The sequence below is a fragment of the Botrytis fragariae genome (assembly GCF_013461495.1).
Source record: "Botrytis fragariae strain BVB16 chromosome Unknown tig00000186, whole genome shotgun sequence".
NCBI lineage: Eukaryota > Fungi > Ascomycota > Leotiomycetes > Helotiales > Sclerotiniaceae > Botrytis > Botrytis fragariae.
In genome coordinates, this window is record NW_023501000.1 from 261,597 (window position 1) to 1,171,009 (window position 909,413).

The following is a 909,413-nucleotide window of genomic DNA, read 5'->3' on the forward strand; positions in this document are numbered from 1 at the left end:
GTTGCATATCTGAATTGACCGCGGATTCGCAAACATGGAAATGGACAAAGACATATAAGTACAGAGTGTACCTAATCCACGCCGTATTAATCGCCTCCAACTAGGTACTTCGTCGTATCATCCATCATCATGCTCGTATCTGATGAAGATTTCTGGTTTCGCCTCTTGATTAGCTGGAGCATTTCGCAGATTGCGCAGTTCGCAAATTACGATCTGTAATAACCATAACGGAAAATTCCACAATCTACTACTCATCCCTATCCTCTCTCACAAAGAAAGTATTATCTGTATCTCCCAAAATAGCCGGACCATACTCATCTCCTTCCTTCCCCAAACTAAAAGACGGTAAGCTCCACCACTAACCCTCGCCTACTCCTCCCTCTAACCACGCGCATCACACTTCTTTGTTCCATCCCCCGCTACTCACAAAAACGACAGCAGTTCCTGACGCTAGAACACGATTACCCTGTCCATTTCATCTCATCTTTTGCTGTATATCCCTCTTTCTGCGCTAGATATCTATTATGTGTATTGCGACTGGCATATGAATGTCACTGACTGCTGCTCCCAAGCTTACGGTAGGGTTCAGATCTCTTGGTATATATTTACCTGTCAAATCAAGACGTAGTAGATACATCTTTCCCCCCAATGCATCTCAATCTCGTGCCACCAGCTTCAATCATTTCATCCATGAAACTAAACAAAATATCAGTAATCACCTCTTCCTCTTTCGCCCTTCTGCTCATCTCAAATCCAAGGTCAAGACTCCGCCAAATAAGGAGATAGGTCCACAGCCCGCTGTTTCCCCAGCTCGGCGACTAGAAATCAAGGCAAATCTGGACTTCAGTTTCTTTGTCACCTAGTCTCTTCAAGGTCAGCCGCTAGGAAGGAAATTGGACATCGCTCGTTTTTTAATATCAACGCTGATGCAGATGATGTGGATGTAGCTTCGGCCACGCGTACTGTGAATTTGTATGCTTGGATATTGATTCGACCGCGGAATGAAACTGTGATAGATGTATGCTAGTTTCAATGTCCGTAGTTTTTGGTTTGTTATAGATGACGGTAATAATGCCCAAACCAGATATCTCACCACGTTCCTAACAAAATCTGCAATCTTCAGCCTTCAATCATCATGTATCATGTATCATGTATCATGTATCCCCCTCACTCATCGATTCCAATACAGTTATATAGAGACACAGCTTCATCTTCATCATCTCGATATTGAATTATGATGTTGAAATAAAAAAGCGGTCCCCGTAACCTCTAGAGTGATCCATCATTCGTCTCCTGTCCCCCCTCACACATCTTCTTTTTCTCTTGGCGCAAAAGTCTTTTTGTCGTGCAACTTGTAACTACTACTCATCTGTCAGCTAGTCTGTTTGCTCTCCTCCTGGTATACTGCTAGCATACCATACCATACCGCACTCACAAGATACCCCCTTACAAGCCGTGAACCCTTCACTTTTCTCTCATCTCATCACCGAATCTATTCCATCATACCAGCGCTTCCCCTCACTTCTCCCCAATTCCTCTCTTCCCACTCAATGAAAAACTAAACAGTAAAATGATAGTCAAAATCTTTCTGACCAAATAATATCCAATCATTCCGCAAAATCTAACTCCCGTCTCCATCAAACTAGCACTACACATCTTGCTTAATCATATCACATCCTCCAGCTTACTCCCCAATCCATCATCCACACACACACACACACACACACACACACACACACACACACACACAAATCCACTCACCCATCCCATTAAACCTCCCTCTCTATCCCTTTCCTCTTTCCCCTCTACATCCAACAGATCCTCTCCTTCTCCCTCCCCACCTCGTCGCCATCCCTAACCGGAAAAAACCGGAAGCGAAATATTTGAGACATCACGTTCCATCCGCTCGGTGAGTTTCCAATGAATTTCCAATTCCAGGAAGAACCGTGTAGAGTAGATAGTTTTCCCAACTACAAGCCAATCCATCCATCACTCAATCAGACGTCCTTCAATCAGCCATGCATTCATCAATCCGTCAGCCATGATCCATAATAGTTGGGCATGAAAATTATCATGGTCCGTGGATGTGGATGTGGATGTGGATGTTGATGTAAAACAGAATTGAACAGATGCGAAGCACGCACCAATCTATATGTGTGGTATTATTATGACAATCTGCAGCGACAACAATACGTACCTACCTAGGTATGTAGAGGAGGAAAAGAATTTATTCGGTGAATGACTGAATGGATGGATGGATGGATAGATGGGCGTTTGAATGAATAATGAATGAACGGTGGAGTTTCATTCATTCATTCATTTATTCATCCATCCATTCATGAAACTCCAAAAGGGTTCCATGCCGTAAGAGAAAAAGAAAAGAAAGAAGAAAAGGCTGAGAATAACAAACCCCCTTCCATTCATTCATCTATTCATTCATCCACTCATCCATCCAAAGTTTGTTTCCCCACCCCATCCAAAACAGATCCCAAAAATCAAAAGAGCATCTATTCATTATCCTCAAATCATCCCGTCAACAATTCCATCTTGATAGACAGACCAACAGACTACAATCAATCAATCAATCTCTTTCCAATCCTACCCAAGCAACCGAACCGAACCGGAAGTATAAGTACCTAGTAACAACGAATAAATGAATGAATGAATCCCTCCCTCCCCAAACAAATATCCTGATGAAAATTAAATGAATGGAACTAATGCAGCCACCCGATTGCGATAGCCGCGAACTAATCTTTTATTACGGGTACATAGGTACATACATACATACATACATATATACACAGTATCCACACATCTCTACCTATGGATCAATTTTCTACCTACCTAGCCGCCTACTTACCTAATACCTAGCAGAATTCAAACTGTACACTGTAGAAAGATCAAAACAAATAATCAAAACAAATAATCAAAAAATAAACGAACGGAATACTTCAAGGCCAGCATGCTACACGTACATGGATACATCACATCACATCACATCACGTCACATCGCAACACTTCCTATGCTCAAATATCAACCCAACTATATAGTATACTAGGTGGTAGTCACCAAGAAGAAGTTTCATTGTTCATCTCATCTCATCACGACTCGTATCAAAATTCCCTCTCTCATTCATCAGATATTCTTGTTTACTCTCAAGAATCATCATGATCCGTCAGCCAGACATTCAGTCAGTCAGTCAATCTAAACGACGCGTTCCAGATCCAAATCCAACATCCCTCTCCCCACAGAAAAAAAAGTATACATCCAAATCTCCATCCATCTTCGATATTCTCCACACCCTTATCCACACCCACACCCTCACCCTCCTCTCCATCTCAATCTCAATCTCAATCCCCCACAATCCAGCTCAATAAAGAAATCCCAACTCCAACCCTACTAGCCACTAGCCACTAGCCACCAATCCACTGACCGCTAATCTACTAACCCCAAACCCCAAATCCACTAACCCCAAACCTCCATTCCACATTCCACAGCACATTCCTTCTCCCTCACCTCTCTCTCTCCCCTCCCCCGTCTCCCCCAAACCAACCCACCATCTCGTGCAACCAACCCACCAATCAAACCCAATCCAATCCAAGCTACCTCCTACCTCCTACCTCCTACCCAGACCCAGACCCAGGCACTAGACCCTACCCACAACATTCCTCGCAACCCCCCACAACTCCCCGCATCTTGAATCGCGTATCCAAACTACCGCGCTACTACTACTGAGAAACATAGAGACCTATTGTGTGATTCTCTTCTATTTGAAGTTGAAGTTGAAGCTGATTTGCTTGCCGCTGAAGTATGTACCTACGACTTGCTAGCTTCGCAATCGATCTGTCCATCTATTCGCAATTGCGAAAATCTCATCTACCTACCTGTGTACCTACATGTGCATGAACTGGTGGGGAAGTGCACTTACCATTTGTTCGTGGAAATCAATCAATGTATCCGTAATACGTTTGTTTGTATGGTTCACCTCGACATGTAATCAGTGATTTTATGATTGTTTCTATATGTGATGGTTTAAATTGAATTGATTTAGATTGGGAATTTGATAGCGTGGTAAAAATCCAGTGTAACATTATGATACAACATCTATAATATACATTTCCGAGACAAATACAACCATCATATCATGCTTATTTTCATTTTCAAAGGATTTAGAGAAGAGATACTTTAATAATTGAATGCAATTCATGATAGAAAAAATTAATATGTGCTTCTGGAAGGTTTGTAGATAGCAGTTGTGAAAATGTATGAAAATATACAAAGTGATCGAAAGCAGTGATTGGCTGAAAACGGTTCTTTACTCAATTTCTTCACTAGCTTTCATCAACACCCATCTCTCGAATACATAAAGACCGGATCAAATCCTTTCTTTTCATTTAACTCTTTCAAAACAAAGACTCTTACACGGCTGGATTATCGTGTTGTATGAAGCTCGGATTTCATTGCTTACTTCAACAACAACTCAGCACAGCTGCAGCAACGTCAAGACAAAGAAAATAATTTATTTTTTTGATACCATAGCAACATTAGAGCCTCTGCATCACTACCAGGGGTACTCATCACTGGACACTTACATCTAATTTGCTTGACACCACGGTTCCAGAACATAAGTCTCCGAAGGGAAGACGGCGCGGTCTGCAGGAAGCCACAGGTTCATCCCAAACTTTTTGATACTGCACGGTCCTGAGAGAAAAGAGAAAAAGGTCCCACTTGAATCAATTTCTCAGACCTCAACCTAATATTGGAACTTCAGATGAACCATTTACTCTCCAAAGAACTTCTGTGGAATTTCCAGAACTTTGAAAAGAACATCTTTTGGGTCTCACTTGCTTCTTACAATCCTTCTCTGTCCGAGGTTGAGAAGACATTCATCATCAACAATAGCAAAAGGCATAGCAAGTAATTCATATATCTCACCACAGAGCAACAAACACAAGTCGAAAGCGGGGCTCCAACAATCCGACAATATTGTCGAAAACAGATTGGAGAAGAGTTCACCTCACTTTAATTGTCATAGAGTCTGTGACGTCGGGCCTTTCACCTTCAATAATTACCTGATCTATGGTGAATATTCTACACTGGTAGAAAGCCATTTATAAGCCGGCGATCCTACTTCTCCGAAGTACAACTGCCTCTTTCACCAAAAGTTCCAAATTTCCCAACAGCAAAAACCATGACTTTATCACCACCACCATCAAGGAATAGCGAAATGTTCCAACACGATCTTCATCATTTGGTAGCGCATAACGCCAATACATCTTATCCGCAACCAAAATACGATCAAGATGAAGGTATTCACATGCAGACACATTACGAATCACCCATTTTGCATGAGGACCAATACATGCGCAGACCGCAGCAGACTAGCTACCCATATCAGCATCAACACCAAGACTCTGGATTAGGAATTCAATATGTGAGTTGCTGAGAAACTTGTATCTGGCTTCCTAAGCTAATTGTGGAATTAGGAGTATCATGATTTTCAGGGACCCATGTATCAGGATCAATACAGCACACCAGCCAGTTCGCCCACTCCTCCATCCCAAGATATGATAAGAACGAGAAGCGGCCTTACAGTTCAACGAGGTGGACATCAAACTTTGAGACCCATGCCCGAGGGACGTCATCGAGCAGAGAAATCGCCAAAAATGAAGAAGGCTAAGAAGGAGAAGGTGAAGGCCGAGAAGAAGGTGGCAAAATTGGATAAACCGTTGAGTGAGCTCACCAAAGATTGGAAACATGTTCCAGTTGCCGATATCGAAACATACGTGAATAGATCGGCCGACGAGAGACGACGGGAGGTAGATGAGGGCAAAGTTCCAGGAAAAGTCAAGCGACCAATGAACTCCTTCATGCTCTACCGCAAAGCGTATCAGAACCGAACGAAAGACTGGTGCCTGCAAAATAACCATCAAGTTGTCTCTCAAGTCTGTGGTGATAGTTGGCCGTTGGAACCCGATGCTGTAAAAGAGCAGTTTAGTGAATGGGCCAGGATTGAACGAATCAATCATCAGAACGCGCATCCGGGATACAAGTTCTCTCCAACAAAACCTGGTGCTGGTAAAGCCGCCAAGAGGAAGATGTCGGAAGACATTGCTTCTGATGATTCTGATTTGACTGATTTTGATTGGCAAGGAGGAGGTCAGTCAAAGAAGAGGCGGAATCTTCGCAACCAACAGAGACCCATGCAGCAACAGCCCGTTATGTATCCTACAACCAGGTCTGCATACCACTACTCTTCGCGCGAACATTCTATGGAGCCAAGTTATGCCAACTATAACAAATCCTCGTATCAAATTGCGAATCCAGGAAAGCAGCCTCCTGCTCAGTACAATCAAGCAGGTATGCAACCTGGAGAATACTATCAGCAGACCATTCAAAGTAACCCCTTAGTAGCCGGCGTTGAAGATGTCATCATCAAAAAGACCCCAGCTCCAGGTGTTCATTCGTATCAAGTTAGTATTCCAGGAGGACAAGATTTCGATATCATGCACCCGCAACCACATTATACACCTTCGCCTCAGCCGGATTTCAGAATAGATCCTTCATTGATGTCTCAAGACCACGGTCATTACGAGAATAACAGTTATCATGAAGGTCATCCTGATGGAGTATATTTTGGTAGTAATCATGAATCAGAGCAAGCATGGCAAGCTGGGTACGGAATGAATGATAGTGAGATGGATCCTGCTCTTCAATACCTCCCCGAACAGCATGTCGACAAAGGACAAATCCATGATCAACAGATGGATGTTTTGCGAGGACATCAAGAAGGATGGCAGATTGAAACACTGGATAGTGGTCGAGAATTCGATAACTGGATGGGAGCTGGCGAGGAATAGAATGATCTAATGTGTCGATGGAGTGTGGGTGGTCGCTCGTGTACAGGATGGATTCGTTCAATGCATTGGGTATGGAGAAGGAGGTTTTCGTTATGCGCATTTCTCGGAGTACTGGTGTGGTTTAATCGTCTGTCAGTTTCCTTTTGTATGGAAAAGTTCGGCGACTGCTGAAAACATAAATCTGCCCCATGATGTATGTAGATAGGGATGGACGTTTTCCCTCATAGCCAGCCAAACTTATGTAGAGCTGATATGAGGAATGTCCTGTTGAATAAATCTCCCCGTGGAACTTTCACGAAGCAATGTAGTTATTAGCCATGTCCTGCTGTATTGTATATGTCTGAGGATATAATCGTGGACAAGGGGTTTGTCTAATAAGGAGGACAGTCGAGCTTTAACAAAGACATTGTGTCATGCAGATTGCCGTTCCAATCCCAACTTTGTGTCACCCTATTGTGATGTACCTTGAATGCCAGACCTGAATACATATACCTAATCAGAAACTTCTCATTGGTACGGCTCAATCATTAATTGGTAATTATTGTCTTATAGTACGACCATGAAAATGGTGAAAATATGAAATGAAGGAGAAAGTCAATTTGAACTTTGAAGTTCCAACGTAGAACTAATTTTAGCTATCATGGCCCACTTTTCCGTACCGCAACTTTGGAGGGGTCAATTGGTTCATTTTGCTCTACGCGACTTCAAATATGTGATACGCGATACTGAGGACATGATACTCAAATAAAATCAAGGCGAGATCTGGGGTGAGATTTGACACATAACCAAATAAGGCAGATTATTGAAAATGTACGGAGATATAGGGAATAAATTGGTAAGTCAATCCACCATCAACTATGAATCCTTCTTCTAATCAATGATCAGGTTCAACATGCCAAAAGAACTCAAAAACTCGAACATCTTCCTCCATATCAGACTGAAATGGTTCGCGCAGTCACTAGGGAGGTTAGAGACCTAGACAAAGACGCTTCGAATATTTTACAATCCATCGGTGGCTCGTTTGATCCATCTGCCGACCCTGCGACAGCATGCACTCTCCTCGTTGATCACCTGTGTATGCGAAGGAACAAACGATGTCTCCTCGCATATCATCGTACACGAACCGACAAGCTTGAAGAAATGGTATGGAATGGCAGTGATGTTTTGGATCTCGCTGCACAGCAACACCGCATTACAAGTGAGGGGCAGAACGGAGGGACTGATTTAGGAAATGGTGAGGGGAATACCAGCAGTCTAAGCCCGGAAGAGGAAGAATATGTCAGGCAATATAGCGATTTACTCGCTGCGTTCAAAGGACATTGGACCGATATTGATCTGACTGGTAGTCTTGAACCTCCCAGAGATTTGTTCATTGATGTTCGAGTCCTCAAGGATGCCGGAGAAATCCAGACAGAATATGGGTGAGTAATGGCACACCAATTACATGGAGGTTCATTGACATGATTACAATGCAGTACCATCAACCTTACCAAAAATTCGCAATTTTATGTCCGCCAAGGGGACGTTGAACGTTTGATCGCACAAGGATACCTTCAAAAACTCAGCTAATCACGAGCTTCAACCACAACAACAATTGTGGACTTGATCATAATGGCGGAGTTGATGGAAACTCGTCAAATTGACGGAGGAGAGGGTTCCACGCGACATTTACGGACGACGGACGGTGAACGAAATCGTTGTCAGTTGAAGACATGAGGTCCAGAGGTACATACTCTCCACACAGGAACAACGCGGCTTTGTGTTCTGCCACGAAACCTAGTCCACGGAGGAGAGACCCGGTGCAGCCGGTGCCGGAAAGATGTGGATTTGTGGGGGCCCCTATTCTCATTCGGACCTAAATTGGTGATAGTCGTGAGAAAAGACGACGAGGACTGTACAATTGGAACGAAGATATCTTGTTATTTCTATTACTACATAAATACTACGCGGGCAGTCGATGTACTATTGTATAGGATCAGGTGAGATACAAGACAAAAACTTTCGGTAACCAAGCTTTTCGCGGGGTAAATTGAATGGAAGGGGTTTTTTGAAGGTATCAGTCTGGCAGGAGATGTTCGTATTGAATGATTGAGTTCATGACCAGATGATGCATACCTCGAGTTGAATTGGAAGGGTTCTATTGGTCTTGAAGAAAATCTTTCCATGGCACGGTGGCTCTTGAGGGGAATAATTTTCATGGGGTCGTACAATGATATGATTTATTACTTGCTGCAGTCACACTGTAGATTGATTATTCGGCCTGCGTCGGTTTGACAGGTTGACAGTCGTCTCCAGATTATGATTTCATATCTTGGCTTTACCTAAAGATGATTAGGTATTGGAACGCTGATTTTTATATTGGGGATTTTATATTGGAGACACTACTGCTTTTAGGTGTCGTATGATGATAATAAGATTACTAGATGCTTATTCAGGAAGAGGAGACGCAGATGGAGTGCTTAGAATGGACCCTTATGTGAATTGAATTGATTAATGATGGATATGTCTGTTTGTGGTGGGGTGGAATGTATGGAGTATCTAGTATTTAGCACCTACCTAGTGTGAATGGATGAATGGATGAATGGATGGATAGATGGATAGATGTTGATCAATCTGGATTTGGTTTCGAGCACCCTTTCAACTGAAATATATGGAGACAGGAATCGTGAAACCGAAAGCGAGCAGAAGAACATGGCGAGCATGGTCCAAAACTTGGCTGTGATTTGTGGCGTAAAAGAAGCCGTTTTCGCACCACCTACCGCCATGACTATCCCACATGCAAATGCAAATGAAGGGGTACAAGCGATGGGTGCAGTCACATGATGTTTTAGTTGAGTGAAGATATAGATGGTGGGTATTGAATGATGAGGGATAATTGTAAGGTGATTGATTGATCGATCGAATGGAAATCTAGAGGAGTATATGGGTAGGTATGAAGAGTTAGTAGATACGATAGATAGAGAGAGGTCAAGAAAGTAATTGAATTAGATATACATTCTTCTCATAACAATCAATACACATCGTATGCAACACTGAATCCATACATGTAAAATGATTGGTGAAAATGCGATACCGAATTCAGAATCCTGGTTTAAGATGCCAAAGGCGAAAAGTGGTAACATAAAGGCAAGAGGCAAACATTCCGGTAGTGACGTTGACCCCACCTTCTATCCCTTTGGAGCCACTGACGGTGATTGATCAGATAATTTTCATCAAGATGAGAAAGTTTCAACAGGGGTTGACGACAAGGTGTGTTCGAGACTTGTTCTTTCTACGTGAACGGCGTGAACGGCTTCACGGACTTGTTACCTGCGTCTATGTGGTCAAGGTATAAGTGGAGCATCTCCATGGTCATTGGCTTACTTCCGTACTTTGTATGCAAACTATAATAATGCAATGCGTCCGAGGCATCCCCAGTCTTCAAGATGCAGGAAAAGCTATCTTCCCCTAGCAGAGAAAAAAAAAGAAATTCTTGCAATGAGATGAGCACGCAACGCAGACATGCACGTTACATACTCTGTACATTACATTTCTTTGATGCCATTTTCTTATTCTCTCATTCTCTCATTCTCTCAATTGCTTCACAGGAAACACTCCATTCATACTAGATCTCTTCGCTCTCACCTCTATTCAATGTATCATCTCATCTCATATTATATTATATTTCTATTCCTGATTCTATATTTAACGTCCTCACAAACTAACAATAAACTTTCATTTGCTCGTCCAATTTGATATCTCCACTCCACCTCAAACCCAATTATTCTCATACAAGGGAATTCCCAGATTTCCCACCCGTCAAACTACAATTGAACTAGGGGAAACTAAAAATTTAGTAGCAAACATCTTATCTAGACTTTCCAATCTTTTCCATAATTCATTTTCATTCGTCAAATTCCATTTACATCATTATATTATTCCTCCCCGTAGTCTTTGCTTTGGCGCTCTGCGAGCGTGAGGCAGATACGGAATTTGGAAGATAGCTTACCATACAACATACACATACATACATATACACATATCATCCATACCTACCTTTACACTTTAGCTTGTGCATAGCAATTGCTTTTGGAAATAATGTCATTCCCCTCACCGGCCTCTGCGCCATCCCGGCGTCGTGGAGATTCCGTCTCATCATACTCAAGTCCCCGTCTGATCCCTCATGCTTCGGCTGCGCAAGATGGTCTCTCTAATCTGCCATCCGATGTGAATCACGGCTCCTTTCGAGGTCAATCTACACAGCAGAATTCACACACTAATACTTCCGGCGCTTCACACCAATATCAACCTACACGTTCTTTCGTTCATCTCTCCTATCGTGGAGATCCAGGTAAGTACTACCTGATAGATTCCGATGAGCTCATCGCAAGTGAATATGATCTGATATCGTCATAGTCCTCGTAGACAGCGCACAGTATGCCCGCAGCGTTAGAGAAGATACGGCCGAACTTGCGTCATATGCCCTGTCCGACACCCCAGCCCCAGGTCCTCCCTCCCCGACCCGAACACGCACAAACCATCAGATGCACCTCGAATCATACTTCAATGGGGGTGAAGACGAGTCAAGATCAAATCGAGATATCGAACAATCACGTCACGAAACGATAGAAGAAGTGTCTGAGCCAGTTACCCCAGAAGAGGGCTCCACAAGCAGCCTTCCACACAGCGCATCTGCCATAACGAACATGCTGAGAACGTCTCCTCCTAGTACATCACTGCCGAACGAAAATGGAACTTTGGGCTATGGGGCCATTGAGAATGAACAAGGCGATTCCAATTCGAGGGACGGCCGCCTCATAATTACATCGCAGGGTGTCAAGATGGACTCGTCAGAACGTACACCCTTGTTGTCCAAAGTCTCATCTTCCCATTCTCACCCCGATTGGATAAGAGGGGATCATGATCTCGAAAGTTTAAAGACGTCAAGAAGCCCAACTTGGCCAAAGCTACGGAATGTTCTGCAATCAACCAGGGAACGAGGCACGGTCGTTGTCGAAACTGCTTTCAACCCCAAGCGCTGGGATAGAATGGCGATATGGCAGAACTGTGTTATTGCACCCGCCCAATCTCTTCCATCAGTACTTTTGGGAATGTTGCTTAACATTCTGGATGCATTATCATATGGGATGGTATGTTTCTTTTTACTTTTTTATCATAGTTTGTCACGATTCCGAGACATGGTGACGTGGGCTTCAATTTTGGAGTTCGCTTCCGCTATTACTTTCAGCTCTCGTTCTACCTTTCGTCACTACATCGCAAATTCTTCCTCTGTGGATCTTACGACCCTTTATTAAGATCATAAGTATTACATGCTAATATTCTTTTTCTATAGATCTTATTTCCTCTAGGGCAACCAATTTTCGAAAAACTTGGTGCTGCCGGCATCTCCATATTCTACGTGAGTACAATAATTTCGCAATTGGTGTTCTCATGCGGCATGAGTACATTTAAAGGAGGTATTGGTAGTGAAATGATAGAAGTTGTGCCATTTTTCCATAAAATGGCGTTTACGATAATGGAAGTGGTTGGCGAAGATAATCCTGAAGCCGTCATCGCGACAACTATCACGTCATACGCGATTAGTTCCATTTTAACAGGTATTGTATTCTTCCTCATGGGAACTTGTGGCTTTGGTTACATCGTTGGATTTATTCCTAGACATATACTCATTGGATGCATTGGTGGTGTTGGTTGGTTTCTCATTGCTACTGGATTTGAGGTTACAGCACGCCTGGATGGAAATTTGAATTATGACATGAACACTCTACACAAGATGTTCGAGCCAGATACAATCGCCCTATGGGTCATTCCGTTCTCCATTGCTCTTTTCATTGTCTGGTCGCAAACTAAAATTACCTCGAAATTTTATTTGTCCGCCGTTATCATGACTATTCCAGCAGTATTCTACTTTTTTGTCCTTTCATTGGATGAACTAGAAGTACCCAACTTACGTCGAAATGGCTGGATTTTCGAAGGTCCTGAAGCTGATGAACCATGGTGGTATTTCTGGACCTTGTACAAATTCCACCTCGTTCGTTGGGATGCTATTCTCGAAACGGTCCCTGCTATGTTTGCTTTGACATTCTTTGGACTTTTGCATGTCCCTATCAATGTTCCAGCCTTGGCCATCAACGTTGGTGAGGATAATCTTAACTTGGATCGAGAACTAATTGCACATGGCATCTCCAATATGCTATCTGGATTTGCAGGAAGTGTTCAGAATTATTTGGTCTATACCAACTCCATCCTATTTATGAGATCAGGTGGTAATCGATTAGCTGGTATTCTACTTGCTGCTGCTACTTTTGGAATTTTGATGTATGGACTAATTTTAATCGGGTATATCCCGGTTATGATGGTCGGGGCTCTCATCTTTGTTCTTGGTTTCGAACTTTTGGTTGAGGCTGTGTGGGTACCAAGGAAGAAGTTGAAGCCCCTTGAGTATTTGACAGTAAGTTTAAACACTCTTCGGGTTCCCATTACATTTGAGTTTGCCACTTTCAGATGAAAGCTAACTCCTTTTAGGTATGCATAATAGTCATCACCATGGGTATCTATGATTTCGTTGCTGGAATTTTCCTTGGTATTGGTCTTGCCTTTGTATCCTTGGTAGTCCAGACATCTAGAATCCCCGCAGTCAGAGCATCTTACTCAGGTGAGATAGCTGGATCCACTGTTCGAAGGAACGCTACTCAGTCTCGTTACCTTCGAGACGTGGGCCAGCAAATTCATGTCACAAAGTTGGCTGGATATCTATTCTTTGGTACCATCGTCAGTGTCGAGGAACGTATTCGTGCTTTGGTTGAGGATGAAGCATTCACCGAAAGACCAATACGTTTCTTGATATTTGATCTCTACCATGTTACAGGAATTGACTATTCCGCTGCCGAGGCATTTCTACGATTAAATCGAATCTTCAGCAAGAAAGGTGTTACTTTATCTCTCAGCGGTGTGGATCCAGAAGGTCCTATAGGAAGTCATCTTAGATCTGTTGGTCTTGGCCAAGGCCTAGTGATTGATGACGGTAACGAAGTGACCTTATTTCAAGATCTTAATTCTGCATTAGAGAGTTGCGAAAACGAATTACTGAAAACACTTTACGCCAGTCAACAAGCTCGCGCCAACCGCAATGACGCAACTGATCATCTAGAAGTGCCCTCAAGTCGAAGTCGCGGCAAATCATTCTCACATTCTTTTGATACTCAATTCAGTTCTCCAAGACGCAGTCAACTTTTCCGAATGGCTACTAATGCTTTGGAAGAAACTACCGTACCTGACATTAAATATTCTAATTTCAAAGAACCCCTTCGCTTAATCCTTCAAACTTTCCAAGGTCTCACCAATAAAAATGAAGATTTCTGGTTCCGCGTCATTCCGTTCTTTACTCGTAAAGAATATCTCGCAGGCACAACACTCTACCGTCGTGGCGAACCTGCAAAGGGTTTCTATCTCCTTGAAGAAGGTATCCTTCGTGCTGATTACGAATTACCTCAAGGTCGCTACTTTGAAAGTATAGTTGCGGGAACGACATGTGGAGAATTACCATTTTTCTCGGAAACTGATCGTACGGCTACAGTTGTAGCGGAAAGAGATTGTGTGGCATGGTTGATGGATAAGAAGGATTGGGAAGATTTACAAGAAAAGGATAAGGAAGTTGCTCAGGAATTATTGAGGATTGGATTGAAGTTGACAAGTGAGAGGATGAGTGCTATTACAAGTTATGTCTTGACTACAGCTGGATAGCGAGTGAGGATTTGATTACGAGGGTATTGAAGTCGAATGAAAGATTTCTTATTTTGGATGGGTGGATGATGGAATGCCATTTGCAATTCTTGCACTGGGCTGCGAGATGGTGGTTGTATTTAATGGACGAATGGATGGATGCATATTATATTTTGTATGTATGCATGTATGAAGGAGATTTATCGGTCTACAGTACATTTATATTTTATATTGAAATATCTAGTAGTAAGTATAGTGGGAGATTTTCGATGTAGTTAATTTGTTCGATGGGCTTGGTGTGGTGTGGTGTGGTCTTTTTGCTTTATGGCGTTTGGAATGGAAAATGGGAAAATCAATAGGAAAATGGGGGAATAAAAAGATGGAATTTTTGGGGAGGGTGGAGGGTATTAGTGCTGTGTTTAGTGGGTGGGTGAATGGATGGATAGATGGATGGTGGATATGTGTGTTGGGGGTAATAGATTGGAGTGTGGGAAGGGGGAGGGGGGACGGGGATGGATTAGATAAAATAAATAAGATGGAAATTTTGAAGTGGTGATTGTTTATCTCTTTCGATATCTGAGTGTCTGGGTATATGAGTGCCTGTTTGTGGATGGTAGTAGTGAGTTGTGAAGAGATGGAATGAGATTTGAAGAGGGTTAAGGTGAGGTGATATGAGATGTGAGGGGGTGACATATGAAAGGGGTAAGATGAGGAGGTGAGATGAGATAAAATAAAGTAAAATAAAGTGAAAAAGGTGAGATGAAAAAGGTGAGATGATATATATCGTAAAGATAAAATATATGTATAAGTATTTATCTATTTATGTATATGTTTTTTAGCTGGGCAATAAACTTTATTTGACAATGTACGATATGAATAGGGGGTAGGGTTATGGGTAGGAGTATAGTTAGGGTTTTAGTAGAGTAGAATAGAGTAGAGTAGAATAGAATAGAGTAGAGTGACTATGTAATCTTATATCTCTATATCTCTATATTTAATAGTTGTATATATATGGTATATGTTTCTTATTAAATTGGTTTTGATTATTTGGGTATTTCGGTATTTAGGTTTTTAGTTGTTTTATGAGATTATTATTGTGTTGTGTTGTATTGTGTTGTATAGGATTGAGATTGAGATTATCTTTATAATATAATTCTGAGAGATAAAATGAATAAATAAGTGGGGATTGAACTTGAAGGGGGGTTTGGTGATGAAGTGGAAGTGGAAGTGGAAGTGGAAGTGGAAGTGGAGGAGGATGAGAGGGGTAGGATGGAAAGATGGAAAGATGGAAAAGGAGAGGTAGATGTAGAGGGATGAGTGAATGGATGGATGGATAAAAAGAAATGGAGAATCGGGAAAGAAGAAGAGAAGAGGGGGTTATTTATCTGTTACAGTGTTCTTATTAGTATTGCTCGTATTCCGTATATTAGTCCGTATATTAGTCCGTATAGTGGTGTGTATTGATTGTTTTGAGGATATTCATGTAAGTGATATCGATTTATATATCACTAAAGATATTCGATATTATTTCAATATTGAATACTACTAGAAAGAATGGAAATATGGGAATTCGATTTGGAATGTTTATTTTTGTATCAAAATGGATCAGGAATAGGGATTTCGATAAATATTTATAAATTTCCAATCCATTTTGATACAAAAATAAACATTCCAAATCGAATTCCCATATTTTCATATCTTTCTAATAGTATTCAATATTGTGAATATTAATATAAGTAATACAATTACTCTTTATATGTATGAACTCTTATATTGAAAGCTTAACATATGCCATTGTTATACTACCATATATTAGTACGAACACTGATCCTATTGGTGGGATTATGGGATTCTTTGCGTGTGTGTAAGGGTGTGAGGCTTGAGCTGGGTAGTGGATGGTGGATGGTGGATAGTAGATAGATGATTGAATGATTGAGTGAGTAAGTATGTAGGTAAAAACAATAGAGCTTGGAGGGGAGAGAAGTAGATCGGGAGAGAAAAATAAAGTTAGTTGGAGGTAATGGTGGGCTTGGGTTTAGGGGGATGAAGATGAAGATTAAAATGACCGAGTGAGTAGTCGTGGTGGTGGTGATTTTGTATGAATAGGTATTTTTGGGTGGTGATTTGAATGAAAGAGTCTATTGTGGGATATGTTGATTAGGTGAGTGGTTAAAATTTGGATAGGCAGTGAGATATGGAAGGGGAGAGAGGAGAGGATGTGAAAAGCGTGGTTAATTATTGATTAAGGTTTATCAGGGTTTCATAAGACACACATCAAAGGGAACAATGGGATGAGAATGATTTCAAGGTTAGAATGATAGGATGGATGGACTTGTTGAGGGATATAGATGTAGATGTAGATCTAAATGTGTGTGGATGTAATGAGAAGTTGAAAAAGCAAAGGAGAAAGAGAACGAGAGAAGAAAGAATAATGCGAACTATAACACATAGGCGTAAAATGAAGCATATAACAATATGCATTCAGATTTAGATTGACTGTTTAGGTATAAAGAGTGAGGATGTAAGATTGTAGTACTGATGCAATCATATGGCTTCGCTTAGTTCTTGTATGTGTGTACGAATGACTACTTGATCTTTTTGAATGAATCAAAGAGGGGTTTACTTTTTTGGAGAATTTAAACTTGAATTTGAGAATTTACAAATTTCTGATAGATCGTTTGTTCATCTAGATACTTAGTCTCTTAAAGTTTTGAACAAAAGATCGAGAGTCAGCGTGGCATTAGCTATGGGTAGACTGAATTGATCAGGAATTTATTACTACCAATAGAAGATCGAATGAGATTATCTTTTAGGGGATTAGGTGTCGTTTAATGTTATTGATGTGAGGTTGTTATAAGTTCTATGATTAGATAGATTTGAGTTATGTGTATATATTATAGACTCTATAAGAAGGAAAATAGAGGTTGTATTTGACATATTGTTGTAGCTTTGGATGTTATGGAGTAAAGCTGGAGAATTGTATAGATTGAACGGGTTGGTTGATTGTTGTAATCTTTTAAGAAGAGGTAACAGAATTGGAGAACGGAATTATTTTTCTTGGGAAGGAGTAGTGATCAGGTTGTAAAAACAGATTTTTAGTGTCTTTGAAGCTATTTAGGAAATAATAAGTTTAAAAAGCCCGTAGTGCCTAATCAAGCTGCTATACTTAAGAGAACTCATAGTAATAGATCAAGCCAGAAATCTTTTATAAAAACAACAGTAGAATTAGGAATCGATATTGAGAAACCTATTTGACGAGTTTCAATGTTACTTTGTGTGATAGTTTGCTCTATTATAGAGCGAAACTAAAGAATTGTAGGGATTAAGTAGTTTCACTGATTATTATCAAGTATAAAAGAAGAAGAATCAGAGCTATAAAGAGAAACTATATTTATGTTCTCCTCGTTGTATTTACGTACACGTATACGTATACTCCTAACGTGAAATATAAGTATACTACGAGTCGATTAGAATTAGAGAACTATATAAATGAATCAAACCATTGAACTGCTATACTCATATTATGTAAATGTTTTTCCGTAATTATCAAGAACACGCAGAGGTTTTCATTTACTAGTTTGTTTTTAGCATATCATTCGCCAAGAATACTAGTATCTATCTATCTATCTTTCTATCCAGGGATACTGGCTTTCCTCGACCAAAAGCTAATTAATAGCTTAAAGAGTGGACTATTCAGGCATAGAATAATTAAAAACTTGATCTCCGATTTTTAGTATGTTAGATTCAAGGTTTTGTTCGTCTGCAATCTGTGATTTTGATTAATTGGTGAGATGATGACACTCATTCTCAGTCTTTTTAATCGTACGATTGTGAAGAAAATATATTCCCCAGAATGGTCGGTGCACCTGTGTCACATGATACCAACATTACACGTCACCTCAGGGCATCTTTTCAAAATAAAGCCTCACTGTTACTTATTATATCCATTCCATCTTGTGGTGCCGCTGTGCTCGATAAGAGATTTGCAATCTTTGGTAATCAGTCTTCGACCATCCACCCTGTTTTTCATATTACATGCGATTGCAAGCAGTTCAGAGACTATACCTCACTTTAGATGACGGCTCGAGCAGATCAATATCACTCAGTACCTACTCACCATGAGCGGAACATTTACGACATGTGCAACATGCGAGCAAATCATTGAATTCTCTAACGCAGGTACTAGACAAGATAATGTCATATTAGGAACTGTTTCCTCACTTATCGACACGGAATGTCCTCACCGAAGATGGATCACAAAATTCGACCCAGATGGCGCCGCGATTCAAAACTTCTCCGAGTTCAAAATTAGCATGTTCAAAAGGGCATCGTCCATAGTGCTTAGATCGAGTCGAGATGGGACAGGTTCATTAGGACGTCGCTTTGAATTTGTTCATGAGAAGAATGATGGATATCCAAATTCGAGACGTGCACGTATTCTTGATCCTATCTGGATTGATGAGGGGATTATTCTGAATTGGAAAGATTTGTGTAATAAGCATCATGGAGCTGCATGTGATGATCCCGAGAAATTCAAACGTATGGACGCAATCCAGCCGACGTGGCTGATTGATACTGTGGCTGGATGTCTTGTGCCTGGCCGTGAGCATTCAAGGTTTGTTACATTAAGCTATATCCGGGGGCAAATTGTGCCTTTCTACAGCGAGAAAAGTAACATCGATCGGCTCCAAGAATTAGGGGTTCTATCAAAAGGATCTGTAGCAGATAAGTTACCCATGACGATCAAAAATGCTATTGATGTTGTTCGGCTAATTGGAGAGCGATACTTATGGGTCGATACATTATGTATCGTTCAAGACGACGCAGAAGCTTTGCAAACCGAGATGAATTCCATGGCTAGAATATACACTACTTCTTGTGAGTATGATCGCACTCATTGAGGGTCGTGTCTCGGTGAAATCAAACTCACTCCATTCAGGTATCACAATCGTAGCTACTGATGGCATCGACGCCAACTATGGACTTCGAGGATTCAAGGGATTTACTCCTCAACGAAACTTCAAACAAAGCGTAATGTCTATGGGATCTCCAGTAAAGTTGATCAACCCCAGAAGCAGAAATGAAAAACACAATACTTTATATCACTCGCGCGCTTGGACTTACCAAGAAAATCTTTTCGCCAAACGACGTCTTTTCTTCGAAAATGGAACTGTCTATTGGGAATGTAGCAGGTCTAGTTGGGAAGAAGAATTATTACCTGATCTACCACCATTCAAGCTGCGATCAGTTGACCCACTAGAACCTCCAGAGTTGTTCACGACTTCCAGTTTTCCAGATATGAAGAACATGAATTGTCTATTACGGGAGTTCAATCAAAAAGTTCTCACATTCCCTAATGATGCCTTAGCGGCCTTTTCTGGTATACAGTGGGGACTCAGTCAGATATTCGAGGGCGGTTTATTATATGGTATCCCTGAACTCTTCTTTGAGATTGGGTTGATGTGGAACCCAATTGGTGTTGGAGAAAGACGGCATTCAACCGAGAAAGAGATATTACAACTCCCAAGCTGGTCATTCCTTGGATGGCAAGTAGGCGCAAGTTTTGCAGACGACGGTGAATTTGAAGCTACCTCGTGGTTCAGAGCCGAATATTTGAAAGGTGTCTATAAACCTATTACCACATGGTACACAATGAACCATTCCAAATCAACAAATAGACGAAAAATTGCATCGACGTGGTACAAGTACAAAGTTCTAGCCGAAAACACCACACAAACGCCTCTCAAAGGATGGATGCGCATGCCATTCGGTTGGAATAGTGGATATCCTATGCATCTCAACACATTTGCGTATTCGGGTGACGGGCAAGAATATGCCTATTGGCAATCAAACTCTCCTGATAGATGGTACAAATATCCGGTTCCGGTTCTAGACTCGAAAAAACAGTACCCTGTACAGCTGCAGACGCAATTTCTCTACTGTCAGACCTCGAGAGCATTCATACATGGCATCACAGATATTTCTACAATAGCAGAAAAGCGGTCTTCATCTTCGTCTGAACTCAAAGATAATGAAAATTTCACAAACATCAAGCTTCAAGATTTGAATGGAGAAGTCGTCGGTTTCCTAACGCTTATGTGTGAAAGAGATAGAGCTCATTTTACGCAAAACGCAACGACTGGGGCTCTCGTTGAACTTGTTGCTATTTCTCAAGGATGGTTTGGCGTCAACACGAAGAGTGGCGAGGAGGAGAAAGAAATCAAAGATTGGTTTCCTGACCACACGAAGCGTCAAGATTGTTATCATGTGTTATGGGTGGAGTGGGAAAATGGTATCGCGTATCGAAGGGGTAATGGGTGCGTGATGAAAGAGGTGTGGGAGAGGAAGCGAGAGAAAGAACTGGTGGAATTGATACTAGGATGAACTTAATCATCCTCTGGATTCAGTTGCGTATTTGGTGAAGATAATCTTGATTCTATTGGAATCATAAAAGCAGATGGCGTCAGCGGTAATGATGAGATATTCAAATTGATAACTAGGTAGGTTAGAACAGACCGTAGACTTGCGTCTACGGGCTGCAACTCGACGCAGCGGAAAATTTCATGCGACACAATTAGACAAAGAGTCAATGAAGTTTTTTTTGATTTGAACGTTTGATATGTAATTAAAATACGATTATACGACTACTCATATTGATCCTTGATTGTACCGTCATTCGACTGGAACAGGAGTTCTTGAATTGTTTGTCAAATGAGTACGTATCTGATCCTACCCTACTTAAGCAGTGGTTGTCGAGGAGCTTGTGGCATTCCAAACCATTGGAATATACTGATGGTGCTCAGTCGTATTCCCGTAAACACCTAATAAAATTTCACGCTGATTTTCCGTCATGGGCAAGAATGAAGGCGCGGTCTGAACCGAGTCTCGCTCCCGTAAGGATCTTTTGAGAGGCAAACCTTCTCCAACGCATGATATCTTTGGCCCACCGGCTGAAACAATTGCTCGTTCCACGCAGCCAGCTTTGATGATAGTGGGAAGGTAGAAGTGTACATATGCACCAGTTGTACCTGAAGCAGCGACCCAGTCCCAACCCGTGAGAGCACCACAGCCATCTTCCTGGGTCTCGAGAGATTTCCCACCGTCAGTCGCCCATCCTACAATGTCGTAGATCTCAAACTGATAAGCAATTGTGTCGTCCCAAAAGGCACAGTCAGCGACAGGCGTTGGTGTAACAGTTACAGTAACATCTGGGATTGTGACGGTCGATACTGGAACAGTCGTAGATGCTGAGGTTGTTGTACCCGTCGTGATTGAAAACAAGCTTTCCCATTCAGGTTGTTCTTCAATGTATAATGAGGAGAGGGCAGCTGGATCGTCGTATGTGAAAGGAAACACATCGGGAGTATCAGTGACAAATAACAGGGTTGCAGGGAAAGCCGTAGTAGTGCTCGATTCACTTTTTGTCTCGGTCGCAGTGGAAGAGCCATCATTACCGGCGCTTGAGCCCTGATTACTGAAAATTGATGGAGGACAAAACGGGCAGCCAGAGTCACAGAATAAAATACCTGGATTTTTTCACTCATGTCAGCAGTTTATTCTTCATGATAAAAACCACAGAGCAAGAAATGGACTCACAAGGTAGACCACAGCCCGGACATCCAGCGGTAGTAGTGTGTGTTGGTGGTTTACCGGATTTCCAGGAGTTTGTTTTCGAATTCAAATTTGAATCTGTTGTCGAAGCTTTAGTCGTAGGATGTGGGTTTGGTGTGACTGTGATAATCGTTGGGGACAAGGTGGTTCCCCCGATAATGGTCGTGCTCCCACCTAATGTTTCTGTTTGCGTAGGGGCGTCATAAGTGATGTCACCCCAGACAATGACTGTTCCTGGACTAGTGGTGGTTTCTACTGCACCAATAATAGATGTGGTGCCATCAATAACCCTTTCGAGAATAATAAAGTCAGTAAAGATCCTACGTTTGCGAGAGGAACTTAACATACGGAGTGATGATGATGCCGAAGGGGTCTGGTTGCACAGAACTGGTTAAGACAATTGGACCATCTGTTAAATCTGCTCCTAAAGATACGCCCCATACAGGAATAGCAGTGGTCGTTACTGTATAATTGATAATCGAGTTAGTGGAGGATCAGAAGGTAACGACATTGCAATGGAGAATTAAGAAAATGTTTACTCACCAGCAGGAATTGTGAGAACCGTGAGCATTGATACATATACAAACCATGGGTATGTGGAAGTTGTGCCGTCAGTAAGAGTGCTCGTGAGTGTCGTCAGACTTGAATATGATACTGTGGTAGTCCATAGTGGGAAAGTGATCGTAGTGGTACTTGACAAAGGCATCGGGGGCCAGACGAGCGTCACACCAGGTAAGGCGGTCACCACAGGGTCTACTGAAGACCAAATGTCAGGACTTATGTAAACTGTCTCGTTAAGATTAGAGCTTGAAGAAGTAGTTGATGATGATGAACTTTCGCCAGTGCCATCCAAAGATTGCAAATCTACTGCCCAGTCGGAAGTTCCAAAGAGACTGAGATCTTTGTACAAGAGCTGGCGCACTGCCTTGTTTGTGTCATTCATGTAAGCCACCCATTGAGTCTCATTATAAACCATTATATTTGAATAGGAGTTTTCGTCCCAGAGCAAATCGGCCGTAGGATTCTCAGAGGAGACCAAGCCAATCTCATAGTCGGCGATATAACCTGCTGTATCGGTACAGGGACCTGGAGTAGCTCCCGAGAGAGGTCCTGTATAAGTACAAAGCTCGGTCCAGCAACCAGGAGTAGTCATTTCGAAGGAGCGACCGTAACTCGAAACCCCTACTGCAATCATGTTAGAGAGGACGCCGGCCTTGGTAATCATGGAGAGTGCATTGATAGTTTCTGTCATATTGACATGGGATCTCAGACAATTGCCTTCTAAACATCCCGTATCCGAATTCACATTTCCGTAGTCCCACTGCCCGTGAAGATCATATGTCATAAAGACGACATAGTCGAGGAATTCGCTCATTGCCTGGATGGGAAAATGCTGCAGATACCAGTATGAAGCCGGAGCTGTGATTGAAACTGTCTTTCCGGTCGGCATACTGGCCTTAAGCTCATCTAATAGTACGAAATAACCAGTACTATCAGCCTCGGTTCCAACAGGAATACCTGGAATATCCGGTTCATCGGGGTACTCCCAATCCCAATCGATGCCATCCAAATCATAGTCCTCTACGAAAGCTATAACATTTTTTACCAAAGTCGCAATATTCTCCGATGTGCTTACCGCGTCTCGCATTATCATGTATGTGCTCGGGTCTGTGCAAAAGGCCCATCCACCGAAAGATACAATTCGCTTAACACCCGATAAGCCTTGTAAGAAGGGCAACTGGTCGGCAATAGAGGTGACATTGATAGAGAAGTCGGCATTAAGAGTGGCAAATGCGAAGTGAATGTGCGTATATGCTGTGGTATTGATATCGTTAACCGACATGGTCAAGCATGGGCGACTCCAATCAAAGGCTTCAAAATACGCGATGGAGTAGAACTCTGATGGAGCATCAGTGATTGATATATCAGTGCCACAGTTAGAGATGCAGCCATTTTGCCCCGAGGCCGCGGTACCAGGTGCGCCAGTGGTAGAATTAGAGGGAGTGCAGAACTCCGTAGTAGTCCCGCATTGACCCCAAATATCACAGCAGGCATTCAGGGGGCATTCATTCAAAGTACTTAGATCACTTCCTTGAGGGGCTGTGGCTGTTCCATTTACTTGTGGACCACAAACTGCGTTTGCTATGTTCGGAGGCATAGGAGAGTAACCTGAACTAAGACATATATTGTTTCCTGCAAGCAGGTTTGTACAGCCGTTCCAGCCCCATGTGTTGGTATTCCATGTCATGATGTCATCCTCGGTTATGTCATAGCTCGCTGCAAGCGACGAACAAGAGTCTCCTGCTACTACCAGATAGGCATAACAGTCTCCATCAGCACTCGGCTGTGGCGTATTGTCTGGAAGTGTCCCAGCGCTGCAACAAACATACTCGCCTGTAGTCAGGGCTGAGCATTCAGTCGCACTGGGATTATACTGAGTGAACGCAGCCGGCGTAATGCCACATTCAGCAGCAAGTGTGGCACATGTATCTCCAGCTACTACCTTCACAGTGGTGCAGCTGTCGCGTAAGCTCAGCTTATGGCTACTAAGTAGTGGTGACCGGCTAGTCAGCGTAGTAACGTTTTGTCCGACAGTGTTGACACTCGCAGAGGTGTTGCTATTCAAGAGGGATGGCGCAAGATAATTCACGCTTTGCCAGGTTGAGTTAACAAATTCATCCACGTAGGTGATACAACTACTGTTTTTCCAAGATTGTACCCCGACTTGAACAGAGGAGATGTCAGAGTTGGTATTGATAAAGATTCCCATTGAATAACGGGCCGTACTGTTATCACAAAGTTGAACCAGTAAGTTCTCAGCCACACTGCCATCGCTTTGAATTTGGCTGCTAAGTCTGCCGATGATTGAAGAGATCACGCCCTGACTGGAAAGCCCGGATCCCACATAGATGCCCACGGCAGCTGAGCCAGAGTATGCAAAATTGATAGTCTCGTCGCATGGGTCATTAACTGAAGCAGAAAAAATCTGCAGCTGTTTCAGAGCAGCAACTACGTCAGGAACACTTGCTGAAAAGGTACCGGAGGAAGCCATTTGTAAGGATGATGTCATCTCAGTCTGTTGTACATCATTGGATTGACAGGTAATATTCGTGACCGGCGAACTGGTATATTCCATATTGGCTGTACAAGCAGCAATGCTCAAATGCGTTTTAGGGTCGTCAATCTGGTTGAACAACGAAAAATCTAGGAGCATGGTATTGTTGCACACAGCAAGACGTTCAAGACTGTGATACAAGTACCAATCACTAGAGTTTGAGGTGCATGGCTGAGGACACCGATTCCTGGTCGCGGGATCGAGTCGGGAACTATAGTTACCCGCCAGAACAGCGGCTCTGAGAGCTGTTAAGTCTGTTGTTACTGTTGGCGCTGGCGCAGAGCGTGTAGTAAATGGAGAGCTAGCCAGATATGCCTGCAAGGAGCTACTAGCTGCCGCGGCAAGAGCCGAGTTCATTGCCAGAGCGCCGTGGAAATGCCAAGCAACCATCATGAAGATGTACAAACCCATCCGAGAAGGCTTCATTTTGAATATTGAAAGCGAAATAAATTGAGTAATGAAGTCTTTGTCTCGAAGTAATTCAAATGAAAAAGAGCGAACTGTCTCATAATATGAAAGACTGACAGAGGAGCGAACTAAATTTCTATATATCTTAAAAAAGATTATGATGTATAAGATGCTGGTACCTCGTAAAATTTCAAGAGTGCCTGTACGGATACTGTTTTGTTTGGGCTGGTAAATATCGTATGGACTGTTCTTTCTCCTCCCGGCATATATGATGTGATGAGACACTTCACATGGGTATTTGGATATAATAGGATGGGTGGAAGTATCTCGGCAGGACAAAATTTCCTTTTTGCATTACTATTAAGATTTCCAAGCGGCCTATTACCCACTTTAAGCGTCTAACATTTCTGGCAGTTGATGAGTGGGACAATCACCTCGGAGCGGTATAGCGGCTAGTCATGCATGAGGTATAGTAAGATAAACTGAAACTTCAGTGGCCTCTACAAGCAAGCTTCAAGATGAGCACAATTTACAAGGACCGCTTTCAAGGTGGCAATTCATCCCTCGGAGTTCGTATTTTCGGAGCATTCTTGGTCGTAAATTCTCATGAATGACCGAACTCATTACTCTGTTTGTAAATTGACAGTGTGTGATAATGCAAAGAACCAAATGTGGGATATATTCGGTTAGAAAGTATGAATCCATACACCCTTCTGTCGGTTTTGATGAGGAACCTAATGCTCAGACTTTAGTCCCACTAAAGTGCATCGGTTAGTCCCTTGAGAATACAGTCAACAAGTGGGACACAACAATCTACAATATCATTCCTTGTATATTGTTTTTAAGCTTCTGCGGCGCTTATGTTCTCCATTTATTCACATTCTAGTGTTATACCACATTCAATAGTTCTTGCAGTTGCTAGGAGGGGCAATCATGCAAGAAAATTGAAAGTTTAAACTTGCCCAAAAGTGCTGACATGGCGTGAAGATAATCTTTATTGAACAGGGAATCCTTTGATATATCAAATGACCCTTCATCCAGCTTCAACTGGGTCATCAGGCAAATGCGGCATTCAGATTAGAATGCTTCATCAAGGATGAAAGCATTATAACAAGGCTTGATTCGTCAGATATACCTATACTTGCTAGGTTATGGGTATGATGATCCGATGGCTCCCTTCCTTGCAGACAATGAAATTTGACTTCATTTCGGGATCTTGCAATTCCTAGAACACTGGCATGTGAAGCGGCCCAAATTTATCCGAAATACCAGGATATTTTTAAGTGAATTCACTTTATTATAGTTCTGGTACCACTCTGTGAGCTCTTGGATGTGGGCTCTTGAATGTGGGCTCTGAGTACCTTGTGCCATACAAGGGAGCCATGAAAATGCGACGAAAACGACGAGAGCCTCTAAGTATACGTTGAGCTGATGTTTTATCAATAAAGTTATGTGATTCCTCCAGGACTGGGAAATCACGTTGACTTGGATATCTGTTCTTTCCACCTCTGATAGTACTTCAAAACGCTCTCTCTTCTATGTCTTTTACTCAACACAAGATGTTCTCATATAAGCCAGTACTTCTTTTGTTATTCAGTCTCTTTAGTCTCTGTATTGCCAATTTACCAGACTACCGTGATGCTTCTCTTTTGAATTCGACAAGGACTCTCTTTGGACGAGTGGAGATCAGTAACCCAACGGTTCCTGTAGCGCCTTTGACCACAAATATATTCTCTATAGGCTCAGCATCTACTGCAGGAGGCTGCTATTCCCAAACAGAAACTATCGATGATTGGTTACAAGAGGTTGTGAAGTTGCATAATGCAGTAACTAAAGCGTATGCCAACTCTTACGACGATGCGGGATCCCGACTTCTTTTTACTGCGTGGATGAGTATCCAGTGGGTGTATGAGTATGGAGAATATGACAGAGAATTCAGTAGTGAATCACTTTGGGAAAAAACGGGAGGTATATATTTTCCGTCCACCGTTCTTCCGTACTCTGACTAATCAATTGAATAAGAACGTTTGGCCGCTGTCTCTCAGTTACTGAATGGAGGTGGCTTGGTAGATTCATTAACTTCGGCTGCTCCTTGGATATTTTGCGGTGATGCCTTTGCAAGCAAAGTTCCTTGGGATCAGCCTGCTAAGGATAGAAATGGGGTAGAGATTGCAAAGGAAGAGGATGAAACAGGAACCATCACCGACTACTGGACACTCGGCTCTTTGCTTCCCACTTTGGCCGCCCAATCCATAAATGTAGCCTACTATATCGACGCTCTCAAGTCATATATGGTTGAGAGTAAACCAGCATTATGTGATCCTAATGTTGGCCCCTACGCTGTCACTAGTCGAAGATCATATACAAGTACTGTTCAATCAGTCAGCATCGGAACACATGATAGGTTCGCGTACTTCTGTCCTCGTACTTTTGATCCCACTGGTCAAGCAAAACCTAGTGATCTACATTCGGTGTCCTCGCTTTCCACTTCAATTACGTTAATCGGACAAGATTTGGACAGGCTTCTTCCTCTGAGTGCCACGTTATATCACGAGCTCTTCCATATCACTGATTCAGATGAAAGCACGCGCGACCCGTTCTGTATGACCCCCCCTTTTCGGGTCTTGTGGACCGCCGGCTGTGACTCAGTCAATAGAGATGTTTGCTAATCCGTCATTTTGCTTTAGATAATCTGGGAGCAGCCAGCTCCGCGTCCCTCGCTGGAAACTCTGACGTTATTAACAATCCGGAATCATATGTCTACTTAGCCATGGCCGCCTATGTATACCAAAACCCGCCAGCAGGGGCTGATGCCACCCTGTACTTGGAAGCGGGTTTACCACAAAAGGCGACGGATGCTATTAAAAATGCTGGCCAGGTATAAGAGGTCTACTTTCGTCGAATTATCCCTTTACCTTCCAAGATGGGCTAGATGATAAATTCAAGACACCTCGGATTGAACCTCACAAAGACAAAGAGCGGATCAACGAAGTTGCGTGATTGTCAAATCGGAATCTATTCCTGAATTTTTCTGGTGAAACTTAGATAAATACACAAATAAAATTCGGCTTTGTCTTCCAAATAGATTTGATCCATGTGCGTCTCAGAGTTTGATGTATATAATCAGCTATCAATTGAAAACTTGCTCTGCGTACCACATTTAGGCTTGAAATATATTAATTGTACATCTTTCTTGGAGAGCAGCTTTTGCGCGGCTTTTTGGAATCGAGGTAGGTATCTGCTCATATCCGATGTTGATGCTAAAGAAAATCCTTGTCGTGCAGACAACAAATGAACTGCTTGTCAAGATTTAAGCGAGATGGGCCTGGCGAGTGATTTTCCGCAGTGGATCACTTTGATCTGCCAGCTCCTCCTTGCATGATAAGCCTTCCCCTCTCCACATCAGTCCAAATTTGCGACCCACCTGACCTGGACAATAACTATGGATATAGAATTGCTCTTTCAAGGATGCAATTATAGGGAAACTCTGCATGCCCAATTTAGTGCCCTGGCTATATTTGTAGTCATGAGAAGCATGGTATCTCGGAGAATTTAGATTTTTCTTGTTCTTGTAGCTCCGGACTCGGATGCACACATTTGTCGACACGCTTTTATGACTAGGCATACCCAACATGAATAGCATTTGATTTTTCCCATAGCCCATCAAAAATCTGCAACTCTGTTGTTATCCATAATTTTTCTCACTCTTCTGTCTTTCCAACTTTAAGAATCATGAAGTTGTTTCTATTAACTACCTGGGCTCTGAGTGTTTCACGGGCTAGAGCCTACTTGGTGCCTCCCCCGGGACAGCTGCTCCTGGCGCATCCGAGGATTGTAGTGCATGGGTTCAGCAATCTTATTCTCTAACATGCGCTGACATTGAGGCATATTATGGAATAACAGAAGTCGAGTTTGAAGCCTGGGTAAGCAGAATCAGTAAATTTTGCTTTGATATCCATCCATTGCCAGTGAGTCAAACACTACTAATTAAAGCAGAATCCAATCGTTACAGAGCTTGGTACAGGATGTAGTCTGATCGCGGAACTTTACTATTGCGTGTCTATCGACTATCTTCCTTTGAATACGCCAAGTGCATATACACCAACAGGCACATCTGTAAGCTTGTTAGGAACAGGCACAGGTACGTCTACGCCTACTAGTACTGCACCTTCAACAGCAACTGCTCCCTCTCCGTTGGAACCAAGTACCGATCCAAGCTGTACTTCCTATCATTACGTTGTTTCCGGCGACAGCTGCTCTGCCATTGAAGAAGAATATGGAATTACAGCGGACGAGGTGAGATAGATTAAGTTCCTAGCAAACATAGTGAACTCTCTAACTTCTGGCTGTGTTTAGTTCAATGCGTGGAATCCACATGTCGGAACAGGCTGTGCATATCTTGACCTTGACGAGTATGTCTGTGTTGGTGCTCTATATAAGACTACCGCTGCTGCCACTGCTACTAGTGCCACTGCTACCACAAGCAGTACTTCGTCTACATTAAGCTATCCAACGCCCCTCCAGCCTAGCTCATTTACAAATTGTTCAGAGTATCATCTAGTCGTTTCGGGAGACTATTGTGCTCTAATAGAAGAAGACTATGGCATTACAGCTACTCAGGTCAGTACTTTAATTTTCATGCTTCCGGAGAATGATTGAGCTTGAATATTGAGAACTAATCTTTGGAAAGTTCAATGACTGGAATCCTGGAGTCGGTAACACATGTTTGTATCTCGAACTCGGAGCCTACGTTTGCGTTGGAGCTCCTATCCCTAGTCCCTTGGAGCCAGGGACAATAGCGACATGTACGGAATTTCATTTCGTAGTCTCGGGAGACTATTGTGCTTTAATCGAAGAAACCTACGGAATTACCACTGCTCAAGTAAGTTTAAGTTTGTATTCAATTGCGTTACAATAGCACTAATGATGGTGAAGTTCAATTTGTGGAATCCTGAAGTTGGAACAGACTGCGCCTATTTAGATTTAGGAGAGTATGTATGTGTTGCTGCACCTGCTTAGAAGATTTTAAGCTCAGGGTGAGCAGAAGAGGCACTGCAGTGTGCAGAAGTGAAGGAGACAGCCAGTGTCTGAAAATATTAGCATGGAAAGACTTGCTTCTTGTATCTAATGTTTCATTGTTTTGAATCTGTGTAATATCCATAGAAAGTAATAAATCGTAGAATAAAATCTGTTTCTGTGTATCTCAACTTCTGACGTTGAATTCAGACGCATCACGATTTGAATTGTGGACGCTGGCGAGCGTGTAATTTACAGATAATTCGATTTTAACCCTGCCTCCTGCTTTACACGGAGCCTATTACAGTCCAAGAAATCATGCCCTTTCACTTGTCTGTAGCTCTTCCCAATAATGCTTCATGTGCCGATATCACCCTAGCTTCTTGAGAAATGATAACTGCACATCTTCAATAAGACTTCCTTTTTGTGAAGAATTAGTACTGCAATGTATAGAGAGATTATAAATGATATATCCAAATACCATCAAATAAGCCACAATCTCCGACTATGCTACTCGTAGATCATCACGTTCATGACAAGTGTTGTTTCGGTGATGATAAACAAGATGGCACTACTTTCCTCCGGACCCGTTTGACCGCGAATCTCGATTGGTGGACAATTTACGAGGTAGAATTGGCCAAAAAAGATTACTATGCAGTTGGTTGTACGAGAACGAAGATGTATCAAGTCGACTACAGGAGTTTTCTCGGCCCGGCAAAGCCCTTCCGGTCACCAGTTCACACCCTCTTTAGAGGTTTCATATTGTATTGCACCTTGCAAATGAAGTAAAGTACTATATGGAGTCGGCTCGCGCCGCACCTTGCAATTACAAAGGTGTGTTGGTGCAAGCACTGATCTTCAGTTGTGGGCCCGAGAAAGGGGTTATAGGTCTTGGCAATTGGACCTAGCGCCTTGTTGCAGCTATCCGACAGCAAAATTTCTGCTACCCCTAAAAGCTTATTGAAAACAAGCATGCTTATGCCATGATCAGCAGAGTGACAATGGGGTCACAACGGGTGTAACGGGAATGTTAGAGTTTCGGGGCCGAGATTCTTGGGCAATCTGCGGCCCTGCAAATCAATAAAGCTTACAAAGCGGGTCAACCAGGGTAAGTACATCACATCATCAACTCCATCTCCTATGTCTATTTTCAAATAGGAAATATCACCGGTCCCCGGCCGGCATCTTTGGATGAGTACCGACAGTATGGTTCATGATATTATTGGCTATTCTAACGGAGGATGGTTGCGGATACGTACTGATATGGTGGAACGGGCCGCCATAGAGTGATCTCGTTTTAATTCAATCAAAACGCTACGCGGCCTACCCCACAATCGTCACAATCGTCAGTTGAATAATTAGTTAGATATGGCATTTAACCTTAATAGTCTAACGTGTGAAAATACCTCGCAGATGCAATCCCTTGCAGGTAAAACTTGATCCTTGCTGTAATATCGAAGCAGCTGCCTACCAGTATGAAGGATGATTACACCCGGTTGAGCATCAAACAATGCCGGGGGCCGCAAAAAAATGCTCAGGCTCTTTGCACCTATGGTAGCAATACTGCCTTTCCCAAATTATGTATGCGAGAGATGACCAAACGGATGCTTTGCAGTGGATCTTGGAGCAAGCTGCTGCATGCCGCTAGAGCTTCCACGCGCTGTCGGCCTCATTATTGTCTAAGGGAACCCAGGTTGAGATATAAGATTTTGAACGTCTATGGTACGACTTTAAGGTTTCTTGTGTCCCAGTAACTTTTCAATCTCCCAAGGAAAACTCTTCATGCCATGCTCACCTGAACAATAATCATTGTCGAATAGCTGAAAGCTGACCCCCTGCCATGAGAAATTCCCATCCGAGTTCCGCATCACAATCGTGTGAATAGGGAATAGGAAAAATTGTGCACATTCAGAATAGACATTTGTATCTGCTTCGATATCGTACACACGTTGCTTGTGACATTAGAGCCGAAAGTACAATCATAGATAAATTCAAATCGCACCTTATCTTCACTATACTCAATATCTAACAGTAATCATAAAATAAAAGCACCACTAGAGTATTCTTTTCAATCAAGTTTTCATACAACTGTGCGTGTATTGTATGCATCCTCAACCCCGACCAAACACATATAGATATTCCATGCGACACCAGCTATGATAGGCTTGGAGACAGTGAGCAGCATGTAGTCTGTACTATAACATTTGAAGGTCTAAGTGGCTGTAGTTCTACTGAACTCATCTTTTTGTGTCGGTTGGCGGGATCCAGAGGGTGTATCCACAAATTTATCGAGATACTTTTCAACTTTCATATCCGTCTGTGATGTACATTAGCTTCTATTCCAATTCTCGATTAATAAACTTCACCCTTTTATAACAATAGATGCATCAGATGATTGAAGCGCTTTCGCTCAGGAAATACAGAGAATCTCTTATTCGTTGGAAGTACAACGGCTCTTCGTCTTCGTATATTTTGGTTTTAACTTCCAGCTATATCTTCTTTGACAACTGCATAGTTTCATGTTGACTTTTAAGGTCAAAATTTGTCACAATAAAGAGTACTGATCTGGGGAAAGAGCCTTCTTGCTCTCGTATGTATGATATATATAGCATTCCTATTTACACCGCTTTGTGTTAATTTGTAGATTCGTATAATAGGACTTTAGCCGATATATTTAGAAAAACACAAAACACATGTTTTCCGCGCAAGTTACAATATGGAACCTTGATGAGGAGTGAAAACTAGATAGCCCAATCTACTATGCTGAATATTTTCCTTTCGTACTGTCCTCATGCTACAGTAGCGCAGATTATCATTTTTACCCCCAAGCTTCATCTTTTATACGAAGATGACGTGAGAATGAGAGCAAGTAGTTATCTATCGTATCAATATACTAGTCCTTTCTCTCATCTGGTCTCCCCGCGCAATTTGGACGTGATGGCTTGGTGAAATCCACATCTCTTTGTTTTAGGACTCAGGAGAGCCCTCCTTTTTATCATCTTTCGCGATGTACCTGGGTTTGGTGACAGACAACCCAGTGCTAAAATAAATGTCAATTAGAATTTAGCCGTATGATATGTACATCATTCTTGCCCACTCCTCTTAGAGAACATTTTTATCCAATAAAAGCTCCAGGGCCAAAGAGCCCACTCTTCCATTCTTCGAACCTTCTGTCTCTTCCTCCAAATAAACATAATAGTCCTTGAGATATAATATCCTGAGGTTGAAAGGGGTAGGAAGTAAAACAGAAATAACAGAAAGAACAAAGAAAAAATTGAAAAAAGAGAGGGTAAAAAAACGGAAAAAAAGTAGATGGAGGAGATACGAGAGACTAGAAAGAGCTATAGCCGCAACATTCCATATATGTATCTACACTTAGATCTCATTTTTTGATATCTGAGGCATCGATATCGCTTTACACCCCCCTCTCTTCTCTCTCCTAGAGGAGATATCAAAAAAGCCAGGAAAAACTCACGCTAGTAATACTAGGTACTCATACCACGCTAGAAGATTGCAGGTCTATATATAAATAACTACCTAGTACTTACGACTCGATGAATCCCATCAGGACTACTTACCTAGGCCTACGCATCCTTCACACATTTTCAAGTCGCTATAAACTAAAATGCTGATTCCCAGATGCGTAAATATTAAGCGAGTTGTATATCTAGCCACATTTTGATACATACAATTCACAAAGAGTCAAAACACCGCAGAATCAGAAATGCTCTACCCAGGGAATCATATTATTCATCTCGTACTACCTACTGACCTTTTGCATATCCTTCTTTCTACTCATGAATCAATGAATACCTTTCCTTTACTCAACTATCATATCATATCAGATTATACGTAGCCAAATAGACAAAGTCCCAACGCCATACACATCATCCTCATCAATGCATCTACCCACATCACCCATCCCTAGTCTAAGATTGACCAGTAACCCTCCTGATACTTCTTCTCGGCCCTTCACCAAGAATCATAACCTTCCCTTCTAATTCCAAACCCCTAACCGCCTCTCCGAACTCTGCTGCATCAACTTGTAGACTACTTTGTTCCCCAAGTTTCCTTACAACCTCTGTCCATCTAGCATTTCCACCCGGTCCCGTCATTTCATCCACTACTCCCAATACCGCATTTTTCAAGTCTCCCTTTCTTCTCCTCTCACTTGCGGATGTTCCTTCTGTCAAGAGACTCATATCAATTAATCCCGTTCTTGCATCCGTAGCTGCTTGTTTCAGCGCGCTCTTAATCAATCGAACTGCTTCTTGAACATCTTCTTTTGTGACGATTTCAGAAAGACGCATTTTGGCGTGAGCCTCTGAAAGACGAATCATAGATTCCAGTTGACGAGTAGTCGCTGTAATACGACGTTCAGCGGCACGAATATCTTCACCCAGTTTACGCATTTCAACGTAAGCGGAAACAAGTTCAGTAGATGCTTCTTGACTAATGCGTGGCTGACACTTTGCACGAGCGTATGAGATATAGGAAGTGAGGAACTCGATGGGCTGAATCTATTAGCTTTATACTTGTGCATAGTTGAGAAAAGATGTGCTTACCAAAATTTCCATTCCTCCTGAAGCACTCTGTGGCTTATCATCTAGGTACATACTGAGAAGATGACGAGCCAATCTACGATCAGCAGTCTCGTCAATACGATCCAAGACCAAGTAGACAAGATCAAATCTGGAAAGTAAAGTAGGTGGTAGATCGATGTTTTGAGGTACTGGCAAGTTTGGATTATATTTACTTCCAATTGGATTTGCGGAAGCAAGAATACTTGTTCTGGCATTCAAAGTGGTGATGATTCCTGCCTTAGCAATAGAGACAGTTTGTTGTTCCATGACCTCGTGCAAAACTGATCGAGTAGCATCGGACATTTTGTCGAACTCATCAATACAGCAAACACCTCCATCTGACAAAACAAGAGCACCAGATTCAAGAACAAGTTGGCGTGTTTCTGGGTCTCGAGTAACATATGCTGTTAAACCAACTGCCGAAGATCCTTTACCACTAGTATATACACCACGGGGAGCAATCTTATGTACGTATTGAAGAATCTGAGATTTCGCAGTCGAAGGATCACCACACAACAGAATATTGATATCTCCTCTGTATTTTGGACTTCCTCCTTTTTCGAAAGACTTGTTAGTTCCACCAAATAATTGAAGCAAGATACCCTTCTTAACATCGTCCATCTCAAAAATACTAGGTGCAAGGGATCGAGATAGAAGTTCGTAAATATCAGGCCTTGCAGCTGTTTCTCTGATCTTTTCTTCCTCCTCCTCGGAAACCTTTCTAGTTTCTTCAATATTGCCCGCTAATTGATCGGATATTTCTTGTTCAACGGTTGAGGCATCAATTCCCATCCTCTTCTTGTCAACCTTTTGAATATGTAGAACATCGATGTATGTTTTATAAATACTCTTGAGAGTTCGTTGGCGAGGATTGACACGAACTGGACTAGCCTTGAAGATGCCAGTAATCTCAACTCTGTCACCAGCTTTACAAAGATCCACTAACTCATCATATGCACACATCGAGACCGAATGTGGCGTTTGACCAGCAGGAACGGAATCCGGAGTTTCTTGAAGTTTAATAACTTGCTTATCCATGAATCCAGACCTGTTGTGTACAATCTGCATGGAATTTGGAGATTTGCAAACCGGACGAGGACATTCTGTAGGCTCGGCAATCTTACCACGGTCGATATCAACCTTGACAGTATGATTGCAGACAGAACATTTGAAGAATGCATCTTTCATATCTGGAATGATTGGCGTAGTTCGAATAACGAGACCCTTGATAGCAATAATCTTATCGACGTCAGATGGATCGAGTTCTCTCATATTAATAGTCTTGTCCAATCCAAAGGGACGAACTCTATATGATCTCTTTTGTACCTCGGCACACAAGTCCACTTCATTAGAGTCTTGTGCTCGTGGTGTCGCAGCTTCTGGCTCGCTTCTTTCCGAACTTGGAACAGGGGGTTCTGAGCTCTGAATCCTGCTTCTTCCAGATGCCTGTCCAGCGGAGCTTTGTGATTGCCTTTGAACTGCCATTTGATTTTCAGCGATCTCATACATCACATCTTTGATACCTTGATCCATAAGAGTAACAATGTCCTGAGGGTAATCCTGTGCTTGTTGCCAAAGTTTCTTGGTTGGAGGGTATGCCTTGAGATTGCGGAAATCTAAATTGAGACTCGTGATTCCAAGAGTTAACATATTTTGCATCATCTCCAAGTATTCCTTTGAATTCGATTCTGGATCAGCTTGGGTGTCTTCCTCTGACATTCCCTCACCCCACATTCGGTATTTTTTGGTATAATTTCGAAGAAAGTCCTTGAATGTGGACAACGTATCGTTTATAGAAACATTCGTACCCCAGATACAAAGTGTAGAGTTTCCTCCCATTGCTTGCGCATCTGAAGTTGTTGGATCGAGGTTCGAGAACGATGGAGCTTCCGCATCTTCAGGTGGAACGTCTCTTACAATTCGACCACTTTCATCCATGAAAATACGTCTTCTCGCACGGGGTGTGTTAAGGTTGTCAGAAGTAATATCTCCTCTTCGCGAATTATTAACCGCAGACCCAGGGCCTTGGGAACGAGAAGAGCGAACGAAAAGGCCACTGCTATCACTTGGAATATTGGTCTGAGGATCATTGGCATATGCTCTACCAGGACTAGAACTTGCTTCGTATCTGATGGGTGAAGAGTCTAATGTTGTCAGCCGGTATCAATTAATTTTTAAACATAGTACCTACCACCGATGAGAGCGCTAGCACCTGCTCTTGGAGTACGATCGCCATCTTCTGTTGTCTGGGTGTTTGTCATTTGTCTCAGGGTGAGCTGATTTCTCTATTGAATCGTGCAGCATCTGCTGGTGAAGATCGATAATTCATAGGCGACGACGATGGAATAATACCCCGCCGAGGAGTACCTGTAACGCCTTGCGACGAGGCTGCTTCATTTTGAAGTTGAGCAGCGGCGGGATCTGGTGGACTACTTGGTACAGCTTGTGAATTTCTTGCTGATGTACGCCTAGGAGTCGTAGATTGAGAATTGCGCTGCCGACGACCGGCAGGGGACGACATTTTGAGTTCTAATTAATGACGCTATGCAAGTCCAATGCCAAAAGAATGTGATTGTTGTGGTGGATCTGACTTTGACCTGGTAAGGAAGTGTAAACAACGGAGTAAAAAAGAAAAGTGGATAGAATACAAACAGCCGCAACCACTAGGTACCTGATGTCGCGTTCACGTCCCCTTTTACGCGTAAAGTGGTTTTTGATTAAAGTGGCTGAGTGTGGCTGAGAGATTAACCAATTAAACGACTTCTTAGTTTCACTCTGGTTCTTTCTTCACTCCTCTCCCTATCTTAGTCTTTACTATCACAAGAGTGCATACACTCAAGCAAAGCATTCAAACTCGGTCATCTCCTATGCTTCCTTTAAATTACAACTCCCCTCTTCATGAAAATCTTGAAGGTTCCAGGCCCTTTGGCTGGTCGTAATCCTGCCATCTTGACATATCTCTCTGAATTTTCTCAGCCATCTCACCTACGTGATTTTTGAATTTTCACATACATTACTCTTCAAGTTTAATAAAATAAAAGAGCTAAAAATCTATATCTATTGGTCGGTTGAGTACCATCTTGTCATATTCGTTATATGTAGAGATCCTAATCACCACCTGGTCGTAGCCTAGTCACAACGAATTCTCATCTCCATCTTTCTGCCTCGGATATCAATCATTTCATGACTCCTAGATCTCAACTCCCCTGTTCCTCTTCTTAATTACTCAATTCCCATAGTCCCCTTTCCGGACAGTGAAATCTCCTTCTCAGGTATCATCTCCTCAATAACCTGGATCATTTTCTCTCCCACCATGATTCCTATCTCCTTATATCCTTCCTCTGTGAAATGCAACCCATCGTCCCAGAGACGTTCTCGTTTTTCCAATTCCATGTTGTGGTAGGGCATTGCGCCGCGGAGATCAAATGTACTACTGTTCATTTGGGGGTGATTAGCATATAGTGTGTTGTATTCATCCTTATCGTATCTGGCCAATTGTTCTAGCGCTCATTTGAACATAGAAGAATGCAGCATTGGGAGGAGATAGGGGAGAGGGGGGAGGCCTAAGGATGATACGAAAGAGGAAAGCATACACGTTATCCTTTCTCCCCAAAGTATAAACCAACATATCATTTAACTCCTCTCTCTTCTCGTCTAAAACCTTAGCTCTCACATGACATTCAGGAACCGTCATAATCAAAACCTTCGAAGAGTTGCTAAGGGGTGTAAATATGAGTGTCTCAAAAACGGCGTAGAGAGTTTGGACGGGTCTATTGTAAGCTAGATCGTTGGTACCGCCGAGAAGAATTGTGTGAGTTATTGGGGGTTAGATGGGACTTCAAGGAAGGTTGTTAGTAAGCTTGGTTGGTGGATGTGGATGTATGTGTGAGAAATTCGGATCAGATCTAAGTATGAAGCTCGTTGAGACGAGCCTCAAGACTCAAAACGTCCCGTGATGTGAATAGAAGTGTACATGAGATCAATGAATAACCATGTTCAGTCCAAACCACGAAGCTTGGTCTCAAATTCATCACTTGATGATCTGATCCCTTCTCCTTCCTTCAATTTTCCAAGATGTCTTCACACAGTCTTCACAGCCCATAAACAGAAATAAAAACCTACAATGCCTCTCCATTCTTCTCTTGAATCCTCCAGGCGGAGTAACTAGATCTCCGCTTACTCCATCTGTGATAACCTCAATTGCTCTATCAGGCCATTTTGCCACCAAAACTTCTTTCATCCATTTGCTATACGGGGAGAATTTAGTACCGAATTGCGAATAGCCTTCTGTGAGAGAGTCACCCAGGCATAAGATCCTGAGCGGCGGAAGTTTGGAGGCAGTTATGGGTGCTTTGGAGGGCTGGACTGAGGAATGATCAGAAATCATACTGAAGATATACTTATTGGGCAGTGAGAGAAAACACACGGGTCTCAAGAAAACGTGGAGACTGAAGAGTGTGAAGAGAACAAAAGTGCAAAGTCATTGTAGCATTGGTGCCTGCGACACGTGGGGTACACATGTCGGGCGGCTATGTAGGTGCTTTGTCAGCCGAATTCATGATTTGTGGAATGCAGAACGGAAACAATAATAATTCAAAGAATGTAGCTGGCCAATATTGGGTATGTATCGCATTGCTCTGAGTATACTATAATGACCCTCGAAAAACAAACCTCATCCCTAAGAATGGCATGGAAATTCGGTCAGAATTTAATCTGTCTTCCTTTGACATAAACCTCGACAATATTTCGATCGTCTCCACTCATCAAAAATTTCTCAAAAAGAACTGGAAGTGTATCTTTGTCATCAACAATAGTCATTGCTCCATCTCTTTTCGTGTCGATAATCAAAGCATCAAACTGTTTTCCATTGGAAAAGTCGCCAATCTCATGATCCAGACAACAAACTCGAGCACCACCAAGCGTAGCAAGATAGAAACATTCAGCCAGTGACAACCTTGGATCAGCACCTTTAGTGAGGAAATCTTTCGCATTAGATACGATGAAAGCTTGTCGCATAGCATCCAAGATTGAGGAAGAGAATCCACCGCCACTGTCAGTTCCTAGACCAACCTTGATACCACGACGAAGGTATTCGCGAATTGGTGCTGCCATGAATCCACCACCAACCGTGGTATTAGAGATTGGACAATGTGCTACCCCACAATCAAGTGCAGCAATACGCTCTATCTCGTAGTCTGTCATTATGGTACAGTGTGCGAGAATGGAACGCTTAGAGAGGAGGTTGAAACTTTCATATAGATCCGCTTCGTTTGTAAACGATGGGAAAAGAGATAACGTAGTAGATTTTTCGGACTCTGCCTCGCAAAAATGAGTTTGGATGGGTAATGTAGGATCGGCTTGCGCTATCTGTCCAATGCCCGCAAGAAGCTCATCGGTACAAGAAATTGCAAATCGAGGAGTAAGGACAGGGCTGACCAAATCAAAATTGGGGTCGATGTGTCGAACGTAAGAAATAAAGTCCTTCGTAACTTCAAGAGAGGATTCTGCGGATGTATCTGTGTAATAAGGAGGGGAATTGCGGTTCATATTGCATTTCCCTACGAAAGCTCGCTGTCCTTTTTCGAAACAAATATTTGCTAATATCTTTGTCGCTTCACCATGCAAAGACCCATAGTATGATACAGTGGTGATGCCTTGCTTAATGAAACCGTCGACGCACGAACTGTAAACACGTCGAGCATGTTCTGAATCCTCGAACTTCGCCTCGTTTGGAAAGGTTACTTGATCCAACCAATCCAGAATCTCCATTCCACGCCCTAAGCCACGCTGAGCCCATTGAGGTGCGTGATTATGAGTATCGACGAAGCCAGGAATGACAAATTGACCTCTTTTCAGATGACGAACACTGGGGAGAAGGGCCTTGAGGTCAAGACTCTCAAGTATGCTAGGGATATCATCCTTCTTGACGTTCTTCTGATAGTGAAGGATCTTGCCAGATTGGATGACTAGAAAGCCTTGTTCGACGTAATCAAGATCGTCCACACTAGCTGACTGAATGACGGAACCATAGATTAACAAGGGCGTGTTTGGCGCAGTGATAATTGCGGCCATGGATGCAGTGAATAGAATGTGATTCGATTTGGTAATGATTTGATATCGAGTTTGTAAAGTCAAATCAAGCTGAAATACTTGAGTTCAAAACAGATAGATCCTCTACAGCTATTAATAAATTTGACAGACAGACCTCAAGGTCTTTAACCGTGAGGACCTTCGGCTGGTGAGCTGGTAGTGAAGAACTGAAGAATCTGAGTATCGAGGATGAAGTACCAAAGACGAAGTCAATCAAATCAAATGATAGAAGCGGAGTAAATTCAACAATCCCATGTTTGAATACACATGTGACATTAGACCAATCATTTCAGACTTGGTACCTACCTGCGTCGGCAATATCCTCCGTAAGGTGATGGATGGAGAGATGATATTGATAAGATGAGATAAGAATTCAGATTAAATATGCCACTCTACTTTCACACTAGAGGAAAGCGGATGATGATAAGCTAAACCTAATCAAGTACTAAAGCTGACTTTCACACGTTCCGCGCTACTACTCTATGATTGGTCAATGAAGCTCTTAAGCTTTCCATCATTAGACTTTACTTTACTTTCACTAATAATACCTAATCTAAACATTTCCTACCTACCTGGGCAAAACTACCTGCTCAGCTGTCGTAAAATTCACAATTCATACCTTTAATTATGCAACATTTTTAGCACAATCTAATAAAATACCAACAAATCCGCAGAGAATTGACACCACCGAATACCATCACCCTGTTGTCTCACAGACAGCAGCTTCCTCATTCATTTGTTAATCTCGTTCTTTCCTCAAATCAAGCGCAACTCACAGATTCCTGTGTGTAACCAGGTACTTCTTCATGCGCCCCTTACAATATATCCATTCGCATTCAGATCAATTCCGTTTTCTACTCAAGCGCAGATAACGAGACATCTCCTCTGATTATAAATGCTAATTGTTCACGATTTGAAGGCAGATACTCAGCGTTGGTTATCACAAACCAACGGCCCTCCAGGTCACTACAACTTTCCACCAGGAACCATCATCATGAAGTTTGGCGAGCAACTCCGATCAAGTGTGATCAAAGAGTACCAATGGTACTATATTGCTTACGATGAGCTGAAAGAAAAGCTCAAGACTCCTTACGTTACCTCCTCGAAGAAAAACAAGTCGGGTTCGAATCGAGAAGAATGGACCGAAGCAAATGAAAGAGAGTTCATTGATCTCATGGAGGCAGAGTTGGACAAGGTGCATACCAAACAAAAATTGAAGGCCATCGAAATCAGTCGAAGAATTGCGAACGCAGATAGAGAGGTTAGCGAAGTTGTAGGAAGATTGGACTCGAGAGGACCCGAACGTAGCAATGGATCGGTAGATTCTGATGCTCCTACAGAAGAAGAGTTCATGCTATTGGAGGAAGATTTGAGTGACATTATCGCGGATGTACACGATTTGGCCAAATTCGTTCAGCTAAATTACACTGGATTTCAGAAGATCATCAAGAAGCATGACGTAAGTTTGTTGATTATATACTTATCGCGCCCAACTAACGATTATCAGAAAACCACCAAATGGATGCTAAAACCTGTGTTTGCGACAAGACTCAAGGCGAAACCTTTCTTCAAAGACAACTATGATGCCGACATTGTTAAGTTATCCAAATTGTATGACTTGGTCAGAACCAGAGGAAATCCAGTGCAAGGTGATAGCTCGGCAGGTGGAAGTCAAGCCAGTTTCATTCGACAAACAACTAAATACTGGGTGCACCCGGATAATATCACCGAGCTGAAGCTTATCATCTTGAAGGTAGAGCCAATCTAGAAAATGCCCATAAATTTCTGCTAATTATTGCATAGCATCTACCCGTTCTTGTTTTCAATGCCAGCAAGGAGTTCGAAGCGAAAGATTCTGCGATCACGTCGATTTATTACGACAATCCCGAGACTTGGGATCTATACGAGGGTCGACTCAAGAAAAGTGAGGGAGCCGAGGCAATCCGTCTCAGATGGTACGGTGATGTCGACAATGAACACATATTCGTGGAGAGAAAAACGCATCGTGAAGATTGGACGGGAGAGAAGTCAGTAAAGGCAAGATTCGGGATCAAGGAAAAGAACGTCAATGCATACATGAAGGGAGAAATGCTGCCTGCTGCTATATTCGAGAAGGCTCGCAAGGAGGGCAAGAAACCATTGAAAGCCATCGAGGAGGACGAGAGACTTGCCAGGGAAGTTCAATATTCGGTTATCAAGAAGGGCTATGTACCCGTCTGCCGATCCTTTTATAACCGTACTGCCTTTCAATTGCCAGCCGACGCAAGAGTTCGTATCTCTTTAGATACTGAATTGACAATGGTTAGAGAAGATAACCTTGACGGAAGAAGACGCGCTGGCGATAATTGGCGAAGAATGGATATCGGTATCGATTATCCATTCAGTCAGTTGCCCGCAGAAGATGTTGAAAGATTCCCATACGCAGTTCTTGAAGTGAAGTTACAAACTCAGGCTGGTCAAGAACCACCAGAATGGGTACGAGAACTCATTGCTAGTCACCTTGTTGAAGCTGTTCCCAAATTCTCAAAATTCATTCATGGTACCGCGACTCTCTTCCCAACTCGCATAAACCTTATACCATTCTGGATGCCACAAATGGATGTAGACATCCGAAAGCCAGTTACTCAGTCGTTCGGTATTAAACGACCAGGTCACTCAAATCCAAGTTCCACAAGTGACGATGACGACGACGATGATTCCGATGATGAAGATTACAACTTTAATCAATCTGGGGCTGGGACCATTGCCGCTGCGTCCGAGACCCTACGACGACGGAACCATGGAGCACCAGGAAATAGTCTCGACATCGAAGAAGAAATTGCTAGCATGCCATTGGTTGAAGAGGACTATATCTATGATACTGATGACGAAGATTCTATCGACAATCGACCATTTGAGAGAGCCAGAAGAGTTGGCGGTCTAGCTTTTATAACAGAAGGCATTAAATATTATGCTAAAACTGCGGGACATCATCTATCTCGGAAAATCCATTCGATAAGCCCTACTCCAAGAGATCCAATGGATAGTAACAATGCTACATTCTCAGCTCTTCGAAATGGGGGCGGTAAAATTGTGGCTAAGAAATTCAAGGCACCACCTGGAAAGAAGATTCACGTGCCTGTTCGCGTCGAACCAAAGGTGTATTTTGCCGCTGAGAGAACATTCTTAACTTGGGTATGTATTTTCTCAATTATACTATTTAGATGATCATACAACCTTCTAACACATTCTTATAGCTCGAATTCTCTATCTACATCGGTACAATTGCAGCTACACTCGTTAACTTTGGAACAAAACCTACTGCTGTATCCTTCATTGCTGCAGGTTTCTTTTCCGTAGTCGCCATTATGAGTTTGGCCTACAGTGTAGGCATGTACTTGTACAGAAGTAATAGCATTAGGGAGAGGAGAAACATTAAGTATTATGATGCTTGGGGACCGAGTATTTTGTGCGCATCGCTCTTTGCGGCGGTGATTGTCAATGCCTGGTTCCAGATGAGTGCTAAGGAATGATAAAATTGTCGACGTGAGTCGGAGAAAAGCGGTTTGGGCAAGACGTGGAATTAGAGTGTACAAAAGAGTTTGTCTATATCAAAATTGATGCTAGTAAATAGACGCCGGGGCTAGGCGGTAATTGATGGGTTCAGAAGGAAGAGAAAGTGAGACGGCGGCTTTGAAAATTTGTATCTATATAGGCAATTGGCTTAATTCGTATATAGTTAATCTGTATAAATCAAGTTTCAAGAAACGATGAAAAAATGAAATTGAATGGATAGTGCGAGGTCGAATGTGAAGTTCAAAGCGCCAATCTCTGGTCAATGCGAGGACGCTATTATATTACAGTACATGAATTCAATTGCAAAGTATATTAGTCTTCGCGTAAGGAAGATATCGGTCGAAAGTTCCATTTAGATGAATCGTTGAGTGGGAGTGTGGGATGAGAAGTAAGAAAGGAGTGTGTTAGATGGAAACTGAAGGAGGCGAGCGAGGTGAGAAAGGTGCTTTGCCGAATATTCCGTGTGTCTTGATGCGAGTGAGATTTTTTTGAGGATTTGAAGGTTGCTTCGCAAAGGTCTGTGGTTTTGGCTTTGGTTGGGATATTTGGAAGTGTTTTTCGAGACACAAGACTTCATTGGATGGTTCATCTAGCAGCACAATTCTATGTAGACAGCTTTAATACCTTGCCTTGTGAGCTCACTCCTCTCCCCCCTCATTTCTCGCTAAAAAATACATGTTCTTCTGACAAGACTACTTTCCCATCTTCAACCCCAACTCATACGATCTTAGATCCTAGTAGCTACCGTGAATCAATATCCTCATAGCCTTACCAATCTGCTGATCTCGAAATATACCTCGATGTGACTTTCACACGCATCACGTGGTTACAATTCGGTCAGCGCCAAGCTCAAGATTGCTACATGTGTATCTGCGGCTGAATGACCCCTCTTCTCACGATTTTCTTGATCCTTCTTTTCTAAAATCTTCATCCAGAACGTAAAAACATGATGGTATGCGCAACTTGCAGTACGATATTTTCCGGCGATCGGCCACCCCTCGTATCCACTCCCTCGTCAAATATAGACGATATCATCCGTCCTCTTCATTCAGATATCTCAAATCTTTGTGATGGCGCGATAGATGGTTGTCAATTGTGTGATATCATCTGGAGACATTTTTTCAGGGATAAAACGCCAGAGGAGTATAGACAGTATCCGTTGTTTTTGAGAGATGGCGGGGTGCATTTGGTTAGAAATGGGACGAGGTACAGGCTCAAGAAATTGGATGATGAGTTGGTGGGAGGTGGAGGGGGTGATGGGAATCAAGAGGACGGGGATGGTGATGGGGGATTTGAGATTATGGTGGAGTTGAACGCGCAGATGGATAAAGAGGTGCCCAGATGGAAAACTATCAATATGTCGGTCTTAGATGGTATGTGAGGAAGTTTTTGTATAGAGATTATTGAGGTTGACAGTAAACAGCGGAGGAATGTCTTGCACCACTCCGGGAATTACCCAAACCGGATCTCAGTATCTTTTCTGACAATACCTGGACAACCATGCTCCAATGGGCCAATGATTGTATTGAAAACCATCCTAAATGTAACCCCACGACCCAGGACGCTCCATGGTATCCTACGCGATTAATCGACGTAGAGTATCTCACCAGTCCTGACCCAGTAGCGCAATTAACAGCTCTGATGTTCAACCTGTCAACTGGTCATTTTCCCGCAAATTGCAGATTAATAGAGACAAAAGATACACCACCCAAAGACTCCTCTTATCTCACACTTAGCCACCGCTGGCCCGCTCAAGGAGCAATCAGTGCGCGACTTGAAAAATCCAACATCGAAGAAATGAAAGATTTCATCTCCCACGATATCCTACCCCCCAGATTCCAAGATGCGATTCTAGTCGCGCGACGTCTGAACGTGCGCTACATCTGGATCGACTCCCTCTGCATCATCCAAGATTGTTCCGAAGATTGGGGCGAAGAAGCGCAAACAATGGGTGACGTATACGCGCATTCTCTCCTCAATCTCTCCGGTACCGCCGCCATCGATACATTAATTCCCGTGCGCAATCCAGAGCTTATCCAACCCTGTGTCGTGAGGTCTACTTGGAACAACGCCCCAAATCACGAATTCGTCATCACCGATTTCCAATTCTGGAAAGATAGAATCTATAGTTCTCCGTGTAATAAACGGGCTTGGATAACGCAGGAGCGATGGCTCAGTCCGCGAATACTGCATTTTACGTTCGATCAGATGGTTTGGGAATGCAGGACACATGAAGCTTCGGAGACGTTTCCGTTAGGATTGCCTAAACAGGTGAGGTTGAATAAACACACGGGATTTAAATTTCCTGGGAATTCTCGAATTTTTGGCCGTCAGCAGGATAAGAAAGAAGAAGAAGAAGGAAGTAAGTATATACAAGATTGGTACCGCGTTCTCGAAACCTACGGCCGCTCCGAAGTGACCTTCGAGAAAGACCGCCTCGTAGCCCTCGCAGGCGTAGCCCAGAAATTCTCCTCCCTCCTCCAAGACACCTTCCTCGCCGGACTCTGGCAGAGTCACCTCCCGGGCACTCTCCTCTGGGGCGTGCACAAAGGCCTCCGCTCCAACCATCCCTTCCCACTCCCCAGCCTCACAGCCCGCGATCTCGTCGGAAACACCCCCACATACCACATCACCGAATCCAGTCGACTCGCCTCTTACGAAGCTCCCTCCTGGTCCTGGGCTTCTGTATCCGGGGACATTGAGCCTGGATTACCTATCCCCCTCTCAAGCAAAGATTCTATGATCGAGCTCCGCACCGCGCAGATAAATCCACTCGATCCCACTCTCCCATTTGGAAGAATCCACTCCGCGCATTTGATTCTGCGCGGAATTCTCTATCCCCTTTCGATGGATCCTCCCGATTGGCCTGCCAATATTCCGACTTGGAAACGCGAAGAGCCAACCATTTATATTTCCGGGCAACCGAAGAAGAAAGTCGAGATATACAATGGGACATTTGTGGAGAAGTACAGTCATGTGGTGCATATACGACCTGATCAACCAGAAGAGTATAGCGATATCGCACGTGCGTGTTTTTTGCCGATTGCAAGAGCGATGTTTGAGAGAGAGGGACATGAGATGGATGGGTTGAAGTTGGTGTATGGATTGTGTGTTTTGAGTACGGGGAAACGGGGGGAGTATAGGAGATTGGGAAGGGTGGATTTTAGTGAAGAGCAGTGCGATTTGTTTGAAAGGGGACTTGAAAATTTGAGAGGAGGAAAAGGGAATGAAGGGACCGAATTCGAGATGGATGAGAAGGATTTGTATTTGCATGAAGAGATTGGTATTTTTAAGCTCATATAGCGATCACTAGATTCGCGGATCAAAGAGCATGTTCTTAGAACATATATGGAATGAAATGAATGAAGCAAAAGAATAACAATCAAGACTTTTCTCATTTTACATATCTTGCTATCTATACACATATTTCAATCAAACTCTTACAGCTCGATGTATCATTCTTTCTCGGATTTCTCTCTAACCGATACTTAAGCCTTCTTTCCCTTGATACTAACATTCAAAGTACCAATAGCCCAAACTGTAACGAATAAACTCAAGACGGAGCAGAAAATAACCATAGGTTTGCGGAAACCTGCAAGGAAGGGGTAGGTATATGTAACAATGAGTTCACGATCGCGGAGATCATCAACCAAGTTGTGAGAATGGAGTGTGAGCGTTGTACGGCCAATAGTATCCATGAAAGTTTTGTGGAGAGTAATTGTAGAGGAGGCGGTAGGGACGAGAGTAGAGAATTGGACATTTCTATTGAGAGGGGGGTTAGTGGCGTTATAAGCAAGAAGGTTAGAATACATACTCAGCTCCTTCTGGAAGAATGACACGGAGTTCAACGAATTCATATTCAACTCCCTCAGCTTGTTTTGGACCTTCCAAAAACGGGACATTGAGAACGTATTGCTCTCCTCCGCTTAGTTTTCTCAAGAATCTTTTAGCATCAGCATCCCATCCTACACGGAAAGGATAATTCCAGCCTCCGAAGATTGGGTAACGGGGCTTGATCTCAAGATTTGCTTCGCGTTTGTTGCTGCGGAAACGAGAGGTAGAGACATTGCCAATGACATCAGTGAAGTATGGTGTCAAACTTCCAACCTTCAATGGGAATTTGAGCTCCTTGATGGCAGAAGTGGGAGTGGTGGAATAGTATGCGGCTTGGTTCCAGAGAGTGCGAGAAAAAGGTTGAGAAAGGTTGGCAGCACGGTTGGTCAGAGTGTAACGTTCCTCAAAAGCAACATTTCCTCCCCAGTGGCTAACTTCAATATCACGCTCTAATCTAGAGACGTGAATGAGGGGTTTGGTGAACTCATATCGAACTCGGACTGGTTCCACTGCACCAGCTGGTACCTCTCCATAAGAACCGTAAGTGTATTTAGAACCTTGCTTCTGTGGTGATTCGGATGCACCATCAGTTCCTGGGACAATGGTGTGTTCTGGAATATTGGTAGTTGGGAATTTAACCTCAGTCTTTTGCTTCAAAGTGACGTATGACGATTGGGCATATGCGGAGAATTCGTAAACGACGTATTGGTTCTCGTTCTGTGCAATTGAATTTGGAAGAGGGTTCAAAGCCGAAAGGTATGAGTACGAAATGCCAATTGTTTGTTGTGCTTTGGGTGCGAGGGGTTGTGGTAGCTTGATCAGGTAGAATTGAGTGTCACTTGTGAATAATTAGCTAATGATTCGAGTAGCGGTCCGAACATAAATTACCTCTCTGTGTCTACCTCTACTGCTCGTACTTCGAATGGTCCGGAGTCGGCATCCTTTCTATCCTTTACTTCTAGAGCTCCAATTGTCTCCATTTGCCTCGATGTGAATGGCAGATAGTATTCATCTTGAGGTTCGTTCGCAATGTTCTCAATTACCACATTAATTGACTCTTTAGGGTAACTTTTTTCGAGATTGATATGATGGACCAAATTGGCATTTTTGAAGACTTGCGGAGGTTTGAAATTCGAGGGAAGAATTTGTTTCGAAGACAGTGGTTTTGTCAAGTTACTCTTGTCTGCGCCGAAAGCTGTCGATACAAGAGAAAGGACCGCAGTCGCAATCGTGAATGACTTCATTTTGAAGAAGTATTGGAAGCCAGCCTAAGAAGAGGAATTCGATTCACACTACAAAACAAATTGAAATATGAGCAATTCTAAGACGTGGTGTTGTCAATAGTTCCTATTCCTTCCCAAATAGCTGTCCCCCGGTAATATTGAAGCTTACGTTGCTCCAAAGTGTCCTGAACAATTAGACGCCATTTCGCGATGTTCACTAGTTTCACACCTCTCCCTCACTCCCCACTTCCCTCTTTTCATTTCTTAATTCACTTATCAATAATCGCGAGCGCGCTTAATTTGTTCCTCTTATCGGCAAGCAGGTAATCATAAATAGGCCCGTGCTTATTAATCAGGTTGCTACTGGGCTGTTGAGCTGAAATCTGATCCACTATGATGAAGTCACGGCGGGGAGTCGAGTGAAGTCCGAAGGAGACAACCCATTTATTTAGTTTCACCCAACACAAACTCAATCCTTTCTCTCAAGAAAACTTTTGTAAAATCATCAACAGCGACTTCTTTATTGTTCTGTTATTGTATTGCTTTATATCCTCAATTTCATACCGAAGATCCTAGAATCTCTTCAACTCTTCTTTTATACCCTTTATTTACAAATCTATCTTTGAAAATCCTTCAACATGGTGGGGTTAGGTCCAAGAAAGCCTCCTTCCCGTAAGGGTATGTATAACTTCAACTTTTCCTTCGTCAACTTAGGATCTGTCTGGCTCGGCTTGGTTCGACTTCAAAGAGAATCTCAGAATGTGATCTAAATTCACCTTTTGTCTGTGAATGAGCAGGCTGTACAGCTTGATGTAGTCTATTATGACACACCTTTCAATGTCTCCTCTCTTGAAGCATTGTCAGCATGAAAGCAACCAGCTGTCGGCATTTCAAAGTCAAATCATCACACTCAAGAACTCAAAGCTTTGAAATCTACGAAGTTTCTAGATAAACAATTTGCAACATGTCGACGACTTCATCCCCTATTCTATCTTCAGCTCCTATTGAGGAGCTTCAAACACCATTACCACGCAAAGGTTGATATCTCCTGATCCCTGTCTTTGTTTTTACTCGGCCTATTATTATTTTAGTCTAGTCTAGTCTACCCGACAAGTGTTCTGCTTAGATTGGACTAAAATTTTAGCGTGTGCTTTCTGAGCAGCGCAAGGGTCTCTTGGTTTTGATACTCAATTCAAAAAATACCAAGATCTACTCTCAGGCAGAGCTTTTTTGAAATCTTCAATAATGGCTGATGCTGTTTATGTCACCCTTGTTTGTATGGTTGAAGTCGTAGACTCCTCCCCTTGATATGGACTTCAAAACAACCAAAAACTTTATTGCATGAGACCATCTCCTCACCAAAATACATTTTCGATTACAATTTTATACCTTTAAAATAGATTGTAAATTTACTAACTCATGGCATCACATAGGTTCTATGGCCGATGTTCCAAAAAATTACTTGGAACAAATCAAGAAGCTTGAGCAACAGTTCACTGTTGACACCAAGAAACTCAAGGAGATCACTGAACACTTCGTCTCTGAGCTCACAAAAGGTATTTATTATGTCCTCTACTGACGATACGGCCGTTGTGCTAATTTTAAACCAGGTCTCACTGTAGAGGGTGGAAGTATCGTATGTTCTTCGGATCCGAAGTATGACTTATGACTAATTTTGTTTAGCCCATGAACCCAACTTGGTGTATGGCATTCCCAGATGGTTATGAAACTGGTACATTCCTCGCTTTGGATATGGGAGGTACCAACTTGCGTGTCTGTGAAATCATCTTGACCGATGAGAAGTCCGAGTTTGATATCATTCAATCAAAATACCGCATGCCAGAAGAGCTTAAGACTGGTGACGCAGATGAACTTTGGGAATATATCGCCGATTGTCTTCAGCAATTCGTCGAATCCCATCATCACGGTGAGAATCTTGGAACGTTGAGTCTCGGTTTCACCTTCTCCTACCCAGCTACCCAAAACTACATTGATGAGGGTATTTTGCAAAGATGGACCAAGGGCTTTGATATTGCAGGTGTCGAAGGTGAAAACGTTGTTCCAATGTTCGAGGCAGCTCTTGCCAAGAGAGTAAGTTGTTTAATAGCATTCAGAAGATAAGGCTTGCTAAAATTCATCAGGGCGTTCCAATTAAGCTTACAGCTTTGATCAATGATACTACTGGTACCTTGATTGCTTCCGCATATACTGACACAGCCATGAAGATTGGTTGTATCTTCGGAACTGGTTGCAACGCTGCTTACATGGAAAACTGTGGCTCTATTCCAAAATTGGCACACATGAACCTACCTCCTGACACCCCAATGGCAATCAACTGCGAGTGGGGTGCCTTCGACAATGAACACAAAGTTCTCCCCCGTACTCCATACGATATCATTATTGATAAAGATTCTCCACGTCCTGGTCAGCAAGCATTCGAGAAGATGATTGCCGGCCTTTACCTTGGAGAACTTTTCAGATTGGTTCTCGTTGATCTTCATGACAACAAAGATATCCACATGTTTGAGGGTCAAGATATCGAAAAACTCCGAAAGGCTTACACCTTGGACTCTTCATTCTTGTCTTTGGTTGAGGAGTATGTTCCCATATTTCCATATCTTTTGATGGCTCAATTAACATTTGTTTAGGGACCCATGGGAGAACTTGTCAGAGACTGCTGATCTTTTCCAAAACAAGCTCAGCATTAGAGCCACTGTTCCAGAACTCGAGCTCATCCGTCGCCTTGCCGAGTTGATTGGTACCCGTGCCGCCCGTCTCTCCGCATGTGGTGTTGCCGCTATTGCCAAGAAGAAGAACTACGAGACTTGCCACGTCGGAGCTGACGGATCTGTCTTTAACAAATATCCCCACTTCAAGGCTCGTGGTGCTGCCGCACTCCGTGAAATTCTTGATTGGCCCGCAAAGAAGAATGCTAAGGAGGCTGATCCTATTGAAATCTTGGCTGCTGAGGATGGATCTGGTGTCGGTGCAGCTTTGATTGCTGCTTTGACCCTCAAGCGTGTTAAGGCAGGTAACATGGCTGGTATCTTGCACCCAGAGAACTTCAAATAAACAAGCATGCCAGTTCTTGTACCGAGGTCTCCAGGTTGGAGGGTGATATGAAATCATGCGAACATGAGTACTATGGACAATAAGTTATGGTCAATGTTTTGAGAGAATGATTCTATTGCATAGGAATGCGTATGTAGACAGATGACTTGCATAGCTATTTTTGCTTTTCCCCGGTTGCACATGGCATTCATGTTGTTAGCAAATGATAGCTTTTACAAATCACATACAAAGAACGATATATTTGCAATCTATCTATCAGCTGAAATCGAATTCCTATAACCTGGGTATCATATATGCCCCTTTTACCCTGAAATTCAAACCCCCTAAACTCTGAAAACCCCAAGAAATCTGTATTCAGAGCATCATTATCAATCACATCATAAAATATATCTAAAATTTGGCCCGTCATTTTCTCTCCCAGCATTTGAGTCCTTCAAACTCCCATCTTCATTTTCATTTTCATTATCGCCGTTGATGCCATACTTTTCATCCAACTGTCGGTTTTCATATGCAAGTCGAAAACGTAAGGCCATTGCTAAGGCGCCGTTGAAGAGCATGAAAGCTGCGCAAACCCACTGATAAGAAAATGACGATTAGTATATTTTCCCCAAAACTCCCCGCGTTTACGTCGAAGAATTGGTTAAAAGCAGAGACGGCGATCAAAAAGGGTGGAAAGAAATAAACATACCATTCCTTTCTTATAATAAGGTCCTTCACTACTGGGATATAATCTCGTTCCCAGAAGCGGACCACATTGACCCACCACATTCAGAATCGCAATTCCTGTTCCTCTTTTACTCTCACTCCCTTGGTTGTTCATTACCCAGGGAAGAATATTTCCAATGGCGGGGAAAATGCCTGATGCGGCTAGGAATACTCCGGCGTAGCGAACTCCTGTGCTGGTTGATACGGCGAGCATTATATATCCTGTTGCCCCTATTAGAGATAGGATGAGGATAGTGTATCCGCGCTGCGAGTACTTGTCTGCAAGCCATGTTGTAAGAATAACAACTAGGAATGCGAGAAAATACGGCGGGGCTGAGAGTCCTTGCGCAGTGACGCTTGAGAAACCCATTGCGGCAAGAATAGTTGGTAGGAACACTGGGAGAGATGCAAATGATACGTTGCAGGAGAAATACATCAATGCTGTTGTCCAATTCTTGATATCAAGAAACGCGGCACGCACTTCGTGCCACTGGATTCCGTGTGGTCGATTGGAATCCGTGGTGCCTACCTGTCGAACTTTGCGTGCTTTTGCGATGAGTACTTCCTCTTCGGTCAGAAATTTAGCCTTTTCAGGACTATCGGGCATGAGGAACCAGGTAAGAACACCAGCAAGAATGGCTGGCAAGCCTTCCACAAGGAAAAGCACACGCCAGGCCGCAATGCTTTCGAAATGCCCAGAGGTAATACCATAAGCTAGAGCACCAGCAAAACATGTTGCCAGAGGAGCTGCCCCAAGGTAGAACCCACATCGAAGTCCGAGTTCATTTCTGAGATAGAAGAAAGATAACAGGAATGTGATGCCTGGTGCAAAGGAAGCCTCGAAAGCTCCTAGGAAAAACCTGGCAGCCATCATTCCAGACCAGTTGAACGCAACAGTTTGCAATGTTGCTGATAATGCCCATCCCACTACTGTTATGGCGCCCCACATGTGCGGTGGGATAATTTTCCACATTAACACCAATGGCTCGAATACAATGTATGATATGTAGAATATAGTGAGGAGCCATTCGTAGCTATCAGAATCGAGATGCAAGTCATCCATCATACCAGCAATTTTCGCATTGCCAATGTTCGAACGATCAAGATATGCTAGGAGATCTTTTGAAGATGATTAGTTGAATGCCATTGAGTCCATCAGAGTTTCAGGAAACACGTACATAGCCCAATGATTAAAGGCATCAAGTGCCTATCGATTTTCCGCACAACTCTTCTCTCCATCTCGGGATCAATTGCTGGAAACGACGCATCTTGCATCCTCGAATCCAATTGACTTTCAACATCCATCTTCGGACCCTGAATATCTTCCATGGTCGACATACTCTCGTTGTTTGTGCCCACACAGTGCGCAATCGACAACACTTGTATAAGCTCTCAGCTCGAGTAGGACAATATATCTGTATCACATCGGAACACAACAGAAATTGGACTTACCGCTTATATATACGTAGAAAGAAGAAGAGTCATATTCACGGTACACATCATTGCTATTGAAAACTAGTCATAATTGTATATGCACGATAGCTTCTTAAGTTTATATTTGTGATAATCATTTGTAGATCCTTGTCTGTTCGCAGAGCTAAAATGGGGTAATCGGCAGTACGTTTCCGGTTCCTGGATGGTCTCAATTCATCTTGATGGGCTCGAAGAGAGGGCTAGAGAGGTCGAATTCATGTCTTAAAGTCTTGTAGTGTCGTTCCTAAATCTTTCGGACAGATACATAAGATAAGCCGAGACATTGTAAATTGCTGATGTTGCTAATCAGGAATTGAGTTCACAAAATTAATCGGACCCTTGCGACACCGATCTGCCAGTTGCCACCGCCCTCTCTCCGCCAAATCCATTGACCCCTCCAAAAATTATTTCCCCAGCATTCTGAATCCTCAAGATTTATAAAGTTTATATAAAACTAACCTTCATAATGGATGACCCAGCATTCACCTCCGAAACCGATACAACTGCCCAAACTATCCTCCTCGCAGCCTCCAACCATGATCTCGCCGCCCTCAAACCCCTCCTTCGAGTACCAGGCGCAGCTTCAGTTCAAGATCCCGAGACCGGCTTCACACCTCTCCACGCTGCAATTGCATCTTGTGAAGATTCTCCTTCTGCAGAAGAGATAGAGGCTGCGAAATCGACCATTAAAGAATTATTCTTGTCGGGAGCTATATGGAATGATTTAGATACGAATAATGAGACACCTGGATGTTTGGCGTGGAGATTGGGCAGGAAGGAATTATATGAATTGGTTGTGGAAGCTGGTGTTAGGGCAGAGGTTTTGATGAATTTGATGGGCGGATATGAGGAGTTGAGTGATGGAGACGAGGATGAAGAGGAGGACGAAGTAGAGGGAATGGAGATAGTTGTAGACGAAGAAACCACAGACGAACCAGCAAAAGAAAACGAGCCAGAAGAACTAAAGAAAGACGTCAATTCCGCAGATTATCTCAAAAGCAAACTCGAATTTACAGAAGATGCACTTCTCGACGCTGACGCCAACGGTGTAATGATGGCATGGGAAACATCCATCATGAAACAAACTGTCGATCTTCTTATCCCCTCCTCTTCACCCCCATTACGAATCCTCAACATTGGTTTCGGAATGGGCATAATCGACACGATGTTCGCATCCACAAAACCAGCCAGCCACCATATAATAGAAGCCCACCCCGATGTTCTTACACACCTCCAAGAACCAGGTCATAAATTTGGAAAAGAATGGGAAGCATCTGCACCCGAAGAAGGAAGCTATAAAATCCACGCGGGTCGCTGGCAAGAAATCCTACCAAAGCTGCTCGAAGAAAATCTTCAATTTGATGTTATATATTTCGATACATTTGGAGAATCCTATATGGAGCTTAAGAAATTCTTTTCCGAATACGTCATCGGCTTATTATCTGAAACTGGAAAATTCAGTTTCTTCAATGGACTAGGAGCAGATAGAAGAGTTTGCTATGATGTGTATACCAAAGTCTCGGAGCTGGATCTGTGCGATGCAGGATTAGATGTTGATTGGGTTGACGTGGAAGTCGAGGAGCTTGGGGGAGAGGGCGAGGGTGAATGGAAAGGTGTAAGAAGGAGATACTGGGTTTTAGACACATATCGTTTACCAGTCTGTACTTTTATGGGATGAGATGAACGGCAAACTGCGGAAAAGTTTAGTTGGGAAGGAAAATAGAAGTTGATACCCTCTTTGACTAGTTTCAATATGAACATCTAGTTGCTTGATATTATATAGCATTTTACTATTCAGAGATTTCCTGTGCGTCTAGGGATTTTCGTTTAAATTCTCGTAGATCTCATGCACAGAGGGTTATTCGGCAACTGCCTCTCTTGATTTGCTGGTGTTGGTTCCATTTTAGGATTCATGGGGGCTGTAGATACATTATGTACCTCAAAGTCTACCAGCCAAAAGATCTTCCCCTCTCGTATTCCAACCCTTATTTTCATTACAACATGTGGTATTCTCCGTATACTTCCGTATATGTTACATATCTCAACCCCCTGTCACAGTAATACCATACTCTGAGCTTATAGTTATTAGTACGCTTTAGTGGTTATTAACAGGTGTTCGTTTTTTCTCAGTGCCCAAATAACAGCTTTCTGTTGCATATCTCAACATGGGGTAAGCCTGGGGCATATTTTGAAAAGATTTCCCGTCTTGTTCTAGATGTAGTGATTCCTGCTTCTAATTGGACTTCCCGGTTGGCCTTAAATATCCAGAAGATAATTGTTGCACGTCGTCAACCCCTGCAGCCTTTAATTAATTAGCATTAGTAGATGTTAGTAAATTTAATTGATGCTACTTGATCTTGGCCTCTTTTTGGTGCCTGGCTAAGTGGTGATGATGACGTTTGTCGCATGTCGTAAACTCCTGTGTGTTTGATAGATGGCTTGGGAGGTTGGATTTGAATTTTTTCTGACAACTTTCTTCGACACTTGAGTCAGTTGATAAAGCTAAGCTTGGAATGGTGGCTTGCACTAGTTATCTCGTAGAAAATCGTGTTGGATAGACTCAGTTTTCTACATATACATATCGGCTTTCGCTATCTCTTCTTACTATGAGATAATTCCTTATTGTGACTGGTTGAATATCTACTAGCGATGTTTCTTGTCGCTATTAATGGTGCAGAGAATATATTATGAAATGATGCTGCGATTTTTATTCATGGAAATCTTGTATTCTTCACTGGTGAATGACCGGTCACAATCTGATGGTGGTACAACTATTGATGATATGATATTCGCAAATCACCCTCATCATGTCAACGTCTTCATTTAGCATAGTTCTAGCCTTTCAGCATTTGTGCGTTGGTTAAATTTTGGATCTTGAAAATACAGGCGACCATGTCAAACTTTCAGAAACCGGGCTTCGGCCGACTTAGCTTCGCCTGAAAATTTGTGTGACTGGGCCTCGAGCTATGAATTAGACTATTATTAGTCCAGCGCTAATCAATCATACAATATATCAATCCCTCTCCCCCATACATTTCATTCTTTTCTACTTATCGTTCGTCGAGTCACCAACATGAGAGTACACAATTCCCAGAACTTTAGCCACAAGTTTTCTTCTCTCTCAAGTGAGCGAGTCCCAAACCATCAAACATACAATACCCCTGCAGGGTTGGGCTTGCTCAAGACGTCATCAAAAACGGGAGAGAATGAAATGGGAATTGTAGAGAAAAACGACGTCTAGGGACACATAGGTCTATGATGAAGAAAACCAGTCCATGGAAATAATCGTGCCGCGGATTTATATGGCTCTGTGTTTGATGTTCGTGAAAGTGGACAGATAACCTGGCTGTGTGATCCGAGGAGGTATGACGTGGATGAATACTGGTTTGTTCCTGAGATCTGTTCTTTTTGTTCTTTTTTGACCTTTTCCTGGGGTGCAAGGCGCAGGAATTTTACGTCATATCGTTCTCCAGCTAAAATTTGTGAGCCGGCGTAGACATCCTCGGCTTTGAAGTTCTGCATAAAAAGTTTGCAGACTAGTATTGAAACATCCTAGAAATTGAGCACATTTCAAACGATTGATTATGCTCGACGTCGGCACTTTACTGAATCCTAAAAGGCTAGAGCTTCAGTTAGCGAGACCGGTATGTCATTACAATAATTTTGATAATTCAATTCAAAGTCATCCTGGAACTTGGACGAAAAGTGTGTTTAGAGATATGAAAGTACTAAAGCCAAATTTAGGTTGAACTCAAAATCATCAAAATGCAACTCGAACCGAGAAGCACAGGAATCAGCCCTGCAATCTCAACTTGCGGATGCGCAACAAAGTCCATTCAAATAACCACAATTATTAGCCTCTGTAAACGTGATTTGAACAAGGAGATCCGATATAAGATTTGATCTGCTATTACCGTGCCACTTGTTCGGTTAATCAACACTGCCTGTAACTTAGCGAACCAAAATTCGGCTAAAGATTACGCTATCGAAACCATCTCTAAATAAGTAACATTCGAAACTCTATCACATTTATCTAAAGCGAAAGCTTAAGCATTAGTCTGCCCACTATTATCACAAGTCTCATAGCCGAAGCTGTAAAAAAAACTATATAAACCCTTCCTTATCCTCTGCTTGATCTCTGGTAATCTGCGAAGCAATATTAGTATGGTGATTTGATTCAATCATCATCAAATCGAGGATAAGGCCCATCCTGAGCTCTAATAACAGAGCTTTCTTTCCGCATTATTGACTTGCAAGAGCAGGAAATGAAAAGGATAGATCATAAATATAAAGCAAGTTGGAATCGACGATGAGAATTATCAGTACCCATTGATTCGAGAATGCTCTAGATTCGGTTCGAAACTTAGGTTGATTACCAGACTAAAATTTTTGAGATTGGATCGTGATAGAAGCTGATTTTTCCTGAGATTCTTTTCCTTTCTTTTGAATTTTTGTTTTCGTTGCTACTGGAATCGCGATTGATAGATAATAAATGTGGTCTTATGACGGCAATTAGTCTGTACTTGGCTTGATCATCATTTATTCGGCTTATATAGTGAGCTGGGACAGAGCAGAGATTGGATTTCAACATAAGCATGCTTAATGATGACATTTTTCAACATTAAAAGATCGAACGTAGGTAATGTATTAGGTTATGCATCTGGATTGGTTATCATGAAACACTAACCTTCAATTAACCCACTTCCATGAAGATTTCGGTTTGCAATAGACTTATAACAGCTATTCTGAAACAGACAAAGGAAAGACACTGTGTGTAGTTCCTCCATGCCATTGAATGGGCTTTCATCGCTGCCAAATGAATGAGAGAACAGAAATGAAATATCGATAAAGTCTTTGTTTGTCCCACTTGTTATGGATCAAAGAATTTCTCACTTGTATTGATAACAAAGACAGATAAAAGAGACAATGTCAACAAAGACTCAGCTCTTTGAACCATGGAACTGGTATCTTGGAATCTGTAGGTATCATATACCAAATCCAAAACCCACAGATCATGCACTTACACTTGTGTTCGATCCATTCACTCAGAATTAATTTGAAATTTCAGCATCAATTCATGGTTACATCACGAGCACAAAACAAAACATGTCCTTCACAAAGGGGTTTAAATCACGGAAAGAAAAATAAGAGTTTGGATGAAGTGAAATACATTAGTTTTTGGATCATTGAATTGAGATAAACTTACATTGAAAGTAAAATGATTGAAAGATAGAAAAGTGACGGACCCACATACCTTACCTCGGGAGAAACCGCGAAGCTTACCAAAGTCTTCGAGTCGGCCAGTGGGCATCAGGTGGAATCCAATCTTTGCTCCCGTTGGAACCATTGGGTAGATAAGGTTTTGGGAACGGCGCCACATCCCTCTCTCTCGCGAGATCATATCGTTCAACCCAGGACAGAAATTTGGCGAACGGGACGAGACGTCCGCTGATTCCTACTTTGTCGAAGTTCGGGTAGAATCGTTTGTTTCGATCACAATGTGCATAGAGCGTTTCTTTGTCAGGACAGCCATAGTACATTGGTGAGCGACGGCGGACTTCTGCTGTCAGAGTTTCATTGATCATGAGTCCAGGGAAATGGAGAATTTGAACAAAACTATCAATCAAAGAGTTAGGAGGCGAGAGGTTATTCAAAGGGTAGTAAAACGTGTTGTCAGCACCTTTAGCGGGGTTAAACCCTCTGAAACCACTAACACGGAGAGTACTGCAGATACGAATTCGACCGTTCCTCATTTCTTGTCCGCGTCTTGCACCATAAGATAACTCCCATGCAAAAGCAAGACACATGATGTTGCATATTGTATATATGCCGCAGTCAGGTTCCTCCTCGTCTTGCAACTCGCTTCGGCCGGTTCGGAGTTTCCAATCGCATGGATTGAATCTTTGACGCAATGGTGGCTCGTCTCCAAGATATATTGTAAGCATAGCAAGGAAATTTTCAACACATTGAGCACCTTTACCGCGAATGAGACCGTCGTCGGCGGCGCTACAGAGATAATCAATGGTCTTGGCTTCTGGAGAGATAGCACAGACAGCTATATGTCCAAACAGGTCGCGTTCTTCTGAACCAGTTTGAACAAGGAAGAAAATATAGCGCAACTGCCAAAATTCTTCTCGCGAAAACCTCTTGGTAAGCTCCGCCGCAGCATGCTTTGGTCCTTGCTCCATGACTTCATGGAAGTCAGTGGACCAATAGGCAAACAAAGGAACAGTCCCAGGAAGATATCTATTAGGTGTTACTCTGCTTGGATCACTAGATGGGAGAGTAGAGTGCCAACGATTAGCATAGTCACAAATGAATTCTGTCATCGCGTCTACACTCATCTTAAGCATTCCGTTGCCTGGTGCCAGAGAAAAGGAAACATCGCGATCAGATAACTTTGTGCCGGTCCCTACATTTGATTCGCTTGGCCGTGGCGTCCTCGCGACTATCTTCATGGAGGGAACAGGAATTTCAGTTGCTCCTGGTACACTATTAGCACTAGTAGCCTCGTGGTACTTTTGAGACCTGGTTAAGCTATCCGACCATTGACTCTGACAATCTTTGATAAGCTGCCCTGGAAGGGGATGGAACATCTTCGCTCTTCCTTGACGTGAAATTGAATGTGCTGAAGTTGTTTGCGGGTCATGGAAAGGTGCATTGCGCGCGGGCAAATCATCGTCAGAACTCATGATAGCTAAGATCTGGTTTGATAAGTTTAGTGTTTGTGCGTGCGTGTGGGTAGATGTATCTAAATGAATGAAAGATGTTCGCATTCAGAGGTAATCTGTAAAACGAGCTATTTATTCAAGTACAATGGCATTGTTCACCTATAATGTATATGCTGTTCAACTTCCATAATCGATCAAGGAAGAATGAAGGCGATGAGTGGTTTAAATTAAACAAAGAAAATACATAGATGGAGAACAGTGAGATCTAATTCTGCTCTGTGGTTTACATATGTAAGCTAATAGAAGGCGAGACTCTCACTTTGCCAATCTGAGCAGCCGCAATTAGGAGTCACAGGATAGACCAGGAGATCGGAATGGTGCTCCAATAGATATGCCAGAAGAAAAGCTAGCCTTGAGAGCAATAGTGATCTATAGAAGAGGCCTAAACTTGGTAATCACCGCTGTGATATAACGCAACGAACGATTGCCACGCTATTTCTATTGATGTACCGTTATTCAATGAAGAGTTCCATAGCTTTGAAATATCTAAATGTAGACTCGAGAAGCTAGCGCAAGGACTGATCACTTGATTCTACCTTCGCTAAATACTAAACTCATCTTGCGCCGATCATGATCTTTGCATCATGAACCATATCGGGTATCAACCCTCCCTTTATTTGATGAAGCGCGTTATGGATAGGTAAAAAAACATGCGGAGATCAATTACAAAAATCAAATCTTCACTCAAATATCTCAAACTAATTCAGTCCTAAACTAGAAACAAATGAAACGCGCGAGTATGAGATAGTTGAAATAAGTATCACTATATCCCTGAGACCTTACAAAGAGGCATGTTTATATAAAGGTTAAGAGAAACAATTATGTTGTTGAAGACAGCTGCTGCCAAGTATAGGCATCGATCTACTCTGTGGTTTGTCTCCTACACGATCCCGGAAAACGGAGCAACTATATTCCGTATTTCTCAAAATCCATGAACCCTGAGGCACCAATGACATTGCGACCACGATTTCCATACCAATAGCTTCGTTCTCATACCAGCTCCAAAGACTTCTCCTCGAACACCGTACACCGCACACCCAACTCCTACTGAAATACTTTTGACAATCGGCCCCAATTCATCATCATGGCGCCCAATATGTCTCTTTTCTCCGTCAATGCCATCATAATCCTCAATGCCGAAGATGGCTCTCGAGTATTCACCAAATACTATGCACCACCCCACCACAACTCTTCTTGTATGTGCTTTCTATATCCGTTTTTGATATTATAACTTCTGACATAGTCTCTAGCTCCAGCACCACCATACCCCGATCAAAAATCGCAAAAAGCATTCGAGAAAGGTCTCCTCGAGAAGACCCAAAAGCAAAACGCAGATATCATCCTCTACGACAATCGTATTGTGTTATATAAGAGCGAGAGCGATGTTATGATGTATGTAGTTGGAGGAGTGGATGAGAATGAGATTATGCTTTATAATGTTATTTTGGCTCTGAGGGATTCTTTGCATTTGCTATTCAAGTACGTCTTGTCCTGATGGGACATGCCCTGGAATCATTCCTTACTTCTCTCTCTATTACTCGGGGTTGCGAAAGAAAGCAAAGCTAATATGCCACAGACAATCCGTAGACAAACGGACTATAATCGAAAACTACGACCTCCTTTCCCTAGCAGTCGATGAGATGGTTGATGATGGTATTATTCTCGAAACAGACCCCACGATTATCGTCCAAAGAGTTAGCAAGGCGCCTACGCAAGATGTGGCACAATTGAAGGGCATCGATTTGAGCGAGCAAGGCATGAACAATTTGGCACAATTCGGAAAGGCCAAGCTAGGGGATTGGTTGAGGCAGGGTCTGTGAAGGGCATGAAGAACGAAGATCGTGTCATTGTGGATGGGCAACATTATATTTGGTTGGGAGCCATAAAAGGAGTTTAGATTGTACTGGAGTTGGGGCATATCAGATTCCCAGGCATAGGAATAGTGAAATCATAATGGGACGCAGCTTGTTCTATGGAATTGTATCTAGATATAATGAATTTTGGCAGTGATTCTGTATCTTCTATCTTTCAATGACCGTGGCTGCTTTTCGAAGCCTATTCATGACGGCTGCCGCAATATCCCCTTCGTCTTTGATGCCTTCCACAAAAATGACATCACATCCTTTTTGATCCAACTCTCGCAGGGCCGAAAAGAGACCATGGGCGATATCTTTAATTTCACTACCCAAGGCAATTTTCAAACAGTTCGCCACATGCCAGCCTGTCGTCTGATCACTCGAATCTTTGATCCAAGGTTTATGCTTTCTTGTGTAGAGCGCGAACTCGTTCGACTGTAAGCCCCCTTCTATGTCTGTAGTTTCTTTGTCTTCATCTTCATCTATTTGAATATCATAGTCGGTATAATCTTCATCCCCGGGTCGAAATCTCCAACTCCGAGTAGATATAATACCAACTGTGGCTGGCTTGTCGGAGGATGAAGACTTGCGCCCAGTATATTCCGTCTCTTCAGCTCGTGCTGCTACAATTGAGAGCGCTTCGTTCCCGAAAAGAGGCCCAATGCCGCGCCCATTCTCGCACAGTATAACCTTCGCCTTGGGGCTGTAATGTTTGTATTTCATTCCCGGTGCTCTGGGTGCCTTGTCTCCAATTTCACTTTGGTCTTGGTATCCTTTCACCACACCTTCCCAGCCATGACACTCTCGAATTTCGTCAATACTCACACCACCAGGTCTGAGAACAACTGGAGGATCGCACATGCCATCTACAACTGTACTTTCTACTCCGACCTGGCACGCACCACCGTCGAGTATTATTTCGATCCTACCGTCAAGATCGTGAGACACATGTTGAGCGGTTGTGCAGGAAGGTTTTGTAGAGGCATTCGCAGATGGAGCGGCGAGTGGAACGCCAGCGAGACGTATTAGAGAAAGCGCAAGAGGAGAACTTGGCATGCGTGCGCCGAATGTTGGTAAACCTGCTGTTACTTCTGGTGCCAATTTGCTTGGGGATGGATTCGGTAAAAGGACAGTCAAGGGACCGGGCCAGAAGCGTTTAATTAGTGGTCTGTAGATCTCTGGGATTTCGGAAAAATCAGTATCGACGCTTCGGTTATCGGTCGAGGTCAAGAGACTGCGTAGCATGGTAAGATCGCAAACATGTATAATCAGTGGATTGTCTGAAGGTCGCCCTTTAGCCTTGTATATCCCTTTCACAGCATCGCTTCGCGTTGCATCCGCACCCAATCCATAAACAGTTTCTGTTGGAAAGGCTACGGGTATGCTTTCTGTCTTGAGGTACTCTGCTGCTTCCGCGATAGATTGTAGTCCAGAGAGATCCTTAGGGAGTTCCCATCTCTCAAGGGTTTCTTGATTATTGAATTGCCCAACCTCAGACACATTGACTGGAAGAATGCGAGTTTTAACGGCGTTACCGTTCACTTCAATAGAAGGCATTTTGATACTAAATTTGTGAAATTTTGAGAGGAGATTTGTAGCCGTTCGTGGAATTCGAAAAGCCAGATTGAAAACGGTAACCTTTAACGTTGTATTCTACGGCTCCTCCTTTTGAATAAACCTTTGAAAAATCGTTGAGATGTCTTGAACATACTTCCTCTTCATTGAATCTTTTCAAAAACTGTGCAAATGCATTTGTCTTCTGCAAAAGTTGTGGTGGGGCAATGACTCAAAATATTTCTTAAGGCTATCAATTTCTTTTTCCATGCGCAGGGCTGATTCTAAACTTGATGACGTAAGGCCATTGCATCCATGAGAGTTTCAAGACAATGATGGCACCTGAGAGCACGTGCGCGTCAATGACCACTTTTACCGAATATCTAATGGAGGCGTGCGAACAACATTATCATCAAGAGATGGAGGACATCAACGAAAAGAACAGTGACTCTCATACTGTTTTCAATCGACGTTTTGAGTCTTAAAAAATGTATGCGCGTCATGATAACCACGCCCTGGACCATGGATCCAGGAAAGGCCACCACGACAATTGGACGTGGAATAAGGTTAGTTTGGTCACGGGAAGAAAACTCATCACTTTCTCTTAGATGATTTGTGCGTACGCACGTGAAATCCACCAAGTGTTGGATCTCCGAGCATGACTTGCGGTCATTGTGTCACAGAAGGACAGCGATATGATATTGGGACCTGATAGGAACCTGTCTCCATTTCCTTTTTTTGATAGTTCACTTGTTGGAAATTTCCGCAGTTCCGAGGCTTCTGATATCAACAGTCTCATGATTCTACTTTTAACCGTTGACGAGAGTAAGGTTTTCAACTCCCATGTCAGCGTGTTCCATGTTCTTCCCTGCGTGATCGAGATCAGTTGAATGTCAAGAAAGTTTCTCGGCATGTCAAAGTGTGGAGTTGGTAGCGTAAAATAAGCTTTTTGGATGCAAGACAAGACTAGCAAGAGAACCCTATGTCTATTTTGGGGGATCACCTGCAGATATCTTCTCAGTTTGCAATGAACGTTATGATAAAAATCACAGAATTATTCCTGCTCTGACCTCTCTTTTAACTATATATAAACGATTCCAAAGTCCCAAAAATCGGTTTTTAGAAGCCATTCAACTTTCGTGTTTCTAGTATCTTGACCGATTTCCCCACCCCTTCGTTGGACTAGAGAGTCTAGCCTGTAAGCTAAATTGACTAGTCTTCTAGCAGTATTCACTGGTCTAGATTCTCACTATATAAAGGTCGCATAATTGTGCTCGCAAAATTTCTCTTCTGTTTCGACCTGTGCACCTATCTACCTACCTACTTGCCATTCTCGACATGAATTATCGAATAAATCATCTACAAAGATCATGATGCCTTTTGAATTCCTCAAGTCACCGCTCAGCTACAAGAGACACAACTCGGCAATGGTTTACAGAAACCAATCATTCAATAAATCGGACGACACCCGTAAGTACCAAGTCTTCTTTTCAACTCAAATCATTATGATCATCTAGATGTATGAAACTCTTCTCGTTGCTTTGCTTGATTCAAGTGGGCGAAACCAACCGAATTGCATCAAAAACTCTTACGTGATTCTCTGCCGCGGCATTTGAGTTGTACGATATAAACCCAAGTTAGCTGACGAACAAGTGTAGTAGTCACCGATGTCTACGAGGGAGATCTTCCCACCAAGGACCCAGACTGTACTAAAAGAATAAGGTGGAAGACAACCCCCAAGAAAGACTACACTAATGCCGAGTGTCGTATGTGGATTGCAGCACAGCTTCGGGCCTGTTATGTCTTTCTTCCACGATCCTCGGCCACATCCATTGCCAATAACTTTGTCGGTTCGGGATACAAAATGTTTGCCATGGAAAAAGAAGATTGGGTAGAAATGCTCGGGTTTCATGGTTATGCCATGAGATTCTTGATTCGAAGAATTTTGTGGAACAAGAGTACGGCCATGAAAGCGGGCTTTTCGGCGGCAGCCATGTATGAAATGAGGGGCGAATATAAGCCAGAGATAGAGTTCGAGGAGGAATTAAACTGGAGCGGGCTATATTCTATCAAGAATAGTCCGATTTGAAGTTATTTTCTGTGGAACATTTGAACATGGAGATTCCTGGGTATGGAGTTATTTGGATTTGGGAATACCTGGATGTGAGATACCCGGATGCGGAGTAATGTGGATCTGGAGCTCTATGGATCTGTAATTAGCTGTATATAATAGATCTCTCTTTTCGATATTTAGATCGAGCTACTTGAATGCTCAATCTGACTTTGCAACTACTGTATGATATTATTTCCAGTAGTCCTGAATGTAACCTGATATCAGAAAGTGTGCAACACTTTGTCGCAACTTTCGTGAAGAAGATCACCTTTAAGGAGAAGGAACATAGAGCTCTTTGATTTATGAACAACTCTGCTCTTTCCACATTCCCTTCTCGTTCTTTCCCCTTGAAAGCTACCATGCCATCCCTAATCGAATACTCTATCCTCTGCTATCTCAACTTCCAGAAATAAATCAGCCACACTCCACTCTATCATCATGAATCACGGCTAGTTATTTAGAATTATTTGAAACTCTCGCAGCTATTGCAAAAGTCACAGAATCGACACATCGGACCCGCAAAGCCATCACACTCACTGTGTTTTACAATACAAAGTACGTCGTAAGTACCATCTTATTACTTCATTCTGCACCATATCACACACTCCTGAACATTTCTCTTGCTCGAAAAATTTCAAGTCATGGTTAGGTCCGAATGTCGGAACAGGGGAACTGTTTGCTTAAGCGGCAACTAATTGTCTTTCTGATCTCACAGTGTCTTACATTTACTTTACTCCACTACTTGACACCGATCGACTTTGCGTTTACCTAATACGATAATGCTTATCGATACCTATCCAAAACAATTCTCACCTTGGGAAGATGCAATTATACTACTCGCCATCGACTTTTATACGTCAGGAGGATTGGCTGACGGATACTGGGGGCATAACGAATCAGAGTGTTCGCAAAATCGAGGATATTGCGGAATCTTGTGTATCATAAGAATATGGACAACATTTATCAACGAAGAAGCGTTCACTAATCTAGAATCTACTCGGTTACGATCTCATCAGATCTGCTACGGTTCCTTGCGCGGTGCCTTTGACTTGGAGTCTGTTTGGGCTAGATACTCTGACCTGCAAGCGAACGATAGGGCTCGAACCGACGCTGTTTCTGCACTGAATTTCGACATTCTACCATTGAAACCCCAAATGGAGAAGGAACTTTCCATGATTATCTGTTATTCACAATCAGATCCATTGCCAGGTAAGAAGAACGAGGAAGCTTCTTCTGACAAATCTCATACGGGTGATGGAACATTGGGTCGATGCAAAACACGATTCTTCTTGCCGGTTTTTGAAGATGATATGAAATTTATTGGCACTCATAAAGCACAAGTAAATGACGCGAGGCTTAGAAGGCAGGTCAGAGAGAGAATTAAACGAATGTGAACAAGCAGGCCTTAGGAAGGTATAAAACTTAACTTTGGGAGAGAGAAACGGGGAAAAACGGAGAGATTGGAGTTACAAGTTCCGAAAACGAAGATATAAGAACTGAAGTAGTATGATATATTTTCCGTGTGTTAATGATATACAATCCAAATGTTTTCAACATTTCCTTTTCTTAAGACACCGTATACGCCCTCCCTTTATGTATCCAAACTTTCGATTAGTCGTTTATAAATGTATCTCTACTCAATCATCCCCAATCCTCAGTCTTCTTGTGTAATTAATACAATCTTTACATTAACCTTACAATACCATAAAATCTCAAATTTGATTATGCTCAAGTCAACAAATTGGACCCGTGGTCATAAATCTAGGTATCCCCAGCCCCTCATCAGCGTCTCCAATCTACTAACCTTCATCGGCTTTGCACAGAAATCATCAATACCTGCCGCCTTCGCCTTCTCCATATCTGCATCTGAATATGCAGCCGAAAGTGCCACAATACGGGTGGGTGGTAATGGGGTCGGACTAATACTTTGCTGGAGTTTATCGAGCGATCGAATCAGTCGGGTAGATTGGTAGCCATTGCATATTGGCATACTGATATCTTTGGTTTGTGAGATATATTAGCTAATTTTGGATTATTGGATGTGGATTGAAGTGGAAAAGGGGAACAAAATCAAAGTCAAGAGAAGTGTTATTCACGTACCCATTAATACAAGATCGAAACCATTGGGCTGAAGACGATATTTCTCGAACGCTACCGCTCCGTTTTCCGCACACGTGATATCGAAATTCAGTTTGCGAAAGTACGCTCTAAGGAGGCGAAGGTTGATAGGATTATCATCGACGCAAAGAATTGTTGGCTGGCTTGGTTTTGATAGAGTTTGGGAGACGTAGAGTGACTTTTCAGTAAGTGCTTCCTCTACTACGGGTTTGACGGCGGTTGTTCCAAGTTCTTTTCGGATATCAGCGGTCGGGGACGGCAAAGGGCTGGTATAGAAAAATTTATGATCGGTTACAGGAGGCGGTTTTGGTAGTATCTGCTTTGGTGATAGACAGGTGCGTAATGTTTTCAATAATTTCCAGGGACCAAACGGTATCGTGAGAGTCTCAAGGGGTATACCAATAGCCGAGTTCTGTTGGGATGTATGGCTGTGACTTGGAATATATCGTACCACTATTATAAGCGAGGGCTTGGATGCACCATCTTTCATCAGCTCTGCAAGAAACAAATCGACTTTTTCTTCAGTGACAAAAGCAATATCAGCAGCATCATCGTCAGGTTCATGATTCATACCAAACCACTGAGTAAGATAGGCGTGCAGGGATTTCTTTAGATAACAAGATGAGCCAGACCGGAAACCGTGAGTTGAGAACTTGGAATAATTAAATTGTTTGAGCAATCTTTTTAATTCCTCGACTTGATCCTTGAGAAGTGCATCGGAGGGGGTGATAGAAGTTACATTAGATACTGCTTTTTTAAGGGGTAATTTGACTGTAACGGTTGTTCCGTGTCCGAGTTGACTTTGAACATCGATAGTTCCGTTATACATCCGCACGAGAGAATACACGATGTGAAGTCCAAGTCCTTTTACACAGCACATTAGCATAACGATGAGATCAAAGCAATAGTCGGGTTCTTACCAGTACCTGGTGCCAATGACGACTCCTGAGAAAAAGCTATAAAGAGTTTGCTTTTCAAAAACTCACTAGAAATACCCTTGCCACTATCACTGACTCGAAGTACAACTAAGTCATCAGTGGCAATATTTGGTCTCTTCGATATCTTGGCGTTGTCAATTTTGGGTGATTCAACAGCCAAAGAAATATCTATGAAGCCCGCCGATGTATACTTAAGACTGTTGCCGACTAAATTCATGATGATTCGCTGCACAGATCCCGGAGAGCAGAAGAAGTGCCAATGGTCAAATGAAATGTGCAGGGACACAGTGACAGAGTTAGATTTGTACAGGGTTTGACTCCCTTGCGTTTCCATCGTTCCCGGAGGTTGCATTACTCGATGTAGAAGCTGTTCGGAATTCGTTTTGTGGTGCATGTATGCAACTGCGACAATTGCCACTGAGTCTTCACACATTCTAGCAAGATCTAGAGGTTGAGAAAGGAGATCGTCGCTCGTGAGACTTCGGCCGTTTGTTTGCTGGGAATTGGAAGAATTTCCGTTCGTACCTGGAGCTTTCACACTAACCCCTTTATGTTTCATTAAATTATTTAGCTATACGCATTAGCTTTATGTGATAAGAGAGCTGACGATTCACGGGCTCCGCGACTATTAAATCAAGGGAGAAAATCGAGCTCATACCTTGGCATATTCAAGAACATCCATTAGAGTTTCTTGAAGGACTCGTCCACATGTTTCTATTGTCGAGCAGAATTCATATTGACCATTGTCAAGATTCGTCTCGCTCAAAAGCTCTATTGGAGTTGTTAAAATATATACTGAGTGATCCAGACAGAATATAAATACCGGCAGACCCGAGAATTCCGTGGAGTGGACTTCTCAATTCCTGTTGACGATAGAATCAATCAGCTTTACTTTGCAAGATTACATGAGCCAACGACTGATTGTACAGGTAGCTGTCGTGGTTGACCTGTAGGGCATCCTAGCTACCGTGTAAAACCAACAAACAAATATCTGAGATTTCCGAGGCTCGCGTCTGAACGCTCGACCTTGAGCACCTCTTGTGAAGACATATCCTACTAGAAATGCCTGCAAATGAATAGGATTGGTTTTCTTACATGTGATATGCTTGATATGAAATCTCCTTTTTGACGATCGGCAGCCGCGATGGATATTCGATTGTACTCAATAGAAACACTGTTCAGAAACCCACGGACAAATGCCTTTTCAGTATCGGAGGTGAAAATCGCTATGTCCCGTAGGGATACTGCAAAGCATGCCACTATGGGTAATCCAGTACCTGCCTCAGAGAGTGGAGCAAAAAGAACCTCTCGAGCATCAGGAAAGCACTGCTTCAGTATGCTGCGATCAGATTTCCTGACTCGATGATTTTGTGGATCAAGCTGCATAGCGAACATTTGTTTAGATGGTGGTGAGTTATCGTCTTCTGAAGATTCAGAATCATAGCCATTGAACGTCCATACTTTACCTTTAGGATATCTTTTCGAAAGTCTTTGCAGATCTTTTTCATTTGGCGCTCTGTAGAGGCTACAAGATAGTGTATCGCCATCCAATGACGAACAAGTTGATGTGGAGAAACTTCTAACTTTAGCAGACCCTGCTTCATTACTTCGCCTGTTGAGTGATGAAGACCGGGCAGATGTATTCGATAAATCGACATCATCATCCTGGGAAAGATAGGCGGGTGCTGTGAAGTCATTTTTTGTGTTTGAATCATCCAAAAATGTATCTTCAGACGATCTGACATCTCCGTTCTGTTCACTTTCGACACTGGTTGAAAAGCCAACACTCATGTCGAAGAAAATTGTATAATCAACATCGAGAGATTCTCTCAGTAGATTGGCGCCTCGTGAGAGTATTCGATCATGAGTCGCTGGGGCATCAGTCAGTACCAATTGATCTATAGATGTATTAGGTAGGATATCATTTAGCAAGTTTTCCCCAGCCAGTGCGTGTGGAGGGCCCACTATATTTTCCAATGACTGCTCGGCGACCGTCGCTAAAGACGTGTCAAAAACAACCATTTTACTAGTCAAATTAGTATCAATCGTTGTCGCTTCATCCGAGTGAGAGCCGTTGGCGTCTTGGCACTTGACGACCATATCTGTCGGTAATTGCCGCGGGATCCTACTTTGACCCTCAACTAGAGCAGCCAATCCTTTAGACATCACATCGTTCCGGCGCAACTGCACACTTTCCCGTTTCATTTCAAGGTATTCCATGACGTTTTTTGCCATTAGTCCCAAGAAATCGACCTCCGCCCTCGTGGCCCGCTCACGTGGTCTTGGATCAATGACAAAGACACTTCCAATCGGTATTCCGGTATTACTGATTAAAGGAGTTCCTGCATAATATCGAAATCTCGGTCCTCCTGCAACATAAGGCAGATTACAGAACCTGGGATCGGACGATAAATCCGGGACACTGAAACAGGCATAATGATTTGGTTCAGGGATAACTTCTATAGTGTACTAGTCACAAGATATTAGTGGTGAGCGACAGGTGGTCTGGAAAACTCACCGCACATAGAGCTTCACTGCGAATAGTTCTGAAAAACGTGGCTTTTGTCAGAAAAGGTCCCGAAAGTCTCATTACTGTAAGATATCTTACCCTCCACAACCCATCCATAAATCATCACCTGGATCATGTTTTGAAGAGTCTGACAAATCCAGTGTTTTTGTTGCCTCCGCGAGAAAGTACTGTAGAGGCGTGAGTATACTGCAAAAGTAGTATTGATAGGAATCGAAAATACTTGAGCATTATCATCAACAACAGACACCATCGCTCTTGAGGCACCAAGACGCCACGTGATCAATTGCATTAACGCAGTTAGTGTACTATTGGGGCTGCTAGCCTTTTCCACGGACCGAACTGTCTCGGGACTCTCGGCCGGTGCATTTTCGCCAGCGATAGGGGGATCATCGGGAGATCTTTTGTAGTAGCGGCGAACCTCGCGAATTCTTTTGCGTTCTGAGGATGACAACATAATGAATTAGGTCTCATCAAAAGGATGAGATCAGTACATATAAGCTTAAAAATGTGGGAACGGATAAATTAGTATAAAACCATTTCAATCTATCATCGGCTACTAGAATTGATAATATTTGGGACAGATACACGGCTTCTACGCCAATATTTCCGATCTGTGTTGATGAATCCGACGATAACGTCGCACTGGTACAAGGACGTACAAATGAATCTGTTATCGGCAATTGACCGAGAACACGATAGTAAAGGTACCCAAGGTAAACAAATGGGGGTTTATGTTGAAGGTAGGCAATATGGTGTTTGAACACTCATGAAAATATTCGGATTGAGGCTTTTAGACACGGAATCGTGATAGCGAAGCGATATTCCCAAAGTTGCGTAGTGAAGTTTTGAGAAACAGATTGTATAACAAACTGACGTATTTTAATCACCAAGGTAGATTTGGAGGCTGAATGCAGTGATTTAGGGTAACCTCCTATTGACATCAAAGGATATGTGGATAGATCGGTGAACAATGAGATGAATATATATTAGGAATGTCAATGAGCGTGGTCGTTATTAAGATTGTATCGCAAAGGTTTACCACCCAACAAATCCTGTTTAAATGAATCTCGGTAATGAGCCCAGAACGTGGATAAAATTTGGAGCTGGGTGGATATACTGCTTGTCACTGGACAGCTGAGAGTTTGGGGTAAAGATTTGCGAATCAATCCTTGTCGCAAGCAACAGGGCTGGTATTTCCTTTTGCTCAATCCGTCTCGCGATGCACAGATATCTCTGAACGGCTTCGACTCAAGGATGTTGTGAACTTCGCAGACTCGAGTGAACATGGATGGTCAAAAGGAAGTAAAAGAGCATACCAATAATAAAGCACAAAAGTCTTCACATGTATCCGTTTGATGCATCAGATATATATAATTATGCCTTACCTTACTGCATTCGAAGCTTCCACGGCTTAGAGAGCTGAGCTCGACATTCAGCTGATCATACACTCAGATATATAGTCAAGAGATCTTATACTTAAGTATATGGTTGAGACTGACCAGCAAATCAGCTTGGAAGAGAGGTCGGTAGAAGTACCAGTGGGGTCCAGGTCAAAAGTCCTCTTCTCGTCTTCCTCTTCGAGAGTGTACATGACACGATGCTAAATAGTACCTGCGGCTTGTTTGCATGATAAAAAATGTGATAACGTGAAGTTAACTTGTGTTTCCCCATCTTGTTCGCACTTAATGTTGAATGTTGCTCGGAGTAGTAGCTCCTATCGTGTCTTGTGTGTACATTCGTGCGGAAGTCACAGTTCCGAGTCATGATATCGCGTCACAGTAAGGTTATCGGGCGATAGAGGAAGAAAAGAGGAATTCAAACATTGCCTCTGATTGAAGTTTTTGTCCAAAAATTAGTAAAAGCAATACAACAATTGTGAGGCTTGTCCTCTGTATGCAGCTGGGGAAGCTTTATATTGATATCGAAAGATTACCTCGATAAGGTACAATTTACTGATGGCGCTAGTCTGTATTGAGTAAGGCCCGGCAAAACGAGCAGTTACCGCCCGCTGACGCGAAACTCAAGCTGCCTAGTAAGCTACTAATATTCAATGCCTAGTAACTGGGTATACAACATCAACATCAAATCCATCAGCGACGTCAATCCCACAACTCTGCTTCCGCTAAATTTTTCGAACCTCAACCTCTAACTTGACCTTTGAAAATGGATTCTCTAGTATCACAATACAGCACACCTGCTTGCGAGCAGGAAGCTCCTCAAGAAGACCAGATGGAGTTATACCAACCAGCTCCTGGCTTATCTTTGAAATTCGCCATGCCTCCTGTCGCACATGTACGTTAGCCTTACGATTATATATTCACAGACTCGGAATTCTGTTCACTATAGAACTTTGATGTGCAAAAAGCTAATCAATCCATCTGTAGCCATCCGCTTGGCTCCGAGCAGCTACCGATGACCATGCGAACCCAAACTGTCCCATTAAGATCGCACACGGTACCACAACTTTAGCATTCAGATTCCAAGGTGGAATTATTGTAGCGACAGATTCAAGAGCAACGGCAGGCAACTGGATCGCAAGTCAAACTGTTAAGAAGGTCATTGAAATCAACAACTGCTTATTGGGCACAATGGCTGGTGGTGCTGCGGTAAGTTATCAGATTCATCACTGAACCGATTGTTTCCCTGGTCATGACTGAGGTTTTGAAACTTAGGATTGTCAATACTGGCTCGCATATCTTGGTATGCAATGCAGACTTCACGAACTTCGTCACAAACGCCGCATTTCCGTCGCAGCTGCTTCTAAGATTCTTGCAAACCTCGTTTATAGATACAAGGGTATGGGATTGTCCATGGGAACTATGTGTGCCGGTGTTACCAAGGAAGAAGGGCCCGCACTTTACTACATTGATTCCGACGGAACAAGATTGAGTGGAAACCTGTTTTGTGTTGGATCCGGCCAAACCTTTGCATATGGTGTTTTAGATGCCGAATACTCATACGATTTGAGCGAGGAAGCAGCCTTGGAGTTGGGAAGAAGAAGTATTTTGGCTGCCACACACAGGGACGCCTATTCTGGAGGTTTCATCAATTTGTACCATGTCAAGGAAGATGGATGGGTTAAGCACGGATTCAATGATACCAACCCAATATTCTGGAAGACGAAGTTGGAGAAGGGTGAATTTTCTAATGTTACTAGCGAGCTGGTCTAAGATGGCGGCGTGATTTAATGAGCGAAGGAAAGATTTCTTTAAAATGTGTCATTAACATGGACGCAGGAGCATGATTGGCCTGAGGCCGTGTATACTATTGCTTCACTCACGAGTTTTATCACCCACGAAGATAATGTCAAGAAGCAAAGAATCTACCCAGTCGCACCGTCAAAATGAAAAGTGTTTGTCAATCGCGGAACGTGCTACTTAGAAGGCAAGTGCCACATTCAAAATTGCAGTATCATCCTTAATTGCATTATGCCTGTGAGAGTTCGAGTCGCACTTCATGTAATAGAGGATTTCAGTATCATTCAGTGAAGAAGAAACACGATCATTCAATTTAAATAACAAGGTACATAGCGCCCAAGAGAAACCAGCCCACAGCAGCGAGGGGACATAACCTTCATTAATTCAACGAAGTTCCAACCATTGCTGCATCGAGCATGGTCATTTCGTCGTCAAATCGCTTTGTGCTCATTTCCCAAGAATTTTTAGCGACGTTACGCTTTTTGGACAACCCCCACGGGTCCTCCTTAACGTCGTATCGAATTTGCCCTCCGCCTCTTTCAACAAGCTCGAAGAACGCACTACTCAGGATCCTACGATCCTTAGCAGAGTTATCACATTTCCTCTTTGAAGCTCTCTGGTCTATAGTGTTATCCAGCTGTTTCTTTGAGGTCATGTCGCCTTCATCATCGTCGCGACCTCTCTTCGCCGTAGGCTTTGATGCAGAGACAGGCGAGCCTTTCTTATGTTGCAGGGCATTGACATCAACGGCGTTATGACGGTGCTTTCTGCCTTCGTTCTTGTCACCCTGGCCTCTCTTTGCGTTGCGCTGCTCATTTCTCTGCAGGTTGCGGCCTCGCTCTTCTTCCCTGTCGCTGACTTCTGTTGAGTCGTCCGATTTCAAGGGATTTAAATCGCCTGGGCGAGACTCGGCGGGTGACTAAAAACTGGTTAGATTGGATTATTGAAAATGCGAGCCAGGACAAGTAGGAGAAAGGCAATGTATCATAAGCGATATGTGAAACTTTCATGTATGAATAGGCGAGAGACAATGTGTGGTTCAAGATAGGATATTACTTACCCAACCAATGGTGATGTTCATTGAATCCATCATTTCAATTCGTTATTAGATGGTAGGTATGCAATTATAATGAGGCGATGAGATTAATACGGTAATGTGGTGTATGAATGAGATTGAGGATTGTATTGAAAGCTTTGATATATCTAGGAGATAGTGCGGTAATTGTGAATGTATCGATTGCTGTCAATGTGATTTCCGTCTGAAAAAATGTTTCTGCACTGAAGGAATGAGAGTATTTAAGTAAAACCTGGGGAAAACGATCAGTCCAAAAAGAAATCCCCTAGGGTGGTGTTGGTATGAGTAGCTTCTACATTAGCGTAGCCACGATCGAGTCTTAGTTAGCTGTTAGACTGGTGCCAAGCGATCTAGTATATTCTTCGCCATGCTTATTTTGTCAGAATTTATGATATAATTTGATTTCGTTAAGAATTTTGGCTGACTGACGTAGAGAGTAAGTATGATTTGTATGTTCTAGCTGATGATTTTTACTACTAGTCCAGAATTCTGAAAGTTAGGGTGGCACATTATGAGATTTTCACTCCGGTTGAAGACGCAATTCCACAAAATCAACACACATGATGTTCACCAGTCAGCTAAAATAAAATAAAAGAATGATAGAAGAACTCTGTAACTACCGCTATCATACCAAAATTGCGTAATTCAACGCCGTAGATAAGGCATGCCAACATAATCTTTAAACATCACCGCACGTCTTTTCGAAGTAATCAGTTCATACAATATAGTCAAGTAGGTAAGTAGGGGTTACGGCACCCACGCATAAAATCATAGACTCACTCAAGAAATCTGACAATGCATCCTCACTGAATCTGCTTGGAAAATTGGAAAAACTCCAAGGACTTGTGTCTCATCATTCATGGCTTGGCAGGGACTGTGGCCTTCTCTGGTCTCCATAATCTCACAAGACAAGAGTCTTACCAAAAACACATATCGAAAATACACAAAACGTGTTGTCTTTTTCTCAATGTGTGATTTTTTGAATGACTTCTAAATAACTATGCGCTTGTTATATTGGAGCATAGATCATTAGGTCTAACAATACTCACGAATGTGCTTAGCAGTCAATACCCCTCGAAGATATCTGATATTACAATCTTGACCCTCTATACCGCCAAAGCACGGAGGAAAGATCGAAAGGTCATAGTAAATGAATAATACAAGATGACATGTTGATTGGTCATAATGAATCTCATGATATTTTCTGTGATGATTAACGTTATGCTCCATTTTTCAGAATTCACTCGACCTTTGTATTACTCACCTCCAAGCGATGACTTTCTTACATTTAAGCGACTGGGTGACCTAAGCTTCAAGTCTTTCAAAACCTGTTCAACTTATTCTTTAATATCTTCTTGCCGCATCCAGCAATAACAACTACGCAGCCGTGGATACGGAGATGACAAAGAAGCAAGAGTCTGCGATCGTAAAGACGCCAGCAGAGAGCGAAGAAGAAAGTGAGTTACCAGTTCGGCTTTTGCTTTGGTAGAACCATTATAATCAAGCTTTTCATTTTTCAGAACTCATACCCATGATCATGCATAGTGCATCGCCTGTTCCATATCAGAGCAGAATTCCCTATGATTTCAATTACTACGGAGATTTCTACTTCGCATCGATCGCTCATCGTGAAGAAAGACTTAAAGCCATACACGAGGCCAGAATTGGAGCGACATGTGACAACTCTGGCGGAACAGATGACAAGATTGTTACACATCAAAGGTATGAATTTCTTGATCCTAAAGTGTACATTGCTTATCGATTCCCAGACAGGGTTTGTTTAGATTCACGGACTTGCCGGCTGAAATTCGAAAGCTCATATTTCAATTGATCGCCTCTACTCTCCTTCATTTTGACCCCAAATCAAACATCTATTCCAATCATGCCGTTATCGAGACGGTATAGACCATGGAAGTTTGGGTACGAGTGGTGTTTTGGAATCAGGGTTGAGAAATATCTGGGAGACATGAATCGCTCAAAGCCTTGTCTCTCGCACGAGGAAGAAGCAAAATTACGTTCAAAGTTTGTCAAATGTGCAAATGACTTTGTACATATCCATCAAGACCACTCAAACAGAGATGGGAATTATATGCAGGTTGCTGATGAAGGGGAGAGCTCAAGAAGTATCGGGAATACTTGGGGCCCAAGGCTCGACTGGGCATACCTCGAGTGGGTTCGAGTATTAGCAAATGTCAGCATGCAATTTAGGTTGGAGTTTGGCTCTGTAATCTGGGAAAGATCTCAAATATACTATTATGACGTCACAAGGAAGTCAGCTTTAGGGCACTTCCTAACAGCAAGCCCAGGAATAACGAAAGGGATTGAAGAGCTCGTGATTAATATTACACTTGAAGAGTGTTTAAAATGGGAAACCAGCAGCGACGAGTCAATACAGAGTTGCAACAGAAGGTTTCAAGCTTTAATAGAACTCATTTCTCAAAAATTGGACTTGGAGTGTTTGACGCTAAGTCTTAGCGGCACACAGAGCGCCCTTTTCAACCTCGCTGAGGGAGAAGGTTCGTTGAAGATCTTGAGAAACATTAGAGATTTAAAGGTGACTAAGGGATTTCAAGTTGAGATAAGAGGTTACTCTGAGCTCGTTGAGGACGGCTACGACACGTATTGTGGGTCAGATCGACAGTTCAAGTTTACATGGGAACCAAAAATCAGAGAAGCACTCCTACCCAATGTTTTGCGTCCTCAAAGACCCAAAACAGACCGAAATCATTACCTTGCGTCTGGAGCAAAAGAACATGAGATCGGCGCTATCGAGTAGGGAACATCGCTATTCGTTTGGTTCGTAGTTCGGAATGAATGAGGTCATTGGGTCAAGATGAGGTACAAGTTGGCGGGCACACTTTGCATTTCATGGAAGGGGGATAGTTTATCTTCTAAACTAGATTTCTTTGGAAGGAGAGAAAGATCTGAGTTAGTAATGGCGTTTTAAAAGTATAATTCCCTCTTGAGGGGGCACAAATGGTTACCTCTGAATTTACATCCTACTAAGCCGTCTTCAAAGGCTCAATCAATTGTACTACTATGTTTGCATGAACCCGGCAATCCTTTTTATTAGATCACTTGATGCCATATGATATAAGTAGGTACTATTTATGTATGAGTGATTGGAACTTAGCACTGTCTTAGTACTCTCCTCAATGATATCGCTACGAGGTGAAGGTGGCTGTCTCGATTTCTGTGTGTCCCTCAATTTTAGCGAGAAATTGATATTTTCGTTGTACCGACAGTCTCCGTAGAATAAGTAGAAATATATGATGAACAACTCCTTCCTCGATCGATCGACCAATCTAAACTTGGATCCACCTGATCAACGTTTCAAATGTCATATCGGAGGAAAACTGACGTTGTAGCTAACTCGAGAAGCATAACTGAATCTCATTCGAAGATATTCACAGAGTTCAAGCATGCTACTACGAAGGATAATCCATGTGCACCATGCGGTCTAGCAACCCATTTATCGATGGCTGGTTCAAAAATATTCCTCCCCGAATCGCCTGCGAGTTCGATGAAACATGAACAGAAAAGACTATCATCTATTGCTCCCCCTCCGCTAATATACTTCTCTCCCCATGCCCATCTCTATTTGTATCGAACCAATGAAGCTATAATGCGTAGAGTTTTGCCGCCCCAAACTGTGCTTTGCCATGTCGAAGGAAAAAGGAAATGCAAAAAAAATATCAGAACATCGCCCGATTTTCCGTTTGCACAGTACTTTCTATGCTCTATCTTTGCATCCAAAGAACCTTCCTAATGCACGCAGTCAAAGCCCCCTAAATGAGATTCCAACCTTCCTCCGCATGTTAAGCGATGACGCTAACATGCGAACCCCTAAAAGTTCTTATCCTATTCCACCAGATTCCCATGCGCCAGCCAAAGCTTAGTGTTTGAGTAAAAGCTACGATCGGATATGACAGATCAGTCACTGCGAGAAAGAATGGCCGTCCAGAGTCTCATCAGAGAGCACTGCTTCAAAGCTCCACCTTGAAATATACGTTTCCTCGAAAGAAACATTTCGAGCGTTTGTGGTTATTGATGTAACATATTCACATCAGAGAATGCGAAAGGGAGGACAAATATCTTGGTTGGCTGGTTTGGTTCCTATAGCGTACATATAGCATCTGAATTAGACTATGACGTGTACGAATTGAAGCCATGGCGGTTGTCGGTGGGCTCTGACGGTGAGATTGTGAGTCCATTTTCCCCTTGGGATGGGATTCCCATAGGACAGGTTAAGATGCAACAAATACATGAAATGAATGACTGCCATACTAATGGGTACAGTATGTCTTTGTCATCACTTTCTAGCTCAATATTTGCAATTCTCATCTATTCCCGGCCAAGAAACATCCTCGGGGTATAATCGTGGTCACAAGTGGCTCCTTTCTTGAAATTGCGCGGACGCAGGCGTAATGAAGTGGAAGATGGTCTGGATTCCGATTTTGGGGCAGTCGTGTCCTTGTGGATAGAAATTCTGGAAAAGAGTATGACATTCGAGATTTCCAGAGGTGAAGTTATAGTGGTCCCATGGTATAAAGCACTAAAAGAGAAAAAAAGAAATACCGCACATGGAAATATGCATCCGAGAAATGTATGAAATGTAGACCCATTTGCGGAATGATTTCTATCGGCTTGGAATCCAGCTGAAAAACGTATACATCTCAGGACATCCACAGCTCTTGGTTTTTAGGGCTGAATCCGGCAGTAGAGAATCTGGACAAATTGACATAGTGAGTTCTGGTAACCTCTTGGTGCATATCAACGGATTGCTCATCATGTATGGTCGTGGATTGCTGACCCTGTTGTTGAGTAGTGGCCTATCAAGGAATCATCTGAAGTCCCCAGGGAGTTTGTAAAATTGTCTTGTGAGTGGAGCCTCAATTCATCCAGAAATTTCATGGATTCGCGACTATCTTCCCCAAAGTGGGACAGAAGTCTCGCGCCTACCAACCTTGCGGTCGCATTACCTTCGTCTAAATCAATATCACTGGACGTTGTGCTTATGATTGAAGTAGGACGACCCATGAATGCAAGCTCGTGATCCATTGTAGACTGCGATACGCGTCTCAGTGGCTCCTTTTTATTAAAACCAAAGCTTGGAGCTTGGTTCTGGCCTTCCTCGACATCCCAGGTAAAGTTATGGATGTAATGGCCATGTTTTGGTAAATCCAGCCTGGCTCCTTGAAGGACTTCTTGAACAAGTGATACCGTCGCTGGACAAGAGTAAACGGTAATCAAAAGCCACATGGAAAACGCAAATGGTATCCAAGGCATAATCTCCAATAGCGATACACGACTTGTGAACACTATCATCACCAGGAACAAGCTGGCTGTCGGCAATATCACAGGGCCAAACCTATCAAGAGAAAGTCAGAAGATAATTCTTGTATCTGGAGGGCCCTCTACGGAGTACTTTTTAATCTCTTCAGGATGTGTCCGAACAACAGCTACCATGAGAGTAACCGTGAAAAGAATATTTCTAGAGCCATGTTAGTATATGGTCAATTGATAGGTATCTCGATACACCTACATAAACCAAGCAAAGAGAGAGGATTCGTAAAGAATGGGAGAAGCTATCGAGAGAAACATCATAGTGTACAAGTACATATTTCTAAGCTTCTCAAACTTTTTGTCTTCATTGATATCGTGTCGGACGGGCCTGCGCTCTTGCGCCGATGCGACAGATAGATTGAATTTGGTAGCCATGGCTAATTTGATGTTGTTCGGAGTATATAATAAATGAAAATATTCAATAATTTAAATCAGGTTAATTCTTTATATACAGTTGAGATCGAAAATCGGACAATAAGAAAGAGCAAGCAGATAGAGTGGATCTGGCGAGGCTTTTATTTCCCCGCGATATCACAATACTCAACCATAAACATAACATATCAGAGTGGGGGTAGGCTGACTTCAGGCATGAATGTATCTAAACTAGAGGTTCTGTTCGGTGTGAAGGGAATGAGATCGAAGGTTTATCTTGGTTCGGAAAATCAACCTCGCTTACTGACAATCGTGGATGTTCGTAATGATAGGCTTGCGATCAAGATTCGGTGACCAGTTTCGGATGACTGCAGGTTGGGCCCCAGCTTTGTCGAATGCGTACAGGACTCCTCGGAGCCCAATGGCTTCAAATCGAGATATCTCGTATGTTTGACAAATCTTAACACTCTCCAGTTGCAGGCATTTCGGTCAGCGCATTTGTCAAATACACAATGACTAGGATTTTTAGAATACTCTTGATTCATCGGTTTCAAGAACTCTCCGCCCGATGGGCGCCAACTACTTTATTAAGGCTACGACCCGATCACCATCACATTTGTACTTGGGTACTACTTTCGAGTCTTGAGTAGATAAAGATGTTCAAAATCAGCCGTCCTTGAACAAAAAGCTATAAGAATTTTAAATCGGATCAATTACTGATATCATGGCTATGAATGACACCGAAAGTAAAAGTTCCAACCACTTATTCAAATATCGTTCTGGAGGATGTCGAGCGTTGGAATTAAGACCAACAGACGAACAATCACTCCCTGAATACGTTTCCGGACGTTGCCTAGCCAGCGACCTGGGAGCGATCTTCGAGCCATTGATTGCGATGGTATCTGCGACAGTGACTACAAGATATACTCTTTATTATGAGCAAAGACGAGTTCGCACCTCAAAATCCAGATTTGAATCACGGCTAACATCCAACCGCAGATAATCTCAAATACTAAACCTATGGGCTACACCTTCATTTCGGGACGTCTTAGTGTAATTCTGGATCCATATGCATTATCATTACTCGCATCGTGTCTTCTTTTGGGCTGTTCGATTTCCTCGTTCACGCATCGACGCCAGGTGCATGATAGATGCCAGTCGCTTATTCTTGTGTTCGCCATTCTTACAGCCACCACCATAGGTTTTGGGTTAGGAATAGATGCCAATCTCATAATGCTAGGATTTGTTCCTTGGGCTCTGATTCTCGCAATGGTTTTCAGTGTTTTCGTTCATTGGACAGTCAGACGTCACCGTAGAGCTCAGAACTGCTCTGGAGTGTTCTTCCTTGAAAGAATTGGAAAAAGCGTAATGACTTCAAGGTTTGAACAGGCCCACGGCTGCTGAGGCCACCCGATGGTATTTAAGTGGGTGCTCCTATATAGCAAGCGCAAACTTAAAGGTGATGTAGTTGACATGGCATTTTATAGATACGATTACAGATGTTGATTCGGTGCAAGATCTACCACTTGATGCGATTGAATCGCACAAAAAGAGGCAAATCGAGGTTACCTGAAAGTAGCTTATTCTTCAAAAACAACCACACGAGAGTGTTGAAGCACTATCCTTCTGTACTGTATAACATTGCTGTATAATTTTCTCACCAAGCCAATTATTATAAGATTCTGATGCGCTATCGTGGATCGGTACACGATGTATTTGAAGCAAGAGCACCAGTATCATTTGGAAGTTCGCTTGGTGGTGAATATCGGTGGAAGGTCTCAGCACATGGATGACTAGCGATTCCACACTCATACTGTCAAGATTTCAAGGCATCTCACGATGAGGAAGCTAGAGCTGCGAGATCTATGATTGAACGCAGAGTTCGGCAATGAACTGTCGAGGTAGACTGTTGATTTGCGACTAGCCGTTAATTATTGAAGCTATGGGCTCTCTATACTTCCAATTCATTGATTTTACATGAAGGAATGAGCCATCAAGAACCCTCTCTTTCCATGTTGTTTTGAAATCGGAAGATGAAAGGGCAAATTATACTAGGGAAGGTTGGAATTGCTGGAAGTGCCGAAGAATTTGAAGAGAATGCCCAGAGATTCAGGAGACTTCGTATCATGTGGACCTTAACGTCCCGTTCAGGGTGACTATTGATAACATTTCCATAAAGGTTTGTAGATGGCAGATACTGTTCGTTAAATCGATGTTCCAAGCCCCGGGGGGATGAGCGCAAGTCGTGTTACCACACAGCCTTGAGCCCTTGACACTATGCCGGCAGGATACTGTACATACAAGAATTGGCGAAGGGGACAGAGTACGCTTCAAATGTTAGAACAAGGATAAGAGAAGAATTCATGAGAGGAACAGGTGCTTACAGAAGCAACCAAACGCTTGAGGGTATATTATAATTCTATTTATGACTCCGAGGCAATCTTCATTTTCTCTAATGTTTCTTCCGTGCTTGACCCAACGGTAACTTTTTGGGCATCTTTTCCTTCAACGTGTCCATCTGGCTGTGCAACGACATTTTTCCTTGCTGCTAATGCCGCGGCTTTTCTTGCTGGATCAATTTCCTTCTTTGCCTTCTTGACCTTGACTGGACCTGGTACAGAGTTAGCCAAGTATCTACACGAGAAAGAGACTGCAACAAACCTTGTTCTGGAGGGTAAGCTTGTACTTCGATTGCTTGCCATTCTGGAGATGTTTCGAATTCCTCCCTAATTGGTTTTAAGATATCGTTAAGGTGGGCGGTGAGACTTTGTTTAATAAGTTGAGGAGTGAGCTGCGGTTGATATCAGTGACTAGCCAACAAGAACTGTGCCCACAAGTCTACTCACAATGTCTGCTATGTAATCTTCCTTCAATTTCTCCACAGACTCGTAAATCAACGGCTCCTGATCTCTTCTTTCAACAACGAATCTTGAAGTACCTCCGTTCTTCAGAGCGAGAGCGCGGAAGATAACATGCTCGACGAAAGCGATGACACCATTACCTTCAACTTCCTTGGGCGTGCACTTAGCCTTCTTTAATTTCTTCTCAACAGCCTCTGGGCCATCGATAAGGTCAATCTTCGAGTCCGCATCACTAGAGCTCATCTTCGCAGCCTCTCCTAGACCAGGAACCATTGTGTTCATTAAATGAGCTCTGACTTTGTAATTAATCTTTGGCAGATTTTCCTTTGCGAAGGTGAAGATTTTCCTTTGGTCAACACCACCGAATTGTGCATCAACGTCGAGATATTGTTCGTCCAGAGCCTGCATGAGAGGGTAAATTAAACCACCAAGTGTTGGATCATCCGTTTGCTTGACGACTTCGGCACCAGCCTTTTGGGCGACGTTAATTCTGGTGATACCTTCCAACTTAAATCGGTCCATTGTATATTCCTTGTCAAGTTGGTAAGAGCTTCCTAGCACAAATTCCAGACGACTCAAATCAACGCCAACCGCTCTCAAAGCTGATTTGATTACTCGTTCGTAGTACTTGGCGCGGTATTCGACGAGTTCGAGAGGTGCTTTCATATTGTCCAGGTAACCGTGGATATCTGCGAGGAGAACCTTAACATTACAGCCCGCTCTCAGTAACTCTGCAATCTTAATCATTGGTACGAAGTATCCACAATGAGGTCTGCCAGTCGTTGCAGTTCCCCAGTAAACTTTGAGAGGACGCTTCTCCTTGAGGATGACATTGTCGATAATATCTCCATCGAGAACCTCGGCAAGGTTTGCCTTGATCAGGGCAATTGATTCCTCTGGACTCATGTCGGAAGCCATGATGTGATGTTGTTGAAAGTAAATTGTTGAAAGTAAATAGACGCGAAATTCAAGAAGGGGATACTTTGACTCATCTCGGCGGGGGATAATTTTGGCGGGGTACCGACTACGTCACGTGTGTATACTTAATAAGCTAGCCTTCCTTGAGCCTGCGTAGCAACAAATAGATCTGAGTTCAAAAGGGAAGCAGTTCGTGTATCAACACCTCATCTATGAAGCCCTTCTACGATCTTCTCTTCACCCTGCACCCTAGGTTATTTCTCTGCCAGATCCGATTGTAGATTACATCCAGTTATTTGCCAAGGTGTGAGGGCTTATTGCATATTTTCCTTCTTCATGCTTCCTCCCATTATGTTATATATCTTCTAGAATGGCATTATCTACTACAGTCTTGTAATTTTGATACAATCTGATATTGCCCGTGGGAAAAGCACTCAGAAATTGTACTATTCCCTACTGAGGAAACGATGAAACATTTCAGCAATCGAATCAGTTAGTTGTGGTATTTGATTGCAAGCAAGCTTCATCCTCGACGCTCTACCTTTACCACGCAAAAATCCAATAAATGTCGAGAGCGGAATGTGAAAAAGACATAGTCGACAGTAATTATGGACCTAGACTGAGCGTTCAAGGCTGGGGGGGGGCGTCTGAACGATGAGCGAGATTGAAGCGAAGCGAAATCAGAGCTTGACGTCCATAATCTCAAAACACTGGAGTTGCTTCCTGGATTACATTGCAGTCTTGGTACAAAAAAAAAGCCATGGATTTGTGACCTCAACTCCAATCGTATACTAGTGATTTCACAAAACCATGCGTGAGAAGTAGAAAGTTGATTGATGGAGAAACCTGATGTCTCAAAAATGATAGTCTCGATCAAATGGTATTACAACCAAAACTCAACGAATTGGGCTGTAGAATGGAACGAAATTTTTATTAAGGATTTTGTACAAGGTCAGCAGTGCATTTGCTTTCGTCAAATCCGAAACAATCCTACAGCCTCAGACGGCTCCTCTATTTTCCTTTCTTGACCCAGTCCTCTACCTTTTCTCTTCCTTCGGTGACCTTGCCATCCACTATTGAAATTGCCTGCTTTGAATGCACCCGTGCCATTCTCCATGCGTTCTCTATGCTCTCCCTTGTCCTGATGTGTGTGTCCGCAATCACTGGAAATCTTCTCTCATATTCCCATGCCAGATTGGCAACATTTCTCATCGTTACTGGAAGAACAACCCACCCTGCTCCAATTCCGACTGCGAATGGTACAGCAGCTCTCAGCACGATGTTTCTGTTTCGTGATATAATTGAGCCAGTCATAGCAGCAACCAAAACATAGATAGCTCCAGGCATTAACTTCTCCCCAGATTGTTGGGATGGTGCAAGTGAAGCAATCGTGGATGTGAAACTGGATTCAAGGTTAAGGGCAGAGTCCATCATGGAGTTCAATTTGTTTTCGGCAGCGACGACATGTGCATATAGAAATAATCGACTCTTTCCTATCTGTACAGCGAGCCTGTCGGTAGGAGTTGGACCAGTATGTTTCCTTGATATTTCCTCCGACGCGGGGCTTGGAGATTTGGATGATGGAAGAGTTGGAGCGGATGTGGGGGGGAGCTCCTCGAAGTCATCATAGATGGGTTTTCTTCCCTAAAATCATGCGATGGTCAGTAACAGAAATGTGAGTGGGTTTAAACGCCGCTGCGTACATCTGGTGCTTCGGCATGCAATGGTCTCTGAGGATAGAGAGCCATTCCGATTAAGGCTGCGCCAGTTGCTACAGGCGCAATGCGCTTTGAATTGTTAGCTAAGTATAATTTTGCGTATTTGATTATACTGACCTGCCGCAGGAATACTCTGGAAGCCATTGCTCAATTGACTTGATCGTACAATTGGTATATATTGGGATTGAGTTCCGCGGTCGTTAAAGCTTCGTTAACTTCAAGGTTCCGTTCGTGTGATTTTTTATGCAAAAATGCTGACGTAATTATTCACATTCAATGTATGTGCATAATTTATGAAGCTACCTACCAAGTACTCTTGTCCGCATAACCTACTATGCTATCGTCATTCAACCAGCAACTCTCGTGCCATTGACAGTTCGGACGAACGTGCCCTGGAGTATGTTGAAAGCAACCACGCCCAAGCCGTGGGTTTGTTCTCGGTGCGTTAGGAGACAAATTCAATCACGCCGAAGACTTGCGACAGCTTCTACACAATACCGCGAATCTCGACCTGTACCTGTAGACAACTCTGCTCCAGGCGCAAAACATGATGACAGAACGCTACGGCAGATCTTCGACTCCCCAAATTTCTGGGCTGAATTCTCCCAATCCTCTAAACAAAGTTATAATAGACCTGCTGTTGGACTTTTTCAGAACCGGTACCTTGTCAACCCCCAAGGTTTCGAAATTTTTGCGAACACAAGTTTGCGAAAGGCACAAAGAATTGTGGACAAAGTTTTGAAGGCTTCGACAATTGAAGAATACAGACATGTTGCTAGAGAACTAGATCGTCTTAGTGATCTGTTGTGCAGAGTCATCGATTTATCGGATTTCGTTCGAGCTACACATCCGAATGCAGCCATACGAGCAGCTGCATCAAGAGCCTACGCAAAAATGTTTGAGTATATGAATATCTTGAATACAACCACTGGGCTGGATACGCAACTTGAGATCGCCATGGGAACACCGGAGATTGTAGCAGGATGGACAGAGGAAGAAGTGGTAGTTGCAGATATTTTAAGGAAAGACTTTGCAAAGTCAGCCATTGATCTACCTCGTGCCCAGCGAGAAAGGTTTGTAGCTCTCTCGCAACAAATCAGTGAAATTGGTTCTGAATTTGTCGATTATATGACACCCGCAAAACCTCACTTGACTTTTGAAAGTAGTAAGTTGAAGGGAATGGACCCAGTACTGGTGAGGCAATACACGACATGGGGACAGACTAAAATTCCAACCATTGGTGGTGCTGCCGCTGCAGCTATTAGGTCAGTTCAGAATGAAGAAGTCAGAAAAGAGATATTCATGGCTACTCGAACAGCTTCAAAAAGTACGGTATATAAGCTGGAGGAGCTCATGCGTAAAAGAGCAGAGCTGGCCAAACTCTCTAGGTACGAAAGTTATTCTCACCTAGCCCTAGGAGACAAAATGGCCAAAAGTCCAGCATCTGTATCACAATTCTTGGAAGCACTGGCAAAGGATAACAACCAGATTGTAAAAGGAGAAGTTTCCGAGCTCCTCAAGTTTAAGACGTCGAATTCGCATGGCTCTTCTCCAGGATTACAGCCATGGGATAAAGATTATTACATGTCACAAATTCTGGCTTCAGTGCGTTCGCACTCTCGCAATTCCGATTTTCTTTCAGCATATTTCTCGCTTGGCACAGTCATGCAAGGACTTTCTAGGCTATTTACGCGTCTCTACGGTGTTAGACTTGCTCCTCATGAGACAATGCCAGGAGAAACATGGAACTCAGATGTTCGAAGACTAGACGTAATCTCTGAAACTGATGGCCACGTCGCTGTACTATACTGTGATCTGTTTTCCCGCCCCGGAAAGTCGCCGAATCCCGCGCACTTCACCCTTCGCTGTTCTCGAGAGATCACAACGCCTGAACTCGAAGAAGCTTCGTCATTTTCTCAAACTAGCCTATTCAAAACTGATGAAGAAGCTGCTAACGATGGTATGGCCACTTCAAGAGCTTCGGGAGTTCTCAAGCAATTGCCAACTATAGCCCTCATATGTGATTTCGTCACAATGTCCGGAAAGTCTTCTCGCCCTGCTCTGCTCAGTTTTAATGAGGTGCAAACTCTCTTCCATGAGATGGGCCATGCCATCCATTCCATCCTTGGGCGAACATCTCTTCAGAATGTCTCGGGAACTCGTTGTGCAACCGACTTCGCAGAGTTGCCTTCAGTTCTCATGGAGCATTTTGCAGCAGATCCATCAGTTCTTTCTTTATTCGCACGCCATTATGAAACCGACCAACCCCTTCCATATGAAATGGTAGCCGAAAAACTAGCATTAGACAAACGTTTCGAAGGCTCTGATACCGAAAATCAAATCATCCTTTCTATGCTCGATTTAGCATATCATTCTGACCTCCCTCTCTCTCCATCTTTCAACTCGACAGAAATATATCATTCTCTGCAGCAAAAACATGGTGCTCTCCCAGTTGATCCCTTCGGCACATGCTGGCAAGGTTTCTTCGGACATCTCTTCGGATACGGTAGTACGTACTATAGTTATCTTTTCGACCGGGTTCTCGCAAGGAGAATCTGGCAAGTGGTATTCAAAGACGGAGAAGCCGGCGGTAGCATTCACAGAGATAATGGCGAGAAGATGAAAGAAGAAGTTTTGAAGTGGGGTGGAGGAAGAGATCCCTGGAAATGTCTGGCGGGTGTACTAGATGATGGTAGAGTGGAGAATGGTGATGAGAAAGCCATGGCGATTGTGGGTAGCTGGGGCGTGAAGGAATAAGGAGGTCTGCTCGTGTGGAGATGGACATTGAAGGATAGCTTGCTTACATATGTGTATACCCTTGAGCTCAGATGTGATATTGATTGAAATCATCGTGTATACCAAAATCCAGTTTGTTCAAGATTATCAATGCGCCCATCTATGTGGCCATGGATGTGAAAATACTTGTCAAATACATGAGCGCGTGGATAGTAAGCTATAATGTCAAAGTAGAAGCATTAGAATGATGTAATAGGATTCGAGTAATTATCTCGCGTGGTAGTTCTGTAAGAACATGAATACGTTTTTTGGGAACCATCATATTAATGTCGCATTCCGCTGATTCAACTTCCTCCTCTTTTGATGACATATCCTCGATATTGACTTAGAATGACCAGGCTCACGACAGATTCTGCAGCGGCTCTCCTAGAAAAAAAAAGGTTTATGACAGCTTGTAGCGATGGAAATGTGGAATAGCCTTAATGATTGAAGCAGATTGACTATTGATTATCTGTGTTGATGTAGGTTTTAAGCTTGTATAATTGTCTGCAATGAAAGATCCCATGGAAAATAAATGAATCATTGTAAATGGTATATAAATGGGAGAACTAAACAAGATGTGCTTGGTGTGTAGTTCTTTCTACGTTGAATATATACTTCGATGACGACCGCTGTCTTCCATCAACGCCAATCGCTCGGCACAATAAATGACAGAATTACTGTGAAGGGTCACGTGAAAGAGTCGCAAAACATAATTTTTGACCAAGGTAGGTACCCAACTCGAGTGTATGACAAATGGAAGCACAAATCATGGGACGAGATGCATTCACATATGCTATTGCACAATCATCAGCCGTCTACACTTTCCTTCTACAATCCCCAATATGTTCGAGATCTCATTGAAATTGATGATTGTAGATCGAAAAGTGGTCTCCGTTGCATGTTTCGGTAAGAACCACACAAATACTGGATGCTCATTGGAATGTTTGAGTATGCAGCCGATCCGAGTATGCAGCAATGCGATTACAAGAGCTGAACAACGCAACTTGCTTATAAACAATAGTGTTACACATTGTTGTCAATTTTTCGATTCGTAGCTGTGCATGAAGTCATGTAGTGTACTGACGGGATTTCCGCTTTATGAGAAGCTTTCATTGGTTGGTGATATGTCTAGAATAGGATCTAAGATTGTGGGGATGTCGATGAGTACTGTTTATATCCTCATCCCCCGCGCCCAAGATAAAGCTGACTTTCTGCTTTCCATCTTTTCACACAATGCTACATTGGCCAAAATGAAAGTCTTCACTGCTTTATCTGGTCTGCTGTCTCAAATCAACCCATTGATATGTGTGTACGCCATTGCTATATACACATTCACTTTGGTTATATATAGACTATATTTCAGTCCTCTGGCTAACTTTCCTGGTCCAAAGTTGACAGCTGCGACTGAATGGTATGAGATATACTATCAGCTTGTAAAAGGTGGACAATTCTTTCGGAAACTTCCCGAATGGCATGAAAAATATGGTTCGTCTCGCAATCCAATGTCATTTCTGTGCTAAAAATTGGAAGGCCCAATTGTTCGTATCAATCCTACAGAGCTCCATATCAGCGATCCTGAGTTCTATGACACAATATATACCACCGATAGACGCGACAAGCTGCCTCTTCATTCCTCTCTTCCCACTGTCCCGTTATCTGGCCAATCCACCCTAGATCACTTCCTTCATCGAAAACGACGTGCCGCGCTCAATCCTTTTTTCTCTAAACCTAACATTCAAAAATTTGTTCCATTTATCCAATCCCGAGTCGACACCTTAGTTAATCGTATTAATACCGAATACAAAGGGACCGATAAGGTTCTTGATCTCGGAGATGTCTTTTCCTGTTATACTACAGATGTGGTGATGGAATGTAGCTTTGGTACTAACTATAATTTTTGCGAAAAAGGAGAGTTTACATCGGATTTTATGGTGGCTGTAGCCGGTATGCTATCTATAGTGCACTGGACAGAGCATTTTCCAAGTATAGCATGGATGATGAACTTGATGCTTGCTTTACCATACAGCGTGCTGAAGAAGATTGTGCCGCAAAAATCAATGCCTGTTTTGGAGTGGCTCGAGGTGATTTATGTAATCTTTTTGGGAAGATGTTTATACTGATGCTCGAATAGGACCTTAGAAACGAATTGAGAGCAGTGATGTACGGAACCAAGGAGAAGAACGATGCCTCACGGCCAAACATATTTCACGAGATCTTAGAATCCAATCTTCCTATTGAAGAGAAAACAGAGCAGAGGCTTCATCAAGAAGCACAAGTAGTGGTCGGTGCCGGTGTTGAAACGACAAAGTGGACGCTAGCAGTCGCAATGTTCCATCTCCTTGACAAACCGGACCTTCTCTCCAAACTACGAGCTGAAATACTTGAAGTATTTCCAGATCCCTCCTCTCCACCTTCACTAACAACCCTTGAAAAACTGCCCTATTTAATTGCAGTCTGTCAAGAAGGTATTGTAAACACCGAATCCAATGTAATTCGCGCGTAATTTCTGACACAATTGGGTTGAATAGCAATTCGTCTCTCCATGGGACCAGTCCAGCACCTTCCACGATTTGCACACAAACCCCTCCCATACACAGACCCATCCACAGGACACACTTACACAATTCCCGCCGGTACTCCACTATCTTGCGCTACACCAATTATCCATTACAACGAAGCAATCTTTCCATCCTCTCATTCTTTCATCCCCGAGAGATGGCTCCCAGATCCCATCACCGGCCTACCACCCAAAGTCACAATCCCTTCAGGAGAAGAAAAACCTCTCACAAAATATCTTGTCAGTTTTTCGAAAGGGAGTAGACAATGTTTAGGGATGAATCTAGCGTATGCTGAGCTATATATTGCACTTGCGAGTTTTGTCCGAAGATGCGAGTTCGAGTTGTGGGAGACGAATCAGGAAGCGGTGGAGATTTGGTCGGAATATCTTATTAATGTTCCTAAACCGGGGACTGGAATTAGAGTGAAAGTTCTTTGATAGGATGGGAAGGAACGGAATTGAACAGCGGCGGATGTTGATTATGTGTATGTGGAATGTTGAAAATTAGCTATTAGCGGTGGTTGTTATGTATGGTTTGCGATTCTTCTGGACTGCGATACGGTATCAATCAGAAAACCTGAATTACAACTCGACCCTACTTCAGGATTCTATAATGTAGATTGACGAGCCATGGATCCATTTTTCGTGTGCGCTTCTCATGCGCATTATTTCCAACAGCGAAATAAAGTCTCACAACTTGCTATTGCGCCTACATAAATTGGATCATTGAAGTGATTTCTGCCATCTAGATTGTCGTATTCGTTGAGATAGATACACTTAACCAGTGCGAGAAACACGGAAAACTCATCAATCTCTTTAGTCAAAAGCCCCTGCAATACTCGCGTACTCCGAACACACGACCAGTGAAGCCTCGATGACGTTTCGCTTCGTCTAAAGCACAAATCACACATGATCGCGCGGAAAATTGCACGGAACCACATCAAGCCCAATTGACTGTGAGTGACCAAATAACCATGCTTCCAGTTCTAAACTCGATTATCAATCCAAGATCCATATGTACGCAAAGAAGAAACGGGTTTTAACAACCCGATACATTATTGATAATGCTGATGCCATACCTGAGCTTTCTCGTTATGGAAATTGCATATAATCCGACCGGGCTTCTTAAAGCATGATTGTCGCGTTACGAAATGACTGACTGTCCAATTCCCTATCCTTAATTACCGGTCTCGGCTCGCTTGTAATTCCAATCACTGATTAATTACCGAACTCCATGTCCCCATCTATCCCAAATTCCTTTCCTTCCATTCCATTCCCTCCCTCCCATATCCGCCCTAACACAAAGCCAACAATCCTCCAAACGCCACCCCCAACGCCATCAGCGCCTGTTTCCCCGCAATCGCCCTCCTCCCCTCACTCGCATCCCCTTTCTTACTCCCATCCTGCAAATACACCGATAGCGTCCACGATCCGCCACATATCTGGCTCGTGTTTCCTTTACATGGGAGATCGCATTTTGCGTCGTCGACTTTGGAGGCGAGGGCGGAGAGATATTGCGCGCAGTAGCATTCTCTTTGGGGTTTGTTAGTCTGTGTTTTCTGTGATGTGACAATATGCTATTTTTGTATTGGGGGGGGGGGGGGATGAAGTAGCAAATAAATTCAAAAAAGGAATGGCAAACAAACCTTGTATATTCAATCCCCGCATACGCATACCCATTTGATTTACAAAATGCCATGCAAAGCGGTACTGTCATCACATCGAGCGCTTCCGTGACGCCACCATTGAGAGATCGTAAGCCGCCGGTTGTATTCGTATTGCTGGTTTCGTTGTAACAGCCGAGATAGGTGTATGAGGATGCGCTGGGGACGATGGCGGCTATGGTTGTAGAGGTGGAGGAGGAGGGTGTTGTGGATGTTTGGGCGAGGGCGAGGGTGGTGAGGGACAAGAAGGAAAGGAGGAGGGCGAGGAGGGAGAGTTGTGGAGTCATTTTGTTGGTGGTATTGGTTTGAATGATTAGTCTCTTCTTTCTCCCTTTTTTGGTAAGATGTATGTATGTTTGCAAGAGTACCCGCGAAATACACAATATTATCACTCCAAAGCGAACGGACAGCAGCGATAATGCCGAGCAAAGCAGAGTCGATGATATGATATCAGAAGAAAAAGATTCAACAAAACATAAACCAGAAGAAAGAAAAAAATATCAAACCAACAAAACTAAATCACAACACAGCATAGCTATTCTTTAAACTTTCCCATCCCGATTAAATTTTCTGGCATGGCAAGCTAGAGAATGGAAAGTCTGGCCGAGACTTTATGTTCAGCGCGGGAGATCGACGGCTGGGTGCTTGATTTAAACTTTATGCGGATTGGGGGTTTTATAGTGAGGGCTTGGGCTTATCGATAGTGGGGTTTTCAGGGATGGAATAAAATGCGGGATGAGATAGATGACAGGAGGGGTAGGTAATGAGCTTTTTGGGGAGGGGGGTAATGGTGATGCTGTTAGATTCTTGTGAATTGGATGAAGATATTACATTTTAGAAATGCTGTTCATCCAATTTCCAATTCTTCTAATCCGAGTGAGGTGTAACAAGACAAAATACCTATACAGGTAGCTCAGACATAGCTCCATGCTGTAGGACCTAAACACGGAGAGAAATCTCTTCAACCCTGAATACGAAGACGCCATATGAGCACAGAGAATCCGAGCGTACGACCATATGTCTTTGTAATTCTCACAATGTGCAATATGTGGTAGTATTTTTGGGATATTTGGCAGGGGATTCGTGTATTCTAAATTAAGCTGGTTGTAATTATGAGTCCCCCTGAATCTTGCTTCATTGGGATGGGGTATGAGAGCGAATTAGATGGAATTGAGGATGATAGGTTTGGATTGCTGATATGGTGTGTGTTTTGAATGGATTAAGTATTGGCGTTGTTTTCATTGTGGAGTTAGGCTTTTAGAATATAGGTTTATGTTACAATTTATTGATTTTAGTAGATGATGCTATGTTGACGTCCAGAGTACTCGAGTATATTATATAAGTCTCGGTATGATTACTATTTTTGGTCTCGATCTGATGGATTAGATCCAATGCCTCGTTGCTTTGTTTGGTTTCGATATGATGTATTATTATCAGTATACATATACGGTCGACAATCTTCTTTCTGAAATTAAAACATTCCCTCTCATGTCGACATCCGGTTGACTTGGAGAGAGAGATGGATTAGAATGCCAAAGTACCTGGTTTGCATCAGTGATACATAATAAAGTTACAGATTCCAGACATACTTCAGAATACACTCACATCGGCTCCTAAGGTCCAACATTGAAGGAGCTGAGAAAGTTCTGATATGTTGTTAGCTTTTGATGAAGAGAAATAATACGCAAACAAAAATTACGAAAACATTCTAGCAGAATTCATATTTTCCCGAGGATCTCGGGATCCTTCAAGAACTCCCTCGCATTTTTGGCGTCTCGCGTTATAGTATAATGTCATAGAGATGTTCTCGAGATGACTCGTTTTCATTATTAATATTATCTTCATATTCCTGTGAAAGAAAAAGGTCCCCGAGTATTAGATTCCCGGAATAGTGTAGATGATTTAAAGTTCCTTCGCAGATATCTATCCCCTCTAGAATATACTATGTGAGGGTTCAGACACATGAAGAAGGAAGGAATCATACCTTGGAAGACACTGCTTATATCTCGCTTTACTCAGTGTCTTATGTCATGATGAAGATGTAAGTTCCAGGTAGAATGATATATTCTTACTAGTTGACCTGTTTTTGTTGTGGATGCTATAAGATTGTTCTCAGATTTTTTGTATCTAGAGGTCTAGAGGGAATCTCTTGAATCTTACAGTACTATGTTAGTATCATTTGTATTAGAGCGGAAGGTGAGTTCGATCCTACTATTTAGTCAGTACAGATGGAATGATAATGAACAAGCAATTCGAGCAAAGCATTTCGAGGAGGATAATCTTAATAAAAGCCAGATGCTTTCTATCTCTCATATTACTACAATAAGACTCAGGTAGTGATAGAGACATAAAACAAGCTTTCTTAAAGAATAACTAATCTCCGTTCTAGAATCGAACCAGAGATCTCAGCAAACAAAATCAGGCAAGAAACAACACACCCCTTCTAGGAAATAGAAAAGACAAAAAATCTCAGGACCAGTCACTCACCCCCCCTCTCGAAGCCCCTTCTTAAAGCACCTAGTAGAGAGAGATAAACCCAACTTTCTCAAAAGAAGAAGTGACTTGTTTTCATCATAGATTTTGTAGTCCCTGTTGTAGTTTCGGCGCGCCTGGCTTGCTGCTGATAAAGTGTGCGATGATGTATTCTTTCACACTCGCACTTTAGGGGATGTATAAACACGGAAACGAAAACGGACAACCAAGAGTATGTAATGGCAATCTCAGATATTGTCACAAATCCCCATCTCTATCCTATTCCTTCTTCATAGAAGACAGGAATACTAGAGACCACCACGGGTTTTGTTAATGTGACTTGGTTTCTTCATAGATTCAACACTTTCAGATGTCTTCAATCTGCGATAGTGTAGTGTATTTTTCACACGCACTTGTGGAAATCACTGTCTATTTATTCCTTCTTCATAGAAAACAAGAATGATAGAGATCACCACGGGTTTAGTTAACGTGACCTGTTTCTTCATAGATTTGAATGATTCGCTCGCCGTGATGTTCTTATGATTGAGCAGTATGTTCTTCCACACTCGCAATTTGAAGACGTGTAAAGAAAAAATACGAAATAAATACATACGTACTCGAATAAGAAAATCCATCTCAGGAAACCCCGTCTATCTCCACATCTCCATGTCTCCATGTCTCCAATATCTACACCAAAAACACCAAAAACTAAAGGTATGTAAAGCATATTACCTCGCATCGGGATGTTATCCATAAACTGAAATTCGGAGTTAGCTTACATATTTAGAGACGTCATTTGGATGGTCTATCTCGTTACTGATATCGTACCGTTGAGTTAACACCTCTCAAAGTCGAAAATGAAACCCGACCCATCTTGTAAGATTTCTTCAACCCAATTCTCAAGCGCGACGTAATACTATATCGATCATGATATGACCGAGCTCAGAAGTCGTGTTCGTCTTCATGGATGGCGTATCATATCCTGATTTATCCTATGTGTACATTAATCAGAAAGCTATAAAAGAAAATAAGATAACCTCACACAAATCCCTTACCAACTCCTTAGATCTTTAAACTTGATACAGAAACCGATATTTCGAGCGAGTAGATAGAGAGAGTATATCTGACAATAAATATGTATCTACCTAAGTAGGATAGATAGGACGTCGTCAGTGAGGTTTGAGGCGAAGAGGTTATCCATATATCCACGTGTCATTCTCTCGAAACCCCGAAATCGAAGTCGAAATCGAACGCGAAAAAGATAATATCACTCCAAATCACGAATTCCCATCACAAAAACTCAAACCCCAAATTCACACTCTGAGAGGAATAAAAATCGCAGAGGAAAGATAAATTGATATCCCCCAGTACCTCCAGTCTCCTAGTTAAGCGATGAATGAATGAAAGTTCGAGCTAGACGTCTTTAGTATGTAGGTGATAGATACTAGAGAAGCTTGAGAGAAGCCACCTAGTAGTAAGTAGCTTGTATGACCGTACTTAGTAACTTATTTAGAGCTTAGCTATGTACTTAACTACTAGGTATTCAAGATGTTGAATGTAATGTGATTGTGATGAGTGAAAGATAATGGGTGAATAGGGCTGATATTGTGAATAATGATTATCAATAATTCGGTGACTTCTTTCTTTGGAGTGGAAAGTCGGTCAATGTTAACATTGAAGAAGATGGTAGTTCATTTGAGAGTTTCTTTTTTCTCACCTGAACTATTTTTTCTCTAGTAGGTGGGTGTGCGTTAATAATTACAATACACATATTCTCAAGAGCAGTTTAAAACCGTTAAATTTTGAGTTTGAATTTTGATTTGAAATCTTTAGTTATGTGTTGAGTAATGTATGTAATTAGATTTCATGTCATGAAGCCAAGACTGATTTAGTACGGAATCAGGGGGATTATGGACAATTGTTGCACATCTGGATAAGTGATAAGGATATCAAGCTCTAGGACACGTATCTCCAAGCTATGAAGTCTATTTACAAGTTCAACTTTATATTAAGCAGCGAATTAAATCAGCAGACCGACAAGCCAGTCAGGGATTTAGACATAAATACATTAGAAATCAAGCCTACCCAATCCCCTTTCCTTAATAGCTTCTTGAATCTTGGAACATACATCCACGTAAGCCTTTTCCCAGTGTCGTTTTCCTTTTCCCACAACTTCACTATCATCTATCAACCATCCCAACCACTTCACAACGCCAACCACTTTTGCCAAATTCCTCTCGTCTAGAATTACTCTTCTTAGGTATCTCTCCATCGCGGAAACGTCATCTGGATGTGGCCCTTCACTTTCGAATTCGCGATACCAGATCATAAGGGTCTCTCTAAGTTCCTCTAGTGTACTCAATTCCTGCGTTGTGAAAGTGGGTTTTGGCGGTTTAGGAGGTAAGCGGATTCTTCGTGGTCCTAGCGGAGCTGGATCTGGTTTCTTTATTTTCTTTATTGTGGATGTCATAAGTCCACCACGTTTTTGTAGGCGTTTCCGTCGATGTTCGGCTATTATTTCTTCGCGCATATCTTCGGGTAATGCTGCGAGAAATTCTGGATCGAGGTCATCGGTATCATCGCCAGCATCAATTGAGGCTTCTCGTCTGAGAGGGTTGGCGACAAATTTCGATTGAAGTGGACCACCTGGAGGTTCAGGTTTTATCCTAGGCCCGGGAGGTCTACCTCGTCCTCGTTTCTTGATAGGGGTTGGTGGTTTTTTACCAGTTATTGTTCTGTTTTTGCGAGGTGACTGAGGGAGAATCGTTTGTACCCCCGGTACTGAATGTGCAGTCTGTGGCTTGTAGCTTTCTAATATTTCTGCTTTCATTTCTTCAGGCAGTGCATCAAATACTTCGGGATCGAGCTGTGAAGGCATATAAGACGAGACTCTGGGTTTGGCTGGACTTTCAGACAATGACTCTTTCACGGGTATTTTAAGAGTGTGTTCTCTTGACGCTGGCAAGCTCTTACTCTGAGCCATTAGTTTTGATCGGATATCAGAAGGAAGTTCTTCCAAGACTCCGGGGTCGACTTGACTTGGTATAATAAATTGAGTTCCAGTCAAATTGAGCTTTCTGGCACTTTGATCACCAGCATTTGTTCTTGCAATGAAAGTTGCGGGATGAGCTGGAGTTGGTCTGGCTTTCAAAGGACTACTTTCGTCGATAGGGTCTTCAGAATGTATTGATTTCGTGATAGACCTAGGTTTGGTTGGTGTTGCAAAATTGACGATGTCTTCCGGAAGTCGTTTTGTAGATTGTGCATATGGAATTATCCTCTGCTTCGTTGGAGTCTCTGGTCCATCAACAATAGGGTCCTCAGCACTTTTCTTACTTGGCTTTGAGGCCACAGGGCCACCAAAATTGATCTTTCTTTGACTGCCATCAAGTAAAGAACCATTGGAAAACTTCACAGGCTCAAGTTTGGTCATTTGAACGCCAAGACCCCGTAGCTCTCCAGGGGAGAAGCCATAACTTCTGAGAATTGAGATTGCTTCTCGTCCGATGATTACAGCATCATTAGTAGCCACACCAAGAACCATGCTCTTGTTGAAAGTATCACAACTTCCATGACCAAGGAATTTGGGTGGGTCAAGGGGTGCATCAGCAGATTTCCTCATAATTTTCAAAGTCATTTGCTTCCCTTTGACTCTTTGCTCGATCAATCGACGCTGCAATTCAATGCAGAGATTTTGAACAAATTCTTCAGCTTCTGTCTGTGAAGTAAACCTAATACCCCAGTTCACCTCGGCCGAAACAGATTTTCGTATAACTTGCTCTCCGACCTCCAATTTGTCAATACCCCTTGAATAATCCCATATCCTTTCTCCGGTTTTGGGACCCAAAACAGTCACCAGGCGATCTTTGGATAATTGTCGGACGTCTTTCACAAATTTAACTCCAATCTCTTCGAGCTTTCCCCCGATACTGTAGGCAACGCCGGGGAGATTCTTAACATCGAGTTCGCCGATGAACTCCAAAACCTCTTCTGATTTTATTTGATGCTGACCAGCCGGTTTAGCTTTCCGAAGTGCAACTTTCGCAAGTAGGATATTTCCTCCAATTCCGACAGATACATTGCAACCTGTCTTTTCTTTGATAACCTCTCGAAGTTTATTTCCAATCCTATCAGCTCTTTCTTGTTCTCTCCTAATACTACTACTATCTAGAATTCCGACTCGATCAGTGCTACCTGCGGCTAAGCACAAAGAAGTGATATCGACGAGGGCCTCGTCAACACTGACACTTTGTACTGCACCGCCTACATCTAAAATAGCCTCATAAAATAATTTACTAGCGTCCTCGTATGCTGGAAAATTATAGGGTAAGACCTTGATCTCGGGACATAATTTAATGGCGGTTTTCATCCACATTCCATTTTTGATGCCAAATTCACGAGCCGGATAGTTGCAACTAGCAATTTCAGATCCCGTCCCACTGCCATGAGCAACAACTGCAGGTTTGTCGACAAATTCAGGTGCACTTTTGAGAGATACTGCACAAAAGAAACTATCGAAATCTACATGCATGATGTATCTTCGGGAGCCAGGTTTTCGCTTTGTTGTCTGTTTTTGAGAGGCCGACTTCTCGGATGCCATCTGCTGAAATTTTGATTTAAGATCTGCCTTCCAGGTAGATAAATGATGTAGCCGAGATTCGGAATAGTATTGCTTGATAAAGTCCGGGTTTGCAGTCGTCGACTTTCGCATATGAGGGTCTGCTAACAATTTTGCGTTGTGTTCTTCTGCAGTCTCAATCTTTGCCTTCTTGGGAGTGTTCGTTATTTCTTCATCGTTTGATCTTTTCCTGGTGTTAAGAAAGGATCTAGGTTCATTAGGCATGAGTTCAGGTGGAGGCGACCTTTCAACATCATGTGCTTCTTTTCTGAGACGTGTGGGTAATTTTGGTTTAGTTGGAGTGACAGCTGTTGGACTTGACGAGATCTGAAGGTCAGGGGAATGTGAAGGAGATTTCTTCATAAGAAAATTGTCCTTTGGTATCTGTATAGACTTTAATGCTGCTTTTCGAGCAGGGATATTAACATTGGCGGCGTGCTTCAAGGCTTCTTCCAAGGATGATGAAACTTCAAAGCTTCCACCTGAGCTTATAGGATCATAAACCGGGATTTGGTCGACTTCCTCGATGCTTTCAACTGTTTGATCAGCAGGTGATTGTGTTAGTGTGCCAGGATTATGCGACATGATCTTTTGTACCTGGGAGCTCGGAAACTGAGGCCCATCATCGTCATCAATATTTTGGGCAACATTTTTGACCTGACTGGTGTACCAACTTGCATTTGTTTGATCGCGGTATCCTCTTTGTGGGGTTGCCGATTGATTAACAACTTTCCCATTATTAAATCCAAGTAATCGTTGAGCGACTCCCTCATCAAGAACACGATAAGAATCCCACGGAAGACATTTTCCAGCCTTCACACTATCTACCACCCAAGCTGGTTTCACAATTCTATATCTCTTAAACTCGATTGCTTTTTTGGGGGTCAGAGTTGACGCTATGATATGAGTGACTGCAGTTTTTCCATCCAAGTATTGCATGAAACCACCGCCATGAGATACTATCATGCGATGAAGATCACTCAAGGAGGGTTGTGTGTAGCCATTAACATGCGCCACGATACCGCGAAAGATATTTAGATTTCCAGTCGATGTAGAGCGGACTTCTGCATCCAAATTTTGTAATTTAATCCTTTTGCGCCGAAAATAATCCGAAAAGCCTCCAAATTTTGAGCTTTCATACTCTTCACCACCTTCGCTTTGGAAAGTATGCGATTCGATGCGCTTTCGAACCGACTCTGAATTCTTTTCCAGGCGACTACCCATTTTGATGGCAAGAATCACGAACTTTTGTCAACCACATGAATTATATCCTCGTCCTCGGAATTTCATCTTCCATCTTTGATCACGGTGAAAATTCGAGATGACAGAGAATCAAATCGCGATCATCTATCCATAGTTCACGAATTATAACTCATTCGGTCTCGAAACGGCGATAGATGAATGGAATGATACGGTGGTGTGAGCAATAAAGAAGGCAGCAGCGACCGTCGCGCCACAGCTTATGAGAACAACGCGTTCCAAAGTTAGCGCAACGCGAAAACCATCAAAAGCACGTGATATCACGGATCATCTACCTACAGGGATTCCCCACACGCATTGAACAGCTGAAGAAGTGAAGACAAAGACAGAATGAAGTGATGTTGATGTACATATCCCGACTGAGCACCTAGGTAGGTAGATGGAAGTTGACGGTAGTAAGCATCATGAATTGAATCATCAAAAAGTTCAGTGAGGAATAACAAATATCCCTTATCGATTCAATATACTCCTTGAGTTCCCTTTTCCTTTTTCTTTTCCCTTTGAATCTTGGAACCAGAACTACTGGGCATAAGTACGGTATTTAGTGTCTCAACGTCATTGAAAAATCGACATCGTTTTCTACGCACCTTCTATCATTCTTTCATTCTGTCCATCAAGCAGCCAGCGTTTATTATTATTTATTCCTATAGATTATTGGTTTCATTGCTGCATTTGACATTTCATAATCATTGAACTCTACGCTTCAACATGCATCCCAGAAATATGCCTGGAATCGCGCACGAGAGGTCGCCACTCATTCAACATGAAGAGGCTGGTGACAACAAAGAAGTTAGTATTCCCATCCACCTGGTACTCCAATGCCTGTCGATTGACGTGTGGTCCAGTTACTCGAATTCTCAGAGCACGATGATGAAAATCCGAGAAATTGGTCGAAGTGGAAGAAACTGGGAAACATCGCTGTCATTGCTACCATGGCTAGTATGTATCTGATGATTCCTCACTCCGCTTTGACGCTAATACTAGATAGTTTTATCACCACTTGCAAGTAGTATGTTTGCACCTGGTATTAATCAGATCGCGGAATCGTTGGACACAACAGCCCAGGCTGTAATCGCATGTCAGACCGGCTTCGTTATCATGCTTGGAATTGGACCGTGAGAAAATTCATCACATCTCTACTATCTACGTCGTACTGACATGTAGACATGGTAGTCTTTTGCTTGCTCCTCTGTCTGAAACCTTTGGTCGAAAGCCCGTGTACTTGATCTGCTTTGGTATCTTTACGTTGCTCCAGATTCCAACTGCGCTAAGTCCAAATATCGCTACACTCATCACGTTTCGCTCCATCACTGGATTCTTTGGGAGTAATACTCCTTTATCTCCACATAAACAGAGCATCGCTGACTTCGTACAGGTGTTTCCATTGCCAATGGAGGTGGAACCATCTCTGACATGTATCTGCCGAGTGAACGAGCAGGTGTTTTCGGGTGGTATCTCCTAGGGCCACTTCTAGGACCGACAATTGGGCCTCTTCTGGGAGGCGTTATTTTACAAAATCTCAAATGGCCATGGCTATTCTGGATCTTGTTGATGATATGTGGTGTCGTGTTCGTTGGCGTATATTTTTTTCTGCACGAAACTTATGTTCCTATTCTTCTTACTCATCGAAAGAAGGAACTTGAAGAACGCTCAGATGTTAAATATTATTTCGAAGGAGAAGATTTGAGACCATTCTCATCAAAAGCTATTCAAGCAGTTCATCGACCACTAAAGATACTATTTACTCAGCCTATAGTTTTGATTATGTCAACATATCAAGCTCTCATTTTCGCCACAACATACAGTCTTTATACCCAATTTTCACGAATCTATGGCGATGGATACGGCTTTAGCACTGTTCAAGTAGGACTTGTATATCTTGCCCCAGGATTTGGGTTTCTTTCGGCAGTAAGATTCCTAGTTCCGAGAATCGACGATATTCGAAATCACCTTACACAAAAGAATAAGGGCGAAGCAAAACCTGAATTTCGTCTTCCCCTTGCAAATATCGGCGCAGTTCTAATTCCCATCACATTATTTTCATTTGCCTGGATGGTGGAGTACCGCGTACACTGGGCCTTTACACTCATAGCTACTTTCTTTTATGGTATTGGACAGGTTGCTATCTTCAATACCGTACAGAATTATTACATCGATAGTTTTGAGAAATATGCGGCAAGTGCCATTGCAGCTGGTGCATTTTTTAGAAGTATTTTCGGAGGAATTGTACCTCTAATCACGCCAAGCATTTTGGACAACATTGGAGTTGGATGGGGACTGAGCATTTTTGCATTTTTGAGCGTTGCAATTGCTCCAAGTCCTATACTATTTTATTACTATGGCGCCTCGTTGAGGAAAAGATTCTCAATAGACTTGGAGTAAGGCGGTCCCTTGAATTTTGATGGTCATCAAGACAGAATACTCCGATTGGTATCCGCCTTTTCAATATGGACAGTCACTTCGCTGCCCTTGTCAAACGTTTTGTCCGAGTGAACAAGAATTATTCCCAGGTCTATGTTGGATGCCGCAGCGAGCGATTGCTTTATAGTTGTTTTAGAATGATTAGAATAATTGAATTGTGTTTCTCCTTTAGTCTTTTGGTGAATGCAGAATTTGGAATTCATACATGTGATCATCAGTGATTTGGACATGGTACTGTCCGTGAGGATCCACAAATGTTCCTCCGGGACGCACGGCACCTACGTCACATATATCTATTGGCCGATACGTCTGTGATATCTACCGACATGCATCTCAAATGTCACCCTTTATTACATAGCCGTACCTTTCAAAACCTGTGCCAAATATTGAACTATGGACCACATTTACATTTGAAGTTTCGACATTCTACTTTTGGCGATGCCGCTTGTTATTGCCGTGGTATATCACGAAAGTTGTACCCACACATTGTGGATACATTGCACTTCAGTTTCTCTGGAGACCCCAAACCAAGATTCACGCTGTCAAAAAAACCTGGAGCATTGCCCCAACATTTCCACAACGAATGAATTCCTGTGATGCCCGCACAACTATACGTCAGCGTTGAGCCATATCACATGCATGCGCTCCTATGAACAATAAGAGAAAACCGGACCTGGTTAACGGCCCGATCTAATGTTACGAGTGATTCGATGCTTTCAAAGTTTACCGTGATTCGACATTACTCAATATTTGGATTGTAGGTGAAAGCACGGGCCCTGAATAACCTCCACCGTAAAGAAACATAGTACGACATTAAAACAACCATCTCGTCGATCTCAACTTTATAGAGAATAGATGTTGTGGAAGTAATATGCGCACCAATGACACACGATAATTAATCTTTTGGAGTTCTCTCCATGGGGTGTCCCACAAATTTCGTATCAAGTCCCGGAAAAACATTTTGGTATGTAAATTCCCCATGCGATGTTATCATTATATATAGATGAGTGAATTTCTCATCCTTTGACTTCGACTCTCTCCAGGGAAGAAAGATTTCCTAGATCTCTACTGCTCAAAATGGTGCATCTCCCAAAGATCAACAATGTCTACTTTCTGGCTTCTATCGCCACTGTAGGTGGAATGCTGTAAGTGCCAAGTTTACAATTTACAACCCACAGCCCAAATCTCAGAATATGAACAACGAGTCTAACGAATCGTATTTAGGTTTGGTTTCGATATTTCATCTATGTCAGCCATCATCGGTACTAGCCAATACATAGACTACTTCGACAATCCCCAAGGTGTCGTTCAAGGAGGTATCGGTTCAGCCTTGGCTGGTGGTTCAGTCATCGGTGCCATCATGGCTGGTCCCGTATCCAACAAGTACGGTCGTCGAGACTCCTTATTCTTCGCTTGTATCTGGTGGTTACTCGGCACCGCTCTCCAAACTTCCTGTAATGGAATTGGTATGTTAGTTGCTGGTCGTTTCATCAATGGTATCTGCGTAGGCATCACTTCCTCACAAGCACCTGTATATCTCGCCGAGATTGCTAAGAAAGAAAGTCGGGGATCCATTATCGTTATTCAACAATGGGCTATTGAATGGGGTATCTTCATCATGTATTTTGTGGGATACGGATGCAGTTTTATCAAGTCCACTCCCACAGCATCATTCCGTACCGCATGGGCTATGCAATTTATTCCCTGTGTCATTCTTATGATGGGTATCCCATTTCTTCCTCGCTCACCTCGCTGGCTAGCAAAAGTCGGACGCGAAAAAGAAGCCATCGCTATTCTGGCAGATATCCAAGCAGGCGGTAATATCAACGATCCACTCGTAATCGCCGAATGGGAGGAAATCACCACCATTCTTGCTGCCGAACGCGAAGGCCAGAAAGGGTGGAGACGATTCTTCAAAAACGGAATGTGGAAACGTACATTGGCGGGTACGTCTGTACAGGCATGGCAACAGCTGAGCGGTGCGAATGTGATGACTTATTACGTGGTTTATATTTTCGAGATGGCTAGCTTGACAGGAAACATCGGACTTGTTTCGTCTGGTATCCAATACGCTATTTTCATCATCGGCACTGCAGCAACTTTCTTCTTTATCGACAAAACTGGTCGAAGACCGTTACTCGTAAGTATTCCTTTTCCATTAATCAAACCCATTCTCCCATAACAACCCAAAAAATCCTCTAACCCAAACCAACCAGATCTACGGCGCCCTCGGAATGGGCATCTGCATGTTCGTCGTCGGCGGCATCCTCGGCTCCTACGGCACCTACCTCCCCGACGGTCTCGACGGCAATCTCAGCGTGCGCGTGCAAGTCTCCGGCTCTCCAGCCTACACCGTTATCGCCTTCTGCTACATTCTCGTACTTCTCTACTCCGTAACGCTCGCGCCTATTGCCTGGGTCTACGCGGCGGAAGTCTGGTCGTTGGAGACCCGTGCCACGGGCATGGCGCTCGCGTCGATAGCAAATTGGCTCTTCAATTTCGCCATTGGATTGTTTATACCAAGCGCGTTTCAGAATATTAGTTGGAAACTTTTTATTATTTTTGGGGTGCTGTGTTTTGCGGCGGCGGTGCAGGCGTTTTTTACGTATCCTGAGACGGCGGGGAAGACGCTCGAGGAGATTGAATTGCTTTTTGCGAAGGGGGGCCCCAAACCGTGGAAGACGAGACCCGGGGGAGTTTGTTGGATGAGAGGGTGAGGGATGTGGTTGTGGGGGAGGGGAAGGGGGTGCAGGAGGAGAGGGTAGAGTATGGGGGTGTAAGTGATGCGGATGGGAAGAATGGGAGTGTGGTTTAGAGGTTTGGGTTTAGGTTTGGTGGTTGGGGGTCAGATGGTTAGATGGATTGATTGGTTGATAGATAGATACCATGGGTTTTTATGAGATTATGAGGAGTTTGAAATATATATGTGAGGTTAATTTGATAAGGAAATTTCGTTACGTTGATTGTTCCTCTGGGTACCGTCTCATGCTGCGATTCTTGAGTTTCGGGCTTGTGGATATTCGATGGAGGCAAAATGAAGGTTGAGTTATTCTCGCCGTTCCGGTAGATAATACCGTACTATCCTTTGATTTGATGGAGTAGAATATTTATTCTGCTAAACCATTTAGATACCACGATACTTTTCATATGGGATCATTTACTGGGTAGATATCATATCATCCGAGTATCAAATAATAAGCATCTAGTCAACATCACTCCACAACCTTAAATTGTTTACACAAACTGTGGAACTGACAACTGAATCATTTCACACGAGAGCATTACAAGAAATTAGTCCGTGAATGTACAGATATTAATTAAGGGTGAGAGATGGATAGTTTATAAAACTCTTTTGAAGGATCAGATAATGATTATCTGAAGTTGTGTAAATGGGTTGAGTAGAGTACGGATGAATATTCCTGGTAGGAATGTGGGTTTGGGGATGAGGAGGTATGACGGGTTATGTGTGATGCGGTTATTTACTCTACTGCCAATCCTCAAGGTCGAGAGTCTACCTAGTTCTGGGACTACCAAGAACGTAGGTATATTCAGACGCAATCATGTATTTTCTGAGGGAACGAGATGAAGTTGGAAATGAAGGCCAAGCGCTAATGTACGGTATATGTAGAGAGTGGGAATGGTAACAGCGAGGATAGACTTTAGGATAGGGGGTTTAAATATGGGGTTATGAGTCAATACAGAGACAGAAATCTGCTGATTATAATCAAAGTCCTAGTGAGTTTTTGTATCTCTTGTGTGTTTGTGGTATCTATGTTGAATTCTGATATGTTAAGTTCCCTTGAAAATTTTTATAACACAAGTTTCCAAATAGAAATAAAATTTAGTGCAAATCAGGCTGATGATTTGGACTAATACTCGTCATCCTCATCATCATCATTCAAGAACCGTACCGAAGGCCTCGTGGTCTCCTCCTCCGGCAACCTATCCATTTCCACTGAAGAAACACTCTCCTCCACAGGTGGACCTCTCTCGTGAGCTCCCCTAATCCATTTCCTTACATGCCGATGCTGAAAACAAAGCGGACTAATCAACGCCTCCACAGTACTTCCACTCAGCGGCGTCACCAATGAAACTCTTCTTGAACATTGTTTTCCCGTTGCTGTTGAAGCCATGCAGAGACGTGGTGTTCGCTCATCGTCTGCCCAGTCTTTTTCGTCTTCGTAGTGCACGTATCGCTGACGGGTGGGTGGGTAGGATGTAGAGATATTGCGTCGTTCGCGTAGGGGAAGATCGTTGGTGGAGTAGTAGTAGTGTTTTTCGGAGGGGTTGAGGGAGAAAAATTGGGAAGCGTTGGTGGGGGAGGGTAGTCTTTGTGCTTTGAGGTTGAGGGATTGGGTTGAGGAGGATGCTGAAGTAGAGGAACTTGGACTTGAACTTGGACTTGAACTTGGACTTGCGGAGCGAGGCTGAGGCTCTTTTGGGCCCTTCTTTCGTCTTGACATTGAACTGGTTGTCGAATTAGTGGTAACAGGATTTGTAGCTCGGCCCTGTCTTGTTATAACGCTGGAAAACTGTGTTGATTTTGATTTATCTGAAGGATCTGTATATCGACTTGAGACTTCCTTTACAGAGTAACTTTGCGGTTTTCCTAAACTGTATAACGGTGTGGAATCTTCATCTGCGTAATAGTCTCTCTCTGAAGGGTAAAAATATCTTTGTCGTTGCGATGCTCTAGTCTGAGACTGAGTTTGTGACTGTGCTATGTCATTTTCTACTGTTCGATAAGTTGACGGTCGACTAGATCTCGCTGATGGGGGCCGAAAGACTCGCCGTCGTCGCTTTGTTTCAGGCTTCTTGATAGTCTGGAGACTAACTAAAGCCAAGAGGAAAAAAATGATGCAGAAAATACTGAAAGGTACAGTCAAAATATCGACACAAAATAGTGAACAACGCCTGCCTAAAGTTGGCCAATCAATGTTTGCTGGAATCTGTGACCATGGTATGTAAGCTTCTCTCTTTTCTACCAGAACCTTAAAGTTATCGCAACCCCTTTGAAAGTCGAGATACACGTCCTTAATCGTTTCATTACTAGGGTTCCCACTTCTCCAGGTCTCAACACGACGCCATATACTGTCGCTCACAGAGTAAGGTAGCAGGTTGTCCATAAGTATATGAGCCACATTCACCCAGGTCGTGGTACAAAATTGAAAACCGGCATTTTTCCCGGTAGGACACATTAATTCGGTTGATAAAGTGTCATAATCCCACGGCCACGGTTTAGGCGCGAAGCTGTCAATTTCATGATGTTTTCTTACCCACCGACTGTTCCAAAAATCAACTCCAAACCTCTGTCGATAATCGGATTTGAAACGACAACCAAAAGTCTTTTCACAAACCATTAGATGATAGAAACGTTTCTCGTCGTCTCTCAGTACCTCGTAAGCCTCGTTGATAAGTTGAATGGCAGTTTCGGCATTGCTATTTTGCTCCGGACCTCGTAAATTATCTGGATGGACTAATTGGAGAAGGCGACGGTGTGCTTGTTCAATATCCTCTTGAGTTGCACTGGCCGGAAGATCAAGATTGTAGTAATGAGGAGTGAAGTTTGGAGTGTGGCATCCTTTGTATTTTATCAAATTGTTCATTTCGCAGAGCCTTGCATGGAAATTGTTCTGGTGATGATATAACAATATAACAACATACACGCAGAAATAATCTAGGTAATGGTTATCATGGTAAATCCATCAGCATTTTTGAACATAAATAGCAGGATATAAACGTTACTCATGGAAGAATATGTCTTGGCAGATAGACAAAGAATGGAATCTCGGACACTTCTCTAACACTGTGATGACTTAACATAAAGAATGCTGCAAACAGGTTGGTGCGTTGTTGTTTTTCTTATCTGTCTTATACAGAGAGACAATTGCATTGTTTGAAGCTCTGAATGGCTGGTTGAAGAAAATGAAACGAGACCAGCGGGTGGTGAGAGGCGCCATTAAAAGGCTTATGTAACCACCGAATGTCGGCTTCATTTCTTCATTCCTGTCCATCTTTAATCTCCCAAGACCAAATGTGTGTTCGTCGATACCAACTCTTGCTATCATCGTGATGAAATTAGTTGAAGTCTTCTATTATCTTTTCACGGGCGAATTTTCAACTGAATAAGATGGAATATTGGAATGATACCACTGCTAGATGGAGATGGTTGGAATACACCTGTGACAACAAAGAACTTCCTACGATATGTAAATTGCAAACTTTTGTCCCTGCATTTTGAAGGGTCAAGGAACAATACTAAGAACAATAAAAGGCAAGTGCCACAATTTATTGAGATAGGCCTATCTCGTTAAATATTTGGGAATAAAAAGAGATAGAAATATAAGTTATAATTCATTCTCTGCCAGGTCTTTCTCTCCCGAGGTCCTTGAAAAATGTGGCATTGAATATGAAAATACTGGATACCATCTATATTTATGGGGGCTGGAAGGCGACGGCCGTGTCTGTCTGCATTTTGCCCTTCCTCCTGTCTTACCTTGTCACAACAATTAAATCTGTCATTGCTGTGCGCAGTAAAAAGAATGACAAATTGCCCGCGATTGATCCATCAGCGGATTTCATACTTGGCAACCTTTTAGCATTTTCTTTTGACACTCGTGGATATATGGCACATCTCATGTAAGCATATGGCAATTCTATGGTCATTCGAGTTTGCTCATGCATGCGACCAGAAAACGTTTCGGTCCTCATGTACCTGTTCGAATTCGAGTCGCCTCCGATAGCTTTTACTTTGTTTCAGGGCCAGAATATATCCTCAAATTGTTCCGCGGCTCTCGAGATCTTACTGCCATTCCTGCCATGGCGGCTATCGTAGAACGAATATTTGGCGCTCCTCCAGAGGCCAGTTCTGTACTTTTGGATGACAACACTGGAACCTCACCAAAGCCACTGCCAGATAGCAACCCTTTGCCCGCAGATCAACGTTATCATCATATTTCACATCAGGCGTATACTGATAACCTCACTGGTGTAAAACTGGCAGAAGTGGTAACTCGATTTCTAACTAATCTCAGCACAGAGCTGGACAAAATTAACATAGGAACGAACGAATGGCTGGAGATACCGGATATGTACTCTTTTGTACAAAATGCAGTATTCAATGCTAACACCCTTGCTCTTTGTGGGTCTCATATATTTGAGATTAATCCTACATTTACCGAGGACTTTTGGAACTTTGATTCTCAGGTTGGAGGACCACTTAGGGGTATTCCAAGATTTTTCATCCCCGGCGCGTACAAGATAAGAGATAAAATGGTCAAGAGTATCCTTGAATGGCATCGATCTGCAGAAGCACATGTTGATCATGATGACAAGGAACTTGACAAAAAGACATGGGAGCCATATTACGGCTCAAGGCTTTTCCGGGATCGAGCACGCCATCTTTCTAAGATCAACGGCTTCGGTGATCAGGCTCGTGCGGCTAACGATCTGGGCTTGATATGGGGGTAAGCTGACCTGCAATATAGAACCTAATCATTTGAATGCAATCTGATCCTCCACAGTGCGAATTCCAATAGTGTTCCAGCAATCGCTTGGTGTATCCTAGATATCATTTGTCGTCCGGATCTACTCTCACAAGTCCAGTCCGAACTTGCTTCCATTGCAAAACTACATCCGACTGCAAATTTTGTCCAACAAATGCCTGAACTTCTATCAAACCTCCTCCTCCAATCAATCTATTGTGAGGAGCTGAGATTGCGAAACGCCGCGGCACTTCAACGAAGTACTGTCTCCTCCCACTTCAAGCTAGGTCCATGGAGATTTCCCAAAGAAGCCATGATTCTAGCAAGTATCTGGTTCGCGGGCCATGACAAAAATGTCTGGAATGAAGGCGCAAATGGAGAGCATGATGTTAATAGTTTTTGGCCCGAACGTTTCATTCTTTACCCCAATAATCCATACAGCGGCCCAAGGAAATCGGATTCAGGTAAACATCCATCTGAAAAAATCGCAAAACCCAAACTCACGACGGACACGGTCAGCGGTTCCTGGATCCCTTATGGTGGTGGCCAGCAAATATGCCCAGGTCGATTTTACGCAAAACAAGAATCTATCGGAAGTATAGCGATGTTTTTGTCCAGATTTGATATTGAGTTGACTGGTAGTGAAAATCCCGAACCAGACTTTAAGTACTTCTCACTGGGGGTTTTACCGCCCAAGGGCAAGTTCCCGGCGAGATTACGGAGAAGGTCTGGGAAGGATGCCGAGTAAGTGATAACATATTATATAGCTTATTTTTTTAACGATAACTTTGTTCGGTGTCTTTTAGTTGGCTTCACACAAGCATATAAAATTTGTTGTAGTCTTTCATTAAAATGTGGTTCAGATTTCGACGAAGATCCGCTGGGTAAATGTGTTCATGTAATGCTAATTTCCTATGCAAGCTTTACAGCCCAATTTCCGTTGCCATGTTTTTAGGTAGAGCTAGTTCAATGTACCAAGGCTTTTGCGTTGGCTGATACCTCAGGTTCATTATGCTTGCATTAACCATTAGAGTTTCTTTACCTTCTTCAATATGTTCAGTATTCAACCCCGGCCATCCACATTCAACTTTCCTCATCTTCGAAATGCCATTCTCTCCCCAAGTCGCTACTTCTGCACCATGCGCTTCATGAATGTGACCGCAGCAAAACAATGTCGGTTTTGCTCTTTCCAGTGCCTTGATTAAATTACAGCATCCTACATGCCCAGCACGTCCATGAACTTCATCTAAAACGGCCATCGGAGGCCCATGGGTCATGACAATATCAATATTCTTACCGCCTTCGTCCTCTCCAAAACTCGGTATCCGCACCGCGCCAGGCACGCTTTGCATCCCCAATTCAAGTTCATCTGGTCCATTAAATCGATCCTGATACCTTTCATACGCGAATCCAAACCCGCAAAATTCAGGTGTATACGGACTTGCATAGATCCTCAACGCTGCTCCATTCTCCAGGCTAAAATCATGAACCCCTTCCTCCAGGTAAGTAACACCAGCATCCCTCGCCATTTCACCCTTCATAATCTCATTCCCCGCAGCACATTCCTCTAAGTCCTCTTTATATTCTTCGCTGGTGTATGGGTGGCCAAGATTGCGTACAACCCATGTTTTATCCAAAGTCCGGTCGTGATTTCCGGCAATCACGAGTTTTAACTTGGCGGGGATGGCTTTTAACATTTGAAGAGCGCTGCGATATTCGGATAAGTCACCAACTCTAGTAAGATCACCACAGTGAAGAAGAACATCTATATCTGACGGGATTTTGGAGAGTGAAAGAGGAATATCAGCGTCGTTGAATTCGAAGGTATGGGTGTCTGAAATGACCATCACACGGGTGGGGATTTTTGGTTGTTGGCCCGCCATTCTTAAGTCTCGTTGTAAAGGTTTTGTAGAGTTCTGTAGGAAGAATTTTGATGGAAAACGAGGGAGACGCATAAGTAATAGGCAATGAAGATGCAAAAACAAACCGAATCCAAAGTGCTGCCTTGTCATGAGCACGTGATTAATTGTCAAAATGTCCACTGCGCCACCGAGCCGCGCAAGCCCCGCAATTGTCTCACAACATCACGAACGACACGCGCGAGAGGCAACCATGGAACGTCAAACGAGCGGGCTGTAATGTCCTTCTTCTCGATGCATTGTAGACATGGACTTATGATCAAGGGTCTACAATCTATCAATTACCTTTCCTGTCTTTTCAGACCTTCTTTCTCTATTTTCACATGGTAACATTTTTTACACGGCAAGAAAATAGTTGCATTTTGTGTTGTATATTGAATATTGCAATATCTATGGAATCTTTTATCATATCCGTCCACTCAACCGCTGGCTGATAGTGCACGATTTAGGTCCTAATCTCCAGTATATCAAAGATCCATCCATATGTTCAATCATGGAGTAAGATCGAATCTTCACAGGTTCACCATATTTGCCACGAAAAATGAGACTTTCTCACTCTTGTCGAATTGGCCACTGAATCTCCGGTGATGCGTCCTTCTTCAAAGATGTCAATTGAAGCCCAGTGACTTCGTCTGCAGTATGTCTAACCCATGATGTCATAATCTCAGAGATTCCATGGTCTTGATCGCAATGGACATCTGGTATCAATGACATAGCAGCGCACAATGAAGTTGGTTTGATACACTTGATCTTCTTTTCCAAGATAGAAAAAGACCATTCTTTGTATGGTTTTGTCGGAGGTGGGTAGATCTGTTGCTCAATGGCACCTTTCAATAGCATGCCTAGTATCATTGCATCACATTGCTTGCGGTAAGACACTCTATCTTCACCGCATCTGGTGCGAATTGAACATTTCGAACTGCTTTCCTGATATCGCTGTATGGTGTAATCAAACATATCAACCAATTCAGCAATTGCATGCTGCCGAGAATTTTCAAGCTCATCTATAAAAGTCGTGTCAGCGCTTGCTATATGATCAAATAGAAACACGATTTAGACTGAATAGAACCTAAGATGCTTACCCATAACAATCTGGGGAATCGGTAGACTAATCATGCTGAACAATTTTTGGATTCCATTCCCAGTATAATTGAGAGCAAGGCCTTTCGTGATCTCTTCAAGTACATCTGTCATATTGAAAGTCCAAGCTATGAAGATCCAGCGAGGTATGTCCTCTCCCGACACGCAGTCGTGGCCAGCCGACATTTTCCAGGCTGGCGTGAATGCATAAGCAACCTCATGCATTTTGTACTTGTCGCATAAGACTGCAATTTGCGTGAACATGGGCAAATTGATATCCAAAGGGACAGATCTGAATCGTCCATGTATGATGTTGAGTAAAATGTTCCATGCCTTTGAATCCTCATCATGAAGCGAAAACTCCACCTTTCCGGTTTTCTTCAGCTCGATACCCTCTGGAGAGTCTGCCTGGAGCATAGTTTTGAACACTGGCGAAGCAACAGACATATGTTTAGAAGAGACTAACACGCGGACTTGCTTCAGCTCGACCCACGAACTATCTTTGAAATCGGAAGGTTCGTCGGCTGGTGGGTTGATCTGTGATATGTTTGTTAAAATAGTTAAACTCTTGAACTCTTCATTTGATGACTCGGCATCTATGATCCGTGAATCGTCTTCTGATGAATCGGCGTCAATCCAGGTATCATCCGCTTGAGACGATGAACACTCTTCTGGGTCGAATAAGAGAACTAGGTCTCCATCGGTATCCATGATCAACGTATCGCTGGTCATTTTGCTGATGCGAGATTTGTCTCGTATGTAAATTGTATAAGAATCTTTTCGCTGATACAATGTTAAGCGATAAGCAATATGGTTTTGTCAAGATAAATCTTAGTAGTTGTGTTGGGTAAATGTGAAGATTATAAACTTTATATAGTAGAAGCTATGTTGAAGATAGTCGCTAATTTATCCGCTAGTACATACTCGTAGTTGTATATTCATGAATATGATGACCGTATTAAGCTCCCGATGATGAATTCGAATGGGACCAGGAGGAGCGTGGTTGATTCGCTAAGCTAAAACTAGCCAGTGGATTCACTGTTGACTTCACACATTACCAAGTGAAGTCGTGCCAACATTAACAGGATACAAATACAAGAGATTCACTTATTTGTGTACAATAATGAAGCACACGAAAACACCAAAGTCCATAAAATCTGATAATACTCATGGATAACGACGATTCCTACTCTATCATGTTGATTGCAGAGTTGACGGACGGCAGATTGACCATTATTCAAGTAAACTTGCAGGCTTCCACCTTCATAGAATCACGAATAGAAGGGGAGGAATCACACAGAGCTTCCAAGCAGAGAATATATGATAGATCACACTCATACTTGTGAAGGATGTGATGCCTTAAGGAGTAGAGTCCTCCGTCTTCACGCAATATAGTCCTGACGGCCCAAAACCTTATAATTGCCCTTTTACTATAATTAAACTTTGGTATTGTTCTGAAATGAAAGTCATTTCTAATTCCATAATCATATAAAGTCGTGGTCATATTAAAGTCACTCTCCCCCTTGCTATAAATCATTTTAATGATGTGTTCGAGTATCAAATGACATGAAATTTTGAGATCATGTGATTAAGATAATTATTATGATGTTAGGGCCACACAGATTTGTTGATCATATCTTTTTACGCTGTATTCCTGGATTTTACAAGAACGAATAGCCTAGAACCCTAGTATTTGTGTCTGGATTTGATTCATTAATAGCGCTGGTTTTTAGAGTCGCATGTGAACATCTCTATGACAAGTTGCATCGTAGTGATTGTAAGCAACTCTTAGGCGCCACTTCATAGCCAGATCGGTGGGTCAATTTACTTGAATTAGTTTCAAATGCTTCGTTATTTAACGTGGCCTTTTAACAAGCGGCGTGGAAAGAGAATCAAGTTGCACAGCCAAATGATATATCATAATAGATTTGCATTTAAATGAATGTTATGCAAAACTGCATCAACCTCTCACCACCTCAACAAATTCATCATCGTATACGCGAACACAAACAAAATAGCTGCTTCAGAAACCATGTCACCTCCCCACCAATTCTCACAAAACAAGTCCTCTTCCAATCCTCATCTCATATCCGCACCATCATCATCTCCTCTATCCATCAAAGTCTAAGATCATTGTTTATAGAGAGATTGGCAAGTAGATGAGAACACCATTTGCAACGTTGAGACAGCTGAGAGTGAGCAATCCGGCGGAAGTGCAGCAGTAATCTCCATCTTCTTTGCTGGTACGGGCTTCAATTCCTCGTTCCTCGAGAGCACGGTTCTTAAGAGTGATTGGAATGCTAATGCCAACACCGTTCAAGATGTTGGTGCAGGTGAGGAGGGTGAGAAGTCCGTTGGATACACATGTGTATTTGCTGCCGGAGCAAGTGGGAGCGCCGGTTGGGGAAGTGCTGCCCCAGGTGGTGGTTGGGCTACCGCCATTGTTCTGGGTTTCAATGTCAGCTTGATAGATCAGAAGAGGTGAGATATCAGAAACTTACGTTTGGGAGAGCAGCGACGCTGACAGCGAGGAGTGTGGTGACGACGGCGGAAAATGAGGCGTGCATTTTGAATGAAGTGTTGGAAGTTTGAAAGCTTGAGGTAGCTGGTAAATGTTGTTTATTGAAGGGCTTGTTGATGTGATTGAAGTGATTGATGATGTGATTGATGTTATTTGAGCTGGGAATTCCTCTGCTCTTTATAGACTTCTCAAGAGTTGTGATGTACCACTTGGAAATCACTACGCTAGCAGCAGATACCAGCTTCACGTAGTTTTAAGGATACAAAAGCCATCCACGTAGGTGGAACCTTTGATATTCTTGCATAAGAAGCGAGTAAGTGGATCTAGACTGGCACTACCAACTTCTCATATGAGTGAAGTGGTATCTGGCCCTTTCAGTGACGCCTCGAATGCCGATCATAGCCGTTTTATGGGAAGAATCACCTCTGAATGGTAGTCTTTGATGGCCATTCTTGATTTTCACCTTCGTGTTGTATATTCATATTCCTTGTTATTTCCTGTTCTGACTGACTGGCTCCAGTGAACATATTGAAGAGTAGAGGTTTGTGTCTCATGATTCGCCAATTTTTGCCATTTCTGTAGGAGCGAAGGATCATCAAGAAATGCCGAGAAGCATAAATGTTCCAGTTGAGGGCATTCAGACTGCAGTATTGAAGTGTAAGAGGCAAAAGATCTACAAAATAAAGAGCGCTAACATTATTGAACGTGATCCCCTGTTCTAATGTTCTAGATGAATCTTGAATTCAACATGAAGTTCTAATACGGATTCGGATTACTCGCCACCCAAAGACTCAAAGACCCAGGCGAAGGGAGATCGAGATGACGTGCATAATACATGAAGAGGAAAAGAAAATAACTCGCATGATCTATCAAGTAGCAGCACTTGGTAGTTGACAGGTACCACACCACAATTAGATTTCATTATGTTCTTATTGTTCTAAAATTATCCTTCTAACACTGACGGAGTCTGAATTGTATTCAGCCTACAGATTTCTCTCGAAAGATTTTCCTTTATGATGATTGGCGAAGATGAAGAATCCACCTCTTCATTTGACCAACTCAGTCACTTGTTGAGGGGGTCTATCATACGGAGCTCATGTGTTGCATACAGTCAATCTACCGTTACTTACTTTAATAAAGTCGTAGTGACAGGTATTCCCGTTTTCCATCTCCACCCCGTTGAAAGCACCGTGTAATCCCCGCAATTTTATGGCTCACGGTGGAGACAGATAATGCATGAAATCTAAAGCTAAATATGGAACAGATAAACTTCAATCATTAAAACTTAAAAGTGTTGATGGCCCAGATATCCTCTCTATAGTATGCATAATAGACAGCACGGGTGTCTCTGATAGGATTACTCCATGTCGCAAGTCCGCACTAACAAAAAGAAGTCATGTAGTTCTCAATCTCAACTTCATTGAAAGTACAATTGTATTTCCATTGATTGACATTCCCGGTATCCGTATCATCTCCATCGACTACTATGATTTCCACAAGGATCTGTCAAAATTTGAGGCTTGACGTTCAAAAGCTGAACCTAAAATGTGGTGCATTAGCGTAGTGCTAGACTTCTGTTCTTGAAAAGGCCTAAACCCGAATCATGATTCTAAAAGAGGTTTGAATGCCAATTCTTCATTCCCAAATGGGTCTATCACGGTTTAATATCCCCATCCAATCATTCGAATTTTAAATCAAGTCGTGTCACTCTGATCTTCACCGATTAGTTAACGGATGCGCACATTTTAATCCCGAGCCCGCCCCCGCTCTTGCAGTAGTATCCGCTAGTCCGTCCTGGCTGTTTATGTCGTCAGTAGTCAACTCCGCTAACCGCTCATATAACTCCTTTTTTACTCATCAAAAGCTCAAGCATTCTCATGCAACTCGTATAAAATAAAAAGAGCTTAACAATTTTCCACCTACGTAGATGGCCTCCTTGTCTTATAGATATCCATGTAATAAAAACGACAGGCTGAATCCTATTTCTATCAAAACCCTCATATGTGTTCAAATTGAGTTTCACCACAGCGTATCATTTACTGACAGATATGATAGTTCCTAATTTCATGAATCATATCATGAACCAAACATAAGCGCACTCCTTTTTCGATGTTTCAACGACATTGTCAACTTGAATTAATAATTTTACGTAAACTCCAATGATAACCCTGATTTTCTCCTCTCTAAAAATTTCAGCCTCGTCTTATCCTCTTAGAAAATTTAGCAGCTACCTACCCCGCAAACACTTCACGACCAAATGCAACCCAATATTGAAACCCACCTTAACCCCTGCCAATTCAGTCCCATCCAATTCAACCCAAGTTGGCCGTCAGAAAGCCCGCAAACCACAAGATCCTGTACAAGAATAAGCTTAAACCCCTCCAACGACGCAAAATATCCAACCCCCATATAATTGGCACGGTTAACTTAGCTCTCATTTTCTCGCAGAAAATCCATCCCCTGCTCCTCGCTAAAGAATGTGATTAACCGCCAACCCGCCGCGGCCCCCATGCATGCCAAGACGGCACGTTAAATCTTACGACTTACCACTCCACTCACCACCCCATACATATAAACTCAGCCCCATCATGACAAGTGACAACGACTCTTCATCCAATACGATCTCCACAGCTACTGCTACAGTAACATTGCTTCTCCCACCTTGCGAGGGATAACTTGTAATGCGTGAAGATAATCAAGATTAAGTTTGCTCAGCTGGCTGGAAAAAGTTCTTTTGTAAAAGCTTGGGGGAGGCGATAGAAGGCGGTTGAGTGACAATTTACCGGGTTAGGAACATTACAAAAGGGGTGAAATCACGTGGATTTAGGTTTAATTAAATTGATTGAATCGATTTTCAACATGATTGATCTAAAGACGGGTATCGAAGAGGAAGTCTTAGGAGAGGGAAAGGGGGCAGCAAAGTCCTTCGAGTTGGTCTTTCTTTAAATTCTCTCGTCAATTTTCTTTTGCGTGTAAGCCGGTTCTTTTCAAGGAAAACACCGCAGAAAAGTAGAGTTTGAATCTTGCCCCCTTCCAGGGATATTTCTTTCTCTATATTCTACCCAGTCAATCTGCTCATCCATTCTACCTCTTCATTCTACCTCTTCGTCTTACCCCTTCGTCGTACCTCTTTGTTTTGCCTGTTCATTCTACCCATTCACTCGTTCCATTCACTCTATTAATTCACTCCACACTTTCACTATACTCATTCCCTCGACCCATTAATTCTACTCATCAAATCCACCACATCCACCCTCCTACCCCTTCACTACGTCACCGAAACAGAATTAAGTGGTCGAAGTACCCGCTCAATTCCCATCCAGATGGCCATACCTCACGGCTACACGTGTTCGGATTTTCGCTCTGAAATTTTAATCCTTACCCATATGCAACCCGCCCCTCATTTATCCGGAATCCTCGGGCCATCTCCTTCGGCTTCATATATCCGTTGCTCCCTGTGACTATCAATACCTGGGTATACGTACATCTAACAGTTCGCCTCTCTCCTTCCTCAAAGCTTTCTTCAAGTTAAGGGATTGTTGCTTATTTGGTTTCCCACTTGGAGAGTTCTATTGTTTCCTACATACTTTCTATATCTGTCAATTTTGAGGAGCCTCACGCTTCAGTGCTCTGATATTCAATTCCCCATGATATATCTATCGAATTTTTCCCTGAAGATGAGACTTCTGGAACGCTGTGAAGATATATACGAGAACGTAAGATTCGCACATACTGTAATAGTTATCATCTTTTCCTTTCACGTTGAAGCGTAATGGCAATCAGACTAATCGTCATCATCGATCTTTTAATGTTCAAATAGCAATCCAATACAACAAGGTACAATCTAGTCAACATTATCTTCAAGAACCTTCAATTTACGCCATCTCCACATCGAATAAGATCTATTCGTTCTTTCTACTGTCTTATATATATTGTCTTTTAGGGATTAAGTATACTGATGTATCCCGTGTACACTTTAGTATGTATGTACTATGCAAACTGTCTTTGGAACCTAGTTCATTCGATCAAAGAACTCAAACTACACTCCTTCCACTACATCCCCTTTCTTTATTCTCTTTGCTATTCTCCCCTCTACTATACAGACAAGGAGAGCAAGAACCGTTTTCCTCTTTCGCTAGTAGGCTTCAAATCAAATCATATGATTATACAACCTCAATATACAACAATACGTACTCTGATCATCTAATTCAACATAGAAAAAGACACCCAACACCTTCCGACATACACAAGCTATAAGAAACCCGCAAAGATACTGGTATAATAACCACTTCTCGTCTCCCACAACTCTTTTCCAACTACCCAGGCAAAACTTCCATTTTTACCTCTCTTGTTGTCATACTTTTACTATAAATTAAACCCAGAATCAAATTTCATATATTTACAGCTCCATACTACAAATGCCTAAGTACCACTCCCCTTTTTCATCTTTAAGCTTTCAATCTAATAGTTTTCCATCTCCTCTATTTTTTCACCTCTTTACTTCCTTGAAGCATCTCCAACTTCTTTACAATCCATACTACAATCTTATATCTTTCACTATTCACTTAACTTACTAGATCTCTTTATTACTAACTTCTAATTTCCTTCACTCCCCTTGCCAACCTTTCAATCTTCTCATCTCTCCTGTCTATCCTACCCTCAGCTTCCTCATTCCCGCAGCCTTCTTGAAATCTCCAATACTTAATCTCCTCAATCTCCTAACACTCATCATATTTCACCCATAATCCGTATTACAATTCTTCATTTTTCATTTTCATCTCATTTTCATTCTTCTACTACTCAGTCATTCAACCTATTCCACTCATTTCATCTATTTCATCCAATACATATACATATCTAAACATCCTATATTCAATGTTCCTTTCACATCTCCTTTATTATTCATCTAATTCACACTTATCTAAACTCATTCACTATCACTATTCACTATCATTATTCATTGTTTTATTCATTTTTCTTATTCATTTCCTTATTCACCGTTCTTATTCACTCTTCTTATTCACTCTGCTTATTTACTATTCTTATTTACTATTCTTATTTACTATTCTTATTTACTATTCTTATTTACTGTTTTTATTCACTCTTTTCATTAACTCTCCTCATTCATCCTGTCCCTCACCACCCTCCTCACCACCTTAATCTCCAATCCAACCTTCAAAAACTCTCTTTCTAATCATTCTCTTCTAAATTCCCTCTCAGAAAAAGAACAAAAATCATATCGAAGAAGTCTTAAACTTTATTCCCATTCCCAACAGAATAGAAGCTATCTAAGATACTAGAATTCGCTTATTTTGACACTAGACTGTACTATAGTATTCACTGTGATATCTCTTTCTAATCCCCCTTTTATGGATCCATTTCTAATTTAATAGCTCGTTTCAAATTTCTCTTTGAAATCTCCATTCAAAGTCGCCTCTAAACACTATTATTTATTTATACAATCGTCTTTGTATTAGCTTTCACTTCTATTTCAATTTTATTTCACCATCCCCCTCTCCACCCTCCCCTCCACCCTACTCATTACCCTTCTCTCCCTCCCAGCCTCAACCTCATTCCCTCCTTTTATTCACTCTCCCTTCCCAACTCCTTTCTTCAAGATCTCTTTCAAAATTTCTTTCTAACATCTCTTTTCTCATTTCCTTATAAAACCCCTTCCCTTATCCCTCTTTGACATCCCTCTCAAACCCCACTAAGCACCATCATTCACCCTCCTCAATCCCCCTCCTCATTCACCTTTATCCACCCTGCCTAGCCTCCCAACCCTCTCCCCCAACCTCCCAGCCTCAACCTCAATCACATTTATTCTTTCCCTTCTCCTTCTCCCTTCTCCTGCTCTCATTCCCACTCTAACACACACTCCCATTCACCCTCACTCTTTTCCCTCCCAATCTCCTGGCTCCCATCTCTCGAGTCTTCTCCTGCTCTTTCTCCCACCCCCCTGCTCCCCCCCTCTTCCCTCTTCCCTCTTCCCTCTTCCCTCTTCCCTCTTCCCTCTTCCCTCTTCCCTCTTCCCTCTTCCCTCTTCCCTCTTCCCTCTTCCCAAAATTCAAAATTCAAAATTCAAAATTCAACACTCCACCAACAATCCACCAACCAACCAATCAACCCCACCCATTCCCAAATTCCCAAAGTCCAACCCTTCAAACCACAAAATGCATCTCTCTAAATCAACCAACTAACTAACCATTCAATAAACAATAATAAAGAAAAGTTCAAATAAACAGATAAACTTGAAAAGATATTCAAGTTGATTCGCCATTCTACTTTATAGGTATATTTCACTTCACTTTATCTCACTTCATTCACCTCCTCAACACCAACCACCACCCTTTTTCCAACCCAACACCACAAGACTCACATCAAACCATCCGTTCTCAATTTTGCATCACTCAAATTTCACATACTGATTCATCAACCAATTTGAATGGAGTATCTTGAATGTATCTGCATTACTATCTCACTACCTCTCTGCTTCTCTACAGCTTCTTCTTCTCCTCACTTCCCTACAACATCATGGAATCCATGTATATACTCCCCTCACCCCCATCTCTCATCCTTGAATTACTCATCCATCACCCCACAACTACCCCATCGAATGGTAGATCAAGAGAAGGAAACAAACCCCCTCCCCGATTTCATACTACTTCCGCATCTCCCTCCCTATATATTCATCCCCTAAGAGGGAAGAAAGAAAAAAAAAAGTTCAAAAACGCCCAACTAATGTTCTCTCTTGATATGCTCGCTTTCCGCAATACCGCATATCGCACAGAAACTCAAAGTTTTTTGGTATCCTATATTAATATCCATATCCTCGCACACGTACTTGTATACGTATAGTTTGGCAATAATTTTGTAAACTCCATCCCTCATGTAAACATAAAAAAAATACTTCGATCCCTTTACATCATTTCTTCTTTCCCTTTTCTTTTTGTCCCAAACCAGACGTACCGAGAATATCATCGAAAGTCGATTCTTTTCTTCCAGCTGAAGATACGGGCCGACCATCCGCATGAAGACTAACAACGCTATTGCGACTAATCACACTGTTGCGGCTATAAGGTGATGCACCTCGTCTTCCCATAGCACTCACAGGCGATTCGCGTCCACCTGGCGAGTCTGATCTGAAACCAGGTTCCATATTACCTGGAATTGGTAACATTTCCAAACCCAACATAACACTGTTTCGTTGAGATTGTCGACTGTTGCTACGATTATCAACTCCAAGCATGCCATTACTTGCAACACTTGATCTTCGAGAAGAATTTTCGCGACCTCGACTGTCTGGTCGACTAAAGCTTCCACCAAATCCAGGAGGTGGCGCAAGTGGTGACATTGTTCCTTCTTCTTGGTCATCTGGCGAGAAAGGTTGTGAGATCTCATTCGCTTCAGCATTATTGATCCATTTCTGAGCAACTGTCCAACAATGCGATCTGCGGTAAACACCTTCTGTACCATAATTGACAACGTCGCTAGGCAGACTGACCACTCCTTGACCCCCTTGAACTCCATACCATGCCATTTTCACTCCCGAGGCATCTTCCAACCAAGGGAGATTACCCAGAGGTGGCTGGCACAAGAAGTAATCTACTCCTTCTGTGTATCGTAAGTTGTCCACGTCTACAACAAGCATAGGAAGTGATTGAATGACTGCGTAGAGGAACAGCCAATGTCCATATCTTTGATCGGCCAATTCTTGAACATTCTTACCCTTGGATTCCTTCTCCTCAAATGACTTATGCATCTCCATAAATGGAGTTTTCTTATCAGCATCGAGGTTATGACTCTTAGCTAAGATAAGAAGTAGCTCGTATTCCTTGAGTTTTCTCGTTGATGCCTTATGCTGATCCTTAGGTGATAGAAGAGGGTAACCAGGTTCAATAGATGCCATAGTTGGAATTTTAGGTACGTCGAATGGAATGGGTGGTAAAACTGGCGGAGAAGATCTATCGAATTCAGCCAAGATTTTTCTTGCTGCCAAATGGATGGGATTCGCATGAGCCACATCTTGATCTTCCGAGTCCATTGATCGAGTCGTTATAGCATCTCGATCAGCCATAAAGTCGTAAAGGTTACACATATCAGAATAAAGCTGTTTGAGTACTTGTCGATTCAAGCCACCTTCAACAAATTGATTCTTGGTCCTTTGCTTTGGCGGCCATTGACCATGAACTATCTTGTAGTACGATAGTACATGTCTCCTCATATTCAGGTAGTTCGTCTTCCAATTTTGGAACCTAGCAATTTTAGATTCTGCACTAGTCTTTGATGAAGCTGCACCAGAAAATAGAGCAGGGTACTCAAAATCAGCCAATCGTTCCTCAGCACGTTGTTGTCTTTGAGAAAGTTCCAAAGATGCTCGTTCCAATCGATCCCGAGTGTTGTTTGAAACCTCCTTGAAAAGACTCGATTTAAGATCTTTGATCGAATGCCATTTTCCAGCGGCGTGTACAAATGCCTCGTGGTATAATTCTGTGGATCTCATGCGTTCTCCTAATATAAGTGCCTCAATAGTCTTCTCTCGACTTTGTCTGACATCGGCTAAACGAAATTCATCAAGGAAGAAGGCAAAGCTAGCTGCTGCTGCCTCTCCATAAGTTGATCCATCATAATTGCTAAATTCGAACTTCTGTAACATTGACGATATGGCCAAGAATATATAAAATGTCGTAGGACAACTTTTGGTGGCAACAAGTGGCTGACCTGTCATAAACGCAAAGAAATTTCGAACATTAATAAGATTTTGTATATCGTCGGGAGAGAATTTAGTAGGATCATCGGTAGATAACTCTGTCGGAAAGTAAAGATGGATTTCTCCATTATTTTCAGGGTATGGGTTCATATAATCCGAAGACGCTTCCGATCCAGATGGCCCATCAACAGGGGTTTCTGGGGGTGTACCGGTTTGTGTTGAAGCATCAGGACTTTGCCTACCAGCCGAATCCAAACTTGTTGACCTCCGCTTAGCGATACTGCTGGTTATCATCTCGTGAAGGGGTCTCGATGACGATAGGACCAAAGAGGGAACTTTGAACGATGGGCCATGGCTAAAGGATTCTGGAAAAACATGTACAAATGTATCGCAATATTCTTCCCATAATTCTGGTACCTATTATCTGTCAGCTATAATCTTATCACAGGTTCCGCCAATAGTATTGTTACCTTCTCGCCATTGGTTACAAGCGAAATGTTGTAATCAATCTTTTGATCCCCTGCAATCACCCAGGCAGATGATCTACCATCCGAGCCGGAGTTTGATGATGAATGTCTCGACTTTGTTTTGACCGGGAAAAAACTCCTCCGTTTTGATGCTTTCGCATTATTCTCACCATCTGAAGCGTATGAAGCTGGTCGACTGGATATGGGAGACGATACTGATCTATTGCCATTGCCACTGACCGCGGAAAATGGAGATGGAGGTGCAAGAGAATTGACATTCGAAGTGGAACCGTGTCTGCCTCTTCGTTCGGTGAGTTGATTAGCAGGCGGTTCTGTTACATCTGGCGATGGAGAGGGATTGAGTGGCCATGAATTATTATGAGGTTGTTCCTTTTGTAATTTATTTGGTGCTTGCTGAGTCGGTGGTGCTGGCGGAGCACTGGCGGGCATGGCAGGAAGCGTAGGAACGGGTGGAATATCTGCGGATGGTTCGGGAGATGACGATTGTCGAATAGGAATGTTGACATTTTGAGGTATCGGTGGAACCTTTTCTTTAGTAGATTTAGAGTCTGTCTCTACAAAAATATTTGGAAGATATGCAGAAATGCGATGCAAGCGGGAGACGGATCTCGACCTCTTCTTTGGACTAGAGCTCATCTTGAGATCTTCTAGTTCAAGCACTTCCGTAATAGCTTGCGCTTCTAGCTGTTCTTTGACTTCCTCCGGTACAAACCCCAAAAGTTTTGTAGTGGAATTATAGAATTTTGAAGAAGATATAAAATTGTAAGGTAAAATGAGTGTGAATGGAAGTAGTTCACTTACTCAACGTCATTTCGTGAGACGTTCTCCCTTTTCTCTTTGAATAATAATAAAAAATCGAATAGGGAGGATCTGCCAAAGTGGAGACCTGTATATATAATTCTTCTCTCAGCACTCTATTTTATTCTTCACTCTCAAGGGTAATAGAAATCCCCATGAAAGGTTTAATTGTGGATTCTTGTCCGAATTGTGCGCTTTTGAGTATGTGGGGATTAAGAATTGTGCGCTATTTGGTTTGATGTGACAGCGTGAACGAGGATTGCTCTGTTTGAGATGGAGTGACTCGAGTGATTCAAACCCTTTTCGAATGGTAAGGATTACGCGGCAGCAGCGGTGCGGTGGGTTTTCTTTTTCTTCGATAGTGGATAAAGAGGAACAACGGGGAATTGAGTGAGGATGTGAGGAGAAAGATGGAAATTGATAAATGAGGTTAATGTCCTTTGAGTGGTCCTTTGTCAAGATATCTGTTCCCGAAATTCTATTTAATTAATAGGGCGATTTCCAGCTCCAAACTTTGGTCGTGATTGGTAGGCACTTTCAAAGGCTTCAGAGATGTGCGATGAGGTTTTAGTATTCTATGGGTGTTGTGTGTTCTGCACTCCCGTTGTTGGTTCCTTATTTATATGAATGGAAATAGAACGAACCGCACGGCGGCAAAAAAACAAACGGAATATCGGCGGGTACGAATGGTAAGAAGAGCTCGGGAGGGAGGTAGAGGCAAAGGGCCAACAAATAACAGACTGATTGAGCACGAAACGAACGTTTAAACGAATGTTAATCGTCGTAAAATCTCTTGCTTGTTTCAATTTCAGGACAGGGTCTTGGTTAATGTACCTGCTCCGTGGATACCGAAGATGCGGCTGTGGCTGGTAATGAAGAAGATGATTCGGTCATATAATGAATGCACTTACGCGGGACGACCAGGTCCTTATGAGTCGTGAAGAAAGAGCGAGAAAGAGTAATCAATCTGCAGCTGATGCTGTTTTGACTGAGGTAACTCTTTGCTGTCTTGTCATCTGCAAGTCCAAATCGAATTTGTGGTGTACCCTTTGATAGCAGGCTCGCAGGCAAGAGAATCATTTGATACCTAGGCACGTGCAAGGTGGCCATCGAAGTGATAGGGTGGTATTTTTAACATGCAAGGTGATGCTATTGCCAAGGGATCTACCAAGCTTGCACTGCCGAATCATAAAAATACCACTCCAGGGCCCGGCTGTGGAATGCCTTAAATCTCTACAAGGCACTTACAAATTGAGTTGCCCGTGACAATGATTACTAATTTTTCATTTCCACCCACTCTTGCCTTCCCTTTCTCTGTGAGCCTTCTCTGCCCCCCCTTCCCCCTTCCCCCTGGCCTAGCTACCTCTTGTTTTACATCCTCGTATATGAACAGACTAAATTCATCTATATAGAATCAAAGTGAATCATATAAATTCGAGAAATGAAAGCAGTGTGCGATGGTAAAACATTAAATTTCTCAATTGAAACCATGCTTGCACCATCTGTATGGATTGGTACTAGATGCAATGGAATATAGATTAATTCTGCTCGTCTCACAAGTCTCATTGGCAAAAGATGTGTCTGAATAATCCATTTAATCCTCTCAAATCCTGCTATAGGCAATGTTGGTCCATCGGCCAAGGAGAAGCCCAGAAGAGGTCCAAGACCAACCAAGGATATTTAAACCGATTTCTAGGTTGCGAAATTTCATCTGGTCGAAACACCTCTGCAGCTGGGTCGGCCGAAAGAAGGCATCTAGGTATATGAAAAGGAAGGAGAAGGTTATTATTATGGTTAGTGAGCACGATCTATGGATGCTTGGATGGATGGCTATGTCTCTGTGCGTGTGGTGTTTGGAAATCAACCCTTTTGATTGACACAAGACAATCAATACCTCGACTCGAGGCTAAAGGATCAAGGAAAGAGAAAAGAATGTGATGATCGAAATCACAAAGTTTTACAGCAAAAGGCGTGGCTGAGACTTTTGATGCAATGATTAATCAATCCGCCGTAGGTATCGTAATGGGTCATGTCGAAGGGTCATGTTGTGCTTTTCATTCATGGTGAGAGGGAGAGAGAGAGAGAGAGAGTGTGTGTGTGAGAGTGTGTGAGAGTGTGTGAGAGTATGTGAGAGTCTGTGAGAGTATGTGAGAGTCTGTGAGAGTCTGTGAGCGACAAGAGCGACGAGAATGACAAGAGTTAAAAATAGTATATACACATATCCGCTCCGTGATTCGGTAGAAATCAACCTATTTCCTTCTAGAAAAGACACAACACCCCAAAGTCTTTTCGCCACATGCGCAGATCATCCCAAAACATTGACGCAGGAGTAATGCAGCTGCAGATGCCGTATTCGATAACCTCTTCTTGACCTTTTCAAAGAGGACAAGTCACATGTACTCTTCCTATACTTTTACGTATTGATATTGAATTGATGATATGACTTGACAGCTTGACAGCTTGGAAAATACATTTATGTTTCATTCATTTCATTCTCTTCATTTCACCACCTTAGATCCACGACCTACCCAGTACCTTTAGCATGTACTTTCTTTAACCTATTTAACTGTGCCGCTGCCGTTGTTGGTTCCTGAATTTTAGCACGTCATTTAGTCCCGAGAAAGAATGATCCCATCCCATGGACCTTGGAAGGAGCGTGTCAGCATGGCAAGGGAAACTAGGTGAGTAATAAATCTCCATATAGCATAGAGCAAATCACGGATCAATCGGGTCGACAACGTTACATTGAGCACATTTTTAGATTGCGGAGCCGGTCCCGAGAATTGGTGCCGCGACTTATACGATGGACGCGTGTCGGCTTTGTTTACTTATTTGGTTTGGTTTGGTTTGGTTAGAATGGTGATGGTGATGGTGATGGTGATGGTGATGGTGATGGTAATTCTTAGGTGGGCCTATCTTCTTGCTTTGATGCCTCAACCCTACGGAGGATGCCGTTGGTTTGGAGATTGTAAATGTATATCTTCAATTATTTCGACTCACTGGCCGCCAAGCGGAGAATACTTTGTGATGCGTGTGGAAATTTTGGATGATAGCAAATAATGAATGCTGGTATATCTCTCCAACCTCTTGACATCCCCTCCATCGATTTGGAACTTTAATATGCCAAGTGAACCATGATCCGACGGTACATAGATCGATCCGTTCCGCTTTCCTCATGAACTCTAATATCCGTCATTTGAACTCCAAAAGACTCCACGTAGAATTTCCTTTCGTTCTACCCACAATCTGTACAGAGTGTTTCGCTTCGGATTATCGCAAGATACCGGTCCTCCGTCCGTCTGTCCTGTCGAATTCTTTTGATTACGCTGCTATGACTAATCTTCGCGATACCTTCCGAAATTCCACCACGGAACAGCTCTTCCTTCGGCACGAGATAAAGTGGAGCTTTCTGGATAATAAAAGGAAATCGGAAATTGAACAGACAACAGTTAACACCGAAGAAGAAAGAAAGCTTCTAGCTTTGAGGCTTCGAGGAATCCTTCGTAATGTGTTTCTGTCATCCATGGCCTATCTGGTAATCCGGAGCCGATGCAAAGCGGAAATACTCTTCCGATGATGGAGATCATCAACCAACATACACCCAACCAACATACTTATACCGCGTACACACAAGAGCGATACAATGTACTCAGTGGTGCAGATTTGGATATCCCATCAACATCACATACTAGGTAATCAGATCATTCGACGATGAACAAATCTGTATACCTACACCTACTAGGTACCTATCAAACACGGCAGACTTCCTCGTATTACCGTTGCGTCCCAGCGACAAAATCTTGACATTTTTCCCATGGTAACGGTTCTTGTTTCTGATACGTCATCTGATTCATTGGTTCATCGCGATGAAATCCAACATTTGATATTTCAGATCTGCGGGGTAGCTGTAAGACTTCTCAGCAGATAGATTAAAAGCTTGCATAGCTGTCCGGAAGCTTGGTCATTTGTAGAAAGTCAATCCTTTACCGTCGAATGAAGATGTCGGAAAATCATCCAATGCCGGATAAGCTCTCGTCTTCTAACAGGAACGGACATTGCCGTCGCAAAAAAATCGCGGGGTCTCCACGAATATACATATCCACCCTATCAAGATCCTCGTGTTGATAGCTCAACATGGAAATGACTAGGTACTACCTACCTTTTTTTCCTCCTCATGCGTACGGATGTGACGTTGTAAAGATGGGGTTTCTTTTTCCGTATTCAGGAAATAAAATGAAGATGTCCTCGCTTTTTTTTTTCCTTTCTCATTTCACAATGTGTTTGTACCTTGTGACACTTTGAATTGCAAGTGAATTTGTGCCGCGCTGAGCCAATCGCTGTCTGTTGATTGATGCAGTGGAGTCGAAAAGAGCAATAGCACAACAGAAGACACAATTGACGACACAACTGATAACCCCTCCGAAAAAGACGTTTATTTTGCATCCCAGAAATATTCCAACTTCTTTTGGTACCACAACACATCAAGATGGATACTTTCGAAAAACCAGAAACTGCTCAACTCGAAGCTGCTCGAGAACCACCTTCGGCTCAAAATGGTTATCACATAGATGCTGCGATCGAGAAGAGACTTGTGCGAAAGTTGGATAAACACCTTATCCCGCTGGTGATGTTGTTGTGTAAGTTACATCTACAGAGTTCATTTACAGAGTTTCTCAACTTTTACTGATTTGCATAGATCTTCTATCATATCTTGATCGCTCGAATATTGGGTATGTACCTGTCATGAAGAAATGTGTCATATGTCTAACGTTGAATCAGAAATGCTAAGACTGCGGGCATGTCAAAAGACCTCGGAATATCAAGCAGCGAATACGAATGGTTATTGACCATTTTCTACATCGCATACATTGTATTTGAATGGTTTGCTTTGATGTGGAAGGTTCTTCCCCCACATGTATGGGCTTGTTTCTGTGTAATTGGATGGGGTAAGTTTCACTATTTCATCGTTCCATTCTATCATCCTTGAGGTATTTTTATACTTTGAACGACCTTTCCTTGAAATGCACCTAGGGGTTTTCAATATATTTTCCACGGGTCTTCTGGAAGTACAATTACTAACCACAAAAATCACAGGTACCGTCGCCACTCTTCAATCAGCCACCCAATCATGGTCTGGTATGATGGCAGCAAGATTTTTCCTCGGATTTTTCGAAGCCGGTTACGGTCCCGGTATTCCATACCTTCTTTCTTTCTTCTATCTGCGTCACGAAATCGGTATACGAATCGGAATTTTCCTCAGTGCTGCACCCTTGGCAACATGCTTCGCAGGTGCATTGGCATATGGAATTACTAGTGGACATGCCGCGATTGCAAATTGGCGTCTCCTATTTTTGGTTGAAGGTATACCATGTGTAGCTGCCGGGATCATGACATTTTTTGTCCTACCCGATAGTCCAGAGAAAGCAAGCTTCTTAAACGAGGAAGAAAGAGCGGTCGCTAAAGCACGAGGCGTAAGACAAGTAGGCGCAGAGGAGGAACATCGTGTTGGAGGTGTCAAATGGGCTGATATTGCTGCAGCTCTTGCGGATCCAAAGGTACGTTTCATCTTACGTGTATGTCTGAGGCGTCAAACTCTAATACTTTCATCACTAGAATTGGCTCACAGCCTTGATGTACTTCTCATGCAATGTATCCTTCAGCTCCCTCCCCGTATTCCTCCCCACTATTCTCAACGAGATGGGGTTTTCATCCATCAACGCCCAGGGTTTATCCGCTCCCCCATATTTCCTCGCGTTCCTCGTCGTCATCCTCTCAACCTACATTGCTGATCGCACTCAACAACGTGGTTTGGTAATCATGTCCCTCTCGGTCATTGGTGCCATTGGATACATCTTACTGGTAAATATTACATTCCAAACATGATACCAAATAGAATCCCAACTAACATCCCTAGGCCACCACTTCCACAACCGGGCCCCGCTACACGGGTGTTTTCTTCGCCGCCGCAGGAATCTTCCCCGCTATCGCGAATATTCTGCCCTGGGTTTTGAATAATCAAGGCTCAGACACCAAGCGTGGCACGGGAATCGCACTTCTCAATATGGTAGGTCAATGTGGTCCACTTCTCGGAACGAGAATGTATCCCTCGGAGGATGGCCCATATTACCGCAAGGGAATGTGGGTGTGCACTGCATTTATGATTTTCAATGGTATTTTGGCGCTGGCGTTGAGAATACTGTTGAATTGGGAGAATAAGAGATTGGATGAGAAGTATGGGGTGGTGGGTAGGAGGGATGCGAAGGGTAATGTAGTGGGTGAGAAAGAGGCAGAGGATAAGTTGGGCGAGAAGCCATATGTAGGTGGAGAGGCGGGAGATGAGAATGATGGTCCTAGGTTTAGATATGTGTTGTGATGTGGTGTTGGGGCGGAGAAAATGGGGAACGGATGGGAGGTCAAGTGGAATGAAGCGGAATTAAAAAGGGACCTCTGGTGATATAAAAGAATCAGTTTGATTCAATTGGATTAGATTACCATATCTAAATATCATGATCTTGATCTAAAATAAAAGTACATGAAGAAGAAACAAGCTTCCAGCTAAATATCTTGGCCCGCTTGGCTTTCTCGGCGGGATCGATTGAATGTGTGGTGTTTTGAACAAGCCTCCGTCAGCCAACCAGCCGGAACGAATTCATTGGTATTTGTCTATCGTATCTAATGATTGGGCATTTTATGGATTGGATGTTTGAGTATATGTTTGATGTTTGAATACTAGGCATGTTTGTGAGTTGTAATGTTAGTTTATGCAGAGTTTCTGGGTAGCTAGGTAGATATCTATTTGTCTTTTTTTCTTTTCTTTTCTTTTTCTTTTCTTTTCTTTTATTTTATTTTATTTTATTTTCTTTTCTTTTCTTTTATTTTATTTCTAATTTTCTTTTGCGGGAAGAGAGAGGGGGATAGATTGGATTGTAGGATATATAGGTAGGCAGTTAGTTATATATGAGTTACTTTCTCCAGCTCGTGTGTGTGTGTGTGTACTGGGAAATACAAGATGTTGAAGAGTCAGTGTGAGTGTGAGTGTGAAGATCGATAATTACCAACACTTATCCAATTCTGAATTTCTTGGGAATCTCTTGGGACTTTGTGATGGAGGGATAGATAGGTACGTAGATACTAGGGAGATAGATGATTTGGAATGCGATTTGGAATGTGAATAAGCGGTTCTCTCTCTCGTGGAGCTAATGGAGAGAATGGTAGGTAGGTGGGTGATTTTCCGTTGCCCCGTCAATTTGGTAAAGGTCTTGATGCTTTCTTTGGTGGGTACTGGTAGTTGAGTTGGTTGTTGATGTGGATGGATCCAATCATTGGAATGTCGAGATCCTATCTCCTATTATTGTATCTTCAATATTCAATGGGTGATTGTTATAATCCGTCTCCCTCTTTTTTGGGGTATGGACTCTGGATATAGGTACATATTCGGAATTTGATCTTTCACTGGGAACCATTTGATTTCGTGGGATTGGATAGCAGATTGATTGTCTTTGAAGTGTGAGATTGAGATTGATGAGATTGATGAGATTGATAGATATGTTCGTGAAGCAGATTCTTTGATTTTGGTCTCCAGTTTTTCGAGGGACACACATGCTGAGTTGAGTTAGCTACATCTTTTGAATGCAAGAGCGTGAGGAGGAGTGGTGACACGACACCAGATGGGGACTTGTTGATGTATAAATATTTTCTCGTTCATTTATCGCTTTCTCTTTCCTGGTTATGAGATTGATATTTATCTGTACTTGATTCACTTAGCTACAGTACTCATCTACATCTACACCATCTACGAACACACAAGAGAAATTCGCAAAGGTCGAAAAGAGAAACTCATGAACTTTTATCTTACTTGGAAACCTACCTACCCCACTTACAAGGGCTCTCCCTAGCAACCCTTCAGTTCACTACGCAACGACACAACGACGCAACCTCGTGAATCCGATAGTGTCGCAAATCTTTGCCTCCAAAGTAAACAAATAGAATAAACCAAGATGCGATCGTTTACCATAGTCAATTCTCACACTCAAATGCATAGCGAAAGGTAGATTGCAATTTCATATCACTTCAGCACATTTCATTTAACAATCCCTCGAAACTCAATGACCAATCCGTTTCATCCCAGATTCCTACGTGCGCTTTTTCCGCAACAGTTCCCCGAGGGTCATACTTCCAAATCCTCGACTCAAGGCCATCGAAACAAACGCGTGAAATATATCCACGAGCCCTCGCACGAAGAAGAAATCATCGAAACGTATGACAGTATTGAGGGAGAAGATGCCGAGGACAGAGAAGAGGATGAGAATCAATTACGCTTAGAACATAAATCGTGTGCGAAAGCGATGATGAGGAGGAAGATGGCGGAACGGGTGACGATTGATCCGGATGGAGATTTGTTGTTGATTCTGAATGAGAGGAAGAGAGATAGTGTTTCGAAGAGGAAGATCGGAGGGATGGAAATGGTGGCGACGACGGTGGATGATTCGGGATTGGGGATGAGATTGTCGGAGATGGGGAAGTGGGTGTTTTGGAGACGGTCGAGGAAGATGCGGATGGAAATCTGAATGTCAGTGAGATTGCGGAAAAGGAAAAGGAAAAAAACAAAAAGGAATTGAAGGAAATTCACATGTTAGTTTCGTCGAAACATATGGTTCTCGTTTCGCCGGTCTTCAAAGCAATGCTTCAATGGAGTAATTTCAAAGAAGGATATGCGATGAAAGCCCATGGGAAAGTCGAAGTTCCCCTCCCCGATGATGATCCAGATGCCATGCGCATCCTGGTTGATATCGTTCATTGTCATCATAAAGATGTGCCTCGAAAAGTTAAACTTGGTTTGCTTACGCATCTGGCGATTTTGGTGGATAAATATCGATTACATGAAGCGGTGCAAATATATTCAGATATGTGGATTTCCCAGGCGAAAAAGAAATTTCCATCGAGTATGGCAGAGGATGGAATTGAAGTGTGTTTGCAATGGCTTTGTATTTCATGGGTTTTCGAAAAGGCGAGGGATTTTACTTCTTTGACGAGGATTTTTCAACAAGAGAGTACGACGAGTTTGGCCGAGATGATTAGGGATTCGAATTGGGATATTCCGGTGCCGAGTTCTGTTATTGGTTTGTTGCCCTGATCGTAACTTGATGACTCAAGTGCTAATCGATTTCTAGAAAACATCGAACAAGATCGAATTCGAGCTCTTGATGAAGCAATCTCAGCACTCAGAGACACGATTGAAAATTACCAAACCTCTACTCTTGTATGTCGTGGTCGCCCTTCCCATTTGTCCGCCGAGCAAGTTCCTCAACATAATAAACAATGCGATGCGATGGTTCTAGGAATGTTGATTAAAGAAGCGATTTATCACAATCTTTATCCATTACCAGAAGCTCCTTATACGGGTCATTCTTTCATCAGTATTTATGATAGTTTTCAGAATTTTGAAATCACGAATGCGTGTGAAGTGGTTAAAATGTGTGGTGGGAGTGGGGCTGGGGGAAAGAGAGAGAAGGAGGAGATGGATATCCATGCGTTCGGGGATGGGTTGATGGATCTTTTGGAGCCGGTAGAAGAAAGTTTGAGCGGGTTGGATATGGGTGGGTTTAAGGTTTCGTTGGGGTTGGTTTAGGGTTGTATTCGGGGTTTACATTTCGGGAACTTGGATTTGGGAATTTCGAAGAAAGGGTTAGGGTGCATTGGATTGGTTTAGGTTGTGTTTTATTGAATAGTAAAGGTTTGTATATACTGGGTTGATGAATGGTGTTATGAGCACTGGGGTCAGGTGGTATATATTTGGATTCGAAAACTTACATAAATACAGACAGACAGACATATATATATATTACGGAGGCTATTATTACACGTCGATATATATAGGAATTACCACTCGCAAGATTATAAAATATACATCTTCTCCCTGCGCTTTTGATACTCTATAAGATCGATTAGTCTAGTGAGGACTTTTATTGGATTGGAATAGAGGAATATCCATTACATCTTCTATATGTATAATGATGTATAGGTGAACATTATAGACCCTTTTTTTATATACTATCTTTCTATTTATAGATGGAGAAGAAGGAGAAAGGGATTTTATAGATTCATGCGTATATGAGGTTATGAATGGAGGAGATGGGAATGAGGAGATGGGAATGGGGAGATGGAAATGAAATGGGGAGATGGAAATGGTTATAGGGGGAAAAGAAAAGAATTTTGAGGGTGAGGGGTGGAATAATATAGGATGGTGTGGAAAAGTGTAACATAGTATGAATTATAAGGTTGGAGATTGAAGTTGGAGTTGAGATTGAGATTGAGATTGAGATGGAACTAGAGTTAGAATTAGAATTAGTGTATAAATAAAGGTTGAATGAATGACCTGAAGTCATTTATAGCCTACATCAAAGGAGCTAGTCTTGTAGCAAGGCCTATGTAAGGCTTGCTTCTTCCTGTGGATAACTAGTTCTTTAGATTGAATATATATTGATAATCAGAGTCTATATACTAGATTCTACGTCATCCGTATTCTTCTCAAGCGAACAGTTGGAGTTGGGGTTGGGGTTGAGATTTGTATTGGAATTGGAATTGGAATTGGAATTGGAATTGAGGCTTTTAGGATTATAGTGTTAAAAAGAAAAGAATTAAGAATTTAAGATTATAATCTAATGTAATATAATATAATATACTATAATATAACTTTTTAATATAATATATAGTATCTGATCTTTAATGATAAATACAGACGGATAGGTGAATAGATGATGAAGTATAGAATAGAGGTGAGGTGAGAAGTGAGAGTGAGATAGTTAGGAGTGAAATAATGAAGTATTAGATGAGTGTTTTATAAAATGTGTATTGAGAAATGAAATAGGAGAGAGAAGTAAAGGTAAATGGGGAATGATGTGTATAATTGACGGTGTTAGAGGGGGGTGAGGAAGGGTGGAGGCTAGTGTGACATGAGTCATATGATAATGGATCATGAGCCCTGCACATGACTAGGGATGAATCGTATTTACATGGAGATCTATCCCTACGATAAGCAACCGTTTAGATAATGCACTCAGTCCTCGAGCCTGTCAAAATTATCCTCCAATAGTCATCTTCCGGGGTTTGGTGACCATTTTAAAGTTCTGGTACTTTTCGAAGTCTTCGATTTGATACCCCTCCACCTCCCAAAAGGCCTCGTTTGCGACGGCAAAAATCTTCACACAGCAACGCGATTCCTCCATAATCTGGATCAAGAGATGAAGAAGATGCACTTGTTCTTTTCCTTCGCAACGATCAACTCGGTCCAAGATGATACGAATTCTCTGCTTCGGGTCCAAGTCCCTTACAATGGCGACAGCTGCCTCTTTTAGAGCCTTCCTCACCGCCTCGCTGTTGCCGCTGCTGTACTTACTGCTTCGTTCGTTACGATGTTTCTCCAGAATTTCTAGTTCATCGCGGTATTTCTCCAGCTTCGGGGAAAGCGTGGCTAGATTAACATGTCTCTGCAGTTTCAGCAGCTGAAACATTAACTTAGCCATCGCTGTATGAATGCTAGTATAGCTTTCAAAGTTGAACACATGATAAACAAGCTCCATATCATTGGTTTGGGCTTCGTCTATGAGTTGCAGAGCCAAAGGTGATACCCAGCAATGGTCGCGCCGCCGGCAACTTCTGTGATTTAAACCGATGATGAGAAGCATAGATGATTCGTGGGATTTATTCCAGTCCTTGAAGAACTTATCATTGTCTCTGTACTTTGCAATGCTTTCGCCATGCATCCATTCGAAGATACGACTATCTTTGCGCGCTCTTTCCAGAGCTCCTTTGTACTCATGAAGGCTTTGCGACCAACCTTCGGGAGACCATCCGCTTAGCCTGAGGAGATTCCTAAGGCTCAGCAGCTTGTTATTATCGCTATCTTTCTGAAGCTGTGTAATCTCTGCTTCGAGCTCTTTGACCTTATTTGCCAATTCAGTGTTCTGTTTCCGTACATAATTTACAGTCGAAGTGAGCAAGTCTTCGCTTTGCAGTCGTACTGCAAGGACCAAGCCTTGCACTCTGTCAGCCATCACTATGAACTTCTGAGAGTTCCACGTAGCCAGCCACCACCTCTTGATGCCTAGCTTCAGGTAATATTTGGCGGAAGCCATAGCAAATTCGATGATTCCGGTATATGCAAGGATGACCTTTCCTCTGAGGAGTTTCTGAAGCGCATCAGATTCGTCATAAATTTCTTGTAGCATTTTGAATCCGGGTAGGCGATCCATCAAATTTGCCATTGCAGATGCGATGATATCATCTGTTTTGCTTTTACTCTGCGCGATGGCGAAGAGGCCGCTGACCGCTCCAACGGCAAGGCCTCCGTAAGGTCCTGAATTTGATGCAAACTCAACAAGGGGCTTGAAGTCATTTAGGAACTGACCAGCAGCTGCGGCGACCGTTTGGGATGTTTTCGCCCAAAATCTCCATCCCGTTTGATGTTGAGTGTCAAAATCAGATTTCTTTTGCTGAGAGATACTGGTCCAGTAGGTTGTAGCGTCCCTGATTGACTCATGGCTGAAACACTTTCGCTCACTTTCCGAAAGATGTTCTCCCTTCTTCAGCCAGTTATGAAAGTTTTTCTGCTTTTGCTTGATACGGTCTATATAGTCTCTAAAATGCTTAGCAATCGCACCTGCATGACATAGGCTATGCACAGTCTTACATCTCTTTTTGAGTTAACTCAACAGCAGTCGTTGGTGTTGCTTCCACTGACATTTCCTTTTTGCTGAAAGCCTTCTTTAAAGAGTTCACAAGGCTTGAAATGGTGTGTTAACAACGCAACCTGAGTAGATAACTGCCAAGGCTCAACCTCATATAGGGTATCAATTGCCATACCACACGGTGGATAGAGAATGATGACCTGCTTTACTTAACCATATGCTTATTGGTATGTTTCCTTGATTTGTTATTCCAAAATTTGAAGCCTGATCACTGCCTCTTCTCTGGAAATTGAGGCTTCCTGTCTAAAATTGTGAAGATAGTTACAAGAGGAAGTAAGCAGTGCAATAGGACAGCAAACACCGTACAGCTAGATCGGTAATCGACTTTAAGCAGGGCTCCTGTTAAATTTCTTTAAGACTACAGCGGAAGATAGGACTATAACACAGGCTGCAGGAAGTATGACACCTTCTTTTACACCAATAACGATTCCCAATAATAATTCTCTATATTGACTCAGCTGATTAAAGTGCATGCTGTAGGAAGTACTAGTGTTGGATATATTCTCTATACCAATAATAATTCTTTGTATTATTTCAGCCGGCTGTAGTGCTTACTAAAGGAAGTATTAGATATATTCTCTATGCCAATAGTAATTCTTTATATTATTTCAGCCGGTTGTAGTGCTTACTGCAGGAAGTATTGGATACATTCTCTATGCCAATAATAATTCTTTATATTAGTTCAGCTGATTACAGCGTTACAGTGCATACTACAGAGAGTATTAGTATTGGATAAATCCTCTATACCAATAATAATTCTTTATATTAATACATCTGATAACAGTGCATACGATAAGAAGTATTGAATACCTTTTTCTGCACCAATAACGATTCTCTATATCAAACGGGTAAACGGACGTAGTAGCAGGTTGATCAATTGCTAAATCGCCCTACTTTTTTTTTGAGTCGTACCTATGTCGTTAAATATTCGCTCGACACTAGCGTCAACAGCACTGACCTTCCCTCAACCCATTTAATCAGCTTAGACACAGTAAGATTGACTCTTTTCTTTGCACTTCTCAGTGTTTCGTATAACCTCGACGTCAGTCACTGAGAAGGGACAAATTAGCTGACCAAAGCGTACAAGCAAGATTCTATCATGACTGTAGATAACGAAAATGAGATAGAGGGCGATAAGAGGTCGGATAGTGAGAAAAAGTTTGATGGCGATGAAAAGGTGAATAACAATAAGGTGGAAAGCACTGTAGGACGCAATCCACATTGAACTTCGGCACGTGTACCATCACGCTGACGGTCAATGTACAGATGTCAGTAGAGGACAAACTAGCGCAGCTAGAGAAGAGATTTGCGGAGTTGGAGAGCAAATATCTTGGTCCTAAAGAGAAATCGGGCACCGAGGAAGTCATCTTAAAAAGAGAACCTGAACAAAGAGAGGTAGGCAGGCTCTCTGACGAAAGAAACTTGTTCAGACATTGACACAATTTCAAAGATAAAAGACGTAAATACCACTCCAGTCGATGCCGGTGTAATAGTAGGAGCAGAGGAGTCTCCTTCCACAGAAGAACGGGTGCGTGTTGTTAACTCTAAAGTTGACGACGATGGTGAGCGCAGGGACCACCGTCTCAATTCGAATGAGACGTCAGATGCCAGTCTAAAGAAGAAGGGATGTGCCGTCATACTTCGCAGGTACCTGCAGTCGAACAAGGGAGAAATAGAAGTATTCGATCCGGATCTCCGCAAACTACTCAAAAAGATTCTAGCGCACTATCCCAGTCACACCTTCATCGGAGAGAATGTGGTGATAGACTCTCCGTACGAATCTTTCGTTTTGAACTGGGACATTTTGCGCGAAGAAGCTGAAAAAGAAACAGTGGACGTAAAAGACAAGCAAGCAAGGTCAGACTTACGAGAGCTATTGGAAATGATAAAAAGCGGCTCCGGCGACAAAAAACTCGACTCATATCTCACAGCACGCGACGACCTCATCAAGCAAAAGAGCATCACGTTCGAGGCGCTTTGGACCATCTTTCCTCCAGGAACCATCATTTATGGCCAGATCTTTCTGGACGAAGACCAAATCTTCGTAGTCGAGGATAACTTCACACCTTGGCCCAGAGAGGAAAGCAGGCGGTCTAGGGTTCCGCCCCCCTGGACTTTGTGCTGCTGGGTGTACGATTACATTGGTACGGTTTTCCAACGACGAAGCGTAGCCCTAAAATTCGACAGTTTCGATGGACCCAAGCCTATTGCGTCACTTCCATTCTATCCACTGAGCGCAATTGGGCCGGAAAGGTGGAGTCAGATCGAAGAGAGGCTGTTCAAACGTGGTAAGCTGTTTAGAGAGTACTGCACTGCTGACAAGGATCATCGAATGTATGAATACAAGGGAGAGGCCATATTTGATAAACGAGGCTTCGGCGTCCAATCTACTAATGATGATTATGATGTAAGTGCAGCAGTCTCTAGATTCGATATTTTGGCGACGTGTCTGACTTTCTTCAGAGTGACAGTGACAGTGAACGTCACAACTCAATCCGAAAGTCGCAGACCGTTGATGATAGCAGTGTGATGGTTGACTTCGAGTCATACTTCCGTTATGGTCTAGACGTCGCCAGAATTGGAGATACTCAAATAATCGACGGCTTCGATGATTGCCATTGTCCAGACTGCGTCTCCAATGAAGCACAAAAAGAGCTTTTTAAACCGAGCTACGACAAGATGACTGGGCAGAGAGACGAAGAATGGGAGAAATTACAATTTATGCTCTGTCCACCTCGCGTTTTAGGTTACATCCTTAAAGATAAGCAGTGGGCCCAGCTTGCCATCAACAATTTGTCTACCATCAAGGATGAAGAGTACAGTGATGTCCTAAAGCAGCTCCATCTTTCCGGGCCTGGGAAAGACGGTGGGAAGAAGAAAAAAGAGCTGTTGTTTGGATTAGTACAGAATCATGGTATGGACGAAGAGGAACTCCAAGATCTCGTTGCCGAAAAAGGCAAAGGGTTGGTTTTCCTACTATATGGTGCTCCTGGTGTTGGAAAGACGTCTACTGGTAAGATTCTTCCATGTCCTGATCTACAAAGGCGGAACAGCTGAAGATACAGCCCAAATGATTGCTCGTGCGGCCCGGAAACCACTCTTCTCGATCGGTGTTGCAGATGTCGGCACCAATGCCCGGGAGGTTGAGTCTAGGTTAGGAACTATATTTGACCTCGCGACGAAATGGAGAGCGATTTTGCTGATGTGAGTCATGACGTTTGCAAACTCCAGCTTCTGCAGTTACGGCGCTAACTGACCTGAGTTAGCGACGAGGCAGACGTCTTTCTTCAAAGTAGGAGCCAAAACTCGATTGGTCCATCGGCGGAAGGGAGTGCACTCGTATCTGGTATGGCCGTTGATATATTTTCGCTCGCATATAAGAAAAGAGTAATTGCTGACTATTGGTGAAGTTTTTTTACGAGTCCTCGAATACTACCGTGGTATAATGTTTCTCACAACAAACCAAATCGCTCAATTCGACGTCGCCGTACAATCCAGAGTGCACATTGCCTTGAAGTATGACAAGTTAAATGAGGAGCAGACCTATAAGATCTTCATGGGATTTATAAATCAGCTTAATGATTATGATGCTATCGAATCGGCCGACTATGACAGGATTAAAAGGTACGCCGAAGAAGATCTGCACTCAAAGGAGTTCGACGGCAGGCAGATCCGTAACATTGTGGCCTGTGCCAGGGGTTACGCGAGAGCCAAGAAGCCTAGCGAGAAGTTGAAGCTTGAGCATATCGTGCATGTCGTTCGCTTTGTAGAAGACTTCCAAAGAGACCTAGCGGGCCAGATGAAAACTTGGCGGGACCAGCAAAAGGCTACGAGAATTTGAACGGTGGGTTCGTACTATCTATTCTAGGCGCAAAGAATATTATATCTTTATTCTTATTTGACCCTCACTTATAAGGAATGAAAAGCCACTACCAAGCATGTATTTATTTTACACAATATTAGTCGAACAGGCCGGGAAGGGGGCTTTAGATTCAAGCACGATAGGAGAAACGTCGGCAACTCTTTGTGATTATACGAGTCGTAACCGCTCTATCGCCATCAGTGGACCTCCTAGCGGCGGGGTTAATTTCCCCTTTCACTTTGTTCTAGGACAATTGATTGATTAATTGATTGATTGTACTATACATAGATCCAGTAGTCCGATGGGCTGCTATGTCAGAATTGTCTAGCTTTGATATAGCCACCGAAATATACTTTATTATTGTAAGAATACGATGGTAAAAGTGGCTCTAGTATTAATAATATAAAAGTGTATATAGGATTCTTTTTCCCCAACGGCTCGTACCAATAGTAGTAGTAGTAAATTCATAATCGATTCAGTCTATCTATAGCTGACGCTACTATGACTATGCGAGGCGCCTATGTGTGTCTAATTGAATGAAGTAAATAACAAAAAAAATAGCCCACCCCTCCAATGCCATCTAAATTTGCTGTAATAAAGTCCCGTCTTGTTCTACATTTACAATTCGTAGTACCTCCACTTTCGAAGACGATTAGCATTACATTACTTCGATTTTATGATCGTTATATCAAGGTATAATTTTGAGTTATATCCGTTAATTCTCTTTTCATTATTTCCTGATCGATTAAATTGAACCCTTTGTTCGAAATTTATCTTAATATTAAGAGCCTTTCTGTAGTCAAATTCTGGAAATTTCGCTACACAAAGTTGAACATTACGTCTTCAAAAAGTCTTATTACGGGCACCAATCATGTAATATTCATACGATGAGCAAGTAGTTGACTGTATTCGATCAAATAGTATTCATACAATGGTTTTGACTTAACCGTCCAACCAGACTTACAACCCTAACAAAAATAGAAAACCTTGAGATCTTTTTCCAATCATTGATCTTGGTGTCAAGTATAACTCTTAAATTACTTTTCCTTCCACTTCGTTAGAATACTCGTCATGAGCTAAGAGCGAAATTCAACAAAAGCTCTTAATATTTCGGTTAATTTCAACCTTTCGAATTGACTGCAACGAACGATGACGTTCATATAATTATACGCAAACTGATGTAAGTCACAAAATGATATTTAGAACCAGTCAGAGTCGGCTTTTACGCCTATCGTGAATTATGCATGGTCAGGTGTCAGATCATACAGGAGATCTGTTCACATAGGATGCTAAAATAACCTAATATCAACAACGGCTGTCTATATAATAGTAGGGCAAGAGCAAAGTGAACACTAGACTACCTATAGAAGGCGGAGAGCCTCAAACTCTAGAATCCAGTGTCAGAACTTTTTTTAGGCCCTTGAATACAATCTGCTCTGTAATACGGGAGACCATCCGAGAGATCATATAGTCATGCGGAGGATAACCGATTCGTGTGCGGAGTTGGCGGGATAAGATTCAGGGGTACTTTCGAATGTGACGTGTTGATTACTGATCATCAAATAGATCCAGATGTGTGAGATTGGCCTGTGGATGTCAAGGTATGCACACTAGCTCATTAGCAATGCGGTTGTGTCTTATTTTCGTGTAGATCGACATAATATCTATTTGAGGTAAGTTTAAAGGCATAACGATATCTTCTCCATTGTGTATAGTAAAGCTCAGCTTGATTAGGATTGTTCTCCACGGCGAAATAATTGGGACTGGTGGTTGAAGAGCTTCATGTGAGACTATGATTAGAGAGTGTGTTTCATTGCGTATATTGAATTTACTTCAGACCAAATATTTATGAAGTGTGGTTGCTGCGAGGTGGAAATAGTACTACTACCTCTCCTTAGTTATTTTCAGTGCCTCTTTCGAAGCATCAAGAGAGAATTTTTGAGACCATTGTTCTCGGAGGAAGCAGTGACCATTGTCCTACTTCTCATCGAGAGAATCTTAGTATTTTCATAACCAAAATTTTCTTATTCAGGAATCACATGTGGTTGAATTTGGAGATTAACTTCTTCCTTATTCCAATTTCATTCAATAGACTTCAGCATCAGCTTTGGCCAGACTGTAGTCGATCATTGTCTCTCTTTTTAATCTCTTCTGATTCTTGAAGAATGTTATGAATCAAATTTCAACTCAAAGTTTTATTCTACAACTCAGCCTTTGAGGAAAAAGCTGAGTTGTATGCAGGGAATACCAGGATAGGACCAAGAATAAGCGAAATGATTTGCCCTGCCTAATGGGGTAGATAGGTGACGAATCAAGGCTTAAGGCCGAATCGTCCCAATAATTCGCAGATTATTTGCTGAGGTTATTATCGCGCCGCGGGTACCCATTGCACGGGCTATAATCCATCATTCCCGGTGTGAAGATACTATGTTCCTGAAGCTTGAATAAACAGGAGACTGGAATGAATGCATGTATCTTACGTCTAATGATATGACAAGCTATGTTTTAGGACTACCAAAATACTCATCTGTAAATACGAATCAAATATTGGTTACGGTTTACAGAAACTTCCAAACCCAGAAAACTTTGCATACCTGTTTTGAATTCGTATCTGGAAGCAGCGAACAAAGGTGTCGTGAAGTGTAAGTTTTTGTAAATTTACAAAGGGGGAATGATCTTCCCAGTCTTTAAAAAGATGGCTACCACTCGCATCTCGCGCCAAATAATCGATACAGAGAGGGCAGAGTGGGGTAGATATGCAAGTGCTGGCGAATAATTTGCTTGCGGCGAAAAATCGAGTGGTTAAAAGACGATCAATCTGTGTGAAGATTAATTGGGTGTTTGTGGCTTGTCGATCAATAGTTGTGATAGATTGGGAGACTACTTTGGGTAGTTTTTGCGATCGTATGATTTTTGATGTGCGGAGGTATATGTCCCTCAGTATACTTGGTGGTTTAAACAGGGGTTGCGGACGCCACAATAATCAGCTTCGCTAAGTGATTCCTAAAGAGGCCCAATAGGTCGCTCGCTGGGTATGAGCGAGATTTATATGAGTGTAGAAATCCGCATCTACCATCATTGTTTGTCTGGAGTAGGACCTTCAACAATATATTGAAACCAATCTCGCACAGTTCAGATCGCCATTTCTATACATTGAGCAATTCTCGATTTAGTCAATATGGCCGAGATCATTTCATCTACCAGCTCAGGAGACTTACAATCAGAACATGGCTCCAGAGAGGATGAGAGCTTGCCGGAGCAGCGGCACAACAATGATATTAAATTTGTATTTGAAGGAATTCCTCGTAGCCCGCAAGTTGATGCCTTCCAAAGAGAATTGAATGGTGAGTAATTCCGAAAAATCATTTATTGCTTGAACTCAGCGAATGATGTATTGTTAGAACCGTTAAATAGTGAAATTACGAGTTACACATTAGAAGGTGAAGACTGCATCATTGCAATGCCCAAAAAAGCCCCTGATAGAGAAACGGATGATACCGCATATGCTTCTTACGGAGAAAACGGTGCAACAGCGAGTGTCGATTCATCCGGAAATCTGATACAAATCACGCAATTTTTAGGAATTGGTCAATCTGGTTTCTTTTCCGTCGACCAAGAAGAAGTTCCATTACCGTGTTCTGTTCACGAACGTGCAAAGGAGCTGATAGAACAAAATGAAAGCGGATATGGCATACGGTTCTTTTCTTATTCCGACAAACATGAATTTATTCAAAAGGCGTCTGAATCTCCTTGGAAAAGAGAATTTGTTCATAACCGTTGGCCCCGATTTACATCTACGCCTGATCCTAGTTTTGAAATAACTTCGCAGCACTTCGTATCAAACGAGACTTTCTTCCATCGTTGGGAGTACAAAACAAAGGGTGAGGACGTAAAAGTCACATCTGTCTCTGACTTCTTCATCCCATTGGGCTGGTATCGAATTCGAGAGCTGGACTTCATCAACGAAAATTGCCTCTTCAACAGTGCAAAACATTCGATTTCTCTAGGACCACATGGTTACAGTGTTATTTTAAGTAATGAAGCTACCATAAACGAAAGTAATAATCTAGCTTCCGGAACGATCGGCTTAGTCATTGCCATTTGTATAAATGGTCAAGTGCAAGAACTTATGTTAAAAGATGGCTGGATTAGTTCATGCCGAGTCAAACTCAAAATCAAGGATGGTGTGGAGGACCTCTGGACAACAAAGTCAAAGCCACTTGAAATAACGTTGGGATTTCGATTACAAATTTTTCCAGAAATCATAGACTGGAAGAGGTGTTTGATACCGAGGTCGGAGTTTCTTAGTATGGACAATGCATTCAAAGCAACTTCAAAGTCCTTTAGGAGCCTGGAGTTTTCCAGTGAACCTCACTTAAACTTCATCTTGGGGAGAAATCTCGAGCACATACTTTCCGTGTGTAGTATTCCAGTGCCAAAGATAATGAAAGATCTTGAGTCCAAAGAGTCAGAACCGAGAGAAGAAAACTCCGAAAATGAAAGAGATCAGAGCAGCAACAACATTGAAAGGATAGTTGCGTTCACTTGTGGAGATATATCGGGACATCGGCTTGTCACATCTGCCAGCTTGTAAGTTGATAAAATACTTCCCAACGATAATCGAATGCTAAGGAGTAGAAGTTTTGCCTTCCAGTTCTTGCTCTGTATGTTGGGCCATCTAGGACGTCTCATGACGGATACGCTGGCCCGTTGTGATAAAAGCATTGAGAATAAATGCTACTATCATGCTCCCTGTGCGTGTATGAAGAGTGAAGATCGCATCTGCGAATGGGAATATTCTCGCATGCTCCGCAACAGAATCAGAGATACGTGCATATCTCATTTGGAGTGGGTTGTAGCAGTTGGAGAAAAGGTCAAGATGGGGAACGGTCATTTTGCAGCAAATTACTGGGCTATGGGAGAAAAAATCAAAGATGACTCTTTGAAGGACGGAATACTGAGCACGATTTCGTTGACTGACACGCCTTTCCAACTCATTAAACTCGCCGACTTTGCCTTGAAATACAGAAACGAGCATCGTCCTGAATGTGTAGAGTGCTGCACCAAATCCTATACCAAAACCCTAGAGAGTTTCATCCTACCTTGGTTGAAAGAGCTTGATGGAAACAATCGGAACAATTCCTTTACGTTTCATCGTCCTACGAATGACGAGGAAGATGAATATCGGCAGTACCACTTGAATGATCACGTCTGGATTTGGCGGGTGCTTCAATTAGCGGAGGAGCTCAGCTTAGGTAGAATTCTTGAGAGGGAAAAACCTAAATTGGAGAAGGGGAGAAAGAAAGACAATGAAAAGTCTTTGTTTCAACAATACTCTCCTGCTGAATTTCGGCGGCAAGTTCTCAAGCGATTTACTACAGAAAATGGTGCTTCAATGCAAAGAATGCTTGCAGTTGCACGCTCTCCGTCCGAGAACAGTTTTAAGTTTTCTTCCAAAGATGCAGTCTTCTTTTATCCTGCGAAAACTCCCTTCTTCAAAAAATCTGACATTTTGTGGAAGTCGACAATTGAAGCCCAGAGATTCCATACGCAAAACCAAGATGTATTATGGGACAACCCTTTACAGTATGCTTTAGCATTGCTTATGGGGGACAGGGGATTTCAGATCAATTCCAGATCTCCAGATGAAATGGCTAAGACAGCAAAAGAAGTCCTATTGAAGTGTTATTCAGGAAGTGGTATTTTCCCAGGGCACTTGCATGTTGAAACTAAAGAGTCTGAAGTGTTCCCTAATGGAGGGAGGGACTTTTACTGGCACACTAGCTTTGAAACCCTATTTCTGTTTTGGCAAACCTATGGTGGCGTCTTTACGGCTAATGAGAGCCTAGACGTTGGGAAGTCAACCGAACAAACAGGGAAAAAACGGCTAGAAATGAAGAATTGGATTCCTTCAAACAATCTGATTGACCCAAAAAGCATTGTTGAGCTTCAGGACGAATGGATGTACAATCTTCCAGAGTTTCTAGAGGATAAAACTTCCTGGGAGAAGAAATTGAAGAATGCGGAAAAATCCAGCTTTGAAGTTGATCTTCAGGTACAAAATAGAGTAATACAGCCTGATTCTACGTGTAAAGGTATCATCCTCGATATTGCAAAGAAAAGCACGTCAGGCAAAAGATCTAGTGAAGCCCAAATCCTCGAAGGTGTTAATCTTCTAACCAATATAGAGATTTTCAAGAAGCTCGAAAAACCAAGAACAGCTAGGAACGCCAAGAAACGACTCGTTTGGTTACCAAACTCCAACTCCATTACCAGAGACATCTGCGTTACTACTTCTCCATTGTCTGAATGGCCTCGCTTATTGGGATTTTGGAAGAGACACGATAACAGAGCAAAATACTTTTCCGATGAAACAGTAGCCATATTAAATGTATGGAGGACGGAATTTCATTTGTCCTCTTACCAGCTGTTCGAGGAAGCCGGAGATACTTTGTCCACCGACTTGAGATTCATAGGAGGCAATAAAAGAATCAAGCGCGCAGCTATGGGTTTCATATTTAGCGGCGACTATTTTGATCGCTTTTGGACATGTCATGTCCTTCAATACGAACCCAAAGATGATGTAAGCCGGCAAGTCACGTACGGGCAACAGTCACGGGGGAAGAACGACCCGAAAAATGAGATAAACTCACGTTTTGAAGGACTCATTAAGCCCGAGGAGCTATACCCTGGCCAGAAAAGGCCTTGGTTTCAACGCAAAATACTTGAGCTTTTTCTGTTTGACCAAATGCTCGCCAACATAACTGGTCGTTACGAAGAAATGCTCGATGAGGTTGATCACAGACTTAGGGAAATTAAAGACGAGGCCGAAAGGCGTCTCGACTTGCGGCTGGAGTTGCCCAGCTTCACTGGGAAAAAGTCTGTTTCTAATGCAGAGCCTCGGTCTAATATGCTCTCCGCGTCGAATGCATTGTTTTCTTTACCTATGGAATACGATTATTACGCTACATTCAGCAAGGAGTGGCCGCCATTCCAATACACCTTACAAATTATGGAAGAAGATTTGAAAGACACACTGGATATAGTTGAGAGATGGAAGAGTCGCGAGAAAGACAGGCAGTTGCAGAGACCCCGATGGACACGAGATGATGAGAGAAAATACCGGTCCATAATTGACAAAGCCACAAACTCAAATGACATTAAGATCAAAGAGCTGGAACGCTTTCTAGCCAGCATACAATCAATGAGAGTATCACTCACGAGCAGGCTAGAATCATCACGTAACGAGCTTAGCTTTAGAAGTGCGGAGAATGTCCGTTTCTTTACTTACGTAACTGTCGTTTTCCTTCCTCTAGGATTTGCTACAGGTGTCTTTAGTATGAGCGGAGCACCTGACCCCACAATTCTGAAAGGGATGGTTGCCACATCTATCATCACTCTTTTACTTACAAGCGTCGCTTTAGCAAATGCTCAATTCATAGACGAGAAATTGTTCACCCCTATTGCTAAACTTTCCCGATCTTTGTGGAAAAGAGTGTTAAGAGATTGGTGGAGAGACCATATCATACGTCAACATACAAAAGGCGAGCAGGCAGAATCTTCAAACCAAAACCAAAGCAAGCACGGCTCTTCTTCTGGGAGCCCCATCTCACAAGGAGACCAAAGTCCCGAACCTCAGACACAGCTTGATTCCCAATTTAATGTCCCAATTAAGAGCTGGGTGAGCGGCTTGTTGCGTTTTCGAAAAATCTTGGACAAGAATAGGAGAGGTATGAGAGGAGAGACGACAGAAGAAGAATGCTGAGCAACCGATCTCTCTGATCCGCATCTGGAGTGTAAATTGAGATGAAGAAAGATTTGCTGTGCTGGACACTCAAGGGTAAGAGTCGTGTGGCTGTCACATATCATAATAACACATGCCTAAGGGACCTTAGGCTCAAGGGATCATTTGATCATTTGATCACCACTAGAGCCCTTACGAGGATCTTATGGTTTTGTTTAGATTGGCAGATTTTTTATTTATTTCGCTATTGTTGGAAACAGGTGTTGAGCTTATGGTAAGAAGACGAACTTCTATACAAGTAGGATAGTTTCCATAGTTATAAAGCTTCGTCCTCGACTTTGTCATCAATGAGTTCATCAACATTCCATTTGATATAGCAACGACTTCACCTCCAAGTGATCAGCCAGTCATGCACACAACAAACTTTGTGTAAAAGACTGTCAGAAAACGATTTAATTCTACCTTAGAATCTACAGCCAAGGAAGGAAGAAAGAGAACTCTAGCCTATATACACAGAAAAGGGGTCACGTGCGCGTCTGTAAGCTTTAAGACTAAGAACCACACCTCTACTCTGCCAAAGACATTAAGAATCTTAGGAACTAATGCAACCTCTACCTTGATTGTTCCCAAACCGAAGACGATCCAGTGTACCGGCTGCTTTCAATGCTACAATACTCGAGCTTGCTCTCGATCCCATAGATGCCGAAGTTGTGGTACAATCAAGCATACCGAAAAGGACCGTTCGACTAAATGAAATACAGCACATATATGCTCAGCAAAGTGCTTACATTGCGGGGGCATTCACCCTGCGGACTATCTACATTGCCCTCTCCGTGTAACCCACAAAGGCCCTGAAACCAAGTTAGAACAACAAGCCATTCTAAAAACCTTACAGCGAGTTGGAATCAAAGCTCGTACTGGTGCAAAATGCTCTAAAACGCCGAGAATTGTAACTGATTCACAAATAGAGGAAGCTTCAATCCGTTGATCAACATTAACAACGAACCATACAACTCTAATTCGAACTATAACAGAAATCCTGGTTTTCTGGGCACGTGAAATTTGGGTTCCTGAACGAACAGAACACATAGTTTAATTACTCGAGATTAATACATGAAAACGGTTATGCCACGATCGCCTGTTCTGCGCCAAAATATATTTGGCGTTCAACTAGAAAGAGGGCTTATTGAGGACGATTCGATCAATACTCCACTTCTACTGTTGTATTCTATTAAAGCCAGGAAGCCCTTATTTCTGTACATATATGCTAGCTATCCCTCATCTACAAGAGCTCTTCACTTTTAGATTCTAAGCAAATATAATTCTTGGTTTACATATACCCTTTTTGGTTATACCATCTCAAGATCAATATTACTCTCGATTCGATTAAGACATTAGTTGTTAATGAACATTCAAACTACTCTTTTAAATCCATTCTAAAAGAAATTGCATACCTCCCTAGAGGTGAAACAAACAAAATCTCTTAAAAGCCCCAATTCCACAAAACGAACTCTCACAACATAAGGCTTTCTTAAACCCCCCAAACAAGGAAATATAGAAACAGTTTGCAACAATAATACGATAGCCTCTCCGAAGGAAATACCAGCAGATGTTTTTCTTGCTTCTGTAGTAAACACACAAAGCCGAAGAGGAAAGGAGAAACCTTTTGTTTCTGCAGACTCATTCGCCCACTCAAAAACACCGCCACAATTCCCTCCTGGTCAGAATCTCCCCTTGTAAGATCTAAGGATCAAAAATCATTTTCCTCATCCGATACAAACCCTGATAATGCCGAAATATCAGAACGACATGTTGAATCCCAGAACCCCTTACCAAAGCTTCAGCATTTACCACTCAATGTGAGAGACCAGACCTCGAATAGCTCAAAGGTATGGCTCAGATAAATCTATTTAGGAGTGCATAAAAACTGTGTACATACATAAACCCCCTCCATACACATAAATGAAAAGGACAATACAAAAGATCTGTATTTGGAGCACGTCCGTGTTTAGGGAAGTCCACGGTCGGCGAGCGCTACGCCTAGCGCGGGTCAAGCCCGAGCACATATATGGGTTCTAATCCTTACACTTAACTTAGATTTGATGTGTAGGTAGTCTTCGTCGGATTTGAACACGAGATTGTAACCAGTTTTTCGTTTCTTTGTTATACTTGCTCTGCAATGCGTATTGCAATGGCCGATGCTTGCCATCGTTATGCCCACCGTTGTCGAATCTTCTTCAATGTGTCATTTTCATTGTACTGTCTCATTATGTTGTTGTTATATGTCGTACGCGGTATCGCCTTGGATTATCGAGGGTGTTACTGTGCTTCTTGTTCACAATAAAGAGACCATGCCTGTGGAATGCATGTAATATTAACTATGTAGATTGAATTGTTTAAAGCTTAAATCTAACTAGGAGGTGAAAGTGATATACATACACAATGCGCCAGCGCACGCACCGTATCTTTCCAAGACTTATCATTGTTACCATGTTGTTACTATTTGGGCTGCTATCAAAGTAAACGTCACGCTCTTATGGGGAAATAGTTAAATAACAAAAGCAAATAAATCTACTTATGTAATGATTGCTATTATCATCATATAAGCTGTTAAGTATGTATTGGTATAAGGTTGCATTATCCGGCAAGGAAGTTGAAGAAGTGATGTTGTTAACACAGCTATAGGGTTCAATGTGATTACTCATTACACTAATCTTAGTTCGAAACTAGCTTGGACTAAGCGACTATTATATGTATAAAAAATACAGATATCCCTTCAGAATCTCTCCCCTCTTTAGCTTTCTAATTCTAGTTTATTCAACCTCTATTAATCCGATCTAGTATGTGATCATAACAGCTATTAGTTTACAAGACTAGCCATTCAGGAACGGAAAAGATTCGTGATTTCCACTCGTGACGCTATGAAAGATGTTCAAATGACGTCACGGGATGATGCTCAAGACTTTGCGTGTGGAATTCAAGGCGATAAATTGACTGAGTAGATATTTTTAAATCAATGTAAATCATCTTTCATACTCTCATCTTATCCCACCAAAAATTCCCGTAACCATATCTTCATTCCAAGTTCCGCAAACCCTTCCAAATCCACTTCCACATCCACGAATCCTCCTTTTACTCATCTATTCCCCCTCCTCCCCACCCCCACAACCGCCACCCCACTCAACGCCCCCTCCCCCTCAGAAAACCTCTCCCCCATCCACCCCAACATCCCCTCTCTTGCCCTTTCCCTCCCACCTTCCCCCCACCTCTCCTCCCCAATCATCATCTTCATCCCCGGAAACCCGAGTATCATATCCACCACCGCCTCATGACTCTCAAAACTCCACTTCGCCTCGCTCTCCACAACCTGCACATCCACAAATCCCACTTCCTCAAGTTCCCTCCTCACACCCTCCGTACTCGTCCACTGTTTCGGCATCTCCATTTTCTTTTTCGGTTCTCCACTCCCATCCCCATCCCCATCTGCAGCTGCAGCCGCAGCCGCAGTCCCCACCACCATAAGCACCATCCACTCACTCTCCTTCCACGAGGTACACGCCCCCACCCCCCCTCTCATCAGACTCCTCTTCATTTCCCCCAACCCCCTCCTCGGCTCCGGCAATATAAACAACACCAAGCTCGCAAACGCATGGCTTGCCTCCCCATCCCCCACAATCCTCGTCAAATCCTGCGCATCGCACACCTCCGTCTTTACACACCCCCAAATCTTATTCCCCTTCTCGACCTCCCCTTCTTTCCTCGCCTGCAACTGCGCCACCATGGGCGCGCTGAAATCCGAAGCTAGGATCCTGATTCCCTGATTCTCCTCCTCCGAGGAGGTTTGTGCGAGAAAAGAAGATTTAAATTCCTCAATTAAATACTCCGTCACCTGTCCAGGTCCACACCCCACATCGAGAATCACTTTTCCTCCACTCGCAGCACTATCGATGGGTAATAAATCATTTGCTATTTGCACCATGTGGTGGAGGGGGAGAGTGCTAGGCTGTAGACCCTTTGAAGCGGACATTTTGGTGATGGAGGATACGCATGTGGCGGTGCTCCATTTGGATTGGGAACCTGGGGAAGGGGATGTTAGTGGGGGGGGTTTAGATATGTGATTTCGGAGTTTGTGTGAGAGAAGAGAGGAAAGGAGAAATGAGAGGGAGAAAAATGGTTTGTGTAATTGGATCGTACCGAGTTCTTTCATGAGACTGGCCATTTTGTGCAATTTTGCTTTTGCTTTCCTGACGTGGTGCGGTATGGTGTTGTGTGTTGTGTGTTGTGTGATATCGTGTTATGTCTGCGCGTATTACACTGCTTTATACTATCCTATTTCATCACCGTATCCCAAATCCTCAAAATAATCCCAAAAACAGTTCAAAAGAGAAAACAAAAAGAAGATTCAAGACAAATATATATTCGTATCCATGTTTCCCCGCCTTACCCTCCTAGTCGTCCTCCCCCAATCATCCTCCTTCCCCAAGAAAGCAAACATATCAACTCCCCCCTTCCATCAACCTCTCCCGGCGACTTTCCCTGGCCACTTCCCAACCACACCACACAAACCAACTAACCACATCCTGCTCACTCCCCCCAGCCGGCAACAAACCGGCCACTTTTCGGAGACATATTCACGATCACCAATCGCCAATCAACCAACCGGAACCAAAGCCCTGCATCCAAACGGCACAGCAAAAGAAAATTCTCCTCCCCTCCCTATCCACTAAAAAATGCCCCCACCTCCCAAAAAATTACGGAAATAAGAAGTCACAGAAAACCGAGCATTAACCCTCTAAAGACAGCTTGTTTTCGCCAAGTAAAAAATGGCGGGGTTCGGGTGATAGGCTCGTCGCGCTTCCCCTTTCATTCGGCTGTAAGGGTATCTCCGATTTGTAGTACTCGGAAACATCTAAGTAGTGTTGATGAAAATAACAACTTGAATCAAAGATCTACAACCTCCCATGCAAGAGATGAAACGATTCATATATCGAAACATTCATTCTGCGTACTCAAACCATGAACTCCAAACGACCATTTTATTAATAGAAAGTACTATGAGATGGGGAATTCACAATTTATTAAAGCTTCGATTATACTGTGCAAACTACCAAAAAGTCATGTGAACTATCCACCACATTAAGCAACCCTATTAACCTCGTTTGTCTCCATCGGACCAGTTGTAACTGAAGTTCCGGTAACACTAGGAGCATAGCTTCCTGGGACTTGTTGTCCACTACTGATCCTACTGTCACCGATTTCCGATTGAACTCCTTCATTATGATAACCATCCTCAGTACCAACGACAGAACTTTCTACATTTTGGACTTGTTGATGTTCAACACCTTCCTGACGCATCGCACCAGAATCTAAGTTACCATGTGATTGAAGTTCTTCCTCATCTAATTGCCAATCTCGAAGATCATCCTCGGCATCATTGAGAATTTGTCTAGCTTGTTCAGTGTGTTCGAAAGCTGGACGAATATTTCCTGGTACGATTGGTGTATCATCAAGAAGATTGAGGAGCCGACGTCCATGACGAGCGAGGATAATTTGCTTCTCTGCTCTTTCAATAGTGGCTGCAAATTCAGCATCATATGCTTCCTTGATTTTCTTTCTTGTCTGGAGTTATCTTGTCAGTATACTTGGCTATTCTTTATCAATGATGGCTTCACAAGGGCAGAACTTACAATATTTGTTAATTGAGCCTCAGCAACCAATTGTTCTGCTTCTGCTCTGACCAACTCTTGCTCCAATGTAACCAATGTAGCACTCTGAGGTTCCTTGGCTCTTAGTTTGGCAATTTGTTCCACCAATTTATGTTTGTGATCCCGACTTGGTTGAACACTCTTTTCAGTATTTCGAATCGCTTTCAACACTCCTCTTGAATCATCCAAACTATGTGCATAATAATCTTCCTGGTCACCCAGTTCGCTCAATAAAACTCCAATCTTATCCGAGATTTCCGAAATCGCATCGTCCTCGGTGGATTCACCCCATTCGGAAAGTTGAGTAGCAATCGAAATACGTTCTCTGCCTGCCGTTTCATATGCTGTAATGAGATTGTTTTCGGTTTTGATGAGTTTGTAAAGTTTCTTGGAGAGATCTGGTTGGTTGATTCCACGAAGGGAAGAGAGGGAGAAATGTTTGGAGGATGAGGCATCTTTGGATGAAGACTTGCCTCCTGAAGAGCGAACTGATAGTGCTCGATTCCTGACAATAATAATGTTAGTGACTATAATCTTAACTTGGCGATCAGCGTAATTGAAAACGGGTCGAATGCCATAGCGATGGGGGTGTAACAAAGGATGATTGGGTGCGAACAAATGCTTTAGAGGATTATTTTTCTCTCCAGATCCAGAACCTCTGCTGGAATTTGCCCGTCGCAACATTGTTAATAGCTTTCCTTGATGTTGAAGTAAAAATTAAGAGATGTGAAACGGAACAAACTTAACAAATTGTACTTACATATTGATAGTTGAATCGAATCAAGAAAGTACGATGTTTATTAGATCTAAAGATTGATCAGCTCTTTCCTTTTCTTTTTATGGCGCCTTGCAATGCAATGCGTATCTGACCAGCGAATACTTTGAAGATAGGAACATAGATCTAAAAATAAAAGGATCGTTCAAATCGGGATACTTCCCAGAATTTATCTCGATGTGCGATTGCTTCATTTTGGCCATCGCATGAGTGGTATCGCCAACCGTAAAGGCATGTAGGGAAAAGAGATATCCAGAACGAACCTTGCAACTCAATCTATGCCACTTCACCTTACTGTTCGAAAGGTCGTCGAAGATACTATGGATGTATGTAGCGACCAGGTATCAAATAGACAAGATTTGAGGATATACTCCACGATAGTCGACAAGGTCCCAGAATTAATATAAATTAATATTGTTCAGTCGATGATAATGATAATGGACATGGTCATGATTGATAACAAGGATAATTGAAGCAAAGAAAGCTTCTTGATGCAGGTTATTGTGATTACCCCACCATTGATATTGACGTCATACCTGGTCTTGTTATCGTCTGAATTGCTGAGATGATTGAGATGATTGAGATGACTAAGATGACTAAGATGACTAAGAAGAGTCTTGCACTGAATGAAGCATGGTAAAATTCATATTGAAATGTATCCCAGAATTGGATGTGGGAAATCTGATGGATTGAATTTTGGGATTGCATGAAGAGGTATCTCTTATAGTGGACAGTGCGGACAATGTGAAGAATACGAAGAAAGATAGGGGATATACATTTCCCTTACTATGCACGATATTGCTATGATGTTATCCCTTCATACAAGACATTGAGATATTTACTCTTCGTGGTATCCATTCTGATGCAAGTATCACGAAAGGTAGATTCATCTTATATAGTAGTAAGTAAGGTATCATCCAAGACCATGGAAATCATCAATTCGTTACTTATCACCTCGCCATCTCATCATACAACGCATCCACCCAAGCCGAATAAGTAAAACTCCGCAGGGTAACTCTCCATATTTCGTATATCCTATAACATTATCGTACAATCGATCAATCCCAGAAATACAAAACAAAAAAGGCTATGGAAGAATCGAGACCTCATCTCATATAGCTAGCTGGCCAACAGTGCTAGCTCTACACACATATACAATCATATTCATATCGGAGATCATCTATCCTGGTCTTTCGTAATCCCCATCCAAGCCATCCAATTCAATCCAACCCCATACGCCAGCCATCTTGAATCACATACCCATACCCATACCCATACCCATACCCATCATCATCCATCATCATCATCCATCATCATCATCCATCACATCATCATCCATAAAAGATATTCCATCCATCCATCCATCCCATCTCATCTCAACCCATCCCCTCAATACCTCCTTCTATGAGTCGAAGTACTATAACTCGTTCGACTCGTTCTCGGACTAGTCGTAGTAACATAGGTTCGGCTAACCGGTCTCGAAGATCTGACTGAAGTAACCGAGACGCGTTGAGGGTGATGATGATGATGATGACCTCGCGAAACGGGACGAGGGGCATAGACGACTTCGCGAACGACGGGCTCGCGGTAATATTTTGTTCGACTTGGCCAGCACATTTTGAGGGGTTGTTTGTAAGAGAGGAATGTATGTACGTTGATGTGTTTGATTGGTTGTTTGGAGGAGAGTGGATATATGTGTGTATGATGATTGTTGTGGCAGCTGTGTGTATTGATTCTTAAATGTGGTATCGAGTGAGTATTTTTCTTTCTTTGTTTGAGAATTGTTGCAGAGGATGAAGATATATATATATATCAATGAAATTGATAAAGTAGAATAACAAGTAAACTACAAAAGCATCCAGGGAAAAGCATACATTTATAACCTCTCATCCATCCCATCCCATCTCATCTCCAATCAAGAAATTCAATTCATCAGATGTCATACAACATACCTAGTCACTCCATCGCATCAGCCAAGTCCAGGTTGCATAACAATCTTACCACGATTCCCCATGAATATGTACCTAGCTACCGATTGGATACTATGTACTTACTACTATGTACAACCCAGCTTCTTACCAAATTTTGACATTCAGACAAGAGATATCCACCAATACCCCACCACATCGACCCCGGGACTAGAAAATCTAGAAAAATCCCTAGGAACCCCAGCCTCCACCATATTGGCTAAGATGAATGATGCTGGAAAGTTTATGAAAGTTTATCGCGGCATCTATCTTTCTCTTTCTTACTTGGTTGGATTGGAGAAGATTGAATTGGTGGTATAGTTGAACTACCCACCTGCCTACCTAGATATAATAAATATCAATACGATCATCTAGAGAACTCTAGCTAATAGCTATCCTCAAACCAGCAACTATCTTCCAGAAACCTCGTAAACCATCGAAGGATGAATTGAAAACTACGTACCTGAGTATGTAGTCTAACAATTCAAAAATCAGGTCAAACTTTAAACAAAATCCAGATGCATCCATCCATCCATCTAGCCATCATATCTCCATCTCCATCTTTATCCTCGTTTATCGCGATATGACCTACCTAGTACTCACAACACAGCTCAGATCAGATCACATCAGATCATCAACCATCATCCGACAATCAAAAATGGAGAATATACATAAATATAAATACAAGGTTAGATACCATTCCAACCACCGTACAAACATTCAGTCAGTCACCTGAGATAGATACCTACCTGTTGGGGAAGATGATGATTCTTCTTCTCAATTTTCCATTCATTCATTCATGATTCTTGATTTTCCCTCTTCTACATCCGAGAAAGAGGAGTTTTCAGGGCCTTTTTCTCTTTCTCGCTTCGTACTCTACTTTACAAGATCTACCAACCTACCTAGTATGTACCTAAGTGGTCAATTAACTTTAAGGGTCAGACGTCAGGCTGCATTAGTTTCTTTGTACTTCCTAGGGTAAGGGTAGGAATAATTAATTACCTAGTAACGTGTTTCCTCTTCACCGTCTCTACTATTTTTTCCAATCTTTTTTTTTCTCGCGGAGTAAGCGTATTACGCTTCGGTATTTTGTATATATATATATATATTGGGGGTGGGGGGGGGGAGTTAGAAGATCTACTCGGTGGAATATTCATCTCTTGATGATTCATCGTAGATGCATCAGCTTCGAAATCTTGAGACTGTATGTCCTGCATGCTGCATGTAAATTTTTCTAATAATACCGGTGAGGTGATCGATTCTGTTTTGGTAAGAGGAGAGGGAGAGGAAAAGCCTCGTTTGTGAGCTGGACGTGGAAATTTCCAATGATTTTGGAGGTACGAAGATATGATGAAGGGGAAAGGAAATATGGAGTCTGATGAATTGATTTAATGAACGTCATTCTCAGAGTTGTAGTCTTGAAGGTTATCATTGAGTACCTCTATATTTGTATATGTATTACCTAGTAGATAGGGATTCATCTAAACACATTCAGCGAAACCGATCAAAAGATCCCGCCCCGCCCATCTCGTTTTTGGCATCGAGAAGTAGCATGTCACGTGATTATACTTCTTACCAGGTAACATTTATTCTCTTCCGCTTCAATCTCGTCGAAGCGGAATTGATGTATATACTTGATGTTGAACACATAACTCCTGTTATCATTCATTTATCGCATCAAATTTGTCTATCGTCATTTCTCTTCATCGCAAGATGTCGTTCCGTGATAGTTTGAGATAGGGCAATCTCCAGATATCTATGGGACTTGGTAACTGCTGTTGAGATTTGGAGTTGGAAATGGGACTTAGAATGAGCTCTCGGCTGTGTAGTCAAGAGAATCTGGTTTCAAGACTACATGTCAAATAGGAGGTGTAAAAAATCTCGTTTATATAACCTTCTGAATAGGTATCAAGTATGAATCTTTAATGAAAGGTGAAAGCAAAAACAGGGATCATTTTGACAATGCAGGACTCGGTGGACGAGAATCAGAGGAGAAGATCTGGAATGGCAGAAGAAACAGGGTTAAAAGAAAAGTCAAAATGAGCATTCGAAGTAACTCGAAATCTGGCGAGGGGTAGATTTTGAGCTGCTCTGAGCTATCAACAATGCATATGAAAAATGCGCAAGTCACGTGTGAGTCACAATCTGCGCAAGATCTGTTATGAACTCTGTAATCAAATTATATGGTCGAATTATTTTTGCACATTCAAGAGCTAGTTACAGATTCAATACCCCAGTCCAAAATTCTCAAAGCGCAATTCGATATCAGGATTCGGATCAGGATTCGGATAATGTACATCTAGTCCTCATCCAACATTCCCGAATGCGAATGCGGCTTTCGGTGCCTCCACAAAATCCGAACCAATCACTGCAAAGAAACCTGACATACCCATACATGCATGGGATTTAACATCTACATTTTCCCCATCATTCTTTGTCCATTCCTTCAACCTCTGATTGAATTGAAACTATGTTAATGATACAAAATGCCGTCCAGGTTAATTGTCAAGGATGGGAGTATAATCTACTTCTTCAATGGAATCGGGGAGATATATATACCGAATGAATGTACAAATAAGTATTTATACAGAACTTCATCCCATTGATTCTAATCCATCAAGCTATTCTCTTGAACTACTCATCTCTTAATTCTGCATCACTATAATCCCTTTATCCTAAATTCTACTGCCTGCGTTGAATCCCAAACCATGGTCCCCCTCCTCGAAATCCACGCTCAAACCTCCCATCTTCTACGCACCCACCCCTCCCCCCTAATCGCAGTCTTCGTCGGCGGCACCTCTGGAATCGGTACCCATACTGTCCTCGCTCTCGCTTCTGCTCATGCCAAAAATAGTACCCAACCTCTTCTGCTCTTCATCGTTGGAAGAAATAAAGATGCAGCAACGAGGATTATTGCCGAATGCAAGGAGCTTTGTCCTCATGGAGATTTTCGCTTCGTGCAAGCGAGAGATTTGAGTTTGTTGAAGGATGTGGATCGCGTTTGTGAGGAGATAAGGAGGATATTAGATGAGCGAGAAAAAGTAAAGGGAGAGAAAGCGTGGATTGATTTGTTGGTTATGACGCAGGGGGTCCTTACCTTGTCTCGAAATGGTAAGTTTGCATTTCAGCTTTAATCCTTCCTCTCAATCCCCTCGCTCTCTTCCATTCCCCATCCCCTAAAATAATAAACACAAATCTGACAAGAACAACAGCAACAAAAGAAGGCCTCGACGCCACCTACTCCCTCATGTACTACTCCCGCATGCGCTTCATCACTCAACTCCTCCCCCTCCTCGTCTGCTCCCCTCTTCCCAGCCGCGTCATCTCCATTCTCAACCCCAAACTCCATAGTAAGCTCATCCCCGACGATCTCTCCCTGCGCAAACATAGCATTCTCCGCTATGCTTCTTCGCACGTATGTTGGATGACGACATTTTTTATGGAGAAGATTGCAGAGGCGAATCCGGGGAGGATTAGTCTGATGCATGTTTATCCCGGGGTGGTGATGACGGATATGTTGGAGAAGGGGGGGTATCTAGGTGGTTGAAGTGGACGTGGAAGTTCGGGATTGGACCGGTGATGAAGTTTTGGGAAACTGAAGGGGAGGTGTGTGGAGAGAGGATTTTGTGGTTGGCGAGTGAGAGGTGGAGACCGAGGGGCTTGGGTAGCGATGGAGATAGAGAGGGGAAAGGGGATGGGGAAGATAGTTTGTGGGGTATTGAGTTGGTAGAGGCGGTGGATGGCACGCCGGGTGGGGGTATGTATAATGTTGGATCTGTGGGAGAGAGATATCCAACACCGAAGATGTATAAAAAGTACAAGGAAGATGGCGTTGCTGAGGTGGTATGGAAACATACTATGGATGCTTTTAAAGTTATTGAAGAGGGTGGTGTTTTTCAAGGTTGATTGGCATGTACATTTATTCATTAATTCGGCATTTTGGATTTGGATTTCTTAGTTTATATAGGCATTTATTGACTCCTCCAGTGACTTTCGTACGGATTTATGATTCATCATGATATATGCAGGACTTCTTCCACATGCGCTATGAGTTTATTACAGCACGATTTATATATCAAAGCGTCTCCGAAATCAACAACCCTGTATATGAACTCTGAGGTATTAGATGAATCTCATCTTTCAAAACCCTCGATAATGAAGTTGATACTATCTTCATAACGCAATTTGATAGTCGCTCACACCCATTTTTGGTGTATCTGGAGTGATAAATTGAAACCGTTATTCATCACGCACCAGATCACCAATATCTCATCCATCTATCCATGAATTGATCAATCCATCACCGCACTAATCATCTACAAACCGTGTTCTAACACCTCGATTCCTTAATCCATCTTAATCTAAATTCTAGCATAAAACTCGGTTAGCAATGTGTAGTATCCAGGGGTTTCAATAAGGTTAGTTCAAATCGCAGTCTGATAATCAGAGACTTTCCAATGATGAATCTAGTTATATTATCAGACGAGTAATTTGGTTTTGTATTCTAGAGTAGTTCTATAGTTGGAAAGCAAGATTGCGTGCGGAATCGTCTAAATAAAAGCCTCATAAATTGTGTTCTATAACTCTCTTGATGAATCTCTTGGATTGTTTGGACATCAAAAGACCTAAATTCAAGGTCTTGTTGATTGTTGAATCTCATAAGAAGGAGACGAGTTGAATAGATGTTTGTTGAAATTCTAGGGAGAGTCCATAGTCATTCTATTTGGTAAATGAGAGTAATTTACGCTGTTTTGGAGTATATTCATTGGATATAGTATATTCATTCAGCATGTTCAATATTTGTGATCAGATTATCTCTACTTTACATGACCAAATAGCTTAGATTTGATTATGGCGTCACTTTTGTTATGACAAGATGTCTCATTTTGTTTGCGTCTCACGGAAAGTGTTTGGATTTATCAATCAATGAATTCCTAATATTAGAATGCTGTATGTCATGGAGTTTGCAGATAGTATTCCCAATCAATTGACCGCAAAATCGATGTTTTCCGTTTCTTTTGCCAGCAAGATCTTGGGAAGCCATCGTCAAACTACGCATAGTCATATCGGCTAGGTTTTTCGAACACCAAAACTAGCATCAACATATATACAACATCTCGCATGCCTTAACCCAACAATCCTTCCCACCAATCACCAACATCAATCTTCCTCCCATCCACGTTCCTCCTTCCCATCTAGCACGAAAAGACTGCCGGTCCCGGAATCGTATATGTTTGAACCGCATACATATCATAAACAATTCCGGGATCCGTTGCCTTATAGACACCCGGAATAGCCACCTTACTACTAGGACCCGTGCTTGTTCCACTTCCCGTAACCTGTATCTGATGACAACTTGGATAAAATTGCACGCCCGGATATGTCCACGCTGCATGCAACGCAAGGATTTCATGACGCACAATATATGAACCGGCAGAGAGACAGGAGGGGATAGTGTAAGAGTAAGAATTTCCGGCGGTTTTTAGGGGGTGTCGCCCCAGACGGTCGTGTTGCCGATGCGTCCGGTGGCTTGGATTTTAAACCAAACGGCGCTGTGGGGGGCAGTATTAGTGAGAGGTAAGAATGTCGATAGGAAGGGGGTGGAAGAAACTTACTCAGTGCCGGGGAGATAATTACTACATCCTGCAGCGGGACATTTCGCCATGTAAGTTATTACTGGACCGGCTTTACAAATCTCAATTAGCATCTCTACATCTATTCAAGAATCTCATATATCTCTTTTCCCAATGCATTAAGAAGAAAATTATAACAACTCACAATGACTATCCGGCCACAGCGTCCATCTCAAACTAACCGTACTCCCAGCAGCAACCGGCCCCGCAGTCAAATTCGCAGGTTTGGAACCAACAATACCCCCTTCGGTATAACCACCACATTGAAGATCAATAAGCGTAAGATCGGTGATAGGACCATTGCCCTGGACTGGACGAATGATACGTGGGGGTGGTGTAGCATAGTAGGGATCTGAATCGGGCTTTGGAAGAGGAGACTACGTCAATAGGATACATGTCGGGAGTTTAATAGAGGCTTACTTGATAACCCTAGGTTAAATTGTGTTAGATTAAATTTCATGTCTTATTGAGGAGGAAAGCCTTACAGTATAGAGAATCCCATTAATCGTCACATTATCCACATATCCGTGCGCAGCAACCGTCGCCACAAAAACGAGAAGATTTGAGAGAGTTTTCAAATGCATTGTGACTCTTTGAAGCAAGCGAGCAAGTACAGAAAGAGAAACCTAATTCTTATGATCCAGACTTACATGCAAGATTCATATATTGACGGAGGACCTTGAAGTAAAATAAGAGAAAACCGACACATGATGCATCTTCAACGTCTAACGGCCCGGAATTCCAATATCCCCCCAAAGCTTTCTTCAGCTAAGTCTCTATCTGAATATCTTCCAAGACAATGCAAGAAACTTAATGATAAGAAGCACAACTCCAATCTCATATCTTCAATAAAGAAAGAAAAAATATACCGTCGGCCAGTCTACCCGCTTCCCTCTCGGCACCTATCTTTCCACAAACAAGCATCTGCTATACCCCAAACCCAAGAAAACATAGGGGGAAAATCTCCTGCAATTCACTGTATTCCCACCACGTTTCTCCTCTCACTATAGGATTTTTCAGGATTGAAGGAGATAGATTCCGATAATATATTACACTGAGTCAGATGCCGCTTGGCGTGTTTCGCTTAGACGATTGTGTGACTATAATAATTATAGGCTAAATTTCATGATAGTCTTGGTTCTTTGAAGAACTGAAGTTTGAATGAACTGAATCGGATCGATCAGGCGTTTTTCGTCTTGCTTCTTCTCAGGTGACGTGGAACTGTACGCGTTGTGCGTTGTGGAATCTGGGGTGCATGAGTGTGACTCTGAATGTATTACATTGCCAAGCGATCCAGAATTAGGGTTTTGTACGCGTTATAGTAGACTGTTTGCGATATATCGGATGCTTGTCTTGTCTTTCGTGCTTTAATCTCCCCCCCATTGAGTTATGGGATGCCTTCACTCTCATAATCGCTCCATCCTTTCACACTGGGCTTTACTGCTTTTCCATTCAACCATCCATTGAAAGTATTAAATTCTCATGTATTGAATGTTCAAGTAGAGGAATATTAAAATCTCGATTATGTAATTAAAAAGTTTATTCTAAAGAAAATCGTACGAAAATGAGGAGAGAGATCATGAATTATAGTCCAAACCCCCACTAGCGTGTTTCCTCGCAACACAAGAGCAACCGTTTTTGGGTATCTGTTGCGCCGCAGATCAATCAATCAATCTAGACATGTATGAAGTAGAGAATGTCTATGGCTGTAAAAAAGAAACCCATTCGCATTTTCGTTGTTCGTCCCGTCCCGTCCCGCCAAAGCAAAATAGCACTTTTCGTTTCTGGTCCCATAAATTTACCAGTTACACCCTCTTCAATATTCCACCTTCCACAACTTTGATCACAAGAACAAATAATCCACCAACCAACACCACAACACCACTAAAGTCCGCAACTTGATCAAAAGAATGGTAATGTTCGACAAGTGCACCATTGATAGGTGGGCCAATTAAAGCTGCAAATGCTGTAACGAACATACCCATTCCCATATAGGTTCCGATGTTTTGAGGGTTCTCAGGGACCATTGCAAGACATAAAGTCACTAGTGACACGATTGCCCCCGAGCAAAATCCATAGATGGCCGCAAAAACGATGATACCGGCACTAGACGTAATACTTTGCCAGCAAAATACTAGTATTCCAGTGGAAACGCCGACCGCGCACAACATATTCAATCGACCAATTTTATCTGCCAAAATACCAGGAATAACACGACCAAAGAATGAAGCGCCATTCAGTATCGAAATAAGGTATGAAGCCAACTCCGTGCTCATCCCATACTGAACGGCATAAGATGGGAGATAAAAGATAGGAATAAACACGCCGAGCATCATCAAGAAAGCCGAGACCAATAAAGTGATATAAGGAAGCTCCTTGAATGCCGCTGGAAGAAAAAACGATTTTTTTCGAGGGGTAATCGCGCTCGGATAGTTGTGCAAGAGATTCCAAGGACTGCAAGCATAATGAATCCGACAATTCGAACACTCCATCCAAAGCCCAATTTTGGGTTCGCAAACATTTTTGCTAGGGCAATTGGAAAAATTACACCTCCCACTGAAGACCCAGCGACTGTAATGCCCATTGCCGCCCCTCTCTTTTTATTAAAGTATTGACCAACAGCTGTCATTCCAGGTGCCATTGTCATGCCAGTAGCTACTCCGCCGAGAATTCCTTGTGCAAGCATGAATTGATAGTACTCCTTGCAGAGACTAGTCATCATGACGCTAAAAACGTATAGGAGTGCGGCAGGCCATATTGTACCTCCTCCATAACGATCGAAAAGTGGGCCGCCAACGGCACTTCCACTAAAGAGAAAGAATACCTGGAGAGATCCAATCCACGATATATCGGAAGGGGATCGATGAGAGAGTTGATGAGTTTGGTAGTATTCTTGGTAAACACCTAAGTAAATGGTCAGTTATCGCTAAATTTACCAAAATGGCGCTATTTTAAAGGAGAGACAATGGTTGAACAATCTTGAGACATCAAACGGGAGTTGTGAGAATCCGAAAGACCTACCGAAAGCATTTATATATCCAAATGTACAGAATAAAACTCCAGCTGCTCCAGCTGCTACAGACCAAGCCCTTGCTCCCCCATCAGGAAAATCCATAATAAACGCATTTTGCTTTTCGGCTTCGCTTTGAACCCCTTCCGATCTTTCGTTCTTGATTTCCGCCTTCTCCACCGATCTCTCGATGTCGACGTCGGAATCTACGGGTCTGCCAGTGCTTGTGGGGTCACCCTTAGCCTTATGGGTTTTGGCGGATTCCATTGTGGATAGGAAAACGCGGATATTCCGTGTTTCGCGTCGATTGTTTTGTAAGCAGGGATGATACGGAAATTGATAGTTTCTTGTTATTGCGTCCAATTTTTGATGACACTACGAAGGTCAATGTTTAACAAGTTGTTGTTTGTGAAGTTGTTGATGGCGATGTAGGTTTTGATAATGATCAATCACCCGTCCTTTATCTCTATTTTCTACCACTGTAAGACGGCGGCAAGGGTGTGGACATAATCGACGACGACGCCGATCCTCCCTCTTTTCCCCATCTTCTTCATTGAGGCAATCTGAGCAAATGATGGATATCACGGAGAATTCTTTAAATCCGAAAAGAGCGAGCTCCACGAACATGAATTAGTCTGATTGGTTCAAGCTCAAGCTTGGCTCTCTACAGGATCCGCCACGAGATTTCTTAGTAATCCCAACCGTTACCATTCTCGTGTTAGCTCTTACTTTCTATCATCCGGTATTCTCGGGTGAATGGATCCAATGTCCGAAATCCTTATAAACAGACTGCTTATCTCCGCGCATTGTATCGTATGAGCACGACTCTCTCTCCTTATAATCTCGTCTCGGTCTTTTCATTATTTCGTTTTCAATCCAACTTAATATACCGTCATAAATCCGTACAACCTCGAAATACCTACACTTTTTCGGACACGATCTGCGTCTAAACTGTTTGCTTGATTTACATACCAATCAGTTCAACCGATTTAATCTACGAATTAACCGTCTCAATATACCGTCGGAATTAATTACTTCCATTAAAAGCATTCAATTCAGTTCTATTCTTCACAATGGACATCAATTCCATCGTATTACAAACGTCTAGAATGGAAGGGAATCCTCCTACGCCTCCTACTCAGCCCCGGAAACGTCGCAGGCCAGCCTTATCCTGTATACAATGTCGACGTCGGAAGATAAAATGTGATCGAAACATGCCATGTGGTCAATGCATCTCGTCAAAGACATCAGCATGCCAATATAGCTCCGATCCAGCTCCACAGTCTAAAAGATCCCGGGTCAATGGGAATGGCCAATACCCTGTTACACCTTCAACCGTAGGTCACAGTCCCGGAAGTACCACCCATACATCACCAAACTGCAATGGTGGTACAGATAACGCAACCAATGGTTTCCCACCAAATTCTACAAGCTTCTGGGCCGAAAGAACCCCTATCGTTGAAGGGTCACTTCCACTTCGTGGACAGACCATTGTACCACATCAAACCCCACCGGATCCAACTGTACAAGCTCTCCTAGACAGAGTACATAAGTTAGAACAGATAATTTCTGAAACTGATGCTATGAATGACGGCCCAAATTTACTTAGCGATTCATACGTCAGAGGCCCTAGCTTAAGGGGAAGTCTTTCCAAAACAAGATTCTTTGGGCAAAGTCATTGGATGAATTCAATTGATCAGGTAGGTTCACATTTTATAACTTTTCTTGGTTCCTTCCGCTTCATTCAATGCCCCGGAACCTTTTCTTGCTTCTATCTATCGTCTTTTCCCACTCACTCCGCTTGGAACAACGGCATGACATTCTATCTCAATCATCCTCAATTACGTTAACAATTGCTAATATGTTTGAAGTCTAAACATCTGACCAAACTAAAAGAGCTTGGGCCGTTAAGTAAGGGAGGGGAAGTTTTCGATCTATTGAACAAATGCAAGGCATTGGGTAAGAAGGCAAAAGAATTTAGAAGTGCGAAATCATCTGTACCAAGTGGATACCGCGATTTTGTCCCCGAGAAGGAGATATCCGATCGTCTCGTCAACGCATATTTTCGAACTTTTGAATCCGTCTATCGTATATTACATATTCCAACGTTTGAAGAGGAATATGCATCTTATTGGAAGGATCCGGCGGCATCGGATATGGCTTTCGTCATGAAATTGCTACTCGTGATGGCCATCGGAACATGCTTTTACGAAGATCCTTTACAGTCCAGTTCTTTACATCCCCAAGCTGAACATTGGATTGCTGCGGCTCAAGCTTGGGTGTCAGCACCATCCGAAAAGCATCGTCTTAACATTGTAGGTCTGCAAATTCATTGTCTACTTCTTATAGCTCGTCAAGTAAAATCCGTTGGGGGGGATCTTACATGGATTTCTGCTGGTTCTGTCTATCATTTGGCCATGTCTTTGGGTCTCCATCGTGATCCGATACACTTTCCCAAGATGGGGCCCTATCATGCAGAGATGCGAAGGCGACTTTGGGCGACAGTGTTGGAACTTTCTTTACAGTCAAGTCAAGATCTTGGAATGACACCTTTAATCAACACACAAGATTATGATACGGAGCTACCAGCGAATATCGATGATTCCGAAATTAGTGAAACGACCAAAAAAGCACCAATGTCAAAACCAGTAACGACATTTACTCGAACTTCAATTCAAAGATCGCTTATGAGGACCTTCTGTACGAGGCTCGAAATAGCAAATGCCGTCAATAGCTTCAGAAATGAGATTTCGTACGAAGATACATTGCGTCTAGGATCTACGTAAGTACTCCCTATTAGGATTTTGTGATTCGAGATATGTTTCGTTATATCCAAGTTTACACTGGTCAAGGGATTTAAAGATTATAAGGGACTAACGATCACCACTCTTAGGCTCTCAGCAGCAAGTCGTTCTAGCTCTGGGTTACTACAGTCATTCCTTAGATCCAATTATGAACCAAAGCCAAACCCTTTCCAAGTTAAGTTGCATGACTTCTACACGACCCATTTCCTCTTAGCCTTGCACAGGCCTTATGCAATTAAAGCCAAAGTCAATCCAACCTATTATTTCTCTCGAAAGGTCTGCCTCGAAACCTCTTTATCTCTACTTGGGCCAGCAATATTACTTCCGGAGCAACTAAGCTCATCCCAGCCTGATGATTGGACCCTGCTTACCTGGACCGCATCTGGTATCACGAAGGGGACTTACATACATGCACATATAGGTCTAGGCCTGGAACTAAACCAACAACTTGAAGAGGACCCTCCACTATCTTTATCAATCAACCCACCTCCTCCTCAACAGGTAGAGCTTCTACGTGTACTCCGTGGTGGGCGCGATTGGGCCTCCAATCGAATAATGAGAGGTGATACCAATATCAAAGGACATGTGTTTATATCTTGTCTTTGTGGTCAGATTGAAGCTCTTCAGAAAGCTGCTCCTGCTGATGAGGGAATCATAATCGAGGCTCGGAAGAGTGTAGATCATTGCTTACAATTAATGATGAACAAATACAAAGGGCAAGAAACACAGATAAGTGCAGAAGCGAATCGTAGTCTATCGATGAATTCCGGTCTTAACGGTGTCGCTTGGGATGCAATGGTAAATTTTTTCTTGTATTTGATATGATGGTCAGGTACTGATGTTTTCTAGATGCAAGGTCCAGATGTCGACTTCGAATTGCCAGGAGAATGGGTCTTCTCTGGATGGGAGGATGGTAATTTCTTGATTTGATATGATAGATCCATTAAGTTGTACGGTTAGTTGTATGTTAGAACTGAGCCTTTACGGAGGAAACGATTATAGACTACGGATTTCATTATCTTCTATCTGGTTGCGTATAATAACGCACGTTCTGTCGATCTTCATATATTTACCAGAAGCTTCTAGGGGACAAAGAAACAGGCAACAAAGTATAGCATGTTGATCCAGATGAAGATCTGGATACCCCAAACTTTTGATCTCACGATCGGGAAGAACTTCCATATTACACTGTTGATCACCTAGTATACTATATTGGTCCTTCGACGTCGCATGTAGTAAGCGCAATTTTATTATTAACTAGCCCTCCCTGTTTACCGTTTACCGAGAACATACGTCCAAATCAATTTGTGGCCTGTTCGTGAACCGGGTAAAAGTGTAATAAATGTTTGTGTTGCTTCGCCGCAGACCGACTGCGAAACTACTTGTCGTGTCCAATTCCTACTTGACTACATATAAACTACGACCTAGGCAGTTCTACACCTCTTGTAAAAGAAACGGACTCTTTATGATTCATTGAAAAGTCGTAAAGTTAAAAAATTTCGGCCCACATTACAATTGAACATGAACGAAGAACCACAGTCATCTCCTGGAAAAGAGAATTCTGATTCTCACCCCGAACCGAACCCCACCAAACGACACGGCTGGTGCTTACGAGCATGCTTCGAAGACATTTATCACATCTCTGTCAGAGGAGCTGCAAACGCAAGTTGTGAAACTATTCGTGGTCAGCTTGAAGCTTGTGTGGGAGGTTGGATTGGCATTTGCTATCTTTGGATTACTCGCATCTTTTTTTGTGCAAGATATTGAGCTGAGGAGTCATCTGGAGACAGATTTTGGATACAGAGAAGGAATTGAAGCTATTAAAACTGACAAGTCACCAGTTGACCTTCTGCAATTGTAAGCTACTATATACTGTTAGTGTGTGGCTCGATGATAAAGTTGTGTTGGAATGGGAGAAACCTTGGGCCTAGGATCTATTTTACTCATTTCGTGTATGAGTAGAAAACATAGTTAATTGACGAATCCAAACAGTAAAGAATGAAGCTTTATCTCATAAATGAAGGAGTGTCACTGATGTCAGAGTCAAAGGGCAGAGTACATATCGGAATCAATGTCACCTAGTATTGGTTTTTCCATAGTCTTCCTATTTTTAGAGACGAATTGAGATGTGCAACAAAAGAAACATAATATATCTTCCGAATGACTTTTATGAAGAAATTCAGTATTCTAGACTGATCGTTTATTATTCTACAGCCATGCTGTGGAAATACTTACGTTTTGACGCGCGGTTGAGGCTAATAAAAATTAGCTTGACTGCTGACTTACAGGCGGAAACCTGTAAACATTCATTTAGGCAGTACCAATTCTCAGCCTGGTCTTTGAAGGAATGTTTGCATTGAATTTTGGTAGAGATATTGATAGGAAGTTATCAATATGTCAGCCTTGTGGTCCATCGGTGGTTCCTTGGGTCACAGGGCCCCTGCACCAATTCTGCCTTGACTAACGTCAAGTTTTTTTTTACTGCATACTATGTAAATCTTTAGCGCTTCTATTTCTGGTTTCTTGGTGTCTATTGGGATCTTTACTATTGAGTGTTGACAGGTGAGAAGGATATACACTGCCTGAATTGTTTTGTCAATGACTTTTGTTGCATATCTGGATTTGAATTTCTATTAATATCGTTTTTGAGAGTGGCTGTGATGTTCAGTTTTCTGTACCTGCGGTGCTGTAGCAATTCATACTGTTGTTCCGTACTGGTTGCTCAATGCCATAATATATTGCTCGGATAGAGAGAACTGGGAGGTTCGCTTCTTTGGTTCATATATTTTTTGAGGAGCTCAAAAGTATATGTCGTAAAAATAGCTTTGTTAGGATATCTTCGAGGATCTTTGGGACAAAGCTTCACATCACTGTACATCACTTTCAACAACGAATTCAAGCCACCTATATTGTCTCATCCCCTCATCACCCCACCCCATTTACATTTACCAATGCCAATTCCAAAGATTTGTTGCACATCGTACATTGGGGCTCTAAAAATACCTTGTTTACATCGCTTTTCTCTAGAGTGAACGTTCCTTCCATCCTACTCTCGCTTAAGCTTATCGGCTTCTCCTTGTGAGATTGTTTTGTAAGCGAATCTTATCGAAGTTAAATTTAGAGATGTTGTATCTAAGAATACAAAAAGCGTAGGATCATGCATATCATCAAATGTTCGAGAAGCCTTATGTTCGTTTCGATAAGCGCTGTGGTGGAGGTAGCTAGATGGAGGTGTTGATGAAAGTGGGGTGAACAGGCTTCAGGGTGAGGATTGTGGGGAACGGGGTCTCGATCACTCAATAAAAGGAGTGCATATGCTGTTGTTTATTTTTGGGGACTTTATAATGACTTTCACATTCTTTTCGTTTTCATGAAGTGCAAAAATTGCGTAGAACTGATGTGCTGAGAGATTTTAGAAAGTTGGTTTTTTTTCTTTCGGATAACGTGATAGTCATGTGATTTCTCTCGAATAAAATCACCTAGCTTCCATCGCACCAACCTTCCAAATGTATCTCCCTTAGGCAATGTTGCTTCTTCAAACTCGCAGCCTCTCGCGTCACTACAAACCTCACGAAAAAAACGATAAGAATACTTCGGATCATAGATTAGGTAGCTCTAGATTAATCTCTCCGCTTCGCGATTTCAATTCGAAATACCCCAACGACAAGCTCAAGCTCGTATCCAAGAACAACAGACTCTGGTTCAAATTTCACGATTGTCCAGCCCAGCTTTATCACGTTTCGTAAAGCGGGAGCCACATCCAATATATAAGATGTCATATCGAGAGTGCTGCTCATGCCGATAGAGTTGAGAGCAGGGTGAATCGCAATGATGAGACAACTATCACTACAAGATTTGTTCGATTAAGGAAGGAGAACTAGAGCAAATAAAAGGAAAGGACCCGTTAAGCTCGCGATGGACTTGGTGGCTCGATGAGAATCAAGCGCCAAAGTCTCGAAATGGGTTTTCTCGAAATGGGACTGTCGCGAACGTGAAAACCCAGAATTGCATCCTTGCCAAGAAAAGCAATGTTTTCGGACCATCCATGAACCCGAATTCTCCAGAGTAATTGACTGGTGATATCAACTTAGACGGGGCTAGAGCTGTAACTGCAAACAAGTGAGCATACATGAAATCAGAAACCTCGCGTTCTAGCAATAAACGAACTCGATTAGTATGTACTTTTTGTCATTGCGTTCATCGCTAGTAAATATAGACACTGATAAACTTGATTTTAGGTAAAATCTCATGAAAACACTTCGCGCTCAACTTTAGCCACCCATCCTACAGACTCTTCAGTCGATATCACACAGCCCAATAATGATACAACCGGCAATCATGCACAGCCTCGATTAGGAAAATATCAGCTACTAGATGACCATGAAGGTGCAGACAGAGAAGCTACAAAGAGTACTAAGAGTGAAGCAGCAAAGGCTCGCGTTAAGGAATTAGAAGCCGAATGAAACGCCCAAAGAGAAAAAATAGCGAAGCTATCCAGGAAACTCCACAAGCAACGAAAAATTGCTGCGACTCAGCAGGAAATACTTGAACACTTGGTTAACGAAAACAAGCGACATTCTGGATTATTAAACTCTGTCCGTGAGTCTCTCAACATCACCAATCACCAACTGTCAACAAAAAGGAACGTCCACAAGATGAGGTTACAAGTCTTAAGGAAAGTCTCAAGGTTTTTAGGAATGGTCGAATTTTAGTAAAAACTGTGACTGACGGGCACACCATTGAGGTTAACGAACTCAGGAAACGTTTGCAGATTTTAGAAGAGCGTGACTTGGGCGCGAAAGATGATGTACAAAACCGAGTTTCTCGCCTTAGAGACCAAATCAATGGTGATAAATGAATTCGATTGGTGGCAGAGTGGGAGTGATTAGACCCTTCGAGGTATTAAGCTATATGTAATATGTAAGATTGTTGTATACCTAATCGCATTCCCTTTATTTCATGATTCAATATCTTCCTATGTCTGTTGTGATACTAGATTGAGTTGAGCTCCGCCGGAGTGCAATCATCGCGGATATGGAGCATGGGTTGCGATTGCATCAGGACCACATTAAGATTCTCGAAACCAAGAGATGGGATATTGAGAAATTTGAGAAACAGCTAGCTCATTCAGAGTCTCTCATTGAAGAATATAACAGCGTCGGTGATGCTCGTGGAAAGAGAGAGAGAGATGATTTAGTCAAATGAGCAAGTCGAAAGGCGCCAATTACAGCAATACAAAAGGGAGACTGAAGCCTCAAACGAAAAAACTGCTCTGGGCCGAATTGCCAAAGAATTAAGAAGTATAACTAGCCTGATAGACGGCCCTGATGTGCCAAACAAACGAAGTGGCTCCAACGATTTTCAGATCAATGACCTTGTACATTCTGATAAAATAGTGATGATGCGTTTTGAGGCTGTAGAAGAGAAGAATGAGATGCATGTTTCCAAAATTGTGGAATTGGAAAGAAGGAACGAGAGGTTACAAAGTGAATTGAGGAATAGGTCAGCTCGGGCTATGACTGGCGGACAAATTTTAGATAGATCAGATCCAATGGAGCCGACAAAAACGGTTCTTGCTTAATGTTACACCATTGAGGTAGGGGTAGCTTCACGCCACTTTTTGGAATTGCTGTTTGTCTTAAAGTCGGTCTAGTGAGAGACATCTCTACAAGGTATCTTCCTGTCAAATAATTTCCCCTGTCCACTGATCACATCGGAATCAAAGTCGTTGATGATTGATTCAATCGCAAAAGTACAAAACCAACAAGGTAGTTCTGTGCATACAGGACGTGTAATCACCCACTGTTTTTGAAACGTGAAAGAGATTGTGGGGTAATTATGATATTGAGTGTTTGCTTGATTGTTCTCGCGCTTTTTTCTCGCGCTCTCAGGTTCTTCTTTACATCTACGGCCTCAATATATGTGCATATCAAAGGATCAATCCATTGCATTTATGTTCTACTTCCATCCTGCTACTATAGCACAAATGTTTGGTAATCCTCGGATAATGGAATCGAAGGCACTTCTTTGGAACGCTTCAAGAGTGCCTCGGCGATATTCATCACAAGATGAAAACATACAATCATTGGGTAATTTTTCGATGAGCTTTTCTTGCCTCTATAAATCGAGCGACTATCTTACAAATATTAGGAGAAGTGAAGCACAAAGACAAACTCCGCGAGGTGGACTCTGGTTCACCCATACCCATTTCGAGCTCATCAGCGACTCCTGTACCAGTGTCGTCAGGGCAGAATGATGACCTACAAGAAATGGGCCGATCGTCAAAGGTAATAATAGATGAATCTTGTTTAATGAAAGGAGTAAGTAACATGTATTTTCTTTGACAACCATTTGTTTTGGTTATGCGGTAATGGTTCTGACTTTTCAAGGCACCATCGTGCGACAAAGCGAAGGCTAAAATCGACGAGCTCGGGAAGAACTTTCCAAGTGATTTGCCGTACATCGTCACATACGAGAAGAAATGTCTGGAAGCCATATGTCAAGAATGTGGTCTCAGATTGAAAATTAAGGGTTCTGCACTTGGCGGTATTACAAAACATGCGACCAGCATATGGCATGGTTTCAACGTCAAACAGAGACTAGGTTTAAACAATCTGGAAGAGACATCAACCTCCAAATTCATGACCCGAAGCAAGGCTATGGAGAATCCATCTGAGCCAAATTCCTGAAGGGAAGTCCAAAACCAGCGGAAATCTAAAAATGAAGAGCCATGGGAACTACTGTCTATTGAAGTTGATCCTACTAGACCTGTCGACCATTCTGGGAAAGGGGTTCGGAGTGTGCATAAATAGTGTGTCCATCTTTCTGTAATAACCTGCGACTCTTTAGAAGAACGGGCAGGCCAAGAACTTTAAGTCATCTATTCTCAGCTGTAATAATGATCAACAGATCTGAACAACTCCACCCGCACAGGTCACACGGCTGCAAAGTGGCATGAGTGACTATTTCACACGTGCTATCCTAAATTTGTAGGATTGTCCGTATACCAGAACGGGTTCAGAGTTCTCACAAGTGCCGATGTCGACACGTATAGGTAAATTGTGCGGGTGGGTGTATGCATCGCCTTTGACGCATGGTTAAGTGGCCAATGAGTTGAATACTTTAGATTTGGATTATTGCAGTAATGCCTGGCAATCGCTTTCTGGCCAACTTTGCATTGGACGCGGTCGAGTTGTTTTCTCGACCATTCGAGTGATAACGAGAATGGGGTAGGGTTCATGGGCTCATGCATACAGACAAAGGCCTTTCGTACATGTCCTTTTGTACTAAAAGGGTCTGATGCGTCCAAACAAACCTTTGTTTGCTCGAGGCAGCACTAATTCTTTGCTTATGTTTTGTACTTCTGCTGAACGTGTCGTGCCCCTTTTTCGAATCTTTTTGCTAGTAGTGAACTTGTTTAGAAGTCAAATATAAACTGTCTTCACTCGCTTCCTTCGATCTCTATTCCGCTATCACTTCACTAATCCTTCCCATGTGAGTGCCCAGCACGATGAACCGACCTTACAGCACTAGCCGACCCTTTCCTCGGGCTAGAAGGGCTGATAGCACAGATTCGTCTGACGGAGAAATTGCAATCGCCGTACAACGCTCCGACATGACTTTCAAACCTGAACCCCCGAATAAGACTATCTCCGTTAACATGCAAATGGCACAAATGACATGTGAGCTCTGTAGGAAGCAAAATGAACGCTGTACCCATGTCGGCGACACAACATTGAGTATGCTTCTGCCATCATGTTGCGTGTTCGACTGAAGACTGAGTAACAATGACCAGGGGTGTTAAATCAAGAACGACCCATACCTGTAACCAAAATACCAGTATCCGTAGTGCTGAGCTTGGAAACGATACTATCAAAGTTGATAATGATTTTATTCTAAAACCTGCGGCCTCGTTGAGTCCTACACTAGATTCTGGTCTGCAACAGAGTACACAGGAAAAATCTGCTCTACAGAAGCACACGAAAAGTCTCGGAGTCATGGACGCATGTTCGAAGCTCATTGTAGATAAACCATGCAAAACACCGGGCGTAAGTGACTTATTTGCGCGCGACCCGATTTCTACGCAATCACAAACCTGATGATTTTAGGTCCCAAATTGGGAAAAGGTCAAGGTCAAAGTCGAGAGTCTGAGAATTTATTACCCTGACGACCTACCATACATCCTCATGTATGAACACCGAGCTCTGAACCTGAGATGTCAAGAATGTCTCAACGATATGAATCTTCGTGGAGGCGTTGGAAACATCGGAAGCCACGTGAATAGCCGACTTCATGCACTTTACGTCGAGCGCAGGCTAAGAGACCTAGAAGCGCAGGGTTTTCAGAGGAATCTCAATGAAAAGGTTAGGGAAAGGGTATCACGCTTGGATATTCAATCAAAATCGAAAAGAAAGCATGCCAAGGCGCTCCACGGAAGAAAGATCTCAACACAAAACTGTTCAAAACTTACATTATACAGCGACCTCGAAGATGAATTAGATTCGGACTATGAGCCATTTCAGTCAAAACGTCAACGGGTAACAGACTTCTTCTCCCCCAAGTTGGCTTCTGATGATCTTCAGTCTGATGTTGGAAGATCCAACGAAGCTTTGATGCGGTCCCAAGTCGGTAGATTGGAGGATGAGTTTGACAAATTCAAAAAGACCATGCTTTCCGTGCGTCAGAGCGTACTTGAGAAGACAAGTAGTTCGGAAAGAGAGCTTCAAGAACTCAAGGTGCCTCTGTCTTAGTCGCAACCGCACACTGATCGAGTTGTGATATTGCAAGAAAGGGTTAATGCACTCACGGCAAGAGTCTCCAATCTGGCTGGTCTTGTCGAAAAGCATGAGCTACCTACCAGTCACAGTAGCACTGCTAACGACGCCGCCCTCGTCGAGGGTCTTGGAAAGTCCAAAGGGACAATTATGAAGTGCCTGGCTACCTCTGAGGAACTTTTGGCTGCTTTGGAGGAACATAACGACAGACATTTTTCTGAGATCAAGGAACTAGAAAGAAGATAAGAGACGACATGAGAAAGTATGAGTGATGAGCTTGAGACGGATGGTTACACGGATTTCTTTAAATGGGCGTTTGAAAAAAAATAGGAGGGGGCCAGAAGTGAGGTTCAGCGCTAGGAATGTTTCAACTCGTGTGTAGAATAAATTGCTCTTGGAGTGTGTCGCGACTAGCTTATTGCACCAATATTGACGTGTCCGAAGCAATTCGTACTACGTTCATCCCATGCCATTTGGCTGGAGCGACTGAAGTAACTCAAAATAAAATTCTCATTCCCATAGATCGCATCAGTTGCCTTCGTGCTCAATCTTTTTTGCTTCTCTCATAAAGCTCTGGAAGTTGCATATTTACACCTTTCCTTCATAATCTCTCTTCCAAATGGTATCCCAGACTCCCTTGTCCACCGCGAACTCTCTTACATAATCATGCTCTAGCTCATGCGTCCTCCTTCCAAGCAACACCAAACTGTGCAAGGGACCTCCCAATTGCTCATCGGCGTCACATAATTGTTTTAATGTGCCACTTACAAATTTCTCATCTTTACAGCCTACTCGAGCAGCGCCCACGCAGAGACTCTCCTCATTGTAAACCCCTCCCTCTCCATTCTCTGTCTTGAGCTCTTCAATTTCCAACATCTGCGATGCGCACTGTCCTACGGTCATGTATCTCGGTGGCTCGTATATCTTTCTTCCTCTCGCCATATTCTCCATAGTTTGCTCCTTGACCTTGATGTCCAACAACACCAATGTGTGTAAACCGATATCCCTGTTCTCTCGAATACGATCGTAGAATGAGGCAGGCTTCCAGTTCTCAGTGAAGAAAACCATTGAAACAGTTTGGCCAAAGTTGTAAAGTTGGAGACCGGTAGCACCAATCGCGGACATAATGGAGGCATTAGGAATAGTAGAGATTGGAATGTTCAAGGAACGGGCGCGGAGGACAAGATCGGTATGGGTGGTAGCACTAAACCTGTGTCAACATATAATCTTCAAATTATGAAGAAACCATTATGTAGAACGAACCCAAAAGGATCTCCCACAACTAAAAATGCAACATCTACATTTTGCGCATCTTCCAAGATATCATCACTAGCACTCTCTACCATATCTCTATCTGCAATAATCACTTCTCGTCCATAGTAACTTTCCTATGTCTACATCAGTCAGCGCCTTACTTCCCCGGGTTTAGAAAAAGACTTACAAGAACTGTTTTATCCACCAGCAAAATACTGGTGTAGGCTTCAAGGTATACGCGAGCGCATTTCTTGACAGCCTCAAGTCCTTTGACAGTAATATCTGTCTCATCAGAGAGACCAAGACCAATGAGGTAGAGCATCTTTGTTGTCTTGTGTACTGTGGAAACAATTGAGTGAGGGGTTCGAAGAAGAGTTCATGAAAATTAATTTGCCCCGCACATTTGCTCATACTTCCATCATTCACCGCCCGGACCTTGAGAAAGGCAAAATCGCAGCCTTCCTCAACCTTACATAGAAAATTATTTGCGACAGCAATTTGAGCTGTGTCCTACAATTCATACCTTTGAAGACGAATTGAAAGCCCTGCATAGAATTGGAGGTCACACCATACCTCTCATCATCAACTACAATCCCAAAATCGCGACAATGTCCTCCAAAAAGGGCGCCTACGAAACTAATGCCTCGGACACTGATTTCCGCAAAAAATACGATCGCGAAGCCAACGTAGCAAAAGCACGCGAACAAGAAGCCAAAGAAAAAGAAGAAGGACGTCTACGATATGAAGCCAAGCTTGCCGGCAAGAAATACTACGCGCCTCTTACTGGCGATGAAACTCTTACATCTGCGCGCGCAACCCGTCTCGATGTATCTGCCAATGTAGGGAAAACCATATTGATGCCCGCGGGGGCAGCGACAGGCAAGAGAGGAAAGGGTGCGGGTTTCTACTGTCAGGCTTGTGACTTGACTTTTAAGGATAGTTTGCAATGGGTGGAACATGAGAATAGTATGCAGCATTTGCGGGCGATAGGACAGACGGGAGAGGTTCAGAGAGCGAGTGTGGAGGATGTGAGGAGGAGGATTGATGAGATTTGGGAGAGATTAGAGAGGGAGAAACATGAGGAGGTTGTTACTTTGGGGGAGAGATTGGAAGGGAGAAGGATTGAGGATGAAAAGGAAAGAGAGGAAAGGAGGCAGAAGAGGAGGGAATTGGCTGAGAGAAAGAAGGAAGAAAAGGATAAGGAAATTGCGGTCAAGAAGGAATATGGGGAAGATGTTAGGGTGGAGGGCGAACATGATGAAGACGACATGATGGCTAGTATGGGGATCGTTGGATTTGGATCATCGAAAAAGTGAAGATACATTATTTGCATATGGGATTTAGCGACGGTGTTCAGGACGGAGTATATTAAATCATACAGATTGTATTATTGGGTTTTGTATAGGTCAACATATCATGATTACTACCGATTTGGCTTGTTGATTGCCATCACTCCTTGATATTTGTGCCCGCCACATGATTCGGACTACCATTAGAAGGACCATGTCCATCTGGTACACCATTTGGGTAAGATATCTGCTTGTTCAGCCAATCCCTGAACTTTTTCCTCCTAGACAATTTTACTGGCGAATCGTCTAGTTCAGTCTCGTCACCACTCTGCATTTCGTCTGACAAATCAATATCCGGAGCCCATCTTTCCTCATCCCCACAGACAACCACATACCAATTGCACACTTCCTCTGCCTCCAAATTCTGCCTCAGTTTATCAAGCCACCCTGCTTTTTCGTTCCTCTTCCTAATTTCTTCTACACTCATTCCCAATTCCTCGCAATTAGGAGGAACACGTTCTGCTTCAGCAACTTTGGCTTTATACTTCTCTACCTCTTCGCATATATTAACACCCAACCCAATTTCAACCATATAATCTGACACATAGGCCCACGGTTGACTGGTTGTTTTCAGATCCTCTGGATCATATTGTTCGACCAATTTGATCGCACTCCAATCATTAAATCGCAATGGCTTTTCCAGTCCATTATGCGACTGTTCTCTCGAAATCGCATTTGTGGCTCCAGATGCTGATCTACTATGTAAAGTTTCCGATCCCGAATTGCTAGCATTGTTCTGTCCGTTCGAATTCCCTTTCCTCAATGTCAAACTGGACTTCTTCTTGTGAGGTGACTTTAAAGAAATCATGGATTTTTGGTTCTTCTTCGTGAGGGTTCTTGGGGATTGCGGCTTGGGAGTTGCGCATTCTGTGGGGGGACTGGGAATAGGTGGAATATCAATGGGAACCGGACTGCTTGGTGGAAGGAAATCGAATTGTTTGTAAAAGGAATTGAGGAGAGCATTCGAGGTCAAGGGCGCCATTAACCATTCTGGAGCTGCATCTTCGATATCATTTAGAATCACATAAATACGAATATTCTCTCTTTTCCAACGGAAACCGTGAAGGAGGTAGGTAGGCATTTTTGTGTGATTGCGATGGTGAGAATGTTAGATGTGTTGATGTTGGGGACACACCAGAAGGATATCAGCTTTTAAATATCATATCTGATGCTTTAGGAAGTAACTTTTCTGGGAATATTGGTAAAATGTTAGGGAAATTGCGATTGGCAATTGCGGCTGCGAAAAGAGTTACGAGGCTATCTTTTCCGGGGTTCACTAGAGCCGATGTCTGTGCGACAGTGATGTTGGTGATGTTGGTGCTAACTTCAAAGCTCGACTTCAAGCTTCTTTGGTAAAACATCCCCAACTGCTTTCGCTCATCAAATAATTGTATTTCTGAATCACTTCCTCAACTAGCGGCGGTATATGAACAGCCCTTCAGTCTGGGGAAGTCCGGGCCAGCCCCGAGTATACTGTCGTGATTCCTGGCTTCAATAGAGGATTGCATTTCCCGGTGACGTTCAAACTTGGTTGCAAACTCTTCTAAATCCAAGACTATCGTTTTCAGTGCAATCTCGAATATGATTCGTATCTCAATGCCCTAATTAGTTCAAGGCATTGAGTTCTTTCATTCTGCCTTGCTCTTTCAATTGTCCTTTTCAGATGTTGAACCTCCAATTGTTCCTGAAGATACTAACCGCACCAATAATTGTCGAGGATCTCTGTATCCTTGTCTTGTCCATACACGGGGGAAATGATCTTGTTGTTTAGATGGGATGCTATGACTTAGCATCTTTTGATGGGTATCAAAAGCTTTCATAGTGAATACTATAATGAGGCTATGAATATCCTCACTCTCATCCGATGAAGAGCTCGGTAGTTTCCGAGTCTGTGTAAACAAACAAATCCCAGAATTTCACGGAAGAACTCCTTCTGAAGACGAGTGTACCTTCATCACAAAAACATCTACAAAACAGCTTTGTGCATTCTCTTTTCAATTTGTATCCAATCTTCTGCAATATCTCTGGTCGCATTACAAAGCAAAGACCATACAGAGGCTCAAGCATACCACTCCACTGCTTTCCAACCCCGCATTCTCATGTTATACACCATGCCTCCCAGTATTCTTCCGAATGGCATGGTACAAGATCTTCTCGATTTTATCCGCGAAGCAGTTCCTATCATCTATGAAGCAAGCATTGAACTGCTGGCATTAATCTTAGAAAATGATCCTGCTACATCAGATGTAGCTAAGTCTCACAGCCGCTGGATACACATTAATCTTATGCGACAACTCTTACCACTAGGAGAAGGAGAGAGACAAGAATGGATAATTGAGCTATTTAGCGGCAAAAAATACACTGTGAAATTCTTCGCGGAGACGATGATTGAAGTAAGTTGGCTCAATCCTCGCGGGACTAGCATGATTCTCATAATAATAGAGCGGAATTTGGACAGAATTCGAAGATGAAAATGGATTTACTTTCTATTCCATGAATCGACAAAAAGAAGCGAATTTTCGCAAATGGCTCTTACAACCTAGAATTCAGGAGATTTACAACGGTGAAGTAATGGAATGCCTACCTCTGATTGCGAAGAAAAGCGTTGAAGGATCAGATTATATACCCAAGAAAGGTCCCAAATGTAAGATACTGTGCTATTTCTGCATTCAATCAATATACTAACACACTTCGTCAGCGAAATACAAAGTCGTCGCTCCAGATTGGCAGAAGGAATTCATCGAGACCAAGAAACAGCTTGCGCAGTCACAATCCCTTATTGAAAGCCTACAAGAAACGGTACAAACAGCGAATGACATCATAAATAATCAAGGCACCGTCCTCGACAATACCAGGCAGCAATTGAAAGTGGCACGTACGGCTAATGCAAGGTCAGAAAAAGTATGGATGAAGAGATATAAGAAGTTTTTCAAACGTACGTGGAGCTAGGTGGTTTTGAGGGATTAAGATAGGCGGGGAGATGGAGTTATGGGAATACAGGCTGTGTCGGAATAGGAGTTTTGGGGCATGTTCTGGTACTGAGGTGAGAATAGTTGAATGATTGTCAGGACTACCCTTGTACGTTAAATATGTCGATCTGCAACAATTCGTTTTGAAGAATATTCTAGATTGATTGAAAGATCGTGGAAGATTTTGGGGCGGTCTAGAAGTGTGGATTAGCGTGAAGCTAAGGAGAGCTACAGATAGACTTTCTTCTATTGAAATACTTGTTAGGGCTTCCCTTGTAATTCTAAGATGCAGACGTGCAACGAAAGTTTTCTGTTACTGTAATTGGATGACATCCGTGATGGATATGATTCTAAAGGGCTGGTTTACATACTATGTCTTAGGGTAATAGCTACCTATTGTTCGATTGCTTGCTTACAGTACCTACTTATCAGGATAGTAGTAGTAAATTCTCAATCGACTCAGTCTGTCTATGTCTTGTCAGGATACACCTTCATGATTTTTGGCCTAAAAGTTCTGAATGATACTTCATTCGTTTTTTATTTAATCTGATGTCAGTCCATCTTTACCAGTATATGAGTACCCATCCTTTCATGCTTCTCTTATAGTATTTCAACGTAATTACAAAGTCGATTGAGACACACTACACGATCTCCTATTTCTAACTTATACGCACCGCTATTTCAGTTCAAATACCGAACCCAACTGACCTGAAACTCTCGTCTAAACACGCAGAACGACGACAATATCGGGAAACTTTCGAGCAGCATCTTGGAATATTTAGAATATCCTCAATCCATCAAACTGCATTTTTCCATACACGATTCTAGATTTCAAACCCCGTACTAGAACGAGTATCACCTCAAACTCAATTGCACAACTCCATTTGACTCACGTGTCCTATCGTTTTTGGATTTTACAAACTCTCGTTTAAATCCACCAAGCGAGATCTTGATTCATTACACACATATGCACAAGCCCAACGTGACAATTCTAGCATGCTCATTTCCTCTCAGTATACAAATCGAAAGTAAGCTTCTTTAATTCTTCACTCAGACTTAGATATTAGTTATTAACAATCCTTAGAAATGCCGTCACATAATCATAAATCTATAGGAACTGTTGCATGTCTAGAGAAATCGAGCATTCATATACCAATACCGATGTACAAAGTAGAGAAAATCTAGCTTATATTTCCCGTCCCCTATTATTTTGTATGTTCAGGGGGCTGAAAAATAATCATTTAAGATTACTGCGATCCGATCCGCTAATCGATGACACAGCTCTGTATTAAGTTTCTAATTTTAAGCTACAGTGTCACGAAGACACATGCGCATAGCTCCGTTTCGTGTAGCTTCCAAACGAATGTGATGGATCTTCAATCTATTACTATCAACCAGATGGTACTAACGAAACACCTATATCAAATCTCCCCAATGCCAACCATCATAACGCATACTCAAATCGCAACTAGACCGCTCAAATACACCACCTCATATCCCCTTCCTCCCTCTCCCTATCCCCATCTAGCATCCCATTCTATCAGACCAAACCTCAACTCTCGAAGAGGGCTCTCCAAAAAATCAAGAGACTTAGCCAATAACCACTCGCAGAGCGAGAATTTCTCGAATTACTGATGCTTCTCCTATTCTCACTTGAGTTTTAGATTCTCGATTAAGATCCTATACTCCTTCATACTCATTGATATACCTTCGCGACTTTGGCACGCATCCCTGCCATATATCTATGATAGTCGGATTCAAGTAGAATAAATTATTAGATGCTCTAGTGACTAGCCATGGTGTAAGATTTTAATAGGGATTCTTGCTTGTATAAAAGTCACTACTCTCTAACAATAAAATTTACCCCTCCTGCTTGAGGAACTTCAACACATGTTATAATACTCAGACATATGTAGATATTCCGCTATATACCCTCAATGAAATCTAAAAGTAACATCAAAATACTATATCATATATCTAGTACGTTTGAATGGGGTTTGGTAAATGGGCGCCTCTATCGATGAATACTTGATAAAACATACAGAGAGATTTCTCTTTCATTTCAAGTTACGAAGGGTTAGAATAGAACTATGCGGTGTTAATTTAATCAAACGAAGCGAATCAATCTACTTTATGTCTCATCTCAGTACTTCATTTTTCCCTTCCAAAGGAAGCGCGAAGAAAAGAAGCGAGGTATAACCCAAAACTCAAACCTCAGTTCAGGAACCCTTCAAGATATAAATCAAGATCAGAGGAAAAGCCAGGAGAACGCACTACAGACCACGATAATCAAAGTATATACAAAAACCCAACTTCGTGCCAAACTTACTAGCTTACTAGCTACAGTTAAAACTTAAACACAGTTCCTTCCTTCCTTCGTTACCCATTCTTGAGTTCATTATCAACTTGCAGACTTTCAGACCTCCAAACCTCTACATCAATATCCCTCATCACACATCACATATCGCAATTGCACGTCCGAATCCCTCTTAACATAAACCACAATCCACAACCGCAAATGCGATATATTCGCGACGGATCAAGTGCTATCAACATCGACATTGACATTGACATCAGCATCGACATCGACATCGATATCAATCAACAAAAACACAACCTCACAGTACCGTAACAATAACAAGAACAAATTTGAGAATATAAAAGAAGAACAAGTCAAATAGACAACGAAGATAAAGTAAATTCCGTCCCCCCAAGAAAAAAATCTCATTCTCTGGGTATCGTTGTCTCATGACATCATAATATCATAGTATCATTTATAACGTATCAAATCCTTCACCTGTATGAAAAAGAGATCGATATTCTGTGACATATATTCCTTCTTCTTCTTGTTTTCAGTCGTGGCATTCTGGTGGGTATTCCCACGGTGATTCCTGGGGTCAAGAAGAATGGTATGAGGAAGTGAGAAATCAAGAGAGTGGAAAAAGTGAGATGGAGAAGTAATAAGTAAAAAGTAATGAGAGAACGAACAGTCAAGGAAATTGAGAAGTAGTGCTGCAAGTACAGCAACTAACGGAGAGAGTATCGAAAGTTCAGTATGACGAATGAATGAATGATTGATAAAAGTTGGATTCTCGAAAAGCTGGGAAACGTATAGGAGAACGTATAAAATCATAATCTTCATGATCTCTACAAAATCCACCATCTCAACTGCGAATTAAGAAATCGAGAGGTCGAGCACGGTGAGACTATCTGATAATCGCAGGTTTCCTCGTAGTGTGGGCGGGTTTCGAGCGGACTTTTGCCCCTCCAAATTATAAGTTAAAGATTCACGAACCCTCATTCCAATTCGACTCATTTCGATACAAGACCGGCAGAGGAATTTCTCCATAAACCGATGTATCTTGTTAAAGTTCAGCCGATGCATGCCCCGGCATATCTTCGATCGCGCGCTCGGATTCCGAGTCAGAATCTAGAGGGTAGAATACGCTTATGAATGCATCTGCTGCTATTCGGGGTGTTAGTCTTTTGATCTCACTCTTTCTCTTCCCTATTTCATTTCTTATTCTTCATTTTTCTTCCATCCGCTGGAGAATCCAATTGATACTTTTTGTGAAAACCACAAGGATACAAACCAAAAGAGTGTGCAAAGTAACAGTAAGAAGAGAAGAGAAACCCGAAACCTACCAGCTCCATGCACAAAATTCAATTCAAACTCCCCATGTTTCCTCACCTGCGCACGTCTCGAATATTCATCACAAAAAACATAGAGATGCAAATCTTTTACCCAAACACGATGACGCGAATGTCGCGCTAGCCAAGTATCGGATGTGACTTGGAGGTCGGTTACTGTTCTTTTCTTAGCGAGCGGTGGGAGGTTAAGTGTGCAAGTTTAGGGAGAGGAAGAAGATAGAAGCGTGATAAAAGAGGATTGAAAAAAGTAAAGAAGGAAATCCATACTAAAAGCAGTCCAAATAGGACATTTCCTCAATTCTCCATTTGCAACCGCGGCGTGAAGACGTAAGGTATGGGTTTGTTGATTTTCGTAGACGAAGAGAGAGTGGTGGAATCCATCGTCTAATATGTGTCTATTTTTATGGATGTGTTAGTAGGATGCTTTATTCATACCCGGTAACTCGTTTTCCTAGTCCAGGTTTCGCATCTCTGCCTTTTGGGGAAAATTAGTTACCTACCCTTGAAAAATCTTTACTTCTCCAGCAATAATATAATCATCTCTTGGTATCAAATTTGTGAGTTGGGAACGCGCTTTGAGTGCTACGAATGAGCAGTGGAAGAGCACCATTCCTGTGATATTAGAAAGTTAATTTCCGAATCATCGCATTTTATACTTATATCCTCGATCCGATTGAATGATAGGTTTACAAAAAAGTACGAACGTTGCCAAGTTCTTTCACAAAACAGTCAGCACATTCTCTTCAAATCATGTTCCCCTTTACCTTCCCCTCATAATCGCTTCCCTTCCAAACCCTTAGCTGAGAAAAGCATCACTCACTTAAAAAATAAAGCCATCCAAATAGTTGGATGTTCCTTATACTCACTCCACCTCTTGAAACACAAGGCACTTCCATGTCTCCGAATACACAGCTCATGAACACCAAAAGAAGAATAGTGAGGATTATTTTGCTTATCCATCCAGCGACAGAGCAAATGGGGGGATTGATGAAGTGTTGTATCATCGAGGTAGAGTGTTACAGAGAGGTGATTTTTGTCAAAGGATCTGAATAGTTAGTGAGACGAAAGCTAATGAGGGGAGTTGAATAAATAGTGAATAGTGAAGGAAAGGATATCAGAGAGTTGAGAAAGTGTAGGACTCACAATTTGAACAAAACTTTTGATTGCGGAGGGATACCCAACTTCATAAGATTCATCGATGGACCCCAACATCTCGATCTATATCCATCCTATAAGTTAATCATTGTAATTCCTATGAACACCTCCTCTTCCACGATATCAAACTTTACACCCCTTCTCTAATTCCCCTTCATCCAACCTCCAAATATAAAATTAGTTTAAATAAAGAAAGACAAACATACTCTCGCCTGTGTTTCAAAAGCGCTTGCGAAAGCGGTTGCGCATGATCATCAAAGATCTTTTCCGCCCAGTGCCGTCTCTAAACATCATTAATATCCCAAATCTTGACTTCCATACGATTTCCCTCCCTGATACTCGCCAGACACAGATATCCAAGTGGAAAAGCTCAAATCAATACCGAGAATTCGCTTACATACCTCAATTTCCATAAGATTCGGTTGCGCAGGAGCAAGATGTGGCTGTATCGGAACTGGAGGTGCTATAAACACAGATTCCCGGGTTAATCGATACATGTTCTCCATTTCGCCACACGTTTACGAGACGAGAGTACCGACACGAGATGCGACGACCAAAACCCAGAGAAGACAAATTGACTCAAAAGAAAAAAAAAACATACCAGGAATCCCCCTCAAAGATCTCAGCCTTAAAATCCTCAAGCGCAGCAATTCCAACGTCGTGGGATCGTAAGTTGGTGATCTATGTGCTGACCGCTGTTACCACCATCCAATCAATTTCTTCCCATCCCACTCCTCTCCCACATCTCACCGAATTAAATCTAGCACCAGAACGAAATCTTGCACCCCTCCAAACGATCCGTTCCGTTCCGTTCCCCTCAAGAAATGAAACGAGAGACGAAAGACCTTCACTCACCTACTCAACAATCTCACACACTGCACCAAAAAATCCACATACATCACAAACCGCAACGCCAACGTCATGCCCCCCTGTACATTCAACCGTTCATGCATCAACATCCATTTCATTCTAATGGACCAATCATCACAGAGCAAAAACGCCAGCATATCCCTGAGCGTTTTTTGCAAACACGGTAGGATGACTGTTAAATAATATATCACGACCGGAACGCGCAATCGGAAGATCGGGAAGAGATCGTGCAAGTCGCGGAGGAGCCGGGACGTTTGTTCGACGTGCCGGAGAATCGCGGTGATGATTTCATACTCGGATATATCGGGGGAATCGGGGTGGGAATCTGATAGGGAGGGGGAGTGGAGATGAGAGGAGGAAGAGGAGAGAAGTGCGACGGATGAGGAGGTTAGATGGGTGCGGATTTTGAGGAGTTCGATTGCGACGGCGTCGGCGCGGGCGGCTTCGCGCCAACAGCCGGATAGCTCCTCCATGCTTCTATTGCGGATGTTTGGGGCTGGAACGACATTAAGTTGGGGTGATGCGATATATGGAGGTATTGAAATTTGAGAGTGGAGATGCGTACTCAATCAATGAGTTATGGTGTGTAGTATGTTCAGAAATTCATTATATGTTGCCAACTGTTAATTGGGACTTGAATGAGTTTCAACTCATAATAAGTGAGAAAGATGTATCATATCAATTGAAGAAGCAAAACTGAAGCTTCGAAGAAGAAAAAGCAGAGGAAGGATCTCGAGTAACATCGAACCAATTCATACACACATACACACATACATATGTACCTATCAACCCTTCCACAGACATCACATAAAAAGCAGCTGTCCCCTCCCCTCAAAAATCCCGAAGACATCAACTCCAAAAAAATCCACCACCCGCGGCTCTGCGGATGAATAGATAAATTACATATCTCGCAGGTGGACGAATCTACAACCTCAGCATTACCACGACTGACGTGTCAAAAATCATTGGAATCGTCAAATATCGTATCATTCATTTCCCCTCTTCTAATCTTTCTCCACGCCGATTCTGTGCAGGATCCATTGGCAATTCGCCATTCATATACCATACTTACTGCAGAAACGTACTGTTACCAAGGAAAAATTATCTTTCCTTGCATGATCAATTCTAGCCAGTGATGTATACTTACAATTCTCCATTTCTTCGGACGGTTGTATGTGTATGCGTATATGTATGTATGTATAATACTGATAAAGATAAAGATTCCAACCACAACCATGCATGCATGAACTCCGTACGCACGAACCAGATTTCTCCAAGCTCTGCGCGATTGAATTGCATCAATCGAATCACCATTCATTGAACTCCTTAACGGGATACAATCGTGGAAGAATCCCTATCAATGAATTGATTGTAGATCGCCACTTGTGCAATTGTAATGCCACGATATGAAGTGGCACAAAGCCTCCAAAATGTTTTTCTTGCAAAGTGGTAGGATTATCACAACGAGCGAATCGTACAAGGCTGACTTTATGGCTACGGCTGATGACACGGAATTGTGTTGAAATGGTCAAGCCGAGGCCGAGGCCACAACCGATACTCATCGGCTTCATACATTGTTTTGATATATTAACGTTCCTTGATAATTCCAATCAATCAATCAATCAATCAATCATAAGAGAAGTAAACTTGCCTTTTTATTTTCCAAATAAGAAAAATCTCTGTGCTGGCTCCTCTAAAAATCATTCAAGTCTCCCATCCATCCATCCTATCTATCCACCAACAGACAGAAGAAAGAAAACAATGTACCCAGGTACCCGAATCGAATCGCATCCGCATCCGCAAACATTACAGTAGATATCAATCATGCAGTGATCCACGCAGCATTTAACCCACTTCAACAACATCTCTCGGGAAAACTTCCTCGATGATTTATTTCGATTCTTTATATCTAGTGATGAAACCATCGAGATCTTCTCAGAAACATAGGATAAAAAAACTTAGAAACCCAACGACATGAGAATCCTTTCTAGACCAAACTCGACTCATGGCATCAAATCAATTGCAACTTACTAAAGCAACAATTGTATCCGTCTTGAACATTACAGATAGATGCATACCTAGGTACATACATACATACATACCATCCATCCCAATCTGTCCACTAGCATACGCGTACAAGATAACATAATAAGAAACTCTCTTCCGTACTCCATACCGGCCGAATAATGATCGAGGAAGGATAGCTAGAAATATTTAGTCCAATCCGATCCAATCCAATCCAATCCAATCCAATGTAATGTCAGGCACTCGCGTCGCGACGATACATCATCATATCATATCATCACATCACATCATCCTATCATCAATCACATAGCTCCCCTCCAAATTCCCATAATCAACCCACCACAAGACAATACAACACCAAAGGAAAAAGAAAGAGAAAAGGAAAAGGAAAAAGAAAAAGAAAAAGCAAACCTCCAGAAACCCAGACCATAAATACAACATCCCATTCCATCGCAGCACTAGCATACCATATCATCTCCCGTTTCCGTATATATATATATATATATATATCATCGAGCACTCCCTCAGATGTCACCAAAAGATTCTTTCTCTGTACTTCATTCTTCTTCCTCTCTTATTTTTTCTCTCCCACCTCTCTTCACTCCTTCCTCTTCATCTCCTCTTGTCCCCCCCATCTCTTACATCACCCTTCCCTCTCCCCCCATCTCCATCTCCTCTCTGCTCCCATCCCATCCCATCAATCTCAAAATCACCACCCTATCCTCACATCCTCACATCCTCACATCCTCACATCCTCACATCCTCACATCCTCACATCCTCACATCCTCACATCCTCACATCCTCACATCCTCACATCCTCACATCCTCACATCCTCACAACCCACCCCCAAATATCAACCCCCAACTCCCCTAACCTCTCAATCTCCTCAAACACATATACTTCCGCATACACATACATACATACATACATACATACATACATATACTCACCTAAATGTAGATATATATATATATATATATATATCCCCAACTTTCCAGAAGCCTCCCAGCAAAAGCCTCCCAGCAAATCCTCCAAAGAATGATCTCCATCTCCATCTCCATCTCCGTCCACTACAAACCTCACACATCCAATTCATTTCCATCCCCATCTTCAAAGGAAAAAAACCCCCCTCAAGAAAATACAAAAATACACAAAGAGAAATGAAACCTCGATATCCACTCCACACCTCAGATTCAGCTCACTCCTCACAAGGCTGTAAGGCAAAAATGTCTCAGATCCTCCAAGTCTCGAATCCCTCCCTTTCCGTTTCGCCCGTTTCATTTCGTTTCGTTTTGCAAGTGGCGAGTACAAATAAGTACCTATCGAGTATGGGTCTACTCACATTCCACCTGACATTTTAAAAGAGCATTGTTTGCATGACAATATATTATTCGCCTCTCAATTATTACATCACATAACATCACTTCACACTTAAAATCACAACTTTATAAAATCAATCGAGAAGATTTAGAATACAAACGATATCATTGTTACACGCAATTGGTTGTAGAAATTTACCATGATCTTATCTCTTGTCCCAGACCTATCTAGACAGACCTAGACTTTGACCTAGACCAGACCAGACCAGACCAGACCATAAAAAAAATCCATCGATAGCAAAAAACGATACCGCAAGATCATCATCCGATATGAAAAGGAAAACGGCAACATGTGCACAAGTTGATCATCCCATTCCCCTGTCAAAACATAACACCCCAGCCCAAATGAAAAGCAGAAAAGATAACCCCGGAGAACCTCCCAACTTGTATGATTATGTCATCTTTGATATTGATGGTCGGATAGGTAGCTATCAAGACTATCATTTGTCGAGATGAAGTGATTGAAAGTTTGAGTGATTAAAGAAATCTCTAAGAAGACTCTTCCTCCTCAGCATCGGCCTGTAAAATGTATTGTTTAGTTCAATGATTCTTTTCAATAGAGTTTTCTGCTGTGATAGCATGATTGATACGCACTGTAAGACTTACGTTATAATTGGCCTTCTCCTCTTCGTAACGTTTCTTATCTTTGGCAGCAGACTCCTCATAAGGACCTCTTTGCTTATCGTTCAAAGCCTTCCAGCGTTCACCGAGAACCTTTCCGACTTGACCTGTAAGTTTGTTAGATTACTGATGCAAGTGTGAGTATGGCATGGGCATGAGATCGTACCGAAAGAGATTCCGGGGTTCTCCTCACGAACGTTGTCACGTTGTTCGTTGGCAAAGAACATGTATGCAGAAAGTCCACGCTTTGGTGCGTTAGGATCTATGGAAGAATGAGTCAGTACATGAGTTTCCGTCAGAGGCAGTTCACGAGGACGAGTCAACATACCCTTCTTCTTCTTCTCGGTCTTCTTGGCAGCACGCTTGGGAGCCTTTTCCTTTGGCATATTGAATTATGTGAAATGGGTCTAATTGAGAAGAATTAAAGTCAGTAAGATTGATTGAAATGTTTATGCGACCGTAATAAATTTGCGACGATGAGCATGAAAAGTGGTTGTGGTTGATACAAAGGTGGACCAAAAGGGACGGGCAAGTGGTTGATAATTTGGTGGTGATAGCGCGTTGTGAAGGTGTTGTCGTATTTTGGTATGGAGTTGTGAATCATGTGTGAGGTGAATGCAGTCGCAAAGGTAATAACTTCCTCACGACGTGGAATTTGAACGTGATCAAAGATGCAAATGAAAGGGAAAACTTACATCTAAATGGATTTATAAAGTGACGACCGTTATTAACTGAAGTGGTTGATCTAAAACGCGAAGAAATTGAATCAGTGAAATTGTTCTTAGTATGAGTGGTAGTAGTAGTAGGTCGAAGTGATATCGCGACGCAGAGAGATGACGCGCCGATGAAGTTGAAAAGAGAAGCAATTGTATTTGAGTATTTTGAGAATGAAAAGAAGTAGCAATAGATCGAATACTCATTGAAATCTCGACTTTTTCATGTACATAAAAGCGCGTTCTCAATAGTCACAGAATATTGAGACTCAAGATCAAGGGAATTGATATGAAGATACTGTAGGAGCAGGAGAGAGTATTTGGGTATTTGCTTACCAGAGAAGTTGTTGTATGTGATTTTGCGTGTACAGAGTTCGTAGGTAGAGATTTGGTGAGGAAAAGAAGTAGGAGAGAGAATTTAGGTGGGTGATCCAATTTTTGCGGGCATTTCAAACTGTAGGGGAAAAAAAAGCAAGAGCCGTGGATGAGCTTACCATTAATTCGCTTGATCTTGAGTAAAGCGTGAGGAATTAATTTCATTGGTTAGATGTCTGTTTCCATGCATTCCTAGGATTTCTAGCATTTTTAGGATTTCTAGCATTCCTAGCATTCCTAGCATTCCTAGCATTTCCTTGGTTCTTTTCTCGCCCACCCTTTTCCAAGTTGAGTTACAATCTGTGATTATTACTACTGGTACTGGTACTACGATTATTACTATTGATACTGATATTGCTACGACTATTACGACTACGACGACTACGACGACTACTACTACGACTATTACTCCCACGACGACTATTACTCCCACGACGACTATTACTCCCACGTACAAACTATACACCTATGGAGATACATGCTAGGTATATGAAATGAGAGTGAGATTGAGTGAATAATGTACCTAGTATGTGTTGGTATGTGTGTATATAGCTATCTACCTAGTATGTATTGGTATGTATCTAGCGATCCAGATACAGTACCTAGGTCTGTGTGTGTAGATATCCTAGGTACATGAAAGAAAGGAGAGCTTCCCCTCAACGCCATTCCAATCATTACACATCATCGGGTAAGTACGATATGGGAACGTCTATTGGAAAATCAAGGCCAGTGTACACACATTCTGAGAAATACAATGAGGCTATAGTAGAATTGATGTGAATGACCTCAACTTTTATATCCATCCTGCCAGCTTTGTATCTATGATTACTATTACTTTGACCATAATCATTACGACCTGCCTGGTACCAAGATATACCTACCTACACACGTTACATTCTTGTCAAGACAGCTTCTTTATTTGTATGTGTATGATTTGTATGTGTATGATTTGTACGTGTATGATTTGTACGTGTATGATTTGTATGTGTATGATTTATATGTGTATGCGTATGTGTGTGTATGTGAGGAGAAAGACAGAGGGACACACATACACAGAGAGAAAGAGAGAAACATCATCATCACCATCATCGTCATTCTTCTTCTTCTTATCATCATCACCATCATCATCATTTCTACCATCACCCTCAAATCTCCTATTCCTATTCTACATCATTAACTTTCCTTCCCTTCTCTTCACTCACTCCCATTTCTTGTTTCTTTCTCCCTTACTCGAACTTACTTCCCCATTTTTCACGGTATGATGCTACAGGTAATAGCTACTAGCGAATAGCTCACAGCTATTCGCCCATTGAGCTCTTATCCTACGCTCCGTATATCCTAGGCAAAAAAAAAGGTACTACCAAGGTACGACTATCCCAGCCCATAGCCAAAAAGTAAAAAATGTAAGTGGAGTTTCGTCGCTCTCGCTCTTGCCGTCTGAAAATTGATGTGTGTGGCTCTGTTCTCCTCTCCTACCGATTTTCCGATGCTATGCTCTTTATGGTGTTGTAAAATCACGAGGATGGACAAGGAGGTAGTGGAAGGAAGCACGAACAGAGATCCTTTACCAATTCCGCTACAACAAAGACTTTCTGCTTTTCCATCAATTCCTTCATTCATTCATTCATTCATTCACTCTCTCTCACTTATTCATTCACTCAATACCAAACTTCCCCAATGGATGCTTTCAGTTACTTTGATATCACGTGTTGATAAGCTTTTCCCAGAATAGATTAATGCATCTCTTTAAGGGGATCTCTAGGATTCTAGCTTTAAAAATAGAAGGTTCGATAAGAGATCAACACAGCAGTTCCAAGGTTAGGTATTGACCTAGTAGTAGGTAGATGGTAGGTGGTAGGATTCATTTGTTCCTGATTTACTTGAATCAAATCGTTTGGATCGATCGCTCTACTAGATATTCTTTCCTACTCTATGAGCTTTTTTCGTCGTCTCATATCTTTCTTGTCCTCCGTACTGAACCTTACCTACCTAGTACATGGGAGACTTGAAGTGATGAAGTGATGGAGTGATGGAGTGATGGAAAATAAAAATCAGATGAAAATCCCCCCTCCCCTTCCCCATTTCAATTCCCAATATTCTGTCGTATTCCACTCTATTCCGTTGTACTGTTCCATTATTATTATTGTATTATATTATATTGACAACTGGCTTCACGGTTTGGTCTCCGCATATCTCGGCATAACACACACTTCCCTTGAAAAGTTGTATGCGGTGGTCGCATAACATAGAATAATAACAAGGAGATGGGGCAAATGGGAAATGGGAAATGGGAAGTGTAATGTCACAAGCAGAAAAAGCCCGTCCAACATTTTCCACCACCCATTCTTTGCGCAAGTATCTCTCATGTAGGGTGGCAGCTTACTTTTCATTAGTTTGCTACGCCTTTTTCGATTGTCTGAGTCTGAGCATGAACAATACTTGCTTTGCACTACTGTCTGGGTGCAATAGGTGCGACAACTTATTACGAAGCGGTAGAATGTGATCCCCCCACCACAAGAAACACATCTGGCAAGAGAGTTTGGTGGCTTATTGGAAAGTTGGCTTTTGGTTACGAGTTAGCTTTACGTGACTCTCCTTGACTCTCCTTGACTCTCCTTGACTTTGCTGCACTTGACTTTACTTGTCCATCTCATCAATTCCAATCATGTTCAATGATGTTGTAAAATTAAGGTTCATGGGCCTCCCCGACGATAGCAGTAACCCGGTGAAGACTAAAGTATCCGTTAACCAACCTACCCTTTTGATGTTGATAGCACCACAACGGGAGCGGGAACGGCCTTGCCCCTTTTACCCGGAGCCAACATGAATCACATTACAAAGACTTAATAAAGATGTGTGATCATAGTAGGCGGGATCATGACAAACAAGATGGTTGAATTGTAGTATCTAGGATCGCAAGTGATCTCCATCCCTACCAAGATACCTACGGAGAACTACGGTCACACAATTGATATCTTGAATCACGTCCACTGGTACGATGGATCACTGTGGACTGTGGACGGAAAATGCAGCCGCTCTTTCTTGATCCGGCCTTGCGAGTTCGGATCTCCAAAATGCCAAGACCAAACCATTACGTTGGGTCTTATCGATAAGAACCAAGCTCTCATCACGTGGAGTCGGCGAAAGATTTGTCCGGCTTTCTGAAAAAGATTCAACTCAAGCAGAGAAATATTGATCAAGCAGGAAGATATCCAAGAGCAATTGCTCAAAACACCAAGGAGCACTTGGATTTTCAGTCTCGCGGTTGGGAGAGAGATACACTCGCTCCACCATAATGTCGGACTCGAAAGTGCCCGACGCAGAGGTAATTTCCCTCCATGAAGATTTATATGGAGAGCTTAAACTCACAAGATCTTAGAAGCCAGCTTCTACTGCAAATGCAGAAGTTAAAGTCGATGCAAAAGCTGCTGCAAAACAAAAACCACCCAATCCTATGTGGAAGTACCTAGGATTCGGCGAGAACTTTAGACCTCGAGTTCCTTCCCGCAATTGGATGATATTCCTCTCCATTACTGGATCTTTCACAGCAGCCGTCATCTACGACAAGAGAGAAAAGAAGAGAGCGCAGAGAAAATGGTGTAAATTAGTGGAACACATTGCGAAGGAGCCTTTAGGGGATTCTCGTACTATGCCAAGGAAACTTACGGTTTTCCTCGAAGGACCTCCAACTGACGGATTACGGGTTGCGCAAGATCATTTCAAGGAATATGTCAAGCCTATATTGGTAGCTTCAGGCTTGGATTGGGAATTTATACAGGGAAGGAAAGAGGGTGATATTCGAGCAGAATTGGCGGAGAATATTCGCAATGCAAGATTACCATTTGAGGAAAGTAAAGAGGGACAGGATCCTATTTTATCGACAAGGAAGAATGCTGGGATTAAGGAGTTTGATGGGCCAAGAGGTGATATAGTACTTGGACGACATACGTGGAAAGAATATATCAGGGGTGTACATGAGGGCTGGTTAGGTCCATTAACCGAACCCCCTAAACCTGTGGAAGAGAGCCCAGAAGTAGCAGAAACCCCAGCTCCAACCTCGGAAGCCGAAACTCCAGTCGATTCCCTCCTGGGAAAAACGATCCACACAAGCACCAATAGCGATCCCTCTAAATCCGAAGATGCATCATCTACTACCACCCCCAGTCCCGAAGAAAAACCAGCGGAGGAAAAGAAAGAAAAACCATCACACCTACCCCCTTCATCTCAACCTCAGAATACGCATCCGCAACCCTCCCCTCATCTTGCCCCGCAGAACTAGACCCTTCGGCCGCAATCTCATTCCCTCATATCCTCGGGTTTCTCAATACCCCCACCCGTCTCCGTCGCTTCCTTAATCGTCGTCATCTTGCCGATCAGATCGGTCGTGACACTGCTGCTATCATCCTCGCTACCTATCGTCCCTATCACGATGCTAATTCCTCCTCTGAATCTCCAGAATCCGAATCTCCAGAATCCGAACAAGCCACACTCCTCAAAGAAGAAGAGAAAGAATGGCATAAATCCATTCGCACTCGTACCCCTACGGATCCAGAGAGAACATGGTTAGAACCCATTGTTCTGGATCAGAGAATCGCATCTCGCATGCGCAAAGCTGAATTGACGGCGGAAGAAGAAGAAAAGGCGAAGAAGATAGTAGTTAGTGAGGAAGAGGTAGAGGGATGGATTAAAGGTGGATTGAGAAGTTTAGGACGTTCTGGAATAGCTTGGTTTGCAGGTGACAAGGAAAAGAAACCATGGGAACAGGGAAATGAGGGAGAGGAAAATGAATGATGAGAATGATGAGGAAGGAAAGATAAAACTAAAAGGGGTGGATAGACCCTGCAGGATCATTACGAACGGGTGGGAAATACCTTGTGTACACTATACAATACTCTCCTCGTTATTCCATCAGCGACATATTGTTTGGTAGGCTAGGCTTGGAAAGTAAAGAGGGATAGAGAAGGTTCATTCCTCGAGTATGCTTTGTACAATATTGGACGGTGCTGTATTGTATTGTATGTACAGTATCATGCATCATGAATAATACCCAGCTCTGCAAATGAAAATCAAATGAAAATGAAAATCAAATGGAAATCAAAATCAAATGGAAATCAAAATCGAAAGTTCATTCCATGGTTCTTATATACATCCATCCATCCATCATACATGTGCAATTGATACGCTACCTAGTCACAAGATAGGATAGCTGGAGAATGAGAAATATGTTGCTTGGCATTTGGATTCATATCTTGGCTTCTCCTTCTTTTCTGTTGTGAAATTTTTTGTGGGATTGGATGGGATGGGATGGGATTTTGTGGGTGATTATGGTGATTATGGTGATTATGGTAAATTGGAATTCGAAGTTGAATTGGAGTAGTACTTGTTTCTGAGGGGGGTGAGTGAGCGCAGTTTTATTTTTGTTTTTGTTTTTGTTTTTGTTTTTCGGTGGTTAGGTTTGGGGGAGGGATTGAGATTTGTATGTATGTATTTGTATATATGTGAGTTGAGGGAATTTAGGTGAGATGATTAGTATGGTTGGATGGAGTGATGAGGTGATGAGGTTATAAATTGATGAATAGATACATAGATAAATCTAATCAAGAGTAGATGGGTGAGATGAGAGTAGAAAGAGAGGCAGGGCGAACTAAATCATTTCTTTTCAAACCCTCAAATTTTCCCTCGCGCTCGTCATGATTCTTCTCATCTTATCTCATCGATCACTTAGTTTAGTCCGCTTTGCTTACCACCTCTCCGCATCTTACACTTCTTTTCCCCGAACCCATTCACCATCCCCTTTCTTCTTCCTGTATACAAAAACTCCTTCTCATTCCCCTCCCTTCCCTTCTACTACCAATCATCCAAACGATCATCTCATACATCAAACACCCCCTCATCCACCTCATAAAAATCCTAAACTTCTCAACCCAGTGCTAGTCCCAGGTGCGTATATCTCGCTTAACATCTTCTCCTCTTCCCTTTCCCTTCCCTTCCCTTTCCGCTCTCCTCTTCTTCTCATTTTATTCTCATGGAATATGTATTCATGTATAAGTAGACACAATCACCAACCAAGAGCACCGAGATATATATCGCAGATTATCGAGAAATAGTGTTCTCGATCAGGAATTAGGGTGTAGAGTAGTTGTAGTCCGATCACAAAAGGGTTAGTTGTTGCGCGAGTTTTATTCTGCATGTATTGTATAGATTCAATACATCAGCAACGAAATCAATTTACTTCTTCTACATAACGATAGACGAAGAGGTTAAAATAACAAGTCTACATTCCCAGAGAGTAGGATTTAGATTGAAGAAAAGATTAATAGGGTTATAAAGTGATCGCTCGCCCGCAATCCAAAATGCAAATTCAAAAAGCACCAAGCACACTCTCGCTTTGCACGTTTCTTATGAATATAAATGTAATCAACGTTGACTCCAACACATACGACCATAGACTGAAGAGAATTGGGCATCCCGTCCGCTCTGCCATACACAAGCTTCAGATCGGTGGATTAGTAGTTGGGTGGGTGACCACCAGCGAATCCCCACTGTTGTATGTTTTTTGTTTTTTTTTTTAATTTTTACCATGCCTCTCCTGCCTCCTTTTTGCTAGGTGTTTAGATAACGCAATGTGTTGACGGATGATAATGCTTGATCGTTCTATTATTGTTATTGGGATCCGGGAGATGGGGATAGATATTATCTAAATCGAGTGTGATACTTTTCTTCTCCATTACATACATACATTTGAGGAAGATAGGAGTTATCAACGCGGAGATGTATCGACAGGAAATGAACCACAGCTATTCCCCAATTTCTTTGTACACACACATCATCAATTACCAAGGGCATCCATACACCGTCACAGCAATCCCTCACTTCCTCGCACAAAACTTCCACTCCCTCCATGTATTATCCTAAGAAAGAATTGCTATACTACTCTATTGATATACCTACCCACCCTCTCTACCACCGTTCCCACCCACCTTACAATGTATCCCTTCGTATACCCACACTCTCAAACGTCCAGAGTAGAAGATAGATAGAAATGCACAAAAATACATACTGTACGGACATGAATTTGCGTGCATATATGTATGTATATCTTACCCATTCAACCAGATACAGTCCAACTACCTATAGTGAAAAGATATCTATCCATGCATCCAGGAATAACAAAGTAACAAAAGGAACATCCTACCCTCTGTCCCTTACCCTTCCCTTCCTCTCCCCTTCCACTCCCTCTCCCCTCTCTATTCTCTCCACCTTCTCCATCCTTCCATCCTTTCCATACTATCATCTTTTTCTACAACTTTACTCCCAACCCTCTTCCAACCCAACCCCCATCCGACTCACCCCAACATAAAATCAATCAATCAATCAACTTTTCAACAAAACCACCAAGTAAATCAATCTTTCTACTCAAGAGTCAACCTGATTCCATTTGCCGCATTGACCGACTTGAACATGAGGTAAAGTAGATGAGATTGGAGATATGGATATCGGATTAGACCTCAGATTGCTCATATGATGAAAACATATAGTAGGTTAACAAGGAAGCAGAAAGGCCCCTTGACCCAGCTCAAAAAGTATGTAGTTAATGAATCCCATCAAATCCAAATTAAGTCATGCTCTTCTCCACCAAGTCTATCCATCAGGCACACATCACACATTACATACCTCATAAATCAAACACTTGTAAACATACTGATATTTAACATATAAATACAATTGATATTTTGTAATCTCATCTCATCTCGCATTTCATGCAACTAAGTCATCTCGCTCACAACTACCAACCCACCGATTCAATTTCCTTCTCCAAAACATTTCCGCCATTTCTCACCATGGTACAGGTTCTATCTCCTAAAGACAGAGTCTTAGAAGACTCTTCATATATGCATCTATCCATCAACACTCATACATCTATTCATACACCAAGAACGATGTATCCCATTCCTCATCCTCATGATACGTAGATTCGCCATTTTATTCCCTTCTAATTCCCCTTTCCAACGCCACTCACAAACAAAACTGTAATACAAGGAGAAGAATGAGAATATGCTCGCGGGAATCTCGTACAAGTAAATGGCATATGAGGTTGGTACACTGCAAGATCGAAGATAATCGACGATTGCAGGAAAGAGAAAACCGAGAAACCCAAATTGTGTTCAAATGCAGAGGCATTGTTGACTATCCAACCAGAGAGCGAGAATCAAACCCTTGTAAAGCACGAATACGGTGGTAATCCTCAATCACGGTGTTTAGTGAGCTGTATTTTGACTCAATTGTGGCTCTGAAGGCTTTACAGGTGGAGCAAGATTCTGTGATCGTGGACTCGGCGATAATGGAGCAACTGGGGGGAGAATGGCGGGGGTTGTTGAGCCATTTGATGCTGGACGCGGGGGAGAATGTTTTGTAGGAGAAATTCCACTGATCGAAGATGGAAGAGCCGACGCATGACCTGGGTCAAGTGGATCTTGATCTAATCCTGGGGATGATGCAGTTATCATAGTAAACCGTGAGGCTCCACTTGGCGTTGCGGCATGCCCATTGTGTTCAAACGATGAACTTGGTATCGGTCCATTCTTTTGAGAGGGTGTCAATACGGGAACTCCTGCAAGAGGGGATGAAAAGTTGAATGAACTACGACGATCGTTGTGCTCTTTGTGGAACCCATTGAGGGGTTGAACTGGCACATCTCCATTATTTTTGAGACTTGGTAAATCCGCATGCTGTTGGATTGGTGAAGATATTGGCGAGCTCTGAGGTTTCGAAGGGACTGGTTGTACCGAGCCGCGCCATTGGTAGTCAAATTCTTTGGGGGTGGGAGAGAAGTTGGACTGTGAGGAGCGGGAGAGGAAAAAGGATTATTGTTGCCCAAACCATTGTATCGTGATAGAGATGGACTTTCCCCGACGGGGATTTCAATCGACGGTCTAATATCGGATTTGCCGATGGGAGAGCCTGCGCGCTCATTCCTGTTGGTGAACTTTGGTGGTAGAATAGGTGGCGGTTTATTCTGTGACCGAGGTGAAGAACCCTTTGCTGATTGTGCTGATTTATGTGCTCCATTTGTAGTAGAAAATAGATGTAGTTGAGGTGCTGCCTTTTGTGGTGAAGCTGGAGTTGATGATAGCCTACCGCTTGGCATCGCTCCATCATCCAAACTTGGAACGCCATTTTGTTTTGGTGGCACTAAGGAGGAAGAAGATCCAGGTCGACCAAGCTTAATCTTCTTTGGTGGGTGAGTTTTGGCCTTCTCTGCTTCCTCAGCACGACGTTTACAAGTCGTGCATATGAACTCAAAGTCCTCGCTATCAGCCTCAGCTTCACTGACTCCAACGCACTTACTGTGCTGCCAAATATTGCATGTTTCGCATGCAATACTATGGGTCCCATCGTCAATCTGCCCATAAGCGCCACAGATACAGTCAAAGATCCAGTCATCTTCCTCGTTAAGTTGTTCGAGCGCCTGCTTCTTCTTTTCAATTTCGGCCTTTAGATGACGTTCCGAGAGACGGCCTTCGCCGGATCCAACCTTCCTACTATCCTCAGAAAGATTGGCCAATTCGTCTTCATGGAGGATGCGGCGTGCTTCTCTCTCCTTTACTCGCTGTTCCCTAGTCATCATTCGTGATTCTCTTTCTTTCTCTAGCTTAAGCCATTTTTGTTGTTCTTTCTTTGCCATTGCTAAATCTTGTTGCTTCTTGCGTTCCGCCTCTCTGGTTTCTTCTTCCTGCTTCTGTTGCTCCATCTTACCAGCGATTCTACTAGATCTCTTGGCTGTAGCCAATTTTTCGATGTTGATCAACTCGCGCTGCTTCTGTGCTTCTTTGCGCTTTCGAGCTTCTTCTTGCTTTTCCAATAGTGGTAATACATCATCGACGATGCGTTTTCGTAATATCTTCTCATTTGGATCCCGAGTTTTCTCCATTGACGCTGCGAATGCGGTAAACTCTTCAAATGAAACAGCAATGCATTCCCATTTTGCGCCTCCAAACCCATCGTCCACCTTTTCTTCTACCGGTGCTTCTACCGATGCTTCGGCTTCACTGTCGATTGTGTCTGTTGTCTTCCTCCGCTTGCTTGCCCTTGCAGCTGCTTTGCCTTTCTTAGAATTCTTCTTGTAACTTGCAGCTGGAGGAGGAGGTGGTGGAGCTTCAGTACGACGATATAATCGATTGTCATCTAGCACAAAGTATTCGCGATCATCCGAGTCCCATCCACAAGGTTCGATGCGCTGTTTCCAAGAAGTTAGTAATGTTGGATTTTGTCATAAATCGATACTTGCTTACCCAAGAGGTCTGTTCGATGTCCTTGGATTCTTCCATCCTCTCACGAATGCGGTCTGGACTGATCATGACCCATTGAGTAAGTTGCTGTAAAACTCGAATCTACAATAACTATTAACAAAGCTCGATGGGGTATAGCTCGACAGGTGCTTACCTTAGTAAAAGCATCGAATTCTGTGAACTTGGCGGGTTCCTCTTCGGTACCAAATGGATTGCGCTCGGGTGCTTTGGCAACATATTGCCTTCTTGTATATTCATCGAAAATCTCAGGACTGTTGGATTTAGTAAGCCAAGGCTACGGTATATGATAAAGGGATCCTAGGAGTTGACTTACGTGAGTCCTCGATGAGCAGAAACAAACTTCAATAGAGCAAGACCAATCTCTGGAAGAACAGTCGAGTGTGTTTTGGAACATTCCATCTCCAGTTCCTATCATGTTGAGACAGGTAGTTAGTATCGAAGTAGCATTTGGATAAGGCTAGAGGGAAGGCTGATGTATTACCTCGATTCCAATATTCTCATCGATTTTGACCGTCCTGCCAAAAATGAAAATCCATTGCGCAAGATTTGCAAATTCCCACATATTTCGAAGTTGATCAATCATACTTGGTTCCTTTGGAAGCTCACTGGCTTCCATCTCCTGCCTTCCACGCTTCCTGGCGGAGACCATCTTGAAGTCAAATTCCAGAGATCTCGGCACAAGGTGTATCAGCCTTTGATGGTTGGTTGATGTCGCAAACGCAACAAATAAAGTTGATAAAAGGAAGACGAAAAGATAATGTTACAATAGAATAATTTGTAAAGGTGTCCACAAAGCAAATGTTTGTTGGGTTGTTTCTAGAATTGTAGAATTAGTTGGGCAAGGGATTATGTATTTTAATGTTGTAGGATGCACAGAATTGATGGACGCGGTTGGATTTGACTTGACGCGAACTTGCTTAATTCATCTCCATTTTAATTTATTTTTGGGGTACCTGATATCTTTGAGTTCGGCAGCTGGATTGAAAGCCTTAGGCATCAATAGCCGCAGATTTACTGAAGAATGCTGAATGACATTTATACGAGAATTTACCGAGGAATTCATCTAATACTCATGATATATAACAATGAAGATTGTGGAATGATATTTGATAGATAACGAATCGTACAATGGTAGAACAATCTATCTGGAACGAATACCAATAGAATCTTAACTACATCTCCTAAAACAACCCCGAGTCGATACGAAGGAGAAGATATTCCTCTCCGGTTAGCCCCCGGGTTATACATCTACATACCTAGTAATCAAATTAGGTAGGTAGTCTGAGCATATTCGTATTGATTCAACCTTGATTCCATTCTTTCTATCATCTACAAGCAGCGGATATTATCACCTAAGTCGATATCCTTCCATTGCTTCATCATCCTCCTCTCATGATGTTGCCCACAGATCTATGATAGGTAGAATAGAGAAGAGCTGACGCAGTACCTAAAGTAGGTAGGCAAACTTTTATCTACCAATCCATCGATAAATTCATTTTCCTCCGTATTCCTTTCTTTTTAATTCTCCTCAATCCTTCCTACCATGAACCAATGCCAAAGATGAAAGAGAGGTTGGATCATGAAAGACTGTAAAAGTCCATCAACTTTGAAGAGCCATGCTATGCTATGCCTTCAATCCATGACACCATGTCGTTTGAGAAACCTCAAAGTACTATATAGAAAAGCTTTTATACCCTGCAAATCTCGCAATGCTACCGTTCTCCACACCAATCAGGAGGTGGCTCCCCTCACAACTTAGCAAACTCCTCCTTAATGATCTCCACAACTTTAGCATCGGTTCCCTCAAGTTCCGATTCCACAACCTTCTTGAAGCGAATCTTCTGTTCTTTTACACTTTCATTCTCCTTGTCGATAGCCGATGCAGCCATGAGACATTTCAGCGCGAGGAGGTGTTTCTCTATTTGGTGTGTTAGCAATCGCACCTAACATGTGACACGCTAAATCAAAATTAAAGAGGGTACTTACGTCTACGAACGAACACCTCGAACCCCAGAATTTGCGCCTCAATGTTCTTGGGACTGAACTGCAACAACGGAGTCAAGAATTTCATGGCATCAACCAGCGGTTCCTTGGTCTCCGCCAGTTTCTCTCCATTAGGATCATCATCTTTCTTCTTTACCTCCCCATCCTGATCCTTCACTGGCTTATTGGGTTCATTTTTCTTTGCCAAAGCTTCTTTTTCCAGACGCTCTGCTTCCTTTCTCGCCTTCTTTGCTGCCTTTTTACGTTCCAGAGCATCTGCCTCGGATTCTTCTGCAGATCCGTTGACTCCATTCGATGTTGGCTTGTCATGCATCGAAAGATAAACTTTGACTGCCGAAAGAGCTGCTCGGCTATAAAAGGGGTGTTCTCTGATTTTATCTTCCCACTTCATCATATCTACATAGGCTCTAATCTGACCCTTACGTAAGAAGAAAGAATGGAAATCGAACTGATCTTCATACCAGACGTCAAAAATGTTGTAAACTGCCGTAAATCTCTTAAGAGCCAAGCCAATTTTATTTTGGCGAGCATAAGACTCTCCATCCTCTGTCAAAAACCAGACACATTGCATGTCATGAAGATCTGCTAGCGGTCCACCTACAGTCTCAGCTCTTGTGAACATACCCATAGTCTTCAAGGCGTTTTCGTTTTCATCGTTTCTAAGTTGATATTTGGCAGCCTTGGTGTTGATGTGACGATCCCTAGTGTCGAGACTGCGAGCTTCCTCCATGATCTCAGAGGCTTTTTGGGTGTTTCCTTGATGCTTAAATATACGCGCTTTTGTCATGTGGAAATCTACGCTCTTGGGTTCCAATTCAATAGCCTTCTCAATATACTCCAAAGCCTTGTCAAGGTCGCGGCTCAAATAATAGTTGTAGTGCTGTGCGAGGAAGTAATAAGCCGAAGAGTTGCCCTTGGATGTGTCACCGTTTCTCTTTGGTTCGGAACTCTCTTCACTTTTCCCACTCTCAATATATTGTTGAACGATAGACGGTAAGATTTCCTTCTTAGATGCATCGGCATACAGATGCTTCAGATTTGCGAATGTAGATGGAACTCCCTTGTCCAGCATACGGTGAATGTACTTATCGGCGGCCTCTTTAAATTCCTCGCCTTCTAAGAAATCCAACGGTAACCGGCGCGCAGCGTCACATCGTGGGTACTTCTCTGCATATTCATCGTAAACAGCTTTGCGAGCCTTCAGATCGGTCGGGTCGATCTCCATAGCTTGAATTAAGGAATCATAGTAGGTTTTGAATTCCTGGTTGCGGTCCACCAGCGCACGATATGCCTTTACAGCTTCCTCCTTTCGTCCAAGCTCGAACAAGTATTTTGCCTTCAGCTCCATCACAGCCAGCCGGTCGAGGTTATGTTTGCCATCCGATTCAAGGCATTCCAAAGCTCTCTTGATATCACCTTGTTCTGCGATTAACGTAATTTTGTACATAACAGCTTCCGAGTTCTCGAAATCGAGTTTGGAGGGTAGATTCTTCAAAGTTCCCTCATAGGTGGTTAAAGTTCTCTCCGCTTCTGCCAATTCGCCGTTGAGATGGTATGCCACAGCTAAAGCAGTCCAGCTTTGTCGGCTGGTAGATCTAGCAGTTAGCATAGCTTTGCGACTAACAAGATAGCCTGCATAGTCACGCATTTGCACTTGTAAGAGCGCCAAATCTCTTTGGATCTGCTGCGAGTCTGGTTCTAGTTTTAGAGCAAATTTGTATGCTTTGATAGCCTCTTCGAAGTTTTTTGCGGCGCGATAGAGCAGTCCGTAGACGTGCCAGCAGACGTGTGATTTGAAGTCGCATTGGAGAGCCACTTTCGCAAGCGCAAAAGCTTCATCGGATTTCCCTTGAGAGTTTAGAATCAAAGCTTTCATAGCCAAAGTATCTCCATGTTTGGGGTTCTTTTTCAGAATCTGGTCGGCAGCTTTCAAACCTGTAGATTGTAAGTTGGCGCCTGTGAAGAAGCTGACATATGTAGCGCACCTTTCTTGTACTGCTTATCTTCATAGTTTCGAACCACGGTCCTGAAGAGTGAGGACTCTTTCGAAGATAAAGGTTGTGGCATGGCTGCTCAATTGCGTTTGCCAGAAAAGCTATTCAACAGCGTGGGGGGTTTAAAGATCGTTCTGTGATTCTGACGTCAGGATTCACAATGCTTTGGTGTCCTTTTAAACAGTCTCGATGTCGTATCGAAGCCCTTGACAATAATTGAAAAGTCCTAGACTGTACGTTCCGTCTCACAGGTGGGAAATTTCCTGCTCTGTTGGGAAGTTGTGTTGTTTGGAGGGGTTGTGTATTAATAAGTTCTACTGAACTTTCGAGGTTGCAATGGTGGAAAGTTCCGGCTATTTTCCGGGCGAATTTCATATCCGCTTCCAAAATGTTGTGCTCTCACTAAAATGGTGTTAAGACATTAAGACAGATTACTAGTGCAATGTAATGCAAGTCTAATTAATTGCTTTCTCCATTTGGTGTTTGGGTTACCATTAGAAAGTGTCTAGATTTGAAGCATTTTGTATGATTTGTGATTTATGTTATTCCCAATAACTGGGCATCCCGTGTTTTGCCCTCGTGCAATGGTGTAAGATATGCATGCGTTATACTTTTAATTAGTTGGAGTTGATTCTTTCTATTGCTTCTCATACACTCATACAAGCTTCTCAGATATGTCCATCCGTAGTCATTTGGTCCTCTGTATATAATTTCCCGAACCCATCCAAAAACTCCCGCTTCTGTGCAATCTTGCACGTAAACATCCAAATGCACACTACCATCTCACTGAGGTCTTTCCCTACCCTTCCTCCACTGGTCCATAGCTTCTTCCCAGCTCTCCGAATCTCCGCCACATCTCTCCCTAACTAACCCCCAACTCCTTGCCCTCACAATATTTTCCACCCCTCTTTCTTGCCTCACAATGGCAGCCAACCTCTCCGTCCGCGCCTCTTTCGGGAAGAATCTCGCAGAATAAGGATCCAATCTCTCATCCACCACCCTCTCCCTATCCCTCGCATTCTCAACCTGTCTCTCCAGCAAATCTGGATCATCGGGATCCGGACTCGTAGCAACCGAAGCGCAATAATTCAGCACATCTGATCTTGTCTGCCACGAAGAAAATAAAACCGATCCCTTGAATTTCTGACATGCAGTGGAAGATATTTGTTTTGAGTGAGGGGATCGAGGATTACGGATCGAAGTAGATGAGGGGTCAAACCCTTCCCTCGAAGGTGTTACGAGCGCATTGAGATTTTGTGTTATACTATCGTCAATTGAGGCGCGAGATATACGAAGGAAATCTATAGAGTATTAGTCCTAGTTGTGCATAATATTAGAATAGACATTGAAATACCTCTCAGCGCAACTGTTGAGAAACAAAACTGGGGAGTTAATGTTTGTGGTGTTGGAGCAGGTTCCGCCATTGTCTCTCGGGGAGCTGTCTTTCTAACCTCAGCTCGCGAGGTCGTTGACCAAAACCAGTTCGCCAGTGTGAAAGGAATCAAACTAAACAGGTTAGCTTTATTGTACGTGTTTTATTTGCAAAATTAATTTTGCTTGCCCAAGTGCTGAGTGGCCAAATGAAGCTGAGGCGAGAGCTCGACTTTCTTTTTGATTACAATACATCATATCTTAGCGTCCGATAAAGCTTCCTTCTATGACGATGGTTGGAGGGGTCCATGTCTCGTTTCCTTCCAACATTTCTTATTGAAGTCTTTCACTTTCTTCATTATGATTTCAAATGTCGAATTCACATACAGATGTCCTTCTTGTAAGTTTGTTTGGTTCATAAAAATTTGTAACAGCGAAAGCAAGCAAGTGTTTGCGTGGGAAAATTACCCCTCCACATGGCTTGTAATTGGCTCCCGGTGAGCCAGGAGAAAGATAAACAAAATTCCAACAGCAATGATGAATAAAGCACCAAGGACTTTCAAGTTGTCCATTTTTGGGTTTCATTGGGGGACACTGTACTGTATTTCGTGCTTCATGCACAATCTCTGATTTGGAATGTTTTGATCACGTTTCTAACACAACTCGCAGGCGGGAGCGTTTGCAGCAGTAGCTGTCGACCTTCTAGTATATCCTTTGGATACTCTTAAGACCCGATTTCAAAGTCCGGATTACAAAAAGATCTACTTTGATGCATCGAAACAAGCCATCAATCGTGGCTTACTTTTTCGAGGTTTATATCAAGGAGTCGGACCTGTAATTTTGGTGACCATACCTTCATGTGTGAGCTCCTAAGTCTTTAGATCTACCTCAATATTAATGTTTCACAGCAGGAGCATTCTTCACCACGTATGAAGGAATTAAATCCGTTCTCACCAAAGCAAATACAAGCTTCGGTAGCAACAATGCGCCACTGATACCCCAACCTTTTGTGCACAGCGCAGCTTCGGCCGTTGCTGAACTGGTGTCATGCTTTATATTGACGCCTGCAGAGGTATTGAAACAAAATGCACAGATGATCCGTCGACCAGCTCACTCCTCAACATCTGGGGCTTCTGTTACTATGCAGGCATTGAAGAAATTCAAAAAACCTTCGCAATTGTTCACGGATACACGGCATTAGCTGCCCGGAATCTACCGTTCACCGCAATGCAATTTCCTATGTTTGAGCACATGAAAGAGTCGATTAAGAACTACCGGAGGCAAAATGGAACTATGACCGGTTCGCTACTCGAAACAGCAACAATAACAGCAATCAGTGCTGGAAGTGCCGGATCTATTGCAGCTGTAATTACAACACCCGTCGATGTAGTGAAGACCCGGATTATGCTTGCAGCATCAGGAGAAAACTCCGAGAGTGAGGCAAAGAAGAAGGTAGAGGAAGCCAAGAAGAGAGGCCAATCGATTGATAACCTTGGAGGGAAGAAAAAGGGTAGTCTCACTATTGCTCGGGAAGTGGTTGCGGAAGCTGGAATGAAAGGACTGTTTCGGGGTGCTCTTTAAGAGCCGGCTGGACGGCATTGGGAAGCGGCCTCTATTTAGGGTCTTATGAAAGTGGAAGAGTCTGGCTGGGAGATCGACGGGAGCCTAAAGTTTAAGACGGAGGTTCAACAATCTGGGGACAGTGGCCCCACTGCGTCTACAATGCCACAGGTATTTTCGACCGAGTTCCTTGTGTATATGTACGACAGAAGGATAATGGGACGAAAAGATTACCTTCAAAATTATGTTTGATTCCATATGGACAATCAGAGTTCTGCGGTCCATGACTCCCCGATGTCCCTTTCTCCATGTGCGTGCGCTTTCAATATTCGAATATCGCCAAGCTTATCCGATTTTCGACTTGATGGAAACAATCATACACGATATCAACACACAATTTTGCTTTCACTTTTGCGCGGATTTAAAAGAAGTTTATTGGTCCGATGGAATTTCCAGCTATCGACAGTATCAATTGTCATCAGATAGGCTCATAGGCCGAGCTATTGACAGTGACAACAGTGACAGTGAGTTTAAGGAGGTCTGTAAACGTAGACCAAGCAAACTATAGCATTGATGTGAATCTTATTGCAAAAAGGATGTCTTTTTAAACTCTACATAGGCGCATCGATCCGGTCGAGTCAAACGGAGAAGTGTCAAAGATGTTGAAACGTGCAAAAGAAGTATAATTTAGTCTGACCACACAAAACTTCGAATGAATCTTCATCTCATCACCGAGAAGGAAGGAATCAACCAAGATTCGACTGAAAATGGTGCTAGTGAGATGAAGATGAATTCAAACGAAACACCTTGCTCATTGAGAGTATCTATCACCAGTTATTGGAAGGTCAAACGTTCCAGCTCAAGCGTCCAAATTAGGCGTCCCGGTCTGAGTAATCTCTGGAACTCTAAATCTCCTCTAACCAAGTAGAATGGGCAGATAAAGTTTGATGCAAGGTACCGAAACTCTGATCAAGATACTGAAGAATTGGCAACGCGGACAAGTCTGCTTGCAATAGGTTGCAGCTACAATTCACCGTTTTGGGTGTCATGGCGTCAGAACTTTCAAATTGGTATAATATACTTGAGGCTCCAAAAATAAAGTTCATTTACAATGCCATGAAGTCTTTGATGCCCGCATGTAATGTTGGTATATCTTTGTTCCCTATAGGGCTATTTTTGATTCCCCTGATTTTACAATCGAAACAAAGAAAGGCGTGATTGTCTTCAACACCCGAAAATGGCGCAATAGGGACTGTGTTTCGTACCATCCTGAGTCATTTAACGGTCGACACCCCCGCAAAAAATATTAAATGTAGAATATTATTGATCCAGAACCATGTCGTGGTATCTTTTTGGGCAATTGCGTCCTAGACGCTCCTTCCTCGACTCATCTTTCCCTCCCAATTCTTATATCTTTGACTGTCCGGTAGGTTCGTTCCAGTATAGTCTGGAAGATATCGATTCATTTCTTCAATCATCAAAACATCTTTTTCGATCTCACCTCTTCTTCCTATACAATTCCCTAAAATTGATCAGACCTAATATTCCGATATTTCCATACATCATGGCCGTTGTTACATCTCCTACTCTACCTTTCAACAATCTTGAACGCCGCGATATTTCCAATGCACTCGAATCTTCAACTGAACTGAAATATCCAGTTTCAAGCAGCAAGAATGATAGCTTGAATGAGGATAGATACTTGGTGGTCAGTCCATACGACGAAAAACCTCATCTACTAGATCTCGATACCTTGGATACACCAAATCAATTTCTTGCTAGAGCCCTTGTTGGATTGAAATGTTTGAGAGAAGATTATGCAACTGCGCCATATATTGAGACTTTCAATGTATGTTCTCCAATATCCTGACTCAAGTCTTGAAATTTCAGGTTCACTAACCAAACTTACTCTAGTGGCAAGAAGTCATAGATTCTCTTCGAGAGCTGACAAAAGCCTCCAATTACACATGGAAAGAGGGATTTTTCTACATTGTTGTTTTCAGATCTCAAGTCCCACCGGAAACTGTCGCTCATTACTCTGATCTTGGTGCTCTTGACAAAGCTGCCCACGCCGAGGCGACCGAAAGTGGAGGATTTCTCAAGTAGGATAACAAATCCCATGCATGCGGCAGATAAACTGACAGCCTGTAGGTACTGGTTCGGAGTACCTGACAAGAACGGACGGAATCTTGCAACTTGTGTTTGGCGTAGCTCTCGAGATGCGAAAATTGGTAGCGTGGGTCCACACCACCGTGTCGCAGCCAACGCAGCCAGACATATGTATACAGAGTGGAAAAGTAAGCTCAATCCTATTACTGGTGCTCATGTTGCCAGATGCTGATTGAGCCTTGTAGTCGAACGATTAAGGCTCCTTGTGAAGGACGATATTAAAGGATGGGAGATTGAACAATGGGTCGACTAAAAATGATATATCCTATCTGAAGTATTCCGACACCTAGTTGCCCTCCAGGTTGATTGGATGAACATCGGACTTGAATCGGACGGCGTAGAAGGAGTTACCTATGATTTTATAGACTACCTAGAAGTTTGCTTGTTTTTATGATACCACAATAGAATAGACATAATTAAGAGACCAAAATCGTTCAAGATTACCCGAAACTCTCATACTTTCAGCATTCCGTATTATAATTGCAATCTGTACTAAGTGCAGGTATTCGGATGCCTCGAGACTGTATTTGTTATGTTGGACTGACTAGAAGTTGAACATATCTTTGATGAACAATAACAATATTGCGTTGTGTTGAAAGAACAAGATTCGCGCGGGGTTAAAGATTCCCGTCATCGCTAGTGTAAAAAAAACGCCAAGGCTTCGCACACAAATGAATAGAATCCATCCTCAAAAAATAACCCACCTTTTTGCGACAACGACTACTGGACGCGGAACTCTTCGAATTTGCGCCAGATCCTATCGAAATATTGCCAGTAATTATTCGTAATCGAACGATCACAAGTTTGAATCACATTTCATCATGGCGGATATTGCTAGCAAAGAGGTGCCTTTGCACTCAGTACAAGTTGAGGCATTGGTATGGATTATATCACAGGCAAGACATCGAAAATTGTGGCTAATAGGATATGTAGGTTGTTATGAAGATTGTAAAGGCTTGTGCCGCAACCTACCCAACCACAGCTACTGGATCGATCGTTGGTATGGACTCGAACGGAACTCTTCAAATCACAAACTCCTTCCCATTCCCCACGACGGATGTTGCTGCCTCGGATTCCCACCCAAATGACCACATGGCCGCCTCGAACATCGCTGCCGCAGCTCCAAGATCGAAAGCCAATGTCATTTACCAGAGTGAGATGATCAAAATGTTGAAGGAAGTTAATGTCGATGCAAACAACGTCGGATGGTACACAAGTGCAAACATGGGAAATTTCATCAACACTAGCCTGATCGAAAACCAATTCTTCTACCAAAAGGAACCAAATGAGAGAACTGTCGCGCTCGTCCACGATGTCAGCAGAAGTTCCCAAGGTGCTTTGAGTCTACGTGCTTTCAGACTTTCCCCAACCTTCATGGCTGCGTACAAGGAGGGTAAATTCACCACTGAGAAGTAGGTTCACAAGATATGCCATTACAACGCCAATACTGACAAGACGATAGCATGCAAAAGTCGAAGCTCACATACAAAGATATCTTGGTCGAATTACCTATCATCGTTCACAACTCTCATCTTTTGACCTCTTTCTTGCACCAAATGCCAGTCGAATTACCAAAGAAGGATCTTGAATTCCCCGCAAGTTTCGCAGACCTCACCCGAAACACACCACCAACTCCTCTTTATCCTAATATGGAATCCTTGGACTTATCCATTGATCCTTACTTGGAGCGAACCTGTGATATGCTCTTGGATAGCATCGAGACTCATTACACTGAGCTTAACAACTTCCAATACTTCCAAAGGCAATTGACTCGTGAACAAGCCAAGGTCACAGCATGGAAGGCAAAGCGTACAGCGGAGAATGCTACTAGAGCTACACAGAAACTCGCACCTCTACCTGAGGATGAGTGGGAAAGACTCTTCAAGCTCCCAACAGAACCAAGCAGATTGGAGGGTATGTTGAACGCACGACAAGTTGAGCAATATTCAAGACAGGTGGACGGATTCACTGCTAGCATCACCGGAAAGATGTTTGCAGTAAAGAGCAACCTCTTACCAGAACAAAACTAAGAAGAAACGTATGTAATGCAGCTGGTAGTAGGGACATTAAGGTTGCTAGCTAGGGCACTTATGAGGGATTTCTTGCATGGGCATGGCGTTCAGAGGGATATGTCAATATGTGGGATCATATTCATGATCAAAAAAGGAACGATAGACAACACCTTGAGAACTCTTTTTTTCTTATGGATGTATAGATATCTCGTATATTCCTCCAAAAATGCACGGACTTTTGATATTGTCCACCCACCAACGTGCAACCCAACCCCACTTACAGGCTTTTACTATTTGCTATCAGTGATAACCCACATGTCTAATTTAAATTCCATGTTGAAGTTGACCCTGAATTTTGTACTTAGTTATCACTTCACTTGACCTTGCTCACAAGCCTCACCTCACTCAACGGTCATATGGTATGTGAGTAGTAGCCACTCATGGGGATGGTAATCCAAGGGCTCTTCATCTGTTCGTCGACTACCCACGGAGTAGGTGTATGTTACATAGAGTGTTGGCCGACTACCGAAGCGACGGTGGTCGGCTAGATCCTCTAATCACCTAGCCAGAAGATCTAGCCAGCAAAGTATAAGGGTCGTTCACTTATTGAAGAGAATCTACTCTTTTTTTCATCATTATTGTATTCAATACTATAAGTTATTGTATGTTACATACGAGTGCAGTACAGCTACATTTGAACAACTCATGTAAATCCAATAGTATTTCTACAACAATGCAAGTCTGAACCACCGAACCGTGATATCTAATGTCTATCTCTTTGTCAAACGTTTCCTATTGTTGGGTTTCGGTACTCAGGGATTATGTTTCTAACCTTATTTGGCTTAGCGCTGAATTTTCCTTCTTCTCACCCCTCCATCACTAGTTGAAGCGTCGGCCCCCGAAGTTTTTCTGTTTATCCTCCCATTTCATCTCTTCTTCTCTACCTCGCCTCTTCTTTTCATCTCCACCCTTAAAAACAAATGTAAGTATTAAAAGCCATCTCTGTCCCAATCTTCGCACTCATTCTTCTATACTCTGGAAACTTTGAATTGACTCTTATCTTTCAGTATCTATCTCCCTCAATATCATCTTTCCCTCACCAAAAATGTCTGCCCCAGCATCCAAGTTCAAGGTAAACAAAGCTCCCATGATGAATTGCCGATTCCCTTATACTAATTTGTATACTTATAGGTCGCTGACCTCAGTCTTGCTGCCTTCGGTCGCAAGGAAATCGAGCTCGCTGAGAATGAGATGCCAGGTTTGATGGCTACCCGTGAGAAGTATGCTGCCGATCAACCTTTGAAGGGTGCCCGTATTGCTGGATGTGTATGTATTCTCTTGCTACTCCATTAATCTGAATCAAAGACTAACGAAACTGTTATAGTTACACATGACCATCCAAACTGCTGTCTTGATTGAGACCCTCACATTCCTCGGAGCCGAGGTTACCTGGTCATCATGCAACATTTTCTCCACCCAAGACCACGCCGCTGCCGCTATTGCTGCCGCCGGTGTCCCAGTCTTTGCCTGGAAGGGTGAGACCGAGGAGGAATACAACTGGTGTTTGGAACAACAACTCGTTTCCTTCAAGGATGGCAAGAGCTTGAACTTGATCCTCGATGACGGTGGAGATCTTACTCAACTCGTACACAACAAATACCCAGAGATGTTGAAGGACTGCTACGGTGTTTCTGAGGAGACCACCACTGGTGTTCACCACTTGTACAAGATGTTGAAGAACAAGGGTCTCCTTGTCCCAGCTATCAACGTTAACGACTCCGTCACCAAGTCAAAGTTCGACAACTTGTACGGATGCCGTGAATCTTTGGTCGATGGTATCAAGCGTGCCACCGATGTCATGATTGCTGGTAAGGTTGCCGTTGTCGCCGGTTTCGGTGATGTCGGAAAGGGTTGTGCTATGGCTCTCCACGGAATGGGTGCTCGTGTCATTGTCACTGAGATTGATCCTATCAACGCTCTCCAAGCTGCCGTTTCCGGATACCAAGTCATGCCAATGGAGAAGGCTGCTTCCCAAGGTCAAATCTTCGTTACCACCACTGGATGCAGAGACATCTTGACTGGTGAGCACTTCGAGGCCATGCCAAACGATGCTATCGTCTGCAACATTGGTCACTTCGATATTGAGATTGACGTTGCCTGGTTGAAGGCAAACGCTGCCAGCGTTCAAAACATCAAGCCCCAAGTCGACAGATACCTCATGAAGAACGGTCGTCACATCATCCTCCTTGCTGAGGGTCGTCTCGTTAACTTGGGATGTGCTACCGGTCACTCTTCCTTCGTCATGTCCTGCTCCTTCACCAACCAAGTCCTTGCTCAAATCATGTTGTTCAAGTGCGAGGATGAGGCTTTCGGTCAAAAGTATGTCGAGTTCGGCAAGACCCAAAAGCTCGAGGTTGGTGTCTACGTTCTCCCAAAGATCTTGGACGAGACCGTTGCCAAGCTCCACTTGGCACACGTCAACGCCGAGTTGTCCAAATTAACCCCAGTTCAAGCTGAGTACCTTGGACTTGAGGTTGAGGGACCATTCAAGGCTGAGATCTACAGATACTAGATTATGTTTATATGGGTTTTCTTTTTTTGTTTACAGGCGAGCTGTGGTTAAATCTTTCAACATGAGTAATGATTGCAATGATACCGGGGAAAAGCATTTTGACCTTCAACGGCATATAAAGGGGATATACAAGGGAAAAGTTTCAACATAAAGGGTTTATGGATGAATTTTATAAAGCGGGCGTTACTTGGCTCTTCAACCATGGTCAAGTAGTAGAGGTCGGCCTTTTGCCTTGACATTAGAGCATATATTTGTGCTTGGGTAGAATATACATTGTATGTTCACAGAGAATATTTCTCGTTCATGCTTCTGATTGTGATTGTGATTGTACAAGTGATTTTGGTTCCCTCTGGATACTAAGTAATCTTTACCCTTCTCTTTGAAACCCCTCAACTGATTGAAGCTGTACATGAACATAGAGTTTCAGATCTCCTATTCGGTTACTACTTTGACAGAAGGAAAAGCACAGCGTGTATAATGAGATTGGCCATATGGGACAAGCAGAATGGAAACATGGCGGTGCAATATTGCCAGCTGAGTTGCTGGGTGGATTATTGTCAATATTATCCAGTGTCTATATAAATCATTCAAAACATACCATTGTATTTGCTCATGTATCTATAGTATTCATCACGACACAGGAAGATTGTCATGATGGGATGGGTTACCTGGAAGTCAGAAGTTAGAAGTAGTTGCATCTAGCATCTAGTACTTAGATTGGCAGATGCTAGGTAATTCTATGTTTGAGCTACTACCAAGTTAATTGTAATATAAAAGTTTACTATTTTAAAGATTGAGTGGTTTGCTTGGTTGTTTGTTTGATTGTTTGTTTGATTCTAGATAGTGAGGAAGTAACACGTATTTGGAATTCTGGAGTTGAGAAGTTGAGAAGTTGGGGATCAGAAGAATGGGAAATAATCAAGTGTTTGCATATATACTAATGTGTGTCATGCGATGTGACGTGATGTAATGAGAAAATTATCTATAAGTGACGACTCGAGAGTTATAAACACTTTCTTCCTGAATCCTTCCTATTTCCCAGTGTCCCTTCCTGTAATATACATAACTACCCAAGTCCATCCATATCCATATACAGACCCATCCCATTCAGCACACCGATGCATTCCGCATAAGTAATTCTAGCTCCAGCATATTATATGATATGATCTGATCTTTCACTCCGATTGATGTATATATCCACCATGCTCCCGCTGCCACATTACAGATCCCGATCGTAATGTCATCTGACGCCATGTTATTAATTTTCGCCATTTATCAATCAATATTCGTATCATACAATTCCTTCTTCCCATTTCCATAATTAAAATCCTCCTCCTCTCCCTCTCTCTAGACTAAGATCAATCGACCATAAAGAGTCCCATATCATTGATCTTCTAAGCATGTTTGGTGATGCACTTCGCTCTTCTCTTATTTCATCCATTGCTCCATTTTCCATGCTAGAATGTTCCGTCGAATACTCTCTTACAAGAGTACTCCCAGCTACGTTCCCAATTGTTCCAAAGCCTGTGCCCAAAGCTGCAGGATGCCCATGACCATTGTGAACATTCTAGAACACCATCGCACTATCAGCGTATGTCCTGCTACAAGCATTGATTTGCAAATAGAAAGAGTATAACACAATATGTAATACAATGAGCAAACGTTCACAATTCCTGACGCAAAGAACTCTGAAAGTGATACAAGACAGATAGACGACAGGATCAAGATAGAGATGAAGATCAAGGACCCAAGAGATTATCCAAAGGATTTCGAACCTCATTGTTTACTGCTTCGGGAGTAGCAGAAGTAGCAGCTGCATTGGTGATCCCATCACCACTCTTTACAACAGGGGAATCCGCCGCATCACCAACCGCCTCATTTCTCAACCCACTAACTGAAGCCGTCGAGCCCGTTTTCCTCAACGGCGACGCAGCAATCTGAATAGCTTTCTTAGAATTGCTACTGCTCCTCCTACTATCCAGACTCTTCGCCAATGTTTTATTGAGCCCTTCAGCACCCGTGCTCGATGATTTCTTCGGACGACGAATTGTAGCTGTTGCATCTATATTTGCACTAGCGACTGTGCTTTTAGCGAGACCAGGTGTAGATGGAGCACCTGGTTTCTCCTCTGAGGCATCAATGAGATACCAACGAAGACCATCGGAAAGATCGAATGGGTTATCGTCATCGAAAGAATCGCCTGTGCTTGCGAATGAACGACCATCGGTGATAGATTTAGAGAGATCGACTACCCTGTCCTGAATTTTATGGATTCGAGCTAATAACCAATCGCGAGAGCGGAGCTTGTGAGAATCTTGTTCTCGAAGGAAGTAATGAGGAGCGCCAACGTTGAAGGCTGCCCATGCCCCGGTGGATTGATTTCTTGTCGGTAGAAATAAAGCTAGGTCGCCTTCTTTGAAATTCTTGAAAGCAATTTTCTCATGAGCTTCCTTTTGAGCTCTGTGAGACTTCTCCCGGTAAGCACGAGCGTCTTTGGAATACTTCTTAGCTGTGTATTCCATGTCCCTAACTCGCTTTGCGATGACCTCACAAAAGTTATCTATATCGAAGCTACCGATTGAATTGATGTAAGCGTCATACTTCTCACTCTCTGTCTCAGGATCGTCATTGTGCATCCAATACAAAAGGTCAAGGTCTCCACTATCAACCATGGCTTTCATTGTTGTCGAACCTGTCATGCTTCGCCTGAGCTTATTTCCAGCATCTGAGGAATCATTCCCGTTGATCATGCTACGATCAGGTTTTGGTAATTTCTGAATGATCATTGAGCCATTGTCTTTGGTGACTGAATAACTCAAACGCTCAAGTAGTCGAACAAGCTTATCATTTTGAGAATACACTCGTTGTGTAAGGTCTTTTGCACGCGAAGTGCGTGAATCAAATCGGTCGTTCAGTCTCTCGACTCTTTCTTGTGCAAATTGGTGCTTGTCTTGATGCGATCTTATCTCTTCCTCGAGACTTCCGATACGAGAAAGCTGCCCAGCAAGCTCTTCTGACAGAGCTGTGACTTTGCGTTCCTCCTCTTCTAGACGATTACGTAGAGCCTCAGATCCTGTTTCGCCATCTGCCATCTTGGTTCTTATGGAGCTTAATTGGAGGCGTTCATCAGTGAGTTCGGCCTCCAGAGCAGAGTACTTGGCTCTCTCGGATGCTAACTCTTCGCGCACGGATTGCGATTCCTTCTCTTCGGTAGCAAACTTTTCCTTGTAATCCGCAAGTTCGGATCTCAGCTCGGAAATCGTCGTTTCTGCATCATCCCGCTGCGATTTTGCAAGGTTGTAATCGCGCTTCGTATTTTCAAGCTCGGATATCAAGCTCAGCGATTTGTTAGTCAACGATCCCGAGAGGGCTGTGAACTCTTGTGGCATCCTCAACTTGGGCGATAGCTGCAGATGGATATCTTGCAGAGTCTTCAGCTGATCTTCAGCAGCCGATTCTGCCTGGATTGTGCGGGATAACAGTTCCTTTTTCTCTTCTCTAAGAATCTGCATTTGCCTTTCCAAAGTCTCATTGGTCTCCCTCTGCAATTTTGCATCGTTTCTCAAGAAGTCAACCTGTCCTTGAGCTTTTTGGGCCTCTGCGGCACTATCTTTTCGTAATTTATCCAGTTCATCTTGTAAGAGACGAACACGATCATCGACATCAGACTTCTCGTTCTCTCTGGAGCCGAGATATCTATCCATCTCGTCCTCCAACTCTTCTAGTTTTGCCTTGTAACGCTTGATGTCATCATTCAAAGCTTTGCGCTCATCAATGAAATCTTGTTGCTGTGCCTTAAAGTTTTCCGAAAGATCGTGTTTCATGGAATTCACTTCCTCCAGTTGAGATTTCAACTCGTTCGCTGAGGTGTTTTGGGCAGCAATCTCTTTCTCCAAACCTGAAGCGCGCTCACGTTCAGTAATCAACTCTGCCTCCAAAGAAAGTAGCTTCTGCTGAAAGGCTGCTTCTTCTTCGCCTCGATTCGCAGAAAAGCGTCGGGATGAGATCGAAGACCGACGAGAGTCGTCATTCGGGCGTGATGGCATGGGGTTTGTCACACTGTGAACATCAGGGCTAGGTGTATTGGGCACTGAAAACACGTTGCCGATTGAAGTCCTGTTGGCTTGTGTTTGCCGATGCAATAGATCCTCAAGCCTTCGAATTCGACTTTCAGCGGTTCTCAATTTGTTCTCAAGCTTTGACTTCTCATCTTGCATGCTTTTCAAGGCTTCGTCGTCCCCACGCATTAAAAGAGCACTTTTGCCAAGGGCTGATTCGTGAATACTTCCTGCCTTAAAAGCATTTGCCCTCTTACTTTGCTGTCTCGTTGGGTTGTTGAGATCAGAAATGATTCTCGAGATGTCGTTAAGCATCGGTGATTTCAGGTTTTCAGCCTTAAGGATTCCCAAAATATCTTCTAAATCCCGTCGAGAAGCTTGAGGCCAATCATCCTCTTCCTCATGCAAGACAACTTCCAAAGCCATGACTTGCGTCTCGGGCTTTTCGTCCCACAAAGTGGCTCCGATGTTCTTCTGCCACTTTCGTCGCCGCCTCGTTTCTTCTTCTTGGAAATTCGCCATTTCATTGGCCAAGGTCGAGGAATCTGATCTGACTTTCTCATCCCATTCACTGCGCCTGACTGCTTCAGCCAAGAATGAGACAAAAGTAACCGGTAACATGTCGAGCATTGAAATCAAATGCAAGGCGTTGACTCCATCACCATCCAATTCCAGGGCAGCAAATCGACTGTTGACTTCTGCAAGCATTGTTGTTAAGCTGGCGATGTCATACATGAATTCTAAGGATGATATTGCAGTGGAATTTCGCAACTTCGTAACGGTCTGCACAATTTCCTCCATCTCGAGAGCCCTTTTAGTTAGCGAAGGTAAAAACTTATCAGTGTGAAGAAGCGCCGATTTCGAAGCCTGTGAAATATTTTTCGGTGTGTTAGTAAAGCCAAGAATGGCTTCACAGTCAGTATTGACCTTTCTAAATATTGCCTCAATGTCCTCCAGTAAAGCAATAGGTTCCTGTGATTGTGGAATAGCCGCTCGTGCAGGACTTTTTTCGACTTTCTCAATTAAATAGTCAATCCTTCGCATGACCTCGTCGACTTCCTGTCCGGCTTCTACACTACTACGCTCGAGGTTTTTCGAAATTTTGCCTAACAGCTTTCCAGACCTTTTGACTTCTTCCGCATCAACCAAGTCCGCTAAGGTGATTTGGCGCTTCGTCTTCGACAAGTCACGGCCCGTGATAAATTTAATCACGTCTGCAGTCGCAGGTAGCGACTTTAATCGAGTCATTGATAATTCCCAGTCCCCGCCAGCGATATTGAGTTTCTGCATTTCTTCGACGTAGTTTTGAACCTCAGCATTCTTTTGGTCCAGTGCCCTGACATGCTTCTCCAGGTTCAAAACAGCGGTATCCACACACCGAGTAATAACCTCCGTTTCAATGTACCTTTGCTGCGCTTGATCAGACATGAAAGCACAATCTTCCACTACCTTCGCAGCCCATGCCCGTCTTTCAACGAATAAGTCTTGCCATGCTTGTAGGTCCTTCTCGTTTGTGATCGAATCTGGGGATCGAGAAATAATATATTTGCGCGGTAAGGGGATTTCAGAGATCAATGATTTCGCAGATGCTATAGAAGATTGCTGAATGATGCGCCTGTCGTATACGAATATTTCTTGCTGTACCAAGATTAGCAATTGTAGGGTTGGGAAATGTCGGCGTGGGTACCTCTGAGGAAAGCGCTTGAAATCGCACTGCTTTGGCTGCTGCGGTAAGAGATATGTGATCGCTGGCGGCAATGGGTGTATACTTGGCCACCCATAACTTAAAATCGTCCAAACTTGAGTGCTATCAGCATTTATGATCTGGGTAGACATGACGTCGCAGACTTACGAGGTAAAGGATCCAGGGTCTACCTGAAGATGTTGGCCCGTATGGGCAATGTATACGTGAAGTTCCATAATCTTGTATGCATTTCACAGTTACAGCGAGTTTCCAACTTAGTTTTCCTCTTATGGGATGTAGAAGATGTCTTGTCGCATGTTGAAGATGTGAAGATCACAAGGCTAATTCGAGACCGCCGTAACTTAGCTTAAGCTTCAGGGTCGGCCGCCTTATCTCGGCAAGCCACACTCCTATCACTCAAAGCTAATGAATGCCTGAAAACACCTCCAGCATACAATAATGTTTTTCAAAGATTTGAAAGGAATTCGAGTTTGAGATAGGTAGAGAGATATGATACCATTGCATTTATCTTAATATATTGATTGATCGATCCATTTCACATGGCATTTTCAAAAGTATGTGCTTTCGCGGTTTAACCTTATCTGGTACACGGTGTGCCACACTAAATGTGGCTGACCTTCGCTGAACCAATCTCAATCTGAAGATACCTGAGTATGGGGTTTTCATGGCATGATGAGAGACGCGTTCTCCACGAACAACAGATTGTGGACTTTTGGATTTCTTTGTAGCTTATGACTCGTAGGCAGATTTACAAATCAAGATGTCGCATCAAGAAAATGCGGAAAGTATGGATGGAGTTGAAATGACCGGACCAGCCAACTACATGCCTCCTTTGAGCGAGCAAGAGAAACGCATCCTGGAAGTGTACGATAAATTGGAAGAACTACAAGTCGAAATCGCTCTCTTGAAAGCTCAAGGTGTTATATCTTCAGAAGGTTCATCTCTATATACATAACTTTGAAAGCACGTGTCCTGACAATTTTTAGAGCAAGAAGAAGAAGTCACCGATGAAGTTATCCAAAAGGCAGAGAAAGACCTTCTTGAGTCAAAAGCCAATTATTCACTGCGGTCGGAAATCATTGAGAATGTGATTATTGCAAATCCCATATTGAAGGCAGTTCATGCTGGTAGTAATGCTTCAGTCATAGAACAGTAAGATACTTCCTTCAAACCCTTTTTTGCATTCTTGACACAAGAGTAGGGACCTCCTACCACTCATCGAAAAACGTGATGCTATGTCTAAAAATCTGGCTCAGATATCTAGCAAAATCCAATCATCAAGAGAAGAGTTGATGAGAGAGTCCAATGAGAACATTATCACGGGGAGGAAGAACGTCGAATTGGCTACAGAAATGTTGGCTCTAGCAGAAGAGGCGAATAGTCAGGGGAAGGAAAACATACAAGATCCGGATATTCGTGCACAGTTGGATGAATTGGAAGGAGCGATGAAGAATAGCAGACAGAGATGGAGGATCATGAAGAATACTGCTAGTGCTGTGATAGTAGGTAGTGGTGTTGATTGGGCAAGAGACCCTAAGTTATTGGAAATTGTCCTTGATGATGATGATGGGGATCAATGATGAGGTATTGCTTAGAAATTGTTATCTAGTATCGATCACGACGGGATGCCACCATTATGAATCTGAACCCCAATGGTAGCAAATTCTCGTTCTAGAGGGCGAATTTTTGTTCCCAGCTATCAGAAAGGTAGTTTAGTGTCAATAGCTTCTACGCGCGTTCCAGAAGATTAATCGATCATCTAAACTTTCCATGTGGGATTCGTTCATAAAAGCTTGCAGGGTAAAATTTTACTACAGTGAATTCTGTCTACCCGTGTAAAGCTCGTAGCATAAATAAACTCCGTACCTATATTTTGACGTTTTGTTATCGTTCGTACAGGTAGTAAATTGAGGCTCAAAGCATGTGAGAATGGACCCCTGTTCCTTCAAGATAAGCATGCACTAGGTAGGATATCGACGGGGACTGTGGGTTAAAACCTAAAGCTCCTTAATTCGTGACAAGTGAATTCTAAACCATCCAAAGTGTCTACCTAGGTAGATAGGTGCTGTATGCCAAACTAACTTGTGGTCAAATTTAACGACCAATAAGCGATAGAATTAGAGAACCTTACCTCGACTCAAAGGACACTTGAAATATCGCGTGTGATTTGCCTAGTGCCGTAGATAGCTGCGTGACGCGCCCAAAGTGTGTAGAGGTCAATGTGATGTGTAGATGTGTACCTCTTGTACCTCTTGTACAAGGCCCATATACACATGCTATTCGAAAGGTTGTGTAGCATCCCTAGACATGTTAATGTGGAAGAGGAGTTCGGCTTCTAGACCTTCCAGGGGATATGCATGGCACACACCTCCCACTGTTGAGACTTACATCTAAGGGGTGCATAGAACGCATGGAATGCCTAGAATTATCCTATAGAAAGCCCTTCTTCTCAAAATAGCAGCTATCAGGTTCATCATCCAATATCTCTCGAGATATGTATGAGTAGTCAGTTGTACGAGCTTGATCATCGCTCTGCTCCTTGATGCACCCGAGACACCTTATACAGAAGATCGAGGTTACCACCAATACGGGTAGAGAATGGATTTCAGATTCATTTCTCCGATGTACAAGCTTCACTTCAGTTCGGCCTGCAAAGCGAAAGCGTAGTACGAATGACGGTATGATATAATAGTTAATAAATGGGAGACAAATTGTAATATATTTGTCCACCTCTTTTGCCCCCTGACGAGTACCTAGGGTTTCCTTTTTCAAGCAAGCATTGATCAGAGTAACCAATAGGAGAACTATTAAGCATTGATTTTGGATCCAAAACGCTAGCACCAAGCTTCGCTACGAAAAGTTACATGTTACAGAGGCAAAGCCAGAGCCAAACGAATTTCATCCCTTTAATTAAGCCAGGGAAAAGGAAGAAGCAAGAAATCAGCAGTGCGGAAAAGCCTGAATACTTGCCCCCCTTTATAAACGTAGAAAACTTGTTTGTACTGTATCTGTATTTGTTGGACACACAACCAAACTTTTCTCAATTCAATTCTTTTGGCAAATCGGTGAGAACCAGTGAACAAACATCTCGGCTTTCGTCTATTATCCATATCAAAGAGTAAATCACAAGAGAGGGGGTAAAAGCAAAAGTGAATTCATCGAGAACAACGCACCAAGCGGCGGCACGGAACTTTCGACAACTAGCAAACGCGACTTCCTTACACTTTAATTCTTGTTCTCCAGGATCAAGACAACACTACTCCGTTTCACCAATATCGCTCCCTTAGGTCCATTACCAATACAATTAAGATGGATCCCAACAGCAGTAATGCCGGTAATAATAATCCCAATGGTAATCCGATGAACAACCGCCTTCATTTGAACTTCGGAAACGACAGATTCGCGCCAAACGATCGTGCATACCCGACGACCCCATCAACTTTCCCAAATCCAATATTTCCAGGCGGAGGTCAAGGTCAAGCTCAGCAACCACAACAACAACAACAGCAGCAACAGCAGGCTCAACAAGGCGCACAGCAACCATACAATCAAGGATTCGCGCCCCCCGCAGGATACTTCATGAATAACCAATACCCCCCTTCCTCAGGCTATCCGCAGCAACAAGCTCCTGCTGGATACCAACAACAACAGCAGCAGCAGCAGCAGCAGCCCTACCAGCAAAGATCTGTTAATCTACAAAATGACGCTACGAATGGTCTGGCTCATCAGTTCTCCCATCAAAACTTAGGTGGGGGCAGAGGTTCACCATATGGTAATCGTCAAGGTCAAGCATCGCCAGGCCAAAGACCAAGAACTGCTGGAGCACCAGGCCAGCAGCAAGGTTACTCAAACTACTTGAATCCTATGCCGACTCAAGCTTCACAACAAGTTCGTCCAGAATTTCAGGCAGCTCCAGAGAGAAACCCTGATCGATACGGCAATTTGACACAAAACAATCAAAAGAAATGTTCGCAATTAGCTGCAGACTTTTTCAAAGATAGTGTCAAGAGGGCCAGAGATCGAAATGTTAGGTGAGATATTCCAGAAGAATGAATGCTAATACTTGTGCTAAACAATCGTCTTTACAATAGACAAAGCGAAATGGAGCAACGTCTCTCTGATCCCAACCAATCCCAATCGCGCCGAGAACAAACATGGTCGAATGCAGGCAAACAAGAGGGCAAATATCTACGATTTTTACGAACCAGGGACAGACCTGATAATTATAACACACTGAAGATCATTGGTAAAGGAGCCTTCGGAGAGGTCAAGTTGGTGCAAAAGAAGCAAGATGGCAAAGTTTATGCTATGAAATCTTTGATTAAAACTGAGATGTTCAAGAAGGATCAATTAGCACATGTTCGTGCTGAAAGAGATATCTTGGCCGAATCAGACAGTCCTTGGGTTGTCAAGCTCTTTACAACCTTTCAGGATCAAGATTTCCTTTATATGTTGATGGAGTTTTTGCCGGGAGGAGATCTTATGACGATGCTTATCAAATATGAGATCTTTTCTGAAGATATCACAAGATTCTATATTGCGGAAATTGTGTTGGCTATTGAAGCTGTACACAAGCTTGGTTTCATTCATCGGTAAGTTGATTGAAGATAGGAGGGGATCGCTTCGACCCCTTTTATTTTTTCAGTTTCATATACTAATTGAGATAGTGATATCAAACCCGACAACATTTTGCTTGACCGAGGTGGACATGTTAAACTTACTGATTTTGGTCTATCCACTGGTTTCCATAAACTACATGACAATTCTTATTATCAACAATTACTGCAAGGAAAGTCTAGTAAGCCGAGAAACAACAGACAATCAGTCAATCTCGACGAAATCAACCTCACAGTTAGTAACCGAAGCGTTATCAATGACTGGAGAAAGTCTCGAAGAGTCATGGCTTACTCGACTGTGGGTACACCTGATTACATCGCTCCAGAAATTTTCAGTGGACATGGTTATTCATATGATTGCGATTGGTGGAGTCTTGGTACGATCATGTTCGAATGTCAAGTCGGATGGCCTCCTTTCTGTGCCGAAGATGCCCATGACACATATCGAAAGATTGTCGCCTGGCGTACGAATCTCTACTTCCCTGAGGATGTTCAACTTGGACCCGAAGCCGAAAATCTCATTCGAAGGTATGAACACTCTTAACTGTTCTCTCTTGAGTTAATAATCTAACCTTGTGTGCACTAGTCTTGTTTGTAATTCAGAGAATCGACTCGGACGAGTATCAGCAGACGAAATCAAGAGCCATAAATTTTTCCGTGGTGTTGAGTTCGATACTTTGCGTCGTATTCGCGCTCCATTCGAGCCCAAGCTGGCTTCCAATGTTGATACCACATACTTCCCAACTGACGAGATTGATCAAACTGATAACGCAACCCATCTCAAGCAAGCTCAAGCTGCAGCTGCCCATAGTGGTGCTCCTCGAGAGGAAGTACCAGAGATGAGTTTGCCATTCATTGGTTACACATTCAAGAGATTCGAGTCCAACTACAGATAATTGCGGTACATCTCTCCACTATTCGATTGAGCGGGTACGCCATGGAGCTGTTCAGCTACCACATAGGTCAAACCATGAATATCTGTTATTCTACCAAGTTTTCACCTGGAGTGAAGTATTTCTATTTCCTAGTTGTCATTACATGGCCTTTTAAAAGTCAATCTAGCCAGATACCATTGATTGCATGTTCTGCAAGATTACAATTAGACGTCTGACATCTAGCGGTCTGTTTCTTTTTTCCTGATTTTATTTCGACTGGATGCACACATGAGCGAAACAGCCTAGTTCTAGACTTCCGGTATAGGGGTGGGTTTTAAGGTTGGGAAGAACTTTTTAAATGTGATCATAGTGGGAAACATTAGGTTAAAATTGATGTACCCGGGTATACCTTGGGAAACATCTACACTTTCAATCAAAAATGAAATAATATCAACTACTTGATTACACCGTCCCTGGTGATGTTCCTGTGATCTCATATTATAGTACAATTTAGCCATTACTAACTCCCACGAACTCCATGCAATAATGCCCTCTCATTTTATCTGACTGGAGCTAAGCCCGGCACGCCACTATATCTCTCCTCTCTCTCCGTTTTGAACATGATCTGGACCCAAAATTCTTTCAAATCCGAATCCCACCAAGTCCAATACCTTTCATTTGAGCGGTCAATCTCTCTTGCCTGCAACTTGAACCCGCACGTCTCATAAGGTTCCGCCGCTACCAACATATACTGAAAATCCTTATCAGGATCCTCCACCTTCTGCTCGAAAGCACTCATGAATCGGACCCGCGGTTGCACATCCGACACTATTTCGGGATACTGCAACTGAAATAACAATCCCTGCTGTCTTGTAACCGGATCCCGCGTCTTCGTAATCTTATACCCAGGCCTTCCAATCTTCACCATATTCTTGCGAACACTGACTTGCGCTCCCACCATTCCGACAGGTAAACCGGTAATAGGATCGATCCCAGACCGGCCTTCCTTTTCCTCGCGTGCAGCACGTCGTGCGAGATTGGTTTGATGCTTGCGACCTTGGGTATGCGCGAGATAGGAACCATCATTTTGATGCACGGTAAGACAAAGTCGACATTCGAAGGAGCCGACGTGGTTCTTGAAGAAGTAGGGGTCTTTGTCTAGATCGATAGTCTCGAGAGCGAGTTTGCGGAGACGCTCACGACGATCGGCATTGGTTGCACTGGTGGAAGCGACACCACCACCACCGAATTTACTACCGGCGCGGTTTTGGTAATCCATCTTGGGTGGATGATGAAGGTGATGAGGGTGGAGGTAGGACTCAAGGCTGGTGGACTTGAAGATTGATGAGCTATATAGTAACCGTGTCCAAACTTCAGATTTTGATCTTTGAGAGAATCAATCTAGTAGTCGCAATTTCAAAATTGATATCGAATCAATTTCACCGTGATGGAAAAAAAGCTTAAAAGCGTTGTAAAGGTGATGCAATGGGAAAGTGAATGTTGATATCGCGAAAAAAAGTTCGGCTGTGATTCAGCCTCTCTTTGCAAGGCTGCAGCTTTATTTCCAAAACGAGCACAATCCATGAATGAACCTCTTTTACAATGTCACAAAACCACAACTATCGTGTAGGTCAGCGGGTATCGTTCCAAGGACAATTATGTACAATTCGATATATTGGAGAGGTCAAGGATACAGAGAAGGAATGGCTTGGGGTTGAATGGGACGACCCTTCGCGGGGTAAGAATGATGGGAAAGGGTACTTCAAATGTCAGTTGCTGTCATGAGAGATATCTTTAGGATTAGCTCCTAATACATACATAGGTTTGAGTAATGCACCGACTCCAGCAAGTTTCATACGTCCCACCAGAAAACCAGATCCCGAGCAAAGCTTTGTCGAAGCGGTATTTCATAAATACGCTTCTGGAGATGGCCTGAACCCGGACAAGCAGATTGTTATATCGGGAAAGGTAGCAGAAGAGATAGGATTCGACAAAATTGCAGAGCAACAGGCTCAGGTACATGAACTCAAAATTGTTCTGGTTGATGGTCAGCGCATCAATAGGGCTCATACTAGACTTCACGATGCCTCCGCTACACAAGTGGTGGCTGGAACAGCGACTGATCTTACAGTCGGAGAAGCATGCCCAAGTATTGTTGAACTTGATTTAAGCAGAAATCTGTTTGTATCTTTAGATGAGATAGAAAACATCTGTTCGCAGTTGAAGAATTTGAAGACTCTAAGACTAAAGTAAGCACTTCTAATATTTAGTTGGGCTTGACTAATATTATTATTTTAGTGGAAACCGACTAGAGCTTGATACAAGCAGAATGTTAAATTCAATCGTGTCAGTGTCCAGTGAGAAAGTTTTCAACAAGATCAAGGCTCTGGAGGTAGATTCAACATTACTTGATTGGAATGAGCTTTGCATACTCCTGCAAAGATTCACTTCCACGGTATCTCTGACGGCATCCTCAAATGGCTTTAAAAGATTGAGTTCACCCATCACAAGTCATTCTCTGGCCTCTCTGACCCTTGAGTATAATGACTTCACATCGCTGGCGGATTTGGAGGTATTGACTCAACTCACATCCCTCGAATCTCTACTTCTGAAAGGAAATAAAATACATACAACGAGAACGATGACAGGGCCAGGCGCCGTGAAGTCTTTCGCCCCCTTAGTCTTCAATAATAAGTTGTCATATATCGATTTATCTTCCAACAAAATCAACAGTTGGGATTTCGTAGATGAACTCGTCCATATTTTCCCTGGCATGACGTCTTTACGAATATCCAAAAACCTAATATATCCGGAAACAAGCGCCGAATCGACAATGGGAAGTCTCAACGAGGAATTCATGTTAACATTAGCACGTCTTGGGAACCTTCAAAAATTAAACTTTAGTGGCATTACCCCCCAAGATCGAAATAACGCAGAATTGTTCTACCTTTCTGAGATAGGCAAGGAACTTGGAGCTGTGGACTCAGAGCAGGAATCTACAGTTCTCTCTAAACACAAACGATACAAGGAGTTGTGTGACCTTCATGGCCCCCAGCAGTGGTGAGGAGAGAAAAGGCAGAGATCAATCCTGCATTTTTAGAAGCACGTTTGATCAAATTTACATTTTACGTTCCTGCAAACCCTGAGATTGATCAAAAGGAAATCAGACTAGTGAAAGAGATTCCTAAAGCATTCAGCATCTATCGAGTCAAGGGGATTGTCGGGAGGTTGCTGAATCGTAGACCATTGAGTTTGAAATTTATTTGGGAAACGGGAGAATGGGATCCCGTAGCAGGATATGAGGATATTGACGAGTATGATGACGATAACGCTGTAGACGATGCCAGAGAAGCTTTGGCTCCAGTTGGCTTGTCTGATTTGAATCAAAAGCAATCCAAGAGAGAAGATTCTAGCATCGCAATTGACAAAGCTGTTTTGCAAACGCATGGGCAAGTAGAGGAAACGAAGGCAGGCAGATTCATGAAAAGAGAAGTGGAGTTGGAGGATACAACGAAAGATGTTGGTCTTTGTGTAGATGGTATGGAGGCTAGGGTTAGAGTGGAATTCAAAGATTCCAGAAAATTCCCTGGCAGGGAAGAGTGAATTGAAACAAGTATATCTTAGCATGCATTTGATACCCGATGGCACAGAGCAACACAGAATAGATGTAGAGGAGAACCTCACCAGACTGCAGTAGGGCTAATGACTGTTGTTTTACCATTGCATTGACAATCCAATTCACAATTTTCACGTGCAAATTCTTATGTTGTTTATTAGCGTAAGTGTATATATGTGTGCTGGTACAAGCGAAGAGAATTTGGACGTTTCTATCGAACAAAGTTTGTGTGAACGGCATACACAAGAAGAGAGTTTCCGGGTCCCGTGTTTTCTACAGTTGATTGTGTAGTACAAAACATACATCACAGGGCAAACGAGAGCAATCGCTCATAGATGCTGAGGTGTGAGAGTCAATTGCCTGATTTGAAGCTGTTCATCGACATTATATATCCATCCCTCATACCCCTTCAACCTTTCTTCTCCGTGCTACCCACCATAGATCATACATGATACATTAATCAGACGAACACTCTTTACATAAACTACCACAACCGGTCGCAGGTAGACTAACATGTCTACTAAAACCAACAAAAGAGAAGCTCCGGCTCGGGACCGCACAGTTCAAGATCTGTCGGTTTCGACCCAAGGTCCTCGACCAGGCTACTTCATAGTCCGCAAGACGGGACAAGTCGTACCGCTAGTGGCGGTTGATGAACTACCCCCAGGTGTGGATTTAATAGGGGTACCGAGGAATCTGGATTTGGTGGAGACAGGTGGAATGTTGAATTTGGGGTTGCAGGAAGGAGCACAACCGGGTGCTCCAGGTGGTGGGGGTTTTTACGGGTTGGTTGGATTGGAAGGGGATGAAGAGGGGGATGAATGTGACGATGAAGATGGAGTGGTGGGAAGTAGCGGGTATGTGTTTGTTGTTGAGGGGGGGGGGAAGGGTTGTGGCGATTGTGTGCTAATTTGGCGAAATAGATCCGATACTGCAGTTTCTAGTCCTCTTGTGCTACCCATCCGATCCTCCACGTTGACCACAGCTACAAATACCAAAAATCTATCCGCAAAATTGCACTCTCCACCGGGTCTGTTAACATCAATTCACGCCCCTTCGCGCAATGCCACATCGACACTAGAAACACAGCAACAAGGTCAGCAGCAAACATGTAGACATTGGTGTACACATAATAGAAGATGCAAGTGGGCAGAAAACTGTCGGTATAAACATGAGATGCCTAGAACGAGATTTGAACTTCGGCTGATTGGGTTGAGTGATTGGCCGAATTGGTTCAAGGCGGAGAATTTGGGATTTTTTCCTGGGTATGGGAGGGGGGTGGAGAGATTGAGAGATTTGGATGTGGGGGGTGGGATGGAGAGGAAGGAGAGGGAGAGACGGAGTAGTAGGGTTGGGAGAGAAGTGGAGAGGGGATCTGGCATTGGAGTTTTGGAGGGGGAGAGGGTCCTTGAGAGATTGAGGGAGATGGAGAAGCTGCTTAGGGGTAAGGTTGTTGCGGGAAAGGGTAGGGACGAGAAGAGGATGGATGTGAAATTTAGAGAAGAGAAGAGAGTCAGAGAAAAGGAAAAAGAGAAGCTTAAAGAGAGGGAGAGGGAAAGAGTTGAAAAACTAGATGTCAGAAAAGCGGAAGCGAAAAAGGAGAGGGAAAGAATGAGAATAGAAAAAGCGAGGGAGAGGGAGGCTTCGAATAGGATCGATAGGGGAGATTTGGATGGGACGAGAAAATGGGAAGATGATAGTGAAGAGGACAGTGATGATGAGGGAAACAAGGGGGGAGGGAATAAGAAGTTGGTTGAGCAAGTGGAGAAGAGTAAGGGATCTGGTGGAGAGAAGGAGAAGTTGGTTGATGTTTGACAGATTCTGTTTGAAAAACGGGAAAAACTTTAGAGATATGTTTTGGATGGTATTATGATGTCTAGTCTATTTCATTTTGGAGAATAATATTTGGTTTTGTAATTCTAAGTGAAACAAGCTCTGTAGTTTGTTGGTAATTGGAGATTTACGCCTCTTGCTTTAAATTACACTTTTAGACTACCCAGTGCGAAGTTTTTTTTCTTATTCTTGCTTACCCTTCTTCTGTGAAATTCACTACATCGTTGTCAGCTTGTTGGTATTTGAAGCAGGAGGAGAGACCAGTGGAAGATGCAGTTGCAAATTAATACCAACTGCTCGGCATCGATTGCAAGCCAAGGTAATTTCATCTTTCATATGATCTAACCAAGGTGTATAAATTCTTGTAGGGTGAAGTTCGGGAAAGATCAAGGAATTATACAGCATCTTCCTCATGAAGATTAATCCACTGTATTTGGAAATATCGTCGTTAGTTTGCATTTTCATTGTTACTTTCATTTCGCAACTTCTTACTTTGATCAACAATACTTCGCAAGAAAACACTAGGTAGCACAGCCTTAGAAAGGAGAAGTGAAGTCTGCAACAGAACTCTATATTCAGAGGCAAGCTCAGCTGTGCTCATTTCCCTCCATAACGCACCCTCAATCTTCAGCCGTAAGACTTACGACCACCTATACTCAACCCCTCTGTTGCACATCTAGAAATTTTGCCCACTACTCTTAGCAATCAGCTCCCAGCATCAGGTGAACAATAAACAACATTAAATCTACAATGGAACCATCCCGTACGACTACAATTAACCATATCACATCTTTTTTGTTGCAGATCTTTAGAGCTGTCCAGGGCTAACTAAACCACTAACATTAACCAGGTCTAGAGTAAACTAAATCTTCATCTATATCATATTAATAAACTAGCATATACTACCTACTGACACCAAATAAGATGACACTTGTCAAAACGAAGCCCATCACAAAAACTGACACCGAAAGTCTAAAATTAAGCGAACCCTCTCATCTCCTTTCTGTTGTATACCCGAAAGAGGTAGCAAGTCCTAAAGAAGACGGAAAGACAGATACTAGAAAGTAGTAAGTCTTACATTCTTACTTTTTCCTTAACTGTATTTCTCTCTTTCATCGCATAAATATCTAAAGTAACTCATTGTACTAAACTCAGACACAACAACTATTACCTCCTATCTACCTGCCTGGTAGGCAGTGCAATCACTTTCCCACAGGGCAACCTCCAACTTGCTAGTTATCTGATACTAAGTAACTCAAATAGACTAATAAGAATATGTTTCTGATAAATCACTCAAGTGAACTATAAGAGAAGCATACTATTCTTATCACCAATACGTACCTACCTAGTGCTATAAACAGCTAGGCGTATCGCTTAGCTCTATGATCATATATAGTTAAGTCTGACATCCGCCTTATCATATTCTAGCACCTTTCATCAATGTACAAGATCTCACTAGATACTGTTCAAAAAATTATTATAGTATTAAACATCGCTTTAATGTTTTGGAATCCTACCAGACTATTGATCCATACGGAAGCAGAACCTCTGCGTTTCCATCCTACACCGTCGCATTGCCCCAGAAAACGCCTTGCTTGCCCTAGTTTCCATCTGGTTATCCGAATTGATATCAGTCGATTTCATAAATATTTCATAAACCCTTTTACTCCTTCCAGCACACTTATTCCAATAGCCTTCAGACGTCTGGACATGCAGAAGCTCTCTGTAACATTACCGCTTTCCATGCACTCCTGTTTATGCCTTTCCCGCCCTCAAGCATGTGCCATAGAAGTCAAAACCTCTGCCGCATCTGCTTCAACAGGTCCTTGGCTCTGTTCCAATGGCGTCAGATCTCTAGGTGAAAATGGAGTCCTACTTGGAGACATCGCCGTATTTGGTGTATGTTCTGTATAGTCAGCGCCGCGAATACTGGGTGAGTTTGCTTCTTCGTTCATAACGTAATCGACTTCCTCCCGGGGAAGCTTCGCAAGCTCAGCAAAGGCCGCCTTTCTTTTCGCCTCCATTTCCAAGTCTTTTGCAATGGCAACATCGAGTAGAACTTCCTTCTCCATCCATTCCTTCTTCCTGATTTCTTCCATGATCTCACATTGCTTTCTTAGCGCCTCGCCTTCCTCCTCCGCCCATTGTATTTGCTTTCGTAGTAATTTCCATAGCTCAATTGGCCCTTTCGCTTCTTCTTCCAAAGTAATTCCCAACTCAGGAGGATATGATGTTGCCATTAACGAGGGTTCAACTAAGGGTGAGATATGTGCTCCTGCCATCGGATTTGAATCTGGGAATGGTTTCATGACGACTCTGGGTTGAGGATGTCTAGGTAGCCCTTTTGAATGGTCTTGAATGTGTTTTGGAATAGGATCGGAAGGACGAAGAGCTTCGGTTTCGTGAACTGTTCGCATATGTTTGGCAAGAGCATCAGAGCGTGTGAAAGCGCGGTCGCATTCTAAAATACATGTTAGCTTTATTCTAAGGTCCAGTTGTAGACAACGAACCAGGTAATGCGCAATAAAATGGCTTTTCTCCAGTATGACTTCTCATGTGTGCCTTCAAAGCATAACCGCTTGCTTGTGGTTGGCTTTTTCTGGGACAAGCCAACCATTCACATGTGTATTTTTTCGGTCGAGAATCAATGTGATCATGATGTAAATGTTCCACCAACTGGTCCATATCTCCCAAATCTCCCTTAGTGCAACCAAGCCATGCGCAAACAGTAATTTGTTCGTGTAAATCATCTAGGGCATCTTCAGGTCGCTGAGCGATGCTTGGAGAGTCTGGAATGTCTCCTTCGGTATCAGTAGAACAATAACCATCTGTTCCATCCATTTTGATACGAGATGTGGCGATGCGCAAAGATTCGTCGCTGCCCGTTTTTTGCCTTTTAGCAGGCGGCATGTGAGCATCTGCGGCCATCCGTTCGTTGTCTTCGTCGTCAAATGCGTCTGAGGAAAGATCGGAGAGGGGAGATCCTGGAGGTGAGTCGTCGGCCATGTTGGAGAGATCAAAAGTAACAATTAAATAGTAGAATTTATGATTGCAATTACGTTGAAGGTTAAAGTTGGAAAGGTGAGCTGAACGGTGAACTATCTCGAGTTCAGTTGGTGTTTAGAGAAGCTTTGCGAATATACAGTTGGGTTGTACTCAATGATGTCGGTCGCGAAGCATCAAAGCCAAAGAGCTTGCGGAACTTGCCGTGTAGCTTGCTAGTAATTGTTAATTATCCACTTTTTTCAATTGGACCTGTGAACATTTTCTCTCCCCAATAAAATATTTCAAACTACTCTTCGTCTCATCAACTTTCTCAATTGCAATGAATTTTGTTCGGGAGACATAGCAGCAGTACTGTAGCTACCTGCGAGACTCGACAGTGATGATTATATAGGTAAGCTCATACTCTATTACATTTATTTTCTTCTCTTCGCGATGATGAATAACCCTCGAGTTCTGCAATTCGGAATGGTACAGGCAACTGTATCTATAAGTCGACAGAAACACATTACACAATTTATTCTGAGCTATAATAATTGATATATATTCCTTGTGTACTACTTCACTCTCGTTACATGATCGCTAACTCCTCTCCTTCTATCAAGGCTTTTAACCTTCTAGTGTGCTTTGTGCATGTTCCGGATAACGATGACCTGAACCTGGGAATTGTTTTATTATCGAATCAAGCTCCGCCAAATCGCCTACATTTAAAGATACCTCCTTTGCATTCTCTGCAATGCGATCGATTGTAGTGGCACCAGGAATTGGGATGATTTCAGGATTGCCGTCTTTCTTGGAAATAGCTTTGAGCCAATTGACAGCGATTTGAGCCGGTGTACAATTCTTTTGCTCCGCAATCTTTGTCACAGCATCAAGAAGCTTCTTGTTATGTTCAAAGTGTTCCTTCTGGAATCGTGGATAGGTTCGACGCATATCACCCTCGGGGAGATCTTCTAGCTTTTGAATTGCACCGGTCAACAAACCTCGGCCTAACGGTGAGTATCTGTTTTTCATTAGCCATGCTATATCATCCATAGAAATCAGAAATACATACGCAACAACCAAAATATCATGTTCTCTGCAAGCTTCGGCAACCCCATTTTGAAAAATATCCAACGTGTTCAAAGCAACCTCAACCTCACAGGCCACAATCTTCGTAACCTTCGCGGCCCTCCTGACCGTCTCCGCCGAACACTCACTCAAAGAAATACCCCCAATCTTCCCCGTCTTCACATATTCCTCCTCCAAAACCTTCATCGTAACCTCAATCGGGGTATTTTTATCCACTCTTGCACATTCAAAAATATCAATCTTTTTCTTGCCCTTTAAAAGTGCTAAACACGTACCCACACTCTTTCTAACACCTTCTGGACTTCCATCAGGGGCAAATTTCTCTAGATTTAAACCACCTTTGATACTCAAAACAACTTTGTCTGCATCTTCTGGATATTTTTCAAAGTAGGCGGCGCAGATGGTGAGGGAATTGTACTCAGGAGTTCCGTAGAACTCACCCCCGTTCCAGAAGTTGCAACCTTTGTCGAGTGCAGCTTTTAGGGTTTTAAGGGATTCTTCGAGGGGTTGAGGCTCTGGGCGCCAAGAGAGACCTGGAGAATGCGAGGTTAGTTTGGAATTGAGATGGAGAGGGATTGAGAAGGGGGGCGAAGAGGAAACACAAACCCATCATGCCATATCCGGTGGTACCAATGTCTTTTCCGAGTAACTGAACCATTTTTGCTGATTTTTCTTCTCTCGCTGACTTGCTGAGGTTTTGTATGGTATTACAATTGAGTATTTATTTTTTGAATTAAGGTTTGAGATTTGAGATGTGATGGAGGGGTAGCTAAATCACACAACTGTCTAATTGTAGGAATAGTGGGGTAGGTAGCTCTTGCTGGAATTGCAAGAAGTAAAATGGGATTATCTATCGACTTTATATATTTTGTCTCGCTATACAATGCTTTATCTACCTGCCCAAAGGGCTCTCAGAATACTTACCTAGATAGATTTGTAATGTTTAAGCAGATCATTATATCATCAGTAATGTTCCGATGCAATCGATCATGGGAAATCCACTTCAGCATCGTCGGTGGTAGGGGCGGTGCGGCTATTGGCGAGCTCGGGTTTAATAGATTAAATCCATAGATTTGGGGTCAGTTTTTTCAGGATCGATATTGAAAATACGCATGTGCAAGGTAGAGGTTATTGCGAGGTTCAGATGATTACCGATGTACATGGTAATATTTCACTATGTGAGATATGTATACTAAGTACGCTATACTCTGGCATCGTGAATACATGCCGCGATGTAACGCAACACCAAGATGACTTACGGACAACGGACAACCATGCGGAGAAAAGGTCATTGTCTGAGTCCATTTCCGATACTAACTCCTATTGCGGTAATGGAATTAAGGAACAATCAAGGAGATAGTTGGATAAAAGATCTTTAATGCCGTGCTTTGCAAGTATGCTGCTGACTGCAGCGTTTCGAGCTGTTCCAAAACGAGGCGAGGGAGCCGTTTGTGGAGGCGATTTTCAAGTTTACTTTGACATGGACATAGATATGTAAGGTGGTGGGATGCGGTGTATGTCTGATAGTATAGTCGTCAATTCGAATCCATGCGAATCATATCCAATGTGGTATGTAAAGTCTCAGCATAACACCCATATGTCATGTGGCTCTCGTCTAGTTCACAGCACCGTGTTGCTTATATTGTATATCTCCCGCCAGAGGCATTGGCCGTATCCAATCTTTTGTAACATTCCTCAGCAATCCAACCATCTTCGTCCCTCAAAACTCCCTCGAAATCCTCTTTTCGCCTCCTCACAAACCCCTCCTATTAGCTCTCTTCCTGGCACTAGCACTCTCCTGATTCCCAAAAGGAAACCCACTCGTCCTCTTATCCGCTCCTGTCTTTTTACTGATTCTTCCATGCGATGTTCCAAAAAGCAAACACCACCCTCCAATCGCAAATAGTGTTGTTGAACCAAGTGATCCCAATGCAAATGCAAAGGTACCCATTGTTGTGTAGCGTGCATAGCAGTGAAATGCTACGAGACCGTGATAGAGAGTGCTAATCGTGAGAACGGGGACTGCGTAAGGAGCCTTGGGATCGCTTTCGGAAGAGGTGACTGCAGAAGAGGCAGTGTCGGATATTGAGGATGTGAGGGGAACGGATCCGGTCAGGAGAGCAGTTAGTATACCCAGGGTCAGTAGGGTGAAGCCAAGAGACCGGGAGAAGTATTCTTCAAGTGCTTGGAGCTGTTAGAATGTAGTTTTAAGGTTGAATGGAACATTATGGAATATACTTACTTGTAGCATCTCGATATTCGGGTGAGAGCATTGTAATTATGATCGTGGGTGATATGATTAACGGGAGGGATTGCAATGCAAGCCAGCCAGCCGTTCCATATGTGTAAGAGTAGAAGACCTAGAGTCGTCAGTAAACTAGACCCTCAGCATTCAAGAGAGAAAGTACATACGTCCATGATTGCTATGATTATTGAAAGGAGCGTTGTTTGTATTCTCAAGCTTTTCAGTCTTTACTTATTAGATATCAACATTGAACTAAAGGTCACAGTGCCTCTTATGTGCATTCAGCTCTAAAAGCTCATCCCAACATCTCAAAAACATTAATCTTACGTCATTGTTCTCGTTACAAGGCATAAATTCGATATTATAAGGCATCACTGCATCTTTAGTGAGGGGCTGCTTTCCACAACCCTTGTCAACGCCACCATCTCCGTGCTCCGATCCTCGCAATTAGTTTTGACGAATTATCTTAATTGTGATTGTAAATGATTTCCAATCTTTGAATTTTTGTCAAGATAACGAAACTCATCCACCTTCAAGATTCATACATCTCCGACATTTAGATAATATTTATATATTTCTTCCTTTCCAATCCTACTCACAAGAGCAGAAAATTGTACGATATCAACTTTATAAGAATAATAAATCAAAAGAAAAAGCGGCGCATTCAGCGTCCGCATCCCTCATCGAAATCATGAGCGCGATTCTCTCAGCAGACGATTTGAACGATTTCATATCCCCAGGAGTCGCATGTATAAAACCTGTCGAGACTTTACCTGCTGCGAAGCCTTCTGCGGATAATGTATGCATCTTCTCATCCTTCGCCTCTCAACCTGATCCTAATGTATCTGTCTAGGAACTCGAAATATCCTTCAACACCGACGCTCCCCTTCCATCCGATTTACCCCCTGCCCAAATATCCCTCACAGACTGTCTCGCATGCTCAGGATGTGTGACATCCGCCGAAGCCGTTCTCGTATCATTACAATCGCATGCTGAAGTATTATCACAATTAGATTCAGCACCCGGTCTTCGCCTACATAAAAGTGCGACGGGAACAGGTATAAGTGTGGAGGGACTCGAACAAGGAGGAAAAATATATGTCGCAAGTGTGAGTCCACAATCGCGAGCAAGTATCGCGGCTACTTTTGGGGTCACCGAACGAGAAGCAGGTTATATGATTGAGCATCTACTCAGTGGACCAAAGGGGATAAAGAATCGAGCGGTTTATAGGAATGCGTTTCAATGGGTGGTTGATACTAATATTACAAGGGAGGCATGTTTGGTACTTGGAGCTGAGGAAGTTATAGCTTCTATGAACGGCGCAGAAGAAACCAAGAAACCTATTCTGACATCTTCATGTCCTGGATGGGTATGTTACGCGGAAAAGACACACCCACACGTTTTACCACATTTATCACGGATGAAGTCGCCACAAGCATTGATGGGAACTCTTATAAAGACTACATTAAGTCGAAAACTTGGCATCTCACCCGATAGGATATGGCATGTAGCGGTTATGCCATGTTTCGATAAAAAGTTAGAAGCTAGTCGAGAGGAATTGACCGACGCCGTTTGGGAAGGGACTGGAACCCGGGGCGTTAGAGATGTTGATTCTGTTATCACGAGCAAGGAGTTACTCATGCTCGCAGATTCTAGACGTATCGAATTTTCCAAATTACCTCGGACTCCACTACCTTCATCCTCGCACATACCATTCCCAGATCCAACATTAAACTCTTTTCTTTTCCCATCCAATCGCAGAAGTAGCGGCAATGGTAGCCGCGAGGCTGGTTCTTCTGGTGGGAACCTTCATTATGCCCTTCATTATTTTGCATCGCAGCATAAGGGATCATCCGTCCAGACCATCAAAGGCCGTAACGCAGATGTTGTGGATTATACTGTTGTCGCAGACAATGGCGAGATATTACTCAAGGCGGCTCGATACTATGGATTCCGGAATATACAAAATCTTGTTCGACGATTAAAGCCAGCCAAGCCGTCTCGAATGCCAGGTGGTAAACCAATTGGAAGTGCCAGGCGGCCGAATGGTAAAGCTACTGGCCCCGATTATACATATGTCGAAGTTATGGCTTGTCCGGGCGGATGTACCAACGGAGGTGGTCAGATTAAGGTTGACGATCCAATAAACACAAGTCGATTGGAAGGTGATGCGAAACCCGGTCCACAAGAACAGAAACTGTGGCTGGCCCAAGTCGACGAGGCATACTTCTCTGGAGAAGAAAACGTCGAGTCCTCGAGTGTAGATGAACGTGACGATTTAGTTGAAGGAATTTCACCTTCTTACATTAAAGATACCCTGTCGCATTGGGCGACAACAACAGGCCTAGATCTGGATAGATTGGTGTATACGACTTATAGGGAGGTCGTCAGTGATGTCGGTAAGAATGCTGGTGATGCAGAAAGGGTAATAGAAATCGCCAATAAGATTGGCGGAGGCTGGTAGTTGATGACTCTAGAGCAGAAAATCAACCCATTTTCCCACCTCGATTTGCGAATTCAAATCCTCTGCCTGTCGCATCGGGTCCTCTTGGTGCTCTAATAATTTGTTCGTTTTCTCGTGATATCGGTGTAGATGTGCCTGATCCTGACCGTGATCCTTCTCCATTTCTAGATGTCTTTTGTATTGTGAAAGATCCAGGCTTAGGTGTATAATTCGGATCGAATAATTCCTTCTGCCCAGTTCTACTGTCTGGCCTGCTATCAGGTCTCCGACCATCATTCCCTCTACCTCTTCCCCTTGCCTGCAGAGGGGGGGTTCCGTTCCTGGGAGTATTACTACCGCTACCACCTCTCCCATTTCCAGAATTGCTTCTTGGTGAAGAACTTGTCCCTAAGATTCTGGCTCTGGCTTCATCGTATTTTCTTTGCTTTTCCTCTCGTTCACGTTGCGCCTTTTCACGCAGTTCTTCAGCACTTGGACCTGCCACGATTACTTCCTCTTCTTCCTCTGCTTCAACCGTGGTCGTTTTACCAGTACGTGGATCGATCTTAGTAACTGTTCTAGGAGCGGGCTTTCGAGATAGAAGTGTAAGAGGCGCTTTGTATGGTGTAGCTAATGGAACAGGTTTGGCCAGATTTGGAGGGAGAAGAAACGGAAATTGTTCTGAAAGGCCGCCTGGAGTTTCGCTATTGAATGATCGTGTTAGTTATTTAGAGCGCAAAACAATATAGACTGTAAGCGTGTAGCAAAACATACGCAGATTCCCATATCTTCTTGTTAGTCTCTGCATGTTTTGCTAATCGTTCAGCCTTAGAAATTTTGGGTTCGTCCTCGACCGCTTTATTCGGTGTAGGTGCTGCATCCCATGCATCGGCTTGAGATTCCCAGTCGTCGTCCCAAGCACTAGGAGCGGATATTTTTTTGCTCATATTCTGTTGGATTTCGTAAATTTTCGTATTGATTTTTATCTGAAGAATTAAGTGAAATGTGATGAGTTGTGGAGGGATGATGAAAATGGAGGGGTGTACATTTTGGGTTTGCAAGGGATGTGGCTTGGTGTGTGGATACACCACGCTAGTGCTAGCTAGTGTAGCCTGCAGGGCAAGGCTGTGGGGTGTTTGACTTCAGAGCTTCATTTATTACAATCTCCAATTGTGGGAAATATATTCACTGCCAGCAAACCAATAGATCTGTCCTCTTGATACTTTCCGGCCTATAGGTTCTCGATACGGTGGTGTAAAAGTTTACCAAAATGTCAGCACAAGAATCTGCAGGTAAATAAGACCTCTCATCCTCCAGCCTCAAGTTGTTCAACCCCAAAATCAATCATCTTACAAACTCTCCAACAGATCAAGAACAACCCGCAACAACAGCTGGGGTCGAACTTTTCTCAAGCCAAGAACCTCATATACAAGACCACGCAATGGAAGCTCCTGACTCTCCGCCTGATCTTTACTCTGCCCACAACCATTCTAACACACCAGCTACCACACCTTCCAAGAGCGCTACTCAGGAAAAGGTTAACCATGGTGCGCCTGGTAGTTCGTGGAATTCAAAGAAGTTTCAGGAGGAATATGATAGGGCATGTGAGGGATTAGTTGACAAGAACTGGGATGGCAGTGAGTTTCTCCATGCAGGTTGCCGCTAGGGGGAGTAGAAATGCTAATGTGAATGGCAGAAACCAGATATGGTGACCCGCTGTTGCAGAAATGAGGAGACTTTAATAACTGGGTGACGGGCTACAGCACGGATGAATTATTATGATAGCATTATTGCGAAGCAGTTGAGACAGAAGATATGATAAAATGCATAATGGCTTGGGAGTTGGGAGGATTTGCTGGCGTTTTAGGAACAGTAGACGGGATAATGGCAAGGAATAGTCTCTATCTGCTTGAGAATGGAGGTGTAGTAAATGCCTTATTCCACAGTCTGACTGGTATCATCGCGTTTTCTATTTGATGTATTCACTCTGTTGGCTGTGGTAGTGTGATCATCTCCTAATTGTATTATTGCTAATATACTAGAAGAACATAAAGTCAAACTGACTTGAAGAGTCAAGCTGCAAGTGCAAAGCACGTCTCGGTCCATTCTAAGTTATCACTGCTCATCCGCCATCTAATCGTTAAGTCGTAATGCCATTTCAGAGCCCAGACTGAATTTCTCGCCATATTATAGCCTATGTATCAACCGTGCTAGGAGCAAAAAGCCGTCAAGTATTTTTGTTATGATGCCTATTGGTGTTAAAAGTTAGCCGGGACATTCGAGTTATACCGTTAGAACATACCAACAATTGGGAGAAAATGGCTCAATGTTGTGAAGTCTCCAATCCATCGAGGGATCTTATTAATGTTATCACAAACTATATTTTCAAATATCAGTATACTTTCGGAAATGTTTGTGTTCTATGTGATAGCGGAAATTTTGCCATGTAATCCAAAGTTCGATTCAAAAGGGAACGGCCATGTAGCTGTTCTGAAATTGCGATCGAACCTAGTGTTGCAGTGGTAGTCGAGCATGAGGTTACCATCTGAAGTGCTTTCAACTTCGCTACCATCGGTATACCCACTGCGCTTCCAAAGTTCCAAGGGCGACAACGGATTGTTATCTCGCTCCACCTACAAGGGAGGAAGACCGTGCCAACAAATACGATGAGCTTATCAACGTCGTAGAACTTGACATGCTCATAACCTCACTCCCCGTGCAATATCGTTTGAGAAACATGCCATTAGAAGTTTGTAGTACTGTCTAGCTGCGTATGTTAGAAATTTTGAACTCAAGATGGGCTGTCGTATCATACCTCTTGCCTTCAATTCTATTTTGGTGCTTCCTTTCTTTTCTTGCTTGGTTATTCGAGACTATTAAATCTATCTGGTATGTTTTTCCTACCGCCGTTGGCCACAACTTCGATCACGGATTTGATGGATCCTGCCAACTCCGAAAGTTTTCCTAGAACTTCACCCTTGACCTTGTCTTCCATTTTGCCTTCAACTTTTGCTGAGACAGAAGCCTTCGATTGAGCTTCGAGCGCACGATCGATGAGAACAAGCTGAAGTTCAAAGTTTGCATGTGATTTGAATGGATCTGGGGCTGGCATGAATTTTTTTGGTTTCTTGCAAAGTTCGAGGAAGAACTGACAATTCTTATCCAAGAATCCTCTGAATTCGACGTCAACTTCGGAACCGCTGTGGGAATTTAACATCTGACGACATGACGATGTTGTACTTGGATGACTTCCATTGTGACCTCGAACATACCTATGTATCCAAACTGCATGTGGAGGCAAAGGATCATCTTCGCATTCTTTGATAAGACATGGGAGGTATATCGTGCCAAGAAATGTTAAAAAAACTGTTGATATTATGGTTCTCGATAGGATTTGACTGAATACAAATTAAGGCAATTGTAAGAACTTGGTTCAAGAGGTCGTAATCTTTGGGTCTGAACACCTCTTGAGGAAACTCTCTTTTCGGCGCAACTGCTCCGTATCTTGCAAGAACGAAGCTGTGCCTTCTTGAGTTGATTTGATCGCGCTCATTTTGCTCGTTCTGTCTTTGATTGTTTGATATGTTACTTGAATTCCGACTCGATTGTGCTGTCGTCTACGAAAGAAAAGAGTGTGGTGATGTTTGATCACAATTGTAAATGAAAGAAGTCCAGAAATCAAAGGTTACCTAAGAAACTTTTCCTCCAAGAACATTCGCCAACGATTCAGCTTTTTATTCGAATTGTGGTCTATAGTCACCTTTCTACTAGATTGACTTTTCAAGTGGATACATCGAATTCTCGTCTATAAAGCTGAAAGTGATTGTCTGATGTGTATGGATGTGTTCCGTCACCGAGATGTTGAATGAGTTTTACGCGGATATCATTGCGATTATAATATGTTCTGCGACATAAAAGCTGTGTTCAGATCTAGAAGATAGTACTTTTGATAGCATGTGTATAACATATACACAACCGCCATTGAGATGAAATTCGTACTCATGGAAAGCTACACTGTCGTGCCTCTCATGCAGGATGTACCTAAACAGATGCCGATCCCTATTCGGATCAATATTCGGATGCCGAGATTTAGACTGCGCAAAAGTAATCCGCTCCTTGCACAGTCCACGAACAGTACTACTCACTCCACAAATATCCATTTGAATCTAAGAATAACCCAAATCGCCTCGAAACATTACCTAGGCAAAACTCAACATCAATGGCTTGCAAAATTTCAAAGATTTTTAAAAACTCGGAGCTTTCAACTTGCCTATAGAAGCAGAATTGGTAGAATCACATTACTTACATACATATCTTATATCATTACTCACTCAACCACCGACGAAGCTTTCAAGCGATAAAGAATTTGTTGTAGACATCATCTCACAAATGAAGTTTATTTCGGAGGCACCTGGGCCAAGAATCTGCCTGTCCAGTTTTATTATACTTCGGTTTTGAGAAACAGCTCAGAGGTAATGGCTGTCGATGGTCTCTTTCCTGTATGGAAATGGGCAAAGTCTAATTAATAGTCTTTATCCTCCAAGAAAATGGGTTTTTAAGAAGTTGTGGCTATGAAAATGGTTGAATGTGGCGTTTTGATTGCTGGGAAGGATCTAATGTTGCTGGTAAAAGGGGTTGATAAGAAAGTATTTGAATACTTTAAGACTCACAGGACTAGTTCTTTGGATTAAAGTTTCTGATGAAGGTGGCTTTTTTCTGAAGATACTGATAGGTAACTATGAATCTTCATGAAACAAGTTCTAACCATCACAACTGAGCGGTGATGTTTATCCATAACTGCTCTTCTCTATACCGAACTGAATCAGCTCCCACACGAAAGCCGCCAGATTTAACTCTGATTAAATAGTTTCCTGTGAAACAGGCAACTCATATTCTCAAATGATTGGAATCACTAGCACTGCTAAAATCCCGTCGTGTGAACTGGTGTACTGAGGTACCCAGCATCTGAAAAACAAGCTCAATAAAGAATAATAAAGACTTATTAAGTCGATTTAATTCCAACATCTTGTGACATTCTAGTCAGTGAAGCCGCGGAAAATGTTCGGAGAGAGCGGAGGTATTGTATCGGAAAGAGGTGAATTTGATGGACTAGTTTAGCTCTTTGAACCCTCAATATTTCTATATTGAATTAAGAAAGTTCTAGGCCCTCCGCATGAATTTTCATGTACTTAATCTGAGCTAAGATATTGATTTCTATCTCCACGTCCTTCTTGTCAAGTTGAAATAATGGAATATCGTAAGTTTCATGCTCGCTTATTTCTCTTATTGAGACCTCTTTTCAAAATAGTCTCCCAGCATCTCTTTGTATCATCAACACGACAAAATCCCTCGCTTGGGAACTACTTTATCCTTTGTTAACACACCACATCTATAATTCAGCTCTTATTTCCCTTGGCAACTTGGCAAAAACTTGTTACTCTCTAGTTTTTCTCAATCTTTCATCCCAGATTTCTCTATGCGCTTCACCACGTTAGTGGAACCTTTATTTAAGATGATACCGGCCGCAGATATCGAGACACTTCCATCCGCCGAAGTGTTGTATCATCGTCGCTCTTCGGAAGCCTGGTCAGATGGCTATCATGATCAAAAGAAAGGGGAAAGGGAGTCAAGTCAAGGACTTCTTTCAAAAACTCATTCTCTCGCCCCTTCCAAGACGATATTTTTCTTCAAGAACATCCTAGGGATTTCAATTCTCTTCTTAATTCTTTTGAATGCTCTACAGTTGATATTGATCCTAACAACAAGTTTCAATTACCCGAAAAAACGCCTTGCTTCACCCGGTAATTTTCTCCTGAGGTTTTCTTCTTGATGCTGGGTAGCTTTAAAAACTCATCGTAATACTAACATCTTATGATCACACAGATATTCCAGAACTAAGTATCGAACGCTCTCAAACACGTCGGATCGCTCGCACCAGCCCCTTCACTTCACGCAATATCACTGATGGTAATGAAGCTTGGCACAACATTTTACCTGGTCACGGTGTTGTCGCTTTACCGGAATCATATGTCAAAAAGAACAAGATACCAGAGTCAACTGCAACTCATCTGTATGCTGGTGATACAGAGCCCAAACATATCTATTTTATTGAATCTTATCATGTTCTACACTGTCTCGTATGCTCTCCCCCATTCTTCCCCCTCCTCTTCGGGAACATTCTCTTTTTCCAACCAAACTCTAACACAAGATAGCGTATGATTCGCAGCCTCTACCATTCCATGGACTATGGACTACCCAAAGAACCATATCTTCCTCCATTAGACCACCCTTACCACTGTTTCGACCGAATCCGTCAATTCATCATGTGTAATCCAGATTATACACTAGTACCCAATATAGCAGGACAAGATAAATCAGACTGGACACAACCGAACAAAAAGTGTCTGGATTGGGATGCATTGAGAGATTGGGCAGAAAAGTATCATGGAAATTATATGGATGCTTTTGCACTTTCGGCCAAAGAGAAAGAGGAGATGGGGTATGATGAAGTGAATATTTATAACAATTATAAAAAGGGTGATGGGTTACCGGTAGGACAACTTTAGAATTTAGTGAGCGATGGATTGTAAAGGGCTGGGAAGGATGGGAGATGGAAGATGGTGCAGGGGACTCATAGAGGATAGAGAAGATAGCAACGACTTGTGCTATACATATACTGCTAGAAAGCTGGACAAATACACTTGTAAACGACCATGAATAGCACCAACGATTTGATACTGCATGTAGCAGAGATAACTTCCTTCCTCCAGCGGAAGTAACAGGATAGAGCGGAAACAATTTTCCACCTGGACCCACCCCCATCCGCTCTCCCTCCAGTCCGCAACTGCACCTCGTCCCCCACCACCCATATCCCATTCATTTAACACACAATACTTCCTTGTTCAATACACTTCCAATATAATCTTAGAAGATGGTTGGTCTTCCATCAAACAGGAACAACAATTCCTCAAACAAGCAAGTTGGCGCAGTGGAAGCGCGCCGGGCTCATAACCCGGAGGTCCCCAGATCGAAACTGGGACTTGCTATATCTGAGCATCTTCTTTTTTGCAGTTTTTGGGACTGTCAAGAAATAGGCTTGAATTGTTTAAAAGATATGACATGTAGGAACCCAGAGAGAAAGTATACAGACTTTTGTCATTCAGTTGGGACGAGAGATTGTTGAATCTTTTCAGCTGTGGAATGCTTCAAATTTATCATCATACGAGGGTTGGTTATCGAGTTATCTATGAGTTGGAATACCTACATCGTACAGAAGGGGAAATTTTGGCAGGTGGGGTGAACTGAAAATTTCCACCTTTGCGGAACAAAATATATGAGCGGTCCTCCATGCATCTCTCTTATCCTATCACAAGTAGGAGAATCCACGTTACATCCATTTATTGATTTGTGGTGTGGGGCAGGTAATTGGTGGGGTATTTTTGAGGGTTCGGCTAGCTCAGGGGATGTGATTTCTAACTATGGTCAATGTTCTGTAACTTTTTTGGAATTGTAGGTGTCAATATTTAGGGACTCTTACATCGTATAAAAATGAGACCAAGCATTTAAAAGTCTTATGTTGGTATCTGATTCAAGAAATAACAGCCAGTTGTCAGTCTTAAGCAAGTTACCTCATTTCGAAGAGTTATAAAACAAGCCAGAAATCTTCAGCGTGATATCGTCTAACCCTGCCTCCTTTACCACAAAATTGCAAAATTCGCTATGGCCAGAGTTATACGTGTCATTGGCAAGTCATCCATTACATTTTTTGTCTCCAGTATCACCATATAAGACTTTTCTATTCCTTCAAGTCTTGATATTTTCATCATGATTCTCGTTCCCCAAACTATCGTTAAACGTCGACATGCATTCATTACCTCCATGAAAATCTTGGACAAATTCTGAGGAAGATCCTAGGAATATGAGAAGAGATATAACTCAAGCTCTTCCCCAAGTAGTCCTTGTGTCTAGCCAACTTACACTATCGACATCATAGTCTATCAAATCATCTACCATGATACGAAATTCAAATTCAAAATAGGGTTGTAAGATAACTGTTAGCTCATACTTTCCCGTTAGACTATTTTTGTCAATCACTATGTTCGCTTTCCACCTGTTATATCAATATAACATATCTGCTAGTATTATACAAGAAACATATTGAATCACATGATAATTCTCTTCTAAATCGCTTTGATTCGAATTTTGAAGACCGAATCATGATATTCACCTAACAATCAAGTAATTCGCTCTATCCAATCAATATATCCATTCAACCGTCTTAACTTAACCATAAGACATATTTCCAGTCCCAATTCAAAACTCCAATTCCACTATCCAGAGATCAATCTTCCACCCAAGCAAACCTATCACCAAAACTTCACACCTCCATACCATTTTCTCCAGCCTAGCGCCCCAAAAGAACAATAAAAAACCATCACATATCTTACCACATTAGCAAATATGAATCATCCATTCATGATTCAGTACATCTCTTCCCCTACAATCATGTATACACGGGGCCCTACAACGCAAGATTCTATTCAAAAAACCCACTACTATTTTTTTCTAAATCATACTCCGTCTGTAAACTATAGAGACGCATATGTACCGATATCCAAAATTCCAGATAGATATCGTAATCTAGTAGCATCTACCAACCTGCCCGCCTGCCTACTAGTTACACATAGGGATGTAGTAATACGTCATCTGTAACATATTTCCTCACACTTGCTCCCTTCTCTTTGTTCTCAAGAATCTCTTTCTATCGCACTTGTTTAAAGTTGTTTTTGAGGCTTGAGTAAGGTAAGACATTTTTGCAGGTTTGGATGTTTGAGATGTAGATATTGGTTTCTTGTCTTGTATTTCGAACGGATGTGGCGTTTTACTCTTAGGGGAATGGAAAAGATGATCTGGAAAGAGGAGTTGTTTAAGGTGGGTATGGGTTCGGGTGGAGATTTGATGGGTAGGGTGGAGAGATTTGGACGTAGTGTGGTGTGGTGTTATGGTATGTGGAGATGAGGAGATGGTTTACATTTATTTTATTTGGGTTGATGGAATTGGGCGGCGGGAGGTGGAGGTGGAGAGGAGAGTGAAGTGAGATGAAACGAGGTAGAGTGAGAAGAAACAAATTTGAAGAGGAAAAGAACGAGAAAGGAAAAGAAGGAGAAAGAATGATAATTTTATTCGAATATCAGAATCTTTATCTTAATTACTAAGTGTGTTTGTGATTTTGAGTTCATGACATCGTGGAAGCAAACTCATGTCTCCACGCGACGATGAGTTTCACTCACAGACGGGAAGACGGAAGAGGCAAAAATATAATGGGAAATTTCACCACGACTTCCCCATCCAAATGCTAGTTCGGGAAAGATTGATATGTGTGTGGCAAAACATAACAAAATCACAGTCTTGAATTTCACAATCGATCTACCTATCTAAACTCTAAAATCCTGTCAAGTGGAAAGAAGGGAAGTCTTGATATGTGTACAGACAGACATACAGGATAAATGATACATGGTACATAATATACAGTACCAGACAAACAACTTCCCTCATACTCATAGCAACGCACCAAAAATATAGATTTTCCCCGGAAACCCAAACACCTCGCTCGATGCTCGAATAAAGATATCATGCCAAAATCTGCACACTAGAATAATATACACCAATATCGCCGCATGTATAATGCCAAAGGTTTTCTTTATTTTAAAAAATTCCAAATCATCATACCTTTCCCAAATCAAACGCCCTCGGTTATACTACACCACTCTCGCCTGCGCAGCCCTAGGTAAAAGTTCGATATTATCCTGCAAAAAAGAGCAATCGTTAACACACAGCCATCCCAAAGACCCTCCCAAAATCACACCGTCATTGCGTTAGGATTCAAATCAGGATTCAGATTCACATTCGGAGGCGGATGATTTCCTACTTCAAAATTGCTCACATTTCTATTATGGCCATGCGCACTATCGATGCGCGCCTCTTCCAAATCTCCAGTTCGAGTCATGTGACTCTCGTAGCTTGTGGATTGGTGATGATCGTGATGGTGATGGTGATGGAGACCACCGACGGGACTATTCGCATTACTTGCATAGCTACCGACTCCCACACCGGCCCAGAATGCACGGTCGGAACTGCGGGGTCCCCATGACCAGCCTGCACCTTGGGAGAGAGGAAGATGGTAGAAGCGGAATGAAAAGATGGCTGTCAGGACGCCGAGGAAAAATCCAAATAGAATATCGAAAGCGTGATGGCGGAAATCGGAAAAGCGGGTTGAACAAATATAGACGGATAGTAAGGTAGGTATGATAGTGATGAGGAGGAGATAGAGAGGAGGAGCTGCAGCTTGATTACGGGAGGCTATTAACTTATCGTTGTGACCTGATGTGAGAGCCGATGTATCCATATTCTTGGCGGAAACTTCGGAATCATTACGTTGATGACTCAGAGTGTTGCGGGATGGAAATGCAGAGTGAGAGAGTGAGGAATCAGTGGTATAAGCTTGAGGTGCAAGGTAAGGGACTGTCAAGGCGAGTTTAGATGCTAGGAAGAGACTGAGGTAGACAAGTCCGGAAGATGAAAAGGATGAGTGACCAGAAGGATACGATCTGAATCCATCATTGAGAATTTCACTATCTGTTTGTTGACAGATACCCGCTTGAACCAAAACAATTCCTTCTGGTCTATCACCACCACCAACAGCCCACTTTGCAATATTTTCCACATCAGGAATACATCTCGATATCAAATCTGGACGAGGTCGTCCAAAAAGATTCTTCATTCCACTCGTGATGACGAATGCCAAGGCGCAGGATAATGCAAGTCCGAGCCAAGAAGCGTGCAATTCCCATAACTTCCGTTTCCAAATCAAAGCTTTGGGTACAGATTTTGGGACTGTTGGGCCCGGGACCAAAGTCAGAGTGACGAGAAGAATGACGAGTGCAGGTACGACAAATGCCAAAACGGCCAGGAGAGAGGTGGGAACTTTCTCGTGATTTTGATATGGAAAACTGATATCTGGATCGACGAGTGAAAAGGGTCGTCTATTGGGCGTCTGGTAATTGAACACAGCACCAAGCGCTGCGGCAACAATACAAATCACCCAATCGGATACGTAAGAAAGGACGACGGCTATGGATATCTTTCCATTATTTCGAGATCTCATGATTGAATTCATGGTGAAAGATTCCCATCAAGTTGTAAGGAAAACGACGGTGGATTCCCCCTTAAAAGAAGAGAGGGATAAAGATTGTAGAAGAGAATAGATATGTGTGTGTATTCACTGCCGTGTGTAATGTAAGAATTTTGAGGCTGTGTTGTTGCCAAGGGTGTTCAAGAAGTTCGATAGCCTTTAAGGTTCATTCTTGACGTGAATAATTGGTCGATTCAGGGATCAGTTGTGACTAAAGTCTCTTTCCCCAAGCGATTCAGATATGAGACTTAGTTATTAAAGGAAATGATGCACACGACCTAGTCTTGACGTTGATGTATGGATATTTACAACTTTAGATACCTAGGTATAGTATAACAAGGACTATCAAAATGTAAATATGAATGTAGATGAGTTATTTATGATCAATTGGCGCTTACCTAGGTGTCCACTAGGTAGGTAGTAATAAAGATGTCAACCTCGGGGTTCCATTGAGGCTTTGCTTCTCAGAGTCCTGGCGCTGTGATGGGTCTATTGGTTCTATCGCTTTGATCAATATATGGGTCGAAAAGTATAATATTGGGGTAATGAGCTTTTACCGCCATCTAGAACTCTTTTCTCTCGCCGGATTGGATTAACTATGATTATAAATGTACATATACATGTAAATGTAAATATAAATGTAAATGTAAATATAAATGTAAATATAAATAGAATACGATGTAATGCACACAATTACGAGATTGAAGTTTTACAGCTGCATGTTTCACGTCACTTTGTTGGTAAATGAATTCTTTATTCTTTGGTCAAGCCACGCAGCCAGCCCTGCCAAACGTCCAGCCGCCACATATCAAACCACGTAACCTTGCTTCACATTTGTTGGTATGAAGATCTACACCAGCATGAAATGGTATCAAACCAATTTTGATTTGTTCCAACGAATTTTCAAGGGAGTTTTGGCGTCTATCAACCCCGGGGGACAAAATCAAAGTTTCACCCCAGAATAATGATCATCCCACTTCATTTTCTGTACTGCTTGCTTGCTTGCTTGCTTGCTTATTATAGGGGCTCGTAAGGACGGCGTTGCACAGGTTTCATCATTATCGGCAACTTCGGATCACAAAGAGAATTTCACGTGATCTATCTCATGTCTCAAACTCGTTTCTTTATATCTGTTGAACGCTATGAAATCCTCAAACATCCTATCATGATTGATCAAGGAAAGGGCATGAAAAGAAACCGACACTCATCTTTATCGCTGAAGCTATCAACCAAAAAAGAAGCCATTCACAGCTCCGATATATTTCCTGGCCGAATTCAAAACAATTCATTTCTCAACTCCTCATTCATTTTGCCCTTTGAATACCAAAACTCTAGTTGTTGTTAACTATGAGAGCACAGAGTGTCCCGGCATTCTTTCGACGCTCTCATACTCGCTCGCTCTTCACGTGTCGTAAGGTGGTAAGAGCCCTCGCTGAATTGGAGGTACCTCCCTTTCTTCAACCACTTCAGGTTTGAGCCACTGTGGATTGCAATATAAACCGCAGACGTGGCGTTTTAAGAAATCTTTGATACATTGAGGTCCCATATCTGATGCTCCATAGGGCCTTTGTGGATCATCTGATGCAATGGCTGGGTCTGCGAGGGTACTGGTGAGCGAGTTAGGGAATATACTGATCTTTGAAAAGTTCACTGGGAAAGAGCCGAAAAGATAACCTGTAGGAAAGCAAGCTTACTATCCATTGGCATCTCCGCCTCCCTGAAGGTCGCACAATAGCAATTTGCGGTCAGATATGTGATAGGAAAAGTGACTCAAGGCTTGAATTGGATCAACAAATTCGTCGTCAGCCCGAACACATCCTGTGGGGCTGTTGAACTTTCGGTAACGCTCAATAAATGGTTCTATAATGCTTACGGCTCCCGTCTCGTTGTCAGTCCAAAGTGTCGACGGGATGAGGCGGACTGGGTATATTGGTATAGTATTACCAGCATTGACTTCATCACTGTGCCATTCCGATGGCCTGTTTGCGGCATTGAATGCATCAATGATAGATTGTGCCTTTTTATCTATCTTAAGTTGCTGCTTGTATGGATCATCATGATACACAGGTCCTGTTTTAAAGTTCTTTAACACACAGCGCTGACCAGATCTTTCACCATTTGTGTAGAATCCATCCTAGTCAGCTGATTAGTACTAAACTTAGAGGGGGCAGCAAACAGCAATAAGAAGAATACAGTAACGACATACATATGCATTCTTGAAATTTCCTGATTTACACACCCGATCCATATAGATTGTGCCTTCTGTACTATCATTGGGAGAATTTTCACCCACGTTTATGGTCATGTTGGCTATGGAAAAACCATCGTCGAAATCATAGTGTTCCGAATCATCCGGGTCATTATACAGGAAAACACCGGCCTTGGACATATTGGCCACATTGAAGTATTCTTCCCTCATTGCGACGTACTCTAATGATACAGTAAAATGGCGGTAAGTTGATCAACCAAAAAGGATGATACACAATGTGTTGTGTATATTCGAAGTCTCGGACTTGGTGAAGAGGTCCCGATAATAATGAGTAATAAATTTGATTAACCAAAATTGACGATAATAAGTATTGTGTTATGCGTGTCTGAAATGTTGGATTTCGGTGAGGAAGAGGCTTCATGATGTCGAGTATAAAATGTCTTACGCAAGTAGAAAGCTCCATTTCTCTTTTTTTTTCAAATGCAGAAGGTTCCATACATTGATTCCCAACAGACATGTCCCCAGCTTGCGCACAAGCAGGAAGGAACCCCATGAGTTGATTCGCCATTTTCTTCAAGCGGTTCAACTGAAGGGAGTTTGTTCGTCATATTGCTGCTGAGAAACTAGTGTATTTCTCTCCAAGTGAAAATACTTTTACTGACAAGCATTTACATACTTCTCTGGTCCTGATCATTCTGCGCAGGCAGTTCAGTGTGTATGGTATCCCTTCTATGAAGAAAGAACCAAGTGGCAATGGCAATAGCGACCAGGCTCAATGACTCGCCATAAATTACCTAGCACTTTCTATGATAGCATCGCTGCATGTTTGTTCATGACACTCTTTCAAGTCAACTCTTGGATATGATAGTCAATCAATCGTTCTACACTGAAAGTTCAGGTAGTTTGGTTTTGCTACTACTTTCTACTTTCCACCCAGCTGTATTTTGGAGTTCATTAATGGCTTTGTCTAATATTCAAAGAGGTCTACTTCACTTCACAAATAGTCTTCCTCTAGCTTCCACTACGGTTCTACCTTCCCTACCTTTTCACGTCTTGATGTTCTTTCTTCCACTAAACATCTTTCCATTCAAGTAGCTTCAAATGATCAAGTCGAATCAGGAGAACTTAAACACATCCAAACATGGAACATGTAAACGGTGAGATATTCGTCGTTACAGGTGGAGGACAAGGTCATCTCCACCCATGCATCGAGCTTTGCACACGGCTCACCGCACGCAACTTTAACACTACGCTTGTTATACCCGATCGGGGCATCGAAACTCCTTTCGAACCTCCCTGGTCGGTTCCCGCATCACTCCCCCAATCATTCATCCAAAACCCCCTAACTTCTTTTCTCTACATCACTCCATCATCAGCCTTACCCCTTGTGGTTGATCAATTCCGCCTGGAAGCAATCAGTCAGCTCATGTTCCGCATCACCGACCACATAACCTCAGACTCGACACCTCCTATTATATGCGCAATCGTCGACATTCAAATGGAATGGACTAAAGAAATTTTTGCCAAATGTAATATTCCGATCGTAACCTTCATTTCCTTCGGCGCATGTGCCGCATCTATGATGTCTCATGTGATGAAATTGAAAGCAGCGACTGAAAAGTTTGAGCCCGGAGACCCAAAGAAGACCATCAAGGGATTGCCAGTAGAGATATTAATCACACCAGAAGATTACAAGCGTTTCGACCGGGAAGTGTTCGCAGGTCTGACGCCACCTGAAGACCCTGAATTCGATCCCACCCCCTTTTCTGAACCCCCCGAACCAGGAAATTTACCGCGATGGTTCATGGCAGTCAACGGCACGATTGGAATAATGTACCATACGTGGGAAGAATTGGAAAGGCCATTTCTCGACTACATAACGACTGAGTTGAAAATCTACATGCCTGATTGGAACGTGCCTATTTGGGACGTAGGACCACTTCTACCTGAAACATACTGGGAATCCGCGAATGACAATTCGCTCATCAGAGGGAGACAGTCTCAACGCTTATCGAATCATTCAGAAGAGGAGATATTGACTTGGCTAGATTCTAAAGCACAGGATGAGGTACTTTACATAGCGTTCGGAAGCGACGTCGGTCCTGAAATGGTCGAGTATTCTCACATTGCAAACGCGTTGGAATATTCCTGCATATCTTTTATTTGGGTGATACCCCCGCTCGCTGGTATAACCAAAGAGTCACGAGAACCTGGGGGATTTTACCCAGAGGACCTAGCTCTCAAGGTAGGTAAACGCGGTTTAGTGATTTATGGATGGGCCCCACAACTTCTCATCCTGTCTCATGTTTCCACGGGAGGTTTTCTCTCGCATTGCGGATGGAATTCTACGGTTGAGGCGATAGGACGGGGTGTTCCGTTTCTGACTTGGCCAATTAGGGGAGATCAGTTTTATAATTCGAAATTGGTGGTTGATTATTTGAGGATTGGATATAAAATTGTGGAGAATATGGAAGATGGGGTGGTGGAAGAGAATATTAAGATAGGGATTGAGAAGGTGATGGGAGATGTGGAGATGAGAGCGAGAGCGAGGGAGTGGATGGGGAAATTTAGAAATGGGTTTCCGGTTTCTTCGGATTGGAGTTTGAATGCGTTTATGAGGTTTGTGATGGAGATGAGGGTGTAGTGAAAGTGTCAGGGCTGTGCTGGATTTGTTTGTTTTGTTTGTTTCTCTTTTTCTCGTATAGTGTACTTCTAGTGGATGTTCTGTAACTTCTTGCGAAAGTGGGCTTGGATATGGGTTGGGAGGATAAGAGAGCTGCTCGATCTTCCGTGAAAATTGAAAAAATGAAAAGCTTTGATAAGTCGTTGGTCACTAAAACGTACTCTCAACCTGCATCTGTATAGTCACCAGCATCTCAAATAACCAAGCGATATTTCAATCTAGTACACAACCTTGGATCAGCTTTATCTATCAATGGGACGGCTTACCATGTGTTATAATGATTGTCTCTAGGCCATATAGAAGCATCTAGAACGTGGAAGTGTCTAGATCCGTTGAGGTGTTACGATCACAAACTAGAGCAAGTCTATAGAGCTCAGATAAATTGGAATAAAGAATAAGAAAGCTAAAGAAGACAGAGATCCTTAAGGGATCTTTTTATCTCTTATACATTAAAGGAGCGTTTAGTTTAAGCTATTCTTGAACCAAGGTAAGTGTGATGAGTAACCGCATAGACATGTGATTTCCGTCACAGAGGCGATGTAGACTTCAAACAGAAATCCAACTGATAATAATGACAAATGTAAAATTCTTGCAACTACCTATGCAACTGCTCACACTGTTATAACATTGCTGAGAATTGCTGAGAGTCTAAAAGCTAAGACTTTGAAACCTACATGTTGTGATGTTGAGGTGCAAGTGCATACGCTAGCACGGCTACATGATGCCTATCCCGACAGTAACAAAATTTGATGAATGTCTTAAGATCTTGGCCATATAGATCTTCGTACTTATGATTAGTCAAATTAGTCCTGCTTAGTATTGATCTGACTGATTCTCCCTGACTCAGTGTTCCTATGTAGATATAAATGAATTGACCTCATTCAATGACTTTTGTAGTATACAATCAAGCGAATGCGAAAGAGACTAGCTCTTACAGCAGCCCTTATATAAGGACTGCCGCTTCCTGTACATAACTAGCTCTTTAGACAGAATACAAAATTGACAATTAGGACCTACCATCGTAGGTGCTACGTCAACTGTACCCCTCTCATACCAGCAGTTCCCTTTGCTGGGGCAGACTGAGTCTAACAGAACACTCATTTCAGCCTCAAGCACTAACATTGGAAGTCTTTAACAATGAGATCTGAACTTCAGCGAAAATTTTAGTAAAGGACCACATCTTCCACGTTCCAGCCAGTTTGAAGAAAGTCAAATCTCAAGTTATCGGACATAAAGTAATGTGGAAACCAATTTGCACCATTCATGCATTTGTTCGAGGACACGAATAGGAACACGCCCACTCGCCGAAACCCAGGCTCGTATTTTAATTCTGATAACAATACGAGCCCCATACCGACATTGGTCAAAAGGAAAAGCCGCAGAGATGGCCTGAGTTCCTCCCATGAGGTATCGTCCAGCAAGGGGTTCCAACCCAGGTAATGATAAATCCTACCTCCCGGAACAGAAACTTCCCACTCCGCAGAGCGGGGTATATATCCGAGTCTATCATAGCGCTTAGTGCTCTCAGTTGGAGGATAAGCGAAGGGGCGGACCCTTCCCCGGAGCGTGATAGACGAGCCTGGTCTCGTTCTAACTCGGACGTTTGACTTCGCAGCAACCAGATTGTTTGATACGAACTCGAAGTCCGCCTCTGTTCCATTCAGTTCGGTCCCAATGGGCAGCATGATAAGCCGGCCTTGATTCCTTGACGCCCAGCTCCATGACGGCGCGCAGTATTTTTCAGGGTCATGTAGACCCTTGATCATGTTGCGGAAGGAAGCTTTGATCTCTGGCACAATAGTCCATTGCAAACTGCCATGAAACCTTTCATCCTGCCAGTGTCCTGCAAGATACTCCGGGGGCGGCCTCGCGTAGTCAATACTCTTTCGAATGCAAGGGCGAGACCGGATACAGAGGCTAGTTTGTCGCTGGGAAAAGTGGACTTCCTGCTGCTGAGATCATTCATCCACTCCTCTCAATCACCAAGCAAGGTATCTGTAATCTGAAATCTCGATGCCCTGAGGATATAGCTCTCGAACACTTCACTCACAGTTCCATCCTCAGAATAGATGCAACCGTGGCATTTCAGATGTACCATCTTTTCACCAACTATAAGAAGCCTCTGGGCCATGATCTGCTCTTGCCAAACCCAGCCTCGGCTTGTCCAGATAGAATTGGACAGGTCGGTTTCAGAGGGTGTTTCGTACGACATTTTAAATAGATGAATACAGTATGGCCCGACGACCTCCTTCGAAAGCGAGGACTGAAAGCACAAGTAAGCAACGAAGCGTAACCACGAGGACTCAGAGTAAACTTCGACTAACCAGGTTCTGCCATGACTGGAAACTTATCCGGTACTTTTTGACCATAAGTGTTTTCCATTTCGGGGTGGCTGTAAGTTATAGCCAACGCACTTAGTCGGAAATGTGGTCCCTTATCCGTTCTCCGCGTCTCTGGAGGCGAGTACCATTGATATCTCCCCTCGATTTTTAGAGGCGGAGAGGGTTCTTTCCACCAGAGGTAGTCACCGTAGCGATCTAGCAGCGATCTTTTCAGCGCAAGACAGAACTTGCATGCAAAGGAATCGGAGAGTTCCGGCAGATTAGGCAGCGTCACTGTTCGCTCATAAACAAGTCCCCCCTCCAAATGCTGACAGAATCCTTAATCTCACCACTCCAGTCCTCACTGGACCTGAGTGAGTCTGCATGTGGGAAGTATAGCACCGATACGCCATCTTCGTTCTTCAGGGCACCACCGGAATTGGCCTCATCCAAGGTCAGCTGTGCGGAACATATCGCGCAAAGGGGAGCTTCAGTCGCTGTATTAGAATCCCTGTTGCGTGAGAGCAGCGGCGGGTTCATTGTCTTATCTTATAAGATGCTAAAGAGCTGAGATGGGAGGCGAGGACGGCTCGGGGAGCCTTAAAATATACCACTGAGATGCTATCGGAACCTCTGTAACTATGTGTATGTGTGTAGTGATATTAATGCAGCGAATAATTCAAGTAGTTGATTATACCTTTGCCGATCATGACGGTATTCGCATATTATCAGCTGCCCAAATGTGAGTAAATCTTTACCCTTGACACTTGATGTGCTACGTACGATTCCCAGCACTTTTGAACCGATTCAATGTCGTGGTGTGGGGACTGCTTATTTGCTTGTTAGGCTAATCAGATCTGTGTAGGGTTTGAATTGAGCTCGGAAGGTAGAGATAGGAAATAAACCATTTTACGATGGAGATTTCAAGGAATCTATGGTATCTTTTTGGGACAAATAGTGATAAAATTTAACCTTTTAGTGCAGATTGCTAGTTTCAAGGGCAGATAATATATAACATAGTTTATTACCAGATTGCTATTATCACCGAATCGCTATTTGTTTTTATACACAAAAAATATATATATCAATATATAAAGAAAGTGCACAGTTGTATATAGACATTTTTTGTGTATAAAAACTAATAGCGATTCAATGACCTTGGCGACCTGGTGATAAACCATGTTATATCGAGTGGTACAAAGCCTAATTGTTACATAAGGATCGCGACTTAATAATCGGCTCTCTGGTGGCTCGTCACACTTCAATAGAGCTAGTGTTTTGAAAATTACAGCATTTGAGCAATTGAGTGGGTTTAGTACTTAACAGGATTGAAAGTAGCATGAATTGAATATCATACTACTATATGTATTATCCCCAAGTGGTCGTTATGTTTTTATTCCCTTATCAGTTCGTCAATTCTTTTACTGTTTGTCTCGAAGGTTGTGAGACGTTGGGGGAAAAGGTTGCTTTTATACCAGAATGTGGCATAGATATTGACTTTCTTATTTTGATTGTCAATATCATAGCATCGAGGAACTACCATGGTGATATCACCGCCGAACCCTCATCCACAATAGCCCATCTCCTATAACCCATCCCTCAAAACCAATTTTTAACCAACTTCACCAACTCCTCCGGACATTCCTCCGGAACATAATGTCCCCCATCCACCGCCACCCCCTCTACCTTCCCCCCACAAACCTCTTTCCAAAGCCCTACCACATCCCCAAACTCACTTCCACACGCACCCTTCTCACCCCAAACCACAAAAACATCACATTGAACCTTCTTCCCCTCTTTCCTATCTCTCCTCTGCTCTTCAAGATCGATTGACGCCCCAGCCCTATAATCCTCACACATACCATGTACACCCTCTTCATCTCTCAGCAATCCGTCATACACCTCTCTAGTTTCCGCATCCATAACAAATCCTTTACCCACTCCACCTTTCCCCATAAATTTCTCGGAGAAAAGGTTGGGGTTCCCGAGAATTGCTTGTTCGGGGAAGGGAGAAGGTTGCGAGAGGAAGGGCCAGTGCCAGTATTTTTGATACCAGGTGTGTTTTCCTAATTCGTACATGGTTAGAGTGGGGAGAATATCTAGAAGCATAAGCTTTGTCACGGCTTCTGGGTGATTGATGGCGAGTTGATGAGCGACGCGAGCGCCGCGGTCATGGGCTAGGATTGAGAATTGGGGATAGCCGAGATGCTTCATTACGCTTAGAAGATCGGAACCCTAGAGGATGTTAGTGAGTTTTTTTAGAGTGTGTGAATTGTGTAGTTTAGAAAGAATTTCTGGAATCGCTAATTGATTTGACCATCCTTCACCCCTTTCACATCTTATTATTTCTGGAATCGTGATCAACTAACTCAACAATTCTGGTAATCTACCACCCATTTTGAATTCCACAAAAGAACATACAGACACAAACACCCGTAACACACCATGAAAACATAAACAAAACACAAACACATACCATAGTACTCTTACTATATTCCTTGTGTTCTTCACTACCTTTCGGCTTAGAACTCTGCCCATACCCCCTCAAATCCGCCAACACAAGTGAAAAATGATCAACCAAATGCGGCGTAACTAAATGCCATATATGATGTGTTTGTGGGAAACCATGAACGAGAAGAAGAGGAGGACCATTTTTGGGTCCTGTGAGGGTGTGGATTGAGATATCGGAGCTCGTGGAGATGGATTGGGAGGTGAAGTTTGGGTAGAAGGTGGCGGGTGTCATGATTGGGTGGTGGTGTGGTAGAAGTTGGAATGAAGGAATTGAAAGGAATTCTATGTTGGATGTTAAGACTCTAATGTATATAGCAATGAGAATGGGAATGATAATAAGAATTAGAATATGAATTAGAACGAGAGTGGGACTAGAACAGTATTTGGAAAAAGCGATTGGTATGGTGATACCGAATTGCGAGGTGATTTGTAAAATATAAGGTTAGATTATGACGAATGCGGGGTAGTCATGGTGGGGGTAGAAAGGTTAGACGTCCGGATAGTGTATGAATTCCCTAAACGGCAGATCGCGATAGGTTGTTGATTAGTACCTAGGTATGTACATCTATCGGATTGTATTTTCTATATACGAGCATGCAGATAATACTAAAACTCCCAGTCAAAGCTAAATCCGTCCTAGAACTTTAGATTCGTGCATCCCTCACGAATATGCTTCGAAGAAAACCATTGTTCTCTTGTATGTTCATAAATTGTACACATTGATGTTTATCTAGGTACGATACTTGTAATGATATTCCCACCGACTGCCCTCATATCAATTCACATCAGAAATCCTCATCCATATTCATTAATCGTCAAACTCCAAAACTATGCTCAATCGCTCGAGATAGGTATCCGCTTATCAAGCTTTTCACACGCGCCTCCTTTCCCCAACTTGCTAACCCTTTCGTCCTATGTAGATAATACCACCCTCTCATCTTAAAAGTCATCCCACCATACCCAGCCAGACATTATATCGTAACATTTATTGCATAACCTTCCGCCGTGCCAATTGGATATCGCTCCCTTATCAAGATAGGAAGCATATCGTAATTTCCGCTTCAAATTCCAAATGGACTCTCATAAAATTCCAATCTGTCCGCTTTCACCTCAAATCACCAATCCCATAACTCCAGCCGCAGCAGCCGCATATGGCAGGCAATTCATCATAGTTGGTCTTGGAATCATTGCGCCCACTCCATTAGTCCCAATGACGAAGGTAGCAGTTGCGGCTCCCGTACCGAATTGCGCACATCCAGCGCTTTCAACAGCGTCACAAGCGACACTACTCAAACTCTGACAGACGCTTGCTGCACTAGCTGCTGGCAGCCATCCCCCACTGATGGTGCTTGCAGCCACAGTAACACCGCCATTTGCAGCCGAGATTGTGATTCCCGCGCCCATTCCTCCCTCGAGATCAACAGTACATAGCGCATAATTCTTGGCACAAGAATCCGTCGCGCTAGCACATGCTGCAGAGTTGACATAGCTAGTAGGTAAGATAGGGAATGGAAAATAAGCGTTTGGGACGAATGTTCCCGTTGCAGTCGCAGAAACTGATGCTGGACTCGTTGCAGTTGCGACTGCGATAGTACCAGTACATGATGCGCCAACTGCACAACAAGCTATATTATGAGAAGCATCTGTTGAACATACTGCGGCTGCAGGACAACAAGCACCGCCATATGAATCTCTCAAAGTAGAACAGGAGTTGTAATTGCTGGGGCAGTTTCCATCGCGTTTGCGGAGTTCGGGTTTAGGTTTTGAGGAAGCTGGTGAAGTATCTGGGAAAATAGTTTCATTTGATATTATGGATGGTTCTGAGGAAATATCAAGGTCGAGAGAAAGTGGTGCATAGAAAGGTTCCGGCGGTGAAAGCAATGATGGGATTTGGAGAGCTGTGGTTGAGGTGAGGAGGGAAAAAGCGAGGAATGAAGAATGATAACGCATTTTGGATCGTTAACGTATGGAGATAGAGGTCTAGATTAACTTAAATGATTAGTATGAATATTAGGAATGTGTAAAGAGAAGAAGAAGATCAAAATCGTCCGAGGAATGGAAAAAGAAATTTACCTGTTATATTATTCCAAGGTTCGTTGCCCAACCACCTATTTTATTGAAATCCCCGCCAAATGTAGCCAAAATTAACCTTATATTGCGCGATAGATATCTGGATACTCAGTTCTTGGAATAGTGATTCAATGGAAAGTATGTTCATACAACTGAAGATTTCATTGACTTCAAGAGTTAAATATACGTATCAAACGATGATGAAATCACAATATCTTCTCACCGAGTGCGCCAGCTGTTGCATTCAGGTACCAAATACATAATTATTTGCAGATATGGACCGTTTCCACGGGGATAGTATTCGGTGAGGCTAGGATTAGAGGTGTTTAACCTTAATTCGAGTGGCTGGGTGGGTTGGAGAACTTCACCGCCTTGGGCAAAATTCGATTTCATTCAAGTTTACAGTCAGTCGGGTATCAAGGGTCCAATTTTATACTTAGCCACAATAACTTTTATTACATCAGATAAGAGTTGAGGCCATTACTCACTATATACTTGAGCAAGATTAATCCCAGCCACCTTATTTCCTACACCTTATTTTAAAAATTCTTTTATTATTTGAATCTTTTATATTTTTCAAAATGATTTCGATAATATAATCAATATTAATAACAAAAATAAAACTTATAAATTTTAGCAAAATTAGTATACCCCCTAGCGCTCTAGAGTTATTCTGCTAGGATTCAGTAGTAGAGAATATATTTAGTTTCTTATGTCTTATTTTTTTTGTATTAATATTATAAATCCTAATTATTCTTTTCCTTTATAGAATTATAAACTATAGATTTACTATAGGCTAAGCTAGTAATCCTTAGATTTAAGGTTTATTATTAATAGAATTTTATTACTTTTATTATTTCTAATAAATAAAATTAATAGGATAATAAAGAATAAAGATCTATATAAAGGAATAATTCTTATTATAATATAGAGCTTTGTATTCAAAAATAATTATTAGTTTTATTACTATAATTACAAGAATTACAACCAGTTATAATTATATTGAATTTCTACTTGAAGTCTAATCTAAATTACTTTGAGAGATCTCTAGCCACTTCCATGTGACTCTAGAGGCAGCTCCCGTAACATTAAATTAATCAATTTAAAGCATAATTGAAAAGCAATCTAGAATTTTTAGAAAGAAACATTAGTAGATTATTACAAATAATAAAAGTATCTATACTCTATAAGCCCGTTTTTAGTATATTTAGAATATCTTTAAAGAGATTATATATTAGATATTAGATATTAGATATTAGATATTAGATATTAGATATTAGATATTAGATATTAGATATTAGATATTAGATATTAGATATTAGATATTAGATATTAGATATTAGATATTAGATATTAGATATTAGATATTAGATATTAGATATTAGAAACAAATGAATAAATGAATAATATATCTCAAACAATCGCTTTTCATATAGCAATCTGTATACAATAGATCCATCATGAAGTTATTCTGATATAAGCTTAGCCTCTTAGTATACCATGATACAAGTTTATATGCCTTGTTACAAGCCTCAGCAAGCTGCTGCTTGTTCACATTCTTGCGAGTGGACTTCGTAGGAGTGCTTTGTTTTTTGCACTGCGAAGAAGTCGATCCGATATTGCGACTAAGTTTGAAAAGAATGCGTTGAAAGAAGAAGAGAGAGAAGTGGGTTCGAAGAGCTGTTTCTATATTTCGTTTGTTTTGTACAATCGACGCGTGACGACGCCTAAAGAATGCTTTGTTGTACAAAAAAGCAAACTTGTAGAGCAAAACTTTCCTTGTTTACGCCCGACTGTATGATACTAAAGCCTTTTTATTGATTAGAGAGTATAACCCCTGGGAAAGAATCAAGGGCGACCCTTTAAAAGGGACGGTTGTGTTACTACCGGTCTTCGTACGAGGCTCGACGGAACGCGTGCGTATATCTCACGTGCTATGGTCACGTGCACAATGCTTATATAAAGAGCACTTCAGGCTACGAACGTCTTCGCTCTGTGGTTATAGATTCTAAGGATATCTTGGAACCCCAATTTGTAGTTCTCCTGAGCAGAGCACCACATATCCCTTTGCCCAGGTTCATAGTCGTTTCCTCATTTGCTATGTAATCGGCTTCCTCATTCCCTTCGGTGCCAGTATACTTTATGGCTCATTTGATCTAGATACGAAGGACTGTTATAGGAGGATTCAATTCTACCCTAAGATCTAAAGCTAAGAAAGGAAGAAAGAATAGAAACAGAAATGTAAGAGCTCTGAACTATATACACTAATAATGGTCACGTGGCACTCTGGTGACGAATCGCCACAATTATACGTCCTAGCAGCAGAACCTTTTTCTTCGGTATGCACTGCACAATCTGACTTAATCAGTCGAATTTGGCCAATTGTGCTTTCAATTCATGAAGTTAGTCTACTTCATGCCATCTTCACCCTCAGCCCTTCGTTTTCTGATTTCATTAGAAGATGGTTTATTGTACATTCTTCTTGCAGATGCTAAATCCGCTTCTTCCCCATTCTGACCGGTTTGCATAATAGAAGAGTTTGTTTTTGAGGTTGCAAGAGATTGCGCAATTGCAAGCTTCCCATCAGGAGCACCAAAGCGGCTGCTATAACGATCTTTAGACATCTCTCGGAGAGTGTCAGCCGGCATTGAGCCAACCATTTGCATAGACCTGCCCTTTGCTTTCACTACTCCGACATGAAAGAGATCTGCAATGGCCGTCACAACCACTTGATCACAATCACCATCTGCAACAACCTCCCCAATGACGTGTATTTTTTGGGCTGATACTTGATTGGTAGCCTCTTTGCATACCTCTAAACATTGCTTTGAAAATTCGATTTCTTCCTTTAGCTGTAAAGTGTCTTTTTTATGGTCGTTGTCACGATTGAATGTCACAGAGTTAAGATGCTCTTGTAAACGACAAATTGTCTCAGCCAGCTTATCGCGATTTTCGGTGAGTGTTTTTTGTGTTAAAAGCTGTGCTTCGAACTGACGTAAGATATCTCCGGCATTCTTTCCTGGTGCTTCCCTCTGCAGTGTAGGCTGCTCATCCTGTAAGGACTGGATGTAAGATGTTGCGCGTTCACAAATCCGAAGACACTGTACTGTTACAGCTTTCTCGTCTTGAAGATCGATGCTTGGATCTTCTAGTAGAGTTGGATGGCAAGAATTCAGAACCGCCATTTTCTCATCAATTCGCTGAAGACGTATCTCAAGGTTGTAGGCTGTATCCTTGACCATCTCACCATACTCCTCAAATACCTGCTGAGTAAGTCTAGATGTATGCCTTAAAGATTAGTTAGTAAGATACCAACAACAAGTGCAATTATATAGCAAAGCTTACATATTGACGGTCCCCAAGCCAATCGTAATTGTTGATTTGTAGTCTGCTAGAGTATCAATAAACTCATTGATGTCCCCTCTCATAAACTCCATCTTTGCCCAATCTTTTAACCCTAATTTTGACTTGGTATCGAATTTCTTCATAGCGGCTTCGAATTCACGGGATACCTGAGCGCACCGACTTACAGGGCCTTTCAAAAGTGCCAAGATTGGAGCATCATCGGTAGCCGCATTTTTCAGCGATTCTAGAATGCTGATAAGATCATTGAGGCCCCCTTGAAGTCTAGCCAACGTTTTGTCACGACCCTTGTATCGTCCCACAGTCTCATTGAGCGTCTTTATCGTTGTAATCGTGGCTGCTATTACAGTCAACACTGAGGTGCTGATACTCAAAGGGTCCATATTCAAGAGGAACAGATTCACATAGTTATATGAAATCACTTGGGGAAGTTCTTGATTTTAAATGCTTAAAGATGGGGAAAACGCGCTGTGCTTACTGTAGACGCTTTGAGGGTTGGTTGATCGAAGGCACCAATAGCACGAACTCCTTAAGCGCCATAATTCGATAATCACTAGGACCCTTGTTGAAACTAGCCGAATCGCAAGGTTGAGTCTTCAAAAGATCTAAATATAAGATGTTAACAGATGCTATGCAGGCTACAGCAAACGGAAATTTTCATTATTAGTATTTGTTTTGATCTTTCTTATTTTTATTAGATTGGTTCGATATTGAAGTAGGGGAACCAAAAATTTCCGGTCTGACTGTATGAAATACGACAGTAAAAACACATCAAAATTGAGGGAGTTTTTAAGATATTCAGCTTTTAATAAATAATGATTATTTTGATTTCAGAATTTGTTGTAAAGGTTTGATTGTTATAATAAATTTTTTACGAAGAGTAACATTAAAGCATGTGATGAGCATCATGTGATTGAACATTGAAGCTTTTGAAGCTTAGGATCCAAGGAGCCAGGAGCCTGGAGATATAGGATCCCGTAGAGCAAGAAGATCTATATAGGGAACAGGATTTCATTATTATATAGAGCTTTGTGCTTAAGACGATTGTTAGTTTTATTACTCCCCCCCTAAAAACTAACGGTATCCCTAAAGATAATTTGTAATCAAATATAAGTTATAGTTATATTGAATTTGTAATTGAAAGACATAAGAAAAAACATAATAAATTAATTGTTAATTAATATGAAGTATAGTATATATAACGTAGTTTATTAGTATATAGTCTATCTTATTTTATATATAAAATTTATACATATAACTATATACTTCCTTTATTTATTAATATAATTTTTAAAAATTTAATATACAATATTCTATTATATAAATAACATAAAAATCTAATTTCCTTTCTAAAATTGAAATTAATATCAAAGTTATTTAGAAAACGGGGTTTTTATAATACAAAGCATAATAGTTTCTATAATAATAATAAGATAAATTAATTATTAATACTAGAGAATAATAAACTATTATACAAAAGAATAAATCTATAAAAGACTTTTATAAGCTTAGAAAGGAATAGGAAGGAATTAAGAATAAAACGAGATTTAATTTATTAGATGAAGTAAATAATTAATTAATTTAGGTCTAAGATTAGATTAATATTATCGGGACAGTGATCATGTGACCGCACTAGCGCTTGCGCTAGTGCCTCGGCACTATAGTATATACGTTTCGTAGCCCTAGCTCTTAAAACCTCAAGTAATATTATAATAGTATAAATCATAGTACTACATTAACTTCACTATCCCCATGGTGATATCAATAATTATATTACTTTCTTTTAAAAAACGATTTACTCTTAAGTTTATTCTTTTATCTTTTTCTTTATTTTTTATTTCTAGAAATTTAGATTCTTTTTACTATTTGATAAGAGAATAGTATGAAAGAAGGACGAAGTTCTCATTTATACTACAGAGAGGCTATATATATATCTATGTACGCAGGTGTGCTAGTCTTAGCGTACAACTATTATTATTATTTTCCTTATCTTTCTTATTATCTTTCTTTTTCTTACTACTTTCTTTATTATTGAAGATATTAATCGAAATGTTATATATTTATTATAAAGGGCTTATTATGATTATATGAATTATTGTGACGAATATCACGTGATATGGCGATGACTCATCACAACCTTAGTTCAAGGCTAGCTTGAACTAAGGCGATTGTTAATTATATAAGAGATAAAGAGATCCCTTAAGGATCTCTTTCCTTTTCAGCTTTCTTATTCTAATTATTTGACCTCTATGATATACTTTAGTATGTGATCGTGACAATTGTTACATTTCCATGAATTAGGTTTTAAGGAGAAGATCCGACCTCAAATGACGATTAAGTACTTAGATTGCTTGAAGGAATTCTTCAAAAAGAAAACTTAAGAAAATCTTGGAATAAGCGTCATCTTAGTTGGTTAGTAATAGAAGTTAAGCTTCTCGATGAAAGAATGAGGGATGAAAAAGGAAGAAGAAGATTAAGTTTAAATACCAATCTACCTCGAAGATGAAAAATAAAGGAAAGTAAAGCTACTAACGCTATGAGATCATCTTTTGGCAAATACTGTTCAAAAAGCTAGAGAACATACTCGAAGATAAACTCGTAATTTATATCAACCACTACATAGTGGAACATTGAGGAAGGTGAGGCTTTCTTGCGCATCTTTTTAAGTTGGGAGTAAACGCGGTAGAAGAAGGGGAATGAAGTGGAGTCTCTCGCCCTCGCAGCGCCGCAGAAATCAAGGTTGACGATAGGATTGGGAGTTGCTCAGACGACACCCTTATGTACCAGCATTCGAAAGGCTTTCTTCTTCTCCCGCCTTCTATTATATAGATGAAGTCAGGATGGTCCACAATGCTGAATAAAAAGCAACTTCGTGATGATATAGGTAAGTTGTTCGGTAGTTGACTTGCACTTCGTCAGTCAATAAGAGGTTTCATATGTTAGGCCCAACCGATAGCATAGTTATATTGACCATATCTGTTCTCCAGATCAATTGAATGGCATCGATGTGCGCTACTTTGAAGAACCAGACTCCTGTGAAAGCCACGTACTTAAAAATGGTCAAGGAAGCACTCAAAATGAATGCATGATCAAAGGTCCTTTCCACTATATCTTCACATGTCTTTATGAGCTGTATTATTGATCGTTGTCATTCACCAAATCTCTTTCAATATTATCAGTGAATTGCGAACTCCACTACCTGAGCACCTTCAGGTATCTTCCTTTCACATCTCCATCCCAACAGGCTTTCGTATAAAACCCCACTCCAACCGTTTCCCATCCATTACATAAAGGTCAGAGTGGATAGTCTCAGAAGCGCAGGAAGAAGATCCGTCGAAGAGAACGAAAACAAAATGATGCTCGACACGTCGGACGTTGGTTCTGAAGCACCGGAATTGGAAGAAGCGGAACAGGAAGAACTGTACGAATCAGCAGAGCCTCCCCGCAAAAAGAACCGTGGTATTGATGATAGTATCGTAAGCACTTTTCCATTCCAATACTTCCATCACAACTTATTGACCCTTTTTTCCTTTAGATTCACGCGCATGGTGAGCTCCTCAAAGCTTATCTGAGCATACCATCACGAATTGCCAAGAGAAATTCCGAAATCAGTACTTGCAGAGAACTACTTGAAGGATACAGAGCCGAGAACAAAATACGACAAAATGAAGCAGATATCGAAAAGCAAATGCGACGTTTCGGAAACGATAAAGAGGAATTCGTGGAAGGTTATATTGAACCTCTCATAAAGTTACTTCGGGAACAACCGATGATCAAGTGTATCCCTGAGAATAAGGAGATCATGGAGTTGTATGAGAGACGTCATGAGCTGGAGGAATTGATAGAGAGGTATGAGGAAGATCCTGATCTCCTGGAGCATGGACAGGCGTTTTTGAACTATTTCCACGAGAGAGTATGGCAGGAACATTTTGTTAGAGTCCAGGAGAATGTTGCTTGGTGTGAGGAGGATATCGAGGAAAGTGAGAAGCTGCAAGTGGATTTGAGGACTATGTTGGTGAACTCTGGGATTATTTTGAGGGGGAGAGGTCTACCGATGAGACGGATAGATGATAGTGGGAATCCTGTTGAAGATTAGCTGTAGAGGGGTCTTATTACATGTGGCTCTTTTATGTCTCTAAACTCGAGATATTAACATGTTACGCTTCTTTGATAATATTGATATTTTGAAATGAAAACTGATGCTTGCTCTTTTTCAGCGGTCTTTATAACCATTAGCATGTGAGGAAATCTAGGGAAAACATCCTGTAACTTACTTTCTCGTTGATACTGATGTGTCCCCAGATTATCCTAAGCTATACAACCTAAAGAAATAGTACCAACACTAGCAACGCTCTAGTTCTAGACTACAATATCTAAAAATGCCAACACACAAAAATCACTAGAAACAGATTTTCCCCTTCTCTTCAGTCTTCAAGCAAATGTGTTTAGGAATTCAGATTTCCAAAAACAAGAACCCTCAGAAGTTTGGTTACTGACGTATGTGTTCAGCATACCAGTAGCTCAAGGGCAGATAATAATAACGACTCTCTTCATTTTGATAGATCCTGGCCTCGTTCTTGCTTATTTTAGTTGATGTGATATGAGTAAGTCGGATAATTGTTCCAATTTCCAGTTCTCTCTGCTCTCCCCTGTTGGGAAGAGGATATGCACACAGTGTAAAAGAGAGAGGTCTCGGTTAAAGTTGCAATTCCAAAATCGGAAATTTTGTTGCATATCTGAAATTCTTTTCTCGAGTTCCGATCACCGTCGATCAGGTCCAAATATCAGTTCTAGTCTGAAGATAATCACTAACGTTGCTATTTGCCAGACGACCCCGTCGGTATTAATTTGAATCTCAACGTTGCCGTTCTTGTCGACCTTGATTATGCTTTCAAACCCAGTCCGCGTCTAAACATTAACGTTCGGGTGAGATGTACAATCAAGTTCCTAATTACAACTAATTTACTAAACTTTACTTTCCCTCCTGGTAGGACAAAGCTATGATGGACCTATCCATCAGTCCTGAAACCGAACTTTGCTGTTGGCCTCAACCCGAATATTGCATTCCCATTTATCCATCTGTATCTGAACGTTGCCGTTGTCGAAACAATTTCCCATACTTCAGGCATACAACAAACCTTCCAAAATTACCAAACCGGATTCCATTGGACGAAGTAGTGAATAACCCATATCTCCTCAAGTTTTGTTGCACATCTCAAGAACATACATATGCTAGCTCCTTGCTAGCTCTTAATTAGTTCATCGCTAGCCCCAAAATAAATGCTAGCTTTTCACTCACGCGAAAACCAATACGCATTAGATGTGCAGCAAAACTTTTTAATTCCACAACGTATTCACTAATGGATACTTTCGTCTCAGGTAAGAGCGATTACAATGGATCAGAATTTCAGCACAGAGGTTTTGTTGCACATCTCAAAAAATATATATGCTAGCTTATTGCTAGTCCATTAGGAGTTTCATTGCTAGCTCTAACTTAATTGCTAGCTTTTCACTCACACGCAAACCAATACGCGTCAGATATGCAACAAAACTTTTATGTTTGCAGTGTATTCACTCATAGCTATTCTCGTCTCAAATAGCATGCTTTTTAATAGATCAGAATTCCAGCATGAAGATTTTGTTGCACATCTGAGTTTTGATAAAGGTGAAATATCCGTTGTGATGGGTTCATCGGGATCAATGGAAGTTGTGAAGCTCCAATAGCCATCTCCATCAAGCAGATTCAATCAGACTCCATCCTGAACGTTGTCCCTGGCCTTGAGGATCCAACAGCGACCTTGCCATTGAATCAAGTGTAGTCACCCACTAGCGTGCTTTCCCAAAGTTGATTTCTGACGCTTATGATCTATTGGCTCCTGCTAAACTGCAAGTTTGCGCTCGCTCTTCTATTGGTCTCAGAAACTTGATTACGTCAATTTCAAGATTGATCAGATGTGCAACAAAACGCGATGGGGGTCTAGATTGAGGTCTAGATTTTACTCGATTCACTGCTAGTGTTGAGTGTACCTATGTACCATGGTTATAGATGTGCAATAAATCCCCATGGTATACTAACTATGTTCACTATTTAACTAATGTATACTCTCATCTCAAGCGGATTACAAGTTGATAGGCTAGATTTTGGAAATTCAAACGTTTTGTTGCACATCTAAAGATTGAGAACCCGCCATGGAATCCAGTCAATAGAATTAAGGGATATAGATCTAGGGAATGCATCGTTAGACAGTTCTCACTCCTACGTGATGGTTATTGCATAATCTAAGGCCAAATACCATATCCAATATCGATGGGCATCAATATACGAACTCTACCTTCTTTGACTATATATCAACAAAGATCACTAAATTAACCACAAGCAAACACCCGAAGTTGATAATCGCTATTACCGGGTATTACTGATTGATACATACCCAAATAAACAAGATATACAATAATTCTCTTAAGAAGCTATACTCTCCAAACCTCAAGATAATTTTATTACATATTGACCTTTCGCATCTGATACTACTGATTCTTCTGACATACACAACCCGGCCTCCTATCCACCAAGACTAACTACCAAACGGCTTCCTATTGACTCATTCTACCGATGCAACTCTAGTCAACAATCTCACTACCATCGATCACTACAGACAGAAATTAAGATCCTATCAACTATCGAAGCCAAACCCTCACTGACAACGCTCGCGACAATTTCAATTAAAATATTGAGCTTAGTTATCACTTTCAACATCACATACGATACCATACAATAGTCTACCAAGCTTTCCATACTCACATCCCATAAATCCATATCCACATCCACATCCCATTCACATCTACATCCCATTCACATCTACATCCCATTCACATCTACATCCCATTCACATCTACATCCCATTCACATCTACATCCCATTCACATCTACATCCCATTCACATCTACATCCCATTCACATCTACATCCCATTCACATCTACATCCCAAACAAAACATACCCTCATCTCAAATCTCCGCATCCTCCGCATCCTCAAGAATCCATTAAATACACATCTGACCTCCAACACAACCAAGCCTAGTAGATATCAACACTGGAGTTTCCTCACCACACCAGTACTACCCCTACCAGCTGGAGCTGATATTCACCCAGCTAGCTAACTCCCATCTATCTACATCTGAGCTGGTTCGGGACCCAATCTATTCAGATACGAATCAAGGGTTCTTTTGAACTATACTTACCAGAGATCATTGACTCGCAGCCATCAAAGCCGTTCGGATCAGATATGTAACAAAGCGTTCTTGTTGACACTTGCATCCAATAACACTCTGTCTCTCATCCTACAGCTACCTCAGAAATTGATACACCTTCCCCAACCTTCACATCTCAAACACAGAACTCCTCCTGGATTGTATCACAATACAACAAAAAGAACAGCGCGCAAATACGTCTGACCTAGAAAATTTCATCAGCTAAGCATTCTTCACACCATGACTCATGAGCAATAAAACAGCGTTGAAGTCAATAACATTATACATGGGTATCCTATTCGTGTATTCTTCTTTCCTTCCTTCCTTCCTTCCTTCCATCCATCCATCCAGATCCCAATTACAAAATCCTTATCCAATTGTATACACATGTACGCCAAACCAAACCATACCAAACCAAAACTGGACCATATATTTCCATCCATAAATCTACCCATAACACCCACCAACCACACCAATCTACCCCCAGTATTTTCCCCCTTATTCAGCCCATCAGTGAAGACTAGTCCCCCCCCTTCATGACATCCAGACACTAATCACTATTAACAACCCTCAGCGTCCTCCTCGGATTCATCACCACATTAAAGAAACTCGGTTCTCTATCCCCCAGTAAATCCTCCAAACTACTAGTGATACTCCCCGTGCTTCCTACACTCCCCATTCCCTTTCTATGACCTCTCCATCCCGCTCTTACACTCTCGTTCCCCCCCATTACAACCCCCTCATCTTCTTCATCAATGGTCTGATAAGATGCTCCTCCCGGCATGATACCGCCTCCAAAAACATACGTTCCACTCCCCCTCCCACTTGCCCCTCCCCTATCCTCATTCCCACTACCGCTACCACTTCCTTCATTCCCCGAACTCGAGAGACCTCCCCCTTCAGACCTGACACTAGGCGTCTGTACCCCACCTGCGCCACTGATGTCCGTCCCAAACGGTCCCAGCATCATCGCTCTATCTTCTCGACTTGATCCACCCGAGCCCCTAAACATTTTACCGGCAGGCACGAAAGCCGTTCTCTGCGACATCGCCACATGATCTTTATAAAGGTTCAACTGTCTCCTATAAAGCCAAGTACAAAATGCCAAATATCCAGCTAGAAAAGCTAATGCAGCTGCAATGACACCGGCGATAATAGCTGCTTTATTTGGTCCTTTTTTGTCTGAGTCTGGAGATGACGTTGGAGTAGAAGTAGAAGTAGAAGTGATTGTAGATGGGGATTGTGTTACTGTGAACGTAGGTGGTTTTCCCGTTGCTAAGGGACCGGCAGTTGCTGATCCTGCTGCAGGTATAGTCGCTGTCGCGCCTCCCAGTCCTGAACCGCCAATAACAGATTGTACGATGTCGGGAACGGTATAACCTGTCGAGCCTTTAACGATATCGGAGTCTTGGTCTGAAGAAGAAGAAGAAGATGATGATGAGAGAGCTGTAAAGGAATTGGTCCATTGAAGTGACGATGTATTGAAGACATATACACCAGGACTATCACACGAGATATCCTGACCGACGTAGCCGCCAACAACTACCATCTGCCCGTCCCAAAGATTACACGTATGGCCTGCTCGAGCTGGGGGTAACGATTGAGACTGGTCTTTCATATCGACTTGGATCCAAGTGAAGGATGGAATGGTTAAAATCCACATATCGGAATATTGAGTTTGGTTACCATATGGAATCAGATTTTGTCCTCCATACAAATAAACGTTAAAACTGCTACCGTCGGGTGCAGCAGCAACGACAGCGCAAGGATCAACACGAATGGGAGGAGTTACACCGGAGGTAGCCTGCTTGTACCAAGTACTATTTGCGATATCATATACGTCGATAATATTCATCTCGGTCTTGTGTATGTTAGTTCTCTTAACATCATGACTGGGATTTCATGACTTACAAATGTCTCATTAGTGCCACCTGCCAGTCCAAGCAGCATTCCATCTACTCCCCAGCCAGGAATATATACCAAAACACCATCAGCTCTTTCTGTAAAACCAGCCTCATCTTGCAAGCCACCTTGTGTAATATTTCTGTACACTCCACCGGAACCAGCTCCACTCGTAGTTCCCAATGAAGTTACTCCAGTATTTGTATATCCAGGATGAGTGAATTCTAGAAGACTCTTCAAATATATTCTGGCAATTTGGTTTGACCACCCAGGCGTCGTGTACATATCTGTGCACACCCAATGTTAGTTAGTTGCTCGTTGATTGTCCATACCCACCTAGCAACCGAGGGAAACATGATGCTTACCCAAATGCCCCCCAAAATACCAACTTCTACCCAACTCTGGAACACTCAGCCCCGCACCCTCCGCCGCACGCTGAACATTCGCCGGTGCAGTGTCTGAACCATTCCCCGCCGATGTTTGTGGATTTGAAAACTCCGTCCAGGTCGCCGATGAAATATCATATTTCCATGTTGCTACTGCCGCAGGAGAAGTTTGTGGACTGTCCGAGAATTCACCTCCATATAGAAACAACGAATCATGTGTATGCCAGAGAGAGCCCATTGCTACTGCAGGTGGGCCTGATGGTTGTGGTAGACCGGATAGAACTGGTGATGAAATTTGCCATGATTTTGTGAGATCTAATGTTACGAAGTCGTTGTCTGTAGAAGAATTAATACCATGTCCAACTACTTTGATTGAAGCCCTTACTCCAAGTATCCGTAGTTTGCCCACTCTTTGTGGTCGCTTCTCCTCCATATATGTATAGTGTTCCATTGACATTCGCAGCTGAGATGTTCTCGATTAGTTATATCCACCAATCCAAGCGAACAAGCAAAAACATACTCATATGACTCCATCTTGTGCAAATCGAAGTAGGACTGTCAGCCCTTCCCTCGATCATACTCCCGTTATCCACAAATTCCGAGTCCCTTATAATGCCCGCATCCGCACCATTCCCCTTCATAACATTCGAGTTACTGTTCTGCCTCCCAGTGTACCCAAATGCAGGCACAACCACCGCAATCAGAAATGCAAGTAGTGCAACTCTCGGCATCGTAGAGAATGGTGTAGGGGGTGTATTCGAAGTCGAAATGGTGGGTCTGCCGCTCTTCCCAATCTTTGCTGCCCTCGACTCATCATGTGGTTCTTTTCTTCCTCTCTTTTCTCCTGAAACTGGCGAAGTCGGTATGTTGGTCGATGTTCCATTCCACGTACTTCTTGTCCTCAAATCGGTCCCTACAGTTGCGAATTCCCCTCCCAGACTCCCAACATCCACTCTTTCAATCACCTCATCATCCAATCCCTCTTCTCTAAACCTTGACTTTCTGACCGTCCTGGTCTTCTTCCCAGTAAATCCATTCGCCTTTTCGCATTCGCGCAATTGATTTGCCACATTTGTCGGGACAGCAGGACCGCGAAAGGGTACATGTATCGTCTTCGACCGATCAATTGTAAAACCACCCATCTTCGTTCGTTCCTCCTGTCACCAGATCCCTAGAAATCTTGAATCTCCGTAAACACGTAGGACTGTACTCAGAATCGCGATTTGTATATGAATTCAAGGCCCAAAAGATGTGAGCAAGAAATGGTCAATCAATCTCAATCAAATCATAAAACATGCAAAACACAATTGATATGTATCATAAAAAGCCTTCCTCTCATCGAGAAGTAGAGTTGGGGAAATTGATGTATACCGAATAATAACTCTCTAAATATCCAAACAGACCAATATCTTACTATACAATACCTGCATATGATAATCATCCAACTTCCTCGACTTCACTGTGATTCTTACATCATACTTAACGCGTGGGAGCTTTCAGGCTTTTCAGCTACTAATCAGTTAGGTAGCCCCTGCAAATGTACCCTATAAATGTGGTATAAAGATGGTGAATCCACAGGGGTTTCGATAGTGATATTCAATATTGATTGGTGACTGTGTATGGCATTTGGAGAGAAAAAAGCAGGTTCTGTCTGACAACGATTGAAACGTCCTAGCACTAGGGGATAAATTCATAAATGAAGGGGCCGATAAACTCAGATAAGCCTAAAAAGGAAGTTCCTCATTGACCACTACTACACCTTTCCCATATCATAGTTATTGAATATCTGAGGATATATAACAATCCTGCCGTTCACAATCAATAGGTCATTCATTAATCAGAGATATCAATCATCAATATTATCAATTCATTCATCCTACGGCTAAAAAATAGAAAATTAATTTTTTCATTGCGCTCATTGATCATGTAACCATCCAACCCCCCCTATCCTAATCCATAGGAAAATTCACGCCCACCAACTTAAAGAGATCCGTTAATTCGCTTTCGATTCGAGATATTAGACGCCTAATGATGTGGTGGTACAATTTACAGCCTTCTGCGCTGCAAGTTGAGTCATAATAACCCATTGATAGGTTTACAACTCCTCCTTGATAGCATGACCAGCCTTTTGTGCTGCTTCACCGGCACGATTGGTAGCATAGGTAGCTCCCTCTTTGACAGCATCGGCAGCCTTCTCGCCTTGGTAAGAAGCTTGTTGTTTACCGGAGGCAGCGCCAATAGAGAGTTGGTTAATAACCCATTGTGCACCGTTAGAGAGTTTAGCCCAAAGAGTACCTTGTGGTGTAGTGGTGCCTGAGTATCGTTAGCGGTCAATCAGATTCAAGGAATGACAAAATTTCTTACCATATTTGAAGTAGTTGGCTTGGTTGCGGACGAAAGCAACAAGTTCGTTCTTAGTGCTTCCTTGTGGAACAGGGACACCATAGCTATCAAGATAAGCCTTCAAGTCGGAATCAGACCAAGTCTCGAATGTGGCATCCTTGGCAGCATCAGTTTGTTGAGTGAGATAAGATGTGACACTAGCATATGCAACACCACTGGATTTGGATGCCTGAGCATAAGAATCTTGTGCAGCGCGAACAAGTTCGTCACGGGTAGCTCCAGACTTCTCCGCTGCCTTCTTAGCGGCAGCATCACCAGATGAAGCTAGGTAAGCCTTCAAGTTGTCCAAAGTCCAGGTGTCAAAGGTCCAAGCAGACCACCCTGTAGCAGCCTTGTGCTTGTGTAAACGGACGGCAGCAATGATATCGTCTTTCTTTCCAGATGATGGAACTGGGACACCTCTGGCATCAAGATAAGCCTTGAGGCGGGATTCGCTCCATGATCCAATAGCAGCATTGAAAGCATCTTCAGCCTTTAGTTGAGCATCATCAGTAGCCTTAGCAAATTGATTTCCGGCAGAGCTAGTGGCAGCACCGAAAGCAGATACTCCAGAAGAGCTTGCCTTGCTTGCAGCGCTCTTAGCAGAAGCTGCAGCAGTATCTCCTACAAGTTGAGCCTTGTGCTTACGAGCGATAGCCAATAATTCATTTCTCTTGCTTCCTTGAGGAACCTTAATACCATTCTTGTCGGCCCATTCCTTAATTTCTGTACCTTGTTAGTTGGTTGGTCATTGGAGAAGATAACAACAAACTTACGAGAATCAGACCAGGCACTGAGAAGCTGCTCGCTCAATGTCTCGGTAGCAGCAGAAGCTGAAGCAGAGGCAGAGGCTTGAACATCCGCAGTTTTAAGGCTGGCAACACGGGCATTACGGCGTACACTAGCAATCAGCTTGTCACGAGTGGATGGTTGAGGTGCTGGGATGCCATGGGTATCGAGGAATTCCTTGAGATCTGTGAAAATATCAGTTTGTGTAAAGATACATCAGTATTGCCATCTTAATAACGTACCGGACTCAGACCAGGTTTCATAAAGCCAGTTACCGGGGTAGGCAGCAGTCTCGCCTGCCTTCTTGGCAATGGTGTCATAGTTGGAACGAATCTTTTGAAGAAGAGAATCTCTCTTCCTTGGGTGTGGAACGGGAATGTGATGGTAATCAGCAAATGCCAAAAGTTGAGAATCTGTGAGGATATTAGTAAATGCTCGAAGGCATCTTTAGCCATTGGCAAACTTACCAGTCCAGCTATCAAAAACCCAATCTCTAACACTTGACCAAGCATCCTCTGCTTTGTCTTCCGCCTCGTACCAGTAAGCCTTGACTTGAGAGATCAAGCCATCCTTATTGGCCTCAGCAGTGTTCTTAGTCTCAACACCCTTCTGTTTCAAATAAGAGTTGAGCTGTTTCGTGTCCCAATCATTATATGGCGAGGCAACCTTTGTTTGCCAGTTCTCCTTCACCAAGTTTTCCAAATCCTTACGATCGGCAGGAGTTGGGTATGGAACATTGTTATCGGAAAGCCATCTCTCGAGTTCGGTTTCATGCCACTTGTTGTAGACTAGAAAGATGATGTATTAGTAAAGGCAGTAAGTAAGCATGGGGCGAAATAGACATGGGAAGTGATGTGTGCAAGCCCATCCATTGCCTAAGTCAATGATTTGATACCGTCCGGAGGTTCAAAAACACGAAATGTGGCAAAATGATGATGATATCAAACAGAATGGATGAAAAGGGTAACATACCAGCCTTACTGAACCAGCTACTAGCTACTGTAACTTCTGCTGCCAAACCCAACACCAACAGCTTTGTAAAGAACTTCATCCTGTGTGATGAGTTCTACTATTCCTTCTTACTCTTCGTATCTTGAGCTTCAGAGTTCTGGGTATCGTTGCAAAAGAAAATGAAAAACTTCACAAGCAATTCGTGGTATGGTCTTGAAATTTTAGAAGAGGAGAAGGATTGATGGTAGCAGAAGAAGTTATGTTGTTGACGTTGCACACAATACCTATGTGGCTGGAGCAAAGCTTCCGCAAAAGCAAGAACAAGTGACGTAGCTTTTCTATGCAACCAATGAATTTATGTGTGAGAATCAACAAAGAGAAGCTAAGGAATTTTCTTCCAAGGTAATTGGTTCATTTCATTAGAAAGTCGTGGAAAAATCTAGATTTTCCTCTAATGGAAAAGTTGGAAAAGATGGGAATTTTAGTAGGATACCAATCGTTTTGACGCGTTTCTCCTCTCATCTTCACTGGGAATCCAACTGTTTTGTTGACGTTGATGTCATATTGTCATAATTGTCATGCCAGGGTGATGTGCGAGAGATGTGGCTTGAAAACGCCCAGAAGGGATGCACGGACCAAGATGTATATTCGCCATCTCTAATAATGTGGGGTAGCTATGGATGAGAGCTGTAAGATTACGTGCGTGCGAAGTGAAGTCTGAAGTGAAGTCTGAAGTGAAGTCTGAAGTGAAATCTGAAGTGAGGTCTGAATGAACCGTGAAGAACGAAAAGAGTAATCGGACCAAGAAGGGAAATCATATCAATTGAATGCTGATAATGACTTCAAGCACCGATTATCATCTACTAAGCTTCTCAAAGTTTCGGTAGGTAGCCAAAGCAAGCTTTGAGCGAGTACAAGTACATCCATATTGCGGAATGTGATGTTCCTGTCTGACGTGGGAAATACATAAGATTGAAATTGGGTTTGAAATAATATTTATACAGAATCTTGAAAGGAAAATATCTTCGCCAAACATAACATAGCATTAACCTCTTATTTGCTCCTACATGACCTATCAACAAATTATCCATTAGCTTCAAAACATGAACTTTGATCAATTTCATAAACTCACCACATCAAAGCTCCTATCAATCTAATCCTTAGACCTTCTGTGCACCTCTGTCATGTCCCTTTCTGAACTCCCTGTTATGCTTCTCAACCTCAGCTTGTTTGCTCGAACTCTTCACTCCCGGCTCGTCTTCAGAATGAATCTTGGGTGAAGCTCCTTTGACACTCTTCTCCTCTGGGTTCTTATTCTTACCTCCGTTCTCCTTGATAGAACCACCTGTAGGGCTGGATCCAGTCTCCTTTGCTTCCCTCGATCTTGATCCTCCAGATTGTGCCGATGCATCTTCAGGAGATTTTGGACCACCAGAACCAGAACCGCCTTTTGTTGGGCCGGCACCGGTTCCTTGTCCCTCAGATACTGGCTCAGGACCAGGGTGTTCTGCATTATGCTTTGTGTTGTTTGAGGCACCTTGATCTTGAGGATTCTCGGCCATTGGGTGGCCCTTTCCATCTCCATACCCCTGAGTCGCAGCTCGGAGTGGTGTAGAAGAAAAGGCTCGAATGGAAGCCGGCTGTCGGCATTGAATGGTTCGGATAGAGGCCATTGTACGGCTAGCAGAATGGAGGCATCGAATGGAAGGCATGATGAGTATAGTAGATTGAATGGTTGGGTACAATAAAACGGTTGAAGTGTTTACTTTGTGAATGAACAATGAATGAGAAATATTTTTAGAAAGAAAGATCACCTACCTGTAAACAATGGACCATATTACATTCCGATCTGTACAATAGTGACGAATTGAGTTTCATGGTTCAATTACATCATGACATTGGCCTTTTGCCTTTGATCAGCTTGGACTCCGCTTGGAGTTGGCCTGGCAGCTTTTCCGTTTGTCGAAATCAATTCCCAAAAGGCGGGGTCAGCACGTGATAACGCTAATATTCTCGGTACTGCACTAAATTCCTTCTTTCCTCTTCGGTATTATTTCAAAACTAGAAATCCTTTAAATTTTTAATTGTCCCTAATCATTGCGTTAAGTACCGGTAGATGATAGTTAGTGACCCACCTATCACTACGTATCACTAAGGAGTATACAAGTCATCACCCAAGTTGAAAGAGAACGGAGAGATATGAGAAGATTCTTGAAGACACCAAAAGTATGGTAGTCTTGGAGGAACTAGCAACCACGAGCTAATCATTCGTCTGTGTATCTATACACTTTTCCCTGTAGTTGGGGACATGAATTGATCTTAAGTTCCCAAACTTCGAGCGAGGTAGGAACTACCAGGTAAACTCGAACGATAAAGTGTCCGGCGTATTGTCAACTGGAGGCGCGGTTATAATTTCCTTATGCCATCGAACTAGATCTAAGGTCCCTTTCGATCAACACTCTACTAAGCTCGTCATGGCTTGTATGCAAGGCCGTTGTATGATGTGCGATATTACCCACTTACTACCGTTTTAGCATCCAGCCTTATCTTCTGCTAAGGGGATCCTTCTCTCCCTCACATGTTACATGTCAATTTTCTTCATATTCTTCTTGCGTTCCATCAAAGAATGCCATTATGAAGTTTTCATGCATTTCTATCATCACCATTGCTGTTAGCACAGTCACTGGTGCTTATATTGACAATACACCCGCCGATAAAACGGTTGACAGTAAACTCTTCAATGGCACTACTTATGGACATCAAAATTCCATAGCAACTAGAAATGATACTACATCTACGAACATCACAACATTAGGCAGCTCATCCAACGATGAAGATGCAGCCACCGATAGCATAGAAGCAGAAAAAGAATATGAAGAAGAAGCTGCGGAAGTCGCCGAATATATTGCATTAGATATCCAAAATGACTTAGAGGACAACAACACCCTTCCACCCGGTAAACTATGTGCTACACGTCGTAAACCTCGATGCTGTGAAGTAGGCGGAAGAGTTTACAAAGATGGATGCGAGCGTCGTAAGTGATCTGCCACCTCAACCCTTTCAACATTCATGTCAAGAAAAGTTATATTAACTTCATACCAGTCTCGATGCCACTTCCAGCCAATCGCAATGAATTCCGAAGCACATGTGAGGAAGCGAATAAAGTCGCCTATTGCTGTAGAAACTCCGTCGACATGGTACGTTGTATTCCAGCCTGTTTGACCCCATTGTCCCTCCACTTCAGAACACCGGCTTACCATATTCTCTCTATATTTATAGGCTCAAATAGGAGTCATGTGTCGCAAAGCAAGAAAGTGAATGGATACTCTCAGAAGTTCGGACTGAGCATGGGTACAGAAAAGGCGTTCAGCATGAAAGATGTTTGTTGTAGCATACTATAGATTTGAATAAAATCTTGTCCACGACTTCAAAAATGCATCCATCTCATCATATCTATGTCGTCAACGTAACTTATTGAATAACACACTATTATCCCATTTTTCCAGAATCTACCTTTCTCTTACTTTTAGATTTTGCTTGAGATCACTACACCGATGAAGCGAATGTTTGAGCAGATATAAACATTTGAAATGAAGTAAAAAATCGATTATGGGACGAACATCCGAAAAGAGATAACGATCCGACAACATTTAATCACTTTAGAAACAATTCAATCATGCAACCACATCTGAATCTCTACATCGTCTTGAACAATTCACACAATCCCAATATTCGAAAGGACTCGAGGACCTGAATACCCCAGAGATGCTAACGCTTAGAATTTATTCTCCTTTGATAACCCCAGACCACAAGCGCAGTATAACCAGCATAGAAGTCATCTCACAGCAGCCATATAAACAACAAACAATAAACGAATTCGAATCCCCAACACATTCAAACCGGCAGAAAAGAACGGGAAAGAAAACTTTCCACAAGACATCAAAGGTACGATTAAAATTATTTATTTGACTATCAGGTTCATATCATAATACATGCGCCAATCGGCGTGACTTTTGTAGACTTTTGCAGACCTTTGTGAACTTTTGCCCGCCCGCCTGGTATCCTTCTCTCTTTTTGACTTTCCTTCTATTTATCCATTTAACTTTTGTGCGTGCCTGTTCCTGTTTTTGGGGGGGGCTAGCTATACCGGTAACTAGCACCGTCTAGCTATGCCAGACCATTTTTGTCTTCCTTCTATTCTTCTACTAAAAAGCATTCCTTTTCCCCCCGAAAACATAATAGACATTTCTAGTCTAACTATAACGCAACTCTGGTTCAGGCGTAAAACAATTCTGGCTCAACAATTGTAAATTTGACTTTTGGTGAAGAGTTTCGGTGGAGCGCACAATGATAACTTGTGGCCTGGTGCGTGGTGCATGTGAAGAATGACCGGAATGCGTTAGGTCTCAAATTTCGTACTCCGGACGCGCGGTGGATGTTTCAGTAATAGCGTCGTGGACTTGATTTGGTCACCCTTCATCCTTTTCCGCGGGACTACTCAAAATCCTCAATTGATAAAGTCAAGGTAGATGTGTATGACACAAAGATAAGTCGGCGCGACAGGTACACTTGGCGTGAAATCTCGTCCCTTCTTCAAGATCCTCTCGCCGAAAGCTTGATCCAGGGACTCCACGGCTCGATATTACCAAGACTTATGCTTGGTCTGATATTACTACTCCCCCCCCCTTTTCATTTCCACCTTAGACGGAATTCGAGTTATCCGCACAACTGAAGGAACTTGATCCTCCAGCTGCACTATAGGAGTCGATAATGGCAACAATCGATCCATAAGTACCAGCGACCATTAAAAATGTTCCGATGATAATAACGAAAATGCTCCAGCAGCACATGAAGATCCACGAACGCGATCTTTGGGTCTTCCTGAGGCTCCAGTTATCGTAAAACCACATGATACCGAATGGCTGGAAGTTGAAGAGGGTTCCGAAAAGAGCACCGATGAGGGAGATAAGACCGCCGAAGATTGGAATTGCACTTGCGATAACATAGGCGCAGATAATGACGCAGAAGGTGCAGCCGAGCCAGACCACCCAATGGGTCATGGAGTTGACAGTAAGATGCTTGGATCCACGGAGGAGACGAAGGAAGAGGAATTTTGCGGGAAGCTGTGGGAGATGTTAGAGAAGAAGAGATGAGAGATGAGAGCTGTACTTACATGAGAAAGCAAGATGGTGCTAACCAAGAGACCAGGAAGAGCAAGACCGTAACAGACTTTCTTCATGGTATCACCTGCGGAACCGAGAGCAGGTGACGCGACGTAGGAACCACAGAAGTAATAGACGACAATACCGATTGCAATGTACATAGACGTGATGAAGCCTTGACTGATATACACTGAACGAGTATAAGTCCTTGGATTGCGCATCTCAGAGTGAATGTTGAAGTAACCCGGAGTTCCAGCGAAAGAGAAAACAAGCGAGCCACAAGCAGATATAGCATCAGTGAATGATGGAGAACCAAAAAGCTTGAAGTCGGACTTGTAAGGACCTGTTGTAACAGGAGCATCGGCTGGTTTTCCTTGAACGCCGACAGCAATCGTGAGGGTAAGAACTTGCACGTGTTAGTCGGGAGTTTTTTCACAATGACGACTGGTTGACTTACTAGCAGTGATAATACCAGCTACACCAATCCATGCAAGCCAGGTGATCTTGCCTAGGGTTTGGATACTGGAGAAAATGAAGGCAATGATAGCAGCGACAACCACAAACACAGCAGTGCAAGTAGCATGAGTCGATAACGCATTCAAGGCGATTGAAACACTGAGCATACCAGATGCAGAGACGAAAACCCAGACTAGATGAACTGGTCAGAATCAAGCTCATCTATACAACTAAACGGGGCCACTCACAAAGAAAGAATGCAGCACCAACGATCTCACGAGCAACATTTCCAAAAATGATACCAGCAACATCTTCAATACCGTACACTTCTGGATGTATTCTCTTGAACACTCCAATCATGTACTGTGACCATCCCGTGATCGCAGCCATGGTGAGGACACATATGATACCGGGAATCATGCCCAACGTGTCAAAAACAGCTGGAATTGAAAGAACACCAAGACCTAAGTTGGTCTTGAGCATGAGGGCAGTTGAACCCAAAGCGCCAACCTGAAGATAATTAGCAAACATACACTTTCGTAGATAATTCTGTACATACACCTCGATAATTTGGTCCATCTTCATTAATCTCACCAAAGACTGCGTCATGAGTCACATCATTATTTGCTTCACTTTTTTGGCTCTTGTTGTCGTAGTCGCCCTGTTCAGCCTGGCGTGAGAATTGAAATTGGTCGGCCATTGCTCCCGTATTCCGAGCTCTATATTCACAATATGTCAAGTTGCAAGTCGTGGGAATTAAGATGTAGATGAGTGTTGAATTGGAAGAGAAGTCTTTTTCAAAAATATGACATTTTCTAGGCGGATTATATAATGGATCTGAAGCATTGAGTCCGCAGATAGGCTTATGTAAGCTCGGATCAGATGGAATTCCAAGCTCTATCCAATTACCAATTGGCTTGACTTGGATTTAACATCGAGTCGTTGTGAAAATGTGGAAATATTAGTGACATACTATAATTAAATGGAGCGCGCTATTATGTACAATATCAATAAAGTGGATCTAGATCGTACTATGACTAAATCCAAACCAGTAAAGACTCCTGACTTAGCGAGGCCAAGCGAGCATTGGCAGATGCAAAAGAACTTTAAGAAGACTTGGTGCAGACTTCTAATCTGGGGCCGCTCATGCACGACTCGAAAGTCCTTCTTTTTCCCCGCCACGGCGCTATTTGCTCAAGGCAATCCCGAATATTCTAGCAGGGTACCTCGCCGAGAACGGAGGTCCAATAGAAAGTGTGGGGAATGCGTTGCAACAAACTTGAAGAAATATTTTAGTATCCATCTCTCAATTGACGGAAGTCGGCGCATGGTAGATCTTGCAATCGGCATTTAACTCTTTGATACTATATGGGGGGCACATTGGATTGGACCCTTCTTGCAGGCATGAAAGTATGAAGAATCATGGAACAAAATACCTTCAATATTTGCAAACTTAGGTGTTTCCCAGTGTTGAGTACTTTGGTAACTAAATTCTACTTGTCATGGTTCAAACCAATGTGTCTACCCCCTTTTGCAATCCGGGTCCCCTGATCGGGCAAGAAAAAAGATGGCTAGTGTGGGCAGAGGTGACTTCGAAAAAGATTTTGAAAATTACGTAACTTGACGCAAGTTGGCAAACTATATTTGCCACTAGTATTGCAAATGAACGACATCGGAACAACCGATTTTTTGGATTGTCTATTTATCTGCTCTTGAATCATCAATACTGATCGATTAGACTTGTGATTTATTTGTGATTTATATATCGTAACATAGCTGTTTATTTATACGATTTGTTTCAGGCATTTCGAACACCGAATTGACATTAGCGCAATGCATCTCTTTTACTCAATGGAGGCAATAACCAGCTCTCGAGTCTCCTGAAAATGTTCACAAAAAGACGGTCAATCAGCCTCCCGAAAGGCCGGAAGCGCTCCGCGTTCGCTCACCGCAGTCTCAGCTTTCCCTCGTATATTGCACTCTAGGAAGCACTTCCCTGTATGCAATGATCCGCACCCAAAAATCACTCCCGTCTGCAGGGTCGTTTTTCTCTTCACAAACTGATTGTTCTCGAATCTCGGCTGACTGGACGGCCCACTCGCCCAAGACCGCATTAAACCTGCCAATTCTGACACATTCGCAGCTTCCTCGCTGGAATGTCACCGGACTACAAATTTGGTGCTTGGTCGAAGCCAGTGACCCACTTACCCCGGAATACGAAGGAAGGACTTACCATTTCCAACATTCTGTGCGGCATGGTCGTCTATTCAAGGGATAGAGAGTCGAACTTTGAGAACGTGCGATTTACAACGCACTTGACTCGCCGCAGACGATATTCTAGGCCCCATCAAAGAAAGGATTTAGTAAGATATCTATGTGGAACTTCCCCAGACACGTTATGCCAAGAGTATGATTAGATATCTGGATTGGTTGCCCTGACCCTGTTGACAACACCTTGAGGGTACTTTAAACGTTACAGGTGTCCAGAATACCCTCGGACAACACAATTGGCACATCTGGAGTCCCCATATTGCTAGCTTGAGGTTACCGCTTGGCTCTTCGATAAATTGCGGAGTGTAACACGCAGGATGACGGGACTGCTCGGTAAAAACGACAACGATATCGAGATCCCTGGTGGTTACATAGAACAGTCCCGCTCCACCAGTTGCTGTATCCGAAGCCTTCTCATATCAAACCCACTGATGCCGCCGAACCCCTGTGTAACTATAGCATAGCATGTGCCATATTCTTCACGGCAATGAGTAGCCACAATTCCGAAGTTATTCGGATTGCCATCCACGATGCATTCTAAAGACCCGACTTTGAAAAGACCATGGGCACAATGTGCCTTTTTTTCTCCACATTCCAACCGGCATCAAGCCTGGGAGTGTATTTGGTGATCAACATTGAACTAGCTCTCAAAATGAAGTGTTATGGGGTAAGTTTCGTAACTAGCATGCCTGACACGGGATCTCAAGTGACACGAGTAGGTAGCAGGGATACTAACGAAGTCGATATTTGCTCCAGTATTCTTGCCGATTTGCTTTGTGGTATCCTATGTAGCATATAGTACCTCGTGAAGATCCCCGCTTCCAGCTGCACTGGTAGTTTCTCAGTGTATCGATTCGTTGACAAGATTCTGACAATGGGTAGCCCAAAGTCTTGTATAAGTGGTCAACTCTTGAACGAACCACTCGAACAGTATATGCCCAGCAGCACTGGCCACTAAGCTTTCAATTTCACTCCAGTGGCTCTAGAGATATTCGTATTGTCGTAATTGTACTCTTCGAAGATATCTCTGCTGCAGATGCAAGATCTCAACCACTTGATCGTGACCTTCTCAACGCGCTTCTCGGTCCAGCTTTGTTTAATTCTCCCACACAGATGTTATGATTGAAGTCGTCTATTTTAGTATTGACAAAGAAGGAGGAAAAGTGTACTTATAATTGCAAACGTTCCTCGTATAAAGTGGAGATGTAATAGACAAAATATGGGCCTGCTGTCAACACAAGGCGTAAGATGCGATTTGTTTCATGATGACGGGAGACAAGAACACCCGAATGTAGTATCTTGCTGCTCCGCATCCTTTTCCAGAGTGACCGATCGAGTTTAGCTTTGAAGAGGGTGGATTTTCAAGTAAAGCCTTGACGCGAGAGGGTCTATCTCGTGTATGCTTTACCTGATCTAGAGGTTTGTGTGACATGATTTGGACTGTCTTGTGAGGAAGTTCAGTATCTGGCGAATTGGGTAGTACTCTGAAAAATGTTTATCATAGCTTAGTCAGTTCGTCGATATTCTCGCTTGTCCAAACATCATTACTGGCGCCTACGTAGGGACGAATATCCGTCAAGGAGACATGTCAAGTAAGATTTGTACGTTGGCACTAAAGTGTGTGCCTGAGGGGATAGGTATATGTTGTCATATGGAATCATGACCATGCATGCATACACGCAGCCGTAGCATCAGGACAAATCTTCCAGAAGGCCACCAAGACACCATCAATGAAGAAAGAAGACTCACACATGTGCGCATCTACCAACCAAAAATTTGTAAATCAGTAATCTTGTAACATAAACTCATACATTTCATCTTATTCATTTAACTCCGTAGCTTTCGTTGAAGCGCATCGTTGATGATGCTTGTATGCTGGTATGCTCTTCTCTGAACGCCTATTTCCATTCCATCCCATAGTCCCAGTTGCATAATGTTGAATTTCCCCTTGCTCCCTTCATCCCTTCAATATCTCTACCAGCTCCAGCCAGCCCATTAAGCAGGAGCTGTCCCGCTAGTCCCCTTCCAATACTTCGATGGCACGAAAGGCATCTTAGTAATCTTTGCCTTTCTTTCCTTCCCTCTAACCACCACACCCACATCAGTACCCGCCTTATGGAACCCATCTTTAATGTACCCCATCGCGACATTCTTGCCTAATGTTGGACTCGGACATCCACTTGTGATATTTCCGATTTTCTCTCCCTTATCATTAACGATATTCGCGCCTTCACGAGCAGGTGCCCCTTCGACTATAAGGCCAATTCTTCTTCTTTCTACTCCACTTCCACCTTTACTTTTTGGAGTAAGTTGCTTGAGAATAATTTCGGCGCCGTGGAAGCCTCCTTCTGTCCTCCTCTCCTTTCCTACTACCCAACCGAGAGCTGCTTCTACTGGCGTTGTTGTGTCATCTAGATCATGCCCATATAAACACATACCAGCCTCCAATCTCAAACTATCTCTCGCACCCAACCCCGCCAATTGCAGTCTTGTCTCCCCAGCGCTCTTCAATAAAGATTCGGTGACCATCACCGTCTCGCTCTCTGGTATTGATATCTCGAATCCATCTTCTCCCGTATAACCACCCCTACTAACCAACAAGTTCCCAGAAGTCGACCCATCAGCCAAACGAATCTTTATGAACCTTGACTGTCCAAACAAGAAATTCTCAAACCCTCCCTCCTTCATCTCCTCTGCCAAAAGTCCCTTCAATATTTCCTCACTCTCTGGCCCTTGCAACGCAATTAATCCCCAACCATCGAGCACCTCCCATCCGACCTTCTCTCCTCCTTCCTTGGTGAACGCCTCTAACTCCTCCCCTAGGTATTTTAAATCCTTCTCTCTACAGCCTGCATTTGTGACAACATAGAATAGTTCCGGTCCTAACCTCGTGATAATGGTATCATCTACAATCCCTCCAGTTCCAGGATGCAATAAACAACTCAACCCTCCCTGATGCAGAGCCAAATTTGCGATACTAGCCGGTGTGATCCTCTGCAAAAAAGCAGTTGCACCTGGTCCCTCAAATCGATGTTGAACCATATGGCTTACATCAAAAAGACTGGCATGCTCTCTCGTAAAATGATGAGAGGCGCTCACCGAGAGTCCAGAGTATTGAACTGGCATGTAAAAACCACCAAAAGGAACCATCTTTCCACCATTGGAAATGTGCAGGTCGTAGAGAGGGGTTTTGCGAAGTTCAGTAGATGAAGATGAGGCAGATGAGGCATGGCGAATTGATTTCTGCTTTCTTGTCGCTATGGCAGATATCGGAAATCGAGCAGCAGTATTGAATGATGAGGGGGATGTCGCCGCATAGGTTTCTCGTTGGAGAGCTGTCGAAAGCTGTCGAGGGCGTCCTGGGACTGTGCGGTTGATTAATGCAGCATCATAGATGCTTGCTACAGCTTTGAATCGTCTCATTATGAATCAATGACTTGTTATCAAAAAGTTATATGGTTGAAAGGTATGGAGGCTTGTGTTGACAATCGGCTTAAGGATAAAGCCCAGCCCGATTTCGGCTCACTAGTGGGGGAATCTAGTGTGATAAGGGTCTATGAAATGTAAGTATTCCAGGCACACACATCATAACGTAAATGTCTTTATAAACCCGATAAGAAAAATCATCATTGTTTCTACACTAATTGAACATCTGCGCATCGACAAAATCAATAATCGCTGGGAATTTGACCTGTTGTAAACGGTAGAATATGCAGCTTCCCTCGTGAGGCTTTTGGCCTCTCAATCATACAACTCCCTAACCATAATCACAATATCACCACAATCCTTTACTTCGTCTCAAAGCTGTATCTCAACCATCCCGAAAGAGCATTCAAACTCTCCCATCTCACTGTCTCGTCAGGCTCCGTCATCAATTCCATAACTCTAGTCTTGAGGCCCAACCTCTCCAATTGAGATCTCTTTTCCGGAACCTCTTTGACCAAGTATCCTACATCATTGCATGCAATGGCAAGAACTTGCTTGTCGTTCTCCCAAGGCTTACTCATAATCTCTGCCAGCTTCTTACACAGCTCACCTTGCTCGTAATCGAGAATTTTGCGAGCGTTCTCGGCCCAGAATATCTGGTTTCGATGGGGTGGTGACCAGCGGAGATGACCCGAATGAACTTCTGCAGCATACTCATCAAAAGTAGTTTGAGTCTTTGTATGCTCTTCTAACATTTCGCTCAGTTTCTTGAGATCATCCAGAAGATCCTCGTCTGTAAGATGGCGTCCATTCAGATTTTGTAATAGAGCTGGAAGGCGAGCGAATACCGCTACGGGGAGTAGTGAACTTTGGTTCGAGGCGAGAAGATTGTACAGAGACGATACTAACAACCGGGTTGTCTTCTCCTTTGGTGATAGTCTCAAAAGTTGCGTATAAAGTGGAATGATATCATACTCGCTATAGATTGGTTAGTTGTTTGTCATTGCGTGCCTCTCAAATGGACAAGACTTACTCCTCAAGTCCCTCTCCAATTGCAGCACCCTCGAAGCTCAACTGCCACAGAACCAGTAGAACGTGGTAAAGTAACTGTAGTCCAACGCCGCCGCCCAAAGTTCCCTCTGGTCCACTTCGGATGCTTGCAGCCCCACTCCACAGTGTCGATGCAGAGTCGCCATTGGAAACGCCTGCAGCTGATTTAAGGATGGTAACTAAGGGTTCAATTGTCTCTGATCTCTGGTTCCAAAACAATTCTCTCGACTTTTTGCCTTGTAACAATGACGAGTATTGTAAAACTGCTATATCTTGTAAACCACCGTCCGAGCTCTTTGCCAGTGTTGACAAGTAGTGCAGCAATTTTGGCATTGCTTCCAAGGCATTTTGAGATGCATCCTTGGATCCTGAAATTATGCTTGTAAGAACCGTAGAGGTGAGCAATGGTATGGGGCTTTCGAGTTCAGCGGATTGATTCAGTAGTGGGAGGAAGGGTTTATATGGATCATCGTGTTCCGAAAGAGTCTTTGATAACGTCGGAATGCCTATTCAATTTCTATCAGTACCCAGTCGGATAACTTATGGAGTAGGAGATATGTACCATCAAGTAAATCGCCCAACAAGACTAAGATATACTGAACAACATCTGGGCGCTTTGCTCTCGTCGCAGATTCTAAAACGCTCGATTCTCCCTCCGAACCAACAAACAGCTTTCTATACGCATCTGGATCTTTCTCTACAATTTCCTTCCTTTGCTCCTTTCTTACTTTATCAACAGCTCGAATCTTACCCAGTTGATCATCGGTAATTGTGCCAGCTCGTACAGCGCCATCCCAGGGTATTGGCCGTTGGCGAATGTTGTTCATCAACGAATAAAGGTAAGTGGGTGGGTCAAGGGACATGATGAACTTACTACTCAGCTCCTCGGGGTATCAAATCGACGTTATGGAGCGAGTGTTTTATGTCTTTGTAATTTCGTGGTTGTTGGTTATGTTGATTTGTTGATTCAAGCTTCAAGGTAGCTCTTATCGAGGGAAAGCGCTAGCGGAGCTAGCATACTCGCTACAACGTGAGTCTTAGGTATGGCTCTTCTCTTCACGCTCGGCGGCCAGGCACAAACGAATATTACCAACTTTAATTACTTCTACGCAATAAGATAAGTATTTGATATATCAGTTACGAATATTACGATTTAATTATTACTACAATAAAAATTACTTTTGTCACTGCAAAAATCGTGCCATTCGACGATACCCTTATGGACAATTATACAAGCTACATGCACAGCATTCATGTTAGCGATATGGTTGGATAAACTTGTAATTATCATGTATACTTCTGCTGCGGTATTCTGAATCTAAATTGCCGGGAGACATTATGTCGTGTTACCCATGGCATTCATCATTTTATTCAATTGTGCGCCCTGCCTAGACGCCCTCCGCTTGACTTTGGGATTGCAAGTCACCAAAACTTGCTCACTAGTGACCTAGTGGCGGGAGGTAAAATAGTCTGCCTCACTACTCCCTTGAGACATCTCGGAACTGAATTCACCATTGCCGTCATTTCCGTTAACATCAGGTTCTTTGATTGGACGAGGAACCTTTAGTTTTGTACCTTCAAACATAAAACTCGTCGCTTCTCGGTCGGTATTAGGACTTCTAAGGCTGACCATTTCCAATGCCTCCATCAATGTAGCTCCAGTTTCGTCAAGAGCCGTTAGGAACCGCGCAAGTTCTTTGCACAATTCCCAATCCTCTTCGTCTTTCGCACGAGAAAGCAAACGAACAAGTTGTTCCGAGCTTGAACTCAATTCTTCGAAAGTATGAAGGATCAGCAAGTATCCGCCCGCTGTCTTCAAAGATCCTCGTTGCAACGATTCCTCGAATAGTTCTTGTGGTGGTGGTAAATAGGTAAATAGTGTCCGCCATGACCTCACTTCCGTTTTACGAGTACACTGTACAACGATATCCAAGTATTGAGGGAACGAGGATAAAAATGATAGCACACCTGGCAGTAAAGCTGCTTCAGGTGATGGTGGCGTATCTACTTCTTCATCGAGGACATTATGTAATAGAATTTCAAGTGAGTGTGCAAAGTATTCAAGGTTTTGATACTGATGAGCTAGATGTAAAGCTGCAGAAGAATCAAATCGAGATAAATGGAAACGTAGGACTTGTGGGATAAATAAATGAGTCTAGAATATACGTTAGCGTGAATTCAATATTGAACTAATGCTCAGTACATACCCTGATTGTGAATTTGAAAAAAGCAAAATTCACATCACGACGCTGAACTAAATCAGATTCGAGCCCAAGAAGAATACCTTTACCGAGTAGAACCGACAAAGGATAGAAATCAATAGGTATGGATACCGTGGAGGGAAGTTCGCGACCCAATTCCGACGGGGCAGAGCGGAGGACGTCCTGAACCTCAGGCCATACTTTTAATTCATTGCCTTCAAAGAACCAAAGCGCATCGCGCAATCCATTGCCTTGCCCATGGTCTCCCGATTCTTCGGTGGACGCAGTATTTCTGGGCGGGTTCGCTAATGGTTGGTCTCTCATAAGGGCATAGAATTCGATATTTTGTGCAATGACTCTCATATCGTATTTGAGTTTGCGTTCATCGTTGAGTGATGGTTGTAATAATACAAGTTTGCCATCAACCAAGAATAAAACAGTTGCAACAGCCACGTCTTGTGAAGGGTCTCCTTCTAGTATCTGTTCATCCGGTAAAATCCAGCTCAGGCCTCTTACTCTAGCTGGGGATCTGACGATACCATGGAACGCTATCTGCCCAACTTGCACAAGCTTCACTACGCCATTTGTTGTGGCAAAGATGTAGTGATACAGTAAATTGTCATACGTGTAAACAAGTAGAGAGTCTTCCCCAGAAGGAGCGATTAGAACCACCGGCGCTGGCAAGTACTCAACATGTAACATAGCGGTATTGTCGAGGGGTGCCTCACGTGAAAATAAACGCAACTCGAAAGAATCTCCCGCTTCTACAGCAGCAACTAATATGTGTTGGTGCCAACACATACCTCCTCGTACCTGAAATTCGTTCTCCATATTTTCATTGACAAATGTCTTCCATCGACCACTGTTAATACTGTAATGCGCAAGTCCACGTCGACCTGCTACTGCGACGTATCTCCCATCTGATGATATGACAGAAGAACGTATGGGCCATTGATCCACAAGATAACTGGAGGGTATCTGAGCATTGTGCCACAAAGACGATTCTGCTGATATAGTGGTGAGGTCAGGCATATCATAGCCTCGATAAACCATTATATTCGAGGTGGTTTGGAGTAAAGTGCGAGATATGTTTGCAGAAGCATAGCATCCAGTAATAGCACTACGCGCCATTTCTAAAGTCCAGAGTCGATTGTCTCGCTGGCTAATCAGAAGAATCTCGGTCCCGCCACCAACCCATATAGCCTCTTTAACACCAATCAGCCAGCCTTCATTGTTTTCTTCGCATGTCCTTCTATCTGATCCAAAACTATTTGCTCCTGGTTTGCCAAACACACTCCACATTGCCCAACCGTTTTCATATCCTGCGAAAAGGCTATACCCGTCGGGAGAATAGCTGAGACAAGTCAATTGACCAGAGGACTGTCGGGAAACTGACAGACAATGAGTGTGTGAAGGCGGTACATTGCCGACATAATCTTTAGCGGTGAAGACTTGTATGGTCCCATCATTACAACCAACGGCGATGAGGGAGAATCTGGCATTGATAGCTGATCTGATTGCATTGTTGTCTTCATTTGTAGGTATATGAAAGCAATAGCCTCTGAACAATTTCCGTTGCCCGTCTGAATCTTTGTGCCGGGTATGACGCTGTACTGCATATGCCCGACCATCACTAGTGATCCAAGTAGACAAATTCATCGGTCTATCATACACCATTTCGGTTACACTGGCTTTCTTGGCTAACCATTCCATCCGGCTAAAAATTTCTGTGCTTGTTTGGTTGCCTGTACTGTCTGGAGTCCATCTGATGCACTGTACTGCTCCTGGCTTCTTTGTTGCGACGACTAATTCATCATCTAATGCTAAAGCATTGCCGATGCCCGCATCAACCTTGATGACCATACGAAACTTTACGCTCACATCTCTGACACCACCTCCTTCCCCTGGCCCCCAAAGAATCCTATCTCCACCCTGGCTCCTATGACCACTAAAATTACTTTGTCTGCGATTTGTGTGGTTGTCAAAGTGTGGCTTGAAGACTCTGGATTCAGGATCAGTGGCTAAAGTGTAAGTTATTAGAAACCCATTTGTTGTCTGAACGACGAATATCATGGAATCGGGTCTGAGGAGAAGGGAAATATTCGATCCGTATGTAGCAAGGGATTTATGAGATCGAACCACAACAGCCAATATGGCAGTAGGCTATATGATTAGGTTAGCAAAACTCGGCTTCAAGCTTTGAAGATTTCGGAATACAAGTACCTTTGTCTGCCATATTGTAAGGGTGGTGGATGTTATAGCCGCGAAAAGATGACCACTTCGGGATATTCTCAATGCCAGTAGCGGATCGTTTTCTGGTCGGCTACCAGGGAAATAAGATGCATCGGTAAGGGATGATCTGTTTGAAGGTCGAGTGTGAGTGTCGTGTTCGACTGGCTTTATGCCCGGTGTGATAGGTGTTATGGGGGTCGATAAACCAGAAGTAAACTCTTGATCGTCATCAGCATTCTCCTCGGTTTCATCATTCGGCACATTTATCAGAGATCCGCTGCCTTCTGTAGGTTCCCGAGACTCCGCGTCGTCGTCCGTCTGAATAATATGATCTTTAGATGCGGCGCTGCTGCTTGCTGCGTATATTCGAGGCGCTCCAATCGGCCAGTACATGGCTGTCCAATGCCACTGGAATTTTCATCCACATCATCGCATGTCCGCGGAAGTTATTGGCGTATAATTTGAGCAAGTTGCTCTTCTTTGTGTTCTGAATACTGGGTGAATAATCATAAGCTCATGATCACACAGGGTTGTCTTCGATGAATTCGCGGCTAATTTTCGGTAATACCCGGAGGTTGAGCTCTCGACTTGTTCACCATCCATACGAATGTCATTGTATAAAACACAATAAGCACAGGCACAATAGCCATGACCTTGAAATTTTCAAAGCTTTCATGACAATACTACGCAATATCCTCTTCTAATTGGGATACCTAGTAGTCTTCGAAAATCATATAACATATATCACTCTCAGCATCCGCAGACATCTTAAATACATAAAAAACATGGCACCCCTCCGCCATCGACAGAGTCTCTCAAAGGAGAAGTTCTCTGGATATTTTGGCTCTTTGAAGACCCAAACTTATAACGACCCTGGTACAAGAGGCTCTGGCTCTCATAGGTATGCCCTTCAATCATCCAGATGGCCATCAATTCTTATATGGGAATATTATGACATCACGTGATCCCGAAGCGTTTTACCCGCCCAACTGGTTCTGTGTATTCGTTTCACTGACTCTTTGTACAGTTTAAGGACAATCTCATGGAATCCTTTAGGTTCGCTGATCGCAACTGGGGCTGCAGATAAAACGCTGAGGGTATGGAATCCCGAGAGACCTTCAGTGAACTACTCTACTCAGCTTGTCGGCCATGCTGCTGGAATCGAAAAGGTTGCATTCAATCCTGTAAAAGATGCTGAACTTGCCAGTGTAAGCAGCGATGGTGTTGTTAAATTCTGGGACGTCAGAACTAAAGCTGTGATCAACGAAGTTAAAGGATTGGGCGACGCATTCACATTAGTCTGGCATCCGAACGGCGAGAGTCTGATTGTTGGTAACAAGGTATGTATTTTAGTGCCGATATATATATATATATATATATCTCTCTCTCTCTGTGAATAAGAGGTATCCAATAGTTTGGACAGCAGTCTCATGATGAAAAAATTTCGAGTCCCGAGTCCAATTGGGGCATTCGAAATATCCAAATTGAAATAGCTCATTCTGGATATTGCATTGTTTCCTGACTTTGCAACTATTCTCAATTATGGATTCTTTTCAAAAAAAACAAAAGCCAAATTTGGTCTGCTAGTCCGAGTTATCGGGTATTCTGTGTGAAATTGTTGCCTGAATCTATTCTAAAGAACTTAATTTACCGTTGCACATTTGAGACGAGAGCTAATCATTAATAGTCTGATAATATCTACATCCTTTCCCCAACACAATCAACCCCTCTTGCTTCACATCAGCAGCAAGTGCAAACAAACCAAATTGCTTTCTGCTGGAGCGGTGACAAAATATTCCTTACGACGGGAGAGGGTCGTATAAAGATTTTGTCCTATCCTGACTTCAAACCTATCTTTAACATGAGTTTCGAGGCTTCACAGCCCTTCACTTTGAATGGGCATACATCCTCGTGTCTTTCCGTGGAGATGCAGCCGACAGCTAGGTTCTTGGCTAGTGGAGGCTCAGATTCCATCATTGCACTCTGGGATACAACTGATTGGATATGTCAGCGTACTTTGATTGATATGGTGGGCCCTATCAGAAGCATAAGTTTCAGTTTTGATGGAAGCTATATTGTCGGGGGTAGCGATGAAGGCACAGGATTGGAAATTGCTCATACGGAGACTGGAGAGCATGTGTACACCGTCAAAGGCAGCCCTTGTCCTGTTGTGGCCTGGCATCCCAACAAATATACCCTAGCATATGTGGAGAACGGTGGCTTGAAGATCGTTGGAGTCGACTTAGAAAGAAAGTAAAGGGCATGTATTTCTGTGGTCTTAAGGCCAGCTTGTAAGCTTTCTGCAAGGGGTTGATAAGCGTTATGGGTGCTCCGGAAGGCACCAACGACAAGGAATTCGATCGTAAAGTCACCGTCAAGTTGTCCTCACAACAGAAGCGGCGGGTGATCATCACGATGCGGATGAACATGCATATGGAATGTCTTGCTCGCCAATTACCGAGGCACTAGCTTGTATATCGAATAATTAGGAAGATATATATGGCAATTCGAGGCGATGTTGTCCAAATACAGTTTACTAGCAAAGAGCAAAGACCCAAGATCCATATACCTCCGTGCGTTTTAGCTCCAGCCTGTTGGATCATTTGCAGGTCATTTTAGTCACCCAAATATGAACTTTCACAAGACGCTTGAAGAATGTATAGCATGACTTAGTGAGTCGGGGCAACATCTAGCCGTATTACTACTAGGGTCTCCTTTGTCTCTCTAGCTCAATTGGATCCGGTTGTTTCACAAGGCTGATGTGTACCCGAGCAGCAGCGTGTCTGCCATGCATATGCATCTCTTGCTAAAGATGTCGATGGTGTTGTGAAAGGGGGGGAGGGTTCACGAACATGGTTCTATTTAAGCTTACGAGTAAAAACGACTTTAATGCTGATGCCTTGAGTAACGTGTTAGGATTAACTGTTACGAAACGTTGCTAATTAATTTTGTATTGTTGCAAAGCAATGATGTTCTGATATCTTGTGCGTTGCCACATGACTTCCCGGGTTCATTTCCCATTCATGGTTCCACCTTTATTACAGAGTAGTGGAATAGCTTCACTTTTACAGACCCCAAACCTTATGGGTAGGTAGTCGTGATACGGATGTATAGACCCTCATCACCACTTAGGTAGTATTGATGACAATTTCAATAAAAGTAACAATAACTACCCGTAGATATTTCAATATGCTTCCAAGCATTCCTCACTATCTAGTAGGCAATAGATACAGATTAACCATTTACCCCGTGCCCAGACATTTTTACAGGCATTAGAAGAGGCTTGATAAAGTTCTAACTCCACCCCTTCTTTAATTTCTTATCGAAAAGCACAGCAGCGCAGCTTTTGTTCTTTGCATGTTCCTTATTATCATATACACCATTCATTGCCAATCATTTGTAACATTGCAACATAGCCTAATTAGTCAAATCAATAATTATCTTTGTTATTATCTTTATTTACATCGCTCCGGCACGATTTCGTTGCGATAACAAGTTCTGACGACACACCACACCTGCAAGCTTACTGAACGTCAATGATTGCTTGCATTGGATACGGAGGGAACCTATTCTTTCAAAGTTCGAATCATCCTTCAATGTGAAATGTCATCGAATTTGAATATACCCCGCGAGGACTTCTTTAATGATCCTCCACAACAAACAACCAGTTTAAGACCAAACAGTAGTCTGAGAGATACGGGCAATATGGCGGGTGGAATCGATGGAAACGGAGGAGACTCGACAATTCCAAAACCGAAGAGAATTGCATGTATTATATGTCGGAAAAGAAAACTAAAATGCGATGGTTCAAAACCAAGTTGTTCAACGTGTACGCGATTGGGACATGATTGTGCTTATGATCCTGTGCGAAGAAAGTCTGGCCCAAAACGTGGCTATGTGAAAGCATTAGAAGAAAGATTGAGTAAGTCTCTAGGCGCCAGGGTCCTAAAATTTAGGGTATTTGATGCCTCAATAGTTCTTAGACACGGGCTAATACCTCATGCTATCAGAACAAGTCGAGAATATGCTCAAATCACAAGAACCTACAGCTACAACTCCAAGCCCAAGTACAAGCAATGCTAGCGGGGCTGGATTGCGGACCGCCCCTACCCCAGATCTCAATGTTCCAAGTCCGAATATTGGAGTAGACGGCGAGCGGTGGCGCTATAACAATGACGCTCAACCAGCGTTGAATGATATGGGATTCTCGGCCACTATTGGTATGGGAATGGGGCTCGATGACTTTCCATCTACGTGGGAGATGATTGGTCTTGGGATTGAGGAACCGTTACCCCTCCAAGAAGTAATTGACGAGTTGTATGTTTTTCGATAGGCTGTTCTACACTTGAGCTTACATCGTCTAGGCATGAAATTTACTTCGATAATATTCACCCGTCACTCCCAATGATCCACAAATACCGTTACCTTGCTGCAATGAATCTGTAGGCAATTTTCTTGTCCCAAAATTGAGCATTCTTCCATCTAATAGGCGTTTCATAGTGCGCCAAATCAACGACCCCCAGTTTCATTACGATATGCAATGTGGACACTGGCAGCTTCTAGTTCAGAAAAATACATGAATCTTAAAGACCACTTCTATCAGCGAGCCCGAAAATACATGGAAATGGATACGTTGAAAGGATTTGGAGAAAGCATAATTTCTGTCTCGCATGCACAAGTTCATATTCTTTTAGCTTCTTACGAATTTAGGATGATGCACTTTCCTCGAGCTTGGATGAGCACTGGAGCTGCCATTAGATTATGTCAAATGTGAGTACCCAGAGGCTAGAGCTTATGCGGAGCTTGTCCGCTAATTGACTCAAGGATGGGTCTACATAGACTTGATAAGCCTGGCTTAGAAGTCAAGCAGTGTCTCCCACCACCGCGAGATTGGACAGAAAGAGAAGAAAGGCGCAGAACTTTCTGGATGGCTTTTTGCGAAGATCGATATGCTAGTGTCGGTACTGGCTGGCCTATGACTATCGATGAAAAGGACATCACATCGGACTTACCGTCTTCAGAGGACGCTTTTAACCTGAGTAAGCCGGAAAGAACTCAGACTCTGACTGATTCAATGAGTCCTCAGGGCGCCTCTAGGTTGTCGCCATTCGCTGGTGTTGTTTTGATGGCCTCACTCTTTGGAAGAAATCTCCTACATCTACACCGTTCTGATCCTGATTATCGTGACAACGACTTAAATGGCGAATTTTGGAGGCGACACCGACACATGGACAACATTCTCCTAAACACATCCCTTTCTTTACCTTTTCATCTTCGCCTACCTCATGGGATGGCCAATCCTAATAGTGTATTTTTAAACATGAATATTCATGCTTCTACCATCTGCCTACATCAAGCAGCAATATTCAAAGCACAAAATAATCGGTTACCTGATACTGTCGCCGCCGAAAGCAAAATCAGAGCTATCAGTGCTGCCAATGAGATCACAAGCATCATGAAAATGATCTCGCATATGGATTTATCAACTGTGAGCGCGTCGCGGAAACATACACACACACATATCTTTAAAGTCTTACTAACCCATTGATAGATGAATCCATTCATATCTTTTTGTCTCTACGTAGCCGCACGCGTCTTTGTTAAACATCTCGACGATACACCAAAAGATTCTCCGGTTTCAGATGCCCTAAGATTCCTCTTAAAAGCCATGAATGCTTTAAAGAAGAAAAATCCTTTGACAGAGTCCTTTCTTGTACAATTGGACGTTGATCTGGAGGCCATGGGATTGCGTAACAATAATAAATTCAAAGATGGACCCTGGAATGAGACTTTGGTATGTCAAATCTACGCCTTTCGATATTCGTAAAGCTAATGCATCTAGCTGGGATCCAAAGAGACTGGGATACCCGGAATGGGTACAACTGTCATTGGATCAAATGATCAAACTGGATGTAACATTATGCGATTCATTGGTGGAGGGGGTCCGGATGCCATCCGAGTGATAGGCGACAGTCCTACTAACCCTCAGGAAACATCGCGCAGTATTTCTGCCGATACTGAACAAGGAATCAGGAGAACGTCAACAAGCCCTAGAGTTGATCCATTTCCTCGAAGCTTCGACGTGGAACAGAGAGGCTGGCCTAGGCTGAACGAACGCTCACAAGCTCGAGATCTGAGGCAAGGCGTACCTGTTAGTCAAAGCAAAGAACCAAACGGCAGTACATACAGCCACGATGGTACAAGTACCGACATGAGAACAGGTCTTTCTTCGAATACTGGCAATAATTCCAACAATCCAACACTGAAATCCACGTCTGACGTCCGACCTTCTAATATACAACATGGGCAGACTACTACGAACACTGGATCCTATGAAACTCGTCCAGCACCAGATGCGGATCGCGAGGTTCGTCTAATGGATGCCTTTTTCTCGACACCGCCGGGATTTAATAACATTCCAGCTGGGTCGAATATATCATCATCAGCATACAGTATGCCGGAAACGCCTGGGAGAACATATACAACACCAGATCCATGGCCGCAGCAGACTACAACGGGGCTGACGCCGGTTGGGGAGGGAGTATTTAGACATATGATGGGGTTGGGGCCCATGGATCCGATGGATATATGGGAGGGGGGTCATTGAGTTACTGACTTTATGGTATTAATGAAGTGATGGGTTTCGGGTTCAGGTTTGGTTTGCTCGGATATAACGCGATACGATATGACGTGTTTCGAATTGGCTATGGATACAAATATGGTTCAGGGAAAAATCGAGGAAAGCAGCATTTAGCTTGGATTGACATTGGCGTTGGAATATCATATTGGCTTCGTTGTAAGAACCTCTTTTTGGGTCAAGGGCAGAATCAGGTTGCAGGTGATATCATAGAGTATGCGGGATGAATATATACTTGATAGGAGGGGGTTCTATGATATATGATGTAATAATTTGATTTTAATACTTCAAGTTGAACATCCAAGATTCATCCAAAAACTCAGTTTCAATGTCCCATGTGCTTGTTAGCCCTGACTATCCTGGATCATACTCTGACAAGTACAGTGAAAAGCTGACTGATGGTTGAAAGGTGGTGAATGACTAAGGGGTTCTCATCTGTGGTCCAACATTGGATTGTTTCGAAACAGCTAACTCATTTTGGAATAGAAAGGACTCGTAGAACATGAGGTTGTTTTGAGCATTTCAAGGCATTTGAGATATCAAGATGTTGAAACTATTTCGGTTACTTATTTGAGAATTTTGGAACTTGGAAATATTCGAAGTATTTGAGATTTTGAATTTAACTATTCACTCCGTAGACATGCCTCTATGTATGCACCTAGTAAATTTATGACCGTCTTTCTTGCTCCCGCTTGTTTAAGATTTTAGATTCTACACTCTACTGAATTCAGATGATGTATACGAGGGTGGAAAAGATGGAAGGCTGTTTTTGTTTCACTCTACTTCTTGTTCCTGTTTTTTTTTTGGAAGCGAGACTAGGTTTTGAGGTTTGTTTGTTTTGGGTGTGGTTTTGGGTTTGGTTGTTTGTTTATGTGTCTATCTGTCTGTTTCTTTGTCTTTCTGGTTGGTGGGTGAGTGAGATAGTAGGGAGGCTTTTGTAGTTGGTGGTTTAGAGGGAGGGAGGAGGGAGGAGGGGGTAGAGAGTAATCCTACGCAGTGTTTCTTGACATGTGTATCCGTACTAGTACGCTGTTGCTAGGTGATGGGACTTGAAGTGTTTGTTGTGGTGGCTTGCTTGCTTGCTTACTTGGGATTTGGATGATAGTGGGATGGTGGGATATTGTTATTGAGGGGTTTGTATCAGAGGAGATGGGGGTGTTTGCAGGTGCGGGGTTATGTTATGTTATATTATGTTATGTTATGTTATGCTGTTATGTTGTATTATCTGCATTGAATGTTACAGATACTACTCGAGTATGAAGATCGGCATGAATGAAGAGGGTAGGTATAGATAAGAATAGTATAGAGAGGGGGAAGTATGCTCGGCGAGTAACTCCAAAAACCAGAGAAGCTACACGATAATCAATGGAGGGGTACCCAGATAGTGCGTGCATATCTATGTTAGTAAATAATGCAGATACACGCGGCACTTTAGCTCTATGCAAAGATCTGTTATAGGGAAGAGGGGAAGAGGGGGTGAGGATTGTGCGACGTTTATTCGATGAGTTATACTTCGGTTTGGTTTGGTTTAGTTTAGATTGTTATCTTGTGCTGGCTAGGTATGTTATGGGATTTGTTGTGATGTATTTATTTCGTATTGATTGTGTTTACGAGTGTGTTGACTCGGTGATCGGGAGGTGGTGGGTGGGATGAGATGAGATGGGATTGGCGAGTATGGATCGGGATTGCGGGCCGTGGGGGTTTGGTGGAGGGGATAGAGAGGAATCTGAGAAGGCTGTGGTAGTTTGTTTGAAGGCTATCAATTGGTTTAAAAGACTGAATGATTGCGAACATTGAACTGCTTTTGAATATTGAAAGCTAAGGTATACAATCCAGTCTCTCAAATCAGGCCACGGGACATTCTGAAGCAGGCACTAGTACCTTTACTCGCGTCTAAGGATAAGCGATCGTCAATAACTATGAAGATGGACACGCAAGGCAGCATATCAAGCATTTGGGGTGTCAATAGGCATATCTTTTATTCGGTATTTGATATTGTACATGGTGTATAAAGAATACGTCTGTATACAAGACGAAAAGTTTACAGCCTACATATACAGCTCCAATGCAAGGTATATCATGATAATTGAACCTCTACTTTGTTCTTCTCTTTCCGTGATTTCGTTCACGTGGAGTGACTACCCACTTATTGGGCTTGCGAACCTTTCTAGTTTTGTATCCTCCTTTGGCCTACAGGTGAAGTAATGTCAGTAGGTATCCTCAAAGTTTGAGGATAGTATACATACCGGCATGCCCCATGGACTGACTGGGTCGACATTACCCTTCGATTTACCTCTTCCTCCTCCGTGTGGATGGTCGGCTATTCATATTGTGAGTTATCATACTTATACGGTGATTGAAGTAGAACACGTACCGGCGTTCATAGCAAGACCTCTGACTGTTGGTCTAATGTTCAACCATCTTGAACGACCTGCTTTACCAAGTTGTCGATGTTGATGATGAGGATTACTAGCAATGCCTACAGTTGCACATGCATGCATACTGACCTTTCTCACCTCGCCACTCTGCAATCGCACAGTGACAAATCTTGGTCCCTTGTCGTTGTTAGATGTCTCATCATCTTTAGACACCACAACCGCATGTGTTCCTGCACTTCTACAGAAGACAGCACCTCTTCCTTTTGCGGAACCAACATTGTAGACAGTTGTACCAATAGGAATCATGTGTAAAGGTAAACAGTTTCCTCTCCAAGCAGTCTTTGCAGCCAACACACCCGGGTCTATGAATCCTCCCATACTCTCCAATAAATCTCTGGGGATACCGGCTCGATAACTCTGTACTTTATCTCCAGCTCGCATGCCCTCTGCGGCAACGATATAACTCTTCCTACCAGTAGCTTCCTCATTCAGTAATGCAATATGTGCACTCCTTCCTGGATCATGTTCAATACGTTCCACTGTGTGTACACCCGGTGTCATTCGATGAAAATCGACAGTACGAATTCTCCTCTTGTGACCACCACCTCGGTGTCTAACTGTGACTCGACCACTATTGTTTCTTCCACCCTTTCCATGACCCTTCTTTGCGAAAGTCAAGGGTAAAAACGGTCTTCCTTTCCATAGATGATCGTTGATAGGTCTCTTCAAATGTCTGACACCAGGCGTTCTTGGTTTGTATGTTCGCATAGCAAAAGTAGCACTGCTGCTATCTGAAGAAGATACAGGAGGTGCAAAGCCTGCTGTTACAGCTTGTGCTGCAGGTACTTCGGCTTGCACCGGTTCGACGACCGTTGCGTATGTGCGAGGGAAGGCTCGAAGTATGGGTAGATAATTGCATGTTGCCCTTGGACATTGTCGCGCAAGTATCCTGGGTTGAAACATGATGTATGTTGTATATCGAATTGATCACCACAATTCGATTGATCTTCTCGCCACGGCGAGAGCCTCCGGAAACAGTGGTTGCGAGTTTTGAAGGTCGATGTCGTTCGTGCTTGAACGTATCTCAAACTTCTTCCGGAAAGGCTATCTCCCGATTAAGTTTAGTTTGAGTATTGGATGTGGTGATAAGTTGCAGAGTTGAGAAGTAAAATTTCAATCATCACATCAGATAAAAAATTGAAGAGAGTATTGTATGAGAGTAGAAGCATGAAAAGGAACATGAAACTTACCCAAGATATAAACAATGATCGAGTATATATCGAGAAGTCAATATCTGAGATGAATCGACCCAACTTCAAGCCAATTCCACTTCGTCCAGCTGGAAATCAGTACCTCTACAACCAGGTAGGTAGACATTTTCTTAGGTGCGACTTCATCACCAGCCACATCCCGGTCCAGCCACACTCTCAAGACGGGAAACACGGTACCAAGCCACCCGACATCGAAATGGATACATGTTGCGTAGTGGTTGCCTAGGAGAAAACGCAAATCAACAAAAGCTTTGGCGTTTAACTTGCTTCCAAAGTTTCCATTCGAGTAAAGTTATGTCAATTGTGGATCTGTATGATGTTGTTGTGACCGACCCAAAATCGTCAATTTTATAGGTAAACTGGATTACAGGAAATATAGGAAATGTAGGAAATACAGGAAATACAGTGGTACATTGTATTGTCAAGACTTCTTTTGGTCAACTTCCTTCGTGATAAATCACTTGACTTGATTCAATCAAATTTGAAACCATTTATTTCAATTAGATCTACCTACTATCCCTTTCGCCCTGCTCTGCCCTTACTTCTCAAACCATTCGTTCTTCCAAAATCCGTGTTACGGTACCAGCGAAGAAAAGAACCCGCAAAGGAAGCACGAACACGCTAAAATATCCAATACCCACCCATAACAAGCGAGTGCCTGGCAACCTTGGAAGAGCTCTGACAACCTCTTTAGAAAGTCTTCCCTCTCACTCACACACATTTAACTTCATTCACTCCATCCACATCCACATCCACCCATAAACATCAACACTTCCTACCAAAATAAACAATACATTCAACCTTCGTCCTTCGTCCTCCGACCTCTTCATGTCCTTGACAACCTCTTAGGTATTTGCCAGCTTTAAATCCTTTTCGGTATCTTGTTTGTTCAGTCGTTCAACTTCTTCAGTTTCGTGTACAAGTCAAAAAAAAAACGAGTTCAATTCTTCATCTGTCAACAAAGTCGATATATCACAACCCCATTCTTCATATCGTCAATTACACGTCGGGATCTATTGAAGGTTTAATACATCTTCATGTATGTATCCCCTTAACCTCACACATCTTGATGTCGTCGAGATTTCGCGTCGTGATGTCGTCGTCTTCAGCATTCACCACGCGCTTTCCAACATCTATACCGCGTCTTGCTGACCATCATCTTTTTTTAGCGACCCACCATCATCCTCTCCACAACACTCCACACATAATAGTTAATACAACAACACATCGTCAAATATGCCAGTTGTATGTACCCCAGAGACCACATAGTTTGATTTCAGATCTATGCATCTGTTCAATTGATCTTCCAATTGGTTAATGCTAATCATGTATGCATATAGAGTCGAGCAACTAGTCGTAGGGCTCCTACAAATGAGAACGATGAGAACGTAGCTGGTGTCACAACCCGTCTTACTAGATCTAAATCTGCAGCATTTACCACGGAAGAAGTTACCGGTGCCGTCAAGAAACCACTTGCAACCAAGAAATCAACTATCAATGCACAACCAGCCCGAAAGCGGGCAGCCTTGGGAGATGTTAGCAATGTTGCCAAAGGGGGAGATGCAGTCGAGGCAAAGAAGCCTGCTGCTAAGAGTGGACTAGTCTCGAAAGCTTCACAACCAACTGGCGTCACCAAGAATAGTACACGATCAGCCCTCGGAGCTAAGGATACAAACAAGAAGTCGTTGAGTAAGGCTGCTGGATCTGGAGTGATGAAGAGAAAGACCACTGCAGCTTCGATAGCTGCCGCGGTAAAGGAAGAAGCACCCGTCGAAGACGAACAACCATCCCGAAAGAAGGTCCACATTGAAGCAGAAAAGCAAACTAAAGTTGTCGTCGAGGAAAAGGAGAACGAGGTGGAGGCAGAGGCTGTCGTTGAGCCAGAGCCAAAGGAATCCGTTAGACTTGAATTTGCCGAAGGTGTACGCGACTTGGATGCTGAAGACACTGATGACCCTTTGATGGTGGCTGAGTATGTCGTTGAAATTTTCGAGTACTTGAAGAAGTTGGAGATTGCTACCAAACCCAATGAAAAGTACATGGCACATCAAGAAGATCTGGAGTGGAAGATGCGTGGCATTCTCGTCGACTGGCTCATTGAAGTTCACACACGCTTCCATCTCCTCCCAGAAACCTTGTTCCTTGCCGTCAACATCATCGACCGCTTCCTTTCCACCAAAGTTGTTCAACTTGATCGTCTTCAGCTTGTTGGTGTCACTGCAATGTTCATTGCTTCGAAGTACGAAGAAGTCCTCTCACCTCACGTCGCCAACTTCCGTCACGTCGCCGATGATGGGTTTACCGAAGCAGAGATCCTTAGTGCCGAGCGTTATGTTCTTAGTGCTCTCAACTATGATTTGAGCTATCCCAACCCAATGAACTTCTTGAGACGTATCTCCAAGGCAGATGACTACGATATCCAGACCCGCACTTTGGGCAAGTACTTGATGGAGATCAGTCTCCTTGATCATCGATTCATGAAGTATCTCCCAAGTCACGTCGCTGCTGCATCCATGTATCTCGCCCGCCTTATTCTTGAGAAGGGTGAATGGGACCCAATGTTGACTCACTACTCTGGTTACAGCGAGGATGAGATTGAGCCTGTCTTCCAATTGATGGTTGATTACCTTGCTCGTCCTGTTACTCACGAAGCATTCTTCAAGAAGTATGCTAGCAAGAAATTTTTGAAGGGTATGTAATTCCGTATGAAAACACAAACATCTTGACTGCGACTAACGTTCCACCAGCTTCAATCCTTACCAGATCATGGGCCAAGAAACATGCCTCCCTTTATGGTATTGATGTTACCCAACCTTTAGAATCTTCATAGAACATATGATACTTAATCATATTTACTACCTTCATCGTGCTCTTCCCTGGATACACCCTTTGCATTTTAATTGGTTGGGATACGAAATGGTACTTACGACGGATGATCTTATGGATTCGACTACCAATATACCACACACTATCCTGGTCTATAATGGTTCGACTTTGGTTTATGTCGATGCTTCTCGAGGCGTTGAGTGATATCTTTCTTGTTGTCTTTGGTTTGGTGCATACTCTTTTTTTTAACATAAATTGGCGTTTGGGTCTGTACGCAAATGGATCTTACAGTATTGGCGTCTGGGAATCTGATATCGTCTTCACAAATTGCTTCACGTCTTGCAGCAAACATTCTGGCTACCAGCATATAGCAGAAAGTTATTGGCAGTTTCGCTCTATTGCTGTCATGAGTTGTGGAAGCAGAAAAAAGGGTATTATTTCTTGTGTTGATTACATGAGATAGCTTTTGTAAATATATTCTAGGCGCAACAATAAACATTAAAATTATAAAAATAAATATGAAAGAACTATAGTGCACAGTGTGTGATTGAATGGCCTGTATCTATAATAATACATTCATAGGGCTGAAGCGAACTGGAGAATTCACTCGAGCTATCATGGTCTCGAGCTTGGTGCAGGTACAATGATTTTGTATGTTGATAAGATAGATAGATCTCCATCCCCACTGTACCTTGTCAGCAGCCGAAGAACTCAAAGTCGGCTGATGCGTAAATACCTAAGGAATTATGTTTATCGACTGTCCCGACAACTGGAATCCATCGTTGGTGTTACATTACCACTTGATAGCTACTCGGCGAAACGCATAGAAACATCTCTTTGCATCGGAGGTTCTAGTCCAGATCGCCTTGGACGATGATGATCTTTTGCCTCTAGGTTTTCCCCGCTTTGCCCCGGCTTACGATTGGAACTTTGGAAGTTGCTAGTAAATAGCATTCCTTATTCCCAATTGCCATTAGGAGATCGCTTCGTTCCGAGAGTCCAAGTGGATTAAGTGAATGCAACTATTTCCGTTTGAATTTAGGGCAGGGACAAGTCGTATACTATAAGACTATATCAGGGCTATCAGAGAGTCAAATTTGTTGGCACGGTGTCTTGGGCGGCAGGTTCCTGTCACAGCTTAAAGTTGTGTTCACTTCATTGTTTACCTACCTACCTACCTACCTAGCTACGTAGGTACCCAGGTAGCTAGGTATGCATGAACGCATCAATCAAATTCACCATTCTTTTCTTATCTTCATCGTCTTACTGTCTCGACTCATACACAACGGACGACACTAACCTTTCTGAATCAAGGTTGTCTCTTATTACCTATCCCCAGGTGCAAGATTTCGCAAGAAAGCTTGAATCCCCGACTTCACCCAACAAACAACCCAGATCCTATCCTACATTGGGCTTAGTGTCATCCGGCGTAGGTGCGTCTACAATGCAGTAATGTTTGCTATCGAGACGATCCTCTATCTCATAAGTTACAACAATTCACTACACGGGTAATACTCACTGATGGTTGTTTGCTTCTGTCCAATTGACAAACCTCAAGGTAATCAGGCTAAAATATTCCCGCTAAGCAAGTGCGAAGTTAGATATGGATGTTGATATCATCGCATTGTTTGACCTTCCATCCCGGTCAATCAACTGACCTTACTAACCCAGCACATACATACATAACTCAAATGCCATGCGCACTTATTTTTCTTGGAACCGCGAGGATACTTTTCTTAAGAATAAAGGGAAGGCAGCGTGTGCTACTACAGAGAACGAAAGTGAAAGTACAGTTCCGCTCTTAAACATGGATTCCTCAAACATGAGAGATGGGAAGAGTGAGGATGGTGTGGCAAAGTCTAAACACGTTAAAGACTTTACGCCTCCATCAAGGCAAAGTGTGAAGTTTTTTTTTCAATCAATCTGTATTAATTTATATAAGTTAAATTCATGCTAACTGAACAAAACAGGTAATTCACGCGACGGTCGCATTTCACCAGTCTCGAAGACATCGACTGACGCCGAAGGATTGACCGCCGATCCAATTCCCGATGGCTTGTCGATACAAGACAAAAAGATCTTGTTGGTTGCGAGAGAGATTGATCTCATGGGCATGGGAAGATATCAGTGGTATATATGGACCTTATGTGGCTTGGGGTACTTTTTGGATCTACTCTGGGCGCAGGCATTCGGGTTGATTGCACCGGTTATGCAGAAGGAGATGGGAATTTCTGGTATGTAACGTCTCTAATTGGATTAATCCTTGAACTTGGAAGGCTGAGTTTGATGTGAGCTCTGTGTCCTGTCAAAGATAAGACAGGTCGCACTGGTTGAGGGAGATCTTGTACGACTAAATTCAGTGCTGACTAAACAATGTAGATACTCAATTGGGTCGATTGTTTACAGTGGTCAACGCTGGCTTGACTGTGGGAGCTTTTGTGTGGGGTGTCTTGGTAGATATCATTGGTAAGTTCCCAGCCCATATCACTTTACATTCTCTCATAGCTCACTTCATCTTTCAGGTCGCAAATGGGCTTTCAATGGCACGGTTTTCGTTACCTCTATCTTTGGTATTTGCATGGCGATGCCCAGTTCTTACAATGGTCTTCTTGTGTTAGTTGCCTTTACAGGCTTTGGCATTGGAGGAAACATTCCTATAGACACAACGATTGCTCTGGAATTCCTTCCCCAGGTGACCCCCACGCGACTTCATGCTAGAGGAGCTGCATTTAACACTCAGCATAGAAAAACCGTTTCATGTTGGCACTCCTGTCCATTTTCCAACCGATTGGAGTTGTAGTTTGCAGCGGCATAGCTTACGCATTTATACCCAATTTTTCCTGCGCGACAGACCTACAATCATGCAAAGCAAACGACTTGACACCAGGAGCTGAATGTTGTTCCAAGAAAGACAACATGGGGTGGAGATATCTCCTATATACACTGGGCTCGATATCCTTGCTCGTGTTTTTAATGCGATTCTTCATATTCACCTTCCAAGAGTCGCCCAAGTATCTTCTCAGCAAGAACAGGGACGTTGACGCTTTCAGAGTGTTAGAAAATATCGCAAAAACGAACCGAAAAACATTGACCATTACAATCGAGGATTTTAGGGCTCTGGATAGTCCGGATGAAATTCAGTCTCCCATCTCCACTACGTCTGGCAACGCTCGCCTCCAAGGTGGAAAAGTTCCTGGCGATTCAACTTTGCGTCAAAAGATCAAGAGAGAATTCAAAAGGATTGGGGTTCTTTTCAAAACAAAGCAAATGGCACGAGTCACCATATTGGTATGGATAATATACGCATTTGACTATTGGGGATTTTCCGTCTCAGGTATATACTCTCACACTTCTTTGATTATACAAAAACTTACTAACATCTTGAAGGCGCATTTCTTCCTACAATTTTAGCAAGGAAGGGTCTGCAAAAAGCAGTTGGATACTCCGCAACTTACCGCAACTTTGTCATCATTTACACGCCGGGTATCGTAGGTGTAGGCTTAGGAGCCTTGATGGTAAAAGTATCTCGAACAGGAAGACGAATTTCCATGATCATTTCATCTGCATTAATGGCTACATCATTCTTTCTCTTCGCGGCAGTCAATACTCAAGCAGCGAACGTGGGACTTAGCGTCATGGAATATTTCTTTCAATCTATGTTCAACTCGGTGCTCTATGGCTGGACACCAGAAGCGTTTCCGGCATCGGTGAGAGGAACAGCTAGTGGAATGGCTAGTTGTTGGGGAAGGTTGTTTTCTATCTTCAGTCCATTGATTGCAGCGAAGTTGTTGGCTATGAGCCTTAATGGACCATTGTTTTTGGCTGGAGCGGGTACTTTCGTGGCTTGTTTGGGAGTTATTTGCTTGCCGAATAATGTGATGAAGGGGAATGAGATTTAGGAATACTGGTGAAATAGGGACAGGGATAGGGACAGAAATACCCAATAGGATAAAGAGATATGTTGTAATGAGCATACGGCGGGTAAAAAGGGATTTGAGAGTGACATTATGAAGACTTCTACATAATTGAAGTCGATAAGATATCATAATCTCCATGCCAATGAAGATAGAGCGACGGAATAGCGATTTTCAGAAAAGTAGAAAGCCACCATAGTGTTAAGAAGCTGAATTGTATTGTGAACATGAAAGCTTGAATTTAAACTTCCATTCAATTGCTTGAGTCGAGTCTAATACATCAAGACTTCTTTCCTCACCCGGGCTTTCTGTGAGGGAGAGGGAGAAGAAAGCGTCAATGCTCTTTTTCTTATATCTCGTTTCTAAATCATCATGCTTTCAATATCTCAAGTGCAGCGAGCCCAGGAGCTTGCAATTGATACATGTGCAAATTTAATCAAGCAATACAATAAGCCAACTTCTAGTTTCTTTCAAACCTATGACTCCATGTAACACATTATGTTCTACTTCCCAGATGTTGATTATGATAAAGGGGCTAGTTCACCGTTCCAGATTCTTGTAGATAGAAGCAAGGTCCGTGCACGACTTTCCTTTCCGCTTTTCTGCCCCTCCACCAAATTAAAGCAGGACAACGACATTCAGCCTTTCCACCTTCCTGCGTAAATATCGACCCAGCAAGCACATGCTATAGGTAACTCTAAACCGAGCGATATTCTTTTCGAGTCACGATCAAGACAGCTTTCGCACCAGCGATTTCATTACGAGCGAGTTCATCAAGTGCGACATTTATCATGGAGGATTTCAATAGCGAAACGGACAGCGATTATACCAGTTATTGGAGAGATTGGGTATGTTGTGATTTCATTCTTTTGGCTTGAAGTTTTTGGTGCTTTAAAGGAGATTGATGGGACTGGTTATGTGTCGCTTCCTGCTGGCCATTTTGCGCGCTTCGATTTGTCTGAACGGCGGGAGGTCGCGCTTTCCTGTCGACGTCAGTCACCCACGAAAGGGCTTATGCTATGCGAAAGGGACCATGTGAAGGAAGACATCCCGACCGATACGGAAGGAACCGAGAAGGCATTTGATAAAAGTGAATGGAAACTGCGGCCTCAAAGATTATTCCTGGCGATTTCATTTTGAAACTGGTATCTCACCGATCATTGTAAAAGGTGGAATTAATAGCCACGCACGATGTTAGATGGTCCACCTGCGACTGGTCTGGACTACCGGTTTTATCAAACCCCTCAATCTTCGCCATCGCCAGGTCCTCAGCCAACTCTGTCACTTAGACGGGCCAAGAGAGCCAAGAGAGCCAGGGGAGGGAAAAAACGACGAGCTTCAGAAGTCGAAGGTCTTGAGGAATCAACACGCAGAACAAAATATCGGCCCCGCTCTCTGGAAGATACTAAAGCAATGGAAAGCCCTCATGAGCTTTTACCAGCTCCTTCGAACCAACAAGTGGAAGTCTGGGTCTCGAATGTACGAGAGGGACCACCTCCACCGTACAGTAGCCACGATTTTGATTCGCGCGGTCCCCTCGGGTCGAGTCTCACCTCCGAGTTCATGCACCAAAGATTCGCACCACGGGTTCTTTTGCCATATTTCATATCAGTTTACATGCATTGGCAGACTACATTTACTAACGTTTTCTTTTCCTTTAGTTCATTTCATCTCGCGGTAATGAGTACTTTTGCGAAATCGACGAAGATTATCTCACCGATCGATTCAACCTTACAGGACTTCAAACAGAGGTTCAATATTATCAATATGCGTTGGATTTAGTGACGGATGTCTTTGATTTGGATTGTGATGATGAGATGAGAGAGACTATTGAGAAGTCAGCAAGACATTTATATGGTTTGGTTCATGCTCGTTATATCGTCACTACTAGAGGATTGGCAAAAATGGTGAGTACCTTTGATCTTCATCACGAAGGGAATGCTAATCAAAACCACTTCAGCTTGAGAAGTACAAGAAAGCCGACTTTGGAAAATGTCCTCGAGTTATGTGTAAATCACATCCACTTCTCCCCATGGGACAAAGCGACAATCCAAACATCAAAGCCGTCAAACTTTACTGTTCTCGTTGTGAAGATATCTATAATCCTAAATCCTCTCGACATTCTGCAATTGATGGCGCATATTTCGGAACCTCGTTTCATAATATCTTATTCCAGGTCTATCCGGCTATGATCCCAGCGAAGAGTTATGATCGATATGTACCACGAATTTATGGATTCAAAGTACATGCGCCTGCAGCTTTGATTCGATGGCAAAATGGAGAAAGGGATGAAATGAGGAGACGTTTGAGGAAGTTGGATATCGATAGCGGGTTCAAGGATGAGGATGGTGAGGAAGTAGAGGAGAGTGAGGATGATGATGATGATGATGAAGATCTTGAGGGATTGGACAAAGAGCTGGTGGAGAATGGAGTCCAGCCAGAGGGCGTGCCCAATGTTGGGAGATATTAGATGTTTTTCTCGCCATTACAACTCGGAATAGGGAATAGGGGAAGAAAGAAAAGAGGTAGCGAGGATAAGAAAGGAAAACTTGGTCAGATTTCTATTCGTGTCGATAGGAAGAATTGTCTTTGCTTCTTTTGATGGTTTCTTAGGGAAGATATCTTATGGACTAGCCATAAATGGATGGATGGATGGTGGGATGCATTGCGGGAGTCTTAGCTGGGGCGCATATTGTTTGTTCTTCGTTGTATCGTATTGCTCGGAAGGGAGAGGGGAAGACTTGTAGGGAGGATTTGGTTCCTCGAAAGATGGATGGATCGAGATAATAGAACGCAAAGAAAGGATCGATTGAGAATTATAGTCTTTTTATTATTATGTATTAGAAGTGAAGTTTCTTGTGAGGCTCGGGGTGACGTGTGTGAATTTGTGGTATGTTGTAGTGTGATGTAGTTGAGATTTATTACTTTTCTGAAAGATATTTATGTTGTGTCAAGGGGAGAAATGAAGCAGGCGAGTTGAAACTGTGAGTTGTTGTTTATAACTTGTCATGTAATAAATATCATTATGATTAAATTGCCACTCTACCCTGTTGCATGCACTTATATATATATATATCTAAAAGCCCACACCTACGTCAATCACATCATTACACAATAAACACTTGATTCCAACCTTTCCTTTTCTCTCGCTTCCCCTGCCCCTCCATTCCCTCCCTTTCTCATCTGCCCCCTCCCCTCCTATCCCAGAGTCGACGCCGTATCCGTACGATACCAATTCGCCTTTTCATCACCCAAACACGTCCCCACCGTCACGGGTCTATACCCCTTCGCCACCGCCGTCTTCAACATATACTCCACGAGCACCTGCGACGTCTGATTGTGGATATCGTGGGAGATGACGAGAGGGTGGTCAGTGCTGGGATTGGAGGCGTTGAGGGTATTGGAGAAGATGGTTTGCGCGTTGTGGATTAGAGTTGGGGAGTCGTTGAGGTAGTCTTGTGTGTCGAGAGACTAGAGAGAGTGTTAGTTAGTTTTGGGGTGAAGAGGGAGGAATGGGGAGGAAGGGGGAAAGAACGTACGAAATAGGTAATGTGATATCCCAGTTCTTTCATATCGGCTTCGCATCCACATTCTGCGGTGCAGCTTGAATAGGGTGGTCTCATGTATGTGGGGATAACTCCAATGGTATTTCTCAATGCCATTTCGTTTTTCCACATTTCGTTTTTGCGCTGTGCGCTGGTGATATTGCAGAGATCGGGATGGCTCCATGTGTGTGATGCGACTTGATGTCCATTGTCGTACATGCGTTTGATGAGTGCAGGCCATTCGAGCGAAGTATTGTCGATGTGACCTTTACCGTTGTTGTTACCGGTGATGAAGAACGTTGCGGAGGCGTTGTATTGGGCCAGGAGATCGAGAATGTGAGAGGTGTAGATGTAAGGACCGTCGTCGAAGGTGAGAGCCATGTCGCCGGGCGTGGCACAGTCGTAGATACCATCGCTGCCGTAGAGGACGGATCCGAGGACTGGGCGAGCAATGGTGGAAGTGTTTGCGCCGGTGGGAATGGCGTTGGCGTCGCAAGCAGGTCCGTAGTCGAATTGACAGTCGGGGGCGGTACAATATTCTGGGGATGGTTAGAGGATGTATATGGGTATGTGCATGTGGTGAGCGAGGGAAAATACCTTCGGTAGTACCACAATATCCAGCAAGAGAACAACATTCGTCTGATGCACAAGTACCAACGCCTGGCCCACAGAGACTATCTGTGCCGGTACCTGCTGTACTTGCTGATGCAGTGGTATTTGTAGCATTGTTACATACTCCATACGCCGACTGACAACCTGAAGTAGCAGAACAATAATCCGATGTAGTTCCACAATATCCACTGGAAATTTATTAACACCAATCCCTCCGGCTCTATGGCGGGTATTTCTTACTTATTAGAACAGCATTCTCCAGTTGGACAGCTATATCCCTGAGTCCCAGCCCCGATTATCCCGCATGTCTCATCAGTACTCACTACTTTACTTCCGGTAAGAGCAACTGGACTTGTACAATTTCCAAATTGGGATTGACAGCCGTTGCTACTTAGACAATAATCATCTGTTTTACCGCAAAATCCATTGGAGGAACAACAGGGAAGGCTTGAGGGGCAAGTGTAGCCATCTGCTCCTCCTCCTGCAGTACCGTTGAATCCACAGGTGTTATTTGGGGATATTGCTCGGGGGAAGATGGGAGCTTTGGAGAAGCGAGCTGAGGTGGTGGTTATGAGGCCAAGGAGAACGACCGAAGTGATTTGAAGGGGATGCATTTGGAGTACGCGTTTGAGGAATAATTTGATTTACCCTTATTTTGAAACCCTTTTAGATTATGGTAAATAGGTGATGTAACAATAGAAAGAAAGAGAGAAAAACGAATGTATAGATCACGTTTTAACGAAAGTAACAATTGACCCATGGAAGAAAGATAAAAGAAACGAAAGAAAGATTAAACCAAAGAATGTTTTACTTATATAAAGTACATTTTTGACATCTCACACCAAGCTTTCAAAAGTCTCGTATAAAAAGATCCAAGCATCGAACTCGAAACAACCGCGGCAGGCAGTGCAAGAAGATATTCATGATGATCGAGGCCCTCATATTTTATTTCGGTATAAAAAAGGAAAGAGGAAAGAAATAAGCTTCCAATGGGAAGATATGATTCATGGCTTAGGATATACAGATCCGACATTTTGTGTGTGTGTGTGAGGGGGAGAGAGAGAGAAGAGTACTCGGGAGTCGGTAATGAGCTTTGACGTTTTACACTTGTAATGGTGATACTGAGATACCTTCCCTTGTTCTCGACTTTCGCGTCTTGCGAAGTCTAAATCTTGTTTAGAAGCGAGATGGACCATCGGACGATGATGAAACACTGATGGATGAATATCAGTGGAAATTTTGAAGATCACGTTGTGGGCTTGGTTCGGGACACGAGATTTGAGGTTGGGTTCGTTGAAGATGGAGAAGAATTGTAGATAGTGAAACGTGGTGATGACGACAAGGAGTCCGAGTTATCTATTTAGCTTGGCGTCTGATTTTAGAAATGATGTATCTAACATACATTAGGCGCCGTTGGTATTTCTGGTCTATCGAGTGATGGAGTGATATATACAATGAGTGTAATAGCAAGTGATGGCCTCGGAAAGTAAAGAAGAGGAGAGTAGAATGGTTAGATGTCTTTGAGATGTTCGAACATTTCCAAATTCATCTTCCGCGGTGCGTCTTGTCACTCTTGTGTATATGTGTAAGTTGTTCGATGATTACTATCAATCGTTTCCTTGTGGAGTTTTGTCTTATTCAAATTGTTTCTGACGAGCTTCTGACTTCTCTTCCTGGTGAGCCTGGTATCTCGAATATCTACCTTTACCTACCTAGTTATACCAATTGGTCCACAATCAGTCCTTCTTCCCTTGGTCAAGTGAGGACTGAAACCCTTCGAGCTTCATTCGCAAAATTATTAATCCGTGCCGAATTCGGACCTTTCTTCCAGAACGGGGAATCATAATGGGCATCTATGCATCTTGAACACCACCTTCCGCAGTTGAAGACCTCTGACAGAAGCCAAAACGTCATAGGATCGACAGTCGTATTCCATTAATCATCTCTACAATTGAATAAACATCTACGTCACAATCTTGGTGGAGGCAAAGAGATGGATAATGAGGTAAGTGATCTTAAGGAAAAGTAGACGTGTAGGTGAATTTCTATTTAATATTCCTCTTTCATATCAATAATGTTCTCTCGAACTCTTCAATCATCATTCAGATCTTCAGCACGATTATCACAACTTTCTTCACACCTTCAAAGACGAACCATGGCCTCAATCACTTCCCACAAGCTTAACACTGGAGCTACCATTCCTGCCATCGGGTTTGGTACTTGGCAGGACAAAGATTCTCAAGAGGATGCAGTTACAGAGGCATTGAAGGCGGGATATAGACACATCGACACTGTACGTATTATCATCTGAAGAGTTCATCACCGATCCGTGGATAATATGCTAACCCAATATCTCTTCTAGGCTAGAGTTTACGGTACTGAACCAGCATGCGGAACTGCAATCAAGAAATCTGGCGTTCCTCGCTCCGAACTCTTCATTACCACTAAATTATGGAACAACAAGCACAAACCAGAAGACGTCGAAGCGGCTCTTGATGCTTCCTTAAAAGATTTGGAGTTGGATTATGTGGATTTATTCTTGATGCACTGGCCATCTGCATTCAAACCAGGCGATGAATTAATGCCAAAGGTGGATGGAAAGATGCAAACAGCAGATATTTCATACGTCGACACATATAAAGCCATGGAAAAGCTTATTGATACTGGAAAGACTAAGGCTATTGGCATTTCCAATTTTTCAAGAGGAGAGCTGGAACATTTGTTGAAGGAGACTTCTGTGGTTCCTGCAGCTCACCAATTGGAACTTCATCCATGGTTACAACAAACTGAATTCTGTGAATTCAACAAGAGCAAAGGTATTCACATCACACAGTATTCTCCATTTGGAAATCAAAATGAAATTTATGATGCCGGAAAGGGTATTGGCAAGTTGATGGTAAGATTGATTCAATTCAAATCATTCCATGCTTTACTAACATGTTTTCAGGATGATCCAACTATCGTTGAGATCGGCAAAAAGTATAACAAGTCTGGAGCACAAGTAGCTTTAGCTTGGGGTATTGCACATGGTCACTCAGTTATCCCCAAATCCAAGACACCTTCGCGCATCAAGTCTAATTTGGAGGGAGACTTCAAACTTGATACTGAAGACTTGAAGAAGTTGGATGGTTTGGATAAGAAGTTGAGATTCAATGATGCTAGTAAAGGATTCGGATACAACTTCTATTCGGATCTAGATGGAAAGAAGAATTAAGAGAGAAAGATACCATATGTAATATAGTAATGTCACTTTTCACCAATGGTCCATGAGTTCCCTACCTCCCGCCCTACATCGTTGCCTCGGGAATATACACGGCTGGATTTAGAAAAATCAATATTTCAGCCACAACGCCCATGTTTCACACCCTGTCAAATTTGAAGATAAGTGGTAGAAAATGTGTTCGCATACATCCCTTCATGCAGATACTCATCAATATAACACAAAGTTGTGTCCCAAATCCCGAGCTTTGAAGCCAGATAAACACACCACATTGAACGATCTTTATTTTCTCTCCAAGCAGTAGTTCACACACCCGACCCGTACCTGTAGATCTGCATGAAACTTCAAACCATCACTACATATTCCTTTTCGCCCCAAGCAACAATTGGTTAAAGAAGGTATCACAACAGAAGCAAGAACAAACAAGATATTTCCATTTCCGCGATTGGACAATACACAGTGCTGAAGAGTGATACACAGTTCGTGTTTATTATCAGAGGCGTGTACCAATGTCCCGAATGTGGAGATTGAGGGGTTTGTTTTGATATGTCTTCGTGTTATTTCTATCCTTCTCTTCTCTTTTTTTCCCTGAAAGATCTACTTTTCACTTGCGAACACGAAAAGTTTCTAGGAGTTCTTTTTGTATATTTGATAGATATAGCAGATATCACGTTCGTTCAGTAATTGCATTATGTATATCAATCTTTTGACGACGGCTAGTCTTTGTGCTGTGGTACTTGCGAGTCCGCAGTTGGAGAGACGACAGGATGTCGATGCGTATGTTTTCTGGCTTCTCTCTTCTCTCTCATTTTTTCTTTCTTCCATTCCCCCTTCAACTTCCAAACCACATCCTAGCATCCAATAACTAAACTCTCCTCGCCCCATAGCTCCGCCATAGCCTCCAGCATCTCCTCTCTCTCCTCCGCCCTCATCCCCAACCCATCCCTCGCCGCCCAATTAACCAGCATCCCCACCTCCGTCCTCGCTCTGCAATCTTCTCCCTCAGGCCTCGCACAACTCGAACAAGAATTCCTCAGTTCCATCCCCGCTTGGTATACTTCTCTCTCCCCCGCCGCTCAAACCTACATCCTCAGCGCCGGCCCCGCAAAAGCCAGCATCTTCTCTCTCGAATCTCTCTTATCCGCCACATCCGCATCCGCATCCGCTACCACCTCCGCCCCCGCCGCTCCAAGCATCACAGGTTTCCTCACCGGCATCATCAACGGAACTACAGCTACCCTCGTCCCGATCACGGGCTCAGGAGGCCTCACGATAGCGAGCGGTAATAGTACGGTGACGACGAAAAAATTGAGTACGACGGCTACGACCGAGACGGAAACGGAAGCGAAAACTACGGAGACGAGCGTGAAGACGAGTGAGACGGGGAAGAATGGTGGGGGGGCTCCGAGTCCGATTGAGAGTTCGAGTAAGGGTGGAGCGGCACAGGTTACGGGGGTGTTGGGTGGGGTGGTGATGGGGGCGGTGGGGTTGGTGTGGGTTTTGTAGGGGGGAGAGGGGGGCTTGAGAGGGGGGTGGAGATGGAGTGAGCTTTTTGGATTTGTGATGTGGCGAGGTGAGGTGTATGTTGATGCAGATGGGGATGGAGGTGAGAAGAATGGTGGAATTGAATGTAATTTGATGTCGTGATTAGCGGCTAGTCCGAGTCGTTTATCTTTCTTTCAATATATCTTCATTAGTCTTCTATTATATTCTTGACTGAAGCGCTATATCGAATGCTATTCAGTATGTTTGGGATTCTGCTCGTGATTAAAAGTGCGTAAATCATGAACCGATTGTCGAAGCATACTCATACATCAAAAGATTCACAAGAGGCTTGAGAACTGATAGATCTCACACGAAAGGAAACTCAATGGGCATGTAATCAGTTTCGATTTATTTCGGTGTATCCCTAAACGCAGATTTGAATCCCTGGAAATACCCCTTTCTAAACGGATTCAATTCATCAGCAGTAACACCCGTCCCATTAGCTGTCCTCTCACGGATTTGTTCGGGATCGACCATTGAATCCGGTATTCTCTTATATGTAATAAGTCTTCTTGACCCTATTTCTGTATTAACAATCCGCCATTTACTACTAGCATGAGAAATACTTACATCTATTAAAAGCTTGTGTGCAAACACTTGTGATCTGTAAACAAGGATGTGTTGGGACTTTGATCTCTTGATCCTCGTCATTTGCAGTTGGCATCCAGAAGGATAGACGGCCATTATCTACTAGGGACACGGCTGCGAAATCAAGAATATCGTCTAGCATGGCTAGGAAAGAATATGGTTTCTTGGGTGGGATGTAAGCGTCTTGTCTGGAATTTGGGTTAGCATCGTTTCTAGGAGAATGATCATAAAGAAAGGTATTTATACAAATGATGAGGTTGTGTTTCGCCTTCTAACATAATAGGGACTTTAGGTTTCGTCGGATCCCTATTCCCAAGTACTTTTAAACCTTCTCTTACACCATAGGGTGGATCACATAATATCCCATCGAACAATCTCGCGCATCTCAAAGGAGTATTTGTGAGATCGGCCACGAACGTATCTCCAAACTGATTCGTGAGACCATATTGCACAAAATTCGAATGTAAATTTCGCGTTTCCTTTCCTCGGATACTTCGCCCATCAATATCGCTTCCGAAAGCAAGAGCGCCGAAATGTGCACATGCGACGGGGAAACTACCCGTCCCGACAAATGGATCGTAGAACAATTTTGCCGGGGCTGCTAATGTGATGTTGGCAGTGACTAGTGCGAGCTCGGAATCCATAGAAGTGGTACTGATATACTTTCTCTTTTTGAGATCATATTTTCCTACAATATCTCTTTCGCTAGCGCCGAGAAATCGACCAAAGGTTACTTGGGAAGGTGTTGTGATACCATTGGCAGCAGCGTCAAGTTGCCATTCTTCCAAGATACAAAATTCTTCATCTGCTCCTTTCATTTTGATAGGACCCTCGAACTCCAAATATCGGAATTCATTAATGAGTGCTCGTTGCTCAGTGGTAGATCTTGTATTTTGAAAACAATCCACGGTAAATTTGAAAGAGCAGGTTTTGTAAAGCGACCATAGATCTTTTGTAGAAGTCTTTACATCACCATGAAGAATTTCATACGTAGAACCCGTGCCCCAAACTTCGTAGATGGCTTTCGAGAGAATGCTTCTCTTGACCAATCGGGCAGCGGCTTCTGCAGACGGAACGTCTACGAAACAAAATGGTGACTATCAATCACTTAGAATTGACGGCGATGATGAGATTTTGACGATAGATTTCACTTACATTCGAAACATAGTGTTCAACCTTCAAAGGAATATTCTCAAGTTCTGCTAAAGCCTGAATCTCGGCAAGACGAAACGTCTCGTGCGTTTGTGTGAATCTTATTAAACACTTCATTTTGATCTTTTGATGTTGTTGATTCCTCCTACAGAACCAGGTGTTCGAGTGGAATCTCTCCTCGTCTCGCTCCTGCAAACCACTACACTGGTGTGGAAAATCTCAGGAAAACACGAACAAACAAATCGGGGTCAAACTTTCGGAGTCTGGTGAATTGGAAAAGTTGTCTTTGAGGATTATAGACAAAAGTCTCTGATCAAGCCTTGAAGTGGAATCGGCTCAGAAGAGGACTCCTTTGCGCAGCTACAAAAAAACAATGCCTGTATGTAATTTTCAATATCACATTCATAATATTTTTCACCATGACTCCTGCGAAAAAATACCCCTCCAAAAATCCTTACAAGGGTTAAAATTAGCGCATTCGAGCCCATGCCATCCACGCTAAACCCAAAATCGCTCTATCAAGATAAATCCTCAAAAGTGCGTCTGTCCATCTGCCTCTTCCCAACCAAGCTTTCACACACATCGAAAATGTTAAGCTTCCCAAAAGATACCAAACACGAGCAGAAATGCTACGTGACACATGGTACCATGGGTCATCTTGACCCCAAACAAACACCTGTAAAACGGAAACCATTTGTGAATATCTTGGGTCATAAATTTATCAACAAGGTTGAGATGATATTACCCAAGGAATTGTATGAGATTATGAAGAGCGGGGTGGATGGAGTTTTGGGGGAGGATAGTCCGGTTTATAGTCGGGTTGTGCTTCCATTGAGTGCATTGCTGGAGGGAGAGTTTTTTACGGAGTATATTAAAAAAGGTGAGGCACGTGAGGGCATTGCGAGGTTACTTTTTGCTTACGGGATTCTAGGAAATATTATGATGCTTTCCAAGGGAATGATGGGGGTTGATAATGTGTTTTCCTTGAGTGAGGGTAAGGTCTCAGAGTTTGGATGTTTTAATGCGCAGAACCTACTGACGTTGTCACAGGAATCTTAACCTTGCATCTGGATAAGGAAACTTATGAAAGATCTGGATTAGTGGGCAAACCGGAGGGAATTAAGGGGAAACGAGAACATCGACCTCGATGGAGTATGTACTTTTTTGACTGGGAAAATGGATTTGCTAATCAATTCATAGTTGTTGAAATAAATTTACGATTACCATCAATGTTACACGGCAAGAAGGGTTTTCGAAGGATTGAATATGCATTCAAGAATGTATTGACTACTCCTGTAACGTGGCTTTTCTGTGACCTAGGAGCTACAGGTGGGAATCTACATACACCTCTTGCTACAATGCTAACGTCTTCACCAGTATTACCATCTGACCCATTATCTCCACATCATCCACACAAGATAGCATGCATTCCAAAAGTATCGAGTGACTTGACAGTCAAGAGACCTCGATTTGAACCTCCAGTAGAGAACAATAAAAACTATGACGAGGACTTTCGCGACTTCGCCAGCGAAATTCATGAGTGGCTCTCATTAATATCGCTAGAAAGTCCACGAGTCAATTCAACGGACAAGATCGACCCCTTTCTGTCCCGTTACGACCCTCCGATAGGTTCAGATGAAGCGAAGGAGCTGGTGAAAGTCACATGGACTGGATTCATTTCCTCTACATGGGCACATAATACTTTTATCCAAGCTCTACTCGTAGCGCCGAGAAATTCTTGGTTTTCGTATTATGTTGGCGGGTTTAGCGATAGCTGGAATGGCGAGAGCAAGAACTGTACGGTATTGAAGTTGCCTGATGTCCCCAACGATTATGTTTTGTGGGAAGTAGAATAGATGGAAAATCATTCTGTCCGTTGACGAACTTCTCGTCCTTCTCCTACTTCGCCTGTAATCGCCTCCGTAATAAGCTTTCGTAATTCCTCTTGTCCCGCAGGTGTTTGAAAATCGTCTCGAGCAGCCAGTTCATCAATACGTCTCTTAAACTCGGGATCAATGACCTCTCCTACATCCTCATCTGGATTCATGGTGCCAATATTGACCGACAGTCCTTCGGGTACTAATGGTGGGTGGGCCACTATGGCATCTGTCCCACTTGATGCTGAAAGGCCTCCCTCGGCTTCAAGTTCCTTGATTCGGAGATACACCGCGACTTCTGGATAGTCACCCTCTGCCTCGATTCTTTCCCTTGCATTACACCCATCCTCAGCACTTCTTATTGTGAAATTGGCATGTAATTCCTCAACCAATAGCTTTGCGCAATCTAACGTTTCGACCACAAACAATGCTGTCTCCCCGTCCTCATCTTTCAAATCGACGTTGACATCAAACTCGGTGACAAGCGCTCGCAAAAGGTCTAAATGACTGTAAGAGGCGGCAGCGTGCATTAAAGAATATCCGTGTTCATCTTGAGCAGAAGCTAAGGCGGGGTTCGATCGAAGGAGGGGTAGGAGATCTGGAGAATTGTCGGCGGCCAGAAGGAAAGGATTGGGTTGAGCTGGAGCCATCGTATACTCCAGTATGAGTCAGTGCCGTGTTATTGTCTTCGCCGTAGAGTGGAAATTTCAGTATTACAACACTTCTCTTCCCAAAATTATTCTGTTTGTGGCTGATGTAGGAAGGCCTCCGAGGATTTTCTATAGTGCAGCGGCCGCATATCCCGATGACCGAGCCCAAGAACCCCACTAAGCGCTCATGCCTGTTGCCTTTTTTTTAATGCTCAGCCCTACTCGTACCCAGACAATCTAAGAATTATCCAATTATCAAGGGATTCGCCTGACCTTTTTCTTTTTTGGGTATCGAGCTAAGCAAAATACTACTTTCGGTACCTAGGTATAGTATCGTGCCTGCCCTGCCCTGCCTTGCACTCTGCCTACCACTTTCCTCAAGATTTTGATATCTCGAGCTTCATTTCACTACCCAGTATCTATCCATTTCCCCGGTGTGACTCTTTGCTGGATAAGGAAGGAACATCATAAAGGATCCCGTGTGGTTGCTTGGTGTTGATAAAAAGACAAACAAATCTCACCTAAAAGTCAAGAATCTCTCTTGCATGCTATTCGCCCACAAACTTCTATATCCAAGACTTCTTTCAACTATACACAAAGATTGTTCAACTCCCCAATTTACTACTACATCAAAGTTTTTAGATATCTCAAACCATTCCGCTCTAACACATCTACCAAAATATTCTGTCGACATGGCTGAACACAAAAATGTTCCGTATAAATCTCAAAATGTAGAAGAAGTTCAAACACTTCTTCGAAATCTCAATGATAGCGCCGGCAAAGGAAAGAAACATGGTTTCAGTTGCAAGAAAACTCCTTTCCAGGTCGATGGATCTCCAGCAAGAATTGTTGTCGAATCTTGGCGTTTTCAAGATTGGGACTACAAGCGACATGATTTACCTACATACGCACGAGGTCTTTTCACCAGTAAAAATGAAAAGGGTCAGCCAGAGGTTGCAGTCCGTGGTTATGATAAATTCTTCAATACGGAAGAGGTTAGTTCCACGAAATGGAACCAAATCGAAGCCAACACCAAGGGTCCTTATGAATTGAGTCTCAAAGAAAATGGATGTATTGTCTTTATTAGCGGTCTTCACGATGGCACTCTATTGGTCTGTAGCAAACATTCTACCGGTCAAGGAAACAAACCAGAAATGAGCCACGCAAAAGCTGCTGACAGGTGGGTTGACAAACAACTTCAAGCCATTGGAAAAACTCGGCAGGATCTCGCCAGAGAGCTTAGAAAGAGAAATGCCACTGCGGTCGCCGAGCTTTGCGATGATGATTTCGAGGAGCACATTTTAGCATATGGCAAAGATGACGCAGGGCTTTATCTTCACGGTATCAACATCAACTTGCCAGAGTTTATGACATATCCTGGAGAACAAGTTCAGGCTTTTGCAGCCGAATGGGGATTCAAAAAGACTGATTTTCTGGTGATGGACGATATTCAAGTCGCCAAAGCCTTCCTTGACGAAGTAGCTGAAACTGGATCTTATCAAGGACGTGATATTGAAGGTTTCGTCATTCGCTGTAAGGCTCGTACCAGATCAAATGAGTCATTTTCAGATTGGTTCTTCAAGTACAAATTCGAGGAGCCATATCTAATGTATAGACAATGGCGTGAGTGCACAAAGGCCTTGATTTCCGGAAAACCAGCTCGATTCAGAAAGCATGTCAAGATCACAGAAGAATACCTTCTGTTTGCACGAAAACGCCTTGCCGAGGATCCTAAGTTGGGAAAAGAGTATGCACATAATCATGGTATTATCAAGTTGAGAGATGATTTCCTGAAGGAAATTAATCTGAAGGGTTCGGATATTATTCGTCAAGAATATTCTCAACTTGGAGGGTCACCAGATGAAGTGCATAATGATGTTATTCTATGTCCAGTTGCAACAATTGGTTGTGGAAAGACAACTATTGCGCTTGCACTTACTCATCTATTTGGTTGGGGCCATGTTCAGAATGACAACATTACGGGCAAGGGCCGTCCACCTCGATTCACCAAGGAAATTTTGACACAGCTCGAAGAAAAGCCTGTTGTCTTTGCTGATCGAAATAATGCCTCAAGACATGAACGAAAGCAACTGATTGATGATGTACATCTTACTCATCCGCACGTTCGACTCGTCGTCTTGAATTTTGTTCACGATAGAGCAAGCATCGAGAAAGTTCGACAAGTTACTCAAGATCGAGTAATCAACCGCGGCGACAATCATCAGACTCTCCAAGCAGCATCAGATACAAAGAAAGTTGTTGGTATCATGGAAGGTTTCATTCAACGCTTTGAACCAGTGAATATATCTGCACCACCGGATGATGGATTCGACTGTTCTATCAGATTGGATCCTACTAAGGACTCGCGAGAGAATCTTGAGACTGTTGTTGGACAGCTTTCAGCACAATTTCCAAAGCTTTTTATCGATTTGCCCACGAGCGAGGATCTTGATGAGGCAATTCAGTTTGCATTGAGCGATTACAAACCAGATCTCAGACATGAAGTTGGCCGTGGACCACCTAACAATCACAATAGGAATCAACAGAAAGAGAACAGAAATGTACGTGATGATGATGATAATGATGAAAATGCCCAAAAACGAAAGCGTACACGTACCGAATAACGCTGACCTCAAATTGATTACAGCAAACCCAGCAACCACAAATTGCAAAGAAGAGAAAACCATTGGAATACGTCTCCATTGACCTTCCTCGAAATGATATTAAGGAGACGCTTGACGATGCTTTCGGTCGTGTATCCTCAAACAAAGCAAAATTTTACAGAGCCCTAGAGGGAATGCATCGAGTTCAGCCAGAATTTCACGTCACTCTTATTCATCGAGCTAATTCCAAACAATTCCCTGAGTTGTGGCAGAAATACAGTGATTTACACGCGGATCAAGTTTCCAAAGATCCATGGAGCCCTGGAACTGGATTTGGCAACTGTCAAGTTATGCTGGAGAGAGTAGGTTCTATCTTTTCATAATCTTTTGAGGTGAAAACTAACAGAAGCAGATCGTATGGGATGACCGTATCATGGCAATTGTTGCTAGAATTATCGATGATGGATGGGAATGCACGAATGAAGTAGCACATATTACTGTTGGTACAAGAGGAAATGATGTTAAACCCAAGGAAAGCAATGATTTGTTGAAGCGTTGGCTTGCGCAGGGTAGTGGGGATGAGAGCGGAATTGGAGAGATTGCTATTGAAGGTAGGAAGACTGTTCAGGGAGTTGTTAAGGGCATTCTTTCTAGATGAGAAGATGGGTGGTGAAATGAATGGTCATGGGTGAGAGTTGACGGGTAGATGAAACGGATGGACGGTGGAGGAAAAGTGATTTTTAGAGATACCACAATATCTTCGCTCTGTTATTTTTGGCATAAATTCATAGGACTTGAATCACTAGGATTCATGAATAAACGCAATATCTTCTTTTCCAAGCTGGTTATTCGTGTGGTGTCCCCAATCATGAGATGTGTGCGATTTGAAGTACTATCCTACATGAACTCATCGAGAAACCAGAAGGAAAACACACACTCTCTCTCTCTCTCTCTGAATCCGCCTCTTCGAAGCCCTCTGCATTCAAAAATGACTCCTGCGTGAAACTCTATATCAGTATTGGTATCAATATCGATATTGATTAAAGACCTAAAATATCAGCCCCCACTCCCTACCCTACATCAAATGACCACTCTTTTATTGCCTTCAAGTCTCTACACGTACTAGCAGACGCACTCGCACTCGCCATAAGGTTACCACACTACACTACACTTTATGCTGCAGTGCTGCAGTACCCTTGACGGCTTTGCGATTTTATTGAGAGGCGTTTATAGTAGATAGATGTGGTGGAGTTGGTGGTGGGCGAGGGAGTGAGTGATATAATGATGGTGCTGTTGTGGAATTGATAGTTCAATATTGAGGAGGATGTTCGGAGTTAAGAAACTGATGGAAATGGTGGAAGTTGGGATCGTGAGTATCTTGGATTATATAAAAAATTGGGGGAGGAGAAAGGAAGAGAAGGAGGAGGAAGGAAGGAAGGAAGGAAGGAAGTAAATTGAAAGTTCACCAAAATATGGGAAAGGAGAAAGAAAGAAAATGCAAGGAACTATAATCCTCCCCCCTCCTTTCCCCCCTCCTCCCCCCCCCCTTCCGCCTCTAAGAAATCTCATCATAAAAAGCGACCATCTTGATCAAGATCTAGATAGGTATTAGATAGGTCGCTCAATGTGCTACTTGTACATCTACCCACATATCCTTTTCCCATAACCGAAAAAATGCGAATTCGAATCCGAGTTTTGGTTTGAGTTTCATCAGCGAGAGAGGGGTATTCTGTATACCCACCTAGGTATTTGGGTCCTACCATAATGTAACTGTAATTTTCCTCCCGTCTGAAAAAATATATCGATATGATTTCTTTCACTTGCTGGTATTTTTTAGGTGTGTTGACTCCATACTAGGTACATTTCATCTACCACTTCATCAGATTCACACTATTGTTTCTTTTTCTGTCTTTTGCTAATAGAGAGATGTATAGTTAATCGACCAATCGATTTTCTATCACATCACAATACTTCTTCACACCATGTCTCCACCGGATAAGCACCTCCCTACCCATCACAAAATACAAATACGACACGAGTCACAGACGCAGAGAAATGGTATAGAAACACAAAACATGTGTTCTCTACTCTGTCGTGGCATCTATCAAGATTTAGTTTGAAATAAGCTTATATTCCGTATTGGTGATTCCATCAATCAATCAATCAGAATCGAAAATATCGAAGATCATTCTTTCTCACAAGTAATGGGAAAGGAAAGACTCCACTGTATGCTGCAGCTTATCGTTTCCGCATTCGATAGGTATGTGATGTCCCTTGAGAATTTTGATATCGATACAAACAACCACAAGATAGGTACAAAGTGGTTCAACAGATGGTTGGAGTAACGGGGTGAGATTGGGGATGTAGATCTTGTGGGTGAATGCCACATGTACGATTTGTGTTCGTCAAGGTTGCTGGAGTTGATGGGTTTGGATTATTTAGGCAGGTACCTAGGTCCTAGGGTAGGTGACACGTAGTGGAAAGAGTGATGTACAAATAACGTGATGCTTTTGATGTGATGGATGGAGTATAGATCCTAGTATCTACACTACACCACGATAACCACATAAACAGAGTATCGAGTCACTTCAAATCATAAATAGTATCTCAAGTCAAGCAAAAGTATGAAAGCAAGAAAGCCCAATCGATTGAATACTAGAAAACAGCTTCAGCAGAGCCCATTTTCCGTCCATAGAACTTTTGCCCCCCCCCAAAATATCAAGCATAAACTCCATCCATAAAACCATCCATCCAGTGGACCCAACCCATCCTATCCTATCTTTGAAAAGAAGGTACCTGCAAAAACAAAATCCCAACGAAGCAAGCCCTCAATATGATGTATATGCCAATTACAAAGAGCAAAGAGAGGAAAAAAAGAGAGACGAAAGATAAGATATCATAACCGGATCGAATCTATCTATCTAATCTATGTAAGTCTTCGAGTATTGTGAGAATTCCGTAGGCAACAATAAAGGTGGAGACTTGGACGTCTAGAGACCCAAACATGAAACGCAACAAGCGAAACATGCCAGATGTTGTTTTGTTGGAAGCTTCTGCAATAAAGGTGATGAAAAAAATAGATTAGAGTTTGTTTCAAATGACGCGATGAAAAGACAGCGGGCGAAAAAAAGCTCTATGAAATAGGAAAGGTCGACGAAAAGGTGACGAGGCAGTTATTGCTTTTGTGCGAAAAGCGAAAATGGAAATGGAGACGTAAATTCATGTAAACACGTAAACGGCGCTCCTTCGTGAAACACTGGAAAGTTTGTCGTGGTCTCGTGAGAAGCGAAATGATCGCACTGAGTTGTCGATTATGAAAAGTCGAAAAATTGTCTCGGGGTGCAGATCATCGCTGCTTAATTGCTTAAGCGTTGATAACGTTGACGGAGGGATGACGAAGAGGCGGGAAGACATTGACGCCATATTGACCGCCCATATTTCCTGAAGGAGAAAGATTAGTGAAAAGATATAAACTGAGGATCAAGATGAGGAACAAACCTGGTGGAGAATAATTGCAGACAGTATACCAAGCTGGCATACTTGGCCAAATGTCCATCGGTTGACAAAGTTGAGTTGCACAACCAACAGAATTGGTACCAAGCCAAACCATCTGAGTGAAATGACCCCAATCTTCAAAGGTGGTCAAATCTGGGTTGTTATGACCATAGTAAGAAGGAAAGTAGGTTGGTTGTTCTCCGTTGTACCACATGTTTGTAGCAGCGACAGCCATCTCCTTGTTAGCACCAAGAGCCTTAGCATTGGTGGAACCGTATGCAGCAATGTTTTGTCCATATCCACCGCCATTGATATTCCTAAAGAAGGATTAGTGTTGGTAAGACAGAGGTGACCCAGAAAAGTACTCACATGCTGTGACCCCACTTGCATGTTGCAGCAAGAACTTGAGCGGATGCAACAAGTTTTGTGTCCCACTTAAGGAGAGGAACAGAGTGATTGGCGCGATGGATATTGTGGTGATACAAAGCAGTCGAAACATAGTCTGTGGGAGTCGCAGTTGGGACTGGTGCCAATGTGGTGGAAGGGTAGACGGTAGTGGTGACATGGAGGATGGTTGTTGCGACTGGCTTCCCATTGGAATTATAGATGACTTCGGTGACATCGTAGGTTTGGATGATTTGGCGCTTGAGGCGATTGAGAAGGTCAGTGATTGGAGATGCTGTTACCATCAAGGCAAATAGCATAGCCAAAGCAAATTGCAAACGCATCTTGGCGATATTATAGAAACTTGAGTTATGTGACTCTGGTAAATCGACAAGATGTGAGATGTGAATGGCGCGTCCAAAGAAACGAGGACGAATTAAGAAATATCTAGGTATCAAGCACTAGAAGTAGAGCTTGGTAAAGACTGTGGGTATAGAAGGAGATCTAAGATCTGGTTGAAAGATTGTAATGTTTTTGGAAGAAGAGGAGGAGGGGAAGGCGGTTGAACGTTTGTTTATATTCCCAAAATATTTCCACGTGGATTTTGATGACAGTGTCCCGTCTCTTGAGGATATTACTCGGCTATATCACTCAATCGAGACTTAAGATTAAAATAAAATGAGGCAGGAGCCTTAATCGGACCTTCAATTCACTTTTTGGGGGAGATTGAGGGGGAGATATAGAGAAATTTGAGAGTAATTTGAATGGTGATTGGATCTGTCAATGACGTATTGAATTCTGAGATTTGTATTACTTGATTCCGACGCGGATGTCTTACAGTCCGTGAAGCTTGATAGTTGTACGAGGTTATTGTGATTATAATGATGCTTGAAGTTGCTCTTTCTTTTTCTGAATCTTATCATGTGGTGTAGGAAAGTGCAAATCACCATAGGAACCTGGGGCCCCAGATACTCGCCACTACTTTGATGGAGGTATTGATGAATCTTAAAGAATGAATTTATGACTCTCAAGTCTCCAACTTCTTCACTCAAATGAGTTTCCAAAGTGAATATCCGGTATGTGGACGCCACATGGCGCACCAACTTCTTGATATCAAGATATTTCCATGCCTCTGAAAATGAAATGACAAACAAAATTACCTACCTACACTGCCCAGATGAGCATAATAAGAAGCCCCGGTCGAATGATGGCTTGAAGTGACATCCATGATAGATTCATAATCATAACAAGCCTAAGAAACAGCTGTCATTCACTGTCCATCTAGCGGTGTCGTCTGTTGTTGACTTGTGTTCCATTCCCAATTCCCCACATTCCTGGAACTTGGCGATATTCGAAAAGGAATCAGTCCCAAGACTCTTGGGCATGATAACTTTCTAGAATCATCTCAAAGCATTCTCCTTTACAATAACACACTTGGGCCGACACTATACACAGCACTTGGCTTTCGCCAATGTTTTTGTTCTTGGAGACTTCTAAACACCGGAGAACCTCGACTCCTTTGCCCCAAATACAACAGTAAATAGCTGGAATGTGGGCAGATTAGTGGTGTCGTCTCCTAAACTGTTTTCAAATAAACATCAATCAATCTGTCAAATGATGCTTTGAAGTCTAATCCAAGGTTCAAGAGAATCTCCGTGGGTAAGGATAACCAGAAATTCAGATATTGAGGAATCATAAGGATGGAAAATGGCTTGCAGACCGCTGAGATGTATGTGTCAAGATCATGAGTCGAGAAAATCTAGAACTTCTATGTACGAATACGGAGAGATGTCAAATGTCTCTTAGGTCAATTCTCAGGTTTGTGTCCAAATGCCCCTGAAAAGAATGCAGTCAATGACAAACAAGGTGGAAACTTGACGGGTGAAAACGTCAGCAAAACGATGGCAGGTGCAAGAAAGAAGTCATTTTGGAAACAGCAAGAGGGGCCAAGTGTTTCCAAGTCCAAGAAACTTTCAAAGGACCAGACATGCATCGATTATTGATGAACACTTGTCCTTGATGCTTGATAGTTGGAAGGAGAAGAGAGACATGGTTAAGTACCGTGAGCTGTCCTTTGTTCTTGTTGACTAGTGGCTGCTTAGTTGCTCCCTTTTCGGTGCACTCGGTGCCGTACTCCTGCCACCCTCCAAGTATTGCGTTTATCATAATCCGAGATCCAAGTACGTTCCAAAACTTCAGCAGAGCCTTAAAAGAACCTTTGTATTGTGTCCAACCGGTATATGCATACCGTCCCTGTGCGTCCCATCTTTATTGTACAATTTACTGTCTTCCCCAACCCATATTTTGCTCTAATGCATTAATTGACAGTTCCCAGGTACGGATATCTCAATTTCCTATTTCAATCTCGCATATATGCTTGGTATATTCAATGACGCCTTCTATAGTTTGCCCTTCCCAATTCCCTCCATCTCTCTCCCCAATTCCTCCCTCAACTGCGCCGCTAAAACCTTAGCTTCATCCTCATCCAACTCACTCCTCTGCCCCCTCCCAAACATCGTAAAAGATCGATTGCGTAACTCGGGAGTTAGCCCGGGTCTCGGGATAATATGAAAATGTACATGCGGTACCACTTGCGCTGCAGCCGCTCCTATATTTATCGCCATCATTAGCATCGTTTTCTCCATTCCGTTGTTCTACCAGATATCCATAATGGAACTAGCTATAGCCCCAAATGCGCCGGAACTTCCAAGACATGAATCCCGGGGTAACTCACCGTTGTTTTGAACAATATTCCAGTCCCACACACCGGTGACCTTAGCTAACACTCGAGATAGTCTCGGGAGCCATTCGCCTAACTCTCGCGCTTCTTCTTCACTCACGTCCGATAATTTTTCGTTGTGATTACGAGTTGTGACTAGTAGATGTCCTGGGGAAAGGGGCATAATATCGAGAAATGCCATGCACTGAGGTGTGCTGAGGACTACGAATGCAGATGGAGTGGTAAGATCTGGATTTGCGAGAGATGAGGATGGTGGGTAGTTGGATGCTATGCTGCAGAACGGACAAGTCATGATGATTGAGAAGCCCCTACAAGAGGGCTATAATGATGTTATCGTGATATGCATATTGTGTAGACTCGAGTTGATGATGTTCAATTGTGGATGAAGGAGCTTGGGGATGGAATTTATTTTACCGAGGCTATGATGCAACTTGCTTCTTTATCATAGTATCCCCGACTTCTCTTTGAAAACCAACAATTGTTTATTTATTTCATGATAGTAAAATATCAAATTTGTTCAAATACATCGGTTCATGGCGTAATGTACATAATTTAGCCCAAACTCCAGAGTCATCACGAGCTACGATGACAAGTTGTTGTAAGACATGTTTCAAGAGTACAAACTACGAAATGGTCATGAGAAGCTCTATATTCAATTACTTCATGGTATCTCTAAATTATAAACAATTAAATCCTTTACTCGTCATCGCCGAAGAAGACCTTAATAGGTAACCAAGCATCTCCACAAACCTTGAATCTATCTTTCAGGTTGTCTAATTTCTCAACTTCCTCACTGGTCAATTCCCAACCATCAAGCTCGTAGTTCTTCTCAACACGTTCCTTGTTGACGGATTTTGGAATGACAGACCATCCCTTTTGAATACCCCAGGCAAGAAGTACTTGTTGTGGAGTCTTGCCTTTTGCTTCTGCGAGAGACAATAAGGTCTGGTCCTTGTACAGAGGCGAGTTTGTGCTACCGAGACATGAGTAACCGGTGCTGTGGATACCCTTTGATGTGTTGTATGCAACGAGCTTGGGGGAAGGGTTGTTTGGGTGGAGCTCGATTTGGTTAACAGCTGGAACAATCTACGTGATAGTTAGAATGGAGGAACAATGGACAAACAACGGAGCTTGGACATACGGTGGTTCCTGGGTCGCTGAGGAGCTTCTCCAAGTTTCTAATACCAAAGTTCGATACACCAATGTTCTTTACTTTGCCAGTGGCAGGGAGCTTTTGCATTTCGTGCCATGTCTTGATGAAGTCCCAATCTGGGTAGTGCTTCTTCAAGTCATCTGGGTCGGTAGATGATGGCCAATGCATAAGGTATAAGTCGACATAATCGGTACCAAGAGACTTCAAGGAAGAATCAATACCTTCCTGAACTCTCTTGTGCCATGGGTTGTCGAGTTTGGTAGTAAGCCAAATCTCTTCTCTTGGGACACCAGATGCCTTGATACCTTGACCAACTTCAGATTCGTTTCCGTATGCAAGCTAACAATCTGTCAGAATTCGATCTGATGCTACAATATGTTCATCGACTTACAGCTGTATCAATGTGTCTGTAACCTTTGCGAAGAGCAATCTCTACAGCCTTTTCAACTTCACCTGGTGGTGATTGCCATGTGCCGAGACCAATAGCTGGAATCTTAGCACCAGTGTTGAGAGTGAAAGTCTTTCTGGATAGAGGCATAGTGTGTGAGCTTATGGTACGAATTGGTTTAAAATGGGATGTGACAGTCGCCAGTCTGCGCAGACTTCTGCTTTTGACGTGAATTCCTATCAAGGGGTCGAAATGGAAGCACTTACGAGGTAACGTTATTTGCAGACATTTTTACGGTTTGTAAGTTTGTTAGATGCTTTGAGTGTAAAATAGATGGAATAAGAGAAAAAAGACAATTAATTGGGAGGACAAAGTCAATACTTATACCTTTACTTGACCCAGAAAGCCGTGCATGAGGATTGTTTGATACCGGATGACGACAACCTATAGAATTTCCACAAAATACTTTACCTCCGGGTTATCTCTATTCCATATGAAGAAGTTCAACCTGCCGATAGGTGAAATTCAAAGATAATCCGCTGCACAATGAGGGGCTCTGGTAGAAGGTTCTCTGTCGCTAAGTGGAGTATGGAGGGGCAATCCCACTTCAGGCTATATTGAACCGAAGGAAGATTGACATGCGCACCAATCATGTATTACAATGCCGTTTGAGAGTATCCCTAGTAATTTCCTACGTCAGAATCCCCCATCATAGCTTGAAAAAACTTCCCAATTGACAGATTTGAGAGGCAAATATTGGATTCCGTACAGCGTTTGTATGACAAAAGATGGATCTAACTTGGATTGGAGGACAGACTTTAGCCTAAATGCTATGTTGACTTCTAGAACCTCACTAATCTGTATCAATTCAGAAAATTGTAGAATTCCGTCCCAAAGTGCGAAATTGCTCCGTGGCGGGGGAGATGGCGGGGAGTGGAAACGTCACACACGTGATGTCGAGAAACCTTGTCGGCGCAATCTCACGAACCTTAGAAACTAGAAACTAGACGCCTCTGTACCATTCGTGCGCATACAACCAAAACCACAATGTCCTCCGGATTTGTATCAGGTGGTACCGCAGATGCTCCAACTGAGCGCAGTGATGAATGGTTAGCCGCTCAACAAGAAATAGAGGCTAATAGACAGCGAAAAGCTATCGAAGCTAGACAACAAGATGGAAAGAGCTTGTTCGAGATCCTAGAAGCAAATAAAGGTACACATCTAGGGTCCTTGCACCCGCCCACGCGTTGATTTCTTAGGCTGATCACTTAGGGGTGCGTTGAATAAACCAGCTGCCAAACAAGATGCATTCGAAGAAGCCAATAAACTCAAGAATCAATTCCGATCATTAGATGAAGATGAAATCGAGTTCTTGGATTCTGTTCTAGAAAGTACGAGGGCTGAAGAAGACAGAGTGCGAAAAGAAACCGCGGAGGGACTAGAGTTATTTAGAAAACAACAAGAAGATGCAGACAAGAAGGCTAGAGCAGCAGATAATGATGGAGCACAAATACAAGATGGCTCTCCGGTGCGGGAGGATGAATGGGGCACTACGGGTCGAAAGCGCAAGCGTACGAAGGATAAGGAGGTATTAAAGGGAATCAAAGTTAGGAGAGCTTCATCTTCCACGTCTACCAAAGACCTGCCGACGAAACCTGCGAAAGATGATTCTGACTCAGTTGCAACGAATACTAAGCCACCGACTTCTAAAGATTCGGCCAAAATCTCGGACCCAAAGCTTGCAATGGTAGCACCCAAGCCGGTGGCAGTCAAAAAGCCATCACCTCCTTCATCCAACAAAGGACTAGGGCTGGTAAATTATGGATCTGACGAGGATTCTGACTGAATGTTGTGAGGAGTTTCTATGGAGAGTTTGGGGTGGACAAATACAAGTATAATTGGAGAGAGAGAGAGAGAGAGAGAGAGAGAGAGAGAGAGAGAGAGAACTCTTAAATAAGCCGGAAATTATCACGAAAATTGCAGGATAAATGTAGTAGGTGAAACTATTTCCAAAAGGCGCTATGCTTGATCATGTTGCTCCATGATGCGCATGTCAAATTATTACAAGATTATAGGTATCTACAGACAAAGAAGTGCTATGTACTTGCTTACAAGAGCTCTATAAATCATCCTTTCCTCTTCAATAACCTTCAAATCGTGATCCGAATGGAAACAAAGCTTTCTACAGCTTGAACCTGGCGAGGTTCAAAACCATCTCTCGACCAGTGACCCAAGTTGTTCTCCACAAAGTTGGGAAGTCCAAAGTACTGGTAAGACCGTCGGCAAATCCAAAGCCCAACATAGGTGGGATCCAACCTCTAGCATACTCGAGAGCGAAACAAGCCGCATCCATCTTATACTGCTTAACAGTACCACGACGAAGGTGGTGCACACTTCCTTGAGGATAGACTTCGGGTTCGAAGTCTCCAGGTGTGTAGGCGAGTTGAGTTCCGTGAATGATATGGAAATAATCATCAGCTGTGTGACGACCGGTATGACCTTCAGTACCGATTGTAGTTCCTATGCACAGTCAGTATCCCCACTCAAACTCTGAATCTACCCATGGGCGAACCAACCGAAAATAATCAAATATTCCGTAATACCTATAAAGCCAATTAGCACTCTTGTCTCCTCAAACTAGCCCAACCTTAGACCCGTGACCTCATGGGGAACTTACTAGCATGAATAATATACATAGCACCCATAGCCCCGCCAGCATTATTAAAAATCCATTCCTGGTCCAAATTGATATAACCACCGGGATGTTTCTCACTCAATTCGTCCACAATGAACTTCACCACCTGAGCGGTATCATTACCATGAGCACCAATGGCGCGCTGGGATAGATCATGAAGTTGGGTGGGAGTAAAGATGTAGAAAGATTCAAGACGTGCATCTAAATAGTAGTAGAGAGCAGTGAGGAGACCAAAGATGGCTCCGTAGGTGAGGAGCTTCATGATGGGAATTTGTGAATGGAATGAACGTATGTTTCACTTCTTGTGAAGAATAAAAAGGAGTGTTTACTCTTATGTCGGTCTGGCAATAAATTTGATAATTTCGCAAGCCAGGTACGAGGGTTTAATGTGGATCTGGTAACCAATCGGCTTCTCTAGTGATAGCTGGCAGGGCAGTTAGGGGTTATTCTAGCAGAACGGCTAGGACGGGAACAGGGGAAGCTCCGGAAGCTTGGGAAGAATTTCTGATAGAAAAGTCGAGAGCGTTTGCAAGTCAGATAAGAAGAAGAAGAAGAAGACATTGGTCAAGTAAGATATTATTAGTATTAATATAAATCTGCATCCAACTCTCTGTTCATACCAATGGTGATACTGGTAGCCAATATTGCGAGTTTCATCTCACGACAATAATCATACTCAAGTTACCTATGCCTCACTCCCAATCTAATCAGTCTGATTCTGACTCTCCATGATCCTCACCATCTGCTTTCTTCTTCGATTTTTTGAAATGCTCCTTTCCATCCGTAATGTAAGCTTCGACCTCTTGACCATCAAATTTTCGCCCATTCATCAACTTAACGCATGCTTTCGCTGATTCGGCGTTTGCAAATCTTACACTCGCAACTCCATCTTTCTCCAAATCGTATAGAACCACATTCGTTACCTCGCCGAGCTTGCCACACTCATCTCGAATATCTTCCTTGATATCTAGCATTGCAGCTGGGTCTTCTTCTAGCTCTTTCAAGGTGAACATATGTTTCAATATAACGACTTTATCCCACTTCGAGCTAGTTTCCACAAGGGCTGATGGCTCGTCATCGCTCCAATCTGCCAGTCGCGCATCCAATTTCTGAGTCTTTTTGATAATCTTCTGCTTGTCCTTCATACTGGTCTTAGGTTTCTCTTTCTCATTTCCATCTGCGTCTGTTTGTTGAACCTTCTTGTAGCTCGCCTCTGCAGCCTGAACCCGCATCTTGATTCTCTCTTTAGATGTGCCTCCATCCATCCTAAAATCTGTATCATCCAGTAACATTATCGCCATCTGCACAGAAGGTGCCTTAAAAAATACGATAAGAGCATCGCCCTTGAATTCTCCTTTTTCGTCTGTATAAAGCTTAATTCTTGGTTTTCCGCTGTCGATCTCTTCGGCGATAACACCGCACTTCCGTGAAAAGACTTCGTGAACTTCCTCAACAGTAACATCTGATGGCAGACCAGTGACATAGACTGCGGTGTTTGCCCGTGGTGGTAGAGGTTTTTTGGTTTTCTTTGGGGCTTTCACCATTCGGCCACCCTCCTAGGTAGACTCAGCATTGAAGACAATGAATGAAATTAAAGATGCAGATAATTGCATAAGCTCCAGCTAGGTCTCGCATACCAAACCAAGATAAGTAGACATAAAAATGTGTAAAAAGCTGGTAAAATGGGTGCACAATCATGAATCCATCTCAAAAATGAAGCCTAAAATTGACTTACATCCTCGCCATTGACATACTCCTGCTTCCTTTTCCTCTTTATAGCATCAACTGGCTCACTCTCATCTACTCCAGATACTTTATATGCCTTCTGCTGTTCTTCCAATAATGCCTCGTCTAATACCGGTATCCATCGTTTGATCGCATCATCGAATTCGAATTCTGTGCCATCGTCTTGCACAAGCAGGTATTTCTGGTCGAGCTTCGAAAATGATATGCGATCGTCGGAATCAAATTCTTCGGGGTTGGTAGGAAATGGAGCAGTTGCGCCTTCGATATTTTGTCTTTGCTCCATGGTTGGTACGATATGTGGTGTTTTGTTTATGGGACAGCTCGGGTGGGGGTTGATGTGGTGATAGTCGCAAGTCTTGAGAGTCGAAGCTCGGTGAAAGTTTCGCGAAGCGATTTGATCTATGGGTTTTCCTCGCATCAACAGATTAACAACAAAATCTCAAAATTGAACTAAGACTATCTTTTTTGAAGCCACGGGCTTTCGGACGAAATAACTTGTTTATTGAACGGTCACTAATTCCAGTTAGTCTGCGACGCTGCCTTGCTGTAACCTGATGAGCGTGAAGCGCAATGTCTTGAATGCGCCTCAACTTAGTCCCAAATCTTGCTTGTTTTAGTACGAAACAAACTTTTCCCATTGGCAAGGTTGTCAGTGACAATTACGTCGTCGATTACAGTAGATCAGATGCTTCCACGCTCTATAGAGTTATCACGAAGGAGGTGGTGAGGTAGTAAACTCTCTACCAACAAAGGAATATCCGCTGCTATCGTTCGGATTAACCATTTAAAAGCGATTTTGGAATGGGCAGCAAGCATCTACTCCTATTCCAATTCAAAAAATTCACTCTCGCTTGAAAAGGGTGATCAATATCGCCTATATCAAAAGCAAGGATTGGCATCTCGATTCCGACTCATCTTTGGGTTGACAGAAGTAACCACTCTTCCAGCGAGGACCTTACATGCCTATATTTTAGCATGCACCTCTTTGCTGAAGCGAATGAGGCTGATATTACTCCTCTCTAGTTGCGCTTTAGTAAGGAAAACCGCATGGTTTCCATTATCAATTTGTTCATCAGAGCGAATATCAGGGGTTTCAATGGTCCGGATTGCAGTTCGACAATCAGAAGCTTGCAATATTAATCTAATTAGATGATTCAAATGGTTTAAAATGTCGAATCTACTTTGAACAATGCACTACTTCAAATATTGAGAGCTTGCATCCAGTCTATCAGTTCAGAACATCTCTGACAAATATTGAAGTCAGAATCGACCCCTTGGGAAGGTTGCTATGAATGTATACATTAGAATATAGATTTTTAGCCAATCAAGGGTTTGGCAAAAGATACTCAATGCACATGATTGCATTTGGTATAAAATTTCATAGCAATTTTCGAGCCTACTTGCTTCAGTTTATCACATGACTATATTGTAGGTAGCTGTTAGAGTAAATTTACTCAGATCCCGAACTCACTTTTATCCTCATCGTCTCGCTTAATTCCGAAGAGAGTGAGTATTTGAGTATCACTTTCGACATTGTGATCACATCTTCTTTCTGCAACTTCCACATCTTTTACGAAGGTCTATCTTGCTTTCAACTTGCTTTGCTCTTCAGTCACAAAGACGATAGTCGGATTGGAGATTCCGACCTTCCACAATCTTCTAGGTGTCGTATATACTACGGCATCGCCTGTTCTTACCTCGGAAGTTCCGCTTCTCTCACGATCTGGCGGTAACAACTATCTCATAGCACTGTCCGTTGCCGCCTCCACTTCTTCTTGAAGTAGTCACATACAAGATCGCTTCTATCCATCAATTTCTCTCTTTGGTATTGGATTTTACTACCGCCACCCAGTTCGACCTATTCCCAACCCACGTCTTGCTACAAGATCAATCTACCGACACTATGTCTTCAATTCGTATCAAGCGGTCTGGATCTGACATGTGTGTTGTCTCTCTCCCCTGTCGTGTCTTCTCGGTCTAACGTCACACATATAGTTTGAATGCGCCTCCAGCAAAAAAGACGCTCGTAATCAAATTTCCGGTTGGACGTATGAGTCTCGTGGATGCAGTTGATATAGCAGCCAGATACAACGGAACTTTGTTTGCCAAACATACCCAGGAAGAATCTTGGAAAGCTCGCATGACTATCTTGTCTGCTTTTTCCGCCAAATACAAAAAGCTGGTAGGTAAATCGTCTATCTGTAGCAGATTAAAATGAACGTTGGTTGAGCCTCTCCGACTAATCGTGGGATAATTTGATTGAAGCTCAAGACCTGGCCATTAAGAAGTCTAAAGCGGTGATTGCTGCGCTGGATCGGTTGACGTTTCACTTTCGTGAGTTTAATTGCCCTGCGATCCAAAAAGTGTCTGTCCAGGTATGAATCTGAGAAAGTATTTCCGGAAAGCAAAAGCATAAAAGTGAAGCTTGAAGAAAACTGTAGGTCACAAAGTACTTTAGCATTTTCATATTCACTAGCTACTTGCTCCTCAATATCTCGCTTAAAGTTTGAGAGAGGTCTATTCAAGAATTCTCTCCCCTCCAACTTCCTACTCTTCTTTAAACCATTTCCTATCATTTTCCACTCCGAGAAATAATATCCTCGAATCCTTCCACTTTCCACCACGAATTGTCTTATCCGATCTAGTTCTCCATCTCGAAAATTACTGATAATCACTTTCGAGCTTGCTGGCCGTGTTTTATATCTCGATTTACCTCCCTTAATCATCAACGTCAAGCCACACCACAAAATCATCAGTCTCAAAGCGCACCATTGACTATGTTCTCTCCTGCATCAACAGGCTCCAGCGGCTCCAGTAGGTATAAATCTCCAGCTCATTGTATACTTGTTGACGCGTATTAAGCACTTCCCCTACTTGATTCAATTTGGTTGAACACTGACTGACCTTGTATAGTATTAAAATGCTCTCCAAAGACCCCGAGCGATACAAAGCGCAAGGAATGGCCGATCTCGCTACTCATGTCAATGATTACAAAGGACCATGCCGTCTATTTGACAACTTCGATCTTGAGATCATGGCTAAAGCTTTCCGGAACGTCTTGAGGGCGGACCTCCAACGTGTGGTATGTTTGTGACAGCAAATCTGCGACACATCCCATCTTTATTTGATTTGTATACTGAGAGCTTTCAGACAGAGTAGAAAGCACTCAAAGAAGGTGTTCTCCATGTGATCCAAAAGTTTGAGGCTCTAGAAGATTGGTATATCGTCCCGATGACATTTGAGAAGATGAAACTGAGTAATCACAGACCCTTTGCCGATATTATCGGTGATATGGTCAAGACTGGCAGTATCCGCATTACCGATGCTGCTGACCTTACCGTAGAAGAGGTTCTCGATGTAATACATCCCTTACAGTCTCCGTGTTTTATATGCGACTAATGAACGTGTAGTGGGAAGCTAAGAATCTCAGGATACTAGAGCAAACAACGCACATGATGTGGAAGAGAATCCATGCGTTGCAACTTAGGTCATTATTTCGTCGTAGTTTCCAAGTCTAGAACTTTGATTGACCACGCTATGGCACCACTTACTTGCTCTGGTTCAACCACCTTATCAGTCAAATCTGATCCTTTTCAATCTGGTCCAACACTTATGTTGTATCCACGCATACCATTTCTGATACCGAACAGTGTGCTTAGCTTACATTAGGCTTTTTACACGTCACAGTACATGAGACGTCGTATAGCTCGTAGACTATATTATAGACGTGGTCGACTTGCTTTGGCTGAATCCAATAGCAAGAGCTGCACGTATACAATGAGATAGAATGAGCGTTAATCGTGGGTGGTTTTTGCCAGTGAAAGTAATGTATGAGACTCCTGGTCGTATCGAAGAATTTGAGGGAAGGCCCAAACTGAAGCTTTGGAGTTTGCAGGGTTTTATAAGAGGTAAAAGGGGGAAAATCATGTGGAAAAGAAAAATCTAAGCAAAAGAGAATCATCATAGACTGCTCCTTATTTTATTATCAAAGCACAAGATTTAGCCCTCAAGGACGTCGAACCAGGTTGCCGAACACTTGCAGCCGTGCTGAAAACCGTTTTAACAAAAAAGGAAGCAGCAAGGGTAGAGAAAAAGGCGCGAGATATCAAAGGTTTTGAAGCAGTAATTTCTGTCATAAAGCCGGCACTCCGTTCTCAGAAACTGGCCCGCAATGAACTCCTGGTAAGGAGATCAATCGCCAATGCTCAGAAGATCTTGTTGGAAAGACACGAGGGAAACAGCTTCAGATCCTATGCAAGCCTTAGAGAGCGTGCTACTCTACGCAAAGCCAGTGGTATTCTCGAATTCTCACCAAGAAAGGATTGGAAGGCTGCACATGCAGTGATGTCTCTATGTGGAATGTTGTATCGAGAGAGCTTGAATTGGATCGATGCTGCTGTACTCACCGCAGAAGAACTTATAGAGGTTGGTTCCCAATGTGTGCGAGCATCCGATTGTACACCTTACTGATTTTGCACAACAGTATCGCAAAAGACCAGAACGATCAGTCGAAGCTATCAAGGACGTGAAACGCTGCGCTAGAGTAGACCCCGAATATGCAGAGCAAGGCGAAACTCAACGCTGGAGAACAGAACATTTGTTCGATGCCAATATTAAGAACGAAAGACAATGGAAGGCGGTGAGTCAGCAAGTATACCGGGAGCTGTTGGACGATTCTGACCCCGGATATGATATCTCAGGTGAGCAACTTGGCCACTATGATGGCTGTATTGATTGTTATGATTGTGAAGACGAAGACGAGGTTGAAGATTACATCGAGGATGAAGAAATGCCTGATCAAAACTAATTATGATCCATGGAGTCTCACCGGCCGACTTTCATTTACGTCATCAATAAGAAGTTACTTGCCTTAGCTCACATTTTTCGATTCGCACAACATCCATATCAGGTCGGACAGGATGCGTTACCAAGTGGGATCTCATCCAACTTTGAAGGCTCCCGTCGAATGGGACAGACTATATCTCAATATAAACACTCTCTCGGGTTCTATCAAACACTTGTCACTACTAGAAGGAATAATGAGACATTGTTCTCCAGAGGTAAGAATTTAAATCGAATGCTTTGTTTACTCACTCGAGTAAAATCACACACAAAGATCAGCTCCACAAAGTCCACCAGAGACGGAGCCTCTTGTGGGCTCTGTGATCCACAGTTGAAGTAGATTAACCTGAGCTAAGTATACTTTATCAGAATTTATAAGACAGCTAACGGGAACGTGTATGTGGGAGGTTGGATTGGATCAATCAAATACAAGGCCATGGAACAATGGTTGTGTTGGCTTGTGAGGGCATAGGTCAAAAACACAGAATTTTTTGAAGTCTTTACCTTTTGATAGTTGGATGGAGTATGCACGGGCCATACGTAGGTAGTTATAGGTTGTTAGATAACAAACCACAACTTTTTATTGCAATTTTTAGCAAAAGTTATTTCGACTGTGCCAGAAGGACACAGGAAAATCTCAAAGAGGGATTTAAGACTCAAAAAATCCAAAAGAATAAGCTAGCAAGTCCCAGTTTCGATCTGGGGACCTCCGGGTTATGAGCCCGGCGCGCTTCCACTGCGCCAACTTGCTTGTTGCTTGTTGCTTGATTGTTGTATGTGGGTCGCCATTTTGACAATATAAACCTAGTTATTAATCCTGAGACAACCATGTGCTGTGCTACCCGACCATCTACCGATTGTTATTCACAGTCAATCTTTGATATCTACATCAACCTCGGAACTTTTAAACATATCAAACTTGGACCCCGTTGTTGTTCAAAATGCAATTAGACGTCAAGCTATTACAGCGTTCTCTCTTTCCTTATCTATCGCTAAATATTGTCTAAGATACATTACACTTCGCCGAGAGCATGATATCTTTCGAGTATCTCATGAATCTCTACTAACAAGAGACAAACCATAGAATGGAACCATCGTGTCATAATATAACCATATTTCAACTACACAATTAGATACCTACTTTATTTACACCTGCACAATCATGGCACCACCAGCACTGACAATACGGAATCTCTCTACGACTCCACTCGAATTAAAATCACTGGAACGATTTGAATCTGCAGAAGGGAAAGCTAGCGGGGTAAATATCACCAGAATAACCAGAAGTCTCACTGGGTTCATGTACCTTAACAGCACTCCAACCTCACCACAATTAGCAGAAAAAGCCGAAAGCTTCAGTCGTCAGGATGTTTCAATACCAATTGCTCCATTTGAAACCAAAGTTACAGATATAGAACCCCAAGGAAATCAAGTCTTGCGATTAACATTCGAGACAAATGGCGAACGATATCGAATTGATACCCCAACCCCATTGCATCGCTCAACCATTCTTACACCTCTTTCGCACAATCCCACCTATGAATTTACAGGTGTATATCTACCCAAATACCATTTTCTCGCAATCTTCTCCTCAGCTAAACTATCATCATGGATGTCCAATCTCAAAGACGAAACTCCCTTAGCCGCTCTCAGTATACCCGGTACACATAATTCTCCAACGTACCACGCCGCATTACCTTCCGTACGCTGTCAAGCTGTCAGTGTGAAGGAGCAACTCAATAATGGTATTCGTTTCCTCGATATACGAGTTCAGCCACAGGATCCCAATGATCCTGCTGCAGAGGGTCTAATTCTCGTTCATAGCGCTTTTCCGGTCTCCCTTACAGGCCACAAATACTTTCGAGATTTAGTCAACCATGTAAAAGTATTTCTGGATGCGAATCCTACGGAAACAGTTATAATGTCTGTAAAAAGAGAAGGTGTTGGAAAGGCTACGGATCAACAACTTAGTCAAATCCTCAATCATCATTATACCCAGGATTCTACTCGCTGGTTTACAGGTAATCGCATTCCAGCTCTGGGAGAAGTTCGTGGGAAGATTGTTGTTATACGTCGCTTCGGCCTAGATGACTCCTTAAAAGGCGAAAACAATGGAACAGGTCTATATATCGATGCAGAAAGTTGGCCAGACAACTGTGCAGACGGTGTATGTACTAGTGGAGAAATCCGAGTACAAGACTTCTACGAGGTTGCGGAGTCTTCAAATATCGAGAAGAAGATTGGATATTCCACAGATCAGCTCGAAAGAGCAGCTAAAACCGTTGCCGTGCTGTCTGAAGATATGGGTGTTGCTAGCACTGAATCGGCAAAACAACCATTCTTTATGAATTTCTTGAGTGCCTCAAACTTTTGGAGAGCGAACTGTTGGCCAGACAAGATTGCAGAAAAGGTCAATCCCGTGATCGTTGATTATCTATGCAGAAGGCATAGTGAAACAACTTCCAGTGAGCAGCCAGATAGTGCAAGTATAGGTGATGGTAGTACGGGAATTGTGGTTTGTGATTGGGTCGGAACAGATGGGGACTGGGACTTGGTGAGGTGTATCTTGGCAATGAATGCAAAGCTGGAGCTTAGAGAGAAAGATCGTCCTTCAGATCCCCCTTCATAGACGGGAGATAGACCAGAAATGGTTATGCTTTCAAGATTTACGATGCAAATGGTCCATAAACCAATATTCCGTTCTTACAGATATAATACATTCCGTTACATGCTTTTTCATTATTTGGTTGGATTTACTCCTTGGGAGTTTCTTCAGAAGGTCCCTTTGCCTCATCTTCCAGCATCGACCTTCTACCTTCAACAGTGAAGTATAGACTCTTTCCAGCACTCTCCAAAGTATTTGTAATTCCACCACCAATGCCTTGTAACATAGCCACCAACTGGCCTCGTAAACCGTCCAGACCACCCTCAATGCTTCCAACCCATTTGGTACCATCAACGTCAAACACCTTACCCTCTACTCTCGCTCCTAGTAACAATAACTTTTGTAACCCACTCTGAACTGTAGGATCATGCCACCCTGGATTCACCCTCTTTTTAGGAGCAGGGAACAACGGAGCGCTAGGTGCCAAAATGGTCAAAGCCGTCTTCATATGTTGAGGCGAGACACCAGGAAACGTTAGAAGTACAACTGGGCCAGCCAATAACGGTGACAAATCATGGGCATTCTTGATTTTCCTATCCGAAATAGCTTCATGAGCCGCGCTCGAGAGAGTATGTGTCAACCCATCACCCTTTGCATTTACAATTGGTAAAGTCGCAGAAGAAGGAGTTGCTGGATGTGTGGGATCTAACTTTGAAACTTGGGAATCAGGCTTATAGAATTCGACGATGCGGAGAGCGGCGGCGAGAATTCCTGTTTGTACGATTTCGAGTTTAATACCATCTGCGAGGTTGAGGTGAGGTTGACCTTCTGCCTCGCGGGCCGCATCAACTTTTCGGAGAGCAATGGCGAGTTCGCGACGGATGGCTACCCATTCCATAGCTTTGAGGTTGTTGTGTTGGAAGAGGAGCATGAGGGGTGTTGAGCGAAGTAGTGAGGCATATTTTCTGAGGAGTTGAGATTTGCGGAACTCGGGAGGTTTGTAGGATGGTGGTTGGGTGGAGGGAAAGCGAGATATGGGAGGAGATGCTCTAGTCATTTGCTCGTGCGAAGCAGCTGGTGTGAACGCTGCTGCGGCGGTGGCATATTGTCGATTTCGGAGGGGAGTCCTTTTACATCGGAGGATGGAGGCTATTGCCTTTGACGGCGTATGTATTCGTGGACGCATTCTATGAGTATCGATTAGTCTAAACAATCGCCGGTATCATTTATGTGACACAATTGGCTGTACATACCTGTGAAAAAGACTTGTTGGACAAATATATGCGGGCATATAATTTAGATGGACGAGCTTGAGAAATTCTAAAGAGGACTAGCGCATCTCTTCTTGTTGCCTTAGGTATAAGGCGAACGATGAAAGTTCATTGTGGTGACTCAAAACCAAAGGGTATCTACCTTAGCCGGGACCCGAGTGTTACAAAGAATACTGAAAAGGGTATCAAGGGGAATATTTAACTTCCTGTGATAGCCACATTGAGGTTCAGAAGTCTTTGACAAAATAAAAAAGCAGTCATGGCTGCTCCAACTGAGCACAATGCATACGCACCTTCCCCTCGGGACATTTCTATCACGCCCCTACTCAAACGACTGTGGCCTTCACCTGGAGAGAATAATGTCACGGCATCGGAAGTTGCTTCAGCAATCTCACACATTTTTACGGATTCATTATCTCCAGTTCAAACAGGTGCTCTACTCACATGTTTACATTTTACTGGATGGGATCGAAAAGCAGACGTTCTTGCAAAATGCGCCGAAGCTATGAGAGAAGCTGCCTCGCCAGTTGACAAAGAAGCTCTAGACAAAGTTGTCGCAGCTGTTGGAAAACCAGAAGGTGGCTACAAGGGAGGATTGGTATGTTGTCACAGGAAATTATGTTGAAATCGATTTGGAATCATTTTCTGATGCATGTTTAGTGCGATATCGTTGGAACTGGAGGAGATTCGCATCACACTTTTAACATTTCAACCACATCCTCTATTTTGGCTTCATCTTTATTGCTTCTGAGTAAGCATGGAAATAGAGCATCTACTTCAAAGTCAGGATCAGCAGATCTCCTCAGCTGTACTTTACCTTCGGCACCAAACTTATCAGCGGTGACACCTGAAACTATCACTAAAGTTTACGAAAAAAGTAACTACGCTTTTCTTTTCGCACCAGTCTTCCACCCTGGTATGAAATATGTTGCTCCTATCCGAAGGGAGCTCGGTTGGAGAACAATCTTCAACTTGATGGGCCCCCTTGCCAATCCGGTTGAATGCAGCATTGAAGCCCGACTTTTGGGAGTTGCTCGACGAGATATTGGACCTGTCTTTGCAGATGCCCTCAAGATGAGCGGTGCCAAAAAGGCCATGGTTGTTTGTGGGGAAGAAGACCTCGACGAAATCAGTTGTGCAGGACGGACATTCTGCTGGAGATTAATGGAATCTTCTGATGATGATGTCAAAATTGAGAGCTTCACAATTTGTGCTGCTGATTTTGGACTTCCATCACATGACCTGAAGGATGTTTCACCAGGGAAGGAACCTCATGAGAACGCCGCAATCTTAATGAACCTACTTCAAAACAAACTACCAGACAATGATCCAATCCTGGAATTTGTTCTCATGAACACTGCAGCTTTGTTTGTCGTCTCGGGGATTTGTGATGCGGATACTAGTGATATGGGCCACGGGGATGATGGAAAGGTTATCACTGAGAGGGGACCTGGTGGAGGAAGATGGAAGGAAGGTATAAGAAGAGCTCGATGGGCTATTAAGAGTGGCGAGGCCTACAGACAATGGAGACAATTTGTCGAAGTTACCAAGACATTTTAGGTCTGGAAGATAAAATGACAGATATCTTTGGACAAGATCAATGTTATGTATGATTATGATATACGCACGGCGGTTGGACTGAACTAACAGGTACTGGGAATGCAAAAAATGGGATGGAAAAGTTCTTGATATACCTACTCGACCATTCACTTCCAACATATTGAAAATGGGCATGAAAATGGGCATGGAAATAGTTCTGGAATATGATCTTGATTGTTGGGATCTACAACAACGGATCCACAAATGTGCAACTTGACTACCTGGTACTATTAGTAATCTCGGAACTTCCCCATTTTATCAATACTGATGGTAATGTGACTCGGATGTCAACGGCATTCCGAACAATCTCCATTATGACACATTGCTTAGCTTCTTAGTGAAGTAGAAAGTCAAATGATTGGGGGAAAATATAACTTCTTATGGAAATTTAGATAGGGAAGGGGGTAATTACATTGCTGTTTTTAGTAATTAAATTGACTTGACGCCCTTGTCACACTTGTTGACCTCCACGTTTCTCTCCCCTCAACCCCCACCAACGGTAGATACTACGGAGTGGGTAGGTATGTATCCTTGAATTCTGTCACTGGCCCGAAGTCGCTCGCAATTCACATCTAGAAATCCCTTGGTGAGTTGCCGTAAGTTTATTTCCTAGTCTACCTAGCCCATCAATCATTTAAGTACATATGCATCTTGGCCTGAAATCCGCTTGCTTCGATTGAAAATACTTGTTTTCTTCTATAAAGTCTAGTCATCGTAGTATCTCTCCCATAAACCATCTTCTTCCTTACCTTCGACCATCCAGAAGTCTTATCGGAAGCAATCTACGTCCATTCTCATCATCATTAAGGAGGGGCAGCTATTTACCCCACCACAACATACCTCTTAACTTTCACCCCTCCATTCTTTCTTGTCCTACTCAACCATCTTCCATTTTCACAATGAGTAAACCACAGATTCTTTTGTTAGGCGAGATTGACCAGTAAGCCACATTGCAGTTTCCCATCACAGATTCCTTTCTAATCGAGATATCCTTTTGATAGTGCCAAAAAGGAATGGAGCGAACTTTCCGACATTGGTGAACTCATCGAACCCAAGGCACGATCCCGTCAAGAATTCATAGAAGAGTGTAAAAATGGCGTCTACGATAAAGTCGTGGCTGTATACAGAACTTTCACCAGTGTCGCTATTACAGGTTTGATTGATGAAGAATTAATCAGTGTGCTACCAAAGGGTTTGAAGTTCATTGCTCACAGTGGTAATAAAAAGGATTTTGAATACCAGAGAAAATGGCGAGGCTAATACGTGGTCTTAGGAGCTGGATATGACCAAATTGATGTACATGCATGCACTAAACACGATATTCGTGTTTCTAATGTTCCAACTGCCGTTGATGATGCTACTGCCGATACCAATATGTTTCTCATTTTAGGAGCACTGAGAGGATTTAACACCTGTTCGTATTAATTCTACCCATATCTAGAACATTATTTTTAACATCTCATAGCAATGATGGCTCTACGAAAGAACCACTGGAAGGGTTCCCCAGCACCACCTCTTGGTCACGACCCTCAAGGAAAAGTTCTCGGTATCTTGGGAATGGGTGGTATCGGACGAAACCTCATGAAGAAGGCAACTGCTTTCGGCATGTCCGTTCAATATCACAACCGTACTAAGCTTTCGGAAGAATTGAGCGGAGGTGCTAAATACGTCAGCTTCGATGAGTTATTGGCTACCAGTGATGTTTTGTCCTTGAATTTACCTTTGAACGTAAGTTCCACTTCAAGCACCACTCAAAGTTCCCTGTTGATAAAACCATAGAAAAACACTCGTCACATTATTTCCACCGAGGAATTCAAGAAGATGAAGAAGGGTGTTGTTATCACCAATACCGCTAGAGGTGCAGTCATGAACGAAGATGCTCTAGTAAAGGCACTTGAGTCTGGCCAAGTTTGGTCAGCAGGTCTAGACGTTTTCGAAGAGGAGCCAAAGGTTCATCAAGGATTGATTGACAACCCACATGTCATTTTAGTACCACACATGGGAACAGTAAGTTACAGGTCATCCTTATTCGAGTTTGAAATCACATTGAAACTAACATTTTGTCAAAAGTGGACTGTAGAGACTCAAACCAAGATGGAGGTCTGGTGTATTGATAACGTAAGAAGCGCCATCGAGAAGGGTAAGTTGATGAGCCCAGTAGGAGAGCAAAAGGATATGTAGATATGAAGTAGAAGAGGTAATACAGAATTTTGGGATTGTCACCTTTGAGATTTTATTTTGAAGTGTTCACTGGGTCGATATACTTGGTGCATTGCAATTTTGCCTTTGAGTGGTACGGGCTACAATCATTTGGTAGAATTTCGTTGACTCCTTGATTGATACCATTGCTTTCTACATATACATAGTACTTTTGCAATTCTATTAAACTCCTTCAATTCATACTTTTCGTCTACGTTCACCAGGGACTGACCTGCTGTGGCAATCCTGGACTGAACCTCCTCGCCTCGAGCTATGAATACATCTATCGCCGGATATTGGCGAACATGATACAATGGGATTTGCGTAAGTATTAGGCACAGAAAGAGCTTCTCCCGCTTCCCTATCAATGCAAGTGCGTACCCAAAATGGACACAATTTAGAGAAGACTAGCCATTCTACCCAGCACATAGAACATTCGCTTTCCTGTGTCAAAGGGGCGAAAAGTTTCAAGATACACATCAAATACACCCTCCTGGAACAGCACTCTTCGAATCTGAATTTCAAGACGCTTTGGAATATGTTCGCTAAGATAGGGCATTATGAGTTATGCGTTGCGTCGCGACTGCGGATTATGAAGATGCTATTAACGGCGGGGAGGACTGAGGGAGTGCAATCAGTTGAAAGATTGGCTTTGTAATGTATTCTAGTGTATACTGAGGTGGATGTGAGATGAGGGGGTAGATGATATGTATACAGGTAGGAGTGGTGAATCGTGCTATTAAGATTCTGAGTATTAGTATTAGTATTAGAAATAGCGAGATAGACAGTCCTTGCTCTATTGATCTAAATACATAGTTGATGAATAAGAAGAGTTCGTTCTAGTTTGATCTATTTCCTATGTATATCAGTACCATCATAATCATTCATTGCTATTTCCTCATTACAGATGAGTCGATATGGGTATATGAGAATTTGTAGCTGAGCTGAGGTTTAGGCTTATTCCATATAGCCACTCGTACTGCACGAATCAAAAACAGCCGCTGCTAGAACTAAGTATATATACCGACAAGAGCGAATCCGTGCACATTGCCCTTTAGAAAACTGCAGATGCCGCACTGCATCACAGTGCGAGAAAATTAATAAGTTACTTAAACACCTCACACCTCACACCTCACACCTCACATTTACCCACATAGGTAGGAGAAACAACAATACCCTATTTGCCTATCTATGTACTACCTACCTCCTACCGTCTACCGTCTACAGAAATAAATCATCCGGTAATACGAATACAGTACTACCACCCACCACAAGACAACAACTCATCCGATATCGTATATCTCATTATCCACAAGTCTCACCTCCAGATTCTCACATCTCTCCACCCACAAAGGCAGCGACAACAACGAGTAGAAATACAAACACAAATATTCCCAAACACGAATATTCCATCCAGATGTCACTCACTCACTCACTCACTCACTCACAAAACAAACAGATAGATAAATAGATATCTTCAATACCTACCTACCTACCTACCTACCCCAGCACCAACCCATCCAATGTTCCAAACAACCAAATATCACAAGCACCAAAAAAATCAAGCATCACTCCAAAATCTTCCCAGAACCGTATCGTAACGTGTGAATCTCACGACTCCGATTTCCCATTTACCCGAGTCATGTCTTCAGCCCCCACATTCTCCAACGAATCGTGGCGTCCAACGTGCTACTACCAAGGAACTTGCTTGGGCCCTTTTGCCATCCGAACGCCCTCTGAATACCATCCGACCCTCAGATATCAGCCATGCAAATCCAGGTTTCCAAGCAAAAATCTCATACATAATCTTCAACTTGACTGACTCGGAACTACACTCACTTCATATTTGAAATCACTCCACAGATCAAAAGCATACACGATAAGGTTTACTAAACTCTATGCAAATGGCATTTGTAACATCAAATATTATCAAGAATTATTTTCTAATGTGAGATCAATTCCGGACTAGACTACCTTGATCTTCCATCTAACTTCTGCTTTTTGTATACCATGCTGCACACAAGAGATGGCAAGAAACAGAACGTAGGAGATGGATGACACCAGAAAAACGCACGCAAAAAAAGACAAAGAGGAAGCCCCGTGGAATCATAGCTAAAACGAGATTCCTAGCCATAAGAAGACGTAAGAGCTTAAATCATCATACATTTCCCACCCTTGCGCCTCTCATTGATGTGGACCGCTGAAGACACAAGAATAAGTTTGAGAGATGCACCAATGACCAATTTGGAGGAGCGGTAGAGATGTGAACGTTTTGATTGGTTTTGTAGTATCTTGCAAACACAATCGTGGTATAAAGGTTGAGGATCGATGTTGTACTTAGTTGTGACCAGTCTTGCGGAGGGTCGTTGCGAGCCATTCCAATCCCTCGTAAAGACCATCTCCAGATGTAGCGCAAGTAGATTGAATGTACTAAAAAGATATTAGCTGTAGATTCATTGTAGCTAGTTAATATACATACCCAGGCGCGTTGTCTCAAGCTGTGGAGACCCAATTTATCTGTGATTTCTGCAGCGTTCATGGCGTTCTAAAGACATAGATTAGTCATCGTTTTCATATGTCGAATCTCAATATACTGACTGGCAAATCTTGTTTGTTGGCAAAGACCAAAAGAATGGCATCTCTAAGCTCGTCCTCGTTCAACATTCTCTGCAATTCCTCACGAGCCTCGACCACACGATCACGATCGTTGCTGTCTACAACGAAAATGATACCCTGGGTGTTTTGAAAGTAATGTCTCCACAGAGGTCTGATCTTATCTTGTCCACCAACATCCCACACGGTAAATTGAATATTCTTGTACTCGACAGTCTCGACGTTGAAACCTGTAAGATAAAAGTTAATGATGATCTCTCGGTTTGCTGATGATAAGAGAATGGATGAAGGGATACATACCGATGGTTGGGATAGTTGTGACGATTTCACCAAGCTTGAGCTTATACAGAATTGTAGTTTTACCAGCAGCATCCAAACCGACCATCAAGATTCTCATCTCCTTCTTTCCCCAGAGACGGTCAAATAACTTCGAGAATGTCAAACCCATGATTGCGGCTTAACAATTGTGTATGAGGGTGGATATGAATTTGATGTTTTGCTTGGAAAATGATTCTAATCGGGAAGCACAGATATTAGCGACTGCGCGATAGATGCAACTTGTTTATATGACCATGAATTAAAAGGACAGTTTCTTGGTGGAGCCACTTGTCGGTGTGAGATCCTTGATCGAATATAGAATAGGCTGCCGTTCTGGACAAAGGACACCTGCGTTTCTGGCATCTTTCTGGAAGGAAGTTCTTTTTGGGATTGGATTGTATCGGTGAATGGGCACGCGCTGCGCCGCCGTTGAAGAAGACTTGCCACACTTTCAAGGGGCTACCAAGAAGGCTCTCTGGATAGATGAAGATATAAATGGAATGGAATAACATCGTACTTACAAATTTCCCTTTGATTAATGAGATCAATAGAATGACCGAGTGGAGATGGAATTGAAGTTATTAGCGAGATGGTTTTTGGATTGAACAAAAAGATGGGGTGGATGTGCTTGGGAAGGTGTGAGTGAGACTGTGAGAACTTTAGAAGGACAGCGGCGGGCGGTGATTCTCTGTTCTTTCGGAAATTTGACGCTAAAGTGATTACTCTAGCCTATCAGAGTCCCAAATAGGTTTATTGTTCCAGATTTTTAAGGCTGCGGTGCCTTTTATCGATTGAACGATCTGGCAATAATTTGATTTGGGTTATCTGAGAAAAGGGAGCTGGCGATATTGATATCAATTGATGGTCTACCTGTGAATGAGGGAGAATAATACGGAGCAATCAATCAATCTCACCACTTTTTGACTGTGAATCAATTACAGTACATTACTTTATTAGGACAACAAGATCTGGTGAATTATTCGCACCGTACTCTCTTTCCCTCGCGTCAAGCAGTTACTCGAGACTCATCTCACTGGTTCACACCACGAATCTTCTTCCAACTTCAATAAATCACCTTATTTAATCACACAATCAACATGCGATTTGCAACCCCCGCAGCCCTTTTGACAATTGGCAGTCTCTTTGGAGCTGCTGTTGCTCACAACATTCAACTCGCAGCTCATGGCAGAGAGTGCTTTCACGAACAACTTCACAAAGATGATAAAATGACGGTTACATTCCAAGTTGGCGATAGGGAATTTGGCAGTGCTGGCAATTTGGATATCGACTTTTGGGTGAGTAAGGCTGGAGTCATGTTGGAACATATTGGCGTATTTCTGGAAAGGCTCTGGGACTAACTGGATTTGAAATGTAGATCCAAAACCCCGCCAACGGATATGAGGCACACGAAAGAGCTGTATCTAACGGGGATCACTCATTTACTGCCAACCACGACGGCAAATACCTGTACTGCTTCAGCAACGAGCATTGGTCGGCATCTAGCAAGGATGTATCTTTCAACGTTCACGGCATCGTCTATGTACCAGAGGCAGAAGCTCCATCGGATCCCTTAGAGGCAGAAGGTAGCTGAACGTACTTTCCTCTCCAAACATTTGAAGCTTACAATAGATATAGTTCGACAATTGTCTGACCTCCTTGCTCAAGTGAAGGACGAACAATCATACATTGTTTTGCGCGAGAGAACCCATCGTAATACAGCAGAGAGCACAAACGGCAGGGTCAAGTGGTGGAGTATCTTCCAGATGGGAGTCTTGGTTGGCGAAGGTATCTTCCAAGTTTGGTGGTTGAAACGATTCTTCGAGGTAAAGAGCCACAGTACCGAACGCTACGGCGTTTTGAGCCGGTAGCTGATTGACTTGCGTAGGTCAAACGCGTTGTTTAAGAGTGCGCATCAAGCATGTTTCGCTCAACCAGTTCGGCATAACTTCTGCAATCGATGGAGCGTGATTTTGGGAAATTGCAACAGCTATGTATTAACAGTATTCGATTCGAATTTGCGACTGAAGCTTTCCATATCTTTTGCGCGTTATTATGAGGCACTGGGTAGCATACCCCTTTACTGACATTCAATACTTCTTCAAATCGAGACAGTCTCATAGGGCAGGAAATGGAAACACTTTTACCCAGGATCTCACACATCGAAATTGCCCATGGTACAGATGATCTATTGCTGAATCTCATGGAATATCAACTGATGTTCATCCCAAATCAAAGCCCTACCGGCTAAATTGTAAAGCTATTTGTCCTTAGTATCATTCGTGCAGATTTTGACCCAGAACGTATTCGGATTCGTAATCGTATGTTCTACTTATCCACGCCGCAACCTTTCCCCATGATTTTGTATCTTACAGCGCGACGCCAAGCAATTGGGTAAAGCTTCGGCAGCGTCTTTGTGTATGGTTTCAGTCTCAGTACCGATATTTTCCATTGTACACAGACACGAAGCACAACATTGTCTCATACCGATGTTCGGTAACCATGCCATGCATTCAAAATTGTATTCCAGAAGGAATCTGACGGCAGATATCTTGCAGATAAGGAGGGCTTGCTCCTTTTTGAGTCCTTATGGAGGGAACTGCCCCCTTGAGCTGAAGTAACAGAGCCATCATCCATGGTTCGATCGCAGTGGCCAGAATGTGTGTATGCACTGCTGCACTGTAAGGGATGGTCGAGAATAGCTTGAGATTCATTCAAAATATGTATCTCATTGGTTGTTTATAACCGACCCTGTCAGCTCTTATCCCAAAAGGCTTCTTTTCTCCGAAAAGCTAATGAGCCGATGAGGAATCCTGGACAGGAATTGGATCAATTGACATGGGGAGTGTAGGTTATCAAATTAAGCGGAAGATATATATTTTCCTTATACATTGGTGAATTTTCTCTAATATTCCAATATCTGGTTCGTAAGATCCAGTACTTGACAAACCGCCACCAACCTCTTCTTCCTTACGATCATTTTTGTATCACTTTCATACCATTTCTGGAAGCTTTTAGATCTAATATCAAATGTCAAATCAAGCATCTTGACAAGATCCATAATAAAATCGACTGTCGAATAGAATTCAAAGTCGCAAACGATTTCTGGGGTAAACACGAGGTCTAGGGTCCACATCCCCAATCATGCCGGACATACAGACGGAACAACCCGCTCAGCCTGCTGCGCCAACACTGGGAACTACCAACCATTCAAATAATCATGGCGAACATAAATCAACATCTCCATTACCTGGCGTAGCACCTACTATTGGTGGTGTCGGCGTGGTATATGAGGACAGTGAGAAGGCAGATGCAGCTGCTACATCTTTCAAGCATCATCCAAGTGAACTTTTGGACCCAGAGAAAGACTTTCATGGAAATGCGTCCGCGGGAATCGGTGCACCCATAGAGCATGATGGGGAGAAAGGGGGAGTTGTAGAAGGAACAGAAGAATCAAACGGAGAAGAAGATGATGAGAACCATTACATTTCCGGTGTGCCACTGGCACTCTTGACTTTTGGTCTTTGCATGGCTACGTTTACCGTGGCGCTGGATAATACTAGTAAGCTTTTAAATTTGATATGGCCGTCTTGATATAGGACATCGACACTTTGGCATCAACACTGTTCGATCCTCAGTTGTTTCCTTTGACGGAACACTTGCTCTATTTTCCCTCAGCTTTATCGGCATGAATTGTCTACTTAGTTGCTTCACTAAGACTATTGCTCAAGTACCATACTAATCATCTCTAGTCATCGCCACTGCTATTCCCAAAATAACCTCAGTCTTCAACTCTCTGGACGATGTTGGATGGTATGGATCCTCTTACTTGCTTACAACAACCGCCCTCCAACCATCATTTGGACGTATATATACCTATTTTGACGTCAAATGGACTTATCTCTTCGCTCTTGTCCTCTTCGAGGTTGGATCTATCATCTGTGCTGCTGCAAGAAATTCAGTCATGCTTATTGTAGGGAGAGCGGTTGCCGGTGCAGGAGCTTCAGCACTATTTTCTGGCGGCATGACAATAGTAAGCTATCTTTAATTTGATTGAAGTCTATTATTGTACTTTTTCGTGGGAGGAATGCCCCAACTAACTTTGTCTAGATTGGGTTCACTGTTCCTTTGATTAAGAGGCCATTGTATATTGCTATGTTATCATCGATGTTTGGCATTTCTAGTGTCGTTGGTCCCCTTCTTGGTGGTGCTTTGACTGACAAAGCTTCATGGCGATGGTAAGCGTTTCCAGCACCTTGTTTTCGCACTCTTTGATTCCAGACTTCAGTTTTCAGTCTCAGCGTTTGCTTTCTCCATGCTGTCTTGAACAACTTTTACTACTCATATCTTCTTAAGGCCTTTTTGTAGAAGTAAATACTGACTCATCAATTTATGCAGGTGTTTTTGGATAAATCTTCCATGTAAGTGTATTCGACTATTTGAATTCGGACCCTCGCTGTTGTACTTCTGGTCCCCCATCCACAACACCACGACGCCTGTCCTCCAGGTTTCCAAAAGTCCCGGCTGGAATTCTGAACCTGTTTTATTCAATTACTTGAATTCATGAATTGAAAGCTTTAACCGTTGGACTGCAGTCGGACTACTGGGGACTCTGATTCTCTTTACTTTCCGATAAGATGGAACTCCTTGATTACGACCAAAAACTGACTTGTATTGAAAAATAACTGACCTCAATATTTTAGTTGGCGGAATTGCTATTGGTGCCGTAGCATTATTCTTCAAACCTCCCCCCAGAAAAATATCCGGCATGACTGTCAAGCAAAGAATTCTGGAAATCGATCTCGTTGGAGCTACTTTCCTCATGGGGGCGATCATCAGTCTGTTATTAGCCTTACAATGGGGTGGGTCAAAATACCCTTGGAGCAATTCGAAAGTCTGGGGCTGCCTGCTCGGATTCGGTCTTTTGATCATTGTATTCATTGCCCAACAATTTCGTCGCGGTGAACGAGCTACGATTCCTCCCAGAATTTTCAGCCAGCGAACTGTTCTTAGTGCCTGCTTATTCTCTTGTTTTATGTCAATGGGTCTTTACACACATATCTATTACCTTCCTTTCTACTTCCAAGCTGTCAAGGGCACCTCCGCAGAAGCATCCGGTATTCGTACGATTCCATACCTCGGCTCCGTTATTGTCTCATCTATTTTTGCCGGCGCTGGTATTACTGTTCTTGGTTTCTACAAACCTTTCATGATTTTTGCCGGCGCAGTCTTCACAGTCGGTGCTGGACTCATGTACACGCTTCAAGTAGGCTCCAGTGTTGGAAAATGGGTGGGCTATCAATTAATCTGCGGTATCGGTGCAGGCATGGGAGTACAAATTCCATTTATCGCCGTTCAAGTCGTTCTCAACGCAAAAGATATGCCCAGTGGAAACGCCATCGCTATTTTCTTCAATTCCCTTGGCGGAGCCATCTCCATTTCCATTGCGCAAAATGTGTTTAGCAACGGACTCGTCAAATATGTACCTCAGTACGCCCCTGAAGTTGATCCAGCCGTCATCTACGCTGCCGGTGCAACACATCTTCGCGAGGTCATTAGTCCTGGCGATCTGGCGGGTGTATTGGTCGCATATTGTAAAGCGTTGGATCAGTCATTTGTTTTGGCAATTGCGGTTGGTGCTATTGCGACGTTTTGTGCATGTTTTGTGGAATGGAAGAGTGTAAAAGGCAAGAAGATTGAGCACGGAGCTGGTGCAGCTTAGTGGTGGGAAAATAAGGTAATACTACTTTTTAATTAATGCATAGCGCTGCGGCGTTTCTCCTGGAGAGAGGGATGTTTTCAAAGATACAATTGGGTTGAGTGGTTTGATAGTAGATACATGATGATTTGGAGAGGAGGTCGTTACATATGAGATATGGATGAAATGAGAATCAAAGGGAGAATAAGGATATGAACATAACGGACACTCCATCTAAATTCACACACAAACATACGAACACCTTCACATGTACTGATGATAACCATTTTTACAAGAAAGGAAATAATATATATTTTATAATTTCGAAAGGATGATCCAAGATACAAACAGAACTACCCAGAACGGCATGTGATTTATGTGTTGGCTATGTAGAGCGTAGTGAGCATCTCTAACCAGACTTCCCCTAGACACGGTGGGTGCACAGTTTTTGGACCGCAGACTATATTCAATGTCTTAGACAGGGCTATTGTTCTCAAAGAACTTTGCTACTCCAAACCTTTGATCAATACCAAGGCCCATCAAATACTCGTAGTTCCGCCATTCCATAAACTGCACATTGCAAATCGGGAAATTCACAGTACAGTAGCATCCGCTCGTCTTCAGTCTAAACGCGTACCCCAAATCCAGTATACAACTAACCACCTTATATATGTTACCTGAATAGTGCGTACATTATCAGAGATCGATCCACGACCACCAAGATCTGAGCTAGAAACTAACACCCTACTACTCAATACCCATTCCACATAACCCAATCCCATCAACACCCACCCCCTCATACCACCCCCGAAAGCGAAAGCGAAAGCAAAAGCGAAAGGGTGAAGAAACGCACACATTATATACCTACTACCTACCTATCTACTACCTACAGACCCAACCTTCAAACCAACTCCACACCCCCAAAAAAAATACTATTAAAAAAAATGCAAAAAAATCAATGATGGGAATTGAGCCCAACGGGGGGGTCGAACCCCCAACCTTGTGATTGACCATCACATCTTACGATGAATAAGAGTCACACGCTCTACCGATTGAGCTAGCCGGGCAGGCTGTTGCTTTTATTGTTGAAGACGACCTTCTCGTTTGCAAATATATTACTGTGTGTGGGTTGCGAAAATTCTTTACAGAGTTTTGAGGTTAAGCGAGGGGGTGGTGGGTTTGTTATGAATGTGCAAGGAAGGTAGTTTCCGAGACTGTGCGTCTAGTCTAGTAGGAATAAATCACTGTGAGCTTTGTAGATATTAAACAATTGTTTTAATTCTGAGTATTGGGTTGGATGTAAAGACGCAAGTTGCAATTCATCTGAATTTAGTTATTCTACTCTATAAAAATTTGTATGTGGGTCCCCTCATGCTATTTATTCATCCCCATGAGCTACAAGGTATTTATACTATCCTCTACTTTGATTCAAACCACTACATCTCTCATCGTCCAATTACCAATTCGTATCCTGATTTGACGACCATCCATCGCTTTGACCCAATATTCCTCCCAGAGAAACATCAATCCTAGCATCTATCGTCTTGAGAAAAAAAAAATCAATAATGCAAATCGTTTCCGTTCATAAAACCATACTCATACCGCTCAAACGCCACGCGTACCAGCAATGCCTTTATCCCAAGCAAGCATTCGCAGAAAAGAAGAATGAAAGAATAGAATCAAAAAGGTATTCGAGAGTTTCTCAAGGGAACATTATAGAGCAAGATGAAAGGTTTGTACTCCTATGTGTGACAATATGTTCAAATCAAGCCGTCGGGTCACTTTCTGGCAGCTCTTCCTCATTTAAACGAGGTAGTCCTTCCACCGGTATTTCTACACCCTTCACGGGATGTAATAACATAGGCGGTAAGCACATTCGGCCTTCCCCGCCCCTCATGTCATTGACATGTTGCCCATTTCTGCCCTCATTAACAGTCGTTTCGAATTCTTCACCTCCCTCGTTGTCAACCTTGAAGCCAAGCCACCTTCGCCACAGATTGGGTGCGAATCCAGTGTTATAGAACCAAGTCATTCCTCGGAGGTTATGTTCACGGTCACCAAACACAGATGTTCTTGCTCCACCAGTTGCACCATTCCTCCCGCCGTTCATAATGCTTGCAAGGTATTCAGTTGGCCATTCACGATCGACAAACAGTGGATGAGGGACCGAGACTGCTTTGTAACCGTGGTGCAACGCTGTCGTTGGAGCCCACATTTCCGTAAAAGCATGATGCTTCATGAATGTGGTTTCACGATGCATAGTATTGAGGAGTTTGCGAGACATCCTAGATGCTGCAATGATAGTCGCCCGGCGAGGAGGCAAACCTCCAGTAAGGTTGTAGCCTGTGACATCCTCTGCAAGAAGCCAGGTAGTTCCATCTGGATCAAAAAGCGGATTGAAAACAATAAGGTCGGCATCCTCACCAACACCCCAAGTATACTTGTCCTTGTCGTAGCTAGTTGGAGGAACAGGATCGTTCTCAGTTTCGAACCAATCATCCATGTTTGAAGGTCTTTCAGGTCCCCAGATTGGCTTCTCGCCTTTACGTACTGGTCCGCTTTTTTGACCTTTTTGCCCGTTTATGCCAGCCCACATATTATTCGGGCTTTCAGTTCCAATCTCGGTTTGTACACGGACCATTTGTTTAAAATCTTCCCATGTACCATGAACTTCCGGAACATAAAATCTACTATTGCGCTCCCACAGTCCTTTTCGGGGTTGCTCCCTTGTCCAGGAATCAATTTTTGATAGGAAGTCATACCAATGTCCGGTGTATCGAATATCAACCTCCCATTCCCAAAAGAAATCATACTCTTGATGGTTGTGAGCAAACCATTGCATTGCCATCTGAAGTCCCCGGTAAGATCCATGAACCGGTAGGCCTCGAGCGAAGGTGTCAAATAAGCCTTGGTAAAGCATAAGCATTTGGGTTTCGCCCCAAAATGTGGCAATTCCGACGAATTCTGCTGGTAAACAATCTTTCAAATGCTGTTGATATGTTTCTTCATCAGCGAAGACAGGATGTACAGCGGGATCCTTGACTTGAACCAAGAGATGAACATCGTATTGGCCACCTGGACCAATGGAAATCTCGGATATCAATGCTCTCAACGCCATGATGTCCTCTTCTCGCCACTGATATTCGTCCCAGAGTCGAATGACAAACGCAGTTCGCGGAAGGTATTTTTTGGGTGGCGTTGCAACTACTTTCGAGGTGGTATCAACTGCACTGGAAGTAGTATTGAGGACGGGATCGACTGATTCGTCCCTGGTGAGTAAATGACTATCTTGCTGCTCAGTAACGGTTGAAAAGGTAGTGGGCTTTCTAATGACTGGTTCAATTGGTTGAAAGCGTGCCGCATTTCGTTGATGGCATCTCCTCTGAGCATCAGCCCAATCAACCTTCCGATAGTCAACCTGACCAGAATGCATCTTCTCAGCGTTTGAGTTGTCTGCCCAGACGGCATCAGAGCCCTCCATCTCTCCATGTTGGCCTGTTCCAGTACCCCCATATCGCAAGCCATATCCATAACCATAAGGTCCTAATCTGCCATATCGTTCGAAACAAATGTCTTCTGGTAAACCAAGAACTTCATAAGAGCCCATGATATGATCCGGGAATCCACTTGGTCGGCCTTCGTAATATTGTAGTCTTGGCGCACGCACAGTATTTTCGCCATTGAGAAAACACTCCTGGACAGGTGCATAATCGTCATTGAAAACACCGGATGTAATATTGGTATATGGTTGAAATGGTTTACTGGCCGGAAGACTGCGCACGGGTGTGACCATTTTCTCAATCGAGGTCTGATTTTGCAGAGGTAACTCATCCTCTTCGCGAGGATACTCTGGTTTGTTTTCAGAAAGCGGTACCAACGTTCTTATTCCACCGTAATATCGCGATAAAAATGGAAACGACTCCCAAAGTGGAGGCGGTGGCACTAATACATGGCCATCTTGAACCTTTTGGGTTGACAGATGGCTCATCCGAATTAAACTCAACATAAATATGACTATCGTAGATATCATGGCTAAACATAGATATCTCATGACTTTGGGAGGTAGTCTTCGACGGCTTGGTCGTTGGGTAGCTGTGTTTGCTCTTTTTCGTAATATCGGCGCATTGGAGTGGTATGAATTCGATGTCTCTCTCGAGGAGGAGGGTGATGATGGATAGGAGGAATAGTCGGAATCTTCGTCGTCGGAATCTTCATGGTGTCCATACTTCTCACTGTCATACTCTTGAGACGGCTCCTCTTGGGCAGATATACCAGAATATTGTGTGTGTCGTTTGGTAGCCTTGAGAGGGTTTAAGGAATTAAAATCCACCATGTTGGCTCAGGCCAAGATAGCCAATATGTACAATTGAAGGATGAAGCAATAGAACGTGTCTAATCCGTTGTCGCGAAATCAAAGATGGCGTCTATAGGGTGGCTACCGAGCAGTATAATTGATCAGTGGCATTTCTAAGCTGGGAAGCTTGGAAAAAGACATTCACTCACGCATTGAAGATTGATTAGCTCATGCGACGATTGTGACGGCGATGGTGATTATGATAGGATGGGATATAATTTTCAGGAATTGGAGAATATAGAATGGATGATAGGTAGGTAGGTGTGTGGTTTAGTTGACTTTGAGGGGTGAGTTGAAGTAGTATTATGTATGGTGTATGGTGTATTGTGTATTGTGTATTGTGTGTTGTGTATTGTGTTGATTGTTCTTGCGTATGAGATTATGAGCTTCGAATAAGTACAATGCAGCATAAGTTCGAGGTCCCACCCATACAGACAGCAGTACCTATGATTATCCGAAGAGAGCCACAACTATGGTAACAAAACTTTCCAAAAGCTCGTTGCACGCGGCAACCCCGATTATCCTTACTAGTTACAGGAAGGTTTAGCCAAATTGAGAGACGGTGAGAAATGATTGGACCATATTCACCCAATGATTATTAATTTCAAAGTTCATGCCTCAGCCTTGCATTAACCTCATGCCTTAGGTAGCACGTGCCTAGTAGTGAGTAGTGCATCCCGTTGTTATTCACACTCACATGCATCTTCAGACAATTCCCTACTCCAAATATAATATTTCAACCTACGAATTGCTTCGCTACAATAAATCAAAGTGAATTTCTTGAGTGTCTACCCAGGCCTTGGAATAGAGAAACTCTGGAATCTATCTGAATTCGATTTCCCTCTCTTCTCATGAATGTTTATCGCTTACACTACCTGGCCATTACACCTTGGGCTTTCAATTGAGCCTAAGTTCACACAGCATCTAACCACTAGGCATCAAAACAGAGAGTCTTTCTGTAAAACCCCAGGAGAGCTCTACTCGAGTAATATAAGACCAGTTTCTGAATAATTAAAGGTAGCGAAGATCATAATGTTTTGTATAATGACAATGATTCCTTTTTTTGTTCAGCAGTGAGTGAAACAGTCGGCCTCACCAGTTGATGATGATTATTTATTATATATAGTGAACATTGGGGTTGATCGATCAAACTTTTGACCTTCATCGCAGATGCTGTTCGGCCCAAAGGTCTGGAACTCTTCGGTCGTAACGGGTTATCATTGGACAATGCTAGTTGTTAGTGAGTGTTGGAAGCCGACACATTCGCTGCTTTTGCGGTTGAAAGTATGAATGGGGCCCGATAGTCATTTATTAGTCTCGGGAGCTTTCTTCCTTTTGCCGAGCCTGTCTCGGCCGTCTTTCTATACTCCAAAGAGCTGCGAGAAGGCGATAGCATCCAGAAGTAAGTATGCCGACAGGCTCGTACGATTAACTACCATTATCGAACGTAAAGCGAGCAATGACTCTGACGTGTTCGTTTGTGAGGAGAATATATTCTCCTGTATTTTGGATACCCAAGGAGTTGAATGTTGTGCAACGGACAATTGCATGTAACCCATAAATTGCGCTGTGACATCTTGAGAAATACCGCAGCCAACATATATGCTTGCAGCTTTTGGTAGTAATATTGAAACTGAAGCAGAGAGATGACATGGAAGAACCCTTTTTCACTCAAAAGTTGCTTTTCCACATAAGCCGATATTACATTGAAAGGGGAAAATGCATGTGAGGTCCTCCTCGCTACCCCTATTGATCCAACCTCACTACCGGTAATACCTCATCGATTATCTTTACGTATAAAGATTCTTTGTTCATGAGCTAAGAGCCTAGTTCTTCCCACATACAAATCACTCAACACCTAGCCATCGCATCGGTCCCAAGTTCCCGATTATATCGACGCATTTCACTATACCGACGTCTTTTCGCGGGAGATGATAGGAAGCGGATATACTTCTTGCATCCAGGATCTGGACCCCCAACCAATTTCAATAACCAGTACTACCGGGAAGTTGATGCCGTTACTTCACACTGGCCATACAAACACCAAACCTTCATTGTTCCTGACGAGCCAACACCGACTCATGCAAGCCGTGCATAAGCGAGTTTATATCTTGGGGATTTGCTCAGCTGATTCACCAAAACGGAGCTACGGAAGTTGTTTACAATATATCCCAAGATACTAAGAGCCACAGATATCTGGGGTACATCTGATTCATGGAGCGCCAATTCAAGAAGACTCAGAATACAGAAGCCGAAGAGAAGTATGAAACAAACGGCAGAATTCCAACATTATACGATTCAGCGATTTCTTCAAGAGAAGCCCTTAAGGTAAGCTGTGGCGAATGTTCCTCAATGCGCACAAGTAGAAGCAGCCATTCAGAGAGTGCATGAAGTAAGGAAAAGCTCCGTTCCACGTCAACTGATATGATGATCTTGGTGTTCCAATAAAATCAAGTCTGTGTCACAAGCTCCACCGCTCGTGACAAGCATGACGGTCAATACCAATATTCTTTTTGATGCGGAAACAACACTTTTCTCTGACTTCATCTGAATTGGTATTTGTGGGGGTTCCATCTATCGATTGCATCAATAACAAACAACTGTATGTTGAGTGATCTCATCTTGATTATGGCTTCGTGGCAAATCCATAGAAGTAGAAGTACCAGGTAGGCAAGTATCAATAATTTACTCCGTACAATCGATCAAGAGATATCAGTTGACAGTTGACCGATGCATCCAAGCCAATCTGTTTGAGGGGTTCTTCTAGACAATGTGGGCCCAAAGTCAATTCTCAACGTCAGCTCTTCTTGGAAGCCACTACTTTACACATTCCGCTGCACCTGCACCTTTCAATAATTATGTACCTACCCTTTCAAAATTTAAATCAAACTCTCCTTGGTGGGAAGCCATTATTCATGCTTTCTCAGGGGCAAAAACTTTAACAAACTCCTCCTTGTTCTTTCACACAGGTCATCTGTTGCTCTTCTCTAAACCCCAACCAAGTTGATTTATTGCTATTATTAACTCCAAAATAACGCTTTAGGATTTAAATCCTACGATATACTCACCAGGTCAGGTGTCGAGGAGGCCTTTAACGCGCATCTGGTCAATACACTAAAAATAGATCTAGAATTTAGTGATATATTTATAAAGAAAAAAGAATTCAATTTAGTATACAACTTTTAAGAAATTAGTAAAATAAAAAGAAAATATATAAAATTATTAATTAGAGTTCAAGGAATCGTTTGATGTAATTCTTTCTGAATTATCTCGAAAATTGAAATTCTAATCAATTTAACAATATTCTAATTAATTTAGTTATATTATCCAGATGCGCGTTAAAGGCCTTAGTACAGAGCTCAGTCTAGGAGACCAATGCAATATTAATGCGACTTTGACGCCGATTGACTGGCCATTTAAAAGACCTCACAGTTAAAAAACAGAGCATTCTGAAGTATAAATCAAAATCATATCATCACTCTAAGATCATCAAGTAATAGAGTTCATTTCATCTTCAACAATCCGTCAGCAACTCAAGCAACCGCATTCTCACCATCAGTAGGCTGATTTCGTTGATTCCTAACACATTGCTCTTCATATCTTTGAGAAGAACCTTTCTGAACTCCTTTACTTTGAATCTCTCATCGATATCCAATAAGGACCTGTACACCGTTGAGTTCTTCTTATCTGTGGTATAAGCAAAATCCTGCCTTCATCCTCACTTTCAATTCGGAATTCCTCAGATACTTCCTCGCAATTCCTCTCACTTCAGTAATACCATTTTCACTTCTGCTATTCCGCGCGTGATTATTAGATCAAATCTTCTCGAACTGCAGCTACTGCCATTGAACCACTATTACATTAAAAACTTACAGCTCATTCCATGGTCAGTCCTTCCCTCGTGATTACTATGTATCTACTAACTGTCGTCAGACCATGAGTATCTCCGCAACAACCACTGCTGTGGCGATCCAAGAACGTCACCCTACAAATGACATCACCCTAGAAGTACCAATGGGTCTTAAGCAACAAGATATCATTCAAATCACTCTTACCGGGCCAGGTCTTGTCCTCACCATCTTAGGTATCATCATCTGCATCAACCTTTTTCAGCCATCCCTAACCAGTACTATTATCGCCTTGGCACCAATACCATGGATCGTGTATAACGACTATCATAATTTCATATCTTTAGGTCCAGGAGGAACTCCCTCCACTCTACTTGGATATGTCAAAATCACTTATCTTCGCATCTTTGCTCTTTCCGATCCGTACAGCCCACCAAAAGTCTCCGAGGGTATAAATCCTCCATTTGGTTACATACAAGCCGCCCGCCTAAACCTTCCTATTCGCAGTGGCCCACGTCCCAAAGTTGCCGGTATTGCTCCCCAGAGACAAATAAGCCAGTATGGCTCTCGAGCTATGTACAAACTTCTCCGCACTAGCCTCAATAATTTCGCACACCGACGCTCGGACAAGCTCAAGACGGATGTATCCTGTTTCGAGAAGAAAGGGCTTGCGCTCTTCTCTCTCAATCCCATCAACACTACCTGCAATGGAGAAATCTGCCATGTGCACCATAGCGACAATAGTTACCATATGAACCTTCATCCGGAGGATGCAAAGATTATTCTGGAAAAGGGTTGGGGTGAAAGACATCCAATGGCTGGCGCTTCTGCACCGCAAATTGTTGCCAATATCTTATCCTACCTTCCAACATCTCTGTCTGCGTGGTTTTCGCCAAGAGTTGTACCTGAGCAATTCGTCCTGATTTATGCACCGAGGAATAAAGATGAGCTTCAAGTTGTATGTCACATTATCGAGGCGGCTGCATTCTGGGTCAGTGGCGAGCGATTGACACTTTCTATCGAGAGCGTTCCATTGATCGAAGAATCTGTTATTGTTTAACGCGAATCGCTTGTGAATTGGTTGGAGGTTGATAACTACGATCATGAATGGAGCAACGGGCTGGAGAAACGAGGTAGGAGATAGATAAAATTGAAACGGAAATGTGGTAAGAAGTAAAATGGTGGTTGAAATGGGTACACGAAAGGGGATTGATAAATTGATACAGGAGTATTGGGTCAAAGTTGGTTTTGCATACATGAAAATATACCCTTGATTGCATTCCATCGCGTTGATATTTAGCTTATTCTTATTGCTACCAATGCATGGTGCTAGCTGTCGACTCGTTTTTTCTATATACAAAAAAGGCACTTGTGAACGTTGAGTGACAATCTTGATTTTAAATTGGTATTTTAAATTCTGGCGTTTACCTGATGGTAGTACATGGTAGGAAAAAACAGTAAAGAAACCAACCCCGATCCTATGCTAGGAGAGTGAGTGTAAATAATCATTCAAATTGGCTCAACCCATGCTCCCAGAAACATGTACAAAAATCCATGATTCAAATTGACAAAAGAAAAGAAGGCATGTATGCTATCAGTGGACGAGTAAACATCTAAATTTATGGCCTTCTTGCATCACACTCCTCAAGGAACTTATATATTCCTTCCAGGCCCTCATATTCATCTGATTCAGATAGATGTTCACTGACCTTTGTGAAATATGCAGAGCCACTTTCGCTAACGTCTTCTTCCATTGTTTCGTAACCTTCGACCCAAGGATTTTCCGAAAATTCTTCAAGAATATCATCATATTCATCTTGGTTAGGAGAGGACAAGGTAGTTTGTAGACAAGGAGATAACAGATGTGAGTGTGGTTCTGATTCGGCAGTAGAAGCGAAAGGAAATAGGAGAGCCATTTGCGTTCCTACAGCGGCGTCAAATCCGGCATCTTGATGTACAATTCCTCTCTGCACGCCGACTTCATCGCAGAGACGTTCTACAGATTCAGCATCGCAGCCCGGGAATCGAACACGTAGGATGTGATTGTTCTCGAGTGTTATGGGGAGATCGCCCAAAGAAGACAGTTTTTTGAGATCGTTCATTGTTACTGCGAGGTCTTTGAGAGCGCGTGAGAAGTCGACAGACAAAATATCGAGGAAACCAGAAGTGTTGAGAGATGGGGCGGCTTGAGACATCTTTTGGGTACCGAATGGGAGTGCTCCAGCGAGAGGAGAGAGAGCAGTGACGGTGGGATTGACAGCGAAGTCGATGTAAGAGCCTGGAGTGAATTTGGAGACAGATTGGATCTTGCGAGTAGTTTCCTCTTGGAGAGAAGAAACAGCTTTGTAGCGCTTCTCGCCCATGGGAGTCATACCATCGAATTGGGCCTTTTGGCCAGAAAGGAAGAATGCTCGGACAGCTTGTGAAACATTATTGACCACTTGTGCCGGAGCAGCAGGTGTATGAGAGAAGTATCGAGCACCTGCTCTTCCACCTCCTAAGCCATAGCCTCCTGCTGTTCTAGGGAGCGCTCCACCACTCAAATTTGGTCGGAGAGTTGAGGCAAATGGAGCTCGGCTTGTAAGACGAGACACAGCGGCTGCGGTGTTTGATTTTGGGAACGAAGCACGATCATGCTTAATGGCTTGTCTACTGGTGCTCATAAAACGACGGACAGCAGCATTGACAGCACTTTGGGTAGTATACCATCGTCCCTTATTTTGACGGAGGAGGGCTGCGGGATGGATAGGATGGCGAGGTGTACTTCTCACAAAAATTGGTTGAAGTTCTGCGGTGACAGGCTTGCTCGTAACGTCTTTGATACGTAATTTAATGAGTTTCGTAGTTCGTTGAACTACGTTCCTATGAAATATGTTAGAATACTGTCTTGAATGGTTGCAATGAGGACATTGGAGTTTCTCATGAGTTTGATAGATTGTAGGAACAACTTACTTTAGCATTCTCACGGCTACAGGCGCCCAGATGCCTCCAGACGACGCCATGATGAATACTGATTTATGAAGTTAAAAGACTCTTTAATTGTTGTAAATGGTTTCGTACCACGACGTCAGGACGGATCTTATCGGGGGATGTTATCGCCACTGCTCAGCCACATCACATGCCTGGACGTGGCTTAGAGACTAATGCTTTTCTAGCTTTAGCGTCATGTCTGCGCTAGTGGTTAGCGCGAAAATAATTTTTGACCTTGAGCTTTAAAAGTTTTCCTCCTGCTTTTTTGTCTCTACAACCAACCAACATCTTCAACAACAACAACAATAATAAACATCATACCTTTTCTTTGTGTGAGAAGGTTTCCTATTTTTACTATGATTTAGTTTTCTTTACTTGGTAAGCATTTACTCCTTCCTACTCGCTTCAATTGCCTCAATGATGAACACAAACACATATTGAACAATCCAACTCTTACACCGCAATGGAGATTTGTATTTTAATCTGAGCAATCTTGATTTACATCATAAATTTGAACCACATACAGTTGAGCACACAGCTAACATTTAGTCTCAGACAGCTTCATTTGCTATTATATTCTACAAGCTGCCACAAACTTTCAATTCAAAAGGTTCGTACATTACATATCCATTCCTTATTCTTTGCGCACCGTTGGGGGTGATGATGAAAACTCATTGGAAAGGCATTCCTCAATCCGAATTATACTGTCGAATCTTTGCATTTAAGTTTCAGCCTTGTCTGACCCATCGTTCATTTACTGCATATTATTGAAACGTATCTTCTGTGCCAAAGCTAACCGCACATGGCAATAGGTACATACACTTCCTCATCATCAATTTCCTCGCATTACATGACGAACTTTGAACGAACGGGCGGACAGACTGCGCACTCCTGCTCCTATCTCCTATTAAAGCGAGGCGTACAAACCTTGTGGGAGGTGGACAGTTAGGAAGTGCTTGTTGAGAACTCGTCAGCTGATCTAATGCTCAATTGCTCTTGGATCATTTCGATACGCCGCTTGATCAAGAACATCGATGCTAACCTATCTTTAGGTAATAACTACAATTTTTTCTTCTGCTGCCACACAGGACCATTGCATTGAAATGATGAAACTTATTCACACTGTTTGAAGTGGACTATGTCCGCTACTGAACGCACTATAAAAATCTGATTTAATGAGGTATGTTTTATTCTTACATAGAATGAAGAACCAGTGCTAACGATCTTCCAGCCTGACATTTGCTTATGGTTCCTTGCATTTTGATACCATCAAAAACTTCCCCGAGTACATTCGACAATTGCTGACAATTTCGTTTCGTACACAGGTACACTTCACAACCACTTCGGCAGGTGTTTCTCTACAAAATGTAAGCTACTCCTTCACCTTCCATCCTCACATCCTTTGCTCTGATGAACCCAAATATTCGCTGTGTTCTTTCCGAGTCAACCTTTGACGAAACACATATTTCACCTTGGAGAACTGAGATAGTACTCTTGTTACTCATTCCCAACCGTACATCAACAAAGCTTGGGATTTGAAGCTAACCTACATAGACATAATGATGATTGAAGCTGGGACTTAATCTGGAGTAAAGGGAAGAGATATTACTAGATACCCAAAATACAAATTTTCTGTTCTTATTTATTGGCTTCTCCTGCTATGTGACTGTTCCGCAACCATTTCGTACGTTGTGAATGACTCTTATAATCTGCGCGACCGATCAGTTGTGACACGATACAATGTTGGATTCGGTCAACAATCAGAGAAACGTCAACAAAAAAAATAAGCTCTCTTCAATGGGCGACTTCGCGATTGGCGACTCATCGTCGAACGAAAAACCTGCATGGCAGACATGATTCATGTGGAGGGTATTGGGCTGAAAGACCCGTCTACTATTGGATTGAGGGCATGTGTTTCTTCAATGAAAAACAAGGATAAGAAAGGACACTGGTGATTGAAGTGATGTGAGAGCGGAAATAGAGTAGTAGTTATTGACCAGATCAATACCGAAGCCGTCGGTAACAACCCCCCCAGACTCAACCTACACCTTCAAACCTCCATCGCTCAATTCCCGCCAATACTCCTCTCTCGGAGCAAATACCAAATTCGGGCCATCATGATCCGCAACCGCAAGATCTAATAACTGATACTCATCTACCCTATCTCTCCCATTCATATTCCCTGGCTGTCCTTCACCGAGCTTGCCAGCTTCGCCTGATGCTTTTTCAAAATCAAAATACCACAGAGTTTTCGCGATTGCGAGACTGGTCTCATGGTAAGCCATTGCTTTGCCGAGACAGCCGGTGTCTCCTAGGGCAAATGGGGCAAATGCTGCGCGCATGGAGGCCAGGTTTTGCTCATCTTTTGGGGTGCTGTTGAGAAGGTGGGAAGTTAATTGTTGTCTATAGAAGGGGGTTAGAGGGGAAATGAGGTAGAATGAGGAGGTGGAAGTAATGGAAACGCAAAAGAGAAAGAAAAAACGATGGGCCTGGAGTCAAAATTCACATCTAAGAATCGAATCAACCTACCTAAAACTTCCTTCCTCAGATGACAACCACCTCTCCGGTCGAAATGCAAATGGCTCTGGAAAATACTCCTCATTATGCATCACACAATACGGATTGACTCCAACCATTGTACCACGTGGTATTACATGTCCATCGACCACAAAAGGCTCTGTATGATCCGAGTAAGGTTCGCGCCAAAATGTGGCTAGAAATGGTGGTGACATTCGCAATGTTTCGTCAATACAGGCTCGAAGGTATTTGCATGAGGAGAGTTGGGCTCCGCTCTTTATGTCAAGGCCGGAGGAGAAGGTGTCGCGGATTTCGGTGGCGAGAAGAGTGTAGGCGGTGGGGTGGCGGGAGAGATAGAAGAAGAGAGAGCTGAGAGCTGCGGAGAGGGTTGTGCCGCCTGTGAGGATGTATTTGGTGTTAATGATGCCCACCATGGGTAGTATGGGTTTGAAAAGACGCTCCTATCGAGCATAGGAAGGGCCATCGCAAAAGCCAAATTTAAGGGAATTCAATAGGTTCAAGAAAAGGGACTCAGGAGATCGACATAACTCACCCGCGGGAATAAAAAATACAGCTTCAGCCCATAATTCACTACGCCCAAGACTCTCTATACCTTCACCAACTTCCCCTCCTGCAATAGAATAGAAATCATGCTTTGCGTCCTGAGGAAGGGCTACGCGTTTCTGTATTATACTCTGTATTGACTTGGAAAATGCCACGCCATTCTTCTGATTAAGTCGTCTGAGAAGTGGCCATGTTTTGGACATTATTGGCCAGGCCACTGTGTGGTAGATGGTTAGTTGATTTCTTGAATCAAAAAACGACAGCTGTTGAGAGAAGGACCAGTACGTCATGTCTAGCTCTGAATTTTGAAACGTATTTCCAACCAAAGAAATCACAATCTACTCACTAAAAATACTAACAAGCCCATTCATAGAAATCATTGCCCTTGGAAACGCCCTATTTCTCTCCTCCGTTTGCGTGTCAAGCGGCTGTCCAAAAGCTAATTGTCCAGCCACATCTGTCGTAAGTCGTTCACATAACGGCGACATGTTAACAACTTCATTCTTGGTATCCAATAATAGCTTCAAGAACACGTCAATCTCCCTATTCATGGTAGGCTCAAAAGAACGCAATGAACGTTCGGAAAGAACTTTTCCATATATCTTACGTTTTTGGCGATGCCGTTCTCGTTCCAGTGTCCCAAAAATGTTGATTTGGGGGTTGAATTGGGTGTGAGCGTAGATATGGGCTTTGTTTATGGAGGGGTGGAGGTATATCGCTGGATGGGTCAATACTCATTGTTTTAAGTGGAGAGGGAGAAAGGGGGATGAATCACCTCGCAAAGCGCTGGAGGTGTTGAACACTAGACGGTTGGGAGCTTGTCTATACACGGGACCTGTTTGATGGTAGTTAGGGATGATTATCTTTCAAACAAGAGCATGTTCTGGATAGAGCACTACTGAATAGACATACCATATTTCAAGTGGTCGAAATATGTAGCGAGGTGGAGACGCTTTTTAACGGCATGATAGCCACCATAGCCATCTGTGAATTTGGCGATCAACGGGCCAGGATAGTTGTTCAATGGGTGGAGTAAAAGCTGGTAACTAAGGGCAAAAAGGATCTAGTAAAGTCAAGCGATAGATTTTAGTTAGAATCATCGTGGATGGCATACGGAGAGGTTTCCTTACCAATGACCCTATGAAACCGAGAGCATAAACTGCCGCTTCGGATGATTTGCCCAATGTATCCATGGTAGAGAATAGAGAGAACCTGAAAGGATTCTCACATTCAGGATTCGCGTTTGTTTGAAGGTTTGAAGTGAGTTCGAAGATTCTTGAAAATTCTCAGTGCTTCAACTTTTGTTCATACCTACCTGATGAAGTCAGACAGAAGAAACCGAAGTGTGGTTCATTCAGATTGACGAAAAGATGTCGATTGATTGAAGGATACGCAGCCTTGTCTGCTACCCGGAAGCTTAGGAAGAGACCCTAGGTGAATTGACCCGTGGAATAAAGGTGGGGGAGGCGTAGAATTGTTGCTGACTGCAGCTATCGGTCAGTGGTGTTGTGCTACCCCATCAGGCAACGTTGAATATGACGTGCAGTAAGGCTTGTGAATCATTCGTGATTAACTATTTGCGAATTCACGAATGATATAATATTGCCAAATTAGCATTAGCGTATTTGGCAATCTTGATTTGTTTGGCAGAGTGCCAATGACTGGTACTGTGGGAGTATGATATTAGATGTTCAGTTGGGCGATCGGCTCTCGTAGGTACGGCACAGTAGTTGCGGTCAATACCAATGTCACAGTAGTAATACAATTATCTAGATAGGCCTTTCTATTGGTCGTGAAGGTACATATTGATGACTGCATGCTATCACGAAACATTATACGATATACTGTCGGTGAATGTACTGAGTGGATGGAAAGATTGACAGGGAAGTTTGCCAAAAGTATCAGACGAGAACACCACACAGTTTATTTTTGCTCTAATATCTAGGTAATCCTTTCGTTTGCAGCATGCATGTGAGAATGTGAGGTATGTTTGAGGCTCAAATGAACCAAACTTTTAATCTTACCACAAGGCCGATTCTGGACGTTCAGTCCTTGATCATTTCTACTGGTTTTGTGGAGTTTCAATTTCTCGTATTGTATAACATTACCGGCATGATTTCTTACCAAAATTCGACTTCCATTCGGGCGTAGAAGATGCATGCTGGCAAAGAGAAATGTAAGACGGAGAAACCAACGTGACCGACGCCGCCACTTTTTTATAATTCGTTTGAATATTAACGTGTCTGAATAGATGGGAGACAGTAACGCACACAGTGTAATATCATCATTCCTTGGTTGAATGATAACCATAGTTTTCGACCTCCAAAATGCTAAATGAACGGAGGACTGGATATCTAGCATTCATTCCTTAACACCCGTAGATGTAAATCTGGGTATTTGGATCTAATCAGCATTCGACGAGGCTTTAGGTACTACTTGGATCTAGCTAATTCAAAGTTAACCTCTACTTAAGCTTTTTAGACTAGTTTAATCTCCTAGACTCGGATTCCTTCCCGCCTCCTTTTCCGAAGTGGGTTGTGGTCGTGTAATCCCCAGTGACAATTAAAATTATTTTTCGTCTTTCCGTTACACGAACTATGATAGCGGCAATGTGCATGCAGCCTTTTCCACCATTTAGGATATGCATTTATTCAGATTGTTCACATATGTGGTACAGTGTTTTGATGCGTCATTAAGGAGGTGGATGTGTGCAAGGGCAGATTGCGATACACAGCTATTACTTACTCTTGCAGAACACAATTTGGGCGTCCCTCAACTGAGGTATAAATTTCAGAGTCGCACAAGATACTAAGATTTTATTGATTGAGACTAATTAAAGAAACCAAACATTTGTTTTATGTTATTACGAAAAATACCTAGGTAGGTACGGAATCGATCCCTCTGTCTCCCAGTGATTCGTAGCAATCAACTCGATAAAAAAACTCCCTTCACAGTTGCAAATCATCCTTCTCAGTATTCCAAGAAGTTGAACCTTCTAATGAGCGTCCCATTTCGTTCAGTTATGCCCTTACTTTGCAGCCGTCGCTGAGCTCCAGATATCCTCGCACTCGTTGCTTTTTTACACATTAATGGGAGGTATTCATCCACGGGTGTTGACGCTCAACTAAGCTGTCGCCCGAGGACTTCAAAGCCGCACAATCTCGTTGTTCAACCTCAGTGGTCATAATAATTGTCCCATGTGAAGGTTGATGAGGTTTTGGTATCGGTGGTGGCTGCTCATCGAGCGAGTGCGCATCACTTTTGCGGGACTCGCTTCTGATAAGTTTCAGTTCAGTTATGCTTGTAGATTGGCCACTTTCATTTGGACCAGCTCCATGTTGCAAACCAGCACCGTTGGACCATTCGTTCCTACCTTCTCCAGACTTGGAAGGTTTTTGATTTCCTCTGGTTGATATACGAGTCCAGGAGCGTGCGTATAAAATCATACTGAATAAGGGGCCTCGCTCGGTAAATATCTTAGGAATAACAGGTAGGCAGAAGATCAGTAGCACACATGTAACCTCGGGAAGAGTCCACATCAAGATGGGAGATACGGTGTATGTCGCGTCACCATCGTATTCAATGCCAAATGTTACAGCGACTCTGCCTGCCGCACATACTATAGCCAGTACTCCAACAGAGAAGACCAAGGAGATACCAATCTTTCGTGCCATTGTCATTCGCAAAGTCCAAATTATACGTTGTGGAAGAAGCAATATAAGCAAGTCCATGATGACATTGAAGATGGCTGTGAATACACCAAGAGCTTTGCGGTCGATGCATTTACCTTTGACCCATGGCTGCCAAATGCTCTCGTGTGGGAGACACGTTATGGCGGAGCTGATAATGCTTGAATATAAAGCAAGACGTTGAGCAGAATCATTAGGTAGCTTGACCAGTAGAAGAAGGCGTGGGTACGATGAGGCGAGAATATCTGCACCCACTCAATCAATATGGCCGTCTTTGCGAAGAGTAGAGCGGCGGAATAGCTTATAGTGAGTCCAAATGTGAGGATCTATGTCGGTGAAGTCAGTGATACAATTATCTGAAAATTTGCAGCACGCAATTGGACAAACCTTGGCTATTTCAGGCATTGTTTTATAGACTATATCCCACTGATGAACATAGAATCCGCTTCTATGCAAGAAATCATAGAAGACCCAAGTCAGAAGTACGAATGCTACCTATAAAGTGCCGTCAGTAACAGCAATGAGAAAGCCAGAGGCTGAGGAAAACCTTCCACGACTTACGTATGCAATTAGACCGAGATCTCAATAGAACGAGTATATAGTCAGCAAGAAAGACATTATAAATCTAGAGTAGGTAATGCACACAATCTTGTAATTCTACCTTTTTCGTAATGAAGATTCGTGAGTATATGCGACCAAGAGTCGCTGCTGTCGAGAGGGCTAAGCAGACAGCACCAACTATGATGGCCTCACGATTTCTATTCGAAGGGTTTGTGAAGTTGGGGATAACACCCTTTGGCGGCATCAATGACGGGCCGTTCAATATTTGTTGCTGAACCGCTGCGGGCAGATTGGGAAAATCCAGAATTGCGCTCGCCATTCTCGCTCGAGTTTGCACTTTGTTGCCACTGTGTTGCTTGATTAGATGCCACGAAGAATCGAATGACAATCAGAGAATAATCGAGGAGAGCGAAGATGATCAACGCATGACGTTGGAAATTTTGATCATCAAAACGGTCATTAAGATATCATCTCATCTACCTTTGTTCAATCCGTCGTGTGGTATCACAGTCTCACCTACCAAGCACTTCAACCTCGATCTAACTGGACATTTCGCGTGTAACAGCGCCTAGTTATCACCAGAGAGGCTTTTCTCTGTGCCATTTACCCGCATCGCGGGATTTGAGCTGAACAACCATTATCTACCTAGGTAGGTATGGGAGAGTGATAGTATGACTGTATGTATGCACGTTTTTGTGTAATAAACCCTCTGGAACTTATTCCATTATTTGGGAATAGAAAAACCCTCATTTTGAAACTTCAAACGCACAACGTATAAATTTCTTTTGTCCGGGGGTTAGACACTTCAGCCGGGCTCGTGCTAATCCGTTTTCGGAATACCAATTGTTACAGTACAGAAGCCATTACAGGGACATGGAGATAACACGACATATGAGGCGAACAAACGGTTTTGTCTCTGCACGAGGTCTAGTAAAATCACCCATATTTGCATCTGATTTTGTTTCGACTCGCAAAAGCCGAATGAGTCTTTTTTAAGTTTATTGAGTATAATTTCAATCAACTTTATCTAGTTCACCGTCCAAACCACGCCATGGAAACTGGTAACATCACGGCCACAGCCTCGTCTGAGAAGACGAGCCAAATCATCGCTGGAAACGATGCCGTTCTTTCATTACCGCTGACCATCTTGGATGGTACCGAGGGAGAAGAGATTGTTTACCTACGCGGAATACGTTTTGCGATGCTCGCTGCCTTGTTCGTCCTCTCTTCATAGAATTTCCCTTACCTATCACCATCACTATCTAGTGACATCTTAATTTTTGTTCGCCGTTAATTTTAAAAGTTTAAACTGACATTAAACAATGATGAATAGGATCGGCATTATGGTTTTCATAGTAAGTGTGGAAGCAAACGTCGCTGTTACATCGTTTGTGACTATCACGCGCGATCTTGGGGGGTTTGAAACTATCAGTTGGATTCTATCTGGTTATCAGCTTGGATTTGTTGGTGAGTTAAAACTCGATTCCTATTATATCTTCAACGACCCCTTTTATATCAGTTTCAACCTACTGATTGCATCTAACTTAGCGTCCATTGCCATATCTGCTAAATTGAGTGACATATTCGGTCGCAAGCCCATCACTGCAGGGTTTCTGCTGATATTCACGGTCTTCTCGGCGGGTTGTGCTGCTTCTCAGACCATGACTGCACTGTAAGTTAGTAGACCATGTCTAAATATGTACTCTAAGCTCATATGTTTTCTAGTATTGTCGTCCGAGCATTTCAGGGTCTAGGTGGCGGTGGTTGCTACACGTTGGCCTCGATCCTTATTGTTGATTCTGCCCCACCAGAGAGGTATGGAAAGTACGTCACTGTGGCAGGTATTGCGATCGCTCTGGGGACCGTTCTTGGGCCAATTATTGGCGGATCTATCACCGAAAATACAACTTGGCGATGGATATTTTTGTTCAAGTGAGTCTTTTCAACCTTACTAGCGAGACTTTCACTAATTTTTTTTTCTTTTTGTAGTGTGCCCATCGGCGCATTAGCTCTCTTTCTAGTCTTACTTGGTATGCCTAACGGCTTTCCCTACAAGCAGCGAGGTCGCCGCCATAAATCATTCAATGCCGTATTAAGGACACTTCGGGACAAGTTAGACATTACAGGCTCAGTTTTGCTACTATTTGCAGTCTTGTCTTTCACAGCATGTTTCATGGAAGCTGATTCGCGGTTTCCTTGGAAATCTGCGTACGTTATTACGCTCTTGATTACCTCAGTTATCCTATCGATTGCTTTGTTGACCTGGGAGCGGCATGTTACGTTGACTGACAAGGTGCGTGAGCCGGTACTGCCTTGGCGGTTCTTTACAAATCGTGTAATGATTGGTATCCTACTTGTAATGATGCTTGTTGGCGCGCCTATGAGTGTCACTACCTTCCAGCTTCCTCAGCGATTTCAACTCGTCAATGGACTTTCAAGCCTCGATGCTGGAATTCGACTGCTACCATTTGGGGCTGTGTTTCCTGTTGGTTGCATGGCAGGTACTATTATTGCAGGAAAATTTAAAGTTCCAGCAATTTACTTGATATTTGTCGGATCGATATTCCAGATAATTGGCTATGCACTACTCAGCACTTTGAGTACATCTGCACATATTGAAACGGCCGTATATGGCTACCTCATCATATGTGGCTTCGGTTGTGGTTTAACATTTACAATGGCTTACATCATGGTTCCTTTTACGGCTGACCTATGTGATAAAGCGGCAGGAATGGCTTCGGCTAACCAGTTCCGGGCGATGGGAAGCGCTATAGGGCTAGCTATTGCTACATCCGTTTTCAACGGGTACACGTTGTCTCATTTTGCGGACTTGGGGATTGGCGGTTCCATGACAGATCTAATTACTGGACAGTCATCACTTCCTGAGTCTGTACGCGAAAATACTAGGCGTGTTCTGTCTGAAGGCTATAACCGTCAGATGCTTGTTCTATGTGTGATCTCGGCGGTGCAGATACCAATTGCGATGCTGATGTGGAAACGAAAACAAATTGTAACCACGTAGAACAAGATGTCAGAAATATTGGTTTTTTTATAGCTAAACCCAAAGCTGAAATGTTTAAAAAGTTTAGAATGTTTAATATCATCAACAATGCGAGTGCCTCAAAAACCGAATGTACATGTCCTTGTTTCTGTCAGAGTTAAGAAATTCCATCATGGTAAACGTTGAGAAACTTCTTAACAGCCTCAGCGGCCCCCAAAATGCAATGTGCATGTCACCATCTGTTTGCGCTTGATTGCCCCGTAAGCAAAGAGTCAGGAATAGATGGCGTGCAGGGTATCTTGGGGAACACATACTAGCTCTTACATGCGAGTAGACCATAAGGCAGAGGTCAACTAGGGGTCACAAAAACTCAGCATATGTTGTCACACTTTGACGATACTACGCCATTTTCAAAGAGAGGTATGATTTAATGAGGTTTAATCCTATAGGAGTAGAACTTGATGCATGCACTGCGCAAACCGATTTTTATGGTGTCGGCTTAAGTATGATTCCGGCGCAGTATCGTCAAGTATATCGACTTTGCTCATGATGAGAGGTTGGCATGAGAAAAATTAGGAAACACAATGACATTACGAGCATATCGATGCGACGATCATTTTCAAAATGAACATGAGGCTTAGGGGAAGAAGATAAGGATCGTCAAAAATGTATTTGAGTGTTGCCTTGTGATTATCATTTGTCTATAGAAATGCAGTGTTGCCCGAGGGTTCAACATGCAGCCTCGTTCTTTTGAGACCTACTCGTCACAACTTCCAAGCGAGACACCCTTGATCGTGCGGTCAAGGTAAAGATATCAACGTTGTGTCTCCTGGTATTTCTGTTGTTTAATTTATGTTTTCAATCATATATCTTTCTTCACCATAAGACAATCTAATTGACAAAGTGAATTTTGACGAAATACCAAACCTTGACAACATCGGAATACATTCTAGCAATGGAGCCCAGAACTTTAGACGACAGTACTATGGAACCATTTGCCATCATTGGACTATCTTTCAAGTTGCCTGGTGAGGCTACAAATGAGGCTAGCTTCTGGAAAATACTTTCAGAGCGCAAAAACCTCTCCACAGACTGGCCTAAAGACCGGTTTACTACTGGCTCAATTTTCAACAATGGAGAGGTATGTTGACATCTGGCAATTCTCAAACTTTTCTGTTGCTAGCTATTTAATCACTCACATCATGACCAGTCTCACTCCTATGGTGCTCATTTCTTCACTGAAGACCCCGGACTATTCGATGCCCCTTTTTCTCTATCACACCTAAAGAGGCTGCAGCAATGGATCCTCAGCAACGTATGGCCTTAGAAGCGGCGTATCATACTTTCGAAAATGGTGAGATCGGAATGATACAAACTCTCCTTTATTCCTTATTCATAAATAGGCATCAACTAATTTGCGATGACTACTGCAGCTGGCATACCCATCGAAAAACTTCGTGGTAGCCAAACCGCTGTGTTTGGAGCAACTATGTCGGATGATTACGCCAAGATGATGGCTAAAGATGGTGATACTGCCCCTCCGCAAGCAGTCACTGGAGGGCAACCGGGAATACTGCCCAATCGAATCAGTTGGTATTTTGACCTGCGTGGGCCTAGTGTCCACCTCGACACAGCATGTTCTAGTAGCATGGTTGCAGTTGATATGGCGTGTCAAGCGATGAGAAGTGGTAATGCCAAAGCGGTCTGTTTGCCAACTTCCTTTCCGTTCCTTTCAAGCCATGACTTTCCATAAATACTCGTTACTGACTCGCAATGGAAATTACTCAGGCTTTGGTTCTCGGTTCCAATCTGCTTCTTAGTTCGGACTCGACGATACTTCTAGAACAGGGAAAGTTCCTTTCGCCTGATAGTAAGTGCTTCAGCTTCGATGCGCGAGCTAATGGCTATGCTCGTGGTGAGGGCATAGCAGCTCTCCTACTTAAGCCGTTGCATAATGCTATACAAGATGGAGACATCATTCGAGCAGTTGTACGAGGAACTGGCTCTAACCAGGATGGTCGAACGCCGACACTTACGCAGCCTAGTGCCGAATCTCAAGAAGCTCTCATTCGCCGGGTCTATGCCCAGGCCGGATTGGGATTTGAGGACACGAGATATATCGAAGCTCATGGTAAGTGGTTATAATACTATCAGAGCACGTATGATAAGAACCACTGACAAGCTAATTATATTAGGCACGGGAACCTCAGTGGGAGATCCTATTGAGGTGTTTGCAATTGGAAGTGTGTTCAGGGAATACCGCTCGCAGGAGGAACCTCTCTTAGTGTAAGCCAACGCAGACAGTTCCCCGATGATACATTATTTGAGCTAACTATAATATGATAGAGGATCGGTGAAGGCTAATATTGGCCATCTTGAAGGGGCTAGTGGAGTCGCTGGTATCATAAAAGCAATTCTAGCGCTGGAGAAAGGAGTCATTCCACCGACTGCCCTCTTTGAGAGTATGAACCCGAAAATTGACGGAGACTTTTACAATATACAGGTAAGTTAGCTCGAATTTAATACTAATCGACAGTACTGTTTTTATATGTCCATTGACACGTTCATAAAGGTTCCTATAAAGAGTACCCTATGGCCAACATCTAATCTCCGTCGAGTTTCGGTCAATTCCTTTGGCTACGGAGGGACAAATTCCCACATTATCTTGGATGATGCCTTGCATTATCTTCAAAGTCATGGACCTACTGGCTATCATCATTGCACTGTCGCCCCTTCCATTGCCGAGGAACCCACTGTCAATGGAGCCGTAAATTCCACAACCATCAGTAACAGTAATGACTTCAATACTGGATCAACAGAGCTCAAGCTTCTGCCAATGCCGAAACTACTTATATGGAGTGCTGCGGATTCAAATGCTCTGGAGCGCATGAAACACACCTACCAAGATTATTACCAAGCTCACATCGTCGGAAGCAGCGCAAAAACTGACCAGCTGGCATATACGCTGGCAGCAAGACGATCTGCTATGCCATGGCGAACTTTTACTATAGTCGGTGGACAAAAGAATCCCGTCGACAAAGAAAAACTTGACGGCGACGTGCTTCCTCTATCCCTGGTGCCAGCAATCCGAGCGCCGACTAAAAAGCCTGTCATTTCCTTCGTCTTCACAGGACAAGGGGCGCAATATGTTGACATGGGGTTGGAGCTGTTACGTTACTCCGTTTTTGAGGAAAGTTTACGAAAATCTGATGGCATTTTGGCCAGTCTAGGAAGTGGCTGGTCAATATTCGGTAAGTCTCGCTTAATCTGAGAGCTCGTTTCCTTGTCTATGCAAGTTTTAGACAGTGTTAAGCTTACTGACACAATGTCCTACCTCATTCAGATGAGCTTCGCAATGAGCAAAACATCAACCGTCCAGAATTCAGCCAGCCGCTTTGTACCGTGCTGCAGATTGCCCTAGTCGACCTCCTTTCTAGTTTTGGTGTAACGTCCAGTGTTGTGGTTGGACATTCTAGCGGAGAAATTGCCGCTGCGTACACTACCGGCGCCATATCTCACAAATCTGCATGCAAAGTGGCATATTTTCGTGGAAAAGTAACCGAAAAGCTTCGAGCTATGACTGAAATTACAGGCGCCATGATTGCAGCTAATATTCCTGAATACGAAGTTCCTGCATATCTGGCAGAGTTAGATTTGGGATCTTGGAAAGACACAATTTGCGTTGCATGCGTAAATAGCCCTACCAATGTCACACTCTCTGGCCCTTCAGAAGCTATTGATATCTTCAAAGTTGATCTTGATCAGCGTGGTATCTTTGCTCAGAAGTTGAATACTGGTGTCGCATACCATTCTCCGGCCATGCTGACCGTTGCTGACGAATATGCCTCGCTGATGGGCTCTCTCGAATCGGACATAGCAAAAAGCCAGACTAGCCGGATTCAAATGATTAGTTCCATCACTGGCCATCTTGTTTCTTCGGAACTATTGTCAACTGCTCAGTACTGGGTTGACAACATGGTTTCGCCTGTGCGATTTACAGATGCCATAAAACTGTTAGAGAAAAAGGCTGAAGAGTCAGTTACAGGAGAACCAGAAATCATCACTGATATAGTTGAGATTGGTCCTCACCCAGCCCTGAGGAGGCCAATAAAAGATTCAATTTCATCGCCTGTACGATATCACTCTGTTTTGGAGCGTAAAAAGTCGTCACTACACACCATTTTGATCGTTTTGGGAACATTGTGGTGTCACAAATATCCTGTTTCTATATTGGCCGGAAACGTTCAAGCAGAGGGCAAATTTCCCTTCCTCGTTGATTGTCCCCCATATCCATTTGATCACAGCCGACGCTACTGGGCTGAGTCAAGGTTGAGCAAAGACTTCAGACTGAGGCCAAGCTCGCCTGGATATATGCTTGGAAGACGTAATCATGACTGGAATGCACTGAGACCACAGTGGAGAAATTGGCTAAGCACCGAAGCAATGCCTTGGCTTGGGGATCATATGGTAAGTATCCTATCAATTCTTCCTTCTCCACCTTACTTGCTCGTAGTCACTCATCACTTAAATGGCATGTAGATTTCCAACAAAATTATTTGCCCTGGGACAGGAATGGTAGTCATGGCCATCGAGGCTGTGAGACAAGAAATATCTGTAAGCCACCGTAAAGTTTCAGGGTTTCTCTTGAAGAAAACTCAATTCCTTGCTCCAATCACGGTCGGCAAGACTGTACAGACTGCTACTGAGACAGTCCTTCATTTGCATCCCATACAGAACACGTACGAAAAAGAACAAACATACTATGAAGTCAATATATTTACCTACCGCGATGAGCGATGGACACAATGTTTCCGCACCGATGTCCAAGTACAGCATGAAGAAGCCAATAAGACTCAAGTGGACGGCGGCCTGGAGAACCAACTTTGGCAAAAGCAGTTCCAACAGCGCTTTCAGGAAGCGGCCGAGTCTTGCAACGAGACTGTGGATAGAAATGCCTTCTACCGGTATTGCGATGAGCATGGCATCCATTATGGCGAGACATTTCAACTTCTACGAGAAATTGAATGGGACGGTAGTCAAAAGTCAACTGCACGAATTGATCTAACTGCATTCAAAAAACAGGATGAGATGACTGAGAGCCTTGCCCATCCAGCTGTTCTAGACGCAGGTATTCATCTCCTTCTAGTACAAATTTCGAAAGGTCTTGGTGAAAATAGTGCAACAGTTGTTCCGCAACGGATAGCAAACCTATGGATCTCGGCCAAAACGTGGAGTAGTTCAACGTCATCGTTGCGTCTGAATTCAATTCTCAATGCAGAACCTGACAGCCCTGGCAGTCTCAAAGGCTCCGTGTGGGCATTGACTGATGATAATTCACCGCTTTGTTCCGTAGAGGATGTGATTTTGACGGAAGTTTCGCAACCCAACCAGTTCAAAGATCCAGATGATCAAGTAATGATTTACAACATTGCTTGGAAACCGCAGCTGAGCTCTCTGACTGGTAAAGAGCTGCTCAAATTGTGCGATGATACTGCCCTGGTCCACGACGAGACCTTCGAAAACGAATGGACGCTGAAGGCAGAGTCCATCATGATATTAGCTACGCAAAAGGCCTTGCGGGGCTTGAAAGAAGTAGATCTCGAACGTGCTCCAAGCTATATGTGGCGGTATCTAAAATCCCTTGAGCACCTCTCCGCCACACCATCAGCTGGTGAAGCCAAATATATTAGCGACTCAGAACTTGATTTCCTTCTGGAAGAGTGCGAACTAACAAATCCAGACTGTGGGGTGTTTTTGACCATTGGACGTATGCTACCATCCATTCTACGGGGCGAACAAGATCCTCTGGAACTGATGTTCGCAACCAAGAGTGCCGAAAAGCTCTACACCTACCTCGCCAACCAGCAAATGCGCGATGGCCGCTTTGCAAAATTTCTCGACATAGCATCACACGAGAAACCCACTCTTAAAATTCTCGAGATTGGTGCAGGAACTGGAAGTATGTCTCGTCATGTCCTCGACTCTCTCAGCCGCTTTGAGAAAGAAACAGGTCAATACCGTTTCGCCAGCTATACATATACCGATATTTCACCAATGTTTTTTGAAGCTGCACAAGAGGAATTCGAAGACTTCCATGGAAGACTGCTGTATAAGACACTTGACTTGGAAAGCGACCCTATTAAACAAGGTTTTGAGCTTGAGAGTTATGATTTAGTCATTGCAGGTCTCGTTATTCATGCTACATCTAATCTAAAGGCAACTCTGGGGCGTGTAAGACAGCTGCTCAAACCTGGAGCTCACATCGCTATGCAGGAAGTAGTCGCTACGAATAGTGCTTGTGCGAATGTCACCTTCGGCTCGCTTCCGGGTTGGTGGCTCAGTACCGAAGAGTGGCGCGAATATACACCTCTCTTGACAACAGATCATTGGGGAGAGCTGTTAATCGAGACGGGATTCTCTGGGGCAGACATAGTCCTCAGGGATCATAAAAGCGACATTTGTCACCTATGCAGTATGATCATTTCGAAGAAGGTCGATACTGCAGATTCAGAAACGATCGCAGCTTCAATGTTGAATGGCGATTCGGAGCCTAAGCAGAATCGGATCCAGCTTTTTATCGATGGGAACTCTGATTCTCAACGTGTCCTAGCGGCAGAAATCCACAATCAGAACCCAAATACACAAATTTTGGAATTGGAACATCTCATAAAAGGATTGTGGTGGCCTTCGTCCAAAGACACCATTGTTTCTCTAGTGGAGTTTGACATGACACGACTAAGTTCTTTGTCTGAGCAAGAATTCCGGTCATTGAAGGAGCTTGTACAAGGCGTAGAAGCTATTTTGTGGGTTGGTTCTCTGCCATTAGCTGATGGCAAAATGATCAATCCATTTCCCGCCGTTGCGACAGGTTTCCTGCGCAGTATCCAGTCTGAGGAACCTGAGAAGCATATTGTGACTCTGATCGCCGAGTCCGGGTTTCCGAAAACGGCAGCAAAACATGTGCTCGATATCATTGACAAATGCTTTGGAGAAAAGCCCAAATCTCTCGAAATTGAGTTTGTTGTGCAAGGTGGCCATTTGACGATTGGGCGCTTGATGAAAGGAATTGAACTCGATGCCAAACGATCGGCACGCGTGAAGCCGCAACTCCGTACGGAACCATGGAAGCCTGGTCCACCAGTAGCACTCGAGGTCGGGGCTCCAGGCATGCTAGATACACTACGTTTCGCGGAAGATACTGCATATAACAACGCGTTGAGTCCGAATGAAGTTGAAATCGAGGCCGTTTCGTGGCCAGTTAGCTTTCGCGATGTATTTGTGGCACTTGGTCGGCTAGGTATGGGAGGGCTTGGTGTTGAATGCGCGGGAGTCGTCACACGGATTGGAAACGAGTGTCAGTATGACATAAAATATGGTGATCGTGTTGTGATGGTTTCAGTGGGATGCATGAAGAGTCATCCAAGGACTGAAGCTGATAGAGTCGTTAAGATCCCCAACAACTTGTCGTTCAACGAGGCTGCTGCAGCAGTTAATCCTGGTATCACGGCATACTACTCATTGATAAGTATAGCACGTCTGCAACGTGGAGAGAAAATTCTTATTCACTCCGGTGCAGGTAGCACCGGTCAAATGGCTATCGCCATAGCACAATGGCTTGGAGCAGAAGTTTTTACCACTGTTGGGTTTGATGAAAAAAAGCAACTTCTTATTGATCGATTTGGAATTCCTGATGATCATATTTTCTATAGCCGTAATACCTCATTTGCCAAAGGGATCATGCGGGTAACTAAGGGTTACGGCGTTGATGTTGTGCTTAACTCACTGTCAGGGGAAGGACTTCGTGCAAGTTGGGAATGCATCGCACCATATGGAAGGTTTGTGGAGATCGGGAAAGCGGACATCGGGGTAGATTCGTCGTTGCCTATGGGTAGCTTTGCGAGAAATACCAGCTTTGCTGCTGTTGACCTCATACATCTATCCGTTACAAATGTCAAGCTATTACGTCATCTAATAGAGAAGGTGATAACCTTGATATCTCAAGGAGATATTGGCGGGCCAGAGCCTTTGCACTTGTATCCTGCGTCTAATGTCGAAAAAGCCTTTCGGTATCTGCAAAGTGGGAAGAATACAGGCCGCATTATCATGACGGGTCGAGATGTGGATCCTGTCCCTGTAGGTCTTTCCTTCTGAAGCCGTAACCAAGATGCCTATTCACTAATAATCGAATAGAAATTTTTGACTCTCAAAAGTGACTGGAATATGAATGCTAATGCATCTTACGTCGTTGCTGGTGGATTTGGCGGTATTGGCCGCGCAATACTTCGATGGATGGCGGACAGAGGGGCTAAAAACCTCATAGTTCCCTCAACTTCGGGGACTTCATCCCAGGCAGCGGTGAACATAGTTTCAGAACTAACAAGAAGAGGCGTTCGTGTAATAACGAAAATATGTAATGTTGCATTAGAAACTGATTTGACAGCATTGCTACAAGACTGTGCCGTCAGCATGCCGCCTATCAAGGGATGCATCAACGCAGCTATGGTCCTCCAGGTATGTATCTCTCCTAATATTCCTTTCATGGGTGTTCAATACCTCCAAAACCCCTCTTCAGATTCCCTGGATCTCTCTTTCCAGTTCCTGTTGGTCATGAGACACGAGCTTACACGAAATTAGGACTCGGTATTTGAAAACATGACACATGCGCAATGGACAAAAACGATACGGTCCAAAGTCAATACAAGTTGGAATCTTCACAAACTTTTGCCTAAAGATATGGATTTCTTCATTCTTCTCTCATCCATCGCAGGCATCTATGGATCCCCCGGGCAAAGTGATTACGCAGCTGGCTGTACCTTTCAAGACGCTTTAGCAAGATCCCGATCCGCTGCTGGATATAGAGGCTCAGTTGCAATAAACCTCGGCTGGATGCGTACCATCGGCATTATTGCCGAGACAAAAGAATATCAACGTAACCGCCAAAATGTCGGTGATATGTCCCAAGTTGAAGAAGCTGATTTCTTCGCTCTGCTTGAGCATTATTGTAACCCGCTACTCCCCCCTCTCAGCACCCAGGATAGCCAAGTTCTAATTGGTGTAATAACGCAAGCACACGTTCATGCTCGGGGCGAGGCGCCGATCGATGTCTTACAACGACCTCTCTTTACTGGCTTCAGCGCTCCGCAGCTTTATGATGTGAATAAGCACAAATCTACCGTCTCAGCTCAGGAAGACCCGGCTGTCCTTTTCCGGCAAGCGGCGACCCCCCAAGACCGCAGCGTGGTGGTTGTTTCGGCCCTTAAAGCAAAGCTGGCGCGGGCATTGGATATCTCAGTGGATGATGTAGATTCTCATCGCAACTTATCAGATTATGGTACAGACTCGTTGATGGCTGTGGAGCTGCGTAATTGGATTCGGAGAGACTTTGGGGTGTCTGTCGCTATTTTTGATCTCCTTGGTGGTGCCGATATTGCGACATTAGGGGATCTGATCGCGAAGAAGTGATGGTGGGAAATAGAACTCAGAGTGAATGGATATATACAAATTACTGGCTTTGTATTTTAGATTTAGCCGAATGAAATTCTTTTCCAATGCTAACCTAGACAAGCTTCACGCCCCTTTCAGTCATCTCAAGCCGCACTATCAACACTGTCGCTCTATGATCCATTCCAGCCCCAGTGGTGAGTTTGGCGCCTTCATCTATTGCAGGTCCATCCAATCCGTACTAATTCGAAACAGCCTGAGATGGTTTATAGACTTTGATACGATCTTGACCAACAATTTGAGCTATGAGTGCGAGAAGAATAAAACTAGCATATTGGATTTTTAATCTAACAGAATAATTAGAATAATTAGAATATTGATATTCGAAATTAGTATCATAAGTTAACGGATCTATCAATTCAATGTATTTAAGATCAAGATGCTAATTGATAGACGTGCTATGACTAATGAATGAGCTGATCTTTAAAAATGTTTTAATTTTGAATAAGTTATCCAATACTAAAATATCAATCCACACCCTAACTTATTATTGTATCGTTATCGCCCACTTTACATATCACAATGGACGTCATTGAATGGTGTCAAAAATTGGTAATATCTTCCGCGCCCAATATGAGCTTAGCTGTGTCCATGCAGTCAATCTTTTGATCTATATTGACAGACATGACACCTTCCTCCTCACTCTCATGCCATTCGAATAGCCATCTTTGTATCTTTGCCATCATTCGCAGATCATCCAGAAAATTAAGGTCAATATAGCACAAAATGACATCAATACAAAAAGTTGTGCTGTCGGATATTTGAAGCTTGGATCTTCGACATATTCTATGCTATGGGTTGGAGATTCGATTCAGCGAGTGTTCGGATATTTATGAGGGCACGAGACAATGGCTCAAAGCTTTGAGCATGAAGAAGGAAATACTATAGTATATTCTTGAATGGTTGAGAGCATGTTCTTGTCTCACGGTCAAAGTTGCAAGCGTACTTATGATCAGCTTTATTCTCTACAGTCCACATAGAATACCCTGTGTAAAGCTTCAAGACTATGGGTAGATGCAGGCACTGGAAGCTCCTTAATTTTGCCAAATGTTCAGGATTGAGATGATTTGAATTTGTCAATTGTAAGATGTCCTAGAGCGTCAATTGATTTCGCCCCTTCATTCCTTCAGGTTTCGTGTGATCGCACAACTCAAGGCGCATGCCCTTGTATAAGGCAGCTTGCTGTATGAATTATAGCCCCTGTGATATGCAAATAAGCAATACGACTTCGTCGATGAGGCACAATGAACATTTTTATACACCAGCATTTCCCAATCGTATCTTGATTTTGATTCCATCGCTCTCTGGAAGCTATTTCTCACCATGAAAAAGAGCAATCTCTCATCTATCTTTTCTTGGCCTTTTTGTCGCCTTGAACTCATTTCTACACTAATTGAAAATCGGAATCAACAAGCTGAGAGACCAAAGCAAGCAATTCGATCCGGAAGATGGAAAGCGTTGTGTGGTGCGGGAATACATATACTACCTATCATATTCACCATAGTTTTATTGTTCTTGAATGCTTCTACTGTCTATGCGACTTCGATAGGCGTGGGCACTGCAAATGTAAACGCTGGACTCAATGGGCTACAATTCGCGGCCAAAATACATGAGATACTCATCGGAGCTTCCTTATCATCTATGGTTCTATCTCTTGTTCAATACATAATCTTTCAGGCTGGAGTACCAATTGGCAGTCTCTTCATTGCTTTCAGAATCACCGACCTTACATCACTCTCAAGTCCCGAGTTCTGGGCTTCTTTGACTGCTGATAGAAGCCTCGACGGACGTACGTCTCTTGGTTTTCTATGTCTTTTGACAGTATTTTCAACCATACTGGCCGCTGTTAGCGGTCCTGCATCTGCAATCTTGATGCTACCCTCTCTTGATTGGTGGAACTTCCCCTTTTCGGAAGATTCCTTTCTGCTAGATGCGGACTTCAGACTGTGGTTTCCGAATGAATCAAGTTATCCAACAGGTACATTCCGAGCAGAAACTAACATCATCGAACTATGGCCAAATCACATCGATGGCTCATATTCCCATTCCTCGGTTTGTGGTTTTAGCAATATGTTATTTACCGATAAATGTCCAGCTGGTGGCCATCCCGTCATTCAAACGTGGGCTCGCACACAGAGACCTTCTCTCGTCGGTGATTCATGGAACATTACAATGCCGATAACACTACCGTATAGCATCTATGATCCCATGGGAGCCTCCTTGACTAAAACATACAGTAGTCGTTTTATTGAAGGCACAGGGCGCCATTATAATGCCAGCGATCATTCTGGTTCTGGATACAGTGAGTACATGCCAGATTCGAACCAGTCGAGTCTTATTGATACATGGCACGAGAGAACGTGGTACATGGGCCAGACGAGTTCTGTACTCGCTACTGATGCTCTTTTAACTATTGCTGGGATACACACTACTTCTGAAAATGAAACAACCAGATTGCAAGCATTGGTCAATAATAGGAGTCCCCCAGCCCCTCAAGCATTTGCTGCTTGTTCAGGTTTTTACTACAATGTATCAAATGAGAAGGGGGGTGAATATGATTCTCTTGCAAGTTTTCAATTGCCATTCCTTGAAAAAGACACAAGCAATGGTCAATACTGGTATGCAGAACATAAGCAGGCTTTTGAATCATGGAAATCTTCTGGTGGCTGGCCACTGGCACTATGGATAGCACCACCAAATCGAAGCGCAAATTCTCCCTCAATAGGGGTGGTGACACTACAGAATTTTTCAAACAACTTATTGGAAATCGAAACGTGCTCTATCTATGCTGGCTGGCGGTCTTCTGAGCTTTTTATCGATCCCAAAACAGACCAATACATCCATTCTCCAGACCTTACGAATCCTACCAAAGACATGGACAATTGGACTAGCGCAATCAACGAATCGAGAGATTACCCTATGCGAAATGTCCAGATAGACATTGATTGGGCAAATTTTGCTTTACCTCCAAACTACACAATACTATCTATTGCGCTATCATCTACCGGATCTCAAGCAATATCATTGGGTTTAACAGTCAGCAGCCTCATACCGGACGCGATGTCAAGAATCCGTCGGTCCGGCGAGATTTCGATACCGTTAATCGCAGCTGAGGCATCGGGGCAAAAACTTGATTATGAGAAATATACATACATCACCGTCAATCGGTTTCGATATGGCTATAGCTATTCTCTTCAAGGAATCACTAGATGGCTTGCTTTATCCATTCTCCTCTTACATATCTTTCTCGCATTGGTGCACACGGTGATGATCACATGCATGGGATGGACTAGTAAAATACTGAAATCTCTGTGCGAGATTCTTGTTCTTGCCATCAACTCGTCGCCGTCTGCGGTACTGGACAATACATGTGCAGGTATCGAGCGGCTAGATACATACAAGCAGATAGTAAAAGTTAGGGAAACATCGTTCGAGCACTTAGGCTTGGTGATGAATGGAGATGAGGATAAGCATACCAAGAAGGTGATGATAGACAAGGAGTATGGAAGTCTCGGCAAGAAGGAAACTTTTCATTGTAAAGAAGATTGATCGCAAAGATCGATGACAGAGGGAATTCAATTTAGCGAAAACAATAGAAACCTAACAAAGACCTTCAACTAGCAGAAGCCCAAAGTGAGGACTAATATAATGCGAAACACTGGATATGATATGTTTCATTGGAGGTGGATCAAGCAAATGCATGTTATTAGAGTCTTGTTATGGGACTACTAGGTAGGTACATAAATAGTGAGGTATCTGTACAAGCGTAAAAGCCTGTCACCTACTTCGATATTCACAAATTCATCTCTGACTTGAATAAACACAATTCATACATGAACCATCAAACTATCCATCCTTCACCACACATCCCAGAAAAGGAAAACCTCGTCTTTTTCAACAATCGGTGCACGATCCGAATGACTTCATCCCTCTCTCATAAGCAGCAGCTACTTGTAAGGCTGTAGACAGATACCGTTCCTCAACCCCAATATGCAGTGACATCAATGATACCACATCACACTAACTTTCCACCCCCATTCAGTATTTCCAAACCATAGCATACAAAGTTATAAACACTACCATACATAATTCACGCCATCTCACACCCAAGATAACTCTCGCCATCCATCATGAATCAGAACAATGACCATAACAATAACTAAGCAGTACGGTTGAAGATAAATCTTACCGACTACCCATCTATATATACCTACTACACCCACACGACGCCATACGAACTCCCCATCAAGAATCTCACTCTCACCCCTCCTTCCACTCTCATGAAAACTCTCCAAACCCACAAGTCCAAGTCACGAACCCCCCCTCTTCATCCTTATTCCACCCTCCCATCTTGTTCGCCCACACATCTGAGAAGTCCATTATCGGGCCTTCTGATACTTCACTTCATGCCTTGACTTCATGTCCCTAACTACATACCTACTAGTAATCTACCATCTACCCACACAAAACACGCGACAAAAACGAAACCCACTGCACACAAACGCCAATCCCCAATTAAAAGCACGCGACAGATCAAAAAATGAAAGGATAAAAGGATAAAAGAATATAGCCTCATGCAGGAACGAACAAACCTTCGCGAGAGCGAAATACAATACTCGCTCACAGAGCGTGCAGAACCATCTGCAGAGGGTCGGCCCGATCAATGATGCCATGGATGAATTGTATCGATGATATTACTGCTGTGGAACACTACATGCATAGGCACATAAAGTACAAAGATCATAACAAAATAGCGATTAAATACCTTTGTTACAGATTCACAATACGAATACCTAATATCACATTGAAGAGAAGAAGAAGAAGGAAAAGCACATCACAAAGGAACAATAGTAATTGAAAAGTGCTCTTCGTTTATTCGGCCAGTGACTGAAATCTTGGTAAAGAAGAAACGTATGGTTGTAGAATCAAGGCCTTCAGCTGAGCCGCAGAACACAATGAAGCTTTCTGCCGTCCCTCCTTCCGCTCTTGTTCTTACATGCCCATTATTTCGATCAGTCCATCGATTTGGATTGTAACGCACATGTAGCCCATCCCTCACCCAGCCACATCTAACCATCAACTCTTCCCAGCTCAAATTAATATCTTATTATCCTACTCGTAATGCAATGATCCCATTGAATGTTGAGAGATATCAGGAAGTCAATTAAAGAGGAGGGAGGAGAGAAAGTCGTATGAAATAAAGGAAATACATTCTTGCAAAGTCCATCCCAGATTTACCATTTGTTCCTAAGATTACATGCATGCATGGAGATGACCAAGCAGTTGCTCGAGTACTTCATGTGTAGTAAACGATAGTTTTGAAAACTCTCCCCCCAAACCCTCGCTAGCTGTTTTGTTTTTGGATACCACCATCTTCAAAATGTGTTGCCAACCTGTCGAGAAAAGAAAAAGAAAAGGCTGCCGTCAAAAGACTTGCAAGTGATTGCAAGAACCCGTCCATCCATTCTTTAATGCATTTGGTATTGATTGCAAAGTAACATCAATGCTTCTGAGACGCCGGAGAAAGTAGATTCGTTGAAAAGGAATTGTGTGAAGATGCGCTGAATTATTTGGGGGTAGGTACGAGAGGTGCTGGAGTAGTCCATGTGCGTGTAGCAAGCTCACACAATCTTCGGATAACATTTGTGGTACCGGAACCACTTGCTTCATCCTGAACAAACTTCTTTGCCACAAGAAGCTTACTGCGGTTGTCACTTTCATCGAAATGAAGTGGAGTGTCGCTAGGTGTATACTCAGAAACACGTTGTCCCATGGCTCGAATAATGGCAATTGAGTACAAGACATCGCGATTCTCTCGGCCGTCCAAAAGATTTCTTAGGGTACCAAGAGTTTCATCAACGTCCTTGACACAATTGGGATCATCTTCTCGAAGACATACAAAGTTTGCCAGAGTGTACCAGAATTCCAGTTCCCTCAATCTGTGGTGATCTCCACTTCCTTGAACAGGAGCAGTGAGCTGGTTACTTTCAGCAACTTTACCCGTCAAAAGACATTCAAAGACTGTCAATCGATGATCCGCCTCAATTGGATCGTCCTGGGCAGGGAGCGCACTCTTAGCCTCAACCTTGGCCTCCTTTGCATCCTCTGCACCAAGCTTGACCATACAGGCCAAAGCCCAGACAACCTTTGCCTCAACACTGGCGGTGTGTGCGATTGCGATGGGATCAGACACAATGGTTTTTGAGAATTGGAGGAGTAGTGTTCCAAACTTTTCGAGTAGTGGTTTGTCGCTCATGAGTTTAGAAGCACCTTTGGCACTGAACCATTTTGATTCGAGGAAACTCTCTAGACCAGGAGAATAGATACTGTAGTAGAGATGCTTTGCTTCATCGAGTGATTGTGGATTCTGCGAAACGTCTTGCACCGTTTGATCGGCAGGTGCGGGGGGGTTGCCATACGATAGCAAATCGTCGATAGATCGTTGGGCTGGAAGAAAAGTCGTGTCAGCTGCTTCGTCTGAAAAAGATGCAACTGGAGGGGGGGAGGGGGAACCAGTACCACCTCTGAGGTGGGTAGCATCGGATACTTGGAAGGGGTACGGAATTGCACTTGGCATAATTTTTTGGTGAAGTCGGAAAGTGGGCATACCTGGAGGAGCATTGTGAAATGTGCTGACAATCGGGATTGGAGCAGCTGCTTCCAAATTTGGATCGATTGCAGATGAATAGTCATAATGTTGACCAGCACTGGGTGCGGTCAGAGCAGGATCATATGCCATTGAAGCTGGAACACCGTAACCACTCTGTAGCATCTGCGGTTGGTTTCCGTAAGGATTTGCGGTCGCGATCGATGAAGATTGCGAAGGTGCAGAGCTAGGTGCTGGTTGTATGGCAGCAGGACCTGGTTGTTGTTTGAAGATGGGATCGTAACCTAAACATTCACGTTTTGATTTTTGACAGTTTCGGCAGGCAGGATGTTGTTCGTCGCACTGATGAAATAGGTTAGCAGAATTTTCAAATAGATAGCGATGAGGATGATGATCGCGACAACGAGTGAATTTATTGATCTGCCAACGAAAACAAATTGGAAAATTGATAATCTCGCTCTACTCGTGGGTCTGGGTATCAAGGTCGCTCGTCTCGCTCGCTCATGTGCCTTCGCCTACTTAGGTGATTCGCTTGCATATAGACGAAAAGATTCCCATCGCGAAGAAACTCAACCTCAACTTCAATTCATTCTTTCGATAATGCGACGAAATTAAAACATCGAGAACTGACCTTAATTCTTCTCTTTCTGCACGTCAAACAACCCGTCTTGGTCCTACGCTTGATCTCCTGATGGAAAAATAATATGTTAGCACGATGCGATACCTCAAATGACGCGATGACACGATAACAACGACGATTTACGAATCCTACATACCTTTTTGTGTCGACCTCCGCTCATGACTCGAGAATCTACTGGAAGCGCGTATCGCATATTTGGATCAGATGTAACATTTGGATATTGGTGTTGATGGGATGGATGAGGGAGTTGATTTTGGTAGTACGGGCCGCCCATTTGCGCAACTGGTGGAGGTAAAGGTGATCCCATGTGCTGATGTTGTGCGGCTTGCTGCTGTTGTTGCTGCTGCTGCTGAAGAGGGTCCAAGGAACGCATACTTGGGAGAGAAAGGGAACCGTTGCTTCCGGTCGGACTCGCACGATATGGCTCGTTTTGGTTCCCTGGTGGCGGATAATTATATTGTGAAGTTGACAAAGAAGGTGACGGGTAGGAAGTTGGACTTGGGTAATTAACTGGTTGTCGTTGAGAACCTTGTTGAGAGCCCGACATTGATGGAGAAGAAGGCGCCGAACCGTTTTGTTGCAGATGATTTAAGTGCGGACTATTCCTATTATTGTGTTGCTGTGCCATATTAGGATTGATTATGACACGGTCGCGCTGCGTTGATTATTTTGATGTTCTTTTTTTTTTGAAACCTTATCTAACCACCGCCTTAAAATGAACCGGAAATTTTAAGTGAATAGAAATTACTCAAGTCCTTTGAATTAAATCGAGCCAGAATTATTTGATTCGATAAATTCCCTCGGCTTGCTGTACTTAGGAGTTCGTAGCGAAACTCGTTTACGGGACGAAAGCGAGCTGTAGCGGTAAGTAGGCAGGTAGGTATGGAAACGAGTTTATCTTTCGAAGAGATATGAAGTGTTGAGAGGTAAAGTACGGGTGAAGAGTTTAGAAAAAGGTGGTAAGGTTTTGTTGTGGAGAAAAGGAATCGGAAATGGATTCTGAAAGGGAGCCAGAGAGGCAGAATTAATTTGGATTGATTTGATTTGGTAGATTTGACTTGTACCTGGGAAGGAAGGCTGGTATGGTATGGTATGGTGTGGTATAGTAAAGTATTGTATTGTATTGTATGGTGGGTTGGAAGATACAATGAAATTCCTTGGGAGGGGTTTAAGGAAAAGATGGGTTAGAGAGAGTTCAAGGTAAAAGGTTAAATGGTAAGGTAGGGTAGTCTCAAGGTAGAGAATATGTCATGTCATGTAAAATGTAAGGTAAGGTAGGTAAAGTAAAGTAAAAAAGGTAGATCAGTCGGAATAAGAAGTTGCGGCTGCAAGCTGGTTTTCTAAAGCTTTTTGGATTGAAGGGAACCTGGGAGTAAATTTAATCATTTTATCATTTTATCATTTTATCTGCCCGAATTTCAAGGTATCCAGTTCAATGTTCAATTATGAATTCACTCCGTCATTCGAATTTCTCTCTCGACCTTCCATTGAATCTAGACAGACTAGCTTGAGTCTAGTACCTACCGATACTTGATTGAACAAATACTACGAGTAACGATAATGCATTTTATTTCTTCACTTCTCTACCAACTTGAAGATTATCAACACAAATAGGTACATGTTAGTCGAAAATTGTTTCTCATCTGCTTATCCATCAAGTTGGAGCTAGCAATCATCATAGAATTACTACAGCTGCACACCAAGGTACTGGCACTATCAAAAGTTTATGGCTCAGTGTTCTCTCCAAAACCATCCATCTTCCTCCTCATACTTATTGTTTTGCATAGTACCTAGCTATAGTAACTACCTACCTAGGTCATAAGAATAACTTTGAACAACCTTACTGTGTACTTGGTAGGTATTGATTGAGTAGTAGGTGTTGACTGATAAAATTCACCACTGACTCGAAATGGATATAGTGAATTTGAATCTATCCATCTCCTTTTCCTAATCCGATTACTCAAGGTCCATTTCTCCTTTTCAATTTTATTCGTAAAACTCGAACCAACAATACCTCCTCAAAACCCTCAATCTACTATCATACCATCGTTTCTGACGCATCTTACTTTACCTTACTTCATGACTGTACTACTTTACGTAGGTAGCTCGCCTTTTCCCCCCTTCATGCACGACACAACACTTACGGAACCCCTGTCGAAAGAATAGCCACTTGAATGTCCCCTTCAACTCGGATGATTACCGTTTAATTCATCTAGCTGGGTACGGCTTGACTAAAAACAAGCGATGGAAGAATTATAGAATCTTCGATGCATGTCGAGACCTTTGCGAGCTTCGCTACGAACCGACGGGGAGCGAAAAGAGAGTAGCACGCGCGAAGGCGAAGATCGTTTCTCTAATCTCTTCATGCTGATTAGGTAGAGCGTTCCCAAAGGGGCAATACATCCTTCTCAACGTGTGAAATATGGTTGCACTCATGAGCACTCTTATTACTCTGTCTCTCGCAGGCCTCTCAGAATACATATTGAGAGTAGAATGAAGATGTCGAGCTTAATTTACCAATTACACATTCTTCTGAATCTTTTCCTATGACCTTATTTAGGTCAGACATATCTTCAGAAATTATGCATGTCAGAATGCTTGCTGAGCTAATAATGAAGGATTTCCATTCTATGTACGAAGGAAGAATACCCCTGGTCCTTATTCCTAGACATAGCTAATTGGATAGCCTGAATACATAAGCCACTGCAACGTCGAAACAAACTACCTTGGAAGTTGGACCGGCTGAGAAGCGCATAAAGGAAAGGATAATATGTACAGGATATTCTCTCGTTACCACTTGCAGTCTTTCGACCTACTCCGTACATGACCAAGCTTGACGCGACCCGTTTTTCAATTTCGTCTCCGCATTATCCTCCTCCCACCCAAACTCTAATCTTAGACCCTCGTACCCGGCATTTGAGCATAAAAGGAGGTTTAGCGCACAACAAGCGTACAATCAATGCATGCCATCTCCCGCAACCCCTCAGCCTCGTGGTTCACTATAACGCAGGATGAGATTCATTCGTGATCTAACCATTGTGTATGAGATCTTCAGTTCTCTTCTCTACGGTGACATCCTATCTCGGAGCCAAGCTTTCGTTATCTACCAAAGAAGACCTCTGAAAGTATTCACATGAACAAGGTGTATACAAGGATCCTCTGACAATCTGTTTCAGCAAATATTCGAAACGGGTTATATGGGTACCTGCACCTGCACCTGCCTTACCTACATCGAAGCATGATGGTTTTCATGCTAGCTTGCTTGCTTGCTCGCTTGCTTGCCTGCTTGAATTGCTTGCTTCGCTTCTACCTCTCTTTTAACCGGGTACGACCGAGGATGCATTCATGGTTCATTGGGAGAAGAAAGGCTGAAATGAAGACATGCCTCGTGAAAGTTCAATCCTGCGGTCTGTGATGCGGATAAGATGTTAGGATGAATACATCCATCATGCATTTTTCACTACAATACTTCGATCATCCTCTGCAAGTCAAATACCCAATCGATAGAAAGATTGCCCGAAAAACAATGCCAATCCCTCCGAACTTGGCGCTCTACTCTATTTTCGGAAGCATTGCAAAAGAATGGGACGCAGTACGAAAAGCGTCACAATCATGCTGTACCTAGATATCTAAGCATCCAGGTAAACCATACAAACCCCCAACCGCGAGAAAAACATGGGACGGCGTACCAAACCCGTCAAAACCCATGCAGTACTTCTCCTGCACATCTCCCACATCTCCCACAAACAGAACGTAGGTACATACACACCTCAGCAAGCTATTCTTCTAGAATCCTTCTACGCATCGGTAGGATATCTGCATCAATCTTGTGCGATTGCCCCCCTTGCTCGTGTTACACCCATCCATGAATGATCTATCTACGTATATCCAACATATGCACCGATATCGCGTGCATTGTCGCATAGAGGAGGTACCTATGTATCACTGCACGTATCTCATCACCGGTAAACAGTATGCCATGATACCAAGTACCATCTATCCATCCATCCATCCATTCCTCTAGCACAAAAACGTTGTTCATTTTCTTTCGGGCTCTAAATAGATGGACATGCACCTCGGGGAGACAGGCAATCTTGCGTTTGTGTATTTGGTTCAACATAGCATAGGTAGCTAGGTACCTCCGAACAATAACGCCGACCCAAACCGAGATGGACAGAAAGATAGAAAGATAGAAAGATCCATTGGCATATCTACAATTTACAACCAATTGAAAAATGTGATCAACCACGTTTACCTCGGACAACGGGGTCAATAATCAGTCACAGTCAATTTACCTACTTCCAACTATTGAATTCTTGGTGCCCGAAAGCAACAAAGGCCGAAAGAGATGCGAGTACCGATAGAGTGAACAGGAAACAGTTATTGTACGTATGTGCATACATCATAAAAGAGACTGTATTGTAAGTAACATATTGTGTTTTCCTGACATGTTAACCACGTATAGAACAGACGAGCAAAACGAGCTGGAAGCCGGAAGCCGGGCCGGGATTCCAGAAAGTGATTTGGCCCAATCCGGCGCGGTGTGACCCGATGAGGATCAGATTGTTATGTGTTGTATGTAGGTACGTATTTTGTATCTTTGATAGTAGTTCAGATGGGTATTGTACAATTAGGATTATGATGTGATATGATGAGCTAGGGTATGATATGATATGATATGATTATGATACGTGTGCAAGTATATTCAATTTTGTGTGCACTCACTCATCCGTAAGCACCCTAGTCCAATCGAATTTCTTCCAACGATTTCTGAAGCCCTCCAATCTTTTATCCCCTCCTCGACTCCACCGGCCCTGTCGTTTGATAACATCAGGCTCAATATCCAACATGCCGCCGATAATTTCCCTCGCGAACAGATCCCCCTTAGGCCAGCGATTGGCGTCTTCAACTATATGTCCCAAGCCACCATCCAGGTCGAACCAAGCATGAAAATAGGGCATCTCCTTAGCGATCGATCGGCGGAAGGCTAATTTTCCAAGACCATCTCGTGCGCGTGCTGCAGTGTCGATGAGCTTCTTATGTTGTGTCCACTCTTCATCCGAAGATAGGATGGCTTCTTTGAAAAAGGCTGGCGCGGTTTCTCCTAGGCTATAGGGCAGTGGTACTGCCTGCATGGCTGCGTGCATCTTTCGGTGTGGTGTTGCGGCATTTTCGTAGAATACTACATCTCGTCCTTGATCATGATACATGCGTGTTAGACATTTCATGAAGTTTCTAATTTCCTCCCACTCATCGTCGTCACATTCAAGGAGGTTTGTCCGGTGCTGGATGGGTACAATGACGGCTCCACCATCACTCAATTCCGGCTCTGTCGGGAGTGTTAAATATACTCGTGTGGCTAGAGATACGAGTGGCGCAACGGGAGGTTGATTTTTGTCTTCATGATGACACAATTGGCAGGAGTCCAGAATGCGATTCATCTTTTGGAAATCCCCTATGGCTGTATTCCTCAAATTTATTTCGGACTTTTGCACGCGCTTCGCAAGCTTGTTGGCATTGTCGTCCATGTAGTCGAGGTCATTATCGAATTTAGCATCCTTCGCGATGCGTTCAGCCGCGCGCATGCCATCACCACCCGCTTGTCCTTTTGTCCGTCGTTCTTCACGCACCATATCTTCAATAGTCATATCTTCATTCTCTTCCACCAAGCCTCTCTCACGGCCTCTCTTATTGTCGATCGACTTCACTTCTCCACGAGTTCCCGCTAACATTCTGCTGTCCATCTTGCCCAATACTACCATACCGGGTTCTGAAGTACTTGCTAATCCGGCGGAAGCTGCAGCATTGTATTCAGCCTCCAGTCTCGCAGCGTCAGGCGATTTCTTGAGCTTTGCTTTCATCATCTGAGCCTTCAATCGATTCAGGGCCGTGGCATCGAGCTGAACAGGGGGTGCGTTTGTTTCTTCCACAATCTCCCCTTGCGGCAGATTTGCTGGCTCATCACGGTGTGGTATCGAACTTCTTCTAATCCCTAAATCTAATTTTCTCTCTTGGAATAACTCTCCGCTGGGCTTCTCTTTTCCAACATAGCCTTCCCCATATAGTCTTCGGCGGTCAAGCTCAATTTGTTCTTCTCGCGCATCATCAAATTCCCGCAGACCTCCAAATCGCGCAATTGCTATCTCATCGATGGGACTTCCACTCTGTTCCGCCTGTGTATACACTGCCTTTAGCTTCGTCATGCGCCATTGAGCTCCTGAATCTCCAAATGTGTAATTGACGTCATGTCCAGCTTCGATGTCGTCCAACTTTTTGACCCCTTCATTTAGATCTTGTAAATGCTGATTGAGTTCGTTCTTATGAATCTTCAAATCGTAATCAGGTCTGGGTGCAACCTTTGGCTCTGTGGGCTTTTTGGATCCTTTTTGTGTGTAATCGAATTCAAAAGCTGTAGGGTCCGTCATCCAAGAATCGCGAGTAGCTTTTGGTTCAGCTTCTGCTTCCTCCTCATCTGGAATCGGTAAATCTTCCTTGGGATCTGATGATTTTTCGTGCTTGCGCTTCCTTCTGTCATCATCTCCTTCCTCGTGTCTGGAATGTCTCGATCGCTTATGTCGGTGGTCGTCTCTATCTTCATCGTCATCATCTCTGGATCTGTGGTGCCGTGATCTATGATGATGTCGATGCTTCCGATCCTTGTCTTTGCGCGAGCTTCTTTCACTCTTCTCCCTCTCTAGCTTTTCCGCTGCTAAGCTTTTCTCAAATTCATCCAAGCCGTCCATTGTTGTAAAGTTTATTGATATAATGAAATTTGATGTTTTTAATGATGGTTGCCCAGTACCGGTAGCGAGAAGCATTACGGGAGCGCTACTTTAGCTAGGTACGAAATTTATTTGAAGGACCATGCATCCCACTTCGCACCCCGCCAAATTCCTCTACTTATACCTCACAAACACAAGTCGATTTTTCTTTAGCAAACAAATAAAACATCTACGATATGGCGGATTCTAAGAAACCAGAGGCTTCTAAGCCTGTTTCTATTGTGTGTGTAGGCATGGCCGGTGAGTTCATTCATGTTCATTTGTATTCGATGAATGCGCCCGCTAATTCTCCTCCGACAGGTTCTGGTAAAACTACCTTTATGCAACGAATAAACTCTCATCTACACGGCAAAAAAGAGCCTCCGTATGTTCTCAACCTGGATCCCGCTGTACGAAATGTTCCATTCGAGAGTAACATCGATATCCGCGACTCTGTCAACTATCAAGAAGTGATGAAAAGTTACAACCTTGGACCGAACGGAGGAATTCTCACATCGCTCAACCTCTTTGCCACAAAGATTGATCAGATATTGACCGTACTCGAAAAGCGCACTACTCCCGATCCCGAGAAGCCAGATGCGACTCCTATCAAACATATTTTGGTCGATACGCCAGGTCAAATTGAGGTTTTCGTTTGGAGTGCTTCAGGAAGCATCTTATTGGATTCTTTGGCTTCGACTTTCCCCACGGTTATTGCATATATCATTGATACACCAAGAACGTCATCTACGAGTACTTTTATGAGTAACATGCTGTATGCATGCAGCATTCTATACAAGACCAAACTGCCAATGATCCTGGTCTTCAACAAAACGGATGTTAAGGATGCTGAATTTGCTAAGGAATGGATGACAGACTTCGAATCATTCCAGGCTGCTCTCAGAGAAGAGGAGGAGGCAGGAAGCTTCGGTGGTCTAGAGGGAGGTGCTGGTGGATTAGGTGGTGGTAGTGGATATATGGGATCGTTGCTCAATAGCATGAGTTTGATGTTGGAAGAGTTTTACAGTCATTTGAGTGTGGTGGGCGTCAGTTCCATGACTGGTGCGGGTATTGATGAATTTTTTGAGGCTGTGTCAGAGAAGGCTGAGGAGTTTGAAAGAGATTATAAGCCAGAATTGGAACGCCGAAGAAGACAGAGGGATGCAGAGAAGGAGGAAAATCGAGGAAAGGAATTGGACAAATTGATGAAAGATATGGCAGTTTCGGGAGAGCCTTCGTCTTCTAAAGCCAAAGGTCCACCAAACGCCAAACCCTCCACCGATATGGATACACTAAGTGATATGGAGGACTCTGACGACGATCTAGCGGCCGGTGGAGATGACGATGAGGACGGTGGGGATAACATTGAAGGATTAAGTTCAAGATACAAGGCAGCTTTGGCAGATGGAGGAGGCCCATCTAATGCAGACGATCACAGCTTCACTCGGTACATTAGAGCCAGCCAAATGAATAATATGCAATAGGCGTGGAGTAGGGGCAAGATTGGCGGAATGGGAAAAGGAGTTCTAGGCTTAAGGGTTTTAGCATTTAACGGCGCATCTTTGCTGTGTGATGGCGCAAATTGATACCAAAATATAGCTTTGGGTAGAAAAAAATGTAATTCAATGTACACAATATGATTGTCCTAGTCCTCTATCGAACATACGCCGGCCATCGAGTAGTGACAATCTTTTTATACCCATGCGCCTCGAGATATGTCTCGTACCTTGACCATTACCACTCCATCAAAATTGTATCAACCATTTCCCAGACCCCTCCCAAATCTCTCCAATTTCCAATCTTCTCTCGTATCTCTCTATCCTCACATGTTCCATAACATATTCTCGTTTGCTCCTAATTTCCCCATCCATTCCGCACATTATCCCAATCATCTTGCCTCGAATTGAACCATTCTATCACCAAAGTAAGTTTCTCTTGCGCAAAATTTAACCCCCCCGCTCTTCTCGAAACAAATCCACATACCTAGAAGTTCTCTCCTTGTACAAAACACGATGACCGCACTCTTTACATCTAATCGGATCACCTCTTTTCAACATAACACTCGCATTACAATCGCCGCACAAGTACTTGATCGCAGGACCATCGCCCAAAACTCCGGATGCGCCATATGGATTGGGGGCTTGGGTGGGGTTTGTCGCTGGGACGGAGGTAGGTACTTGGTAATCGTCTGACATATTGAAGGGCTTGTTTTTGGTGTTGGGAGGTTTGTGGTAGTGGGAGTGGAGGAAGAGAGTTGTGGTGGAAGGTGTAGCGGGAAGATTTTCTTACAAAGAGAGATGGATTATTATTGAGCGGAAGGCTGAGAAATTATTGTGGGGTACGGCGGCGAGAGAAGGGGCTAGATTACTTTTGGGTTAGACAGGTACCTACGTATATCAAAACGCTAGTCTCAAGCTTCACTCGAAATATATTTTCACTTGATGTTGATGTTGGTTGATAGGATTCCCAAAATAGATGTCAAAGTGTACAGAGACCAGTTCTGTTGTGACAGAATCATGAGATTCCTGCATGAAATGCCTCTGGAATTCTCTGGTACTTATTACTTATAAGAGATAGGTGGTCCTGCCGTACTGCTGATGCGTTGTAATGGATTTACCTATTAGATACCCTTACCTATGCGCCTTCGTAATATATATTCACAGTATGGCGACCCATCTTCCATCATCTATTGACATCTCTAGATATGCCTATCCTAATGATCAACACCGATACTCTATCCTGAAATCCAACTCGAAACGAACAGCTACACCTACATCACTCTACCCAACCGAGTACCAGGCCTGGCTACATATAAAATTGCGATTTTGCGATTTTGCGACTCTGTGACTTTGTGACTTTGCGATTAATAATTAAGCTTTCTATGGCACGGACTCACTGATCCTTCACTTAAACCAATCATCCTCTTATTCCAAATCAATATCCTTGTCATTCCGCATCTAGCCCTTGCCTGAATCTACAGAGTAACAAACTCCTTCAACTTTTTCCTTCAACCTCCCTCAACTGCTTACTTTTGGCTTTTGGCTTGTGCTCGTGCTCGTGCTCGTGCTTGTGCTCTCTCATCCCACCAACCTCATGCAAGCACCAACAATTTATTATATGCAATCATATCGACAAATTTGGTAGTACTCAACCACGCAACCATGGAATAATCCAAACTTTCTCTTTTTCTATCTCTTATACACTTTGTATCCGCATTCGTTCATACTCATCAGGAATATCCTCTCTTCTATACACCATCCGGTTGTGGCGATCTCATTGTAGCCCATCTTTTTTTTTGGAATACCCTCAAACTTTTGATACGCCTTCTTCATAGTCTCCATAATCTCCATAATCTTCATACATAGATCTATAAAATCTAATTCAATAATACGTGCGTGCGCGTTAATACTTGATTCGCATATGATGCATCATGGTATGTTCTCTCTTTACAATCTATCCAAATATATCTTTCGCATTTCCTAGTAGGGCTCTGTTGCACCAACTTCCAATGTCTGAAGTTTTTTTCAATGGTTTGCAACATGCAAATCGAATCCAGGAGTCAAATCTTATCCAACTGCTGAAGATGATTCAATCAAACATTCAAATCAGGTCTAGAAGTTAACCGCTGACCTAAATTTTTCAATCAGGGTTGTTGTTTTTCCAGACCCCGCACTGAATACTCTGCCGGAGCTGGTGCTTCCTCTTCTCAAGCAATCGCATCATCTTCGCGACCTCAATCTCGATCAGGTCTAGCTAGACCATCGACGAATGCCTCCTCTAATAGCAATCCTCCTCCCCGAACCCACCACCGTATTCCCCTTGATGAACATCTGAACAAACCGCTTAAGCCCCACGTATGGATGAGTGGAAGTAAGTTGTGGACACGGCGAGAAATAGATCGAGCACGAATAGAATTCTTCGATACTCGCGTTACCGGGAGACCTGAAATATGGCAAGCTATAAGAGCTTCATTGGAAGTAATGTGGAAAGGTGGAGAGCCTGGTGAGGATGATGGGGGTCTAGCAACTGCGCAAATGATATTGAATGCGGCAGAAATTACGCTACCAGATGGAGATTTGGCAATCAGAGGGTGTTATGACAGTACAGGTGCATTATATCGTGTACCTGAACATGTTGTTTCTGATCCAGCGAATATCTTGGACGATACTACGGCAGAAGCAACAGGGAAGAGCGACGATGAAGGAGACCTGGCGGAGGAAAGTGAGGAAATCGATGAGGAAATATTAAGGAGGAGAGAAACGAAAGGGAAAGCCAAGGCGAAAGAGATGATATCAGTGAAAGCGAGGTTCCAACACGGTATTAATGGAGATATAGTGTTCAAAATTGGGAAGAACGATCCGGTGCGCTCACTTATCAAGATAATAACGCAGAGACTTGAGGTTTGTATCTCTCAAATGTTTTCTCCAACTTCCAAAGCTAATCAAGTGAACTAGATTTCTCCGCCCAAACACGTGAAAATTAATTATATGGGCAAACTCCTCAAAGAAAGCACATCATTGTCAGCACAGGGGTGGCAGGAAGGTCATATTGTTAATGCTTGGGTACTTGAGTCAGGCAAAACTACGTCAAATTGAGAGTCGTAGTGAAGTTGTATATAATAACGGCCCTCGCTCAGCACTTCCTCATCACTTCCTCTGCAAACGACATTACGAACTAACAACGGTTTTCTCGTTTTTCCTTTGGGTAATACCCCATCCATACTTGGCGTTATAGGATAGGCTTCAACGGGTGGAACGAATCTGGTTGGAATAACTTGGTTGATTCTGCCTGCGTATTCTACATTTGATCTATCAGCGTGTTGTCATTTGATTTTCTTTAAAGTTATACCCCTCCTCTTCATACAGAAATGACGTGCAAATCGCACCTACATAATTAATAAAATTCAATACTAGAACTACCCATGGTATCTAATCTTCTAGAATGGCAGAAGATATGTGAATGTTTGAGAATCCAATGTCCCAGATCAATTGAATGTTCTCGGCTGTTGAGATGTTACACTTGAAATGGATACTGAATGATTTGGAATTCAAGATAGGTTCAACATCTTATGCCTATGAATTGAACATCCTGAACAAATTAAACAAACCAATAAGTTCATATTCTCGGCCAACAGTTTGCAGGATTGACTATCTCAACTGTACCTACCAGGAGGGAGACGAGGGACTCATCGTCTAGTTACGTCCAGAGGCTTCTTTATCAAGCAAACAATATATATACCTACCCTGAGACCTCGATAATCCAGAATTAGCTATCGACAAACATATCCCGCTTTACACTCGAGATTTATATTTCTCCACATCACACTTACACTTAGGTAGCTATCACTAGCCTGTTTTTCTTCACTATCGATCGAGCTCCTTTCTATTTCTCTCTCGGCCTGAGTATCACTCATAGGTTTCTTTCTCTTCTTGAAGTAATAGCAAAGGGTGGCTTTATGTGTATACATATATCATGAAGCAAACGCGGTTTGGTTCGATTTTTAGATTCAGCTGCGTGTGAACAAGGATTGAATGAATGGCCCCAAAGTCATCCATGGCCTTCAACAAAGAAGCTAGTCTCATAGCAAGGTCTATTTACGGCTTGCTCCTTGCTCCAATTCGCTAGTTCTTTGGACAGAATACCCAGTAACCATCAGAGCTATGTCATCCGTATCCTTCTCAAACCTACAAGGTGAAAGTATAAGGTGAAGAAAGGATTTAATATGTATATATTGTCACGGCGCCAACTACATGCTCTATAATTACCTTTATATCTCAGGAATTGATCACTAATATATCCTACTCCTTATAAGTAGGACCTCTCTCTTTCATAGCCCTTCTACTCTTATAGTACAATATAAGTCTTTACCTATATCATGACATATATATGTATATGAAGAAAAACACAAAAGAGAGAGAATCTATTAATATTTTCCGAGGCTTTCTAGCTTCCTATAGGTTTAGGGCTAAACGACTTTACTTGGTATACTAAAGTATTAGAAGTTTATAGTCTAATTCGATTTAGCTAATTCTATCAAGATGAAAAGCTCTACTACAAAATATAGTTTTTTATAATATAAAGTAGATTTCTAGTTTTTATAGTTTTCGATTTAGTAAAGTATTAATTGTAGTTAAACGTCTTTATTGTAATAACGTAGTGTAGTATCTAGTATTAGTACTAATTTCCGCCTCGTTCTCAATAACGATAAATCTATATATCTTAATAGTTTTCGGTCTTATTTAACTTTGTTTAAAATGTTAACCAACTAGAGACCTCTCAATTCGTTATTTCCCCTGGTTTCACGATTCTTTTAGTAAAAGCTACTTCAAAGAAGATATTAGTTGGAGTAGAACACAGAAGTGTTACGGACATCGATATAGGATCGATATCGGGCCAACCATTTATCCGATACAGAGTTTTTATACCATATATAGCTTCACTTTCGAAAGAATTTGAAGGAATTAATGAAACATCTTATGGTTTTACTATACCTATATTTATATTGATCATCACCTTGCATTCACTCTAACAAGAAGACGTAGAACCTAAATGTAGGGTCTAATTGTCAATATATATTCAGTCTAATAAGCTAGCTAACTACAAATAGAATAGCCTTTATATAAGGGCTGTTGAAAGAGCTAGCCTTCGCTTTCGCTTAAATAGGACTACAAATGCCTTTGACTTGAACCTATGTTCACACAGAAGAAATCTATTTACTGAAATTCTATATATATTTAATAATCATAATCTATTAATCGAATGGCTCTCTATATAGATGTAAGATTATATAATCAATATGGAGTACATTTTTCCTTGGTTTGCTTCTACGAATCCATAAAATAATTGTAAGAATTCGCAAGGGTAAGTAAGATATATATTATCGAGAGAGAATTCAATGAAATTTCAATCTTCTGCTGCAATGCTTTCAGAATTTATATATGTGACATGCGTAGTCACCCAAAATGATCTTGTTATTTACATCAATTTAAAGAATGACATTCATCGTAAAACGCTTACAATGTAAGCTGAAGTTTTCGGCTCAAGTTTTTGGGCGGGCTGTTCTGGTGGAACGGAGTGGGGTGAAAAGATAAGATTAAGATCGGAGCGGAGGGAGGAAAAAGCTTGTCTCGACAAAGACCCCTCCCTCCCTCTACTCCACCAGAAGAAAAAAAATCCTTCTTTCTTCTCCTTCTCTTCTCCACCTCTTTTCATCTCGTGCCTGAGACTCTAAATCTCTCAGTGCCCGTGGGAAAAATAGATGATTTGCCAGAAAGTCAATCAACGATTCAAAAATGTAAAAAATCAAGCGTCTTCAATGAATGATGGGAATTGAGCCCAACGGGGGGGTCGAACCCCCAACCTTGTGATTGACTAGAACATCTTGCGATGAATAAGAGTCACACGCTCTACCGATTGAGCTAGCCGGGCAGGCTTTGCTTGAGCTTTGTTGGAGGAAGAGTTTCTATTCAAATAATTAAACTATGCATTGGGAGCGAAGGAAAAATCTTTAAAGAGTTTGAAGGTAAGCGAGGGAGGTGGAGCTGCGAATGGAACTAACCCGGAAGTATAAGCATAGAAGTTTTCTTTGAACTTGACTAAGAGTAGCTTCTGGATATTGTAAAAGGGACTGTCGCTTCACATAGTAGATTGCATACTCAGCTCTAGTGTCTGTTTATGTATGTCACTCGATGATCTGATTCTAGAGCTAGGAGGACAATATTGAAGCCTTCACATTTCTTCATCATGACGTCTAGAAGTCTAGAAAGTCAGGTTCCAGTGGCTCGTAGGAGAGATGTACTTTAACAGATGAACTCAAATATAATATCTTGCCAATTGTCTTGAACGCGTTCAGACTCTAAGGAAGAGCTGATCTCACATCCGTTGAGTTGATCTGTATGAAGATAATCCTATGTTCATTTTCTTGAGAAAATCTTAAGATTCACACACGACTACTGTTTGGAACCAACGCTTCCCCAGAGTGTTTGGGTATGTGAGCTCTAGCCAACCTATTACACCTATCGATTATGCTGCAAGGGCGATATATTCAACTGGGCGAGCATGAAGTTGTAGTGGATGACATTGCACGAATTGGTCTTCGGAAGATGAGACGGAATTGAATCGAAGGATCCATAAATCTTCTTTTTCCGACATGGGAAGAAAGAAAACATATCCAATGCTGTTGAGTGCGAAGTGACTTGAGCCGAATTTTCGAATGGATGTTCACATGACAGATGAAATCAGTATACGTCAAAAGATTGAATTGACAAAGACGTGGCGGCTACTTAGTAAGACATTTGGTTTGGAAGCATCGAAGACAAAATCAATTATTTGCATCTCATTTTCCATATCCAAAGATTCAAGAACTTAAACCCTCTCTTTTATTCATTCATTCATCATTGCATAATAGGTTTCTGAAAGAAAAATCAGCACATTGATTCGCAATTCCTGACGTCCCGCTTCCACAGAGTAACGTATCTTCCACTGCTTAGATATGAAGCTTTATCATTGCTGCATACGAAGAGAGAGATCATCATCATACCACAAATCAGTTTAATGATCATCCTATGATTCTATCACAAAGTAAAGTCATCACACGTAACACATCTATCTTTATGCAGAGATTGTGTGATTGGAAAGCCTTTCCCATGATCTGGACTGCTACCTGACGATCAAAGACTTTCAAAATACGAGCGTTTTTCAGTCCAGCAAGCGAAAAACTTCCACATTTCGATGTACACAAATGTTTCGATCAAATTGAGAGACTGGTTGGAAGGGCTCTGATGATTTCAAACCTATGCAGAAATTGGATGTCGAAATTAACGCGTTACGTTATCAGATCATAGACCCGTCTCTCAGCCTTTGCCAGCTATATCTTATTGAATGCTTCATTGATGGGTTTCGAAAGGAAAGAGAAAGCGCAATGGGACTTCCTTCCCAGAATTACTAGTGCTATCCTTAGCGTCAGTATAAGCCCCCCTCCTCTCCACAACTTCCTTCTGCACTTTCACCATCGATACTAATTCTATCGATCCTCCAGGAAGCATCACCATATATATATTATGGAAAGTATGCGAATGAAAATGAAAATGAAAATTGATGAATTGAAACATGTCAATCCCACAAGGAAATTCTTCTCCTTCATTTCGTTGAGCGGAATTTCCAGTGAAGTATCGAAATAGAGCGAGCATGATCTGCTACACAGTCTTGGGCACAAAAAATCGTGAAGTAGAAGTTACATGTCTTCATAATTAAAGTAATCATTATCTTATCTAAATGTCCCTCGAGTAGCTTTTCCCTTCAACACATTCGAACTAGAGCCGAGTTCTGAACAGACTTCCCATGTGTGTCTTAACACACTAACAGAACACTAGGTATCCCAACGCTAAATACAAAATTTAATTTGATTAATTAATGGCATCTTCTCATTAGTCCATCATCTCCATATCTCATCGATACCCTACTTGGATTCGGTAACACTCTTCTTCTCCTTTCCTTTGAAGGCACCCTTGGCCTTCCCGACCAACTTGCCTAATCCCCCAAATAAGGTGGCAAATCCAAAACTCCATCCTCGAATTCTCACCGTGTAGATGAAGAAGTAAACCAACGCCCAATTGCTGATGCAAAATGCCAAGAAAATACCAAAATATTTCCATTTGTCATCTGGAGTGACGTTCAGATTCCTCATGTATTCCTCTCCACTAGCGTATGGACAATATCCGCAGTTTGTCGTCGCATCCGGGTTCGTCAAGTAACCTACTCCAGCAGAAGTAACAAAGTCACTAGCATAAGAGGAACATGTTTGACCCGATGGAGGATTGAAATAAGCAGCTTCATTTGAAGCACATTCGACAGGAACATTGGAAAGGGTAGCGGCGATAATACCGCCAATCCAATAAGTGGCTGGATTGACGTAATAGAGCCAGTAGCGCCAGAAAACGGAGATTTGAGAGTAAGGGCGCACAACGCCGTTGAAGAGACCGAACATGACGAAGAAGAACGGTAGAACGTTGGAGATTACAGTGAATGATGGGGCGAAAGCGCAAATCCATTGACCCCATGATGCTTGGAAAAGGAACTATAAAGTAATTAGTAATTTGTGGTGAGAGAGTGGACTAAGGGAGGAACTTACGAATAGCATTGTCATGAGGAAGACATAGCCTGAAGTAGAAGAGTCACTCGGGAGACCGGTGGGCCAATACCATAATGCCCAATAAATCACTGCCCCGACAATAGCAATTGGTATCTCGGCGACAATATTCGCAGTGCAAAAAGCAACCCAACCATAAATTCTCGAAGGGAGTTCTCGGGCTTCCCAGAGTGCGCGATTCTGATAGAACTTAGGCACAACAGCATTAACAATGGTGGGCGGGATAAGAATAATCAAGAAAGAAGTGAACATTCGGTTCTGCATGTCAATGATACTGTAACCAAGCTGCCAAAATGTGAAGCCATTGAAGATACCGATGATGACAGATGTGAATAGCTTGCCGTAGAGATATGATGGATCACGCCAGTATTGAGTGAAGAGACGTTTAGTCAATTCAGTTGTTTGTAGCATAACTGGAGAAGCAAATTCACGCTGGGAATTAGCTTCTGGAGCGGCAACTTGGCCACGCTCGGATTTGATGCGCTCAATCTCCTGCATAACGGTCTTGTTTTCATTGGAATTGAGCCATTCCTCGTTCCAGTTAATTTTCTTGCCATCGCGACGTTTTCCACCCTTGGCAGCAGTTTCAAGAATGAATTCTGCGACGTTCTTTTGAGGTGGGCATTGTACTCCACGGTCAGCAAAATATTTTACCACCGCCGATCCGTTTTCGCCGACAGGCCCGAAGTAGAATGTGTTACCACCTGGATTTAAGGCTAGGATCATATCGAACTCCTGGATAAGGACCGAGGAGGGCTGATGGATTGTACAAACGATAGCTTGACCAGCTGCAGAAAGCTTCTTCAGGAAACGAACGATGGAATAGGCGGATTGTGAGTCTAGGCCAGAAGTAGGCTCATCTAAGAAGAGTAGAAGGTTAGGTTTTGCTGCTAGTTCAACACCAATTGTGACTCTCTTTCTCTGCTCTACGCCCAAAGATCTGACCAAAGCATCTTGCATATCTCCCAATTCGAGAAGATCAATGATTTTGTCTACGTATTCAATCTTCTCAGCTCTTGGAACCGTATGTTCTTGTCGAAGAATAGCCGAGAACTCAAGTGCTTCTCGAATAGTAGCCGTGCCATCATGAAGATCCATTTGCTCGCAGAATCCTGTGCCTCTCTGAAATTCAGTGCCTAGTGGTCGCCCATCAACTAACATATTGCCGGTAACTACACCTGTCTTTTGACGTTGAGAAAGGGTATTCAGGAGTGTTGTTTTTCCTGCCCCACTAGCTCCCATCAACGCCACCATGAAGCCAGGTTTTGCATAACCATTGACCTTGTTGAGAAGTTTGCGCTCGCCACCAAGATATGGCACTGTGTACTCAACATTTTCCCATGTAAACACAGATTCAGAGCCAGTGATATCTTTGAGTGCTTCTTCTTGAGGTGGCTCAAGAGTGTTGCTGGAAGAGGCGCCGCTTGTAGGTATTGGACTGGTAGAAGCTGGTGAGTTTTCTTCATCAGGTGTAGCATTCTCTGCCTTGACCTTGTTCTTTGCAGCTTTTGAACGCTTGAACTCAAGTGCGCCACCACCACCAGAAGTAAAGTCAAATATTTCAGTGGCAATAGCAGTAACAATGATGTAGAGGACAGTCCAAGCAATCACTATAACACGTTAGATACCGAAATTCATACGGAAAATTATCAATACTAACCGACACCGAAATTCCTCCAGAGATGAGACCTTGAGTAATTGAAACTTTGCTCAAGGTATCTAGCTCCTGATACACTCAAGCTTCCGACCTCAGCACCAGTCGATGCACAACCCTGAAACTCAGGATTTGTATACCCTGGACCGCTGGGAACAATTTGATCCGGGGCACAAGGGATATTCTTGTTATAGAATTCATCTGAAATGACGGCTTCGAAGGAATATGACAGAGGATTGATGTAGTAAAGCCATCCAAACCAGATATATTCAGACACTAATTGTGGTTTAGGAATCACGTAGCCAGTATAGATACTGTATATTGTCAATAGGGCACCCACTTAAGATATGAGCGTAACTTACATCAAAAGATTGAGTCCAATACCCGAAAATCTAACAGCATCATCAATCGATGGCGAAAGTGCGGCAAACATACGATATAAAGAGGTGATGCAAATTGTCGTAAGATAAATAAACAACACGTAGATGAAGTACTTCCCAGCATCCACGTCAAGTCCAGTTATGAAATACTATAATTTGTTAGTATAATGACCGCACAATCAGGAGTAACAAGATACGTACCACTACAATAGAGAAAGGAACAACCTGCAGCAGTAAAAGCGGGAAATCCTGAACGACACGAGCAACTACAACGGCTGACGGGCGGTAGAAAGCATAATCTTTGTGTCTGGAAATGATTGGTCTACCACCGACAGCTTTCATTAATTCAGATAACTGAAGCCATCCTAGGAACAGAATTGAGAAGAAGAGGGTACCACCCCGGGAGAAGTTTCCAAGTGTGTTGGACGATTGACCATGAAATAAGGAGCCAACAATCAAGCTGTTGGAAATTATAATGAAAAATTTGGTGTATAAAGTTGTCTTGTCTCCAAGAGTCAATTCAACTTCACGCTTTGTGCAAGCAAGGACTTGACGAAAGAATGAGACTGTGTAAGGTGACCGGGGACCAACAGTCTTAGATTTCGTCTCTTCCACGGAAGCTTTGAATTGTCGTGCGTCCGCATGGTCGGTTTCGTGTAGCATGCTCTCATAAGAGTCGACATCTTCCAAAAGTAATTTGTAATCCTCGCTTTCTCTGAAGGCTTTCTCAAGTTCAACGGGACCTTTTGGAATGGGTCCTTGAAAATCCTCTCGAAACCGGCGTTCAGCAGGGTCCGTGCAAGCCGTCAGAAAGTCTGCGGTGGTCTGTCTTGGTGGGCAATAGTATCCTATTCTCTCGAAGTAGCTCTTGGCGTCACCTGCTGGTCCTGAATACACCATTCGTCCCTCATCAATTACTAATACTTTATCCATCAGCTCATATATCTGCTCTCCAGCTTGATACAGGGTGACTAGTGTCGTTCTGTTGCTGATGTCGGTCATCACTCTGAGTGAGTTAGCGTAGTCTAATGCAGTGGATGCATCGAGTCCACGAGTCGAGTTGTCCCAAGAGACGACTGAGCTCTTAGTAGCGAGTGTTTCTGCAATAGAAACTCGCTTCCGCTCACCACCAGAAACACCTCGGACGAAAGCCTGTGAAAGTTGTCAGAATACATGTTTCAAAATCGCAATCAGGTAGAGAGATTGAAAACTCACATCTCCAACAAGGGTATGACGCGTATGAGAAATACCAAACATCTTCAGAAGCGCTGTAATTATCGTTGGAATATCTCCCTTTTCGTGCTTTTTTGTCTTATTTAGGAGCGAGAAATCCAAAGTTTGTTCAACTGTAAGACTTGGAAAGTGCTGATCATCTTCTTCGTTGTAGTTTACCTCTCCTCGATAGTATTTTGCTTGCTCTTCAGCAGAAATACCTCCATATGAGACTTCTCCAGTGACTCCAGCGAAATCACCCCTCTTGTTGGAAATAGCTTTGAGGAATGTACTGCATCCAGAGCCAGGCCTTCCCAAAACTAAAAGCATTTCCCCATCTCTTACACAACCAGTAAAATCATGAATTAAATCGCGTCTCAGGCCATTAGACCCAGGTCTAGGGAGTACAGGGATGAATCGCGTCAATAACTTGTACAAGTCGGGTCCGAAAGTCTACATTGTACAAATTAGATTGAGACATTGTGTGAATTTGGAACAGAGAAATACTTACACCCATAATAGCAGATGGAAGAGTCTTGACATATGTTGACGTCGCACCAACCCCCTGCACAGTCAAGTTTTTGTATATCACACCGACCTTTTTAGCGCTCCCTCTTGTATTCCGTTTCTCAAAATGACCGTCTCTGAGAAAGTCACCCAGTACAAATTCATCCTCGTCCTCAGCCGCCACCTCTTCGAGCTTTTCCTCTTCTTCTTGTGCCTCTATGTCTTCACCAGCGGTCGCTCGTGAGCGGCGACTTGCGTTAGTTACAGTTCTCTTCAATGCCGATGGTTTTCGGGCAGTAGCTGCACTCTTTTGTGAACGAGTTCTCGACAAATCCGTGAGTTGATGGCGCAAGTCTTCGTAGTCGTGCATAGCAGCCGAGCAATTGACTGGCCCGCCTTGCTCATTTTCTCCCCATGTTCCATCATTGTTTATCTCGCTCTCTGAGGATGAGCCGTCCTGAGGCTGAACCAGCTCTCCACGATAGTTATCTGAATGGAGTGGAATCTGAGCGCCTTCTCGTCCCTCGATAGCTCTCTCTGCGTACATCCGCTCAGCATGTGTATAAAACATTTTGACGGTGGTCGCACGCAAAGTGCCGTGAATGGGATAATAGAGTGTTTACAGAATAAGTATTCAAATTTAAACAGACCTTCGATATATATAAAAGCAAGGGAGGCTTAGAAAGATATATTGGAGGTATGCTAGAAACTAGTGCTAGCGAATTGATCAACTTAGCTCCAGATATTGAGAAGGATTACAAATCGACAAATCAAAAATATCAAAAGGGTAGTAATATAGGGGGCTCATGCATGCTTAGTGTGCCCGTTTTAATACTTCTAGGGAGAACTGCAGAATACCGTGAAATATTATCAGCGAGATGGACCTAGTAGTATCAGATTGTGGATGTGGTGGGGGTGCAGCATATTTTGCTTCTGATCTGTGCCCAGCTTATCAATCAAAGAAGAGAAACAATTTAACTGGAAATTGGCAAAAGATTGTGTAACTTAAATCGATGGTTTTCACACCCATTAAGCTAGACGAATAGTATTTTATTCTAGAACCGGTAGCTAAGATGGTGGATTGGGTATAGAGTAATAAGTTTGTGAGTGTTAATGAGTCGAAGTACGAGTAGTCGAGAAAAGAATGATGACGAACGGTAAGCTACCAAGACACCATGGCAAAGTTGTAGCGTAGCGGTAGCGTAGCAAATGACGAAAGAGGTCTATTTCCTAGTGCGGTATATGGCCCCTTGCAACTGCCTAGGTAGAGCTAGTATCCAGAAAGAGGAGCTTCCCCCCGCTTGTTTGTTGGGAGATGAAAGCGGTAACGGTGACGGTGATAAGGGAGGTAAGCCGGAACTAGGCAATAAGCGATCAAGCCCCAAGGGAAGATCCATCCACTGATTCCACTCACTTGGTTTACTATCTCGACTATCTATCACGAAATATATCATCTTTCTTCATTGCAACCTTGCCCTGTCGATCTTTCATGAGCTTAGAAATCAGAAATCCGCATTTTCTCTCTTCTACCGTATGATTGGATGAATAGATTAGCCCAGTTAGGTAGGTTCGAGGCAATGACTCTCGTAGCATTCAACAAATTCTTTTCTTTCTCATCCTGGAACCAACCTAAGAACCACGGAGATGTTCAACCGGAAACTTTAATCGTTTTTCGGTTCCTTCCAGAACCTAATTTCAAAAAAGTATTTCCGAATCGGCTTTTATTCTGAAGAAGAAAATGCATTCCAGGATTGACAGACAATTTAGCCAATCAATTGTAATTGATATGATTGATTATCCGGGTGTGAAAATGCCAAATCCGACTAGACGGTTAGGTCTAATCGCATAATTGCACCCATGATCTTTTGGGTGGATATGAAAAATCTTATAATAACCTCAGGTTATTTGTTTCAAATGTCATTTTTTCCATTTTTAACAAACCTAATGAACCGTTTATGTTTGGTTGTGCTTTATCATACTTCCGCATTCCACTGCGGAAGTTGCGGATATACAATTGATGAGAAATACAACATATCAATTACAACAATCCACCCATTCCTTCGTTGGTCACGTATTCTTGTCAGCCCTAGTACCTTGGGAGAGACCGCTATCTATTACATTTCAGGAACTCGGGTCTAATCCCAGCGCACGTCAGCAAAAGCGATAGATATTAAATATACGTGCATTATGCATTCGACTGATTGATCTTCATGATCAAAGAAATTTCCAGAACTGTCTCCTTGTAACAAATTTCGGCCGAAGCCATTTTTCTGCCAAGGAGAGCTTTCCGTGTCTCTCATTGTCTCTTATTGGTACAATCTACTCAGAGGGATTGCCATAGTCAGCGACGTCGAGTGTAGTGACCATTTGACGAATCTTGCTAGCGAGTATCTTTCAATAATGCGAGGGTCCTAGATGGTCCACGCATTGATGAGATAGCAATCTGACCGGAGAAGACTCAACATCTCTCCAACGTAAAGTTCAGCCTGATGTTATTATTAGGTTACTCTTTGGCATGTGGTCTTCTTTCTACGCTATGTAATTTGTTTCAGAATGACGTACCCTTTTGCTTTCAGAGTTGAGAACTTTCCTCCTTTTTTTCTGGTCTGCGAGGTATAGAGAAAATAGGACGAATGCTAAAATTTTACCGTAAATAATGGCACGGCGTACTTGATTTTTCAACATTTTTTCCGATTGTTTCAAGCCTCGAGGCAGCGTATCATCAGACTCAGTATTTCAATCTTCTAAATGGTTTCAATATACACAAAGTTTTGATCATTCAAAATGGCTCGGGTGACTGGAATGGATTAAGGTCTAGAATGAGCTCTGCATCTAGGGCAGGTACGCCAATTGAACTCTATTTAGTGTTCAGAGTTGAGTACAATATCCGTCGTAACGATATGCCAGACGGCTTTTGCAGCTGTTCTGCTTATTGCAGGCTGGATTGTTGCACACCTAAGAGATAACCTTCGTTTATCACCTTTATCAAGCATTCGACAAGTAATTTCAACCCACCACCAGCAGACCACGCTGTTTTCTTGAACGAGACTGGATACAGAACGAAAATATGACCCCAAGTATCCTCAATCAGAATGTTCACCGGCGGCAGTAGCTTCTATTTGCAGTCAAATAATACCAAATATTCGCGATTGAGAAAGGATCCTTTCAATCATATCTATAGTAATAAAAAATAGCCAGATTTTATAATCCTGTGTTACATCAAAAATAAGAACGAGTGATTATTTCGTCTGTCACCAGAGACCAGCTCGATCTATGAATACCAAAGCCGCCCACCCGCTCAAAAGAATGCCCGATACGCCGCCCTATTTACATCAGGAAGGTATGTACAAACCACTCGATCCAATTCCATCCAATTCAACATATGACTCTGATTTTGAGCAATATCACACCACTAAAGAATCTAAATTTCTTTACATGAAAACAGCGAATGCAACGCCAAGGCCAGCAACTGCAGCCATTCCTCCATTATTGGATAGAGATGCGGCACCACCAGTGGAGATAGCTAATACATCGAAGTTAGCAAGATGATTTCAAGAACTCTAAGATAGGGGAGAACGAACCTGGAGAAGTAGAAGTGGCAGAAGCGCCACCAGCCCCGGATGCCGATGCAGCCCCTGAAGCTGACGCTGCCCCTTTACCTGAAGCGGAAGCGGATCCCTTGCCAGTATTTTCAGTTCCAGACCCCTTTGCCGAGCTCCCTCCAGTCGCTTTTGCAGAGCCAGCTCCTGCTGTCTTGGAAGCCTTTACGCTAGATCCACTGCCCTTGGCTGAACCATTGCCATCGTTACCGGAACTTGCTCCCCCAGTGGACTTGGCAGATCCTGCTCCTTGAGCCCCAGTTGCCTTTGCAGAGCCACCATCAGCTTTAGCTCCAGTTCCCTTGGCAGATCCTGACTCGTTGGAATCCTTACGGCGGTACGGACCGTGTACGACGCGGGGAGCCAAGCTGGGCTTTGCACCAGTTCCGCTGGGTTTAGCAGCTCCGAACCCGGTTGCCTTGGCAGCGCCTACAGCAGTTCCGCTTCCAGAAAGACCCTAGAGATATATTAGACGAGTTGAGGATTTGGTGGAAAGCCAGAAACAACTTACGGATGAAGCAGAGACAGTTGCAGCAGCAAGAGCCAAGAAAAGAGTGCTCGAGAATTGCATTTTGAAAGTTGGATATGGATACTGGACTTGGAAATGATTTGGATATGACGATATATATTTGAACTATAAGACCTGCTTTGGAAAAGACCAGCTTTGTGTTGGAGATTGGGTGGATGAGTGGATGGATGTATGAATGATGAGGATAATGAATTAGGAAGCACGGTGATGACAGTCCGCCTTATAACTTGTCAAAGTCCTTGGCAATATCAACTCAAATATCCGAAAAAGAAGCATAAACTTCAACTACCCGCTAAAAGATATCCCACATAATTTGCAACACAGAAGCATTGGTCAACTGAAGATCCAGTTGAACTCCAAGACAAATTTGATTGGGACTTCTCCGCCCTTCATACCCTTATTTTGAACGTTCTATTCTTGGAGGTCAACGCAACCAGCAGAAAAGAAGCTGCAGGCGAGGAATTCATGCATGTTCACCCAACTTCCCTGTTCGCAACCAATTCAAAAAATGATAGACGCCAGTAACAACAGCTCTGTGGCGGCTAAAGTTATAGATAACACTACTTGACATCTCGCACTGACGGTCTGATCGAGTTGCAGTGGGGAGGTCTTTGACCCTCAGACTTCACCATCAATAATCTCCCAGCAACTCCTCTTTTCTCGGACGACGGGACTATTCATTCACTAATCTAATCAGTAAATACTATGTTCTCGTCATCTTTTGCATGTACCCCAAAGATGAAATTGAATTTCTCAATTTCCCCAATCCTGCATGAATGAGTGATGTATTCGCGTTGCAGTCTCAACTACGTCCCATCGAAATGAAGAGACACGACTTCGTCTCTGCTGACATTGTTTGCAGGAATATGGACCATAATTCTGCTTCCTTAGCTGGTATCGCGTTCATGATCACCCAAATAAATGAAATAATGCAGAGTATCACTGGCAAATTAGCCCACCGTGAAACTAGACGAGTATCACAGACGGAAAAGATACTTGCTTCTTCGGTCCTGGCGGCTCACTAGCTTGTTTCAAGAATTTACAATTGTGAATTCTGGGTTAACAGACTTGATTTAATGTTTATTTGGACGAAAATGATCAAGGCATTGATGGACTTTTGCCTAGTATTCATCAAAATGATTTAATGGTGAAGCTAAGTGCTTCATTTCAGCCCTATCAGTAGAGCATGTGGGCCCCGATAAGTTCCAAGAGATCCCCGCCATGCCTTACTCCATACATCTTCGAAATTTGAAAGACGAATTTTTCGCGTCTCGACATCAATCTGAAGGAAGTAGAATTACAATTCGCAATTATCAGACGAAAATTGTATCCGTTTGAGAGGTCTTGCAACTTGGTTGATACTAGAGCGATCATTGCATATTTTATAAGCTATATTTAGAACGATCAACTTGATCAACATAATTTCGAACATTGGTGAGAAAGATCAACAGCGGTTCTACAAACCCGAATTCTCGAAACCTTGTTTCATGTCTTGCCAATCTCGACATCCAGAATGTTTCGGAGAATACTTCGGACGTCGATGACGACATTATTACCACCTGACAGAGGAAAGTTTTGCTCAAGAAAGCGTCTCCCAATATTTTCTGCCTCCTTCAAGTCTTGAGCATCCTTTTCTGAGACATTTGCCGCAACAGCTTGCATGAGGTCCCCTCCCCGAGCTGCTAACAATATTAAATCCTCAGCTCTTTCGACAATAGCAGGATCTATTCCATTCATTGCAGCACAAGAAGTACCAAAGCTGGAAGTACTTCTACCTAGCACAAAATTGTATAGGTATGTAACTTGGTTGTCAGCTAGGTCAGATTGTTTGTTCACATGAACATCCATATGACCAAAAGCCAATTCCCGTCTTGGGGATAAATATCCGTTCTCGAATATCTCGTGAAAATGGGTTGCTCCGAGAACTTTTGGTCGACGCGATTCAAGCCCAAGAAAATATTCGAACACGCCACAAGCTAGGCCAGCGCCATCTGTTGAATTGGTGCCTTTACCAAACTCATCAATAACCACAAGACTACGGTGGGTTGCAAGGGTTGTACAGAGAGCTATCTGCTGCAGGTCAATCATGAAGGCGCTCTGGTTTCGGGAAACACTTTCACGAGTAGTTATCCGAGTTAATATCTTATCCGTAAGACCCACAACTGCCTTATCCGCCGGGACATAGCTGCCAAGATGGGCTAAATAAACAATCAGAGCCGTTTGCTTGAGATAAACACTCTTTCCAGAATAGTTTGGCCCAGTCATCAGGAGCATACTTGGGCCCTCGATGCCTTCCGAGTCCTGGAAAGCACTCGAGGAAGGTTCTTGATCAATTGAAACGGAGTGTCCTGATCCGCCCACAAGGTAACAATCATTTGGTACATATGATGGGACTGTAAGCTCTTGAAGAGGATGTCGTCCGCCTCGTATATCAATTACATTGGCTTGAGTGATAGTTGGTGGATTGAAACGATATTTAATAGCCCCAAGAGCCAGTGCAACGAGACTATCAAGTTCTCCGCATAGATCTGACACTGCAATAAGAAGATTCTTCTGTTCCAGTACACGCACAGTGAGGTGATGTATGATTTCGATCTCTCTGTCTAATGAATGACGCACAATCAGTACGTGCTGTAAAACGATGTCCGAGCAACTTACCTGTAATCATACTATACATATCGCCAATATACTCGTCCATTTGTCTCATATGCCCGTTCTTGTAATATACTTTCTCGTCACTGACAAACGTTTGAGACCATTCATCTTTGTCGGTTCCCTCACCTTTATATTTTCCTTCGCCTGTATTAGGATCAAGTTGTACCACCGTCAGAAAACCGAGTTGTGGAAAATATATGCAGTTTTCGACATATTGGCGAGCCCATTCAGGTATATCATCTGACATTTTCTGTTGGACTTCAGTAAGAAGGCTTTCCATTCCATCATATGTTCTTTTCATCCCGTCTAGCTCCTGGTCCACACCTTGTCTGACAGTGACACGATGTTGTTCAGCCGATCTCTCAAAGTCTATCGTATTAGTAATCGCTTGACCAATACCAAGAAGGTCATTGGGGCGAGTTTCACCGAGAAGCTAGTATATTGGATCAGCTCATGTAGTTTGGACAATTTAGGCATTCTCACCTTGCCAGCAATGATAGTCTTATCGCCTGTCAGCCCTCGCAATGCTTCTAGTATCTTGAGCGAATGGTAGGTAAATGAGAGGATGCTTCCCCAAACGCCACTCTTGACTGCTGTTGCCTTTGTAGAGCCTCCGCTTACACCTTTCTGGAGATGTATTACCACAGTTCTGATATCCTTGACACTCTTCAAGCTCCTCTGAACTTCCTGTAATATATGGCTATTCTCTGGAATTAAAAAAACACCTATTGTGAAGAGTCTTTCCTTAATTACCAAGATATCTATGCTTGGTCTCATGAACATCTTCCGAAGCTTCTGCCTACCCTGTGGTGTGCTAGCCAAATGATAGAACAGACCAAAGACAGATAGGCTCTCTTTTGATCCTGAAGTAGACTTATTTGGACCTTGCATATGAGAGTTCGGATGAGACTCGGACTGGATAATCTGGAGTGATGATAACGTGTCTGCATTTACGAACATCATATCCGTTAACGAAGACATCTCGATGGCGCGGACCCTAAATGCAATCAATGCGGCCTCGTCATTAGGTAGATAATCCACACTTCGTCGTCGTCCGAGGTAATTAAGCACCGCACCGGCACAACCAACCTAGAAGCACGTTTATTAATAAAGCTATTTGGTGCTTGTTGTTGTCACTTCAAAGCTCATTATAGGTCAACTGCATCTACTTGATTGAAACTGAGATGTAATGCCATTTGGGTGAAAAAAGCAAAGTGCATGACCTACCGAGATTCTGCTCTCCAAATCAATCCAGCCTGCAAGTCTCATGAGTCTTCCTTGACGACCCTTACCACTTAAAGCTGCCTGATCATGAGCGTGATCTCCAGCTAGTTCATCACCAGGTGTGGCAAGTACCATTCCAGCGCCCCTTGGGCCTTCAATGCTCAAGCTAGCCAATTTGCTCTTTGCGGTCTCATAATAAAATTCCGAGGCCGGTCGGGAATCAAGAATATATGAGCCGAATATATCGTCTGTAAGGTCAGCTTAGCATCAATTGGCGGTCTTCACAAAATACCTACTGGCATCTCCTCGGTCGATACCCTTGGCATCTTTTTGAAGATGATCTTCAAGTGCCTCCTCGCAACGGGTGCTTATTAGGATTACTTTGATATCGTTATTTTAAACAATATTCAAAGAATTCCATAAGACCTTACCAGTAGGATCCACGTGAAATTTTAGAGTGTCGATTATCTCAAGTCCAGCCATACTGATATCTGCCATCATGCATAATTTTTCTTCTCTCGCGAGATAATATGCGCACCCTATTGTACCACGCCCTTTCAATTCGACAGCCATGACAACTTCATTCATCGAATCGCAATCTTCGCGTTCTTGAATATCATCCTCGTCCTCTCCCGCTTCGAAGATGTTGACCTCATATTGCACTGGTGGTGATGACTGATGGTCAGAACCTGCACCGGAAGTAGCTCGCCGACGCTTAAACGGTGGCATACTGATGCTTTTCCTAAGATTTCAAACACTGCAATAAAATAAGGGAAGTGAGAGGGAATAATGAAGAAGGCAAATAATTTTCGAAATAAGTTAAGATGAGATTCGAAATGTGAAAGTTGAGAGCACTACGGAAGTAATTTTGCCAAGCGAAAATCATTCCTTCCTCACTTGTACAACTTTACTACTTGTATGTACATGGCCAAAGGCGCTCGAGATGTTCAGGCTAGTACATGTAATAGAATGTTTCAATACTACCTAGGTAGTAGATACAGACTCAAAATTGGTTTGTCTGAACAGTACATGAAATTTTGTACCACTTCATGATATTTGTTTGTAGCCCAGAATATCACTTCTTCAACTATGCGCAACGTAGTCCCCCAGCCAAAACCATTTATATCACAGCATCCACAGAATCGATATCATACACCACCCCCGATATTCACCCCCTCAATCTATAATTCTTTTGCTGGAATTTGTTCTCCTCCTTCTCTGATCCACTCCGCAAACTCGTGTCTTTGCCTTCTGATGTCTATGAAGCTTGGTCGACTCTCAAGAACTCTGAAGGGGTTTCCAACAAAATCTTTATCCACCTCACCATCCGCGTTCATAAAACCTTTCGCTCCCTCTCGCTCAATTTTACCTGCCCAAACCCGCCATTGTATAGGTCGTAATTCTGGTGTGCCCAATACTAAGCCAAGGCAAACAATAAAAATCGACACTATGGTCTCGATAGATATGTCGATTGGAAGAGAGGCAGTAGTTGTAGCGTGAGAGGAGATAGAGGATAGGTGGGCAGTTCCTGTAGATTGTAGGGCCGAGTGTTCGTGGGCAGAATAGCAGCTGAAGGAACAATATCTGTCAGTGATTGCAGGATCATTTAGATTTTGGTATACATACGCGTGCGTGAGAAACAGCAAGCCGAGGCCCGTAATTGATTTAGAGATCCAAGTCATGTTGGAGGATGTAGTGTTTTGTTAAAGATTGTGAGTTGTCCAAGATTCCAGCTTATCCTCGTTAGTAAGATGCGGCTCCTTGGGAACCGTAAGCGCGATAGTGGGCAATCGGGTTGTCTTTTACAGATATGCGAGTGGAATATTACAGAAACATTAATTTAGCACAAATGAATCACAAAAGCAATCTGCATGTAAAATTTATGTACTTGTTATGGCTTTTTTTGCATTTCAATTCTATCCCAGTCCATGATTATCATCATTTCGTAAAACTTATTTTTTATCATAATAATTTATTGACTGGTCAGAGTCAAAACCTCCATAGGTAACGTGGAATCATTTTAGGAACAGGAACGAAGCGGAAGTCGAAGGTAAAACCTAGACGTAATGATGCTTTATAGCTTTTGCATGGCAGCCTGTTCTTATTAGCCGTTGTCAATGGGATCAGAAGGGGCATAGCATACAATATCGGAGGATTGGACATAGTCCTCGAACTCAGCAATCTCCTCTTGCAAATCATCAAGACCAATCTTGTCATCCTCAATGACCAAGTTGATCTGCAACTTCTTGATACCGAAACCAACAGCAACAAGTTTAGAAGCACCCCAAACGAGACCATCCTTATCGATGCCACGAACAGCAGCCTCCAATGCCGCCATGTCGGTCTCATCATCTATAAATCGATCAGTATTGTTACCAGCATCCAAATCAACAACTCGACTCACCCCATGGCTTGACATCCATTGTGACGACAGACTTGGCAGCAGGCTTGGTCTTGCCCTCCTTCTTCTTCTTGTACTCGGCCAAACGCTCCTCCTTGATTCTGAGAGCCTCCGCATCTTCTTCCTCGTCATCACTTCCGAAAAGATCGACCTCATCATCATCCTCTTCCTCGGCAGCTGGGGCCTTTGCTGGGTTCAAGGTGGCCTCGGTCTTATCTGGGCCATATGAAGTGTATTCCTTGGAAGCATCACCTGGGAGGGTACCGAATTCCTCGGTCCAGGAGTTGATGTGCTTGTACCATCTAGCAGCGTGGGGGAATTTTGCGGCATCTGGGGCGGATTGCTGAGCCTTGAAGACGGCTACATCAGCTTGGCTTGGGGAGTATCTATAATTTCTGGTTAATATTTTCTTCCATCATTTTCTTGTTAAATTGTTGCAATAATAGTAGAGAAATCAGAGATGCAAAAAAAAGCTTGGTATATCGCCATAACGCGGTTCTTGAGGCCGCTCAGTAACACGGACCAATGTTGCTCATCATTTAGGAATTGTTCGAGGAGGGGTACTGATGCGCAAATAGACACCTCGTGGATGCTGCCTCGCAGGTAGAAATGAAAACAGACAGATATCCAGATAAGAAATCAAACACATACCCAACGATGTATGAACGAGTCTCCAACCAGTTGTTGAGCACTAAGTCAAGTCAATTTCTGCGCTTTTCAAAATTCTTCGACTCGAGATTATCTATCTCTATCGTGGCGGGGAAAAGCTTACTGGTAAGACCAGCATCGTTGACAAAGTCTGTGAATCCCATTGTGAAAATTTTAAGATATCTTCTTTCTTGATATTAAAGGTGAAGAATTTTTTATCTTTTAAGAAAGGAGGAAAACAAACAAAATTGGTGATGTTGATTGTGATGAGGAGTGGTGGGGTGAGTCAAATTTTGGGAAGAAGATGGAACTTCAAAAATGGTGCTTTCGGCTGCTTTCCACAGTGTGAAAATTTGATTGGCTCAGGCATTGTCTACAATCGCTTAAAGCGAAATTAAATTAACTAGTAGCGTAGATACAATCGAGAGATTCCTAGTGGCGGGGCGGGATCAGGCTTGATTCTCTATGCCCAATGGCTGCCGTTCAAAATAAGGCACAAAAAGAGACTGCTTACCTAAGCAAGGGTAGAGACACAGCTAGCGGGGGGGAGATCGCGGGAAGCTTCCACGTTCCGCTCAGAATGCTCGAGACTATTCTAGATAGAATTTCTAAATTCACGTACGTATATATACTTGGTCCTTCACTCAAGATATGTTCACTGATACTATTCTTTCTCTCTCTTCTCTTTTTCTTTTCTTTCTTTGAAACTTAAGACACTCAACTTCACTACAATGAGAAATATCAAAGTATTACGTCAAATTGAGAGCTCTTCTCGTCTTTTTAGGGGAGCTCCTCTACAAGTTCGAATCGGACGGCCATTGACCAGACCCCCATTACATAGCAGTCATGTATTTACATATAGAAACGTCGCGCCTCTTACTGCGCTTCGCACATACGCAAATGGACGTCCACACCCTCCAGGCGGCACGCACCGCATGGATATGGGTGGCGGAGAACAAAAGTCTGCCCTAGAACAATATGGTGTCGATTTGACTGCGCGAGCAAAGGAGGGAAAACTAGATCCGGTCATTGGTAGAGATTCGGAAATTAACAGAACTATTCAAGTACTATCGCGGCGAACGAAAAACAATCCGGTATTGATCGGAAGTGCAGGAACAGGAAAGACAGCTATATTGGAGGGCTTAGCACAACGAATAGTCAGAGGCGATGTGCCGGAAAGTGTGAAAGACAAGAAAGTGATATCGCTGGATCTTGGACAACTTATTGCTGGGGCGAAGTTTCGTGGCGATTTTGAGGAACGATTGAAGTCGGTCTTAAAAGAGGTGGGTTTCCATTTCCATCGCGGCGGTAGCTTGCCAGTAGATGTAGTCGTTTTGTTATGTTTTTCAAGTACGCACGACCAAGTGGTACACTTGAGACACATACAAGCTGTCGATATATGTCTCATAGTTAGACCTGCTCACAATACTATATCTCGCAATACAAAATTGCACACTGTGCAAGACGTACCACCTTTTGCTTGAAATTTGTAAATGTTTGAAATTGTTCTAACAACTCCTAGGTCCAAGAAGCTCATGGCGGCGTAATTCTATTTGTGGATGAGTTGCACACATTATTAGGATTAGGGAAGGCTGAAGGAAGTATTGATGCAAGTAATCTGTTGAAACCTGCACTATCTCGAGGTGAATTGCAATGCTGCGGGGCAACCACACTCAACGAATATCGACTAATCGAGAAGGATGTCGCTTTGGCAAGACGCTTTCAGCCTATTCAAGTCAACGAGCCGACGATTCAGGATACAATCAGCATTCTGAGAGGCATCAAGGAAAAGTATGAAGTGCACCACGGAGTTCGCATTACAGATGGAGCTCTGGTTGCTGCTGCTACCTACAGCAATCGTTACATCACAGATCGCTTTTTACCCGACAAAGCAATTGACCTCATGGATGAAGCTGCAAGTGGTCTGAGGTTACAGCAAGAGAGCAAGCCGGACGACATTATGCAGCTTGACCAAAAGATCATGACGCTACAGATAGAGCTCGAGAGTCTTAGAAAAGAGACAGATATCGCCAGCAAAGAACGACGCGAAAAGCTCGAAAATGACCTGAAAGAATGTCAAGAGGAGGCAAAATCGTTGACAGAGAAATGGGAGGCAGAGAGGTCTGAAATTGATGCCATCAAGAAGACAAAAGAGGACCTCGAGAAAGCTCGCGTTGAGCTCGATCAGGCACAGCGCGAAAACAATTATGGCCGCGCTGGAGAGCTAAGATATTCCGTAATCCCATCATTAGAAGCAAAGTTACCCAAAGATGGAGAGACAGGCCCTTCTTCCGGAGGTACTTTGATCCACGATGCTGTGACTCCTGACGACATTGCGGCTGTTGTATCACGTGTCACTGGTATTCCTGTTACAAAGTTAACTTCGGGGCACGCTGAGAAGCTTATTCATATGGAAGATACTTTGAGACAGTCCGTTCGTGGTCAAGATGAGGCTCTCAGATCGGTTGCAAATGCAGTTCGAATGCAACGAGCAGGCTTGAACGGCGAAAATAGACCACTTGCATCGTTCTTCTTTCTCGGTCCGACTGGTGTGGGAAAAACTGAGCTTTGCAAAAAGATGGCAAATTTTTTGTTCTCGACTGAATCAGCTGTTGTTCGTTTTGATATGAGCGAGTTTCAGACACAGCCCACAATATTTCGATTGATTGGTAGTCCCGCCGGATATGTTGGATATGATGATGCTGGACAGCTCACTGAAGCTGTTAGAAGAAAACCTTATGCAGTTCTTCTATTCGACGAATTTGAAAAAGCCCATCGAGATATCTCTGCTCTCCTTTTGCAAGTGTTGGACGAAGGGTTTTTGACGGATAGTCAGGGCCACAAAGTTGATTTCCGCAACACTTTAATCGTCTTCACCTCCAATTTGGGCGCAGATATCCTCGTTGGCCTCAACCCCTCGCATCCATATAAAGAAGAGACAAATGGTGATATTGCACCTTCTGTCCGCAACGCTGTAATGGATGCTGTGCAACATAATTGTAAGTTTACCTAGCCTCCTACGCGATCTTTTTTCTTCACTCATAACTAACAATAATCACAGATGCCCCTGAATTTCTCAACCGCATTGACGAATTTATAATATTCAAACGTCTTTCTAATGAGGCTCTCCGAGATATTGTCGATATTCGACTCCTAGAACTCCAGAAGAGGCTAGACGATCGACGAATCACACTCGAAGTAGATCAGGAGGTGCGACAATGGCTTGCTGATAGAGGATATGATCCTAAGTTTGGAGCTCGCCCGCTTAACCGACTCATCTCCAAGGAGATCGGCAATGGACTGGCCGATAAGATTATCAGGGGAGAATTGAAGACTGGCGAAAATGCGGTGGTGAAGATCAATGCTGAAAAGAATAGTTTAGCTATTGAGAGCACTGGAGCTGTGGAAGTGTAAAATATTGGGTAAAAAGCGGATGGTACATGCATGATGGGTTATGAAAAATGGTTTTAGCGGCATAGTATGGCGGATCTCTGCTCTTGTTTCTAGGTATGGGCGTTCGAGGATGCATGGATATGATACCAGTAGAAGTATAATCTCAAATTTGCATATTTTCTAATTGAACCTAATCTCTTTGTTATATGATTATCACTATTTGTAGAATCAATGAGACCCCTTGTGATCCCTCTCTGCCACGCCCTGACTCCCTCAAGGTCTTTCTTACATCAAAACAAGATAATTGTATGATATCAACAGAATATATAAAACTATGTGCGTGTATGATATCAGTGGAATCTAAAAAGCTATATGATTTTATGAAATCATCACAAAATCATTACAATATATAGGAGTTGAGTGGGAAGTAACAACTTCGGGCTACTTAGATGAGTCAAAGTATATTGCAGTTATATTATATTTTTAATGCCTACCAGCTCCTTGGGAATTCTGCAGTCATCCAAACCTGCAGGTATTTTTATGGAAGAAGACAAAAATGCTCGACTTAATATCGTGTGCTCAATTCGTGACTTCTAGCCTGGTGTTGTCATGAGTATGACGACCGTGTCTCCATTCGGCACCTCTTTCATGGCCACAAAATCACACCTTTCGTATAATCGCCGAGCTTCAGAATTTTCTGACTCTACTACAACACTGCATACAAACGCTTTGCCCTGCACCGCTGCTTCACCTCCTGCATATTGCAAGGCTGCTTCAATAAGCGCTTTCCCGATTCCTTGTCCACGAACATCTGGTAGAGTAAATACTCCGTTCATTCGATAGTGGCCCATAGCTTGTTCGCTGGATGTCTTATCACCAATCACTTGCCACGGATTTCCAAGGACCGTCATGTCTTCTGGACCATAAATCAATGGGCCAAGCATTGAAACAGTACCGATGATTTTAGAATTTTCAATCGCGAAATATGTAGCTGCGTTTGGGTTTGCTAGACGTTCGTACCATACTTCTTCTAAGAACGCGGCTTCCGTAGAGTAATTGGATGCGAAAGCTTCAGGTGCGACTTGCAGAGATAGAAGCCTAAAATCTTTGTACTTTCCGACATAGGACCGTACAAGATCTTCACTGGATATATGTATGATTTCGTACGTCATTTTGACGTTTTAAGGTGTAAATTAATAAGCTTTACTATCGTTGACAGACAGGAAGAACGTTGCACTGAAATAGTGGTACACTGACACCACCAAATGTCAACAAAAAGCGTTTCTCTCCTCGGAACCACTCTCTGGGTAACCTATTATATGATGCCAATTGGGAAAACAGTTTTGAAGAGAAACACCAACAAGAAATTATGTTATGGCGAATTTTCCCCTGCTGATGTCCTCGCGTGACTGGTCAAAAGCCTCGAGGTAAGTGCTGGAAGCTGATAGTAAATAGATAAGCGCCAACAGGGGGGGAGAACACCAAAACCTGTATCGCTCAACGATAGCCAGTCATTCAGCCAGGATACATCAGAATACTACCACGAACAGGTTCCCCTCATGTTTCACAGCTCCAAAATCAGCCTTGTGCGCCTCTCGACGGCAGCATTCACAGCTCAGCACAGCACAGCACAGCCTACACATATAAACTCATGAAGTTTGCCCATCATGATTTCAATCTTCATTTTCCTGCATAGTTTGCATGCGAAGCCTATACAACATGGAGAAAGATGGAATATTCGCGGACTTCGACCAACAAGTTGTATATGAAGGCAGCCTCGATCGAGCGGGAGATGAAAAGACCCGCAACTTTGTTGTCGAGTTTGGCAAACTCGAGGCTCGAATTGCCTTTGATCTGAACGCAGGCCAGGTGAAAAGGCTCCTAGACGAGCCTTCCACGCAAGCCGAGCGCGATCGACCTCCTGTACGATGGATGTAAGTGATGGTATCAAATCTGCAAGAGTGGTTGCTAATATGCGACAGCAATATCTGGGGTCCAAACCGACAGACTGATATAATAGATGTTCTTGCACATCGGTATGGGTTTTCTCCAAGGCTTTTGGCTATCATCAAAACTCTGCCGCCAAAGAATTCGAGCAGTAACGATCATCGAGTCAGTTACAAAGAGAAATTGTTCGAAAAGGATGATATCGAAACGGGCAGAGCGAGTATGAATATGCCCAGAACACATGCAACTCATCGTGCGCCCCCGGCAACCACGAGCCATTATACCATTGCACAACAAATGATCAACTACCAGTCCGTTGATGTAGGGGCACGTTTCATGTGCATTGGCGCGAATTGGATGCATGATATCGATCCACCGACGAAGGAGAAAGATAATCCAACAGTTCAAAATCTATTCAGAGACAGGGCCCAGTGTAGGCTCTGGTCTTGGCTTATACTTTGCGACGATAATACAGTTATAGCAGTTCATGAAGATACGGGGCCAATTAAGCCGACGAAGAAGGATCTCAAATCACTGCGCGGCAATACTCTGAGCGTTTTAGGCCAACTTTCTAAGTCGGGTCATGAGACGGCGGATCCAATATCCATGCAGTCTGTCCGACAAGTTCTGGATTTGAATACGGCGCACGCGAATAGCGGAATAGAAGGAGCAAGTAATCTTTTTTACTATCTATTTGATGACTGGCGAGCTGTCTACAAAACAGTGGCTTTTTTCAGGGGAAGTTTAAAGGAGTTGGAGACCTCTATATTCGATGACATGACAAGAAAATCCAACAAAGGTCCTGACATAAGAATCATCCCTCATCTTCACTTCCTCAGCAAACGAATCCGTCGGATGCAGCATTTGTACAACGGCTACCATAATCTCATAACCAGGATTCTGGAACCCAAGAACTCTAGTACGTGGGAAGCCGGCACACCAGACGGCTCATTCATGACTCAAAGTGGGAGAAATGGGGTCAAGCTAGCTGCTTCTGCGAGTCAAAGATTCGAGAGACTCGGTGATCGCTTAAAATTGTTAATTCTGAACGAAACTGGTGAATTTCTAGCCGAGAAAGATGCACTCAGTACCACTGTGAGAATTCCCTTCACTGTTGTTAATTGACTGCGAGTAAGCTAACACATCTCAAGTATTTCAGCATCAATTCTCAAAAAGACTCTCAAGCTACTGCCCGCCTTAATCGCTCGGCTACTCTACTCGCCAAACTATCGGTGCTTTTCCTTCCCGTATCACTTATGACCTCTTATTTCTCAACCCAGCTTAGTGATATTGAAGGCAAGTATTCGCTGTATGATTACTGGGTTGGGTTTGCGGTAGTGGTATCGGCGTCATTTGTCTGCTTGTTTTTCTTCAGCAAGTTGTTGATGTGGGTAACAGAGACCTTGGATATATGGGCCAAGGCCTTGGGAAAGAAATCTAGGCATATCTTTGTCAGTCTTCTGAGGGGCTTTGATATGAAAAAAAATAAGGCTAAGGGGGAAGGAACAATTAGTGGTAAAGATGATGATGATATGGACGATGAGTAATGATAATTTGATTTATGGTCTGGGTTGGGTATGTGAGGTTTATTCAGGGGCAAAATTTGGGACGGGAATAATGAAATTTATATGGGTTATGTCATAAGGTTGGGTCAAACGAAAGCTAGGCGTGGCTATTTTCCCGAAGTTTTCAGCTATGCAATGGAATCATATTCTGCATACTGCATGTATCATAGTTATCATTGATTTTTGCCATAATCAATATATATATTTACAAGAGACGAAGAAAGAGACAAATGACTTCTATTGCTTCCAAACTTTCAGTAAGGTACAACTTCTCCTGGAAAATCATATGAGAGCGTCTGGCTTCGACATAGCACAAATCGTTTGTGAAATTAATAGCAACAATGCTACATGGCCCCATCGAGCTTCCGAGCTACGAAGTGCTATTTCTACGCCAGTTATCAGAGACTCGTTGAAAGGTTTTGCTTCTCATCTAGTTCGGAACATCTTATTCTGACCAGACAGACTCTGAGTACAGATATACATACCAATTTCAGAATGCAACATCAATGCGACGTATTACTTCTGTCGATGTGCTTCACATCCGTGTTCATTGTCGAGAGATCACATCAAGTAAGCACGGCGTCGAGAAAGGAGACACCGATGCTCATCTCGACCAAGATGTTCCAAATCCGGATTGTCGTCTAGATTTGAGAATATTGCATGTCCCACACGTTTCATTGCTGTGAATCTTTGACGGTGGGTCGTTTGTCCGCTTTTAAAGCTTACATGTTGGCAAGAATTTAGGAATTTGATGTTTCGGATGTTATCAGTTGTGAAGACAAATTCGATCTATGAAGTAAGTTCAATCTATAAAACATGTTCAATTCATGAAACCAAGTCGATCTCTGAAATGGATTCAATCTATCGAACCTCGATTCAATCCATACATGAAACAAATTCAATCGCTCATGAATCGCACATTTTCAGTCTGCAATTCGTACGATTGAAGTCTTTAGTACCAACACATAAACCAGACAGCCGTAACCCTAACATCCCATCCCGAATGCGTATACCTGATACAAAGTACTTTATTCCCAACCCGCCTTCCTCCAGATGCAAACACCGCAAAGCCAAAAGTAAAAGATAGAAAAGCAGAAATGGAAACATCGATGAATCGATGGGATAAAGCACAAGTCGATAAAATAGGAATATCCTGCGTCGCACTTCTCGGCTGCAGCTTCTCCTCCACACACATACATACCTACGTATTCATCTCACCTCAGATATATATTGAGAACTTTCTCGTCTGCGTGTGCTACCGCGACTGTCCCTTGATTTCTTCTTCCCGGCGATACTCCTGGAACACCTAGGAGGGTAATACAGATACACCAGGTACCTATGCATCTCAATATCTATTCGCAAATTTCATCCGACGGAGATAAGATCATATTCGTCCGTTGTTTCACTTGATCCCGGAGGTAGAGTATTGTCATTTCTCACTGTATCCTCATGCTTGCACAACAGATGTCATATCTTACCTACGAAGTGTGTTTTTATGGGTAGGTAGGAAGAGCACCGCAGGAATAGAATCTAAGTTTAACCGCCCACCGCTATTCTGCTGTCGGGTCTGCCAAGATTCCTTCACATCCACTTATCGTTCCATTTCACCCTGAGACTTTTCGATACATCGAGCGCGCTGCGCTCAGAAGAAACCAACGTCAGCACACATCTTGCATCTTCCAACTCGTCTCTATCCAGCGGGTATTATCTGCGAAATATGCAGCCGCGCATCGCGAAAACAACCATGCGTAACGCCTCTTCTTTTACGTTCCAATCCCACTCGTCATTCTTAGCACTTCCCCGTATCCAATCCAGCTCGTACGATCTGCATCTACCGTATGTGCTAACTATAGCAGCTTGCTGCTAAAGGCTATCTAAGGAATACTCACGCACTTCGTAAAAAGTCACCAATCACATCGCCATCCTCTCATTGTCGATCTTCAGATTCAGCCTTGCAGATATTAGCTATCATTGTCTTTTCTCTCTTCCTGCAACGGACACGGCACAACGCACCGCTCCGCACACCCGCTCCGCACACGCCGACCTGGCCAGTTCTTTGGTGTAATGTTAGTATCCTAAAAGCAGAAAATTAGACTTCAAAATCGTATCCCGTCGAATGAGATAAAGGGTGATGCTTGATGCACGGGAGATACGCAAATTCCCGGTTTGCGTTTGCATATGGCAAATACTGGAAATACCCATCTCGTGATGGCGAATTTTCAGATCTAGCATTCAAATCTGGAATAAAAATTCGTCGATCCCTTAGACTCCTTCTACACTGGCGATGGTGCTAGCAATCGCATCGCTGATGTGAGCACGACATACAGCGCCCCGAACTTCCTCTTCGGGACTTACCTCGCCTCGCTCCCGCATGCATCCTCATCCTCGCCGTTCGTCTTGTTCTCGAACAAAAAGCTTCCCTGAAATGTCAAATAGTACCATGTCGGCTTATGATCCTTCAGAAAGAGATTGATTGTTTGGGGGCTCATCTCACTCACTCAACGTGGCTACTGCATGCCAACACGCCCAACCTGTCCGCTGTTGTCAGATCTTTTTCTTCCTTGTGCTGATCCACAACGCTGTAGGTGGCTGACGCTGACCCGGGAGTATCATTAAGGTTATTTTTTCTTAGGAATCTTTGAATGCTTGGTATTAAGATGGACTGCCGCTGTATCTGACCAAGTGCTAGAGAGCATTGGTAGCAGACATTTTTTCTCTTCGCATGCATTAGTTCAATGAACAGGTCGATTCTGTCAAACTACGGATGAAAAATGGACCGTAATAGGCCAGCAAGAAACATAAGAAGCGACCGCAAAGCTGAATAGGGGTTGGTAAAGAGAGATCTTTACTCGTTTGAATAATTCACACCATGATTTTATTCACGGTATGCTGAAAATGGTTAGGAAAGAAAAAAAAGATCAAGACTTGGACGAGATCAAAGTCAAAGGTCTCGCCCCGGTACCAATTTTTTTTAATCAATCGTAGGCTACAAGATACCAAAGTAATTAAACGGTTCATACCCATAAAATACAGGCTTTGAAGCCTTCATCCCCACATGAGATCAGAACGTTATAGCGGGTCATACCAAAACCCGTCCGAGCAGGCCAATTAGATAGGGGGAATTTCCAGAAAAAGAGGTTGCCTGATTAGAATTCTGGAGTGCTCCATAGACTCCATAAAGTCTCCATATAAGGAGGCTTTTTCAAACCGTCAATCTTTTCCCAGACATTAATCCCTACTTGTTAGTGCCAGCGGGAAGAGGCTTTTGAGAGGCTCCTGCTCCGTACACTACTGAGACCTTAAATGAACAGGGATTCAACAAAAGATTCCATACCCCAGGATATATAATAACAGTGGTGGCTTCCAGTAAGGCTTTCTTGACCATTATACCTAGTCTCAAGATCCGTAACCCTGCTGGCCTGTCCTGAAATTTTTGGATTTGTAACCATGCTCGCCATGCTCGCTATGGAAGCGAACCAAGATGAGTTCCACAAGATGTAACCTTACAACCGACAACGTGTAATCTAAAATCCTTGTATTGGGTAGCCGCGGGGAAAGAGATGTTGCAGTGCATACGCCTACCCACATCCCTGGCCCAGAGAGATGAGTAAGAAAATCTTCACTATTCTGTGTATCGATCGTAACGACTTAGCCAATAGGGGAAAGGGGAACATACACCAAGTGTGGAAAGTACCGACCATCTTATGAAATGAGTGATTTTATGAGTTGATCTGACATTATCCTTACCGCCATTCATTTTTGCACACTGACTCGAAGTCGAAGACCGAAGCTTGAGTAAAAGTCGAAAGTCGAATATCGAAATGTTGAAATCGGCAAGTATCGTTCCAACTTCCATCTAGACCAGTAAATGAACATGGTTAAGCCACCTCAATCTTACCCACTCAGCTACCGTTATTTACCATTGCCCATCGGAATTCCGACTCCGTGGTTCTTCCCCCCCGCCTCCCCCCCGTGCTAGCCGCTCTGACCAGATGTTCCAAGTCAAGACAATATCTACTCACGCGCGAATACTTGAGTAAATTCGTCTGTACCTACGAAATGTAGTATAGTTCTTAATTCTTCTTGAGCTTGGCCTTCTGACTGGATATTCAACACGAATAGCGTACTAAGTAAATAGACTCATGGTACAGATCTGGAAAGGGAGTGTCGATGCTCGAAAACTAGCGTGTCTGCATGTCACTCCGGAACCATCTGAATGTGAGTGCAACGTAACTTAACCCTGTCAATGCTTTTTAAGTTCAACTTGAGCCGTCTCGCCACTGCAAACCTACCGACACTAATAAGGTAAAGGTGGTCTGATATTTTATAAATCAATGAACGATAGCCGCGAATACTCAATACCAACGGGCACTTAGCTTGTTGAGATCCAAGATCTCAATACAACCATACGTACATGGCGGGGTAGCTCAGTAGCTCCCGATTGATGGCCAGATCTAATAATTAAGTCTACCTCTGCGTTGAAACCCGTCGATGAACAATATTCGAAACTTGCCACTCGCATCTCACTTCGGAGAACTCCTTATGCTAAGGCACTATTGACAGTTTTGACGTGCTTGGGAGGTGTAGTGGTATTGTAGATGCACTACGAGTCTCATGTATACATTCGATGCTCGGAGTGAAGTTCCCGGGCTTTACTAGAGATCATCATGTGTTGAAAATAAGCTGATTAAAATATCTGGCTAGAGCTTATTCTTATTAGATCTTCTTGGAGTCAGTCGATTGTTCGATAATTTATTGGAAGATAGGAACGACATGAAATTTCTTAGTGTACCCCTCAGACTAAAGTTCACTAATTGATCGCATGCACGGTAGTACAGTACCAACAACTCAGCCCTCGGATCCTTGGTTATACCTCCCCTATGGTTTCCATCACATGCATAGATAGGTATTCCAAGCTTCAACATCATTTTCAAGAGTAGGGTTGGTGAAATAATAAATTTTGGTATCTAATTGTAGAAATCCAGACCTGGTCTTCGTCTCATGTCTATCGGACCCAAAATGGTCTCCATACATAAAACCTCTAACCCAATAAAAATAAACACCATTCAAAATGCTGAACGCCATTCGCTATGCTGTGGTATATTGTGATGCCCAATTTCACTCCGTATTTCGTACTTCGTTGAAGTCCGTTTCAAACCAAATCCCACTCATTCAACCGGCACGCCCAAAACTCCTTCTTTACCAATCAGGTAGAGATGGGGCACCTCGTTGTGCCCTCCATGCATTGCTTCTGTCCACAAAATCCCGGCCGAGTAACCAGCCCCATCGCTCTAATAAAGGTTGCGAAACCTCCCAAGATATCTCGTTGTAAGGATCGTCTCCCCATATAATGATTTGCCCCGTGTCATCTGCCTCTCCAATGCAACTCCCAAAGTCCCGAATGAAGCTTAGCGCTACATCTCCAGCTAAAGCCATCAGTCGTTCTCGCAATGAAGGAGAAGCGATCATATCAATAGCGTAATAGTGAGCTTTTTCGAGTTGTGACGTGTTGGGCTTGAGGGTTGGAGGAAGCATGTCAGTCATGGAGCGCAGAAGGGCGAGATGACGGTCTGGAGAGGAGCCATCCACAATAGAAGGGTCGGAAAGGAGTGGTCGGAAAAGTTCTCGAATTTCAATGCAACATCTTTTGCGATTGTAAGGCACCGTAGTTATCGAGACACTTCGGACCGTTAATACCACCCATAAGCTGCGTCGTCCATGGGGCTACTAACTTTTGTCTGGAAGAGGATGCCCTAGTTTGTTGGTCGGTAGCGTTGCCACTGCCGCTGGCTCGAGGGACGCTTAGAGAGGGGTGTTGAAAATTTGAAGGCCCCATTGCAGATCGAGCATTCCGTGTGTATCCTGATGTATCAGGTGAGCTTTGTGAGTTATGTGGACGGAGCCCGGATTGATGTACCATATATGGCTGAGAAGATAAAGCAGCCGAATCGGCATATGCATATGTGGATGGTGAAATCATCGTAGATGTCATTGGTATTGAGCCCATCGACATCATCTCCGAGCTTAAAGAAGCAGGGGGACTACCGGCATTTGAAATAGATGCGCCAGAAATAGATGGGGATAAAGAGTATTGTCGATGATCGGAAGGAATTTGTCCTACTGGTTGAAGTAGGAGACTTTGTGTCGTTGAACCGTATAGTTGCGCCCGAAGAGTTTCGTTCTCTCTTCTGAGTTCGTCATTTTGATATCTCAAGCGCTCAATCTCTTCAGACTGCTCCGAGCTCTGTTCTTTTTGGGCTTGCTCGAGGTTCTTGAGGTGTTCCTTTCTTCTTCGGCCTGGTAAACTCATGATTAGTTTTTAGTTACTCGTAATGTAGACCTTAGAGTGCATACGGAATTCTCTTTGTGCAAGACGATTGTACTATAACTTTTTATCAGTCTCTGTATAGTAGCTGCCTACAGGAGAGCAACATACCTCGCGCTTGCGTTCTTCTTTATCCGCTGAAGAATCCATTGCTGTTGAATAAAAATATTGCCTAGAGTCGTGAATGGTTGACGTGAAAGTGGTGGCCATGGTTGTGTTGGGTGATGCCTAGATGATATATAACAAAAACGGTTTGGATGGAGAAGGAAAGGGAGTTATATCAGTCGTTCCTTCTGGTCCGCAGTCAGTGAGATCATTTTATCCTTGAGCACTAGCATTTACATCCTACAAAATATGCCTCCTAGGCGCATGGATCCATACCTCTCCAATTCAGGAATGGGTATCGTGCTAATATTCAGCCTTGAATCGCTAGGACTATCCCTGATCTTGACCAGAGGTGGGGGAAGCCACCGCTTTTAACAACAAACTCCACCCGTTGTAGTCTTCAGGGATGGGCGTGTATATTCCCATGCGCTTGAGATTTGACTTGACTAGGATTAGTTTCGACATAAGCGAGAAAGTTAGAAACTCAATTCTTTGATGATTCGTTGAAGGAATCAAGCGAATGCGAGCTCTAGCTGTTGGTTCCAGCTTTACGGAGTATGTACTCTGTAGAATGCCAAATACAAAGTTTATACGTGCTTACACAAAGTAATAAATCATGACCTCTTGGGTGGTGGAAGAAGCCGCGCACTAATACTTTGCCCTTCTTGTTTGCTTACTTTGGATTTTCAATGTTATCTTTAGGTTTGTTCTCTGAGGTTTTTTGGTCAAGTATCATTACCATCCCAGTATTGTTGTACAAACAGACTAACTCTCAGAGTATTCTTGTGATCTGTCGACTGTTGAATCATGAGAACTGCATCGATTAGCTGCACTAATAGACACTTGGAACTTCAATATAGGGTTAGAGTTGTTGTGAGCTACGTATCCTGCAAATCCAAACACTCCAAGCCGTGCTATTTTCGCACCGTGACGATGATCCTAGGCTGTCTAACTGATGTGTTAACCTCTGTAAGGCTAAAATTATGATGATCCTTCGAGGTGATTTGTCTAGAGGACCTCAGCTCCATGAAAGCTTTGAAGGTTTCCCAAAGCCCGATGGAGCCAATCAAAGCATTGCTTAACACACTAATCAGCAGCTTCAAGCTAAATCGAGCTAAATTAATCCAATCCAGAGATTCACAGATGGGAAAATTCTTGATTTGACAGCCTACTGATGATTACGGTAAAGAGCTAGGATTGGATTGGCATCATCACCTTGGGGTCAGATCAACAAATAGACATCAAGTTTTATGGAACGATGTCAGATTCTGGAGACAACGAACAGCATGTGCCATGTATATCCGGGCCCTATATTTTTTTAATTTTTTTTTTGCAAGGGCGTACATCCGGTGTCTGTACTCGGGTGTCCCAGGTCCATTAATAACATCTGATTCAAACATTCTTTACTGATTGTTAGTTGTGACATGGACGTCGAATTAACGTTGTTGCTACACGAAATCGTAACCCAGCAAATAGGAATTTATATGTTGCATCGGGTATTTTTAGAAGATATTTCGTTAGATTGTCCCTGGTTCCTGGAACTGGACCCAAACCTGAATTTGCCTCATCTGAATGGTGTTCCCAGGAGTCGCAGCGCCAATCCTATTCGTGCATACAACAACCTTTTATTTCAATCTCTCACGATAAAAGTGAGGATGTAGTTCGTTCTGAGTCAAGTCAGTAATGCAAGACATTTTGTCGCACAAAAGGCGCCGAAAATATCTAAGACAGGCTCAAGAGGCGCAATAGCTATCAGCCTTGCCTTTGCTCTAGTAGGATAGTGTGATATCGTCGATATGGGGTAACGGTCTATAATTGATGGTGTCAAATTAGTAGCGAGTGAGATTGTGGTACAGACTGAAGAGGGTTATGTGGTTAGATCGTCACCACCGCCCATGGTAGATTTCAAGTGCTGATACACCTAAGGTAAGCATGCAGATTACACGTCACATATAAGATATAAGATCCAACAACAGTGGTGTAATCTATAGAAGGTCGCACAATCATGATACAGTGCATAGTCGTAAATGTTTGAAACGCACTCTGAGGTCAGAACCCAAAATAGGACATCAATCTATTTTCTTTTCTTTCATTTTCTCTCTCTTTTTCTTCGGGCTGAAAACCCAACGGCTTGCTCCTCAAACGTTACTTTCTTACTGGTGTTTAGTACTGTACTTGAGAACCGCTTAGTTGTGGCATTGACTGGTGTGTATTGCTTGGCAATCCTTCGACATCTTGATGGCCCATTCCTCGATTTAGCACAGATTTTAAATAAGCTTGAGGAAATCGGGATTGGCTGTCATGGAATAGACTAGCAGCTCCTTATTATAATTCAACAATGGTAAGAATCGGCGTAACGCCCCGGAGCGCTACCTATACTCGAGTAAGTACACGGCCCAGAATGCGGTAGTAAATCAAAGCTTGGATTTAGGAAGTTTGGCTGGCGCTAATCGCAAAGGAGTAAGTACGGTACGAAAACTACTACTACTGGCTGCTCTCCACTTGATATCCACTCGATCTTGAGCCTCTAAACGATTTAAGCCCGTTGAGGCATGAGTTGCATATACCCTGGCCGCATGAGTACACGTCTGGATTTTCTAACAGTGCTGCTAGTTCTACGATTCCTCTCAACACACTGTCCACCTTTTCACTATCTAGAGATTCGCTACAGTTATCCGAATTGGGTACTTCGAGCTAAGGGATAGACTAGGTGATTGTTTGAGTATCTGGCAAGTACCGGTCACTGCCACACAGATTGACAATTCAGACTGCAGATTTTCGGGGTTCCGTAAATTATCACAATGGGGCAGTTGCCACGCGAAGGTTAGCCGCCAAATATAGATCACTTTGGCTGTTACAATTTGAATCTAGCGAATCTCCGGTTCTGTTCCTCTGTTGACAACCATAGCTGATAGTCCCGGCAATGCAGGAAACACAGATATGTATGATGCAACTAATGAACCTAAGAAGAGGATGTGGCCGTGCATCTCACTGGGTGATGGTGCTAAATGAATGTATGAATATAGATCTCTAGAATCATGAGCCGTGTGACACAAGCACGGAGCAATCATGGCGGCATCCTTCTCCATGGATCCAACGGATAGGCCGTAATGCTACCACACGCGGGAATGATAGAGAGGCGTAAGCCGAATCTTCATTTCCATCAATACAAAGGGAGGCGAAACATCCATAACTCGATCCATGTAATCCGGAGTCTTGTCTGATCTTGTCTCATCTTGTAAGGCTGACTCGGTATTGAACATATAAGATGAACTTCTTAGGATCAAACGAGGCAGTTACCGATGAAACATCCATACTACCTCTTCTAATAAGTCCTTTGCTTAATTGATCTTCGTTTGCGTACAATACTACATTTGGAGCTTGAGCCTAGGTACTGGCCGATCCCGAATGTCACCTTAGCATTGGGCTTATCCCATGATACCCAGCCATCAATTTAAGCTTGTTTTTACTATGTTGCTTTTGATATTCCCTCTCAGCCTTTTTCAGTAAACCTTAATGTGAAAAGGATGCGGCGACAGCACGATGTTTACTTGAAAGTGTCTATATTGCAAATCATCAACCTTTCTTTGATGGTGAAAATCAAGCTATGTACTTTTGAAACTTTTTAACTTCATTAGGTATCTCAAAATTTTGTCGTTGAAGACTCCAGTGTTCCCACCGGGCTACGCTGCTAGGCGTTGAAGCCTCATAAATATGCAAGTCGATCTAAACAAATTCTAAATGCATGCTATGCATCAATTTTGGGGGGATAGTTATGCGTCCTGCGCCCATCTTCGCTCTCTCAAGGATATTTCCTTGCCAGACGCCGCTCGACTACCATCATTCTCTCCCCTCCAGGCCCAATATTCTCCCAATCTAATTTCTGCATATGCAGCATAGTCAAAATCGATTTGAGATATCGTGGCCTGGATCAATGCCCAAATTCCCCAATAGAACCCTGGAACCGCCCTGAATATATCCACTTCGGTAAACATTTTCTGAACCTCTGCTTCTTCGTCGCAAGTTTGCTTCAATTGAGCAAAATAGTTTCGAATATATTCCCGAATGAAATCGAGTCTTTCTGCGCGCGTGGGCATGTATTGATGTTCGCAATCAAACCCTCCCCACTCCGCGAAATGATTGGCAATGTCAAAAGCTGCTGGAGAAGGAGTGGCATATTCGTAATCGATGAAACTGACTGTTTCTACTGCAGCGGGGGTAGTAGTGCCAGTGGGTTGGGGTTGCACGATAACATTACCACTTAGAAGGTCGCAGTGGGCAAATACGAGCTGGAAAATGTCAGCACGGTTCTCGGCGGCAGGATGTTACAGCGAGAGTTGCATCGTTATGGTAGCACTACTTTGCGTCCAGAGACAATTATGATCGCATCGGGTTTCACGAAGGTCACTCACACTATTTTCACCAAGACCAGGTCGATTGCTGAGCTCAGCAACCAGGCGAGTCAGTTCCTTTTGCAAAGTTGCCTGTCGAGTCTTTTCTACCTCTGATCCCACTGGAAGTGCATATATCCATTTTTGCATCACCGTCCAGACATTAGGGGCTGGTTTGCCAGGAGCGGTATTGTCAATGGCAGATTGGAGAGCAGGCTCCACCTTGCTTAATGCAGCTGGAAAAGCAAATTGTTCACTACCATTTATTTCTGTGGGTTGGACCTCATGATTCGTCGCCAGACAAGGAACAACCGCATGCCACTCTGCCAATCGTCTAGCTACTCCACGCCAAATTCTTTGCTGTCTGAGGTCTGCTGGACTAGTGACCGCTCCTCTAATGAATCGATATAGCATTCCATTCTTAAATCGGGCAAGTAATGCTGGTGCTAAATTGTATTGCGTAAGTAACTCGTGATTTTGAGTCTCACGTTCTCGGTCGATAATTAAATCGGTTCCTTGACCATATGCCCGCAGCAGGACTGCCTCATTATCAATCTCTTCCGTGGTGAGCCCAGGTCTCTTGTTGATAACCTTCAATAATGTGTTTGTTATGCCATCCGTAAATCGTATGAACTCGATTTTGCCATCAGTTTGTTCCCATTCGGGGCGCAGGGTCAGGATTAGACGTAAGGCTGATGTTTGAGACTCGGCGGAGTTATAAGAGAGAGGGATAAAGCGGATCTTGCCAATCGAAGAAGTATTCGGCGTTGATGTTGTGGCCATGATGTTTGTTTACGAAAGGAGCCGGCCGCAAGCGAAAGGATTCAAATCGATGCAGACTCTTTATGCTGTTTCAAATCTATTAATAATCTGCAAAATAAAAGGATTTCAAAACGGACCTACTCGAATTGGATTTGTCTTAGATGATAGGACTATGAGGCCCTGAGGGGTGAATAACGTTTGTACGCGACTGACCTACAGAGAACAGCGTTGAACAAATGGATTCTGGTTTTCGGCAGGTATCGTAGATGTGATATCCTGAACTCTCTATGATATACTAATGTCACCAATATACGGTGGCTAGAAGAAGAGGAATAGGGGTGCTCTCAAAGAACACCTTTGCGCTGCTTGCGATTGTCTTGTGCGTGTAGTTTTGAGAAAAGTAACGTAATGTGAATCAATTGAGGTTCAAAAACTTTCGGTCTGGTCCTTTGAAGTATTATATCACAAGCAGACAATGTTCCAAGAGAAAGGGTCAAAATAAAATGGTGAATAAGGAGAAGGTTAGTCTAAGATGAGGGGATTGTGAATTTCCTGTTATTTTCCAAATAGGGTCTCGTGCTCTCCAGGAAGACCCTGAAAAAAGATCCCGCTTATTAGGTAGGCCCAGGAACATTCCGCATAATCTCAACAATCAGGAAGGTGTGCTTCCCGCACTAGACTTGAATCAGAATCAATTAGGTAATCATTAATTATTTACATGTGATTGCGATTATGATTGTGAGATCGTTTGGTCATTGTCTTTTCAACTACTAGGTGCATCAAAGTTTTGTTGTTCAGCTACGATAGTGACCTCCTTGAGATAGATTGCTCAATATCTCCTTTATCCGTCCTTTTCCTTCACTTTGTCATATCTCATAAGCCATCAAAGACCATATATATATATATAACAAGATCGTAATCGCCGCAAACACAAACGTGATCTGGAAAGCAAAGCTATCACCCTAATGATGGTATCAACTTGTGTTGCATACGACATTGGTAGTATCCAATGAATTCAAATTAATGTTGAAATTGATATCATTATATGTGTGTGTATATATGTATGTCTCCTCTCTGACATCGATTTTGAATATACCGGGGTATCAATAGCATCTTTCTAAACTCTCTGTAAAACCCAGAGCCCCTTTGTGGCTCGCTTCACACTCTCTGTTCTTGTCATCTGCCTTCTCATCGGAACATTGGCACTCTTTTCAGAATCGTTCTCTTCACCCTGTTCCCTTTCTCTTTCCCTCCTTGCCTCATCCTCATCCCTTATTTCTTTCTCCCTTTCTCCCTCTCTTAAGCTCTCCAATTCCTTGATTTTCCAAGCCCTCAGGCCCCATATACACAGTGCAGCTCCTATATACATACATCCTGCATAGACCTGTGCGTGTAGGTATATATCCCCAGATGAGGCTCTCAACTTTAGTCCAATTGGCTCAGAAAAAGTGCAAGGTATCACAAGCACTAACCAAATGATAGATAAAGCCGAAGGAAGGACTTTGAGACCTACTACTTCTGCACCTACCGGGGCAACAGTGGCCCAAAACGTGCCCGAGACAGTTCCGACAATAAGAGCAAAAAATATGAGAACTCCGTATGATTTAGCGAAAATCCAAATAACGAGACAGAAAAGCCCTGCTAGGAAGGTACAAGTGCCTGCCATATTGATTCGCCCAGTTGCATCCGAAAATGCCCCTACAAATGGCCGGCCAAGACCTTGACCAAGATTTAAAATAGCACCAATGACCGAACCTTGCTTGGCTGAAAGACCGATACTCCTCGCGTAATTAGGTAAGGAGAAGAGAAGAACAATGTATGCGAGCATACTGAAGAATCCCCATCCAAGCAAAAGGAAGAATTCAGGCTTCTTGAACAGTTGTGTGTCGAAAGCTTTCTGGACAGATCCAATCGCATGGTTTCGATCCCTGACCAGAATTGTACAAACGGTGTTTACTGCAAAAGCCAAAATAGCCAATACTCGGAAAGCCCAACCGAGCCCAATGGATTGAATCATTGCATTTGTCGCCAAGGAGTATATCAAACCTCCCAGTCCACTTCCAGCTGCTGAAATGCCATTGGCTAAAGATCGACGTTTCGAGAACCATTGTGGGACTACTCCAACGCTACCTACGAAGAGGAAACCCATACCGAACCCAAAAGCGACACCTTGTGATAGGAATAGATGCCAAATCTCATATGCAAAAGAAGCCCCAAGAAGTCCAGCTGTTTCGAGTACAATACCGATGGCTAGAGTGACTTGTGTTCCGAATTTGCGTGTGCAACTCGTGGCTACCGGTGCGGTGAGGAGGGCTAAAGAAATCGACAAACCGCCGACGAATGCATATTCAAGGGAGGTTGCGCCAGGAAAAGTATCACTCGCAAGGTAGTGAGCAAGGAAAACACCGTAAGACTGATAGATTCATTAGCAACGAAAAGCATGGAAAGCTTGCTCACTGACACTATTGACTCCCCAAGTATGCCCGTTGATCAGAAATACACATGCGACGCAAACCCAGCCATATCCACCATCAGGAGGTACATCCACTGGGTTCAAGTCCTCAATCCTTTCTGGGTCATCGGTGTAATGCCCTCGATCTTCCGCCAGAAGATTCTTATCTGATGGGCCCCTTATATCTTTGTCCACATTCTCCACCGCATTCGCAATGTTTATTTCGTTGTTGTCATCTCGTCCTGACCGCTCATTGTTGATGGCACTCATCTCATATAGAAAGGCGTATCCTTGAAGATAGATACAGAAGGAAAGAAATTAATCGAAAAGAGTGTAGATAAGATATACACGAAGAAAGGAATAAAGTACAGATTACCGATGCAAATCCATGAAGATGGGTTCCAAAGGAAATGCTAAGGAATCTCTGTATTTGAAGAAGGCAATGACCTTCCTAGTTGCCGGACCGGCGCATCAATGTGATTGTGAAGGGCGCAAAAGTTTTAGTCACGAAATGCTTTTTCTTACCTGAGCTTTACCTCCCCGCGAAGCTAACAGTGCTATTCCCTAGCATACTCATGTGGGTGTGGGTGTGGGTATGGGTATAGAATCGGGAATAAGAAATGAAGAATCCTCCTTCAGTGCAGAGTAGTAATAATTGAAGCCGAGCACCCGTCCATCGCATTCGCCACCAATCAATTTGCTTGGCCATGTAGACTGTGGATACCTACCAGAATGTACTAGGTTTGTTGTACATTGTAAAGAGATTTGTAAATGCTGATGGTAGAGATTATGTGTATGTATTGATGTATTGGATGTATTGGATGTATTGAAGAGGATAAGAAGATGAAGAAGAGCAAGATGGAGAAGATGTAAGGTCAGTGTTGTGGTGTTGGGCAGAAGTAAGAGGAGACAATGGAAAGAGGATCAAGAAGAGAAATGGAGAGTTGCTGGCGGAAACAATCATACGAAGGTATATGGAATAAGTTGTATTGCTATACCGCCTTCGTTAGCCAGGATTAGTTTGGCCGGGCAGATTGATTCCATTGGTGGTAAGATAAAAGCGGTGTAACATAACTTACCCATGTCTCGCGGTGTACCTTATCTCGCTTACATAATACATCACTTTCGCAGTACGCGATTTGCTCTCCCTCGGATTACTAATCAGCCCCCCTTGTTGTATTCGCTGTTATGGATGCGTTTTCAAACTACCGACCGTACAATCAAAAGTTCTCCATTAATTGGATCCATAGCATAAAGAAGAAATCGAGGAAATCGAGGAAATCGGTCGAAACTTCCAAAGCTCAAGAAGAGAAGAGAGAGGACGAAGGATTCGAGTACATAAAGTGTATCTTATAAGGTTTGGATTTGGGAAATCATGTCTCCATAATTGAGATCTGATCTAATACCTAGGTACATTTGGGAGGCTCAAATCCAAGAGAAGGTTGTTGCTGAGACGACTGTTTAGCCTTCAGCCGGTTATTGACTTCGGCGCGATAGCAATAGAACCAACCTCCACAGGTAGGTTGTACTGTGTGATTTGTATAAGAAAACATTGAATGTTTGAAGATTTCAAAGTGACACTTGATTTTCTCCTTCTTACTGTCAACTTTATAATCATCAAAGACCTATAAAAAAAAGTATATGTTATTGTTGTTGTTGTTGTTGTTGTTGTTGTTGTTGTTGCTTGTCTCTCTTTCCTGTCTCTTTTGTTGATAAGCATTGTATTCCTTTTTACTTTCCCCTCAATCATTTCATCATCATCCTCTTCCTCCTTTTGCGACCATACTATCTACGATATCCTAAGCAATACGCACGAATCACGCCTCGAACCATTTCTCAAACATTATCACAGATACTTGGAACTTCCACATTGGATAGAAACTCTGACGCAACACACCGCCAACAAATCCTCGCTACACTGCCATCGATACTTAAAGCTTCTTTGCCAAACTATAATTTTTTGAGCCAACTTTCTTCAACTTCGGATTTTTACAATGTTACTGAGAGGGAAATCTAAAGAGCCGACCGACCATAATGTCACCCCTCCTGGGCCGTCATATATGTCAAACGATCAATTTGGTAGGTTCGATCTATTCTCTCTTTCGTTTGCAGCTACCGGCAAAGCTCGAGTCCTTGAGAAATGGTCTTGCTTCTTACTGACAGTTGATAGCGGACTACTTGGCAGACTTAAGAAACAATCGTGTTGCTCGCCCGAGTGGTGCAAGGCCACCCCCTCCCAGTAAACGGCGACAATCCAATTCAATATCATCGGTATCATCAGTTATCACCCCGCAGACAAATGCCCCACCAGAGACCCCAGCTTCTGTCGATCCTCAACCGCGGCCCGGAAGTTCATTTTCTCGCAGACCAACTCGAAATTCCGTTGGATCATATTCATCGGTCAGCTCTAGAGCTGGGCGATCACTTGTTCAACCACCACCTCAAGAGCTTCCTCTCAAACCCTCCGAAGTTGTGCCCAGTGCTACATATATCGAACGAGGTCTACGATGGATGGAAAAGGAAGAGGCAGCGTCTCTGCGGGAGGCTATGGAGGATATGGATATAAAAGGAGAGCACGACGACGAAGTGCGGATCCATAAAGCTGCGCAAGATGAAGCATCCGAGTTGGTCTACACGCACCAGTTTGGGGATAAGTTCAAAAACCCTGATGCGCCGTATCGATACAAAGACCACTTAAGAAAGAACAGTTATGCGCGTGCAAGGACTCAGAGTGTTGGACGAATCAATAGTCCTGCTGTGACTAAGGAGCTTGCTAGAGTTGCAATTCCAAGAAAAGACTCAATTGTGAGCGATGAAGAAGGACCAAAAAACCCCGTAACTTCAAGGCCTTCCTCCCCATTGAAGAACAGTGTTACCCCAGAACCAACGTTAAGTGGATCCTTAGATACCGGTCGAGATGCAATGGCTCAACAAGCTACGAAGACTTACGGCAGTATCAGCCGACTACAAAACGGAAGAAGAATGAGCGGTGGTGGCAAGAGGAACATTAGCGGCGAAATCAAATGCAGCTTTACTGGTGAACAGATTTGGGAGGAACCACAGCAAGAAAGCACGAACGATTCCGATCGTGGTCGACTCATGGATGGCCGCCCAGCCTCTGCTTTACAAATCAAACCTCGAAATCCCCTCAATCGTGTTCAATTTTCGGGGGATGTTCCAAGATCCAATAGTACCCCGCCTGAAATCACCAAAAAGCTATCCACAACCGAGATATATAAAAATCCACCAACACAGTCAAGAAATCCTGCATATACTGCAAATATGCCGCCGGCAAATGAACCAGATGCTGAGAAGGAAGAGATTCCCAAAAAGAATGGGGTTGAGATCAGAGGTGATGATATACGTCAAGCGACAAGCATGCGTCTTAGTGATCGCAGCCCCAAACTCCCCACGCCCACTGCAGTCAGTGATAAACCTGGCCGTCCAATTGTAAGCTTTGACAAAAATTGGAAGCCGCAAGAGGCTGATGACAAGCCAGAAGTGCGAAGAAGATCGCCGTTCGATCGCCGGCCAAATAGCCAAAAGCAAAGCCTACCTGCTCGACCAGGTCCGACGCCTATCACATCAAACAAGGATTTTAGTGCACCGACCCAAGTGAGCGTCCCAGTTCCTAGTATAAGTGTCTCAGAATCAACACCGTCAGTCCCTACCTTAAAATTTCCTGATTCCCCTCAAATTTCTATTTCGGCTCCTAGTGTTCCAACGATCATTGAACCGGGATCAAGCCCAACCAAGTCAGCACCGGCTGTACCAACGATAAATATTCCAACTATCAACGAGCCAGTATCGCAGTCCGTACCTCAGATCCCCACGATTTCGGAGCCTGGTTCGTCACAATCCAAAGCAAGACCGCTTCCAGATCCCAAAACTGCCTCAAAACGCCCCAATCCACGGCAAGCCCCCGCGCCGGTTCCTCGAGGCCACTGGTCCCCCGCTGCAGGTAGTCGAGCCACAGCAACTTGCCATCAGTGCCAATTACCAATTGAAGGAAAAGTGGTAGCTCTCCGTGGTGTACCCGAACGGTTCCATCCGGAATGTTTTATCTGTTTCACATGTGGCACCGCTCTTCAAGACCTCGAAATTAGCCCCGAGCCCGCCGTTTCTCGTGCAGCACGTCTCGATCGTATAAAGCGACGTGCACACGGAGAGACAATCCCTGATACCGAAGGTGAAACAGAAGCCGAAGACGGAGATGCTAGGTTACGATTCTATTGTCATCTCGACTGGCACGAACTTTATGCTCCTCGCTGTAAACATTGTAAAACCCCTATCATCGGTGAACATGCCGTCGCACTCGGGGAACACTGGCACTATGGTCATTTCTTCTGCGCAGAGTGCGGAGATCCTTTCGAACAAGGAATGACGCACATAGAAAAAGACGGATATGCCTGGTGTCTCTCATGTCAAACCAAACGCACAGAACGCAAAGCCCCAAAATGTAAGAGATGTAAGAAAGCCGTTCTAGGACAATACGTACAAGCACTAGGCGGCGAGTGGCATGACGAATGCTTCCGATGTGGCCATTGCGCGGGTGGATTCGATGATGGGCAGATTTTCCCTTGTCAGAGAGGAAACAAGGGTGAGGGTGGTGAAGTGATTGTACTTTGTACGGGGTGCATGGAGAAAGAATTAAAGCAATGAAAGGTCGAATGACTGATGTGTATATGGTCGGATCTGTATTTCTTGTCTGTCGTTTTTCACTACAGGGCTTGGGTGGATTGGGCGGTCGTGTTTATTTCATTAGTGATGTCTTTTGCAAGCATGAGCGATCGCGTTGGGTACACAACAAGCAAGCAAGCATTTTCTTTTGTGCATACATACATTCCTTTTGGGGGTATAGTAGTAATGAGAAATGGGAAGGATAATTTGACAGGATGCAATTTTCGATATGTGATGTGATTATAGGTAATTATTCCATTGGCTCTCACATCTCCATCATTCCTGAGCATCATGCCTATCCATGCGCCCAGTGACCAAGCAAAGAGGTGACACCATGATACTTTTTGTCAAAACTATAATCATGGTTCAGCGGGCCCATAGAATTCCTACCAGCGCTCGTAATTCCACTCATCGTTGGTTCCCTATGGTGAAAGGTCCAAAGCAGAAAAGAATAGAAGGGTTCGACTGTCACCATGATAAGACATTTCACTTAAAATTCCAGAACATTAACAATAGGGAACTTTGTCATAAGCTCAAGTTAAATAGATAGATAGATAGATACATACATACATACATACATATACAGAACGTAAACTCTAGCTACCGATTTAGATACTGGCTATGCTGAAAAGTAGGTTAGCTCTTAGGAGTAGTAGTAGTAGTAGTAGTAGTAGTAGTAGTAGTAGTAGTAGTAGTAGTAGTAGTAGTAGTGTTAGTAGTATTAGTAGTAGTAGTAGTAGTAGTAGTAGTAGTGTTAGTAGTATTAGTAGTATTTAGAAAGTGAAGTTTGCTGAACTTTCTCGCATCTTGTGTTTGTGGCACTAGGTGTTAGGTAGGTAGGTAGGTAGGTAGGTAGGTAGGTAGGTAGGTAGGTAGGTAGGTAGGTAGGTAGGTAGGTAGGTAGGTAGGTAGGTATCTGGGGAGTATGGCGGTTGAGGTTGGCGACATTTGGGGGAGGGGGTGAAAATCTCGTGAGTGTAAAGGTTGATGGGGAAGGGTGTGGGATGTCTGGTGGTGGGAGTGTGGAGTTTGGAGGGATGGGATGAGATGAGATGGGATGGGATAGATAAATGGAACCGGTGAATTAGGCTAAAGATAGATCTTATTGCGTATCTTCAGAACATCGAAATTGACATCACTATTTAGGGGACCAATGATTTTGCGAGCGCATTGCTTTGAGAAGTGCGAGTTGCGGGAGAGAGGTGGAGGGTGGAGTGGATGAATGAATGAATGAATGATACTGTTGAGGAGGCAGGTATTAACACATTGAGGCAAGAAATGGGATTGGTGAATCAGATTTGAACTTGGCATTATCTCTGTGATGAAATGTTAATAGGGAACTATGTGAGGATGGATCTTGACGAGGAAAGGCGAGATGAAATATGGATAATGCGGGGAGTTCGTGTACGAATTGAGCGATGGGAATTGCCGGATGAGCTTTCTACATCATATGGGATATGGATAATGCTACATACCGCTGGTGGGAGATAATCTGTGTGATATATGTAGCATCCTCAGTAATAATGGTGAAGAAGAGTACTGTTGTGCTGTTATAGCACAGTTGCTTGTCTATTGATGAAGTGGTGTTGGATATCAGAATGGTGTGAGGATTAAATCCCAAGTCAACTTTTGACACGCATACAATTTTAAGGTGTTGAGATTGCTGCACGGGAAACCATTTTGAGAATCCCAATTGGCATGCCTAAAACCACAGACTCCATTCTATCACCATCGCCATCACCGACAAAGAATATCTTTTGTTTGGAACCGAGAGTTACAGGAAGTAAAGTAGACTATGGATGTAAAGAGAGCAATGTTCTGAAAACATAAAATTAGCACTCGAGAAGGCGAGTATTGTCTTCATCAGTTCATCTCGTCAGCGTGTATGATATAGAGAGTATTTAGTAGCACAATCTCACAGAAGCAAGTTCTTTCGCTTCATACACAAACTTGAGGGATCCCGAGTCAACTTTTTATACCGCCTGTGGTGGATTTTGTAGTGTTGACATGAATCTATCAGATGCGATATATTAGAAGGCTGAGAAGAATGGTCGCTATGCCCGTTTTCTCCTCATGTTTCAGTAAACTCTCCTGATACTTTGAGAGAGAAAAGACCTTTTAGTATCCTAGATCGATCTCCAACCACGGAAGCCCCGATGCAAGTGATACACTATCGGATTTTGTCTTGAAACTGTACGAACAAAGGTTGAATGAATGGCCCTGAGTCATTCATAGCTTACAACAAAGGAGCTAGTCCCATAGCAAGGCCTATCTAAGCCTTGCTTCTTCCTTTGATTCGCTAGCTCATGAGACAGATTACACATTGACAACCAGAGCCTACATTTCAGGTTTTACGTCATCCTATCCTTCTCAAACCAACAGAAACCATCTACTTCGTATGGGAATCGCATGGATTGACATTCAAGATGCTTCACAGTTGCACCTTCCGCTGACAATTGGCATTTTCCAAAGATGAGACACCTGCTCCTGGTAGGACACGCGTGGATATGAATAAATAGAGGAATCATAGGTGAGTCTTGGCGAACACAGGGCATTGAAAATAGCCATACTACAATCGATTCATGAGAAGACACTCAACCACGATAGCTGGCAAATTCCTCCTTATATCTTCTCAAGTCCCTTGCCTCCATCTCCTCATACACTCTACGTTCCCCCATACTCAACGCCTTCCATTTCTCGCCCAATATTATACCAAGTTGTCCAAACGAGAGCTGAGAATTCTCCCGGCGAACTCTATCACGATGATCATTGGCGAAGAACATGTAAGCAGACAACCCTCGTCTAGGCGCATTAGGATCTTTCCTCCTATTTTGAAGATCGATACGTTGAAAGTGCTTTGCTAGGTTCGAAGGGGATGGTTGAGTTATGCTCGGGGCCAGGGTGTTTTGCCTTTGTCGTTCCTTCGATGAGTTTTGTTGTTCTAATAAGTTGAGTCGTGATTGGTGAATATAGGGGCTGGCGGGTGCTGCGGAGAAGGATGGGATTGATGGACTATTGCGAGGGGGGATTTCATGATTTGAAGGGCTTGAAATCAGAGTAGGGGTGATACGCTTCTTTATTTTTGGAGGTGTAACTGAAGATGGCGAAGGGTTGACGGGGATTGACTGTTCTTCAATACTCCCCTGACTGGTAATATCAGAGGCAGAAGCCTGTTCTGTTTTGGCTGAAGCCCGAGAGTTTGTAAGAGTGTGGTCTGTTAGATCAGCACTCTTGCTAGTGTCGGTAGAGCGACTTGAGTCTGCGTCCATTTTAATGCTGTCTTGTCAAATATATATGTGTGTCTCCTGATTGAGTGATCAGCTTGGGATGCTAACTGACTCGATATTTTTCATGCCCAAATCTCTGGAGCAAACAATGTAAAATGATACCTAGCAAGTATACCCAAGTACCTGGGTATTTATACTTCATCTCAAGATTCGAGGAGTCTGCATTTGGGTTGTAGCCTAGTTTTTGTGTTGATCTGTGCGCGTTGTCAACCTGAAATACAACCTCGTGACTGCAAGGGTAAGCTTACACCACTCATGTGTATACAAATTGACCGCATCTAACGTTTATGGGGAAGTCAGAAAAGAGATGTCAAAACAGGAAGAAGACCCCTTCAATATCTATCCCAGCTGAAGGATGATTTGCGTAATATGATCTCCACTTGGAGGTAGAGGTAGATCTTATCAAGAGAACACACGGTGATATTCAGTATTGATTAAAGACCATTGCAAAGTTACCTTTGTGAACCTGCGATCTCACACCGTACCATTTGGAGACTCTTTAATGTGCAAAACCACCTCGAGACTTAAGATCACGTCAGTGTTCAAAAACATCTTCATGTTCAAACCCATGTCAAGACTCAAGACCGCCTTGATATTCGAAACCATCTCAATACTCAACCTCACCTCAATATCCAAAATCGTCCTGACCACACCAACCCATCTCAACATCTCCACCCAAAACTCAACAACCAAATCACAACCAGCCGATACGTAACGACCAAATGCATCTTGATACCCAAGCCTACCTTTGGAAACCCCGCTACACCAATTCGAACAATAGACACCCAGAGCGACCCAAACATCAAACGATACCTACACAAGACCAACAGCCACACGGATTACGATTCAAAACTCTTCGCAAACCCTAACATAAAAAAGACACCAAATAGAGCGAAGACACGAACCGAGACTCATCAAGTGTAACGACATCTCCATATATACATACCAGCACAACCCAAATCAAACATCTCGTACATGCACACACAAATCCTTCTCCGTAGATCAAATCATCGCACACACATGAATAAGAGCTCCGTCTACGAAAGTTGTACGGCAGTCAATTTCCACTCGGTAAAGAATGCTAGGGGTGGAGGGTGCATGCAGTGGCACGTTAAATGCTTCAAGGATGCTACTCGGTCACCTCGAGGCTGGACTTTAGGTGTCCGTCTCTGTCCACTTCTTCGATATTTGATTGAATAGTGGTGCACATAGAGAATGCCATTTCGTGTTCTGCGATTCGCAGGTCGGTATGCGTTATTTGGGGTTTGGGGAGAGTTTTGAGATGTAGGTGTTACAGGACTGCTATTGTGTATTGGTAAGATTCTCCGGTCGATATTGAGTTTTCTTGATGTGGAGAGATGGATAACAGAGGCGTTTGCTTTCTCACAAGCTAATGCTTTAGCGGTGGAGATGGCAGTAACGGCGAATCAGTGATCCATGGGATTCTATTCTACATTCTGGATTCAGAAAGCTGGTAACGTCACGTCATTAATTCATATTTCATATTTCATATTTCATCGATGATCGATAGATAGCGGTAGCATTCATCGACTACCAATCACTGCCCATCAAGTCAGTAAGCGGAAATGATCGCAACTAGGTAGGTGTTTAGGCACGTCTTGTCTCCGGAGTAAAACCATATAGAGTTTTTGACATTCTTTGGTTCGTTTAGATGATATGACGTCGGATGATTTAATTGTTAAATACTTTCTGTGTGTAGTTGGCACGAAATGAGGATGCGCATATTCATTAATGACAATGATCATGATCTTTGGGTGTGGTTCCCATTGTCTCTCGATGTACCTCGTCCTTTTGATCTTGTCTGGGCGGCCCCCAACTATTCACAAGGGGAAATCTCAGTAAGCCACTAGGGAGATGGGAAAGGCTCAATGGAATCGTGGGGGACGTGGTATCATGTCACATACGTCCTCCGTACCGACGGCCATGACATGGAGAGATTTCATGGTGCAGATAGCTAGAATTAAACCTTTCGATAAGGAAGTTGTTGGTGCGCTCCCCCTTGGCGTAAGCTTAAGCCTGATTTAAAATTAAGTCGTTCATTTAATTCATTTATCACGGCGATCACACACGAGACCAAGCCTCTTTGGGGTGTTGGGTGTTGGGTGTTGGTTGAATTGTGAATTGTGATAATGTCAATGTCAATCAAGATCAATATCAATACCAAGATCAATATCGTAACGATCGTATTGTTTTGTATCCGAGGCACGGGCATCTAGCATTCATCGAGCCTCGGGAAGGAGAGAAATAAACCAAGCAAAAGCGATGAAAGTTTGTTCCTACCGCATTCTCGTGATTGTTGGTTTCCTATTCCTCTCTACAAACAAACAAACAAACAAACAAACAGAGGAATGAATGAATGAATGTGATTGTGGCGTCATTACCTAAGGTTATTCGAAAGTTACCTATCCTTTGGAGAACTGAGAGACACAATCGAGGCTGGTGCTTGATATGTCTCTTCCACACGCACACACACATACACACACACACCAAAAGCCATTGCGCCTCCTTCTTGCTGCAGTCGGGACAACTTTAACTGTGACTCATGCTACCGTACTACGATAACCTAGAAAGATATCCAATTTATACGCGCCAATGCATGTGAGTTATGCATGTATTAAGGGATAGATTAAATACCTACCTAGGCATCTCAGCCTTCTCAACCTTGGAATCAATCGTGATGCACATTCTTATGCAAGTAATTCACACACAAAGGGAAATATGATATACGTGAAAAATCACATTGTTATGCAAGTAATTCATCTAAAAGAGAAATATTATTACATACACGAGTTATCACATTCTTCCCATGTCAGTCATGAAGAGGCTCAGTGAATCCAGATCAATATTGATAAACCAAAGGCCAGATCATCATTTATTGGGCACAGAGACTTATTATTCGTAAGTTCGTAATATCTAACCTTATAATAAAGGGTTAAACCGTCAAGACTCAAGAGTCTTTCTCGCCTGTGCAAAGGACAAGCAAGCGCCAAGATTCTTTTCACCACGCAAGTATTGGTATCTAAAATTCACTAGCCGTGGCGCTACCAAAATGGTGGAATAATGAAAATGTCATTCTCTGATGGTTGATTGGTCATTGATAGTAACCGATGGTTCGCCTCTTTGCCATGGTTTTATGAAATCGGCTTCCGTAATGACTTTGGCTACTTGTTGTTCGTCTTTTTTTCTCTTGCTCTTGCTCTCACTCTCACTCTTGCTCTCCCTTCACTTTCTCTCTCCTCCTCCACCATCATGGCTGCTGGTTGCGATAACTGTGCAAGTCGGTGAGTACTCTCATCTCTCGTATGGTACATGTCGTATGGTGCATATCGTATGATGGCTGAGGATGGGGGTGAGGAAGAAAGGAGACCTCTCAAGTGTCAGAAGCTGTTGGAAGGACGCGTTGCCAGCGGCATTATTACTTTGACTCCTTTTTTTCTTCTTTCCCTGAGTAAAAGATTTGGGTGGTGTTGGTTTCAAGAGATTCAAGTAGGGTAGATCGCTGTAAGCCAAGTTTTAATTGGTCGATAACGTCGCACTTTCCTCGCGCCGAACGTGAAATAAAGGATTTAATTATGGGTTCCTTCGTAGTACGGCAACCCACAAAGACCAATGTGGCAGTTCTCATCTCTTATAAATAGAATCGTTGCTGCCACATTCGAATAATTTTTGAACTCTCTCCGGTCCCGCTTTATTTCGGTTGTTCGTAATCTTACTCAATTTTACGATTTCAACCACAACCACAACCACATCCCACCCAACCCATCCAATCTACCCACCACGTTAGAATATCCTCGAATATTCTAACAAACCTTACTCCTCCTCCAACCCACGAACATACGTTGCGCTTGATTGTGCAAAGTATCATTCATTCATTCCTTTAATACTAAACCCCGTCCTTTGCGACCTCGATTTACTGTCGTGATTCACCTTGCGACACATCTCACCTTGATCCTTGGACCAAGTCGCATTGTCGCAACAACAACAAGAACTTCTTCAAACAAGAGCTTGCTATTCACACACTGATCCTAAAAACATCAGTCAGGGATTGCTAGGACTTCGACTCTCGATCATCATTTGGATCTTCAAGTCAATCAAAAAGTCATCTTCGTCGAGCAGCAACTGTAGGGGAGACATTGAGTTGTTTATCTCCCACAAACGGTACGGCTTTTATTTACATCGGCGATTATAAACACACATTTATAGCCATATCTCTCCATCCCCAATCTCTTCTACTGTCCTACCTCATCGGCGGCTACTTTCGAGTCACGCTTTCAGATCAAGATACGCGATCTCGAACGTCCGCTGTACCCTATCTACTCTTGGACCTTCACGATCCTTGAAAGAAAGACATTCACTCTCATCGCTTTCCGATTGCGATCTAACATTTTACATACAAATAGATCTGCTCACCTTCCACAAACACTTCCTTGAATAAACAAAACATCAAAGGCAATATGGATTCCATTCAGACACACCCTTCCAGTGCCGTTGACGCTAAAAACTTCATCGCACCTGGCTCACTGTCTTTCCCCGGTGGTGCTGCCGATATCACTCCACCATCTACTAACGAAGCTGTCGCTGGAAAGCAGCAGGTATCACCTGCGGCTCCCGTCGCTGCCTCACCACCTGCTACTCCTGCTGCAACCCCCGCTGCTACCCAAGGTGTCAGTGGAATTGTCCCCACCCTACAGTATGTATAACCCTTATGCCTCATTATATTTTTCATGAGGCTTATCTTGCATGTAAAGAAACATCGTTGCCACAGTCAACTTGGACTGCCGTCTTGACTTGAAGACCATCGCACTACATGCAAGAAACGCAGAATATAATCCAAAGGTGACTACTGATTCTCTAGGCTTGCTATCTAATATTTCGTTTTGCTAACCTGCCCAGCGTTTCGCTGCGGTTATTATGCGTATTCGCGACCCTAAGACTACTGCTTTGATCTTTGCCTCGGGCAAGATGGTCGTCACTGGTGCAAAGTCAGAAGACGATTCGAAATTGGCGTCCCGCAAATACGCTCGTATCATCCAAAAGCTTGGTTTCAACGCAAAGTTCACCGATTTCAAGATTCAGAACATCGTGGGTTCCTGTGATATCAAGTTCCCCATTCGCTTGGAAGGACTTGCTTCGCGCCACATGAATTTCAGCTCTTACGAGCCTGAGTTGTTCCCCGGTCTTATCTACAGAATGATGAAGCCTAAGATCGTTCTTTTGATCTTCGTCAGTGGCAAGATTGTCTTGACGGGAGCAAAAGTCCGTGAGGAAATTTACCAAGCTTTCGAGATGATCTATCCCGTGCTTCAAGGTAAATATTTACATATCTCTCTATGCATGACATCTGCTAACATCGCCCAAAGATTTTAAGAAGGTCTGATTCAGTTCAGATGTACCACCACTTTTTTACATTGTACAACATTATTTCACGATCTTACGAACATTAACATGCATGGTAGGCGTATCAAAGGGGGGAAAAGAGTCAAAGAAGGGACTCATATATTTGTGCTTTTCAGCATGTTTACGCGTTACTAGTCCTTGATAGACTGCGAAACATCATCTTTGACGGATGGCATTGGTGCGCAGGTCCTGCGATGCCGTCATTAATTGCTACTTCTATTCTGATAAAGCAAGTATTCAAAATTGCCTTAGTTGGTACATTTTACAACAAATAATAAAGAAAACATTAGTTTTTATATACATATTGTGTGCAATGCCTGTGTGATAATTCTTGTGATATAATCAAGACAAAACCCGACCGGCTAGAGTTCGAGATCATCTGAATGTAACAGCAATGATCCTCTTTATATGAGAAGGGAAGTTTGGTAGCATCTACCACACTGCATGCATGTGGACCACAATATTCGAATCGGTTTTTGTGGCATCTGTATATGTGCAGTCTCCATTATCTAGTCCTCTATATAATCCTTTATATGACCCTTCACCATCTAACCACTCTTGATCTAGCCATACTCCATGTCAAAAGTGAACTAAGTCGTGTATCGTCTAAAACTATTTCCGCGATTATTCATTCAAACACCATAGACAGAGAGCACATCCGAATCCCTCCTCCTACTTACAAAGTTTCTCCCCTCTTGGACCCGCCCGGCTCCCATCATCCGTCATGCCATCCCATCCGTCCGTAACCTTCCAAGCCCACTTCTTTTCCCACACCTCGTCCTTCCCCTCCATCACATCCACAATCTTCTCTCCAAGCACTGGGAGAAACTTGAATCCGTGTCCGCTACCACCGGTTGCTAAAAACACACCTTTGAGACCGAGGCCGCCGCTACTGTGCGGTTTATCGCAGTAGGTGATGAGGAATTCGCCGGCGGGTGTATCAGTGTACCAGCACACTCTTGTGTGTGAGAAGGGACGGGGTGGAAGATCGGGGAGGAATGTGTGGAGGGCTATTGCGGCTTCCTTTTGGAAAGCGACGGGGACGCAATTGTCGGGGTGGTCATAAGTTGTTTGGGGCAGAGAGACGCTGATCATCTCGCCGGAGGAGGAGGGGTGGGGATGGGGAATCATGGTTGGGTTTGAGTATCCATGAGCGTGGCGTGCAATTTTTAGAATGTTATTCCGTGGTGGGAGGATAAAGTAGCCGGTAGCCATGTTAAGGAGCACGGGGATGTCTTTGTATCTTTCCTGTTCTTCATCTGTGATATCAATGTATAGCAAACACTGTCCGCTAGAATGCACTTGAGAGCGCAAATCGAGGAATTTGGCACTCCAGGCCCCAGCTGCGAGAATCGTGAGGTCGGCAAAGTGTTGGGCACCGGATGCAGTGTTGGCCCCAAGGATCGTGCTTTGATCGGGAGAGAAGATGAGCGATGTGACTTCCGAGACGATGAATTTGACACGTTCGTCAGCAAGCTTTTCAACCTCTTTTCGTAGCCAGACTAAGGAGGCTCCCGCGTCAGCCCATCCTGATCGTCGGTTGATATATCCCCATTCTCCACTCCCTGGCCCTACACTAAAGAGTTTCTGTATAGCCTCTGCCGACGGTAATTCTAAGACTCCGTCTGTGTCTCCAGCTTGTTTCATCAATTGTTGGACATTTGAAAAACTTGATCGTACATATCCTTGCCCGCTGTTCTCATATGAGGTGTCGCAGGTTAAACATAAACCACTTTCGGAGTATCGACCCTGGCCGCCAAGTTCATCATCGCCTGTCTGCCGCCATTGTTTCTGGGCGGAGTCCGCGAGTTCGGCATAGAGGGGATCACCGTAGTCTGCACGGATAATGCGCGAGGAGTCAACGGAGGAGGCATCTGGAGCAGGAAAGGGAGAGCGATCGAGGAGAGTTATGGTTGTGTTTTTGTAGTCGGGCCGCTTCAGAAGAGCCAGGGCGGTGCTTAGAGAAAACACACCTGTGCCGATTATGAGAATCGACGAAGGGGGGGTATAGGCTGTCATGACGGAAGAGTAGTGAAGCAAGGTAGGATGCGCACAGTGTAAACGGCTGGAATGTGTGTGATAACGAATGGATGATAAGAGAAAGGTCACTTAAATTCTGGGGAACATATCAAAAACTATGAGAATCTAGAGGAGTAGATCGACGAGAAGGAAATCCAAAGAGAAAAGTCTACACCTTCTCCCAAAGACGAATACTTATAGTGGGGGTAGAGGATCCCCAGAACCTTGAAGAATTTGGCAACTGCACCATATCATAAGATACATGATAAAAAGAAGCTAGAAAATAACGCGGCCCACCAGCACGGTGTTTCCATGCTGAGTATGTGACTGTGAACTCCATACTTCGGATTTGGTGAATGATTCACATTCAAAGATAGAAATGATTTTAACTATGGAGATTAGTACGATTTCTTTCTGTGAGGAATTCTGACGTTTGGTTGCTGTTTATCATTGAGATGAGAAGTGATGTTTGCAGCGCAGACCAATGATTTTCGGCAATTAAGACAAGCTGACCTTAGTAAGCGTCAGTGAAAGGCGCATGTCAAGCTTTAGCCAATTAAACAAACTCGCAGCCTTGTCGCAATAAGTATCGCGCCTTTTATATTACCATCGCTGTTCGTGCACATATTACTCATTCTCTCGGGGATATGCCAATTATAGTCGCATATGGAATTGGAAAGTAGTGCTGCAAAATGAGTTCCAAAAAGATCATCGAGTTTCCAGATGTTTCGAATAAGCTTCAAGCTCCTTCCAAGAAATCGTTATTCGAGAGGCAGAAAGCAGATGCAGAAGCTAAGAGGTTGAGGGAGGAGGCAGAAACGAAGGCTGTGTATGAGGATTTTGTGAAGAGTTTTGATGATGAAGATGATGCGCCTGCAGCTGGGGCTGATGGAATGGGAGGAATGGGCGGCATGGGAGGAAATAGACATTTTGGAAGAGGAGGGTTTAGTAGTGGAATGGGAAGAGGGGGGTTTGGGGATAGCAGAGGAGGATTTGCGCCACGAGGAGGACTAGGGATGGGTAGTGGACCGGGAAGCTTGGGACCTTTACCAGGGAATATGAGCAATAATACCTTACCAAAGAAAAGAACATTCGAAGGCTTCGCACAAAGCTCCTCGCGCAGAGAGGACAAAGGTCCATTTGTATTTGATGACTACAGTCATGACGGACCTGCATCAAAAGTCCTTAAGACATTCGACCATGATGAAGACAGTATGGGGACCAGCAGAGACGAGGAGAGAGCCGTGGCCAAACCCACTTTACGACTGGCATCTCTACCTCCTGGTACCTCGCCTGCCGTCATTAAAGCTTTACTCCCTACAAACTTGACAGTCGATGCTGTCAGAATCATACCACCTTCTGGGCCAACATCATTTACGGAAAGAAAATCTATGTCGGCGATCGTCACATTGGCCAAAGACACCCCTGCGAATGACATTGACACAACGGTCAACTCGCTACAAAATAAATACTTGGGATATGGATATTATTTGAATTTACATAGGCATTTGTCATCAGCGGCGATTTCGAATTCTACACAGATTTCAAACATAGGGAGTGCAGCGGCCTCGCAACCTTTCGGCGCCAAATCAGTCAATCCACCAGCAGCTCGCGGAGGGTTTTCAGAGTCGTCTCATCGTGGGGGCTTTGCTCCCCCTACCTCTTATAACAACACACCTCAATTAAGCCGATCTACACTCTTTGTTCCAGTCCAGCCACCGCAAGATATCAAAGAATTAAAACTCATTCACAAAACAATTGAATCGCTTCTCACTCACGGACCGGAGTTTGAAGCGCTCTTGATGTCACGCGCTTCCGTTCAGCGAGAAGAAAAATGGGCATGGTTATGGGATTCGAGAAGTACAGGCGGTGTTTGGTATCGATGGCGATTATGGGAGGTGTTGACAGGTTCGCAATCCAAAAGAGGGCAAGGAAAATACCTTCCACTATTTGAAGGCTCTTCGGCATGGAAGCAACCCGATCAACCTTTGGCGTACGAATATACGACCCGTCTAGATGAATTTGTTTCGGATTCTGAGTACAACTCCTCCGATGAAGATGACTCTGGCGACGAAGGTGCTAGACGTCCTCCAATTGACCCTAGCACACTCAATGAGGACGGAAAAGCATATTTGAACCCTCTTGAGAAGGCCAAACTCACACACCTTCTATCACGCTTACCTACTAGTACTGGTAAACTACGAAAAGGAGACGTAGCTCGCGTCACTGCATTTGCAATCTCACATGCAGGTCGAGGAGCCGATGAAGTCGTCTCGGCAATTGTATCTAATGTTGAAAAGCCCTTTGCTTACACATCCGCAAATCCAGATCGCAAAAAGGACAAGGAGAGAGATAACAGCGGTGATGAGAAAGACGATAATGCCGAGGAGGAAGACACTAGTTCTGCGTCGCTAATAGGCTTATACATTGTATCTGATATTTTATCAAGTAGTTCTACAAGTGGTGTCCGACACGCATGGCGCTATCGACAGCTATTCGAGCAGGAAATGCGGAGGAAAAAGACGTTTGAGGGATTGGGGAGGATGGAGCGGAAAATGAAGTGGGGGAGATTAAGGGCCGAGAAGTGGAAGAGGAGTGTAGGGAATGTGTTGGGTTTATGGGAGGGCTGGTGTGTGTTCCCACAGGAAAGCCAAGACGAATTCGGTAAGGTGTTCAGGGAACCTCCTTTATCGGCTGAGGAATTGAAAGAGCTAGAGGAGAAGGGCAAGGAGGAGAAAAACAAAGAGAAGAGTAAATGGAAAGCTGTGGAGGTGGCTCCAAAGGAGAAAGTTAAAGAGGAAGCTCATGAAGGGGATTTGGATGGTGAGCCGATGGTAGAAGATGATGAGGATGTAGATGGTGTACCGATGGAAGAGGAAGATGTCGACGGGGAGCCAATGGCGGATAGTGATGAGGGTGGCGATCTGGATGGAGAACCCATGCACGTACAGGAAGATAAAGGGGACACGTATGAACCTCCTCCTGCCGTGGAAACGGCACCAGACTCGGCAGTGAAGGTTGAAGAGTCTGCACCGCCGAGAAGAGCAAGACCGCGGGCAGTAGATATGTTTGCTGATTCGGATGATGAGGATTGAGTGGCAGAAGTCTCGTTTAGGTTTTACTCGTGTGTAATGCATCTAGAGGCAATATTACACAAATACAAGATACCAAAGCTTCCATTCATTGTTTCCATCTTTCTTGTACTACTAGGCCCTGCTCACATTTCAGGTTTTTCTAGGGGAATAAAATCTAACACCCTCCAAAGGATGTTTCTCGAATTACATTCCTCCTATCACTGGGGTTTAAGAGTTATCTTGTATTTAGAGTTTGGTGTAAGAAGAATGCCAAAGAAAAACTGAATGCACACAAATAAGCGAAGGTCGTTTATTTGAGTTTGAGGCTTTACTAAATTGTCGAAAAACAATCCAAATGTACAAGGCATAGAATCAGAGAGGTTGAAGAATGAGTTCGACCTAAATACGAACATGAATGTGAATAGTATGTCAATTAATTAAAAGCATGCTCCTAGCCAGTCTGGTTCCCAAATTCCCATGCCATGCACCAATACCAATAACCCGTTAATCCTACCCAACCGTTGTAAAACTCATGTACAGCGAATGACCCTGGACTACTTTTATCTTGTTACAAAAATGAATCATGAATGAAGACAGCATTACCACTTCGGCCCCGCACTACTAGCTCTCCTCTCCCTCTTTCCATTGTGCCCGTCATTAGCTACACTCCCCCTTCGCCGTAACCCCCCGCCTTTCTCCTTCTCACAATCTGATATCCTCTATCTAACTCTGTCTCCACAGCACATCTAACTTTAAGTGCTCCGACAGCTGGCCATACACTTTTTTCTCCCCTCAGTATCCAATAGTCTAGACTGTCCTGAGTAGGCGTCTCGAGAAGACGGATGAAATCGCCTGCGGACAGAACTGGAACAAGTGTTACAGATGCGGCAGGTATGTGTTCATCTACCAGAAACCTGCGAATCGATAGAGGGAGAAGCTGCAAGGAATCGAGTTGTTGTAATCGATGATGAATTTCCATGGTTACGAGACGTAATAGGCCACCAGTTAAAGAGGTACGTCCGCCGCGAGTGTAGAGCCGAGAGGGGCCGTGCATGTCAGATTGTAGAAAGGGGACAAGATAGGGACGGGCCTGAGAGACGATGAAGTGGTTTACGTTGAAGAGCTCGGCGATCCGAGAGAGGGGCGAGTCGCGATCAGTATATGAAGCGTGGGTCCAGGGGTGGAATGTGGCATCTGCTGCAGCGGACCAGGGAATTATGGTGCCGGTCAGAGGATCTTTGCATTTTAGGGTTACAGAGGACCCATAAAGAGAGGGAGTTGACGCATTAGATGCTAGGGCTGCTGACCATATCAACTACTTCGGTTAGCAGTGTATCTAATTATGAGAATCGAGAGAATATACGCACAACATTGGGTGCTGTGAGATAGTTCAGTAGATTTGGTACTCCCCCCTTTCCACTCGTAGCTACCGTAATGTTCAAGACTCTCTTAGTCTTATTATATGCCTCTTCAAATGTCAAATCACCCACATTTGCCCGCACACATTCCTCTAGTACTTTCACATCCAAAAAGTACCCTTCCCTGTAGAATCTTTTTACTCTCCTCGTCAATGTATCCCACCACCCACTCGTACCCTGGAGTCCTCTTTCTTTCCCTGCAAAAGCTGATAGATCGATACTCTCCCCATTCAAAAATCTTGGCAGCTCATCTTCCGTGTGAATTCCCACCAATGCTGCAATGAGCGCTCCCGTTGCTGTACCCGTTACAATTCGGGGTAATAACCCCCTATTAAACAACGCTTTCACAACTCCCAAATGACATAATCCAAATATTGCTCCGCCCTGTAATACCAATGTACTTCTTCCAAAAGCCTGCCGAGTGTCATGCAAAAGATCCAACTTCGCCTGACTGCTAAAGCCCGTCACCGCCCCATTGTTCCCATCAGCGCTGGGTGTCGTAGGCAATTGAGTCACATCTGCTACCGCCTGCGCGACTTGTGTAATATAATCTTCGATTAAGAGTTTCGTTCCTGCAAATGCGCGATTGAAAAGTCGAGGAGCGGATATATTCCCCAGGTTACGCACAAGACCAGATCTCAGCAGATTGACCAGTTGCAGAATATCTCCTTCTTCGCGGGCTATTATGATTGATTGCAATCGCTCGTGTATCAATCGATAATCGTAGTACTTGGATGTAGGATTCTGGCGCCTGATTGCAATCCTATTAGCTATTGTTCACCGCATGTAAAGAGGGTTTGGGTGTGAACAGACCATAAATCATTTCCCAACAAAACATCTAATTGAAAGGCAGCTTCTTCCCATTCCTCATATGTATGAGCATCTTGCAAAAGATCTGACCAAAGTCGTACTGGTTTCTTTCGAGTCATCCATTGCATGAACCTCTATTTGTACCATTATTAGCATTGCTCAGATTACAATCTTTATAACAAGCTATCAATCTCCTTACTCTTTGCCAGAAGTACATAACCTCCAAGAGCATACTCCATATTCCCGATAGAATTCCAGTCATTTTGAGAGTAACAAAAATCTCTCAGACCTGAACTACATGTTTGATTGTACGAGGTTGACAGTTTATTTATTTACGAAAGAAGGGTTCTAATAAGAATGAGGATTAGCATGTGATGATTTCCCCAGATTGTCAGGGATAAAGCTTTGGCCTATCTTCTTTATGCAACAACACTATATGAATTACTAGGTAGGTATCAACAGCCTTCACATAAGGATAAAAATATTTGTGTTAAATAAAATCTTTCAGTCACAATGCTGTTGCATGTAATATAGCCCTTGATATTTCGAGAATCTTTTGAAAACATACACATATCTTAAAATGCATGTATGCCAATGCCTCATCCTTGGGTAGTAAACGTTTAGTTAGCTATTGTACAATCTGTTAGAAAACGCTGGGTATGTTATGAGAAACACAGGAAATGCATTTCGAAATGCCTGGTATATGAACGCAATATCTATGGCCACTATTAAACTTCTAAAGTTGAGCTCATTCATCATCGTCATCCTCAATAATGTTACGCTTTCTCCTGTTTCCACCAGCTTCTGCATGTGGAGCTTGAACGACATCCTCGTCATCCAGATCAGCTTCGGCATCTGCGTCAGCATCACTATCTTCGGCAGGTTTTGACGTCTTCTGTTTCTTGGGTCTAGGAGCTTCATCACTCTCATCAAGAATTTCTTCTTCCTCATCGTCGTCTCCACCACCTTCCTCAAGTTCCTCATCGCTAGATGCCAAAAAGTCATCCTCTTTGTCGTACTCATCTTCGCGATTTCTGCCACGAGGAAGGTCGTCGTCCGAGTCATACTCTGGTCTACGACGAGGACGCTTAGCTCCAGCAGGTTTACGTGGTCCGCGACGTCCAGGGCGACCATCTAAATCATCGAGAGTAAGACCTGCACCCACACCCACACGGCGTCCAGTTGATTGACTGGCTCTATCAAGCTGAGCCTCACGACGACGTTGAGCACGCATACGTTCCTTTTCTGCCATTTCTGCTCGCTTCTTTTGAAGTTCGGGATCTTCATTTTTGACGATCATATTTAGGCGTTTCTTTTCACCTCCTTCTAGACCAGTAGCTGCAGTAAGGTTCTTCTTCAACCTGTTCAGAGCATCATCTTCAATAGACTTGTTGGGCCTAACTGTGTACTCGTTGGTCATGTGTCCTACGACAACAAGAATTTGAGATGTAACTGAAGGTGAAGCCATGTAACTATGTGAGTCTAAGACTTCGTTGTATTTGCTATCCTTAGCGGGCGCAAGAGGTTTGCTCTGTAATTCATAATGCTGGTCGCCAATAGCTAGAGTGGTGCTTCCATCGCTCCATGTGTATATATTCGTATTGCTTTCGAGTTTGCCAGAATCTGACTTGCGATAGCGGATCGTTGATTCGGCGACATTCCTGGCAGAGAAATTTGCGGATTGGGTAGAGACATGGTGATCGGAGATGGGGATTTCAAAAGTCTCAGGATTATATTCTCGAGGCTCAATTCCAAAGAACTTGGGAAGGCGAAACGTATGGAACTGTAAAATTGTTAGCTATGTGCACAAAAGATGATTGGAATGAGGCGCATTTACTTCTCCATCTGAAGGTCTCGGAACTGGATGTCTGAATATATCAGCCTCAAGAATTCGCGCATTTCGAGTATCTTCCGCCGGTAATTCTTCCTCGTCGTGCCTATCAGGTACTCTATCATCGCGCCCCTCATCGTCTCCCGAATCCAATTCTGCGTCACTCAACACCCGGTGTGGTGGTGCGGTCTCTGGCTCCTCATCAGGAACATCTCCAAATAGATCATCCTCCTCATCAACATCGGAGATATTGTTCATAACTTCATCTTCTGAATTGGACGCCATTTCAAGCGGTGTATGTATTTATGGTTGTAAAGTAAAAAAAATGTCCAAAAGGTAAATCGCGAAATTCCGTCGTATCGTACTTCGTAAACTTCGCGTAAAGCTAGATGCTAATAAGAAGAAGCTTTGATAGGTATCGTCGAAAGCGATATATTGCGAGTAAAATCGAATCAATTTGAATTGACGTAGGAAGTCCCTGTAATTTGTACGTGCTCAGTGAATCGTCTTCAACACAACACCTCTTTCAGCCGTACTAGACAATCAATTGGTGAATGAAGACATACCAAACATCTGATACAACCTTGGAAGTGGAGGATACAAAGCAGCAAGCAAAATAATGCAAGGGCAGCAAGAAGTGATACACCGCCTTCTCGGATTGTTAACCAATGATCAAGGAAGTTTTGGATAGAGTGGACGGAAGAACATTAAGGAAGAAGCCGACGCTAATCTATTCAAGACTTCCTAAGCTTTTCTGTTTGTCTCCTATTCCTACTTGATATCAAATACAAACCACAATCTTTCAACTACCTCTCGACTCAACCACCTTTTGTTTTGAAAGTCGACTTTACTGAGTCATCTTGGTAAATTTTGAGATTCGATAAGTTGTCTGACTTTGAAAGATTCAGCAATATGTCAAACTTGTTTTCAGGAATGTACGTGGTCGGATTTTCTTACTTGTCGTTTTGGTTACCTTTTGATATTTGGAGCTCCTGTGGTGATAATTGATTATTTTACCACTTGGATTCACTAGTGGTAAAATATGGACGGGGGGAATGTTCGATTGATGGAGGGCATTTCATTTGGGATGCAGTGATATGAGAAGTTGGCTCATTGTCACCGCCCCGAAAGCTTTATCTCGGCTCAATCGACCTATCAGCAAGCAAGTTGCTTGAGTTATATCATCAGACAAGAAGCCTTAGGAGCAATTTCATCTGTTAATCTTATAAGTCTGGCCAAGGGGTAGCTTTTCATCAGCAGGGCGATCATATTTTCTTCCAAAAATGATCCCTATAATACGGGTATATTTGACTGAAGGCATATTTGCTCTCCAGATTTGTCTTTGATGCGTTGAGCCCTTCATATTTGTCATTTTGCATCTTCCTAGAATTTTCCACTCATTCTAGCTGTTCTCCAAGCTTGTGTAATATTCTACGACGAAGAAAACTGCTAACAATATTGTGTTTGTAGAAGTGGCCGCTTTCGTGGCAGTGGTAAGAGTTCTGGCGCAAAGAGTCCGGGTGGACTTAACGGAGTTTCGCCAACCTCTCCTACAGGCAATTCCCCCGTCAATTCTTCGTCACCCGCCAACGCACCCCGCATCTCGCCACTCCCCAACTCGCCTTCGCTCTCACAAACCATGTCTATGGATGATCAGCAAGCCCCCCCTGCAGGCAATGATCCACTAGCCGCCTACAACCTTCCTCGCCCGAAGCCACTCTGGCTTAATAATGCTTATGCTAAGCACATTGTTAAGGGTAATTTCATGACATTGTCTGCTCGCCCAAAGACAGTTGAGCCTGGAGAGTGGATTGCCCATCAAGGTAAGACAAAGAGGAGGAGCTAACAGTCATGTGCTAACAATCGTAGTGGTTGAACATTATCGTATCTTGTGGAACTTTGTTCGGGTAATTCATGAAAAAGAAGAAGATGGCAACACCATTTGTAACCCCCAGACTTGCCCACGCATGTCTGCTGGCGCGTAAGCCTGCATTTTCTAAGACCTACCGATTTGATATCTGATAAGTTTTACTAGAAACCACTCTTTCACATGGTTGAACTCACGTAGAGAGCCTGTCGAAGTACCGGCCCACGAGTACATCTCCCTCATGCAGCGCTGGATCTCTGGAAAGATTGATAATACCGCTATTTTCCCCACTGATCCTGCCGGAATTTCATACTGTCACAACAGTGCCGGTCCTGAAATTTCTGGCTCAACTTATGCTTCTGGTGGAGTCAACACACCTGGTTCAAACACACCCATTCCCGCTGGCCCAACCACACTCACAACCTCTCTCTCTCAACTCGCCGGAGCTGGTGATTGGATCGGCAAGAGCAGTGGATTTCCACAAGAATTTGTTGATGTATGCCAAACCATCTTTAGACAAATGTTCAGAGTCTATGCTCATCTCTACTGGGGACATTTCATTGAGCCTTTCTACCATCTTAACCTCGACAAGCATATGAATAGTTGCTTTAGTCACTTTGTTTTGACAGCAACCGAGATTGACATGTTGAAGCCACATGAATTGGAGCCCATGCAACCATTGATTGACCTCTGGGCTGCCAATGGAACATTTCCACCTGAGTCTAAGGCTTACGCTTGTGCAAATCTCAAGGCTGGAGAGAGACTTCTTCAAGCTGCCGGTTAATAAGATCGGTGCAGGTCACTACAAGCATACAGGCGTTTAGGAAAGCGATTTGATAGAAGGGTTCATGATGTGCTTGACGATTGCATATGAAAGCTTCTTATTTTTGCGAGATATCTCAAAGATTGATGGCATGGTTCTGCGTGGTTATGTTTTGGGCTGGCGTTCCTGTTTTTTGAAGAGAATAGTGCCCAGGTTTTCAAACTTGATATTTCATATGTAAATGCGCTCTAGCATTATGCAGAAAATGATAAATATTACTTAAAACTTCCGTGACCTTCTCCGCGCACATTTTAATTATTGTTACAAAACTTACCTAGGTAGACAAATACTCTCCACGATGCTTCGCTTGCGTATATACAAAGTCAATATTGAATAAAGTACAGCAGAGATCCTAGGATCCCTCCAGCAGGACGATAAGACAGAGACACCGAAACGGTGCTTTCTTGATATTTACCTAAAGTATTAAAATATAGGTGCTGTCAATATATAATTGTATTTGAGTGATGTTTAAAGAACTTCCGTGGTTTTGATTCAGCGATGCACGAGCAAGCAAAATGATTGGTTCACTTGATGATGCGACAAAGAAGGGGCGGGCCGCCTATTATCCGGCTCCAGCGACGTAACCCAGCATCACAAAATAATAATAATGCGCCGACAGCAAATGCGGTAAATCATTGCAAAGCAAACATACATCCCAATTTATCTTTCACTTAGGAACGATGTCTACATCTACTGGGACAGGATGGGCACAGCTTCGTCAACAAGCTAGGTCGTTGGAAACACAAGTAAATTACATATACCTCCCAATAGCTATCGCTCACTAAACTAACGACCCGGGCAGACAGAAACACTATTCCATACTTACTCACAATTCTCAGCCGTTTCCAATATTCCGCCAAAGCCTTCAGAAGATGAAAGATCCACTGAAATGAAGCTACAAGAAATTCTAGAAAAGGTGAATAGATCCTCACTGCAAGCTCAAGGACTTAGTCTCACCCTTCCGTTTTAGAGAGAAAATCTGATATCACAACTCTCCCGCCTCCTCGACAGCGACTCTTCCCTCACAGCTTCTGCAACCCGTCAAAATAACCTTACTCGTCACCGAGAAATTCTTCTCGACCACCGTCGCGAACTTTCGCGCATTCGTTCCTCTATTTCCGAAGCTCGTAATCGCGCAAACCTACTCTCAAATGTGCGATCTGATATCGATGCTTATCATAGCAATAATCCAGAAGCCGCAGAGGCGGACTATATGTTGGGAGAAAGAAGTCGTATTGAGAATAGTCATAACATGACGGACAGTGTGCTGAGCCAAGCTTATGCCGTCAATGAGAGTTTTGGGCTACAGAGAGAAACGCTGGCCAGTATTAATCGGAGGATCACTGGGGCTGCAAGCCAGGTACCGGGATTGAATAGTTTGATTGGGAGGATTAGCGCGAAGAAGAGGAGAGATGGAATTATTATGGGCAGCTTTATTGCATTTTGCTTCTTGGTGTTTTTGTACTTTATGTGACGATAGGATAGCACGATGCATTTTATGGTAATGAGAACACAGGCAAGGCGTTTGGAGTGGAACGGTCTGGGATATGACCAGATTGTTGTACAGTATAAGAATGGCTTATGGGTATATTCAGGAATATCATGCTCGACGTCCAGCTTTTGCTGCATCTTCTTTACTCCCCTTCTTTGCGGCAGCGTCCCCTGATTGCTGTGCACTATTTTCCAGTCTCTTTTGCGCGAGGGGTGCTTTAGCATCCTCCAAGAGTCGGGAAACACTCTTGACCAAGACATCCTTCTCATATTCTTCAGCAGGACCACTGCCCGCCCACCTAATCTTACAGTCCCCATCTAGAATGTATGTGTACCCGACCTTACTATTTAATAGACCTATAGCATCTTTCATCTCATCCGTAAGACCCTTCTGGACCACAAAATATCTCTTCCACATCCATTTTGGCAGCTTTTTTCTTAAACTCGACCGAAAGAACTTGATGAGCATAGCTTTTAGGTAGTTCTCTTCGATGTTGATATGTACCATTTGCGCTAATTCCTTGTTGTTTCTGACCACCTCATGTAAACCTGGGTTACTCTTCTCAGATGCAAATGTAGCCGCCTGGTTTTCTGCCCATGCACCACTGAATACGGAAACAACTGAGACCTTGCCCTCTAGTATGGGTGTTGTATTTTCATATAGGGTAGAGTCTGGTTCTAAAGTTCGGCCGCTCAAATTAGGAAAATAGAGCGCGCGATCGGCTTTGAAGATTCGGGGAGGTGCCAGGAAGGATTTTCCCTTATGATATTTCATATTGCTCCATTCTCTGTAATATGGTTTGGCCATTGCCGCAGTCCTGGATTCTTGATATTAGTGACCTGCACACATCATTTTATACAAGCAAGGCTCACAGTTTCTTGCGCTTTTCAAGATGCTTGTCCCAATCGACGAAGTCATCTCTTTTTTCTTTCATTGACCTGTTATCCACTCCACTATTCTGACCTGCTCTCGGTGGTTGCGGAAGTCCAATTGCTCGATCCAAAGGCTTGGGCGTAAAATTTTCCACCCTCTTGCCCGAAGCTCTTGGGGCTTCATCTAGAACTGAAGGAGTTTCTGGCACCGGTGATGGCGTCTCTTTCTTTTCGTCCCATCGTCGATATGTAGTAGTAAATGAACGCCATTGGCATAGCATACATGCTGAAGCATCTAATTGCTTCCTTGCGGATCGTATCGGCAATCGTGTAAGGATCATATTCGTCATGATAAGGGGAGTCGTGCGGGAAACCTAGAAGCCCCGCTAGCAATTCAGCATGCGCGCCTGAAAGATTCTCTTTACCCCAGAATTTATTTTTTCCCCAGAGTTTCCCGAGCGCTGATAAGCCGCCGATAACCGAAATCCCCAGATTGTTACCTCCGCAAAGATCATGAATGTAACTTTCTATTCCAAAGAATGTGTAGATATTACAACCTTTTTCTTCCCACTCCTATCGAAAATTGTATGAGCTCCTGATTTAAGGTTGTACAAGATGCGTTATAACTTCTATTCCAGAGTGTTGAGTAGGCAATGGAACGTCTATCAAGGTCTCAATCTCCCCAAACGATGCCCAACCACATATAAATACTTCCATGCATCTGCGAAGCGATCAGCCATAAAACCATTTATGTTGGCAGATATTGGAGAAGGTTAGAAATTCAGAATATTCCGATGAAGATTTCATACTAATAGGGTTTTCAGGAATCAAAGAATGCGAAATCATACAATGGTTCGTGGAACCAGAAGCTCGGGTGGAGGAATGGGACAAATTATGTGAAGTGCAAAGTGACAAAGCGTCGGTCGAGATTACCAGTCGGTTTTCGGGTGTCATAAAAAAGCTTCATTATGAGGCTGGGGATATGGCACAAGTGGGGAAAGCTCTCCTGGATATTGACATACAAGGGGAGATTGAACAAGAGGGTGCAGATGCCGTTGAAGGGTCAAGTGCTGGCAATGACTCTAAAGCCCAACCCGTAGAAAAGTCACCAATGGAATATAAAGTAGATGTTCCAGGTGCCTCTCAGCCAGCTGCCGAGACTCGACCCTCCCCATCAACTCCAAAAGGAAAGCATGCGGCATTGGCAACACCAGCAGTAAGGCATCTTACAAAAGAGTTAGATGTCAACATATTAGATGTGACAGGTACGGGGAAAGACGGCCGCGTACTCAAGGAAGATGTACATCAGTTTGCAAAACAGAGAGATAGGGCTCCGTCAACAACCCAGGAACCCTTCGTAGCGGCAAATGGTGGCCCTCAAAAGGAGTATGCCACTTCATTAACGCCTGTTCAACAGCAAATGTTCAAAGTCATGACGAAGTCTTTGGCAATACCTCAGTTCCTCTACACTGATGAAATTGACTTTACGAAACTCTCCCAAGTACGAGATCGTATTAACAAACAACTGGCAAGCTCTCCCGTCAACGGGGTTGCCAAGCTATCCTATCTCCCCTTCATCATCAAAGCTGTTTCTCTAACTCTCAATCGTTACCCCATTCTGAATGCTCGGCTCGACATTGATCCCACTTCGCAGAAGCCCATCTTAACAATGCGTCCTCAACACGATATCGGCATCGCAATGGACACTCCCACAGGTCTCCTCGTTCCTGTCCTAAAACACGCCCAATCCACGTCTACCCTCCTCACCATCACTCAATCTCTCACTAATCTTCAATCCCTTGCCTCAAGCTCCACCCTTACCTCCTCTCACCTCTCCGGTGGTACTATAACCATCTCCAATATCGGCAACATCGGCGGCACCTACCTTTCCCCTATCATCGTCGATTCCCAGCTCGCCATCCTCGGCATTGGCAAACTACGCACTATCCCCGCGTTTGATGCTCACGGAAATGTTATCCCAAAACAAGTCATCAACTTCAGTTGGAGCGCCGACCACCGCGTAATAGACGGTGCAACCATGGCCCGCGCAGCTGAAATGGTCAGAGGGTATATCGAAGATCCAGAAACCATGCTTCTACATATGAAATGATGCTTTATTGTGCATCCAACGTACATGACATCATCTCATCGTTCACGTCTTACATATACATAGGCGGAGTAAAAGTGGCTGAGGAATCCAGGACCACGAGATCGTTCTTCGCTTCAGCTCACAAGATCTCGTTCTACAGAGCATTCTGCATCACCTTATGATAGTTGACAGAAACACAACTTACGCAAAGACCGTGATACCATTCCCCACGGACATAAGGATATATTTTTGTCTCCTGCTTCCAATTGGGTAAATAGAGTCACGAAGTATGCTTTCACGTTGATGAATTAGGCAACCGCCTCGAAAAGTAACTAACTTGTTACAAGTGACTGCGTTGCATTCGGTGTTTAAAGAGGGGGTTCGGGCTCAACTTTCGGTTTTCTTTGGAATGGATGATAAGTTTTGCACTTGCGAAGCTTGCGAAGCATTAGCGTAGCATACAGAAACAATACAAGCGAACCTGCCTGCATACATACATACATAAAGTGAGAGACTGTCATTTATTGGCAGATACCCAACAAGTAATATCATGTATCTCCTAAACCCCTTAGAATACCATCATGCATGCACGATTCATTCAGCCTTGTCGTACGACACAATGCGTTGTCCGACTGGGGTACATAAAGACTGATTTTCCGGGGTTGGTCGCTACCCCGCATTCGCATGAGGATAATTGGCAGATCAGGGGGATGATGTGGGAAGATTCTCCCGACGGTGTGCATCAACAGAAAAATGAGGAACGAAGTCAACCATTTATAAATGGCTGCATAAGAAATTTTGATGCGTGATACTCTTAATTAATCTAATTGCGTACTTGTCCAACCATATATTTCCTCCACCTCCTTCAATTTTTGCTTCGTTTCTTTGCGGACTGTTGTCTCTCATCTTCTCATCTTGCGACTGGTCATGACGCGAACCCCACCCATTAAAGAAAATCATGTGTATGAACATAATAGAACCCATATCTAGCTACAGCTGGAAGAAAATACGCCAAATCCTTTTTTTGCTAGCCCCACCGAGATCCGTATGCGAAATGTAAATGTAGACACATGAAATAAGAAACAAATACCCTTAGCAACTCCGAATCGTGTAGCCGAGAAAACATCCGTGATTGCTTAAACCGTAGATGAATGATGAAGGATATCTAGTCCGCCAATTGGTCACCGAGCGCCGTGTTGTAATTTGAAAAGAAAATGAGCTCTCTGTCTCTCCACTGCGAGTATCTTCTACAGTGCAATGGTGTAAATGTATGAAGATCATGAGTCTCTAGCCAATTCTTCCTTTATCGCCGTGTTTATCTTCGCCAACGCATCTCGCTCGACTTCTTCTAACGATCCACTAACATCTACCTGGATCACATCTGTCTCATCTTTTGTAGGTGGTTCGAGAATGCCAAATTGACTGTGAACCATATTCGCGCCCATAAAGTGGCCCTTTCGAGCACCGACTCTCGCGAGTAATGTTTCCTCACTAGCATGCAGGTATACGAAGTGAACGAGGACCTTGTGGTCGTAGTAGGAAGCTACACGGATGACGTCGCGATATTTGCGCTTTAGGGCAGAGCAGGTGAGGACAACGCCTTGGGAACCCGAGTTGAGACTCTTAACAGATTCGTCGCGGAGTTTGGTGAGCCAGTCCCAACGGTCGGTATCGTTGAGGGGTATGCCTTGGGCCATTTTATCAATATTCGACTGCGGGTGGTACTATTTTTATTTTCATTAGAACGGCGTTCTTAATTTGGTAAGTAATGGAATTGATGTATATACCTCATCTCCTTCGATATATGGCAAGTTCATAGCTTTGGCGACATATTGAGCCACTGTGCTTTTACCACAGCCAGCAGGACCGGTGATCAACCAGATGTGAGAATGGCCTGTCTTAGGCTGTCTTGATGAGCCATTTGTCAATGAATTTGAAGACGACGAAGTTGATATGGGCAAATGATCTGGCATGGCTGGCGTTGGTTGAGCCATATTTGAGGAACGATTCTCATAAGACAACATGATGGATAGAGGTTCTTTGTTGAAGCGTGGCGGGGTATTCTCTGTAGATGATATAAGAAAGGCCGGTAATGTCAAAGTCAATTTAACTGCCGAATGAAATGGGAGGGAGTCAATGTCAATGTGAAGAGTGATGTCATGTATTGATCGAAGTATAGCAACAATAAAATGAAATTCACTGAGAGTAAATATACTTTTTTTTCTCTCGAAAGGTTTGTTTGTTGATGAGCTCTTGAAGTTGTGTCGACTTGAGTGAGGAAAGATGACAATATATGACGAAGAATGAAGTAAACGTAGTTAATTTCAAACAATCAATCAAAAGACTCACGATGTGGGAAGGAACTGAGGTATATAGCAAATGGTTAGGGTCCCGGAGTGAGAAGGACCTAGGCAAATGACGGCAAGTGGCGGTGGGTCGTGTGCCATATCGACCTAGTAAGGAGAAAGAAAATTGAAATAAACACCGATATGTACAGAACATGGAGTACGAGGTCAACTGGAAAAGTAATAATTGATTGTATGGGTGACGGCAGAAAATTGCACATCTTACCAAGGGAGTTTGACCTTGGCACGGTGATGTGACCCACAGAAAGGAAGTTTGGAAGGTTTACGGAAAGAGAACGATTCAAGCCTCGAGAGACCCTTGTGGCCCATGTAAAGATCTAGTCGAGTCTCTTTTTCATCACCGCTCCCTCCTCCGCTGGCAAAGAAGAAGAAGAGGAAGAGGAAGAGGAAGAGGAAGAGGAAGGGGAAAATGATTTTGCACCATCCCTGTTGATCAAGATCTCCTTGCAAGCAGGGTTGTGGTACCTGTGGAGTTCTAGAAGCAGAAGCCGAAGCAGAAGCAGAAGAAGAGAAAGAAAAAGAAAAGTCAGCCACTCGTGTTGTGATTACGGAGTGGACGTTTGGATGTTGACCTGTACGCAGTTGTAGCACCCCCCTCCTTGCACTACATACTACACACTACATACACACACACATGCAGAGGTATCTGACAAAGGAAAAGAGTTTACGAGGTAAGAATTCCGATCCGAGTTCATGGATTCGATTGAACAGACTTGACTGTCTGTGATTAGTCGACAATTTCTCCTTAAACACGGAAAAATAAGGGAAAAGCGGAGAATGTGTACATCTCAAAGAAAAACGTGGAACCCATTAGGATCGATGTTCTAAGCAGGCGCTGTGACGAAAAGGGAAGTTCTGCACCGGCACGTACCTAGGTACTGGCTGTACAGACAAATTGTATTGTTTCAATTCCGATCCTCGATTAGGTGGAAGAGTGATACTGCAGGTGATGATGCGAGATGATAGTCATAGCGATAGAGACGAAGTATAAGTTGTGACTTGTAAGTCTAAGACGTAGCACAGCGATGCAACACGTAGCTCAACAAGTCTAGGGGAAGGGAAAAGATTCACGCGGGCCGTCTAGACGTCGCAGATACTACCTACCTCCCTGGTGCATACCTACAGAGTGAACGCAACTTCTCAAACGTTTGATCCCGCTTGCGTTTGACGTCTCTTGGATTTTGGGTGGGAACGGATAAATTATGATGTAGGGGTATGATGTTAGGTACCCATTGATTTCATTCATTGTAATCCAATTTCGGACATTTAATATAACACACAAGGATTTCATCATTCCTGTGGTCGAAAGTTCTACCTCCTGGAGCTTGTTGTAGAATCAGGTTGGTGAGAAGCATGAGAGCAAGGTTAGTACGAATTTTTTCTTTTTCCTGCCATCTGATTCGTCTGTCTTGGTTGCAAGGTTGATCTGGCCTTGCCCAACGTCAACATCATTTCTTCTTACTGCATACAACCTGCACCATCGTCTGTCTCACTAATACACTTTTCAAACTATGAACAGATGATTGCCCAACTTCGTGCCCACTCCCCATTCATGTCTTTACATGGATAGATAATGGCTCATATATCTTCTTACAGGAAGGTTGTGGAGAAGGAGGATGGTACTCTGTGCATTCCCTTCTCCTTTTCACTCAACTCCATAACTTACCCTCTTCCCAAAACTGTGGTTGAGAAGTCACGCTGATGATCCCTAGTCCTTGTAGCGGGTCTTCGATCGGGACTCTCGCATCATGTATTGAATCCCATGCTGTGGCGTACATTAGTTTTTCATGGGGGGTCCACTTCAAAGCCCGTGGGGGTCACAATGCAGCATCGCTATGGAAATGCGGCATCTGAGCATTTACGAGCGGCTCATCGTAGTGGGAAGGAGCGTGGAGCCCCAATTGATCAAGGCCTTTAAGCAATAAGCTCTTTGTACCTCGATTCGCTGAGTCCGAGTCGATGATTCTCAAAGAGTCTAATCTCCTAAGGTCACACCGCTGCTTATATGCATTTTTTGATCACAGCAGCTGACCTTCTCTGAAATCCAAGCAATTATGTTGTAACTTGGAAACCGGAAGATGCAATCGGTTATCCGGTCGAAGCCGTGTTCCTACCGGGCTCAAGGATGGAATTCCTTTCGACGTTCCACTCGAGGACTTTTGATGATTCTATGACAAACGCTTAAAGCAATTATCATGCATGTTTCAAGTATGGGGGAGCCCATATTACAAAGTATATAATGAGGGGTAAAGGCAGCAGGCTTCATAAACAAGTACAGAGTAGATATCAACACATCTGCAACATTTGAACTTGGCCGAGTTCTACAATCGGTGCTTGCGTTCTAATAATATCCTAGTGTGTATACGGCCAAGATCAACATTGAGCTAGTATGCAAGGGTGCCAACGACCATGAGAATACCTTCATTTTTCATGTTTTGGGACATATCTCGGCTCAAGGGACGGCAAACAAGGAACAAAGCTCATGGGGGGCAATCTCACATGATTTGCGTTACATCACAATCCCCCACCTTCCTTCTGAGGTACTTGTTTCCCCGCGAGCTTCTATTTGGGTAATTTCTTAGTTCTCTCGAGATGGGACATCAAATTCCCATTTTTGGGAAAAACAATGCTTTATCGCATTTGGCAATGTAGACAAATTGCATAACATTTTTTTTATCTTCATGTTCGAGACGAATCTAATCTTTGAGAGTTGTTTTCTCAGCACGCAACAGCCAACAGAGCACCAATTAATCATCTCTCCATATTTAGAACTCACAGAAAGCTCTAGCAGTAACTTCTGGACAGGAGACAATGAGTGCCCAATCAATTATAACATAATCAACCCCTCCTTCCCATATCCTTCAAGCAGGAACGATCATTATGCAGGACAGCAAAATGTGGGGTAGTGAATAGTCATGTCCCGTCAGTGTTATTATCCGATAACGCAACTCCATATCAGTGACATACACAAAGATAAAGTTACTTCTCAGCTTCTTGATACCTCATGCTTTCTCGTTGCAACCTTGGATGGAGATCTAATTCGACTTTTCTTTCTTCTTCAAAGTTCTCAACGAAGAACCTTCTAGTCAAAAACGGACACAATTATCATAAAATGGCGACAATCATGCAAGAAGCAAATCGTTTGAGGAGGGTGATGGGGGAGGGCAAGGGACCGGCGACGGGCTGTTGGCAGATGATTCCAGGAGCCAACGTTTCGAGAACTTTGGCGAGGACAGGTGTTGATTGGGTCTTGGTAGATTGCGAGCATGGGAATATAGACGGTGAGTCACTTCATTTTGGTGTCATGCAAAGCCACTCGTTGGTGTTCTTTACATTCATGAGCTATTATACAGAGGTAGTCACTGAGCTTAGATGACTCTAATATGCCGAGTGGTATCAATCACCGTCACGGTGATTCGCTGGTGGTCTGGTATGTAGCCAGGCAATGAATGGTTTCTGGTTCTTGGATTCATTCTAGGTATTGGAGTTCTATGAAGTAGCAGCTACATTTGGGGAACTAAACTACATTCCGGCGTTCAAATAATCTCGAGCATTCGAAATTCCAGGGTTTGGACTGCAGTCTGAACTGTTAGGATGTCCATTCATTATTCAATGCCTATTCTATTTTTTGTTAAGACCCTTTCATTCATACACTAAGCACTTATATCGCGATCTTTTGGAATCAGGAATTAATGAATAGAGGATGTCAAATTACTTTTTGGGCCATTTATCGCCACTTATCTAACGCCCCAACAGATGCCGCAATGCATGATGCAGTTCCAGCAATTGCTGCGTGCGGGGTGAGTCCGATAGTCAGAATTCCAGATAATCAAGGATGGATGGTCAAGCGTAAGTCAGCAAGATGTATTGCAACATGTTTGTAGATATTGATAGCTCAACAGGGGCTTTGGACTGTGGTGCGCATGGTGTACTTGTACCTCTCCTGTACACAGCCGAGGGAGCCGAACAGCTCGTGAAAAGTGCTAAGTTTCCGCCTCAAGGTCAAAGAGGCTTTGGATCACCTTTTCCTCATGAGCGCTTCAACCCGGAATTGAACTCTGATGCATATCTGAATCAAGCCAATGAGAGTATTCTGACCATGGTACAAATCGAAACCAAGGAAGCGTTGGAGAATGTCGATGCCATTGCTGCTGTTCCTGGTATTGACGTTCTTTTCATTGGTCCTTTCGATCTTGGCAACAACATTGGTCATCCCATCGTTGCAGGACAAATGCACGAGAATCTTCATGCTGCAATTGCAAAGATTTTGAAGGCGGCAAATACAGCTGGAAAAAAGGCCGGTATTTTTTGTACGAGTGGAGAACAAGCAAAAGGGTACGCAGATCAGGGGTTCCATATGATGAGTGTTGCAACAGATATGCATATTTTACCACAGGGTGTAATCGCTGCCGTGAACAAGGCAAAGGGTCAAGAAGATGGCCCCAAATTGACTGGTCCTTACGGCAGGTAGATCAATGATTGGTGTACATATACTTATTCGGAACCGTACGAAAAGGCCTTCGGATATTAGAATAGATTGTAGAGGTACAGTTTCGGCATAAATCAGACAGAGTTTTCCCCTTCTACTTCATCCATCTTCGCTTTGACTTCCTCCTCGGTAAATCTATGCATCAGCTTTCTTGCCTTGGATGCCAATTCAGACTGTTCCTCCCCAGCATCCTCCCTGCTAATGTGAATCTAACACAGAATATCAGCAGGCTCTGGCTTTATTTGGGTCATGGTAAACTAACCACAGGTGTATCAAATTCGTATAGATCCTTCCAGTGCTTTTGTCCATCTTCCATAACAGCAATCTCTCTATATACAAATGGTCTTGTATCTCGAACTTTAAATAATGTATCTTTGGCGTTGGTACAGAGTGAACAATTAGCTCTTGTGAAAAGCGTGATTCGACATGCTTGGAGCAATCGTGTTGTTGGAAACATATTGATCTAGGATTCCAATTTTTGAAATTTCAAAGATCTTTCGGTATGAGCCTCAAAGTTGGTTTGAGAATAGCTCAAGCAGGATGATTCGCTCTGGGGCAAGGGTTGGTTTGTTCTCCCCTCCCCCCGTTCAGATTAACTTCCAACGGACCGGCATGTCAAAAGGCGGTGAGAGTCACTTCGCGGCAGAATACTTTAGAGCATTCTAGAAGCTGGGGAAGAAGATCTGATGTCGACTTTTCAATTTACACGATACACAAAGTTCTATATTCCAATCAGCAGTTTTTTCTCAAGGCTTCCTCGTTATCTCCAAGTTTCTATTGAAGAGCAAGTTAGACAAGATGGCGCAAAAATGTGTACATCAATCTTGTACAAAGGTTTATACTGATCCTGAGGAAGACTGTCTGTACCATCCTGGACCACCGGTTTTCCATGAGGGTCAAAAAGGTATGCTGATTCATGCCATTCACCTTATGTAGCTCTATATCGTTGTATATGAAACTAAAATGTACCCCAAAAAACAGGTTGGAAATGCTGCAAACCCCGCGTCCTAACTTTCGACGAATTCCTCGCCATTCCACCCTGCACAACCGGTAAACACAGTACCACAGATCACCCACCTCAGGTAGAGAAGAAACCAGCTCCAGATGCATCTGCACAAGCTTCTTCAGCGCCCTCTCCTCCTCCCGAACCTGCTAGAGCTCCAATTGCTCCAGCTCCTCAAGCTACAGCTACTCCTCCCCCCCCAGCACCAGAATCCGAGGATGATGATGCGTCGCTAGAAATTCCAATGGGTAAAACTTGCAGGAGGAAAGCTTGTGGTCAGCAATATGAGGGAAAGAGTAGAGAGGGGGAGAAATGCGTATTTCATCCCGGTGTGCCTATTTTCCATGAGGGTAGCAAGGGCTATACTTGCTGTAAAAGGAGAGTTTTGGAGTTTGATGAGTTTATGAAAATCGAAGGGTGTAAGACCAAGGGCTCACATTTGTTCATTGGCAGTGGTGGGAAGGGGAAGGCGAAGGAGGGGGGCGAGGAGATTTTGGACACGGTTAGGTGAGTTGGTCCTGTTTTATTATGAGACGGCGTTTTGGAAGAAGTTATAAGTGCAATACTAATGATGATAAAACGCAGACACGATTTTTACCAAACAGCAACCTCAGTCATCGCCTCATTCTTCCTCAAAAAGATCAAGAAGGAGGATGCAGTCGTATCCTTCTCCGCCCCTCAAGAACTTACTCTTGATCTTCCTACCACAGACGCGGTTCCCAAACGTTATAAAACTGTGGTTCCACTCTTTGGCGCAATCGATACAGAAGCATCGTCATTCAAAATTATGGGCACGAAGTTGGAAGTCACATTGGTGAAGGCTGATGGTGCTAGTTGGCCAGTGTTGAGAAGTGATGAGCAGAGGACGGGCGAAATTATACAGGTTGGGAAGGCGGGGAGAGCTGTTTAGTATGGGGATTATTAGAATGATATGAGATGAGATGAGGGTGCGAAAGCATTGAGCATATCCTTATCAGAGATCGTCCTATTATGCATAGCGTAAGATTTTATAAGAAGAGCGAAAGCTTAATAAATATCTCTCAGAATTTGGATTACCCTGTATTTGTGCCATGAAACTTGTGACTAATCTGGCCGCCGGAGGTTTGGTTCTAGTATACGCTTACTAATATGTGAAATGCTACTCTAGGATTCAAAGAAATGAGTAAGCATAGATAGGGGGAAGAGAGAGTTTACCGAAGACAAGAGTGAATAGGGGAGCATATATTGAGGAAGTAAATACTAGTATGGTCGAAGTTAATGAGTACTTTCCATCGAGAGGGAAGTAGAGAGTGTGATGGGAAAGATCGTAGTAAAAGCCTACCCACCAAGGTATACTACGTTTCAGGTCATGCTTCTGTACACAGAAAGCTTGTCGGGGATTTTGCACATGTACTGACGTTATCTGGGCTCACCGGGAGCATGCTTTTCTACTTCGAAGTTACATTTGAATACTCGGGTGTAGAAAATATGGGTGTGTTGTCGGTGTTGATGTTGATATGGCTGATGAGTCAATTTTTGGAATAATATTTGTTTATATGCTGTATTCCAGAGTTAGACGGCAATGGTAGTTGAATTATGGGAGTGATATGATGTGATGGAGGTGGATATTGTAGGCGAGTGCGGATGATGGATATGGACTGTGATTTATATATCGGATGTAGGGTAAAAGGAGTGTCATCTGATGCCGCGGAAAGCATATCGGAGGCAGAGTGATATTGATATATTTATTGATTTGTTGGCCTCATCGCTGGAAACCTATAGGAGTATCCAAATATCCTAATGATGTAAAACGCTTCTTGTTGGCATGTTGAGCATCTCAATGACGACTGTGGTACAAGCGAATACCGCTCCCTCTCTCTTCCATTCTCAAATGAAGCGATCTATCACTGTGTGTAGATAGCGTTCTCAGGTTCTTGAATCCTCTACTTTCCATCCATCTTGTAGAATTGCAGACTGCAACCGCGACCATCGAGAGCCCTGTTCCCATATTATTGTTTCTGCACATCATCTTTAAACACGTTCGTCGGACCTCGATCTACTTCCACCAACGCTGGTGGGGCTTCTCGACGTGGACCTTTCACCACGTATCGAATCAAGTAAACTTGCTCGAGATGTCGTTGATGAAACAGGCGCAGACGAAGCTTCAAGTTCGCAGTCAAAAGTTACGGTACGAGATGTTCTGCCTGGTTGTTCCATCTTTCCAGTAGCCATAGATATATTGGGGTTCACAGAGTTACTGATGGCATCGGCATCAATGGGGTCAGTCGGAATGGCCCCATATATGTATATCGAACGACCGTCATCAGTAGTACTTAAATGACGAGCCATGGGATGAGGTGTACCGGATGATCTGTTGAATGCAATGATGGGACGACTATCGAGTGTAAACCCTAAGAGTTCGGCAACTGGGACGGAGGACGTGCTGGCTTGGTTCTCGGCTTCAGCGTTGGGTTCACTTTGGCTGGTGAGTATTAGCTTGCGGTTTGTAAATACCTAGGTATTTTGAAATAGAGTATAAAATAATCTTGATATACAGCCTTTCAAACCATTCAAATATTTCAAATTTATTGAGAAATCAAAGCCCCTGATTTTCGGGTTACGGTGGAAACTGTTGGGTACTTTGAAAGTTTGACAGGTTAGAAAGAACTTACCGAGGCGAATCCATTAAACCATCGACAAAAGTTTCAAAGCTCTTCAAAGCCTTCTCGCTCAACCATCCCTTACATAGATATTCAAGTGCTACACCTAACCAGGCTATGATTAAAACCGGTGTTCCAATTGCCACACTATTCCGTAGATATCAGTCAGTCACAGTTCGAGCTAGCTTGATTTTCCATACAAGATGAGAGACTGAAAGTGGTCGAGGGGTAGCTTATAATACATACTTGACCGGAAGCGACTCCCTTCCCAAATACGACCACAGCTGAGCCAATCCGATACCGAGAATGGCAATAGTACTGCCAACTTGGAGCAAGGTCCAGAATGACCAATATAGGAAGACCATATCTAATTGATGACAGAAAATGAGAGTGGATGCGGCGAAGGCTTCGAAGACTGTGCAGGTAATTGCGACAGCAAGACAGAGGGAAGAGACATAGATGCATCGAATTTGTGTGCGACGATGTTTCTCTTTACTGATGGAGAGCAGTCTTGGGCAGAGATCTCTAGAAATTGTCGGGTGCAATTCTGCGTTTTTGATGTGTCTGGGCACCCGTGTTAATTATCTGGCAGTAAGGACTTACTGCAGATGAATGGGGTGACAAGGCGACAAACATACGTGGCTATATGGGCACTTTTAGTAAAGGCACTCGTTGCAATGGTTAACATGATGAGAACAATCAAGAAGAGAACCCAGAAAATACTCTTTACTGCGCTCGCATTCAGGTTGTGCATGAAATGGCCATGCTTAAGACATTTCTCTGATTGCATTGGATCTGTCATGTTGGATGACATGTTGATTGTTGAGAATAAGTTTAGCAATGAAAAATTTGAATTTAATGTGTGGCTTGTAGTTAAAGCATTTTTTTCTAAACTCCCTTCGAAGAAGACACGGATTGAACAATTTTATATCTCATCCAGAAAACGTCACATGCTGTAGTGGAAGAACTTAGGAGCTTTTAGACTACCCCAGATTTCACTATCAATGAGGCCGTCTCTTCGCTTGTGAAACTAGTGAGACTAGTGGAAAAGTTTATACCTTTTTGCTTGAGAACAAGTAGCGGGTGAGGGACTCAATTGAGTACATCTTGGATTTGTTGTACTCATGTACTCCCTTGTCTTGGGTTATGCGCTTGCAAAATCATTCGAGTCGAAGTGAGATTCCGAAAAGAATAACGTGTATGAGACCTTTACCGAATTGAAGCCATAAAGGTTGATAATTTCAAAAATTATGATCATAAGCGATATCCGCGCTAGGGAAATCAAAGCAACAGACTTCAAGCTAAAAGGCTAGTGATCCATACCTCCCTAAAGCTTAACTACTCCATACCTTCCATAAGCTCTACTGCGTCTAGCAACATTCCCTTATTGCCGATCCACAATCTCAATCGATCCCAATCTTTGCCCTCTTCTTCGCCACGCCGCCATTCTTCATGAAAACCCCATGATCCCGCGACTTTATCTATCGCTGCCCGTTCTTCTTCACGAATCCAGCGCTCTCTCAGTGGCATACCTGGGGCCCAAGTCACGCGATCCATTTGATCATTGGCTGTCGTCACAGCTACAATACCAATAGTCGTGGTAAACCCCATGTATGCTAATATTCCAGCAAATGCGATGTTTGTGGCCATGCCGGGTTCCATGGAGTCCTGGAACATAGCAAGTTGTGATGCAACAACATACGCTCCAAAAGGTGCCACAGCAAGCCCAGTGGTGGGTAACAATCCTTTCCGGATAAATTTAGCACGACGAAATGATTTTTGCGCATATGCTGTATCAACAATATCCATAGCTACATCTAATTCCCTGGCATCTATTGCGGTTTGTAAAGCTTGATCTGCCACGGCAACTGGTATGGCATTATTGATCTTATTTGGATTCTGTTTTTTGAACTGTTTTCCTTTAGAGCCCTCGATTGGTATCGGCTTGTTCGCATACAAGTAAAACACTTCTGGAAAAGTCTCGGGTTTTCCTAGACATGACTGTGCGCTGATATATACTTCTAAAATCTCTGGTGATATGAAGACAGACTCATGGGAAACAATCGAAAACAAGGCTCGCGAGAGCTCATCCACTAAAAGTTGGTTCTCGCGAGATAGCTTTTGGACTCGCAGCTTCTTCGATCCTCGATCAGCCAAGGAAAGTAAAGATGCGGCAGCAGTTACATCCTTCTTTGTGTCTGATGATTTAGCAGGCTCTCCAGCAACGTCCGCGGCAATCAATCGGCATGTATGTAAAACGTCCAGAATGGCCTTCTCCGAAGCTACAGTTTCTGAAAATAATTTATTACAAGCATCGATTCCACGGCTTAGTCCTTGCTCGAGTTCTGCTTCCGTGATATGTCGGGATGGTCGTACATAAGCTGGACTTGAATATTGGCGCAAAGAATTGGAAGGGGTAGACTTTGGAGGCTTGCTTGATCGCTTCCTGGTAGTGGTGGTAAATGTGCGAGGAGTAGTGTTTATAGCTTGCAAAAATTGACGCTGTGATCTTAGAGATGATTGCTGAGAAGTTATGAAGTCGCATATACGGCATACGTCCGACCGAGGCTTGAAAAGGCGTTTTGACATTGTGTAGGGTGATATCAAGTTTCCGGTATCTTTAATTTGAGGTTTTTCGACAAGCTGTAGTCAGGACCACTAAGCCCGCATCCTATCAAGATGTCACATCCCTGCCCGGTACCCCTGTACGTGACATGGCTGACTAATAAAGAAGGCTGAACTCGATGCATGAGCCACAATCGTGACGACGAACACAATGTATGAATCCGATATAACTTTCCTAGTTTCCATTTAGGCATCTTCTCTGAAGCATTGAAACAAACAATTATTTCATTCCGTTTGAACACATTTTCTTCAAATTTCTTCAAATTTCAAGCTTGAATGAAATACAACACCAAGTCTTTCGGCCAAAGGACCTCTTTGAGATTGCATTAAACGTTGTTCAATCTCAAGATTGAACCACTGTTATTCACGAAATCATGCCTCCTCCTCCACCACCACCACCTCCTCCTCCACCTCCTCCTGGAGGATTTGGGGGTCCACCTCCACCACCGCCGCCGGGAGGAGCTCCAGGAGCTATGCCATCCAGACCACCTGCGAAGGTTGCTGCCAATAGAGTAAAAATTCCCAGCTATACATTTACTTTGAGCTTGTCAAGTTGGGGTTGCTAATCAGACCACAGGGCGCACTCTTGTCGGATATCACGAAGGGAAGAGCACTCAAGAAAGCTGTAACTAACGATCGATCGGCACCGATAGTAGGCAAAGTATCCAATGGTTCTGGGCCGGCGCCAATAGGAGGTGCTCCACCAGTACCGGGAATGGCAAAACCTCCCAGTGGATTTGGCGCACCGCCAGTACCAGGAGGAAATAGAGCTCGAAGTGATAGTAACCAAGGGAGCAATAATGCGGTCTCGGGGATGGAACAAGCTCCACAGCTGGGAGGAATATTCGCAGGTGGCATGCCCAAGTTGAAGAAACGAGGTGGAGGAGTGGATACTGGCGGTAAGATTTTACGTTCTATATAATTGAGATATATCTAACCTTTTTACAGCAAACCGCGACTCATCGACTGCACCAGAACCAGAATTCTCTGCTCCCAGACCGCCAGGTATGGCTGCTCCCAGACCTCCAACAAACGCAGCTCCCCCTTTACCATCAATCAGGCCTCCTCCTCCTCAGCCCAGCGCTAGTACTCCCGCATTTGCGCCCTCAGTTGCGAATCTGAGAAAGACCGGCGGGCCATCTATTTCTCGTCCTGCATCCTCAGCCTCTCTCAAAGGGCCACCACCCCCTATTGGCAAAAAGCCTCCTCCACCGCCTGGGACTCGAAAGCCATCATCAGCGCTATCAGGCCCACCACCACCGCCTCCAGCATTCGCCCCTCCACCTCCTTCTTCAGCACCTCCGCCACCTGTTGCACCTCCGCCACCACCTTCCCCAGCTCCACGTCCTCCCAGTAATCCACCTCGATCACATGCACCTCCTCCACCACCACCAACATCTCCACCTTCGACTAATGGAGGGAACCAAAGCCTTGCTATGCAAGCTGCTATTCGTGCTGCTGGTCAAGCATCACCAATGAGTGCACCTCCTCCTCCACCACCGCCACCTCCTCCATCCAATGGACCTCCCTCTATATCGTCACACAGAACACCATCTCCGCCCGCTGCACCCCCAGCGGCACCAATATCAAGAAGTCAAAGTCAACAACAAGGAAGAACTCACACAATGGACTCTAGTTCTTACACCCTCTCATCAAATGGCAGTTTACCACAAGCCTCTAGTTCTAGCAGAAGAATCATGATCAATGATCCTCGATGGAAATTTACAGATGAATCAGTATTTCCAAAACCTCGAGATTTTGTTGGTGGACCCAAAAAATACCGGGCTGGTCGTGGAAGTAGTGTTCCGTTGGATCTGAGTGTTTTCCATTAAGAATTTCGCTTATTAAAATACAATAACTCTTCGGATCGTATTTATGTGTTACCATTATGATTTAAGGCGTTATAGCGGGATATCTTTTAGAATCCGGTAAGGCGGCATCAAGCTATCTGCATTGGGAGTTATACATTAGGAAACTGAAGATCGTCAAAAAAATTTCCCCTGAATCGCGAGATGGAGATTGACGAGAGACATCAGCTCACTACCCTGGGTACCGAGGAGAAAATCACAGCTATAAATATCATGCGTGATGGGCAAATCCTACAGTGAAACTTTAAGAACGAGTACGGAGAATATTAAACCTTTAAATTTTATCTTTCTTTGACTTTGATTTTAACCATAATTGATGATGATGTGATGATGTTATAAATACTTCTATTGTGATTACGATAATTGACTTCAATACGAATACAAAGAGCTTTGTTAATTTCATCATTCACCTAACAAAATAATTAATAGATTGATTGCATTCCATTCCGCATGTAGCAGCAGAACTAAATGGGGTAATTCGTTAGGTTCGTTAGGTTCCTCGGATCATTATTCAATCTGTCCTTTAGGTTGTTCTACCGAGAATCTTATTAGAAAGACCTTAAACTTCAAAAGGTTCATTCATTCCTCTTCTTCATACCTCCACCCCTTTGAAATATTACCAGTCCACCTTCCGCAGGTACAAGACACTATTTGGTGTTAATTGACTACAAATCGGTTCGACTTCTTTACTTTCTTTGATCTGGTGCAAGTTCAGCAAAATTGCGACAATGTCGATACGCGGTAATGCAGGGTATGGTTTAGGTGGGCAGAACTCATTCGGAGGAGGACCAAGTATGGGTGGTATGGATAAACAGAACGAACCTGGTACTCTCGATGCGATCAGAGAACAAACAAGCAAGATTGAGGATTTTTTGGATACATTAAGTGATCCTGTTAAGCCGTATGTTCATGTCCCCCAGAGGACCCCGCAGAGGACAGCTTGGGGGGTCTAATTCTGTGCTTGAGTTTACTTGCAATTTTTTAATCTACTAACTCCTACTTTTCTGCAGATACTTGCCAGCCATCGGACGATTCTTGATTGTCGTAACATTCCTGGAAGATGCATTGAGAATAATTACACAGTGGAGCGATCAACTATTATATCTGCATGATTACCGACACAGTATGCTACCTATCTGTTCAAAACATGGCACAGCATAATTAACAATCTTCTAGTCCCAAGCGGTCTTACACATCTCTTCCTGATCGTTAACGTACTCGCAATGGTCTCATGCTCTACACTTGTTATCACACGAAGATACTCGGATTACGCTGTTGGTGGATTGATTGGCGTAGTAGTCGTACAAGCTCTTGGATACGGTCTTATCTTCGATCTCAACTTTTTCCTCCGAAACCTTTCGGTCATGGGTGGTCTATTGATGGTTTTGTCCGATTCATGGGTCCGCAAATCAAAGGCTTTTGCTGGTCTCCCGGAGATCGATGAGAAAGACCGCAAAATGTACTTCCAGCTTGCTGGTCGTGTCTTGTTGATCTTCCTCTTCGTCGGATTCGTTTTTAGTGGCACCTGGAGTGTTTGGAGAGTGATTGTGGCACTTTTCGGTCTCGTTGCATGTGTTATGGTTGTCGTGGGCTTCAAGGCAAAGTTCAGTGCTATCATGCTTGTGCTTATCTTGAGCGTTTTTAACGTATTGGTAAACAACTTTTGGACTGTAAGTAAAGCTCTATTGCTTATGCGGGGCACTTTACTAATTTACCATAGCTTCACGAACACCACCCCCACAAGGACTTCGCAAAGTACGATTTCTTCCAAATTCTATCTATTGTAGGAGGTCTCCTCCTCCTTGTCAACAGCGGACCAGGGAAATACTCAATCGACGAGAAGAAGAAGGTCTACTAAACTTCGGTGGTGAGGTTGAAACGAGAGCAAGGGAGTGAAGGTTCAGGAAAAAGCAAACAGCGAGCCGTGCATTTAGGGCGGAGTTCAATTTGATGAGGGAAAGTTTTCTATTATTGTTATCGTTTCTTCCTTTAAAGGGAGATTCATCAGATTGGCGGCTTACTTTAAGTACAGCGTCAACATATTCTGACTGTAAATCTCAGAGCTGGCAATCTACAAAGTATATGAATGACTTATGGGCTAAATATGTTTCCTGCATGTTTCAATAAAATGAAAAGACTATTGTTTCAAGGCCATCAACATGACTCGAAACAACATAGTATTATTAGCACATCTTCAAGAGATTGCACTTTGTCATAAAGAAGCTGCAAGAATAAATCCCTCCGTATGCAAGTGTAAGTAACTAAGTCATTTCTTGCACAATTTCATAGCCTTCGTAGAAACGCAAGATGGCACATCCCACCTATCACGAGTAGCAGACAGCCGCAGACCACCTCTGACCTGCATTGCTAATCCCAGCAAGCCACTATCATCACCTGCAACCAAAGTTTTTCTTCTCTCTCGCTAATCACAAGCTGACCTGTCAAGTTTATATTATAAGTAGGCATTTCTTGAATGACATAACCGATATCTTTCATCCACATTGATCATTAATGTTGATGTATATTTTAACACGAGATTGGGTATTAGCCTATTAGTTATGTACAGGTCTGTTCATTAGGTAGCGTCGTCTTGTATATCTTATGCAGTAACATCGCATTGTACCTACACTTCGCGTGCCCTCAAAACTATCTCTCTCATCTCATATCCCCTACTGTACAACCAACGCCATGGCAGAAGTCCTTGGTACAGCTCTCTCGATCGTCGGAGCCGTTGGAGTTCTTGGTCAAATCTTCTCCGGCTGTATAACAGCCTACTCACTCTTCACAACCGCTTCTGACCTCTCACGAGACTCGGAAAAACTTATCTGCAAAATTAAGATTGAGGAGATGAGATTATTGGTTTGGGGTAGGGAGTGGGGGGTTTTGGAGGGAAGATTTGAGGAGGAGTTGAAAAGAGAAGAGGGGATTGGCAATGCGAGGTTGAGAGGTTTGGCGATGGAGATTCTGAGTGAATTGTACAAGACTATTACAGACTTTCAGAAGTTGAGAGAGAAGTATGGGGTTGTAGAGGAGAGCGGAAGGAGAGATGAGATCGAGAGAAGAGAAAGTTGGGATAGGGAGGTGGAGAAAGAGAAAGGAGGTCTTGGAATAGGGAAGTTGAGTTTGAGGAATGAGTTGTCGAAGAGGGTTAAATGGGTTATAAGTGATAAGGAGAAGTTCACAGTACTTTTGCAGGACCTGAAAGATTATAACAATGGGTTGGAACAGCTGTTTCCACCATCAAGACTAGCAACTCTGCACAGGACGTGGACAAATGAACTATTACAAGGTGCGCATCGAGATTTAGGCAAGCTGAAAGATCTGGAGGCGGCGAGTAGTGGGGTGTATCCGGCATTGAATGTCTCGGCCAATCTCAAACAATTGAGAATCAACCTAGACGAGAAGGAAACCAAGAATTTCAAGCCAACTTATACCTTGAAGATTCAACGCCATGCGTTGGTGGTCAAAAATACAGACATGGGAAGAACTCATGGGCAATACAGAAATCCATCATTAGCCGAGCCACAAGAGATCATAGTTGAATGGGTAGAATACGAGAAAGAAGACCTCGATGCTCGATTAAATCATCTTCGTCGAATAGATGATCTCGCACGCATGATTCATAGCGCTTCTGATCGTCATCCAGATCTCCATACAATTGATTGTCTCGGCTACACAGACGATAGCACATCTTCTCGCTACGGACTTATCTATCGTTCCTCGTCCTCCTCCTCAACCCTCAATTCTCTCATCACCAGCACTGATTTCCGCACCCCCGACCTAGGCGATCGTTTTAAACTCGCTCATACACTTTCTGTTGCCCTCTGGTCCCTTCACTCCTTAGACTGGCTGCACAAAAATCTCTGTAGTTCCAATATCCTTTTTTTCCCCAGCGCATACACAAAAAGCCCCCGTATCTCAAAGGAACGGGAAAACGTACCAGATATAAGCACGCCATATCTCCTCGGTTTTGACGCTTCCCGTCCAGATCATATGGGGGAAATGTCCATCGCATCTCGCAACCCTACAGCAGCGGATCTCCATCGTCATCCTTCGTCTTTACATTCCTCTTCTTGTCCACGCAAAGAGTATTGCAAATCCTTTGATATTTATTCTCTAGGATTGATATTGCTAGAGATCGGCCTGTGGAAAACATTGCAGACGTATCATAAACCACATTACTCGGCGGAGAAATTTAGGGATAAGATTGTAGTGCAGAATTTAGTGCCGGGATTGGGGAGCAAAGTTGGGAGGGGGTATAGAGAGGTGGTGGAGAGATGCTTGGGGGTTAGGGAAGATGTAAATGGGGTCGAAGCGGGGGCTTTGATGGAATTTGTGGTGGGGAGGTTGGAGAGCTTAAGAGTATGAGCTATTGAGGGAAACACGCAAAGAAAAAGAGAAACAGAGCACGAGAGATTGTATGAAAGTGAATTTGTATCTGTAGCTTGCCTAGGATGATCAGATTATGATCTAACAAGTATGTTTCATTGTCTCTTCTTAATTAATACAATCACTTAACCCCGCTGCCTACTTTCCTTTGCCCGCCGCCTCAACCGCCGCCGCTACATCTCCATTGGCTTTACACTGCGCCCATTCCGCAACACCACGCTCGTCTCCCGCCTCTCCCAGTGCAAGTATAGGGAGAGTACCATTGTCGCTAATCAATCTAGACATTCTCGTAGTATGAGAAGGTCTGAGAAAATATCCTAGACCTAATCTTGTTGCAGCAGCCCGTTTTCCCGGCGCAGTAACGACACGGTGTATAGAAGCACGCAAAGCTCCCGCAGTCCATTCTACCAGTGTATCTCCGATTAGAACAATGACGCAGCCGGGCTCCGGTCTAACATATCTCCAATTAGCTTCGACATTTTCTATTCCTGCTTCCAAGACCTGCCTCGTTAGATAGGGTCTCTCCGTTGTTAGAATCTCTCAAGTCAAGTAGGAAGTGACCTTGGTCTCTGCATGCGTCAAAGAACCTGGCAGATTAATTCGAATTATTGCCTTGCAAGTTCTTGAAGGAGATTCTTGACATATCGGCGACTGGTACATTGGAAGGGAATTCCGGCCATTGCTTGAAATAGCTTGAAGGAGGCATTTTGGTTTTATATATTGCGGAAGAGGTGATGATTTGATGAGTTGTATGGTGAACTCGTTGATCAGGGAAAGATATTTAAAGAAGCTGCCTTGCTGAGACAAAATGAATAGAAAGTGACAATATATCTACGGTAAGGAGCAGAGAGCATAATCAAGTTGTGGGATATCGCCATCGATCTTACAAAGATTGCTCGATCATGTTCTACTGCTCGGTACAGGGTGCTCGGTACGAGGCGGGCAATCACAATATTGTAACACTGTAGTATTGTTTGAATAAATGGTTCTATGTGATAAGGGTATTTCCAGCAACCAATGACTGCATCAACAAGAATCTCTAATTTGAGCTGCTGTACTTGATTTTTAGAAATTTGACGTGTTGGGGTATCATCGTATCTGTACCACATCTGAACACCAGAATTACGAAGAAGGAAGTTTGTGTATGGTGTTTTATGGACTTTGGGCTTTCACTTTCCATCAGTTTCAAATTTTACTGGGATTTCCTTGAAAGGTTCACGTACGGCAGCTCAATACGATATCTCCTGGTGCCTAAGATCAATATATGACAAGTTGATGTTTTGCTTAACGAACATCATCTACCAGGCTCATCTTTGTCTTTGCTATCTTTTCAAACTAATACATTGTTGAAGTGAACAAACGATTTTCATTGATTTGGTACTTACAGACTGTGCTTTGTACCTAAAAGACGAAGTTTCTAACATAAAAGCCTCAATCAAGCTTTTGGCTTTAATTTATATTCAATTGAGAGATATAATTGACCACAAAATCACTTGATTGGGGGCAGAGATACCAACAAAAATAACAAAGAGTTTAGACGAATTTGAAATCATGGAGAAAGGCAGAGATAATCGTACTGTAAAAGGAGAGAGATAAATTCACAGAGAGTGTGATACAGAAGATAGTGGACAAAATAGAAGCAGGAGACAAGGAAGAGCAAAAAAAACAATGGATTACAAACTAGATTTTGGACTTGCAGACAATGATCCAATGATAGTCTTATTAGAATTTTAAAAGACTCTGTTATGCAAAATAAAAGAATGCCAAGATGAATTCATCATTTACTCAAAAGCTTTCCGAAGCCTCTTTCTCATACATAAGAGCTTAGTTTTTCGGGTTAGCCAGCTCTATCCTTAACTGTAGGCTCACAAAATGGTATTGGAAGATCTGGATGAGAACGACGGGAGATGTCTTAATGTAAACCAGGAAGATATGAATGAGAATACAGAACAATAAGTGCTAATGGGAAAAGTTGGTGAGAAGAGAAGTCAGAGATGAACCAAAAGATAAATGAGTTCTTTACTCTGTATTTCACTGTTTCCAGTATTGACTGAAAACTGCACATACTTTGACATTCGTTGGGAACATGGCAATTAATTGAAACGCGAAAAACCAAAGCGTGGGAAATGGGAACTTGATATAGCCAATTTGATAAAGTGATGAGCAAGATTGGAAAGGGGAACTGGAGAAATTAGGAAGGAACGACCGCGTCTCCGCTCAACCCTGTAAGATATGCTCAACATATATGAGTTTTCCAAACTATTTTGAGCATTGATAGTGAAAAATTGGATTGAATAACTCCTATTAGCTCCTTCTAGTACCCAAGTCTCGCGAGTCCATAACGAAAGTTTGTCGCTAAGTCAATTTACCCCCATGCCAACACCCCTTGCACCCAAAATCAAAGATTGTCGAACCAAGAAAACACCTCATAATACATGACCTGTTCCAGCATTATTTCCTAGACCAAATTGAAACTAAAACGACTACACTAACTGACACGACTAAGAACTGTTCATGCCACTCATAACCAATGTACTCTCAATTGTGTCATGGTACTTTTCACTGGTCCATGCTCCAGTCTCTGTGAGGGGATCAGGTCCCCACCCGTTGTATCCGAGTTCCACATTACTACCAGAGTTATGAAGACTGGAGTCACCTCGCTTGCTTCCCTTCTTCGCTTTCATTGATGAAGATCTGTATGCGAGAGTACATGAGGACTCGTTTTCCTTCAGCCAGGAACAGAAAGCCCATGAGTAGCCACTGACAGAGTATGGCTGGTCTTGTATATTTCTGGTACCATTTTTGAGATCATCATTGTTCCAGTTGGTTGTGAAGTCCCCGAACTTGTTGCTGTTCTTATAAGCAAGAGGTTCTTCATGCAGAGTTGAAGTCTGGTTGTATGAGGAAACATATCCCTGGATAGGACGTTGATATGTATAGGCAGGTTCTTCATAAATAGTAACATTTGGCTCCAAAATTTGGGTATCATCCTGAGTGAACGGGGTGATACCGGCAGAATGAGTGCCAAGCTCTGAGCAACTACAATTAACCTCATTGTAGATAGGAGGTCTGGTTGCCGAGACGGGTTTGAGACAGAATTGACAAATGACAGTCCAGTCATCTAAATCATTTCGATGAGTGTCTTCAGTGTTATCATTATAGACCGGAGGAGCCATCCTGAAAGGCTAAGAGACTTTCGGAATGTTAGATATGAGGCGTCTGACAAGGCTTGGGCGAATGACTTACGAAACGGGTTAGGAAGGAATGATAATCGTGCTAACCGAAGGAGCCCGATATGATTGGTAATTTGCTAAGGTAGTATGCTACAAATGCGGAAAATAAAGGGAGGTTAGATGTTGCCAGAAGAGAAGGCTGAGATGACAATATATATGCTTGACTCGAAGTGCGAATGTCAAACAAGGCTTGAAAGTTAGATAACTTCGTTGATAATGAATGAAGAAAGGAAAATCAAGGAGAAAACCAGATACTTATGAATCTACTTAGACCCTTCTTACACTATAAAGCTCGGATACATGCTTTGCTAAAAGGGCGGCTTAGGTATCGACTCTTTGCTGGCTCAGAGCATCTGGTGGTCATACGAAGGTATCCGAACATCGGAGTATATGAGGTCGAGCAGGTATGTGCATTATCGAAAAAGCACATTTACTGCTTGTTGTAAATCTTACTACCAACGCCCTTCTACGCGCAAATTTATGAATGTGGCGGAATTGAAGGAGCAAAACAAGCCGCCGATAAAGGGCGAGATTCGAATTCCGTGGCATACGAGGTTACGTTTGAACCATTCATTCGAGGCGGTGCTGTCCGCCTCACTTTGTTAATAAATGATGCCTGGCATAATATTTCCGACAATTTTGGGCTAGAATTTGCTGCTCTTCTGAACTGCGAGTAAAGCTTTGAAGCAATTACCCGTTGATTGCCATACCATGATTGCGCTTATCCTCGGCTGATATCACTTGACATTTCATCTCTCCAGCCAGGGGCACACCAATCATGAAGTAAAATTCAGGTTATCTCGAAGAAGATTCGAGCTTACAATCATGAAATTAGTTGCCTGTATGTTATGTTGTCCAAGAATACTTTCAATTGAACGCAGGTCTCTTAACCGAGGTTATCACATGCGTTCGTTCCATGGACGGTCACTCTGACTCTCTGTCTCTATCATGATTATTCACGGGTTTCAAATAAATTTATTGTGCAGGAACTCCTCAACTGGTTTGTGCCAAATACTTAGATTTCTGAGAATCTCGGCATTGCCCTGAATGTTACATCCCGATATGCCTAGAGCACAATGACACAAAGGTGTTCCGCTCGGTTAAAATTGTTGGCTACAATGACGCGCAAAGTCGATCCTTTCGTCTCATGTACGATACTGCCTCGATGCTTTAGCACATGATTCCTCATCCTAACTTACTTTCTTCCAGTTACTCTGCACAATATCGATACCAAAGGCAACCGCCCGCCAAGTGTAGCCTTGAGTCGTACAGCAAGGGCTGAGAAAAGCGACTTTTGTCTGATTGACTGGAAGTCATGCTAGTTGAAATCTTAAGCACCTAACTTCATATCAGAGTCTCCAACATGTAGTATTTTGCAAAATTGGGGCGAGGTTGTAAAGCCAAGAAATTGACCAAAGGAATTCTCGGAAGACGCCGCCCTCCGCGTGGTGTAGAATGTAAGACGCTTTTGATATTGTTTTTGAACCTCAAAGTGTTCCTAGTATGGTTTTGCATGTTATGTGACGTATGTATCTTCCACTGCATCCTAATTTGTAAGTTGTGCTAGTTAGCACAAACAAAAGTATAAATTGGTAACCTACAAAGACGAGTAAGCAGCTGCCTGATAGTGCATGGAGCATACGCATCATGACGACGATGTCGCGGATCAAATATTGGGCATGGCGGATTGATATTCACATTCTTACTCAAACACACTTGTAGAGACCAGGAAATGAAATAATAAACAAAATCAATTGTTAAAATTATCAAATTCTTCATGCTTTTCTACCATTGATATCTAATAGAACCTCATGACAACCTTGTAAACACCTTCGTACTCCATTTTTGAACACTGCATTATTAAGTCCACAATCTACATGTACCATCCGCACCAGCACTAACAAGCCAAGGCTCCTTTGGATGCCAGTCCAGATCCATGACACCTAAAGCGCTCTTGACCTTGTGTCCTTTCAAAACCTTCACTGGTACGATAGTAGCGTTCTCCATCGCATCACTTACAACCTTTCCGTGGAAGATTTGCAAACTTCCGTCGTCACTAGCATCTGCAAACAATGGAAGACCACCTTTATGGTATTTGACAGCTCGAATAGCTTTATTGTGGAAACGCATAGTCTTGTATGGGCGGGTAGAAAGGTCAAGATCATGCCATAGGAGACGACGATCATAAGAACCAACGATGAGATTGTCACCTCCAGGATGGATATCGAAAGAAGAGATCCAGCGAGCACCAGGTTGAATGATCTTGACCAATTCTTGTTTTTGTAAGTCGTAACTGCGGATTGTGCGTTGAGTGGCAACGAAGAAAATGGGTCGAGAGGGGTGGAATTGAGCAGTTTGGGCGATACCGGGAAGACGTCTGAATGGAATTTGTGTAAGATGTTTCGAGAGAGTGTGGATTGCAACGGCCGACTTTTGAGCTGTAGGGGATACAGTAGAAAAGAAGTCACCTCTTCGGTGCCAGTTGATGACCTTGACTGTGGATCTTACAGTGATCTTGATTAGTACACCTTCATCTTGTAGACGTGAGGTAGGACGAGCCCAGGTAGCGACAGGCTCTTTCTTCTGTCCGTTAGCCGTAAGTGCTTGGGTGGCATTTGTTGCATAACCAAATCCAGCATCTAATAATTCTCGGCTATTGCTCTCAGAAACAGGATCAATTATGGTAGGTACCATAAGGAATATATCCTCTCCAGCTGCGGCAGAAAGTATGATAGCGTCCTTCGCTGGGCGCCACTTAACAGCATTAACTGCCTCCTCATCTCCTATCTGCGCACTCCAGAGTTGTTTTCCGGTCAAAAGTTCCCAAACACGAACAGTACCATCATCACCGCCGGTAGCCAGCCATGTTCCAGATGGATCAATGGCCAAACTTCGTACCCTACCATCATGGCCGCGGAATAGCGTCTGTGTGACAGTTGGGAAAGGCTTAAGTTCCTCTGGCTTTGGTAGCTTTGGAAGTAAAGAAGCAGGGTCGATATTAAGCCTATTCTTGCGAACTCGCGGTGCCAAGTAGAGATCAAGCGAACGTTCGAACCTCTCATTGATAAACTTATCATATCCCGGTACTTTTCGTAAAGAATCATATGCCGTTGGTAGATACTCCTTTTCTCTATCCTCAGGATCTGTAGCTTCCCATTCTTTTCTTTCTGCTTTAGATGGGAGATACTCAGGAGGTGGGTTGTAACTTAGATCGTATCCTGGTGGAGGTGGCTTTGGAGCTGGGATCTTCATGATATGATCTGGTTGCGCCTCCTCGTTCTGCCATATATCGTAATGGTGTTCTTCTTCCTCTTCCTCGCGCTCTTGTGGTGGTTTATATGGTAAGATTCTACCTTCTCGAATTGCCCGAACAATCTTCATGATTCGCTTTGCTTCATGCTTGGATGGCAAGAAACGTCGTTTGGGCTCAGGAGCCGAGCTCAGAGGCATAATCTCCTCGACGCCGCTGAAATATGGAACATAATCCTATACCAAGTTAGTCCGATAATACAACATAGATATGGAAAGAAGTGCTTACAGGATATGGGTCGTAACCATCTTCAGGAGCTTCATTTGTTTGTATCCTGCGCAGAACCTCCAATTCCTCTTGAGTCAAGTTGAGAGGCTTGCCTGTAGAAGGATCTGTAAGACCTGTCCATCCCTTTGGAACATCGATACTATCTAGCAATGCATCGAGTGCTTCACCCTTTGCAGGTCGCATAATTTTCTTTCCATTGATGTCATAGCCAATGTGAGGATAAGAATCATAGAACGACAATGGGATGTTTCCAATAGTATTAGTTGGCTCTTGGGCATCTGAATCATCCGAGTCGTAGACTGGATCTATCTCCTCATAAACATAACGTTCTCCTCCATTAGCATCCTTCACCACAGTATAGTTGGGCTTGTCATCGTCATCGTCGGCATTGAGTTTGCTGAGAGAAGTTCTTGTCGTGGATCCTTCTCCCTCGCCATTCTCTGAGGGTACCTCATCACTATCCAATGCCTCGAGTTGCTCCTCATCCAAATCTTCTTCGTCTTCACTGTCCTCCTCTGCTGCGCTGTCGTCGGATTCATCTTCACTTTGCGACAAGATTCCTTCTAAAATTCCATCACCAAATTCTGCCTCAGATTCGACATCGGATATCTCAGGTTCATCTCGGGTAACAGCTTTGCGCTTTCGTTGGTTTGTTGGAGGTGCCATTGTTACAATATTTTGCAATAATTTGGGCACTGTTTAGAATCCGAAAGCTTTATTAGATTTTTTTTCCTGGAAAAATTGGTCGAAGGGCTTATCGGAGGTTGTTATCTTAGCGTCTTTTGTTGCCCTGGAGCATGCCAGTAGCCTCTTTTGAGCCTCTCGAACCCTGCTCTGCATCTGAATTACAGTAAGAAACAACTGTTCACCATCTTTGCATTGAATTGAGATCAATTTGCTTCATCAATTATCTGAATTCACAATCTCCATTTTCTTAACAAGGTGATTCACATGGTGATGGATTCAACAGGTAAACAAAAGGATACTGCGGCAAAACGTCGCGCTTGTGATGAGTGCAGTGAGTTACCTAGAACTAGAAAGCATCATTCTATGTACAACTACTGATTGGACATAGGAATCCGAAAACTTGCATGCTCAAAGGATCCTAATGGATGTGAAAGATGTGTGCGAGAAAACGTATCATGTCATTACTCTCAACAGAAACAAATGGGTAGACCAAGAAAGCGTCAATTTATCGAAACTATTAGAGTTGAACCACCCGATACACAAAACAACCCACAACCTCTTCTCGATGATGGCACATTACTCCCTCTCTTTGGCGATGAACCTTACAATTTCGATGACAACGACTTTGCTGAACCATATTATACTAATTCGAATTTCAATGGATTTGATGATGCCCAGCAATTTCCACAAACTCTCCCTCTGGACACCCCACATCCTCTCTGGGCCTCAAATGTAGATGATGGCCGGAATATGTGGCATTTTGGAAACGGTGATATGCTAGGCCCTGCTGCCATCGACTCTAGTAGTATGAATATGGAAAAACAGGGTGAAACTCAACCCGCAGCCAACCAAGAAGCTGAATTATCAACGGGGTCAAATCCTTCCTCCTCTTCGCCTAATGGTAGTGATGGTCCCTTTCCAATATCAGGCGATAAATGCAGCTGCTTATCATCAATGTATTTGTCACTATCAGCATTGCAACAGTTCCCAAGTGAAATCGATGAAGCTCTAAAGGTAGTTCGTGGCGCTAGTATTGTGGCATCGAAAGCCATTTGGTGCCCCTCCTGTGGTGCGATAGCGTTAATTTCACCCACACCCCCTATTGAGGCCTTCCAAAATACGATGCTCATCGGAACTATATTACCTATCATAGCGAATGGATACGGCCGTTTACTAAAAATGGTTGACGAAGCGACTGCTGAGGCAATTGCTAAAGGGCAGACCAAAATCTTTAGGTATCTTGAATATGGTGGTTTATGCGAGCACCAAAGACCAATTAACGAGGCAATAGAGTGCATAGGTGACGCATTATCCATGGCAGATAGAGAAATGCAACCAGCAGAGTGGCGAACTACTGTAAGAGCTTTGTTGCGAGCTGACATCTATGGCCATGACCAACCTGGATTCAAGTACAAAGGATTAAGAGATCTCATTTCCGAGATGGAGCAAAGACAGAACGCTCGTCACAATATATTAGATGCACAAGTTGCTGCGGGTGTGCGGTCGCTAGAGCATGACCACTTCCCAGATTTGAAGGTTGCAGATTTGACTGTCAGGCAATGCTATGGGGAGAGAACAAGGGGGTGCTTGGAGATCCTCAAAATGGCTAAGATGGCTGTAGATAGCATTGTTATTGCATGAGCATCAAATTGCCTGGTTATTTGTGCAGATGACTGCGCGAGCCACCCATTCTTATACTGGCATTTTGCCATTCGCTTTCGAAATTTGATATTCGCTTGCTCAAATCAAGGTTGACCACCTAACTACGGTATTACTTTCTTGGATTTGGACTATCCAAGGGCCAAGGGAATTTCGTGAGCTTGTTCAGGAATTTATTTGTGGAGTGCTAATCTTTCATGAGCATGGCTGCCAGAGATTTGACATCCCAGAATTCTATTCCACTCTTCGCCTCAACTGCACAACACAACCACAGAAGTGTTGTAAAATGTCGCGGTACTCAAGAAAGGAGGTAAACTGACGAAGGATAGGTTCATATTTGGTTAATGGACCCTTCATCACAATGCCAGCTCAACTAACCCTGCGTCGGTTGATGGTTTAATCCCAACAAGATTGTCTCATTTCTTGACGGCCCGCCCAAATACCTTAGTTTGGAGGCTTATGGTCAAAGATGTTCAGATGATGCAATGGCGTTTGGAACACACATCGAATAACGGCTTGGCTTTCTATGTCACTGTGCTACACGCGAGTGCTACCTTTGTATCCAATTTCTCAGGTATAGAACACAAGTCATTTCAAAGAGTCTTCATGGTTGATAGAGACATGGCCCTGTATATTTCACAGTAGTTTATACTTGCTCGGGTTGATCTAATACTCATTCTATCCATGTTCCATGCAACATCTTCGGGACATTAGTTGTTAGGTAGGCAAAGGATACGACGAACATATTTAAACCAGCCTTGGGAGTTCTGAAACTATAGGTGACAGCAGATCTTGTGTATGTTAGTGAACCCACACCGAAACCAAGGGCTTGAAATCGTATTAGATCTATCCATCGATCAGGAACCACCCCCCTCTTAATCCTCATTTCCTCGACATCATGTACTCGGTATCAAATAAATTCCACACTCCAGAACAATCTCGCGCCTCGGTATTCGGAAATGCAGAGATATAATCGGAAATTATGTCTACGATAAATACACCCAAGTGCTTAAGAAATTACAGAAACGGGGCATGAGGACGTTCATAAGGCTCGGCTCGGTTGCGGCACGAGGTGAAAGGTGGCTCCATGTAGCCGAAAAAGCGGTACACCAAATCTTTCCAAGGGAATCAATCATACATTGAAAACCTTTATATTGCAATATCTTATGACATTACCAATTTATATTAAACCTAAATCTCATAAATACATCTTTCTATACAACTCTCAATTCAACTTAACAATAATTATCTCATTCGATACAAGAAAGTCACATGAGTATATTATGTATATCATCTCCAACATCTTTTGATCTCTCCTGCCGGACTGGACTGGACTGGACTAAACGGGTGGACCCGATCTGATCTCGCTTGGCCCCTGGATAAGTCATAACGGATCTTCATTTCCACCGCTCGTTGAAGTTTTCACTGCCGAATCCACATTTTCTCATTTTCATCATCCACATATTCGCACGTAGCAAATAAGACACATAGGACACATCCATAGCTACCCACAAAAGCTTGATAGGTAGGTACTTGAAGGAAGAAGTTGAAAAAAGATACTGGTATGGAGAGATTGTTTTGGTGTGTAGATGGATGAATAGATGAAGAGTTGGGAGATGTATAAAAAAACATAGTGGTATGGATATGATAGATGAGCAAAAGGAAAAAGATATCGACGTCGGCATGATTCGAACATGCGCCCCCGAAAGGAATTGATTTCTAGTCAATCACGTTAACCACTCCGTCACGACGCCTTGCTTGATTTGTTGATATGTGTGCTGAGATTTAAAGATATATTGAAGGGGAATTGGGATGGTACAGGAAGGTAGATTTGTTTTGCTCCTCTAATGTTATTGAGATCGTATTTCCACGCCGTAGATATCATTTATTCTCCCCAGCTATTGCTCTTTTCCTGTATGACTTCCGGATGCCATTTTCGTTCCTTTCGTCTCGTTGTCTCATGGGGCATTCACTTGTAATTCCTCATCCATCATCATACTACTCACCCTTACTCGTCCCTCGCCCACCCGCTTCTCTGTTAAGACATCCGCATTCTCAGTCCCACTTCTCCATCAACTTGTTCCCCAACACTCCATCGGGGAAATCCCTCACTCCCAAATGTGTCGAATGAGCCCATGGTTTCAAAGCATTCTCCTGCTCGATCGTATGCGAAAAACATTTACCTATTAGCACCGCCCAATTAGCACCTCGACATTTATTTTCCCACAAGCCTCCAAATATCTCCAAACCACATCAAACATCCCACAATCCTTCCGAAACATCACAAAAAAAGATACAGAAGAAAAAAAAGTAATACATACTCCACCCCAATCTCGGCCACTCCCTCACCACATTCTCAATCGTCCCCTCGTGCACCAACTGCGCATTCTGCCCCATGTTATCAAAAACCGTCGCCAACTGCACCAACCCCCCAACCCTCGTCTGCGTCCCCACCTCTCCCAGATCCTGATGTCGAATGATCCCCTCCACAACCAGTTCCCGCTGTTCTCTCGCCGCTCCCGCATCCCTTAATACCCCATCTGCAATAAACCCCCCGTAAAGATCAAAACTCATAAGCGTCTCCTGCAAATGTCGCGGCACGGTCCCGATGTCGTGCAGAAGAGCCGTGAGCGCGTAGCTTTCGAGAAATTTACTAGAGGAGTTGATAGAGGTCCAGTTTGGGAATGCGTGCGTGAGAATCGCGACGCCGTAGTGGTAGACGCGCATAGAATGGTGGAAGGTCTCTTGCGGTAATTCGGTGCGTGCGTATTCCTGAACGCTTTTTACGAGGGGGGATGCAGGGAATGGGAGATCGGATATTTTGAGCGCGGGAGCGGGGTTAGAGGCTGAAGAAGAGGATTTGATGAGCTCGGAGAGGGAGGCAGGGACAGATGTCCAGCCGTAGGATTCGATTGCGCGTTGGCGTTCGTAGGTCATGGTTTTGATAGTTAGGATTGATGGTTGGAATTAATGTTTTGTAGTGTATGTGTATGTGTATGTATACGTGTAGCTAATGTGTCAATGGCAAATGAGATGTTGAAATGAAGAAGATACTACCTAGATATTAAATGAAGGAAGGGAAAGCTCGCCTCTTATGAATGGAATGAGGGGTTCCAAGTTCTAGAAGCTAACCCGGGGAATGCTATGCCAATCTCATCATTCACTTAGAATGCTCTACAAGCAAAGCTATAGTTCATATGCCGATAGCTTACAAATGCGCATTCCTATACATACCTAGGCACTTTAACGTAATGCATCTATTCGTCATCGAGATCATTGTTCCATACATGTTGTGTACTGATAATTGCAATGTGCAATCAGAACCAAAGCTACCTACCCCACATGCCGTCATTTTATCCCACCTCCTTCACTAGATCCAAACCCCAGAACTCCCAGAACCCATGTCTTATGTCATACCAGCGATCGAATAACAATAATAAGTCGTTAGTAACTACCACGCTGCGAGGTGCTTACTCCAACTTGGGGTTGATTGCGTTGCGTCTGTAAATACTACATCGGGATTTGAAAATTCGGGATTCAAGTATGGATTTTCAAATGGCGATTGATCGCCTGATTGATTAGTCGTAGTAGCAACCAATCTAGCAAATTAAACATGTATAATGAAGGACCAATTCAAATTGAAGGATAGGTCATCACCGCACAGAAGCTTGAAGAAAATTGTAAGATCGTAAAATCTTGCCTCAATTAAGGCTTTCGTATGAAGATTATTTAGGTATTGTAAGAGTAAGAGTTCGAGGAATAATATCCATGCTACTGCGATACCATCATCCATACACTCATCTGAACCATAAAACCAGAACTCCACGGTGCCATATCATGTTCTTACGCACCGCTCCATAATGCATAGCACAACCTCATTTGAGGTGTAATAATCCATACACAAAACCGAACTCCAAATGCATGTTTCGTTTCCATCGTAATGGTATAAATGCAAGACAAGTAAAACAACCAAACACCAACCCAATCTGATGCAACTCCAATCCATGTACGCTAAAAGAACATTACAATTCCAAACTATGTAGCCCTTCTCCATCTTCTGGAACAGGAACCAACGGTTCTTGAACATGCTCCTCCAGCCCATCATCAAAGGATTTGATATCGTCCTCGTCTAATGTACCGACAAAAGCACGCTTAACGAAGCTAAGCCACACTCTATTCTTCTCTTTGCGATGATGCTTCTTTTTCTTGTGCTTCTTTTTCTTCTTCTTTTCTGCATTGATATCATGATCCTCGGCATCTTCAAAGGTTTCGTTCTCGGAGATAGAAATTTGTTTCTTGTCATCGTTCTCACTACCCTCGTCATCTTCGTAGACATTGGATTCTCCCAGAATCTCTCCATCCTTAACACGATCCCCCTTTTGTGGCTTATACTGACCAATCCTATGAGCCAGCTTGAGATAGTTTTTGACTGTCATATCTTTCAACTTATAAATTGGATCCGTGAAAGTGTCATACTCGACTTGATAATGAAAGGCGTGTGGGTTTGGGTCATCGTCCTTTGGAACCTTTCCGCCGTGTTTACCCTTACGCCATTTCTCCACGTCAATCTCATCTTTAGAACCCTCTGATTTCAATTCAAGATTGTTGATGTAGGTCAGATTAGCGAAATATTGAGTATACCCAAGTAACGTTAGACTTTGAGGAGAATATGCCGGTCCCGGAGGCGCATCTTTTGAAGGAGGCGACGGAATGATGAATCCTGGATTTGACGGCGTCGGGTTTTTGAACTTCTTCTTGTCTTTCTGGTGCTTCTTCTTTTTCTCGGTAGAAACATCGCCATTATCTGCGTAAATCGAATCTACACCGGCATCGACGTTGAATAGATCCTCTTCTTCTTGATCAAGCCAATCAATTTGCTCATCATTATTCACAACTGAATTGGACCACCTTGGCAAATCGTCCAACCCTGTGATATTGTACTCGATGACCCGAAGAGTAGGAAAGTAATTGGGCACAATACTCGGACCAACGTGTGTTACCACAAACCTTTCACCCCATGGACCTCCAAACTTCTTGAGCTCTTTGTTCCTTTTGTCTCTCTTCTTGTCCTTCTTACTCTTTTTATTTTTCTTCGAATCTTTATTCAATTCTGAGTAGTCCAGTTCTTCCTCGTCAGTGTCCATGACAATCGGTAGGTGTTTTGGATTAGGTAATCCAGACCAATCTTCTCGAAGATCACCCAAGTAATCTCCAGCAGATGAAATTGTAAACTCATCGTCCATTAGCGCGCGAGGAGGCGCAACAGATTTACCGTCAAATAATAAGAGATCAATATCTTTAGTGTCGTGTATCATGAAATGATCAATGTTCATGTGCCCAAATAAACCTCCGATAATAATATCCCGATACTGCTGGAGCCACAAGGTATATTTTTGCCAACAAGTTTCGTCCCAAAGCGATTTGCTGTCTGTTCGAGCAGGCGGTACATGCCCAGTAAGGATAACTTTCATTCCGCGGTCGCGCATAAATTGTAGTTGAATTCGAAGCCATTCCATATGTTCGTATCCGGGTTCTGAGCGCAATGCGCAACCATCCACAGCGGCATTGTGGCTAAAAAAGTATAAAGTATTCAGACTGAAGACGGCCAATTTCGTAGGAATAACCTCGACATAATACCATCCTCCTCGTTGAAAACCATGTCTCTGCTCTTCTGGTATGAATTTATCCCATAGATCTGTATACGTCTTCAACCATTTATTCGGACCCGAAAGTAAAATGTTATGTGGAAGAATATCGTTGTTGCCAAATGTTGATATAACCGGAATCGATAAATCGTGTCCATCGCCAAAAGTCTCCAGGAATTTATCTGCGATCTTCCTATTCGAATCAAGAACCTCGTCTTGGACTCTAGGAATCTTTTCGTCGCTGTCGTGTCGTGCACTATTTCGAATCAGCATCTCTCCTCGCACAAAGCCAAATCGACATTGCGACGATTGGCTGTTCGTTCAAGCAGAACCAACCTGTCCCCTGTCCATACAACAAAATCCACGTTATCCCTCACATTTTCCTTTATCCATTTAAAAGTCGCATCTATAAGGGTAGGAGGTGTATCGCAATCCGAGGTCTCTGCCCCATATGTTCCAGCAGTTCCTTTGCCTCTATGGCAGGCATCATCTTCGTCGGTGGAAGAGAATGCTTTGTAGTGAGGATCTTGATGTAAATCTATAATAAATGAGCATCGTACAGGAACATTGAATGGCGAAATAATGATTTAACCCCACCTGTAATGTGCAAGAATCTACCATGCAGACGTTTAGAGGCAACATGCTGATGGTGTGTAGTATCCAGGTCCTCCAATGGCACTTGCAGGCTCGATTGGGTGGTACCGAGGGGTTTGGCAACGGCAGCAGGAGAAAATCGAAGCAGACAGACTGCTATGCATATTGCGTTTACACGCATATTTTCAAAAATCAAACTGGAAAAGAAGAAAAGAGTATGTATGTCTTAGGAAAAGGAAATCATTCTCATGTATAGGTAGTAAATAGAGGTTTAGGAAAAAGGATTCCAGATTCTTCCCAAGGAAAAAAAATGATGAGTTGTGATTAATGACTGACTCCGTTTCCCTGTCTTTTTATGATTAAAAATCGAGTAAATTGATTGTTGGTTGCTCCCCCCTCGTGGAAAGATTCGCGACCGAACGGCGGGTACCTGTGCGATTAAAAAGCTTGGTTTCTTTTCTTTCTTAGAGAGAGAAAGAGATGAGATATTTAATTTTCTCTTGGGCCACGACGATAATGAAGAATGAACTTGTGATGAGTTGTTCCGTCTTTCAAACACGATGAATCTTTGTGTCTTAGCTTTACGAAGTTTCCCAGTACTCTAGAAGAAATGGAAAGTTTCCTTGATTCATATAAATCCTCCGTCCATACTAACTTTTGACAGTCTTGACTACCCAGTAACTCTCAAGGTGTTTTTCCTTATGTCTCACTCATCGAAGAGTCAATTGGCAGTAGTTATAGTTAGCCTTCAAAAGGGTTTATCCAGCCAATCATCAGTACACGTGGATGAGTCTCGAGTCACTTTTGGTTTGGATCACCCTGTGCTAAAAGCTCTTCTAAGATAAATCCCTTTCAGTAGATCAGAGATGATCGAGAAGAGGATGGAGATGAAAGCTTAATTCAGCACATTGACTCACGCGACAACCCTTTTCCGCTAAAATGACGATATCGTGGAAGTTTATGACCGTTGACGGATGCAGTCTGCAGCCTGCAGCCTGCATCCTGATGATTATGTTTAAGAGTGACACGTAAAGTAGTGCGACAATTATTGCGCGAATTTAATGTTAACGTTAATGATGTGAGCACATAGATCATGTTGTGTAGGTACTTCTTTGTTATCGAGTTCACCCTTCACCCCTCCAAACTTCGGTCCAAGATGATTCCTCATCGACCCCTTTTCCATTACCGAGACTTAAAACTACTCGATAATGAATGTTGTAATGCAATTTTGACATTTTCGGGTGAGACAAGACTGATTCCAGCATGCTTTGTAGAACTTGAGATGCGCTACCAAGTGAATCTGCATGAAGATTTTCAAGTACTGTACTGTTGACAAGTGGACCCTGATTTTCCATCGCTAAACTCGTGGCGCCCGAACCGCCACAACATTTTGAAAACTTTTAGGTAGGTATGTATGTCTACCTACGAGCCTACCTGAATACCAAGCAGATGGACATATTGGCAATTTTCTATCGTCGAGGGCCCTCCAAAGTGTAGTATCGAGAATAGTTCGAAAGTGTCCCAACCACGATAATGTCTTACAGCAGTAAATAGTAATTCATCGTTGTTCTACTACATGGATATGATATACAGGCTCGAGCGGTGTACTCTTATGGAGTAGGCAGATGATCGGGACTCCGGATGATACACGAGAGGGCGTCGATCCATATATCTCAGTTGGTATCCAACCAAATTTCTTCAAAACTGCTAGGATTGACACAAAATCCTACCACAGCGTGTGCTAATAAATATGTATTCAAATTAGGAAGCTCTCTGTATCAAAAACTGATACATTGGCGTCGTGACGGAGTGGTTAACGTGATTGACTAGAAATCAATTCCTTTCGGGGGCGCATGTTCGAATCATGCCGACGTCGAATTTCTCTTTTGCCATTTTATCTCTATCTTTGCAGACTACCAGAGTCATCTATTTCAGATATGTACATCTTCTCCGAAATACCACTCATCCACCGGAGTGGATTAGGATGTGGCAAACAAGAATTACGACTTAAGAGTTTAGATTCGAAATGCAAACATTTTTCCATTTTTTGGTGGTGTGGAAATATCAACCCATGCCATTGAAGCACCTTCCGATTCAACGTGCCACACACGTACAAGAATATCGTTCTTCTCACGCTCACAGAATCCTGATGGTGTTACAAGCTTTAGATAGAGCACATGGCGATAGTGCTGCAAGATGATGGGGACAACTTGTATGAAGCACTGATTGCACCATCCGGTCTACTACTCAATCAAGAAATTCACATCAAAAATGCTGGTTTGCTAGTATAACTATTATAATTATTATTAACACCACAAATATATACAAAGCTGTTGGGTGTGTGTGTTTTATGATTATACACAAGCAGCTTCTACCGTCCAAACTTCTTCAACTCGAGATATCTCAGTGGTGGGAACACAATGGCCGTGAAGCCGATACCAAGCCAATCTCCAATATCACCACCATACTCACCCCCAATCATCAAAGCAATAGGGCCAGTGTACCAAATTTGATACATGCCTACGATCGCGCCAGCAAATCCAATCAGGAATGATAAGAGGGCTGCATATCCGATGGGTAGCTTGGTTCTGTCGTTATAAATGGACCAGTCGAACGATTTGCCTTGTAGTTTGTGGAAGATGAAATATTCCTCAAGACTGATGGTAATCCAGGGGCAAATCCAATATGCCATCATAGGGAGGAAGTTCTCAAAGACGGTGTAAAGCTTGTTGCGCCCACAGACGGAAAGGACGAGCTGTAGCGCTAGAGTTAGTATTACGGACAGATGAAAATAGGATGATGTGGAATGAGCTTACCTCAACTGCTGTGATGAGAATACACCAGAACCAACGAGGGATCTTGTTTGCCCAGCGTCCGAGTACCTGAATGGTCAATGCCGCACTGTAACTACATGGTGCGTTGTTGGTGATGGAACCAAGGGCAAGAATGACGACGCAGAAGCCGCCGAATCCTCCGAGCCTGCCATAGCACTCATAGAGAAGCGCACCAGACGAGATGTCATAGGCGTCGCTCCAGGCTGGAATGTTTGGAACTCCAGTAGCGATACCAACTCCAACAATGTTGGCAAAAATTACAGATGTCCAGATGCCAGTCCACGTGGATGCAAATGTCATCCATTTAGGATAATCTTTGGGGTAGTAGACGTAAAAGTCGGCACTGATGGCGGTAAATCCAATGATACTAGCGAATATCAAGGCGAAGAACGAACAACGATTAGCGTTAATGGTTCCGGAATCACCAACGGAGACTGCATGGGTATCGAAATCTCCTCCAGTGCAACCAATAAGTACGAACATAACAATCGCTTGTGGGATGTATCCGAATCTATTTATTTGTGAGCATTTTGAACATCAATCTTCCAAGAATGGTGGCTATATTCACCTCTCGATTTTGTTCAAGTATTCGATACCGAAAGTAGCGACTAAACCGATGCAGATTGCGGCAATGACGCATCCAACGGCCAAACTCAAGCTCCCTCCGTTAACGGCTGTAATCATTTGTCCAGTGATGATACACCCAATAGTACCAAAGCCTACTTGCTGAACAACATTGCAGCAGCATGCAATTTTCGAGGGCCAGTAACCCATGAAATAACGTCCAATAATCTATCAAAGCGCAAATATTAGCACCTACTCAAAGAACATTTTTTGAAGAAGCATACCTGAGTTCTATTGCCACTTTCTGGTCCGTAGGTTGCCATGTACGCGATTGATGTCGAGGCGAGCGCATTCGCGAAAATGACAATGCAAATACAATCCACCCAGCCGAGTCCGTAAACCAAGGGTCCAAGTAGCCCAACAATAATGTTCATGGCTTGCAAATTGATACTGAACCATAGCGAGAACATGTGGAAATAGTCGTGAAGCGGACGCGGCACATGTTTCTCGTTGTCAGCTACACGGGTGATACCACGGGCTTCCACTCCCCAGATTTTCTCCAATTTGACGCTCCAGTAGCTCAAGCCTCGCTCGGAACCAGAAAGCCGAGAACTGTCATTCTCAGCATCGATAGTGGATTTGCCATCGCGGTCGGTGGAGTTGTCGGCGGCGGTATGGACTTGTACACCCTTCTCGATATCATGCTCTGTAGCAGCCTCCATTGTGAAAAATTCTCAAGGCTCAAAGTCGACAAACAACGAAGAGGAAAAAAGTTTGACCATTGAAGGGTGGAAATGCCGGCAGGATAAACATCTACCATACCACTGGAATTGAGCTTATTTCCTTTCGTCGATACTCCGCCAGTTCGGCGACCGCACCTAAAAGGTTTGCATTTTCGGCCGCCTCCCACGTTAATTGAGTGTGTAGTGTAGAGCATGCATTACATAAATGGGGTATGGACAAAATATGGCATCCCGATTAGACAATACATGCGATAGTTCGCGAGTGGGCACGTCGCTTGAAGAAATTTGACATTTAGCCGTGGTGCGGCTTATGGGGCCGATCCATTGTATTTTCAGGGGTTTGGCAGGGTTCTCTTGGCCAGACCCCATATACGGGGTGGCAAAGAGTTAAGTGACATCTGATTTCAACGCGTATGAAATCTTGCTATAATTTAAAAAGTGGATTTGGCATTCTACGAAGTATTAATTTTTATTGCGGTTGACCCATCTTGTCGAGGGTCCTCGACAGGCGAGCGCGCAAGCTAATTTCTACCCCATTGCACGGTGAGGAGATGTATTTCTAATTCTCTAATGCTACTGCCAAAGCACAGACGTGGCTTTACGGGATTAAAGATCATGCTGTTTGACAGCTTCATTTCGAACATTGAGCTAAACAGTAATGATCGAAGACACCGAGGCTTGATTCAAGCGATGTCAATATCAAGGAGACAGTGGTATCTGCCTGATACTAGGAGTAGTTTTTCCGTTGACATTTCACCTCGATTTCCTCTCTACTAGTGTAGCTTGCAGGGTAAAATTTGTCCAATTGTTTGAATTGTACAGGGCGCATTGCAGAAACATGAGTTAGTTCCTCCAAATATCTTCTCGGCCGAAGTATCTCTCTAATGTTACATAGTTCCTGATCCATAACAGCGCTTGCTGGATGATTCAACACACAAGTCTTTTAAGAGAGGGAACAGGAGACCCTCGAATCTCCTCGGTAAATCTCGGATCTTTGATTGAGATGATTACATCATGTGTTTCAAATTTGTGTGTCTTACTTCGTTTGTTCGCGCAGTCGCCGCCTCGAAGATTCCATGTTCTTTTCCCAAGCTCATCAATAGGAAAGGCTAGTTGTATTTGTAACTATAGACACTTTTTGTTACTGCCAGCTGACATGACGTGATATTTTCTCTACTGGATTCTGATTCGCTTTCTTATGACGACTGCAGCGAAAGGGTCTCAACAATACTGCTAGTCTCACTTTTCAGCTTCAGCAATGGTTTTTGGGAACTGATATTTATTTACTTATCTTCAATTTATGTAAGGAGCTCTTGAATACGACAAGCTTTTTGCATCTCTAGGAAGGGATTGAATAGGTGTAATAAACTTTTTGCTGCAGTGTCTGTTTATGTAGCTTTGGAATATATCATCGGCATTGTGTCGTTGGGTGCTATCTGGTGCTGTTCATTCCATGTTTCTTACGAAACGATTCCTGTTTCTCTATAACTGATCAGGATTGTCTATGCAGTCATCAATTCAACTACCAATTGTGATTTCCCATTGAGCTCTCTCATCTACCTCAACTGGTATACCGGTCAAATCTCTACTTCAATGATCGTAGCCAGCGTTCCATATCTATGGCTCCTAGTAGCTCGAACTCACTCAACTACACATAGAAACAGTATTCAAGCAGATTCTCTTTAACCAACTCGTTCAAATTACTACTTCTCAATAACCAAAATCCCATAATTAGGAATCTCCCTATAACTCTCCAACTCCTTCAAACTAGCTCCTCCCTCCCCATCCCCCCTCAACCACTTCTCCGGCACCTCCGTAACCCCCACTCCAACTTCCCCTTCAACCCCGCCTCTCGCGCACACTCCTCATAAACCTCCCTCCTCAGATGATAACACTCGAAATCCAGATCCCCAACCGGCGTATCCCCGTGCACCCGAAAATAAATCCCCTCCTCCACATCTCGAATATGGCTATACACCAAATACCCGCTTCCGCCCTGACTCATCGGCCTCGCGCTCGCCTCCGCATTCACAGACGCTATCGGATCAGAAGTCGGCGGTACAGTAACCGACACAAACCTCCCTCCTTCCTTCAAATTCACCGCAATGTTGCGAAACATATCCACCAATCCCTTGCGATCACTCGCATAATTCAAAAGCCACGCCGCAAACACGATATCGAAGGGTCCGTCTTGATATTTCGTCGGAACGGAACAATCGCCCTGGATGAAAGAGACGGCGTTTTCGAGACGCGGCGCAGAGTCGATCATGACGGCGCTGATGTCAACGCCGAGAACAGACTGCGCGCCCCAGGATAGGAATGGATAGGTGTAGAACCCGGTGCCGCATGCGAGCTCGAGGATGCGTGCATCTTGGATGTAGGGTGTGATGGCGGTACGCACATTTTCGCGCTCGATGAGGGCAATGGAGGCAGTGCGGATGTAGTCGTAGGGGCCTTGGATGGTGTCGTATTGGTGGCTTGAGTTGGCCATGGTGGTGGGGATGTGGGTTGTATGGTTTTGGGGTTGAGTTTGAGTTTTGATGAGGGGTAGCGAGGGGATGGATGGATGGATGTGGGTCGGGGTAAATGATCTACTTCTTTCTAGCTAATGATCTTCTATAAAATAACTACAATGGTTTGTGAGTGAAGATCTCGAATTCAAGTACAAGATATCGATCGAGAAGTCCCACTCATTCCTTCATTCAAAGTCTTCGATATTTTCCTCTTGCGTCTCTTCTATGCGTATTCTTAACGGTATTAGGGAAGCGGATCTCGTCACTCGAAATTCACTATTCAGTCCCACTTCAGAGCCGTTCGGGAGATGTACCCATTGAGGTACATACCCATGTGGATTATCCTTTGCCGTCCCGCCTTAGAAATCTCAACCCTTGTAGGAATTCCACAATTCGGACAAGGATAGGCAACGTGGCAAAAGTGGGATAATAAAATTTCTACGAGCATCGGTAGAGTGTTTCCGAGATGGATGCAAACCATTGAACTCAGGGAAGCTGTTGCAATGCAAAAAAAGAGCAAATGGAACATATCACCGTTTTTCATATTTCGCCAAAGGAGTAAAATTAATCGTATGGGATAAAAACAACGCTTGCAGCCATAAGTCTATCGGACACCAACACCTTTGAAACCGTCATACCATAAGTACATACTTTACAAAAATACATCATTATACACCGCATACCGCACACCAAAACCAGTTCGTAGAAAATCCAAGCAATCATTTGTATTGGGCAAACAAAGGTAAAAAGGAAAGCAAAAAGATAAATCAATCAAAGGAGTAGGTATTGAACCACACCCGATTTGAACGGATAACCTTTCGATCTGGAGTCGAACGCGCTACCGTTGCGCCAGCGGTCCTATTGATCGATTTTGTATAAAGATTAGTTCCACTGTTGTGCAATGTATCCTCGGGCTCTCAGCCTCTAGTGGTTCGTGGTGTAATTTGACCATCAAGAAATCCGTGACCACTCACGCGGTCGCGAGTAAGATCTTCGTATTCGTCCTCAAGAATGGGATCGAAGCTGTTGCGGTTTTGGTTAGCAATGTTTAATAGTTCAGTATGAGGACGAAGAATATAGATAAAGAAGAAAGAGGTAACAATGGCACATACCCTTGCTCACCAACGATTTCCTTGGTGTATCTGCATAGTTGTTCTAATTGTGTTACACATCCTGTAAGGGACTGACTGTAGCCTAGAAGTTTTGTGTTAAATTGCATCTTCGGAAGTAGATGAATACGCCCCCGAAATTTTGAAGAACCCATGAGTCGGAAGTATCAAATACGTACTGTAACTATAAATTTGAGACCATTTCTTTCCTCCGGGCAAGTTATTTGCCGTCTCACTTGTATCATTGTTTTTCTTACTCTTGCTTTTCCTTTTACTTCGTTTCGACTTAACGGACATACTACTAGATGTCGCAGGAACATTCATGGATTCCAGTAGGGCCATATGGTCTAGCAAACGTTTTCGAGCAGATGCTGCGGATGGAAGATATCTCTGTTTCTAATCAGTATCAAATATTTACCTTGTCAGACAATGGAACTCACAGGAACTTTCCTATCACCTCGCAATGCCCCAGCTAGAACATACAAGTTCATGAGGATACAGGCGACTGCATCACGCCGAAAGGCGAGTAGCGATTCAGATGCCTGCTCGTTCTCGGAAAGATAATGTGGTTGAAAAAAGAGTGAGGACTGTCGTACAGAGACAAGATACTCGAAGAATCGTTCGCAGGCATCGATCAATGCCGAATAAGGAAGTGGATTAAAGGGACCGCGAAGTCGGATTTCATGACGAGTAAGAGCCTGCAAAACGTCAGCATGTTTACAATCATGAAACCAAATGGAAACTTTGAAACTTACCAATAACTGTCGTATCCTAACGAATCCTTCTCTCAGGCGACCTTCCAGCATCTCTTAAAGAGTATCAGTCCTGTTTAAAAGTTATGGACAAAAATACGTACCAGATTGTTGCACATCTTTCACACCTGGCTCTTCTCCGTCTTCATAATATACGTATTTTGCAACAACACCTGCATTAATTAATAAAAGATGCAGTAATTCTCAGAATATAGCTCACCTCTATAAATTATACTCGAATAAATGAGCATCGACGACAAAGCCTTCCTCAATTCATGCCTCGCGACAAATGGCCATAGAAACCAATTAACGATAACGGCAGATACGGTACCAACCAGAAAAGCAACTCCTCGAGTCCAAGCCACAGTGACAACAGGGATATCATTCGGAGCTGTATATGCACCTAGTGAAACAACTACAAATGATATGCAACCTACAATACCGGATCGAGGATGGGGACTTTGCGTGAACCGATACATCATAGGTATCATGAATATGGCTGCAAATGCAGCCATAACGTATGGATTTCCATTGTCAGCACCATAAGCTATACCACCCCATACAGCGCCAAGTATAGCACAAAACGCTCGGGTTATTAAATCTTGGAGATTTCCACCAACTCTGTCAGAAATTAGTTCAAGTCATTTCTAAATCATGTCTAAATCGACGATATGGTACTCGCCTTGGATGCATCATTATCCAAACCATTACAACTGCCCACCAACTTTCATATTTGTTCCACCAACTTCTACTCTGACTTAACCACGCTGGAACAGATAAGAGAGAAGTCACTATCGCAACTTTGAACGCAAATCTAGTCTCGAAGCCTTGTAAACGATGAAGGACTTTCCAAGTTCTGTATCTTAAGCGCTTTTGTCTGGAAGCTTGTGAGTTCTTGTCCATGGCTATTTCTTCCTCTTCGGCATATGCCCCTCTAGTATCGGTGGGCTCAAGGTCGTCATAATTTTCCTCTTCTTCTGTGGCCCTTTCTTTCCGTGGAGTAGGTTTATAGACATTTGCCATTCCTTTCATTGTCTTGGCAAGTTCTCTTTGACTTCGGAAAAAGAAACCTGCTGTTACACCCCCTCTGTCATGTCGAACTTGTCCATTTGTACGTTGGAGAGCTTTGCCAAATGGATAAGATGGCAGGTAGATTCGCCAACCAGGGCGTCTCTGCTGCATTTCGTTCACTTTAACGAGAAGAGCTTCAGCAGTATTTGCGGCTTGTCTGATAGGATGGACAAATAAGAATATTTCGACAACTTCAGGATGGTCAGAATATGTTGGAGGCAAATTTGGGTTCTGGAGAAGCCTAAGATTGTTCAAGTCAGTATCAATGGACGGTACGATCTGTTCCCATATTTTTCAGTCTTTCAAGAGCAGCGAACTTTCGAACATAGTCAATAGTCAATGCTTCAGGTCATTCAATACTTCAAATAGAAATGATATGCAGCCTAGATGAGAGTTCCAAACAAACTCTATATATTGAGCGAATAGTATGTACCAAACAGATGCAGAAATCTTATTCCATCAAAATGTCATCTGGGCTATCAAATATCCAGAAAACCAATACGCTGATGTGAATAGCACAGAACCATGGACACTGATGGAAAAAATGATGAAAAAAAAATAAACAAACAAGGAAACTAATACATACTGCTCTTCTTCTTCGTCGTATTTGATCTTAGCCTTTCTGATACTCGTAATCGCGCCCACAATGTCAGAAGAAACATCCTTAGGAGGGCCGAGAAATACTCTATGTCCAGACATGTCCATTAACACAGCATCGCATCTTTGTAATGCCATCTTCAAACATGACAATAAATTCGATGTAGGTTCTGCAAGTTTGCTGGCCACCAACTCCACTGCTCGGTCCTCAGTATCTGATCTCTGTAGCTTTGGACGTCGTGGACCATCAATATTGATCACGGAAGCAGAATGAAACCGTCGAATACTGAGTGCTGATGCATCTGGGGATAGAGCTATGTCGGAATCTTCTTCCTTATCAGAGTCATCGAATAAATGCGATTCCATTCGGAGAGACAAGAAAGATCTTATCACTGCTTGCATTAAATTTCGCAATATCTCAACGTCCGAGGGCTTGAAGCGGGTGACAGATATATCAAGAACCAAATCTCTGTACGCCTGTGAAAGGTTGACGAAAGTAAATGCCAGCTGTCTATGGACAGTGACTGGCTCTGATTGAGGGAGTTGGAGTCCTTTCTGCATAATGTCAAAGGCATTGTGTAAGCTCACAGCCAATGATCTTGCGCCAGCGTCAGGAACCACCTATATGATGTTAGCGGTGTCTGATGTGTGAGGCCAAGGGTTAATTGATTCCCGAAGATGCAAATTTTTGCCAAGTTCCAGTATGGGCAAGACTCGCAGAGTGAAATAACAACAGTCTTACCGACAAACAAATTTCCCGGGATAATTATGAAAAAGAACTTTACTTACAACACAACACACTATGAGAGCAATAGCTTGACCAAGCAACCATGGTATGCCATATTCAAAGAGCACCCTCCAAGCAATGGTCTCAGAGGTATCTGCAAGACAGGTAAATAGAACCGCCATCCCAGCACATAGTACCAGTTGGTACAATCTTATGTAATACGAACGGAGTGCCGCGATCATGCCCATGAAAACAAGAAGGAAAGCGGCCAGAATTCCTCCATATCCTCTTCTGGCAACAGCCGTAGAATCTGACAGCCACAGCGCAAAAGCCCCCCACCCTAATCCTCCCGCAGTTCCAACAATCGTTAGTATCGTTCCATCAATCTGAGCGCCAACACTTCGACCTGAATGGTTGATAATCGTCGATATGACCATAATGTAATTGTAACGACCGAGCCAATTTCTGATAACGGGGACCAAACACAAAATATAAGAAATAAAGAAAGGTAGGAACGATTTGATGAGCTTGATACCAGCTCGTGTAGTCACCAATTGTTTGGAAATTTCCTTGATTCCATGCCATTGTCTCGGAAAGAAACGCTTTAATGACAATGGATGATGTTTCTTGAACCCCGCTGGTAATGTGAACTCTGCATCTTTCATGAGCTCTTCATGACTTATTTTCGGTGGCTTAAAGAAGGCAGCATCGAAAAATCCATCTCTCAATTCTTCAACGCCATATGTTTCGAGATCTAAATTATAATCTTGTAAAAGATCCGACAAGTGACTCATGTGACTATGACTGAAACTGAAACTGCTTCTAGGAGAAGCTGGATTTGATGTTGGAGGACTTTTGATAGAACCAGGTCTTGAACCAGCCAGAGATCTTGACCGTCGTGGAGTATATGATCCCATGTATATACTCGCAGCGGGCGATTTTGCTTGACTTCCTTCTGGTTCTTGTACTCGAATGTGTCTATCATTAGCATGCGATTTAATATTCACGACAGGCCTGTGAAGCCTTCGACGAAAGTGTGATCCATCATCTGCTGCTGTGATTGACTCCCTTCGACCAAATCTGGGAGTGAAGGATGGAGTAGAGAAGATTACATGAGGAGGAGGAGGGGATGATGGAGGAGATGATTGACTGTTATCTCCACTGTCTCTGGTGGAAGCCATTGTGGCTGATGGAACGGAGAACAACGAGAAACTATGACGCAAATGAGACTATTCAGATGCATTTCCCGACTCAATTGAGAATATGGGTAAAACAAAGAGAACCGGTAGTTCCAAGTAATAGGAGAGTTTATATTTATAAAATTTCCACCTTTAAAGTCTCCACCAGGTAGAAAATAATATGGAGACTTGGGATTCATTTCGATCTTCAGTCTTTGGGCGGTATGAGGGAAACTTCAAAGCTTCATCATCGGATAACTCTAATAAAAGGAATATCCACATTGGGCAATTGAATAATCTACCCACCAGGTAGGTACGAATTCAGGTCCTTTTTTCCTTTTTCCTTTTTCCCTTTTCTTTTTTTCTTTTTTCTTTTCTCTTTTCTCTTAAGAAGCCCGCCAGTTCATGAACCTCTTATCGAATAGCACCAACCAATCATTTCACTTAACATCTCAAACCAACCGTTATCGCTCAATGCTCCGATCTAACATTGCTGACTAAGACATGATGACTAATAACTTCGCAAGGGTGTCTTCTTGACTACTGTAATATGCACGTGCTTAATAAGCTAGCTACGCTAACCTAACGAGCCCTGTCCTAAGCTAAGCAAACGCACACCTCCTGGGAAATATCTCCACTCTCCACATCATCCATCTCTCGATATCCCAACCTTTTATATCAGACTTCAAGATTGGTCAACCCAGTATGAGTTCCGCTACATTAAACGGTGTAGGCTCTACCCTCAAGATGTCCTCTTCAAAAGTTATCGATTTGGTGTCCGATGAGGAGAATTCAGAAATTGATGATGCAGCGCTCCACGGTGTCGTTCGTGATAGTTCACGTGGCCTACCACAACACCACCAAAATGCAGCGTCGGAGGATCTCGAAGCGGCTTTAGATGCCAATGAAAACAGTGTAGGAGACGAATTCGAAGAAGAGGAAGAAGACGACGATGATGGTGAAGATGATGATGATTCTATTGACAGTAGCCTTATGGAAGATACTGTAGAAGCTTTAACTAATGATGATATTCTTGATAATCGTAAGTTCACCCCTATCTTCCGATCGTCAAATATGCTAAAAATAGATATCAGATTCTGATCCTGAGCGATGTACTCGTAAGGAAAGTGAGCATTATCGTAACTTGCTTCGAAAACTCGGACCCCGAGAATTCTGTGCAGTTACTGTGGAAGCGGACGCTATTACCGCTAAAAAGCTCTTGACTGCGTTTGGTGTCCTCCCACCAATGCACCTTGAAGGTCTACCCGATGAAGAATACTATCAGTTTCTAAGTTTCGCTATACGCCGCGAGTTACAGAAACGTATAAAGATTCCGACATATAACACTGTCGACGATGCTATAGACCTCATTAGACATGCCAAGAAAATCATTGTCATCACCGGCGCTGGTATTTCCACTTCTCTTGGCATACCCGATTTCAGATCTGCAAATGGGCTGTACGCACAGTTTGGACACTTGAATCTCGACGATCCTCAGGAGATTTTCAACATTAATAAGTTCAAAGAAGATCCGTCAATTTTTTTTGGTGTTGCAAAGGCCATTCTGCCAGAAATCGTTCGATACTCCCCAACCCATCAATTTATTGCACTTCTACAAAGAAAAGGCAAATTACTCACCAACTACACACAAAATATTGACAACATTGAAGACCTTGCGGGAATAATTCCAGAAAAAGTTATTCACTGCCATGGATCGTTCGCGACCGCCACATGCCAAGTTTGCGGACACCAGGTAGAAGGCGAGAAAATTTTTGACGAGATCAAAGCCGGGAAAATTCCACGATGCAAAAGGGCGAATTGTCCACCTAGTTCTCAATCAACTCGCAAGCGTAAGAGAATTTCGGTGGGTGGCAAGAAGAAGAAAAACGGACAATATAGTGACGACAACGAAAGCGATGATATTCCCGAACCTGGCATCATGAAACCGGACATCACCTTCTTCGGCGAAAATCTTCCCGATGTCTTCTCGGATAGACTCAGCAAACATGATAGAGATCAAGTCGATCTCGTCATCACAATCGGTACATCCCTGAAAGTCGCGCCAGTCAGTGAAGTAGTTCCATATCTTCCTAGCCACGTCCCACAGATTCAAATCAATCGGGATCCCATCGGTCACCTCGCTTTCGACATCGATCTCGTCGGCGAATGCGACGTCGTCGTCTCGAAAATTTGCAAGGAACTCGGTTGGGAGCTCAAACACTCGATGATTCCCAAGGATCAAGAAATTGAAATCAAGACGTCCCCCAATTATCCCCATCGTCATGATTTCAAACAAACCCACCCCAAACCAGAACCGGCACCGGCATCAACACCTACCTCGTCTAAGACTTGAGCTCCGGAGTCTGATCTATGGATACGAAATCACATAATGACATGGCGTTTGGGGGAGTAGCTTTCTTCACATTATTTAATTTGCCAATTTGGATGTCCATGGACAAACCCTTACAGATAGAAAATTTGTACAGGGCAGGCGCATATACATAGAATTTTTTAGGAGTCGGTCTATCACATACTTCGTCTGTAAGAATGCGTATCGTCAGAATTTCATATTAATCGCGTAATACATATGTTAGCAAGGGGTTCTGGATGATTGGGGTTTCCTTAAGGATTGTTCATGGAGATACAGGGTGGTATGGGTAGCAAGCATATGAATCAATCAATCATTCAATCATTCAACAAGAACAACGACAACAATCATGCAATTAATCAATCACACAGTGCACAACTGTACTCATTAATATTATGAATCCTCTTTTACATCTATCTGTAATTTTCCCTAATGTGTTAACTTCAAGGCAGGTATAAACTAAAAATCCATGCGTGCACGCATGCACGCAAACATCCATTCCTCTTGATTCATCACCAACCATCTATCCATAAAAACATCCCTCGCGATTGCTGACTCGCTATCAACATCTCATTCATATTCATATCTAATTCGCTCAAAAACATACTAAGCTGGTATCTGATTTTTTTCTGTTGCTCTTTTCCTCCTCCGCTCACCCACTGATACATCCCTCCACCTCAAATATCTACACCCATTCTCTCCTCCACCCCCAGCAAGTTTTTAAATGTGGTATGTGTATTAAAAAGACCGTCGTTGAAGCTATAAAAAAAGAATCGAAGGAGAAACGCCATAGTTGTATATTTCTTTCCACCCTTTACGCCGAGTGCTAATGTTGAGTAGCACAATGACTTTCGTAATGAAAGAACGAAAACCAAAAACGATGTTTCAAGCGCTAATGTAAAAGTACATATCTACATAAAGTTTGGGTTCTGTAGTTATCAAATAAATTTGATGAATAAAGTTGGTGTTATTCATCGTTTGAAGATTTCTTTGTTGGAGTAGGAATCTTCAACGTCGGAACGTCAGCCGCAGGGACTGGTGAGATTTCCGGGATTTGCGATGGTGGAGCATCGAGATGAGTTGGATTTTCGGTGATGATTGGATCATCCGGCTTGGTGTCTGGGTGAATTTGAATTTCATCAGAAGCTTCGATTTCGGATCTTGCTTTAGAACGTGTAAATCCCATCGCGTCACTTTCACCGTAGTTTCTCTCAATCGGAGACCATCCAGCAACACTACCAGCGATGATACCAGCCATGACAGTTGTGGCACCTAATGCTGAATTTGATCGAGATCTGGTGCTTCGTCCACGTTTACGAGTTTCAGGAGTTGAGAAGCCATTCTTGCCAAAAGCGTCCTCTCGATTGAGATCGTCTGAAGGTGTTCCTGGTGCTATAGAGTTCTCTCTCGATCGAGAACCACTCCTAGAACGTGGCAATAATTGATCGCGAGTTTGTTGTATGGCAAATTTTAAGTTGTTCAATCGACCACCCTTGAATTTCTTGAGGAAGGTCAATTCTTCTTTGACATCTGCCAATGGCTTAGGGAATCTGAACTGCTCCTCCTCATCAGAGATGGTAACTTCTGGATTCTTCTTTCGGTTCTTCAAATAACTTGGAACCAGCGAGATGAGTAACTCATCGGGGATGAGACGAATGCAAGCTCCAATTGGGATAGACAAGAAACCGAGAATGATGGAGTATGCCCATTGAGCTCCGTTAAGATGAACCACATTAAAAGCTTTGCCACCAACATAAATGATCATAACTTGACCACCGACCATGACGACATTAATTCCCATGAAGAACCAGTTGCGAGAGACTCCTTCAAAGATGTTGAACTTGTTATCAAGACGACGGTTACTAAATTGAGTCAGTATATAATTCATAGTTTTAGATTTTCGAAATACTTACTTCCATTGATTGAAGATTTGCATCCACACAAATGTGTTGAAGACAAGAGTTGGAATCTGTGCAATTTCGCGGTCGGATTGATATGAAAGAATGCTTTCAGCACCAAAGAACAAGAGTAAGGTGATGGTCAATTGATAGATTGATTCGCCAATAATCATTTTCCACATTGTCATAGTGATAAGGGGTGCAGATTTAGGGTCCGGTTTTCGGTCAAGAATGCTCGCAGTTGGTGGATCGGTAGCCAATGCAAGAGCTGCCATGGTATCCATAATAAGGTTGACCCACAACAATTGCACGGCAGTAAGAACAGAAGTTTCGTCCGAACTGGCAACAGCTGAAATGAAAGTCAAGAGAACGGCAGTAATGTTGACAGTAACTTGAAATTGCAAGAATTTCTTTACTGCATCGTTAACAGCACGTCCCCACATCATAGCCTTGACAATCGAGTTGAAGTTATCGTCCATAAGAATAATAGCAGAAGCTTCCTTCGCAACCTCAGTACCAGCGATGCCCATAGAGAAACCAACGTCAGCCTTCTTCAAGGCAGGCGCATCATTAGTACCATCACCAGTAACTGCAACAGTTTCGCCGAGTTTCTTGAGAGCTTTAACCAAATCCTCTTTATCTTTTGGACTGGATCGTGCAAGGACTTGTAAACGAGGAATTATCTGCTCTTTCTTGGCCTGACTCAAATTTCGGAAAGTTGGACCTTCCATAATGATACCACCCGGAGTATAGATACCGCACTCTTCGGCAATAGCTTTAGCAGTGACCATGTTATCTCCAGTAACCATGCGAACAACCACACCGGCGTTTTGACAAATACGAACAGCCTCAGGAACACCATCACGGAGAGGATCTTGAATTCCAACAATACCCAAGAGAACCATTTGCTTGAAAATGTCATCGAAAACAACCTGGTTCTTCTCTCCTTCGATGATCCGAGCGCCCTTTGCAGGCCATCTATCGAAATCTTTATATACGAGGGCGATTGTACGGAGCGATCGGGAAGCATAATTATCAATGAGCGAAGTTAAAGTTTGACGGTTATCATCGGTCATTTGAACGCTGCTAGTGTCCTTAGTTGGGTCGCGAATAATGTCTGAGCACTTTTCGAGAAGAATCTCAGAAGCACCCTTAACGTAGAGCCTATATTTTCCATTATCAAGTTGTACGACAACTCCCATACATTTTCGGCCTGAATCGAAAGGAATCAATTGCGTGATGGTGGCATTAGAGCGCTCTTGGTCGAGTGAGCTGAGTCCGATGTGTTCTCGTACGAAAAGCAAGAGCGCAGTTTCTGTTTTGGAACCGATGAAGCTGCTTTGACCTTCAACCTCGCCCTCGAAAGCTGTAGAGTTAAGAACAACCGAGTGCTTGATTAATTCCTTGACGCTTGGATCCAGAGTGGATACCACTTCTCCAGGAGACATATTGTCTGCTTCTCGCTGTGGTTGCTTGCCTTTGTCCACTTGGTTTTTATCAAGCGCTTCAATTGTACCACCAAATCGAGAGCTGGTTCCCAAGGTTCCTGCAACGACTAACATTTTGTTCTGAGTCAAAGTACCAGTCTTGTCCGAGCAGATAGTAGTAGCGTTTCCCATGACCTCACAAGCTTTGAGATGTCTGACCAAATTGTTATCTTTTAACATGCGAGTTGTAGCAAAAGCCAAGGCTAATGTGACGGCAAGCGGTAAACCTTCAGGAACAGCAACCACAATAATTGTGACTGTGACGATGAAAATGTTGAGAAATTCTTGACCCTTCTCGGTTGGAGTGTTGTGGTTCTTAGGGAGACGGACCAGAAATTCGATAAACAGGACGATGAAGAGAAGTAAACCTGCAGCACCACCAAGTTTTGCAATGTATTCGGCGAGTGTGTTCAATTTTGTTTGAAGAGGTGTAGATTCAGGATCTTCTCGAAGTGCAACCAATGTCTTTCCGTACATCGAGTTCACACCTGTAGCTGTGACCATGAATGTTCCAACTCCCTCACTGACCTGGGCTCCCGAAAGAATGAAAGGGTCCAATTTCCTCAAGCTGTCGTGATTTTGAATTGCATTGTAAACATCATCAGCTGGTCGCTTTCGAATTAAATCGGATTCTCCGGTTGTCTGAGATTCGTTGCAAACAACATTATGTCCTTCGATGAAAATTCCATCCACGGGAATCATGTCTCCTGGTTCTAGATGCATAACATCACCAACCAAGACATCGAATACCGAGATTTCCACAGTTTTTCCAGATCGAATCACATTCACATCTCGATCTTCCTTTTTCTTATTGAGTTTGACGAATTGGCGTTCCTTTTGATAATCGTTAAGAGATCCCACAATAACCACAACCAGAATGGCTACTATGATAGCAACACCTTCGACCCATTCGATAGGAGGATGTTCCGCGTCGTGTTTCGTTCCAAATGTCTGATATAGTCCAACACCCAATGATATCGCGGCTGCTATCGACAGCAGGATCAGAACCTTGTCATTATAAGTAATCCACATCAATTCGAAAATGCTTTTGCCTTTCTTCTCGGGTAATCGATTATCCTTGAAGACGCGTTTTCGATCAGAATAAGCACCCTGTGCTTGAGTATTCGATTGACCATGTCCAGACCCTGTTGATGGCAATGAAGACACCTTGGTAGCTATAGGATTCTTTGAAGATTTCGATTGTTCGCTTAGATCTGGTGAATCTCGAGATGCGGCAGCTCTTGCTTCCTCGAAAGATATCGTACCATCTAATGACTGCTCGTCCACACTCAAACCACTTCTTCGATCCGTCCGTAATCCCTTTTCTAATCCTGCAAGACCTCCGAGGGCGTAGAAAGCCGCCAAACTTTTACCATTGACTAATTTATTGAGTTGTCCTTGAGAGAATCCAAAACGGTTGTTTTCAACTTCGAAGTCCTCTTCAGTTCCTAGATCCGGCTTCAAAGCATCCGGGTCATTCATTATATCATTATTTCCATCCAACTCTCTGTGTTTATCCACCTGTCCTGCGGTTGAACCTCCAGCGTAAGTATCTCCACTGTAATTTGTATTTGAGTGATTTCCATCGTCAGATTCAATCGAGTTTTGTCGTGATCGAAGACCAGGAACCGCCAGGAACCCCGGAGTGCCTCTCGACGTTGGTGATGAAATATTATGTGGTGATGTCGGCCTGCTATCTCGGCTGTCAAAAGAGTTTGTTGCTCTCAATTGTGGTATCGACGAATGACTTCCTTGACTAGAATGATGAGGAGCTCGAGGTTGTGATGCTGTTCCGTCATATGTCGCAGGACTAATATCGCCTTGTAAAGTTGAAGGGGAGTTGGGTAGAGCCCTCAAAGCAACCGCGTCGTTATCCATAGCTTGAGGTGGACTCATGTTACGAACAGCAGAAGTATCGATTGTTATCGTAGGTCTTTACTCGGTGAAACATTAGCCATTTTGGGCATGGAATTGTTGGTATGTATAGGAAGTAAGGAATCTAAGACTTACGCTCTTTGCCTCTTCGCCCCCGAACTTGGAGCTGGAGCAGTTCCACTTGAGTCCGACATACTAAATTGATCTGGTGTAAAGCTCTTTCGTTATGTTGTCAATACACAGCCCGAGGCGCAAGCCTTGGCGGTTATTTGATGGAATGAAGTTTCTCAATGACTCGTAGGCATCGAAGAGAGGCTGTGTTATGGATGATGAAAGCGCAAATCTAGAGAGTCAAAGGATATATAAGCCAAGGTCTTCCAAGCTATGTGAAATTGAACTTTAAATTTGGTTCACATGCCAGATTCCAGTAATCATGACAGAAAGTCGGTCGAAAAATATTGACCGAGAAGAATATCCAAGAGGAATCACGATGAAGAGAAGAAGGAAGGGAAAAGGGTTATTGAAGCCTTGTGCAATTGTGGATATGAACAACAGCAGAGGAGTATGATAGCTCACCTAGAGGACTTGCACATCAAACAGCCCACAACACTTTGACTTGCAACTTCACCAAAAGTGTTTGGCGGTCAATGGCTTGGAATTTCCTTGGGAGGTAGGCGCAAATTGACGATTGAAAGTTTAAAAGAGTTTTTAATCCATTCGCAAGTAAATAATGTTTGCGACAACAAGAACAAGCTCTCCTGTAGCTTGTTGAAGTTGATATTGAAGGAACCGAGTACTTTTCCTCTTTTTTTTTTCCTTTTCTTTTTGAATCTTTCTTATTATTCTCCAGGTAAAGGAATTTGCGAGAGTACGGAGAGCACGGTGTAGAATCGTAAGACGGTAGTAACCTACGATAGGATAGGTAGGCATAGATGGAAAAAGTAGTTAAGTGAGAGAGAGAGATATTGTGGTTAGTGCCAAGCCCATTCATTGAGGCAGTGCAAGAAAACTTTATTTTGCAACAGAGCGTCAATGGAACAAATGAACGAATGAACGAATGAACAATTGATACACGACGGATCCTTTCGAGAACGACTACCAACGAAACGAAAAGGGCGGTAGAGACTAGAGACTAGAGACTGGAGACTGGAGTACAGGAGAAGAAAAGAAAGAAAGCGATAAGGAAAATTGATTGGATTGTAACAGCAACATCATCATCATCATCATCATCATCGTTTGATTGAAGACATACCTTGGACCCAGGGGGAGAGAGAGGAGATTATGGTTATAACACGTGAGCAAGGCAATCTCTTGATGTGTTTGATTCAACCCAAAGTCATCATCACAATCACAGTGCAATGTCGGATATTCAATATAAAATGTACCTCCGTGTGTTATGTTTGATTGATCTTATTACACTCTCACTCTCACTCTCACTCTCACTCTCACTCTCACACACATTCAAACACCCACGGCACTCGACATTGGAAACAAAACAAACGGACACCAATTTGGAAGACCCGCCCGTTTGTTGCCATCCTATGGCCCGCTCTTTGCCTCTTACTTTATCTGGATTAGCCTGCCACGGATCTTATCCTATCTGAGTAATATAACCACAGACAAGCTTTTAATTCCGATGTTCTAGACATCCTGCGGGAATTTTACGATTACTCGATTAGGACTAGCTCAACCCAGGTACCTTCTCCATTCTGAAATTGAAAGCTAGAAGGAGACTTTCATATCCGTTGATGACCTCCATAATACTCCACATCGGGGCTCTCACTGAATCCCTTCACAGCTCAGAATGTCCGTGGTTGGTATTGATGTCTCTCGTTTCCATCTTATCAGGATCACCATTGTCACCATTGTCACCATCAAAGACTATGAGTTATGATGAAATTCCAAGACTCTGTGCCAGAAAGGAAAGTCCAAGCTGGGGGGAGGAAATGGAGAGAACTAGAAGAAATCGAATCTGATGATTAAAATCGCTTGGAACTGCAACGACAACTTGGGGTATTTGTTGTCTCCAATCAAGAGGTCAAAGAAATTCCCCATACTCATTAATGAACGCTTGCTTGGCATACCATTCCACCAATCAATTCCCGATCGTCAATGCTCAATCATCAACGTGAGGCATGTTGATTGATTTCAACCATTCAACAACAGTACGGGGAAAGGGGTGATCGCGGTAGTACCACACAATCAACATGTGAGTATGTGAGTATGTGAGTATGTGAGTGTGCCCTCATCCATCCCCATCTGCACATGCAAGTTTGTGCCGCCTTAATACTACGGCTATAACATGTGTTGCAGGACATCGTACAAATTGCCCCGTCTCAATCATTCGAAACGAAGATATAAGATAAATTGCCCTAGTGACGGCACAGAAAGAGAGTTTTTTCCAACACTCTCTTCTCCACATTGAAATCTTCCAGAATCAATCACATCAAGCATGAACCTTGGCATGCACTCTATATAGATCGCAGCTACACCTGTCAAAATCCCCTAAAACCATATATTGCCTCAGACTAATAAAAGTGTCGTAATCTGTGATAAAACATTGTTTAATGAATTCTCAAATTTCATGTTGGGGATTGAAAATGCCACAGACAAGGATTACCACACCTTTGAGAGAAGGCTGATGATACTCTCTCTGGGTAATCTATTATTCATCACTGGATTGAATCGGATTGGATGTATTGGAATACTCGATTCATTTCAATTTTCCTCCTGTGTAACAGAAATTTCCCATTGTGCCCTCCCATTCGCGTCCCACCTTCCATTAATTACTCAGATATTCACATCGATTGCCTAATCAACAAAATTACATCTCTACACCACCCGCTTCATCAGGCGCCGCCTCCTTCATTATCCCTCGCCTTGAGGCATTTGATTCGCTCAGCCATTCCCAATTCTTCCTTTCGCCCAGAGCAATGCCCCTCTTGGCTGTGCTTGGTAGCGATTACCCAATTTTGCGAGATACGCCCATTTGCGCCTCTCGAGAGAAAAAGAATGATCGAGTTCAATTTTTCTTTTCTCTACCCGAGGCAGGCATCGGAGAATTTCTGCAGAATGTACAGCTATCCATCTTGCCCAAGACGCCATTCTCGGTTCCGGTTTCAAACTCCGCCTGCATGCCATGCATTCGGTTAAATTCCAATACTGTACCCTCCTCTTCTGCTTATCTATCCATCTATTTGCCTCCGGCGGATCACATCACATCAAATACTGCACGCAAACACCGGTGGGCTCTGCAGAAGGCAAACGAAAGGAAAAAGAAAAAAAAAAAGGTAATCATTCCTCTTCCTTCTTCTTCGGACTTCCTCTCCATCGGAAATGTCTTGTACCTGCCGGAAACGGCTCCTACGCTGTGATAAGGTGGCAACAAAATCGGGGGAAAGGGGGCGCAGTCGCTTAGTACGACGTGGAAGCTTATCAGTTTGATACCTAGGCGTGTAACGGTAAGGTAATGTTCTCTTTGCGGTTCCTAGTGAGTGATTAGATGGCTATCTATCTATCTATCAATCACACCATTTAATCACATCACACTTTCTTTCAAGCAGGACTTGATTTTTTTTGGTTGAGAGAGAGTTTTTTTTTTTTTCAGCAGATTAAAGAAGGCTGTGCAGATGCATGTGGAACTCAATGATCGACATCTAGATCATATCACTCACTAGCATACCGCATGATAGATAGATAGATACCTTGATAAGCTATCAAGACTCAAGACTCGATATCTTCCAAGATTTCTCAGCGCTCGGAGATGAATACGATAGTCGTATGGAGATGGAATCTAGAGCTCCACCCCGCAATTTCATGTACATGTATGTACGAGAGATGAATCTTTCGCTAAGCCACCGCGGCTTATTATTCATTCTTGACTTGGATATTGTGGTAGTGTGGTATGCTATGCTATGTTTCGTATCAGGTTTGGGATGTACGTATGTCTGAGATGGTAATTTTGCCTGTGCTTGGAAGCGCGAATTCGAATACGCTTGTGTTGGTATGTACTTGGCTCAGGTGGGCGAAGCGCAAGATGGATGGGCAGTTTGTTCGTTCCTTGATGTTGCCTTGCTCGCTTGGTGATGGTATGCTATGCTATGCTATGGTGACGAATGAATATCTTGCCGAGAAGCTTTCAGCTACAATGGACGGGTGATGGTGATGGGTGTAGCACTCTCATTATTCACACGGTATCTGCTGATCATGAAGTGTCTGCTTGCTTGCAAGTGTAAGTATCAGCCGCGATGAATACGTAGCGTGGCGCTTTTACATTCAGACTTGACCTGAGACTCAAGACTCAAGACTCAAACCAATACTCTCTGATTCAGAAACAAGAGGCAAAACTCCTCAGCCACACTCATGTGTATCAGATTCGTATCTGGATTCTGGGTTGTTGATTTCTAATGACACTATGTATGTATTCACATCTCGTCTCATCACAACACGAGAAGTTGATGCACACATCGCATCTCCCCACCTCGTGTAATCAACATCAACATGTACTAAGTGGCTCATCCCATCCACAGTGACATACCACACGTGTCAAGCATACATACATACATACACATATACTATCTCAGTAGTGCGTATCGTATCGTTTATCGAACCGCAGCTCGCTATGTATGCGCTATATTATGATTATGATTATGATTCTAAATCGCGCATGCATGGATGCATGGATGTGGGTAGTCTTCACAGCCTCGAGGAGGCGAGGAGGTGGAGGATGGAGATGAGATTGCGATGTGCTGCGCTGTGCTGTGAGGTCCTGGTGATGTCCTGGTGATGAATAAGATGTGTATGTACTTAGGTATCTTGCGGTTAGTTATGCTTAATGTGCTCAACAACAACAACAAAAACAACAACAACAAGTCGGATTCTCTATTCTCCCCCTCTCCCTTTTCCTTCCCGCAGATTAAACTTGCAAAAGTGGGAAATTAGAGATACAATTGTGCTGCGCACGCTACGCTGCGCGCGAGAAGGGGAAGTTCTACGCGATGTGTTATCATTCATCGTGCATAGATACATACCTAGGTACACATTATCCACACTTATGGCTGGGTGATTGGATGCGATGAGATGAAGATCTTCACGGGGTGGGAAATCCATACATGTACTATTCATGAGATTGTTGATCGGATCAATAGGGTAGATACATATTTGTTTGTGATGCACCATGTGTGTTTTACATCTGACTAACTAACTAACTGTATTGTATACTGTGTACTGTGTACTGAGGAAAAGTTTCATTTGGTGCTTTTGTGTATCAAAGGTTCCTGATTCAGAGGTTCTGGATGATCGGATTGTTGAGTTTTTGATTCATCGGGAGTCGATGGATAGCTGGTTGGCTGGATCGCTATGGAGAGACAGGTGGTTCTGCAGACCTGGTCTTAAGGTGGATGTGTGCTTCTGGGATAGGGGTCGTCGTGTTGAGGATTATTGGGAGAGGGATGGAATGAAAGAATTAATTTTTGGGGGCGAGGGGTAGTTGGTTTGATGGGATGGGATATTATATGTAGTATGATTGAAACGGTGGAGAGGTTACCGCGTTGAGGAAATTTCGATATCGTATCATGAATTTGGGAGGAATGGGTAGATGATGGTTGGGTTGGTTGGTTGGTTGGTTCTAAGCATGCTTGAAGTATTATCTGTTTCTGATGTTTGAGGATTGAGGATTGTGAGTGGAGATAGGTGAGATGAGATGAGGCGAGATGAGTTGGTATGGTGGGTGAGATGGATGAGATGGAATATGTATTTGTATTTATTCTGTACTAGGTGTTGTGAGTATCGTGAAGATGATGGGAGAGGGAGAGAATTTGGTTTATGATGTTGATAATTTGATTCGATGAGAATAAGGATATAAAATCTATTGTTAGTATTAATGAATCTCAACTTGGAAAGGTAAGAGAAAGAGAAAGAGGGCTGGAGGAAGATCTGTCTCCTGATAAATGGAGACTGGTGGTGAGCGGGTGAAAGGAGGGAGAGAGGGAGAGAGGGAGAGGAAAGTTCCTTGATGGTGCATCATACTTCGTACTTCATACTTCATGCACTTCTACTTGACACACTCATAATTTATATATTCATACCTCATACTCTCATACTTCATCATCATCATCATCATCATCATCGTTCAAATAATCCATCTACTATGTACCTCATCAACACCAAGACAAAAATGTTCATAATACCATTTTTCATTCTATCCTATCCATCCTCTGCGTTTTTCATTTTGTAGTTTTACTTTCACGTATGTAAAATTCCTTGTTTCAATAATCTCGTATCATCTCATCTCATTCCTATATGTCTCTACCCTCCCTCAAAGTTCCTACTTTACTTTATTGTATTAACTATACTCTACTATTATACTCCATCTCATCCCACCCCATCATTTATCTTTATTTATAGTTCTCCTATAATTTTGCCATTCCCTTGCTCCAAAATTTTGCATTTGAAACTTCATACGGTACACCTATCTGGCTATTTCGATTATTCATCTCTCATATCTTTGGTTCCTGTCAGAACCGAGATGTGTATATATTAAAAGTTATCTACTCAAGAATATGAGGTATTCTTTATCTTCATTTTTGAGTTGATTCTTTTGGATCAAATTCACTAGGTACTGTAGATATATCGAAATGTTCTTTTCCTCATATACTTATTCCTAACCAGTAAATTGATACAGTCGATATGTTACTAGCTTTGTTTGATCACTTTACAATCTAGATCGATGTAATAACTCCCAATCCCTTACCACTTGAGTTCGATTCGGAGAAGATGAAGGAAGATATGGAGGTGATGCATAAGATACGAGGATTCTATGTATATAGCATAAGGGAATAAGAAAAACAGGAATCAAGGAGATGCGGAGATGGGAAAGAGAAATGCATTGTATTGTACTGTACTGTTTTGTATAATTTTGTATCACATTATCCAATACATCACATACAAATAAAAGTTGGAGTTGGGAGATACCTCGGGACTGTGATGGCAGTAGATGTGAATGGGGGGTCGACTTCAAAAATAGTAAGTAAATGTATTAATCGTGTTAAGAGAGGTTAGGAGACGAATATCCAAAGAGATAATGTTTAGGGATAGAGAGATTGATGGGTTATGTGAAATAGAGTGTGTGGAGAAAAATTGAAGTATTTCTATGAAAGGAAAATTGGAGTTTAGATCTAGGATGTGGGATGTGAGTGAGAAATGCTAGATTAAAGGGGGGAGGAGAGAGGATATAAAAGAAGAGATGAAAGAGATCGTAATGAATGGGTGCCAGGCATCATGAATCATTAATGTTCATTCATATTAGAGGAGGTGGAGATTGTGTGCTGTGTGATGATGAAGTATACATGAAATCGAATTGTTTACTCTATTATTGTTGACTTGTTTGTGCTTGATATGCTATAATTCTTGTTATTTGTATAGAGATGTCAAGAAGAAGATTTTCGGAATATTTAGACACTTTTTACCAACACGAAGATAAAATCTTTGAGAGAGGCAAGGGAAACGAGGAAGAGCAGAGGGGAAATCCATCAGAATGATTGTTTGATATTGGTTGAGGGTTTGTTCTTCCTTGGAAATATGTCATCTTGTATGGATGCTTACAGCTCTGTTAGATGGTGACGGTGGTAGTATACTCAGATATGATGAGTTATGTAGTCTAGCATACTGTTTTCTGCGTGTTTTATAAGTATAGGTGACAATAATGTGTGGAATTGAAATGTCACATTATTTGTGATAGGAATATCTGGATGTTTGTGTCGAGAGCGAAATCATGAGGTGAGGTGAAATGTGAAAGTGGAATACAGTAGTGATGATTGTGTATGTATGCGTTGATATGCGTACTATTTGTTTATGGGATGCTGAGATGTAATGTTCACTCAATTTTTGATGCTTAAATAACTAAAGTACAGCTCGCATTAATTTATGTCATTCCCTTCACCTTAATTCCTTTTGATTCTATCTCGCCGGTTTTCTTCTTCTCCCTTGCAAGACATTTTTGGATGTCCAGATTTCCATTTCCCTGCTACCTACGACCAATGTACAGCAGATTTCTGGCCCATCAAAGAAAGGAAAAGAAAAAATATCCGTTGCTATGACCTGAATGGAGTATCTTTTTACCTGCTCAGCTGAACATACTAGCTAGGTAGGTAGTTTTATGAGCTGCAACATACTCACTCAAAGTAGCTTGAAGATGTGAATTCCATCACGTTCACTGTAGCCACACCCAACGAAGAACAAAATCGCAGCAAAATCAACTTCTGGAATTATGTTTGTTGACATACCACATCTCAGTAAATACTTAATCAATATTGAAGTCTAATCACCCAACGTAACGAGGACTGAGAATTCTTCCAGCTTTCCACTCATCCATTACTTCATTCCAACGTATCGGCGCTATAGATGAGAGTGAGGCACTTGCTCACCGAATTTGATAATGAATTGACTGCACTAGGTATTGTTGCTGTCGCTATTAACCTTAGGTTATGTATAGTTGAGAGCCGTGGATCATACATCGCTAGCTAGCACCTCGATTCAGATCCACGCCAGTTCTTTCGACGATAATGTAGGGTTCTCTAGAAACTTCGGGAAAATGATGGGAAATCCAAGGATTAAAGATAGCAAACCCAATAAACGACTGGAGCTGACACCCATTTCACAATATCTTGTACATTGGAAAATAAACTTCGAGACAGATAATGGAAATGCAGGAAGCAGGATGATTGCCACTCTGCATGGAAAGTAGTAGCAGAAATCCAAACGAATCTCTTTCTGAATGACCTGTCAAAGATGCCTTCATAAGCGTATAAGTTACATCTCAACTCAATATAGGGAAATATCTTTAATGAGAAATACCACTGGATATTTTCCTGATTTGAAAATTTCAACTTAATTTCATCATTCTATCTCATTCCGTATCCCCAATGCTCATTCGAATTTTCATTTCTCGAATTAATTCTGTGATGGGTTGTTAGGTTGCAAATCATCACCATGATGAAACATTCCACAACCCCTGAATTTGTTGTTCTTTTCTGTAAAAGGTTGCAATGTAACCCTTCTACTCGTATTTTAGACTGATGAATGTGAAGGATTTCCTAGTTCGTGAAAGATGTTTATGTTGTCCCGTGTAAATGCATCGTCTCTTTTGATAGACAGGATTCCCCTGTTTTATCATTTTCCCTTGAGCTTTACTAAAAGCTTCGAGATTCGAGAATTGTTCATCTTCCGATCCGTTTGGTGCCCTGTTCTCCTCTTCCCCTTCTCCTCTTCCAAGCTCTATTGCCCCACCTGGTGCTAAGATAACTGATAACTTGCATCTTTTTCGCTTCTAGCGGGTAGATCCAGGGCTTTTCAGGGAAGTCCTATCATGCTACACGTGATGGCTAGAAATGAGGGACATGTTGAGGGAAAATCAAAATGAACTGAATGAGAAGGAGAAGGAAAAAGAGAAGAGAAGAGAGAGGAAAGAAAATTATGGAACTGTGATATTAAAAGTCAAACAATAACCACTCGAATCATAATTCCAACTTAATAAATTTACCCTAAATAAATTAGAAATATATATAAATATAAATATTAACAACAACCATCATTTTGGGCCTTGACACAATTGAGAAGGTCTCCTTCCGCTTAGCGGGCTTCGTGGTCGGTCCCAGACCATAACACCACACCTCCCCCAGCACATCTTCCTTCCTCTCCTCTCCCACAAAACAACAACAATCCATAAATCTTTCAAATTTGATCCATCAGATCTATAGATTAACGCGACGAAAGCCTCTCCACAACCCATCAAATCCATTTCATTCAAACAAAGCAAGTAACTATCCGATATCTATGCCCATTTTGCATCGCATATCGCATTGTTGACGCGCCTACCCTTCATCTTGCGCCAATCTCTGTGATTCTTTCACACCATACATTCTTACTAACTGATTCCCATAGGAAGCAATGCCTAGTATAACTAGATCCGCTACTGGTGAGTTACTTTTTATATTCATTTCCCAGATCCCATTCTTCAGCTATTGAAACATACGGTCGCAAATCGCGTAAAAATGGAGCTTCACTAACTCGATATATTAGGCAGTATCCCAGCCCAGCCTGTCTCAGCACCTGTCCAAGCTCCCAAGCCAAAGAAGGCCGCAGCAAAGGCAAACACTGGAAAGAAGGTTGCTCCAACCAACGGCTCTAAGCCAACCGGTGTTGTTAAGAAATCTGCTGTCTCTAAGAAACCCGCTGCCCCAAAGAAGACGCCCGCAGGCATTGCTCAGGTATGTCAGATATTGCTATATCTAAGACCAGATATTGATTATTCAATAGCTTGAAGCTGCTGTAGACGAAAAGGTTGCCGAGGAGGTTGCCGAGGAGGTTGCAGACACCGCTGAGGAAAAAGTCGAGGAGGCTACTGCTGAGAAGCCAGCGCCCAAGACGAAGGTATGTTCCATTTTTACTTTTATATACTTTGATCTTCACCCCAACTCTTTTTCTATTCGCACATAGTTAACACATCATTCTTTCCCAGGCTGCCCCCGCACCAAAGAAGCCTGTCACCACCAAGAAGGCCGTTTCTAAGAAACCCGTCGTTAAGGCCTAAGCAAAAACATCTTTAACAAAATCAATCGCTCTTCAGGAACACATATGGAGGTGTCTCTTTCAAGAGCCTTTATAATATAACAACCCTTTGGATTGAACATACAATCACTCCGTCTAGTTGATACCCAGTATCTTTGTTCTGAGCGAGCGTTACTCTGGAGTGTATATGAATGTGCCCTGGCGTTTCTCAGGCGTTTTCTAGTTTTTGGGTCGAAGGTGGTAATGCTACGTTCAATGTTATGACTTGTGGATCTTTTGGGGGACTGTATCTAGATAGTATCTATGGATGCGTATTTGGGAATAGGGGAATGCTTTTTCTTTACCTTTACTTTTGGAAGAAGAATTGTGACGAGGGAGATTTTGGAAAGATGGAATAGCTTGTTAAATGAACAGACGATGGATCTAAACGAATTGTAAATGTTTTATACCGAACAATTTGAATGCTAGCAGTTGTCTATGCCTTTAATCCTTGTGATACCGTACTTCAAGTTGAAGACCTGCGTCAACCCCTTCATTGATAGGAGTATACATTCAGCTAATAGCGCCCAGCATCGCATACCTTGTTTACTGCTTTTTCTATGCTTCTTCTGTTTTTCATCCCCCAATTTGCTTTCCATATTTTTGTCTTCCGAATTGTGATATCCCTATCCAGCATATCCTTATTCCCACTTACTAGCTGAAGACTTCTTGTCATCACTAACTTAAACAGCACTAGGTACCCATTTCTAAGAGATACAAAATCACCACAAAATGTCCTTTACTTTTCTCTCATCTCCCGTAGCCTGTTTTCACTCCTGCCCCGCCTTCTTTCCAGCTTTGCTCTTCAACCACCTTGATACTTTTTAACAAGTCTGGAAATATACAGTCTATTGACCTTGGATATCTGAAAATCATTGTTTCCTGTATATCTGAAGAGTCTGTATGCTTTTCATGCTCACGCAGATTCCCTTCTTACAAACTCCCCTCCCAAGCTGCTCCGGCTTTACCGCCTCACATTCCCCTATCGTGTCCGGTACTTTCCCCGTCTTTCCCCCCCTCGCTCCCTATCATTTTGTGTCATAGGTTTGTTTGCCTTTCTGGAACATCGCTGGAGGGCATAGCCTAAGTATCTCCTTATTTTCATCTCTAGCCTCATTATTCCGATTCATTGTTTTGGTTTGTTGGGTTTAAGATAGATACTGAAATAGCAAATCTCGTGGCGGCTTTTGAGGGGAGTGGAGAAGTAGGGGGGGTATAGTTGGGTAATGAATGTATGGGATGGATATGGAATGAGTGATTGGTAGTGTGTGGGCGAGGTGGATGGGAAGGGAAGTGAGGGGTTAGGAAGTTAGGAGGTTGATGGATTGAGCGGGCGACGGAGTGCGATGTGCGGAGTGTGGTGTATAGATACTCCTGGTGTGTTGGGAATGGTGGGTTGAGGGGCGGAGGCGATGATTTGATTCGAGCTACGAGTATCGGGACGGAGTTTGGTGGGTTGTGGGGAGGAAACTGGGAAGTTGGGGATGGATGTAAGAGAGATCTTGGTGAGTTTTTCTTCATTTCCACATTTATCTTCTTTCCCACCCGGACCCCAAGTCTCTCATCCATCGTCAAGTAATTAGATTGGTTAAATATCCATGGTTGACTGTTAGAACTTCAACTTCATGTGTCAGCTAACTAGAATTTAGGATTCATATCTCATGGAGATGCGTATCCAAGATGGTGGATAGTGTGTGGCTTGTTTTTTTTTCTCATCGTGGGAGGCTTTTTGATGCTGGGATATGATGTATTTTGATATTGGGAAGGTAATCAAGGAATGTTGGAACTAGGATATGTCTACGAGTTTTAGATCTGAAAATTAGATGCATGGATGTGCATGAAGACTTGAATTTGTGAGGAACAGAGGAGGACCATCTAGCGTATCCCTAGACACATATACACATATAGGTTTCTACATGATTTTCATCGTACGACATGTAGATACATAGGTATCTTTAAGTACTTGGGTGGGTGGTAAATTGCATCTCCTTCAAATCAAACCACGCTGGACTGGAATATACATCTCATCTTATCTTGTCTAGGAAACATACATACATACATACATATCCAATTTCAAATATCGTGCATGTTATCAGATCTTTATTAAGTATTAATTACATCCATTCCCACCACACCCTCTCAAAACCTACACCCCCAAAACTGTCATCAGTCCTGAGAATCAAATGAAAACTTGTAGTGACATCACCCCTCCCTTCTCACCTACCCTCCCGCACTAAGTTAAAGTCTCCCTCATTCCCTCCCATCCCACCATCATATAGTCCATTCCAATTCCACTATTCCACTATTCCACTATTCCACTATCCCAATCCGAGATACAACCCCTCTCAAATTGGAGAGGAGCATAAAATACCTAGCATAGCTAAAGAAAAGCTTCAACCAAAGAAAGCTATACATGCATAAACTACAGGAGCTCAACTTCGTTGTGGGTTAGATTGGATGACTTAGTATATCTTATATCTTGGTTTTTCTCATCTCATCTCACCTCAGAATTGAAATATAAATCGAAATCTAAATCTGATCTCGATACGAGATGTTGGAATTCTAGGTAGAGAGTGGTTTCTCTTTGTATAGATAGGAGATGTTATGATTAAGGAGACGAGAGAGGGGATGTTTGGATATTCATTGTAACTTATGTGACATGGTATGATATGATTAATGGGATTTAATTAGATAGGTATGGTATGATATGGTATAAAGAGATCAGAATAAGGATTTGGAGACGATACTGTAAGATTGGGGTTAAATAAAGTTCAGAGTGTTGGCTCACAAAAGGTACATATATATGTATCGAGTCTGAAAGGGTTCTCTTCCACATAATTCAAACAGAATAATGTAGCTCAGCTCAGCAAATACAAAGTTAAACCATCATACCACTAGCTAGCCAACATGTAATACAGTAGATAACCATCCCAATACTTTTCCGCGCTCATTTTATCACTTCTATAAGCCTATCTCCTTCCCAAATCTACACCCCCGACTCTCACCAACTGTTCTTCTCCCTCCTTCTCACCACCCTCCGATCCCACGCCAAAAAATCCACCAACACTCTTCCCAACAACCTCCTTCCAAAATCCCTCCACAACCGCCTTACACTCCTCTCCACTTTGTCCAAAATCCGGAAACGCATTGACCTCCAATAACCAAACCTCTCCATCCGTATCCACTAAGAAATCAAGTCCAAACGCTTCAAACGCATTTGGCAATGGTTGGAAATGAATACTCATTTCCTTAGCGGCTGCCACAAAAATTTCTGCTGTCAATTTAGATATTTGGGTTTGAATTTTCTCATGTAGAGAGGCGGGGAAGGGGAGAGAAGAAAGAAGATGCACGGCATTTTTCTTCGAGTCTGAGGTCTGTATACAAGTATTTGTAAGATGCGGGTTGAGATCTATTTCGCCCGAGGAGGAAGAGGATGAAGACCAGGGAGGAATGTATGCCGAGCTAGCGAAGAGGGCTAACATGGATTTATAGACGTAAATATCCAGTGCTCCAGAAGCGAGAACATATGTTCTGATATGGAACTTGGTGTTTTTAGGCGCTGTTGTATCAGCATCTGGGGCGAGGAGGAGTGGTGGATGGATATATGGTTGTGCGAGGAAATGACGGAGATGGGATGTTTGGATATAATCTTTCTCTTCATCGTCATGATTTTCAACTTCTTCATCCTCTTCGTCGGAATCAGGTGCGTCCTCTTCCCATCCTTCGAAGATGGCAAGGAGTTCTTCATAAGAGGAAAATAACCTAATACCCTGTCCTCTATCACTCATTCCCGGTTTCAATATCCACCATTCTCTATCCGAGGCGTTGCCTCCTTCCTCATCAACTTTTTCGTTTCGTGCAAAACTTTCCTTCAAATCCCAGCATTCTACCACGGCATCATCCAAGAACTCGGCGTAGTCGACCTCGAAATGCTCTGCGCGCTTGATGTTTGTTTTGAGAATAGAGTCAGGGTTCTTGACACACCATATATGGGATGTTTCACTCAAATAGTGTTTACGAATGAGGGCTTTGCGAATAACGTAGGCATTTGTAAGTGAAGTTGTAGGTTTTGATGTTATTTCATCGAAAGGGATGCTTTCGTATGATGAGATATGGAGGTAAGGCAAGTCTGGTGTTGGGAGATCAGATGGAGAAGAGAGAAGTGTATATGAAGATTGAGGGAGCTGCTTTAGAGCCGAAAGGATTAAGGGTTGGACATAGGAATCCTCGTAGTCGATATAGGCGTAGAAATGAGGTTGCTTTGACTTGGGTTCTTGAAGGGAGAGATCCGATATTGATGGTATTGGATCTAAGGATGGTCTGGCGAAAGGATTGGTCAGAGGTGCTCGATTACGTTGGTGCGTTTAAAATGAGTGGGGAAGAACTTGTATTGGTCTAACAATATCTAATGCTCTATTGATATGCCATTAATAACTCACAACTTCAACTCTCCTTGTGTCGCCGCGGTAGCATGCATGAAATTTGCTTTTAATGGAGTGACACTATAAAAATGTTAGTCTCAGGAGAATCATTGATCTAAAATAGAACATACCTTGTGTAACCTTCCTTAACAGCCCAGCCATCATTACCAGGTTCAGCTTCCTCTACACTCTTATAGACATCTGTGAACCTTGGTGCCCATTTGAAATGTTTATGTGTATGTCCGACAGCCTTCTTCCCCTCCCCAGCTCCCTCCCCCTGCTGCCCTTCCTTTTCTCTGATCTTCTCTTCTTCCTCATCGGCATCCTCATCGTTTCCGTCTACCTCCTCAAAGCAACTTCCTTCTCCCCAGTAGTTCTGCAACATAGTTGTCCACAAAATCTTGTTCTTCTCCACTCCCTCCACCAACGGAACATTGACTGTATACAAATCCACACCCTCACCCCAATTGTTATACAAATACTCGATAATCTTCACTCCAACTCTACTTGCGCCTGCAATAATTTCTGGATCATGGTTTCTCGTAAAAAACGCAAAACTCAACGCAATGGCCTTTCTCTTACAAATCGCCGCCTCCATCGCCCCTCCAACAGTACCACTACTCAAACTGAAAACCGCCGTACTATTTCTCCCATAGTTTGGTCCACTAACGACCAAATCCACTGGCCCTCTATCCTTAAAATAATGATAAAGACCAATTTGTACGCACGATGCAGGTGTGCCATCTACTAATACCCATTCTTCGATATTATCGCTCGAGGGACGAGCATGTGTTGTACCGTCATCTTCGTGAAGGGTACCGGGTCTGAAATACGTGGGTTTGACGGTTTGACCGACCATGTGCGCTTTGCCTATCCATGAACGTTGGGTATGGGGAAGGACGACTGAAACTATGTGGCCGGCGGCTTGGAGATTTTGGACGAGGGAGTGAACATAGGGAGAGGATTTGTTAGAGGGAGGTCCATCATCATTTACTACCTGTTATGAATTGTTGATTAGAATATCAATATTTGATACAATGTAAACTTTCACTTACGAGAATATGCATCTTGAATGTGGTTGTCTGAGAAGTTGTTGTATTCAAAAGAGCTGTTGATATTTTGGTGGGATGTGCGGGGGATATTTATCGATATCGGATCTTTTTAGTCAGGGATTTAAAACACTTCAATACAAGGGCTCTTTGAGCTATTGAGTTTGACACTACCGGTATCAGATACTAAGGTACCTATGGCATCATTTGCATGACATACATGACAATCACAATCGAATCAAATCAAATCAAATCAAATCATCAAAAGAAACGTTTATTAATATGCTTGATCATCATTTTATCTCGTTAGGTACAGTAGTAGACCAATTCTCGCTATGCCTGAAAACTGAAAACGCCATTGCCTGGTATTTTACAAAAAAGGTGCGCGTGAAGGGGTCCAAATTCTGCTATGTGCGATGGCCTCGAAGAACTCATCAAATCATGCAGAATGACCGTTAAGAAGTAAAAAGCATCAAGTGGATGATTAAAAGAAATAAACACTGCAGGTTCCTGCAGTCAAAGAAAGCTCATGAGAAGATATCTCGAGAACCTCTGTGAAAAACTCCCACCCAGTCCGTCCCATGCGTTCACCAATATGCATTCAATCTTCGTTCCAATATCCCTTAAACAAATAAAAAAGTCATAACCAGAATTCTAAGAGAATCTTAGTTGCGTGCTCTCTTCACTTCCTCGGTAGGTCTCGAAACAGATTCTCCATCTCGCTTTCTGGTTGCGCGTTCGAAGTTGTTGTCACTTCCAGAAGACTTGGATGGGCTAGTAACGTGGGAGCGGCCACGGCGTGGGGGAGTTACTGGCGAATCGACAACATCATATCTCTTTGTAGCACGTGTAGCTCTTTTGATAGTGGGTGAAGATGAAGGTCCAAATCTTGGTGCATCCGGAGTCATAAGACCTTGATTGTGGGATGGAGTGCGTAGTTCAGCATCACTCTCTGTCGCATCGGTCTCAAATTTCTCCTCGATATCAGTCAAAGCTTCCTCTTCGTCTTCGGTGGAGACTTGAACCTGTGGAATGACGGGTGCTCTGCGATTGTTGGTGAACAATTGACGTCTGCATGAACGTGTAACAGGTCCATTAAATTCGCCTGCAAAGCTTTGATCGAGAATCATAACTTCAGCACGACCTGCACCTCGGGTTGGACTGTGACTTGCGGATGCGTTTGAATTCTTCTTGAAAATAAGTTTACCACGGCTTTAGTAGTAGTTAGTAAAATTCAATCTTGGGTCGGGTGAAGGTAATGCGACTTACAAATTAGAAACGTGTCCATCCTCACGACCCATAAGCTGCTCCATTGTTTGATCCTCCTCTCCTGGAACGTGAATCAACTTGGGTTTGCGGCTTCTGCCTCTAGTATTTTGTGGAGGGCTACTACCAAGGAAAGGATTATCGGCATGGCTGTCAACCTCTGGAATGCGGTCCTCAGAGTCGGTGAATATAGCAATTGGTTCATCTGCAGATGAGCTTCCAAAGTCAAAATTATCGTATCTCTTGCGATTCTTCTTGGGTTTTGGCATCGCATCCGCAGAATTGTCGGCATGGATCGAGGTAAAAAGAGTACGTGAAACCGCATTAATTCCTTGCTTCAATTCCTCCGTTTGTTTGGGATGGCGTGGGGTTTTAGAAGGTGTTGGTAGCATACCGTCGCCGCGAACCATCGCACCAGATCGTTGATGGTTGTCCATTTTTTGCTCTTTTTTCTTATCTTTAGGAGTGAGACCGAGAGCTGTAGCTGCGGATGAGGTGCTGCCGAGATTTAATGCGCCAGAAACTTGTCGGCCGGCAATTGTGGTAGACGATTTGGGTGCGCGTCGTTTAGTCGCAATTTGAGGAGATTTAGGCGGCGACGAGTGAATATGTTGAGGTGTACCAGAGAAGACAACTTTTCTAGCGACTCGAGGTGTTGATTGCGGAGTAGAAAGACTGTTGCGAATATTATGTTTAATAGATGGAGGTGGTGGAGTAACCGCGTTACGAATTGCCCTTGAAGCTACTCGACTTGATTTTCTGGGCGAATACGGTTCGTAATTATCATCGTAGCCGAATCGTGGTGTTGATGGAGTTTTGAGGGAAGTGGAAGGTGGTGGTGTACTTGGTCTCATAGTAGCGGAAGCCATCTTCGCAAACCAAAAAAGAACCTTCAAGGTCGGTCGGTAAGGTAAACGTCGTTCAATCCAATGCTCAAAATCTACTCAAAGCCCTGTTCTTGGAAGATAGGATAGAATTGAAAGGTATCAAGAAGTGATTCTTAGTGAAAGGTGAAATGAATCCGCAACTGATGGTATATGTATAGGTTGTTTAAGGGCGACGATGTAAATAAACCAGCTGTTGGTACGGTAGTGGTTGTGTTGCTTGCTTGCTTGTTTGTTGATGTGGCACAGAAAAATGTCTGAATTTTGTGAAATCACGACGATGACGCTGAAATGCTAAGCAAAGGAATCAAAATACTCTTGTATAAATGAGGATATTGCATAAATGAAGGAATTAGACAAGAATAAGGTCGAAGGGATGGTAATATTGGTCTTGTTTACTGTCTTGACCAAAAAACCAGGAGGTTGAAAGAAAGATTCCCAGCCATGTTGATTTCCTTAGGCTTTCATTAGTGTCCCAACGCTCGGACGATTTCTGTTAGATTGATGAATGACAGCGAATATTTGGACCAAATGGACGTGAATTTGTGAATTTACGTGACTTTACGCGTCAAAATATACTCTTTGGGGGTCTTTCGAAGGATTCTAGAAAAATTCAAAGTCACATTCTTCCTCACTGACCCACTGATACCGACACTGACCCTGTCCTTGTCCTTGCCCTTACCTCTTGGTCCATTATGGCTACCCCAGATATTGGCAAGCTAGACCTTTCAGATTCAGATAATGAAGACCTTTTTGCATCCCCTTCCAAACCCCCAAAGGCTGATCTCAAGACTCTAAACAAGGGTTCAGAAGGCAATGCGCCGGCGCAAAGAAGTGGGGGATCAAAATACGATGCTGAGACAGCAAGAGAATCGGCTCTCCAAAAGGAACTAGAAGGAGTTCGCAATATCAATGAACTCATAGAAGGAGTACTGGGCAGTCTGGATCTTGCGAAGGGAAATATGGATGTAAGGAGAATTTGTATGATAGGCATTGAATTATCGCTAAGAATTATTTCAGACAGTCTCACAAACGGTTACATCAGCTTCAACCCTACTTAACACATGGATTCGCATACTATCACAGACGGAACATAATCAAAGATTGATCTTGAATCCAAATTGGCGGGGCGCAAGTCAGGATATTGCAGATATGGAGAACGAGCAGGTATTGAAAGCTCAAGCTGCTGAACGTCGGGCTGCGGAGGAAGAGCGAAGGAGAGAAGCTGCAAGGCAAAGAGCGGAGGATGAAGAAAGGCAAAGACAAGCTGGCACAGCATCTCGTGGAACCCGAGGAGGAAGAGGCAGAGCCAGAGGAGGAGTACTAAGACCTGGAAGTGTTAGCTCGTCAGGATACGGTCGTGGAAGTTCGACCGGCTCAAGCACAGGTACTGGCACAAGCAGAGGTGGATCAGGTATTGGACGAGGTATTCCACGAGGCAGAGCACGAGGAGTACGATGAATCATTCAAATCATTCGCTGCAATATTCTACATGATGGTGTCTCAGATATGCCAACCCGGATCGATCATTACCCAAACCCATACCCCAAACCTGCCACAACGCCAAATTTCTTGCAGTAATAAGTACAATCATTTCTTCTTGAAGAAGTCGCTCATCTTTTTCATACCACTAGTGTTGACCTTCTTTAGGTTCTTGACACCTCTGCTCTCACCAGCCTTTTTCCTCTTATCCTCCTCGTCTTGTTTGCGCTTCTTTTCTGCGCGCGTCTCTATCTCTTCATCATCACCTACCGTTGCTCGCTTTCTCGAATAATCTCCCATAGATCTTGCCGCCAAAGCATCTTGTCGCAATTTCGTTAGAGATGCAAGATGGCCATCCAAGGAAGTGAAGTCGATTGGTGATGCTGATGATTTCAAAAAATTCTTCAATGTGTCACTGAGGTGAGGGGCTATGTAATTCGAGCAGATGAAAAAGAATGCCGTACGGATGCGCAGCAGATCCGCAACTCCCTCGGGCGCATCGATCGATAACATGCTTATTTTCTCATCTTTAGAGACGCCAGCCAAATCGCCCGATATTGATGTTACTGCTGTGGAAGCTTCTGAAATTGAACTGGCTACAGTATCTGCGGATGAGTCTGTAATTTGTGTATTTTGTGACTCGGCTCGTGGAGTCGAAGTTCCTGAATTTACCGATGTACTCTGTTCCTCGTTCAATCCTTCCTGAGTAGATTCCTCTCCACGGTTGATACTCAACACTGGTACGTCCAGCACTTTTCTAACGAGTTTCTCCTCCATACTAGAAGGCAATCCGTGCTCAACCATTTTCTTGGCCTTCTTTAAGAGTTCCTTGAATAACTTTTCCTCGTTTATTCTGAACATTGTTTCGTCCCCAGCGTCCACTGTATCGCATACTGCTGTCATTCTTTTTTCTAGCGTCAATCGTAGTGGGCCAGCTCTTAGGAAAGACCCCAAATGTGGTGATATAGATATCAATTTGTCGAAATAATCATCGCCAGACAGGAACAACTTCTTGGGTGGATCCGAGACTTTAGTCGTGGGAAGAGGTGTCAGAGCTGGAAGAATAATGAATAGAGAGTCAATTGGCGTCGCAATGAATAGATCTGCCCCCTTCGTGACATAACCTTTAGCTCTGGATGAAGAGCCTTCTTTATCATTCGTTTCATCTTTGGGTAGTTCTTCCTCTAATGGTGCCGTCGACTCCTCTTCCGGTACAAGTAACCAGCTTTTAGGAGTGGTTTTTGGTGCAGCTATCCGAGTAAATTCATTGAAACCTTTGTTGGGGCACACAAGATATCGACTATCCTTTGCATATCTAGGATTCTCGAGTGTGATAATCCGAGCCTTTGTACTGATATCCTTTGGTAATATGAAAACTCTTGGAGGGTTGATATCGTCTGGCTGCAATTTGACTTTTGGATCGGCGACTTTCGAAGGTTCTGTTTCCACTGCTGCAGCTTTGGTGGCTGGTCTCCCTCTAGTTTTAACCACCATATCCTAAACAGTTGTATGTATAATTATTGTAGAATCGTTCAGTGCGTCGCAAATAAACCACTGTGTTGTGTATTTGAGTTCTGGGTGAATATGTACCTAGCTATCTTAGAATCTTTGAGACTCAACCACTTTAAGAAGTCGCGTCTTGTCGCGTTACATAGAGGCGCGTCGGCTTAGTCATGCATAGCAACCAATAAAGCCAATTGCTTTAAATTGAAGTCCAAGGCTGGGAACGCCTATTGGCTTGCACTATATTTTGAAATCCGGGGTTTTGCGCTTTTGCTTCAATTCAAACATCTGGATTTGGAAATAGAGCGATAGAGCGAACGATAACCCAAAGTTAAAGCTCACACTATTTCAATTCTCATCTGAATGAGCTGAAGATCTTATATGCCAATGGACAAGCTTCCTCAGAAACGAATGACAATCACATCATAAATTCAAATGGTATTCCTGCCTTTACCATTTGATAACCCACAATCTTATATTATCTTCGATCCGTCTGCAGATTCACCTCGTTCTTCAAGCACAAGCAACATCAAATTTCCATTTCGTTGGTTATTGTACAGTGTATGCGATCCGACTTCTACAACTTTCTACGGTACGGATTTCTATGGATGAACGTTTAGCAAAACGCATTACAAGTCAACAATTACCCCGAATTCGCAGTATATATGACAAACAACAATCCTTCGCGAAAATTGATATCACAATATCGAATTAATTTAAACCGCTTCCTTAGCTGCATATTTTGTTACTTGCACATTATTATTGTGCTCATTATGTCCCAAGGTATGTGCGCTGTCATTCCGTATAAAATTTATGACTGAGTAGATAAAAGGCGGTGCTGAAGAGGCTCAATGGCCACCAAGATCTCCCCGAGAAGCACTATTAAGTACCCCCGGTGGTCGTGATCGATTACGACGATACGCAACAGGATTTTCCCCTACTGCTTCCCCTTCGAAACGACGACCCATTGTGTCGCAAACACCACAAGCTATAGGCAAAGATCGGATGAAGGCCGATATGTATATGGAAGAGACGGGGGGCGACGACGAAGACGATGAAGAAACTTTACAGTTGAAATTACAGGAAATCCAAGCGCGACTTCGATTAAAGCAGTTGCAAAAGAAGAACAAGCAGAGTTCGGATTCGGAGGGCGAGAAGATCGAGAGGAGCGAGCAACTTGAGAGTCACAGGCCCACATCGGGTCTTTTGAGAGCAAACTCTGCAGCGACAAATAGAGCGTCTTCGAGATTGGCAGGATTAGGAGCGGCAGGGTTAAGAGAGAGACCATCGCAACGCCCAAAGTCACGTACCGAGATCAATGTTCCAGCATCACCACCGCGCCGTGTTCAGCCTGCTGAACTTCCACAATCTCCTGGAAGGGTTCTACTTGGTATTGATAAAGGATTGAAAGGAATAGACATTTCGCTCAAGAGAGCACCGGGCTTAAGGAAGAATCTAGAGTCAGATTTTAACAATGCGAAACGAACCGGGCCATTCCTACAACGAAGTCAGTCACAAACTGGAAATCGCATATCTGCATCGCAAAGTTTTAATCAGGCGGAGAGACCGAAATCTTTTAGCGAAAGAATGGCTGCAGCCAGGATTACGGATACTGAGCGACAGGAAAGGGCAGCTCGAATCAAGAAAACTCGCAGCACAGCATTCGATATAGATCAGAAGCAGATGGAGTCATTCAAATCCAATGCAATCGAATTACCTAGCCATCCTGCTCCCACCAAAGAGTTCAGTCGAGAGGAAGTCTTAAATTCTCTCAACAATCCGAACGGGGAATTAAGACGGCATAAAACTACTTCAAATTTACGTTCAATGCCAATTAACAGCAACGAAACAACCGCCAGGCCACTGACCCAAGGTCCACAAGGCTCCTTTGATAGCTCGAGACGTCCCGAAATTAAAAATAGTCATGAAATATACGCTGGCCTGAGAAGAGGCTCACAGGACTCTCAAAACTCTTTTGATGCCTCGAAACGTTTAGCTTTCAGAAACGGTAATGGTTCACAGAGCTCTCAAAGTTCATTTGATACGTATCGTTCAGCGTTGAGGAACGGCACTGAAGCAAAGTTCTTGAACAGGCCCGACTCACGTGATAGAAGACCCGATTCACAAGACAAGAATTTAAACACGCGAAGTGCTTTCGATAATTTGAATCGAACGCGTTCGAATAGCAATCTCAACAAAGCGTCATCAGACACTTCCGATGGTGAAACTTCGCAATTCGAACCATATTCTACCTCCCATCTCTCCAAGCGGATCATTCCCCATCAAGTACTCACTCGAACCCTTCAGGGAAAGAAAACTTTTCTTATACCTGATTTACTCAGGACTGTAAAAGCCCCTGACTTTGCCGGCCCTGAGATCGAAGAAGATGTTGTTGTGTTCGCAACCATCGCAGCAAAATCTGCACCACGAGCGCACCAGGACCAAGCTAAGAATGGCGGCAAATTCATGGTTCTTACCCTTACCGATCTCAAATGGGAAGTCGAACTTTTTCTTTTCAGAACTGCCTTTGAAAAGTTCTGGAAGCTCACACCCGGAACTGTCATTGCCCTTCTCAACCCCGGATTCATGCCTCCAGCTCGAGGGAAAACTGACACAGGTAAATTCAGCCTTACGCTTAGCTCAAGTGACGATACAATACTTGAAATTGGCACAAATAGAGACCTAGGATATTGCAAGAGCGTCAAAAGAGACGGTAAAACTTGTGATACCTGGGTCAATACACGACACACCGAATTCTGCGACTATCACGTCAATCTTTCTCTTACCAAGACCCATGCAAACCGCATGGAAGTCAATACTATGAGCTTCGGCCCCAAACGTAATTTTGGCGGAGGTGGAACGGAACAAAAATACAACTCTCGAGATATGGCGGGCTATAAGCAACGCCGAGAAGAACTCAAGAAGGATGAAAAGACGAAATATGACAGAGAAAGTCATAGTCAAATTTACATTGGCAAAAGAAGCGCCGTAAGCTTATTAGACGATGTTGATTTTGACCCTGATGCTTTTCATAGAGGGAGCACAAAGGAAGACCGGATGACGAAACAACTTCTAGCTCAAGAAAAAGAGAGGGAGCTCGGTAGGAAATTAGGGATGATGGGTGGAGGACTCGGTGCTGATTACATGAAGAGACGTAATCCGGTACAACTTAACTCACAGGATACTAGAAACAGCGAAAGAGAACTGTCTCCACCGGATGCTAGGAAGCTTGGCCTCATTGGTACCAAACCTTCTGTTCGATTGAGCCCGATCAACAAGCGTAAGCGAGTCAATACAATTGGCGGAGTTAAGAAGAAGACTCGCTTTGTAACTGCAAAGGGGATTAGAGAGGCGGGAAGAGAGAGTTTGGGAGGTCCAGAACTGGATATTGAATTGGACTAGGAGTTTTTGTAATTTTTCAACGGCTGTATGTATATGAACGTTGGGCATTCAAGTGTCGTTTTTTCGTGATTGATTTGGGAATACTACTTTGGCGCGTTTTGGGCATACTTTATTCGAGTACTAGCATATTATATCCAGGGAGGGAAGGAATGAAGGAGTATCATCTATATCGTTATTGGCAATGGACTGGACTTGGACTTGGACTTGGGACTCGGGTTGGGAGGGGCTGAATGAATGATGAATCAATGAACACGTTCTGCAACTGTATATAAATACCAAGAAGTACAATGACAAGTCGTCTCAAAAGTTTAACTTCAGCTTTTTTTCACTATTTGGCGGTGATTTTGATTTGCAGCTGAGTTTTGCATCGACGTACTCCACTATGTCAGTTTTAGTGAAATGATCTTGAGTATATTGTTGGCGGATTCCCGTGCTCGATATGTTTCGTTTTAATTCAACTTCCGGCGAAGGGTTTGTGTTGATCTAGACACGATCGTTCTGTCTCTTTGCGACTGGATACTAGAATAGTGTCTGAGGTGGGTTTGGTATTAGTTTTTAGCCGAGCTCTAGGAGGTTCGGTTCATGCTTGTAGTTATGTTTCGGCAAGTTAATCTCATGCTATATGGTGCACATAGTTTTTGTGATAATAGAGTAGAATCACAGACCCTATCAGTAAGTGGTTGAAATCTGCCATTTAACTACACTGTTATGGTTCAGTATCAAGATAGGTAAACTAGTCAAAGCTCTTAATTCCCCCTCCTACATGTCCTGAATACAACAGACTCAAATAACCCCCAAGAGCACATACCAAAAGGTAGCCGGTAATACAACAAGTCTACATTCCATCTCTCCACAACCACTTTTCAAGCTATTCAGTATTCAGTCCCTTTGGTAGTTTCTTCTTTCCAGTCTGCCACTTATTTGTTAGCGCGAAACTTCCATATTGGGAAGGTTTCTTTATCAATTTTGTCATGTTCTGAATATCTGGGCCATCCTCTCGTTCACACAGAACTCTTTCACTATAAGCCCTCTCCATAAAAAAGCTCGCTCGCGCTTGATCACTTTGCGCAATGCTAATATTGAAAGCATCCCAGTAGATATCAGAGATCAATATGTTTGCCCTGTCTTCATTTTCCTCTTTGAGTATCTCAATAGAGGTGTGGCAGTCTGCTAGACTTTCTGTGGGGTGTTCAACTGTTCGCTTCTCTTTATGAATTTCAAGTCTAAGAAATTCAAGATTGCTACGTTGAGTATTACTCGCTTGAGTCTCGGCTGGTGAGAAGCTGCAAAGACGACACGTACAATCAAATGCATACGCTCTCTTGAGATGTGCACGCCGTGCATCGAAGGTTTCTCCTTTACCGGGGACGGTACGCGATGATTACCTCTTCTCCAGTTTTGATGGCGCACACGGCGTGGAGATTTCAGCACTCGGTTTTGGGGTTCCAGTAAGTATGTGTATTGGGAAGACAGTCGTGATTGATGAGGCATATTGTAGGACATATATCAACAATTTTAGAACCAGTGCCGCGACCTATAGCATTGGTTACCAGAATACCGGAAAACGGTTGTTCCTTGCAAATGTTATTTTGACGGGGGAAAAATTGCCGCTGCTCTGATTTTGGAAGCCTCTTAACTTTTTGGGAAATATTGCTTTCAAGATATGCTGCTGATGCTGAGGTAGCCCTTATTTCCGAAAGGGATTTCTCCGAAAGGACTCGCTTTCCTTTGTCGATATTGAAGCGAGCTATCAGGCCTCTTTATTTTCCTGGCACCTGTTCGATGCTGAATATCTCCGAATCCTTTACAGTCTGTGAATGGTTCTTGGGCATATCAGAATCAATGCCAGCTGAAGCATTTGGTTCACCCGGCTAAATAGTATTATAAAATACATCTGATGGTAAGCAAACCAAGATTGATATACCTGCTCAAAAGACTTTCGTAAATCGTAAACATTGGCCTATCTATAGAACCCTTCCTGTCCAAGTTTCTCCTCTCAAGTATGAACTCGAGAGCCAAAGTGTTTCTCTGCAATCCGAGTAATCGTATTTAGATGATTCTCGACCCCTTCAGCATGACGAACAGAAATTTCCGAACAAAATCGCAGAAGCTCATGGCCCTCAAATGGAAGAACAAGACCCCGGTCTACTTTGACGGTGATACAGTTCTGTTTTGCTTCTACCAAATCATCGTTTTGGTAGTGTTCTTTGACGGCTTGGATGAAGCACTCCCAGCTCTTCTGATCTTCTATACTTTCGGGTAGGCGTGGAACCAGATCAAAACCGGTGTAGAGATCCATAGCTAAAACTATGTTGCAATTAGATTCTACAGTAAGTTATATATATCAATCCGTCGCCGAGGAAAATCTTTCATGATGTGACGTTTGCTATTTAATCAGTATTTAGATTGTGTTGTGTATCTCAGCATCCAGCCAATAAACCCCACTCATAATTACGTGCCGTCGGCTGGCCGCATGGAAGACAGGGACCATCCAAGGTTCAGAAACGGATTGCAAAAAAGTAATGTGTCTAATGATCGAAATCAAAATTCTAGTCATCTAATGAGCGTATATATCGCGTTTGCATGTTTGGCTGGGGGTTGATGAATAGGTTGAGATCGAAGTAGATGACTTTGGAACGAATTTTGGAATTATGATTGCTTTGTGGTTACCACAATGATTTCTGATTGTGGAATTCAGATCTAGAAGATCTGTTAATTATGCAACTTTGGATTTTCAGATCTTCGATGCCGAATTTGAGCTCTTTGTCGCATGTTTTAGATTGTCTTGAAAAGATGCCAAGCCATCGATGGTCGCCGTCTTGCTCGCTGTCCATGAACGACATGATAACAATACCTATGGATGTAAAGAACTGCTTACGAACATATTCGGAGCTGCACTAAGTGGGTTAATTTCACTTTTATGCAACGGTCAGAAGTAAATTCACTTGCTAATAAAATTAGGGCAGAACAATGTACGTGACCGGGTACTTGCAAACAACAGAATCAAGAAATATGGTTAGACTAGTCAACTGTTGCCAAACTTTATTTATTAAGATAATGATCAATATTGAAGATTAAATACTAAAAATTAAACATTAAACATTTAAGATCCCACTGCTCTCAAAGCGTGGCCTGATTTGTAATGAACGCCGAACTCCCCTTCAGACCTGATTCCAAAACTACACCCTCACTCTAAGCTTCACCAATTATCTCCCACTCTTCTACCGTAGCCCCTGCCTCATCTCCAAAAACTCCACAACTTGTGCCTATACACCCAGCAATCTGAAGCACAGCTGTATCTCCCATATACAATACTTTATCATCAGGTAGTGTATAAGTCGTTTTGTGACCTTCTTCGAGTCTTACATCATCCCCAAAATATTCCTCGCCATCGCCTTCTGGAGAACCGTCTGAAGAAATAGAGTCTGCTAGCTTATCAACATCTCTGATTGCGATAACATTTGCCACATCTGGAGCATCAAGATCAGGAAGAGGGAGGAGGAACTCTTCTCCTCGAGATGCATCAGTGGAGTTGAAAATTATGACATAAGCGCTGATAGGAATTCGTTGTCCCCATACCACATTAATTGTTTTTATTCTTTCGCCTACCGCAGAGGTTGTATCGATAGAGATAGAAGACCCATTAGTATTCTCGGGCTGCCAACTCGTTCCTACGTCCCCGTCATTGACACTCTCTGGCCAGCGATTTAATTCGGTAGCGTCAGATCCAATAACTGGAAGACATTGTATAAGATTATTGGGGGTGGTGAGGTCTTGCCAATACATGTCATTTTCTAACGTGAGAGTCTGATTGAGAGATAGGGTGAAATTGAGTTGTGGATGGCGAGATGCAGGGAGATTTTGAACCATAGGCACCGAGATTGTGTTCTGGGGATTGGAGGAAGAAGGCGAGACTCCAGTAAATGTGATGTTAGTATGAGTGTTATTCATGCTAGCACTGAATGTATATCCTGCCCAAGTGAACTCATTAAGCGTGAGATATTGTTTGGGTGGAGGAAGAGTTGGTTGGATAGTTAGAATATCCTGCGAAGAATCTAGACCTAGATATCCATAGAAAGCAATTTGCATCGTGCCGCCATGACCGGTCAAAAATGGAAATGCGGGTGGGTATCCTCCATTTGCATTAGTGTCATCGTTGGCTTGTTCACTCATTAGGAACCATGGTGCGCGAAGATTGGAAAATACACCCATCTTGTTGTAAGTAGAGGCTGAGCAGCCAGAACGTCCGTATCTTAGTGTAGCAATGGTATTAATGGCAAATGTCATGGCTGGACCATGGAGCGATTGCTTTTGTGTGTAATATTTAAGGTCGGCTTGTTTCCTTTCGAGCGTATAATTTATAGCCTTGGATGACTCTGGAAGGGAAAGAGGGTGGAGCATCAACGTTACATCGGCTTGCTTGACGGTAATGTTGGATGGCATATCTTCGTATTCGAGAGTAATGCCAGAGGAAGAGACGGGGATAGTAATGTTCTCGGCTATGTCGAGCCAAGTGGGTGGAATTGTTTCATTATATTCCTTTTTAATGGAAATGATGGAGTTCATGATTTGGAAGAAAGATGCTTGAGTGAAGGCGCCATTTTTGACGTGGTTAGTCCATTCGTCAGGATCAGTCATGTTCCAGATGTTCCATTTTCCCTGGTCGTCCTTCTGGAGTACTCCCTCAATAGTATGCCCTACACTCTCGACTACTGGCCATAATTCTTCTCTGAAGTATTCCTCATTGCGAGTGATTCTTCTGTAGTCCAACATCATCTTTGCCACATCAGTATTGATATGATACTCATAATCTAATGTGGGACCTGTTCCAGTTGCATTGCCATATCTTCCTGAAGTCCAAGAATACAAGATTGAATCATCATTGAACTTGTACTTTTCCTGTACGTAATCTTCTTGTGCGTTGGCTTTGGCCTGAGAATACATCTTGACACGGTATTTGATCATTTGAAGAGCATAATCAGGATCAGCCAGAGCTATACCAGGGAACATCCAAATATCCATGTCCCAGAAGGTCATACCAGCGTATGGATCAGCAGTAATTCCCCCAACACTAATACCGTTGTCGTTCAGATCATTCCCATCTTCTTGAAGGAGCGTTTGAAGTATCATGTATCGACTAACAGCAGCATTGATTTGATCAACCTCAGCCGTGGTATCGTTCTCTGGTAGGCGACCGGTGACAGGGTTCCTGTAATCGACGACTTTGCTTTGCATACGTTGGTTCCAGATTGCAGTGTGCTCAGTATGAAGCATGTACCATCCATCCCTTGTTGCGTTATCAGAAGCTTGAGCTGCTGTCATTTGTGCGTTGGGAAATTTGTCTGTCGAGGCAATACCAACGAACTTTTGAAAAGTGATCGGATGCCCATATTTTAGCTCGAGATTCCATTCTTGTCCAATAGTCATAGAATTGTTGTTAGGAGATACGATGGACCTTGGTGAAACAGAGCTCAAGCTGCTGTTTGATAATTTTGCCGTAGAGTATGACCATGCCAAAACGTCTGGAAGACCATTTGGGTGATTCGAAACATAAATAGACGCAGCATCGTCATGGCCCTTCTGTCCCAAAAATGACCTCACAGCACTTCTACCATCCAGTATATCAGTTATAGTGATATTTTCTGTTGCGTTATTCAACGGTGTGACAATTAGTTGAACAGCGGCGACGTTGACTCTAGCTGCACTAGTAAACGCTGTATATTCAATCCCAAAGCTTGAACTACCATTCGAATTTGGAGTCCATGTGTAACTCCAACTTGCAGTGGCATTCATCAAATTCAGTGAACTGCTAAAATTACTAATAGTAGCCAAATCCACAGTAGCATTGAGCACCTGATCACCAGCCGTGACATATATATCAGTGAAGTGAGGGATACCAGAGATAACACTCTCATCACCTCGATCGAGAAGTTCTGGATAATTTGTTTCCGTCGTGTTGTGTTGCCTGTCGAAGAATCCAACAATACCTGCAAAACTCTGACGAGGATTGAATTCTGGCCATGGTTCCGTTGGCTGCTTTCCATCTCGATGTGTTTGATTGAAGTCTCTTTCAAAAAATGGGCCAAGTGAGGCCTCAGCAAGACCAATATATCTATGACGACTAAATTAGTATACGCCATGGTTTATAATACTGGTACTACGTTGATGATGATGAAAAATTTCAGGCCGAACAACAGTCTGGGGTAGCAGACTGAACGAAGCCACAGTAAAATAAAGGAATTCAATGTGCAAGATAACGTCGACAATTCAAGCCATTTGAATGTTCTAGCTAGATCTAAAATATGAAATCACCCATTTTTGAACTGCTCTCCAGAGCATTGAGTTTTGAAAGTCCTAAAAGAATTGACGACTAGGAAAACATACCCATTTGATAAGTGCTTCCTTGCCAGAAAGTTTCCAGGTATCAAAAAATTAGTAGTGAGCGTAAGATTCTCATCATCCCAAGAACTCAAACGGTTCTCTGCGAGCACTCCAAAATCCGGCAATGGAGGCATTGTTCCATCTGGAATCGTTTTCGTTTTGAATTGGGAAGCGGGATTGACCTCATCGCCATAGTCGGCACCAAAAGCGATGGCGGGGAGAAGTGAAACCACTACCAAGGGCAGCAGCAGAGACACACCTGTAATCATGTTGAAGTGGTCGGCCGATCTGAATATGAACATTAGCTATGGACTCTACTTGTATATATAGTAAGAACTATGACATACCCCAAGGCTTTTCTTAAGAGAGGGAATAAAGAAAACTGCAAAGGGAGTTTATAGAATTAAGTAGAGCACGAAAAGGATGTGATGAATATTCCTAGATAGTCGCATTTTATTCTCTGATATATGGAGGCGGGGAGAATACGTTATTTATTATAAACTGGCGAAATACATGACGTGGCTACATAAGTACAAGAGCTAGGCTTCGAAGATGACTATTTCATCCTAAGTGTTACTAAATTTAACCAGCTCACACCAAGCTATCGATCCTGCTCAGTCAATAAATCTCCACACCTGTCAAGAATTTCTCCAGATGAAATCCCGCTAGTTCATGGGCTCATTCTTACCTATCGTCATGATCATCCTGTCATTGATTGCCATGCCCAGAATTGAAAAAAAGACTTAGCACCAATTTCAGATCACTGATATACGTTAAATGTTACAAAATTAATTGCCAAGGTAAGAAAATCTATTATATCAATTTCCTCGAAGCAGTCTCATTCGAACTTGGGAAGTACAATCCGGTAGTCGTACTCTTGGCATTGAGAAGCTTAAAAGGGGCTAAACTAGCGAGCTATCAGAAACCTCGCTAAAAACTTGGAAGTCAAAAACTTGGGTCAGTATTATCAAATTTGGCCCTACTCAGAAACTCTCTGATAGTAAAAAATAGATCACCGGTCGGTAGTGATACGACTTGAAATTAAACTACACTGGCTCCGTACTTTCTTGTCTCTAAGCAGTTCGATATCTCCAAAGAGTACGATATTGTCGCCAAGAAAGTCACGAGGAAGAAAAAAATCATTTTGGGTCGGGAGAACATAGCCAGCTAAACTTGGATGATAGCAAGCTTATATATGGAATTTGCTTAGTTTCAATGTCCACAAGTTTCAAGGGGTTATACGACAGATCAAGCTGGAAGTATTGAATAACCAAGTGGGGTAGCTAAGTAGGCTTCAACAACCTAGATTTAGTACATGAACTCTATAGAGTTCAAACTCAAGGACCAGGCCAATCTTATCCAAGTCATTGATTAGGGAGATATTAAGAACTGTTCTTCTCGAAAGATAGATGTGAAGAAGAAAATATAATCCCAAAGAATGTATTAAGATAAATCAATCTATTTCAGGTATGTAAGTCATTAACCCATCAGCCTACACGGATATCCAACTAATTGCACTTGTCGCAAATTCTATCTCATAACTTACCGATGGACTAGCCTTCAGGCTACCATATTACCACAGAACGCCCTATATCTGGTTCATTATTGCGAGACTCCGTGAAGTTAATTGATATCAAAAACACAGATTTGAGGATGCTCCATATTTATGTATCCCTCTTGCATGAGTTATAAACACGTGTCTTGACATAAGAAATAACTCCCAGACAGATACACAAAGATATACCCCGATCTGTATTCTTAGTGTTCCGACTTCAAATCCAAACCCAATATACATATTATTCGCATTTTCAAGAAGCTATGTCAATACATACCCGGCACTTCATCTCATGACATTGAATTGACAATGAACCAACTCATAGACATCTTATGCAGTTTAGACCCAGAGCATATCTAATCCTCCAAACCTATCAATGCCCCTCCAGACACCACATCAACCAGGAAATTATAACTAGTCATCTTGTCCCGTGACCGTATCCAACGCGCATTATTAGGTAACCAACCAATACTTCCACACTTCCATACCTTCCCATCCACAGCCCACTTAGTCTCACATCCATGAACTAGCATGCAAAACATGTCGTTTGGTTGCATATCTAACGTCTGTGGCAATTTGAACAGTGTGACAATTAACTGATCGATTTCCCGTTCCATCTATAGTCATAGGATAATTTATACTAGCGCATTCATATACCTATTATAACTCACCTATCATTATTTCCTGCTTCTTCTTGTAAACTTTATATGAACCCAAGTATTCCCAAAAGGCAAAGAATATTTCGAAATGTCGATCTTGATTCACACCCATCTAATCTCATCATTCCCCATGATTTAGCTGAGAAGAATTTGAAGTTTGTTGCACACCCAATCATTATATACTACCGTGTAAAAACGCTTCATTACCCCTTCTCAAGATTTCCTTCTCAAACCCTCCCAAATTTGCTTGAATTCTACCTACTCTCCGATCTATACCAACCTCCTGATTCAAGTACACACACAACAATATAGCAAACTCCCCCGCCCAATGCTCTGAAGTTCTACATGCATACATCAATCAGTCACGTACATACACAACTCCAAAAACGTTTATTCACTTCGAGACCTACCTACCTACCTAGGCACTTCTCTTTCATAACGCCACCCTCTCCAAACCAATACCATTTCCTACAAACCAATACCATTCCCTACAAACCAATACCATCTCCACAAACCCCACTCCACTTCTCGACCCACCACCACAAAAACAACCCACCAATCAAACAACCATCTGTTTTCCAACCCATGCATTATCCGACATGCCCTCATCCATCATCCTTGTATAACCAAGCCAAGAATCTAGATAGCAGACATAGCCAGCGCTTCTTACTCACTGAAGTATACAAGTCAATCGAGCCCTCCATCTCCAATCTCCATCACTCCCAATCTCATCCCACAACGCACAACACACATCCAAATCATCTCCCAGCGCCCTCCTTGTCTTTTTCACAAGAACCTCCTGCCTCCTCATTTTCATCCCGCTCAATTGCTTCCTCGTCATACCATAGTGTTACGTTTCCTCCTTTCCATGCATCTCCCAAGACTCATCATGAGTTAGTTATCTACTTAAAAATCTGTCAAAGTTCCATGCCATGATTGGAGTAGTATCATAAGTACTATATTCTGGAGAGCCTTGAAATTTTCGTCTTCACAACATATACTAATTCGGGGTTTCAAACTAAGAACTGATCACAACATCAATAGACAGCAACACGAGTTAAAATAGTAGAGTACTAGATTTCTATTTCTCAATAGTACTCTCGTTGCATACCATGGCTTATAGCTCGCCGATAACCCAACTACCATAGCACACTACGTATACCCTGCATCCCATATTCTTTCTATCTACACCATCTTAATTCTCAGCCACAGTTTCAGCTTCAGCTTGCGCTTCAGGTTCTGTTACGCTCTCCCCAACATCATCCTTAACAGGAGGCAAATCACTCAATTTCTCCGGTACAACATCATTGGCATGAGCATCAGCAATAATTTCTTCCTTTTTGATCTCCTCTCTTTGTCCCGATTGGATATCCTTTTCGGCCGAAGGAGGAGAAGCACTCTTCTCAGCACCAATTGCGATTTCCGTAGAATCATGGAGACTGTCTCCAGCAATGTTTGTTGCAAGAGTTGGAGTTGAAGATTCAGTTGCTTTTGTGGCGGATGTAGCGACTTCCTCTGGTTTGGGGTCTGTCTTGGATTCTACGTGCAAGACCTCGTCGGAGTCAATGTACCACAATGTGGAGGGTACTGAGCTTGCCAAAGTGATAGCAGAAGATTCTTGAGAGGCCGCTGAGACAGGGGCAGGGCTTTTAGCAGGTGCTCTGCGGGTAGGACCTCTGGCTCTACCCTTTCTCGCATCTGATAGAGGAACCTTTTCTTTCTCCTCAACCTTCTCCTCTGGCTTAGGCTCCTCCTTCTTTGGAGCTTGTGGTCCGAGTTTCAAGCGTGAATTAAGATCTGCGAGGAAACCACCCTGTAGAGCAGCAATCTTACCACCAACCGGTCTTGAAGGGACAGGTGGCTTTGCCTTTACAGTGGCAGGAGCGCCGTTATCAGAGGCTATCGATTTGGCGGAAGAATTCGAAAGGACTGTTGTTAATGGAATGTTCTCGGAAGATTCACGGGTAGAAGGTTTTGCTGGACGAGCTGGAATTTGTGGCTTGGACTTTAATGGCAGAGGAGGAGCTGCTTCATCTTGCTTCGACTTTTGTGTGGGGCGATCAGGAATGACTGGCTGGGCTTTGTCAGGCGAATTTGATCTAACGGGTCGAGCAGGGATGCTTGGTTTGGTCATTGCGATACCAGTCGTAGCGCGACCTTCATCTTGCGCAAGTCCAAAGCCGGCTGCTGCCTTCTCTTGATGAAACACGACAGCACCAGTGGTGGGTCTTTCATCCAATGGACTCATAATGGGATCTACCTCTGGGGTCTGGGGCGTTGAAACAGTCGTCTGCAATTGAAGACTGTCTGGAGTATCTTCCCAGACATCTCTACTTGGGAAGCGCTGCTGAAGATTCTTTGGTCGGGTTTCTGAAGCAAGGTGTGGTTTATGAGACCACACTTTCTTTTGAGGGTGCAAGAAACTATCTGTGCTTGCATTCTCTCTCTCGGCCAATTCCTCCTGTCGTCGGGCAAATGCTTGCTCCGGAGTCTCCTTTGACCGTTTGTGAGCATCTTCATTATCTTCATCCGGATCTGGAAGTTGGGGTGTGGACACTGTTGCAGTGTATTGCAAGCTATTGGGCGTGTCTTCCCACACGTCTTGACTTGGGAATTTACGTTTTTGGACCTCCGGGCGTTTCAAACGATCAGCAGCAGTTTCAGGCTTTTCCTCGGCACCTAATTTTTCATCTTCTGGGAATAATGGCTCATATTCATGTACCTCTTCCAATGGAGCCGACTCTGTTGCTCGCACTGCTGGCGTATGTATACTTCCAGGTCGACTAGTTTGTTTGCTTCCAGGAGTGCTGCCATATCCTAGATCATCATAGATATTTCTGCGCTCAAATGATGGAGAAACAGCAGGTTGTAGCTCGTATCCAAAATTCTCTTTTGAAACTTCATCAGAAGCAAGAATGGGAGCGCTGTATCCATGTTCTTCACGAAGCTCGTCGTCATCTCCACCAGCCGCTGAATATGGTCTTGATTCATTCGCCGGATCGATTATTCTGCTAGAACGACGACTAGGGGCATCAACGTGAATGGTATCTTCAGGATCCGCTTCACTCTCGTAGCCACGTTCAGACTTATCATCAAGACTCTTTGACAAGGCACCCTCAAACTCGGCTTTCTTCGAACCGTCAAGAGGAAAGCTTTCTTTCTTCAAAGGCGAATCAACATGCGTTTGAGATGCATTAGAATGCGCAACGTTGTATCCAGTGGATTGTTGTCCACTAGATTGTGGGCGAGGGGAGGATATGCGAGACGCATATTCTTCAGAAGCTTGAAAACCTATTTGCTCGGTAGGAGTACTCATCACCGCTGGAGATGTGCCTATTCATGATTAGAATCATATGGGGATAGCACATTCGTAAACCTTACCAAGACCAGCACCTCTGCTAGCAGTGTCTCTAACAATTCTGTTCAAGTCATCACTGCTCATAGCCCACTCTGCTCTGCCTTCGCCGAGAGGCCCGTGATAAGAAGCAGTTTCTTTCTTGTAAAGCTGTAGAATATGATTAGAATGTAGCTTAGAATAGCATTTATCATTTGATGATACTATCACTTAAGTAATATAAAATACTTATGTAATCTTAATTTGTCCATACAACTAGACTTCATACAATCAAACTGAATTCGCTTGTTAACTTACCTCGGGGTGCTTTTCATAATAAGCCTTTTCGAAGCGATCGTGTGGGATGATGCCATGTCCGTGAAGACCATAACTTCCTGGTGGAATGTCTGCTCCACGACCACTTATTTTACGCTCATGATGACGCTTTGATCCATCGTTGTGGAAGCCAATACCGGGAGTATAAGGGGTTGAGTATGGGGATGGAGATGGTGCTTGAACATCTCCTGCATTTGGATACATTGGAACTTGTTGACCAATCTCAGGAATGCCATGCTCATCCTCATGACCGGTACTAGATGGAGGGCGCTCGATGGCGGAAGCGTTGCTAGCAAAGCTTGATTTATTCTTCAAAGATCGAGAGCTAGGATCTTTATCATTTCCAGCTTTGCCTATACCATATGCAGCCGCTTGACCAGAATCGGTACGAGTGACCGCAGATACCCTCTGCTTTGCACTGGACTCGGGATGAGAAGGCTTAGGAGCGTGAAGCTTCAAATCATTTGCAACATTCCTTGTTTGAGTTGGCGATGAACTGAGATCGTCCGACGCTCCAAAAACCTCCGCGTATTCATTACCCTCTTGGCCGATGGAAGGCAGGGCTACACTCGATGGACGGTGTGGGACCTCGAGCTCTGTTGTTGAGCTGTTGGCACTGTTCATGGCGTACAAGGAGGACTTTCCATGATTTTGCTGAATAGGCATATCATTGAGAGGAGATCGCGCGAAGCTCTCACGAGCAGGGGAGACAGAGCGATCGGCACGTCTATTGGCAGGTCTTGGAGGGATTTGTGGTATGTTGCTACCGAGAGAGGGAGCACCAGAAGAGGTGTTTCCCTGCTCCTGAGACTTATTAGGTCTAGGAGGTACTTGTGGGGTCGCCGTCGACATATTTGTTAAACGTATAGAGGTTGTGGAAATTGATGGGAAATATAACGGCCTAGATTTCTTGTTTATGTTAGGACCCGTTGTGTGCTATCCAAAAGAGTGATAGTTGACTGGATTAAACTTCCGCCAACAAGATATTAAATAAGCAATGTCAATTCATCGAGCCAATCGTGGATTGTGATACGCTCTGAAAGCAAACAAGTAGACTCTCCTTGCGGAGTATTGAGAGATTTAAGTGGCATGTTGTACAGCACAATCAAATGTTCCCAATTGAAACTCGAACTCGTCGCCGTAGACTTAAAACTGAGATGAGACAGTAGTAGACATGATGGCTCCGACGCTTTCTGTACAATCTGCGAATAAACGACTCGATAGGGGTAGTTGACAATGGGGAAACATACCAAAGTGCAAAATATTGAAGACAGTCAAAAGTTAAAGTTCAATCATCGAAGCTGATCTGTTTGAATTGAGGGGTGTCAAGTATCAAGATTTACAAGTCAACATGAAGTTGGTTTATTTGCGTTCTTTGATATTGTCCGGCTTGAACGCTAAGCAAGGATACTGAGAGGATATGTTACCCCAAGCAATACGTCTAAGAAATCGTCATCGTTACCAGTTAGAGCATCAGGATTCAAGAAAAGTGTAAATCAAAAAATCATTCAGATTTTCTAACTGTAGTTTCTAAAAGCACACTTCACTTCACTTCACTTCAATATCATGTTGATGTATATGTATACATGTACATATGTATCCTTATCTCCAAAACCTCGTTGTACTCTACCACTTCACCGATGCTTCAAACCAAAGTCCAGACACGGGAGTATATCATAGGTGGGGTTTTGGTGAGACACAACTCTATCTAGTATCTACTGATTTCAACACCCCACTAAGCCATAGCCAATCGTCAACTTTCCATTTGTATTCGTATTTACAAACTGATTTCAATGGCTTATGGCTTGTATTTGATGATACGATTGGATAAGTGATGAAAAAAATGGAAGAATTATTGTTCCGAAGAAGAGGGGTTGACACAAGTACGATATGACCAGCCCAGCTCACCGGGGGCCTTGGAGCTTGTGAGCCTTGGAGCTTCTAAGCCTCAAAATACTTTCCGGGGTTTACCACACCCTTTACCAGAAGTTCAATCCTCGTACCTTCACTTCATTATCATAACATCCTCCAAATGCCAGACATGTCAAAATGATACGTATCACAGGCACATCACCTCCGCCTGACATAAGTCATCCAGATCCTCACAATAGCTCGTGATCTGTACCTGATTATGACATCCCGTAATTGTGGCACAAAGCCTCAATCTTGTCGCACTGCTGCGGAAGACATACCTAGTATCTCGTAATACCGATTACACATTCGCCCACAAGCTCAAATCATGTCACTATATTAAACATTCAATACAATTCCATGGAAAGGCTTCGTAACTCATATTCCATTGAATTCCATACCTAATTATCTCCAGACTAACTCCACACGAAAAAAAAAATATACGAACAGGATGCATTCCAGATACATTGAGATGCTTTGGGCTTGAAAATCAGAAATGGAAGGTATAAAAGTACACCTGCAAGAGGAGGGAATCTGAAGCCTCAAGAAACTCCCGATTTTTCTGGGCTGAAAAAAATCAAACATGAAAACAAACAGCCATACTCAATGCGCTGCTATACCCTTGACGCCTTGCACCAAACCCACATGCTCTCCCATTTTCTGTTTCGTAAATCAACCTTAGAGTTGCGCTTCACTCCCCGTCTCCATGAATCAAGGCTCACCTCCCACTCAAACTTAAGCCACTTGTTCCCATTCACTTCTTTTCTTTACCGATGTTCCGGGTTTATAGGATCATTTGCGCGACACCTTGACCACCAAGTGTTTTGCTTCCCACAAATCCTTGTCCCTTAAGACCAGCCAATGCGTAGAAACCAGCTGCGATGGTGAGAAGGACAGCAGCAGCGATGAGACTTGATGCTGCAATGATGATGCTGAGCCATTGAATAATAGCCATCCCCATGTAGATAGCAGCGCGCATATAATTGGTTGTGAATCGGCGCATGAAGGTGTCGAAGGTCGAGGATGTGGGGCAAATTCGAAGAAGCAATGGAATCTCAATGAAGATGATGAGGAAAGAGCTCACACTAGAATGAAGTTGTTAATTCTGACACATGAAGTAAATAGGGAAATTGAAACTCACAGGCATAGCGCACTAAAGATGATAAGCAAGCTTATGTGGAAGAGGTTCGCAATGCCTAGGGCAAAGCATAGAAGTATGCATACAACTCCAGTCCTGTATCATTCTGTCAGACCCAATTCAAAATTTTGTTCCACGATCCTCAAATGTTCATCATCTGAGTTCCAACACATCCGAGAAAGAAGAGTGTATGCTGCGTCAACATTTGACATGCATATTCGATAATGCTTCATGATGTAATGGCTTGAGTGGGATTGATGGAGAGCTCGGAAGAGTCGCATGTTCTTACCATTGACCGTAAATACCTAGATGCGCAATTAGCCAAAGTTACACAAGCTCCAGGAAAGGAATCCATACTGAAATTGCGCGTTGCAAACTCCTCTGCGATAGTCATGATTGCTTTATTCGAGGTTTGGTTGATGAATGTTTAAATGGGTCGATGTATGGGTATGTATGGGTGAAGTTCAAGTTGATGTGGAGAGCCGTACAATAGTTCGTGAGTTCTTCAATGTTTGTTTTCGTTTCTTTGCGAACACATAAATCGTTTCAAGATGCAGTAAACTCGTGAGAGAATGTCGGAGTTATTTCGCTTGAGCTTTGATGGGGAAACGGTTTAAAGAGTTGTATGGGTCTCAAATTTGAAAATAAATTGATTCCTACGAGTTTACGGAGTACTTGTTTCGTGTTCTGTGAATTCGAGAAGCTGCGTATGGCGCTAGTCCTTAAGAAGAATCACAAAGGCTGAAATGATTGAATGAGGCTGAGTCCTATTGAGATATTCTTTAGATGGGAAAATGAACAAAAGAAAAATGTGAACCTTTAATAGAGCTGCCTAAGAAACGATTACAAAGATATGGCGAATTCATACGATGTCTTCGAGATTTTCTACCTCATCGTACTCAGGTAACATTGAAGCTCGTGCAACACTATGAGGGGGAGGGTTACGATATCTATCTCTCCACATATATTTTGATCGGCAAATGCATACGTTATGGAGGGGAAATATGAGGATCGTCGACTTGTGCCTTTTTATGTCGTTTTATATTGATAACTACGTTGCCTCTCCTTGCTTCTCGATAGAAGGCCTGGTATAAAGTTTTGCAAAATGGACCAACGTTTCCTCTTGTCAACCACCAACCTCCTATTTACCCAACATTCCCAGCTAATAATTTATCCGAAAACCAACTTGAAGACATCGTTGAAGATGAAATAGCTTCCAGCTCCATCTGGCATAAGTTGGAAAGCTTGGCTGTAGTTCATAGGTCTTTGCTCCTCATCGACCTGAAAGTTTTTTTGTCAGCGTCTGATATGTAACACGCTACAGCAATGACTTCTATTTGCGCGCAACTTATCAAAGTTTCGACTTACCAACAAGGCTCCTGTAATCAAAATCAAAATTCCGCCGTGTTGTCCGGATGGTTGCGCATCGAGAGTTGAGACTTGGTGCTTGACCTTCTCGAAAGGAAGAGACTGTGCCAGGCTATTTTAGTATTGATCTGCGTAAGAAGGGAGAGAAACTTACTCCAAGTTTTTCTACGATGGCACCGGCTCCAAGGACGGAAGCGGACTCAAAAGTCAACATGGAGCTGTCACGCTGAAAGCTTATTAGCAAGAAATCTCTTCGGGGCAATGTTGACACTGACGTAAAGAGGAGCTAGCTGCTTTCTGTCCGTATCGAACTGGTTGTAGTAGTATTCGGTAAATTGCTCTATTAATGGTTGACCTTGTCAGTACGCCGCTGCTAGAAGTTTCGAATGGCTATGCATTATCGTATATAGATTTCGGGACGATTCGATGCTAGTTGCCGTTCCTTATCTGCGATGGAACATGTTATAAACTTACTTGCGATACTTTCGAAGTCTATAGAATAGGAGTTAGCCTCGAATCATGGATAGGTAGATAGATTAACGAATGGATAACATCAAGTCAATTTTGAACGTTGAGACCCTATCTGTGAGATACTCGGAATGTGAACTAATTAACTTACCGGCCATCTTGCTCTAAGTTTATGAGGCTTTCTTAAGATAGATTATTTAGAAAGGATATTTTGTGATGTTGGTTTGCTCGTTTTGGAGGGGAAATTATAGAGGGGTTTCTATGGGTGATTTTGAATACCAGACACTTCAGTAGAGTGGACACCACAGTTGGGCTGTGATACGCTTTGCCAAATCTAGCTTAGTCACGTCGCCAAATAGCTCGAAAATTTATCCTTTCCCTTCCCTTTAAATCCATTCAATGCTTTTTTTCTTTCAACCATCTTACTTGCATAATCTTCTTCAACCACCCACACATACATACAAAGTCTTTCATTTCTCGAGCATTCTTCGATTGATATGGATATGGATGGCGATTTAACTTCGATCCAATGTTAACATTCTATCTTTTGGAATTGATTTAATTACTTACAATGGCCGCTCTCAACAGCGTCTAATCCTCATGGTATGTTTATGGTTTTCTTTTGCTTTACCGCATGCACACACTTCCTAGCATTTTTTGTATGATGACAAAACCTTCCATTAAGAACGGCCTTCTGAATAACCATGTCGATTCAATCAATATATCAAGCTCAACAGTCTGACTCAATCAATCAAATGCCCTACATCATTATCGTTGCAGAAATCTTCATGAGGATTTAGCTAACAATCTTCAAGATTTTTAGGAATTTGCAACACGGAAAACAATTCAGATTGTCGCATACCGCAGCATATGTATAGAGCTCAAACCAGCTAGCCATGGTGTACCGACGCGGGGTCATGGTAAATATGGACGATTCGTTCGTGATATTGAATCAATCACCGGGGCAGGATATCAAGACAATTTTGTTCATTTCAGGATTTCTCATGAAATCTTTCAACATTTTCTATTTCATACATAGCAATAATAAATCTTTGGCTCAAGTTTTGTCTGAAAGAACCTCGGGAAACTCCCATCAAAATGAATGTTCACGGGATTGAATTGAACTGAAGTGATTCACTATGACCACAAGCCAGACCACCTTTGAGAAACAATATTCCGTTTGAAGATTCTTCCATGTCCAAAGTGATGAAGCGGTGTGATTTAGTATTGTCTTCCTTCCAACACATCAACACTTTCGTGATGACCACTTGTGACTTATTGATTTTACATGGTATTGTTGGTAAAAGTCATATTTATGCCCCTCTTCTTTTTGTTCGATAAGTACATTTGACTTGTTGTTGGTCTGCACTGTGCAGTTGTTCTTCGGCCTAGCGAAACTTGAGGAATTCATTGTTTTCTGGAGTGGAATCTCTTTTGCCTGGTATTGGTAGTACATGAAATTCAACTTACCTACCATTCTGCCATACTCCGACCCATACTCACACTCGAACTCAAGGTCACCCTTTAAAGATATACAATCGCAACAAGTTGCAACTCGAGGAAAAGGCAAGGAGTTTCTAGCCCAACTCCAAATACTACAACGATTGGCTTTTGCTTGCTTGTACTCCCAATTCCGCCCAGAACATTCAAACAAACGCAACGAACGCACAAGGCTTTCAGTAACAAGGTACGCTAAAGAGGCAACCATCAATTTCCATTTCCAGACCTTCAGCCTCCTCATCCCATCCTTATTATCACCTACAATCGGACGGAGCTTTCCAAAAGCTCGGCCTCTTCAACTTTAATCCATCCCCCACGTTCAACACAAATACAAATACAAATACAAATTACAATACTTATAAGTTATACATATCAGGCTGTGCAGCTTCGTCTGCCAAATCGTATCGGTGAGGTAAAATGCCTTGCTTCAAAGGTATTGCTGTCAGTGTCCATGCTGAAGGATCACCGCTCCCTGAATATGGAGTAACTCGACAATCAAGATTCAGTCGTATTAACACATACATCCCCGTCCCTCAACCCAAAATTCCCCGCGATTCGACCACAAATAAACCTGAAGCCGCAAAGTTTGCTATCTCAATTACGTTGTTAACTCCAGGTCTTCCCATTCCTTACAGCACACCGAAAGCAACACCCGCGAACCCTTATCCTCAGCCTCAAACTGTCACTGGTTTGCCTGGCTTTGGCGAGAAAACAAATTTCGCTGGTCAAGTCGGTCCCTACATACCAATCACCAAGTCGGAAAATGAAACAATCGCTGCATATATCTATTTTGATGGCAGACCAAAGGAAGAAGTGGCCACTCTTTTACGACCAAGCGAAGAGACATGGGTAAATTCTCGATGGGTTCAGGTTCCAGATTCTGAAGGAGGAGGACTGGCTGAGCGGGAGTTTTTGTTCCGTGAGGTTGGACTAGAGCGATGGTTGAACGGACTTGATCTTGACGGACAAGATGCCGCTGCAAGAATCGAAAAGCGTCGACAAAAGTTCGAGAAGCGTCGTAGGCGCAGAAAGGAGGAAATTGGCAGTGATGATGAACTCGCAGACATGATGACACCAAGAAAGAGATCCACAGCACGAGAGGTTCTACGATACGGAGCAGATGACCAATCGCCGGTCGAGACCGTTTCAGATGACGAAAGTTTCAGCTCAGACTCGGACGACGATGATGCTCTGCCGGAAGCTGCAGGACAAATCAAGGTTGCTATGTTTCGGGTACTCGCATCTGGAGAAATCAAGCGCGGCGAATACTCTCCACAATTTGATGCTCATGATGATGATGAAGAAGGAGAGAAAGGCAATGGAGAAGGAGGAGAGGGAGATGTTGATCACACCACAAGTTTTGCAAAGCCTAAGACATTGGATCCAAAATCTATTAGCACACAAACTGTCACTGGAATAGATGGGCCCGATAAGCCTTTCGCCGTCTTTACATTCTTCTATCGAGGTCAACGTAAGCTTTATTTCTGTTTTCTGTCACAATACCACTCTCTAACATGTCACCACAGGTCAATTGCAAAAGATGGGCATTCTACCAAATTCAAAGCAGGAAAAGATAAACAGCAGTGCTGCGAAACGAAGGTCAACACAGTTAGACTTCGGAAATATTGGCAAATTGAGTAATACTGGAACCGTTGGATTTTCCGCCTTCAGAGATAACGACACCTCCGCAAAGCGTAGTAAATCTAAAAAGAAGAGTAATGGAAATGCCGGCATGATGGAAGACAGCGACGATGAAGATGATGACGATAACGGAGTAAAGATGGAAGAAGTGGATGAGAAGGATGACCCAAATAAGACTTTGAGCACAGAAGATGCAAAGTTTCAAGGAGAATTAGCAGATGGGGTTGGACGAATCAAGGTATGGTAATCACATTGTACTTATAAGAAAGCATGCTAATATTGATTGAAGTTAAAACGCCAATATTCTGCTGGAAATTTGAATAACAATTTGGGCAGATCACCCAACTCAGCCAGCAATACATCTGGCAATGCTACTCCCGCTACGGATGGAGACAACAATGGTCTACTTTTACCAAACAATGTGTTCGGAAAGAGCCTCACAGAAGACAACTTTGTTGGTAGTCCTATGAAGAAACATAGAGCTAGCCTCCTCGGTGATGAATCTCTAGATAAACGGCTAGCAGGATTTTCGAGTAATCTTGACATTGTAGCAGCAGCCGAAGCTGCACAGACTCCCCTCCCAGAACCAGCAATGAAGGATGTCGACGAAGAAGAGTTATGATGGTTAGGGGCCATATAGGATGGAAGGAACACTAAAGATTTTGATATAGACATCATGGCATGATGATTTTCACGCTAACGGGTGTCTCATCTATCTCTCAATCTATTTGATGGATTGGAAAGCGAAAACAAGCATGGCATGGCACGCAGCGAGTGATATTTGGTTGGTTGGTTGGTTGGTTGATTTGTGAAAGGGGTGGCAGGCTTATCATATCATATCATATAACCAGTATGATTTTTATACCTGTTAACCTGAGTCTTCGCATGGGATCCCTTGTTTTCATGGATTGATTGGTTGTTTGCATACATCACAGTATGTCTTGTAAAAGATCTCTTTTAATACCCTGAGCGCCTGCTGCACTATGGTTTCATGGCTGGCTACAGAGCTGGGTGGTGGGTGGTACCTTGGTAAGAACTGCTCCCTTCACTTGACTGCCTCTGGCGGACAGAGAACAGCTTGGTTTTACGTCTTCTCGTATGGGGATGGGTGGTTGGTCATGCATACAAACGGACAGAAAACACATAAGATGAATAATATCAATAAATAAATCATGTGGTCAGTTCCCTGTGAGTTACGTGAATATAAATGTGAGTTGGTTTGAGAGTGGTTGGGAAATTTTTCCGAATTGGTAGAGTAGAACATGTCCATGCCGGATTCTTCTGATGTGATGGATGAATGGCTAGTGCTATGGAAATGCGTATTTTACCCTCTCAGGTGTCACCCTCATGACATAATCTCCTCCTGATCAAGTCACATTATATAAGAAGTTATGTTTTAGCTACTCTCTTGTTACTACAATCCAACAGTGGTCTAATCCACCCGCTAGCTTCATATCCCCAGCATCGCATCTCTGATCGTTCTTCCATCAGCAGAACATAAAGATCTTAGCATTGTATTCAGTTCTTCGACGAACCGCTTCACTTCTGCAGCGGCTAGTACTTGATCATCATAATCCGCATGCACAATCATCGTCTCCCTTCCAAGTTTACACTCCACACTCAGACCGTAAGTTAAAAACTCCGGATACTCGGTATAAATCCTATTGACACCATCGATACTAATTTCTTCCTGCTCAACAGGCTGCACGATCAGGAGAGTTTGAAACTCGCACGCAATAGCACAGTCAGCACTCACAGCCGCGATCTTATCTTTGCCAACGTGTTCGTAGGATATCATACTGGCGCTCTGATCCTGAATACCGCGTAGGAACGATGCAATTGTGGTAGCCGAGTTCCATGCTATGCGAAGTGGAACGAGTGTGATTGCAGGCCCAACAATTTCTGTAACGCCTCGCAGGGGAATGGAACGGCCAGTCTGGATGGCGCCGAAGCAGGTATCGTTGGAATTGGTGAGGTTGCCAATAACCATTGAGAAAGCGGCACGAAGAAGTGTAGAGATCGTTATATCTTTGCTTGAGGGCTTCGGAAGTCGAATCGTGGTTTCAAAGACTTTGTTTGTGAGAGGTCTGTAGGACGGTTCTGGGAGAGGTGGGAAGATTCGACCACTGAAGCTGTGCAGTTGAGAGGTCCAAAAATTCGCATAATTGGAGCTTGCTAGTCCGTCAATGTACTGGACCAAGTCTTTGAAAGGCGGGCCAATAATTATGTAGCTACCTGCGTAGAGCCTAGCCATCATGTCTAGAACTTGGGTCACGCTCCACCCGTCGTAAGTTGCGTGGTGGGCTGTCCAAACAAAGTAAGATCCCCCTTCTGATGTCTCTATAACAATTGCGAAGCGAGCTAATGCAGTTCCGTAGTCAAAAGTAAGAGCCTGGTCTCTCTGAATGTAATCCTTAAGCGACGTTGAGCTTTGCCATTCAATTCTCTCCTCAACAACGACTTGCAAAACATCACCTTGCCCCACCTTGACGATCCGCGTACGGAAAATGGAATTCTCAGCCACTACTTGCTCCCATGCAGCACGATATCGACTGAGATCCACATTACTTTCAAGCCGGGCGATATATCGAAAAGTGTTTGCCTCACATTTCCTTCTGGTTACTTCTAGCATATCCTTCTGTAGCCAAGTACAACTGTATATGTCTTGAATAGAGTCATAATCTATGTTATACTTCTGACTGACATGTGCCGTGAGTTGTGATCCGCGGTGCATGGCTGGTAATAATTTGTGGTCCTGTTTTAGGATTTCAGTGGACAAAGCCATGTCTGATAGCACAGGGCGTCGAAAGATATCAGCAACAGTGAGCTGTAAATTTATTCTCCGTGCAGCAGCAGCCAGTTTTATAGCGGCAACACTCTCGCCTCCAAGTTGGAAGAAGTCGTCTTCGATACCAATGAGTTCTGATGAGATTTTCAAAATCGAAGACCACAACTTCTGGAATGTTGTCTCTTTGTCATTTCGAGGTTGCCCTTTCTCAGAACTAGATAGCCCAAGAGTGTACTGTATCATCTGAGTATTTGATATGCTTTCACCTAATCTACGCAATGCCTTCCGATTAAGCTTTCCCGTAGTTGTTGTCGGCATGCAGTTGAGAGGGGCATAAGCTGACGGAATCATGTAGGCAGGGAGAAGTTGGGCTAAGTCGTTCTTCAATCTAAGCGTCTCGAGCTGCATCTCATCGGTCATCTCATCGGTCATCTCTAAAAGAGGAGTGGGAGATGCCTGCGAGTTCAAAGAAGACTTTGTTGGCCAGAAGAATGCTACAATCATTTGCTGCGCTAAACTTCCAGCGGGTCTGAAAGCCTCTACAGCGGCAGTCCATTGCTCCGAGCACTTCTTTGCGATCTGGAGCTCGATGTCTTCGAGCTCAATACGTTGGCCGTTAATTTTGACCTGCAAATCTTTCCTTCCAACAAAGTCAAGTGATCCATCTTCATTGTATTTTACAAGGTCCCCGTCTTGTAGCATCGTCTTTTCTGTCCTTTCGACCCAATAAGCCACGCAGGGTAGACAAACACATTCTTGGTCTTTTCATCGTCCTTTAAGTACGCACGGGCTACGTTGGGCCCTTCTATCAGCAGCTCACCAATGCAGCCCACTGGGACTGGTTTATTGTGATCATTTTTGTTTACCACCCAGCACTTGCATCCGATGGCTCGACCTATGTTGCCCCCCTTTGATTGTTTTCCCAGTACTTCCGTTGTCGTGGAATAGATAGTGCATTCAGCCGGTCCATAAGTGTTGAAAAGTTGCACTCTATCCGCCCACTGTTCGATGACATCGTTTCTTAAAGTTTCACCTCCAAGAACGAGAGTTCGGAGGGTTGGTACGGCATCAGGGTCGATCGTTCGCGCGACTGTAGGGGTGAGGTCCGCAGAAGTAACTTTCATTGCGCTCATTATGCCAGAAAGATCATTGAGGCGATCATGCTCTGATGCGATACAGATGCATGCTCCATGCATGAGTGTAACGCAAATGTCCTCAATCGCGACATCGAAGACATAGGAGGCGAATGCGAGCACTCGAGAAGTAGGAGTTAGTCCTAAAGCAGCACTATTTCCCCGGCTTGTGGCACAAATTGAGGCGTGCTCCAATACAATTCCTTTCGGGGTCCCAGTGCTACCGGAGGTGAAAACAACGAATGCAGCATTGCTAGGGTTTACGGAGCCTCTATCAATATCGAAAGAGAGTTCAAGTCCAACTCTTAATATATTGTCGACACAAAGGAATTCTACTTTGAAACTTTCAAATAATTTGCCATAGTTGGAGGACCCAAGAATAAGTGTAGCGTCCGTGTTCTGTATAGTCTGTTGTAAATGACTCGGTGGGTGTTTGGGATCTAGTGCTACGCAAGTCCCTCCAGCCCTGAGAATCGCCAGTACAGCCACAACGCCCCACAGTGACTTATCGAAGCAAAACGGAACGATGATCTCAGGTCCAACTCCAAGTTTGCGCAGATGAGCGGCGAGTGACGCCGACCATATGTCTAGAGATCGATACGACATCTCGTGGTTCTGGAAATACACAGCCGGCTTCTCAGGGTGATTCTTCATCTGTCGTTCAATGGCCCAATGTACAGTGTCATCGACTGGATCGAGCTTGGCACAATTCCACGCGTTGAGACGATCGATATCTCTAGTACTCAGAGAGTTGATATCTCCAATATTGAAGTTCATCGCATGTGAACTTATTTTATGCAACATATGCTCGAACTGGTACACAATTTCTAGTAACTTATTTGCCGATAGCACTGCAGAATCATAACTCGCACTGATGGCAAGCTTATTGCGGCCTATTGTACACTGCATCGACAAGATATAAGGAGGGTATTCTGTATCCGTAGCTTGAACAAACTGCATGCCTGGAATAATTGGCTGGGACTGGTTTTTTTCTGGCTGTATAACGAGAAGGTTTTGAAATTTACAAGCGGCTCGGCAATCCGCACTAAGAGTCTCGATATTTTTCGTGCCTAGATGTTCAAACTGAATCATACCTGTGCTCTGCGACTGTATCCGGCTCAAGTGTTCAAGGATAGGTAATGATTCCGTCCATTGTACTCGCACAGGTACCACAGTTATCGTTGGACCCAGCATATCCGATATACCTAGTAAAGGAGTGGCCCTTCCTGTTTGCACTACACCAAAAACCACATCCTGTGTTTCAGTGAATTGCCCTATTGTTAAAGCCCAGGCACCGCATATTATTGTCGATAATGTTAGGTCATTTGCAGCCCCAAGTCTCAGTGGCATTGCGACGGTGTGTTCGATGGACCGATCGGTTAGAGGCCAATACCCAGGTTGTGACAGCGCAGGGAATGTGATTCCAGAATAGCCATCAAGCTCTGTCTGCCAGTACTGCTCCTAATTCCCGTCCTTGTTTTCTTCAAAATAAGCAACAAAGTTCTTGAAAGGTGGTGATCGAGTCGTTTCAACTCTCTCGTAACATCCCCCAAACATATCAAGCATGCCGAAATGGCTCCAGCCATCGCAGGTACTGTGATGATTTGTCCAAATAAAATAATGAGCGCCGTCCCGATCCGGCACTAGACCTAAACGTACAAGCCTGGTGCCATAATCAAATGCTATACCATTATCGCGATTGAGGTACTCTTGTAGACTGACTGCAGTTTGCCAATCAATGTTTTCACGGAGCACCACTTGCAAAATCGACGACCTGGTGAAGATGATGCGAGTGCGTAAGATTGCATTTTGAGATACTACATTTTCCCACGCAGCGATAAAACGGTCGATATCAACATCAGCTGATAGGCGAAAGACTTGTTGTAGAGTATTTGTTTTGTGATTACGTGTGGTCAGAGCAATTAAGCCTTTCTGAAGTGGAGTTGCTGTGTAAATGTCCTCGATACTATTAAGATCAATATCCCACTCTCGACTGACTAGCTCTGCCAAGTCAGTAGCCTCTCGAGATTTTTGCGGAGCCTCAGAAATGCTTTCGGTGGTTGTGGTCAAAGCCAAGTCAGCAAGGAGGGGATAATCGAATATTTGCGCGACCGTGAGCTGGAGGTTATTCTTTCGAGCTGCAGCGACCATTTTGATGGCAGAAATCGAATCTCCGCCAAGATGAAAGAAATTGTCGTTGACTCCTATACTCTCCTCACCCGTATCGAGCAATGCTGCCCAAATTTTCCGAAGTTTGTACTCTTTCGTTGATGTAGGTGGAAGCTTCTCAGAAGTCTCATCTAGCGAGACACCTAGTTGCTGGGAGTTAAGGGTGGGTGAAAGCTGACGTAGAGACCTGCGGTCCATTTTTCCCGAGGAAAGTACAGGTATGGAATCGACGGAAATATAATGTTTCGGAATCATTGCTGTTGGCAAGCAAGTGGATAGATAGTCACGAAGCCGTGTAAGTTCCGAGTTCTCAAATTCTTTTCCCCATTCTTTCTGAAATTGCAGGAAAGCCACGAGACTTGGATTTTTCACAAGACCGCCAGATGGTACAATCTCAACTACAACATTGACGAGGAATGGTCCAAGAATAGCTTCTCGCACGCATGATTCTACCTCTCCAAGTTCGATTCTTTGTCCATGAAGTTTGACCTGAGTGTCCTTTCGGCCTACAAATATCAGACTGCCGTCTGCATGGTAGGATCGAGTCATTGAGTCCCCTGCGATCAAAAGTAACTAATAAGAATTGCAGCAATACCTGGGTACATTGTGCATTTAGTACGGTACGTACGAGCGAAATGTGAAAATTCAAGATTTCCGAATCAGCTAGCTTGAACTAAGCGACTGTTATTATATAAAAGATAAGGAGATCACTTAAGGATCTCTTTCCTCTTTAGCTTTCTTATTCTAGTTGTTTGAACTCTATCTACATGCTCTAGTATGTGATCGTGACACAGTTCCTGGCTGGATAAATATCTTTCTTTTTATATAGCTTCATCCAACTGTTAGATGAACACTTTTAAGGTATCTACGCGGTATCCATATGGCCTCTCTATATCTTGAGGAAAACTCTCCGTCTGGGATTGGCCCCGTATGATACCAAGGTATTGACCGTCGTGTCAGGTACTGTCGAAGCCACTATCTATAAGAAGTCATCAGTTTACTTCCCAATTCCATGTACACACCGATTATCTCGAAGATTGCTGCTGTGTTGGAGGGCAAGACGACCTGAAAATGATGGATAAGGGTCGTTTAACTGTCAAAAGTAGTAACCGATATGTCGAAGGGAGGAGATGGACTTCTGTGTACAGATAATCGGGCAACTGTGACGCATACTCCCAGTTCGATACCGTATTGACTCTTGTAAGTGTTATTTATGGTTGATAGTTGCAAGTTCAATTCGTGATATTAGGATGGGATTGTGTCGGTAAAACGAGGTCTTGATGAAGTTGTTGAACATCTCGGGAAAAAGGTAATAATTTGACAACTCCTCACTTTTGCAAATTGAAGACCCAAAAGCAAATGCCTAGTCATCTGCTAGAATTATTTAGTGACTTGTGTGCTCGCTAACCGGTCGTACAGATGAAACGTCTTTTCTTGGAATTATACTGACGTCTAGCTTCAATCCGCGGATACTCTCTATACACTACACACTAAAGCGTCTCATCGAATTCAGATTTACTACCTTGAATCCATAGCAGTGTTAGATTCCACATATACAACCCAATAGCCTCAAAAGCAGATGCAAATTTTATCTAAAAATTCCACTAATGTCATTTCATTCTATCGATCAAAAGGTTACAGATTTCCAAGCTCAGAACGAGAGCGAAAATGCGACAGGCGAAACGAAACTGTTTGCTGCGTAACTCTCACTGAGGAGGGAAAAGAGAAGCGCTGAGCTGTGTTCTAGTAATGGGCTGTTTGTCGAGTCAGTTGGTTCGTGATTAATTTTCTCCATCTATTCGTGTCTGAAAAGAGTACGAAGTTATAAGCTAGTATGTACCCTCAAGATTCACCCAGAACAAGTATTCTAATCGGATACATAGGCGATTGCTCATGCCAGATATCTCTCATTCCCACCCCAAGTTCCCAAAACTCCTTTTTACAACTCATCAGCGAACTCCACAGCGGCTTTCAAAAACCCAATACCACCATCCATCCCCATATCACCACATCCCACCAAAGCGCACAAGATAACTCCACAGACACATAGAGACTCTGATCTGAACTAACTGCCAAATTCGGAGAAACTATAGAACCGTGGTATCCGCTAACCAAGCAATAGCCAGGGCCCCGGATAGAATTACCTTTCTTCAATCCACACATCTGTTAGGATCTCCCCTGTAATACATAACGATCGACGTACATACATACAATACAAATAATGAGAGAATACCAACTTTCCTTTAGGGATTCGAATAGAGAATTTCCAGTTTGTTGAAAGATCTAGTTGAGTTAGTAGATACATCCTTTAATACATCCCCACACAGCTAAGCGAACACGAAAAATAGTGGAGAAAGCCACCCTCCCACCTAAGAATAAACAATCATTGATCTTCATCTTCTAAGCGCTTGTCAGGACCCCCTTCTCAATAATGAAATAATAGATATGCAACAGTGAGAATATAAACTCGAATCGAGGGATTTGAGTGGTGAACTTTTGTTAGTCTAGTAGTACTATAATAGCTTTCACAATCAAGACAATGGAGAGGATGCTTCGTCTGTCTGGGAGCATCCATTAACATTGGTATCCATACTACACCAAGGAAAAAAAACTACCGAATGAGCATTTGTTATACTCTGTATTACTTGGTACCTAGCAGATTGATTTGATAACTATTGTTGCACCAGAATTTCTCATTCAACGTTCTCAATACCAGTACAACTTCACGTTACGGAATAAACATTACAAAGAAAAACATCATATGTTTAGCTGTCCTCGCCACCAAAGATAATATTTATATCAGCCTATGTGCTTGCATGCCTATGTCCTTCAATCCTCCGTCTCCAATATTGCTCTCCTTGTGGCCCCTCCAATTTGTAAACAGCAAACAATAACATCAAAAGAACCTAATAAGCTCATTCATCAAAAAGGTATAACACAAATCCGCCCATCCTCATAACGCTCTCGCTGGCTGAAAAAAACCTAGAACCCCCCTTCTCCTCTCCATCCCCTCGCTAGAAGTCAAAAGAATATAACATGTAATGTGTGAATCGAAAAAAAAAATTAGAAAGAAAGTGAGAAATAAAAGTGAAGTCCATCATCCATCATCCAACTGCGTACATTGCATCATCATTTCATGAACTATCATACTCACAAGTTCTCATATCATAGCCGAACCTCGTATCCAATCATTACTACTCCGACTTTCTCGAATCTGTTGATGAGCTCAACAGTTTTGAAGATAATTGCTTGGCACTAAACCCGGTCGACCATTCTTTCCAGCTACTTCTGCCTCCCACCATCCATCATCTTGGTGCGTCATAACGGCAAGAATATCTCCCTTTGCAAAACTAAGTTCTTCGGGATAGCTGCTTGATACATATAGAGTGCGCGAGCTAATAAAGCGTTAGTACTACTCAAATGATCAAGACCAGAGGGAATTTACCGAAATGTAGAATGGGGCGGCCTTGACTGTTAAATTGACGGACATCCGCAACGCTTTTACTTCTGCTTCGGGCTGCCAATTGCTGGTCACTTCCACTCCCATAATGGCTCATGGCTCTCGAACCAGCACTAGCTCTACTGCCACTTCGTCCCTGAGAGCCGTAACCGTCATCTTGACCCGAGGCTAATTGTATTGCCATGCTGTTGTTTACCATACCCATTGAATGACTACTGGAAGGCCTATCTTGTTGTGCGAATGGGGCCTTGACGTGACTGCTGCTAGGTCTCTCTTGTTGCTGAAAGGGAGCTTTGACGTGGCTGCTGCTTGGCCTGTCTTGTTGTGCATATGGGGCTGGCGAGACGCCACGAGCAGAAATGCTGGGGGAATTCCGCTGATAATAAGTATCAGAGCCCCGCTTTTGCTGAGGAGCGGATCCAGTACGAGAGTGAGTACTTCCAGCGTATTTGGGAGAGGCAGCTTGTCTCATTTCGGCCTGCGTTCCAGGTCGAGGGGAAACACTCCGAGCGGGCGCTGGTGATGTAGTTCGAGGCATATCTGACCCCCTTGTTCCAGGACGTGAGCCATACCCGGTTTGCTGTGAATCTGGTCTTGGCTGGGGAGGACTAAACATATTTGCCGTTTGGTCGACGTACTTTTGACGAGTTTGCTGCATCGACTTTGAAGTGAAAGCAGGGGACGGAAGGCCAAGTCTTTCAACAGGAGTTGGATCGTAAGATGGTGGAGGTGTGCCACGCATGCCAGCCATCAAAGCCCCATTGACCATTTGAGATCCGATAGGTCTGGATGTAGGCGCCGCATCCGGGGCGGGGGTAGCCACTCCGTGATATTTATCTGCAGATACCCTAGTAGATGATGCTTTAGTAACAACTTTGAGATCAGCAAGAGCCTGAGCTATGGGATCAGATTCCTCTGCAGCTTGGCTTGCAGGGGTGCTTTGAGCAAGCTTATTCTTCTTCTCAGGCGTTGCAACGTCAAAAACGTTGTTTCCGATATTCAATTGAAAGTTGGCCCTTGGATCAACGGGCTCTGGGCTATTGCTGGGTCGATCAGTCAGCATCATAGTTTTTGGCGCTGGCTGTATCATTCTCGAATTTGGTCTCCCAGCTGGAGTACTCTGAACACTGGCATTTCGGCCGGACCATGTATTGCGATTTGATGGAGCTGGTCTGGCAATAGCAACTTCTTCTCCGCTCTTGGTGCTCTTTCTTCGAAATGGGCTATGGAAGATTCCACTTTTTTTCTTCTGGATTGGCTTCTCAACAATCGGCGCGCTTTGTTTTACTGGCGAAGCTTTTCCACTTGGAGGCTCTTGGCTTGAGAATGATGTAGGATTTGAATAATCGCTTTGGGAATCCCGACTGGATGGGCGTACTGGGCTATTCGCGGCGGAGCTCATATCTGAAGGTGCTGAGGAGGGCCCTGTTCGACACAACATTGTCATGCCATCCGTAGGATGAGGGTTGTGGGGTACTTGAGCAATTTGTCCCTGTTTTGGAACCAATTGACCTTGTTGTTGTTCGTAAGGCATTTGTATTGGCTTCGACCAGTCCATCTTCGGTAACCTAGAGCTATCAGGACGTTGATAGTCCACTTGAGGCTGTTGCAAAATTTGAGGTTTATACTCAAGCTGAGCTTGTTTTGGGCGTTCTTGCTGACGATAATTAGCCTGGGCTTGGGCCTGGGCCTGGGCTTGTGCTTGTGCTTGCTTCTGTCTTTCGCTTTGTTGTTGTCTGTCAATTTGTTGATAATCAACAGATTGCTTCCTTTGCCTTTCTGCCTGTTGTTGATTGATGTGCGCTTGCTGCCTTTGTCTTTCTGCTTGCTGATAGTCCTGTGGAGGTTGCTGTCTTTGCCTCCCAGGTTGTTGATAATCGATCTGAGACTGGGGGCGAGCCCGGCCCGGCTGGGAATAACTAGCCTGAGATTGAGCTCTGGGCCGAGCTGGTTGCTGATACTCTAACTGAGCAGGCGGGGCTTGTATAGGCGGCTCTGGTTCGTAATCCTCTACTTGAGCATGTCGTGATCTGTCCGGGGTTGAATTTGATGGAGTAAGCTTCTGAGGAGTGATGGTTGCCTCTCGACTCTTCGGTATTTCAACTTCATGAGATAACTCTTTAACAAGAGCGGCTTGAGGATCATGGTGGGATTCGTAGGTAGATGGTTGTGGTGAAGAACTTCTATAGGCTGGATTTATAGTCCGTTGAAATTGTGCTACCGAGTAAGCGTCGTCTTCAGAAGCCTCAGATTGTGAATCGGCATCACCGCGACAGAAGTTAATGTATTTTGGCGGATCGGGGATTTCCTGCCCAGTCCCGGACTCGTTTATAAAAGACATGATGTCTTTCTCTACCTCGCAATCTTCAAGCGCCAGGCGAACCTTCTCGCAAGAGGCATCATCGCTTACACAAACGGTGGAAGCGATATTTGCGAAACTCCACAAACTACTCTTCATAAAGTCAAGTCTCTCTTCTTCAAGATCTTGAAACTTGTCTGCAGCCTGTTTCCAATCTCTATTCCAGCGACCTGTTGTTTCCTCGAGTATCTTGACTGCGTTTTCATACTCGGTATTAGACGTGGCCAAGTTCACTTGAGTTTTCTCGAGCTTTGCTTTATTTTTTCGTTCTTCCTGACCCATTACCATGTGTCCTTGCGCGAGGTATCCTTTAATCTTGAGGCACTCTTGTTCATATTTGTCTCGAGTCTGCCATTGAGTTAATAACTATCCAGTATTAAAAGTTGAGATTATTTACCTTGTTGACTTGATTTGTCTGTTGTACCTTGATCTTTAATAGCTTTTCTGTGCCATGTTGAACAATCTTCCTTCTCTCTTTCATTGCACCAGCAAAGGCCGCCAGCGGCTCCTCTAGCTCTGTTTTCATTTGTCCAGCAATTGTTTGATGAGCCTTTCCCATTGCCTCGACTTCCCCCTTCAGAACATCCAATGAATGGCGCAGAGTTCCTGTCTCTTGAGACCCTAATGGCTTTCGTGATAACTGGAGTAACTTGCGAGCATATTCCTCCTCGAGGGCGGCACGCGCTATGCGACGGGTTAGCTACGTACCGACGCGCAATCATGGTAAACATACCATTATAGAAAGATTTCAATTCATCACAAGTTTGCTTCGCATGGATCATACGCTGTATCAATGGCTCAACACCAGCGTCATCCTTTCCCCAAAAGTTATTTGCGAAACTCATGGTCACGGAGGGTCCATCTGATATCGTTCCCGGCATCCTGACTAGTATTAAAGAGGTTGGTTGCTCAATTCGCTGTTTGGTAGGTAACTCTCAAACCCGGCCCTTCGAAGGGCAAAGAGTCAATTAGAGATATTGAGAGGTGATGAAAAAAAGAATCGATGAAGTTAAAAGCAAAGCTGTACTCTGGAAGGTTGTCTAACAATCTACTCCGTACAGAAATGATCGGTATGCAGAAAGGTGGATTGGGTTAATTGCGGAGTTTAATTAATGAAAGTACAGACCGTATAATTACCCTTTGACTCTTTGTTGATGTAACCAACCAAGTCAGCTCATGGACCGTTGTCATGGTGATGTGGGGGCGATTCGGATGATACTCCCTCTATTAGGAGAAAAGGCGGCAGGCCGGAATTTGACCACTTTGATATAAGCAATTGATTGATACGAGTATGTTGCCCAAGACAGTCCACAGTAGAAAACGATACCTACCTATCTCGTCTTGTCCTTACCTAAGTATTTGTATTGAATTTGGGATTATTATCACTTTATATCGATTTGAAGGGAGTAAATCAATTGTTGAGATAACAAGGTAAACAAGGTAAGAAGGAGGAAGGAAGAGGTTTGGTTGCTTACCTCGTACCTACCTAGTACTCGTGCTACCATGAGTTCATCCTGGCCTATTCTTTCTCCATACTTTTGTCAATGACGAGCGATTATATAAGCACAGCGGAAGAGCTGGTGACGGGAGCTAATGCCAAGCGGCGGGATATGGAGGAAGCACGGGGTTTTCCACTCGGAGAAGTCATTCATTCAAGGAGGGTGAGGGTGAGGTTGATACCTAGAAACGACAGAATCAATCCTCTTGCTGCATTTGTCAGTCGTTCAAGTACGCTATTGGGCCTTATCTTCGAACATGAATTTTCTTACATTTCTACCGAATATGCTTACATACACAGAGTGATGGATACAAGTATTCGATGTCGTTGTTGGCAGCGGCAGGCAAAAGCAGAGTCGTAACATGAATTGAACGGTACCTGGGTACTCGATGTCAGGGGTTGCGTGATAACCCCACCTTCTCATTTAGAATTGAACCCAATGGTGCTTTATCAAAGTCTTTAAAGTCTTTTCAATGTACCCAATGCCAAGTTGTGCGACATTATGATAAATTTGCAGCTGTAGCATATGCATCATACAGTCGAAGAGTACGAAAACATACGCCTTAGCTATAGCAAGCAATCACTTATTGTGGATGATTCTTGTTGAAATGATATGTTGGACAAGAGAGAGAGCATCACGAACTATTGCAATCATGCATCAATTGAATTGAACGAAACCCCGTTGACCCCCCCGGAGGTCACTGCCATGGAAATGAGATATCTGAATTCGTCCGTAGAATCTCGGAGGCTCGAAAAGGCTCCATAAACTCACACCGTAGATGCCCTCGAGCTGCATGTTTTGATACACACCAATATCAACCTATCGTCTGAATAGGCAGGTAACCCGTTTATATAACCATGAGTAAATCCGAAGTGAAGATAGAAATAAATAGGTAGCTACTGCTTCTGAGTTCCTGATCGAATGAATAGAAAGGAGTCAATATTCATCTATGCCCATTCATTGTACCTACCTACGTATTCATTCATTTGGTCGTCGTGTCTGAGATGCCAAGGTTATACTACAGTACCGTAACAGCCTTACCAGTTAGGCGATGAAAACGAACATCCAACTTCAATTCTTGAGTAGAACGAACGAACTGCCCCCACAGAACACATCGCCTTCACAAATTCAATCTCTAACAACAAACCTTTTACCTCCTTCCTTCTTAAGTTTGAACCTTATAATATTGTTGCGCATTATCAAAATACGATTCATCCATGTCCACTCCTCCCAGATAGATCAACCTTTCATCTTGAACAAGATTGAGAGGTAGCTCTGCGGGAGTGGGTCTGCGCCAAAATACAACTATCTTCGATGGTGAATTCAAGAGGGGGACTTTCACACCTTCACCGGCGCAAACAATTGTGACAGGAGTTAGTCATTCACCTCACGGCTCGCATCATAGTACATTCAGTGCTGGCGCAAGTCCATCTACAAACAGTCCAATCGGTGGCAGCGGAGTCAACAAAATTGTCGTCGCTCAGGTTTACCTGTTACTCGGTACAATTAAAGAAGATAAAGATCGCACAAAGTGGGAACAACAAGCTGAACAGCTCAGAAAGGTATGTAACCTATGTGCTCTTATTTGTTTATCACCTTGAAGTTCCATCTAACACGAAGCTTGCTTGCTATAGCTAGTTGATGAGCACGGCATGGAAGTATTCTCAAAATACTTCAGCCGACTTGTGGTTGGCAACGCACCGCAGATATTTCCTGGCATTAATCGACCTGTTCTTAATTCAGGCAACTATCAGATTCTAGTAAATGAAGTACACAAGGTTGCCCATGATGTCGACCAGGCTGGGAAGATTGCGGAGTCCATAGAGACGGGGAATGAAGACATCTTCCGTGATTTTGACCTTGCAACCTTTATGGATCATTTCAAGCTAGACGCGCTCGAGAAGACAATTCTAGCACTTGCTTTCAAAACCGGATCTAGATCAGATCTTAAAACCAAAGGTTGTTAAATTATTTCTCATCCCACCATCCCTTCCTTGCCATTGAAAGCTAACACAACTGTATAGCCGACGATATCCTATCAGCAAATTATCAAGGCTTCGTAGAAGCTCTATCTCAGGTGAACCAAGGTCAAGAAGATCTCACACCATCCTTCCTCGCCACGATAGTCGATAGATTTATCCAAGGTCATCCACCGAATTTCGATCGTCAAGCGCAAATTCTACTGTTTAGAGCGATCAGCTACCGCTTTCGCGACCATCCAGAGCAAGACATTCCCGCACCCACAGAAGTTCTCGCGGCGCTCTTCCTAATGTCGATCATCACAGAAGGAAATAGACTAATATTATACATACAAAAAACCGGGGCGGCGTTCACGTCGGACGAGGATACATGCAGAAATTATATTCGGCATGCTGGGGATATCAATCTCGATGAGGCACAAGTTTCTGATGCCTTACTATATACTGCCATCAGTCGAACCCCCACATTCTCTCCCCAAATATTCGTTAGCAGTCTCCGGAAAGAAGTTCCCGCAGGTTTCAGTTGGCTGCAAGTTGTACAGCATTTCGATACACCAGATCTAAGGATATCTCCACAGCAATTTCTAGCGGTTTACGAAGCTATTCGACCAATTGCGCTTGAAGACCCTGCAATTATTCCACAACTGCTTGGTGGTGTCTGGCAAAATACTGAAACCCAGCTTTCCTTCATCAGCGCATATGCATCCTTAAATCCACACGAGCTTGATGCTTCCACCATTCCAAAGCTTAGGCCATCATTCACGCTGGACGACTATTCCGATGCTAAGCCAGAGGTTCGAGAGCGTGCTGAATGGGCAGTAAGGCATCCGCTTGTGTCCGTTATCACATTAACATCCGTCTTCATAGTTGCCCTTAGAGAGACCCAATACTCAGAAACAGTTGAAGCGAAACGGTTGTTCCAAGAAGTGGTTGTACCAAATCTAGATATATTCTTAGTCTCAGCATTCGGCGTACCACGACCGTGGCCCGAGTTAGCAGTGGAGACAATCAACAATCTTTTCGAACGCTTTCTCTTCAGGGTCGATGGTCACTATGATTTTGTCTTAGCAAGCTTATGGCGAAAAGATAAGACCTGGGTGGCACAACGCTTGATGGACGCACATGTTAAGGCACCTCTCGAACTTCCTCTTATATTAGAGCATGCAATAAAGCATGAATGGCTTCATGAACTGGCCTCTATGCTTAACGGCTTTGGCCTCGATCTTGCTGCCCTAGCACACTCCCGTAGCTATCTGGATATCAAAGACTGGAAGGCTACCAATTCGCCACGAGAGGAGGAACTCGGCACGGCTTTATTGACTTTCCTGAGTATCAAAGCTCAACACGAGATTGTGTGTCAAAAAACTTCGCAACCACACAGTATAATGCTACCTGTTAAAACTGTATTCGCTATGTTGAATGTGTTGGAGGAAATTTTGCCAAAGGAGCCTTCCGCAGAATTGATCGCCGTGCAGCGAACTTGTATCACCGCCTACCCTCGTTTGATAAACTATGGCCAGGATGACGAGCTAGACCGAATTATTGATAACAACGGCTTGGTGACCAACATGCTAAGCGAAAACGCACAGCACATGATGGAACAGCATTATAAGCAAATGTATAGTCAAGAACTCAAGGTTCGGCAAATCGTCGATGCATTGGCTGGTTACAAATCTGCCCGTGACCCCTACCAGCAAGATGTGTTTGCCTGTATGATACATGGCCTTTTTGACGAATACACCCTCTATTCTACCTATCCACTTGAGGCTCTTGCAACAACCGCCGTTTTATTCGGTGGTATCATCCAAAATAAGCTCATTGCCGACCTACCTCTTGAAATTGGTCTAGGTATGATTCTTGAAGCAGTCCGAGATCACCTCCCAGAAGAATCTATGTATAAATTCGGATTACAAGCTTTATTGCAATTCATACCTCGTTTATCGGAATGGCCTGGATTCTGTCATCAGTTGCTGCAAGTGCCTGGTCTCGAAGGTACGGAACCCTGGAAAAGAGCACAAAATGTTATACACGACCAACAAGAAGATATGTTGCGCAACGGGCACAACGATTTGATGAATGGGAGCGGAATCACAAATGGTAATATCGACGTACTGCTCTCAGCTGAACCTTCCGCACCACCATTCAACTCTATCAACGTGGACCCTCTCCCTCCAAATGCAGACTTCAAAGACCCCGACCCCGAAGCACAAGGCAAAGTGCAGTTTTTGTTGAACAACATCACCGAGGTCAACGTGCAATCGAAATTCATTGAATTAAAGAGCGCCCTTGATGAGACAAATCAAAGGTGGTTCGCTGGTCATTTAGTGGAGGAACGAGCTAAAGTTCAGCCTAACTACCACGTCCTATATCTTAAGCTAGTCAAACTTTTCGAAGACAAGATCCTATGGAACCAGCTGTTAAGAGAGACCTTTATCAGTGTTTCCAAGCTGCTTAATGCCGAAAGCACTTTGCAGTCTTCAATCGACCGCACGCATTTGAAGAATCTCGGTGGTTGGTTGGGCTCTATGACACTTGCTAATGATAAGCCCGTCAAGCACAGGAACATTGCTTTCAAGCAACTATTACTCGAGGCTTGCGACACGCAAAGGCTCATTGTTGTCATCCCATTCGTTTGCAAAGTTCTCTTCGAAGGCAGAAATTCGGTCGTCTTCAAACCACCAAATCCGTGGCTTATGGATATCATTCATCTTTTGATCGAATTATACCACAACGCGGAGCTCAAGCTGAACCTCAAATTCGAAATCGAAGTGCTCTGTAAAGGTTTGAGTCTGGATCATAAGAGTATCAAGCCCTCTACAGAATTCCAGAGCCGCATCCCACCTATTGAGGAGGCCACTGAGCCAATGGCCGTACCTGATGGTCTGGATAGATTTGAGAACCTTTCTGTGAATGGTTTAGGAGGCGGCATCGCAAGTGGCCGATTTTCCCCACAAGAAATCCTTTCTACCATGCCTGATCTCGGACCTCTTCTTACTTACCCCCCTAGCAATGACATGGTGAACACACGCCAATTGCATGATATTCTCAAAACTGCAATCACTCGAGCAGTTCATGAGATTATTTCTCCGGTTGTAGAACGTTCTGTCACTATTGCTGCTATTTCGACTGCTCAAATGATACACAAGGACTTTGCAACCGAGCCCAACGAAGCTCGCGTACGCTCCGCAGCTATCAACATGGTCAAGAAGACTGCTGGTAGCCTCGCTCTGGTCACTTCTAAAGAGCCGTTGCGTGCAAGCATGACAAATTATATCAGGACATTATCAGTCGAGCATCAATTACCTGAAGGTACCATAATCATGTGTGTAAATTCCAACCTCGATCTAGCCTGTAGCCAGGTCGAAAAGAAGGCCGAGGAACGTGCTGTTCCTGAAATCGAAGAGATACTAGAGCCAGAACTAGAAGCCCGGCGCCTTCACCATATTAGACGACCAGATGACCCATATATCGATCCTCAACTCAGTCGTTGGGCCTGGACCATTCCAAGCCCGTATAAGTTGCAGCCGTCAATGTCTGGCCTTAACCAGGAGCAAATGGCTATTTACGATGAGTTTGCTCGTCAGCCGAGACTACTTCCTCTCGCCGATAGAGGCTCGGTAGCAGGCTCCTTGGCCGGTACGACCCACGTTGCTACAGCTTCAGATGCAACAACGTCAATCACCAATGATCTTCTGCGGGATCAATTTCCCACTGTTCCAAACCTTCCAGCGCCCGCTGAGACTCCTACAATTCCACTTGTCAACAACCAGCAAGCCCCTTACAGCCAGCCTTCAGCTGCTCTGTCCAACGGAAGAATGCCAAATATGGCCATGAATCCCCAAGGGTTGCCGGAAAAGGTGCAAAGGCTATTGGCTGACTTACAACAAACCACTGCCGATATTCCTGAGCAGCACTATATGGATCTCCCTCGACCACATCCCGTCATTGAGATCTTGGATGCCTTATACGGTTTAATCATCAGAAGCCAGCAAGGACAAGAACCTTATGACATCTGGATTGCAGAGCAAATCTGTGGAATAGTGTTTAGTGGAAGTGAAAACACTTTGGTGATTGAGTGCTTAGTACATGTACTCGAGAACATTATCAGGATTGGTGGTCGTTGTGCTGTTCGTGTTTCCATGATTATTGGACAGCAAGTTGGAGAAGCACTTCTCCACGTTCCACTGATTATTGCATTGGTCAAGGCTGAAATGATTGATTGGGCACGCGTCGACTTCGCCACCTCTACCGCCTTGGCAGAGCGCAAAGAAGGGACCCTAGAATTCTTCCTTTCTCTCTTGGAGCAGGTCTTCTTATGTGATCGACCACTAGCGCTGTATACTGATGTCGCGAAAAGTTTGGAAGTCGCTTTCGAATGGATTTCAAAAGAGCCTAACTTGGAAGTTGGCCAGCAGCTCAAGGAGAAGCTTGCAGCTTCTGCCCTTCCAAAAAGCGTCGGTTGCAGTCAAAATGACCGACTTGCCTTTCGTCAAGATCAAATGGAATATGTCTTCGAGGAGTGGATCCACTTGTTCAGCAACCCCATTGCTCCGGAAAGGGCAGCGCTGGTATTCATATCTCACATGTATAACAGGCAGCTTATCAATGATAAGGAAGACCTTTGCCTTTTCTTACGCCTTTCCATTGATACATCAGTCGAACGTTTTGAACAACAGATTCAAATGCATGGCTTCCTTAATGATGCCTATGTCCCTATCGATGCATTGGCAAAGCTTATATCTCTACTGGTAAGGGGCTATGAACGCGAAGGCGAAGTGAAGGGTGACAAAGCCGCGTTCTTGGAATCAGTTCTATCAGTCATAACATTGGTTTTAAACCATCACCATGTCATGCGGGGCGAGGGCTTCAATCAAAAGGTCTTTACACGACTTCTTTCTTCCATGCTTTGTCATTTGAATACTTTCTCGACTGATTTGTCCGAAACGGAGAACCAGCAAATCATTTTGACATTCGCTGAAAAGCTCATCAAACTTCAACCAGCTTACTTCCCGGGCTTTGTATACGGTTGGATGACCTTGATCTCTCATCGCTTCTTCCTTGTACCATTGATGGGACTTGCGGATGATATGGGGTGGCAACCATTTGCGAAACTTGCGGAATGTTTACTGTCCTATACAGGCGAGCTACTGAAGCCATTACAGTTGACATTGGCGGCAAGGGATATTTATCAAGGAGTTCTCAAGTTCTTTCTTGTGTTACAGCATGATTATCCTGAATTCGTAGTTGCATACTCGACGAAGTTATGTGCCAGCGTGCCAAGTCATTGTGTTCAATTGTTGAATCTAATTCTCAACGCTCATCCAACAAAGACTCAATTGCCAGATCCATTACAGCCAGGATTGAAAATTGAACGTATTGAAGAGATCCGTATATCACCAGAGATCGTCAGCCTTGATATCGAGGGAACCTTACAATCAACAGGTCTGTATGAGATTCTCGAACAAGCCTTACAAAGTGGCCCTTCGGAGGATGCGGTGGCTCACATTACACATACTATACAACGCAAGCAAACCGAAGTGAGCGGTCCAGGATTTGTGCCTGTCAATGTTGACTTGCAACTGATTGAGTCTGTCGTTTTACACATCTGTATGTACGCTGTGACGCGAGCAAGTCAAAAGGGGGAGCTTAATAGTTTTGCTCGCGGTTCTACTGATGCTGCTTTGCTCTCAATGCTTGTTCACGAACTCAATCCAGAAGCTCGACACTATCTTCTGACCAGCATGGTCAACCAACTTCGTTTCCCTAACGCCCATACAAATTACTTCGTGCAAGCGCTCCTGGAACTATTCGGAAATGACGTCAATGATCAAGAGGAGTCGGATATCAGTCAACAAATTCTTCGGGTTTTGTTAGAAAGAGCATTTGTATCCCTACCGATCCCTTGGGGCGTGCTTAACATGGTCATCGAACTCGCCAAGAACGAGAACAAATACAAATTCTTTGACTTGCCATATATCAAGTCGACACCAGAGGTAAGATTCGTGGTCCTTTCACTTTGCTCAAATGGCTGACAGAATTTTAATTAGGTCGCTGAGCGGATTGCTGTTATCGTGCAGCGTTCTCTCTCAAGATAAAGTTACACACCATCAACCAGATCTGGATAATTTGATTCTGGCACAAACATATAGATGTGTCGCACCAGTGATTGAAATTTTCAAGATCTGTCTCATTGTTACATAACCTCTTAGGTCACATTCGGCGTTCCATGTTACAGATCTTTCCGGTTTGTCTACTGCATAGCGAGTGAAAGGAATTGGGATTTTTGCAAGATCTGCTATACTTATGGTGGGAACAGGGAACGACAAAAACTTTTATTTAATGCATCTTACATGATTAATGTTTCCTTGTCTACCTTCTGTATGACAGAAATTTAAGGGTGGGCAAAAAATCTGGTGGCGTGGGGAAAACAGACATATGGCGTGGAAATGGTTTGGCTTACTTGCTGTTACGTGGGAAGGCGGCAAACTTTTATGTATCATAAATGGAGTTCAATATATTTTTTCTGGAAATAATCACATTCGTTTGTGACGATCGTTCTCCTTTACTCCTACCAGATTAACTACTAACAATCTTTGACGGGTGGATTTATTTATATTATTATGACGATGTAGTCAAAACTGCCGTTCTTAGCTCTTCTTAGAATCACATTGTGGAGAAATCCTCGCTTCAGTTGGGAAAGATCTTCTCATTTTTTGATTGAAACTCACTGCTTCTGGTTTGATGAAAGTTGATTGTGGCTAATTAGGCTCAAGTTCAAAGCTGCCCCACAGCGGGAAATTGGGGACTCCGCAAGCGTGGCCGAGCTCAGAGATATTCACAAACATGATATATATCTGCTTGACGTGCTAGGAAAGAAAGGGGAATGATAAACTTGTTAGCTAGACGTCGATGAGCTGATGAAGGGTGTTTTTACATAACTTACATGTTATCGATACCCATACATTTCCCTATTCATATTTCCGTATTCATATTGATTTTCTTCTAGTATTAGTTCACGTCCTTCAGACCTAATGTTTGGTAAAACAATCTTCTTGGCAGCTGCGTTGCCAGTTTTTCTTGCACATGCTCAAGGGAGCTTCACGACTTGGTCACCGCCTGGTCCAGGTGATGTTCGTTCTCCATGTCCTGCGATGAACTCCCTCGCCAATCATGGATTTCTCCCGCATGATGGAAAAGGGATCACGGTCCCTGATGTTATCACCGCGTTGGATGTTGCTTTGAAGTATGATTTCTCTTTGTCACATCAATTCTTGTCCATCGTCTCCTAACTGTACTATACATTGATTGACCACTGTAGATCTAATCCCTGATCTAGCGTGGGTGTCGATTTTGCCACTGCCATTGGCACCGCTGGTCTGCTGTCAGTCCAGGGCAATCTTTTCGCCACATCTTTCAACCTCGATGATCTAAACGAGCACAATTTTCCCATCGAACACGACGGATCTCTTTCCCGCGCGGACTACTACTCCTCTCCAAGCCACGACGATTATTCATTCAACCAAACAATTTTCAACCAATTCATCTCATTCTTCACCTCTCCCCAGACATCCATCCCCGTCGCCGCAGCCGCCAAATACGCACGTGTAAAATATCAAGAAGAGCATGATCCACATTTTTCATATTCAGCTCAGCATTTTGTATTAAGCTATGGAGAGACGGCGTTGTATTTGAGTACGCTGGGGGATCCGATGGAGGGAATCGCGAATGTAGAGTGGGTGAGGGTTTTCTTTGAGGAGGAACGATTGCCGTATCGAGAGGGGTGGAGAAGAGGGGGCGTGCAAACGAATTTGGCGAGTTTGGCGGGCATGATTGAGAGGTTGATGTTGGCTAATAGGGATGTGTTGCCTGAGGGCTTGGAGGTGACGGCGCAGACGGTGGGGATTGCTTTTGGGGGGTATAATCCGGTTACGGGGGTGTTGGGTCATGTGGTTGGGTGATTGCTTTGGAATGGTGGAGGCTATTAATGATGTTTCTGTGCCTTGAGACCACCTAGAATCCAAATTGCATCGTCAATCTGGTCAAATTGAGGTCTCAAAGATATCTAATTGCGAATGGCTTTTGTTAACTGCACTACAAAGTATTCTCGTTGATATTTGTCTCAAAACATATTGACAATCACCATTATAACTTTAATGATAATGAGATTTCACTACTACCGCGTTCAACTCTCGCTAAGAAAACAGGAATGTTATTGCTTAGTCTAAGGAGAGTGCAATGAATAAGAGTCTACTTTCGAATTCTCAACCTGGACCATGATGCTCGCGTTCAAGAATTGGCTGCCTTGTCTGCTTGGATCCCGAAAATAGTGAGACTTAAGTTGATCCTATCGTAAGGTTGTGAAAGCCAAGAATCGAAATTCAATATTTTCCATTAGTAATTTACGGTAAACTAAATTCAAAAGTAGATCAAATTCTCAAACCTGCCCCAAACTCCAGATCTCCCTACCTGCCTATGATCACTTAAATGGTACGATTAAGGGTATCTCGATTTCAACTATTCAACCCATTACGCCGACTCTTTGAGCAATCTCACGATCCATTCGCCTGGCCACCTCGACTTCTCCTTCGAGTGAGCCGAGCCGTGCCTCCAGTACCACCTTCACTAAAACTTGTGCCCAGGCCAGAATCACTCCTCCTACCAGCTTGCCAACTCCCTTCCCCGTCTTCATCTTCATCGTCCGCATCCCCTCCAAGCGGCAGGATCACTGCTTCTTCCAATATCTTGTCTTCCTCGTCCTCTTCTTTCTTGATACCTACTGGTGGATATATCAATGGCATTTGACCCCTTACAGTCGGAAATGTCCTCGGAGTATCTGAAAGATCTGGCTCATCATCCGTTGCCTCTTCTTTGATTGCATCTTCACTCTTTTCAATCTCTTGTCTCTTTCGAACCATTTCTTTCTCCTTTCCTCCAAAAAATAACTTCAGGATTGCCCACCCAACAATACACCCCAGCATTTCCGCCCCCCAAAATGTGCCCACCCCGATGATCGCACTGCTAATCCTCCAATTCCACATCCACCACCGCAGTCCACTTAACTTCGCTCTCATAAATATTCTGCATCCATATATCTGTACTTCGCCCGAGTCTTTCTCAATAACCACTTCCACTGCACTTGGTATGTTCTTGTTTCCTCTTGGAAAACTAACACCTTCCGCCATTTCCACGGTAATTTTTTCGTCTTCTCTTTTCCACCCGAGCACATACAGTGGTGCATTTACCAGCTTTCCCAATCCAGATACCAATTCACTCTCGTATGTCAGAATGGTAGGTCGCCGAGACGAGAAGAGTACATCTTCATTCTTAGTGATTCTTGATAGAGGCAGTAGATGTTCGACGCCTGGTATCAAGCTAGTGGTCTTATAATTAGGTCCTAGGAAGTTCACATGTATCATAAAATTTCCGGCTCTCAGATTGAGGGGAGAACGTGGCATGTGTAGTTCCAGTTGAATATCGTATTCTTGACGTGTTACAAGGGAATTGTCGAGGGGTACAATGCCATGCGGATGTTGGCCTGGTCTGCGTTTGTTCCTGCGTTAGTATATCTCATAGTCATTTATTCACTACATCCATAGCAATACCGACCACAGGGGCTTCTTAAATGGAATGATATACGCACGCAAATTGTAACCAGACCCTCCTTTCCACACCAAGCGCTGGCACCCAGCTCCAATAGAACCCCGCATAAGCTACCACAGCAAACCCCAACAACACAAGTGACGTCGAAAAGAATAATATGGTATTGAGGTATGTTTTGCGCGCCGGTTTCGAGGTCGCGATCGCAATCGGCTTACGAATCATGGTATCCTATTCGCAGATGTGTAGTTAGCGATCCGAAAATGAGGAATGTAATAAGTTTGTAGGAAGAAAACTGGTGCGCGGCGATGAGATTGGGAACAATTACCATTGTTATGGGTGAACTTGTTATTGCATTACATTATTTGCGATAAGAACCAATATGAGAACATGGAAGTCTGTGAAGTGCAGCTTGACGCGAATGCGCGTTCCGCTGTGAGGTTGGTGGGCAATGTTTACGAGACAACGCTTGTGTGAGATAATGACGTCGGCCCCAAGTAACCCCTGCGCTTAGCTTGTGATAAACTCCCGGTGAGCTCAGTCAGCTCTTTGTGGTAATCTTGTGAATTCGACTGCAATTATGATCTTACTTGAGCTACGTCGAGAACTCACAAAATTAATAAAAACTTGCCACACTGGATCTTTGATAATGATGAACTATTAGAGCACACACACAACCTAATATGGTTTCCCGCCTTGAATAGCCTCATTGCTGTCACAAACAATCAAGCTCACAAATCTTCATCTGCGCCGTACAATAAAACTCGACCAAACGTAACATCAACGGGCACAATGGCTTCCCAAGCTGACATGCAAGATCTTCTCCGTCTGCTCACAACCGGTCGTAATAAAGTTCCAATGCTTACAGCAATGCAACGGGTTAAAGCCCTACAAATCGCATCCATAAACCCCTCCATTTCAGCCGTCGCATCCACGCCTCTTGATACCCTCCAGTCCGCGCTTTCTCTTGATGAGAAAGCCACGAAGTCTCTAATTACTGCTTGCAGGAATGCTAGTAAGACAGCAAGCAAACGATCTGCGAGCGAGACTGATGCCACAAGTAAAGGAGCTGTGAAACGCGTTAAAACATTCGAATCGGCATATTCTCTACCAGTTGAACAAACGGAGGAGGAACTAGAAAAGAGTCTCGAGCTACCAGAGAGTGTTAGGGATGAAGAAAGGATTGAGAAGACAACTATTTATACGAATAGAGCACCGCTAGTATTGGCATGGACATTGCAATTATTGAAATATACGATGCCGGGACAGGGTTTAAGTGGGAGATTGAGTTTGGCGCAGGCGTTGGTTAGTGCGAACAGTAAGAGTAAAGCAGAGAGCCTAGGTCTAAAAGGAAAAGGAAAAGATGAGGATGAAGGGAAAGGATGGCCTAAGGTAAAGATCATAGGGAGGGAGATCGGCGTCTTGAAGAGAGGAGGCTATGATGGGCCGGAGGAAATCAAAGGAGAGAGCGGAGTTAAGGAGGAAGAAGACGATATTGTGACTACAAGCGATGCGAATGACGAATGGGCGGTTTCCACACCCATAATATCTAAGGGTTCGACGTTCATTGCTCGCTCGATATCTGTATCTTCACCCAGTCAAGCTCGTACCCATCTTCAAACCCTTCTTAAGGATACCTCCGTCTCGGATGCAAGCCATAACATTACAGCCTTCCGTGTTCAAGGTGAACACGGAATCATTGAAGATTCTAAAGACGATGGCGAATCAGGTGGCGGCAAACATATCCTGGGAGTGCTTCAAAATAATAATATAGTTGGGGTTCTGCTTGTTGTCTCAAGATGGTATGGAGGTGTTATGTTAGGGCCTGACCGCTGGCGGATCATGTCACAGGTCTCTAATGATGCATTATCACAACGCTTAAGGGTCGCGGGAAACATCAGAGGAGGAGAACAATTGTGGGGATTAGACATTGAAGCTATTAGTTCGTCGGGTGGAGGAAGTATGCCTATTCATAGGCCAGAGGGGGCGAGAAAATATATCCTTAATGCCTTTGCTTCGCCTCCCGTGGATGAAAATGATGAGAAAGGGAGGAGTAAAAAGAAGAAAACTGCGAAAGCGTTAGCTGAAGAAAAAGAAGACAATCTAGGATTGCTGATGGGAGCACTAGACTTGTTATTTGAGAGTTGGGTGGAGCATATCGGGAAGGAGGAGTTAGATAGGAGAGCTTGGGGATGGTATGTGCAGGTTAGACCAGAGGTGGAGAGTGGTGTTGCAGGGTGGGGGGGAAAGGGGGTTGTAAAGTTGAGTGAGATATTGGCATTAAGGAGGAACTCGTGAGATGGGTAAACTAGTGAGTAGATTCCTCTTGCTATTATTGGTACTCCGTGAGAAGAACATATATGAACAGTGGCGTGAACAAACCTCATTAATGACAACACTTCACTGGCTCTAGCTCAGCCAACTCTGCAACCAAAAGCCTGTGTACTTTATACTGGTGCCTTTCCCTCCTACATGTTTTGTCATAGGAAAGAGTTCTTTAAGTTACATCATATATTCAGAGCCGAGTTTTAATTCACCGGATTGCAAGATAGCGTAGCGATTAAGTAGTCTTACCTATGGCAGAATGCAAATCGAAAGCAACGACTATCATATATTTACAGCGTGGCAACTGCTTGCTAATTAAATTTTTGCCAAGAGCTCCAGTCTGAACGTCTGTAGCTCTTTAACTGAATGATGAATCATCTCCGTGCTCGTGCTACCAATACGAAGCATGTCTAATATGTCTGAGATGGCCTTGAACAATGGCCGTGGCACAACCGATGCCAGCTCATACCTAATAATAACTTCATCCCACTTCATTATTATTTCGAGAGGCTGAGTGGTAATGGCATAACTACCAAATTAGAGAGTCCGCGTTGGCCGCCAAAAAGGTGTCAGATTAATTTCGGCCAGGCCAGTAGCCTACATCTTCCTTCTGCTATATTTTGATATTGAGATGTGGCAAAGCAGATAGCAAATATTTTGTATCATGAGGGAAGGGTTTAGCTTCGAGGTCTTCAGGCAGCGGATTCAACTGGTGAAAGCGCTTGCCAATACCATCCTCTCGTACTTCTTTGAGTATTTTGTAGATGCATCCATCAATCTTGACATTGAATTTCATGGGGAAAGTATTCATCGTTAGCATGGAGTCGTCTGCATCTGGATGCGCGCCGTTTAAGCTTTGTATGTTTGTATGCTGCACCTGTGTACATTTATCAAATAGGCTTATCATTTTAGCTTCGTTCTATGAAGAAGATACTGTAGGTATATGGAAAATTCGCAACGTGGATTTCCGCTCCCTTCTCAACTCTAATAATGCGGTATCCATGTCCGTAATTTGCTAAGCTCTCGTATCTTTAAACCCTTCGCAGACTATCACACCGTTCTATCTTCATATTTCTCTGTATAAGAAGTTTTAATGCTTCTGTATCTTTTTCCATGGCAATAGCTCTTCCTGTAACCCACTCCTGTGTACCGCTGTGATCTAGCGATCGACCACAAGCGACCTCAAGGAGGCCGTAAGCGCCAGCGACAAAAAACCGCGGTAGCCGCTCATGAAAAAGTCTCAAGGATGTGTTATAGACTTAGGCATCGGTTTCAAAGTCTCATATACCTCTAGATTATTTAATTTTGGAATTTCGTTTTCAGCACTGCTAGAATGAGTTGGAATGTATGCCTAAACGATTTAGTTATTTAAAACCCTCGGGTGCAATTGAATTTAGCTGTGTACATAAGTTGTTATTCAAACTTTTTCAGTCCATTGCATTAAACAGCCTTATTTTTGGGAAGCAAAAACATGTTTAACAAGAAACTCTTTCATCGTAAAGACAACGAGTCTAGAAAGAAGAGAGACGGCCGAGATGATCAAAGAGAGGCACCAAGGGGAGGCTCAAGAGCTTCATCTCGAGACAACCGCAACATTCCTCGATCTGACATGACCTCCAACTATCGAGAACACATGAGGTATCTTAAACCTGTCCTCAAACGTTTCGCAGTCATGCCTGGATTGTCGAAAGATGCTGGTATTCTCTTACAGAAGGTACTAGATCTTTTCAAAATGTTACGCGAGAACAATGAATCGCTATTTGGGCATAGCAAGATAGGAGGTGACTGTGTAAAGGAAATCGAGAAGAATCTTGCAAACTCTCAGAAAATTCAACGGAGGATTGATAAATATATCAAGAATGAAGAAAAAAAACTCAGGGAAGAAGGACCGATGCAGAAAGAAGGGAACATAAAGGCTTTTGAAGAAGGGTTTAAAGAAGTACATAAGTGTTCACCTGAGACATGGGAGGTCAGAAGAATAATAGAAAAAAACACGGATGATTTAGGGCTTATCATCGCTGAATATGATGAGCTTCTCATATCAGAAAATTGTATAGAGGACGATTATAACAAACAAGTAGTAGAGAAACTTATTTCAAGGTCTTCGAAACTCAAAGCAAAACATGAGGAAGCACTATCTATTCTTGCGAAAGATGATCCTCAAACGCAGAGCAGGGAATCGAGGAGTGATACGCGGGTTCCTAGACCAAATAATACTAGGAACTATACGGGGCATGCTCGTTGATCGTTAACAGGGAGTAATTAAGTCTGAGACTGCTCATTTGCTGTCGACGCATAATCAAGAGCCACCAGCACGGCAAGATTAGTCATGTTCATTCTTGGAGTTTGGGTGGAAGTCTCGTCGATTCACTGTTATTTGAGTTTATCTGTTTGATATCGTTGAGATAGACGGGCCTGCCTTATGAGTCATTGTGGATGATAGCCCCCCTTTACCATAGTTATTGTACGCTTCCCTAATACTCCATTTTTGCATGGATCTATTAGAGCTATCATTGCTCGATCAAAAACATAATCTTGCAATATTATGGTACACACAGAATAGAGTCTGAAAGATCGTGATTAAATATGGTTAATCGATGTGACACTCGAATATCAACGGTTTCTTCAGCTGGCAAATGTATCCAAAAAATATATTGCAAACTGAAAATTGGGAGAAAAAGTTCCCGTATTTATTCGGTATGCTAAACCCGTTATTCATCTCCAAGTAAATCAAGATGATCAGACTTACACAATCCCTTGTGAAGTCCTCCGATCTACATCTTGAACAGGTTCGGGTTGGATCGCCTGTTGGAGATGACGGAAATGGAGAAGTACGTATTTTGTCCTTCAACTCCATATGATAGAGGGCTTTGGCAAAGAAAATATCTATCATTTACACTTGTTGACGGTCTCGCACTTGAAAGTATCGTGTTTGAAGTCTCAGCTAGTCGGACAACATGGCTGACCATAAATATGATGACTAGAATCTGGAGCCTATGCGGGCGTCAATCCCAGAGGAATACATGAGTGAAATTCTGGTTTACGATAGCAATGTAATCGAAATGCGACTTTCAGCAGCATCGAATGGAAAACATAATAGACTGACGCTGTAGCTGAAACGACATTCCCTTGCATGTGTGAAAATACATCTCCTTGGCATTTTATTCAAACATTTTGACAGACATCCATCCTGTAGCTCCACCCAAAAACGCCGACCCAATGCTGTAGTTTTACAGATGATGATAAGATACCTCCTCGCTATCCCCTAGTGTTTCATTCGTTTCTTTTGAGTTCGCCTCGAACCGATCCACAACCACCCTCACCACCTTAGCTCGTTTTTATGTTTGTTTGCATTGTCACCACCCTCTTTTGCATCATCCTTCTGCTCCGCACCCTTCGTCTCTGAGCTCTCATCTGCAAACCCCAAGTTCTTGAATTCGTCCTTTGCCATTAAATTCCTGCAGCACACCACAATCATTAGTCCTCAATACCTTAGACCCTCATCCAAATCCCGATTTCCAACCCAGAATATGTATTAAAGCCAGTGACCCACCTATCCATTCGACACGACAAATATGATTTCGCCAGATCCCTACATTCTGGATCATTCATGCCTCGAACCTTCTTCATACAATTGAGATAACTTTGCATTACTGATTTGCATTCGCCTATAGTCGCATTGTCGTATTAGTATATCGTTCTAAGATTCCACGATCCAAAATCATTTCCGTTTGCGCACTCGTGAATTCGTATTCAAGGAAGGAAAGTAAACCATACCATCATGATCCAATGGAAAACTTCCTCTTTCTGGCCTGTATGCCCAATCCAATTGTTAGTGATCTCTTTACCAGAATACATGACAAACTATAAAATCATAAAAACAACATACGGCGAAGGTTTGTTATTGACCATACGCCCACCCGGGCTTCCAAATGTACTCATGATTATTGATGTGTATTTACTGTTGAAATGATCTGATGTTATCGATAATTTGGATGGACCTGGTCGGAAAAGGATTTTCTGTTATTCCGATGAGTTTACCCCGGATTTATGACGTAAGCTATTTGGAGCTCTAATGAGGGGTCAACATCGATGACAACTACTTGAGTAAAAAACAATACATTTGTAATGAAAAAATTAATATTAAATAAATATATCTTCCTACTTATAAGTAGCTTGTCTATTAAATAACTTCACACATTACCTCAAATACACAAAATGCCAATGCAAGTCCCCGTCCAGAATACCCCTCTTCAAAGCTCTAAACCACGGTGCTAATATCTATCCCAGGAAACTAGAAGGAAGCTGTCAATGCGGCCTTGTAGAGTTTTCTCTTCAATCCCAGACTCCCGTTCCATACCAACTTTGCGCATGTTCCATCTGTCGCAAATGTGGGGGTTATGGTGGATGCGTTAATCTCGGCGGTATAGCCTCTACCCTCGAGATTACCAAGGGCAAAGAACACATCAAGTACTCCTCTCTCTTCCCTTCTCATACCATGAAATCTAAACCTTCTCAGAAAGTATACGGCAACCGCCGACCGTGGCAAACCCACCGCTAAAAAATGCACATCCGAACGCAATTTCTGCAGCGAATGTGCATCAATGCTCTGGCTCTGGGATAAAACGTGGCCGGAACTGATTCATCCTTTTGCAAGTGCAATTGATACGGAACTACCGATTGCGGAGGAAATGGTTTGTGTGAAGGGAGATAGTAAGCCGGAATATGTCAGGTGGCCGGAGGGAAAGAAGAAGGTTTATGAGGGGTATGGGGAGTTTAGTATCGAGGAGTGGCATAAGGAGAAGGGGGTATGGGTTGATTGAAGAGATGGTAGGATTGCAGGGTTTGACTACCTGAATGGATTTGATATGCGATGGTAATGACGTTTACGCTTGCTTGAAATATTGTGGACGTTATCTTTATTTTATGAGTATTTTATCATACCACCTTTCTTTCAGACTTTCAAAAACGGAAGTCCAAATTTACACCTTGCAACATTGACCACGAGGCTTTAGACTACAGGAAGAGACTCTCTGTAACATCGAGTCATCGTTATAGACACAACACTTTGTGCCAGATGTACTCCCTAAGCCAAACATGTCAGTACTCAGTAGAATCCACAAGCTTGAGTTTCTTATTAAATTGAAGCTGCTACTTCACCATCAAAGTCATGATAATGAAGATATCATGACATAATACTCTTACTGATCATTGGTTAAGCTCGAGACAAGAATGCCCTGCCCTTGTACAGCCCAGACAATAAGCAAGTTGCTTTACTTGAGCCCCCAACTGTTTTGATAATTCCTCGCAATGATCCAATAATGGTGGCTAAGCACCATCTTTTCTTTCGCATATGCAATGATTCAATATACCGGAAGCGAGACGACAAGAACGTGAGTTTCCAATCTCTCTTGCACGTTTCCACAAGTTAGATTGTTTAACCCGTTAGAGAAGACTCTCCATGGCGAATATATACATGGGTGCTCGATAACAGACACATAACACATATCTCAGAAACTCAACAACGCTAGCTCGCTGATAATACTGATTGGAAGTAAGACGCTTATCCACAATGTAGTCAGCACCGATAACCAGTTTCAAACCATCGTAACACATCGCATGTGAATTTCGAAGCGTCTAGAGCGCTTACAGCCCCCAATTGCCCCAACTGTATTCGAGCGATGTAACCTCATCACGGAAAACCGATGAACATGAGTCATCTATCGAACTCATGAAGCTTCAAATGTTCTATGTATGAGGTTTCTTACCCAATCTTCTGGCTGAGTTGCTTTTGAATATTTTCGAATTGAGAAAAGATCGGTTCAGTGTAGATAATCACAAGACATAGATGCCGCGTGTTAATAGTATCCCAGGTACCTGTAAGTGAGGCTGTGGGTATTGATATTTCAAATACTGTATTTTTGAGAATACATATGCTTCAACATTTGCACAAACACAAAGATACGCGTTTCGTCTCGCACCATCAGGTACATTGACCCAGTCTCCCTTTGCTTGCAATGAATTCCATGACACGATTGCCAAAAACATATCTTTTTCTTTTCCTATATATACCATCGGTCCTGGCAGATGATACCAAAAGTAACATATTCAGTACCGAAGCCTCATGTTATTCTCTCCCATATGGTGGATGGGGGTTCTTCTCTCATGCCATAACATATTATACCGTTATCGTGCTATGTTGTAACAGGAGACCCGGTATGCCATGGGCAGAGCGGGAAGAAGACAGTACATGGAATAAGGTACTTGCAGTCGCGCATTTGCTCATGACTCTGCCTCCTGCAATCAAAACAATGGTATCGTGTAGCCACGCATGGTAAGTTTTTTTTGCGTCCCTGCACCCATCCTTTCTAATCTTATTTTCCCTAGGCAATTCGAAAGCATAGCCGCGATGAAACTAGCTCTCTCTCTCTCTTCGGGATTCATAGCCATCTTCCCCTCACCCTGGTGGTTACTCCTCTATCTCCCCGGTGTGATTGCCGGTACAGCCGGAACAATCTCTCTCGCATCATCGAACTTTACAAATACAATGCTTACCGTCACTGCTGTGTTCGGGGGCGTGAGTCTTGCATGTTGTATTGCCAGTATAATTATATCGTGTTATCTTCTCGGGAGTGAGAAAGGAGATAATTTGAACTCAGGAGTATTGGCACTATTTAGTTTCTATACGGTATCCATACCGGTTTGTGTGGTCTTTGGAGCGCTGTATTCAGATTGGGTGTTGGCAATTGCGGCGGATAATTTGACTGGGTATCCAACTGATGAGTCGGACTTGGTTCAGGCGTTGTGGGTCTTGTATATGATTGGAAAGAGATTGAGTTTGTTGACAATTTGAGGGACTAATCAGTATGGGTCGCAGGCGATTGGCTTGAAGGAGAAGTATTTAATGATTGCAGTAATACTTACGTCAATGCCAAATATATCTCTACAATGAGTGAACAGTCACGAATCATGTTGCCATCTTCTTATTGTTCATGGCATCGAATAATTCATAAGCCGAAGCTTAGAACTTCACAAACAACCATGAAACGCACAATCCCATATCTAAAATCAAAATGAAGAACGACACCAAAGTATTTCCACTTAAGCCTCAAGCGTCCTTTCAAGACTTCATAAATGCCACAAGACTATCAGGTAAGATAACTTTCAAACCTAAAGTTGGTATGATCCAACCATAAAACCCACAGCCTCAAATTGAGATGAAATATCAAGACAGCCAACTACCCAGGTATCTATTGATCTTTTCCAATAGCAAAGCAAGCTTTTCAGAAGAATTGAGTAGATGAGATGAGATAAGACAGAATGTGACAAGTGAATAAGTGGGAAACAAGAATAAAGATGAGATCATAAGATGAGACGAGATAGACGCCAGCGACAGCACACAAATTTTGATTTCTCCCTCGTTGAACACTTCATCATACGGATACTGCCCTTCACACTTTCACCAGAAGATTCAAAACATCGACTCTCCCCCTTAAGAACAAATATGAAGCTATCCAGATACGCAGACATGCAACAAAACCAAAAGCCGCAGACAACGAGACAAAACCATGTGAATCTACTATGAAACTTCCTCACCTTCCCCTGCACCCCGAAACAAAGTGAATACCCAGCAGCCACCAGCCATCACAGCCCTATGCATGGTCCAAGTGAGCAACCGACCAATCTCAAGCACTCCCCAAACCTCCAAATCTTTTGTTGCACATCTCAAAAAAGTGAAAAGTTTCAGGACCCAAATAGGAAAGAGCGCTAAAAATGAGTGGCTATCATAGACTCTCAGGAATTTGCAATCGCGCGCAAAGGGGCCTGAGCTTTGCGATCGGAAGGTTATTGGTTCTTTGAAATTTTGAGGAATCTGGGGAAATCTCGTAAGGCTGAGGCATTGTGAGCTAGTGGTAGCTGCGGGAGCCCTATGGAAAGCTATGGAAAGCTAGTGGATCGAGTGTGGGGGTTGAAACTGAGATTTGGACCAGTAGATGCGTGAGCGCATTGTGACGGGATATCCAGATGTGCAACAAAAGGAGTCTGATGCGTGGTTGGGTGAATTGTGAAGGATGAGATGGGATGAGATGATACGGTAATAATGTAGGAATGAAAACGCAAGCACTCGCGGTACCATCCTTACCAAGTCATATGTCATAACATAAAGGAGTACTATGATAAAATCGTGGGTGCATATAGATCATTCCCATACTCCACTTCGCATACAACACTCATTACGAAAACCAAGAAATCTACCAATAGACAAACGATCGCAATATATCAAAAGCACCTCAGATTTAGATGCGCAATCCAAACTTCAGCCACCCACCGTCATCTCTTACACGAAGCTTGACCAAGGGATAGAAAGATACATCAAATTACATCGAATTGAAAACTTCAGACGTGCAACAAAGTCTTCTCAAGGCTCACTCATTCACTGTCCATCCGTACCGCCCGCAACCCAGGTTACTATCCGAGCTCTACCATTTCACTTCCCACATACGACGAGAGCTCTCAACGATGAATTTGCCCACCCATCAGGGTCATTTTAGCATCAAAACAATCTCGGCATCTTTCAAAAAAAGTCAAAGTAAATAAAGACAAAAACGACCAAGATCACCAAAACGATGAGCCCCATTTCCCTTTCAAATCCCCCGAAACTTTGAACTCGAGATCTCCAAACATGCAGGGCTCTAGTCCCGTTTTCAAAATCAAAAACTTATCTCAATTGCAAAAGTTAGAGAGGCCCCCAGATGTGCAACAACCCTTTTTGATATTGAAGAGGGCACGTGGATGACACGTGAATATGATGTTATTGGACGAGAATAATATTCGATCATTGAAATTCTGAGGTGGAGGGCTGTTTTTGATTGTGCTTCTTGATGACACTAATATAGGAAAGATTCACCGATGTGGTGGTTGTAGCATTGGGCTTTCTACTATGCTTTTATGCGCTAGCTATCGTCGCATGACTTCACCTGGCTGCGAGACCAGAAATCGACTAGATCTTGGTATTTTACGACCTGGTCCAGTCCTAGACAGACGAGCAAACAAACAATTGATAGCACTTTCATCTTGAATTTTGGTCCCCTGATCGAACATTTTCGATTTCGATTCCAGGCTGGTCGTATCTTCTTTCCAAGATGTAAAGCTTATGCCGGGACTCAGGAAAGAGGCATTACTCTTCGACTGTGAAAACGGCTACCCCCTCTTTCTTTAAGCAGGTTAGGGACTGGCTCAAGAAGATCGAACAGCTTCAATTCCCTGTCTACAATATCTCGGTGGCCATGCATAGAAGTAAAATGCGTGGACTCTTCCCTCGAAGTATTCTGCATAAATCCTCTCCAGCGACAAACTGGTATGCAGTACAATATCCATCAGTCCTTTGATAACTACATTTCGATTTAATTTGGACACAGAACGTATCCAGCGAGATTTCAAAGGCACATCATCGCCATATCATTTCAAATATATAGGTAGGAAGCAGTTGCAAAATTCAAATAGTCTTGGGAGGAAAAGTTAAGACATGTAACTTCGGCACATGGTACCTAATCCTTCGTTTGATAAGCAGCTCCCTTTTTACAAAACTTGACATACTACAGTCTCTTGTAAGTCTGGAAATATTTTAATATTTGACACTCATTGGAAATTTGTGTGTCATTTTGTACACGGATAGAGATTTCATTTAAGTGTTGAGTGTTGGGTGTGGTGATGTCTGCAGCAATGCACGATTTCTCTACAGGGGTTATGAGGGAATCTTCGTTAGCGACAGAAAGTACAAGCCTCACTTCGACACAGCCACTCGCGGGGATGCATACTAAATGTTGGCAGAGAAGAAGAAGAAAATGATTCGGAAAAGTTCCAGATGTAATAAAACAAGCATCATTTGACTAATGATCACTACATACTACATGGCAGACTATCACCAATACAGTTTGAATTTTGATCTCATGATTCGGGCCTTTCCTAGCCTTACCTGAAGGTTGATGGCTTTCTAGCTTCTAGCTTCCAAATGCTAATTTCTAAGTTCTAAGTTCTAACTTCTAACTTCTAGGTTCTAACTTCTAAGCAAATTCCCCCAGAATCAAATAAAGGGGGGCGGGCAAGACCGAGCCCAAATTCATTCCCGCACCGTGCGTATATGGTATTGTGCCATACAATACAGCCAGGCTAAAGTCAACAAGGAGCTTCCGAGTATCAATACATACCTAGGTAGGTAGATAGCATCAATACACTGTAGAAATAGTATACAAAGTGGAGTTACTAAACCGATATGACATCACATTTCTTGAAGATTCAAATTATGAAAAACTTCCATCGAACAGCTCATCACCATTATGAAGGATATCCCGGAAAACAATAGCCTTATGAAATTTTTGGAAGGGTGTGACAAGGGATTCTACTTTCCTGCCAATTCCTAGATTATTACTAGGTATTTTTTTTTTACCTAGGTACCTATTGACATTCTCGCTCTCGCCACGAAGCAGATGTTTTATTTTGTTGGGAAAAGCAGAGGATTTTATTGGGTTGTCAATGGTTTGTTCTCGTGATACCAATTTTACCGCAAAGCCAGCACTAGATCTCAGCCCCTCGTTTTCATCTCACGGGCGCAGTTGAGTAAGCCTGGCAGTATGTACATCAGATTGAAGACATACGCACGGTACGGTACTTGCGGCTCAAGCATTTCCCACAAAAGGTGGTCATCAGCTTAATACTTATCCTCGCTCTCGCCGAATAATATTATGCCCTTGTCTCGCAACAAGTGCGAGGGTACGATGTACAGTGTAAAAGAGATGAATCCTGTTACTAACTGATTGGGCGCGCTGAGCCCGAAGATACCCAATGACGATAACGTTGGAAAGTACCCCGCCAATATTACGGATGATAAGCTCGTCACCCTCATGTTCTCAAGTATATCCTCGAAAAAGGTTTCAAACATACCTTCAACACACGGAAATTACTCCCAAGATGGGGTTGTCGTGGAGTATTGGGACTCTATTGGGCTGCCTTGTATATATTTGATATAGATTCTAGATTCTAGAAGGTTGGAACAGATTAAGTGGTGGAGTGATCTTCCCATGAATTTGTACGAAGTAGGTTTGTCAGATCTGAGATAGCAAACAAGCATGTTTTCTTTTCCGGTGGGTGATAGAATGATATGATCCATATTATTGAATCCATCATCATCTTGCATCAAACTTGGAAGCCCTTCAGCTTTTATTACTACAGACAGCTAGCTGAGCCATTCGAGACCAGGCCAATCCCCGGATGTCCCTTAAAAAAAGGTTCACAAAGTACCTGGCTAGTGACTTAGTACTTGTTACAACTTAGTTATAAACTTAGTATTCAGGAATTCAACCGCGCGCCAAATGAAAGAAGAGAGAATTCCCCCAAATTGTGGATAATTTATCCCATATATACCTATCAGACATACGGATCCAGATGGATTCATGCCTGGGTGCTGGGTATCATATGGTTCATACCAAACTCGTAATCATACATATCCGATAGAACCGCCCAAAACAAGAAGTTCATTGCCTTTCTATTTGATTCCCATCTCCAGCCACCTCCTTCGTATGATATTCAAGCGCTGTCCATGTTGTAACTTTTGGTCACTTTTCGTTTTTAGTATCTACCTGGCCCTGTAACTACCCAGTATTGAATATCTCACCGACATTCACTTCTTGATTCATTTTTCCCCTCACTCGTCATATTACGACATTACCCTTACTTTGGGGGTATGACTGTTGTGATTTGATTTATTCCATCACAACTCTTACACCAAAACAAAATACAACAACAATTATTTGCATCGTCTATTGCGGACTCAAATAATTTACAAAGAGTCCAGAACAGCAAACTTATTAGAATCCAAATCCAAAGGCCTGATTAATTATTAGTGCTGTCCCTCACAAGTTTTCTCGGAAGTGAACAGCCAGCAAAGCACTTTCCTGTCGCAAATCGAGAATAACCCCGCCATCAATCATCAATCATCAACCATGACTTCTTACGATTATGAGTATGAGACGGTCGAAGAACCACGTCGACACCATTCCCATCGTCATCGAAAGCATGATCGCGAACCAAGATATGCTGACGAGCCACGGTACGTCGAAACTCAAGAAACGTATGTTCGCTCAGCCGCTCCTACCGTAACTCATGCTCCCGACGCTCCGGTTAGAGAAAGAGAGAGAGAAGTCATTCAAACAAGAGAACTCATACGTCAACCTCGTCGTGAAGATAGCGATTTGTCAATCGAAGAGGTTAGAAGAGATTTTCCTCCACCAGCCGGTGGTGCCTATGTAGACCAACGAACGACCGTCCGTGAGTCTAGATATGGCGCGCCAGCCCGCCGATCTCGTTCCGTAGGGCGTGATGGTCGCTACGGAGAATACCTTGACGATAGCAGAGGTGATCCCCGACGCTCTTTCCAAGATCTTGATCGACGAAGTGATTATTACGAAGATACAAAAGTCGAGCATAAACGATCGCTTTCACGAAATCAAAAAATTGCTGCCGCCGTTGGGGGAGCTGCTTTAGCGGTTGGTGCAAAGGAGTTATGGGATCGAAGATCTGCCGAGGGTAGACCAGTCGAGCGAAACCCAATAGCGTCTGCTATGGTCGGAGCTGCCGGAGCTTTTGCCGCATACGAAGGAACAGAACTTTACGACAAACATGGAAATAAAGAAAAGAAAGTAAAGAAATACGCTGCTCACAGAGGTCGAAATGGTGAAGTTCAAGAATCCTATTACTCCGAAGAAGAGGAGATCAAACCTGAGAAGAAGAAGGGTCGCCGCAAGTCAATTGTTGAGGGCGCTATGGCTCTCGCAGGTTTAGGAGCTGCCGCAAAGGGTGCTGAACACCATCGCGGCCGCAGAGGTAGCGGAGATAGCTATTACGAGGAATCAAGCTCCAAGAGAAGTCGATCAAAGTCCAGATCAGGTGAGGGCACTGCCAAATATCAACAAGCTGCCAAAGCTGCCCTTCTAGCGGGTGCTGCCGAAGCATTCAGAGTCCGAAACGAGCCTGGAGCTTGGGGTGGTGAGAAGGGAAAGCGTATCCTTACTGCAGCTATCGGAGCTGGTGGTATTGATGCGGCTATCGACAGAGATGCCGACAAGAAGAGCAAGCGTCATATCCTTGAGGCAGTTGTTGGAGGTCTCGTTGGAAATCGTGCCATTAACGGATCACGAAAGGATGTCGAAGAAGATCCTGTTACTGGACGCTCTCGATCCAGATCTCGAGCACGTTCTTCATCCCGAGGTGGTGGAGGAGGAGGTGGTGGTGGAACCGGTCTCGCCGCTCTTGCAACTGCAGGTCTTGGAGCCATCGCTGGCAAGAAACTACTTGATCGCTCTAGATCTCGATCCAGGGCTCGTTCCCAATCTCGATCTAGAGCCCGTTCTCAGTCTCGGGGACGTCGAGATGATTACAGCCGCAGTCCATCACCAGATCGCAGCAAGCGTAGCAGAAGCAAGAGTGTCAGCTCAATGGCAAGAAAGGGTTTGGCTGCTCTTGGTATTGGAGCTGGAGCCGGAGCTGTTGCCAATGAAGTTGGTCGTAACCGCGACCGTAGCCGTAGCCGCAATCGTGATAACTACGATGACTATGATTCTTACGAAGAACGTCCAAGACGCTCTAAGAACTCGAGAGGCGATGTGTATGGCAATCCACGTCATGCCGACTCTCGTGGAAGTGTAGACAGTCGTGGAGGTGCTAGGGCAAGGGACGGACAGAGAAACAAGAAGATTGCTGAAGGAAAGAATGGATATGATAGCGACGATTCATTGATTTCGTCGTCAGAGGATGAGAGGAGGGTTAAAAAGATGAAAGGTAAGCAACTTGTTACAGCCGGTTTGGCAACTATTGCCACGATACATGCAGCACATAATGTCTACGCAAGTATGGAGGCACGTGATGCGCGACACAAGGCTGTTAAAGAAGGAGAGATGACCCCAGAGGAGGCAAGGAAGCTTAAAGCAAAGGCCGCATTACAAGATGCAGCATCTGTTGGTATTGCCGCACTTGGTATCAAAGGAGCCATTTCGGAAATCAAGGAAGCAAACGAAATACGACACGAATGTAAAGAATTTCGAGAGAAAAAGGGTGAACGTCATAAGAAACGTATCGAAAGACAAAAGAAACAATTGGAGAATGGTGGCAGAAGACAAAGAGAAGATTCTCGCGACACATATTCTCCGTCTTATGACAGTCGTTACGATGATCGATATGATGATCGTCGCTACAATTCGGGACCTCGTTACTATGATGGAAATCCATACTCTACGGGTTTACCAGCTCCTCCTGTTGGATATGAAAGATAATTCAACCATCTCATATACCAACAAACACACCAGTTACGCTCTTTTTTTCCAGGCTTCTACCAAACACAATGCCTTTGTTCAAGCTTTGCCTAAGACCATATCATGAAAAATCCGAAACGGCAAACGATATTACAGAAAGGAGTTATGATGATTGGTTTTACCTTTGGGGTCTTTCTTCGGCGCAAGGATGATATTATGAGTTCACGACACATCACAGAGTTTCTCCATGCCTTGACGAATTTCATTATCTCTCTCACATGTTTTACATAACACCCAGACGTTGTTTTTTTGTATTTTTTGAATTTACATTTCCTTTTTTGTCATTTCGTTACGTTACTATTTCTTCATTTTACATGATCAAAGATAGATGAAGAAATTTTATAACGATCCTACATACCCATACAAGTCCCAGTCTACATTTTATATTGTTACCAAATTTATCTACATAAGAACCATAACTGATTGGTATATTTTCTCCATATTAGCTCGCTCCCATCGCCATTAAGAAAGATAGCTTAACAGCTTATGTCCGGCGCAATGCATAGTGTAATCAAGTACAGCGCACAACGTACATACCTACCCGCATTCGGCAAATGGAAACACAAGCACTTGTAGTAACGCGCGGGCATTCGAAGTGGAACGAAGGATTGAATGGATGACGGATCGGGAGGGTACATTAGTGTGGAATGACGCATTTGGATATGATGGACGATTTATTACGAAACCGGGAATGATGGAATGAGATGTTGGAGAGGAGATTTTTTTGTATGGATGAATGCGTTGTGGCAAGATTTTCTATTTATGAATTGATGATTTTGATCTACCTAGCTTTAGTTGGGATATTTTTTTATATTCTGTTTTCACCCTTTAAGGTGTCGATTTCGTTGGGTTTGGATGGTTTGGTTTGGTTATGAAATTTATTTATTTATTTGTCTGTTTGTTTGAGCAGTTTGTGAGTTTTGTGAGTTTTGTGAGTTTTGTGAGTTTTGTGAGTTTGTGAGTTTTTGAGTTTGGAGAGAATATTGTGGATTGGGGAATAGTGATGTATGTGATGATTTCTGTATATGATGATCCTATGGTTGGTTGTGGATTGGAAGATGGATACGGCAGGATGCAGATGCGGATGCAGATGATGAGATTGTGCGTGTGTAGTTTGTGTTACCTCTGGATTCTGGAGCGGTGTGAGTGGGGGTGGTTAGTTAGTTAGTGGGGGTGGGTTGAGTTGCAGATGGGAAATTTTGGGGGTGGGATGTTGGTTCTGAGGGGTTGGATTCTGAGGGGTTGGATTCTTTCTTTATGTGTCTGGTAGATTATGTTTGATGACTTTATGATTTGATCTGGTTTTTGGGTTGGTTTTTGGGTTGGTTTGTGGTTTTGGGGAGGGGGAGGGAGAGGGGGAAATGGGGAGATGAGATGAGATGAGTTGAGTTGAGATGAGTTGAGATGGTGATGCGGATGAAATGAAACGAAGGAATGAATGAATGAATGAATGAATGAACGAACGAATAGAACAAATTGATTATACCGTGTGCGAAATTGAGAGAGACCTTTGATGATATTGTGAATGTGGATGTGAATGTGAATGTGAATGTGAATACCTATGCATGTGGAAGTTGTTTCTTTATGGATGAAGATGTAGATTTGGATACCGGGCACTGGGTACTGGGTACTGGTACTGGTACTGGGTATAGATGCAGATATGGGTGTGGATATTATCAGATAGCTGGGAGAGATGAGGGGAGGGTGAGATGAAATGATGAAGTGGGAGTGGTCGATGTTTGTGAATTGGGCAGCTCTGTACGTACTTAGGTATGCAGAAGAGTGTTAAACTTTCATCACCGAAACAGCGATTGAATTTCCTCAATTTTCACCTGGTACAAAGTGCTTCCCGCTCTTCTCTCCAAATTCCGCTTCCCAAATCCAAAGTCCCGACATCCCGATACCATAAGTTCCGATTCGTGCCCAACCTTCCTACCAAACCATTCCGTTCCATTTTGTCCCTTTTGCACACGTCACCTGATATTCGCACTAATTTTCGTGGAAAATTCTGTCGCGCACAGACCATTCCATGTCTCTATATAACCCTCTCCTCCCTCCCAAATTACCTTTCTTCTTCATCGACAATACTGTGAGTACTTCCTACCCCCATTATTTTACCTTTCTCTCAACCACCTCAACCACATACTAATATTTCTCCCTCCACAGTCAAAGAATCATTTCTTTAGTAAACGTCCTTCTTCTGTGTTCTCTACAAGAGCCACAGACTCCAACCGAGACGATGAGTCGAGCCTCGAAACCCTAGAGTGAAACCGTTTTTGCTTTCGCACTTTCCGCAAGGAAGGCGATCGAGTCTGGAAACGGACTTGATTGTATAGAAAGTGGTGATGATCTCGTCCCTTTATTGGTTGTCTTAGGACGCTGATTCTGGGTGGGTTTTGATGGTTGTCTGATCGGTTTTTTATACTTTTTTTCATTGCTATTCTGGATTTTGTCTGGGATGTGAAGAAGAAATTCTTGTGGTCGTGCAAGGGGGATTAAAGATGCGTGATAATTGCGATGAAGTGGTTTTTTCTTCATCAGCAGTGTACGAATGAGGAGAAGTATCTACAGCTGTAATGAATATTCAAATGAACCCAACCGTACAATCTCCATACTATGATTCTGAAATAAAGCCTCGAATCTTCTCACGTTTTTATCGCGACTGTGACTTCAATCTTTCGGTGCTTGCACCATCCCTGTATTAAAATTCTGCTGAAAACTTTTCTTCGGCGTTCCTGCGGTCGGTCCGTCATGGATCCCGAGCTAGTAACGGAAGCCGAAAATGTACCGATTGACAATATCATCTGGATTATTGTCCTCTTTGGATCCTCTGCTCTCCATTCCTGTTGTGCATTCACTCGTAACACTGTTTCGTATGTATCTCTTGATTTACGTTTCAATCTTTTACTTGAAAGGGAAACAAAGTTGCAGGTTTGACTTTGAGGGTTGATGGGGTTGGTAACAGCGAAATAGGTGGGTGGGTTTGGGAATACAATCAGGTAGGTGAGGTGAGAAAGGCCCTGGGGAATTCTGTGTTTGTTTGACTTCCTTCGCTGCTCTGTTGCTATGATATGATGATCTGTCTAGCTTGTATCATTGTCCTTTTCGCTTTCCGTGCGGAGTTTGGGATGAGTGTTGTTTGGATTTGATACCTGGTCTTTGTTGGGTGAGATTTTTCTTTTGTGGTTTTAGAGATTGATGGTTTGATGGTTTGAGGGGGTGGAATTGGGTGGAAGTAGCTGGAATTAGGTGGATTGTGAAAGGGGAGTTGGTCTTGGGGATTGGGGGAGGGGAGTCTAGGTAGGTGGTGATGGAGTGTGTGCGATGAGGTTGAGATCGAAGCCATAATACATTGGACAGGGTGGGTGTCGTCCGCGTCGAGGATGGCAAGAAGCGAATGTGTGATTAAAGGGGGTGGAAAACCGAGGGAGGGCACGGTGAAATCAGTGCGTGTTTTGAAATCCAAATTGCTGTATGATAGATTTCTTGATGAGTGTTGCGGTGGCGATGCGGAACTTTGGCTAAGAACCCGTGTCGCGCGAGCTGATCTTGATTTGGGAATGAGAGAACCATTGTTTTGTTTGGAGTTGGTGGGTTCGGAACGTTAATTTGGGGGAGGGGGGGTTGTATAAAAATAGCTCTTGTTTGTATGATGAGGATAGAGAATAATATGAGCGCAAATTCATTTCATTTGGTTATCAAGAATCAGTACCCGCAAAACATCTCTGTCTTTTTGCCTCTCACTCCTCTTCTCGTGGATTGGAATGTAGATCTCGAATGTAACATTTGCAATCGTGGGCTACAACCGAAGATTGCAGATAGGTCAACGTCAACTCCCTTCCTCGTAATCGTTGACGGTGTTTCGAATTTGCGAGGTTTTGTGAAAAGATTCTTCTTGATGAAGGATTAACTTGGGTGTTCTTTCACTGATACTATGTAAGCTTGGTCGTGTATATATATTTCTCTACCGGTGTATTCTGTTTGAGACGAGTTTCTGCTAGAGAAGGAGGGGAGAATGAAGACGTGGAGGAGGAGAGGAGAGAATAGTAGATATCTGGTTAGTTGGTTGGTTGAAGCGAGAATGAAGGTTTGGGCGTGTTAGCGAGGTTTATGAAATTTGGTGGTAAAGCGGTAATGTTTTTTATATCCTTCACTCCTTGACAGTAGATTAAGTATGCATAGCGGTTATAATGGTCGGGATACATGTATGGGATTAACTTGAATGGGTTATCTCTCCGGTGGATATCAATGTCACTGTCGATTAAGTGGTTCGGTTCATAAATGAGAGTAGGAGTCTCAGATCTGTTGATGTAATTTCCATTGAAGTTACAAAGCTGATTTTTATCACTACACTGAGAATCCATCCCAGTAAGACAGACAAACTCAGGTATATCAAAAATACTGAAGGTAGATCAAGTCAAAGGAGGGAAGTTGGTGGTGTGTTATGCTGCCCAGACTTGTTGGGTGGATACTTGCTTCTCTGTTGGATGAGAACTTCACCTTAAACTGGTAGAGAAATCTTCATTGGCTTTAACTCTTACTTCTAGTTCAAAATTCATGTCAATTTGAATGACAAAATTGTAAGTGATGGTTGCTGTTGACAGTGGTTCTCGAACGACTAAGCAAGTTCATTTCAAAATTGGTTAGACTGCCGAGAGCAGGCAGTTGTGAGAACTTGTGAATAACAGCAGGAACTTCAACTTCAATTCTTTTTTCCCTCCAACAACAACAATTTAGAATCTGTAAGTATTATGTGAAAGATTCTTTGGACTCCTATTAGGGGCAACAATTACTAACAATATATATCAGAAGCTCGGGCCAGTGTTCTGCACGGGCCTCTTTCATCAATATGCCTCCCAAACCAAAACAAAGCTCTCGAAAGCAAGCCACAACCTCCAAGAAACAACCTTCCAATCCTCAATATAGTCTTGAAGGGAGAGTTTTCAGCATGGACAAATCTGAACCTTTCATCGATTCCGGCTTGATTGCCGTTGCTCTTGTTATCAAATCGCAAACAGGACCACACTTTGTTTTTCACTATCCACCTCGACCATCATTTGCTCCACCACCACGCAATTATAGATATGGCACGGAAACTGATCAGAGCGAGCTTGAAGAGCGGACAGGAAGCGATGAGGATGACAGCGACGACTTCTCCGATCTTGAAGACCCAATTGCTTCAAGGATTGGAAAATTGAACTTGAATGGAAAAAAGGTGAATGGTGGAAGTGGCAGCAGATCGCGTCACGTGGAGATTGAAAACGACGATCACCTTGAAGGCAGAGACGGCGAACAAATCGTTCCTTGGGAACAATTTGGCGAATTTCCTACCGTTGATCTTGCAAGCATCTTGACCCCACCACGCGCATACCATAAAAAGAAGTTTGAGCTGTCAATTGACAATCTCTACTTTGTTTCCTACCCGTTGCACATCCGCGAGGATGGATTTTGGAAGAAGCCGAGAAAGTCGAAGAAGGGCAAAGAGGTAGCCAAGGATGAAGATGAAGCAGAAGAAGTTCAGGCGGCTAGCGGCAGTCAAGCAAAAAAGGGCAGTAGTTCGGATGACGGTGATGATCATGGAGAAATGACAATGTTTAACGTTGTTTTCGTCATCAGCTTACCCAGACACGAACAAGATGAGAGAATTGAGGAGCTTTATGAGCATGTTATTAAAACCTTCAACAAGGCTCTCAACCATGCTCAAGCTCAGAGTAATTATGTTTGGAAGGAATCTGAGACCATTCTTGGCATGAAGGAGAGAGCCCGCGAAGATAGTAAGTCCTCCTTGTACATGTATTTACTTCCCAATCTAATTTACTAATAGAGCGCCCAATGAGTCAATTGTGGAGCCAAATCTTGATCAAATCTACATTGGCAGATGCAATGCGCGACGTTTACGATGCCGTTGTCAACAATACCATCACCACCGTTTGTCTCGATACCAAGCCTCCCATTGATTTGTCTCTTCATATCCCAATTCCAACATTTTTGATGAGCTTTCCAAACCCCAATGAGCGAGCAAAACCCGGCGTATTACTTTCGAGTGCCAACCCTCTTGTCGATGAGGAAGGTAATCCAGACCCTACGCAGCTTGACAAGCATTTCGCACTTCTACTTCTTGAGGATGAGGTGGACGTTATCGCGGAGATATCATCTGAAGATACAGAGCTTTCTGCTCCTTTAATTCAGGTTATTAAATGGGCCAAACCTACTTTGTCCTTCCAACAAGTCGCTCAAGCAAACAACGTTGGTCTCGATGAAGTTCTTACTCTCGCACAACATTTGATCTATTGGCGTAAAGCAATTGCTATTCCACCTATTCATGCTCGCGACATGTTTATCGTTTCTCCCAACTGCGATATGCACAAGTTAATCACAGCAAGCCAGCAGTGGAAAAAAGCATTTCCTTTTGCTCCATCTTTACAAAGTTTTCTCGGCCAAATATCCTATGCCCCTCGCCCCTACAAGTCCTTCGTTCCCTCCAAGAGTCATCGTGAAAAATATATGGAAATGCTTGCATGGCTAATTCGTGGGGGCTGGGTTACTCATCTGCGAACCTTCTGTTGGATCTGGGTCTGGCCTGAGATCATTTACGAGGTCGAATACCAACTGAAGGCAGAAGCCATCGAGAGAACAAAGAACCCACCTGTTCATACCGCGCCCGGATCCCCGGAAGGCAATTCTTCTGAAGAAGCTACAGATGCTGAGAAGGCGGCAGCTCTCGACCCAACAGCCCCACTCACTACTGAGCAAGCAGCCGAAGCTGCACGCCTTGAAAGACTCGCCGCTAAGACAGTTGCAGAAGCTAAAGCCGCCGAAGACGAATTCGAAAAAATGCCTGTCCCAGAAGCTACCGAGCATCCTTCTTTAAACAATGCAGAACACCTGAAATACATATCCTCCTATGCCATTGTCGATCCCCACAAGGCTAGCCATGTAGAGACCATGTACATTGCAGCTATTGGTAAGCGTTGGACTGAACCCAAGGCAAAAGCATTGTGGCCAAAGTTCGTAAAGTATTTTAACGGAACAACTGCTTTGGAAGATATTTGGGCTAAGGAGGGAATGAAGCGTAAGGAGACGTGGAATGTTCTGATGGCTTTTCAAGAGCAGATTCTAGTTATGAAGCATTGGTAGATGCTGATGATTGATCTTTTACATTCTCTTCTACGAAGGTTAACTTCTGAGGAAATGAAAAGATAAATGCTATGATGATGATTTACGATGATGCTAAGGATGATGCGGCGTTATGAAATTCCAGGAACGGATAGGTTAGGATGATACCATGGCTTTAGTAGATATTTTCGTGATTTGATACCCTTCCATATGAAGGCTACGCCTGAGAATTAATCAAATAAATTACTTTGCTCCGATGTTTCATGACATGAAAACGGATGGTCTACCCAGTGCTGGTTCGCACACCTACCTATATACAGCAAGGCTGAGTAGAAGAATGCATTTTTCATGAAGAAGTACCCAAAAAATTCAAGATTCACCATATCTCGTCCAAGTGAAAGAGGCAATGGAATTAAGGTGACAAAAACTCTGAAGAACGACAACATTTGACAATGACTGCCACAAAGATTGTTCGGTCATTATGGAATAGCCTTACGAAATTTCCTGGATATCACTTGAGTAAAATGAGCTTCCCCTGTGTTAATTCCATGGTCAGACTTTGGTCGCTTCCAGGATCATTGTCGTAATGCCATACCCGTTTTCTTTGCTTCTCGTTATCTATTGACTTTGACAGAGTTTCATGCTAGGAGATTTATAAGGATCTTTAAGGGGTCGGGGGCTAGTGGGTTTACAATTGTATTCTATTCACTTATGTACTATTACTATCCGAGGAATCGTAGTACCCCGCTTCTTTACATGATTGAGAATTTCCTTTTCGATTGCGTGGGAGTTTTTCTGGAGATCATTGTTGTGTTATATCAACGCTTGTTTTCGTGTGAGAACGAGGAGAAGGATAGGATTGGGGATACCCCATCCGCTACTATTTATTGGGGCTCTGGTGTTGCGTATATTTGTTTTGTTCGGTATGTAGAGTGTGGGTGTGTGGGAGTACTTGAGCGATTCTGGAGGGTCGGAAGTGTGATAAGATTGATACGATGTATCTAGATGATTTGTAGTTGAAAGGGGAGAACATATTAAGTTAATATCAGCAATCAAAGGGAGCAACAGGGTGCTGTTTTACTCGATTGACATGCTCTGGATAGTAGACATTGGTAATGCAATATACGCTAGGGAGGAAATGAGAAGTGCGATTCAATATGGGATTGGAAAATGACAATGAGAAGGATGTTTATGGGACGCTATATATTGGATGGGTACTGATGGTTCAAGTTTCATACTGGTCAATCGATCTATATGGGTATTGCCGTTGGAGTAGACAGCGTGCGTGGCTTTCCGTCCTGAACTCTGGCACACCTTCGCAGTATCCTTGGGGAAGATGCTTTATTGATGCTGTGCTATACATATTTTCGTGGTCTAAGATACTGTTATCAACAACGAACTCTTCAGTATTCAATCAAAGGCACAATGTCTCCATAGCTTTCTGATACCCACTCAACTTGAGGGGTGCGCTGTTCCAACAAGCTTGCAGATCCTCAAAGTCCGGAGCATACTGCTTTGGAATGTCCGGATACACACTCCTAGAAGTTGGGCGCATTTGATCTTAGATTTCTTAGGTCAGCGCTTGCGTGTGACGGATTCTTTGAAGGAGATCGAAATTCTTAGAATTGGTTCTTAATATATGCTGAGTTCCTCTGCATCAATTTGGGCACAGCTTGACACAATCTATCTATTACACAGCAGTTGAATTCTCTTCAACAAGCTACGAATCGAATCATTCAGGAATACTGAGAACCCAATAGAGCCGATACCCCTCATTCGAGTTCCGAAATTGCCCGAGCCCATGTTCCCTCCCTCGCTTGATGGGCGCGGAAATTCACTGGTTGGCTTTGGGTCTGGTGCTTATAAGGAATGCTTCTTTCGCGATTTGGGGTTTGAGGGTGGGTGGAAAAGATACCACGATCAACACCAGCAGGATGGGTGGGTGGAGTGGACCGAGGAAAACATGTGGGGGGGACCTTGAGGTGAGGTGAAAAGATTGAAAGGTGTAGATGCATATTTGTACTTGAAGAAGTTGGTCTAATGGTTTAGTGGCTTGGTTTGTTGAAAGATGGGATGGTATGACGTTTATGAGAAATGATAGTCGGGCTGCTATATGTGACAACAGTGAAGAGATGAGTAGCATTTCTGTGAGATTCCAGGTTCGAATTTCAGATGAGTGATAACAAAAGAGGGAGAAGGCTATTTCTCCCCCCTCTCCTTTAAATTAATTGCCCTTGAACTTCAATTCTCAGTTTGGACACACTCTCGGCTCTTCCTCAGCCAGAAAAAGAGGAGAATACCTGATTTTTGTTGGCATGTAATGCATACTCAAATTTTACGCATTCGACGTAGCCTTTGTCTAAGGTATATAAGTACCCAGTCTGCGACTTGACCTACAATTAGCTTCTCAATATTCACTAACCCTCTGAGCAGAATCTAATCGTGTTCTGTACAATAAATCAGCATATCATGCCTAAGAAAAATTGTAGTGAATTTACAAAATAGCTTCCAAGCATGTCTTGCTTTAGGAATGTGTATAAGAGAAGGAGTCAATACTATTTTGTGTGCACTAGAATTGAGATACAAGCTCAATTCAACGATCCTAATGCCTAACGGAAGCTAGCCAATCAGTAGGAGTTCTACACGTACAGACAACACGTATTTCCATGAAGTGCAGTCATGTATACATAGACTTGCCTCCTAGGAGGAACTTATGCAGATGAAAAAAAGAGGAAATAGTCCGATGGACAACAAAAACATGTGAGTGATAGGCGAAACAGAAATTGATGATGAAAATATAATCTAATTGAGTATCAAAGCTCAGCGAGCACTTTCATTGCTCTTTGATTATCTCGCATGATGGGGTGGGGGCATGTTGCGGATCAGAATTTGGTAGGCACACGGCTCCTGAAGGTCTTCCATGTATGCCTTTATAACTAGATGTATTTTGTAAAAAAGCTATCTACCTCATGTTCATACACCTACTACATCCAAGGAAGGCAGCAGGCGCGCAAATTACCCAATCCCGACACGGGGAGGTAGTGACAATAAATACTGATACAGGGCTCTTTTGAGTCTTGTAATTGGAATGAGTACTCGAAGATATTTACAACCTCCCTCATCTGCAATCATACGATACCTAAGGTACCAGCGGGAATTTGGATTTAGGTTCTAGAGCAAAAAGTGAAGGTAGCGAATATGACTTCACAACATGATCAAATTATTACTTGTAAGAGACCATAGCCAATTAATAATCTCTTTTCTTAATTGAAACTACAGTTGTGGATCTTGCACACATTATGGATGCCCATCTCGTGCGCACAGCGGTTGTACTCCACTATGTGTAAATATGTATACTTTCTTCACCCTGTGGACTGTAATGCGATAGACATAAGATGGTAACTTTAAAACAATTGACAGTCAAACTCTGCTGTTGATCAAATAATAGCGACAGCACAATGGACAAGATGATATCAAATTCCTCCAAAGCTATCTTTCAAGCTCCGAGTAGTATACAGGCATACACTCTTTACTTCTCAGCGTGAAGATTTAACAGGAAACAGCCGTTCCTGATGTGACCGAATCGGTAGTAAGTGGCAACTGATCCAGCTACGCAAACTTAGTTATTGCCGTCAACATGGAAGCCTCTATCGTGCGTCTGATTTCGAGAAAGTACTTCGTGGTAAACAGATGAATCTCCATGATGCATCTGATTGTGGGGAAGCATATTGCTATCAACATGGAAACCTCGTTCTGCGATCTGATCTTGAGAAAGCACTTCTTCCCTGTTATGTGCAAAAAAGCCCTTCTAGTTCCACTAGCGCCATTATCTACTACTTGATTCCCCATTCTCATTACTCAGCAGAAGTCGGGTGATCAGAGTGAATACAAATATACTAACGCTTCTATGATCTGGAATCAGGCTAAAGACCTGCATAAGAGAACGGAGGACCAGAGTTCTGAGAATCTCAAATCTGCTCAAGCATAGCAGTACAATTCCGGTTGATGTATCTTTCAAGGGAAAGTCTCTATGCCAAAAAGCTTCGGGTTCAAGCTCTGAAGTTTGTGGAATTCTCTATCATTGGATCTTATCTTTGTCTTCACATACCTATATATTCTCAGTAGTGCGAGAAGTCTTGACAGTGAAACTTGCATGGAATTGCGAGGAGATTCCACGAGTTTTAGTGACAGTGATAATCTTCTTTCGGGAGCGAAGTGAAAATTCGATGATCTGGGTGTACCCCAAGTTTCAAGCAGAATTGCTTTTCTACCGAAATCCACAATCTTCGTTCCTCTAGCCTCTACATTTGAACTTATCACACGAACGCACGCGCCAAATTCTGGCTACAGGTATTTCCATCAGTGTTCTATGTGCGAAAGGAGGGTTTCTTGCGAACAGTCCTGCACTTTTAAGTTTGATGTGAGCCGCTAAAACACAGCCCCGCTAGTCCAATAATCTACTTCTTGATTCAAGTTAGAATTAACATTCAGTAACCCGAGAATCGCAGTTAATCTAGCTGCAGTGAGTTGATAGTCCCTCTTGAATTTCCTGACCTACTACAATGGATATTAATGCTGCAAGTTTATGCTCGATAGAAGAAGTATAGCATTCGTGAAATCTAGCCCGTCCCCTGGATCCATGCTTCTTTGTGAGACAAGAGTAGTCATCAAGATTATCCTGCATATGAGAGATCAATCAGAACACGAAATAAAGAATACTTTGGTCCTGAATAATGACAACAAGCATAAGAAACAAACGATATCATTTGTCTTATCTAGATTGGCGATTATTATCAGCTTCTATTCAATAGATAATTAACATGCACAGCCATCAAATCGGCGAGGAAAACATTTCTCTCCACATCTATCACGAAGTTTCAAAAGTACAGTCTGTACCATTATCGGCATCGAAGATCAGACTTTTGATTTTCTCTACCACTTGCATGCACTCTTAAATACAGCTCCAGGTAATCTGATATCTTAGGTGACCAGCCCCTAGTGAATACAGAGCTCAGGATTATCAAACATTACTATATAAGGTTCATTTCTTTTGAATAACAAGCTGTAAGTCGGGAAAGAAACACACCAATCATCACCTTCAGGAATTTCTTGATATTCATGCCAGGGGCCCAGTATTCTTTCCAAAAGACGTCCGAGGGACTTCGATAAGTATGCAAATCGATCGCTTGTGAACCAATAAACTCGCATCCAGCGTAAAGCTTGCAAGATAAGTGACAGCAGACCTATGATAAAAATGATGGCGAGACGTTCCATTGATGAGACCAAGAAGACCAAATCATATGTATGTCTAAATTGCAGTCAGAAGATACGAGTACAATACTCGTGCTCCGTGTGATAAGTTGCAGCTCTCAAGCGAAACTTGCCTATAAAGCAATCAAACACCATTTTGAGTTCGTCTGGGAGTTTACATACTTTGTAGAACGGATTTCCGTCAAAAGTACGCAGATACAAGTGTGTATAATGCAATGATTACAGAGCTTTGATTCTCAAGTGGATTGATCTGCCCCAAGTACGAGGTGAACCATAAGCTCCACCCACTGAGATCGGCTCGGGCCATTCACAAACACCTCATGGCTAAGCATAGAGTGAATTTATATATATCAAGATTATTCAGTTGCCGAACGAGAGATCAACTCGGCGCCATTCACTATGAGGTAACTTTTGCAGTTTGTGTATAAGTCTTCAAACTCTCTATAGCTTGAAAGGCTATGCAAGCATGTCAGCTCTTCTTATGAGGATTTCAAAATGGGCTCTCGGCAGCCTATCAAGGCTGGCCAGAAATGGACCCTCCTCGGATGACCAAGCTTTTTCAGTATTCATATTCGGTCGGAGCTATGTCTTGACTATCACCATTGGCAACCATAGGGCACAAGTTTTCACTCAAAAACCACAAGCATTGAGTAAAGACAGCAAAAGCTATTATCCCAAGTTTGTTTTGCTGTCATTCGCCGGAGCACTCCCAGGTGTATGTCCTCGCAGAACGAGACATATTCCGGATATGAAACCCTATAGATACGAACTACATATTGAAACGTATCTTTGAGGATTGGAAGAATCTAACCACACACCAAGCTTTGCAGTTAAAAGAAGACATACTTACAAGGCAAAATATGAGGCTCTCCACGACTTACATATACCTACAGCTATGAGAGGTTCTGCTGGTGTCTGTTCTTGAATGCCTTGGCAATTTTCATTATCAAGTGAATGTAAAGACACTTCGGTGCTAATTTGGTGCTTCCTATGCAAGTGACGAAATGAGAAACCTTTTGCATAAGAACCTTTGATCTTCCCGTTGTTACATTTCATCCCCGGTCATTAAACGCACCGGAGATAATGCTGGCTGTATGATAGTCCAAAAATTATCTAATGCCTTCCATCAAGCATTGTAAAAGTGTTTGGAAGGTGAGTAGCTCGAGGAGTAACTCAAATACACATTCTATTATCCGAGCAATGTCAAGGTTTTAGCGACAACAACTGAACTTCCTACAGCGATTAAGAAAGTCTTCAGATGAGACTATATTGATGAGTAGATATTTGTGAAGCTTTGAAAGATTTGGGATCTAAGGTAGTGACTTGTATGTCCTTCCATGGACACAAACAATCCCACACAGAAGGCCTATTGCCTTTATGAAACTCTTCTGGTAAAACGATATGGCACTGTCACTATGCGTTTTGTATATTTTTATATTGACTTGGATAGAAAGCAGCAGCAATATAGCACGAGATTCACGGTAGCCTGATACACGCGATAGCTTTCAATCAATTTGCAGTCTCCGTATCAAACTTTCCAGACTTTCGAACTCTCCATGTTTGCGAGCTTCTTCGATACCGGCTTGAGCATCTTCAGCTTTATTGCAAGTAAATGTATACACCTCAGAGATTGATCTTGTCGCCTGGAATGTCTCGCGCATGAAGGCAACCAATCCAATGATACCTCAATATTTTCAGATAACAGAATTACCGATATTCCGGAGTGTATCGCCTGAAGATCATCGAAGTACGATTTTAGAGAGACCAAGCATGGTAGTTATCAGGTAGTTATCATGTATAATGTAGTCAAGGAAGACCTTCTGGAAGAACGACAAATGACCACGAAACAGTAATTATGGACAACATTATTCAACATGATAATTTGTATCTTGATTTCATTACTGCCAGCGTATCGTTTGTCCCAACAGTCGAGTTGTCCTTTTAAAAATTGAGATATACATTGCAATCCACCCGATCGGTTGAATCAGAAGCGCGCAAAGCTTGAGCCTAAAACTTAGCTTTATTGATTTCTGCAATTCGGGTTTCACTTTTTTATTCTTGCGTGTATAGGCAGGCAGAACACATACAGCCTGCGAAGAATCTTCGAACCGGAGGAACGTACTTACACCTCAAAGTTCAATAGAAATGGTTCATCAATACAGCAAGATCAAGCAACTCAGAAGCTCCGCTGTAATTGATGACTTCGTTGTTCAAATAAGAGTTGAGATCAAAAAAGTGATTTTGCAAGGACCATGGAGCCCTCAAGGTCACTGATATGAGCAAAGGCATTGAAGAACTCCGAAAATGATGCTATCGCGGGCTAGAAAGCAGCTGCAAACATAAGGCATCCAAGATATGTGAGTCGTCGTTGCTTCAATCTGAATATTGTTTGAATGATATCAGACCTGTCAAACTCGGCAGGATTTATTTGTTCAGGCTAATCTGATACATCCCGGATTGCCATTTCGATATATTACAAATGAAGAAGACTGGATAATATCACCGTTTCTTGTCCTGAAATGCCTCCGTTTGAACTTCTTCGGCAGGTATCAAAGTCAAGAGTTGAGGTTCGACAGAAAACCTGATGTCCTACTCATCCGCAATTTGCGGGATTGAATTGGTCAAAGCTTGGTCGGTTATCATTCTGGCTATGTAATCGGGCACTTCTAATGGAGCTAACCTAGAATTACAACAACTCCCTCAATTCTGCTCAGCCCAGAGTTCAACGCTGTCAAAGTTTCAAAACGAGTGGACGCTTATGAATTGGAAATCCATAACAAGATCAGCTAAAATGACAAGCTTTCTGGGGACCATGAAAAGCAGAGACAAGCTTTTTCCTATCAGGTCCTCGAGAAACAATTGTGCTGGTAGAATCTTCTTGGCTCCCTTGGCGAATATTTCTTCACATATGAAAGGGGTTCGTTCGCAGTTTTCCATTATGTACAGTGTACACTCATTAAAACTTCGTTACACATTCTCTATCCGTGAGTCAGGTTATTGGTACAAAACACCGGTACGGATTCAAACGACCTCCAGTAGCTCAAAAGGACACCAGTCCGATATCGAAGTGGGTGTCGTAAGCTTAAGAGCCATCGTTTGACGTGGGTCATAATCTTTCCTGCTTTGAGCAAGTTTATGATTGTTTGATCAAACCCCTCTTAAACCGACGTCCCCACGCTATGCCATCAAGCGTGTTTCAATTGTCAACTCATTTTTTCTCTCACAACGCCAGATTAAGACTGTGAATTTCCCATAAAACTTTGTATCACACACTTGTGATGTTCATTTGAAGTTTCCCAAAGTCTCTTTGTACCAAAGGTTTTGTACGCTGTGTACTGTGTGCTCTGTTCCTCTGTACATCATTACACAATATCAAGGGCTGGACACCCTTATTTTAATTGTCATTATATAATCTCTAATTAATTCCTCAAATTCTCAAGATGGATATGTCAGATGGTATGACAATGGGTGGTGCACCAACCGATGGCTCAGCGTTGAATGCTACTGGCATCGAGCTGTCCAACATGACGCAGGCTGCGGACTATTTGGGAGAAATCTTGGATGATTCTGTTTTTCAGATAAATGGAAATGCTGCTGCCAGACATTTTTGGTATGGAGTCTGTGCGGTTATCGGCATAGCTGCTTTTTTCAACTTCGCACAGAAGGCTATCATATTTTTCAGGTAAGTTCATCTTCACGTCTTGCTGCTACAATTATTAACAATTCATAGATTGAGGGCAGCTGCATCGAATAAAGCACGACCAGCATCGCCATCCAATCCTTTGACAATATTGCTAGCTACAATAACAGCAATTGGTCGGGAAGCATCATATTCCCAGTTCATACCACACAATGCAACTGCCGCAAAGTACTTCAAGATCCCTCCTCTTGGGACTGTTATGCTCTTGATATTACATCTAGTGTGGGTTATTATCCTCGAGTTTGCGAACAACAACGTTCCAGGAGCCCAACACTTTACTTCATTGGGTGTTCGTGCATCCTGGTTGGCTGTTGCACAAGTCCCTCTACTAATACTCCTAGCTGGAAAGAATAGTCCACTCGGACTTGTCAGTGGTATCTCATATGAACGCTTGAATGTTGTTCACCGATGGACTTCAAGGATTCTTCTGTTTCTTGTTACCCTGCATGTGATTTTCCTTCACTTAGCTTGGAATGCATCTGACCTAGGACCTCTGGAATATTCTACCGATTCGTGCATTCCAACTGGCTGGGGAGCATATGCCCTGCTGCTATGGATGAATATTAGCACTTGCGCACCTATCAGGAATTTCTCTTATGAGTTCTTTGTAGTTCAGCACATCATCACCTTTTTCGGATTCATCATTGCCATTATGATGCATCTTCCAGATACTGCTTTATACTCTAGAGTTTATATTTATATCCCTATTGCATTATACATAATCGACAGGATAATCCGTACCGGGAGATACGCTTGGAACAACGTTCGCACCCCAACGGCAACATTGACGGTCTTAGAAGGTGGTGTTACTCGGGTTTGTATCGAAAGCAAAGCTGTCAAAAAGTGGAACCCTGGCTCTCACGTTCTCCTATCAATACCTCAACTTGGAATTGGGCAATCTCATCCAGCAACGATTGCTTCCACACCATCATCACATGATGGCAAGCTGGTCTTCTTGCTTAAAGCACACAAGGGATTTACGGGTCGCCTATTATACGCAGCAGAAAACTCGCCAGCATCAAATTCGCCATGGAAAGCCCGAATTGATGGACCATATGGTAATACTGTTGACTATGCTGCTTTCGACACCGTCCTTCTCATCTCAGGTTCAACTGGTACAACCTATACGCTTCCAATTCTCTTAGATATTGCAAATCGTGCACAAAGCACCCAACTTCCAGTTCAGCGCATCGTCTTCGTTTGGATAATCAAAAACACTTCATGGACATCTTGGATTGCAGACGAACTCGCATCAGCAGCCGAGAAGCTTGACGCAGTTGGAATCGAGCTCACAATCCGAATTCACGTAACCTGCGACAACAACTTTACAACCGGAGATAGCAATACAGAAGCTAACTGCTGTGCTTGCGACAAAAGTCTCGGTCCTTGCTGCTGTATATCCGTCGATGCTGATACTGATGATGATGAAATCACATCTATCGATGAAAAGGGCACTAAAATCAGCGCCAAGCCGAAAATCACAAGTGCTTCTAGTATTACTTCAGGGACTCGATCATCAATTTTACCATGCGCAGTTTTCCAGAGCGGAAGACCTGATTTCCATCCCCTTTTAGGCGAATTATTAGTGAAAGCCGAGGGGAAACTGGGATTGCTGTTTGTGGACCACTTGGGTTGAGTAGCAATGTGAGGACTACGGTGGCGAAATGTAGTAATGATAGGGCTGTTCATAAGGGACTGGAGCCCAAGGCATTTTCCTGCATGCTGAAGGTTTCGGATGGTAAACTTTTGAGTTATTTGGAATGGAGTTGGGTACTTTTTGAAAGATTTGGGAATGAAAGATACCCATGTTGTAATGGCTAGAAAAGATCGGTGTCAGGAGGGATAAATCGTAATGAATATGGCTTGTATGGCATTCTCACTAGGACCAAGAAGCAAATCATGAATTTGAAATTTACTTGATACATAAATCCATCATATAGATCAACCTGTATAGCATCCAAGAATTTACCCTTGTGCTTTTGAACGGTAGTCTTGGATGCGGAAGACGGCCCGAAGATTAACCAAACCCCGGATAAGACTTTCCCTGAACAGTGCACCTTCAAAAGCCAGGGCTGTAACAATGCTTTACTTCTTTAGTTCTGGCTTACGAAACTCCACTCTAACAATCAAAAGTAGATCGGATAGCGGCGACGCGCCAAAGCATCATATTACAGTAAAGCAGCGAGTGTTGTGTTTCCAAACACGCATGTTCCGTGCTGCTTTTCAGAATGGATCAAGTTAATTCAGGTCTTCACCAGCAGATACCCACAACATACAGACAATTGCAGCCACAAGCAGAACAAGCTCTCCAGCATGGTCAACCTCATCTTCACCACCACACTCTTACATCCCAGGCAGGACTCGATCTGTCGGGTTTGGTCCAAGATGATAACAATTCCGTCTATCACCCAGACTTGAGAAGCTTGCAGGATCCAAATGCAGGACATCCTATTGCTCATCAATATCCTTCTCCAATCCCTTTTGAACGAAACAATGGGCACCCTCAAATGCATGTTCAGAATACTGGCATTCAAAATACTGGACTTCAAAATAGCATTCAAAATAATGGCAGCCCCCATACCCCTCAGCAACAACATCCTGGACCAGGACAATTCGGAATCTTGACTGCAGGTCCCTCTCTTCACCATAACCCAATTGGCAGATTGCAGCAAGGCTTGCCACAAGGTTTGCAGCAAGATGATAATTTATTTGGCACACCTGATGAAACAGATCAGAAAAGCATTGGACATCATTCTCACAAGATTGTTCCCAACCCTCCGGATTTGGCAGCATGGAGAGAGAAGTTATTCAATGTCAATGAGATGATCACTTTGAGTGAAGAAGAGTAAGTTCGTCAACCCAAGTTTTGAAGTGCAATTTTACTGATTAACTCAATTTTAGGTATAATACATATTTTCCTCATGTCGATAACGTTTACTCCCATCGGTCAACTCAAAAATACAAGCGCAAGCCATTTGTTTCTCACTACTGGGATTGCCGTCTCAAAGGTAGGCCGCCAGGAACTGCCAAATCCGATGATCCGAACAAAAAGAAGCGAAAGCGCACTGCGCGAGAAAGAGATCTTTGCGATGTCAAAATCAAGATTACAGAGTACTTTCCGGGTGCTATGTTACGGGCAGATTTTCAACCAGATGGAGGCGCATCGGCAGATCCATCCCAAGCGAACAACTTTTTTGCGCAAGCGGGACCTCACCAACAACAATTTGCCCTTCCTCTCAACAACATAAATATCCCACCCAATCATCCAGGCGCCACAGGTCAACGATACTATGAAATTCAACGTGTCAATGGAAACGGTGGCAACGGCAAGGGTGATGGTGTTGCAGGACCTCACAAGCATGATCTAGCGAGAAGTGATGAGATCAAGAAGAACAGTATTCTTCGATTTCTTCAAAAGAGAGAAAAGGAGGATAAAAAGACCCAGGTAAGATCCTTTGGTTCTGTCAGTATTACTATCCAGCAAATATCACATGGGGTAATGCAATCGCAAGAAATGCAGCCACAGGGCGTTTGGCGATTGCAGATCTTTGGGCCTCGATTGCCTTTTTCTGCCCCGCCCCTTCTCGTGGCGTAATGTATAACTACATCATATCAAGCCTCACCTCGCAATTTTTTTTTTGACATTGAATACCTTTGGAACACGAATAGAAAAGGTTCACCCAAAAGATCTTACTCCTAATCCTTTGGTACATTCTTTGGATAGAAGCAATAGTTGCGCATATGTTAGAAAATGACTAACACAACTTGTGAACAGAAAACTTATCACAAGAGAGCTAGTGGCCTAGCTTTGAGTACTGTAAAGAAACATACGAAGGAGAATGAATTGAAGTTATTTGGCAGTTGCTTTTGGTAAGTTTACTTTACATAACAGTCATGCAATATCAGTAGGAACCTACACTGAACTAACATTCCGTGCCAGTCCTTTTGTTCAGCGAGTTTGGATTGCTTTAGAAGCCAAAGGTATTCAGTATCAATATATTGAAGTTGATCCATATAAAAAGCCCCAATCTTTGTTAGAGGTCAATCCCAGAGGATTAGTTCCTGCTATTCGCCATGGAGATTGGGGTTGTGGTGAAAGTACTGTTTTGATGGAATATGTAAGCCTTACACTCTCTTACTCTTCTATATTGGATTCCAAGCAGTTCTCAATCTTCGATAAACATACGGCAACCATCTAACATGTTACAGCTCGAGGACCTTCAAACCGGCCCACCTCTATTTCCCCAGGATGCGCGAGCTAAGGCTCATAGCAGACTTTGGGCCGACCACGTATGTTTTTTTAATCCTTCTCTTTCGTCCAATCCATTAACAACTGTCTAGATTGATCGTAAAATTGTCCCCACATTCTACGCACTTCTTCAATCCCAAAATTATGAAAAGCAAGAAGAATTGACCGCAAAACTTCGCGATGAAATTTCTCAGATTGTAGACGTATGCGATCCTCAGGGTCCATTTTTCCTCGGTCCAACACTCACTTACACCGACGTTCATTTCGCACCATGGATTCTCCGTTGCCGTCGTGTACTTAAGCATTATCGAGATTGGCAAGATCCGCAGCCGGGCAGTCGTTGGGCGATCTGGTTTGATGCGATTGAGAATAATGAGTTTGTCAAGGTGACGACTAGTGCGGATGAATTGTACATTGATTCTTATGAGAGATATGCTATGAATAGACCAGGTACGAGTGAGTTAGCAGATGCGGTTAATGGGGGATTCAATTTACCTTAAGAGGGGTTCGAGATGGAACGGGATGGGGGTTGTAAATATGGCGGGGGATGGGAGGGGTGGGAAAGGTAATGATCTTCTTTAATGCAACTTAACGCGACGCAACGCAACGCAAGTTTAAGGGTTGGCTACAACATGGGAGGATAGGCCAACAGATTTGCTTTCAAGTTTTGTTGCCGAATGGTAAATTACGATTTTGAATGTAAGACACTTCTGGTTGGGGGAATTGGAATCATCCTAAAGCTCTATTGAATCTTTGGAATCCCTTTTTTATATCATGATAATGCTAGTTTAGTTTAATTGGTTGTTGGTAGTAGAATAATCAATAATTGAGGATCTCATTTGAATTTAAGAATTTGAGACTTTGAATGTCCAATGTTGTGATATGATAAAGCAGAGGAGAAGGTCGATATGCGCATGTGTGTATTACATATGCCTTCTTTTTTCTTGTTGAATTAAAATACAATTTAGGTTTCCGCCTACAACCCTGATTCAGCTATCCAACCATCCATTCACAGATCCCTTGAGGTCAATTTCTATAATTTCCGCAATCTCACAGCTTTAGTCCTTTCCTTTTATTTCCCTTCACTTCTCCTCTATTATCCCCCCTCCATCACATATATTGCCACACCTCAATCTCAAGCTCTACGCGACCATCTCCCCATTGACAAGCGTATCCCAATAGCCTCCACAAAAACATCTTCTCTGCTGCATAACCAACCACTGTAATGCGGGCCTTTGACTCAGCACATCTTCCATGACCGCTGCGCATCTTGCACATCTTCTCCAGCGCTTTGTTGTATTTCCACTTCCTTGCCCCCCATTCGCATTACCATTAGCACTGCCATTTGTATTAGCACTGCTCCCTACCCCTTGCGGTGTAGCTAATCCCTGAATCGTCGGTAGAGAATTATCCTTATCCACTGGGTTTCCATTTTCAATTGCTTTATTCAAAGGTGATTTAGAGGAATTCGGGGGAGGGTTGATCAACCAAGTTTTCCTAAAACAATCCATCGTAACCCCTGAACCCTTTCTCTTCGCCACCGATTCCTCATCCTCGTCCACTTCCAACATTGTAAAATCTGCGAACCATAGATTTGCAGGATCGATTTCTAGACGAACGCTAGATAAATAGCCAGGTGCTGCTGCATTGGCTCCTAAATCGTTTTGAGTCTTAGATTCGTTATCCTGTACGCCTTTGAAGAGATCGATGATAACTGCTTTAAATGCTGTGGGAATTTCGCCTCCTAGAAGCATTTTTATTTCGAGATTATTGCGCGAAGGACCTGTGCTATTATTTGTGTTTCCTGAGAGAGGCGGTTTATGATTTGTGTATGCGGATTTGATCGAGGAGGTTAGGGATGAGAGAAGGGCTTCGAATGTTTTGATACGGACGATGCAGTTACTCGTCAAATTAGCGATTTGTACATAAGCAGCCCTCAGTGTCGGGGAAATGCTTTGCTGTCCTTGTCCTCCTTGGCTTGGATGATTGGTATTGGTTGCGATGGCTTTACGAGCTACGTAGTCAAGATGTTGGAGGCGCCGACAAATAGCAGTAAGGAAGCCACGGGTAGGAGAAGAAAGGAGGAGATGGAGGGTTACGTTGTTGGTGGCATGGAGGTAGGCGAGAAGTTCTGGGAGTGAGAGTTTGGTGGGATTTGTTACGGAAAGATTTTCTGGAAGGGTGCTGGGAAGTTCGAGGAGAGTGTCGGTTATCCAGGCCATGAGATCGAGAACCCAGCGAACAGAACCAGCAAGGGCAGTGATTACCTCTAAAAGTCTTGTTAGCACTCCAAGATAATGAGATGGAAATATTGCATACCTGGATCATCGAGGGGCGTTGATTTTGTATCATGAGTTGGACCAGGGACTTTCATGTTTGCAGCCATAGTGACAAGCACCACAGTATTGCGCAACTGTAAAACGAGCCATGAGAATTTTCCAGCAAATTTACGAGCATTGAATTCTCCTGTAAAGCCTAGCGAGTTCTGAATGCTAAGACACAATTGTATCATGGTATTCCGTATTAGTACATCATAATGTGCTTCTTCCGAATAATCAGCAATAATTTTCAGAATTTTAGCTAGTTCATTGAGCCAATCATATGCAAGATCTAAAATAGGTCAGTCGATAAACAAAATGTATCTAACCCACCAAAATACTTACTGTCTTTCGTTTTTGCGAGGTTGTGAGCAGTAGCAATTATGTCATCATAGTTCATAGACATAATAACTGATGTAGAACAAGATATGGATAGAGCAGCTATCATTGCGGCATACCGTGCTATGTCTTATTAGCATCTTCTTGCTTTTGGACAAACAAATTATCAACATACGGTGTTCCATTGTTGACCCAATATCTCCCAAATGATAATCTAATTGCTTCCATTTGACCTTGCCGTCGTTTCTTATCTGCACCAACGAGCAAGTACTTGGAGACAACGCAACTTGTAAACCTAAAAACACGTTAGAAGATAGTTTTATGCAGTGAATGTACACTCACAAGGCTCATCTTCAGTGTAGGAAAATCCAATTTGAGAAAGATGAACAACCCGATCTAAATCGTCATCATTGAACGTTTCGATCATAGTGATTCTATCACGATAATCGACCGAACTATCACTATATGCAAAGCTGATGACTCTTCCAAGATACATAGTTTGCACGGCAACGATAATTTTATTTACTGTAAAACTTTCGAGCTTCTTGAGCTGAGCAATAACCTAGGAAATGTGAGCACAATTTATGGAGACCGAAGCATGCAACATACCCCGGGTTTTGTCGGTTGTGAGCCGTCGGTACTCTTACGCGATGACAAATTCTCAAAGGCAGAATGTACTGGTTGTTGTGGCCTTTCCCTAAACTCCCACCTATCTACAGTGGAATAGACCTCTTGGTTGTAATGAGACGTCGATCCAGGTAGATAAGAACGAACGGCCATAACAATTGGTGGTGTTATGTGGTTTTTACTATCTACAGTTGGAGATAAAAACTTTAGGTGAGAAAGCTGTACCATTGATGATTCCAGATGAGATGCATTCAAAGTATCACCTGGAACATCATGCAACCAACTCGTTACAGTAAGAGGCTTGGTTTGTAGAGTTGCATTCAAGGTCATTGTCATTGGGTTTACTTTTTCTTGCGTTTGAGGAAGACCCCAGTGTATAACAGCTCGAAATATACGCAACTGCTTCGAGGAAGTAGCAAGCGCAATTAAAAGGGACGGGCCTAGCAATAGAATTAGTCGAAGATCTCTCAAGCTCATATGTCAGCATTTACTTCTCTCTGCACATATCGCTGCATGGGTGATTAAATCATCGGATGAAATAATACTTTCTAGTTCAGTGTGCGACTCGAGCCATTTGCCATTGCTCTGTAGCCACAAGAGACGTAAAGATCCATTGGAAGTGACATATAAGAATGCCGATTTGGTGGGAATAGGATGCGTAGGTCCAAGATTGGGCGCTGTAGATGCATCGTACCGAAACCCCGATGCTTCCTTAATAGCTGGCCCTTGCTGCACTCTAGGGGCCTGTTGAAGAATTGGTTAGAATTGTACAAAATCATTCACAGGGCGGTTCTTACAGATCGATTTTGAAATGGACCTAAATTCAGCCAGAAACAACCCACAACTGCATGTAGATCATCCGCTGGTTCTGGACCACAAGGACGGCACATCATAGGTTTATTTAGAGAAGAGAATATTTGCAAAAGTGTCACACGGCCAGCGGAATCAATGACTGCTAACTCGGAGCCCGTGGGACTCCAGGAAAGATGCTTTAACGGCCCACCATCGAGGTTGCTAGTCAATTGTGGTATTACTGTAGCTTCACTTAAACCCCATGTACCATTTTCAGGGTGACACCTCAAATTCCTCAACTCTAGACCAGATCCGTTTGAAGTTATAGAAGCAATGCTTCCCCACTTTGACCAGGCAATACCTCTTGAATGGTAAGGTTAGTAGGTCAAAATACTGATGCGACCGGGGGTTCTTTCTTACTGGCAACATCCGCTTCCTCTCAGTTCATCGACCCTTTGATGAAGTTCTTTTGATGGTGGTGGTCTAGATGGCAAAGACAAACCCGTGCCATCACCAAAGAGGTCGTCCATATCGACTTCCATATTATCGACGTCTTCCATCATGAGTGGCATTACCTTTTGGTAATGTGTGGTGGGAGTTGGAAATGAGGTAGATTTCGTGGGTAGCTTTGGGTACGAAATATCGCCAGTGAAATCAAGAGAATGGAGAAGAAAGTGTTGAATAATTAGTGTGAGGTTGCTTTGTAAAAATTAATAAGATTAATAAGAATATATGATGATGATGATGATGATGGTCACGACGAGGTAAGCATAGAAGGTGATGATAAGGCTGAGGCTGGATGTATGTCTCCGAAAATTGCACTTGGAGAGGGATTGAAAGATTCCAGCCTTGTTCGAGCGATTTGTTCTCAAAAGTTTCCACCTTCGCCTGTTGCATAAGCTAGTAAGGATTAGAATGGGGAGGCTAAGAGCTATGTTAGAACTTATTAGGTGGGTGGAGAATGCCTATCTGATTCATGTGAGTGGATCCCCAAGTGTGTGAAGTATGATTTAAGAGATGTTGCTGGGTGAATGCAGAAATGGAATGAAGCGTCATCGCATGATAGAACAAAAGAAAAAAAAGGAAAAATCCCAGTCCGAGTATAAACAACAACAAATGCAAACAGAGTTAAGATAAGAAGGGGTTTGGAAACCCTAATAAGATAATCATTTAATTGGTCTTTTTAGCTATATAACATTTACTGTATCATTTCCTATACCTAGCTATTCATGATATGTTCACGACTGTTGCTATAATGCCAAATGAAGATGTCGTTATTTTTATTAGGGGTCTGAGTTCATCATGTACTCCGTCCTGTCCTGCGTAGTCAAATTGATGGGGAGACAAGGCATACTGTGCCACATCAGAGAATAGGAAATGATTCCATACAATAACAAGGGTAAAATCATGAACAATGACAAGAATTAAAAGGGGATTTTTCCATTTGTATATAAATACCCAGTACCTAGATAGTCATTCACAAAGACATTTCGAATTATCGTTAGGCGAAACCATTCATCCGGGATGGAATGACTTACTTAACAGACTACTTAACTGACTAGCGGCATGTATATCAAACTTAAAGACTCTGTCTGTCTGTACTCTGTACCTACTTTCCCAGAAATATGAATATGACCTTACATCCTCTTTCTTAATCACCATCTTAACCCACCGACACCAACCTCTAACCCAACAATCTCCTTCCAATCCAACCGGGAATTGGCTCTCGATAATATTCCCTAAATATATCCAAGTCAAAAAATGATTACTCGGAGTAATTAGAACATTCCCCTTTTTTCAATACTTGATCTTATTCCCATCCTCCAATTACCCAGAAAGCACGATGAACAGCTCATCGCCTCTCTCTTCGCCCCTCTCCAGCATAGGCACCATATCAGAACCATCATCGCCTTCGCCAGCCGTCGATTACCCTTCTCCACCATGTAGTAGTGTACCAGATACGAGAGTCCCATCCGAGGCAGGTGATGCTCCGGATTGCGATGGTCCTCCACCGGCCAAACGTCGTAAGATGACGCAGCCAAAATCTACAGAACAAAAACCCAGAACAACCGAGTATCTCGACTTGCGCAACTTTGGGGAAGGGTCGCCAGAACAAATTGCACAACAAGATGCGCAAATGAAGCGTTTGGTAAGGGTTTTGCGAGGCAAGCGGAAGATTGTGGTCGTGGCCGGTGCTGGTATTTCGGTCTCCGCTGGAAGTATGTCAGGCTAATTCCAACAACTCCAATCCTTGCTAACAATATCATAGTACCCGATTTTCGATCCTCCACTGGTTTATTCTCAAGCCTTCGAAGTCAACATAAATTAAAGTCGTCTGGAAAGGAGCTATTCGACGCGTCGGTATACAAAGATGATTCTTCGACAACCTCGTTTCATTCTATGGTTCGCGAACTATCCCATTTAACGAAAAACGCCGAACCTACCCCCTTTCACCACATGCTAGCAACGCTTGCAGAAGAAGGCAGATTATTGCGACTTTACAGCCAGAATGTGGATGGGATTGATACCTCATTGGAGCCCCTTGCCACAACGGTTCCATTGAACAGTAAAGGGCCCTGGCCCAAGACGATTCAACTTCACGGTGGCTTGGCCAAGATGGTCTGCTCAAAATGTGGTCACTTGGAAGATTTTGATGGGGCCCAATTTGAAGGTCCAGAAGCGCCAGATTGCGGTAATTGTGTTGAAATCGACTCTGTCAGAATCGCAGCAGGTTCGAGAAGGCACGGAATTGGCCGGATGCGACCCAGAATGGTTCTATATAACGAATACAATCCAGATGAAGAGGCAATTGGTGCAGTCAGCGCAGCGGATTTGAAGAAAGTGGCCGATGCAGTAATCGTTGTCGGTACGAGTCTTAAGATACCTGGAATTCGGCGCCTTGTCAAAGAAATGTGCAGTACAACTCGGGATCGCAAAAATGGATTTACTGCCTGGATAAACCTCGACGGTGAGCCTGGTGGTCCCGAATTCAAGGATTGTTGGGATATGATTGTGCGGGGCGAGTGCGATGAGGTTGCTCGCCATGCAGGCTTGCCGAAATGGGACGACAAAGACCTTGGGCAATATCCTTTGATTCTCAACGATGCTGCATGTGCAAAGAAACGTGGAATTGACAAGGTTCTGGTTACACCTGCTCGCAGTACCGCAGCCGTGGATGCATTCCCAACACCAGGAGCCAGTCCAAGGGTGCAATCGCCGACGCCTACAAACGCTTTCTCGAAGTTGAAGGCAATCACAAAACCAACGGGATCATCAGAAAAGGCAGCTGCAACAAAGTCAACAAAGAGGAAGGCGCCGGCCGATGCGAAGGTCAAGAAACCAAGGGCACCACCAAAGCCCAAGACCAATGCAAAATCGAAGAAGCAAATTTTACCTGGAGAAAACTTGAAGCTCTCCATGGCTACTACCAAATCATCGGGTACTGGAGAAGTCAAAAATGTGAAGGGCAATCCTAGGAAGAAATTGCCCTCGAAACCGGAAAAAATGGAACCAGTTAAACTGGAGAATCCATTCTCAGTTACACCTACATCTGCATTATTTCCAAATCTAAAGTCCACCGTGCCCGTCGTAGCAATACCTTTACCTACTCGTTCAGGAAATCCTTCCCCTAGAAAGGTCGCACCGCTATCTACTCGTCGTCAAGATACTACTCCTTCCAAGAAAGCTACATCCTCACCTCTATCTGACACACGTACTATTCCTGAGACTCCGAGTCCTCCCGGAAGTCCTCATTTTGATCGCAACGAAACGATCACCCCTCCTTCTAAACCTAACAAAATGGAGCACCTTATTGATTAAAATAATCTTGAGGTCGATTCGACACCTTTTTGTTTCCTTGTTTGTACATAAGACCATTTTTTGTTACATTATTCAACCGCTACTGAACATTCATGTTTTATATTAGGCGGCTTGATATCTTCCTGTCATAACCCTACAGGGTTTGGAGTCTCTGGCGTTCTTCCATTCATGATCATACGAATACTTATGACATGATGTGGTTCCAAATCACATTACAGGCGGCGTATTGGGTTTCATCATCACACATATGGATTCACGGATGGTCCTTATGTATCGGCTTCGCATTTTACATGCAACCATGATACAAATAATATTGTAACCTTAAGTTTGATTTTTTGGGGGAAGTCCATTCCTTCGTGTTGTCGAATAAATGGCAGGCGTTTTGGTCCTTTTCTGTTGATTCCTAGTCGGATCAATGCAGGAAAGGAATATTGGGTTGGTGTTTTGCATTGCTGAGGAGTAGAGAGGCTTGATATGGGCTTTCATGGGTGTGTTGGGAGGTTTCAGTTCAAGGAATCGGTGACAAAAAGACGCAAAGGAAGTGAGAGTTGCCAGGATGCAGATTATGAAGGCAGATAGAGAAAAACAGAGTATGTTATAGTCTTAAAGTACATGCACAATACAAGGTCTCGAGATACCTTTCTGTACATACATATGTGTGGCACTTTGGGGACAGGCGTGGGGTAATGTGTAATGATACAATGATTTGTGTGTTGCATGCAGCCTTTGAAAATTGAATGTCTCGAGATTCGAACGTGAATGTGAATGGTTTGATTGATTCTTCTTCTTGTTGTTTTGGGGAGGTGGGGAGGTGGAGGGGGAGGAGTAGGTTGTTGTGATGATGGTGGTGGTGGCGGGGTGTGGTGATTGATATATCGATGCTTATTTTGCTGTGATTTACATCATGGGGTTCTTTTGTTGTTGATGAGATGTATGATTCTCGGAAAGGATACTTATATGCGTTTTTGTGTATTGGAGTCGGGAGAAGAAGAGATTATGAGATGAGTGATTGATTGGAGGATTGGTTTTCAATATTTCTCTTTGTTGTTTCAATGGATGAGATGCGGGTATCTGTGATAGAACCCTAAATATCTGTTGTAGCTTCTTTGTCTGCGGCATACTCGAGAGAAGAGCATTTTAGGATGGAGATGGGTAGGGGGTTTTGTTATTCTTCGCTTTGTTTTTCCGGCTTGGATTTCTGGTAGTGGACACAGAGGCAGATGAAAAACGAGGAAGCCCTCCCCGCTTCGGCAGGTATGGACTAGACTTGTACTCCTCTTCACCTTGTCATGGAGACCTTGAAATCTCTGCTGTAAAGTTTCAGTAGAAGATGTATGTGGAATGGGTATAAATATCTACCTCTCCTCTACTTGCCTCTATATTGAGTCTGCTATGTTATCAGTAGAAGATTACAATGAATGAATCTCAAGGTTGGTTCAAAGTTCCCTGTTGCTTCTCAAATAGCTCGAGAGAAGATTCTGCGTTGTGTATTTGGGTTTTGTGCGGAGAAGACCCCGGGGACGTGGATATAAGTTTTGATTTGCGATGGTGAGAGAGAATGATAGATGGGGATTTTGGCAGTAGTAGATTGTAATTTTGGCAGTGAGATGTTTTCAGGATGACGACAACGATTATATCATTATCATCAATAAAATGTTCATATTCTCGCTACCCTCTCTATATTCTCTTCTTCTCACTCACTGATTAGCATTCATACAAGAGATGGAATAGCAGAGTGTGTTGGTGAGATTCATAGTTTATGCAGTCGGACTAGAGTTCCCTGAGCTCCTCCCTATCGTCTCGCGCTTGTATTGCTCCTGGTCATTTTTTGTTCAAGGTTTTGGAACGTGGTTTTAAAGTGATTTGCTTGGATTATAAGTTTGGATGGGGGAGTGTAGTGGAGTTTGAAACTGGAAGTATAAATACAAGGGAAATCATCGTATACTGAGAAATGTATGCACGATAAACAGATGAATGTGTATGCGCTTTGAGGATCGTGTTCCGTGTGGCTTTCCGGGTGGAAAAATGAAGATCTGCCTTTGAAATATAATGTTAGGAGGTTCGCGCGTTTGAAGTTGTTTTGAGAAACGGAAAAGAATGCTATAAAGTTACTTTTGGAATGATGAGATTCCAGTGGTGATGGCGATGATGATTTTTTGACGGTAAGAAGGAAAATGCAAATATTAACATCAGCAATAGTTCATATTCCCTACATCACTTATTAATGCCTATTCTCCAAAACAGAAACTTTCAACCTACAGGCCACTGAGTTCCAACAGATATCAAGGATTCTAGATATTGATCGCAAGACCGTCCTGATTCGAGCTCAGGAGTAAGTGACTTTTAGTGCTCACCTCCAATTCCAACGTTCGGGTTTAATATAGCGTCGAGTTTGTACATTATGGACATCATCTGAATGAACATCTGACATTTAGTAACCAGTTTTTTTTCAGGAACTATTGGATAGGAGGTGTCTGACCAAAGGAATTCACCGCAGTCAAAGCATTTCTCCTTCCTGATTGAGTGAACTTCCAGGTTTCTGTTTCAAGTTGTGTAATACCTACTCAAATCAAGCATTTCTGTAGGCACTAGGTATTTAGGCACTTTTATCTTCAATCTTGAATAGGATAAGCAAAATAAGACATATATCGATAGCAAGTATAGATTAGGTAGGAGGCAGAGGAGCACTTTGTGTTAGTGATATATTTCCTTGAGAGGGTCATCTAGGACACATTGGGATAGTATCTCTAATAGATGGAGGAAATGAAAGATTTTTTTGTCATCAAAATTGGTTGTTATTGTCGCTATTCTATCTTTTTAACTACATTTGTCATCGTCGTCAGCGTCGTTGTTATCGTCAGCATGTACAATCATTTAAAATTGTACAATCTTCCCAGTCATCACGACACTTATTTCTCTTGTCTTGTCCTCCGCCATCCAGCTCCCAGAACTACCATACTCTTATTAACATTCGTCTCTCTGATCAACAAAACTTCCTCACAGGCGATTTTTTCGGCTTACAGATTTTATCTACTGTGAAGTACGATCTACTTGGAAGTTTATATAGACTTCTCCCAGTTGAGTAAAGATCCGCGATGAGGTCAAATGGCGGAGAAGATAATTACCCGATTTTGATACATGTTTCTCTCTACAATTATGCAGAAAGTGGAGGGAGCGGCTTCTATGCGTTTATGTTCTGCCTAGATAGGTATCAAATTGGGTGACTTTTTCCCCAATATAAACATCTTTCATCAAGCTTCAATAGGAGACCAGATTAAACACTGAGGGAAGAATTAATCTTTGGGTAAGGAGTCCTGTTTTCTACGTCGAACCTCAGTTGCTTAATCTCTGGCTGGACGTAGAACAGGACCTCGTTAGTTCATTCCTCCATCCAAGATGATATGGAGGATTCTTCTCAAATTCTTGATAACGAGGATCTAGCTTCGCTGTCAATGAAATTGAAATTGTTGAGGTGCTTTCACAAAACGTGGACAATAATCAGATACAGATAACAATGAGAAAACATATCCGAAAACCTGCTTGCTATCCCTCTACCACTTTCATATTCTCATCTTCACTCATCATATCACATGCTTCGCTGTGTTCGAAATCAGATCCTAATTGAATGCTCTCCAAGTAGTTTCGTTTCTGTCTTATAATTTTATTCTTCCACTCCTTTACAATATTTACATGCCTGCCTACTGCGACATCGTTTTCGGTTAAGAAAGACGTAGCACACGGAATACTCCTTTTATTACTCCCCAACATTCATCATTTTAGGCTCATAGAAATATACACTATAGCCACTCTCCCGTTCCTCCCTCCTTATTTCTTTCCATATCAGAGAGTATAAATATCCATCTTATACTTGGAATAGTAAGGATAGCAAGAGATTCTACCATGTGAAGATGGATTACTTTGTTAAGGAATCACCTAGCCTTGGAAACTCGTGGCTGAGATCTATTGCCTTGTTGGTAATTTATCTGATGCAAGAGGAGGAAGAAGAAAGAATACATAAATGGTTAATAATATGAGATGAATATTCCCACAGGCCAAGATGATGGAATATGACAGTCATTCCTCCGTAAATCAAGGTATCTGATCGACAGTACTTCCATTTTTCATCCACAGCAATAAGAACTTTTCACTACCATCGCTATTCCCACCGTAAGCATACCCATCTTCTTCACCCTCAAAACTCACATCGCAGATTCAATCCACTCTGATACTCTTAATTGTAATAACTGATCCGAGTGCTGCCCTTTGGTGACATTAAAGCCATCGATTTCTCTTTGTATGATGCTTCGTTCGATATCTCTGGTTCTCCTATCTGGAGATGAAGGAAAATACGGGGCGGGGATACCGAAGAAAAGACGAGCGTGAAGGAATCAGAGTGACTTATATATCTCGAAGATGAAGATATTTTCTATCATCAACTCTATAATGAATTTGTCATATGAATAACTCAATGCTTGTCAATACGTCCGTTCTGTCTCACTTCTCCTCAAACTAGCCAGCTAACGAGTATAAAATCCTTAATGAAGTCATTCCAAACCCGCCAAAACGTTTCGTACTCTGAAAACAGAGTTTCGCGCAGGCGAACACTTCTCTTCGAATGGCTCAAAGAAATAAACAGGCGAAAGGTTGTAACTGCTAATTTTGAATGAGACAGGGTCAGGAGATATCATGTATATGATTTGGGACATACAATAAGAAACACGAGATGCAATGCAGATAGCCATAGTGCAATAAATTGACAACCATCATGAAAACTCTAGCCGATGACAAAAATCCGGCAATATAAAAGAGATATATGCGTAATAACGACAACAACCTCTCCCAGTTACTGCCGAAAGTCACAAGTATTGTATCACTGATACCTCAAACCCATGGATCTCTTGACCCGACATTCACCTTCTAGCCAATATCATTCCTCCCAAACTCTTGTCTAATTCCTTGTGGGATATTTGGTAAACGAATTTTGTGCAATGCGCTGCTTTCTAGAGCATACATTGACTTTTATAATTCGGGGTGAAGTATAAGCTCCGAAGAGCGGAGTAGAGGGAGATATACCAGAAGGATCACAATGTTGAAGTTGATACCGAAGGAAGATATACACAAACCTCAAGAAAACAAGTTAGAACTTTGAGAATTTACGACATAGACATTGATGATACCACCAACATATCTACCTGCCATCGGAAATATTGTACATCGATATGAAGAAAGACGCATTATTTGCCATAGTACTAACCAAGCATGAAAGTGAGTAAACATCAACAGAAATATAATGTAAGAAGCAGAATAATTATTGGGTATAGTAACTTCAACTCTACTTGTGAAACACTGCCAGATATCTACTCGACAAAGTAGTACTGTACTGTATATATCAAACTCAAAAACTCATTCTGCATTGACCCATTCTTTCCACTTCATCTACCAAGAGAATTAAACCCCCCCTCGCACAAAAGCTATCCTGGCGCCATAGATGGAAGCTCAAGCCAGATTTCCAAAAGAAAACTTAAACAACATCCTTATTAACCTGCGTCGCGGCCTCATCAGACGCATTCCCCTTCTCCACATGTGGCGCATGCTCCACCACTTTATCGCCCGCCAAACCCATCTCCCCAGCGAATGTACTATGCGGCACCCATTTTGCGCTCGTTCTTGGTGTCGTCTCTTCCAACATTCTATCCACCTGTTCCAAACTCAAGCCCTTTGTCTCCGAGACGAAAAAGTAGGCGAACAATAAACTCAGCGCGCAGAGGGAACCCCACATGAAAAATACTTTGGCGCCGAGATTCGCGTCGCCTTTTTGTGTGCCTACGAGATAGGGAGTGATGACTGCGATGATGCAGTTCCAGAACCAATTGGAGGCGGTGGAGAGACCGACACCGCGGGAGCGGATGGGGAGAGGGAAGATCTCGCCGACTACGACCCAGGCGGCTGGACCCCAGGTGGTGGCGAAGGCGGCAATGTTGAGGCAGATGACTGGGTGGGTTAGTTCGATGTGATTGTCATGACAGAGTAGATTATGAATTATGGAGATGTTAAGACGCAACCTGGTAAGTACTTACAAGCAATCATAGCAGATACGGCAGCGCTGTTGTGTTTGTCAGCCTCCCCGGCAGTGACACCAATAATGCCAACAATGAATTGGAAGGTAATCATGCAAGAAGCTCCAATGAGAAGAATGGTGCGACGGCCAAATCGCTCGACAGTCCAGAAAGCGAGAGGGGTCGTTAACATGTTGACTAATGAGGTAACGAGTGAGATCAAGAAGGGGTTCTTGATCGTTCCAAGGGATTTGAAGAAGACATTTCCGAAGTAGAAGATGAAATTCTGTGAAATAGGAATTAGTACTGACTTACTCTGATAGCTTGTTTTGATGGATGAATTGTTGTAGCTCAAAGATGTTGAAGATTTAGAGAAGTACTTACAATACCAGTGAATTGTTGCATACATTGAAGCATGATACCAGTAAAAGTTCTTCGAAGATTACTGGAACCATCGAACATAGATCCTGCACTTATGTAAGTACAAGATGAAGGGTTCGGGTTGACCGAAGGCACAAACCTTTGAAACAATTGGTCCATTGGGAAATGTATGACGTTTGTGGTACAACAGAGAGTTCGTATTCATTGTTTGCAATAATCTCCGCAAGTTCATCCTATATGGATGTTAGGGAGGCATACCGCATTTCAAACTCGATTATACTTACTTGAATGTATTCAGACTCAATTGGTTGACCACGAACGTTGGCCAGAGATTTGGCTGCATCTTCAAGGCGACCTTTCTTTACATAATAACGGGGCGATTCGGGAAGAAAGAATAATCCAGCCGCCAAGACGATAGCCCACAAAAATTGAACTGCAATAGGAATTCGGTATGAGCCAGTATCAGTCCGATTCTGTGTAGCGTACACAACACAATTGGCAAGTAAGATTCCGATTGTAATACAGAATTGATATCCTGAGACAAGAGCACCTCGGACTTTTTTCGGAGCAATTTCTGACATGTACAAGATGACTATAATTCATGACCGGTTAGACAAGTTGAGGCTGAGAGCTGATACTTAACAAGACTTACTGATAGCAGAAATGAATCCAACACCACCGCCAGCAATTAGACGGCCTGCTACCATGAGACCGAGACCAGTGGAGGCAGTTTCCATGATACATCCGACGCAGAAGATTGCACAACCAGTGATAATAGTCATACGACGTCCAATTGTATCGGCTATATCACCAGCAATAAGAGCTCCGAAGAAAGTACCGCAAGAAAGAATAGAGGTTGTCAAAGATTGATTGCTAGCAGAGACGGCGAATGCGTCCAAAGTGGCTTTTGGGGCATCTGCAGGAGGTTGTGGTAACCCAGTATATTGAGTGATGAAGTAAGGCATCGCCAAGACACTTCAAAATATCAACAAATGGATACAGGATCTAAAGAGTTGGGACAACATACCCAGACATCCAACCTGTATCATATCCGAAGAAGATACCACCGAATGCTGCAAAAGCACACCTTGGCAAAGCTTAGCCATTGTTCTTGAAGTCAAAAGTTTAGTAATTGATATAAGGAACTTACATCAAGTATGCCTTGACAGTTACCGGCGCCTCGATCTATACATTATCAAATCAGTATTGCAAAACATAAAGGTAGACACCTGATAACTTCAAGCATTGATGAGGTGTTGCCATTGAGATAGTATCCTCCATAGAACCTCGACAAAGATACAAAATGGCGAGAAATAGCTGAGGAAAGGTTACTTACCCGAGAGGTATCGGTCGTGCCATGAACAACTGCTCCTCCAGGCATGATGAAGACTATTGCTATTCAATCGATGTGAAAAGTCGTTATTGCCTGCCTGTATGAAAATTGAAGATACAAGCTTGTTTATATCAACAGATATCAGAAAAATCGATTGCAGAGCTCTGGGGTTTCTCCACACTTTATGTATGCACCCAACAAACAAAGCTTGTCACTGCTGAAGTCGATAGTTTTAACCGGACTTACTCTGACCAGTCAACATGTAGAGAATGAATCAGAAAGAATTCCTCAAGCCGTCGAAAGCAAGGAATCACAAAGGAGCTACCCCTGCTAAGCTTCAGCCATTTTGCTGAGATTGTGTGCACGCGGTCTGTACGCCGTATTCTTCCCAGGAAAGTTTTTGTCTGTGAACCTCTTACACATTTGCCAAGTAACCGGGGACATATACAATGATTGCAGTTATCTTCCTTAAACCGTTTAAAGTAAGCCAAGGACTTCAGACCAAACAATACCCAGCGTAGTAAAATGCGGGGGTGTTTTTTCAAAATTATTTTCCATATATTGACATTCGCTTGTCTTTCTAGAAAGACCAATCAAGAATACAACAGTTACTCCGAATGATATAGTATGTCATTCAAAACCACATTGGAATACGAAATGACACTACTCGGACTTGTTTTCAGCATCGAGCTTTCTCCATACTATAGAAATAAACCTACTGAAATTGAAGCTGCTTATTATACTATACCCATCCAGAAAAAAAATTCACAATTGATGCGTTGGAAACAATAGCAGTAAAAACAAAAACAATGCAAGCACAGAGGAAGTTACTTTTCCCCATCCTAACCCGCCGTCAAATTCCACCAACTCTTATACATGATTATTGCTGTGGTTAACCGTTTGAAGGAAGAGGTAGGTTCCAGACTAAATTATCCCTTGGGTAGTAAAACGCGGAGGTGTTGCCCTCGTGGGGAAGATCGACTTGTCGGGGTTGAGACATGCGGGGGACAGGGGGCATGGGGTGAAGTGGTGTCATGTAAGCCATACAATTTGTGTGGCTTAAATGATACATTATGGCAGGGTAGGTTTTCTGCTCAAGCCCTTGTAAAATGAATAAGTCGGACCGAATTGTAGGACGGATTGTAGAGAAAGTAAAAATCTGAGTAAGGCATAATCGAGGATGAAGGAGGAACATGTGGAGAGAAGCGTTAAACGATAGAAAAAACAACGGGGCTAGTGAACGCAAAAGATGATAATAGGGTTCAAGAGGTAGCAAGTGATAAGGGTTCGTCAATGTTATAACAAGCTCTATAGACAAGAGCCTTGATTGACGACGGCATGGCAGATGTCCTAGATTTGCAGAAGCTTAACCCCCAACTATTCCCAATATACCATTAATTAGCCATGCAGAAATTGTATCCGTAATCTGTAAGCGAGCAAGCCAAGCCAAGCCCTCGCGAGCACTTGCGTAGGTGGACTAGCAGGACTATCAATATTCGAGCCCATGGCTATCGGTGAATATGCAAAATACCGAATACCGGATCCTCTTACTACTATTACTTAAGAATGTTTGACATATTCCTTCGTCCTTCATTTTTCGTCCTCGAATTGGACATTATACGCTCGTTCCTGAAGTACAAGTACGGCGAGGTGGCATGAGTGGTCCATATCCACGACAATCATACTGTACAGCATGTCAGCCCGTCCTTAGTTCCTAGCTTTCGTGTTGTAAACATTATGGAAACTTTCCTTCGCCGTCGGAAATATTTGCGCAACTGTCACTTGATCATTTAGGCTCCAACAATACCTAAACTTGACACGAGATCTCGAGCTTACTCGGTACAAGATCAAAGTGTGTTTGAACAAACATACTCGGTATTGTTTCCACAAACAAAATACTTTTGGGGTTTGGCTCCTCATTGACCAGCCAGCGAACACCCTTCGAAACACTTTATCCCCGTATCCGCATCACATTACGGATGAATCGAAGATTGCATATTCCACATCACAATCCGTCCCATCCATCACACTACTGTGCCTATTATCTCCTCACCCCCCGCCATATACTCTCCATTTTCCATTGGCCAGTGACATTCCCCAACCATGCTGGCAAAACCCACTGCAGTAAGCGACCAGTATAACCCTAGAGCTGGCAATCATGCTAGGATCGCATCCACCCTCACCTCACGAGTCGTACAATACGTATGAAATGCAACGCAACATGAACATCAGCTCTAGGTTACAGTACAACTCCGATTTATAGTATCGTAGTACACGACTTTGAAAAATCGTTCGATGATGTATATATAGATGAAGAAAGAAACATGAGGCTGGCAGACTCTTTAATTTGATGCGCATCTTATGTTGTGAATATTAGGTTTTGACTTGATAGAAGATTACTACCTAGATACCCAGATAAAAAGATGAGGGACCAAATAATGGATCTCCTATTCGACCGTGCACGCGTGGAGAAACTACCCTAGTAACAAGGTAATAAGGTCAAATGCCAGAAATTGCGGAGATTAGCGTCTGGTGGGTTTGGAGAACTTCAATCAATATAGTAAGACCTTGAGAAGATAGATTTGAAAATGCACGTAAATAAGGTGATATGAATTGACTTATATAAGTCACCCTTCAGCATTTGCACCAGCGCTTTCATCCAGAAAGGAGGTATCGATAGTCGATTATTGTACTAGTATGCCCAACTATCTACTCCAGTACCTTGCAAGGCAATCGAACTGATTGTCTTTCGTTATTGACGCATATAATCATAATTAATTCTGACTAGTATATCGCAAACATTTATCTCTTTGACTGAAACTTCATCGTAGTTGTATCGAAGTCTGTATAAATAGCTAACTCTATCGTGGTGTTAAGTAAGTGGCACTAAGTGCCTTCCTTCTGATGCTCATTCAACGCTCGCAGTTTTTGTACATGTTCTCGTGTTGTTTCGTGGATCAATTGACTAGTAAAAGTTGCTCGATCCTGACAAAAACGCCGGTGCAATTCGCACAATGATCCCCCCGCCGTCTCCCATGCAATGAGTATTGTCAACTCCGCCCACCAAAAAACTTCCCATAACCCACTAAACCGTACGCCAGCCCATGCCGTGATTTGAGCCAATGTAAATTATAATGAGTTCCCATCATCTAAACGCCAATGCAACACGTTCTTCAAGACATTAATTCCTCTAGACGTGAGGTAAAAGCACTTTCCCAAACACCTACATTACGAATTCACATCTTAATTCTTTGACTCTAACCTGTCCCTCCTGACTTTCGAATACATGGATGCCACTGCCTGTGTGGATTGTCCTGGATTGGGCCAGTAAGTCATGACATATTCCCTGAATAATATTAGTAAATACATCTCTATTGAAGACGTAGAGGAGAAACTTACCAAAGGCTATCTCTCAGTTTACTGTCGACCGACCCATCCTTTTTAGGTGCAGTGATAGAGTCAATAAACAGTCCAGTACTGTACAGCTCCTCTTTCAAGACAGTAGCACGCTCCTTCTTGTTGGGAATGTTCTTAGCTGTACCGTTTTGAAGACGTCGAAGGCTCTCCTTGATTGGCTTGAAGAGTTTACGGAGCATGTCGTTCTGTGCAGGTTCACCATTGTCGGATTTACGATATTTGGGGCGACGTTCTAGTTGTTTCTCGTCGTCTCCGTCGCTATACTTTCTTTTCAATGGTGTTGAAGAACCATAGCCTCCACTCTCCCGACGAGAATCACGGGAATCACTGAAGTTGTGACTCCGTGCTCTATCTCTTTCTCGATCACGACTACTGTGATCGGATGGTCGAGATGCTTTCTTGATCGGTGGAGCAGGAGAAGCAGAAACTGACCCTCTTGCCTCGCTTCTTCTGGATCCATTACGCTCGTGCTTCTTGTTATTTCGATGATGATTCTCCACGGCACGCTTGGCAGCTTGATTATCGGAATACTTGGCTTTCAGAACAGATAGAAGATAATCGGCTCGTCTGACCAAATGAACGGCTCCAGGAGCCTTGGCGACCTTTTCGTCAGCCTTACTTCTTTCTTCCTTCTTGTCTACTCGATGTTCTTCAAGGAACAACTTGTCTCCGAGCCCCAAGTCGGTATCATCTCTGATCTGCGTCCAAGCACCATAGCCATGCCTATGAATCCCGACAAGAAGCATGCCATCTTCCTTTGCACCCCAGTCGCATGAGTAATGGGCACCTTTAGAAGCGTCAGGGACGCGGAAAGTTTTGAAATCGGGGCAATTTCCGACAACGTCTCTTAGCATTCTCATTTCGCCTGGACGTTCCATGATAGTCTCAGCGTTGACTCTCTTTACTCCGGAGTAATCAAACAACACTGCTTTTCTATCCTTCTTGGTTAATGGCTTATTGGTTGCGCGCTCCAGTGCTTCGACTCGTTCGGTCTCTGCCTTTAGACGTCTGCTACTTTCTTCTGTGAGGGCTTTTAGTGTAGCTTTCATCAAGTCCTCATCGCGGCCTACAAGACGAGCTTCTTTGACAAGTTCTTCGCCACGATCTTCCATAGAGCCAAAACGGAGGTAAGCTTTCATTAAGTTTCTCGTTTCCTTTTCGTTGAGAGGACGCTTTGGATCCAAACGATTCGCTTGGGCTTCTCTCTTTTCTTCGAGCTCTTCTTGCTTAACTTGGTCACGCTCGCGCTTCTTTGCAAGTCGTTGCTCTCGCTCAATCTCTGCCGTGTTTTTCATGGCTGCTTTGCGTGGTGCGTTCTCTTCGACGACCTTGGCGAGATATTCTTCATGAGCTCGCTTTTCTTCCTCGGCTTTGATTCCCTCTAACTGATCTTTTGGAATGATATCGTCCCATTCCAAGTCGATTTTGACGTCAGTATATTCGAAACTTTTAAGGAAGTCTTCACCACCATCGGCGACAATGCCTTCTGGTACTTCAGTCTGGTGCTCTTCAGCGTTCTCGAGGACCGAGTCAATGTCCAACTCCTCAAGCTTTTTCTGGTTGCCAGATTGTTCGAACATCTTCTGGCCTCTCTTTTTGAGGATACGGGAGATATCCTCGGAAGATTTGGGATCATCAATTTTGCCAGCCTTTGCAGCTTTTTCTCGCAGCTCCTTCTTCTCCTTGTCGGTGACACCTCGTTGTATGGTAATGAACTCCAACATGAGCTTGTTGCGAGCACGCTCAAGAATCTCTTCCTCGACGGTTTCCTTTGAGACAAACCTGTAAATACTTACAGGCTTCTTCTGACCAATACGATGTGCACGAGCCATGGCTTGCAAATCAGCTTGGGGATTCCAATCCGAATCGAAAATTACCACCGTATCGGCCGTCATCAAATTGATACCAAGCCCTCCAGCACGTGTGGAAAGGAGAAAACAAAAGTCATTACTTCCATCAGCGTTGAAATGATCGATGGCTTGACGTCTTGGGCCTGCAGCAACAGTACCGTCAAGGCGTTGAAATTGGTAACCACGAAGTTGAAGATAGTCACCGAGGATGTCCAGCATCTTCACCATTTGGCTGAAAATCAAAACACGATGATTATCCTTTTTGAGCTTGGCAAGTAACCTGTCAAGGAGCATCATCTTTCCACTACTGGCAATCAAACCCTTCAACTGATCGTCTCGTCTTTCACTTCCCTTCAAGATCTTTTCCTCTGCATTTGGAAACATGTAGGGGTGATTGCTGGCCTTTTTGAGTTCCATCATTATGTTCAACAACGATTGCTTTGGACCTTTGGAACCTTCATTCAAAGCTGCATAATTGCGAGTGAGAATATTCTTGTAATAATCCAGCTGAACATCTGAGAGCTCGACACGAATGATTTTTTCGCTTTTTGGGGGGAGGTCGTTCTCGACTTTCTGCTTTGTCCGGCGAAGGATGTATGGCTGAATTTTGGTGGTGAGTGCAGCAATTTTTTCACCAGCAGCTTCATCAGTTAGGTCCATGTTGTCTTCAATTTCCAATTCGCCTGGCATGAGGAAGTCCATGAGAGCCGACAGCTCGCCCAAAGTGTTTTGAACCGGGGTACCAGTGATCAACAAACGACTGGGAGCCTTGAAATCGAGCAACTTCAGATATAGTTGAGATTCTCGGTTCTTCAACCGATGTGCTTCATCGACGGCCATGAACTGCCACTTAATTTGTGACAGGAAAAGAGAGTCGGCCAGAATGTACTCGTAAGACGTGAGTAGGACATTGAACTTTGGACGCTTGGGGTTTCCATCAACCAACAGTTCATACTCACGTATGATCTGACGAGATGACTCTTTACCATTGTAAACAACATAATTAAGACTTGGTGCCCAATTATCAAAAGTGTCAGCCCAAGCAGGAATGGTTGTCAAAGGTACCACGACAAGATGTGGACCTTCTTGGCCTCTATCATTGTGGAGCCAATTCATAAAAGCAACAGTCTGGACAGTCTTGCCAAGTCCCATTTCATCAGCAAGAATGACATTCTTGTTCTTGCACCAATTGTACGCCAGGAAATTAAGACCTGTGATTTGGAAATCTCGCAATTGACCGTTCTTGATATAATCTGGTTGCTCACGAATAGGGACGTGAGGGCTTCTGGTATCTGGGTTCGACTCCTTTCGGTCTGAGACCAGAGATCTAGAGCTACGATCCAAGAAGTGATCGATAGCATCTTGAGCCTTCTCGCTGATGAAAGAGGCAGTCTCCCATGTACAAGATTCATAGTACAGAGCCTTCCACTTTATGAAGTATTCGGTTTCTTCATCACCTTCTCGCGAGCCAATAACCCTTTCGACCTTTATGTAGTCTTCCAGGGCATCTGCATCACGCTCTCTATCGAGCATCCACTTTTCTTTCTCTTCCGGTGGTATCTCAGCACCTTGTGTCATGTAGATGTCATCGATAACAATTTTTCGATAATAGTTTTCGAGGCGTCTGAAACCACGAACTCCTGCCAAAGTGGATGTTGTCTCCCAAGTAGCATGGCAGTGCGATTTGCCCTGCCATTTGATATAGTACTCGAAATCGTCCTTCGTAAGGTTCTCATCTTTTGCATCTCTATCATCTTTGACCTTGTGCTTCAAGACAACATCGATATATGGTGAGGTATCTTCGACATCTTCCGTCCACTGATTTGGGGTCATCAATTCAGACTCATCTTCCAAGTCGGGATCGCTTTCTTGGTAAGCACCGGTTGTGACCTGCGCAGCACGACGGCTGTTCCACCGCTTCTCTTGATATTGAAGAGCGATGTTGCCGGTCTCTAATTGGCGGCGTCGATTCTTCTTGATAGTATTCCGTGCTCGTAAGCTACCGTAATCCTCGGTTTCGTCAGTATCAGAGGCAGATGCAGATTGCAGAGCTGGTGTTTGGCGTTTGGAAGCTGTGCACGAGATTAGCTTTCTGCCATAGCCAGTTTACCCGCGACAAGAAGGCGCTTACATTGTTGGGAGCGCTCTGGCTTCCTACGCTTATTCCTGTGAGCTGCAACGGCATCGGAATCTTCTTCATCTTCTTCTTCATCATCAGACTCAACCTGTAATAGTCAGCACTTGTATCCAACTGTGTTGTATTTCGCATATTAATTGGATGGCACGGGAACGACATACAATAGTTCGAGTTTGTGCTGGACGCGCCTGTAGTTGTAAAAATCCGTTAGCACTAGTTTAAGAGAGATGTGAGATTGGGAAGCTCCTACACTTCTCCGTAAACCATATAGTTCGGGATTCTCTAGCATGTACCGATCTTGATCAGTGACGCCCGGCTTGCGTTTAGCAGGACGCGACGACTCGACAGTGCTCGAACGCTCTGATCGTTGGGCATTGAAAGCTGCAGCCGCAGGAGTTTCTTCTTCATCAAAGTCCGCATCGTCGGATTGTTCTTGATCTTCAGGTGACGAGTCTTCAGTTGCATCGGAATCTTGACCACCAAACATTGGTTGTTGGTTTGAGGAGGCCGGTGAGGGTTCATCGACGGTAGGGTTGCCAACATCGGATAGTTCTGACTCGCTTTCGCCTGGTGCGTCATCATTTGATGGCGAGGACCTTGCGAATGATTCATCGTGTCCATTGGACATATGTAACGGGGATGTCGAGTTCATGACTTCGATTGTATCCTGCGGGGCTGCGACGACGATATTAGCTATTATGAACAGTATGACCCCATGAATGGGTGTGGTGAAAACTCTGACAATTGCACGCCCGTGAAGGGAAAGAAGCCGCGATCCTATATACACCAAGATCGCAATGAGCCCAGCAACAACGACATGCTGAATGTCATCGGCGCATTCTCGTGTGCTTGATAGCAATCTCGCGATGAAAGTCGATGGAAATGATACAATTTGATTGAGGCCAGCTCGCAGGAGCTTTGTGTGCCAAAGAGCATGATAAGGGCAAGAAAACAGCAACGGGAGAGTGATATGAGTGAAGATCAGGGGACTCTATATAGTTTGAAGACTGCATGAGGAGATAGGAAGATGGAAATGATGGCATTCGAGGATGGCAGATGCATTATGATGATGGGAATAGGTATACCATAGTTTTGCGTGGAATTTGTGGGAAATTTGGAAAACTTACAAGCCATATTTAATAAGGCCCCCCTGATATCAAAATAATTGAGAGTCAATCTTTAATTTGAAGAATATGAAGGTAGATGGTAGTGATGTTGGGTACTTCGGACGTTAAAATTGGAGAGCGGATCTGAAGGTCTACACAATCAGTGATGAATTTCCCATAATGATTGACATGAGCAGTTGGTCAGAATAGAACCACAGGTCTACCGTACTTAGCCGAGCAGAAGCTAGGATGATTTAGTGTTTCACGTGATATGACTGTACTTTAGCCGGACAAACCCTACAACGATAAAAACCATCAAAACTAAAGATTGTATTCTTGTGAATACAGCAGTATAACAGTACCCTTTAGCAATGAGCAAACATTTTGAAAACTTGCAGTATTGATAGTTAAGAGAGGAACTAATATATAGGTGAACATCTAAAAGAATACATTGGTTGGGTGATTTGATATCTACTTTTAACAAACTCCATATAATTTTGATGTCAATGTTCATAGTCATTTCTTGTAGCAAGAATGGAACATGCTAGCCATGTAGATGTTGTGTTTTGTCTCTGCATAGGTATCTATGGAATGGATTTGATAGAAACCAGAGGGTATCGAAGCCTTCAAGATTGATATCAGCGATAGGGGAAAGGAAAATGAATACAGGTGTCCAAGTTCTCCTGGAATAAATTGACAGATCGAATTGATATATGACTTTGAGCTCATATGTAGGGATTGAGATCAACTGAATGGTGTGTTGCTCATTTATAGTATCCAGCATAATGAAAGGCATCGACTCTAGTATGAGGCCGACAATATCTAGTTGCTTGTAATATGTATCATTCATAAATGGAAAGAAAACGAATCGTTCTACCCCGACTTTCCACAAAGAATCCAGACTGGTCAATCCAACATATATTTTGGAACATCTGTCATTATATTGCCGGCTTGATGTGATTTACTCTGATCTACTCTGATCTACTCTGGACAACACTTCGTATTCATCTAAAGTGCAAGTCCTATTGTTTCCAGTGGGTACAAAGGAGAATAGTGGTTCCGGCCAAAGGTATTCTACCATGAAACCACACTAAGGTTTAAGCTCCTACAGCCAATAATATCAATTGTGTAATAATCGAATTTCAATTTGAGCACTAAAGACTTTTTAATCTTTTATGATCACATCAAGACCAACCAACCTCATATTCATCGCAAGGTCTCTACAGCATTTCAGTCCGCTACACGCACGACAACCTTGGAAGACAAAAGAGCACAAGTTCATCAATACATTTCCGGGTCTCCCAGAGAGTTTTCTTGTTTTTCTTTTTTTCCCACAAATTTTAGTGCTCTGTGAGAGCAACAGCATCCAAGATGTCTGACAAACTTACCCGGTACGAAATCCTACTTACAATGTCGCCTGAGCAATATAGCTCGCATCTCTGCGATATTCAACATCTATACTTGAGCAGTTTGCTGACTCCTCTACCTCTAGTATTGCTATCATCAGTACTGACAAGGTGCGACAAATTTTGCGTTGAGCCTTGCCCCACCACATACCCCGCCATATGAATATCACTGACATTATCCACCATTTGAACAGTGCAAGCCAAAGGTAAATCTACGCGTCTACTCTTCTCAGCACTTTCTGCAAGTTGCTAACTATATATTTACAGAAATGTAGACAAGAATGTAAAAAGTCCTGCCCAGTCGTGCGAAGTGGTCGTCTCTGTATCGAAGTTACCCCCGAGTCGAAAATCGCCTTCATCTCCGAGAATCTTTGCATTGGTTGTGGTATCTGCCCTAAGAAGTGCCCATTCGGTGCTATCAACATCATCAATCTGCCAACAAATCTGGAGTCTCACGTAACTCATCGATACTCCGCCAACAGTTTCAAGTTGCATCGATTGCCTACACCACGTCCAGGACAAGTTTTGGGATTGGTTGGTTCCAACGGTATTGGAAAGAGTACAGCACTCAAGATTCTCAGTGGAAAGTTGAAGCCAAATTTGGGTAGATATGATAACCCACCCGACTGGCAAGATGTTATCAAATACTTCCGTGGCTCTGAATTACAAAGTTTGTTGCTCAAATCTTTAACAATTTTCGACATGCGCTTACAGCAATACAGACTATTTCACAAAGATTTTGGAAGATGATCTGAAAGCAATTGTGAAGCCCCAATATGTTGACAGAATTCCAAGAGCCATCAAGGGGCCAGATAAGACCGTTCGAGGTTTGATCGAAGGTGTTGCAACAATGGATAATTTCAAGGAGGTCTGCGACATTTTGGGTATGCTTTGTTATCAATCATTTAAGCTTGGCACTATCGTACTGACTTTGTTCCAGAGTTGAATCATATTATGGATCGAGATGTCAATCTTTTATCTGGTGGAGAACTACAAAGATTCGCCATTGCAACTGTTTGTGTGCAGCAGGCCGATGTGTACGTGGTCTTGACAAACCCCCCACAAGTTCTTACTGACTGAGATGTAGCTACATGTTTGATGAGCCATCCTCGTACCTAGATGTAAAGCAACGTCTTAGCGCTGCTCAAATCATTCGATCATTGTTGAGACCTGATGATTACGTTATTTGCGTTGAGCACGATCTTTCGGTGTTGGATTACTTGTCGGACTTCATCTGCGTTCTGTACGGAAAACCCGCTGTTTATGGTGTTGTCACTCTCCCAGCCTCTGTCAGAGAAGGTATCAATATCTTCTTAGATGGTAACATCCCAACTGAGAACTTGCGATTCCGAGAAGAGTCTTTAACTTTCAAGATTGCCGAGGCTGCCGATGAATTCATGGCAGACAGATCTCGAGCATTCCAATATCCATCCATGGAAAAAACTCTTGGTAACTTCCACTTGTCTATTGAGTCAGGAGATTTCACCGATTCCGAGATTGTCGTCATGATGGGAGAGAACGGTACTGGTAAGACTACTTTTTGTAAGATGCTTGCCGGTGCCACTCAACCCGACGGCAATCAAAAAGTTCCAGGTATGAAGGTCAGCATGAAGCCTCAAAAGATCACGCCAAAGTTCGAGGGAACAGTCAGACAACTCTTCTTCAAAAAGATCAAGACTGCCTTCCTTCTGCCTCAATTCCAGACCGACGTCGTCAAGCCTCTCAAGCTCGAAGAATTTATCGATCAAGAAGTGAAGACTTTGTCCGGAGGAGAATTGCAACGTGTGGCTATCGTCCTTGCTCTTGGTATCCCCGCAGACATATACCTTATTGATGAACCCTCTGCCTACCTCGATTCCGAACAGCGTATCATTGCTGCCCGTGTCATTAAGAGATTCATCATGCACTCAAAGAAGACCGCTTTCATTGTCGAGCACGATTTCATTATGGCGACTTACCTCGCGGATCGTGTTATTGTCTTTGACGGCCAGCCTGGTATCGATGCTCGCGCCAATACCCCCGAGTCGTTACTCAGTGGTTGCAACAAATTCTTGAAGAACCTCGACGTCACTTTCCGTCGTGATCCATCTAACTACAGACCTCGTATCAACAAACTTAACTCCCAATTGGACCAGGAGCAGAAGTTGAACGGCAACTACGTAAGTACCAAGTTCTATTAGCTCAAGTGCATGACTACTAACATTTTCTAGTTCTTCTTGGATGAGGATGACAAAGCTGCTACTAGTTGAAGAGGTTTTTGAGAAAGATTCATTTCCCCCTCCAGAAAAGGCATTGCATGGCGTTACGGGGTCGGCATTTCGGGAGACTAGGAAAAGTGATGGGCAAGGCATGGTAATGGACGAAGGCTCATCCGACCAGGATGATGATCCAGGCGGCTAACTAGGGTGGCGGCAGTCTATCCTCTCGATGCCTGGTCCTACTTTGATGACCGCCAAGATTTGGTGATTAAATCATGCATAGGCTGATTTATCAGAAGTAGATTGAGGGGCATTGGAAGACGTTGGATGGCATGTCGTCAAGATGGGTGAAAACATTTCACGAGTGGCAATTTTCAAGGCGAAGAGGTACAATGCAATAGAATTGCAATTCAATTCTTAGTACATGGCAATGATAAAAACTTATTACTTTACAAACTTGATGATTTCTGAATGTGATTCGTGGAGAGGATATTGAATGCGAAGAATCAATAAATAGAAGAAAACAATACACACCGAATTTTTCATGCTCTCCCCATCTCTCTTTACTCCGCCCCCCTTTCATCTCTCATCCCCGTTGCTCATATTGGAACAATGCCTAACGTTGCCTGAATACCACGCGATCGTGAACTGCCTGCTTGCCGATATCATCAAGCCAAAAATAGAAGTACGGTGCGTGCGGATACGTACAGATGGGGCGAATTTTCTTCAATTTGATCGGTGCATGGTAAGCTTGACCTTGACCATAAAAAGAGAGCCAATCTATTCCTCTATTCCTCTATTCTTCCTCGATCTCGCCTTCTTCGCTACCTGAATGAACAGCAGGCTCTTCTTTGGCGGGGGTTTTTGCAGCGGGTGGTGTCCTAGTCCTGTGACGCCGTTCACGTGGGGGAACTGGGGAGCGCTCACGTTGTTTAGGGGTGTTTTCTCTTCTGGTTCTCTGTTTTTGCATTCGTGTTAGTTTCGAAAGTATGAATATTCATTTCGAGGGGGAAAGGAATAGAATAATAATAATAAATTGTAACGAACCTTACTATCCCTGCGAGTTTCAGTTTCGCTTTCTCTTCTCTTTCTTGGTGCACTGGATCTTTCGTCCCCATAAGGCAACTCATCGATGCTACCTCGAGGATCCCCGCGTCGTCTGTAGAGTTTCTCTCTCTCATCCTCACGGTCTCTCCTTTCTCGCTCGTAATGACTCATTGAATCATCTCGTCTACTACGAGGTTTGTCAAGATCACGATCCCGCATCAATCTATCCCGGTCGCGTTCACGATCATGGGCATCAGGATCACGCCTATCACGACGATTTGGAGAAAGTAAGGTATCAGCCATGCCACCCTTTCGGTAGTTCTTTTCGCGGTCTGCTATAGCTTTTCGCCTGTCTGCTTCATACGCATCAGGTTCTGGGGAGCGGCTACGCCTAGAGCGGGTGGACCCGGAGGAACGATGTTCTCGCTCTCGGTCGCGTATTTTGTGTGTCGGTCGATCAACTGAGGCTCGATCACGACGCTTGGCTCGATCCTTTTCGGAGTCTTCCTCTTTCTCTTTGAGCCGGCGAATTACCTTGTCAAAAGCTGAGCGACGGAGTTCATCTGTTGTTACGGCAAGATATTCTTCGGACCCTTCAAAACGAGCGCGAACCCGTTCGTAATCATCGCCAACGCGAATAGGAGGTTCGAGATGCTTAATGTACGATCTCAAGTTATCCACAGCTCGGCGTTGATGGCGTTCTGCGTGATGCTTGTCATCCTCATTTCTTCGAGAAATCTTTTCACGTAACTATTTCAACAGTCAGCCGAGGGCAAATTTGTTGCAACAAAGGGGTACTGACTCGATCAAATATTAGCAACAATGAGTCTCGATCAATGTTAGCAGTCCGTCGATCACTCTGCATCAGTGCTAGGAACTCTTCAAACGGAGTCTTTTGCTGGAGTTCAAACCGTTTATCCTGTAAGTTGGTCAGTTTGAGCTTCATCATATTAAGAATCTATTGAACTTACATCAAGAACATCCAAAACATCATTTCGTGTACTGCGCAGTGCGCGTTCCTCCTCCTCGACTACATCCCAGAACAGATCCAGAGGAGAAGATCCCGATTGACCCAACATATCGACGTACCTGTCATCGTTTTCAATTAAAGGATGAATTTGGCTCCACTTTGTTCCTGCCTTTATTTTGTTCCCAGCTTTGAGGTCTCGCAAGAGGCCTACAAACCGGTCTCGATTCTGACGCTCTCTCCTTAGCTTTTGGGTCTTCTGCTGCTGTTTAACATCATTGAATGTCTTCTCAAGAGATTTGATATGATTTTCGAAAGCAGTCAACATGTCCGATTTACTGAGTGCCTTGAATTTCTCATCACCTTGGAAACGTGGATTTGACTGGATGATACCTTGTGCTTCTGACCATCTTGTATATGGTTCGAGATTCAATCCTTTCAAAAGATCAACAAGATCGTCCATCGCAGCTTTTTTCGTTGCAACCTCTTTCTCCGTATTCGCCCTCTTGAGTTCCATGATATAATCTTGAAATAGCTGACGTCTTTCATCATCGTCATTCGAGGAGCGGAAAATCGTCTCTCCTTCAATAATTGGTCGAGCTGTCTTCCATCTAGTGTAGTGTTTAATCTCTGGATGGCTTCTCAGCATAGTAGCAAAATCAGATCTGAGTTTCTCAAGTCTCTCCTTTGCACGGTCCTTCTCTTGTAGGCGAACCTCAATGGCATACTTCTCAAAGGCGGCCTTTCGGTCTTTGGGGTCTTTGAGCGCTCGGTATTGAGGATCCTTGATAATTGATCGCATAACTTCTTCCCATGTAAGATCAGGCTTAACATTGTGCCGTTTCAAAAGCTTGAGGAAAGCTGCTTCTGCTTCTTCAAACGTGGAATAATCGGGATCATTATTAGCAGGCACAAAAGCTTGAGCACGGCTTCCATTAACATCATTTCCGTATGCAATTTGACGAGCTTCTCCTAAGGGTTCTCTGTCTCGTGGTTGGTCATACTGAGAGGACGAGAATCCACCTCCTGCGACGAAGGTTGGCACTCTAATAATAAATCAAAGTTAGAATCACATTCTTTCGGTTTCTCGGAAAATACCTACGGTGCAGCAGCGACTACAGGCGATGCAGCCTCTTTTGACATAGCTTCCTTGTATACATCTGGCATTTCCCATGAGCTCTCCTTCGTCTCAGTGTTATACCAATACTTTCTCCCCCCTTCCGCTGTATACTCTTTCCATGGCTGATTCAACAGGGCACGCTAAACAACTTGTCAATAAAAGCTATATGACAAATAGATCTAGGGAGAAAAGAACCGTACCTCTGCAGGTGTCATCAAATCTTCTGGCTTCGTCCATTGCGTCGCCTTCGTAATAGTATTATAATAATAAACTCGTCCATCCGCATTTCGCGCTTCCTGCCAGAGAGCAGGAACAGCTGCATGACCATTCATTCCGTTCATGTTGATGAAACTGAAAGCAGAAAACGGATTTTTGGTTGAGTTGTTACTAAAAGCGCAGACCAAGATCGCATTTGCGGTTTCCAAAAAAAGGTTCGCGGTTTTGCTCGGCCGCTATTTAGCGCGTTTTCAGCACGGAAGCTAACCACTACCACCATCCAGAACTCCTTTCATGTGAGTTTCCAACGTCATAACACATACTCGTTTTCTTAACACATTATGCGATTTACAAATATATAACAAGTCACAGTTTATTGTATTCATTTTTGTTTTAAAGGCTTATCAAAATGATGGAAGAATCGCAAGAAGAGCCAATTCCTAGGAGCAGCTTGGAGTTTACTGAGAGCTCAATCTTGGACACAATCGTTCCACAGGCCAGCGATTTGAATATAGAGGAGGCTTTGAGCGGGAGTGTAGAAAAGCTTGATGAGGGCAATGGTTCTCCATTAGCTGCCATTCCTCAAAGGCAAGCTCTTTTTTTTGGTTAGTCCCCCGAGTTACTGGAAAAGCTCTCTATCTTACTCATTCGTAGATGTTAGATGAAACGGTCAATATTTATGTCGTCCTACAAACTCCCTACTTTGACGAACGATCTCTTCGATCCTATCTTAACAGACTTATAATCAACGTGGAGGCCCAGGTTATCAATGCGAATGGCGAGCATCAAGATAGCTCGGCGGGGCGTGAACTGATTTACAAGGGCTCCGTGCAAGAAAACGATGAGCCATTGATAGTTGTGCAAGGCTCAGACGAGACTGATAGCGCCAATAATGACGGTCATATACTTTTGATATGGAAATTATCTGCATTCCTTGCAAGACCGCGACTACGCTTGCAGAATCCCTCCATTGTCTTCGCGGCCACGGCGAATCTCAAAGCAGCGGAACAAGTCGACACGGATGCATTGCGACAGGAATATCTCCCAAGTCAGATCCCATCGGGCTTGAATCTTCTTGAGGCTTTCAGTGGTGATGCATATCTAAATGGTATCAGGCCACGACTATCTGCATTGCGAGTCGCAAGAGTTGCACCGGCAGCGCAAATCGCTCGCGACTTAGCTCGACCTTTCAAGAACATCTCACGGCAATCTATTAAAGTATATCCAGCTATAAATGCCCGTGTGCGATATTCCAGACCAAGTAGTACGCCGAACAATACTTCAGTCATAGCTTCGCTGGATATTGATATTACTTCGTTTGTGAATTGTGACATTATACTCACAGATATACAGTTGAAGGTGCACGGCGGACAGGTACAAGATTTAAGTCAAATCCCTGGGCTAGCGCTTCCAATTACATGTCGACCTCAAGACGATATTAGCTTCCTTTATCGGATATTGCCTGATGACATTGATGTTACTAATAAGTCTCAAATTCGAGCCATCGATATATCTATCACCGCCAATGCCAATGTCACTACTGTCTGTAAGCCACAGATTGTGATGCAATGGTCTACATCCCTGGACTTTACACCTCCTATTAATAATGGCTTTGGTCAACCTACGAAACCTATTCAACGTCCTCACAGACCCTCTGCGCTGTCTATCGGCGCAACGTTTGACAGCATTCCAACGATTTCCTCTCTAGCAATTAATCATCCCGATGCTCTTCCAACAATCGAAGCGACCACTCCAACACGCCCACATCATCGTCATCAAAATTCTGTCCCAGATTTTGGCGTTACCATGACATTTTCCTCTCCATCTACATCTCCTATCTACCCAGGTCACCCTTTCATCTGGTCAATCTTCATAGTGAATCGATCTGATAGACCTCGGAAGCTTGCTCTTCTTGTATTACCAAAAAGACGTCGAACTGAAGCTCGTATAACACGCCCTCCTTCGGCTGGTCATGGCAGCGCACGTCGAGATCCAAAAGTTGCGGATGCTGTTCTCGACGAAAATATAATATATGCCATACAGCGAAATTCGGCAATGGAATCCAGCGAGATAGTCTGTCTAAGTACAGATACTCGTGTAGGGCCACTTGCACCATCAGCATGTTACGAAGTTGAACTCAAATTCATGGCGTTAAAGGAAGGGATTGTGGGAGTAGAAGCTGTGAGGGTGGTAGATCTAGGAACGCAGGAGCATGTAGATATCAAGGATTTACCGACGATCGTCGTCAAACCTGAACCAAAGGAATAAATAACTTCACAGTTGGATCCTCAAAGATCTTAAAAAGGTTTATTCATATTGATTGGAGATAATGTATTTAGATTGTAAAAAGGAGACTTGAATTGAATAATGATATTTATCATAAATTAACCCTATTTGCACCCATAATTATTGCGAGACGACATGGGTACAGAGAACGAAAGTAAACAACAGTTTCTTCTTGGTCTGAGCGATAGCCAGCCATTGAGTATCCCATCCTATCCCATACCAAACCAAACATAGCTAAACCCCTAAAACCAAACCTCATCTTTAATCATCAAAATCTCAGATCCCAGATCCTAACTTTTCATCCATCTCCCCTATATTCACTCATCTTACAACTTTCATCCTACATACAACTCCATACCACCTCTTTAACCAACCAACCCTATCTCGCCCATCTAATCTCCTCTTCCTTTATCTCTCCCACCTCTGTCCCCTTGCTCACACCTCCCATCTCCACCGCGCCTCCCGTCACCACGTTATCGCCCAGCGAAGCATGATGCGCATCATGTACGTGCAGCAGATTGCCACCTTTCTCGACATGGTTGGAACCACCAAATAGCACGTCGATTTCTTCAAGCGATACTTTTTTCGTTTCGGGGACCAGGAACCAGACGTACAGCGCGAGGAAGATGTTGATGCTGAAGAAGAAGTAGAATGTTTTACTGTGGGGGAGGGGTTAGTTATTTAGGGGAAGGAGACGAGGGGGGGAAACGTACAAGCCTTGGTTCTTCAAGAAGGTTGGGAAGAATTGTTGGAAGATGGAGTTTGCCACGCTGTGTAACGTTAGTATTCCATTTGATTATCTTAAGAGTAGACAGGATAAGAGAACTCATAGCTTACTTCTGCATCTGACTCGACATACCCACCGCCTGGGCTCTAACATTCATACTGAAAACTTCTGCGGTCCAAATCCACACCGTAGCACCCCAACTGGGTTTATAGAACAAGATGAATAGGAACAGCAGGAACACAATCGAGATGGCAACAGGATGTGACTTTGAATCTCCATTGGCGCCAGTATTCGGGGTGAGGGTACCCACAAGCGAAACGATCAACATACAAATCGACATACCGATCGCACCCACAATAAGAAGGAATTTGCGTCCAAAGCGATCAACAGTCCACACAGCATTCAGGGTGAAGATGATTCCAAAAGTAGCATTCAACGCATTAATCAACGCAATCGTGCTAGCATCAGGGAAAACCTTCTTGTAAATCGCAGTACTGTATGTATTCAGGGTTCCTTGTCCGGTAAGTTGTTGACCGATATTCAAAATGAAAGCTAGGATCAAACGTTTTCGGACCGAGCGATCTTTCCAGAGGGCAGAATAGGAGGAGGAAATGGCTTCTTTTTCGAACTCGAGAGCCTCGCGGATAACGAGGATTTCGTCTTCGACGTCTTGTTCTGTGGCACGCACGCGACGGAGGGCGGCGCGGGCATCGTCAACACGTCCGCCGTGTTGGATGTACCAACGGGGACTTTCGGGGATGAAGGGGAGGAGGGTGAGGATTATGATGGGGACGAGCATTTGGAAGATGACGACCATTTTCCAGTCTGTGGGGTGGGAGTGTTAGTTTGCGGTGGAGATGAGCTGATGTGGGTTTGAAGTGAAGGGATAGACAAAAGATGGCTAAACACATCTGAAAAGTAAGAAACGTGAAAGTAAATAGTGAGAATCTTACCCCATTCTCCAAGCGTCTTAACATGTTTTTGACAGGCGAAGTTAATCCAATAGGCAATGAATGAACCGACTGAATAGAACAATTGCCACTGTAATAAGTCTATGTCAGCATGCAATTCTGAGTTCCGCAAAATTTGGTGACCGTGAAACTTACAAAGGCCATGATCTTTCCTCTAATCTCAGGTGGTGCAAGTTCACCAATATACACAGGTCCCGCCGCTGTATATCTGATTAGCAGAGACTTGAACAGAAGAATTCAACGAACATACTCAATGCAACACCTTGGCCCAGCCCAATAAGCACACGACCAGCGATAAAACATCCAAGTTGGCCTCGAGGAGAAAATGTTTGAATGAAAGTAGCGACAATGGTCACGAAGCAACCAATTGCCATACCCCATCTTCTACCAAGCCAATCCGCTACTGGACCACCAAGAAAGAATCCAGCGATAATGGCACCAACAGTATAGGCGGTATTGACAGCACCAATCTTTTCGGTATCCTTCGATCGTTTGTTAGACTGGATCAAATGCTGATTGTTTGACAGGGAAACATACCGGGTCGTTGAAGTAAGCTACCCAGTTCTTTGAGCCTTGTACGGAATTGTATACAGAGGCATCATATCCATATAGCACCATACATGATGCTGCGACGAGCGAGATATACCTATGTAGCGTTAGGTCACTATTATTGTCAAAAAATTACTGTAAACCTTACCAGTTGTACACTCTCGTCTTATCTGTATTGAAGATCCCCATTTTGGTCAACTAGGACCCAGCCTTATGAGTAATAAAATGAAAGGTAGATCTCAATATCGATATCGATGTTGATACAAGAGAAATGCTACAACGAAGAAGTGGAAAGAGTGTCAATTAAAAATGGAGGAGATAAGATCGACCGCTAGAACTTCCCCAAGGCTCCACCCACACTTCATTGCGTGAGCATCTCATGTTGAGCAGTTTACGGTCGTATGTACATTGTGCCTGCACATGGTCTCGATGCGACAAGGATGATAACCTACAAGGCCGTTTCCCGCACCCCATTCTCAGCGATTTTAGCTCCCCCTTGAAGCTTATAACCAGGAAGCTTACGCCAACGAAACTCGAAATGGCAAACGAACAAACGGGGAAAGAATAGCCCCAAGCTAGGGCACAATCTCGAACCAATGGATCTGGAGCTTTCCAACATTAGCTGATTACAGTTACAATCCCCCATACTCCAGAAAAAGCTTCTGTGGTGGATCATTACAAGCGGACAATCCCATATTAAGAAAATCCGCGAATCAAAGCAAATCGACAAAACAAGTGGTGGCTTTTATTTGTATTTCCACCTAGAAGACAGGAATAATCCCAATCCTCTGGTTCGAAATACCCTACCGAGATTTCAAACCTGCAACTCCACCAAAGGAGGCATTTTCTCAGTCCACGGGATACATGCATGGGATCTGGAAGCGAAGTCTTTTACCCCAGTATATTACCCCAGTATCCTTCTTAAATTGCTTTCGACCGAGCGCACTAATGCATACTCATGTCCTTTTCAAATTGCCAACCGAAACTGACCGTTGGTACAGGCTTCTTCTTCAAGTAAAGGTTCCCATGTTACACGTAATGTGTTATCGGAGTAGATACTTCTCGTGGAAACTCCTAATGTATGCATATGTATGTGTATTCACGTGAGTATCTCTCGACGATGTGAAATGGCGAAACATCCACCAATACCACCCACACCATACTTGCAAGTGGCAATGTGTGTACGAAGTATATTTTGGACTAGAACCGTTGATTCGTCTCCATTCCCTGCAATAATCCATACATAGTGGAGACTCGACTCCGGATGATAGATCGTAATGCGGGGTTAGTGTATTGGAGTGACAAACATACCTAGGTACGTACCTAGACACGATTAATTAAGCGTTACGCCTGCTTTAAATTGCTACCCAAGTTTCCCTCGTAATGTCATCGTAATGTGTAAATAAATAAATTAACAAATCGTTGAGACTCTGGTTGTTTGTTGTTTGTTATGTGTTATGTGTTACACCCAATTTCAAAAGATTCGATTACATTTCTGCTCGTCTCAATACATCTACACAAATCCTACCCATCTTACCAGTCTTTTGAGGGGGTGGAGATCTCATCACCACCTTGAGAATATTTAATAAAGGATAAAGCCACATGAGCATCCAAAGTCAGTATTTACATGTGTGGAAACCTGCCAGAATCTGCAAGCTGCAGGTTACTTTTGATCTATGTACTCTCAACACCAAAAACAAGGGGTATTTCTGTGTTTCGTCCGAACGCCAAACACCAAATATGTAACAGGGAAATTATTTGACATGTGAGCTGTACAACCCGGTAATACCTGCTCTGCTGCACACTTTATATTCATGAGCCAAAACTCTGGCATAGCTCGAGTTGGTGAATAAGATAATATGCCATCAACCAAACAGATAAGTGCTGTGTTGCGTGGTTTTCGCATGATTGCTATTGGTGCTTTAGAATGCGAAGATATTAATGTCCTACCAGAGAACCAAATGATCCTGGTCTTGGAAATGAGAATCGCATCTTTTTTGAGGGTGCTCCATCACCTTCACCTCGATTGTTTCGTCCGGTCGCGTCTTCGCATCCTCTGCAAATGCGTACATAACAAGGTTCAAAATATCATCTTTGAACTCGTCTATGTTTGACTCCAATAGGGTTATGCCTGAATAGCGATCCCACGAATCAACTTCTTCTTCGCTTGGTATTCCTCTCACTAGGATGACTTTTCTCATGTGCGGAAAAGTCGAACGGAAACGAGTAATGCTTCCCAGAGCGCGAGAAAGATGAAATGGAAGGCTGTAACCAGCTGCACCCCAAAATTGTTTAGCCAGAGCAATTGATTGAATCTGATGATGGTAGGGTAATAATGGTGATTGGATAGAAAAATGCTTTGCGATCGCCATCACTTCGTCCACATATTGCCTCGAACTGAAATATATAGTATCGCAAACAGGATTAAAGTAAATATCCGCTGGCTGTGTATCCGTTCCGAATGACATATTGTAAGATTGGAGAGCAATGTTACGAGATTCTCTATTCGTATGAAGTGTGGCTGGAGGTGGACCATAATTGACAAATTTCTTATCAACAATATCGTAATTCAATTCTAGAATACGTTTGTGAAAAGCAGCAAGCTTCCATATCTGTACTCTCAGCTCCAAAGGGAGGTCAAGGAAGTGGGGAAATGTATTTTCAGTATTCATGATTGGATGAATGCCGCTGAGAGTATAATATAGGTATCGATAGGAGCTTTCGAAAGTCAGCAATCCTGAAGGAAAGGGGCGTACGGGACGGCACGGGATCTTAGAGATGTGGAATACCGGATTGGGAGCCGGATTGGAAGCCGGATTGAGGTAGTGTCAGAGTCCAAACATTCCACACATATTTAGATGTCAATCATAATTCGCACTCTTGAATATTTGAGGTTGGGTGGAGTCGTCGTAGGGAGTAGAATCTGATGTTGTTTTGCTGAAGGGAAAGGGACGCTATCTCGGTAACCTAGTACTAGCGTCCATTTTCCTTGGCGGGATCACCAGGCGCAATATCAAAACAAAGGAATCACACTCTGAGACATCACGCATCATTGTTCTGTCATCGATTTTTGCAAAACATACAAGCATAAAGCGTCTCATGTTTTCGTCTTGAGCGTCTATGGGTTTATATTGCTACTCATCATGGTAAGTAAAACGCCACGGAGGATTCCAAATGTTCCCATCTGACATCAAAAATAGGCAGACAAAGCTAGCTATTTTACACAGCTCTATGCTTTAAGTAATTCGGATTCAGATGAAGGAGAGCCCAATGAATCGCGAGAATTTTTGAAAAAATGCAATAATCCCATTTTGGATCCTCCATCACAAAGAAAGCGTAGTTTGCTACCTCCGTTACCTAAGGATCCAAATCTACTACCACCTCGAAAGCTACATAAACCGCTTCTCAAAAATGTTCCAACATTACAACGAAGTCGTTCGGAGCCAAAAGGGAGTGTAAGTACGGCTAAGGATACGGCAGATAGTACGACGGAGAAACTGTTTGAGTCACCTCGCAAAAGATCTGGTCTTCGAAGCGAATCGCGTGCTACAGTTTCTACTGGTAGTTCTTTTGAAAAGGAAACTTCTTCGTCCTTAAGAAGTGCAGATGTTTCAGCAAAAAGACCAACTAAAGATCAACGGAGCATATCAAATCCAACACCAGCTACCTTGGTTCTTACCAATAGTACAGGAATCGCATCAATGCTTAGCAAGAAGAGAAAGGGAGATGCCCAGGAAAATGGGGCCACCAAAAAACCCACCAAGAAGAAAGAGAAACCTCTAAAGTTTGTTCCCCCAAAGGATCGGGTCTTTCAAGGTCTTAATTTTTTCTTCCTTCCTAACGATGATAAATCTCCAGTCAGACGTTTTCGCATCATTAAAGCAAGAGAGCGGGGCGCAACCTGGATTAGAGATATAAACGAGCCCATCACACATCTTATCATTGATAACTCCTTGACACGCAAGGACGTTGTGACCTACCTCGGAGTCCTTCCGGATGGAGCCAGTATGGTAAATGAAGAATGGTTATTAGATTGCATTGAACAGAAATTTCTCTATGAACCAACTGGGAAGAAATATCAGGTCAAAAATCCAGATGCTGTCATTGAAAAGAAGCAGGTGCCGGTACCATCAACGTCACAGCAGTCAGATGAATCTCTCCAATTGGACCTTCGTAACAGGAAACCTAATAAGTGGGAATATGTGCCTCCGAAAGAAACACCTGAACGTAGTCAACGCTCAATACCAACTGTTAGACCGGTTCCTTTCCCCTCAACCTCAATTTCTGGACCACAGTTACCGGAAACAGATCCAAATCTTTTGACAGGAGAGATCTCACAGCACCTTAGTCAAGCATCTTCTCCCAACCCACAATACGTAGACTTTGGCACACTAAATGAAGCAATAGAATTAACCAGGGCGACCGAAGGTGTACTCGATCATGACAATTCTGACGACGACCTGACATCAAATTTCAGTGAATTTGACGATACCATAGATGAATCAGATTCAGAAGATGGTCGTCGCTCCCCTCTAAAAGCTCCCGTCAAGTCTCGTCGAACAGCTCCTTCGGGAAAAGGAAGTCTAAGTAACTTCCAATGCATGGCCGGTGGAACTGCCTCCGACGAACCCAATCCCAACGATCACACAATCCAAATCCTGTCACGAATGAAAGACTACTATGAAAGAATCGGCGATCAATGGCGTACTCGTTCCTACATACAAGCATGCGGCCAACTCAAAAATCAACCAAACCTCATCCGCACCTTCTCCGAAGCCATCGTAATCCCCAAAATTGGCCAACGCATTGCCAAAAAAATTGAAGAAATAGTCCTCACCGGTCATCTCCGTCATCTCGACCACGCGGAAGCAGAACCAGACGATAAAATCCTCAAACTCTTCATGGGTATCTATGGCGTAAACTACAAGCTCGCATCAAAATGGATTTCTCAAGGCCATCGCTCATTTGCTGATCTCAAAAACAATATCAAACTCACACCCAGTCAACAAATCGGCATCGAACACTACGATGATCTACAACTCCGGATTCCCCGCCATGAAATCGAAGAACTGGGTAACTTCATCATCGAAACATCTAAAACCCTCGATCCCGAAATCAAAATCACAATCGGCGGTTCGTATCGTCGCGGCGCAAAAACATCCGGTGATATCGATATCATCATCTCCAAACCCCACACCACCAAAACAACACAACTAACTCCCTTCCTCTCTTCCCTCGTAAAATCTCTCACAAAGTTTAATTTCCTGACCGCAGCGCTCGCCGTACCGCATAATAACGAAGGCTCAAAATGGCATGGATGTTGTGTTCTCCCCACTCCCTCTTCCTCTCCTCAATCTCAACACATCTCTTCCAACCCCTGGCGCCGCATCGATTTCCTCCTCGTTCCTGCGTCCGAAATCGGCGCAGCACTCATCTATTTCACCGGCGACGATATCTTCAATCGAAGTATGCGTTTACTGGCTGGGAAAAAAGGGATGAGGTTAAATCAGCGGGGTTTGTATAGAGATGTTATGAGAGGTGGGATGAAGGGGGGAAAATGGGAGAGTAGGAAAAAAGTTACGGATGGGACGTTGGTGGAGGGGAGGGATGAGAGGGGGATTTTGAGGCGTTGGGGGTGCCGTGGAGGGAACCGTGGGAGAGAGTTTTGCATTAGGGGAGGGGGTAGCGGGTAGGTAGACAATTGTGTGTGGGGGGCTTGGTGATTGCGAGCAGGCGGTGGTGAAATTTTGGTTGTGGAGGGAAAATACCCATCTTCATGTTTGGTTCAGGTTCAGGTTCAGGTTTAAGGACCTTTGCAGACTATCGAATTTGCGTCAGGACCCCAAGCCAAGACCCGAAATCAGATCCAAAGGGGACGTTTTGGGGTAAAGTATGAAGATTTCTGGATGAAGAACTTACGGCATACTGGTTGGAGTAAATATTGTGTTGTTTCACGATATCGTAATAGGATATGCGATATGCGATATCATGGATCGGGTTAGGATTGGATTTTGTCTTGTGCAATGGATAATATTGGTTTATTAATTTTATTATCTTTTATCAATCATACATGTAGTCAGTCGGTCAGTCGATCGGTCAGTCAGTCGCCTCTAAATATGTATGAGCAGTTGAATGTGTGATGAATCTTTGATTTTGTATATGTATTCCACGTATTTTAATATAATAAGTGCAACGCGATATATTTTATCCATTTATGTACCCATCTATGTACCCATCTATGTACCCATCTATGTACCCATCCCATAAAATCTCTTCCTCCCCTACTCCTCCCCTCCCCCTCTGATCATCGCCCAATTCCTACCCACCCCACACCCCCCAAAATCTACCTCCATACAATCTACCTCTCTAAACCCTGCGCGCACATACACCGGATATCCTGCGGCTGTCGCTTCCAAATAACTACTTTTCCCTTGGGCATCTGCGAGATTTGTGATTGCGGTGAGGAGGAGGGTGCCGAGACCGAGTTTTTGGTAGCGGGGAGAGATGGAGAGGAAGTAGATTACTGGGAAGGGAGGTGTTAGATGGGTGTTGGGGGGTTGATAATGGGGAGGAAAAGGAGGGAGAGGATTAGGATAGTGAGGGGGGAGGAAAGAGGATAGAAATGAAAGGAGTCCTGGTGCAAAATGAGATTGACACGAGGTGTCTATTTATTTCCTCCGAAACGAAAGAACTCAAAAAGGGAATATGGCAAGAATGAGAGCACTCGCTTAAGAAATCTAAAGAGAACCGAAAGGAGAAAAGAGAATTAAGAAAAGTAAAAAGGAAAACGTGACATACAAAACATCTCCTCCCTCTTGTACCACTTCTCCCTCAGTCCATCCCAGCCCCGTACCTTCGCCTCACAAATCTCCAGCACCGAACCTTCCGGGAACTTTCCCTCTCCTCTTTCCCTCCTCTCCTTCTCTTCCCTTTCCTCTTCTATTTTCTCCCGCTCTTCTTCTTCTCTGCTCACCACATGCGGTTCAGCCCAATGCGTCCAGCCCGCCATGTTCCCTGTGGAATTTTCCACAAGTTTCCAGGTGTGTGTATGAGGTGTGTGCAGATACTTGGTGAAGACTTTGGTGAGCCAGGAGGTGAATACAGAGGGAGGAACTTGGGATGAGGGCCAGCGGGCGAGACGGAAGGGGTCGCTTGCGAAGGCGAGGTCGTAGATGGTGAGCATGGAAGGAAGGTCGGCGGGAGTGCAGGGGTGGATGGAGAAGGAGGGACTGGGGGAGGAGGGGATGGGGATGGGGGTCATGATGGAGAGAGCGGGTTTTGAAGGTGGTGGAGAGCAGGGAGGTTTGTGGAATGGGAAGTTTTTGGGAGAATGGATGAGTTTGAGTATGAGTATGAAGTCTCGTTTTGAATATTTGGTATCGAATATACAGATACTGTTAGGGTAATGGGTGTGATGTGTTGTATATCATAGAAGATACGCGATTAATGAGCATTTGGAGAATATACTTATACCTCCATGACTCCTCCCACTTTCAGGGCAAGTAGTCTGTCTACCAATAGTCTGATAATGACTCATCCACTGAGATGATGAATATATACAGGGCCCATAGCAAGTTCAACATTCAAACCCGAATTCCTATCGGTGTTCATCCTGTACAGTTCCATCATTGAGAGAGAAAAGATTGTAATTTGCTAGCAATCAGACTCACACCCCACAACTCATTTTTTGACCCCGTAACCTATTATACGGAGTTTTGTCTCCTTATCCCGATGAATACATATTTCGGCATTCAGCCTTGTTGAAATGATTTATAAAACATGTCGCAATCATCGTATTTAATGATTGATATGACTCTTTATCTCAAGAGTCTCATGCAAGCAATTATATTTGAACCATGGATGAGATACATTACTCAATTAAAAAAACTTTCCGCTTCGAGTTGAATCCGATGTGCGTGATTGAATCCAATTTCGGAGGTTTTTATGACCGTTGAATCGGCGTTGACCCTCTTTCTCTACCTTTCTGGGTTCATTATCAATCAATTTTGAACGTCAGGAGAGAGGGGGATTTAATCTAATTATCATCAATCAGCATTTAGATTCATACTGGCATATACGTTTGGTAATGATCATAGTAATGAATACCCTTTTTGACACATTGTCAGAAGCGCAATGGGGAATTGACTCCCTTTCGAGAGAAAACACAACGGGGTATTTCGCATGCCCAATGCAGAAATCCGATGATTTTAATCTTATTTTATGAATTTGATGATCATGGTGATCCAAGTTCCTATTTTTCCCTTTTTTTTTCTACGGTGTACTCAAGTTCTAGATTTTGATTGCTTTGATGTTTCCTATGGAGTCAAATTTCAATTGTCCTTGCACTTCTTGAGTAAAGATTAACATCAGTATCGTATATCAACGTGGCTTTCCAAGGATTGGACCGACAAGGGCTATTTTGTGGCCCCGGAAGAGAAGATGCTTTGTGCCTATAATAAGCCGGGTCTTAATCTGTTGTGTACCTTACAGTGGTCGGTCACTTGGTGGGACGGATTGAGAGTAAGAAATGATGTTGAATTGAGGGTTGCACAGTTGCGCAGTTGCAATTACAGAAACTTCTCTGTGTACCATCCGGAACTCCTTCATTTTCATGGGTGGGTGGGTAGGTAGGTGGTGCTGTATTCATACCAGCTTGACTAGCTGGTATGCAGCAAGAATGGACAGTTGCGAAGAAGAAGAAAAGAGATAAAGAGCAGAAGAGCAGAAGAGAACAGAAGCAAGGGAAGGAAAAGAAAGCAACCAATAAATGATGAAAAAGGATAAACATGACGGTAATATAAAAATCAGATCAAGCTCCGCCCTTCAAATTCCAGCTCCAATGCCAATAATTCCAATTCCACCTCCACTTTCACTACCGACGAAGATCATCGGGATACATAATACTATATGCTAGTCACTTTCCCAAGAGCAAATGAGAAATTAACTTGTGGAACTTATTTAGACGGAGTACGATGTGATAAGTCCCAAAGTCATATGAATCTCCATACAAAACCACCCACGGAGAAATAATCTCAGTTCTCAGTGCAAATTGTGAACCGTGAACTGTCCTTCAAAATAGCTACTATGTGCTACTGCTGTAGCTTAATACTTTGGGTATCTAGGTATCCAGGTGGTAGTTCCAAGCCAGGATTAAATGCTAATGAGAAGATTGTACCGTCTATGTCCGACATTATTTTGCTCGTGGCGTGGAGATATGCGAACAAATGCTAGATGCTAGATGCAAAATGCATGCAATACGGTGCAGTATTGAAAGGGAGAATTAAAAGTAATCATTATGACTAGGTAGGCTGGTAGGTCGATAATGAAGAGAGCATAGATAGAAGATACCAGTAGCTAGCTTTCATAGACCTTTCTATCTCTCTCCCCTACACTTTATTCTTCTTCCTTCTGCTTCTGCTTCTGCTTCTGCTCCTCCTCCTCCTCCTTCTCCTTAAAATATCCAATTGTCAAATTTGGTAACTATTCACCATGAATATATGAATTGACTGCAACCTCGCACGACCGTGATATAGACAAAAAGAAAGCGGATGGCCCTATCCCCGAATCCCGCCAAACCAACCCTCATAGCACACTGGAAGCCCAATCTATGAATCAATAATCGCCGACGAACAAATAGTCTTACCAACAACTGCTGGCGCCAAAAACTGTCAAAATAAATATAGATATTTCATTGCGTGGTCAATTGTCAGACTCAGTACCTAACACATTGTTCCAAAGTTTCCAGCTCTAGAGGAGGAAAGAAAAAGAAACTTTGTTCAGCTCTCGTGGTAGTGCCTGGAACTAGGCCATCATGCAGAGTCAATCCTCCAGTACTACAGCAATCATGGTTTATCCACCTCGACCTGGTTCACAAAGTCCAACTTTAACTGAACCAGACATGATCCTCCCACTACATAATGAAACGAATTACGACTCAGAACCCTCATCGCGGCATACATCATTTCAATTTACTTCTTCGTCGGGGGATTCATGGCAGCGATCAAATAATTCAGATTATGTAGGTGGTCCGCCGCCTAGGACACCCACCACGCCAATTATCTATGGGAATGGAACAATGTTATCAGATATAGGCGAGGTCACAGAGGTGGAAAGTACGCCAGGAAAGAAGTTACCGGGTCCTGCTGAACGAAGGTTCATCAAGCAGCAGCAGCTTCAAAATGGTCATCGCATAAGTTCAACATCATTGGGACATGATTTGAGGAGGTCGGGAACCAAGACCGGAACGCACGAGAGAAAAATATCTGTGGAATCTGCTAGTACCGTCACGTCAGAACCACAATCGGCCATGTTTGGGGATATCGATGACACAGTCAGTGTGGATGATAGTAATTTTCAGGGTGACGATGAGGAGAGTGTGGCAGAATCATATACGGATCCTTATCGCAAGGAACTTGTGGAACAGGAGACACGCAGGTTGTCGCGCAGGGAGGGGAATTTTGGAGAGGGGGAAGATGATCAGAATTCGAGTGCCGCTTTGAGTAGGAGGGCGGAACAAATTCTTTTGAATGCCAAACGTCGACTCAACGTGAGTTTCATCAAGTCACAAAATGAGTTCATACACTGACAATCACCCTCTTTAGAATATGGAAGGGAATTTAACACGAGCGCGAAGCTCCCTTATTGTAACGCCATCAATTTCCATGCCTTCGATTTACAGTAGTAGTCCTTTAACCAATCCATCTCTCCTAAAAGTCGATCGGCGCATCAGCGGTATTCCTTCGAGACAACGGTCATTTTCCAATTTTCATACAGATTCAACTGCTTCGAGTCCCGGTCATTCGAGGGTCTGGAGCGAAAATAACATATCTCCTTCGCGAGCCACAGCATTCCCAGTTCGCGCCTCGAGCGCGGCAGCTACATACAGGGCTAGAAGTTCTATGGGATCGCATACACCAAAGCCAGCATCGCCACTTTCTCCAGGAATGATCAAGGAGGAGAGCAATGAACATGGAAGGCCAAGAGGCTCCGGGCAATCTTCACCACATAGCAGGATTTCTCCTTCACAGCCATCGCATCTTGAACCCCTGGTCGAGGATGGCGTTCCTGAATTCGACGGCAGGACTAATGGCAGGACTGATACTGACAGAGAATATTCGACTGCCCGAGAAGGACTTTTAAGTCGCTCTTCGTCGACTTCAAGCATAAGAATGCAGGATATACAACATCAAATGAGTGATTTGAAAGGAAGATTGTCCGCTTTGCGAGATCGTGCTAGAGATGATAATATGAAGCGTCGCAGTCTCCAAAGTTTACGTACTCCTAGTCCATTTACGGCAGGAGAACAGTGGTATAGTGGAGGTGTTAATGGTCAAGATGTCGTTCCCAAGACAGATTCAGTAGTAGATCATGTTCAGTCGAATGGAATCCAAAATGGCGACCCTACGAAGAATGGATACACTGCACAGCCGACCCAAGTATCTGCAAGACATGCCCCAACCTATGCCGAATCGGATGCTACAAGTATATATGAAGATGTTGATGAGGGTCAGGTAAAGCCACCTGGGTTCCCTACTCATCAGAATCAAACACAAGTAGTTGAGGAGGAAGGCTATGATACTTGCTCAGAGGTGTCTGAAGTTTCAAGCAATGATAGTTATAGTGACGACCGTTCAGAATTTGACGAATTTGACAACGAGGACAACAGTGATGCATCGATTTATCACGAATCGGTAACCGAACAGGTATCACACGAAGATCGCGAGGATGCGTTCGATTATGAACATTTCTTCCTGTACAGCGCAATGGGTACGATGAGTCGAGAAAGACGAGGAAGCATTAGCTCAGAGGATTCTGTGGAAACAACTCGAGGACCTTCAGTTCCAATGCCACTTGTAGAGAATGGCCATGACCCCAGTCAACGATCCTCCATGGTACATCTTAGATCTGACAGTAATTCTTCGATTTCTACTCTGGCCACTTTTGCAACTGCCAAGTCAAACGTGGAGGATGATGAATATAGTGAAGATGAAGATCCTTTCGATTTAACTATCCCTATTACCGATACTCGTAAAATTGACGCCCCGGACTCACCCACAATCTCTCCTTATAAGCCAACTACAACCACTTCTCTTGCAACCAAACGGTCTACATTTGGATCTTTACCCCCCAGGAATACCGTTATCAATGACTACAACGATATTGGAATAGCTCGAGGCTCCGGATTATACGATATTGATGTGATACCTGGCGTCCACTCCAGGAACCTTTCCCTCGACTCAGCGACCTCTGCCAGTACAACACGTAGTGTCCCTCTCTCTGTCAAACCTAGAGGACAACCCAGCGTTTTTACTCCACCTGGCACTGCCTCCAGCACCAATTCCCACCCAGTCCGTTCCGATTCCCTTGAAAACAACCGCAATCGTACACGAACATCGCCAGTACAGATGCTCTCCAAAGATGACCAACTTCTCGTTGAGCGATTAGTCGCTAGCCTGGGAAAATGTGTTTTAGAATTGCAGGACACGGAAGCGGGAAATTATGATTCGAGGATTTGGAGACGGAGGCTAGATGCTGCGAGGAGGGTTTTGGATGGTGAAGAAGGGGCTATTTAATAGCCTGCGCTCTCATGCATTCTCTTTCTTGCCTTTTGATTTTGTTTCGAGTCAAGGCTTCATTGCCTTTTCGGCATGTCGCCATGCAAGCAGTAACAACTTCATTTCATTTGTTAATATTTTCTCTTAATCTTTTGGAGACAACGGGATACCATCAATCAACATGGTGCTGGGGAATGGGTCGAGCAATAACGGCAATGGGAACAACAGAAAAATGGGATATTCGCAATTTAAGACGGTACGGCAACAATTCTAAGGGGGGACGGGAATCATATTCCAAGGTCAGGCAGGGTGTTTGTTTGTTGTTTGGTGGGGACTACTTACTCAGTCGGGTATTACCTCCCACAACACAACGTAATATATCTTACATAATCCTTTTTTCTTCTTCTTATAATCTTTTTGGGGGAGGGGGGAGGGGAGGGTAGTTAGTTGGAGATTTGGAGAGGTTTCTTCTTCTTCTTTGATACCCCTGTTTTAGTTATTTAGTTATATCTCATCTTCTGTTTACGTTGACAAAGGGGATGGAGGTGCGAGGAGAGTGAATCTGAGAGGAGAGAAGAGGAGACGGAAGAGCGGAAAAGAAAGTGGTGGATAGATAAATAGATAGAAATGCACGAAGAAATGAAGAAATACATAATCTGTGATTATATTGCAAACTGCACAGAACGCAACAGACCAGGATCTTTTACCAAAGTGAGCCCTAGTTACATAATGTTGAACAGGAGCGTGAATGTTTATGTATACAAACCAGGTGAGGTACCTAGCAACTTAATATATCTATCACCTTCTCAGTACTTATAATCCCGGTTGCAAATCTCGAAACTCGAAACCATCAAGATCTCCCCCTTGCTGTCTCTGTCCTAAAGGAAGAAATTCCTTACATCCATCGGCCTCCTTTCTCTCTCCTATTTTGCCTCACTATGATATATGATACAGTCAATCATAATGTCACTAGTCTTTTCTTCAAACATGTAAACATGTAAACCGGTAAACGAGCAAACGAGTAGAAATGCATTTCAATTCCAAACTCTCTAGCTAGTACTTAGCATCTAGAATCTAGCATGCCAACCCTATAAATTTATCTAAACGAATGACCAATACGAAAACAAAGCAAAACAGGGCAAGACTAACGAAAAGAAACGAAAAGAAACGACAAAAGAAGAGAATACAGATAACAGTCTCCTGTGAATAAACGACAATCTTCCTGCTCCGGCCAAGCAAACACGAATACTCTGCCATTCTCCGGCCTTTCTTCATACTTTTTCCTCATTTTTTTGGATTCTATGGATAGTGATATAACCCAGCGGAAATGAAAGAAAGGAGAAAGTTCTAACCTCCTAACCACCGAGTCCCAATGACGGATGACCCATATCACAATCTCCGTTCCCATCCGTCTATTTTCAAAGAATACTCAATCGCCCTCCCACTTCGACATCCACACCCACATCTAACATCCACTAATACACACAATACTAGACCTCCTCTCCAATTCCCCTCTTCTCTCATCCTCATCATTCTCCTCCACAACCGTCATCAACATCATCTCCACCTCATCACTCATTCCCTCTCCCGTCCTTTCTACATTCACATTCTCCTTATCAACCCTCTCAATCTTCAACGGTTCAACCCTCTCAACATCCCTCCAACCACGCACCTCTTCGAATTCCTCTCCTCCCCCAAATTCAACCTTCTTCGCATTACCATTTCCCGTCTTCAAGCCACCCCTATCCCAACATCCTTACCATCCTTTCCATTTCTACATTCCAACATCGCCGGTTCCGGCTCTACAAGCGTATCACCACTAAGATTTCCCAATTTCATCAAGCCACCCGCAGCTACACTAGCAACATCAACATCAGCATCACCCGAAACCCCAGCAGAACCACTATCCGAGCCCCTCATACCCACCGCACTCCCCGACCCCTTTCCCACACTTCCAATAACCACCGTCTCCGTACTTCCACCCACGAACACATCTCCATTCTCGTCACTCGGCAATCCACTTGCCCTCCTAACCGTCGCCAATTTTGCACTCGGCAACCTCAGCGTATCAATCCTATGATTATTTTTCCTCAACCCATTCCCCACACTTCCAGCCTGTGCTTCTTTATCCGAGACCGACGAATTGGTCCTCTTAAAACATTTATTACACAATTTTCTAACCCAACTTTGATTCGAATCCGAACTACCACTTGCGCAATTATTTTCCCTGGTACAGGCAACCAAACTACCTGAATGCTCTGGAGACAATTGTCTCAAGGGATCATAAGCAGGCGGCCCCCTGGCCCATCGATCTCCGTCCATTGCATTCGTATCTCTTTTGTTATTCCAAGGGTAGGTGTTGCACAAAGGTGTTGAATGTTGAGTCATACCATTTGCATCGACAATCCCGCTCATTTGTCTAAACGGCTGAGCTTTCGGACGTGCAGCTCGATTAACACAAGTGACGATGAGGAATACAAGGGAACCAAATCCAGCTAGAAGTAGGAAAGCCATGATGAGTTTTAATCCGACGTTTTTGTGCTTTACCGATTGAAGACACTGGTAGTGCTTAAATGTGTTTCCGAGAAAACGATCACAGTCGCTTGGTGTCTGTGGTACCCAATCGGCAGGCCAGAGACCTCGACGATGACGGGCTGATGAAACTGGTGTAGTTTTAGGCCAAGGTTCAGACGACTTTTCAAAGCATTGAAGATTTCCTCGTAAGTCACTGATGCAGTGGCGGATGCGAGTTACTGTCTCCGTGGGAGTTGGTTGTGCTGTAGCAGTTGATTGATTTGTTACATCCGGCTGTTCTGTGGCACTTGGTTGTGGTGTTTTATTGGACTGGTTCGTGGTACTGGATTGTTCTGTATTGTTGGACAAAGAGGCATTTGTTCCTTGCTTGTAGTCTGGTCTATAGATACACCAACCATCGTCAGTACGAACCCAGGGCGGCTCACATGAATCGGCTCGCCAACTGGGAGCAACATCACGCTCTTCACTTATAGATCCACCGCGTCGTTGCCGGATTGTCTTTCGAGGCCGTGACAATGGATCTTGAGGATGCTTGCGTTCATAATTGGGATCAAAGAAGCACCGACCATCCATAGTACGGATACAAGGGGGGTCACACTTTCCAACTGTGGAGGAAGGGAGAGTGGTAGTTGGGGAGATGGCAGTAGAGATAGAGTTGGAACTAGAAGTATGTGTAGTAGTGGTAGTCGCAGGATGCTTTGATGACGATGTTGCAACAGAAAGTTTAGGTTCTATGGTAGATAGAAGCCCGTTACTTGTCAGTGAAGAAGGAACCTGTGTCTTCTGGCCTTCAACTTTATCACGACGTTGAAAGTTCAGCCCAACAGGCTCTAGGAATGATCTCTTCCAATCGAAATCGTCGATACCATCACCGAGCCATGTGCACCAGCCATCATCGTACATCCAAGGAGATGGGCACGAAGGGGCTGGAAAGATTGCACCCATGCAGTCTTCTTCAATGTCTGACTCTATGGACTCAACTGTATGAAGCCCAGTGTCAAATGGTGAATGAATTCCCGAATAGAATCCCGGATCGTCGTGATCAGCCCATATTGTGCTTTCAGGGATACAGATACCGTCATCGTCTATGATCCAATGGAATGAGTCGTCCTGGACAGTGTTTGTTTCTTTGGCCTCATTGCTTATACCACCATCCCGACGTTTTTGTTCTGAAGATAATGACTTCTTTGTATCGGGTCCCCAAAATCCCAACGGCTTATTCGATGAGCCCCGATAGTAACACCAACCGTCATTAGTATGAACCCAAAACTCTGGACATGATGCAGCCTGAAAAGGTCTGGGTTCAAGTTTAGTTGGTTCATTTATTATCGCTTCACGACGCTGTTCTTCTGAAGATACCGATCTTTTGGAGGCGGGTGGATTATTGAAAATCTCCGGTCTGATCGTCTGGTGTTCAAAGCTACCACGGTAAATACACCAACCATCAGTGGTACGGACCCAGCCATGTCTACACCAATCTGCCTTATAGGGTCTGTAGTTTACACTGGTCTCCTCATCTATTACTGCTTCCCGTGATTGCTGTTTTGTATTGGGAACGACAGGTGGTGGCCTGACCAAAATAGAAATTGGTTTGTTCTCTGCTGGCTTTAGACCATTTACCAATTCTTTGGGGCATTTTTCTTCGTTCTTAACCTCACTATTGTAGGAACAAGTGCTGATGACCCCAGGCGTGTGAGTAAAAGTTGGCATGAGCCTGTGAACTGAGGAAAGAGCAGCATCTCCATCCACGATCAAGGAGCGAGATGTGGGTTGCCACTCATGAGAGACACACCTTCCACCCTGCTTGCGTCGCTCTTGCCAAGAACAACGCATTGAGATTACACGGTCATCCTCTCTAATAGGAAGAGGAAATTGTCTAATAAATTTACCTCTGTTCTTGCTTTTGATCTCTAGAGAGCAATGCTGTAATCGTTCGATTTCGGACTTGGTCTGGTGCCTTGAGCCACCAAGTGTATAATCACCGTATTGAATACCATCAGTAGTAGCATCGGTAACGTCCTCAAAACGTTCGACCTGTTCGCTAGTAGAAACATCCGTCGACTTTCCCAATGTCGAGTCACGAATGCGTAATTGTTGAACAAGTAACTTCGCAGACTTCACAAGGCGAAGTGGAACATGAGTAACTTGACGTTCAAGTTCAGTCGAGACATCGAATTTTGCAGGATGTTCCAGATTTTTAACAAGAACCTCGTCAGAATGATGTCCGTGCTTGTTACGAAGTGCTACCGTTGGTAAGAAAGCAATGCAAATAACAAGAGTAATAACAGTCACTTTTAGGACGACTTTGAAAACTGTATAGTAGTGCGAGTTGGTAGCCCGCTGCTCTGTATCGATACGACTAGGTGCCTTCGGTTTTCTTGGTCTGGAAATGTCAGAAGGCATACTTCTAAAAGAACACATTTACTCACGAAAAGAACGGCGGCATCCTGGCGGATGGACTAACTGGCTAGCTTATACTAGTAGAGTAAAATTGATATGATAAATTAGAATACTTTTATAATGCTGAGAACGATATTTGTCTCCAAAAGTGTGTCAACAATACGACACAACCGTGTCTGAAAGATTGCGGATGAATAGAAGTTAGATGAAAGGAACAGAAAGATTTAGGCAAGTAGATTGTCCCTAAGAAATAAATAATGAAATTTGGAACGCGAAGAAGGCACGAGCAGCATGTTCAAGTGAACAGCTGAGAAACTGGGGTCACTCTTTCCATAATAATCAGATTTTTCCATTATAGGAAGCTGCGAAGTTCAAGCGATGGTGATGTCATGGTTTATCGATAGATTGATACTTTATTAACCAATTTAAGAAAAAAAAACAGTCCGTAGTTGACGGTTGGCCAAGTACTTTATTTGTTCTACAAGCCGGGTGCTCCAGCTCCATGACCGGCTCCGCCAAACCCTGAGGCGTCCGGATATATTGGGTTCATATTCGGCCACTCGTGTTTCATTTGATAAGTCCTATGATCGTAGCCAGGTGGTGGTATATAATTCGGGCTGTGATCAATGGGAGACTCTTCTTTGATATATTGTTGCTGCTGCTGTTTTCTCCCGTGCAGGCTTGCGATGATTGGCTCGGCTCGAGTGTCGAAACTCGAGAGAAGGGCCTTTGAATCCTCCCATCTTTGACCGAATGTCCTCAAAGTTTCCTTGATATGGTTTATACAGTTGAGGCTCCGATCGATGTGATCAGATCCAGTGACTATCGGAAGAGACGGTGGTGGAGAGCTCGTTCCACCAGTGTTGTATGAGCCATTGAATATCTGATCTTGACTGTCTGACAGCACCGCTATTAACTGACTTCCAATGAAATAAACTCGTAGAGCATCATGATAGGTATAGAATGCCTTATTGATAGGATCTTGACTGATAGGAAAAATCTTCTGCATGTATGTTATGGCGTAGTCGAAGATCAAATTCTTTGCGTAATCTGATACTACGTGAACTCGGCATGATGGAGCAAGACAATAAACATAACTGTAGAGTAATTCCAAGTCGAAGAAATCCTTGAAGGCAAGCGGGAGTGAATCAGGAAAGGAGTTAGACCAGTCTCGCATTTCTTGACACATCTTCCAGAGATATGTTGAGCCTTGTGGCAATGGTTCTCGACTGGACTGAAACAGCTCTTGATACCAACTTGATTGAGCACGTCGTAATTGCCACAACAGATGTGCGGAATCCATGGAATGAGGGCCAACTATTGAATCCGCCTGACCCATCTGAGGGAACGTGGGTGATACGGACGGATATTCAACGCTAGATGAGTCGTCCGTGAAGGAAAATGCTCTTGCATGAACCATGCTGATAGATCTAGGTTCATTAACATCCACTGGTTTTTTCAAATGAAGCGTTTTTGCTTACCTATCGAGCGAGTAGACGCAATAAAATATCCTCCTCCTCATATCTAACGCTTTTTTGTCTGGTTGTTGCTCTTTAGGCGGATCCTGATGGAATCCTAAATCGACAACTGCTCGACAAGCAAATCCCATCAACTGCCAGCTGTCAAAGTGGGCTGGATCCAGCATTGCATACTGAACAAACAGTACCAAGGCCTGTATTTGGGAAACATGACCAGGCATGAGAACATGATCGGCATAAGCAAGAGCACGGCCAGCCCAAGAAACACCTTCCTCGTATTTGGAGTCTAAATAATGTCGGGATTGGGCGGTGGATGATATGGCTAAGACCATGAAGAATAGCCAATGCTCAAAATCAGTCACCGGCTGACTGCCACCCTGATAAATTTTATCCAAAGCATTGAATAGAGCTGTCTCGGAGACAATTGGATATAGAGCAAAGACATTATCGAGATAATATTGGACCGATGCTGTCGCCACAGATCTTAGTGGCAATTGAAGAGAATCAGATTCAGGCAATTCGTCATGGTTGGCCGCCGAAAGAATGAGTCTAGCAAATGTCATATTTGTTGTTGACGATTCAAAATCGCGCGTGGTAGCATGGACAGATCTACAGTTATCAGTATAATTCTCCCAAAGATGAGGAGCATTGGTGTCTCACAAGAAACCAAAGTCGGAGACCAATTCATTCACATCAGCAGTCTCCCTCCGTCTAGCTGCTTTTCCATGAATCGCGGCTCTAATGGTAGCCATAGAGTCCTTCCGGTCTGGCAATTCCGTTGGTGTATCAACATCATGCATCGCAACAGATGCTTTCCTCAACCGAGCGTATGCCAGGCGCTTCTCGAGTTTCTCGACTCGTGATTCAAGAGAAGCAACATAACTTTGACGGTTAGCTTTGCAAAAATAATATTGCCATGATGTCTTACCTCCTTTCCTTCCCCTTCGCAAACTGATCATTTGCACTTGAACATTCGTTCAGTCGTCCAGATTTCTCGCACGCAGTACACGCAGGTAATTTCCCATCGCACTTCAAAAGGTGTTAGTGAATTTACGCTTAAGGTTGGAAGATTCAGACCTTAATTTTTGCGGCTCGACCTAGTATGTATTAGCCAATGGAGTTATACTTATTGGTAAATGGACTGACATCTTGAACATGCTGAGACCGGCCTAGATACTCGTAGGAGCGGGGTATCAGCGGCGCTTTGCCCGGCTCGACGCATTCTTACTCTAGCACTAGGTCTTTCAATATTCGGAATTTTCAGGTGAAGAGTTTTTGTTATTGATATGTCATATCCCTCTTGCCATTAAGAGGTGGCTACACAACGTCAGTTGAATATAAGGCCTCGTGATTCAACTCAAAATCCTGACTGGAAACGAAAGCTGCAGGTTCAAAGAAAGAGAGCCTATACTCCTAAACACCTTCCGCAAGATCATGCATGTTGCATATTATGCAAGGTACTACCTGTCAATAGCTTCTCTCTCATGTGATTGCGTGACTCGGATAGGAATCTATCGCAGTGGCCATGGAGCCGGATCGAGAAATTCACGAGCAAATAACATAGGGCAAGACTGTATCATGCACGAATGAATAACAGTAACAATTCCGCACTGAGATGGGTGTAGAGATCCACAAAGACAGACGAAAGTGGAATTACTCAACCCACCTTCTAAACAAGCGGAACTCTGGCCAACAAATTTGCAGTCTAAAATTGCAGCGGAAGTAAAAGTATTAATCCGTCTGGATCGTCTCGCAGCGGGGTCCAAGGGTGCAAGCAAAGTTGCAATCAGGAAGGATTCATGCCCTTGTTTATCGATAGATGAATAGTACTTGCTGGCTGCCCCAATTACTCGACTTCCCGTATAATGATACACCGAGAAATGATTATTTTGAACGTCGAAAAATAGTCGACTTTTGCCTCCACCAAATTAGCACGTCGCGCGTTTGAAAATTACTCTTTCACAATCCAACTTATATATGTAGCCAAGAACCCAGAGGTAGAGGATTCGAGTCTAATGTGACTTGATGATGCTCGGAAGGTCCGAAAGACTTGCATCAAATATTCCACAGAAATGTGCCCTTCGATAATCGATTGCTGCAGAATCCTTGAGTACAGCCGTTCCTTCGGTACTCGGTAACTCTTACGAGCAGGCAAAATTGGTGATTGATGATCTTTTGATTTCTACGCCCCACTAGAGTGTACGGAGTAGGTGAGGTTGCAGGGCAAAAATTGGCAGGATAGTTGAAAAGTAATTGAAAGAAAACAAAGACGCAAAAACACAAGGACAACCTTGGAGGTAAAGAAAGAAACGGCCGCTTATTCCTGCACGAACAGCTCTTATCGTGTCTCGAGCGTGTATCGTGCATCGGCATAGTGTAGAATGATGTGTAAGTCCTGATCCCGTGATCCAATAAAATCGGTCGAGAAACATTACGAGTAAACTAACTGTAATGCAGTAAGTAGATAGGTACATCTGCAGTCGAACCGTTCCAGAAGTAGCCAACGTCTATTACTTCTTTTATTCGTCACCAATCATACTTTCCAATAGTTCGGATTGTAATCCGACAATCAGAAGCTTTCAATACTCGAATCTAATGATTAGGACATTCCATGATTATGAAATCCCGAATTTACTTTGGATATCTACCGGTAGGTGTATATTCACTCTGTCAGTCGGGAGTACTGGTCATCGCGATGCCAGTGGCTTGTCGGTTCATCCCAATGTGCATAACTACACGACCCGGTAAATACATACAGCTTACCATCCGACGCCTCATGGTTGTGGGCATGTGTTTCAACGAAGCATGATGATTGCTCTCTTCTGTTGTTTCGAATGGCAATACAATAAGACAGAGAAAGGAAGGAAGGAGGACAGGAAGGGCGGCAGAGGAAAAGATTATCAACGAAGGAATACTACGGTATCTCTTTCGCTTTCCAATCAACCTTGGAAGAAAGTCTTGGGGGTCTCGAGCTTTGGTATAATACTACAATAGCAAGCAATAATCCTTCGATAATCCAATTGTCCGATTGTGGCACATCCTAACATCCACCCCTCAATGTCCCTCGGTAAGGTATGTAACCATTCAAAAGGCTAGAATTTGGATAGATCATTCAATTGAGTTTCACTTCAATTTCTGATAACGCGTGTTCGCATACCATAAAATATGGCGATGGCGTTAGATCACAACACCGACTACTCCTTCTCAACATCAATGTGGTGGATTAATCATTAAAGAAACTAGAATCTCGATTAGACTATCTCAATATATATCACTCAGGCCATCGCGGTTCACATAGGGAGGTGTCTGATTCGATAGGTGTGTTGACTACAATCTTCACCTCCTATGGGTATGAGGCGACCAGGCTCTTATTAATACGAGCTGCAAGACCAATTCTCGCACTGAACTTTCGTACCCCCTATGAAGTATATCTGCGTGTACCGGTATAATTACAACTAGAACTAGAACAACATCACTTATCAGATGTGTCCTGCATTAAGCAGGGAATTCTTTGTTTCTCGAGACACTTTGTATGCCCGCCTGGTATGATAGATCAATATTCTTGCAGCCCCGTGGCATCGACAAATCTGACCTAGGAAGCAGAGGAGAGGGCCTCGAGGGCGTACTAGGTTTAATTCCCCTGCTCCACAGGGCCACATTTTGATCGCGGGGATATTTCTCAAAAGTCGTTTTACTCGGATGGCTTCCTTCATTCCTAATCCCTAATCCTAATTGCCCCCTCCCAAATTTTACCCATACAATATTGCGATCCATCCGAAATTCCTAACGGTCAAGATTTCCACTTCTTAAAATGCCTCTATAACGACCATTGCTCTTCGCCACAACTTCTGCTCATGGCTCCGAATAAAAAGTTCTTTGACTAAAACAACGTCAGGTGTTTTTGGAGTTTTGATTGTTTATTTGTGGATAGTGCACCTAGATCAGTACAACTTTAATTCTGGTGACGATCTCTCAACGATAACCCACCCCAACGATGATAAGCCTTACAAAAGTTTGGCGCTACAACGACAAAATCGACCTTCTTATCTAATATTATCACTTTGTCGATGGACACAGCAGACCTATTCAGACAAGCCTTAGGCTCTGTCAATAGAGCTCGCGATGCGAAGTCCCTTCACGCAAGAGAGAGCTCGCATGAAAGCGAGGATAGTTCACCGAGGATCGCACATACCTTGACTGCCTGCTGCAGATGCCGCCAGGTTTGTAATACACTAGCCATTCTACCAATTAATAGTATAGATATACTGATGATGTTTCTGTTATTCTTCAGAGGAAAACAAGATGTGATCCCAATTTACCACGATGCTTGCCTTGCGAGCGTGCGGGGGCAGTATGCGAGTACTTCGATACAACGAAAGGCAAGAAAATCCCTAGGACATATGTGATAAAATTGCAAGAAAAAGTTCGGGCACTTGAGATGGAACTTAGTCAATTGGTCGAAGAAGAGGGGAATCCCCCCGACTCGGAAGATATTGTACGCCCTGGAGGCTTGATCCGACTTAACGACGATGATGAGACGCCACGATACTTGGGGCCTTCTAGTGGCATTGCGATGACTCGGATAGTGATGGAGGAAGCCAAAAATACACAGATACCAGGAGTATACGAGAGCTCGTGCCTGAAGTGCGGCAACGTCGAACTCCTGCACAGTCGCCAGATATAGCCTCGGAAAGAAAGAAATCTTATCCTATGATATCTGCTGTACCGGCGCCAACATTACCAAGTCGCTTAGTGACCGATAAGTTGGTGGAGGTATTTAATCAGAAAGGTCAGTCAATGAATTTCTTTTCGATCTTTTTGTTTTTGCCGAGTAGTGAACCGCTTCATAGCATTTGTGTTTTTCGTGATAACAGTGGTAAATCTGAAGGATAAAGGTGGACTGAGTGAAGTTTCAAGAACATGCGTGTCTTTTCAAGCTGCTAACCTTGCTTTGGCGAAGAAGCCTTGTCACATATTGCTGATTGTGAGCTCAATTTTGGCTTATACCCTCATCCGCATTGTTACGTTGGACTCTAATGTTCGCTAACCACAACACAGCCCAGTATATGCTCCCTACTCTACACGAGCCTACGTTCGCCAAGAATCTTCAAGAAGTTTATGATGGAGATAACGATCCATATAAGAATTTCGTCCTTCGCATGGTTCTAGCTATAAGCATGCAAAAGCTGGACATGCAGTATGCAGGCCTTGCTGATAGCTATTATTTGGCTGCTATGGGATACATTGAAGATGTTATAAGAGCGAAAGACATCAAGACGCTACAGTGCCTTGTTCTAATCGCGCAATATTCTATGCTTACTCCCACTCGCACTGCTATATACTATATTGTTGGGCTTGCTACGAGACTGTGTCAACAGTTAGGTCTAGCGGAAGAAAAGACCATTACTCAAGGGGTATCTATTGGTCTAGTTGATCCTCTACAGCTCGATATGCGGCGAAGGCTCGCTTGGATTGTTCTATCTATGGAGCTTGGTTTAGCGCAGTCAATGGGTAGACCGAATGCTTTCGCAATTGGGAGAGACCATTTGGACATACAGTTTTTCCAAACAGTAGATGATGAGTACATAACTGCTGATGGTATTCTTCCTGGTCCCATGTCAGATAAGAAGCGGTTAGCCATCCACTTCTTTCGAATGAGACTGTTGCAAGCAGAGATCCGGAGAACGCTTTATTTGCGAAAAAGAAACGAGCCGAAGAATGAGGAGCATCCTTGGTATGCCCAGATGCTTCAGAAACTGGGAGATTGGCTCGAGGCGTCTCCTGAAAAGCCGGCATGGAGTAAAACCTGGTAGGTAATATTTTCCTACTCAATGATAGTTAAATGCAACCCAGCTTAGCCCATTCGAATATTGATCTCCCCAAAACACGGTTGTGCTAATATACCTTTTTAGGTTCAACGGGAGGTACAATACAATGATAATCTTCTTGTTTCGTCCTTCGCCTCAAGTTCCCCAGCCGTCCTATCATTCTGCGATAATGTGTTATGATGCAGCTTCAAGTAATATCAGGACGCAAAGCGATCAAATAAAAACTGCCATGATAGATTTGACATGGCCATTTCTCCTATCGCTATTCATGGCCATAAACACAGTACTATGGTCTATTTCGTATTCTGAAGTTCGCGCTCTTCACACAAAGGAAGAGCTTGAAGAGCATATTTCTTTAGCTTTAGACATCGTTGCACGTTCTCGCGAACGGTGGCCAGGAACTCAAGCAACATCAGAACTTTACATGACTCTCACCAAGGCATGTCTCAAAAGTTATGAACTTGGCGATAATTCGCTTTCATCCTTTTCTGCCACTTCCCCATCGCTGACCGACGCAAACTCGCCGTCTGCATCCGAACACTCCAGCGCAACATCAACCTCAATTCCTCACTCGCAACACAATGCGCAGCATAACAATCCGTATCAATCCCCCCGCAATTCGGATACGTCTTCAACCAAATGCCAGAGCAAATGCCTCCATATGACTACAGCCATCCCTTACCTCCACTGCAACCGTCCTTTCGGTCCAACTCAATCTTTGTAAGTCCCTCTAGTGGGCAATCCGATCGTCGATTCAGCTACTTTCCACCAGAATTTACACAACCACAGCAACCGCAATCTTATCCTATGCCTTGGGGTCCTGTCTCAAACACACAGCAGCATCAAATACCACCTCAAGCGCCACTACCACCAATGCAGCATTCGTTAGTAACTAACATGCCTTATTTTTCGCAACCTGAATACTACAACTTTCCGCCTCATTTGTTCTCGCAAGACAACTTCGAAGCAGGACTGAGATCAGGTAGTCTGAGTCAAGAACAACAAACAGAATTGATGCACAGCTTAGAGACCGAAGGGTTGATGGAGATTAACAACTTTATGAATCACGTCCCACCGTATGAGCACCCTATCAAATATGAACAATAATCTAGTGGATCAATAACCTTTGTGGTTAGGTTTCGATCATAAGTAGCAGTGTAGAAAACAATGTCTGTATCATAGCCACGCTCCCCCGCGGGGCTTGAATGTTTTGTTGCGATTTTTCATTTTATTTGATATCCACATCGAGATGAGCAAACGAGCTACGAAATCGTTACTCGGTGTTAGGTGTTGAGTGTTGGGTTTTACAGAAGGGATCGACTTCACAGTGTCATGGGATCTTTACATATATATATATCTATCATTCAAATCTTAAAGTCACAAATTGTACTACGTAGTTATTCATGGAATGCATTCAGAAACCCAAGTGTTATGCTTTGCATGTTACTGCTGTATGTTGGTATCTATACCTCCTTACCCTGGGCTTCGAACGCCTCCTCCACTGCATCAGCCATCTCTCCTAAAGTGCTGAACTTCCATGTATAAGCGACTTCGTCCTTCAACTTTTCATAATCCTGGCCTTCGTTTCCCCTATCAATCCAAACTCCAGTCATGTTCATTTTCTTCACAGGCACATGATCGGCTCGCAAACCTAGATCAACATCATCAGTAGCGTTCATCCCATTTACACATTCTCCAAATCCTTCTCATGCAGTTCGCCCTCCAATATAATAAGAAGGGGAAACTCACTCTGCGCGGTGTGCAAAATCTCCTCTTTCTTCACTCCTAAATCCTCTCCAACATGCTCAATCAAAAACTCAAAATTCCTCAAATCAGGCTTATAACTTCCGATTTTCTGAGCCGTATACACTGCATCCCATCCTACATCCATATTATTTCTGATCGTCCCTTCTATAGACTCTTCATTAATGTTCGACAAAATGACGAGTCGATAATACTTGTGCAATTTCTGCAGCGCGGAAACGGTATCTGGGAATGCGGGCCAGTTTGGGATGTTTTGTGAGAATTCCTGGGCTTCGGACTCGAGAGTGGAGGTGGAGGGGGAAGGAGAGAAGGAGAGAGATTGTGCGAAGGAAAGGTAGGCGAGACGTAGGATGGAGGGGTACGGGAGTGTGGGGTGGGTTTTTTGGAGTTGGTGTTCGTGGCTTTGGAAGGCTTGGAGGGTGGAGGCGCGGGAATCGAGATAGCTTGATTTGAGGGGTTCGGGGAGTCGGGAGAGGAGGGGTAGGAGATCGGTGAAGAGTCCGCCTGGAGAGGAGGTGGTTAGTTGTTCGGTGGGTTTTGGAGAGGGAAGGGGGAGAGTTGGTGCATATGGGAAGCGGTTCAATGCTGTGATGGTAAAAGGAGGTAATCAGAGAAGCAAGAAACGCACCTTTCTCGTCGATCAAAGTAGAGTATACATCAAAAGATAATAATTTGAAATCTGTCAGTTTCCTCGGATCATTGAGGTCGACTTTTCCCGCCATTTTACTCGAACTTGGTGGTAATTTTGTTTCAATACTTCAATGCTTCAGTGCTCCCAGTGATTCGGGATCTCAATATAACTAGACAGTCAAATACAAACCAATATATTGTCCCAAGGTATAAAAAGAGCATCCACCTTTTATAGAACTCCTCTCCCTCTCTTGCTTACAATATCATCTGGGTATAAACACCGATGCAAAAACATAAAGATGACAAGAAACCCCGCACTTAGCCAGGCACCGACGTGATCTACAAGCTCCCCGTTACTTTCGCCATAAATACGACGTCAATCCAAACGTATGGTACCATGGTTCTACAACAGGGAAAGACGACTATCGGCTTCTACGGATAAATGGGATAAGATTGATGTCGAGTGAAGGGCGCCCGTGATATGCAATGTAGATCGCTTCTTCCATTCACCCCTGCAATTATTTTTGAGGTAGGATGATATGTGTGGAATTTATAGCTGGAATATTATTCCTACCGCTTGATGACTCGATTGATGCATTCTCAACTCATAATAGGTAGGCTAAGGTAAGAGTTGTCACTTCGCTTAGATGACACGCTAATCGCAAATATATATACACATAATTGTAGATTTTTGACTGCCTCATTTCATAGTGATTTGCCGCATGTCCAAAATTGTGTATCAAATTGGTATCCAGTGCGAATTGAGATAGGCAATCAGTCGACTTCCTCCTCAATCCTCTCGAACTCTTCGTTGCCTTCTCCCTCCCTATCAAGCTTTGCATTTTCAGTAGCGGCTTCTGACCCATTAAGACCATTCACACTACTCTTCCCCTTCCCCCTGACACCTCTTTTCTTCTTCTTTAGCCCAGTACCATCACCTCCAGGAGGGGCTTCCCGAGTCCATCTAACAATCGCTTGAGCCCTATCAGTACTGATAGGATACTCTTTTCCATCTTCCTGCGCCCATCTCTTAGGCATTTCTCTTCCCTCGGCCTTCCTAGCTTCCTCTTCCTGTCTTCTCTGTCTAGCCGCTACTGCCGCATGAAAACTAGCTTCATCATGAACACGATCATCTTCAAGTGCTTCCATAATAGCTTGCTGCTTTAATCTCTCTTTCTTTTCCGCAGCTGTCTCTTTTTGTTGATTGCTCGGACTTTGACCTGGTAATGGCGCGGGTGCGCAAAGAGTTTCCCATGATGCAGCGAGAGAAATCCAATTGTCATTGCGGCGAATCACTTCAATCCAGTCGGCGCGAGACGGCGATCTTGAGGCTTGGAAAATGGGGTAGCCGTCGCAAACACGAGCAAGTCGCGCAACCATATGGGCGTGGCGCTGGAGTTCACGGGCGGAGGTCTGCACGAGACAATGACAAAGTAAGAGGGAATGAAGGGCATCAGTTAGAAGGGGGTGATATGTGAGGGCTTCATGACAATCGGTCTGGGCGAGTATATGCTGGGCTGCCTCGGATTGGGATGCGCGAAGTTGTTGCTTAGTTGTTAGAGCTGTGGCTGTTTCTGGGTAAGGGGGGAGATCGGCTGGTGGAGTAGAAGAGAATAGAGATGATATCTGGTATACTTTGGGCGGAGGTAGAGAAGGCAAATCGGGTGATCGAGAGGTGCTAGATTGAGGACGGCTTCTTCCGTTATGCCCATTGTGAGGTACAAGTGCATCGGACAATTGACCATTACTCAATGACGCGTTGCTTTCCAAATCAAGGCCCCGCTTACTATGCTTGCTTTGAGGTGGTCTAGGAATTTTGTAACCATTTGCAGCTAAATTTACCTTGCGAACGAATTCTTCCGTGATCTCAGCTGGAAGGCCAGGGGTGTAGTCCAGGTGTGACAGATATGCTACATAATCTCTTAGAGCTCTCTTTGCATTCGTCTTCACAACTTTCCGTGCCTCCAGGCGTTTTCGATGTGCTTCTTTGTCAGCTGCGGATAGCTCGGGCTCTTCAGTTGACGTGCCGTTCACGCCGTTTGTCTTTCCATTAATTTTCTCTCCATTACTTGTGTCTTCATTACTTGTCGCTCCATTGGTGGGCCAGGGACTATTCATGGCCTTGTCTACAGCCTCAAATGTAAATAAGTCACCGTGATGGTGGGCCGAAGGTGGTAGAGCAGCATTAACGTGTTGGCATGCAATAGTTAAGTAAACACCGGCACGGTGAAACAGAAGTTGGGTCTCAAGACTACTCGGGTGGTCCTCTTCATCTAACTTAAACTCGTCTCTCCATCTACCACCATTGTTTCGCTGAGATTCGGCGGCGCCTTCACTTGCTAGCTGTATTTGCTGTCGGCCTGCCTTATGCTGGTTCTGATAATATCTACAGACTGATAAAGCAGAAGTAAGATCTTGCGCCGCTCCCACAAAATCCTCCTTGAATATCTTTGTAACGGCTCGGGTCCTTAATATTTCGCCTTCACTCGGCCTATCTGCTATTACTTCATCCAATGGTGTTAAACTTGTACATTCTGCCAGCTGCCGCGAAGGAATCTTCTCGTGAAAAAAGTGAACGTATTTGGCATCCGAATCATTGGGATTTCTCTGTAGGACAAGTTGGGCCACATCCTCCAGTGTAGAAGCAGATTGCATCGTCGCGACACTACATGCGATCTCATCCAGATGATATGCCTTGGATAACTTTTGTGTAGCCTGTTCCCGCATTCGATGTTTTCGTTCTTTACTCAATTTCGCATTCCCCCCTCCTCCCCCAATCCCCAGGCCCAGCGCCGTGCCCCCATTTCCTAATAAGCCATTTCCAGCATTCAAAGAGTTCGAAAGAGAAGAAGATGTTACACCACTGGCGGCGCGCACTGCGAGATTCGTGGCATCGTCAACAAGCTGTCGGATTTTAAGGATGTCGAAAAAGACCGCGGGGTCAATCGGTCGGGGTCGAGGAAGGGCATAATTATTATTCGCGAGAGCTTCGAGGACTTCAGGGGGCAACTGTAGCCATGGTCCATGGAAAGAAGAGATATAACGCCAATGTCTGCGAGAAAAATGTTAGTCGGATGGTTTAAATATAAATGCGGGACGCGCATTGAGGTAAACTGGAAAAAAATGATGATGCACAATTTCGCCTCATAAGTTCAGGCATGGCATCTGCAAAACAGCCATGACATCTGCGCATAATTGTGTAATAGGGGATTGATATTGTAAACAATTGACATACTTGTTGCGACAAATAATAAGTGCAGATGTTGAGGGTTGTTGCGTGGGCTTGGTATCTTTTGTTTTCGTCTTTGTTGATGTAGTTGATGCTGGTAATGGCGCAGAAGCCGCGGGAACCTGGATTTCTAGGGAATCGCCGTTATTTTGGCTCTTATTCTTCTTCTTGGCCATGATTAAGATATATCCTCAGTTATATTGGAAATGAATAAATCATGGTAATACCAAAATACCTCCCGAGACAAAATTTGGTTGATAGCACAAGCAATTTCAACCGAGATTTTTGCACGCTATGAAATATATGTCCATCTTTCAGATGGTATATACAGTTCTTTGATCTCCATCTGAAGTATATTCAATATGAAAGTACGGCCAGGCTTTCATAATCATCTTTCATTATTTCGGACAAAGTAATTACGACTATATAAAACACCACCTCGTATCTTCTACTTTCGTTCTCGCTACTGATCTTCTGAAGCCGAATTGCGCTAGGGATATACCAGAAGATTCAACACGAGGAAAACGCCAATGCGACCACGCAACGCTATGAATCCACCCGCTGAATGCACAAAACCTGTGGATATTAAACATGATAATATGATAATAGACTATTTCGTGTCTTGTTGTTCAAGAACTGAGGGCAAGACATGCATCGACTGCCAGACCAACCCTAAATTAACAATTAGTATGAAAATTTCGAGGGGAGTCTTCTTGAAGGGGCGAATCCTCACCTTGCCTCTTTTTGAGTAACCACATCACTAATAATTTCCCTGTCTAAATCTGGAAACATTCCTGCAAGAGTCTCTACAACATTCTCGTGCTCTGCGCGCTGAAGGCGATGTGCTTCTGCAGCCTCGGCACTTGCTTGTCTTGCAGCTGCATCTTCAGCTGTCATCCTATTCCTAGCGTTTGATTCACGTTCACTAGGCCTCCGATGTAGGGGCTGAAGCCCGTCGATGCTTACTCGTGGCGATGGAGTCATTCGCGGCGTATTCCCCGGATTAGGGGTCCTCACGGGCCCACTGTAAGGGGATGGGTCGTCCGAGAACATTCTTCCTATAGAAGAAAGTGGTTTCTGGATAGTACGAAGCAGACCGCTCATGGCAGCTTTCTCGTCTACGCCATCCCCAGCTTCATGCTCGCTTGACGATGTTGATCTTCTGGGGGCTGACGACTCGCCTTCCATGGAATGTCGAGGGGTTACTTCGGGGCGGCTAAGAGCGGATTTCTCGGAAAGCTGTGTTGGCGGACTGTTCTGGACAGGACTTAAAGCAACTTCAGCTTGATGCTTTTCGGCAATGGCGGACACAGCGGCTTCAACATTTCGTTCAAAGTCTTCATCGCTTATTGTAAGAGTTGTTCGGTCCAGATTTTCGATAAATTGGACAGCACCCATCTTCGAAGGAGTTAATCTTGTAATGCGCAAATATGCCTGAAGTGACTAACCAAAGATGAAAGATAATATCCAGCCTCTCCTCCTAGCTTTTCTTGGTTTCTGAACCTAAGAATATATTGAACGTTGGATACAAGATGCTCGGGGTTTGCTTGAAGGACAACGTAGATTAGGAGTGGCATAAATGAATCTGCCGATGAATCTGTTTTTGAATGTTTGAGTAGCCCTGATTGAATTTAGTAAGATTGTTTAGTAAAATAACCAGCTTTGGGAGTTACCAAAAATCACTTTGCAACAGTTCAGAACACATATTATCTTGTCCCGTGGAGCTCTGTAGGTTTTGATCTTCAGAATCTCTAGTGACATGATCAGCAGTAATATCTAACCTTATACGGATTCCAATCTTACCTTGTTGTGCCAAAATTAAGAACCGTTTTCCACTGTCGCCAACTGGTGGTATATCTAAATGCTCTTCTTTCACCCAACCATAAATGCTGACTTTCTGAGCAAGAATGTCATCTCTCTCGACGTCTTCTTGATGTTGTCCTCTTCGACCGGGACCCATGGGTCGATCAGCACCCCGCCTTCTTGGCTTTGCACCTGGGATAGGCTGGGGTGGAGGAATTGCCGGAGAGAACGTTTGTGTATATAGCCTATTCATAACTAATTTTTCCATGCCTTCACGCGCATTATCAAACTCTGCATCCGAAACTTCACGCCATACCTCGCATTGGGCCATTTTATTAGTGATAAAAGCCAAGAAATCGCCTATTATTTTAACTTGTTCGTGTACCATCCATTGTTTCTTTGCGAATTCCTGTAAAAACGACCGCAAGAACTTTGCTACGGGATCCGCTGTTCTGTGCCTCAGCTGTTCCAAGAATCGATGAAAATCGAAAGGTAGGTCCGGTTCAGGTTCCGGCTCGGGAGGTGGGGGCCGATGCAAAGGAGGGGGTGATAATGGAGTATCTGTGGAGGAATAACGATCGTCCTGCATTTTACCAAAGCTACGTATAGAGTCTGGTTTCGGCGGGACAGCTGGGCCGACGTCAGAGTCGTTCCTCGTTCGTTGACCTGATGAAGGAGCTGATGATATTTGTAAATCGCCTATGCTCTGGCTTAGAATATTTGCATTCAAGGGTTCCAGGCTCGATTTGCGAGGTGGGTGTTGTACTGGACTGCCAAGAAGCGGACCGGCAAACTCAAGACGAGGAGACATAACTTCTTCATGCCCTGGGCCTTGTCCGTCCTCGCCAAATTGATCCATTATGCTTTGTATTTCTGACCTAGACCCTCCTTCTCGCTCGTCCTCACTTGCGCTGGTCTTTTCGTCGAAACCTGCGTCAGATCTCGTAGGTGATCTATCCAACCCTTCCGCGTGTAGATGATGTGTTCTTGCAGTCGACGCAGATCGTGAAGGAGGCCGAGAGGTGCCAGGTGTCTTTGGGGTAGGATCCAGATACGTTTGATCAACTAATGAAATGTTCTGCGTAGAAATATTCGGGGGTCGGGTTTGAATGGGTTTCAAAGTCGCAGTAGATGATTCCATGTCTTGCGGTACAGGCTCTTCGTTCGTCACGGTCCGTAGCTCGTTCATAGTGTTTCCTTCCGTACCTTTGCCCTTTCCCTTATCTTTCAGTGAATTCAAAGCATTATCTGTTGTCGTATGAGAATTGACTTCTGCTGGCTCGCTTCCGTCTGCCAACGGTGTCTCTTTGCCAACATCCTGGTTCTCCATGTCTTTACTGGTTGGCGAGGCTGGCTCAGCGTTGTGATTGTCAAGCTTTTCATTCGAGCTCACTATCGATGAGAGCCCCTGTGATAGTCCATCTGGTATCTGAACAACTTCTGCCGACTGTCTGGGAGACGACATACATCCGCGAGCGCCTCTGATCGGCGTTTGTGTAATTGTAGGATTGGCGGGGTATTCGAGCTTCAAGGTCCAGGGTATCTTGGAGCTTCGAGAAGAGGTTTCGTAGATTCGCGGGGTGTACTCGAGTATTTTAAGAAGGGTATTGAGAGCCAGGCATCGAAATTATTATTTATCCTCTTATTGGACAAGATAATTAATTATCTTGGTTGCTAAGTTTCTCCAACCCTCGACAGTGAAGTAATCTGGTCGATTCGCTAAAATGACGATCCGTAGTGCAGCACAAGGTTGAACTTAAAAATAAAATTTAAAGTCAATTTGATCCTTATCAATATCAATATCCAATGTAAAATCAAACACCAGACGACAGCACAACCTTGAAAATACCTTGGTAATCTATAGTATCCACGAAGTAAATGGATTTGGTCAATTAGGAATTTACGGATCTAACAAGTTTGCAAATGTGTGGCATCTACGCGTCGATATCCGCGCGAGGATTGCAAATTCCGAGTCATGCTTTGAAACACTCTCTTTGCGACAGAGGTCCTGATCACACAGGTTTGTCACAATCAAATTATGCTTCAAGTGATGGAACACAATACTTCTTGTCGTTTTTATCAACTGTCTTAGCTTTGAGGGGGGATCATGTCACTCCACAGCCATTTGATGGTTCAACCGGTGTTAACGCGTCTGCTACCAACTCTGGTTCAATCCTTTGCTGGAACGGTGAGGCATGGAAGGTTGGTGGTGAACTCGTTAATGGCAATGATGGCCAAGTCATATATGAGATGCTTGTAAAAGCTGTTTCAACAGCTACCTCGGCATCAGATGCGACACTTGCTGTGGTTAAGAGTTTACGAAGCATTTCTGGACCGTTTGCATTTGTCTTCTGGGATAGTTTTCATGGTTCTATATATTGTGGCCGAGATCGCCTTGGTCGCAGATCTCTCCTTTACAATGTTGACAACGAATCTGGAGATCCGGGACCAGCTGGATCTATAGAATTTGCAAGCACAGCGGATCCCGCCAAAGGCGATTGGAAAGAAATTGAAGCAGATGGCATTTACAAATTTTCCTGTGTTGATAAGAATAAATTTCCTTCATCCAAGTCTGATTCACAGGATAATTCTCTTTCGAGATCACTATTGCCATATCAAAAGTTCGATTGGGAGGATCCAGAGGCTAATGCGTCGGTGGGTATTCCTTATAATGCTCAATTATTTTGCCATTTAGCTACGATTCTGTTCCGAAAATGTCAGTACTAACTTGAAATTTCCAGGCTCCTTCACTTGGCAAGTTCAACAAAACCATTGAAGATGAAAGTCATATACTCGGCCTTGATTCCCCATCAGTGATGTCATTACGACATTATCTACGTGAGTCTCTGAAACCTAGAGTTTTGACTATTCCCGCTCCTCCAAGTATAGGTCACTCTCACAATGTCAGGCTTGCAATTTTATTCTCAGGTGGACTGGATTGCACAGTTTTAGCAAGATTGGCACATGATTTACTACCATCGGATCAAGAGATTGATCTTCTCAATGTTGCATTTGAAAATCCTCGTGTCATTAAAGCTGCACAAACCGGACCTCGGCTGAAGAAAGGGACACAACCTCCGCCTCCGGATGCAGCTCAAATGCTGAATAAGAAAGTTTCTCCGTATGAGCTCTGTCCTGATAGAGAAACTGGGAGGAAAGCTCATCAAGAGCTTCAAAGTGTTTGCCCTGGCAGAACATGGAGATTTGTTGCAGTAAGTCAATAAATTAACTCGGCATTGGGTCTCAAGAGTTGACATGGAGCAGATAAATATCCCTTATACAGAAACGATGGAGCACAGAGCAAAGATTGTAGACCTGATACATCCACATAACACCGAAATGGATCTATCAATAGCCTTTGCCTTGTACTTTGCGTCTCGCGGTGTTGGTTTAGCTTCACAGGCCACTGATACAGAGGAAATCCTATACACGACACCTGCGCGTGTTCTTCTTTCTGGACTCGGCGCAGATGAATTGTTCGGTGGTTATACACGTCATGCAACCGCATTCAATCGGAATGGCTTCTCTGCTCTTTTAAACGAACTAGAAATAGATGTGAATAGACTTGGTAAACGTAACCTCGGTCGAGATGATCGTGTAATCTCACACTGGGGAAGAGAAGCTCGGTTCCCATATTTGGATGAAGACTTAGTCAAGTGGGCTGTCGAGTCTCCTATATGGGATAAATGCGGTTTTACATCTGAATCGCGAGGCCCTGAGACACCAGATATAGAGCCGGGTAAGAAAGTGTTACGACTCTTGGCTTATGATTTGGGTATGAGATCAGTTGCTACTGAGAAAAAACGTGCTGTGAGTCTTGCCTGCCAAATTCATCTTTCTGCACTGACACTTACATCACCAGATACAATTCGGTGCCCGAACAGCAAAAATGGAAATTGGAAGAACGAAAGGAACTACATTGATTTCATAACATTTCTCACATATGCAAATTACTTTCATTCGAATATTCTGTCAAACTTCTTTCCAATTTCACCCCTCGTCGGCTATGATGAAAAACCAGATACTGCTGAATCGTTTAGTGTGCCAACGGGAGCTCATTCATATGTGATTTTCTTCTCGCGTGTTTAAATCTTTACATTTATGTAAAGGTGGTAACCAGAGAGAAATCACAGAATGCCGTTGGATTCAAACACGGATGTTTATGAAGTAGTAAAGGCAAGCCTGAGCCAACGTATTTCTCACATTTAAGAAATGTTATCAAATGTCTAGATTTTCTTTAGAGATCTGTTCATGAGTGGAAATAGATTGAAAGTACTGGGCTCGAAGTGCTCGGCTCATGACTATTCCGTTTAGATTATCTGATGTACTTCTTCCAGGAAAGCTGCTACCTAGCTAGGTATAGATGATGAGTTCAAACGTATGAAAAAGTAATTCAATCCTGTACATTTCTTCTTCGTAACCACCTTCAACTTCTGTTTCTCCAACACACCATATCACCCATTTCAATTCCTTCACTTTATTTTATCATCTCCATCACAATTCAGCAAGCCACAACCTCACAAATCCAAATTCCTCGTTTCCCAACCTGGAAGTCACCACCCACCCCCTTCCCCTTCCCCACACTCCTCAATATAAACCCCCATAACCCATTCCCCCGCCCTGTGTCCATGGCGCAGTGGCACAATAAATGTTTAATTCGTCACACTTTTACATTTATGCAACCAAGGGGAGTAGACGTCGTGAGACACAGATACCTACTAGAGGGGCCCGCTGGTAGGTATCTGTGGAGTATCTTGTGTTGCGTGGGGTTTGGGATTTGTGTATATATGGATGGGCAATTCGTCATACTTGCACATTTATATGGGTAGATGGGTAGTTACTCAAGGGTTGGAATCTTGAGATGGGTGTGGGTAATTTGAGGACTTGAGGACTTGAGGACTTAAGTTTGTGGGGGTTGGGGATAAAGGATGTACATCGGACGCGGTGGAACCTTTTTGGAGATTCTGGGTGGGGATATGAGATATGGAATGGCATTTTTGGATTTGTTTTTTCTTTCTTTTTGGGGGTGAAACTGATTGATGGGTGGATTGAAGTGGATGTATTGTGTGGTTAGGTAGACGGTTTGAGAAGGAAGAGGGAGAGGAAGGCACGGGGTGAGGAGTGAGGAGTCAAAGTGGAAGGTACGATTGTATGGTCATTCATGGCTATGAGCATATCAACTTGAAATGTAAGTTTCAAGGTATTTACCATTACCATCTCTCATCACGCCCTTTGACTTGCGATTGTTTCTTGAATTTCTTTGGATATATATATATGTGTGTGTGTTCATTTATTTAGTCTACACATCAACACAATTTCATGATTCAAATTTGCGAGATTGTTTACCGTCAAAATTGAATCGAGACACTGAACATTGATCTCGGGAGATCCAAGAGAAAGAGGAGAAAGATTCTTTCTATCCCGTCATTTTTTTCTTTCATACATATATGATGATGTATCCAAGCAACATGGAACGGAAGAAAAGTTGGAACGGTATGATACCTCAACAGCTATGAAAGCAGAGGAGGAATTCTTTACCCTGAAGCCCGCAGGAGAGACCTAGGTATGAATCAATGATATAATAGTATGTATGTATGTATGTATGTATGTACTTGTTTGTTTTGATCTGAACCGAGTTCTTTCAAACACTTAGAACTAGGTAAAGCTTTAGGTTTTGTGATGATGGAGCACATACAAGATGTGAGAAAGAGATGGATAGTAGTTAGGTTTAAACACTCATCTCGATTTCCATTCCCTGAAAGTACTAGGTAGATAACTCGAGAATGGAGGATGAAGAGAACATATCTAATCTAGTATAAGTGAAGAAAACAAAGAAGCTCTTGAAAGTTAAGAGTTAAAATATAAATGAGCAGCATTCAGAATCTAGATTGAGAAACTTTAAAATATCACAACCGAGTTTACATACCTCCACATCATCGATTCCTAGTCGACCTCCCTCCCTCCCTAGAGTCCTAGACAATATATTACACAACGCGATATCACCTCCCGTTTATGATTCATCCCTACCTCTCATCTCCCGATACAACACCATAGATATCATATCCATGCTAAACACTAATATCGCAAGTAAATAGACGATAGGTAGACGGTAATCTAACAACACTAATACACATCCAAGCACGTATACCTAGTATAGATACGTGGTTCTCTTGAATCACTACTGGTGTACGTATGTATCTACACAGCTATACACTTACCTACCTAGTATGCATGCAAATCATAACCATTTCCCTTTCCCTTTCCATTTCCAATTTCTAAATCGATATCCCATACCCGATACCCGATACTCGATAATCATCCATAAACCAACGAACATCCATCCCTATCCCCATCACCAAACCGCCCCTCATCTCATCTCAATCCCCATATATCTTTTCCTCACAAACTACTGTCCTTCTGTCCTTCTATTCTTTATCTTTCCCCGCATTTCTTTCTTTCTTTCTTCTTAAGTATCAATAGCCATACCTATCCATACCTATCCATACCCTATCCATACCTATCCATACCTATCCATACCTATCCATCCATACCCCAGGATACCTACCCCCCTCCCCGCAGTGCAAAACATCCTCCCCCTTCCCGGAAATCCCATTTCCATCACGTAATAAAATAGCGTAAGAGAAACGTTTCCATGTCCATTGTCTAGGGTTTAAAATTACCATGGTTGTTCTTCATCAAATGCATATACATATATATATATATGTGCATGTGTGTTCGAGGAGACCAAGTTGTTTTGTTTTGTTTTCTTTTATTTTGAGTTTCGTTTTCTAGTCTTCGGTTGTGCTGTGTTGTGTTGTGTTTGTTGCCTTGTCCATCCATCCATCATTATTTTCCCTCGTATGATCGCTTCCGCCAACCTTCTCAATATCATTTTGGGAAATGGAGAACCCCGTCCAACTCCAATATCAAATTCACATATTCAAACACAATCACATACTTCTCAAAATTCATTAAAATTCATCTAACATCATTTCATCTCAATTTCCTCATCATTGTCTGCTACGGTACATACAAATCCGATTCCGAATTGAGATTAAAAAAAGGGAACACCACGCAAGAAAAAAGACTCACTCCTCCCTCCCGCAACCAACTTTTTCACCATCCATTCAATGGTCAATAAATACACAAAGTCAGAAACCACACGCAAAAGTTGCATGCATAGTCCCTGTACAGATGTATGCCGTAAGTAAACCTCAGTTTCATACATCAAAGAAAAAACATTGAAGAAAAAAAAAAAAAGTGGTATCTCGAGTGAGTTGCTAGCTTTCTTGGGTTGGAAAAAAAAATAAACATTGAATTTGATATCATGGCGAAGAAGTAGGTGAACAGAAAAGAAAATAAAATTACGGATCATGAATCATGATTGTTCAAGACCATATCTATGCGAAGTCGCTGTGCGTCCAAAAAGACGAAAGACAAAGAAGGCTAAAGACTGGAGCTAAATATCAAAGTTGATAATTTAAGCTTCCATATCTTGAGTGGAATGTCTAGCTTCCTTCTCATGATGAGGAGAAGGAGTGGTAGCGGTATCGCGACCAGAGTATCTGCTTCCAGTCTCGGATGTATCGTTCAAGACCTCACGAGTAAGCTCAACGTAATCGTAAGCGAACTCACCGATCTCAGCATCATCGATACCGAGAATTTCAGCTTCTTCGGTAGCGCGGAGGGAGAGGCCTGGGATGAGGTTCATGACGAAAAGAATGATACATGTTCCGACGAAGGAGTAAACACCACCGGAAACAGAATCAGCAAGTTGGTATCCGAGTTGGACCCAGTTTCGGTTAAGCCATCCACCTGGAATCTCGGTGAAACCATCAAGATGAGCTATGTAATCAGCAGCAAAGAAAGCAGTGAGGATGTTTCCGATGAGCCCACCAACGGCGTGTTCGGCGAAGATATCGAGAGCATCATCGACACCGAGGACGAACTTGAGTTTGGTAGCATAATTGGCACCGGCAGCTCCGACAACACCATAGATGATGGAAGCCCAAGCAGGAACGAAACCAGATCCTGGAGTGATAGCGACGAGACCAGCAATAACACCGGAGCAGAAACCGACAGTGGACCATTTGCGCTCAAGACGGTAATCGAGGACACACCATGTGATACCACCAACACAGGCAGCCAAGTTGGTAACGACTGCGGCCATAACAGCACGCATGTTAGCTGCAAGAGCGGAACTAAAGAATACACGTGTTAGTTCTTTGTCTAAAAAGTTTATTGTTTTCCAAGTCATGTGCAATGAAACATCAAGCAAAATTGCATGTTTCATCACACAAGAGTTGAGTAGCAAAAAAGTTGGGTCAGACATACCCAGCATTGAAACCGAACCATCCAACCCATAGGAAAACAGTTCCAATAACAATGTGTGTAACGTTATGTGGGCGGTAATTCAATTCGTGAGTACCATGTCCACGACGTTTGCCCAACATGATACTGTATGCGAGAGCTGCACAACCCGAAGAAATATGCACAGGAGTTCCACCAGCAAAGTCGAGACCACCCATCTTGAAAACCCATCCAGAGGCGTTCCAGGTCCAGCAAGCAATTGGATCGTAGATAATGGTTGACCAAACGAACATGAAAACAATGGTTGGAAGCATGCGACCACGTTCTGCGACGGCACCAACTGCGAGAGCTACAGTGATGGCGGCGAACATACCCTGGTAGACGGCGAACATGAGATCGGGAATTTTGGTGGAACCGACAGATGGTGCTCCAAGGACATTACGGAAGCCGACTATTCGAATCGAGTGGTTAGTCTTTACTGTCGTACCATGTTCTAGAAGAAGTTGTACTCACTATTTTCCAAATCACCAATGTATTTTCCAGCGCTGTGAGAGAAGGCGAGAGAGTAACCCCAGAAGAACCATTGGAAGGAAACTACTGCGGTGGCCATGATGGAGAGCCAAATCAATGACAACGCAGACTTTCTACGAGCAAGACCGGAATAGAAGAAACTGTGAAGGTGGAGAGATTAGTCTCTGTAGTACCGCCATGCATGTTTTGGAAGTACATACCCGACACCAGGAATCATGAGCAAGACCAAAGCAGTGGAAGTGATCATCCAAGCAATGTCACCGGCCTGTTACACTTGGTTAGTTCTGAGGTTTGATTTGAGGGGTTTTGTGTACAAAGACTTACATCATAATAGATGTTGAGATCCTCAGTCAACGAATCGCCCCCCGCTGCATTCGTACCATTGTATTCAACAACCATCTTGAATACACTTGACCTCAGTCAAAAACTGTGAACTCTACTTGAGCAGGTGAGGTATAGCTGTCTTCAGATCTGACTTATAGACCATCAAAGAAGAGAAGGATTGATTGTCGTAGCTAGCAAAGAAGCTCACAGATCGAAAGGTGATCGAGGTGCGACGAAGTTGGGTTGCAAAAGGAAGAAGAGAATTGTTGTAGATACTAAAGAGTATTATACCAAGATGGCCGAAGTCGGATAAGGTACTAGGCTATGAATAGGGCTGTGAGTATGCAATGGAAAGATAACGGGCGAAGTCGGAAAGAATTAATTTAATTATATAAAGAGATTATTGTGAATAGTTGCAGAGACGAGAGAGGCTTGTGTGGGAACCTTGTTGGTGAATTTCGTTTTCGCTCTCCCAGGCCGACGTGTGTGAAGGAAGCTGTGGGTGAATGTGAGAGTCGAGCGTGAAGACCGGACACAATGAGTGAGGAGTGATATTGATTAATCACTGACAAAACTCAAGTAACCTTTTGGTTTCTTTCTTTCTTTCTTTCTTCTTCTTCGACACCACTGGAAGGAAGTACAACAACGGAAAAAAGGAAGAACATGAGGAGGAGGGGGAAGGGAAATAGTTTTATGGATTCAAATCAAATCAAAGAAAGGTCCAATTTGCAAGCAGCGTAATAAAGCTATCACCGACAAACCTACTAGTATCCCATGTCATGCCATGCTTACATCCAACCTTATCCGAAGCTGGAGCCTGTACGTGCAGATGAGAAGATGTGGAGGTGTATCATGACAAGGAACCCGTTATTTTACTCGAAAGAAGTTCATTCCGCTAAAAGAAAGGAAGGGAAAAGATAAGTCGCTGCTGAGATTTAAAATAGCGATCTGATTCGTCTTTTTTTGCTTTTTCATTGCTTACACCTAGGTAATTCGTATTATTCCTACGGACCCAGGGAGTCAAACAAGGACCAATGGCTGATCTGTTTGTTTGGGGTAATCTTTCATCTATGAGAACCTTTCCTCCTTATCCGCTTTGGGCTTGAGTAGCATGTGAAAAGATGGAACGAGATGGGAGCAGATATCGGCAGCTTTCCCCATCCAGCTGGTCAATTTCTATATATGGATGGTGATTCCGATATTGAGGAGTGTTTGTTGAAACTTAATATGAGAAATTCCGGATGTTATTTCTTCTTATCTTTGGAGTAAATGGTGAGGATTGTTGGGGGTGATGGTACCGATGTTGGTGTTGGCATTGATGTTGGCATTGATATTGGTATCAGCATCTCTTCTTACTTGGTTCCATCAGTCATCACTCTCTATCTCTATCTCCATCTCTATCTCTCTCCCCAAGTCACATTCACGAAAGAGAAGAAAGAGAAGACTGATTTCTTGGCCCATTCCTTCTTTCGATCCTTGTGCAGTAATCCATTTCCGCCTATCCTTCTTCATACACACACACATACATAATAGACTTCCCTGGTAGCTACGGAATATAAAAAGATAAAAGATAGACAGGGGTTAAATTATCCTGTCTTGACCTATCAAAAAGCATGTGTGCAATGCAGGGTTTCATCAAGGTAGTTTCCGGATCCAGTTAGCACGAGATAAGACGATCCGACGGTTGGTATTCCATTTGATTGGTTCCCTTTGCTGTTCCCCCACGTGAAATGGCTTTTGACGCTGTAGAAATGCTTTCTCCATCGTGTTAGTTCCCGAAGTCAGCAAAGAAGCTTTCATGGGTGGCTCGCCAAGGTATCGGGAGCCTATGAAAGTCATGGAAAGCATCAGCCTTGAAAGAAATGTGCCAATATCTTTAATCTATAGCATTGCGCGGTATTCAGGGCCATGGAAATTCAATACGGAGTACGCCCAGTACCTGCCTATCCTCGAGCCTCCTCTCAAGAGATGGAATGGATTGGATGCATGCAAACAGTGATTTGTGGATGGATGGAGAAGGTTTGTGGAGGATTGACCGATTGATTGACCGACTTGCAGATGCACGAATGTACCTGATACTCGTTTTCGTTGCTTTATGGAAAAACTGGAGTATTGAGTTGGGACTACGGATGAAGAGGACCCAAATGCCGATCGAATGTTTAAAGCATCAAATCGGGTATAATTCATTCCGTCAATTTTGCCCCGAGTATTTTTGCTTTATTATGTTGTATCACTGCTAATGCCACGACTCCTACTCCCTCCTATTGCTACTAATAACCATATAATCTTAATACACGACAAACTTTCGAGCACTCCCTAGGTGTGTAGGCACTTCTTACAGTCACAGCCTTGTGGTTCCACGGCAGATAGAAGCGAGGCTCACTGTACTTTTGTAGGAGCCGTATAGGATTTTATTGTACGAAGCACGAAGCACGAAGCACGAAGCACGAAGTATGTTGCACAGGAGGGAGTCAGGAGTCAGCAACTCAAATTATAGCCTTAAAATCGCCCATCTTCCTATGCACAAACACAAGGTATTACTATTACTACCTACAGTGGTCAATGTCATGTACCATATCAGCATCCCTCTCCTCATTTTTCTCCTTCTACTTTCCATGACATGATGAAAGAATTAACATGACCCTTTGTATTCATTCCTCTTATCGTAATGAACGAGCGGGAGAAGAATATGGCGAGATGAGAAGTGTGCGTAATTCTCATATTCGCACATTGCGCAGTCTTTCTCCATTGGGTCTGGCTCGGCCGATATCTATAATTGACAAGTGTAGAGTGGGGCTCTTTGGGTTCGAAAATCAATGGATTTCTACTAGGGGCCTAGGTAAGGTGGGCCATTTTATCAGTGGATCCGGTTGGTTGATCCAAGGCTTGTTAACAATCTAAATCCAAAGTCAATACCCAATACCCAATACAGCACAGACAACATACCTAGTACCTACCTACGGAATACCTACCTGGGGAGGCACATATGGAAACCATAATGATGATGGTGATCTGATCTGATGTGATTTCATTTCTCCTCAAAACTTACCAACACGGTCGCTTTCTAGAAGATCTATGATTCCTTGTTTGGAATGCCATTGCATGCATCCATCAACATTACATGGCGCTTATGAATAACGTCGTGATTAGATCATCTTAGACATTTCATCTACATGATCTTAAACATTGAAAAGCTACGCCAGAATCATTCTAGTGGAGGAGTATCTCTTTGGAAGCTTTGGAAGACCTAAAGAGACCCTCGAGCATGAAGATTGTACCAGAATGGTAGGTTGAAGCTTGATGGTACAGCCTACACATACCATTCAGTCATCTATCCATTCAGTCATCTATCCATCCATCCATTTATTCATTCATCCATCAAGACATTCATCCCCTCCATCATAATTACTTCCAAGAGTCGTTAAAATTTGGACCGGTTTAATTCATCTATCAAATCGATAGCTGAAACGTGTGAAAGGTAACTCTGCCTCCTTGGCGCATCATCTCTTCGGTGTATTCTCCCGAATCATAATATCGAACCATATATATCTGCATATACATACGAATACATACCCTACGTGCGAATACTACATACTACATCGAGGGACGATCAAATTTCAAACAATATCCACCACAGATCATCAATAATGAACCATCAACCTTAACGAACGGGAACTTTTACAGTACTTAGGTACTAGTTTCAAGACACTGGATGATTCTATACTCGAAAAAAAAACATTCTACGCCTCTTACGCATGGGCAATTCCCTGAAACAGTTGAACTAAACTTTAGTGGTTTGATTCACTTGAAACTAAAGCTATTAACATGCCATTCGTTCATCCATTTGCCTTACATCCGCTTCTTAACCATCCATTCCGAACTGATTGATTTAAAACGGCTGGGGGTCCTTCCATTTTGGGAATCTTTGAGCCGCTCTACCAACCAGCCTTGGGGGAGAATTTGGCCGAGATAAGAGTACTTGAACTGTGTAATACTCCGAATATCTCTGACCGAAAATATCGAGTCACAGAAATCTTTGAAAGTGGACTTTCAAGTGATGGTTCAAAAGCTTCAGCCAGAAAAGGAGTCTCAACCCCACAACATCTCATGAGTTAACACGAGATTTCATCATGCATGTGCAGGTAAAGGTAAGGGTTAGTGTTAAGGTATCGCCAAGGAGCTTCTTACCGTACGCCCATAAGCAAGCCAGCTGCCATGGTTTGCTTGAATATGAGTGGTCTTATTGTTGTACAAACTCATTGATTGCATGAAATTTCCAGAAAGTAGATGAGTACTTTTGAGTTTGGTGTCACGCCACAATGGTACAAGGCCTAAACGAAATATCAGCTCAGAGTTTTATCTTCAACCTTATCATTGTCGTTTTGATTTTATTCGTATTATTGTAATTGAATACTCATAACCCTTTTTTAATTGTCTTTGATTTGGATCAAGTGCTCCAATTCTTAGAGTTGATCCGAGAAGTTAATGTGTGGACGAATGGTTTACTCTACTGCTCACCTCGTTTTTCTATCTCTAAAATGCTTGCCTTGCCTACGCTGTGAAATTCCATCAGATCATATCACAATCTGTATCTTTCTCTTGAATGTTACTTCCCTATGTCTCCCTTCATCAAGCTCCACCGCGCACGTCTAGACGAAGAGATGTGTACCTTGTAATCTCACCCCTCACCACGCCACACGTTGTACAGAACTCCATCCCGTGTATCTTTTTGACCAAGCCCTAGGGATTAAAAGGCTGATTGCATTTGGCTCATCTCCAGGTATGGGTTGATTTTGGCTTGGCTTTTTGTCCATATGATCTCATTGTGTGTGTTATTCCAATATTCATTCACTTTTTTGCTATATCTAGCCATTACAAGATCTTGTGTGGCGATGCTATTCTTAGGTGTGATGTTACAATGTGACCACCGATTTGGTCTCGTACTTCCCTTTTTCGTTTTTCGAATGAGTTCTTCCAAGTAAGATCTTACCTAGATGTTGGGTGTTAGCAGGTGCTTCAGAAAGATATCTTCTACGATTTCCCCACTCCTCGCTTCGATTTATCATAGAATTCGAAGATTACAGAGAGCATTTGTTGTTGATAACATGGATATGAGGAAGATATGAAGCAGATAGACTTATCTTATTGTCTTATGTGTTGAAATATTGCCAATATACTGTTGTTAATCATCAATCAGTATGTAACTCGTGTACAATATATAAATTTCTACACCTTCAGAAGAATTCCTTAAGCTCCTGTGAACCTTTTTCTCACAGCTTTCGCCTGGATACTTATCCCTCCCTCAATATCACTCATTTTATTCAAAATTGCAGGTTAGTCTCCTCTCAAAGCAGCGGCAGTCCCCTCAATAATCGCCTCTAATCCCTCGGCAGCACCTTCGGAGCCGCTCTCGAGGGGATTGATTTCTTCACACGCTTCTCGAATACATTCCAATTTTCCCGTGTCCCATTTGCCGCCTGGAACGCATCTTGAATATCCCAAAATTTGCATCTGGAGGAACACAAAAGCAAAGGGAGATAGATGGTTCATTCCCAATTCACAGGCGAAGGTGATGGATTTTCCACTAAAGTTCGGCGCGACGCCTTCGCAGGCAAAGCCTTGGAATATAGCATTGTATATTGTGGCTGTGGGGGTAGGGGCCTGCGTGAGCGTCGAAAGGGTCGTCGTGGTGCTTCCGGTACAGATGGTCAATTCCACGCCGCCGATCTGTTCGACTGCCGAGGAGCCGCAGATGATTACGTCGCTATCTAAATTGTGGTAATATGTACAAGTTCCAGCACTATGATATTCCAAGTTAGTACTGCTCATAGACAGCCTTGTATTTGAGCATGTTTCCCTTCTTCTTCTTCTTCTTCTTTCTTCTTCTTCTCCTTCTTCTTCTTCTTCTTCTTCTTTTTCTTTTTCTTTTTCTTTTTCTTTTTCTTTTTCTTTTTCTTTTTCTTTTTCTTTTTCTTTTTCTTTTTCTCGCCTGATCTCAAATCAACCTATTCTCTCATGGAGAAATTCATATCTCTTAATTTATTGAATCTCGTGACAAAACGGATCTCTCTTCTCCATTTAGTTGGCATCTGAAAATAGTGTGTCTGTTACTTTTGGATTTGTTGTTTGGGGATGTCGTACTAGGTGAGGAGTTGAAAAGTAGTTACTCATTCATTTGTAACTTGTGATGGGTTATTCGGGGTTAATGGTTAAAAGATAGGAATGGTGCTTTTGATGACATTAGTTGATTTGTCTATACACTTCGAAAGAAACCGGGGATAAAATTTTCGTGCTTCCTCTCTTCTGCCCTAAGTCTTGATTTTTTCCCCCAGACTTATCTTCTCCTTTGGCATTCCTTTTTCACCCTTCCTCAATTGTTTAACTTTGGTCTTCGTACTTGGAGCTCTCTTTCTTCCTTTTCTTCTTTAGTCGAGAAGAGGAATTGAGATTGCAATGCATATGCTCAAATGATAGTAATGGAAGATAATTTTATCCGCCTTGGAAATGCACATGGCCTGCTGGGAATCATACTTGTTATGCCTATTCATGAATTGATAACTTGAGCAATGATATATATATTTCAAAGGACGAATGTTATCTTTGAGAAGCAGCATGAAGAGATGAATATGTTGTGAAGAGATAATTAGGTTATGATAGACAGATTTATTATACACACTATCAATATTGTTTGTCCAGCCATACGCTTCACATTGCTCAATACTCAAGCTTTCTCTATTCCAACCACATCCCATCTACTCATCTCTCACCTCCTCTCTCAATCCCCTCTCAAATTCCTCATCCATCTCTCTCAAATCAACCCCCCTCCCCTCGGGCAAAAACCAATAAACACCCACCCCCAACACTCCCACACCCCCGCCACAAAAAACGTACTACTCTTCCCCGCCGCCTCCTGAATCGGCGTAAAAACCTGCGTCCCAACCGCCGCGCCCGCCTTTCCAAACCCGGCACTAACCCCATACCCCAACCCCTAATCGCCGTCGGGAAACTCTCCGCACTCATCAACCCAATCGTAGCACCGGGACCCATATGACCCAGACTCGCAAAAAGACCATACAGCACCACAAACGCCGGGAGATTTTCCGACGTGGTGAGTCTCCCATAACAACCCCCGATAATAAATCCCAAGAGGATGTATCCCGCAAACCCGAGAATGCCCGTCCATTTGCGGCCAATGCGGTTCACGAGCCACATGCCCAGCAGCACCCCGGGAATGGGGAAGATGGCGAGGATGAATTGCCAGATGGCGACGGTGCGGATGTTTTTCCCCGGCACGAGTCCGTTGATGATGGCGGCGCTCATGATGCTGTTGGGAAAGTTGACAAAGTCGTAGAGGAAGAAGGCGGTGCTGGTGCCCAGACACCGCAAGCCATATTTGCGGATGATGAAACGCCAGGGGATAGGTCGCTTTCTGAGATTGGAGTTTCGGAAGAGTTTTCCGTCCGTCATGCGCAGACGGAAGAGGATGACGACGAGGGGGAGAAGGGTACTTGTGCTGTAGATGGCGTGGAAAGCGACTTTGAGATTGTCGTTTGAGGCGAGCAGCGAGAGGAGATAGACGAGTGTGCAGGTGGGCGAACCGGTTGTGGCCATTAGGGTAGAGATGGAGACTTGGATGGGACCTCTTTTCCCATCGAACGAATCGGCGGATCCTTCGAGCGCCGCGGCGGCGGAAGTGGGATATTCGCCTCCGACGCCGACGCCTGCTATGCCGCGGGCGATGGTGAGGAACCAGAGCATGTTTGAGGAGGGTTCTACTTGGAACGCGAGGGTAGAGAGGAGAGAACCGATGATCACGAGAGCGGATGTGAAAAGCATGCCTCCCTTGCGGGAAAACTTATCAGAGGTATAACCTAGTATGAGGATACCGATGACGGAACCGACGAGGAGGGCATTGGAAATGCGGGTTTGGATTGTCGAAGTGTAGATTTTGGTGCCGAGGAGGTGATTAAACACTACGTTTGTACTGGATGCCTATCTTTGTTAGCTATGGATGCACTTTCACATGATAATACCGACGAGAAAGAAGAGAAACTTACCAAGCCCTGTTGATATCCATCTGAGTAATTCGCCATTGCCTATGATTATTCATTAATACAATCATCTCATCTCATCTCATCTCACCAACTACCACTCCACAGATACACAACTTACAGATCCCATAATCGTCCAAATAGACCCAGCTTTCGTATCCACAGACGCAGCATCTGATTCTACATCTCTCAACTCCTCCGCCGCATTATTGTTCCCATCTTTCTCCTCCCCCGTCCTCATCGAAGACAAATCCCGCTTGGCAATATCTGGTGATGCAGGCATGATCAGAATCCGACCCTACTTGAACAGCGTCCAGTGTAAGAAATAAGAATTGACAAAGTTCTCCGATCAAAAACTCAAATCTTCCAAAACCTCCTTCGTAATTTCCTCTCCAGCGAAAAGAAAAAAAGAAAAGAAGAACGAACCCAAATACGCAGAAAACATCCCCAAGATATACGTACCCTCCACCCCTCCTCCAAAATTCCCCTCCCATTCTCGCCATCCAACTCATCCATATCTACAAGTCTCCACACCAACTATCTACCATCGCAAAATCCATCCACAATCAAAAACTTTTCCATCCAAACCTGCATCTCCGGGCTGTCTCCAATCTTTCGTAATCTCATTATTGACGTTTAGATTGGGGGAAAAAATTGGACCCTTCCCGTTACATCTCCGAAAACTCACGGCATCTTTTCAGCCTTGCGTTTCGTCCCCAATTTGAATAGTTCATGATTGGGTTTTCCATGGCAGAACCGTCGATCACTAGCGCGGATATCGCCTCTGCGGCATAAAGGAGTGGGGCTTTGGAGTGGAAGCGCCGAGCAGTGTCCGATGTATCTGGTATGTATATTTCCGGCGGAATATGATACCCGGGTTGGTCAATTTCGAGAGCGATTGTCAATGATGTGACAGGTGAAAACCAATGTGAAGATTACTGTAATGGTATACTGTCATACCAGCAGTGTCATCATGTTTCATTATTGTTCTGATTATACTACAAGTCTCCACCACCACTTCCATTCTTCCATCACGAGACGTGTTCTGCCCACGCTTCCCAATGTTGACTTCATCCTCTACTGGCATCGTACCGCCATTACCTCCTTCGCTGCCTCGAGACGAATGCCAGTTTGCCCATTGCTTCCATGCATGCATTACACCTAACCATCTGGCTTCTCATCTCAACCTCCGGCTTCTTCTCCATTTTAACCCTCAACATCAACTCGACACTACATTTATGTTCGCACAACCAAATAGACGTTAGAAAGTTAAACCCAGCTTTCCTCATAAACACATATATGCTACGAAAAACACCAACTCCCAACTCAATCGCTGATGAAAAAATCTCGTGTATATGTATATCCCTCATATACATCTAGTTCCAATTCGACCCATTGTGCCCAAACCCAATGCCCACAAAAGACGCTTCATGTACTGCGCTTTTCCCCAAAACGACTGAAAAAAACAATAATGACAAATGCAAATACAAAGGAAAGGTTTTCTTGTTTGAAAAGTGAAAGAAAGGTGTTGTAATCACCGACAAGAATAGTTGACGAAGGCGAGAACTCATAGTACCTCAATTAGTGAAACTTCCCCTGGCACTAGATTGAGAACTTCCACTATCGCTTGGTGTTTGTGGCTCGATAGAGACCTGGTTTTTGATTGCAACAATCCATTCGTGTTGTAAGAGCTCCGGTGCCGAAGCACGTTTCTTGGGGTCTCTAATGAAGCATTTCTTGATGAAATCAATGCCCTGAGGGCTGAGTTGATCTGGTGATGGCATTTGAGGAGGATTGCCTTGGGCAATATTGTACATGATAGCCCATTCGTTATCAAGAGATGTCCAAGGTCGACGACCTGTAGCCATTTCAAGGATAACACAGCCGAGTGACCAGACATCGACTGAGCCAGCTCGTCCTGGGTTCTCTCCTTTAATGACTTCGGGGGACATGTACATTGGAGTTCCAGTCATGGATTTGTTCTTGTTGGCAAGACTGGCGGTAGTCGCGGTGACAAGAGTTTTACCTTGACGAGCAATGACCTTTGCGGCGCCAAAATCTACATATTTGATTACACCGTTGTGATCAAGGAGAATATCTGTGTTTATTGTTAGAGAACTGATCGTAATATGGATGAGGCAAAAAGATAACTTACTTTCTGGTTTGATGTCACGATGAACAATGCCACTTTCGTGAAGATATGCTAGACCTTCAAGAAGTTGCAAGGCGTAAACCATTATAACCTGCTCGTCCTCGATTCTTCCATGCTCTAAAAGACCCGCAAGTGACCCACCAGAACAGTACTCCATGAAAATATAGACTTTGTCGCGATGGACCTCAATTCCATGATATGAGACTACGTTGGGATGATCGAGAACCTCCAAGACGTGCATCTCATCGGCAATCTGAGCAGCAATTGTAGGAATAAGGTTAGGATCTTGTAGACGAATCTCTTTCACAGCCATAAGATGACCAGAGTCCAGATTGATCGCAGCATACACTGATCCAAAGGTACCACCACCAACGAAGTTTCCTTGTTGCCAGCGCATATTGATATTGGATGGAGACGCAGAAAGATGTGTGAGAGATCGGTCTGCTTCATTGTTTTCTTCAAGAACTCTGCCGAGAGCTTGTCTTTCCGCCTCGATAACCTTTCGTTCTTCATCAAGATCAGCTATCAGTTCAAGACGTTGATTAAGAACAAAGGCAGCTGATTCCTCGTCATCAGCCATTCCCCTAATATCCATCTTCCTAAATTGGCCGTTCAGTGTCTCCACCCGCTGTTTCTCTGCTTGAGCGGCCAAATTTGATCTTGCGCCCATGATATCAAAATGTGAAATCAATAGAGACATACATCCCGAGACCTTGGATCGAAGTCTTGTATACTCATCTTCCCCTAAAGCCAATATATGTTGGCCTTGAGTCATACCCATTGCAAATTCAAGTGCAAGCACCGCCCATCTGAATGTTTTACGATCCGTAGGAACGCAGTCATCACAGATGAAGCTCACCCAGTCCAGGGCAATCTTTGTGAGTTTGATGTTGTTCATTTGCTTTCGGTTTCGATCCATATAAGGCAAAGACCGCTGACCAAACTCGGTAGCGAAGATGAAACAGGTTTGAATGAGTTCTTGACATTCCAACCCTTTTGTTTGTTTTCGAACAATTTCCACGCTGTCCATAATCAAGTTTGATAGCTTATACACGACTTTCTTGATGTCGGTCAATTTAAGATGCACTTTCTTGAGATGGGATCTCTGTTCAACCACCATATCCAGATGTATCCCGATCGAATCTAAAAACGCCATTCGCGCATTTGACAATCTGGCCTGTGATCCATCTGCAATAAGTCGAAGATGTCCAACCTTCAAATCTATGTTGATATTTATCAAAGCTGAATCGACCTGTCGACCATCCCATCCCATTGGGACCTCGGGGCGAAGTACTAATATATAAGGGTTGCTAGGGTCTTCTTGTGTGTCTTCGGTGTGATAGCAAGTTCCTAGAATGGACTGGATGTCTTGCGGTCGATTGTACAAAGATGGAGAGGCTATGAGGAAAATACCATCGTGCTCAATGCTTGCAGTATAAACCAAGAAGTGACCGGTTTCAATAAGCCTTGAGTAGAGTTCTTGCAAACCACTCTGCTTCATAGCAATGCTGAAGTCCGTCGAGTTTTCGAAACGATCACTCAAAACCCTAGAAAATCTTTGCAACATACGTTGTCGCACGCGAACAGAGTCTAGACTCTGCTTATAACGCTTCGTCATCTCAGAAGCTGTTTCCTTTGGCTTTCTCACCATTTCTTTTTCGAAAGTGGTATTCAGTCGGAAGAAGGCCTTGTGGGTTAAAGAACTAAACTGCTCTGCCACTTCAACATCACCGCCTTGGAGATGTCGTCCGATCTCGTTAGAGAAATCCCATTCTTGCTCAAGAACTTCAGCTTCTTTGAAAGTGTTTTTGTTTCCGCCCAATTTCCAGTTGAGCATCTTGAAGTAAAACTTAAGTGCATCTAAAACTACCTGGTCAAAGGACTCATCGATACAAGGTGGTAAATCCCACCCAGGCTCAGGATTTGATATGGTAAGATACTCCTGCTTAATCAATATGGCAAGTTTCAATAATATTCTGAATTGCGAAATCATTTGCTCGGCCATCATTGCGTTCTGTTGCGTGGATTCTCGCATCTTCTTCGCATAGTTTAGTCGAACCTTGATAATCTCTTCGATGAGGCGCGACGGGAAGTTTATGAGAGTGAGTAACTCTTCGATATAAGGAGGTAGATGACGTTTCGCAAAACCCTCGGAGTTCTCGATCAATGTATTCTTTGCTTTCATGATAACCTCAGATACACCTAACAGTATGCTTTTATCACCTTGTAGAGATCTCAACCCATCCTCCTTGAGCAACCTATCGATAAATGATGATTCATCGGAGAGCCCATGTCCTGAAGGTGAGCGCTGTCTCACTTTGGTGAAGTCGAGTTCTGGATTTCCTACCCAGTTTTGCAGGACGGCAAGTTCAATGTTGATGAGTTCGGTGGTATTGTGCCATGATATGACAGCGTCGCAGGTAGCAGCGAATTGTGTAGACGCTGCCAGTTTATTCGCCATTTCCAAGCCAGTTCGAGATGGATATAGACTTTCACACTTCTCAATCTTTGCAACTACGCCCCGCACTTGGTCAATCGGTGACTTTCCAGCCTCACTCTCGCCTTGCACCTGAAACTTAATAATTTCCTCTAAAACAGTGTCAAGGTTGGCCCGGGTGTCTTCTAATATCCGTCGCTGGGCCCCTAAGCTTCTCCCGCATACCTTTGATCGTATACCAAGCCAGATTTCTGTCCCAATGTTCTCTGCTTTGTTTTCTGAATTACCAATTAAACGTTTCTTCTCTTGCCTAACTACATCTCCGGTTAGCACAGATGCTAACATCCCATGCCATTCCAGACGCTCTCTATTTGCGGGATCTTTCAAGTCTTCCTGAGTAGGTTGTATGTCATCGTTGTTGTAGAAAAGTACAGTCTCTTGATCGAAGGGATCACCATCGAATTGTAACTCTGATGGGGATTCCTCTTCAGTATCTGATCCTGTTCCATATCCAAGACTAGGTGTGTAAGGTTCACCAAAATATTCGAAAGGTGGATCATTTTGCCGTAACCGTTGCACATAAGCTCTTTCTTGCGCACGATATGCGCCGCTTGGATCTTGCCTATTAAATCTCGAGTTTGAACCGGATCGATGACGATCCGAAATTGACATGTATGGAGCTTGTGGGGGTCGCCGCGCAGGCGCGTATGTACTCGAAGGAGTTCGGGCTGGTGCAGTAGGCCTCTGAGATCTGGCCGTTGCGCCATTCAAAGGAGTTTGTGGTGGAGGGCTGAAAGCCGTTTCGCGGCTGTATATTGCCCCATTTGTTTCCGAATTGCTGCCTCGACTACGCATGCTTGAATTCATACTATTTATCTGGGGTCGAGAATCGATAGGGAGAAAGGCATCGAGATGTGCATCGTGTGCAGCATCTGGACTTAAATGTTCGACAAAGTCGTGGGAATCTGCAGAAGAACCAGAGCCTCCAGAGTCGCTGGTCTCAACATGTGGGCGCTCCATGATCACCGAAGATTTTAACGATTCGAACCTGTGGTTGTCGTCCCCGTTTGTGAAACGTACAGCACGAGGTGAAATCTCCGAGCTCATGTTCAAGAGTGAAACGGGTTATTAGAAAAATCAGAGGTTGCGAAAAGTACCTAATTTGCCCTTTGTTTAGCGTCGATGGGAAGTCATCCTGGTACCGATAAAGCAGGGGGTGAGAGAGTGAGAGTGGTGATATAGATTGAAGTGGCACTTGTTTTTGGTGAATATCTAGAACTTCAATTCAGGTACGTAGAAAGTAGATTTTGGAGAAGTTTTCAAAGGAAGATGAAGATATGAGAGAAAAAAGCTAAAGTCGAGAAAAAAATGTAGGTTGACTTTCGCACTGATGTACTTATAAGTTAGGTAGGTCGACCGAGAGAGGTAAATGTGTACTAGGTTGGTGGGTAGGTAGATAGGTAGGTGGGTAGATGGGTAAGATGGGTATTCTTTTTTGAAAAGCTTCAAATAGGAATGTAAATCAATATAAATCAACTCCTACACGAGTGAATATATATGTTTACATAGGTATGTTTACATATGTCTGATACTCTTTAGCTGGAATATCCATCACATATCATACGGGATAGATGAGATGATACCAATCAAGACTCAAGAAGGTAGGTAAGGCTATTGGGTAGCTTTTAAGATGAGGACTAGGGATTGTTGATTGGGACACAATCATCGATCTTCGAGACCCGCTGTAATGCAAAATTATTCAAAATTATCCGATTTGGGCTTTTGACTAGTACCGAGTAGTCGATATCTTCGGATGCACTTTTATCCCCAGCTACGAAGTATACGTATATATCGTAAGGTGCTAGGGACCTAGCATTCATCTAGCACTTGTCTATCTATCTGTGAATACCGAATACCGACGTCGGGAAGTGAATGATTTGAGTTAGATATCTACCTAGCTCTGATGGTTATTGGGTAGTCCCTCCCTAGAGACCTAGTCGAGGAATTGGAAGGGAGAGCGAGAGCGAGAGAGAGAGAGACAGAGTTACTGATAAACAATGTTCAAGTCGATACCTGATAGATATGCTTTCCTATTCTGATTATACAGGGTAGAATTTAATTACTTCAAAAGGCCAACGAGATTCGTTGTATCATTTTACTAATACTGCTGATGCTACGGTAGATATTGCTTTTTGGCTGCAACCCAACACCTAGTAAGGAATTCGTTTTCCTAGCACCGATGAGCCGATGTCATGATTGTCATTCCAAAAACAAAACCATGCGAGCCATCCTTCACCCCGCGACATTATTTCATTTGCCACCCGCCACGACGATCATATCCTTCACTTCCAATGACAAGCGTGGAATCCATATTTGATGAGTTTCAAAGTGAATCCTCGAAAGCCAAGCCACTATCTACCGAGCTACACCATCTATAATAGAAGCGAGAGAGCGAGGGGAGTTCAAAATGGGAAATCTTGACTCGAGGCTGTAGAATGAACGGTAGGCTCTAGTTTGTTGAGGCTGGAGCATCTGGAGAATTCTTATTTGATGTTAGTTTACCACAGTACGGACAGCACATGTGGTATAATGTTGTATCCAGTCAGACTATGTACATGCCATACAAACCGGAGATATAGATGTAAAGATCGTCAGTGTAAAAGACGCCCGGGTGGGTGTTCACTGTGACGAGAACATGTTTATCGGATAGTGAAAGTGGCTTGTGTTGTCTCAACATCATATCTATCTTAACCTTTCGGTACCAGTGGTCTGTTGGGAACTGGAGGCTTGTCGTCCCCTCTTTTCTGATACACAAGCCAAACGATTTTATTTGGCTCGTCTGAGCGAGTTCAAGGGCAGACAGGTCGGTAGGTAGGTACCTCGCATATATCTTTCTTATACGTACGGATTACGAGCCGAACTTTCAGAAAGGCTGATGACAGGGGCTCAATTTCTTGATATAAAATATTCCAATGATCGATCGTATCGGAGAAAAAGTTCCGGTGCTAAAAAGTACTTAGGTGCCTAATCCCTGTCAGCTGGTAGCCTCGTGTAGAACGCGTCTAGAATCGAGATATAGAAATATTATATTGCAAATTGCTAATTGCTTTTTGTATTGTCAAGGTATTACCTATTGTTCTCCAACAACATAACTTTTTCAACCAGTCTTTGCATGATATCAATTAAAGATCACTGTATAAAATATCTTCCCCATGATATAACAAATATTAATATTCGGGTGCTATGTCAAGTCAAGATGCATCCCCTTTCTCCGACGCGTCGATTCACCAAGCGCGTCGACAATCTGGTGTCTTGACTCCAAGCTCACAATCAGTTTGTCACGACGATATAGGAAACTTGGGAAGCAAAAAGCGGAAGAGAGATGGCAATTCGTTGGAGGACTTGTTGAAGGATACATTCGTGGTCAAGGTGGGTAATCCATTTACTTATTCTTACAATACCATGTCTGATTTGAAAATAGCCCTACCCATCCAAAGCCAACACCCGACCCCGAACTTTTCAACCTATAATATTATTACCACGGTCACAGCTACCACTCTCATATCTAGACATAGGATCTGCGACTAATTCTTTGCCCCAATCACGACTTTTCGAGACTCATGTTAAGATACTGGAATTGGAGGAACGAATGGGAAATCAGCCAATGGTTCTTATAGCTAGGCTAGATGACAATCGCACTTTATACGCCGTCGAGAGAGAATCGCGAGGATTATATGTAGTCTTACAACTGGGTTCTTGGATCAACGTACATCAATTGAAAGCATCAGCCGTGGTAGCCCAGACCGAGCGCACAGATGTGTCGGTGAAGGGACTACCTTTCGGTTCAACTCATCTCGAAACCTCGACAGAACCATTCATCACACCCGAAGGGAGCAAATATACCAAAAAAAAGAGACTCGCCATCGAAGCGATACAGTCTATGATCAAACGCCCATCTACGCCACTATTGCCAGAATCCCGCCCTCAATCAGTTGCGCCTGAAAAAGTACCCGCATCCGAACCTCAAAATGATACCCAAGCAACCATCTGTTTACCTGCTTTGGAAACGAAGACACAAGCCACTTCTACTGAAATTTTTGATAATGTTCGAACTCAGTATTTCGAATCACTTTATCTTTCAAAAACTTCACTAGCCTATTTTGCAAAAGGTCCATTATCACGAGCACGCGCGGCATTTCACCTCGACTTTGACGCAAATCTCGATATGAGTGAACACATCGCATTTTTAGAAAGCCTTGTGCTATCAAGTACCCTTCTTGACAAGAAATATCGCGATGGTGTGCCTGTCTGCGTCTCATCCATTGATATTCATGACCAGAGTGCCGACGATACGATAGTGAAATCCAAGAGGAGGAAGAGCAACAAGAAAATGAAACCTGGCAAGAATGGGCTGTATCCAAATGAGGAGTCGCTCATTAAGCAATGGTGGATTGGCCATGACGAGGAGATAGAGCCTGGGGCTCCAGGATCATCTAAAGAAGAGTTAGCGAAAACTCGTATAGCGAATTTACGTATTCGCGAAACACAACTCCAAATGATTGTAATACTTGAGATTTTTGCTCTACAACCTTTAGTTTCGACAAATGAGAATTTAGACGGAGGTTTACCTAGTCTCCCGATTGACGATGGGATAATACAAAGCAAAGAGAGGACACCCAAAACTCGAAAACAGGATCATCTCACGATGCTTATTGACGTTCATATTGACCGACTATGTATTTGGCAATCCATTGCAAGTGAAGCTATCAAGGCTCCAGATACAAGCTCCGGTCTAACGCCCAACAATACCTCGAAGCATACTGATAATATTCTCAAGGACTTCTGTATAGAAGTTATTGTACCTTTCTTCTCGGCCCGTCTCCCCGATCGTTGTGATGCGATAAATCGCAAACTAGGAGGACCCATTACCAAATCGGTTTCAAAACCTAGGGTTTCTAAAGCTGCAAGTTTCTCAAACACACTTACTCGGCCAGGGACTATCACCAAGCGGCCTGTTCCTGCAAAGCAAAAGAAGAGTCTGCAGCGTGTATTGACAGACGATAGAGAGAGACGTAGTATGTCAATAGGCTCAAATAGAGCCATTTCCTTAATGAGATCGGCTACCGATCCTACCATCCCCGGTCTGAAAAGAGAGACAAGTGAAGCTCCATCCCTGTCTGGCATACCTTCTGCTGAGTTTAAGCCTCTTCATGTTAACAGAGGTGGAGTTTTGAATTCCAAAAGATTTTCCCAAAGAGAGGTGGATATGAGTACACTTGCGCCAGACCCTAATTCGAAAGCAAAGAAACAAGCTGCCATTGATGCAGAATTGAAGGATGCCATATCAGCACTAAAGAAACCGAATCGAGAGCTAGCTGGCAAAGCTTTAGTTGAGACTGCCGAACGAAGATCTGCCTCTGCTGGACATCCTCGAAAATCCAAAAAGCCTGTCAGGAACCCGCTGTTTCAAGCATTTCAATCGGTACAGATTAAAGCCACTCCAAAAACCAACCGTCAAAAAGACATGTTCGGTGAATCTCAATCGACTATTGGCAGATCCAGAGATTTCGACCAGATGGAGCTTGGCATCATTCCCCCATCGAGTGTGCCTACTATACCACAATCCAAAGCTCGCCCTTCATATGATCTTGATCCCTTTCGAGATTCTGTACAAGCGACTCCAACTCGAAAGCCCCTTTCAAGTTCGTTTAGATCTACGAGCAATCTTACAAACTTTGACGCTGATTATGGTGCAATACCACCTTCTTCACCGTTGCAAATGCGCCGCTCTAGTGCACAACTGTTCAACAGCATTCCTGATCCCGTTGTCAAAAGGCCTTCTCTGTCCTCTGTCCCAAGTAACTTGGAAACACCAATCAAAAGGCCTTCACCTTCAACATTGTTTACTGGTATACAGGAAACGCCATTGAAGGAAACACCACTAAAGGAAATACCGTTGAAAGAAACACCGATAAAAGACACTCCAGTCCGTAAAATATCAGAATGGATATCAGGTTACACCCATCCTGCGGGCTCTTCAAATGAAGACCAAGAAAATATAAGAGATGTGCCAGTAGCACTAGAAAAGATGAAACCCACACAAGTTTATAAGAAAGAGGTATCGTATTATGAGGCGTTAGGGTGGAATGATGATGATATTGATGACTTGGCATGATATAATTGCATTTGAATGGTTTTCATGAATGGTTGGCTGCATTGCGTAGGGTTCGGGTTTAGCATAGCATTGGCGTATTGTATGAATTATTTTTCAACTTGGCGTTGCATCGCATATCTTACCTAGTATACACACTTCCATAGGTATTTGCGAGATATAAATACATGAATATATGAATTATTAAATTATCCAAAACTTTCAAGAATGATATTGGAAATAATCAGCAATCAACAACTTCTCCTTCTTGCTTAACCCTACCCTACTCCTACAACTACCTACCCGTAACCTTACATGCCTGACTTTTCGTCCCAGCACAACTTCCAAAACATTAGCTTAGCTTACCTTACCGTTAACCGGGAAGCAAGCAACGGAATAGCAAGTGGAGCATGGCGGGGACCGCGATAAACAAATTGATAATGATAAACAAACTTTATGTGCATTTGCATCCATCTCTGGAAGAGAAGAAGAAAAAAAATGTTTCAATAAATCCACGTCGATTTCTTCTGGTTCTTTCTATTGGATTCTAGGAATTGATTGATTGATTGATTGATTGATTGATTGATTTAGTTCATTGATTGCAGAGCGGAGCACTCAGAGCTGAATCCCTAGTATTAATATCTAGAATCTGACTCTGTCGCCGAATTCATTCGATTCGATTTGATGCGGTTGAGATTGAGATACTGCGACTAGAAGGAAAGAAGGAACGATCAATATCAATATCAAGAAAACGAATAAGATTCCCATTGAAAAGAAAAGAAATTCTATTTTATTCTATTCTACTCTCGGAGATTTTGATAAAATAAACACACACACACACACACACACACACACACATACAAAGGATCCGAACTCGTTACCACATAAAGAAAAGGAAAATTGACAAGCCATTCCCAACGCTCTCGTATCTGTCGCTCGCGCAAGATGGATATTCTGGCGCTCATTCAGGCTAATCCTGTTGTCAATGGTATGTCTGCTTGCATTTCTCTTCCTCCTTCTCTACTATGCTAACCCTCTCTTCCAGATATCTACCACCACCTCTCTCCCTACCTAATGCAAGCGTATCCCTACCTCCTGCGCGCCTATCCGCTCCTCCACAGCACGTACATCTCTCTCTTTAGCAATTTCCTGCACCCCCTCTACCTCTTCACCATAACACACATCATGCCGCTGCTCCTCCCCCTCCTCGAAGCCACCCTCAAAGTCGCGAGTCAAAGTCCCGGTATCGCTGTCGTGGTGGGAGTTTTGGCAGTCATCTGGTTTATCTTTTTCCTGATGAGTTTGATGCGTAGGATGGTGGCGTGGGGGTTGCGCATGGTGTTTGGATTGGTGTTTTGGGGGTGCTTGGGGGGGTGACGGTGGTGGTTTTACAGAGAGGGGTGGGGAGAACTGGGGGGAATTGGTAGAGGGGGGAGGTGGGTGTTGGATGTTTTTTGGAGTGAGTATTTGAAGGCGAGGAGGGAGCAGGAGATGAGGGGGTGAGGGGTTGGTCTGATGGGGAGGTCTTTTTGTGATATTGTGGGTTGGTGGGTTTGATTGGCGTTTGGGTTTGGGTTGGATTTGGATGGGTTTTGTGATGATATGTGAGGAAAATGGGGAATAGCAATGGAGAGGAAGAGGCGGGCGGGTGATGGGGAAATGTATTGGATAGAAGGATATATGCTTCGGAGCATCAGCAATGATTGGATGAGAGTTGTAATTACCATCTGCCATCAGCGAATAGGGCAACTTAACAATGAACATAATACGAAGTTATGCGGACATTTGCACATTTTGAAGAGCAGGCTCGGGACCGAAAATATAAAATCTGTAGATAGCTCCAATCTTCCATACTTTTTGATATTCTTGGATATGATAATTCACCAAACAAACGCCAACGCTATGCATCATACAATTATTTCTCCTTAACGCCAGTTCGATACCCTCTCCAAGTCCATGCCTTCTAACCAGCTATGCGCCTCTGCTTGTGTCAAGATTCGAAGTATGCTTGACTACCCATCTTTGCAGCTGTCTGAATATTCCACATAGCCCATTTTCATTTTGTTCCAATATCCCAAACCAAGCCAACTTATTCTGCCTCATCATATTCCACCTCATCATTTGGTTCCTTTGGTTCTTGCGCCTCATGAAATTGAATAGCATCATCAATATAACTCAAGATTCCTCCAACGCTATCCTCACTCTGCACATCCAACCTCAAATACGAGACCATACTGAAACTGTCAATCAAACTCGCAACCGCCTTATTCAATCTGCGGAAACTGTTCCCCTTCATCAATGTCTGCGCATCCTTTGCTTCACCCTCTCCATCATCTTCTTCCTGATCATCATCCAATAACGACGTATCCGGATCCAAGAATCTTTTGAGTTCTCTCTTTGCGACTTGTCCTTTTACTAAATCCATCTTGGATAGAATATTGACGTGTGGAACCTCGAGCATAATCATCGCACTCATAGCAGATAAAGTACCCGCGAAAAACTTCGCACGATCAACCACAAACGTTGCTTCCAACAAATACGCCGCGCATAGATTAATATCCAGTGCGCCCGTCTTGGTCAAGAATTTTACCAGAGCAGGTAAGATTGGGATATGTGTGTATAATTCTATCTGGCCCGGCATATCGATGATAATAAGATATTCTTCGGTGAGAGGCTCAATGGCTTCGGAGAGAAAATCGAGATTTTCGAGGAGGAATTCGAAACAATAGATGAGACCGCCGTTGGGGCCGAGACTCATTTCTTCCATGACATCTTCAAGGGATATAAGATCCTTGATATCGAGATCGGGTTCGTGGGAGAAGGTTTCGGCGGCCGGGTCAAGGTTGATGTAGAAGCAGGAACGACGATTGTTTTGGAGATGATTTATGAGACCGGTACAGAAGGTTGTCTGGAGGTAAAGGAGAAGGAGATTAGTATATATCTCTCTCTTGACAGGAGAATATTCACAAAAAATCAAGACCTTTATTTGGGTATGGCTGAAGGCCTGGAAATATAAGAAAGGCGCGCATAAATGGAAAGACTTACTTTTCCTGCACCTGCAGGTCCCATTACTAGGACACCGAATTTACTCATCTTGAAATTATGGTAGGTACCTGGTATTAGTGATGAGTAGATGATATGCGACGACAATAGTATTTGTATTTGTATGTAAATAGTGAGCCCTGGAGAGCAATGATATTTTGGAAATACCTATTATCAGACTTGTAAAATGTTGATAGTGGGGTAGCTTCTATCAGTAAAAGAAAAAAAGGTTCAGCCTTCTCCTTTTCTGCTTACCTAAGCGGCCAAAAGTTTCTTTGCACGAGGCTGAGAATGGAATGTTTCCGGAAGGCGTAGAGATTTATTATTATCATTAGGAGAAAGTTAGAAGGTAATTAGCACCCACCTAACCTACGGGATGCTAGGCAAGGGCCGTCTCGGTACGAGTGTACGAATCTTTCTCAACAAACTACCACAACGATATATCGATATCAAACAAACTGGATCTATTGACAATTTTCCGGCGGCAATGTTACCCAAGAGACTACATGTACTACATAGGCAAGTCAATGGAGCGGATGTGATGATCTAGAATGCCCAAGCATAGTATGATCCGGAATACCACAAACAATCTCGGAGCGAAGGGTATCTTGAATCCCAATGTTCGGCGTCCGAGATGTATCCTAGGTGATTGAAACCAATGGACCACTATTGACACCATCAACCAATCAACACATTCAACATCTCCAGATCATCATTCATACCTGTATGGTAACCTGATAAAGGCAACTGGAACTGCAAGTCCCTCATCCTAAATACCCCTGTATGGAATCAACATGGGATGTATGGAATCAATCTTGCATGAGCATCTCTGAATCTTACATACAAATTGCGACTTTGCGAAATCAAAAGGAAAGAAAGGGTTGACAGCGGTGAGGTGTCCGGTATCATATCTACCTAGGCATGGGAAAATATGCTACTGGACTGTCGGCCAGCCTGGCAGTCTCTATTGGGAACTAGGGAGGTATTCTGTCCCAGTCCTGGAGAGATGGTGCAATTCTCCCATTTCATTACTAGCCAATTGGAATTCGTAGCACAGACATATTCTTTGTTTAACCCCACCTTCCCCCCAAAAATCCCAATCACAAACTTTTCCTTTTCCTTACATACTACATAGATCCTTTTCTTCCGACCCCTCAACCTTTTGACTCTTCTCTTCTCCCTTTAAAAACAACACTTCTCAATAATTTGTCTTTTTCTCCCATTTTCTCCCAAACAACTCTCTCTTCTCCATCATCTCCTCACATATACCAACCGCAATCATGGTTCAAGCCAACGGATCAAATGGGGTTTCCCACCACAACCAAGGAACCTTCCTTTTCACCGTAAGCTGGCCTTTTGACTCGATAACAAATTTTCCTTACTGATCATTCTCTCTAGTCCGAGTCTGTTGGTGAGGGACATCCAGACAAGATCGCTGATCAAGTCTCCGATGCTATCCTCGATGCCTGCTTAGCTGAGGACCCTCTCTCCAAGGTTGCTTGTGAGACTGCTACCAAGACTGGTATGATTATGGTCTTTGGTGAGATTACCACCAAGGCACGTCTCGATTACCAAAAGGTTATCCGTGGAGCCATCAAGGATATTGGATACGATGACTCTTCCAAGGGTTTCGATTACAAGACTTGCAACGTTTTGGTTGCCATTGAAGAACAGTCCCCAGATATCGCTCAAGGTCTTCACTACGAGCAAGCTCTTGAGCAATTGGGTGCTGGTGATCAAGGTATCATGTTCGGTTATGCCACTGATGAGACTCCTGAATTATTCCCTTTGACCCTTCAATTGGCACACAAGCTCAACGCTGCTATGTCCGCTGCTCGCAGAGACGGAAGCTTGCCATGGCTCAGACCTGATACCAAGACTCAAGTTACCATTGAGTACAAGCATGACAACGGAGCTGTCGTCCCACAAAAGGTTCACACCGTTGTTGTCAGTGCTCAACACGACGAGAACATCACCACCGAGTCTTTGAGAAAGGAGATCTTGGAGAAGATTATCAAGAAGGTTATCCCAGCTGAATACTTGACTGAGGAGACCATCTACCACGTAAGTTTAATTTTAATCATATTGCGATAATAATTTGCTAACATATTCATTTTCAGATCCAACCATCCGGACTTTTCATCATCGGTGGACCTCAAGGAGATGCTGGTCTTACTGGCAGAAAGATTATCGTCGACACATACGGTGGATGGGGTGCTCACGGTGGTGGAGCTTTCTCCGGAAAGGATTTCTCCAAGGTCGACAGATCTGCTGCCTACGTCGCTAGATGGATTGCCAAGTCTTTGGTCAATGCCAAACTTGCCAGACGTGCTCTCGTTCAACTTTCATACGCCATTGGTGTCGCCGAGCCACTCTCTATCTTCGTTGACACATATGGTACATCCGACAAGACCTCTGATGAACTTGTTGAGATTATCAGAGCCAACTTTGACTTGAGACCTGGTGTCATTGTCAAGGAGCTTGATTTGGCTAAGCCAATCTACTTCAAGACTGCCAAGAACGGTCACTTCACCAGCCAAGAATTCAGCTGGGAGAAGCCAAAGACCCTCAAGTTCTAAATAAAAATATAATAAACTCAAAACACAACATCAGTACAGGACTCAACGTCCTTGTACAACCAGGATTCCCTGTATTTCCTACGGATATCTAACGGCGCAATGATTGATGAAAGGCATGGTCTCAACGACCTTTGGGGCCAATACATGGCGGGAGTTTTTTATGATATCATTCACATTTTTTTTTACACCTGCTTTGAACAGCGCTTTATTGCATGACAAAAGCACTATTTTCTGAGTTTCTTCTCATTTGTTTTTCAAGAATAACTTACAGCAAAAGACACAAATGAAGATAAAAGTCTTTCAACATAGACCGTAGATATGGCGGGCAATGGATTATTACTCTTTTCGGGGATGGGAGGTGTGGCATACATAGCATTCGGCGTTACGGAGAACTTCAACATCTTCAATATAGTCGGAGAATACCTTGGGCAGGTTGCCTTGGAGAGGATTCTCAGTTGCTATTGTGCATGGAGCTCAACTTAGTTCGATTTGAATTGAGGATAGACGATCATCTCATCATGATTTGATGGTTAGAAGAATTGTTTTTTTTGATTTAGTGGGGGGATAGCAATTTAAGAATACTGTTCTTCCTCTACTTTTATTATTTGATATATGCATATTAGTGATATGACGTGAATTTAACTATTTGATTCGTGTAGACTCGAGAACTTGGATCAATAGTCACATCAACAGCCCTGGAAATTTCTCATACCTGTATTCAAAATTTGCCAAAACTTTCCTCGAAAATTTGTATCTCTTTGATAAAATACTTGCCATTGTGCAGAAATTTCCCTTTGTGGATGGGTTCGTATTGTTCGCAAATTCTTTGATGTGTTGTATACTTACTTGGTAATGGGATGGATGGCACGAGGCTGAGCTTGAAAATTGCTTTCCAGTCTTATTTGATAGGTGAAGGAAGGATTCAGGGGAAATTTCCAAAATAGTTGCGGTGGATAGAATCGGGCTTGGAGGTTGGAGATTAGAGAGGGAGAAGGGGGGTATCTGGGACAGAGTATTGAGTATTGGAGATTGGGGACTGAGTAGAAAGTGTTGGAGTCGTGTGTGTATGTATGTATGTAACTGGGTGGGTAGATGACGAGAGGGAGAGCGCTAGTGGGTATCTTCGGTCTTGGGGTGGAAGGTTGTGGGAGGGGTGAGTGGGTGAGTGGGTAAGTGGGTGGATGAGAAGGAGGTATTGTGTTGGTATTTGGTTAAGAGTTGGGGTTGGGGATGGAGAGATCTGGGATGAAGGGAAATGAATGGTGATGTGATGATAGGTATGTATGTATGTATGTATGTATGTATGTAAAATAGAGATGGAAGAACAGAAAGAAGAGATAAGGGGTGGAAGAGCTAGAAGAGGAAGAAATTAAGGGGGGTCGGCTCATGGGGTGTGGATGGAAGTGAGAATGAGAATGAGAGGGAGTGGAAGTGGATGAGTGTGGATGGGTGGGTGGGTGTTTGGAATTTATGTTTGTTGAGTGTGAATGTGGAAGTGCGATGGGATTAGAGGAGAGGAGAGGAGAGCAGGTAGCTGAAGCAGTAGTAAGTATGTAGAAGAGAAAAAGGGAGGAGAATATGAATAGCATGTGATAGTTGAGATGGGTTTATAGTGTACATTGGAGTTGATCACGAGAAGGTGGTATTGTGAGAGGGGCTGGATTGAGAAGGGGATGGTATCTATATATATATATATGGGGATGCAACGGGTGAATACAGATGATTTGTTTATCTTCAAGAAGGATACCCCGTAGACGAGGTTTTCGTATCATTTCACATAGCTTGATTAATTGATGTGGTGGGCAGAAAAGAGAAATTGATAGAAGACAGAATTCATATACTAGTTGACTATGTTTACTTGTTATTATTGTCTCCATCGCGATCTCTCTTTTTGTCTCTAATCCCTACCTACCTACACAAAGTCCCAAATGCCCATCTACAAACTACCAGAAAATAACTTTCCCAAGGTTCGAGAAATGATTGATGTTAAATATGGTTTCAAATACAGGTGTGAATTTCATCAATCATCACATGATCAAATACCCCAGTCTTCGTGGCTCAGTTGGTTAGAGCGTTGGTCTCATATTCCTATATGAGGTGATTGATAACAATCACTTTAGCCATCCAAAGGTCGAGAGTTCGAGTCTCTCCGAGGACATTTGATTTTTTTGATTTTGGTGCTTTTTTGGGATGTGTCTGTCTGCGAGAGAGAGAGGGAAGGGATATTGTGGGTAGAGAAAGAGGGTAGAGGGGGACGGAACATGTGTGGAATTGTGAGGGTTTGGAATGGAGTTTGGAGTTTGAGATGGAACCACCTCTGGACGGTTTGGTGGAAATAGATGGGTAGATAGATAGATAGGTGGAGAGATAGCATTGGGTGATGATCACACAAGCAACACCATACATTTTGAAGCAAGAACGAAATAGTGATGGAAAATATATGTAGATCAGGGGTATGAGAACAAGGACTTTGATACTCCAAAGTTTCAATGCAGAAAAAGATAGGCCGGCAGACAAGAAATGAAATTTTATCACAATGCACCCACATCTCACCCCGTCTGTAAACTGCAGACTATCTATCTATCTATCGAAGGGGATATTGGATGTTGATAATTTTGTGGTGTGCTGCGATATCAACCAGATGACGAATTTCAAATCATGCTCGTGAGAAACTTCCGCAGAGAAGAAGGCGGTTCAGATCATATTACTGGATCACGAACCGCGCAATGTGTGACGAAATCAATAGCTCAAGATTTCTCCAACAATAGCCTCTATTTTCATTTCCTGAAGTTAACGCGGGTAAATCAAAAGAGACACGCATACATACATACACATACCAGAGCCTATCAAATGGGGAAAAAATAAAATCATAGTAGGGAAGGACTCTCAACCATTGAATCGAAGTCTAACGAGAAAAAGGTAAAGAAGCCGCGTCTATCAAGCATCAACGCGACAACCTCGATGAACGACGCGACCGGATACCTCTTTGGTTCGAGCTTCAATCTCTCTCCAATTTCGGTGTTTCTCAAAATGGATGGGAATTTGGAGATGGGAGAAGATCTTTGCTAAGTTCAGGGGGAGGCTTAGACGGTGGAGCTTGGCTTTTATTTCATGAAGGTCCTGGATGGATAAGATGATGGATAATGAAATGATCGGTACATGGATGATGATGATAAACGAAGGATGGATGTGGAGCATGTGATTTTTTTGAATTTATTTTTGGGAGGAAAGCGAAACAAGGGAGAGGGGAGGAGGAAAGACGTGGATGTTTCGATTTTGGGGACGCTGGAAGATGGGCATAGCATAGGGATGTATGGACGTAAGGGAAACGGAAACGAAAGTTTGCTTGCATGAATGAACGAGTGGAGCTGACAGGACGGGTAGCGTTTTGACATATTGTGTAAATCAGTAAGGTTTGCTGGGTGATGCTGGATAGAAGGGTTCGCAGCATGAAAGATGTAAAAGTAGACGGAAGGGTAATTTTGAGTGCAGAGAAATGCAATTCTACGACAGAGAAGTGTAATTCTACAATTCTCTTGGGCATAATTCACGAATTTGACCAAATGTGTTCAAAATAGAATCATGATGACTATCTTCATCAAGGTCTAGATCCATCAGTCATCAAGGAGATGAAAAGTGGAGCTGGAGGTAGGTAGTTCCGTATACAAGGTGAGGCGATAGTCTGTACGGTCCTTTCTGTAGACTGTAGTAGAACATCTAGTAAGATGAACACTATGAAGGGATTATTAATTTCGAAATTGAGTTTGGGGGTCTCTCAACTTTTGCCGGTTCTAGTCGTCGGGGATTAAATATAATTATTTTGTACATGATGCTCGAGAGTTTAGACTTTGGACACTTTTCACATTCGGTTCTCGGTATGTGTTGTGGGAGCATCCGTCGAGATGGTGTTGGAATTCGGTAAAGTTTAAGAGCTTTAAACTTCTCGCGATGAAGGACTGGTAGGGAATGCAGCAGCGATATAGAACATTGGAACATTACCATCTGGTTTTGTAGGAAGTTAAAACGAATGAAAGTTTTGAGGATAGATGAATTAGCTTTCGAGTAAAGGATCAAAAGACAATATGAAATTTACTCCGAATTTTTAATCTACGTTGAATGAGATTTCGATCTGGTGGCTGTGAAGAAACGTACAGATTCTAGAGCAACGAGTGGCAATGGCAGCTGTGATCAAGCGAGGGGGCATAGTAATTTCCAGTGCCTGGCTACCTACCGGAACGGGCCATTTAATGGTACAGTGTACCAATTTAGGGAATACTTAGCGCTCACGAAAGGATTGTTTACACCTACTAGGTATCCAATGTCATCTACTCCTCTAGGATGAGGTGCCAGTCTGACATACGCAATGGATGCAGCTTTGTAGTTTGTTTGTTTGTCTGTCTGTCTGTCTGTCTGTATGCGGAGATTCGGATATCAGAGGATGGGGTCCTATGAATGGAAGAATTTCAATGTACAGTATAATATTCTAAGAATAGTTTGAATTCGGATGTTTGTGGTAGACTGTCTCAAGACAAACAGTAGTAATTTCGGGGTGGTAATCATCGAATGATCTATCTGTTTGGCTGAAGCCTTATGATGTAAGGTAATTGTAAGACGTCTCACTCAAACCTTATGTGCTACATGAGATCAAGCTTGTGCGGTTATTCTCATGTTCAGTCTACACAGCATTGGCAACGTAAGAAGCGTAATCGGAGACGAGCGTAATCGCTGTGGATGCTGCATATCTTCAAGATGGCATGCTCATCGGGCTGAATACTACCTGGTTACCAATGATGTGATGGGTGCAGTAAGATGACTATTTGGCTGCTTATTGTTCAGCGCAATGGTCGTATGAATAGATGAATCCTTCCGTTGATGATTGGACGATTAAGCACGATTACACCAAAGACTTGGATATTGATAATATGATATTGGGCAAAGAGAAGCATGAATGTTACCGTATGAATCTTTGATACGTTCAACGTTATCCTCGAAGAAATAAAGGGTTGCATTACTGCACCTCTGTTAATCAGGGGTAATGGGACTGTCGGCAAAGAGAAGATCAGATCTATTGGTCCCTGTCTTCCCTATCCTTCCTTTCCTATCCACTCACTCATTACTATTGATGTGGCATATATGCACGTTGGCGCGCACACGCAGAGTTTCGGCAGAGAAATCAACAGATGATAGTCCTGTTATTGAGTTTATTGGCTTAGAATGAAGCGGTTGACGATTCATAATTACTGTGGAAGGGAACAATATGAATGTGAGCCAAAGATTGGATGGACAGAACATCGAAATTTTGGATTGCGTTAACTGATGATCCACCCTAAGAAGCGTCTGACCAATCACAATGGAATCGTACCTGAAAGGGATTCCGCTTCCATTCCATCTATCCACTTCTCCTGACGGACTATTCTCCTTTGGTAATAGTACAAGGTTCGTCCGTCCTCAGGTACTAACTCCAAGTGAGTAGCGCGTCCATTTTTTTCTGTCCTCACATCCTTATCCTTGTTCAACGGTAGCAGTCACTACCAATTTGAGTCAAAACTCATTTTCCCAAGTGAAGTGAAAAGAGGAAGAACTAAGCACAAATGAAGAATGATTCTGGTGAATGGTAAATTCTATTGTTTACTATTATTGCTAAGGGTAAATCTTAATTCATAGTCTACCACCTCTCCATTGGATCTCAATTCTTGATCGAAAGACTTTCTATCTCAAAATCTGAAGAGGAAACCTAATTCTCCTCCTCTTCCACCCCCAGCTTACTCCTCAATTTCAATCCCGGACATCATTAAGCCCAATTACTACTGTGATCGTTTATCTTTCACAGTCGGGGGTTCAACCTCTTTCGACCCTTCTGATCCATTCCATCTCCCATACCTCGTTTCCCCCCTTCGAACCAAACCTCTTCCAGTGGCCTTCCTTGACTGCACATCTTTTTCCTTTTCTTCTTCCGGTATTCATCTAAACCCTAATGTTTTGATATTGCCATCTGGGCCTTATAGAAAGAATGGCGTCCGTCGCAGATATACAACCAGAAGCTCACCCCTCAACTCCTGATTCTGAGACTCATTACGCTTCGAATACTCAATTGAATCCATCTGATCTCACGGACTCAACCACCCCGGTCACCATTCCACAGCCAAATCCACATGAAAACCAACATCGGCCAAATCCTCGACCAAAGAATCCTACATATTCGCAGCTCTCACAAACACAGTCAGCCACAGCCCGATCGCGCGCATATTCAACAGCTTCCACGTCGTCAGTAAATTCCGTTCGTCGCAAACCTTTACCTGTAAGTGCCTCGCCTTTGGCAACCAGGTTTTCCACCAGGTATTCCACGGCGGAATACTTCAGTCCATCTATCGAAGAATTGCCAGAGCCGGATCTTCCATATTCTAGGTATACGAATGTTGCCGATAGTCCAACACTTTACGAATTTCCATCGGATATAAAAAGCGCTTTGCCATTTTCCCCAGAAAGTTCTAGCAATAGAAATTCCATCCGAAGTTCAATAAGAAGTTCAAGGAGCTCCAAAAGTTCTAAAAGCTCTAAGAGTGTTTCGAAACAAGAACGTCCATCATCAAAGTATGTTTACTAGGCATTCACTATTTCTAACATCTGATCAAACTCATTCACTGTTTCACGTTGATGCTAAGGCTGCTTAATTAGGAGATTTTCGAGCGAACAAATCGCTTGGACTTCAGTGACGCCAGCGCTACCAGAACAACCAACAGATAACGAAGAACAAATCCTTAGTCCAAAAAGTCCGAACCTTTTAGTCCCGTCTCATACACGTCCACCGGGAGCCTCGAGGCATGAAAGATTGGTTAGCGATTCGCCATTAAGTTCTGATTCTGAATCTACCGGTCATTGGTACGGGGATTCTAGTCCAGGAAGTCGTCCGGGTTCTGCTACTATGTCCATTTTTTCATCCAAAGCTACACCACCACATAATATTATACCTAATGCTCCGGCACGAACCTATACTCACGAATCTCACGACTCTACATCAACTATACATAAACCCAAATCACCGGGGAAACTTGGTTCTTTCTTTAGTAGCTGGGGAGGTGCCGTATCCCCATCGAGTTCAACGACAACCTTTTCGGAAGATAAGGCAGATTATTCACCAAACTCACCCATACCGTCGTCAAATGCATCGCCGCATAAACTTTCTGAATTTGAAGACTCCCATTCGAGGACTCATACTAAAGCGCCACCGGCCGCGATCGATATTCCCAAAGCCAATGCAGATGCTGCCCATTACTTCGAAAACGCATATCTACAAATACCCATAGCGACGCCTAGTCCGCCGCCTTTACTAGTTGAAGAGATGGAGCGAGAATTGAAAGAAATCAGCCAAGAGCTAGCATCTTCCATACGAAGGGAGATGGACCTGGAAGATCTTGTAGACAGGTTACAGCTCGAGGCCCAAAATTCAGGAACAAATAGTAGCAAGCGAACAAGTGATTATTTTTCAGATTCTGGAACAAGTGTGATTCCCAGATATGGAGAACCCGATCCTAAGCAGGATGAGCTTGATCGAATACAGAGGAAGACAGAGCAAGAGAAGGCTTCTATCAAATTAGAGCTTACAGATAAGCTACAAGACGAGAGAGCTATAAGAAAGCAACTCGAAACACAAATTCGATCTCTAGAAGAAAGAGCGGCTCAGGTAGTTTCTCTCGATTAAAAAGAAATGAATACAACTAACATAGTGGCTTAGGTTGATCTTGCAGCTATAAATTCAGTGGATGCCAATGGGCGACTTAAAGAGTTGGAGGCAACTTGTGAGGATCTTCGACGCAAACTATCCGAAGAGAAACAGATCAGGGAAAACTTCGAAGATCTTTTGACTGCACTCAAAGCAGATCTTGAAACCTCACATAACGAGCGTGACAATTTACGAGATGAAATTGTGCCTCAACTCAAGGCACGTGTTGAAGGGCTCGAAGCACAAGCTGCAGAACATGAAAAGTTGACCTACGAGCAAAGCAAGATGAATCAAGAAATTCAAATTCTCAAGAAGGAGAATACCACATTAATCAATGCCCAAAGGCTACAAATGGAGATGAACCAGTTCAACTCCCTCTCGGAAGAAGACAACATAAGCAATCTACCCAGGTCGAGATCATCCATAATGAGCATTGGTGGCATCGGTGGACTCGGTGGTTTGAGTGGTGGTCTAGGTGGCTTGAAACGGGCCAACTCTCTCGCACACACTGGCAAAACCGCTAGATCACCTGGCTTATCTAGGACAACATCCGTCAAGACTGCTGAGTCCAGAGAAGCTTTGGCAGAACGAGTAAAGGATATTGAACTCCAACGAGATTCTCTACATCGTGCTCTTAAAGTTTGCTTGAACGTCAAGAGCACCAGAATCGTGAAAATGAAAAGAAAATCCGCCAACTGGAAATGGAAAGAGATCGTGCTATGAACCAATCTCCGAGGCGGCAAGGATACGATAAGGAAGTTTCAAATCTTAGAGAGGAAATCAATACCCTTCGTCGCCGTGCTGATGAAGCAATTGAGCAGAAGTGGCAATGTGAAAAAGGTCTAGGTGGTTTGAAGATGGATCTCGATCGCGCTGAACAGGAAATCGGCTCACTACGAAGCTTGTTACAAGAGAAAGACATATTAATCAAACGATCTAGCACAGATTCTAGACCCGGCAGCTCACACGCAACCTCCGAGACACTTGAGCGATCGTACCGGGATCTTCAAGCGGCTTACTCAGCTTCCCTGGAGCGAATCAAGGCCCTTGAAATCTCAGCCTCTAGTGACGAGGATACTGCGAGAGCTATGGAGCAGTTGGAGAAAAGCTTGTCTGACGCAATTACTGAAAGAGATGTTGTAAAGCAAGAGCTTGAGGCAGTCAGAGAGCAATCGGAATCTTTGAGAGATTCTGAGAAGGTACATCTTCAAGAGGAGATGCAATTGGCAGATGAGCTACGTGAATCAGCCAGACGAGTCGAGGAATTGGCTGGACAAGTCAGACTGCAACTTGCTTCAAATAGCACTCTTAGACAGCGTCTAGCTGACGCTATTGAGCGAGGAGAGAAGGAGCAGAAAGCCAATGCGCAAAAGATCACATTCCTTCAAACCAAGCTCAGGGCTCTTGAGGAAAAGCTTATAGCTGCTCAGAATATTTCTGAGGTAAGAATTGCTCGTCATGAAGATGAGATTCGTGATATCACGGACAGCCATAATATCCAGCTTCTTCGCGTGAAGTCGGAACTCCGTTCACCTCGTTCGTTCGGGCCTAAATCGCCAATGTCTCCATTGTTCGCAAATGCGAAGAAGGTACCGCGTCTTTCTATTACCACATCCGGAAAAGGAATGTCGGTATCCGAGGACTCGAAGGTTGAGGTTTTGAGGCAACAAGTTGTAAACCTTGAAGCTGCTCTTGCAGAAGCAGATAGAGAGATGGAGGAAGTTGTCGGCCGTATGAATATCGCACAGATCGAAGTAATGGAACTACAGAACGAAAGAGAAGAGGCCGTACGTGAGACGAGAAAATTACAGAAGACGATTGAACAAGAAAGATTGAGGGCTTTCGAGGGGAGATTTGCTACTCTTAACTCGTCATCATAATGAATCTAGGGATGTTGAGGTTGAGGGTGGTTTTAAGATTGTTTCATCAAGCGGCTTTAGCGTTTGTCAGTCTGGTGATGATTTTCTATCAGCATTTTTACTTTGTTGATCACCCAAGAGCTCCGGAATTGATGAGTCTCAATGGATGGGTGAATATGGAGTTTTATTTATTATTGATTGGCATTATTTTTTTAGTCATTGACAAAATGCATCAAATGGGATGGGCCAATTTGGTGGCTTTTACATCATATTATATATACTAAGGTCGACAGACGTCTTGGTGGAGTCGAATGGTATCTTATCTAATATTGTTTCCAAGATGGTGGGACAAATGATGAGTTGTGGTCAAGGAAAGGGAGATGGTTGTAATTATTTTGGTAATAGGCCTCGTTGGGACACAGGGGTAGATACATATGGGTATAGGGATAAATGGGAAGCGGCGGCTTATATGATTATTTGTTGTATACTGTACATACTGGATTTTTAGATACCAGATGGTACGATGGGGATAGGAAGAAGTAGTTGGTTGATTGCAAGTAACTTACTTGGTCTTGGAATCAAATGGAATGAATGGATCGTGTTGAACTAACTCCTTGGGTCTTTTATTGCAGTGATTTCAAACTTGTGATTTTTTGCTTTGAAGTTGAGTTGTTGGGGTGCCATCCACTCGGAGGTTTCCTCATCTCTTTAGAGACTTGGACCGCAAGCTACTATAAATGTCCATACGAGGTCCACACTAACCCTCATACATAGTCTTCGAAAATGATTAATATATTTATTCCTTAAGATTATGTATTAGAAAAGATATATAGTATTTGTTATCAATTTGTAATCAATTCCGATTATATTCAAATTATCATAAACTTTATTTAGGTTTTGGACCTATATTACAAGCATCAAGATTCTAACACACAAACCTTCATAATAGTTTGCTGTAAGAGTTGCATCACTCTGTCGAAATTGCAACGATTAGACTAAGAATGGGTGCCATCAGGCCTTTGCAATAGGGTGCGTAGAGAAAATGGAACCTGCAAGTCTTCCTTCTATCTGGAGAAGTCTTTAGCGTGTATTGTATACAGTCGAATGGGCAGAGTGAGAATTATGTTTTCCTGAAGTGGCTGTGATGCACAGCCTGGATTTGGGCGTGATCAAGCCTTACTGTCCACCAATCGAGAAGTACCCCTCAGCCTCATCGGTAAGATTGTAAAGGAGGAGAATTCATTCATGTTTCTCATGATCTGATCGCTTTATCCATCTCATCCTTTCGGATGATACTAAGATTGCATCGATTGGCGTGTCAACTCAAACAGGGGCGTCCCCTCCAACTTCGACAGGACAAGATCTCGTTGTGTCCTCGAGTGAGCCTCTTGCAACTGATACTTCTCTAAGCAACCCCGTATCTCTTCCTTCCTCTGGAGCAGATGATTTGAACGCCGATCCGGGGATTCCAACACCACAAGTTCCACCTACAAAATTAGTTTCCAAACGAGCTCTGTGGGGTTGGTTGAAACACACAGAAATCAAAACTAGCCCGTGAACGCTGATTATTACATTTATCGGTCTTGTCGCCGCAGTAATATATGGAACCTCTACTTGGATACAATCGAGCACTGCTGCTGATTCCACAGCAAAAGCAACCCGGTTAGCTCTATTCACCACATGTGTATCCTTTCCAGATCAGCCGGTAGGTCGCAAGTCACAATTTATGTCGTGTGACTACACATTAAAATATACCTTGCTGATCAAATCTAGAATATCGTGAATTCAACTTTGTGTAGAGCGAACAACAATGCTAGCTTAGCTGGATTTGCCAAACGCAGCACAGCAGCCATCAGTCCGCCGGCACTATGGGATATTGATGTGTTTGCAGACGCTCTACAAATTGTGCAACCTGCTTGGCAATGTAAAGCTGTGTGTGGACAGGAAAGAGTGCTTCATACGCCAGACTTGACTCTGGTGCTCTCTTTTCCGGTATCGACTGGCGAAAATTGTCACCTCGACTGTCTTGAACCTACCCAGACTACGTTTTGGCCGAAGAGATTCTCTCATAAACGATTTGAGACATTACTTGCTGTAGTCTCCTTCACAATAGTTTTGTTCTTCTCTCGAAAGTGTCTTACAGAAAGCACTCTCAACATCACTGTCGCTGTCATCACGTACATGTGTCTACTATTATGTATGGCCTTATTTATATCCGGAAGACTTCACATTTTATACCAGCGCGCGCAGCTTGCATACGGAGTCATCAATACAACGGTTTCAACAAGTCTCATAGGAGTCATCACAACATCACTATTTCACCGATTCTCTAGCTTAGGGTTGAAATCACCTATTTGGCTTAAAATGGCAAGCTGCATTCTCTCGGCCTTCAACGTCTTAGAGCATGGGCCGTTTACCACTTATACTGCACTTCTACTGATCACCCATATTTTCGACCTTGACTTGCAATACCTCTTTTGTTTATTCTATTATCGGCTTTTCAAAGGACAACGCTTTCGATCTCCAGGACAATTAATATATCTAGTGCTCTGCACTCTCTTATATGTAGGGTGTGGAATATTGTGTGTTGTGATACTATTTAGCCCAGTGCTCTGCATTCTCTTATACCTGAAACTACTGGGTCAGTACGAAGTACTATAAGCAGTAGTGAAGGGGTTTCAGGGCACAGTCCACAACCATCTCATTTTATCAACAGTCTAACTGAATCCCAGAATCATATGAACCGATCCAAGCTTGAGCAAGCTGACTATGCATTATAGTGATTTTGATTAACTGGATATCTGATTACATAATCGAAGATTATATATAATCGAAAGTGAGAATGGTGTTGGTGCCCTCTCGCTCTCGAACCAGCCCTCCGAGTTCCAGGCCCTATGTGCATTGCACACGCCATTTATGTAGGGTGTGGAATATGGTGTGGTGTGATATCATTGATCCTAGGTCTTGGTGAATCCATGAAACGACCGTCAAAAGTCGGCGGCAAAATACGGGAAACTGAAGAAAAGGTATTATTGGTTGAAGTAGCTGTTGATGAAGATCTAAAAGAAAGTTGGGAGAGAAGCTTCTATAACTTATACAGAAAATACTAGCTAATGTGGCTATTAGAGCCGATGACGTGCTAATAAAGTTCGTGCGCCCTCACAAAATATATCTGGTTCCTTGGATTTTGATATTTACTTTAAAACAAGTTATATTGTTTTTTCTTTAATACCATTTGGATATTCCTGTTTCGTTCGTTTGTTTGATTTTTTTTAGCTTTACTCATTTTTCTTCTTCTATCATTTTTGTGTAACTGTTGGAATATATTGATATAGTGGAATAAAAAAATAAGATCATTATATAATCTCTCATCAAGAGCTAAGGAATACGCAGTCGTATTTCTCAACTTGTCACGGAAATCCCCGTATCACATGGGCATTATGTGATCTACTCCCTGTAATCCATTGAGAGAATAGTTTATTGATTACAGAATGTATCTTGTCTTTCTTATATATACATTATGATTACACTTCAAGTTAAAAAATAACTATTCATGAAATGCAAAGAATTGAATTCATGTTAGGGAAGAAGGGTGGAAGTAAAGAGAGAGAAAGCAGATTAGGGAAGAACTACAAGCTGAGCGGAGAGTAGATAGTTTGACTTTCATTCGAGATACTTACTTTCTATGTACACGTTATTCCAGAAAACAATATCATCATGTTCCCATTTGAATTATTGGATTCAGGCTTCGTGGTAGTATTCCGTTCCTAGTGAATTGATCGTTGAGCTTGCGCGCTCTAGCCCCCCTCGAGCCCCCTTGCCCCACACGCTATTCATTCGCTTCGCTTAGCTTGATGAAAGTGTAATTAGATACTTATATCACTACAACGCAACCGTTGGTATCACCTCGGTGGTGGTTATGACGTCTTCATAATAAGTCTAATGCATTGATTGATATTGTATCTATTCTATTCTAGGTTCTAGAGCTACGAGAGCTATATGTAATACGTTTGTACGCTAGTACTAGCGTGTGCGATCACGTGCATATTCACTCGTATCGCAACAGCAACTCATCGTACTATCTATTTGTTTCTATCTTTGTTCTTGAAAGACGTATTTACTCTCATTGATCTGATCTATTTGAATGGTTGGTTTTATCGATGTGCTATTCCTCACACCTTATACTACGTTTTGTTGACGTCAAACTCTCGTCTCTGATATTCAAGATCATAGTAGTTAAGAGGGTGTATGATAGGTTGTTAGAGGTATGGCAAAGAGGAGATTGAATGAAAATTATCTGTCATGTATGAAAGCAACGAACATGGGCATATTTGTCACAATGTCAGAAAGTATTAAGAAATAGACCAAAAAGTAGGACTCCACTCTGTTCACTTCATGTGGGACAAGAAATTCGTTCGACAGCATAATTATATAGCGACAAATATACTCCATTGAGCTTTGATCGACAACCGAGTCCTCACACAAAAGAAGTTTATACCAGATACTTTTCAAATGTGTATCAATCAACAGCCCTTTATATAACTATTCAAAATCATTAATCTTTCATCGCCTGCTCGTTCATTTTGTCGTCAGCAGTGAATCCCTGGAGATCTGACCTCTTAACCCGTTCTTCTTTGTCTCGTGCTCGTTGTTTTTGCTCTGCTGCGCGCTCAGAAACTTTGTCTCGCTACTTATCCTCCCTTTGTGGTGGGAATTGAAATTTTCTCAAAAAGGCGTCATCCTTCTCAAGACTGAGCAGAGCTTGACTAGAAATTGTTATTGGGTCTCAATTTTCATCAGATTCGACAAGCCGGACACACCCCAGGGTGCTCCCAAGAACGCCGTTTACGCTCCCAGGCACGATAGTACTCTTTTTGCTGCTCAGTCAAAGCGCCGAACCAAGGTTGTGATTCGGCTGGAAGAGGTCCACGTCTTTTCTCCTCCGTGGGAGCAGGAAAAGATGTCTCGAACTCTCTCGCCTTATGTCTTGCCAATTTTTCATCCCTCGCTGCACGTACAGCGAACTTTTCTCTGAACTTCTTCTCGGCTGTTGGTGGTAATCGAGTTTTTCTGAAATATTCTGCAGTCACAACGCTCGCGGAAGATCGTGATCGTTCGCGAAGGGGTCCACATTTCTTTTTAGTCGTGAGAGTGGAACAAAAGGGCTTGGTTGCTTTTTCGTCTTCTTCAGAAGAGTAATCCAGGATTGTAGATTGAATTTCAATATATTTATTAATTTCTACATTATCTGTTCCGCTTGGACTGTGTAAAGGAGCAGGCGCCGCATTTTTAATGCCGCGGTCATTTTCGCAACTTCGAAAAAATTGGATTCGCCCTGAACGTTCGAGGACTTAAGTGCAATTTCTTCTTTTTGAAAGAAAAGTTCATTTCCATCTGTAAATTAACGAGCCTGCGAGATCGTACAATAGAATGAAATTTAAATACGATTTGTCTATTCAAGGATATCCCGCCTTGTGGAAAACACAAGAAGATTGACTTGCGGGTTGACCTGGAAGAAACACAAGTTCAAAGATATAAGGAAGCTATATGGCAATAAATCCTTGAAAATGATCGAAACTTGATAATGAGAAGCTTGGCAAAACTAAACATGGTGAGTATTCGGATGTGATGTTTGCTGACAGTTGTTACCTGGTATGACTTCAACCTGATTTCTCCGAAGATTGGCATTGGACTGAGCATTCCATATAGATAGAACCAGTACATTATATGAGAAATTAGATCCAGGCGCAAAAAGAAAATGAGATCCGATACGATCTACACCCAAGTCAATGATGGTGATTAACGGTTAATGCATTAATGGAAATGGGGAAAGGATATGGAATTTAAGGAATGTGCATTGAGTTTAAAGGGCTACGGGAATGGATAAGAATAGTGGAAACAACTTGATTCGAGACTTGACGTATATTCAATAAGGCCAAGTAGAACGACTGACTTCTTCCGATTCCGCACTCAAATTTCGACGTTTACAATCTATTCTGGGACTCGTATGATGACCCATCGGACAAAACAATAATCTCTCCGCCACTTTGTCTCTTCTGTATACTATGAGCAATCGAGAGAGGCTTATCATCTTCTCTTAAAGGCTCAGCACAAGGGCAGTCAGTTCAAGCCAAGCACACAAAACTATTCTATTGTTAAGGAGACAATACACCAACTGTCACTTGGCATCATAACTATGTAGCTTTAAGAATGAAAAGTTATCTATCAAATAGTTGAACTGCCGGGGGCTGGATGATTGTGATTGACTCTGACGATCAGCGAGCAAAACAAAAAAAGAAACTATGGTCATACTCTGTACCTGGTTGATTTGCAACCCTTTCGCTATTTTAGCCCGTAAACTATCGTCTTATAGCAGAAATCTTCACACCTATACAGCTTCTCATTCATGAATCCAATTTTCTTCCCTTATTCAACTTGTATCTATTATCAGTGCGTGAACATCGACAAATGTCATGTTCAGACGCAGCACTATCAAAACAACCTCTATGATAATTGAATTTAGCGTACACGAAAGTATCTTAACTTTAACAAATATCAAGCCAAGCCACTTTGAAGGAAAAAGTTTTCAATCCTTCTAACGCCCTCACGAAATTGTTCCCAAGGAACAGCAAGAGTGATTCTTACCCAGCCTTTCTCTTCCTCCGCGCCACCGAATCCTTTACCTGCACTGACTATGACTTTATACTGCTTCAGCCCTTGTACAAGAGTTGCTTCATTTTTCCAAGACCTCGTATTGTTGATGAATTTAGCGAAGACTACAAAGCCCGCATTTGCGGGTAGAAATTCGATACCAAGACGAGTTAAAGTTGAAGACAATAGATCGTATGACTTGGCGAGAAGTTCGTTGTTCTTGCTCAATAAAGTAGGAAGTTCGGCTGAATTCAGGAGGTGTGTGAGTAGAAGAGCGGAGAGAGATGGATTTTGATTGTAAGTCGAAATTATAGATCCAACGCGAACCATAGGATTGGCTTGAGTGATCACACACCCCTGCGCTTTTGTTAGCCATCAGGTATTGTGAGCGTATATTTGACATACCAGTCTGATTCCAGGTAGACCGAACAGTTTACTGGCGCTCCAAAGAACATGGAGCTTGCTTTTATCGAAAGCTGTTCCATCATCGGAGTCTGAATTATCATCCAGTAAAGATAGTGCTGACACGAATTTATCGCTTTGCGTGTCCCCAAACTGTATCCCGCCGTATACTTCGTCGGAGATGTAATGCAATCCTTTTTGCGAACACCACTTCAGTACCGCCTGCAGTGCAGATTTGGAATAACATCTTCCAAATGGATTGTGTGGGTTACAGATAATTAATCCCTTGATACGTTTCGGATTGGCAGCACTATCATAGGCAGCATCGAGAGCAGGGATTAATGTATGTGAAGTAAGAGCTGTATAATATGGTGCCGGATAGACAGGGACAAGTCTGACACCGGCATGGCAGTAGATATACGCGCCGAAGGAATATATTCGGGTCAGTAGAGCAATTTAAAATGACGATAGAAATTTACAGCTTTGCAAACAAAAGGTACGGGTACAAACTCCAACAAGGACCTGGAACAAGAATTGAATCTCCTGGCTCGCAGATACTGGATGCAAGAGCATCAAGACCAAACCCAGCTCCAGCGGTAACGACAAGGTGGTCAGGAGTAACGGGGATCGATGGATCGAAATATGTATTGAAGAATGAGGATAGTGCTTGCATCAGGGACGGATCTCCCCCTAATCCTTTTGGGTAATTAAAAGTCTATTGGAGATATTCTGAAGTGAGAAATAGATCATTATTTGTTAGAGAGAGGTTACTAACCTCCTGAGTTAGATCTTTTGCAATGGCACTTTTGCAGATTTCGAGTAATTCACTTCGAATAAGTTGATTGTCGGCCACAGACAAGTTGACTAGCTCGGGGTCAGGCTCGGCATGGTCTGCGGCGGCAGCAGCAGCAGCAGGAAGTAGAGTCTGAATGATATCTTTCATACGATTCGATATTGGAGCCACTTGTGTTTCCGCCATTTTTTTGTGATTTCTAGTGTTCAGAGAATTCCTAAAAAGATAACGGGACCTACGACGGAGGAACTTTCATTTACATATCATTTTTCAATCCTTACTATTTGCGTTGGATACACACCTTTGACCTATGATAAGGCAAGGTTAGATAGGTTATTACGCATATGAGTGGGGAAAATGTATTGCTGACCGGGGCCTGGGGAGCGAAGGCCTATAAGATCATGATTTTCCCTTAACAGACTGGTTGAGTTGTACTGAGAAAACGAGACATGATTAACCCCGGGAGATTGTACACCAATTTTGTGGTCACTTTTGAGCCTTAGCTGAACAGGGGAAGTCTGATTCTAACCTTGTGTCTGAATCCACAAATCTCGATAGTCTGAGGGATGCGGGGGTAGTTTTTAAGAGTTATGCATGCGACTATTTAAATCTCACGAAGCATAGTTTTGTACTTTACATAGATGGCTCATGTCAAGTTTAGACACGCCGCTCTTGGCACATGCTCCTATTCATATATACTGGCTTCAACTAACAGGGCAGATTCTAGGTTTAGACAATTTCATATCCTGGTTAATTCTAGAAGGTTGCTACGTGTGTAAACACCAACAAGATTTAAAATTCTACTTTTCATTCTTCTTTTGATGCTTCTTGAATCCTATCGCTCAATGCAGGGGAAGCTGCGGCTTACGCCAGAGTAAGCTAACAACGATTATTTGTACCACTGCTAGCCCAAATATTACCTTTGCAAGAACGTTATATGCATCACCGAATATCGCTCGAACAACATCCTGTGTTGTGGGTGAAAGTTTCGCAATGAATGATATATCTTGCAACAACATATTCAATCGAGACGATGTGAGTATGTGAGATAGTCGAGAGCGTACGAAGTCATTGATAATGCTTCCAGCGACCGCAGTACCAATCACGGAACCAATCACGGAACCAATCATGCGAAATTGAATGATGGTACTAGATCCCACAGCTTTGAGACCTATTAGCCACTGTTTCCAAGCTTCGAATGGCGCGGAAATGAACGTACCAATGTCCCGTGGGTCAATACATTTTGGTGTCGCCAGTATGAGTATACTGAACACTGACCCTGCCCCAAAACCAGCGAGGACTTCGCAAGCATACAGAACATGGGAAATATTCTTTGAAATAGTGATTGTGGTCATGAGTCCAACACCGACGATCTCCACGACGGAGCCTGCAGCTACAAACACGATTGCGGGTTGCTCCTTCATTAAAACGGCAAATACGTTTGCAAAGAAAGAGCCAACGGGCACGGAGAGGCTGAAAGCTAGAAGGTGAATTCCAGCCATCAGGGACGAGTCGACGTTGACAGCTTGAAACCTCTGTGGAAGAATGACCGTTAAGACCGTCATTGGGATTCCTATGAAAAATCCCATGCTACGGGGTATCAGTAGTCATTATTTATGGAAGTGGGCTTGGAAATATGACGCACGCAAGCATCCAGACCCACACACGGTTCTTTACAAATCTCCAAGGAAACATTGGCTCTTGTTGGCTGTTACGACTAAGGTGCCATTCCCACAGAAAAAATAGAATCCATAGGATACCAGACAGTACCAACATCACTATGATCGCTGGCGATGACCATTTGAAACTTGTCGAAGCTTCTAACAAAGCTACTATGAGTAAAAAACATGCAGATAGAAGGAGGAATGCACCGAAGAAATCGATTCTTCCGAAACGGCCTTTTTGATCAATGCTGGAAACGTTTTCATCACGATATGGAAATCTAGCTGGCATCACCAGTTGAAACACTAAGATAGCGGCAGCGCCTATTAGAATACTGCAATACAATAAATTTTTAGCACGGGATGTTGGAAAATGACAAGATTCAGGAATTCTGAAACCACCGTAACATACTTGACGAGGAATATCCATCTCCAAGTAGACCCCGTATCAATCGCCCCGCCTACAAGTGGGCCGATGACAGTGGCTAGAGCTACGATAGTAAATGTTATACCTCCATATAATGGTAATTTCGAATTGGGAACGAGTTGATAGAGCTTCGGGAGTTGACTGACTACGACTTGGTTCACAGGCGTGCGCTTAAAAACTGGCCCCACTCTGCTTTATTATCTAAATTCAAAGTCCTGAAAGCCCCTGATTGGCTCGCTACTAAGACAACGATCTCACTATTGCATCTACCAAGCATCTAATGCGCATCTCTCTCCACATCCTTTTTTTGTGAAAAATCCTTTTGAACGACGATACTTGACTTTTGTGACTCTGTGAGACGATGGAAGTTGTCTCCATTTCCGGTTATACTGAGGTGTTGGATTGCCAAAGCTTTTTGTGGGTGGAGTTGAATACTAGATCCATCTTCTGGATGCAAATTGCCCAAATTGCCGACACTCGATGCCGAACCATTTGATCTGTTTGTAACATTTCGCCTGAGGGTTTGCATGAGACTTGAATTGGCAGCAATATCCAGCAAAGGTCGACATCTTGAGAGACAAGCAGAAACCAAATAACACCCAGACTCGGCCAGACTCGGCCAGAGTGGCCATGAAGAGTTTATCTGCTTGCCATGACGGATCGGGATCGAAATCGACCTTGAAAAGGATTGCAAAGCGTACAACCGAGGCAACAAGCCCTCTAGAAACCTAGATGTTAGTATAGTTCATCAAAGCAAATATATTGTAACTCACAAATCAGCAATCAAGAAGGTCAGGCTCAGACCCACTTTGAGCCGTGTCGGGCACTGAAGCTTCCAGATAATTGGCAATGGCAAAATAAGCATTGCTATATCTGTGAGTATACTAGGAAGGGTGGAATAGGTTTGGAATGAATCTCGATCAAGGCATTTAGGATCCTCGATAGTGACGTCCCAGTATGCGCTGATAGGACTGCAAAGAAATATGAGGATAGGTGTTGAAATGACGCTGTAAAGGATCAGAATTACAGCGAGGACCAAAATAAAGATTCTTGTGCGTGTTCCAATGAAGATTCGATAGTATAAATTCCAAATGGCAAGTTTTGGGATGTTGATCGATGTCAGGTAGATGATCCTGAGAGCATATAAATCCTTTTGCCACCTGATAAGCCTGTCAAGAGCATTGTACTCGAGCCATTCCAGATGATGCCCAAGCCCGCCTTTGACGATTGAATCTGTACAAAAAAGAGTTGAATTAGGTAATTGATATTATGGATTCCAGAAGGTTCCTACTGGAATGGAAAAATCGTAAAGTATTAGAATTCTAGATCTCAGGATAGGGATGCCTTACCAATAGTACACAAAGCTAAACCAATCTGCATAATAAAAGATATAATGATCAAAGCATCATCTAATCCCCGAGGAACTTTGCTTATACCACGAGAGACAAAGCGTGCGAGCACACAAATTGTTTGAATTGCCAAAAAGATGGAGGTGAAAACTAAGGCCTGCTGCCCATCTGATTTTGCATTCATCACCAATGGCGGAATTTCTGTGGAAGATGACATACTGATGCATAAGTAAGAGACTGATAGATTTTCGAGTGATTATAGAGACCATTCTACTAAGATTCGAAGAACTTTGAAAGCTATATAGGCCATGCTAAGAACGAACTTGCCAGATTGGATCGAAGGATTCAGACCCCCTAAGCCATGCTACGCCAATTGCAAGTAAAACGATACTCATTTTTCGGAAGTCCTTCTCATTCTGAATTTTTCAGTCATGGAAGGTTGCACTGAGTATTACATGAGACGAGGAAATATACATAGAGGCCTAGTGACTGGGTCCAGGATCAAGAACGATTCTTGCATCTCACTGTAACTAGGGTCTCAAATTGTCACTATGGAACTAGAGACAAGCTGGTTTCTTTAACAGCTTTTTCTTGAAAATAGGGGGTTAGTGTCTCGTCGTGTTACAGTGCAGCTGGATTGATCTCTTTATTGATTTGTTGTGATATTATATTCTTAATTGTAAAAACTCATATTAAACTCTTTTCAAACCTTAATTCTTCTAGAGTCGAGATGAAAGTGGATATAAAAAGTGCCTATTTGAGAAAATATTCCCCAAAAATTATTTGGAAATAAAAGAAATAAATAACAATCTAGAAATTATCCAAAAGGGCCTAGTGCGAGTTCTTACAACTGAGACTATGTAGTATAAAAGCTATAATAACAACCCCAGATAGGAATATTTCATATATCAGTGTTATAATTAGTATTCCAGTTAGTTATCTCGGCCTGAACTGGTATGTATGATATTTTAGTTTTTCCTAATATTGCTATTCTAGTCTTTTTTAAAATGACATTTTTGGCTTATTTTCATTGATTTTTCTATCTTATTTTAATCTCTTGAGAATACATAGAACCCAGAAAGTATTACAGGGAGATTTGTATTATCTTCGAGTTTTAAGATCGGAATATTACAATTGTATAAATTTATATCGCACTTCTGGCTGCATAAATTATCTCTGGAGTATTCCCAAAGCATTTAGCCTTGCCGCTTTTCCTGATACATGATTTTGAACGGTCATGTAATTTGATTCAACTTATTTTCATGCAAAAATTTGGTTGTGTAGACTACATATCACCTCACTCGAGGAGATTAGTGTAGGTTCTCATCCTCTTCCTTTTGGAAGGTCAATAGACACTAGTCTTTTCTCTGTCCTGAAACTGAAATACAAGCTTTTCTTGCTTTGGATCACCCTCCATTGTAAATTTTACATCCAAAGAACCTTGTCGGATTTGAATTTACAATCATATATTGCTATGCCTGGCGGACTTTTGTTCTTGACAACCTATATCCATATACCAAACTCCATCATTGCAAATGCACGCTTCGCTTTCCTTCCAATTCCATCCTTAACAAATAAGATATTCCCTTTTACATTCACCCTTCTTCAATGGCCACACAACAATGCTAGTTTCAATCACTATCCTCCCCATTATCCAGCGCCTCGTCATCTAACTCTTTTTCTTCTGGCTCTTCAACATCAAACTTCTCTTCTCCGTCATCATCTTCCCTTGCTTCACCCTCCCCTTCTTCTTCGTCCTCGCCTTCCTCTCCCTCCGCCTCCTCATCATGCTCTTCATCTGCATCTATTTCCTCATCATGTTCTTCTTGTGCCTCCCCACTGCCCCCACTGCTCCCATCTCGCCTAACCTTTTTAGCCTTTGGTTCTCCATCCCCTTCTCGATCCAACATTTCCGAATCGCCCTCCCCATCTTCACCTCCCGCTTGACCTCCAGTTACTTTATCCGCTGCGATTTTCTTCCTATATGTATTTCTTTTGTCGCTTTGCAGTTCGATAAACTCTGATATCCGTTTGTCCATGATTAGCATGTGGCATTCCCCTTGATTTGTCCTCCCAGAACGCCCATGCCCCATCCGATATGGGAATGAAATACTAACTCGCAAGTTCCGCCTCCAACCTCGGTTTAAAATCAGGAAATTCTATATCATCCAACGCCTTGAAAACATCTTGCGGCGCTATCGTTTTAACACTTCGGCTGTGTGCGTTCTCATTTGCACTATTTTATTCATGATCGCATTAGCAATCTGCTCACACAATCTCTCCCGTTTCCATCCTTTCCTTTTCTCTTAAACTTCCACTTTCAGTGTTTCCGCAATCTCTAATCGCTTTTGCTCCCCCCAATTTTCCAATCCTCAAAGGAATCCTAAGCTACTCACTGTGTAGCCAAATAATTGACAAAAATCGTCGCGCTCTTCCCCATCGCCAACATTGCATTTCCCTGAATCTGCGTATTGGGCGGCAACACGCTCTTCGCCAATCGCGTTACGATACTTTTCGGGAGACTAAGATCCTGTCCATCACCATATGTATTAGTTTGACTTGTGACTCGAATGCGAGGAGAGAAATCGAAGTGATTGAGGTCACCCAGAGTCAATGAAACCCAATTCGGGCAATTCCAATTCGAGGAAAAGAATTTGGAGTCCGGTCCGTCTAAGGAAAGTAATTATGAAAACAAACCTCAATACTAATTCCCTCTCGAACTACCGTCGTTTCTTTGACAGGTGTAGCTTCATCTCCGACGACCGGCTTCGCGACATCGCTCTTTCGTGGCGGCATTTTGGAATATTCGTATTCGTGAGAAGAAGGAATTGGGGTGTGCGGTGGTAGTGACGTCGAGGATGGGAATAGTAGTAGTTTGGTTCGTGGGTTTGTCTTTAAGCAAATGCGATTGGGCAATTCATTTCTGTTTGGGAGGCGGTGAAGCATTTAAGCCTGGGAAACGCGCTGACGCGAAACTCGTATGGAGTCACGTGAAAATCTTAATACTGTGGCTTTCGAGTGGTATGGCTTTAGAATTCAACGCCTGCTGTATCTTGAAAGGTCAAGGTATTTTGCTGAGGCTAGCAGAGTACTCGGAAAATGTTGCTTCGACTTTTCCAGATGTGTGAACGCAATCTACAGATTTCACGAATTGAGATACTTGGAATGATTGAAGCCAAAGCTTATTTGGGTATTGTTTTTACATTTAAATTGTCATATCTGCACTCTATATCATGCCTCTGTGTATTTCTTCGGTTGCTTCAGTCACCAGACTGTGCATATCATAAATAAAATCTTTCATCGAGTGGTGAATTTCAAATCCCCAATCCACAAGTGCCAATAATGTTGCACCGATCAGCACGGTTTCTTCCCCGAGTTGTCAATCTCCATCAATATGAACAAATCCTCCTTGGTATCAATATAAGTAACCCTTCGTCATTTATGACAAACTAACTCCACTGCCCCCCATAACCCAAACAATGCATTTAAAAAAAGAACTGGCGTCCAGGCCTAATACTATGAGATGGCCAACCCAATCTCACGGTCGCTATCCCAGAATGAAGGGTATGCAGCACGTGGTGGTGGTCTTGGTGATAATGATGTGACTGGTCCAGGCGTCCCCGGGCCTGGTGTCATTTCTCGAAATGACATGGGTGAATCGTTGTAGTCTCTGTTGTGGCTGTAATCTCTATGGATTCGAAAGTCATCTTCTGGATCGTACCATGTTGCTACCCTATCGTTGGCCCTCAATTCTTTTGATTCGCCTCCATTGCCACTTCTAATACTCCACATGCTTCTCGCACTCAAACTACTCCTCCTGCTCTTCGTACGTGAATGACCTCCTGACTTCGATAACCTTGATCTATGTCGTTCGGCTGGTTTTATAAATGGTTCTGCACCCGGCATAATTTCGTCGGTAAGACCAACTCTGGCGTTCGGAGCCTGAGCGAGGAAAGTAGGGGTATCAGGTACGTATCCTGAGATACCTGAAGGGTAAAAGGTAGATCGTGTTCGAGTGGATGTAGGAGAAGCAGTCCACGTCCAACCTGGAGAGTGCGCCATTCGTATTGTGTTGGATTGAAAGTAGTCTCGACCTCCAGTCTCCTTGTCGAATACCAAATCCTCACCCATAAACACCCTCCTTTCATTCCCAGAGCGTCGCCATGATTCGATTTCGCTGTCGTCTATCGGAGTCACTCCTCTTCCAGTGAAACTACGTTCCCTTCGATATCGCCTAAAAAGATATATAGCAATTGAAACAACAATGATGGCGAGTGTACCAAGGACAGAAGCGAGAATGATAATCAGCGTATTGCGATTTGTACCAGAGCTGGTAGATGAAGCTGCTGTCGGAGTCGATAGAAGAGCACCCGTTGTGGCTGTTGATGCAACTTCGGCATTGCCCGTAAGGTGCTCTGTTCCAGAACTTGAAGAGGCTGACAAAATAGAAGAGATAGCGATTGTGTTTGTGATCAATGATGTGGCTGTAGATAACGTGGATGTCGATTCATCCTTCCTCGATATCGAGGACTCTGGTTTTGTTGTGCTAGCAGATGTTGAAGGTGATGGTTCTGATATTGAGTAACCATTTATAGCAACGAGTGTTTGAGCGGATGATAGAAAAAACAACATCAACGTTGCGAACAATAAGTGAATGCCCCGCATTATGATGAAGTGAGGTTGCTTGGCCAAGGAGCAAGTATCAAGCTCGATTTATATTATCAAAACATTGTTATCAGTCGTGAGACTGTTGAACCGACTGGGTCCTTTCCTTACTTCTCACTCCTTGGTCTTGATTGAAAAATGCCGTAATGAATATGGAATATAAGTGAACGAAAGAGGATGAAAAAGGCTAGGGTAAAAGACAAATAAGAGAACGAGTCTTAGGATCTATTGATCCTCAGAGACCAGCCCAAATATCCTGACAGATCTAGTTTAGACGTAATGAAGGTCCAAGATCAACTCAAGATGTAGGCACCAGTACCTATATAAGAGTAACAAATCTTGCAATGGTCGTATCCGGTACTTGGAGCTACTTTTTCAAGTGGAGAAAGTGTCTGTGTTGGACTATGGAGCGGCATAAGCGTCTTACCTGTGGTCTGTGAGATCGGGATCATTTGATGGATGGATGCGTATGTGCTGTATGGTATGATGGTATCATCGAACAAACAAAGAACTGAACTGAGCTGCAGGTGGGTGTGCAAAAGTGCAGAATTAGATCCTTGCCCATCTTTCCGACCTTGGGCGGTCAATACACCCACCCAGCCTGATCGAGGACCCAGGGGTAAGTGTAAACTATTCTTGGTGGGGGGAACAAACACTGAAATCAATATCTATTGGCTCCAACAGCTTCCCTGGTTCAAAACCAATAGTCTTCGAAGACCATTGAGTGGTTGATGTTGAGCTGTTTTCCGATGTAACCTAGTTGAAGTCCTCGGAGATTTTGTATAGTCACTGAAGTGAACGAATGACAGCTTGACATGATATTTGACGCCATTGCCGAAACGTGCTTCGCATATTGAGTTACAAGGTACGTGACATGGAAAAAACTTATGGCTGGGGTTATACAATTCAAGAGTGGATTAAAATGATTTTGAAGCTAGTCAACAAGAGGAAGGGTTCGAGCGTGATGGAGTGGTTGATATTGAAAAGGACTGGGTTTGTCATTTGCTAATATAGAAACTAGACCGTGCAGAAACGTGCCGAGAAGAAGTGGATTATTCTATCAATTACCCTGTTCGAACTTCAATCTTCGACAGACGAACTCTTCGGATCTTCATCGGATTTTAACCACAAAATACCACGTTCGCCGCCGCAAAATATGCACATCTAGAGCAAGTCATCAAAGTGACAGTTCAGTCAGTTGACTCGCTGCAACATAAACAGTGATTGGTAGTAGACGATATCTTGGTAGGTCCCGTATCGTAGGATAAAATTGAGAGATAGTAAACTTCCATTAACTCATGCAACCATCAATTATTATCACGATGACATGGAATGTTCCCGAGAGAAAAAAAGAAACATGAATCAAGTCACAGAAGGCTTCCCGACATTTAAGATTGTTATTTCGACGGGAAGAGATATTGAAGCGATGAAGCGGTGAGTAAGGAACTCAAGTCATTCAGTGCAGTAGTCAACGGAGCGATAATTATAAATCGCCTCCAAATTCATTTAGTACGCAGTCAAAGTCAGGCCCGTCATGTCGATGAATCGTCCAAACAGGGTTTCGAATGGTGACACGAGTAGTAGGAATTTTGATCGGATCTTGGTAATCATGTCAGCATGGTATCCTCGTCCTTGCTTGTCGTTCAAGATTTAAAGCTCTGCGAGATTGAGTGGAGTGGCGGAGGTATAAGTTTCAAGCCTAGATATGCAAAATATCTGCAATCCGATACCAAAGACTGGCATTCAATTGGGTGAAGAGAAGTGAAAATTTCTTGATCTACAAAGTCCGGTCCAAGATACTCATTTCGAACTTCGAATATCCTGTTTTTCGATGCTATTGTCAGCTGCAACCAATTGTCCAAGCCTCGATGTGGTACCATTATTGCACTACTCGATAAGGTTATGTGATATTGAAATTCTTCTCCATACAAAACGTGGAACAGGCGTGCCACTGATATGACTTCTTCTGCCTATATTCAGTAGTGCTGTCAGCTGAGAACGGTACCTGACATGATATTCACGGTTCCTCAACCTGATATCTTAGCTATCTTGCCCTCCCCTGGCCATCTAATGGTTTCATACCTTTCTCAAAGGCCTGAGTTCTCTCGGTGTAACCACCATCTTCAGAATATAAACCGAATATTCCGAGTGAGCCAATCAAAAAGAAAACTTCCGCACATCCACAAAACTAGTCAAGTATATTATGATCTACGAAAGCCGTTTGACTTTCTTTTTGTGCTATTGAAATTCACTCCGATTTGGGGAACACGGCATCAAAGCGCACACAGCTACATATTAATTTGTTGTGGGCGTTGCTGATGTTGGCACATGGCGATCCCCCAAATACAAAGTGGTAAAAAAACATGAGGATAGAAACTCCTTCATCGCTTCTCCGCAATTTCATCTCGGCCAAAACGACTAATCCTTCCCGAATCTCAAACTTCTGCGATATCAAAATTGTCATATTGATGCGGTAACGTCGGATGCCCTACGAGATGTCATAGTATGAAGCTTTCAATGTCTCACAAGTCATCATAATCAGAAGCCTTAGCTCATCCAAACCCACGACGGCCCGAGAAAAAAAGTAAAGTTTTGGATGACCGTGACCCGGTTCAAAGGAAATTGAATGGCAGCCACGGACGCTTTCCCCCTCATTCAGTCCTATCTCATATCTAATCCTTTGGCGTATTCCGTAGTGCGGATGAATATAAGCAGTGAAGGCTAACTACCTACGTAGGTACTTCACTACGAGGTAAGATCCAAGACATGTTAGTTAAATTGTCTACTCCACAAACACTATTGCATACCATCTATGACTCTTTTCCCCTTCTTGGCTCTCAAAATATGTAGGTTATGGAAGATCGACCATAGCTTTCCAATGGTCAACTAACAATGGAATGGATCTGTAGAGCTACACGTAAAGCAAAATGCCGAAGCTCAATATTCAGCCTTCTCACCGAGTACAAACTCAAAATACTATTCCAATCGCAAAATTCCCAGTAGATAGCTTGGTTCTTTCGGCTATGCCCCCAATCTCCAATCATTTTAGACCCCAATCCGAAACACCAGCGCATTCTATCCCGCTTTCAAAATCTACTTGGAAAATGATACGTCAGAAAAGCCACTGTTGGCTTCGTATGTTGAAGGATTATTGAGACGCGTTCTTGTCACGTCTACTTGCCCTGTTTGTGAACGACATCATGCAATCGTATATTAAATTCACACAGCCTGGTTCAATGTACCATTCACGCGTCCCAGCATGACTTAGCCGTATTACTCAACTCCTGCACGTATTTACATTGGAAATATATCCTTAAGTACACATGCAGAACACGAGCCTCCTCTTTAGGTACATGATGTTCTGCGATACAACGGCACAGCAGAATTTTCTTACAAAAAGGTACTGGCACTGAGAGAAAAGACCGCCCTTGCATATGCAGGCTGCAAGCACTTAACCATTGCATATTCGCCTCCTCCTTTTTCGCTGTTCACCGCTTAAACTATGTAAACATAACCAATCAAGAGAATTTTAATGAGATCTCTGTCCTACTGTATCTTACAGCAATTCTCATTCTGGAAGGATACATGAGAATAGAGTACCTTTGCGGTCGCAGAATAGGCCAGCGGTCTCTTATCCAGTGACCTTTCTTCTAATCCGTCCATAGACCTCCACGAAGGGTAGCTAATTACTCATACTACATATGTTTCCATATATGTATGTATGTACATACATGTTTGTTTGCATATATCCTCTCCAGCATCCCAAAATATCTTCTAGAATCATGGAAATGTCTCTAGACCCCAAAGAAATTGTTTCCGATTATCGGATTCTTGAATCGAGCTCGAATTTAAGCAAGCTTCCAAGTTTGTCAAAATCTGCAGGAGATCTAAGACCATCCCGCATCTTGATCCCAATTAGCACATCCGCATCTACCCATCTACGCGCCGAAGCTATGGCGGAATTGGTTCTTAGATATATCTTCATGTGATGGAAAAAGCAAAGTAAAGGATTGATCTATTGATTTTGCGCCTTTTAACAGCATTACTATTATGCCTATGACTCTTCCGGTATACGTGGTGTATGTTATTCAACACCCTCTTCTTGCCAACCCCAGTATTCTATTCAATACCAAGTTCCAACGTAATCATCTCTCCAGTTGTGGCGGGGTTTATCTGTACGGAGTACTTACAGTTTGCGATATCGATAAGAGAATGTGAGAATGTATCATGTTAATTGATCCCTTGCCCCGCCGGTTCCGATAATATTCTAATATTCTAATATTCAACCCGAATTCTAATCATCGGAGAATTTATCTTGCCAATATTCTTTAAATTCTTGGCCCAACATCAAAGCGTAATAGGTAAATTTGAGATCCGGATTCAAATCACATATATCATAGGCAATACACACATCCTTCGAAGACTTTCCTACATATAGATTAGACCTAACAAATATGGCAATTCTTGAGAATGTAGATATTCTATAGTAGAACAAGGAACTAGGGACTTGCAGATTCACAACTCCTCACTTCTAGAGTCTTATATTATGATATTCCTCCTTCTGATCCACGCCTAACACCCTACTGCCTCTCAAATCTCAATCACCCTGCATGCAGATTAGCACTTTCCTCAACCCAAGCATGCCAAGTTGCCCCAATTCACGAACGAAAATTCCACCCCCTCCCGACTCCACCATGAACCAATCCATAGTCATGGGAACAAAAATATTCCGATACAATATCCATATTCCAAACGGAGTCAAATCGGGCATATTGCCGAGAATGATGCCATTACCGAGATGCTATGGAGATCTTTCTATTCAAGTAATACATATTTCCGCACTTACACTACTAGTGATCCCTCACCGTTTGTTTCGTGGCAGATCATCGGGAAGAACTCATTTCACTATCATGGATGATATGTTTGATTGTCATGATATGATCCACTATTTGACTGACATGACATGATAACTATATATCAGTCGTATGGGGTATGACAATAGCAAGGCTCTTTTCTTCCTTTTGAAACTTTGGATATTAACTCCATGGGGTTGCTTGCGAGGGCTTACGAATGTGAATCGTGAATCTTGAGTCGTGATAGAGAATTTTTATCATTCGGCAGAATTGAACGGAGATTTCAAAGACATAGATCCACTACGTGCAGGAGCTTTTGAGACGCTCTTCGTTCACTGCTCAAGAAATTTCTACGGAATGCAGACTTCAGTTGGAGATCAGTAGGGACATCTTCTGTCTTTTTTTGCTGTTAATGATGAAAGCTTGAGGCTCTTTAAGATGAGGGGCTTCGAATCTCAGATATCTGAGAGCTGAAGATCTGGAAGGGACAACGTCACTGGCGGCTTGGCCGCATCTTTACACATTTACACATGACGCATGGTCGTTGCTTGGATGAATCTGAAGTTCTCTAGATCATACATGATATCTATACGAAAATCTTGGAACGGGACGCTCATAATTGCTTAGATGGAAGACGCTTGGCCATACATTTTGTTTCCACAAGAGACTTGCACATTTTGCGAGCAGAATGAGATGGATTCCTCTTAAAGTTGAGCCGTTGTTCAAATTTCAAAGTCTGCTGTTCAGGATACCATCGCAAGGGAAATGGGCTCGCAATTATCTGGATCAATAGGAGCTGCTTGCTATTTGAAGATTACTGTGGATACTTCCAGTACTCAATACAGTTATTGGAATTCAAATAAATCATGCAAGTTTATCAAATGGTTCAAACTTTCAACCAAACTCAAAATTATCATGTTAAAAGAGACGTAACGCAGAACGACTCGACGGCTACAGTTCTAGCACAATTCAAAAATCGCAATGCGACCACCAACGTTACGAGAAGCTCGAGGTCCATTCAAAAGCCAATCAGCAACACCAGTAACTTTTCATCGCTCGTTAACTGCAGAAACAACACTCCTTATTTCACAATAAACAAAATCCAGTTGGCTTAGTGGTGGCGCACTTGGTTTTCACATCCTCTCAAACAGGATCACTGCCTCACAGCCGAAGAATTTGTTCGTTGGAAAACCAGTTCGCCTGGTTTTAATTAGCTCCTGCGGTGCTCTCCCGAACAGGACTAATATTTTTACATTTATTTTTAACCATTCTGGCGTTTTTTGGTGGATGAAAATTCAGAAAGACTTGTTGGCTTTCATCCCTACTCTGCAACTTGTTTTGCTAACAGAAATACAACATTGAAATGTAGCTTCTCAATAACAGATGAGAACTGCGGGCATATCCTGTCGAGGATAGGAGATGAAGACTTCATACAGCATTGAGAGCAAAAGCAGCATGCACGTTTTATTTATGCTTCGCTACCACATATAAGAATTCACTGTTTTGTATAAACTACATAGCTGCTCATGCATTGAACCAGCCTTGAAATTATTGATAGATACCCTTGTTCGGGAAGACCTTTGTGGTAAATTTCCTTCCATAAATTCTGAATCAATTCTAAAATATGCAGAGAGAGAATTGATTTTCTACTTTAGAGAGAAAGTCTTCCATAAGGTTTCTATTAGAAATACCTTATGTTATTGTTTAAATGAAGATTTCAATGCGTTTCAATTTGATCGCACTATGGTGTCTTGACTCTTCTCCACCTTCTGATCGGATGTGAACTTTTCAGGGGTTGAAGTAACAACGTGACGAGAAAGTTCTTCGGGAGAATAATATTTTAGCATTGTCTTCCGATATTCGTTACTGTCATTTCAGAATCTGACTTACTGTCTCCTGTTTCGGTTGTCACAAACCTCTCCGACAACACTCTGGGAAGAGGAGCAAACGTCCCAATATTTTTGTTTGAATGTAAAGGCTACCGATCTTACCATATTCAGAGCCAGTGGAATCTCACAGCAATTGGACGATCCTAGACTGCTCTCACTGGCATCTCTTGCTCTGTTCCGTGGCGTAATGATAGGATATCACTCTTTTATTGATAAGGCAACCAAACATTGACAGTGCCATTCGATCCATTCACCTATTGGATATCTCTATCCAGTGTGGCTACGCGCAAAGATTCCACCCAGTCAGGAAATTGCATTCAAAATAGTGTTACCAGTAACAGAAAATCCGTTGGACTTGTTAATTGCAACGTATTTCTCTCGTGTCCTTCAAAATAAATGGCTCCGAGAAACTTGTCGTTTTGGGCTGAAGTTACTAATGTTAATGCAACTATAAAGTTGCAGTTCAGAGCTCTGTAAGTGGGAGGATTGCTTTGGTGTTAATGCTTCATTCATTGGCATTGGTATGTCTAGTCTAACGACAGCACGTGGACTTTGGACTATCAGCAAGATATTCATGTACAAGAAATACATTAGTTGTTTCCAAATGGAAAGTATATACTGAATAAGTTGTATTGCTAGTCCCATATACCGAGCCAGTGGTCTATGATACCATCCAGGGCTAAAGTGTGATGCAGTAATGACCTAACTGTGGCAACGTCTTCGTTTCTCCTATAATTCAGAAGCTCAATTCTATTGTAAAGACTTCAGTTCAAGTAGATAATCTTCAACTCAAGATCTAGAGCTTCGCATGGGATGAAACCTGAAGTAATAAGATAGATTCACTCGCATCGGTTGGGAAGAATGGCGTGCTAGTATCCACTTTTCTTTCCTGAATCTTCCCGAATTTGTCTCCTTCGTCTTTCCTAATGTGCATACAAATACTCTCCGAAGAGCCACAGGGGGGAAATACTTTTAACAGAGAGAATTACTGTGCGAGCTTCAGATAAGTGAAAGCTATTGAAACTCGAGTCGGGGTCCCGTTGTTTTTGCACAGATTAGATATTGTGGCAGAGTAGATGGATAAATGTAAAACTTTAGATCTTGGGAGTTTGACAATCAGCAGTAGAACTTTCTGTCTGAATGAAACATCGGATGATGACGGGAATGGATGATGATTTCACAGCTCATGATATAGTTACGCGATCGATGATTAGAGTAGACTAAATGATATGATCAAGATGAACCTGTCGTTGGTTTTCGGAACATGGTAACTCGCCAATCTTGCAGAAGTACAATTTCGAGCTCGGAGAAGATTTCATGGCCGGTATGGTCTAATCATGTCGTACGGCTCTGTGCTTTGATATGTACAGAAATAGTTGATTAGGGGAGAATATCTTGAATGAAGGTAGGTGTGTACGTTTCCAAACTCAATACTTAACTTGCGACGGGAATTTTTATATTGTGGCATGTAAGAATTCTGTGTACAGGGCGGTAAATTTCTGAGCAGAATGATACAGCAGTTATTAGGTAACGATTTCTCACCATTGTCACTTCCGGAGGCTTTGCGGCTGGGAAGGATTGTTGAGATTGCGACCTTTGAGATAGGATAGACATTTTGTGGGGTGTTTATCTGGGAATTGTTCCTATAGACTTGGGTATAGTGAGTGAATATAAGTCAAATTCTTACAGGTGTTCATCATAATTTCCTTTGATTGATCTCTTATTCAGCCAGGAGTCATAGCCTCAACATCTCAATGAAGAGTACATATCTTCTCCATTGCTGCACTATCAGTCGAATAGCGTCAAAAATAGACGCGAATAACAAGAATTCTAGTGATATATAATAGCAAAATGATAGCAAGTACAATTGATTTATCCAGTGACTTCAGTAGAACCCCACCAAATTTGAATGTAGGGGGAACAAGCCTCAACCTAACCGAAATATTCACTCCTTGATTCGAATCATTCACTAGACCAAAAAGATGTTCAAGTCATTAATCTTAGGTACCGAAGATTTGCGATTGGTCTATTCATTAAGCTAAATATATATTATGTACATCGTGTGATATATTGATATGTGCATAATGCATGCAACCACTCAGAGAGATCTGCGCGAGAATTCATGCGAGAGTTGAGAGCATTCTTCTCGGAATATAGTAGTTTGATATCCGAATCCGAAGGGTCTCTGACAAGACTTTCAGCTAAAGTGCACCAGTTAGGTGAAAGTCGTTGCCGAGTTCCAAATGCCAGCATCACTTGTTCATGGTTGCAGTGTTGCTGCAATATATCAAATAAAACAACACCCCCAATACACTCAAATGGTTCAGAGAAAGAACTTAAATGACTGTCCGAGCCATCGGATTGAAAAATAAAAGCTTTGATGACACTTATTCCAGATGGCAGGAAGGGGAGAAATCTGAACTTCATGGGACTACCGGATGTTGATGTATCGACTTGAGAAACGGTAATCGTTTGCCGTTTCATGGATAAAGGCATATTAATTCGAGGTCTGGATTCAATAGTTGTGGAAGCTGGACGTCGAAAAGCTCCCATTCGGTCTGTACTCGTTCTAGAAGTATAAGGGCTTGGGCGGTGTTCGGGTATCAAGGTTAGAAAGATTCTATCATTATTCCAACTCAAAACATCGAGGCATATTATTATGTAGGTATGTGCAGGTAGGCTGTTGACGCTAATTGAATCTTGGCTGCTGTCATATGAAAGAAGAGACAATTGTAGGCCATTAGATCCAAAAGCAGATTGTATATCGACTGAAGGACCATTGATATATCTCGCATTCTGCTCATCGTACTGCAAAGTCCGAGGGGTATGATTTGATGGAAGAAGTGAAGTATACGGACTCCCGAAATCTCCGGGTAACCTCGAATGGAGCGGCAGCCAACTGAAGCAGTCATCATGAGTGCAAAATGCACTTGGAGAAGTTGCTAGTAGACCTTGATTGTAGGGCTCATGAGAAGCCGTCCATAAAAATAGAGTGGGGTCTGAAGTTCGCTTAAGAATCTCTTGCTGAAGTCGAAGGAATGCATTTTCGGAGCCCTCTCCATATATTGGCAACATATGAACATCGAACAGTCCCATCAAGCAGTATGCCATGTCTTCTTCCCGAGTGGTTTCTCGGTTTGAAACCCATGAAATTCTTTGGGCAGCATTACAGTATCCTGGGTAAATTTGTCTGAGTATGATACTCCTAAGAACACCTGTGATGCGTTCGATAGCAGCTGCATGCTCGATCTTTGTTCCTAATAGACGCCAGTGCATATCAAATAGTAGTAGATGACGTGGTGCTATGAGTTCTTGTAATGTCCATCCACGAGTGAACCATTTGCTTTGACCCAAAGAGCCGATCTCCTCTAAGTCAGATAAATATGCATAACAAACAGCAGATTCCTGGTACCAGCGATACATTGAGTTGATGGCCTCATTTAGTTCCGCGGAGCTCGATTTGTCAATACAACAAGTGTCAACCCAGATCCAATTGTATTTATCTTCCCTGGCCCTTTTGCAACATCCTTCTAGCTTTCCAAACCCCTTCTTCTGCTTAAAGTCACCGTTTTTGATATCTTCAAAAGTGACTTCCTCTTCCTCCCACCTATGGGAAAGAATAGCATACGAGGGTATATTTCGTTGAGAGAATTCCTGCACTCGAAGATTTTCCGTGTCTTTTGTGTCGAGCAACCGCATCTTCTCTTACTTGAAAGGGAATGTTAAGTTGACGAGGAATGACCAGTAGAATTCGTTGATTGGGCTAATATAAAGACTGCTACAGGTATCCGGAGCCTTGTGGTGGTAGATTCCGTGCACGAGGAAAAGATAATCTCGTAAATTCCACCAATAGATCAAGAGTATTTATTGTGATATAGATGAATATACACGTGATATTCCCTAATGCAAATTCCGTGCATATAGACCTCGCCGCCCTCAATCTTATTAATATTGCGTTCAGTAAACGCAATATTGAGTCTGTATCTCTAATATTTTAGGTCGAATGTAAAAAATGATCCGAACGCATCCTTAGAATTATAGACGATACTCAGGCGCAACTGTATTCTTATACATACTTAAACCAATTCACATTACTGAGTGATCTACAATTTTCAAGCCAGATTAATTTTACTAGTTTAACTTATATGTTTTGGTACTCTTTTCTAGAAGTTCTTAGCATTTATCCCCTTTAAATATGTCTTACTACTATCCATCTTTTTCAAATCTTCTAACTCTAGGTCACTACCTACATGCATTGCTGTCGATCTTGACTTCAAAACCAGAGGGTATCATGGAAACGAGCAAAGTTTCAATGACACCGATTCATTTCAATTTGAATGCAAAAAACAGGTGGGCCGCTTAGATAACCGACTATTAGCACTATCAAACAATCATATTCAACAGTATTTGCAAAGCAACCACATGATGTACGCCAACCGATATCACAAACTAATCAAGTATGTAGCTTCGATACTCGCTACTCGCTACACAGTCATACTGAGCAGTGGCCGCCCTATTGATCATTTTCTTTTCGTGCTTTCGAGTGACTTGGTTGACAGATATGTTAAGGCATAAATACCCCATAAGGAGAGACTAGATGTTACCACTTCCTGATGCATTTGTACAACTGTGCTAACATGTAGTGAATTCAATATTTCAAACTATCAAGGTACACACCATCACCTCTCTGGTTCCACTCTCTTCTCTCACCACCTTCCCCTCACATCTCTCCTAGTCCCCCAACAAAAACACTCAAATAGAGCATAAATACTGCAGTTCAAAGACAAACACCATTCTTAGTAAATCTCTTTACCATCACATTTCCACACACTAAAAGGAGTCAATTAGCAAGAGAAGTAGGAGGTATTACTTAGAGTTTAAAGGCAGAAGTAAGATTCGCCAAAATTGTGTAGACACAAAAAACCCGCTCTCAAATTCATTGAAAATAATCAGATTATTCTTGTATCTGCCCCCAAAATGGACATAAATCCAATGCACAATAACAACAAAGCCTGATTACTGTCATCCTTTTACAAACCTAATCGCAATGAATTCAGATCGAAGGTTCTGCACATCTTACAATCCTCAGTATCCTTCGAACCTAGCGAGGATAGAAATGATATTTTAGTTTCCTAGTCGCAAGTGTTAGTGACGGGAGTGTAGGGCGGAGTGAATAGAGCGAATATAGTGACTAAACCCCTCATATTTCACTTAAAGCACCTGATATCCAGTTTAAAGTCTTCGAATGACGAACCAGAATGGTCATCAAGGTATTTCCTACCTCTTTCTCCAATTCACCATTCATTCCAAGACTTCCAATCCCGCCCTTTTATAGATATCCAACTCTCAGAATCACAGAAGTCAATACTGCCGAAAACCAATCCATGCAAGTGCGATATAGCTTTTGTTGGATTGGACTTGAAAGCTGTGCTATTAGCAACACATCTAGCTCTCGAGAATCTTGAAGTCGATTCTACTTCCTCGAGTTTTTTTCTCGGAAAGACAGTGCTGCCAATGCAACAAATATCATCCGATTTACACTCCGGTTCTCTACATTCTCGGTAATATCCAAAATAGAGGGAAATAACAACATCCATTCATCCCATCCCCTCCGTCGATCCCATCCGTTCATCCAATCATATAATCCAATCATTCATTAATCTAATCATACCGTCCATTTATTGAACCATTCGAGCACCCAAACATCCAAAAAAAATGCAGAATTAAAATCTCCCCTCACCCCAAAAAGGTACGAGCTCCACCAAAGTAGTAAAAACAAACCTATCCATGTACTTCAACTCGATCCCCCTTCCTCAACCATACCCGAGAGAATCCTGCCAGAGAAACAAACCCCCTCTCTACCCATGCCCTTCTAGTTGACGCGTCCAACTACTCAACTGTAGCATAAGCAGATAACATGCGGAGCCAGTCGCATTTATATAAATAACTACTCACCATAACAGAGTTTGAATCAAAGAGGTGACAAAATGGCTCGCAGGCATGGTGAATATCGGTAGTTAGACTCTAGTAGAAGCATTTGCAAAACAGGGAGAAATAACACAATTCATGTGAATCCCAAAAAACAACTCCGCAATTATCACCCTCCACCCCCAACGTGATCTCGACTCCTCACCTGATCTCAAGTTCCATTCCTGTTCCGCACTTATCGAAATTTTTAGCGAGGTTTTATAGACGTCCCGAATATGATTCAGGTATATCAAAGCGACCTGTACTGCCCTTACCTCTTCATTACCAATTTGGAACTATGGGGCACAAGCGCAGTTCTGATGGTAATACTGAGATATGCTCAAGGATCAGCAAATCAGATACACCATAGTACATTCCATCCAATAGGAATCCAATAACCCTATTTTTCACTATTCGTAGAAATTTCGAATAGGTAGAGACAACAATTGCTTCATAAATTCGGACGATAAAATTAGGCGAACGATATTAGAACCCTGAGATCGGAGTGTGATAAAATGGCAACATCACGACACACGACATTAGACGAATGACTTAGATGAGATGTCTCGCGTAACACATTCATTATTCAACGGTAGACGAACCTCGCTACCAATGCACACGAAGTGATACTAGAAATCCAGACGATGTGAAAAAGAACTCTAATCTCTTAGACGAATACATACTTTCTAAACAACGACGCTACCAGCTATGAGATACGTGTGAGGCAATCTGTTTCACGGAAAGCGAACTTTCTTTCGGGGCTCGCTACGAGTTTGAGAGATGGGTTCTAGATTCGTGTTTTTGAACCACCATATTTACTAGTCGAGTGATGGAAATGACCAATTGAAGATAGTGATGGTAGTAGATTGACAGTAGTAAAATTTGTATTCTTGAGATGGAGTTTCAAAGCAAATTTGGGAAAGATTTGTACTTGTCTAACGTGCGGGGCTATCCTTCATGCAAATCTTCCTCAAAGGCTAAATTCTTGGTAGATCGCGTCACCTAGGTATATCTCCGGTAGTATTTCAATCTCTGCGGACGAGACACTAAAGCGTCGAAAATATCTTGATAGATTTATACTACTTGAACCTAAAAGTAGTCTTAAGCCCCACCGGAGTTCGCTAATTCTATCACCTTAGCCGCCGCTTCATCAAAGTCATCAAATGCATATAGTGGCAATCCACTTTCAGCAATCTATAATTATAAGAGAAAAGTCAGTAAACACTTATTCTTCTCACAATCTTTCAGGTCAATAAATTGACCACAACCAAAGGAAAAAGATAACTTACAATCCTCTGCCCCTCCTTTTCATTCGTCCCTCTAATTCTAACAACCACCGGCACCTTAACTCCCAACTCCTTAAAAGCCAGAAGGATTCCCTCAGCAATCATATCTCCTAAGGTCAACCCCCCAAAAATATTGACAAAAACCACCTTCACCCTCTCATCTCTCAATATCACCTCGAAACTCTTCTTCACCGTTTCCGCCGTCGCTTTCCCTCCAGTATCCAAGAAATTTGCAGCTTTACCCCCTGCATCTGCTAAAGCATCTACGGTATTCATAGCCAACCCTGCACCATTCACCAAAGTCCCAATATTACCATCGCCGGCAAGTTTGATGTATACTATACCGTCTTTTTCGGCAGCCGTTTCGGCAGGATCTTGAATATCTGCGCGCGGGAGAGAATGGATCTCTGATTGCCGATTTGAGCTTTTAAAGGCGGCATCATCAAAACCGAAACGTGCATTCACAACCACCATTCTCTGATGACCTTCTAGTTTCGTTGCTTTTTGATTTTTCACGACGCATTCGAGGAGGAAGGCTTCTTTTTCTTTGAAGAGTTCAAACAAGCCGGAAACGAGTGATTTCAACAACCTGCTTTGAGGTCTCAAACCCAAATGAGAGCTGCACTTATGGAGTACATTAGACATCCTGGCTGCATCGTATGAAAATGGAAGCTTTATCGATTTTGTAGAGGACTCATTCTCTTTACCCGGTCCCTGTATTATTAAACATGGACATCGGTTACTTCGATCAATGCCAATAGCAAGGTGGTAAGTCTGACCAGCTGGGCTCCTAATGATTTTCTTTTCGTCGAGCAATTTAAAAGCGTCTCCTTCTTTGAGATATATGGTTCTTCTTTGCGCCATGTCCATTTGTGAGATCCTTGGTGTTGGACGTACCCTCATTGTGTGTATACCTCGCTTTTGAGAATGAATACTTGTAGCCACGCCATTACTTGATCTCCCGGAGCTCTCTAATAAGGTCTTCATAGCATTACCGAATTTGGCTGGATGATTGACCATAGTGACTCCTACATCTTCGAAAGCCTTGATTTTTGTCAACGCATCAGGTTCTCCTGGCAAAGTGAAAGCTCCAGCATGACCCATGACCCTACCAGGAGCTGCATGAACACCAGCGACTAGTGCTGTAATAGGTCTATGAAAGATTAGTATAACTCAAAAGGTCTGTAAGAAACTCACTTGGGATTTGGTGAACGTTTTTTATATTCCTTAATCCAAGCTGCAGCCTCAAGTTCTGCTTCACCACCAATTTCACCGATAATGATGATTCCTTCAGTATCATCATCATGTTCAAAAATCTTTAAAGCATCCACAAAATTAGTACCAGCCAATACATCACCACCCATTCCAATACAAAGACTTTGACCAAGTCCAGCCCTAGTCGTTGATGCGACAGCTATTGACATTAGTATCAATCAAAACTATCTGCTTAGTATCTTACCTTCATAACTTAAAGTTCCAGATTTAGCAACAATGCCTATACGACCTGGTGTGAAGCAAGAAAGGGGTTGGAAACCAATTCGACATTTTCCAATCGCCGAAATGATTCCCGGAGCATTGGCACCAACTAATCGACTCTTTGATTGGGTGTCCAGTATATTATGTATCTTGAACATATCAGCTCTGTATTATTCTAGATTCATAAAATCATACCCTTAACATATCATGAATGGGAATGTGTTCAGCGACAGCAACAATAAGAGGAACTTCTGCTTCAATGGCTTCTTCAATTGCACTTGGTGCTTGATGAGCTGCTACATATATTCCAGTTGCATCTGGTTTAAGTTGTTCCATTGCCTTTTGCGGGTTGTTAGTGTAATTAACATCCATAGCCGTGAAATACTTGCCTCCTTTACAGTGGGTAAAACTGGTAATCCCAAATGCTTTCCGCTCTTTCCAGGTGTCACACCACCAACTATATTAGTTCCCCATTCTATTGATTCTTTTGCATTTGCTGTGGCCTTTATAGAATATTGAGATCAGCAAGGGAATCATTGATGATTCTTAACTTTGGGATTTCACCTGTCTACCTGTACCAAGTCAGTGATGATACATATTCAAAAAAGAGCAGTCAATTGCACATCATCATACCTGTGAACCCCTGAAATATAACCCTCGTATGACTTCCAATCTTCAAATTCTTGATTGTTTCTCCATATCTATCCTCATGTGTATGTTTACCATCATCTCGACGTACAAAATGCTTCAAAGTTCTTGTGCTGGAGTACCCAAATCTACCCCGCGTGAGAGCTTTTGAACGTATCATGTTATATGTCCAGTTACGTGTCCGTCGTTGAATAAGAAACACAAACACCAAGTATGTACAATATAAAACGGATTGGCTACTACGTATAAACAAATCATAAAATACTCTCGCCGTCGTGATAATCAATATAGATGTTCACGAAGTAATTGAAGGCTTTGCCTCAAGCTACAAACCTCGAACCTCGGGATCACCCATCGGGAATAAACGCCGATGAGCTTGAGCTTGAGCTTGAGCTTGAGCTTCACCTAAACCCACCTGCAATCTTCACATGTGTGGGGAAAGCAAACTACGTAGTAGGTACGCACGATCTCTTGCATTGAAATCTGGACTTCTACGGTGCCTCCATACACTCTTTTCCGCTTTCCCACCTCGTACAAAAAAGACTAGTAAATTGATGCATAACTCGTTCCACATGATAGAACCCAAGTTCTGATTTCCCGTTCCCGTCACCTAATATGTATCTACTCGGTGTCTTGCGCCGTCCGTTCGTCCAAGCAATAATTAATGGGAGCTAAAGACTAGCTAGAGCGCATTCCACCAATCCACGACGCGGAGAAATCATTTTGGGTTAGCCGTGGATATCCCGAGCTGGAGAATGCGCTACGCGACTCTATGAGAGAGGGATGGCATGAGTTATAAGTTACTATTAGGAAGCCACTACCTCCTCATTCGTACTTTGTTTACGCACATGATACTTATTTAACATCTTTATTTACTGCACAACACAAAATCTCTCAGCTGTTTTATAACTCGACATCACATTGTCAAGAAATACAGAAGTAGTGGATCGTTTGTTATCCGCACACTACACTACACTTCCTACGTTGGACCATTGAACGCATTTTAATTGTGTTCTTCTACCTACTCTAAACACCGAGCAAATCACAAATCACAATATCACTCCAACTCAATCGCAATCATGACTGTTGAACCCAAAGGTATATTAATTTCTCTGTCCCCTTTCCCTCCCCAGTAACCCCGCAGCTAACCCCTCTCTCAGACCTCTCCAACACCCTCAGCAACCTCACCATCAACCCCTCCTCTACCCCCTCCAAACCCTTCTCCAGAGCCAAAAAATCCATATCCCTCGCCGACTCCTGGGAAGACGAAGCCTCCTCCGGTTCCGACACCGAAACCGAAACCGACACTACTCAACCCCCATCAACAGAAAATACACTATCCCCCACCTCCTCTTCATTCCCCTCCGCACCACCACCTACCCCTATTTCTCCCCCTCCACCTAGCGAGCACTTTCCACCTCCTCCATCTTCTTCTTCCTCCAAAAACCCCATCAATTCCTCCTCTGCACAAGAATTTGAGAATCCCTATGGCTACCCCGGCCCCTCATCCTCCTCCCCCAATTCTGCGCGAGGTCCAGAACGCAGACAGGAAAAAACAGATGCCGTGGCTCGACGACTTATAGCAGGTGCATTGGGTGTTCGCGCACCGAAGAAAACAGAGGAACAGAGGGAATATGAACGGGTACAAAAGGAAAAGGAGATGAAGAGGAGGAAGGAGGAGAGGGAGGAAGAAGAAAAGAGGAGGCAGGAAGCAGAGAAAATAAAGAAAGGAGTGTGGGATGATTAGTTTGGTTCATGGGGAAATTGAGAAGAGACGTACGGAGAAGGATGATGGAACAAGGGTTGAGGGCTAAGACAGATCTGATCTGGGAGTTATAAGCACGAAGTATAGAGCTTAGAAGTAAGAGGCGGACCATGCATACATATTTTACTCTCTTGCGCATTCATTCTACGCCGAGGTGTAGCACCCATCGACTGTGTGCATGTATAGATGCACAAGTTACCATTACAGAGCAACGAGACCACGTTGATATTAGGCCGCCAGTTTGGTAGCAACTAAGAATTATATCCTTCATAAAGATGGGATTCCACACTAGATACTCATACCGAGGAATCGAGGTTGATTGTAGGATGATTTCCTCGCAAAGTCAGAATGTAATGAGAGAGTAAATGAAGACAGTGGAAAGGAGTTCACAGCGCATGCACTCTCAATATAACAGCAGAACCTATGTTAGAAACACATCAAACAAGAATCACAACAAAAGCAAAGCGTACATCAGGCGAGATGCTGAGAAATCCTGTCACAATTTGAGAACATCTTTATTTTCTTCCACCCAAGGAAAACAAGCATCTAAATTCTGTCCTTCGTGGCTGCAGCCAGAAAATATGCCCTGAAGTATGAAGAAACACTATTTGACGCCTCCCTAAAACACGCCAATACCGCGATGTAAAACTGACCAGTCATCCCCCAAACACAAGGAAAAAATAGCCCAGATTAGAAGATCGTTTTCGCTTTGCAAGATGTTAAATGTTAACTGCCAACGCAGCGCTGCACATTCTTCTTCTTCGGTCTGAGCTATCAGTCATCTCCAACCAGAGTTATCCTAAGCCCTGGTACCATTTCGCCTCTCCCTATCATGTGCATGCCGAATTGTTATGGTATCGTATCGTCGTGTAGTGGAATGGATGAGAAAGCAAGGGATGATTTATTGGCCACCAATTTGCTCTTGATGGACTTCAAGAGTGTCACCATCTTGCATATCCAACTGAGGTAAAATGCGTTAGTTAAAAGTGATGCGACACAGTAGCACAGAAATATTCCCCGATGGATACAAATATCAAATCCTCCACAAAACATAATAATTAAATACACACCTTATCTGGGCTATCTGTAGCTTGAACACGGCTGCCATCGAAGAGGAAGCGAACGGAGTTTGGTGCTTTGCCTTGTCTTTCGCAGAAAGCATCCATCAACTTCTTCAACTGAGTGGAACGCTTGATCTTGAAGAAGACTTCATTATTGTTATCGGTAACCTTGATGTTCAAGTGCTCGGAAACAGGGGCTTCAGGTCTCTCGCCAGCTGGGGATCCCTCATTGTCGGACATTTTGAAGTTGAAGTTCGGGAAATGGGTAGATGAAATTCGTGGGGTGGGTGTTTCTAAATTCGAGGCTGTGGGTGGTGGGTGAATTGGTTAGTTTATGAAATAAAGAGGATTATGAAGTAACAAATAAACTTACAATACAGGAGTAGATTTGACTTTAGTAAATCGATCAACTTTTAAAGTGTCTGTAAAAGTTCTCAGTTGTGTCGGGTCGAAGGTTAAGAGGAAGTCGAGTGGTAAGGAATTATGAGGAAGTCAAATTCACGCTTGTGGCTGATGACGCTAAGCTTTAGTAACACAAAAAGGAAAGAGGAGTGGTGTGGGTGGAGGGGTTCTGATTGGTGTAGTGTGGTTTGCTGGAGGCTATTGTAGTCTTTCATGTAGATATAAAAAGATTCTCAAGGAACCACAGAATGAATGAAGAGGAATTTGCAATAACTTCAGACTTCTATCTACCATTGAATACCTCATTGAATACCTCTTTGAAAGAGATTGATTGCACCTTTCGCATTTGCGGTCAAAGATCGATACAGTATCTAGGTACCTGGGTTGTCGCAGTCACATACATTCATTCATTCAAAAAGAAACCATCTGGTGGTTTATTTGCTGAGAACCCAGGTTGAATATGGTGATAACATTCAGAAGTCCTTGGAATAAGTCCTTGATACTAATGTTTACGGACTTTTAGCCACTCAAGAATGATATCACTACAGAACAACCTTGCCATTCTAAAGCTGTACGTTACCCTCACCAATTGATCTTGCCTTTTGCAAAGAGCTGACAATACTGAACTGGATAAAGTGTGCCATCCAAGGTCAGCATCTTTCTCTCAAAGCCAATTGGGAACTTAACTGATGATTTACATGTTAGATTGTCTTGCAAAGAACAATTACAATGAAGAGAAGTGTAGATCACAGATTGATGCACTATATGATTGCTGTAATGCATTCTATGAGAAGAATGGTGATGATGCAAAGAGTGTCTCCTGTCCCAAGGCAAATTTGCTACGGTTGAAGATGAAGCAGAGATCAGAAGAGAGGCAGGCATGAAGACAATACCTGGTAGACGTGCGCTCTAGACAAGAAACGATCGTGGAGGCTTTTTATATCATTCGTTGATACCGCAACTCTCATAGTATATACTCTCATAGTATGCCGACATTGATAGATGCATCACATAAAACCCCTTCGTCACATATCACTCTTTTATCACATCTATATTACAGTCGAGTTTCCTACGAAAAAGATGTAACTCTCCAAGTTTACTGCCATCCTTCACACCTCCGAAAAGGTCAGGTAACGGAAACAGGAAGAGTCTTTAATATGGCCGATCATGAGCGCGCAAAGAGATCCCAATGGACCTAACCAAACATTGAAGGCTTGATTCGAGACTCTAATTAGAAGGGCGGTAAAAACATTGTAAAGAGAAAATGTCCAAATTTGCAAGCACGAAATCTCTTAAATAGAAGATTTCCTTAGCGTCAAATGGCATATCGCGCTAAACTTTCCCTGGTACTCAAAAGTCAAGATCGCATCTAAAAATTAATAATCCCTGACATTTCAGGACGCGACTAAATTGTTCCAAGGCCGAAGCTTCAATTTGTTGATTTGAGCATTTGGTCCGTCCATATAATATCAACATTAAACAAATTGTACACTACTTTTTCTTATTTTTCTCCCTTTCCAAGTATCGCATTGCAAAATATGGCGCCCATGTCAACGCGCAATTCTACGATGAATAACCACACGAATGGATTGGATGTACCAAAGTCGCAGGTAATTATGAAGAGCCTGAATCATACGGAAATTGAAGCTGACTTGAACTTCCCTTTTTCTAGAATCATCGTGAAGGAAGTTGGCAAATGATAGCTGTAAGTTTCTTTGGAATGCAATTCAGAAGATTCAAGAATGCTAAACCTTACGCGCAGCAGGAATCAAGATTTGAAAGAGAACTTTCTGAAGACCCTTCTTCTTATGATGGAATGTCGCGCTATGGAGAAGAGCAAGAGCAAGAGCGAAGTCAGTAACTCTCATGATTTCTTAATGATGTTTATGCGCTTTGTATTTACTAATTTCTTTGATTGGTAGTTGAATATGAAAAACCAGCCATGTTAGAAAGTTCTGGAGAAACAGACGCCGTCTTATACCCCCTTCAAGATGCTGCGAATCGAGTCGGAAATGAGGTGGAGAAGTTTGCGGAGTTTCTTGATGGTTACAATCCTTTAAGGGTGACAGATGGGGATGAGAGGCGAGAGATGGCATTCGATTTGATTGAGCTCTATCATAGAACTGCTCTTGATACATTAGACCGTTTACGAGATCGCCATGAATCCGAACGCCGAAGAATGGAGGGTTTGAGTTGGAGAAAGAAGATGAGGGGTTTCAAAATCACGCAAGATACTGATGAAGTGGATATGGAAAACTCGGACGAGGAAGAAGAGTTTATAACAAATTCCAGAACAACAGTGAAGGATCTGATTAGATGGGAACAGGAGGCGCAAACTTGGGACCTTTTGAGAAGATTGGCACACTTACGATTTCCCGGACCGGATAACGGAAAAGAATTCGAGCCTCAACAAACTCCTTTAAATCAGTATTCGAGTGAACGAGAAGCTTGGGATCGTTTTCTGCAGACAGATAACCTAGCCCTGGAACGTAAAACGGTGCTTCGATGGCTTCAGGATACGGCCGAGGAATCTGGAGAAGAAATTGATGTTTTAGTACAGGATTTACAGCAAAATGCGGAGAGGGGAGATATTATCGCGCATGGCTGGTTACACACCAGGGCAGCTATCAAGCTTCAGAAGAATCAACACTCTTGGCCTCGAACTGTCGACCTCAATTCTAATGAGACCCAAAAAATGATGTGGAATGCATCCAAAACTGAACCCCTAGTCACTCAGCTGGATCCCGATTCAGTAACCCGTCAAGGCCGAAAGCTGGAGGTACAAGACGAATATTTCGAGCGCGCTATTTGGTTGGGGTGTTATGAAATGCTCCGTCGAGGCAGAAGCTCGGCTGAAATCAGAGAATGGTGTATGGATCGAACCGAAGTATGGAGAGCAGTTAGCATGTCTGGACTACCGGATGAAAAGTCATTGGAAGATGACGAGGAAGGGGATATCGCATCTGGTGCTCTTTGGCGACGCATGTGTTTTGCACTTGCACGAAAAGGCGGCAATGATGAGTACGAGCGAGCAGTATATGGTATTCTCTCTGGTGATATCTCGAGTGTTGAACCTGTTTGTCAATCATGGGATGACTTAATTTTCACACATTACAATGCCTTGTTGAGAACACAATTCGATAACTACATTCAATCGGGACCACAGGTATTGATGAATGGAACTTTGGGCTTTGGAGCACTTGACGCTGTTGTACTTCATGGGGATAACGCGGTCGCTGGGAAACGATTGGTAGAAAGCTTGAAGACAGATTCTCGAACTGCAGGAGAAAGTTCACAGCCGATGAAATTGCTTCAAGGTGTGTTGATTGGAGAGCAATTTGCGGACTTCATTTACCAACAAGGTCTGGCACTATCCAAATTTGCGAACGCCGAGACCACCTCAAACTTAATACCTCGAACGAATGAACAACCTAAAGACCAGGACATCACCAATTATGTCAATTTGGGTGACCACGACAGTTTGCGAGTTTTCACTCATGCTATCCTTATTTTCAGAGGTCTTGGGCTAGACTTGGGTGGTGTGCTTAAGGAGTCAGTCATTGAAAACGTGATCGTTGCGTACATCAGCTTCTTGCGTCTAGCCAATAAAGGGGAGCTCATACCTCTATATTGTTCACAACTCTCCGGAGCAAGAAGATACGCCACACTTAGTCGTACTTTGATTGATATCACGGATCATGAACAACGAGTCACCCAAATCAGATTGATGAGAGAGCTTGGATTGGATGTTCAACAATTTGTGAACTACCAGTCAAGATTCCTTCTGTCAGACCATCCTGATGAAGCTAAAGATTATCCTTCACCTAAGGACTTTCAGGTATTAACAGATGATGGCAAGGGAGGCAAGACAATAAAGAAGGATTTTATGGGACAGGATTCCGAGACCCTCGATAGGATTGACCTTCTACTTATTAGAAGTTTAGAGTGGTATCTACTTGTGGATGGACTTTGGTCTGAGACATTCATGGTTGGCCGGATGCTATATCAACGGTTTTATAGTAGGTTCTCACGTTCAGGTTTCTCAAAAAATACTAATTTATTAGAAAATATGCATCTTTGCGCTGCCTTCAATTTATCCCAAAGAATTTCAAGTTCTGAAATCGCATTGAGTAAAACTCAAGCATTATTGGGCGAGAGCCTCGATTTCTCGGGTTTGGAATCGGAAGACAATGAAGATCTGACTGAAGTCCTTGATGGCTCAGCAGACAAAAAGAGATACCTTAAAAAGTATATGGTTGAGCAAGCAAAGAGCTTTCGAGAACTCGAAACATTGGCCTTGACTTTGGATCGCATAGAGAGCGTATGGGGTTTATACTATCTCATGCAAGAGTGAGCTACTTGATATCTGAGATCAGTTCTATTGCTAACATTTTTACAACAGGGCCACTGACGTTACAATTATCAAAGAATACAAGCGGTCCTTAGCCCAAACCCTTCCAACAGCTAAACTTTGTGCAGACCCATTGCTTAATGGATGGTTGACAACAAGTCTACAAGGTAAGCAGATCTCCTTGATCATTGGTAAAGAAACTAACAAATTTCCACAGATCAACCTGAATTTGCAAGATTGCGAGAAACCTATCTCCCTGAGACTATTTTGGCTTGGATCGCAACATTACAGATGGCTGGACCTATGTTGACACGTGATTACTTGATGGTTTCTATGGATCTAGCTACTGTTATTGCTGCCGAAGACTCCGATCTATTGGAACTCTTCTCAAAAACCGGAAGAATGCCAGAGCTTGTGAATGCTCTCGCCTCATCAAGTAAAGAACTTCTCATCATGTCAAGCAAAAGCAAGAGAAGTACAACATCGAAAAATAGCAAGAAAATGAAGAAAAGAGGATGGACGACGGAATTGTGGAACGTCAAGCCATAGATATTTGTATGATATGATAATATGGTTTGGAGGTGAAAACTCTCATTCAATCTTCATCATGATAATCGAAATGAGATGTTTATGGACATCAGGATGCATTGGGTGGAATAGAAGGCTAGGTACGCCACCCCTGTTGCGATTGATATTTAATGGCTTCATATCAACCTACCATTGTTGAGATGAGAGTAAACGCCCGACGGAATTTAAATTGGGAGAAAGCATGGCTTGCAAATTATAATGGTTGGTGTGTACAATATGAATACTATGCTAGGTATTTACGAACTAGGTATTCCGAAATCGATTCATTTATTCATATCCATTTTGAAGTTACCAAGATGATTTGAATTTTATCTTCACCATTGTTCAGCACAACATTTGCTAGATACCTAGGTAGGTACTAGGTCGGGACTTGATTAATTTCGCATTGAGAAACAAAACAAAACAAACAGTTGGTCCAACTTTTCGTGTCAAGGTATTATTAGTAAGCATTGATATACCTAGTATTGTTTCTGCGGTTCTCAGCCTATCAGATTGAGAGAATTGTTCGTGTAGAGTAATTTATATAGATTTAGAAGGATGAGGAAAGGCTGGCTTGATTTTAGCTGTTGGTGTGGTTATGGTATGGTATGGGTGGTACCGTCGTGAGTTGGGAATTGGGAAAGCGGCGCAAATATGGTTGTATTTTGGGAGGGTTGATGGGCTGGGCTGAGATGGGGGTGGGCTGAGATGAGATGGGATGGGATGGCTTTACGGGGTACCGGATGGATACTGGGTACTCGATAGGCGATGATGGGTAGATGGTAGGCAGGTGTAGAGTGGTTTGCGATGGTGTGTTTAGTTGGTTGGTTGGTCATTCAAGTAATTGGTGATTTACTTATAAGTTGGTTGGATTGGTGGTTTGAGATGTGAAAATAGTGATATAGTGACGTAGGTAGTGATATGGGCAGTGAAGAGAGAAGAGAGAAGAGGGGATCTAGTGGTGGTAGTCTTGACTGGTAGATAGATATATAGACTCTTGTTTTAAGAAATTGATACATCTTGGTATGTAAATGACGATAAAGTGTAGGGGGGGGGGGGGGGGTCAACGATATATGCTTAGGGACTGATGGTCAATATATATAAAGGTGATTTGGTGAAGGGCTGGTAGGTTGAGGGATGGGAAGGAAGAGAGATAGAGGTAGATGTGTTAATGATGATGTTATAGGTTGTGTGTAGTATATACAACAGTGATCTAGGTGGGAGGCTGAGGGAAGAGGGAGAGGTGGGGGGTGTAGTATAATGGGCTGTATATATATATATATACACACACATACAATAATTAGTAGGCTGAGAAGATAGGAACCTTGGAAGAGATCGAGGTCATGATCTAATAGGTTGTATATATACCTATACATGTTAATTATCTAGATAGAAGGCTGAGAGATAGAAACAGGGTAAATCCAGTGGCAGGTAGATGACAAGATGTGTATCAAAGTCGGAGTCAGGTTATAGATAATAAGTACTTTTCAGAAGGAATCAATATACCTGTTTATCTACATAATAATAGATAGTAAAATCGACATCTAGTAGTAAAAAATACATCAATCAAAGTTAAAAGCTATGTTACCTTCTTGAATGATGTGCCAAATATAAAACTTGAAGATATACTATTCTTCTCTCACTCCACAATAAATCATTGAACGGTTTCAATTCTGGGGTAGATACTAGCTTTAGTAAGTGACATATATACACTTTGCATCATTCACTCTTTTTCCATCTCAATCAACTCCTTGCCTATCATTATACCAAGGTCTATCCTATCTACCTACCTACCTACCTATGTACACTGGCTCTCCCTAGTAAACACTGCCTCACATTCCCTTACCATTATTGGGGGCCATAGCTTATTCAGTTAAACGCGATCCCGTGGTTAACAATTAACCTAAACCAAAGTAGCTCTTACCCTAAAACTACCTAATTCCCTTGTACAACAAAATAGAAATTAGGATGGCGACAACATCTTACATTCAATCTCGATCATGTCAACAGTGTCATCTAGTTTATCTTCAGTTGTAGCAGGCAAAGGTAATTTTGGTCACTTTCATATCAATCGATTTGTTGACACCGATATCGTTAATGCGACCGAGCTCCATTCTAAAATACAATCACCCAACGCGAATCAAGTTAGTAAATTCGCTCTCGACATCACATCCACCACGAAGAATTCGATGGCACAATCATCGCGCCCTCCGTCGGGCCAGAATACCACGGATCTTACACCTACAGTTGCACCTGGTAAAACAATACAGAAAGATCAATCATCTTCCTCGCCGAGAGGCGGTTTCGGCGCGTTGCCATTGGAGTTGGTGGAATTGAATTCGAATCAGGCTACCGATGGAGTTCTAGGTCCCAATAAAGATGGCAGAGTTCGAAACCCCGTACCATCTAAGTTAAAAGGCAAGACCGATAATAAAAAGGGCAATTTTGGTGTGATGCATATGGGAGCTAGCACGCCAGGAAAGAAAGAGGCACCAGGGAAAGATGCTTCAGCTGAACGTGATGCTGCAGCAAGAAGGACGAGCGAGAATACCGCATCACGAGCGAAAGCTGCTGCCAATGAAAAATATGCTCCTCCGAAAAAGAGGGGACTCGAGGCGGCAAAAAATGAAGGTGGGAATCGCGCGTCGCCGTTTGCTTCACGAGATGATCACAAACAACGTGCGAGGCCGCTAACTCCGGATGAGACTAAATACGAACAAGCGCGATTGTTGACATTATTAAGAAGCATCAATCCAGTTACTGTTGTCGATCAGGTTTGTAAAGCAGTGGCATATTTTGGGGGTATACCTGGTGCTCCACCACCGGAAGATGGTATCTTTCCTGAAAGTGCGAATACAAGAGAGACTGGAGCATTATTTATAGGATGGCTGGCAGAAATATTTCCCGATCTTTCGGCCAACCCTGAACCACCACCAATACCAAGGCCACAAGAACCACCATCTGCCAAGGGAAAGAGGGGTCGTGGAAGACCACCGAGAGACTCGAAAGGTCCGGAGAATGGCACATCCGAAGCGCCTGGTCCCGCAAACGGATTCGGATTCGGTCCTGCTGTTCAAGCTCCAACTTGGGGATTACCTCAATCTGTAGCTTTAGTTAATACTGCGCCTCCGATGGCAGCTCCACCAATACCGGTAGCAGCAGCAGCCGCACCACTTCCATCAGCGGCAATGGCTAGTCCAAACTTTAGTCGACCGATTCAGACAGAGTCAGATCGACCAGCCACTCCCCTCAAAGGACAAATCGAGAACCACGCTCCTGATACCGAATCTACAAGCAAGCGAAGAAGGGGTAGACCTAAAGGATCAAGAAACAAGGGAAAGGAAGTATCAGCGGGGAGTGAGAGTACTGGTGGGTTGAATAATGTCGATACTACTATAGCAGATCCAGCGCCATCGGAACAAAACGTCCAGCATCAACCCGCAGCAGTTGCAAAGATGGTGGCCGATAAACCCCTTTCTACGAAGGAATCACCAATTGTTCCAGTGACAGACGCAAACAATAAGAGTGGTCAGCCACAACTCACATACTCGGCAGAACATTGGAACCCAGACTCAAATAACAACCATAATCATACCTCTTCAATTCTTCCGCCAGATCAATATAGCCCTGAGGAACGTGCTGTTATCGAAGCATTTCAAACACCCGCAGAAGGACCTACTGGTTTCAATTCGACCCAAGGCACACCCGTAAACAATGGTACTCCCACAGCTGGCGGTACAAAACGAAAGCGTGGTCCCAATAAGCCTAAAACTGCTCCAATGGCTGCATCTCAAAACATGTCAGGATCGCAATCGCAAACTAGTCATACTTCTAAGAACATCAGTCCTTTACCCGCGCCTGCTGAAATTCCCGTTGTGCAAAAAGATACATCCACTGTGCAATGGGAATCTGTACCTCCAATGGTTGAAACTCTTGTTCCACCACCTCCTAAACGGCAGCGAAAGCCAAAAGTTCCTGGAACCAATGGTCCTTCCACTGGCAAAAAACCTGGTTCTTCGGTTGTTAGTAATGCTACACCTCCTATCCCACCAAGTTCTATTCCAGATTCCCCGGCTACTTCAGTACAAAGTATTCAACAGACGCAACAAAATACACCTGTAACTCGACCTGCTGATGGATTGGAAGCTCATTACGCTCGATTCCAACAAGATCTCGGACAACAGAATGGACGCAGTATCACTCCTACAACTTCAACAATCACACCTCAAGGACGTCAACATCAAAAAACTGCATCGATTCCACAATCAACACCACAGCAAATGGCCCAGCAAACTTCTCAACAGCCTCAGCAAGTTCAAATGCAACATCAGACGTCACAACAAGGCCACCCACGCGATGATCAGACTCAAAAGATGACACAAAATGTTCCGAGAAATGCTTCGAATAGTTATTTCCCGAATCATAGTGGTACTAATTATGTCTCACAATATTCCTCAAATCCGCAAGCAAACCAACGATATAGCGCTCACCAACCATCACCTCAGATGGGTAACAGCTACCGAGCTGGTACCATGACCCAAGCCTCACCACAATTTGCACATGCCGAAAATTCTTACCGGACAGCTAGTCCTCACACCATAGCTCAATCATCACCTTCTTTCTCTCAACCTGATACGTCATACCGAACTTCATCTTCCCTCGCTAATCCTTCACCAACTTATTCGCAACCAGAAGCATCCTATAATCCTCGCACAACAACTATTTCTACTGCAACTCCATCCTACTCTCAACCTGATTATAAACCTTCCGCTTTGAATCAAACCTCATCCTATACTCGTACTACCCCAACAACTCATCAACAACAATCTTATAATCAATATGCAGATCCTTCTTACATTGATCTTCCCACTCTTGATCTTCCTACCTTGGGCCATACATCCGCGTCTGCTTACGGTCAAACGAATATGAATAGTTTAGGTGGTGGTAGTTCGAGAAGCAATGCAAATACCAATAGCATTTATGGTACGAGCTCTGGATTGGGCAATGCATTTGATGGAGGCGCGAATGATTTATTAAGGAATAATAGAGCGGGAAGTGGAAGTTATGGGGCAGGCGGTAGTGCAGGTGGTTTTGACGGGGGTGAGGAAATGAGGCAGAGGTTAATGAAGGGTATGTTGGGGAGAGATAGATGAAAATTTCATCCGCAAAACAATTTTTCCCGGTCAGCAGTGGATTTGGATGAAATTTTGGGAATAAGTGGATAAAAAACCTACTCATGATCGATCATTAACGACCTCCTCACTGAACTTGAAGATGATAGCTTCAATAATTTACTTAATACGATGAATCAACGGATTCAAATCAGTTTTTCCCTTTAAGCCGAATCTGAAGATCAGTCACGAGGAAGTTGGAAAGGTCCGGTCCTGAATTTTTTCTTTCGTTTCGAGATAGGGTTCGAAACCCGATCATGAATCTTTGTGGTGCTTAAGATGGAATGTATGTGGGGTATCTGGTTTGTTGTGAATGGCAAGTGGAAAGTACGAAATAGGCAATGTGAAAAAAGACTTTCGTTTGGTTCTCTTATTTGGTGTGTATTTATGGAGATGAAGTCGGCGATTTTGTTTAGGGGTGCGAGATATGTTGGAATGGAATAGGATCTGCTAGGTTGAGATGGCATGGGATGGGAGTGAATGGATATCAAGTACATTTCTTTTCCTTTACATTGAGTTACATTTGTTTCTTTTGAGATGGGGGGGGGGGTTACTTTTTTTTTCTCCGAGGAGGGAATTGGATGATAAAGCAATGGGAATGGAAGGGAATGAAATGGAGGGAGGGGGATGGATGGATTGGTGGATATGTGGGTGGTACCGTGGGTGCTTAAAGGGAAATTTATTAAAGCAGTAATGATACCATTTTGATTTCGTGCACCTTGCCTGTCGAACATGTTTGGTTTGCTTTGTCTGCGGTGTTTTTGATTTGTCTTGTTTTGATACGCTGTGTTTTGGGGGTTGAGATGTGTTGGGTTGGGTTGGGTTGGGTTTCTGGAGTAGACTGCTGAGGAGATTATGAGGTACCTGTTTGAGTGGGTTTTTTTCGAAGGGATTTGATCACAAGATAAGAGAGAATATCTGGGAGGATTTTGGACAGATACTGTTGGTTATATTATAGCTCAGTGAGCATCGTAGTCGCATTTATTACTTTCTTTCATTGGCTGTGGAGTTTGAGGGTATACTGTTGTTGTTGTTGTTGTTGTTGTTGTTTCTGTTAAAGGGACTGGGTTGTTCTAAGGGGTATCTGGAGTAGGTAGGGGAATGAGAGGTACGTTTGAGGGTTATGTTGGGGGAACGGGACAGTGGAGGGGAGGCGGGGGTACTGTGGATGTGGATGGGGATGGGCGCAGATATGAGAGGAATGCTCAAGGAATTCTGGAGAGCAAGGAATGAGAATGAGGGGGAGGGAGGAGGAATTTGTGGATGAGGAGGTGGAAAGACGTGGGAAGATCATGGAGAGTAGAAATGGAGATGGAAATGGGAAGACTAAAGGCGAAAAGAAATGCAAGACGCTACGGAGCTTAGTGGGGTATCACATAGCCGAGCGCATATAGTACAAGCTAGGACGCATCCGAATCTAGGCATCAGAAGGCATCATTCGTAGTGAGATACTTCTCATATATAGTTCCTGAAAGAGACACCCGTGATAGTATTGGAAAGATCTCATGTGATTACGAAATCGCAGAACCTTTTCACTTCACTATCGGATTCACATATATCACGCAGTATAGATTGCATCATCATTTGAAAAGAGATGATCATTTCCTATTCATATCCCGAGAGGGGTAAGATATGTATGTGACCAAGTACTTTTCGCTTGCGTGCCTATTTTCATCTAAAGAAATAAAATAAAAATTGATCGTGATAAAATTCGCTATGAGAAAAGATAACTGGGTTCGTGCTAACGAAATGGTGCTACTTGTGATCTTTGTGTGAAAGGGGAATTCCAGATTTCCATCCATGCATTTCGTCCTAGCTGAGAAGTTGCCATGTGTCGTTTAAGATAGGAGATATTCTAGATGCGGGATATCAGGTGTCGGGGATGACAGCAAGGGTTTCGAGCAAAGGCCGATAAGTGTCGTCGATGATAACAATAGTTCTGAGCAAGGAGCAAAGACTGTTGCTAGTGACAGCGAAAATGTCGGGTTGAAAATGCGATGGAGGTGAATCTTGGAAGTTGGTGACGCGAGGTGAATATTGATGAAAGCGTGGGGATAAAACTTTTGGTGGGGGGTCTTGAAAGATAATGAATTCGAAATTGTTTTTGATAGTTCTCCGGGATGGAATGAAAATCTCTGCAGCGAATGTGTCAATAGTGCCGATTAGATACGAAGTTTGAAATTCTTAGGTATAGTTGACGGAAATGCTGATAAGAAAAACTGCTGAGAACGAAAATGAGGACTCGGTAAGATGCCGCGAGAATGATATGAAATCGGTGTTTGTGGGGATAGAGACATGTCATTTACTTGCTGAGAAATCCAGTAGAACTCTCTAGGGTATTTTGATAATGTATACCAGGGAAGGTGGCTGTACTGAGTGGAGTGTCTTTGAAAGGCTGATAGATCATGACTAGCCAGACAGGGGCAAGGTCTATTGGCACATGAAATGCGTGAAAACTTCTAGTCACCGTCTCCTTCCTCCGTCTCTACTTTAGCCTGCATAGACTCAGCATATGGAGCGTCCGACATAGAATCGTCGCTGTCGGAGTCGGACTCGTAGAAATCCCCTTCTTCGTCTGTCTTATCATCGACATCTTCCATGATCTTATCTTCAGGGGACTCTCCAGGGGTTCTGCCAAACAATCCTTGGACGGATTCTGATAGAGTATCAGTATTCGAGTTAAGGCGAGGATCTGTGCCTGCAAGGGCGTTGATAAAATGCTCATTACAGTCCGCTGCATTAAGGTCAAGTGGCTTTTCAGATTCAGCACGCTCCAGCAAACTGGCCTCCTCTTCCTTACTTAGTTTTTCCTGCATAGCGATACTATTGATGCGAAGCTTCTTAAGTTGCACTGTTCAGACTTGTTAGCAATTTCAACTTGGCAGGGCTGAATGAGCAACTTACAATCAGCAAGTCTATCTTCTATTGTATTATCCACAATAACTCTCGCAAATATTGTTTCTAACTCTTGGCCAATCCGGTAGACACGACCGAAAGCTTGCTTTTCACTATATTAAATTTAGCTGTGATCACGCGTCTTAGTCCTTCTCACATACGCAAAGGGATTCCACCACAACTCACTATAGAGCATTAGTATATTGATCCAAGATTAGAGAAGACAGATTACATACACTGATATAACCTTGTTTGCGAAGGGCAAATTTAAGCCTACTCCTCCACACTTGAGGCCAGAAACGAGGATTTTGACCTTGGGATTCATCTTATATAATCGAATAACTTCAGATCGTGTTTTTTGGGTCATGTCGCCCTTGATAATAATATTCAGTAAACGCATATTCAACCATGGGAACTTTCAAGCTTACCGAATAATAAAGGAAATTAAAATTCTCTTTCTCGAGCATACGACCGATGATAGTACTCACCATTTTCCACTGCGTATAGATGATGATTTTTTCCTTTGGTGATTCGGACAACCACTCTCGAACCTGCTCAATTACAGCTTCTAATTTCGAGCCTGGCCTCAGATCAATCATTCCTCGGTCGTACTGATCCAGCCATATAGACTTAGGTGTACCTGGAATGTAATTGCGGAAATCCTTTCCCTTCATCCCTTTTTTCTTAATCCCCATTTGGGCGCTTTCTTGCTGCTCTTGTACTCTCTCCAGCTCAGAAGGATCGTACGGCTCATCGCAAGCTCTGCATTTACGCATCTAAAGAATTGTCAGAGATATGATCACGATTCATCAATGTTAGAACTTGCCTCTGTTCCATTTTCTGCAAGCTCAATATCCGGATTTTCATTCAAGCAAAAGTCGCAAAATAAGTGTTTACATCCGGGAATCTCTTTTAGATCTTCTGTATCTTCTTGGCAGAATTCACATATCTTTATTTGCTGATCCAACGAATGCTTATACTCGGCAGCTACCTTTGCTCTCTCACCTCTAATCCAAGAGCAGATGCCTACAGCTTCAATCAGTATGCAGTTTGTGTGAATTGTGCGTTGATTTCTTACGTCGATATAATACGGGATCCAGAACTTGAACCTTATCTCTAATCTCTTCCAGTTCATGGTTATCAAAAAGTACCTATCGTCTGTAAGTTTAAGACATAAAATTACTGAGAAGCAATCAGACCATAATCTTTCGCTCAACCAATGCTGGATGAGACACCAGTCTGGATGATAGTTAGTGAGATTATACGAGCAGAGACCAGAATACTTACTGTCTCAGAAAAGAAATTTGGGCGAATTTATACGACATTGGTTTCCGTGGGTCATCATCTTCGAGGTCTTGGTCTCTCAGTTCCTGAAATTTTTCTTCTACTGCTCGGTATAAAATTTCTTCCGCGGCATTAAAGTCGACCTTGATGGCTTTATGATGAGCTTTAGGCAGTTGTATCAACGTATTACCAAGTACTCTATCTTCCATTGTCCTCCTAATATATATTAGCACATGAATTCCTGTATATTCCATGGCGAAATTGTATATCCATGTACTCACCGGATCATTAATTTGCCCAATTTTTTCTCCATCCGAGAGATACATTCTTCCTAAACAATTGTTAATACTGAGGATTCAATAACATGGTGTGATGACTAGCATATTTGGAATTGCAGAAGTCGGCTGAAAATCTAACAAAATATTAATATTGGGAATAACAAGAGCTATCTATGCACAACTGACCTCGACATTGTGGTAGTTTCTGGGTCCTTCAAAAAGCGAAAATAGCTGTAGAAATCTAGATGGATAAGCATTAGTGCTTGCAGTGTGAGGGTCAATCGAGCACAATACCCTGCAGACGATTCTGAAATGGTGTCTAAACAAATTTTCAGCATTTCTCAAATGAGGGGTATATATTGGATAACTTACACCAGTCACGACCCATCTATATCTACTCTTCAAGGCATTCACAGCGCGACTTGCTCTAGAATCATGATTTCTGGTACCATGCTGTTTCACATGAGTACGCCGCATAAGAATTGGTTGTACCGAATGGAGAATTACTCACCCCTTCATCGATAATTACCTAAAAATATGTATTAGAAATATTTGTTTATCTTTCGGGTCAACCCAAAACTTACTCGATACCAATTGACATCGTATAAGACACCTGCGGTGTCCGACTTATCATGGGGAAAGTTCTCCATGGGTGGAACTTCTTCATCTGCTGCATTTCTCTTTTTACCTTTACTTTTCTTCGTCCGACTGCTTTTACTAGCAGTTTCTCTCAGCCACGGCAAATTTGTCATAAGCTCGTCATACGTGGTAATTACCACATTTGACAATGTGTATTGTATAGCATCTCGTCTATCAGAACGGTTATAAATGTCTATATTCTTGATAGTACTTCCACCATGTTTCTTGAGCTCATCAAGCCATTGAAGAAGCTGTAATTCGTTAGTTCGGGGTTTTATTTTGCATCTTGCCGGATTTGTACATACGAGTCCGCTGGGAACCACAATCAGAGTTGTCCGCTCCTCAGCCACGATCTTATTGGAGTCTGGAGGGTTTCCAATGATGGCCTATTTAGTTAGTATTTGAATAAATATCTGAGATAGATGAGCTTACCGCTATGCATTGAATAGTTTTTCCTAGTCCCATACAATCTGCCAAGATGCCTCCTTGTGGGCCTTCTTCGGAACACTCGCGTTCGAGCATCCGAGATGCTCCAATCAACTGATGATGATGTAATGCTGCACTACTTATCAGTGGAAGTTCTTATGCATTTGGTGGCTCTTATTACCAGAGTCCATTCCCTGAAGTTTCCATCTTCCATCTAGAGGATGTACTTTTCCGTAACCAAAGCTTCGACTCGCCTTTATCAATGAAGTCATACTTTCTCCACGCTTATTTTTGTTATTATACTCGGGGTAGGCCGCACGAAGTTTATCAAATTGCTCACGTTGTGTGCGTGCTTGAATTATCGGAGCTTCCGTTCCAAGATCCAGATTAAATGGGTCTGCAGCTGTAAATTTACTCTTCAACTTTTCCGAAGTGGCTTCGCCAGACTGACACTTCTTGTTTCTGGTCTTTTGGCTGGTAGCTTTTGTTACACGCCCACCTACTGTGGCATTCAAGCTTTTTGCCGCGAGCTTCTTGGCCTTGCTTTCAGCTTGACGAGCAAAAACCTCCTTGGGTGTTCTTGCTGTAGCTCTCCGAGTGGCCGTCTTCTTGTCTCCTGAAGATGAGGTTTTGCTATGAGATATGTTAATGTCACTATAACCCGGAGTGCTCAGAACATTACTTGGGTTCAGAACACCCAAGGAATGAGACATTCCTGAAAATAGAGATTGTCTTGGCACCTGAGGATCGATAGAGGCTGCTCTTGGTGAGGGGAACCTCGGCTCTAGCTTGATATTGACGTCTGTAGTGTCATTCTCAACTTTTATTAACTGAGAATGGTTCTTGACAAGACTCTCACTGGGTGTCACATCAGTAGCGGTTGTAGGTTGGGTTGACAGGAGTTCTGCGGTCAGTTTCCCGCCTTCATCAATAGCACGCGACATCTGATGACGACGATACAAACTGTCCGCGTGAAGTGTCAATCCTTTACTCGTAGTTCTCAGACATTTGGGTGAGCTGAGAAACTATATAGTATCTTTACTGGTGTCTCGTCTCTGGAAGGCGCTCGCTCACATGCGGAAATTTCGATGCTCTTCGATGCCAATTTCGATGAACTAAGAGAGTTGAATCGTGATGATTTCGTGGTGAAGATTATCCCTTTGAGGAAACCCTTCTTGATTGCGAAAGGGAGGGGTGAGGAGATTCTGCTTTTTGTGAGAGTAAAACTAAGTTCTGAGGAATGGATGTAATGAAGATGGCTCAAAGGAGAAACTTGTTCCGGTTTATAGACGCAAATTGAGTTCTGTTAGAAGCAATTCTCAATCTACGATGATCGAACAATTCAATTGATAGGAGAGTAAAGCTTTGTGTATGAGAATAGAAACTCAAGGTTAGAATCTGTATTGTTGTTGTCTTGTTTTGTTGTTGGTCGCAAAAGTTTGAAGGTGGGATTATTGTTCACGGGGTGGGGGCTAGTGCAATCTTGTCGGATTGGTATATTAGACGACGATTAGTGAATATGTAAAGAAAGGTGAGTTGTAATTAGCTCCATAAGTCTTTTACAAGCTTCTTTCGGGCTACACTTGGTTTTGGCGTTGGCAGTCTACTTGATGTAGCTTTCTGACCTCTTTCACAGTAACGACAGACATTTTACCTAGAAAATATGAGCAATTTTGCCAATGAGCTCATAAAAAAGAAGCAAAAAAGACTGCTATTTCAGTGCAGATCATCCACGCAATCTGGAGATCCTTTGCTTGTTGAGCGGGATATAGCTGTTGGCACACATGCGAACTTCTAATGATTTAGTTCGAGATAGTAAAATCCTCGAAACACTCATATAACTGCACTCTCAGAGTTGGACGTGTATAGAAATTTGGGACTTCGAAACCCGTTTCACAAGAACGCTTGACTGTTCTCTTGGTTTCCTCACCAGTCAAGTAGCCACATATGACCATGGCAAAGGCGCTTGCCATCAAGCAAGAACATCTCAAGAGCCGCATCGTATCATGATGCTAGAGCAGATATACCCATCACTTCACTCTACTCCATCAATATACCATTTTCCAAGAGGCCATGGAGAATCTCGAGACGAAGTCAAAAACTGCCTCATTGTGCCCAAGTGTCTTTGGATTGACAACGAAGAACATTTTCAATTCAAGGAGTTATTCACAGAACTGTTTCCATAATGAATCCACCGAACGAGATGATGTGAGTGCAAAACATGATGAGACGAGTGCAATAGGATGATCATGAACATGAATGATGTTGAAGTTCACAGTCATATTGAGGTCTGTGCTTACCCCACTTGAACTTCACTCAACGCCGGATTTGGTAGATCTCACTCATTTCTTATTACATCCGCACCTCGTATGCGAACTATTTGCTCGTCGTTTGATCTATTCTCACACCTCATATCAGAATACTCCCACTTCGTTAAAGACTTCGTTAAAGACTTCGTCTCCTTTTCTGGGTACTCCAAATATAATACTCATTCGTGACTTCCCCGAATAATTTTCAACCCTTGTTCGGAAAGATTAGCCTTAGTTTAGTAGGTTACCGAATTGAATTTACTTATTTCGTAATGTGAGCTTGAGATAGTTGATTGAGTCACGCGAACTCAAATTCCCATTTTTTGACAATGCTGCCGCTTCTCGTCAGTCTTCCTGCTACAAAAATTCGTGAAATGAAATTGCTTGTTGAAAAAAAAAGCATTCGAGCTCTAGAGTCACTAGATGGAGATATACAGCAATGGATTTGGCTAGTCCCGCTGTTGCCTTAGAATTTCTGTCATGTACACTCCCGCGATTAAGGCTACATCAATTAATACTATCCCTAGAACGCTCTTGTCATTCATTTCTTTATCATATCATCGCATCTTCTCTCCGAACAAACATTCACTCGAAGCCTCATTTTCCTCCGAATCTCTTCCCTCAACATCATCTCTATATCATATCATCATGTCTTTCCTCCCCCAAACTATGCTTATTCTCTTTCATCCTACTCTCTATTTACTATACCAATTTTGCACCAACATCCGCAAATTATATCGTACATTACTATGTCTATATTATCAAAGCAACATGAGTTCAACTCCCATCTCCAACTCCAACTTTCTCTCTCATTTTTGATACCCAAACCAAAACAACCGAATACTAACAAGCTTTTCACCTACAGCACACACATACACAACACAATGATCACAGGTGAGCTCTAATATATATACTCCTGGTGGATTCTGTTCTCTCAGGTTCAGAAAATCAAGAAGTGTCCTCTAATTTCCATTTATTATATAACGTCTCTCATTCTCGATCCAGCTACCATCTCTCTCATTCCTCCTTCCGTACCGATCCAGCATCGCAAACCACCCACCCCTTTCAATACAAAGTAAGCACCAGCCTGCAAACTTCAAGTCCTTATTTTATCCAGTAATGCAAAACAGCTATCAACAGCCTTAATGATAGCGCTTGATCCAGTCGACCCAGTTGATGCTCATGAAGAACCCTGTTGTGACAGGTCTTCCGAGCGAAGAGAGTGTTCGAGGAAGGGGTCGTTAACATGTTCAGCTGCCTCTAGTGCAGCTTGATCCAGAATTCTCATGGGATGGTTGGGTTTATCCACCAGTGTTGATTGAGGAGATGAGAACTGATGTTGCTTTCGTGATTTGTTAGGAGTCGAGTAGATATCCGGCATCCGAGTTCCAGAATTATCTCGAAACAAACCCGCGGATGGAGGCTGATCTAGGAGTCCCCTTACGCTAGAGTCCTCGTCAATACTCAAACTCTTTTGCTTCTGAGCTTTGGTTCTTGTGATAAGCCGATTCGCATCCGAGGTTGCCCTCACAATACACATCCAGAGTCTGACCTGCTTTTCGGTCGTGCTCATATTTCGGTTGAGGAATATACCGTTGCGCCTAGTCGAATTAAATACACACAGCCGATACAAGCATAAGGCATAGTGATCAGCATCCTGCCAACCCTTCATATTCGTATCTGGATCAGAGTATTTGCAGTCACCGTATGCTTCGCCTTCCATGATCATGCTTTGCACTGTTTTGAGACTGGGACCTTTGGAGTTAGGCTCTCTCAATATACGCGGCTGGATGGCAGACTCATAGAGCAAGTCATAATGGCGGTGGAATTCGGGAGATTTAAGAAAATCGCTGACCGCGTTCGCATTGGGAAGTCCCAGATAAGGAGCCATCTTTTTGAGACTTTGATAAGTAGTGAACGGAATATTAACACCCGTCAACTTATCGACCATTAGATGATCCTCGCTGAATAAGAGCATCTCTGCCGCTGTCTTTGGCTTTCTGACCTCCACTGACGATTCCATGACTGCCTATCTCAAGATTCGAGTAAGGCTGGTCCAGCTGTGGATAAGCAATTACTCAGAGAGTAGATCGAAATATCAAAAGATCGAAGACTGATAAATTGAAAAGGTCAGTTACGCTTAGGAAAAAAGGAATTTGGAGGTGATTACCCTGAAAAGAGAAATTGTGGTTGAGAGGGATACTCTGGTATAAGGATTCAAAGAGCTGAGGTGCTTGGGGGTTCGTATTGATGGTGACGACGGTGATGGTAGAGGTTTTTGTCAATGTTGTTGTTGTCGTCGTCGTCGTTGAAGGTTGAACGATGGGAGAAGTTGAGAATTGAAAGTGGGAAAAAACATTGAAGCCTGCTAGCCGATCCAAAAGTGAGATTGGTGCTAAGGTCAAAAATAATTTTTTTAGTCGTCTAAAGATTTTATTCCAGGTGAGTCTTGTCTTCAGTGATGGCCAATTTCATTTCTCACAGCCTGGTGTTCTGATGAGTGGGTGACCGCACAATTTATACTTCATCCACTGAAGCATGCTTTTTCATTCCCATGTTACTTCGTATCTTCTTTACCAATATTATATATATTCTTATGCTAACCTCAATCTCCCATCTATCAACACCTCCAGACTGTACACAAACATGACTATACCTCCCTGCTCTGTTATCTTTCAAATTATGACGGCTCAAACTATGCTATCATCCAAGCTACATGCCTATAACTCAACATCTCAACCTCTGAGAGAGAATCTGAGAAATCAGAAGAGCCAAAGTTTGGAAATCAGATGAAACTGCACGCAAATTATGAAGCTCCGAAGGCTGTCATCTCATTTAAAGCAATAAAGAAATAAATAGAAATTCCTCGGTACTACCGATATTTTGTATTATCCCTGACTTAATTTTTGCATCGTTACATCCCCATTGTGTACTACTATGCCCATTGTTTCCTATTCATCATACATCAGATTGAACTCCGTCTCATTTCCACACAGATTCCCGGCTTAACAGTTCTCGAGCGGGAAAATCTTCCCTTTTTCACGTCATCGAACTCATGCACCCAGCACTGTTATCACCGCAGTCATCCATCACGCAGTCTCCTCATTTATTTGGACTTTGAGCTTTAGATTAGAGCTTCCAATGCATCCTTTCTAACTCGAAAGAGATAATGCTCATTTTGCTAAGGAGTTCACTTAAAGCCACCGCAATGATGAAATACCGTCTAAAAGCAAATGATGACCTGCCTCCTTACTTCCTTTCATCCTCAACATCTCTCATCTTCTCACTCTGGTATTAATACTTCATCAGAAACGGAAGCTCAAGATCAATTACAAGCAAAGGCACCCAGTCAGACGCCCAGTTCTTCACGATTATACCTCTAAAGCTTCTCGCCCATCATGCTTTCCTCCCTCACACAACCTGATATAAATTTAACCTCAAACTCCCTCCACATACTTCCGTCCCATTGCCAGCACAAACCATATCGCACCCCGTAGTACTCGGTGATGTACCTGATTGAAGTATCGAGCCTGCATTTATGTTTGACCCGCAGTAGCATTCGTTTCCTAAAGTTCCCAGTCGTCATTAACACTAATTTCACCCCAGCTAACCAAGATAAGATAAGACATACTCACCATACTCAACACCAAAATAAGTCCACCCATCACAGGCCATAGAACAAGCCTCAACACTGTTATTCATCCCCGGAATTGGATTTTCTAAACCACTCAAAGCACGACCTTTTGTAGATTCATTATAGCATCCTAAATAATTCCAGCCCGTTAAATTCATGACTGTGATTGGTCCTGATGGTATCGAGATAGTGCCATTAAATTGGTACATGTTGAGTCTAGAGCCACCTGTTGTTATGTATTAGTAGATATATCTCTGTAGGAAGGTAATTGAATGGAAAATATGGACACGTAACCTCCACAGTATTCGCCAGGATCTCCAGCGCACAACATATCACATCCATTGACACTCGGGATGGTGCTTTCTTGAAGAACTGAGCCAGCATTTATGGTTGCACCGCAATAGCATCTAAAGAAAATTAGCTAGGATAATACAGGGAATCAAGGTCAGAGCAGGCTAACTCATTAGAATACTCCATTCCGAAATACTCAAAAGCCGAGCAGCTTGATTGACAAGATTCTATTGTGAACCCTCCGATAGGAAGCGCAGGCCGTAGATCAGAGAGGGCACGACCTGCAGTCGCTTCACTGTAGCATCCTAGATAGTTATAGCCGGTAACATTCATTACCGTGATGGGCCCTGTGAGTGTAGGAATTGCCGAGATTGTTGAAGTTGTTGATATTGTTGGAGATGTTGAGGACGGCAAAGTCGATGTGGAAGTTGATGTAGTATTCTCTGTCGTAGAAGTCGAAGAAGTACCACTTGAGCTGGTAGTAGACGCAGTTTTACTAGTCGAGATCATAGATGGCGACGAAGAAGTGGCTGTGTTCAGCATATATACATCAAGTTTTCCTGGTCCACCGCAATATTCTTTGGTATTACCCTTACAAAGCATGGAACATCCATTAATACTTGGAGTGACACTAGCCTGATTGACCGAGCCGACACCTAACGCACTATAAATTCGCGGAGTCAGCATTGCAAGGTAGAATTTTGTAGTCAAACGAGGAAATTACTCACTTCCCACAATAGCATTCGTTAGCATACTCCATACCAAAGTATGTAAATCCTTTGCAAGCAGTTGCGCATAATTCGATTGTAAATCCTGTAGATGGTGCTTGAGGGCTAAAACCACCCAAAGCACGACCAGTTGTGGTTTCACTATAACATCCCAAGTAACTGTAATTGCCGACACTATTGACTGTCTTGGGACCATACAATGCTGGATCAGATCCAGCCACATATTCTGTAGGGTTATAGAAAACGGAAATATAGCCAGTTCCTCCGCATCCATCGGTCGGGTCACCCGGGCAAGCAAAATTGCACAATGCATTAGTAGGATCCTGTGAGGCTAGAGGTGGTGGAGTACTGTAAAATTAAGCAGTCAGCATTGTATAGAAGAACAATCTGAATGTTAAAGGGCTTTGGGAGATCCTCCAGTATTTGGTCCGAGGCGACTTCTCGTGCGTAATCCCATAAAGGGCCAGAATTGGATCTAGCGTCCTCGCTTATGAATACGCTAAACCCAATATCGATCCTCGGGGATCAATCGACCAATGCCCAGGTGCTACCTAGAACTCGCAGATAGTGTTTGAGGGGATTCGGCGGAACGCGAAGATCCTCGACCCTGGGATTGCATAAAGGGCAAATTTCGAAGAGAAATGAAGCTAGTGAAGAAAACGAAACGTGAATGCTACACAAAGAAACATAAATAGTACATAGAATGAAATAACATGAAGGATGAGATCAAGGAACAAATGTAGGTAGTAAAGCGAAAGAGAATAGCGAACCCTTAAAACTTACTTGCCACACCAGCATTGGCTAGTATATTCTGTACCAGCAAAGCTGTATTGTGCGAGTCCATAACATGCTTCTTGGCACATATTATTGCTATTTGCAGTGACGTTAGGTGTATACCCTTGATTGGGTAGTAGACGTGGTCCAATGTTAGATTCTTGAAAGCATCCGAGATAATTGTAGATTGTTTCGCCGGTAGTAGAATTTACTGGGCCAACCTTCTTCGAGATGACAGTCCCAGCGATTTCGACAACGTGAACTCCCCAGTTGACATCATCTGTATTCAAAGTCCAAGTATTGTTGAGCAGAAGGTCTGGCTGATTGTATTGTTCCACATTTGCTGAGAAAATAACGGTTCCATATGCACAATCATTGACAGCTATCTGTTGTGATTCGTGCAATTCCGTCGGGTCACTAATGTGAAAAACGCCATTTGGTGGCTTGCTCTTACTGATCTCCAATGAGGAGCCTCCAACATTACAAATTCGAATCTGCTGGGAAGATGAACTTCCAGGTGCGACTTTGCCAAAGTCCATAAGAAGGTTAGCTTGAGGAAGCCATCCACCTTCGCCATTGCTAACCGAAAAATTGGTTATTGGAGCCGTTGAGGCAATACCCTCAAGGATGATGTTGACTGTACCTCCATCGGACCAGACTTGCCAATAAGAATTATATGATCCGGTTCCGTTGGTTGGTTCAAAGGAAGATTTTATAGATATCTGCGAGCTAGGGGCGATTTGACTTCCAATTTCCGGAAGACCTACTGCACTGAAGTAATCAAACCCCAAATCCCATGTCCCATTTATCACGGTGCTGTTGATGAATATCGGACTATCATCTAGGTCATCCGCAGTGTATGCATACCCCAAAATTGTCATAGCCATCAACCCTTTATTTGATATCGTAAAGATAGCTGATTGGGGATTTATGTCACTTTCATTTGTGATGATAATTCCGCCATAATCCACTGTAGTTGGAGCAATAGCTAGAAAGGGATTTGAGGATACCTCTGTACCAGTTAAGCTTATTGGATAGAGAGCAGCAAAGCCGGGGACAGCATTTGTCGTTAAAATTGTCAGAGGCGTGCTTTTTATTCCAGGAGATACATTTCCAAAAGATGTATTCGCCGTGGCTCCAATTTGAACATTGATCAAGTCCCAGGTGACAGGAAATGTAAATTTGGCTCCCGCTTTCAGGGGACCTATTGGCAATGTTGAATTATCAACGGAGAAGTACCCATTTCCAACAGTTGCACCATTTATTGAAGTAATCGCAATGTTGGTTGTACAATTGACAGTCTGGATAGATGTATCTCCAAGTGCAACGGTGCCGAAATCAATTGGAGAAGTACAATTTACTAAACAATAGATTAGCATAAAGTACTGTTTCATTCACAACAATCAGACAGAAGAGTGATTTAAGAAAAGAGCTTCACCCACGAGGAAGATTGACAGGTGCTCCGAGACAATAAAGAACGCCGTTTGAATCAGTTGTATATACTCGACTATTTCCGAAGGCTGGACGTTGGAATTTGTTTGCGCCTCCTATTTGCGGTAATTTGATTTTTTTTAAAACACCATTCTGAGGTACAGCATACCATGCACGGAGGCCAGCATCGGGGTCTGTCATCCAAAGGATCGCTGTACCAATTTGATTATTGAAGCTAGTGACAGTTGGTATTCCAACACCAACACGACCTGCTGAGATCTCGTTCGTTTGACCAACTTTGGAAAATTGGGGAAGACCATTAGATGTGAATGTGAGCTGATAGACTGATGTTGCCAGACCGACTGGAGTACAATAGATGAAACCGCCCTCAAGGGGATAAGAGCCGCATGCACCAAATACTGCAGCACTCGTGACGATTGTTTGTAAAATATTATCTGTTTGTCCAGGTCCTAGCTTGTATCCACCAAGGTTATTCGCATTCAGGATATAAATTTTCCCATTTTTACCAGCAGTAACGGCCATCTTTTCTACGCCTGTGCCTTTAAATACTGTCGGGTCGAGTAGAACGATGCCTCCACTACCAAAATCTTGATCTCCAGCATCCATGTTCTGATAGTCATAGGGTTGGAAGTAATCCGATACGGATATTACACCTGCGCTGTCCAAGGCCAGATTTATGGTTGCCTCTCCTAGTGTTTGACAGCCACTCGAACCTGAAGCTGGCGTACCTTGATTTTGATGAGCCTAGAGAAGACCGTCAGTTATCATTTTGCATTGAATAACTTCTGGGCAGCATGACACACTTACACCACCATTACCAGATACAAGGAAAATCCTATCTCCATCAGTTGCCAATCCCATTCCACTCATCCATATACCTCCTTCTCCGCCTCCACCTCCCTCGAGCAAAACATTCGTTTGTGGAACTAGTGGTCCACTTTCAACTGCCCAGGTTGTGATAATCTTGGCTTGTTCAATATCAATACCCATCACAAGACCAGTGTAATTGAATAGATCACAATGACCCCCAAAGGAGCCATATACCACACTTCCAACTTGTGTCAATGAAGGACGTTGTAGTATGACCCCTCCTATAAAATATTTCTGGGGGGCATTATCTGCAATTGCGCCGTCAATGAGTATTGGGTAAGAATCTACATCAAGTAATGTACTGATATTGACTGCATGAAAGTAATAAACACCATTCGCCGTTCCAGTACTGGAAGATCGTAGAGTCAGTATTGTTTATCAAAGATATTCTCTGAAGCCGAGTGAAAAGATTGAGGAATTAATACTCTACGGAGGATGAAAAATAATATATAGAATGATACACAAAAATAGAGCATGAAATTGGGGAACGGAACTAGACAATAAAGATAATGGAGCTGGTAAACCATCTATACTTACTTTCCTGGGACTCTGTAGTTTGGCATATAAGTTTTGGAAAAGAAATATGCTATATCAGTGGCGGGGTCGATAGTTGGTGTGCCTGTAATCTGATAAGTGGTGGAATAAGGTAAGGACGTAACTTTTATTTACCTATGATACCAATGTAGTTGGGAATATCTTGCAACATGTCAATTCAATAAAATTTAATCATTCTTTCACATCCAAACTTACCTGTACATCCTATATCAGATTGTAAGAATGGAGTATGAACTTGTCTTGAGTTTATGAGAACTCCAGTCTCGGCATTAAGGGTCCTGATATAATTTTGGTTAGATGCAAGAAACAGCAATTGAGGGCCGCCTGTAAGTGGCGTATAAGTTAATGGTTTAGCATAGAACTGTCTTCGTCAGCAGGTGTTCGTGCAATTTTTAAGAGAATCTCTTGCCAGGAGAAGGCATTTTCATACCACAAACGTAGTAGTCCAACCCATACAAAAGTCAACGCTTGAAGACTTTCTGATAGTTGGTATGTCTGTGTGTCTCGTAGAATATCTTGACCTTCAATCTTGAGATCTGAATGAAACAATGATGGCATTACTGACCTGTTCTTGGTAATTGAAAGCGACTTTCCACAGCTGGCCAAATGATGAACTGTCAATAATTCCCGGGTCCATGTTATGATTAGTCCTGATTATTGTCAAGAAACTTCCTCTCGTATGTGGGAAGAAAAGCACTTACATATATCCTGTTTGCTGCAAATCCGCATCTCTATATTCGTCCGTAGATGAAAGACCTTGAACTAGAATATCACCTATAATCACCGTAATAAGCACGGTAATGTAAGAAGAAGAAAGTATCATGATGATGGGACTTCTTCGGAGTTTTTTGGACCGGAAATACTAAAAGACTTGCGATATGCGACCAGAATCGAAAGAATGTTTTCTCCTCTGTTTAAGTTGCGAAACGATGTATTGGCATCGAGGTCCTTTTGTTCCGAACGATACGAGCTCTCTGATCCCTTGGGGTTTCTTTTTTCCTCGACCAAAGGCTCTTCTCGTTACGATTCGACCCAGGTTTTGTCGTAGAAGTTGAATAGGTTGCGCGATTTACCTTCGTTATTTGCATACCAAATTCTATCTAGAGCGTCGGAAGAAATTGTATAATAGCATGAAATGACGACACCCAAACATTGGTGAACAAAGATATGATAAAATCAAGCAGATGGATTTAGGACTCAGACTCTTCTCCCGATCATAATATTGCAGAAGTAAGTGTGAACTATTCCTTGAGAAAATGAAAGAGAGGTAATGCGGGAGGCAAACTTGACTAGCTTGACTAAATTTGACCATTCCCCCCACTCAAGAACGAGATAATGAGAGGTAAAGGGCAATTTTCAGAACCGAGGAAGGAGCAAGCCATGTAAACAAAAACAGGCAAGCACGCCAAACGCCGACCATGTCTTCGTAATTTCCATTGCAGAAGGCTATCTGCATTGGCGTCTGTGAGATCTAAAGCACACTCGAAGCAGAGTTTTGAACTCTGCATGAGAGCACGAGATACAGTGGGTGTAGATCCTCTAGATTCCGAAGATGGCAAGCACATCTATCGAGAACTTTCCTAATAACGAAACATCTCATTCTTAGCAGATTTGTTCTCCATGATTTCTTCAAAACAATTCGGTGAGGTGGGGAGTTCTGTAGACAAATTCAAATCGCCCACTTTCCAGAATCTATATCTTATATCGAAAGGTAGCCGTGCTAGATGAGTTTGGGAACTTCGCATAGTACTACATCAAAAAATTCTTCCATGTCGTGAACTGCGATTTGAAGTTTCGGAGGCTCAAGGGGCACGAGGAATCAAGCTTTTTGCCAAGGTAGGGCGGGGTATCAAAATTACCATTACGCTAGGGACATTGCAGTGATCATGGAACGACCCTGAACACGACATCATCAAGAAATTTATGACATCTAAGAATTGCGCTGAGTTTTGCAAACAGTTTATTCCTTAGATGAATAAACTCTTGTCAATTCTACGAGTTCTACGAGTTCCACCAGAGGCAAGGAATTTGATTGAGTCTCTTCGGCACGGTCCGCCTGAGGGCGACGGCATTAATCGGACATTGCGGCTCAACATTATCTTTTTATGCTTTTGCCTCAAAATCCTGTATCAAATGTATATGGATAGGTATGTATCAATAACGGTGTATCATAGAGTGGTAATGGGGGCTTGTAACTCTCCCTATTGGTTTTCTCAAACCTGGTCGCTACTATGAGTTTCGTCCTCTTCGTTCTGTATCCGTTAATCCTCTAGGTTCTCGAACACTATGGCTTCCCCATTGAGCATTCTCTTCCTCACATCGATGGCATTTTGTATCGAGCCTTACAAACCTCCCCTCTTCATATCCTTATACCCGATCTTTCGTCAAACGGGCGGTTCAATACTTTGTGCGTCCCGTCCAGCATCCCCGCCATTGCCACTCTGTTCGCAGATCTCACAGATCTCATCGATAACACGCCAAAAACGTTAAAGCAGATATAGCAGATATGCCATTGGGTGGAAACGTTGCACTATATCCTACGCAGAACTACCCGGACACAGTTGCTGGCGGCCGGGTATATATCAGTGGCTGCGAGAGATCTTGAGGCAGTCCCCAAAGTTGGTACAATCGAGGTGCGGGGTTATTGACGATTTCTACAACATGGCTTTCATGCATCACCGATACATCAAAGCTTTTCGGCTGCATATCGATATCTTGCATCTTGAGGAAGCGAAACAAAAATTGATAGTCAACAGCTCGCTTTGGGTATCTAAGAACTACTTGATTTCTGTATACCTCATACTCCTTTGCCACGTCTTGCAAGCGCAAAATTAGTATAGGAATCAGCTTTCTTATAACTGACTTTATGATCATCGGCTCGAGCTTCACTTTTTTGGTTTTCCAAATACTTTTTGTTGCATGTCTTCCGGAACACTTTTCAGCCGAAGTAGTTTTGCGGGGGAATTCTCATCCGGATGAACTTCTAAAAGCTCTTGGCGAAGCTGACTGCTGCATAACTGGCCTGATAATTCGGTCATTCCTTTCTCGGATCGTTCTCCGATTTTATCCATGCCACAACATCATCGATTGGTGTAAATCTTCTAGATAATGGGTAATTATAACCGAGTATTGTTCTCGTCGATTGTTCCACAGCCCTATCATTAGTTTTGTCGTCGATCATACTATGTTGCACCAAAAAGATTTTTGTTTGTTGTCGTGCGATGTACCGGCTCAGCTATTTGTGGCATTCTCCTGCTTATTTAGGAATTCTTCGTACAAATTGAGCTTCGTGTACTTTGAACAATTTTTATATCCTATATTGCGTGCTATTGCATACCTTAAGCGCGATGTGTTGCGGCTTCAAAACATGATCGACTTTCAGGCTAGGAAGGGTCCTCACCACTCCTTGTGGTTTATATTTGGTTCTCCAATGGTGTCTGAGGCTTTGATTGCGCTTAAATCTTCTGAAGCAATTATAAATTCCTCTGTATCTATCCGTGATTATAGTGTCTTGATTAAGTATATTTTCATGTACATAGCACTGCCAGCTTCACCACCTCTATTTGCAAAACCACCCTTAGCCTGATTCGCCACCGCTCAAGAAGTACTATTACTTTTGCCAATCAACTGATACTGGTTCTTCATTATCTACCGCGTGCCATATCCCTTCTCTTTTATATCCGACCAATCCTCCTCCTCCTGGCACAAATTTGGCGATAGACTCTCTAATCCTGCATTTTTCCGGTATCTGCTCAGCCTTTTCTATTATTAAATCACCAAGATTTTGACTTGTGCCCTTTTTCCTCATTTCTTCGATCGCGGCTCCTTCTTCAATCTCCATCATTTTCTTGGCAATTTTAGTGTATATCATACTATCTATGATTCCTTCCTTTCGATTACAATTTTCAAGAACACGCAAAGCTCGACGACGCATTAACGGATCTCGACATCTAGTGGAAACTAAATAGATGGGAGTAAGAAAGCCGCGATGGTAATGAAAGGTTGGAGGCGTTCCTCCCTGGTTAGGACTAATCATGAATTTATTTGGAGAGGTCATCTCGGCATAATCAAGTATCATTTGATATTGGGGGAGGTAAGAATCCCAAGCTATTTCACCTATCGCTATATCGATATTGAGTAGAATTGAAACTATCGTACGACTCATTTGTAACAAGAGAACTGCTGGGTGGAATGGTGGAAAGTCGGAAGCACCAAACGCCGTGCACCAAGATGAAAATCCGTATCGCATATTTGCTCCATGAATTGGTGGAGTTTGACATGTAGAAAAATCGACATGTTTTCGTAATGGATCCAAAGGATCTAACCATCTTGAAAGGCCATCATATCTGTGATAGCGCTGAAGCAGCGGAGGGGGAGGTATACGATGTTTGTTTGCTTCTCCCAATTGTTCCATCATATTCCATAGATAAGAAAGGTATAAATCGAATGCATTCTGCGCTTCCTCTACTGTCGTGAAGTTATGAGGTATGTTGAGAGTAGGCAGTTGAAGGAGGCGTGTAGTATTGGCCGCAGTGGCTGTTTGTCCGCATTCTGTAATTTGATTTTCTAACCGAGCAAACATAGGAAGAAAAACATCCTTTTGCAAAGAACCATCCTTGAGTCCCCCAAGTCTCTTATCTTCCTCGATAAGAATCTTTATACCACCAGCGATGTGGGTTAAAGAAGCCTCATAATTGTTCCTTAGATTATCAAAAGCGGAGAAAACTAGGCACATCATGAGAACGATATCAATATTTAAAGCCTTGGGATTGACTATTCTTTGGATAGCCTTCTGATAATGAATCAAGGCATAATTCGAATCTAACGCTTGAACATCTCTTGAATGACCAAAATTCTCGTGGAGAGCCCCCAAGGCAACAACAGCATTAAAAATAGCCGATTCTGCATGAGCCGTTTGTAATAAAACTGAAGACCAAAGATCCGCTTCGAAAGGTCCCGTTAACTCTACCGCAGTCCGAAGCCGAAAGAAATCAAAGAATCTTTGCTCTCTCGGTGTGATACCGGGTAGAAGACTTAATGCATCAACTGGCGAGGAAGCAGAATATACAACGAATTTGAGTGGCCGACTACTGGCTGCGGACATGGATGGCAGAGGTGCATATCCTTCGCAAGTTCGTTTGGCCTTGAGACATCGTTGACATGTAGGCTTGCCTTCGTCACATTTCACCCGGCGCGCCCTATTCCAAAATAAGCTTAATGAAATTAATTCTCCGGAGGGTTTCTGCCCAGAACACTACCTACTTGCATGTAATGCAACCCGATCGGACTTTACTACCACCGTATCGGAATCGTATAATACTGGAGCTCATTATCTTTTTTCGCACACGGTTTACAAGACAATTACAAGACGTGGCGTTAGTAAACACTGTCGAGCCGTGTCGTTGTCGATAATACCCACCTTTTTGGACTGAAAACACCAATTATCGTTGATTGCTCAAGAAACGTTGACATAAATATGTCACCCCCACTTTTCATATAAAATTAAGGGTATAACGGGAACGGGGTTAGTCTGGCTAAAAGCGGTTAGTAGTCTACGAGAAAATCCCTGCCCCTTATCTTCGCTTCTTCTGGCTACTCGTCTGCTCATTCAAAATCGGTATGGAGCTTGTATTAAGACCCAATACTCGGTCCGAGTATTTCACGTTATGTGAAGTCTTTATACATACACCGTTAACATCTCCAACCGCTTGATGTGAAATTTGAAAAAAGGGATGTCCCAATCAGGTCAGCCGAGATCCCCATGCCATTCATGAGTTTGAGGACTGTAATCGGGCTGGCTCAGTTGTCCGCAACTAAGTCTTCATTCTGAGGAACGAGGTGAATCAGTTTGGTATCTTGGGTGAGGTACTGAAAGATTGGTGTCTGTTGCATGTCGATTTATTATTCTGTTCATCGTGATCCTATTACTTCCCCATCTCATCTTCTAGGGACTTTTCATTTCCTCTCTCGCAAACTTTCTCGATATTCTTACGTGTATGTATAATTTGGCTATCCAATCATTAACTGGAGTCTGTCTTAATGCTTTGGTACTCATTTCGTCTGTCCAAGCTTCCATCTTAAGGTTTATGAGAAACCCATTGTATAAAAGTCAAACACAAGTCACTGGGCTTGTGACTTTTGACGAGGTTGGTGCTCCAGCATTTTCCCCGCTGTGTAATTAATATTTTCCAGGGATTCTGGTTTGCAAACTTAATGGTCGGAGCCTTAGAAATTAGAACATCAGTTGAAGTTCTCATTAACATTGATTTTGCTGACCTAGTTTCTAACCCAGGATTATACAAAGCTAATTCCGCATCTGTGAACTTACAGAAGTCATTCAATGCAACTTATAGAGCTGTCACCAGTGATACATTATCTGTAAGTTCAAGTGAAACCGAATTTCATCTCAGTGATCCATTTAAAACTAGTCATTATGGATTTCTCAACTCTTCCAGATAATCGACTTCCTATAGAACGATACGACCATCTTCCAATCCCTCAATATTTCCAATCAACCCATTGGCGTCCTTCCATCTACCTCTAGCACCACTTCCACTTCTATCTACTCGCACAATGGCATCGTCGAATTCGGAGACTCCTCGCTTAGTGGTAGCAATTGTACAACTTATTTCCACATCAAAGTCTCGTCCCGAAGTTTGTCGCTTTAGACTCGTTCTCTCCACAAACAGCATTTGTTCTCTGCCTCTCGGCGCCTTCAAAACGGATTTGGTTAACGAAACTTCCTTGAGAAAAGTTCCGATTATTTGGGACTGGGCTACTTTTGGTGACATCACCATCAACAGCAGTATTTCCACCATCTTACAGGATATAACTTTAGAGTTCGATAGTGCGAATACTGGAGTTGTTGGATTCATGTCTGCTGAGGATGCTCTCTTCAATCTCACCAACATCCAATCTGTACTTATTTTTTACGCAGCCGGTGATGCGTTCGTAGGTTACTACCATTGTTTATCTTCCTGAACTACCCGGTTGAGTCTCCCATCGAAATTGAACTTCACATCCTCTGCGGCCTCGAAAAAATCCCCAGTCTTTGAAATCGAAAGCTCAGCACTGTCTATTGGCCAGAATGGAGAAAGCTGTATATTTGTCATCTCGGGGTTTGATTATGAGGCTCAACCTGGTCTATGGGTTATGGGACAAGCTTTTTCTCAGGAAAAATATTTGGATCATGATTTGGATAATGGGTTACGGGTCTCTCAGTGTTTGACGGTGAGTATCGATATCGATAACTCGGTGAATTCAATGCTTATATGTGGAATCGTCAGCAAAATACTGGTACAAACAGTTTGCTGACGGCTATATCTGACCATAGCTCCGGGTGAAGAAACGGAAAAGTTTGAAGACCAGCAATAACCCCCCCATAGCTATTGTCATCATTTATATCTCTAATCATGGCCTTACTAAAAATCGTAGAGACAACACTGCTTGTGTCACTACTATCGACGATAGTAGGTGCAGTCTACAGGCTTTACTTCTATCCATTGAGACACATTTCTGGTCCCAAAATTGCAGCGCTTACGTGGTGGTACGAATTCTATTCCAATGTCACAAAACCTGGACAATATGTTTTTCATATCAAGAAACTACATGAAGAATACGGTTTGTCAAAATTTTCATGCTGCTACAGGCTTAATCATTGCCAACTCTATCGTCCTAGGTCCAATCATTCGCATTACCCCAGACGAGATTCATGTTAATGATTTTGGTTTTCTTGATACAATATATGCACCCCCATAATCCCGAAGAGATAAATATGCTCGTAATTTGAAGCAGTTGCAAGTTCCTGGGAGCTTTGGTGCAACTGTATCTTTCGATGTTCATAAAAAGCGACGTGAAGCTTTAGTTCCATTCTTTAGTAAAAGGAATGTTCTATACCTCGAGTCAATGATCACTTCAAAAGTTCAACAGCTCTGTGACGTTATTTCTTCTCACGCTGTTGATAAATTGCCATTAAATCTTTCGGATGTATTATTTGCATTTTCTAATGAGTATGACCTTGATATTTCTCGAAACTTCGAATTATCATGCTAATCAGACGCAGTATGGCTGAGAACTTCTTATTTGCTCATGAAGTTAACAACCTTGCGGATGAGAAAAATGCTGCATCACTTCGTCGTAACACTTATCAACTATGAAGAGGCGTGCATAGAAACAAACATAAGCCATAGATTCCCGACCTTCTCGAAAACCCCCCAAATCTATGACCAAGTCAATTATGCCACCTGAACTAGTTGATATGTTTGCTTTACTTGCAGTAAGTTTTCTTCAAAGAAGATTTTTCAGAGATGATAGCTGATGACGCGTTGGGCAGAGAGTTCGTGCTGAATTAGTGTCCATCATGGAAGCAAAAACCTCTGGGAATACCAATAAATCTTTAGGTCCGACAGGAAAAGAGTCGGTATATGATTCTGTCTTGAATAACACCAGTTTACCAGAATCCGAAAAATCACCGCTCCGCCTTCAAAATGAAGGTGCACGCACTACTTGTCCTTGCGGGTACTGAGTCTCCCGCAAAAACACTTAGAATTGTGTTTTACCACCTCGTTTCCAACTCCGCTATCCTTGCCAAACTTCGAAAAGAGCTCAAGTCACTTCCCGATAATGTAACATGAACGTAACTCGAGCAGCTGCCTTATCTATCTACTGTTATAGAGGAAGGAAACCTTTTAGCTTTTGGTGTTGCCGCTCGTACTGCTAGGATTTCTTATGAGCCACTTACGTATACTCCATCTCAATATGTGATCAATCCGTCAAAGTTCAGCAAAAGCTATGTAATCCCACCAGGCACATCGGTTAGTACTACGCCGAGAGTCTGTTTCCGGATCCTTTCACTTTCAGACCAGAACGATGGTTAGGAGAAGATGGCCGTATTCTTCGAAAGTTTCAGGTGGCTTTTGGCAAAGGGGGGCGCAAGTGTTTGGGTATCGAATTGGCGCGCGCTAGATTATTGTTGGCGACGGCAGCGTTATTAAGAAAATTCGAGATGAAGTTATGGAATACAGATGAAAGTGGCGTGGCGTTTGTACATGACTGGCAAGTTTCCCACCCGAATCCTGAGTCTGAGGGGAGTAGGGTTATGGTGGAGATGGTTTGATACGTAGGGTTTTTCCTGGACAAGCGGTTGGCAGCACTACATAGGATCTCCAATGAAAACAATGCATTTGAATAAATTACAAATGTCAGCTTACACTTGCATCTTTTTCCTTTCGTGAAACTCCGGAGTTCGGAAACACGAAACTACCCTATGGTTTTTTCGTTACAGGAGTACTAACCATATCTTCTTTGGGCTCTCAGTATATTAACATTCTTCCCCTTTCTATTTGAATTTCTATCATTTGATTTTACAAATGTTCAAGGAGACTCTGGAAACAGCATCTGAAATTTCTGCGGTCTCCATGTAGGGAAACTTACTGCAAGAGAAGATTGACAACAATCGTGATAGCAATGACGGTGAATGAACAGATAGAAGAGAGCAAGAATAGATCGACAGCAATATCTAACTTCTTCCCCATTTCTTTTCTTGCTATCACCATCATTTCCAAACTTCACATCTACAAATTCGTTACCACAAGTCTACGTAACCACAACTCTAGCTACGCATAATCTTTGTCTCTGATGACAGTGCAACTATTCCTTCACGATGTAAATTAGGAATACCATGGGCTTTTTATAACCCATCATCAATGCCTGTTGATCATCTCCCTGTGCCTCACAAATGGGACGGCCTAATCCTTTCTGTCTTCAGACTTTGTTCCAGATAATCCTAGTTATCATCCTGTCAAATCGACCTCTTGTCCCTTGGTATCAATGACTTCTCAGCTTGGATTATATGAACATGCTCTTCCGCATTGCCTTGCCCATCAAAGAATCCAATTCAAATGAAAGCCCACAACAGGAGTTGTTCAAACGCTAGAGAAACGACCCGCTATGTTCCCCACATTGGATTGATATCTAGCTTGGTATATTAGAATTTGCAAAGTCAAATACTTTGTTGGTGTTTGAGAAACAGACGAAGGGAAGGTAACGATGATATATCCAACGACAACAATGATGTTGAGGGAAAATGACAGCGATACGTTACCTCGTCTTTCCATTTGGTATTTTCTCTTTTGCTAATTCCAATGAGAAAGACTTCTCAAATGTAGCTTCATATTTGCACATGATCATAGAAGAATCACTATTCGTTTAGCCGTTCATGTTCGTATCTGGGACTTTTTATTAGTGATGTAGGATAGAAAAAAAGGAGTTTATATAGTCATCCGTTCATGTTCTTTCACATGACATACCTAGGTCAAAACTCATAATTTAGGGACATTTAAATTCACTTGAATATAGCCGGAATAAACATGCACTAATCCCCAACATCGTTCTCCAATTTTCTTCCGATGCAAACTCATCGCCTTCCACATACCCGACCGCCTTTTCTTAAGCGGTAGAGCTATGCATATATAAACAACAAATACTCCCCTTTGTTTTCATTTAAGACATCGACACAAGAATTGCAGAATGTATTAGGCTGGACTTCGATCTCAAGAAAGCTGAAGAGCAAACCTGGTTATGCGACGGGTCTCAGAGGCGTGAATAATAGATTTTGGCGAGAAGACATACGGAAGTATATGAGGAAGTTTTAGAAGGAGAGGAATGATAGCGATACTCAGAGATGGCAACATAGATATTATCGGTAATGAAAAACAAAGGACACAAAAAATAATACCTCCCTTCCATCTCTCTTACTTATTCACCTCACCAACCAGCCCAATTATCCTCCCCCAAGAGTCTTGACCATAAGTTAACCATCTAGCTTGCATGAAACACCATTCTTCTTCCTCCACTACATCACCATAGAAATCTTACCGAGATCTACAAAGACAGTATAGAATGAAAGGCACAATCATAACCCACCATCTCATTCTTCTTTCCGCCCTTTCTCAAAATTCACACTTGCATATTCATACTAAAGTTCAGCAGACAATGGTCAAATATTCGCACTCCTCAATCTACAAGAGACCTCTGCTTCTAGCGTCATATCAGTCATATAGCTTGCATGGTTCACACCTATTCCATCACCATCCCCGCTTTTCCCACTCACTCACTCACTCTCTCACTCACCTACTCAACAACCGCGTATATTTATATAAATAACTTCTCTCCCCATCACCCAATTTCCCCAAATAAAGAACAATCGAGAGGCATCCATTGAGCAAAGAGGCCCCACCCGTGTATCCCCAACCAACAAGCAGAACACCTCTCGATTCCATGAAACCCTCCTTAAAACCCATCTAATCCTCGCCAGTTCTCCAAAAGGGGGGTAACTTTTGATCGACAACAATGATAACAATAACAGAAATGATGAATTGATAATCGAAGCAACTGAATGGAAAGTATTTACTCACCACAATATCTACTACACAAGTAAGTTTAATATCATCGACAACACCCACCAAAAAACCCCTATTACCAAAATCAACACCAACAAATCTACTTCTTTCCCATCCGCAACCTCAACCCTTAACTCATATTCTCTTACAAAGATCACAACTCCCACTATCCACTATTCACTCCCCTCTATCTCATCCAGAGTTTTTTTTCAGTTCAGCACCTCCAGTCTTCACCACCCAGAAACTCTGTCCCTCTGCACCCCATTTGCCATCCACACTCTCTCGCCACCCTTCTCGCCACCCCTAAATCATAGCTCGTTCATGATTCACCTACTAATCCAATTTCCACCTCCCCTTCATCCCCCTACATCCCCAAGCGCATCTAAAAGCACCCGCGAGAAACAACTCTATCCAGCCTACCCTACCTACCCTACCTGCCCTGCCCTGCAAAACAACGCAATGCAATAAAACGCACTACACCTACCCCTCCCATATCCATCCATCTCCATCCACGCCCCCCTCCCACCACAAAAACAAAAACAAAAACCACAAAACCCACAAGGAGATCCGGAGATCCGGAGCCCAATCCATTCCCGCATCCAAAACAAGGAATTACTTTTCTTCCATCTTCTATCCTCTCTCGATCTCCATTCTATCCCCCTCTATCCCTCAACCCCCAAAGCCCAAATCAGAACTACCAACAGTAGGTAGGTAAATATTCAAGATCACCACATACGTCCCCCCCCCCCCCCATTTCCTCCGTCCCTCCTCCAAAAAATATCAAAACAAATGCCCCCAAAAGATGAAAATAGAAACAAAAGTATTAAACATACATATGACATTAGGAACCAGAAACTTGATCTCAAAAATTGAGAAATTGATGATAAAAGTCCAAGATATCCTACCCACCTACCAACCTACCCAAACCACAAGATCACCGTCTCCAAGATCCAGATCCACCACTCCTTCTTTTACTTCCCCATTTTTAAACTCTCCTCCCACAATGTATACCCAAGCACAGTAGACAAATTAATATTCCAAACAAAGTGAAAAGTACAAGTACACGTGTATATTTCAATTCAAGAACTCGCACAAACCTTGTCACAACCAAACCCAACAAACACCCAAATGTATATTAAAGACCAAAATCTAGGTAGGTGGAGAGATGTTTCATATTCTTCATCTATATATATGTACTTGAGTATATGTAGATGTGTATATATATAATATCCTATTATCTTATTTTCCATCCCTAATCATTCTCTCATTGTAAAGAAATTGATTTCATCCAAAGAAATATTTATATCCGTCGAAAATTCGTATTTGCGCATATTCATCTGAATCATACGCTTTATGACCGGACCGCTCAACTCGATGTAACGAATCATTTCACATCCTCCATTCCCAAGTCTCCCTTCCCCTCCCTTTCCCAGCCTAATGATCTTACGACTACATCATCATATCATATCCTAAATCCATCCATCTCCAATCATCTCGGGTCATGAAAGTTATTGTTTACAAAAAAAAGGAAAGAGAAGAGGCTGAAACATGACGCACTCCAAAAAAAAACAAAAATCCACCATCCTAAACACCATCGCAAGAAAACCTGACTTCAAACAAATAATATCTCATGTAGAGAAAACGAGAGTACCTCCGAAATATCCTAATAAATCCCCAGGACCGGTTTTGTTTTGTCTTTCCTTTTGTATTCGCATTTTCCAGTCCATTCATCCATCCATCTTTCCATCTCTTCTAGTAAAAAAATCGTACAACTCTCCCAACAGAAATCTCAAGTAGTAAGTAAAAAAATATTTGTACAATGGAATCAAAGATTCCTGATTCAACACTGGTAGAATCTTTCGTGTGCGTATAGTCATAAAAAAGGGAAAGATTGAGAATCTAAAATCCATCAAGCATGCCATCTAATTCATCTAATTCGATGTTTTCCGGACTTCTCGTATCCCAATCTAATGTTTCAATCTTCGTTGGCGCCCAGTTCGCTTGAGAAGTTTCCACAGTTGCATCCCATGATTTTTTCGATGCAAAAACAGGTTTCATAGCGGGGCTATTCATAAAACCCGGCGTATTTAACAACGATGCATTTAAACCACCTCGGCTTTCTCCAAAAAATGGGTCAGATTCCACAGATTTCATCGGGGTATCTGAAATGTTTGAAGGCATATCATTCATATCAGATGGTTTCGCCAAAGATGATGATGGTGGCTCGCCACTAAATCTTCGTTTTTGCATTCCACGAGCTGTTTGTGTGAATTCTTTTTCATCTTTCTCAAGACCAACCGAGGCAGCACGGTTGTTCCTCACGGGACGTTCGAAACGACCGGCAAAGGAACCAGTTGGAGTTGGTGGTGTGATTGAATCATCATCATCGTATTCCTCGGAAGATAAATCGACTTCAGGTGAATCATCACGACCTCGATCTGGTTCATCTATCGAATCTGCGCTTGAAACAGATGGGGTAATAATCGATCGTTGAGCTAATTGTGCTGGATCAGGAAATGGTTGATGCGAGTAAGTAGTCAAATAAAAGTATGTTCTTCGTGGGTGTACAGTTTCCAACTCTTTTCCTACTGGACAAGGTGATGATGCGGTCCATGGTCGTTTTAGATAGTTGGATAATCGAGAGGAAATGATTGCACATGGATTGGCAGATCTAGACTTTTTGTTAGTTTCATCGTTTCGAGATAACGGAAGGAATCGGAATGATTGCGAACTTACTGTTCCACGATTTTAACGGTTGGAGACAAAATAGCTGCAAGTTCCTTAACTAAATGAGGTCTATTGCGAGTTTTTTGTAATTGAACAATAACTCCTTCAACAATTTCGTCCTTTACTTCCGTCAAGTCGATTTCTTCGATTTCTTCCTTCTCCTCGTCCGCTCTAACCGTTGATTTACTTTCGTTGCCCTCCTCAACTTTAATCTCATCAAGGTCTATCTTCTTCTCTTTCGCCTCATCTTTCACTCCCACATTGTGAAATTCGAATGAGCTATCATCGGCTGGTGGTGAAAGTGGTGGCGTATTTATATCTCCTGGAATTGTATAATTCTTTCGTTTTGGTGGAGGCGATAATGAGAAAGAGCTTCGACGTGAACGTTTCTTCGAAAGTTGCTGTTCTGATGTCGACGTCGCTATGGAAGGCGGTGAAAGTCGAGCGGCCGCTTTCTCTGCGTGAGTTTGTGGTAAATTTATACCTATCACTCCCCAATTCAATTGTTTTCCGCGAGTTTCATAGCCCATGATTAATGATTTATAAAATGAAGAAGCCTTTAACAAGTGATTGTTATTGTTATGAAAAGATAATTTAATGTGAAGAGTAAGACGATGAGAGAGAAATGTGAGGAATTGTTGTTTGTATGATTCTTGAGTTGATACTCTATCCAGGAGGGAGTCGAATAGAGGAGGGTGGGAGGAACAAATTAGTTTTGCGACGCGGGAAATCTGACGAAGAAGGGGTCTAAGGTTTGTTGTTCCTGCAATATGATCTTCGTAACAACGGGTTAATTGATTATATCGTTTTTAATTGGGTACAAGGTCTTTCGGAATGCAGCAGATGGCGTGGATGTATGATTTCTACACCAAGGCAAGACTGGGGGATTCCAAGTTGGTGTTAATTTTTTTGTTTTTTTAAATTTTTAATCTTTTTTTCTTTCTTTTCTCCTCTTGTCCACTTTTTGGAATTGAGGGCTGAATTGATTGGCTGTTGCGTGGGTATAGAGAAACGGGTCTCTTGATGGCGGCAAGGGAGGCGATTGGTATGGACCAGGGGCTGCTGAATCGTCTTATTATCGTACTCCGTGTACCAGAAAGATATTCTGTAGCTTGGTAGATTGGTAGGTAGGCTGAGGCAGCTCTAGGTAGATAGATAGATAGACAGATAAATATGAATAGATCTTGTGATGAGAGCTGATATCTTGTAGATATGCTGAGTATAGGTTTCTATGGTAGAAAGCAGTTCTCCTTATAGAACTTCAAATAGAATAACAAGAAATCGACTTGGTTTGTGTGTCGTTACTTCAACAACCAACGGGGATTTCTGGTCAAAATTCAATAATGATATTCCCCTAATGGATAAATGGAAAAGTCCGAGGGTTGTTTCAAAATAGGAAGATTGTTGCTGGTAATGGTAGTGGTATTTATGATGAATAAGGGATGTATATAATGGATGTGTCAATGGATGTATCAATAGATAGATGTACGAGTATCTATGCATGAGTTGTTCTGAATCTTAGAATAGATGGGAGATAAACTATGCATTCCCTACAACACATGAGAGAGACGCAAGTGTTCTTTCCCCGACGCTTTCCCGCTGGTGAAGATATCATCATTACCTAGATATGGATTAGACAAGAGAATCTACTCAAGTAGCCCCAAAGTAGAAAGTTTGGAGATCATCCATCTTCGTGTTTAACATAAGCCTAGCTTGTAACACTTAATTCGTATCTGAGTAGACATTCAATGAATCAAATCCCAAACTATCAACTATCTTCCCAATCTGGGAAATCTAGGGGGTCAGAGATGCCAAAATCGATATCATATTTCAAGATTCAAAGCTAATTCATCAGACAAAGAGTGAATACGTGCCCTTTTCAACTACATTTAGAATCTTATAGATACCTAGGTATTTGGACTCTGGAGATATCTCATTATTTAAGTTCAGGACTAACTCTCCCAAAAGAGGAGAGGCTTTCAATCACAACTGATAATCTTCTCAGTAAGGTCAAAACTCAATTACCTTATTCCACAAATCTCAAGTGTCAACATTTCGTACAATTACGGAATCACCGGTAGGACAAGATGGTTGACAACTTCATCTGTTGGGAAAAGCTGGGATAGCAAGATATGCCGAAAAGTTCCATCATTCATCAAGGATGACGCTTTACTAAACGAATTTCTTACCGAATTTTTTCAATGCAGGGTCTGGTGGAGTGAATGGAATTCTCGAAATAACCTCAATACAGTGCGAAGGAGAAGGTGTGAGTGGTTGAAATGTTAAGCCAAATCCACATGAGTCGCGAATTCCATCCGCCTCCATAGACTCATCAGTCGAATCTGTCGAGTGCGTCGATTCTGTCGAGTCTTATATATTATTTATGGATACTTGGCTCGTGGCTAGGTGGTCAGTTTAGATGATGTTGGAGGGGCTAGAGAGGGGATTTTCCTTGAGAGAGAAAAGAGGGTCTGAATAATTGCCCCGCAAGTTCAAACTTCAATGAGACTGGTCTTTTTAACTTTCGAAAGAGGTTGATCACTTTGGCTTCTTACCGAAACTAAGTAAGACTAGAGACTAAAGACTAAAAACCAAAGACTTAAGACTTAAGACTAATAGCAAAGTCTTTTTTTATTAATATGTATAGGTCAGTGTTATGAATATTACCGGTATTACCTAGATATCTGAGTACGAGGTACCTCCGTGCAGTATCAACAAACATTGAACCTTTCTTTTTTTGATCATCACTAAGGGATGAGGTGATTATGATGTAGCTCCAGAGCTATCTATTGAAGTATCTAGACTCCTCGGTTCTGTTGACTTGTATGAACTGCATCTAGAGAGGAGTTGCCATAAGCAACGGATGGATGGTTTCATTTAGACCATCTAAAATGGTACCAAACTTCCATTTGGATACCGATGCACATATGAAGTATTCGAAAATTCAAAACACGTCCGATCAAACCATCCAAAAATCATTACTTCACTCTGAGACTCACTTGAAAAGATTCGCACAAAGGTGCATGCTACCACATACCAGAAATGATATTTCCATAACGTCAAGCTCCATAATTGAAAGCTAGATCCATGCTCACGACAAGGTATCTTTTTAAAGCCCGAAGCTGCTTGCATACCATTCGTCAGCCGGTCGTCTCGTCGTCTCGTCAACCTTGAAACTCTCCAACTCTCAATCCACCATCTTCAAACAAACCAATGAACATCCACATGTTTTGCCCAAAAAATCTTCAAACATCGATTTCGGTTTAGCTTGTGATTAGTTTCATCACGAACGCTTCCGAATGGTCCACAACTTTTTCCAGCGTGCTGCGGTCTTACGGTACTACATTATCCCAGTATACCGTCTTGAGGTGCAGCTAGCATTGATTTTCTTTGGCTTCTAGAATTTTTCCGAGGGAAGATGGATGAGAGGAATCGAAAAGGAGATTCGATTTCATTCAAGGATAAGCTTGAATGGATGAATTATTGACATTCAAATTTCGGGGTCCTCAAGTATCCTCTTATATTCAATCTATTATTCACAAGAATCCATTTCTCGGTTTGGACTCGGATGTTTCCCAATTCGAATAATTACGGCGGTATATTTACCTTTCCCAGAAAATCATCAGATTTGGATGAGACGACAGCCTTTTCAATCTCCCCTGGTTCCAATTGGCCAGTCAGTAAGAGATTACCATCCCATACGAAATCCATATTCATCGCTTCCCGCCCATCATCAAGATTCGGCATTTATTGGCCAACACGAGTAATGTGTCAGACGAGTAGATGTACAGTTGCATCAAACAATCAGACTATACATCGTCCATTCGCAAAATCATACCTATCAACGTTCATCGTCTATGAAAACATTCAAGAATCAAGATAGATCGAGCTGCACCATATTAATCTGTATAGTGACACAGCTCTACATGCATAATTCCCCACATACCACCCACCACCACCCTCTTTTTTTGCAATATCGTTCTCGAAAGATCGACCAATACAAGAGACATTGGGATTTGGCGGCTGGCAGAAAAAAAACTTACGCTTGGACGAGGCTGTCATTGTGCATTTTCTCGTTCTGGGCATAAAGTGAAAATCACGACTGATTGATTCACTTACTGCTCAGTGCTCAGTGCTCAGTGCCCAGTGCCCAGTGCCCAGTGTCCAATCCAATCCAATCCAATCGTCTTCTCAATCTAATCTCGACATCTTCCTGGAACATGAAAGTATACTGATTAGTTAGTAGCCTTTCCCCGCGAGAACAGAACAGAATGGTTGGAAAGACAAGATATCTAATCTTTCATTCGCGAACCTGGTGAACTGACTCAAAGTTTATTCTCCCACTGGTTCGGACCTGTTACGCGTCATTCCTATTGTACATCAGATTGGTTGATTGATTGCTGATGGGGAATGTGAGGATGACCATGCGGCTACATTTGATGGTCTTGATTATCGAGTAAATCTTATCCTGTTGCATCTTATCTTTTGAAGGATAATTCATTGGAATCCTTCGGGCCATCATCGTATCATTTTGACTAGGAGTTCTTTACTCGGGAATCCTGAACCTGGATCTGGATCTGGGGGATCGAAGGGATTCCATGGCTTTCATCTACATCATCGCGACCCGAGCTCTCCATCATTATCTTCTTGAATCCCAAGCTTTTTAGAGGGGGAGGGGGCTCTGATCTCATCATCTACATCATTCCCATCTATATCTCACAGATCAACATTTATCCTCATCCCCGTCCCATCGATCATCTCCCCATCTTTGCTATGATTGCATTGTTGACAGGTCACACATCCTCGACATCACATCACACTTTCAGCAAAAAAGAAAGAAAAAAACGGTCTTCAATCCTCCGCCGATAATCATTTCTGTTAAGGCAGTAAATCATCCCCCTGAATCGGTTTTAAGTTTTCAAGCATTCTCCAGTCTTCACTATCAGCAAATAGAAATCCAATATCAATCTGACAACCCAATCTGAACCCACACCCAAGGATTTCACAAGGGAAAAGTACCATGGGAAGTATGCACTGGAGAATTGATGCATGCATAATATAATATATATTGCATATTTCTTGCATTACTGCATCATATATGCATGCCAGCATTTATTCAATTTATTCTTTTAACGCTTACGACATGTTCTTCTTTTGAACCAATCATTATTCACAATCATGCTGTCTTCACCGCTTAAGATATTTGGGGGCAGAATATATTGGGGGCTGAATCTTGTCTTCTTGAAACTTTCTTCCAACAATGTATAGTATGTACAGTTTGTACTGTGACCATATCTGCTTGTATCTGTGTTTTCATCACATTTTATTCTCCTAATCCGTATACTTTCGTACTCACTACTTACCCAGATCCACCACTGAATAAGTACACAAAGTACGGCTGTGATGTACGATACATGCATCTACCCACGCACCACTCGTTGTACAATCCCCTTTCGTTTTTTCCTATTCGACACTGGCATACCAGCTTCTGTACGATATACGAAAGAAATCCGAAATCTGCAGTTACGATTCACTGTTCTGCAGCATGATTCAGATACGGTAACGTCTTTTACATCTTCTCTGCATTCCACATTTAACTCTTACCTACGCATCTCTTCATTCTTGGACTTCGCGCAGACATCGAATTGCATAATGAGAAATCCAAAAGGAGGGGAAATATCAGTTCATCGTTTGGAGAAAGAAAAAAATTAGACAAAGTAAAAGCCAGTAAGTGTACCGGTAAAATGTAACCATGAGGCGTGGATCACTTTCTGCTCTTTCTAGCCCTGTCAGCCTGTAACTGGGCCTGTACAAGTGTATAGCTAGCCCTGTACGCTCCAGCTAGCCCTGTCGAAATCCTATCAAAAAGCCTGTAACCATCTCAAAACAGTAAGTGGGCAAAGAGCGGTAAGGCGCGGTAAGCTCGCGAAGCTCTGATTTTTCTTTGCTGCTGGTTTGGTGTTGGGGTTGCGCGCTGGCTGGTGTGATGCAGGATGGACAAGGCTCAACCTCCACATTAACGGTGTGCACATGGGAATCTGAGCTTTTTTTATCATGCGATATTGCGTCGAGTCTGTGGTTTTTTTTTTCCTTTGGAGGGGAAAATTTTATGATGGAAGTTATCGGTTTACTCTCCTTCCTGAAAGAAAGTTTCATGCATGATATGATCTTACTTTCCTTCAGCTTTCAAATTGCATATACATGTATATACACACAATCTTAGTAACAAAAATCCATCATTTCATGTGCATAACCGCAAGGCTCATGCGTTCTGCAAATGCAACCCCTCCTGGTTCGGTTACGGGCTTTGGGATATGTTTGATTGCCGAGCCGATAGGTTGCATTGAGGATACCGAATATTGAAAATTCCTGATGCGAATTTAGAATTGAAGGGTCACATTCTGATCAAATTCGCATCTGATAGAAGGAGAAAAAGTTGTTGAGAAAAATCATACTGCATAAGATGCGATATGGGTGGTGAGAAAAACTCATTCTCCCATTTTCGAAGAAGAACAAAAAAACTAGTGCAATCGATTCCTTCAACTCCAATCCTCCATTCCCATTTAGGACTCACATTGTCCATTTCTAGTTTACCTTGCTGCATGACGATGTATGAAAAAATCTGGGGTTGTTTTGCCCCACCTACCTAGACAGCTGTTCCAGAATTGCATTGCAGGACTTTTGTGATGTGGCTTTGTGGCTAGAGGCGAAGTTGACAGAGTATCTATTTTTCGGAGAGAAGCCCGTCTAAATGAATCATTCATTTTCGCTCAATTGCGCAGACTGCGCGAACTAAAATTTGTGACGAGTAGAATAAAATAAAATACAGTGGTGAGTTGGACAGAATGGCGGGGCTGGAAGGAATGAAGGGGGGGTTGTTTGAGAGGCGAGATTAGCGAGGCTCGGATGGGATTGGAGGCTGGATCGAGGATTTTGAGGGCCTGGCCTTCTTCAATAACTCTGCATTGCGGTTTTGAGTTTGTGATGTGTTTTGTATTTGATGGGATGGGTTTTGTTTTGTTTTGTTTTGTTGAGAATCTAGATTTTCATCTTTATTTAGAGCTGGAGTGGTATTTGATGATTGGTAGAGATTTGTGAGTTGAGTGCACTTATTTCTTGTAGAGAAAGGGGAAGGGAAAATTAAATCCTACTCCTTCAAAACAGACATATACAAACATCAAGATTAACCCGAAGAGAAAGAAACTCTTCATCTTCATCGTTATTCCTCTACGAGGTTGGTCATCGTATACTTCATCATCCTTACCTACCATCGCACAACTCGTTATTTTATCCCCATCTTCGATTATTCTCAGAAATGTATATATACTATGGTATATATTCGAATGAGTACATAATATCGGCTCTCTACTCCAAACCCATAGATTCTATGATCAACATATCATAGAAATTTGATATACTCGATCAAGTGTCGAGTTTGGTATACTATGCTGTGCTGCTCATGTGTAAGTAATGAGTAAGTATCTAAAGACAAGATATACGGTTGGGTTTAGATAATTTTGAATATAAAAAATCAAAATAATCAGCATTTTCTTCGAGTCGAGTTGAGTTATTGTTATTGTTATTGTTATTGTTATTGTTATTTTGCCTGTTGAATATATTTGGGGGGGTTAATGTGTAGGAGAATTAATATGATTATCTTTTACTTCTTTATTCTTCACTTATCCATTTCGCATTCTTTGCATTGTGTTAACACCACACCTCCCCTCCCCTCCTCTCCTCTTCTCTCCTCTCCTCTCCTCTCCTCTCCTCTCCTCTCCTCTCCTCTCCTCTCCTTTCCCCTCCCCAACTCGAAATCACATCCACAGAAACCTATCTATCGCTCTATATCTACATCCATCCACCTATACCCCTCCGTGATATTTCTCGGATTGCACTTTCCCTAATCCCTTGGTTAGCACACAGTAGCTACGTTTGATGTGGTAGTAGAGAAATCCTAGGGGGCGCATTTAATAGTGCGCTTACATGGAGAGCTTGTAAGTAGGATGATGAGATGAGCTGTGATCCGCAAAAGTTGGGAGTGAGCTTGGGATGAACGGTTGTTAATGTTATTTGTTGTATAAAGACCCTCTTCTTCTTCGGAGATCTAATCTGTATTGCCAAACTTAGTAGATCTACAGAGGGTGTCAGGTCTGGAGATGGTAATTGGAATTGGGAAGTAGAGGAGTGTTTTCTGGGGTGGGTTTACTTTGATACTTTGATTATGAATGGAACTTCCATCTTGGGGGAGTCAATACAGAAAGAAGTTTTGTTGTTTATTGTTAAGTAATGATGATATTTTTTGGTTATTATTTTTGCTTCTTGTTCTTACTTAGTCCTATACATTGTGCTGGTTTTGAGTAGGACGAGTTCGAGGATATACATCTAATACCTATGTATTTAAGCAACAACTGGGTGTGGAAAATTTGGGGAGTCTTTGAAAGACGCGCGAGAGTACGGGCAAGAATACGAGGTCAGTGGAGGCTGATGTATCACCGCTGTTGTCTTTTGGGAAAGTGGGAGGGTTGGTTTATGTTGGTGCTGGAGGAATCATTTCTCGATTTGGGGGGTTTGAGGATGGGGCCTGGGGAGGTGGTGCGTGATGGAGTTGATTGTATGATCAATCTAAAATATACGCGAGATTTCGAGAGGAAATGTATAAATAAATTCTTGGATCATCGGATATCATTCTTTTGCATTAGTATTGTATTTGGCGGAATAAATTTCGGAGAAGGAGATGGGGCTGTGATTAAATGGTATGTATTAGAATGGTATGAAGGATTACCCTCTTGTGTTTTGGTGGATTCGGTCGGGTGGGTGATGGAGAGAGAAACCTAGGGAAAGGTAATGGAAGATGGATGAATATATATTGGTTGATACTGGTTGGCAGTGATTGTGATTTTCTATCGTTGTGTTAAGGTTTGAATCATTGGTGTTCTTAGTAACTATCATTGATCTACTATCATTGTTGTCAGTATTCTTATGATCGTCATATTATTTAATTATTTCATTATATCTCTAAAATAATCACAGGCTCGCCGATGTGAATCTATCCTTTCGTTGCAGCTATCTGGGGAATAATACTCGCATAAGAGACGAGATCTGCAATGCTCGAAGATGAACAATATTCAGATTCTTAACTGTCCTTCACTCACTACTCAGCTGGCGAGATATTGGAAGTTGGCTTTCTATACATCTTGGTGATCGTGATGTTCTAAACCTGGGGAGGGGGGGATAAAACGAGAGGGGCAATTTGATGTATCTTCTACCGCCCCGAAGCCCCCATTGTTTCTTTCTCTTCTGTGATATAAATCCACTATGAATATCACATATCTCCTCTCATGTGCATTAAGAACATTATACTGCCCAACTCATGCTCAAGAACTTAGGTAGGAATCTTATATAATCCCCGAGATTTCAAATCTGGTGTGTCTTTTACCCATCTGCTTTTTTCTTGACATCCGTTTGTAAGAAAGCCAGGACGGAATCAACACCATCACTTCTCATTTACTCTTATTATTCTCATTGGAATTTCCTATCGTCGTTTATTCCCAACTTGATTGTCATGATCTCTTAACACTTCTACTTGCAAAAACAACAAAGATATATTCTCAATCCCCTAGCTTCTCAGCACAGTAATCACAGGAACGAGCTTGTGTTGGTTTGTGGCGGAAATTGAAATCTTCCACCATTCGATCGTTCCTGTGTGTCTTAACCATATTATCTAAGGAAGGAAAGAAATTTTTGGGGGCGAAGATGCGGTGTTTTATATCTGGATGGATTTGATAAGTGGTGATTGAGAAGGGAGTGGAGGTGCGATGTCTCTTTCACTTACTACCTGGAACAAGTTGATGTCTAGGAAACTATAAGAGGTGTATTAATCCATGATCTCAGAGTTGATTAGACCTACTAACTTGCACGGACGAAGAGACAACGGTAATGGAAGTGAGTTTGCGGAATCCTGTATTAGGAGTTGCTCCTCTTTTGTTTGAAAGAGATTCTTACGAAATCGAAGGGGACGAAGAAACCCTATCATTGCTCTCATCGCCGAATATGAGACTTTTTGCTGACATTGCTGGTAATAAATTCCATTGTTGTTTTTGAGTATATGTTGTAATCTACGCACACTCTAGACTATTAGAAAGTTATAAGTGAATATATCCCTTCTCTGCTCAATTTGAAGTAATTGATTAAAACTAAATCTATAGACTCTCAGAGAATAGTCTTTATTTATGTTTCAAATTCAATTTTTTATAGATAAAAACTTTGGATAAGTCTTTGGTATAAGTTTTTATGAATAAGTTTCTTAAATAAAATCTAAGTACTCATTCCCTCTCCTTTTTTTTTAACCTCATCTTTTATCTTCTCTCCTCGCTCTATCTTTCCTACCCCCTCGCTCTAGATCTCGCTTTACCCCAATATCAGAACACAGAAGGGATCGAAGCTACACAGGATTGACTTTGCCAAGAGCATCTATCAACCAAAAGATAGTACTTCATTAGGACATACACATACACGTAGTGCGCACATTAGGAATAATAGTCTTCAAGATAACAACAACAATATGGTAACATGGTAGATAATCACATCACTCATCATCATTGTAGATAGAAATTATAAAGCAACTAAATGATCTCTTTACATCTGAAATTTGACGATATTTCCATTGCGAAAATCGTGGTGTGAAGACACAAAGAAAACATGTCACCTAAAGGAAAAAGAACAGCAGCGAATACGAATGAGACCGCATTGTTATTTACGATGAAGAACGTAATCCATTCATGTTCACTGAGGTTACGCGTGCTACGAAATTTCGGTTCTATTGCTTGACACTAGTTTGCATAATTTTACAATTCCATCCTTGAATCTAAGAAGTTTCAAACCAGTTTAATCATCCACCCAAAAGTAACAATCTCAAAACATCACGCATCAATTGTGTTATAGTTGTCTATCCGGATAGTTCGTTGTCGCACTGTTACATGGGCTCTATCATTACAATAATGGATTACACACTTGACCTTCAAACATGGCTTATGAAGAATTTGCGGCTTTTAACGATCTCCCTTTCAATCTAATCTTCATGCGAAAGGCGATTCTGTGATCTTCTTGCCAACTACATATCTTAATTTGCATTTTGCGCATTGTGTCAAACTGAAAGGCGGTCGGCTAGCCCACCATCTCGATTTCTAGAGTGGGGCTTTCGAATTCATCGAGGAGAGTGAATCTCCTGGCCAAAAATTAATACTTCCTACCTCTCTCCGCCCACGCAGACAACTCCACTATTTGTCGAGGAAAAAAATATGCTCAAGGAATAAAATAGCAAAAGAGTTCACGCGCCCGGTGGCGCGCTAATCTCTGTTGACCTTTTAAGCGGTATCAATGACTCCGAAGGGATCGAATACTCCCTACAAAGATACCGCGCGCACCTCGAATTGTTGTGTCTAACCGTGAAGCTAGATTGTCGATTTGTCAATACCACCATTTGACGAGAGAAATGCTAGCAGTTGAGGTTATATTGGTTAAGCGATGATGCGCCGGCACTGTCAAAATAATGGTATTGAAATCCTGAGGCTCGCAAATAAATTTGATCACATGGAGGACTGGAATTCTTCTGGGATAGAAGGAATGAGCACCCAAAATAACAACAACCAACAAAAGACCGCCATCTATTGTTCTTTGAATTGATCAATTTCCACAAATGATCCTGAGAGCGCGTTATTGTATCGGAAAATATATTGCGATACTTGTCGAAGGCGAGTAGTAATACCAACCTCGCAATCGTAGCGGCATAGCCTCACTTGAGGTGCGCCTAATCGATTCCACATTCCTCGCTAGATGATTGATAGGATATTTGGTAGTCACGATTGATGAATCCCGAACCTTTGGTCATGCAGAACTCCAAATAGCCAAAAGAATGGTTCAAATGAACTTTCATACGGTGCTTTTGACTGTATGAGATTGACCTAGGTGCTATAAAACATTTGAACGCTTGCTTGAGCAATGGAATAAACTTCTGGGAGGACTAGCTGGCGGCAAAAAATCCGAGTAATATAGCAATATCAAGTGGTATTGAGGAATAGCAAAAGAAAGAGCGGAAGGTGTATTAGTGAGGATGGCTCGGATGAATGGACAGATTGACTACTGAAAGCTCAGTATACTGCACTGCTGTATCTATCCGGAATGATTTGCAAAATAATCTGCCACAAAGTATGTCTGGCACCGGTGGCTAGAATATGAAAGCGCTAGACAAGGACTTCTCAACTGCCCGTTGCCTTCAATCCTCCAATTAATCAGTTCTTGCTTTCAACATACTGTGTCCATTATCAGAATCTCAACAATTGGTGCATTCCGAATGGCAAATCCATAGTTTTGCCCGCCCCCCGTTGTGAAGACCGAATGGAGTGGAGGCGAACAAAATTTCACCACGGTGTTCGGAGCCACCGATATTGCTAAGCTTAATGTAGAAAGGAGGCGTAAATCACGTGAAACGATGACGAAATAGCCACACTTTATCTCGACATTTCTATAGAGTGGATCATCCATCACGCTCTCTTCCTTCTTTCCCTCTTGCCTCATAAGTCATCGGCCAACCAGGGTTTTGATCCGAGCCGGGTTTTACAATTACAATTATAATATGATTGATTGACTTGTTGGGATTACTCTGGAAAGATGGGGGGCTTTGCATATTGTTCCCCGTCTATGTATTCTAGGGTCTTGACGAGGATTTGTTAGAGATACCAAGTTGAGATACCAAGTATGGTGAATAAAAAAGAAAAGGCTGACAATATTGCATGAGGGATTCTTGGAAGTGTGGTATAAGAATTGCCCAGTATCTCTTACTTGCGCGGGAGGTGATAGTTCCAGATATGCCTAGGAAAGTCATCGGAGCTTATCTCATTTTTTATTTTGGAGGCTGATGCGGGGCAATGAGGAATGGGCAATGGGCACTGATAATTGACATCGTATCGCATATCGTGCCGCATTGCACCGTGCGGTATATGAACTCCATATGAACTCCATGTGAATCTGAACTGCTCCTCTACAATGAAGCTAGCTGCTGGATATCTTTGAAACCCTATGCCAATAGAAAGCATTGTTGAACAAACGAGACCCTGATGTTTGAACGAACATGATTCTAATGACTCGCAGATGTCAATAACTACGGAGAGTCAGAATTGTTTCAATTTAAAGATACAGTACTAAGAAAACCATTCGTACAACATCTCCACCCATCTCAACTCATAACAAGGAACAAATGGAAGGATTAGTATGCAAGTCAGATATTAAATTTCACTCTTCCCTTCATCCAATCCCCCTTCATCCCATTTCAAGATTATGTGGATACCTTGAACTATCAGGTATGTCTTTTCGCTGTACACTAAATTAGTGTCTTCTGGGGATGCTTGTAGTTCGATAAGCCTTTATCTAAGTAGAAAACTCCCCTCTAGCCTCGAGCTATCAGGAACCATCTTCTTAGTTTTTCGCACATTGATGTGGAGGATTCGAAAGAGTAATCAATCCATTTTCCCTTTTCTTATTCATCATATGATTTCCATTCATCTCTTATACATCTCACACATCCAAGAACTTCAAATCCTCAACAATCCATATACAAGAGATAGCACTTCGCTGCTGTACTCCTCAATCTGATCACTTCAATCAAGATCAATCAATACCGCCATTAATGTGGTTTGCGCGGATTATTACACTTCACCCAATTCACTATTCTCCAATAGTTCAGTAAGTACTCATTCCTCATCATGGCGTAATACACACTCGCGAAAGTGTACAACTATTGCGCCATCAGCCCTTCTTTGTTTATGGATTTTCTGTTATAAGTTTATAGGAATATGGTTCTGACTTCATCAACTAGTTTCCCATCGAGAAAATGGCGATAAATAAAGAATCCCCAGTCATGTCTTCAGGAAACAATTCAAATAACGATGTCAACGATAAATCTAGAGCAGAATATATTAGCGAAGATCAAGCTCCTTCCACGGAATACAAAAAAGTCAGTTGGCGCAGTACATGGGGATTTGGTCCCGTAACCATTGGTCCCAGAATTGGTCCAGTTTTGCCACATCTTCGTCTAGATGCCGATGCATCAAGTCTCAGCGGTGACAGTGGAAAGGACCTTTTGAGCCAGCAGATTGAAGCCGAAGCAGGTTCTGCCATCAAATATCGTAGTTGCAGCTGGCAAAAGGTAACACAATATTTTTGGTTCCATTCTCCATATAAATGCTAACCCGTAATAGACTGCGGCTCTTCTTTTCTCAGAATATATCTGTTTAGCAATTATGTCCTTCCCATGGTCTTACTCGGTTTTAGGACTTGTACCAGGTCTCATTTTGACTGCGGTTGTCGCATTCTTGGTCCTCTATACATCCCTCGTTTTATGGGAATTCTGTATGCGTCATCCGGAACTTAGAGATGTTTGTGATGTTGGACAGATGCTTTTTGGTGGAAGATGGGCATGGCATGCTACTGCTATCATGTTTCTTTTGAATAATACCTTTATTCAGGTAAGAATCATCAAACCCACTCTCTTACAATTTCTAATATAATCAGGGTCTTCATGTTTTGACTACTGCAAAATACTTGAATACTATCACCAATCACAGTCAATGTACAGTAGTATTTGCCGTTGTTGCAGCTGTAATCTGTTGGGTTTGTTCCGTTCCAAGAACCTTCAGCGCTCTATCATGGTTGGCCACATTATCCGCAATTTTCACCTTCATCTCCGTTATGCTCGCTACCATTTTTGCCGGAATCGAACCTCATCCTCTCGGCTACAACCCCGATCCTAACTCCATCATCGCAGCCACTGGTCTTGCTGGAGGTGCCCCTACCGTTACTGCAGTAATGCTTAAGGGTACAACATTTGTAAATGGTTTCAATGCCTTCCTCAACATCTCCTACACATTCATTGGTCAAATTACCATCCCCTCCTTCATGGCCGAGATGAAAAACCCCGCCGATTTCCCCAAAGCTCTTTGGGCTGTTACCATTGCCGAAGTCATTGTTTTCAGTTTGGTCGGTTCAATTATTTACGCTTTTACTGGAAACCAATACATGTCAGCTCCAGCCTTTGGATCTTTAGGAAAGAAGTTATACGTCGATATTTCCTTTTCTTTCATGATTCCAACGCTCATTTTCCTCGGAGTTCTCTATGCTTCCGTCTCTGGCCGCTTCCTTATCAACCGTGTCTTCCATAACAACAAGAGACATCTTCATGAAAATACCATGAAAGGCTGGGTAGTCTGGATTGCCATCTTGGCTGCAACTTGGGTTGGTGCCTTCATTATCGCCGAAGTTATTCCGTTCTTCTCCGATCTTCTATCTTTGATGTCCTCCCTCTTCGATTCCTTTTTTGGTTTTATTTTCTGGGGTGTAGCATATATTAGAATGAGACGTGTAGATCATGGAGCGGGATGGATCAGCAAGACGAGTAAGCTTGGATTGAGTTTCAATATATTGATTATATTGATTGGGTTATTGTTTTTGACAGCAGGAACTTATACGAGTGTTCAGAGTATTGTGGATGGGTATAATGCTGGATCATTCGGGGGTGCGTTTACTTGTGCTAGTAATGGTATTTAAGTAATAGATGGAGGATACAAATTAGATCTTAGAATGAAGATGGTCTGTTTTTGTTCGAAAGGTGTTGTTGGATTTGATGGTGATTGGATATATGTGGTGCGGTGTGGCAATCCTGGGGATTCAATAGAGATGGATGCTATGGATGTGGAAGATATAATATATGCGTATACATGCGCTCTGGGGAAAACTGGTGGCGGAGTTTGGGAGTCTTAGAAACCATTGGATACATACTGGTTCTAGTTCTATAGTAGGACCGAGGATTGCCTTCAAAAGGGAAATATAATAATAAAAAGTGTGATATTTTAACGATTAGTGTTTGAATGAGGGGATATTGTGAGGTTTTATAAATTATACTCTATTTTTTCCTGTTGAAAAGAGGGTTGATCTATTTTCTTTGATGTGATGGAGTGGAAGTCTGGTTTAGCTTGCCCAGGGAAGCAAGTGGAGATGAAGAGATGGAGACTTGTTGAGCAGTATGCAGGAGCACCCTAGGATTGCTTTCATTGTTGATTATTTGTTGCTAATTACACAGGAGGTTCGGAGATTTATTGTTTAGGACTCCGAGAGAGCAATGGGGAATAGATGGCAAGGGTAAGGAGATGAGAGGAAACGAGAGGAAGGGTTTATATTGCGAGATTTAGATGTATTTGGAGAGGCAGAGATGAAGATGATTCCGAGCAGAAAAGAGGGAGATATGGGAAAGAGGAGGAAGAGAGAGAAGAGATGTAAAAGGGGAAATTTTGCTCTGGATATTGTGTATGTGTATGTGTATGAATGGGTATGGGTACTAGTTTGTGGCAATGGTTATGCTTTTTATTCTGAGGATAGAGCGAGGGTATGGGTGACGTGAGTGAATGATATAAAGATAAATCGAAGAATGAATCATTGGGGAAAATACGAGAAATATTTGGGCCTGTTCGGATTCGCATGTAAGAAAAGTTGTTGATAGCATGACTACCTATGTGGATATTTTCAAATCAATATGGGCAAAGTTAATTTTTGATACTGGCCCTAATTTGGTTTGGTTCAGAGGAGTAAGATGAGATTGATGATTCGTGGGGATGAGTTATAGATTCATCGGTGTATTGTCATCAAGTGGGAGTGTATTCCCAAACTACTCGCAGTAGTGGGTATTAGTTCAGGACTGTTAGTTATTAGAACGAAAAGGAAGAGGTGATGAAATGAACTGTAAGATGAGTCAAGGTAATACGGTATATTACAGTCAAGCATGATGATTCGACGAGGACTTGGCAGTGATCAAGCGAGGAATGTTTACGAGATGCTAATATGGTGACGAGGATTCGGAGGAAGAAGATGGATGACACGATAATGGTAGTGGAAGAGGAATTGAAATCCTAACTTGAACAAGGTGTAGTTCTCAAGAGGTAAAGGTAAAAGCGTAGAGGAAGATATCGCAAAGTAAAGCCAGAAGATGCAAGGGACTCATGCATGAGAGCTCCATTTTTCGCTTAGAATGCGGGGGTGATGCAATGAGATGAGTGGGATGAGGGTCTGAGGCTGAATATGGAGGGGTAAGTGGGTCTGCTGGACTCTTGTAGGGAAGAAACGAAGTGGAATATTTGTTTGCATGGATATAATTTTCATTCAAGTGTTATTCGTGAAACATACTAATAATCATTAAGTAGAAGAACCCTAAATTGAAATGGGTATCTGATCCTCATCATGAACTCGCCATCCTCCCAATTAACACCCTTGGAGTCGTAAAATCATAGTTCTTTTTGTCATCACTAGCGTTCAAAGCAGGGGATATCTGCAGACAAAAACAATGAAACTAGGGACAAAAATCATTCTTAAGCATGAACACCTCAAATTTCGCATTCATATTTGGTACAAGATAGTATTGACTCCATATTCATGACGCAAGCTTTTGCAAATAACAGTGTCATGGCGGATGGTTTAAACGATGGCTGAATTGTCAAGAATGTAAGTCAAAGCGAGAGAGAAATTCGAGGCTGAAAAACTAGAGGGTATCTATGCTTTAGCTTGAGCCTTGAGAGCAACCTTGGGTTCCTCTCCGTAAACTGTTCTGTACTCTTGAACGTATCTCTCTTGATCTGCTACAGCAGCATCCTCAAAAGGCTATTGACGTGTTAGGGGGATGTTGAATGATTGGAGATGAATATTGTAGCTTACCTTGCGTTGCTCAGGCGACAAAGACTTGTATTCTTGTGCAATCTTCTTTGAAGACTCAGCAATACTGAGATTAGCAAAATCGCCTGATGAATATCTCTCTCTCATGAATAAGAACAAAGACGAGGTAACATTCTTTACCAGTCGATCATCTTTAATGATTCTCGGGCTAGCAGATCTGTTGGTCAATCTTCGAATGTGATGACGTGCATAATTCGCCGTGCGAATCTCCGCTGGAGTATGACTCTCAACCCAGTTTTTATAGTTGCGTGAGTTGACAGCCTTGTTCTCCTTCGCAATCTGTTCAAGTCGCTGTAATATAATTAGCATGGCTTTATCAAAAGAAAATATAAATTATTTACCTCTAATTCTGCTGTCGATGACGATTTGTATTTCTCTGATGCTTCCTTGGCCGCATCAATGACTGGAGTTCCTTTCTTAACCAATTCTATAAACAATACGCTATAGGCAGTATCTGGAATTTGTTTTGGGGCTTCTTTAAGGAACGCAATAGCCTTTAATTCCTTCAACTTCAATTTTAACTTTTGTGAGTCGGTCAATTGCTTCTTGGGCTTTGGTCCTGGCTTCTTCGCAACTGTTTTCTTTGCTGGCTTCTTCACTGGCTTCTTAACTGGCTTCGCAGTTTTTTTGGCGGTCGTCTTGGTAGACTTTTTGACGGCAGGCTTAGCAGCAGTGGTAGATTTCTTCGCAGGCGCCTTTTTCGCAACCGGCTTCTTTTCTATGACAGTTTTGGTTTGGGTAGCTTTTGTCGCAGTAGCATACAATCGGCGCGACGAGAAAGTAGTTGAGGAAGCTTTCAAGGTAGATTCGACGTTGTGTTGACCTTCAACGCGTTGTAACTGGCAAACGGTAGCAAGAAGTCGATTCGTTGATAAATTAGATCCGCCGATTCTTTTAATAGCTGCGCGACCAACGTTGGACAACATGATGACTTAAACAGTGACCAGATGTCTCACGAGTGAGGTAATTGGAGTGGACGGAGTAGAGATTCTGATGATAACGGTATGAACGAAATATTGCGATTGAAGTCATCCAGCTCCTTCCCTCTATTCGTCTAAACACGCTAGGGCCCGTAAAGCTTCGAAAGCCCGTGCGCGTCAAGGGTACGGCAGACTGAACAGACCAAAGTATCCTTAAATATCTTTTGGCAAGGGCAGATTGTTAACGACATCAAATACGGAGTAGATTCGTGGAAAAAGTAATCACGACCATTCTACAATAAATAAACGTCAAGTATTATAAACTTCAAGTCTTCTTGGTCTATTCAGTCTGAAGTTATAGACTGAAACTTGGACGGAATTAATCCATTTCCTACCATTTCATCGTTGCCTAAAAGTATTTCTTCCCATCGAAATACCATACATTACTTGGGCAAAGAATGGCTCGGCACAGGGATTCTCGCTCACCATCGCCAACAGGAAGCCACCACTCATCGAGACGAAGCCGAAGGGATGATAATGGCCGACGCGATCGAGATAGAAGAGATGATGTTAGAGGACAGAGGCGTTCTCGAAGTCCTGACGTGAGAATTCTTACCTCTAGACCCGCGCCTCAGTCACAAGATACTAACGAACATCAGCGTCGCGAACGTGATCGAGATATGACTCGTAGAAGAGATCGTTCAGTAGGGAGATTAAATGATGACTACCATAGATCAGGTCGCCGTGATAGATCTCGAGATCGCAGAAGCTATGCCGATAGGGAACGATCACCGGATAGGAGACGACGTAGAAGTCGGGAACGAGATTACCGTGACAGGCGAGACGATTCTTATGATGATAGGGCTCGAAGACGCCGCGAGGATTCTACTGACTCATGGTCCCGTAGCAGAGGAGACGAAAACCGCGGACAGACTCCCAGATCAGATGCCAATACTAAAGTTAATGATGTGAGTTACTCTGATCTCTATCACAAAAGTTCAATTACTCATCTAATGTCTCAGGCTCCGAAAGCATCAACACCCGCAGTGCAAACCGAGGAACAGAAAAAAGCAGAACGTCTAGCAAAGTTGGAAGCATGGAAGAAGAAGATGGCCGAAGACAAAGAGCGTAAGGAGAAAGAGTTGGCAGCGGGTGGGACTCGAAAGTTACTTGACGCTATAGATCAAAAGGCCAACGGATCTCCATCCCTAACCTCGCCACACTCTCCAGCAACTCCAGCAACTCCTGCGACACCAGGCGACCTCGCACCTCCAACGAATTATGCTGGGAAATTTGATCCGAAGGCAATAGCTAAAAAGGCAGTGGCTAGCTCGAGTAGTGCAACTACTCTTGGGAAAGATTTACCATTAAAGGAATTGTCAAAAGCGTCCGCCACCTTAACTTCTACGGTCAAAGGATTACAAGCTGACAAAAAGCCAACAGCTTTCAGCAGCACCTCAAAAGGTAAGCAAAAATAATACTCTTACATAATGATCTAGCTAATTGGTTTGATTAAAGTATCTGCGTTACCTAAGACAAGGGGAAACCTCAGTGTTTTTGGACTTGGAGCAAAAGTTACCGACAATGAAAAGACATCTCAGAAACGTGCCTTGGATTTTGATGAAGATGAAGGGTCAAGAAAGAAATTAGAAAAGCTACCAACCCTACCAATGGCAAACTCCGAGGAAGATGATGCTGCGCTCGCTAACGGTGTTGAGGAACAAGATGATGACGATGATGTTGATTTGGAAGCTGCTGGTACGGAAGAAGAGGCGGCAGCAGCTGCTAGAGCTGCGGCAGAAAAGCGTGAAGAAAGATTACAAGAAGCCGAAGCTCAACCGCATACAAATGGCGATGTCCAAATGGAGGAAGCCCCTCAAGCTGATCCCACCGCTATGGATGAAGACGAAGAAATTGACCCATTGGATGCTTTTATGGAAGAAATGGGAGATCCCTTTTCAGTACCGAAAAACAATGCAACTTTTATCAAAGATAATATCAAAAGTCAACCACAAGAACCGGAACCTTTATTCGGAGATGATGACGTGGACCTAAAAGCCTTGGACGCGGATCCTGATGAAATTCTTGCAATTGCAAATAAAGCAAGGAAGAAGAAGGATATTCCAACTATCAATTATAGTGCTTTGGATCTTCCACCATTCCGAAAAAACTTTTACACCGAACCAACAGAACTTGCAGAGATGACGGAAGCTGAAATTGCTGATTTACGACTCGAACTCGATGGTATTAAAGTAGCTGGTAAGGATGTTCCCAAACCTGTACAAAAGTGGTCTCAATGCGGTCTTGACGTGAAGTCTCTGGACGTTATAACAAAGCTAGGTTATGAAAGACCTACATCTATTCAAATGCAAGCTATTCCTGCAATTATGTCTGGCCGGGATGTTATTGGAGTGGCCAAGACAGGATCGGGTAAAACCATCGCTTTCTTGCTACCCATGTTCCGTCATATTCGAGATCAACGACCTTTGAAAGGTTCTGATGGGCCTATTGGTCTGATCATGACTCCTACACGAGAATTGGCAACACAAATTCATAAAGAGTGTAAACCATTCTTGAAAGCAATGGGACTTCGTGCGGTTTGCGCGTACGGAGGTGCTATTATCAAAGACCAAATCGCTGATCTCAAAAGGGGCGCGGAAATAATTGTTTGCACCCCTGGAAGAATGATCGAACTGTTGGCGGCAAACTCCGGTAGAGTCACGAATCTGCAACGTGTCACATATGTTGTTTTAGACGAAGCTGACCGCATGTTTGATATGGGCTTTGAACCTCAAGTTATGAAAGTTTTTAACAATATTCGCCCCAATAGACAAACCATTCTTTTTTCCGCTACTATGCCTCGAATTATGGATGCACTGGCTAAGAAGACACTTCAGTCCCCAGTAGAGATTGTTGTTGGTGGAAGAAGTGTTGTTGCACCTGAAATCACACAAATCGTCGAAGTGCGAGAAGAAAAAGAGAAATTTCACAGGCTTTTGGAACTTCTTGGAGAACTTTACAACACAGATGAAGATGCTCGAACACTAATCTTTGTTGATCGACAAGAGAAAGCTGATGACCTGTTGAAGGACCTGATGAGAAAAGGTTATCCGTGTATGTCTATTCATGGTGGAAAGGATCAAGTTGATCGCGACTCTACAATTGATGATTTCAAAGCCGGTGTGGTTCCTATTATGATTGCTACATCAGTAGCTGCTCGAGGTCTTGACGTGAAGCAACTTAAGCTCGTTGTCAATTTTGATGCACCCAATCATTTGGAAGACTACGTCCACAGAGCTGGCCGAACTGGTAGAGCTGGTAATACTGGAACCGCTGTCACTTTTATAACAGAGGAGCAAGAACAGTATTCGGTAGGTATCGCGAAAGCTCTTGAACAATCTGGACAGGAGGTACCCGATAGGCTTAATGAGATGAGGAAATCCTACAAGGATAAAGTCAAAAGTGGTGCGAAAAAGGAGAGTTCAGGATTCGGTGGAAAAGGTCTGGAACGTTTTGATGCTGAGCGCGAAGCTACTAAAGCTCGTGAACGTAAGATACACAAAATTAGTGGGGAAGATGACGAGGAAGAGAAAGAAGAGAAGGATGATGATGTTCTTCTCAAAGCTGCATCAGTCGTTCAGCCTGCTGCTTCTGCTGCTCCACCAAAATTGCTTGGTGTACCTAAAGGTATCGATCTCGACGGTGATATCAAAGTTCATCGCACCGAACCTGCAGCTACCACCGGCTCCAAACTTGATAAAGTCACATCAGCTATCGACGCTATCAATGCACGTCTTAACAAAACAGGACAACTTCGTTCCGGCGTCCCAATTGATAATAAAGGACCTGACGCAGGCGCTTTCCATGCGACATTGGAAATTAATGATTTCCCACAGAAAGCTAGATGGGCAGTTACGAATCGAACTAATGTGGCGAAGATTTTGGAAGCGACTGGTACCAGTATTACGACCAAGGGAAGCTTCTATCCGGCTGGGAAAGAGGTCCAGGCGGATCCCAAATTGTATATTTTGGTTGAGGGGGATACGGAGGTGGTGGTTACAAATGCTATGAGGGAGTTGATGAGGTTGTTGAAGGAGGGTACGATGGCGGCGGCGGATGCAGAGGGCAGAGCACCAGTGGGTGGAAGATATACTGTTACTTAGGCGGAGCCTGGGATGGAAAAATGGGTGGGATGGAAGTTTTTATATATGTGGATTGGGAGGGGTAGTCACTTGGCTGTAATACAAGTATGACAACCTTTCTATCAGTACATACATCTGTTTCTTTGTGCTTAATTGTAATATTGATAAACGGCTGAGGTGTTGAAGTGTTGAATTCATTTTTCTATCTTCGCTTCACCTAAAATCCTAATCCAAGATTTCTCTACTACTTCTACTACCTGATCATCCTCTTCTCCTTCTTTCTGGAATGAACTCCTCTATTCGTTAAGGTCGTGAAGTTCTGAATTATGTATCCAGGAGAAAGTACCCGGTACTCCTAACCTATCCAATATGATGGAGCCCGAAAAGAAATATGAAGAAAAGATGGGATATATCCAAATGGGTACCTATCCATTATCCAAACACCTCTACCCAAACCCTTACATTAAAAATAACTCCACTTCTCCAAATAAAAATATTTCCGTATCTCACTTCTCCTTCGTCATCTATTGCCGTTCTCCTCTTTCTCTTGCGCCATATGACTCAATCCCGCTTCGTGTCGTTCAACGGTTGAGTTGTTTTAAATCAATTGAAAGCTCTAGCCTCGGCAGCGAGATCTGCCTCCCTAGCTTGTCTTTCTGCTGTACTTGCGTTTTTACGTGCTTTTTCGAGGGGTTGAGATTGTTCTTCTTGGAGTTTCTTTCCTAGCGCGCCTTTGGGTTTTTTGGAGGAGAGGCGTGCCTATTTAGAAGAGGGGGGTTGGGTTAGCTTGGCGCAGATTGGTTGGAATTAGGGGGTGGGATGAAAGATGTGAAATGTGAGTTGGAAATGTGAATTTCTGAATGAAATGGGGAAGATGAGTGGGAAAATTACCTCTGCAGCCTCAGCAGCTTTCCTCCTGGCATCTTCTTGTGTGCCCGATGATCCGGAGCCGAGAGTTCGTGCGGGACCACCGACAGTATAGGTACGAGGAACGGTTGAGGCAGAGGCGGAGACGGAGGGAGGGAGTGTAGATTTTGAGGGGGCGGGTTTGGTGGGTGCGGAGGAGAGAGTGCGGCCGGGTTGGTCGAAGGGGGAGGGGTCTGAAGAGGTACTGCAGCAGTTGCCCATTTTTGTGGGATGAGGGGTGTAGATATGGGGAAGCTGGGATGCTGTGAATGAGGGGTTTATTTGTTTGATAGGTGTGATCGAAGCGCGAATGGAGAGGTTCTCGAATGATCTACAAGTAGCGAAAAGGGTGTGGGTATCCTCGATTGCGATTGCGATTGCGATTGAGAGGCAGTGGAGGTGAACGGGTGAGAGGGTACGACGCTGGATAATACACTATTTCATCGGGATCTTCGAAAATAGGGTCGCGATTGGAATTGTACAAAATAGCTCCGTAATTGTAAATCTTGGGGGGTTGCCGTGAGGGGGGTGAATGTGCGAGATTACGATAGCGATAGGAGTTGCGACGAAGTAGCAGTGGGTTGAAAAGAGGGTATTCCGAATAATCCAAGAATTCTGATCTCTGGTAAGGATCTGATGAATGCGAGAGATTTCGTAAGGATTCGGATTCGTACAAAGGGTTCTCGTAGCTGTAATCTGGTGACAATGATGATATTCGGTTTCTTGCTCTCTCCAAATCAGAATAATAACCCCCGTCGCATTCAAAGATAGTGTCGGTATCAATCTCAACGTTGTGATCTCGCGATGAGAAAATTGTGGTCGAAATATGTTTGCGCGAAGTAGTTCTGGTAAGGGGAGGATGTCGGACGGGTGGAATGGTTGGTTGTGATGGTATGGTGTGGAGGAGAGGTATGTGGGATTGGAGAAAGTTGAATCGTGGAGTGTGGATGAAGAGGTGAAGTTCGAAGGTAGTGATACAGTACCACCAGGGCCAAGAGTGAGGCTGTGTTGTCATTGGATAAGATGGGGAATTGGATGATGGGTGGTCCGGGGTGAGGGATTGACATGGATTGAGTAAACGGAAGAGTAGGACGTAGTGTAGTTGTTGAATTATTAGAGACAATGAAGAAATGAACATCACCTTATGCCATGTCGATGGATGATGATGTTCGAGAAGCTTCATGTGAGTGTTCTGCTTATCTAAATTATGGCCTACCTGCCTACCTAGATATTAGATATATGTCTAGATATCAGAATGTATTTTATCTTACACCTCTCTCGTTAATTCGTGATCCTTCTCTGGACTTTTTCAATACCTAGGCCGGCCTTTCTAGCAGGGAGGACTCGAAGCTGGAATAGGAAACCTTATGTAATAAGTCTTATCGATAAGGATCATGAGAGGGATATTCGTAAGGCGGAGAGAATTGATCTCATCAAGATCTGTCATTGGCTGAAAATAATGCTGATGGTGAATTGAACGCAATCATGATTTATGATTGGCTAGAGATAATCCTGATCACAAATCGAACCCAATCAAGATTCATCATTAGTCATCGAGGAATCTGTACGGCCAGAAAAAACGGTCAAAGAGGAATGAATTCATAGGGAAGCACGGGGAAATTCATTTTTTCCCAGATGATGACGGCGGTCAATATAAAGTTATCGGACCTCAAAATACTCACAACCCAAGGAACTTTGAAGGGTCATATCTGATAGTCTTCCTTCTTCTTCTGTCAATAAATCACATGTTTTCTACTCGACATATGATTTGATTTACGCGTAGAGAATAAACAAGCTAAATCAGCATTTATTAAAGTTCATGTGGTTGAGAACGAGAAAGATCTTTCCAAAAACACCTTGTTGGATACCTTTTGCACCTTCACCTTGACCTCCAATTTACCTACCTAGCCATTGCACCACACACACACACACACTCACACACTCACACACTCATATACCCTTTTTGGATTTGCTTTGCTTTGCTTTGCTTCAAACCCAAACTCTCCCTTTTTGTCGGATCCATCATACCTCATACCTCATACCTCATACCTCATACCTCATACACCACACCCTATACCCAATACCACATTTTACCCCACGGTAAATCTTTCCATCTACCTTATTAAATTCCGCCTTTCTTAAACATTTGGATAGCAAAGGATCGCAGGTGGGCTCAAACGACGCTTCGAGATTCCAATCATATTCTCTATATCTATTGATTCTTGCTTTGGGCGCAAGAACTCGACTCTTCTTTCCTTCTGTTCTCCGTCGTGCGCACTCACTCTACTGCCACACAACTCGCATGCAAAGCAAGTAACCGTAAGGCTTGCAACCATGGAGCGATCTCCTCCGGATCAAGAGGCTGCACTAAAGCAATTCCAAAATATGTCGTATAACGAGTACAACCAACAATATTTCCCTATGCAGCAATCTGGTGCGATAAACTTTCCTCTAGATCCACATTACGCCGCACCGATGTCAGCTCCTGCTCAATCATATAATCATGCCGGAATGGCTCAAGATGAGGTTTGGAAAACGCAAGATTTCGCGCAGCCGCTAAATCTACCATCGCAATCATACCAACCATACATCTACCATCAAACAATGGATCTGTCGCAACCATTTTCTTCTCTGCAGAATATGCATCAAGAATATTCGAATTTGAGATCCGGTGCCCACTCACTTCCAAATTATACAGAGCAGTCACCGAGAAAGCGACAAAGAGTCAATGAATCACCTACTACAAACCGGTTCAGGCATACAATCCCACAAGCACCTGAAGCTGATACAACCAGCGAATGTTGTAGTTCTTGTCCAAGTGGTTCGCCGTGTGCCGAATCAGATTGTGGTGAAAATGATGTTGTTGTTGCTTGCACCTCTCAGGAGTGCGAACAACCTGTCTGCACTTCCCCAGAGTGTGAACAGCCTGTCTATACAGAACCTTGCACTAAAGATGCTGCCCTCAGCAGAAGATGTTCAGCTGCGGGAGATGATTTACCTTCTGATAGGATGTATCAAAGTTGGGATAACTTTCCTGCAATTATGTCAACAGAGCAGCAACGATCGTCCAGAATGCAATCTTTTGCACCATCGACATTACGAAACAACCAAGCTCCGCAAGAGATCTCACCTTCTCCTGTACCAACTACACCATCTCTAGTCATGAACACAGAAACACCCTACTCAGATATGGCATCCTTACACACACCCGGACTTCCCATGCAGCAACTCACAGATAATCTGTCTGGTTCCTCGCTCAATGGTACTGGAATGCGTTTCGGTGATGGATTGGAGATGTTCAGTTGTAACTGGTTGGACTGTGGACAGCCAATGCATGATCAATTTGAATGGCATAGACATTTTCACCAGGAACATATTGATCCGCAATTTACATTCAATTGTCTCATGCCTTCTACATCTTGTCAAGCGCCACTCAACTCGAATCCTTTGGATCACTTGCAAATAAATCACGGCTTCACATTCGAGGAGAGTATCAACGGATTCCAATGTCCTGCTCCAGGATGTCCTACCGAAGAGATGTATTGTGATCCTTCAATGCTTCACAATCATATTGATCAAATGCACGCCATACCTCTACAAGGACAACTACAGTGTCAAGTTGATTCTTGCAACACTTCATATCAAGATCCAAATCAATTCTTCAATCATTTGAACCATGATCACAATTTACCAATTCCAATGACCCCTGTCGAAGAGATTGATCTTTCAAGTATACCAGTGCCAATGGAGGCAAAAATGGAAGAGAAGACGAAAGGACAGACTGCTTCGGTAGCCAAGAACAACGAACCAGAATTAACTAATCATTTATCTTGCAAGTGGGCAGCCGATGATCATGCTTGCGGTCAAGTATTTACTTCCGAAAATGATCTTCAAACTCATGTCAAGGAAGTTCACTTGACTGTTTTGAACAAAACTTCCGGTTACTTTTGTAAGTGGCAAGGTTGTTCTCGAAAAGCAAAAATGGGTGATAAGGAAGGATTCTCTCAGAGAGGAAAACTTGAAAGACATATGGCGAGTCATACTGGATGTAAGTTGTTTCCTGATGCTTCTCTTACCTGTAGAATACTGACCAAGTCAAAATAGTCAAAGAATGTACGTGCGATTTTCCAGGATGCGGAAAAACATTTGCAGCAGCACAATCCTTAAAACAACATTACCGTCTCCACACTGGCGAAAAGCCGTGGAAATGCAGATATTGCCCCAAATCCTTTCCTCAACAAAGCGCATGCACAGTCCACGAGCGTATACATACTCATGAAAAACCTCTAGAATGTTCTATTTGCAAAAAGACCTTTAGCGAATCATCAAATTTGGCAAAACATAGAAAGACACATGGGGAGAGAGGTCATTATGAATGTCCGGATTGTCCAAAGACTTTCCATCGGTTGGATCAGTTGAAGAGGCATGCGGAGATGCATGAGAGGAAGAAGAAGAAGGCTGGCGAGGGAAGCAGTGGAGGTGGTGGGGATGGGGAGGAGGGGAATAGTGAAGTTACAGAGAGTTTGGCAGGGGATAGTTTTGATGGACATAGTATTAGGAATATGGGGCAAGATGATAGGGATTAGGGATGGGGTGGGACGAGTGGTTATGGGTGGCGAGGAATGGGAAATAGGGAATGGAGCTTTCGTGGTATTTACTGTAATGATTCTACGAGAAACAAAGATCATGATTTACGAATCATGAATCATGGGACACGGGGCAGGGTGCGATTTGATACTGGCGAGCGAGACGGCACGATGGATTATCATGCCAGCGATGCATATTATGCGAAGTAGATAAGGGTGGATATCAAAGTTTGAGAATACCTGGTATATAAATGCGAATGGGTGGCTGGAAATTAAGGAAAATTAAGCGATTACCTGGATAGATGGATGGATAGATGGATCATATGAATGGTAGCGTAGGAACATGGAACATGGAACAGTAGGTGGGAAAGAGGAACGGAGGGAGAAAACTAGGGAATGGAGAATGGGAGGGAATACCAAAAAGTCTTTAGTAAATAAGTAGATGCCTACCCGGCAGGCTGCTAGTTAGTGATTGATACCTTATTTGAATTTTAATGATGGATGTTTTGTGAAATCAACTTTGATATGGGGAATAGTAGGGGACAATGAGTTTGTGATTGGAGATTCACCCTTTCTCTTTGCGTTTATCCATCTTTCTATCCATCCGCCATCTACACAATCATCCACCATCTACATGATATTCCATAGCTCCACGATACAACCAGCTCACTCTAATATGATCTATCTATCTAGGTATCGACATAGTAGTTTAGCCAGAGCCCTCAACTTAACCCATCGACATCTCCTCACTTGCAATGAATGTACGAGACCCCAGATATGGAGAATACCTAGCAATAAATACCTAGCCGTGTTGAAACTAGCAGCACTACTAGCGCTAGTATTGTTCACCAATAGTATCACCGGGCTTGCAAATTATATCATATCATATCATTTAACATCACATCACATCATGTAGCATCACATCATGTAACATTACAATATAGTACATTACAACATAGTACAACATCACATCACGATGTGCATTGCAATGCAATGCAATGCATCATAGATAGCAAATACGTTCTGAATGTATGATGTATGTATGATGCTGTGATGACAATTGCAACGATGAAGTTGTTGTGGAGTTGTTGCTATGTGATGAATGAATGTACAGGGATGGAGACGGAGATTTGGGATACTGAGATATGTGGGATATTGAGATGCTGGGAATCAAATGAGAGAGGAGAGAGAGGAGGGAGAGAGACACGACACAGTACTTGGAGTACAGAAAAGTAGAAAAGTTTTTAACCACTATGCAAGAAGTGGGTGCGTGTGAAAATGAGGATAAGTGAGAGAGTGAGAAAGAGCACGAGGAACGAATGAAGGAAGTGGCAATATTCGAGTAATTGGCAAACATGTAGTGATCTCCTGGAAGATGAATAACGGGGTAGGGAAGGGATAGACATACGGGGATGCAGAGGTGTTTTTGTTTTCGAGAAGTTAAAAAAGATGCGATGGAGTGAAAAATAGCGAGTGGAGATTTTTGTTCATGCTTTTTGACCTTTTGATATGCATGTATCGGTGAGTACAAGAAGAGAATGCAGATGAATGATAGGCATAAGAAAGAAAGAAAGAAAGATTAGAGTAGCAACACATAGAAGAGCTTTCTGATCACTGAAAATGCTGAAGGTGAACTTAATAAGAGTGCTGAGGGTGGAGAATGCATGTATGTTTGAAACTGGAATACGAGCCGTGAATGGGAATTGGGGTATTGAGATGAAATTGGGTGGTCTGGAACATTGTGATATATGGAAATTTAGGTACTACATTTGATCATGATTGGAACCAAGAGGCAGATGCTGGAGTTGAGTGCAAGGGTAAGAATGAAATGGTACCGGTTTCATTATGACGACATAATCTGGCAAATGGTACAAGGGAAAATCAACATAGAATGGCATAATCGTGTCCATTGGCTTCTTCATGGGGATCTTCAGGTTGCGGTAGAATGTGCCAACCAGTACCAAAATTTCAAGCACGAGCCACAGCATATTGTGAAATATAACAGCTTGTTCGAAATCACTGCTGCAATCGTTCGTAGCTCTCCCCAATATCGACGTTCGCAAGTTCCTGGGTATAATGGCCATAGAAGTCTCGAACCCTCCTTCGATTTCGGAACCATGCGTAACCGCTCGCACAAGATATCACACCAAATCCAAAGGACCCATTTGTTGTTTTGCTCAAGTCGTTTGATTTATTGGAAAAGGCTTTTTTACTAGCCATGCTATTTTCGATGATACACCGTGACCCGTGCGAAAACAAACCAGGCAAAAGGCACCATGCCAGCCATCCTCACAATCATAAACACCTACGTCCAGAAAATCTAAGCCTCCGCCTATTGTAAAGTTAGCATCGTGATCCAAAATCTTTCATCAATATCCCTCCACTATCTTCAAGCTCGTGGAAAAAGATATTGACTCGGGGTCAGCGGAATCGCATACCTTAACAGCGAACTTTCTTTGTGGGAAGTGCATCGATCTCTTCTTGGTCTTCTCCAACTGCAACTCCTTCTCGTGCTTGCTGAGACGTCTACGGATGGCACGAGTTTGCTTGGATCGGAGATCGAGAGGAAGGTACTTCTTTCCCTTGTAGAAGAGACGGAGTTGTGCGCGTTGGTTGGCGTTGATGACTGTGAGGACCTTGGCAATTGACTTTCGGACGTCGTGGCTACAAGGAAGATCTCATTAGTATCCATCTTAATGATCTTGTATCTCGCAAATTCTCATCCAATTTTCGGCAGGTCGAGAGTGACGATTATAATTAAAGTACGCACATCTTGGTGAGCTTAGCAGCAGATCCTCCAGCAATCTTCTGAGTTCTCAATTGACCGAGCTCAGTCTTCAACTCTCCAAGTTGCTTTGCGAGGTCCGCCTTGTTCTTGGACCAAAGTTGGCCAGTCTTTACTTTTCCGGACGACTAATCGCGATGATCCGTTAGCCATCTTTCTTCCATAAATTGAAACGTCAACATCTCCCCAAAGAATTTGTCGCATACCATTTTGAGTAAGGGTCAGGTGGTTGTCGATTGTGGTTGTCGGGCGTCTCGTCGTCGTGAAAATATCGAAGTTGCTGCAGAGGCCGTGGAAACAAAAGTTAGGGTTTACCGAGCCCACAAACTGAATTTTCAAAATTTTGGTTGACCAATCAAATCAAAGTCACATGACCCCGATATTCCTTTGCCGGTGTTTAAGGTTTTAAGAACATTGAATTGTGAAAGTCATTTCTAGTTAAGTGAAAAGAAACACGAGATTCACTCCCACTTCATCTAATTGAAGAAAGCTCTCGAATCTCTTAAATTCAAGGTATCGCCAACTCAGCGATGTCAACTTACTATGCACTAGGAGCGAATATGTGTGTTTCTCTATGAGCTCCTCGAAAGTCTTTCGGCGCAAAACTTCAATTATTGGCAAGCTCTTGACATCTGCTGTTCATTTGTTATAATCATAGGTAAGGAAGGACAAGTCGTAAGTATCAATTTCAACCGGTCGAGGAAAGTTTTGCATTCTATTTTTGAAGAGTAGGAATCTGGTAAAATTGATGTACCTACCTAGTAGTCTGCACAGCCCTTTCCTGGAAAGACTTGTTCTTTTCGTGGAGTTCAAATCGAACCTTTGGCTTATGAGAAGTATTCATCAACGGATGCAGCATATTTGAATCATATATTACCACCCTAGCATCGGTCCACATCCTTTTTCGGAACACGCTCTCAAAATCTTTTCATCACGATCAATACAACTGCTTCAAAGCTATCACGTCACTTCAAGATTGGACCTACGTCGAAGTCGGAAATCCATGGAGAGATTTAAAGGGTGATTACCGCTTCAGGTGTCGAGATTTGATTACGAATTGGACAAAGCGTGTTGGAATTTGGGATTGATGTTCTTGCCTACACGTAGGTGACAATATCAGATAGGGCTTGTTAGTGCCAATGGGTGTACAACCAGGAGTATCACGGTGCAGCAATGGGTATCGGTAATCTTACAGCTGGATGAAAACTCTTGTATTCCGAATTCTAAAGTATCGATCTGGAGTTCATTCCCCATGGCTGGAATCAGATTTGCTACGATGCTGGTTTTCATTTGATACCTTCTATCCCTTCGAGGAACAAAACATTGAGGCTCTAAGACTAACAGGAAATTTATATAATCCCCTATCGTGTCGGGATACAATCGAGTTCAATTTCGATTCCCACAGTGTCGCTCAAGTGTGGCGAAGGGACTGAACTATGCGACAATTCCCTAACGTAAGTCTGATAGATTAGTATTCACAATTTCGCTCGTTCTTTTCTGGATATTGAAGATTGAGGTATCCTTGTGCTTTTCCAGTTCAATGACTTGCGATCTATAATGATTCAGATTCTCACAAACGAGTTTCAAGACGAAATCCGGGATCATTAGTCGCTTGATTTTCCAGTCTCAATATACTCGATTTCCATGTGTGGTTTATCAGAAGCATCTGTAAAGCAAACCATTGATTCATTCCCCAGCTTCTCTTTGCTTCGCGGTATCCCAATAGTTCTTCAAATTATACCTCAGAGCGCCAAGGAGTGAGTCCCTAGTTCTCCCTTCCCCTCGTTTATCATTCAAAGGCAAATAAATCATCACCCCCAAGTCTGCAGGTCTCGTGATAACAATTTATATGACTCCTCATCGAATGTAAGAGTTCCAAGAGTGCCATTAATGGAAGCCACAAGTGCTTGCGATTTATTGAATCTAGGTAAAGGGCAAGGGAGATACTGATAATTTGGGTTGTGGGAAACTAGAGAAATTGAATTTAGGGGAACTCTGGATGTGTAATGGGGTGGTTGCCCAATAACCAGCTCTTGGTTTTACTGATGTTGGTCATGAGTGCTGATAATGGTGAATCTACGCTGCTACTGGTATCTTTTGAAATTGGAACACTTTCGCTAGGTGGTAACGTGTTTGCAACTTTGTATGGATATACTTTTCTTAAAGACTCTCTACTTGGAAGCCAATGACTAACATGAGAGAGTTGCTGAAAGGGGATGCACAGTTTTCTTTAATGTGGAATAAGTAGTTTCAGTGGCACGTACTCACTTTGTAACCCCAAATCTTAGATCATTTGCTCATGTTTCCAATCCGATACAAATATTGCTTTCATAGCAACATAAACGTAGATCAACGTAGAGCAATAGCCCCAAACAACAGTTGAACAACCACAAATGCGACGACAGCTGGCGAGGGTACTGTCATCAATTTGCACTGATAATTCTTCGTGCGTATAGTATACCACTTCCAACCCACAATCACAACAGACAGCAACACAGCAAAACAGGAATCCTATTTGCGAATGGGTAATATCAAGACATTCTACAGCTTCCAAGTAGGTTGCGTCTATTATTTGTATATCCCTTCAAAAGCGTAGTGACTATTCACTCAAGCGATTCTGCGAGGAGGGTAGCTGAGTGAATGCCCTCTGCAAAAAGTGGTTGTGACATCGCACTATAAAAATCTTGACTATACCTAAAATCTTCTCGCTAATTCCTTGCAGGAAAATAATATACTTCGAAACAATCCAGAAGAAACGTCTATCTATGTCTCCCAAATATTTTCACGGGTGGAGACAACACTGCCCAAGTGCCTCGCGTAGCCACGAGCCAGCTGTCTAAAGTCACTTCTCCAGAAGAAACCATGTAAGGAGCAAAAGCTTGCTGGGTTTGAAATTTATCGATCCTTAAACTCTATCACGATACAAAGGTTCGAGGCGAAAATGAAAGAAATAGGAGATATAGACAGCAAAGATGGGTATTGCCAGTTATAACAATAGTATCATCAAACAGAGCCCACCTCACCTGGGAATGTACGAATCAACCTCCAGCAAGAAAAATCAAAGCACAAAACATCAACCCACAACAAGTGGCCCCGTTCGTCTCCTGAATTCCTTCCATCGGCGACGCGAACCAGTATATTGCTAGCACATTCAAACTAACCCAGAAACCACACCTTAAACAACCCACTTCAAGAATTTTTGGAATACCATACTCACATGTCCTCCTCCCAGAATCCCCAGTTTCCTATACCCAACCTTCTCTCGTCGTCGATTTCTATGTCCCTTGTCTAATAAACACTTCCTGAATTTCCGAAACTACGATTTATGGAAAAAAGCTTCTCGCGCAGACATTTGAAGATTAGAAAGGATTCCATGTCATCGTAATAAATCATTGATGCAATATATCCCAACCCTCTCAATTTCATTCGAGTTATCATCAGTATCAAAGTCAAGAATCAAGAGATCTCAGCTACCCTCTACAATTTACCAGACCTCTTACCCAATCCATATCATTTGGCGAAACTCAAGATTCAAAAACCACACCGACAGTGCAATTTTCTTACGTTGAAAGGACAACAAAAACACCACACACAGAATATATCAACAAAACCCACAGCTTCAAAGTTTGAAATTCGAGAGAATTTGCCCCCAGGCTCTGTGATGAATTGTTCTCGTCAATCGGCGATATCCTAACAGCATTTGTGAGATCAAGGAGCGTGTGTTTTCTTGTGTTTGAATCTCGTTATTGCTTTCTCGATTTACGCATATATTATATCTCCCGCTTGAATCCTCCCACGTGAGAGCGATACAAGACGAGAGACGCAGCTACGAGAGATACTCTTCAGACCTCCTATCTGAGAAGACGTCTCGGTGATAATTCAACAACTGATTAGTTGATACATTCATTTTGAACTACTAGATAGCTTGGTGCCCCGCTTGAAACATTGATGATGTCATTGTGAAAACAGATCATTCGTTTGCAAAATTGTAGCTGCTGCGAGGGTATGGAATACGATTAATAAATGGAAGCAACATGATTTAGGTAAGACAGACCGACGCTCTCACAGCAATGAATAGAAAAGATGACGAGATAAACGTTTATCATAATACATCTTGGCTGCGGTATCAAACATCTCCAAGTTCCATAATAACCACATAAAGAGATAGACTTATATAGTAATGCAAATGTATATTCTATTAGTCAAATCGCCACCCACTTCAAGCTTGGTATGATATTTCGTAGAATCCGCAACTAGATTGAGAAAGTCGTTTTATATACCAATCAATATACTCCACCACCACCAACACCAATTCAATCGGTACTTAATCTCCATAATCCATCTCCCAGATAATGTGCATCTTCCACCACGGGTCCCTTTCCCTTATCCTTGACATCCTTCGTTCCCATACTTAAAAGTCCCACTGCACAAGCCTCCTCCTTGCCCTCTGCACAGATAACTACTGGTTCACCAGTTTCCAATTCTCTTCCTCCATACCATCCTTCTCCCTCTCCAGTCTCTCCATATACGCCCTCTTCTTCTTTATTTCCATTGGGTAATCTGCCACCTGTAGATGTGAGACCTGGAGCCATTAGGGTAGCTCCCGAAAGAACGAATCGAATAGCGCCGCGATCGATACGCAGACTTGGGAAGCAGGTAGGGAATCGGTGAACGAGTTTGAGATGGGGTAGGAGAGCATCGGTCATGTGTTGAAAGAATAGAGGTGTAGGGCCAATTAAGTAGAGAGTTACTCTCTCTGGACTATATTCCCAATGTTAGTTTTAATTTTCTTGTTGAACGGTCATGCGATGAGAGATATGCCGCAGGGAAGATGGAAGAGCAAGGAGAATGGGAGGAGCGCACATTTTCATAGCATCCAGCTGCTCCTTCTTCGGTATTATCTCATCGATATGAGGGGCTAATAACGGATATGTGTTGACGAGTTGAGTTCTGATGGCGCGTTGAACAGAGGACTTAACCTTGCTTTTTGAGCCGGGAGATATACTGTGGAAAGGCTTTGATCAGCATTTATAGATCATTGGATTCGCAAAAATAGGATCAATATATCTTACTCTTTCTTGAACATCTTGTATATGATTCCGGTAGTATTGTGATGTTTGTGACGAGGGGAAGATTTGTTTAAGACGTGCATGTGGAGAATATGCCCCGCGATACGGCGGTCAATTGAGACCTAAAACGCACGGACTAAAGAGGAGGGGTAAATTGGAGGCTGAGGAGGGGTCTGCGAATTGCAAGATACCGAGGATGATCAGACGATCACAACATGAGGTTATTCGGACATCAAGCACGCAAGTGAGGTAGGCATTGCATTCAAACGTGGTTTTGTATAACATATTTATTTACGTATTCTCATAAAAGTTCATTACAATTCATCAAATCAAATACATCCTTCAAGCTCGAAACACTCGAGAAGCTCCCCCCCCAGATCGTTAAGCATGTCCTCCATCTTTCTATTGGTGGTTGACATGGGAAACGGTTCCATCTTCATTCAGATGGATATTGAGTCTACATGTGGAGTTAGTGATGAAGATTCTGGAAAGTAAGTACTGGTTGCAAATGCTAACCTGTTCTCCTTGAAGTCCTTGGTAACCATCGAACCAGGCTCAATGATTCTGTGCTCTTCAGGAAGGTCTTGCTTTGCGAACGTCTATTGATGAGTGAAATGTTAGTCGAGGATATGATTATTGTTTGACTCTAAAACGACCAACATACAGTCTCATCACTGGAGTCACCGATCTTCTTTCCAGCCAATTTACTCATCCACACTTGGGTCTTGTCCTCACCCCCGGCAGCACTGTTGGTAACTGGATCGACGAGAGGCATTTTGGAATACGGGTTGGATGAAAAGTGTTTGGTTTTTGATATTGGTAATATTACTTGAAAGGTTCTTCTTGTATGAGATGGGAAGTGTTTGATAAAGATCATGAATAGAACAGCGGAAGAAGAGGGTCTTTATGTTCGATGAACTTCCAACCAAGCCTTCTTCTTGTAACACATTCCCCAAACAAGGCTGCGGCGCTTCATCTCACCTGCTGAATTCAGATGGGTACGTCATAGCCAAGGCATCATGTGATTTTATGCACACGTGATACGATGCTTTCAATTCAAGTTTCTAGTGTGCGAACTTTTGCGAACTTTCGCGAACTTCCCCTTCATTCTGTTGTTCCTCGCCCATCCATCCATCCATCCATCCATCTATCCTTCCTGCCTTCCTTCCTTTCCTTTTCATTTCTTCTTCCATTTTTTCACCCAGGGGGAGAATCCATTCTTATAGTAAGTAGATTCATTCCATTTTTATTTATACTTTTTACTTTGAATTAACTCTATTAATTTTCTTCATAAACTTTTCGGTCCCGCGCGGCCACACCCGAATTGCTACTGTGCATGACAATTCATTTCTCATTGCAATCTTAGGTACCGGTACCATAGCGGCTATATGTACTGCCACAGCTATGGCCCTATAGTTTGGCATCAATAGTCAGTTCGGTACACTTTGGTTGTGGACCCAATTAACGCTTCGACCCGACGGTGCCAGTGACACTGAAAATTCAGGAGTGAGGTCCATTTTACAACCATTATTACTTTACCCATCACCCAAAACGCATTGGAAGTCCTTAGTTGCTCCCAATCTGCAAATGTCCGACAGGTCCGACTGGATCTACATGATGAATCTGATTTACTTCTATTCGCTGACTCGTCACCAAATGCGCAGTGAGTTGGGGACTGCGACCAGTGGAGCGACTTTGTATCCACTATATATACTAACTTTAACTAACTTTTCACTTCAATTACGCTATCCTCTACGCGTCCTCCCCAATCTTCATCCATTTTTTTGGGTAAAAAACACAGAATCTTTACATCCCGAAATATTACCCGTTGCAACGAGTAACAATAAGTATTAGCTCGTTTTGGTTGCTTTCATCACAAGTGCACCGTTATGCACCCGTTACGCAGTTATCCGGTACAGTTGTACCATTCTGTGTATGTACAAGGGGGGAAAGGGGGACAGCGCACTCTTGTCAACAGCAAAATCCTTCCAATACCCTACGCCAGGCTCTTGTTAATTGCTGCAACACTTTGCGCAAGCCATCCAGATACTGCTTCTGATGTTTTCTCGGAGAGATGTTGAACAACCTTAAACATTCATGGCCCCCCATGGGTAGCTCCGAATGCTTACTTACAAGGCTGACCCTTTAATCCCCCCATATTGACGTTTGATTTGTTCAACGTAAGTCTAATTGACAAGGGAAATGATGCTACGCCTCTCATAATATCAGTCCAGCCTTATTAAACGAGTTGAAGCTTCAAAGCTACGCCTCGCCGCCTCGGAGCTTAAAATCAGTCCACGATAAGTGTAGGGAGATTATTCACTGCCCAGCTTTGAACCCCCTTGACAAGCTTTTTTTTTCTTACACTTATCTAGTGCTTATATCCCCCACCATCTTTATATTCACTCGTGTAGTTTATTCTGATCAAATTCTTATTCATCCCTTGATTCTTCCATCTTTATTATTACTCAATATCAGTTGAGAAAACTCCAGTATTTTCCCTCACAACTACCCTGCAAACTTCTTCTACCATCTCTTGACAAGATCCAAACATGCGTCCAATTCTACTTTCCTTATTGGCGTCTTCAACAGCTATCGTCTCCGCCTATCAATCTCTGATGTCAGATGGATGTATACAAGGAAATTTCCATGATCTTGTGATCAGAAACTCCTGTGGAGATGATTTATCAATTGTCAAATGTCTTGCAGAAGATGTTGATTTGAGACGCTTGGATCAAATTGAACAATGTTTCATAGCTGGAGGATGCGATGCGATCGATTCTACTGTGTCAGCAGTATGGTTTTCATACGAATGTAATGATCGTCAAGGATCGGTTGAAGAGTTTAAGAAAGAGGATTTAAGAAAGAGGGCCACCGAGACAAGTTCAACTGCTGAAAGTACGACGGAATCCACTACGACAACGGCTTCATCCTCGAGTTCGAGTTCTGCAAGTACAACCGCTGCCACAACCACAACCTCCGCATCTACAACTGCATCTACAACCGCCTCGACTTCAGCCTCTTCTTCGACCTCTGCGGCTTCATCCACGACTGCTACAACTGCAAGCGCCACTACCTCTACCACCGCGAGTACAACTTCTTCCTCGACATCCGGTACAACTACCAGCGCGACAAGTAGTGGAACCGGAACTTCTTCAAGCACACTAGTCTGCTCCACAACCTCTTATTATTCCACGAGTATCTGCTCTTATGGTACAGGTGCATCCACTGGTGTTACTCTTGGATGTGCCACTACCTCAGCCGCATCTTCAACTTGTGCAGCAGGAGTACTGTGTACAACTGCAGCATCTGGGGAAGACGTCTGCATGGAAATTGACAATACACTTACGTCATCCGGCTTAGCAGTCACAATTTTTTTCGCAGTTTCAATTAGTGCATTCGTTATTGGACTTATAGTAATTGGATGCAAAGATCGTCAAGCCGCCAACCAACTTCGAGCAGCTCGTTTGGCGCAACTGGATGCAGAAAGCAAAGAGGCAATGCAATCATATAACCAAAAGAGATCCAAGTCGGTCCGACAACCAGATGCTTTTGGACATTCTGAGGCTGATTTACCTTTGATTGCGGAGCCTAGCCACGAGCAAGCTTATTCGAATGAAACTCATCATAACGCTTAAATGGGAGCTTGAGTCCGACATAAAAATGCCGAATAATGGGATTAGATGAGGGCGCATGGGAATGGAGTTTGTGGAGTTTGACATGAATCGGATTTAAGGATCTGTATCTTTATAGGCTTCTGGCGTTGATATATATACTATACCCTTATTTTGATGATTTGCCTTGTCTATTTTATACATACTTGCGTGATAGTTGAGCCTTTTTTGATGTTTCTGATATTTCGAAATAATATTCCATGATACAAGCGAGCGACTCGGAGTGTTGTGATGGAAATACTTTCCTCTAGTATTTGTTAAAAGAAACATTGTATAAAGCCAAGAAATTATAACGTAACTAGCTATTCCAAGTATATAAGTCATACGATTTGCTCGATTCAACTTGTTAATCTCGTCCTGCTACGACTACATGTTACTCCATTTACCAAATCCATACCCGAACAGTAGTCAATATGTCAAACGAGAATAAAAGAGCAATACTAAATGTATATGTATATATATATTGATTCTATAATTCAAATACAATATATGATTCTGTGTGATTTGGATTTTGAGTAGCAAGTGCTGCTTTTATTGACTGTATTGAACAAAACGCTTTTATTATTATGAATAAAACAGAAGCAGACTAGAGATCAGATATCTTGGCACCCTAAATAAGGAATTCGAATGTGAGATGGAATAGGCGAGAGTGGGAGAGTACTGCTGCTGAGACAGGCGATGAGAGGCAAGTATGAAACTAGAAATTTGTAAGTAGCTACATCTGAGGTAATTGGCTCCAGTTATCGGAGGCTGAGATCCTGGGTTATTCTAGTATAATACAAAACAACTAATGGAATGATAGTTGTATAAAGGCTGATATGAGGTGCAGGTGCTTGGGACATTTGGGATGATGATATTTTCTTCTCTAATGATCGATAGAATTGAGGAGTTTTCTTGTTGAGCACTGAAAGTTAAACAGTGAAATTGGCTTGGGATATTGGACTTGTTTCATCAACTACCGCGCTAGTATCCAAACGGCTTTTATGTTGAGATCGCGTGGGTGTATCATCGTACATAGTGTTATGAGGTGATTTTGAAGATTCTCTGTCTCTATCGTTATCCCAAGCTACGGTTCTGAAGTTGAGAAACAACAGAGGATCAAAATCGAGATTCGCTGTCACTGTTGGTTTCTGTACACAGTAATATTGTCTCCTTGCATCTTTTTTGCTTCTTATGTCTTTGCTGCCACCAAAGCGAATACTTGGTTCATGAACTTGGAGGTTTTAGGGAGGAATTTGAGATCACAATGCCTAGCTAATCATAGGAGTGGTGTCCCTCGCTACACTCTCTCACTGAAAGATGAATGCTGTCTTAGATTAATCGTCGCTATCTACGTTTGTTTCAGAGCGTAGCCCAAGGAACTTGTACATCGGATTTTACGGAACTTTTGCATAGTGTAATATATTGGTTTTCTATGTTTTCAAGATCTAGGAATTTATTTATATATAATGATATAATATCTTTTACAAGCTCAATTGTATAAAGAATCGAAAAAACAAAGGACAAAAGTAAGGAAACAGATGATTTCGAATTATTATACGCTCCGAAATATAGGCGAGATCCCTCGCCCCTAATATTTCAAGTGGTAGAAAGTCTAATCTTATACTTTGGCAGTAACTAGGGGGAGACTATAAGTAGTATGTGAATAGAATATTATTTAAGAGAGAAAGTAAATATAAATGAGGGCTGTGTGATGAAGGGACAGGAAACCATGGTTTGTTTAATTGCGGCAAATAGGGATGTGAGGTTAAATCACGTGGTATATAAGACTTCGCTTATTGACAGGCTGAGCCACTGTTCAGGTACGGTTTTCATGGCCATGGCCATCATTACCACCGGCTTACATACTTCCTTATCGCTCTATAGAGTGACTGGTTCATCGTCTCTTTTTTTCAGTCCTACGGCTAAGTATATTCGGTAGTGGGAATTCCTCGTCATTATCAATGTCGTTTTTGTTACAGCTGTTCGCTGTTGATATCCTTCAAGTCATTCGGATTATAGGGCAATCTTGGTAAGATCAGACTTCTTTGGGGGTGGCTGCTAATTGCTTGTAATTCTCTGTTGCATATACTAGTGCCAACGCGCACGTCAATCTGAGTCGAGAGAAAAAGGCAACAGAGCTATAAGAAAAGAAAGAAAGAAAAAAAGTAAGAGCCAACACGGCCTCGCGAGGAGTCTTTATAAAGACTACGACTTGCCAGATTGTCAGAGAGTATTCAATGTTCAGTCATTCAACCCGAAAATGGGTTGCAAACACAAGTATCTCGAAGAGAGCGCAAAGCAGAATCTCTTCGAGGGCAGGGCTACTCGGAAGAATAAGATATTGACTGTAAACCATCACCAGACATCATACTTGGCAGAATTTCTAGTCAAAAACGCACCTCATCAACTTTCTGGACTGACAAAGGTACAACTTGAGGCTCGATCTTTGAGCGGAAAAGGAAAATGTGATGTCTCTGTCTTCGCTGAAAAACTCAGTGAACATGATGCAGAATCCGAGTCTTGTTTGGATCTTGTCAGAGAATTTACAACCGATTATGTCACTATCTATGATAGATTATTCTTGTTCGGAAGCTTCCTTGCTGCTGGACGAATGAGCTATAACGTGAAACGGCGGCCAGAAAGCACTAAAGAGATGATGACTATGACCACTTTCAAGCAACCCGACTCAGATGGTCAAATAACACACACTATTATCCACTTGCTCGTTAAAGCAGACCCTGACGACAACACAAAGGAGCAAGTCATGGGATGGTTAGGTTCACTCGCTCACGAGATGTTACACGCTTTTTTAAATTAATTTTCGGCTGTTTCCATTGACACTCGTTACCAGAGTAAATTGGTGAGGTTTATCATGGACATGCGCGGCAAGACGCAGCATATGCAATCGAGATTGCCTCTTTGAAACTTCTATACAATGACGTCAATTTGAGTCGACGTGCTATGTTATGCTGGGATATAACATGTGGCAAAATCCCTTTGCCTAAAGGAAGCTTGTTAAGAAAGTGGGATATGATAGGACCCAGTCGTCAAAAACAGGTCCCAGTGCCTCCTCTGAGATCAGCGGAAAAGATAGATAATGTTGCGGAGAAAAGTTCTGAGCCACCTACTGTGGAAAAACAGCTACCTCATCATCCAAATAAGAAACTGGGTGGTGACAACGATAAACGTGAAGGTACTGGCATAAGGGGCAAGAGCGAGAGACGTGAGAAGCGTATACCTCTTGAGAGTGATGAGCGTAAAAAGGAGCATGAGAAGTCCGAACTTTCTAGTAAGAATGTTGAACGTGGGAAGGGGCGTGAGCAACGTGAACCTCCTAGGAGTGGTGGACGTGAGGAACGTGATTCTTCTCGCAAAGATGATAGAAGCGAGAGACTTGATCTTCGCAAGAACGGTGAGAATGAAAGTAGATCTTCCTCGCTCGAAACCCAACCAGCAAATCGAGGATTCAAAAAACACATCTAGGCGGGATCTGACTCCGGCTGTCACTAAGAAACCCAGTCGCAAATTCGATGAGCCTCAAAGAAGGACAAGCCTTGGACAAAGTAGAAACACAGGTGTTATGGTGCGAAAACAGCAAAAATAGTACACGCCGATAATGTCATTGATGCCAATATCGCACTAAAGTCAAGATTCCCGATAGCCCGGATTGCAGTTGACCAATCAATAGCTTTAGATTTCTAAATGTCATTAAAATATTCGAATCTTTTCCGAAACCACTCCTAGTCTCCTAGTCTGGAGCAGTGAGAGTTGGGTTTTGAGAAGAAAAAAATGATGGTGACGCAATATGCCTGGCACAGAGAAAAGGACACGAAAATGACTTGAATACGAAGTCTGAATTAGTATTCAGCTGGAACAGAATGATAGGTTCCGATAATTGGTCAAATCAACATGCCAAGAAATGGCTTTTCATGAGATCATTAGGACCTAGGTACCGAACCATTGTAGATCCTAGGTTACTATTCGAACTCATGTATTTCTTTAATTATTGAATGATGTTGAATCAAGAATCATATTATATACCAAAATGTTTATATATCAAGTCAATAAATTTCAACCTGGTACAGTTGTCATTCAATCAGATGCATGCGATGCTACCATAATGCAATGTGAATTAAAGCTAAGTCGAACAAAATTGACCACTACATTAACTCACATGCCTATATGATAGTTCATCTGAGAATAATCAAGTGCATAAAATCGTATATTATCCCAATCACAGCCGTATAAAATGACATGTCTTTTCCACTCTTTGGGGAGCCAAGAGCAAGAATGTAGTTTATAGGCCGAGAATCTGGACACGGCTCAGCCGCACTGTGGTGGCATTGTGGCTTTTGATCATTATTATTACTATGTAGCCCCTTCTCCCACAATGAGGCTCTAATCAGTTTTATAAGCACGCGGTACTTTAGTTGACTACTAGATCCCCAGTCTCTTCTCTTCGGAAGATTCTTCGTCAAACAGTGATCATGGATGTACAAACTCCATTTCACAGCCGTCCGGCTCCGTCTTCATTCCAACTTACTGAGGAATCTCAAAGTATCTCCCCTCATCCAAACCATGATAATGATAGCGAAGCGCAATACTTTCTGGATAACGCTAAACCACCACAACCCGAAAAGGCATCTGCAGTAATCCACCAAAGGCATTCCCGTGACTCAAATGGAGTCTTTGAGTTGGAGAATCACAAGAGCCATCATTGGTGGAGGCCAATTGCTTTGATGATTATGTGGTTACTTCTGGGCTCCTCGGTAGGCCTTGGACATCACTTTGCGTATCAAAGTCTTAACCAACAACCGCAAACCGTGTTCTCTCAATCTTGGGCACACAATCTTGGTTCTGCCGCAGCTTTTTTGGTAAAGACTTCCTTCACACTTACCATCTTGTTAGCCCTACAAGAAGTACTCTGGTTCAGTTTCCGCAGGAGAGATATCAAAATATCGTTACTAGACAAATTATTCACTCTTTCAAGCAACCCCTTCAGCTTTGTCCCTAGTGCATTTGCAAATGCACCGCTAGCCACTGCTCTAGCTGGTTTTGCTTGGACCATCCCGATATCTGCTATACTATCTCCGGGTAGTTTGGTTGTAGGACCAATGGTCACTTTCAGCGATAGCATCTGTGTCGTGCCGACTTTCGCTGCATCTTCGCCTAATATAAGCTTCTATCAGATGATACCCCATGGTTCCGGTATTCAAGGGCCCAATACCGGTATTCAAAAATTAGCAAGCCAGATCTTTTCTCAAGGAATTATTCTCGATCTTAAATCGCCTTGTGGAACTAATTGTTCATTTCAACATTCCTTCTATGGCCCTGCCTTGCAATGTGTCAACACCTCCAACCCATCATATCTGACCGAGCAAGTGGCTAGCTATCTTTACTATAACGCCACGGACTTGACAACTTTCAACGAGGATAAGGATTCGCTCATCGAATTGTCAATTACGTACAGAAATAACACGAAAGCAGAAGTACAAAGCGATCTTGACTATATATCAATCCTTTGCACCGCCTACAATGCAACATATGAACTTTCTGTCAACTATACAAATGGATCACCAAAGTTTTCCCCAAGTCTCACCTACCACGAACAGCTCCAAAATCTAAATATGACAGAGTATGTTTCCCCAGGAAATTACCCATGGCATTCAAACTCTGCAACCCTAGTTCGAGAAGTTTACGACAAGCATCTTAACGGTACATGGGCACAGTCGCCCACGACACAGTATTCAACACCTGATACAAACATAGGAAACACAATACTTGTTGGAAATACTGACAATGCCAACAGCGGAGCGATCTCATCTCTCTGGTTCGTAAATAGAGACTTTCTTACTGGGATTCCAGAGCTTCTCACCAATTTAACTATTTCGACACTTGCATTTAGCCCCGAAAGCACAAGTACAAGCTGTTCATCTTCGAAAGAAACACTAGTGTATTACTACAACCCAAATTTGCTTTTAATTCCTTATTCTGTCGCTTTTTGTCTTGGTCTTGTTTCATTTCTAGTAGGCGTTTTTGTGCTCATGCAAACTGGCATTCGCACTGGAGATATCTTTTCTCAGATACTTGTTACGACGAGAAATCCATTTTTGGACGAAATCGCAAGAGGTCATTCTTTAAGTAGCGCGAATGCGGATGTTATGAAGGATTATAAACTTAGATTGGGTAAATTAAAACGTCCCCATCGAGAGAGTGGCGATTATAGTGATGGGGATGATGGAAGAGGGGCTGAGCATGCGGCTTTTGGGCTCGCGGAACAGGTGGATAGTCTACGTTAGAATAGTTGGGATAATTTGGGAGACTTGCCATTCTTACTACACTTTCTTTTGCAGCAGTATAAAACTAATAAGTGAATGTGCTTTGAAGAGCCTATTCTTCAACTTGAGCAGGTAACACAAATAACAGGACAAGTGCTTGATCAGGTAGATTGAAGTATTTCGGCCTTACGCAAATCGCTCGCGGCATATAAGGGATCAGACACCTGTCATCTACCCGAGAAAACGAAGGATTTGCCCATTGATTCTCAATTAATACACTATCAATTCTTGCCCGAGCGTGGTTCCAAGCATTGTCGCTTAAATTTATTGTTGCCCCTAAACCAAATATGCCGAAGTCCCTGATTGTCACCTTGCCTCACCAAGGAATCACTACAATTCTTCCTCGAAACTATAAGGACTTATTTCTTCATTAGTGCACTCTTATACTCTGATCGGCATGTTATTCCACTTTTCCCTATTTCACAAACTCAGACTCTTTGGAGGTTGTCGATTGCAGGCTTGCGAGCTGTGATGAGATGATCTCATTTGGATTTTATCAAAAATTTGTAGAGTGTGAGTGAGAATCTACGAATTTGACGCCTCGAAAGGGATGAAAAGTGAATTCAACCAGTTGAATCTTAGTATAATATGCACCAGAGAGTCCTCAGCCTACCGAGCTGGTATTACATCCCCAGGATGACTGACGATTAAAAAGATAGAACTTTGAATAGAGTGCCTGACATCTTTCAGATTCATTCGCATTGTGCAAATCACTATGAGTGCGTGTCTGTATATTTGGGCAAGAAAACAAAATGCAGCTGAGCATAGAAAGGTATTAAATAAGCTGCTCCATGATCTCAGAAAGCAAGGCAAGAAGCACAAAAAAAAGAAGATTTAATGACGAGCAGGGAGCTAGATTCAGCAAGGCGGCATTCTATAGATTACGAGGAGGATAGTCTTGTAAAATTGTGATTATGGCTCAGAACGACAAAGGAATAGACAGCATTGGAGCTTCACGTCGTCAACATTTCTGATTCTCATTACTCATTAGTGAATAGCGCTGTCGAATGACCACCATCTAAGAACTTTTGTCATTTTTGCCAAATTCAAACTTCCAGATTTCCACTATCGTATCTAATATCCTCCCTTCCAATATTATCAAATCAAGGACACTTGCCGATTCATATTGCCAAAGTCGCAATAGGAGCGATAATATAAACGATGTGGCCTGTAAGCGGTCATATAAAGAGTACAAGAAAAATCGAGAGCATAGGGAAATGGCACAAAGTCTGCTAGAAATAACCTGGAAACGAGGAAAGCTTTCGGCGGGGCTCATGATTCACTTCGCATGATGCGAACATTGATACTAGAGTCCTCCAAGGGGATCGTGTAGGGAATTGAAGTATCTTTGCATATGGCTGCTAGTCTTTTGATCTGTGAATGGCTAAAACTTAGAATATCGTGATGGCGATGAGATGTAGAAAGACATACAAATACAAATAGAGAGATTAAATCCCCTTGTAGAAGCTTGAAAGACAGCGAATATCGCTTGTGTGTAAAATGATCACAAGTGCTTCCACTGTTCAGTGGACTCACCAACAATCTTCAAGACGCGCACAGGATTGTTACACTGGCGGATGGAGGGTGAGACTGAAATACCGGTGGTGGAGCCGGGAAACATGAGTTTCACCTGTCATGAGTTCGGTTCAGATGTTTTTCTGAGGACTTTTTCTCGCGCTTTTACTATTGTCAAGTTGTAATTTTATTGCTCGGCGAACATTGGGGTGGGCAATTATGACCAGTAGCTGTCGTCTCGCCATATCCGTTGTCATCAAAAGTAACACAGTACCATCTTTGTTCCAATTTCGACGATCGATAATCTAAGTATTCAAATTTCAGACGAGGTACTTGTATCTTTAACTTAGAATGCAACTCTAAGAATATAGGAAACGGACGACTTTTTCAACGCACTACTTGAAGATGATTCTTCAACCATTGGGGAGTAGTGAGAATGGCAATTCTTGAGTGCACTACACCAAAAGAAATTCTGAGTAAGGCACTGTGTCTCTACCTAAACGTGAAGAGATCATAACCCAGGGAAGAGGCCAATTGAGAGTAGTAAAGTATCATCGTATGAAAGCATACAGAAAATGTGCCAAAGTAATTGATTCATTCGTCTCGAAGGGATACAATTTAATTACAGTGTATTTGCTCCCAAGGATTTACATATCAATCTAAGAGTATGGGAATACACTCAAGTATAAATGCTTTGACAGTAAGTTTCCACCAGAGTATGTAGTAAAATCTTTATTAGGAACACTAATAGCGTGTAGGAAGGCATTGCTAGGCAATAATCCTTTGAACTTTCTGGATGTCGTTCAAGTGAACTATTTGGATAATGCCAAATGAATATCAATTCATGCTTCAAGCCATCCCAAAGTTCAAACAGAACCCCCCCCGTTCTGATATGAATATTTCACATCTGATTACTAGGGCCTACCACAAATTCTTTGTGCGATAAGTGATGGCATACCGAGGAAACTTGTGCTAGTTTTGTATGATATTAGACTTCCTTTTCACCTTCTTTTTTAGACCCAGATACAGATTTTAATCTGGCCGAATTGTCTAGACGACTGGAGGAGATGAGAACGTCAAGTATTTATTCGGCGAAAGAGATGTCTAGCGGCAAACCTGATGATAAAGGGCGATATGGGTCTGGATCCGAGTCTGGGTTTGGGATGGACGTCCTGGAAAGGGTTGATACGTGCTGATTCGAGATGTTTTGGTCCGATATATCTTGATTGTCACTCTCATTGAAAGAGTGTCTTGAACATGATTCCAGAATTCCATCCTGCTCACTAACACCAAAAATCTCCTTTATCTGCCTTATTTTCTCCTCTTTCTTCTCTGTAGGTAATGTATTTGCAAATACTTCCTTAATGGCATCCTTGTCTATACACCCTGTCTCAACCAAACTCCAAGGCACCCACGCACACGCCGCCATCGCCAATTTCTTGCTCGATTGACCCCCAGCCTTTCGCATCCGGTCCCCCACCACAATCGTTCCTACCCCCTTCCGAGAAAGGCGTTTCACCAAATCCCCAAAATCAGTATCATCCGATATCAGTATTAACCAATCGTACACAGTTGCCCTTCTCTGCCCCATCTCATTTGAATATGCGATAATTGCTTCATCCGCAGCCTGCGAACTCGATTTAACGAGATTCACCACGAACTCCTGCTCGCCGAAGCTCAGTATCAAGTTTATACCGATCAGCAGGCCTGATAATTCCCACAGCCGCCTCATGATACTTAGCGTTCTTCTCCTTAGATAATTCTCTCGCCTTAAATCGAGCCTTTTTCTTACCCTTCAGTTGCGCTGCTGCATTTAGTTTCTTTCCTCTTTCCTTTTCATGAATCTTGAAATGTTTCACTACTTCCACTTGGGTTTTCTTTTTATTGCCACAAATACCACATACATAAGGCTCATCAGGTTTGACCTTATACTTTCTGTGCAATTTATCCTCCAGCGCGTAATACTCTTTGAGTTCTTTGCGTGATTCTATAACCGAAGAAGGGACAAACGACATTCCACTTCGGTTGGCGAAGGCGGCGATATTAATGACGTTGCCGAAGCGGGAGGCAAATGCACGGAGATTTTGCGCTGCTTCGTACGGGTTGATTGAATCGAACGGCGGTTTGTTGTCCAGGTCCCATAGGACAATCACTTTTTGTTGGGGAGGTTGAGAGAGTTCTTTTTGTTTTTGAACATCGTTTAATGCTAATAAAGCCGTGTCCGGCTCCCCAGACACAATGGAAGATGTTGAATGAGTGGAGTGGGAGTGCCGTACAGGAATAATTAAATCTTGAAAGCGGGGATATGAAAAAGATAGAAATGATTTATGGGGGAGGAAGTTCGAGACAAGTAGATGTCTTGACTTGATCGGGAGCTTCATAGTTTACCCGTTGTGACTTCAGAGTAATATACTTCCTGCTCTTGTGAAATGGAAGAAGCTTATGATGTACAGTCTCAGAAGACTGTATTTCTACAAAACTTTTCACCTGCTGTGGCGGTGTTAGGTCTATGAATGAGGATCACAGGTCTGAATCAGTGATGTGAAATCGAAGAGATGAGGATTCACTCCTTCGAGTGATCTGTACGCGCGATACCACGTGATATCTGATATCAGTGAAGGTCAGCTAGCTGACCACTCGACCATTAATAAACCGTATGTTTGTCGAAGGACTTGATAGTGTCAAGAAGAGTGTGATTTTTTTACGCATATTCAAGAAACACATAGGAATGTAGTTAGGCACCGGTGTTGACTAAACTCGGAAGATATGACTGCATGGTAGGAATAGAGTAAGTCTAATTTTTCCATTGGACTTGCTGGCCAGGAATCATATATCAACCATTGGTCTCTGTCAGCCATAGTTCATGCCGCAAGAAACTTTTATTCTACGCGGCCGAAATTATATGAGCATATGACTTGAGAGCCCGATGAGTGTCTGCCTTCCATTCCTTCCTGACGTACATTACATATGAGCTTGCGAAGACAGCCCCTCCAAGTACCCCAGAACTCTGTTCACCAACTCTGGTACAGCTTCAGGACTCTTAGTCAAGTTATGTGAAGCACCAGGAATGACAGCTGAATTCTCCTCATCGACTTTTCCATCTCCCTTCTTCACAAAACCAATCCATCGTTTTACCAGTGCCTCTTTATCGACATACTTCGGAACGTATTCATCGTTTCCAGAATATAAAATTAACAACGGACTTCTAGCGGGCAAGCTTCCAAAAGTCTTCTTTAATTGCTCGTCTGTGAGATCAGAGCTAAAGTAGTCATCATCTCCATCATGATTTGGACTTGCTAGGGAGAGCCATCTCCTCGCACACACAGGTGACCCAAAGAATCCTTCCGTGGCTTTAGAGGGTAGAATTTCCTCGCCGTCTCCAGCTTCAACCATCTTCTGTGCCAAAGCGATGCCATTCTTCAAGACATCTGCATCGAGGTCCTGTCCTAAAGCTTCACGATCGCTTGCTGGGGCTTGGATAATTCCTCCATCAATAGGAGCATTTGCTTCATGTCCGGGCCCCGTTAGGTATTCCATGACATCTTGACAACCAGTAGAATGACCCATCAAGACAATCTTGCCTGATTTGATTGTTCGGAAATAGGAGACACATTTAGTTAATTCCTGGGCATCTTTTTTGAGGGAGGAGACACCCCATCCGATGTATGCAGAACTTAGCAGAACCTGAGCAAGACACCAATCTCCTGGTAATGCATCTGCGATTGATGATGGGTATGGCACGGTGAGTAAACCATCGAATAGACCACCGATAAAGATGATGATGTTTGGTGGTGCTATGTTCGCAGCTTTGGGTGTGTGTTCGAAAGCAGTCAGTTTAGGTGTCTATGTACTATTAGTAAAAAATGATTTTGTGGAAGTTTAATCCTGTAACGTAAACTAGCAATGGCCTTTGGAATTAAACTAGTGATTCGTTTATGTATCAGAATGAATCGTTTGGGTACATACAAATAAGTGCGTAACGCCTTGCCTCTGCTCTGGGACTGTGAAAGGCATGCTGATGTGTATATATTTTTTTTAGATCTACTTCAATTTTGGGGGTATGAAGAAGAATCAAACTTCGCAAAAATAATGATTGTAAGACTGTAAAACTTTACTGTGACACGTTTATAAGAAAACATAACTATTAGCTAGGTACCTAGGTAGTTGACACCGGCCAGCTCAATCTGGATAGTTCATACGTATTGCACACTATTGCTTTGTCGTCAACCCTAATATCACGTGTATCACATACAGGGGTATAACTATACTTGGACGAAATTTATTTCTAGCTTCAAAACCTCTTTCTCTCCATTCAATCTACAACAACAAGCTTCTTTACCACAATTGACCACCTTCCCCCTCTATATTAATTACAACCTTCAAAATGTCACCTCATCTTCCAACCCCATCACCTCTCTTCCGCCTCCTCACTCCCCTCCTCCAATCCTTCAGATCTACCTTCCCCTCAACAACCTCAACAACACCCCTCAGAACCTTCACCAGCACCCCATCTATGCACAAGAAGAATCCTAATAGCAAAACCGATCCACGAGTAACACTCATTCGCTACCATCTTCAACATCCCAAGACACCTCGCCCACTGCGATTCTCACGCATGCGTGCGCTGAGGCATTGGACAATCCATCGTGCATGGATGATATTAAGGCGAAAGCAAAGGATCGAGGAGGAGGGCGAATTGTACAGGTTTGTTTCCCCGCTTCCACCTTGCTTTGATTCTTCATGAGAATCTACTGCATTTCAATTCCTCTTTTCTTTTCAAAATTTGAAAATTTATTCAATATGATGAAATATTCCGGATGTTAAACACATTATACTCCGAGAGCGCAAAACCCATGTGGAGATTTCCGTTGCCTTCCTTCTGATTGTCTATTCCTCTTTCAAGCCTATTGAGGCCTGTCTTCAACCTATATATCTTTCCCCTCCTCTCCTCTCCAAGAAACTAACGCCCACCTCCTCAGACTTCACCAATCAATGCACAACGCAATGGAAGACCTCCGTCTTCTCGACGGCTCCGGCCAGAAGGAAGCAGGTAGATTATATCGCGTCGCTCTCGAGAAGAAAGGAATTTTCGGAAAAGATGGAGTCCCAATTGAGTACGCGAGAGCACAAACCGACACACCAGCGAAAGAACCATGGAATCATGGATGGACTACAGACAAAACTACTATATGATGATTGCAAAGGTAAGACTACGAGCACCCTCATTTTATTTGTTCCTTTTTGGTTTGGTTTGGTGGAGAGTAATATGATGATATACCTTATTCACAGACCTGTTCTGTAATCTTCTATGTGGACAAAAAAAGTACCAACTGCTGTCTGATTTCTCTTCCTTCTACTGTTGTATTTCGGAATTGGGAGTGAAGCAATTGACTAACAATTCAGTAGGGTGATGTACCGCGGTACATGTGAGAATTTTGAAAGATGAATATTATGAAGTAAACATATGTTACTTGTATATCTATGATGGTCAAGTTTAATGACATGGGATGAACAATGATTCGGAATAAAGACCCCGAACACTCCCCAGACCCTCCGTCCCAAGGGACTGGAGTTGTGGAAGTAGATTAGACGATGCAGGATAAGTCGAAATAAACACTGCAAGAGACGGAACAAGACGCCGTCTATAAATTCTGTACGAAGTTACGGAAAGAAGGTCAATTCAAATAGTAATCAGGCCATACCCCACGAGTCCGCATCAGACGGTACTTGATATGTAATTCTATGTACAATGTCGATGTTTTTCCATCTCCATCTCTCCATTTCTCAAATATGCATCGAGTCCCCATTCAATCAATATCCATGTAAAATCCGTCCATAACCATAACCCCCTTAATTGTAACCATTAAAACCCAACGCTAATCTGCAATACAAGCAAGTGCACCAACGCATCACCGTCCACATCACTGTAGGATTATCTCTTCTGCTTTTCCTTTTAATCCGAATTTCAAGTCAACCTCCCTCTTACCCCTTTCCAAGCCTCTCCCATGGCTTCCAGGGATATGTAAAATGAAATCCCAATTAATAAAGGGTAAATAGTGAACTCAAACAGTTACAAAGCTAACGGAAACCAGGCTGGAAATCCTCAAGCTATTTTCGACAAAAGGCGGAACTGCAAGTCAGACCATGTTTTTCCGATCAGTCATTACTAAATAGCCCTATCCAGCCTTACCACCCTGAACATTTCATAACCAGTTTGGTTTGTCCTTCCTGACAAATACACAATCGCTCGTTAGTTTCTCAGCTCCGTTGAAATGTCCAGGTATCGTAGATACAATTACCCGTGATATTGCGACGGAGTAGGTAACTTCGACTCGTTCATGCATTAGTGATGGTTGTGGAGATGTTTCCGGTTTCGACGCGTTCCAGATATATCCTCTTTCGATTGTTTTCGTCTTGGTTCAACATACCCTCCCCCCTCCAAACTCCATTCATCTTCTCTTATAGTATAACACAACATCCATTACTTTCCCCTTTTTCGAACGTCAAAAGTGCGGCTCTGGTGGCTGCTTCGAAGACATCATCCACTCCGTCGCCGGTCAACGATGAGCACTCCAAGTATTTCCTTGCGCCGATGGCCTTTGCAATATCATCTGCTTCTTTCGTTCCCACAAATTCAAGAGACTTCTTTCGCATTTCCTCTCTGGCCACCGGGTCCTCTCGTAAGTCCTTCTTCAGCCCAACAAGTATTATCGGGACCCCTGGACACCGCTCGTTTGCTTCTTCGACCCACTAGCCAAGACATTAGTACTTCGTATCAATTATCTCTAGAAATTGCAATCCTACTTTGTGTTTGACGTTATCTAAAGAATCCGGAGTGTCGATTGAAAATCCTATTAAAATAACGTGGGCTTTCGAATATGCCAGAGGGCGCAATCTCTCGTAGTCTTCTTGTCCTGCTGTATCCCATAATGCCAATTGTACAGATTTTCCATCAACTCTGCAATCCGTCACATAATTTTCGAAAACTGTTGGTACCTAAAATTAGATAAGATGTCAGCACAATTGACAGGCAAATGCGCAAAATTGCTACCAAAACAACGTACATAATGCTAGAAATAACGTTAGTAATCATTCAACAAATCATCGATCTCTGAGGATGACTTACTGTCGGAAAATAACCAAGTGTGAATACACTAAGTAATGACGTTTTTCCGCAAGCACCATCTCCAATTATGACCAATTTCCTGCACGAATGTTAATATCAAGTCTTTCAATGGCCTGCTATTTCGTCACAACAAACGCTATCGAGACGACGCTAAAAACGACCAAGAGAGGTTCGTTGCTTTGGTGATCCCAAGAGATAACGAGGCTGGGTAGGAAAACGAGTCGCCAAATGCTCACTGCAACTGAAAGCGCAATTTTTCGTTAAAACATGGAAAAGTCCAACGTACCTTCGCATAACATTCTGTGCCGGCTGTTGAGCCATTGTCGCTGGATCGGATGGTATTGTAGATATCGGATTGTTGTTGTGTATAGAGAGAAAAGGATATCGCGCAGATTAATTGAAGAGAGGACCATGCAATTATGAGGGGAAGAAACAATCGCCAAAGGGGTCGAAGGCAATTTCGTGAGGATTTTCGTGTGGATTCGAAGAAATATTATCGATACGAGAGATTGTCAGGAAATCGAAATTCTCAGAGCATTCAATTTGGAGATGGCCGGATATAAGTGGTTTTGCCGTGGGATGAGTGGACCAATTGTTTGAAATGAGGTAAGACAATGGGAATCAACCCAGGTAGTGAATGAACCCTTAATAATTGTATCGTAAAGAATTGAAGAAACACAATGAGTATGAGAAGAAGGGAGATGAATCGATTCGGAAGAAGAATTGAAGTTATACGAGGTCTTGAGTTGGTATCTCCTTTTTAATTGTTGCAGGTAAAGTTTAAAGAAGAACTGGGCTCTGGAGTGGAGATATCCGAAGCGTGAGAAGGCTGAGTCGTCGAACCGTGCACCTTTTTTTAGAGCTCTGGATTAGGTTTAGGAGAATCTGTAAAGATCTACACGAGGATCGAGGTCGCGGTTTATCAATGTGCGTGTGGGATATCGATGGGAACTTTCATATCATGGAAGTCGAAGAAGGATGCAGAGGAGAAGAAAAAGCTTCCGATCTTGGGCATGTTATCAAGCGAAATCCAGATAAACGGCTGAACGGGTGATGGAGCTGAAGAGTAGTTGGGCGAAAGGCGGGTTGAAGAGAGAAAAAAGCAATTCACAAACCTTCTAAGAATCCATGCATGTGAATGACCCCCCCAGGTATGATGATGATTAACCTTAATGCAGATGAATTAGTGGAATCGGAAGTACTCTCTCTCTCTCTCTCTCTCTTTCTCTATCTCTGTATGGTATGATTTGGATGGAGATTGAAGAGGCACAGCAAGGAGTGAGATCAGTGAATAAGAGAAGACGCAGACTCAGACTCGATGAGAGATGAGAGAAAGAGGAAAAGGTATACACTACCCAGGTACCTGATGCTTTGTGGCAACTAAAGCAGAAGATGTAGATGTAGATGAAGATGCAGGTCAAATTGAAGGGAGATGTAGAAGAAGAAACTTTGATTACTTGGAAACACCTCTGTGTTACTTACTTTTCATGAACTGTTTTATATACCTGGCATGCATGTGCAATGTAGATGCTGAATGATCGAGGTTCCAATCAGTTCTAGAACTTTGGAGTACATTAAGCACTTATTAAGTCGGCCATTGTAATGCTATGTAATCAATCAATCAATCAATCAATCAATCAATCCACTTAACGGACATGGAGATGTACGTAGGTATTACTTTAAAAGAACTAGAAAGCTTTTAGGTAACTTGTACTGTGCCTCCCTCCCTTCGAGCGCAGCGAGCTAATGGGGGTTTGGGGGCAAGCCCCCATAAGAATTAATACTCTGATATCAAGACAATACAATAGATCTTTGAGCATCATACGCCATGGAATTTGGGAGGGCTAATTCCTGGAATTAATAGAGGTTGGAGCGGCAGCAAACCACTTCTGCGCAGTGCACACATATAAATTCATAATTCGGTTGATGGTTATATCTCACACTCCATCGAGTAAAGCGAGGCCCCCCTTTTATGGCAAAATTGTGTAGATGCTAGATAGGTCCCTCGTCAGTCAGTCAATCAGTTCAACGGTAATTCGAATAATGGCCATTTTGACCGGCACGAAAGCGATAGAAAGCTTATAAAGAATGACCGGTCCGCTGGCTCGTTCTTTCGGAGACTCGGGGGGCCACCGTGGAGACAGCTTAATAATTATCGGGCCATTCAAACACCCACTAGAAGTAATCGGGAACAGCAAACGTCCCGCCCTGTCCGGAGTGTATTTCGATACGGATCAGATTAGAATTCGACTGAAAACCAGCGCCTGGCTATACCGAGTACTCGTAAAAGAGAGCCAATTATTACTCCGACTACAATGAGAATAAACGTGGTTTCAAGCAACGCAATATTTATAAATGACCTTCTCTCCAATATATTGTTGAATGGGTGCTTGGTTGGAGTGATGAGAACAAGGATCGGGATGACATTTACCTTACAGAGTACCTAGTAGGTATACTTTCAAGAATATTCTATTGATTCTATTCCTAGGTATTCTTAGTCCAGTCATCACCCATCAGGACAGATGGGCCAAACATTCTAACCCGCATCTACACATTCAAGATCACTGACAATATCGAGGGTTTGATTACTATGGGCGAAGGCGACGAGTGATGAAATGAATATCTAGTAGGTAGCGGCGATATAGCAAGTTGAGTTCCATGTCATACTCCATACTCCATACTCCACACTCCATATTCCAATATAAGAATTTGTCGTCAGGATGGATGCAGGTATGGTTCCTCTCATATAAACGAGATAGGCCTCGCACCCAAAAGTCCATCATTTTCAATATTTGATATCAAATCAACCGATTAAAAGATCTTCTTGAGCTTCAAATTGAACACAGTCGTCCAGAACCTCTGAAGTTACAAAGATTTGCCAAGAAGCTTTCCACCATCAAAACGAACATCAGTATTATTGTATGATTCTCGTACCATACCATGCAGTGCATAGACTTAAAAGAGCTCGAGGAGGTCCCTTGAATCGATACTCTGATATGCCTGAGGTGTGATGACTCAGCAACCTCACTTGAGATTCAATAACCTGCAAAGGTACCCGTACCACAATTTAAACTTCAAGCCCTTCCAAAACCCCCTTCTGGATTTCACGGTGCCCTCTCAATAATAACGACTTGTCCAAAATCTCCATAGCCAATAACTTCTCATACTCCCCAAAATAATTCCACGCGCACTCTCTGAATAAACCAGCCCTCATCCCCCACACAAATCATAATTGTTCATCCCGAAGCAAACAATCACCTGTGGTGGGGCAGTCGCGAGAACTAATCCTACAACTTTTGAGTAAGTCTGCAAGTGATATTTCAAAATAATTCAACAAATACGGCCCGTCGTTGAGTTTCGTTGGTTGAACCAAATCTAAATAATCACTAGCCACGGTCGTCGCTACCCGGACCCCTCTCACCTCTATACCCCATCGGAATGCCCGCAAACCAACGAAAGAATACAAACCAGTCATCATACTTGCAGACTCCTAGAAACATTGCGACCCCGTTGACAAAGGATGCTGGAAAGATCGTAACTACACCGAAGAAATTTAGTACGAGCGATTCATCTGAGACATCTCCCACCATGGCACAAACTACCACGAAATCAAATGGCCAATTGCCCACTCCTCCCACAAACAATGGCGCACCTACAGTAAATCGCAAGAAGCAGAAAAGAAGGGCGAAACAGGCTGCTAGAGCTGCCGCGGAACAAGCACAAGGCTCTCAAATGAGTGGTGGACCAACTTCTGGAGACGTTAAGAGACAAATGCAGGAACTGGAAGCACGCTTTCGCGAAACAGGGCTGGATGAACAATATGACGATGATGAACAATTCGATCCTGCAGACGATAATGCGTATTATAGTGACGAAGAGGGCGATGCGTACTCCGGCTCATATGGTCACGATGGCTCCTCGACAAACGGCTATGCGATCCCTGCAACGAACTCTTCAAGTAAGAAACAGAAGAAGAAAAAGAAGTCGAAATCTTCGCAGTCGGACCATTCAAATCACGCAAACCACGGTCCGAACGGTTCATCGCATAATCACGTATCGCTACCTCTTCCCTTACAGTCTCCTCCGAGCATGCAAAGAGGGCCGGGTATTTCGAAGGAGAAAATTTGGAATACATCGTCACAAGAAGAACGCGAGCGGATAAAGGAATTCTGGTTATCTCTTGGAGAAGATGAGCGCAAATCGTTAGTCAAGGTGGAAAAGGATGCTGTACTCAAGAAAATGAAGGAGCAACAGAAACATTCCTGCAGTTGCACGGTATGCGGTCGCAAACGCACTGCTATCGAAGAGGAATTGGAGGTACTTTATGATGCGTACTATGAAGAGCTCGAGCAATATGCAAACCATCAAGGAGGTGATGGTCCCCCACCAATGATGCCACCCCCGCGTCGATTTGGCGCTATGAGCGGCCTACAGCCTCCTAATCGTTTACCTCCTGTTTTCAACGGGCAGCAACCTTCAAGGGGCAGGATAGTAGAGCAACTTGGCGACGATGAGGATGAAGAAGGAGATGAGGAATACAGTGAAGACGATGGAGACGAAGATGATTTCAGTGAAGAAGAACCGGAAGAAATTCCAAGAAGTCACGCCACGGATTTTTTTAATTTTGGTAATAGTCTTACAGTACAAGGAGGAATTCTTACCGTAGCAGATGATTTACTCAAAAATGACGGGAAGAAATTCATTGAAATGATGGAGCAATTAGCCGAGCGTCGCATGGCTCGAGAGGAAGATGCGAAAGAACAGTATGCTAATGCGAATTACGGACATCCTTCAAATGGTTCCATGCATCCCCATTCTCATGGACATGTCCATAATCACCCACCGCCGCCAGAAGAAGACGAGTATGACGACGAAGAGGATGATGAAGACGAGTATGACAGCCAGGAAGAGGATTACGATGAAGAGGAAATGGTACGTGGAGGGTATTGTTATTCACCATCCTGTACGTACTAACATGGAACAGGATAGCATGACTGAAGAACAGCGAATGGAAGAAGGAAGACGAATGTTCCAGATATTCGCTGCTCGGATGTTTGAGCAGAGAGTGCTGACAGCTTACAAAGAAAAAGTCGCGAAAGAGCGGCAGCAGAAGCTTCTCGAGGAACTTGAGGAAGAAAGTCGAGCGGACTCACAAAAGAAAGCTAAAAGGGCTAAAGATGCACAGAAGAAAAAAGAGAAGTTGCTTGAGAAGAAGCGCGCCATGGCCGAAGAAAAGGCTCGAAAAGACGCGGAAAGGGCGGCTGAAGAAGCTTCCCTTAGAGAAATCGAGGAAAAGAAGGCAGAGGCCCAAAGACTAAAACGAGAGGAGAACCGAAAGAAGAAAGAGGCACAAAAAAAGGCCGATGAAGAAGAGCGCGTGCGTAAAGAAGCCGAAAAGCAACGCCGGCTTCAAGAACAACGAGAACGACAGGCTGAACAAGAACGAAAACAGCGCGAGGCCAAAGAGCGAGAAAGAAAGGAGAAAGAGGAGCTCCGGCGCCAAGCACTAGAAGCGAAGGAAATTAAGGAAAAAGAGGCTAAGGAACGAAAGGAGAAGCACGAGCGAGAAAAGCGAGAAAAGGAAGCGAAAGTCAAGGCTGATAAAGAAGCTAGAGAGCTACAGAAGCGTGAAGAGCTTACTGCTCAGCAAGCTGCTGTTCAGACTGCCCAACCTGCTGCACATGCATCGAGACGCACAAACCAAGTACCCACACCTAACTCGAGCCATACCTTAGCTTCACCTCACATTCCAGTCGCTATTCCCGCTGTACCCAAAGCACCGACTCCTATCAAGCTTCGGACAAACTCTCAGCAAGACAATTACTCAATACCTAGAACTCCTTCTAGTAAATATCAGAGTATATCACCCAATTCTGTAACCCCTCTACCGAATAGCCCAGGACCCATAGGCCCCCCTGGAAAAACACCGATACAGCATCCTCTCTTACAACACCCACAGGCCACTTCTCCAATACACTCCGCGCTGAAAGGTCCTCCAGGTATCCCCCAGAGTCCATTCGCTGGTATGCATCCTATGCCAGGAGGATTCCAACCAGGAATGCCAATGTTACCTCCAGGTTTCGGTCGACCACATCATGATCCAATGTTCGGACTTCAGCAGGGAATGGGTAATCACTTTCGTCCTTTGCCGATTCCTAATGGTGGCATCCCCCCATTTCAGCCCGGATTCAATATGCATCATATGCCACAAGGCAGGGGATTCCCTATGCATGGACCACCAGGGTTTTCACAACCTTCTCCGAACGGTATGGGTAGTATCGGCCAGCTTTTTGGTGCCCTAAAAGAAACACCTCCTTCGCAGACTCATTCCCGAAATCAGTCCGGCTCTTTTGATGGATTATCATCGGCGACACAAGCTCAGCCTATCGCAAGACCAACGCCAATTGGACGACCGTCTAGTATTGTTCATGGCACTCGCCAGAGTGATAAATTTAATAGCGGTGAATCTGATGAAACAAACAAGCATCTTGGTAGTAGCGCTTTACTAGACGATACTGATGAGCCCATCAGTAATGGAGTTGGCGCACGACGCTCGAGTGCAGCTCCTGGTAATCCCAGCAGACAGAACTTCTTACCACCTCCATTTGGTATGGACCGCTCGGATCCAGCAAGTATGATGAGCTCTTTTGGCACATGGGGTGCACCTTCAACCCCATTTGGATCTTCTTCCCTACCTGGATCTAACGGTTTTGGAGGAGGATGGAATACCAGTCTCAATATGAATGGTTCTTTCGCGATGCCACCCTACTTTCGCCCATCTCAACCGCGTTCCGTAGCCGTGAGATTAATGATTTGTATGGCTTGTCAGAATCTTCAGAATTCTACCCAAGATGAGTGGTTAGATATTGATGCTATCAAGAATGAGGTCGCTCTTCTGAATCCAGCTAGGGAGGAGCCGGTTTCTGAACGGGAATTACTGGATATTTGTGACACTGAAGGGAATCAAATGAATGGCGGTGGCACATTCGAGATCCGTTCTTCTGACGGCAAGTCACAAATTCACTATGTCAGTGACTCGATACCTCATGACTTTCGTTCTGCCGGTGCGCCAGGCGAGATCGGGAGCCCTATCAGTGGAGGGGCATCTAGAAATCTAGGACCTCCTGGCCGAGCTCCAATTGGTGGATTTTAACGGTTATAATTAATCCACCTAGCTTCTTTTCGCTATCCAATTCTCATAATTTGAGTATCACAAATTCCGTATTTTGGAGCTTATTTGTGTCAGTGGTTTGTTTCTTTTCATGGTGGTGTAAGATTTGCATGGACGGGCATCGATCAAACAAAAGGCCAGATATGGCGCTGTTCATGATATCGCTTGCAGTTCTTCATTTTTTTAATGCCGGTTGGGTTGGTCTGGTCTCCCTTGATTGAGGAGGAGGAATCAATCAATCAATACTCATGGGCGTTTTTACGCTGACTTATCTTCACCTGCTTCGCAAAGCAGAGGTGAATATCGAATACCAATATTATTCTAGTGTTCTACCGTGCGCCTTTTTGTCCTGTTGTATTTTCTGTTATCTTGACTTGCGTGAAATCTGACAAACTTACTCGATATATCCGTGTATGTGTCGAGTAGCCGTTTGGAAATCGAGAGTCAATACTATAATATCTGCAGTTCTACTTTGTTTGTTCATTACGTAAATTTATCTTGCTAATTTTGAACAAAGCTTAATGTTGGGATTTAGCACTATTCTTCCACCAAAAGTTTGACGAAATTTGATACCTGGACATGCATCAACTGTTCACTACCTAGGTGCATACACCAGCATACATTTATGCCAAGTAGGTACTACATTGAATTCCTAAGATGAGACGATACAATAACGTCATGCAATGTATCAATCATCTAACAGTCGGCTCTCGTTAGCGGCCGACTCTTACCAGGTCACCACCTTCCTGCTTTGATAATTCGCCACCATTCACTTCAACCCCTCGCCTATCCTTCTCGGTTCGGGACCACACTCCTGTACATCCCCATTTCTACGCAATTGATTTGTGTTCGAAAGTCGAACAATATATGCAACTATACGATTTCACGAATGGCATCGTGTTCAACATAATTTGGAATTCAATCATTGCCATCACAATTACTTTTCGTTATTACTGTCACCTGCACCGTCAACAAACTAAGCCCCAGGCAGTCTTTTCATCCTCTTTCACGTAATTTTTTCTCGCTCGAAAATCAATAGTTATATATACGAAAGCACACAGATGGGCGCTTAACATTGATAAGGTCACGAAAGGAACGAGGGGCAAGAAAATAGAATATTAGCGCTTGTATATATTTGACTTGGGATCCATGATATTGAGGCTCGAGCTTTGGGTTGTGATCGTGGCTGCGGTTGAGATATGCACGATTATGAGTGGGACTGGGACGTGCGGCTGCGGCGACACGAGAATTTTGGATGTGCGTGGACGGAACAAATGTGCGGAATTGGAGATGGAGATTGAGGTGGAAGGGAAGGGAAGGGGAAAGAAATATAGGCAAGCAAAAAATGATTCACGTTGATTCACATCACCTGCAGGAAACTTTTATGGATAATGTGGGGGTGGAGTCTGGACAATGCGTGCCGTATGGTGGGTCTGTCTTTGGGATGCGCGCTTCGGATGGGAATGAACTATTGGTGATCAGTGAAATGGCTAGGATGGTTTACATACGGGACGGAAAGTTGATGATTGAGATGGTTGAAGAGTTGGTAACATCCTCGTGCTTCCAAATATGCATGCTATCCAGGAAGGGGCTCGTCAATCGCTACAGCATCGATTCAGGAACCTTTCGGTACTCGAGTACTTATCTCCGATCAATTTAGCACCAGGACTTTTCTGTGATCGGAATTTCGACTAGTAATATAAGGATTGATCATTGGGCTTCCTGGTGTCAGTGCTGTTGTTCCTCGAGGTGGAGAGACAAACGCCGAAAGGTCATCAGGATTTCCGATGCTGTCCTTGCTGTTCTTGACCATTGACCAGTATTTCGTTTCTAAAAAAAAGTCCGGTGAGATCGCATCTCCTCTCACTATTCAAATCCTTTGGTGCTAAGTACTTACACGACAAAGTAATACCTTTCCGTCCCAAAAATCCAATCTTAACATCAATATAATTGTGGAGAGGTTGTGATCAACTTGTCTCTAAGACATCAGGAATCGATTTCCACGTGCTGAATAACCTTACATCCGCTTCACATCCTTCGAAACATGTGGCAACTTCGTAAAAAGCTTCTAGAAAATGGAGATTATTTTCACGGTCGAATCCTGATTTATGAATGATCACCCAAAACGGTTGCCTATCAACATTTTCGAACAGGGTTGTAGATCCCGAACCGAGGCCATGAGATTTGGCGGATAAGAAAGAAGCGGGCAAGTGCTGTTCACTCCGTATAAGTTGCGCGAGTGATATTCCTTACCAACATAGCGGTTGCTAGGAAATTAAAGAAAAAGGATAGCACTTCTTACAGTGGATACGATTTTGGGTATTGTATCTTTGATGGTTCGATGGATTGGGAAGATTGAAGAATTAGACTCAATTGAATTGCTATAATTGGAACGGAGAGTAACGGTTGGTGGATGATGTAATCGTCAAGACTTCAGAATATACGGCCGTATATTTGCATGTTTATCTATTCCCCCCTTGATTGAAGATCTAGATAACGCATTTGCTATGAAAGACATTTGGAAAAAGAAGATATTATATCGACACCAAGCACATGACTACTCTAGGTGTTTACAATTGACCGTTCATTCCACCAAGCAAGCATAGCTTCTGAACTATTGCATCTTTCGTTCCTGATCTCCTGATTTCCCGTCTTCCATCTCGGAGTACAGACTTGAAAGGATTCGAAGTCCTGTCGGACAGGTCACCAAATCGGGTCGACTAAACTACATACAGGCACTTGACCAGGACTCCATGACGGTCAGCAATGCATGTAACCATACATACACGTGTGATGCTGGGATTGTAAATTATTCAAACGGAGTAGATAGATGAATCATAGCAAATCGTAAAGCAGAGCTACAGAACGATCACTGATTAGTAGCAGGGAAAGGATCTGATCTCATTTTAGAAATCGACAGGTTGTGAGATTAGTGAAGAGCTCTTTGCTTATTCTATTCGCAAAGTTTCCGTCCCGTATGCAAAGAAGCAATCATTGATTCGATTTGGTCAAGGGGTTGGCAAATAATAGATGGTCAAAGATTTGACTTTCTAGCACTGACATTTGAATCTTGATCTGGGCCCCCTATTTAATACAATTGCGCCATTCATTTTCAGCTCCCAGATCATATCTTTAAAACCAACTTTCTTCAACAGCATCGCCACACAACTGCATTATCGACCAGGCATTTGCACAAAATAATCAACCAATCTAAACGCTGTTTGCCCTCATTGCCCATGCAAACGCAACCACAACCGTATTCCTGCAAGGCTGCGACCCTGCGGCGCATATATGACATCGCTTACAATACAGACCCGTAGGCACTAGCCACTTGCCTTGGCAACATAGCTTCCAGCTTACGCTATGCGCTTGTTCAGAGCTTCCTTGTTCAGCATGAGATAGTGGAGAGTGGTAGTGAGGAAAATGGGGAAGTTGGGTGTGTGCAGCCTCCGTAGTGGTGTAGTATGGGAGCTACGAGGATGACATGGGGGACGCGCCAGGGTTAATCGAACCAATGGTATACCCGCAAGATTATGGAGATGCAGATACCTGTTGTGCCATTTGAAATTTGGAGGATCAGACCAGTTCGATTTGTTCGGGCGAAGATAGAGTATTTTTGAGGGTCTGCTTGTTTTCTTTCGGTCCTTCCGGTTGGCAATTGCGGTCTACATACGTGTTGGAGAAGATTCATATCTATCTCGATATTTCCTGCTAGTACTCTTTTTTTGTGCTCTCTTTTTACGCTTTTGCAAAGTCTCTCACCGCATCCTTTTTCTATATTTTTGTTTGTCGTTGGTTAATTCAGAAATGCTTCGAATAATATTCTCAACACTGGGCAGGTGAAATTGGACAGACAGAGCGAAATCTAGTGATCGAATCGACTGATGAACGATAAGAAGCATCCATCCGTTCAATTTTGATTCTTTCCTCGGCTCCTTTCAGTCAAAGGGTATTCAGCAAACGGTTGTACATAATAAGGAATCCCTCAGAAGAATTCGGAAATATATAAATAATAGACACGATGGACGCACAAGCCGCCGCAGCACAATTCCCACCCGGATATCTGGAAAATTATAACGGACACAAACTCGCCGTTACTTGTATCGCTTGTATTATATTGAATATATTCTTCGTCCTTGCAAGATTTATTTCCAGGTGGCTTCACAACACACCGCGGGGTTGGGATGATTTTCTTATGGTGCCAGCCTTAATATTTTCCGTGTTGCTTGCTGCTCAGGGTCTCGGTACGTGTGTAACTACTTTATGTCTCAAACATCTTCGCATTTTACGGGATTTATGTCTAACGATCACATTTTCTAGTCGGAATAAATTACTGCGGAGTAGGCTACCATATTGAAGCTATTGAGCTGAGCGCTCCCACAAAACTTCTCGCCCTCTACAAACTCTTAATGTTCTTCCCCGCCACCTACGCCATCGCCGTCACCTTTCCCAAACTCTCCATCCTCGCCATGTATCTCCGTATCTTCACCGTTCCATTCTACCGCATGATAACCTACTTTGTGATCTACATCCTCGTCATATCATCCACTATTTTATTCATGATGATGCTCTTCCAGTGCACGCCCGTTGATTATTTCTGGGACAAAACGATTGTGGGAGGAAAATGTCATTTTGATATCGAAAAGCTATTTTTATATGCTAGTTTACCGAATATTATTACCGACGTCGTTATGTTATTGTTACCATTACCCTTTGTTTTCAGACTCAACATGACGAGGAAGGTGAAGATCGGGTTGGGTGTTACCCTACTCACCGGATCAAGGTATATAATTCTCTTTTCCCTTTTCGAAAACCCAACTAACATTTCCCAAGCGGTCTCGCCACATCTATCCTCCGTTTCGTCTCTTTCGCGCATCAATCCTTATTTCCAGATACTCCCCGCGCAGCCGTCGATCTCGCTTTATACACTATCCTCGAAACGAGCATGTATATCATTGCGGCTTGTCTCCCCGCCTGTCGACCCCTCTTCAACATAATACTCCACCCCTCGCGAAACATGCCGCAAGATCAAAAAGACGGTCTGAATTCCCCCGAAGAGCACGCCCGAACCTTACACGACGACATCGAGCTCCAGCAAACCAGCGAGACCAGCAGCGGCAGCGGCAGCGAAAACGGAAACGGAAACGGAAGTACAGGAGGACGCTACCACGGGATCGGCGACGGCTTCAGAGGAATGCAGGGTCGATTCAAGCGACTAGGCTCCGACGCCGGTTTATTTCTCGGACGAAGAGATGTTTCTCCTCCCCCTCCCTCATCTCAATCGTACCCCCACTCTCAATCTTCCTCGGCCCCCTCTCATTCCCCCCAACCCCAAGAACGCGATCCGGACCGTCAATTTTCAGAGCAAGCCGAGGGACGTTTCGGTCTCGGTCTCTCGAAATTCCGTTCTTCGTCTCGGGAGCGGATCTTCAAAGCTCCCGTGTTCAAACAACCATTTCGGGCGCCCGAGCGTGTACACATAGCTAATATGCATGTGGGACACATGCAGATGAGTCCCGAGGAAGATAAAGAGCGTCAAGGGGGGCAAACGAGAGATGGGATTCGGGTCAAACAGGAATTTGATGTATATTATGATCGGCCGCCTTTATGATAATGTGGGTCTAGGAAATATTAGAGCGAGGGAGGCATTATTAAAAGGCGGGAATCTTCTGGGTTGTGTATAAGTGTATTAAGTATATTGGGCGTTTTTTTTGGGATATTATGGGCATTGGGAGGTGTTTGGATAATCATGCATTTCTGTGGGGTGGATGGTGGTCTGCTTTTGTGGATAGGAGGGTGTCGCGTGCATATTTTGATACCATGGAGACGGTGGTTACTTGATATATAAAATAAATAAAGTTAATGAAAATGATTAATGTTTACATTTGATGGCTTGTTGTTTAAAGCTCGTAAGAGCTCATATACATGTGTAGTATCAACCCTCAGATAACAGCACAATTCGAACCCTATTCGAAGCTAACGCCTCCTTTTCGCTTCCCTACATCAACGACCTTTGCGCGAAGTTGATGATTACAATACCATCCTTGAGCTAAGACCTTGAAATTACTTTTCCTACTGTGGTTGAAATACCGCCATTGTATGTGAAGCTACGGGTTTTCTACATCTGTTCCTAATGAAGCTGCACGAATACTAGACTTTAAAAAGCCCAACCAATTCACGAACATTGAAATTGCCGTCAGCCATCCCCCTGGGTAACGTGCCGCAGCTGGTATCAATACGCTACCCAAAAGGATGAGAACGGCGAGCTCTGTCCAATCCAGAGTGCCTGTGGGAGTTTTCTGGTTCTGAGCTGCACACTCTCGAGCCATTAAGTAAAGCCAACCATTAAAAGAGACAGCCTGACTTGTCTTTGTGAGAATGCAGAGAAGCAATTGAAATTGGCTTCACTCTAGATGAATATTTGTCCATGTCCTTCTCAAACGACCATTGTACTCCTAGAATAGGGTTGCACTTATTGGTGCTCTTACCAAAATACAAGAAAGCGCAAATGACTGTGTGACTAACAATAAACCGTACATCGCTGGAACTGGTATCACGACGAACGCAGTCAAAGTAGGAACACCCACGACCACAAAAGCTGCATAAGATACGATTACATATGATTTCGCACTTTCTAAGTGGAACGGCATGGCATCCTCGTTTCTGTGGTGGTCAAGAGCGATCAAAAAGGCAGCGAAAACATTGATAAGGGAGGACGAAACTATATTTTCGAATGCCAAAGATTTGTTGTCGTGGTGTTTGTAGAGAGATGTAATCATTCTAATGACCTAACCATTCTTCAGTAATTGTAAATCACAGTAAATAGCACAGCGAATATATACAATGAGAATTATGAAAACATGCCTGTTCCAATATGGAAGCGGCAGCTAAGAGTCCAACCGCAAGTCTGGGAACACCTCAACCCGAAGCCGCAATCACTAGATGATTGGTAAAGATCCTCCAACTCCAAGAATAGACATGGAATCCGATCATAGCACACACTTGGAGTATTACGTCTGGCCAGTCCATATTTGAAAGTAATTGTGAGTCTTGGGTTAAGAAGTGAAGCTTCCAGAATGTCATTTGTGCATGGAAATATGAAGTTTGAGAGAGGAAAATCCTATTCCATCTGCAACCACGAGCAATGTATCATTGATATTAAATATCGAAAAGGAAGGCGAGGAATCGGGGAAGTGGGGTAAGGTCAAGGTAGGTCGTTGGCACCG

General features: G+C 43.0%; 277 protein-coding genes across 277 annotated transcripts; 130 read left to right on the forward strand and 147 right to left on the reverse strand.

Annotated features, from left to right (window-relative positions):
* Positions 1–5,192: 5,192 nt before the first annotated feature.
* On the forward strand, positions 5,193–6,861 carry Bfra_010095 (putative hmg box protein; the record flags this gene model as incomplete). Its single annotated transcript, XM_037340429.1, has 2 exons — positions 5,193–5,435; positions 5,488–6,861. The coding sequence occupies 2 exons, from the start codon at positions 5,193–5,195 to the stop codon at positions 6,859–6,861; spliced, it is 1,617 nt and encodes a 538-aa protein (XP_037188897.1).
* An 808-nt stretch (positions 6,862–7,669) lies between these two features.
* On the forward strand, positions 7,670–8,430 carry Bfra_010096 (putative dna replication complex gins protein psf1 protein; the record flags this gene model as incomplete). The annotated part of the gene is made up of 3 exons (XM_037340430.1): positions 7,670–7,696; positions 7,747–8,282; positions 8,337–8,430. 3 exons carry the CDS (start codon positions 7,670–7,672, stop codon positions 8,428–8,430), a joined length of 657 nt encoding a protein of 218 aa, XP_037188898.1.
* Positions 8,431–10,938: 2,508 nt separating this feature from the next.
* Bfra_010097 (putative sulfate transporter family protein) lies at positions 10,939–14,604 on the forward strand (the record flags this gene model as incomplete). The annotated part of the gene is made up of 4 exons (XM_037340431.1): positions 10,939–11,191; positions 11,257–11,990; positions 12,194–13,312; positions 13,387–14,604. 4 exons carry the CDS (start codon positions 10,939–10,941, stop codon positions 14,602–14,604), a joined length of 3,324 nt encoding a protein of 1,107 aa, XP_037188899.1.
* Positions 14,605–18,701: 4,097 nt separating this feature from the next.
* Positions 18,702–20,967, forward strand: Bfra_010098 (putative heterokaryon incompatibility protein; the record flags this gene model as incomplete). The annotated part of the gene is made up of 2 exons (XM_037340432.1): positions 18,702–19,461; positions 19,523–20,967. The coding sequence occupies 2 exons, from the start codon at positions 18,702–18,704 to the stop codon at positions 20,965–20,967; spliced, it is 2,205 nt and encodes a 734-aa protein (XP_037188900.1).
* Positions 20,968–21,321: 354 nt separating this feature from the next.
* Positions 21,322–25,735, reverse strand: Bfra_010099 (putative class v protein; the record flags this gene model as incomplete). Its single annotated transcript, XM_037340433.1, has 4 exons — positions 21,322–22,109; positions 22,180–22,484; positions 22,543–22,657; positions 22,738–25,735. 4 exons carry the CDS (start codon positions 25,733–25,735, stop codon positions 21,322–21,324), a joined length of 4,206 nt encoding a protein of 1,401 aa, XP_037188901.1.
* Positions 25,736–27,276: 1,541 nt separating this feature from the next.
* Positions 27,277–28,601, forward strand: Bfra_010100 (uncharacterized protein; the record flags this gene model as incomplete). The annotated part of the gene is made up of 3 exons (XM_037340434.1): positions 27,277–27,685; positions 27,740–28,318; positions 28,405–28,601. 3 exons carry the CDS (start codon positions 27,277–27,279, stop codon positions 28,599–28,601), a joined length of 1,185 nt encoding a protein of 394 aa, XP_037188902.1.
* Positions 28,602–29,449: 848 nt separating this feature from the next.
* On the forward strand, positions 29,450–30,736 carry Bfra_010101 (uncharacterized protein; the record flags this gene model as incomplete). The annotated part of the gene is given in 6 exon segments (XM_037340435.1): positions 29,450–29,485; positions 29,500–29,640; positions 29,714–30,013; positions 30,074–30,337; positions 30,408–30,599; positions 30,653–30,736. The coding sequence occupies 6 exon segments, from the start codon at positions 29,450–29,452 to the stop codon at positions 30,734–30,736; spliced, it is 1,017 nt and encodes a 338-aa protein (XP_037188903.1).
* A 3,926-nt stretch (positions 30,737–34,662) lies between these two features.
* On the reverse strand, positions 34,663–37,837 carry Bfra_010102 (putative dna replication licensing factor mcm4 protein; the record flags this gene model as incomplete). The annotated part of the gene is made up of 4 exons (XM_037340436.1): positions 34,663–35,247; positions 35,299–37,460; positions 37,508–37,562; positions 37,616–37,837. 4 exons carry the CDS (start codon positions 37,835–37,837, stop codon positions 34,663–34,665), a joined length of 3,024 nt encoding a protein of 1,007 aa, XP_037188904.1.
* Positions 37,838–38,538: 701 nt separating this feature from the next.
* On the reverse strand, positions 38,539–41,388 carry Bfra_010103 (putative guanine deaminase protein; the record flags this gene model as incomplete). The annotated part of the gene is made up of 5 exons (XM_037340437.1): positions 38,539–38,749; positions 38,910–39,096; positions 39,439–39,681; positions 39,743–39,845; positions 40,051–41,388. 5 exons carry the CDS (start codon positions 41,386–41,388, stop codon positions 38,539–38,541), a joined length of 2,082 nt encoding a protein of 693 aa, XP_037188905.1.
* Positions 41,389–42,301: 913 nt separating this feature from the next.
* Bfra_010104 (putative vacuolar transporter chaperone 4 protein) lies at positions 42,302–44,918 on the forward strand (the record flags this gene model as incomplete). Its single annotated transcript, XM_037340438.1, has 4 exons — positions 42,302–42,865; positions 42,914–43,159; positions 43,210–44,580; positions 44,643–44,918. The coding sequence occupies 4 exons, from the start codon at positions 42,302–42,304 to the stop codon at positions 44,916–44,918; spliced, it is 2,457 nt and encodes an 818-aa protein (XP_037188906.1).
* A 992-nt stretch (positions 44,919–45,910) lies between these two features.
* Bfra_010105 (putative heterokaryon incompatibility protein) lies at positions 45,911–48,264 on the forward strand (the record flags this gene model as incomplete). Its single annotated transcript, XM_037340439.1, has 2 exons — positions 45,911–46,334; positions 46,385–48,264. 2 exons carry the CDS (start codon positions 45,911–45,913, stop codon positions 48,262–48,264), a joined length of 2,304 nt encoding a protein of 767 aa, XP_037188907.1.
* Positions 48,265–48,449: 185 nt separating this feature from the next.
* Bfra_010106 (putative oligosaccharyltransferase alpha subunit protein) lies at positions 48,450–50,039 on the reverse strand (the record flags this gene model as incomplete). Its single annotated transcript, XM_037340440.1, has 3 exons — positions 48,450–48,723; positions 48,776–49,633; positions 49,684–50,039. 3 exons carry the CDS (start codon positions 50,037–50,039, stop codon positions 48,450–48,452), a joined length of 1,488 nt encoding a protein of 495 aa, XP_037188908.1.
* A 1,224-nt stretch (positions 50,040–51,263) lies between these two features.
* Bfra_010107 (putative hexokinase protein) lies at positions 51,264–53,090 on the forward strand (the record flags this gene model as incomplete). Its single annotated transcript, XM_037340441.1, has 6 exons — positions 51,264–51,294; positions 51,452–51,574; positions 51,629–51,654; positions 51,702–52,109; positions 52,160–52,614; positions 52,667–53,090. 6 exons carry the CDS (start codon positions 51,264–51,266, stop codon positions 53,088–53,090), a joined length of 1,467 nt encoding a protein of 488 aa, XP_037188909.1.
* A 377-nt stretch (positions 53,091–53,467) lies between these two features.
* Positions 53,468–55,133, reverse strand: Bfra_010108 (putative mfs transporter protein; the record flags this gene model as incomplete). Its single annotated transcript, XM_037340442.1, has 3 exons — positions 53,468–53,665; positions 53,779–54,914; positions 54,974–55,133. The coding sequence occupies 3 exons, from the start codon at positions 55,131–55,133 to the stop codon at positions 53,468–53,470; spliced, it is 1,494 nt and encodes a 497-aa protein (XP_037188910.1).
* Positions 55,134–55,734: 601 nt separating this feature from the next.
* On the forward strand, positions 55,735–56,946 carry Bfra_010109 (putative arginine n-methyltransferase 2 protein; the record flags this gene model as incomplete). The annotated part of the gene is made up of 1 exon (XM_037340443.1): positions 55,735–56,946. The coding sequence occupies one exon, from the start codon at positions 55,735–55,737 to the stop codon at positions 56,944–56,946; it is 1,212 nt and encodes a 403-aa protein (XP_037188911.1).
* Positions 56,947–60,547: 3,601 nt separating this feature from the next.
* Bfra_010110ia (putative histidinol phosphate phosphatase family protein) lies at positions 60,548–61,960 on the reverse strand (the record flags this gene model as incomplete). Its single annotated transcript, XM_037340444.1, has 1 exon — positions 60,548–61,960. The coding sequence occupies one exon, from the start codon at positions 61,958–61,960 to the stop codon at positions 60,548–60,550; it is 1,413 nt and encodes a 470-aa protein (XP_037188912.1).
* A 1,123-nt stretch (positions 61,961–63,083) lies between these two features.
* Bfra_010111 (putative coatomer zeta subunit protein) lies at positions 63,084–63,819 on the forward strand (the record flags this gene model as incomplete). The annotated part of the gene is made up of 3 exons (XM_037340445.1): positions 63,084–63,195; positions 63,250–63,478; positions 63,576–63,819. The coding sequence occupies 3 exons, from the start codon at positions 63,084–63,086 to the stop codon at positions 63,817–63,819; spliced, it is 585 nt and encodes a 194-aa protein (XP_037188913.1).
* Positions 63,820–64,020: 201 nt separating this feature from the next.
* Positions 64,021–65,412, reverse strand: Bfra_010112 (putative translation initiation protein sua5 protein; the record flags this gene model as incomplete). Its single annotated transcript, XM_037340446.1, has 1 exon — positions 64,021–65,412. One exon carries the CDS (start codon positions 65,410–65,412, stop codon positions 64,021–64,023), a length of 1,392 nt encoding a protein of 463 aa, XP_037188914.1.
* A 1,370-nt stretch (positions 65,413–66,782) lies between these two features.
* Bfra_010113 (uncharacterized protein) lies at positions 66,783–67,498 on the forward strand (the record flags this gene model as incomplete). Its single annotated transcript, XM_037340447.1, has 2 exons — positions 66,783–66,879; positions 67,068–67,498. 2 exons carry the CDS (start codon positions 66,783–66,785, stop codon positions 67,496–67,498), a joined length of 528 nt encoding a protein of 175 aa, XP_037188915.1.
* Positions 67,499–68,301: 803 nt separating this feature from the next.
* Bfra_010114 (uncharacterized protein) lies at positions 68,302–68,916 on the forward strand (the record flags this gene model as incomplete). The annotated part of the gene is made up of 1 exon (XM_037340448.1): positions 68,302–68,916. One exon carries the CDS (start codon positions 68,302–68,304, stop codon positions 68,914–68,916), a length of 615 nt encoding a protein of 204 aa, XP_037188916.1.
* A 359-nt stretch (positions 68,917–69,275) lies between these two features.
* Positions 69,276–73,562, reverse strand: Bfra_010115 (putative two-component sensor protein histidine protein kinase (dhkj) protein; the record flags this gene model as incomplete). Its single annotated transcript, XM_037340449.1, has 9 exons — positions 69,276–69,520; positions 69,623–70,504; positions 70,561–71,149; positions 71,237–71,349; positions 71,402–71,441; positions 71,674–73,047; positions 73,097–73,124; positions 73,187–73,275; positions 73,329–73,562. The coding sequence occupies 9 exons, from the start codon at positions 73,560–73,562 to the stop codon at positions 69,276–69,278; spliced, it is 3,594 nt and encodes a 1,197-aa protein (XP_037188917.1).
* Positions 73,563–75,271: 1,709 nt separating this feature from the next.
* On the forward strand, positions 75,272–76,278 carry Bfra_010116 (putative proteasome component pre2 protein; the record flags this gene model as incomplete). Its single annotated transcript, XM_037340450.1, has 3 exons — positions 75,272–75,400; positions 75,493–75,714; positions 75,781–76,278. The coding sequence occupies 3 exons, from the start codon at positions 75,272–75,274 to the stop codon at positions 76,276–76,278; spliced, it is 849 nt and encodes a 282-aa protein (XP_037188918.1).
* Positions 76,279–76,684: 406 nt separating this feature from the next.
* Positions 76,685–77,398, reverse strand: Bfra_010117 (uncharacterized protein; the record flags this gene model as incomplete). The annotated part of the gene is made up of 2 exons (XM_037340451.1): positions 76,685–77,224; positions 77,366–77,398. 2 exons carry the CDS (start codon positions 77,396–77,398, stop codon positions 76,685–76,687), a joined length of 573 nt encoding a protein of 190 aa, XP_037188919.1.
* Positions 77,399–78,779: 1,381 nt separating this feature from the next.
* Positions 78,780–80,156, forward strand: Bfra_010118 (uncharacterized protein; the record flags this gene model as incomplete). Its single annotated transcript, XM_037340452.1, has 4 exons — positions 78,780–78,837; positions 78,901–79,102; positions 79,150–79,279; positions 79,476–80,156. 4 exons carry the CDS (start codon positions 78,780–78,782, stop codon positions 80,154–80,156), a joined length of 1,071 nt encoding a protein of 356 aa, XP_037188920.1.
* Positions 80,157–82,168: 2,012 nt separating this feature from the next.
* Bfra_010119 (uncharacterized protein) lies at positions 82,169–83,101 on the reverse strand (the record flags this gene model as incomplete). The annotated part of the gene is made up of 3 exons (XM_037340453.1): positions 82,169–82,751; positions 82,809–82,874; positions 82,926–83,101. 3 exons carry the CDS (start codon positions 83,099–83,101, stop codon positions 82,169–82,171), a joined length of 825 nt encoding a protein of 274 aa, XP_037188921.1.
* A 213-nt stretch (positions 83,102–83,314) lies between these two features.
* Positions 83,315–83,744, forward strand: Bfra_010120 (uncharacterized protein; the record flags this gene model as incomplete). The annotated part of the gene is made up of 3 exons (XM_037340454.1): positions 83,315–83,368; positions 83,504–83,542; positions 83,628–83,744. The coding sequence occupies 3 exons, from the start codon at positions 83,315–83,317 to the stop codon at positions 83,742–83,744; spliced, it is 210 nt and encodes a 69-aa protein (XP_037188922.1).
* Positions 83,745–83,822: 78 nt separating this feature from the next.
* On the forward strand, positions 83,823–84,502 carry Bfra_010121 (uncharacterized protein; the record flags this gene model as incomplete). The annotated part of the gene is made up of 2 exons (XM_037340455.1): positions 83,823–84,047; positions 84,098–84,502. The coding sequence occupies 2 exons, from the start codon at positions 83,823–83,825 to the stop codon at positions 84,500–84,502; spliced, it is 630 nt and encodes a 209-aa protein (XP_037188923.1).
* A 983-nt stretch (positions 84,503–85,485) lies between these two features.
* Positions 85,486–86,877, reverse strand: Bfra_010122 (putative tyrosyl-trna synthetase protein; the record flags this gene model as incomplete). Its single annotated transcript, XM_037340456.1, has 3 exons — positions 85,486–85,709; positions 85,760–85,889; positions 85,945–86,877. 3 exons carry the CDS (start codon positions 86,875–86,877, stop codon positions 85,522–85,524), a joined length of 1,251 nt encoding a protein of 416 aa, XP_037188924.1. The 3' UTR covers positions 85,486–85,521.
* Positions 86,878–87,888: 1,011 nt separating this feature from the next.
* On the reverse strand, positions 87,889–88,739 carry Bfra_010123 (putative mitochondrial protein; the record flags this gene model as incomplete). The annotated part of the gene is made up of 3 exons (XM_037340457.1): positions 87,889–88,521; positions 88,581–88,664; positions 88,713–88,739. 3 exons carry the CDS (start codon positions 88,737–88,739, stop codon positions 87,889–87,891), a joined length of 744 nt encoding a protein of 247 aa, XP_037188925.1.
* A 255-nt stretch (positions 88,740–88,994) lies between these two features.
* Positions 88,995–91,352, forward strand: Bfra_010124ca (putative mitochondrial intermediate peptidase protein; the record flags this gene model as incomplete). Its single annotated transcript, XM_037340458.1, has 1 exon — positions 88,995–91,352. The coding sequence occupies one exon, from the start codon at positions 88,995–88,997 to the stop codon at positions 91,350–91,352; it is 2,358 nt and encodes a 785-aa protein (XP_037188926.1).
* A 1,271-nt stretch (positions 91,353–92,623) lies between these two features.
* Positions 92,624–94,368, forward strand: Bfra_010125 (putative cytochrome p450 protein; the record flags this gene model as incomplete). Its single annotated transcript, XM_037340459.1, has 4 exons — positions 92,624–92,858; positions 92,904–93,454; positions 93,505–93,838; positions 93,902–94,368. 4 exons carry the CDS (start codon positions 92,624–92,626, stop codon positions 94,366–94,368), a joined length of 1,587 nt encoding a protein of 528 aa, XP_037188927.1.
* An 857-nt stretch (positions 94,369–95,225) lies between these two features.
* On the reverse strand, positions 95,226–95,881 carry Bfra_010126 (putative wsc domain-containing protein; the record flags this gene model as incomplete). The annotated part of the gene is made up of 2 exons (XM_037340460.1): positions 95,226–95,463; positions 95,577–95,881. 2 exons carry the CDS (start codon positions 95,879–95,881, stop codon positions 95,226–95,228), a joined length of 543 nt encoding a protein of 180 aa, XP_037188928.1.
* Positions 95,882–100,134: 4,253 nt separating this feature from the next.
* Bfra_010127 (putative dna polymerase iv protein) lies at positions 100,135–103,908 on the reverse strand (the record flags this gene model as incomplete). Its single annotated transcript, XM_037340461.1, has 1 exon — positions 100,135–103,908. One exon carries the CDS (start codon positions 103,906–103,908, stop codon positions 100,135–100,137), a length of 3,774 nt encoding a protein of 1,257 aa, XP_037188929.1.
* Positions 103,909–104,652: 744 nt separating this feature from the next.
* On the forward strand, positions 104,653–106,326 carry Bfra_010128 (putative mfs multidrug protein; the record flags this gene model as incomplete). The annotated part of the gene is made up of 5 exons (XM_037340462.1): positions 104,653–104,733; positions 104,790–104,883; positions 104,933–105,059; positions 105,109–105,269; positions 105,320–106,326. The coding sequence occupies 5 exons, from the start codon at positions 104,653–104,655 to the stop codon at positions 106,324–106,326; spliced, it is 1,470 nt and encodes a 489-aa protein (XP_037188930.1).
* A 1,116-nt stretch (positions 106,327–107,442) lies between these two features.
* Bfra_010129 (putative sugar transporter protein) lies at positions 107,443–109,082 on the forward strand (the record flags this gene model as incomplete). Its single annotated transcript, XM_037340463.1, has 3 exons — positions 107,443–107,510; positions 107,590–108,505; positions 108,582–109,082. 3 exons carry the CDS (start codon positions 107,443–107,445, stop codon positions 109,080–109,082), a joined length of 1,485 nt encoding a protein of 494 aa, XP_037188931.1.
* A 1,152-nt stretch (positions 109,083–110,234) lies between these two features.
* Bfra_010130 (putative co-chaperone-curved dna binding protein a protein) lies at positions 110,235–111,971 on the reverse strand (the record flags this gene model as incomplete). Its single annotated transcript, XM_037340464.1, has 1 exon — positions 110,235–111,971. One exon carries the CDS (start codon positions 111,969–111,971, stop codon positions 110,235–110,237), a length of 1,737 nt encoding a protein of 578 aa, XP_037188932.1.
* Positions 111,972–112,774: 803 nt separating this feature from the next.
* Bfra_010131 (putative nacht and ankyrin domain protein) lies at positions 112,775–114,597 on the forward strand (the record flags this gene model as incomplete). Its single annotated transcript, XM_037340465.1, has 3 exons — positions 112,775–113,004; positions 113,058–113,831; positions 113,889–114,597. 3 exons carry the CDS (start codon positions 112,775–112,777, stop codon positions 114,595–114,597), a joined length of 1,713 nt encoding a protein of 570 aa, XP_037188933.1.
* A 175-nt stretch (positions 114,598–114,772) lies between these two features.
* Positions 114,773–115,732, reverse strand: Bfra_010132 (putative ser thr protein phosphatase family protein; the record flags this gene model as incomplete). The annotated part of the gene is made up of 1 exon (XM_037340466.1): positions 114,773–115,732. One exon carries the CDS (start codon positions 115,730–115,732, stop codon positions 114,773–114,775), a length of 960 nt encoding a protein of 319 aa, XP_037188934.1.
* Positions 115,733–116,320: 588 nt separating this feature from the next.
* Bfra_010133 (uncharacterized protein) lies at positions 116,321–117,580 on the reverse strand (the record flags this gene model as incomplete). Its single annotated transcript, XM_037340467.1, has 2 exons — positions 116,321–116,772; positions 116,851–117,580. The coding sequence occupies 2 exons, from the start codon at positions 117,578–117,580 to the stop codon at positions 116,321–116,323; spliced, it is 1,182 nt and encodes a 393-aa protein (XP_037188935.1).
* A 1,405-nt stretch (positions 117,581–118,985) lies between these two features.
* On the reverse strand, positions 118,986–119,415 carry Bfra_010134 (uncharacterized protein; the record flags this gene model as incomplete). Its single annotated transcript, XM_037340468.1, has 2 exons — positions 118,986–119,294; positions 119,350–119,415. 2 exons carry the CDS (start codon positions 119,413–119,415, stop codon positions 118,986–118,988), a joined length of 375 nt encoding a protein of 124 aa, XP_037188936.1.
* Positions 119,416–126,294: 6,879 nt separating this feature from the next.
* Positions 126,295–129,203, reverse strand: Bfra_010135sa (putative choriogenin hminor protein; the record flags this gene model as incomplete). The annotated part of the gene is made up of 2 exons (XM_037340469.1): positions 126,295–128,496; positions 128,550–129,203. The coding sequence occupies 2 exons, from the start codon at positions 129,201–129,203 to the stop codon at positions 126,295–126,297; spliced, it is 2,856 nt and encodes a 951-aa protein (XP_037188937.1).
* A 4,648-nt stretch (positions 129,204–133,851) lies between these two features.
* On the forward strand, positions 133,852–135,738 carry Bfra_010136 (putative mfs transporter protein; the record flags this gene model as incomplete). Its single annotated transcript, XM_037340470.1, has 6 exons — positions 133,852–134,002; positions 134,062–134,095; positions 134,145–134,311; positions 134,460–134,920; positions 134,979–135,224; positions 135,280–135,738. 6 exons carry the CDS (start codon positions 133,852–133,854, stop codon positions 135,736–135,738), a joined length of 1,518 nt encoding a protein of 505 aa, XP_037188938.1.
* Positions 135,739–137,470: 1,732 nt separating this feature from the next.
* On the forward strand, positions 137,471–138,993 carry Bfra_010137 (uncharacterized protein; the record flags this gene model as incomplete). Its single annotated transcript, XM_037340471.1, has 3 exons — positions 137,471–137,886; positions 137,940–138,484; positions 138,536–138,993. The coding sequence occupies 3 exons, from the start codon at positions 137,471–137,473 to the stop codon at positions 138,991–138,993; spliced, it is 1,419 nt and encodes a 472-aa protein (XP_037188939.1).
* A 1,450-nt stretch (positions 138,994–140,443) lies between these two features.
* Bfra_010138 (uncharacterized protein) lies at positions 140,444–142,106 on the reverse strand (the record flags this gene model as incomplete). Its single annotated transcript, XM_037340472.1, is given in 2 exon segments — positions 140,444–142,037; positions 142,054–142,106. 2 exon segments carry the CDS (start codon positions 142,104–142,106, stop codon positions 140,444–140,446), a joined length of 1,647 nt encoding a protein of 548 aa, XP_037188940.1.
* Positions 142,107–143,210: 1,104 nt separating this feature from the next.
* Bfra_010139 (putative p-loop containing nucleoside triphosphate hydrolase protein) lies at positions 143,211–145,952 on the forward strand (the record flags this gene model as incomplete). Its single annotated transcript, XM_037340473.1, has 7 exons — positions 143,211–143,315; positions 143,378–143,506; positions 143,562–144,518; positions 144,539–145,124; positions 145,177–145,315; positions 145,378–145,457; positions 145,522–145,952. 7 exons carry the CDS (start codon positions 143,211–143,213, stop codon positions 145,950–145,952), a joined length of 2,427 nt encoding a protein of 808 aa, XP_037188941.1.
* A 10,901-nt stretch (positions 145,953–156,853) lies between these two features.
* Positions 156,854–157,744, reverse strand: Bfra_010140 (putative methyltransferase family protein; the record flags this gene model as incomplete). Its single annotated transcript, XM_037340474.1, has 1 exon — positions 156,854–157,744. One exon carries the CDS (start codon positions 157,742–157,744, stop codon positions 156,854–156,856), a length of 891 nt encoding a protein of 296 aa, XP_037188942.1.
* Positions 157,745–158,853: 1,109 nt separating this feature from the next.
* Bfra_010141 (putative sphingolipid long chain base-responsive protein lsp1 protein) lies at positions 158,854–161,814 on the reverse strand (the record flags this gene model as incomplete). Its single annotated transcript, XM_037340475.1, has 3 exons — positions 158,854–159,336; positions 159,405–160,083; positions 161,594–161,814. The coding sequence occupies 3 exons, from the start codon at positions 161,812–161,814 to the stop codon at positions 158,854–158,856; spliced, it is 1,383 nt and encodes a 460-aa protein (XP_037188943.1).
* A 3,058-nt stretch (positions 161,815–164,872) lies between these two features.
* On the forward strand, positions 164,873–166,070 carry Bfra_010142 (putative short-chain dehydrogenase reductase protein; the record flags this gene model as incomplete). The annotated part of the gene is made up of 3 exons (XM_037340476.1): positions 164,873–165,275; positions 165,377–165,579; positions 165,642–166,070. 3 exons carry the CDS (start codon positions 164,873–164,875, stop codon positions 166,068–166,070), a joined length of 1,035 nt encoding a protein of 344 aa, XP_037188944.1.
* A 1,289-nt stretch (positions 166,071–167,359) lies between these two features.
* On the reverse strand, positions 167,360–168,381 carry Bfra_010143 (putative glycoside hydrolase family 61 protein; the record flags this gene model as incomplete). Its single annotated transcript, XM_037340477.1, has 5 exons — positions 167,360–167,693; positions 167,780–167,849; positions 167,943–168,174; positions 168,218–168,226; positions 168,283–168,381. The coding sequence occupies 5 exons, from the start codon at positions 168,379–168,381 to the stop codon at positions 167,360–167,362; spliced, it is 744 nt and encodes a 247-aa protein (XP_037188945.1).
* A 1,221-nt stretch (positions 168,382–169,602) lies between these two features.
* Bfra_010144 (putative monocarboxylate permease-like protein) lies at positions 169,603–171,074 on the reverse strand (the record flags this gene model as incomplete). Its single annotated transcript, XM_037340478.1, has 3 exons — positions 169,603–170,251; positions 170,317–170,701; positions 170,819–171,074. 3 exons carry the CDS (start codon positions 171,072–171,074, stop codon positions 169,603–169,605), a joined length of 1,290 nt encoding a protein of 429 aa, XP_037188946.1.
* Positions 171,075–171,880: 806 nt separating this feature from the next.
* Positions 171,881–174,541, forward strand: Bfra_010145 (putative c6 zinc finger domain-containing protein; the record flags this gene model as incomplete). Its single annotated transcript, XM_037340479.1, has 4 exons — positions 171,881–172,507; positions 172,679–173,589; positions 173,701–174,409; positions 174,461–174,541. 4 exons carry the CDS (start codon positions 171,881–171,883, stop codon positions 174,539–174,541), a joined length of 2,328 nt encoding a protein of 775 aa, XP_037188947.1.
* Positions 174,542–177,740: 3,199 nt separating this feature from the next.
* Bfra_010147ia (uncharacterized protein) lies at positions 177,741–178,074 on the forward strand (the record flags this gene model as incomplete). Its single annotated transcript, XM_037340480.1, has 2 exons — positions 177,741–177,785; positions 177,850–178,074. 2 exons carry the CDS (start codon positions 177,741–177,743, stop codon positions 178,072–178,074), a joined length of 270 nt encoding a protein of 89 aa, XP_037188948.1.
* A 571-nt stretch (positions 178,075–178,645) lies between these two features.
* On the forward strand, positions 178,646–179,192 carry Bfra_010148 (uncharacterized protein; the record flags this gene model as incomplete). Its single annotated transcript, XM_037340481.1, has 2 exons — positions 178,646–178,768; positions 178,809–179,192. 2 exons carry the CDS (start codon positions 178,646–178,648, stop codon positions 179,190–179,192), a joined length of 507 nt encoding a protein of 168 aa, XP_037188949.1.
* A 688-nt stretch (positions 179,193–179,880) lies between these two features.
* On the forward strand, positions 179,881–180,300 carry Bfra_010149 (uncharacterized protein; the record flags this gene model as incomplete). Its single annotated transcript, XM_037340482.1, has 2 exons — positions 179,881–179,931; positions 180,001–180,300. 2 exons carry the CDS (start codon positions 179,881–179,883, stop codon positions 180,298–180,300), a joined length of 351 nt encoding a protein of 116 aa, XP_037188950.1.
* Positions 180,301–181,121: 821 nt separating this feature from the next.
* On the forward strand, positions 181,122–182,631 carry Bfra_010150 (uncharacterized protein; the record flags this gene model as incomplete). The annotated part of the gene is given in 4 exon segments (XM_037340483.1): positions 181,122–181,375; positions 181,407–181,659; positions 181,720–182,346; positions 182,362–182,631. The coding sequence occupies 4 exon segments, from the start codon at positions 181,122–181,124 to the stop codon at positions 182,629–182,631; spliced, it is 1,404 nt and encodes a 467-aa protein (XP_037188951.1).
* Positions 182,632–182,973: 342 nt separating this feature from the next.
* Positions 182,974–183,961, reverse strand: Bfra_010151 (putative diphthine synthase protein; the record flags this gene model as incomplete). Its single annotated transcript, XM_037340484.1, has 3 exons — positions 182,974–183,595; positions 183,649–183,773; positions 183,827–183,961. 3 exons carry the CDS (start codon positions 183,959–183,961, stop codon positions 182,974–182,976), a joined length of 882 nt encoding a protein of 293 aa, XP_037188952.1.
* A 286-nt stretch (positions 183,962–184,247) lies between these two features.
* On the forward strand, positions 184,248–184,955 carry Bfra_010152 (putative c2h2 finger domain containing protein; the record flags this gene model as incomplete). The annotated part of the gene is made up of 1 exon (XM_037340485.1): positions 184,248–184,955. The coding sequence occupies one exon, from the start codon at positions 184,248–184,250 to the stop codon at positions 184,953–184,955; it is 708 nt and encodes a 235-aa protein (XP_037188953.1).
* A 133-nt stretch (positions 184,956–185,088) lies between these two features.
* On the reverse strand, positions 185,089–186,069 carry Bfra_010153 (putative developmental regulator protein; the record flags this gene model as incomplete). The annotated part of the gene is made up of 1 exon (XM_037340486.1): positions 185,089–186,069. The coding sequence occupies one exon, from the start codon at positions 186,067–186,069 to the stop codon at positions 185,089–185,091; it is 981 nt and encodes a 326-aa protein (XP_037188954.1).
* Positions 186,070–186,133: 64 nt separating this feature from the next.
* On the reverse strand, positions 186,134–186,496 carry Bfra_010154 (uncharacterized protein; the record flags this gene model as incomplete). Its single annotated transcript, XM_037340487.1, is given in 2 exon segments — positions 186,134–186,384; positions 186,403–186,496. 2 exon segments carry the CDS (start codon positions 186,494–186,496, stop codon positions 186,134–186,136), a joined length of 345 nt encoding a protein of 114 aa, XP_037188955.1.
* Positions 186,497–187,099: 603 nt separating this feature from the next.
* On the forward strand, positions 187,100–187,937 carry Bfra_010155 (uncharacterized protein; the record flags this gene model as incomplete). Its single annotated transcript, XM_037340488.1, has 3 exons — positions 187,100–187,381; positions 187,431–187,632; positions 187,687–187,937. The coding sequence occupies 3 exons, from the start codon at positions 187,100–187,102 to the stop codon at positions 187,935–187,937; spliced, it is 735 nt and encodes a 244-aa protein (XP_037188956.1).
* A 3,385-nt stretch (positions 187,938–191,322) lies between these two features.
* Bfra_010156 (uncharacterized protein) lies at positions 191,323–194,129 on the reverse strand (the record flags this gene model as incomplete). The annotated part of the gene is made up of 11 exons (XM_037340489.1): positions 193,619–194,129; positions 193,365–193,444; positions 193,165–193,226; positions 192,970–193,046; positions 192,752–192,826; positions 192,475–192,653; positions 192,109–192,220; positions 192,044–192,079; positions 191,876–192,003; positions 191,603–191,764; positions 191,323–191,423 (listed from the first exon to the last, which is right to left on the reverse strand). The coding sequence occupies exons 1-11, from the start codon at positions 194,104–194,106 to the stop codon at positions 191,323–191,325; spliced, it is 1,500 nt and encodes a 499-aa protein (XP_037188957.1). The 5' UTR covers positions 194,107–194,129.
* Positions 194,130–197,158: 3,029 nt separating this feature from the next.
* Bfra_010157 (putative nucleosome binding protein) lies at positions 197,159–198,406 on the reverse strand. The gene is made up of 5 exons (XM_037340490.1): positions 198,356–198,406; positions 197,989–198,067; positions 197,827–197,922; positions 197,646–197,767; positions 197,159–197,558 (listed from the first exon to the last, which is right to left on the reverse strand). Exons 2-5 carry the CDS (start codon positions 198,044–198,046, stop codon positions 197,529–197,531), a joined length of 306 nt encoding a protein of 101 aa, XP_037188958.1. The 5' UTR covers positions 198,047–198,067; positions 198,356–198,406; the 3' UTR covers positions 197,159–197,528.
* Positions 198,407–202,043: 3,637 nt separating this feature from the next.
* Bfra_010158 (putative mitochondrial import inner membrane translocase subunit tim54 protein) lies at positions 202,044–203,539 on the forward strand (the record flags this gene model as incomplete). Its single annotated transcript, XM_037340491.1, has 3 exons — positions 202,044–202,073; positions 202,128–202,911; positions 202,983–203,539. 3 exons carry the CDS (start codon positions 202,044–202,046, stop codon positions 203,537–203,539), a joined length of 1,371 nt encoding a protein of 456 aa, XP_037188959.1.
* A 3,467-nt stretch (positions 203,540–207,006) lies between these two features.
* Positions 207,007–209,707, reverse strand: Bfra_010159 (putative phd finger domain protein; the record flags this gene model as incomplete). The annotated part of the gene is made up of 6 exons (XM_037340492.1): positions 207,007–207,505; positions 207,535–208,985; positions 209,041–209,139; positions 209,192–209,309; positions 209,372–209,466; positions 209,540–209,707. 6 exons carry the CDS (start codon positions 209,705–209,707, stop codon positions 207,007–207,009), a joined length of 2,430 nt encoding a protein of 809 aa, XP_037188960.1.
* Positions 209,708–210,806: 1,099 nt separating this feature from the next.
* On the reverse strand, positions 210,807–214,480 carry Bfra_010160 (putative nmda receptor-regulated protein 1 protein; the record flags this gene model as incomplete). The annotated part of the gene is made up of 5 exons (XM_037340493.1): positions 210,807–210,976; positions 211,045–212,997; positions 213,048–213,088; positions 213,844–214,357; positions 214,411–214,480. 5 exons carry the CDS (start codon positions 214,478–214,480, stop codon positions 210,807–210,809), a joined length of 2,748 nt encoding a protein of 915 aa, XP_037188961.1.
* A 317-nt stretch (positions 214,481–214,797) lies between these two features.
* On the forward strand, positions 214,798–216,008 carry Bfra_010161 (putative mitochondrial carrier protein; the record flags this gene model as incomplete). Its single annotated transcript, XM_037340494.1, has 4 exons — positions 214,798–214,827; positions 215,097–215,286; positions 215,336–215,471; positions 215,498–216,008. The coding sequence occupies 4 exons, from the start codon at positions 214,798–214,800 to the stop codon at positions 216,006–216,008; spliced, it is 867 nt and encodes a 288-aa protein (XP_037188962.1).
* Positions 216,009–217,323: 1,315 nt separating this feature from the next.
* Positions 217,324–218,531, forward strand: Bfra_010162 (putative upf0643 protein; the record flags this gene model as incomplete). Its single annotated transcript, XM_037340495.1, has 4 exons — positions 217,324–217,836; positions 217,902–218,089; positions 218,139–218,284; positions 218,342–218,531. 4 exons carry the CDS (start codon positions 217,324–217,326, stop codon positions 218,407–218,409), a joined length of 915 nt encoding a protein of 304 aa, XP_037188963.1. The 3' UTR covers positions 218,410–218,531.
* A 446-nt stretch (positions 218,532–218,977) lies between these two features.
* Bfra_010163 (putative eukaryotic translation initiation factor 3 subunit 3 protein) lies at positions 218,978–220,186 on the forward strand (the record flags this gene model as incomplete). Its single annotated transcript, XM_037340496.1, has 3 exons — positions 218,978–219,034; positions 219,090–219,568; positions 219,619–220,186. 3 exons carry the CDS (start codon positions 218,978–218,980, stop codon positions 220,184–220,186), a joined length of 1,104 nt encoding a protein of 367 aa, XP_037188964.1.
* A 1,087-nt stretch (positions 220,187–221,273) lies between these two features.
* Positions 221,274–222,740, forward strand: Bfra_010164 (putative adenosylhomocysteinase protein; the record flags this gene model as incomplete). Its single annotated transcript, XM_037340497.1, has 3 exons — positions 221,274–221,300; positions 221,360–221,494; positions 221,553–222,740. 3 exons carry the CDS (start codon positions 221,274–221,276, stop codon positions 222,738–222,740), a joined length of 1,350 nt encoding a protein of 449 aa, XP_037188965.1.
* A 1,321-nt stretch (positions 222,741–224,061) lies between these two features.
* Positions 224,062–228,718, reverse strand: Bfra_010165 (putative autophagy-related protein 11 protein; the record flags this gene model as incomplete). Its single annotated transcript, XM_037340498.1, has 4 exons — positions 224,062–224,307; positions 224,516–228,436; positions 228,486–228,597; positions 228,651–228,718. 4 exons carry the CDS (start codon positions 228,716–228,718, stop codon positions 224,062–224,064), a joined length of 4,347 nt encoding a protein of 1,448 aa, XP_037188966.1.
* Positions 228,719–229,263: 545 nt separating this feature from the next.
* Bfra_010166 (uncharacterized protein) lies at positions 229,264–230,083 on the forward strand (the record flags this gene model as incomplete). Its single annotated transcript, XM_037340499.1, has 3 exons — positions 229,264–229,438; positions 229,490–229,655; positions 229,705–230,083. The coding sequence occupies 3 exons, from the start codon at positions 229,264–229,266 to the stop codon at positions 230,081–230,083; spliced, it is 720 nt and encodes a 239-aa protein (XP_037188967.1).
* Positions 230,084–231,812: 1,729 nt separating this feature from the next.
* Bfra_010167 (putative serine threonine-protein kinase cot-1 protein) lies at positions 231,813–234,015 on the forward strand (the record flags this gene model as incomplete). Its single annotated transcript, XM_037340500.1, has 4 exons — positions 231,813–232,534; positions 232,595–233,095; positions 233,171–233,647; positions 233,706–234,015. The coding sequence occupies 4 exons, from the start codon at positions 231,813–231,815 to the stop codon at positions 234,013–234,015; spliced, it is 2,010 nt and encodes a 669-aa protein (XP_037188968.1).
* A 538-nt stretch (positions 234,016–234,553) lies between these two features.
* Positions 234,554–235,273, reverse strand: Bfra_010168 (putative splicing factor 3a subunit 2 protein; the record flags this gene model as incomplete). Its single annotated transcript, XM_037340501.1, has 1 exon — positions 234,554–235,273. The coding sequence occupies one exon, from the start codon at positions 235,271–235,273 to the stop codon at positions 234,554–234,556; it is 720 nt and encodes a 239-aa protein (XP_037188969.1).
* A 323-nt stretch (positions 235,274–235,596) lies between these two features.
* Bfra_010169 (putative tubulin-specific chaperone e protein) lies at positions 235,597–237,597 on the forward strand (the record flags this gene model as incomplete). Its single annotated transcript, XM_037340502.1, has 4 exons — positions 235,597–235,762; positions 235,817–236,243; positions 236,293–237,029; positions 237,053–237,597. 4 exons carry the CDS (start codon positions 235,597–235,599, stop codon positions 237,595–237,597), a joined length of 1,875 nt encoding a protein of 624 aa, XP_037188970.1.
* Positions 237,598–238,123: 526 nt separating this feature from the next.
* Bfra_010170 (putative zinc finger dna-binding protein) lies at positions 238,124–239,425 on the forward strand (the record flags this gene model as incomplete). The annotated part of the gene is made up of 2 exons (XM_037340503.1): positions 238,124–238,467; positions 238,534–239,425. 2 exons carry the CDS (start codon positions 238,124–238,126, stop codon positions 239,423–239,425), a joined length of 1,236 nt encoding a protein of 411 aa, XP_037188971.1.
* Positions 239,426–241,215: 1,790 nt separating this feature from the next.
* Positions 241,216–242,449, reverse strand: Bfra_010171 (putative zinc finger protein; the record flags this gene model as incomplete). Its single annotated transcript, XM_037340504.1, has 2 exons — positions 241,216–241,904; positions 241,954–242,449. 2 exons carry the CDS (start codon positions 242,447–242,449, stop codon positions 241,216–241,218), a joined length of 1,185 nt encoding a protein of 394 aa, XP_037188972.1.
* Positions 242,450–243,055: 606 nt separating this feature from the next.
* Positions 243,056–244,175, reverse strand: Bfra_010172 (putative pyridoxal reductase protein; the record flags this gene model as incomplete). Its single annotated transcript, XM_037340505.1, has 3 exons — positions 243,056–243,449; positions 243,501–244,050; positions 244,124–244,175. 3 exons carry the CDS (start codon positions 244,173–244,175, stop codon positions 243,056–243,058), a joined length of 996 nt encoding a protein of 331 aa, XP_037188973.1.
* Positions 244,176–245,270: 1,095 nt separating this feature from the next.
* Positions 245,271–245,935, reverse strand: Bfra_010173 (uncharacterized protein; the record flags this gene model as incomplete). The annotated part of the gene is made up of 3 exons (XM_037340506.1): positions 245,271–245,701; positions 245,760–245,877; positions 245,930–245,935. 3 exons carry the CDS (start codon positions 245,933–245,935, stop codon positions 245,271–245,273), a joined length of 555 nt encoding a protein of 184 aa, XP_037188974.1.
* A 518-nt stretch (positions 245,936–246,453) lies between these two features.
* Bfra_010174 (putative iron only hydrogenase large subunit domain-containing protein) lies at positions 246,454–248,226 on the forward strand (the record flags this gene model as incomplete). Its single annotated transcript, XM_037340507.1, has 2 exons — positions 246,454–246,561; positions 246,616–248,226. 2 exons carry the CDS (start codon positions 246,454–246,456, stop codon positions 248,224–248,226), a joined length of 1,719 nt encoding a protein of 572 aa, XP_037188975.1.
* A 22-nt stretch (positions 248,227–248,248) lies between these two features.
* Positions 248,249–249,152, reverse strand: Bfra_010175 (uncharacterized protein; the record flags this gene model as incomplete). The annotated part of the gene is made up of 2 exons (XM_037340508.1): positions 248,249–248,909; positions 248,980–249,152. 2 exons carry the CDS (start codon positions 249,150–249,152, stop codon positions 248,249–248,251), a joined length of 834 nt encoding a protein of 277 aa, XP_037188976.1.
* Positions 249,153–249,475: 323 nt separating this feature from the next.
* Positions 249,476–250,052, forward strand: Bfra_010176 (uncharacterized protein; the record flags this gene model as incomplete). Its single annotated transcript, XM_037340509.1, has 3 exons — positions 249,476–249,497; positions 249,573–249,842; positions 249,902–250,052. The coding sequence occupies 3 exons, from the start codon at positions 249,476–249,478 to the stop codon at positions 249,934–249,936; spliced, it is 327 nt and encodes a 108-aa protein (XP_037188977.1). The 3' UTR covers positions 249,937–250,052.
* A 573-nt stretch (positions 250,053–250,625) lies between these two features.
* On the reverse strand, positions 250,626–250,902 carry Bfra_010177 (uncharacterized protein; the record flags this gene model as incomplete). The annotated part of the gene is made up of 2 exons (XM_037340510.1): positions 250,626–250,793; positions 250,843–250,902. The coding sequence occupies 2 exons, from the start codon at positions 250,900–250,902 to the stop codon at positions 250,626–250,628; spliced, it is 228 nt and encodes a 75-aa protein (XP_037188978.1).
* Positions 250,903–251,068: 166 nt separating this feature from the next.
* On the reverse strand, positions 251,069–251,758 carry Bfra_010178 (uncharacterized protein; the record flags this gene model as incomplete). Its single annotated transcript, XM_037340511.1, has 2 exons — positions 251,069–251,571; positions 251,683–251,758. 2 exons carry the CDS (start codon positions 251,756–251,758, stop codon positions 251,069–251,071), a joined length of 579 nt encoding a protein of 192 aa, XP_037188979.1.
* A 1,923-nt stretch (positions 251,759–253,681) lies between these two features.
* Bfra_010179 (uncharacterized protein) lies at positions 253,682–254,771 on the forward strand (the record flags this gene model as incomplete). Its single annotated transcript, XM_037340512.1, has 3 exons — positions 253,682–254,006; positions 254,089–254,342; positions 254,418–254,771. 3 exons carry the CDS (start codon positions 253,682–253,684, stop codon positions 254,769–254,771), a joined length of 933 nt encoding a protein of 310 aa, XP_037188980.1.
* A 3,293-nt stretch (positions 254,772–258,064) lies between these two features.
* Bfra_010180 (putative pap2 domain containing protein) lies at positions 258,065–259,381 on the reverse strand (the record flags this gene model as incomplete). The annotated part of the gene is made up of 1 exon (XM_037340513.1): positions 258,065–259,381. One exon carries the CDS (start codon positions 259,379–259,381, stop codon positions 258,065–258,067), a length of 1,317 nt encoding a protein of 438 aa, XP_037188981.1.
* A 1,417-nt stretch (positions 259,382–260,798) lies between these two features.
* Positions 260,799–261,815, reverse strand: Bfra_010181 (putative elongation factor 2 protein; the record flags this gene model as incomplete). The annotated part of the gene is made up of 3 exons (XM_037340514.1): positions 260,799–261,003; positions 261,091–261,530; positions 261,603–261,815. 3 exons carry the CDS (start codon positions 261,813–261,815, stop codon positions 260,799–260,801), a joined length of 858 nt encoding a protein of 285 aa, XP_037188982.1.
* A 931-nt stretch (positions 261,816–262,746) lies between these two features.
* Bfra_010182 (putative cis-zeatin o-glucosyltransferase protein) lies at positions 262,747–264,249 on the forward strand (the record flags this gene model as incomplete). Its single annotated transcript, XM_037340515.1, has 1 exon — positions 262,747–264,249. The coding sequence occupies one exon, from the start codon at positions 262,747–262,749 to the stop codon at positions 264,247–264,249; it is 1,503 nt and encodes a 500-aa protein (XP_037188983.1).
* Positions 264,250–265,451: 1,202 nt separating this feature from the next.
* On the reverse strand, positions 265,452–267,149 carry Bfra_010183 (uncharacterized protein; the record flags this gene model as incomplete). The annotated part of the gene is made up of 3 exons (XM_037340516.1): positions 265,452–266,131; positions 266,613–266,903; positions 266,960–267,149. 3 exons carry the CDS (start codon positions 267,147–267,149, stop codon positions 265,452–265,454), a joined length of 1,161 nt encoding a protein of 386 aa, XP_037188984.1.
* Positions 267,150–268,208: 1,059 nt separating this feature from the next.
* On the reverse strand, positions 268,209–269,402 carry Bfra_010184 (putative haloacetate dehalogenase protein; the record flags this gene model as incomplete). Its single annotated transcript, XM_037340517.1, has 2 exons — positions 269,086–269,402; positions 268,209–268,844 (listed from the first exon to the last, which is right to left on the reverse strand). Exons 1-2 carry the CDS (start codon positions 269,350–269,352, stop codon positions 268,209–268,211), a joined length of 903 nt encoding a protein of 300 aa, XP_037188985.1. The 5' UTR covers positions 269,353–269,402.
* Positions 269,403–270,230: 828 nt separating this feature from the next.
* On the reverse strand, positions 270,231–271,070 carry Bfra_010185 (putative gpi-anchored protein; the record flags this gene model as incomplete). The annotated part of the gene is made up of 1 exon (XM_037340518.1): positions 270,231–271,070. One exon carries the CDS (start codon positions 271,068–271,070, stop codon positions 270,231–270,233), a length of 840 nt encoding a protein of 279 aa, XP_037188986.1.
* A 2,528-nt stretch (positions 271,071–273,598) lies between these two features.
* On the reverse strand, positions 273,599–274,936 carry Bfra_010186 (uncharacterized protein; the record flags this gene model as incomplete). The annotated part of the gene is made up of 2 exons (XM_037340519.1): positions 273,599–274,478; positions 274,536–274,936. The coding sequence occupies 2 exons, from the start codon at positions 274,934–274,936 to the stop codon at positions 273,599–273,601; spliced, it is 1,281 nt and encodes a 426-aa protein (XP_037188987.1).
* Positions 274,937–277,906: 2,970 nt separating this feature from the next.
* Bfra_010187 (uncharacterized protein) lies at positions 277,907–278,649 on the forward strand (the record flags this gene model as incomplete). The annotated part of the gene is made up of 2 exons (XM_037340520.1): positions 277,907–278,029; positions 278,089–278,649. 2 exons carry the CDS (start codon positions 277,907–277,909, stop codon positions 278,647–278,649), a joined length of 684 nt encoding a protein of 227 aa, XP_037188988.1.
* A 3,701-nt stretch (positions 278,650–282,350) lies between these two features.
* Bfra_010188 (putative kelch repeat protein) lies at positions 282,351–285,230 on the reverse strand (the record flags this gene model as incomplete). Its single annotated transcript, XM_037340521.1, has 5 exons — positions 282,351–283,661; positions 283,712–283,989; positions 284,068–284,424; positions 284,474–284,551; positions 284,609–285,230. The coding sequence occupies 5 exons, from the start codon at positions 285,228–285,230 to the stop codon at positions 282,351–282,353; spliced, it is 2,646 nt and encodes an 881-aa protein (XP_037188989.1).
* A 737-nt stretch (positions 285,231–285,967) lies between these two features.
* On the reverse strand, positions 285,968–288,401 carry Bfra_010189 (putative msc1 protein). The gene is made up of 6 exons (XM_037340522.1): positions 288,232–288,401; positions 287,727–288,047; positions 287,502–287,672; positions 287,247–287,444; positions 286,453–287,196; positions 285,968–286,401 (listed from the first exon to the last, which is right to left on the reverse strand). The coding sequence occupies exons 1-6, from the start codon at positions 288,308–288,310 to the stop codon at positions 286,184–286,186; spliced, it is 1,731 nt and encodes a 576-aa protein (XP_037188990.1). The 5' UTR covers positions 288,311–288,401; the 3' UTR covers positions 285,968–286,183.
* A 969-nt stretch (positions 288,402–289,370) lies between these two features.
* On the reverse strand, positions 289,371–289,922 carry Bfra_010190 (uncharacterized protein; the record flags this gene model as incomplete). The annotated part of the gene is given in 2 exon segments (XM_037340523.1): positions 289,371–289,513; positions 289,532–289,922. The coding sequence occupies 2 exon segments, from the start codon at positions 289,920–289,922 to the stop codon at positions 289,371–289,373; spliced, it is 534 nt and encodes a 177-aa protein (XP_037188991.1).
* A 922-nt stretch (positions 289,923–290,844) lies between these two features.
* Positions 290,845–291,601, forward strand: Bfra_010191 (uncharacterized protein; the record flags this gene model as incomplete). The annotated part of the gene is made up of 3 exons (XM_037340524.1): positions 290,845–291,244; positions 291,313–291,407; positions 291,500–291,601. The coding sequence occupies 3 exons, from the start codon at positions 290,845–290,847 to the stop codon at positions 291,599–291,601; spliced, it is 597 nt and encodes a 198-aa protein (XP_037188992.1).
* Positions 291,602–292,910: 1,309 nt separating this feature from the next.
* Bfra_010192 (putative amino acid protein) lies at positions 292,911–294,528 on the reverse strand (the record flags this gene model as incomplete). Its single annotated transcript, XM_037340525.1, has 5 exons — positions 292,911–293,333; positions 293,384–293,778; positions 293,830–294,021; positions 294,077–294,338; positions 294,388–294,528. The coding sequence occupies 5 exons, from the start codon at positions 294,526–294,528 to the stop codon at positions 292,911–292,913; spliced, it is 1,413 nt and encodes a 470-aa protein (XP_037188993.1).
* Positions 294,529–298,094: 3,566 nt separating this feature from the next.
* Positions 298,095–299,522, reverse strand: Bfra_010194 (putative glycine cleavage system t protein; the record flags this gene model as incomplete). The annotated part of the gene is made up of 1 exon (XM_037340526.1): positions 298,095–299,522. One exon carries the CDS (start codon positions 299,520–299,522, stop codon positions 298,095–298,097), a length of 1,428 nt encoding a protein of 475 aa, XP_037188994.1.
* A 365-nt stretch (positions 299,523–299,887) lies between these two features.
* Positions 299,888–301,438, reverse strand: Bfra_010195 (putative vacuolar atp synthase subunit h protein; the record flags this gene model as incomplete). Its single annotated transcript, XM_037340527.1, has 3 exons — positions 299,888–300,503; positions 300,559–301,081; positions 301,138–301,438. 3 exons carry the CDS (start codon positions 301,436–301,438, stop codon positions 299,888–299,890), a joined length of 1,440 nt encoding a protein of 479 aa, XP_037188995.1.
* Positions 301,439–302,022: 584 nt separating this feature from the next.
* Positions 302,023–305,401, reverse strand: Bfra_010196 (putative duf1339 domain protein; the record flags this gene model as incomplete). Its single annotated transcript, XM_037340528.1, has 3 exons — positions 302,023–302,730; positions 302,783–304,939; positions 305,000–305,401. The coding sequence occupies 3 exons, from the start codon at positions 305,399–305,401 to the stop codon at positions 302,023–302,025; spliced, it is 3,267 nt and encodes a 1,088-aa protein (XP_037188996.1).
* A 392-nt stretch (positions 305,402–305,793) lies between these two features.
* Bfra_010197 (putative wd domain-containing protein) lies at positions 305,794–307,265 on the forward strand (the record flags this gene model as incomplete). The annotated part of the gene is made up of 3 exons (XM_037340529.1): positions 305,794–305,909; positions 306,036–306,348; positions 306,696–307,265. The coding sequence occupies 3 exons, from the start codon at positions 305,794–305,796 to the stop codon at positions 307,263–307,265; spliced, it is 999 nt and encodes a 332-aa protein (XP_037188997.1).
* Positions 307,266–308,611: 1,346 nt separating this feature from the next.
* Bfra_010198 (putative binuclear zinc transcription factor protein) lies at positions 308,612–311,615 on the forward strand (the record flags this gene model as incomplete). The annotated part of the gene is made up of 7 exons (XM_037340530.1): positions 308,612–308,930; positions 309,019–309,325; positions 309,373–309,450; positions 309,509–309,778; positions 309,833–310,496; positions 310,560–310,802; positions 310,851–311,615. 7 exons carry the CDS (start codon positions 308,612–308,614, stop codon positions 311,613–311,615), a joined length of 2,646 nt encoding a protein of 881 aa, XP_037188998.1.
* Positions 311,616–313,739: 2,124 nt separating this feature from the next.
* Positions 313,740–314,986, reverse strand: Bfra_010199 (putative 50s ribosomal protein l2 protein; the record flags this gene model as incomplete). The annotated part of the gene is made up of 3 exons (XM_037340531.1): positions 313,740–313,835; positions 313,892–313,965; positions 314,020–314,986. 3 exons carry the CDS (start codon positions 314,984–314,986, stop codon positions 313,740–313,742), a joined length of 1,137 nt encoding a protein of 378 aa, XP_037188999.1.
* A 1,544-nt stretch (positions 314,987–316,530) lies between these two features.
* On the forward strand, positions 316,531–318,124 carry Bfra_010200 (putative g2 mitotic-specific cyclin-b protein; the record flags this gene model as incomplete). The annotated part of the gene is made up of 3 exons (XM_037340532.1): positions 316,531–316,539; positions 316,635–317,985; positions 318,042–318,124. 3 exons carry the CDS (start codon positions 316,531–316,533, stop codon positions 318,122–318,124), a joined length of 1,443 nt encoding a protein of 480 aa, XP_037189000.1.
* A 1,692-nt stretch (positions 318,125–319,816) lies between these two features.
* Positions 319,817–322,019, forward strand: Bfra_010201 (putative membrane transporter protein; the record flags this gene model as incomplete). The annotated part of the gene is made up of 6 exons (XM_037340533.1): positions 319,817–320,018; positions 320,091–320,354; positions 320,500–320,586; positions 320,643–320,812; positions 320,866–321,454; positions 321,508–322,019. The coding sequence occupies 6 exons, from the start codon at positions 319,817–319,819 to the stop codon at positions 322,017–322,019; spliced, it is 1,824 nt and encodes a 607-aa protein (XP_037189001.1).
* A 1,206-nt stretch (positions 322,020–323,225) lies between these two features.
* Positions 323,226–324,504, forward strand: Bfra_010202 (putative casein kinase ii beta subunit protein; the record flags this gene model as incomplete). The annotated part of the gene is made up of 3 exons (XM_037340534.1): positions 323,226–323,621; positions 323,696–323,941; positions 323,995–324,504. The coding sequence occupies 3 exons, from the start codon at positions 323,226–323,228 to the stop codon at positions 324,502–324,504; spliced, it is 1,152 nt and encodes a 383-aa protein (XP_037189002.1).
* A 728-nt stretch (positions 324,505–325,232) lies between these two features.
* On the reverse strand, positions 325,233–326,805 carry Bfra_010203 (putative chitin deacetylase protein; the record flags this gene model as incomplete). The annotated part of the gene is made up of 4 exons (XM_037340535.1): positions 325,233–325,505; positions 325,574–326,118; positions 326,177–326,379; positions 326,432–326,805. The coding sequence occupies 4 exons, from the start codon at positions 326,803–326,805 to the stop codon at positions 325,233–325,235; spliced, it is 1,395 nt and encodes a 464-aa protein (XP_037189003.1).
* Positions 326,806–328,265: 1,460 nt separating this feature from the next.
* Bfra_010204 (putative aldehyde reductase protein) lies at positions 328,266–329,405 on the forward strand (the record flags this gene model as incomplete). The annotated part of the gene is made up of 3 exons (XM_037340536.1): positions 328,266–328,484; positions 328,554–329,087; positions 329,139–329,405. 3 exons carry the CDS (start codon positions 328,266–328,268, stop codon positions 329,403–329,405), a joined length of 1,020 nt encoding a protein of 339 aa, XP_037189004.1.
* Positions 329,406–330,102: 697 nt separating this feature from the next.
* On the forward strand, positions 330,103–330,917 carry Bfra_010205 (uncharacterized protein; the record flags this gene model as incomplete). Its single annotated transcript, XM_037340537.1, has 2 exons — positions 330,103–330,188; positions 330,299–330,917. 2 exons carry the CDS (start codon positions 330,103–330,105, stop codon positions 330,915–330,917), a joined length of 705 nt encoding a protein of 234 aa, XP_037189005.1.
* A 387-nt stretch (positions 330,918–331,304) lies between these two features.
* Bfra_010206 (putative rna methylase family protein) lies at positions 331,305–332,813 on the reverse strand (the record flags this gene model as incomplete). The annotated part of the gene is made up of 4 exons (XM_037340538.1): positions 331,305–331,474; positions 331,527–331,732; positions 331,791–332,641; positions 332,700–332,813. 4 exons carry the CDS (start codon positions 332,811–332,813, stop codon positions 331,305–331,307), a joined length of 1,341 nt encoding a protein of 446 aa, XP_037189006.1.
* Positions 332,814–333,284: 471 nt separating this feature from the next.
* Positions 333,285–334,552, forward strand: Bfra_010207 (putative ribonuclease p 40kda subunit protein; the record flags this gene model as incomplete). Its single annotated transcript, XM_037340539.1, has 4 exons — positions 333,285–333,690; positions 333,747–333,848; positions 333,897–334,025; positions 334,074–334,552. 4 exons carry the CDS (start codon positions 333,285–333,287, stop codon positions 334,550–334,552), a joined length of 1,116 nt encoding a protein of 371 aa, XP_037189007.1.
* An 8-nt stretch (positions 334,553–334,560) lies between these two features.
* Bfra_010208 (putative ankyrin repeat-containing protein) lies at positions 334,561–335,223 on the reverse strand (the record flags this gene model as incomplete). Its single annotated transcript, XM_037340540.1, has 1 exon — positions 334,561–335,223. The coding sequence occupies one exon, from the start codon at positions 335,221–335,223 to the stop codon at positions 334,561–334,563; it is 663 nt and encodes a 220-aa protein (XP_037189008.1).
* A 545-nt stretch (positions 335,224–335,768) lies between these two features.
* On the forward strand, positions 335,769–338,484 carry Bfra_010209 (putative trna ligase protein; the record flags this gene model as incomplete). Its single annotated transcript, XM_037340541.1, has 3 exons — positions 335,769–337,784; positions 337,871–338,188; positions 338,239–338,484. 3 exons carry the CDS (start codon positions 335,769–335,771, stop codon positions 338,482–338,484), a joined length of 2,580 nt encoding a protein of 859 aa, XP_037189009.1.
* A 2,706-nt stretch (positions 338,485–341,190) lies between these two features.
* Positions 341,191–342,049, reverse strand: Bfra_010210 (putative scp-like extracellular protein; the record flags this gene model as incomplete). The annotated part of the gene is made up of 2 exons (XM_037340542.1): positions 341,191–341,638; positions 341,691–342,049. 2 exons carry the CDS (start codon positions 342,047–342,049, stop codon positions 341,191–341,193), a joined length of 807 nt encoding a protein of 268 aa, XP_037189010.1.
* A 1,363-nt stretch (positions 342,050–343,412) lies between these two features.
* Positions 343,413–343,708, forward strand: Bfra_010211 (uncharacterized protein; the record flags this gene model as incomplete). The annotated part of the gene is made up of 2 exons (XM_037340543.1): positions 343,413–343,434; positions 343,524–343,708. The coding sequence occupies 2 exons, from the start codon at positions 343,413–343,415 to the stop codon at positions 343,706–343,708; spliced, it is 207 nt and encodes a 68-aa protein (XP_037189011.1).
* Positions 343,709–344,104: 396 nt separating this feature from the next.
* On the reverse strand, positions 344,105–346,275 carry Bfra_010212 (putative glycerol dehydrogenase protein; the record flags this gene model as incomplete). Its single annotated transcript, XM_037340544.1, has 6 exons — positions 344,105–344,313; positions 344,440–344,717; positions 345,146–345,531; positions 345,587–345,937; positions 345,990–346,122; positions 346,253–346,275. 6 exons carry the CDS (start codon positions 346,273–346,275, stop codon positions 344,105–344,107), a joined length of 1,380 nt encoding a protein of 459 aa, XP_037189012.1.
* A 758-nt stretch (positions 346,276–347,033) lies between these two features.
* On the forward strand, positions 347,034–347,832 carry Bfra_010213 (putative nefa-interacting nuclear protein nip30 protein; the record flags this gene model as incomplete). The annotated part of the gene is made up of 2 exons (XM_037340545.1): positions 347,034–347,212; positions 347,259–347,832. 2 exons carry the CDS (start codon positions 347,034–347,036, stop codon positions 347,830–347,832), a joined length of 753 nt encoding a protein of 250 aa, XP_037189013.1.
* A 336-nt stretch (positions 347,833–348,168) lies between these two features.
* On the reverse strand, positions 348,169–348,943 carry Bfra_010214 (putative c-8 sterol isomerase (erg-1) protein; the record flags this gene model as incomplete). The annotated part of the gene is made up of 3 exons (XM_037340546.1): positions 348,169–348,506; positions 348,563–348,589; positions 348,664–348,943. The coding sequence occupies 3 exons, from the start codon at positions 348,941–348,943 to the stop codon at positions 348,169–348,171; spliced, it is 645 nt and encodes a 214-aa protein (XP_037189014.1).
* Positions 348,944–349,388: 445 nt separating this feature from the next.
* Bfra_010215 (putative nuclear mrna splicing factor-associated protein) lies at positions 349,389–350,710 on the reverse strand (the record flags this gene model as incomplete). Its single annotated transcript, XM_037340547.1, has 2 exons — positions 349,389–350,237; positions 350,417–350,710. 2 exons carry the CDS (start codon positions 350,708–350,710, stop codon positions 349,389–349,391), a joined length of 1,143 nt encoding a protein of 380 aa, XP_037189015.1.
* A 1,620-nt stretch (positions 350,711–352,330) lies between these two features.
* Bfra_010216 (uncharacterized protein) lies at positions 352,331–352,645 on the forward strand (the record flags this gene model as incomplete). Its single annotated transcript, XM_037340548.1, has 2 exons — positions 352,331–352,368; positions 352,423–352,645. 2 exons carry the CDS (start codon positions 352,331–352,333, stop codon positions 352,643–352,645), a joined length of 261 nt encoding a protein of 86 aa, XP_037189016.1.
* Positions 352,646–353,204: 559 nt separating this feature from the next.
* Bfra_010217 (uncharacterized protein) lies at positions 353,205–353,914 on the forward strand (the record flags this gene model as incomplete). The annotated part of the gene is made up of 4 exons (XM_037340549.1): positions 353,205–353,245; positions 353,341–353,509; positions 353,587–353,784; positions 353,858–353,914. The coding sequence occupies 4 exons, from the start codon at positions 353,205–353,207 to the stop codon at positions 353,912–353,914; spliced, it is 465 nt and encodes a 154-aa protein (XP_037189017.1).
* Positions 353,915–354,393: 479 nt separating this feature from the next.
* Bfra_010218 (uncharacterized protein) lies at positions 354,394–355,234 on the forward strand (the record flags this gene model as incomplete). The annotated part of the gene is made up of 2 exons (XM_037340550.1): positions 354,394–354,852; positions 354,911–355,234. Coding segments are annotated over 2 exons (783 nt in total), but the record flags the coding sequence as incomplete, so codon positions are not given.
* Positions 355,235–356,431: 1,197 nt separating this feature from the next.
* On the forward strand, positions 356,432–357,898 carry Bfra_010219 (putative phosphatidylinositol phospholipase c protein; the record flags this gene model as incomplete). Its single annotated transcript, XM_037340551.1, has 1 exon — positions 356,432–357,898. The coding sequence occupies one exon, from the start codon at positions 356,432–356,434 to the stop codon at positions 357,896–357,898; it is 1,467 nt and encodes a 488-aa protein (XP_037189019.1).
* A 124-nt stretch (positions 357,899–358,022) lies between these two features.
* Positions 358,023–359,060, reverse strand: Bfra_010220 (uncharacterized protein; the record flags this gene model as incomplete). Its single annotated transcript, XM_037340552.1, has 1 exon — positions 358,023–359,060. One exon carries the CDS (start codon positions 359,058–359,060, stop codon positions 358,023–358,025), a length of 1,038 nt encoding a protein of 345 aa, XP_037189020.1.
* A 344-nt stretch (positions 359,061–359,404) lies between these two features.
* Positions 359,405–360,705, forward strand: Bfra_010221 (putative anthranilate phosphoribosyltransferase protein; the record flags this gene model as incomplete). Its single annotated transcript, XM_037340553.1, has 2 exons — positions 359,405–359,743; positions 359,806–360,705. 2 exons carry the CDS (start codon positions 359,405–359,407, stop codon positions 360,703–360,705), a joined length of 1,239 nt encoding a protein of 412 aa, XP_037189021.1.
* Positions 360,706–361,643: 938 nt separating this feature from the next.
* Bfra_010222sa (putative glyoxylate reductase protein) lies at positions 361,644–362,925 on the forward strand (the record flags this gene model as incomplete). Its single annotated transcript, XM_037340554.1, has 6 exons — positions 361,644–361,684; positions 361,746–361,960; positions 362,018–362,158; positions 362,210–362,472; positions 362,524–362,751; positions 362,815–362,925. 6 exons carry the CDS (start codon positions 361,644–361,646, stop codon positions 362,923–362,925), a joined length of 999 nt encoding a protein of 332 aa, XP_037189022.1.
* Positions 362,926–364,902: 1,977 nt separating this feature from the next.
* Bfra_010223 (putative adp-ribosylation factor protein) lies at positions 364,903–366,505 on the reverse strand. The gene is made up of 5 exons (XM_037340555.1): positions 366,396–366,505; positions 365,857–366,069; positions 365,542–365,786; positions 365,423–365,488; positions 364,903–365,373 (listed from the first exon to the last, which is right to left on the reverse strand). Exons 2-5 carry the CDS (start codon positions 366,002–366,004, stop codon positions 365,281–365,283), a joined length of 552 nt encoding a protein of 183 aa, XP_037189023.1. The 5' UTR covers positions 366,005–366,069; positions 366,396–366,505; the 3' UTR covers positions 364,903–365,280.
* Positions 366,506–366,971: 466 nt separating this feature from the next.
* Bfra_010224 (putative endosomal protein p24b protein) lies at positions 366,972–367,742 on the forward strand (the record flags this gene model as incomplete). The annotated part of the gene is made up of 3 exons (XM_037340556.1): positions 366,972–367,169; positions 367,250–367,457; positions 367,510–367,742. 3 exons carry the CDS (start codon positions 366,972–366,974, stop codon positions 367,740–367,742), a joined length of 639 nt encoding a protein of 212 aa, XP_037189024.1.
* Positions 367,743–369,015: 1,273 nt separating this feature from the next.
* Bfra_010225 (putative mfs transporter protein) lies at positions 369,016–371,593 on the forward strand (the record flags this gene model as incomplete). The annotated part of the gene is made up of 5 exons (XM_037340557.1): positions 369,016–369,433; positions 369,624–369,904; positions 369,982–370,109; positions 370,270–370,292; positions 370,575–371,593. The coding sequence occupies 5 exons, from the start codon at positions 369,016–369,018 to the stop codon at positions 371,591–371,593; spliced, it is 1,869 nt and encodes a 622-aa protein (XP_037189025.1).
* Positions 371,594–373,334: 1,741 nt separating this feature from the next.
* Positions 373,335–375,902, reverse strand: Bfra_010226 (uncharacterized protein; the record flags this gene model as incomplete). The annotated part of the gene is made up of 1 exon (XM_037340558.1): positions 373,335–375,902. One exon carries the CDS (start codon positions 375,900–375,902, stop codon positions 373,335–373,337), a length of 2,568 nt encoding a protein of 855 aa, XP_037189026.1.
* A 3,957-nt stretch (positions 375,903–379,859) lies between these two features.
* On the forward strand, positions 379,860–380,831 carry Bfra_010227 (uncharacterized protein; the record flags this gene model as incomplete). Its single annotated transcript, XM_037340559.1, has 1 exon — positions 379,860–380,831. The coding sequence occupies one exon, from the start codon at positions 379,860–379,862 to the stop codon at positions 380,829–380,831; it is 972 nt and encodes a 323-aa protein (XP_037189027.1).
* A 559-nt stretch (positions 380,832–381,390) lies between these two features.
* Positions 381,391–382,773, reverse strand: Bfra_010228 (putative casein kinase ii beta 2 subunit protein; the record flags this gene model as incomplete). The annotated part of the gene is made up of 2 exons (XM_037340560.1): positions 381,391–382,633; positions 382,724–382,773. 2 exons carry the CDS (start codon positions 382,771–382,773, stop codon positions 381,391–381,393), a joined length of 1,293 nt encoding a protein of 430 aa, XP_037189028.1.
* Positions 382,774–384,783: 2,010 nt separating this feature from the next.
* On the reverse strand, positions 384,784–387,015 carry Bfra_010229 (putative cytochrome p450 family protein; the record flags this gene model as incomplete). Its single annotated transcript, XM_037340561.1, has 7 exons — positions 384,784–385,144; positions 385,271–385,655; positions 385,812–386,039; positions 386,169–386,540; positions 386,598–386,657; positions 386,735–386,885; positions 386,953–387,015. 7 exons carry the CDS (start codon positions 387,013–387,015, stop codon positions 384,784–384,786), a joined length of 1,620 nt encoding a protein of 539 aa, XP_037189029.1.
* Positions 387,016–388,908: 1,893 nt separating this feature from the next.
* Positions 388,909–390,391, reverse strand: Bfra_010230 (uncharacterized protein; the record flags this gene model as incomplete). Its single annotated transcript, XM_037340562.1, has 5 exons — positions 388,909–389,662; positions 389,719–389,837; positions 389,899–390,006; positions 390,073–390,092; positions 390,157–390,391. 5 exons carry the CDS (start codon positions 390,389–390,391, stop codon positions 388,909–388,911), a joined length of 1,236 nt encoding a protein of 411 aa, XP_037189030.1.
* A 732-nt stretch (positions 390,392–391,123) lies between these two features.
* Bfra_010231la (putative mfs multidrug transporter protein) lies at positions 391,124–393,094 on the forward strand (the record flags this gene model as incomplete). Its single annotated transcript, XM_037340563.1, has 5 exons — positions 391,124–391,287; positions 391,406–391,539; positions 391,621–391,744; positions 391,798–392,004; positions 392,062–393,094. 5 exons carry the CDS (start codon positions 391,124–391,126, stop codon positions 393,092–393,094), a joined length of 1,662 nt encoding a protein of 553 aa, XP_037189031.1.
* A 934-nt stretch (positions 393,095–394,028) lies between these two features.
* On the forward strand, positions 394,029–402,535 carry Bfra_010231lb (putative polyketide synthase protein; the record flags this gene model as incomplete). The annotated part of the gene is made up of 11 exons (XM_037340564.1): positions 394,029–394,214; positions 394,385–394,427; positions 394,507–394,775; positions 394,862–395,204; positions 395,269–395,359; positions 395,420–395,576; positions 395,646–396,324; positions 396,417–397,540; positions 397,613–401,206; positions 401,264–401,584; positions 401,708–402,535. The coding sequence occupies 11 exons, from the start codon at positions 394,029–394,031 to the stop codon at positions 402,533–402,535; spliced, it is 7,635 nt and encodes a 2,544-aa protein (XP_037189032.1).
* Positions 402,536–403,897: 1,362 nt separating this feature from the next.
* On the forward strand, positions 403,898–406,123 carry Bfra_010232 (uncharacterized protein; the record flags this gene model as incomplete). The annotated part of the gene is made up of 1 exon (XM_037340565.1): positions 403,898–406,123. The coding sequence occupies one exon, from the start codon at positions 403,898–403,900 to the stop codon at positions 406,121–406,123; it is 2,226 nt and encodes a 741-aa protein (XP_037189033.1).
* A 2,017-nt stretch (positions 406,124–408,140) lies between these two features.
* Positions 408,141–410,449, reverse strand: Bfra_010233 (putative c6 finger domain protein; the record flags this gene model as incomplete). Its single annotated transcript, XM_037340566.1, has 3 exons — positions 408,141–409,523; positions 409,813–409,869; positions 409,958–410,449. The coding sequence occupies 3 exons, from the start codon at positions 410,447–410,449 to the stop codon at positions 408,141–408,143; spliced, it is 1,932 nt and encodes a 643-aa protein (XP_037189034.1).
* Positions 410,450–414,542: 4,093 nt separating this feature from the next.
* Positions 414,543–416,564, reverse strand: Bfra_010234 (putative cell cycle control protein; the record flags this gene model as incomplete). The annotated part of the gene is made up of 1 exon (XM_037340567.1): positions 414,543–416,564. One exon carries the CDS (start codon positions 416,562–416,564, stop codon positions 414,543–414,545), a length of 2,022 nt encoding a protein of 673 aa, XP_037189035.1.
* A 215-nt stretch (positions 416,565–416,779) lies between these two features.
* Positions 416,780–418,066, forward strand: Bfra_010235 (putative atp binding protein; the record flags this gene model as incomplete). Its single annotated transcript, XM_037340568.1, has 2 exons — positions 416,780–416,843; positions 416,904–418,066. The coding sequence occupies 2 exons, from the start codon at positions 416,780–416,782 to the stop codon at positions 418,064–418,066; spliced, it is 1,227 nt and encodes a 408-aa protein (XP_037189036.1).
* Positions 418,067–418,387: 321 nt separating this feature from the next.
* Positions 418,388–418,777, reverse strand: Bfra_010236 (putative metallothionein-i transcription activator protein; the record flags this gene model as incomplete). The annotated part of the gene is made up of 2 exons (XM_037340569.1): positions 418,388–418,495; positions 418,566–418,777. The coding sequence occupies 2 exons, from the start codon at positions 418,775–418,777 to the stop codon at positions 418,471–418,473; spliced, it is 237 nt and encodes a 78-aa protein (XP_037189037.1). The 3' UTR covers positions 418,388–418,470.
* A 1,070-nt stretch (positions 418,778–419,847) lies between these two features.
* Bfra_010237 (putative ubiquitin domain protein) lies at positions 419,848–421,177 on the forward strand (the record flags this gene model as incomplete). Its single annotated transcript, XM_037340570.1, has 3 exons — positions 419,848–420,015; positions 420,230–420,982; positions 421,037–421,177. The coding sequence occupies exons 1-3, from the start codon at positions 420,013–420,015 to the stop codon at positions 421,175–421,177; spliced, it is 897 nt and encodes a 298-aa protein (XP_037189038.1). The 5' UTR covers positions 419,848–420,012.
* Positions 421,178–426,039: 4,862 nt separating this feature from the next.
* On the reverse strand, positions 426,040–431,053 carry Bfra_010238 (putative abc drug exporter protein; the record flags this gene model as incomplete). The annotated part of the gene is made up of 7 exons (XM_037340571.1): positions 426,040–426,657; positions 426,712–428,339; positions 428,390–428,697; positions 428,746–428,912; positions 428,965–429,915; positions 429,979–430,428; positions 430,487–431,053. 7 exons carry the CDS (start codon positions 431,051–431,053, stop codon positions 426,040–426,042), a joined length of 4,689 nt encoding a protein of 1,562 aa, XP_037189039.1.
* Positions 431,054–433,913: 2,860 nt separating this feature from the next.
* Positions 433,914–434,652, reverse strand: Bfra_010239 (uncharacterized protein; the record flags this gene model as incomplete). Its single annotated transcript, XM_037340572.1, has 3 exons — positions 433,914–434,005; positions 434,064–434,538; positions 434,593–434,652. 3 exons carry the CDS (start codon positions 434,650–434,652, stop codon positions 433,914–433,916), a joined length of 627 nt encoding a protein of 208 aa, XP_037189040.1.
* Positions 434,653–434,934: 282 nt separating this feature from the next.
* On the forward strand, positions 434,935–435,635 carry Bfra_010240 (uncharacterized protein; the record flags this gene model as incomplete). The annotated part of the gene is made up of 2 exons (XM_037340573.1): positions 434,935–435,131; positions 435,473–435,635. Coding segments are annotated over 2 exons (360 nt in total), but the record flags the coding sequence as incomplete, so codon positions are not given.
* A 460-nt stretch (positions 435,636–436,095) lies between these two features.
* Bfra_010241 (putative dna mismatch repair protein msh5 protein) lies at positions 436,096–439,218 on the reverse strand (the record flags this gene model as incomplete). The annotated part of the gene is made up of 6 exons (XM_037340574.1): positions 436,096–437,213; positions 437,269–437,698; positions 437,749–438,354; positions 438,493–438,737; positions 438,786–438,869; positions 438,921–439,218. The coding sequence occupies 6 exons, from the start codon at positions 439,216–439,218 to the stop codon at positions 436,096–436,098; spliced, it is 2,781 nt and encodes a 926-aa protein (XP_037189042.1).
* A 452-nt stretch (positions 439,219–439,670) lies between these two features.
* Bfra_010242 (putative transmembrane protein 32 protein) lies at positions 439,671–440,171 on the reverse strand (the record flags this gene model as incomplete). Its single annotated transcript, XM_037340575.1, has 2 exons — positions 439,671–440,058; positions 440,116–440,171. 2 exons carry the CDS (start codon positions 440,169–440,171, stop codon positions 439,671–439,673), a joined length of 444 nt encoding a protein of 147 aa, XP_037189043.1.
* A 134-nt stretch (positions 440,172–440,305) lies between these two features.
* On the reverse strand, positions 440,306–441,752 carry Bfra_010243 (putative elongation factor 1-beta protein). The gene is made up of 5 exons (XM_037340576.1): positions 441,663–441,752; positions 441,542–441,581; positions 440,894–441,276; positions 440,633–440,841; positions 440,306–440,584 (listed from the first exon to the last, which is right to left on the reverse strand). Exons 1-5 carry the CDS (start codon positions 441,700–441,702, stop codon positions 440,564–440,566), a joined length of 693 nt encoding a protein of 230 aa, XP_037189044.1. The 5' UTR covers positions 441,703–441,752; the 3' UTR covers positions 440,306–440,563.
* Positions 441,753–442,269: 517 nt separating this feature from the next.
* On the forward strand, positions 442,270–444,952 carry Bfra_010244 (putative heat shock protein chaperonin protein; the record flags this gene model as incomplete). The annotated part of the gene is made up of 3 exons (XM_037340577.1): positions 442,270–442,821; positions 443,061–444,537; positions 444,600–444,952. 3 exons carry the CDS (start codon positions 442,270–442,272, stop codon positions 444,950–444,952), a joined length of 2,382 nt encoding a protein of 793 aa, XP_037189045.1.
* A 572-nt stretch (positions 444,953–445,524) lies between these two features.
* Positions 445,525–446,103, reverse strand: Bfra_010245 (putative gnat family protein; the record flags this gene model as incomplete). The annotated part of the gene is made up of 1 exon (XM_037340578.1): positions 445,525–446,103. The coding sequence occupies one exon, from the start codon at positions 446,101–446,103 to the stop codon at positions 445,525–445,527; it is 579 nt and encodes a 192-aa protein (XP_037189046.1).
* A 529-nt stretch (positions 446,104–446,632) lies between these two features.
* Positions 446,633–448,425, forward strand: Bfra_010246 (putative adp-ribosylation factor protein; the record flags this gene model as incomplete). The annotated part of the gene is made up of 3 exons (XM_037340579.1): positions 446,633–446,865; positions 446,914–447,973; positions 448,030–448,425. The coding sequence occupies 3 exons, from the start codon at positions 446,633–446,635 to the stop codon at positions 448,423–448,425; spliced, it is 1,689 nt and encodes a 562-aa protein (XP_037189047.1).
* A 5,217-nt stretch (positions 448,426–453,642) lies between these two features.
* On the reverse strand, positions 453,643–454,978 carry Bfra_010247 (putative transcription factor bzip protein; the record flags this gene model as incomplete). Its single annotated transcript, XM_037340580.1, has 4 exons — positions 453,643–454,123; positions 454,176–454,740; positions 454,798–454,825; positions 454,880–454,978. The coding sequence occupies 4 exons, from the start codon at positions 454,976–454,978 to the stop codon at positions 453,643–453,645; spliced, it is 1,173 nt and encodes a 390-aa protein (XP_037189048.1).
* Positions 454,979–458,646: 3,668 nt separating this feature from the next.
* Bfra_010248 (putative ethanolamine kinase protein) lies at positions 458,647–460,047 on the reverse strand (the record flags this gene model as incomplete). The annotated part of the gene is made up of 2 exons (XM_037340581.1): positions 458,647–459,162; positions 459,286–460,047. The coding sequence occupies 2 exons, from the start codon at positions 460,045–460,047 to the stop codon at positions 458,647–458,649; spliced, it is 1,278 nt and encodes a 425-aa protein (XP_037189049.1).
* A 1,096-nt stretch (positions 460,048–461,143) lies between these two features.
* On the reverse strand, positions 461,144–463,187 carry Bfra_010249 (putative mfs transporter protein; the record flags this gene model as incomplete). Its single annotated transcript, XM_037340582.1, has 3 exons — positions 461,144–462,439; positions 462,488–462,768; positions 463,052–463,187. The coding sequence occupies 3 exons, from the start codon at positions 463,185–463,187 to the stop codon at positions 461,144–461,146; spliced, it is 1,713 nt and encodes a 570-aa protein (XP_037189050.1).
* Positions 463,188–464,472: 1,285 nt separating this feature from the next.
* On the forward strand, positions 464,473–467,140 carry Bfra_010250 (putative lim domain-containing protein; the record flags this gene model as incomplete). Its single annotated transcript, XM_037340583.1, has 2 exons — positions 464,473–464,557; positions 464,649–467,140. 2 exons carry the CDS (start codon positions 464,473–464,475, stop codon positions 467,138–467,140), a joined length of 2,577 nt encoding a protein of 858 aa, XP_037189051.1.
* Positions 467,141–469,752: 2,612 nt separating this feature from the next.
* Bfra_010251 (putative nucleosome binding protein) lies at positions 469,753–470,427 on the reverse strand (the record flags this gene model as incomplete). Its single annotated transcript, XM_037340584.1, has 1 exon — positions 469,753–470,427. One exon carries the CDS (start codon positions 470,425–470,427, stop codon positions 469,753–469,755), a length of 675 nt encoding a protein of 224 aa, XP_037189052.1.
* Positions 470,428–474,920: 4,493 nt separating this feature from the next.
* Positions 474,921–476,053, forward strand: Bfra_010252 (putative rna polymerase i and iii transcription factor complex component protein; the record flags this gene model as incomplete). The annotated part of the gene is made up of 4 exons (XM_037340585.1): positions 474,921–475,156; positions 475,215–475,302; positions 475,360–475,774; positions 475,827–476,053. 4 exons carry the CDS (start codon positions 474,921–474,923, stop codon positions 475,841–475,843), a joined length of 756 nt encoding a protein of 251 aa, XP_037189053.1. The 3' UTR covers positions 475,844–476,053.
* A 482-nt stretch (positions 476,054–476,535) lies between these two features.
* Bfra_010253 (putative fad dependent oxidoreductase protein) lies at positions 476,536–477,882 on the reverse strand (the record flags this gene model as incomplete). The annotated part of the gene is made up of 1 exon (XM_037340586.1): positions 476,536–477,882. One exon carries the CDS (start codon positions 477,880–477,882, stop codon positions 476,536–476,538), a length of 1,347 nt encoding a protein of 448 aa, XP_037189054.1.
* A 692-nt stretch (positions 477,883–478,574) lies between these two features.
* Positions 478,575–480,977, forward strand: Bfra_010254 (putative coatamer subunit protein; the record flags this gene model as incomplete). Its single annotated transcript, XM_037340587.1, has 1 exon — positions 478,575–480,977. One exon carries the CDS (start codon positions 478,575–478,577, stop codon positions 480,975–480,977), a length of 2,403 nt encoding a protein of 800 aa, XP_037189055.1.
* Positions 480,978–481,617: 640 nt separating this feature from the next.
* Bfra_010255 (putative patatin-like phospholipase protein) lies at positions 481,618–483,446 on the reverse strand (the record flags this gene model as incomplete). Its single annotated transcript, XM_037340588.1, has 4 exons — positions 481,618–482,271; positions 482,324–483,125; positions 483,188–483,318; positions 483,384–483,446. 4 exons carry the CDS (start codon positions 483,444–483,446, stop codon positions 481,618–481,620), a joined length of 1,650 nt encoding a protein of 549 aa, XP_037189056.1.
* Positions 483,447–483,932: 486 nt separating this feature from the next.
* On the reverse strand, positions 483,933–485,300 carry Bfra_010256 (putative rna polymerase ii-like protein; the record flags this gene model as incomplete). Its single annotated transcript, XM_037340589.1, has 2 exons — positions 483,933–484,967; positions 485,022–485,300. 2 exons carry the CDS (start codon positions 485,298–485,300, stop codon positions 483,933–483,935), a joined length of 1,314 nt encoding a protein of 437 aa, XP_037189057.1.
* A 627-nt stretch (positions 485,301–485,927) lies between these two features.
* Positions 485,928–487,666, forward strand: Bfra_010257 (putative mob1 phocein family protein; the record flags this gene model as incomplete). The annotated part of the gene is made up of 4 exons (XM_037340590.1): positions 485,928–485,950; positions 486,486–486,838; positions 486,885–486,996; positions 487,051–487,666. 4 exons carry the CDS (start codon positions 485,928–485,930, stop codon positions 487,664–487,666), a joined length of 1,104 nt encoding a protein of 367 aa, XP_037189058.1.
* A 719-nt stretch (positions 487,667–488,385) lies between these two features.
* On the forward strand, positions 488,386–489,179 carry Bfra_010258 (putative v-snare protein; the record flags this gene model as incomplete). The annotated part of the gene is made up of 3 exons (XM_037340591.1): positions 488,386–488,451; positions 488,508–488,621; positions 488,676–489,179. 3 exons carry the CDS (start codon positions 488,386–488,388, stop codon positions 489,177–489,179), a joined length of 684 nt encoding a protein of 227 aa, XP_037189059.1.
* A 126-nt stretch (positions 489,180–489,305) lies between these two features.
* Bfra_010259 (putative f1f0 atp synthase assembly protein atp10 protein) lies at positions 489,306–490,410 on the reverse strand (the record flags this gene model as incomplete). Its single annotated transcript, XM_037340592.1, has 2 exons — positions 489,306–490,014; positions 490,070–490,410. 2 exons carry the CDS (start codon positions 490,408–490,410, stop codon positions 489,306–489,308), a joined length of 1,050 nt encoding a protein of 349 aa, XP_037189060.1.
* Positions 490,411–490,684: 274 nt separating this feature from the next.
* Bfra_010260 (putative 2-oxoacid dehydrogenase acyltransferase protein) lies at positions 490,685–492,179 on the forward strand (the record flags this gene model as incomplete). Its single annotated transcript, XM_037340593.1, has 2 exons — positions 490,685–490,841; positions 490,894–492,179. 2 exons carry the CDS (start codon positions 490,685–490,687, stop codon positions 492,177–492,179), a joined length of 1,443 nt encoding a protein of 480 aa, XP_037189061.1.
* Positions 492,180–493,435: 1,256 nt separating this feature from the next.
* Bfra_010261 (putative thermoresistant gluconokinase protein) lies at positions 493,436–494,182 on the reverse strand (the record flags this gene model as incomplete). Its single annotated transcript, XM_037340594.1, has 2 exons — positions 493,436–493,882; positions 493,946–494,182. 2 exons carry the CDS (start codon positions 494,180–494,182, stop codon positions 493,436–493,438), a joined length of 684 nt encoding a protein of 227 aa, XP_037189062.1.
* A 3,346-nt stretch (positions 494,183–497,528) lies between these two features.
* On the forward strand, positions 497,529–498,995 carry Bfra_010262 (putative aldolase citrate lyase family protein; the record flags this gene model as incomplete). Its single annotated transcript, XM_037340595.1, has 3 exons — positions 497,529–497,805; positions 498,281–498,373; positions 498,427–498,995. 3 exons carry the CDS (start codon positions 497,529–497,531, stop codon positions 498,993–498,995), a joined length of 939 nt encoding a protein of 312 aa, XP_037189063.1.
* Positions 498,996–499,087: 92 nt separating this feature from the next.
* Positions 499,088–499,470, reverse strand: Bfra_010263 (putative glutaredoxin-like protein c5orf63; the record flags this gene model as incomplete). The annotated part of the gene is made up of 2 exons (XM_037340596.1): positions 499,088–499,222; positions 499,276–499,470. The coding sequence occupies 2 exons, from the start codon at positions 499,468–499,470 to the stop codon at positions 499,088–499,090; spliced, it is 330 nt and encodes a 109-aa protein (XP_037189064.1).
* Positions 499,471–499,811: 341 nt separating this feature from the next.
* On the forward strand, positions 499,812–500,926 carry Bfra_010264 (putative cord and cs domain-containing protein; the record flags this gene model as incomplete). Its single annotated transcript, XM_037340597.1, has 3 exons — positions 499,812–499,917; positions 499,995–500,523; positions 500,602–500,926. 3 exons carry the CDS (start codon positions 499,812–499,814, stop codon positions 500,924–500,926), a joined length of 960 nt encoding a protein of 319 aa, XP_037189065.1.
* A 1,100-nt stretch (positions 500,927–502,026) lies between these two features.
* Positions 502,027–503,469, reverse strand: Bfra_010265 (uncharacterized protein; the record flags this gene model as incomplete). Its single annotated transcript, XM_037340598.1, has 4 exons — positions 502,027–502,477; positions 502,668–502,802; positions 502,902–503,219; positions 503,294–503,469. The coding sequence occupies 4 exons, from the start codon at positions 503,467–503,469 to the stop codon at positions 502,027–502,029; spliced, it is 1,080 nt and encodes a 359-aa protein (XP_037189066.1).
* Positions 503,470–503,993: 524 nt separating this feature from the next.
* On the reverse strand, positions 503,994–505,244 carry Bfra_010266 (uncharacterized protein; the record flags this gene model as incomplete). Its single annotated transcript, XM_037340599.1, has 1 exon — positions 503,994–505,244. The coding sequence occupies one exon, from the start codon at positions 505,242–505,244 to the stop codon at positions 503,994–503,996; it is 1,251 nt and encodes a 416-aa protein (XP_037189067.1).
* A 410-nt stretch (positions 505,245–505,654) lies between these two features.
* Positions 505,655–507,112, forward strand: Bfra_010267 (putative wasp-interacting protein vrp1p protein; the record flags this gene model as incomplete). The annotated part of the gene is made up of 3 exons (XM_037340600.1): positions 505,655–505,792; positions 505,858–506,179; positions 506,229–507,112. 3 exons carry the CDS (start codon positions 505,655–505,657, stop codon positions 507,110–507,112), a joined length of 1,344 nt encoding a protein of 447 aa, XP_037189068.1.
* Positions 507,113–507,876: 764 nt separating this feature from the next.
* Bfra_010268 (putative surf4 family protein) lies at positions 507,877–509,100 on the forward strand (the record flags this gene model as incomplete). The annotated part of the gene is made up of 4 exons (XM_037340601.1): positions 507,877–508,049; positions 508,159–508,271; positions 508,325–508,818; positions 508,869–509,100. The coding sequence occupies 4 exons, from the start codon at positions 507,877–507,879 to the stop codon at positions 509,004–509,006; spliced, it is 918 nt and encodes a 305-aa protein (XP_037189069.1). The 3' UTR covers positions 509,007–509,100.
* A 736-nt stretch (positions 509,101–509,836) lies between these two features.
* On the forward strand, positions 509,837–511,516 carry Bfra_010269 (uncharacterized protein; the record flags this gene model as incomplete). The annotated part of the gene is made up of 1 exon (XM_037340602.1): positions 509,837–511,516. The coding sequence occupies one exon, from the start codon at positions 509,837–509,839 to the stop codon at positions 511,514–511,516; it is 1,680 nt and encodes a 559-aa protein (XP_037189070.1).
* A 159-nt stretch (positions 511,517–511,675) lies between these two features.
* Positions 511,676–512,243, reverse strand: Bfra_010270 (putative 2og-fe oxygenase protein; the record flags this gene model as incomplete). Its single annotated transcript, XM_037340603.1, has 2 exons — positions 511,676–512,038; positions 512,196–512,243. The coding sequence occupies 2 exons, from the start codon at positions 512,241–512,243 to the stop codon at positions 511,676–511,678; spliced, it is 411 nt and encodes a 136-aa protein (XP_037189071.1).
* A 1,795-nt stretch (positions 512,244–514,038) lies between these two features.
* On the reverse strand, positions 514,039–514,713 carry Bfra_010271 (uncharacterized protein; the record flags this gene model as incomplete). The annotated part of the gene is made up of 1 exon (XM_037340604.1): positions 514,039–514,713. One exon carries the CDS (start codon positions 514,711–514,713, stop codon positions 514,039–514,041), a length of 675 nt encoding a protein of 224 aa, XP_037189072.1.
* Positions 514,714–516,630: 1,917 nt separating this feature from the next.
* Bfra_010272 (putative eukaryotic ribosome biogenesis protein 1 protein) lies at positions 516,631–518,974 on the reverse strand (the record flags this gene model as incomplete). Its single annotated transcript, XM_037340605.1, has 2 exons — positions 516,631–518,256; positions 518,309–518,974. The coding sequence occupies 2 exons, from the start codon at positions 518,972–518,974 to the stop codon at positions 516,631–516,633; spliced, it is 2,292 nt and encodes a 763-aa protein (XP_037189073.1).
* Positions 518,975–519,265: 291 nt separating this feature from the next.
* Bfra_010273 (putative transcription factor cys6 protein) lies at positions 519,266–520,636 on the forward strand (the record flags this gene model as incomplete). Its single annotated transcript, XM_037340606.1, has 2 exons — positions 519,266–519,326; positions 519,384–520,636. The coding sequence occupies 2 exons, from the start codon at positions 519,266–519,268 to the stop codon at positions 520,634–520,636; spliced, it is 1,314 nt and encodes a 437-aa protein (XP_037189074.1).
* A 221-nt stretch (positions 520,637–520,857) lies between these two features.
* Bfra_010274 (uncharacterized protein) lies at positions 520,858–521,299 on the forward strand (the record flags this gene model as incomplete). Its single annotated transcript, XM_037340607.1, has 2 exons — positions 520,858–520,964; positions 521,023–521,299. 2 exons carry the CDS (start codon positions 520,858–520,860, stop codon positions 521,297–521,299), a joined length of 384 nt encoding a protein of 127 aa, XP_037189075.1.
* Positions 521,300–522,709: 1,410 nt separating this feature from the next.
* Positions 522,710–523,591, reverse strand: Bfra_010275 (putative urea hydro-lyase cyanamide protein; the record flags this gene model as incomplete). The annotated part of the gene is made up of 2 exons (XM_037340608.1): positions 522,710–522,837; positions 522,976–523,591. The coding sequence occupies 2 exons, from the start codon at positions 523,589–523,591 to the stop codon at positions 522,710–522,712; spliced, it is 744 nt and encodes a 247-aa protein (XP_037189076.1).
* Positions 523,592–524,676: 1,085 nt separating this feature from the next.
* Positions 524,677–527,074, reverse strand: Bfra_010276 (putative calcineurin-like phosphoesterase protein; the record flags this gene model as incomplete). The annotated part of the gene is made up of 3 exons (XM_037340609.1): positions 524,677–526,555; positions 526,636–526,837; positions 526,897–527,074. 3 exons carry the CDS (start codon positions 527,072–527,074, stop codon positions 524,677–524,679), a joined length of 2,259 nt encoding a protein of 752 aa, XP_037189077.1.
* Positions 527,075–529,264: 2,190 nt separating this feature from the next.
* On the reverse strand, positions 529,265–531,013 carry Bfra_010277 (putative vitamin b6 protein; the record flags this gene model as incomplete). The annotated part of the gene is made up of 4 exons (XM_037340610.1): positions 529,265–529,648; positions 529,710–530,238; positions 530,296–530,519; positions 530,576–531,013. 4 exons carry the CDS (start codon positions 531,011–531,013, stop codon positions 529,265–529,267), a joined length of 1,575 nt encoding a protein of 524 aa, XP_037189078.1.
* Positions 531,014–532,826: 1,813 nt separating this feature from the next.
* Bfra_010278 (putative methyltransferase-like protein) lies at positions 532,827–533,525 on the reverse strand (the record flags this gene model as incomplete). Its single annotated transcript, XM_037340611.1, has 1 exon — positions 532,827–533,525. The coding sequence occupies one exon, from the start codon at positions 533,523–533,525 to the stop codon at positions 532,827–532,829; it is 699 nt and encodes a 232-aa protein (XP_037189079.1).
* A 939-nt stretch (positions 533,526–534,464) lies between these two features.
* Bfra_010279 (putative uncharacterized membrane protein) lies at positions 534,465–538,984 on the reverse strand (the record flags this gene model as incomplete). The annotated part of the gene is made up of 10 exons (XM_037340612.1): positions 534,465–534,570; positions 534,660–534,741; positions 534,836–535,046; positions 535,097–535,354; positions 535,412–535,464; positions 535,513–535,581; positions 535,629–536,029; positions 536,091–536,720; positions 537,066–537,697; positions 537,866–538,984. The coding sequence occupies 10 exons, from the start codon at positions 538,982–538,984 to the stop codon at positions 534,465–534,467; spliced, it is 3,561 nt and encodes a 1,186-aa protein (XP_037189080.1).
* A 702-nt stretch (positions 538,985–539,686) lies between these two features.
* Positions 539,687–541,334, forward strand: Bfra_010280 (putative chromatin regulatory protein sir2 protein; the record flags this gene model as incomplete). Its single annotated transcript, XM_037340613.1, has 2 exons — positions 539,687–540,023; positions 540,076–541,334. 2 exons carry the CDS (start codon positions 539,687–539,689, stop codon positions 541,332–541,334), a joined length of 1,596 nt encoding a protein of 531 aa, XP_037189081.1.
* Positions 541,335–542,316: 982 nt separating this feature from the next.
* Positions 542,317–546,803, reverse strand: Bfra_010281 (putative calcium transporting p-type atpase protein; the record flags this gene model as incomplete). The annotated part of the gene is made up of 3 exons (XM_037340614.1): positions 542,317–543,211; positions 543,263–546,667; positions 546,745–546,803. 3 exons carry the CDS (start codon positions 546,801–546,803, stop codon positions 542,317–542,319), a joined length of 4,359 nt encoding a protein of 1,452 aa, XP_037189082.1.
* A 9,751-nt stretch (positions 546,804–556,554) lies between these two features.
* On the forward strand, positions 556,555–557,197 carry Bfra_010282 (uncharacterized protein; the record flags this gene model as incomplete). The annotated part of the gene is made up of 4 exons (XM_037340615.1): positions 556,555–556,582; positions 556,687–556,874; positions 556,924–557,037; positions 557,126–557,197. The coding sequence occupies 4 exons, from the start codon at positions 556,555–556,557 to the stop codon at positions 557,195–557,197; spliced, it is 402 nt and encodes a 133-aa protein (XP_037189083.1).
* Positions 557,198–560,183: 2,986 nt separating this feature from the next.
* On the reverse strand, positions 560,184–562,702 carry Bfra_010283 (putative 5 3 -nucleotidase protein; the record flags this gene model as incomplete). The annotated part of the gene is made up of 4 exons (XM_037340616.1): positions 560,184–561,534; positions 561,654–561,716; positions 561,767–562,632; positions 562,691–562,702. The coding sequence occupies 4 exons, from the start codon at positions 562,700–562,702 to the stop codon at positions 560,184–560,186; spliced, it is 2,292 nt and encodes a 763-aa protein (XP_037189084.1).
* Positions 562,703–563,349: 647 nt separating this feature from the next.
* Bfra_010284 (uncharacterized protein) lies at positions 563,350–564,819 on the reverse strand (the record flags this gene model as incomplete). The annotated part of the gene is made up of 2 exons (XM_037340617.1): positions 563,350–563,896; positions 563,954–564,819. The coding sequence occupies 2 exons, from the start codon at positions 564,817–564,819 to the stop codon at positions 563,350–563,352; spliced, it is 1,413 nt and encodes a 470-aa protein (XP_037189085.1).
* Positions 564,820–565,529: 710 nt separating this feature from the next.
* On the forward strand, positions 565,530–566,295 carry Bfra_010285 (putative dash complex subunit duo1 protein; the record flags this gene model as incomplete). The annotated part of the gene is made up of 2 exons (XM_037340618.1): positions 565,530–565,802; positions 565,855–566,295. The coding sequence occupies 2 exons, from the start codon at positions 565,530–565,532 to the stop codon at positions 566,293–566,295; spliced, it is 714 nt and encodes a 237-aa protein (XP_037189086.1).
* Positions 566,296–566,424: 129 nt separating this feature from the next.
* Bfra_010286 (putative ribonuclease h2 subunit b protein) lies at positions 566,425–567,810 on the reverse strand (the record flags this gene model as incomplete). The annotated part of the gene is made up of 1 exon (XM_037340619.1): positions 566,425–567,810. One exon carries the CDS (start codon positions 567,808–567,810, stop codon positions 566,425–566,427), a length of 1,386 nt encoding a protein of 461 aa, XP_037189087.1.
* A 782-nt stretch (positions 567,811–568,592) lies between these two features.
* On the forward strand, positions 568,593–571,221 carry Bfra_010287 (putative primase zinc finger protein; the record flags this gene model as incomplete). The annotated part of the gene is made up of 2 exons (XM_037340620.1): positions 568,593–568,602; positions 568,652–571,221. The coding sequence occupies 2 exons, from the start codon at positions 568,593–568,595 to the stop codon at positions 571,219–571,221; spliced, it is 2,580 nt and encodes an 859-aa protein (XP_037189088.1).
* Positions 571,222–572,089: 868 nt separating this feature from the next.
* Bfra_010288 (putative set domain-containing protein 5 protein) lies at positions 572,090–572,712 on the reverse strand (the record flags this gene model as incomplete). The annotated part of the gene is made up of 2 exons (XM_037340621.1): positions 572,090–572,493; positions 572,538–572,712. The coding sequence occupies 2 exons, from the start codon at positions 572,710–572,712 to the stop codon at positions 572,090–572,092; spliced, it is 579 nt and encodes a 192-aa protein (XP_037189089.1).
* Positions 572,713–572,981: 269 nt separating this feature from the next.
* Bfra_010289 (uncharacterized protein) lies at positions 572,982–573,520 on the reverse strand (the record flags this gene model as incomplete). Its single annotated transcript, XM_037340622.1, has 3 exons — positions 572,982–573,092; positions 573,146–573,181; positions 573,230–573,520. 3 exons carry the CDS (start codon positions 573,518–573,520, stop codon positions 572,982–572,984), a joined length of 438 nt encoding a protein of 145 aa, XP_037189090.1.
* An 893-nt stretch (positions 573,521–574,413) lies between these two features.
* On the reverse strand, positions 574,414–577,871 carry Bfra_010290 (putative acid trehalase protein; the record flags this gene model as incomplete). Its single annotated transcript, XM_037340623.1, has 2 exons — positions 574,414–577,333; positions 577,606–577,871. The coding sequence occupies 2 exons, from the start codon at positions 577,869–577,871 to the stop codon at positions 574,414–574,416; spliced, it is 3,186 nt and encodes a 1,061-aa protein (XP_037189091.1).
* A 3,140-nt stretch (positions 577,872–581,011) lies between these two features.
* Bfra_010291 (putative protein impact protein) lies at positions 581,012–584,338 on the reverse strand (the record flags this gene model as incomplete). The annotated part of the gene is made up of 3 exons (XM_037340624.1): positions 581,012–583,149; positions 583,198–583,321; positions 583,469–584,338. 3 exons carry the CDS (start codon positions 584,336–584,338, stop codon positions 581,012–581,014), a joined length of 3,132 nt encoding a protein of 1,043 aa, XP_037189092.1.
* A 1,843-nt stretch (positions 584,339–586,181) lies between these two features.
* Positions 586,182–586,929, reverse strand: Bfra_010292 (putative golgi apparatus membrane protein tvp18 protein; the record flags this gene model as incomplete). Its single annotated transcript, XM_037340625.1, has 4 exons — positions 586,182–586,482; positions 586,539–586,631; positions 586,825–586,840; positions 586,893–586,929. The coding sequence occupies 4 exons, from the start codon at positions 586,927–586,929 to the stop codon at positions 586,182–586,184; spliced, it is 447 nt and encodes a 148-aa protein (XP_037189093.1).
* A 776-nt stretch (positions 586,930–587,705) lies between these two features.
* On the reverse strand, positions 587,706–588,529 carry Bfra_010293 (putative nuclear transport factor 2 protein; the record flags this gene model as incomplete). Its single annotated transcript, XM_037340626.1, has 6 exons — positions 587,706–587,816; positions 587,904–588,005; positions 588,058–588,129; positions 588,179–588,243; positions 588,378–588,395; positions 588,523–588,529. 6 exons carry the CDS (start codon positions 588,527–588,529, stop codon positions 587,706–587,708), a joined length of 375 nt encoding a protein of 124 aa, XP_037189094.1.
* A 1,296-nt stretch (positions 588,530–589,825) lies between these two features.
* On the forward strand, positions 589,826–592,134 carry Bfra_010294 (uncharacterized protein; the record flags this gene model as incomplete). Its single annotated transcript, XM_037340627.1, has 4 exons — positions 589,826–590,058; positions 590,318–591,342; positions 591,398–591,750; positions 591,802–592,134. 4 exons carry the CDS (start codon positions 589,826–589,828, stop codon positions 592,132–592,134), a joined length of 1,944 nt encoding a protein of 647 aa, XP_037189095.1.
* A 1,981-nt stretch (positions 592,135–594,115) lies between these two features.
* On the reverse strand, positions 594,116–595,002 carry Bfra_010295ia (putative nonribosomal peptide synthase protein; the record flags this gene model as incomplete). The annotated part of the gene is made up of 2 exons (XM_037340628.1): positions 594,116–594,166; positions 594,217–595,002. 2 exons carry the CDS (start codon positions 595,000–595,002, stop codon positions 594,116–594,118), a joined length of 837 nt encoding a protein of 278 aa, XP_037189096.1.
* A 1,892-nt stretch (positions 595,003–596,894) lies between these two features.
* On the reverse strand, positions 596,895–598,151 carry Bfra_010296 (putative hc-toxin synthetase protein; the record flags this gene model as incomplete). Its single annotated transcript, XM_037340629.1, has 2 exons — positions 596,895–597,935; positions 598,044–598,151. The coding sequence occupies 2 exons, from the start codon at positions 598,149–598,151 to the stop codon at positions 596,895–596,897; spliced, it is 1,149 nt and encodes a 382-aa protein (XP_037189097.1).
* Positions 598,152–600,828: 2,677 nt separating this feature from the next.
* On the reverse strand, positions 600,829–604,302 carry Bfra_010297 (putative sh3 domain-containing protein; the record flags this gene model as incomplete). Its single annotated transcript, XM_037340630.1, has 4 exons — positions 600,829–600,959; positions 601,048–603,787; positions 603,819–604,105; positions 604,155–604,302. The coding sequence occupies 4 exons, from the start codon at positions 604,300–604,302 to the stop codon at positions 600,829–600,831; spliced, it is 3,306 nt and encodes a 1,101-aa protein (XP_037189098.1).
* Positions 604,303–606,194: 1,892 nt separating this feature from the next.
* Bfra_010298 (putative ccr4-not transcription complex subunit protein) lies at positions 606,195–612,994 on the forward strand (the record flags this gene model as incomplete). The annotated part of the gene is made up of 4 exons (XM_037340631.1): positions 606,195–606,482; positions 606,555–606,879; positions 606,945–612,892; positions 612,947–612,994. Coding segments are annotated over 4 exons (6,609 nt in total), but the record flags the coding sequence as incomplete, so codon positions are not given.
* A 936-nt stretch (positions 612,995–613,930) lies between these two features.
* Positions 613,931–614,857, forward strand: Bfra_010299 (putative heme-thiolate peroxidase protein; the record flags this gene model as incomplete). Its single annotated transcript, XM_037340632.1, has 2 exons — positions 613,931–614,142; positions 614,236–614,857. 2 exons carry the CDS (start codon positions 613,931–613,933, stop codon positions 614,855–614,857), a joined length of 834 nt encoding a protein of 277 aa, XP_037189100.1.
* Positions 614,858–615,448: 591 nt separating this feature from the next.
* On the reverse strand, positions 615,449–616,721 carry Bfra_010300 (putative adipose-regulatory protein; the record flags this gene model as incomplete). The annotated part of the gene is made up of 2 exons (XM_037340633.1): positions 615,449–616,439; positions 616,540–616,721. The coding sequence occupies 2 exons, from the start codon at positions 616,719–616,721 to the stop codon at positions 615,449–615,451; spliced, it is 1,173 nt and encodes a 390-aa protein (XP_037189101.1).
* Positions 616,722–617,288: 567 nt separating this feature from the next.
* On the forward strand, positions 617,289–618,794 carry Bfra_010301 (putative impact protein; the record flags this gene model as incomplete). The annotated part of the gene is made up of 1 exon (XM_037340634.1): positions 617,289–618,794. The coding sequence occupies one exon, from the start codon at positions 617,289–617,291 to the stop codon at positions 618,792–618,794; it is 1,506 nt and encodes a 501-aa protein (XP_037189102.1).
* Positions 618,795–620,292: 1,498 nt separating this feature from the next.
* On the forward strand, positions 620,293–621,066 carry Bfra_010302 (uncharacterized protein; the record flags this gene model as incomplete). The annotated part of the gene is made up of 1 exon (XM_037340635.1): positions 620,293–621,066. The coding sequence occupies one exon, from the start codon at positions 620,293–620,295 to the stop codon at positions 621,064–621,066; it is 774 nt and encodes a 257-aa protein (XP_037189103.1).
* Positions 621,067–622,117: 1,051 nt separating this feature from the next.
* On the reverse strand, positions 622,118–622,763 carry Bfra_010303 (putative cytochrome c oxidase assembly protein; the record flags this gene model as incomplete). The annotated part of the gene is made up of 4 exons (XM_037340636.1): positions 622,118–622,279; positions 622,375–622,489; positions 622,599–622,633; positions 622,711–622,763. 4 exons carry the CDS (start codon positions 622,761–622,763, stop codon positions 622,141–622,143), a joined length of 342 nt encoding a protein of 113 aa, XP_037189104.1. The 3' UTR covers positions 622,118–622,140.
* Positions 622,764–623,039: 276 nt separating this feature from the next.
* Bfra_010304 (putative duf636 domain-containing protein) lies at positions 623,040–623,644 on the forward strand (the record flags this gene model as incomplete). The annotated part of the gene is made up of 3 exons (XM_037340637.1): positions 623,040–623,047; positions 623,112–623,291; positions 623,341–623,644. 3 exons carry the CDS (start codon positions 623,040–623,042, stop codon positions 623,642–623,644), a joined length of 492 nt encoding a protein of 163 aa, XP_037189105.1.
* A 1,194-nt stretch (positions 623,645–624,838) lies between these two features.
* On the forward strand, positions 624,839–625,674 carry Bfra_010305 (uncharacterized protein; the record flags this gene model as incomplete). The annotated part of the gene is made up of 2 exons (XM_037340638.1): positions 624,839–625,155; positions 625,209–625,674. 2 exons carry the CDS (start codon positions 624,839–624,841, stop codon positions 625,672–625,674), a joined length of 783 nt encoding a protein of 260 aa, XP_037189106.1.
* A 5,146-nt stretch (positions 625,675–630,820) lies between these two features.
* On the forward strand, positions 630,821–633,145 carry Bfra_010306 (uncharacterized protein; the record flags this gene model as incomplete). The annotated part of the gene is made up of 1 exon (XM_037340639.1): positions 630,821–633,145. The coding sequence occupies one exon, from the start codon at positions 630,821–630,823 to the stop codon at positions 633,143–633,145; it is 2,325 nt and encodes a 774-aa protein (XP_037189107.1).
* A 4,888-nt stretch (positions 633,146–638,033) lies between these two features.
* Positions 638,034–640,321, forward strand: Bfra_010307 (putative upf0171 domain protein; the record flags this gene model as incomplete). Its single annotated transcript, XM_037340640.1, has 2 exons — positions 638,034–638,958; positions 639,009–640,321. 2 exons carry the CDS (start codon positions 638,034–638,036, stop codon positions 640,319–640,321), a joined length of 2,238 nt encoding a protein of 745 aa, XP_037189108.1.
* A 3,516-nt stretch (positions 640,322–643,837) lies between these two features.
* Positions 643,838–644,288, forward strand: Bfra_010308 (uncharacterized protein; the record flags this gene model as incomplete). Its single annotated transcript, XM_037340641.1, has 2 exons — positions 643,838–643,982; positions 644,166–644,288. The coding sequence occupies exons 1-2, from the start codon at positions 643,938–643,940 to the stop codon at positions 644,286–644,288; spliced, it is 168 nt and encodes a 55-aa protein (XP_037189109.1). The 5' UTR covers positions 643,838–643,937.
* Positions 644,289–649,011: 4,723 nt separating this feature from the next.
* Positions 649,012–654,020, forward strand: Bfra_010309 (putative glutathione transferase protein; the record flags this gene model as incomplete). The annotated part of the gene is made up of 8 exons (XM_037340642.1): positions 649,012–649,253; positions 649,302–650,885; positions 651,499–652,116; positions 652,173–652,716; positions 653,047–653,141; positions 653,212–653,389; positions 653,481–653,561; positions 653,613–654,020. 8 exons carry the CDS (start codon positions 649,012–649,014, stop codon positions 654,018–654,020), a joined length of 3,750 nt encoding a protein of 1,249 aa, XP_037189110.1.
* Positions 654,021–654,662: 642 nt separating this feature from the next.
* Bfra_010310 (putative mediator of rna polymerase ii transcription subunit 16 protein) lies at positions 654,663–658,168 on the reverse strand (the record flags this gene model as incomplete). The annotated part of the gene is made up of 9 exons (XM_037340643.1): positions 654,663–655,789; positions 655,840–656,130; positions 656,184–656,300; positions 656,353–656,472; positions 656,520–656,739; positions 656,787–657,244; positions 657,296–657,548; positions 657,602–657,959; positions 658,017–658,168. The coding sequence occupies 9 exons, from the start codon at positions 658,166–658,168 to the stop codon at positions 654,663–654,665; spliced, it is 3,096 nt and encodes a 1,031-aa protein (XP_037189111.1).
* Positions 658,169–659,439: 1,271 nt separating this feature from the next.
* Bfra_010311 (putative sir2 family histone deacetylase protein) lies at positions 659,440–661,415 on the forward strand (the record flags this gene model as incomplete). The annotated part of the gene is made up of 2 exons (XM_037340644.1): positions 659,440–659,815; positions 659,866–661,415. 2 exons carry the CDS (start codon positions 659,440–659,442, stop codon positions 661,413–661,415), a joined length of 1,926 nt encoding a protein of 641 aa, XP_037189112.1.
* A 5,521-nt stretch (positions 661,416–666,936) lies between these two features.
* On the reverse strand, positions 666,937–669,233 carry Bfra_010312 (putative monosaccharide transporter protein; the record flags this gene model as incomplete). Its single annotated transcript, XM_037340645.1, has 9 exons — positions 666,937–667,406; positions 667,493–667,757; positions 667,856–667,938; positions 667,992–668,085; positions 668,137–668,444; positions 668,505–668,827; positions 668,880–668,939; positions 669,003–669,037; positions 669,189–669,233. 9 exons carry the CDS (start codon positions 669,231–669,233, stop codon positions 666,937–666,939), a joined length of 1,683 nt encoding a protein of 560 aa, XP_037189113.1.
* A 3,195-nt stretch (positions 669,234–672,428) lies between these two features.
* On the reverse strand, positions 672,429–677,723 carry Bfra_010313 (putative chromodomain helicase protein; the record flags this gene model as incomplete). Its single annotated transcript, XM_037340646.1, has 6 exons — positions 672,429–672,531; positions 672,585–676,524; positions 676,584–676,677; positions 676,751–676,777; positions 676,840–677,264; positions 677,717–677,723. 6 exons carry the CDS (start codon positions 677,721–677,723, stop codon positions 672,429–672,431), a joined length of 4,596 nt encoding a protein of 1,531 aa, XP_037189114.1.
* A 1,343-nt stretch (positions 677,724–679,066) lies between these two features.
* Bfra_010314 (putative translation initiation factor rli1 protein) lies at positions 679,067–681,397 on the forward strand (the record flags this gene model as incomplete). Its single annotated transcript, XM_037340647.1, has 8 exons — positions 679,067–679,086; positions 679,188–679,212; positions 679,296–679,307; positions 679,369–679,771; positions 679,824–679,985; positions 680,042–680,138; positions 680,189–681,260; positions 681,312–681,397. The coding sequence occupies 8 exons, from the start codon at positions 679,067–679,069 to the stop codon at positions 681,348–681,350; spliced, it is 1,830 nt and encodes a 609-aa protein (XP_037189115.1). The 3' UTR covers positions 681,351–681,397.
* Positions 681,398–682,095: 698 nt separating this feature from the next.
* Bfra_010315 (putative formin binding protein) lies at positions 682,096–684,774 on the reverse strand (the record flags this gene model as incomplete). Its single annotated transcript, XM_037340648.1, has 6 exons — positions 682,096–682,257; positions 682,347–683,096; positions 683,149–683,265; positions 683,318–684,359; positions 684,416–684,573; positions 684,634–684,774. 6 exons carry the CDS (start codon positions 684,772–684,774, stop codon positions 682,096–682,098), a joined length of 2,370 nt encoding a protein of 789 aa, XP_037189116.1.
* A 284-nt stretch (positions 684,775–685,058) lies between these two features.
* On the forward strand, positions 685,059–686,917 carry Bfra_010316 (uncharacterized protein; the record flags this gene model as incomplete). The annotated part of the gene is made up of 2 exons (XM_037340649.1): positions 685,059–685,254; positions 685,311–686,917. 2 exons carry the CDS (start codon positions 685,059–685,061, stop codon positions 686,915–686,917), a joined length of 1,803 nt encoding a protein of 600 aa, XP_037189117.1.
* A 397-nt stretch (positions 686,918–687,314) lies between these two features.
* On the reverse strand, positions 687,315–689,371 carry Bfra_010317 (putative sugar transporter protein; the record flags this gene model as incomplete). The annotated part of the gene is made up of 8 exons (XM_037340650.1): positions 687,315–687,594; positions 687,649–687,705; positions 687,773–688,487; positions 688,616–688,703; positions 688,769–688,833; positions 688,884–689,115; positions 689,171–689,279; positions 689,331–689,371. 8 exons carry the CDS (start codon positions 689,369–689,371, stop codon positions 687,315–687,317), a joined length of 1,587 nt encoding a protein of 528 aa, XP_037189118.1.
* Positions 689,372–691,128: 1,757 nt separating this feature from the next.
* On the reverse strand, positions 691,129–691,854 carry Bfra_010318 (uncharacterized protein; the record flags this gene model as incomplete). The annotated part of the gene is made up of 1 exon (XM_037340651.1): positions 691,129–691,854. One exon carries the CDS (start codon positions 691,852–691,854, stop codon positions 691,129–691,131), a length of 726 nt encoding a protein of 241 aa, XP_037189119.1.
* A 106-nt stretch (positions 691,855–691,960) lies between these two features.
* Positions 691,961–694,875, forward strand: Bfra_010319 (putative dna polymerase protein; the record flags this gene model as incomplete). The annotated part of the gene is made up of 3 exons (XM_037340652.1): positions 691,961–692,004; positions 692,298–692,328; positions 692,383–694,875. 3 exons carry the CDS (start codon positions 691,961–691,963, stop codon positions 694,873–694,875), a joined length of 2,568 nt encoding a protein of 855 aa, XP_037189120.1.
* Positions 694,876–695,463: 588 nt separating this feature from the next.
* Positions 695,464–696,443, reverse strand: Bfra_010320 (putative gnat family protein; the record flags this gene model as incomplete). Its single annotated transcript, XM_037340653.1, has 2 exons — positions 695,464–695,705; positions 695,981–696,443. The coding sequence occupies 2 exons, from the start codon at positions 696,441–696,443 to the stop codon at positions 695,464–695,466; spliced, it is 705 nt and encodes a 234-aa protein (XP_037189121.1).
* A 2,550-nt stretch (positions 696,444–698,993) lies between these two features.
* On the forward strand, positions 698,994–701,754 carry Bfra_010321 (uncharacterized protein; the record flags this gene model as incomplete). The annotated part of the gene is made up of 2 exons (XM_037340654.1): positions 698,994–699,728; positions 699,784–701,754. 2 exons carry the CDS (start codon positions 698,994–698,996, stop codon positions 701,752–701,754), a joined length of 2,706 nt encoding a protein of 901 aa, XP_037189122.1.
* A 1,713-nt stretch (positions 701,755–703,467) lies between these two features.
* Positions 703,468–706,717, reverse strand: Bfra_010322ia (putative zn 2cys6 cluster transcripitional activator protein; the record flags this gene model as incomplete). The annotated part of the gene is made up of 2 exons (XM_037340655.1): positions 703,468–706,654; positions 706,701–706,717. The coding sequence occupies 2 exons, from the start codon at positions 706,715–706,717 to the stop codon at positions 703,468–703,470; spliced, it is 3,204 nt and encodes a 1,067-aa protein (XP_037189123.1).
* Positions 706,718–707,149: 432 nt separating this feature from the next.
* On the reverse strand, positions 707,150–709,371 carry Bfra_010322ib (putative zn 2cys6 cluster transcripitional activator protein; the record flags this gene model as incomplete). The annotated part of the gene is made up of 6 exons (XM_037340656.1): positions 707,150–708,101; positions 708,153–708,758; positions 708,810–709,031; positions 709,078–709,178; positions 709,227–709,246; positions 709,296–709,371. 6 exons carry the CDS (start codon positions 709,369–709,371, stop codon positions 707,150–707,152), a joined length of 1,977 nt encoding a protein of 658 aa, XP_037189124.1.
* Positions 709,372–711,430: 2,059 nt separating this feature from the next.
* On the forward strand, positions 711,431–711,813 carry Bfra_010323 (uncharacterized protein; the record flags this gene model as incomplete). Its single annotated transcript, XM_037340657.1, has 3 exons — positions 711,431–711,592; positions 711,633–711,692; positions 711,718–711,813. Coding segments are annotated over 3 exons (318 nt in total), but the record flags the coding sequence as incomplete, so codon positions are not given.
* Positions 711,814–712,216: 403 nt separating this feature from the next.
* On the forward strand, positions 712,217–715,084 carry Bfra_010324 (putative fungal specific transcription factor domain-containing protein; the record flags this gene model as incomplete). Its single annotated transcript, XM_037340658.1, has 6 exons — positions 712,217–712,369; positions 712,441–712,644; positions 712,713–712,938; positions 713,208–713,958; positions 714,062–714,697; positions 714,736–715,084. The coding sequence occupies 6 exons, from the start codon at positions 712,217–712,219 to the stop codon at positions 715,082–715,084; spliced, it is 2,319 nt and encodes a 772-aa protein (XP_037189126.1).
* Positions 715,085–715,440: 356 nt separating this feature from the next.
* Bfra_010325 (putative haloacid dehalogenase protein) lies at positions 715,441–716,463 on the reverse strand (the record flags this gene model as incomplete). The annotated part of the gene is made up of 3 exons (XM_037340659.1): positions 715,441–715,628; positions 715,727–716,245; positions 716,370–716,463. The coding sequence occupies 3 exons, from the start codon at positions 716,461–716,463 to the stop codon at positions 715,441–715,443; spliced, it is 801 nt and encodes a 266-aa protein (XP_037189127.1).
* Positions 716,464–717,145: 682 nt separating this feature from the next.
* Bfra_010326 (putative histidine kinase group protein) lies at positions 717,146–719,776 on the reverse strand (the record flags this gene model as incomplete). Its single annotated transcript, XM_037340660.1, has 2 exons — positions 717,146–719,423; positions 719,607–719,776. The coding sequence occupies 2 exons, from the start codon at positions 719,774–719,776 to the stop codon at positions 717,146–717,148; spliced, it is 2,448 nt and encodes an 815-aa protein (XP_037189128.1).
* A 453-nt stretch (positions 719,777–720,229) lies between these two features.
* Bfra_010327 (putative vacuolar protein sorting-associated protein 9 protein) lies at positions 720,230–722,868 on the reverse strand (the record flags this gene model as incomplete). Its single annotated transcript, XM_037340661.1, has 5 exons — positions 720,230–720,272; positions 720,334–720,998; positions 721,049–721,221; positions 721,274–721,351; positions 721,404–722,868. The coding sequence occupies 5 exons, from the start codon at positions 722,866–722,868 to the stop codon at positions 720,230–720,232; spliced, it is 2,424 nt and encodes an 807-aa protein (XP_037189129.1).
* Positions 722,869–723,326: 458 nt separating this feature from the next.
* Positions 723,327–725,334, forward strand: Bfra_010328 (putative asparagine synthase protein; the record flags this gene model as incomplete). The annotated part of the gene is made up of 4 exons (XM_037340662.1): positions 723,327–724,058; positions 724,145–724,615; positions 724,668–725,213; positions 725,266–725,334. 4 exons carry the CDS (start codon positions 723,327–723,329, stop codon positions 725,332–725,334), a joined length of 1,818 nt encoding a protein of 605 aa, XP_037189130.1.
* Positions 725,335–728,883: 3,549 nt separating this feature from the next.
* Positions 728,884–730,766, reverse strand: Bfra_010329 (putative ammonium transporter protein; the record flags this gene model as incomplete). Its single annotated transcript, XM_037340663.1, has 5 exons — positions 730,569–730,766; positions 730,445–730,509; positions 730,227–730,384; positions 729,738–730,164; positions 728,884–729,604 (listed from the first exon to the last, which is right to left on the reverse strand). Exons 1-5 carry the CDS (start codon positions 730,641–730,643, stop codon positions 728,884–728,886), a joined length of 1,446 nt encoding a protein of 481 aa, XP_037189131.1. The 5' UTR covers positions 730,644–730,766.
* Positions 730,767–735,902: 5,136 nt separating this feature from the next.
* Positions 735,903–738,902, reverse strand: Bfra_010330 (putative mfs git1p-related glycerophosphoinositol permease protein; the record flags this gene model as incomplete). The annotated part of the gene is made up of 4 exons (XM_037340664.1): positions 735,903–736,368; positions 737,542–738,560; positions 738,626–738,664; positions 738,741–738,902. The coding sequence occupies 4 exons, from the start codon at positions 738,900–738,902 to the stop codon at positions 735,903–735,905; spliced, it is 1,686 nt and encodes a 561-aa protein (XP_037189132.1).
* Positions 738,903–740,196: 1,294 nt separating this feature from the next.
* Bfra_010331 (putative map kinase protein) lies at positions 740,197–744,315 on the reverse strand (the record flags this gene model as incomplete). Its single annotated transcript, XM_037340665.1, has 2 exons — positions 740,197–740,717; positions 740,775–744,315. 2 exons carry the CDS (start codon positions 744,313–744,315, stop codon positions 740,197–740,199), a joined length of 4,062 nt encoding a protein of 1,353 aa, XP_037189133.1.
* A 2,136-nt stretch (positions 744,316–746,451) lies between these two features.
* On the forward strand, positions 746,452–749,383 carry Bfra_010332 (uncharacterized protein; the record flags this gene model as incomplete). The annotated part of the gene is made up of 2 exons (XM_037340666.1): positions 746,452–746,637; positions 746,690–749,383. 2 exons carry the CDS (start codon positions 746,452–746,454, stop codon positions 749,381–749,383), a joined length of 2,880 nt encoding a protein of 959 aa, XP_037189134.1.
* Positions 749,384–751,448: 2,065 nt separating this feature from the next.
* Positions 751,449–752,452, reverse strand: Bfra_010333 (putative atp binding protein; the record flags this gene model as incomplete). Its single annotated transcript, XM_037340667.1, has 2 exons — positions 751,449–752,267; positions 752,405–752,452. The coding sequence occupies 2 exons, from the start codon at positions 752,450–752,452 to the stop codon at positions 751,449–751,451; spliced, it is 867 nt and encodes a 288-aa protein (XP_037189135.1).
* A 1,229-nt stretch (positions 752,453–753,681) lies between these two features.
* On the forward strand, positions 753,682–754,980 carry Bfra_010334 (putative s-adenosylmethionine synthetase protein; the record flags this gene model as incomplete). Its single annotated transcript, XM_037340668.1, has 3 exons — positions 753,682–753,744; positions 753,800–754,465; positions 754,522–754,980. 3 exons carry the CDS (start codon positions 753,682–753,684, stop codon positions 754,978–754,980), a joined length of 1,188 nt encoding a protein of 395 aa, XP_037189136.1.
* A 6,010-nt stretch (positions 754,981–760,990) lies between these two features.
* On the forward strand, positions 760,991–764,580 carry Bfra_010335 (putative intracellular protein transport-like protein; the record flags this gene model as incomplete). The annotated part of the gene is made up of 4 exons (XM_037340669.1): positions 760,991–761,571; positions 761,656–762,661; positions 762,713–763,339; positions 763,384–764,580. The coding sequence occupies 4 exons, from the start codon at positions 760,991–760,993 to the stop codon at positions 764,578–764,580; spliced, it is 3,411 nt and encodes a 1,136-aa protein (XP_037189137.1).
* Positions 764,581–765,703: 1,123 nt separating this feature from the next.
* On the forward strand, positions 765,704–766,117 carry Bfra_010336 (uncharacterized protein; the record flags this gene model as incomplete). The annotated part of the gene is made up of 2 exons (XM_037340670.1): positions 765,704–765,775; positions 765,860–766,117. The coding sequence occupies 2 exons, from the start codon at positions 765,704–765,706 to the stop codon at positions 766,115–766,117; spliced, it is 330 nt and encodes a 109-aa protein (XP_037189138.1).
* A 122-nt stretch (positions 766,118–766,239) lies between these two features.
* Positions 766,240–767,191, forward strand: Bfra_010337 (uncharacterized protein; the record flags this gene model as incomplete). Its single annotated transcript, XM_037340671.1, has 3 exons — positions 766,240–766,290; positions 766,333–767,038; positions 767,163–767,191. The coding sequence occupies 3 exons, from the start codon at positions 766,240–766,242 to the stop codon at positions 767,189–767,191; spliced, it is 786 nt and encodes a 261-aa protein (XP_037189139.1).
* A 1,923-nt stretch (positions 767,192–769,114) lies between these two features.
* On the reverse strand, positions 769,115–769,871 carry Bfra_010338 (uncharacterized protein; the record flags this gene model as incomplete). The annotated part of the gene is made up of 2 exons (XM_037340672.1): positions 769,115–769,246; positions 769,380–769,871. Coding segments are annotated over 2 exons (624 nt in total), but the record flags the coding sequence as incomplete, so codon positions are not given.
* A 1,243-nt stretch (positions 769,872–771,114) lies between these two features.
* Positions 771,115–772,591, reverse strand: Bfra_010339 (putative 1-aminocyclopropane-1-carboxylate synthase protein; the record flags this gene model as incomplete). The annotated part of the gene is made up of 4 exons (XM_037340673.1): positions 771,115–771,567; positions 771,616–772,006; positions 772,092–772,327; positions 772,388–772,591. 4 exons carry the CDS (start codon positions 772,589–772,591, stop codon positions 771,115–771,117), a joined length of 1,284 nt encoding a protein of 427 aa, XP_037189141.1.
* Positions 772,592–777,473: 4,882 nt separating this feature from the next.
* Positions 777,474–778,638, reverse strand: Bfra_010340 (putative cbf nf-y family transcription factor protein; the record flags this gene model as incomplete). The annotated part of the gene is made up of 4 exons (XM_037340674.1): positions 777,474–777,862; positions 777,960–778,078; positions 778,239–778,372; positions 778,540–778,638. 4 exons carry the CDS (start codon positions 778,636–778,638, stop codon positions 777,474–777,476), a joined length of 741 nt encoding a protein of 246 aa, XP_037189142.1.
* A 720-nt stretch (positions 778,639–779,358) lies between these two features.
* Positions 779,359–780,507, reverse strand: Bfra_010341 (uncharacterized protein; the record flags this gene model as incomplete). The annotated part of the gene is made up of 1 exon (XM_037340675.1): positions 779,359–780,507. The coding sequence occupies one exon, from the start codon at positions 780,505–780,507 to the stop codon at positions 779,359–779,361; it is 1,149 nt and encodes a 382-aa protein (XP_037189143.1).
* Positions 780,508–789,298: 8,791 nt separating this feature from the next.
* Positions 789,299–790,948, reverse strand: Bfra_010342 (putative het domain-containing protein; the record flags this gene model as incomplete). Its single annotated transcript, XM_037340676.1, has 1 exon — positions 789,299–790,948. The coding sequence occupies one exon, from the start codon at positions 790,946–790,948 to the stop codon at positions 789,299–789,301; it is 1,650 nt and encodes a 549-aa protein (XP_037189144.1).
* A 3,369-nt stretch (positions 790,949–794,317) lies between these two features.
* Positions 794,318–796,786, reverse strand: Bfra_010343ca (putative succinyl- ligase alpha-chain protein; the record flags this gene model as incomplete). The annotated part of the gene is made up of 7 exons (XM_037340677.1): positions 794,318–794,410; positions 794,506–795,655; positions 795,700–795,916; positions 795,962–796,127; positions 796,174–796,317; positions 796,377–796,481; positions 796,718–796,786. 7 exons carry the CDS (start codon positions 796,784–796,786, stop codon positions 794,318–794,320), a joined length of 1,944 nt encoding a protein of 647 aa, XP_037189145.1.
* A 919-nt stretch (positions 796,787–797,705) lies between these two features.
* On the forward strand, positions 797,706–798,373 carry Bfra_010344 (putative ubiquitin-like protein smt3 protein; the record flags this gene model as incomplete). The annotated part of the gene is made up of 2 exons (XM_037340678.1): positions 797,706–797,724; positions 797,787–798,373. 2 exons carry the CDS (start codon positions 797,706–797,708, stop codon positions 798,371–798,373), a joined length of 606 nt encoding a protein of 201 aa, XP_037189146.1.
* A 515-nt stretch (positions 798,374–798,888) lies between these two features.
* Positions 798,889–799,692, reverse strand: Bfra_010345 (putative ubiquitin-like modifier protein; the record flags this gene model as incomplete). Its single annotated transcript, XM_037340679.1, has 2 exons — positions 798,889–799,352; positions 799,460–799,692. 2 exons carry the CDS (start codon positions 799,690–799,692, stop codon positions 799,241–799,243), a joined length of 345 nt encoding a protein of 114 aa, XP_037189147.1. The 3' UTR covers positions 798,889–799,240.
* Positions 799,693–801,392: 1,700 nt separating this feature from the next.
* Bfra_010346 (putative nuclear pore complex protein nup107 protein) lies at positions 801,393–804,754 on the forward strand (the record flags this gene model as incomplete). Its single annotated transcript, XM_037340680.1, has 7 exons — positions 801,393–801,464; positions 801,527–801,559; positions 801,617–801,707; positions 801,777–803,873; positions 803,919–804,204; positions 804,257–804,372; positions 804,423–804,754. The coding sequence occupies 7 exons, from the start codon at positions 801,393–801,395 to the stop codon at positions 804,752–804,754; spliced, it is 3,027 nt and encodes a 1,008-aa protein (XP_037189148.1).
* A 2,018-nt stretch (positions 804,755–806,772) lies between these two features.
* Positions 806,773–809,925, forward strand: Bfra_010347 (putative hmg-i hmg- dna-binding protein; the record flags this gene model as incomplete). The annotated part of the gene is made up of 1 exon (XM_037340681.1): positions 806,773–809,925. The coding sequence occupies one exon, from the start codon at positions 806,773–806,775 to the stop codon at positions 809,923–809,925; it is 3,153 nt and encodes a 1,050-aa protein (XP_037189149.1).
* Positions 809,926–812,402: 2,477 nt separating this feature from the next.
* Positions 812,403–816,409, reverse strand: Bfra_010348 (putative dna repair helicase protein; the record flags this gene model as incomplete). The annotated part of the gene is made up of 19 exons (XM_037340682.1): positions 812,403–812,794; positions 812,848–812,951; positions 813,000–813,023; positions 813,075–813,211; positions 813,267–813,614; positions 813,665–813,864; positions 813,917–813,989; positions 814,038–814,077; positions 814,126–814,338; positions 814,404–814,453; positions 814,504–814,534; positions 814,587–814,641; positions 814,695–814,719; positions 814,773–814,853; positions 814,912–814,929; positions 814,985–815,290; positions 815,345–815,425; positions 815,472–815,596; positions 815,647–816,409. 19 exons carry the CDS (start codon positions 816,407–816,409, stop codon positions 812,403–812,405), a joined length of 3,066 nt encoding a protein of 1,021 aa, XP_037189150.1.
* A 2,545-nt stretch (positions 816,410–818,954) lies between these two features.
* On the reverse strand, positions 818,955–819,797 carry Bfra_010349 (putative dna repair helicase protein; the record flags this gene model as incomplete). Its single annotated transcript, XM_037340683.1, has 1 exon — positions 818,955–819,797. The coding sequence occupies one exon, from the start codon at positions 819,795–819,797 to the stop codon at positions 818,955–818,957; it is 843 nt and encodes a 280-aa protein (XP_037189151.1).
* Positions 819,798–821,380: 1,583 nt separating this feature from the next.
* Bfra_010350 (putative wsc domain-containing protein) lies at positions 821,381–826,901 on the reverse strand (the record flags this gene model as incomplete). Its single annotated transcript, XM_037340684.1, has 12 exons — positions 821,381–821,634; positions 821,703–821,815; positions 821,869–822,363; positions 822,428–822,775; positions 823,211–824,561; positions 824,644–825,397; positions 825,461–825,872; positions 826,061–826,142; positions 826,193–826,219; positions 826,274–826,439; positions 826,644–826,728; positions 826,780–826,901. 12 exons carry the CDS (start codon positions 826,899–826,901, stop codon positions 821,381–821,383), a joined length of 4,209 nt encoding a protein of 1,402 aa, XP_037189152.1.
* Positions 826,902–829,688: 2,787 nt separating this feature from the next.
* Positions 829,689–831,182, reverse strand: Bfra_010351 (putative transcription factor cys6 protein; the record flags this gene model as incomplete). Its single annotated transcript, XM_037340685.1, has 1 exon — positions 829,689–831,182. One exon carries the CDS (start codon positions 831,180–831,182, stop codon positions 829,689–829,691), a length of 1,494 nt encoding a protein of 497 aa, XP_037189153.1.
* Positions 831,183–832,291: 1,109 nt separating this feature from the next.
* Bfra_010352 (putative cytochrome p450 protein) lies at positions 832,292–834,234 on the forward strand (the record flags this gene model as incomplete). Its single annotated transcript, XM_037340686.1, has 9 exons — positions 832,292–832,456; positions 832,552–832,687; positions 832,734–833,025; positions 833,074–833,308; positions 833,412–833,433; positions 833,549–833,698; positions 833,727–833,791; positions 833,873–834,087; positions 834,141–834,234. The coding sequence occupies 9 exons, from the start codon at positions 832,292–832,294 to the stop codon at positions 834,232–834,234; spliced, it is 1,374 nt and encodes a 457-aa protein (XP_037189154.1).
* A 5,142-nt stretch (positions 834,235–839,376) lies between these two features.
* Positions 839,377–840,734, reverse strand: Bfra_010354 (putative mucin-like protein; the record flags this gene model as incomplete). Its single annotated transcript, XM_037340687.1, has 2 exons — positions 839,377–840,148; positions 840,214–840,734. The coding sequence occupies 2 exons, from the start codon at positions 840,732–840,734 to the stop codon at positions 839,377–839,379; spliced, it is 1,293 nt and encodes a 430-aa protein (XP_037189155.1).
* Positions 840,735–846,440: 5,706 nt separating this feature from the next.
* Positions 846,441–846,808, reverse strand: Bfra_010355 (uncharacterized protein; the record flags this gene model as incomplete). The annotated part of the gene is made up of 2 exons (XM_037340688.1): positions 846,441–846,573; positions 846,660–846,808. 2 exons carry the CDS (start codon positions 846,806–846,808, stop codon positions 846,441–846,443), a joined length of 282 nt encoding a protein of 93 aa, XP_037189156.1.
* A 7,281-nt stretch (positions 846,809–854,089) lies between these two features.
* Bfra_010356 (putative neutral amino acid permease protein) lies at positions 854,090–855,801 on the forward strand (the record flags this gene model as incomplete). Its single annotated transcript, XM_037340689.1, has 3 exons — positions 854,090–854,404; positions 854,457–854,723; positions 854,770–855,801. The coding sequence occupies 3 exons, from the start codon at positions 854,090–854,092 to the stop codon at positions 855,799–855,801; spliced, it is 1,614 nt and encodes a 537-aa protein (XP_037189157.1).
* A 1,992-nt stretch (positions 855,802–857,793) lies between these two features.
* On the reverse strand, positions 857,794–858,899 carry Bfra_010357 (putative hmg box protein; the record flags this gene model as incomplete). Its single annotated transcript, XM_037340690.1, has 3 exons — positions 857,794–857,901; positions 857,956–858,264; positions 858,315–858,899. The coding sequence occupies 3 exons, from the start codon at positions 858,897–858,899 to the stop codon at positions 857,794–857,796; spliced, it is 1,002 nt and encodes a 333-aa protein (XP_037189158.1).
* Positions 858,900–859,351: 452 nt separating this feature from the next.
* On the forward strand, positions 859,352–863,056 carry Bfra_010358 (putative pre-mrna-processing atp-dependent rna helicase prp5 protein; the record flags this gene model as incomplete). Its single annotated transcript, XM_037340691.1, has 3 exons — positions 859,352–859,861; positions 859,916–860,357; positions 860,412–863,056. 3 exons carry the CDS (start codon positions 859,352–859,354, stop codon positions 863,054–863,056), a joined length of 3,597 nt encoding a protein of 1,198 aa, XP_037189159.1.
* A 582-nt stretch (positions 863,057–863,638) lies between these two features.
* Positions 863,639–864,163, reverse strand: Bfra_010359 (uncharacterized protein; the record flags this gene model as incomplete). The annotated part of the gene is made up of 2 exons (XM_037340692.1): positions 863,639–863,794; positions 863,927–864,163. 2 exons carry the CDS (start codon positions 864,161–864,163, stop codon positions 863,639–863,641), a joined length of 393 nt encoding a protein of 130 aa, XP_037189160.1.
* Positions 864,164–866,275: 2,112 nt separating this feature from the next.
* Bfra_010360 (putative zinc finger protein 664 protein) lies at positions 866,276–868,527 on the forward strand (the record flags this gene model as incomplete). The annotated part of the gene is made up of 2 exons (XM_037340693.1): positions 866,276–867,989; positions 868,046–868,527. The coding sequence occupies 2 exons, from the start codon at positions 866,276–866,278 to the stop codon at positions 868,525–868,527; spliced, it is 2,196 nt and encodes a 731-aa protein (XP_037189161.1).
* A 2,127-nt stretch (positions 868,528–870,654) lies between these two features.
* Bfra_010361 (putative 60s ribosomal protein l35 protein) lies at positions 870,655–872,171 on the reverse strand (the record flags this gene model as incomplete). The annotated part of the gene is made up of 5 exons (XM_037340694.1): positions 870,655–870,859; positions 870,966–871,191; positions 871,298–871,427; positions 871,519–871,592; positions 872,071–872,171. The coding sequence occupies 5 exons, from the start codon at positions 872,169–872,171 to the stop codon at positions 870,848–870,850; spliced, it is 543 nt and encodes a 180-aa protein (XP_037189162.1). The 3' UTR covers positions 870,655–870,847.
* Positions 872,172–875,625: 3,454 nt separating this feature from the next.
* Bfra_010362 (putative translation machinery-associated protein) lies at positions 875,626–877,156 on the reverse strand (the record flags this gene model as incomplete). Its single annotated transcript, XM_037340695.1, has 4 exons — positions 875,626–876,073; positions 876,176–876,316; positions 876,898–876,980; positions 877,046–877,156. 4 exons carry the CDS (start codon positions 877,154–877,156, stop codon positions 875,626–875,628), a joined length of 783 nt encoding a protein of 260 aa, XP_037189163.1.
* Positions 877,157–878,933: 1,777 nt separating this feature from the next.
* Positions 878,934–880,019, forward strand: Bfra_010363 (uncharacterized protein; the record flags this gene model as incomplete). Its single annotated transcript, XM_037340696.1, has 1 exon — positions 878,934–880,019. The coding sequence occupies one exon, from the start codon at positions 878,934–878,936 to the stop codon at positions 880,017–880,019; it is 1,086 nt and encodes a 361-aa protein (XP_037189164.1).
* A 2,278-nt stretch (positions 880,020–882,297) lies between these two features.
* Bfra_010364 (uncharacterized protein) lies at positions 882,298–883,520 on the forward strand (the record flags this gene model as incomplete). Its single annotated transcript, XM_037340697.1, has 2 exons — positions 882,298–882,814; positions 882,928–883,520. The coding sequence occupies 2 exons, from the start codon at positions 882,298–882,300 to the stop codon at positions 883,518–883,520; spliced, it is 1,110 nt and encodes a 369-aa protein (XP_037189165.1).
* Positions 883,521–884,524: 1,004 nt separating this feature from the next.
* On the forward strand, positions 884,525–886,336 carry Bfra_010365 (uncharacterized protein; the record flags this gene model as incomplete). Its single annotated transcript, XM_037340698.1, has 1 exon — positions 884,525–886,336. The coding sequence occupies one exon, from the start codon at positions 884,525–884,527 to the stop codon at positions 886,334–886,336; it is 1,812 nt and encodes a 603-aa protein (XP_037189166.1).
* Positions 886,337–888,974: 2,638 nt separating this feature from the next.
* Positions 888,975–890,271, reverse strand: Bfra_010366 (putative c2h2-like zinc finger protein; the record flags this gene model as incomplete). Its single annotated transcript, XM_037340699.1, is given in 2 exon segments — positions 888,975–889,566; positions 889,586–890,271. The coding sequence occupies 2 exon segments, from the start codon at positions 890,269–890,271 to the stop codon at positions 888,975–888,977; spliced, it is 1,278 nt and encodes a 425-aa protein (XP_037189167.1).
* Positions 890,272–890,851: 580 nt separating this feature from the next.
* Positions 890,852–891,904, reverse strand: Bfra_010367 (putative siderophore biosynthesis lipase esterase protein; the record flags this gene model as incomplete). The annotated part of the gene is made up of 2 exons (XM_037340700.1): positions 890,852–891,733; positions 891,857–891,904. 2 exons carry the CDS (start codon positions 891,902–891,904, stop codon positions 890,852–890,854), a joined length of 930 nt encoding a protein of 309 aa, XP_037189168.1.
* Positions 891,905–892,274: 370 nt separating this feature from the next.
* On the forward strand, positions 892,275–893,083 carry Bfra_010368 (uncharacterized protein; the record flags this gene model as incomplete). Its single annotated transcript, XM_037340701.1, has 2 exons — positions 892,275–892,594; positions 892,870–893,083. The coding sequence occupies 2 exons, from the start codon at positions 892,275–892,277 to the stop codon at positions 893,081–893,083; spliced, it is 534 nt and encodes a 177-aa protein (XP_037189169.1).
* A 1,266-nt stretch (positions 893,084–894,349) lies between these two features.
* Bfra_010369 (putative rho gtpase rho protein) lies at positions 894,350–895,337 on the reverse strand (the record flags this gene model as incomplete). The annotated part of the gene is made up of 4 exons (XM_037340702.1): positions 894,350–894,640; positions 894,695–894,886; positions 895,017–895,095; positions 895,303–895,337. The coding sequence occupies 4 exons, from the start codon at positions 895,335–895,337 to the stop codon at positions 894,350–894,352; spliced, it is 597 nt and encodes a 198-aa protein (XP_037189170.1).
* Positions 895,338–898,454: 3,117 nt separating this feature from the next.
* Positions 898,455–902,169, forward strand: Bfra_010370 (putative stress response protein nst1 protein; the record flags this gene model as incomplete). Its single annotated transcript, XM_037340703.1, has 2 exons — positions 898,455–899,948; positions 900,001–902,169. The coding sequence occupies 2 exons, from the start codon at positions 898,455–898,457 to the stop codon at positions 902,167–902,169; spliced, it is 3,663 nt and encodes a 1,220-aa protein (XP_037189171.1).
* A 1,669-nt stretch (positions 902,170–903,838) lies between these two features.
* Bfra_010371 (uncharacterized protein) lies at positions 903,839–904,942 on the reverse strand (the record flags this gene model as incomplete). The annotated part of the gene is made up of 4 exons (XM_037340704.1): positions 903,839–904,017; positions 904,160–904,400; positions 904,441–904,454; positions 904,921–904,942. 4 exons carry the CDS (start codon positions 904,940–904,942, stop codon positions 903,839–903,841), a joined length of 456 nt encoding a protein of 151 aa, XP_037189172.1.
* Positions 904,943–906,208: 1,266 nt separating this feature from the next.
* On the forward strand, positions 906,209–907,798 carry Bfra_010372 (putative integral membrane protein; the record flags this gene model as incomplete). The annotated part of the gene is made up of 3 exons (XM_037340705.1): positions 906,209–906,431; positions 906,508–906,970; positions 907,021–907,798. 3 exons carry the CDS (start codon positions 906,209–906,211, stop codon positions 907,796–907,798), a joined length of 1,464 nt encoding a protein of 487 aa, XP_037189173.1.
* Positions 907,799–909,413: the final 1,615 nt, after the last annotated feature.

What these genes read in the sequence shown, in the direction of transcription:
- Bfra_010157 (XM_037340490.1), bottom strand. Translation starts at nt 198,046, where the DNA reads ATGCCAAAGGAAAAGGCTCCCAAGCGTGCTGCCAAGAAGACCGAGAAG. An exon ending in GAACCCCGGAATCTCTTTCG is followed by an intron (nt 197,768 to 197,826) that starts GTACGATCTCAT and finishes ACAAACTTACAG; the next exon opens with GTCAAGTCGGAAAGGTTCTC. An exon ending in AGGAGAAGGCCAATTATAAC is followed by an intron (nt 197,559 to 197,645) that starts GTAAGTCTTACA and finishes TACATTTTACAG; the next exon opens with GCCGATGCTGAGGAGGAAGA.
- Bfra_010189 (XM_037340522.1), bottom strand. Translation starts at nt 288,310, where the DNA reads ATGAAGTTCTTTACAAAGCTGTTGGTGTTGGGTTTGGCAGCAGAAGTT. An exon ending in TGAAACCTGGTCTGAGTCCG is followed by an intron (nt 287,445 to 287,501) that starts GTACGTTATTAA and finishes ATATTTTCACAG; the next exon opens with ATCTCAAGGAATTCCTCGAT. An exon ending in CAGTGCCTGGTCTGATTCTC is followed by an intron (nt 287,197 to 287,246) that starts GTAAGTTTGTTG and finishes AACAAGGTACAG; the next exon opens with AAATTAAGGAATGGGCCGAC.
- Bfra_010223 (XM_037340555.1), bottom strand. Translation starts at nt 366,004, where the DNA reads ATGGGTTTGACATTCTCGAAGTTATTTGACCGTCTCTGGGGAAAGAAG. An exon ending in CACAACTATCCCAACCATCG is followed by an intron (nt 365,787 to 365,856) that starts GTATGTATCCCT and finishes TTTATCTTACAG; the next exon opens with GTTTCAACGTCGAGACTGTC. An exon ending in CCAACAAACAAGATTTGCCA is followed by an intron (nt 365,489 to 365,541) that starts GTCAGTATATTG and finishes CTATGTCTTTAG; the next exon opens with AACGCCATGAACGCTGCAGA.
- Bfra_010243 (XM_037340576.1), bottom strand. Translation starts at nt 441,702, where the DNA reads ATGGGATTCACAGACTTTGTCAACGATGCTGGTCTTACCA. An exon ending in CAACGATGCTGGTCTTACCA is followed by an intron (nt 441,582 to 441,662) that starts GTAAGCTTTTCC and finishes GACTTGACTTAG; the next exon opens with TGCTCAACAACTGGTTGGAG. An exon ending in AATGGATGTCAAGCCATGGG is followed by an intron (nt 440,842 to 440,893) that starts GTGAGTCGAGTT and finishes ATCGATTTATAG; the next exon opens with ATGATGAGACCGACATGGCG.